This window comes from Sceloporus occidentalis, unplaced genomic scaffold (assembly GCF_023333645.1).
Source record: "Sceloporus occidentalis isolate IW3139 unplaced genomic scaffold, rSceOcc1.0.p SCAF_7, whole genome shotgun sequence".
Taxonomy (NCBI): domain Eukaryota; kingdom Metazoa; phylum Chordata; class Lepidosauria; order Squamata; family Phrynosomatidae; genus Sceloporus; species Sceloporus occidentalis.
The window spans coordinates 50,332,271-51,397,445 of record NW_028316987.1 but is presented as its reverse complement, the minus strand read 5'-3'; the positions used below and the strand labels follow the sequence as shown (position 1 = coordinate 51,397,445).

The window sequence follows — 1,065,175 nt, the reverse complement described above, 5'->3', positions numbered from 1 at the left end:
AAAACAAAACCTGCTGCCTCAGGAAAAGAAATATTAGAATTGGAGGAAACCATCTCATACGCCTTTGTTATTAGGTAGGCTAATCTTGCTTTCTATGGGAAGACAGGAATGAAAAGTGAAGAGTAAAGAGAACCTGGGTCACATAGATGGATTTGTAGAGTGAAAGAACAGCTAAGTTTGGGAAAGATGAAAAATAGAAGAATGGGACAGGGGATGGAAGTCTTGGAAAGGAATGGGGATGGGCAGTGATTTGTTTGCTTAGCAAAAGAACAAGAATGTCCAGGTATCCTTCCATAGACCTGAATGGAAGGAAAGAGTTCAGAGTCTTTCTGGTGGAGGTCAGAGCGCATTTAGATTTTCTTCAGTAACTTCATATGTATTGGTTATATCTGGACTATTTCATCTTGTGTAATATTATTCAGAGAAACCTGCAATGAATCCATTTGTAATCTTGGTCATAAATTGCTATGCCCTGAATAATAAACTAAAAAGTGTTCCTCTGAAACCCATTTACCATTTGTTTCTCTCTTGGCTTTACCCTCTCTATTTCCTAACTACTTTCCCTATTCTTCTTTTTTTACCCACTGTTCTCCTCCTCTTCCTTCCAACCACCCGATTTTAATTATATAATTAATGTAAGATGAGTGTATAAATGAGTGGGCTAATTAGATAGGTTGTCATATAAACTAAAGATGACACACAATGAATTTGGGACCCCTTGCTCCTGCATGCAGAACATGTGCTCTACCACAAACCACTGCAGACCATGCATCTTGATTGGGAATGAGGAGACCAAAAGGATAAGTCGTGCTGAAGAATACTGTGCATATGCTTGGCAATTCAAAATTTTCAAATTAATAATAATAATAATAATAATAATAATAATAATAATTTTTCCACACTTGACTTACCAATCTTTGTAGGTATCCACATATCGTGGCAAAACCCTAAGTCCAAAAAATTATTAGAGGTCCTTGAGTCAATCATGACACGCACTGGTATTGGCTGGGCATCAGCAACCCAAATTGTTGCAGCCACCAACAGGTGTGTGTAGGTCACTTGGGCTCTGTAGGAAGCAATGTTGCCCTTGCACCTTCCTCTCCCAGGTTGCAGAGCCCTTCTAAACCTGGGAGAGCCCATTTCCCAGCTGGGAAGGGCCTCCCCTCTCAGTGGTAAAGTCTCTGACAAAGTAGCCCCCCAACCTGCAATACAAACACAGTCCCACAAGCCTTCTGTGCTCCTTCTCAGCTGCAGTGAGGCAAGGTCATGCTCCCCCAGCTGCATGGGTTCCTTAGGAGGGATAGCACAAAAGGAGGTACACTTGTGGTTTTCTGGAACATAGATGGATCCAGGAGTCTGAGGAGTAGCACCTCTGTGGGCCTGTCTATGAGATTCCAGACATTCATTGATGTGAAGGGCCTGCTTAATAAGCAGCTTCAGAATAGCAGGAGGACTGCAAGACAGTTCATCCAGGATCTCAGGAGCCAGCTCTGCTTTAGATGGATCCTGAAGGGGGAGGACATTGTAAGCCAAATCCTGAGCTGGGAGATGGAAAGCTGTGGTTTAGACTTATACAGTCCCTTTCCCCTGATACAGCTGATAAATCTGCCAGCAATTTCCATTTGCACTACGTCTCTCCACACAGTTCTCAACTCTTGTAGGAAATCCTCCAGTCTATTTAACACATGGGTGTTCTAATACTGTAATGAAGTAGTCCATTTAATAGCCATGCCAGACAGCAAACTAATCATGAAGGCCACCTGGGTGGACTCATTAAGAAAGTCTTCTGCTCTCATTTGTATATACAGATTACAAAAAGCCCCAAACAGCTTCATTTATATACCACTTCATACTGAACTAACAGTGTCTAAGCGGTTTAAAACTGTAAGCAATAAAAACTGCCAACTGGGCAGGGCCTCCACCAAACGTCTCAAGCACAACCATAGTGATCTTACTCTGAGGTGGAGCACATGCTGTCTAGAGTTGATTCCCATATATACTCGAGGATAAGTCAACTTCATGTATAAGTCAAGGACCAAAATTATGGATTCTGACCTGACCCATGGATATGTCGAGGGTAAAATTTAGGAAGATAGCAGGGCTGGAAAAGAGGCGAGTGCCCACCCTTCCTCAGTTGTCCCAATGGTTGGGGGGGGGGAAGGCTTAAGGGGCAGAAGCCCACACTTCCTCCTCCACAGCCTGGCTGTCCCTGTATTGACCCATGTATAGTTGAGAATAGACACTTATAGTTGAGAATATACAGTCAGCTGTCTCTGTAAGTCACTGACTGCAGCCATTAACTGGATGATTTATGCCTTTAAAGCCGGTTTTCTTGGTGTAGGGCTTTCATGCTTATCAGCTATAATTGATGGTCAGAGATTATTCCGCCCCAAACACAGTTCAGCAACCAGCCAAAGGTACAGCTAAGAGCAGATACCGGTAGCTAATGAGCAAGCAAAGTCACAGAAGAGCTTACAGTTCCTCACTTATTTTATTTTAGTAAACATAAGCCTCATGTCCCAAACAGAGTTCATTCACAAGCTTCAGGTTTGGCAATAGAGTTCAGAATCAAGTCAAAGTTGTCTTCTGTATCTGAATGGGCAGGACTCTCTTCCAGAGCTGGTACTGCATTCTGGTCTGTCTCTGAAATGTGTGGCTCTGGAACCTCCTCCTAGTTTGACTCGGCAGCAGGTCCAGTGCTTCAGGCTCTGAGTCAGTGTCCATGTCCATATTGTAGAAGCAGGGCACGACAGGTCCTGTGAAAGCTGCAGCTCCTAAAATTTGGAGAGACCACCGTCATCAGGAAATGTATGTTCCTACATTTTACACTTTATCATTGTCTTTGGACATGTAAATTTGTTAGACAGTACTGGATGCGGATTCATGATATTACTAACTCAATTATTGGGGAACGCTACAATTCCAACCTGAAACTTTCTTATTAAATATGTGGGAAGAGGAACTGGATAAAGATTTTGGGAAGATCCTTTTTTATCTAATGATAACTGCAAGGCAAACATTAGCTCAAAAATGGAAAGCAAAAAGAATTCCGAGTATTAAAGATTGGTTAATTAAAATTTATGACACTATTGAAATGGATGGATTAACAGACTTTCTAAGATATAAAATGACAAATAAGAAAGAAAAAGAATGGGCCAAAACACTGGAGTGTCTGGATAAGGAATGGAGAAACATAGCCTCACTTAGCTTCCGAGATACAGTCTAGGTTAAAAAGGAGAGGCTATACATTTGGATAGAAGTTATTGCTAAAAATCGATTTGAAGACATTTGCAGAAATCTAGTCAGAAACAAAGAAGGCTTCCTACTATATTTTTTCTTTTCTTTTATCTCCATTAGTATTTATCTCAATAAAAACAAAACAATTTTATCTATAGGACTAATAGTAAATTACTAGAAAATCTCAAGTATAATATAAAAATAGGCTTAAGAGATCACACATAAGCAGCAGCTGTAAAAAATTTATTAGAATAAATTTAGACATATATAGATATATACATATGAAGCACAAATCGGAAGCAAACCTTTCCTTTTCCTTTTCCTTAAATGTTTTTCACTCTGACATTGAAATAGAGATATTTGTAGGAAATAGAAACAAGAGGGTCATTACCTAATAAAACTAAATCCAGTGAGGATAGGAAAGAAGCCAGGAATGAATGGTATGAAGAGGACCAAAGTATAACATGCAAGAAAATTGGGTTCTTGTTAGCAGGGCAAGAAATTAAGTAGAAAAGGTGGTAGATAAGAGTGAGAGAAGGATGTTTAAGGAGGGAAAGTTATGAAAGAAAGTCGAATGAGGATTGAAGAGATGATGAAAAGAAGTAAGGAAAGAACTAAGAAGGGAGATAGGGAGAAGATGAGAATGAATGAAAGAGGAGAGATTTGAAGGATTTGTAAAGGAGAAAGAAACTTAGGCCCCATACAGACCGACCAAAATAAAGCTCTCCTTCTTCCCAAACATTCAGCATCTGGCGCAGCAAGGAGCTCTCAGCTACTCACCATCATTCCAGCCCTATGTACACCTCCAACAAAATAGAAAGAAGCTCTCCAATTCCCTGCTCCTTTCCTCCCTACTATCCCTTTCCCCTTCATGGGAAAAGCAGGAGTTCTAGAGGCAACTAAATATGCTCCTTAGGTTGAATTTGGTTAAACTGACTTTTACTGTACCAATAAAATCATTTCTACATTACTGTGGGACTGTGAATTTTGCTCCCAAAGCAGGTAGAAACTGCTCCATTTGGCTAACGGTTTTCTAGGTGCTCACGTCCACAGTTTGTCCTGAAAGGAAATTGAGAACTAAAAAGGAAGGGGGATATCCTTATCTCCACAGCTATGCAGGTATCAAAGCATCCCTGCATTTCTGTGCCACAGACCTCCTGACCCCACAGGTCTTTGGTGGGAGATTCACTAAGCCCTGAAAGGAAGAAAGAAAAACATTACTTTGTACAATCGCTTGGCATCTTGGTATTTTCCAACAGAATGGCCTATGTTCTTCATGTTTCTTGCAGTGAGGACTTTATTCATGTCCTCCTTTGCACCTCTCTGGAGCCCGAGGAACTTGTAGAGGGAAGAAAGAACCTTCCTAGCTGCCTGGCTCACTGCAGGGTTACTTGAAGTGATATGATGCATGTATTCACATACTATCTTTCCACATTGGAGGACTTTTTCTGATGCCTGGAAGGAAAAAAATCAAGAAATCTATCTCCTCTGTAGCTCTCTATCAAAATCTCCTGGGTCTTCATTCTACTCGGGTAAGGATACCTGAGAACTAGGGTCTCTGATCCAGGCTGGCATATTGTGGTAATCACTTCAGGGCCTAGGACACAGATGGCATGGCGAATCAGGGCTGAAGCACAGGTAAGGGCCCAGAGTTTTTCCTTGTTGCTGCTTGACTCCAGCCAGGAATTAATCTGCTGTGGAAAGAAGGAGAAGCTTAGAATCTGTGCAACATCTAGAGGAATTTTCTGTGCCTTGCTACAGATGACTGTCTTGACATAAAACCACTGCTTTTTCTGATGCTAAAGAGATAGTGGAGTCATAGTCTTCATGGTGAAGACCTGGCATAAAACTAAGCATGGCACATGGGATTCAAGGTGCCAATCAAGTGAAGGCTGGAACTTGCTGGTGGGAACTGGGAAGGGAGTGGGAAGCTGGTGGGAGAAAAGGAGAACTATGTCAAGAGGGAGGGAGTCTGCCCCAAAAGGAAGACATTTGGAAGAATCCCCCTCCCACACCTCTGCTTAGTTTGGACAGGCTCCAAGGAAATATAACCACCTGCCATTCTGAAGATTGTAAATAAAGGGAAATCTATCAGGTCTTGGCCTGCTTTGCCAGATCACTGGTAGATTCTTCACACTGTTTTTTTTCCTGGTTGACATTGGTTTATACTAGCTCAGCTTTCAGGGGTGGGAGACCAATGTCTCTGTGCCCCTTCTCCAAAAAAGCTGTGTAGCTGGCAGACAGAGCCCAGAAAAAGTCCACTTTTTACTGGTCAGGGTACACAAAGATGTGCTGGAAGTCAAGAGAGTTGTCACCTCCAGTCATCCAAGCCCTCTTGTGACTAGGGAGTTTATCACATGGGACAGATCCCATGCAGAAACTGAACTTAAACTAGAAAAAACCCACAAGAGCGGGTAAATTTTCAAATGACGTTGGGGGTTAACTCAAACAAAAAGTGGCAAAAAACCCCCTACAAAAGCAAGTAGATTTTCAGATAACTATTGTGTGAAGGCAAAATAAAGTGACATTAACCCGAACGGAAAGTCGCCAAAGCCCACTCCTTTTTATTTTCGGGAACTTCCAAAATAAAAAAAGAGTGGTTTTGGCAACTTCCCGTTCGGGTTAATGTCACATTATTTTGCCTTTACACAAACACGTCTGAAAAACAATCCGTTTCTGCACTGTATTTCAAGAATTTGCTTCTGTGTGATAAAATCCTTGGAGTGAGACCCTTCCTAGCCACAGGGTTTCAGGCAATGAGGTCTACCTCTAGGCACTGGGGACTGCCGGATTCATGAATGCCTGGGCCCAATGGGAAGAGGTACATAATGTCAACACCAAGAGTCCTCTGGCTGAAGAGGTGTCCAGGAAAGAGTTGTGGAAAGTCAGGCTTTAGGTGGGGAAGCCAGTGAGGAGGCCTTTGTACCTGCCTCTTGTTGTTGCTGATTTTGATTATCATCCCTGCAATCGCTCTGAAATTCAGGGGTGGATTCCTCTCCGATTGCAGGGTTGGAAGGGGCCAGGAACATCCTACACTTTCTGTCCATAAAAGAAGGAAAGAAGGCCAAAGTGGCCTCCTTCCTTTGTAGGGGATGCTGCTTCTTCTTTAGGCTTTCCTTCTTTAGGCCTTCCCTGACTGACATCCCTTACTTTGACACCGATTGCCTCCTTACCCTAAACTGTGTCTCTTCAACTCGCCTTTTTAACCATTTTAACTTGTATTTTTATTAGTTACTATTCTTCCTTTGGTGGGAGGGGTGGGGGATTATTCTTTCTTTTTGTAGATTTGCTTTTACTATGCATTTTATTGTATTAATTGTATTTCTGTAACCCGCCTCGAACCGTAGGCAGAGGCGAGATTTAAATAAATATTATTATTATTATTATTATTATTATTATTATTATTATTTAACCTGAACCCTTCCAGAATCTGGGAGCTGGAACTCCAGGCACCCCCTCCATTTCAAAACACACAACACCAAAACACACAATAGCAATAGCAAGTACATTTCCATACTGCTTACCGGTGAACTAGCACTGCCTAAGCGATTTACAATATCTAAGCCAATTGCCCCCTGCAAACTGAGTGGGCTTTGGAGCCAGTGTTGCCAATCACCATTGAAGGAAAATTCCTTGATTGGCTTCCCTCAATGCCCCCAAATTTCCTGGAAAGGGGGGGACTTCCGGGTCAAAAAATCCCTATTTCGGGGGGGGGGGGAAGTAATCCTTGAAATTGGCAACACTGCTTGGAGCCCTCATCTAGGATCAAATTTACAATGTTGTAATAATTCTCAACTAAATAAATTCTCTACTAAAAACCAAGACAAAATGTAGGACAAAATTTAGCCCAAAATGTAGGGCAATTATAGGACAAAATTTAGCCCAAAACGTAGGACAATTATAGGACAAAATTTAGCCCCAAACGTAGGACATTTAAGGTCCTCCGTTTTTCTTAAATGTCCTACATTTTGGGCTAAATTTTTATCCTACAATTGTCCTACATTTTGTCCCAGTTCTTAGTAGAGAATCATGGCAACCCTACTCCCAGAGCCCTGAGCATCTTCGTTCCTTTAACAGAACTCTGAATTCAGCTAAAGCTCAACTGCCTTCATCTCCCTTTCAAATCTGACTTCAACTGTCACTTCCCTCAACTGACCAACCGACTTCATGGCTCCTCCCTTTCATAGCCACTCCTCCTACAGCAGCCCCTCCCCTAGAGCCATTCCTGAACCATGATTGGCTGCTGGGAAATAAAGTCTGCCTAGTGACACATCATTCTCTACTTTTCTTACTCAGTGAGTCCCAAACTCTGGCCTTCCAGGTTTTTGGACTACAGCTCCCAGAATCCCAGGCCATTGGCTAAAATGGCTGAGGCTTCTGGGAGGTGTAGTCCAAAACCAGTGTTTGGGGATCATTGCTCTATCTCATTTTCTTCTAACGCCTGTGTCTAACGCCAGTTTTCCTAACCCTGTTGGACTGAGATCCATAAAGTTTGGGGGCTAAATCCAGTTGTCTGCCTCACCTAGATTAGACCCATTGAATCAGTGGCTGAATAAATCAGCATATATTTAAACCACAATGACTGGATTTATTCCAGTTGGGATTGATTATCAGTTGCATTCAGGCCATGGATCCAAATCTGTTAAACTACCATTATACCCACAAAAACCAAAATGCAACCATTATGTAGCAGCAATTGTGCATATTCCTAGCCTTGAGTAAATTTTTATTTATTTATTTATTTAGGTATTTATATCCTGCCCTTCAGCCCTAATGGCTCTCAGGGCGGCATACATTTATTATTATTTTTAACCAGACAGTTCCCTGCCCGCAGGCTTACAATCTAAAAGACACGACACAAAAGGAGAAGGGAATGGTGAGGGGGGAGGGGATCAGGTCCAGCATTCTTCTCTCCCTCTGAGGCCTGGACCAAGGCAGATGGACCGGAGGGAGGGCTCTGCTTCTTTCGGGCAGGCCTGGTGGAGCTCACCTGCCTCTCTCCCCTTCCAGATGGTGGCTGAAGGGAGGGCTGGTCCTCTTCGAGGAAGGCAGTTGGAGCTCGCCTGCCTCTCTCCCCTTCAAGATGGTGGCTGAAGGGAGGGCTGGTCCTCTTCAAGGAAGGCAGTTGGAGCTCGCCTGCCTCTCTCCCCTTCAAGATGGTGGCTGAAGGGAGGGCTGGTCCTCTTCGAGGAAGGCAGTTGGAGCTCACCTGCCTCTCTCCCCTTCAAGATGGTGGCTGAAGGGAGGGCTGGTCCTCTTCGAGGAAGGCAGTAGGAGCTCGCCTGCCTCTCTCCCCTTCAAGATGGTGGCTGAAGGGAGGGCTGGTCCTCTTCGAGGAAGGCAGTTGGAGCTCGCCTGCCTCTCTCCCCTTCAAGATGGTGGCTGAAGGGAGGGCTGGTCCTCTTCAAGGAAGGCAGTTGGAGCTCACCTGCCTCTCTCTCCCAGATGGTGGCTGAAGGGAGGGCTGGTCCTCTTCGAGGAAGGCAGTTGGAGCTCACCTGCCTCTCTCTCCCAGATGGTGGCTGAAGGGAGGGCTGGTCCTCTTCGAGGAAGGCAGTTGGAGCTCACCTGCCTCTCTCTCCTTCAAGATGGTGGCTGAAGGGAGGGCTAGTCCTCTTCAAGGAAGGCAGTTGGAGCTCACCTGCCTCTCTCTCCTTCAAGATGGTGGCTGAAGGGAGGGCTGGTCCTCTTCGACGAAGGCAGTTGGAGCTCACCTGCCTCTCTCCCCTTCAAGATGGTGGCTGAAGGGAGGGCTGGTCCTCTTCGAGGAAGGCAGTAGGAGCTCGCCTGCCTCTCTCCCCTTCAAGATGGTGGCTGAAGGGAGGGCTGGTCCTCTTCGAGGAAGGCAGTAGGAGCTCGCCTGCCTCTCTCCCCTTCAAGATGGTGGCTGAAGGGAGGGCTGGTCCTCTTCGAGGAAGGCAGTTGGAGCTCGCCTGCCTCTCTATCCTAGATCGTGGCTGAAGGGAGGGCTGGTCCTCTTCGAGGAAGGCAGTTGGAGCTCGCCTGCCTCTCTCCCCTTCAAGATGGTGGCTGAAGGGAGGGCTGGTCCTCTTCGAGGAAGGCAGTTGGAGCTCACCTGCCTCTCTCTCCTTCAAGATGGTGGCTGAAGGGAGGGCTGGTCCTCTTCGAGGAAGGCAGTTGGAGCTCACCTGCCTCTCTCTCCTTCAAGATGGTGGCTGAAGGGAGGGCTGGTCCTCTTCGAGGAAGGCAGTTGGAGCTCACCTGCCTCTCTCTCCTTCAAGATGGTGGCTGAAGGGAGGGCTAGTCCTCTTCAAGGAAGGCAGTTGGAGCTCACCTGCCTCTCTCTCCTTCAAGATGGTGGCTGAAGGGAGGGCTGGTCCTCTTCGACGAAGGCAGTTGGAGCTCACCTGCCTCTCTCCCCTTCAAGATGGTAGCTGAAGGGAGGGCTGGTCCTCTTCAAGGAAGGCAGTAGGAGCTCGCCTGCCTCTCTCCCCTTCAAGATGGTAGCTGAAGGGAGGGCTGGTCCTCTTCAAGGAAGGCAGTAGGAGCTCGCCTGCCTCTCTCTCCCAGATGGTGGCTGAAGGGAGGGCTGGTCCTCTTCGAGGAAGGCAGTTGGAGCTCGCCTGCCTCTCTCCCCTTCAAGATGGTAGCTGAAGGGAGGGCTGGTCCTCTTCAAGGAAGGCAGTTGGAGCTCGCCTGCCTCTCTCCCCTTCAAGATGGTGGCTGAAGGGAGGGCTAGTCCTCTTCGAGGAAGGCAGTTGGAGCTCACCTGCCTCTCTCTCCTTCAAGATGGTGGCTGAAGGGAGGGCTAGTCCTCTTCAAGGAAGGCAGTAGGAGCTCGCCTGCCTCTCTCTCCCAGATGGTGGCTGAAGGGAGGGCTGGTCCTCTTCGAGGAAGGCAGTTGGAGCTCGCCTGCCTCTCTCCCCTTCAAGATGGTAGCTGAAGGGAGGGCTGGTCCTCTTCAAGGAAGGCAGTTGGAGCTCGCCTGCCTCTCTCCCCTTCAAGATGGTGGCTGAAGGGAGGGCTAGTCCTCTTCAAGGAAGGCAGTAGGAGCTCGCCTGCCTCTCTCTCCCAGATGGTGGCTGAAGGGAGGGCTGGTCCTCTTCAAGGAAGGCAGTTGGAGCTCGCCTGCCTCTCTCTCCCAGATGGTGGCTGAAGGGAGGGCTGGTCCTCTTCGACGAAGGCAGTTGGAGCTCCCCTGCCTCTCTCCCCTTCAAGATGGTAGCTGAAGGGAGGGCTGGTCCTCTTCAAGGAAGGCAGTTGGAGCTCGCCTGCCTCTCTCCCCTTCAAGATGGTGGCTGAAGGGAGGGCTAGTCCTCTTCAAGGAAGGCAGTAGGAGCTCGCCTGCCTCTCTCTCCCAGATGGTGGCTGAAGGGAGGGCTGGTCCTCTTCAAGGAAGGCAGTTGGAGCTCACCTGCCTCTCTCTCCTTCAAGATGGTGGCTGAAGGGAGGGCTAGTCCTCTTCAAGGAAGGCAGTAGGAGCTCGCCTGCCTCTCTCCCCTTCAAGATGGTGGCTGAAGGGAGGGCTGGTCCTCTTCGAGGAAGGCAGTTGGAGCTCGCCTGCATCTCTCCTCTTCAAGATGGTGGCTGAAGGGAGGGCTAGTCCTCTTCAAGGAAGGCAGTTGGAGCTCGCCTGCCTCTCTCCCCTTCAAGATGGTGGCTGAAGGGAGGGCTGGTCCTCTTCAAGGAAGGCAGTTGGAGCTCACCTGCCTCTCTCTCCCAGATGGTGGCTGAAGGGAGGGCTGGTCCTCTTCGAGGAAGGCAGTTGGAGCTCACCTGCCTCTCTCCCCTTCAAGATGGTGGCTGAAGGGAGGGCTAGTCCTCTTCAAGGAAGGCAGTTGGAGCTCACCTGCCTCTCTCTCCCAGATGGTGGCTGAAGGGAGGGCTGGTCCTCTTCGAGGAAGGCAGTTGGAGCTCACCTGCCTCTCTCTCCTTCAAGATGGTGGCTGAAGGGAGGGCTGGTCCTCTTCGAGGAAGGCAGTAGGAGCTCGCCTGCCTCTCTCCCCTTCAAGATGGTGGCTGAAGGGAGGGCTGGTCCTCTTCGAGGAAGGCAGTTGGAGCTCGCCTGCATCTCTCCTCTTCAAGATGGTGGCTGAAGGGAGGGCTGGTCCTCTTCAAGGAAGGCAGTTGGAGCTCACCTGCCTCTCTCTCCCAGATGGTGGCTGAAGGGAGGGCTGGTCCTCTTCGAGGAAGGCAGTTGGAGCTCGCCTGCCTCTCTCTCCCAGATGGTGGCTGATTAAATGTTAGTCCTTTGAGACTTTTCTCTTTCTTTTGGTGGCTACTAAAATGTTCTTTTCCAAAACAAAATAAAAAAACTCACAAACCATGTGGAGGGTATCTTGCTTTTTGTTTGGTTTTTACAGCATGGGCCTAAACATTTATTATGGTGTCCAAAATGTAAATATGCTTTCTTATCTGTTTAGAAATAATTTATTATTATTATTATTATTATTATTATTAGGTTGATGTTGTATGTATGTATGTATTTTATTAGTGTTTTTATTATTGTAATTTTTTGTACTGTTGTAACCCACCTCGATCCATTGGAGAGGCGGGGTAAAAATAAATTATTATTATTATTATTATTATTATTTATTTGTATTCTGCTTAATCTCGAGGAATCCAAGCAGTTAATTATTACAATGCAATCTCTAAATCTCTAAACCAGGCCTGAACAACATACGGCCCAAAGGATTTTTGGCTGGTCTGCAAGGATATGGAGGACGCTGGTTTTAATCCCTCTTTCTTTCCACCCGCCCCACTTTCCTCCTCTTATTGTATTGTATTGTATTTATACTGGCTTCCATTGTTTGAATGTCCTACATTTTGTGTTGAACCCAAGGGGTTTGGTTATGGAATAAGCCTCTGAAATATGCAAGAGGCCACGTTCAATAAAGCCATGTTCAATGCCCAAATGTGCTGTCGTGTGTGTTTTGGAATGGAGGGGGGTGGTTTGGCCAGAAAGGGAAGTACATTTCTGCCATCTGTTTAGGAATAATGCCAAAATGTCCTCCATTAAGAAGCATGCATTTATATTAACATTTTTTAAAAAGCATCAATTTTTTTGAGTGTCCTCCATTTTTATAAAACGTGTCCTACATTTGAAAATGTTGTCCTAAATTTGTCCCACATTTGTCCTGGTTTGGAGTTCCTGACTTATGGCAACCCTAGCCATATAGAATCCATAGGAATGTTTTTTGTACTCATGTTACTCATAAATCGTAATTCCTGCATATCACTGAATATCATGCTAATAGCTGTGACATAAAATTATATGCCTAGCAAAATTAAAATTATTCCCTGCATAAGGGAAAAAACACGTATGCTTGAGCCTCATTGAAAACAATGAAGGGCGTGCATGCAGTGTGGCACAGCACAGTGTGCACACCATGGGTGCAAGCGCCATTGATTTTCCTGTGGCACGGCTTCAGCATAAGCTGAAAGCTGTGTATGGCACGCCTGTGTATGGCACGGACGCACTGTACCTTTCAATTACAATATCATATGTACAGCCTAAAAGTATTTACGTGCACATGGTTTCATGTGGTTAAACTGAAAAAAATGGTAAAATGTGATGTTTTTAAAGAAATTTTTAAAAATAAATTTAATTTTTAAACAGTAAAAAAAATTCTTTTAAAAAATAAAATTGAAAAAAAAAACCCTGGGGCCTTTCCTATCTCCTCCCGCTGAGTCTCAGCCCACTCAGCCCATCTCTTTAGCATTTTCAAGGGAAATGCTACAGCCCATTTTTGACAAAAAGCAGATGTTTGGGGATCAGTGGTGCCACCCCACTTTAGGTATCACCTGGTGCACTCCGTAACTCTGTAACACTCACACCTCCACAGTGACGCCACTGCAAATGAGACATCTTGGGAAATGGGCACAGCACGCAAATGCATTCCTGGCCACCATAGAAGCCTACTTTATTTGTTCATTTTCCACTTTCTTTTTGTGTTCCTCCTGTTACAGCTGTATATAAGAGACAGTGGTGGGTGCCATTGTAGGCAGAGATGAGAAACTGGATTTTTCTTTAGCTTAATTAACTTTCTAAAGGAGCTTCTGCCTCACTGCATCTGCCTCTCAATATCTCCCCCCGGTCTTTTATTGTAAAAGGATATGTACCATATATACTCATGTAGAAGTCGACCTCATGTATATGTTCAGGGAAGGTTTTAGGGCCAAAGTCATGGATTTTGATATGGCCCATGGATGTCAAGGGTAAAACATTGGATCATGAAAGGAAGGAAGTGGAGCTAAATGAGGGGAAGAGATCCAGAGAGAGAGGAGGAAGATTGGGGAGAGAACGTTTTAACATCAGATCATGAAGGAAATCACATCTTTCACAAACACACATAAACACAGAACATGCCTTGGCAGTATGAGTTACCAGGGGAGTGCTTTTTTCAGCTTTTCTAATGATGTTAACTTTCTGGATATAAAACTACAAGTTTGGTTCATAAGATGTTGCTGGAAAAATATATAAGTTTACGCAGTAAGTAGATTAATAAAATATATGTGTATATGTGTTATTTGCTAGATAATTAGAATCCATATGATGTAATTAAGGTAGCTAAATTCTGTTATGTCATATGTAAGTTATGTTTGCAATTGGTCGACGATAATAAGAGTTTGACTCTGCTGTACGCTCCTCAAATTGAATTTTAGTAATAGTTAGTAATTGTGCTGTACAATTATTATTTTAGTGGTTTTTATTATTTATATTGGTCAATGACTGAATAAACAGATTGACAATTGATATGTGTATATATGTGTGTGTGTGTATTAATAATATGTATATATATTTATATGCATATGTAGGTATACAGACACACACACACACACACAGAGCGAATTGTAATTATCTGAAAGATTATAAAATGAAGGATGTATCGATCGAATCCCAGGAAGGTTTATGTTAGTTATATTAGTTGTCATACTGTTTTTAGGGGTGGTGAGTTAATGTGGTCGATGTCTAGTCTGCATGTTTTTTGTTTTTGTATGGTTTTTGTATGTCTTTTTTAATATAATAAATTTATAAAAATAAATAAATAAAAAATCAACAATGCACATCTAATCCCTTTAGCCATGGTGTGAGACCCTTATAGATGTAAGAACAAATTGATAACAAATTGCTTTTTATTTCTTGCAATTTCAACACCCAAGACTGCTGCTTAGGGTTTGTTCAGCAGGGGGTGATATAGCACAAGCGATGCAGTTGTTGGCACATGTTTGTCGATGAGGCAATCTCTCTGCCATGCGAAGGCTTCCTGAGAGATTGTTCATGCAATGTAATTTTTGCCCACAGGGAAAGTTCTCCCACGTAAACACTCCCATGGAGAAACATACTCTATGTGGAATAACAGGCAGTCCAGCAAGACTTATGACTACAGTATTTTGGAAGCTGTAATCTTTGCTGTCTTTGTCCTGATCACCGTTCAGTTGGGGTGGTTATATATAGGACAATACTAGCCTGACATAAAGCCAGCATGGTGTAGTGGGTTGAATGCATTCTTTTTAATCTGAAGATATTAAGGATTGAACCTGTCACCTTCTGCATGAAAGCATGTACATGGCCTCCCATATCCACAGATTCTTTATCCATGGATCCAAGCATCCGCGGCTTGAAAATATTCCAAAGAATATATAAACTACAAAAAGGAATCTTGATTTTGCCTTTTTATATAAGGTACACCATTTAACCGTGCCGTTGTATTTAATACAACTTAAATATCCATGGATTTTGGTATCCACAGGGGGTCCTGGAACCAAACTCCAGCGGATGCCAAGAGCCCACTGTACTCCACTGAGCTATGGACCTTGCTGCTGAATATGGAATGAATGAAGTGAAAGTAGCTTACAGTCTATAAAGGGAAGGTTTAGGACGGAAGTATGCCAAGTGTGACTCTGGGCCAAGGCAGTTTCTGCAGCCCTTGACCTCACCAGACTGTCCCAGTGTGGTGAAGCAATTGCTTCAGGCTCTTCAGTACCTGTCAGGTTTATTTGTTGCATTTGGTTTGGTGGTTCACATGGTCAGCAGAACATTTCACAGGGATTGGTGTTCTTGGATCTTAGCCCCTGGAGCCTCTTCTGCCTTGAAAATGGTGTGTGTGTGTGTATCTTGTACTCATTTGTTATACTTGGTGTTGTTGCTTTTATTTGAAATACATACCCTCTACAACCCTGGTTAATGCTTTTTGCATCATTACCAGAGTCAGGCACCCATGACATCATAAGGAGTTGTCCCTGAGTTTCAGATTTTGGCTTTGAAATTTCAGGGTATGGGCTCATCCTGACCTGATCATCTTAATTGTACTGTGTGAATTGGTCCTTTGCAGATAAAGAAAACTGATCTGGGGCTTGAAAAAGAGCTATTCTGAGAAAATCATAAGCTGCAGCCTTTTGCACAGATGATAATAAAGTGATGCATTTATAGAAATATTAAGAAGGATGGGAATGGCATAAGCCCAAATTCAACTAAGGTAAGGATAAAAGAAAAATGGGACCCATCAATATTAAAATATTAGAAGAACAAAAATTTGCCAGAGCCATTAAGGATGACAATCCAAGGTGGAAGCAAAGAGAAGTCACTAAGGAGCACGAGAAAAGAAGGGACGATGACATGAAGGAAGTAAGATTAATCATACAATGAACACAGAACGTCAAAGGGAATTTTATGACTAATTCAATCTTGTCAAGAGCATTTAGAGTTCAGGTCAGTTGTGACATTTCATATAAGGTTACTCTAGCTACTCCGCTTCCAGTCTTGCCATGGCAAGCTGTACAGAGAAGCAAAAAAGAGACCCCCCCAAAAAGTCTACCTCCGCAGAATAATGAAGAAATAATCAAAAGGATTAAGACGGCATTCCTGGCCACACTCATTGGGGTGAAAGCCTCGTGGAATAGTTAGATTTGTATTTCTGATTATGAGCCTGAATCAAACCAGTTCTAGATGAAATTAGCGTCCTTTGGACCTTGCCTATTTACTAATTCAGGGATAGGGCAATGCTTTATGCAGCACAGCCCAGGAAAGGTATCTGTCTGAGAACGGAGACAAGTATTCATTCAGTCCCTATGAAGCTGTTTTTACCTTTGGGTAGAACGGCTAAAAAGGGCCTTTTCAGTGGTGGCATCCATCAGTGGAAGGAACTGGCCAGAGAGAGGATTGCCTATCTTTTTGGCAGTGGAAGAATACATTTCTATTCACCCAAACATTTAAAGAATTGTTAACAGTGCTTGTAGATCTGTTGTTGTTATTGTTGTTGTTGTTATTGTTGTGTGCCTTTAACTCATTTCCGACCTATGGCAACCCTATGGTGACCCTATGACGGGGTTTTCTTGGCAAGATTTGTTCAGAGGAGGTTTGCCATTGCATTCTTCTGAGGCTGAGAGAGTGTGGCTTCCCCAAAGTCACCCAGTGGATTTAATGGCTGAGGAGGGATTCAAACTTTGATCTCCAGAGTCATAATCCAATACTATACCATTCTGGCTCCTACCACTCTTCTATTTTGTTGCTGGCTTTACAGACTGTAGTATTTTAACACTGTGATGTTATTTTTTTATCCTAGTTTTATTATGTGCTGTCTCTAGTCATCATTTCATCATTTGTAATGTAAAATGAAAACACACATGTATTGTATGCTGCCCAGAGAACTCTAAAATGTAATGGAAAAAGTGTAATCAATTGTGGAGGCTGGTGTGCAAGTTCTGTGTTTTTTCTAAGCATGTAGGCTGCTGTGCACCTGTGCCACCCAACACTTGGGCATTGCATGGACTGGGGAGAAATTCCACCCGCTCATAGGTAAGAACATCTGCAAAAAGCTGGAGCTGCCACTTATCACAGTAGGCATAAAGCTATGTGGGCTGCTGGTAATTTGCAGCATCTGTCTCCATGCTGAGGATAATTTGAGCGGATAGCTATGTCTAGACAAAAATCTAATGCAAATTAGTTTTCCACTGAATTCTTAACCCTGTCTCCCAAATCTGGGTAAAATACCATTCCACCTAGTACTCCTACAGATTGGTAGCAGAACCGGCTCTGAGGGTGGGAATGTCTCAAAGCTGCACATTTCAGGGTATTAAGCCTAGAAAACTATACAGACTGACCAAGGAGTAAGTTCCACTTCTCTCTATGGATCTATATAGGAATGGACTATTCTAAACATATTTACTAGGATAGTAAATCCCATTGAAGACAGTGGAGCTTTCTTCTCAATAAATGTGCAGAGATTGATGTCAGACATTGCTTTTTGCTGTTACACCAAGCCTTTGATTATTTTTCTCCCTTTGATACAAGAAGTTACCTTTGGCATGATGACAATAGATTCTAATTGTTATTATTTTAGGGAAAATGCTGCTGTTGTTATTTTTAATTATTGTTATTACTCCAAGCAATAATAGCAATGTCAGTTCCCAAACGAAAGTGTAATTGTGGAAAACTTTTTTCTTCGAAAGTAAGTTAATGATGGATGATTGAAAAACCAGCAAAGAGAGTGAAAAGAATGCAAAGATTCTAAAGTGTATGAAATAGGTGGCTTTGAATATTACCAGAGGTAAATATAATACTCCAAAGCATTAGAAAATGCATACAAATGCAAAAATATCATAAATGTTATTCTGCAAATGCATAATTCGCCCACACTTTGATGACTATTCTCATGTCCACTTGTCCCATATGACAAAAGCTATAATGGCTTTGGAAATGGTATAGTAATTTTCAATACATTATGGTTACAATCCACATATCCAGCAGTTACATTACTGGGTAAGAGGACCTCCTCTGCTAAAACAGATGGCTGATATGACTGACAGATTTGCCAGTCATAGTCATTTAAGTGACAGCCAGGGATTAAAGGAATGACTGGAAACAGTCACTGTTGTCATTCTCCCTCTCCTTCCCTCCAAAACTGATCATCATTATCAAAGCAAACAGAACTTCCTGGCATGTGATCCCTATGTTCTGGATGTTTGTTGTCTTTGTTCATAATTCCCTTTGCTTTCCAACTTGCAGCATAACAAGATCTTGCTAAAGATTTAGGGTGGGTCTACACTGCCCAGGATACTCCAGGCTGCCCAAATTCTCCCTGTTTACCTTGCATTATGGGACAACAGCAAGCAGCTGTTTACACAATGTCCTGTTGTGCCGCTTGGCACCACTGCTGCTTCAACAAGTCACTGAGGTTGAAAACTAGGTGCCCAGCACTGATCACATTGTTGGGTGCCTTGTTGTGAGCTCAGAGGGGAGTGACTCATGCCAGTGGTGGCAGCACCGGACAGCACAGTGGGACTCTGTGTAAACAATCAGACAGCATCATTCTAGAGCGCACTCTAGAACGCACCTGGAACAAAAAGTAAGTTATTTTTAACTAGTCTAAGGGGAGGGGGGATGGCCAAGATTTGATGCGGAACTGCCCCCATATCATGAAGACAGTCAACCGTTGAATAAGGGCCTTGGCCTTGCACTGAGAAGACAGAGTGATGTGAGGAGGGGGGGACTGGTTTAAATGGCCTGTGTAGACATGCCCCTAAGCTGGAATCCTATTAGGCAGTTATGAGGTGATACACTAGGTTTGTGACCTCCTAACAGTTTGGTATTCACATTTATGATTGTGGCGCCATTGTCACAACTGTAAATGCCCCAAAATCTACCATAAAACCCAGACAGCCACACTGAGGGATAAAGTTTGGAGCTTATCATTCAGCATTTTAAACTGGCTCCAGACTCCCAGGCTGGAGCCAGGATGCAGGATGGAGGTGGGGATTATCACACACTAAATTGCTGCTGAACCGCTGGCTGCGATCAACCCGGGTCCCAGCCGCGCTCCATCAGCACTTTTTAGAAGCTGGAAAGCTTTCCAATTTCTTAAAAGTGCTGGCAGAGTGCAACTGGGACCTGGCTGATGGTGGCTGGTGTTTTGGCGGTGATTTAATGTGTGATAATCCCTACCTGCATCCCATGTTCTGGCTTCAACCTGGGAGGCTGGAACTGGTTTAAAATACTGAACTATAAGCGCTTTGGTGCTGGTGAGTGGGATGCCGAAGGATGACATGTCTGGCCTCCTCCTGCCAGTGAGATACATTGCAATGAGAACTTGCAACAGGACCCCACAAAGACCATTTGGCTCTCCTAGAACATTCATTTCTTTTCCAGTTTATTTAGCCCAATAAACTAAAATTCTAAACACGTATTCCACTTCAGTCTTATTTGACTGACATTAATTGTCCTACCATAAATGAATTATTTACTGGATGTGTCCCATGAATTGGTCTGCCCATGATTTTGCCCTAAAGCAACATCAGGTGACAGGGCCTAGAACTGAGCACAGTGGGGGATAGATCAAGTGCGCACAGCATGAGTTGAAAATGTTTTCATCTCCAGCCTCATCTCCAGCGAACATAAACACACTCCAACTGTTCCTGTTTCTCTTCCTTGCTAGAAAATACTATTTAGAGTCAGGCTGTATCTTCTGTCAATAGAAAAGACCTCTATACCAAAGTTACCTCTCCTGGTTAGTGGGGGTCTTCCTCCCTATAACCTTTTCCTCCCCAAACATTTTTGTAGCATTATAGGGGAATGATATAGGAGCCCTGGTTAAATACTGGTACTATAGCCATAATATTGTGAGTCCGATCCCCACAGGGCTCCAGGTTTATTCAGACTTCCATCCTTTTATAGATTGTTAAAATGAATACCCAGCTTGTTGGGGGCAATTGGCTAACACATTGTGAACCACTGAGGGAGTGCTTAGTTCACTATGGACCTTATCACGCTAGACGAATCCCACTCAGAAACGGGATTTAAAAGTAGAAAAAAACACAAATGCAGGAGATTTTTCAGATGACGTTTCTTCCAAACAGCAATAACGTAAAAATAAAGTGAATGGAAAGTGGACAAAAATGACAGCCTTTTACTTTTGAAAACTTCCCAAAAGTAAAAAGGTGTTGTTTTGACCACTCTCTGTTTCTGAATGGGATTCGTCTAGTGTGATAAGGCTCTATGAAGTGGCATAGAAATGTAAAGTGTTTGCTAAGGGGAGAAGAATTGCAAAAATCTCCCTTTTTAAGCATCCCTGCACATGCCCAAACCTGAACTCTCTAACAATTCTTTTTTTCTCCCCTTCTCTAGTATTACAAACTGATAGTGTGTTTCATGATTTTTTTTAAACTCCAGAAGTAGCTTCACAAGATGTTGGAAATATTAATTATGGATTAGATTTTAACTACAGTTGTCATAATGAGTGGAGAAATATTATGACCTGAATGCAGGCAATTTTAATACTCACAAGAGGCAACAGAAGCCTCATGTCTGCTTCAAACATTGCAAAACGAGAGGTAGTTGCAATTCATTTGGGTTTACGTGCATGACTGGCAATGGCAATATATAGGTCAGCTGGATCCAGACACGGCACAAGGTCCACATGCTTACTCAAGTCAAGGCATATGATACTCAGCACCAGCTACACCATTTTATGAGTCAGAAAATCCCACCAGCACTTTTCCCCATCCCCATAATAAAAATATGGTAAGAACATTTCAAATGTTTGCTGTCCTTTCACCTCATTCTGATTAAAGATAGATCTGTCCCTGTCAACACTGGAGTGAATGGCTAACTTATGAGGTTGTACTCCCCCAACAGTTGGAAATAGAAATGTGACAAAGGCTTGTCATTGTTAGTTAAACTTACAGGATTTGGGTTTCTTGGTGCTTGAATGAAGTCTTTTATGGGGTGTGAAATTTGGCATCTGCTAGACCAAAGTATGACAGTTTTCATTTTACATCATTTGCAAATGAAGTGATGGGACAAGAACTCCAAAGGAACATTCGATGTGCATGGCTATATACTTTATGTAAATAACCATTCAGACAGGTTCTTAACACTAGGGACTCAGTGGCATCATTAGGAGGTGCAGGGGGTGCGGCCCACACTAGGTGGCACCCCAGAACAGGGATGACACCTAGTTGGGCCCTACTCCAACTGTGCCCTTCCCAGGTTTGCTGCAGCAGCGGAGACCTCCTCACAAGAAGACCTCCACCAACGCAGCAAAGGAGAGGCCCCAGTATGCTCTTTTGGCTACTGTTGCCCCCTGGGTATATAGATATGGTCCAGAGGCCATGGAAACCTAAGGGCAGGAATGTTGCCTGTTGCTGAAAGCAGGTCTTTTGTAAAATTCATGCCCCTTACTTGTCCATTTCAGACTGAGTTATTCCTATTTAACTGTGCATTATAAAGTTGTCTTACAACCGGCAGATCTCACAGCAAAATACTGATGCTGTCAAAATTTATTTCTCCATTAAGAGATTCAACCTGAACATTAGGAGGAACTTCCTGACAGTAAGGGCTGTTCGACAGTGGAACACACTTCCTCGGAGAGTGGTGGAGTTGCCCTCCTTGGAGGCCTTTAAACAGAGTCTGGATGGCCATCTGCCAGGTATGCTTTGACTGAGAGAGTTCCTGCATGGCAGGGGGTTGGACTTGTGGTCTCTTCCAACTCATAGAGATTCTATGATTTGCAGATTCTGGTTCCATTGCAACCACTTTAACTGGCATTTTTTTGTGGGGAGGTGCCTTTAATTTTCTAATGGGATCTTGCCCGAGCAAAGTACAGTGCAAAATCCCTGCAGTGACTGCTAGCATCAAAGATGTTAGGAGAGAAGGGGTCATCTAGACCAGGCCCATATGGATTATGACTCTGGGAGACCAGGGTTCAAATTCCTGTTTGTCCATAATCCTAATGTTCCCTCAAAATCTGTGATCCCTGAGAATCCAGTGCTCCCAAAAGTGGTGCAGGGCTATATACTATATGACTCTCCCCAGCGATTCCCAAAGGGATTTGTTTCTGTGAGGCGGACAAAATCCAAGTCTGTTATGTTTGTTCAAGAGGCACTAAAGATTATGGCCAATAGCATTTTCTTTAGAATTAGGTCTCTTAATACTTCTGATATACTGCTTCACATGTTCTGAAAGTGATGGGAATTAGTGATACAAACACAAATGTTGATCCTATTGTATACCATTAAGAAAGCAATTCTTTTGGATGCTTTCCGAAAACACTCTACTTAATAGTGGGTGATGGGGTATAATTTGGGTTTTTTTTAATAGTTTGTTTCACTCAAGCGGTCCCTTTGCTATATGGTATCATCCCACCCATTTCTAGGCTGTTGTGCAGCAGCTTTTAGAGGTTGACCCAGCTTCCATTATCAGGAAGTCAAGGTCAGGCCCAACCAGATGGATTCGTAGCCACCACTAGATTTGCAGTTCATTTGATTCACAATGTAAATTTCATTCAATAACTGTAATCTGTGTGCTACTGAAAGCTTTAAAAAGTTATTTTTCTGGGAGGAAAATCAATAGCCAAATCATCTCTATAATGAGCTTCAGCATTTGATAGCAAGGATGAAGATAACACAAAGATCCTTTGAAATGTATTTTAGGAGAGCTTTTTTTCATTAATCAGTAAGAAACTTGCATTCTTAAATCTTCTCCCATCATGGTAAAGGACAGCAAACATTTTAAAAAAAATAACCAATCATGCTCATTAAAGATAAAATGGTGGAAAAAATTCTAGCATTAAAGTAACTTAAAAACTTTGCTCAAGCATTTAGGAAGAAGAGTTTAAGTATTCAAAGAAAATATACAGGCACAGTTAGCAAGGGAATGTGAACAAATCAAATATAAGAGTTCCAGATGTTTTTAGTTCCTTACAATTTACAATGCTAGAAATTTAGGGACTGAAGAAAAATTTCATTTGTGGCACAGATTTCTTATTTTAGGGGCATTCCTCCTTTTGCACCACTCCCTATAGCAGCTATGATTGGAGTTATTAACATACTTGCTAGACAGTAAACCTCTTTGGGCCCAATGGGACTTTTTTCTGTGTGGGAAGAGCAGGAGACATCACCACACAACATGCTACGCAGTAATGTTAAGGGACCCTGAAAAGAGAAGTTTGATGCAACCCTCATCCACACCGTGGTCTTAAAAGCTGCAGGTTCCCCTTGTTTTTCTTATGTCCTAATACTTTGATTGAAGGCCCTCTGCCATCTGCTTCTTCCTTTACTGCCCTCCTGCTGGCACCTTCCCTCTCGCCACCCCCTGGATCTTTCCATCACCACCAGGAGGGGTGATACTGCTCACTTTTGTGAATCATACCCAGTGATTCACAAAAGTGAGCAGATGCCATGCCCTGCCTGGCTGAGGACTAAGGGCCTCTCTTAGGCCCGTTACAGACGGGCTTAAAAGTACGCCCGGAGCGCGTACTAGGGTTAAGGCGGGGTGGTGCTTCTGCACCGCCCTAACCCTAGTGCACGCTGTGCGCGCACAAAATGGCAGCGGCCGTTCCACACAGCCGCTGCCATCAATATGTGATGACCGCGCCGCCTCCAAACGAGGCGGCGCGGTTGTGACGTATTGGGGTCGCGGCAGGGCGCCTAGGGCGCCCTTTCCATGACCCCGGAAGGAGCTCCGTTTCGGAGTTCCTTCCTGGTTTGGTCCGCTGGGCGCAGCCTTCAGACGGTTGCGCCCAGCGGACCAAAGGAGAAAGGGGCCAAACGGCCCCTTTCTCCTTTTCCCCGCCGCCACGGGGTGTCCTTGAGGCTTGAAGCCCCAAGGACACCCCTTTCCAGGCTGCGGGGAAGGGGCCTTTTGCTGCTTCCCCGCAGCCCGGAAAGTGGCGGATTGGGGCCTCAGTGGCTGCCGCTCTGGCCGCTGAGGCCCTGATCCGGTGGGGAAAGGTGCGCCTACAGGCCACCCCAAAGGGGCGGTCAGTAATGCACCTTAGTCTTACTCTGAGGCTGAGCTGGAGCCTCAGCTTGAACCTGAGCCTGGTCCTAATTCTACTCTGAGAGCTCCAACAGAGTCTGTGGCCTCAAAAGAGACTCAGCAACCAAACCTGCCAGCAGCAGAGCTTCCAGGCACAGAAGACATGGAAGAAGAGGAGGACGCCGACATACCTACTGTACCTTCAGCCAGAGAAGGTCTGAAAGGGTGTGCCTCCGACACTTGAGGAGGCTTTATGAGAAACGCCAGTTAATCTCAAAACACCTGAGCTCATGAGAGCTGATTATGAAGATTTTCACACTGGCACTGACCATGGGCCAAGCACTGGTAAAATGTGCTTCAAGCGCAAAGGTGTGAAAGCTGGTCGTGCTTCTGAAATGTCAGTGAAGCATCCCGTTGCCTCTACCATCCTTAAATTGTTCTCACAGCAGTCATTTCCTATTAACAGGAACTTTGCATTAATAGGAAACTGCTGCTCTGTGAGTGATTCAAGGACGGTAGAGGTGAGGGGATGCTTCACTGACATTTCAGAAGCGTGACTGGCTTTCACACCCTCGTGTTTCAGGGATGTTTTACTGGCTCTTTACTGGTGCTTAACCCACAGTAAGCACTGGTGTGAAAATCTTCAATATACACAAGGGAAAGACACCAGACTAATTGTCAGAGACAATAAGTTTGCTGGTGAAAGCATGCTTGTTCCTGACTTTCTCTTCGTCTTCTTGGCCTAGACCCTTGATTCTCTGCCTGATCATTTTGCCCTTCTGGAACCCTTGACCTTGGATTGCCTGACTTCTCTCTTGGATTGATCTTTGGTCTTGAGACCACAGACCTTTGGTATGGTACTTTGCCTTGGCTTTATTTTCACAAGCTCTGTGAGGAGTTACTTTGTTTATTATTTAGACTGTGGCTATCGGTTTTTTGGCTGCTTTCTTGGACAGCAGTCCCACCTTTACTGGTGATGATGGAAAGATCCAGGGGGGTGGAGAGGGAAAAATCAACATCATAGCTGCGATCATACTGGATAATCAATATCATAATGAAAATCCATGTAAGGTCCATTTATGTAGAAATTGAAAATCAATTATAATTAATCAGGGATGAAAAGGCGGATTTCATTTGTTAATTATGAAATTAATGAATGAAGATGCAATTTTTTTAATATAGACATTTGGGTAGAAAAATAAAATAAAAGTGGAAAAGTATGCCAGAATCCTATTTAGCCTGTTATGTTACATCTTTGTATATACTGAACTAAGAAGCAGCAGCACTAAGAAATGCCTTTTGCCTTGCAACTGCCTATAGACATTTACTTCAAGTCCCCCCCCCCCCCTTTACTGTCTTTACCGTTCTTTATGGCTTGCAAAATGTCATAGTTTTTAAAAAGTATGTCTGGCATCTTATTCAGTAGTCATGCTTTAAGGTTCGTGTGTGTGTGTGGTGGTGCTGCTGAAGTCATTGTGTGGTTGGAAAACACTTCTGGCCTGTACAATCATAAGAGTGAATTGTGATGCTGTGAGTCAGACGTATGTCATTGTAAATCATGAATAGGATGCCAGTTACACTATTTTAAAATGCATTTATGTTATATACAACTTGATAGAGTCACTTTAAGGTCACCATAAGTAAGGATTTGCGAATGACTTGAAGGCACACAATAACCTAACAAATACAGGCACACATATATTTTTGTAACTCTTTCGTCTATGCCTTGCCTGTATTATTATTACATATCTATTGCTCCCATTCTACCTTTTTTTAACAGCTCCAGAAAAGGGCTATACAGTAGGCCCTTCTTATCCACGGATCTTTTATCCATGGATTCAAGCATCCACATCTTGAAAATATTTAAAAAAAAAAAAAAGTACAAATTCCAAGTACCAAACCTTGATTTTTCATTTTATATAAAGGACACCAATTTGCTCATTTGCTCTGGCGTTATATTTAATGGTACTTGAGCATCCATGGATTTTGTTATCCCGGAACCAAAACCCAGCAAGTAACAAGGTCCCACTATACAAATATTTTCTGGCTGAAAAATGTTAGGCTATCTGAGGGATAATATCTTCTCTACCTCTTGAAATTCTATGTCCCTTTTACATTACATTCACCCATCATTTCCAGTTATTTCTGCTTTTGAGTGCAAAGAAGCCAATCCCCTATCAGTAAGATTTCACTTCTTCAGTCAATCTCTCTCCCCCCACCCCCCATGGCACTTTCTCCCTATATTTGGTTTCCTCTTTAATTTAATTGTGAATTGTGATGTTGAACCACCCTGTGCCATCACACCTCTAAAGCACTTCCAGAGTCCCCGAGAATGATGGATTACATGCACATTTAAATTCACATTTTGAACATGGCACTTATGTATTAGAACAACATAGAGGGTGCAACTCCTTTGTATCTTGTGAGTCCAGCCGTGCTAAATCGCTAGACCTCAAAAAAGCCACCCCTTGCTTACCTGCAATTTGGTCATGCTCTGAAATAGCCAAATGTGCACTAGTGACAGTTATGGGGAAAGTGCTGAAAGAAAAAGACATGTTAAAAAGACCTGCTGTCTTTTAGGAAGAGCCTTTTACATTGTCTTATAACTCAGCTATAATTGTATAGAGACTCCCACAGATTTGACTCGATCAAAGAGATTGGGCTCCTGGCGCAGTTGTTTGCAGATGATAGCAGCAGTTATGGCCTTGTTTCCTGAAACACTAGTCATGGGCTTTCACCTGGCATGAATTGATCGCATTCTCTATTAAAGCCAGTAGTTGAACATTTGAATGATAAAATACTAGCATAGATTGTGGGCTTTGGCAATATTCCCAGACTATAGCTGAGTGAAAGGTATAGGCACCTTTCACAACACACAAAAGACACATTTTAAATCCTGTTTGCCATTGTTACTGAATAGGCAGCAACGAAAGAAAACAACAATGTCATTCAGCCACAAGTGTATAACCCATATTAGCTGTATTCTCAGAAGGATGAGAAGCCCTTGGAAGATCAATAGGATCTGTATAAAGTTCCTAAGACTATTTTGTCCATCTTGAAAGCATTGCACTAAAACCACAGGGATCCCACTTTTTACCTACAGCCTGACACTTTTTGACTTTTCATGCCAATAGCTGAATGGTGGAGTGTGTGTTCTGCATGCAAAAAGTTTATCAATATTAATTTGATTTATAGCCCATCCTTCCTCATAACAGCCCATGAGCCCAGGGTAAAAAATAACCTTAGGTAGTGATATTTTGAATGAAAGAGGGAAGAGCGTGAAAACATTATTTTGTTGATTACAATTCCCAGAATCTCCCAGTCAACACAGCCATCACCCATATTTTCTGAGGGATGATGGGAGCTGTAGTACAAAAAAGTTACTTTCCCAAGTTCTCTGCTTAAAACCTCTTGACAGTCAAAGTACTAGACTAGGCAGACCAGTTATTTGATGGACGATAAGGCATTTACTGATGTTCAAAAAGGTGATTTTGATGTATGAGCCCAAATAGTTATAATAATGTCAGATTAAGTATATTTCCTCACTGCAAGACAGAGATATCCTGACTGTTCAGCCCTAGGAAGACACTGGTCATCTAAAAGCTTGTCCTGAATGACTGAACTGACAGATGGTTTCCTGGGTTGAATTTGGCTAAGCTTTGGTCCTTAGTCTAAGAGTAAGTGCAGGAGACCCAATCTGGATTTTCAGAAGGAATCATTCCCACCGTTTAAACACACTTTGGTCAGGATCTCATTTATCTTGCAAAGTACTGATTTGATAAAACAATGGAGCACTCTTCTGCAATACAAATTGCATGTGCAGTGAACCCATCTTGGACTAGAACATTGGTGATGATGAACCCCCTACTTCCCTATACTAGGATAGACATTTTCAAAAGCCATTGCTATGAGCTGTAATTTTAAAGTAATATCTGCTTTGACCCTGGATATACAAACTTGACAGTGGCAGGCTGGAAGAAAGAAGACGCTTGTGACCATATCACCAATTCCCACTCTGTTCACTGTCTGAGATGGAGAGATGTCAGGAATATAAACTGGGTCCTTCTACCCTTAAAAAATATGATGTGCCACTGAGCTATGTCAACAATGAACTCATTCTTAGGAAGACAGCTGAGTTTGGAGAAGTCTGTGGCTATGTCAGCTAGGAAATTCTGGGAGTTGTAGTCTATAAAGTTATTCTCCCAGGCTCTCTTCCTCCTACCTCAAATATATGAAAATTCTTTAATGTAGATTTCTAAGAAGAGTGATGGGATACATCTTGAATAAATGCTTTGATTATATTCCTGCGTGACAGTGGATTGGACTGGAAGGCCCTTGTGGTCTCTTCCAACTCCAGGATTCTACATATTAAGAAATAATCTTATCCACTGAAAACATGCGCTCCGTCATGTACCTAGTGACATGAACAGCCAAGAAGTGAGAATCTGGAACCCATGTCTTTAGGGTTTTTACAAAATACTATAAACTGGCAATGGGTAAATGGAAACTTCATATAGATTATATGAACAGGCTGAGTCTCTTTTCCTTCTCTAGTAGCATATACGCCAACGTTTCACTGATGAAAACTGGGACATGCATGACCAAACAACATCAGAGTGTGTTCAAGATCATGAAAGTTATAAATGAGGAAGAATGCACAAGCTAAGAGAGGCTGCAGTTGGAGGGTGTGGGAGAGGCTAGCTAAGTCATCTAGTTCAGTGTCATCTCTCCTGATGTAAAGGGGCTAATTTAGTCTGAGGTTGAACACAAAAAGGATCAAATTTTGGACTGTCTCCATACAAAGCATGCACTCTGGCTTTCAGCTATATTCTGTGGTCTTGGCTATGTGACAGCTAAAACTAGTACTGGATAACAAAATTGTCACTCACACTCTCCTCTAATTTTCTCTTAACCTGAGCTCACACATTCAAAGGAATAAACAAAAAAGAAACCCTATCTATCTATCTATCTATCTATCTATCTATCTATCTATCTATCCATCCATCCATCTCCACATCTTCAATACATTCATGACTAGGTAAGAAAGTTCTTAACTGAACTGTACTGACTTTGCAGCATCCCACATGTATTAATTTCACCTCCAGCTGACATGGTCATTCTGTCCTTGCACACAGCTCTGTACTGCTGTGATCTAATGTAAGTTCAGAAAATGCTCATAACACTGGGGAACGTCCAGAACTGTTAATGCACCTGACTATGTAGGCTGCTATTTTTTTTGTGGGATAGAAAAACACTGGATTTAGATTACAGAATACACTCCTCTGCAAACAGTCAGAAAATTATTCAGGCCCGGTGGTTCAGACACCTAGCAGAAATCTTGATTCATGGTCAAGTGGGTTGCAAAAACCTTTAGTCTAGATGATGTTGGCTTAGAGTTTCCATCTCTTCTCACCATAGTGCCATGGCCAAGGAGATGTGCAAGTTGTGGTGCAATGGCCAAGGAGGTGTGCAAGCAATATTTGAAGGGCCACATGGCTACCATCCCTGTTCTAACCGATAAATTGTGAAAAGGGGACCCAGCTCATCTCCCTAGTTATGGTCCTGACCTCATTTTTTAACAGTGACCTATATTTCAGAGATCCGGATGCCTGGTGAGGAGTTTATCATACTGGGAGAAAAGACAGGAACATCGTGGGATGCTCCTGTCAATATTGCGTAATTTGGCAAAGATGATCACATAATGTTGCATGACATCGCAAATATCCTGCGATTATTCCGTGAATAAAGAGGAATTATAGCGCTGTTTTTTATTCACGGGATTTTAGAGAGCGCTTGTTCAGAATGGCATTTCAGTTTTGATCTGTATGTAGTCTGCCCACACCATCTGCGGACTTGAGCTCACGCGGACAGCAAACCCCAGGAGCGCACTGCCATAGGAGCCCATAGGATTCCAGCATAGGCGGTTTTCCCATACGCGGGGGGTCTAGAATGGATCCCCTGCATATAGGAAGGGCCCACTGTATGTTTTTCTCTGAAGACACTGTTGCCACTTCCTGAACTGTCTCTGAAGCCCCATAAAAGGCCATTCTGTGCATCATGGGGAGCAGACAGGATTGCAAAAGTATTAAGCTATGTGTCCCCATAGCCAGTCACAAAATGTTTACAACAGTGCTGAGAACTCCAGAGGACCCTGGTGGATCTCAGCCCTGATGTCACAGTTTCATATCTGACTACATGGGATGTAGCCAGATGCTTCTGTGATATGCTCCTCCCCAAAAGCATAGAATAGTAGTGTAAGGATGGAATTCACAGGCTGTTCAGTAAACCAAGGGAACACCAATCCATGCAGTACCCCAAAAAAGAACACACACATGTGGAAGGGAAATTTATGCATGCGAATGTCCCTAACATTCCCTATGGCTGGATTATGCGAGTCATTAAATTATAAGGAGAAGGAAGGACACCATGAACGACTCAAAACCAGGAGGTAGGGTTAACAGGTCAGGATTATGCTAGGACTTGAGATTTTAGGGCCCAGATCTGAAACCTAGAAAGGATTCCTTCTGATGTCACAGAAAGCAGTTCCTGGTGATGCTACAGGGCCAGCTCCATATGATGCTATTGAGTAGATACATTAAGCATCAACTACAGTTTCTCAAAGCATATTATTTAAATAAAATAAATAACCACATCTAACAAATGAGAAATATATATATATACACACACACATTTCAAGACAATGCTATAGCCCTGAGATTTCTCTCCTTTGTCCTGAGAATTGGAAATGAGGGTCGAAGCCCTGAGACGCAAATGTGGGCCTTGGAATCTGACAATCCTATCAAAAGGATATGGTTTTATCTCTTTGATTTTGAAACATGAATGGCCTTACCATTAGGCAGAGTGAAGTAGTGGTCCCAGGTAGCAGATACTAAGAGGTGGCTGCAAGGTGTTGAAGGAGAGAGCTGTATTCTCCAGCTGTGCTCTACCAGCTAGTCTGCTGTCTTAGTTGCTTGCTATGTTGAAAGAAAATTAACTGCTAGCCCAGTCAAGTTTTCCATGTGAAATGGCAGGTGGAACCATCTAAATCTTTGCCTTTGGCAACTAACAATAAAACAGAATTGCTTCCAAATAAGTGCAAAAGCCATTTGATTGCTATGCATGTTGCTCTACAATTAAGGTTGCCAGGGGGGGAAAGTGTGGCCACTTACTCCATTAATTGGTTATATAGATGATGGAATTTCAGCAAGCCTTACTTATTGTGAAAGCTTGACCTGAAATTTCTTTCTTCTGCACAAAACTTAAAGGCACAGAAACCCTGTCCTGTTTTTCACTGGCAGCTCTCTGAGTGCAATGAGTTTCTTCATTGGCAAATTTTAGAAACACTTGACTAGGACCTCTGCTGTTTGCCATTGCAATAAGATGATTACACTGTGACTACATTGAGTCATTCAGTTATGTAACTTATTTTTTAATACATGTTTCCTCTTAATGAAAAAAACCAGTTCTTTTGATACTGGCAAATGCAATTTTATTTTTGAAAAGCCATAACTGGTGGGAGGAAGTGGTGATTTGACATAAAGCAATTTGAATCAAGAAGGGTAACTGAGAGAGGCACTCTTCTGAAAAACAGAAATACAGCCACAGAAATCGTTCAGTGATAACATTCGACAAGATTCATCAAAGCCTTTTCAATGAGTGGCATGGCAAACAAAGGCAGGCCTGTCGGTGCAAATAAGACAGTCTTACCTCATTCTCTGTAGTGAGCCAACTCCAGGTACTGTATTCAAGGGAAGCTGCAGACAGATTCCAGTAGAAGGTGGTTTAGGAAAAAGGGTCATGTAGTATACTCCAGGACTCCCTGTCATGTTGAATTCTTTAGGCCAGCCCTACTCAACTTGGGCCCCTCCAGTTATTTTTTTAACTACTGCTCCTATCAGCCACAGCCCATGTGGTCATAACTGAGGGATGCTGTGAGCTGATGAAAACAGCTGGCAGAATTTGTGTAGGTTTGGGAAGGTTACTCAGGCTGCAATTTTCATCTCTTTGATTACTTCCTGTGTTAGTACAAGCACTTGAATTAAGCATAGGAGACTCCTTAACAAATCCAGAAGCCTACCATCTCATAACCTCATCTAAGCCAAATCATGATCTACATGACCTTCTGAAATCAAAGCTGGGAGAACATTATATAAAGTTAGGGAGCAGACCGCAATGCCGTTTGTAAAATACTAGTACTGATGCTAAGGCCCACTTCTCACTATTGGTCCTCTACTTTGCCATTGTAAAGAATTTGGGATATTGCCCAATGGCAAGTGTTGCCAACAAGCCTCAAAGATATTCCCCAGAATGTTTTACCTAAATCCAAAATCCCCGGAATTCCCCAATATTTACTGGAATATTCAGTCAAAATCCCTGGAAAGAAATTAATAAATTTTTGAATGTCTAGGTGGGAAAATGGCAGTGCCAGCAGCTCTTTGGCACTTTCCCTCAAAGGAGTGCCAAGAGAGTAAATGGCTCAGTGCTTCTTTTAGGTTCTCATAGTCTTTGGGGGGACTGAGCACTTATCTTTTGCCACTCTGCTCAGAGAAGAAGATGGTTCCTATTTTGATAAGAGTTTGATACTTTAACTCTTGCCTATAAATCCTTTTGGACATGTACAAGTTTTCTTAGCCCCACGTGCACCTCATAGACTCCCACACATATCACATACCCATCCTTTACCATAATTCCCTCCTCATCCATCCAGCCTTTAGGATGAATACAGACAGTTATGCCTGGCAGAATTTTTTAAGTTTGGCAGATTTCCCTTTACTTCATCCTCTATGTCCTTTCATGCCCCTAAGTTTTACTTTACACAGGTCATAACAAAATCCATAATTTTGGCCCCAAAATATGCCCTTGACTTCTACATGAGTTCGACTTATACACAAGTATATATGGTAGGCTCTTGCCCATGCAAATTGAACATCTAATGTGACCAGTGGGTGCATTCAGTAGAACTCTATTCAGGCATTATTTAGTAGTTAAACACTCCAGGAGGGAAAGGTGCTAGTCATTGTTCTCCTCACATGGAGAGTAACAGTCTGAAGAGAGCATCTTCTACAGTTGGGTAGAAAAAATATGTATGACTGGGCCATGCATATATAACATTATATGGCTGGCAACCTGTGAGGGTTATACATATATGTAAGTTTCCCTTACACGTGTTTATGTCTCTTTTTGGCCACCATTCTGGCAGGGAGATTGCTAGATCTAAGGTTGGGATCCTATGGATACAACTGTTTGTGCAATAGACCCTAGCATGAAAAACACTCATGCTACGGCCCATTGCACAAACAATTATTTCAGGGCCCGGAAAGAGAGGAATTCAGGAACATCTGGCATGAATGAAACAACAGCAATGAGAGGTGGTGGGCAAATTCAGACAGCTCCTACATGCAGATGCTGCCACTGCAAGAGAATGATGTACTATCTAGCATGTTCCTCCCTCTGGCTCTTATACCAGTGCCTGGCTCCTGCACAGGTAGTTTTCTAAGGGGCTGAACAGACCATCCCAAGGGATGGCCTGCAGCCACCTCTTTCTTCGCCAGATCGGGCCTGTGACAACTACATGCTGCAGCCCCGATCTGGCCTTTCTGCAGCGCAAAAAGTGGTTTTGTGTCACGAAAAGGGCGCCACAGCTGCCAATGCCATAGGTTTTCAGTGCTCTTTGGGTGCTGTGTCATCTGGATGCAGCACCAGAGGAGCATTGTGATGCCACCCACCGTGCGGTCAAGCATGCAGCATCACATCAGCATGGGGGAAGAGTTGGGGTGTGCATCGTGCAAACGCCAACCCCCCTTTCCACTCCAATGCCAGCCTTTATTGCCGGTCTGTCGAGGCTGTAAGCCACCCATACAATAATGGCTTGGCTCTCTGGGCCCTAGACAATGTGGAAATAACTAATGCAAGGTGTATTCTGTGTGGTCACCTCCTTCTCTGATGATAGCAGTGGGGACATACAGGTACGGCAGTCAATGTTCCCACTCAACCAGGACTGTGAAGGCTACACTCCAAACTGTAAGCAGAATTCAGTGGTGTTCACACTGGCAGTTTGTGGTCAGAGGAGCAAGGTGCCCCCTCCTGTTCAGACCACAGGCTGCTCATGGGTATTGAGATGCCATAGCTATCTCACAGTAGCATCTCATTGGCTATGTTTCTAGGGAGAGCATCTCAACTGAAATTGTGAAGGGAAGTGTCTCCCTGCTTGATCTATGAGCCACTAATGCTACTTCACATGAACATGGAATCATTTATTGAAGGTCACTAGTTTTAAGCTCACAATGGCGGGATACAGACGGGCAAAAAGGGGTGTATTCATGATGTCATGAAGGTAGAGCCTTCAGACGGGCCTCACCTGAATGCCGCCATGAACACGCCCCCCGCACGCCCCAAGCAGGAAGAAGCGGCATTAAAAAGGTGCTGCTTTTCTCCGCTTCTTTTCCGTTTGATGCGCAGCTGCGCAGCTCCGTCTGTAAGCTGCTGCACCGGTACGTCAGAATTGCTACTCCGCTAATTTAAGTTGCCCATTTAAAAGCTCCGTGTCTGCTGCGTCGCATAATGAGTCGGGGTCCTGGAACATGCGCAGTTTGCAGTCAGGCTTTAATTGCAGCGTCAGCTGCCATGCAGGTGTGGAAGCTGCAGCACAGCTGCAGCGCATTTTAAGACTCGTAACCCTAACCCTAACCCTAACCCTAACCCTAGAGCAACATGTACGCATGCGCTGCTTGGAAAGTTTGGACTTTAAAGTGAGCCCCTACACACATTCCTGTGCCATTTTCACCTAACAATAAAAAACCCCTAAAACTTTAAATATTTACATATGTACAAGGGAGGTGATGGGGGATGGCAGGGGGACAGCGGTGGCAGCGGAGACAGCTGTGGCTGTGCATTGCAGATTCAGCAAGAGCGCGGGGACCAAAGGAGAGGAGGCATCCATGATGCTGGTGACACTGGCAAAGTGTAAGTGGACAAGGATGCCAACACCAGCTGATCACCAGCTGGCAGGAGACCACCATTGTTCTTGGGCAGAGCGGGGGAAAAAGTTTTAAAGGGGCTTGGGCACTTTAAATGTGCCTATAGGCTTTCTGCCGCCGCTGCTTAGCACTGCAGCTGCGCAGCTGCGCATCCGCCAGCCGGCAAAGGAAAAAAAAAAGCCCCATTTTTGGCCGCCCGTGAGGAAGCTGCCTCTCTCTTTGCAGCGTCCTCCGAGGCGGCGGTTTGGAAACTGCGGGTCAGAAACGGCCCCAGGTGAGGCGTCTTCACTGCCCCCCATGTGGAAGCCCCATCACCTGAGCCACGCCCCCCGTGGCGGGCGGTCTGGAGGCTCCGTATTCAGCAGAATACACCTCCAAGACGTCTTCCCCTGCCCGTTTGTATCCCACCCATGATGTTTCAGCTCTTTGTATTTTATGGAAACCTTACTCTGGAGGGATCCCTAATTCTGAGAAGAGCATTTTGGAAGCTGTGAGGGACAGCTTTAGGTGGCACCACTGGATGAGGGAGAAGTTATAGATGAAGGCAAAATGTGGTGTTTCAATGACGCATGAAGATGTTTTAGAGAGCTTGGCCTAGCTGATGAAGGTGGAGTAGGAAGGAATTTGGGTTCCACTTTAGCCAGCAAAACTAACTGGTACATCATTGAGTTGGTAAAGAACAGGAAGCCTAAAAGGCCTTAAGTTCAAGCAGAGTATCCTCATGTGCTGGTCAAGACTATGGGTGAGGTGAAATTCATTTTTAATGAGAACTTTCCTAATTCACATTTCTGATACCAATACATAATTGAAATGCAGTTATATTTCACTATGTATGCTCCTTCAGATTTTGAAGGTGTTGCCCAATAAAAAAATATATTCAGGAAAACAGTGACTTCAAGAAAATGAAATTGCTTGTAAAATGGACGTATTAGGCAAAATACATTTTTTGGAAGAAATGAGCACCAAACCAATCTGATGTGAGAACAGAATAGAATGAATTAGAAACTGCTTTGTCTATGGTGAAGATTCCCAAATAGCTATAATGCTAAAGTGCAACAACCTGAACTAAAAAAAACCCTGAAAGAAGAAACAGAGACATCAACCGTAGCTCAGTTATAAGATGTTTCTTTTTAGAATTCAAGCTTACACAGTAATCTATGCCCACTATAGTCATAATTACATATTAATATCTGCATACAAAAGCTATGTAAAAATTATATTCTTCCCCCAAATATACAAATTTTCTCTTCAGATAGTTTAAAACATTTGTGATCACATACTTTAATATAGTTTAGGCTGGAAAAATATTACCCATCTAGCATATCACTTAACACTGTTTAAATGGGATCTTTCCCCCTCAAAAAAACCTATCCCAGAATCCTCAGCCTGTGTAATTTTATAAATCCAGGTAATTTCAAACTTAGATTCAGGGCATGAATACAAATAATAAAAAAGGCCGAATCCAAAAACCCAACAGAATCCATTTTTCTTAATTTTGAAAATAATGGAATATTACAGCAGAGGAACAAATGTCATTTTGAAGAGTTTAAAAAATGGAGACATAAGGAAACAGACAAACAAAAAAGTAAAAGGAAGAAACAGTCACTCATTCATGCCCTGATATGATCTTATCTAACACTAGTTCAGTTGTGAAATTAAATAAAGTGTCTTTTTAATGTTAAACATTGTGCTCAGTAATTTACATCAATTCCATCTACATGGGGATGTAGATTTACATTTGATTGTCTTGTGCATAAATAAGGGTTAGCTTTATAAAATTAGGTAAACTGTGCAAATAGACAGTCACAAACAGCTTAATACCTGCACAATATTGCTTTCGAAGGCGACATTGTTGAATGTGGATTGATACACACAAGCAATGCAGACTTTGCATTTGCTAACATTTATACAACACAGTAAAAACTTTGTGAGAAAGGCTAAACCTTTTTTTTTTGTCATTGTGAACTGGTTTTTTTTTGGTGTGTTTCATAAAAAAAGCAGTATTATTTCATTTCAAAATAAATGTGCTCACTTTGTTTTGACTCTTTTACGTGGAAAATAAACCTCTACCACTCTAGGATACTGTGTTTCTATAAAAATTTATATAAGGGTCATATCATAGTAGTATCAAAAGGAAATATCTGATAAATCTATTTATCTGCATAAAATTACAACAGGACAAATCAGAGCTTCTCCTGTATGTCTTGCTGTTTCCAATGTTGCAAAAAGGCAGGCAAAGAACACTTATTTGTTAAGATATCATGAATGATAACACAGTGTTGTCTCATTAACCTCAACAGTTTGAGGCAAGGGACTATTGTGGAACATAAGGCTGAGAGATAGTGACTTGCCCAAGGTCACTCAATAGGTCCTTAGCAGAGCTGGGAAATAAACTCAGATGTTGTTTACCCCGTCAGTCTTAATTCTTTTCATATGGACAACCCTGGCTTTCAATGAAAGCTAGACTTAATGGATCCCCCTTGATTTTGACTCTTAATTGCTGACGAGGGAAAAAGGGTTAGCCTTACAAGCATTGGCTACATCTGAAAAACATTAATAGTTGTTTTTGCGTATGATTTATGCAGCAAGTCAATATGACACCTACATGTTAAGAGTTCCATAGCATAAACTTTGTCACTAACAACAACATGCTCTTCCTGTGGTCAATAGCGTTGATTAGGCAGATTTGCAAAACAGTAATCTTCTTTATGATTCTGTTTTGGTTGCTTCTTTCCTTCTGTGCTGCAGTGGAGCAATTATTTAGCACATAGATAATCACAAATGTCCAGTGTCTAATTCTGACATCTATATTTTGGCACAGTGTTGGTAAATGCTTTTAGAAATGGATTATCTCACTGTAAAACACATCATCAAAAAATTACAGAACTCAATTGCAACATAAACCCAATGCAGCTTAAATACCTGTGGTTCAGAGCAAGAAACATTAAAGGATGACATATCCTTTTGTAAAAAATAATGAACAACAAACTTGTATGTAGAACATTCCACTGCCACTACACCTAGGAGCAGAAAGCAAAACTGAGAGCACCATGAACAAGTTGAACTAATGTAGTGGAGTAAAAATTTAGGTCTGTTGTGATCACAGTAAAGGCCCACCCCATGTGGAATTAATACTGGGCATAGGGCTTACAACTGTGAGTAGTTACATTGCAATCCACTACTCAGGAATATTATTTGATCGAGTTTACCTATAATCTACAACCCTTATACAGGACTGTAAACTATGTTAAGATAAAAAGACAAACCTGTGGGATCCAATTGTAACGTAAGTCCCAGCTCTGCTTGCTCTCTTTCTCTCTGTGGTGTAAATGGTAAGGGAAACCATTGAAAGTCAGTGGAGTTACAAATATAAAACTGGAGTGACTAAAATCAGAACAACTGCATTTTCCAAGTCAAGCCTCTCAGAGATGAACAATGGCTATTGAGTTGTGATGGATGACTAATAGAAATGCACCTTAGTGAGTGAGTGTTCATGTCACACAGCATGCATTGCTGAACAACTATCCTCCTTATACGTGTGAGATGGGAAGGGGAATATTTGACCAACATCAAAACAACAGGAAGTTTTTGTACTGTCTTTACAGCAATTTCTCCCTGAACTCTGATTGAAACCAGCTCTTCAAGCTGCACCTTGTCCTATTAAGAAAATGGCTTGCAGGAGTTAAATCCTACATTCTGCAGTGGCTTAGATTTAGAATACTGAATAGCAAAGAGCTAACACAATTTAAGTGCCTAGCAACTTATTATATTGTACAATGACTCTTACGATTTTCAGTGTCATCAAAAGTTCTTGTGTCTGAAATAGCTTCTTGTTCGCTTCAACAATGGGAATGCTCTAAGAACTGGGGGAATTCCTCCTGACTTATTAGGGAAGGGTGGGAGGATGGGCAGGCAGATCCCTAGCTGTGCATAAAACAATGGAAAAAGCTATGGTGCTCCACTTGTAATAGAACCAATAGTTTGGCTCCAAAGATTTCTTTCTTTCAATAGGAGGAATGGTTGCACACAGCCCTCTGGACTGTGATTGTTACTTTACTTTGAAGAAAGTCTCATTGATTGCAGTGAAAGCTCAGGGCCAAACTAGCTGAGACATTAAAGAGACATTTCCAGATGCCTCTTTTTTAGGGTGCAGTCCTGCACACACTTACAAAAATAAATAAAAGCCTATAGGATTGCAGCCATGAGATGAGAAGGGGGAAATTAGATCAACATCAAAATAGCAGGGAGTTTTTGTGTTTTGTTTTTACAACAATTTCTCCCTGAACTCTGATCTAAACTAGCACTCTTCAAGATGTTTTTTGCCCACTTAGGAAAATCCCGTATCACTGCATCTTTTCTCTAATGAGAAAACTAGGAGATGGTAAACAGGATAGGCCAGAAAAATTCTGCAGTGCAATGGCTCTCAGTACCCTCCACACTTGCAGCTGTTTTAAAATAACCAAAAAGAAAGATGAGAAATTCAACTGCAGATCTTCAGTATGTTATTTACTTTTAAGGTGAGTGTCTAGGTCAGATACTGAAGACTTTCAAGAGATGCAGCTGAACTGAAACTGAAACAGGTCAAAAGTTCTCATTCGTGTCAGTTTTGTCCCTTCTTATTCCTGTATTAAATTGTATACATTTCCTGCACATAAATGCACACGTGTATTGCTTGCTGGAGCTTGAGTCTTCAAATCTGTATTAATGGTGAATTCAGAGAATTATATTGTACATTTCCTAAAAATTATACTGTACATCTTCCCCCGAGAGAAAAAGGAAAAAAAAAGAGGAAGAGGGAAATCTCAGGTTAGGATTGTGATGTATCTCGGTTTCTGGTATCATAAGTTAGCCCAAACTAGTTTCTATTAAAAACAAACAAACAAGGTAACTTTGGCCAACAGGAGTATGGGCATACAGGCACTAACTCACCATAATCATCTAAAAATATTATGAAAACTAAGATATCATTATGGCCCCAAAGAAGGACAGTGACAAACAGAGCAATAAACCACCGGATGGAGTGTGGACTCAGAGGTTTGTAATTTTTGTTAATGTTGTTGGACTGCAATTTCCAGACTCCCCCAACCAGCATGGCCTCTGGAATTCTGAAAGTTATAGTCAAAAAAGTAACTTTTTCCAAGCTCTGGGTGGACTGTATATCTTCCATGAGGAAATATTAGCAGCTGGTTCTGTAGACACACCCTGAGTACTAGTCTTTCCTTTTCCACACCTATTTCAACAGGACCTACAACTAAGAAATGTAGGAATTTATACTGTAGCATTTCAAATCTCCTACATTTTTCCTTACTTAAAAAGGCTGTCTCTCTTACTGATGAGGGTCAGTTACATCTTCTTATGTATTTGTGGTTAATATTGAAAAAGGTAGATGACTCACAGATGTATTTGCCTGGGTAGATTGCTATCTACTGTATATATAAATTTGTTCATTTTTGAAAAGCTCCCTGAGTCGACCCAATCATATTTAAAAGACTTCAAGTATTGAAAGAAAAGGTTATTCCGAAACCTTGCCTATCTTTACACCACCAGAAGCTTATGAAACAAAAAGCATCACAAAAGCTTGCAATTATCTTCCTTGAGGCTATACCTCTCCCTGTGAGAACAGGCAATGCTCTTTATATAGTGACATTTGGGTGATCAAGAGATCACCCACCACTTTCAGCTTGCACAGCCCTACCAAACCTTTCACCCATGAGTTGGACTTTTGAGGGGAAAGACGTTCCATAGATAAGTTTTTGATAAGTCCAATATAGGCCATTTGTTTTAGATCATATATTCTACACTGCCTTCTCTGGGATCTGTAACAAATGTCTAAAGATGTTTTTTCAAGCGACATTATTAAGCAAGATCTTGTGCTGCCCACAAGTTGCATGTTTGCCTCCAAAAAGCAGACAAATATTATGAGTTTTTTCTCCCAGTAAATTATGGATGTGAGCTTGACAGCAAAGATTTCTGAAGTGTAGGCTTAGTTTAAAGGTTGGTTTTTAAAAAAATATTAAGTCAACATTCAATCTCTAGCTTTTGAAGAAGTGTTTAAAGCATCCCCGAACCCTTCCTCTAGATGACAGGTGGGCATCCGTAGCCCTCCAGATGTTTGGGGTCTTCAGTTCCCTCTCCCCCTCCCCACTGGCTAGCCTAGCTAGGGCTAATGAAAAATGTATGCCCAAAACATCTGAAAGGCCAAAGTAGTCAATCCATTTAGAACAATGTTTTGTATGCCTTGGCATTTAATTACATAGGTGATAATCAACAGGTCACAAATCAGGCATATTGAAACCACTGAGATCATTAGGCTGCATCAAGCTTTAAACAGGCCTAGAATTAAATTTCGCTTCCTACTGGAAAGATGTGATTTCTTATTTTGTCCATAGTGACAGTCTACCAGAATGCAAGATTTTCCACAGATGGATAATATAGCTCTGGATCTAGAGCTTTAGCTGTCAGTCTGGAATAGAATACACAGGCTTTGTACTCTGGAACATTTCTTGCAACAGCAGACTTCATGGTACAGTACATGCTGCTCCATGAACTTTCTGGCAAAATTTACCATGTGACATGTGAATTGTTGATTTAGACACTCAAGCCTCAAGCCCTTTAGCTGCATGGATGCCCAATTCCTTGGCTCATGGCCTTGAGTTACAGTTGCCATAAGTGTCTGTACACAGGCATCTATCATCTTAGTTACTGATATGTCAGTGCATCTCACAGAGTGAAAGGAGTCATAAAACATGCTTTGAAAATAAGCAACATTAGCTGAGCTCCCCCACTCAAAATGAGCTCCTTCCCAGAACAACACACTAAAATGGGAACAATTTGTACCAAATAGGGTATATGCTTCTGGAACTCTGTATATTAGAAAAGAAATAGCAGATCTCCTAAAGTCTTTACCATTAAAACCTTTCCAAGTCATGATTCCTGCTTGCTACTGATCAGTTTTTTTTTATTAATAAATCAATGGGAGGGAGGGAATCTTACACTCTCTCCAATCTGCCCAGTACATCAAAATTGCCATCAGAGAAAATGGATTAAGCCCTACAGGGCACCTGGATCTGCACAACCTTTAAAGCCAACCAATACAAGTGATCTTCAGAGCTGGCCCTATGGAGAATTCAGATGATAATTTCATCATCTGAGTGTTACATCCACGATGATAAAAAAAGTCACTACAAATGGATAGTAAACCACCATAGTGATTGTGGGAAAGTGCTTTATATTGCTTGGATAAAGCAGGAGAGCTGAAAAGAACAGAAATCTGAAAGTAGCCTGTAGTATTTTTCTTTTTGGGGGAACTACACCTTTTCTATTATGTCCCCCCCCCTCCCCCCGGGATCATTTATGTGTTTTGAGCTTTCAGATAAAATCTCGCCTTTTCTTTTTTACATTGCTTTAAGCGAGACCTGGAAGCCATCTGCAAAACACTTATGTACACCTTATTCATGCTCCTCTGTACCTGATGCCTCCATTCAAAACAATACAGCAGCCTTTAAAGAATGGAATTTTCTGTCTGCCTATCAGATTCCTATATCAATAAGAAATGAATGGATTGAGGCCAAAGCTATCAGGCTCAACACGCAGAAACCAAAACCAAACCAAATCAAAAACAATAATGCAAGTTGAATGATGAATGTCTGTGTTCTAACATGATATCAAATTGGTTTGAGGAGACTTGGTACAAAGAAGAATCAGAATGTCAGTTCGTATTCTTGTAGGTCTGCCTTCCACACATGCATGCCCCAGATAAATATGGACAACAAAAGTAAATAGGAGACTTGCTTCACATTCTGGAGCATTGCTCACCCACTAGGTTTTAAGAAAGACTGAAAGGTGCAAAAGTTTCTGATTTTTCTCAAAGTAAGAATGCAATTATGGCAATGGTGGAAAGCTTTGGCTAAATGGAAATCCATTTTCTTAAGCAGAGCCAATAATGTCTAGAATCTATCAGTATGATCAAGTGAAGGTTAGGCAAGGCTAAGGCTGCAATCCTATACAGATAATTCTGGGAATATTGTAAGTCCCAATGAATTCAATATGGCTGATTTCTGTGTAGATGTATAAAGGATTGCTCTGTAAGTCCTTTTGATTTCAGTTGGACTTGGGCATGACTAACGCTTGGTAGTTTGTGCCGAATACCTCATCTAGGAGGTCTCATTTCCTGAAAATGACTTAATACTGTAAAAATATGGCAGAATTTAAAAATATATTTTCCTGACACTTCCACTTATTTTGTCATCTCTCTCCAAACAGCAATGAGTGTGAGCTTGTGACCACCTGAGTGCTGGTGAATGAAACTGATTCACTTAAATTCTCATTCTCAAACTCTCCAAGGATTCACATCAAAAGGACTGAAATACACACACACAAAACACAGAAATATGCAACCATCACAAGTACCCGCTTTGAAGGGACATACTCATCCGTGCCTATTAAAAACAATTCTCCAACCAAAAACAAGGTGTAACAAAAATGGGAATGGACCATGGGGTGGGGTGGGTGGATGAATTGGGGGAGAAACACTAGGCAATGGAATGAAATGACACCCAGTAGTGCTATAAGAATTCTGAGAACCTCTCCAGTCTTTTTCTTTTTAATCCTCAAAAACTTCCAAGAACAAAGGGGGAAAGAGTTCTGTTGGGCATTCCACCTTCATGTGCAGGAAGCGGCTAGCATGACAGGCTCCAATCATTCGTAGGTCCGTCACTTTCATCAGCAGTTTTGGCCAAAAGTGTGCAATGTGGTGCTTTCTGTAATTAATATAGTGTTCAAACGCCAGGAGGAAGCCCTCTTGACACTTTTCTATCCGTTCCACACTGACGAGACCGGGGCGATCTGTATAATTTAAATGCAAAGATCAATTTTATTCAGTCACATTGGTTCAATATGCCTTAAAAAGTCCCTTCTCGGACCAACCTGACAAATTGGTTTGCTGAGTGGCTGACTCCCATTATATCTCCCAGGGAAAGACCAGTATGACAAAGCAAAGGCATTTAATAGAAGCTCAACAGATGTTTTACACAGCAATCCTATAGCTATAGCAGGATGGAAGGAGAATCCAAAGTGGGCAAACTGTCTTTATCTATGCATTTGGTAGGTTTGCATTGGCAGGGTGGAAGTCTGTTTACCACCAACTGTCTTCATGATTTTCTCATTGTCTTTCTTCCAACGGGTTGAAGCCCTGAGATTAGCAGGCTGGGACATCACCCTCAGACTCCCTCCCCATTCTTTTCACTCCCCAGAGCAAATTGAGGGAAAATTGATTTTCTTAGCAACAATGTATTAGCCCGAAAACCCCACAAAAATGTATTGTTGTGAGTTATCCCTGTTGAAATCCAAATCATTGCGGCAACTGAACAAAATACCTTTTTTCCAGTCAAGATGGAAGCTGGTAGAAATAGCCACCTGAACATTTGGATTCTCCATGGGGATGTTGCTGCAGAGACTATCCCTGTGACAGTTCACTCTACTAATTTTACCTCTGTGCCACTAGCTGTGAACTAGTGTTTTACTGCCAGTTTAAAGACATGGCAGAGGAATAGTGCTGGGGTGGAGGTTAGGTGCTGTAGATCCAATGCTTCCCCTGATCTATCTCTGTATGCACTCTGGGCACCAGCATCCAAAAGCTGAAGAGGTTTTCACACTCAGAACCTTGTAAGAACCCACTTGCAAAGCTAGATTTCCTCCTTAGAGAAAGGACCTGGGGTGTTGTTATGGGTAGTTCCAATGATTGCATTGCCCTCCAAAGAAACGTTTTGATCCTCAATTAAATTTTCCTTCAGTCCCCAAACTTCTAGCATTGTAGCACCTTAAAACTTCAGCAGAGAATTCAGAAATATAGTTTAGGCATCCAAAGAAAATGTGCAGGCAAAATCTCCAGGGGAATGCAAGCACAGCAAATATAAGAGTTCTCAGTGTGGAATGATCTTCCAGGTCTCATTCTCTGCAATGTTAGAAATTTCAAGACTGAAAGAAAATTTAACTAGAGGATTTAATTGGGGAATTCTTATTGGTGGGACAATACTCTCCTTTTGCACTGCCCCTGAGAGGGCCCTCCTTCATCTTTGTCAAGGGTGACCTGTTCTATTCTCTGGATTCTGGCATACAGATTCAGGAACTATAGACCTCCACTGACTGTTTTAATTGTAACTTTTCTGAGCATGTTCCAAACAAGTTTCAGTGAGCTTTATAAGAAGAAATTACAGAGTCCCTACTTGGCAGGATGACTCGTGATTAAGATGGCAAGTTTTTCATGCCTACCTGAAGACATCAGCAGTACAGCCTGAAGGAGGGCAACTTCTGTATCATCAAGGTTGAATGATGACAGTGACATGCCCAGGTCGAAAATGGCATCTGATACTACGCCAAGACCCCCATTTTTCAGTTGGCCTCTTGTTACTGCAATCTCCCCATTCAGTGTTAAAGTCTCACTTTCAGGGTCATAGCGTACTGCTGCTCTGAGGGACATGATCTCCATGCAACAGCCTTTCAGAAGGATTATCTGGTCTTCACATGGCAGCTGAAAAGAATTGAAATTGAGAATAAATTTTCCCAGGTAAAGAGGGGTTTTCCAAGATACCAAACCCACAATAAAAACCAATCTCCTATGTATAGCATGCTTCTCAGGAAGGCTTTTTATTGCATACTCCCCCAGGCATCATGAAATTTTTACAGAAGTCCAGAAGACAACCAGCTCCACTTGCAACCCCCCGTGCTTCTCCACCTTTCCTTCTCCTTTTCTCACAGAAGAAAATCTGTTAAGAAGGGCAAGATGGAACAGTTGCCCAAAGCCTTTTGGCTGGTAGCTCTGGAAGATGTCCCCCAGGAAGGTCTCAGTTCCTTCCTTTCCTTTTTCTCATTATGACCAAAAAGATCTGCTGCAAACATCAGCCTGGAGGGATTGAAATGGCAGGCCCAACGCCATCGGGCCTACCCTTAAGAAACAGAGCCCTCCCTCCGGTCCATCTGCCTTGGTCCAAGCCTCAGAGGGAGAGATGAACTCCAGAGCCTGATCCCCTTCCCCACCACCATTCCTTACTCCTTTTTTGTCATGTCTTTTTTGATTGTAAGCCTGAGGGCAGGGAACTGTCTTATTAAACTGATTGTATGTACAGTGCTGTGTAAATTTACAGAGCTATAAAAATAAAGCTTAATAATAATAATGCTACCTTTCAACAAGAAGGAGAATTATGTTTTTGTACGACAACTCCCAGAATCTAGCCAGCATAGCTCCCAAAGCTGGGAGTTGTAGTAATTTATAATCATAATCGTAATTGTAATTTTTCTCATAATCATAGTTGTAATCATAACAACATCTCATTCAGGCTCTGGCACAGAGGTGCACTTAATACTGTACTACTTTCAAAAGGTAGTGTCTTAATGAAGTTATTTGCATTCAGTATTTTACATTAACAACAATTACAGATGTTATTAAATCAATCTTCCCACTGCCTCCCACCACAACCCACCATCCAGAGATAACCTTTCAAGCCAGCCCATCTTTTTTTTTTTGGTCTTTGGTACCATTTTCTATAGAGAGCCTGTATAGCAGTTGCTGAAATGCATGTTTTGGGTTGGCTTCAGTTTAAGTTATTTAATTTTTAGTCATGCAAGGAATGGGGGTGGGAAATCATACTTACAGCACTGACATGATGATTACATTTAATCTTAATAAAAAAGCATTCTGAGAGGACAATGAGATCTTGCCTTAGCAGAACTGAAAGCAATGCTCCGAGGGGCAAAAAGAGTTTTTAAAATGTCATTGTCAGCGAAGGAAAACTGACATTGATTGCACTGTCATCTCCTTGCTCTCCCCACCCCCAGTTGCCAACTTTAGATGCAGTGTTTGATTCATAGGAAGGCTGACTGTTCCTATTCAGTTGGATTTTACCACATCAGGCTGAATAGCTTAGACAGGATTGGAGTCACAGGAGATTCCAGCTACAGTACTTCCATTCCTAAAGAATATGTTGCTGTTTCATCTCCAGAAAACAAAGAGAGAGGGAAAGATGGGGAGGGGGTGATAAAAGGAAAGAGGGAGAAGGGGGGTTAAAACTAATTTAGGGCCCGAACAGACAGGTCAAAATAAAGCTGCTTCAGTTCTCTTTGGAGCTATGCTGTTTAAATGATACATGCATCCTAAGAGGTTGGAAGCCACACCAAAGCCACGCTCCAGGCCTAAGGACTGCAGTTTTGGCGCAACTTTTGGCCTCTTAAGATGCATGTGTCATTTAAATAGCATACCTCCAAAGAGACCTGAAACAGCTTTATTTTGGCCTGTTTGGGCCCTTAGTTAGCTAGAATAATCTAACTTTGAAAGGAGCACCATCACTTTAAATCAGAAGTGGGGAATGTGCAACTTTCATCTGACAACTCCAGCTAGAGTAGTCAAAGGTGTAGGATTATGGGAATCCCAGATCTACCTTTGGTAGATCATATGTTCCTAAGTCTCCCTTAAAGGTGCATATGCTACTTGGGTGAAGCCATGAGTTTATGATCTGATTGTTGAGAAGGAGTGGAGTTTGAGATCAGGACAAAAGAGGATGAAGGGCCCCAAATGATTGGTTAACATTCCTTAACTAGTCAGTAGCCAGGTTGTGCCGGTCATTGGGGGGAAAATTAAACTATAGCTTTGCTGAGATGAACATCTCCATGCATTGTTTTCTGTGGGTTGTTTTTTGTTTTTGTTTTTTGGCTATGTGGCATCTTCAGAGGCAGCCACAGATGTTGGTGAAACATCAGGAATAAACTCTTCCAGAACTGGGCCACATAGCCCGAAAAACCCATAAAAAACTATGGATGCCAGCCATGAAAGCCTTCAATTTTACATACCCATTCATCCTTTTTATTTCTGTTCTCTACCAAATATGGAACCTGTGTGTGTGTGTGTTATTTAAGATTGGAGACAAATCTGGGTAAATGTGGTGTCAAAAATGGAACAGAATTAGTGCAATGGCCAGATATGAATTCTCACTTATTCTGTCTTTGTGTAGTAAATTAAACAATTACCATAATTTTCTCTGCAATGTAAACTGCATGAAATAGGTGGGGTTGTTTTTTTATTTTGTTTTGACTTCTTTTGATCAGAGAAAAATTGCAAGTGGTTTTTGTGCAATTCTATAAAATGTACATTACTGGAATCATCAAAGGCTGTTGCCTTGTAGTAGAAGCAGTAAGATTGGATGATGTGTTTGTGCTTTTGTCATCAATCAGCTTGTATACTTGTATATGTGTGTGTCCTGGGCTTCAGAAAATAAAAAGTAATTTTGCACACAAAGGAAGAGATTTAATACAAAATCTATTTTACATAAACTGCAGAAACAGATTTTAAAATTGACATCTTGTTCACATGCTGGAGGTAAGATCTCTAGAGAGGATTGGTGCTATCCCACTGTGCCAAGACACTGAGTCTTGGTGGCTAGATTTCTTCACATCAACTGAGAACCAAAACAGGGAGGATGACTCCAAACATACAATAAAAAAGGTTAATAAGACAATAAATAATGCTATGGGAAATATAGGAGACACAGAACAACAGAAGTCTACAGTCAGTGCAACATAACTTGTATTGTGAATACAACAAACAAAATATAGTGCAACAGCTGTGTGCCACTTAAGAACTGAAATGAAGAGCTGAAATTTGATTACTCCTAAGAATTAGTTGTTTTAATGAATCATCATCAGTGACTTGATGAGAATGACATTTTCCAAAATAGTCCTGATCATCACAAACAGCATATACTAGACTCTAAGAATACACCTCAGAAACGAAGGAATGAATATCAAGCACTTGAAAGATTGCATGTGATGTAATCTGTCCTATTCAGACAGGTGTTTCAATGGACTTAGATATTTCTATGACTCCACTTTCTATATCTGGTTGTAGTACTATTTATCATACTGATGCTGCCCTATAATTGCTATATAGCTATATACGTTCTTACTAGTGTCATACATTATTTAAAGTTGTCATTTGATTGTATATGCCCTTGTAAGTTATGATACTCAGCTACAGTATATTGTATTATGTATAGGCTTCTGTATCCCTTACATTTTCCACATTACTATTTACTGTCTTTTAAACACTTTTTTGATTATATGTTTGACAGTTCCCCTCTCTCCTCACTCTGGTTCTCAGCTGGTGTTTTACTTGTTGAAGACCTTTCTTTATTTCCTGTTTGGATTTCTTCTCTTTCTCTTAAGACCATGTGTAGAGGCAAACTTTGTGGTAACAACATCAAGCCAGCTGGCCTTCCTCCACTTTGCTTAACATCTAATGTGATGAAGTATTCTGGAGAACTCCAAAGCTTGCTCACTATTTGGTGACATTTCAGATTGTGGAATGTGGTATTGCCTGACTATGGAATTCAGAGGAAATTACTTATTCTCCATCACCTCTATGCACACCCAAATTGAGGCTGATGTGATGTCTGTATGAGAAGAGGACAACTCAAATTGTTCAAAAATAGAGAAGGGAACAGGGAGAGAGGGAAGGAAGCCCCATATGTCAGTAAGTATGGAACGGGAACATCCAGAATGCATTATGACATTATTTGTGTCAGAGCTTTGGAATGCTACTTTTTAGACACTGGAATTATAGTTTTGAAAAGTAACGTTCAAATTCTAGGGCTTTCCTCCAACATTTTTGAAAGAGAGAACTTTTCCTGTCTCTGAAGGAGATTTGGAACTCTGGAGAATCAGTGTACCAAACTGGGGATGAGGCTCCATGGACAAAAGAGGATCTCCTGGATAGGGATAGAAAAAGCTGATGGATAGGGTGTCATGTTTGTTCTTCCTCACGTGGTTCATTTACTCTATGGGAATATTTTTTTTGCTATACTTGCACCTATTTCTACAATGGCAGCTCAGCCTCAATGTGTTTACCATCATAGCAGGAAAAATTATTAATGCAGGGAAAACATTAAAGGAAGAAGAGCAACAGCAGCACAGATAATATGCTGAAAGATTAGAAAAATATATCTTCCAAGAATGCACCTTCTTTTTTTTATTTTTTTATGACACAGCAGTACCAGCATTAAAAATAAAGAGAGCTGGCCCAGCAGTAGAGGGTAATCTACCTATTCGAAGCAAAATCTGTTTTGGAAGGAACAGAACACTGTGTGCCTTAAAGTCTTTTCTAACTTAACAGCAACCCTAAGATGAACCTATCAGATTTGTTCAGAATAGGTTTGCCTTTGCCTTCCTCTGAGGCTGAGAGTGTCTGCATTTCCCAACGTCACCCAGTGGGTTTCCATGGCTGAGCAGAGACTCTCGTATCCAGAATCATAGTCCAATGCTGAAACCATGACACCATGCTGGCTATTTCATTATATTATACAGAAACAATACATGAATGATAAGTTATTCTAGTCTATTTTTAATCCAGTAATAAAGCACTTTTCCCACTGAGATAAGGACAAGTTATGTGTGAGTCATCTTTTATTTATCCCTGAATCATTAAATATGGGCTAGGATATTATTGGGTTCATCACCATAGTTATGCTGGTGGCAGCAAGACAAAAAGGCATCAAAGAAAGAAGCAAGGAAGGTTTCAGTTATGATGGAAGGATAAGTCTAAATGCCTGGCTTTGGCAATGGGGCATGAGGATGACTAAAGAGGCACGAAAGAACTGGCTTGGAGAATTACTCATCCTATGGCACAGGGAACTGTGCAAGCCAGTTCCTGTCTTCTTCCTTGACTCCATGGACCTCCAGAAGCCAGGGCTTCCATGGGCCTCCAGAAGTCAGGCATTCAAGAAACAAGTGGAATGGAGCTACCTAGTCTTTCCCATCGCTACAGTGTCCCTGTGTCAGCACAAAGTTAAGTCAAACATTCCTACACATCTTTGGGTTTGCCAATGTGTGGGTCAACAAAGCAATGTGACACAATAACACTCGCAGTTTAAGTAAAATGCTGTTTTAGGTTTTTAGAATATATTCAGCTGAACATGAAGTGGAAAATGCTAACACACAACATAGGTTGGCTCTGGATACATACACATGCAACTGGGCTGGCAGAAAGTTATTCCCCTGTTTGGGATCATGTAGAATAAGACATGATGTGGTTGATGGGAAAGTGAGGTAATCCCTGAAATCTGGGCAGAACCACTTTCCCTGTATGGACCTCTGCTCATAAATGGTGCCTTTTCCTAACTTGGGGGGATAACTTCTCTCTCTCTCTCTCTCTCTCACACACACACACACACACAGAGTACTCCTGACCATCTGTATAGCATTTTCAGGTTGCTGGAGGGGATAAACTTGGGGGGGGGGGGGGCGTGTGTGCAGAAATTATACACATTTACATTTTAGTATAGTTGCACACATCATATTATGCATCCAACCCATAAGGCAACTTAATTTAAGCCATGGCTGACTTTAGGTTGCAGTGATTTTAATGTGGCTTATTCTAAGTCTGACTAATTTTGGATCCATACCAATCCATCTCAAACCTTTTGGAATGAACTCATTTTGTTGTTTTAAACTGTTGTTGTAAGAAACGAAAACAAATATCATGTCTCTATGAGAAGAAAAAAAAAGCTAGCAAAAAGCAAGTAAAGTTCAATAAGAAAGCAAGCCTTACCTCACAGAACATAGGCAACTTTTTGGCAAAATCCACCACTCTCGTGATTGCTGGTGTGATAATTTTTGTAAACTGGCTGAAGGCTTCTAAATCTACTTTCCCGCCTTCTGGGGCATTTACTATTGGTGCTTGTCCAATATCCTCTGGCTGGCAACGGAAAAGGAAAACACTGTAAGCAAACAATTTATTTACAATGGATATGGAGTCTGGAATGCTGACCATTTAAAGTTATTTAGCTCACTACTACATAACTGGATTATTTCAGAACAAACAAAATAAAACATCATTGGTGAAAGAACATTTTCAAGGGTGCAAAAGAAGTAATGGTATAAGAGAAATGCTTAACCGCTATAATTTTTAAGTATTTTACAGATAGCTATTCATTCTAGTCAATTTACATAATATTGTAAAAACATGTTTATAGAAAGTACCATAGCATGTACATTTCTATACTACTTACCAATGCACTTAAGCACTCCCTAAGCTGTTTACAACGTGTAAGCTAACTGCACTCAACAAGCTGGGTACTCATTTTAGCGACCTTGGAAGGATGCAAGCCTGAGTCAACCCTGGAGCTCCTGGCTGGTATTGAACTCACAACCCTGAGACTGTGAGTAAGGGGCTGCATTACCAGCATTTACTGTATATACTCATATATAAGTCTAGAAATTTAGGTCTAAAAATTGACTCAAAAGACCTGAGTCGACTTATCCACAGGTCAATGTAAGTACTGTACTTTAAATCATATATATGTATATATATGTATATACATAACCATCCCCTGGTGAAAGACAAGAGTTTAATCTGCCCTGGAAGTACTGACACCCTTCTACTCTCTCATCCATCCAGCCTTTAGTATTTGCACAAATAGTTATGGCTGCTGAAATTTTGTAAGTTTGTTGGCATTGTTTTCCTTTGCTTTGTCATTTATAACCTTCATTACGTTTCCTTAAGTTTTACCCCTGACTTATCCATGGGTCATATCAAAATCCATAATTCTGGCCCCAAAACCTGCTCTCGTCTTATACATAAGGTCGACTTATAGTCGAGTATATGGTAAACTCTGCGCCACCAGGGCTCCTTATGTTTGTTATTTGTGCCTGAAAGCCTAAAACAGGGGTGCAGGACTGGGAAGGTGAATTGCATTGTCCCCAGCAAGAACTGGAGGTTATTTTGGCAGGGTCCCCCCAATATTTCTATTACTTTATTACATTTCTTTAAAAAATTACAATACATTTGAAAAACAGTAGAATATGACTCATAAAATAGCAAAGTTTTTGGTCATACGGAAGTGGAGGCTACCAGTCACCGCTGTAATACAGTATAAAATTTCAAATGTTCTAATCTAAACTGTCTGACTTTAAAAAAAAACCTCTGACAGATACTTGAGGACAGTGACAAAATTGCCCAAGTTTCATTAAAAAATAAAAGCATCCTTCTATGTTTTCTGCTTTGGGATTATCTAAAACCAAACATTTTACATCCAGAAAGAGCCCCTGTAATTTCACCATGTCTACAGTCTTAATATTTCTTATTCTTTAATATTTCTTATTAAAATGGCACTCTAAGTGACTAATGATGATGGAATAAAATAAAACAAATACAATGGTAATATACAGATCTTTTTTTTTAAAGCAACAACTTTCTACATATTGTGGCAATGTTGGGTAAAGGATTCTGGGAGTTGGGCTCCAGAAAGTAACTTGCTCAAGCTCTGTGCATAAATAATGGCTATGTGGAACCACCATGTTCAGGGAGAGGAAACCATTCACTATCCTATTGCTGGAGAACAAAATGCCAAGATGACAATTACCATCATGTTCTGCTTGTGGGCCTCCCAGGATGGTGATCCAGTTGGCTTCATTATATGTTATGTTCCTGTTCATCCCCCCCTCCTGCCCCAACTGCATTATTTACACAGGATCATAAAAGCTAATAATGTTGAATACCATTTTTTTTGCTCAATTCAGCAGTCAACATGATAGGACTATAGTACCCAGAATCCCCTAGCCAGCACTGTCATGGCTTTCTGGGAGTGGGCATGCTGGCTGGGATATTCTGAGAATTGCAACCAAAAGACTCTGCTCTTCTTTTTCTTTTTTGAAAGATAAGGAGAGAGTAGGAGCATTCTATACCAGCTTCCTTTAAACTGGCACCATCCTACATAGATGTTGTACCAAAGCTCCCATTACTATAACCAGGAAAAAATTCCATCTTGGGTATTATGGGAGTTACAGTCCACTGTGGGCAAAGAAAGTTCTGCACTATTGTGGAACCTACCAGAAATTTCCTTTTTTGTTTCCAGTGGCTTCCTTGTGCATTGGTGGCCACATGTGCTTCAGTAACAATTTTAATAAGCTCCCACTCTTCATCTGTTGGCTCAGGTTTCATCCCAATTGTTTTCTGCAACTCTTCCCGACGTCTCTTCTCTCGATTTTCCTCTATCAATTTCCTTTTTGCTAGCCTCTTGCTGTCATCCAACACCACTAATAAGGAAATGGCATGTTATAGAAAAATGGATTTGGAAAGACTTCTTGAAGCTCTGTAATCTGTTTTGGGGATTAGGGTTATCTATCTTGGGAGCTTGCAGCAAGCAGGTTGACTGACAAGTGCAAAACGTGTAGGTCACTTTTATGTGTATAGCAAAGCATGTCTCCAAAATCTAGAAAATTAACTCCAAATGACTGAAATTGATGCGAGCATTAAAAACTTAGATTTCATCCACTGTTATCTGTGACTTAATTTTCAGCTCAAACAATTAAACTTACCTAAAAGTTTCCGTAAATTCAGTACAAAGGAAAATAAATTAAACATTGTCACATTGCTTCTAGCTGCATTTTTGGTAGATTTCAGCTATTAAAAATAGCTTTGGGCGTTGGGGGACTTGTGGGCTCTGTAAAATTTTACATTTGTTGCTGGTTTGGAGTGCATTTAGCTAGAATTCAGATTAATTTCTGAAAGGTTGACACATTTTTTTTAAAAATGGGGGGGGGGGGGAGATCGGGGACATCAGGAACCATACTCTGGGGTACCATATGGTTACAGGCCACTTTGCCCACCTTTGTCACATAAGGAAGTCCTTTTCACTGGTTATTATTACAGAGTAACAAAGGAGTGCCTACGCTGCTCCTTTTTCAGAAAAAGAGAGGCTCCTTTTCATAAGGAGGCTCTCCACTGAGCAAGAACCATGGAAAATCTACAAGTTTGCTCACACAGAAAGCCACCATACAAACAGGAATTGCTCCTCTTCAGACGGGTTGCTAAGCATGTGAGAAAAACAATGACAGAGTCTATGAAATCCCGTTTCTGTGAGAAGCACCTCAATAGGGCTTGACGCTAACTACTAAATGGGAATTAGCTTTTATAAGTAATGACCATTTGACAGAAGCTGTAAGTACCATTATGTAACAGGATATGAGAACAGTACCACCCTCCCAATAGCTAGTAACAAAACTGCTTTTGAAACTAGAGGTAATGCTTAGTCATAATAGCTAGAAGCCACTGATAGCCTTATCCTTTATGGCAGGGGTAGAAATAGTACAGCCCATGGTTAAAATGTCCAGCATGGCCCTTCAGACCTTTACCAACCCACCCTCTCCTGAGGGCCTGGTGATCCCCAGCATTGCTTGGCCCAAACCAAAACATTTTAAACAGTAAGAACCCATTTTGTGAGGCTACTGCATGCTGTTTGAAGGTGTTCCCTGTTTCGAAATGGCCCAAAATGTCCCCAAACCAATGTAGCAGCAATCGAAAGTAATGCATTGTCATTTTTAGTCACCAAAATAGTAGCAGTGACATTGCGCTTGCAATGGTCTGGGCCTCCAAAGGAGCCAAACTGGTAGTGTAGCCTTCTGGACCCCAGAACATACCAATTCTTATTTTATGGGGTAAATGGGTCTGCTAAAACAAACCTCTATATTCCAAGTTGTCTTTTAAAAAATCTAATTGGACCCTCAACCAACTTGCTTGCATCCTGGTCTTTATTTTTCCATTTTGTTTAAAAAGTTAATATCCCACCATCCTCACTACCCCCCCGGATAAGTCACTATCTCCATATCATGCAAGTTTCCAGATGCTGTTGGATTGAATTTCCCAGCAGTTCTAGCCAATGTAGCCAATGGTGAAGAATATTGGGAGCCGCAGTTCAAGAACAGCTGGAAGGCCACATGAATCTTAGCCCTGCTCAGTACTTTAATTCTGAGTTACTCCCACAAATAGTAATCAATCTCTTGGGAAACTTGGAAGACAAGTTGGTTAAGGGTTAATCTTGCAGCCATATGCTCTGGTAGTGCTGGCTAAAAATAAAACAAACAACTGCAGCATGACTCATAACAACAGCATCCAACTTCCTATTCTTCCAAATCTTTAAACATGATAATTTCCCTCCTGCAAAACACCTCTCCAAAAAGCTCCCACTCCAGTGGAATAAATTGTTCATCTCCTTAAAATCACACAGAATGGTGATATTAGGACCAGAAGAAAGGCTAGCCTGAAAGAGTAAATAGAAAATTAAAGCTTTGTGGAAAACATGAGCTGTCTCACAACATCCTATATTCTCAGCCAGCAGACAAAGTTAAAATCTGAAAAATACTGGTCATTATCCTGAACTGAAATAAATATTACCTAAATGAAAACAAACAGCATAGTAAAATAAAGAAGATGCTTACAATCTGTTGCCATGCCAACATAGATGCATTTCTTGAAGCGACATTCCTGGCACTGGTTTCTTGTGACTTTGTCTATCACACATTTTCCTTCATATTTACAGGAGTAAGTTGGGTGAAGATTTTTCTGAATAGTTCTTCGGAAAAAACCCTAGGTTAAAAAAAAAAAAAAAGAAAGGAAAAAAACTCACCAGGTTTCTCTTTGTTGATCATGCCATGCTGAATAGCCTGAATTTTTAATTCTATTTTATTTTTTATATTATTTATTTCTTTATATTATTTAGAGTAGGCCTATTGAATCAATAGGATTTATAAATGTGATGGATTCATTGGGTCTACTCTAGTTATCATTACCAATAGGAATCAGGCCTATAAAGGAGTCTGCAATTTTTATTTACAAACAGTGATGACTATGGAGCATCATTCTAGAATGGCAGTTTTCATTCATTCATTCATTCATTCATTCATTCATTCATTCCCTCCTCTACTTGGAATGAAGTTTAAATAGAGACTGATATCAAGGCACATGTAGATCTGGAAAGTCAATGTCAATTTTAGCAATAGAAACATTTACAGTAATGTGTTGAGCTCTTTTTGAAGGGAAGGGTAACTTCAAAGTTAAGTTTTGCATGGACTGCGTTCTGGGAATTCTGATTCCATTGGATGACTTCACCTCACACTCTTCACCTAGAAAACAAGTTAGGTACCTAGATAGGGTCTTAAAACTGAAATCCTTTAGCTTTCCCTGTTTTATTGTCAGGATCCTACTTCCTACCATGCCTGCTGGTCATATATTTTGAATGTTTTCTAATGCTGGATGATGGGATATGCAATACTAGTGATGATGCTGGGTGGAAAAGAGTGTTTTTATCTTTGAAGCTGGCTGTTGAGCAGATGTGAAAGAGAGGAAATATGTGCTGTAATCTGTCAAATTCAATCTGATGGGAATGCTTGGTACAAAGTGGGAAGGAGGGATAGTCTGGGAAGAGGAATGTTTTGGTTTGAAAACAAATGTGGTATCATCCTGCAAAAACATTTGAATTGTTATGTGCTTTTATTATACTGTGTAACTAAAACTGGTTCAGTCCTGACAACATTGTTATGCTGGGAGTAACTGGTTTTCTGGTTCACTGGAGCTTGAATTTCTGAACTGAAACTAGCCACTACATGACAGAAATAAATCTTGTCAACCAAGAAGAAACACCCTATTGTACTGTGCTGGATTCATCACCTTGCTGTAGCTGATCAAATGTTCTTTAAATACGTTCTTAATATCCCCCCCCCCCCCCCCCCCCCCGATTTATGATCAGAAAGCTGAGTTCAGTCGGTGAACAGAGATTAGAATGAGACTTGACAATAATCTTTCAAAATTTATCAGGAGATGTCTTACAGAAAACAGAAGTCAGCTGATTCCTTGTCTGAAGACAAGAAACAAAGCAATGGATCAACTAGCTGCCTCTGCAAATAATCAGTCTGGACACTAGGAAGAGTTATTTAACTGTTGGAGGTGTGGAGCACACTAGTCCACATTGTCTTCTCTCATTGTAGAACTTCCACCACAGGCACACTGTTGAGACATTTAATTAGATTTCAAACTATCTAAACAATATGGAGATACAGTTCAGTAGACCACAGAGGACTAAAATCCGTTCAACCTAGACAATGAGGAAATCAAAATAGTATACGAGTCTCTGTACCTTGGATCAAACATTGATCAGAATGCAGACTACAGTCAAGAACTCAGAAGAAGATTAGGAATGGGAAGGGCAGCTATGAACGAATCAGGCCTGAAGTGTAAAGATATACAACTGAGCACAAAAGTTAGAATCGTCCAAGCCACTGTATTCCCCATCACCATGTACAGATACAAGAGCTGGACAGTGAAGAAAGTGGATAAGAAGAAAATCAAGTCATCTGAAATGCGTTGCTAGAGAACAGAGCTGAAGATACTGTGGACAGCCAAAAAGACAAATACATGGGTCCCAGCACAGATCAAGCTTGAAATCTCCCTGGAGGCCAAGATAATTAAACTGAGGGTCATATTTTGGAGACATCATGAGAAGGTGAGATTCTTTAGAAAATATAATAATGCTAGGAAAGGTGGATGGAAGTAGAAAGAGAGGTAGATCATATGCTAGATTGATGGACTCTATTAAGAAGGAGGCAGGCATGAAGCTACAGGTTCTAAGCAGAGCAGTGGAGGACAGGGAGTCTTGGAGGTGTTTCATCCACAGCATCAGCATGGATCAGAGATGTCTTGAAGGCAGTTAACAACAACGGGAAGTTGGGATATGCTCTCAACATAATTTGATCTGAGTTCTGAGTGTAGAGTTCTGAAGAAACTAACAACAGAACCAGGCTGTGGAAAGTGATGAATGGCTGACACCATTCCTGAAACTTCCTCCACATGTCAGTTTCCACAGGAGTTTTGAACAGGGATGAAAAGCTATGGCAATACTTCTGGCTCACAAATTACTATGACAATGTGCAGGGTAAAAAGAGAAAAGAGGCCCTCTAAGTCCTCTTAATTATAATTTATTCAGCAGAATGCATTTTCATTAAAATCTCTGTTCTTCAAGTGACCCATTACGAAGTGATTCCTAAAATGCATTCTACTGAATAGGTTATAATTTATAGAATACTCTGTTCTTCAAGTAACCTGCTACAAAGTGGTTCCTAAAATGTATTGGGCTGAATGGGTTATAATTTAGTGCATCTCAGAGTTTTTCTCTTTTTGTTCCTGCATTTGTGACATCCCATTTTCTTTCATGTGAAGAGCCAAAAGGGCATTTAATTTATTGCTATGTACATCTGTTATGGAAATTGTAGACTTCAGGGAACTGAGCAAAGACCAGAATGATTTCTTTGCCTTGTTACGTCTGTCTTCAGCTTGGTTTTTGCTCAGGTTTTACTACAAAGAGCTAACAGAGCTATATTGGCTTCCAAATGCCACAACAGTACTGGAAGTTCTACTTGATACTTTTTCAGCCATTGCCTTTTCAATGTCCACAATTCCTGGGGTAGAACTAAATTATCACCATATGTAATTGATGGCCAGGTGAGCTTAACTGTGACAACAGGGAAAGCAGCAACACTGCTAATTTTTTCTTGGTGGGGAAAATAAAACATTGGCCTGATACATGCAGAATGATGGAGACAACTTCCAAAGCATTAAGAAAAGGAAAGGAAACCGGTTTACAGAATGGCAATGCAACAACCAATGCATAACAGATCCAGCCTACAAAAGAAATTAAAATCTACATAAAAATCAAAAGAGGATGATAATCCAGTTCCATCCAAGAAACCTCCAACACACTTCCATTCTGCAATTAACATAAAATGGGAGTGAGGGGACAAGCAAAACAGTTCCAGTCAATAAAACAGAACTTCCTATGTAAACATGAGAATATAGTTGGCCCTCCACATTTGTGGCTCTGACTTTTGTGGATTTTATTATTTGAGGTTTTGATTCCTATGTTCTCTCTAGGAATCTCTAGGGCCTCCAGTGCAACTCTGCCCGAGGTTGACCATAGAGTTGTGCTGGAGAACCTAAAGGTTCCTAGAGAAAACACTTCTCTAGGCTTTTGTAGGTCCCCCCAGCATGATTCCATGATCAACCACTGGCAGATGTTGGCCATAGAGTTGCACTGGAGGGCCTGGAGATTCCTAGAGAGGTGTTCTCTTAGCTAAACAAGAACAATTTTTTTATTTGTGGTTTTTCCACATTCATAAGGATCCAGCGAATGTGGAGGGACCCCTGTAGTTTAAATTGGAATGGGGGTGGCTAGGTGCATTCAGGCTGGGGACCTGTCTCCCCTTCCCAATCCCTGACAGGCTGCACCTGACCCAAACTCAGCTGCTGCTTTGATGAAAACAAAAAACAAAGTCATTTCCAGTCTCTGTTTTAGCCTGTTTCAAGCCAATTTTTGTGAGTGTGAAGGTTTGAAGATCTGTGCCACTGTTGGAGGCTACCAAGAGTAACAATTTGCTGTTTGGGGGTTAACTGTAGCCCCTGATATTTTTCCAGGTGATGGAGGCACTTGGGAACTCTGCAGGGGTTTGGGGGCATTGCAAAAATTCCCCTGGAGATACAATTTCCCCAAATCTGGTATAGATCAATTGGATTTGTCTGGCATTTAGTAGTTTTTCCTAATGGTTTTTCAATATCCCTAGATAAAGAGCTCTCAGGAAATTTATTAGACTACAATGAAAAAATATGAAATTCCACCATGAATAAATATGAAATTCTATTAAAAACAAAAAGTAATAATACTGCTATGTTATCACTATCTGTAACAGATGTTGCTTCCTTAACAGCCTGTTATCCTTTTATGTAATATACAGTATCTGGAAAACAATGTGGCTTATCATTTTCATCTCCCAACCTTTTGCTGTGGCTATTATTTACCTTGCAGCCTTCACAAGTGATGCAACGATAGTGATACCCAGTGGCTTTGTCACCACAAACCACACACAGCTCGTCCTTGTCTAAGTAACTGGGTATGTACCCTGCAGAGAGAGAGAGAGGGTCAGTTGGCAGGGATATTCAGGGAAAGGATATACATGGTTAATCATTTTTAAAACAGCAGTTTCTTATTCAGTATGCAGGAAGTGCATTAAAATATTGCTCAGTCAAGAAATACTCAATAACCTAAGATGGTGTACCCAGTGCTGAGCATTTACATATTCTGGTTGTTATAATCCAAGTTTGTTAAACCGAAGTGAAACTCCCCTTCTTGAACTCAATGGGAATTAAAAACCATTAACTGTGGTGAATCATCCCGGCATGACAGAAAGTGAGCCACAAAGTATCATTACAAAGTCAAACATTCTTCAAACTAGCTGATTGCACAGAACAGGAATGGGACTCTTCCAGCCCTGCAGATGATGTTGGATTGCAACTGCAAACAATTTTTACCATTGGGTATTTTTTGCAAAGGCTGCTGAGACTTGTAGTCCAATGATATCTTGGAGGGTCACAAGATTTCCATTCCTGGCCCAGAAAGATGGAGAGAAGAAATTGGGCAAAACCCACACCAAGAATTGGCTTGCAAGAGGAAACTAGTATTTATTCACCAGCTCTCCAGTGAAACCATCTCCAGCAGGCTTTGCCTCTCCCTAGCTGTCATATATCAGCTATTCCTCCAAGATGAGCAATCTCCTAACATGTCTGAGTTTTCTTGTTTTTCTTTCCCTTTCTCTTTTCTTTTGTGTCATGTCCTTTTACACAATAAGGCTGAGGATAGGGACTGTCTTGTAGTTTTAATAAATAAGTAAGCCACTCAGGGATACTTTCCAGTTGTATCACAGTTATAGCAAATGCTATAAATGAATAAACAAACAAATGAACAAATAGATAAAGCAAAGAATATAAATACACTAAATGCTCTATCATCACAATCTATGCAAAGAAGAGGGGCTGAAATAAACAACTCACTTGAAATTACTTCCTCAAACCAATAATAAAGGTTATGTTGTGCTTTTAACTTTACAAGGGATAACCTAACTCATTTTGTGATATCACCGTAAATATTTAGTTACTTTGGCCCTGTCCAGATGGGCCCTTTGCGGTGCGTCCACGACGTGCTAGGGTTGCCTTGGGGCGGCGCATGCACACGCCCCGCAACCCTAGCACGTTATGCACGCGCCGCAGTTGCACAGCATCATACATACGGTGCGCGCAACGATTACGTCGCAGCTGCACCGCCTCTAAATGGTGCTGTGCAGCTGCGACATAACTGCGCCATCTTTGGCGCTTTGTGGCGCTGCAAACAGAAGCCGCCTTAGGGAGCTGCTTTTTTGCTGTACAGCAGCGCTGCATAATTTATATGCTGCGGTGCTCCTGCGCAGCAGAGAGAGGCGCCTCTTTTTGGCGGTCTGTATCCCGCCTTTAATAGCTCTTCTTATGGTCTCACCAACTTGTGGAGAGTGAATACCACATGAATCAGTTCCTGCTTGATTACTGGTTTTTGTAGGAGGGGAAGCAATGATGAGATAAGAAACGAGGAGAAAATGTTTGATGTCAGAGATCAGCAGCTTGTAACACTCAGATTATTTTAAAAAGAACTAAAAACAAATATTCCAATTACTTTTGAAAAATGAAAAAAATAAATAGTGGGTTTTTTAAAATCACTAATTGTACCTAAGTACATTAGGCACCCTTGTAACTATCATAATTACTTTGAATAAGAAATAGCCCAAGCTCTGCAGGAAAATAAACAATTGTTGTATTGCTAAGACAAAAGCATGCAGGTGGAAATAGTGGAAGCCGTTGCTAGGTAGTTCCCAAATAAGAGTCCCCAGGTGTTATTAAGACTTCCATTTTTAAATACTGGGAATTGTAATTCAGAGTTCCCTGCTTTGGGACCACTGTTGTAAAAGTTCATATACATAAATTGGATACATTTAAATTAGTATATTGTATGGATTTCACTATCTTTGGAGTGCAGGAGAGACCCAGGGAAAGACCAAATGTGGTGTGTGAAGACCTAGCAAACCTAGAGATAAGGAAGGAACAGCTACATAAACAGTAAAGTGGCCTGAGATTGTACCACATGATTTCAATAGTGTAAGTGAAGTAGGGTGGTTGCAGACAACAGTTACCGTATTGTAACTCAAGTAGGGTAGTTCAAGAGGGACATCCCACTTGGGAACAACTTGAAAAGGGACATCAAACAGGCCAGGTTATGCAATGTGGTGTGTGTTTGTTTTCAGTGCATACTAATGAAGCATGCTCTTAAAAATCACATGCCAACTTGTTTAGTGATGGAAGCAGGCCATGCAGAGCCGTGCTCAAAATTCCTATTGGTCCTCTGTCTGAAGTAAAATAATGTAAGGTAAAGTAATGTACACAGTAAAGTACATTCAAGCCATTGGATCTGTATTGATGACAGAGAAGAAAAGGGGGCATATATGCTATCAGCCAGTATTTTGCATAACAGCTTGTCAGGAGAAGTAATCTGTCAATGTAAAAACGAAATTCTAGATGAAAAATATATTTTTTTAAAAAAGGAAAAGGTGCCACTTCTTGGGAGTAGGGATTTCTCATGCTTTAGATAATATACCAGTCAGTAAGCTAGAGAATAATTATCTATCTTAAGATCAAATCAGACTCAGGAAACTCCTGACACTACTGAGATCCAACTAAATTCAGTGTCACCTAGTGAAAAAAGCTATATAATTACATTATCCATGGAGGATGTCAAGTGGGAACATGCTGTGGGTGTAGAAATGATTAGTTATTAGAAAAACAGCAAATCAGAGGAATGCCATTGTGGCAGGAGAAGACTCATACGCAACTTGTGACAGAACAGTATTCACAGAGAACAGTACGTAGTTGTAAATGGTATAGCATCTACGTAAAATTGTTCTCTGTCATCACTAAACAAGTTTATTCTCAGAAGAAGAAAAAAAGCCCCAACAACCCAAAATGTTTCAAAAGTTCCATTTTGTCAAATGTTGTAAGGGCAGCCTTCTCCAACTTGGTGCCTTCTAAATGTTTTGGATTAAAATCCCCAGAATTCTTCACTACGGTCCAAAACATATTGCAGAAATAATCCAGTTTGAGACTGCTTTAACTGCCCTGGCTCAATGTTAGGGAAATCCGGAAATTCTAGTTTTATGAGACATTTAGCTTTCTCTGTCAGAGAGCCCCGGTGCCACCACAAACTACAACTCCCAGGATTCCCTAGCACTGAGCCAGGACAGTTAAAGCAGTCTCAAACTGGATTATTTCTGCAATGTGTTTTGGACCTATGCTGTCTGAGGCAATTCAAACCATCTAGGTAGCACTAGCAGACATGACTATTTGCATACAGCTAACCCTGGATTTTATGTGCAGTAGTCATGCATTCCCATAAAAATAAATTTTCTTATTTTAATTATACATATTTTATACTTTCTTAATATTTTCTGTTAAGTCAAAGTGCTTATTAAATATACAGATTTAATCTTCAAATAAGCAAAATGAGATGGGGGACACAATGCAAACCATCTGGAACCTTATCAATAAACATGAGCATGTTCTACAAAACAATTATTTAGCTAGGCAGAATTTAGATCAGAATGGTGTTATGGTAAATATGTGGGATTGCAGTATGTGTGTTGTTTGTTACAGAGTCATCGGTGGAATAATGACACATGTAATCAGTGGACTCATTAGAAATTAGACAGAGCCTTTCCTAAACAAATGTAAGGCAGAAACAGACGGCTGTATGGGGGCGGCTTTATGCCACCCCTTTGAGCGCCAGATTGGGATTGTGGCAACCGCACACAGCAGCTCCAATCCAGCTTTTTTCTGCTTCAAAAAGAAGCTGCTTCAAAATGCTGCTTCTTTTTGCACCGGAAAAAGGCTGCCTTTTCTGCTGTGGTGGCGGGTTTTTGGCGCTTCTGCACCATTCTGCATGTAAATGTTGTGCCATCGGAGAGCTGCAATGCTCAAGTTTTAGGGTGTGCGCTTGCGGCGTCACAACCACGCCGTGACGTGCAGACAGTAAGCGTCCGTCACGTCAAAATGGCGGCGCACATGTGTATAGGGCGCCACCAATTTTATGCCCCCTGTACGTACTAGGGGTGAGGCCTGATTGGATGCTGTGTCCTTGGCCAACCCCTAGTACGTACTGGGGGCGGAGCAAAGGCCCGTCTGTAACGGGCCTATGACAGGCTGAAGCCACCAAGAACTGAGTATTGTCCTACCTATTAGTCTTGGGAGGCTTCAATATGGCATGAGACATGTATTTTTCTTGAAAGTAACTTTCCAAATTCCATCACTCATGTATAGGGGCCAGCTGGATGTATGATAGCCCCTCCATATTTTTTACTGACTTACAGTGCAATCCTTAACATATTTTGTTAGAGGTATATCATTCTGAATTCATGGTAAATAGCTATGAAACTCTCTTAGTGACTTGAGCTATTGGTTCTCTTAGTCTTGCCTACTTTATAGAGTTGTTGCAAGTGGGGGGGGGGGGGCATTCAAGTATGTCTCCTAGAAATAATTGGTGTCTAATTTGAGTCCTCTCAGCTTGTGCAAAATGTTTCAAATCCTGCTTAATATTAGGTTGATGAATTGTAAAGTAAAATTAGGTATTCACTGAAGACGTGTTAACAGTATTTATGTTGAGATACCATTATGAGTAGATAGGTGGATAGATACATAGAAAGATGACAGATAGTTTATTCACAATATATACCCTATATCTACAGAGTTATTTTGCTTAATGGAAATTTCCAACATCTCAACACACTGCATACCACGCATAGGTCTACCCTCTCCAGGAAAGCATCACAAAAAATTCCCACCATAGCTCAAACACTGTAAGAATTGCAGTCCAGAAAGGCTAACATTTGCAAGCTCTGCAAAAAGCATATAAATATAGACTGACTATCTTCTACTTGTAAATAGCCACGAGCCTTCTTCTATTTGGCAGACATACAAGAAACATTTTGTATGCAGGGGAAGTTATTTTTTTTACCACTGAGACCTGCATTGGTTCCAGGGGTGTAAAATGGGAAGGGGCAGCGGCAAGATATGATAATTGCTGCTCCCAATAAAAATTCTGTTTCCTCATTAATTTTTAAGTCCAATTTCCAAATTTACATTTACATAAAGCACTGTAGAGTGAGAAAGTGAAAACTGTTCACACCTAGAACTCTTAGTGTTTGCATTCCCTTGGTAACTCTGCATGACCCTTTGGATTTTAAATTGTGTATCTAAATGTTTAACCCAAGTATTAAATCCTGCAATGCTATAAAGTTGGGTACTGATGGAAAAATTCATTTGGCGGGATGAATGATTACTTAGGGGAACAATGTTTTGCTTCGCTTCCTGTAGCTTGATATCTATATATTGAAGGTTCCTTACTGTTCAAAAACATGAGAACATTGGTGGGGGGGGGGGGGGGGAGTTTGCAGCAGACTAAAGAGGGGTGAGGGAATGAATGAAAATTACTCCCCTCTTTCCGTTACTGATGCCTTCATTGAAGCAAAAGTCCTGCCCACCTGCACGTGTCTTTCCCTTTGCAGATTTTTTTTCTGTGTAAGTAAACACAGAAAAGTAACATCTACCATTATTAAATGGGTGACTGGTCTGGTTAGCAAAGGTGAAGAAATGGAGAATAAACTTCCTGCCCACAGAAGTGCAAAGGGATGATGAATGTGGACCAGGAAGATTATATCCTCTGAATTAGAGATGGACAAAGCTTGGCTTTCTAGATCTTGTTAGACTGAGACTTCCATCAACCCTAGGAAGCATAGCCAATGGTAAGGAATACAAGGGACTGCAGTCTAAACTCCTGGAGGGGTGTATTTTACCTAAATGGATAAATGAAAAGAAAAAATCCTTTAAAAGATGCCAGCCACAGATGCTGGCGAAACGTCAGGAATAAACTCTTATAGAACATGGCCACATAGCCTGAAAAACCCACAAAAAACTATCCTTTACAAGTATTCCCTTCTAAATACATTCCTCTATTTGTTTGCTGAATCAACATATTGCTCATTTAAGTTGTGATATGCTTATGGAAAGGAGAAAGGACCTTATTATAATAGGGTGAATTCAAGACATAACAGAACTTGATTCCTGACAGAGAATATTATGTGTCAACAATGATAATAATGGTAGCAAAATCAAGAGATATTTGGCTGCTAATAACTAGCATTTGGTAATAAATAATAATTACGACTGCAACACAACCTGGGTCTTTCCTGCTTTCTAATGATGAAAAACTCACAGTGGGATCTCAAGTGGCTTCTTAGGTTCTGCTATAGCAGCACTTCAAATAAGTAGGCCAAAACACATAAATTTTGCTTGTTGTTGTTGCTAACTGCTGGTGACTCTATGAATGAAAGACCTATCATCAACAGCCCCGCTCAGATCTTACACTTTCAGGGCTGTTGCTTCTTTGATTGAGGCTATCAATCTGTAAGGCAGTCTTCCTCTTTTCCTTCTGCCTTCCACCTTACCAAGCATTACTTTCTTTTCTAGTGAATCATATCTTTTCATGATATGTTCAAAGTATCACAGTCTCAGTTTAGTACAATAACATCCAAAAATCTATAAAACAGTGATACCTTTAATTGGCCAATCAGAATGCACAAACTACATGTTGCAAGCTTTCAAAGCTCCATTGGTTTCTTCACTGGGCAAAGGTGTTAAAATTTATACAGGAGGAAAAAAAATATGATGATGTACATTATATTGTCCATACCACCTGAACTGAGAACGGCTACATCTTGACAAAATGCAGGCCTCCAACAATTTATTATTGTGAGTTTGCATGTAATTATGCAAAGTAATTTCAGGTGACTTGGTCCTGAATAGGAAATTGAGATTCATCTGCTACAGAAAAGGTCTTCTAGTAGAGATGGAAGAGCAGGGAAACTAGAATTGGTTTAAGGATGTGGATTGACATAGTTGCCTTGCATTTTTGGATTCTCCTTAGTATCAGAGCAATAGGGACTGTCATGGTGAGTGCCTGCTTTTCCAAATTTACAACTACATTTTATGATTGTCCCAGTTTGGCAGGGACAGTCCCAATTAACCTTTTGTCATCATTCCACTTTTGCAGCTACTTTTAAAATATCCAGGTTCTCATCCCACTTCCCACTTTGTCTTCAGTTTACTTCAAATGTTATAAACTGGAGACATATTGGATTGCAAAAGAAGTATATTTTTTGTGTTGCAAATGGATGTTAAATTTCCTGACTTTGAGAATCTCCCAGCAACCACATGGCCAGAAGGAGGAGGTGCAAGCCTGCAAGTAATACCCCTCCATACCATCTGAACTGGGAACAGAAACACCAAAATGCAGGTCTATGACTAATATCTTCAACTTTTTTTCCCTGTATGATTTGTAACACTTTGGCTGATGAAGAAGCCGGTAGAGCTTTGAAAGCTTGCAACATGTACTGTATATTGTGTATTTTAGTTGGCCAATACAGGTATTACTGTTTGGTGGATTTTTTTTAATGTTTTTGGTGTTACAAACTGAGTTCAACGTGCAAAAGAAGTCTGTACTCATTTAACTCAGCAGGGCGAAGAGGAGAGGAGTGAGTGAGCTTTGGCTTTTCCCAGCAGGTTGAGGCAAAAGCAATTGGTGACAAGCTCTCCTAACTTGTATCTTCTTCAACACTATAACTTTTACCATATTGTCCACATTCTAGTGTTGCTTGTCCAAATGTTGGATGGTATGCAACTACACTTTGTTTTTAGCACCTTTCAAGTCAACTTCAACTTATGGTAACCCTATGAACGAGAGACCTCCAAGTCACCCTGTCCTCAACCGCCCTGCTCAGCTCTTGCAGATTCATAGCCATGATTTCTCTGATTCAACCTAGCCATCTATCCATCCTCTTTTCCTATTGCCCTCAACTTTACCAAGCATTATAGTGAGCCTTTCTTTTCATGATATGGCCAAAATACAGTAAGTTCAGTTTAGTCATCTTTGCTTCCAAGGAGAGTTTGGGACTGATCTGCTCTAGGACCCATCCACCTTTTAGCAGGCCATGGTACTCTGAGGATTTTTGTCTAGCACCGCAGCTCAAATGAATTTATGCTTTTTATTTCTATCAGCCTTTTTCACTGTCTAGCTCTCATAACCATACATAGAAATAGGAAATACAATGGTATGGACAATCGTAACTTTAGTATTTAATATGTCTTTACACTTCAGGATCTTGTCTAGTTCCTTCATAGCTGCCTTTCCAAGTCCTATCTTCTTCTGATTTCTTGTATGCAGTCTTCACTTTGATTGATGAATGAGCCAAAGTATGGAAAAACTTGAACTATTTTTATCTTTTCATCATCTACTCTACTCTGTGGTCATACTTTTTGTTTTCTTGATGTTCAGCTGTAAACCTGCCACTCAGCTTTCAGCTTTGACCTTCTTCAATAATCTTTTCATATCTCTATTTTCTGCTAGTATTATATTATCATCTGTGTCTCTTAGATTGCTGATGTTCCTTCCTCCAATTTCATGCTTCCTCCCTCTAAATCCAATCTTGCTTTTCATATGATGTTCTTGGCATACAAAATAAATAGATAAGGAATTACATTACTGATTGCCACTGAAAGGGAGCACCCAGACTTTGCTTCACATATTTCATCTACTTCACAGACATAGCCATTTTGAAAAGAATAAACTAATTATGCAACAGTAGCCATGCTGCGCTATAGAGAAAGGATTAATTATTTTATGATTACCAATTTCCAAAGTGAAAACTATTATTAGGAATCTAACCCTCCGTTAATACTTGAATAAACTTTGATAAACTAAGCCAAGTAGGGAATGAAACAGAACTATAAAACCATTAACATGTTTTTAAAAAACACTTTTTACACTATATTTCCAGAGGGGGAAAATCCCAATATCAGATAAAAGTGAGCCAACTGAGCATTCTCCTCTGAGCATACAGAAAAATTATCACATAGATTTGTTGACTGAGAGAACAAACTGAAACAACAACATCCTTACTACACCTTGCAGACTTGTGAACACCAGAGAAATTAAACATTAATCTATTTGTACTATGGCAGATTTTTTTTTTACTTTTTTGTGGTAGATGTTGATAAAGTATTTCACAACACAATAACTTGGCAAGAAAAATAGTTGTTTTAAACCTTTCCCCTCCATAACACACATAATTATCCCAAGCAGACCATACTGTAACCTAGAGGCCTTTGTGGTTCCTCTATTCACTACACAGATAATCTGTATCTTGATCACACAAGTGCAAATCAAGCTTGAATGGAAAAGCTCAAATAATTGTTAATGACCTTGACCTTCATCTGTCTAGTATTTTTATGGCCGTTAAAGATAAAGCTACAGTCTGTCAGACTCCCAACCAGCAAATCTGTTTAATCTGAACTCTTGGCAAGACAAACTGCTCAGCAGGAGCAGATGCCCACACCTTAGAAGAATGTGTGCCATAATCCACTGCGAGCAACCCTTCCTGAAATCCATTAGCATTCGATCATGGTGGTTTCTGCGGAACTTGTCTGTAGAACCTACTGTTCTAGATGATAGCTCAAGTCTACCTTCTGAACACAATGATTATTTGATACTGTATTTCCAACACTGCATTCCTCACAACTCTTAATTCTGGTATATATATCCACAGTACTTAACAAGAATTGGTTCCATATATAATTCAGTAAATACTCCTTAGATTCAAATTATCACTGAAAATATTACAGCTATATGCATGTTATGAAATACGTAAGACGGCCATAGTTTTCCTTTTCTTTATCAAGATTTTACTGGATTCCTTTAAAAGGCAGAAAACAAAAAAAGGAAGATTATATCAGAAGAATTCCCTTGCCTTTTGTAATCTAATTCAGAAGGAGTCTTGCACACCAATATCTATTTTCAATCAGACAATATTGCACTTAGGCCAAAGAAAGTACCAATGCACTGTGCTTAACTTCTTTTCCCGACAGCTAATGAAAACCCACTATTCACCAGTCATTTCTTTGTCTTATTTGAGGGCATACAATTTAATCATGCTGCAAATTATGCATGGTAGAATTTGACAATGCTTGGAACAAGTATCTAACTAGTTGTGTATTGTGTAAGAGGTTTAAGAATTCTGTTTCACATTCACAGTTTTCAGCAGTCTCACAAAAGAACTTACACTAACAACAAGGAATGATCACCTTACTCTCTATCTGATATCAGCAAAAACTTATGTTGCTGATATCTATCCAAATCAGCTTTTAAAAGTCCACTCATATAAGTGTATATGCATCTATGCCTCATTTGACAAGTATTTTACAGCATTCAAAGACTATTGTAAATATACTGTATATACTCATGTTTAAGTCTAGAAATTTTAGTCAAAAATTGATCCAAAAAACCCAAGTCAACTTATCCACAGGTCAATAAACCATCCCCTGGTGAAAGGGATCCAGTCTTTATTTTGAGCAGTTATGCCTGCTAGAATTTTGTAATTTCTTTGGCACTGTTTGCCTTTGCATCATCCTTTAGATTCTTTGTTATGAGCTCCTAGATTTTATCCTTGACTTATCCACAGGTCATATCAAAATCCATAATTTTGGCCCTAAAACTTGCCCTCATAACAGCAAGGGAACATTTGAGTATTATCAAGGCAAGAAAAAAATCTCACTTTGTGAAGGCACCAACTCTTCATATTAGGAATTACACTGTATTGATAGATCTCTGTTGTGTTAGTTGTTAGCAAACTAAGGTATATAGGCTGGAAATACTTTATGACCATAAGAGTGGGAACATGGCACTAGATAAATAAAGAGCTCTTACATATATAGTATGATTGATTTTTCCAGTTTTATTTTTCTTGTTGCTGGTGCTCTAGTGGAACCATACTGTATTTCTTTCTTCAGAGGAAAAATACACATGTGGCCCTTCGTAGAGAAAATGAGCATGACATTTAAGAAAATTATAGGGTATTAGTTCAGTTCAGTTCAAGCTGTGGTGAGCCATATGAGCAAATGGTCAAACGTCCACCATCTTAATAGACACATTTTCAGCTTCTGTGATAAGTAGTGGGTGTTCTGGCTAGTCACAAAGGTGCTGACTGCAGGTGTTGCTCGTAAATACATGTTCCAAGTACAATGCATTGTATTTGAAGAAAGACACCATTTATGGGAATATTGTGATGTGAGTCAATATAATAATAATGCAGTGGGCCTTCATTATAGAAAATAAGAAGTGACTCTTGCCCACCAAACTGAATTCTAGTTCAGGTTAATTTAGAAATATATGTACCCAGGAAGTTAAGAAAGCATGAATCACTGGATGAGGTGGAGAGAGAGAATTAGATTACATTCCCACCTCCATTTCCAATTTGGTACATTTCCTTAGGCAAGCCAGTTAGCGTCTTCTTTGGTCATTTGTCTGTTCTGAAAAACAAGGGGAAAAAATTCTATCTGTACTAAGTACCAATATTTTTATTTATTGTGATGTTCTTCCTTGATGATGTTTAGCAGAGGAAATCTAATGTTTAGTGATTTGCTGCCTCTTCCCCCCCCCCCCCCCAATATTTGCTGAATGATTATCATTGAGAGAAAAATAGCTCTTCCATTATAAAGAGCCGAATAAAAAACTCATCTAGTAAAGCTACAATTGCTCTACAAACTGATTAGTGCAGAGATTAACTAGTTTTATTTATTCTACTGGCACACAGCATAGTTAAAGTTCTGTAAAAGATGTAAAGCAGTTTTATATATTAAGGGGAATAAGGGAGGGGATGTTTGAATGGTTCAGACTGCAGCTTTCACATCTCCAGAGAAATGCCCAAAGGGCATCATGAGCTACATCTACCTTTATACTTGCAGTCATGCAGTCATTCACTTTTGTCTACCATTCTGTCTACTCTGAGTAAAGACGTACATAGTGCAGGCTCCTTCATGCTACATACAGTATTTGGATTTTAACTTTAATATAACACATATTTTGACTTTATGTATGTTGGCTCATGGAAGGGTTTGCTGGGTGGGATCTTTATAGCATTTTAAAAAGTAACCAACTTTTGTGTTGTGTGATATTGTTCATGGGGGAAAGAAATCTAAAGCCTTCTCAGGCCTAAAACATAATGTCATATTTCTCCAGATACTGTGATATATGCAATTTAAGCCCGAGACTGACATTCACATACATCTGAAGTGCTACAGACCATATTCCTAGCTGAGTCTCCTACAGTGGAAAAAATGAGGTTGAAACAGGAATACGTTATTACAAAATACAGATTATATTAACACTTAGCACCCTAGTATAGACAGCTATTCTACTTTCAATATTAATTCATTAATTTACTATATATATAGGCTGTCCTTTTTTTTTGGCTAGATCTCGAACTCAAGATGGCTTATGATTCAAAACAAACACAATATAGACAAAAGCACCAAAAGATTACCATTAAAATGTCATCAGAGCAGCAATAATATTACAAACGACTACAACATGCTTTAGAAATAAAAGCAGTTTTAAAAAATACAGCACTGCTAAAGAAATATTTTCTTTAAGAACAATAGCTAGCATCCTGTTCAACTGGATTTACAATCTTGTAACTGTTGGAAATTCGCATTTGCGGTAGTTCATGACGGAACGTTACCCCCTCAACCTACTTTTACAGCCTGATGCTGCCCAAACTGAAGGGTTGCCAAGGCACTGATCATTGAGATACTGGTAAATGGCATCTGCGGTGTAATCCTGGTTGTGGGATGCATTGAAACAATCACTTGTACAAGGCCTTATCCAGTCCAGACACTTATCCACCTTTCTGTTCTCAATGCACCTTGTCACCAGAGGAATGCCTTGGTAACCATTCAGTTGGGGCACCATCAGACTGAAAATGTGTGTGTGTGTGGGGATTCAGGAAGCGGAGGCACTGCAGACATAACCATGATACAAAGTTCAGTCTTCATAGTTATGTCTGATGATGCACAATCCTGCCCTATCAATTCTTGAAAGCTATTCCCAATAGAAAAGTCATCAGGTGCAGCTACACTATAGAAATAATGCAGTTTGGCACCACTTTTAACTGCCATGGCTCCATCCTATGGAATCCTGGGATCTGCAGTTTTGTGAGCCACCAGCACAGTTTGGTAGGGAAGGCTGAAGACCTTGTCAAACTACAAATTCCAGGATCCCATAGGATTGAGCTACAGCATTTAAAGTGGTGTCAAGCTGTATTATTTCTACAGTGTAGATGCACCTTTAGTCTAGCAATGGAAAGACAGCAAGGGTCGTCCCAAGCCCCCCCCCCCCTTCATAGGAGTTCCTAAGCCTACAAACAGCCACCAAGAAGGCCTTCTTCCATATAACATTTAACATTCCAAATGTTAACCATTTGAGCCTCTGTCAGAAACTGGAACTGTACTCCAAATAAAAATGTAGAAGATGGATATATAAAAGTGAGTATTATCTCTTCTTTTCCAATAGTTTTCACTAGGAATAGTCTACGTTAGAGAAAATATAATCCAAAGTATTTCTGGTTCTTCCTGAACAAAAATATAACCCAGTGAGGATTTCTTTTTGTACCGTGAAAGAAAGAAGAAAGAGGCAAAACTATGTCAATATTTTTACAGTATATTATCTGAAATTTTCAGGTTATTGTTAATGATTATCATAGTTTAAGGATAAAATATCTCCTCAACCTGTTACATTATTCATATATGTTTTATTAGTTATTGTAGTTGCTATTTGATCCTGTTTTGGAAGGACAGGTAATAAGAACTATGAATGGACTGTACTCGTGTATTGGAATTTTAGTGGTACAGATTATCTTGTCTACATGAATATTTGTTGTTCTGTGCCTTCAAGTCATTTCTGACTTATGCTAATCTAAGACAAATCTGTTATGGGGTTTTCTTGGCATGATTTGTTTTGAAAGGGTTTGCCATTTCCATCAACTGACATTGAGAGAATGTGACTAGCCAAAGCTCATACAATGGGTTTTCATAGCTGAGTAGGGATTCAAACCCTGGTCTCCTAGAGTCCTCAACCCACTACACAATGCTGGTTCTCCTGTATGAAGATACACCAGCCTAACTACCAGGCAAACAAACAACAAACAAAACAAAACAAATGTAGCATGCATACAAAACAGAGTTTATCTATTTACACCCAGCAAACACACACCAACACACACACACACACATACAAAACAACCATGATACGTTTGCCTTAGGGTCGCCATAAGTCACAAATGACTTGAAGGCACACACATCTTATAAAAAGTAAGCAGCACACAATAAGGTACGTATTCTGATTTTTAAGGCTCCTAAATGTTTTTACCTTTTTTAACCATTAAAAAGTCACAAGGATTTTAAACTGCACAATGAAGATATGCTCAAGTAACAGCTAGAAGTACATGATTACACTGTAGAACATTTATATTTCAAAACCCTTCTGGTATTTTATCATTCCTTAAAAGGTGTTGTCCCACACATTGTGTGGATCTTTTGGTCTGGATTTTTATTAGAAACTTAACTTCTGTCTGGACTATATGCTAGAGAAGACAATGTGCTTTGCAACTTTAATAAGCAGCTTTCATAAGAACCAGAAACTCGTAAGCAGGACGATTTACATTGTAAAAGTTTGTTAATAATTGTTCTTAGGCAGTGGTATTGCACAAATATGGTAGAAAACATAATGAGTACAAATCTAGTTATTAAGAGCTACATGGAATGAATGCAAAGCTCCAAAGAGCTGATCATGAACACCTGCTTTGGATCTTAATTGTGCATTAATGAGTGAGCACTAAGACAATGCTAACAACAAAAAAGTGGAAGAAGAATATGTGGAGGAAAATCAATTTTGGATCAATACTGTCACAAATGTTTCTTATTAATGCCTTCTGTCCTCAGGATAGGATTAGCTGACATTACTTTTCTCAGGGTTTACCAAAAGAAATAAAGAAGAAATAAAAATATAGTTCCCAACAGAAATTATTAAGGAGATATGAGAGCGGGATACTTTGGGGAAGCTACATGGTTTTAATAAATTTGAAATATTCCTTTCTCATGCTTGATTTACATAAGGCAAAAATAAAATGATGCTTCAGGAATAGCTCACAATGAAAATCCTTCCTGAGACTTTTATTCAGATTGTTCCAGAAGGGATAGTTTTTTAAAAAATTTAAACAGCTATTGTTTTACAGTATTAACCTAGCTGCTAACAAAGGAGAGGGATTAGTTGCCGAAACCATTCCATAGTTCTATGTTGTTTTATGTAAAATACAGGCATCTCAACCATTTTAGATGCAGAGATACTTAATGCAAGTTCCACATTTTACATTATTATAAAGCCAGAATCTGTTTTTATACATTTTACATATTGGGTTCTTTTAAATAGAAATATTTATGAACCGAACAGGAACAGAAAGTTTGCAGAATCATTGTATAAATGGATGCAAAACCCCATACATTTTTTTGCACAAAGTTATTACAAGAGTATATCAATTTCAAACAAAACAAACAAAATAAACAGCATAGTATTTGATATATTTTATAAAACAACTGCATACACTTTATATTATGAAAAATGAGACGTTGACAAAATAATGAGCATGTTTTCAAATTTGGAGCATGGAACCCTTTTCAAACTTTGAAGAATCAAAACAACTTAAATGTGAAGAAAAATGTGTAACACCCACATCATATCGTACTCTTATCATTTTTTTTTCTTTATTAAGATGCAGATTTTAGTTACATTGTATAATATTGTGCTTATTACTTAAGATAATAAGATACAGACTGGGCTGAGAGGCAATTTTTAATATTCCCGAAACCACTTCAAATAGTCTACTTTTGGCTGTAAAATCATGGATATCCTCTCTGACCAATTACATTAGTTCAGTTAGCTGCAGACAGACAATTCGTCCTTTACAAATAAAGAGTTCTACATTATCAAATTGATACTTTAGTTATGTGCTGTAAACAGGTGCCTATCAGCACAATCCTATGCGTAGGTTCTGAAAGCAATTCGCACTGAGTTCAAAGGCGTTTCCTCTAAGGTTAGTAGGTATAGGATTGCAGGGGTAAGCCTCACTGAACACAGAGTGACTGACTTCTGAGTAAAGATGCATCAGGCTGCACTGTAAAGAAAAGCATTTCATGACACGAAACCTCTGTGGTTTTGTCACTAGAAAATATAGGACTTGAAACAGTCAAAGGATCCTTAGAAATACTGGCACATACTTGTGTCCAAATCTTGTTCAGAAATGTTGAACATTCTGCTGGTTGGGAATTTAGTTTAGCCATATTCTATAAGAGGTAGGCATACTTCACCACTTTGAGAAAGGGATATCAACCTCTCATCAAGCCCAGTTTCCCACCCAATTCGGAGCCAAGATCAACTTGCCAGGTGGAAAGTTTTATCTGTGACTTATAGTTTTATTGTATTTAATTATTTATATTTTTGGTAAAATCCAATGCTTAGCACTTTGGGAACTTTCCTTTCTGGCATTTTATAATGTTTTTGCACTTCAGTCTGAATTTTAACAGCTTCAGAAATGTTAATTAGACTGGACTTATTTGGATGTAAAGAAGAGTAAATACTATATTTTAACATGGTTCTGTTTGAATGATGAACTGCTTGCTAAAGAGAAAACTTTTTTCATTCACACTAGACAAGCATAGAACACAGAGAATATACTAATAATATACAATTACTTGCATGCAAAATAAATGAAGCAGATGTATGGTATCAAAATAAAAGAAATTGCAAGTAATTATATTTTAACTCCCTATCTCCAAATTAAAAAAAACATTTCCAATTACCTAGCAACATCTGTTACTGCTGCTTTCAATTCTAAACAAGCAGTCTTAACATTCAAAGATGTAACTGAGACAACTGAGAAAACTCCAAGTGTTAAAGCAAGCTGAGGAGAAAAGACAGAGGTGGATTTTAATATCATTCTTATTTTTTCTGTGATTAAGAAATGTCAAAATTTCCCCCTACCTTTCTTCTGAGAGTACGATGGTGACTGCACTTGAGAAAAAGTAGGTTTTTCTTCAGCGAAATATTCAGGTTGGCTGTACTGATGCAGGGCCATGTCCATGTCAGAGTACTCGCTTTTAAAAACGTTTCCAGGGTAACTACAGGTATAAGGCTGATTCACCGCCCAGGCCTGTTCCATATATATGTTATTATTCTGCAGGACTTGAGCATCACAACTGCTGTAACTCTGACTATCTTCGATATAAGTGCAATAATCAGTGGACTGCATGTAGCAGTTGCTGCTGGCAGCTGGGTGAGCTTCATATATTTCTTGCATACAATAGTTCATTTTGTTAACCTGTCTCAGCCTATACTTTACATATGCATACACACAACCTCACATGCATATACACAATAGAATGCATACGCACGAAAGAGGAAAGAATGAATACACAAGACCAAGAAAGTCCACCGCAAAATTGTATGTTTAACTTTAGAGCGGCACCTGATGGGCTAATACCCTATTTAAGTTAGGGATGGACTGAGAGCTTTCCTGCCAGCCAAACATATCGGGAAGCAGATTCATGACAGTCAAAGGTCTTAATCTGTGACTGTATGTTAATTCCAAGAGAAGATGGCAGGTAGTATTGGCCACCAGACAAAGAGGCAACGCCCAGTCAAACCCATGGTTGCATTGGTTTTTTTTTGGGGGGGGGGGGATAATTATTTTATAAAACTGTTTCTATCTCCTTTTAGTACGATTAGAAATTATTACAACGACAAGGATACAGCTATGCCACTGTCAACTTAAGTGTGAAGCATCACAAAGAACGCTTAGAGAATCTTAGAGACGATAGGCTCAAAATCCAAAAATCAATAATCCTGTTTTTTAGCATTAGCTCTTAGAAAATCCAATAGTGCTACACTGATGACTTAAGCAGTAAGTCTAGTTTTTACAAAAATTTAGCGTCTAAATCTGTCATCCACTTTATTGATTTCAATTGACAGATTTATCTGCATAAACCTTTCATGCCTTACACAACCATAGGCTGAACTCCCCGCTGCTTGCTAATTTAACATGTTTGCAAGAAAGCAGCTTTTTCAAACTTCAATGACTTTAGTAGACAACTTTTATTGAATCCAACAGGTGGGAAATTTCAGAAGACGCCATCTTAATCAGCAAAGAGAATACTGCTTAAAATGTTAAAGTTAAGCTTAATTGGTTTGCCAGTTAGGTTTCATTAAATTGCTTTCTTCTGATGATTCAGTAATGAACCAGTGGCTGTTTTTGCATCTGCTTCATTCACACATAAATGCCATGAACGTTTCAAAAATCGTTACACAATGGCTATCAATAATTAGATGAGTCCTTAGAAAAAGGAGCATATTTCTCAAACACTCTAGTTGTGTACACTTTATAACCAAAATGTATATATCTTTCTCTCTCTCATTCTCTCTTTTTCTGCAATCCAGTGCACAATTACCTGGAAACAAACCCCACTAAACTTGCTGGGACTTCCTTCTGAGTACACAAGTACAGGATTGCATTGCCAGCAATTCTGGATAATACCATGACCAAACAACCGGAACAGTACTTACTTCTGCACTATATTTTCTGCTTCACTACAGTTAAACAATTTTCAGTAATTTTGAAACTAACTCAGTGAAAAGTCACTGACATTTTTAACAAGGGATCTTGACACACAAACAAGTGGTGGAATATTAATGAGCAAAATATCAGTGTAACCTTTTGCCTTTCTGTTTAGTTAGACTCGACAAGTGAAAATAAGTAAGCATGTGTAAATAAGACGCTACAACTATAAATGCATTTCTCACACCTCTTCCTTGTTTTCAACAACTGGCATAATTTGTAAGGACGATTTAGCTAGTCAAGGAGAAAGAACTTCAATCCTTTATTTTCCCATCATTGGGGAAAAGGTGGGATATAAATGAATAAAATAGATAAATGAGCTGTCAGATGAGAACCAGCAGGGCTCTTACAGCATTATTTTAAATCTGTGGTCACAATTGTTGCTGCTGCTGTAAAAAAGTACAAAACCCAGACAAGCCTAATACATCACTGAAAATTTCCAATAGCCTTCCTGGAATGTTATGCTAACTGTTGGAAACTGGAGCTAATGAACCCTGGTTACGTTTGCCAGTGTAACTAGGCCAGCGTAGTTGATAGCACTGTAGATAGTAGTGCAGTGACAGAGGTAAAATGGTCATAGTAATCCCACAGTAATGGAAGTGATAGCATGGGAAGTCGTTGACAGAAAATAGCCACATGCGAGCTTCTCAGGAGCTATTAGGGCAGCTTTCTCTTACAACAGAGATGTCTTTCTCTTCCATCCCTTCACCACCACTGTGTTCCCTTCCAAAAGTGCCTTATGAAGGAGTGTTATACTGGCCTAAGGTGTGAAACAGATGTGCAAAATAAAGCGGGTTTCAGCTGCTTTGAAGATGTAGTGTTTATATGATGCATGCCCCGAAAGCAGGTGGAAACTGATATGCCACGCTCCAGGGCTAAAAACCAGAGCAAAAAGAAGTCAGGATACTCCAGCTTAGAGTGGAAAATGAGCATCTTTGAGCATGCATATAAACAGCCCGGCGCCAGTGCAGAAAAAATGAAAGTGTGACAATTCTAATGGAAGTAATTACAACATACGCAAACCAGACCGTCTGACAGGGGGGCATGGGGCAAAGGTGGTGAAGGGGGCATGTATGAGAGGCCTCCATGATTGTGCTTTGCCAGTGTATCACTTGCACACCAATTCACTGAGGCCCTGTACATCACATGTGAAAATGTGTGGCCTATCAAAGGGGTGGCTATGGAATGGGATGACATCTGGGTAGATGTGGGAGGTACTTAGAGGCCACAGGCGGTGTGTTTGTGCGATGGTGTACAGGAATAGTGGGGAGGCAACAGAAAAGATTACCCAGCAGCACAGCTTGCCACTGTGCCATGTGATCTGACCATGGGTATTTGGCCCGCCTTGGGAACAGGCCATGCGGACAGTGGTGTTTCGACACACTTTTGGAAAAAGCAGGATCGTGCTGCTTTTTCCTGCCCATTTGCTCCAGCACGAAGTCACTGAGGATACCAATCCTTTATTTTCATAGCCCCCTTTTTAATACAATGGACCCTTGTTATACGCTGGGGTTTGGTTCCAAGATCCCCCGTGTATAACAAAATTCGTGGATGCTCAAGTCCCATTAAATATAATGATATAGCAAAATGGTGACCCTTATAAAAAATGGAAAATCAAGGTTTGATATTTGAAATTTACACTTTTTGGGAACATTTTCAAACCGTGGATGCTTGAATCCGTGTATAAAAAATCACATGTATAAAAGAATGGCCGACTGTACTGTTAATCACCAATGGCAGAGGTGCAGTGACCTTCCATTCATACCAAGGTTTGGATCCCCCCCCCCATGCCTGGATGCAATAATACATTAGAAACAGAGGATAGCACAGAACTAATGGGTATGATCCAGACTTAATGATAAAGTAAAGCTACTAACTAACTTGATTCCCATAGATTTCAGTATCACTCAAAGTATGAATACATTTAAAGCCAAACTGATGCTTTTATATTTTTAGATATATATTTAATTTCTTAAAAATTAAATCAGTTGTTAATATAGATTTTTACAAACGATTCAGCACTATCTTTTAAAAATAATCTAGTTTAAAATGAAGCATGAATTTAATACAAGTATATTCAATTTTATATTCATTTCTTAAAATTGAATAAATGACCATTCAATTAAACACGCTTAATTAAAGCTTGTGAAACATTGAATCAGACTATTGATTGGTCTGTGTGGCTTAGACCTGTCAACACTGACTAGCAGTGGTTTCCAGCAGGTTGTTCAGAAGTTTTTCCAGCCCAACCTATAGATACTAGAGACTGGATGCAGGTCCTTCTGCATGCAAAACAAGTCCCTTATTTATTACTGAGCTTCTCCCTTGCTTTGGAAAGTCCACAGGGAAAAATGTTAATATTCACTGTTGGCCATCTTCTATTTACACCAGCTTAACCTAATGATCAATTATGTTTGTGATAAGGTTTTATTTTAGCATTGATCACTGCTCATAGAAATGTTTCAAAGGCCTCTCAACAATTTTTTTATTTATTTTATGCTCAGAACTTTTTTCTGTCTCATACTTTCAGTCTGTTTTGATTTTTAAAAGACATGGGCATAATCAGCTCTATTTTCTATAAGTAATGCATACAGTGGGCCCTTGGTATCCACTGGGATTTGGGTTCCAGGCCCTGCTGTGGATATCAAAATTCATGGATCTCAAGTTCCATTAAATATAATGGCATAGTAAAATGGTGTCCTATATATAAAATGGTAAAACCAAGGTTTGCTTTTTGGAATATATATATATATATATATATATATATATATATATATATATGCCATAGATGGTTGAATCCATGAATAAAGAATCCATGGATACAGACGGCTGAGTGTATATATGGGGTTTATTGCTTGAGTATCTCAACAGGTCTATTCTATCTAAAATAATGGTGATAATAATATTTTTTTCTGCCTCTCCTCAAGGCTTGAAGCAGGGTACAGCAGTTAAGATACAAAACACAATTAAAAGCATATAAACACATAGTTAAAATATAATACTTTAAAACCATTAAAATGCACTAATTGAAGTGCATATAAACACTCATCCCTCCCCATTCGCAGACTTGGAGTCCGCGGTCTCGCTCCTTCATAGATGACAATCAGGGCAGGACAAATGGTGTGTGCATCTCAGGTGTGCCCCCCATTTTAACATTGGGCTTTGAATATTTGCAGTTTTTCCGATTCATGGAGGAGAGGGGGTCCAGAACGGATCCCCCACGAATTGTGAGGGACAAGTGTAATTAAAATGTCATGATTTAAATTTGACTGGGTAGACACGCTGGAAGATATATGTCTTCAAGGCTGTTTTAAAAACAGTCAGCATTTTCAGCTATTGTATCTCTTCTAGCAGGTTATTCCACTCTCTGGAGCAGCAGACAAAAAGGTCCTCCTTAAAAGCTTTGCCAATCAAGTCCTGGCAGGTTGGAGAACACATTTTCCAGAGGGCCTGAGTGTACATGGCAGTTTGTATGGGAGAAGGCAATCCTGTAGGTAACCAGGACTCAAACCATGTAGGGCTTTAAAGGTAATAACCAAGACTTTGTACTTTGCCTGGGAACTAATTGACAAGCCAGTGGAGTGATTTTAAGATTGGTGTAATGTGATCACTCCTGGATGTTCATAAAATCAGTCTGGCTGCCATATTCTCAAACAGTTGTAGTTTGAAGGCTTGATACAAAGGTAACCCAATGTATAGCCTAATGTAGAAACACAAGGCACTAGCTTTAATCGAAATATTTAACCCATGTAGTTGTTCTCCATAAAAGAATCAAACAACCCATCCTTTGCCTCCCACAGGTAAAGTATATTACTTTACATGGCTGCTTTCATTTCCATCAGTAGCACTCAGAGCTTTACAGGTCACTTGGAAGGGAACAAAATTGCTTCTTCTCTACATTAACCTGTAAGAAAAATTTAGTACCTGAAAACTGAAAAATGCCCACAAGCACATTTTGGTACTTTCTGTTATGAAAATAAAATTCAGTATCCCTTTAGTGGACATAGCACAATTCCTATAGTGGGGATTTTTTTAAGTATGGAAGATACCATGAGATTTAGAATTCTGATAAATAAAAATAAATAAAAGCTTTATTTTTATCCAGCCTTTCCACAGATCAAGGCGGCGTACAACAGTGGGGGTACATCCCCAGAACAGACAAATAGCAATAAAAACACTACAATATTGATATCAATAAAAACAACAACATCAATATACAATAACATTTCCAAGCCAGCAGTATTAACAACTGTAGCAGCAAAAGGGGGAGGGAATCACAATAAGGGCTTTCATGGTCTGAAGTTGCATATGAAGCCCACAGAGAAAGCTTCCCCATTGCCCCCAGGAGAACTTGAAATTACATGACTTTAATTCTTTTTATTGTACAGTTGTCCCTCCGTTTGTGCAGACTTTGAATCCGCGTCCCTTGCTTACTCACAATGAGAAAATGGAAGGGCTTGAGATAGGGCGCAATCCCATTGGTGCCTGTGGGGGGTGTGCCGCTATTCAAGCCAATAGGGCTTAAATATCAGTGGATTTCCATTTTTTTGGAACGGATCCCCCGCGAAAACAGAGGGGTGACTGTACAATCCACTTTGAATCCCAGTCTTAGGGAAACAATGATGATGATGGTGCCGAGTTAACAAAAGAAATGCACTGAACTGAATTCTATTGTTAATATCAGATGAAGCAGAGTCATTGAATCACCAGGATTTACTGATGGGTTAGATTCACCAGTCAACAATTGACTGAATGACTCTGCTTCAGTTAGCACTAACCAACTGGATTCAAGCCATGGAATTTTGTATTACTTTGTTTTACTGTTTTTCTTGCTCTTTGGGACATCCCCTTCCCCAGCTGAATGAGTATAATATGCTATCACATAAGGCATTACTAGCACAAGTATCATGGCTTTGGTCCAGACTGTCTGAAAGACCACATTTCCCCATACAAACCTGCAAGATAGCTAAGACCTTCAGGGGAAGGCTTTCTCTCGGTCTCACCACCATCATGGCTTCCTTGGTGAGGATATGAGAGAGAGTCTTCTTGATGGCTGCTCCCACCCTCTGGAACTCCCTTCCCTGGGATGCTGGGCAGGCCCCCTCCCTGCTTTCCTTTCACCGGCAGGCATACATTTTAATTTAAGGAGACTTTTAATAGTTAAGCAAGAAAGATTTGTGTGTTTCATTTCTTTCTATTTTTTGTATGGCTTTTAAAGTTTTTTTATAGCGTTTAATGTGGAGATTTTTAATTGTTTTAAAATTTTGATTGTAAACATTTATAATTTTTAATTTGCTGTTTTTGGGAGCCACCTTGGTCCCACTTCAGGAGAAAAGCAGCATATAAATGAAGTAAATAAAATAAAACAAAATAAAAATACCACAGTGTTAACTCTGTACTTGGTACCGACTGCCCCAAGGGTCCCCAAAGAGTCTGCTGGGAGCTGAAGCCAGACTGCTCTATATCTGTCCTCCGCCACACAATTACTTGTTATTGTTTCTGTTTTAATACAAAATTCAAGCCATGCATCCCATGTGGCTTCTTTATAAATCTAGCAACACTATAGGAAGGCAATCCAATATATTTTTAAATTACCATAGAAAATTGAGAATTATGTTTTGCTTCTCTTGGGACATTGCTGCCAAGGTAGTAGTGGTTCTAGTATTTGAACAAGAAAAAAAAAAGCAAATCATATAATATAATCATATATTATAGATGCATTATAGTATTAACTATAGCAATTGGCCTAATGTGGTACATGTCAAGTGTAATGAAGATGACAAATGCCAAAGTCATAATATTTGAGAACAGAGTTTATAGTTTACATTTACATCTTCACTAGAGTAAACATAACTTTAAGGCTTTAGAAGGGTGGAGAAAGCAATAGCAAACTGCTATCTGACAGCAGTAATATACAAATGACAAATAAAGAGGGTCTTTGGAACATTCTTAAAAAATGAACTGTTTTAATAGACATTTGTCAATTATGTAAGTACTTGGTCAGAAAGTCAAATATTAGTTATGTTTGAAATAGAATGCTTTGGTTTGGATACAGATTTGATTAAAGTTAGATGGAAAATGTAACTATGAAAAGCAGTGAGACTTTGGTTAACCATGTCCAGCTTAGCTAATTGATTTCAATGGTTCTACTTAAAGTACGATCCAACCTGCCGAACACATTTACGGTGAACAGATTTGCTGAATTATAAGATATAAAACAATCAGAACAAGGGCTGAAATTCACACAGACATACACACAAAGAGGGGGGGGGAATATTGGTTGTCTAAAGGTAATAAACAGTAAAAACTAAATGAAACAGCAAAAATATAAAATTATATGAGCTTCAGCAAAATAACGTCTACCCAACCTCCTTAATTAAGTTTTCCTTAATAATTAAAGATTTTTGCATTGCACTGTTTTCACAGAATAGGACTGCATACATACTAATTTAATTTTGCACTGGTTTCAAAAGAACAATTGATTTCATTCTTAGTTATACTAAGGCAACTAATGTAAATACACAGCTTCTTGAAGGGAAATCAATAGCCACAATATGGAGTAGAATCTGTTAACATATATCTCTCTAAATTGATTTATGTTCTGTGGTGCTCTAATTTTCATAGGGTTGTTCCCAAAAAAAAACCTTTAATAAATTGTTAATACTAGCTAGACAGCCAAAATTTTATAATTTTGTTTTAGAAAGGGCTATGTTAAATAACAAAAGTTTGGGGTGGAACTGAAATGAGGAAAGGAGAGATCTTTGACAGGACAATACTTATTCAGAACACTTGTTTTAAAATGAGCTGAAGATTTTTCCATGTGGAATATGTGAATATTTTACACTGTGAACATGAAATTCAGTTCTGCAGGCAGTTACCTTAGAAACCTAACAGACTTTGTCGTAAAAATTAATATGACTTCCAAAGCACTATTTGCTAGAATAAATTCTGTGAAAAATTGACCATTAAGATAGATTTGGAAGTAGACCTGAAAAAATATTGCTTGTCACCAGTCAACCTCTGGTGGGTGGCATTTTGTGGAAGTCTTGCTGGACCGGTAGAAAGGAAATAGGCTGGTACATTGGCTCTTATGCCTCTAGATGAGTCCCTACTATGCCAAACAGACATACTACAAGGGATGTTTCTATTCCATTCCAATGCACCAGCGAAGGAATAAATAAACAAATAAATTAATAAATCCACCAGCCGTGGAACTGGTATATTCATTTTTCTTCCCATTAGTGTCAGGAGGAGAATTTGTTTTAGTTAATTATATGTGTTTTTTTTAAGTTTGGACTAAAAGTTGAAGCAGGTTCACTGGCCCACTGACCTAGGAACCTCTAGCTTCTATGGATTGACAAATCACTTGAGGATTTGGCAAAAATGAATGAATTACTCATAATAATATTCACTTTCAGCTTTCTTTTGTTATATTTAGCATTTAGGCTATTTAGCTTCTGCTTCGTGTAATGTCAAAAAGAAGGCCGCATTTTGTTTTGCTTTTTCTGATTATGCTATTACATTAATTCATACTGTGATAACATATGGCATAACATATAACATTATATCATATGGCAAACCAATTTCAATTTTTTAAAAAAAGAACGGAACTCTCTCATGCGTTTTATCATCCAGCTTGTGAACCAAGGGCCATTTTTTAGTCTGTCATACTGAAGTTATGTTGTTATCTTAGTTCATCTCATCAAAAATATCATAAATATTAAAACTTTCTGTGAAATTCTGGACGTGAATCAGCTTTTGAAAACAGGAAGCTCAAAGGGTCTGACTTAGCCTTCAGCACACCACAACTGTTCCCAATTTCAAATAACCTGGATAGACTTGGCAACAGTCCCTGCTAGGGTAAAATTTTTGCGAATGAATGACACATACTAATGGGGGTGCTTTGACTGTGAGTTCCTGAATGAGGTTCCATAACATCAGTGTGTGGTAAAACAATTGCCATCCAGGACATGGGCCTGGATGAGTATGCTGGCCAAGCAGATATACAGTTATCTGACCAGGCATATAATATATGGTTGGATAACTTAATTTCTCTCAGCTTTGCCCATTGGAAATCTCTGTGAAATAGCAGACAAGACCTGGGAAGCTGGGAGGTGGAATCACAATGATCTGTCATGGTGCTATCTCCCTGACCAGATTCAAGTGTGTCTACTTGTATGTATAATACATGACTTGTTGCTCAACAATTTCCCTGCCTGAAATAGGGAATGTGTTCTTGGGGTTTGACTTGATTTGTTGTGCTGGAGGACTTCAACAACCACTCTAGAGCTACCCTTTCAGGAGTCGCTCAGGACCTCATGTCTGCTATGACAATCATAAGTCTGTCCTATGTGACATCTGGCTACACTTATTCTCAGAATCTCTGTAAGGGTGGGAGATTGGTTAAAATGATCTCCCTTAGGAGGCTGGTTGATCTGGATGGATTCCTGGTGACACTTGGGGATGTTCCTGATGCCTGAGCAGGTGATTCTGTTGAAGTCCTGGTTGATCTGTGGAAGGGTGAAATGGCCAGGGAAATGACATAATCAGTCCTCAGCATCCCAGGTCATGTAATGGAGCCAAACCTACTTTCTGGTTTTCCAAAGAACTGACAGTAAGGAAACAGAAACTTTGTTGGAAAATTCAGAGCAAGTCAAATTGAACACAGGCTAGAGCCTATCTAAAGACTTGTTAGATGACAATGCATGCAACAACAACAACAACAACAAAAATCTATTCTTTGCCCCTCTTGCATCTCCAAAGATCTGTATCAAGTGTTCAAGAGTATTTTACTCAGTAGTCTACAAGAGAAAAATCCATACTGCTTGACAGCCTGCTGTTAGCACCTTGGTGGGCACTTTGTTGATAAAATTGCTCAGATCTACTCTGACTTGGATACAATATTTAAAACAGATCCAGTGGATACAACTTTTACCTCTACTTGCCCAATAGTAATGAATGCTTTTCAATTTGTCCAGCCAGAAGTTATGGATACAATTCTTGGAGAAGAGGATACCTTCTAACTGGCAGCTCCCAAACACTGGAATTCCTTCCTAGAAAGCTAGGATAGCAAATTCAATGGTGTCTTTCCAGAAGCAGGCAAAGCCTTTTTTTGTTGCAAAAAATATTTGGAACTAACTGCTCATGAGGAAATGGCTTTTAATATGTTGCACTGTCTGTTGCCTAAATACTCTAAGGGCACTAGATGATGTCTGATCATGAAAGCTAAGCATGGTCAGCTCTGGTTAGTGATTGGATGGAAGACTACAATGAATACCAGGTGCTGCACACTATTCTTCATAAGAAGGAACTGGCAAAACCACCTGAGTATTCCTTGCCTAAGAAAACCCTATGAAATTCATGGGCTGCCAGAAGTTGATAGGCAACATTATAGTATATAAATATATAACTATAATTATAACTATAACTGTATATATGTAGTTCTCATTATATCACTACATCTATCATTTAATTATATATTTTAACTTCTGCATAAGTTAATGATGAGGACTCTTTTGTATATATCATGCACCAGATATGTTCTCCATATCTAAGAATCCACCCCATAGTTTGAACTTTGAAGTGTGCCTATCAGTTTTAGTTTTCCATTTGCTCAGCTTAGGGGCTGAGCAGACAGAGATGAAAAACTGGGCTGTTCCCGGGATTGCCTAATTTGGTTGGAACTCCTGCTGTCCATATGGTCAGCTCCCAAGGTGAGCTAAACACACACAGGCAGTCCACACCCCTCAGTGTCAAGCTGTCCTGCCTGGTTATTATTTTCCTCACTTCTTCCCCATGTATGGGCACCATCACACAAACACACTGCCTGTGATTTCCAGTTACCTCCCTTATCCTGCACAGTTGCCATCTCCATATCCACACAGTTGCACAAGCAATACACCATACAGTACATGTGTGGGCCCATTGACACATTGGCAAAGCACACTCATGGAGGCCCCTCATACATGCCCCCTTTCCCCCCTTCATTCCATGGTCCCCTGTTGAACTTGCCAGTTTGTTTATATGTTTATTACATCCATTGCATTATTAATGACCTGCTATGTTTGTCATAATTTTGCTTCATGGGATGTGTGACAGCTCACTGATACAATGGGTCAATGATGCATCTGGCCACTCATGCGCCTGTATTCTCAACAAAAGAAAAACACTATATGTCGAGCAATGACGCCGGCAGCTGTGTCTTGCCAGACCCAGGACACATGCTCTAGATTGCTTCTGTAAGCCACCTGGGTCTTGCAAATTCTCACACTCACCTTGTGTTGTTTATATGCTATTGCGATAATGCACAGTTTTTGATTTAGAGTAGAGCAAAAAGTCTTCAGTTTGCTCCAGTTTTTCACCCCGGAGTATGGCTTCATCCCAGTTTGGCTTTGGACATTGTATAAACAGCTGAGGTTGGAAACAGGGTGAAACTGTTTTGTTGTTGTTGTTTGTTTTGTCACTGCCCTTATGTTTACTCAGTTAATTTTCAAAAGTGAATAAACTACCAAAAAAATCTATAACCAGCTAAAAACATAAACCATTAAAAAGAAACCAACACAGAAAAATAACAAATAAAAAAATCCAGCACATTGTTTAGGTTGGCCCTTTACAATCAGTCCTCAAAGACTTACTGAAATGGAAAAATCTATGATCACTGTACATAGAGTTGGAATTAAATTCCACATAAATCTGCAAATCTAACTAAAAAGTAAATGTTTTCATCACTGGTGTATTAAAATGAATCCCAATACAACAAATTTCTCCCCCGAAATATAGAGGCACAACAGCAAAAACTTTGAGGGCAGTGGCTATGTTTGGATGTCATGATAAATTACTGCTTTTGGTGATAAAAATTAGCTACAGTGGCCCTCAGACTCAGACATTCTCCTTCCTTCATCTCTGATGTAACCATGAACTGGGACTTCCAAGTTTTTACATCTGTCTTTGATTAACTGCAGCTTGTTACTTTACTTGATCTTGTTAGACTATGTCATTGATGGCGAACCTTTTAGAGACTGAGTGCCCAAACGCAGTGGCGTTCCTGCATCAGGTATCACTCGGTGCTGGGGGTGGGCAGGACTTCTGCCTTCCAGGGGCAGAACTTTTTGGGGGAAACCCAAAACACACTCTCTCAGCCTCAGGTTTGCAATAGCAACCCTCCATCGACAAAACTTGCCAAGAAAATTCACTGATAGTTTCACCTTAGGGTTGCCACTTAAAGGCATGACACACACAAGTCATGCTCTCTCAGCCTCAGAGAATGGCAATGGAAATCCCCCTCTGAGGAAGCTTCCCCCATGATAGTTTCACCTTGGTGTCACCAGGAACAACTTGAAGGCACACCCACCCACCCACCCATCCAAGGCACAATCTCTCAGCCTCAGGCTGGCAATAGCAACCCCCCCCCCCCCCCGATGACACATGCCAAGAAAACTCGATGGTTTCACCTTAGGGTTGCCATAAGTCGGAAACATAAATTGGGAGCCAGTTAAAGGTATGGGATGGGTGTGTGTGGGAGGAACAGGTACACGCCTGCTCCACTCCTTCCCCTGTCCTCCCCTGCCTTTAACTGGCTTAGGGAAGCCAGTTAACGGGATGGGAGGGTGGGGGAAAGATAAGAAAGAGGTGCACGCTGGCTCTTCCTCTTCCTCTTCCCTCCCTTTAATTGTTTCTCCAGAGACAGCTGAAGGGACTGGAGGGTGGAGAAGAGGAGGAACAGGCACATGTACCCACAGAGAGAGCTCTGTGTGCCAGACAGGGTACACGTGCCATAGGTTTGTCACCATTGGACTATGTTTTAGACTTCAGTACTCAGAATCATCCAAGCCATTGTATTTTCCAACATCTTTTATGGATGTGAGAGTTGGACAGTAAAGAAAGCAGAAGAAAGCCTAAGATGCTGTGGACAGCCAAAAAGACAAACACATGGGTTCTTGAACTGATCAAGCCTGAAACATCCTTGGAAGCCAAGATGATCAAACTAGGCTGTCATACCTTGGCCACATAATGAGAAGGCATGGATCATTAGAAAAGACAGTAATGCTAGGAAAGGCACAGGATAGGAGAAAAAGAGGAAGACCACATGCCAGATGGATAGACTTAATCAAGAAGGTCGCAGGTATGAAACTGCAGGACCTAATCAGAGAAGTGGAGGATAGGGGATCTTGGAGATGTATCATTCACAGGTTCGCCATGAGTCAGGGTCAGCTCAAGGGAAGTTAACAACAACAAACTCAGAAGCCCAAGCCAGCATAGCTAAATATCAGGGATTCTGGGTACTTAAGTCCAAAACATTTGGAGGACCAATGGGAAACTACAGACTACGAGTGGTTTCTGTCAGCAAACCATAGTTGAAACTAACCAAAGATTGCAGTTCAGATGTGACACTAAAGTGACTTGAAAATTTCTGTTTGTTTCTGCATGGTTGCACAAGAGAGAAAGGGGGAAATGATAGCAGAATGCACTGCCATTCAATCCCATCATGATAATCCATTGCTTTCATTACGTTCAAATGCAGTCAAATACGTCTTGGTGGTGGTGGAGAAAACAATATAATGTCTGTAAGATGAGATAAATAACTGCCACAGAGAAACCATCATTCAAGTAGTGCTCAAGTATCAAAGGTTCTAAGAAAAAATACGCTAACTGTTGTAGGGGAACATCAGTTTCCTTTCAGGGGACTTTTGATTTACTATCTAGAGCCTCTGAATTACAACTCCTATAATTCTTCAGTTAGCATGGCCACTAGTCATGCTGGATGGCAAATTCTGGGAGCCGAAATTCATAGCCAAATTCCAGTAGATAGTTCCAACTGGAGTAGATGCACATATACATTCCACGTTCCCATTATTTCAATGGGTCCACTCTAGCTGGAACTAAGGATTGTATTTTAGTGCTTGATAAGGAGATCAAAGTGAGTATAGCTCTGCCCCCAACACTTTGCTTTCCTCCACCTGTCAGCTGCTAATGCCTTCTCCCTTTCCCCAAGGAGCAGAAACTTACCCTGGGTTTGGTAAAGAGGTGTTGACAATGGTGGCCGGTACTCCCCCAGGCTTCCTGGAAGAACAGATGTATGTTGTCTCCCACAGGCATTTCTGGAACTCTCCGTTCCAGGCAGAGGATAAATGCTCTTCCAAGGCCTAGCAAGCACCTGTGTCTTTGTTGCCTGGCTCCAAAGTGGCTTTCCAGGCACTGTGATAGGGAGAGGGGAAGATGACAGAAGTAGCTTTATGAGCAGGCCTGAGTGTTTGTTTAAACAATAGTATGGTTGTGCCAACATCTACAGCTTGTTTCTCAGAAGAAGGGGAAAATACAATATTCAAATTACCTGTATCACAGGGTCAACGCTACCACTGGGTAAAGTGAAATGCCATCTCAGGCAGAAGACATAGCAGCAAATGTTTAGTTACTTAGTGGAAGATGAGACTGTGGGATGCTTTGCCTCAGTACATAATTTGTCTTATAATTTGCCAGATAAATTATTTTATTTAGATGGGTCGGAGGCACAATTTGCTCCTCTTCCTCAAGCAGAAACATGGGCCAGTTCTGCTGCTTCTAATGTAACCATCATTTGTTGTGGAACTCCATGTGCCTCAAATTCATCTGTTCTCCCACTACCTTGTAAAGTGAAAGTTTGACCAAACCAATAAACTGCAATTTTACTATGTCCAAAGTCTAGAAACTGTGGTTGACTTTAAAATTTGATTAGTTAAACAAACTAGGATAGCAAACCAGGATCTGAAAAACATGATTTTTAAAAAAGTATTTATGGTTAGGGTAACTCCTAATGTTGAGTATTTGAACACAATGGGAAACTGTAATTTCTAGCCTGCCAAGGTAAAGCCACATGAGACTGAGTTTTGTTCAGGTTCATGATCCTAACTAATTATTAGTTTGTTGCATGACAGGATTGGAGTTAACAGTGTCAATACACATGAAAAGAAACTAGGGAAATCTATGGAACACAAATGTATAATAGTGAGTCTATAATTCACATCAAAATGCTTTAGCTTTAAAAATTACAGCTCATTTGTTAAATTTAGTATTTACATACAGCATAGTGCTACCAGCTCCTTGGCACACTGTATGTTGAATATTGTTTTGTTTATGCTGTTTCAGTTATGTTATTTCCTGCTCTGCACTATATTTGAAGCTTTAAAAACATAACCCAAGAATATCAATAATTAACACTTGCTCATTTTATTAAAAAAAATAAAGTGCATCTTGAACTAAAAACATTCAGATTCACTGTTATCTTCTCTTTAACTATCAGCAGCATAACATGCACCATATGTTTATTCTGACCAAAGTTCGCTGTATTCTACATTATCAATGAAGCATGCACAATTTCAAATAAATGAATATGTTGGAAGCTTTTTACACATTATTCCTGAGTCACCGAGTCACTATAATGAAGCCAATAGCCCATAGATTTGGGTACACATTTCCTAGGGCTGGTGTAAGAAGATATTGTAACTTGTGTCAAAAACAAACTTCAGTAATCACATTCACTAGTTCTGCTGTGGTATTGAGGTCCCATTGCAGGGCCAAGAAAATGTAAGTTAAAGCTGCCTCCTGCAAGACTGTCTTCAGCCATTCTGTCCAAGACAAGGGACAAGGTGGAGCCCTGCCCCAATCCATATAGAAAAGCTGACTTTACTCAGCTGAGTCTTACTCCACTACTGAGAGTTGGAATGTGTCCTCTACCACAGTTAAGGCAGAGGTCTAGTTTAAGTAGCCCACGGAGACAGGTTTTATGGCATACACAGCTCTGTCATCTAACCAAAAGAAACACCTATAGAGTTCATGAAAAACAGCTAGGAGGTTACTGCTGGTGACCCTCCCATCACCCAGCAGCTACTAGTGACTTCCACATCAGTGGGGAAGTGAATCCATTCCCAATGCAAGTTTGAGCTTTAACGAATATATCATAGGTGCTGGGCCTCTTTTGGTTATATGGTTCAGCACCTTGGATGGTTCCTTTACAGTTCAGACTTATGTCCAGAGCAGATGCACCATCCCACTGACATTGGAGCCATGACATCAGTGAGCAGTCCCTGTTGACTGAGAAGGTCCCCTCATCATGCCTAGTGGCATGGCTACCTGTGTGTGACATCCAGTAGGCCTTTCTTAGGGCAAAGAAATCAGGAAAGCCATCCAAAATTGGATAAGTGAAAGAATTTCCCTGCACCTGGGATGGGGCATACAGTTCTTGACTTCCAGCTGCAAGAACAGAACTAACTGAAATAATATAGATTAAATGTTTAAGAGAATCATGCTACTAGCTTAGTATATTCACCATAGAACTTGTCAAGTTTAAGGCTGTGTGTGAGACACATAACTGGATGCAAACTGGCTCTGGATTGGCTCTTTTTGGTTTTTTGTTTCTGCCAGCACCAGCAGTAATAGTATTCAAAAGGCATATTTCTTGCACATTTCTGGCCTATCTTTTCTGTATCTTATGTTACAGATTGCACAACTACATTCCATATGAAAGTCATTTTTTATACTTATTTGGTCCAGCTCAGAGGTAAACAGGTGTTTTAAATGCATACAAAACCTAATGTAGAGAGCGTAACACAAGCATTTTTATCTCCACATATTCATCCATCCACATTTATCAGATTCCTAATGCCATAATCCCAAAGGGGGGGAAAAAGTACTTGCATGGCTATTTATATTTTGCATAAAGTACCCAGGATGAAGTTATATTCAGTGTCATAAGGTATCCCATGGAAAACATACTTAAATTTTACACAAATGAAATACATAGGCAGTGTTACTAAACATTATAAAAAGGAAGAGACGCCACACATCTCACTAGAAACAGACCTACCTGGATATGATATTCATATAGTCAGTAGCCTGCCAAATAAATTGTCTAGTTCCAGTTTTCCAGTTACATACAGATAATTAATAACAGTATAAAAGAAATAAAAAGAATCTGAAAGAATGTAATTATTTTGCAGCATTTAAGACATATGAATCCATTTGTTGTTGTCTTGTGGTTTTCTACCAGAGCTTGGAAAAATTACTACTTGAACTGCAACATATACTTTGGGGGGGAATTCTGGAAGTAATAGTCAAAAAGGGTAAAAATTTGCAAACTCTGTTTTCAACAATAGTGAACTTCAGTAAATGCAATTCCTACTACTATGACATAAGATGCCAAATGTCCAACCGTTCTCTCATTATCACACCTTTTAAAAGGCAGGAAGGTCATATTATCTCGAGGAAAATCCACCAGTCACTTTAGACTAATGAAGATGAATGGCAACTGTACATTTTTATCCTAATTACTTCTCTAAAATAACCCATGTCATACATAGAGGTTCCACTGAAATAAAATGGATGTATGGCTAGCAGTGTGCTTCAAAACAAGATGTTGGTTATCACCAAGGACAACAGACTATGACTTTTAAAACAGATGACCTGACAAATAGATAAATAATGCATTACTTTCATTAATGTTCCATTTCTCAGAAGTGACACTCATGAATTTTTTTTTCATTGATAATTTACACTGAATATAAATGACAGAAGAAACGGGAACACATTATGTTAATGTAAGCACACTGCCTCATTTCCGAATTAGACTTTTTATGTCATTTCCTAAAGCCAGCCCCAGCCAGTTATGTTAATAAATGGAATAACAAGGCCCCCATGCCTAAGGCCACCAAACCCATTCGGTCCACATGTTTCCAACCATGTTTAATCGATATTAGCTGATTAGAGTGCTCATCACTTGACAACTCTTTTATTCGTCTCCTTTGAGGTAAGATGTTTTCATACATTTAGCAATGAAACCAAATGGATAATTGTAATCTAAATAAACAGGAGCCTTGGAATTGTCTGGAACCTTCAGACAGTCCTTACTAAGATGTTAAAGCGATCAACACCTGACATCTGTTAGCAGGGAGGACTTCTGAGGTAAAGGGCTACCAAATCTGAAGAAATCAGGTACTTAGACCAGTTTAACTTTTTCATGAGGTGATAGCCTTTGTGACACGATAATCTTTCCTCCCAATGTGACGCAAGGATTTAAGAAGAAGAAAACAACTTCTGGCCCCTCCTCTCAAAGCAAGACACGCAGACTTTTTTTAAAAGGCACAAATATTAATTCTAAATAGATGACGAATTCTAAACAAAATAAAATAGGAATATCAATTAAAAAAACAAAAGACTTCTGCTTTCCAAAGAAGGTAATTACATCTGCTTTCAGACTGAATTGCTTTCAGCTGGACAGGAACAGAACACATAATACTCCTGCCATTTCAGTTATGATTATTATTCATTATATTAAAGTCCAAACAATAAATGAATCAATAATAGCATAAATCCAACAGGAAAAAGAACTAATTAAATAGGACACTGATGATGCTGGTAAATGATATGATCCCATTTAGTGCTTTTACATAAGCACTTTTGAGTGTCTTTCAGCTTAACGTTTTGTTTCTCAATGGAAAAATAAATTACCATAGAAATAAATGCAACTGAAGACATATGCACTCTAAACAATGCAACAAATAGTAAAATAAAATAAAATGAATGATTGCTTAAAATAATAGAAACAATGACAAAAGGTATTATTAATATCACACAATTTTCTATTTTTGGCTTGACTAAATTACATACATACTGAACTTTGTATAATCATTTACTGTTCTTTCTATAGCATTCTAATTACCTTTACATTTTGTTTCTTGGATTTGGTACTCCTCAGCATTTGAAATGCCTTGAATGGTCATATCTGTATGGCCTGGCAGGAAAACTGAGCTAGTCCATGCTGTTGAAGCATGTAGAAACTGTGTAGGTTGGTGTCCAATCCTCAGCATATTGTTATTTTCACAGTACCTTTTCTTAGAGAAATGGTTCTCTGCTATGTCTATGATATTCCATTTATATTTCCTGTCAGGAAAGTGCACCAGCCCATCCCAGCATGGAAGGCCATGTTCTGGAGACTTGACAAACACTGGTTGACAAGCTGTTGGCATTGCCAAGATCTTGCTTAGCTGTGGAGTTCTGGAAAGTAAGTGTTTCCCCATTTCTCTTGATCGGGTGGAATTCACATGCATCGCCACCTGAGTGCACCGGTACGATGTAGAGGTTTTCAGCCATATACTTTCAGCCACCATGGTCAGCTTCCATTCAGTGCAGTTAAATATATCAATTTCCCTTCTATTAAATCCAGCAAAGGCAGTTAGTTAGGTCTAATGTACACAGGGAGAGCTACTAGATGCAACTTTCACCAGAGCTACATCTAGAACATGGGGCTCGGGCAGGTTACCACCAATTTATTGCCTTGCTCATATGATCATTTGAGGTCTTCTGGGTCGAAGCTGGTCATGAACAATTTTCAGATGCTTAAAACACAAAACATCAAGGATTCAGCCTTGTTTGACTTTGCTCTTATTGTAGGCTGACCTGAGGGACACCCTGTTACCTAAGGCTAACATTCTTATGTGGGCATGCTTAGTAGTTCCGGTCCTTCTACTACTGCTTCTCTCTGCTTAGCTTTGTGGCCTCAGGGTAGAATCAGGTGCCACTCCTACCTTAGGAGTTTTAACCCTGCTGGCCTTATGCACGTAGCAGACAGTAGCAATGTCATCACAGAGCTTTTACATGATTGCATTTCCTTAGACACTGATAGAGAAAAAGAAGAAAATATAACAATAGCACTGTAGGCACACAGCCATTTTAAGTTTACACACAAAATATTCACTAGTTAATTATAAGCATCTAACTTTCAGTGTAGATGCAACTTAACAGGTTCCTGAAGGAAATATTTCTGGCAGTTTCCAGTCAGGAAAATCTGATGCAGATGGTTTTATTAGTCATACGTGATGTTCTTCTAAAATGCCACTGAAATACCGCATGAGGATTTGCACAGAACTTGAATAAACTATGCCTATTACTTGAACAAATATCAGTCTAGTCATACTTTAGTGAGATTTGAATGGATTCTTTGCCTATGTGCAAAATGGCATGAGTAATGCTAACCAACACGTCTAGTCCTAAAACAGAGATTTATAAAACAGGGTAATAAACATGTGTTGATCTCACCTATTTATCCCCATCTTATACTCGGGTGTCACACAGTGTTAATTAACCATTTCCCACCTGTCACCAAGGATGATATTTAAATTTGATATTTAACTTTTAAGACAGGTTATTTATACTCTGGATATTTTCAGTTGTCATCAATAGAACCAATCTACAGCAGTGAACAAAAGAAAAATTACCAGCAGTTGCAATCTTACTCCAATCTGATTTTGTCAATAATACATAAAGTTGCAGAAGTGCCTCAAGAAAATATCTGATTAGACTACGAATAGTTTCTAATGAACTTTTGCACAGCACTGTCTTGGATCATATTGCCCTCTAGCCACATTTACTATGTTCTTTAAAAGCCCTTGTACCTACCTACTCCTTACAAATGTGTTTGTGCATTTATTAGCAACTTTTTATATGAAAATAATTTAAAATGCAACTCCTATTGTTCTTTAGCCCTTTCCTATGTACACTTAACATTTGCATGCAACATAAAAATACCATAACAACTCCACTAGCTTTTGGAGAATGGAAATGGAAAGAGTGAACTAATACTTGCATTTGAAAAACAGGTTGCCTTCCAAGCACAATGGGTATTTTAATCAAAGGATCTGACCTGAGACCGAGAATCTATAGTAATACTAGTAAGTGTGAATGCGGTACTGGGATACTGTTGGCAGTGTCTTAAAGATTCTTGAACCTGAAAGCAAAATATGGCAAAGGAACATATTGACTGCACATGAATGTGCATATGTGGGGGAAACCATTAGTACAATACTAGAAAAAGTTGTCAGTAGCTAGTCATGGAAACCCAAAGATCTGACATGTCTAATAGGCCAAAATATCTTAGGACACCAAGTTCTTTTGCCAAAGACTTATGAACCTGACACATTTTAAAACTGATAATGGGAAGATATACATAGAATGTATCCACACTGCATTTTGATACCATTTTAATTGTCTGAAACCCACAAACTATAGAATCCTGAGATCTGTAGTTTGGTGAATTGGAATTCTTGGCTAGGAGCTCTGGTATCATGGCTCAGGGAAGTGCAGTAGATCCCTTCAGGACAAAATTCTAGGTTCCTCACTAAACTGTAGCCCCAGAATTCTACTGGATTCATCCACAAGAGTGAAATGAGTATCAAACTGCTATAGAAGTGTAGTATAGATACCCTTACAGGCAGATATTAGCAAAGCTAACACGGGGGCATTCATACGTACTGCTGAAGAGATGCAGATCGCTGTACTGATGCATATCGGGTTTGTTGTACCCATTTTGTTTTGGGTTCACCAATCTCTTTGAGTCTTGTTAACCCCTGTGTTATTCACACATGTCATCATTTCAGGATAAAATGGAACCACCTCCCTTCTTTTGAACAATACAGAGTGATCCAAATTGATTCAGAAGCTTATTCACACTGCCGACAATGCAGATCAATGCAGATCTTTCAGGACACGTCAGAAAAAAACCTAGTATCAAATATCCCAGGTTAAGTGGGGGTTTTGCCAGCCCCCCCCCCCCCCACCAAAAGTGTATTGAGTGCATCCAGGATGTGTGTGAACAACAAGGATTCAACTTGGATTCATTCTGGATTATTTTCATAATGTGACTAGGACCACAGTTCCCCGAAGATAACCTTTACAACTCCTGGTTGCAGGTACTATCCCATCCTTAATCCCATCTATCTGTCTGTCTGAAACAAATGGTGACAGCAAAACAACATGGTTGTACTATCAAACTCTGATATGTTAGAAAAGGGAGAAGAACAACAATGTATATTCACTATGCATAAGGAGAAGCATATAACAAAAAGTTCATATACAGTATTCTTTTGATGTTTTTATTTTTCCAACTTCAAATGGAAGTTAGACATGTAGACTTTTAAAAGCCTTTACATTCAAAAGATGTATTTTTCTTTTATAATGAAATGATATATATGTCTACTCAGAACTAATTCCCATTAAGTACAACGGAATTTACTCCCAGATAAGTGGTGAGAGGACTGTAGCCAATAATCTCCAAAGATTTCAAGGGCTTTTAGTCTTGATTTTTGTTATTGTCAGAGTGTAATTCTGCAAATGTGTGTGTTATAAAAAAGCATGACTTTACAAAACCTTCATGCTCTTTTAATACACACAAAGAGAAACACACACATACACAACAATTTTCTTGGCTGTGAATTTATCTTCTGAGGTTTGGCACTGCTTCTTTTTTGTGCCCCTTTCTGCAATACATGAAGGTTAATCATGTTATAATGTGAAGAAATCTTTGATCCCCAAAGCAAACTTTTTTAAAATAACTGACAGACATATCAAGTTTGCTGATTAATATATTTTCACAATTCTAGAGTTGAGCAGCAAATAAAGACATTTGAAAGAGAACAAAATTCAACAGGTACAGTGCACCCTTGGCATATGCACCCTCACCATACACAGTTTTAAGCTTAAGCGGACGGCGAGGGGCAAGGGGCAAAATGGCACACACCAGCATTCAACTCAACGGGACTCCAGCATACGTGAACGTATTCCCCACGTATTGCAAGGGCATACTGTATATATTTTTATTTGAATGCCAGAATTTATTGGAGGTCCATCTGTGTCAAGCTTGAAATGGGGAAAGAAGCAGGCAGTTTGTGCCTACCTGTAACACAGTTTGTGGGCTCTGCAATTCTGCACAAACCTGCTGGAATAAGCCCAGCCATATGACAGAGCTGAATGGAGTTGAGGCTATGATGCTGGGGCTGAAAGAGGAGGTCTCCTCTCTGGTCTGCACACAGAAGTTAACTTCCAAATCTCCATATGGTGCAACTCATTGCTGATGCAGACATCTCTGCATACTCTTCTCCATGTATTTTATTTTCAGTTACAATGAAAATGTTTCTGCCACTGATGGACAGGACTAGGAAATAACTTTACTCTCTAGCGTAAATAAGTTTATTTAAGGAGACGGAGTTTGCCATCTTCATGTATATACCTTCCATTTATTCATATTTCTCAGCGATAGTCCCATTTAATTCTCTGTTATCCCATTTGTTAACCTGCTACAGTATTACTGTAATATGTTCCAGAGTTTTTCTCCTCCTCCCATTCTCCCACGTTGTTCTGACCTTACTTTAGTGGTATGACCAAGCTTGGTGACACATGGTGGGTGGGGGCTGCCAGGGGGCAGTGGCAGCCTCCCTTGCCTTCCCCACTTGGCCACCCACCTGCTGCCTGCTCAGGGCTGCCAGGTGGGCAGCCTGGCAAGTACAGCAGTGGGAGAGGATGGAAGATGTGCACTTGTCCCTCCATCACCGCCACAACTGGCTCTTGAGGAGTGAGCCAAGCAGCGGCAAAGCCCCTTTTCCTTTGCTTCCACCATGGTTCCCTCCAGAGGAGAGAGCTGGGTGGCAGTGAAGCCAGCAGGGGTATGAGAGCCCCTGCACCTCCCACTTCCTATCTCACCTACTCCCGCTCCCTGGCCACCACCTGGCCAGACACAGAAAGGGCTGCTGGGTGGTGCTGGCTTACCCTGTCCTCCCTCTGTCCATCCTCTCCCACTCCATCACTTGCCTACCCAGCTGTTACCTGCCCTGTCCAAGCTAGGTTGGGGTCTTGGAGACCTTTCCTGAAGATGGGACATCCATTCCTTTATAAATGGGGTTTCTCCAATATAACCAACACCTCACAACTATAAATGTGTAATTATAAACATGCCCGTATATACCCTCTATCATTTGACAGATGAAAGCTGGGATACAGGTAGCCAAGCCACATTGGAGTGTGGTAAAGATGAAAAATATTATTAATGAAGAAGAACAGACAAATTAGAAGAGGCTGCAGCAGTTTGATTTTGCCTAAATCTACAGTTGGAGGGCATGCATGTGCATGTTCATAATTATACATTTATAGTTGTGATGTGTTGGTTATATTGGGAAAATCCTATTTATTAAGGAGTGGAGCTTCTAGGATCTTAAAATGATATCCCGTCTTTGGGAGAGGCCTCCAAGGCCCCATCCTAGCTTGGAGAGGGCAGGAATCAGCTACCAAGGCCATGTCAAAAGAGACAGAGGCTGTGTGCAAGCCACTGTGCACCTGCAAATATTTTGGGACAGCAACTGCAAGCATTCTGCCCCATTGGTCATGCTTGCTAGGTATTTTGGGACTTGTAGTCTGTCAATCTCTAGAAGCTTATAATTGCCCATCCCATTGTAAACAATACAGATAGAGACCAATTTTTTCTGAAAAGGCCAGTTTAATTGTAGATATTACCCTCTCTGATTCACTCCATTTTGCACTGCTTGTGGAAATAGCTTCAAGTTAATCTTCAGTTAACAAGGAAGACACCAAATACAAAGAACTAATGAATGTCTGCACAATGTCCATGTTGCCCACAACAACTGATGTGGATTTCCTCTTGCAGAGACACACTCCTTTGCATGTTAAAATTTGCCCATAGTGAGAGGATCACCATAGAGTTCATCAAAACCCTTAATCTCTTATCCACTCCTCAGTTTGCTCAGCTGTGCACAATGCAGCAACCCAACATCCCATTATGAGAGGTGTCTACAAACCTTCCCCCTTCAACTTAATTAATAGTTCAGATTTGCCTTTTCCTTTATCTCTCATAGATTACAGATGTGTGGCCCAAGTGTGCAGGAATAGTATAAGGAAAGCTAAAGGTCAAAATGTGCTAAGGCTGGCTAGGCAAGCAAAGAGCAAGAAAAAGGGTTTTTTTCAGATACATTTGAGGCAAGAGAATGATCAAGGTAATAGTGGGGATCACAATGAAAAGGCAGAATTATCCACTACCTACAATTTGTTAAAAAAAAAAAAAAGAGAACTGTGGCCTTGGCAAGGGATCTAAGTTTCAAAGCAAGATTGACAGAGAGTTAGTCAGGAATTACCCAACAAGCTCAGATCTGCAGGGCCAGACAAATTGCATCCCAAAGTAGTGAAGAAAATTGCTGATGTACTTTCTGAACCACTTGCCATCATGTCTGAGAAATCTTGGAGAACAGAGATACCAAAAGGGATGCCAAAGACCCGGAGAATGGCAAACATTGTCCCTCTATTCAAAAAAGGCAAAAAGAAAAAAAAATCCAAGAAACTAGACCAGTCAGCCTAACCACAATATCAAGAAAAATACTAGAATTGACTATACAGGAGCCTGTCTGCAAATATCTTGATGGCAATGCAGTAATCTACTGGAGCCAACATGGTTTGTCAAAAATAAATCCTGCTAAAATATTCTTTTTTCTAGTCAAGTTACTAGTTTACTAGATGGTGGGAATGCTGTGAATGTCATTTATCTGGATTTCAGGAACAAATTTTATAAGGTCCATCATAATGTTTTGATTAGTAAACTGATTAAATGTGAAATAAATAGGAACACTGTCAGATGGATTCAAAACAGGTTGGAAAACTGTGCTCAAAGAATCATCATGCTTCAAACTGGAAGGAGGTCTTGAGTGAAGTGCCTCATGTTTCTGTCCTAGGGCCATTATTCTTTAATATTTTTATCAATTACTTTAGATGATAAGGTGGAGGGAATCATGATCAAGTTTCTGGATGACACAAAACTGGGGGGAATGGCCAAAACATTGGAAGACAGGAACAGCATTCAAAAGGACATAAAGATAAATGAGAAAATTGGGTTGGAATTAATAAAATGAAATTAAATAGAGACAAATGCAAAATTCTACATTTAGGCCACAAAAATCAAATGCACAGGTATAGGATGGGGGAAGACACGACTCAGCAGTACTGCATGCAAAAAGGACCTTGGGAGTATTGTTGATCATAAGCTTTACAACATTCTGAATCTGATGCAAAAAAAGGCAAATGCTACTTTAGAGCGTTAATAGAGGCATAGTTTTTAAGCTGAGGGAAGTAATAGTTCCACTATAATCTGAAGTGGTTAGGCCCACCCTGGAATACTCTGTTCACTTCTGGGTGCCTTATTTTAAGATGGAAATACAGCATTTCCACACTGAAGAAATAAACCAGTTTGATACCCCTGTCATGGTTCCATCCTGTGGAATCCAGGGATTTGTAGTCTGGTGACGTATTCAGCCTGGTCTGTCAGAGAGCAATGGTGCCTCATTCTTATTGTGTGCCTTCAAGTCAATTCCATCTTCTGGCAACCCTGTCACAGAGCTTTCTTTTTTTTTCTTTATTTTGTTAAAATACAACAATTATTTTAATTTTCAAGATTGTCTTCTCTTTCCATCGCCAAGTACAAAGTCTTTTTACAGGAGCTTCGGAAGTGGAAAACAAAACACTAAAGAGAGGTAGAAAAGACTGCTTTAACATTCTGCAAATAATTTTGAATCTACTGCATTTACTCAATCTACTGAGTTTTCTTGACAAGATTCGTTCAGAGGAGGTTTTGTCACCGCCTTCCCAGCAGGTTGAGAGTATGTGACTTGCCCAAGTGGGTTTCATGTCTAAGCAGGAAATCAAACCCTAATCTCCAGTGTCATAGTCCAACACTCAAATCACTATGCCATGCTGGATGTCCAGTTTGGTGCCTCAGCAAACTACAGATCCCAGGATTGTGTAGGGTAGAGGCATGTCAGGTAAAGTGGTGTTAAACTGCTTTAATTCTGCAGTGTAGATATACCCACAGACAAGCTGGAACAGGTTAAGAGAAGATCATTGAGGATGATAAGAGTTACGGAGAAAAAAACATATAAGGAAATGTCGAAGGAGCTGAGCATGTTCAACTTGGTGAAACGTAAATTGAGGAATGACATGATTACATCCTTTAAATACTTCAACAGGTAGGCTTGTTTGCTGCTGTCCCAGAGGGTAGGACCATATCTAATGGTCTGAAATTACAGGAGAGTAGGTTGTAGGTTTTGACTGAATATTAGAAGAAACTTCTTGACAGTAAGAGGTGGTGGTGGGTCTCCTTCTCTAGGCATCTCCAAAAAGCAGCTGGACAGCTATCTGTTGGAGACATTTTAGCTGGAGATCCTGTAATGAGGATGGGACTGGACACCATGGCCCATTAAACTCTTCCAACTCTATGAATCTATGGCTCCATTTATTATTAAAAAGGGGTTCACAAAATAAATCTCTTAAGAAAGAAAATAAATGCCATTGTTCCACCGCCATATTCCAACAGATGACAGATCTAGCAGTTTAGACTCTCAGACTCTTAACACGTAAGAACTTTCCAATTGCATTGAGGTTAGCAGGGCATCTGTGTTTATTAGTTGCTTCAGGAAGAGAGCACCATGTGGCCAGCTGTCAGATGCAACTTATGTCCCTTCTACAGGCCAGCAAAGATGAAAGGGGGAGTCAGAGGGTGAACAAGGCAACAAATGCCTCAGATAGCTGAAATGCCTTCTGGGTGAGTTATTATCATGACCATTGAATTTCAACTCCATCTGTTTGTTTTGCCAGTTCCAGGAAAGGAAACACTTACTAGTTGCTAGGCAACAAGTACTCTCTCTGGCCCTAGCCAAACCCCCCCAAACAACCCACACCAAAAAACCCACAAAAAGACAACGACACAGACACACACAAAACAGTGGATAGAAAAAGGAAAGAGTGGTCTTCGTTTTCCAACCTCACGCCATCAGAATCCACATTAACATTTCAGTCTTTAGGCTTTCACTTCTTTGGGGGAAGGCATGGTGGGAGGAATCTAATTCTGCATGCATATGAACCTCGGGTAGTTTTTAAAGTGGTTGTATTGAAGCTTTTAGCTGAACAGAAGAAGACTAAAATATGTTCAACCTGAAACAATGAATAAAACTGAAGGGGAAGGATAGCTGTAAAGTAGTTTTTCCTGAGCTATGAATATCAACTTGTATGCAGAAAATATCATATAAAGAGCAGATTTAAAGTGAGAAGAAGGAGGAGTGAAGATAGGAGGAAGAAACATCAACAATCTAAGATATGTGGATGACACCATACTACCAGGTGAAAACATCAGGGACTTGGAACAATTACTAAGAAGAAAGTGCAAAGGCATGTTCAGTGGTGAACATAACAAAAACAAAAATAATGACCACAGAGGAGCTACATAAATTCAACCTGGACCATGAAGAAATTGAAATAGTAAAAGAGTTCCCCTACCTTGCATCAAACATTGTTCAGAGTGAAGACCACAGTCAAGAAATCAGGAGAAGACTAGGAATGGGAAGGGGACCTATGAAAGAACTAGACAAGATCTTAAAGAGTAAAGATATACAATTGAGCACTAAAGTCAGAATTGTCCAAGCCACTATATTCTCCATTACCATGTATGGATGTGAGAGTTGGACAATGAAGAAAGTGGATAAGAAGAAAATCAAATTATTGGAGATGTAGTGCTGGAGAAGAGTGCTGCCGATACTGTGGATATCCAAAAAGACAAATTGCTCCTGCCATATCCCTGGAAACCAAGGTGGGATACAGACCACCCCTTTGGGGCGGCCTGCACCCACCCCTTTCCCTGACGGATCGAGGCCTCAGTGGCCACAGTGGCAACCCCAGAGGCCCTGATCCACCGCTTTTCCATGCTTTGGGGAAGCGGCAAAACGCTGCTTCCCCGCAGCCTAGAAAAGGGTGTCCTTGGGGCTTCATGCCCCAAGGACACCTGACAGTGGCGGGGAAAGGTATCTGTATCGCTGTATTGCAGTATCTCTGTATCACTGGCGTGGTCATTTAAAGGCTGCGCCAGTGATACGCGCAGGAAGGAGCTCTGAAACGGAGCTCCTTTTGGCGCCACTGAAAGGGTGCCACAAGCGCCCTTCAGCGATGCCAAGATGTAACGGCCGTGCCACGCCATTTGGACACTACACAGCCGTTACGACAAAATGGTGGTGCCCGTGTGTACTGGGCGCTGCCATTTTGACACCCCCGTCACGTGCTACGGGTGAGGCCGGTATGGACGCTGCGTCCTTGGCCAACCCCTAGCACGTGATGGGGGCGGTGCAAAGGCCCGTTTTAATCAGGCAGGACTCATTAGAAAAGACAATAATGCTAGGAAAGTTAGAGGTAAGCAGAAAGAGAGGAAGACCACATGCCAGATGGATAGACTCAAGAAAGATGTCACAGGCCTGAATTAACAAGACCTAAGTAGAGCGATGGAGGGCAGGAGGTCTTGGAGACGTCTCATTCACAGGGTCTCTATGAGTTGGGGTCAACTCGAGGACAGTTAACAACAAAAACATGAATATCAGTGTACCAACTCAAGGCCTAAATGGTCCAGAAGCAATAACATAATTCTAGTATTATGTAAAGTGATCTTGCAGCACCTTTGAGACTAACTGAAAGAGTGAAGTTAGTAGCATGAGGTTTCACAGACTTAAGCCTACACCCTCAAGTTTCAGAATGCTCATGCTACCAACTTCTCTCTTTCACCTAGTCTTAAATGCATCACAAGATTCCTTTGTATACTGATTTTCCAGACTAACACAGCTATGTCTTTGAATCATTCTATTATATGCAAATAAACCAGCTCACATTTATTTGTTTAAGACTCCATCCTTCTCCTGTTATTGGCATTCAAGGCCATGGAGACATTCCAGAGACATATTCTATCTTTCCCTCTTGAACTGATTTTCTGTGCCAATAAAAAAGGACTGAAGAAGTGGTGGGTAAACACAGGGCTCTTACAAATAGGGTGCTTCCAGGCAGAAGGCTCTCTTGCTGCTAATTAAAAACCACCATATGATTATTCCATCTTCCCTCTGTGAACAGATTTTTTTTTCTGGTAAAAAAAGAAAAAGGCAGAAGAAATGTGTGTGTGGGGGAGGGGGGCACACCAGAAAGTAACAAACAGCACACCAGCACACATGTTCTGCTGCACAGAATTTACTGTTTGAGGCAAGATGAGTACAAGAAAAAACGTTGTCTGGAAGTCATTGACTTCCTACTAAAATTCCATGACTGAAGCAAGGCAATTGCAAGTAGAAGTTTAATCTGAAAACATATTTGTTCCATTTTTCTGCTGAGGCTAAATCAATATCTAGAATTAAAAATACACTGATGGTTCTTTAGCCATATTTTCTACTTGGAACAGGCCCAGGTAGTCAATTAGTAAAGATGAGGCATGCAAGATGCCATTTCATTCATGCAATACATATAATTTATATATAATTGATTACACATCCTATGGTAATTTTAGAGATTATATTCTGCAGATGCTCAGTACTCAACCTCAAGGTATCACTCAATGACTTCTCTATTTATCTAGCAATTAAAAAAACATATTTATGATACTATTCTTATTAGGAGACATTCATAGTGAAGTACCTTACGTGATAAAATCTGGAACAATTAGTAGACAATAAAGGTCTTTTACAAATGCTGTCCTCAAAACATGCTGCTCTCTCATAAATAGCTGTACTGAATATTACCCACATAAAAATTTATAGTAATACCTTCCAGCTTAACAAAAAGGTAATTGCATCTATAAAAAGAATGTAAATAAATTTGTATCATTAATATATTAATACAAACAGAACCTAAAGATAAATAATACGGAGTATAAAGACACATGATGATTCAAAAAGTAAAAAATAAATAAATACAATACAGCTTTTAAAACGTTATAGGCTTTTAAAACTTTATAGGTATTTCTTCTTGGTTTTTTTTAAACATTTATATATTGGACAACATTATAAACTTGTAAAGATGTCATTGTTCTGATGTTTTGCAGAACATGGAAGTAAGCATACTCCAAAACAAATAGATTGTTTCTCAATGACATCTGGTACATTAACTGCAGATTTTTTTTTGCTGCAGTTAAAGACAAAACAAGACGTTTTCTTGACAGATAAACAGCAACTACAAAGTTCTTGCATGCTGCTGCTGAATTCAAGTTCTGTAGATGAAGAAATTAGATTTCTTCTCCATAACAATTACTTTGTTAGAAACCACAAGGTTGGAGTAAGTGACTGATTTACACATATTTGATCTATCGCAAGGGCTTGGGTATGAAGTAGCCCAAAGTGATAAGGTGTTTTCTTGCTTCTTTTTTTTTTTAGCACTGAAATATGCAAGCATCTGAGGGCACAGAAGTGGGTGGGCACCAGAATGATAGAGATCAACTAAGGCAAATGTAATCAGGCTTATGGGTAGAGGTGCATTTAGGTCAACCAACAAGCTAAATTTGCACAGGTGCAAAGAAGTTATGGTAACTTCTTTTTACTTTGCAGTCAAAAGAGAAAACATAAGAGAAGCAATGGAAGAACAAGGTTCAAGAAAACAATGGAGGGCATCAGGATAAGGTGAGGAGAAATGGGTCTTTCTCCAGTCCTTTCACTCCTTTTCATGTAGAGACTAGACCCCTCCATCCAACGCACCCTTTATATGTGAACTGGCAAATGGCTCCAAAGCCCCTCCAAAAAGATTGGCTAACCTTATCACAAAATGGCCAGTATACAATTATGTACTGCTTTTAAAAGAGGCAGGACAGAAAGGCCACCATCTTGGCAAACCACTGTTGTGTTCAATTCTCAAGGGGATTCTTTCAGTTTGGGTCGGATATTTGTAGGGGCACTTAAGACAGTATTCTTCCTTTAAAGGCCAAATTAATTCTAAATCTAATACAGCCATGCCAGCAATGAAGGAAAATTGGTTCAGTTAACTAGTTATTTTTCTCTAAAGTCAGATGTTGTTTTGGGTTTCAGGAGATTTTAACAAATAATGAAGATATCTCTGTATAGTTCTAGAATTCAAAAACTTAGTTGTGTTAGAAAAAAAATCAGCATTGTTTCTAGAAAAGGCATACTGCAAACTGAAAAATCAGTATGCAAAGGGAACTTTGAGACTAACTACCAGCTTTTTTCTTTGGTTAGTCTCAAAGGTGCTACAAGATTCCTTTGCATCTGTATAGTTCTATTTCTCATATTCAAAAGTGACAACTACCTGCTTTCTTCCTTCTCCTCTTCAGTCAGTAGTGAAGTGTGTCTTTTGTTAACTGAGCCTCTCTGTTCTTCCACTAGAATTCTACCCCTTTGTTCATGCAAAGCAAGTCAGATATGCTCTCTTGAATTATTCTCTGATACATTTGCAATCACACTGTCTCTTCCCCTCCTTCCTTTCCGTTCTCTCTCATTATTCTTACAAAGATATGAACCTCAACCCCAGTGATTTCTTGTATGGTTATTCTGACTCATTCCAAGATTTCTACATAGAACTACCGCACACCCATGGACTTCTCCATTCACTTCAATAAGGGGCATGCCACATACAGACATTGTCTTATTTGAAGTGAGTGGGTAAATAAACCAAATCACAAGCTACATATGACATCACAAAGTAAATGTGGCATTTAATGTATAGTCTAAAGCTATAGCTCAATTGTTTCCTCAATTAGGGATGGGGAATATGCAGCCTTCCAAAAGATGTGAGACCCTAGTTCTTATCCCAGATCATTGGCCAAGCTGGGTTGGGCTGATGGGACTAGTACCCACAAATGAAACCAGACATCCCCCCACTTTAATTAATTTAAGTGGGATTAATGGAAGGGAAATGTTTTTGTAAATATCAAGATTTATCCCATCCCTCCCCAGCTTCAACCTTCCCCAAATCTGCCCCCTCCTATGTCCATTTTGTGGGAGCACTCTTATTGGGACCAATGGAATCCCCCCTCTAGCCAAAACAGGTAAGAAATTTTAAGGGTTGTGGTAAGGAATATTCCAATGTACTGTGATCTTTAGGAAACAGGGTTCCCCCTCCCAATATGTTTAATTAGCTAAAGAAAAGCTGGGGACTATATAGTTAAATACTAGCTATAGTTTCTCTCTGACTGTTCCTCTGAATCAATGACAATGCAAACAATGGAAATTGAAGCAGCTTTGTGAAGCACACACAACGTGTGTGTGTGGGGGGGGAGCAGAGACAATTCATCATTCAAGGAGCCCCCCCAGAACCTTATCTTTTTTAAAAAATTCCTATTTATTATTAGTGTGGAGTTTTACAGTGTTTTAATTTAATGTTTTTAGAATACTGCAGTCAATTTAATATGTATGTGAAGTCGAAGGCTTTTATGGCTGGCATCCATAGTTTTTTGTGGGTTTTCGAGCTATGTGGCCATGTTCTAGCAGAGTTTCTTCCTGACGTTTCGCCAGCATCTGTGGCTGGCATCTTCAGAGAATGTTTGCCTGGAAAGGACTTGTCACACAATATATATAGCCAAGTCCTTTCCAGGCAAACATTCTCTGAAGATGCCAGCTACAGATGCTGGCGAAACGTCAGGAAGTAACTCTGCTAGAACATGGCCACATAGCCCGAAAAACCCACAAAAACCAATTTAATATGTACTTTACTATGGACACTTTAAATGGAACTTCTTTTTAATTACACTGGAAGCAGCCTTGCATCCTAGCCCTTGAAGAAGGTACTGTTTATTTTGAATGAATGCAAGTTTCACCAAATATGTGAAGCATTAGAAGAAATGATCTGGATGTAAACCATGTAACACTTTATGTGTTCTCAAAGCCTCAGCATCTACAATTGAACTTCTATGTTACAAATATATAGACAAGATCTAAACTTAGAAAGATGTTAAAGAGCCATATTTGTCTACCTGACATGCTGCTGGGAATCAACAAAAGGTAGTCATTCTCATTGCTCTTTTCCACCAGTGTCACCTGTCAAGGATAAAACAATGACAATAAGTTCATCAAAATGTAATGAGCATTATTCTGGCACTGCCAGACTACAACCCAGATGGGCATTATTGAACTGTAGTTTTAAGAACTGGTGCCTAAGCTTATGTTTCTCTCCTTCCATCCCATCCTCCTTGTGTGTCATGTCTTTTAGACTGTGGATCTCAGGGCAGGAATTGCCATGCTACTCTTCTTTGTAAGTCACTCTGAAAACTCGTAGTGCTTCAAATTTATTTTTATTTATTTTTAAAACATTATATCCTATCCTTGTGTTTACACACAACTAGGGACACCAAGAAACAATTATATCTAATTGTAAAATTAAAGTGTGTTGATGTAATAATAATAATAATAATAATAATAATAATAATAATAATAATACATTTTATTTCTTATCTGCCTCTTCCCAAGGCTCGAGGCAGGGTACAACATAAATCATGTATTGTCAAGATAAGGTTTGACCAAGCTGTAGTTGGCACACCATACTAAACCTGGCAAAGCACTCTTGGCTACAACCACTACATGAACATCCTTATTCAAAGTCAGAGTCCTGAATCATCCCAAGATCACAGACCTGGTTCTTCAAGGGAAGTACTAAAACTCAAATACATTCCAAACGCTGTCTCCTGAATAGGAGTATTTCAATCTTGTCAGGATTAAGACCCAGTTTAATAGCCCTTACCCAGCCCATTCCTGATTCCAGATACCAGTCTAGAATGTCAGCAGTTTCCCTGGTAATGGAGGAAAGGGTAAAATGGAGCTGTGTGCCATCCATATGTTGGTGATAAATCACAGAGACTGGGATATTAATTAAGGGTGTAATAATTTCACTAATGATTAGTGATTGTGAATATCGGAGTCAGTTTACATTAACAATGGATGGGGATTTAAAAAACATGTTGAGGTTATTTTAACAGTTCATGTTAACTTTAGAAAGGGTAGGGGTAGGAGAGGAAATGGCATATAACACTTGGCTTGCCTGCAAGTGACACATTTTGTTGTTGGCATCTCCCAATGAATTGTTTTAGGAAATTTAAGTCGCCTTCCCCAGCGTGACAATTTCCAGATGCATGAAACTGCCACAATTGGACTTTTGACTGTGGATAGCGGTATTCCTAGCCCAAACTCCTCAAAAGTGCCAGGACGGGCAAGGGTGTCTGAAAGCACAATATACAGCTAACCTATACAGGTAAGTTTTGCCACTCCCTTGCTCCAATTCTTCTCTTCTTTCTAGCCCATCCACTCCTGGCAACACATATGCTATTCACTCAATCTTTCATATATCATGGACTTTTAAGAGAAAACAACATAAAACCTGTCTAAAATATAATACATAATAATGTATAAAAATAATAATGTCTAAAAATGTCTTTAAAATAATTGGAGAAATAATGAATATATGCTACTCATTAAGCAAAACCATGTAGAGTAATGTCATTCCCACTAATTATATTACTTTTGAATGCTACTTTCCCCCCATTGCAAAACAAGTAATTCATTACAGTTAACTGCATTACTCTGCTTTACTACATGGGTCCTTGGACAAGGCAATAAACAGATGATGAACAAGCATCACTTAGAGGATGTAAATCCTGACTTGATTCATCCTTGTGCAGTAAATAGGAAAGTCTTGATAATTTTCTTCTTTGGTCTCAGAGAAAGTTGTGCTTTTTCAAAAGTGGCTTTTCTGTTGTCATATTTTGTGCAAATTGCTAAAACCATGACCCTCCACCCAACCGGTATTACTGTCTCAACCAGAGCCAAGATCTCTCAAAGTCACAACCATAATCTTAACAACAGTGAGGTTTCTTCACATTCCTAATAACTCTTTCTCATATATAGAGATAGAGGGGTACAGAAACGTTGGAATCATAAGAACCTGAGTTAGTGTTCTCATCATGAAATGAAGCTTCCCTCACACATCCTTCCCATTAGAGCTCCCTCCTTCCATCCCTGAAAATCAGATCTTATATGCACACAGGGGGCTTCAGATGGAATGGGAAGGTGGATGGAAACGCTAGAGTCCCTTTTATGGGAGTAGAATTACCTTTTGTCCAAACTACAGATATATAAACGACCAGATACAACAAAATCTAAAATCCACAAAAGAGTGATACATTTATATATACCAGCCAAAATGAAGAAAATACAACATGCAGTATTTCAAAACTTCACTGCCTTCCTCATCAGGCAAAATGTTAAAAATCTGACAGGAGAAGAAAGATGACAATGTTTGAGTTGCAGGCGTACATTTTGTCCCACAATATATTTTTGTTGTCTGTTACGATAGACTATAGAGCAGTGACTCCCAAAGTTTGTTCCTTCAAGTGTTTTGGACTTCAACTCCAAGAAGCCCCAGCCAGCTTAGCCAACAGTCAGGAATCCTGGCAGCTGAAGTCTAAAACATCTGGATAACCAAAGTTTGGGAACCACTGCTCTAGAGGGACATCTATGCAGACAGTATCCACTTCCCTTCTCACCCATGTGAGGGTTTGTAGTTTTGTCAGATATTTAGTGGTGTTATACTGTATTATTTCTGCAATACAGATTAGACTTAAGTAATTAAATGAATTTGTTAAGGCATTTTTTAAAAAAAAAATGCCTCTCTGAGAATTATAAAGAAAGGGCATATATTTTGCTCTTAAATATGAAACAAGTCAGGATTTAATATGGAGCATTCATTTATTTCATATTATTTAAAGATCACGCATAATTCAATGGGATTTAAATCTGAGTATACAAACAAAAAACTGCACATAAAAGCTTCATTCAACTAACCTGTTCAGAAATCAGCTATAAGATGCAATCCTTTTCATATAACAAGATCACTGGAATGCATTTATACATTTTTGTTCAGCACTTTTCCCATCAGCACATCTCTTTCTCTAAATTATACAATTGATACAATATCACCCCTGCCCCTTCCATTACCAGCAACAAGGAAAAACTGTTGTTCTCCATACTTCCAAACTGAGATTCAAAATCAAAAGGAGAAAAAAAAATGTATATATACAATAGTCTGTAAATTTGGGATGTAGTTCATGGCCAAATGTAACATATTGTATTATGTTCAGAACATACCGTCTTGCATTAACAACTGAAAATAACATACAGTTTAAAATGCAAATAAAATAAAATAAAATGTAAAATAAATGCATATTAACATAAGTATTATGTAACATTGTGTGTTATTTTCTGTTGTATGTTGAAAAGAAGGCACAAAGATTCAGAAATGGAACCGAGAATCTACAATTCCTGAGAACAATTATCAACATCAAATTAATCTGTTTACTATCTAGATTTTTATTTTATTTTTTATTATAGTGCTACAATTGCATAAAATACTAAGAATAAAATTATACAAACAATCCAGTGTGTCTCAACCTGGTGCCTTCCAGATAGACTTGTTGGCCATGATGCCTAAGAATGGTGGTATTTAGAGAAACAGAATTGAGGACGGCCAATTTAGAACTCTTTTCTAATAAGTTTTTCCTTCTCATGATGTGTCCAAAGTACGACAACATCAATTTAGCCATCCTGAATTCCAAGGAGAATTTGGGCTTTATCTGTTCTAGGGTCAATTTGTCTGTCTTTTTGCCCATCTACAGTAATACCTCAGCACTCTTCTCCAGCACCATATCTCAAATGAGTTGATTCTTTTTCTGTCCGCCATCCGGCTCTCACATCCCTACTTGGTGATGGGAAATACAATGGTTTGGACAATTCTAACTTTAGTATTCAGTGTTATCTTTGCACTTGAGGATCTTGTCTAGTTCTTTCATAACTGCCTTTTCCAGTCCTAGTGATGATACCTCAACCCATATCTCTGTATGACCTTGTTCAGTGTTTTCATGTCTTGTTTTTCTGTTTAAAGGTTTAACCCAAGCTCCCATATTAAAATATAGCTCGTATATTTCATTCAAAATTAATTATATTGAATTTGTTACTCCAAAATACATTACTAATGCAATTCTTTCCCTGAAAAGGAAACAAGAGAGAGCAGAAGGTGTGTGTGTGTGGCGTAGTGATGCATGGGACTTTCATTCTGGCATAATCATAAATCAATATATACATTCCCACAAATAGGAAAAACAGTGCCTTTGCTTTCCTATATCAAGTCTACACAATTCACTGTTTCCAGTGCATCTGTAGAATGACAAATTACAAAATTTCCATATTTTATCCCTTTATGATCCCTTAAATCCTTTCTCTTGCCAATACTCCATACCAATTCATCCAGACAGATTTAAGCTTTCCTAGACCGTGGGGCAAAAACTATTTATTTCTAAATAGGGCTGTTTGTTTGTTTGTTTGTTTTTTAAATGAGTTATTTCTGCCATGATTATGATGAAAATTATAATTTTTGGGAACTTCTAAAAACCAAGGAAACAAAATTCTTAACTTGGTTGAATATGTGGGGATTAAAATCTAGACATTTAGGAGCAAAGTATTCAAAGTCCCGTGGTGGGATAAGCAAATGTGTCCTCTTTTCTTTTTAAAAAAACTCTTAAAATTTCAAATTCTTTCTGTTGCAATTGGCAATTTGGGAAAGTTCTAAGCAAAACCACACAAAATTCTCATCCTTCCTTACTTCTGAGTAGGATGTGCTAATAGTTGCGCCTATGCTTTCTGATATTTTAACCAGTTGTGTTATAGATATGTTTTTTATACTTCATCATATTCAGCATTACACACAATTTCTAACACATTGGAGATGCTTACAACCCAATAGTCACACAATAGTACAATTCTGGGGCTAGGGTTAATTGGGAAATATTGTCCATTACACAGTTTTTTGGAACAACAGTAATGTAAATCACAATTTGAGCATCAATTTCTTCTTTAACCAAGTGAATCCAGTGTACACTTTAAAGGAATCATAATGAAATCTGAATTCACTGTAAATTTGCTTTCATTATAAGGAAGAAGGTCTGCCTAGTTTCTCTTATTACATTTGGCTGCTATGACCTCACTGTGTAAGAAAGTTTTTCCTACAGCTTTGAAATTTGAAATGCTTCCATTTGCAGTTTGGTTCCTTTCTACTGTTACTAATTTCTGGTATTCTTCTTTTTCTCTAAGGTGCTCAAGAGCATTTCAGGCAGCTATGTGCTGAAATGAATGCTGTTCTGTTGTGGTATTTTATATTTTAATTATTTTGTATGCTTTGCTGTACATGGTTTTGTGCTTCTTTCAAACACAAAATTGTCTGATTAATTAAGTAAATAACAATAAAACTGACATAGAGAAATCAAACCAGGGGAGTAGGAGCCCACCCTGTCCTCCTCACTGAGAAATGTCACCTTAGTGACATTAGTATGGGAAATTATCCTATAGCACCCTCCTGTGGATATCTTGTATTATTTTTATGGAAGACATCCTGTTCAGAGGTAACCTCATTAGACATATTTAAAGAAATAGTGTTCTACATAAAATAGATCTGCTGTTAGCAGATATTTCAATAACAGAATAAGCAAGGGATCTTTCTTTTGCTGGATCTTCATCTTCAGAAAGTTAGTACATGGAGCAGGGGTTATATCACACCTGTTTGCCAAAGTACATATGAAACATTTTATGCTGCATTGGGGTATTCTGATTTAAATGAAGACAATCTAAATCAAGAATTTAAATCAGCAGCAAGGAAAACACAGACCAATGCTTAGAAACCAGAGACAGGTTTCTGTTTGGCTTTGTTAATACATATAAGACTACTAAGCAAGATTACTGCCTTGAAGAATAAGAGTGAAAACATAAATACACTTATTTGGAAATACACACTATTGAACAATATGAGCCAGAGCTCCTGGTTAATTGTTATAGAGGTTTTCTCTATAAAAGGAAATTTTTTATCTTGTAAGCTGCCCCGATTGCATTTTGTAGGGAGGCGGGATATTATTATTATTATTATTATTAATAATAATAATAATAATAATAATAAAATAAAGATCTATGTTGTTGGTTGGTTGAAAAATAAACATATATACTTTAGAACTGCACACATTGGGGTATACAGGTATTTGGGCATAAGATTCAACATTTTCAAAGGAGCAAACACTTCTTAATGATCTCAATGGATAAGCCTAGATTGAAACTTCCTAGTTGGTTGTTCCTCTGAGGATATGCTAGTCCCTGTATCCAGAAGGGATCACATAAAAATAAATGTTGTATTATGTGTTGGACTGTTTATCATACAACCCTATGCAGTTCACCCCGCTGTTTCACAGATGAATATACATGGCAGATTATCACTGGGCTGCAAATATGAGTAGAAATTAAAAAAAAATAAGTTTTAAAAAAAATCCTTTAACTTAAAAAACACACGGTTATTATCCATCATATTATTCATAATAAATTATACAGCCAGTTCTTTGGTACCTATTTATGAGCTATGATTAATTCTTGTGCATTTCCATAGGTCAGTACATATCCTGATATCCATAAATGTTTTGTCTGAAACAAGCCCCATCCAAAGGATGGTATTACATATGCTGTTTATCTGAAAAATTAAAAAATATTCCTCTCATTTTTAAAGACTAACTAGAAATGTTCATATTGGTCAGAATTGATTACTTTGCTTGAAATCTGACAAACATGTTTTTAATGTGGGAGATTTACATATCAGGGTCATGTGCTGAAGAATACCCTGCACCAGTAGTAATTTTGTACAAATTTGCATCCTCAAATTTTGGACTTCAACTCCCAGTCAACATAGCAAATGATCATGGATTCTGGGAGTTGAAGTCCAACAACATCTGGACAATCATGTTTAGGAATCAGTGTTCTAGACTGTGGTCATCCAGAAGTTGTTGAGCTGTAGCTTTCAGCATTCCATTATATACAATGGCATAGGAAAATGGCAAAATCAAGGATTGCTTTGTGGAAATTAATATATATGTTCAAGTTGTGGATGCAGAATCCATGGATACATGGAGCCGACTGTATGTGCAACTGTTATACTTTGGAACAATGCAATATATAATTTTAGCAATAAGGGGTGAACTCCTGTCAGCAGACGTGTGTCTTCGTAGCTACTTCTACCAAGGCTACCACTCAAAAACCTACCACTTCAGTCAGGCAATGCCACAATAAATCAGTTTCTGAGGCACTGAAGCTTGGGGTGCTGAGAGATTATGACTGCATCAGTCTGCTAGCTATGGAGCACACAGAGACAGACAACTGGAGAGACCCCTTCAGGCTCCTTCTGTAACAGTTTGCTCAACATGACCTGCAACTAAGGCCCCATTCCCATTAAGCAAAAAAAGCGGCTTATTTCGCTGCAATTCTGACTTGGATTGTGACTCAGATTCTGACTCAAATCGGACCATTGTTCCCACTAAAAACGGGTGCAAACAGACCCAGGTTTTTTTTACCCCTGTTTTCATTCCTATTGGTATTTTCCCTGTGGTAATTTGAAGCGAGTTATTTTGCTCCTCGTTCCCATTGCTCTTCTGGGACCTCTTTTTTTTAAAAAGCAGCTGTCAATCAAATGCTTAAGCACTTGACATCACAGCCAATCTGTCGCTTAGGTGCTTTTCCCCTCCAGGAAAGGAAGGAGGAGCCTCTATTCCCCTCAAATCTATTTTCTGGAAGAGAGAAGTAGCCACTATTCCTCCTAAACCCCTCTGCATCCAAGGCTATTCTGTGTCTCCCCAGACTCTCTCTGGAAGAGAGAAGTAGCCACTATTCGTCCTAAACCCCTTTGCATCCAAGGCTATTCTGTGTCTTCCCATAGTTCCTTTGGAAGAGAGAAAGAGCCACTATTCGTCCTAAACCCCTTTGCATCCAAGGCTATTCTGTGTCTTCCCATAGTTCCTCTGGAATGAGCCTCCATTCCCCAAATCCCTTTGCCTCCCCCATCGCTTCCTGGGCTGTCTGTGGGGGGCGATCATGCAGGAATGTACTGCAAAGCCCATCTGCTGCTCAGGCGCTCAGGCAGAGGTGAAAAAAGAAAAAAGAATAGTTTAAAATGGTGTTCAATGAGTCTCCTCACACGTTGGTCTATGAATGTGGAGCAGGGAGGAGGTTGCAGGGGGAGTAATCTGTTTACTGCATTTGGAGCTCAATGTAGCGTGATCGCCTTACCCTGCTTCCCAATCCACCGGGAGAAATGCTATGCGAATGGTAGAAAATGGGGCCGGTAATGCAGAGAAGAGAACAAGCGGGTGACACCCCCAGGCCTGCCCCTTGAGCACTGCTCCTCCCAGCCTCAAGATCCCGAATCAGACACCCTTTCGTTCCCATTCATTTGTCTCAAATCAGACTTGGGAGGCACAGGAAAACTCGCTAAAAAGCCACTATTTTTTTAAACTGCTATATCAACCTATAATTTGGATTTTTCACGATAAATCGAATCAGATTCGAATTTCAATGGCAACGATATCGGAGCAATGCGGATAGGATTTGCGCTCAAATGGAAATGATGCACCCATGATTCGCGTCCTGATCCATGTTATAAACCAGTGGGAATGGGGCCGAGGAAAGTCTAGTGGTTGTAATTTCTCAGTGTCTCAATCTGTAGCACCTTGGAAACCATTCATTCAGTTTCCAAGGTGCTATCCACTGCCAGCCATGATTATAATTGTACTGCAAAAGAGATTCTGCTCAGTTTTTTTTAAACAATTAATTTAAAATCAGAATTAAGGCTAGCTTATGTGGGTTTACATGCTGCAAGCCAAGAAATAGGAAACGGGGGACTTGGCTACATTAGCTCTATATTTCAAATTCCCCACAGGCAGCTCCAAAGCCCCAAATTGGATCTGGGCTCTTTCCGCAATGTTCAGAGCTGATTTGAGGTTTCCCGTCTTTGGTAAGCAAAACTTACCTTTTGGTCTGGGTTTTCCAGAAAACCCAGAGAAAAACATGGTAACACCAGATGGCAACGGGCAGCTGCTGGTCCCTCACTACTCCTATTGAATCTCTCTGTGAACGTGAGTTATTCCAAGACACTGGGCACCTCCTTTTGACCTCAGAGCAATGTCTGCCAGCAGCAGCAGTGTAGGCTGGTTCCCGGGGACTACAGCTATCTGTCGTTCTCAGCAGGTAAGCAGGCAAATTCAGGGGGAAAGTGGAGACCAGAATACTCTAGGAGTAGCCAAGAGTATTCTAGGGCTGACATAACCTCATGATCTGGAGTTACAAAGCATTATCACAAATTGTGCTTGCTTAGAACTTATACTCCAGGCATCCAGACTTTCCTTTGGTCTTTTAGGCCCATATACAAATGGTGAAGGTGGAGTGCCTGGGACCAACAAAGATGCCCCAGCACCAGCAAATATGATCTTGCATTGCCCCAGGAAGCAACTTACTCATGGGCCTGTTACAGACTGTCAAAATAAAGCTGCTTCGGGTGCTGTTTAAATGATGCATGCATCCTAAGAATCTGGAAGCTGCACCAAAGCTGCACTCCGGTGCTTAGGAATGGAGTGTGGCTTTGGTGCGATCTCCGGACTCTTAGGACCAATGCATCATTTAAATAGCATACCTCCAAAGAGACCCGAAGCAGCTTTATTTTGGCAGTCTGTAACAGGCCATGGTCTTGTAAGAGGAATCCTCCTGTGAGACGACCCATTCCTGCTCTCTGCTTACATCAGAAGCTGACAGAATGGGATAAACAGTGGGAGGGTGCCCTCTTCTAGCACCTTTCACTATTCTTATGCTGGCTCAACCAGATTAGTTTGACACTTGACACAACTTAGATTAAGAACTGACTAAGGGCTAATGGCAGTTCGCTGCATAATCTCTCCTACCCTGGAGCTATGGGTTTTTTTTACCATTTCACATAAAAGTGGTCATTCTGTTTAAAATTTTAGTGTTACCAGGCATTAATTTCCTTCAGTCTCTATTAACTCTCAAAACAGAAGGTACTTTTTGATGTTAAACTTTCCTTGTTTCTATTGTATCTGTTCAGAAGGCACATTTGCACCCATTTCATTTTCAGTAAGGAACACTTTATCTTTCATGTTAATTTTCATCACTGTTCCTTGCACCAGTTGCTAAAAGCGGCTAAAATGATAAGTGGCTTTCTGTCGTCATTTTCAGGTCATCTTGATTTATTCATTAGCTTTGGAAAATGACTAATGAAAACCCTACTGGTAAGATAAGAATTTTAGACAACTTTGTTAGGAGATACTTTTAATATAATCTTTAAATACTTAAAAAAAAAAAAAGCACAGCTTCTCTCGAGCAAAGAAGAGATACAGGCATGAATTTTATTAACAAAGACAACTTCCATGAACATGCATTGACTGGCTCTCTGGTGAAGCGGAAACATTTATCCTCTGACCAGTAAGTGACATTTCATCAAATATAATATTTCTATAAGGACTTTTATTGATGTTTCAGAGGTTCAGATTTGGTTCAGTTACCAAACTAAAGCAGGATTAGTTCATCTTTGGAGTATATCTCCCCCCCCCCAACCTGCTAAATAAACAAGCAAAGATTTTTATTTGAAAGTAAAACCATAACAATTGAAAAGCCATTCCTGGTTCTAGGGGAACAGGGAGGAGGAATTTATAAATATATTAAAACCCAAAAGTCTGAAATAATTAGTTGAGCAAATCTATGGCTTCCCATATTTTTTACATTTTGGGCATAACATCAGCGTGGTAACAGTAAGCTATCAACTATATATACCCTTTCTGAGCAGACATAAAGGGTTAAATCCAGAACATGTCTCTTGTGCAGCAGATAATTTGTGCTAGCAGAATGTGGGACAAGGAGTATATCCACACTGCAGAAATAAAGCAGTCTGACAGCACTTTAACTGTTTACCTATCCTACCAAATCCAGGGATTTGTAGTTTGGTGAGGCACGAGACCTCTCTGACAGACCAGGCTGATTACCTCACCAAACTACAAATCCCAGGATGGAGCCATGGCTGCTAAAATGGTGTCAAATTGCTTTATTTCTACAGTGTGCATTAGCTCAGTAGATTTTTGTTCCAGGATGCTTCAGCGGGCAGGGAGAGAGAAGCAGGCAATTTGAATTCATTTTGGTTTCTGCACACCTTGTTCAGGAAGTGCTCCTGCTGGCAAGAACAAACTATGGTGGCCCTTACATACCATGAGTCCCCTTTAACTGCCATGACTGCATTCATGTGGAATGCTATGGTCTGTAGTTTTGGTTATAAGCACTAGAGCTCTCTAGCTAAGACTGTAAATCCCAGGAAATGTCCTGAAGATCCCTGTATTGCAAATCCCGGATTCCATAGGCTGGACCAATGGCAATTAAAGGAAAATCATATTCCTATGACTGTGCGATGTGACATTTGCCTCCATCTAACCAGAGAAGTTAATGTTTACATGTGATTGTTCAGTTATTTTACACATTTGATACCCCTGATCCTTTCTGAAGACTAAAAAGGAAGGATGGATTGCAGGATAAAAGATAATTTGTACACAGAAGGCAGTGTTTAAATAATCTGAAACTGATCTTGAGGTGGATGGAGCAGGAGGAACACACTTGCTGTCTCTGTTCTGGACCCCCAGTCATACAAGCTGTTTCAGACTACGGCGTGTTACAGACCGCCCCTTTGGGGCGGCCTGTAGGCGCACCTTTTCCCGCCAGATTGGGGCCTCAGTGTCTAGAGCGGCAGCCGCTGAGGCCCCAATCCGCCGCTTTCCGGGCTGCGGGGAAGCGGCAAAAGGCCCCTTCCCCGCAGCCTGGAAAGGGATGTCCTTGGGGCTTCAAGCCCCAAGGACACCCCACAGCGGCGGGGAGAAGGAGAAAGGGGCCACTTGGCCCCTTTCTCCTTTGGTCCGCTGGACACAGCCGTCTGAAGGCTGCGCCCAGCGGACCAAACCAGGAAGGAGCTCCGAAACGGAGCTCCTTCCGGGGTTGTGGAAAGGGCGCCCTAGGCGCCCTGCCGCGACCCCAATACGTCACAACCGCACCACCTCGTTTGGAGGCGGTGCGGCCGTGACGTATTGATGACGGCGGCCGTGCGGAATGGCTGCTGCCATTTTGTGCGCGCACAGAGCGCACTAGGGTTAGGGCGGTGCGGAAGCACCGCCCCGCCCCGCCTTAACCCTAGTACGCGCTCTGCGCGTACTTTCCTACCTGTGTGTAACGGGCCTTAGTTCTTCTAGAGAAATGTGATGCTGAAAGGAGGTTAAAGAAAGAGAAGATCAGCACCCAAGACTCATTCCAGCTGCCACCACATTAACTTCTTCAGTATGAATCTCTGTCACCTCCCCAATCAGGGGTAAGTATACCTTTGAATTGGGAAGATTGTAGTAACAAATGGGAAGGATTAAAACATGTTCTGTTGTACTACTTGAGTCACTGGGCCTGACTCAGTGTCATCTTCCTTCACAGGGGCGTTGTGAGAAGAAAAAAGAGTTTGGAAAACGTACAGCTCTCAGAATCCCTCAGCCAGGGACATTCTGGGCACTCTCATATAAGAATAACTTTTCAAAACTCTGCTTTTAAATAGGTGTATACTGAGGCAGAGCATTACCGCAGTAGGTATTTTAGCTAATCAACAGAGCACTCTTACACCTAACTCAGAAGCAATGAATTCAGTACATTCAGCACATTGCTGGAGACCTTGCCCGTGACATCAGACAGCTTAAAAAAACAATGGATAGAAAGCCTAGTATTTTCAGGATATCTTGGACTACAAATCCCATAAATCTTACACTACTTGGCCATTATCCAAAATACATTTGAAGGTCACAAAGTTACCCACTAACTGATTAAATGCCATTGACCACTGGGAAGTATTCATTGGGTGCATCTACACTGTAGAAATAAGACTTTTTGACACCACTTTAACTGCAAACACTGGATCAACTACTTATGCTTACAGAAAATCCAGAAGAACAATGAGAGCAAGAAAATTGCTAAATAAAGAAGAAACGAGAACAATTAAGTAAAGGAAAGAACAGACATAGGAGAAGAAATGGAGAAAGGTAATAGAAGGAACTGAAATTCTGTGCTTCAAGCATGAGACAAGGTTAATTCCCATGCACCAGAGCAAGGCACTGTAGTCCCCAGAAGTCAATTTTTTAAATTAAAAAATGGATTTTTAAAATATGATCACAAAGAAAAGAGACAGAAAAGGGAGAGAAATGGTGGGTGGGGGGAGAGAGAGAAGAAAAAGAAAAAGAAGAAAGGGAAGGGAAGGGAAGGGAAGGGAAGGGAAGGGAAGGGAAGGGAAGGGAAGGGAAGGGAAGGGGAAGTACATAGGATATAAAAATGGACCGGGCATATACAGTACAATTATATTAAGCTGGCTATATAGTCGGCCCTCCATTTTCACAGGGGATCCGTTCCAGACCTCCCTGAAAATGGAGACTTGCCTATATTCAAGCCTATGGTGTGTGCCTGTGAACACGTGCAGAGCGCGCTGCAGGGGCGTGTCCCATTAAAATACTGGAGGTCGCCCCTCCGTGAATATTCAAGACCTCAAGCCCACAAGAAAGGAGGGATGACTGTATTTCCAAAATACATTTCCTCTAATCTAGTAACTATAAAATACATGTTCACACATGGTAACCACAATGAGAACTGAGTAATGAACAATACATACTGAATGTTTATCTTTTGTATCTTGGAGTATAAGACATTTGCAATAATAAAAATATGCAGGATTCAACAACATTAATTTTCAATTAAATTCCATGTCATGGGAATATAATTTAATGCAATGTGAACATCTATAAATGCCAAGGAGTCTTCTAATACAACATTAATATATTGCAACACATCTAACTAAAGAGGAGTAACCACAGAATACACCCACATTATATACAACAAGGTAGCAATTATATCACACCATCACCATTTAGTTTCAACAGACAATTTCTTTGCAAGTCATGCTTTGTTACAGAATCCCATAGAACTAGACCTACCGTTCTAAATTCTGTTCCTGTTATTAGCCACTAGTCATATCCAATTCTCCTCCCTCAAACAAAAAACACTGGCATCAACTCGAATCCCCTCCCTCATATCTATCGGTGTTTAGCCACTGGAGTACATTTTTGTCATACAAATTTTAACATACTGGGATTAAAAAACATATCACCTCACCTTGTCAGCAGTACAGCCCCTCCAACGTGGCTGTTTTCATATTGTTGTAGACTGGGTCTATACAGGTCCAGGTATTTTCTTGTAGCTTCATATGCTACAAGGATGTCATCATCAGAGAGCTTGCAAGGACCCCAGAGATCTTTGCAGATGCATCTTTCAATAAATCCAAGTACAAGAAAATAGATGGATGTGTCTTGCTCATCTCCCCGTCTCTCATACAACTCTGGAATGGCTGTGTTGGAGGGGCTGCACTGAGAGAAGGTGGGTTTTGGGGGATTAGCATTGGGAGATGTGGCTATGAAAGTGTTGCTATGTGATACACATGTATCTCCTGGAATGATCTTGGCCCACATTCAAATCACAACACACACAACATATAGCTAAGCAGGGAAGAGAGGTATCATTCAACCCATAACAGTTATGAAACCAATTTAAGTCTAATTTCTATTTCTAAATCTCTAACTATAAGAGTTTTAACGCTTAAAACACTGTACACAATTAGGTTAAAACCTCTAAAGTCTACTTTACAGATGAATGAACACATACTGTAAACTGGTGTCATTTATACTCTATGGAGGTGGAAGAAGATCTAAGATGTATTTGGCCTACTTAAAATGATGTCTCTATTGGGAGCAATCTGAAGTTGTAACCTGTGCTGCTTACTTTCTTTTTTCAAAGATACAATTTTTATCAACTTGAGTTCAATGACTTCTAACATAGGCACTGGGGACTCTTCATATTTACACTTTTGCTTAGTTTTTCATCTGGGAACCAAATCACATAAAATAAAACTACAGGTTCAGAAATCTACATTTATAAACTATTCCTTTATCATAGTTTTTTGTGGGTTTTTCGAGCTATGTGGCCATGTCCCAGAAAAGTTTCTTCCTGACGTTTCGCCAGCATCTGTAGCTGGCATCTTCAGAGAAGATCATCATCTCTGAAGATGCCAGCCACAGATGCTGGTGAAATGTCAGGAAGAAACTTTTCTGGAACATGGCCACATAGCCCGAAAAACCCACAAAAAGCTATGGATGCTGGCCATGAAAGCCTTCGACTTTATATTCCTTTATCAGGTTATTTATGAATACAAAAAACCACTAAATCAAATAAAAAACGTAAGACAGAGTCATAGAGGGAGGAAAAGTTCCCGATTTGGCAGTTTTTGGATAGGTGAGAATCACTTAGTTGATTTACTACATGAAAGAAGAAAAAGCAGTAAGCTATGCCATTTTTTGACTAGGTGCACAGGTAGAGTTAAGTTCTGTTCCCAATGTACCCACTTATTAGGTGGACTATAAGATCCAGACTTTGAGACTTCACCAGTGGATTTTTGTTGTTGTTAGCTGCCCTCAAGTCGGTTCTGACTCATGGAGAGCCCATGGATGAGACATCTCCAAGAATCCCTATCCTCCACTGCCTTGCCCAGATAATAATAACAATAATTTTTATTTATATGTCCCGCCTCTTCCAAGGATCGAAGCGGGATTACATCATTAAAATAATACAATGCAATTGAACAGTCAATAAAATACTAATACTGAATTATACATCCCTATTAGTTCCTTAAAATCTCCAAACATCAATTCATATACCATTATACTGGGGGGGGGGGTGTCTTAATCATCATCTCTATACCAAATCCGATGGGAAAGCCCACCAGAAGAGATCTATTGTTAGTGCCTTCTTAAAGGCATCTAAGGTAGTGATAAGACGGATCTCCTCCGGCAGACTATTCCATAATTTAGGGGCTGCAGCAGTGAATGCTCTATGGGAAGTTGTGGTTAATCAAGTATTACAATGTTTCAACAAATTCTTTCCCGATGTTCTGAGTGATTATGTAGGGAGAGGCGTTCCTGCAGGTAACTCAGGCCCAAGCCATGTAGGGCTTTAAAGGTAATTACCAACAGTAAGCTAAAGGTAATGACCAACAGTAAGATCCTGCAAGCCCTGCCCACAAACCCCCTGATTGAATCTATCCATCTGGTTTGGGGTCTTCCTCTCTTTCTTCTACCCTCTACCTTTCCTAGCATTGTTGTTTTTTCTAGTGATCCATACCTTCTCATTATTTGGTCAAAATATGATAGTCTCAATTTGATCATCTTTGTTTCCACATAGAGCCCTGGTCTGATCTGTTCAAGAACCCATTTGTTTGTCTTCTTGGCTGTTCATGGGATCCTAAGTACTCTTCTCTAGCACTACATTGCAAATGAGTTTATTTTTTTTCTGTCTGCTTCCTTCACTATCTAGGAAACTATCACACCCGTACATGGTAACTGGGAATACAATGGCCTGAACAATTCTGACTTTACTGCTCAGTTGTATCTCTTTGATTTTCAGTATCTTTTCCAGTTCTTCCCTAGCTGCCCTTCCCATTCCTAGTCTTCTTATTTCTTGACTGCAATCTCCATTCTGGTCAAGGTTTGATCCTAGATATGGGATGCAGCCTTTTTCTGACTCCTTTTCCTATTGGGAACCACTCTGTTTCTCCAAATTCTGTTCTGATGGTGGCCTCCTGTCCTTGGTATAGATTCCTCATCAGGACTATTAGATGTAGTGGCATGTCCATGTCTTTGAGCACATTCCATAGCTTTTCATGATCTATGCAATCAAATGTTTCACTGTAATCTATGAAGCACAGTGGAATGGGGAACTATAACATTTTCTCCCTTCAGGTACAGGGCCAGATGGGGGAGAATTTACCATACAGTTCAGTTCTCAGAGAAAAAAACCACAGGCCTGAAACAGACGGGCCAAAAGTTGCGCCATTGGGGCACGTTAAGGGCATGGTGTTTCGATGATACCCCCTCCCCCAAACCACATGGAAGCCACACTTACTGAGGTGGCCCAAACCTGGCCACAAAAGGAGCAGAAAAAATCTGCTCCTTTTGCCAGCCGTATTGAAAACTGTAATTGTGGCCCAGATCAGGGCCGGGTGCATGCATTCACCACAGCTCCAGCGTGAATGGCGCCAGGGAGCCACAGCTGGCTTTATCAGGTCCATCTGCTTAAGGCCATATTTATTTAAAACATCTAGTCTGCAAATTTTCAACAAACCTTCTGCCAGATGCAACTAACCAAAAAGTCCAGAAGAACCTAATTTGGCATTACACTGATACCACAGCACTATATTAGCTTTTGTATAAAAGATCACAATTTAAATGTAGCACTTTTAAAATATCTCCTTTATTGTAATGGTAGCTGTTCCTTTGAATGAAACTGGGAAATAAACATCTATTTCTCTCCACATCTCAGTTTTTTTACAGTGCATAGTTTTATGATCTGAAACTTTGCAGTAAATGTCAAACGACATATGAAATGTAGGAAAAGGAGAAAGTAACATTTAGTATAATTGTACCTGTACCTACTCAGATCTGGTCTCTACTTCTGGTACAAGAAAAATAACCTTACTGATAATTTATTGCTATTCACAGCCTACTTCTCCAATCAGTGAGAAGGTCTGGGGGTGCACTTCTTATCCAAGTTTAATTTCCGGCAAAGGAAAGGCTAAGTGGAGACTATGGAATATTTGTATATACTTAAAATAAATAGCTTGAGCTTGGTTGTGGCAGACCAATTAAAAAGTACAACAGCAATCCTATTCTAGACTTTAGGAGAGCAGATTTCAGGAGACTTAGAGAAATACTGGGGGTGATCCCATGGTCAGGAATACATTGTGTTCTTGCCTTATACAGCGAATCCGTTCTGGACCCTGTCACGTAAGGCAAGTTTTGCGTCTGCATGAGCCCCACTGAAACTAATGGGGCTTGTGCATGTGGTGTGGCACATGCACCATTTCTTCTTTGTTGCACGGCTTTCAGCTTATGCTGAAAGCTGCATATAGCGCACCTGTGTATGATGCCGGCGCACTGTACTAAAAGAGAAGGGAGTTCAGGACAGATGGAGTTTCTCAAAAGAGAGATATTAAAGGGACAATTCCATACAGTTTCAACAAGGAGGAAAAATGGGAAGTCAAGAAACCAGGATGGATGATTAAAGAACTTTCAACAGAGCTAAGTTTTAAATGGGAGATGTGTAAGAAAAGGAAAAAGGGGAAATCACCAAAGAGGAATTCAAACAAATAGTTAGCACATGTAGGGGTAAAGTCAGAAAAGCTAAAGTGCAGGATGAGCTCAGGCTTGCTAGAGAGAATTAAAACAATAAAAGGGGCTTTTTTCTGCTGCTCCATTCTGCAGAACAATGGATGCAAGCTACAGGAAAGGAGATTCCAACTTAACATTAGGAGGAACTTCCTGACAGTAGGAGCTGTTTGACAGTGGAATACACTCCCACACAGTGTGGTGGAGTCTCCTTCTTTGGAGATTTTTAAGCAGAGGCTGGATGGACATCTGTCAGGGGTGCTTTGATTGTGGTTTCCTGCATGCCAGGGGGTTGGATTGGATGGCACTTGTGGTCTCTTCCAACTCTATGATTCCATGATTCTATTCTCCTAACCCAGATGCCCCAGATAGGCACGTATCAGATAATACTTCTCACAGTTTAAAGCTCTTCCTACCTCTTCTTGACTCTCCTGCCAGCCTTTCATTACTTTTAATATATGCCCCACCAAACCTAGATTCTATCTTCCTTAGTTTGGAAGTGTGGGCATTCAACTTTTGCAGGGTCAATTGTGGTCACTGCAGGGTCAAACAGTCCACATGCTACTTTTGCAGGGTCAATTATGACTCATGAAAGGAGGTCATTTTTAGTAAGGAGGAGCTTTGTGAGGTGCTGTAGACAAGGGAAGAGAAGGCCTTTGTTTTTTTTCTGTCACAAGTAAAGTTGTGGACAATCATAAACAAAAGGAAACATAACCCCCAACTGTCCTGATTTGGCATGGACAGTCCCAATTAATCTTTTGTTGTCCCAGTTTTTCAGTTGTTTTTAAAACATCCCAGTTTCTTTCTCCTCTTCCCCTTTGACCTCAACTCACTTCAGTTGCCACAGAGTTCTGAGTGCAAAAGCAGTTCATGCTCAGTTTAACTCAATAGCAGGGAGAGGAGGTTATCTTGCCTTTCTCGTTGGACTCAAGCAAAAGCAAACTGCTGCAGTCTCTCCTAGCTTGTGTGAGCTTCTTCACTAATAACTTCTGCTATTTTGACCACACTCTGTTGTGCTTAGGTAATGTGTCCTGATTTTTATTTTTGAAATGTTGGAGAATATGGGGAAGATTGGTTCTTCTTTTTTTGTTCTCCCCCCCTCCAAGTTGCTGCCATCAGCACATCATTGCCCATCTAAAACTATGATATAGTCTCATTCTTCTAGCCAAGGAGAATGAGACTGTATGTTGTGTGAAAGAAAAATATAGAAACCCTCTGCTCCCTCAGTTAGAGCAGTTAGCCCAAAGCCTGGAAACATTTGTTTTTGGACTAAGAATAACAACAACAACAACAACAACAGTATTTATTTCTTATTCCACTCTCTCCATAGATTGAGGTGGGGGGCAACAACAATTAACAAAGAATAACATCAGTTAAAACACAGTTCCCAGAAGCCGCTTGCCTAGCTGGCTGTAGATTCTGAGAGATATGGTCCAAAATTTAACTTTTCCAAATTCTGTATCAATCTTCTGAATGATATTTCTATCTTTGAGGGTAGTTTTTGCCTCATTATTTGATATTAATTTAAATAATAATAATAATAATAATAATAATAATTTTATTTGTATACCGCCCTTCCCACGATCAGGGCGGTGAACAACAGGATAAAACAATACAATATCAACTACATATCAAAAACAAACAATGCAATACAATACAACTATTAAAACCAATATTAAAACCCCTTAAGCCAGCTACCCTTGCTGTCACTGAGGGGGACTAGCTGAACTTGTATTGGGGAATGCTGATTGAAACAGGAAGGTTTTCAGTTCCTTCCTGAACTGGGCCAGGGATGGGCTGAATACTTCAGCATAAGCTTAGAAGCTATCTAAAGCATTCAATATATTATGAAAATTAGTGTTGATTTTTCCTCCAATCCCTTGGCTATTTTACAAATGATTTATTGTTCTTTAATGCCTACAATGGATGGGATTGTTTCAGCTCCAAAATGCAGGCTTTCTTTGCTACTACACCTAAAATTATGATTTAGATTAAAAAAAAGATTCCTAATTATGACTTAAGCTGGAAAGTGTTCACATATAGTTATGCCTTACAGTCTCTGGAAGAATCAAATTTTCTTTGCAGTATAACAAGTATTTTGGCACAGTGGCAACAAGATGGCAAAAGATGGTATTATTCACACTCTCGTTTACAATTTAACTTTCATCATGTTCAGACAAGAGATACATAAAACACAGCACTACACCATGCGCACAGAATTAAAGAGCATGTAAGAACATAAAGGATATAAACAAGCATCTGTTAATAACAAGGTGGTTCCTCTCTGCAACCCTGATTGTTTATTTAGATAATACTAAGAGTATTACGCCATTTTTCTACTGATATATACCTACATAAAAGGGCACTAATGCCCCTTTTGACTATTTTTGTCTGTTTAAGAACTTTTAAAGAGTTTGTTGTGTCCCATGATTTAAGATAAAATAAGTTTAAATGAAAACAAAAGGCATTTTAAAGTTGGGAAGGTGAAATCTGCATTCACAAAGGAATAATATGCCTACATTTCTAAATACATGCATGTATTACATTTATTCTTTGCTTTGGAAGAAAAAACATGATTCTAATAATAATTCTATAGAGTTCAAATGTCTACAGTAAATCTATTGACTACAGATAATAAAAGCATACAGTTTTAAAAGCATGGAGTTAGTCCTAGGCAGAGAGACAAACAAAAGTTATTAACAAAGAAACAAACTACAAACCCTATAATCAATGTTTTTATATATAACAAACTGTCTACACTATAATACCAGGTTGTTGTTTTTTAAAATCATAGTTTTGTGTGTGCTTAAGAAATAAGTTACTCCTCTTTTTGTTGATTTTTCTCTCTCAAATTGTAGCAGCAGACAGTTAAGACTTTTTATACTGAATGTAATAGCAGACTATTTAAAAATAATTGTCTGCATGTACATAGCACAATCCAGCCATTTAACTAATATTAGATCCTTTAAGAATAATCATTAATGTGATTATTAGGATATGATACAACCAAGCAATGAGGATCTTATATGAAGATTAGCTGGGATTATAAAGGATGATGAGTTATTCTTTCAATATTCATTATCATTGAACAGAGAATAGCAATAGGAACATTTAGCATAATTTTTCTGTTAAGTGTTTAGCATCATTAATGGAAAAAAATATGAACAAAAGTTTCAAAGCATTACTATATTTATTATGCACTATTTGTATTACATTATACAGTGGGGCCTTGTTATCCACTGGGGATTGGTTCCAGGATTCCCCAAGGATAACAAAATCCATGGATACTCAAGTCCCATTAAATATAATGACAGAGCAAAATGGTGTCTCTTATAAAAAAGGGAAATCAAGGTTTGCTATTTGGAATGTATACTTCTTTTGAATATTTTCAGGCTGTGGATGCTTGAATCCGTGGATAAAAAAGGCCAACTGTATACTGAATGTCTCTGTCTTCCCAAACAGATTATTTTGTTTCAGAAATGTGTCTGTTTGCCTCTGTTTAAGCTAATGTTAATGTTATGAGCCAATGTGATGTAGTGGTTTGTGTGCTGGACTAGGATGCTGTGACAGCAGGGTTCAAATCGCTGCGTGGCCATCAATACCCAATACATAGGTAACCTTGGACAAGTCATTCTCTCAGAGGAGGGCAATGGCAAACCTCCTCTGAACAAAACTTGCCACGAATACCCTGTGAAAGGGTCAGGAATTACTTGAAGGTACACAACAATAACAAAGCTAATGTTATGCTGGGAAAAAACTGTACATTTTTGTAGCTGGTAAAAAATGGTTTCAATGTTTTTACAATGACCTGTTTCTACTTTATGATCTTTAGCAATGTGTCATTATTGTTAGATAACACACAGTGGTCTGAAACCTACTGTTAGTTCCAACTAGAATTCTTACTGAGCATGAGTAAACAGTGAAAGGGAGAGAAAAGATGAGAGCAAATAAGCTTGCCTCATCACCACAATATATCTTTAAAAGCATGGATCTTTATGGCGTCTTGGAAATCATAAGAAAAGTGAAGGCTGGTGGGGGGAAATGCATTTTACAGCTTTTTGGTCTCTAAAGTTCTAAATGTTTTTGTTTACTTACCTAAGATTGTTGACTTGGTTGTTTCATTTCACATATGCATACTGTTAGTTTTGTACAGTACACTAAATTTGCTAAAACATACATTTAACTGGCCTCCTTTTTCAAGGTACAGGAATCTGTGGTCCAAGACAAACTGCAGAAATAATCCAGTTTGAGACCGTTTAACTGCCCTGGCTCCATGCTAGGGAATCATGGGAATTGTAGTTTATTGTGGCCCCAGGGCTCTCTGACAGAGAAGGCTTTTGTTTCACAAAACTACAGTTCGTAGAATTACCTAGCATGGAGCCAGGGCAGTTAAGGCAGTCTCAAACTGGATTATTTCTGTTATGTGTTTTGGACCTCTCTCTATTATTTTCATGTTACTTATGCCTCTGGTACCCAATGTTCTGTTAAAGAAGCAATATCCAGAAATGCATTTACTTCATTGACTGAGGTATACATTTATAATGCTTTCTCTTAAAAGCAACTTCATGGCAGAAACTGATCTATGACTGCACATTCAACATGAAAAGGCCCAGCTTTACAAAATCAGTGCGGGGGAAAATGAAGCTGCTATTGAAAGCTATGAGGTCCACAGAGGGAGGATTAGCTATACCTGATCTTGAACTTTACTTCCATGCATTCCAATTAAGCCAATTTATCCGACATATTCAGGAACAATATTAAAATGGCAACAACTTCTTTTCAACCTGATTCTGGGAAAGGAAGTTTTATGTGGAATGGAAATCTCTCGTGCTCACCACCTCAAACTAATTTAACCTTTTTCAGCACAAAAAGACATAAAGCAATCCCACAGCATCTCTGAGACGGAGGAAAAGAAATTTTTAACATTCAGTTTCATGAACTTCAGTTCCTTTCATCAGATGCATCTGATGAAGTGAACTGGAGTCCACAAGAGCTTTTGTTAGACATTTCTTTTTCTCTGTTAGTCTCAAAGGTACTACAGCACTCTATACCTTTCTATAACACCCAGGAATGTTTGGGCAAAACACTGAATTAAACTAGGATATATTATTATATAATTATTATTAATTTGGAGCATAGAAATGCAATTCTCTGCTTGTCAGAGGTTTGCCCTAAAAACTCAGCAATCTAACAGAGGCCCAATATGGGGAGCATAGTGGAGAATAGTGGGAGCAGACCCCAAGAAAACTTCTGTTTTAACCTTTCAAAAATATTTTCACCTTTTAAACCTGTTTTAACTTTACATATTTAACATGTTTTTGTCTATTTAAATTTTTATTTTATTTTAACCTGTTTATATTGCTTTTAACCACCACGAGATCTCATGATATAAAGTAAGATAGAAATATTTAATAAATAAATAAATTTCAAAGAAATGAGGAGGCGGCATTTTCACTTACCTTATTAGATGCACAAGTTGAACAAATCACTTTGAACACATTTTCAAAGGATTGCATGAACTGTATCAGCAGTGATAGAATTTTTCTTTAAATATGGACTCCCTTGCTGGAAACACTTTTTACACTCTCTCTGGGTCTATGCAACAACATTGCGCGCACACACACACATGGTCCCACTTTGATATCCTCTGAACAAGGAGCTCTGAATTGCTGTTGGAGCCAGTGTTGCCAAGAAGCCTCGAAGATAATTCCCCAAATGTTTGGCCAAAACTCACCAAATCCCCCATATCTCACCAAATACTTATTTCAACTCTCAAAATTACCATTAAAACCAATCACCAAAATCATACCAAAGGCTCTGAAAAGTACCCATTTTGGCGTGAAAGTCACCAGATTGGCAACACTGGAACTCAGGGCTTGTTTTTTATTTAATAGTTACATTTATATCTCAGCTGTATTCTGAGCCTCCTTCCCAACAACACTGTGGAATATTTCAGCATGAGAGAGAGAGAGAGAGAGAGAGAGAGAGAGAGAGAGAGAGAGATTGGTCTGAGTCACCTAGTGAATTGCACAGCTCAGGAGGGACTAAAACTGCATCTGCACTGCAGAAATAATGCAGTTTGACACCAGTTTAACTGCCATGGCTTGATGCTATGGAATTTTGGGATTTGTAATTTTGTGAGAGATTTAGCCTTCTCTGCCAGAGAGCTCTGGTACCAGGATTCCATAGCATTGAGCCATGTCAGTTACAGGTGTCAAACTGCACCATTTCTGCATGCAAACGCAGCTTTAGATTGCTCAAGTCCCACTTCACAACACTCTACTAGATACTATACCATGTCAGGCTTTTAAATGTTATTAAAATGCTCGGCTGCACCCTCCCAAAATTCTTATAAGCTTCACCACCACCCCTACATCATCATAAAAAATTCCAAAGGATATTCAAGCTTCCATTCAGCTATTATTTACAAAACAAAATGTGCAAATTAATTGGATTCAAACAAGATTGGTTCTCAGAGAAAGAGAAAGAGAAAGGAAACGGCAACAGAACGCTCTAATCCTGTGTGCATTTATGAAGCTCTAATGTTTGGTTTGCTTGCTTCTAGAACTGTTCCAGGGGAAAAAATATTTCACAGTGCTACACATACCCTTATTTCTAGTTTAAATTTATGAATGGCCAATTTGTAAACATCTCTTCTTACACAGAGCTTAGGAAAATTACTGTTTGGAATGCCAGCTTCTACAGCTTCCCTGCCATCGTGGTCAGTTTTAAAAACCAGTAGCCATGCTGACTGAAGCGGATCTTGTGGCCCAGAAAGTAGCTTTTCATTCTGATACCCCTAGAAGCTTTGAACAATAATTTGAACATTTTAAGGTGTGAGTTTGGAAGACATGGAGAAAAGTGACAAGAAGTATTTAAAACAGGTGGTTTGGCCTTCCTGCTTCTCTTCTTATTCATTTGTTAATTTAAACCTTTATTTTTTTTAAAAAAAGAGGAAAATCCATCATTACCTAAAAATGGAAAATGCAATAAAATTCTGAGGAAATTATTTACCATAATAAAAATGTCAGAACAGATTTGAAACACTCTTCAAGTTCATATTGTGTTGCAACTCACATGGTTTTCTTCAACTTTTTAAAAACACGCCCTTGCAGACAGTTTCTCATAACAGGTCATACTTTTAAAAATGTTACCTTTAAAAAAAAGTCACAAGTGAAATGCAAGTTCTTGCAGGACTGTGCTGTCAACTGCCCCATATTTCTTAAATGCTCATCTGATTCATTACAGAATGGATGACATTTGGATGAAATGCAGCACCTGGAGATTATCTTCCCGCATTGTTTTTTATGATAGTATCTCCAGATCTAAGGGCACTGTCTAAAGTTTCAGGGAATTGCTGTGCCTCCCCAGCTTTCTAGGCAGCAAGATGACTCAGGGTGAGTCACATTAGAAGATGAGAAATCTTGATATTTGTATGTTCAGTGGCTTTAAATCCTAAGCACCTATCTCTACCTATCCCCAGATGGTGCCAGGGCTCTCTGGCTCAGTGCAAAGGTGTATGCATGTTTACTCTGTTTCTGCAACCCTGGTGTACCAAAATGCCAGGAGCGAGAGGAAGGGACTGGGGGAGAGATGGCAATGTGCACATTTAGGCTCATTGTGCCATGTGGAAAAAGACAGGAAGTGCAGTACCAACATCATGACTTGTAAGAGTCCTTGTTGTACAGCACTTGGGCAGTGGCATCATATAGCGGGGTGCGGGAATGTGACCGCACCAGGTGACATGACAGAAGAGGGTTGACAACTGCTTGGGCCCTCCTCTACTGTGCCCTTCTCGACTTTACCGCAGTAGCAAGCGAGAGTCCCAAGTGTGCCTCTTCTAGCTTTACTGCAGCAGCGGGAGCCTCTTCATGAGCAGACCACCACTGCCATGGTGAAGGAGAGGGCTAAGGGCTCCTATCTTGGCTTTCCCACAGCGGTGGAGGCCTCCTCATGAGGAGACCGCTGCCACCACGGTGAAGGAAAGGGCCAAGAATTCTCTGTAGACAAGCTTTAGAGTTCTCTGGCAGAGAGTTCTAATTATTTTTCCAATGTATTCATTCCAAAACTCCACAGGATGGAGCCCAAATAGTTAAAATGCTATCAGACGTCTATAATTGTGTATCGCAGATACACAACACTATCTCAGCAAAAGAAGTAAGAAGGACAGCATGATAGAAGTTTGCCTTCTCTCAGTAAGACCTTAAGTTTTCCGAGCTAGTGCACACAAGCTATCAGCTATATTTATCCTACTGTTTACCCAACGGCTTGGATATGCAACTACACTCACATTTTTTTCTGACTCACTCACTCATGTTTTCACATGAATTTAATCATCTAAAATTGAGAGAAACAAGCAGCCACTGCTTTCTAATACAAAAAGTGTCAGGGTTGTAGTTCTTAAACTCTCACCAGCAGAATGGAATGAGAAAAACTGGGTCATGATCCTAAACCTGAGCAGATTTGCATATATTAACTTCAGATTTCTCTTGTGCCCATGATGTTATTTTACTCCTTTAATATAAGGACATAGCCTTCCTGACGGTAAAAGCTAAGTAGAGTGTGGGGCTTGTTTTATATATTTGGACTGCCACACAGGGCCCATTTCATGTCCTTTATATAAGGATAGAGGTAATTTGTCTGGAAACAGTAATTTTTGCATAAACTCCCATAATTCTCATTAAAAAAAACCTCACATATATATTTACACAGAATAATTTTCTAAATACTTCAGGATGTATGAATACCTATAAAAATCCACAAAATGCTTGCCACTGTGGATGTATCTATTGCAGAAATAAAGCTGTTTGATACTACTCCAACTGCCATGTCTCTGTCTTACAGAATTCTAGGATTTGTAATTTGGTGAGGAATCAGACCTCTCTGACAGACCTGTCCGAATACCTCTCCAAACTACAAATCACAGGATTCCAAAGGATGACAGTCCTGTCATAACACTTTATTTCTGCACTATGGAAGAGCTGAGTATTGTTCTTCCCAACTTGATTTCCTAACTATTTTTTGGCCAGGAAATGAACAACAGTGAATATTTTTCCGTATATATAACTGGATGTATGGTTACAGTAAATAATTTTCTTACAATAATCATAAGTATCTTAAATGCATTTATGTTTTAATTATTTAAATGAAACACAAATGTAACTAAATAAATTAAATGAAAACAGGTTTAAACAAAATTGATTAAATGAGAGAGAGAGAGAAGCTATCAAAACATGAAGGAAGCCTTTCTAAAGCACGGTCTCTTTAACACTCCCCACCATTCATATCCCAGATCTGTTACACTGATGTCTGTGGGACGTTTTATGGCAGAAGTTTTACTGTGAGAACAAAACAAAACAAAAAAAGAGACAAAAAGGACTTGGCACAATAAGCCTGCCTCTTTTCAAACATGCACTTCTTCTCCCAGAAACTGCAGCTTAATATGATTCCCATATTTTATTCATCCCATGTTTCATTTATAAATGTGCAATATCATTATCTCAGTTTGTCAAACTGCTTGCTTTAAAATTTCATAGAATTCTGCTGCTGCTCTGACAGCCACAAGAATATGATCTTTCCAATACAGACAAGTGTATGATTTATTCCAATGCCTCTCATTTAAAAGAATATTATAACAGAAGGTATTCTTGTTGGGATTTAGCTATGTACATATCTAATTCTAAATAAATCTCTAATACTGCAATTCTGCAAATGTCTGCTTCCTGGGATTTGCTTCCCTATAACTACAGGGTTCCAGATCTTGTAAGAAATATTGGAGTAAAACAGAGACCACGTGTTTGGCCTCAGTTTTTCCTATCATATCGATACATGTTGTATTTCTAATTGAAATAATAGTAATAATATAAGAGTCAACATAAACCCTGTCTGGACAGGAAGTGTGCTAGCCTCGTTGTTGCTGATCTAGCCCTGCTCCAGAAGAAATCCAGGCAGAAGAGACAGGAGTGAGATCTTCTGTCCAGAAAGACTTACATTATCTTGCTAAGAATGGTCTCAGAGACTTCTTTTTAGGTTTCCTGATGACTTGCTCCCATCAAGCAATTTCAGCTTTACCTTTCCTCCCTCTCTTTCACCACTCACATCCTCTTCAGGGCACTTTTTAGAAATTAATCAGCAGCTTCACACTTCCTTAGAAATTCACTGTATGAAATGTCAAAGTCTCTCTCATCCAACAGAACAGTCCCTATCATTATTTAAAGTAGTTTCTTTCACTTTCCTTCCTGAAGATAGTTAATGAGGAGCTCAGTCTCTACACCCTTGAACTGCCTGTCACATTTCAGAAAGACAAACAGGAAGACTAAAGCGAGAGCAGAGATCCATTCCCCAGTTGATGGACTATATGTAAGGGAGGTGATGGTTGGCTGAGCAGCCTAAACTGGGTTACACATGATAGTAACTGGAAATGCTCCCATTGCTTCTACATTCTACAGTGTAGGGCAGGGTTGGGAATTTCAATCTGTTTAAGGTTCTCCCAGGTTAGAGAATCTTCCACAGAGAATCTATATTGAAAATCAATGCCGGCTTGGGATACTTTTGCTTCCAGTCTATAATACAAGTGGCTTAATATGGCATCTTTATGGGGAGAGGGGCAGGGGACAGTTTGTAATATAGTCATCCATGTCTGGTTAAATACGCTAGCTTTAAATGACTGTAGGATATGTAAACAAGCCAGTTCTATGTCATAATCCTTAGTACAAATTAGTCATTAGGGAACTGTACACTTTTTGACAGAAGAACACTGAAAGAATTGTGTCCAGGAGAGCCTTGTAGTGGAGTCTCCTTCCTTAGAGGTCTTTAAACAGAGGCTGGATTGCCATCTGTCGGAGATGCTTTGACTGAGAATTCCTGCATGGCAGGGGGTTGGACTGGATGGCCCTTGCTGTCTCTTCCAACTCTATGATTCTATGATTCTGTTTTGGGGTTTGTTTGCTTTGGGGTTGTTTTTTTTTAAAAAAACTTTTGGCTCCTGTTCTGAGTGAAGAACAAGTATGGAATACCATCTCCTAGCTGAATCAAGGATAATGGAGAAACCTCAAAACACTCACCAGTTACTCACCAGAAGAGGCAACTTGATTGACAGAAAATGACAGAAAAGAACAGGAAAAAATGGCCTTCATGTAAATCATGAGTGTCACTTGGGCAATATCCAGGAAGCAATTATTGCTTCAGACAAAACTAAATGCTACTATTAGTGGACTCTCTTTCTAGGGTGACGGACAAAGTCAGACAACGGTAGTCCTTCTCGGAATAACAGTCTTCTGTGAAACTGGGGAAACACTCATAACACTCAAAAGTAGTATGTGCCACAGGAGGCTATTAATCAAATGTGAAGACATACCCTGAGAGTGTAATTTTCCATTATACACAAGGACATTTAAGATAGGGCAAAGGGGACACAGAGTCACAGTGGATACTGTTTGACAAGACTCCTTCCAAATAAGGATGCAGACACATTCATACAATGTGTATGGCAAGTGAAGTCAACTTTACATTCACCAAAACATCTAAGATAGGTATTTAGAAACAGCAGAAAGCATTTTAAAATGGCTGCTTCTTTCAGCAAGTAAAGACTTTCTATGATTATAGAATGATGGTAAGTAAACCTGACAACTGATTTTTCAAATGGTTTAGAATGAAAAGCACTAGCAACTTCCTTTCAGCCTTCCACAATATCAGCCTTATTTATATAATTCTAAGCTCTCTTTGTATTGATGTTGTCCTTTTCAAACTTTATAATTTCATTTCCATTCCCGACTGATTTTTTTTAAAAAAACCACACAGTTATCTTATTTTAAATATTGCTTTGACAACATAATCAGACTTTTCATAGTTAAAGAGGTTGAATACGGACATGCATACACAGAGCAGGCTTAGAATCAGAGGCAGGAGAAGTGACGATAGGAGGAAGCAACATTAGTAACCTGAGATACGCAGATGACTCAATACTACTAGCAGAAACAAACAACGACCTGGAACAATTACTAAGGAAGGTCAAGGAGGAAAGTACCAAGGTTGGATTAATGCTGAACATTGAAACCAACAAAAATAATGATGACAAAAGATCTACAAGAATTCACCCTATAATGAGACAATTGAAATAGCTGAGAGTTTCCATATCTTGGCTCAAATGTTGTTCAGAACAGAGGCTTCAATCAAGAAAGCAGACTAGGATTGGAAAGGGCAGGTATGAAAGACATGGAAAGGATCATAAAGTATAAATACAGTGGACCCTTGTTATATGCTGGGGTTTGGTTCCAAGATCCCCCGTGTAGAACAAAATCTGTGGATGCTCAAGTCCCATTAAATATAATGACATAGCAAAATGGTGTCCTTTATAAAAAATGGAAAATCAAGGTTTGATATTTGAAATTTATACTTTTTTGGAACATTTTCAAACCATGGATGCTTGAATCTGTGTATAAAAAAATCAGTGTATAAGAAGGGCCAACTGTACATAACTCTGAACACTAAAGTGAGGCTAGTCCAAGCCATTGTATATCCCATCACAATGTATGGCTGCAACAGTTGGACAGTGAAAAAAGCCAATACAAAGAAAATCAACTAATTTGAGATGTGGTGCTGGAAAACAGTGCTGGAGAATACTGTGGATCACCAAGAATACAAACAAATGGGTTCTAGAACTGATCAAGCCAGAACTCTCTCTGGAAGCCAAGACAAGTAAATTGGGACTGTTGTACTTTAGCCACATGATGAGGAAAAATGAATAAGACAATGATGCTAGGAAAGGTGGAGGGCAGTAGAAAGAGAAGAAGACCACATGCCAGATAGCTAGAATCTATCAGAGAAGACACAGATCTGGGCCTGCAGGACCTGACCAGAAAGGCTGAGGACAAGGGTCTTGGAGATCTCATCCACAGGATCGCCATAAATAAAAGTTGACATGAGGGCAGTTAACAATAACAATTTACATGCATTGTTGGAGTGGTAGAATCACTCTAGAGTCTACAAGCAAACTCACAAGTGTCTGCTCAAGACCAACAGACAAAAACCAGTTGTGTATAGCTGCAACAGAAACCAGCTGTGTATAGCTGTGAGGAACCAGCGACTGTGATGCCACAACTCTAGTTCACTGGAGTGAGTTTTGTAGCTCTTTGAAAACTGATGTTCCTTTTATAAGAATAATACAGTGAAAGAAGAAACGTTTAATGAACACACAATCTGAAAATCTGGGATAGAACAAGACAGGTAACTGAGTTCAGCATTTCATCTTCCAACCAGTAAAGCTGAGAATGCACTGTTTAGGTTTATTCTATGGGAGAGAAAATTATTCAGTGAGCAATTCTGAAAACTATTTGAGTCAAATGGTGGGCATTAATGTAAAAATTAAATAACTAAATGGCTTTCAAACATGTATTACTGAATTAAGTGATAAAATGGGTTACTTAATACACCCAGTGTATACTAAGGCAACCTGCTGACATGTTTAGATTGCTGATAGCAAGAGTTAGCAGCAGTGAGGACTGGGTGGAGTGGAGTGGAAATGTAGGTGAAGAGGCACAACTCTGGAGATGGAGCAGGCAGCAGGAGGTTGTAAAAAATGATCGTTTTGCTTCTGCCTCCAATGTACTTACTGTATATACTCATGTATAAGCCTAGAAATTTTAGTAAAAAAACTGAACCCCAAAACCTGAGTTGACTTATCCATGGGTCAATGTAAGTACTTTACATTAACTCTTACATAAAAAAGAACCATCCCCTTTTGAAAGACAAGAGTGTCCTGAAACCACTGATGTCTTCTACTCTCTCATCCATCCACCCTTTAGTGTGAACACAAATAGTTATGCCTGCTAGAATTGTGTACATTCTTTGGCATAGGTTTCCTTAAATTCATTCTTCACATTCTTTGTTAAAGCCTGTAAGTTTTACCTTCAACTTATTCACAGGTCATATCAACATCCATAATTTGGGCTCCAAAACCTGTCCTCGACTTATACATGAAGTCGACTTATAGTCGAGTAGATACGGTAATTAGGATTGAGAGTTTAATGAATTTTATGCAGATGTTATGCATATGTTACACATGTTTATACAGAAGTAAGTTTTTAAAAATAAATTTACTTTATGTTGGAAGTCATCCGGGGAAGTATTTTGTTAAAAAGCGGCCAACAGATATCCATAGAGCCGGTGTGGGGTAGTGGTTTGAGCATACAACACCCATAGATAAATGCAGAAAGGAGGGAGGGTCAGTCAGCCTAACTGTGCTAATTTTAAATGTGCACATGATTATAACCATGGGACTTTCCTGATAGTACTGTATCTTTATGATGTGGACTTTCAGCTGTATGGCTGCCTCCTATGGAGGGAATCGGAAGCCTGTGGTGAAATGGTAGATATTCAGAAAGCAGGGCATCCTTTCTAAATACCCAGTACTTCTGATATTGCCTTAATGGGTATTAGAGGAAGGACTAACACACATCCAATGTGTAGTAGCAATGCTGGGAGTTAACATATGACAAAATAACTGTTCAAAGCTCTGGTTCTAACTTGATCACCCACATATTGAATGACTGAACTCCAATGAAGGCAAGGCTGAATGGAAAAAGCCAAGAAGAAAAAACACAGACAAGTCTGGTTACAAAATTCAGAGACACATCCATATTAGTCTGGAATATCAGTACATGAAAGGATCTTGCAGCACCTTTGAAACCAACAGCGAAGGTAGCATAGGTTTTCGTAGAGTTGTTCTACTTCTTCAGATACAGAAATCAGGTTACAATTATTTAAAGTCTGAATCAATTCACAGGTCTGAAGAACAAGAATCAATAGACCCTAAGCTCTTACAGGCTACGGAGGAAAAAAACATCCAAGGATAGCCGTGTTGGCCATATAGCTAATCCAATAACATCCAAACAATGATACTTTTATTGGGCCAACCAAAACGCACAATTATATGTTGCAAGCTTTCAAAGTCACAGTGGCTTCTTCATCAGGCAAACCAGGAGAAAGAAACTGAAGATGTTAGTCATAGGCCTGAGTTTTCTGTTTCTGGTCTTAGTTCAGATGGTAGGGAAGGCTATCTGTAGGCTGGCACCTTGCCCTTTGGCCATGTGGTTACTGGTAGATTTTCAAAGTCAAGGCAATTTAATGTCCATTTGCAATTCAGATAAGATGTTTCCTTGGAATCCAGCATGTCTCCATCCTTTGTGAAGCCACAGGCTCCTATGTAGGTAGAGAACACTGAATTTCTCAAGAAGGCTATAGAGGAATTCTTCAGATGTCACAAGTGGAGCAAGCTCACTCAAAGCAGTCTACAAACTACTTTCATTTGGCTGTGAGAATTGGCTCAAAGTATTTAGTGTGAATTCAAGAGCACCCTATTCGTGTGCACTGCTACGGAATCACCTTCCAAAAGAGTTGGAGAGGCACTTAAGTAAAGTGTGTAGTTGCTCAGCATCCAGTACATACAGTAGCGAGGAAGAAAAAGCCTCCTGCTGAGCAATTGCTTTTTCTGCTGTGGTGAACATTTACCTGCTGTACTGGAGCTTGTTTCCTCTGTGGCCCAGCAGCATTTCCCTTGACATTGCATTACCATTGTTGTTTTTGTTCAAACCAAAAGGTAAAAAATCTAGGCATCTGGCCAACAGTCCTTTTTAAATTTGGCTTGGTGGTGTCAAATGGTGAAGGAGACTTTGGACAAGATCCTGCACACTTTTAACATAGTGGAAATATATGCTGGTTCTCAGAATCATGCATATCGTACAACCGGAGCAAGGCCTTGAGCTCATGCATATCACAACAGTCACACAGCTTCCCAACCACCAAGTCAAAACTGAGTGCATACTTGCAGACAATTGGCTGCACAAGGGATCACATTTACATAACCTCTAAATTTTGGGGCAAATGACAGTCTCTAGAGTAAGTCAATGGCAAATCTCCTCTGGATAAATTTTGCCAATAAAACCTTACAAGAGGGTTGCCATATGTCAGGGTTGACTTGAAGGCACGTAACAGCACAACAGAAAAAACACAGCTACTTATGCAGCCCCTTTTTCACTAGTGTTGAGCACCTCAACAGGACTCTGGCCTTTCTATTTCTTGTGGTGTAGTTCAGTCTAGAACTTTCTGCATGGCTTGTTTCCAGCTAAGGTCCTTGTACAGCAAACATCTCCAGTTTGGCACCTTCCAGAGATACTGGGCTACACCATCACCAGACAGCATTTCTTTTGGTGATGGAAGTTATGGCCCTGGACATCCAGATGCACCTTTTGATACGTTACATTTATGAAGAATGACTATAAAGACGTGCTAAAACCTCTCATAAGTGACCAGTGGTGGAATGATGCTCTGGAATCCCTTGCACAGTTATGGTTGGCTCCAATGTGTCAGTATATTTATTCTTGTTGAAAGTAATTCTAGGCTGCATTTGGAGTGCATCAAATTGGGGACAACTAATTTACACAAATAATACATCAGGATGGGGAACATGTACCCTTTCAGATATTGAACTAACGTCCAGCACATCCAGTGGCATAGATTCATGGGAGTTGCAGTCCAACAACATCTGGAGGGCTGCATGTTTGTGGATGCTGATGTCAAATAACATGTTTCTCATGTGTGCCTCTTAAAAAGGTAAATGAGGAGTGGTATGTTTAGTTTATGCATGTAGAAATGTGTATATGGCAGAGCATTTAATGATATGCGCATACACACTATCTGTACTCTACAGTGGTGCAGTCATTTCACTGGATGATCCGTCAGCATAGCATAATCTGCACTTAGAGTTTTTGACTACAATTCCCAAGATATCTCAGACAGCATGACCACTGTCTGGGTAACTCATATAGATGTCAAAGAAGGAACTTTCCCTAAGTTTGGGCATAACAATACATTCCATCAGAATGGGGAAAGGAAAAGGAGTGTTGGGGCCTAGAAAGCTCTTCGCTAGAGCACAGGCCAGACTTAATTTTTCCTCGCTGTGTGGCTACTTCCCCGTACCATTACGTTCACTGCTGTTTACCCTCTACAAAACAGATGATCCAATAAATAGGAACTCATTGAACTTAAAACCAGGGATGCTGATATGGCAAGTCTTAAAACATATATATATATATATATAGAAGTAACACTGGTCTCACCATTGATTTATTCAATAGGATTAATTTACAAGCAAATACACTTGGCCCTCCATATTCGCCAGGTTAGAAGCACAAGACCCCTGTAAATATGGAAAAACCGCAAATAACAAAAATACCACGTTTGTACTTGAGAGGACACCTCTCTAGGAATCTCTAGGTTCTCCGGTGCAACTCTGTGGTCAACATCCGACAGACAGTGACCACAGAACTGTGCTGGAGAAGTTAGAAATGCCTAGCAGAGTATTCTCTCTAGGAATCTCTAGGGCTTTCAGTGCAACTTTTAGTTAAAGTTGACCATAGAGTTGCACTGGAGGACCTAGATATTCCTAGAGAGAACATATTAATCAAACTCATGAATAATCAAATCCACAAATATCAAATCCAAAAATATGGAGAGATGAGTGTATGTATAAAGTGACATCAACAGACGTACAAGTATAAGCTTATCTGTATTCTGATAGCTGTAGAAGTCACCTAATAAAAACTCAGAAGACAGCTCTTGCTTTGTTTGTTTCATCAAATTCAAATTATGCACTTAGAGGATAAACAATTAACAGGATCAGCAAACATATCCATATGCAATGAGACAGCCCTTCTGCTGTCCTCGGAAGTAAAACAGGCTAGTCTTTATGCAAGAAAACAGACAAACACAAGTTTAAATTTATAAGTGAAAGAATTCAGCAACCAACAAATTTCAGTCATTTCAATCTCTCAAGTCACCCTGCTGCTCACCTCAGAATTATACTTCAGAGTAAAGACTTTTGAAGGACTGACTGTAGAGTAAAACTGCTGAATTACAAATTTGTCATCAAGTTTATGCCATTTGGATTTAATCAAAGCTGTGGATTCACTTTCAAATACAACTGTAAGTTATTATGTCATAGGTAAAACAATATTACCTATATTGGCTAGAATTATGTTAGTGATATGCATGTGAAAAACTCAGGGTTAACGCATGCATATGTCTATTATGGATTTTATAGCATAAACTATTAGCTAGGTTCTGGTGCAATATCCCAAAACAAATACAAACACACACTCCAAAGGCAGATCTTAGGCCCTGTTGAACTGGCTAGAGAGGGAGGGAAGGAGGAAGAAGGTGATTAGACAGTGCCATTTGTGCAACCAGTTCTGCAGTTGTTGTTATTGTTGTTGTTGTGTGCCTTCAAGTCATTTCTAACTTATGGTGACCCTAAGGCAAACCTATCACAGGGTTTTCTTAGTAACATTTATTCAGAAGGGTTAGTCACTGCCTTCCTCTGAGGCCGAGAGATAATTATTTGTCCACTATTGTCCACTGTGGCTAAGTGGGGATTCGAACCCTAGTCTCCCAGTGTCCCAGTCCAACACTCAGACCACTACACCATGAGAGGGAAATGAGGGTGCCATTCAAACTGTTGAATCTGGGGCAGGCAGAGAGCTGCAGATGCTGAATTACATTCTGCGTGCTTTGACATTGGCCCTCATTTACCTTATATACACCACTTACCATATATACAGTACGTTACCTTATATAAATTCCTACCTAGGTTGCCTGCAGAGGGTAGTGGTTTCAGCCACTCCGGAGACCAGAGTTCAAATAATCATTTGGCCATGGAAACCTATTTTGGGCAAGTCACTCTTTAAGCCACAGAGGAAGGCTTAAACAAATCTTTTCAAGAAAGCTCTGTGAAGCCTTAGGGTTGTCATGAGTCAGAAACTACTTGAACGCACACAGCAACAACAGCAGCTTGCATGGCATTTTGACTCTTTGAGATCAGCCAACAGAAGAGATTTCAGCTGGCAGAAAGAGATTTCTGGAAACAAAGATAACTTGGTGCTCAGTCTCTACAGCTGGTGCATCCTTGAACTAAGACTGCATGGCACCATTTTGCATATTTGACCATATTTAGTTATAAAGTTGATCATTGCTAGCCTTCATAGTGTACAATGCCCTTTGTTGCTTTTGACTGTAATCAGCCAATTAGATCAGAACCACAATCAGACTGTTGGGACCATAAGCTGATTATGTTGTAAAGGCCTCCTGTTTAAATTAGTAAGCAGTACATGAAAATCCATCTAGAAAAATAAAGGCAATATATAAATAAATATATTTGAATGAATAGATTAAAAATTGGACTCACTTTTCTCAAAGGAGAATACAGCTGAAGTGCCTTTTCAAGTAGTAGAATTAACCAGGGTGATTAGTTACAGTTTATTCCTGGGTGGGTTTTTTAAATAGGCTACCTTACAAGAAAGCATAGAGTATGCAGAGCTGACAGCTTTCTTAAAACCAAAGAACCACAGCAGTCTTTCTAGAGAAAGAGTTGTGTGGATGAACCACAGGATATGCAAATAAAGCTTGCAAGCATCTCTCTCTTTCAGCTCAGCTGTATAAGCACAGCTGAGTATAAGGGCTTAGAGTACTCAAACCATGTCACAAGAGGCTATTGTCACCTGTTTTGCAGCAGTGCCCTTTCAAAGTGCAGAGGGAGCTGAAATGCACTGCTACAGTGGCAAACATCAACGTCACAGAAAATACAGTGACAAACATCAAGGCAAATAGAGCCATGGGACAAGAAAAGCTGTTGCATGCATCTGTTATTACAGAGCCTCAGTCTTAATTCTGTTTTAATTTCCAAACAGGAAAGTATAGAGTGTGTGTGTGTGTGTGTGTGTGTGTATCCATCTGTTGGAATGACAGGCTGCAAGTCACTGTGGCTGGTACTTAATGCATAATGCCTAAAGATATCACCAGGGATCATCCCTAGGTCTCAGGTTTTGGCCCATAAACCTCTGGGCCTAGGATGATCCTAAATTGGCAACCCTAATGGTAATGGTTTATGGGAACTATAGTCCTTTAACCTGCCAGCCCAAAGATTGCCCAGTCCTGCTGTTAGTAGTTAAATTGCTATAAAAGTAGGGCAAATTTATAATAGGGATGTACCCACAAAGAGCAATAGCGGCTTCATTTATATATCATTTCATACCACACTAAGCAGTCTCTAAGCGGTTTACAACTGTAAGCTAATTGCCCCCAACAATATGGGTACTCATTTTAGTGACCTCAGAAGGATGCCAGGCTGTCGATCCAGAGCCCCTGGCTGGGATTGAACTCACAACCAAGCCCTCCCTACAGTCCATCTGCCTTGGTCCAGGCCTCGGAGGTAGAGAGGAACTGCTGGACCTCATCCCCTTTCCCTCCACCACTCCCTTCTCCTTTTGTGTCATGTCTTTTTAGATTGTAAGTTCTGCAGGGAAGAAAATCACCATTCCTCATTAAGATGATGGCTTACAGTTTCACATGGTGACTCTTATGTACATCTTATTTAAAAAGAAACTTGTTAAATAACAGAATTATGAGCCTTAATTTTGACTCCTCTCTTGTAAAGCTATCCATGATGATCTTTCTGATTTATTCCATTTCTACTGCCAAAGTATCAAATTTGTATACAAAAACCATTTCTTTAGAGACTATGGAAGGGAACAACCCAAATCATGTGTGATTTTAATAAAAATATGTCATGTTTTTCCTTATGGTTGTACACTTTTACTAACAGATTCCAATGCTGAATGTGTGTTTGTGTATGTGTGTGTGTATATATGTGAAAAGTAATTGCGTGATGGCTATAGAGAAGTAGTATAGTGTTGCTTATTTAAGAAATTTAGCACTATCTCCCAGATCTTATATGTTACACAAACACAGATCCTTTTTAGTCTAGTCATGCAATTTACAACAGGGAGCAAGAAAGGGCTTTAAATTTGTCATCAGTAACAGCAGCATCTAATGCTTAAGAAGTGGACATCTTAAATTATGTCCTCCTTGAGCTTGTTTCAGTCATTCCTGACTTCAGAGAGAGAGAGAGAGAGAGAGAGAGAGAGAGAGAGAGAGAGAGAGAGCAAAATTATACATTTATCATGCATTATTGTTTTGCTTATTGTTGGCATGTTGCCATGTAGAACTTCCATAATATAAATATTTTGCACTGTCTGTTCCTGAGAAATCACTTTACAACCTTTGGTGGATGATACTGTTTCTAAAACAATTGTTGCAAATGTGCACATACATGCAATGCCACCACCACCCAGCACTACTGAGAGGGGCAGTGTTGCAGCCTCTGGAGGGCCAGCTTATGATCTTCTGCAGCTGCTGGGAAAGCATGAAAGAGCCCTCTCTCGCTTGACCAGTAGCTGTGCCAGTCCCTCCAGACGCACCACCACAATGGGTGACACACCCCTCTAGGGTGTCATCCGGTGTGGTCCGCACCCCCTAGACCCCCTAGAGATTATTATTATTATTATTATTATTAACCTTTATTTATGAAGCGCTGTAAATTTACACAGCGTTGTACATGCAATCTTTTTAGTTAGACGGTTCCCTGCCCTCGGGCTTACAATCTAAAAAGACATGACACAGAAGGAGAAGGGAGTGGTGGAGGGAGAGGGTAAGAGGTCCAAGGCAGATGGACTGGAGGGAGGGCTTGGCTTCAAAATGGAAGGTTAATCTTCATCCAGGGAAAATATATACTCTCTAGTAGGATAATACAAATACAATACATAGCAATACAGGAAATGGTTTGATAAACAGGCACTAAAAGAGGGATGTTTCCCTAGTGATGGAAATTTAGCACTGACCATATGCCTCAAGAATGATTTCCATACACCTCATCAACCAATGACTACATAGGAAGAGGCCAGGGAAACGTGAAAGATGGTGCAGCCAAGTCACATGGTGAATCCTTACAAAAGTAAATAACCAAACACGTATATTTGTTAGTGAGGGAGGCCATTTTCAGTTATCTTCCCTAACAACTAGCATCTGTTCTATCCCAGATGTGTAACAGCAATTTGGATTAGATCCTACCAAGAATGGAGACTCAGAATTTGCCAAGAATCCCCCTGCTTCTCTGCGCAGGTGTACACAAAGGGAACTGAAGTTTGGGAATGCATTAAAGTTATCAGCAAACAGCTGCTTTGCAAGCATTGAACAGCTCACTCCTTTTGTGCACAAAGAGAAGTCTGTGAGGGAAATTTAGCATGATCATTATAAACAGCCCACATTTATGCCTGCTGCCACTTGCTCTGGCAAATCGTTTCCTTTAATTACTCCTTTTTAGTTAGCTTACAGGAAGGAATACAGTACAACATTGCATTCTGCATTGGATACAGGCACAAAACTTGACTAAAACAGGAAGGTATTCGATTTTTTTAAAAAAATCATGGTGCATTATATATTAACTGGAGAGCCATGTGGTGTAATGGTTTGAGTGTTGAACTATAACTCTAGAAATCAAGATTTGATTCCCAGTTCAGCTGTAAAATCCACTGGGTCAGCTTGAGCAAGTCACATGCTCTCAGCTTCAGGGGAAGGCAATGGCAAACCTCCCCTGAACAAATCTTGCCAAGAAAATCCCATTTATCATTATTATCATTTCATCTAGACAACAATAACCAAAATGTTGATCATAAATTATGAGTGATAGGTTCAATATTTCAGTTCCAGTAGGATGTTCAGTTTAATTTCAGTGCTCTGTAAATTCTCCATGAAGATCAATAAGTTCCACAACATTTATGTTTATCAGAAGTTAACCTATACCATCAGATGTTGATTCAGAACTGAGGTAAACATTCCTGGCTGGTGTGTACACCACAAGACTTGGACCATAATTCAATGACAGAGAAAACAGTCCAATTCAGCTTGGACCAGTTTAGAGGCCACCCAATTCAACCTGGGTTGAAATCTTGATTTGGACAACTAGATATTTGCCTTTTCCAATGAAAATCGTTGGAAGTCAACAAACTGCTGTAACTTTTTTCTGTCTGTTGAAACTGAATGCAATTTTCAGGCATAGTAGCACCTTAGGATGGCTATATTAAGAGTAGGCATGCTTGTTAATTTATCTGTCATCACTGACATCACCATCATTAATCAAGGTGGCCTACAAAAACTAAAACCAATACCAATAGAAGCAATAAGAACAGGGTCAGGCAGCTTCTTCAGGATGGTGGACCACATTGGCTAACCAAGAAGGCTTTGAAAATTGCATCTTTTCTCTTTTGTGGCAGGTTCCACAAATGTCACCAAAATTTTGTGATAACTGCTTTGGTCCAGTAAGAGAATCCTCCCACACCACAGAGCCATGTAAGAGTAAAAAGTAGAGTGTCTCACAAACTGAGAGCCATCATGGCGTAGCAGATTGAGTGTTGGATTACAACTCTGTAGACCAGAGTTTGATTCCTCACTCGGCCATAAACAAACAAAACAAACAAGCTTCATTTATATACTGCTTCATACTGCCTAAGCAGTGTCTAAGCAGTTTACAACTGTAAGCTAATTTGCCCTCAACAATCTGGGTACTCATTTCAGCGACCTCGGAAGGATGCAAGCCTGAGTCAAGCTTGAGCCCTTTTGCTGGTCTTGAACTTGCAACCTTGTGGTTTTGAGTGAGTGGCTGCAGTACAGGCATTTAACCACTGCTCCACCAGGGCTCCTATTGGGTGACCTCGGGCAAGTCACATGCTCTCAGCCTTAGGGGAAGGCAATGACAAACCTTCTCTGAACAAACCTTGCCAAGAAAACCCACGACAGGGTTGCCATAAATTGGAAATGACTTGAAGGCAAAGAACAGGGCATCAAGTTATATTGCGGGGGGGGGGGGGGGGGAGGAAGACCCTTTGTGCGGACTGTTCTAACAGATGCTATTTGGATTGCCATGGAAGATGATGCCACTGGGAATTTAGAACGTTCTCTGTTGTCAATGCTGTTTGGTTCAGCTCCTCATACACCTTCCTGAAAATGTCAGTCCAGGCTCAGGTGTCTATCCTACACCTTCTAGAGTTAAGATATGAAAATAATTCATTTAGTTTCTTTGACACTTTTACTGCTCCTTTAAATTTGTTGACACCAAATAGACCAACTTGCATTCTTACTCTAACAGCTGAGCAGACAAACTCACAAAAACCTGGGGGAGGGGAGTGTAATTTGAAATTATTACAACAGATATTTGTGCCAGTGCTTGCAATGGGAGAGGCAAAGAATATGCCAACAAAGTTCAGTACAGTGCACTAACTGAGCCAGAAACAGTCTGTGGAAGGTAGAGGGCATGCACTGTAGCTGCTTCACGCTCTGGTTATTTTGTGACGTTGCTCTATGTATTATTAACTAATCTTCCTTTTACTGTAAATCATTTCTGCTCCAGGGATATATTATTATCCTCCTGAAATTTCAGGAAGAAAAAGTTACAAAAATTTAGAGCCCTCAATCAGCAAGTACTGAAGAATTGGAAGTGCTGAGAGGAAGTACAAACATTCAAGCTGGATAACTGTACTCTACTGCTCTAAAGTCTAACTGTAGACCTGGGGTTGGCAAATGTGGTCCACTAGATTATTCTTTTTTTGGACTGTAGTTTCCATAATTCCTTTCTTACTTTTAGTGCTGGCTAGAATTGCTGGGAGTTGTAGTCCACAAAATGTGGAGGGCCACACTTGCCCATACATGCTGTATATTAATTCAGGCAGTTCAGCTGTCATTTGTGTGCCCGCAGAAAGCATTTGTCTTCTCCAATGTGGTGCTTTCCACATGTGTTGCACCGCAATCCTCCAATGGGGAAGGATGATATAAAATAGATGAATAGTGTTCCAGGGGCAAACATCTTCAAGGTCATTAAAGTAAATATCATCCTTGATATATAATATATTACACTGTGCCTTCCATTATGTTTGCATAAAGTAACAGTCAAAAAAGTAGTAATGACTTTTTCATGATAAAGTTAGTGAGTGGAAAAAAGACATGGAAGGTTTTGCAGCGGAACTCTGTGTTACTGCTGTTAAGCAAATATATTATTCTTATTATAAGGGAACTATAATTTACTTTGCTTTGTTTATGAACTGAGCTGCTCACAACCCTGAAATGGTCCCCGTAGCGATCTACAAAATAAAGCTTCTGAAAAGAGTTGAAAAACTTTAAAATACAGACCAACAAAATTTAAAACAAGAGCAAAACAATATCTTAAGAACAGCAAGCAGAGGGGATTGAAGAGCTTATTCATTTTTTAAAAAAATAACTCAAATGCCTTGCAGTTCAAACACATTTCACTGGCCTGGCATAATGAACAAGGAATACCAAATCTAATCTTTTAAATGAAAAATTTGCACAACTTGGGTGCAACAGGAGAATAGGCCCTACCCCACATGGCCACTGAAGTATAACTATGGGGCGGGGTGTCAAAGAGGGGCCCAGGAGCCAAAAACCAGGTAGGGTACCTGTTCCTCACCCTTTATTCGGGGCTTTATAGGTAAGGATAATGGACGGTAGCAACTACACAATTTAAATAACGGCTGATAATAAAATGCAAATATCATGCTTATGAAATATTAGTATAATAAAGTAGTTGAATTATTTATGTGATATACTGAACATAATAATAATAATAATAATAATTATTATTATTATTATTTGTATACCGCCCTATGGCAAACCAATCCGGGCGGTTGACAACAGTAAAATATAAAATATAACAATTAAAAACACTTTATCCCTCCCCCCCTTAAGACAGTATTAAACAATATAACATATTAAAAACACAATATCAAAGCATAAAAACAACAATTAAAAACTAAAAACCCTGATATCCCTCTGTTGATCCTCAACCATCACTAAGATGGTTCTTAGTGATACACTAAGATGTATCTTTCCACCCCTGACCTTTCTCCAAGGCTTGAACAGCAAATTTCGTCTTGCCTGACAGCTGTCTCGCAGTGGATGCGCCATCGGCGTTTGAAGCTCAACATGTCCAAGACTGAGCTTCTTGTCTTTCCTCCTAAGCCCACCCTTCAACACTCCTTTTCTGTCTCTGTGGACAACATTTCTATTCAACCCGTCCAGCAAGCCCGCAGTCTTGGTTTTATCTTTGACTCTTCTCTGTCGTGTATCCCTCAGATCCAGACCACAGCCAAGGCTTGTAGATTCTTTTTGTATAATATTGCCAAAATCCGACCATATCTCTCCGCCTCTACTGCCAAGATCCTGGTCCTTGCCCTAGTGATCTTACGACTTGATTACTGTAATGTCCTCCTGGCTGGGCTTCCTCTTTCTCACCTCCATCCTTTAATCTCTGTTCAGCGTTCGGCTGCACGCATTATCACTTCCACCCACCGCTCTGACCACATCTCTCCTGTGTTGGCATCCCTTCACTGGCTCCCCCTCCCTTTCCGCATTCAGTATAAGCTCCTGCTGTCGACATTTAAAGCCCTCCATGGACTGGCCCCTCCTTACTTTTCAGACCTTCTTTCTCCTCACCTTCCCACCAGGGTCCTCTGTTCTGGTAGTCAAGGTCTGCTGTCTCAGCCCAGGATTTCCTCTGCCCCATCCCGGATTCGCCCCTTTTCACTTGCTGCCCCTCACTCCTGGAACCTTCTTCCCCCACAAGCAAGAGCCATCACTTCTTTAACCAGCTTCAAAACGGAGTTGAAAACCATCCTGTTCAGAGAAGCCTTCCCAGGCATTGCATAATTGTTGCTTACTATTTGATGTTCTTTTGGTGCCTGTTTATCAAACCATTTCCTGTATTGCTATGTACTGTATATGCATTATCCTACTTGAGAGTATGTATTTTCCCTGGAAGATTAACCATCCATTATGAAGCCAAGCCCTCCCTCCAGTCCATCTGCCTTGGTCCAGGCCTTGGAGGTAGAGAGGAACTGCTGGACCTCTTACCCTTTACCTCCACCACTCCCTTCTCCTTCTGTGTCATGTCTTTTTAGATTGTAAGCCCAAGGGCAGGGATCTGTCTAGCTAAAAAGATTGCTGTGTAAATTTACAGCGCTTCATAAATAAAGGTTAATAATAATAATAATAATAATAATGACAGGTGTGGGCAATTTTTGGACCTCCAGATATTGCTGGACTTGGGATCTTATGTTCCTTCACTACAGGTTATGCTGGCTAGGGTTCATGGGATCTAAGCTGCCAATTTGTTTCTGAGCAAGGTACAAAGTGTCAACTATCAACTTTAAAGCCTTACATAGTTTGAGTCCATGTTACCTACAGGATCACCTCCTCCCATATAATCCACCCCATACAGCCAGGACTAGGTTGGCAGCTATCAGCCAAAGGACTTTTTCTTCAGCTGTCACTAGACTGTGGAATGACCTGCCAGAAGAGATTTGACAGCTGAATAAGCAGTCTGAATTTAAAACAGCATTAAAGACCATCCTCTCCTGGCAGGCCTATCCAGATGAATTTTAAATTGTTAATTTTAAATGATGGATTTTAAATGTGGATTGTTTTAATATGTATATGTCTTATTTATCATTTTAAATTGATGTGTGTTTTTAACTGACATTGTATTTTAAACTGATATTGTGTATTTGCTAATGTGTTGTTCCCCACCTCAATCCATGGGGAGAGGAGGGAAGGAAATGTATCATCATCATCATCATCATCACCATCATCACCACCACTACTACAGGCAAGGAAAATCTGGGCCATAACATTCCCTTCATCACAACAAAAGTAAAGCATGAAAATCTATTATATTTTACACCATCCATTATGTTCAACTATGAGGATGGTATATAGAAACTTAATTTAAAAATTCAATAATAAAATAATAAAAATAATATAACGCCAAATGTTAAATGTAAGTAAACCATATCTATCTATATAACTACAGCTATATACTATAAAATAAATGTATGACACAGGTTATCTCATCCTTTGAATTAAATTCATATACTTCTCACAACTCCCACAGACCTAAATGTAATGGCTAATCCCAGATAGACTAAACCCAATGGTTCAGTGTAATTTATACAAGTGTTGCTTTATGGATTTAATGAGTCCATTCTAGTTGGAATGATGAGATTTAGCCATAAGGTTACAATTACATTCACAGTTAACAGCATGGCTTCTGCTCCAAGGTTGCTCTTTTTAGACTTTTTTCCAGGATTGTTTATTTATATAAATGCAAATGTGGTTTCTCATGGAGCTGAAGAGGCTTCTGCTTATCTAATACAGTGGACCCTTGCTATACGCTGGGGTTTGGTTCCAAGATCCCCCGTGGATAATAAAATCCATGGATGATCAAGTCCCATTAAATACAACAACAATAGCAAAATGGTGTCCTTTATAAAAAATGGAAAATCAAGGCTTGATATTTGAAATTTATACTTTTTTTGAACATTTTCAAACCGTGGATGCTTGAATCCATGTATAAGAAATCCGTGTATAAGAAGGGCCGACTGTATTCTATTTTCCCTTCTGTTCTCCAAGGAACTGCTGCTGCTATGCCCGCAACAAGTAACTCCATCTAGTGACAATTCATAGGATCAGATCCAGATTTAGACTTATTTAGAACAGACTATACTTTGTCTCATCTAGGGTAAAGTTGGATATGGTTAATTTAGCTTGAAGTAAGCCCCTCCAAACTACTTTGTTATTTTGTAGACATTTGCTTCCATTTTATTATTAGGCAGAATTCACTCTGTCATCCAAACCCAGCATACTGTGCGTAATCTCAATTATGGTTTATGGAAACATGCCAGCTTCAAACTATAATCTGAGAATTAATTATGCCATTTTGCTTCAACAAGTCATTTTTTTAGGATTTGGACAAAATGAATGATTATAGTTAATCTAAAATACTTGGTGGGTTTACCAGAGAGAGAAAGATGGGTAAAGTGTCTAAGCCCAAGGCTAGTTAAGATAAAAGGCAAATGGGAAAGTTGCTCTTTCTTTTTTTCTTTCTTCTTAACAGAGTGACTTATTACTTGATGCGTCCTCTTTTTTCCATTGTGGTTAGCCATTAATTAACCATTGTTTGCTTGTTAATCATTTTCTGGTGAATTACGTAATATATTACATTTCTAATATTTTAAAAATCAATACGATACCTTCCAGATCTGGATGACTGTTACTTGTTAGAGCAAAAAATAACAGTATGATTAATTATGCTACATATGAAAGGTAACAGTACTGTATTAGCTCCTTGTTACAAAAAGATAACAAGTTACTGGTAATGCCATTATTTGTTAATGCATTAGCTCAGTACTAAACACCTAGTTATCATTATAGGCACACTTTTTCAGTATAAATATAACAGCAGCAGAAGATTCGACTAAACGTTATTTTAAATATGAGAAACACAAATCTTGAGGCTACTGAAAAGACATGAATGCTGACATGTTTTCTTTTTCTCTCTGGGGTTTTGTTTCAACATATACAAGTATTTCAGCTCAGGTTTCTTCTTGCCTATCTAGTTATGCACAATTATAATGTGTTCATCCTCTGGCAGAGACTCAGGAAAATAAATGTTGTAAAACTGCCAAATGTTTTTCCAAAATGAATGGGTCTCTACTAAGCTTTTCTTTCTTCTAGAACTGAAGACTCATCATCTAAACAGAAAGTAATTTCGGCTGCAACACTATACACCCTTACCTAGCAGTAAACTCTTATGAATTAGTGGAAATTATTTCAGAATACATGTGCATAAGTTTATGCTGTTAGTTTTTTGAAATGAAGCCCTATGAAAGACAGAAAAAGTATGGGGGGGGGGGGGGCAATAATATCCAAGTACTCATGATTTTTTTTCTTGTAGAAAGCACACATATTCCTAAATTTGAATTTCATATTGTAAATACACACTGTACACTGTGTCTGACTCAAGTACATAGCCCTACTACTTGTAATTTTGACTTATAAACCACAGCTGTATTTATTGTCCTGACTCCTTTCTTTTCCAAATTTAAGGAAAATTCTTCATGCTATATTATGTATGTCATTGGTCTTCAGAATGCTTAAGACAACAATCTTCCTTCATTTAAACAAAATTCAGGGATAAATATAGTTTACAGGAACAAATTCACATGATTTCAGTCAGTTGTGAATGAGCATATATTTATCAGACTAAAGTTTCTGACCTATGCAGATAGGTGGGGCATCTCAGAAAGCTACAACAAAGCTAATATAAGTCTAAACAAAATTATTATACAGTACTGTATATGTAAACATGTGAGGATTCCCCCTTCCTCACTCTTTTCTTCAAGAAGTAGTAATAAAGTCTTTTTTGCCTTCTAACTCCCAAAATCTGACATGGTCATTGTTTATGTTTATAAAGACTTCAGGCGGACCCAGCAACATCACGGACTGCCTGAAGGAAGAGGTCCCTCCCTCCTCAACTGTCATCTCGGCCTCAGAGGGAGCCATCAGGCGGACCCAGCAACATCAGGGACTGCCTGAAGGAAGAGGCCCCTCCCTCCTCAACTGTCATCTCGGCCTCATAGGGAGCCATCAGGCAGACCCAGCAACATCAGGGACTGCCTGAAGGAAGAGGCCCCTCCCTCCTCAACTGTCATCTCGGCCTCAGAGGGAGCCATCAGGCAGACCCAGCAACATCAGGGACTGCCTGAAGGAAGAGGCCCCTCCCTCCTCAACTGTCATCTCGGCCTCAGAGGGAGCCATCAGGCAGACCCAGCAACATCAGGGACTGCCTGAAGGAAGAGGCCCCTCCCTCCTCAACTGTCATCTCGGCCTCATAGGGAGCCATCAGGCAGACCCAGCAACATCACGGACTGCCTGAAGGAAGAGGCCCCTCCCTCCTCAACTGTCATCTCGGCCTCAGAGGGAGCCATCAGGCAGACCCAGCAACATCAGGGACTGCCTGAAGGAAGAGGCCCCTCCCTCCTCAACTGTCATCTCGGCCTCAGAGGGAGCCATCAGGCAGACCCAGCAACATCTTGGACTGCCTGAAGGAAGAGGCCCCTCCCTCCTCAACTGTCATCTCGGCCTCAGAGGGAGCGATCAGGCAGACCCAGCAACATCGGGGACTGCCTGAAGGAAGAGGCCCCTCCCTCTTCAACTGTCATCTCGGCCTCAGAGGGAGCCATCAGGCAGACCCAGCAACATCAGGGACTGTCTGAAGGAAGAGGCCCCTCCCTCCTCAACTGTCATCTCGGCCTCAGAGGGAGCGATCAGGCAGACCCAGCAACATCAGGGACTGTCTGAAGGAAGAGGCCCCTCCCTCCTCAACTGTCATCTCGGCCTCAGAGGGAGCCATCAGGCAGACCCAGCAACATCAGGGACTGCCTGAAGGAAGAGGCCCCTCCCTCCTCAACTGTCATCTCGGCCTCAGAGGGAGCCATCAGGCAGACCCAGCAACATCAGGGACTGCCTGAAGGAAGAGGCCCCTCCCTCCTCAACTGTCATCTCGGCCTCATAGGGAGCCATCAGGCAGACCCAGCAACATCAGGGACTGCCTGAAGGAAGAGGCCCCTCCCTCCTCAACTGTCATCTCGGCCTCAGAGGGAGCGATCAGGCAGACCCAGCAACATCGGGGACTGCCTGAAGGAAGAGGCCCCTCCCTCTTCAACTGTCATCTCGGCCTCAGAGGGAGCCATCAGGCAGACCCAGCAACATCAGGGACTGTCTGAAGGAAGAGGCCCCTCCCTCCTCAACTGTCATCTCGGCCTCAGAGGGAGCGATCAGGCAGACCCAGCAACATCAGGGACTGCCTGAAGGAAGAGGCCCCTCCCTCCTCAACTGTCATCTCGGCCTCAGAGGGAGCGATCAGGCAGACCCAGCAACATCAGGGACTGCCTGAAGGACGAGACTTCTCCCTCTTTTAACTGTATTTTGTATTGTATTACGATTTTACTGTACACCGCTATGATCATCGCGGAATAGCGGTCTATAAATAAAACATATTATTATTATTATGTTGTCTGGTCGATTCTGAGACATGTAGTCTAAAAATGTAACTCTTCTGAACTCTAGGAAACAGCCACTGGTCTTTATGAGGAAAGAATACTTGGGATGGCTTTACATGTCAGTTTGTGTAAAAGTACAGGGTATCCAAAACTTATCTTTACAATTTCAGCTGGTCTTGTTTTCTTTGGGGAGAACAGAGTTTCTCCATCTTCGCCTTCCAAGGTATGTAGTCTGATTTTTATACTGGCCATCCAGCAATATCCATGTATAAAGTCTCATGCTGAAATTCCACCGAAGATATCACACAGATCCCACTATCATCTCAACTAACAAACTTTATGAGTGTAAAAGTCTATAAAGAGTTTAATCCATGTGGACAATGTTTGACCTGAGTGGACAATGGGCAAATAAAAATCCATAGTAAGTATATCACACCATTGTCATTTGGAGAGAAAAAAAATCAAAGACATACAAAACAGCTGTACCTTAGCGGTAAACACATTCAGTCCTAAATTAAATCCAAGGCATCTTACTAACACCTCTAATTTTTGTCCTGTTTGCTATGTAACATCTTGCCTGATGAAGAAGCCAGTGGAGCTTCAAAAGCTTGCAACAAGTATATTGTGCATTTCAGTTGGCTAATAAAGATGTCACTGTTTGGTGGATTTTTGTTTGAATTTACTAAATGGCCAACACATCTTACCCCTGCATGACTTATGTAACAATTAATTCTTTAAAAATTTGAAGATATTTACAAAGGTATTTTGATAGGAACTGTTCAAGCTTTATGCCATGCCCTTCTTAAGAATCCTAAAGGGAGTTTTTAAAAGCAAAGGAGCAAACGATTCTAAGCAGTGCAATCAGTGAAGCAGTGACTTATATGTATAACACTGTAACAAGAACAACAAATTACTTTTTAACACTGTAATGAGTGAGTAGGAAAATTTATATTTTAAAAATACAATCTGTATGTAACTCTATATGAGTAAGGCTTTGGGTGAAAATATTAATGATGGTTGGTGATCTTCTTGACAGGGGGAAGTAAATCCACTCTTGGCAAGGTTTAAGACCTTATATAGCTCCTATAAAGTTTAGAGAAATTTTAAAGAGTTAGAACTGAAGAAGGATTCACCACCCCGCTGACATAAAACTAATATATATATATATATATATATATATATATGGTGTACATCCAGTTAATTTTTGGAATTCTGGAATTTTTGGAAATAGTAATGATGCATAAATAGCAATCTTAATTCAAATCATTAGTCTCTGAGATATGAGTACCATTTAAAATGCATTTTGGTTTAAACTGTTAAATTTTCTGTTTTTCCTCATATGACCTCAATGGCATCTTGCCAGAAATCAGTTCTTGTTGATATGTAATCTGAACATAATCCACAAAATATCTCCTGTACTGCTAGGTTGCAAGCAATGGGATGAGCCTTAAATGACAAATGTTATTTTTCATCCTGTGTCATTTTCCATATCTGTTCCAGCTGTAGAAAACATGTTTTTCAATGACATCCTTTTGTTTATTGCAGTAATGTATCATTTTAAAATAGAAGTCAAATCAGGCATGATAAACTGCACAGAAATAATTGCCCCTTTGCATTTCAGATGTATTACTGCTGTGGGTTTTTGTAAAAATAATAATACAAATAAATAAATAAATAAAAAAGTAAATAATGCAAATTCTCCATTAAAAAGTAAACAGTACTGCTGCTGAACATCATCCATGTACAATCGGCCATCTGTATCCATGAGTTCTTTATCCAAAGATTCAACCACTCATGGCTTGAACATATTTAAAAAAAATACAAATTCCAAAAAGTAAAGTGATTTTGCCACTTTATGTAAGGGGCAACATTTTACTATACCACTGTATTGAATAAAGACTTCAGCATCCACACATTTTGGTATTCATGGGAGGTCCTGGAACCAAACTCCAGCAGATACACCAAGGGCCCACTGTATATAAACTAGAGATGTCAAAGATGGCAAAGAGTCAGTGTGGTGTAGGGTGTTTTGGTTTGGGGGTTGGACTAGATTCCTGGAGACTGGGGTTCAAAATCCTGCCTGAATTTACAGGGAATGGCAAGATTCCACCCTCTTCTCTCCCCTTTGCTGTATTAACTGAGTGTGAACACCATACAGAGAGCCAGTGACTCTGGAGACTAGGGTTTGAATCCCCATTCAGCCATGGAAACTCATTGGGTGATTTTTGGCAAATCTCTCTCAGCCTGAGAACAAATCCTGCCAAGAAAACCTTGTGATAAGTTTGCCTGAGGGTTCTCATAAAACAGAAACAACCTAGAAGCTAACAATAACAATCAAACACTGAAATGTTTCTGGGAATATTGATGTGGTCTATGGCAATTTTATTCAGTATTCTTCCATTATTTTGTGGTTCTTTTCCAAACAAGAATGCCACATTCTGTTAAATCAATGTGCAGACCTAGCAGGAATAGGTTGGTTGTGGCAGAGGGACCAAATAACATGCAAACCCATAACTGTAGAATCAAATGCCTATATGTGTTTTTGTTTGTTTTTACAGCTGTAATATAATGTTGGTGCAGCATAGAGCATAGGTCCAAGTAATGGATAATGCACATATCATTTGATAGACCTCAAACTCCATACCCCAGTCCATCTGCCAGGATAGCAAAGGTGGGGTGATATCTGAGGAATCCACATGGATGTACCACCACTGTTTTCCCTGATACGTGAGAATGAGTCTGGACTATAGCCCCTGAGTTGTGCCTGACCCTGGTTAACTGAACTCCCAAGGTCCCTTAAGAGGACCACCTCCCCCCACCCCAAAAAAAGAAGAAATGAAAAGTATTTTAAGCCTAATCCCCTCCCAAAAAAAGAAGAAATGAAAAGTATTTTAAGCCTAATCCCCTCCCAACTAGACCTTACCCCTAGGGAAGATGTAATGATCCCTCTTCCCACAAACCTGTGACAGCTGTAATCATGGTCATATCCACACACACCCCAATAAAATAAAATAAAAATAAATTCTATATAGCACCAGTCCAATAGGTAAATGTCATTTGACTGATACAGGGCCTCTAAGCATGTTAATGAGGCAAAAAGAAAGAAAGATAGCATAGTGGGTCTGTTGGGAGTACATCAGAACATGTGCCAAAGGGACTGCTGCAGTTATGAGCATAACTCTGATAACTGCACTAGGTTTCAACCTAGCCCCTTCTGCCCTTGCAACCCTGGCAACTCACAGCCCTCTCAAGCCAGTGTATCCTTTTCCAAGAGATGAAGGGTTGGATCCCTCCAATATCGCCACCCTGTGGCAATGACAGAGGCTCAGCTTGGGCATGGCATACACCCTTATGTCCTTACCTAAGCATACCCCCTGTACACACATGATCCAAATAAACTGAGTGTGTGTTGTGCATGCACGCATGCATGCACATTCCAGTCACCTGCTGACTTATCTTCAGAGGTGGTTCTGCCAGTTCCATCCTCCGCAATATAGCCTACGGCACTTGGTATTTGTTGATGGTCTCCCAGAGCTGACCCTCCTTAGTTTCCAAGGTCTGATGTCTTTGGGGTATATAAAGTAACCGGCAGCTATTTTTGTGTGGGCTTCACTGAGAGTTTTCAAATTAATTTCTCCAGCCTACAGCTCCTTGTGGACTGAGACAATTTAAAATCTGCTAGAGATTTTAAAGATGGTGTTGTGGCAGCCAGGATAGTCAAGGAACCCTAGGCTGGACAAGTGCCATGCCCCTTGAGGTTCTGCTTATTGGGCTTTAAATTCAAGTGGGCATACTATATCTTCTCAAGGAGAAGCTAATATGCAATTCTTAAAGTCCTACTGTAGAAAGCTTTATCCTCATGGGAGAACATCCTCAGAGAGTTACTCCCTTCCCTTAACTTTGCATACTCACATAGAATCATAGAGTTGGAAGAGACCGCAAGGGCCATCCAGTCCAACCCCCTGCCATACAGGAAATCGCAATCAAAGCATCCCTGACAGATGGCCGTCCAAGCCTCTGTTTAAAGACCTCTAAGGAAAGAGACTTCATTACACTCCGAGGGAGTTTGTTCCACTGTTGAACAGCCCTTATTGTCAGGAACTTCCTCCTAATGTTGAGGTGGAATCTTTTCCCAAGAGCTATAACATGGACCATGTCGCAACAGCAACATATGACAGCCATGAAAGAAGATTTGTGAGTGTGGTTAGGAGATTTTTGGAAGGATGTAATGGGCTTTCCCAATGGCTGGATCACACAGAAGAAGACTTAGACATCCGAGTAGTCAGATGCAGCAGGTCTTGGGGTTTATTTGAGGTTTATTTCGGGGGGGGGGAGGGGGGGCAATGGTGTCCACAGCATTAGCTGGTGGGTTGGGTGTGAGCAGGAACTTCCAGGGATCTGGCTTTTCCTGGAGCTGTTTCCTATTCTAGTGACCATCATCATAATGAGTGATATATTTGCCAAGGGGAAGGTCAGCTTTTGGTGTGATAACAAGGCACATATTTTATCTCAACTAAAAACATCACAGGATGGTTGGAAAAGATAAGGCTGGACATTTTCAAACATTTCTATGTACCAGAAACATGTGATAAAATTCTATAATCTGCTGCTGCTTTGTAGCTAGTTTGATCCTTAAAATTTTTTTGTACTGTAGTTTGTATTACTGTGATGTTGTCACCTTTCAACTTTTTAATGAAAAACAGGATATGTGTTTATAAGAATAAACAAAAATGATATAGCAGATTTCTAGTATTTCCCTTTAGTGCAGCCACAATTGCTCTTTAGAACAATTTCAGTCTAAATCGCTTCTACATAATTGACATCATTTTCACTGGTTCTGTAACACATTTCTTCAACTTCTGAAATATTCAAAGAATTCTACCAAAGAAAAAGGATGCCCAGATTGCAAGCAATCATAAAATAAACCCCAGAAACAACTGCCTCATGCATGGCTGATTCACAGCTCTGGAGCCTACGCTTGCTAACAAAGTTGAGTTCATTGCTCGGCCAATCCCATCAGCCACTGAGAGAAGGGAATGTTTTGCATAGCCTACAGCCGCTATTGTTAGACGACCCAAGAGAAGGCATTAGAAGCACATTGCTAAAGAAGTCCCAATTGATCATTGTCTATGGAGAATTATGTCTATATCAGAGAAAGCAACATTTTGAGAAAAAACATATTTTATGTATAAATAAGGTTGCTAATATATATATAGTTTGTTAGTTTGCTCTACTATTCTGAAATCATTTTCAGCAGAGGTTTTTATAGAGCTTTGTATTAGCTGCTTCCCCCTTTTTAAAAAAGAGATAGATTTACAAATAGTTTTTAAAAACATTAAAATAAACAAGGCTAGAAATCAATCACACCCACATTCCTGGTTTGCACAGTAACCATTCATTTCCCATCCAGCACCTGCTGTTTATTACAGGGAAAGCAACAGCAATAGCATATTTTGGAAGGCTCTCTATTTGTTTCTCCCAGGAAAGACCTTTTTATATATTGTTTTACTGCACAAAAAAAGAAACAGATTGCTTTCCCTCAAAGATAACATTTGTAGAGGGCTTTTATATCTTCAGAACACTGAAAGATCAGTATCTTGTCATGATATATGCATGCCAGGTGTGGCAAGGAAAATCAGAACCTGGCAAACAATGGAAGAGCCTTTGCTTTTACATTCTGACAGTCAAAGAACTGCAAAAGCAGATTGCACTGAAATAAGTTGATGATGTTATGTGTCTTCAAATTGATTCCAACTCATGGTGAACCTATCATGTTCAGAAGGAGCTGGCCATTGTCATCAAGACTGTGACATGCCCATGATCACCCAGTGGATTTTTATGGCTGACCAGGAATTCTAATCCTGTTCATCCAGAGTCCTACTCCAGCACTCAAACCACTACTCAATACTAGCTGGACAGAATTAGTACAGTACTAGAATTTTTTCTCTAGAAGTGTTACACTCTACATTTTTATCCAAATTATTTCTTAGTTTATGGAGTGGAATGACTCTAAGTGGAAACCTCCTTGGATTTATTTTATTAACCATTTTATTGGGAACTGTATTTTAATGGTATTTTAGAGTGGGAGGTAGGGTAGCCAGGATCTAATGTGTCCTGTTATACTTTTATCTGTTGATATTCATGTTTGATTTTATTGTTCTTGTTTGCTGTTACCCGCCTCGATCCAATACAGGGAGAGGCGGGATACAAAATAAATATTATTAATATGTCTCTTCCATATGCTGAGGACACATTAATTGTTACCTTGACACTGCGCCTTACAATTATAATTTATTATCTAATTATCACTGTATATTCATATTCCTTAAAAGAAGGGGTAAGAGTTTCTAGGGGGCTATATCCCACATATTTTAATATTCACCATCTTCCCCTCCCCACACCATAATCTCGCCAGTGTATTGGACTGGGAAACTCCGTGATAAAATCTTCACTTAATTATGAATCTCATGGAACCAATCACTGGAATAAATCCATGCATTTATGTTTACACTGGTTCTAGAGGAATAAAAGGCACAATTTTGACTGGGAGACAGCATAATGTAGCATTTTGAGTATTGGGACTACAATTTGGGAGACCAGGGTTCACCTGTTCAGGCATGGAAAGCCACTGAGTGACCCTGGGCAAGTCACATTCTCTTAGCCTCAAAGGAAGGTAAAGGCAAACCCCTTCTTAACATATATTGCTAAGGAAATCCCATGATAGGCTTTAAGGTTGCCAAAAGTCAGAAACAACTGAAAGCATATTACAACACAACAACAATTTTGATTAATAATTTCCCTCTCATTTCTTCCTTTAGCACATATAAATTCAGACAGAGAAGAGAACAGGAGAACTGTGATGTGCCCATTTTTATTTTACTTTGTTTTTGCTTTAAACATTATTTCATGCGAAGAATTAGAATGATGAAAAGGCTTTGTGCAAATTAATACTTATTTGCTATTGTTCTGTTATGTGGGTGACTTCCTCAAGTGCTGTGAAAGGGACCTATCACCTGGCAACAAACGGGTAGTCACAGAAAATAAAATCAACAATGGGCCCATACAGACAGACCAAAATAAAGCTGCTTCGTGTCACTTTGGAAGTTTGCTGTTTAAAGGACACATGCATCTTAAGAAGCCAGAAGCTGCACCAAAGCTGTGTTTCAGTCCTTAGGACAGGAGCATGGCTTTGGCATGGCTTCCGACCCCTTAGGACGCATGCAGCATTTAAATAGCATACCTCCAAAGTGACCTGAAGCAGCTTTATTTTGGCCTGTCTGTACAGGCTCAATAAAAACATTAATGTTTCTGGAACAGTCTCTTCCCTGCCCTTGAAAAGTGCCATCCTTGGGCTAGCAGAACATGCAAAGAAACAGCAGCCATTACATTGCCTGAAACTGAAGCATTTTAAGGTTTAGCTCTTCTCTAGAAATCTGATGCAGGATCAAAAGTTTTGCAATTGGGCTGTAGTCATGTATTTGCTTCCAAAATACTCCTAAAATATTCCTAAGTAAAGCAGCAAGGATTACAGTTGTAGACACCATACTTGTCCAATGCTCTTTCAAGAGAAGGAAACTAAACCTAGTAGTAATTGTGCCTGTAATACCCTGAGTGGTGGCTGATGGAAGTGAGGAGTGCTCAACAGTATTATCATCTTTGCATTCAAATTAATTATACAGTTGCCATGATGATGAATCATTTCTCTAGAGCCTCCTTTCCCACACACTTCTTTCAAAGCTTCCTGAGATTCCTTCTGCCTGATAAGACTGATGCTTGATGCCGCCTCTGCTATTACAGGAAGACCACACATTGTAAAAAGTGCAATTGGTGCCACTTGTTGGAGATCAGAGCACAAATCAAGCTTTCTCTCAAGAGGACATTATGAAGTAAAGTAGTGATGGCAAAGAGGGGCAGGGGGATGGAACATAAAAACACATTTCCCATCTTTTTAAAAAAGTAGCACCCTTTGTTTATTCTTCTTGTTATTACTGCACAGATACTAGGTGCTAATTAATTAATTAATTAATTAATTTCCACATCTCTTCCTATATTTCACACTTTCTTGATATTAAATACTAGAATTAGGAACACTTCCATATTCTTTCTAAAGTGTGACTGTTGAAGACAACAACACAGTATTGTCATCATAGCAGGAGCGGGACAGGAGAAACACCTTTCATGTGCTTGTGGAATCTGAATTTTAAATTTGAAGTCAAATCTCTAAAAACCATTTAAACAATATCTAAATTTGTATCTAGCTATCTAATAAAATAATCACAATGTAAAAAGGTTTTACTTTGTACTGCAGCTTCCAGAATCCCCCAACCAGCGCACAAAGTTTTTTTTATATATATATATATATATATATATATGTATGTATACGTATTTGATTTATTTCTCTTACAATGGGATTCAATGTTATGTGCATAATCAACATTAATTTGCAAATTACAAATAAAAAACAATGGAGGATATTTACAATATAACAATGACACTAAATGAGCTGGTCCTAACAAAATGCATGGATAGTCCTGATATTTTACTTTATCATGTGGGTATAGTAGAAACTAGTTTAACCTTTCAATAAACAAGCTTCCCTTCTCTTACCCATCAAATTATCATCATCCACTGAAAGAAGATTAACCTGGGTTCACCTAAATGTATTTCTGCTTCTGCCTATCTCCCATATGCACCAGCTGTATGTTAATGCATAAACAACTTATGCCCCCAAGACAGTAGCAGCACAGATATCAAGCGTTTCCTCCTGCAATAGTAACAACTTATTTCTTGAATCTGTAACATAATATATAGAAGGTTTTGGATGGGAAAAACAAGAAAAGGACAAGTCAAAGTGCGTGAACTGGATTCCATTAAAAGCATCATGCCAGTTTCTCGTATCAGGAAGTATGGCACTGATTAACCACATGAACACTTCTTGTTATTCTCCAGAAGGTTTTCTTGGCATGAATGTGGGGCTCTTGTTATTAATCTACCTTTCTTAGATGTTATTAATGAAAACCAATAGCAGGCATTTCTTACTGTCATCATTCTTCTTGCCTGTCAGCTGAACCCTTCAGTGTTCTCACACACTGTGACAATGCTCATTTAGAGCATGAGTCACCATTCCATGTACTGAGTCAGACCTTTCTTCCATGCAGCTCAGTAATATCTCCACTTTACCTCCAGGTTTTTCAGGAATTGACCTTTCTCAGCCCCCGCTAGAAATACCAGGGGTCAAACTGATATCTTTCCACATACAAAGCAGGGAATTATGGCTTTCTCCTCAAAAACTTCTCTTTTAGTTAAACATAGCTATTCTTCAAAATTTGCCAAACCCAGAAATCTTATTGGGTATGCAGTACAGTATTTGATCAGCTCTGCTGTCCATCTCAAAATGGTGAGAGGAAGTGACACAACATAACTTCACAATGTTGCAATTTTGAGAGAGATGAGGACTTGCTAGGAGAGGTGGTCCATGAGGGGAAATTGGCCACCCTTGAAATAAATGAAAATACTAAGCAGAATAGATTTAATGAGTCCACTCTGATTAGTACTCACAGTTTGATTTAGGCATATGTATACGCTATATGATATTTGTCCATTTGCCTCCGGCTGTGCTCAGAAAAGGTGGTATTATCACTTTGTAGTAATTACACTCCTGCCTAGTTGCTTGCAAGATGTTTGTTTCTCCCCAAATCCCAACAACATTTTCAGGCTCTTTTGGACACTGATTATTCAAATGCCAGTTGTGCAAGTCTTTGTCCCAAGGGATTAGATAGAACCATTTTCACACCTGGTTAATATCCCATGCCCTCCCACTCTGACGGACAGTATTTCAAACTTTTACATCTACCTCCCACACTTTTGTTCAAGATCACTTACTTTGATCAGAAAGCCGAAGTCCTGGAATCTCTTGCATGCTGTGGAGAGAAGAGAAGTTGATATTCATTAAATATTTTGCAGTATGGGCACATGTGCAACTCACTGCTTTAAAGAGCTTTAATGCACCCCATTTAAGCAATAGCTACACTTTTCCTTTTTAAAATGTTCCTAAAAACTATAGCTCAGTTCAAAATTGGAGGGAAGGGGACACCATAACAATTGAATTTTGCCGAAAGATCCATCCTCAGGTTCTGCTCCCGCCAGCACAGCCTTAACAGCTTTAGATTTAGATTTTTGCCTTTGATACTCCTTAATGGAGCTCATTAAAAATCTAAAGAATGGGGGCATTGTGCCTACAGTCAAACATGGAAGCTGCATATAACATGCACACTCTGGTCTTCGTGCATATTGACAAAATGAAACCCCAACACTGAGAAAAGAACATTTGAAAGCATGATAAAAGGCTGAGAAATCAGGAGGTGACCATGCAAAACCAAAGACTTTCACACTTAACCCAGTAACTTTGATGGGCTATCTCATGCTTTTGAATATCAAAGGGCAAGTGATATAAAAACATTTAGCAATCCAGGTGATGTGAAGAGACTTTGTGAATCTTCCCAGCATGGCAGTAACCATTGCAGTAAATGACATACACACGAATTAGATGTATTAATTTATTTAATCTATTGCTGAGCCTGGCATGTCAGAATCATAATGTCTTCATAAGGCATTTTTAAAGCAGGTTGATGATATGCATACAATGGCTCAGGTCATTAGGAGTTTGGGTGTCACCAGCATTCTGATGGGACTGTCCTTTCTCTTAATGTCAGTCAGCTGGAGCTGTGAAGGTGCTGGACCAGGACCTGGATGCAGTAATGAACTGGCTGAGAGTCAATAAACTGAAGCTGAATCTCAATACGATGAGACTGTCAGTTGGTGATACCTAGGTCTGGCAACTGGGTAAGTGGTTGCTCTTAATGGAGCCACAGTCCCTAAGGAGCAGATGCATACCTTGGGAGTACTCCTGGATCCATCTCTGTCACTAAAAGCCTGAGTAGACTCTGTGGTTTGGAATGCTTGTGGCCCCCATGGGCTGGAAGCTTTATATACATCTCTCTCTATGTTTGTAATATGGCCACTAAAAACTGATATCTGCTGGAAAAGCCCTCTTCTATGTCCCACCAGCCAAAGCAACACACTATGTGAAGATGTAGGACATGACCTTCTCAACTGTGATACACCAGTTGTGAGATGCCCTCCTCTTGGAGGCCTGATTGACACTAACATTGGTCTCAATCTAATATCAAATTAAAACCTGTCTTTTTATAACTCTGTATAAACAGATGATTTTACATTGTTTTATCTTTTTCAATTATTAATATGCTTTTTAAATGTTTACATTATTTTTATTGCTTTAAATGGTTGTTCTTGTCCTTGTTTAAACAAATCATTGCTTAAGAATGATTTTATTCAAATCTGTCCAGAGACTTTATAATACGCATTAAGGTATAAATATTTTAAACAAATAAACAAGCACACAATACTTGAAACTGGTGTTTTCTCACCCAATATATATATATATTGCAGAGCTGGACAGTTACACAAGTTCTGGAGGCTACCCTCCCCATGACCTCACAAAGTCACATACACCACACACACACACCCGCCGCCATGTCCTCTATTCCCCCACAAATATTTCTGAAAATGTAATCAAAATGTCTCCCATACTCTCTAGGCTAGGAGATTTGGAGAGAAATTTCAATGCCTTTTTTGCCCCTTGAACTGTTTAAGGCCCAGATGAGGCCTTTTTTGAACCAAGAAGTAACTTCCAACAGTTCCTTTTGGTTTACTCTTTGCCTATAAAAAGGCTTCTCCTTGGCCCAACAGAGCCAGGGAAATCCCAAAACATGGCAAAATTGCCAAATCTCCCCTTGAAGGCATGGGCAACATTTTGAACCTATATTGTGTTTAAAAATTCCAGTCCTCACAATAAAGTAAATCTATCGAGGCAGCTGCACAGCAGATGCTAAAAAAGAAATGCCATAAGTAGGACAACAGCTAATCTAATTGAGGTACTTCTACAAGGTTCTGAAAATAGTAAATCCCAAATACAGGATAGTCTGCAGTGTCTCAGCTGCTCCTTTGTTTTTCTTGGGTTTCCCCAGTCACTGCCCTCCAGGTACATTTCCCATCATCCAGAGTAAAGACTGGTTTATGGTTCTTTCTGAAGGGAATTTTAATCAGTTGTGATGGATAACAAAAAGGAAGGAAAGACACTGCTGAAAAGCCTCTAGCATGACGTAATTATATGCATAGTTTTTAAAACATGCTTTAAAAAGTAGCTGGGGCTTGTAATTCATTTCTTTGCCCCCACAGTTACTGGAGTGTTTCCACACTAAATGAAAAAGGAGGAATGAACCATGGTTCAGGCTGCTTTGTGCTATTCCTTGTGCTACTGCCTCCTACTCATTGAAAGTGTTGAGGTAATGAGATGGGACAAGATTACATTTTTGTTTTGCATCAATACTCACTGGCCCATAGAATTTGATTGGGTGATGTTGTTTTTAATCTGTATTAATCTGTATTGTAAAATGGGAATGCAAAGTGTGGGTAGAACCTGGACCAAAGGATTCAAATTACAAGTAGAAAGGTCAGGAAGAATTCCCTGATGGTAAGAGCTATTCAAGAGTGGAAAAGGTGATGGATTCTTCTTCACTGTGGGTTGTTAGACAAAGATTAGATCACCATCTATCAAGGATACTTTAGTGATAGATTCCTGTATTGGCTGAGGTTTGGATTAGATGATCTCTAGGATCTGTTCCAACTATACCATACTAAGAGTTGCTTTTCACCAGGTAACTAAATATTGGAGAGGGAACTGTAACTAATTGATATTTAAAAATCATTCCTAAACTCCTCAAAGTTTTTAAAAACTATTAGTAAGTAGAACCCTGGAGGCACAGGTTTTACAAACTAGTCAAATATCATTTAAATGTGAAATAATTAGGATAGTGGTTTATTGTACAATGGGACAAATTTAGGATTCAGGTGTAAAGCCCAGTGTGGGATATTTTTTTAAAAAAATCTGTATTTAAATGAAACACAAAAAAGTGATTTTTTTTTTGGGGGGGGGGGTCATTCCAACACTAAAATCATGCACACATACAGACATAGAATACTCCATCTTTCCACTTCAGAATGTTAAAGATGAATGGTATATCTGCATTTGGAGCAGAGGACATAATAGGGGAAATGCAGCTCAGAAAAAGTAAAGAGGTAGTACAGAAATACCTGGTTAAATTAATAAACATAAATCTTCGGGACCAGATGAACTACACCCAAGGGTATTAAAAGAATTGACAAATGTAATCTCAGAGCCATTGGAAACAATCTTTGAAAACAGAACAGAAGAAGTCCCAAAAGACTGGAGGAGGGTAAATGTTGTCCCCATTCAAAAAAAAAAAAAAAAAAAGGGGGGGGGAGAAAAGATACCAACAATTACTGTCCAGTTAGTCTGACATCAATATCAGGAAAGATTCCAGAGCAGATCATTAAACAGACATTCTGTGAACATTTAGAAGAGAATGCTATAATCACAAAAAGTCAACATGGATTTCTCAAAAACAAGTCATGCCAGACTAATCTGATTTCTCTCTCCCCCTGCCCTCCTTTGGTAGATGAAGTAAATGCTGTGGATGTAATATACAGTATCTTGTTTTCAGTAAGGACTTTGACAAGGTCCCCCATTATATTTTCCCAAACAAGCTACCATATATACTTGACTATATGTCGACCTCGTGTATAAGTCGAGGGCAAGTTTTGGGGCCAGAATTATGGATTTTACTATGACCCATGGATAAGTCGAAGGTAAAACCTAAGGGCATATAGCAAAGGATCTAAAGGATGAAGCAAAGCAAAACAATGTCAAAGAACTTATAAAATTCCAGCAGACATAACTCTTTGTGCTCACTCTTAAGACTGGATGGATGAGAAACTAGAGGGGTTCAGTGCTTCCAGGATGGGCTAATAATCTTACTTTTCACCAGGGGATGCTTCATTCTTTTAAATAAGAGTTAAAGTATAGTACTTACTTTGACCCCATGGATAAGTTGACTCAGGTTTTTTTGGGTCAGTTTTTTGACCTAAATTTCTAGACTTATACATGAGTATATACAGTAGTAAATTGTGGTTAGACAATACAACTGTTAGGTCAGCAGTTCTCAACTTGTGTATCGCGATCCCTTTGGGGTTGAATGACCCTTTCACAGGTGTTGCCTAAAACCATCAGAAAACACATATTTCTGATGGTCTTAGGAACCGAGACACCACAGTTTTATGGTTGGGATCACCACAATATGAGGAATTGTATTAAAATGTTGCGGTATTAGGAAGGTTGAGAACCACTGCATTAGGTGGATTTGTAATTGGTTGACCAGACAAATCTAAAAAGTTGCTATTCAACACCTTTATCAATAGAGGGAATGCTTATCAAAGCAGATGACACCAAATTAGGAGGAGTAGCTAATACCCCCGAGGACAGATAGATTAGAAAGCTGAGCCAAAACTAACAAATAAATTTCAATAGGGAAAAATGTAAGGTGCTGCACTTAGGCAGAAAAAAATGAAATGTATAGACATAGAATGGGGGACACCTGGACTGATAATAGTATATGTGAAAGGGATGTAGGAGTCCAAATAGACCACAAGTTGAACATGAGTCAACAGTGTGACGTGACAGCTAAAAAGGCCAATGAGATTTTAGGTTGCATCAACAGAAGTATAGTGTCCATATTGAGGGAAGTAAAAGTGCCAGTGTATTCTGCTTTGGTCAGGCCCCACCTGGAATACTGTGTCCAGTTCTGGGCACCAGAATTCAAAAAAGATGTTGAGAAACTGGAGCGTGTCCAAAGGAGGGTGACTAAAATGGTCAAGGGTCTTGAAACCATGCCCTATGACGAATGCCTTAAGGAGCTGGGGATATTTAGTCTGGAGAAGAGAAGGTTAAGATATAATACCACTGTTTAAATACTTGAAGGGATGTTACAACTGAGGAGGAAGCAAGCTTGTTTTCAGCTGCTCCAGAGACTAGGACCCGGAACAATGGATGTAAACTGCAGGAAAAGAGATGCTACCTCAACATTACGAGGAACCTCACGACAGTAAGGGCTGTTTGACAGTGGAACACACTCCTTTGGAGTGTGGTGGAGTCTCCTTCTTTGGAGATTTTTAAACAGAGGATGGATGGCCACCATCTGTCAGGGGGCTTTGATTGTGAGTTCCTGCATGGCAGGAGGTTGGACTGGATGGTCCTTGTGGTCTCTTCCAATTCTATGATTCTATTTTTTTCTTATTGCACAGAAATTATTTCACATAAAACACACACACTATTTAAAGTCATGGGGGGGGGGGGAGAACCTGAAAACCTTTCTCCAACTTGACTATAAACCAGTCCAAAAGGTAAATAAGGTATGTAAACATTTTATTTTATTTTTGTAAAATGGATTCGGCAATTTTAAATGCACTAAGGGTAGGCTTGAAGCAATTTCCTATTTTAAACAATTTTGGTAACTTGTTTTTAGTCCAGGACGTTGTGTTCTTAAAAGAGTCCAAAGCATACTTTATGGAGAGGGGGAGATGTTTGTTGCTTTTGTAATAAAAGTGCTTTGGTTTGTTGTGACCACGTGAAGAGGTTTGGTTTCACATAAGCAAATGTGCAGCCAAGAAAAGGTTCTCTGGATCCACCATTAAGGAATTTAACAAAAAAGAAGAAATTAGGCTATGTCATCTGTGAGTTAAGTAATTTCTGTTTCCCTATTTCCAATACAGACAAATACATTATTTTTGTAGAGGAACCACAAAAATGTGTTTTAAAGTATTTTTCTTCTCCTTTCAGGAGTGTATTTGGGTTATTTATCCATGCTGATTTCATTAGCATTGAAGGGTGTTACATATACACTCACTTGTATCTACGCAACAAGAAAAGCTCACACAAACATCCTAAGCTACAAAACACTTTTCTACGTATTTTGTTTTAGCAAAAAAGAGAACGTACTTGCTGGTGCTTCCTTTCTGCATACCCAAAAGCTCTTCTTTCAGACAAACAAGCCAACTGTCAAAACTGAACCAAAGTGTGGAAAAAAATAAATCTGGCAAGATGGCTTGAAATCAACCGCAGTTTCCAAAACTCTGCTTTAGATAATTTCACAGCCTACATTTTGCTATCAGTAGCCAAGTGGAACAAAACAAAATTAGCAAATAAACAGAACACAAAGCCAATGGTTAAATAAAACCTTCATTTATGTTTTTACCCAGTTGCTGGATCTAAAAAACGACTATTCTATTTTAAAGCCGGCTAAGCACAATGCTATTGGTCTCTATGATGTCACACACACCCTCAATTCCTAGAACTATTTTCCACTTTCGTTTTTAAAAAAAGACTCACATTTATAAAATTAGTAAGACAGCACATGCATAACAAACACATGAAACAACGTTCAGGATCAGGATCACATTACTCTAATACAGAGTTTGAAGAATTTAACTTTTTGGATAACAGCTCCCAGTATTCTCCATCCTTTACACACAACAGGGGGACCAGATGTCATAACTACAGTATAAAGGAGGACAAGGTTGCTTAAAATGTAAGGCATTCAAGAAGAATGTAGGACATTCCAAAATAAAAGCTAAAAGCCCTAATACAAATATCAAATCACACTTCTTAGTCATGTTCAAAATGGAGGACATTTTGGAATTCCTCCTGGACAGAAGGCTGAAATGTAGGAAATGTCCTGGTAAAGGACTATATCTGGTCAGTCTGTTCCATTCCAGGTTTTACTCCAGCCTTAAAAAGAGCTAGCCAAAATGATGTCATAGGGGCGAAATAGAGCGCGTTTTTGCGCCGCTGTTTGTCTGGCTTCAGAGTGCAGCGTTTTGACACTGCATGCTCTGAAACCAGCTTCATGCCGTCCAGTGGCCCACGCATGGGTCGGCCTCTGGGCACTCCGTCGGCATGGCGTTTAGATGCCATGAACCACTGGAACGCTGTAAAGCTATGGCAAGGCGGGAAAAGCCGGCTTTTTGAAATTTGCCGCTTCTTTTTGCACCCGCAAAAATGGTAGATTGAGACCATGGCATGTGGTTGCCATGGCCCCAATCCAGCTTTCTCAAGGGCAGTCTGTTTCTCCTCTTAGTCCTCAAGTGCTTCAAAGATCAAAATAAAACCTGAAGCAAATTCATGGCATGCAAGGCACCAGTCAACATGGCTGGATTATAAAATGAACTACAGTAGGAATTATAATCAGTCTCCATCTTCTCTTTTTAAAAGAAAAGATATCAAGACATATCTTTTTATATCCTTTTATAACATTAGTAATGTTACTATGTTAATGTCTTCAATTATTGCTGGGTTCGATGTTTTTATGAGACCACTTTTCTTGTTCTCCTTGCTTTTTAAAATTTGTTGTATACAGACGATGGTTTTTAATGGGAAAACAATAAAGGAAATACTAAATATAAATACATAAACAAATAAATGCATGCTCCATTTTCTAAGCAAAAACAAGGTCTTACAGTTTGTTTGCTGGATTGCTATCCAACTTTTCTCCTAAAAACAGAATCCTACAGTAAGAGAAATAAAATACAATTAAAACATAAAGTAAGTTAGCTTATTAAAATAAATTTGAATTAACAAATTAATGAAAAATAAAGATAATAAAATAAAGAAAATGGATCACCAACTCAGTTAAAAGTCCCTTCCTCTGCAACCACTATTTTTATTTTGACAGGCTTTTAGAATTTAATAAAGGGCTGTGAGTGCCATATTGATTTAAATTGTATTATGTAACTTTTAAATTCTTTTTAGAGTATATATATTTTAATATGGTTATTGGTTTAATTTTGTTTTAATTTTAATTTTTGTACATTTTTATATTTTTATTTCTATTCCACCTTTCTCCCAGAAAGGGACTCAAGGCAGCTCAGAAATAAAACCATTTAAAACTTTACAATAAAAATTTAAAAAACAATTTAAATTAACTAGCTAAAAAACAGTACAAAATTGTAAAAATTTGCTAAAGTTAAAAACATAACTAAAACACATACCCCATATAAAAGGCTGCCTGGCGATTATACATGAAAATTCGGCTTCAATATATTAATAAAGATGATGTATAAATAAAGATGACAGTGATAATTATGTAGTACAGGCATACCTCAGTTAACAAAGCATCTGACAAAGAAGCTCCTTTTTACAAAGTGTTGTTATGAGAGCTGTACTCAGCCCTCCTTTCTTGTCTTTTGTCTAGCTGGAATATGATGATGGTGATGATGATGATGATGATAATGATGCATTGTTATTAGGAAAATGGTGAAAAGGGGCTGGAGAAAGACAGACTTTCAGTGTTGAGCTGCAGCAATGTGTCTGAAGTAAACAATGCAATAAAACCAGTCCTTGACAAGAACAGTGTAGCTATGTCTGCTTACATACAACAGGCAAGGTAAACAGCTGCCTCCAGAAATACTTACTGAGCACACATAAAACCAAAATACAATGAAAAGTGGAAGCAGGTTAGCCTGCTTCACCAGCTACCCTGGCATGTTTTAAAAGCACAGATCTATAAGTTTCACCACTGAAATGGAAACCATAAGGAAAGTGGATGCTGTTGAAACTAAAAAATAATACATTTTATAAGAAGCTTTCAAGTGGTCTCTAGAACATTCAATATAATTTTGTTTATTTATGCAGCATTTACTTGACCTGGTTATTTCATTTCCAATGTGCGTATGTTCGTTTTGAATAAAAAGGTTGCAGAAACGTGCTGAACTGCTCTTTTTATGTGTGTGGTGTAGGAACCTAGGGATTCTTTCTATATTATTTCTGCCTCTGGTACTAAAATTTCTGTTTGAGAAGTGGAACAAATGGGCCAAATAAAGCAGTTTCCAACCACTTTGAAAGTGAGACATTTAGATGATGCATGCCTCCAAAGTGGGCAGAAACTGGACCGAAGCCACGCTCTGGTGCTAAAAACCAGAGCAAATAGAATCTCAGATAGTTTAATTTAGTACATATTTGTGCCTGCATATGAACACCCTGACACGGGTGTGGGGCTGCAGCAAAGCAAAGAAATGAAAGTGTGACAACTCCAATGGATGTAATTACAACATACACAAATCGCACAGTCCAACAAGAGGCATGGGATGAATGGGGTATGTGTGTGTGTGTGGGGGGGTGTCAATGAGTGTGCTCTGCCAATGTATCCCTCACACACCGATGCACCCATGCTCTGTACAGGCAGAGCATCACATGTGTGACTATGTGACCAATTAAAGGGGTGGCCATCCTTTGGGGTGGCATCTGGGCACACGTTGGAGGTACTGGGGAGGTCACAGGTGGTGTGTTTGTGCATGCGCATGCATGGTGAGAAGGTGAACAAATAAAAATTACCCAGTGGGGCAGCTTGATGCCGTGCCATGCAGTCAGGCTGTGTGCATTTGGCCAGCCTTGGGAGTGGGTTCTGCAGGCAACAGTGTTTTGACCTGCTTTGGGGAAAAGCAGGATTGAGCCACTTTTTCCTGCCCATCTGCTCTGGCCCAAAGAAGTAAAGCCCAGGAACACATCTGCTTTGTTAACTAAGGTAGCCTGGTGTATTCAGCTGTGGTGGACACATTCGCATCACTAAAGACTTAATTGCTAGTTCAGTCATCTTTTGTATATGGAACAGAAGAGGTGCCATCTTGTTCTTTCCCTCAGGCAGTAGGATGTTGTGGGCTGGCCCTGTAGCTTAGCATCTGCTCTACACTGTCACTTGTTTCTTCTGCTCTACAGTTCAGCTGCTCTCTCCTCTCCAGTTCAGTGGTTTAGATATAAAACTATTCCAAGGCACTGCAAAATGTGGAGGGTGATATTCATGAACTTGACTGGCACTACTGCATGTGGATTTGAATGGTGGCCCTCTTGCTCAAAAATGACTGAAAGACATGGATTTATAGTGAAAGAACAGTTCATGGTGGAGAAACAAAACAACATTTTTACATTAACTGGAAAAGTATTGGAGACTCATTCAAAAGTGGAAAAGCTGAAACACAATTCTTACATCAACACTCAAAATTCCAGAAACACTGGTCAAAATCCTTGGCTGGGTTTGTCTCTTTTAGAAGTCAGACATACCCATGTTTATTCAGAAATAAGCCTCAGCGGTTTCAGTGGTGCCTACTTCCAAATAGTCATACTTTTGTTTGCTCTCGTCTAGCCCACAGCTACAACTCCGATGTATTTATTAACATCAGTATCTCTTGGGAAGTGATCCATCTGATATCGGCTTCCCAAATATTAGGATCATGGATTATGCATTACTAAGAATTTTGTGACAGTAGGCAGAGCTGGATAAAGACATTTTGCTGACTGAGATGAAAAATCCTCTTTCCATCATTTTAAATAGTGAAGCTTACAGGTCTGGCAGTCTTTTGTCTGTTACATTTACATCTCATGTTTTTCCCTAAAGAGCTCAAGACAGAAATATGGTTCTTCTTCCTTTCCACATATTCATAAGAGTCTTGTGGGGTATGTCAGCCAAAGGAAAAGGACTTATTTACGGGTCATATCAAAATCCAGGATTTTGACCCTGAAAACTTCCCTCGACTTATACATGAGGTCGACTTGTACACAAGTATATACAGTAATACTTTCCACATTCAAGTGGCCCTAATTTTTATGTCACCAATGGCAAACACAATAGATTGGTAACTAAAGCTCAGCATGAGCTATGGTCTTCCTAAACAAGGATCCAGGGCTTATACAGGATTACAGTGATACTACACAAGCTTGGAGAATAATGGGGCTACAACTAGAATTCACCAGCAACCATAGCTAGCAGTCTCCAAAAGTAATATTTCAACATTCTGGATACTGCAGTCTATTGAGCACCTGACCATGAACAATCTTCTACCCTCCACATTTTCCTATAGTAAAGTTTTCTGACCACTGTTTAGAAAGCAGAAAATGCCCAACAATTTTAGGGCATTAATTAGAGCCACAGAAATTCTATTTTCATTATGGGTTTAGAGAGAACATTTAAAACATAAGTTCCTAAAGAAAAGACACAGAAATCTGTTTGTTTGGATCCCAAGTAAATGTGATAAAGAACTGAACACAACACATGAGAAACAGGTTAAAGGATGATAAAAACTGTCATGTATTTCAGTTCAAAAACAAAATTTAAAGCCTGATTCCCATCATTTGATAGTAACATCTTCAAGATACCATTTTAGAATTATGTATTTAAGTGTACACTTGAATTTATCATAGAATTCCACAATGATTCAAACATTAAAGAATCATAGAATCATAGAGTTGGAAGAGACCACTAGGGCCATCCAGTCCAACCCCCTGCCATGCAGGAAATCCAAATCAAAGCATCCCTGACAGATGGCCATCTAGCCTCTGTTTAAAGACCTCCAAGGAAGGAGACTCTATCACCCTCCGAGGGAGTGCATTCCACTGTCGAACAGCCCTTACTGTCAGGAAGTTCCTCCTAATGTTGAGGTGGAATCTCTTTTCCTGTAGCTTGCATCCATTGTTCCGGGTTCTGTTCTCAGGAGCAGAAGAAAACAAGCTTGCTCCCTCCTCAATATGACATCCCTTCAAATATTTAAATAGCGCTATCATATCACCTCTTAACCTTCTTTTCTCCAGGCTAAACATCCCCAGCTCCCTAAGTCGTTCCTCATAGGGCATGGTTTCCAGACCCTTCACCATTTTTGTCGTCCTCTTTTGGACACACTACAGTTTCTCAATGTCCTTTCTGAATTGTGGCGCCCAGAACTGGACGCAATATTCTAGGTGGGGCCTGACCAAAGCAGAATACAGTGGCACTATTACTTCTCTTGATCTAGACACTATACTTTTATTGAAGCAGCCTAAAATTGCATTGGCCTTTTTAGCTGCCGCATCACACTGTTGACTCATGTTCAACTTGTGGTCTACTTGGACTCCTAGATCCCTTTCACAAGTAGTTTCATTCAGCCAGGTGTCACCCATCCTATATTTGTGCATTTTATTTTTCCGCCCTAAGTGCAATACCTTACATTTCTCCGTGTTGAATTTCATTTTGTTAGCTGTGGCCCAGCTTTCTCGTCTATTCAGGTCATTTTGAATCTTGGTCCTGTCCTCTGGGGTATTAGCTATTCCTCCTAATTTGGTGTCATCTGCAAATTTGATAAGTATGCTCCCAATTCTGTCATCCAGGTCATTGATAAGAAAATTAATAACACCATACAAAGCACTCCAAATAAAAGCCAGCAATTAAAGAAGCAGAACAAAAGTCAAGAGGCACCAGAACACCATAGTAAAGGATGGCAAATAGCCAGTCAGTAAGAATTTGTAGCAGATTACATGAATGTTTAAAAAGCTGCAGAATCACAGAATCATGGAATTGGAAGAGACCACAAGGGCCATCCAGACCAACCCCCTCCTGCCATCCAGGAACACAGAATCAAAGCACCTCTGACAGATGGCCACTCAACCTCTTTTTAAAAACCTCCAAAGGAGACTCCACCACACTCCAAGGGAGTGTGTTCCATTGTCAAACAGCTCTTCTGCCCACTGCTCTTTGTCCTAGTCTCTGGAACAGCAGAAAATATGACATCCCTTCAAATATTTAAACAGGGCTATCATATCACCTCTTAACCTTCTCTTCTCCAGGTTAAACATATGCAGCTCCCTAAGCTGCTCTTCATAGGGCATGGTTTCCAAACCTTTCAGCATTTTGGTCACCATCCTGTGGACACTGGACACAGAAAGACAGGTTCTTTCTAGCTTCTCTAGAAGAGAAGTCTCTAGAAGTCTCTAGAAGAGAATTTCAAAGTGTCAGTAGCTACTAAAAAGAAAGCCATGTTTCCAGACAAGCCTAGTTTAACCTTATGTAAAATGGAATTTGAAGCAGGCCAAGGGAACTGCTTCACCCCATTAGTCAATCTTGCCCCAGACCTTCACAAGCACCATCCATCTTCTTCTTTTTTAAAACCTGAAGTGACTGGATGGTCAATTCTGGTTTGAAAATTTTGGACCACATAAATAAATAAGAGATAGATAATTGTATTAAAATATGCAATCACATTTCTGGCGCCGAGACATCTTAGATCATTTTTTTCCTGACTGGAGGCTTTGAGAGCTGGAGAAGAGGTCTGGAAGTACTGGCCACACAATTCCTACCATTGCAGAGTTTCCCAAGAGCTATTGGTGGGAGAGATTATACTGGAGGAGATTTTTAGATCTACCATTTTCATGGTTGTCTCATAATTCTGAACACATAAAATGTGCCTGCATTAAATGGATAACATCATCAGTTCCTGCTGTAGATCAATGGCTGAAAAGAACACAGCCACAACAAACGTATTTCAAAAATATGTCTCCCAGAATTAGCTCATGCATAACAATTATCTCATGAAGGACATTTTAAAAAATTTGTCCCTGTACTGAAAAAAGCAAGAATGAATCAGAGTGAACTGTCACAACCCACTCTCTCTCATGCGTGCGCGTACACACACACACACACACACACACAAAACCCCATCAACTTTCCCCTTTTATGTGAACTCTGGCTAGCTCAATTTGTTGTTAAGAAAAACTGGGCAGAGATAGGCATGCAGGTATTAGTAAAAAATAATTCAGATCTTAGTCTAAGCTTGCTTGCTGAGGTAAAATGAATATAGCTGCTAACATGTGACAGCAGGACCTGGAGTTCTTATCTGAGCTCATTTGCTCCATTAGCATATTATATATTTCAAAACAAAAATGTAAAAGCCAGGTCAGATAACATTTGGCACAAATTGCCAGCATCTGGTGAGAAGAAATAAAAGCAGAATGGAAATGAGCATGAGTCCTGAGCAAAAGTATCTCAGCCTTTAACACATACACAGCATTAGTGTTCAACCACTTTCTTTGTAATCTACTATGAACATCAAAGAGTAAATCTAAAATGTGGTTTGGGCATACCAGAGAACTCCCCCTCATCCCATCCCTTCTAAACTTCTTCAGGAGCAAACTGAAAATCAGCTCCTTAGGCACTTGATGTTCCCCAGTGGGTCAGTGAAACAATTCCAGGTTTTACTCTCAATTTTAAAGGAGCAATTCACGACTGCATGTGTATTGCAGAAATAATGCAGTTAACTGCCATGGCTCAGTGCTATGGAATTCTGGGATCTGTAGTTTTGTAAGATGTTTAGCTTTCTTTGTCAGAGCACTCTGGTACCACAACTACAAATCCTAGAATGTCACAGCACTGAGCCATAGTAGTTAAAGTGGTGTCAAATTGTATTATTTCTACAGTGCAGATGCACCCCATGTTGATGAACCTATTTTGCTCCTTGGACACCTCCATCAAAGTCTAGGCTGCAACACAGATTAGATTTACTACTCTACTGTGTACCAAATAAAACATATCTATCTATCTACCCCACTGCTATGAAAGACACCAGTTGCTACCTGCCCCTTATTCTGGATTCTGCTGTTGTGAGAGATGACATCCAATGCTGGAAGAAGGCCGTTTTCATCAAGGGTTCCAAGACATATTTTGAAGCATGACATCAAAGTGTGGGGTGACTGGTCACTGTTGAACACATTCAGATGTCATGCATGACAGGAAGAACACATTCAACTGAACATGACAAGAAGAAGCAGTGCATGTTGGCTCTCTTACTACCATTTTCCTCTGATTTAGTGTGATGTCTGAATTCTCTCATTCTATGAGTCAGTTAAATAAACAGTTTATCAGGTTTAGCATTACATCTAATCTTCAGAAAATGATGGACAAGTCTATAATTTAGGTCCAAAATTAAGGCTAAACTGAGTTCCAAGTTCCAACTAGAGTAAACTTATTTAATCATCTGAGAAATGTAGACCAATACTTATATAAATCCAACAGATTTCATAGGATAGTTCTAATTGGGACTAATAACTGATCATATAGAACAGGAAATTGAAATGGAATTTGGAGAGCCCCATCTGAACCAAATGAGGTCAAAAGGTAAAAAAGGCAAAATAGGCTGGGAAAGTGGGATATTAGCATTGATGTGATGGAGCCAAGGATCACAAGACTCTGGTATCATCTACAACACAAATATCTTAGATTCCTCTTTTCTCTCTGAGTTTAATTGCAATCCTCTCAGTGGCTGGAGGAGAAAAAAAAACATTTTCCCAATGACACTGTATTGTTATGAGTTATTCCTGGTTTGGTCTTGAGTGGCCAAGATGCAAGTGGCAAAAGACTTGCTCAGGTAAAGAAGAAAGGGTTTAAGAACAAGAATCAACAGAATTCCTTGATTTTGGACACTCCTTAGAAGTGTTAGTAAAGAGAATATCATGATGAGGACCTGTACTTAAAATTCTACCATTACACCACTGGATATTAGACACAGTTCTGTCTATCCTAATGGGCTACCCTGGGCACAGACCCAGACTGTTTCAAGAACTGTATCTTCCCAAATCCCCATGCTTAAAGATCTGCAAAGGAAGCACTTCTCTCCCTCTCCACCTTCACAAGTATGGTTGGTAGGAATGTGGGAGAAGGCTGTCTGTGTGCCTGCTTCCATGCTTTGGAACTCCCTCCCTAAGGAATCTAGGATGGCTCCATCTTTCTTGCCTTTTAGGTGGCAAGTTAAGACTTTTCTTTTCCTGCAAGCCTTTGGAAATTGATTTTTAATAAGAAAAAGGCTTATTATTATGCTCTGTGGTTTTTAATCTCTGTTTTAAAGTGAGAGTTTAAATGATTTTCTGTTGTTCTTTAATACCATTTTAATCTTAATGTTGTAAGTTTTTAACTATATGTATTGTTATAGTATGTAATTTCTGCCATTTTGTAAGCAAAGCCCCAGTCTGGAAGAATGGCAGGATATCAAAAAGGTAATAGATGGATGAAGGGGTGCAGAGAATCTTCTTGCTTACTGCTTTCATAACAGGTTACAAGGAATCAAGGGCAACTGAACTATCTAATACTAGACATATAAATGGCAAAAAGTACCTCTCTCTTTCTCTCCCCCCTTCATCTTTCACATACACATCACAGTTCTCTGTTCAGCTATACAAACAAGTTCATGAAAAGTGAGTCAGCTGGAAGGTGTGGCAGATGACATCTTCCCCATCAATGGGGAAATGAATCTGTTCCAGGATTTAGAATGAACTTTAAAGAAGTTATCCAAGGTGCTGAAGCGATTTGGGGGATATGGCTCAGTGACTTGGATCATTCCTTTAAAGTTCAGAAAAAACCCTCCAGAAAGTATTCACTCCCTCTCTGACATAGTAACTGCCAACCAACACTAACAAGAAACATGCCAGCCAAAGCAAACTGATGTGTGTTTACTTCAGCAGTTGTGTGTATCTAGCAATATTTGCTAAGGAAGATAGCAAAATAATGTCTTAGAACAGTGAATACACAGATTAAGATGTCAATAGTGGATTTCTCCAGAATTATGAGCATGGACCCCAAAATGAGGAGAGGGTAGTGTGGCTTATCTCCTCCCAAGCCTAGGTTGAGTGCTGAGTCCCTCTGAAATGATCAGGTACCAAAGATCAGCACTGTCAAGACTCCTGTATAGTTCAGCCCCTTGAGGAACGACCAAACCATAAGTGTCCTTCTTTGCATTCACTTAATAGTGTCTCATATTTTTTTCCCTTTCCTTGATATATTATATTTTAAACAATTTTATAATATGCAAAGTTCAAGGCTTATAATATTTTCCTTACTGTTTTGACATTGTCCTAATAATAGTCACACTGGTAACTGTTTTAGTTGCCAGATGATGATGACTGATTGATTGATTATTGTTATTATTCACTTTCTCCTAAAAGCATCATCATCTGAGCTCAGAATCTAAATAGGGTTAGGCCTGATTAGTACTTGGAAGGAAAACTGTCAGAGAAGGCCAGGTGCTGTAGATAATATTGAAAGAAAGGCAATGGCAAAACTGTCTCTGAGCATTTCATGCTTAAGAAACGTTATGAAATTCATGAGATCGCCATAAGTCAAACAGGCAACATGAAGGCACATACATGCGCACAAAACATACATATGGTGCACAAAATAATGACCTGCCTGCCAATCCTGAACCCTGCTCCTCACTTTAAACACAGTTCTGGGATCTATGTTTGCAAGAACCATTTTTGTTTTGTTTTGTTTCTTATACTGCTGGGGTTTGGTTCCAGGTTCCCCCGTGGATAATAATCCATGGATGCTCAAGTACCATTAAATATAATGACATAGTAAAATGGTGTCCCTTATAAAAAATGGAAAATCAAAGTTTGATATTTAAAATTTATACTTTTTAAAAACATTTTCAAACCATAGATGCTTGAATCCGTGTATACAAAATCCATGTATAAGAAGGGCCAACTGTATTCTGAATAAACTTGTCCTCCAAAGTTCCTTTTTTTTAAAAAAAGCTATGTATGTGATGTGTGCCTTCCAGTCATTTCCAGCCTACAGCAACCCTAAGGCAAACCTACCATAGAGTTTTCAGTCACCCTCTGAGGTTGAGAGCATAAGACTTGCCCAAGGTCACTCAGTGGGTTTGATGGCTGAGCTGGGAATTGAACCCTGGTCTCCAGAGTTGTAGTCCAACACTTAAATCACTAAGCCATGCTGGTTTTCTTTCATCATATTTTACAGAAATTGTGCATGTTTTTTTTAAAAAAAACATACAAAAATGGATATATTTCAGCATTTACAGAAGTGATCTGCTATAACTGGTCAGTTGCAGTTTTTACTTATTTTTTAAACATATACTGAAGAACGTGAATTATTTTCAACACCCACAATAACTGAGAAATAATTCCAATGGTATAGCTACTTAAATGAATTCAGACTTTCTTAAAATCAAAGCCAGTTCTTTATATCTAACCCAAGCAATAGATTAAACTGATTAATAATTACAACATGACCTTTAGACAACATAAGGAGAGGTATGCGTATATTACAGTGAATGCAAGAGAGAACTAAAAGGGCCCTATCCCTGCAGGCTGCATTGGAATGTTGTTAGATTTGTTAAAGAACGAAATATTAATATCAATCCAGTCAACCTTTCTCATGTCACCCATATGAGAGAAAGAAAGCAGTGAAGAGTGTGAATGAGGGCATAGCATGGGCTTGATTCTCACTAACTGACTGATCCAAGTAAGTTGTCATATTAATATCACAACAGGAAGAAGATTTCTCTTGCAGACAGGAATACATTGTACCACACTCATCCACCAAGTTCAAGGAATAACAAACCCTCTTGGATAATTAAGCTGTTGGTTAATCAAAAGCAGGGTAATTTCAGTCAGCTGCTAGGTATTAACAACTTCTTAAAGGGAGACTATAAAAAGGACATAAATATGGATTAAAAATTAACCACCACTGCCAGAAAGCCTGATATGGCAATCCCACCCACAGAAACATGTGCTCAGATGTGCCTGCCAAAACCAGGAACAAGCACATGGTACACATTCTGCTGCCCTTAACAGCATCAACAGATATAGAGACAATTATCCAAATAAGCCTACTTTTCCTGGATGGAGATGAGGGGGGGGGGGGGTGAGTCATCTTCTAAGAATATTCTTATTTAGATACAACACATTTCCTTCCATTCTGTTTTTTTTTTTTTTTTTTCTCTCTTTCAGATTCATCAATAGGAGGCAGGGAGAAAGTTCCCATCATCACAGATTGTTGACTGTGCTGGCTGAGATTAATGGAAGATAAAGGGGTAACTGGAAATCACGGCCGCCTCGCTGCGGGGCAGGCCGTTTTGCCGAAGAATCGGCAAGAAACTACAAGCCCCAGAATGCTCTGGGGCATTGCCCGGCTCCCTATTGGTGCGCGGGGCGGAAGGGGCGGCCCTTCCGCCCCGCGACGCTCTGGGAGCCGGACTTTGTGGTGCGGGACTTCCGGTCCTCCAGGGCAGCTCATTGGTTGGGCTGCCCTGGAGGAGGAGCCCCGCACTGCACGTTGGAGGGGGCGGGGCCTAGGCCTATATTAGGCCGCGTTGTCGGCCCTGTCCCCTCAGTCGGCGCTTGGCTTCGCACGGAGCGGAGCCAAGTAGGAAGGGAGGAAGACTGGAGTTGCTTCCTCCTGAGTCTTTCCTCCCTTCTTTGGAGCCGGCTGGGGCCGGGGTAAGTGGGGTGGTGTGGTGGGGGGCGGTTGGTCCTCCCCCCATCCCCGTTCCACTGTGGGCATTCGCCCCGGTCCGCGGCTCCGTCACCGACGGACCCAGTTCAGGGGTCCTCGTGGCCAGTTCAGGCCTGGCCTGCGGGTGCGGCGGCCATCTTTTCTTCCCCATCGGGGGATTTTGGCGCGCCTGCTTTGCTTTTGGCGGGAATAGCCGCCATTTTGTTTTGGCGGGAAAATCCGCCATTTTGTTTTGGCGGGAAAAATTCCGCCATTTAGTATCAATTTGAGGCACTATCCTCTGTGCTGCAATTGCCAGGCCCTGCTTTATTATTGAGACTTTGCTTGCAAGCTTTGTTCTAATTAGACTTCAGGACATTGCTTGTTTTGGTGCCTCTGTTTATTATTTAAATAATGCCTCCTAAGAAGTCTAGGACTGGCAGGGGCCAGAGCTCTGGAGCTGTGCAGCGGCTCAGATTGTCGGTCCCTCCTAATGTTGGAACAGGTCCCAGAGACATCTCTCCCAGCTCTAGCAGTGAGTCTGGGGAAAGGCATCGGCCTCTGTCTAGACCTCCTGGGGACACATTGACGCAGCCTGATGGAGCTACTGGTTTGTCTGGCGAATCTTTGGCTGTACTGTCAAGATCCATCGCTGAGCTCATCCAGAAAGCTACTACCTCTAGCCAGCTTGCCAGCTCTCCGGCATCTGCGACACCTGAACCTCACTTATCCGGACATCATGTTCCCAGATCGTCGGTTCCTGCGTCGACATCTTCGGGCGGCCTAGGCTCCAGTTCATCAGTTCCTTCATCGCGACATCGCGTCCGGCAGGTGTCCAGTTCGTCCAGCTCTTCGAGCTCGAGTTCATCCTCCACGTCATCAGCTGAGCGTCGAAAGGAGAGAAAACGAAAACGCAAGGCCAAGAGGAGACGTCGCAGAGCGCGTCGAGAGGGAGTTCTTCAGCCTGCCGTGGAAGGTGGAGATCATCATGGGGTGCCTTTTGGGAGGGACGGTTTTTGGGTAGAGCATGCTTTGGTTCCTGGTTTGCCCAAGTGGGCCATCAAAAAGAGGGCTTGGCGCCCAGGCCTTCAGGGTGTGTGGGTGGATCCGCGTGCAGCGGATTTTCCTGTTTGCTCTCCTGGAGAGCGTCCTCCTGGCGCACATTTATCGAAGAAGGTGCGCAAGAATATCCTGAAGGGTTGCTATGTAGACGTTTTTACCCTTCTTCAACCTAAAGGAAAAGACGCTGTGGCTGTCACTTCAACAAAGACTAGTAAGCACGAGCCAAAGGCGGTTCCTGCTGAGCCCACCTTTTCTAACTGGTTAGAGGGCTTTGTTATCTTCAAGGCTGTGGTTTCCATGGCCTTCCCTGAACGTGCTTGGCATTTGGACAGCCATTTTTTGAACGTTCTGCGTGCAAGGACATTCGCAGGTGATGCTGCTGCCATTGCCTACGATGCGGCCTTTCGTCAACATGCATCGCAGAATTCACGGGAGCGTTGGGACTTGCTCCATAACGAAATTTGGCTGCTAGAGGTGGGCACCCTTGCTAGGTTCAAGGGCCCACAGAAAGGACAGGTCAAGAAGGACGCAAAATTATCTTGTTGGGACTATAATGCTGGACGTTGTTCTCGCACAAATTGTAAATTTGAACATTGTTGTAGCAGTTGTAGAGGGTCTCATCCTAGGTCATCGTGTTCCCGCCCTGCTCCAGCCGCTCAGCCCTTTCGAGCTGGGCGCCCTGCCTCCGCGACCACTGGCAAACGAGAAAGTTCGGGGAGCACAGATGCCGGTGCTGCAGGGAGCCAAAAATGAGCAGGTCGCTAAGGTTTCATCCCAGGTATCAGCCATGGCTTTCACGCCTGTAATTACCAGTGCTCTTCTCCCTTTATTGTCAGCATACACTAATAAGCAAGCTGCTTCTTACCTGGCTGATGGTTTTTCCTTTGGATTTAGGATCCCGGTACAAGCCCCACTTTCGCATCAGTTTCCTAATAATTTGTTGTCTGCTAGATCCATGCATGAGGTTCTTAGGGCCAAGATCAACAAGGAAATCCAGGCGGGACGTGTGGCCGGTCCCTTTGATGTTCCCCCTTTTGATAATCTTCATATTTCGCCCCTTGGTGTGGTGCCCAAGAAAGCACCAGGGGAATTTAGAATCATTCATCACCTTTCTTACCCTCCAGGGTCTTCGGTGAATGATGCGATCCCAGAGGAGTTGTGTTCCGTCAAATATGCTTCCTTTGATCATGCGGTCCGACTTGTTCGGGCGTGTGGAAAAGGTGCACTTATGGCCAAGTGTGATATTCAGTCGGCCTTTAGACTCCTTCCGGTTCATCCTGAAGATTTCAAATTTTTAGGTTTCCAGTTCGCAGAAAAATTTTATTTTGACATGGCCATGCCCATGGGCTGCTCTATCAGCTGTGCAGCCTTTGAGTCTTTCAGCACCTTTTTGGAATGGGAGTTAAAACGCAGAGCCTCTTCCCCTTTGGTTACCCACTATTTGGATGATTTTATGTTTGTGGGTCCTGCAAACTCCACCAAGTGTTCTGATCTGTTAAATGCCTTCACTGGGTTGGCAGCTGAGGTTGGGGTTCCCCTGGCAGCAGATAAGACGGAAGGCCCTGCTTCGGCTATGTCTTTTTTAGGTATTCATTTGGATTCTGTTAAGGGCTTGTCCTCTTTACCTCAAGAAAAGGTTGACAATCTGTGTGGTTTGTTGGAACATGCCTTGGCTGCTTCCAAGCTTAAGTTAAAACAAGTTCAGTCTTTACTGGGGCATCTGAACTTTGCGTGCAAAGTGGTGGCTCCTGGTAGAGCCTTTTGTGCCAGGCTTGCTAGATCTCTAGCTGGCCCCACGCTTTTGCATCATCACGTTCGCATTACCAGTCAAATCAAGGAGGACCTGAGAATCTGGTTGCAATTTTTAAATGGCTTTAATGGTATTGCCATCTGGCAAAAATCTTGGTGTCTGGAAGATAAATTGCAAGTCCACTCTGATGCTGCTGGAAGCATCGGTTTTGGTGTTTATTTTCAAGGCCACTGGTGCGCTGAAAAATGGCCTGAAGAGTGGCATGGGTCAGATATCTTAAGAGATATGACCTTCTTGGAGCTTTTTCCCATTGTTGTAGCGGTTAACATTTGGTGTGCTGAATTTTCCAACAAAAAGGTGTGTTTTTGGTGCGATAACCAAGCTGTGGTGGCTGTCCTTAATAAGCTAACCTCTAAATCCACTAGGGTCATGGGTTTAGTCAGGAAATTTGTGTTATGTTGCTTGGTTAATAATATTTCTTTCACAGCTCGTTATGTCCCAGGATTAAAAAATGATATTGCTGATGCGATTTCTCGATTCCAGGTTCAGCGGTTTCGTCTGTTGGCTCCAGAGGCAGATCTTCAACCTACCCAGTTTCCGGTGTCCATGTGGGAGGTTGGATGTCTGAAATAATAGAAGGCATTTTGGGTTCCATTGCTCCATCTACTTTTAAGAGCTATAAGAATGCTTTAAAGAAACTCTTTCAGTTTTTTGGTGAAGCAGCTTTACAGCCTTGTTGGCCGGTTACCACAGAAGTGGTTTTGCAATTTTTGGTTTGGCTTAGGCACAATAACTTTGCTCCCAAAACTATGGCCATTCATCTCGCTGGCATTTCTTTCTTTTCAAAGGCAGGTGGTTTTAGTGACCCTTGCGCTTCTTTTCTGGTTAAAAGGGCTGTCGAAGGATGGAGAAGAGCTCATGCGATTTCTAAAGATGTACGGCGCCCTATATGTTTTCAATTGTTATGCAAATTGTATATGCATTTACCTGTTGTTTGTTCATCTCGTTTTGAAATCAATCTTTTTCGTGCAGCATTTACAGTGGCTTTCTTTGGTGCATTCAGATTGGGAGAATTGGTGGCTGGGTCCAAGAGCGATGTGTCAGGGCGGGCATTGGGTGCCTCTGACATCACTTTTTTAAAGCACGGTGTTTCTTTTACGGTTCGCCGGTCCAAGTGCGACCAATTGGGAGCTGGTCAGACTGTGGTGTTACATCGCCTACGTGGCTCACCTGTCTGTGCTGTTAAGGCCCTTCGATCTTTTTGGAAGATTCGGCCTATGGGTTTGGATTTGCTTTTTGTTCATTTGGATGGATCACCGCTTACCAGATACCAATTTGTGTCGGTGCTAAGAATGACTTTAAAAAAATTGGGGCTCCCAGCTGAGGAATTCGGAGGTCATTCTTTTCGCATAGGCGCTGCTACGGCGGCTTCCAGGGCAGGCTTGCCCGCGCAGGACATCCAAAAAATCGGAAGGTGGAGATCTAAGGCCTACGCTGGTTATGTTCGTCCGCACTTGGACCATTGCACTAATCATTAGCATCGCTCTTGGCAGGGTTGGCGGTAGGCCTTCGGTGTAGGCCTTTTGTGGCGGCAGCATAGGCCAGGATCGGCACGGTGTAGGTACCAGGGCCATGGTGCTCTGGTCTGGGAGTCACTAGGTACCCGGGGGCGAATTGGGCAGGCGTATGGCCATTGCGGGGGCCATAACGCGGGTGCGCCTCCCGGTGACTAGGGGCTTAGTGAATATGTGAACGCATGGCATGGTTTGCGGTCAATTTGTGTTCCTTAGCCCCTAGGTCATCCCAAGCGCCTGGTGGGTGCCAGGTTGGTTAATCAGACAACATCGGGTTGTTTGATTTAGCAGATCCTGACCTCATGCTTTGTGCCAACCCATACCAATGGCTTGCTAATAAAGTTGTGGCCTTTCTTCCAAGTTGGTGTTGTGTGGTTTTTTGCAGCAGCATCTAAGGCAAATCACGGCCGCCTCGCTGCGGGGCAGGCCGTTTTGCCGAAGAATCGGCAAGAAACTACAAGCTCCAGAATGCTCTGGGGCATTGCCCGGCTCCCTATTGGTGCGCGGGGCGGAAGGGGCGGCCCTTCCGCCCCGCGACGCTCTGGGAGCCGGACTTTGTGGTGCGGGACTTCCGGTCCTCCAGGGCAGCTCATTGGTTGGGCTGCCCTGGAGGAGGAGCCCCGCACTGCACGTTGGAGGGGGCGGGGCCTAGGCCTATATTAGGCCGCGTTGTCGGCCCTGTCCCCTCAGTCGGCGCTTGGCTTCGCACGGAGCGGAGCCAAGTAGGAAGGGAGGAAGACTGGAGTTGCTTCCCCCGCCCACCCACCACTGTCTTCTGGGTTTTTTGTCACAACTTTGGGCGGCAGCATAGGCCAGGATCGGCACGGTGTAGGTACCAGGGCCATGGTGCTCTGGTCTGGGAGTCACTAGGTACCCGGGGGCGAATTGGGCAGGCGTATGGCCATTGCGGGGGCCATAACGCGGGTGCGCCTCCCGGTGACTAGGGGCTTAGTGAATATGTGAACGCATGGCATGGTTTGCGGTCAATTTGTGTTCCTTAGCCCCTAGGTCATCCCAAGCGCCTGGTGGGTGCCAGGTTGGTTAATCAGACAACATCGGGTTGTTTGATTTAGCAGATCCTGACCTCATGCTTTGTGCCAACCCATACCAATGGCTTGCTAATAAAGTTGTGGCCTTTCTTCCAAGTTGGTGTTGTGTGGTTTTTTGCAGCAGCATCTAAGGCAACAAGTCCCTTTGCTTTGAAAGGGGACACATTTCTGCCACTGGGACCCTCTTGCACCATTTGGTTGTTGCTATCAAGACAACTCTGACTTATGGTGATTTTCTCATAGGGTTTTCCTAGCAAGATGTATTCAAAGAACGTTTACCATTGCCTTCCTCTTATACTGAGTGTGCACCCAGCATGAGTCACTAGGTTTCCACAGCTCAGCAAACATTCAAACCTGGCTCCCAGAAACCCAGTCCAAAATTCAAACCACTAAACTACATTAGCACCACAATGGACCATAGAGGGGTCATTCGGGTATCTTTTTTTTTTTTTAGCAGAATGATGTGAAATACCTCACTCATGCATTCCGGGTTTGTTATTCAATTATGAGCATATCTGGGAGCTTGTTTGCTCACACATGCCAGCACTCGAATAAGCATGGAGTCCACGATGCAAATTTATTCAAAACATATTCAAGACATTCAGAGCTTAAGCCCAAATTATCTCAGGTCTATTTGCATCGGTTATTCACACTGCCGATGATGTGAAACTTTGTTTAAAAACTCAGGAGAAAAACCCAGTCTTGATTATCCAGGGCTCAGTGGGGATTTTTGGTAGCCCCCCAAAAATTTAATTCGGTGCATTTGGGATACGTGTGAAGAAGAGATTCAACCGAGATTCATCCTGGATTATTTTAATTGTTTGAAAAGGGCCAGAGACCGATCTCTCTCTCTCTCTCTCTCTCTCTCTCTCTCTCTCTCTCTCTCTCTCTCTCAGCATAACCTACTTCAAAGGGCTGCAGAAGGCATACTGGGACCTCTGACTGCCTTGAAAGAGAAACAGGCCTAAAAGAAAACAAGTAGTGTAATAAACAATAATAAAGTCACAAGGGAGTTCCTACATGATGCTGCTCTGTGTAAATGTTTGTCATAAGAAGGATATTTCTCTCTCTCTCTCTCTCTCTCTATCTATAATATATATCAGATTTTTCATTTTGTGTAAGTAGTCATATGTAAGTTGTAGCTTTGGCTGTAGAAATATTTTGCAATAGCATTTTACTGTACATGCGCAGCAAATAACCCTTTCTCAGTGATTTTCTGCCACTATGTTCCTCACATTACTCAAAGCCTGCTCCCACAACTACCACCACCATCATTTTTATCCTTTCTAGCAAACAGAGAGAAAGTAAAGCAATAGTATGACAAGGCACAATAGGTTGAAACAGACTTATTCTTACTTAGGACTGACTCCAGGCGATAAATTCCCATTCATTTCAATGGGTCTGCTCTATATCATGATCCAAACTCATGACAACACCGAGAAAGCAAACGTAGTCAGACAGATGTGAGAAAAAAACTAGGGGACAAAGACTGAGATCCTACAGGTGGGAAGAGCTACACATGTGTAGTTCTATATCCTCACACTGCCCAGCAGCTGTCAAGCCCCGGGAGGGACCCTTGTTGCTGCTGCTTACTGGTGGGTAAAGGAGGGAGGCAGTTCAGAACATAAAGAAGTAGCTGCTCTCAGTTGAATACTGGCATGGGAAGAGACATGAGGGTGTTCTTTCAAATGGATTGTACCCACCTTTTCCTTCCCCCAGGAACTCAGAGCAGCAGGATTTTCACCTCCCACTCCTTCCCTTTCCCTCTGGTAAGAAGCAGCAGCAGAACCTCCCAGGGCAAAAGAACAGCCTCCTGCTCCTATTCCTAAGTCACAACTGATGGAATTTCTACCAGCCTTACTAGGCAGCATAACCAATGGTGAAGGATCATGGATGCAGCATTACAACAAAAAATGGATGGTCCCACTGATGTACTATAGCACATTTTTGGCTTCTTTTGTCAAAAGATAGTTTGTTAATTTAATCTCACAAGAGCCATGTCTCATTTTAGAATATTTACTAGTGATATGACATTTCCACAATTTCTCTTCTGGTATTTTTTAATGTGTGTGCTGTATGGGTCTATGTATGTATGTGCCTTCAAGTCGCCTGTTGACCTATGGCAATAGGGTTTTCTTAGGCAAGGAATAGTCAGAGGTGGGTTTGTGAGTTCCTTTCTCTAAAATATAGCCTAAAGCACTTGGGTATTCACTGGCAGTCTCCCATGCAAGTACTAACCAATACTGGTCCTGCTTAGCTTCCAAGATGGGACAGGATCTTGGGTATTTAGGCCACCACTTTATAACTCCTTTAAATATGTTGTTTGTGCTATCTTGAACTGCTTTAGTTATATGACTCGCCAGAAGGGGTGGTGGGTGGAATGCTACTTGGTGATATTTTACACAATATTTTGAAAGCTGTATTTCAGAAGATAGAATCTGTTTTATGTACATGCAACCATATATTCATGAAATTTTTCTTTGGCTTTCTTTGAAAACATTCAGCCAAATTTAAACACTGTAAAAACTGACCTTAGAATGAGTCTGTAAACTGGAGACAAGAATCAGCAGGATGTTGACAGAAAGCATATCTGTTTCAAATATAAGTGCAGATAACAGGGATCACAGGTCTTCTCTTCTTAGCATCTGGTGATTAAAACAAACAGCATAAATCAGCAAATGTACATCTCATAGATATTTAATATGCTAGGAAAGTCATAGGCAAGCATTTAAGTATGAACTCAGGAGACTCTGAAGGCATGATTGTACTTGTTGCTCACCATCTTGTTTGAGATGTAGTAATGACCTGCGAGCCAGTGTGGTGCAGTGGTTTGAGAGCTGAACTATGATACTGGGAGACCAGGGTCCAATTCCCCATATAACCCCACTGCATGACCATGGGCAAGTCTCAGAGTCTTAGCCTCAGAGGAACCAACAGCAAAACCCTCTCTGAGCAACTTCTGCCAAGAAAAGCCTGTTATAGGTTCACCTTAGGGTTGCTGTAAATCAGAAATGACCTGAAGGTATACAACAACAAAGTGATGATCTACAAATGATCTTTGTAGCAGTAGTAGTAATTATTGTTGTAATAAGAACTCTATGAGTAAATATCTGTGATCATAAAGGATCAAAACTGAAATGAATTTACAGAAATTCATAATCAAAACAAGGTTTGTCATTTGAGCATTTTGAACTCTGATGCTTCTATATACTTCCTTTTTAAAAAGGACTATTTTTAATTGATTTTCAGAAGGGTGGCTTTTTCAGTCTTTTGAAGGAAATAAAATCCTATTGTATTAGAAAGACTAACATATTTTCCCTCACAGTTCAGTCTTAGGCATATCTGTTTGAAGCTAAATCCTATTGCCTTATGTCAGATCAGACTATTTGCTCATGCAGATTAGTATTCTCTACTCTGATAGAGGCAGTAGCCCTCCAGGCTTTCAGTCTGGGAACTATCACATAAATTGCTATCTTCAAATCCAGGAAACATATTCAGAGGTAGCCATGTTAGCCATGCAGCAAAATACAACAAAATACAAAATACACAAAAGTATGATACCTTTATTGGCCAACTAAAATGAATAAAATACATGGTGTAAGCTTTTAAAGCTCCACTGGCTAAATCATCAGACAAAAGATGTTTTAAAAATCATACAGGGGAAGAAAACCAACAATGTTAGATCTAATACATTTTGTATAAGATGTTGTTTCTGTTGTAGTTCAGTTAGTTTGGAGGGATCTCAATACAGGCAGAGGTCACTATCCTTCTTGTCCATGAGTGGATCAAGACAAAGGGCAGTAAAATGTAAACTTCATTAGCAGGAGCAAAGTAACTTCTCTTGAAATGCAGGTTTCCTCTGTACTTTGTGAAGCCACAGGCCCCTTTCCTAGGCAGAGAACACAGAATTTCTCAGGAAGTCTCTGTACCGATTTTGGATTTTGTTTTAAATTGCTACCAGACCCTTTTAAATGAAGACACCACAAGCGTAAGAATATATTTAACTACATGCATGCCAGAGCATATTCCCTTCTGCTGAGCTATGAAACTCAATCCATGGTACTATCAAAGTTTAGAAAAGGAAGGAAGACTGCCATTTTTGGATGTCCTAGTCATCCACAAACTGAACCAACGTTTGGGTCACACAGTATACAGAAAACCCACATATACAGACTGATACCTGCACAAGAACTCCATCCATCACCCAGGGCAAAAAAAAAAAAAAAAAAAAAGCACAATCAAAACACTGGTAGACCGAGCAAAACGCATATGCGAACCCCACTTCTTGGAAGATGAACTGAAGCACCTGGACTGGGCTCTACCGACTAATGGTTATTCCAGCTCAGACATCAGAAAGGCTGCCAGGCGCAGAAAAACCCAGAGGAGGGAAGACAAGCAGCCACCCAAAGGGAAGGTATTTTTACCATACATCAAAGGAGTCACAGACAGAATAGGCAAAGTGGTGAGGAAGCACAACCTGCCAATGGTTTACAAACCGACAAAGAAAATCCAGCAAATGCTTCGCTCAGCCAAGGGCCAGAGAGACCCTCTCCCAGCTGCAGGAGTTTACCGCATACCATGCAGCTGCAGACAAGTCTACATAGGGACCACCAAACGCAGTGTGCAAACAAGAATCAAGGAAGACAAGAGACACTGCAGACTGGGCCAGCCAGAAAACTCAGGAGTAGCAGAACATGTTACAAACCATCCTGGACATAAAATACTGTTTGAAAATACTGAAATTCTGGACCATGCCAACCACTACCATGTCAGGATGCACAGGGAAGCCACTGAAATCCACAAACACCTGGACAAATTTCGACAGGAAAGAGGAATCCCTTAAAGTAAACAAGGTTTGGCTACCAGTCCTGAAAGATAGCAAGATAAAGACTCAGCAAATGCAAATGAGAAATCTCCCAGGGTCAGGAGTTTCCCAGCAGACAACAAGCACTAATCAAACAGACATTAATCCTCTTGTGCAGACCCTCACACCTGGAAGACTGCCATTAGCAACAACAATATACATGCAAATCACTCCTGCCTTTCCAGGTCACACATTATATATAGCCAAGTCCTTTCCAGGCAAACATTCTCTGAAGATGCCAGCCACAGATGCTGGCGAAACGTCAGGAAGAAACTATGCTATAACATGGCTACATAGCCCAAAAAAAACCACAAAAAACTATGGATGCCGGCCATGAAAACCTTCGACTTCACAAAATTTAGAAAGGTTATGCTTTTCTGGACTAAACCTCCCAGAATCTCTGAACAAGCTTGAGTTGAAAAGTAACTATTCCAAGATCTAAATACGTATAAGAAAGCAGCCCTGATCACAATTGTGCATGCCATGTGAAACTGATAATTTGACTTTCAACAAAATGCACAACTTGTTACCAAATTCGAATCAATGAAAAGTATACACTTAGATAGGAAATCTATCCCAGAGATGTCAGTTCTGGCATGAGAACTGAGGTTGCCTACTTTAGTTAGTGAAAACAGATCTCTACTTAAGGATTCAGATTTCTACAATAGTTTAAGTGTCAGTGAGGACACTGCTCTCAATAGCTTTTATTACCATATGCGGCATACAGTCTGTCACAATTTCATTTATATGAAGAAATCCTGTTTTTATTTCTGTTTTTGCAGCACCAGAAAAAATCATGCATTTCCGAACACTACTGCATCCAGCAGCAGGAAATGATAGCTGGAAACTCTGGCCAAGATCCTATTTGTCTGTATCACTATGTCAGTGGAGGAAGGGCCTGTGGCAAGGAGGCAATGTGGAAGCAAAGGCAAAGTGTTTCTGGGCACTGCAAGGATAGTTGACGTGATAGCCTCGTCTGTCAAGAGACGAAGGTACCAAAATGCAAGGTGTGGTCCTGGAGCCACATTCAGGAGTCCTAGAGTATTTTATGGCCCTTCACATCTCCAGAGTTTCCCATACTGAACTTTTTCTGGTCAAAAAGGAGGGTGAACTATTATTCTTGTAAGCCTCCAGGTGGAACAATGTACCTTTTAAGCAGGTTGCAATGCACAACAACAACAACATTTTATGTGAACCAGAAATGACCACTTTGGTATTTTTCCCCTGTAGTCCATGTAGCTCCCAGAGGATCCTGAGGCATAACAGTGGACCCTAGGCCTGGCACAGTTACCCATCCCTGCCCTAAGGGTTTCCATGCTGCTCAGGAGATGGCAGTACAGCTGTATCTCCTGAGGGAGATCTTTCCACCACCATCCTTCCCACCACATTCCGCTCTGCTCAAGAAAAAGAAAGCAGCACTGGCATACTGGGCACTTGGTTTGGGGTAAGTCACCAGCAGTATCCTTACCACAACACAGTGATTAGGGTAAACAGACTGAAACCTGGAAATTATCTAGAATAGCAACAGATTTTCTACCAACAAAGAGATTATTTGCAAGTACTAAAAACAAATGTGCTTCCCCTGACTCAAAAATCTACCTCCCTAGTTCCCGAATGACTGGTAGCTTCAACATTAGTGGAGTTTTAGCCAGAACTAGCTTAATGGAGTCACCTAAAATGCCGGAACTTTAATGGAGTCCCCAACGGATTCAGCACCTTGGATAGTTCCTTTAAAGTAAGGGCTAACACCTGATGGACAATAAATCTCAAGCACTAATTTCATTATGAATGTCAAATTCATAATGGGAAGGTTGGATAGCACTATATGATTCTTTTTGGATAAAACCCAGTATTTCCATTTACTGGAGGTCACTTTTACACTGTGGGGAAGGGAGGGCAGAGCAAGCAAAAACTTTTTTTTCTACACATAACCAGCATTTTTGAAACACCACCTGGTCATACTGTGAATCATTCACAGTGATTTCTACTGTGAATCAATGCAATGAAAATGTGAAAATTAACTTTATCCAAAGACAGAAAGAAAAATCTGCTATAGCTTCCAGTTTCATTTCTTCTATAGAGAAGATCCTATACCAGTAATTGCTATTAAAAAAGGCATCCTTTCTGTGATCAAGTGTCAGAAGTGTAGCATGATAGAATTAAGGAATAATTCATGCAGTCCAATGCTTGCATTCTCTGGTAGAGAGATGGGGAAGCGGTTGCTTGATAATTCAGGCAAGCTCTGGGGAATATAAAGGCCCACCAGCTCAGATTTTGTACAGAATAAGGAGCAGACATTTTTACTGAACCCCAGACATATGTGCCAATGCTGGTGGGTGTACAAAAGAAATAACAGTTTAATCTAAAGTCTGTCACTTCTGGGTTGTCATCAGCATCACTTGGGGGCTTCAATGAAGCAGCACAGCAAGGCTAAGTGATTCATTGATATGATGGAGCATAAAAATTATTTTGCTTAATTATGGCCAAGGATGACTTACAAGCATCTCATAAGGAAAAGCCAACTTCAGGACATATCTGTTTGTGTCCTCAAGTACCACCAAACTGTTTTGCATCTGTTAAGTGATAAAAGAAGACGGTTTTTTAAATAGAAATTCTTAAACTATTATGCTTAAACTTATTCTTAAACTGTTATACTATACAGTATTAAAAAAAATGTGATTTTCACATAGCACAATTCAAAGCAAACCTACGCTGGATTATCTACTGGTGCATCAAAAAAAGAAAGGAAGATTAAGAAATGGCAGAGATCTACATGTAATTTGCATATACTAATTTATATCTATAGTTACAAATTTAGAAATAATTATTACAGTCAGTTCTATAAATCCCACCATACTGGGATAAACTCTGAATAAATAACCTGTGTGGTGGTTGTATATGAATAACTGCTGATGGAAATTCTCTGTGCAGGTTCTAGGTCCCATTCTCACTCTTAAGTATGAGTGAACAGCTCTGGCCCTCCAGATGTTTCAGGACTGCAACTCCCACAAAATTTCACTGTCAGCTATATACCAAAAACATCTGGAGGGCCACAGACATACACTCTCATGAGTCACAAACTGTTGCTCTTTCCTCTTTACTAGTTAAGTTACTTAAGTTAAGCACCTCAAGGTCAATGGCTTACTTCATGCCTGCAGTTAAATGATTACATTCAGCAACTGAAAGGCATACAGTTTGAAAGCAAAGTCAAACACATCTCCTTGCCACAAGGCATTGGTCTGCATTTCATCCTGCTGTAAGCAACAGCCCTCTTCAAGCAATACAACCCCAAAGCTAGATTCAAAAATTTATCTACAGAAATGAATTTTAAAAATGAGATCTTTCTGTGTAGGAACCCAAGATGAAAGTGATCGTTTGTTTTCATGCCATCCTACATGTACACAGACAAACGCGTGCGCACACACACACAGGTCAGTGAAAACTAGTATGCTGTAATGGTTAGAGCCATCTTTCTCAACCTTATTACTGTCAAGGGACCCTCGAAATATTTTTTTCAGAACCTCTGGATAAAAAATATTATATTATTATACCCAGCTAAAAATAACTTTCCTTGTTTTCAATCGTGATCACTTGTGGAATCCCTAGTGACTTCTTCTGGAATGGTAGGGAACCCTGGTTGAGCAACTTGGGCTAATGGAACTTAGGAAGCCTGGGTTCAAGTCCCCATGCAGCCATGAAATTCATAGGGTGCCCTTGAGCCATTCTCTCTCTCACTTTCTCTCTGCCTAACCTACTCCATAGTGTTGATGTAAACCTAAGTAGGAAGGAAGAGTCACATGCCACCTGCGCTGCATCTCTTTTTTAATGTTTATTTCGGAATGATAGAAAGGTAAATACAAGAACACCAAAGGAAAAACAGACCAAACAAAACCATGCTGCATCTTGCATCACTTTTTGTTTAAAGAGAATAAATTTCAAGGAGTAAAGAGAGGGTTGAGAAGTGAATGTTGACTGCAGCATATCCACGTTTTTTGAGGGCACTCAGTCTAGCAAGCACCAGAAGAGTCCAGAGGCAGTAAGATAACACTGTTCCAAAAGATGATTTAGAAGGAGGCTAGTACTGTCTGAATTAATACTTATATAAGCAATAAAAGAGAACCGTGATTCTAATAACCACATGTAAGCAGCTTTGAGCTCACTGCAGGAATGGTGGGATATAAATGTAAGCAATAAATATACAGTAGACAATGATAAGAAATAATACATGTATAACTATAATAATACATACATAGCTACTCAATACCCCAGCAAAAGGACGGCAAGAAAATAAGATAAACACCTAGACTTCTAGGTTAGGGGAATTCAAATTGAAATTCAGGCTTGAGTGTCATTCCAAAAGCAATTGGATATATTTTTATTAATCATTACAGTCACACAGAAAATTGAAAATCTGAAGTTTCTGTCTTCATGCTCCTTGCAACTGCCCAGGAGGGCAGTGTTCATAATCTTCTAAAATAACCCATAATTTGCAAATAACTTTTAATTTTTATTTTAGAATTGATACTTGCCACCCAGTCAGTAAAATTCATGTTTTTTCAAGTACAGAGTTTAATATCTCAAAGTTCTTTTTGTCACTGTTATTGTTTTTAGATAACTGTTTTCTTGTATACCATTTGGTATTCAGGGCCAAACAAACTATGTTTTGAAGTTCACTGTTTAGATTCTCAGTGTATTTTTCTTCTTCAAAATATATCAGTGGAGTCCCCCAGTTTGTACTATGACAACTGTACAATGGTGGAAATGAACACTATGTCCTTACACAGATTTTATAGCTTAAATCCTTCCTTTATTAATCACAGAAGGACAACATAAGAAACAAGTTGGGAAATAGTTTTTGGGTTTTTTTGGATTATGACTCTAGGAATGTCCCAGGAAGCATGGCTGTTTGATGCGGTAAGCCAAAAAATAAATCTCTCCAAGTTCTCAGCACACAAATAAAAATGTTCTTCACCTGAGTGCCCACATATGTGCTATTATGCATTCTCAAAGATTGTGTTCTGCATGTTGCACAGCATATTGGTTCACTCTGCCTGTATTAAACTCCTTTAATTAAATGCCAGGATAATATTTGCTCTTTTAGGTAAAGATATAATAGACAAACAAAACAGTCCTGCACTGTATTATGTAGGTCACAATACAAATCAGCAGCTGCAGTGTGTCCAAAAGGGCAGACAGGGCACCACAGAATACCTTGGTATGCTGGCCAGAGTTTAAAGTAAATAGTGCCCACTATAGCCCCAAGGCTCTTGGAAGCAGTCAGTTACAATTACAGGTATAGATAATTTAAAAAGTAACCTCTCTACTTTATTATTATTTAAAAGCAAATAAAACAATTGTTGTTCACAGAGCCTGGAGATCTTTTTTCATTACATTGGCCCCATACAGACAGGCCAAAATAAAGCTGCTTCGGGTCACTTTGGAGGTATGCTGTTTAAATGATGCACGCTTCCTAGGAGTCTGGAAGTTGTGCCAAAGCTGTGCACCAGCCCTTAGGACTAGATTGTGGCTTTGAGCGCGTATGCTCAAGGCCGCGTATGGCGCACCCGCATATGGCGCGGGCTCACTGTACAAGGGATGAAGAAAATACTAAAATGAACCCCAAATTTTGAAAAGTGAAGTGAAAGCTGTACTCAATTGGAAAAAATAAATCACCAGACACAGATGACATACCAAAAGAATTGTTATAGCCCACAGAGTCAAGTTCAGTTCTAACTAAAATCTGCTAACAAATATGGAAAACAAAGCAGTAGCCCAGAGACTGGGAAAGATCAATATACATTCCTGTACACAAAAAAGGAGACACAAAAGTTTTCAGCAATTACAAGAGCATTGCACTAGTTTCCCAGACAAGCAATGTCATGCTCCAAATTCTGCATCAAAGACTATCCATGTAGCAAGAAATCCCTGAGGTGCAAGCTGGTTTCAGGAAAGGAAGAGGTACTAGCTATCACACTGCAAATACAGTATATGACTGATAATGGAGCACACCAGGGAATTCCAAAAGAAAATCTGGATGTGCTTCACTGATTACAGCAAAGCCTTTGACTGTTTAGATCATGAAAAACTATGGAATGCTCTCAAAGAAATGGGAGTCCCACTATGTCTGACTGTTCTAATGCACAACCAGTACTGAGCACAAGGGGTTGCCATCAGAACTGTATATGGTGAAACAGATGGGTCCCAATAGGCAAAGAGGTCAGGCAAGGCGGCATATTATCACCCTATTTATTCAACCAGTATGCAGAAAATATTGTATGGAGTGCAGGCTTTGACTCAGCGGAAAGAGGAGTGAAGATCTGAGGAAGGAGCATATACAACTTAAGATATGCAGATGATGCAATACTACTAGCAGAAACAAAGACCTGCAGCACTTACTGAGGAAGGTCAAGAAAGAAAGTGCCAAGATAGGCTTAACTCTTACTTTCTCAGCCTCAGAGGAGGGCAATCGCACACCCAGTTTGAACCTACTTTATCAAGAAAATCCTGTGATAAGGTCGCCATAAGTGACAAATGATTTGAAGGCACATAACAAATACAGTTGCACCAGAAATGGAGAAAATTATCCTTCGTGATGCTACAACTGTAATGTAACTTGTAAAAAAGATGCATTGGTTATAAGTATCCCTCCATCAGCATAATCAGCAGCTGGGGCATTATGAATGCTAGAGCATTCTGAGAGTTGCAGTGCTAAAAAGAAAGTTTCCTCACCTCTGCTTATAACTACCATATATACTCGACTATAAGTCGGCCTCATGCACAAGTCGAGGGCACCTTTTGGAGGCAAAATTGTGGATTTTGATATGAGTCGTGGATAAGTCAAAGGCAAAACTTAGGGGCAAGTAACAAAGGGTGTAAAGGATGAAGTTTACTGTCTTCATACATAAATGTCTTATTCAGATCCTTCTAATCCTGATTTTCCCCACTAGTGCCATTTTCTCACCCAAATATTCAAAAAGACCAGAAGAAGTATCATGGTGGAAAGAGTAGGTGGGGTTGGTGCTTCTTTTGATTGCTCTCGTGATGGACTAAGTTCTTACCTTTTGCCACTCTACTCAGATGGGAAAGAGTTAAAATACAGTACTTACATTGACCCGTGGATAAGTCGACCCAGCTTTTGGGGTCAATTTTTTGACTAAAATTTCTAGACTTATACAGTAGATCAGAGTTTGGAAATAGGTATTCCCAGGCTCTGCTTCTGGCTCATTCCTACCTGTGAATATGAACAAACAGTATCCACTCATTCCTTATAAAGGCAGTGATTCAACAAGGGCAATTACTAAGAAAAAATACAAGAATAATTGGAATGTATGTCCTTAGTTCTATTTCTGTTTTTCTTTGATGAGTTTTCCATCATTCTATTTCAACCTGTCAATGTCAGTCCAAAACATTTTGCTTCATGAGACAGAGCAGCAAATGGCATACCTCACCTCTCTAAATCAAGATGCATAGTACCCAAGCCAGGAAAATTGTTTTGGCACAGGAATCTGAAAATGCCACCATCACCTCTCCTCATGCAGAGCAGTATAACATAGCAGCAGAATAAAAAAATTAGTTCTCAGCAAGAGCTAGACAGTCTTGATTCTCAAGATAGAGAGTGTCAGTCCAAAGATCCATCTGTGAAGTTGGAGGCTGGATCCGGTGGGAGTGATGATTAACACAGTCAATAAAAATCATCTAGTCTTCTTGAAATGTGACAGTTCTTTTGTGGCCAATGCAAAACCTTGTTGTAGCAGATAGTTTCTCTTTCAACCACACACCCCAAATTCTAGATCACCAGTTCTCAATGGAGAGATCACCTGACTTCCAACATTTGGTTACTTCTAATCTGGCAGCAGTAATAAGAAAAATGATCAGTTTCCTATGTTTCAAGTTAGAATTACCTTTAACAAACACCAAAAGCAAAAGCTAACTTGGACAGAAATTTACGGTTTGACAAGTGATACATGAAATTTGATAGATAACTGCATCCCATTTTTCTCACTTTAGGACATTCAATCCACATATGCATATAAGAGCCTCTAGATTTACAACTCCTCCAGCAATCTGGAGAGAGTGTTTTAACCATTTTAGACAGCATTACAGGTGTGAGATACCATCTATGGATGGTTTTCAAAGTATTCTCCGTCACAGATGCTAAACAGGATTTGTATGGGTGTGAAGAGCAAATATGAGCCTGTGCAATGTCTGAAATTGTGGTTTTCAATTCTCCTTGCCAAAATGAGTGCATATATTGGCCTTTCTCATGTGTGTGTTCCAGGAGATGTTTGTAGATAACTGCTGCCATCCCTTCAGAATGAGATGCGGAGTTCAAACAAAACTTTTCAAAAAAAGGAGAGCGGATGTAGAGATTCTTCTGTTGAGGCTCGGTGTGATGCAAAGAAAGCAATTTGGTGTACCTGAAGCCAGGTAATGTTAGTTTGTTGTAGGGAAGTTTTTATGGTGGTGGTGGGCTTTGGTAACCCACCAGAGAAAAAGTCTAAGGTGTGGTAGAGTCCACACCATCTCAATAACCTTATTAGTGGGAATTGATCATCTAAGTGAGAAAGGGGATGCAAAAAAGGGGCTTAATGGGAGAGGGATCTGGAACTAGTGCCAGATGGGTAGGGAGCTAGATAAAAATGGATTTGATAACCTACTAAGTTTCTGTTTTGAAGTTTGGTGTAGAGGCAAGTAAATTCAGTGGACTTCATATTATAAATGAGGAATCATTTTAAAATGACATAAATAAATTACCATGGTAGGGCCAGTCCCACAACTTCACATTTTCCACATTGTCCGTTACTGGAGTAGGGGAACAGCCACTTATTTAATTATTTCTTTCCTCCAAGTTTCTTCTCAACTCTACTGAGGAAGTTCAGGCTAAGTGGCTGTGAATAGCTTTAGGTTATTATCCATGACTGAATGGAGAGTGGAACTTAAGGTAAATTTATCCCATCTTATCTGCTACTCTCATCACTACAACATTGGTTAGGAAGCATTTGCCTCTGTCAACCATTTGGTTTTGAGATTCTTAACTAAATCAAATTTGAGTTCAACTTGCTACTTGTAGAGTCTAAGATAAATTCCTATTTCAGATATGATGCAGTTTTGTATGGTTAAGCCAAATGTTTCATTCCACTTCTATCCCCCTTCCTTAAAAGTACTGTGTGCTTCAATTGTTCCCCAGCATCCTTAGTTGATTCTCAATTGCCTCTGTCTTGCTATATGGATGAGTCTGGAAATTCATCAGCTGAAAGGAATAGAAACTCCTCCTTTCACCAACTCCAAAGGAAACATAAATTCTGAGGTGCCACATTTGGAATGTTCTTGTTAAGCTACTTTGAGTTCCCTCTGATATAAGCTATCTGTAAACACGGGGCTGGCAATAGTATCAGAAGCAGCATATTGCCATTATATCTTTGTTCTTGGAGTCAAATAACTGGACAACAATTGTAGATAATGTGTGTGGTGATAGCAGGGATCTTCATTATGAGAATATATAACAATAAAGCTGTAATTACAAATGTTAGTCATCCATACAAAATTAGTAAGTGGGAACTGTCATAACAAATCAATGAGGATGTCTTGCCTAACAAGTAAGCAAGGTACAAGTGGGCTGGCTACATTTCAATTTGAAAATGAAGCAGTATAAACTAAAATTCACAAATAAATTATTTAATATGAAGAACATTTTTATTTTTGGACCTTGTTTCAGTCCTAATGAAGCCATTAACAGCGCCACAATGATGGATGGTTCTTGCCCTAGTTTTAGCATGTCATTATATGTATTTGTCTTGAAAGAAACTTTCCATGGTCTGCATTCTTCTTTTTCCTGTACTTTCTTGGCGATGGAAAAGTCTTGAGGCAGAGCACAAGATGCTAACTGCAGTTTCACTGAAACATCCAAGTTGTGATGCAAGGTTTCATGTATGAATTATAGAAATGTGAGGAATTGTACAAAATGTCCAGGAGTGGCAGAAATAATGCAATGCAACATCTACAGCACAGATGGAAATAACTGTCTATGCTGGTTATAACTCATGGGGTCTGCAGTCCAACAGAGAACTTAGAAAATTACTCTTTAGAAAAAAATTATATCATAATATGCTGAATCCAATCATAACTAAGCAATGGTAAGATGATGTTCTGGATCCCAGGGCATCTTACCATTGCTCAGGTTCTGGATGGTTTCATTATTCCTCTTTAGAGTAACCTTTCAAATTTTCTTTCCAAATTCTTCAAGTTCCAACAACATCTGGAGGGCTACATGTTCCCCACTACAAATTAGAATTTAGTGCTCACAAAAGTCCAAATACAAGCTGTTCCCTGCAAGTTAATTTTTGAATAAGGACTAAGAAGAAGATAGATTACAGTGAGGTTTCAGACAATTGTGACTTCAGATAAGCATGTTCCCAATTTAAAGTGGGTTTGAATTCTATCTACTGCAAAAATTTGCATCCAATACTAGAAACCAGAGAGATCATAAAAGAAAGCTCCAGCGAGAATTTGACTCAGCTTCACATGACAGACTTCTTCCAAACCCCCTAGCCAGCATAATATGGAAAAATAAATGTTTTTACGTATTAAAAAAAACAGTAGTCATATGGTAATTGATCAGCTCAAACTAGAAAAAACAAAATGGATTCTTTCAAAGGGGTCTGTATTTGTGTGAACTTCTCAAAAATGCAGATTTCCATGTTTGGAGGTGTTATGAGTGAATACCAAATGCAAGTTAAATATTCAGCACATTTATGTATCAGCAAAATCCAACAAGGACAAATGAAAAGGCATCAGAAAGGGGGAAAGCCCAAAGTACCAGAGGAAAGGAAGGATTACAGGCTAGTTAATAGCATTTTCAAAAAGGATTTAGGATTTATACTGAATAACAAGCTGAACATTACTGAGTGGTGTGATGCTGGAGCACTGAAAATAAGAAAATTAGGCTGCTTCACAAACATAATATCCCTACATGTATACTTCATTCTTTTGTAGCAATTTTTGAGAGGATTAATTAGCTTGTGCTTCCTAAACTGGAGTGTGTGTGTGTGTGTATCTGCCTTCAACTTGCCTGTTATCTTATGGCGGCTCCATAAGTTCCATAGGGTTTTCTTGGGCAAGGAATACTCAGAGGTGGATTTGCCAGTTCCTACAACACCTGGTATTCATTGATGATCTCCAATCCAAGTAGTAACCAGAGCTGAGCCGGATTAGTCTCCAAGATCAGACAAGATCTGGTGCCTTTAGGGTATTTAGGGAGATCTAGATTGGAAAGTATGGATTTTTTTTTAAAAAGTGTATATGAAATGATGTGTGAGAAAGACAACATAAAAGGGTAACCTTGCTGGATAATTCTTGACCACACAACACATACTGAGACGTGATCTGTCAGAGCTCTTTCACACAGCAGGCTTCTAGCACCATCTGATTATTCCTTTTCCAAAATAAATTGAAACTGAAATTGCAATGCACTTTCTCCACAATTCTGCCATTAAGGTATGCATTGTTCTATCTTCACACAAGTGGGAAATAACATATCTGTACGCTTGGGGAAGGGACAGACATTGCTTTCCACAGACCCCTTTTTTCCTTAATAAGTTTGTGGGCTTTTTAGAGCAATTCTGCTATTTTTGTTTTGTAAAAGAAAACATTGTCCATACAGCATCGTACCATCTTCTATTTCCTTCTATTCTACCCTGCTTTGGTCACTCCTGTGAAGTGGAGTTATCTCTGCCTAGGTCCTAGGGATAAAATTTATAAAGTTTATAGAGGAAAAGCATTACCCTTACAGCTATTGTACTGATTCTTTCTCTAGTTGCAAACAAAAGTGCAAAAAATAGTCCGCAAAAACATTACATCACATTGCAGCCCTGACACCCCATCAAAGATCCTATGTCTTCTGCAAACCTCCAACTCATGCAGCTTTAAAAGGGAAAAACCCCAGTTTTTCTTAAGAGAAACCAGCTTAATTTTCGCTTCTAAAGAAGTGGAGGAGAATGCCCTGTAGAGGCTGCATGAAAAACCAAGCAAGATAAGCAAAGGAATGCCAGCATAAATGCCTCATTTGAAATTGGCCCCAATTCAGCCCACTAACAGCTTTGCATGAGTTCTGAATCCTTTGCCATGGATTCACTTATTGTCATGCAGCTGGGATGACCTTCTTGCTTTGTGCTTCCTGGCAGAGTTATTATCTGTGTTTGCCTGACATCATGTATAGATCTATTGTTTGGTGACAAGGGACGTGTAAGTATATGCAATAGCTGCTGGACATTGTAGACAAACAAAGCTTTTTCTGCTCCCCTTACTGCTGGGAACTGCCTGTGTGGACTCGCTCACTCTCCTGCTTGACCTCACACCACATCTCAGAATGTTTGGTCTACTCTGCCTCACCCATACTAGCAAGAGTTAGCAACCCAACTTGGGCTGCAAACTAAACTTATTTTGATGACTTACTGTGGAATAATGAGACCAGACATAAAAGTTGGGTTAAGTAAGTAAGGGCCACTTATTTGACCTATTTACAATGTAATATACCTGGAAGAAGCCATAGTAGGAGCAACTTGATTCAGGTTTAATTGCAAATCAGATGTCATCCCTTGACTACCACCGCAGCCTTCCCTTGAGCAAACATCTGACTTCAGGGGGCATTAACTGGGTTGCTCCCTGACCAGCCACCTGCTGGAAGGCAAATCTAGATGCTCCCACCCAAGACACGGGACTGTACAAGTGACAGCAAATCCCAGATATGCCTCAAGGGCATAGTCCCTCCCTCCCCCCAGGCCTCAAGACCCTAGAGAGGCAGTTTCAGAGCTTTGTTGTTGTTGTTAGCTGCCCTCTAGTCGGTTCCGACTCATAGTGACTCTGCAGATGAGACATCTCCCAGAATCCCTATCCTCCACTCTCTTGCCCATATCCTGCAAGCCCTTGCACATAACCTCCCTGACTGAGTCTATCCAACTGGTTTGGGGTCTTCGTCTCTTTCTTCTACCCTTTACCTTTTCTAGCATTGTTTTTTCTAGTGACCCTTCTAGCGCCTTCTCATTATGTGGCCAACGTATGATAGTCTCAACTTGATCATCTTAGCTTTCAAGGAGAGCCCTGGTCTGATCTGTTCAAGAACCCATTTGCTTGTCTTCTTGGCTGTCTATTGTATCCTAAGTACTCTTCTCCAGCACCACATTTCAAATGAGTTGGTATTCTTTCTGTCTGCTTCCTTCACTATCCAGATCTCATATCCATACATGGTAATTGGGAATACAATGGTCTGAACGATTCTGACTTTAGTGCTCAATTGTATGACTTTGCTCTTCAGTATCTTTTCCAGTTCTTTCATAACTGCCCTTCCCATTCATTGGCCCAGTCCAGATGGATGGGGAAGGGTGCCCTTATCACGTGATAAGGGCATCAAAATGGCGGCGCCCTGTACAGATGGGAGCCAACACTGTTACGTGCCGGATGCACAGAGTTCGCACGTCGCGGCACCATTATGACATTGCAAGTGCACCATTGGCACACTGCAACATCATAAAGGTGTCGCAAGAAGAACCCGCTTTTCGCGGGTTCTTTTTCATCTGCAGGGAAGTCCCATGGTCTGAAGGCTGTGGCTTCCCCATGGCCCAAAACTAGGTACTGGGAGACATTCTTTTTGGAGAGTCTGTCCTACACCCTAGTCTTATTATTTCTTGACTGTAGTCTCCATCCTGGTCAATGTTTGATCCTAGATCTGGGAATTCTTTAACTATTTCAATTTCCTCATTGTCTACATTGAATTTGTGTATTTCTTCTGTGGTCATTATTTTTGTTTTCTTTATGTTCAGCATCAGACTTGCCTTTGCACTTTCATCTTTGGCCTTCCTTATTAACTGTTCCAATTCCTGAATGCCATCTGTTAATATTATGGTGCTGTCCACATATCTTAGGTTGTTAATGTTGCTTCCTCCTATCCTCACTCCTACTTTTCACTCCTTCACTCCAAAGCTTTACTCTACACCAAAGGGGGACAAGGTGTACACCAGAACTCTTACATTCTCCCCTTCTACCTGTCATGGACAAGGGACAGGCATCGCATGGAGGAGATCAGAGCTGTTTGCACCCAGCACAAAGCGACATGACATCACTTATATATAAGGCCTGGCCACCCCTCTGTCTCTTGCAAGCTTTACGGCATAAAAGATGGAAGGCATCGAACACCATGGAAGTTTGACTAAGTATTTCATTTTATTTGCCTGCTTGTATTAATTTGTTTTGAGCAGGTGGGTATGAAGGGTGGTGGTGTGTTTTTCTTGATGGGCCCCTAGAGATCCCAGGAACCCCCCTGCTAGCTTCGGCAACACCTACCTACCACATTCTTGGCCCCCCTCACTCTCAAGCCAGCCGCATGGGCTGAAGGCTCATTGACATTAATGGACAAATACAAAATATCTATATTAAGGATACTGATCTGAGAAAACAACTGGATGCAATGGGAGTTTTCCTTGCACAGGACCTGACCATCATGGCTACATCTTTACATCTGAATGTCTGCTCTATAGTGCCTGTCAGCAGTTGTTCATGATGAGAATTTAAGGCTAACACACAGCACTCAATTGGACACAAGCCAATTATTGTGTATGATTTTTGCATCAATGGTTTCTTGCAAGCACCAGAAGATTGACAAATATAGGCTATTTGCCAGTGGTGGAAAATGAACTTCACTGGAATTATTTTGGCCTAGCATTGAGGTAGAAAAGCCAATAGACCTACAATGCAGCAGAGCTGGAAGAAAAGCCAGAGATGTTTTGAACAGAGAAAAATTTAGTGAAACTAGCATAATCCACAGTGACATTTTCCTATTTCTATTATGTAAGCAGCAAAGCTAAGATAGTTTTTCCTCCACTGCACTGTCTAGTTCTCACAGTATGAATCTGGCATCCTCTCTTACATGCCTTCATTTGTCATGAGACAGCAACAGTGGTAAATGCACGCAAGACTTGTGCATTAGACTCTTCCAAAATGAACTGACACCTATACTCCAAAAAAGATGTGCTCTGAAAAGATGGGACTCTAGTATGTATGGAGAAACTCAGGGACAGATAAAAGACCACACATGGCACCTGTATGTGCCATTCGTCAGAAAAATTGGAATTGAGAACTGAACTGCAGTCATTCTGACCTTCTCTGTCTATCATTAAGAGCAGGTAAAGTGCACTCCTCCACATATTATTAGATTGATATTCCCAGCATGCCTCAATGCTGCCTAGGATTTCTGCACGCTGTAGCCAAACTACTCAATGATAGCAATCTGCCCATCTCTAGTCTATAAAGAAAACCAAATATCTAAGTTTGCAAGACCTGAGAAGGGTAATTAATAACAGGATCTCTTGGAGAAGGAGAAGAGGCAATGAACAGTTAATACAGAAGATGAGATACAGTCGGCCCTTCACATTCGTGGCTTTGACAGACACGATTTTGATTATTTGCAAGGTCCAGGTTGCCTGCACATATGCTTCTCCTCCTTCTCCTTTGTGGGCTTTTCCCCTGGGAGGGGGAAGCCCAGGAAAGAGAGTCCGAGAAGTGTCCATGCACCAACTCTGCCCTTTCCTGGTAGGAATAGCTGCCTTCCCCAGGCAGCTATCCCAACGGGAAAAGTGGAAGGAGGGTCAATCCCCCCATGCCTTTCCTAATGGAGAAGACACTAGGAAAGGGGCAGGGAGCCAGTTAAAGAGACGGGAGGACGGGGGAAGGAGAGGAACATGCGTGCCTGGTTCTCTTACCCCACCCACCCATCCCTTTAACTGGCTTCTTCACGGGGTGATTATTCACAATTTTTCAATATTGTGGGGGTCTTGCACCCCTAACCCCCACAAATGTGGAGGGTTGACTGTATATGCACTTTTTCTATAAGCATCTCTGGGAAATCTGAATCAAGGGTTTATGAGATCTGTATCTAACTTTTTATTCCATACAGATTTATTATCTCCATTCTAATCACTCATATGGGAACACAAACACCTTATAATACTACCCTTGTAGCTAAATCCAATCTTTAAGGGCACACTCTCAATCTCTGTAATATTAGCCACTCCCTTTTAATTCAGTAATAACATGTTGCAAAAAATGGGATCTGTTCAATCACTCTTTCTCTCATCATAAAAAATGCCTGCTTATTCAGCTCATAAACTCCTTCACTCTTTTCGCGCATGCTTTTCAATAGGCCAAACTACATATGATGGACAGCTCCAGAATTCTTCCTCTCAGTGCTTGGTAAAAACAAATAAACAAAGTAGCCACAAGAAGCTTGAAACTGGGAGCAAAGGATAAGGAAGGGACACATTCAGGGCATTCCTGTTCCTGTTGTTTGTACTGTACACTTGAATAACACAGGCAAATGTGCATACTGCTTTTCTTTCTCGGGAAAGGAAAGGTCAAGAGAGAAAGCAGCACAGAACTGCCATCAGTTTTGCCTGGTTAAATGCTATGATTAGTAACAACAGCATCTCTGGTTAATAACACTCTGATCAGGGTTTTTCCCCCAAATTAGCCTAGTCTATTAATAATCTGAGTTCAAGGTTTGCTATATTAGCACTTGCATCCAGATGACTGGATATATACTCTTCCTACTTGGTTCTATTATGACCTCTAGACTGTGATGAGATGGCATTGGCAATGGAGGCGATTGACCTAGTTCATTTCCTCAGTAGAATAAGTCCTTCTTTTCCCTTGTTTTGAAAAGACATGACAGTCATGCTGAACTGCCTTTTACTTGTTCATATGAGGCACAGACTTCCAGATGCTGGATTTCAATGCCCAGCATCCCTAGCAAATGTTGTCAATGGTGATGAATGCTGGGAGTTGCAATTCAACAGCTCCTGGAGGGTCACATGAGTCCCAGCCCTGACCTACATGTTCAAGCTGACTAAAGTAAAGCTTTGGAGCATAAGCATCCATATCTCACTTGTTTTTAATGCTGAAGCTGGAGCATGAAGCAATTATGTCCCTCCAAGCCCCAATCCTGCCAAAAGGTGGTGAAAACTGCTTATCCTGTCCTTCCCCCCTCAAATCTTTCACAGAAATCCTGGGGCTAGTCTATGTGAAAATGTACTATGCAAATCGGTGCACAATTTTGCACATTTTTATTGGTGGTTAATTATCTTCACTTTCCTGAGCAAACTCACATCTATAGTTTTTCGTGGGTTTTTTCGGGCTATGTGGCCATGTTCTAGAAGAGTTTATTCCTGATGTTTTGCCAGCATCTGTGGCTGGCATCTTCAGACAATGCTGGCATGGAAGAGAGTTGGGTGTATATATACTGTGTGACCTTGGGTAGGGAGGAGTGATTTCCATGTTAATCTGTGTATTGTTCTGTTGTTGATGGCAAGGCCTCAGGGTGGGAAGCCTACAACATGAAAAAAAATCCTAGCAAATCTGTGGAAACTTTATGGGGTTTTCTTCCCGTACCAATTCCCAAAGGGATCTGGAACCCAAATTTTGATCCCATTCAAGAGATTGGCAAATTCCCATCCTATCCCTCAGGACTAGTCCACACTACAGTTCTAAATCTGGATATTATTCAAAGTACATACCTTGTTCTATATGCCCTACATGCTTCCATCGACCTAAATCTAACACTTTCTTTGGACATTCAAGCATGATTCTCAAGCAGATTCTGAGACAGTGTGAAATACTATGCGTTTCAAAACATGTTCAAATAAACTTTTTTTTAAAAAAAATAATAATGCTTTTATAGTGCCCTGACTATGTTTATTATCAATATCAGAAGAGGGCAAATTAAGATCAGCTGTAATCCCACGTCAAAATGAAAGAAAAATGTTTCTAAACTCTGAAGATTTCTAAGCATCTAGGGCTGCATCCATATTGCCAAATTAATGCATTTTGACACCACTTTAATCGCCCTGGCTAAGTATTATAGAATCCTAGGAACTATAGTTTCTTGTGGCACCAGAGCTCTCTGACAGAGATGGTTAAATATCACAAAAACTAGTTCCCAGAATTCCATACCACTGAGCCGCGGTAGTTAAAGTGGTGTCAAATCAGATTATTTCTGCAGCACGGATGCAGCCTAGGTGCTCTGTGTACAGATTAGAGAACATACATGCATGGAATGAAACACTGAACTGGAGTGCTTGAAGTAAATACCATCTAAATAATGATATAGGACTTGTTCTTGTCAAACTTCATTTTTTTAAAGAATCAAAGGCAACTTTAAAATAAAATTACCAAATACAATTTTGTATGAAAGGAAATAAATTTGAGTTAACTGTAGAATTTATGTTTAAATTATCATTGTCTCTATGCAAATAATGAATCACAGATTTTCCAATTGTGAGAAAACAACAACTTTCAATTAAGATAAAAGTGATTCTAAAGGAAAACAGCACAGTAGTTTAAATTTCATCACTCGTTTATTATTTTCAAGAAAGAGCAGCATTCTTAACTCTTTTCTACAAATCATTTGGAAGTTCTTATGGTTCAGTAGAGCACCAATTTACATAGACTAGATGCATCTAGACTATTAACAGATTTTGAGGATAGCTCTGTAAATGTAAATAGACATAAGTATCTTGGAGGACTGGGGAACCAGAAGGATTCAGAAGCGACGGGGGGAAGAGTATTAAAAAGGTAGGATGAATTGCTAGTCAGGCTACTCATATCATATACGGTCAGCCCTTTTTATCCAAGGATTTTTTATCCATGGATGCAAGCATCCACAGCTTGAAAATATTCCAAAAAAGTACAAATTCCAAATAGCAAACCTTGATTTTCTATTTTATATAAGGGACACTATTTTGTTGGGACATTATATTTAATGGGACTTGAGCATCCATGGACCAAACCCCAGCAGATAACAAGAGCCCACTATACTTTCTGATTTTAGCTTCAAACTCCTCTGCATTGTTCATAAACAAGTATGAAGCACCATTCAAATAAATGATAATATGTAATGATTTTACATCCATCTATAAAGAAGAGTGGCAAACTGATTCCCTGAATGTAATTTGCACTCAAGTGTTGAAATTATTGAAATATATGTATTTTATCTGGGAGATATCCTTGGCAGTGATTTGTTTTGGACAGAACTCTTCTAGAAGGGTTAGAAGATGTAGCTTACGTTTGGTTTGAGTGAGTATACCGGCAGGTTTGGGATAGTTGGACAATATTATTTCATGTTGAATAAGAATTAACTTCCATTTTTTGTGGTTTGCATCATTTATTTGTGCAATTTAAATAAGGTAAATTTAAATAATATTTAGATACTTGTGGTTTTGTTGGCATAACATGCTTTGCAGAAATAACAGAGGTGGCATTAAGGGGAAGTTTCTTTCCCAATTTGGGAGTAGGAGACACTCTCTATTTGGTCTCTTGCTATAGGGATGGTTTAAAATTTGTGTCAGATTCTCGGCCATTGAGTCCCGGAGAGGAATTATTTCCTTGGTGTTAATTTTTTTTAAGCCGGTATTTCATTCTGTTTTTGTGGATTTGGGTTTAAGCATTTTTCAATTTTGCAAATCTTTCTAGGATTTCCCACTATTTTACTAGTAAGGTTTTTCCACTTAAATCCCTTCTTTTGGTTACTTTCTACATTTTGTGCGGGAGGTGTTGACGGTGATGTATTCCCTTTATCACACTCCAGATTCATTCCCTGTTCCTTTGTAATAGAGGACAACGTTTGCAGATGCAGACCCACCAGGATGGTTAGCAAATTATTACATTCAGTTAAAAATTTAAAATTAAAAAAAATATGTAATGATCAACCTAATTTTAATCTTACTGAGAATTTGTACATCAAGCCTGCTGAAATATGTAGTCTACATATTTTGTGATTTCACCTGTTTCCTATTAGTTCACTAGGTACTGGGTGATATGTGCCGAGTAGACTAAGGTCCTAAAACTGAAAAAATTAGGCTTTTATTGAAAACCTAATTCTGAAATGAGATTTCCCCATTAAAGTAAAAGTTGTAACACTCCATAGTATCTAATTTTATATCCATTTAAGTTTTAAGTCTGCAGCATTATGCTTTCCATTTTGGTTAATGGACTTCAATCTTTTATCTAGAAGCCTATGCAAATTACATCTTGCTTTTTCTTTAAAAGGTCCTCATTTGTAACCTATGTTCAGTTCATGCTCAGCTCTTTTTCATTTAGTGGCTCTTTTTGTGTGGCTAGACATAGTGTCAAAGCAATGTGAAAAGAGTGACCTACTTCATATATCATTTTAATAAGAGACAACAATTATTTAAGAATTGTACTGATAATTATATACCAGGGTTGATGTTATAATGGTACTTCAGACAATGAGAGGGATTATATTCCCCCGTTCATAACTACATGCAATAAAAAGGGATTGTACTAATTTAATGAGTAACAATGTGATAGCTGCTAATAGTTTGACACAAACGTATCATGGTACTTAGTCATCATTCTCTCCATGGCTAATTAAATTAGGATTCTAAAACAAAATTATGTGAGTGCTGAAATCGATTGGTCACACCAAGCATTATCTTTAAAAATACAACTCCAGTTTCCATGGAAGCAATCAGTTCAAAATTCCATTTTTGTAACATAAAATCATATAATTACTGCATTGTAAATGCAGTAATGACACTCAAGTTGGGCTCTCGTCATCAGTTATAATCTTAGGTAAAGCTCTAAGATAACATATAAGATTTTACCCATTCCTTAACTTATCTCTAATCCATTTTACTCAATGCATAACATCTAAATCAAAGTGTCAACATCTTTCTTTTCTACAGTATAATGTAATGACAGAGCCGGCATGGTGTAGTGGTTTGAGCATCAGACAACAACTCTGGAGAGCAGGGTTCAGTTCCCTGCTCAGCCATGAAAACTCACTGGGTGACCTTGGGTGAGTCACACATAAATGACTTGAAGGCACTTAACAACAACAACAACAACAACAACAACAACAACAACAACAACAGTGTTTAAAAACCCCCAAAATAAATTGCCTGCCATTCTCACACGTTGTCTAGTGCCTTCCATGTCAAAAAGGCAGTAAATCCAAAGTGAGTTTTGATCCAAAGTGTAAAGGAGCTGTCCCTGATACCAAATCCTACTGCAAAACTTTGTAGTAGTAGTTGTTATCCACCCTCGAGTCGATCTCAGTGAGACATCTCCAGGACTCCCTATCCTCCACTGCTCTACTCAGGTCCTGCAAATTCATACCCATGTCCTCCTTAATAGAGTCCATCCATGTAGCATGTGGCCTTCCTCTCTTTCTGCTTCCCTCTAACTTTCCTAGCATTGTTGTTTTTTCCAGTGAGTCATGTCTCCTCATGATGTGGCCAAAGTATGACAGCCTCAGTCTAGTCATATTGGCTTCCAGAGAGATTTCTGGTTTGATCTGCTCTAGGATCCATTTGTTTGACTTCTTGGCTGTCCATGGTAACCTCAGCACTCTTCTCCAGCACCAGTTCTCAAATGAATTAATTCTCTTCCTATCCGCTTTCTTAACTGTCCAGCTCTCACATCCATACATGGTAATACGGAATACCTTGGCTTGTATGATTCTAATTTTCATGCTCAGTTGTATGTCTTTACATTTTAGGGTATTTTCTAGTTCTCTCATATCTGTCCTCCCCTTCTTAATCTTCCTATTTCTTTACTGCAGTCCCCACTCTGATCAATATTTGATCCCAGGTTTGAAAATTCTTTTACTATTTCTATTTCCTCATTGTCTAGGTTGAATCTGTGTAAATTTTCTTTGGTCATTATTAGAACTCACAAATTAATGAGTACTCACCAACCTGTTGACATTCAAACCATCAGATGTCATTGATGAATACTGGTTTTATCAAACAGATAATAGACTTGTGTTTGTGGGCCAACAAACACAAAATAGCTGGCACCCTGATTATTAGTCCCAACTAGACCTATTCAATCAGTTGCTGAATAGTGGGTCAATGCACTGATAAATCTACTGGATTCAATAGGTCTTCTCTAGTCAGGACTAAAAAAGAATTTAGAACTGTGTTTTCAGTTCAAAGACATGGTAACAGGGAAGTACAGTTGCCCCTCCATTTTTGGGGGAGGGATTCATTCCAAACGCCCCCTCAATGAAACATTGGTGATATTCAAGCCCCACTGGCTTGAATAGCGGCATGCGACCATGCCCCATTTTGTCCTTCTCCATTTGCCGCCCACAAACAGGTGAGGGATGCTGATTCCAAGTCCATGAAAACGGAGAGGCAACTGTAGTCTTAATTTGAATGGTAAGGGTAGGTCTCAGCTCTCTGGTCCTCTAAGGCTGCATCTGCACTGTGGAAATAATCTAGGTTGATACCACTTTAATTGCCATAGCTCAGTGCTATGGAATTCTGGGGATTGTAGTTTGCTGTGGCACAAGAGCTCTCTTATAGAGAAAACTAAATGTCTCACAAAACTACAAATCTCAAAATTCCATAGCATTGAGCCATGGCAGTTAAAATAGTGTCAACCTGGATTATTTCTGCAGTGTGGATGCAGCCTTAGAGATCAGAAAGTGTGACTTCTCCTTTGTCAGGTATTGTCTTTTAGCTTCAAGCACTCCACCCTTAACTTCAAAAGGGGATGTGCCATTACATGACAATTCCTTTCTTGTTTGACAGATCTGTTAGCAACTGCAATGCTTTTCACACACCTAGTCACTATCTGATAGACACTTGTTGAGCTAAATACTTATGAGCAACACCAGAGAGCTATCTACAATATTCTAGATGTAAAAGAGATGGAGTGCCCTGTAGTTTCATAGGGAAAGAGCTGTATATTTTTTTGAAAGAACCAGGTTAAAGATGCGGTTGAATTACAGACTGACTGAACGTCCTTACAGACTTGGTTACCTCACATCACCAACACCCACTCTCAAAATCCAATTATTCTCTCAATGCAAGACCAAATGGATGGCTTCCAAGAACTACAGGATGGGAACCAGAAATAATTGAAGTGTAAAAACACTCTCAAAGGAGGGTAAAGATGTCTGTGTTGCCAACCTTTGTGTGATGGAGAAAATATAAATTACCGTACTTGTCTTGTGGCACTACCTCTCCATTTGTCAAGGCAAAGAACCACTTCATTGTTAGGGAATAATCTACTTTGATTTCTGAAGAAGAGTTCGTCAGCATATTTTGTCAGATCTGTTCTGAAACCTGTCTTCACACTGTTCTGCTAATAGTATATAATTTGCCATACAACATCAAATATTTCAGTTGTGTGCTACATGCAAGAAAATGTGCTGCAAGAGCTGAAGGATACGTGAAGAAACTTGGGTCCCAACAGAACACAGATCTCCAGTTGGTTGAGATATGAGGATATATAAAGAAATATTGGAGCCAAATCCATTCATGTATAATAAAAATTCTTGGGACAAATTTTGATTTAATACCAGAAATCTATTTGCTGAACATGACGAATAGAATCCCATGGGAAATAGAGAAACAACACTGGCGTAAAATCCTATACATGGTCTCAGCAGGAAGATTACTGTTAGCACAATATTGGAAGAGTAACGAAACACCAACTATAGATGCATGGTTATTAAAAATATATGACATGATGGAAATGGATAGATTAACAAAAATAATTCAAGGAAAGGATGAGGAAGAGGTAGAGAGAGAATGGTGTTTGATGGTGTTTTTGTGCAGACTTCATGTATTTATAAAGGGGGGGGGGCATTCTCTAGGAAGCACCTGCCACTTTTTCCTATTTATTTCCTGTTTATGGTGAAAAAACCAATAAAAAGTAAGACTGCATGTCTCTAACTAGTTTCCATTGTAAGAGTACATTTTCAGTTGAGTTTCCTGAATATTCTACAGAACTGAAATATTGCTATTAAATGACAAATTATACAGTTTTTCCCAAATGACATGAAGGTAGTTTAAAGAAGAGATGTGACATACTATGCCAAGTAACTGTTGTTAAAAGACAGAGTTAAAGTGTTCCCTAACAGTGCATGGAAACATGCCTTTATCAGACAACATCAGAAACTCCCAGAGGACTCTGGGAGCTGTAGACCAACAAAAGTCGCTTCTCTTAATGATGGAAAAGGTGGGGCAACAAAACAAAGACTGTCAATATCACACGTACAACTTCATCCCAATGCCTCTGCCTCTCATTTATTTTCATGCAAGACTCTAAAGGTTTCCTCCCCTGCTTCCCCACTTCATTCTTCTTGCAGATACAAAAACTGCAAAACCTATACTGTACAGAATGCACCTTCAATGTCAATATTGCTGTCTCCTTCCTTTCTTTCCCACACTGACACCACAAATACAACAAAGGTGTTCAAAAAGCACTGCCATTATCACCACTGACAAAATTCTAAGCGTCAGTGGAGAATCCCAATACACTTTGCTGCCTGAAGCCAGTTCTAGCATCTGAGGCAGATAATCACATAAGCCTTTTCTCTCCCCTGCCCCCCAAAAGTATGGCTATTACAAATACAGAGGCCTGTTACAGATTGCCAAAATAAAGCTGCTTCGGGTCTCTTTGGAGGTATGCTATTTAAATGATGCATGGGTCCTAAGAGTCCGGAGGTCGCACCAAAGCCACACTCCATTCCTAAGCACTGGAGTGCAGCTTTGGTGCAGCTTCCGGATTCTTAGGATGCATGCATCATTTAAACAGCATATCTCCAGAGAGACCCGAAGCAGCTTTATTTTGGCAGTCTGTAACAGGCCTTAGTTTAATATTAATGATAAACTAAAAAATGATCACTACCAACAAATTTCTAAGTTAGGGTCAAATCAAAACCTTTGGCACCTATGGCAGAAAAACACATATACCTTCTTTTCCAGAAACAAAAATGGCAATTACAAATGAAATGAAAACAGATACAGATACAGCCGAGTGGGCAAAAGGTTGGTTGGCTGGCTGGTTGGACTTGCATTCTGCTATCTCTCATGTGGTCACGCTGCGGCAGGAAGGAGATTGGCTGAGAAGCCTTTAAGCCTTTGAGAACACTCTGGCCTTTTACAGACTGGCCTGAAATGCCAGCCTGGGGCCAGAATTGGGGCGTAGCATCTGATGATGCACGCCCAACTCTGCCCCCCAAGGTGCCCTGACGTCGTGCACCTCTCCAGAAGGCATGCGGTGTCATGGCGCACCTCCAGCGCTGTGTCCAGCGCCGAAGGGGTACCATATAGCCGCGCTGCCGCAGCTATGGCAACCTTTCGAAGGCACAAAAAGGAGCTACTTTTTGCGGCTCCTTTTTGCACCCTTGAAAGGCCAGATCAGGGCAGCAGCATGAGGTTGCCACGGCCCCGATCCGGCTAGGAAAGGTGAGGCTGGAGGCCACCCCTTAGGTGCTGTCTGTCGAGCCCCTCTGTGAGGACACTGTGCCTTTCACATGGCTGCTCCAGTGTTGCTGAACTGCTTAGCCAACCTCCTCCCCACAATAGAGTGGCTACATGACAGGGAATAGCGCAGGCCCAGCCAGCCAACCAGGCTTTGCCTTGGCTCCTGTCCCACGGAGCTCCACTGCAATGAGGAAGTGGATCGAGTAGCTGAGCAACAGTGGAGCAGCCAAATGATAGGAGCCAAGGCAAAAGCTGACTGGCTGGCTCTGCACTTTGCCATTCAATGTACAGCCACAAACTGGCAGGAAGAAGCAGGGGAAAAGTCTTCTCTCCCCCTCCAGTGCCTCTGAGGAAAGTTTTTACAGATGGTGTGATTGTTAACAGAAGTTGTAGTCTCAGCTGTCAGTTGTCCAAGGTCCAAAGCACACTGCAGAAATAATCCAGTTTGAGGCCACATTAAGTGCCCTAGGTAGTCTTATGAGACAGTCTTCTCTTTCAGAGAGCTCTAGTGCCACAATAAATTACAATTCCTAGGATTCCCTAGGACTGAGACAGGGCACTTAAAGTGATTTCAAACTGGATTATTCCTGCTGTGTGTTTTGGAGCCAAGGCAACCTAAAACTTGTTATTGTTGCAGCAAATACTTCCAGATACAGTGCAGCAAAAGACAACCCCAGCCAGCCCAAGTCAAGGTGTATAATAACTTCAGTATTTGATGCACATTAGGGTTTTAAATCTTGAGTTAAGTCTTGTGGGGGGACACGGCAACAAAAGATATTTCAAGAGGGTCCCTGGTAAAGAAAGGGTTAGGAACCACTGATATATACAAGTCAGTTGTATACAAGTACATTACATTATATACAATTCAATATTCAATTGAATTGAACAGCAATTTAATTGTATAAGACTGAACTATGTATAGAATTGAAATTGTATATAAATTGTAAAGGTAATTTTCAGCCACCCTGTAGTGCATTGCTGAGTTGTAGCTTTCATCATATCCCAGTTTCATGAACAGGTTATTTGTCACTATCTCAGCATACACTGTCTTATACTTGTTTCTCAGTTCCTGACCTTCCAACTTCCATTGGTATGAAGGATAGACTAGCAGAGGAGTGACAGAGCCTTTTCTGTATGGGCAAAACTGAATGTCAGATTGCAATGGCTTTAATTTCATTGTTAAATTAAGTTATTCACCACTTTGATTACTAACTGTCAAGAAAGGAGAGGGGAATACATGCCAACAGTGTAGCACTTTTGTAACTTTAGTGAAATCTCCTCATCTGTTTCACAACACATGACCTGACAGTAATTCAAAGAGACAGCAGCTCATAAATGAGGATGCAACCTTCTTCTCTGCATAACTGTTAACTCCTCTTTACAGTTCAATGTCCCTAGTGAAGCCTTGATTTGGTTTCCACCTCAGATGGCAATCCCCATCCCTGCTGCAAAATTAGAGCCAAGGAAGAAAGAGGAAGAAATGGAGGACACCAGGCTGTGGGTATTCATTCCCTGCAAGCCACTTCCATGGACAAAGATCTCATTATTAGAACTCATTCTGCATTGTTTTTTCCCAGCTGGCTTCTGCTTTTTGTGTTCTGCTTTTAATAATATATAATTTGCTTTACAACAATCCAAGACTTCAGTTTTTACAGCACTTTCAGGAAATCCATCAGGAAAATGTACTACATACTGTACTTAGAAACGACTTTAAATATATTGTTATTTATTTGGCTTTGCCCAGGTTTAACCTACTTCGCTTATAACCCTGCTTGGAAATGATACCTCTATGTTCTTTTTTCAGGGTGTCCATGGATTCTGCTCAATAAACTCAACACACATCAACTCTCTCTCTTAGGCCTGAAAGTAAGTTATGAGCTAGTTATTAACTGATATTCTGGAGGCTTACAAGTGGTTATGTGAGTGACCCTTAGAAGAGAAGCATCAAGAATCCCAAAATTCAATGTATAAAAGAAAGTCCTTCGAAGATAAGGAAATTTCCAATATCTAGTCAACTAATGTCTTTTCCCCTTTTCATGATGCTTATAAATACACTGTAGGCAATTGCTATGACCTGAGAATCTAGCTAAGTGAAAGAAGAAACAAACTGTAGGCCACAGTCATGAGAATAGGCTAAGTTTAGTATTCTGCTACTGCTGCAGCCACATACATCATCTTATATCATTTCAGAGATTCGAAAGTTACTTTGTGAAACTAATTAATTCCCTAGACCCACTGTAACATATGAAAAGTATTCCATTCTCTTCATTTGTTAAAATGATTATTAAAATGTAAATTTTTGTTGTTCCATTACTTGCTACTCTTTTACAAGAACTCTACAAAAGGTGATGTTACATAAACTATTAAACACATTATAATATTACAAAAACAGTTGAATTAAAAGTAGCTTTAAAAAGACATATTTTAAAATCATAACACCAATATTTAAAACCTCTTCCTTAACTTCTAGTCCACTGCCAAAAGCCTGCCAAAATTTGTTAATTTCTTATTTATTCACATAAAACTAGAATTTATTTTTTTTAAAGTTTATGCAAAATTAGAGATCTGTGAATTTTCAGTTGCTAGAGCAATTGCCTCCCCAAACCTCATATCTTCAGGCATTTACTTAATATATGAGGACTAAAAGTAAGTATGCACAAACATAAATAATATGCAAATCCTGCCTCAGCATCCCTGTACAACAGGGGTAGGCAATCTTTTTGAGCCGGGGGCCGGGTTGCTGTCCCTCAGACAACTGGACGGCCGAAGCCAAAAAATAAAAAATTAAATAATTTTTTTAAAAAATGAAATATATAAATAAACCAGGACAAATGTAGGACACAATTTTCAAATGGAAGACACTTTTTTTAAAAAATGGAGGACACGCGAAAAAATTTGCTGATTTTTTAAAAAAATGTTAATATAAATGCATGTTTCGGAGGCTTCTATAGACAATTGCTCCCCAAAGGCCCCGGCAGCAATCAGCGGCAGGACCGGGCTGGGGCCGGTCCCAAGGCCTCACCGGGCCGCATCCGGCCCGCGGGCCGCAGGTTGCCTACCCCTGCTGTACAAGTTAGCTCCTCTTCCGCATTCAGTGGAAAGTCCTGGATTTCTAAGCATGTTCAGATGAAGATGATGCAATGGGAAGGCAACAGTGTTCAATGTAGTCATCCTAGCCACATGACCACCAGAGCAGTTCCCGGACAACGCCGGCTCTTTGGCTTGGAAATGGGGATGAGCACCATCCTCTACAGTCAGTTACAACTGGACATTCATGTCAAGGAACTACCTTTACCTTTTTTATCTTTTTAGATGAAGGAATTTAGAAATTATTTCCAGATTTTCTAAACTGCACCCATGAAGAAGTGCACCCACATGCCCAGCAACACTGGGGAGAGGCCTTGTGTTCACATTTCCATCTCTTAAATTTCTTTTAGTGCAAGTATGTTTGGGTGAAGAAATGGATATAGAGCTGTGGTGTAAGTTAGCTAAATTTCAGGAAAATTTGAACAAATTTTAGAGTTGGCATTGATTCCATCCATCATCATCCGTTAATAATGTCAGGGAAATGTTTTTTTCCCAGAGCTGTAGAGCTGGGAAAGTTATTTTGACAAAATATTAATATAATGACACGGTGAAGCCATTATAAATGAGCAGTACTAGGATGATGCTTTATGTCCATGAGTAGCATCCTTATGTTATGGTTCCCTTCAGCAAGGTGTTGTATTCATTTTCACTAAAAGTAACATCCCAAGCTCGGGTGGTGGTGGTGGTGGTGGTGGTGGTGGTGGTGGATGGGATAGAGAACATTTGACCATAGCAAATATATCTATCTATCTTAGTGAGAGACTGCTTATTTTGTAAGGATTTGCACCAAAAACCAGGATGGTCAAATTAGGAGTATGAATCAGCATGATGAAACAAAGTTTTCCAAAACACTGCAAATGATTTTTTCCCTCTCTGAAAAAGGAGACGTCTCAGGTTCCTTTCAAGGTACTATTCGTACTTGTGATTTTCAGAGGACCGCAAATGTGTTTTTACACAGGACAGGAGACAATGTACTATGTGCAAATACATTGATTTCTGCAAGGGAAACCTGCTTTTTTCAAGATAAAAAGTGTTTTCTCTGCAAAAAGCAACATTTTAAACCAGCACTAACATGAACAATGGTGAGTTTCTCTTTATTACCATAAAGAGTGCGGAGGTAGACCTGTAGACACTTCACCTCAGTAAAGCTGTAGAATTTAAGTCTATAGTCTATAGCCAGAGTGGCCAAAGTGCTGGCAGCAGGGTGCGTGTGATCCCCAAGGCTGTATACTATAGCATAGCAATAGTAATAGCACTTACATTTCTATGTGGTCAAACAGACTGGCAGCTTAGAGTGGTCAGAGACTGTTCCAGCCCCGATCAACCCCCAATTGGCATGGGACTGTGGCAATCGGATGTCATAATCTCAAAGCTGGCTACTGCCGCAGTCCAGAATGGGCCATCAGCCAGAAACAGGGTTTTTGCGCAGATGTTGATGTCATCTGCACACCATGCCCCTGGATCGACCCAAAGGCACTGCTTTTTGCTCATCTGTTTCAGGCCAATACTGCTTAATAATGGACTCAGCACTCTCTAAGCAATTTAGAATCTGAGTCCCACAGGGATTTAAAAATGTATTTTTATAAAAAGTTTGCCATCCCAAAATACCTTTTGGGAGAAGGGAGCATTTTGCTATGTTGTTTATGCCCCCCGCCTGGGGCCATTTTAGGCCCAGCAAGTGCCTTAAAAAACCTCAAAGTAAATCAGGAGTTACTTCCAGTCACTTCCTATTTTGAAAAAAAGGCCTCTCCTGGGCCTAAAATGGTTGGGGACGAGGAGTTTGAAACTAGACAAAAATCCCCCCCACAAACTTTAAAGCATTGGGAGACATTTGAGGACAAAAATTCGTAGGGTGTTTTTTGCAGTGGGGTGGTGGGAATGACATGCACCCCCACCCCCCAAGGTCTCATAGGGGTATAATTTGCCCCCCTAAATTCCCACAGTTGCTCACCTCTGGTCTACAGACATGACATTTATATCTGTATATTTGGGTTCAGTCTCTTCCAGTCTGGCATCCTGCATATGTGTTAGACCATACTGCCTATAGCTGAGGATGATGGTACATGTAATCCAACTGCTCAGACACAGGAATCCTTCCCAGACCTGGATGCCATTTGCCCAGCTATGGTTACCCATGTCATCTCAGCTTGGCATGTTGAGTTACTGCTCTTGGTGGAAAAACCATGGAAGCTGCATTGGCATGACACTAGGATCACAACTCTTCTTACAAACCAAAACTGCCTCTTGGAACCCTCTGTGTGAATCTCGTTGAGGAAGGCTGGTGGTCACAGATGAGCAAGCAGCACTATTTTGAATATAATAATAATTATTATTATTAAATAAAATGCACACAATAAAATAAAATGCTTGGTCAAACAAATTTGGAATGGTTATGCCCCAAATAGTTCAAACACTAATTTATGATCACATCTAATACTATGTCTTCTTCTATTTTAAGCCCACAAAGTAGGAGTTTGAACTAACAGGAGAGATCAGAAATGAACGATTAAAGGGGTGCTTTTAATACTAAAAGAAGCTTTAACTATATCTGACATGATAAAGCATTTTTAATCTAACAATCCCACTTGGCACACATTTGTGGGGGGTGGGAGTAGAGAAAAATGGGAAGGTAAATGAAATACTAGTCATTTCAGTTGCTAAAAAAGGCACAACCTAGATGGCAAATTCCATATGCATGACTGCCTAAACATTATGCATCTCTCAAAGTCATTTTCTGAGGAGTCAGTTTTAAGATGAATAAAAATCTCAAATACTCAAAGAATACAGGAATGTAAAGTTCAAATATAATCAAGGTACAATTTATCATGGTAAAAATGCCAAATGCCTCTGTACAATTATTTTAAGTACAGCATTCAGTGTGAGCTGTGCAGCCTTGTTACATAAGATGGCAGATAATATGAGTTAGCATGGAGGGAAAGACTGTCTCTGCCAAACTCACAGCTGAATTATAATACCACAAGATTGTGTGGGGGAGAAATAATACATTTGTGGATACAATCCTGAGTACCTCTAGTTTTAAAATGGTGCAAGGGGCTACTATACATGGATTAGATGTTGTATAGATGGAATGTATAAGTATGTTGATGAAGTGGCAAATTTAGCACAGATACATTAAGTTATCAGTCAAGGCAAGGACCTCTGACATGCAACCAAGTCAGGTAAACTCACATTCCTTGTTTCTTTAACACAAGGGACTATACCTGTTTTCACCCCAGATGCATTCACACCATTCATCCAAGAGCCCAATTAAGCTTGGTGGGCATTCCTGGGTACAATGATGACCCTCCCCCACTTTGTTAAATGGATGTGTTTACTATAGTCCACCCCACGCTGGTGCTCTCTAGATGTGTTGGACTACAAATCTCATCAGCCTCACATAATATATCCAGTGCGACTGCGTTGCCTCACTGCAGGAGTGGTCCTCCAGAAGGTATTAAACTATAACTTCCAGTAGCCTCTGCCAGTATAGCCGATGGCACTGAATGCATGGAGTTGCAGTCAAGCAACATCAGGAGGACTAGGCCTATTTATTTATTAGTATTTATACCCCACTGTTTAGCCACAAAGGCTCTCAGAGTGGTTTACAGATTTGTTCATTTGACAGTTCTTATCACCTGGTTTGAATGCAAATCCTCACTGACGTGTATAGTTGATTGTCCTTTCATTAGTCATTAAACTAAGAGTGGTCAAAGCTGTTGGATTGCAACTCTCAGCATCCTTCATGACTGCTTATGGACTGATGGAAGTTGCAGTCCAGGAACATCTGGAGGGCTGTATTTTCCTCACTCTCACATTAAACTTTTGTCCTTCATTGGTTGCCAAAGTATTCTGAAGGCATAATAGCCTGCTTGATCTTGGAAGCTAAATAGGGTCAGGTCCAGCAACTGGAAGGGCAACTCCCATGGAATACCAGGTGCTGTAGGCTATATTCAGGAGAAGGTAAACACAAACCACCTCCGAATATACTGTGGGCAAAAGGGAAGTGCACTGTACAAAGAAGGTATGGTAAACAACAGATTATAATCTAGGTCCAAATTGCCCCACAAAAACATCTTAGTTTTTATGTGAAATAATAAATGAGCACAAATCCAACATCAGAATCTGCAGTTCTTACATATGACAACATACACAGAAACATTTCAGTCTCACAACACATTCTGACCTAGGAACTGTGTAGTCCATAAGAGTTTATGCCAAGGATGGGATACATGTGACCTTCCAATTGCATCATTCCCAAACAGCATAAACAATTAAAATTGAAATTAAGTAAGCTTCTTGAATAACCATATTTATTCTAATTTTGCATAATTAACACTATCACAGAAGGGTGCATCATACAGAAATTAAAGATGTCATCTTTATTCTGCACAAAAACTATTACAAATTATTTTATAGCACAAAGTACTGTTACAGAATTATAAATCCTTTTTTCAACTAGCAGTCATTGCTATTATTCAATATTTGCAAGATGTTAGCTCCAAGAGACCTAATTTTAAAAAAAGTGATCATTATACTAATTGCTCTACAAACATTTAAAGGCATGATCAGTAGATGTTCTATTTATAGGGTGTTTGAAGAGCAAGACATGGATAATACTGTATATAATTTTTCAACAGTGCATTTCAATACATTACATTTTACAGGCCACATGATTCAACCATTATGCAAACTTTGCAGTATCAAAATGTGTTTTGAATGTTGTGTAGCTAGCACTTCGAATATATTACATGAGCAAAGTGAGTATCATTATAAAATATCTGTGAGATGGGTGCATGTGCACAAAGCATACTGTCCACCTGTCCCAGTTTAGCTATGGCTAAACTCCTGCTGTTCCACTTTTCCAGCCGCTTTTAAAATGTCCTGGTTTCTTTGTCCTCCTCCCACATTCTTCCTTCATCCTCAGTTTACTTCACTTGCTGCAAACTCAGGTGAAATTTAACAAGTAGTTTCCACTCAGTTAACTCGACCAGAGAAGAGGGGAAAGAATCTTATACTTCACACTAGGTTCATTTGGGTTTTTTTTCTTTGTTCAGGATTTCCTAAATTTAGTACATACATTGCGTATTTTTCCTCATTAATAACTTTTGTTCTCATGTTTCCTGGCCACACTGTTTTGAAAGCACTCTCATATTGTTCAGCCACATGTGTCTCAGTTCTCATCGATGAAATGTTGGAAGGAATAGGGTGTTAGAAGACAGGCTTTGAACTGTGCAGTGTTATTTACCAAGTATAATACTTCACTTCTCCCTGACAGGAACAAATGGTTATTAACTCATATGGGAAAAAGTGAAATCCATAGTTTTTCTGCAAACGATAACTAGACTTTTGTTTTCTCTGTCTGTCAACCCATCTGGCTGAGGTGAAGGTCAGGTTTTGCCACATCACAGCTGTGTTTCAGGTTCACAAACTGCAGTGAGAGCCGCTGGGAAGTGATGCCAACTAAATTGGCCATCCAGCAAGAATATAACAGGTCTGGCCAGGTTTGAGGCTTCTGACCCTCTACTGCTGGATGGGACTCAATCCAACTGCATCAGTTCCTCATTTAACAAGGCTTCACCTCCTAACCTCACCCAGATACTAGAATTTTGATTTTGAAACCCTCATTCCTTGTCTTGGATTTAGGGTTACCAGATTTGCAGGACTCTTCTGAAGTCTCCAGAAATCAAGTCCTGCCTCCAGGTCACAGGTAAGTTCAGGAAATTCTGGCCAGGTGAGCTGTGTCCTTCCTAAACCAAAAATATTTCCAATCTTTTAACTAGATGTACTACAAACATACGCTGGATAATGGAACGTACTAAAGAATTTCAAAAAAGATCAGCATGTGCTTTATACACAATAGCAAGGTCTTTGACTATATAGATCATGAGAAACTTTGGATCTTTCTTAAAGAAATGGGCATGTCACAACATTTAATAATCCTGATGTACAGTCTATACTCAGGACAAGAGGCTACTGTTAGGACAGAATAGGGAGAAATGAAATTAGCAAGGGGGTCAGGCAAGGCTATATTCTAGCAACCTATTTAATTTACATGCCAAGAAGATCATTAAAAAGAAGGAATGGACTTGGAGGAGGAAGACATGAAAATTGGAGGAAGGAACATCAACAATTTAAGATATGCAGATGACACAATAATACTAACAGAAAATATTAGAGATATGGAAACGCAGAAAGTGCAAATGCAGGTTTACAGCTGAATATCAAGAAAACAAAAATTATGACCACAGATGAGCTACATAATTTTAAAATAGATGATGAAGAGATCAAAATACGTAGTTCAAGATTTTCTATACTTGGGTTCAATAATCAATCAGAGCAGAGACTGTAGTGAAGAAATCAGAAGACTAGGCCTTGGAAAGGCAGCTATGAAGGAATCAGACAAGATCCTGGACTGTAAAGCTATATCATTAAATACTAAAGTTAGGATTGTCCATGTCATTGTATTTCTCATTTCTGGACAGTGAAGAGAGCTGATGAGGGAAAAACAACTCATTTGTTGAAGAGTTGGAGAAGAGTTTTGAGAATACTGTGGATGGCTAAAAAGACCAATGGATGGGTGCTTGAGGAAATCAGGCCAAAACTCTCCCTAGAAGCAAAGATTACTAAATCAAAGTTGTTTTGAAGTTTAAAGTTGAAGATATCATGAGTAGAAAGGACTCACTAGGAAAGATTATAATGCTTGGTAAAGTTGAGGGAAATAGGAAAAAAGAAAGACTACATTTCAGATGGATAGATTCAATCAGAGAAGCCATGGCCATGAATCTGCAAGATCTTAGCAGGGTGGCTGAAGACAGGATGACTTGAAGATTTCTCCTTCATAGGGCCACTGCAAGTCAAACTCAAAGTTAACTGTCAAAGCTAGTTAACAACAACTACTACTACTACTACTACAACCAACAGATCATACTACTAGAAAGCCTTTCTGGTTATTATAGTAAGCTATTTGGAGTGAGTCTCCTCCCTTTCACTGCCCATCTGAAGCCGGGGCAGAACTCAGCAAAATACACACACACACACACACACACACACACACACAGAGGTAAAAACATAGTTATCCATAAAATGTAATTATCTATAGTATTGAAAACCATTTTAAAATCTTGACTTAAAAGCAAGCAATAAAAATAGTATGGCACACTATTAAAAGCCCTTTCCTTTTAAACAGTCAGTTCCTAAAAATCTGTCAAAATAATAGTAAAAAAACGTCTTAAATTTTGACAGGACAAGGAGGAGGCCAGCTCAGTCTCCCTAGTAAGAGAGTTCAAGAGTTTGGGAGCATTAATTATGCCCTCTCCCATGTTCTTACCCAGCATGCCTGTGAAGGTAGTATGACCAAGAGAAGGGCCTTCCCAGAATATTTCAAAGCCACGAGTCACTTACACAAGCATCCTGATAGTCTACAGCCAAGCTATATAGGGCTTTATGGGACATAAAGCAACTTATTTTGTTCCCAGATGCAAAGTGGTAGCCAGCCCTAGTCAACAACCAGGCTGCAGCTTTTGGTGTAGTTCTTTGAGCATTTTCAAAGGCAACCTCACATGGAGTGTGTCACAGTAATCCAAATGGGATCAAAGTAAGAAATGCATCACTATGACCAGGATAGTTGTTGCTGTGTACCTTCAAGTTGTTTTCAACTTACGGCAACCTTAAGGTGAACCTATTATGCAGTTTTCTTGGCAAGATTTGTTCAGAGCATTTGCTGCGAGGCTAACAGAATGTGACTTGCCCAAGGTCACCAGTGGATTTCCATGGCTGAGTGAGGATTCAAACCCCGATCCCAGAATCTTAGTCCAATACTCAAATCACTAAACCATGCCCCCTGTGACCAAATTAGCCAGCTCCAACAATGCACATATCTGCTACACTAGTTTTATATGTGCAAATCCACCCCTGGCTGCCACAAAAGACTCGAGCTTCCAGGCTTGAGGCTGAACGCAGGAGAGCACACCCAAATTGAAAAACCTGAGACTTCAGGAGTAACATTACATTACTGGAAGCTTGAGTCTTTTGTGGAAGTCAGGGGTGGATTTGCACATATAAAACTGTATCCAGCTCAGCCTGGATCCCTGTTCCCTTTTCCCTAAACACTTCCATCTTGTCTGGATTAAGTATGTATTTGTTCAACTTCATCAAGTCCACTATCACTTTAGAACCAAAACTGCTTTATTGGAGTTTAGTGGAAACAAGAAACAGAACTGGGAATCATCAGCATACTAGTGTCACTAGATACCAAAATTCCAGATACTGTACATAGTTTTAAATATCTATTAAACAACATGGGGATCATCACCAAACCAAGGGAGTCCACAGGGACTCCTGCTATATGGGGCTACAATCCAACAAATTACCCATAACTAAAACATTTTGCAGATGTGACAGTGGTAAATGCCACTGCCTGAGATAAAGCACCTTCCCTCTACTAACATTTTTTTCTTTTTGTAATATCCAAAATCTACCACCTGTAGCAGGCAGGCTGGTCCTGGTGCAGGGCAAAGTATGTGGTGCATAGAGTTCTGTCCCCCAACAGCTAGGGTGGGGAACTTAGAAAGAATAGCTGAGGTAGCTAATATCACACCCTTAATTATGCATACCAGTACTTGCTACTTGATATACCTATCTGCTACAAAAAGAGACTGCAGTCAAGAAATAAGAAGACCAAGAATGGGAAGGGCAACGATGAAAAAAACTAGACACGATCCCAAAGACTAAAAATATACAACTGAGCACTAAAGTTAGAATCATCCAACCATTGTATTTCCCATCGTCAGGTACAGATGTGAGAGCTGGACAGTGAAGAAAGTGGATAGAAAGAAAATCAACTAATTTGAAATATGATGTTGAAGGAGAATGCTGAAAATACCATGGACAGCCAAAAAGACAAACAAATGGCTCCTTAAACAGATCAAACCTGGACGCCAAGGTGATTCAGTTGTCATAGTTTGTCCATGTAATGAGAAGGCATGAATCATTGGAAAAGACAGTGTTAGGAAAGGTAGAAGGCAGCAGAAGGAGAGGAAGACCACATGCCAGATGGACAGACTCAATCAAGGAGGTCACCAGCCTGAATCTACAATACTTAAGTAGAACAGTGGAGAGGGGGCTTGGAGATGTCTCATACACAAGGTTACCATGAGTCAAGGTTGACTTGAGAGCAGTTAACAACAACAATGTGCTACCTAAAGAGGCTGCTTCACTCTAATGGCAGGGCAAAAGTCTGGCCATGCTTATGGAACACCCATCCTGACTTATGACTAATGATACGCATGATTGCAATCTTGCTTTCTGAATAAATTAATTACCTAAAACAAGTAATTTGAAGACTCTCATTATAAAAGTGCTGTTCATTCACATGATCTGTGTGTGTGTGTGTGTGTTTTTAATCCCTAAATAAGCACCGGGTATCACAAGTCTACAGCACAGCCTTTGTAAAACTTGAGACACTTATTCTGTTGCTGTGAACCTTGTTCAAAATAAAGCACTGACTCATCATCTTTGCTGTTGTGCGTAACAAGTGTCATCACTATGTAAAAGACATTCACAATCTTTTTTAAAAAATAAAACAGCTGTCCCCTATGTTCCTTTCTGCAAGGACAATGTCTAATAATATCACAATATTGACAAAAATGTTTTTCAAGACATACAATATTCTCTGTTCTCTCAGCTTGTTTGCGTACCTTTTCTTACCTCTGTTCTTATGTTTATCCATGTGAGAAACTGAGTGGGAAGCTTATTGCTCAGCATTTTAAACCAGCTCCAGCCTCCTGGTTGCAGCCGGGATGCGGGATGGAAGCAGGATTATCGCACACTAAATCACTGCTGAACCGCCAGCCACCATCAGCCCAGGTCCCAGCCGGGTCCAAGCCACACTCCGCCAGCACTTTTTAAAAGTCGGAAAACTGTGCTGGCAGAATGCAGCTGGGACCAGGGCTGATGGTGGCCAGCGATTCAGTGGTGATAAGCTCCTGGGTTTTCTTTTGTTGCCAGACTGGCAGCAGGCAGACTCTTCCTCCCTCCCAAGCTGTCAATGCAGCCTGTGAACCTAAGGCCAGTGGTTGCATCTGGCTATCGCCTCAGAATGAACCCCCACAACCTTTTCAGGCCATCACAGCTTTCTGATATAAAAATAAGGAGCTGCCTTCACATTGGCCATAGCTTAGAGCAGTCAACTGGCTGCTTTAGCGGGGGGAAACCCAATTCTCAGGATGCCAACGTAGCAAGTTTTCTATCCAGAAACTAGAACTTCTAAGAGCACAAAAATTATTGATGGTGCTTGACACCTACAAGTCCTAGAATTAACTTAAGAACTAAAGCTTATTCTGCTTTGCTAGCTGTGGAATCCACCTCTTCACATAGGAACATAAGGAGAACAATGCTGTCTCAGATCAAATGTCTGTCTATTCCAACTTTCTGTCCTAGCCATGGCCAGCCAAGGGTTCTATTGCCAGCAGGAAAACTATCTGCAGTATTCTTATGCCTATGGACCTTTTGTGGTCCTAATTAGGAACACCAGGCTGAACATGAGGCCTTCCATATACAAGCAGACTAACTTTTGCAAGACAATAGAACTCAGAGCTAAGACTGTGGCAGAGGTTTTATTTATGTAGAAATATTTCTTATAAGTTTGCTGTATAAGTTTTATTTAGAATTAATTAAATAAATAATGAGTTGTCTCTTCTTTCTCTCTTAATACATTTCCAGGTCACCTATTATGGCTAACTCTCGTAAAACAGTTTATAAGAAATAATAATTGTAACATTGTGCCATTGTACTGTGAAAAAAAAACCAGAACAATGTGGCATAATGGGGCAAGTCCAACTTAAGTTGACCAATTACAATTAATGGAACTTGTAAGCCATCATTTATGTAAATTCCCTTGATGTCAATGGGTCTAAATTAATTAGGATTAAACATTGATTTAGTCTACTAAAACATCTGCAAAAGCAATAAGATTACTGTTATTTTAAATAAAAGCTTGGTTGAATTTTTAAAAATCTTTAGTCTATTTTAAGGCTACAATTTTGTTAGTTGTACTTTATTTTAACTGGATGTAAGCAGCCCTTAGGTCCTGTGCAAGGAGAAAGATGATATGTACATTAAATAAATAAACAAATAATGGAAATAAATGAAAGGGATGAAGTATGTTTGCATGCCAGGGTGAGAGAACGAACTGAGAATGGATGCAGACAAATGATTATATACACACACACACACATCTGTGAATGTGCATCTGCTCTTAGAAATCCACATTTCCTCCCTTTAGCAGTAAGCATTTTAAAAGGATTCATATGGAACATCAGAGGTAATCAGTGTCACATGTTTTCAGTGTTTGGGGGAAGCAGTTTATGCAAGCCTGTTTAAAATTTCTCTTAAGGGTTGCATGCAGACAAATGGAAAACAAAATGCAGAGCACTATGAGTGTTACCTATTATGTAATGTTATTGTTTGATGCATGTTTGATTACCCAAGGTTTTAATAATAAACACATTATTATTTTGTATGTTACCTCATCATCAAGTATGGTAGCCTGCTGGATTTACTATGCGGTCTGGAGTCTGATGTTCTGCAGTGGTGTTTACTGCAATGTCTACACCAAAGAAGCGGAAAAAGTAACATGTACACTGGCTTTTAAGGAGGGCTCTCTGGGGAAGACCAAATAGGAAAGCTCCACAAAAGTGTGTTCCAAGCAGTACTTTTCGGAAAATCTTTCCCTTCAGGAGCCTGGATCTTACCTCAGTATTTTTCACAATGTGTTCTGGGAATCCCTACCACTGCTGAGAATGGAATCCTCTCAGCAATCCTCTGGCCTTCTAGAGGTTGCTGGGCTGTGATCCCCATTAGCTGTAGCCAAAATACAGTAACTAACTGTGAGGGCTAATGGGAGCTACAATCCAACACTATCTCAAGGGCCATATATTCCACAGCCCTGATCTAGAAAGGTGATCAAGGGCCCCTCAGTAAGATGTGTGGCCATAGCATTGCACAGAAGCTGACTAGGGCCAGTTCAACAATAGGTTCTATAGTACTCTAGGAAGCTGTCTCAGACTGTTGCCATATTACAAAATTAATTCAGTTTGACACAGTTTTAACTGTCATGGTTCCATTCTATGGAATCCTGGGATTTGTAGTTTATTGTGACACCAGAGCCCTCCGATAGAGAAGGTTAAACATCTCACAAAACCACAAATCCCAGAATTCCATGCATTTTGCCATAGCAATTAAAGTGGTGTCAAACTGCATTAATTCTGCAGTGCAGATGCAACCACAGAGACAGATTGGCCACGATGACCAGTCACTCCCTTGCAATTTGAAGCTGCAAATGTTCTTTTATACATTCAATTTACTGTTACATCTTATGAAGTGATGCTGGCACCCAACAATATTGGTCACACAGAAACCAAAATCATGTCCCTCCAAAGTTTTATTTCCAAAGAAGCCCATGAAAGAGAAGGAAATCCCAGGGTTCCATGGGATGGCTAAATATATATTTTAAAACTTTCAAATGATGGGGCAGCATTGGTGGATTCTTGAGATCATACAACCTCATATGTGTGGAAAATATATAGAACCAACTCTAGCCACAAAAGAAGGTTCATAATATAATTTTATTTACGTTTTTCTATAGTTTTAAGTATTAGCTATTGTAAAAAAAATGAACTTTACAGGTTTTATTTTAAAACTAGAGTCATATTGTAACCTTTTTAAAAAAATTAAGTGTGGAAGGGACAGTTAAAATCCAGGGAAACAAATTATTCTGTATATAACCAATGTAGAAAAATGCATTTTTATTACTGAAATCAGTGGCCCCTGAAATGGTGTGTTTACAGTCAAATTGAAAAGTGCAGGGATACATTGGGGGTTTGCACTTTAAAGCAAATAGTGTACTTTAATAGTAAATATTATCTTTGTTTACCTATTTTACAATCCTGTTATATTTGTCTTTTTAAAAATGAGATCATTTCTGTAAGATGACTCAGATCCAATGTGATAAGAGTCTAAAAAGTTGCACTCAAACCTCTGCCCCAAAGTTAAGATTTTACATTCCTCTCTCCTTTCCCGAGCAGAATTAATATAGTATTCTGCATTGTCACACCGCTTGATATTAACTCAGGTGATACAGAATTTAAAGTGAGAAAAGTATGCAATGTGCGTGTATGTTGGAAGGATTAGCAGGAAGTGCTTGATGTCAACAACAATGCATGAAGTTCAAATCAATATGTGTAAATTGAGAGCTACTTTACTTCACAATATGCCCATAAAATCAATAGAATAAAAGCTATGAAATAAGGCTTATTCAATAAACTGTCTGTAACCTAAAACATCAAAACAAAATAGGAGCTAAAAGACTCCAGCCAGATGTTAGTGACTAGGCCACAAAACCATGACTGAAACTGGCACTCAGTAACTATAAGCAAGTAGACTCCAAATGCTGCACAAACTATGGAGACTCAACTATATTTTTCCCATCCTCTTTCCCAGACTATATTTGAGAAGGCTTATTGCCAAGAAGTCGATGGCCCGATCTCCAAAATCTTCTAACCACAGGATCAGACTTACCCAAAGGAATCTTGTTTTGCTATGGTCCATTAAATACTTGCTTTGTAACTAAATAAAGGACACAGTGTCTCATGTTGTCACCTTTGAGCTGAGAGTAGACTTTTTAAAGTTGGTTTAACACATCGTACTGCACATTATCACAGCTATTCCCCTTCCAGTATCAGTCTATGGCTCTGAAATCATGCCTTCGTCTAAGAAATTTTGTTGTTAACTGCCCTTGAGTCAATCTCAACTCACGGAGACCCTATGGATGAGACATCTCCAAGACTCCCTGTCCTCCACTCCTGTGCTTAATTCCTGCAACCCCATACCCATGGCTTCTTTAATGAAGCCCATCCATCTGGCATGTGGCCTTCCCCTCTTCCTACTTCCCTCCACCTTTCCCAGCATTATTGTCTTTTCCAATGAGTCCTTCCTTCTCATGATGTGTCCGAAGTACGACAGCCTCAGTTTGGTCATCTTGGCTTCCAGGGAGGTTTCCAGCTTGATCTACTCTAGGACCCATTTGTTTGTCCTTTTGGCTGTCCATGGAATCCTCAGCTCTCTTCTCCAGCACCACATCCCAAATGAATTGATTTTCTTCCTATCATCTTTCTTAACTGTCCAGCTCCCACATCCATACATAGTAATAGGGAATACAATGGCTTATGATTCTAACCTTTGTACTCAGTTGTATATCTTTACAATTTAGAATCTTTTCTAGTTATTTCACAGCCACCCTCCCCATTCTTAATCTTCTTCTGATTTCCTGACTGCATTCTCCATTTCTATTAATGTTTGATTCCAGGTATGGGAATTCTTTTAGAAGTTAGTGTCTTTAATGCAGAACCTACATTACATACCAAATATTGCTCCCAGTCTCTTATCTGTCAGTCTATCTCCCTTCCTCCCCGCTCCCTAAGGAATATTAAGATAATATGTAATGTTATCCTGATGGATTACAAATGCTAAAACGGAGGGGGGGCACTGAAATATGAGCATTAGTTTCTTGATTTAAAAAGAAAAAATAATCAGGAAATTACCTTGACACATATTTTCTGAACTCATCCTTGTGTGCCTTCAAGTTGCCGGCTTACTTATGGTGACCCTATGGACTTCATAGGATTTTCTCAGGCAATGAATACTCAGAGGTGGTTTTACCAGTTCCTTCCTCTGAAATATAGCCTACAACATTGGCGGTCTCCCATCCAAGTAGTAGCCAGAGCTGACCCTCCCTGCTTAGCTTCCAAGATCAGATGGGATCTGGTTCCTTTAGAGCAGTGATGTCCAAACTCTGGCCCTCCAGGTGTTTTGGACTTCAGCTCCCAGAATCCCAAACCATTGGCCAAGGTGGCTGAGGCTTCTGGGAGGTGAAGTCCAAAACAACTGGAGGGTCAGAGTTTGGACATTGCTGTTTTAGAGTATTTAGGCCATCCTTACCCAATGCATGTGTTACTGGCTTTACTGTAGTAGTCACTGGTCTGTAGGTTGCTTCCATGCAATTCCTATTCATTTATTCTATTTAGACCTAGACTATGGCAAGTCATTAACATGGAGTCACTAGCACATTACAGAACCATCTACGTTACAGAACCATCTAATTAACCCCATGGGCAAAGCTATAAACATTACCAGGAGCAGTGTGGAAGGGATTGCATCAAATTGGAAGATGGTGGGCTCCTCATGGTTTGAAGTATTTAAACTGAGCTGGGAGGCCATCTGTGATGTAGACAAAGGCATAAATAGATGCAACAGATGGTATCACTGATGCAGCTACAGCAACTTTGCTGCTGTTGCATCATGACTGCCAGCGGGGTAGCTACATGATAGCCAAAGTGCCATCCTACTCTAAAGTTGAAGAAACCATGCAATTACTGTGTCTCAAGGAGCTATTTAAGCCAATCTTTGATAAGTGATATAGACCATCATTGTTTTATGGATCTTGTAAACTGTCCCAGTCTATAAACCTGGTCCACATCAAAGAATAGTGAATCAAGGAATTTTAATTTAGAAAGTTATTTGCATTTACGGATTTCAATCCATGAATCACTTCTTTGCCCCTTTGATTCTAATTTGCAGCTATTAAGAAGCAGTGTAACACACTTTACCTATATGAGATTTCAACACATCTCTTTCCTGCCCTCAGGGAACTATTGGTCTGACGGAAAAACCAGAAATTTCTAATTTAAAACATTCCCAGCAAATAACAGTTCCCAGGATTGTCTGGAGGAAACATTGCAAAAAAACCCAAAAACAAAAACAAAAAACTGGTATAGAGCTGTACTGTATTTAATAACAGAAATAACAGGAATGTATCCACGGAGATAACAGCCAGAATAGTAGTTTATGTGTTGTAGTACGACTCTGGAGACCAGGGTTCAAATCCTGGCTCAGCCATGGAAATCCACTGGAGGTTCTTAGGCAAGTCACACTCTCTCAGCCTTAGAGGGAGGCAAAGGTAAACACACACACATAAATCTTGCCTTAGGATTGCCATAAATCAGAAATAACTTGATACTATACAGCAACAACAAACCCAAAGAGATACAAACTCATTAGGGTCCAGCAACCTTATTAAGTGTTACAATGGTTTTATACCACTTTTGCTTCCATGTCTTCTAAGGAACCCAAAGAACCGTAAAATGGTAGCTTGGTGAAATTGGGACAAAGTCCATGTGAAAATCCTAGCAGTAGCATCTCCTATAAATCCAGTTCCCAGTCTGACCTGGGAAGAAGGAATATTTGTTAAGTAAAATGTAAGTTTGCAGTGTGGGCACTCAGATGAAGAAACTGTTCCCTGCAAAGGCCAAGAATACAGGATGTACTAGCAAGGACGGGAGTGTCCACTGTGCATGCCTCAAATCCTTTCCATCACCACTGAGTGATCTGTGCCACATAACTCAGAAAGGGTAGAGCAGGGACATATTGTCTGGAATGACACAATGGCTTTCAAGAAGAACACTTTTCTTCTTAGAAAGCAAGTAAGAGCTAGACAGATCTTATCTGGAGAATGATTAATGAAAATAACCTCAGACAGCTTCTGCAGTAACTGAAGGAAAAGAACATTTCATTCATAAATTATTGTCATCACCTTTTCTGTTTTTTTAAATCACCACTTCACCCTGAACATGCCCAATCGCCTCTGATTTTGGCACAGTTAGGCCTGGTTAGTACTTAGGTGGCAGACCATCAGGGAATTCTAGGGACTTCCAGTTTAGTCGAGGAAATTACTTTTTTCAGCGGAGCTACCAGTCAGAGTTCACAATATTAGGCTACAAAGGCTAAAGATCCAACTCAGTATAAGGCATCTTCCTCTGTAGCTGTACTGTTTTTTAATCAAGAATTAGTGTATTTTAATGTTGGAGTAAGTCTGAAAAGACTCATCTTAAATTCCTGCTCAACTACCAGTAGTCACTATCTCCCAGACTAATGTGTATGTGAGAAAGGTGGGGAGAGAGATATATCTCAGATAGATATGGGCACTTAGTGGTCTTCCAAATATACCTTCTCGAAAGTAAAAAGTGGCACGATTTTGCGACTTTCTGTGTTGGTTAATGTCGAATTAATGTTCATTGCCCCCGACGTTGTCTGAAAACAATCCCACTTTTGCAGGATTTCCCCAGATCTAAATCCCATTTCTGCATGGGATTTGGCTGATTCCCTCCCATGTGATAAAGTAGATTGTTGGGTTGCAACTGACATCAGCCCTACATAGATTATGAATAATGGGAGTTGCAGTCCAACACAGCCACAAACTGACTACCCTTGCTTCAGGGCAGCATATTACCCTAACTTTATGCTCAGGTTAGACTGAGGGACAATAACTAGTTCATGATCATCCACTGAGCTTCATAGGCTAAACAGGGATTTGAACCTTGATCTCCTGGATCCTAACCGAGAACTCTGACCATAGCATCATACTCAGGGCCCTTTCATATTTCATAATTACAGCACAGTGCTTCTACTTTAGCTTTCATAGCTACATTTTAAGGAATCCTGGGATATGTAGTTTGGTGAGGCACTAGGATTCTTACCTGAGAATTTTAATAGCCCTCTCTAATCTGCAAATCCCAGGATTCTATAGGAGTTACAGTGGAATCATAATGCTACAATTGTGTTGTGTGTGTCAGATCCCTTTGGCTGATTTGCAACAGATTGTTAAGGCATTTTTTTAAATTTCTAGATTTTTAATAAATGTAGCAAGAACAAGATGACTCCAGGACCCATTCTTCAATTATGGAATTAAACCTGGTGTGGATGAGAAAAGAAGATTCGGTTTTTGAAAGGAAGGGCTATGAGGTCCATTCAGTTCTGGTTCTCATGATCAGTGGTGTATCTGGGTAATACTAGGCCCTGGCCAAGCTTGGAAAAGATACTTTGGGGGCTAAAATTGCCAGATCCTCTAGCTGGCATTGCCATGCTTGGTGAGGGATTCTGAGACTTTTAGTCCAAGAAAGTAACCTTCCAGAACCCTGGACTTATTGAAATACTAACCACGTCTCTCCTTCTTAGTTATGATGACCATCTTAGTGTTTTCTTGGCATGGTTTATTCAGAGGTTTGCCACTGCCTTTCTCTGAGGCCTAGAATGGTGTTTCCACAAGGTGATTCAGTGGGTCTCTATGGCTGAGTGGGATTCGAATCCTGGTCTCTCAAAATCGTAGTGGTCATCTGCACTAGCAAAATATCCCGTTTTGAGCCTCGGCAGTTTAGACAATGCATGAGGCTGAAATGGGGTGAAACTGGGACTAAGCCATGCTCTGGGGCTAAAAACAAGAGCAAAAAGAAACCCATATACACCACTCTAATGCGGAAAGTGCGCATAGTTACACTGACATATAAACACCACAGTGAACGTGCAGAAATTAAGGTAACATATGTAAGTGGTTTGGAACTTGCACCCTGGGACTGGTCAGATACAGCCACCAGAGCAATAGCTCACCATATGGTTTGTTCATATGTATTTTTTAAAACATACACAAACCAGACAGTCCAACAGTGTGGGCATGGGGTGAAGGAGGGGAAAGTGGGCATGTATGGAGAGCCTCCAGGATTGTGCTTTGTTAATGTGTTATTGGGCGCACCAATGCACTGTACAGCCATGGATGCTTGAATCCACGTGGATAAAGAATCTTGTCAATATGGAGGGCCAACTGTTGTTAGCTGTGACCAAGAAGTTCTCTTCAGCTCAATGGGACTACTCCAGGTAAGATTTTAGCCCAGTGTTTTTACCTCTTTATACAGGACTTTATAAAGAATAAACTACAATATTAGAGCAATAGTTCTGGAAAATACATTATTTTTAAAATCTTCTACCAATATATTTACAATATAATGTATTATTCATACATTACTTGGTTTAACAAGGGTTTAGAGCCACACCAGATTAGTTTCAATCGGATCCAAAATGCACTGCAGAAATGATCCAGTTTGAGACCGCATTAGCTGCCCTGGCTCAGTGCTAGGGAGTGCTGGGAACTATAGTTTATTGTGGCACCAGAGCTCTTTGTCAGAGAAGGCTAAATGTCTCACAAAACTACACTTCCCAGAATTCCCTAGCATTGAGATGGGGCAGTGAAAGTGGTCTCAAACTGGATTATTTCTGCAGAGTGAATTGGACCTAGGTCTCACTGCTTGAGAAAGGATACATTTGTAAGCAGTAAACCAACATCTGATTCACTGCAGCGGAAAGTCGATGCACCTAACTAATAGTCCCTGCTATGGAATTCTAGGAACTGTAGTTTGTTGGGCACCTCTGGTTTGCTTTCAGAGGCTTTTAGCCACCAAGAGAGCAAATCACATAGGGTTGCTTACTGACCAATGCACAAGTCAAGGCCAGGCCACAGAGGTCCAAAACACGCTGCAGAAATAATTCAGTTTGAGACCGCTTTATTCTGGCCAGGCTCAGTGCTAGGGGATCCTGGGGATTGGAGTTTATTGTTGCACCAGAGTAGTGAAGGCTAAATGTGACACAAAAGGACAATTCCTTAAAATTTCGGAGCATTGAGCCAGGGCAGTTAAAACCATCTCATACTGGATTATTTCTGCAGTGTGTTTTGGACCATAGTTGTTCTTCCCCCTCCCATCTTTCTGAGGCATGTCCTACACACCCCCACAAGCAAGCCAGACAGCCTGGCAGGCTCCCACTTCTTTCCCTCTCTGTGTCCCCTGCTAAACCTGGGGTCCCCTCCTCCAAGAATTGCTCTAAACCTCCTCCTCCGCAGAGGATCCTTCCTTGTCACAGAACTTACTCATCATGGAAACTTCCACTCAGTCCAAGCATTGCTCCTGCACAAAACTATGCCACAGGGAAAGAGAGAGAGAGAGAGAGAGATGTCTTTTTCAAAGGAGAAAAAACAACCACCTAGTTTTGGGGCTTTTTTAAAAACCCTGAACGCCTTCTGTGAGCCACCCTCCAATATATGTACATCATACATATACAATATGTATGTACATCGTACATATAGATGTACATCATACATATATAAGATGTAAGTGGTGTGTCCCATTGTGGGAGAAAGGTGGGCTATAAATCCTTGAAATCGAGCAGTAAAATAATATTTTGGACTCTTGGAGACCAGGGTTCGAATCCTGCCTCAGCCATGAAAGCCCAGCAAGTCACATGCTCTCGGCCTCAGAGGGTGGCCATTGCAAACCCACTCTGTTGGAAGTCAGAAAGCACTTGAAGGCACACAACAACAAGAAACATTCGAAGATATAACAGTGTTAGTCTGGAAAATCAGTAAGCAAAGGGGCCTTGCAGCACTTTTGAGATTAAGCAACTACAAGATCCCTTTGCAGAACAAACAATGTGAGTGTGTGTGTGTGTGTGTATTGTATAAGCTTGTAAATATGCACACAGAGAGACACAAGTCTCAAAGCCCTATGCTGAACTATTTATTCCTCTGGGTCCAACCCTGTGAGGAATTGAACCCATAACCTCAGACAGGCAGGGATAGTAAGGAGTTTGGCCTTTCCAAGGACTGAGGTTCAAAGCACACTGGAGAAACAATCCGGTCCCATACCACTTTGAGTGCTAGGGGATCCTGGGAATTGTAGTTCATTGCGGCCCCAGAGCTCTCTTTGACAGGCTCAATGTCTCACAAAACTGCAGTTCCCAGAAATCCCCTGGCACTGAGCCAGGGCAGCTGAAGCGCTCTCAAACTGGATTTTCTTTCTGCAGTGTTTTGGACCTGAGAGGGGAAAAACATTCAGATCAGCCCAAATGAGTCTCTTTTATACGTCTCTTTCAATATAATAACCCCCCTGCTCCGTCCTCTGCGTAGTGAATGCTTTGAGTTGAGAAAGTAGGACTCTGGAGGACCAGGGTGGCAAGTCACACTCTCTCAGCCTCCCAGGGCAAAACCAAAACAAAACAAAACCTGAAGAAATCTTGCCAAGAAAACCCTCCAGAAGTCGGACACGATTTGAAGGCAAACAACAACAACAACACACACGCACAACAAAATCCGCCCTCCACCTCTCCCAGCCTCGCAAACATCCGACTGGAGAGATTACACAGACGCTGCTACTGCTGCTGCCTTTGAGACGATGGGCTCTAAAAATACTCTCCCCCAACATCTGCCCAGCTGTTCTCCCTCCCTCTTGGGCTAAATCCAGCTGTGAACTCCTGCTCCGTTCAGAGGAAAAGTCCCGGGGTCAAGAAGAGACAGACTCCGGCTGACTCCTCTTCTCTCTCCTGTTGGCTTTGTAACATCTTCCCTGATGAAGAAGAAGAAGCCCCTGGAGCTTCGAAAGCTTGCAACAAGTATATAACCCCCCAAAGCCCCCCATCACCCTCCACCTACCGCCATCTCCAGAGTGTGGTCCAAGGAGCAAGAACCCCAGTTGGTGCTGCTGCTGCCGCCGCGGAAGTCCTCTTGTTGGCCGCCTTCTCAGCTGAGCAGCAGCAGCAGCAGCAGCACCTGAGTCGAGGAGGCACTTCCCTCCATCCCCCCTCCAAGCCCTGGGCTTCCCAACCGGTTTCTCTCTGTCTAGGAGCCGTGACCTGGTTTCCCCTCCGCGCCCGCCCCACCGGCAAGGAAGGCAGGCAGGCAGGCAGGCAGGCAAGCGGAGGGGAGGAGGGCCCGCGGAGCTCAGGAGGAAGAACCCGCGATGACACCGCTTTCCCTGCCCTGGCTCCAGGGGGGGCATTCTGGGGCATGGTCGCTGGTTGTGGCACCAGAGTGGATGGATTGGTAGGTGGGTAGATAGACAGATAGATAGGAGTTTTCCCTCCTCTTGAAGGAAGATTGGATTGATTGACTGATTGAGATAGACAGATAATCAGGGGGTTGTCACATGAAGCAGACGGATGGATGGACAAACAGACAGACACACAGAGTCTATCACATGAAGGAGATTGATTGATGGTTAGACTGATAGACAGATAGTCAGGAGGAGCTTGTCACACAAAGAAGATTGATAAAATTATAGATAGGTAGGTAGACAGATAGACAGATAATCACATGAAGGAGATTGATTGATGGATAGATTGATAGATAGATTGAAAGACAGGCAGATAGACAGACAGGAGTTTTTCACACCAAGGAGATGGATGGATGGATAGTCAGGAGTTTACCCCACAAAGAAGATTGATTGATAGATGGCTAGATTAATAGATAGATTGAAAGGTAGGGGGATAGATACATAGATAGTCAAAAGTTTATCACACGAAGGAGATGGATGGATGGATGGATGGATGGATGGATGGATGGATGGATACGTAGGCAGACAGACAGACAGACAGGGGTTTATCACACCAAGGAGATGGATGGATGGATGGATGGATGGATGGATGGATGGATGGTCAGGAGTTTATCACACGAAGAAGATTGATTGATAGATGGTTAGATTAATAGATAAATTGAAAGGTAGAGGGATAGATACACAGATAGTCAGAAGTTTATCATACGAAGGAGATGGATGGATGGATACGTAGGTAGGTAGATAGATAGATAGTCAGAGATGGATGGATGGATGGGTAGAAAGTAGATAGATAGATAGATAGATAGATAGATAGATAGATAGATAGATACTTGGGGGTTTATCACACGAAGGAGACTGATGGATGGATGGATGGATGGATGGATGGATGGATGGATGGATGGATGGATAGACAGACAGACAGACAGACAGACAGACAGACAGAGGTTTATCACATGAAGGGGATGGATGGATGGATAGATAGATAAATAGTCAGGAGTTTATCACTTGAAGGAGATCGGGAGTTTATCCTGTGAATATCCCAGAAAAATTGCATAATCACACGAAATAATTTTGCTCAAAACCCGCCATTAAATTGGTCACGGAGAAACATTAACATGCATTTTTTTACTTATGGGATTTTCAGTGACAATGCATTTCCAATATTGCTTTATTTGTGCAATTGCATGTAATAATCATGCAGGCAATCACTCGTCATTTTCGCTTTATTTGCGGGATGCTTTAAATGCACTTTAATGATGAATTAGACCCACTGTGATAAACTTAATAGATTAGATTAGACAGACAGACACTCATCCCTCCACATTTGTGGCTTTGACTTTTGCAGATTTGATTATTCATGGATTTTATTAATATGTTCTCTCTAGGAACAGCTAGGTCCTCCAGCCCAACTCTATGGTCAGCTTTAACCAAAGGTTTGCACTGGAGGACCTAGAGATTCCTAGAGAGAACACCCTGCTAGTCATTTGTAGCTCCTCCAGTGCACTTTTATGGTCAGCATCTGGCAGATGTTGGCCAAAGAGTTCCACTGGAGAACCTAGAGATTCCTAGATAGAGTGGTCTCTCTGGTAAAAACATAGTGTTTTTGTTATTTGCGGTTTTCCCACATTCATGGGGGTCCTGCGCCCCTAACCCCAGTGAATGTGGAGGGACGAGTGCATATGATTTTGCCATGTTATATAAGGGACAGCATTTTACTTTCCATTATATTTAATGGGACTTGGAACATCCATAGATTTGAATTCAAAGCAGTGTCAGTCTGTATGTAGAGAGATCTTGTAGCACCTGTGAGACTCACTGAAAGAAAGAAGTTGCAGATGAGCTTTCATGGACATAAATGCATCCAAGGAAGTAGAGTGAAGTCTACGAAGGCTCATACTGCCAACTTCTTTCTTTCAGTAAGTCTCAAAGGTGCCACAAGATCTCTCTACATACTGAATCCACAGATTTGGGTATCTACCAGGAATCAAACTCCAGAGGGCCTGCTGTATTATAAGTCCTATTGTTTTCAAGTGGCCATCCATAAGTAGGGTTGGTAAAGAAGCAAAGAAAAAAGTTTGAAGCAAAGAAATAGTTAAAAAAACATGGAAGGTGTGGGGGGGTCCCCAAAAGTTTTATTATTAGTGTTTCTTGATTGTGCAATTTCAAAGCCTCACTTTCACAAAAGATGTTTTTAGTGTAGGTTAAAAATATCAATCCATCCTTTCAATAACAACTCTTGCCACATAATTAATCTATTAGGCCTGCGCCTTGCTCTTCTTCCAAGACTTCAGCCATACTAGATCTCTTTTGGGTTGTGCTTGTTGCTTTTACAAGAGCCCTAAGATTTGCCAACTAAACCCAGGTTGGCAATGGCAAACCTCCCTCTGAACAAGATCCAAAACACACTGCAGAAATAATCCAGTTTGAGACTGCTTTAAGTACCTTGGCTCAGTGCTAGGGAATCCTGGGAATTATAGTTTATTGTGGCACCAGAGCTCTCATGTCTACATGTCTCACAAAACTACAGTCACAGCACTGAGCCTGTGCAGTTAAAGCAGTCTCAAACTGGATTATAGTGTGTTTTGGATCTATATGAGAGCAGTGGTTTGAGCCTTGGACTATGATTCTAGAGACCAGGATTTGAATCCCCGCTGGGCCATGAAAACCACCTGGGTGACCCTAGGCGAGTCAGGCTCTCTCTCAGCCTCAGAGGATGGCAATGGCAAACCTCCCTCTGAACAAATCTTGCCAAGGAGACCCCAGGATAGGGTTGCCTTAGGGTCGCCAGAGGTTGGAAAGGACGTGATTATATAGGAGAGGGAAGCAATTGCAAAGGAGCCCACCTCCTCCCCTTCAAGATTCTTCTAGTGCCAGCTCAGTTCTTGAATGCTGGTGCCCAACTGTGCCAAAACATGTAGACTCAGCATTTCTGCAACTTCTCCCTCCCCTCCCCTTGGAAACCTGGGCTGCTCTCCAGTTGCCAAGGGAAAGGGGCAGGGAGACACTTCATTTTATTTTAGAAATTTTAAAAAAATGCTGCATTCAAGGGAGTCTTCCACCCTTCTGTTATGGAAGTAGGCTGGAGGTGGGGTGCTTACATGCTTCTCTTTCATGCCTGAGGTTAAGCAAGAATAACCCACCCACTCCATCTAGTAGGCATGCTCTTAAAAATATCTAAGTGTGAAAGTTAGTGTGAGAGCTGGACAATGAAGAAGGCAAGCATGAAGGAAATCAACGCACTTGAGATGTGGCACTAGAGAAGAGAGCTGAGGATATCATAGACTGCCCAAAAAACAGACAAATCGGTCCTTGAGCAGATAAAGCCCAAAATGTCCTTGAAAGCCAAGATGATCTAATTGGAGCTGTCTACTTTGGCCACATCATGAGAAGGCAATAATGTGAGGAAAGGTGGAGGGCAGCATAAAGAGAGGAAACCATGGATCTGAGGAAGTAGACTTTAGTCTACAAAAGCTCATGCTGCCAAAGTCTTTCAGTTTGGTCTCAAAGGTACTACAAGACCTCTCTACAACCTGATTTTAGACTAACATGGCTAGTTAGATAGACAGATTCAACCAGGAAGATCATGGGCATGGATTTAGAGGAATTAAGCAGAGAAGTAGAGGATAGGGGATATTGGAGAGGTCTCATCCATAGGGTCACCATGAGTTGAGATGGACTCAAGTGCAGTTAACTTTGTAGTTTTGCTTCCATTCAATTTGCAGGCATGAGAGTGCAACTTAGCAGCATACAGAAACAAACAAAAAATTACCCTAGATCACACTACTGACAGGAAAATATACAGTGAAGCTACTATAGACTTTTACCAGAAGCCAATTCTTAAAAGATGAGAAGTTTAAGACGACAGGAATACAAACCGCACAGTTTCTTTATCTACCCATAATATTCTGATGTTTTTAGCTTTGTCAAAAATCAAAACAAGGATTTTAAAAGACAACTATTTAAACATCAGAACTGGAAACTGGAAACCTTTCAAATGTATGACAAATGGCAATCATTGCAGCAATTTGTAACTTTCCTTGACTAGAGTAGGCCTTTCAAAATGTTTTGCAATATAAGACTAATATTGAATATCTCTTTGGTGTTACAACTTTCTCAACAATCTTGCTGTGTAATTTAACAAAAGCTCCAATACTCCAGATGTTACCAGATAGCTTCAAAGTGTATGTTATTGCCAGCTATTTCATAAAAGAAGGGCAGTGTCAAACGATTGTTGTTTTGTGCCTTCAAGTTGTTTCCAAGTTATGGTATCTCCAAGGTGACCCTATCATGGGGTTTTCTTGGGGTGAGAGTGTGTGAGTCACCCAAGGTCACCCAGTTGGTTTCCATAGCCAAGCAGGGAATCGGACCCTGGTCTCCAGAGAGATGGTTCAATGCTCAAACCACTAGGCCAAACTGGCTTTTGCTAGGAAATATACCTCTATTAAATATGCCAAGTACACTATAAGAATAAAACCGGTGCCCACTCAGAATGTCACAGTGCAAAGGTCCCTTGCATTTGCAGCTAGATTACTTTTCTGCTTCACAAATAAAATTATTTTCATTCTAAACTTTACTTCTTCCTCTGCTGAGGATTTCATTACATAAGAGCTTATTCACATGCAGGCATGTATGTTATCAACGTGTTAACATGTGGGAGCAAGTTGTACATTGGCATATTCTCTCATATATTATATTGAAATGGGGCCCATTTCAATCCTAAACATGTTTACTAGGTAGTAAGCTCCAGAAACCTCAGTAGGACTAACCTAAATAACAACACACAAACCTAAACTCTAAAGTTTATACAGTGTGAGTAACCCCATATATATGACCTACATTCCCAGGCTATGAACACTACCTTCCATGTCATAAATTAACAAACTGGTAACATTTTGTTGGTGCAGTTAAAAACAAAACATGATGCATATATTTGCAGGATTAGATAGTACTTGAAAATGTATCTTATGAACAGAGTATGTACACACGAATTTACCCAATCCCTTTTCCTTTTTTAAAAAAAATCATTTATATTATGAAATTTACCTTAAAAACACAAATAACAACAACTTTGTCATTTACAATTTGTATGATCCAAGCATCTTCATAATCAGTCTCACTATGTTTCAAAATATTGTTTTGAGTCAATTCAATACATTATTCACAGCCTATATTCCTTCTCATCAATAACTGAAGCTGCTAAAAACCTAAGTTAATTATATTTTGATTTTTCACTAATGCTTATACGCCTCACATAATTTCTATACTTCTTAGTCATATTCAACATTACATCACATCTGTTCTCTCCACCTTGTCCTTTACTTCCCCCTTCAACTAGAAAAAGAAAAGAAAACCTCCCTTCTTTTTTCTGTGTATTGTCAAATCTCTATACCTAACATTTTCCATTTAAAATTTACCTATTTCCTGCAGCTGGATTCCCATCTAGGTATGTGTGAAAGACTTACAGAATAGCCATTAAGCTCAATGAAGGGTTGACCAATGATGACAAAAATGTGTCTTGGTTAATCCTTTTATCAGCAGTGCAAACAGACAAACCATACAAAATCTTTAGAGCAGCTCTATAGAAAGTGTGCTCTTTTCTAGCTAAGTGCATGCATCCTACTCTTCCAAGTTATATTTTCAGAGGGAGTTCTTCACCACCACTAAAGAACAGTAGTGTCACTTTATGCAATGTTATGTTACCAAGCTGACTGTAAATTCTGGGACATGTAAATCAAAACATGGCAGGGGGTTGGACTGGATGGGCCTTGTGGTCTTTTCCAACTCTATGATTCTGTTACTACGATATGAAAACATCAACTTTCCTAAGTTCTGGAGATGGCCAGGGCAGGCTGGTCCCTTTCAGAAAGTCAGTATACTCCAAGGTGATTATCAGACCTGGAAAAAAAGCCAAGAATAAAAGGCATGCTCCCAGCAAAGTTGTGTGATCACACTGATGAATTTCAGACACATCGTGCTTATCCAGGTCTTCTCCCATGAAGATCCAGGAATGCTCAAGCAACAAACCATTCATGGGGAAGTCCCGGAAATGGTTTGTTGCTAGAGCACTCCTGGTTCTTCCCGGGATAAATCCTGGATAAGCGTGATATCATCTGAAAATCTGCAGCACAGATACGACTTTGTAATAATAATAAATAAAATAATTTTTTTATTTCTATCCCGCTTTTTGCCAAGCAATCAAAGCAGTGTGCAACAAGTTAAAATACATCCATACTTTGCAGTGAGTATGCCTTTTTCTTCCCCAATCCCCCCACCCCGTCTAATAATCTCCCATGTCTCCACATTTCTCTTTCAAGGTAAGAAACTGGCAAAACTGTTTCTGAGGATTCCTTGCCTAAGAAAACCCCATGAAATTCACATAGTTGTCGTAAGCCAACATGTGACTTGAAGTCACCTACACACACACTACTAATATCCTCCAAATACAGAGCAGCTTAAACATTACCCTACTCATACATTCCTAGTGGGGTTTTCCATTTGCTTGCTTGCTAGTGTCCAACAAGAAGACAAGATGAGTTAATAGCAAGAATATTTAGTTCCACTGAAGTCTATGGTCAAAAGGAAGTTTGGTTCCATTGATGTGTATAGTCATATTCTACTCTCAGTCTCGATAGGAAACTTTCTGGCATACAAAAGAAGCAATTGTCCCTGAAAAGTTGCAGTGGATATAGTAATGATCCCTACTCATATTTGTATAGACAACTTAAGATCCACAGTTTGTTGCATTCTAAAGTCACACTTACATCACATTAAGAAATGGCATACAAGGAGGATAATAAAAATGAAAGGCAGTACTATGCAAATACAGTAAATGGGTACAAAAAATAAAATGACCTGACTTTTTGGGACACTTGACACTGGGCATAACCCACACTACACTGTGAAAAAAGGGTAAAATATTACTGTAATATTGTTGAATATGAACATATTTGAATATTTTGAGAAACACCAGCTTCACTATATGGAACCTCTGACCTGTATCCAAGAGCACCACTTTACAAATACGTAGTTCACTGCACTAGTGAACTTCACTGCACTAGTGAAATAGTATATACATGTATAGTTAGTGGAAGTACAGAAATCAGCATGGTGTTCCATTGTGCAACCAGTTGTATAAAAGATGCAATCGCTGTTACAATACTGTACAACAATGCTAGCACAGTTAAAAACTCTGCTAGTGTCACACTGAATTTAGGCTTCTGCTACCAACAGTAAAACACCTTACTGAGGAATATGTGACTAATACTTTCCTACTGCCACTACTTCACATATTAATTATTTTCTAACACAGAAATTACTCTCTATATTTGAAAAAGCTTAAAGCTAGTATTGTGTCACTTGCTGGCTTTCCAAGACATATACTGAAGCAAAACTTTTAAAAGTAGAAGAATATAATGTATTCTGGAAGATAATATTCGGAGCACTGCCAAACATTCAATAAATGTAAATAAAATTCATTAATCATAATGAATTGTCAGTATTGTCAACAAAACATGAGATGCAATGAGGTACTTCTCCTTCTATACTGGACTTTAGACAACCAACCCTCGACCAGAATTTCATTTAAAATCCTAATTTTTGCCCTCTGGAAAGGAATTAATGGGCTGAATATGTGACAAGAAACTAGGATATTTTGGACTTTCTGAATGCTTTAGACATACAAAGAATGACTAGTTAGAAATAAACTACAATATTAGAGCAACAGTTCTGGAAAATATTTTTTAAAATCATCTACCAATACATTTACAATATAATGTATTAATTATACATTACTTGCTTTAACAAGGGGTCAGAGCCATACCACATTAGTTTCACTGCTTGAGAGAGGATACATTTGTAAGCAGTAAACCAATATCTGATTCACTGCAGTGGAAAGTACTATAGATGCACCTAACTTGGTCTGGATCCAGACAAAGGAATATAATACACTTCAAAACAAAACAAGCTTCAAGCCTCAAAAATGTATCCATTAATTCATTCACTTATCTTTCCAATAATGATCTGAAACATAACATTCAGAATGCAGCAGTTTGGGTTAATTTGTCCCTCACAACCTCCCCAAACTGGAAAATTAGTAATTAAAATAAATAAATGGACTCAAATCCAAAGATGATTTATGATCATTTTTGGGTCCTTGGGAAACACAGCTGAGTAGTGGGATGAAAATGGAACAAAAATTGGCTCCTACGCCAGGCAATTGTGCCTCCACTACGCCTGGAGTAGGAGCCAGTTTTAGAATAATTTTGGTCCACTTTGGTCTATACTACAGAGCAATTTTATATCAATTTCTATAGACTCTGGACTATAGTACAGAGACTTTAACATTTTACAAAATTTGCAAAAATTTGGTATCTAACAAAGTGCTTTTCAATTTTCAGCTCATTCATACTGACATCATAGCCTTCCACATCACAGGAACTAACAAGGAATCAAAAAGGAGATCTGTCTATAGCCAAGCCTAGATTTAAACCCACCTGAAACCTGAATCCATTATTCTGTCTGTGGGACCACAGTAGCTGTCATTAGACATGGATTGTTTATGTAGGTTGAAAGAGCATTAAAAATACTCTTCATAAAAATGAAGCTAGAAGAAGAAGGAAAAAATGTGGGTATCTGTTAGACTCTGGGGGAGGGACATTAATCTTCAAAGCAGAACAACGAAAATATTAAAGTATACTTGCAATTTCAGATACAGTACTTTGAATGTAGGAGATTGAATTAAAATATAAATTGAGTATCTCTCCTGCCAAGAATGAGTCACCTATAAACAGAATGAAACCAGGAATAGAAAGAACTCAAACACAGTGTGTGTGGGTGAGCTTTTCAAAATGTCTGGTGAAACATAGGGCAAAATTCAATGTCACCACTTCCAAAAAACCCTTCAAACCTCCAGAGCAGATTTTGAGGGTGTACAGGGCTCCTTCCTTGTTCTGCTGAATGAAGTCCTTCTTTCACTGTTAGCTGTATGTCACCCACATTATTTTTTCATATCTGCACTAGCTAGCAAGATCAATAGGAAGTAAGCAGCCATGATGAACTCACAAAAGTGGTCTCTCTGCAAAATATATTTTGTTTGTACCCTTAGTATGAACGAGGAGCCAGTCTCTTGACAATCAGAAAATCAATGTATGCCTTAATTTTTAAAGGCCTTTATTTCTATCTCAGCACATGAAAGAAAGTGAAATCCAAAAAAGTAAAACATTTAAGTGACTCATACTTACAAAAGAAAGGTAGCAGTAAATTAATCTTGTCACATAGGATTAGCCAAGGACAATGAGCTACTATTGTCCTTAAATCACCCTTTCATTTTTTTTGGAATTGCTGGATGCTGATTATAACACACTGAAATGATGAATACACACTGTTTTGAAATTATCAAAAAGTAGGCATGTGGTGATGTGTCATGAACAGAGGAGTCATGCCTTACTGCTTTGTTTTTCTTATGTTAACTCACTTTTCAGCATGTTCTTCCACAGTGATGTCAGATACTTCACGGTATATTAATACTGCTATTGGCAGTAATAAATGATAGTGCTTAGTTCCAGCAACAAATAAATTACAGCTACTGCCCATTTTCATGGCATACACAGTTTCCAGGCATATGATTCTTGTTTTACCAACAACAATCAAGCACATGATTAGCAAAACTAACAAGATCATATCCTCTCTCACTTTTCTGTATATTTCTTCTGCCTCGGCTTCAGGGAATATAGGGCCACCTATCTATAGCCATGCTGCCCAGAGTTCTGGCACTAAAACAGTGCCTAGGTGAATGCCAACCCAATCCAATTAATATCTGATTATTCCTCTGTTACAAAAAGATCCTTGTACTGCTTGGAGGTACTGTGTTATCAGTAACAATATTACCTGTAATGTGTCCTTTTGAGGAGTAACAAGAGCATAAGGATGTTGCTGCTGTTGTGTGCTTTCCAGCTGTTTCCAACTTACCACAATCCTAACGCAAACCTATCATGGGGTTTCCTTGGCAAGATTTGTTCAGAGGAGGTTTTCCATTGCCTTCCTCTAAGGCTGAGAACGTGCGACTTGTCCAAGGTCACCCAGTGGATTGCCATGGGTGAGCTAGGAATCAAACTCTGTGATCTCCAGAGTCATAGTCCAACATGCAAACCACCATGACATGCTGGTTCTCAAAGCAGTAAGATAATTTAAATAAGCTAAAACCTATTAAACCATATAATGAATTAAAAACAGATTTTAAAATTTTAAAAACTATATATAACTGCCTTGGGTTGAATTAATGAGGCCCAAAGGCTTTGGTGAACAACCACGTTGTTGAGTGTTGGTACCTCTAAGGCCTCCAGAGGACAATATTAAATAGTTGGGGTGCCACAACTGAGAAGACTGTGTATTTAGATCACTGGTGACACACAAAGGAAGAACACACACACACAGAGTAGATCTTAATCATTAGACAAGCACATTTCGGCAGCCACTGCAAGTCTTTTAAGACTGGCACTATGTGCTGTCTGTAAGACAATCCAGTCAACAGTCAATCTACTGTATTTTGTATTAGCTGTACCTTTTGAGTTTTTTTCAAGGGCAGCATCACATAAAGAACATTTCTGGTAACCTCTAATCAGGAAGATATCAGTGCATGGCTAGATTTTAAAATAATTTAAAAGGAACTTGAACAGGAATATGCTACTAATGCACTACTAATGTGCCCCTCTGTACACAACAACAGCAACAAGTTAACTTTTAAAGATAAGTAACAAATTACTTTTTAAATAATTACTTTTAAAACATCTCGTGGACATATGTGCATATAAATATGTGTGTATATAAATATGTGCATATAAATATGTGTAGACAGGATATGTGTATGACTGAGCACTAAAGTTAGACTTGTCCTAGTCATTGTATTCCCCCTCACCATATCTGGATGTGAGAGCTGGACAGTGGACAAAGCCGACAGAAGGAAAATGAGATGTGGTGTGGAGAAGAGAGCTGAGGATACCATGGTCAGCCAAAAAGGCACAGATCAAATCTGAATTCTCCCTGGAAGCAAAGATGACAAAACCAAGGCTGTCATACTTTGGCCACATCACGAGAAGGCATGACTCACTAGAAAAGACAATAATGCTAGGAAAGGTAGAGGGAAATAGAAAGAGAAGAAGACCTCATGCCAGATTGTTAGACTCGATCAGAGAAGCCACAGGCCTGAGCAAGATCTAAGGAGAATGGTTGAGGACAAGGGGGCTTGGAGATATCTCATCCACAGGGTTGCCATGAGTGGAGGCTGACTCAAAGCCAGTTAACAGCAGCAAAGGCAAGTTTACCAGTATTCAGTAATGCACATTTCTATACTCTGATGTATCCCTCACAGTGTCATGTCACACAAAACTATTCCTATATAATCATTACTTGTTGATTATCAATAAATATCAGATATAAGCTAATGTATCTTTACTTGATAGACACAGATATCAAGTTGCAGATCATATGGGATTAATACAGTTCATGTTTCTCTAAAAATACTAATTGTAAAGATGCATACTTCCCATGTTTGTACCTATCTGCACAAACTCACTCCCAGACGTAATTAGAAGGATCCTGTAATCTTGCAGAGCTTTAATAATAATAATAATAATAATAATAATAATAATAATAATAATGTTTATTTATATACCGCTTTTCCAAATTAGATCAAAGCGGTGTACAACAGGAAGTACAATACAAACTCAAAATAAAACATGACAGGCCTCTCTCCCCTTCAAGACGGTGGTCAGAAGGAGGGCTCTTAGTCTTTCAGGCCAGGCCTCTCTCTCCCCAAGATGGTGGCTGAAGGGAGGGCCTTTCTTCTTACAGGCAAAAAATAGAACAAGAAACTTTAGTTCCTGTGCCTACTCTCCTGTCTACATGGAATATAAGTGCTAGCAGTTTTTCATGCAGATCAAGGGCCCATATCAAATCCTACTTACCGCTTGCCCACCTTCTCATAATTTGGCTGGTGTACAACTGCTGGCACGGGAGATTATCATTAGACTTAGTGTAACACCTGCACTGATATCTCTATAAGTGGGTCATACCAGCTTGGGTGGCAACAGCAGTAGCTTCCACTCATCCCTGTGCTAATGTTACATTCAGTTATTAGATCACAGTGCAGGGTATGAAGTTATGAATTCATGTTTGCTTTGAAACACTTAACACATGGATTTTTCCAACAGTGCCATGAATTACAAACAATAGTTAACAGATACCACAGCTGATTTTCCCTACAGCCTAGTGCCAACAGTATCACTCTTTGCAAAATAATTTATCTACTATTGTAATCCTTATCATTGGTCTCTTCTAACATTATTGCTAATGCTGATAATTTTCCAAAACAGCTATTCTTGCTATGCCACATATTATGCAATTGATTATTAGAGATGATGGGTAACCTAAAAAATATACTGTTTGCCATAGTGGTAGAATTCAAAGAGATAGCTGCATTAGTCTGTAAAATCACTATATAGAGAGATCTTGCTGCACCTTTGAGACTAACTGAAAGAAGTTGGTAGCATGAGCTTTCATAGACATAAATGCATCTGAGAAAGTAGACTTAAGTCGATGAAAGCTCATGCTGCCAACTTCTTTCTTTCAGTTAGTCACAAACGTGCTACAAGATCTCACTACATGCTAAAAATATACATTATTGTGCACCATTTTCTGTGCCATGCTTTACTATTTAGATTTTTTTTAATAAGAAGAAAAAGAAGAAACAACAAGGAGCCCATGTCAGAGAAACTGGGAAGGGGACCCATTTACCTTTCAAAATGACAAGAATGAGAACAGCACAATCCAAAACCACAGTCCTTTTGAATATTGTATATTTCCTCAGATTTCAACAGTAAACCTCTCCTCAGCTTTCCCCCCTTTCTTTTGTATGCAAAAGCTCAGAAGACAGCATGCAGACACACAAAGGAAAAAAATAACACAACCAAGTATATTCATCATACAACTACTGGGTTGAAAAATGCCATTATAATAAAAGAATATGATTGTTTCTGTTTCTATTGTACTCATTAAATACAAACATATTTACCACTATAAGTACCACAGAATATTATGCAGTTTAATACATCTTGCTGATGACTACCTTAGGAAACATTTTCACCCACAAAGTCAATTCAGCTTTGCTGCTCCTCCACTTCCTCCTCTGTCACTCCATCACTTCACTAATCCAGATCATGGATGGGAAACATGTATTATTATTAATTATTGTTATTATTATTTCTTACCTGCCTCTTTCCACAGATCAACAACTACATATTAATATATACCACATACAACATTAGTCAAAAGCAGAAAACATCTATTTAACAGAACAAATAAGACAAATACATACTAAAACAATCACTATTTTAAAACTCATAATTTAAAATTCACAATTTAAAAAATAATCTGGTTAGGCCTGCCACAACAGACTGGTCTTTAATGCTACTTTAAATTTGGACAGCATATTCAGATGCCAAATCTCTTCCATCAGGACATTCTACAATCTAGGAATGGCTGAAGAAAAAAAATCTTCTGAGAGTTGTCAATTTAGTCCTAGCCAACTGAACTAAATGTCCCCCAGAGGACCTAAATTTACTGGGCAGATTATGTAGGAAAAGGCTACCCCTTAGGTAACCTGGACCCAAACCATGTTGGGCTTTAAAGATAATAACCAACTCTTTGTACCTTCTTGGAAACTAATGGGCAGCCAGTGGAGGGATTTTAATATTGGTTAATGTGATCACTCCTGGATGTACCAGTAATCAATCTGGCTATCATGTCTTGAATTAATTGAAGTTTCTGAACTTGGTATAGAGGTAGTCCAATGTACAGCACATTGCAAACATCCAGTCTTGAGATTACCAGCATGTACACTACCACTTTTAGGCCCTCCAGTTCTAGGAAAGGGCACAACTAGCATAAGAACCAAAGATGATAGTAAGCACATCTAACTGAGTTGTCATTTAGAGTGGTGGATCCAAAAGCACTCCCAGGCTGTGGAACAGTCTTTCAGAGTTGTGTAGCTGCTTCCAGGACTGACTGACATAACTCTAAACCCAGATTAAGACCCTTGACAGTAAGCATTTCTGTCTTGTCTGGATTCAGCTTCAGTTTGTTCTTCCTCATCCAGCTCATTGCATCCTTCAGTTACTGTATTCATTCAGAGGAGATACATCCTTAGCTGAGACTGTGTTTGAAGTCATGGAGAAATATATTTGGGTATCATCAGCACACTGATAACACTTCACCCCATGCCTCCAGATGATCTCTCTCAGTGGTTTCATGGAGATGTTGAATAGCACTGGAGATAGAAAGGCATCTTGCATATAACAATTCCTTATTAGAGGAGCAGTCATCCCTAAGCACCACTCTCTGGAACCTGCCTGAGAGATAGGACAGGAACTACTGAAGCACAGTGCCTCCAATTCCCAAATTTCTTAGGTGTCCCAGAAGGATACCATGATGTTATCAAATGCTGCTGAAAGTTTCAAAAGCATCAGCAGAGACACATTCCCCATGTCAATGCTCAGGTGAAGATCATCCACTACAGCAGCCATAACAGTATCGATTCTGTATCCTGCTCTGGAGGTAAAGGTAATCCCTTGACATGAATGTCTAGTCATAACCGGGGCAGTGATCATCTCCACTACTAAGTTGAAGAGCCAGCATTATCTGAGGACTGCTCTGGTGGTCATGTGGCCAGCATGACTGCACCGACTGCTGTTACCTTCCCACTGTAGTAGTACCTATTTATCTACTTACATTCTGCATGCTTTCGAGCTGCTAGGTTCGCAGAAGCTGGGACTAGTGACAGGAGCTCATCCCATCATGCAACACTTGGGCCTCAAACTGTCAACCTTCTAATCTTCAGAACTTAGTTAACCACTAAGGCACCACATCCCTCTGCTCTGGAGCTGGTTTAAAATGGGTCTACATAACTTGTACCATTCAAGACTTCTTTCAGTTGGGAGGCAACTTCAACCTCAGTTACCTTGCCCAGAAAAGAAAGATTTAATACTGGTCTATAGTTGTCCAAAAGTGGTCATATCAACACTTCTGTTAAACAAGATGGAAACCTCTCTCCCAAAGAGCTGTGTTAATTATACAGTGGGCCCTCAGTACCCACTGAGATTTGGTTCCAAAATCCTCAGGGAATATCACAATCTGTGGTCAAGTCCCATTGAACACAATGGCATAGTAAAATGACATCCCTTATATAAAATGGCAAAATCAAGGTTTGTGTTTTGAGATTTATTTATTTTTAAAATATTTTCAAGCTGTGGCTAGCTGAATCTATGGATAAAGAATCTGTGGCTATGGAGGGCCAACTGTATACTGTAATTAAGATCTAATTGCATTCTCCCTGGACAGCCAGCCAAGAATGACAGGGGTCAAGAGGACAAATTGTCTTCCTTGCTTGCTTCAGTATCTTGTCCATATCAGCAGTATTCACCAATTGAAACTGATCCTTTGTAATCCTACTGATAATGGACACCCCATTGTCAACGTCTACTATAATGACGGCATCTAAATTGGCTCTTATCCAAGATATTTTATCTGTGAAGTGATAATTAAAAGAATCACAGTGAACTGCTGAAGACTCTAAAATTGGTTTCAGGCCTGAATTCCACCTGGAATAGTTTGGTTGGACATGAATTCACAGATGCAATATGTGGAGAGAAGTAAGCTTTTTCACTGCACGTATTTCCACCTTTTAGGAACAAAGATGTTTTCTACATCATGTCCTGTTCAAAAGAAGTCAAAGTTTTTCACCATCTGTGCTCCAGTTGTTGTCCTTCCCATTTCAGCTCCCTGAGGTGCCCTATATAACAAGGAGCCCTGTTAATACTGGATCAGAGAGAACATTTGGGAGCAATCATATCAATAACTCTAGTCAGGTCTTGATTCCTTCCACTGACCAGGGCTTCAACAGGATCATTGGTAGTACCAGCCATAAAACCCTTTATGGCGTCCCAGAATCCTAAAGGATCCATTAGTCTTTGAGGGCAGACCATCTTAATAGGTCCACCATCCCTGCAGGGCAGAATGATGCTAACTCTGACTAGAAAATTATCTGTCCATGACAACTCAGAGCTATTAATCCCTTCCACCTATGGATCCATAGTCTCTGAGCTGAAAACAGCATCAAGGGTGTGACTTCTACATGTGTGGGCCATGAAACCAGTTGGGATATGTTCATGTTTGCCATGGACGCTATGAACTCTTGAGATGCACCTGATAGATTGGTGTCAAAAGAGATGTTGAAATAGCCCAAGATCAAATGTCTGGACAACTCCAACACCAGTTCTGAAACCAGTTCCATGAGTTCGGCCAGGGAAATTGTTAGGCAGTGAGGTACACAGTACACTAACAGAATCTCCAGTCTATCCCTGATCTTCAAGCTCAGACATACACACTCAGTGTACTTAATGATCTCATATGGCCTTCTGCACAGTTTCAAAAGACTTCTACAAACTATTAGTTCCAGGCTCATCAGCAACACATTAAGTTGAAAGAAAGAAAGAAGGTGTTGGCAGAAAGAGTGGGGGACAAAGAACCTGTTCTGTCCTATCCTTTTAAAGCAGGAAGCGGCCACCAGGACAACCTGTATTGCTGTTTCTGGCTAGGGAAACACAATGAAGTTTTAAGGAGATTCCACACATGTGACTGTTTTCTTGGCCCTATATGGGTTTGGGCAGGAGGTGGCCGGGAAATAGGGCCAAGTGTAATGAGCAGCTGTAATACTTGTTCAGAAACAACTGGCACTTTCCCCACCAAAACTGTCAAGGCAAAATGAGACGAGGCTCTCTAAATGTGACTCAGCAATTATCAGAATTGTGTTTCTCATCTGAATGTAAAGCAAAAATGCTTCTCCAAAACAAGTTGCTTATTTACTGTTAATTATGGTACCTACTCCTTCACACAGAACAAAGCATTAACAAAACTGTGCTCTCTGATGCTTTTACAACAATTCTATGTCAAAATCCTCCTTTCAAAATGCTAATTGATCCTTTAAATGAGCTTTATTAATAATTGATGGAAAACTGGCAACAACCTATTAGTGCATGCTTTGGCAACCTTCTTAAATGTCTAATTAGGTCAATGTGTCCAATCAAGAAAGCTCTAGAAAGAAATTAGAACAGGGCTTTAAAGTCTAATTCACTCTGAAGTGGGGTGGGGGGGGGGGGAGAAAATTAGCAAAACTGTACAACATTATGAGTGGGTGTGGAGGTACACAGTTGTATACAATTCTTACTGAACACATCTGAAAGTTTAACATCCTGGCTACAATACTGCATTTACTGGCTACAATACTATTTCCTTTTTTAAAAAAATTGAATAAAAATTCCCAAAAAATAAAAATTAAATGACCCAAATAACTACAAACTATGAAGTCTATCAAACAAACTACACGCAACAAAATCTACAATTAACAAAATAAAACAGAAAAAGATGACTTCCAACTATCTCTTCTCCAGGTATATTAAAAATTCCACCTCTATAAATTAGGTATCATTTGTATATTTAACACACATTAATTAATAAAACAATCATCAAACCAGCTTCAAAGTTTTTTCAGTTATATTATATCTATGCATTCAACTCATATTAATTCATAATAGCAACAATCATGAAATTGCTTTTTTTCTAAAAAAATCAAATGTTAATAATTTTATAACAAACAGCAATCTTTTATCACTTTGGAGATTATCGCACTGCGTTCTGAGAACGTTCCTATCATCACGTGATGAGAACTTTCCTGGAACAGATATTACTGCATTAGTAAACTAGAACGTGATCAGACCGTGATCAGAACTGCATTTTACCGCACAGCGATTCCTGAAACCGTTCCGAGAACATATTCCACCAAGGCCGCCTCCGTCTCCTGATTGGCTGAAAGAATGACAGGCAGGGAGGCAGGAAAGCAAGCAGGCGAGCGACTGCAGTGAGGGAAGGGGGGTGTGTGAGAGAGAGAGGGGGGAAAGGAGGAGGGAGGGAAGGGAGGGAAGAAGGAGGGATCGGGAGGAAGGCAGGGAAAAAGAGAAATGAGGAGAGATGAGCCTTGCCAGTTACATCCCAAACCTCCTTGGCAAGGCTGGGAAGAAGGAGGAGCTCCATGCAGGTCTCTTCAAGCCGAAGAAAAGCAAGTTGCCAGGGAGGGGACTGGGCCAAGGGCAGAGCCCCGGCAGCCATAGCAGCTCTTTAAACCGGTTAGAAAAGAAGAGTCCTCTGCTGTCATCCCAATTCCCCATTTTGGCTGCTTGTCAGCCTTTTGCCTCCTGTGTGTGTGCGCATGTAATGTGTGCCTTCATAGAATCATAGAAACATAGAGTTGGAAGAGACCACAAGGGCCATCCAGTCCAACCCCATTCTGCCATGCAGGAAATCACAATCAAAGCATCCCCAACAGATGGCCATCCAGCCTCTGCTTAAAGACCTCCAAGGAAGGAGACTCCACTACACTCTGAGGAAAGAGTGTGTTCCACTGTCAAACAGCCCTTACTCTCAGGAAGTTCCTCCTAATATTGAAGTGGGATCTCTTTTCCTGGAGCTTGCATCCATTGCTCCGGGTCCTAGTCTCTGGAGCAGCAGAAAACAAGCTTGCTCCCTCATCAATGTGACATCCCTTCAAATATTTAAACAGGGCTATCATATCACCTCTTAATCTTCTCTTCTCCAGGCTAAACATCCCCAGCTCCCTAAGTCGTTCCTTGTAGGGCATGGTTTCCAGACCTTTCACCATTTTAGTCGCCCTCCTTTGGACACGCTCCTTTTTGAATTGTGGTGCCCAGAACTGGACACAATATTCCAGGTGGGGCCTGTGAGCTTCCCTCCCCGCTTTAATTCTTGTCTGGCTCTTTGCTATGGAATTCTGGGAGTTGTTTGCTTGCTTTTGTGTGTTGCTCCAAACAGAGGAGCTTTTGTGGGTTCCTTCCTGGAGGGAAGGAGGAGAAGGTCCTGGGCATCCCTGCCATCCTTGCCTCCTGCAGGCTGCCAGCACAGGAGCCCCGCTGGACATGACACTAGAGGCCCCCCGCAGAAGCAGCCAGACCCTCTCCCTCTTGATCTCTGCTCTGGCCCCCCTGTTTCCCTCTCTCTTTCTCTCTCTTTCCCTTCTTTCCTCTTCTCTCACTTGTCCCAACTTTCCTCCCTTCCCTTCCTCCTTCTTTCCCCCCTCACACACACACACCTTCCCTCACTGCAGTCGCTCGCCTGCCTGCCTCCCTCCCTGCCTGTCATTCTTTCAGCCAATCAGGAGACGGAGGAATGCGAGAACGGATTTGAGAACAGATAAGAATACCGCACACACCTCTGTTGGAACGTTCTCATCCCGTTCCAGCTCTCTGGGAACACATTCATATCTGTACCCTCCTGGAACACATTTGGAACGCATTTAAGCGTTCTGAGAACCCGATTGGAACACATACTGTGCGGTATACTCAAATGCGTTCCGTTCTCATCACGTGATGAGAACGGTCTCAGAACGCAGTGCGATAAACTCCTTGGTCTAATCATTCAGACGATCTGTGTCTTTACTATAATTCAAATACATTTTATACAGTAATGTTTCACTATTTTCCAGCTTTGAAATCCAAAAATAAGATTAGACCTTACATATTCTTCAAAACCAAACAGACCCAACCCATTACAACTATCCTTACAACTTCACTTGTGGGTTGTTTTATTTTAATTTCAAAGAGGATAAAAATTGGACACATAACACCCAGGAAGGGTCATGAACAGAGACAACTTTCAATAACGACCTACTCATAGCTTTGGATGCTTCTGCATCTTCTTCATAGGGAACAAACCCCCATTAATTTAAAGTCACCATGTCTTGCCTACCGTAATGCAAAAGTCCTTTTTCTTTATAGATTCTTCCAGAATGAAACTCTTCTCAATATTATCCTATCATCTCTCTCTCATTCTCTCAAGCTATGCCTGATCTGTTGCTAGTTCCAATGTAGCAATCACAGCCTACACAAAAAGAATACTCAGCCACAGTAAAATAAATATTAAAGTTGTATAATTAATGTGTATACCTTTGCTGCATTTATTAAATACATTAACAATTATCTCTTTTTGAAATCTCCATCTGGAAGTGCTACAAAGAGTCTCTTTTAGATGTCAATAGCAGCAAGAAAGCAGAAACCCAAGCAGATGTCTATTTTCTACAAGCAGCTCTAGTCTCCTACCCCACCACTGTAATTTCTATTTACTGAAGTTTAATTTGGAAACAATCCTTTGTGACATATCACTGACCTCTGAACACTTTCACACATAGTCAGTTCCCTACTTTTCTCTTTCAGTGATGTTTCTTACTAAGAAACATGTCATTTAATTATACTTTCATGACATCTTTAGAACACCTTGAAAGGCTTTTGAGTCTATAGTTTCTGATCTGTATAGCACAAACATTGTTGTGGAGAGTTACTCATTACCAGTAAAACATTGCTAAAATTTATGCAATATGGGGCTCCACGTTATCTGGCTATGGAATCCAATACATTCTATTTGTTTTACTTCTAGATCTTCTATATGCACTTATGTGCATGGGCTGTGTCTTGTGATGTGAACAGCCGGTGATAAAAACTCACTGGTTTTGTAGCCTAGGGCTTAAAAAATCTGATAGGATGTTATATACAGTTATTCCATCATGAATGGCCTGTGGGATACATGATGCACTGGCCTGCTTCAAATAACTTTCTCGACTTATTATGGCAAAGAGCCATCAGCACCATTATTGCAGATTGATCTTTCATTCACTCTAACTGCAATGCAGGCAATAGCAGGAACAGGAATATTTATGCTGTGATTGAGACATAACTGTCTGGACTATGCAGAAGTAGCCATGCTGAGTAGCCAACTCCGGTGGTAGAAAACCACAGAACAGATTTGCACAACCATGACTCCAACAATATCCTCTTTGTTTCCCCTTTATTTTCTACCATTTTTGAAGAAGCCAGTGAGCTCTAAAAGCTATCATTTTTATTTTGTACTGGGGTTTTTTGGTTGTCCTGATGGATTAAATACTAAATATCAATCTTTGGAATTTGTTTAATGGTCAACATGGTTACTCCTGCATTTTTCAGCTTTGAAGATATTTAACTCAGGTAGAAGCAGGGAAATCCTAACCTGAAGACAGTAGACTGCCATCATATACAGGGACTTGATTTTCAAGAAAATCAAGCAATCTAAATTGGCTTCTATTTAGCAGGCATGTCTGTCACACCTAATTTTTTTCTGCAGACTTGGCCACACAGATCTTCCTGGGAAGATCCCTCAACTCTGCCAAATAGGGGCGTTTTGAATTCCATACACAGGGTCAGAAAAAATCTCATGGGAAGAGACTTTACAGTGCATTGGAGAATGAATATCATGGCCTTTTTTACAGTCTTTATCCCTTTTGGTCCTCCACCTTTCTTTTGGGGATGGAGACTAGACATTCTGACAGCACGAAATTTTCAAAGAAGTAGCCTTGAGTTTCCTGTCTGTGGCATAAAAAGGAGAAAGAAGGGGGAGGGCAGAAAAAAATGTAGCAGCAGTTAGTCTTGAAGGTGCTTCTACATTCCTTTTTCTTTCTTTTTTCATGAACATACTGAATGTATGAACACACAGTACTCTCTCTGTAATATCACACTCTCCATGTAACATCTGCACCCTGTGTCTGGAATAACAACATGTGTCTTTCCCTGCATGAATTCTGTACCATCTTCATCTGATGTAGACACTAGTGGGCTTCCAAAGCTAGCATAAAACATTTCCACCTTTAGTTAGCCTATTTTGTCTTGACTATGAAAACATAGTGCTCTTTCCAGATTTTCCAGAGTCTTGCTATGAAAATCTAAGCAAAACCTTTACCTTTTCAACAAAAAATAAAACTATTATCATTCATAATGCATTTCACAAGTACTACATATTAAAATCTACATTATATAAAACAGGATTAGTAGTAACTTGTCCTTCCAATGCAGAAGTGTTAGTGAAAGGCTCCATTAACGAGTCTCCTGCTGACTTATGGTGACCCCACAAACTTAATAGGGTTTTCTAAGGCAAGGAATACTAAGAGGTGGTTTTGCCAGTCCTTTCCTCAAAACCCCACTGGGCCAATGAAACCCTCTGGGTGACTTCTTGTCAATCACTCACTCTCGGCCTGACCAACCCCACAGGGCTGTATATAATGCCTTGGGCTCCTTGAATGAAAGTTGGAAGATAAATATAACTAATAAATCAATAAATGAGAGGAAACGTCTTGCACTGCTTGGCATCAAAACTCGACATGACACAATAAGAACAACTATACTAGCGTTATCATATGGGAAAGAAATAGAGTATGCCTTTATGCAAGGGTTTCCACATTTTATAGCCCTGCATTACACATTGTTTTGGACACAAAAATATAATCTCAAGACAGTAACACAGATTTTACAGGCAGCAGTTATATTAAGAAATTGCTGGAGTAAACAGATGGAAAAAGTGAATCTTCCTGACATCCCTATACTACCATTAGCAAAATCACAACCAACACCAGCGGTTTATTTAGAACATTCCTGTGGCAGGGAGGGACTCTGTAACTATCTGGAACCAGTAGGAAGTAAATCACATCTCATACTTAGCAGATACTCAAGTTCTCCAGTGGAGAAGGAGCAGATCTATGTGTTTTCCTCTAATCAGTGAATACATAGGTCATATTAACACCAATCTTCCCCCTTGCTATTATGAACACTAGAAACCACTAGGGTTCCTGGCTGTCAAATGGAAGAAGGCTTAGGAGCCAGTGTTTCACGGAGCAAAGGTCTGGCACACTTTTCTGCCTGACTTCTTTACTCATTTGTGCTTGGATAAGGGAGGTATGACACCCTTAAGCAGGCCAGCTAGCCATACTCAAATCTGGCATATGCAATTGGAGGAATATATACAAATGTAGATTTCCTACCTTCCATTCAAGGAATTAAATTCCTAAACAAACTACAAGAAGGAATTCTTTCTCTGGATCTTCTTTTTTTCTCCCAACATTTCCATGACTCCTGAACCAAAAGGAAGGTACCAACCTTTAATGCCCCACACTACACCATAACACCTTTATTTTGTTAAGATATTTAAAACTTTTCCCAACCCCAGAGGTTCAGCACTGTAAAATGGACAGTGGCTCACACTCCACTTTATCACACGTGAGGAATTTCTCTCAATTTTGAATGAAAAGAAAGTGGGGCCAGAACGCATCCACGTGAATTTGCTAGTTCAAACTGGCTTCCCATTGCCCGAAAATAGCATGCCATTGCCCGAATCTGCATGTGGTAGTCTATCACGCAATAACATTAAACCCCATGATTGCATTCGGATTGCCATTGGATTATACTTCCAATTTCCCTTGTCTGATAAACTCCATATGTGTTTGCAGACATGGATGGGGGCTATACCTCACCTGGAGATTTCTCTCTTTATAGCCCAAAAGCAAATGTATTGAAATTGATGTGTTCACCATTCCCTTTTTTAGAATACACAACTCATGCTGAAAAGACCTGATGATGATCTTACAATTCTAACTTAATAAATGTATCCAATTAAGTTCATATGACACATTTCACTTATTACCAGCCAAAGGACACTGCAGAAATAATCCAGTTTAACAGCCCTGGCTCAATGCTAGGGAATTCTGGCAACTGTAGTTTTGTGTGACATTTAGCCTGCTCTGTCAGAGAGCTCTGATGCTGTAAGAAACTACAGTTCCCAGAATTCCCTAGCACTGAGCCAGGGCAGTTAAAGCTGTCTCAAATTGGATTATTTCTGCAGTGTGTTTTGGATCCTTGTCTCTCTCCAATTACATACCTGGCAATAATCTTAAACAACTATCGACTTACAACAGGATATATAATACAGTCAGTAATACAAGGATAACCCTGCCACAAACCCAAATGCCAATTCTGCTCCCATGCCTACTTTGAGAGTAATAGTGCATATAGTGGGGTTGGATTCTATTATTCTATAATGTTTAGAATGTAAATCTGTAAATTTAGGATTTACATGCCAATAACATCACCCACAACATCAGAGGTGCATTTTGCTCCTTCTCTAGTGTGATACATGCCATCTTATGCCAGCAATGTCCCTCCACACTCTACGTTGGCTTGTCTACGTAAAAGGATAAATGGATACAAATCTAACATTAGAATTGGCAAGACCCAAAAATCAGTGGCAACTTTTCAACCTTCTTGGACATACAGTAAGGGATTTACAGGACACAGTCCTTAAAGAAGGAAATTGCAAAGAAAGACTAGAATGAGAAATTGAATTGGAGAATTATAGGTTCTCTCCCTCCGCTTCTCATTAACTCATTTTTCAATGTTCCGTGGTTTCAATGCTTGCAAATGACAGACAAGTTCCGTTATTTTGACAAAGGGTCTGCTTTTTCATCAGTTCTTCTTGCCTACCGAATCAAACTCTCAAACCACTACACCATTCTGGCCCTCTTATCAATCACAGTAAGTTTTAAAAACACGAAAGACTGAAATAGCACTGACTGCAAATCTTAAGTCGCTTGGCATATTTTTGCAATCAGTGGGATACGGACTCAGACTTAACACAGCGGAGAGGCAGGGTTTCACCTCAGTTTTCAGTGACTTAATGCATTTGCACAATTACTTGCTATTTTCGTTTTATTTGCGGGATGCTTTAAATGCACTTTAATCTCTCTTTAATGTTAAAAGTACCCCCAGTGTGATAAACTCCTAAAACACACTGCAGAAATAATCCAGTTTTAGACTGCTTTAACTGCTCTGGTTCAATGCTAGGGGATCCTGGGGACTGGAGTTTATTGTGGCACCAGAGCTCTGTGACACTGAAGGCTAAATGTTTCACAAAACTACAGTTCCCCCAATTCCTTAGCTTTGAGCCAGGGCAGTTAAAGCAATCTCAAACTGGATTACTTCTCCAGTGTGTATTATTATTGTCACCGAAAACTGAGATGAAAACCCTGCATCTCCCCTGTGCTACTTCTAAGTAAATGTCCCACTGGTTGGAAAATATGCCAAGCAACCTATGATTTGTGCCCTAATTTAGCCTGTTTCCCTCAATATTTCATAACCAACTGAAGTAAAATTCAGCAGCCAGTCCCCTTGAGCTTCTCTATGTGGACTTGGGGGTTTCTCAACTTGTTTGTCTCAGGCAATAAAACCTCTCAGGCCTGGCCGCAATCCTGGACACATTAACCGGCGAGTAAATCCTATTGCTTTGAGTAGGATTTACTTCTCAGTTTGAGCTCTCTTCTTAGGCCCAGGCCAAAAAAGAGTCTTCTTAATCTGCCCAGTGGGTTGGGGCAGGGAGGTGGAAGAAACCAAATTCCTCAGTTTGAGGAAGGAGAAGAGGAGACTGAGGCTGTATCCGCATTGTACAGATAATGCAGTCTGACGCCGCTTTAACTGCCATGGCTCCATGCAATGAAATTCTGGGAATGGTAGTTTGTTGTGGCACTCACTGGGTGACCTTAGGCAACTCAGCATGAAATGTTGGATTTCGTCTCCACCAAAAATCTGAGGGAAAACAGCTAAATTAGGGCACAAGTCATATTGTTTGTTTGCCAGAGTTTGCCATATTGCTTGCCATATTGTTTGTCAACCAGTGGGACATGCACACAGAAGTAGTATAGGTGAGATGCAGAGTTTTCAACACGGTTTCCAGTGACCTAGGTCCAAAACACACTGCAGAAATAATCCAGTTTGAGACTGCTTTAACTGCCCTGGCTCAGTGCTAGGGAATTTTGGGAACTGTAGTTTGTTGTGGCACCAGAGCTCTCTAACACAGAAGGCTAAATATCTCACAGAACTACAGCTCCCAGCATTCCCTAGCATTGAGCCAGGGCAGTTAAAGCATTCTCAAAAGATGGATTATTTCTGCAGTCTGTTTTGGCCCTAAGGTCCAAAACACACTGCAGAAATAATCCAGTTTGACACTGCTTTAACTGCCTTGGCTCAGTGCTAGGAGGGAATCCTGGGAACTGTAGTTCTCTGTGAAACATCCAGCCTTCTCTGTCAGAGAGCTCTGGTGCCACAACAAACTACAGATCCCCAAATTCCCTAGCTCTGAGCCAGTTAATGTGGTCTCAAAACGGATTATTTCTGCAGTCTGTTTTGGCCTTAAGGTCAAACTCAATGCTAAGGAATGCTGGGAACTGTAGTTCTGCGAGACATTCAGCGTTCTCTGTCAGAGAGCTCTGGTGCCACAATAAACTACAGTTCCCAGCATTCCCTAGCACTGAGCCAGGGCAGTTAATTAAACGTGGTATCAAAATGGATTGTGTCTGCAGTGTGTTTTGGCCCATAGGGGGCGCTTCGTTCTCAGGCGGGCAAACAGGCCGCCCTTTTGTGAGCCGCTCGTTGAGGGCTGACTAATCGGCTCTAATCACCTCGCGGGTGCCAAGGCGCTTTATAGGCCGTCCTCCTCCTCGGCCTCTTTTCCTTCCCACAACCAGCTCTTAATAAGCATCCACGTGCAAAAAAGGATAAACGCCGCCCGCCCGAGCGCTCAACTGAGGAGCGCCCGCCCGCGCCTGTTTTCCTCTCCCTCTCTAACCGTCCCTCTGGCCTGCCTCAGCCATATATATATATATATATCTTTAATGACAAACTCCATGTATAGCCACCCGCCTCTCTTTCCTATAGTGATGCTGATGATGATGCTACTGTCGACACCTCCTCAGTTGTGGACACACTATATTGTTGTTGTTGTGTGCCTTCAAGACGTTTCTGACCCTAGTCTTGACTAAAATGCACTGCTCTATAATGTGCCATGAGGTTTTAATAATGTTCCATTGGGGTCCAAAACACACACCACTTGTTGAATCCTGGGATTTGTAGTTTATTTGTGGCACCAGCGCTCCCTGACAGCGAAGGCTAAATGCCTCACCAAACTAAAGTTCGCAGAATTCCCTAGCACTGAGCCAAGGCAGTGAAAGCGGTCTGAAACTGGATTATTTCTGCAGTGTGTTTGGGACCTTAGGCTTCATCCACACTGGAGATGGCTTTAACTCTTTTCTGGCTCAAGACTATGGAATTCTGGGAGTTGGAGTTTGTTGTGGGGCCCCACAACAAACTCCAACTCCCAGAATTCCATAGCCTTGAGCCAGGGCAGTTAAAGCAGTGCCAAACCGGGTTATTTCTCCAGTGTGGATGCAGCCTCTTGTCACTTTTCTTCAGAGGCGGTTTGCCATTTGCCGTCCTCTGAGGCTGAGAGAGAGTGACTTGCCCAAGGGCATCCAGTGGGTTTCATCATGGCCAAGCTTCGAACCCTGGTCTCCAAAGTAGTAATAGTTTAACATTCAAACCACTATTATTATTATTATTATTATTATTATTATTATTTTGTGTGCCTTCAAGTCCTTTCTGACTTATAACTACCATAAGGGTTTTGTTGACAAAATGTGTTCCAAGGAGGTTTAGCCATTGCCTTTTGCTTGAGAAGCTGAGAGTATGTGACTTGAACAAGGTCACCCAGTGGGTTTCGTGGCCAAACTGTGACTCGAACGCTGGTCTTCAGAGTCGTCGTCCAATATCCCGCCTTCCCCCCCCCCTTAAAATTAGGACTCAAAGCGATGTAAAAAGGACACATAGAAAAGTTAATTTTTGTGTGAAAAAGTGTGAAAAATCACCCAGCCTTAAAAGAATAAAATGCAGTTAAAAAGTGCTGAAAACAATACAGTTAAAAAAGCAAGACATTCCTCCAACCCCTTCTTTAAAGACTTTCTGTTTTAAACCTCCTTCAGTCTCCCAGGAAAGTGGTTTGAGCATTGGACTAGTTGGAGACCAGTGGCAAGTCACACTCTCTCATCCTCAGAGGATAGCAATGGCAAACGTGCTCTAAACAAATCTTGCCAAGAAAACCTCATGATAGGGTGGACTTAGGGTCACCATAAGTCAGAAAGGACTGGAAGGAATACAACAACAACTACGACTGTATATACTCATATATAAGTCAAGAAATTTTAGTCAAGAAATTGACCCAAAAAACCTGACTCGGCTTATCTATGGGTCAATGTACGTATTACATTTTAACTCATAATTAAAAAGGAGTCATCCCCTGATGAAAGTCAAGAGCAGTGGTCCCCAAATTGTGCCATTTAAGAGATTTTGGACTTCAGCTCCCAGACGCCTTAGCCATATTGGCCAATAGTCTGGGATTGTGGGAGCTGAAGTCCAAAATCTCTTAAAGAGCACAGTTTGGGGACCACTGATGTAATCTGCCCTGGAAGCACCAATCCTTCTCTATTTTCTTCTCCATCCAGCCTTTAGTGCAATAGTCCCCAACCTGTGCCCTTTTAAGGGATTTTGGACTTCAGCTCCCAGAATCCCAGACTATTGGTCAACAGGGCTCAAGTCCAAAATCTCTTAAAGGACACAGTGGGGACCAGTGCCAGCTGGAATTTTGTACATCCTTTGGCATTGTTTCCTTTGCTTTTTCCCTTAGATCCTTTATTACATGCCCCTCGACATATCCATAGGTCATATAAAAATCCATAATTTTGGCCCCAAAACCTGCCCTCGACCTATTTATGAGGTCGACTTATAGTCAAGTATATACAGTAATAATAATAATTATAATAACAATAGTAACAACAACAACAATAATCATAGCATGATGTAATGCTCTGATCGTTGGACTGAGAGACCAGGGTTTGATGCTGTGACTCGGCCATGGAAACCCACTGGGTGGCCTTGGCCAAGTCACACTCTCTCAGCCTCTGGCGAAGGCAATGGCAAACCTCCTCTGAACAAATCTTGCCAAGAAAACCCCAGTATAGGTTTGCTATAAGCCAGAAACAACCTGAAGGTACACCAAAAGAAACAACAACCATCTCACCCTCTTTCCTGTCAAAAGGAAGGAAGGATGTCCTAAGGAAAAATGGAAGATATGACAAGAAGAAAAGCTACCAACACGCCTATATAAACCCATGCTTCTTAGTCCTTCTCAAAATGGAGGACATTGATTGACATTCCTCTTGGACAGAAGACTGAAGTGGAGGTCAGAATCTGGGAAAGGAGGACTCCTGGTCACCCTGAGCTTAGAAATGTAAATCCATGCCTCTCAGGCCTGCTCAAAATGGAAGGCATTCAAGAAAAATGGAGGACATGAACAAATGAAAACTGAAAACACTCATAGAAATATAAATCCATGGAGGACATGCAATAAAAATGGAAGGCACTTCAAAAGAAATGCTAAAAACCCTAATTTTAATATCAACTCATGCTTCCAAGCCGAGCTCAAAGTGGAGGACATTCAAGAAAAATGGAGGACACGAACAAATGAAAGCTCGAAATACTCATAGAAATAGAAATATATATATTAATATAAATCCATGCTTCTTAGCCCAGTTCGAAATGGAGGACATTCCAGAAAAATGGAGGAGAGTAGCAACTAAAAACTCAAAACACATATAGAAATAGTTATATATATATATATATATATATATATCCATGTTTCTTAACCCTGCTCAAAATGAAGGACATTCCAGAAAAATGGAGGAGGTGGCCAAAAGAAAAGCTAAAAACACTCATAGAAAGATAATCCCATACTTCTTAGCCCTGCTCAAAATGGAGGAACTTCACTAAAAATGGAGGACATTACCAACTAAAAGCTTGAAACATTCATAGAAATATTATATATATATATATATATATATATATATCCATGCTTCTTAGCTCGGCTCAAAATGGAGGACATTCCAGAAAAATGGAGGAGATTACCAACTAAAAGCTCAAAACATACACACACACACACACACACAACAAAAATAAATATAATCCATGTTTCTTAGCCCTGCTCAAAATGGAGGACACTCACTAACAATGGAGGACATTACCAACTAAAAGAAACCTCCATAGACATATCCACGCTTCTTAGTCCTGCTCGAAATGGAGGACATCCCATAGAAAGCCCTGCTCCGAATGGAGGACACTCACCAAAAGTGGAGGACACGACCGCCTAAAACCTAAAAACACAACAGAAATACAAATCCTCACTTCTTCGCCCTGGACAAAATGGAGGACCATCACCAAAAATGGAGGACACGAACTAAGAAAACCTAAAAGCACTCAGAAATAAAAAAAACGCGTACTTCTTAACCTTGCTCCAAATGGAGGACATTCCCTAAGAATGGAGGACGCGCCCAAAGAGCAGCTAAAACAACAAAACAACAAGAAGAACACTCCTCTAGAAATGTCAGCCCAAATGCTTGTTAGCCCTGCTCCAAACAGAGGAAATTCTGGAGCTCTTCCTGGGCAGAAGCCAGGCATGGAGGACGCGTCCTGGAAAAGGAGGACGCGGGGGGACTCACCTGCGTCCAATGGAGGGAGCAGAGACCCAGCGAGAGGCAGCAGAGGAGGCTCCGGCGCTTCCCAGGCGGCCTCTGTCCTGAAATGACCCGGCGGGAGGGAGGGAAGGAGGGAAGGAGGGAAAGGAGGAGGCAGAGAGAGAGAGAGGCAGCCAGCGAATGAGTGACACAAATGGAGCAGGACGCCGGGTGGCTCAGGCAGAGCTTGCAAAGGGGAGGCTGGCCTCCCTCCCTTCCTTCCTTCCAACACTTTACAACACACAACACACACACACACACACACACAGAGGACCACTTTTCCCTTTCTCCCCCAGTCACGCAACAACACTCTGCAAGACAGGGCATGGTGGGAGTAAGTTTGCCATCCTTCCCTCTTCCACAACACTGGCACAAAAGTAGGCAAGGCAGCATTGGGAGAGAATTCAAAAACACAGCCGTATCCAGCTGCATCCGCACTGGATGAAATAATCCGGTTCGACGCCGCTTCAACCGCCCCCGGCTCAAGGCTATGCAATTCTGGGAATGGGAGTTTGTTCTTAGGGCTCTAGGTGGTCCGTATGGGGAGATACAGTCTCTCAAATAGTCTATAGGGATTTATAGGTTACGGCCAGTACTTTGGATTGCGTTCGGAAAAACGAATCAGTAGCCAGTGAAGCTGTTTCAATACAGGAGTGTAATGACTGGGGTCCTCCAGTTACTTGAGGACTTCTCCTGAACCACAAAGGGTTAATCTGGGGGGAGGTACATCACATGCTAATATACGCTCCCTGTAACTGGCTCCAGTCAGCATTCTGGCCTTGGCAGTTAAAGTGGTGTCAAACCGGATTATGTCTCCAGTGCAGTGGCATCCCTAGGGTTGGTGTCACCCGGTGTGGTAACCCCCTCCATTGACCTCCTCCCATTTCACACCATACAGGATCCTTAGTAATGCTTTTTTGTTTTTGCACTTACGTTACTCATAAACCACCGTCCCCCTAAACCGCCAAATGCCACGCTAACAGTTGTGACATCAATAACTCACTAAATTAAAACTAGACCTGCCAATTACAATATCATACGCACAACCTAAATGTATTTACATGTACATGGCGAAGATTTGGTTAAAATGAGGTGTTTTTAAAATGGGATGTTTGGTTTTTAAAAGAGTAAAAATTTTAAAAAACATTAAAATTTTTGAATTTTAAATTTTTTTAAAAAAGTCTAGAGCCTCTCTCTGCTCCAAAGTGGGTGCAGCCTTTGTCTGTAGAATCGGGAGGTAAAGAGATCTTGCAGCACCTTTGAGCCTAAGGACATTTTCACACGGAGGAAAGAAGAAGAAAGGGAGAGCAATATGAAAATGCAAAAAATTGCGTAGTAGCTCATCATGCGCACAGACAAACACAGCACCCATCCGAAAGAGAAAGCAGTGCGAATGTGAATGAACTCATCACATGAGTACGTACCCATTGGCTTCTTGATTTCAAATTAGCATGTTGCACATGTGCAGGGAGGACAGGATCCCATGGCCGACAGCAATCCCATAGCTGAACTGGAGATGCATTTAATACTAGAAATTATGTGAAATACTTTGGATGACCCCAGATTAACCTTTGGTTAACCTTTCAATTTTCCCCGTGAGATAAAGTCCTAAGGACCTTTACACTACATTTTGGGGTTTGTAGTTCAGTGAGGCTTAAAAGCTCTCTGGTTGAATATTATAAATGCCCCTTCCTAAACTACAAGTCCCAGAATCCAACAGGAGGCCGCCATAGTAGTTAAAGTGACCTAGCCCTGCTTTAAGAGTGTACTAATGCGATAAGGTCATAACAGAAAGAAAGAAGTTGGCAGCATGAGCTTTGGATTTGGAGCGTTTTATCAACCGCCTCTCCACCTCCTATAAAAAGCCCCACCGCTACATTTGATAACATCAACAAATCCACCAAACAATGATATCTTTACTGGACCAACCAAAATGCTCAGTGAGCTTTCGCAGACTTAAATCTACTTCAACAGATGCATTCGGTGGAGTGATGAGCCAGGGACAGACTTATATATGCCCTCTGTCCCTGGCTTACTACTCCACCAAATGCATCCGAGGAAGTAGACTTAAGTCTACGGAAGCTCATGCTACCAACATCTTTCTTTCAGGCCCGATACAGACAGGTGCTTTGTGGTGTGACAGTGGCAGTTTTGGGTTAGGGACCGCGCACCAACCGCATTCGTGACGTAAGCCAGGCACCGCAAAAAGAACCTGGAATAACCGGGTTCTTTTTACTGTGTGGGGACACCTCGAGGTTTGGCGGCTGCGGTATCCTTCCGCAAGTAAAACAGGCGAGTCCAGCCCATCCTTTCAGGGCAGTCTGTACTGCCCCTCAGTTTCAAAGGTGCTACAAGATCTGTCTACATACTGATTCTAGAGACTAACACAGCTATATTTTTGAATTCAACCAAAATGTTCAACATACAGTACTTCTAGCAAGCTTTCAAAGCTCCACTGGCTTCTTCATCAGGCAAAGGTTTTTAAAACTAAACAGGAGAAAAAAATGTTGAAGATGCTAGTGCTAGGCCTGCATTTTGCTGTTTTTGTTCTTACTTCAGATGGTTATTGAGGGGAATCTCTTGCAGGCTGGCATCTCTTCCTTCTGGCCCTGGGGCAACTGGGGGATTTTCCAAGTCCAGGAAATTTAACATCTGTTTGCAATGCAAAAAATTACATCCATTACAATCCAGTATGTCTCCATGGAGCATGTCCAGAGGAGGGGGACTAAATGGTGAAGGATCTGCTATGAGGAGACACTTAGGGAGCTGGGTATATTTTGTCTGGGGAAGAGACAGTTAGGAGGTGATATGGTAGCCCTGTATAAGTATTTGCAGGGGTGTCCTATTGAGGATGAAGCAAGTTTGTTTTCTGCTGCTCCAGAGACCAGTACACGGGACAGTGGATGCAAGGAAAAGAGGAATTCTACCTAAACATCAGCATAAAAAAGACGCAGGTTAAATGGGTCTAGTGCGTGCCCTCCTCTCCAGATCACTTCAGTGAATCACTTCAAGTGGGTACCAGGGTCGTTTGAACTGGTTCAAACCGATTTGTGATCCGATTTAAAAGTTAGTAGGAATCAGGCCGATGTTTTCCGCATCTTTTTGGATAAATCGGTTCTGCGCAAGTGTGAACTAGATGCGGATCACAATCTATTTAAATTTGCCCTTTGGCCAGTTGGAGTGGGTCTATTTTGAACCAATTCATGCGTGAACGTGAACCACAAGTGGGTTATTTTACAGGGAAAAAATGCAATCAGGGCAAATGTAGTGAGAACCATGCTCCACTGTCGAATCAATCCATCTATTCGGATCACAAACCGCTTTTTTTGTAAGTGGGAATGAGGCCCTATAGATTCAATGTCACTTCCCCCCGCCAAGGTTTTCTAAAAGATTTGCATTTTGAGCTGTGTGCATAACCAAGGCAAATAGATCTGGGATAAACTGGGATAAAACTCTGCATGTCTTGTTGAATGTGTTTTGAATACATTTGCATCATCAACTCCATCTTTATTCGAGTGCTGATAAGTGTGAGCGACAGAACTTACAGAGATGCACAGAAATGCGGGTCCATAATATGAACAACAAACCCGGAATGCGTGAGTGAGATTATTCGAATAGTTGCACTAAAAACAATGTGTGAGTGACCCTGGTTTTTCATCAGATCTAGCTTCTCTGGCAGCCAAAGCAACAAAGATGCTTTGGGACACCTTTAAGACTCTAATAGAGTCGTTGCTGCATAAGCTTTCATTAAATGGACTAAGAATCCACTTTATCGGATGTCTTATGCCATAACAAATCTGTGTGAGTGCCACAAGCCTCTTGGTTATTTTTGTTGCTGCTAATGCCCAGCAAGTTCTTTCCTCTCTGCGGTGATAGGACTTCACCTGCTGATTTTCCTTCTCCCACTTAACCTAGTATTAAGGGTACAGAGATCTATCCAGGAAAACTTGACTACGCTAGGAGTAGCAAGATATTGGATAAGTTCATACACATACGCACACATGTGCATACTGATGGGGGATTCAGGAAGTTGTAGTATTAAAACGTACTGTAAAATTTCCAAACTCTGCATGATGTACATGCTGCATTCCCTGCATTCTCATCCTGTTCAACATGAAGGACAAGAGAATTTGGAATAAGAACATCTGAAAGATCCTTAGCTCCTGTAGGAGCCTGTGGAACTCACACCCAAGAGTAAGTCATCTTGGAGCTTGGGTCTATTCCTGTTGAGATCCTGGCAGGCCAATAAATGTGTGTTGTTCCATCTGTTATTTATTTATTTATTTATTTATGGTATTTATAAATGTGTGTTGTTCCATCTGTTATTTATTTATTTATTTATTTATGGTATTTATACCCCGCCCTTCAGCCCTAAAGGCTATCAGAGTGGCTTACAATTATTATTATTAATTAGATGGCTCCCTGCCCTCAGGCTTACAATTTAAAAAAAAAATACAAATTTTAAAGAAAAACTGTATGCATGTCACTATGCAAAGGGATCTTGTAGCACCTTTGAACTCAGGCCTGAAACAGACAGGCCCAAAAGAGCAGTGTGTGTGGCTGTGCCCGCACCAGTCACACCGGGGCCACAGCAACTGCACATGCCCAGCCCTAATCCAAGCTGCCACTGCAGTCCTGAACTGAGCCTAGATGGTTTGGTGTTGGCATAGCTTCTAGCTGCATTCGGGGTATGTGTCATCTGAACACTATGCCCTGAACGTGGCCAGAATCCGTGTCATTTGGCCCATGTGTTTTGGACCAAACTGAGCAAAAAACATTGTAGCATAAGCTTTTGCAGACTTGGTCTACTTCCTCAGATGCATGGTCAGCTATTCTTAAAGTTGCTACAATACCCCCTTTGTATACTGATATTTCAGACTAACATCTCTCTCTCTCTCTCTCTCTCTCTCTCTGTCTCTGTCTCTCTGTGTGTGTGTGTGTGTGTGTGTGTGTGTGTGTGTGTGTGTGTATTCCCAAAGATTGGCTTTTAAAATTATATTTGATTTTTCAATAATTTTTAATGCATAGCTTTGGGAACCCTGGTGAGCAGAAAAATGATTGAGACATATTTGAGACATGAATTCAGAAATATAGCTATGTTAGTCTGTAGAATCGGTATGTAAAGAGATCTTGAGATGAACTGAAAGAAAGAAGTTGGCAGCAGGAGCTTTTACAGACTTTAAGTTTACTTCCTCAGATGCATTTGGTAGAGTGGAAAGCCAGATATAGGTCTGTCCCTGGCTTTCCACTCCACCAAATGCATCTGAGTAAGCAGACTTAAGTCTACAAAATCTCATGCTGCCAACTTCTTTCTTTCATTTAGTCTCAAAGGTGCTACAAGAGCTCGCTCTATATATCGGGATGTTAATGCTAGCCTAATAGTCAGAAAGGATACAGGTGTCAAATATAAACATGCAAATGTTTCTCACCATGTCCAGTCATGCCCCAGCTAATGTGTAGACTAGGCCCCAAAGCTTGCATCACAGAAGGGAGGAAATGGTAAACACATACAAGAAAAGCAAATAGGGCAGAAAAGAGAATGCAAGAAAAAGAAAAATATGAGTAAAAGCAGCGAAGTAATAGAAAGCTGGAAAGGTGTAGGAGCAAAGGGGGGTGTTGCTAAAGGAATATGAAGAAAATTAAAGGCTGTGCAAGATTTATTTAGATTTCTTCCACACTGTCATGAAAGTTGTTACTGGGCAACAGTATACGCATTACTTTCAAGTTACCTGTCCCAGATCTTAGGCATATTAACAACCACAGTTTTACAGTTTCCTTTCCTTCTTCATAAATTCTACCTGGTTTCAGTTCAGAAACTGGGGTTTCAGTTCAGAAAGGATACCGCTAAAGTACAAAGTATAAGGAAACAGAAGGAAAACACAGCCAGAGAACAGCTATTAGGTGGGTGATAGGAATAGCTCAGAAGAGAACAAAAGGTAAGCAGGGACGTAGCCAAGGGGGGGGGGGTTCTTGGGGTCCGGACCCCCCCTTCCATTAGAAAAATGAATGGTGTGTGCTGCTGCACTGCCGCACTCAAGCCCCATTATAATGGTGGCACTTAGTCTGGACCCCCCCCTTCCTAAAATCCTAGCTACGTCCCTGAGGTAAGAACAAGATTGCGCACAAAAAAAAGCAAATAATATGGGAATGCAAAAAGCAAAGTGAAATAAAAATATCACTTATAATATCACTTATAAGGCCACTTATAAGTGTGACACAAATAGGGATGTCATATCCTGCCGGTAGGCGGGACAAACCCGCTTTTGGCGCTCTGGTTCCTGTCCCAGTCCGGTTTTGCGCCAAAGGCGGGACTGCCCCGCCCACAGCCACCCACCTCCTCCTCTAGCTCCGCCTCTGTCTCCCGGGCCCAAGGAAGTGCCTAGCGCGGTCGCGTGGAGGAGGCGGTGGGTGGCTGCCTGCCTGCTGCCTTGGCGCACGGGCGGGCAGGGAGTGTGCCAAGCCAGGCAGGCACCTCTGCCTCCTCCTCTGCCTCCACCTCCCGGGCCCAAGGAAGTGCCTAGCGTGGTCGCGCAGAATCGCCGGGGCCAAGCCAAGCGCCTAGCGCGGTCACGCAGAGGAGCGAGAGGTGGAGGAGGCGGTGGGTGGCTGCCTGCCTGCTGCCTTGGCGTGCGGGCGGGGGGGAGCGCACCAAGGCAGCCACCCACCTCCCCCTCCGCTTGGGCCCAGGAAGCAGAGGAAGAGGAGGGAGGAAGGAGGGAGGGAGGGAGGAAGGAGGAAGGAGGGAGGGAGGAAGGAAGGAGGAAGGAGGGAGGGAGGAAGGAAGGAAGGAGAAAGGAGGGAGGAAGGAGGAAGGACAAGGAGGAAGAAGAAGAGGAGGAGGAAGAGGACAGCGATGATGATGATGATGATGATGATGATGATGATGATGATGAAATGAACCAGCTTCTGAGGCATGACCAATGTAAGTTGCTCTGATTTTTACAAACTCATGCACAGTGAAAAAACCCAAAGTCCCTTGACCAAGTACACACTTCTGAGAAGTACAGTTGAATCCAAGGGCAAACCCACTTCTTGTTAAACCACCTTGACATATTCAGTATGCATAGCATGTTCAGTGTGAAACCCAAAGAGTTTGGTTATTGAATAAGCCTCTGAAATATGCAAGAGATTGCCATGTTAAGTAAAGCCATGTTCAATGCCCAAATGTGCTGTTTGGAATGGGGGGCGGGGGGGTGGCCAGAAAGGGAAAGTACATTTCTGCCATCCGTCTAGGAATAATGCCAAAATGCCCTCCATTTTGATCATGCCTAAGAAACATGCATTTATAGTAACATTTTTTAAAAAACATCAATTTTTTCCCAGCATGTCCTCCATTTGTAAAAAATGTGTCCTCCATTTGAAAAATTTGTCCTACATTTGTCCTACATTTGTCCCGGTTTGGAGGTCCAGACTTATGGCAACCCTAGACACAAGATGGCTTACCAAAATTCACTTGCCAACAGATGGACAATGAGGAAGAAATCACTGAAGATTCCTTAAAGCTTGGAAGCAGCTACTGAGAAGGCTCTCGCTTATGTTACCACCAGATGTAGCTGTGAGGGTGGCGGGACCAAGGCAATAGCCTTTTCAGAAGATCTCAAAGCCTGGGCAGGGTTATATTGTGCAATGTGGTCCTAAAGATCGATTGGACCCAAGCTATAGAACAAATAACTAGGTAAAAATGGCACATTCTCCAACTGTCCCAATTTGGCAGGGACAGTCTCAATTAATCCTCTGTTGTCCCACTTTCCCCTTTTGTCCTCAGCTTACTTCAGTTGCTGCAAATTGAGTTCAAACTGCAAAAATGATTTGCACTCAAAGGAGGAGGGAGATGACGGATCTTGCCCTTCCCTCTAGGTTCAGGCCAAAGCAAACTTTTGTATCCTCTCCTAGGTCACACAGTCTTCCTTTTTTGCCACCTTGACCACTCTCTGATGTTGCTTGGCCACATGTGTCCATGTTTTCATCTATGAAATGTTAGAGGGTATAAGATGGCATCAATTCTAGCATTCTTACTCCCAAATGGGAAATTGCTGATCTTCCAGCAAAAACTTTAAGGGTTACCGGTTGCCAGAGACATACTTTTCCAATGACTTGGAGTGACTAATCACCTAGTGATATGTTGTCAAAGGAATAAAATAATTAGCCAATGATAAGAGATGTTTTAGCCAATGTCCAGGCTACACGTGGAATGCTAGTGCTGGGCCTGGTAAAATCATCTGAGGGTGCTACCTGTCTCTCCACAGAACTGAAACAGCAGAGTCTGGCAGCTGCTGATATGAGTACATTGTGTTGTTGTGGTGGTGGTTGTGTACCTTCAAGGCAGTGACCCCATTGCAAACCTTTCATGGGGCTTTCTTGGAAAGATTTGTTCAGATGAGGTTTGCCATTGCTTTCCCCGGAGGCTGAGAGCATCTGACTTGCCCAAGGTCACTCAGTGGGTTTTATGGCCAAACTTGGAATAGGACCCTGGTCTCTAAGGTTCCAAACAGGCCAAAATAAAGGTGCTTAAGGTCACTTTGGAGGTATGCTGTTTAAATGATACACACATCTTAAGAGACCAGAAGCTGTGCCAAAGCTGTGCTCCAGTCCTTAGAACTGGAGTATGACTTTGGCACGTCTTCTAGCCTCTTAGGGCGCATGCATCATTTAAACAGCATACCTCCAAAGTAACCTGAAGCAGCTTTCTTTTGGCCTGTCTGTTTGGGTCCTAAGAGTCATAGTCCAATACTCAAGCCACTACACTACACTCTGTCTGTGCCCATTCTGATTATTTGGAAATAAGTGCAAACATCACAAACTTGCAATAGTTTTGCAATTATTTCCTCCTAAAGGGAACTAAAAGTAGGAAAGCACCGTGCTTTTAAAACATCTCATAGGTCCACAAAGTGAGTGTGATGAACATAACAATGTGTAACTTGACCTCTGTACCAAACTACTGAAAGCAGCCAATGTGATTTCTATTTTTAAAGAATGCATCCAGGATAAATCCAGAATGGAATAAACAAACAGACTGGCTACCCTGGTGTATGTTTTCATTAAATTAGTGTTAAGTATTAATAAATGAAATGATCAAGCACACAGAAGGAAGTCTTGTTGAAGTATTAGCATGGCCTGGGCAGAGGTCTCACAATTTGGAGAATCTTTGAAAAAGTTAATAAACATGTGGATAGGGTGATAGCCACTGTATACTCAACCTTTCAAACAGTTTTTGAACCAAGCCCTCTACAAAAAAACACTTAAGGAAATGTAGAGGTCACTTGTTTATTTATTTATTTATTCGACTAAAATCATTTTATAATGGTTTTCCTCCCCCACTAAAAAGATTGTATGTACAGTGCTGTGTAAATTTACAGTGCTTCATAAATAAAGGTTAATAATAATAATAATAATTCTTACATATGCACAGACAGTACACAAAGGGCATGAATGAGACTGCATCTGCACAGTCGAAATAATTCATTTTGACATGACTTGAACTGCCATGGCTCAATGCTATGCAATTCCTGGGTTTGTAATTTGTTGGGACACCAAAGCTGTATGATAGAGAAATATCTCACTAAACTACATATTCCAGAGTTCCATAGAAATGAGCCGTGGCAGTTAAAGTGGTGCCAAATTGGATTATTTCTGCAGTGCAGCTGCAGCCTAAATCTATCATGTCACGTTTATAAAAGGACTACACACACACACACACACACACACCAGCAAACAATGAAATAAATTCAGAAGCAGCATGAGTAATAAAGGAGGCACGCTAAACAATAGTCACAGACTCAAACTTAAAATACCTGGGCAAATAAAGTTTGGATCTCGGACCAAAAATCAGAGGGAAATACCCTACAGTAGCACCTGCCATATTTTTAGGGAGAGGATATTTTACAAACAAGAGGCCAATACAGAAAAGTTTCTTTCTTCTTCACAAATAAACCATTTCCTTTGAAGGAGAAACATAGAAAAGAGCTTCAAATGAAGATAATGCACAGTCAGGTTGATACATGAACAGGCATTCCTTCAGGTATTTGGGTCCCAAGCCATTTAGTGCTTTGAGGCTGAGTGCCAGCACATTAAATTAGGCTCAGAAGCAATTAATCCAGCTGTTTAGGTGTAATAAAGATTTCACCATGCCACATCAGGTATACTGTAATAAGATTCCACCAGGGCTTGATAGGGGAAAGGTTTCATAGCCCCATTCGAAAGTGTGGTGTTACACACGAGGTGTGAACACATGCTGCGCCATTTGCTTTGGGGTCAGAGGATGTGTGTCCAAGTGTCTGTCTGTTTCTGCAGACCATATTTACTCTTAAGTTTTATATCCCAGTAGAGAGAAGATAAAACACAGCAATTAAAACCAGAGACATATAATTAGCAAGATTCACAGCCATCTGTTTAGATGTTTTAAAGATTGTTGAGAGGAACATTGATGACCAATACTTAACCGAAGTGCTTCCCAGAGAGGCAATGTGGAATTTGGCCTCTTATCTAATCTGCAGAGTTCAAAGTACTGATGGAATTCCATTAATGTTAACTGGCCATGTCCTTCCCCTTACATCTACAGCCAACCCTTTTTCTTCGTGGAATCTCCCAGTATTTCTCCTGGCAGGGCCACATGATTTTACTACTTCTCTCTTAGTTGCTCCTACCCCTTTTCATATTTCCTGTTCATTTTGCTGTGGTATGTGTGTGTTTCAGTTTTAAAACAAAACAAAAGCAGTGCTTAGGTTCAGAAATGAATAGGCCTCTCTGTTTTCCCATTTGAGGTATGTGGGTAGTGTATTAAACGCTCAGTGGGGTCGGAAACAAACTCAAATGTGCTCAGAGGCTTCATATGTTCCAGAGCTAAGTAAGAGCATAAAGCAAAAATTCTGTGATGAGGTCCCAATGATTAAACACCAATCAAATGTGACCCAAACAAATGGTGGGTTTAAGAATGGAAGGGTCCCATTTGGAAAAATAAATGAGTTCCAGGTCAGTGGGAACTTTACCTGTTCTGTGGCTTACTGCCTAGGTGAAGTGAGTATGGGCAAGGCACCATGGGACAATAAGCTATGGGAAGAGTGCCAGTTTCAGCTGCATGCCCCCTTTGTTCTTAAAGTCAGAAACACAGTGCCACACACAGCTTCCGAACTGTACATGATTGGCTCAGTTCTTGGTTTTAAAATATGGATCTGTTGCTGTAATGACTTGTTTAGCTCTCAGTGGGTATAAAGAGAAATGTTTGCTCCCATATATAGTTTCCTGGACCCTTGGCTTATCTTTGGAGAAGCTAGTCAAAGTTGTTTGTTGTGATGCCCTGTTGAACTTCATGAGATGCCCACTTCAGTGCTTGCATTGTTCTGCCACTGTTCCTCTGTTACCTTTGTGGCATCAAGCCAATAGCATCTCCCTTCTCCCAGATACTTTAGTTCCCCCCCCCCCCCCGCCAGCTTTTCAAGATTTGGGATTTAAATATTATAAGAGCTTTAAAATTATTGTGGTATTTATTGTTGTTTGAAATATGTCTATAACCTATTTCATTGTGTGAGCCAGCCTGAGAATTTGTGGTTATAAAGTAGCATATTATTAAGGTTGTGAAAGCTCCTTTCTCTATGTCTGCCCTTTATCATAAAGACTGCTGTCCTTATGTATGAGAGGTGAACCTTTTCTTGCTCCCCCCCCCCCCATTGACATAATAGAAAACTTGAGTTTTCAGAAGAAGACCCTAAAGAGTTGCTGCCATACCTGAGAGTAGGGATACAATTAGATACTTTAGATGCTGGGTATAATGGTCTTATAGGAATCCCGCACTTCCCCCCTTTAGATAATATTACATATCACTTGCTTCAAAATGGTACAGGTCAGTCTTGTTGTGTTGGTGGTACTCTCTATTCATTCTGCTTAGTAGAATTCTGGATTACTACTCCACAGTCTTGTTCTGAGAAGAACACTCCTGTTAATAAAGAGTGAGAGAAGGTGTGAAGGGCACCCATGTCAGTAAGGAATGAGGCAGATGAAAAGGGAAACCCACTCAATAAAGAGTGAGATAGGATGAGAAGCAGGGAGGTGCAGGATCCCCGTAAAACCACTATACCCAATATCCAAAATATCTAATTGCACGCCTACTCTTGAGTGTAGCAGCAAATCTTCGGGGCCTTCCTCTGAAAACTCAAGTTGTAGATTGTACACCTCTGGTAGGTCCCACTGTTTTCAGTTGTTATATCTATAAAGCACCATGTAAATTGATGGTGCTATATAAATAAAGGGGAAGAAAAAGAGGTGGTGTGTGTGCACGCGCATGCCTTCAAGTTGTTTCAGACTTATGGTGACCCTAAAATTAACCTCTCATGGGAGTTTTCTTGACAAGATTTATTCAGAGGTTTACCATTGCCTTCACCACCATAGTAAGGAGTGAGACAGAAAGGGGCAGCCTTCACTGATCTGACTCAGTTTAAGATAGCTCCTTATATCTATTCTCATGCTACTTAGGAGTCAAAACCACTGCCCAGGGTATTTGTTCTACATATATTCCTATATTGTATTTTGCACTCAGGTTTCCCCTGGCCTGGTTTGAGCTGTTTAATCCTAAACTGATATTGCAGTAACAGTTCATCTAGGAATGCACACATTAAGAAAAGGTCTTTGTGGCTCTCATGCAGGTTCTGCTACCTGTGTCAGGCTTGCAGGTTACTAGTGTGTGGGCTATGGAGGTCAAATATATTAACCCACCAAGAAAAATTACTCATGCAGGTATGGCTTTGAATATGGAAGCAAGTTTGGGGCATAATCTGCTGTGCTGCTTCCCATGCTATTCATGCTAAAATTGTTGAGTGACAGAAAACGTGTGCTTATGTAATAGCTCTCTGCACACATTCTGCTTGCATTATTTAACATAAGGATAGTTACCAAATGCCAAGGTTCTTCTAAACAGCAAAGGCATTTTTCTTCTATACAAGAGTTAAAGAGACTTCAGTACCAAACCATCAACCTACCACCAACAGGTTTTTTTTGTATTTATTCTTTATTGAATTTTAAAATACAAAAAACATAACATGGTATTTGGCATTTCTTAAGCTTCATTATCTTCCATATTTTACATCTTCTAATTTGTATTGATCTCCAAAGTATAAGATTAGGCATTCGATAATAGTAAAAAAAACCCTGTATCTATATTTTTGCTTATTTTTGTCCTTTTAAATATATATTTCTATAATACACCTAATCATCTCATATACTAGGTTTCATCCTGCTTTTGCGATCAGTCTCCACTTGCATTATTTTTCCTTGGCCTAATGCTTTCAGCATACTATCCTTTTTATCTATCTTTATAACAGAGTTAACCTTACCCCTAAGTCCTATTTAGATATTTTGTCATAGGATTCCATTACTTTCCCCATAAATCTGTTGTCTTTTTATTATTCAAAACAGTTAATTTGTCAATTTATTTTAATTTCAGAACTTTTTCTAACCATTCTTCCACAGTAGGTATCTTATCTGACTTCCAATATTTAGCCAGCAGCATTCTGACAGTGGTTATATAGTACCATTCTCCAATGAGTTTTTTCTCTGTCAGGTCCCATAAAGCAGGTCATATTTAAAAGGTACAGCTCAGGAACACAAGAAAAATTAAAAGTATATCTTGCATTACTTTATGTATCTTAAACCATTTTTTAAATACCACCAACAGTTATGGATGGCTTTAGCATATTGTTGTATAGAATCTTTCTGAAAGAAACTTTCCAGTTTTTGAGCAAGATTTTAATTTTAATCTTGTTATGGGTATGGTGAAAATATTACACTGTAGATGATCAGTTGAACTTACCATATTCCACTTCTGATTTACTAATTAAATGACTCCTTGCTTCATTAATTGGTGATTTTTACATCATTCATTCATTCATTCCTCCCCCCCCCCTTCTCTCCTCTCTACTCCTTTTTCAGGTATGCGCATGTGCACAGGCGTAAACACACACACATATATGCATCAATGTAAAACTATACATTCAGATGCAGAAGCACTCAGAATAAAGATTTTTATATCCATGCTAATGAGTGCAATTACTTGACAAAACTCCTACTAATGAAACTCCTGCTGAATGACTCTCACAGGGCAGCTCAGAAACCACAAAAATTCCAATAATAAAATAAAAGAGATCAAATGATAGTACAGCTTTAATTGTAAGGAAACACTGTGATCCTACTACATCAGTGGCTGCTCTGTCCATTGCAAGAGCTAATAATAGCACAGTATGATCGTAAGTCGTGTCTACAGCTGTACAGTGGGACCTTTGCTTGCAGGACTGGAGCACTGAGATTTTCTGATTAGCAGAGACAGTGACATCATCTGCTATCGTCTCAGCCTTGCATATTCCCTCTGAGCTTACCTACAAACCTCATAGTGGAGAAGGGGGAATTTCCCAGTATTTATATATTGTGGTGAACTGTTTCTGATATTGTGCAAATAATTTTGGTTCAGGATAATTGGTCCTAAACAGGCAATTAAAACTCATGAACTTTAAAGAAGGCAAGCTGGTGGTAGAAATAAAAACTAATGGTATCTGACTTTGACAAGCTGTTCATTGTGGCTAGAGATGCTTTTGACAAGGCCATTGGAGTAGTCCTGATGGAAGAGGGTCCAGCTAGCATCTCCTGTTCCTCAGTAAGCACCTATTCTAAGGGAATCCAATTGGTCCTTCCAGAGAAGGAATTTTATGCCATTATGTATGTATGCACTTGACAAGTTGAAGCCGTATGTATGGAGATGTTCCTTTATTCTCCAGACTGGTCATACCACCCTCTGGTGAATCCAAGTGATCTAGGTGGCTAATAAGAAACTATTATGGTGGAGCATGTTACATTGAGACTTTGACTTCAACATCCAACATGTATCTGGAAGTTCCAATAGTGTGGAAGATGCTCTCTCTCACAAAAGGCTTGTGGGATGTTAAGGGACAATGATTCCCACCAGGTAATATGGTTAATCTGAAGTACAGTATGTTTTGCATGTATGTTTTAACTCTGTTCTTTCCAGGATCATGGGGTGAAATCACAGCTAGTGTGGTTCAAGCCTTCAGCTTGTTACCAGATTGTCTGAGGTTGGGGGCCCTGGAGATCATGGACACAGTGATAATGGACATTGTGATAATGAACACTACCATTGTTTTGGGCAAAACAGTTCAGAGGTGTAGACTCATCTCTAGGCAAACAAAGGATTAATGACTTCAACGTTAAATTGCATTAGGGCCAGCATTGTGAAAGATCTGCAGAAACTGTGAGGGACCATCATGCAGTAGGAATGACCGGTTTGTGAGGGGTGTGAAAGCTTCCAGATGCTTAGAAGATAAGAGGTTATAAAACATAGCATGACTGAGCATGATAGAGACTTTTGTAACTGATGGAGGGATTAGGAACATACTGCCTATCTTACCATCTTTAGAACAGCCTGGTTGTACGCTAGACAAGGAAGTCTACTCCCAATTTCCCATGAACATCAAAAGATCCAGAATACCAACTGTATTGTGAGTAGAATATGGATGCTCAGCTAGCAACATCAGATCTTATGGTTTCTTTCTAATCTCAGCTGAAAATAATTTAAGACTTTTTTGTAACGGAAGGAAGGTACTTTCATGAATATGATGCTTTGCTAATGTAGGATGTCATTCCTTAGAATAAAAACCTTTCATTAAACCATCTCCTCCTTTCCACTTTTCACATTTTCCCATGGTGGGAAAATCTCTGAAAAGAAAGAAGTGGGAAAGGAGCAAGTGAAACCCCTCAGTGACTTCCCACTATCACTGGATTTTGGGGACTCTATTAGTGGGTGGTGGCAGTTGACAAAATTTGGAGTCCCTTTCTCCTATTCAAGAGTAGAAGATGAGAGAAAACCCTAACATTGTCTACACATGGATGTACAGCAAGTGACTCCATGATGTCACTTTAACCAGTATCCACAACAACATAGGAGTTTATTATATGAGAGAAATCCTGGGAAGAAACAGGGGTTTAAATTTTTAAAAACCTGCAAATGTGGGTTGTTTTTCACATGTCATTGTTAAAGTAGTGTTAACCTGAATGGAAAATAGACAGAAAGGAGACAAAAGCTGCTCCTTTTTACTTTCTTTTACTCAAAAGTAAAAAGGAGTGGCTTTTGTCTACTTTCCATTCGGGTTAACACCAGTTTAACAATATGTGTGAAAATCAACCTGCTTTTGTGGTTTTTTCCCCCAGCTTTTTAATCCCGTTTTGCACGGGATTTCCCCCATGTGATAAACTCCATACATTCAGACAATCAGTGCCTTTCAAATGCAGATGGCCATAATGCAGCAAAAAGAGATAGCAATGTCAACTAATGTTGGGACATCCTGTAGAAACTCATTTGCACAACCACAAGCAAGCAGCACTGATTACTCTTTTACCAGGAAACTGATAGGGTTGCACAAGGAACACTTTTCCAATCATCGCACTCAACAAATAGGATGGAAGTACCCATGCACTCTATAAGAGAATTGCCTGAATCCTGCTGTGAGTACAATACCCTTGTACCAAAGATTATCTTCAAAACATTCTATCCAGCACACATATATAGATCTGTCTGAGGGGTACAAGTTTTTTTTCTAAGATTATCTCCATGCACAAAGGATGATGCCAATGGAACATAGGCCCAGTGCACAAGAGGTTCCAGGTCAGGATCCTCAAAGTTGAAGAAGGCCAGTGCCACACATATAGTTGAAGAAGAGTAGCAATACAGCTGGGCTGTTAGTAGAATGAGGTTCATACACATTGTCACTGCTTTGCCTCAGTATATGTCTGTTCACCTTGACATGGAAGGGGAACCATTTTCTGCTTGACCTCCAGAAGTGAAATATCTTAGGCTAGTCTTAATAATGAAACAAAATGTTTTTTCCCATTTTCCCAGGAGCCCAGTTCCCATCCTACTGCCTTTTCTTCACTGTCTGTTGGTTTTATTGCTATTTTCTCCTCTTTACCTTATTATCCACTGCTCTACAGCACCACAGATCATGGCAACAATAATGCTTGGTTGAAGGCTGCAGCCCTCTGCACACTGACCTGGGAGTAAACATAATTGGTCCACTGCGGTTTATGGGTAAACATGAATAGAAATGGGATGCATTATGTAAAATCTGGTATCTTAAGCGAAAGAAGGAATGCTAGTATTAACATTAATAATTCAATATATAACAAAGGAATTCACCTGGTACAGGGAAAGTTCAGATCAAAATTCAGCCATTTTGTTGGAATTATTGTCCCCCCCCCCCCCCCCCGTCCAATTAAAGTGGTTTGGTTATTATCCAGAACTGGGAAGAGCACAATGAGTCGCAGAAAGTAATATAAGTTTATATTGTTCAATCATATGAGGAAAATGACTGGACCTATGGCAGAACATGGAGTGCAGTACTTTCAGAAAAGCCATGCATTTTATTTAAGTAATGTTAAATAATGTACAGAGTGGAGATTCTGATTATGGATTGTAACACCAAGTACAATTGCAACAACTCTATGACATGATAATCGGACTTGACACTGCCTCCAGTTCTTTTTCCAGGAAACATGAAATGAATTTAGACATCACCATCTCAAATGAAAGTTTAATGGTATATATTATAAAAAAAAACCCTTAAAGTTGGCAGTTCAATACTGCTGGTGTCCAAAATTTTACAATATTGGAATTTAATATTGAAATATTACAGTGTGTGTCATTGATGTATAATGTATGCTATAATATGTACCATATATATTGTGCACATCATATATATCTTTGTGCATTATATTTACAATGTTATGCATTAACTATATTGGACTTTAGTATTGAAGAAGCTGGATAATGTAAGAGCCCAGCAGAACTGCTATTTGTGTTGTTGGACTGAATGATATAGTTGGAAAATCTTAAACTGTTCATTCTTTAATAGCAGCAAGAGTGGGGACTGCATACAGAAGGAACGAATAAATCTGACATCTGGAATGAATTAATAATGTAGGACTAGAACATTGTTTCTATAACCCAATTTACTAAATTGTCAGGATTTTGTAAGTGCATTCGAATAGTAACATTTACTGTATATATTTTCCATTTTACTGTACATGACATTTACATTTTTATAATTACGTACACAATTATGTTAAAATTAAAACAAATTATGTAAATAAATACTTATCATACAATCCATTCTACTATTAGGCTTTTTTTTAAAAAAAACACAACACTAATTTTAACAGAAATACTGTCATAGATATCAATAGGATTTGAAAGTGCCTAAATTTGTTTGGATCATGCCATGAAGTCACCCTGTAGACTCTCAAAGCTGAAAGCTTTTCAATATGTTTTTGGCATTTCATAAAATCTGAGGCCACTAAGCCAGCGCAATGATTTGATGATTGCTCCATAAGTACAATCAATCCACTCCCCCAAATGTTTGGCTTTATTCTGGAAGAAAAGGATATTAACTCAAGATTTCATAAACATACCACACTTTGCTACATAGTCCTGGTAAAATATTGATTCAATCATAAATTTTCTGGAACTAATATATCAATTATTGGAAATATATCACAGATATGTGTAAAACTGAAATAAGATTTTGTATTCCTTTTCCTTTGAATGAACAAAGCTGTGCCAAAGATGTTAATTTTTAAAATATTTAAATCCCCAAAACTGGTGTAATTTCATATCCAATTCTGTATGCAGAATTCTACAGCTAGAAATGTCTCTGTAATAGGACATTTTACCAAAATAGACATATATTGTTCAAGCCACAGATGGAGTCAAACATCAACAAACAGGCTTTTAAAATGCACAAGATGCATATCCAAAATTCACAAAACTGAAGATTAATAGCATTGGTTTTAGTTCTGGGGAAATAGGTCTGCATGTGTTTTGAAGGCTTACTGATATTTGCTTAGGGTGAAGACAGAGTGACTGCACAATTCTGAACTTGTTTATTCAGAAATATGCCACATAGAGCTCAGTGAGGCTTACTCCCACGTAACTGTGTCTAGGATTACAGTCCCAGTGTGGTGAAAAAATAGGATAAACACTTTCTCTGTTTTGAAAGAAATGCCTTGGAATGTAGTCAAATGGGTATTCAACCATCAAAATTACTTTCCCCAGGCTTAAGCGTTTCAGCCTGCTTCTACTCCAGTGTCCTACTGTCCTGATTCTAAAATGTCCAGCTATTGTAGAACTATTGAATGCCACTTTTATTACTTTTTCATATGAATAAAGTAGGGAGAAAACCCAGCATAGTTTAGACTGCCAAATATTTTAATGAGTGTCAGTGCTCAAAACCTCAACTGAGATTTCCATTGACTGATGACGACTCCCCAATAAATTGTCGACATTCAGTTCTATGTTTCTATGCAGATTGCCTTTGCATGGTGTTGCCTACCATAGCTGCAAGTCATACGCAAAGCATTTAATTATAGTTGTTTGTAGCAAAGTGTCTATTGCTTTCATGCCAGAGGAAAGAAGCTACAGGTGTGCTTTCTGCTAGGGTAGTAGTATCCATAGATTTGTTACTCGAAATAACCACAATGAATGCACCAGTACATGTACTGGTTTGTGTGAGAAGGGACAACACAGATCTCACCAAACTCTTTGCATAATCTAATCTACCTAATTAACCAAGTGCTAATCTACCTAGTAAGACTGTCTAAATTTTAGAAGCAGGGAAAACATACACATAAACTAACATAAAACAACCATCATTGTGTACTCAGGAGAACCTCTGAACACACATCTGGGAGATTATTTTGCTTCAAACAGCAACCATCGTTTTGTACTCAGGCAGACTTCTGAGCACACTTCTCAGGATGGTTTGCAGCCCAGTGTTCATACTTCCTTGCCTTAAGGTGGACCATATTTAACAAAATAGGATGCTTCTGCACTAAACAACCATAGCACTTTGGTAGCACATAAAGAGGCATGGCTCCATCCTATAAAATCCTCGGATTTGCAGTTTGGTCACTGGGATGCTTAGAATCCTCTGCTAGAGAGGTGTTGTGCCATAGCTTAGAGGTTAGGGATATAAAATAGAGCTCTCTAGCAGAGAAAGTAAACTCCCCAAACTACAAACCCCAGGATTCCATGGGATGGAGACATGCCATTAAAGTGGCATCATACCACTATAACTGTGAGTACCTATAACTGTGTGTACCTATGATTCATCAGTGTTTTCCTGCCCTCTGCTCTGTTTTCTATAGAGGAAGCATCTATCCAGGAGTGACAGGTACCTGGGAACTATGGGAATGGAGTAGAATGAGAAGAGGCTTATTTTGGTAGCATTTACCTCAGGATGAGTGGTATGCAGACTTTATAGAATCTTTTTTGGGTCCAAAACACACTGCAAAAATAATCCAGTTCAAGACTGCTTTGACTGCCCTAGCTCAGTGTTAGGGAATCCTGGGAATTGCAGTTTATTGTGGCATCAGACCTCTCTGACAGAGAATGCTAAATGTCTCACAAAACTAAAGTTCCCAGAATTCCCTAGCATTGTACCAGGGCAGTTAAAGCAGCCTCAAACTGGATTATTCCTGCAGTGTGTTTTGGACCATGTACTTCCTTTTAATTAAGCACTAATATAAACATAAATTCATTTCATATGGTTTATTTATAGCTATATTACCATTGCTGTATTTTATTATGTACTCAAGCGTATTTTTCTAATGAACTTACCTTCGTTAAGGTGCCTTGTTGGCTTGCAGTAGAGAACTCTGAATATGACAAATGCTTAGAATTGTACTTTACTAGCAACAAACTCTTGAATGAATCTACATTTAAATTATTTTGTTCATTTGCCCATTGTGCTGAAATTAAGGGGAAAACCCTTTCAGCATTTGCATTGGGTCCTCAAGCAGCCCATTGCCTAACATGTTTGCTGTCCTTTTCTCCTCCAAGAAACAAATGCACGCTGAGATCTGGGTGCAAGTGTTGTTTGCTGCTGCTCCTCCTAGGAAAAAAAGAAGTATTTGCAGGAGGACAGGCTGCCTTGTAGACACATTTCTTGAAGAAAAGTAGACACATTTCTCAAAGAAGAATAGCAAACATGGTGTTACTCAATTGACTTTTTAGTCATGCTTCATTCATTTTGGAATTCCCCCTGGATAGAAGGTTGAAATGTAGGACGTGTCTTGGAAAAGGAGGACATCTGCTCACTAGGTTACTGAGTCGCATGGGATGAATTTGAGGTGGTGGCAGCAGCCAACAGAATTTGGATGTTGCTTCTCTGACTCATGAGCAGGAGACAGGGTTGGGGATCATTACATTTGGTCATGTAAACTGGCCTATATGACCGTTGTTTGTTTACCAAGGGAAAAATGCATCAATGCTCATTCTGTTTTTTAGAAAACAAAACATTGATTTAGGCTCAGTTTCGAGTTATTTTGGGAAGGAGATGGTGGTTTTAAATATTATATTAAAATGAATATTTTGCTCATAAAGTTGCTAGGCAGAATAAAAGCACGATCTTTTCTAAGCAGCATGGACTCCAAGTGGTAGCAATATTAATGAATGAGTTACTCTGTTACCTTTCAGGTCTGTAACAAGCCAAATCATGTTCATATGAAAGACTGGCAGTGCATCCAATTCATGTCTGCTTATAATTAAGGCCAAGGGTTCTTCTGGATAGAGGGCTTCTATTGCTCACAGCCCAAAGGCGCTGTGCATCTATTCCATCTTTTTTAAATTTCCTTAGTAAATTTTTCCTGGGAAGACAAAAGGTAGAAGAAACAATTAGAAAACGTGGTGAAGCTGCAAATTGAAGACAATACTGTTTGGACCTCCATGAATGTAGCAGTGTAATCGCTTACAAAGTCTTGTTTGCAAAACACTCTGACTAAGTTCAGTGGGATTCACTTCTAAGTATGACTTGGGCGGGTTACAGACCACCCATTTGGGGCGGGCTGCACCCGCCCCTTTCCCCGGTGTATCGGGGCCTCAGCTGCTAGAACGGAAGCCGCTGAGGCCCCGATCTGCCACTTTTCAGGCTGCAGGGAAGCGGCAAAACGCCGCTTCCTCTCAGCCTGAAAAGGGGTGTCCTTGGGGCTTCAAGCCCCAAGGACACCCCGCGGCGCCAGGGAGGAGGAGACAGGGACCGCTTGGCCCCTTTCTCCCTTGCTTCGCTGGGCTCCTTCCTGGTCCGTGCTAAGGGCGCACTAGGCGCCCTGGTGTGGAGCGAGGATGTCACGTCCGCGCCGCCCCGTATAGAGGCGGCGCGGCCGTGACGTCCTCATGGCTGCGGCCGTCTGGAACGGCCGCCGTCATTTTTTACGCGCAGAGCACGTATTAGGGTTAGGGAGGTGTGGAAGCACCGCACCTCCCTAACCCTAGTACGCGTTCCGTGCGTACTTTAATGGCGGTGTGTAACCCGCCTTGGAGAGCAAGCCTGACTTATGATGCAGGGGAGTGTGTCCTACTGGCATCAGGAAAAAACAGAAAGCTCTCTATGGGGCTCTCCAGATCACCTCAAAGGGGCAGGCTGGAGGCGCCCAGTTTTTCTCTGGAGGGACGCCGCAGCACTCAAACCATGTGCCGTCCCTCTGGACCAACTGGAAAAAAACGGGTTCTTTTTGGCGCATTGGGACACTGTCATCAGTGCACCATTGGTGCACTGTGATGCATCCAGGACGCAAGCACGGCACCCGGAGGTGTGGACATGGCACCGCGCTTGCATTCTGTATGCGCCCCTGTATAGACAGTGCCATCCATATGTTCCAGGTTTCCGGAGCATGCAGATGCTGTGTGTTCCAGAACCCTAGAATTGGTCCCTTTGGCTTTGGAGGGGATGATCCCATCTCAGAGTCTCCCTCCTGGTTCCTTTCAGCCATCAATAAGGTTTTCATGGTGGCTCCCTTTCTAAGAACTGCAACATCAAAGATGGAGAAAAAGAGACATATTGGGGATAGGGTAGGTGGGGCAGAAGAAAATGTGGATGCCTCTGACAATATCACCAACACTAATGAAAATGCAGGACTCCTCTTGAACTGGCCTAAAAGAATTTATTCTCATTGCAAAAAATGGGAGGGATTTTAAAAAATATCACCAAAAAATCTTAGTAAAAAAGAAAGCAGGGGGGCTTATTCTTCCTAACTTTGCTCTCTTAAGTCCTAAATCCATCTACTTGGAAGGAAGTTCCATAGAACTCAGCAGTGGCATGTGCAAGTGAATATGACCAGGGATGCATTCAGCCAGTCAAAGATTAACATAATAGCCCCACCAGTGACAGCTTGTGGGCCTCATGTAACTGAGGCAAAGAATCACTTGTGGGCTTTAACCTGAAGATGCCAGCCACAGATGCTGGCGAAACGTCAGGAAGAAACTCTTCTAGCACAGGGCCACATACCCCAAAAAACCCACCAAAAACCATGGATGCCAGCCATGAAAGCCTGCGACTTCACATTGAATTTAAAGGGTTTATCCAATGTGTTGAACCTGTTTTGGGCTGCATCTGCACTGCAGAAATAGTCCAGGTTGACACCACTTCAACTGCCATGGCTCAATGCTATGAAATTCTGGGAATTGTGGTTTTGTGAGACATTTAGCTTCTCTGTCAAAGAGCTCTGGTGCCACAATAAAATACAATTCCCAGGATTCCATAGCATTGAGCCATGGCAGTTAAAGTGGTGTCAACATGGATTATTTCTGTAGTGCAGATACAGCCTTGGACACCATTGAGACTCACAGTGCGCTTTCTTACACCTTGTAAGAATGGTGAGATGGGTTGCAATCCTTACAGGTCAGGGCTAAATTAAGACACACCGTGGCCCTTAGCTATTTCTAATTTAAAGGCCCCATAGCATTACTCTCCACAATGTGTTATTTTAATAACATGTAAAACCTAAAGTTTAGGGTTTGTTTTTTTTAAAAAAAATCAATCATGATCTGTGGCTGTAAGACACATTGTTTTAAGTTTTTGCTTAAACCTGACACTTTGAACATGCATACCATACATCCAGTAGATCCAGTTTCCTCCACAAACCTACTTGATTTCTGTACTGGCTTGTTGAAGGCACAGCCTCACTTTCTTTGCAGCCCAGTTGGAAGTTGAGTGGCCTGATGACGGAGAAACTGAGTACTCTGTTTCTTCTATGCCAGCCCACTAGGGTTTCCCTGCTGGCTGCAGATGGAAGGGCTTTGCTTAATCCATGGCCAGCAGGGAAATGCAGTGGAATGGCAAAAGAGAAATAAAAGCACTCTGTTTCTCTTTTGCCAGCCCACAGTTCTTCTAGCTTGCAAGTATCTTTACTTGTCTGCTTCTTCACAAGAGGGAAGCTCTTATGAGTAAAAAGCAAGTCAATAAAAGAATGGACAAGATAGTCACTTTGGAGAAGGGGCTTAGTAAGTAAAGTACTACAGGGCCAAATGGTTAAAACATGTCATTCTGAGAAATATGGAAATGTTAAAACAACATGCTTTAAAAAGGACAATTTACCTGTTAGCTAGATTTAGGTCATCACTGTCCTTGTATGTTCCTTCCTGTAACAGATTCCATTTTGGTCTCTACTGACACCTCTATAGAGTTTAATCTTTTGTATCTCTATTTTTACTTGCCAGATAAATTCACCAGCACTTCAGAGAACAAACTTGTATGATATTCATTAGCTGGAAAGGTACCACTTATCCATCTGACCATCTTGTTTGACAACAGCTGCCAAATTATAAATGGGCTCTTTGTTTGCACAGCACAGAGCCATCAGATGCCAAAAAAGCTGCCCTCGGTCTTTGTCTGTATTTGTTTTCTTCTCTCACCCGCTTGGCAAGGGTTCTGTTTGCCTGCCACGCTCATAGAAACACTTTAACAAAACTTCATCCAATGCAAAGTGGCACAAAACTACAGAGAATCACAAAGACGAATATTCAAAGTGTACAAAACAATACAAACAAGCATCTTTCTTCTCCCACCCCCATCCCTAGAAAGAATAGCAAACAAGGAAGGAAGTGGGCTTGGTCGGTATCCAATCAGCTTTTATACTGAATGAAATAGACAAAGGCAACCAAGGAAGGAGAAAGATAACAAGCTCTGGCCATTCTGAACAACTGATTATGGCTAAACATATTATTAACTGGGGTGTCCAGCTCCATGTCTGTATTTTATCAAACTAGCATCGGTTTCTTTCAAAGATGTAATTTGGCTTGTGCAAACTGTGGTTATCACAATTTTTCTGGTACATATCTTCAGTACCACTAACTGTTCGTCACTGGTTAAATGTGGTTCAAGCCAATACTAACATGGAATGAATTTAGAGCTCCCAAAATTACCCAACCAGTATGTCCACTGCCTATACTGAGTGATTGTAGGTTGTGCCATTCAAAACCAATAATTTTTACAAATTCTGGGTGAATCTATGTAGTGACATCTAACAAGGGAAGTCTACATGACAAAGCTTGCCGGGTTCACACAGGTAATGCCCATGCTGGATTGAAATTGATGGCAAAATCTCAGTTACAGAAGAGGATGCATATCCTATCCCTCTTTAGGAGTCTGTAATTCAGATGTGGGCATCTTGTGTCCCCCTAGATTTGCTGGAATTAAAATTTTATCAGCCCTACCCAGCATTCTGATGGATCATGAAACTTCCAGCTGAATAACATGGATATATTGAGGGCCATATATCTGCCATCTCTGCAACTCCTTGGCTGCGCACAGTATAATGTGAATCAGATTAAACTAATTTATACGGGAGCATATCATTTTGTCACCAAATTTTATCTTCCTTATAAAGCATCTGGGCCTGTCCATTTAAGATTCAGAAGGTGGATATGGATTTGGCTCAAGGGATCATTGCCTTAACCACCCCATGTTTAGACTATTGTAATGTGTTGTATATGAAGCAGAAGAGCATTCAGAAGCTTTAGCTAATGCAAAATGCAGCCATTGTACTATTATCTTCTGGCCTGCATTTTAGAAACTGTTCAAGGTGCTGAATTGCATGTACCTCAGTGAGTTCAGTGTCCTGGATAACTCCTTTAAAGTTTGGACTAAAATCCAGACTGGATTTGCCAACTAACTGACATTGAAGCCACTAGTCACCCCTTCTTGATCTTATATTTCCCAAGACACAGCCCAACAACCTAACAGCCACACTAGATCGGATTTACTTTTAAGTATTTTATCATTTCCACTATTTTCATCTGTATTCTGTTTACATGCTCGAGAGAAGGAGCTATCCAAAAATATTCTAAATATATAAATAAAATGGAGAGTGTAACTGTAACTAGAGTGCAATACTATATAAGGTAGGCCACTGAATATACACAGCCTTCCTAAGTTAATCTGTTTAACAAGAAAATGGTGGCACTGTATTGATTACACACAAAGTAACTGAGAAGCTGCCAATGTTAAAAATGTCACAAGTATTACTGTAGGACATCTGCTGTTTCAGGGACTACATGGCAACCATATACATTTTTCCTTATGTCCAAAAAAGCAGCAGGGAATTTTCACTGCAAATCCCGCAAACAAGGCTGCATTGTGGAATACAATCCTCCTCTTTGTCATGGTCAATTCTGTCAAATAAGTCTTATTTCTCAGGACTTAAACATGAACAGGATTAAGAGCCACAATCTCTACAGGCACAAACTTTCATTCAGAGAAAGAGCTTTACTAAGTGGGGCACATACTTCCTTTTCCTTGCCAATAGCTGTATAGGATTTGGAATCGTCGAAAGTCTGACTTGACAAGGATCATTACTGAAAAGAATTTTTAGCAGCAAATATACTGGGATTGTTATATGAGGCTTTCAATTTACACTGAATACCAGCCTTGGTCTTACAGTAAGTATTGTATACCTGGACTACTTCCAAGCCTTTCTTTTATATTCCCAGGTACATAATTACCATATAATGACACATGTTTTTCTGGCTAAATAAGAAACAAATCAGAAAACATTATAACAGTTGGCTCTTTTCTGTTTCTTTTTCTTTTCTTTGTGCAGCAGCACTTAAGGACAGGTTTGTTTTTCTAAAACCACAAAGATGAAAATTATTGTATTGAATGTTCTGAACGTATATTTTTATTTTTATTTTGTTTATGTTTAAAATACATAGCCATTACCACTGACCATTACTGGTATCATAACAACCAAAAATATGTTAACAGCTTCTGATGGTATATTATTAACTTTCAAGGTTTACCAGAAAAATCAAGAAATTAAGAAGTAGTTATAACTCTGGGTTCACCTCAAATATCTGCATAGCTTTAGAATTGTTCAAAGGTTGGGAGTAATTTAATTACCTGTATTTGAACCTCCTTTACAATAATAAAGCCATAACTACCTTACCATTGTAACTACAATTGTGAAGAGGGATAATTTTACATTTTCTCTCTCTCTCCCTCTCCCTCTCCCTCTCCCCCTCCCTCTTTCTTTTTTTGCTCTGTCATTTCAATTACTTTTATATTTATGGGGTATGATCTTGCTAAATGGTAAATCCTGGAGGATGAATTGATAGAGAGTATATGCAGTCATTGCATAATGGCTTGAGTGCTGGACTACTACTCCAGAGATCAGGATTCAAATCCCCACTTAGCCATGAAACCCACCTGAGTGGAAGGCAATGACAAACCTCCTCTGAACAAATATTGCTAAGAAAACGTCATGATAGGGTTGCCTTAAGGTCGCCATCAGTCGAAAACCATTTGAAGGCACACAACAACAACAACAACAACAACAAATGTACAGTGGTTTGAAATCCCGATTAAGGAGCCAAGACACCAATGGCTTGGAGAAACGAACTAAAGGTTTTATTATAGGAGCTCATTCTAAGATAGGAAAATTAGTCAGAGTGCTAAACTAATCTAGTTTCATTCTAAGGAAGAGCTGATAAAGGACAGGTGATGAGGGAAGAGGCGGAAAAGCATTCCTAAAAGTATCGATTTACATCACAAAGGGGTCAGGATAGATAGATAAGAAGGGAAGACACTTTAGGTTACTCAGACTTTCTAACCCTATTTTTATTGCCCTCTCTGAGGCATTCTTCTGTGCTAAGCTTTGGTGCAGGTCTAACATGAATATCATATGCCAGCTTTAAAGCCTGAAGCAGCTAGATGCTAATCAGTTTTGGAACAACAGGTCGTGTTCACTGTTGAAAGGCTATCTCCTAATAGACCCATCTTATCTTCATCCCATGGGCTGAGTTTGGAAATGTTGCCTGTTCTTTATGCTAATAATGGCCAATGGTCATTTTGGCTGAAGGATTCTGGGAAATTTAGTTCAAAAAGGTAACTCCTCCAACCTTTACTCACAGGACTGTTTCTCAGAAGGCAGGATGCAAACCTCATGGCCAGGGAGTAAGAATGGGACGAGACTTTACTCACATTGCCTTTGACATGGAAGTGACCTTCTCCCACAGAAGCATGAACATTAACTTCACAGTGAAGTAAAGATCTGTAACATTTCCAAGAGTAAATGTTCCTGTCCTTTAGACAAGCAAAACTGTGATTATTCCATGCCACCTACATTTCTGTTTCTATAAATGAAATCCTGTCTGAGGCAAGCAGTGTCAACTCAAGAAACACACCACTTGTTTTGTCCACCCACTGTGTCTATCAGCTTTTTATTCCCTCTTATTTTAAAAAACACAGAATTTGCATGTGGAATCATAGAATTATGGATCTGGAAGGAATCAAATGGAGCATCCAGTCCAAATGTTTCCATTCATCCTTACTGTCTACTCATAATAAGCTACAGAGCTTTGAAAAGATATCTTTGAAGTGTCCAGAATCCTACTGGCTGTGGGAGTTTGAGAGTTGTGGTCAAAAAACTCATGTAAATTGCCATTGAAGTTGGAGAATTTCAATATGAAGTCCATTTTTTGAAGAAAAGAGTTAATTGTGCCACTGAATGGAAACATTTTCTAAATTGTGGTCTTTGTAATTTCGTTTGAAGTGCAAATCACAGATCAGCAACTAAGTGTTGGCTCTACCAAATCTGCTGGTTTTGGGGTGGGTGTTTTCCTCTCTGCCAAAACCACACCAGGTTTTTATAATGTTTTGCTTTTTATTCCTAACTGCATTTCTTCCTTGGAGGCCTTTAAACAGAAGCTGGATGGCCATCTGTCGGGGATGCTTTGATTTGGATTTCCTGCATGGCAGGGGGTTGGACTGGATGGCCTTTGTGGTCTCTTCCAACTCTATGATTCTATGAATGCTCCTTACTGCTTTGGACTTTCCTGAATCTAGATAAAGCAGGCCATTCAGGAAAGATATTGCAGGAAAAGTTGCCCAACAAATCCGTAGCCATTTGTAGTGAGGTACTCACCCAGGTGGAGAGAGCTGAGGGGGCTAAGGGCAGCCAGGTGGTGGAGGTTGAGGGGAAGGAGGAAGTTAGCCCAGAGGTGGAGCCAGTGGAGGAAGGAGGAGGAGCTAGAAGGGATATAAAAGGAAAAGGGCTGAGGCGTGTGGGAAGGATGGATGGATGTGGAAGAGCTGGTCGGGCGGCAGCGGCTGGGCAAGGGAAAGAACAGTGTTTAAAGAGTCCAGGGAGGGATGGAGTGCCGGCGCCTCTTCCAAGAAGGGCCCAATGCCAAAGGCAGAGGCCCCAAGGAAAGGGGAGGCAGCTGAACCCTTGAGAGGAGGGAGCCTGGACTTTTGCTGGTCCTGGGGAGGAGACAACCAGAGATCTTCAGGACTTAGAGGACGATTGGTGGGGTCAAAAAGGGAGGCTCTGGGAAGCGAGCCCTGCCTCGGTGGGATGTTGGGAAGGCTGACTTGAAGACAGGACTTTATGTTTTGAGTTACTATCTTCTGGACACAAAGCTATTTTCTTATTAAAGGTACCATTGTACCATACATGCCTGAGTAAGTTTGTTGTGCACGTGGGGAAGACCATTAGGGGAGGAGTCTGTTTCCTTGCAAGATGGAGCCCGCAATGCCAGCCCTGCCCACACCATTACTTATAATGGCACTGGGAAACTTGTGGTGCTCCAGATTATGTTGAACAAACTCCCATCATCCTTCATCATTCACTGTCCTGGCTAAGGTTGCAGTCTGACAACATCTGAAGCAACACAAGTTCATCATTTCATATATATTTTCTGATTGATCGATTGATACTTTAAACCACTCGCTTACCAGAGTTCTCTTGGCAGTATGTCCGTTAAATATGTAACAACATGACAATAATACAATAAAAAAGTTATCAAAGATGGAAGAATATAAAACTAGGCAGCACCAGAAAATAAAACATTTTAGCGCATAAATCCATATTAAAACCAGGAGTAACATAAATAAATAAATAAAGTAGAAGGTCTAAAACAATTTCCTTAAATGTTTGACAGAATAAAAAAAAGTTCTGCAGCTGGTAGCAAAAAGAACGCAATGTAGGCTTTTAACAATCAATAGGAAAGTCTGATGGAATAATCATACAAGTTCATGGGGACTTTGTCACGGCAGGTTTGTTCAAAAATAACTAAAAGGCACAGGTGAATTGTGAATGGACCTGCCATAATAATTCCAGGAACTCCTTCTCTTGTGTCACAGATGAGCATTTGTGCAACACCACAGTGATGCACCATGTGTAGCTTTTCCAGAATAATGAACCTGACATATCCTGCTGGGCCAGAGCTCTGGCATCTGTCTATTCAGGTGAAATGCCATAGCAGTGATAGCATATCATTGTAGCAGACATTGCACTTTCTCCTGAATATTTCTCCACTGTTGCAATGTCTCTTCAGATTGGCAATTCTCTAAATATATAAATTATCCATGTTATAGATTTTATCTTGCACTGTGTTTATTATTTTTTTTCCTAACCAGGGGAAAAAAAGCATAGCCAGATTGGATCATTTCATCACAGAAATATGTTTTCTATTTTTAGACGAAAGAGTGCTGAAGATATCATATTCATTTATTTTTCATTTTTCTTTGCTTGGCCTATCAAATCATTTTTGTTTTCTCAGCTACTTTCTTGATTAATCTCCATTAAGTTCTTCCTTTGGGTCATTTGTTCTGCGTTCCAGTGGTTTTGGGGAAGCTTGTATAGTTGTCGGCAGGCTGACATCCAGAATTTCGTACTCAGTGAGTGCTGCCAAATCCTTTCTAAAGATATTCCAGAAGCTCAGCATGTCTGTCATCTTGGGACAAAATGTTTTATGACATCAAAAAATATATGGGCAAGAATGAATAAATACCAAAGGATAAGAGGTAGATGAATCACTAATTGGTTAATACTGGTAAACAAACAAACAAACAAACAAAAGCTGCTTTCCTTTTGGTAGGAACTGTAGCTGAACAGAATAAGCATATAACCTTCCATTCATTAAGAAAGGTCAATGCTATATTGATATCCGTTAAGAGCATGAGGTTAACTGAAAATATGTACTTGTGTACATTTTATGTTCCTACCTTTCCCTCCTTTCCTTTTCATTCCTCCACAGCTGTGGCTGGAAAGAACAAATTAAATAAAGTTCTTAAATAATCACATTCAGGGTCATGCGCCAGTGTGGTGTGGCAAGATAGATCATCAGTTTAGGATGTGGTAATCTTTGCTTACTGGGTGGCCTTAGGCACAGAAATCCCTCTCAGACAGACTTACCTTGCAGGGTGTCCCTCTCCTCTGCATTTTTCACCACATGTAGTTGTGTGTGTGTGTGTGTGTGTGTGTGCCCATGCAGAATTAGGTATTTTGAAAAGCCAAAAAAAAAAAAAAAGGGGGGGGGGGGATACCTTTACCAACTGACTACTTCAAACCACTGATCTCTATGAAGACTCTCACTTATATGTATACGTTCTGGAGGAACTACCTCTCCTCAACTGAGTCATCCAAACTGACATGACAGATCTTCCTTGAGGTTATTCAGTCAGTAAAATAATCCTGGTAGAATATGGGTTGAATTTTTGTTGTTCAAATGCATTTTGAATGCATCTGGTTAATGTGAAGTTGAAGGCTTTCATGGCTGGCATCCATAGTTTTTTGTGGGGTTTTCAGGATACCAGCCACAGATGCTGGTGAAACGTCAGGAATGAACTCTTCTAGAACATGGCCACATAGCCTGAAAAATCCACAAAAAAACCTATGCATCTGATTAAGTTTCTTTGGTGGGGGGGGGGCTGCCAAAAATACATTTAACCTGGGATAATTGATGCCGGTTTCCCCACCTCGTTTTTTCCTAAAAGATTCGAATTCTTGGCTGTGTGAATAACCAAGACAAATAGACCTGGGATAAACCAGGAAAAAACTGCAAGCCTTGAATGTGCTTTGAATACATTTGCATCATTGACTCCATCTTTATTCGAGTGCTGAGACATGTGAGCAACCAAACTTGCAGAGGTGTGCATAGACGCAGTTCCATGGTGTGAAGAACAAACCTGGAATGCATGAGTAAGATTATTTGCATAGCTGTGCTGAAAACAACAACATGTGAATGATCTCTTTGTGGCTCCTTGATATTCTGGATGTGGTAGCAGGGCACCTTTCTCCTTTCCACTGTCTTCCTCCCTGACAATCCTTCCCCTCAGAATGGAGGAGGATGGCAGCTCTGACCCAGTTAGAAGCAGAGTGAGTCACTTGGTAACTCACATAGGGCTGATGCCAGCTGCTTTGAGGGCTTCTCTTGCCCTGCTTTAACTTGGTATATCAATCTCAGATTGATCACCCACTTCCTTCAGTCTGGACTTTGTAAGAAAACCCAGACATTTTAAAAATCCATCCAGACAGAAATTCTAGCTCTGAAAAAGAGGATATATCCTGGAAAGGGCAGACATATGGCATCACTGATGTAGAAAGCTTCTTAGCACACTTATCTATATATTGTTTCTTTAATATGTGACATTTATATTGTTATATTCACTTAAGGCATGGTTTAATTCACATAAGCTACACCTAAAGAAATGGGAGGAGCAAATTATAACAGTGAATGAACAATTAATGGCCATACTATCAGTGGATTGGGGGCATATATAATGTTTAAGATTACCACTCACCAAATAAATAAAAAGGAACCAATAGTCCTGATTGTCAGAGGCCGAATAGTCCCCAGGCTCTAGTCAGTGAATACTCAGAGGCACATGATAATAAGAACTACTAGATTATTGCAAGTTGTCTTGTCTAATTAGAGAAATGTCATTAGTGACATTTCTCAAAGACTGGAAACCTCATATAGACTTTATGCAAAAAAGAAGAAGAAAAAAGAGTGATTTGTCAGCCTTTGGTTTTGATAATTAGGAGGGATGGGCTTTCAAGAGAATTATTATATATTATATATATTATTACAGAGTGAGGCATGAATAACTATCTGTATCCATAACTGCTAAAAGGCAGATCAGAAGTCACTCTTTTTCCTTTTACTTATTTCAGTTACTTTTCTTTTATTCATAATGTTTGTAATTCTTAATGTATTTTAAAATTTTGAATTAAAAAAAATAGAAATTCTGGATTACTATTATGAAAGCAAACAAGGTTTGCGTTCATGTGCTCCCTCCACTCCTCCCCTGTATTTAAAACTCCTGGATATGGTTTGTAAAAAGCCACAATTTCTGCTTGATCTCAATATGGGAGACAACAGGTTTGTGCAAACCATAATTTGCCTGTCAACAAGCCATAATGTGAAACCAGAAACATGGCTATTAGTGAGTGGGGGAAATTTTGTAAACTCAGCAGCAAGTGAAGCTCCGCTTGGCAATAATGACACAAACCACAATCATTGGCATAAACGATGCCACAGGTTTATTTGTTACAGCTGAAGAGCCTTGGTGCAAGCATGGGCCAGATTCAAGGAACCAGTCAATCCACTTAATGACTGACAACAACCCACTCGCTCAGCTTGCCTGACAGGTAGTCAAATGACAATCAAATAAATATGACAGTAGGCAACAAAATATAGGGAAGGAGTAGGGAAGACGCTTAAAGTTGGCTGATGAATTGAACACAGGCATATAACACAAGACGATAGACCAAAATTAAACCCTTGCTGAAACCCCAGCAAAAGCTGTATGGGCTTCTGGGAAAGAGAAAGGCGCATAGTGCCTGGGAAATGGCTCTCCCATGCCATGCTTTGCCATGCTCTCTAATATATGCCCCAATTTTTTGGTAACTGTTCAGCATTTCTTGATGTGTTACTCTCATCTTTGGCTATTTTTAGGGGAAAAACCATCACATTTCTGCAAACCACTGTCATCATGTTGTCAACTAAAGAATTCAATCATATCATCATCTGCTCTTTGGGTATTTAATCCACAGACTATACATTTTTCTTTAATGAGCTTCCAAAAGATTGTTATTTCAGCATTTACATACATATACAGAAGGAGGATCACACCCTTTCTAGCACTTCTCTTCATGCTACAGGCTGTCTGTTTTCAGAAGTGACCTGGTCAATATCTTAAATGCCAAATGAATCAAATTAACACACAAATAAATTGAACAGGCTGGGAAACCCAACATTTCCAGCTTTGATCTTCTTTGGAGCAGACCAATCTTCCAAGTGGCAAAACAATGTTGTAGTAAATCAAAAGATCCAAGGGGGCAGAGTCAGTGAGGCTCTTGGGACCCCCATGGACCCCAGCACACCCTCATTTTCAGCAAAGCCCCCCTTCCCAAAAATTAATTTAGCAGACCCTGAAGCAGCAAGACTCCTCCTAAGCCCCAAAGATGAGTGGAAGTGATGCATAGCATCTATGGTAATGCACTCACTGGAGCCCTGGAGGAGCTGAAATTTGGTTGGTGAAGCTTGCCAGGCATGCCTACCTCTGTAAGTTACAGCACATAGAGAACTGAATTGCTTTTATGAATGTGCATTGTGATTCAAGGTGTTGATTTCACTCAACAATGCCTGTTCATAAAAGCAATTCAGCTCTCTGCCTGCTGTAAGTGCTATCATGGAAGGGAAAAGGAAGAGGAGGGGAAGGAGAAGGAGGAGGATGCAAGCTACAGGTTTTAAACTAATCTGCTCTTCATTTGTAATTTCGTAACATATTGAAACCAACTTTTCTTAATGTATCCTCCTGAATCTGGACCAAAAGAGAAAGTTGAATGAAGATGGAAAAAAGGGAACCAGGTGAGCATCATACTGAAGGTATATCTTCTCATAGGGTTCATGAGCATCTGAAAGTATATTTTCTCATAGGGTCATGGCTAGGATAATATATCCTTTCCAAAATCTTTCAGTCAAGAAAAAAATCCAAAGGTGAGGAAGAAGTATATGTCTAAAGCAACTTGTAACTATTTAAAGGTTACTTAACTTCAACTCCTCTCACTTCTCACCATTGACTACTCTGGTTATAACTGATGGGAGCTCAGTCCAACATAAAATAAATAATATTAAAATTGTTATTTATATCCCGCCTCTCTGTCCAGGATAGCCATGCCAGCTTAACATTGGACACCTTCAGGTTTTCCAACCTTAATCTAAAGACAGAGAACTTTTTTCAGTTGGTAAGTCAGGAGGTAAATCAGGATTTTAAACTCATAACTTCAGACATAAAACCAAGTGAGGCCTCAAGTCACTGAGCCAAAGTATCTGGAATCCTTGTGATTTTTCAGATCTATATTTCACAACGGTAAAAGTGGAGTCCATGAAAAACAACAATCAGGTGAGTCAAAGTTAATATAACTTCAATAAATTACAGTATAATGTACATTTTGTTAGAAAGCAGTATGATTAAACTTGTCAATGATAAGGTACTCTGCCAGACAACATTTTAAATGAAGAATTTCAATATAGGGAATCATGGCCAGAAAAATATCTGAAAAAGCTGTACCTATGAAATGATTCCCAAACTTTCCTCCAGTAGCCCCAGCCAGCATGTACAACAGTTAGAGATTCTGGAATTATAGTCCAACAATATCCAGGGACATTTGTTTGGGAACAATTGGAAGAACCTTCCATAAAGCAAATAATTAACAAGTAATGATGTTTCATATAATACAACCCTCCCTCACATTCTATAAGTAGTTCACAAATCTTTATGAATGCAGTTACACTTTCATGTACAGTACATTACTAATTAAATAGATCCTGGTGAAAGTGTTTTAAAGACATATAGTTACATTCTTTAGACTTTGCCCTTGGCTTTCTGAAGCTGCCTAGAATGATTCTACCAAGGAAGCTTCTAGTCCAGGGAAACTTATGATGCTATAAATCTGTAAGCTTTTAAAGTGCCAGGAGTCTGTTGTTTTTGTGGCAACAGATTAACATAGCAACCTTCTGGAATTTGTCATAGTTTCAGTTGCAATGCTTCTATTTTCAGCTACTGCAATATATGTTGAAACTTTAGGGTTTGTTAACAAATACGTAATTATCTAGTGATGAGGGAGCCAGTGTGGTGGAGCCATTTGGGAGATCAGGTTTTGAATCTCTCATCAGTCATAGGAACCCAGTGGGTGACCCTGGGCAGATTATACCCCCTCAGTTTCAGAGGAAGGCAAAAACAAACCCCCTCTGAACAAATCTTGCCAAGAAAACATTGTGATAGGTTGCCTTAGGGTTGCCATAAGACGGAAATGACCTGAAGACACACAACAACAATAAGCAATGATAATGAAGGCCATGTCAACAGAGCCCCCATGAACCCCCCCCCCCGCACACACACATTTCTGTTAGAGCCTTGGTGCAACATAAGGCATGAATCCAAGCATCGGATGACCCACCTGAAGGCTAATGACACCCAAGCCCCAACATGCAATAGCAATAGCAAGTACATTTCTATACCACTTATCAGTGCACTTAAACACTCCCTAAGCAGTTTACAAAGTGTAAGTTAATTGCCCCCAACAAGCTGGATACTCATTTTAGCAGCCTCCTTGGAAGGATGCAAGCCTGAGTCGAGCTTGAGCCCTTTTGCTGGTATTGAACCTTATGGTTTGTGAGTGAGTGGCTGCAGTATAGGCATTTAACCACTGTGGCACCAGGTCACATGCCTTGTGGGGAAATCTGTGGGATGGCACTAATTGGGAATTACTTGCAGGGAAGCTACCATATATTTCCCACTACCACCTTTAGGTGTCCAGAAAGCCTCAAACCCCTGATAAGTCAGATGTCTCTGCATGCTGCCGATAGATACCCTATAAAGAAAGGAGAAACTAACCAGGTTTTCTTTATTTCTTACACATTTGCACATTTTCTAATTTTTATTTTTAATTTCTAATTTTAATTTTTAAAATTTTAATTAAATTTCATGAATACAGTCCACCTCATCTGATTCATGAAAGTGTTACCCTCAAATCACAGAATTATATAAACTTTATGGTACTGGTAGGGAAGTCATAAACATTAAGGCCAGAGGAAATTGTAATACAGAAAGGACAGGGTTAACCTTTTGTTCAAGAATGGCCATCTTAAGGCCAGTGAGTGTGTGTGGAAAGGGTGAAATACTCCAACCCTCCCTTTACTGTTTTGTTTTGTTTTTAGTAGTGTTACTTGTGGTTGCGCATTTTTGTTCATTTACCTAGGACTGGTTTATTTTTCCTGTGTTGAATGCACTGTCAGGAAAAAAGGCCACATGGGATATATAGTCACAAGAAATATAATATGTATATGAATGTATTTGAAAGTAACATGACACAGCAAAAGTTATTGAATTGTCACACAGGTGTTGTAAGTAATGTAATTAGAAGGTCCTGAAAGCCAAGGACATATGAGGCAATGACAAAGTGAAAAGGTGCAAATTGATATCACCTGAGAGTCATTGAGTGGACAGTAATGTATGATGCAATGTGAGGTCTAGATTGAGCCAAGTATGGTATGTCAATCATAATGTATGTACACGCCCAGGAGGTGGCAACTGTATAATGAATAGAGAGACAAATGTCTATATAAACAATAATGTATGGCAATACTTTTTGAGGGTATTGAGGAGTATAGTAGTGTGAGTTTTGTGAGTAGTGAATTGTTTTGTGCATAGTGTATATAGTAGAATAAAAGTAGATCTTTTCAAGAAGACTACTGTGTTGACTGGTGTCTTGAGAGCTGAACAAGAACCAGCAGACTCCAGAGAAGATTGAAAGACATCTTCAGCCAATTCTCAGAGCTACTGGTCAAACTGGTTGTTCTTCCGCTGACCAAGGGGGTGAGAGTGAAAGCCTGGAGAAGAGCTGCAACTCCCATCATCCCTAACAAGGGTTATGGGCCCAGAGCCAGTTACTGGAACACCCAGCATCCACAGAAACTGAACTTTCCTGGAAGAGAAAGAAAGTTTTGTGGACGACCGATCAGAGCAAGCTGTGTACGCTGCACTGGTAAGCTCGTGAGTGAAGTGTTTTGTGTTTTGGAAAAGCCCGAGACGAGGCAGCTGTGCAAACTCAGGAAGGACTTTGCCAAATTGAGTCACTGCACAAGATAAGATGGAAGTGTTGAAGTTTAGCAAGTTGAACTCCCACAATTACTCCACCTGGAAAGTTTATGCACAGTCACTACTGATTAAAGAAGGTTTATGGGCCACAGTCGAGACGGGGCTAACAGCCGATGCAAGTGCAGCCGCCAAAGAAAGAGATAGCAAGGCAAAAGCATGCTTGTATTTGATGCTCGAGGAGGACATGATAAACGATGTGAGAGATAAGGGCTCCGCAAAAGAAGTTTGGGAGACTCTTGAAAGGCTACATACTCCAACTACAGCTTTTGCCAAAATGCTTTGGTCTAAAAGAATCTATAGACAAAAGATGACTAAGGGACAGTGTGTGGTTGAACATTTAAAGAAAATGCAAAACCTGTTTGTGGAGGCAGAATTAAGAGGTGTCCAAATAAACAAAGAACAGCAATGTTACATCCTAATAGAGTCTTTAGACAGTTCATGGGACTCCATCACTAACAGTCTTCAGAATCTGCCTGAGGCTGAACTAAGCAGAGACTTAATAGTAGCAAGAATTTTGGAGGAAAATCAGAGAAGATTGTCTGAAAAAGAAGACTCACAGAAATCAGCACCAAGACTGCACCAGGCTCCTGAGTTAAGAGAACACCAAGCAGCAGCTCCCGTGAGAGAAAAACGACGTTGTTACCACTGTGGAAAGCCAGGACATTTGCAAAGAAACTGTCAACAATTGGCTGCTGACCAGTACAGACAGAAAGATAACAGACCGCAGACGCGGAACTTTCAGCAACAGAGACAGAACAAGCCGACATTTTTCAGGGGCAGTTACAACAAGAAGGAACGTGCAACAATGATAAAAGAGAAACATAGAAAAGATTCTAAATGGTTAATAGATTCTGGTGCAACTAGTAATATGTGTAATGACATTGAGTTGATTGAAAATAGGAAATCTGCCAATATTAATGCAGTAATTCTAGCTAATGGCAATGAAGTAAGTTCAGTAAAAGAAATGGGATCTGTTTACATTCCGGGGTTAAAACAAGAATTTAATAATGTGCTACATGTGAGAGAGTTGGAAAACAATTTATTATCAGTCAGTAGATTAACAGACCAGGACTACACTGTAATTTTTGAAAAGAATTTTTGCAAGATAAAGTTAAATGGTGAGCTTTGCGGAATAGGGCTAAAGAAAGATAAGCTTTATTTCCTAGAGGAAAATGTTGATCATTACAAAGTAGAGAATGTAAACAATGTTGATAATGTTCCGTTACACAAGGATTGTATACATGAGTTACATAGAAAATTTGGTCATGCAAGCTTTAAATGCTTAAAGAACCTAATCAGTATGTGCCCTGATCTGAGAGTGGCAGACTGTAAAAATCATTTGGATTGTACCATTTGTAGTCAAGTGAAAATTAAGTCATATCCTGTAGCAAAAAAGACAAAAAGAATTGCACGAAGACCTTTTGAATTTGTACATGCTGACGTTGCCCACGCAAACTGTTTATCTATAGGAGGATGCAAGTATTATTTGGTAATTGTGGACAGATACACTAGATTTACATTTGTCAGAATACTGAAAAATAAGTCAGACGCTGGGCAAAGCTTAAAATCTTGGATAAGAATGGTTGAAAGAAAATTTGATTTCAGAGTAGACACAATTATAACTGATAAAGGCGGGGAATTTTTATCTAATGAATTGTTTTATTGGTTTCAAAAGGTTGGCATAACACACCACACAACAAATCCTGCATGTCCTAGTGAGGATGGGCTTGCAGAGAGAAAGATTCAAGAAATCAAAAAGTTAACTGCTTGTATGATGGCTGACGCAGGTGTAAGTGATAATTTTTGGGGTGAAGCTGTTTTGACAGCTGTACACATAACCAATAGACTCTATCATTCAGTAATAGATGATATTCCTTATAGAGTTCTATATGGTAGAATTCCTAATTTTAAATACCTAAGAATCTTTGGTCAATATGCATATGTGTACACACCTGCATGCTTTAGAAACAAAGGTGAACCCAAGAGTAGAAGAATGATGTTTTTGGGGTATTCTGGAAACAGTTACAAATTCTATTTAGGAGGAAAAGAAGTGAGACATTCGAGATCTGCCAATTTTGAAAGATATGCTGGTTGGGAAAAACTCCATGCAAATAAGGAAGTGTTTGTGAAGTTAGGCAACTCAAGTGAGGCAGAGACTCAGACCCAAAGCCAAGCATCTCCAGGAAATGGAGGGGTTATAGTAAAACCAGAAGAACCATCCACGAGTAGCAGTGATAGCTCCTCAGATAGTGAAATGTCCAGACCAAAAACCACACGCATGACAGAGGACAAGAGATTCAGTAAGAAAGCCACAACTTCCAGTGTAGACAGAGATGAGGAAGAGAGAGGCAGAACAACAGAGTTAGTACCTAGACGTAGTCAAAGAACTAGAAAATCTCCTGACAGATTTGTGGTGACCAATGCAAAAGCTTGTTTGGTTTTTGAAGAACCAGAAAGTTTTGCTGAAATAGAAAATTTTCCTAAAGAGGAACAGGAGAAGTGGTGTGAAGCAATGGAGTGTGAATTTGATTGCTTAGAAAGGAAAGATGTTTTTGAAATAGTAGGAAGACCCAAGGATAAAAAAGTCATTGGTTGCAAGTGGGTTTATAAAAGGAAAGACATGCCTGATGGTAGTGTGAAATATAAGGCAAGGTTGGTAGCAAAAGGCTTTTCACAGGAACAGTTTGAAAATTATGACAAAACTTTTTCTCCAACCGCAAAAGCAGAGAGTTTAAGAATGGTATTAGCAGTTGCAGGAAAGAGAGATCTGATTGTAGAGCATTTTGATTTTGAGACGGCTTATTTAAATGCCAATTTAGAAGAAGAAATTTTCATGGAGCAACCTCAAGGTTTTGAAGTAGGTGGTAGTCAGAATGTATACAGGTTGAAGAAAGCATTGTACGGTCTCAAGCAAAGTGCAAGAGCTTGGAATATATGCATCAATGATGAATTGGAGAAGTTAGGTTACAAGAGAAGTGTTGCAGATGCTTGTGTATACACAAAAGGAGATGTAATTTTGTTGATCTATGTGGATGATTTGTGCGTTGCAGCCAAATCAAGGAAAGAAATTGAGTTGGTGAAAAATGAATTGTCAAAGAAATTTGTGTTGAAAGATTTAGGTATGTTGAAGTCTTACTTAGGGATAAATGTAGAATGGACTGAAGAAGGGCATTGTTTGCTGAGTCAAAGCAAGAAAATTGAAAGGTTAATTGAGAAATGTGGTTTACATAGTGCAAAGGTTGTGAAAACTCCGATGACTACAAGTTTTGTGTCAGAGGAAGTTACAAGAGCTTTTGAGGATAAAAGATTGTTTAGAAGTGTTGTTGGATCTTTACAGTTTATTTCTAGCCATACCAGACCAGACATCTCGTACGCGGTTCATGTTTTGGCCAGAAGAGTAAACGACCCGAGAATTGAGGATTGGACAGCAGTGAAACATTTGATTAGGTATCTGAAAGGAACCATAGACAAGAGGTTGATAATTAGAAAAAGCAATGCTGATTTGGATTGTTATGTAGATAGTTCATTTGCTTCGGAATCAGGGGACAAAAAGTCAGTGACTGGAATGATTATAAGATACAGCGAAAGTCCCATTGTGTGGAGAAGTAGAAAACAGACAAACGTAGCATTGAGCACTAGTGAGGCTGAGTTCGCAGCTTTGAATGAAGTCACAAATGAGGTACAGTGGATAGAACAATTATTGATTGATTTGAATGAAAGCTTTAAAATTCCTGTAGAAATTCATGAAGATTCGCAGTCCTGTATAGCAATGGCAGAAACAGAAAGTCTGAAAAACAGAACAAAGTACGTAGGTGTAAGATACCAGAATGTAAGAGAAATGGTCCAGAAAGGAGAAATAGAGTTAAAGTACATAGAGACACAACAAAACATAGCAGACATTTTTACAAAGGCTTTGACAGTTGAAAAACACGAGAGATTGTCTCAGTTGATTGGAATGACAATATAATTCACATACAATATTCTATTTCGGAGGGGATTGTCAGGAAAAAAAGCCACATGGGATATATAGTCACAAGAAATATAATATGTATATGAATGTATTTGAAAGTAACATGACACAGCAAAAGTTATTGAATTGTCACACAGGTGTTGTAAGTAATGTAATTAGAAGGTCCTGAAAGCCAAGGACATATGAGGCAATGACAAAGTGAAAAGGTGCAAATTGATATCACCTGAGAGTCATTGAGTGGACAGTAATGTATGATGCAATGTGAGGTCTAGATTGAGCCAAGTATGGTATGTCAATCATAATGTATGTACACGCCCAGGAGGTGGCAACTGTATAATGAATAGAGAGACAAATGTCTATATAAACAATAATGTATGGCAATACTTTTTGAGGGTATTGAGGAGTATAGTAGTGTGAGTTTTGTGAGTAGTGAATTGTTTTGTGCATAGTGTATATAGTAGAATAAAAGTAGATCTTTTTAAGAAGACTACTGTGTTGACTGGTGTCTTGAGAGCTGAACAAGAACCAGCAGACTCCAGAGAAGATTGAAAGACATCTTCAGCCAATTCTCAGAGCTACTGGTCAAACTGGTTGTTCTTCCGCTGACCAAGGGGGTGAGAGTGAAAGCCTGGAGAAGAGCTGCAACTCCCATCATCCCTAACATGCACAACTTTGAAAACTTGCTCTGCAATGTCCAGTACTCAACCACTGGCCAAGCTGGTTATAATTCTCTGAAAGTGGTAACAAAGTTTTTTTTATTGTAATCATCATCATCTCTGGAAATGATGGCATACCAAGCCATGTTGCAAGATTGCTAAGTAGAGCATGTATCTTTTTATCATAGTATCTTCAGTATGCTAATACAGTATATAGAGCAAAGGGATGACATGTCTTTCCAGTGCTCATGAGAATAACTGTGGTATTTAGTCTGACATGCTACCCCCAAAAAATAGAGTCATTCCTCCATATCCACAGGTTCTGCATCCATGGATTCAACCATCCACAGCTTGAAAATCGCCCTCCGCCCCCCAAAAAATTCCAAAAAGCAAACCTTGAGTTTGCCATTTTATATAAGGGACACCACCTTACTACCCCATTATATATAATGGGACTTAAGCATCCATAGATTTGGGTATCTATGGGGGTCCTGGAACCAAAAACCAGTGGAAGCCCCACTGTAGTTTCAGACTTTAAAAAAAATACTGTACACTTTTTCACCACATGAGGGCAGCTTCAAACAATGTTTTGTGGCTTGTTTGTCTTTTAACACATAGCAAAGGAATAGCCTTAATGGCAAAAGCTCAGGTGTAGACCGCATTTGGAGAATATAGTGTTTTAGATCTGCCAAGAAAATAGTCAAGTTTATGAGAATATTCCCACATTCTGCACTTCATGACATTAACGGGGAAATTACCACAGAGAGTGAATATGTATAACGGGGGTGGGAACTCTCAATGTTGTTGGACTGCAAGACCCAGAAACCATAGTCGGCCCAGCCGTGTTGAGGAATGCTAGGAGGTGCATCTGGAAATCTGCATAACTTCTGCCTTGGTGTCTAAGTAACTTGCTCACCATTAAAATATTGTCTGCAGCACTGGACTGTCCCCCAGTTGCAGAGTGTTGTAACTTTCATCTTTCACATAATTTCATCTTGTACAAAAAAGAACTCAAGGCAATAATTTTACAGAAATATTCATCTGTTATGAAAGGCTGCATTTTTAGTCATCTGAAGAAAGGAAATGGCTCATTTGGCAGTTTAAAAGCACTGTACGTATGAGAATAGTGAACACACTTGCTTCCTTGCTTGCTTGGTTTTTTTCTCCTACACTGCCATCTGGTGTGTTGTATTTAAATGTCATAAAGACCTGAAGTTTTACAAAGTTTATTCAGTCAAGTTCTGGACACAGGCAATCTCATACTAGCATGAAGACGTTCATGCTAGTATGAAGAAGACATTTTAAAACTGCAAATAACAATGTCCAGACCTTAGAATCACTTTGTACATCACGTTGAACCACTTTAGATATGCAGTGACATACTAGAGACTTCCTCTATTCTGTTCAGTCAGTACATATAAACGGAAAGTGCTTGAAGACATATTTGAAGTTCACCTAACCAAAGCTTTGATATGCAATATATGATCACTATTTTGTACTGAATGATAGATAGCTCTGTATTTGAAAAAAATCTATATGGTTTTGGCCAAAGGCTGGAAGTATTATTCAGCTGAAAAAGGATTTTTTTTTTTTTTGCTCTTAATTGTTTTATAATAGATTGAGAATTACGTATTATCAAATGTTAAAAAGTAACAGGGGCCCACTTGCTCCCTTCACCCAGAAGTCACAAATACCCTTGACTCACACATAGTTCACTGAATAATTGGTGCTAATCTGTAGCTCCTCTGTAGTCAGATAAGAGGAAAACACCAGTCATCAGGTCTGTTTTTAAACCTAACTGTAAAACTATTTCAACTGCTGAAAGGATCACACTGAGTTTAGCTGAATTACAACCAGGACTGGAAAGTTTTTGTTTTGTTTTTTAACAAGAGCAGATATAATGTCTTGCTAAAGCCCATAACTGTTCAGTGAGACAAATGCTCTAGTCAAATGCTCTGGTCAAAACCTTTTTGCTATTTTTTCTATTTTTAAAGATTTTTTTAAAAAATAATGGAAAATAATGGAAAGGTAACATGTTTGCAACGTAACACTGCCAAAGAAATTTGCAACATGATAGCTTCTAAAAATTATGTTCCAAGCTCTGTTAAGTATTAGGAACCCCATGATTAGGACCCCAGTCACAAAATCCTGATGGTATAAAGCCATTGTTCCACAAGATATTTGGGCTGCAATGGAAGAGTGGGGTGAATTTTTCCTAACTAAACAACCACTGATTTAATGCAGCCCAACCTGAACAATATGCTTGGGCTGATTTAATGCAGCTCAGCCTGAACAATAACCTTGGGCTGTTTGTGTACCATTTCATAGGTGAAAATGTCTTTAATACCGAAGGAAAGCTACTATGCTGGCCTGGGTCATGCTCACACTGCATTTTGTAATGCATTTTGCTGCAATCTAGCTGCCTGGGAACTGATCCAAGCTGACAGGTCCCACTGAAATTTGCAGTATCGCATGGGTCAGTCCCTGTGAGGTCACAAGGCATCCAGTGCGAATCACATGGTAGAGTCATCCTACTATTTGGGCAGACAGGACAGGCTCACCTAAACCACAGCACCCAGTACCAACCAGTGGAGTGTCTGAGTTATAATATGTACTTAGATCTTGCAAGATAAGAGGTTGGGTGACAAACTACATTTAGTAGTCTGTGCCTCTGGTGACATCACCCTGTACTTTACCAATCCAAGCCACAAATACCAGTTAATCCATTTTTTTAATCGAGTAAAATTGCAATCCCATTCACTTAATTGAACTCAGTAAATCCAATGGAACTTGCTTCTAAATACGCAGTATGGCACTGAATACCTTTCCTGAGAGTCAGTGGGAAGTAATGGTTAGAGTTTTGAATTGAGAAGTGCTGGATTCAAGTGCCCATGAAGTCTTTAATTTATTGGCTGACCTTTCCAGCTTGTGTAGAGAGAAATTTATGGCTGTCCAGATATTGTTGGACTGCAACTGACATCAGCCATATTAAGCACAAGCAATAGTGAAAGACTGTGGGAATTGCAATCCAGCAGCATCTACGAGCCACAGGTTTCCTGTCTGCTCTAGTTAAGCAGTTTAGTTTGTCAACTAATACCTCATAGAATTGTTGGAGGATGATGTTGGGGAGCCCATTTCCACTGTTCTTTGTTTAGGATAGGAAGACTTTTGCTCTCCAGATGTGTTGGACTACAACCCACACAATTCCTTACCATTAAGTATGCTTGAAGGAACTACTGGAAGTTGAAGTCCAAAACATCTGGAGGACAAGGGACCTTATTTCTTTGTGGGATTAAGATGTATGAGTGAAATTTGAAATGAAATTGCTGATTATATCAATGGATTTTTGCTATAGTAATTATTCATATGATCCAGGAAAGATCCTCAAGAATATTTGTATGAAAGTATTTGTGGGTTTTTGTTTTGCTTTATTGTTGGTTCTATCCTATCTAGCTTTGTCCCTTGGGCATAGTATCCTGAATCTACTGAAAAATCACCAGGTATTCTACAGATGTTTAGAAACAACATATTGAAATGGTGAAGAAGAAGGCAAATACATCAGCCTCTGGCTTGGAGTCTTAGCCTACAACTTAGACTCTGCTGTCTATCAAATCAGCATTGTGTGAATATTCCTTCTGCTGTTCCCCAATGAAAGCCTTGGAGGCAAGTAGCTGAACTTCTAAGCAGAATAAACCCTCTTTGAGGTTTTTAGATTTATTTATATTTTCTACTACTACAGACAAATTAAAATTAGACTCAGCAAGTCCCTGGCCAACATCCCATAACACAGCTTATGTGTTCTTTAATACCATAGGAAAGCATAAGGCAACTTTTGGGTGGTACATCTCCAGGATGCCTGAGCCCATCTGTTCACTTTTAAAAGGAACTGATGACTTGAATTTGACCCTGCTTAGTCCTATAGAAAGGCTTAAATATAATCACTTGGGATTAACTTGTTTGTGGATTTCAGCCCACAAGAAAGTATGAGAATTTGGAAAGACTAGCTGATCAGTCCACTCAGGTTTTGGCTCTCCTCCTTCCCACCCCATTTGTACATAACATGGCAAAAGGGAAAATGTACAGCTCCCCACAAATTAATGATAGGCTTAAATAGAAGCCAGTTTGAGGTAATGGTAGGCATATACAGTATATGCATGCATGCATGTGTGTACATATGTTTGAAGCATACTCTCCCTTGTCTTTGCTCAATCAGTAAAAATCAGTCCACATTGAGTCTAAAAGGACACAGCACAAAAGGAAAAATGGATAGAGATGAAAGAAGACAAAAGTAAGTCATCTTTCAGCAGACCTGGTGTTGAGACTTTTACCAGATCTCCCTTTGCTGCAGCCTACTGTGATAGACTTAATGAAGAGCACTGAATTAACTAAGGAAACCTACATATATGCAGAAATGACCATGTAGGGGTATCACTGGGGACACAGAACCCATACATACATGTTTACTTCATCTCATTAAGCAGGGTGAAAGGTCTGCTACAGTTATATGCCTCTGCATCAACAGGCTGGGGCTGTGACTGGTATTCTGTTAGTAGCAAGCATAGGCGTAACTTGTACTGTACATGCAGTGAATATTGTGGGTGATGTGCAATAGGTGCCTTCAGCTGATGGCAGTGTAAGTAGAGTTCAGCACAAGGACCTATTGTACATATAGTAGTATGTTAAAGTTCATAGAGTAGCATGTGAATATGCACTGTGTATTACCATTGTACAATGGCATGTCAGCCACATGCATGCATCCACATATGTTGTATTATGTTAGTATTCATTATAGAGATTGTGTAATACAAGTGTGAGATAATTCAGCTGATGGATATTTATGCTACACTTACAGCCTTATCATATGAAAAAAGAAATACAAAATGGATCAGAAAAGTAGTGGCTTTTCCCGTGACTCTTTGCATGCTGTCATAGCACTTCCATTCTATTCCTAAGTAAGATGGTCTGAAAAACATGCCTCTTGGAAATGTCAGTACGACAAAAGGCATGCTTTTACGACCATCTCCCTTGAAAAGAGAACAGAAGTGCTACAATGGCATGCAAAGAGGCACGGAGAAAACTGCTGCTCTCCTGCTCCATTTCAGCTTTCTTTTCTCATGTGATAAGGCTTTTAGAATCTTGTTTAGAATCTTGAGCAAATTGTGTAGACGTGTTGAAAATTTAGGTGCACATATAAGGACCTGCACAAATAAGGAACAGCAACTGGCGCACATGACTTTGTACATAAGATAACCAAGATATCCACAAAGGAATACTGATGGAGCACTTTGTGTATCCATCCATAAGCAAGCGAAGTCCTATTGGCAGGGTCCCCAACCTACTAGCAGCTGGATCACCGGGGTCTTGTCATCTACACTGCAAAGGACTCTCTATGATTCAGAAAGGAACCAGGCCAGCCTTCTGTACCATAAAGTCATGCTTTGTACATGGCAGACAGTTTCCTCACCTCCCAGAGGAAAGGCTTGGTGTGTCAATGCTGCCAGTTTTTAGAGGCACAACTTTGTTATCAGCAGTGGCAGCTCAAAAGGGGCAAATGAGGATTCTTTAAAAAGCTGCCCATTCCTGCTCTATACAGATGCCAAGTGTATATGCATAACTGATGTCATGTCTATACTTCCACATAACTCCCCCACCAAAAAGTAGTCCTTAATCACAAGGAATTGTTTCTTTTTGTTCTTGGAAGACAGCATAGCCAATGATGAGGAATGATGGTAGCTGAACAAGACTTGGACGGCCATATGTTCTCTGATCTAAGTTGAGTATAGTTTTAATATGGTTGGTGATTTATATTAATCTGGGAAAAGTCTCGGGAAGGACTCCTGAGGCAATGTGTGAGAAGGCCTCAGGATGATGAAAATACTACGTCTTCTTTGGTAGAGAGGGATGGAAAACTGCCACTGTCAAGGCTTCTGCATATACAAACAAACAGTTTACAGAAATAAAACAAATGCAGACAGGTTTGATCCACATGCCTCAGCAAGCACAAAGAAAGAAAATTAAAGAGCTTTGCAAGCAAACAATTAGGGCAATGGAAACTGCTTCAGCCACAGAAAATGAACAGTGCCACAGATTCAGATAAATGTCATGAGCCTTCAGCCTGAAAGCCAACGGATAGCATGTTTTTTTGCAACTGTTCCTACACACACACACACACACACACACACACACACACACACACACACACTTTCTCTCCCACATAGCTTCATGGGCTCTACTTTTCTCCATGTTTAATTCAGCAGCCATTCTATCAAGTGGTAGAAAAGGGAGAGACAAGACGCTGGGTCTTTCCATTGACTGGGCTAAAAGAACAGCAATTTTTGGCTGCTCCTTTCTTTGAACTGTTTTCATTGTGCCAAAATAAGAATACGATCACCTTTGGGTTGCATTGCAGCCAATTTAGGATTGCAGCTATATTATAGCTAGTCATAAGAACAAACGTATAATATTAAAAGTTGGTGCCTGAGTTTATTTTCTTTTCCCCTCCTCATCTCTTCTCTCTTTCATATTATTCTTTAGAAGTGAGGACAGAGGATGCCTTAGTTTTAATTAGTCTGGGAGTCATTCTGGAGGTCTGTCCAGCCAAAGAGAAGGACAAAAATGTAAATACTAGAAACAATATAACTTCATAATGCTAAGTAGCCAATCAGACTTGTCTACATGACAGTGTTATGATACCAATTAACATGCTTTCTTAATGCACATTGTCCCTATTCTGAAAAGATAAGGAAATGCACCAACCGATCCCTCCCAGCAATGCTCCTGTAATTACTGAAATGGAGACATTTATTCCACTGTTAACTTTTTTCCACAGAAGTGCTTTGCTTTTGGTTCACTCCAATAATTTAGCTTCTGAATGACCGGGGGGACATTTTACTTGAATGATGATGTCTTATTTAATGTCAGGCTTAGGAGAAAAACAAAGTAACAAGGCTGTATTAAAATACTGTACCAACATAAACGTAAAACATTAACAACTTGTTAATCCATTAAAAAGAATAATGTTTGTGAGGTAAGAAAACTTTTCTTTTACAGGGAAAAAGAGCAAAAGTATCCTAGAATTATCTGGCACTGCACAAATTAATCACCAGAAGATGGCACCTGCAATATATGCTATAGTACTTCTGAAACACTTGAAGTGTACATATGTTCAAAGAATACCGGAACACAGCTTTGAAAATTGAAATTATTTAGGCTGCAATTCTAGGCGTGCTTACCTATGAATAAGACCCATAGAACACACAGTGACATCTGATTAAATACGGATAGGATCACACTGCAAAATTGTTGCACCTGTGAGAAATTATAGAACCAGGTAATTAGGCTCATATTGTTCTTTTTAGAAAAATAGGATCCTGATGTTTACCTCCAAAGCAGAAAAGAGACAGCACTATTGATTTTGGGTTCTTACAATGCATGTATAATAAACTTTGATAAGTCCACTCTACTTAAGAAATTCAGACAACAGAAAATTCTAATATGTCAAAGTCTTATTTTATCCTTACTATAGTCTTATGACCAGTACCCACAGCCTTGTGACTACCATTTATAATCCACTGTGCCAGTGGCATCACCCGGGGGGGTGCACGGGGTGTGGACCACACCAGGTGACACTCTAAGGGAGGGTGACACCACTGCTCCTCAAGCACCTACCTTTTGGCAGAGAGGGGATGTAACATTCATTTGCTTCCCTTTAAAATGTTTTAAGAGATGGTGGGAGTGGGGTAAAGCTCAGTGGAAGGAGAAAGGAGAGGCCCCAGAATTTTTTAATATTAAAATTTCAAATTTCAAAATTTTATTTTTTTAAAAAAATATTTTTTTGAAATTTTAATTTTTTTTAACATTCTTTTAAAATTTTCTTTTAAAATGTCACATTTTAACCAAAACTTCACTATGTATATGTAAATACATTTTGGTTGTGCATATGACATTGTAATTTGAAAGTATGTTTTAATTTTGCTAGTTGTTTATACACACACACACTTCTCACTAATATTGAATATTTACAGAGAGAAACAGGATGACCATGTGTCCCATTTTACCTCAATCTGAAAGAATTTTCAATTTGAAGAACTATCCAGTCCAAAATTATTTTAATGATGAAAAATAAGAAGGAAGAGCAAGTTCCACAAGAGGTAGCTGCAGCAGACTTGAGTACCAGAAGTATGGGTCCCTTGCTAAAAATCTTTCCTGTATGGTGGTGTTATTATGAATTACATTTGTGTTTAAAGTAGAAGAATTGTGCCTACATTAACTTATACAAATCTGTATTCTCTTCTCACTCCCTCTCTCTTTTGTTTTCCACTATTACTGTAGTTAATGCTCTGAGCTCAGGTTGAGGACTAGGAAGACCTAGCTGCCCACAGAATTCCCCTTTTCTACAAGGGAAAGGCTTTGAATCCAAATTTGTTTGAACAAAATAGCGTGCTAGTCCTAAAACATTTTGATGTGTCAAATAGAGAAACAAATGTCACAGTCAAGGTGCATAGTACCTAAAGCCAGCCAAATTATTTTGCTGTGTGAGTCAGAAAATCCCACAAGTGCTTCTCCCAATTCCTGGACAATTCCAGAATCCAGAAGCAGTTCCACACAGCAGGCGCTGTAAAAAATAGAAGGAGTGCTGCCATTCACTAGAAAGCAGCTCTGTGGCAAACGGATGAAATTACAGATCTTGTTTTCCGTGATACAGGTGTTTTCTTTCCTTTGGATTGTTTGGCAAAAGGTTCAGTTCTCTGGTAGAATCCCACCCTACCTGATACCTTCCCTTCAACAAGTATTTTTAAAAATGGTTTGTGTGTGTGTGTGTGTGTGTGTGCGCGCACGCACGCGTGCGTATGGTCACACTAAATGGCCATAAAATACAAAGAGCAATCAGAAAATAAAAATGGGCAATGGCATAAACAATTGTAATAGCAATAGCATTTACATTTCTATACTCTTCATACTGAACTGAGCAGTTTCTAAGTGGTTTAAATATGTAAGCCAATTGTCCCCAACAAGCTGGATAATTATTTTACTGACCTCAAAAGGATGGAATAATAATAATAATAATAATAATAATAATAATAATAATAATAAATTTGTATCCCTCTCAATCAATGAGGAATCTTGGCGGCTAACAATGGTGGAAGTACACTTGGAGCCCCTCAGGCTCAAACTCACAACATCTTCCTGATGTTTTTTAAACTGTCTTTTCAAAAATTTTAGATTGTGTTTTGGTGGATGACATAAAGAACGTTCTTCATTTACAAATGAAATGAAGGGGATTCAGATGCCATCGGAATTGTCCTTATGTTTTTCTCCATTCACATATTTTGATTTCCTTTTAATTTTTCTTTTTTTTTCAGATTATAAATTTTATTGAATTAAAAAAAACAATTTACATACCATACAAACCGTAAATTACACATAATACACATGTACAGTACAAATGATACAAATATTTATACATATATCCCTAAATAACAAACAGTACACTTGTTCCTTAGACAATTTCCTTTTAATTTTTCTAATTGGGCTGTTGTTCAAATACTATTTAACCCAGGCGTCGGCAACCCCCGGCCCGCGGGCCATATGCGGCCCGCGGAGGCGGCAGGACCAGCCCCAGCCCAGTGCTGCTGCCGCCACCGCCGCCACATCCTCCTCCTCCTCCTCCTCCTCCTCCTCCTCTGGGCCTCCAAGCTCCCCTTGGCCCTTTAAGTGCAGTGGTGAGGAGGAGGACAAGGCCTGGCTTCATCCTCCTCCTTGCCGCCACCTTTAAAGGGCCAAGGGCAGCTTGGAGGCCCAGAGGCCTCCAGGCTGCCCCTGGCCCTTCCTCCGTGGCGGCGGGGGCGAGGAGGATGAGGGCAAGCCTTGTCCTCCTCGCCCCCGCTGCTCTTAAAGGCCAGGGGCAGCTTGGAAGCCAAGAGGCCTCCAGGCTGCCCCTGGCCCTTAAGAGCAGCGGCAGCAAGGAGGACGAGGCCTGGCTTCATCTTATTCCTCCCCACTGCTCTTAAAGGGCCAGGGGCAGCCTGGAGCCCTCTTGGCCCTTTAAGAGCAGCAAAGAGGAGGAGGACCAGCCTGGTCCTGCCGCCGCCGCCAAGAGGGCAAGGAAGCCTTCCCATGGAGAGGCTTCCCTGTTCTCTTGGGTTCCCAGGGCAGCCTGGGCCCCTGGCTGGAGCCCAGGGAGGTAAGGAAGCCTTCCCATGGGGAGGCTTCCCTCCCTTCTTGGGATCCAAGGGCTCCTCCTTTCCCCTTTCCTCCTCCTCTTCTTCCCCTCTTGTCTTCCTGCTCTTCTTTCTCCTCTTCTTCTTCTTCCTCCTCCTTTCCCTCTTCCCCTTCTTTCTCTTCCTCTCTTCTCTTCTTCTTCCCCTCTTGTCTTCCTCCTCCTTCCTCTCTGCCTCTACTTCTTCTTCTTCTTCTTCTTCCTTCCCCTCTTCCTCCTTTTCTTCTTCCTCTCTTCCTCCTCCTCTTCTTCTTCCCCTCTTCCTCCTCCTCTTCCTCTTCTCTTCTTATCTTCTTCCTCCTCCTCTTCTTCTCTTCCTCTTCTTTTCCTCCTTCTTTTCCTCTTCCTCTCTTCCTCCTCTTTTTCCCCTCTTCCTCCTCTTCTTTTTCCAGAGGGAGGCCTGGAGCCGCATGAGCCAAAATGGAGCCCGCGGAAGTGGCCCGCCCTCTCTGCGGGCTGCCCCATGGCCCTTGCGGCCCCAGGCCTCTCTCTCTGGAGGGAGGCCTGGGGCCACACGGGCAGAGAAGGGGCCCGCAAATCGGCCTGCCGCCTCCGTGGGCTCCTCCACGGCCCTTGGAGCCTTTTTGTCCGAAGGGAAGGGCCTGGGACGGGTGCCCAAGCCCTTCCTTTTAGCCTCCCTCCCCTTGGAGCCCATTCAGCCGAGGGAAGGGACCGAGAAGGAGAGGGCGGGCACATGCCTCCTCCTCCCCGTGGGGCTTCGGTGGAAGCTCCGCCCCCAGATGGTAGAAGCTCCACCCCTGGCACGCGGCCCGACCCCTGGAGGGTGGAAGCTCCACCTCCCTGGCTTTGGCCCCCCAGTTGTCTGAGGGACAGCAACCCGGCCCCCGGCTCAAAAAGGTTGCCTACCCCTGATTTAACCAGTTGTACTGATTGAATCAATCTAAAGTTTCCCATCACTGGGCAAGTTTTGCTCCCAACAGGTCTATAATACTCCAGTCATCTTTAATGCTTGGTTATAGATATATAAAGGTCCTGAAACATAAACAGATGACAAGCGGCAAACACTCCACAACTAAAACATAAAAATCTTGAGGTTTAAATAATTTAGTTTCCATGGACTTCAGTTAGGATATGGTTAGGATTAAGGCCCACTGAAGGTATACTGTGGATTGATATTTTAGCCAGTTGCAGCTAAAACAACAAAATATGTCATAGTGCCTTAAACACTAACTTAAACTCTAATGACATGGGTTGCAGTCTATGAAAAGTTATGCAAAATAAAATTTGATCTCTTTAAGATATCACAATTAAAAAAAAATTGAATGTAGAGAATCTGATAAAACTGTGGTACAAATTTTAGATTAGACTGTGATATAGTGGTATAGGTTCAAATTCTCACTTTGGCCACTCACTCTTTTTCAATCTACTCTACATCATAGACTGTTGTAGGGTGAAGAAAAAGGGTTATATGTATTGGCTCAAGGTGGGATATAAGTGTAACTAATAAATAAAAAGACCTTTGATTATTAATCTGACATGAACTTAACGAGGGCCAATTGACATATTTAGTTTGTAGATCATGTTGATAATACAGTAACACAAGAATTATTATTTTGTTATGGTTATGCAAAGGGAACTTGCAGTACCTTTGAGTGTGTGAATGAAGTTGCAGCATGAGTTGCATGGACTTGGTCAGCTTCCTCAGCTTTAGTCAGGTTCACTCCATGCATCTGAGGAAGTAGACCAATTCTATGAAATCTCATGCTACAACTTCCTTCGCACAGTTAGTCTCAAAAATATTGTAAGATTCCTTTGTATACTAACATAGATATCTTAATATTTTGTTATGAATATGTGATAGAAATACACAATGCCCCATATCGTTTTATTATTAACTCTCCCTTGCAAAATTCACTAGTTTTCTTGCATTCAGTTGTCTGTCTCAACACTACATTATGTGTTGTGTGGAAAGCCTTGGGACTTTTATCTAAACAGACAAAGCTGTGAACTCATGGCCACAATGCTTTTCTTTCTGAATCCATTTATTGAAAACCCATTAGGCTGAAAAGGTTCAAAATACTGAACTGAGAGGGCATGACAAGCCTCCAGAAAAGAAAACCAGTGCAGATATTGCATTGATCTAAAGGCAATTGAACATGAAAAAAATAATGGACATTTAAATTTAAACAATATGCTGAGCATAAATCAGGTCAAGCTTTCAGTTCAACGTAAATACATTAAATCTGAAGAGTTATTTATAGCTTTTTAAATTAAGCTCCCTTTAAGAAGGCAGTGTTTATTCCATACCTATCTTTGAAAAGAATGCATACTATTTTAAGCAGACAGATTAAGACCCTAACTGCTAGTGAAACTGAAAAGGAAGCTTAAACCATCACAAAGTACGTAAGTATAACATCTCACCTCCCATTGGAAAAACTAAAATAAAGGAAAAGTGTTGCTTATATTGAATACCTATTTATTTGTTGGATGCCCTTCTTCCCTAATCTTGCCAGCTCAGCTAGTCAGAAATCCTTGAGAGAAATTAAAGAGACTGCCACCAGCCATTCCTTCCTGCTTGTCAGCAACATTGCACTAGTGAAGCTAATTGCATATTCTAGCATGATCAAAAGCAAGGGAAGGCATGGCTCATGCAATGATTGGTAAATGTGTGGAAGAAGTGCATAACATACAGCTGCACAATTCCCTCGTGATATGCAATTGCTAAAGGCACAGATGTGAATCCTTCTCAAGCATCTGCCATTTTGCCATTCTGTCAGGACTTAGAGATATATTATGTTGGGGGCCCACTCACCAGAACAATCAATTACAGTAGGGTCTTATGTATATATGTAAAATAATTTTATTCCCCCATTCAACTCTGAAAGCCTTCAAGGAGGCTTACAAACGGACATCTCATAAAACTGGGCCTAGGCTGCCTTCTTCAGCCACCTGACCAGGAGGGCAAGAAGGAACCAAATAGTCTAAGTGAACCAACAGAGTGGGCCTTGTAGATGTCTCTTCTTCTGAAGCTACATCGTGTGCCAGGATAAAGAAGATGAGGTTCCTTTTCTCTTCTTTGCTTTGTATTCCACTTTCCTCATCATGGTTTAGGAATCTAATAGTCTACATAAAAACCTAGCATCAAATTTACAAATATATTGCAATCACAAATCACTAATTTCTAAAATAATAGATTACAATTGTTTGATACATGCAGTAAAACAATACAGACAGCTTTTATCCCCCCCCCCCCAATATGTACAAGTAAATTAATTGATTTTAATTGATACCTTAAAAACACAAAGTGTAAGGAACAACCAGATCTATACTATAAGAGAGTTGAATAACTGGCATGCCATCACTGATGAAGGTTTGCTACATGTATGAATGGAGGACAAAGTGAGAAGAGGGGAAAGAAAGCATTTCCGAAGGCTGGTCAAACTATTTGTGAACTGAGGCAGAAAATACAACAACTACATCTCATCCTGTCTGGGCCACAATAGGAGTCATAATGTACCTAATGATTCTGTTTCCCTTTCATGACACCCCTAACCAGCTGTACAGGCAACTACTGTACCTCAATTTTTTATTGATATGACCAGCTGTGGGTGAACTTTCAGTTCCACAGGATGATCCAGGCTGCATCTACACTGAAGAATTAATGTGGTTGGTGCCACAACAAACTACAAAACCCAAGATTTCATAGGATGAAGCCATGACAGTTTAAAGGGCATCAAACTTCATTAATTCTGCAGTATTGCATCAGCTCCTGACAATTTGGATCCATTTCAATTAGGGTTCGGATTTTATTATGGGGTCAAACCAGCTTTGGTTGCCCTTGTGGACAAACCTGGCTAGGAATGGGACCAGGGGTTTGTATCACTATTGGTTATAATGGCTCTCTCATTAGCTATTGCTACCATTTAGTCGTGGCATCTTTCTTGAATATCTGGGCAAGACAGAGCTTGGAAGCACTGCTTTAAGCACTGTTTTCTGTATTCATTGGAAGGACAGTTTCAGAATATAATGCTGGGGATGCATGACCAACTCGTTGCCTATCAATCAATTTGCTATTTCAGATTACATCTCCCATTAGCCATCCTAGTTGGGACTTCTGTGAGTTGAAATTCAAAACATCTGGAAGGCTCCCAACACTGGACAACAGGGTCTAAGGGTTTTATGAGATTCCTTCATGCTTTGCAACACTTACATGAAACCACTTGGTGACACGGTCCAGATGTCATCAGTCTACTAGTGACATCCATTGCTATATTTACTTTCTATCACCTTTGAAGGAGGTTGTTGAAACTCAGAACTGAAATCTTTTGAACTTCAGGTCACAATCCTGAGACTGCATATACACTTTGTGTATTACCAGTTTAGACACTACTGTATATATTGTACTCATCTACAAGTCTAGAAACTCTACCCAAAAAATCTGGGTTGATTTATCCACAGGTCAATGCAAGTCCTGTACCTTAATTCTTATTTGAAAAAAGGAACCATCCCCTTCTCTGAATAGAACAGAAAAAGGCCATCTCCATCCTGGGAGAACCTAAAACAAACACCAACCCCACTCTACTCTCTCTGGGCAAGAAAATGCCAGGACAGTGGCTCTTTGGAGCTTCCTCTAAAAGGAGCACTGAAAAGGTGGACATATGCATGTTTTCTTGGCCCTATCCAAGCCTGATTGCCTCCCCCACATGTCACACAGCCACAATTTACCATCCAACCTTTAGGGTGAGCAAAAGCAGTTATGCCAGAATTTTGTAAGTTGATTGGCATAGTTTTTTCTTTGCTTTGTCCTTTACATCCTTAGTTACATGTGCCTAAAGTTTACCCTTGATTTATCCACAGGTCAAATAAAACTCTACAAGTTTGGTCCCAAAACCTACCCTCAATTTATACATGAGGCCAATATATACATGAGTACTGCATAGAGCTCCAGCTTTTCTATCTAGTTCTGCTCACCACTTCCCAAGCAGCAGGTGGGAGAAAGAGACTGAGGAAGAATGGCGGAGGGAAAAAGATTTCACAGCAGCATTGTTACCCAAAGTCTTTGAACTTTTCAGCACATATACAGCATTTGTGACAGTTTGTACTCTGGTAATGTTTGGTCTTCTTTGTCAACATTCTGAGTTCACATCTTAAATTAGCTTCTGTGGATCCTGATAGTCAATGATATCTAATTTTCTGGTGGATAGTTATCTTCCGGTTATATGCTAATCAAGTTACTTAAATGTTAATTGATAATTAAAAATGTGATTACATCTTTATTATAGGTATAGCTTAGTTTCATTCTTTACCAACCACACTTCCAATTTGCATATTCATAAGCCTCAGTGGGTGCTCTTTGAAAACTCAAGTGAGTTTAATAAACATGACAAAAACTGGCTTATTAAATCCAAATTAAAGCTTTAGGCATATAATTTAAACTCTTGGGTTATACTCCAGCAAGGATTATTTTTAGAAGCAAGCCCTCTTGGAAAAGCTCAACTAAAATCACAGCATGAAATGTGAAATAGGAGTATTATTCAGAGCAGTAATCTACTATTGTCAATTAATGCTAAAGCTTAGTGAAACACTAATTTGTAGATGTAATAGGACAAAATCCTTATCTCCGATACACTAGTTTTATTAGAGCCATAGCCAAATACTGAGAAATTATGGAACCCCGGAAGTATTCATTCATCAAGAAAGTGGTTCTAAAATGCCACATTTTATTTGCTTGACTGAAGTAACACAGCAAAAAGTTAAGAAATGCTGACTAGTAAATCGTCAAGGCTTAGCAACACAAATCACTTCAATGTAACTAATGCAGTGGTAGCTGGTGGCTTTCATTTCAGGAAGGAAGTGAATTTGCTCCAAGTTTTGGTCTGAACTTTCAAAATAGGTGCATCATCCTGGATAGCTCCTGAAAGTTGAAGCTAAAATGCAGAGCAAATTCACCATCCATGGCAGGGCCCCACAAAAGTAGCCCAAGGATGCTGGGTACTGCCATAAACTCCAATCATTTTGGAGGGATGATAAAGGGATGATAAAAGTGTTTTACATTTTATTCTTAGGGTTTGACATCTGAAAAAGGATTTATATGCAAGGGAGAGCCAGAGAATTACAGCTACAAATATCCACTGTGAGTATTAGACCAGACTAAAAAGGTGCTAACCTATTTGGGGTAACGGTTTCAGGGTCTCAGATAGCTCTTATAACATCTGAAATATAATCCAGACTGGATTCACCATGCCACTGAAATGGAAGCAATCATTTCTTTGCTGTATAATTCCAGCAAAATTGTTTCTACTTATCTACAAATCAATCATTTGTGGCCAACTAAACCACATGATAAATTAAATGTATGGCTGCATTTAATATGTTTTTTGTTAAAATTGCAAGGGAGTGGGGACAGGACAATCTGGACTGTTAGATGTCCAGAGGGAAATTAACCCTTTCCTCTGCATTAATGTCTTGTTAAAAAAAATCTCCCTTTACCCTCACAAAGACGTCTGACTTATATGTGATTCACAAATAAGGGAGTTTTGCCCTGTCACATCCCCAAGGGTGGAGTGGCTTGGAAGGATGGAAGGCCATATATCCAATTTACTATCCCATTGTGAAACTAACTGAATATTCTTCAAATAGCTGGTACTGTTTAGCTTTACATGAGAAGAAAATGGGATGGGGAAATCAGATCCAAATGTCATAAATAAATAAAATATATATGGTGGTGTGCAAGGCGTCAAGTTCAGTCCATGCACCAGGTGTCCTAACCTTTACACAACCAATGTGATTACTAAAACGGGGGCTATTAGAGAGAAGCACCAGGTTATCTCTCTTCTTCTACTCCATTATCAGAAACCTCAAGCAATGACAAGGGAGTTGCAGTCATGCTTCCACAGTCTTAAATAGGCTACCCACCTTACACTTTGGGCATGGGCATATCATAACAGACTGGTCTTCCAAATTGAGCTAAAGAAGCAAGAGCTCTTGCAGTACAGTATAGATTCTTCATTTTTGCTTGTCATTGTCACCTCCATGTCAGCTCATTCCCTATCAATGGGCTCTTTTCTGTTACTTTTTTTTTTAGTGGGGGGGGGGTGTTAGTTGCCAGACATAGCCATTTCTTAGATCCCTGCAAGAAGGGTTTTTTTTTTTTAAAGGTTGGGGTGTATTTGTGTAGTTTTGAAATGTATTTTTGTTATTTTTCTTAATGTCATAGTGCATTGGTGAAATAACAAAATAGCATTTCAATGCAAAAGTGCTTTTTCACTTTTTCACTGATGCACTGTAATGCTATAATTCTTTTAAAAAGAAAAAAATTAAAAGATAAAAGGTAGGAAGAAGAGACCTTTCCCAACACTCACTTTGTAACCATCCAGAATGAAAACACGGCAACTTGCTTTACAAAACACATCATTGGAGAGTGACCAAAACCACTGGGATCATTGGGAGAGTGATCAAAAACACTGGCATCTTGCGCTGCAGAATTGCCAGATCAGGGCCGCGGCATTTAGTTGCTGCAGCCCTGATCCGACACTGAAAGGGGCAGTCTGTTTAGCCCCTAAAATGAAGGCAGCCAACAGCTATTAGCTTTGCCCTGATAAGATGGGTAGGTAAAGTGTACTCTGAGAGTGGCAAAGAGCCCCCAAGAAGATAGTGAGACCTCCCCAGGCCATTGGGCTCCCTCTTTATTTTGATTTCCATTTTTTCACTAAGGTGAGGTTTAAGAGTGAGCCCACTCCAGGATTGTTTTAGCCCTTCATTCAAGTGGTCCAATCCACACTGCAGAAATAATCCAGTTTGAGACAGTTTTAACTGCCCTGGCTCAGTGCTAGGGAATCCTGGGAATTGTGGTTTCTTGTGGCACCAGAGCTCTCCGGCAGAGAAGCTAAATGTCTCACAAAACTACAGTTCTCAGACGTCCCTAGCATTGATCCAGGGCAGTTAAAGAGGTCTCAGTCTGGATTATTTCTACAGTGTGGCTGCAGGGCAGGAAACCCAAAATCAACTTCCTTTACTTCTTTATTTTAAAAAGGCTGATTCTGCACCTAAAACAGCACAGGAAAGCGTAACATTGTTCTCTCTCTATTAATTCTAAGGATGGATGGGCACAGTGAGAGGTGCAATTCTCCAAGTTATTCCAGGGAGCCAGTGCATCTCCCCCTTTCCAACCCCTGACAGTTGGACATCCCTGTGATAAGAGTAGATATTTATTCTGGTGAAGAGAAGCCGGAGAAAATCTTCTCCATAGACTGATTAAAACAGGGCCTTATTCCTGTGCTGCAGGCTCATGAGGTCTATGAACCACATTGCACAGCATGGAGACTTTGTGACAGATATGCGTCTCCTGCTAGCTGCCACTCCCCTCAAATCCGTGCTTTCTAAATCTTTTTCAGAATAAATCAAGACTTTTTAAACATGATATATTCAGTAGCATGAGCATATAGTAGATGAAAACATCCATGTGAATTTTTCAGGACTGAGCCAGAGGTCGATAAGAGTTGTGACTAAACTTGGTAGAATTTTACAATCAGTTAAATGTTAAAATGCATCAGTTAAATATTAAATGTTAAATACTGTATTTTCTGGCGTATAAGACTACTTTTTAACCCAGGAAAATCTTCTCAAAAGTTGGGGGCCGTCTTATACGTGTCATCTTATAGGGCAGGTGCTGAAACCTCCAAGCCGGACTGGAGAATCTGCGGTTGCCGCATATGGTGGGGGGAGCTCAAAAACGGAAATATGCAGCGATCATATGAAAGCAGTTACTGCTCTGATAGTCTTGGAGACAGGGAACACTGGGCAGGCAAGGAGAGCTGACCAATCCAAGCAGGCTTTGTATACAACGAGGTTCCCTGCTAAGGACCTGCATGTCATAAGCATTTGAATTTAAATTATCGTATTGAAATCAAATCTGACATTTTTTAAATTTTTATTTGGTGTGCATTGGAAGAGGGGTAGTCTTATACGGTGAGTACATCCCAAACTCTATATTTTAACTGGAAAAGTTGGGAGTCGTCTTATATGCCCAGTCGTCTTATACGCCGGAAAATACGGTAGGTAAAATATTAAAACTAGAGCTTGGAAAAGTTGGGTGGGAGATTTTCAGAATGGGCCCCAAAACGAACTTTTCTAAACTCTGGTTTGACTCTTAGCATGAACTCAAATGCACAAGATACGATTTGCATTTGTGAAAGGCATTTGTGAACCACTGAAAATTTTTAAATATCTTTTCAAACACGCTATTTTTATTATTTTTGAAATGGAGACTATTCAGAGGTTCAGCAGAAAATCAGAGTGGTGAATTATTCAGAGATGTATAGGTACATATCAGTCCACCCTAATATATTTCTATTCAATCTTAGAAAATTATAGTTATTGATTGATACTGTTCACAGCTTGTAAATAGGCTCAACCGTTTTTAAAAATATTGTGGGATGGATTTCTTCAAGCGTTTGCACAATTTTTTCAGTTACAACCTGAACTGAATCTTCAGTTCAGTTCTGTGAAGTGAGTAATCTCATTTCAAAAATAGGAAAATGAATCCACCTTGTGGAAATTCAAAACCAACATTCACATCTTAGACTCCAAATTCTTTCTCTTATGCACAAGAAATGTGCCAACTCTATCCTTTCGTTAGGGCTAATCAGACTTTTATAGCTCTCCAAAGGTAAATCAAATCCTATCAAATCTCATCAAATTTTAAAAAGAATAGACGAACCCAATGTCTTCATTCTTAATAGGTTTGTTTGTCTCAAGGCACTTTGAGCGTTGGGGAGCACATGATGGGTGCTATATTCATCTACACAATCACTGAACAACCCATTACTTTTTAAATAGCTTTGGGATTCCATGAGTGTGAAAGGCGCTACATAAAACCAAGTTCTATTATAGTCAATTTACTTGTTGTCTGTAAGTCACAACCAGTGAAATGGGGAAAATTGTAAGTTAAAGGGACATAAAAACCATGAAGGTCTCTATTCATCAGGATTAGTGCAGCATTTCTCAAGTGTTTGTCAGGGGAATTCATGTATACGCCTCAGGAGGGCTAGTTTAGCATTCCTTTTCACAGCCATTTTTTTTGGCAGAATTGTTTTATATTCCACACAAGGAAGGTGCTAATAGAACATTAAGATTATATGGCGAAAACATACACACCCCTCCCATTTGTTTAAAGCAAGCAAACCACAGTCAACAAACAAAGTGGAGTTGATGGTCCTTGTTTGAGACCAGAGTTAAGGCTATCTCATGTTGACTCAAGTTGGGAAGCTGGAAGCAAAAGCTGACGCACTTCATAGGTGTGTCTAGTAATCAAGAATAATATTGTGTAACATCATAAACTGTGCTTGTTTTGTTTAGAACATATGTGTTTAGCCCAGGTACCCACACTGTTTTGTTTTTCCAGGCCCAAATTCAGATGGGAAAGATGCCTAGAACCAGAAAATATGCCCACTCTGGCATCGTCTTATATTGCCTTACCAACTGAACCATACTGTGAGCTTACTCATGCCTATATATTGTTCACACAGTAGCTGGCATGATGGGATAATCAGTAGGAGATGGGCAGGGTCCTTCTCTTCTCCAATAAGAGAGGGAATGGGAGTGCTATGTGACATTGTGAATTGCCTAGTGATACAAAAAACAGGGAACCAGTGAGCAGCCTTTATGGTACACAATTCAAGTGTGTTTAAATATGTGGACCAAATACAGGAGTTTATCACACTGGGGCTGATTTTGACATTAATGAGAGATTAAAGCACATTTAAAGCATCCCTCAAATAAAGCGAAAATGGCAAGTAATTGTGCGAATGATTAGCACACACAATTGCACAAATAGAGATATCGGAAATGCATTGTCGCTGAAATTCCGAAAGTAAAAAGATGCACATTAAGGCTTCTTTGTGACCACTTTAATGGCAGGTTTTGTGTAAAGTCGTGTGAAATTGATAGGTATAATTATGTGAGTTTTTCAGGATATTCACGGGATAAACTCCTGATCTACTTTGTGTGATAAACTCCATAGAAAAGTGTTGTGACCAATCCCAATAATACTCTGAATGAACACTGCAGAGGATCTGGGGAGGGGAGTGTTTAGCCAAAATCTTAAATGGTGATACAGCTTATCACAACAAATGATTTACAAAGTTCCATCAAAGAAGTAAATGATTTTCAATAATCCATTCCATCTTCTAAAGATTGCATTCCGTTTTCTCACCTCCTCTTTAATAATATAATAATAATAAATCGTTTATTTATAGCCCGTCTTTCCTTGAGATCAAGGTGGGTTACAGCATCATGGCAACAACAAACGGCAAACAAAAACAATACAATATTAAACATTAAAACCAAAGAATTAAAAACACAGATTAAAAACCGTACAAAAACTAGCCAAAGTGCAGGTGCAAGAGGAGGGGGGGGGGAAGAAGCATTACAACATCTGGAGGAAAGCTTGTTCGAAGAGAAAGGTTTTGAGTCTCTTCCTAAATTGGTCGAGGGAGGGGGTCGAGCGGAGCTCTTCGGGAAGCGAGTTCCATAACTGCGGGGCTGAGGTTGAGAACACCCTCTGTGCAGTCGTAGAGTGTTTCGAAGGAGGAACCCTCAGAAGTTGCTTCCCGGCTGACCTGAGTGTGCGGGGCAGATTATATGGGGAGAGGTGGTCCTCCAAGTACCCTGGGCCCAAGCCATTTAGGGCTTTATAGGTTATAACCAACACCTTGTATTGCGCCCGGAAGCGAATAGGCAGCCAATGTAGATCTTGCAGAACAGGTGTTATATGGCTGGACCTGGAACATCCAGTGACCAGTCTGGATGCCATGTTCTGCACTAATTGAAGCTTCCGGGTTTGGTACAAGGGTTGCCCCATGTAGAGCGCATTACAGAAATCCAACCGAGAGGTTACCAGAGCATGTACCACTGTTTCAAGGTCCCCCCGGCCTAGGTAGGGTAGCAGCCTGCGTATCAACTGAAGCTGATAACAGGTGCTCCTGACTGTCGCATCCACCTGAGATGTAAGGTGGAGCGACGAGTCCAGGAGCACCCCCAGACTGCGAACAGAATCCTTCAGGGGAAGCGTGACCCCATTTAGGACAAGTGGACAAATCTCCAAACCAGGACCCGCGGATCCTATCACAAGTACTTCCGTTTTCTCTGGATTCAGTCTGAGTCTGTTTTCCCTCATCCAGCCCATTACTGACTCCAGACAGGCGTTTAGAGGAGAGATGGTGCAGAAACACTTTGAATGTTTCTGCACCACACAATTACAGCAGCTTGATGGCACTTTAACTGCCATGGCTGATGAAATTTGTAGTTTGCTAGAATTCTCTGCTACGTGGCTCTAAAGCAACCCTATGAACTAGCAGAGCATTCTAAGCACTTCATAAAACTTCAGATTTCTGGATTCCATAGGATGGAACCATGGCAATTAAAGTGATACCACCACTTGATAACATCAAACTGTCATTAAGGTTCTGTAACTGTAGTCTGGACACAATCCTCACCTTAGGCTTAAATAGGTAGTGGTTCCAGTTCCTCACACCCCCTCAAGCCATTTTGGTGCAGATATATATCTATATTTAAGAAAGACCTCACCATTATATAGTGTCTTATGCAGTACTTTCTATAATTATTTACAGTAACAAAGGTACCAAATGAGTTAAATGACTGACCTGAAATGTCCTTCCAAATATCCCATTCTGTCTGATTTCCTTTGGCATGTATTTGCACAACCTAGTTATAGCAATTTGGTGCATTTTAAACCATTGTGGCTTCCTTCTATGGAATCCTGGATCTGTAAGGGTACTGTACTCCCCTGAGAACTGCACGTCCCTAGCATTACCAAACTACCTCCCAGGATTCCAGAGGATAGACCTATGACAGTTACAATGGCCTTGGGATGGGTTAGGGTTCCTGAAAAGAACATTTGAAATTTGAAATTCAATATATGGATATTAATGACCAGCTCATGATATTTTGTGACCTGAAGAGCAAATGCCCCCTTCATACCGATTTCCACAGCAACCAAGTTATATCTCAGAAGAAAAAGCCACAAGTATATCTTCTAAGGAACCAAAATATAATTGAATAACTAGCAATTTTGCCTATCATCAGGGCTAAGAACTTGCTCTTTTGCCTAAATTGATCTGTGTAGACCAACACTTCTCAACTTTAATCCTACAATTTTGGGGACGTCAAGTCCTAAACTGGTCATCTTGTCATGAAAAACTGAAGAATTTGCTACAATTTTATGTAATGGTAGTAAGCCCCACTGAACACAATGGGACTGTCTTCTGATGAATTAGGCATCCCAAGGCGCTGACAGTCATTTGTCTGCTAAGAGAGGCAGATGCAGTATCTTTCCAGGCATATTGAATGTTTGTCAGTACATTTTGTTGGTCTTTGTGATATTCAAGTGTGACTCTCTTCAGAATACATCTGATGAAGTGGGATAGAGCCCATAAAAATTTATGCCAAATAAAATTTGTTAGTCTTTAAGATAACACCAGAAGCTTTTTCATTGTGCCAATCTTACATGGCTACCCCATCTCAAAGATCCCTTCTTAATGTTCATTCTTGGTGTAAATACATATTGATCTTGCCTTTTCATATACAATCTGTTTCTAAGTAAAGCTGACCAGATCCTTCCTCTGGTTAAATTTCCTGAACATTGACCATACTGTCTGGGACTTTAGGAAGTTGATGTCCAAAACATCTGGACAAGCAAAGGTTGAGAACCCCTGGTGCAGACTGTTGGAATCATTATCATCATTATTCCACAAGTAGAAATTAGAAGCTCCAAACTAGAAGGAAAGATCCTAGACCACACTTTAGTCTTATGACCATTCCACTTACAAGCAAAAGTGCCTAGTTGTCTAAACCATCCTTATTCCAAGTAGAATATTATCCATCTCTCCAGAAGCATAGTTTTTCCACTCCTTTCCACTGTATTGCTTGTGTTGATTTTGGGATTGAGGCTGCGGTAAATCAAGGAAGTGTCCTTGATTTACAGGAGCCTCAATCCCCAAAGCAACACAAGCAATACAGTTTATATCAGTAGAGCCAACAAGATACCTTCTGTTCAGTGTTTGAGCTCTTTATGTAATTTAATTGTTCTCCACTGCTCAACATATTGATGCTAAGGGGAAGGGGAAAAACTTGTCCGGGAAAAGCTTATCCACTTTTTCATTTCATTCATGATTTTGTGAACTACTGTGTGCATGTGTGTATGCCTGCATGCACATACATGCATGTTTGAGAATCTACTATTCCAAGCCACGCAGCAAACCTGGTTTCTTTTCACTCACTGTATACATATTTATTTGAACGCATATCCAACTATATTAAAACAGACATAATTTCAAAAGTGACTGACCCAAGCATGTTTTTACTTGAAAGTAAATGATTGTACCAAATATCTACTTGATAGTTTAATGTCTTAAGACAGAATCTGGGAAAGGCAGTATACCAATGTTTCTTTTTCCTGGTTTCTTGGAGCACAGAGTTTTTAATTCACTATTCACAAAGTTCTTTGGATGAACTTCAGCTAATAGTTATTGGCTATTCAGGAAGTGAGATGTCAGACAGCAAAACTGGCAGTCAGTTGGCAACGTTGCAGAATATCCAAAAAGGCTTGAAAGCAGAGCTTGGAGCAGTTGCTTTTTCTGAAATTATTACTGCAGTTATTATTATTAGCATTATCATCATTTGGTCTTGGTAATAGTTAACGAGCACCAAATATTAATTCATTAGTGTTATTATCAGTAGTGGAAATCTCTAATTTATTATGCTGACATTAATTTGTTAAAGAAACAAATGTCAGCCTGCTCTCAAGATTTCATGTCCTACTGAAAATTCTCACCCGGCTGCAAACCAGAGCTCTTGTTCTATGCAAAATCTTGCCAGTCCACAAACCAGAAAAATCCTGTTCAATGCAAAATCTTTTCAGTCTGTGCACTAGAGGTCCTATTCCCTTTCTAAACCCTTTCAGGCTTCCAAAACAGAAGACATTTCACTGTAAAACCTTCCTAGGCTTCAATTAGTCCTTTATTCCCCAATCTTTGATCACCTATTGGAGATAATGACTCAAATTCTGCTATGCATTATGCCAAAAATCAGCAAGCATGGTCCTCATTAAGTTAGATGAAAAATGTGAATTTATTTCCCATCTTTAGTCAAAATCGCCAATCCATGTAACATGACCTGTTTTTTTTAATTATTGTGTTATTTCCAAGCTCCACTTGACAGAAAATCTAGGAGAGATGTTTCAGATGCCATGTGCCCACACACCCAAGAAAAAGAGAATTACGCTATCCTGAGAAAACATAGGTATTGGGAAAGGAAAGGTTTAGTGCAAAAAGAGGACAAAATTTGCAACAATTGATTCTTTCATAATACAAAGATTCATTAAACTGCTTCACTTCTCTGAACTTTTCTCATTACTTCTCTATGAATCCCATTCATGATGTTCTCTTATAAAGCTCTTTTTTAAAATATCTGTTTACCCAAGTAAGAAAAACGCATTAATAAATTAAAAATGGCAACAAGCTGAAAAGGTAAGTGTGTGAAATTAATAATAACTGATTCTCTGATCTGACAGGCAAACTGAATACCTTGCTCATGAACAGTAGTGGCTGGCGGTTACTGCATCAGTGGGACACTTAGAATCATAGAATCATAGAGTTGGAAGAGACCGCAAGGGCCATCCAGTCCAACCCCCTGTCATGCAGGAAATCCAAATCAAAGCATCCCCAGCAGATGGCCATCTAGCCTCTGCTTAAAGACCTCCAAGGAAGGAGACTCCACTACACTCCGAGGAAGGAGTGTGTTCCACTGTTGGACAGTCCTTACTGTCAGGAAGTTCCTCCTAATGTTGAGGTGGAATCTCTTTTCCTGTAATTTGCATCCATTGTTCCGGGTCCTGTTCTCTGGAGCAGCAGAAAACAAGCTTGCTCCCTCCTCAATATGGCATCCCTTCAAATATTTAAACAGGGCTATCATATCACCTCTTAACCTTCTCTTCTCCTGGCTAAACATCCCCAACTCCCTAAGTCGTTCCTCATAGGGCATGGTTTCCAGACCCTTCACCATTTTAGTCGCCCTCCTCTGGACACGCTGCAGTTTCTCAATGTCCTTTTTGAATTGTGGTGCCCAGAACTTAATCCACTTCATGTCATAATCCAGGTTTCTTGAAGACTTATTTAAGAGTAAGCTAGTGTGGTGTAGTGGTTTGAGCATCAGACTATGACTCTGGAGACCAGGGTTCAATTCCCAGCTCGGCCATGAAACCTACTGGGTGACCTTGGGCAAGTCAAATAAGCTCATCACACAAGGCCCTGGGATGGGCCTGGCACAGAACAAAAGGGAGTGGGATGGGGACAGAATGGAGTAAGGGACACATTTTGCCACACACCAGAACGTTGACACCACCAACACTCCCATTCCATTTCTTTTTTTTTATTTATTTAAAAATTTTTTCTTACCAAAATAAGGCAGAAAACAAACAAAAACATGCTAAAATACAAATCCTTAAAAACAACTTCAAAGATTCAAGGTCACATGGGATATAAAAGGGCAACATTACATAAAAACAGGATCAGGGTTCCCCCCGCCAGCAGACAATGGACCATTAATTAAGCAAACACTAATCCTCTTTGCATATCCTCCCACCCTGAGACCTTGCAATTAAACAACTGAACAATACACAGATTAACATGTAAATCACTCCTCCCAACATGTAAATCACTCCTCCCAACCACACTCACTTCCATGCCAGCATTCTCTGAAGATGCCAGCATAACGTCAGGAACAAATTCTTCTAGAACATGGCCACATAGCCTGAAAAACCCACAAAAAACTATAGCCCTACCTAGCATTAGCAGTGGTGAAGAATGTTGGGAGTTGCTTCCCAGCATCATCTGGATGACCACATGGTCCCTGCCCCTGGCCTACTAGATCAAACTATTTATCCCAGGAGTCTGTTCACCCAATGGTACATTTTATAAAGACATCAAGCTGTAAGTATATGTTTCACCAATCTGTACCCCATCAAAGGAAAATTTGTGCATCTTATTTGCCCTATTAAATTCTAGCAGAAGAAAAATCTTTTCTGAATCATCTGTGTGCTGCAAGGTTGAAATCAGGAGTACTAATCACTCATAGAGATCCAGCAGTCGATCCCCACCAAACTGCCTGTTTACCCCCACTGCTCCCAAAACCCATTAGAGATTTGCCAAGGAAAAAAAAACCTCTTGTATATTTTAACAGAACTGTCCTCTCCTATATTTATTCCATTCATGTACTAACATGGAGAACACTATTCCCAACTCTGCCACACAGAAAGCTTTCACATCATGCAGGCTTATCTGACCAGATGGCCTGTGGGTTTCTTTTATCACAGCAGCCCTGAGTGAGCTTGGAATGTGACAGTCACAATAAGAAGCCTATAATTTTCATATTGCATCTCCTCACCAATTGTAAATCAGTCATTTTAAGGATGCTTTCTATTCTTGTTTCCCTTTAGGCATCTATTTCTCTCTGGGAAAAAGGGAGAAAAGATATAGTTTATGGCTAACTGCCAGCCTGAAATGACATGTCTAATAGCATCAGCAGGCAACAAATGGGTCCCTCAAGTGGCAATATGGTGCCTTTTGTTTTGTTTTAAGACTTCACAATGAAAGGCCATTTGTCTTTTCAGACCTCTATTTGAATAGTTATAGCAAATTCAGGAAATAATATTAGGTGTGTTCAATAAGCAGGACTGCACATTATATGATCCATGGAGTACGGCAATGTAATAGGCAATTGAGTAAGAACATTAAGAATGGTAAAGAAGAGCAGATGCATTTTCCTTTGTTTGCTGCTGTGAATACGAACATCCAAAACCAGTCATTTAGTCTCAGTTGCAAGAAGATGAGACCTGTTTTGCCTGCTGGGTATTTCCTTTTAAACTACTGCTAGTTCTGACTATCATATTTTCAGAAAGAGCTGAAACATTAAAACCATTTTGAAATAAACCTGGAGTAAGCCTAGGGAGTGTCACTACTTCTGATAGCCTTGAAGAGGAATCTGTACTTAGGACAAGAGGCTATTGTAAGAACAGAATATGGATAAACAGAATAGTTCCCAATTGGCAAAGGGGTCAAGGAAAGCTGCATGGTTTCACCCTATCTGTTCCACTCGTATGCAAAAAATATCAGATGAAGAGCAGGCTTGGACACAGAAGAAGGAGTGAAGATAGGAGGAAGGAATATCAACAATCTAAGAGACAGAGACGACACCATACTACTAGCAGAAAACATCACAGACTTGGAACAATCACTAAAGAAAGTGATAGAAGAAAGTGCAAAGGCAGGCCTAATGTTAAACTTAAAGAAAACAAAAATAATGACCACCGAGGATTTACATAAATGCAATTTAGATAATGAAGAAATCAAAATAGTTTAAGATTTCCTATACCTTGGATCAAATATTGATCAGAATGGAGCTCGCAGTCAAGAAATCAGAAGGAGATGGGAAGGGCAGCCATTAAAGAACTAGACAAAATTCTAAATTGTAAAGATATACGGCTGAACACTAAAGTTAGAATCATTCAAGCCACTGTATTTCCTACTACCATATACGGTTTTGAGAGCTGGACAGTGAAGAAAGCAGATAGAAGGAAAATTAATTCATTTGAGATGTGGTATTGGAGAAGAGTGCGGTGGATACCATGGACAGCTAAAAAGACAAACAAATGGGTCCTAGGACAGATTAAGCCAGAAATCACCCTGGAAGCCAAGATGACTAAATTGAGGCTATCATAGTTTGGCCACAAGATGAGAAGGCATGACTCACTAGGAAAGACAATGATGCTAGAGAAGGTGGAGAAATTAGAAAGAGAGGAAAACCACATGCCATATGGCTAGACTCATTCAGGGAGAACATGGGCCTGAGCCTGCAGGAACTGAGCAGGGAGGCAGAGGATGCGGGGCTTGGAGACATTTCATTCACAGGATCACCATGAGTCAAGATTGACTTGAAAGCAGATAACAACAACAATAAGCCTAGGAAGATCCTATGGAATTCATGGTGTCATCATAAGTCAACCGGCAACTTGAAGGCACAAGTGTACACACACACACACACACACACACACACACACACACACACACAGGGAGGGAGGGAGGGAGGGAGCTAAAATTGTATTGACTTCTTTGTTTCATAAACAACAGGCTAATGTTGAAACAGATGCAGTTTCAACAGCACACATATGGCAATATACTGAGAAAAATCAGTGGTGTTTATGGAACAGTTTCTTATGTCTTTCAGCAAAATGTCCTGGTGTAATTATCTAATTAGTTATTCTTTGAAACCTAGACCCTTCATCCTTATTTCATCCTCAAAGGGAGATTAAAAGACCATTCAGTGGAATACGTCCATTCATCTGAATTATATAATCTGTTATCCAGCAGTGGTTCGGTGGCTTTTGCCCCATCTTCACTTTTGGTGCAATTTTAGGGAGCAATAATTTGGGTTATCTTTTTCTCACTGAGGTCACCTTTAGAGTCAAAACGGCACCAGGAGCCTTCTCTGTTGTAGTAGTTCCCAATCCCAAATCCCGAGATATTGCTGGATTGCAGTTTTTACTTCCTAGAAGCCTCAGCCTATATAGCCAGTGGTCAGAAATTCTGACAAATTTCTTTTATAGACACTAGGTTTGTGAACAAAGAACATAAGAGCAACACTGCCTATCAAACCAAAGGTCTATCTGGTCCAGCATCCCATTTTTCCACTGTGATGAACAAGACATCCACAGATCTCAGATTCCCCCAGACCACCTTTTTCCTCTAGCAAATAAATACATACATAAATATTAAAACTAAAATGTGAATTGACTCACCTAGAAACTGCCAGGAATAGCAAGTCACATTTTAATGGGAAATAATGCCCCTCTGCACTATTACCAATGTTTTTCAGAAGCAGAAGTAGACTTTTACCCAATTTTAGTTCCCTCTCCCCAGTCTGGGGTATTTTTGTCCATTTGTTTTGCCCTGGAGAATCCCAAGAGCAAAACAGTTGCCCATCCCTGCTACAAGCAATTGATGTTTTTTCCCAATTTGAATTAAAAAGAACAAGAAAGCAAACCAATGCTTGTGGAAGCTGATAAGCAGGGCACAAACTTATTAGCCTTCTCATGTGGTCTCTGATCCCAAAGATTCGTAGCCACTGTCAATCTCGACTCTAGTAGCCACTGACAACCACATTTGTGGTCTACATCGATGGTCACATTGTGAGATGCCAAGCTGTATAGTTAACTGCAGGACATGATCTTATTCATTTTATTAATTACTTCAGCATCTGAGTGGCTTCCATTCTGAAGGTCAAGTAAGTTAAAAGAGATTAAAAGAAAGTGTGGCTAGTTTTGGTGGCTGGGTGAATAACCTGGTTTATACTCATTTCAGTTTGCAATATGTAGTATTATGAATTTTCATCAGTTTTTCACTCTGAGTAATCATGAATATGAGTGATAATTTGAATAATGATCATTAAAATGTAATGACACTGTCAATAACATTAAAACCAATTTTTTAAAAAAACAAAGGGACAAAAACCAGTTAAAGCTGATATAGCACCCCATTAAATTTTCTTCTCTAAATTTAGTGAATTGCCAAAAGCCTGTTCCAATAAATATGTTTTTGCCTACTGAAGGAATAAGAAGAAAGGGACCCTTCTAATCTTCCCAGGAAAGGAGTTCCAGAGCCTAGGAGCAGCCACTAAGAAGGCACTATCCCTGGTACCATCAGATGTATCTATGGCCTGTTACAGACAGCCAAAATAAAGCTGCTTCGAGTCACAGTGGAGGTATGGTATTTGAATGATGCATGCGTCCTAAGAGTCCAGAAGTCGCATCAAAGCCATGCTCCAGCCCTAAGGACTGGAGCGTGGCTTTGGTGTGGCTTCTGGACTCTTAGGACGCATGCATCATTGAAACACCATACCTCCACTGTGACTCGAAGCAGCTTTATTTTGGCTGTCTGTAACAGGCCTATGAGAATGGTAAGAGAGAAAGAGAGTTCATCTGCACTGTAGAAATAACGCAGTCTGACATCACTTTAACTGCTATGGCTCCATCTTACAGAATACCAGAATTTGTAGTTTTATGAGGCACCTGCACTCTTTGGCAGAGAAGGTTAAAGACCTTGTAAAACTACAAAGCCCAGGATCTAATGGATGGAGCGTACAGCACTTAAAGTGGTGCCAAACTGCATTATTTCTACAGTGTACATGCATTCAGAGGGAAGGGTTTCCAGTAGATTTCAGAACCTTGGCAGGCTCATACCATCCATCAGATAACCTGGATTGAACTCATATAAAGTTTTATAGATGTGTGGTATTCAGGCTTAACCCTTTTCTGGGTTTAGCAAAAGAAAAAGAGATAGATAGACAGACAGACAGACAGAATAAACACTAACTACAGATCTTCTCTACAGGTTAGAAAAAGTCTCCTGGGAAAATATATGGACTCATTTATCATTTAAAGCTAGGTCCATTGCCATTAAAGAGAAAACTATTAAGTTGGTCCATCAATGGATCTCACCCCAGTCAAATTGGCTCATATATCTACCAATGCTAATCCAAAATGCTGGAGGGGTGGGGAACGTGGGGGAACGTTTGTACATATGTGGCTGGAATGTCCCTTAGTGCATGAGTACCGTACAGAAATTTTACAAACTGATCTCCCAGATCACTAAACAAAGTATAGTTATCCCCACTCCTGCTCCTGTTCTCCATTTTTATGAATGAAAATAAAGCCCTGCAGCATAAAGAACTTAGTAGTTTGCTTCTGGCTGTTGCCAGGCCTGAGATAGCCAAGAACTGGAAAACTGGAAAGTTGAATATTGCAGGATGGTGGACTTGTAGTTAATGGAGAAAATGGCAGATAATAACAACAGAGCAAGAGGCTTACACTCTGGATTGAACTTTCATTTGGCACCCATTTATTGAATATATCCAGCAAGATTTAGTCTTTAGACATCCCCCAATTTTAGCTAAATTTTTATGGAAACATGTCTTTCAGGATCCCTGAACACATCTTTTATCTATAACTTTCAGGGCATTACCTGGGTTATTGCCTATATTTATTGTTGATTTGCTGTATTGTTTGTTGTCATGTTTTGTTTTAGAATGCATTAATAAAATTTTAATTAAAAAAAGGAAAAGTCTCCTGCACTTCAGGAAGTTCCCATTTAAGCATTTAAACTTTCCTACTCATCCTCCCACCTTACCTAACACTGATTTTGAAGATACGGTGATACTGTCAAGTACTGCCACAGTTTGGAAGACTTACCATTTTGGGGGCTGCTACAGTCAGGATTCCCATAGTCGGCATGCCACTGACTTGGTCATTGTAGAAAAATTGCATTATGGCAAAATGGTAAATGATAGCAGGCTTCCCTTTCCCTGCCACCATAAACGTTTCAGGCAGGCAGGAGGGAGAAGCAAGTGACTTCATTAGTAGACCTTCTGAAGATTCTTGGGCTGCAGACGCATCCCCAAAATGCTGGGTGGTTCCATCAGCCTTGATTCGTTGTGATACCCTCCTAAAATAATGTTTTCTAATTTACTTTCAGGGTATGCACCCTGGAACTGTATTCTAGTGGTTAAGAGGCATGTGACCACCTATTTTACTCATAATCAATATGTCTATTAAACATATTATGTTAAGAACAGGCCCACTGATCCGAAATAAATTCTGTCTGTGTGGATTTCCCCCCAACTTTTCTGTGCTTTATAATTTCATCAAAATTGTTCTTATCTTTTAAAAAAATTGTCTCCCATGGTATTGTTTAGACGTAGCTAGTGATCTGCTTAGTTTTCACAAATATTGCTTCTTGTGTAAGAAATCACAAAAACATTCATGTAAAACTAGTTCCGAGTCTATTAGTGTGTTATCAACACATTACAAAGCTTTCAATAGCCATCTATCCTGTGTTCCTTAGACAACCTTGACCTTTACTTCCTTACAATGTGAATAATATTACATCATATCTAAAAGGAACAATGTAATCATCTTTTCTATTTGCGGCACTAAGACAGTCAACAGTATTTGATACAATCAGCATGTGTCTTGATACTGAAGGCACATGGTGACAAGTCTAACTGAATGTAGTTATTCGGCTGTCATGAAATGCACCTTATAGTGATAAACTTCAGCCATAAAATTGGAAGACTATCACATAAACATGTTTCATGAAGAAATACACTAAGAGAATTCACTGCAAGTTTATTGCTGGAAAACTGCATTCTATTTATTATGGTGCAATTTTTACAGTAAGCCAGTACTCGAAAACTCATTACATTTTACAGTGAAGTAATTACTGAGCGCTGATTCCTTTATTTCAGCCAACAATGGTATCTAATTATTGTACAATAAATTGAAATGCTGAGACTGTAGAACTGTGAAAAGACACAGCACAGCGGGCACTGGCTTTAGCTCATTCTCAGTCTATTTAACCATAATCTTACTTGGTTGTCACATGCATAGATGAACACAAAAGCACTTCTTTTTAAGCTTTTCTTAGAATCTGTTTAGACAATTGCTTATTCTGGGATAACCCTCCCAACTAGTGTCTACAGCTGGTTCATTTACTCATTGAAAGGTGAGATCACGAGTTGAATTAAATCAAAATGGAGTCATGCGCCCCTGGTGAAATCATCGGCACATTTTTTATTCTTATATTCTTGGATGTAATGTAAATAATAACAGATTTGTTATCCTGGAACAGCAGCAATGGTGTCCATCTGCTTGTGTAGGGAGGCAGCTCTATAGCCCTAAAATCAAAGCCAAAGAGATACCAGGACACAAAACTGTGTTATTTCTTTGAGGAGGAGGAGGTGATGTGTGTGTTTTCTGAAATGGATGATCTCATCATTTGGGGGAGGGGGGAGCTGCTGTCATCCCTCTTTATCTAAAGATTCCTTATCCATGGATTTAATCATCCACAGCTTGAAAATATTCCAAAAAATATAAATTCCTTTATACAAAAATGGTAAAAACCTTGATTTTGCCATTTTGTGTAAGGGACACCATTTCATTACAGGGTTAGACTTAAGCCCCATTCACACTTACATTTTTGAGCTGAATAGATCTGGATCACATCATTGATGCAATACCAAATCAAAGTTCACACTACATTTGACATGATCAAAGCTGTCCCTGGCAACTTAACCCAATTCATGTTCAGTTTTACCTTTGAATCACTTTGCCAGGGAAGAGGGGGAGGATCCACAGGTGGGAGGGCACAGGTGGGGGGAGTAATTTCCACTGAACTGCATTCACCCCTCCCTTCCTGTTTTTGGAGAATCACGCCACAGTGTCCCAACTGTTTGCTTGCATTTGCAGCGATCTACATCTTTTCAAAAGACGTGATAAATGCCCCTGAATCAAAAGCACCGGTTTAACTGGGCTTTGTGCCGGCACACCTGCAAACTGCACTGGGTGCATTCGGTGCGGGTCTGAACAAGGCCCCTTTAAACAGGTTTGCAAACTGGTTCATTATGTAGTGTGAATGAGATATTAGAAGAAGGAGGAGTGAAGATAAGAGGAAAGAACATCAATACTCTAAGATACACAGATGACACAGTATCCTAGCTGAAAATCTCACAGACTTGGAACATTTACTAAGGAAGGTCAAGGAAGAAAATGCAAAGGCAAGCTTGCTGCTGAACATAAAGAAAACAAAGATAATGACCACAGAGAATCTACATAAATTCAACTTATAAAATGAGGAAATTGAAATAGATAAAGATTTCTTGTACCTGGGATCATACATCGTACAGAATGGAAACTGCAGTCAAGAGATAAGAGGAAGACTAGAAATGGGAAGTTCAGCCATCAAGGAGCTACAGAAGATCCTAAAGAGCAAAGATTTACAACTGAGCACTAAAGTTAGATTCATCCAAGACACGGTATTCCAATCACTAGGTATGGATGTGAGAGCTGGACAGTGAAAAAAGCAGTTAAAAAGAAAATTATGGCCTGATACAGACAGCCAAAATAAAGCTGCTTCGAGTCACTTTGGAGGTATGGTGTTTCAATGATACATGCATCCTAAGAGTCCAGAAGCCGCACCAAAGCCGTGGTCCAGTCCTAAGGACTGGAGTACAGCTTCGGTGCAGCTTCCGGACTCTTAGGATGCATGCATCATGTAAACACCATACCTCCAAAGTGACTCGAAGCAGCTTTATTTTGGCTGTCTGTATAGGGCCAAAGTATTTTGAGATGTGGTGTTGGAGAGGCATGCTGAGGATACTGTGGACAGCCAAAAAGACAAACAAATGGGTCCTTGAACAGATCAAGCCTGAAATACCTCTAGCGGCCAAGATGATTAAACTGAGGTTGTCATACTTTGGTCACATCACAAGAAGGCATGACTCATTAGAAAAGACAATGATGCTAGGGAAAGTGGAAAGCAGCAAAAAGAGAGGAAGACCACACACACCAGATGGCTGGATTCAGTTAGGGAAAATATGAGCAGCGGTGGATAAGGAGTCTTGTCTCATCCACAGGGTCGCCAAGAGTCCAAGCTGTCAAAAGGGCAGTTAATTCCATATAATCTGCCCTGCACACTTAGGTTTTCTGGAAAAACCCTTCTTCAACCAATAAAGACCATGTTGACGGTGGACACCCAGAGGGCCTTCTCACTGGCTGCTCCCAAATTATGGAATGCCCTATCGGAAGAGATCTGGAATATTACCAATCTTGACAGCTTTAAAAGGGCTGTCAAGACGGATCTCTTCCAACAGGCCTTCCCTGAATAATCCACCTGGTCTACCATGGAAATGGACTATCATAGACAACATCCAAATTGCCCATTCCCATGCCTCTGACTGGCTTGATGTTTCTGTTTTAATTGTTTTAGTTGTTCATGTTATTTTATTATAGTGTAATGGGGAGGGGAGGGAATTGATGGAATGTATTTTAATATATCTTGTATTTATATTGTATTTTATCCGTTATTGTAAGCCGCCTCGATCCTGCGGGAGAGGTGGCATATAAATAAAATATTTATTTATTTGATATTAACAACAAGAATTTCACATTAGCATTCAAATGGGTTTTCTCCAATCCAGAACTTGATATTAATGAAATAATTAATTACTACATAAAATATAAATGCCACCAGTAAGGTGGAAAAACATTTAAAGGATTTATCTGATGTCTTGTGATATTTGCTCTTTTAGCCACTGAAACTGAAACCTAATGCTGCCGATGAACTGGAAAGTTTCATGAATTCCAATAAAAGGACTGCTACCCAGCTCAGTCACTCTCAATTTCTAGAAAGGTTATCTAGCCTCATACACCTTCATTTCTTTATTGGTGATCCATACGCACTTATTACAGGCCAAGGTTACATCCTGCATTCAGCTGCTGAGGCTATTCAGTGCCGCCATGGATGGTTTTCCTTAATCCTGAAGGTAGGAAATAGTGCACTTATAGACAGTCACAGGAGCTAAACTGGGCATGCAGACATTTGCGGAGAGACAAAAATATGAATGTTTCATCTCCTTTTTTATTAAAAAAAGGCCAAAGGGGACAGAATACTGAAGATTAAAAAATACAGTCTCACTGGTGCTTTGTCTTCTCTTGATCTCTTGCTTAGGGTCACTAGTTTTTTAACATTTCTTAACGGTGCCTTTAGCAGCAGCTGGATATACAAGAATTAGCAGGTGAATATTTTCATATCAGAAGCTGGATCACCTCCTAATTGCTGCAAGTTAAGCTGCTGTCAAAGGCATGGCTAGAAATGCCGGTAGAAAGTTGGCACACCCCTATTTCATTTGTGCCTTCAAAAGAACAAACATAAATATAGGAGCCCAGCTTTTGGGCTTTAGCTCTAAGGCAGTGAAAAAACAGAATGCAAATATAATCTGCATTTTAAAAAAGAAAGTATGAAAAAGAATGATAATACTTGAAAGAACACCAGAAGCAGGGCATGAAATCAAAGGAGATTATTGCATGACCACTTTTGCCCTAGCCATGCACAGGACGGGATCGGGCCAGAATGGGAAAAAACGGGTGTTATCACATGTAGTTGAACAGCATCATAAATAATAAAATGCATCATTAAAGTGGTCCTTTTCTGTTACAGGACCAATAGAATAAACTAGAAAAGATTGTGACCTGAGCCTAAAGTCTATTTCAGATTTGTTGAAAATATATGGAGTTGAATCCAGATTTACTAATATTCTTTTTTTTTGAATTATAATCTTTATTAAATTATATACAAAATTAAAAGAGGGATACAATGATGCATAACCTTAAATAAACTTATTCCTTCTATTCTGCCCTCTATATCCTCCTCCCCCCCTTCTATTACTCCTATTGTTGTAGTTGCTTTCTTATAGCTATGCTTTCTACATTCCTCTAAAATATCTTCTGGTTTAACTTCCCTTTATCTCCTTTGAGTCCACCCTCTTTAGCTTATTTACTAAGACTAGACATTTTGATATATATATTCCGCTTCTCCTACAGCAACAGGTTCAGTCACCCTTTCCCTCTGTCATATTAGTTATTCTTCCACATTTCTATTTCCTATTGTATAATTCTCTCAGATTTATCCATATTTTATTCTCTTCTTCCATTTCTTCACCCTTTAACTTCATAGTCATATTGTCCATTTCAATTACATTTAAACTTTTCTCCAACCAATCCTCTATCTTGGGGGGTTCTTCATTTCTCCAGTATTTAGCTAAAGTAATTCTTGCCGATGTTATTAAATAAAGCAATGGTTTCAATTTTTGTCTTAATATTTTTCCCTCTACTATATTTAATAGACACATCTCTGGTAATGATGGAAAATCCAATTATATAATTTTCTTTATCCTCTTGTGCACTTCTATCCAATATTTCTTTATCTTAGGGCATGTCCACCACATATGAAAAAACTTCCTACATTTTTTCCACACTTCCAACAATTTGCTTTTTCTTTTTTATATATTTTTGCCAATCTACTAGGAGTTATATACCACCTATATAACATCTTATAAAAATTTTCTTTTATGTCTGAACATAAAGTGAAATTTAAATCTTTTTCCCATACTCTTTCCCAAGTTTCAATTTGTATATTTTTACCCAAATTTTGCATCCATTGTATCATATAGTGTTTTACTCTTTCTTGTTCCAATTCTAATTTTAGTATTAATTTATAAAATTTCGATAATCTTTTTCCTCCTTTATCTGATATTACTAAATCTAATTCCGTCTTTATATTCGTAATTCCAAATTGTTTCATATCTAATTTATATTTATCGCTAAGTTGAAAATATAGATTTACTAATATTCTGAATTGATACATTAGTGGGACGTAGGTTAGTCATAACTGACATTAGCTCTACCGATTTCAGTGTGTCTATTTTATGTGTAACTAAGTCTGTTCATTTCAGTACTATACCATTTTAAATTGAAAGTTTGTTTGACTCATCCTTCACAGTAAAAGAAACAACATATATGGGAGAAATTACTATATTAGGGATTGACATCTTATTCCTAGCATGCATGCTTTCAATATGAATAATTCTGATTCAGGATTCTATCTGTTTTGTCTCACAGTGGCACAGCTCATGAAGGAAATGTATCCCATGGATTTTCTGTACATTTAAACTGGCTTGAATGTTAGTACAGTAAAATGGGACTACATTACAGTAAATGGACGAGTGAAAAACATTCCAATTATTTCTGTCTATTTTTCCCTCTCTTACCATTGACAGAATGGTATCTGGAAGTTCAAAAACTCAATTCCAAATACCACTTTCCTCAAAATAAATTTCCTGCAAACATCAGATAACAGCAAGTGATCAGAGTAAGGATAGGAGTGGAGGAGAGGAATATTTCCTCAATAGCATCCTTTGATACTTTTGACACAACTGCCTCTTTACATTGTACCAACATGTCAGAATTCCGGAAATGTCTTTCCTTCACTACCCTATAAAAGACGTATGGCAAAAATCAAGGAATGCCTGCGTAAGTAATTTTATTTTTTATGATTCTTGTCCCAAAAGGTCTTGAACTGTCAGATTTATTGTCTATCGAGTTTTATGACTTCAAGTTGTATTTATTCTTTGATGTTTACCATCAAACTGTGTCTACATGAGCTCTTGCTCAGTGGGCTCCCATATTGCTAAATCATTTTTTTAAGCTTTAGCTGTGTTGCTTCTGTTTGACATCAATCCCCCAAGACGTACCATTAACATGAATCATTTTTGAAAGTACATTGTGCAATATGAAGTTCTTGTCGAGTCAATTACTCGTCATGATGGAAAGAAGTGATGACCTTCACAGAAGTACAGCATTACAACTAAATATCCCAGGATACTACCATCACTGGCCTCCGTAAAGCTTATATAGACAACTGTAGAGCACAAAAATGCTTTGGAAGCTCCCATTCTCATTGCTCTGTTCAGTAATTTCAGATGAGAGATGTTTAAAAAAGAAAATTAACGAAGCCTCTGAAAGTTCATTTTACCAGTTTTACCAAAAAGCATTATATTTATTGAGTTTTATTTTTAAAAAATGTAAAGAAGTACAGTTAATGGAAAGGAAAAACAGCAAAAGAGAAACAAATTAGGAGACCAGAAAAGAAAATACAAACAACACAGGTGGATAATCCAAAACACATGTTCTGTATGTAGCAGTAGGAATGTAAAAGTAGTGGAGAAACTTTTCTAATCAGCACGATATCATGTAACAGATCAATAAAGCATTAATCTCTTTCAAAACCTACTTTAACCTGTGCCATCCCCTGCTCTCCAGGCTCCAACTTACTGTCACCAACTTTACACATCAATACCGTACATGGTTTCCATTTTTCATCCATACAAATATCTGAGTAAAACGAAAAAATACACTAAGGCGATAATGGGTACTGATGTGTAAAGTTGGTGACGGTAAGTTGAAGGTCATGTGTCTACATTTCAGAAGAGGGACTCAGGATCTCAATACTAATTTTTTTTTAATACTGAGATCCTGAGTCCCTTTTCTGAAATGTAGGCACATGACCTTCAACACTTTCAGCATCCTGTCCTTGTCATCCAAAGAGTTTATCACATGTGGATAGTAAAGAACAATTACAGCAGGATAATAGCATCATAGGCAGGTACTTATCACACCACTTGGTATCAATCCTGTTTCTACTTTGCATTTCAATGATTGGTGGCTGTGTCAATTAAAACATGTGCTCCACAAACAATTGAAATGTAAAACAGCAAAAGCACAGACTTACCTGTCAAAGGTGTTATTATCCTACTATAATTGCACTTTACTAGCCTTATGTGATAAACTCCTAATTCACAGCTTCTCCAGTTGCAGTACTTACTGCAGTCTGCAGCTGGTGCTATAGCAAGAGATCTTTCTTTGCTTTCCGCTTTCTCCATAAATCCTTGTGCAGGGGAAAGTGAGAAGTAGACTGATGTTTGTCTGTCTGTAGGTCTGTCAGCTTTGTATATCAATAGCATTTCAAAGTTTTCCTCATGCAGCTTGTGTACACCTTTTGATTGCTATGCAATGGCAAGGAAAGTCCTTTCACATTTCATTTGATCACATTAGGCAAAAAGACCATAATAATAAATGTCAGTTCCATACTGCAGATCTGGAAGATTAAGCTCCTCCCTCAGCCTAAAATGTATCCCAACTATAGTTCAAAACTATATATACCACAGTGCTACTCGGGCTGGCAAATTTTGTGCTGACCCACCTGTGGATGCTTCTATAGATTAATGGAGGTAGCCTGCAGAACTTGAAAAAACTACTTTGTGCTACCACTCTGTTTTAGAAGTGAGTTTAGTTCTAGGCCTTCCCAAGATTTCGTTTGGCAGCAAACACTGACATGTTATTGCTGTTAGGCAGGCTTTCTTGGTGGTAAATGAGGCAGCAGCTGTTATATTGCAGAGAACATACTATCTGTTGTTGGTGAAGTCTAGTATTGCCCCACAACCAATGGAGAATTAGGCCCCCAAACAACTAATTCCACCCCTGGATGGTAATCCAATTCTCCACGGCTGGCTAAATGGGACCCCTGATCTGGGGTGATCCACCTCGGGTGATACAATATGACAACTACAGGTTATATTGAAAATTAAAGTGATCCATCTTCTTTCATAACTACAAGAATTTGTGTGAACAGTTAATTACAGAGACAAAATCATTCCTCTAGTCTACTCTCAGCCTTCAACTATTTACCCAGCCTCAAACTGCCAAGTTAATGCAAAAAAAGAGTATATAGTAAAGTCATGTAAGGTGCATCCACACTGCCAACATAATCTGGTTTGACACTACTTTAACTGCCATGGTTCTTGCTATGGAATTCTGGGGATTGTAGTTTGTTGTGGCACCAGAGCTCCATTACAGGCCCCAGAATTCCACAGCATTGGGCCATAGCAATTAAAGTGGTGTCAAACCGGAGTATTTCCACAGTGTGGGTGAAACCTAATACAAATTGACCCTTTGTGTACTATTGTGCAGCAGTGAACATTTGGACTCCTAAAGCCATCTGTCCAGTGCGAGAGGCCCAATTCACCATACCTAAAGATCTCAGAGGTTCCCAGGCAGCATGACTACCACAGTCCAAGAAGTAATTATTTCCAAATTCTGGTGGCTTGTGAGGAAGCTTTCTTTCTTTGAGGGTAGTTCTCTCTTTTCTGCCCTTAGAGGGAAAGATCCTCAAACCCCTGTGAATCCTAGGATGCCCTCCTAGGCACCAGAGAATAGCAGAGGGAAATGATGGCAGAGTCAATGACAGAATAATGTCACCTCCTTCTACTTCCATTTATTCTGTAGTTGGCACAGCTGCTTTCTTGTACCAGAAGAACAAATAAAACAACAAAGACAATCATATCACTCTTGGTTAATGTCAGCTCAGCCAAGACTTGTTTTTGAATTCAGTAGTCAAAAGCCTTTTTAAAAACTGTTTTATGCAGCAGAGCACCTTAAAACCAGCCATAGGGTGCAAAGCAGCATCATGCAAAACATATCCTCATAAGCACCTTGATTTGTTCAAAAGAGTTGTCAAAATGAAGGATATTCTTTCTTCCTGATCATTTGGGAGTGTGGCATTTAAAGGTCACCAATAATAATAATAACAATAATAAAAACCTTTTTGTGACACCTGCTATCAGCTACAGTATTGACTGATAATGAATATATATTGTCAATAGTGTCCCATCAGAAGAAAATAAAAAGCATTTGTCACCAATGTTTTTGCTGCATGTTGGAGTAGAGAGCCAAAGATAACATTTTCAGTATTTATTCTACTGTCTGCGCAGGTATGTGAACAAACCTATCAAAGCTTCAATCTTCTCAGCAATATTTTCCTTATAGATATTACAACCTTGAGTTGAGATTTTAGCTAGTGAGTACAGTAAATTTCAATGCTTCCTTCTGTCTGTGGTGATAAAGTATTACCCCTCAGGCAGTGTGGCAACAAAGCGAAGTTTAGAAATGTGAGAAAAATATGCCAGATGTTATCCAAGGTATCTACTTCTCACAGTTTTGAACCTCCGTCATCAATTATATTTAGATTAACCACAGGCACTGCCGACAGCAGACATATATGCAAACTGATACACAGTACGGCATACACTTCCAAATTAAAAGAAGATCCTAAAATCAAACAGTAATGCTTCTTTTTAGAATAAAGCAATGTTCAGTTAATTGGTTTTAAAATTTTTGATCAAATAATTAGGCATCCACAATTAATTAGGGATCACATTAAAACTGTGAATGATTTGAAATGCATGCAGTTTTTTTAAACTTATTTATACTATTAAGTGTTTTCTTTCTCATTTCCTCTAGTGAGCTCAGTGTAGTGTACACGGCTTTTCTCATGACTTGTTTTCCTCACATAAACCCTGTAAGGTAGTTTAGGCTGTGCAAGAAAGATGGGGTCATAGGCCACTATTGTCCTGGATTGCTGCCAGCACACACAGACACACGCTGATAAGAATGGCTAAGCACAGCAAGTGGAAGCAGTCCACAGACCTTGCAAGGAGTAAGCGTGAGAGCAGTCCGAGAAGCCAAGCTGAAGTCAGGATACCAGAAGTCAGAAAGCCAAGCCAAAGTCAGGATACCGGGAGTCAGAGCAGTCTGAAAGCCAAGCCAAAGTCAGGATACCGGGAGTCAGAGTAGTCAAGCAGTCCAAGGTCAAAGCAGCCAGAAGATAACAAGGGTCCAGTCTGAGGTCAAAGCAACAAGGAGTCAAGATACAAGGAGCCAGTACCAGCAGCAATCACACCAAGGGATCATGCAATAAACTCTGGCACTGAGCAGAGGCCTCTCTACAGCTTAAGTAAGGGAAACTCTCCCCCGTGCCACCTGAGGCTGGCTGGCTAATTGCCTCTCTGCAATCCTCTTGGATCTGCGCCTGCAAGCACTCTCAGCCCTTCACTCTTTGTAAATAGGCACATCCAGGCAAGCTTCCTCCGCAGAGTCACCACTAGGCTGTTGCACCACAGGAGGCATCTCACTAGCACTAGGACCCGGTTGGGCCTCCTCCTTTGGGGCTGGGAGAGCACAGCTGGGACGTGGCAGAGCAGGATTACCACCTGGTGTAGCCTCAATTAGCTCTTGCTCTGGAGGAGGCTCATCCTCCTCCTCCTCCTCCTCAGAGAGCTGCTCTTGGCTGGCCATGACATCTATCTCTGTCTAAAAACTGTAAGGTACATAATAGCTACAAGAACATGACTGACCCAAGATCACCCAGCATTTTTATGGCTTTGTGGAGACTACAACCTGCAAATCCCAGTCCAGTTCTCTAACAACTACTATGTCACACTGGCTTTTATGAAAACATTCAACAAAGGGGTCATCTCTGGAGAAGCATTTCTCTTACCTCTCATACCAGAAGAGCTCTTTCAAGCTCTTAATTTCCTTTAAATATATTTGAACAATAAATTGAATTAATAAATACATAGGTTGATTTGAGTCCATAACATTAATCAACTAATAAACAGAGTAAAAAGTAAAAATAAACAAACAAAAACCACACATTTATATACCCTCCAAAACCTCTTTTTTGAATATAATAAAAATTTAAAGCTATTTTGATAGCTTCAAGCTAACAATGGAACATTTTTTTTAAAATGCATGTTAAACACTTGTGGATAGACAAAAGCTACTTTTTGGTACTACAACACCCAGAATTCTCCCAATTAAGCTGTCTGGTATATCCTGGGAAAAGTCTTGCTGTGACAGTTCTATGTTTTGATGTGTTACAAAGTGGAATTGAAAATGACTTAACTGGCACTTTTGCCTCTTCATGTGCACAAGGTATTTAACCCTGTGAAGGGGCAAAACATTTTATTACCTCATCAACAGTAAGTAATGTTTTTCCCCCAAAGGTGGCAGTCATTGGTTGCATAAGTATTCACTTCCTTGAATCAATACTTGAAAGAAATACCTTTGGCAGCAATTACAGGTTATGCATCTCTTATGCAACAGCTTTATAATTCTGTTTTTTTTGCAGTTTTTGTCTATTCTGTAGAGCAAAATTATTTTTCAGCTCTCTTAGATTAAATGGGAAACATTGGTATACAGAACTTTCAAATTCTAAGACATTCAGGTTCTTTTTTGAAATCATTCCAGTGTTACCTTGGCTGTTTGTTTGGCCTCATTGTTCTGTTGGAAGGTGAACTTCCAGCTCAGTCACAGTTCCCTTTTATGTGAGATAGATTTTCCTCTACAGTTGTCCTGTTTTAGTTTTTTCCCATTTCCCCCCAATCCCAACCACGTTCACAGTCCTGCCAAGGAAAAGCATCTCCACAACATGATAACTGCCACTGCATTTCATCATGGGAATGGTGTTCTCAGGACAGTGAACACGATGGCTTTATGTCTTGCAGAAAGGCCAAAAAGTTCAGTTTTGGTCTCATTAGACCACAGAATCTTTCCAACATGTTTGGTGTGTTTCCCATATGCCTTTTGTAAATTCCACTCAGGCTTTCATGTGGGTTTCATATGGGTTTGATTCAGCAATGACTTTCTTTTCATTACTGTTCCATATTGCATAAGTTTGTGGAACATACAGGTGATATTTGCTTCATGGACTGTTTCACCCACCTCAGCTGTGGATTCCTCCAGAGGCACTATTAGCCTCATGGTTACTTCATTGACTAACCTGGTCACTGAGTTTTGATGAATGATCTTCTCAAGGCAGAGTCACATTTTTAATTTTCCCCATTTTTCTGTGCAGTGACAGGCAAGACACAAGGGGTGGAGAAGCTGTGTTGCAGTGGCCTACTGTGACTCCATTTCCCAGATCAGATGCCCAGTCCCACAGTCTGCAGGTTCTGAGTGGGTATACCTAAAGATGGGAAGCTAGGACAGTAAAAGGATTCTGTTATTGTACCACCCACTCTGCTGGTCAACAGTCTCCCTTCCTGAGCTAGCCAGGGTGGTCTTGCAGCTGGTGTTGGTGTGTCCTTGGCTTGCAGTGCTGGGGGATTTCAGGATCCATGCAGAGACTGCTATGTCAGGAATGGCTCAGAACTTCTGTGACCACCCTGGCCCTAGTCATGCTGCTGGGCATACTCTGGATCTTGTTTCCTGTGGGTGGAAAGATAGTGATCTTGGTGTGGAGGAACTTTTCTGCAGTCCTGTTGTCAAGGTCAGATCATTATCTGGTCAGAATCACTGGGGCTCAGTCTGAACCTTTGTAGGGATTGCAAACCAATAAGGATGGTCCAACCCAGGAGGCTTATGGATTTGGATGGATTTCTGATGGTTCTTGGGCAGTTTCCTGCCATCTCAGCAAATGATTCTGTTGAAGCTCTGTCTGACATCTGGAATAGGGAAATGGCCAAGGTGGTGGACAGAATTGCTCCAGGGCATCTCCTCCTACAGAATGCAGCCAAATCAAGCCCCTAGTTTTCCAAGGAGCTGCTGGTGATAAAACAAGTGAGATGGAGAATAGAGACATTGGCATAAAAGCAAGTCTGACTGAACACAGGATAGAGCCTATTTGAAGGATTTCTTTGTGGCAGTGTGAACAAGGAAAGGAACAGCTCTAGTACACACCTGGTGGTCCTCTCCAAGAATCCTGTCCACATCTTCAGTCTGCACAAATTGAAACATAACCCTCAAAAAAGGACAAGGAGAAGCTATGGTTGCATCCAATGGCACTGTGTCAACTACAGCTTCCAAGTCAGAGCAAATCTGAGTGATTTTAGATACACAGTAGCATGCTTTACAACAAGCTGTCACGTAGTTTCCATTTTCTACTTGAGGACTGGTATGTAATAAGCCTCTGCCACTTGAAACAACTCTGCTGGACTCCTAATCACTGCTGTTAATAATAATCATCAACACTTGAGAATATTATATTCACCCCTGTATTACATACGCAAAGGTTTTACCGCATCAGCTTTGCCTTGTTACTTTTGACTTTGTTCACAATAGGCACTGAACAGACATGTTTTGGGCATGTGGGAAAACACTAAAGTCAGTATTTATGCCACTTGGAAGATTGTATGTGCATTTTATTTTCTATGCAAGTCTGCTTTCATTTTACCGGTTCAATCTCCTGTCATTGCTTAAGTGCCTGGAGAAATCTGTCCAGTTTTTTTATGCTTACTGATATTTTAGATTTAAAGAAAAGTTATTTTGCTTCTTAGCCAAAATGATGAGATGGCACCCACACATAGGGTTGCCATAAGTCAGGAGCTCCAAACCGGGACAAATGTAGGACAAGATTTACAAATGTAGGACACTTTTTTAAAATGGAGGACACGCCAAAAAAATAATGATTTTTTTAAAAATGTTAATATAAATGCATGTTTCTTAGACATGATCAAAATGGAGGACACTTTGTTATTTAATAACAAAAATAAAATAAAATAAAAAACCAAGGCTGGGTTGTACATATTTAAAAATTAAAAAAAAACTTTCCCCTCCCCCTGGCCCAGAGGCCTATCCTCCTCCTTTGCCTCCTCCTCCTCCTCTTACTCCTTTGCTGCCGCCGCCTCCTCCTCCTCCTTTGCCTCCTCTTCCTCCTTCTTTGCCTCCTCCTCCTCCGCCTCCGCCTCCGCCTCCTCCTCCAAGGCTCCTGACACTGGCCAATGGCAGACTGGGGCTGGAAACTAGGCCAGCCCCTGCTCGTCTGCCATTGGCCAGAAGGCTTAGGAGGCGAGCGCTGCCCCTTAAGCCCCACGTGCGAGCGCGCAAAAAGGGCGAACGTGCGCTGCTGCCGGCCGTGGCCCAGGCAAGCGCTGAAGGTGGAGGAGGAGCGGTGGAGGCAGAGGGCGGTGCGGCGCGGCCATGGAGGAGGAGGAGGAGGAGGAGGAGGAGGAGGAGGGTGGCCGGCCAGCTGCGTTAGCGGCCGCGGTAATGGCCACATGAGTGCGCCTGGCCTGGAGGCTGGGCCCGGGACAAAGGCCGGAATTGGGGGGGAACCAGGCTGGGGTGGGCAGGGGCCCCCCAAAAGCGGGTTTGTCATGGGGGCTGCCGGGATATGGCATCCCTACCCACACAGATTACAAAAGGCAACCAAACTGGCAGTTGAATCATGGTGGTTATGGGATATTAACTTCTGTGACACTTGGCATCAGGGCAGCCTCGGACTATTCCTACACTATGGAATTAATGCAGTTTGGAACTGCTTTAACTATCATGGCTCCCTCCTATGAAACCCTGGGATTTGTAGTTTGTTGTGGCACCAGAACTCTGTTTCTTTTGTCTTTATACTTTTATTTTTATCCAAAGCTCTCTTTTTGCCTGATTACAATGCCCAGAATCCTCTAGATATCATGGCCATTGGAACTCTAGAAGCTGTAGTCTAGTCTAACAAAGTAAACCTCCAAGCTCTGTTTTTACTGTTTGCTATTGTTTGTATTTTATTGATGGCTCTAAACTAGACTGAAGATGTTTGCTTTGAAGGCAGGGCTATGTCGCAGGCCTACATTCAAAACTAAAACTAGAATAAAATACATTTAAATGAGAAACATATAGAAATACAGATATCTAAATGTTCAGGATTCTTTGAGGGGAGGCATATATAATCTCTATATTTCTTCTCCTTCTACCATTATATCATGCCTACATTAGCCCTGTAAAAGCACAGTTCTTATACCAGGCATCTGTATAGCCCTCCAGAGCACTCTAAACATGGAATAAGTGCACAATCAGGCCTCATATGCCCAGAAACATAAATGTGTGTCCTTTTCTCTAGATGGTACCACTAGAGAGGAATCAAAAATACCCTTTTGATAAAAGTCTGGTTAGATAAGATGAATTAAACTTAGGAATGCATTATTTCATTTTAATTCAGACGATGGTGAATTCTAAAGAAAAGGATGAGAGGGTTTCTCTTGCTGAAGATTTTCAAGCCATAATTATATTTGATTTGTGTACCATGGCGGCAAGGGCAGTGAATTTCAGTGTATTTTTCAATGTGAAATGCATTGTTTTATTGCATTAATTCACTTTTAATTTGTACATAGTAATAACCATAAAAGATGATAACCACAATGTTATATATTTTCATCAGAACATTCATTTATAAAGATTTAAAAAAAGAATCCAAGAAAATTAAAATATCAGTCAATTTACCTGGACAATGTAGAGTTAAAAGAGAAAGCAGTATACTATCTTTTTATGTATAGCCCATTCTTCTTTACATAACGTTCCTGCTTCTGATTCATAAAATATTATGCTCATAATACAACTTTTCCACTTTCATTGTATTGTGCAATGTATATAATGAAGAAATTTCAGATTTCCACAAAAATGCGTCTCTGTGGGATGAAACTGTTTTATTCATGAGTTTTGGACAGCAGGGAACTACAGGGAACTGTCACAATTCCAAAGTGTTTTGACTACAAAGCAAAAGTTGATTACAGGTATAAAACAGAAGGAAGGGACAAACACATGGTTTATTTTGCTGACACAAAAAGAGCTTGGACTCAAGTAAAAACTTCCCTACTGCTCCTCACCGAATTTGTAAACACACAGCAATTCTAACCATCCAGAAAGCCTTAGGAAGGGAAAGAATTAGTGGGTGGGATGTAGTCTCATCTGCTCTGGAGATGCCAGCTAAACCAATGGAAACCTTTGCATGCATAAGCACACCACTGTCAGTGTTCATGCTAGTAGCAGGCACCAAAACAGGAAGCTTAAGGAAGACACTAGATTTCAAGGTCCCTTTCAGCTGGTGCCCAAGCAGAACTCAAATTGGGCACCAGCTAAAAGTTGGCAAGAACAATTCCTTTCAAGCCCTTCGGGACATGATAAAGAAAAGAGGACCTGCTGGGAATCTCAACAAAGGCCCATATCTCTAGTCCTATACAGCAAGAACGGGCAGGACTCTGGAAGCAGTAAAAGGGTCCAACATTTCAGTCCCCCACCGCCACACATAGGATTGCTTTTTTGCCTGTTTAGTGGAATATGCTTCCTCAGAGTGTGATGGAGTCTCCTCCTTTGTCAGAAGTGCTTTGATGGTGTATTGCTGCATGGCAGGGGACTAGGTTGGATGGCCCTTGTGGTCTCTTCCAACTTCAGTCTACGATTCTATCTTATGTATATTCTCCTCCTCCTCTTCCTCTAATCAGCTGAAAAACTGATCCTTGGACCCAAAGAGGATGATTATTACCACCTCCCAGCCTCATTAATTTCTGTGAAACTTACTTCCAAAAAAGTATACATCAATGCTTACACCCCTGCTTACTCCACCTAGGAGGCTTAAAAGAGCAATGTATTCCAAGTGGCTGTGCTGGAAAGGAGACCTGTAGATTGGAGTTCATTTTCATCCTACTCTGCTTTACCTTTATGATGACATGACTATGCTAGCTAAACACTGAAATACAACAAAGACGAAGAGGGGGCAGAGGCTCTATAGATTTTGAAAGAAAGTGTTGCATCGCTCAATACATGGCATACATGGATGACTCTTCAGCAGTGATATAGGGAAAATCAAGGCTAGCTTTTGTTAATCCTGTTAGAGCCATACTACTATGTCGACCTAGCTGATAGAGAGAATTCTCTTGATGTTTTTGCAATAGAGTACTTTTGCCAAGAATAGGTGATTCTTCCAGCTAGCCCTTTCTTTGAAAATTATTCTGGAAACGAATTAGAAGTGGGCCTATTTGCATTGTATGGGCTGAGGCAGCTGTATGGCAGTGAATGCACTGGGGAATATCACTTCTCTTTCTCCGGGTTGAATGGGGGCATTATTGGTGCTAGGCCATAGTTTGGCAACGCTGTGTTTAGTTCAGAGCAGCAGCAGGAGAAACAGGGGTAAAATCTGCTATAGTCAATTCACTGGCTGCCTCTGGGCTGAGAAGAACAGATTACAGTCAGAGAAATAGAAAGCAGCCTCTTTCTCCGGAACTTCAAATTTGGAGATTCTGCTATTGCTTTTGGGGACCAGCATTGCCAGACGACTGCATCCAGTATGTCTGTATCTTTGTTAACCACATTTGGAAACTGTTGGCTGATTAAATATATTTATAGTCTTGGAGGCTGAGCTGACAAAATGTCTTGTGTATAGTCTAAGTGGCAGGATGAGGTGAAGAGAATGATCTAACATGATATGACAAATAAAAAATTAAGTGCCCCATTGTGTAAAACTCTTAGCTACCACTTGCCACTGGGTGTGTGTTGGTGTGCCTGAGAATGGAATGACATTTGCTTTTACTAAGGTGTTCTTCACGATTTATAGCTACATTCCTTCAGAAGTACACAAATTAGCAGGGAAGATGAAAGTCTGCTGGCAGAAGATTTGTAGAGCTGCTAACTCTCAGTGGTAAGTCCATTGGGAAGTACATCATGGAAGCCATAAATTTAAAGTAACCATAAAGGAAGAGAGCAGCTGGAATAATAGACTGTCTCAAACTGACCACATTACAGATTTGACTGTGCAGGAAATAAAATGCAGTGTCTCTTTAGATATTTTTTGCAGATGCAGGGCTAGGATATAAGTCTGAAGTGGCTTTACAGATGTCAAGAACATTAAATGAGAATTGAAGCAGAATCAGAACGATAGTTTGAAATATTAGTTCTCCTTACATAGCAAGTGCAGTAAGACCTCAATATGCAACAGCTTTTAATGTATTTGATATTGTTTATGATGTACAATGCCCAGTGGTTTTGCAGTATGGCTTTCAGACATTTTTACCTCTCCACAAAGTTTAGCAGCCTACATTGTTCAATGCATTAAAAAGAGAGCTGCCTGTGATAAATGCCTTGCATTTAGGAATTACAACAAAATAAATCCAATAGTTCTTATGAAAAAATGCAAATTAAGATTGCCATTCTAAATGTGTTTTCTTGGGAGTGCTTCCCATTGAACTCACATGGGTTAGCCTGACCTGTATAGGATTGTTTGGAAAAATAACTATAACAATATTCAGAGCTATTCCTAGAAAACTGGGACTTATGATAGGTTCACCTTAGGCTCGTCATAAGTAAAAAATGACTTGGATGCACACAACAACAACAACTTCAATTAATGTAAGCATATTTGCCTATTTTGAGGCCAGCAATGTATTTAAAATTCTTCTGTTCGAATCCAGAGAAAACGGAAGTGCTTGTGATAGGTTCTCCTGGCCCGGGGATGGCGGTGGTTCCACCTGTCCTGAACGGGATCACGCTTCCTGTGAAGGACTCAGTACGCAGTCTGGGGGTGCTTATTGACTCGTTGCTCCATCTTACTTCTCAGGTGGATGCGACGGTCAGGAGCACCTGTTATCAGCTTCGGCTGATACGCCAGCTGCGTCCCTACCTGGACCAGAGGGACCTTGAAACTGTAGTATACGCTCTGGTAACCTCTCGATTGGACTTCTGCAATGCGCTCTACATGGGGCAACCCTTGTACCATACCCGGAAGCTGCAATTAGTGCAGAATATGGCAGCACGACTGGTCACCCGTACTTCCAGGGCCAGTCACATAACACCTGTGCTTAAAGACCTTCATTGGCTGCCTATTCGCTTCCGGGCGCAATACAAGGTGTTGGTTGTTACCTATAAAGCCCTAAATGGCTTGGGCCCAGGGTACTTGGAGGACCGCCTCTCTCCGTACAATCCGCCTCGCACACTCAGATCAACTGGGCAGCAATTATTAAGAGTTCCAGAGGTCAGATTAGTTACTACCACCAGGAGGGACTTTACCACCTCGTCCCCCAACCTCTGGAACTCGCTGCCCGCCGAGCTCTGCTCGGCCACCTCCCTGGCCCAATTTAAGAAGGGGTTGAAGACATATCTTTTCGAGTGGGCCTACCCCTGATTCTACCCCCCAGTATACTCTCTCTCCCCTCCTTCGTCAGCTGGTTGAGCTGGCATGAGTTTGCTTGTTTTTATTGTAATGTTTTTAATGTATTTTAATATGTTTGATTGTATGGATTGCTTGTTGTACACCACCCTGATTTCTAGAAGGGCAGTATAGAAATAAAATTTTATTATTATTATTATTATTATTATTATTATAATCAGAGGAATACTTCATCTCAAATATAACCTACAACACCTGGTATTTGGGGGTCTCCCATCCAAATACTAACCAGGGCTGACCCTGCCTAGCTTCCTAGATCATATAGGATCTAGTGCCTTTAGGGTATTCAGGACCTTTAATCAGTACATAGGTTGCCATCAATATGCACTGCAGCCAAGGAAATTAGTTCACAAAACAGAATTGCAGGATTGTCTCACTCCTGCTGTGAAACAGAGCTCCCAATAGAAATGGAGTGAGTATTTCCTTAGGGGACTGTAGGGATCCATTTTGGCAACAATAAAAACAAATTCTAATTGTGACAGCACTCCACAAATTTACTACATGCAAGGTTTGCATAGATGAACATTTGTCCTGCTCTAACATCCTCTTCATCACAGCCCACAGATAGCACAAGTGGGTGTCCTTAACCATTTTGTTCTCATAAAAATATCAGTGCATTACTCCTCCTGTATTACTTCGTGACAAAGGAATTGACCAGCATTACTTAGAGCACAAGCCATTAAAAGATTACATGCCAGCCACTAGCATCTTACCAGTCAAAAGTGATTTACCGCTAATGAATGTGCGCCTTGATAAATACTTCCGTAATACTACACAGCTGTTGTTTATTGAGTATCATTTAGAAAGCATTACATGACAGTAGGATATAAAGAACCCATACGCATGCTTGTAAAACAAAATATAATGTTTGATAATTTGTGGAAAAATTAACTGAAGTTTTTAGTTGCTGAGAAAACATGTAGCTTCAAATGGGTATTTCACGCTGTGTCATGCTTTTGGACATATTGAGTTTATAGGCTAAAGATGTCATTTCTTCTTGGAAATTACCAATGTATCTGTGAATGTCTGTTTCTATAAGTACCTTGTTCTGGAAGGTATACAAATGCAAAAGCTTTCACTAGTTTCACTGTACTTTGACTGAGATCTTACACTGACTAAACAGAGCCTAATTGTACCCTTACTTTACACAGTGGTTGCACATACCTGTACAATGCACAACCATGTGCAATTTGCACGTGCAACTGTGCACAGTACATCTGTGTGCAATGATACTGCATGCACAATTCCTCTTCTGCAATCCTGAGCTCAATATGGCCATTTGGCATTGAAAAGAAATGCATAAGACACGAAAAGGGTTCTATCCATTAACTTTATCAAGCATTAAAAACCAATCAAACAAAACAGCCTCTACACCAGAAGAAGAAATCGTTTGACCAGTGGCATCACTAGGGTTGGTATCAGCTGGTGCAGTAACTCATGGTGTCACCCCTCCCCCCATTTATCTCCTTTCATGCCACACAAAACAAAATCCTTAGTAATATTTTTTGTAGTAAGAATTACTCATAAATTGTAATTCCCATATATCATTGAATATAATGATAATGGTTGTGTCACAAACAACTAGCAAAATAAAAATTATATCTTTAAATTACAATATTATAGGCACACCCTAAATGAATTTACATCAATATTGTCTCATGTGGTTAAAATGAAATTTTAGTAAGATGTGATGTTTTTAAAGCAAATTTTAAAAGAACTGTAAAAATGAAAAAAAAATTAATTACAAAAAACCTGGGGTCTCTTCTTTCTCCTCCCACTGAGCCTCACCTTACTCACACCACCTCTTCAGTGTTTTAATGGGATGCAGGTGAACTCCATACCCCATTTCTGCAACAACAGATGTTTGGGAAGCAGTGGTGTCACTTCCCCTGTTAGAGCATCACCTGGTGTGGCTTGTAGCCCCTAGTGACACCCTTGCATGTGACCCCTCCATAAGTTACTAAACTGCAACATCCAGCACCCCTTATGACTTACTGGGACCTATACTCTAGCAAAGTCTGGAGAGCTGCATGATTATAACCCTTCTCTATATAATGTACCATTGTACCATGTCCACCTGCCAGAATACCTGGGGTGTCCCTAGAGTATTCTGGCCCTCAATTCCCCCCAATTTCCTCACTACCCTCTCTTTTATTGTGGGTTTTTGGCTCTTGTAGTGAACAATGGCTGGCTACCTTTCCACATGGTTCCTGTTCATCACTCAACACTATGGTTAAGGTTAGAAAGAAGCACTCAACCATGCTATCGATGTTCAGTACCTCTGACTTCAGAGTGACTTGGGTCCATGGCAGCCGGTGGCTCACAGCAGGGACATAGCCAGGATTTTAGGAAGGGGGGTCCAGACTAAGTGCCACCATTATAATGGGGCTTGGGTGAGGCGGCACAGCAGCACGCACCATTCATTTTTCTAATGGAAGGGGGGTCTGGACCCCAAGGACGCCCCCCCTTGGCTACGTCCTTGCTCACAGAGACCACAAGTGAAGGCAGCCACTGTAAAGAGAGCAAAAAACCCACAGGAAAAGTTGAATATGAGTTACGGGGAGGAAGCCCCAAATCAGGTACTAGTATCATGAAAACAGTTCTCACCCAAATCAGGGTTTGGTGCTGGGCTATATAAACAGGTGCAGCAAACCCAGGGAGAATTCTGGGTAATTTGTCTATCTAGACAAGCTGTAAAATAACCTAGAATAAGTTGGCATGTAAGTCTTGATGTATGCTTTTACATAGGGCAATGATGGAGATGTTTCTTACTGAACCAGGGATGTGGGGAGGCATACATTCCTGACACATCAAGCCCTCATTTTTAAAGCCATACCTGCTTGGAGATCTTTTAATATAGGGTGGAAGCGAAATATATTAATAAGTAAAATAAGTGAATAAATGCCACATCACAATCAGTCAATTATGTATTGTATATAATCTAGCAGCAGCCTCAAGTTTCCAGGCTTCTAGGCAGTCTGTAGGGATGTTCGTTTGTATAAACAACTTTCTGACTAAGGCTTCTCACAATGCATTTGGTGGTAGACACATCTGAATTATTGATAGGCTACTGAATGGCTCGAAGTGTGCGCACAGAATGGGGAGAACAGATTGCATCTACATGGCAACTGTCTCTTATTTTACAGCAATTCTATCAGAGAGCAGGATTCTTGTACATTTTATGTAACTGTCAGCATGTGTCAAAAGCTAAAAGACATGCCGTCCAGGAACATTTGTGTGGATGTCTTCAGCATTCATTTGTATGTAAGATTCCTGTGACTGTGTTATGAAATGTGACCCACTGTGTATCTGCAGAAAACAACAAGCATTCTGTATTAGTTGGACAGATGCAGCAGTTATCCCAAAATCCACAGGAAGCCATTAAGGGACTGTTTGTAGGATGCACAAGCATTGATTATTGTCATTTGTAAAGGTGAAAATGAGCTGGTAGATATATCAGCTTGACAGGAGTACTTCAGGGTATTATGAAACCCTCATATAAAACTGAAACAAATGATATGGTATGTGTTTTATTAATTGCTTTCCATTTCTGTTATTTCAGAGGGTTAAGACAAAGACTTCTAGACAAATATTTTACGCTATCTATTCTGTGGCTTACATTACAAAATGGAAATGGATCTTAAAATGCAATATAAACTTATAGTAGTTACTTTAGTACAGAGAAAGATATACTGAAAATGACAAAATAATGCTACATGCTGTATTATAAACAAAAATGTCAACTTCAGCATGCAGACATGAAAAGGTCAATGTCCATTAAAGGGATAAGAACTAGGATAAAGAAGGGGGAAAAATAGACTCGGGCCCTTACAATACCATTATATTTTTCACAGTATGGCTCAGGTACCTCAGGGGAAGTATTATTTGGCTGAGGTGGAGCTTGGAAGTAGCCTGCATAACTAACAATGCCACGTGGAGCATGTTACACTTTTGGGGATAGTGACATTATTTTAACAAAGTAATGCTTTGAATTGCAATGTCACAAGGGTTTTCATGTAATTACTAATATTTACTACTCCTTCTAAAACAATATGCTTTGGGGAACTTTGGGATCATTTTAGAGGAGTCTGGGGCATTTGCCTATTATTTAAGTATGTATTTTGTAAGATGATAATAATGAAGATGAGGGAATGGGTTAATAAAGTTAATAATGTAATGTGCAGTGGGGAACATAGTACTTAAAAAAAAACAGCCAGTGCATTTGTTTTCAAAAATAACATTCCAGGCACTTGGCCGATGCTCAGTAATTAAACAGTACTAAGCAACTTACTGACAGTAATTAAAGTACTAAGCAACTTACATGCAAGGAAAAAAGTTACTTCTTTGATGCACTAGCTGAACATTTGGGTAGAGCGCACTGATGCACATACACACACACTCCCCACCCTCAGAATATAATGATGTGAACGTTTCAGTACTTCTCCTGTTCTTGGACTACTTCTCCCTCCATGGAAGTTTGAGGGTCTTATTTATTTATATTAGTTATTAAAATATTTACACCTCAACCTATATCACAAGGCAGCTTACAAAAAAAATCCACAATAAAACAAATTGCACAATTTAATGTGTCCATCACACCTGTATTCCTCATTGTCTGAAAACAAATCTTTTACACATTTCTCACATTTAGGGTTCACATTTCAATGCTTTGGATACATAGTAGTCCGGCTGCTTAGTGTAGATCAGAGGTGGCCAAAATATGGCTCTGAGGAATCAAAGGCTGTGTTTGCAGACTCCTTGATACTCCAGAATCCCCAGACCACCTTCTAAAGAACCCAAAAGCAAATTGGTTCTCCTGGAGGTCCCAGAAAGAACAATTTATCCTTTAAACGATCACACCTCTTCCCTTGCACTCTTTAACTATTTTTAAAGAGTTTTTTCAAGACCAAGTGGACCCATTTTATGGTGCATTTTTAGCCCTGGAAAATCCAGAGTGGTGGTGGTGGTGGACTCTGGACCTGTGGCAGTTGCCCATCCCAGTATGAAAACATGTAATCAATGGGACATTAAAGTTGAATCCTGTTGATTTACTAAGTTGAATCCTGCTGATTTCAGCTAAACTATTTCAAGTATGACTTAAGTCTTAGTCCATACAAATCTTTAGCTTAACTAGTGTTAGGTTTCCAGAATGTTCACCCTTATGAAGTTGGGCTTCCATATCCACAGTCCTTATCCATGGATTCAACAATCCACAGCTTGAATATATATATATATATATATATATATATATATATTCCAAAAAGGAAACCTTGATTTTGCCATTTTACATAAGGGACATTGTACAGAGGGCTGCCAGTATCCCTGGGTTCTATATTGGTGGATTTAAGCAATTTAATTTAATTTAATTTAAGAGGTTTGAAATGTAGAAACATTTTCATTTTTGTTAACCTGCGATGGCCAGGCTGAGAAGCAGTCTCAGGGCAATAGCAAAGGCTGCTGCAGCAACACCTGGATAAGTCGAAGCCTCCTTCTCCATGGAAATCAATCCCACCACAAAGCCATAGTCAGAACATAAACCTTTTCTTCACTCTTTTCCACTCCATTTCCCACTTTTTCACAAGAAAGCCTCTCCCAGAATTTATACTCTGGCCTCACTTTGCTTCCCACCTTTTCACAAGGAAGCCTCTGATAAAAATTAAACTCTTTTCTTGCCAATACACCTTGCATCCCTACCTGCCCCTCCTTGGGGTGGATCAATGGCAAATGTCCTGGACTGCGGCCAGCACACACACAAACCCATGCTGATAGTGATGGCTCAGCAAGAAAGGAGCTGGGAGACAGTCTACAGACTTTTCTGTTAATCTGAGAGAAGCAAGCCGCAAACAAAGCCAAGGTCAGGATACCAGAGTTCACAGAAGTCAGTTTGGTTCAAGGTCAGGGCAGCCAGAAGGTAGCAATAGTCCAGTTCGTTCCAAAGTCGTAGGTCCAAGGCAAACAAGGGTTCAGGAAACAAGAAGCTAGTGCTGACAGAAATCACCAAGAAGGATTCTGCAATAATTGCTGGCAAAGGGTCAGCGTTCCCCAGCTGCTTAAATGCAAGACGTCCTCCCTTGTGCCAGCTGTGGCTTATCAGCATCTTGCCTCTGCAAGCCTCCTGGATCGACGCATGCAAGAACTCTCAGCTCTTCTCTGCCTAAAGGAAGGAACCTCCAGGCTTGGTTCTTCCACAGAGTCACCACTACGCTGCTGAGCCTCAGGAGGGATCCCCACAGAGCTAGGACCTGGCTGAGCTTCAACCCCTGGGGCTGGGAGATCAGGGCTGGGGTCTGGCAGGACAGGATTAGGACCTGGTATAGCCTCCATTTCCTCTTGCACTTGAGGTGCCACGGCCTCCTCCTCGTCCTCCTCGTCCTGCTCTTGGCTAGCCATGACATCAAAGGGATTTCAAATCTGACAGAGGCTTTGTGATGGGAAGGTTGAAAAAAGTGTGAAAAAGAGTCAGGAAATGGTTTAAATTCTGGTAGAGTCTTCGAATGGGAAGGTGAGAAACACTGCAGAAAGAATCCAGATCTTATCACCCATACTGATTTGAGTATGTGTGGAGGGGGGTGGCATCTGTGGAGGGTTCTGGAATCAAACCTCTGCAGATATTGAGGGCCCACTGTATTTTATGGTATTTGAGCATCCATGGATTATGGCATCCACGGGGATCCTGGGACCAAACACTAGTGGATACAGGGCCTACTGTATAGTGAAGCTAAACTTTGTTACAGTGTGTTGAAAGTAATGAGGGACTGTGAAACTGCCAGATTCTGAGACTATAAGATAAATTTATTTAGTTTCTGTCAAAATTTATGTAAAAGTAAATAGCAGATTAGTAAACAAGCCAGCATTTTGTGCAATGGCATAAATCTGTCATTCAAATTAAAATAAAGAAAAAGGATTCAGGAGGAAGGAAATGGCAAGGCAGGAAAGCAAGAAAGTATGATGTCTCTCCAGAGATATTTTGCTAAAGTTGTTGCATTTTAGTAAGGAATAAACTTTTATGTTAACAAGTGGAAGTGACATGGGAGACAAACAACATATAACATCAAAAATAGCATGGAATATATCATATACTCATTTCCTGTAGTTACAAGTAGAATTCACAAATAATTAATTGCAGTTCTATAAGATTAACAATATAGCGCCTTGCAGGCAGTGACTGCTTTCCACTTCCTTTTATCCTTTTCACTGTGAGAAAGAAAGAAATATAAACTTTATTGCACGTCAGATCCATAGACACAAGACAAAAGAATAAAGATAAAGCTGGTGAGATTTAAAATAACAACAAATCCCTCCTTCTTCACTCCCTGTTTCATCCACATCAGACTAAATGGAAGTCAAAAACATGTCTTTCCCATGACATAAACCAGAAAAAAGAGCTTTTTTGTCTCTCTTTATAGTATAACACCATCTTTTTGAGGAACAATCACAGCTCATTTGCCTTGGGCTTGAGGTGAACAAGGCCTTTAATTAGGGTAGAAAATCCTTGCTTGAGTTCAAAGAAGGACATCTTTTAAAATGATAAGGGTACCCAGCATTCCTGTCAGTTTTTCATTTGCAATGCTTCCTTCACTCTGTGTATGGCGCTTTTTTCTAGTCATTATTTTTGCAAGACTTTTCAGTGTAAGAATATCATCCCTCTATGCCTCCATATTAGTCACTGCATTACTCCCAGCAAAACTGGTCAGTGTTTCCCCTGACACAATTATGAACAACTGCAAAAAAAAATCTCTAACTAGTCTGGCTTCTTTAAATTAGCTCATTCTAGTAAAATGTTGCAATAGTTGAACAATGCTGGAAAGACTGAACTCACAGGCAAACAGCTAACTTATGTGGTTGCTGTCTGTGTTGGGACTATGAGCAACACAAACACTACTATTGTCCCAGCTTGCATGTGGATTGAAAACTCTGGTATGCCAAATCAATCACACCAGCTACCCCACCCCCAAAAAACCCTTGTGCTTGAACAAAACAATCTGAGGAGGAGGAAGACAATAATAATAATAATAATAATAATAATAATAATGATGATGATGATGATGTTGCTGTTGTGATCGTTAGAATAAATATAAAATTTCACCTATTCTTCGTACTGAGAGGCAGTGCAGAGGTTTGAGCACTAGACTAGCACTCTGGGAGACTGAGAGTGGGACCCTTTGCTTAGCCACAGAATTGCACTGGGTGACCTGGTCACATTATCTCAACCTAAGAGGAAGGTAATAATAAACTTAATTGGGGAAAAAAACTTGTCAAGAAAATTCTATAACAAGATCTCTATAAATCAGAGTCACCTTAAAGGCCCATAACAATAACAATTCTTTGATCAACGACCATTACATTGAAATAAACATGACATTGGGGCAGTACAGATGGGTGGCTAGAAGCCATCTCTTTAAGCCCTGTGTCTGTGCTGCAGCACAGATGTGCCCTCCAAAAGGAGCCGCTCTAGGTGGCTCCTTTTTTGAGGCGTCATAAAGGCTGCAATGCAGCCCTATGACAACTCTTCCGCTCAGAGCCGTTTGGATGCTTGGGCACCCTTACGGCAGGAGGATGTGCCTTGTGTGAACAGGGCAACAGCCTTGTGACATAAGAGCACCAATATTAGGGCTCAGTGCATATGGATGCTGCACCCTATCGAGCCCTAATATTGGCGCAAACGGCCTGTCTGTACTGGACCATTAGTCATACAGAATAGTGTTGTAAATGCAGTGCAGAAGTTCTGCTGAAAGCATGAGTCCTGCTGGGTCTTTGCCAAATCTATGTACTCAAAATGTGAGAAGGGAAGTGCACTAGTTCTGTTCCATCTCCATAGTGGCTTTCCTCAAACAAAAATATGTCTTAAAAAGGAGAGCCTATTGTACCCATGGAGGCTCTTCATAGTAGCCAGAATACTGAATTTACGCAGAGAGCCTCCATGGATACAACAGGCTTTCTTGTTCCCACGCATTGCTTTTGTCTATGAAAAATGCTGGAGGAGGGCTGGGTAGAGCAACCCTTCCTCAAATAAACTTACCAAACACCTGAAGTGAACTATAGTGTCTGTAAATATATAAAGTTAAAGGTAGACCCTTGACATGAATGTTTAGTCAGAACCAACTGAAGGGGGTAGTGCTCATCTCTGTTACTAAGCCAAAGACTGGTGTTGTCCAAGAACTATTCTGGTGGTCATGTAGCCAGCATGACTGCACTGAACGCTGTTACCTTCCCACCGAAGTGGTACTTATTTATCTACTTGCATTTGCATTGCTTTGAACTGCTAGGGTGGCAGAAGCTTGGACTAGTGATGGGAGCTCACCCTATCATGCAACACTCTGGCCTCAAACTGCCAACCTTCCAACCCATGGTAAAATGCAGAACAACTGTTCTTCTTTCAAAATCCTTTGAGGAATGATAGCTCTAGTCAAACATAAACAGTTTAGTTTTAAGCACAGAAATTAAATTATAATAACATTTCAATTAACTTCTGTTGTTTGGCACTAGAACATGACAATGATAACGGTAGCAACAACAATAACAGAGCTTATTTGAAGCAGGGGAAAAGGCTTCCTATAAACTAAGCCAGGGCCACCAAATTAATTTCACTTTAGACATTTACTCTCAGAGATGAGAAGTAGAGTAAGTGATTTCATCATTATGAATCCCTGTTGTGCCATAAAGCCTCTTTTATTCTCAGTTCTACACTAAGAAATTGAGTGCAAGGACCAAAGTGTAGCAAAAGATGTTAAGAATCAAATAACTGATGAGAAGGAGCTTTTGCCAAATATATTAGAGAGGAGTAATTGCTCATTTCCTCAGAATCAGAGATCAAGATATTCATTTATAAGCCAGTTTCTAAATCACCAAAATAGGCATATATTAAAATAATTGTTAATTATACAGGAATATCAAAGATCATCCTTAAATGTACACTTTGGGAGAAAATTTCCTTTGAGGGCACTGCACAGTACTATTTTGACAGTTCAGTTGATTCACACAGGTGTCAACTCCACTGGCAATTTTTCCTTTAATTATGCACAAGGCACCAATTGTTTTAAGAAGACAGTAGTATGTTTCCTTGTTCCTTTATAACCTTAATTGTAGTTTTAACATAACCACATAACCCAGACTAAGAAGGGACCGGCGGGGGGGGGGGGGGAATCTTCCCATATCCAGTCATTTTCCCCCCTGTTGTTCAGATCAGCATCTGGTGGAAACGTTGAACAGGAGCTACTTTGGGATTCTAGTTTCGGACTAGGGGAAATATGACAGAAACTAAGGATCTAGCTAAGGATCTGCCAAATTTGGCATCAGGTGTGTATGTGTGTGTGGGGCGGAGTGGGCTAGGCATGTTCCAATTATTTTTCCCAAACACACAGCCTATCAAGGTACCAGCCACCAACTCTTTTCACCAGTCCAACTCCATTAAAAACCCCCCACATTATCAGCATTTTCCAAATGTGAACCATCATCGGAAATCCAGTACTGATTCTGGTAAGGAATTTTCTTTAAAAAAATTCCCTCCTGGTCATTCCCAGAAGAGTATTTATAATGTGAATGGAAAGGAATTCTCTTTAGTGTCCCATCAGGTGGGTCGTTCTATCATAGGGAGTTCTGTATGTTTAACATCACTACTGAATAGCTGCCCTGTGTGATCAAATAACTGTCAAACCCCAGTTAATGGGGCATACAAAGATGTTATACAGAATACACAAAGGCTAAATTTGTAGGGAAAGTAGTCCATCAGATGTTTGGAATCCAAGCTGTTGAGGTCTTGAGAGAAGGAAACAAACAATGCCTTGAGATAATCTTGCAAACAAATGGGCTATCAGTGCAGTATTGGTTTGATATGCTTCAAATAGCCTTTTCATGTCAAAAAACTTGCTATTTTATACAATTTCTGGATGCTTTCTAAGGGTGGCTCTACACAGAATGTGCTATAGTAGTTAAGTCTAAAGGTTATTAAGTGATGGATGTCTATGGCTAGGTCTGATCTTCCAATAAAAAGGATGCTGCTATTGTAAAGCCAAAGCCAATAAAAGACACGTATGCTTGCTGCTGCCCCCTGAACCTGTGCAAAACAACTCCATTTGGTAGCAGCTTGGAGGACCAGGTTTCAATCCCACTATAAGACACTATCTTATAAAGAGAATGACACATATGTACTCAGACAGATTTCAGTTAATGAAGCAGATCTGTTTTGTGATTTTCTTCTTTAAGAGAAACTTTTGTACCAGAGGTAGAAATAACATGAAAAGAACAGAGATAAGTTCCTGCACCACAAAAAAGAAGAACAGTGCAATGTGCTTCAGCAGACTTTTTATTCAAAATGAACATTATGCTCATGTGAAATGAAACAACCAGGTCAAATAAACCTTGCATGCAAAAATAAGAGAGCACTTGAAGGCTTCTTCCAAAATACATGCATAGATAGGAACATTGGTTCTTACCTGTGAGATGTTCATTTTCAGCGATGTAGGTGGGAATATCCTATATCATGGTTTGATTCCATCTCTTACTCCGAATAGGCAAGAAAAACAGACTTGGGGTGATATCCATGCTGGTATTTTTTTTTTTTTTGGTAATTTTTTCCTTTTCCTTTTTTGGTATTTCAGTTTTTTAACAGATTTTCCAATAAAATGATTTTTGAAATGTTTATGTACTCTCACATTTATATACCATAGGTATGCATGCCACCGGAATCTGTTGTTAAAGCCCTCTAGAGCCAATGTTCTTTCATCTTCTAAATGTATCCAGTCTTGCACCCACACAATTGCACTTTTAATTAAGTTATATCTTAATATAATACAATTTCAAATCCAGCATGCTACATCCTCCATTCTGTTTTTCATTAGAATCATAGAGTTGGAAGAGACTGCAAGGGCCATCCAGTCCAACCCCATTCTGCCATGCAGGAAATCCAGATCAAAGCATCCCTGACAGATGGCCATCCAGCCTCTGTTTAAAGACCTCCAAGGAAAGAGATTCCACTACACTCCGAGGGAGTTTGTTCCACTGTCGAACAGCCCTCACTGTCAGGAAGTTCTTCCTAATGTTGAGGTGGAATCTCTTTTGCTGTAGCTTGCATCCATTGCTCCGGGTCTTAGTCTCTGAAAACTAAGCAGAAAACAAGCTTGCTCCCTCCTCAATATGACATCCCTTCAAATATTTAAACAGGGCTATCATATCACCTCTTAACCTTCTTTTCTCCAGGCTAAACATCCCCAGCTCCCTAAGTCGTTCCTCATTGGGCATGGCTTCCAAACCCTTCACCATTTTAGTCGCCCTCCCTTCGACATGCTCCAGTTTCTCCACATCCTTTTTAAATTGTAGTGCCCAGAACTGGACTTAGTAACCCATATATATTCTACAAATATTGTAACTTCATCCCATTATCTTTTAAACTGCTTTAAGAATAAAATAATCTACAGCCAAAATATGGAATCCAGCCTTCAGTAAATCTGATCTTTTGAAGACCTTGAACCATCTCCATAAGCTTCCTTAACTTTTATATATCTGTAGCATTCCAACATTTATATAGCCATTATATAGTCATAAGAAATACTAGAGAAATTTCATATTTGATATACTTTTACTACTAACAAACAAATTAGAATAATGCTCTAAACATAAAATTCTATGTCTTCCCCTTTGTCTAGTTAACACGATTAACACTGGCTGGAGGGTGTGCACCATGGTCTGTGAGTTTTTCCAATCTATTGCTCTTTGAATATTCAAAATTGTGAATATAACTATACACCTGGATCTTGACTACATATGCTTAAAAAGAGCCTATTATTTAACATCCTTTAAAATGAGCCTCATTACCCTTTTTACATAAGTGCTGAATTTGCAAAGGTGTTATATACCAACCGCTAAAAATCTTATAATTAAATTTCCTGAGATAAGGACTTCAAGAAATTGCCATATTGTCAGTCTAGTCCCACTATTTAAATTCCTTTTCAAAGTCCTTCCCTTAGTGGCCTACAAATTATAGCTGGGAATTGTATCCAAATATCAGTTCATATTTGCTGTGAAGTCCATTCTTGTCAAGATATCACAACAATATGACATTACTTTATTGACAGAAATGTTGGTTGATGGTTGTGCAACCAAGGCATTATGTAGGCTGATATTTTTTACTTACTTAATAGATTCCATCATCTTTTTTATTTTTGCCTTTGTGGTTTTAAATTGTTATCCTTTAAATCCCTACAAATATGTTTTCCATATGTGCAAATAGTAAACAATGTTTGATTAGTTTACAGTTATAAACTGCTTAGACACTGTTAGTTCAGTATGAAGTGGTATATAAATGAAGCTTTTTATTATTACTATTTTCTACCAAAACCACAATTTGAATTGATTCTGATCCGCTTCCAGTTCACACTTGCACTGAATCGATTTGGTAAAAAAGACAGGGGGAAAGTCAGCATCAAAAAGGTTAACTGGGTATGGTGCATGGCTTCCCTCACCGAATTGTTTCAGTGAATCGATTTAAGTGGGAACCTGGTTTAAAAAGTAGTGGGAATGAGGCCTAGGAGGATCTGTTGCCATAAATGCCCCTATCTTTCAACAAGCCAGTGTGGTGTAATGATTTGAGTGCTGAACTAGGATCCTCGAGACCAGGGTTCAAATCTCTGCTCAGCCATGGAAACACACTGTTGGGTCACCTTGGGCAAATCATACACTCTCAGCCTCAGAGCAAGGCAATGGAAAAACTCCCTCTAAACAAATCTTGCCAAGAAAACCCTGTGAAAGGTTTGCCCTATTCTTGTTAACTGCCTCATTGTGCCTATAATTACTGTACTTCACAAATATTTACACTGGGAAAGCTGGAAAGAGACATTGCTGTTGGCTTAACTAATGCATTGCATCTATGAAGGAAGTGTGCAGGCTCCCTATGGCACTCATTTGAACTGACCTATCTATTGCAGAGTAAAGATTTCCTGTCACAGCTGCAGCAATGCTGAACTCCTATTATACAAGCCACATAAAGTTAAAAAGACATTATGAATAGGAGGTTCACTGTGGCTTCTACTGGAACTTCCACACAAGGTTGTTTCATGCTGACGTGTGTTTATTACACTTAATAATGTTTACATAATACCTCCTTGAACTCATTATGGCTGTCAAAAGTCTGATTCATTTGTTTTTCCTGCATTGTGTTTATCTCTAAGGACTCTGTAGTGACTAAACCAAGATAAATTGCTACAGAAAGAAGATAGAAGAGTTCCCACTGTGAGACATATTGTGGCAATTCCATGGTTATATACTTAGAAGTAGGTCCACTTTCTGACTGATCTATAACCCTGGGATTGAAACCTTAATATTACATTACATTTGCTAGATGTTGTGGAACACCTTGGGGCTATTGTAATGCTGTGAATACCACTCTGAGGTTACATCTACACTGGAGAACTAATGCAGTTTGACCCGGCTTTAACTGCCATGACTCGATGCTATGGAATTCTGGGATTTGTTGTTATGTGAAATATTTAGCCTTCTCTGTCAGAGAGCTCTGCTGTCACAGCAAACTATAATCCCCAGAATCTCATAGCATTGAGCCATGATAGTTGAAGCAGTGTTAAACTGCATTAATTCTGCAGTGTGACAGCAGCTCCTGATAAGATGAAAGACTGTAAGGAATACGGTTGTGGCATTTGTGCTTTTTTGGCTTTGGCTTGGTCTTCTATTTATTTATTTATTTATTTATTTATTTATTTATTTATAAATTAAAAGATTCATATCCCACCATGTAACATATGATATCAGGGCAGTATACAATAAAATCAGTTTAACCCAATTTAAACAGTATTAAATACCAGGGCACAATTTAAGCATATGAAAAAATATTTTTAAACTATGTGACAAGTTATAATAGGGTGATTAATACCAGTTAAAATAGTTTAAAACCATATTATGTGCAAGATCTGTCTGTCTGTCTGTCTGTCCCTCTGTCTCTCTGTGTGTATGTGTATGTGTGATGACTGAACTGCATATTGCCCTAGTAATGTACAGGGACAGTATAACAATGATTGTAATGGGTCCTCTAAAAACAGGCAACAAATGCTCCTAGGCCAGAACAAATAATAGCACATTTCTATGCATATCCACTTAGAAGTAACTTACTCCAAGATAAGTACAGTATATGTAGGAATGCAGTCTAACCAGATGTGGAGAGCAATGGCAAGGACTTGCTTGGAGAGGTACATGAAAAAGGAAGTATCACTAGTAACCAGACTGTCCGATTAGTAGATTTTTATGATGCTCACAATTTCAATTGAATTCACATTCCAATTGAATTGCTACAAGCCACACAGATAGAATCAATTCTAGTACTAACTAAAATATGTCATCAAATATGCAAAACAAAATGATGACCAGTAGACCGGAAGTGATCAATATATATCCCAGTCCACAAAACAGGAGACTCAAAAGACTGCAGTAGCTGTAGGACCATAGCATTAATCTCCCACGCAAGCAAAATTATGCTCAAAATCCTCCAAAATAGGACTCCAAACATGGAGAGAGACATCCCAGAAGTGCAAATGGGGTTAAAAAAAAAGGAAGAGGCACTAGGGACCACATTGCAAACACATGATGACAAATGGAGTGCACCAAGGAATTCCGGAAGAAAATCAGCATGTGCTTTATAGACTACAGCAAAGCATTTGACTGCATAGACCATGAAAAGCTATGAGTGGCTCTAAGGGCATGGGAGTGCATGGGAATCTACTGTTAGAACAAAATACAGAGAAACATTGGCAAAAGAGTCAGGCAATGATGCATCCTATCACTCTATCTGTTCAGCTTGTATGCAGAAAACATCATACAAAGAGCAGGCCTAGACTTGGAAAAAGGAAGATTAAAGATAGGAGGAAGCAATCTAAGATATGTGGATTACACCATACTATTAGCGGAAAACATCACAGACTTGGAGCAATTACTAAGGAAAGTCAAAGAAGAAAGTGCAATGAAAGGCTTAATGCTGAACATAAAGAAAACAAAAACAAAAATAAAGACCACAGAGGAACTATACATATTCATCTTAGACAATGAAGAAATTAAAATAGTTAGAGAATTCCTGTACCTTGGATGATACATTGTTCAAAGTGGAGACTGCAGTCAGGAAATCAGAAGAAGACTAGAAATGGGAAGGGCAGCTATGAAAGAACTAGACAAGTTCATAAAGAACAAAAAGATATACAACTGAACACTAAAGAAAGAATCATCCAAGCCATAGTATTCCCCATCACCATGTATGGATGTGAGAGCTAGACAGTGAAGAAGAAATAAGAGGAAAATCAACATATTTGAAATGTGGTGCTGAAGACAAGTGTTGGGGATACTGTGGATAGCCAAGAGGAAAAACAAATGGGGCCCTGAGCAGATAAAACCAGGGCAAAAAAAACCTAGAAGCCAAGATGGTCAAACACAGGCTGTTGTACTTTGGCCACATCATGAGATGGCATGATTCATTGAAAAAGACAGTAATGCTAGGAAAGGTAGAAGGCAGTAGAAAGAGAGGAAGACCATGTGCCAGATGGATAGACTCAGTCAGAAAATTCATGGGCATGAAATTACAGGAGCTGAGTAGAGCAGTGGAGGACAGGGGGTCTTGGAGATGTCTCATACAACATGGATCAGGCATGACTTGGGGGCAGTTAAAAACAAAATGATGCTCATAGACAATGTCACTTACCTACAACTGTACCGACGTACGAAAAGACACAACCTCTGAAAGGGTGCAGGTTATGTAATTCTAAAGTGTACTAGCAGTACAACCTATAATTTAATAGAAGGAGAGGACATAGTGCTCTTAGTAATTCAGTTCAAATGTGTGAATCCCTACATCCTTGTAGGCAAGCATTTACATTCGGTTAGTGGTGCACCAACTTCGGTGGTCAGTTTGTTGAATGGCAGCAAGACTATGGCTCCTACTATGGCTGGTGACTCTCAAGGCAAATGCACAAAAGTGAAACTGTACAGCATTGCCAATTTCTGGGGAATTCCCTGGAATCTGGGGAATTTAATTAATTTCTTTCTGGGGATTTTGACTGAATATTCTGGTAAATATTGGGGAATTCCAAGCTAATCAATAAATATTGATTGATTGGTTGGTTGGTTGGTTGGTTGGGGAATTCCGGGGATTTTGGAAAAACATTCCAGGGAATATCTTCGAGGCTTGTTGGCAACACTGAATAGCAGGACAAAACAGGTCCTCAATCTTCTGTTTCTGTTGTTCTTCCAACTGGGCATAGTTTGCTCTCAAAGGACAGTTCTGGTTCCATGGTCCCTTGCCACTCTATTGGCAGCTAAAGCAACAGTATTAAAGTGTGAGAGAGGACTCCCTCTCAGCACAATTGATCTGCTCTAAATATGAACAAGTCTGGATCTCACATATATAATTATAAAAATGTTATATAAATGTGAAGAAAGCACGCAAATTAATTTTTTGCCTGGAGTACACATATGATTCATAGAAAAGTTTTTGAGTGGCTACCTTGGGTCCCAGTTCTGACAGGATACCTCCCAAATAAACTACAGTTTGGCAAACATTTACAAAATGGACATCCTATCCAACATATTTTAATCTTTCAGAGAAAGATGCCAGCCACAGATGCTGGCGAAACTTCAGGAATAAACTCTTCTAGAACATGGCCACATAGCCCAAAGAACCCACAAAAAACTATATTTTAATTGTGTTTGACAAAACACACACCAGTGAGGCCTTTGGCAGGCTGTGTACTCAAGCCAGGGCAGATTCCTGCTTAGAATTCCTAAGAATCTTATTTATTAGACCATAAATGAACTATAGTAGTCCGTTCAATTACTTAGTAATTATTATTGTGAGAGAAAGTCATGCTCAGTCACCAAGAATGTGGACTTAAGATAGGATTCCTCAAGATCAAATCTGATGGTCAGCCTCCTTGGAAGTCATGTTCTTCACTCTCTTCCTTTACATCTGAATGAAAAATTTACTAGTTATTCCTATACCTATTTTATTTACTGTACATTTCTTTTATTATGGAACAGTTTTAATTGACTTTTCAAGATCAGTTAATCTTGAAATATTTACTGTTTGAAGCTATACTTGCTAATAGTGCTGTCTCTTCAAGCCCTCCACCTCTTCAGCATACCATGTACTGTATACAATACATTTATGTCTTCATTTCTTCCTGCCTTAGAATCATAGAATCATAGAGTTGGAAGAGACCACAGGGGCCATCCAGTCCAACCCCATTCTGCCATGCAGGAAATCACAATCAAAGCATCCCTGACAGATGGCCATCCAGCCTTTGTTTAAAGACCTCCAAGGAAGGAGACTACACTCCACTCCACTACACTCCGAGGGAGTTTGTTCCACTGTCGAACAGCCCGTACTGTCAGGAAGTTCCTCCTAATGTTGAGGTGGAATCTCTTTTCCTGCAGTTTGCATCCATTGCTTCGGGTCCTAGTCTCTGGAGCAGCAGAAAACAAGCTTGCTCCCTCCTCAGTATGACATCCCTTCAAATAGATGTTTATGATAATATGCATAGTTCTCTCTGCCTTCATCCTCATAACTATCCTGTGAGGCAGGGCAAAATAGGTGAATGGCTCAGCTCCCGAGACGAGCGACAATGTGAAGGTGGACCGCCCTATTACTAATCTGACAATCAAAACTTTTTGACAATCAGTAATAAATATTATTAATTTTTAATAACTAATAATACACTGTAGGTAAAATAAATAATATGGATATAACGGCCTAAATCCAATTGCTAACCTTAGGTAGAACAACCCTGTGGATCAACTGCTGAATGGTAACAACACTGACATAAATTCCACCGGTTCAATGAGTCAAATTAGAACTAGCAAATATCTTAGAATAATTTTTGCAGTTTTAAATGTGAAGCATTTTTATCACTAAGGATGTGCTGTATACTTGCTACATATTTTCATTTACTATTTAGAATATTGTTCTGGCAGGCCTTAGTGGTCAAACTGATCACTTCTTTATCCACAACACATTATTGTTAGTATAATTGTTTCTAAAACAGAGTCAGAATTGTTCAGGGCATTGTATTCCCAATTACCATGTATGGATGTGAAAGTTGGACAGTGAAGGAAGCAGACAGAAAGAATACCAACACATTTGAAATGTGGTGCTGGAGAAGAGTACTTCAGATACAATGGAGAGCCAAGAAGACAAGCAAATGGGTTCTTGAACAGATCAGACCAGGGCTCTCCTTGAAAGCTAAGATGATTAAGTTGGCCACAAAATGAGAAGACATGGATCTCTAGAAAAAACAACAATGCTAGGAAGGGCAGAGGGTAGAAGAAAGAGAGGAAGACCACAAACCAGGTGGATAGACTCAATCAGGGGGGTTATAGGCAAGGGCTTGCAAATCTAGGCAAGAATGCAGTGGAGGATAGGGATTCTTGGAGATGTCTCATCTATGGAGTCCCCATGAGTTGGAACAACAACAAACATTTTATTAGTCCTTTTAAACTGAAGTGTGTTTTAACTGATCTTATTGGTTTAATTTTTGTTTTCCCCACCCCAATCCAAGGGGAGGGGGGTAAGAAATAAAAATTATTATTATTATTATTATTATTATTATTATTATTATGGATTGTTATTATTATTATTAATTTATTTGTATCTTGCCCAAACAGTGAGGAATCTAGGCAGCGAACAACAGTGGAAATACAATAAAAACACAATAAAAACCCAAACTAATCCCTTCCCAGCCTCCCAGTGATAGAATCTTAGAATCGTAGAGCTGGAAGAGACCGCAAGGGCCATCCAGTCCAACCCCATTCTGCCATGCAGGAAATCTCAATCAAAGCATCCCTGACAGATGCCCATCCAGCCTCTGTTTAAAGGGCTCCAAGGAAGGAGATTCGGCTACTATAAAGCAGACCATAACAATAAGCAATATCAATGCAGTGGCAATCAATAGGAAAACATAAGAACATTACAAGTCAAACAAGGTCCATAGAACATTATGGATTATTATTATTATGGATGATGATTATTATTATGGATGATTATTATGGGTTATTATTATTATGGGCTATTATTATTATGGATTATATTATTATTATTATGGATGATGATGATGATTTTGGATGTTTATTATGGGTCATTATTATTATTATTATGGATTATTATTATGGATTATTATGGATCTTGGAGGTGTCTCATCCACAGGGTCGCCATGAGTGGGGCAGCTAACAACAACACCACCACCAACAACAGAGAGAGTTTATTGGTGCCCTTCTCCCTCAGAGAGCAGCCCCTCTCTCAGTCTCTCCCAGAAGGAGCATCTCCCTCAGAGAGAGAGGGAGAGAGAGGCTGAGGTGAAGAGGAGCTGGAGGGTGGTGGGCGGGGCTTGGGGCGGGTGGGCGTGTCCTCCTCCTCCTCCTCCTGTCGCCCCGCGGCACGTGGACTCTGGGCTCGGGCTCCCGGACTGGGAAGAAGGTGCGGGCGGGCGCAGTTGGGCAGCTGGAGCCCCTCCAAACAGAGACACACACAGACCCTCCCAGCCCCGCCTGAACTCCAGCCCCAGCGGAGCCTTCTCTCTCTTCGCGGCGGTACTCTGCGGATGGATGCGCCTCCGTCCCCTTGTCGCCTGGCATCTTCTGTAGGCATGGATATGTTTCTGTTTATTTATTGGTTTTGGGGGGAAGGAGGGGGAGGGAATGAAGCGGTAGGGCAAGAGGAGGAGGAGGAGGAGGAGGAGGAGGAGGGTGCCACACCAGGGTCCCTTCCTCAGGTCCTCCTCTCTCCCAGAGACACAGACTCAGCCCCTCTGGACCCCGGCAGCGGGAAGAGCGCGCTCCCCTTCTCTTCCTGCCTTTCTTTTTCTTTCTTTCTTTCTTTCCTTCCGTCCTTCCTTTTTTTTCTTTCTTTCCTTCCTTCCTTCCTTCATTTTCTTCTTCCCTTCCCTTCCTTCCTTCCATTTCTTCTTTTTTCTATCCTTCCTTCATTTTCTTTTTTCTCTCTTTCCTTCCTTCCTCTCTTCCTTCGTTCTTTCCTTCTTATCTTCCTTCCTTACCTCCCTCCCTCCTTTCTCTTTCCTTCCTTCCTATTGTCCTACCTTCCGTCTTTCTTTCTTTCTTTCTTTCTTTCTTTCTTTATCCCTACCTCTCTCCTCCCTTTCTTTCTTTCTTTCCTTCCTCCATCTCTTCCTTTCTTCTTTCTCCCCCTCCTCTCCCTTTCTTCTTCTCTTCCTTTCCTTCTTTCCCATCTTCCTTCCTTCCTTCCCTCCCTCTCTCCCTCCCTTCCTCATTCCCTCCTTTCTCTCTCTCTCTTTCCTTCCTGTCTTCCTTCTTCTTTCTTTCCCTCCTTCCTTGCTTCCTATCTTCTTTCTTTCCTTCCCGCCTTCCTCCCTTTCTATCTTCCTTCCTTCTTTCTTTCCCTCCTTCCTTTCTATCTTCCTTCCTTCTCTCTTTCCTTTCCTACCTATCTTCCTTCTTCCATTCTTTTCTGCCTTCCTTCCCTGGATGCAGAGCTGCCTTGGGGTGTCTCCTTCCTTCCTTCCTTCCTTCCTTCTTTCCTTCTCTGCTTGGCCTCCTCAGGGGATCTTTTGCAACCTTTTCCCCAGGCAAAAGTGACACAAAGGAGTTGTGTCATTGTGTGGCTTGTGTGCGGTGGAACCAGGGGAGCCTCTCTCTCTCTCTCTCTCTCTCTGTGTGTGTTGTGTACCTTCAAGTCTTTTTTGACTTGGGGCGACCCTAAAGTCTAGTGGCTTTGAATATAGCTCTGGAGACCAGGGTTCGAATTCGGCCATGGGAGCCCATTGGGTGGCCTTGGGCAAGGCACACTCTCTCAGCCTCAGAGGATGGCCATGGCAAACCTCCTCTGAACAGACCTTGCCCAGGAAACCCCAGGACAGGCTTTCTTCTTAGGGTCTCCATAAGTTGGAAAGAACTTGAAAGGCACACAACAAAGCAGCAGCTAGAATAAAGTTTGCAAGGGGTGGGAGCTATGGTCAAGTGTCCTTCTAGATCCAACTTTCCAGTTCCAGCTGTTTAGCTATCACTCTTATGACTCTGGTTTAGGAATCAATTAATATTGGTTGATCGATTGATTGATTTTGTGTGTCAACTTTTCATAGTGAGATATTGCAAAGTTGAGCTATGGAATCAGGATGCAGAGAGATCTTGTAGCACCTTTTGAGACTCACTGAAAGAAAGAAGTTGGCAAGCGGAAGCTTTCGTAGACTAAAGTCTACTTCCTCAGATGCATTTGTGTCTTATAAAAGCCCCTGCTGCCAACGTCTTTATTTCAGTTGAGTCTCAAAAGGTGCTACAAGATCCTGTTGGGCAGGAGAGCATCCCTCTAATGATGTATCCTGGGTCACTGTGCTTTTTGCATGATGCACCAAACCAGACCAATAACCATCCACAAACCACAGCAAAGCCACCTTTGGATGGGGTCAGAAAGTGGCTCTGTGAGGTGGCTTCTTACTTGAGACATCAGACACAAGGAGAGATCTTTTTGCCTACCCTTCCCTTTATTTTTACTTCTTTCTGCACCCCCAAAACTGGAGGTTTGCAAACTGCCTGGGTGCCTAATGGACAGTGAAGCAGCCGGGATCCATCAAAATGATGAAGGAGTTAACCCAAGAGAAAAGGGTCACAGATGCAGAAGGACCTGGGGCAGCTGGCATTTTGAGCAAAATCAGGAGGTGGAGAGTTGTGTGAACCTATGCATGCATATATACTCTGTGTGTATATATGTGTGTGTGTATATATGTGTATGTATGAGGGTGCTTTCACTTCTTGCAGCTTGGCAAAATTGCCAGGATAGAGGTAAAAAAACCAAACACCTGACATCCAGATAAAACTGTTGATATCACTTGGGGACAAAGCATTGGGACTAAAAATATAAGATGGAATGGCAATTGAGAGCCGTATTCTAAAATAGCAGAACTACTCCTGAGAGGTGATAAAACCAGATTAGAAGACTTTTTAACTCACCGGTGGGTTTGAAATAATCTCCTGTGACAAATGTCGGCGTTCCACCTCTCTCATCCTTGTGCTGCTTTTGAGCATCAGGACAGAAATGGGGGGAAAAAGTGTTCAGGATGTTAAAAATTATCTGAACGGAAGCTTTTTTTTTTTTTTTTTTTTTGGTAAATGAAGCTTTAAACAGGATTAAATGGCTTGTGTAACTGCTGAATGCTGCTTAAAGGACTGGTGAAGCAATAATGTAGCTGGCCGGAAAAAAAATCAAAGTAAAAATAATTGTAACAAGAAAACGCAAGCTTTACAAGGACTTCAGTAATGAACACATAATAATTGATGAGACGAGGCAGTAATTATTTTCGTATTTACACCATTAACGATAGTAATTTAACGTTAATGCCTTGGTATTTTATTCCTTCTCATTTGCAGACAAAAGCACATCTGAGACATCATCAGGGAGTAATTTGATAATCTAAAGCCATGAATAGAAAACACTAAACTATGCTCACAAGTCTGACAACATAAAGCAGGGATCAAAATAACCTCATTTGATGTTTATTATGTGCCTTTTATAATTCTGTTTACCATCGTTTGCATAAATGCATAGCAAAATTGTGCACTAAACCCATTTCTATGAGCAAAAGAAACTTTGATGCTCACAGATTTGTTCTTAGACTAATAAATGCATCCTTGGAAAGCCAGTCAAAAACACTATTTTTAGATTAAGTTGAGCATTTTTTATGGAAGAGAATTCAGCTAGAATACAAATTTGGTCTTCCAAGAGCATCTATTTTGCCAATTTGAATCGGGTTCTGATTGAGATAGAATCAGGAACTATACATACTTTTGGGATTTTTATGTACTTTGCAAAAGGTAAATTGAGTTTTATTACTCAAAGTGTGTACCTGTTCTCTTCGTTTTCGTTATTGATCTTACGCACTGTAATATTTTTAGGTGTAGGTGAGATGTATGAAATAGCAGTGGATTTTAAATTTTTGTCTGTTACGTAGTTATTAGAAAGGATAGCGGGTACACATTATTCTTATGAATCAGTAATAGGATGTTATAATTGTATTTGATAAAAGTACCATGTAATGAGACTGTAACATACATTGGCTGATGTTGGTTTTGGTGAGTTATAAGTGGCCAATAAATATTAATCTGTCTCTGTTTCATCAATATTATATCTTTCTCCCCATACAAAATGTAACATTTACACACAACTAAAGTTGGTGTAATAGCACTTTTTTTCCTTTTTATGTTTTAGAATACCACCTGTTAATGCAAATATGCAGCCTTTCCAGTTTCACAGAGCAGTGTTTTTCAAGAAGAAGGTTTATAACTTCCACTTAGAATCAGATTGAAGAATAGAGTACTTAGGTGTGTATGAAGAGAAAAGTAGTTTCACCCACTTGCTTAGAACTAGGAAATAACACATGAGAAGTAATAACACTATCTTTTAACATGTTACTGGGCTGCTGGTGATAATGGCCAGAACTCAGGTAGGAATACCTGCATGTATAATGTCCCTTTTGATAGTTAATACACAACAGTTAATACACAATACTGTAAAACCATTAAAATACACTCATATAATACAGTGGGCCCTTTGTATACGTGGCGGATGCGTTCTGCCCCCCCCCACCACACATGACAAAAAACACGGGACCTCAAGTCCCGTTTGTTTCAATGGCTGTGCACTCCTGCGTATGCCATTGTAACATTTGGGGCTTGCCATCTGCGTTAAGCTTAAAGCTGTGGATGGCAAGCCCGTATATGAGGTACACGCACTGTACATTCTTTCAAATATACCAATTAAAAGTCAGGATTTAAAATTGACTGGGTAAACCTGGCAGAAGAGATGTGTCTTTAATGTTGTTTTAAATGCTGTCAGCATTTTCAGCTGTTGTATTTCTTCTGGAAGGTTATTCCACAGTCTGGGGACTGCAGACAAAAAGGTCCTCTGGGAACCATTGCCAATCTACTCTTGGTTGGTTGGAGCAAACATTTCCCAGAGGATCTGAGTGTAAAGAGTGGATTGTATGGTAGAACGCGATCCTGTAGGTAACGTGGACCCAAACCATGGACTTTAAAGGTAATAACCAATACTTTGTACTTTTTCTTGTTGTTAACTGCCTTCGAGTTGATCTCGACTCATGGCGACCCTATGGATGAGACATTTCCAAGACCCCCTGTCCTCCACTTCTCTGCTTAATTCCTGCAACCCCATAACCGTGACCTCCTTAATACAGTCCATCCATCTGGCATGTGGCCTTCCTCTCTTTCTACTTCCCTCCACCTTTCCCAGCATTATTGCCTTTTCCAATGAATTCTTCCTTCTCATGATGTGTCTGAAGTATGACAGCCTCAGTTTGGTCATCTTGGCTTCCAGGGAGGTTTCCAGCTTGATCTGCTCTAGGACCCATTTGTTTGTTCTTTTGGCTGTCCATGGGATCCTCAGCACTCTTCTCCAGCACCACATCTCAGATGAATTGATTTTCTTCCTATCATCTTTCTTAACTGTCCAGCTCTCACAGCCATACATGGTAATAGGGAATACAATGGTTTGTATGATTCTAACTTTTGTGCTGAGCTGTTTGTCTTTGGCGCAGGACAGACCGCCAAGAAATGGCGGTCTGCCGGCGCCCGTTTTTGCTCCTCAGGGACAGCACAGCCCCCAAACGGCAAGCCGCCACTGCAAAGCAAAAAGAACCTGGAATTTCCGGGTTCTTTGTGCGACGCTGTAGTGATGTCGCGAGTGCGCCATTGTACATGGGGCGGTGCCATTGTTACGCCGCCGCCATGTAATGCAAAGCGCCGGTCTGGATCAGGCCAGAGCTTTTTAGGATCTTTTCTAGTTCTTTCATAGCCACCCTCCCCATTCTTAATCTTCTTCTGATTTCCTGACTGCAGTCCCCATTTCTATCAGTGTTTGATCCCAGTTATGGAAACTCTTTTACTATTTCTATTTCTTCATTGTCTAAGTTGAACTTGTGAAGATCCTTGGTGGTCATTATTTTGGTTTTATTTATGTCCAACAATGAGCCTGCCTTTGCACTTTCTTCTTTGATCTTCCTTAATAGGTGTTCTGGATCTTTGAAGTTTTCTGCTAGTACTATGGTGTCATCTGCATATCTTAGATTGTTGATATTCTTTCCTCCTATTTTCACTCCTCTATCTCCTGTGTCCAAGCCTGCTTTTCTTATAATATGTTTTGCATACACATTGAACAGATAGGGTGAAAGGATGCAGCCCTGTCTGACCCCTTTGCCAGTTGGGACCTATTTTGTTTCTCCGTGTTCACCAGGACTATCAGATGTGTTGGCACTTCCATGACTTTAAGGGCATTTCATAGCCTTTCATGATCTATGCAGTCAAAGGCTTTGCTGTAGTCTATAAAGCACATGCTGATTTTCTTTTGGAATCCCCTGGTGTGCTCCATTAGCCATTGTACTTTGCCCAGAAACTAATTGGCAGCCAGTGGAGTGATTTTAAGATCGGTGTAATTTTAAATGATTTTAAGAAAGCCCCAGAGCTGCCTAATACAGGCTTTCTGTGCTGCACCGTGAACAGGTAGGATCAGAGAAACCTCTGGTAATCCCTTCCTCTACCTACTGGAAGCAGATTGATTACAGAAACACTGAGACTTCCCAAAGACCTTTGTGGATCTCAGCACTGATGCCATCATTGGGTATGTGGTTGTTGATGGTTGTCAGACCTTCTCCAATCCTGTATGCTCTCATTTCAGCACATAATGCCTGTCTGAGGCAGCTTAAAGTAGGTGGTGGTGGTGGTATAAGGATCAGGCTAGTGAAAGGTCCACATGTGGATTGTTACACTACATTGAGGGGATGTTGAATTAAGGCCAATAACTAATCATGTTGTTAGAATTTTCTTTTAGGGGAGCTCTGTTTCTGTTTTAATTGATGCTGCTGTTGTGTGCCTTCAAGTTGTTTCCGACCTATGGCGACCCTAAGGTGACCCTATCGTGGGGTTTTCTTGACATGTTTCTTCAGAGGGGGTGTGCCATTGCCATCCTCTGAGGCTGAGAGAGTGTGACTTGCCTAAGGTCACTTAGTGACTGATATGTCAGTATTCTATGGAATCCTGAAATTTGCCTTTTATGTTTAGAATTCTCAGCCAGAGAGCTCTAGTGTTTCCCTAGGCTACAAACCAGATTTAGGATTCCATAGGATGAACTGTAGCAGTTAAAGTGGCATCATACTGCTATAATTGTGTAATAATAAGAATGGACCTAGTGTCTGATATTCCTGAGAGTACAAAGGTGAGCTTAGGGGGTTTAGGACATTTTGTGGGGTACAAAAAGCACTGCCTTCCAACAGACATGAATAGACAGGGTGGTTTAGAAAATTAGCCAGGGGTTGACCATTGCCAGCCTGCTATGATATCCTGAGGCAATTTCCTCCCTTCTTCTAATGGTAGGCCTAATGCAATTGCTAATTGCCAGAAAAGTTCTTCTGTGAAACAGCTTCATCCCTGTGGAATTTAGAAAAACTGACTTCACCTTCAGGTATTCTGCCTTCTTAGACTTATTTGTCTGTGGCTGAGATGGTTGTTGGCCACTTACCCCTTCTGTTCCTTGGAGAAGGCATTGATTTTAGTAACATATTTAGTAACAAGGACCACCTGGAATTGAGACAATGCCTCTTGTTGAGTAACACTTTGACACTGAGTGTCAGAAACAAACCTGGGAGGAATATTCCTTTGCTGTTTATTTCTTGGTTGGAAAAAGGATTTCCTAGTGCTTGGGAATCCCTATCAAGAAGAATACAGGCAGCTGCACATTAGATGTGAGAAGCTGCACATTAGAAAATATTTGTCCAGAAATACATGTGGGTATTCCTTCCACACAGAAATGTGTTTCTGCATGCAAAAACTATGTATTTCTGTAAAGAAAGTTTGTTTCTACACAGAAAACATGTTTCCTACACAGAAAAACCTGTATTTCTGCACAGAAAGTATATTTCTGAACAAAAAATAGTTTTTCTTAGAATGTGTATTTGTACACAAAAAATAATTTCAGTATAGAAAGTATTTTATGCATAGAAAAACCATATGTATATGTGTGTAGAAAGCAAGCTTGTGTTTCTGCATAGAAAAAAGAAATCATGCATTTTTCTACAGTTGCATACCTACTGAAGCATGGACAGTAGTCAAGAACTGCACAGAAATCTTTGTGTTCTCATCCAGAGGAGAATACTGGAGAAATTTCCTGCAAGCATGGGTTAGAAATAATGGCAGTTGTATTCAGACTAATTGTTTTCCATAGGCCATGATTTCTGAGATTTCCTAGATTCCCTGCCACTGATGAGTCTGCCAATAGTAAAAGTTGACTCAGAAATCCTCTGCCTAAATGGGATTGGGTGTAGAACTTTGTCCATGTTAGTCTCTTCATAGAAGCTTGGTCACATCTTGAAGAGCCCTTTAGAGCAATTTCAGTTGCAACCTGAATACCATATATACTGTGTATAAATTGAGAAATTTAGGTCAAGATTGACCCCAAAAAACTAGGTTGACATGGGTCAGTATGGTAAGTCGTCCCAAGCCTCTTCCCAGATGGGCTGCCTCCACAGGGGGTTAGTTCCTTCATTGATGTAAGGAGTTAAGTCTTACCTTTCACTGGGGGATAGTTCCTTCATTGATGTAAGAGTTAAGATACAGTACTTACATTGACCCATGGTTAAGTCGGCTCAGGTTTTCCGGGTCAATTTTTTAACCTAAATTTCTAGACTTATACATGAGTATATACAGTAATCCTTAAGATAATGAAACCAAGCCTGTTGATTTTCCTAGATTTTTTTCTAAGGCCTTTGACAATATAGAATATGAATTCCAGATAATACAAATGTAAGAAGAAGTGGACTTTTTTGAGATCATTTCAAAATGCTCTAAACAGTTTTGGGATATTACTAATGTTTTTCTACCACCTCTGTGTATCTTCATACAATTATTGCTTCTCTTGTCTGTTGTTCAATAGGTATGCAAATTTAATCAGTGCGGTGATGCAGATTACCTGTAACTCTTTTCATTCAGCCCAGATGACCCAGTTTGCAGGTTATGCTAGAGATCAGATGAAATTGTGTCTTTGGACTTTCTTTTGGTACTCATTTTTGCAACAATTTGTTTTTTGCAGGGGTGGAGGAGGATGAAAGTTTTCTTCAAAATAAATCTTACTCTTGTGTGACTTTGCTCCTTTTCTGATGGTAGTTTGCAGGCTCATACCCTTGATCAGTGCTTCAGAACCATTTTAATTCCTTCCCCCTTCCTGATGATAATACACTAATGAGGTAGAAGGAGAGGTGCTTGTGAGATTGTCTGTCACTGGTATCAAAATAAAATCAAAATCACTGACTTTAGGATAGCAGGCACCTTTGCTGGGGAGAGGGTTGTCTTGTCACAGCCCTTCAGTTTGGGTCTAGGTTTTCCATTATCTTTTCATTGTTGGAGAATGGCTAGATTCAAGTTTAAACCTAAGAAAGAAAGATCAGAAAGCTGGCCAGTATGCCTTGGGATGAAGCACCCATAAATGTTTGTGTCCAGCCTCCTTTATTCACATGGTAAATATAGTAGTTTGAACTTCCAGCTTGTAGCAGTAGTTGAGAATAATTCTTCCTGGTCATTCAGCATAATTTCTTTTCCTTTGTAGGGATGGAAATGAATCTCCTTGGATTCAATATCTCAGGGAAAGTAACATTTTCAAATTTTCTGAGAGTCATTGTGAGATGAATTTGCACACTTGTGAGGTTTATAGGGTGGTTCAAAGTAGTGTGCACAAAATAATTCACACTTTATAAAATATGAATGAGTGAGAGTACAGTTGGAAAAACAAGCAGGGGCATGCTTGAATCATTGGAGTAAATATGTTCATTAGGTTAGAAGAGTAAAGAAGGGTTTGCATAAAGTGAATGTTTTAAAAATAAACAAATTTCCATGCCAAAAAAAAAAAAAAAATAATCCCAAAGAAACAAGCAAAATGGACAGAAAAAGGATGGGAAGAATATTAAGGGCCCGTACAGACAGGCCAAAATAAAGCTGCTTCAGGTCACTTTGGAGGTATGCTGTTTAAATGACACATGTATCTTAAGAGGCCAGAAGCGGTGCCAAAGCTGCGCTCCGGTCCTTACGACTGGAGCATGGCTTTGGAGCAGCTTCTGGCCTGTTAGGATGCATGCATGATTTAATAAATAATAAAATAAAATAAAATTTTTATTTATACCCCGCCCTTCCAAACGATCAGGGCGGCTTACAAGAGCACCAAGGTGCAAACATCATACAAGGTTAAAAACAGCCAAAACCATAAACATAATAACAATCCTTAAAAACAATAAAAAGCCCCTTAGCCCATCCTCACGGCCACGAGAGAGGAGGGAGGCCCATAGGATATTTAGTCGGGGAATGCCTGATTAAATAGGAAGGTTTTAAGACCCTTCCTGAATTGGGCCAGGGTGGTAGATGAGCGGAGCTCGATGGGCAGCGTATTCCAAAGGGCTGGGGCAGCTGTGGAAAAGGATCTTCTGGCAGTAACAGCCAACCTGGCCCCAGGCACCTTCAGGAGTTGCTGCCCAGATGTTCTGAGGGTGCGAGGCGGAATGTACGGGGAGAGGCGGTCCTTCAGGAAACCTGGGCCCAAGCCATTTAGGGCTTTATAGGTAATAACCAACGCCTTATATTGAGCTCGGAAGCGGACGGGCAGCCAATGGAGATCTTTAAGCACAGGTGTTATATGGCTGGTCCTGGGGACGCCAGTGACCAGCCGCGCTGCCATGTTCTGCACCATTTGCAGCTTCCGAGTTTGGTATAAGGGTTGCCCCATGTAGAGTACATTGCAGAAATCCAGTCTCGAAGTTACCAGAGCATGTACGATAGTTTCAAGGTCCCTCTGGGCCAGGTATGGGCGCAGCTGGCGAATCAGCCGAAGCTGATAACAGGTACTCCTGACCGTCGCATTCACCTGAGCAGTCAGGTGAAGGGACGAGTCAAGAAGCACCCCCAGACTGCGCACGGAGTCCTTCACGGGGAGCGTGACCCCGTTCAGGACAGGTGGAACCACCGCCATTCCTGGACCAGGGGAACCTATCACCAGTACCTCCGTTTTCTCTGGATTTAAACAGCATACCTCCAAAGTGACCTGAAGCAGCGTTGTTTTGGCCTGTCTGTATGGGTCTTTAGTTTGTAGAAATATATGTAGTGAAAATAAAGTTTTTATAGCCCTGTTCCTTTCTGTCTGTGTGCTACACTATGGTACAGTCTTGCTCTCTTGTGTGTGTTCTTGAAAGCTATTTGGAAACTGTTGCTGTTGAATTCTTAGGCCTTAATTCGACACAGGGCCTTTGCTCTACATGAAAATTAATAGTTAAGTAGCAAGGCAGCATATAATTCTTTTAATATACTGGTTCAATTCTTAATAACCTCTTTGTAGCAAATGATTACCAGAAGTCTATAGTAAACTTACATGATTATAAATGGAGGGTACTTTGTTGTAACATTAGAGGCCATTAGAGTATTAATTCACTATATAAAACAGACATAAACAAGAATAATTGCTTTCTGTGTTTTCCAGAAAAGATCAAAGAAAAATCTTAGGAAGCTACAGATCTTTTATTCTTAATGTTGTAAAGTAGGAATATTAGATGGCTACCCACTGAAAATATACATGTTGTTTCTAATGTCAATTTTTAGCTGATGAATGCAGAAATCTAAAACAGACATACAAGAAGTATAGTTGAACACAGTTGCACTTACTTTTGAGTAAGCTTATTTACACGTCTATTAAATGTATTTCCCAGCTTCTTAATACAAAATAATGCTCTAGGCAGTTAATAATGATGTATAATTAAAACTTAAAAGCAAATCAATTAAAAATAAAAAATGGACAAGGATTGAATTGTTAATGTACTGTCTGTGCTGTGTTTCCAAGCTATGTATATTTAGAAAAATCATAGTATACCACTCCCCAGCTGTGCTCAAGATAGTTTCATTGCAGTTGGTACCAGTTAGTTTCCAGGCGAAGTACAAAGTGATGGTTATTACCTTTGAAGCTCTATATAGTTTGGGTCCAGGATTCCTAAGGGATTGCCTCCTCATCTTTGATCCATCCCATACACTCAGGTCCCCTGGGGGATATTTACTTCAACTGGCCAGGAATAGATTGGCAACCCAGAGGACTTTTTCATTGGCCGTTCCTAGACTCTCCCTGCTGGGAGAGATTCGACAGCTAAATACGCTGTCTGCATATTTAAAGGAATATTTAAGACCTATTTGTTCCAGCAGCTGTAACCAGTCAATTTTAAACTATGAATTTTAAATTATAATATTTTAATATATAGTGGAAAATGACGAACCAAGATCCCTATGCAGGTTGGCAGTACACACATACACACAGGATTGGCAAGAAAGACAATTGCTGGATTCAGGGCATATTAGTATATCTTGTACAACCTCTGATTTGAAGCACGCTCCCCAATATTTCTAATCATTTAAAATTAGAAGAAATTGGAGGGAAAAGAAGTTTTATAATTTCATTTGTATACAGAAAATGCATAAGATGTATAGATGTTTTGTATTTGAATTGTAGACAATACATAAAAATGGCAATAAAAATAAAATGAGAAGAAATATACTGGTTGTTCAGTGCCGCTTGAATTCTTGTCAGTTATTCTAGCCATCATTTTTGTACTAAAAGTTTGTAATAGTTTTATTGTAGTTATCCTGGGGCATAATTGCACTACACAGTTATAGCACTATTAGTTGACTTCAGCTGTCCATGGGTCTGTCCTATGATATTGTGGGTTTGGCAATTTAGTGCCTTTAAGTGCCTTACCAAACAACAAACTCGGAGGTCTTCCTGCTGCTTTGTTGGAATTCTTGCAAGTGGCACTAGTTTTCCTCATGAAGTATGTGGTTTCTTAGGAGTTCAAGCTTCTATATTTGGTGTGTGTGTGTCATTCTTAATATTATTTGCTTGATTGGAACTCTAGAGAATGTGCATGGAAAGCTTAGAGGCTTTTGCAGCCTACTTGTCCTACCCCCTCTGCCACTCGTGATTTGGGAGCCAGGTGTTATCTGGATTCATTTTATTTTAATTATTTAATTATACTTTTGCCAAAAATTTTGTTACTTTCCTAGAGTTAAGAAGGTGGTTAATGGTATTTAGGGTGGTTTGTTTCCTTGTTGTCTGAGTAAAGATTCAGTGGATTAAGACAATACAATACTTGTATCTGTACTACAGTTATGTCAGTTTAATAATGCTTTAGGTGGTTTGGCTCCATCTGGGATTTGTACATAGTTTGGTGAGATACTTTGAAAGAACCAAGGTACTGTGAGAAGAGAGGAATTAAATCAGTTTAATTCTATATTCTAGGGTACTAGTGTGAATTGTACTTTGTGGGCTCTCTAGATTTTAACTATCTCATTTGACTTTGTATCTCAGAAATCTCTTGGGATGGAGCTCTGACAAATTTAAATAGTATCAACCTGATATAGCTGTATAGTGCAACAAATGACTGCACTCAGTAATGATTCACTAGATTAAGATGAGAGGATTTTATGTGTGCTTTAGAAGGATTTAGCCACCTTTTACTGCATATGAGAGAAAGGTGAGACACTTACTAAATAAAGAGGATTTCTTCATCTTCTCTTTAGTTTTAATTTGTCCTGAACTTGTCACAAGGAAAAATGTGAAATGAAATGAAGTAAGGCTGCAGTTGTAGTTATTTATTTATTTAAACATTTATTTCCCATTTACCAATCCATGTGAGATTACGAAAGATGTTTCAGTTAACATGATGGCACATAGGACTGATTGTAGTGTTGATAAGAGCACTCCACCAAACATATCTTGGAAGTAAATTTGTCCCCAGGATGAGGATGCCAGTGAATAGGCATCCAATATTGAGGTGCACCATTACCGTGCTCATGGGTTGTAGCCCTGGCATCTTGACCAGGTTGTTCTCACTCAGATGAAGCAGAATGCTATTGGACATGGGATGATTTGCCACAAACTTGATGAATGTGGGAGTCCCCCACAGCATACTATGGCAACCTCAACAGCTGATCCTTGTCATGTGCATAATAGTGAGTTCACATACCCTGCCCAAATAGACTGATGGTGTCTGACTGTCCACACTGATTGAGGGGTTTCTGGTCAGAGAAAACACAGATAATTAAATGGGGGGGGGGGTTCTTGGGCTCTTTCCCCTGCCCCTTAGACCAGCCTGCTAGTCTGGTACTTAACATAGGTCTCGAAGGCTGTGGACTCCCACCGCTCCATTCTCTGGATAGTGGAAGTTGGCAAACCACGCTTGGCTGCTGCTGTAGCAGTTCCATTATGAAAGGAATGTGTAGAAAACTTATGGGCAGGGAGGCTATTTGCTGAAATGATGTTCCTAAGGACAGAATGGAATTGGTATTGAAGTGTGCACAGATAGTGCTTTGGAACCTGTGGATGCTGGTTCAAGTAATAAAGCATTGACTAGATGGAGCAAAGCTGTCCTGGAGAGGCCATACCCAGTATTATTATCCAACCTTTACCATGCTGATCAGTCTTAAGAGTGCTTCAGATTAATCTGCATGCCTCATTGGACTAAAAGGAGATTGGATGATGATAAAAACTGTCCAGAGTCATCTCGTGAGGAACATGGGAAGAGGCAGTGAAAAATACCAGTGTAAAAGCAACCTCCAAAACCACTACCTTATCTGAAGATCTGCAAACTGATGGCAGTGACTTGATAAGGTGCAGGAAGACGACCTCTGATATTGGTAGGAGAGGATCAAGAGGATAGGTGTCTCCTTAGCCCAGTCCTCCAACACCTGCTGGATCTGGTAAGCTGGCGATGGGATTTACAAAGCCAACTGCCTTGCCATAAAATGACATGGCAGCCAAGCTGTGTGAGAAGATAGTCCTGATTCTTTTAAATGGACTGTGAATTATAACATGACTCCATCCCTTACAGGCCATCCTGCCAGTTTACCCAAAGTTTTAAGAAAGTTCCAGAAGACCCATAGACTGCCCTGGTATACCTTGAGGGTCAATGGGGCTAGCAATAGAATGGCATGCTCCATCTCTTATCTGCTAAGGTTCCAAAGATGTGCTAGTACCTCCATCAGTTGTGGAAAGGCAAGCAGGGCTATCTCACGAAACCTGCCAGACTGAAGATGGGAGAGGAAATCTGTCAGAGAGTTCTGTACTCCTGCCACATGGTGTGTGTGAAAAAGTATGCTGCGGTTCAAACACTGTGGGATGAAACATCTTACTAACTTTGTGATCCCAGGGAATTTGGGTCTTTGAGTGTTAACTATGCTGACATCAGTGGCATTGTTGCACCAAAACAGGGGAGACCTTTTGGCAAATTTGACCACCCAAATATGGACAGCCACCACTATATGAAAGAATTCAAGAAAACTCAAATCTCTAGTAAGTCCATTACTTAGCCAGTCATCCAGCCATGGGTCAGCACAACCATACAGAGCTCCTGCATGAGACTTTACTTGAAGATTAGCATAGAGGAGTAATGTGCTCCTGTAAAATGACAGCCCATTATAATTGAGGAGGAAAATGCTTCACAACTTCAAGTCTTTCTGAATCTTGCTGGTGATCCTGTTGTGGTGATGTGGGACAGTAACTCTGTTTGGGATCTCATATAGGTGAGCACAGAATGTCTGCCTCAGTACAACCCTGCATGTGAAATTCAAGTGACTGGCGAGAACTTGAAAGAAATGCAACTCTGCTGAGCATGGAATCCATCTGTTGCTGGAGAGCCTCCAACTTCTCAATGGGCAGGCATGAAATACTTAGCATAGTGTCCAGCTCAATAATGAGAAACATAAGCATGGTAAGAGGGCCCTCCATCTTCTCATGTGTGAGGGGAACATTGAGGACTTGGATCAGATCTTGACAGACTTAAGGGTACCTGTGCAAGTCAAGGAAGGCCAGCCAGTGAATAGGAAGTCATCAAGATAGCATGTAATTGCAAGATTCCCTGTCCTTTTAATTGCACAACCCTCAAGGAATATATTGAACTGCTTGAAAGCATGGCATGATATCAAGCAGCCCATGGACATAGCTTTGTCAAAATAAAAGATGCACTCAAAGTGAAAGCTGAAGGGGTTAAAATCATCCTGGTGAACTTGCAGCAGCCAGAATGTTGATTTTATATCACACTTCACCAGAAGAGTAGCTGGGCCCAAATCACGAATCATTGCAAGTCACATCTAAAAACACTGGTCTTTGCATCATTGATTGATTACCCCTTTGGGAAAGAAAGATTATGTATGAAACGATATTCCTCCTGGGTCTTCTTTGGAATGACTCCCAGTGGTGACAGACAATGATTAGGAAAAGGGAGTTTTGCATGAGAGCTAGATATACCCACCTGCAGTTCCTTTACCACTTTTGCTCTCACAGTATCGTGAAGGTTAGAAACAGACTGAGAGTCAGGAGCATTGGAAATGGTGCACTTACTGGAATAAAGAATCCTAAATCCATTTGCGAAGCCATCCAGAATGTAGGTGGCAATGGCCCTTTTTGGGTAAAGGACTGGCCATGATGCCAGCACATGCAGCTTAATTGCTGTGGGTGCTCTTTCCTCCCTGTTGACCCCCACCAGCACCCCAGGAACTGGGCACAATATGCATTTCTGTACACTCACCTTAAAAGCAGGAACTACTGGAATGTTGATAGATGCAATGCATCTGTGGTCAAGCTTGCCTGTCAGACTTAAAGATAAACGTAAAGGTAGTCCCTTGAAATGAGTGTCTAGTCTTAACGGACTGTAGGGGGTGGTGCTCATCTCCGTTAGTAAGCCGAAGAGCCAGCGTTGTCCGAAGACTGTCCTGATAGTCATATGGCCAGCATGATGGCACTGAACACTGTTACCTTCCCACTGAAGTAGTACCTATTTATTTACAGCCGCCCCTTCGCTTTTGCGGGGGATCCGTTCTGGACCCTCCTGTGCAAAAACATAAAATCACCGATATTCAAGCCACACTTCCCCCCAGTCTGCAGTTCTCCTTCTCCGCCTCTGTTTTTCCACCTCTGTCTTCCTGCACACATATTTCTATCCTGTTCACAGCTGCCTTCCCTGTCCACTAACCTTCCCTGCCTCTTCTCTCTTCATCTGCCTGTCCCAGTCTTCTTGGTTCCTGTCTATCTCCTGGTCTCCTCTTCTCTTTTCGCCTCTATTCATAGTCTCTCTCCCCGCTACCTTCCCCTTGGGTCCTCCTTTGCCTTCTTTCTCTGCCTCTGCTGCCTTCCCATGTGTTTTCCTCCTTGTCACCTTCCTTCCTGTCTGCTTCTCCTCACTCACTTTTGAATTCCTGGCTGTTCCTGCTGACTTGCCCCACACCTCTCGCATTTCTCTTGCCACCTTGCTTTGTGGTGGAGTGGCTGCAGCTGCCGCCACACTTTCAGCCCTTGCCCTGTTTCTTCCAAGATCCCATAGGGATTGTTGGTAAATCAAAGGAAGGGATCCTGTTGAAGTCTGGTACCCCAAGACCCCCTTCTGCATGCCACAAAGTTATTATTGGCTGTCTTATTGTGTTAATTGTGTCCCTGTACTGGGAGGACGGTGAGGTATTAAATAAATAAATAAATAAATAGAATAGAATAGAATAGTAATAATAGTTCTCTACTACTACTGTTCTTCATGTTTCTGGAGTTGGGAATGTTTGATGTATGGTTGTTATTCTCATCAACTACCCTCCCTTTACGCCCTTCTCTTCCTTTTCTAGGTGAAGGGCATGTCAAGTATCATCTCCTCTTCTTCATTGCTTCTTTTTTTCAGATGCTATGGTTCAGTAAGAGGTAAGTTTAAGTAGTCATTAAACAGATCTTTTTTTTTAAAAAAAAATAAATGTAGGAAACTGATACACACATAGCATTCTTGATCACTCAGCCATAAAGATGGGATTGTATGCTGTCTGTTTTTCCCTTCTTGGAGCATGGATTTTCCCCACCCTTTTTATGCGTAGTATTAGTGCTGTGAAGTGTTACATTGGTGCTGACATTAAACAAAAGTTGCAGCTTACTGTGGTTCTCTTTTGTTCAGAATTTGAAACCAGGTTTTGATGCTTGTTTGGTGCATTATTGTTAGGAGGAAATCTGATTAGCCTTAATAGTTAATACAGTGGGCCCTCCACATCTAAAGGCCATGGTTCCACAAATTCCACTAACTACAAATCAATCATCCCATATTTTTAAATGGCAGTGAGAACACAGACATGCTGAGACATCCACATTCATGTCACTACTATTTAATAATATGGGACCTTTGAAAATATGGGACACACTTTTTTATATTTGCGTGGGGTCTGGGAATCAAACTCCCATTGATACGGAGGATTAACAAAAGGAGAGGAATTCATGCTGTCAAATAGAGTGAGAGAATATTGTGCAATCTGGGGTCCATGGCAGGCTGAGAGACAGTAAATAAATGCTCTTAGTAAATAAAATAAGTAATGCCATGGCATACTCCTAATTTCTTAACCATGTTTAGAACCATCTTGGTATTCTATGATGTACAGAGTTCCTTGAAGAGTTTGCTATTATGTCCTTGTTTATTCTTGCAACAAATATTCTTTGTAACTAAAGGGAAAAAAAGAAGCTAATCAGTTAATTAAATTCTGTTTCCTGCTGCATGTAGAAAGGAGGATTTGCGTGGTAAGACTTGCCACTTTCTGGGAAGTAAAGAATAGCCACAGAAATGGAAATTAGTCAGGGAAGTTGTGATTCAGATATACTATAGTTGTGTAATAAATTTTGTGCCATACTTTTGTAAGAAGACATTCTTCACTTATGGAAGTTAGAGAAGGGGTGGAATACAAATGTAATATAATTAGGCATAATTTTGTGGTGAGACAAGGTTTGTCTACATTGAACCATCAGAAAGCAAAGGTGTCACTATCCAAGCCACGCATGAAAAAAGTTTTGGGTTTTGGAATATTTTGGATTTAGGAATTCCAGATAAGGGAGATTCAATTTGTGTTTTAAATGTTAATGTTTGTGTGGGGTGGGTGGAGTGGTGGTTTGGAGATAAAACACGAGTTTAGCCTCATTATTATATACATATCATTAAAGACATACAAAAGAAAATTACAGCCCTAAAACAAAAACATAAACATTTTGTAATTCTTTTTAGAGATTATTTGTACAATACTACTCTTTCTATTGTAATTTTTTTAGCACAGTTTCAAAACAGATATGTTTCTTCTGTGAGAAATCAATGTTGAAAGGAGCTCACATTGAAACTTCATTCTTGGCAAAAGAGTACATTTCAGCACTTCTGTAGTTTAAAACCATATACTGTAATAATGATTCTTTAATTGATGATTCTTTAAATTCAGGAATGTTTTTCATTGGTGATCAGAGAAATCAATCAAAGATGATCAGGGAAAATGAAGAGAAAAGGAAAATCAAATGTTGGTGGCAGCCTTAAAGGGCATATGCAGGGCAATGATGAAGGCATACATTGACCTTTTTTACACTTGAACTGTGGCAGCATTATCTAGGGCATAATTTCTAGGATGATACATGGGTCCAAAACACACTGCAAGAAATAATCCAGTTTGAGACCACTTTAACTGCCCTGGCTCAGGGCTAGGAAATCCTGGGAACTGTAGTTTATTGTGGCGCCAGAGCCTTCTGACAGAGAAAGCTAAATATCTCACAGATCTACAGTTCCCAGAATTCTCTAGCATTGAGCCAGGACAGTTAAAGTGGTCTCAAACTGGATTATTTCTGCAGTGTGTTTTGGACCATGAAAAAAACTTCTTCTAGAAATCTTGTTCTGTAAGAGTCAATCTACGTGCTACATCAATTGTCTGAAAGCAAGTGCCTTTAAAAGAAATAACCCCCACACATAGCTCTCTCTGTGTGTATGTGGAACAGGCTCAAAATGACAGTGGTTGTTGGTGTTTTAAATGAATATCACTGTCTTAAAGTTGCTGTTATCCTGAGGAAGATTCTGTATGACCTGTAATAGACATGTTGGTGTTTACTTGGATCGTGGCACAGCAGTGACGAAAAGGCAGTTTTCTGGCATGCTCAGGGACACTGTGTCTTTGCACATTTCTGGGCTGAACATTGATTAAGATTATGTCCTGAATGTTTGCACCTTTGTACTCAGATGGGAATCTTTGGGGATTTGAGTAATGGTGTGCCATATATATGTATGGACTGCTTTCCTAGACCCCTCTTCAGTTATTTTCCATACTGGTGGCATAGGAAAGATGCACAGTTCACCACATATATCACTTTCCATTCATTTCTTGTTTCCCCATTAACTTAAAACAAAAACCCCAGCACCTTAGTCTCTTGACAGATATACCCGGTAAAATCTGCATTTTGTCTCTCAAAGCATTGCACAGGTGTCTGATCTTCTCTTTTCATTCCCGCTTGAGTTAGTATTCAGACTGTGAATTCATATATTGCGATATTCACATGATGACACTGATAACTCAAATGTGTGAAAGTGCTGTTGACAGTTGTTGGGTGATAAGTCACCAGTGATGATTGCCTCTTATCACTCACAGGCCCTTAGCCGTCTTCTGACCATGTCAGCCATCATGTAACATGTGATGACAGTCACTTAAACTGAACTTTTGAACTTTCTTCAGTTTACCATTATGGCACACCCAACATGCCTTACCACCAGACTTGTAAAAATACTCTGTTCTAAATAACTATTATTACAAGCTGAAAGCGAGTTAATTACTATTTCTCTTCTTGAGAATCTGAAAACAGGAAAATCATTTTTTACTAACCTATGTTTTCAGATAAGGAAAGTCAAAGATGAAAGTGCAAAGGCAGGCTTAATGCTGAACATAAAGAAAACAAAACTTATGACAGTGGATGAATTACATAAATTCAACCTAGACAATGAAGAAATTGAAATAGTTAAAGAATTCCCATATTTAGGATCAAACATTGATCAGAATCATGGCTGCAATTGAGAAATTAGAAAGAGACTAAGAATGGGAAGGGCATTTATGAAAGAACTAGAAAAGATCCTAAATTGTATTGATATACAACTGAGCACTAAAGTCAGAATCATCCAAGCCCTCACCTTCTATGGATGTGAGAGCTGGACAGTGAAGATAGGAAGAAAATCAGTTCATTTAAGATGTGCTGAAGAAGAGTGCTGGAGATAATCACAGAAAGCCAAAAAGACAAACAGATGGGTCCCTGAACAGATCAAGCCTGAAATCTCCATGGAAGCCAACATGATCAAATTAAGGCTGTCCTGCTTTGGCCATATCATTACTAGGTATATCTCATTAGAAAAAACAATAATATTAGGCTGTTGGCTTGAAAATATAACTGAAAATCAGCTGGTTACAGCCACCATTTATATGAGTGTCAATTAGGGTTTCTCTCCCGCCCAAACAAACTTCCTTATTTCTTTATCCCAATCTTCTAATATTTTTAAATTTGAGATGATTGGGATACAGTGCGTCCTTGCCTTACGCGGGGGATCTGTTCCGGATCCCTCCGCGTAAGGCGAATTCCGCCTATGCTCGAGCCCCATTGGAAACAATGGGGCTCGTGCGCGGCGGCGCGGGTGTGCGCGGGGCGCAACGGGCGCACGCGCCCATTCAATTGAATGGGACGCGCCGCCCCTTCCGCCCCGCACGTGCACCGCGGCTTGAGTGCATACGCTCAAGTCCGCGTATGGCACGCCCGTGTATGGCGCGGGCGCACTGTATTAGTAAAAAGATAATTGAGCTTTGGCAGCACAGACATTTTGACAGCTGCGATTCTTCCAGAAAAGGATAGGTTTATCTTAGACCATTTCATAAGATCCTGTTTAGTTTTTTTTCCATATAGACTTGTAATTGTTCTCAAACAGTTCAGCATTTATATTGGTGATCCAAATACCTAGATATTTGGTCTTTTTCACAACTTTACATTTAGTTCATTCATGTATTTCCTTTTCTTCAGCTAATGGTACATTTTCAGTTATAATTACTGATTTCTGAGTGTTTATTGTAAATCCTGATGCTATGCCAAAGTTGTTAATTGTGTCTATAACTTTATGTATGCAGGTAGCTGGGTCTTCCAGAAAAATAACAAGGTCGTCTGCATAAGCTTTGAGTTTAAATTCGTACTTCTTAATCTTTACTCCAGTGATTTCTGTGTCCTTTCTAATTTTGTTGTTAAGGTCTTCCAAAACAGTTATAAATAAGAAGGGAGACAGGGGACATCCTTGCCTTGTCCCTTTTTGTATGCTAAATTGTTGAGTTCTTTCTCCATTGATAAAGAGCCTTGCGGTTTGGTTGGTATAAATGCTTTGTATCCAGCTAAGATATCTGCCACCAATCCCTAGGTTACTCAAAGTGCATATCATATAATCCCAATTAAGGCTATCAAATGCCTTATATGCATCTACAAAAAACATTCCAAATTTCTTATGAATGTTTTTTCAAAATATTCAATAAGATTTAACATCACTCTTGTATTATGTTTTAAATGTCTTGCAGGAAGAAAGCCTGTTTGATCTGGCTCAATTTGTGAAATAAAACAGGTTTTAAGCGTTCAGCCAAGATAAAGGCAAATATCTTGTAATCTAAATTAAGTAAGGAAATTGGTCTGTAATTTTCCACATTATTATTATTATTATTATTATTATTATTGAATTTGATTTTTAGATGCATTTTGTTAGAGAAATCATAACTGATCTTGTACTGTCAGCTTATTGTTTACCATTATAGATACTCGTATATGCAACTGGGCTATCTTAACAGAGACTTAGACCTAGAGCCAAATTTTGAGGAATATGAATAGAAATTCCCACAAAAGCATGTGTCACACTCCTTTCTACATCTAAGAGTACATTAAGTAATTCCAAAGAAGAAAGGAAGTAACGAAAGTGTGTGTGTGTGTGTGCGTGTGTGTGTGCATGTGTGCACACTGTACCTATCAATTTATGGCTATTTATTACACAGAGATTTATTAGGAAATGAATACTTTAGAAGTGGTTTTGCCAGTTCCTTCCCCGCAAATAAATACTTACGGTACCCCTAATATCGTAACATGCCTAGAAATCCATAAACAAAAGCGTCTGGATAGAGATCAACAGTATTGGTAGGCAGCTGGCTGCTGTCACTAGTGCTAAAATGTTGGAGCTTGCATCTTCTGATAGTTTGATGGGGGAGATTTGGAATCCAAAATAATTGTGGGTAAATTTATTGCTAAGCAAGTTCTTAGTTTCCCAAAATAGCATATATTGAAATCTCTTTGATGGAGTCCAGTTAGTTCCAGCCAGTAAATTACTGGTAATATATTGGAAACACATTCATACGATTCTGGAGGATGTGCAGATTCTTTTAGGTAATTTTCATCTGGATTGCCACAGGAGCTGGTTACTTCTTGCTAACTCATTGCTACTGGCCTTGTTTTTGAACTGCATATCTTTCCTTTGTTGAAGAGATGAATGGGCCATACAGGGAACTTTTCTTCATTATAATTTGACCTTTAGTTTTAATATCTAGCCATTTGTGGACTGAAGGGATCAGATTAGAAACCAGCACTTTTCAGCAGAGACACAGCAGTGTTAAATTTGCAGTTCAGTTAAGCTTAAGTTAAGTGTGTTAATATTCAATCAACTTCCCTGGTAATTTCAGGAATTGTAGACAATGGAAATATCTAGTGTGGTGTAGTGATTTGAGCATTGGGCTATGACTCTGGAGACCAGGGTTCAAATCCATGCTCAGTCATGGAAACCCACTGGGTAACCTTGGGCAAGTCATGCTCTCTCAGCTGCAGAGGAAGGCAAGGGCCTCTGAACAAATCTTGCCAAGAAAACCTGTAATAGTTTCTTGCTAGAGTTGCCATAAGTTGGAAACTCCATCAAGGAACACAACAACAACAACAACAACAACTTCATTCTGCAATTAGGAATATAAGTAATTAATTGCTATCCAGTAATTACATGTTTGTGGGAGAGTGAGAGGGAGAAAGTCAGAAAGACACAAATATTGTTTGTGCAACAAGTATCCTAAATATAATTGGAGCTCTGATGGAAAATGAGTGATAAGGATCTCCCATTGTTTTCATTTGTCCTTGAGGCACTCCACAGGGCTGTTTTTAGGATTAGGAATGAATAGGGGAGAATGGGTGGGATCCTGTTAGTGACATATGTGCACATAAGTATGGCTTACATACATGTATTTAACTTTTTCAGAGAGGTTCAGGAAACTGTTCTCTAGGACATTGGGCTGAAGCACAAGGCTGGAGACCACTCTGACCGCAATGAGGCTGGGGCCGCGGCAACTGCACAGCCTGCTCCTGGAGCCACTGGCTTTTTGGTCTGGTTTTTCCCTACTTAGCATGGCCTGGGAGTGGCTTCTGGTTGCTTTGGGGTGTGCATCATGTACACACCATGCCCCCAAAGTGGCCAGAAGCCACATTATTTGGCCCCATGTGTTTCAGGCCATGGTGGTTTGATTGACACAGTACAAGATTGGATTCATGTCTGTATTTCTGTGCTGTCATGGTATCCATAAGTATGACTTATACAGTAGTTTAAAATATTTTAATAAATAAAATACATTTTTATTTGGCAATGCAAAATTAATTTAAAGGAATCTATGATTTTCAGAAGTGTAAACTAGTAGCTCTTTAATGTTCTTGTCTAAATCTTGCAGAAAGTTTATATTTTTGTCTTTCAGTTTTATGTACAGATGCCTATATGAACTTTATCACATGGGAGGCAAGTGTCCTCCTCCCATGATGAAATTGCTATTAAATCCTGCTAATAGCAGAATCAGGGGGAAGATTATCACACCTCCACATGCTTCCCCTGTTCTTGTCCTGTTTATAAAGAGTAATGGAGGCATCATTTGGCATTAACAGAAACACCCGTTAATACCAAATGATGCCTCCTTTACTGTTTACAAATGGGACAAGAATGGGAGAAGCGTGCGGGTGTGTGTGATAATCTCAACTCCAATAGCACTATTAACAGGATTTAATGGTAATTTAATCACGGGAGGAGGACACTTGTTTCCTTTGTGTGATAATCTCCAGAGTCCCTGGAAATATTTTGAACTAAGTTTAAATATCTTTGCCTGTTTGATTAATCAAAGGGAGTTTCATTTGAGTTATACTGTTGAAGAAACATAATGGGAGTGGTTTTAGTCGCTTTACTTTGTTGTTTCCAGAGACAACTTTAATAGACACAGTTTCTGTACTACAGTTAGAAAAAGTTTGTGATCTTAAATGTGGTGATTTTGCATAAACATGGACCTTCCTTCTGAAGAGGTATGCCTTTGGATGTGAAAGAAACCGTATCCTACATTTTGAACAGGATCTGCATGGAGAGGATTTATAATGAAGCTCTTTGCTTTTTCTTATTTTCTTAATATTTAGTTAAGGAAGGTGACTCAAAGTCTAGCTTTGGTTGTGTAGCTTCAGTAATTATAAATATACTGGCTTCAGTGGGAGAGACATCAAACAATGGTTTTGATGATGGTTCAGTTAATTCACTTTCAGAAGTTCAATAATTCATCTTCGAAGTGTCAGCAGCTGGCTCTTGTTAATGGTAAGCCTTTCATTTCTGTTAAATCAATTGTGAATAATAGAAGCTTTCAGAGAAAAATGATGAAGTAAGCATTGATTTCCAAATTGGATGTCTGATCTGGAGCATTAATAAAACACAGTGCAAGCATACACCAAGTACCCAATACACTGTGATCACCTAAGCAGTAATCAGAGAAAAATCAGTTATTTTTGTGTACTGCATTAGGTCTTCTAACATGTCACCTGCTTCCATTTGTCATTGTGTCTATGATGTCAACTGCATAATTGTTCTGATTTTTTTTTTTAAAAAAGAATGTTTTATAGTTTAGCATCGTAATAAGCAACTTATCTTGTCTGTGACAAATACTTGCCACCCTGGCATTTAGGCTTGCATTTTTTAAAAACAAAATGATAATCTGAATTTTTTAATGAGTACAAGGCTTCACTTAAAAGACATGAACTGCTATCAAAACACATTATAGTGAGATTAAATACTGTTTGTTGTTGTTAACTGAGTTGACCCTGACTCATGGCAACCCCCAAACATCTCCTGCCCTCCATTTCTCTGTTCAGGTCCTGCAGACTCAGGTCCATGACTTCCATGATTGACTCTGTCCATCTGTTATGTGGGCTACCTCTCTTTTACTACCTTCTACCTTCCATGACATTGTTGTCTGTTTTAATGAGTCATGCCTTCTCATGATGTGACCAATGTACAATAACTTTAGTTTTGTCATCTTGGCATCCACTGAGAGTTCAGGCTTAATCTGTTCTAGGACCCACTGTTTGTCTTTTTGGCTGTCCACAGCATCTCTCTTCTCCATTCTTCCCCAGCACCAAATCTCAAATGAGCTGATTTTCTTTTTATCCATTTTCTTCACTGCCCAACTGTCACATCCATACGTGGTGATGGGGAATACAATGCCTTGGATGAGTCTAGCTTTAGTGTATATCTTTACACTTTAAGATTTTATCTAGTTTTTTAATGTGTACAAGGCAGCCCTTCCCATTCCGAGTCTTCTGTTGATTTCATGACAGCAGTCTCTGTTCTGGTCAATATTTGATCCAAGGTATGGAAAACTTTTAACTATTTCAATTTCCTTGTTGTGTGGGTTGAATTTAAGTAGATCCTCCGTGGTCATTATTTTTGTTTTTTTATGTTTAGTGGTAAGTCTGCCTTTGCACTTATTTCATTTACTTTCCTTAGTAATTGTTTCAAGTCTATGAAGTTTTCTGCTACTGTTATGGTGTCATCTACATCTCTTAGATTATTGATGTTCCTTCTTCTATCTTTACACCTCCTTCTTCTAACACTGCTCTTTGTATGATATTTTCTGCACACAAGCAGAACAAATAGGGTGATAGAATGCAGCCTTGCCTGACTCCTTTGCCAATTGGGAACAGATCATTAACATATTAACATAATCATTTTGTATTTTCTGTGCTTGAATCTTTGTTTCCATAACTCTCTCTCCCCCCCCCCCCCGCCCCTTTCTATGCTTTAAAAAGTTCCTGAATTGCTTTAGGTGTCTAAATCTTTTTTAGTTCAGGCATTTCTGGAATTTTTTTAAAATTTAAAATAAAAACAAAACCCTGGCAGCATGGGATAGTGTAATAATAATAATAATAATAATAATAATAATAATAATGATAATAATAATAATAATAGGCATTTTATCATTGCAGAATAATACAGCAGGGGTTTGCCACAAGAAAATACAGCTTTCTGACCAGAGGCTGAAAATAACATGTTACAAAAAATGATGTTATGTGTGGTGCATTACTTACAAAAATAGTGCAATTACTGCTAACATCATTAGTTATTAATGGAATGAGTGATCTTGTTAGTCTTTAAGGTCAGGTCATTTTGATGATTTTGGGCCATTGTAATTTTGAATTCTATTTCAAAAAATATAAAGTAAATGAGTAACATCAAAGTGCACCTAATTATTTTCACGTTCTTCTTTGTGGTCCCTGTGACTCACACAAATAGGTCATCTGTGCCTGCATAGTGGGTTATTTGGAACCTTTTAGTGCTGTTGTGTAAGCGTTTTGGTGGTAGCCCTGCCCACTATCTGAACACCCAACCACAGAACTTCTTTCCTAAATCCTACGTTCTTTTTTGTTTGCTCTAGCAACAACATCAATAGAAATTTGTTCTGATCTTCGATTTCTTGATTAATTACATTTCTAATCTGCAGTATTCTTCTTCCATTTTGCTTTGGATTTTGTATTATACTTTGAACCTACCTCAGGGCTGCTGACTTTATTTCTGGCTGTTCACCTGGTCTGTTGTTTTGGCTGTGCATGCCCTGAGGTGCTTATGATCTTCACCTCTTGTGATGCTTAGACCCATAGAGTACAGTCACTCCAAGTGCTTGTTGTGTTAGGAAAAGGATGCAACATTGAGGTTGGTGACACTCACACATTCACCCCTTAGGCACGTCACAACTGCTTGCTCCGACCTAAGGTCCTCATTTGGAGAATACCTTCAAGATGATGATGATGATGATTTTTAATGCCCTTTTCACCAAAGTGCAGAGCATCAGACATATATAAGTAGTAGACTGTGCCACTGAAAACAGAAAATTTGGCCTCTAGGTGTCTGTCAATTCCTTGCTTGGTTTTGGCCCAGACTTCTAAGGTTCTGACATTCAAATTACTCTTCAGAGGTCTTGTTATGACTCAGTATTAGCTGCTATCAATTACCTGTGTTGGAGCTGGCTGTTTCACCCCTGGTCCCATTGACTCCCACTTTGAGCCCAACCACAGATATCAAAGCATTCAGCACAATGGGCTCAGGGTTTCTCCAGACCTGCTGCCGATTCAGCTCCTCAGCAACTCACAGAGTTGGCGGATAACCACCTGTCTTCTGCCTAATCAAAGGAATGTACTCCTGCATTATTATAAAACCACTGTTTACACAGTTTACATCAATGGCATTATAGATAGTTTGGACATATTCTGGTCCAATAGACATCCCTGGACTGTACATAGAACCATCTCATCCTAAGATTCTGTCTCTTCTAAGGAACAACCCTTCTAACTCTCTATTCTTGAGATATTGTCTATACCATATGGGGTTTTGTGCTTATGTTGTTGTCAACTCATGACGACCCTGTGGATGAGACATCTTCAAGACTCGCTATCCTCCACTGCTCTGCTTAGGTCCTGTAAATTCATGCCCATGGCCTCCTTAATGGAGTTCATCCATCTAACATGTGGCTTTCTCTCTTTCTACTTCCTCCCACCTTTCCCAGCATTGTTGTTTTTTCCAATGAGCTGTGCCTTCTCATTGAGCTTTATCACACTAGCGAGATATTGCAGAAAAATGAGATTTAAAGTGGATTTAAATTAAATCAGAATTTAAACAGAACCCGCAAATTTGGGAAGCTTATCACACCGAATTGCTGCTAAAGTGAAATGACGAGAAGTTAAACCGAAGTTAAGCTGGAGGAAAATGTCACCTTTTTACTGTGGAAATTTCCTCATTCTCCTGATACTCCTCACCGTTCACTGCAGTAAGGTGAGGCAACTGAAACTGGAGATAGACAAAATGTATAGCTTAGTGGTCATTCTCCTCCCTTCTTGCTCTGCAGCTCATTGACCCACCATTCAGCAGTCCTACACTTACAATTTTTCTTGTCACCTTAGGACATTGTTTCGGTTCAGGTGAGAATCACCCGTTTTGTTCCCCAGTTCTTGTCAGAAAGAGAGCTCACCCTCTCATCAGTCAAACACTATCTGTTGGTAATCTCTTGGACCTTGCAGAACGATGGGAAACCTGACTGTTTTACCACATTCCTTTGTAGAGAGGTTTGAGATTATTTGAAAGCTTTCATCCCCCCACTACCTCACTTGACCTGCCTCACTGGGGCCTTGAGCTGGTTCTCTCCCACTTACTGCAAAACGCATTCAAATCTTTGGCTTTCTGCATCATGAGGCCTTATCAGGAAGGTGGTGCCTATTACGTCAACTAGAAAAGTGTGAGAGTGATGCACCCTTAGGAGGTTGATTCTTTTACATTCTGCTTTTACATGAACAATGTTGTCCTGACACCAGGAATGTCATCTCTGGCGGAAATCTTCATATGACTTTGATCACTCTCTTCGTTCCCTGGGGGTTCCACAAGTGTCATTGATCATGCATGCCATTCTTGTACTATTTGTCTAGAAGAGTTTACCATTTTCTGCACAGAACTTTTTCAAATAGATCTCTGGCTTTGTTAGTTTTGTCTATGCCCTTACATGGGAGGCTCTTCCTGCACAAATACAAAGCCACTTTCACAGGGCTTTGGCAACTTCCGATGCATTCCTTAGGGTAGTCTACAGGGCATTAGCAGGGTAGCTACCTGCACTCAACTTTAAGTTTTTGTTACGCATTATTGTCCTAATGCAAGGCCCAGATAGGAGGCTATGCCTGTGACAGCTACTTTTTTCTTGAATTGCATGACATTCCACCTTTTATGGTTGGTAGCTTTCTAGTCTCCCGTTAGTGTGAGTCACAGAGACAACAAAGAAGGACAGGTTGCTTACTATAATGTAGTTCTTTAAGTGAACTCACACAACCCCTCTCATCCTCCCCTCATTGTGTCCTGCCTTTCCTTAGATCCTTGGCTTCTGCTTTGGCATCCTTGTAATTCAGGCTTCAGGCAGAAAGTGCTCTTGTTGAGTGTGCAGATCCTGGGTAGGACTACCACTAAAATGTTTACATAATAGAAACCATTCTAGAAGGTTGTGAATGGTGCACTGTACAGATGAACATATCCCATTTGTATGAGTTCACAGATGACCATTCAAAGAACGACAGTTACGCGTAAGCAATCTGCCCTTCTAAGCTCTGCTCTGCCCTGCCCATAATAATAATAATAATAATAATAATGACCTATGTTTTAAGTGAATAAGAATATCAGTGTCTGTCTAGTCAGTATTGTACATAGATTTCCATTTAAAAATGTTAATACCCAACACTGTTGCAACAGATGAAAATTGAGTTGAGAAGAGTTGTGATTTGTGCCATAGAAACTAAACAGATAAATCATTCAACTTAATTTTCTTAGTATGAATCCTGAAGAAGATCTTTATAAATACATATTTTGTCTATAGAGGAGGTTGAATATAATACTCCAGCACTTTAGGAGCTGGGAAGGAGACGCTGAAGGACATAACAGCATTGGAAATATAGGTGAAGGCTTAATAGCACTGTTACTATTGGACTGAAATATGGGTGAGGTTAGGGATTCTGCTGAATTTTCGTTTTGGAAAAGGAATATTTTTTACAGAAAATATCAAAGAATAAAGCCATATGCTGAGCAAAAAAGTAGAGGCATTTTTTTTATCAGTGTGTGCAGTTTTTGCAGAAGTATTCAAAGTATATTACAGACATCTGCTAGCAGCCTGTACTAACAATAAATTTAAGAGTAAGGCAACATTCGTGGAGGGCAATAAAAGATGGAAATAAAGTTTTATTTTCTACAGAAGCTGGTTTTTCCCCATCTTAGCATTCCAGAACTTCCACACATAATCTTAAGGCAAAAATTTCAGAACAAACTTACCAAGAGTAATTATTTATCAGCTACCAACATCTTATTTGTTCAAATATTTTTTGGAGAAGGAAGGAACATGCTAGAAGCCTATGACATACAGGTATAGTTATACTGTGCATACCTCAAGCTGTTTACATGTTCTTGAGGTGTCATATCTTAGTAGTTGCTTTTTCTGAAACTTGTCAAACAATTTTCCAATATAAACTTCTCGTCTTCACTAGAATGGAATGGAAATGGTTACTTGGGTCCCTCATAATTATCTCCCCTAAATGTCTCAGTTGAAGAGGATAGAAAGAGTATGTTTTATACTGATTAAGATCACATGTCCATCAATCCCACTGTTGTTGACACTGACTGGCAGTACTGGCTGTCCAGAGTTTCAAGCTGGAAAATCTCTCTCCATTCTTCAGTCCTGTGTAAGGGATTGAACCCTGGATGTGCATACAAAGTATGTGCTCTGTCACAGCCCCATATTAGAAAACTGGCCAGATTATTTGTCCAGCTAGCCCAGGGTTGGTCACCCCAACTGAGAGTCATCGAAATCCTCTTGGTGTATGTACTACATGCCATGTGTTGGCAGAGACCGTGGTCCCCTGTGTTTTTGCAGATACCTTTGTGTAGCATTCACTCATGAAGTGGGTGGTTTCAAATGTGTTTCTTTGGGCTCTGTATGCTAGCTTATAAAATGGATGTGTTGATAAATTAACTGACCTTTGTAGGAGTGGCAGTCAGGGGGAGAAGAATTTGGCATAGGCCTTGTCTTGTGATTAGTGGTGTAGTGGTTTGAGAGTTGGACTATGATTCTGGAGACCAGGGTTGAAATATCTGCTCAACTATGAAAACCCACTGGTTGACTTTGGGCAAGTTACTGGGCAACTCTCTTAGTCTTAGAGGAAGGCAGAAGTAAACTTTTTCTGAACGAAACCCATGATAGGGTCACTTTAAGGTTACTATAATTTGGAAATGACTTGAAGGCACACAACAACAACTTGTGATCAACAGTTTTAATGAAATAAAATTGTATTTCTCTAGCATTTAAAAAAATAGGCACCAATAAAGCAAATAACCAAAGGTGGGTAGTTTGGGTTGACTTCCATTCATTTAGGGCAGTTTTCTAATTTTTTCGACTACCCTTCCCCAAATTATTTCCTTCCAGATGTGTTGATTACAACTCCTATTGTTCTGACTCAGTAGGATGGGGGTTGTAATCCAACGCACCTAGAAGGTACCAGGTTAGAAGAGCCTGATTCTGACAATATGTTTCATTAAAAAAAACACTTTAATATGTTCATTTTGATACTGCACTGATGACTCAGTTATAAAGTTAGCAAAGAACATTAGAAATAGCCAACAGAAAATAAATTAATTTTAAATTGTTTACATTTCTATTCCATATAACCATAGGCAAGGTTGCTTAGATGTATTTTAATATTTGTAGAATAGTTATTCATATGGATTTTTAGAAGCCATGTGTGAACTCTCACAATTCTCTTAAATATATCAACCCTTGTAGTTGATAGTCTTGTATCTCCTAATAGCTTTATTAAATCTGGACAAAAGCAATAGCCAAGCCAATATCCTCTTAGTAGCACTGCAGATTTCCTTCTTTAATTGTTTGATGAAATTAGTGTCACTGTAGAGCTATAGAGCAATAAAGTTGGATAGGCAGTCAAAGTGGGATTTTATTAGCTGGTTCTTTCGCTGCTTGCAAAAGCAAGCCCCTGATAAATGCTTGAGCACTGGCCATGCATTCTGTTTGAAAGTGAATAGCTTTTATGTTAAGTCACAAAACAGTTTGTGTGCGTATGTGCGCACATCTGTATTCATTGGAGTGATTAACAAATAGAATTTATTAGTTCAGTGTACAATTTATAACATTTTTCAAATTGTACAAAATTAAATAATAAGAATAAGCAAAACAAAAATATTCTTCTAAGTGTTCATTAAATACTCCATAAATATTTTATTTTTAGTGATTAGCTGCATCCTATCAGGCTCCAGAGGAAACCTCTAAGAAGTGCTGGTTGTTTGCTTTTAAATTGTGTGTATGTGTGTGTCTCCACCATAGAATCATAGAGTTGGAAGGGGACATGAGGGTCATCTAATCCAACCCTTGCCATACAGAAATACACATCTAAAGCACTAGTCCGCTACTGTCCAATGCAGAGACAGCCCATTCCACTATCAAAACAGGTCCTACAGCAAAGTTCTTGCTAATGTTTAGGTGGAATCTCCCATATATATGGGAGGGTGGTTTTCATTTGCACCTTCTCCAGGCACCTACCATACCTGTTTAACTATAATTAGCTGGTCTCCATTTATAATTGGCTAGTCCCCAATTAGAGATACTGATCTAAGAGAGCAGTATCTCTGCGAATCTGTTTTCAGACAATTTCATTGGGTGCTCTCACAGCCATTGCAATTCAACCCGTATCATTTTCTGTTGCTGAGTGTGTGAAAAAAAATGCTATCTCTTTCTGAGCACAGAACAAATGAGTATATCCTGAGTTTGTTACAAGAACTGCTGTGAGGTCCTCTAGATGTTGCTGGACTACACTCATGTGTCACAATGGTGGTGCAAAAAGAACCCGTTTTTTGTGGGCTCTTTTTTGCCAGCGGGAAGCCACGTGGTTTGGCGGCTGTGGCTTCCCTCTGGCGGAAAAAAGGCCACCATCAGCCCAGACCAAAATGAAGGTATGTACCGGGCCTTTGTCATGAAGGGTGAGGTCAAACCACACATCACAGAGTAAAGAAAGCAACATTAGCCAGTGGCTTGGAGGATACAGAATCGCCTGTGGGTTAGTGTGCTGTGTCTTTATGGAGAAATATCTTCTTGATGAGTCTGTTTTCTTCCAGCAATTGCTTAGTTAGGAAGCAGTGGACTCTGATTAATGGCCATGTTGAGAGAGAGAGAGAGAGAGAGAGAGAAGATGCCCAAGCTTCCTAAATGAAACAAAGATTAAAGTAATTTATTATTAATTATTCAGATATATATCAACCTTATCATTCTTAAAGAGTGAAGTGCAATAAATCTGCCTTATAAGGATAAAAGCTCAAAGATACAAGAATACCTAATTGCACCAAAATAACTAATTACCAGTCTTTTCTTTGTTTCTGTGAGTGTGGCATTCACTGTACTGTTAAGTATTTAGATAGTGAACTGGGAATATTTTTAATCTAAGTAAAGATTTTACTCCTAAAACATGTAATTGTATCATTTGTGCATTTATAGTGGAAGACATTTTGGCAGTGTAAGCCCTGCTGCCTTTATTCAGACAGCAACTATAATAAATTGAAATAAAATTCGCTATTGATTAATGTTCCATGTGTCACATGCAGGGCAAGTCTCATCTATTAACTGCAGTTTGCCAAGGCAGCAATATTAGTAGCATTTGAATGTTTTTCTTATTAAGGAGAAAAATGGCCAGCAACACCACTATCATCTATGCCAAAGGCCATGTTAAATGCAAACTGCCTTCAGCATGTTTGAATTTTCCACTGTATTCAGAAAGAGGTGCAATAGAAGAGGCGAAATTATCCATTTTCAAAATTAGAATAAACTATTGAAGCTTATAGGATGAAAAAGAGAGGCAGATTACAACATAATGGAATGTACTATATTAATCTCTTTGAAATATGATCTCACTCAGCCTTTTCCATTTTAGAATTGATTCTCTCACTCCCTTAATGAACTTGTGTGCTCATGAGTCTTTCTTGGAAGTATGCACATGAAGTATTATAACAGAGTAAAAAAAAAAATATTCTGCCCAGAAGGTATGAGGAGTCTCTTTGATAGTTTTATTCAGTAATACTGTATAGAATGTTAATGTATCATGTAAAAATCATAATACTGGGCACCCAGTTTGGTGTTTAACAATAATGTAGGGTCTCACCAAGATGTAAGTAATTTTCTACAGTGGCAAATTGCTCTAGCATGTGATACCTCATATCTTGAATCAGGAAACCTGAATGCCTCAAGGATTTTTGCTTTTCTCCAGCTGTCTTCATCCACTGATTTATCACATGCTCAACTAATAAAGGTGGAAAAGAATGTACACACTGTTTCAAAGTTTAGCAGTTCATACTGGATGAGTATATGCTAGTCACACCCTTTCAGCTTGTCCTACCTCACAGGGTTTTTGTGTTGATAAAGAGAGAGAGAATGGAAGGGATAGTTGGAAGAAATCTAGATATGCCTCCTTGAATTCAGTAGAGAGAAGACTGAATTTAAAATATTAATGTTTGCATAAATTTGCTCTTTCTTTCTTTGTGAAACATATGTCCATGTAATTATTTAGACATGGTGCATGCAGGCTCTAGAAAATAATACAGCTGAGTTGTGACATTTCCTTACCTTTAAAGAAGTTTGATCTGGGAGCAAATGTGGGAACATAGAGTTGGACTGAGTTCTGTCAACACATTAGTATTGAAATACAATGACCTTGTTTGGTTGTAATGCACCAATGAGTGTTGGGCTGTTTGGCTTCCTACTGTCCTTTTTCCTGTAGTGCCATGAAAAGATATTTCTATTTTCTAAACCCAGTTTACATTTACATATCTTGACACATTGTGGTTAACCCTGACTATATCTTGGAGAAACAAGTCAACTGCAAAACATGGTTTGTGATTTTGGCTTCTTAAACCATGGTTATGGTTAACTAGCAGTTTTGGATTTAGATGTAATGATTATCTGCTGTTAACCGAAAACAGAAACGAAAGATTCTGATCTACTTGTAACTGTGTTAGAAGATGAGAAAGGAGCAGAGAGCACATGAAAATGCAAGTGTTTTGGCAGAACCAGCTAAATTTTTATTAAAGTTGTGTAGGAAAACATGCATGCAGTTTTTGTTTACACATACATTTTCTTCTTTTTGTAGGGATCATTAATGCTTGCAAAATGCATGTATGTGTAGATTTGGAATTAATAGATTAGATTTTTATTGACAGAATGCAATCCAAAATTAAGAATTTTGTTCTATGCCCAATGAAGCTCTCTCTATGTCTTGGGAAAATGGAATGCCAATTTACTTACTAAAGAGTGGCTTCTTTTTTTAATTAAGCATTTTTATTGAGATTTTACAAGCGATAAGTGACAGTGCAGAAGCATAAGTGGGAATGCAAGATGAGAGGACTATGAAACTAAAAGGTAGGTGGATTATAACATTATGAGAACAAATGTATCCTTATTATCTCTGTAGCTGTAATTCTTCAAAGTTCAGTCTGCTGGCATAGTTACTAGGGAATGAAATTAATTTCCATTTTCTTTGATTAACTTACATAGTCATTTCTGTCTGTGGAAATTAGTACTATTTTTGTGTTTTGCTTAAGACAGAAATTGCCATTTGAAACTGTGTGCTTAGAAGTTCTTCCCATAGGAGTTTATTCTGAACAAATCAGCAAGATTAATTTAGAATGAAGACAGCATGGCTGAAATAAACAAGGAGGAGCTAGTGGGCATTGGAGTAGGGGAATGAAGAGAATTGTATGAACAAGGACCGAGAGAATGAAATGCACACAATGCAAGGAACTAGTGGTGGGGATGGAAGTAGGGCAATGAAGAGAATTGTATTAAAACACTGAGAGAATAAAATGGATGCTGTTCAACACATAATTTCTGATTCACTCATGCAGCCTCTTAGGAATGAATTCAGTTTGGTGTACAAAAGATTATTCTGAATGGTTAGGAATGAACTTGTGTTTAATATGTTTGATAGCTGAAATTTGAAATGAAATCATGTGTGTAATTTTTAAGCAGCTTGTTGCTGACTCTTTAGGATATGATATTGAAGCCAACAAACCAGCAAATCTTGTTAACATGTCACTTTGCTCTGATGATTTGTGTTGAATGCAAAAGAGAGGTGTGGAATCGGTGGATGTCCAGAGTTTGTTGGACTTCAACTGCCTTCATTCCTGACCGTTGACTCATAGAGAGTTGGATCCAACAACTTTGGAGGTCCACAGACCTCCAAAGTTGTTGGATCCAACTCTCTATCAGTCAACGGTCTCTATCCCAAATGATTAGTACAGAAGATTACATGGAGCTCTACAATCCCCTTAGGTATTTGATTTGATGGATGGCAGACAGCGAAAGAGGACAGTTTCCTCTGATTTCTGTATAAATGATGGGCTATAGCTTCTATGAATGACCTTATCCCCCATATTTGTTTTCCTGTACATATATTAATGAGAACCAAGTGTAACTTTTTTGAATGAAGTATGTACCCTAGTTTAGGCTTTGGTGGTGGTGGTGGTGGGGAAATCTTTTTTTTTTTTTTAATTTAGTCTTACTAGAAAGCACTAAAGAGAGTTAAAACATTGGAAACTATATACTGTTTTTGGATGAGAGCTTATTAATAATTGTTATGATGCAGTTTGATAGGTATCTTTTATCTGTGAAAAAAAATTCACTGTAATTTTCTGCCGTAAAATCCTGCATGAATAGAATGCTACACCTAATGAAATGGGGCCCAGACAGAATAGTTATTATAATAAATTATTTTATCCTTAAAGTAATGAAAAACTCTTTCTTTTTACTATAGAGATTAAAATGGCTGTTTGGTCTGGTACATACCTGGGGTTTTGTCCAGAGTGGCGGCGGCATGTTTTCTTGCGGAGGGAAGCCACAGCTGCCAAATTGCACAACTTCCCTCCACAGGAAAAAGAACCTGCAAAAAGTGGGTTCTTTTTCTGCCGCGCTAGTTATGTCAATGGCACACTCATGACGTTACTGGCGTGATGCAATGTGTGGACGCTATTCTGCTGCCAGTATGTGGGTTAGGGACTGTGCGGTTGCTGCGTGGTTCTGTAAGCCTAACATGGTGCGAGCATGGCGCTATAGTGCCATCTGCACCGCACCCTAGTTTGCCTATCTTGAAACAAGAGAGCTGGAAGCAACAAACAAGAAAAAAGTCAATAAACTAATATTTAAAATGCTACACTATGTGAAATCACCCTTACTGTATAACAGGGGTGGGTGAATGCAGAGGGAACTGAGGCCAGTGGTGCACCTGTGGTTCAAATGCCATAGCACGTAGTGTCATGGCAGTTCTGGTTTTGTATTCTATCAATTTGCAGCTGATTTGTTTCAGCTGGAGTGGTTTAATAATCAAACTGCTATAGTTTGTGGAAGGTTTGAGCTTTTTTTTTTTTTTTTTTTTTGCTCTTTGTTGTGAATAGTTTAGGGGGTTCTTGAATTCAAGACTGAAGTATGGCACCTTAAGGGCAGCATGTGACCAACAGGTTGCACTTTCCACACTCTTCCTCTATAACACTAAAACCCTCAAAATAGCAGAAAACAATAGAATGGCAAATACCACTTTCTTAATCGAAGTCTAGCTATGTGATGCTCATGCTTCATATGGGTGGAAGTAAGGAAGCTTAGTTGTGGCCAATAAACGGGGGATTTGGGTGTGTGCCACTGTCAGGCCCTCCCCTTCCTGACTAACGCATGAACTGTGGGAAGCCTTGAAGATAGTGAGGCATCTCAACATTGGCAGGGCAGTGTGAGGAGTGCAAGAGGGGCAGAATACCATAAAGAAAAGCTTTATTCTAAGTAAAGGAATTTTATAGCAAAAGGATGTAACTATCATATATACTTGACTATAAATCAACCTCATATATAGGTTGAGGGCAGGTTTTGGGGTCAAAATTATGTATTTTGCCATCACATGTGGATAAGTGAAGGATAAAACCTGAAGGCTCCTTCAGTGTGTGCATGTTTGCATGCATCAAGAGGGACTGTTGAACAACAACCAATCACCCATGAGGCTTTCTTCTTTAGCGTTTCAGCCTTCACTCTGGAGACAGAGAGGGAGACAGAGGTGCATGGGTGGGAAAGGGACTCTTAAGCAAACAGCAACCACCCAGGACTCTTTCTATTTGGCTTAAGAGAGAAAGAAACTGTTCTCCTGACTGCATGGAGAAATCTAAAAGAGCTGCTATCATATTAGCATACTGACCTGTAGATAAGTATACCTGGAATTTTGGGGTCAGTTTTTGGGCATAATTTTTTCAACTTATAGATGAGTATATACGGTACACTTTTTTCCTCCTTTTCCCCAAAGATTTTTTTTTTAAAAAAAGCATTTAGAAAACTAAGTTGTATTCCTGTTTCCTGTTTTTTTTTTTTTGCTTTGCAATTTGTTAAGTTCCCCCCCTGCATTTTGTGCAATAATGGCAACAGCTTTGGGGTAACTTTTCTTTCTTTGTTTTCTATTTCCTTAGTTAATTCCCTTCTGCAGCAGTTTGAAATGATACCCCTTTAGGTTTGACATCTTGCCAAAAATTATTCTAGATTTCCCACACTGATGGTGAGCCATATGTTAGCACTAATTATATAAATGAGATATTGTATAAAATGGAACACACTTAAACACTTAGTGCTTTAAGGAATTATACAAATGAATGCTATCTCAAATAATGGCTGGAGGAAGAAAAGGAAAACTACAGATTTTGTGCAGATGTTAATAGCTTTCCATGGCTATCCATTGTTTTTATTTGTTTAAGTATAAGTGCTGATTCCTCGAACACTTGCCAGACTACAAAACTTAGTAAAAGGATGGCTGTTTATGCCCATAGAAATATAGGAGATTCATTAAGGCTTGATAGTTGATTAAAAACAACAACAGCCTTGTATGTGTAGATCCAATGCCAATCGTACACTTATCTTTCCTCCAAATGAGTAGGATTGCCAGAGAGAGAGAGAGAGAGAGAGAGCGAGAGAGAGAAATGTGTGTAAGACAAATAATAGTGGTTGTGATGATGATGACTGAACACCAGCGACTAAAAATACTAATGTCATTGAAGAGAAATGGGCAGTGGTGACTACATCTGTCCTTATTTATTTGTTGTTATTGTTTCCACCTAAGACTACTTAAAGTAGTTTCCAATTTAGGGTGACCCTAAGGTAAAACTGTTAGAGTGTTTTCTTGGCAAGATTTGTTCAGCGGTTATTTTTCTTTGCCTTCCTCTAAAGCTGAGAGAGTGTGATTTGCCCAAGGTCACCCAGTGGGCTTCCGTGACCAACCAGGGATTTGAACCCTGGTCTCTATAGAGTCATAGTCCAATTCTCAAACCACTATGCCATGCTGGCTCTGATCACAATACTACCTTGCTTTAATCAGATATACTATTTATATAGTGTTTTCCTGTTAAAACTGTGGCTGAGATGAGATGTACCTTGCAATTATGGATCCAGGCCACTAAATTTAGAAATAACTCATTTTTTTAAAAAAAAAATCAAGATACGGTTTTTGAAATTATTTTTGTGGCTCTGATCCTGTGGAAAAAGTTAGGTTGTGTTACTTGTGTGACTCACCAATACTAACATACAGTCAATGAGAAATCATTCATCTTGTATGTTAGCCACCAGAGCTCAATAAAGTCCTTGTTTCTGCTGCCTATCTAGAACTGGAAAAATAGGGGGCATCTGTCCAGTTGCATTTAGATTTAGACAGCAAAAGAGCCTGCAGGCTTGGCATAGTGCCTAACCAGCTTTTCAAATTGCTATAGCCAGGAAAATTCAGTTTGGTAACTTTAACAATGGGGATAGCCGACTGTTGTCTTATTTTATGAATGGCATACTTAGAATAATCTTAGCTATTTATTGTACATGTTCCACAAATTTTTAATGAAGAGAACCCCCTTGAAGAATAACATTTGCATGTTGCTTCTGTTTAACAGCTTGTTCTCTGCAAGTAATTTGCTTACCTCTGTCTTACATGTTTATTATCTTTTTATTAGTGTATATGCTGTGAGCTTATAAAAAAGCTTTCCCCTGCTACAGTTAGAAGCACTTTGTGTAGACAGTGAAATTATGCCCTCTCTCCATCTAGATCAGTTTATGCTGTTGTATTATATAATTTCACATACTGAGACAGTGTTGATAATTTGAAGGATGTGTCTGTGGTTAAAAGTAATGATGCAAATGAATCTTCAGGGAATACCAATAAAACATTGAAATTACACATTATTTGATACTATATACCTTTACATTATTAGGAATAGGAATTGTATTGTTGGACTGGACATCCCTACTGTCTTACCTGGCATAGGTCTAATCTGCACTGCAGAATTAACACAGTTTTAAACTGCTTTAACTGTTGTGGTTCAGTGCTGTGGAATTCTGGGATTTGTAGTTTTGTAAGAGATTTAACCTTCCCTGTCAGAGAGCTCTGGTGTCACAACAAACTACAAACCACAGGATCTCATAGCATTGAGTCATGGCAGTTAAAGGAGTGCCAAACTCCATTATTTCTGTAGTGCAGATTAGAACACAGACACTGGTGAAGTAAGCTGGGAACTGTAGTCCACCTGGAGGGCAACATCTGTATGCTTCCCCTCCCTTGCTTTATATGAGTACAAGTTCTACTAAATGTTTCTACTGTTAAAAGGCTTAGGAGGAGGGCTATTGCTCAGTAACAAAGTACACATTCTACATGCTAAAAGGCCCAAGTTCAGCTCTGGCATGAGACAGGATTGGGAAAGGCTTCCACTCGAAAGATTGGAGTGCTTCTGCCAGTCAGCACACAACATCCATTCTGGTGGTCTGCAGATGCTTTCGATTACAATTCCCACAGCCACAGAAAACATGGTGACTGTCTTATAATCCTAAACATCTACATGGCACCATGTTGGAATGTTTTATACTACACTGGATGTAGAGCAATGGTACTCAACGTTGGGTGTCTAGGCTGACCATGGGATATTGTGGCTGCTGCTTCTAAAACTTGCACGTCTCTAAATATCTGGTGACATGAGATAGGGTACCTCTGGTGAGCTACATGGACTAGTCGTCTGACTGGGTGTAAGTGCTGCCTTCAATTCAGGTATTCAGTGAGCTTGGTGGGCTGTGTTTAGCTTAGGTTAGGTTTGTATTCAGGGGTGGTATTGGAAAATTGCTCACTTTCCTTTGTAGGTAGAGTGTTGTAAAAATGTAAAACAAAATACCTTGAAAGTGGAAACAGTTCTTCTAAAACCAGATCAACTGATTCAGAACAAGAGAGTTACACATTATTTTCTTGGACTTGGATTCATTCTGTTTCAACCAGCTCAGGTTTTGAGATCTTTGGAGGAAGCCCTTCTTGGGTTATATGGGTTATATGCGAGAGGACCTTCTTGGTGGCTGCTTCTAGGGTCTGGAACTCCCTTTCTGGGGAGGGTAAATTGCCTCCTCCTTTCTTGCTACCCTTCTCTTAGTAGGTGAAGACATTTTAAAAAAATACTGTTTTTTGGGAACTGATTGTTTTATAAGGAAAGCAAATTTAATATGGTACAGTACTTCCTGTTTTCAGTTCTTGACTTTGAATGGCATTTTTAAAGTGTTGCAATTCTTAATTTGTTAAATTACATTTTAAAATAACCTTTTTGTATATTTTATCCGTATTTATTTTTGTATGTACACATTTCTGTTTTTCTGTAATCTGCCTAGAATCTCTGGGGAAATGGCAGGATATAAATAAACAGGTATATGATAATGGTTGTGATGGTGGTGGTGAGGAGGAGGCAATCATTTTTGGTCATAGCTTGGAAAATTTACTTTTCTGTAGAAATGGCCCTGCTCACTGGGGGTTTCTGGAAGTTGTAGCCCCAACAATAACTTTTTCTTCTTCCACCTGTGAAGTACTTCTGCCACTTTTTGACTTATGGTGAGTTGAATGCAGTTCCTAAAAAGGGTGGCAAATGATGTACAGAGGTTCTAAAATTGTCCAGGCTTTTGGAGGTATGTAAGATCAGCTCATATCTGTCTCTGCTACCTCTCTCATCAAATCACAGTTTTGGTTTTGCATACATCTGGATTTTTAAAATCTGAAGTTTCTTGTGTTGGACATGAAAAAAATTCAGTTTTGGAAAGTTTTTATTCAAAGAGACGAAATGATATTTTCTTGTCTCCAGCTCCCAGTCCACTTCTACTTCACACCACTCAATGTTGACATCACAAGAGGACAGATGTTCAGGACCCCACTCAGCAGCAGAAGGAATATTTTGAATAATTTAAAAAGGAAATTGGATAAATTCATGAAGAATAAATGCAAATAGTGATGGCAGTTATTTATAATTATCCAATTCCCTTTTAAAATTATTCAAGATGTTCCTTCTGCTGCTGAGTGGGGTTTTGAATATCTGTCTTCTAGTGATGTCAACACTGAGTGGCGTGAAGTTAGCACCCAGATACATACTTCCTCTAATATTAAAATATGCATCTGAGTGCTGACTGCTGGGGAATGTTACTCAGAGAGGGCTATTTCTCTCTTGTCCCATTTGTGTGTTAACTGGGAGGCACTAGCACCCTAGAGGTTTTTTAGCAAATAGGATAGTTAAAGTAGCTGTTGTGGTTTAAATCTTGCACTGAAGTAGGTAGGCTTTTGGCTTAGTTAAGCATACCTTAGCTTGTATTTTGTTTGTAAGGTGTTTTGCATCATTAATTAAACATTAAAGTTTGCATTTCAGCTGACAGAACTTTTGATCAAGCTCAGTGTGGTTTATAGTTTGAACCCGCACAGTCATAAGTAACCTCCACTGAGTTTAACAACATTTATTTCCAGGTAACTCTCCATGGGAGTGCAGTCATGCTCCATAAACTTAATTGTTGGACTTTATTAGTGGTTTGTTTGTTTTTGGATGTCTGTGTTTTATGATAGCTTTAACCAGAACATTATGAATAACAGAAACGTAAGATCTCTGTCTCCTGGAAGCATGGTTCTGGCTTTTCCTTCAGAGCATGGCTATGTGGGCTGTCATGCTGAACTCTTACACTTCAAAAATTTACCTCTGCCAGTTCAAGAATGAAATGTTTTTATAGCTCTGTGCCCCAGCACACCTACATTACACAGCACTGCAAAGTGAAGATCAATAAAGGGGAAAATATTAAGTATTTAATATATTAAATACTAGCTAAAATCATGGCTTTATGGGTTAGGACATTTGCTATTAGTTGAATTTTGCCTTTGCTGGATTCTTAAGTTACTCTACTTCAGTTTTCATTCACCTTCACTGCAGTAGCAGGTGCTGAGGTAGTAAACAGATGTTTGCATTTCAATTGGTAGGAATGGCAATAAGTTAAATAATCAACTCATGCTAATTGCCTCTTTCATCAGTCAGAATGAATTCACTTCAGAATGTCCAGAATACTTCTCTGCTGTATATAATTCTAGACACTAGAGGAAGCTGAAATGACTCACGATGAACAAGTAAAAAAACAAATCCAGTGGGTCCTTGTTATCTGCTGGGGTTTAGTTCCAGGATCCCCCGTGGATGCTCAAGTCCCATTAAAAACAATGGCATAGTGAAATGGTGTCCGTTATATAATAATAGCAAAATCAAGGTTTGCTATTTAGAATTTATATATTTTTGGAATATTTTCAAGCTGTGCATGCTTGAATCTGTGGATAAAAAAATCTGTGGATACAGAGGGTTGACTGTAAAATCAATATGACAGTTTTAGCATAGACTCCAATAGAAATGATTCATGCAGTGCTTTTTAACCAGCTGAGCTTACACCCGGGAATAGCCTTATTAAAATCAATGGAATTTTATTTCTGGTTTCCTCCTGGTTCAATAAAAGCCTGTCCTGGGTAATCCAGGGGTCCCCCCAAAAGTGCAGAAAGCAGGATATGTGCAGGGACCTTTTTTAAAAATGGCATGGGGCACCCCTGCGGCCTCAAAATGGGCTTATGGGCCACATGCAGCCTGTGACCACACTTTCACCACCTCTAGTTAAATACATGCCTACATTTAAGATGGCTGTCTTTTGTTTTTAAAGTGCCAGGTATCCTGAATGGAATTAGGGCTAATGGGGAGTGAAGGTTTAATCTGTTTACAATGCTACAATTGCAGTGAACATTCTTCTTGCAGCAACTATATCTAGTTGCTCTTGCACAAACTGTATTCAAGCAATTCATTTATAAATAATAGCTCACATGTACATTAAAAACATATTGGCCCAAAGTACCATTTGTCCCTTGATTTTGAGGTCTCACTGGTTTCAAAGAATGACTGAAACACATTATTTTGAGGTGCTTAAAAGGATTTGGCAATGCCCAAACTATTTTTGAACTTCTGGTTTAATAATTGAAGTATGCATGGCAAAGTGTATTTGTGTGCTTGGTTTAGAAATAGCTTGCATATGTCACTGTTATTGAGATATATAAGCCCCTCCTTTACATATTACACTAGAAATGCAAAAGTGACAGGAGAGCACTAATTCATTTGTCCTTTCTATCTCTCTCTCTCTCTCTTAATACAGTATGTGTATTAATACAGTATCTTACCTTGCCTGAGAAATCAAAGTATGTCCTATAGTTCCTAGGTATTAAATCATGGATTTGGTTGGAGTTCCTCTAAAAATTGTTTCATAAAAATCCCTTGACCAGCAGAGGGCTTCTCTCCCTAAGAATGATCTTTCATGAAGGAGATTCTGAGAAAAAGGTGGGGCAAGCATGAACATTTTAACATTCCTACTTCTTTTTTTGATCTTCATGCTTTTTGATTACTGTTTAACACTTTTGGAGGCCCTGGAATTGGCTCTACTACGGCATTATAACCTTGGGGCCTGTTGCTGCAGAATACTGATCTATGAGGGGATGACCAGTGTGTCCCTGTACCTTTTTGTTTATGGACCATGACGTTACTATATGGGCCATGAACTCTATATTCTTCTCCCCAGCACTGGTCTTAACAGACATCTTGATTACAGTCATGCTTGCGCTCGTTAATCTTACTTTAGGACTCTGAGAAACAAGCTTGGAATGAGGGAAAGCTCGCCAGTGTTGATAATTCAGCTAGGTTGATGCATGCACCATTGTTCTTGTCCTGCACATATTGGCAAGGGGAATAAAATCAGTGAGCTCCAGCAGGATTTAGTGTGTTGTTGGACTAAATATTGAAAGACCAGGATTCAAACAACAGTATCTGGGCCATTTTTTCATTACTTTTGGGCAGATCTCAGCTCTTATCTGCAAGATGGCTCTTAAGATGACCCACTTCACAGAGTACTTAATATGGATGAATATGCAGTTGTAGTATTAAAATAAAATATGCTATACAAAGTCTGAATCATAGTATATTAATATGGTGTGCAATTATAATAAGAAAACAATTATCTTTTTGTCTGAGTATTACCATATCCACAGGGAGAGTTTGTAACTGTGCCAGTGTTTCAGAGCTAGTTACACTGTAGTGAATATTCATTTGCAAAATAAGCATTCCTTATTCTCACTCCACAGTACGGCATTAATTAGTTAGAAATAGTTAGTCACCTGCAGTTAATGCCTGTTCACAATAACTTAGTTACCCTGTAGATTAAGCAAAACAAGTTGTAACTAAGCATTACAGTTATAACAGCACTCCTTTTGCCATTTAACTGTAACTATGGGGTTATACAGATGGGTGGCATGCAGCCACCCCTTTTTGCCCCGAATCAGTGCTGCAACAACTGTATTCAGTGGCAACAATCCGGTCCCTGGTGGGAACAAAAAGAAGCCATGAAAAGCAGCTCCTTCTTCATGCTCCCTGGAAGGGGTGCCATAGGCGTGCCGGCACGCCATGATGATGCTCCTTCGGCGTGCTCAGCCCTAACCTGCCCACAGGCCGGCACAAAGTGCCAGTCTGTATAGCCCCTGTGTTCTTGATCCAGAATACACTGCTTTAAGCGTTCTCAAATTGTATGATTTCTGCAGTGTGTTTTGGACCCTAGTTACCACTACAGCTACAATGCATAAGGCCTCAGTACTTAGGTGTAAAAATCAGAATGCAGCAGGACAGGAGCCCTGTTATAGAGGCAACTTTTAAAACTATTTTAGGTTGAATAATGAGAAAGTAGTCACTTTAAAAAAATGCAACTACAGTAACCTATTTTGGTAGAATGTATACTAATGTCTTTTTAAAAGTAACTTTCCAAGCACTGTGCCATTCTTCAGTGAATAATATCAGACATGTGCACAGGGTGTGAAAGAGATGGAGAGCAGTTTCCTAGGGGCGCATCAATAGGCCAACTTATTGGTTTGGCAGATTGGTGGACTCCTGTGTTGTCCCTGACTCCAGTTAATATCTAGACTGCTCCATTTGGGCACAGCAGTTTGCCATTGTGTTTTTAGTTTCTACTGTGAAAGTTTGCAAACCTGTTTCCATATTGTTGACACCACTGCTGGAAGGCATTAAGAATTCTGCCTATTATGCCTCTTCTGTGCCATATGACACCTTTGGGATATAAAAGAAGTTCATATCATTGGTGTGTCAGTTGTCAGAATATTCTTGTAAGGTAGAAATATGCTAATGATCTTATTTTGAGCAGTTGTGAGCAATGTGGCCCTCCAGTTATTGTCAAACTGCAGATCACAGTATCCCTCTTAATTGGTGTTGCTGGAGCTGGTGGGAGCTAAATTCAGTGTCTTAAGAGCCACAAGTTGCCCACCCCAATGCAGCGAGTACTCTTGCTCCTGTGCTGCTTGAAGCCTAAATTGTTGCCTAAATTGTGATATGTATGTACCTCATGTTGTAGTAAGTTGTCAGAGGATAAAGGATTGCCATGACCATCAATAGTTTTGGTTAAACTGGAAGCTTCCTTCCATGCACACAGTTTAGCTGGTCACAGGTTTGAGAATCATAGAATAAAGAGCATGGATCTTTTGCATTGAGCTCACAGGCTCACAACCATTCAACCAGTCACCTAACCTTTGTTGACCAAATCAAATCAAACGTGTTAACTGGAACAACAGCCAGAAACAAGACAAAATAACATTACTTCTTTTGAATTTGAATTCTTAAGTAATATATTTGCATAACTTGCCTTTCTTTTAAACAGCTCAAGGAAGTGCACATGAACCCCCCCCCCCCATTTTAAAGTGTTTAAACATCAGCACTAACCAATGTTGTTCCCATTCTTTTGATTTCATTTAAGCATATTTTTTCTTTTTCTTCAAGGAAATATAAGATGATGCAGATTTTGCTAAATATTGAAGTACAATTTGAGGCACGAGTGATGGATGAAAGTTTAGTTATTGCATTTTCATTGTAAGTTGTGTAGTTTAATCAGTTTTAATATATTTATGATACCATAATCCCTGTAGATTTAAACTACAGCATGAGTTTGTACATGAAGTGAAATCCTGTGCCTACCTGTTCAGAAATAAGCCTCACTAGGTTCTGTTGATATTACTTCCAAATAAGTACATAAGATGACAGCCTCAACTCAAAGACTTTTTTGAAATCATCCTTATGGCCTAATAAATTAAACACAGATGTACTACAAACATATATGCCAATAATATTTCAGACAATCTGCTTCTGATATCTTAAATGGTCAGTTTAAAAATTCAATTACATTTTTAAAAGACAAATTTATGTTCGCTTGTTGGTGAGCATGTTTCCCACTTTGGTTAAGCTGTTAAAATCTTAGATAACTCATGGGGAGTGCTAAGCAGAAGCGGCTAGCATGTTATAGCCTGAGGAAGCCCGCTTTGTACATAGAATGTTTTGTAACAAAAGTGTAAAGCCATTAAAATAGCTTCACAAAGCATACTGCTTTCTGTGCTGCCCAGTGTAAAAGGATGCAAAGGGAATGCCAGCTAGTCACAATGTCATGGTTCTTCTAAATTACAGTCTACTGTTGGTGGAGTGGGGTGGGAGGAAGATGGATAACAAAGTTGACAAGTAAATACATGCTACATAAATATGCATAAATCCATTACCATCTGCCACATTGTCCAATTTGAGAAGGTTGTCTTTCAGTGTCTACCACATAAATCAGTTTAAATCAGTTTCCCTCGAGCAGTAGTTTCTCTAATGAATCAGTAAAAGATCCCTGCTCTGTGGTGGCAGCTGAAGTGCTGCTAAATAATATAGGGAATATGGTTTATTTAAAAAAACAACAACAAACGCACACAACCTAAAATAGAACTTACATTTAGTCAAGATTTACTTTGCTATTTACCCACTCAAATGGAATCAGTGGGATTTGACCATGGAAGTAAGTTACCATAAATAGTTGTTGGCTAGTGGCTTTGTGAGACAATTTAATGTGATTTATATGGCATGTAGGAAAACATGATTGTAAATAGCTGGCTTTTAAACTGCTGTTGCTATGATTTGCGTGTCCATTCTCTTTTATTTCTATATTGTCATAATATTTTATAACAGACCATTAATACTTAAGTAAAGTGTCTGGACAGTATTCAAATAAATGAGTGATCTCCCTTGATAAGCTGTTGTGTGTTATGTGCACTCAGACTAGCAGAGCAGGAAGCACACAGAATAAGAAGCCTACCATGCTTCCAAACTGGGTGTAGATCTAGAGGCTATGTATCTACTTCAGTGCTTTGCACACTGAATGTTTGTAATGGAGGACAGGGCATGAATGGCTTCTAGTCAGGACAGAATAATAGAATCATAGAGTTGGAAGGGGCCTCATGGACCAACCTCTTGCTCAGTACAGGATCTCAGCTAAAGCATACCTATTAGATATCTGTGTAGCCTCTTTTTGAAGACGTCTAGAAAAGGAGACCCTACTGCCTTTCTAGGCAATTGGTTCCATTGCCAACTTGCTCTTACCATCAAGCAGTTTCTTCTAATGTTGAATCGAACCTGCTTCTGCCTTCTGGGGCAGCAGAGAACAAACATGCCCCCTCCTTGCTGTGACAGCTCTTGAGGCATCAGGACTACTGTTCCTATCATGTCATCCTTCAGTCTTAAGTATGGATTACCTCCAATATTAAAGACAATCAGTTGTTGGGGAGTGCAAGATGGAAAGTAAAATTAAGAACAGAATGCTGCAGCCTTTAGGACTTTGTTCTAATCCACTATGGATTTCTTTGTATGTTCTTATATATTTCTTATTCCTTTGATGGTTTTCTCAGTTGTTTTAAAGTAGTCTTGTCTAATAGGGTGGGTTGTTTTGGTTTTGTTTTTTTTGTGGGGAGGGGAGATTTTTTTTTAGAGATTGGGTGTTGGAATGGCCTGTGGAATCTGAAAGCTGCAGCAAAGCTACTCTCCCTGCCACTCATGGGCCACAGAACAAAAGATTCCTGCCTGAGAATTAGATGAAGCACTTGCAACTAAGCAGGTTGACACACATTTTAATAAAATCAGGTTGCTTAAGTTTACCTGACTTCATCTGACTTTTGTATGTAATTTTATAGATTAGGTTAAACGAAGTCAAATGGCTTTTATACACTTATTAAATAGAATTTGATGTTTTAAAAAAATCTGGATTTCATTTCTGCTACTGTTGGGAGATTTTTCTCTGTGATTTACTGCCTGATCTATCATGCATTTGTTCACTTCTGTAGGGTTACTGTTTGTGTATACTGTACAGGTTATAATGCCAAGAGCTTTGATTTTTCTGGCCCTCAGTTTCCATATGAATAAAACAGATGCTAATGATACTTAACATAGGTCATAGTGATGTTGTATATTATCATCTCTGCAGCACATTAAGAAACCTAAATAGATGGCACTAGGTGAATGCAGAAATAATTGTCTGTACTATGAATTTAATTTAGCAGAACTCAAGGGCATCTGAAGAGGTTTCCTTGAGCTAATATGTGAAAAGAATAAACCCCACCTTATAAATTAGGTCATCTGTTATTATTTTATAGCTTGAATGACAGGGAACAGGAACAAAAATATGCCCTGAAACCAATCTGAATGCTATTCAGACAAATAAAAGGGCTGAGGCAGTTGCTGACCGCTTCTTGACAAACAGCTGGAGCCAAAAATGGCCATTGAGTTGTCGCTTAAGGACTTAATAGAGGAGATAGTTCAAATCAAAGAAACAATAAACAGGGTAGATGGAATTTTACTCAGCTTCAAATTAAGATAACCTAGATGAAAATCAGCGTAAACGAAATTAAAACGAAAGGTGAATGAAGCTGAAAGAGCTGTTCTTGTATGTGAAACGATGAATAGTTTATGTTAAAGGAGGCACCTAATTGAATCAAGAACAGTCCTCAGAAGGCAAGGAGGATTAGAAGCTGTGCAAAATCAGGTGTTAGGTGAACAGCAAGCAAATAGTATACCTGCTAAACTGACACTGAACACTGTTTTACCTTTGTAACAAAAGCAAATCTTGTTTGTACTTCAAATACTGAGATTTCACAGTGTGGCACATTTAAGAATACTGAAATTTACTTTATACTGAATCAGACTATGGGTCCGTCAAGCTCCTTATTGTCAGTGCTAAAAGGCAAAGGTGTTTAGACGGGAGTCTTTTCCAGGACTGTTGAAATGTGCCAGAAAGTGAGTCTGGGATCTTCTGCTCCAAAACATGTGTTATGTCAATGATATTTTAAGATAAAAACTAATGTCACACTATTCACTTGGAACTTGATATGTGTTTAATAGGCAGATGACAAGAGGAATAATTTCATAATATGTTAACAGCATTTATAAGTTGCAACCTTTTTGTTAATCAAATTTGGTTTCCTTACAATAGGCAACACAGATTTACAAAATGTAAAAGGGTAATTTAGATGGATGAGATTTACTAGAAAAATAGTATTTTTCTGCTTGGTGCTAAAATAGCTGGAGTCCGGGGCTGGAAATGCTGTAGCCAAGACCAAATAATAGATCTAATGGCAGGTTTGGAGAAGGGGATAGTTGGCATGAAAGGCGGAGGATGATCAGAGAGGGCTATCAGGCAATGACCATTGCTGCAGGAGAAGACCAACCTGGGTTGGTTCATCAGGTGACAATGTATTAATATTTAAACATACATTGATGCTTCCTCTTTAAATTTAAAGCAAGTAATGTTCAGCGTCTTTCAGAACAAGAATGCAAAATTAGTTAAAAGAAACCCTGTGGAAATGGGTTATCAATACTTGCAACAATTCCCACAACTCAAGGTTTGTACAGAATTCACAAACAGAGTAAAGGCATCATCGGACTACTGTTCCCAATGGTATTTCCAGCACAAAAGTATGTGGAAGGCCATACATTTTGCAATCCTGTCCTGGACGGAAAATCACATAGTCCAATCCAGCTAATTTGTTATATAGGTTTTTAATTGGTTTTAGATTGAATGATTGTATGGATTGTTTTTAGAATTTTTGTATTGTTTTTAAATGGTATGGGTGGGTTTTTGTATCGTTGGGCTATGGGTCGTCACTTTGTATTGGTTTTGATGGTGTTTTTGTAAACCGCTGTGATCTGCAAGGAATAGCGGTCTAGAAATAAAATTTCATTCATTCATTCATTCATTCATTCATTCATTCATTCATTCATATACCAGAGAACTCAGTGCCACATATTGAGTTCAGAAGATTGCCAGCTCTTTAGCTCTTTAGCTCTTTAGTGGGATGTTTGTTGAGGGAATGTGCTCATTTCCTATGGGAAAGCTGCATTAAGGAAAGTTTCTAAGTTCATTAGTGTACATTCCTACATGAATGGTCTTTATATTGCATATTTTTCCTTAGTCCAGTGTAGAGGAAGGTACTCAGAATTACATGGATGTCATTAGGGATAGAAATAGTTGTGCAGAGTTTTTTTATCAGGTACAAATAGAATGAGCCAACACATTCTGATTCTTGCGATGGAATACCCAATTTTTTTCACTCTGTGGTAAATAAGGTAAATAAGTAAGCATCTATCTCTGCAGCTATTGAAAAGTGAGATAAAAACATTGGAATAAAAAAGATTCTAACTGTGGTTAATTTAGAAAATTTATTTATTTATTTAATAAAAATACTTTATTCATAATACAAAATACAAAATCTTGCAATCATAAAACAATGGTATAAAAAGTTTCAAGTCGTTAAAAACTTTCTTTATTAAAATTTTACACAATTCAATTCGTTTAAAATAAATCTGACCATAAAGAACAGTGGCTAGATGGAGGAGAAACAGATGTAAAATTTGTATTAATGTAATCTATAAGAGTAGACAATTTTTCCTGAACAGGTCTTTGATTTTGTTGCTTTGAGTTATATTTCATATTAGATGTTAATTTGTCCATAAGCCATTGATCCCATAAGACAATAATTTAGAAATTATTTTGATCAGGGACGAGAATCACATAGTATTCCAGTCACATAGTGTTCCAGTCCATTCTATTAATGGCCCTAGCCATTAATTAGCGAATATTGATGAATGATGGGAGTTGTAATCAGAACATGTGTGGGCCACATTATTCCCACTCCTGCTGTAGAAATTTAATCATGCTTTTGTGCTATGCAAACAAATCTGCAAGAATTGACACTTCCAGCACAGTCTCTTCAAACTGCAGAAATTAATACGTGCCATCTACATATATTACAACTTCTATTTGTTTCCATGATTAGTAGCCATATGTTTCCAGTTGGTTGTGTGTTCTTCAAACAGACACACACAGCCACACGTGCTCTTGGTGGGTCCTGTTTCTTTGAATGGAGTATGTGTAAGAAAATATATTATATCCATTGTTTGCTTTCTTGAGGCTCTAAAATAAATAATGAAAACTGCCATAAAGCCAGGATTTGGTATTGATTTTTTTTTTGAGCTAAAGATATCTGATACCTTCAGAGATCACTGCCTTTCCTGTGTCATGCACACTCATGCCTCCTGCTGTAATAAATAAATAAACAAAACACTATTTAAAGCCTGGGGTTTAAAAAGAATGAAATATTTATTGCCTATTAGATTCTGAATATGGTACAGTATTTTTGGAAGTTGTGTCTTTAGAGTGTGACTGTTTGGTGACTACAGATAGTAAAGCACCAAGATGAAACAGTGTGGTACAGTATATCAAGCATTTTCTTGGTGCACAGACCTCCAGTTAGTAAAGTTCTTGTTTTTGTTAGGATTTTATTCATCTTTAACAGCAGGTAGCAAATAAAAAGGGTCTAAAATAAATCAGGCACCTTGTCAGTGATTTGTGCTGTATTGGAATAGGGCTGGGACAAGTGAAACGTACTTAGAAGCACACTCCATTGAAGATTTTCTTTATTACCATTTGTTTGATAGTTTAGCTACGTCTGAATTCTAAAATAGTGCTACCTATACAGGATATTTATTAAAATAGTAACAAAATGCTATAAGGTACAGAACAACATTTGCATGTTAGGCTAGAGCTGGATCTCTTCCTGGACTCTGGTGGATTTACCTGTTGTAGCACATAGCTTCAGTCCATCCCACCGGATGCCTCTATGCTGCAATGGTGGTTAAAGTATCTTAATGTGGATTGGAAGGGTATTTTGTCCCAAACTCCCTTGATTAATACTTATAAAAAGCTGGAGGAAATTGCAGTGTGTGCCCTGTGACCTGAACAAGTCAGTGTGAGTCACCAAGGGAACCCTGATTAATCAGAGTGATCTGCTGAATGTGAGAGGCAATACCTGAGCAGAGAATATTGTAGTCGCTGTGATACACACTATACAATTTATAAAGTGACTGTGTCACAGCAGTGAGAGGAGAAACGGTGAAACCCCCCCCCCCCCAACAACCCACCACCGAGAAGTCAGGTTATGGGAACAGATCTACAAAGGAGATGATGATGATGATAATGGTGATATAGGAGAACAAAGGAATAGACATTCAGTGTATATTAAAATGAGTGTTGATATCTGTACCATTGTGGTCCTGTCCTCACCTCCTTGAATTTAACATCATCATCAGAAAGCAAAGGCAGGATAAGCCTGCTTCAGGTGACCTGAAGAGTACATGAAGAATTCAAAGTGAGGCTGGGTCTAATTCTAAGCAAGCTGGGCTCTGTCCCCACATTCCCTATCCTTCCTGGATGGAGAAGGAAGTGCTGACAGGATGTTCTGTTCAGTGGAATGTATTTGTGGAACACTTCCAAGAGTACTTGATCATGTACAGTGTTCTGTTTGTTTTGAACTGAGTGCAACAAGAACTTCAGTTCAGTCTTCCCTGTTCAACACAGGGATTTCAGAGAGTGTTTTGGCTCTCATGCAAAGGGAGTTTTAGGATGGAGTGACTGTGCCTATGCTTCTTTTTTGTCTGTTTTTAGCCCTTGCATATTCTTATTTTTGTTAGGTCAGTGGTCAGTGATTGGAGAAAAAAATAAACCATGCATCTTCTTCATAGTTTTACTGGTCTGTTTCTGGACAGAATCAAAGTGCTGTGTATGACCTGTTATGCCCTATACAACTTGGGTTAAGGCTATGCAAAAGACTATCGCATATCTGAATCTGCCCAAATTTTAAGATCTGTGAGGGAGCGTGTTCAGTCAGTCTCACCATTGTCACAGGTATGTGTGGTGAGGACACAGGAGAGCCTTCTTGGGGGCTTTTTCCACACTGTGGAATTTTCTCTCATAGGAGGCTCAGTTTCCCCCTCTCTGCTCTCTTTGCGCTAGCAGGCAAATACCTTGTTATTTAGTTAGTACTTCAACTTTAATTGGTTGTGGTAGAAAGTTATTATGTTTTTTTTAATAGTGTGTGATGCTCACCATATTTTAGCATATTAAAATATTTCAAAAATTTAAAATGACTTATAATAGATTGTTTAATGATTTTTAAAAACTTTTGTACTATATGCCATAAAGTCATGTTCTGTTTTAATCTACAATGTAAGCTGCTTTATATTCCATATTGGATGAAAAACAGGATACAAATAAAATAAACAAAGACACACATGTTATACTGAATTTTAGGTGGTAGATGTGGATAATTAGTAAACCATAATTAGAACCACATTTCTTAGAAATACTCTTTGCTCCCATTCGTGTTTTTAATAGTTTTCCCACCTGTGAATTCTAAAATAATGCTCCAAATATAAAATGATTCTTAAAATAATAGCAGGATAGTTTTAGAATGAACAGTGTTTGTTTAAATGGCTTATTCGGAGCCGAATCTCTCTCCATGAAGCAAGTGAAAGTCTCATTTCCTCCATGTTGTCAACTGTTGGAGATGGAAGCCTGGAGTGCTGTGACACTGCCTGTATAGGACAGTTGGGTGTGGATTGTGAGGGAACTCTTGCAGTTACCTACAGTATTTGTGCTATGTTTGCTTTTTTGCCTGAGGACAGGGGGAGTTATAACTGCAGCAAGTACAAGCTTGTTGCTGTGCTGGGAGAGAAGATGCTACAACTTGAAGCACACATATCTACTCTTTGGATAATCAGCAAAGATGAAGGTTTCTTGGGCAGAGCAGGGAAGGTCAGCATACAGGCGATGCTTTCAGGAGGAAGACAGTTCCTAAATACAGGTGTCAAATCCTTGGAAGAACTGAAACACAGAGGCGGAACTATTAGGAAGCATGGTGTAAGTCTGGAGCTACACAGTTGATTCTAACTGTGATTCCAACTCTTCCCTTGATCATCATTAATGAGGCAGAGAACATACATCTTGAAGGGTTCTTTAAATGGAAATCCTGCCAGTTCACAGAGGAATAAAAGATGTGTGGTGGTATAGTAGGTGATTTCCTGCTGAGAGAAACAGAAACAGTGGTGTGCAGACTTGACAGGTTGTTTTGAGAGGTGTGCTGTCTCCCAGGGAGAAGATAGTGTAACCCAGAAGCTGACAACTTCATTTCATTTTAATTCCCTGAGTAAAACAAAGTATAATCATTTAACTTAAAATGTCTCATTCCTGTCCACGTTAACTGACTCACCCCAAGAATTGTAATGTTTATATGTTCCATTCCTTGTTTTAATGTGTCAAGCTTCCTCTGATTCATTGTTCTCACATTGCATGTTCCTACAATAATGTGTTCTGTAGCTTTTGACTTTCACCTCTAAGCATGTCAACAACTGAACATCCTTTCAGCGTGTGTCTAGTTGTGTCCTTAACTATTGCACTACTGGTAATTGGCTTCTTCTGTATTCCAGTAGCCCATTGAATGACACCTGACCTCAGAGTTTCCTCTTCTGATACTATCTCTTATTTTATTTTGGTTTGTCTCATCATAGGGTTTTCATGGTAAAAGACATTCAAAAGAGTTTTACTGTGCCACTGCCATTGTCTCTGGGACATCCTTCACCAGTGTTACTCCCCACACACTGCTACTGCCCGGTACCTGTTTGACACATTTAATCTAGCTCCTCAGAAAAAGGCTGTCTGGTATGGCAGATTATACCAGCAGCACTACTACTGTCAGCAAAGCCTCTTGCCTCAAAGGAGCACACAATCCTACTACCATGAAAGATAGTTCCATTGGTGGACTACTGAAGTTGGTGAAGTAGAGAACCAGTTTGATGTAGAGGTTTGAGTGTTGGACTATGACCCTGGAGACCAGGGTTAGAATCACCGCTCATTCATGAAAACCACTAGGTAAGCTTGGGCAAGTTACACTCTCTCAGCCTCAGAGGATGACAATAGCAAATTCTCTCTGAAGGAACCTGCCAATAAAACCCTGTGATACGTTCGCTTAGGGTCACCATAAGTAGGAAACAACTTGAAGACAAGCAACACACACACATTTTCAATTGTAATTTTCCAGTACATTAGAAATAATATGTTTTTCTCCATAAATTTCACATCTGTCCTGCAGACCCCAATCTTCAATCATAATAATAATATGAAATTTTATTCAAAATAACTCCTACCCGTTCCTTTCAGGCCAATTTTAAGCATTTCAATAAAACCACATTTGCTCAATCCACATGGCTGCTCCTGCTCCCCATAGATAGCTTATTGTGTTAAGAAAGGCCCCTGTAGTTTCTCAACTTCAGCTTCCACACAGGTACACAAGTGAATGTGTTCAGAAGCAAAGATGGATGTGCTGATCTGGGCACAGATATGAGCAGATGAAAGGAAAATGGGAACTAGATTGGTTAGAACGCTAGCATGCTTAGATATGCTTGATGCTTAGGGAGGACTCTAAAGAATTAATCCCTTGTCCAAGATGAACAATACATTGCTCTCCCCCTTAACTGCTTCACATTGATCATAACACAAGGAAAGGGACAGACACTTCTGTGTATTACATTGATTGGGCCCTTTTGCTTTGGCACTCTGCCAAGTGAAGTTGCACCAGGGTAATAGTGGGGATGGTGAGTTAATTATAGTTACATATAGTTTCCCCCTTTTCATGTAATATGATCAATGCTTCAATATATAAATGACATATTTCTTTGTATATCTTTTAAAAATATATTCCTTTCAGTTCACGTGATACAGGATTCTTTAGACCCAGATGGAAAAGATATTCTGCTCCCTTACTTTAAAGTGCCTTTCATTATGCTGCTGCTGTGTGTTTGTTTGTGATCACTACCTCTTAAATGAGGCCAGGATTCAAAGAGTTCCTTTAGGTGCACCTGATGGCTCCTTTTTAGTAGTTCTGCTTCATTGCTTGCTGTTACATTTGGAACTCTCTTCTCAGGGTGGCTTATCTTGCTCCATGTCTTTTAGCTTTTATACAGGAAATGAAAGCTGTTCTGTTCAAATGTCTTTGGGGGTTAATTGATTTATGATGAATTGCCCACTGGGTCTTGTGGCTTATTAATTGTTGGAGGTTTGCAGGCTATTAGTTCTGGTGCTTGCTGTTGTTTAGTTTGTTGATTTTATTTACCCCTTTAAAAGGATGCTGGGAGTCACCTTGCATGTATGATTTTTTAAAATGTTACTTATTTTGAAAGATGATAGTTCTTACACTTTACTTACAGTAGATTACAATGTCACTATTTGTAGAAGGAAAGGCATTGTTGATCCCAGTAGGTCAAAATTGGGATATAGTTTAAATAAATACCCAGTGGGGTTCTTTTTTACTGTCTTTTCCATAGAATCCAAAGAATATCTCTGCTATCTTCTCTAAAGATGCCAGCCACAGATGCAGGTGAAACTTCAGGAATAAATTCTTCTAGAACATGGCCACATAGCCCGAAAAACCCACAAAAATTATGGATTCTGGCCATGAGAGCCTTCGACTTCACAGAATATGTGTTGTTGTAGTGGCTTGTCTCTTAAATATGTTTCCAAAGATTTTTATTTAGAACTTGCAATAGCAATAGTAAGTACATTTCTATACCGCTTATCAGTGCACTTAAGCACCGCCTAAGCGGTTTACAGTGTGGAAGCTAATTGTCCCCGACAAGCTTGGTGCTCATTTTAGCAACCTCGGAAAGATGCAAGCCTGAGTCAAGCTTGAGCCCTTGGCTGGTACTGAACTTGCAACCTTGTGGTTTGTGAGTGAGTAACTGCAGTACAGGCATTTAACCACTGCGCTACCCAGGCTCCTTGGATCTTTGTTTTATTTTCCTTATTGGATTTTTGTTTTATTTTCCTTGTTGTTGTTTTGCAGTTTTCTCCTATTTTAATGTTACTAAATGTTTGTTTGATGGTTCATTATATTTTAAAATATTGTAAGCCAGTTTGGGTGGGTTAGAAATATTTAAAACAAAATACATGCATACTGTAATTGCAATATCTTGGTTTGGTTATCTTTGGTTAATTTTTCTTGGAAAAGGATTATGCATATCACGTAACTGTACAACATATCCTACACACAATTGCTTTCTTAGCATTTAAGTTCACATTATCTCTCACCTTTTGTTGTTGCTGATTAAGCCAAATAAGCCTGGTGAAACACAAATTCATTTACACATGTGTATGTTTACACTCACAAGTAAAATTGATGGAAATATTCTGTGGACAGAATGAAAGAGCCCTACTAGTTTAGATTGAAGTGGCTGTCACTGACTTTAATTTAGATGTAGTATTGGGAAGCCTCTTAAAGGTCAGGTTTCCCCTGGAGCGTTGGTTTATCCAGGACATTTTTACAGATGATGTGCTAAAGATGTAATGCATCTAATAACTGTGTCTTGGCTTCATCTGCTTGATTCATCAAATATTTCTCTTCAGAATTGAACAATGCATAAATGCCATACATATGAAATGCAGCCTTTTGATATTTTTTGTAGTCAAAATGCATCTTTGTTTTAGAAATAGTCAATGTTTATAAAGACCCAAATAATTTATTAGTGGAAATATGCTTTAAAAATAAAGTCGACTTGTTGCTGGATGAAGAGGGGGTTATGTATGCATGGTGTATGTTCACAGTGGCCAGAACTGAACGCTTCAGACTGTCCAGCACTTGATGCTGCTAGAGGAAAGTAAAATGAAGTTTTTTTGTTTGTTCCCATGAAGGATTGTAGGCTGATTAACACACATTTACTACATAGAAAATGAGATTGCTGCAGACTTTGAACCGAAGTCACACACACACACACACACACACACACACACACACACAGCGAGAGCGAGATAGTGAGCGAGAGAGAGAGGACTAAAGACCTGTACACATGAACCAAATCAAATGGTCTCCCCCACCCATCCTCTTGATGGGGAGTCTGGACAATGCAGGACTCAAACCCTGATGTGAACAAACCAGGGGTATACTCTTCCTAAAGCATGGGTGGGGTATACCCTTCCTAAAGCATGCTAAAATAGCTCCCTGTTTGCTTCAGATCTTCCCAGAAAATCTGTAACCCTTGGTCCCAATGCCAGGCAGTTGTTTGCACACACATCCCACTGTGTTGCCTGATGCGGCTGCTGCCACCGCAGGCCACTCACTCTTAACTTAGAATGAGGCATCCAGCCATGTCATTGTCACTGAAGCCCTTGTTCTGACACCAGAGTGAAGCAACTCAATGTGGTGGCCAATGCAGAGCACAGTGGGACACATGTGCCAACAGCCACTAGCATCTGAGGTAATGGAGGTAACAGGGGGAGCTTGGGTCACTCCATGACCAGGATACTCTGGGTTGACCTAAAGTATCCTGGCCAGTGCAGACAGGACCTAATGTGTTGAAGGTTCAGTGGTCCTGGTCAGCAATACAGATGGACCATCTTGACAAGAAACTGGAAGGTGATGGTCTGTATCTCTTCACTTTTAAGATGGAATGTCAGCAGACGTTATTGCCACAGCTAACTATTTTCCTTTACATTGCTTGCTTTTAAAGTGGCAACTACGATTAGGGCAGGAAAGTGAAACATTTTAGGATACGGACTTAATGGTGCACATTGCTTTTCCCTTCTGTATTCACAGTAGTATTTTTCTGACAAGATGGTTCTGGAGGGAGGTGTTACTGTGGTGAAATAGTGTCCCTTTTGGGTTTCAGTAGCAAACTCATTGTAGTGTAGGGAGAATACACTGTGCTCAGGCTGTGGCTATCTTGCAAACCATTTTTTTGCATAGACTTCAAGGATTGGAGCCAGGCCCACTGAGTTGTTTATTCTGGGTTTGGTGTCCAATTTATTTGAACCACTTCAGTGGAATAGATTGTCAAGTTATATACCACTGAGTGCCAACTCATGTTTTCTAAACTTTTCACGATGCGGATGTTGCTGAGTTATTGAAAATAGTTTTGTGGGGAAATCGAGTGAAATGACAGTCTTGGTAATATCAGTGAACGGAAGGAGTGCAGGACTGGTGCATGTCTCTGTGAATTTTCAATTTCCATCGTCCTCCAACTCAGGCTATTCAGTAATGAGAGGTGAAATTCAACCATATCATTCTGGAGGACCACAGCCTCTGTACCCACTGGATGGAGATGTTGAAGTTAGAGTGTGATGGGGAAAAAATAAGATAGGTGAAGGAAAAAAGGCCAGGTACATCTTTGCAGTCTAATAGCCTGTGGCTTTGATCTTATTATTGGCATCAATAAATTTAATAAACAAAGAATATTGTGTCTGGAAAGAGCTAGTTAGTTCCAGAAGATAATGTCTAGATGCTCTCTGAACAAGATCATCTTCTGTGCACAGTGCTAAGCTCGAGCCAGTCTTGGTTTACATAGATACTGCTTGTTGCCTCCTGTTGTTCCCACTATCCCACGGAGTAGCTGCAAGTTTCAGTTACTACAGAAGAATTGCAGCCCTTAGGCTGATTTCATTCCCTGTGAGGCATCCTTTGTCCAAAGCTCTTTCTGAGAAATGTGAAGTAAAATACAAACTGGTCTTTGTATTTGATCCCAGCCTTACCTCCTGTGTGTGCTGGCAGTAAAACAACATCCCTTTTAGAAGACCTGTAGGCAGTTGTTCAACCATGACCCACAATTCTAAAACTCTTCTAAATATTGAAATTGTTTCAGAATAAAAGACACTTGAATTTATGATTGATTTCAAAGTAGGCCACCTTTAAACACTGAGCAAGAGTAAAAGCCTGCCTTGTTCAAATATTGAGCTGGATTTGAAGTTAAATTACTTGAACACAGGGCTATCCCAAGGGAAAATGTATTCTCATTTCAGCCTCTGTGTTCTCCTACATATTGAATGATACTTTAGTTGAAAAACACACTACAGAGTTTACATAAGTCTGAAAAAAATGAATAGGTTAGATGCAAAAAAAAAAAAATGCTAAAAGAAAAGACTTCAGTTAGCTGAAATTATTGGATCAAATCCATTTTTTTCCAAGCCAGAAATAGTTTTAAGGGGGCATAATTAGTGTGCCATAAATATGCTGAAGTGGAGGATCGATTTCAGTATAAAAATGGCTGGGAATGTTGTTATTTATAAAAATTACCCAAAAGTTGCAGATTGTTATTATATGGTAAAATGAATGTGAATTTCTTAAATCTGGAGCAGGGTGAGGTTCGATAGATTAGTACTGATGTGTTGTTACCCAAATAGTTGTCTAGACGATCAAAATGCATAGCATTTTATTTCAGGATAACCCTTACTTTCATATAACAAGTTCCAAAAAATTTCAGGCAAATACTTTGCTGAATCTCTTGGAAACTGAGCACCAATGAAACTACTGTTTTGATCATGTCATTCAAATGGAGGTCAGTCAAGAGTTTCTGATCTTGTTGCAATGACTGACTCTTTCAACAATTTGCCAAATCTGATCTACCCTTTCATTATATTAGATTGGATACTAACTGTAGTTTAAGGCATTATCAGAAGAAAAGTGATTTCTGAATGTGTTATAGAAATGACCCATTGATATTTGTTTTGTGGAATCAGTTTGTGGATGGGATTGAGTTAATTTATATTGATATTATTTATCTTCAGTGGCTTTGTGGCTGCTAGTGTCTTATTTCTGGAAATAAAGTAAAGAGTAGGTAAAGGTGTCTTATTTTTGGAAATTAAGTAAAGAGTAGGTAAATGTAACAAAAAAAATAACAAAATACATGATACTTGTTACTGACTTTTACATTACCATTGTATTTGTCTTTTATGGATACTCTTGTTTTTCATCTTTCTATCACTTGAGGGCATAGTTACTTTAATTGACTATAGTTTGAGAGCATTTTTTGCAGTCACTCAGTTTACAGTTTTTCCATTTCGTGAAGGATGGAACTGTGTGGAATCCAATTTTGAAATGTGGTGAAATGAACAAATAAATAAGTGCCAAATAATGGGAGCATTTAAAAACTCATTTCAAAGTAAAAGAACTATGCTTACTGGTGAGCAGTGGGTATTAACGATGTAATAAATGAATTGGTACTATGTAAGTAGATTCTGCTAGAGTTTGCACTAAGATTCTGTAGAACATTTCTGTGTATGTTACTGCTGTAAATCTAAACCCTCTCCTAATTCCTTCTACACTCAGTCTTCTTAGTTCATCTACCTGATAATAAGACCCGTCCTGAAAGGCTCATGCCATCTAGTGATGCATCATTGGAGACTTGGGTCAGAAGGCAGTTGGTGACTTATGCAGGCATAATTTGGGAGTTATGATAGTCTAAGTACTTTTTCTCACATTGTGCAAAGAGGTATCCAGTATCTGCTTGCATAGTAGTTTTTCCTAGGCTATGCTATAGCAGCAAGGTGGTGCTTTTGTGTAGCTCTCCCCACCCCCCAACCAAGTGGATACTGATTGCATTGGCGGAGCTCAGGAGACAGCCATGATCATCTTGGACCTTTACGCAAATATATTGGCAGAGGTTTTTGCTTTACCAGTGTCAAATAGGATCTTAGGTAATGCTAGCAATTTAGGAGCTGTACTCTGTTAGACTCAAGAAATACAGTAGATCTATATTGTAAAAAAGGTTGGTCCCTGTTTTTTTTTAAACTGTTGTATTCACATTGTTAAAGTAAATTGTACAAATTGTTTTACTGAGGCATATTCTGCCTTTGTTGCTGTTGTGTGCCTTCAAGTCATTTCCGACTTATGGCGACCCTAAGGCAACCCTATCATGAGGTTTTCTAGGTCTGAGAAAGTGTGACTCATTCAAGGTCAACCAGTGAGTTTCCATTGCCATGCAGGGAATTGAATCCTGATGTCCTGAGTCCTACTCTCATATCATTACATCATACTGGTTCTCAACCTACCTTTTTGGTAGAGGGAGGGGAACAGAAGATGTACAAGATTTCATCATAGATAATGAGAAAAGTGAAATAGTCAAAGAGTTCCCATACCTTTGACTAAATATCAGTTAGAATGGAGACTGCTGTCAAGAAATCAGAAGAAGACTAGGATTGGAAAGGGGAGCTATGAAAGAACTGGATAAGATCATAACATGTAAAGATATAATTCTGAATACTAAAGTGAGGATTGTTCAAGACATTGGATTCCCCATCATCATGTATGGATGTGAGAGCTGGACAGTGAAGCAGGTTGATAGAAAGAAAATCAACTCATTTGATATGAGATGCTGGATAAGAGCATTGAGAATACTGTGGAGGGCCAAGAAGACAAATAGATTCTTGAACAGATCAAGCTGGAACTCTCCCTGGCAGCCAAGATGACTAAATTGAGGCTGTTGTACTTTGGACGCATCCTGCGAATAAATGAATCATTGAAAAAGATAATGATGCTAGGAAAGATAGAAGGCGGTATCAAGAGATGAAGACCACACACCAGATGGTTAGACTTGATCAGGAAAGGCATGGGCCTGAGCCTGCAGGACAGGGAGCCCTGGTGGTGCAGTGGTTAAATGCCTGTACTGCAGCCATTCACTCAAAACCACAAGGTTGCGAGTTCAAGACCAGCAAAAGGGCCCAAGCTCGACTCAGGCTTGCATCCTTCCGAGGTCGCTAAAATGAGTACCCAGTCTGTTGGGGGCAAATTAGCTTATTTGCTAATTAGCTTACTTGCTGTTCACCGCTATGATCTTTGGAATAGTGGTATATAAATAAAACAAATTAAATTATTATTATTATTAGTTGAGGTTGACTCGAGGGCAGTTGATAACAATAAAAGGCCCTTGGAAATACCATTTTTGTTTAAGGGCTTCTTTGACATTTATTTTCTTGAGGCAGCCAGCAGCATGTGATTTTCTGAAATTCCTGGTGCACAATGGATGTGTTCACTGTCATGTTAAGTGATAAATCCACTGTTATGTGAAGGAGCAATGTACTGTACTGCTTTAGGAATTGTGTTCACTCTTCCCTTCCTCTAAGAGCGTGATCCAAGGAGAGATGAGTTTTGTATTTTGTAGGAATCTGGGATTATGGTTACATGCGCCAAAATAAGACAGAATTTGTATACCAACTTTAAATTCTGATTAAAATCTGGGTTCTGATCTTGGATTATTTAGATTTACTTAGTTATAATATCAGATTTGGATAACAGTACAAAGCTATCCTTTCCTGCTTTGTTTATCTGCTTATTTGAAGGATGAATTAAACAGGCCACATGATTCAAAATGTTGCTTGTTCATACTGTGGTTTATTGAACCAGATTTCTTGGCTTAATGTGATACTAGAAGGTAAGGACTTGATCTTGCTGAAGCCTGTGCATAGTATTAGAACGAGTGAGTGAGTGAGTGAGTGAGTGAGTGAGTAAGTAGATGGTAAATATTTCTTTATATGATTGCAACACCATTGGTATGTAGTTCCATAAATTCATTGTTAGCCATTGGGAAAAAATACTACTAGCAGATTCTGAAGCTTCTTAAGTAAAGGGACTAATATGGTATAAGCATCTGTTGCTTCACTATACTGAAGTTGATTTTACTCCCAGGTGTACTATGTGTGTGTTCAGCGTAGGAGAGGGCATGGGAATTCTGCCAAGTACTTTAGTTTTTCTTGGCCCTCTGCCTAAGTGATACATTTTTCTAGTTTGTGAAATGAATTTCAACTTGTAACCTGTGGCACTTGGGGTTTGGAGGTGTCAGGTGTGCTTTAAGAATAGCTTAACAAGTATAGAATCTCTATATTAAAAGTATCTTGGGTTTTTTCCTTTTAATTATTTCTGGCTAACAAATAGCCTAGAAAGCCAGCTAGTATGAACTCTTCAACACCTCTCCAGATTCAACAAAACTGACATTTATAGCTTTATTGTAGCAGAGACATGGCATTTCGATTGAGATTGTTTGGACTGCAGACTGTCAGTATAAATAGCTATGATTGACTTTTGTATGGAGCACATCTGGAAGCAATTTCTGGCATTCCAGCTAGATTAAAGCATGTTTAAAAGAATTTTATCAGCCCATTTCTTTTCCTGGTTGTGGTGAATAAAGTTTCAAAGAAGTTTTAGCTGCTGTTCCTATTAATGCGGACCCTAGTGAAGTCAAATTAAGGGCAAATGGAAAAAGCAGCCTCCCCATCAAAATAGCAAAGCATCTAACTGCGTTTCAGAGGACCACTTTTAAAGAAAGTAAAATAAAACATCTGGTATAAGGAAACTGTTACACTTTGTAAGCTCCCGTGAGGTAAACCAAGTTTAAGGAGCTAGAGGAACCTATTTAAAAACATACATAGATATATTAGTTATCTCCCGTGAGTGATTAACTATTGGGGCAGGGAAGTCAACAATATTCAAGTTTTGGAGGAGAGAAGTAATAATTGAAAGGATGGGGGTGTTATTCTGCTATTGGGATGATGGAGTGAAAAAGTAGAGCAAAGTTGCTTGACTCCTGTTGTTGGTTTTAGTCCATTTTCCATTTGAGAGAATACCAGAATCCTGATTCATTTTAATAAAACTGGACTTACCCAGCACTTTTAAAGTTCCATTTTGTGGGCCTGGACTTTGCAAAATCAAGGTTTGCAGGGACAGAAGCGCATATTATAGTTGAATTACAAATAATGTTCAAATATTAGTGATGAGTGAGAGCTTAAAATGACAAGGAACATCAGAGGAAAAGATGCTAAAACAGTCAGACACTGAATAAATTATGAAATGTGTTTTTGACACATTCTATGAGCCTGCACTTTTGGAGGGCAGAATGCATGACATGTTGATAGAAAATCTGCAGTAGAGCAGTAAGACATTTCTGGTTAGCATGTAAAGCTATATATACTATCTGATGGCTGGCCTGTCCCACACAGTGTTTTACTATAAGCTTGTTTTTCAGTTTACTACTGCAAGTTTATTTGGAAATTTTTAAACTTTCTTCCACAGCTTGAAGCCTTAAGGGTCATGCAAACAACACACAGAAAATAATTATACAATAATGGCAAAATGAAATCATTATTTTTAAAAATTGTGTGGAACACTGCTAAAACCAACTGTACTAAGAGTTCACAGAACAGCAGTTAACATAATGAAGATTGAAGGAAAGTCTTCACTTAAAAATAAAGCTCATAATGAATGAGGTGCACAAATGAGGTGTGTTTATTTTACAAAAATATGACTACCCATTCATTTAACATATCTAAGAGGATTTGTGTGCTGCATTATGTGTGTTTGTATATATTTTAATTTTTTATTATAGAAAGACACTCACACACACACAATTCCCATTACACCTTTGAGACTAACTGGGGAAAAGAAATTTCTGTCACAAGACAGAATGTGGAGACAGTTTGTGGTCTCTAGTCTGCTTCATCAGATTAACTTTTACTAATATACTCTGAAATATCAATAAATAATAATAATAAAATAAGAAAGCAGCAGCAACACACACACACAAAAAAAAAGCAGAAGAAGAACACCCTTATATACCAATAGTTAGTGGCATAATATGTGGCTAACAGGTTTTCTTTCTCTCTCTCTCTCTCTCTTTTTGGTAGTTTGTCTCCTGTACATTTCCAAGGAGATAATATAGCCATGCATCCCTGGACTTACAGTTTCACATTATGGGACAAATAGTTCATATTGATGCTGACAATAAGGCCTGCTACTATGTCCCTGTCCTTTAGACTTCACTGAACAGTGGAGTATGTGATTGGATTTTAATGCATGAGAGCAGTACATAGACAAGCCTGCTCTCCTGCCAGACTGGTCACTCTTCAGATCAGAAGGTCACATCAGAAGGAGCAAATCAAGGGAGTGCAACAGTTGGAATCAGTGGACATCCACACTGCAGAAATAATCTAGGTTGACACTACTTTAAGTGCAATTTGCACAATGCTATGGAATTCTACGGATTGTAGTTTTGTGAGACGTTTAGCTTTCTCTGTCAGAGAGCGCTGGTGACACAACAAACTACATTTCCCAGAATACCATAGCATTGAACCAGGGCAGTTAAAGTGCCATGGGGTGCAGCCTTAGTCAGCAAGAAATGTATGAACTCCTGGCTAAGAGTTGAATGCATGCTTCTTTAGAATATGTGAAAGCTTTACTAATTTTGTCTTAAGCCTAGTTGTTAATCTTAACTAGAATTGACTAACTGAATTTACATAGCTATTGGTATATATGATCACAGGGTGAGCGAGAGAACCAAAATTATTTGGAGGTGCTACAAAATATATTTCTGTATTCACTGCTAAGTGTCATCTTTCACCTTCTTCTGATTTGTGCAAAGCAGAATTGGGTAGTAGTAAAAATTCAGATAGTGGTCTACAGAGTTATGGTGAATTTTTGGTTAAAGGTTACTTTTAGTGAGCTTTTCTTTCTTCTTCAGTTTTTGTGAGTATTCCTTTTGAGGAAATCAAAAATAGGTTTTGGCAGAGTTATCTCCTGGATTTTATTATTTGTATTATTCTGAAGCCTAGAGTAACTAAGCATACTAAGCTATACGGTAAGTAAACTAAAATGAATGGACATAGTTCAAATAAAATCAAAATCACAGTTGTCAAGAATCCTAACCAGAATTCAATAATAATAATCCACATGCATTTCTACCCAATACAATTTCCCACAATGCTCCAAGGTGTGTGGATACCAGGTGAGAACTGCACAAAAATATTTGCTTTCTCTGCAGCGGAGAAAACTGGTGATTATTCACTTGTAATAGTGAAATAGTTGATCATTAACAGGCTTAAGTCAGGACCAATTTCTGATAGTTAAAATATTTTGTTTAATTAGTTGTCAAAGAATGCTTGGCTTTTAGGAAATGGGTTTAAAATTGTTTTGATTCTGTTGTGCACTGCTTTGGAAGCTGTGGACATCTGGGGAGAGGTAATTGTTTTATTACATAAATAAATACTTAGAAATTTCCTCTGGATATTTTAAAAATAACTAAAGTATTGCTTAATTAAAATCCACAGATTTAAATGTGAAATAATCACAACATTTCCGAGTAATAAATTAAGACAATGCAGTTTGGTCTTCTCTCTGCAAGTTGAAATACTGTAGGCAATGTAAAAGTCACAGTATGGAATGCCTCTCTTCCCTTTAGGGAAAAAATATATTCCATTTCCATTATATATGGCACGATCAGCAGTTTCAGAATAAGACAGGAGAAACTTTAATGACTACCACAGTTGGTCTTCGAGCCCTTCTAACTTGTGCACACACCACAAAAATTAGTTATTAAATATAACACTACCTAAGAAAAGAGTAACTGAAGACATTTTTAGACTTTCAGCAATGTGTCATCAATTACTGTTCCATGATTTCATATTTGTCATTTTTATCTACTTTGTTTGTGGAAAGTTTTGACAGGGTGCTCTTTTTAACATGATTTGTAGCAACTTTCTTCCTTACTGTTAGTTTCACAAGCAGCTTTTGTGCACTATAATTATTTAGCAGGCCCATAACACCCCTATTTGGTCATCTTTTATTAAGCTCATTTAGACAAATCTTAGGTAAAAACTGCATTCCTACACAAGTGTCTAATTTATAAGTAGCAATAAATATGCCAGGCAGTGACCGGATGCACTGCTAAGACTTACAGACCAAAGCTGTGAAAATCTTTACATTTTTAATAATAAAAACTTGGGAGGTGGTTGTCAATGTACTCCGAAACTGTTAGCAAATGAAAAATAAAAGTGAAAATAAAATAGTGGACCTCAAATCAGTATTAGTAAGGTGGAATTACGTATTTATTATCTAAAGCATGTATTGTTGTTGTGTTCCTTCAAGTCACATGATGACCTAATGCAACCTTATCATGTTTTTTTCTGGGTCTATGAGTGTGTGATTCAGCCAGGGTCACTCGGTGGATTTTCATGGCTGAGCAGGAGATCGAACCCTGATCTTTAGAGTCATTGTCCATCGCTCAAACCACTACACAATGCTGGCACCCAAAAACATACCATATATACTTCACTATAAATTGACCTTATGTATAAACCGAGGGCAAGTTTTGGGGTCAAAAGTACAGATTTTGATATGACTCCTGGATAAGTCTAGGATAAAATTTAGGGGCATGCAACAAAGATTGTAAAGGATGAAGTTTACTGTTTTCACATAGAAATGTCTTATTCATATCCTTCTAAGTCCAATTCCTCTTGGCATTCATTTGAGGGGAAGCACCAAAGATATGCAGACGTCACCATACTACTAGCAGAAAACATCACAGACATGGAATAACTACTGATGAAATAAATTCAGATCATTAGGATTTCAATGGGTCATTTTAAGAACTACTGTTTTTTCAAACTGGGTTGTGAGTTTGCTTTTCATTCTTCTCCACACTATCTTTCCCCCCCTTTTGTTTCATGTCTTAATCACCATAAGGAAAGAGTCTTCTTATGGGTACAGAGTGATTCTTCAGTGCATGAGGAAGCATCTGAAGAATTAGGCTCCAGCTCATGAAAATATATTCTGAAATAAATCTTAAAGGTGCCGCAAGACTCCTCTTTCCTTCACTTTATAGCAGTACTAAATATATGTGAATAGAATCGTAGAATCATAGAATCATAGAGTTGGAAGAGACTGCACGGGCCATCCAGTCCAACCCCCTGCCATGCAGGAAATCCAGTCAAAGCATCCCCAATAGATGGCCATCTAGCCTCTGCTTAAAGACCTCCAAGGAAGGAGACTCCACTACACTCCGAGGGAGTGTGTTCCACCTTACTGTCAGGAAGTTCTTCCTAATGTTGAGGTGGAATCTCTTTTCCTGTAGCTTGCATCCATTGTTCTGGGTCCTGTTCTCTGGAGCAGCAGAAAACAAGCTTGCTCCCTCCTCAATATGACATCCTTTCAAATAATTAAACAGGGCTATCATATCACCTCTTAACTTTCTCTTCTCCAGGCTAAACATCCCCAGCTCCCTGAGTCGTTCCTCACAGGGCAAGGTTTCCAGACCTTTCACCATTTTAGTTGCCCTCCTTTGGACACGCTCCAGTTTCTCAATGTCCTTTTTGAATTGTGGTGTCCAGAGCTGGACACAATATTCCAGGTGGGGCCTGACCAAAGCAAAATACAGTGGCACTATTAATTCTCTTGATCTAGACACTATACTTTTATTGATGCAGCCTAAAATTGCATTGGCCTTTTTAGCTGCCGCATCGCACTGTTGACTCATGTTCAACTTGTGGTCTACTTGGACTCCTAGATCCCTTTCACACGTAGTTTAATTCAGCCAGGTGTCCCCCATCCTATATCTGTGCATTTCATTTTTCTGCCCTAAGTGCAGTACCTTACATTTCTCTGTGTTGAATTTCATTTTGTTAGCTTCAATGATAGGGAGGATGAGTATAAAAATAGATATTCTGGGTCCTGAAGTGTATGTATGGCTGATACCGATCACTTTTCAATTATTTTAATAAGAGCCGCATGGACAAGGTGCAGTCGAAGTATAAGATACTCAGTCTTGGTTATTGATGCTCTATGGTCCTTATATTTTCTAATTCCTTCCTTAATTAAAATCTGAGTGCAATGAAGTAGTTCAGAGTAAATTAATATTAGTCAAGGGAAGGGAAGGCTCTTCTGTGGAGAGCATGAAATAGCTCAAAACTGCTTTTCATATTGTGCAAAGATTGATCTTTCAGTCAATATTAATTGATTTGTTTGTAAATGTTCCAGGTAGGCTACATGTGAAACTTTAAGCCAGATGTGAATCTTATTATAGTTACTCTATCATAGAGATGAATCAATAGCAGTTTATATAAACTTACCAGAATTGCAGTTGTATAACCACTAAGTAGCGCAGGTGTTGGATTGGATGTTTTACTGTTTTGGTCTATCATATATCCTTACATTAGGGTACATCTGGTTGCACAGCAGTTCATGATACTCTTGGAAAGACACATATGCTGAATCTGGAAGCCTCAGTTCCTTCCACAGTCTTGTACAGTTATGCTGATGTGATGTTTTGTTACTCCAACTTTCAACAGGATTCCGGATATTATATATATATTATATTAACTTTTTAGTATGGGACCTATAGAACCTCCAGCAACAGTTGCAATCTAGCTCTAATTAATTTAGTCAATGTGATTAATTTGGGGAAATACTCAACTTGACTATGTGAGAGGGGGTAACACCACTATGCTGGATCCAGCACCAGCTATACCAGTACTTACTATGGGCACGATAGGCTTGGAGAACTATGTTTCTTTTTATTAAGAAGAGTAGAAAGCAGCACATACACAAAGATAACTCATTCAAATATGCAATGTACAGAGCTAACCAAATACAGAAATTTTTGGATGAAACTTTAGATACGTGTCCTGGAAGACAAAGTGCTACAAAAAGTTGGAGGTACGAAGATGCATGCCAAGAGGCTTGGGATCACCCATTTTGGGGAAAGCAGAGGACAAAGGATTGAGACCAGAGTCTGAGGATGACAGTCACAGTGCATGTGAACAAGCTGATTGCTGAGACTATATAAAGTTTTTCATTTGGGGGGGGGGGGGGTCATATTTATACTCTTTACACCAGTCTAAGTTACCGAGTTTCTGTGTGAAACCAAAAGTTTGATTTCCTGTTGATGGAAAGGAAGGTGGAAGTGGGGGAGGCTGAAAAGGACAGAGAAATGAAATGGTAGGTGAGGTTAAGCCATCTGCAGAGTCTTTCCTCTGTCTAAAGCAATATGTCCCCATATTGGAGGAATAGGGGTTAAGAAGGAACAGAATAAGGAGGGGTGAGATGATTGCACAGAGACCTTGATGTTTTATACCCAATGGAGTGTGACTTTTGTCAGAAAAAAGATGCCTCATTCCTGGTTTAGGAGAAACCTTGTCACACTTAATTCAGTGATCAGTTAGGCTGTTTCACATTCTTGTTGTAGTCCAAATATGGGGAGTCCATAATGGTCCCCCAATGAGACAATTTTTTGGTACAATTAGCAGTGGACCAAAATACTCTGTTCTCTGTCGGGTTAGACTATGAGTCTGTGGTAGGTTAAAACAATTGTGCTTTTCCCATTTCACAACTCTGCTGGGAGTGCAAGTTTTCCTTTTTGAGTGTGCTTTCTTTCTTTCTTTCTTTCTTTCTTTCTTTCTTTCTTTCTTTCTTTCTTTGATTTATATTCTGTCCTTTTCCCTCAATTGGATCCAGGGAGTCCTACAGCATTTAAAAAAATGCTTGAATAAGAAGGTCTTAGCGTGCCAGTAAAAGTAAAGGGGAAGGGGGGAACTGAACCTCCCATGGGTGGGAATACCACAATCTGGGAGCAGCCATTGAGAAGGCTGTCCTGAATCCTCACTAAAATGTGCCTATGATGGTGGTGGGACCAAGAGAAAGCCTTCCTATTAATATCTTAACACTTGGGCAGGCTCATACAGGGAAGTATGGTCTTTAGATAGTGTGGATCTAAGCCAGAATTTAAGGGTCATAACAAGCACTATGAATTCTGTCTGGAAACAGACTGGTAGCCAGTGGAACTATTCCATTACTAAGAGAATATTGAAAAGAGAATACTGCATTAGGGTTTGGATACTAGTGGACATATTACATGTGCAACTGGCGTTGCAGCTTCCAAGTGTAATGGTGTAGGAGGATGACCACTAAATGTGAGATGATACAAAAATTGAAAGCAGACAATAAGTAATTTCTATGTTAAGAAGAGAAAGTGAATTTGTTAAATCAATGGACATCTGAGGACCTGTTTTTATTGGTGTTTCAATTGAATTTTGAATGAATAAAGGTGGATATGAAAGAATCGTTTTAATCTGACTGCCTTTATTTTAAAAATAAAATACTGAAATATGATGGGTTGTTATTGTTGATTTCAGTTGAATTTATCTTTAAAAAGGAAACCTACATTTGACTGCTTTGTGGAACAGCAGCTTTAAACTGACCCTTATTGAGTAGTTCTTTGAGGCCCATTTTAGCTCTTAAACAGAGGAGAAAACTGTGTGAAGGTAAACCACCTTCCTTAAAGAAAAGAAAAACATTTAGTGGCATTGCATTCTGAATTAAGTTGTATTCTCCCTCTCCCTGGTTTTGTTTCCCTGGGACTACTCCATGGGAATGTTGTCTTTGTTCCATGCACCTGGAGGGGTTAAGTTCAGGTTGAACATACTGAGGGTTGTAGGGTTTCAGGTTTTCAGTTAATAGGAACTGTATAATCTACACCTCTTTGAAAAGCTGAAGGGCATTCTAAGGGCACATGAACAAGTGAGTTAGGTAGAAGTGTTTTTAAACTATGCAAAATTAATAAAATAATCTTGTACTTGATTTAGGCAACCATTTACTGTGCAGGAAGAACAATTAAATATCGGAAATAAAATTGAATGGCCTTTTAAGTAATCAGTGTGAACTCTGCACTAAATTACCACAAAATGAAAATATACTGTGTCATCAGTCTTTAAATATTCTGCTCATTAAAAGGTTATGGACTAACCTCTGCTCCATAATCCTTTGGATTATTACTATTAATTTCTTTTCCTACTAAGATCAGTAGACATGACTCTAACAAACTGATGTGTAGTTTTAATAAAATAAGGGTCCATAGTGTACATAGTTACTTGGTGTTAAATCTCATCCCATTGATTAAATATTATTAGGCTGTAATCCTATTCTCACTTACATATGTTCAAACCATTTAATTGATTGGGATCAGGCATGCATATGACTAGAGTTTCAGCATAAGGATTTACAGCAAGGAGGAAGAGGAAGAAGAGGAAGAGCAGTGGTGGCCGAGCAAGTGAGAGGAGGAACAGAAAGAGGAGGAGGAAGGAAGAGGAAGAGTGGATGCAGAGTCGGGGGGAGAAGGAGGAGGGAAGAAAGAAGTGAAGGGAGGAGAAAAAGGAAGTGCGGAGATGGCGACAGCTGGGTGTGTGAGGATGAGGTGGCAAGGAAGAGGAGGAGGAAGAGATAGCCCCTGCCATGGTGAGAGCGGCAAGGCAGGCTTTTGGGGGGGAGAATGGGGCGGTGAATTCCCATTCTCTCCAAATGGTGGTGCAGCTGTGTGGCCACGCCACCATTGGCAACAATGGGACTTGCGTATACTGCCAACTTCTTTCTCTCAGTCTCAGGCTTCAAGTTCCCACTGTATATTTATTTCATTGCCATTACTTATTCTGACATTTAGGTATTACGCTGTAACTAATGATCTCTAGTACCTATGTTGCTCACAGTGTTGTGAATTGTCAAGGAATAGCTACTGTGAGCAAGTATAAGCAAATGTTCTTTAAACAAATGCACAAAATATTCTAATTGAATTATATGGATTTCTTTGTAGAGGAGGAAGTGCTTGGGGATGTCTTCTGTGCAGAGATGAGGACCCTTTTTCACATACTAGGTTTAAACTGGCTTTGTTTTAAACATTAAATGTAAATTTGCTTTGTTTGTGATAAATGTTCCTAAAAAATCTTGCATTAATAGCATTCAGCTATAATGTCACAAAAGCGGCAAAATAAATTCATTGATAAATTTAGGCACAAGAATTCATACGATATAAAAGATATACTTGTTTCATCTTTGTACATTCCTTTTCACTGAAAACCATTTCTAGTGACTATTAATTATAGCAAGTCAATTTTATATCCATTTTACCATTAAATTCTCCGAGGTTACTGTGATTCCAAGCTTCTGAAGGTGTCCTTTAGGAAGAGGGACTGAAAGCTTCCTTTCCCACCCCCAGAACCCATACATTTTTCCAGTTTGTGCCATTATAAATCTTCTGTATGAGAGGATGCACAATTAATTACACCCCAGGGGTTAAGTTGGGTCTCCTGTGATTGCAAAAGGTGGTACTAACTGGCTTGTAACCATTGCATTTATAAGCGAGACTTAAAAAAATGTGGCAACTGGGGAACCTTCTGTTCACCCTGTTATTGATGTATTGCAAGGCATGTCTCCTCATTCCTCTTTTGCTGGAGGGTGCTTTCTCCCCATCCTTGCTGTGCTGAATGGAGACTATCTCATCAATCATTAGTCTGCTTTTGGGACTTTCACGTCAGTCACTGTTCTGCTAAAGGGTGCTCCTCAGCTCTGTAGTTCCCTGACAGGCAGTTCCTAATTATCAATACTTTTTAATGTGATTTTGAAGGGTTGGGTAGATGCAATTTGAGATTTCATTTCTAAAGTTTGGCATAATAGGTATAGATTTCTTTCAAACCGTTTTCTGCCCAATTTCTGTTCTGATACCAAAACTATGATCCAAATAAATTGGTTTCCTTGACATTTTGAAAATTAATGTAGAATCATTAACCGTGTCAGTTTTTGGCTGTGTAATATTTGTCTCTTTTAGTTTCTACCTACAGAGTTATAAATGAGCAAAACCTTGTTGTTGTTGTTGTTGTTAATCTAATAAACAAATCTTGTTAATCTGATAAAACAGACAGCCTTGCAGATTAGCCAGCGATGTACTAGTAGATCCATATTTATTGGACCTTAGATCACCTTTGCTGTTTTAGCAAATATATGCCTTGTTGGAAACTTTCCCTTTGTTCTTATTTAATGTCAGTTTTGCCTATGTAGTATGTAAAAGTTGTTAACCACTAAAATTCTAGATGGAAAACATTCAATGAAGAGCTTAACAATTCATCCGCAGGACTCCAAGCACTCTGATAAATAGGTCTGCAACTCATTTAGTAGAAGTTGAAAGTAACATTTCACAGTGGGAGAAAAGGAGGCAATGGTGGAAAGGACTATGAACCAGATACTGTAAGCATTCATTGGCTATAACAATACCCCCCCCCCCCCCGGTAAGTCATTGATGAATCATAAGGATTCAGACTAAGGATGGAAAGAATATTAGTTCTTTGTGGTCTCTGTGGCTGTATTTGCACTGCAGAAACAATCCAGTTTGACACTACCTTAACTGCTGTGGCTCAGTGCTGTGGAATTGTGGGAATTGTAGTTTTCTCTGTCATAGAACTCTGGTACAACAACAACATTTTCCATAGCACTGAGCCATGGCAGTTAAAGTGGAATCAAACTGGATTATTTCTACAGTGTGGATGCAGACTCACACAAATGGGGTTGTCAGCACCTGTGCAGTGCATCATTCAGAACCTTCCAGAGATATTATGTAAGTGATTTTGGTGTTAGCTCTGCCCACTCTTCAGGCGCTATACCATTCCACTTCCCACCTCAACTCTCAATTTCTTTTTCCCCACTGCAGCAGCTGTGTTTTAGGAATACTTCACAGCTTAAACTTTTTGAGTTGGATTTTTTGTAAACCTGACTGTTTTTCTGTGATGCTGCTTCTGTCTTAAGCATTTTTTATATTGGTTACTGTCTTATTGAACTGACTTTGGCTTGTTTGGCTTTGTCCTGTGTATTCCAACTGGGCTTCTGTCACTAGTCTCACAATGGCTTCTACAAGTACCTTTAAGTGTGCTAGTAAAAATCCTGAAAAAGATGGCTGCTCAAAGTGCCTTCGGTGCCTAGTAGAAACAAATAATGTTCAGTCTGTCAGGCACTACCAGGTCTTTACTTTGCAGGGTTGGAAGAACAGAGAGGCACTGTTGAAAGCCCTTCTTTATGAGCATGTCCTACATGCTACTTCTCATGCAGCAGGAAAGAAATATAAGACTGCTAACCCTTTCCCTCCACCACTCCCTTCTCCTTTTGTGTCATGTCTTTTTAGATTGTAAGCCCAAGGGCAGGGAACCGTCTAATTAAAAAGATTGTATGTACAGCGCTGTGTAAATTTACAGCGCTTCATAAATAAAGGTTAATAATAATAATAATAATAATAATAATAATAAACAACTCACCCTCCCTGTTCAACCTCGAGCCCCTTGTGTCTTGATACCTTCAACCTTGTTAGTTCATTTGGCCCCCAGAAGGTCTCTTTTGGAGTCTGCTACGGCTGCTAAGTAGCAGTAAGTTGGGAACAGGCTGGCTCTGGAACTGGATGCAAACAGTCCCGTCACTCCAGGTTAGCCTCTTGACACTGAGTGCTGTCCATCTTTACTGTCTCTCCATTCTGAGGAGAAAAGTTGCAAAAAGAGAAGAAGTATCATTGGGTTCATTTACCTGTGAATTGTTTCTCTTCTTCCCTTAAGGGGAAGGTACACCATTGATCACAGTAGAAGTAGTTTCTCCATAGGTGTCTATTGCTTCTTCTCAATCCGCTGTGCAGGAATCAACCCCTATATAGTCTCCAGAGAGCCTGCCTTTGCTGCAGGTTTCTGATTTAGGAGTGATTTTGGATGTGGAGATAAGGGATTCTCCTGATGTAGACCAAGAACATATGTTTTACATCAGCTCCTTGTATTTGCTACATATTGCCACCAGTTTCTGCACCAACTGCTTCTTTGCACCCTACTATTGAGTTGGATTCCAGACACTGGGACTGTTTGCTATCCCCTATCCCATCTGCTCATTTGGATCCTTCCTGGTGTATGCACCCACCCTATCAGTGTCTCATTCTAGGCATAGATCCAAATCTCTGTCTCATTCTGTGTCTGATCCTTGGAGATCTTGATCTCAAAGCCTTTACTCTGTTGGTCATGATATTCACCTTAGTACCATCCTGAGTCACTGAGATGGCCATGCTTGTAGATATGTTCCTGTTCAACTGGTGTACATCCATGGTGTACACCTTCCCTCTCTTTCATTGCCAGCATGATCACAAAGATTCAGCAGGGCAGGGCAATGTGTATATTGATCATGCTGTGGTGGCCCAGTCCACTGTGGTTTGCCCCTTTTCTTCATCCTTCTGGGGGGTCACTATTGAAGACTTCCATTTCATTCAGACTTACTAACCCTCTGCGATGACAGCCCAGATCTTGGAGGATCTTCCTCTTATTCCATTGACTGACTCAGTTAGATACATTATTGCTGCATCTCAGAGACCATCCATTCATAGATCATATGCCTACAAATGGCATACGTTTTCTGATTTCATTCAGCTTGGGGGGGAGTCTTTATGACAGATACAGATATTGCTCATTTTCTGAACTTTTGGGTTGTCTGTAATCCAGAGACTTGTTCCTTTAATCTGTCAGGTGCTACATATCTTAGCATTTCTAACTTTTTGGCAAGTCCGCCTGGTTTTCGAATTCTCTGGTCAAATTGTTAAAAAAAAATTACTTCCTCCTGCACAAGTGCCTGTTGTCCAGTGAAATCTGGAGTTGGTCTTTTCTTAACTCTCCAGTAAGCCCTTCGAGCATATGGCCTTTTGTGACTTCAGATTACTCAGCTGGAAAACAGCCTTATTAGTAGCAGTTACTTTGGCCAGGAGAGCAAGTTTGCAGTTTGCAAGTGAATCAGCTTTACCTCCACTTCCATAAAAAATAAAGTTGTCCCAAGGCCTGACGTTTCCTTTTTGTTGAAAGGTGTGTTTGCTTTTCATCTCAATCAGGACATCATTCTTCTAGCGTTTTCCCCCCAGAATTCTGCCACTGACCTGGAGTGTTTGGATGTTTGGACTGGTTAGATGTATGTCGGGTACTGGCTTTGTACATTGATCACATATTTTCATTTTGTCAGTCCCAAAGACTTATCCTTTGTTACTAATATACAAAGAAGGAGTTGCTTGTCTCTACTCAACAGCTTTCTAAGTGGGTTACAGCAACTATTTGTTGTGAACTATCAGGCAAACAGCCTCCTTCTCAAGTGGGAAGTCATTCAACCATGGTGGTGGTAGCAACAATGACATTTTTGTGATTGGTTCTTCTACACAACATTAATAGAGCTGCTACTCTGTTCAGGGCACTAACTTTCAAATCTCATTACAAAGTAGATTCACGGTTTCAAATGAAGGCAGAATTTGGGAGGGCTATGCTCATCTCTTGTATGACATGACACTCCCTCCTCATATAGTTTGTAGCTTGCCAGTCTCCCATTTTTGTGAGTCATTGCTTCCTATGCAGGTGTTTACATAACCTTTTACATGTTTTTCTCTGCAATATAATTTTGAAACATTTGAATATGAAGAGACTACTGTGAAGGAAAACTACTGTGGAGGAAGCTGCCATAATTATACTTTACCAGGATCATGTAGCAATGCACAACAGTCACTAGTGTAATGTACTATAAAAATTCTAGCCATAGATTAGGATCCTGCATTAGTCATGCTTGGAATGTACCCACTGAGACCAACGAGGCTTAAATTAGTCAAAGCTAAGAGCCTTATCCACATTAGATGAATCCCGCTCAGAAATGGGATTTAAACTTCCTGAAAGTAAAAAGGTGTTGTTTTTGTCCACTTTCCATTCACTTTATTTTCACATTATTTCTGTTTTTGAGAAATGTTGTCTAAAAAACCTCCCGCATTTGTGTTTTTTTTTTCTACATTTAAATCCCATTTCTGAGCAGGATTCATCTAGTGTGATAAGGTCCAAAGTCCGGATCTGATCCCAGTTGAAGAAAGAGTTTTTTAGCTGGACCTCAAGCAGAACAGTAGTGGAGAGGGCTGATGAGTATGAGAATTTATGGAAGGCAAGACCTTTGTGTTCCTAGTTTAAACTTTTTGGGACTTACTTGCAAGCTTGCATGTGAAAGTAGGGATTAAAAGAATATTTAAAGAATATTTTAAAATACTTACAAAATGGTAAAAAACTTTTAAAAAATGTTGTGGAACCCTAACAAGGAATCTGGGACTGATGAGAACATTCACACGTCAGTGCAAAATTCACATGTGGTTGTTCTGTACAGAAAACATTCTTTCCTGCCTGGAACCTGTTTAACTGGAAAATGGTTCTGCACAAAAATGTCACTTAGTGGATTTGTATAGAAACATTTTTGGTGCACAGTAAATGGTATTTTCTGTGCAAAATAACCACATGTGAATTTTGTGCAGAATAAGTCCCAAAATTTGAATAGACTTCAAAAATAGTGTAGTTTTCACAAACTATCTTGGGGCAGGAAGAATATTGGACTTGCCTATTAAGTAAAACAACAATTATTGCTTCTTCTTCTTCACTTTATTTATATAACGCAGTAGATTTACAGAAAATTAGTCAGTGTGTATTTAGGAAATGTGTACACGTCTTCTGTCCTGTTTCTTCTAGCTATCTGAAATAGGTGTACCATTCAGTTACATGAATTCAGTAAGTGACAAAAAGACCCATAAACTCTAGGAGTGAAAAACAAAGGCCATATATGACATTAAGCATATTGAAGATATTGTTACTCCTATATCACCTCAGGGCAAGACAACTAAGCATGTTATGGCAATTTTTAAGAAACAAAATCCTGACAATTCAGTGATGGGTTACAGAGTAAAAGCTTGTCATCCATAAAGGTGTGGGGAAAATATTCTTGCCTTAGGGTGAAATAAACTTCTTTGTCTGACATATTCAGTTTATAGCTATAGATGTGGAGGTTAACAGATTCTATCCCTTTCCCCTTGGCATTCAGCTCTAGGCCTCTTTTAAGCCATGTAATACCTTTTTAAATGATACTCCTTTTAATATTAAGAATTTTCTATAATATAGAATGCAGATGCATCATTTGGGATACAAAAGAACAAAATGTTGCTTTCCTTTTCCTGCATTATATTTGGATTCTTTTAATAGCTCAGACATTTCCTGTTGTATTTTTTGCTTTGGGCAAAAATATCCAGTACTTTTAATTTAACTTTATGTGGACCAATAGCTTTTAAAATATCTGATACTTGATCTATATAGTTCATGTTCTTATATTACTACTTTCTTTTCATTAATAAATAAAATTCAGTACATTTGATCCGACAGTGGTCCAGTTCAGACTTTATGCTAAACTATGATTTGAGCAGTGATTTCTATACTCTGGGCCTTTCAGGTATTTTGGACTTTGGCTCCCAAAATCCCAGACTATTGGCCAAGATGGCTCAGGCTTCTGGGGGTTGAATTCCAGAACAGCTGGAGGACCATAGTTTGGGAAATAAAACAAAGAGAAATAAAGACTGAGAAGAAGTAGCTTCCACATCTTAGTTTTAATATTCTTCTTGTTATGATTTCATTCTAGAAACTGTGATTTATTGTAACTGTGAATAGTCATCAACCTAGGACCTGAAATCATGGCTTCAGTCTTGATTGTTTCAAGTCAACAAACCAACTCAGATTGTGGCAAATTGTTAATAATAATAATAATAATAATAATAATGCATGTTCTTGATTTATATGAATGTAGCATTTGATGGACAGTCAGTATAGGTCAACTACTACTGTTTAGTTCCAACTAAAGTTGATCCATTGAAATCATTATCTGTGTAAGCTTCAGTATTTCTTCTTTGTGGTCTCTGTGACTCACAGACATCAATGTGAACCTACACAGAAACATGGTTAGAACAGCATTGAACTATCCCAGTGGCTGTCATACATGCCTAAACACACCCTAGCCTTTCCCCCTCCATAATCCTCTACCAAGAAATGCAGGCACAGATGGGAAAGCAGAGAAGGAGAGTGAATTCACATATGACCCTTTAAAGAACCAGAGTTATAGGTAAGGCACCTGTTTGTTTGGGTTTTTTGGTTGCAGTTTCTGTGACTCAAACATGTGTGGTAGGCAAGGCAGCTTGAGGCAGGCTCCATGTAAATCCAGAAGACAATAAAAAACTTTGGCGGGTTACAAACTGCCATTAGGGACGTCCCAACGACGTCCCAGTTTGGAAAAGGGGCGTCTCTTCTAGATGCCCCTTGCCCTATCACGGACCCAGTACGTACAAAATGGTGGCGCCCTGTTCATACGGGTGCCACCATTTTGACGTAACGGACACTCTGCGTCTGCACGTGGCGCCCCGGAAGTGATGCCGCGAGTGTGCCCTTTGGCACTCGCGGCGCCTCTTCCGGGGCCTGAGAAGGAGCGTGATTTCCGCGCTCCTCTGCAGCATCTGGGAGCCGCGCAGTTTAAAGGCTGCCTCTCCCTGACGCTGCAAGCGGCGGCGGAGGGAGAGCGCTGCAACCCGGCGGTTTGTAACCTGCCTATATGACAAAAGTAAGCATTTGTCTTAGCTGTTTTATTCAGGCATTACTGACAGATAAATGTGAAGTTTGGTGACCATGTAGCTGCCTAGCAGTGGCTGAGTCCAACTGTCACAATAAAGAGCCTCCCAGTTTATTCTTCTCTCACCACCCCTAGCATATTTATTAAAGAGAGTATGTCATGGGACAGCCCTCAGACACTTAGTTGTCTGAAGTGGAACAGGATGGGTAACTGCTGAGAATGAAGAGTGAAAATGATGTGTTTCCTTTTGTTGTATGTCTTTACTTTCTATGTGTGTTAAAAGGAGAGAAACATGGAGATGCAGTTTTTGATGGCAGCCCTGCTTCCTATATAGACTTATCTTTGTCTTGGATTGTAGTTCTTTTGTGGAAGGGCCCTTGCATTATTTGAGTACTTTGCTTTATTTTACGCATGGTAGAGATCAGATAGGATTGTTGGTAGAAAATCTCTCCTAATTTTGTGCTGTATCATTAATACAGCAGTATCAGAATAAAAAGACAATATACAGTTAGAGGTTACTGAACTCAATAGTTTTGTACAATCTGTCTCCTAGTTGTTGAGCAACAAATGACATGATTTCCTTTTTTTCAAACTTACAGCTCTATGAGCCTCTGAGCTGCCATGTTTAACTCTTGTTATAAGTATGGTACTTTGTCAGAAAACCAAGAGGAATTAGGCAGGGCTGGCTGGTGAATTATCCTCCCATGCTTCTTTTGATGCTAAAGATGACTGGACTAGCAGTTAAATTTTAGGTCAGCACTGGTTACAGGATAACATCCTCCATTATACCTGAAGGTAATAGGCTCATTTATGGAAAGTGCAGGTGACCCATGTGATACACACAACTCTATTCCCCTGTATCTCATTGCTACTTTATACTTTTCATCACCTGCTTCTTGTGGTTACTGCCTAGTAGAAGGCCAGTCTTGAGAACAGGAAAAAAAAGTATCATTATATTTTGATTTATTATATTTAGATTTGTCACCTGGGAACCTCTCAGGGGTTCAGTGCCACACCAATGGATATGAAAAGAGGCCAAAGTAGGTGGAGTCATCACACTCTCTTGCATCTTCCTCCCTAACTGCCCTGACATAACCATTCATCCCAATGTCATACTCACACTTTCTATTCTCCAAATTGACTTTATGGTTGTTTGCTTATCTGCTTTACTGTTCCTAGAATCATAGAATCATAGAATAACAGAGTTGGAAAAGATCGCAAGGGCCATCCAGTCCAATCCCCTGCCATACAGGAATTCTCAATCAAAGCATCCCCGACAAAATATTTATTTCCTTGGTATTTCCCTCTTTTGCAACAAAAAAATGTTTGCTAGAAAACTGCACAGATTTATTTTCTAATCATTTTTTTTACACATGCATAATATTTATTGCATTTTTGTTTTTGTTTTTTAGAATCCTTACTTATGCCATAGTTGATTATTTCCAACACATGATGGTTGTTTTTTCTGTTGCAACTTCTTGGTTATAACAGGACATGCACTTCATACCTGTTTCCTAATCGTAGTTGTTTATAGTGTCACCAAAAAAGATCTGACCTTTGACGTCAATAGGAAGTTGACACAGTCACATTCTGAAAATATGTCCTCCTGTTTACTATTACATTTGTTAGAGATTACTGAATACAGAAGATAAGGATATACTGAAACAGATTTGAAAAACTCTTAACAAAATTAGTGTACAAGTGCTTATTTCAGATTAACATTATTCTGTCTTTTATCACATTCCTCTCAGCATTAAAATGCCTTTTCAGCACTATTGAGTAATACATTTTGAGAAGTATGCTAGTTGTCCTCCTTTAGATATCCATCAATTTAGCAGTCTTTTTTCTCTCTTAGAATTCAGAAAGCATAATGACATTTATACAAACTAGAGTATTATTTATATAAATGCCTTACAATGAAAATTTATCACCCCAGCTTTGTTTTAATGTTCCCTAATTTTAACTGCGAAGTCATTTTTTTGCAGCTGTAAATCACCATGGGGTCTTTTTTTAGGGCTAAAAGTATATAAATACTTCTATAAACACACACAATTTATTAATGTATCTATAAACATGTCTAGATAGTGGTAATGCAGTCAATTAACATATCTTGAATTCTGCTTTGGCCCATTAAGTCATGGAAGCATCATATGTAAGTTTGAGAAACGTGAAGGATTTGTTAATACAGATATACCTTTGGTGTGAAGTCTGTACTATAAAGCAATAATGAGAGGAAAGAATGATCAGATAAGGTTCCTTGGAGGTTAATCCTGGGTTCTGCTTAGTGTCTTCATTACATATTTGGATGAAGGAAATGATAAATTCCCACTGAGCTGAAAATACTTCAAGAGGATAGGCTGCAAAATGATCTCAATAAAGTGTGGAAGATGAGGAATCATTTTAATAACCATGGTGGCCTATAGGTCATATCCCCTTAACGCAGAATGGTGTGCCCTCTTGGTGTTATGAGTTAATTGGATACTTTTCACAGTGTATGTTAGTGTCATGATAGTCTCTTGATCTCAGAAAATCTGGTTTTTGATACATGATAGCTCAGTGAGGTTTTTAGTTCAATAAAGAGGAAGACTGGATGTTTCTGAACGCTTCCAGTTCGCATAATCTCTAATTAGATGTTCAAAGCATGAATAGGAAAGATCAGTTTTGCAGATGGAGCCAACATTGAAAATTAGAAAGGGAAAAAAACCAATCCAGTAAAACTACATAATCCAAAACAACAATCCTTTGTGGATTTACCTAAGTAATAAGTCTGATTGCAGAATGTAGGATTTGTTTTCATGTAAATGTGGGTAGAATAAGCTTACATGTATCCACTTATAAATCTGATGAAAAGACATGTTGACTAGCAGACAGATGCTTTTATTCTTTAAAAAAGTATGCTCAATTATTCAGTAATGTACCTGCTTGTGGCAGCATTACTGGATGTATATTTAAGAATTCACAGAATTTAAGGCATAACATATTTAACTGGCAAGTGCATAAATGTAATCAGATCACTATTTTTATTAAGTGTAAGAATTCAAAATTTTATGTTAGGAATGCTAGTCAGCTTTCACCTAGAGATTTAAGTGATAACTAAAATGGTGTCATTTTGACCTATTTTAACTTGCCTGTTAAAGAACCCATTATTATGATTAAGGACATGCTATATACAATATACCAAATACTTGCTGGTAGCAGAAAATTACCTGATGTTCTTAGGTTATTTTCATAATCCTTTTTTTGGTGGGATGAGGGGGGAGTGCCCATCTTCCTTTAGTGCGGTGAAACCTCCACTATTTCTTATTTTTTAAAAAATTAATTTTCTAAAATGCAAGTTGTAACAGCATGTGGGTTTGCAAACATTCTGTTTGCAGATATTTGCAGGTTTTTGCAATGAGATTAATACTTTTATGATAGTTATTTGGAAAAGCTATCCAGGCAAATAGTCATGTTTATTGCACAATGCACATAGAACAAGACTGACAAGATAGGCACTATACAACATGGTCATGTCATGAATTATAAAGAAAAGTATTTGGGTTTGAGCCACCTGCTATATACTACTGTTTTTCCCCCCAACGGATAGAAATAGTAAGATTTTTAAGACATATATGGTGTGTTAGCTACAATTTGGTGGAAGGCAAGAAAAAGAGGGCAGACAGTTACTCAAAACAAGCATTCTTCCTGGATATTGTAGAATATCATTGATTCTGTGCCCCAAAACATGGCGTTTCTCTATTCCACGAAAATACTAGGGTGTCCCTATGATACCAGAAAATACCCTAGATGAGGTCACTCAGAGCCATTTTAAAAAATCTGCTTGGATGAGAAGTGAATATAGCAACAACAAAAAATAGAAATGTGATAACTTTTTTGCCATTAGAAGGTAGCATCCTTAAGGCCCCATTGTCTCCTAGCAGTGATTGTTTGCTTTAAATGGGCTCATACACATGTTTGTTTCATGAAGTAAATAACAGTTTTAGGAAGGATTTTAATTTAGGAGAAGCATTATCAAAGAAAAATGGTTAACATCTTCCTAGCACTGTGGTCCCATTTTAAACAAGCATTGGTGGGTTACAGACCGCCGAAAAGCGGCTGTCTGCTGCCACTGCCAGTTGCAGCATCCGGGAACTGCAGCAGCCAAACGGCGCGGTTCCCGGACGCTGCAAAGAAGGAGCGCAAAAATCACGCTCCTTCCTGCGCCCCGGAAGAGACACCGCAAGTGCTGAAGTGCACACCTGCAGCGTCATTTCCGGGGCACGACATGCTACATCAGGATGACGGCGGCCGTGTGGAATGGCCACCATCATTTCGTACGGACTCAGTCCATACTAGGGTTGGGGCGTCTGGAGGAGACGCCCCTTTCTAACCCTAGTACGGACTGAGTCCATGCTAGGGTGCCTGTTTGTAAAGGGCCATTATCCTGTTTGCCATTGCTTATTTATTTATTATGTTTCTATACTGTCCAATACCAGGAGCTGCTAATAATAGCTTGAAACCTCAACACCTTGTATTAGTATGTCTAGTGTGGCCTTTATGGGGAGTTAGGAATTAGATGTTGTTTCTAAATCAAAATAATGTTATTTATTTGTATGTGTAAAAGATTAATGCTACCTGTAACAATAAAAATAGAAGGAATAAGGCTGCATCTAGATCTATTAAAACTTAAGAGTATGAGCACACCTCAGTTAACAAAGCCTCTGACAAAGAAGCTCCTTTGTACACAGGCCTGAAACAGATGGGCCAAATAAAGTGGCTTCCAGCCACTTCGGGGGTGTGGCGTTTAGACTACGCATGGCCCTGAAATGGCTGGAAGCTGCCCTGAGACTGGCTAAGGCGGCCTGAAACTGCCGGAAGAAGGAATGGTAAAAAAAAATCGCACCTGCCAGTGGCCTATTTGGGACTGCAGTGGCAGGCCACTTTGGGAACAGTCTGTTCGGTCGCCATGGTCCCGGAACAATCAGATACGGAGCCGCCTTTGGCTGGATTTTTTTTTTTTTGTAGCATTGACATTGGAAGCATGGTGAAATAAGGCTGGAAAAACACAGACTTTTAGTGTTGGGCTGCATCATCTGTTTGCAATAAACAATAGAATCCAACTTGACCTGGGAAAGAATGAGATTTTCTGCTCTAATCAATCCTATTACAGGAGCTTATCACACAGGCCCTGAGGGATGGGATCGGGGCGGAACGGAACGGAACGGAAGGGGGTGGGAAGGGAACGGAATGGGGAAATCACGCATATTAATTACCACACGGGAGAATGCTGCCAATGCCACTGGAAGTTCCCAATCCGTTCCCGATCCATCCCACAGCGGCTGATTTTCAAGAACTATTCAGAAGCTGGATGCCAGTTTCTTAGCCATGGTTCAGTGTGACCCAACGTTAAAGTCTTTTATTAGTCCAATGTCCTACCATGTCAATTTAGGCCTGCCACTTGACAAATATATTAAATTGCAATTACTGTATGTCTTTTTTTATATTGAATTTGCTTTTCTATTAGCTTTTTGTGACTGTGTGTCATTCTTTACTTGAGAATGGACAGCGGTTTGTAAGCTATTATTTCTATGGCTGCCTTCCATGTGCAGTTATTTCTTATTTTCTCTCTGTATAATATTCTTTTGGGCTGCAAGGTTTTTGTCCCTCTCCCTACCTGCCTACAGGAGCCTTTTCCATGAGCTAATTCACTTGTCAGTCTAAACCTAGTAAAAGGATAGTAGGATGGATCATTAGCCTGTAGCATTTCTAAACCAATACACAGTGCATCTTAACTTATAGCACTTTTTGAAAAATATTCTCCCATGTCTTAATCAGCACACTTTAATAGAAACATTTTTACACTGAATCTTCCTGGTTCTTTTGAAGTTCTCATTTTCTAAGAGGATGAAAGTTGTATTTAGATACCAGATCAATACAGAAACAAATAAGACTATTACATTCCCTGGTGGATCTGTTTCGAGAGAAGGGATGGATGTTCTTGAAATTTAATATTCTTGCACACAAAGTTCATCAACATGCTGGCTCAGTTGAGCTGCAATGTGGAACAGCAGGTATTAATTTGATGAAAACAGAATTTTAAAGGAAAGTATGTCTTTGTACAGTATGCTCATGGTTATCCCTCTTGACAAGAGGCTCTTGTTTCTGTCCTTTCAGAAGAGCCATTTACTACTGCAAAAGGGAGCTTGCTCAATATTTTATTGTATAATTATTACCAAAAAAATATCAGATCTATATCTTCTCTCAGTTTGAACTAATAATATAAGGGGTTTCTAGGAAATCTTTGCTCCCTGAATGTTAAATTTATAGGTAAATTAATTTCATAATGTTAACAATACATACATCATTCCCAAAATATATGATAGAAAGGGAAATGAGGGCATGGTGGTTGATAGGACTATTAGCTGTGGTGCATATCCCATTGTGATATACCTGTTTACTAAAAGACAGAACTATCTATTCTTGGTATTAAAGGCATTCAGGATTAGTTTCTTGAAATATGTACCAGCACTGTGGAGGAAGGGAATAATTTATGGAGCCACACTGAAAACTGAATGCAGTAATACACCTCTCTCTGGGTTAAATGTATACTCAAAATGCTTCTCATTCATATGTAAAAGCATGTGGGAAGGAAAGCTCAGCATTGCAATAAAGTGATGTGCCCTGATCTTTTTGAAAAATCTTGCATGTTCAAGCTAATTTTGTTTCATAAAATGGGATAAAGTGCATTTAACTGGTTTTAGTGCACTTATGTTAATGTGGATCACATTTTGATTATCTGAAAGCAACTGATTATGGATATGAATTGTGTTTTCATACTGTGTAGTTTCAGACTGTGGTACAAAAATGAAGAGTAGCAGTGAAGAGCATATTTATGAGAAAGAAGATACTGTATTTATTAAAAGTGATTTGATACTGCAGCCCTAAAGACACTTGCTTTATGGAACTCAATCTAACATGTACTTCAGAAATAATGCATTTTGCCACCACTTTAATTTCTATGGCCCCATCCTATGGAATCCTGGGATTTGTAGTTTGTTGTGAGCTCTGACAGAGAAAGCTAAATATCTTATGAAGCTACACATCACAGTGCATTGAGCCAGTGCTGTACAAATTAGACCTCGCTAGACTTCTGTGTAAAAAAAAAAAGTGCAGTATTGTTAGGAACCTAATGCTATGGATTCTGGTATGAGTGTGTATGAGTTTGTACCCTTAGTAATGAGTACATGGGTTATACTTTTATTTTTGAAGAGGTACATAAAATTGGCAACAAAAATTATCAGAGTTGGACCACTTTTCCCAGGAAGAAAAACACATTTGAGGCTTTGGGTTCAGAAAAATGATATTGGGTATTGAGTGTGGCAGCATTTTAAAAATTGTTTATAGGGTGGGAAAAGAATGTGGAGGTCCCCCCCCCCCCCTTTTCCCTTCCCTGTTAGTACTGGGGATTATCCAGTGAAACTGATGGGCAGGATGTTCAGGACACACTAAAGGAACCACTTCTTTAGCTGCTGCATAAGTAATATTTCAGGTAATTTGGGCGCTATTCATGGTCACTAATGTGATAGTTTAAAAGGTGGATTAGATTCATGAGTAGCTCTTAGTCAATTCATGAGAGGCCTGTTATCTTCATGTCCTGTTTTTGAGCTTCCCAGTGAATCTTATTGGCCAGTGTAGGGAACAGGACATCAGACTAGATGAACAATTGACTCTTCTATTCTTCAAAGCCTTCCAGTTCATAAGAACAGGGTTAGTAATTTAAGAGTCACAATTTAGGTATACAGTCAACTGTATGTCTGTGGGCCGGAAAAGATGTTTCTTGATTTTAGGCCAACTTCTCCTACACTGTAGCTTATTGCACAGTCCCCTGGAACTCTCCCAGCGTGGAACGAAAGGAGGAGGGATGGGAATAGAATGGGGGCTATCACTCATTTTATTGCACACCGGAATGCCGCTGGAAGTTCCCATTCCGTTCCCGATCCATCCCAGAGGAGACAATTTTCAGGAACTGTTCAGAAGCATTCCTGAAAATCGCCTCCTCTGGGACGGATCAGGAACGGAATGGGAACTTACGGCGGTGGTGGTGGTATTCTGACGTACGATAAAATGGGTGATAGCCCCCATTCTGTTCCCATCCCGCCCCCTTTTGTTCCATGCCGAGAGCATCCCAGAGGGCTGTGCGCTAAACTCCACTGCTTAGTGTTGCTCTGTTTCATACTTTTAGCTTCCAGTCTCCTACAATTACCAATGTGTCTTGTTTTGCTATGTGACCAGTTTCCTCTTGGATGCCCATTTAGAATCTTCCTCATCTGCCTTTATGGTGGGATCATGGCTCATGTTTATATTGATAGTTTTTCATTGAAGTCTTATTGATATTCAATCAGATTTAGTATTTAAGACTTTGACATCTTTTGCTGCATCTCACTTCACTATAAACACAATCCCATTTCTTGTTTGATTGTAATTTCATGAGTAAAACGGAGTGTGTAATTATCTTATTGAAAATGTCCCATTCCTGTCCACATTCCTTCACTTGCACCAAGTATGGCCGTGTCTACACATTCCATTTCTTGTTTTACAGTTTCTAGCTTTCCCTGATTCATGGTTTCACATTCTGTGTTCCTAATATATAAGTTTTGCAACTTTACAGTTTTCTTTCATTTATGTTCATGTGAGCAGCTGAAATCCTTTTGGCTTGAGTCCAGTTGCATCCAGTATGTCAGGCACATTGACAAATATTGCCTTGGACAATATTTACAAAATACTTGTGATGTGTATAAGTTGATAGATGCCATTACACCAAGAGAAAATGTACTTCTGGAAGGGATTTAACTAGTCAACCAAGTGTGTGAAATTAGGTACCTTCTAAATCCATATTTAGAGAATTAAATAATTGGTCTTAGTTTCAGTGGTGCTGAGCTTTTGCTGTTTGTATTGATTTGAAATGGATGTAGGATTCTTAAAGTTTGACATTTTGTCTTTAAGTGACAACTAGTCCATGGAAAAAGATTAAAAATAAAGACTTCCTGACTATTAAGGAAGCATCGTGCTCATTTGACCTTTGCTGAAGGGAAAAAACAGGACGACACTGTGCTAATTTAACAATAATACTAACGCTAATTTTAACATGAAGTAACTGAACATCTTGTTGATGTTCAGGCTTTATAGATTTCTGTAAATGACAACATTAGTAGTAATGACAAGTGACTTATGAATGCTCTTGTGAGGTTATGAGTCAGACCATGGATTTCTTGGTTTTAAAGGAGACTGCACTTTTTAAGTGATTTTCTTCATTTTCTTTCTGTGTATAAGATTTCCTTTGGAAGAACAAGTAAAGGTGGGGAGAAATGACATCTTTAGAGTTAGCAGCGTTTGATCGTGACATACACTGCTATTCGGAGGAGATGCGTATGTTATCTCCCATACATTTTTTATTTGCTTAGTTTAGCAAGGATTGTTCTTCTTTTGGCAAGGATTGTTGATGTGAATGAGGCATGTTGTGTTAGATGGCTTCTTGGTAGACTGTGATATTGGAGTCCCAAGCCTTTATATGAACAAATAAAATACAATATAAAAGGAAATGTGTTTTTATATTTGTCTGACTGACTATCTATCTATCTATCTAAGGCCTTGGTCCTTTTGGAAGGAGTCTTGGGGCAAAAGGCTATGTGATGTGTGGTGGAGGTGACTGTGTGGGGAGGGGGACGCTAAGAAAATGCCCATGTGTCAATAAGGATGTAAAGTCAAAAGTTAAGGTACAGTGTTAACACTTACCAAAAAAAAAAAGCATCCCTTTCTCTGAGTAAAAGTGAAAGGGGAGAACCTTCTGGTGAAAGAGGACAGTTTAGTCCATCCTAGGAGAACCTAGGCAACCCCCTAAATTGAATCGCCTCTGAACAAATCTTTCCAAGAAAATCGTGTAATAGGGTCGCTGGAATTTAGAAATGAGTTGAAGGCACACAACAACAAAAACAACAACATTTATTTTACACTTCATAGCCAACATTTATTCAGTATTTAGACACTGAACATTTGAATATTTTAACAATATTTGGCTGTTTATCCAATACTTTATTTTTAAGGGATGTTTGGGTGGTAAATTAAAAACATTTTAAATGGTCTTTAAAATAAACCTTTGTATTATAAATATTTTTTAAAAAACATTAAGCAAAAGTGGAGATGGGATTGGGGATATGGGTTTGTGTGTAAGTTTTAACTTGTAAGCCACCTTGATTGTCCTTGACAGAGAGGTGGGATATAAATAAAAAGTTTTATTTTATTATTTTATTATTATTTTAAAAGTGGAAGAATGTGTTTGTGTATTTGTGTGACCAAATTTGTTTTGAGGTTTTCTTAAATTGCTGCATAGTTGCTAAGAATTTTAAACAAAGATAAATCTTCCAGTTGCTTTGTTAGAACAATATGGACAGGAGGGTTGAGAAAGAAAGGCAAGTGGTCTCTGTTTTTCTTTTTCGCTGATTTTTCTTTCAGCTAGATGCACTGTGTCTAATTCTTTATGAATCAACAGCACATTATCGTGATATTGGCAGGAGCTTTTGCTGGCCCCATTGTCTCTATCGAGAGTTATATTCTGCTTCAAAACCATTTGCTGTGAACACCCTTGTTTGTTTGCCACACTAGTCTTTGTTCTGGTTGAAAACTTTGATTTATCATTGTATATAATTGATGGTGGTGTGGTAGGTGGACTATAGCTCTTGCTCCTCCTCTTTTAATCTAGCTTTGCCTAGAAATCCCTGTCATGGAGCATTCTCAAGGGAACCAGGCTGGGAATTTTTCTGTATGCCCAATGGGAGCCCATTAATCATAGTAAAGAGTCTCTTACTGGCTGCATCCATGTTTGTGAAAAGAAAACAAAAAGTGGACCACCACAAAATGACTTACCAGGAGAATAGATGTTAAAGCTAATGTATTCATTGACATAACACACACAAAAGAGTAGTTTTTGCATGACTGACTCTATCACGAAGTATTCCTGGAATAGTTTCTGCCCGTGATAAAAGTTTTGAGTTCAATAAAGCACTAATATGAGAGATTAGAGCCAGAAAGTGATGGTAGTGGTAGAGGGAGTAAGGTTATAGAACAGAAAGAAAAAGAAATGTAAAAAATGGATGCTTTTATAGAAAGAGAACCAACCGTTAATCAATGCAATGCAGATTAAAAATTGATCACACTTAAAATGAAAAAGGTAAGCAAAATGATTTAAATTGTAGAGTAATTCAAAACTGATAAAATAATTAGTTAGCAGTCAGAATATAATGAATACCCTCCACTATGATTATATTCTGCTTCAAAACCATTTGCTGTGAACACCCTTGTTTGTTTGCCCCTCCTTTAAAAAGTCTTTGGTCTTTATTCTGTTCATCTCTACAGTGTGTCTGCGATCCAGAAGGCTACATGAACAGACCTTTGAGCTGTTTAACTATAGTGCTCGCCCTCATTTGACAAGTTAGACCAATCTGGATATTGAAACAGCTGTGAAGCAAATTAATAGAGTCTAAAGTTTCTAGTTTACATATTATTGTAGTAATAAATACATAGAATCTTAGTATTTTCATTTCTCCAAGTATTATACATGCTGTGATAAGGTTCACAGTAAGGAATTCTAAGTATGACTTAGAGTGTATCTGCACTCTAGAAATAATGCAGTTTAACACCACTTTAAGTGTGGTAGCTCCATCCTATGGAATCTTGGGATTTATAGTTTTGCATGGCCTTTAGTCTTCCCTGCCAAAGGCTAGTGCTTCACAAAACTTGAAATACAAAGATTATGTAGGTCAGAGCCATGACAGTTAAAGTGTTGTAAAACTTTGTTATTTCTACAGTGTAGATGCACCCCTGTTAAAGCAGAACCATAAAAATTAGTAGGATTTGTTACTTTTGACTAACTTAAGTTCCAAATGACTGAAGGTAATTATTGGTCCAAATTAGAGTATTACCACTAACTTGCTTATAATTGCTGGCTTGTGAGGTTCTGTTTCATTCAGTGGACCTATTTATAGCTGGGTCTAATGTTTGGATTCAGTCCACAGATTTTTGTGAGACTATATCATAAGAAAAGCAGAATTAGAATTTTTTAAAAAAGGAGGAGTGAAGATGGGAGAAAACAACATTAGCAACCTAAGATATGCAGATGACACCATAATATTAACAGAAGGCATTCATGAACTGGAACAATTAATAAGGAAGGTCAAAGATGAAAGTGCAAAGGCAGGTCTGATGCTAAACATAAAGAAAACAAAAATAATGACCACAGAAGAAATACACAAATTCAATCTAGACAACGAGGAAATTGAAATAGTTAGAGAATTCCCAGATCTAGGATCAAACCTTAACCAGAATGGAGACTGCAGTCAAGAAATAAGAAGAAGACTAGGAATGGGAAGGGCAGCTATGAAAGAACTGGAAAAGATACTGAAGAACAAAGACATACAACTGAGCACTAAAGTCAGAATCGTTCAGGTCATTGTATTCTCAGTTACCACGTATGGATGTGAGAGCTGGACAGTGAAGGAAGCAGAGAGAAAGAAAAGCAACTCATTTGAAATGTGGTGCTGGAGAAGAGTACTTAGGATACCATGGACAGCTAACAAGACAAACAAAGGGGTTCTTGAATAGATCAGATTACAGCTCTCCTTGGAAGCTAAGATGATCAAGTTGAGACTATCATACTTTGGTCACATAATGAGAAGGCATGGGTCACTAGAAAAAAACAATAATGCTAGGAAAGGTAGAGGGTAGAAGAAAGAGAGGAAGACGACAAACCAGGTGGATAGACTCAATCGGGGGTTATGGCATGGGCTTGCAATATCTGGGGAGGGCAGTGGAGGATAGGGATTCTTGTAGATGTCTCATCCATGGGGTCACCATGAGTTGGAACCGACTCGAAGGCAGCTAACAACAACAAACAATAATACTAAGCATGAATGAATCTCAGAACCTTATCACAGAAGAAAAGAAAACAGAGCTAGAGAGTAGCAGTTTTCTTCATGCTTTACCAGATGATGTTGTAGAATTACAGTTCTCTTCCCATGGGAGACAGTTGCAAAAGTGCGTTTTCTGTCTAGCTGGAAAAATCAATCTTACAAAAGACTCACTTTTACAGTTGTCTCCCGTGGTAAGAAAATTGTAGTGCTATGACATCATGCAGTAAGGCATGGAGAAAACCACTACTCTCTGGTTCCATTTCTGCTTTCTTTTCTTGTGCGATAAGGCTCTCAATGTACACATGTTTTTTTTTAAAGGGTCTATGTGTAAGCAATGTGATATGCTTACTTACAGTAGCATTCTCACCAAAAAGGTGATGATTATCAATTTGTTTATCTAGTGTTAGGAAAGTTTATATAAATATTTTATGTTTTTATTTTAAAAAATTAAACATGGATGTGCAAATTGATGTTCATCGTCTTCTTTTTTTTGAGTCACCAAACATGTGGCTCTTGATGTGATACTGTATAAAGTAAATCTCTGAGAAGCCGCATCATTGTTATCCTACTATGTCAAAAATAAATTTGAAGAAGAGACCTTCCTTTGGCATCTGTCCAGCAAGTAAAATATTATTACTGTTAATCAAGCTCTTAAGATTCTGCCAATTCCCTTGAACAATAAATAAACAGGTTCTTTGTTTCCACATAGTATGTGAGTTGACTCAATATACTAATGATCTTTCTCATTAAAGTGCTGCCATGTCTACCTACAACATCATTTTTAAGGTAGGTAATATTAGGGTTGGGTTATGGGTTGTTATTGTTGTGTGCCTTCAAGTCGCTTCTGACTCAAAGCAACCCTATCATTGAAGTTTATCGCACGGGCCCAGAAACGGGCCTGTTGCATTCCAAAACGGGGTCGCACACAGAACAGGATGGGGCTAGGAATGTATCTTACTGCACAAGGGAACACCGCCGCTACTGCCGGGCGTTCCAATTGCGTCTTACATCCGTTCCAGAGGGCACGATTTCTGAGAACTGTTCCAAAGCGTTCTCAAAAATCACGGCCCTCTGGAACGGATGTAGGATGCGATCGGAACGCCTGGCGGCAGTGGCACCATTCCAGTGTGCAGTAAGATGCGTTCCTAGTCCCATCCCATTCCATGCGCACCCGTGCCTGCCCCCGTTTTGGAACGCAGTGGGCCCATTTCAGGGCCCGTGCGATAAAGTTCATTGTGTTTTCTTGCCAAGATTTGCTCAGAGTAGATTTGCCATTGTCTTCCCCTGAAGCTGAGAGCATGTGACTTGCCCAAGGTTGGTTGTAGTTAGTTTGCATTAAAACTAGACTAGTGCATGATATTTTATAAGAAAAAAAATGGACACAGGGGAAGATTAAAAGAATTAAATTATCTCTCACATGCTATTTAAATAGATGACTCTTTCCAATCACATATAAAAAATTGGAAGATGGATCATGACAAGATGGATCATAATGACAACAGCTGTTGTGTTTCATTAACAACTTTAGAAGGTGTGTTTTCTATAAACATCAATTGCAGAGTTGAGATCAAAGTATTTGTTGTACAAGATATTTTTTAATATCCGGCATGAACTGTAGTACCAAAAACATTTGGAGTGTCACAATACTCTACAGAATTAGCATGTGCGTGTCAGTGGAAGTAGAGACTTTTCATGGTAATGGATTATTTGTGCAATGCTGACCTGAATGCATAGGCACCTATTTACATGGGTTTCAAGGTGCTTGTTGGGATATCTTCAGTGAATACTGAATTGGTATGAAAGATGACAATCCAAGGTGGTGCTATAGGACATACATTTAGATGGAACCAGACTGAATTGAAAAAGAATGTATTTTCTGACAGTTCAGTAAGAAACTCTGGTCCAAAACACACTACAGAAATAAACCAGTTTGAAACCACTTTAACTGCCCTGTCTCAGTGCTAGGAATCCTGGTAATTGTAGCTTATTATGACACCAGAGCTCTCTGAAAGATGTGACAAATGTCTCACAAAACTAAGTTCTCAGAATTCCCTAGATTGACCTGGAGCAGTTAAAGTCTCAAACTGGAGATATATATATATATATATATATATATATATATATATATATATATATATATGAGAACCTGATCTGATCCTATATCGCTTGCTAGAAAAAAAATAGCATTTCTTTAGTCTTCAGCTAAAGGCATAGAGTATTTCCACACCATCTTCAGAGAACCCCCCATCCCACCTTGTTCAAATGATTATTTTTCCTTTTACTAATTGGTGTAAATGATTTTAAATTATCTTTATTATTGTAATAATAACGTTTCTTGGGTGCAATCTGGGACAGCCAAGCTGCATTAAGAGGCATAATATACAGATTAGCTTTGAATACAATTATTTAATTGACAAATAGATTTTTCTCCTCTCATTCATAGTGATAGAAGCCATTTGGTTTGGATTAAATGTTTCAACACTTGTGTTTAAGGATTTTTATGGAACAACAAGTTAGTCCCCTGGGCAGGCCCTTGTCAACTGCAATAAAGAGATCTGCACAAATGAGCAAGAGGTATTTTTGCAGGATTTACTGTGAGACTGAGATACTCTGCATTAGATAGGTGCTTTCTGCAGCTACTTTCTGGCTGGTTTCTGTCTAGCAATGGCTATTGGTGGATACTGGTGGTTTGTTTGTATTCAAAGGATTTTTGTCATTTTCCTGCCAAACTGGATTCAAAAGGAGATTTCCTTGTCATGGAAACAGGTCAGTTATCTGATGGTTTTAGTTGATGAAGTAACGACATAGGCTTTAATTTACAGTAAATATTCTACAGCCCTGAACTCACAATCAAGTAGTTCAATTCAAGATGCAGTCTTTGCTGTTGGCCAGAGAAAAGGTAATGCCTGTGACTGCAAGACTGCTTGACTATGTTTATCTTACCCTCTCTATTCCCTGTGTGTTGAATGGGAATCAGTGCATGATACTGATTGTTAAGGAGGTGCTTTTCTTAAGTAGTATGTTACTCAGTCTTAATTAAAAGGGCTAATTTAATTCTAGCTGAAATTAGTAGGACATACGTTATTAGATTGCATGAATGTGTATTTGGAAAGCATCGTTTTTATGGATAGAGAGGAGTTTTCGTCTTTTGTTTTTAAATACCTTCTTCCTCCCATAATTTCCTTAGACTGTTTGTGTCTTTTAATTAATCATACTGAGAAGGTCATTTCCTACAGTTTGCATTTAGCTATGAATTTAATTTGGTTTGAAAAGAAGTTTTCTCATACTTTTTGAGAGTAAATCAGACTATTAGCTTTTTAGTTGAGAGGGGAAATTATAATGGAGAAATACTGTGGAAAAACTAGGTGCGGTTCACTACCACAAGCTGTGGTTACAGACAGTGACTACTCCAGGATATGATAATGACTTTAACATATATAATTATTGGAGGTTATATCTATTAATATCTGATAGGCACGTTATATAAAGGGTTCTTCCATAGCCAGGGGCAGTTTTTCTCTGAAAAATTATTGGGGGAATGAATAGTGGGGAACTGAAATTTATCTCATGTACTATTTACAAATGTGTCATAAGCATTTAATTAGACTTTGGGTAAACATCCTGGACTAGACGGATTTTTGGTGTGATTCAATAGGGTTTGTATGTTCATCTTTTTCTAATATAGTAAAATGTTCTTTTATAACAAAAAAAGTGCTAAAAGCAAAATGCTTTTTTAAATAGTTGGTTAGAAACATTTGTAAGTTTCCTAATCTTAGGGGTTGTCCGCACTGGCCAAATAAAGCTGCTTCTAACCGCTATGAAGGCAAGGTACTTTGAAGGCAAGGTACTGAGACAACACATGACGCAAAGCTGGATGGAAAGCGAAATGAAGCCACGCTCCTGCAATAAAAGCTGGAGCAAAAAGAAGCTGGGATACTCCGACTGATGCTGGAAAATATGATCCGTTGCACTGGCATATAAACAGTTCAGCACCAGTGTGGAACTGCAGCAAAGTAAAAATACGATCAGCAATAATACAATAGACGTAATTACTGTATAATATACACAAACGAGACAGTCCAATGAGGAGGGGGGGATGTGGTGAAGTGGACATGTATGGGGAGCCTTCATGATTATGCTTTGCCAATACACTGTATAGGTAGGGTGTGCATTGCCCATGTGACTGACTGATAGAATGACAACTGGGCAGGAGGAGGGAGGTAATTGGAAGTCCCGGGCATTGTGTTTGTGCAAGGGAGTGCATGCGTGGTGGAGAGGCGACCAAATAAATAAATAAATGAATATAACTGTGCAGCACGGCTTGACATGGCATGTGGACAGCCTGTGGATGTCCAGCCTGCTTTGAGAGTGAGTGTGCAGGCAGCAGGGTTTCAGTGTGCTTTCAGAAAACGCAGTATTGAGTCACTTTTTCCTGCCCATCTGCTCTGGCCCTTAGATTGAAATATAAACCAAATTAAAAATTGGGGCCAGTCAAAACTTGGTTGGGATCCCTGCCGATCCCTGCAATTATTTGCATTATTCGTCCTGTGTGTATATAACTAATTTTAATTACTAGTGTAATTAAAATTAGTTATATACAACACTTTAAAAGTTCAAACTTAACAGTGCAAAATCATATAAAATGCACTGAAATCCCTCAGTACTATCTTAAGTGACAACAGAATAACATCTGAGACAGAATGCAGGCCTGTGACCCTATTGTCTTCACCCCCCCCCACCCCCCATATGATTTTTAACTCCTTTGCCTGGTGAAGAAGCCAGTGAAACTTCAAAAGATTGCATAATGCATTTTCTGCATTTTGGTTGGCCAATAAAGGTATCACTCATTTGTGGATTTTGTATTTTGTTGTATGGCCAACATGGTAAATGAGTATAAACATAAATATAAAGACAAGGTTTTGACAGTATGCTGAGGAACACTGATAAAGAGGATCTATATAGGCCTTCTGTGATAGAACTTCTTCAAATTGGTTGCCATAAATTAAAAGGTCCTGTTGAACATTCCCATCAAAAGGATTTGAAGCACAGCTTCTGATGACATTTGCAATGTGTAGTAACAGTCATGTAGAGATGGTAGTCCAGTGTGGCATAGAGCATGTTACAATATCTGCAGTACTTAAACCAGATCGAATAAGATCTGTGTGATAGCAGTTAGATCTATACTTGTGGACAAAAGAGATGAATGTAGATATTGTATGTCTTGAAGAACACTGGTATGTTTGTAGCACATGAGCAGATGTTATTCACAGAAACTATGCTCTGACTGGGATGTTAGGCTATCCAAAGAAAGTATTTATGGCTTATAAATGCCATTTTCTTTCTCTTCAGCAAAGTTTTTTAATCAGGTTCTTATGTGAATTTTCAAATCAGTTCCTTTTGGCACTCCTAATGAGTTTAATTTATCCCTTCCTTATATCCCTGCATCCAACAAAACAACTTTAATTATGTGATCTGATGGATTGATGGTTAGCATACACGTGCAAGGCAAAGATGTTTTATTTAAAGGCGTTGGGTTCTAATTAGTGTCTTATAGATTTAGTTTTCGTTTTTAACTACTCATACAGTTGAATTAAACATTCCCCTCTATTTCTGTTGGCATTTCTGGGGTATCTGCTGTTACAGACCTTTGAGAAGTTCCTCTACTGTGTTGCCTGCAAACATATTTCTCTTCAGAGTTATTGAAGCACGAATCTCTTTCATCTCAACACATTTATTGTAACCACTGAAAAGTTACCATTCTCTTAAATGTGTTAAAACCTCTCTGGTTTTCTCAGGGACATACAGAGGCACACAAAGGCACCTGCTTGGAGATATGCTTATTCTGAGAACTTTGCAGGGTTTGTTGTTTGCTTTCAGCATTTCAGTTTAAAAACAACAACAAAAAACAAACAAAACCAAAACAAGAATTGACATTGTACATTTAATCCAAAGCAACCCTAGTCAAAGACCTTGAAGTTTCTTTTCCTACCAGTCTTTGGTACCTGAACTAGGTTGTCATTGAGCAGGGCTTTGTTTGAGTGTTATTGTTCCCTTTTCATTTGTGTGTGTTTTTTTTTTACATGGAATTGTTTTAACTGTCCTTGGAAAAAGGTACCTTTTATTTATTTACTTAGAATATTTTCTCCAGCTCTTCAGCCACAAAGGCTCTCAGAGTGGCTTGCAGTTTGTTAATCTGACAGTTTCCTGCCTAGAGATATGGCACATAAGAAGAGGGAATATAACAGTGGATAAAGTCCAGCAGATACTGCCAGTTCTTTGCTCCCTCTGTGGCCAGGGCACTGATGGTTGGGATGGAGGGAGGGCCTTTCATCTGCTTCTAGGCTTAGGCATGATTTCTGGACCTTAAGCTTTTTAGATTAAAACTTTCAGAGCTTCTCACTTATTATGTCCAGTAGCATTCACTGGCCAGTGGCCATGCTGACTGCAAAATCCTGGGGAATATACTTCAATAAATAACTTTCCCAATCTATGGCCTGAAACAGATGGGCCAAAAGAAGTGGCTTCTTGCCGCTTTGAGGGTGTAATATGCAGATGACACGTGTCCTCAGAGCATCCAGAAACTGCTCCAAGGTCGCCTAAAACAGCCTGAAGCCACTGGCAAAAGGGGTAGTAAAAAACTGTTCTTGCTGGTGGCTCATCGGGGATCGCAGCATGGCCTGCTTTAAGAGCGGGCTGTGTGGTCACCGCAGTCCCGCATCACTTGGGGTTCAGTCACCATTGGAGTAGCCAGAGGCTGCTCCTTGACACCACTCTGCTTTGCTTCTTGGGCTTTTAACCTTTTAAAAAATTTTTTGAGTGAGTACACTTTTATTTGCCATTACCATTCTTAGCTGTTTTGAATGCCCATTTTTTAACAAAAAGGCAGGGTATCAATTTTGTAAATAAATTGTTTTAATGATTTTAAATGCACATAAAGGAATCTACCGTATATACTCGACTATAAGTCGACCTCATGTATAAGTCGAGGGTACGTTTGGGGGCCAAAATTATGGATTTTGATAAGACCCATGGATAACAAAGGATCTAAAGGATGAAGCAAAGGAAAACAATGCCCAAGAACTTATAAAAGCCATAACAGTTTCTGCTCAAAATAAAGGATGAGAGAATAGAGGGGGGGGGGGTCAGTTCTTCTAAGACAGATTACATTTATGCCTTTCACCAGGAGTTGTTCCTTTTTTAAATAAGAGTTAAAGTGCAGTATTGACCCATGGATAAGTCGACTCAGTTTTTTTGGGTCAGTTTTTTGACTAAAATTTCTAGACTTATACATGAGTATATACAGTAGTAGCACCTTTGAGGCTAACTGGGAAAAATATATTTCTCACACATGCATTGGTTGACAGCAGTCCACTTCATCAGGTGCAAAGGTAGTTCACAAAAGCTTATCCAAGAAATTGCTTTTTCCCAATTAATCTCAAAGGTGCTACTAGATGTGTTTATTTTTTAATGCTATAACAGACTAACACAGACCTCTCTTTGAATATCTTTTTAAAAGATTTTTCAAATAACAACATTTATCCGATAGATGTCTGGAAGCAAAATGCAGAACAATAGGAAACCCATCCAGTACAAGGTTTGTAGGGGAATAGGATAAAGAAATTTAGCATTCATCTACACTGTAGAGATAATAAGTGCTGAAACTCCATTCAGATACTAGGTTCTGTGCAACTTATTTCTATAAAGAAAATCAAGGAACCTAATGGGAACCAGACAGTCCAATTTGGGGGGGGGGGGGATGTGGTGAAGGGAACATGTATGGGGGGCCTCCATGATTATGCTTTGCCAATGTATCACTCAGCATGCCAATGCACTCTATATGTAGGGTGTACATTGCCCATGCGACTGACTGATGGAATAACATCTGGACAGGAGGAGGGAGGTTCTTTCCCAAATAGCCATTAGCCACAGTTCTAACTAGAGAAGCTGGGATACTCTGACTGATGCTGGAAAATACAATCTGTTCCACTGGCATACAAACAGCCCAGTGCCAGTGGTTCTATGGCAAAGCCTAATCTACTGGATATACAGCAAAGCCTACTCAACTATCAAAGGACAAGAAGGACTTAAATGATTTATATAGAACCATTTCGTGTTCAGCAGAATTTCTGAATGGATTTTGAAGAAAGATACTGTTGCAGTAAAATGCAACAGTATGTTTAAAAAGGAAATATACTAAAATATTCAAAAAAAAAAATAGGAAAGAATGTCGTGGACCAAAGAAAACAAATCCCTGAACTTGAGCCATGGCAGTTAAAGCAATTTCAAAGCAGATTATTTCTGCAGTGTGGATACGGCCAATGATAACAAAGTTGGCACTAGTTGGGCCTTTCTGGGGATAGACTTCCAGAAATGAACCCATGCTGCTGGGGTGTGTCCAGGGACATAGCCAAGGGGGGGGGGGTTCTTGGGGTCCGGACCCCCCCTTCCATTAGAAAAATAAATGGTGTGTGCTGCTGTGCCACCGCGCCCAAGTCCCATTATAATGGTGGCACTTAGTCTGGACCCCCCTTCCTAAAATCCTAGCTACGTCCCTGGTGTGTCTGTATGTCTGTTATCTTCTTAATCATCTGGAGAAGAGCTTACAAAAGTAGATGTTTTGGTATGATTTGGGTGGTAAGGTATAATGTATTTTGAAATCTGGGTTCTATGTCATAAAGGGTGTTAAAAGTAAGTACTGGCATTTTGAATCGTGCTCAGAAAAGGATCACACACAAAAAAACTAATCAGTTATTTCCATTCTAACACAAAGTGGTTTCAGTCATGAGCCAGTAAGCTATATTATGACTTTGCTGACATTTCTAATCCATTGCAGAGACATCTCCTCATACATGTTACATCAGTCGGTTATAGATGCTGATAAGTTAATTGTAGATTTAAACAGAGCATAACTAACTGTAACCATGCTATCTCTGTCAAGGAATGGCCACAGCTGGCACACCAGTTTAAACTGGTGAAGGTATTCCTTACCATTGGAACTGAATGACATCCTACCCCCCAAATATATAAAATATATAAAAGATTATATATTTGATTCATTCAGGAGGTGTACAGCTTTATCCAGAACAGTTTGAACACCTATCAGAAGAGAGGAACCATCTAATCACAGAACCTTCATAGGACAGTTTCAGTTTATGAAACTGTTATGTCAGAGCTGTTATTCATTATAGACACTGGCTCAGAAGATCCACCATCTCACCTGAATTGGATAACAAAAAATGAGAAAGATGGGCAACATTAGGATAGTGAAAACAACAAACTTTACATGCCTGAATGAGACTTCCCAATGGTTTCACATAAATGTTAAAATACAATGGATGAACTTTAACCTTGTGGGACCCCCTAGCATACTTGCCACGGGCAGAGTTGTGGCCCCAGTACCACCTTCTGATACTAGTCTGCCAGGTAGGAGAAGAATGAACATATCTTTCCCTCAGGTGCAGCAATATCTGCATCAAAACTAGGACAGTAAACAGGTTATTGGCCATATTCATCTGCTTTACCATCTGTCGCCGGGGATAGTCTGATTGCAGTGATGTACACCCTAATAAACTCCCAGTTGGATTACTGTAACACATCATACACGGGCTACCTTTTAGAAAAATATTTAGAAATATTCTGACCTAGTCACATGGTTCAGAATGCTGCTGCCAGAGCATTGACAGATGTGGCCAAATGTAAGCAAGTAACAGAATGTTTGGAGTGCTCAATGAGAGGTTACTTTTAAAACCCTAGCCCACTTGGGAGCATCCTCATATCCAATATCAATCTACTTTGCTTTGAGATCATGAAAACCTGTCTTATTTATCAAAGGTATAGCAAAGAGGCTTTTTCTACACTGGCCCTCTGACTGTGGGAGAACTTCTTAGAGGAGATCACCTGGCAGGCAACAACTTTCCTCTTTAATCGGTTGAGCATTACAGTTTTTATTTATAATTTTTTATTTTTGCAGTCTTGTTAGAATAAGTGACCATACATAGCCCTGAAATACTAAAATACTGTAAAAATAAAAATGAAGAACACTATGGACCAGGTTTAAGTAAAATAAAGGGTATACTTGTTCTTACTGAGCACTCTAATCAGGTTTTCTGATGGAGTTCTAAAGTTCTGTAGTCAATATATTGCTGTAGCTGTTCGTATTAGTTTCATAACCTGCTTCTCATGCATGGTGCAGCTAGAGCCTAGGTCCTTTCATTTGGTAAATCACTGTTAATAAACAACCATTTGTTAATATGATGACATTAAAAAATCACATTGTATAAATGGTTGCACTCTTTTTCATGGTAATGAGGCCTCTGCTCAGTTTGTTATTGTGGAATTCCATTTTCTTTCTATTCTTGAAAAAGGAGAATGGCTTGCTTCACAGTTTCTACTTCACAGAATATCCCTGTGGAGATGGTGGTGCAGTGCAGCCTCATTTTTTCAAACAGCTAATAAGATCCTAAATGTGCAATCTGGCTTCTAAGAGACATATTGTAAAAATACACCAGCAAAATGAGTGCTTTGCCCCAGTATATTTATTTTAAAAAGGTATTAAGTAAGAAAACAAAGTGATGGATGATCTGTCCCCACGCTGAAATGACTATAGCAGATAGTACTGCAGAGTTTAAATGGTAAATATAATAGAAATATTTTAACACGGGAACATTTCTTTTCCTTACCTTTTGGTATTAGTATATTGCTTCCATACAAGTTGTAGAAAAGCTGAACGTGCAATTTGCAAAATCACCTTAATGCAGCATTTCTCCTTTAAACTTGTTCCCATAGCTCCATGTTGCACTTTCACCTTCTGTTTTGTCCCTTCAGCTCTTGCTGACTTTTAATACTTGGCTTTGGTATATTTGGCTCATAAAATCACAGCCAGAGTTGCAAGCATTATTACTATAAAACAAGTCATGCCTGCCTTACATTTGGTGTCATCAACAATTCTGTGTGCTCAGTATGATCGCTTGTACAATAAGAGGAAAATTAGAGCGTGTATTTTCCACATAGAGAAATCAAATGTAATCTAAATGCAAACCACGAGTTTTATTATATGGTAGTCTTTGAAAGCACTGCTATTTCTAACCCCAGTATGACAGGAAGCATGTTGTAGCTATGAAGCCTGCAACATTGTTTTTTTGAATGCTCCCTCCCTCTGTACTCCCCAGCTTTAAAAAGTCAACAGAATTTGATGCTGGTAAACTAAAGATTATTTCATGTAATTTAACTGTTATGATTACTATTAATAAAACATTGGTAGTAAGCAATTTGGGTGATTTCTGAAAATACTTGTATGTAGAATGAGTACAGTTTAAAAGGAGATAATTTAGTACCACCATGATGAAATGTGCTCCATACGTAACCACATGTAGACATGTGGAAGTTCCTGTTTTTGAAGAAATCGGATCCAACTCAGGGGCAGTTAAAAACATCAAAAGAAGGGTTGGAAACGCTTTGAGGATGGGAGAAAAGTGGGATGCCTCAAGGACAGTTTAGAAGCGTGACTGGCTATCTCACCATCATGCTTCAGGAACACTTCAGGAACGTTTTACCAACATTTTAGCAATGGTAGCACCTCCATATGATAAGGGTTTAGGATTCCATAGGATCTTGCCATGGCTGTTAAGTGGAATCATAGTGTTACAACTGTGCACTGTGAAAGGGCCCATATATTATTGAGTCAACCATTATTAGGATTTTATATGCTTTAGTTTCGGGAAGGATGTGGGGACAATATTTGGTAGGCTACCCTTTTTGTTCGGCTTATGCAGAATATATCATACGAAGACCAGGTTTAGATTAGAAGATAGAGGAGCAAAGATAGGAAGGAACATCAACAATCTAAGATATGCAGATGACATCATAATATTAGTGGAAAATATCAGAGGCTTGAAACAGTTACTAAGGCAAGTTATTGAAAAGTTCAAATGCCAGGCTGAATGGACTTTGAGCCCCTCGCTGGTATTGAACTCACACCTTATGGTTTATGAGTGAGTGGTTGCAGTACAGGCACCACCATTCCCTTGTCCTTTTGTGTCATGTCTTTTTAGATTGAAAGCCTGATGGCAAGGAACTGTCTAATTTTTTTCTAAATTGTAAGCCACTCTGAGAGCCTTTGGCTGAAGAGTGGGGTATAAATACTCTAAATAAAAATTTAACCACTGCGCCACCAGGGCTCCTCATTTGAGATGTGATGCTGGAGAAGACTGCTGAGGATACCATGGACAACCAAAAAGGCAAACAAATGGGTCCTAGAACAAATCAAACCTGAACTCTTCCTGGAAGATTATGAAATTGAGGCTGCTATACTTTGGCCACATCATAAGAAGACATGATTCATTAAAAAAGACAATAATGCCAGGTTGGTTATAAAGCAGTAGAAGGGAAGTAAGACCTCATGCCAGATGTCTAGACTCAGTCAGGGAAGCCATGGGCCTCATCTGCAGGACCTAAGCAGAACAGTGGAGAATAGGGGAACTTGGTCTCTCATCCACAGGGTTGCCATAAATCGGATCCAACCCAGGGGCAGTTAAAAACATAAAAAGAAGGGTTGGGGTTGGAGATACTCAGTTTGTATCAAAACCCACTTAAAAACCCTTTTTTAAAAAGTCTGCTATTGTGTGCTAGAGGCATACATGTCTAGTATCTTGTCTCCCAAAAGGATGTTACTAAATAATGCTAGTCTGCAATACTGAAGTAGTAGATAATATCTTCCAGCAGTTTGACATATTATATGAAGTTAAGTAATAATGGTGTTTAGCATCTTTTTACTAATCTTTTATCTACTGAGTGCGCAGTTCTGCTTCTTTTCAGAGAGTTTGTTTTAAGATGTATCTAGAGTATTATCTATATGTGAAGATAAAAAGAATGAAAATTTAAAGTTGTCTCATGGGTAATTGTGTGCATGCTACTATGTTTAGATCTTATCTACAGTAGATTGTTCTGTGCTCTCTAATCCCTATTGGTAGTTTTTCCTCTTTCTCTTGCTTTTAGTGTCCTTCAGCCTTCTGCATTAGAAACCTTTTACTTTCATTGTTCTGTTTCCCTAAATCCTACATATAGTCTTTACCCTTTGCTTGTCATGAAAAACAGATAAGAAAACTGAATTATTTTTATTGCTTTATTAGACCAAAGTGTATGAGAGTTAGTTAAGACCTGTCCATTCTGCTATAACTTTTGCTACTATAAATATAAAATAATACTCTTAATTAGATCAATACTTTTCATTTATTGGTATCATCCTAATATTACTGTGGATTAACTAAGCTAAGGGACCACTAGGTAGTTATTATGAATTCTCTCTTTTCCTCTATGTATGTCCGTGTTTTGCTAAATGCATTCATGAATAATATTCATTGCTGAAGATTACTGTCCCAAAAGGTTCTAGACCACGAGCTTGGCCTCCCCCCTTTTTTTCTTTTGCTCCCCCTTCCCCCTTTAAAGGCAATATTAGTGTTTTCTGTAAACTCATATAATTTTCAGTTTGGATTATGTCAAAATACAAAACATGCACAAACTATATTTTTTGAGAGATTCATGTTTTCATTCTGTGCAATTCCCCACCACTTTTTAAAATTGCATTTCCCCAAATTTAGTTATCATAAGTGAGTTACACTTAAACACCGAGGCTTCAACATCTGCTCAAGGATGTAGCAGAATGGACAGTTGTGAGATAACAGACACCCACTAACACCTCCAGAGAAAAGAAATTGGTCTAAAGCATAGGGGAACATGAAAATAATCCATCTAATTAGGGACTTCAATCCAGAAGGGATATCAGTGCCCAACATCCTTGAGCAGATGTTGAAGCCTCGGTGTTTAAGTGTGACTCACTTGTGATAACTAAATTTTGGGAAATGCAATTTAAAAGTTACATTTCCAAATTTATATTTAAAAAGGGGGGGACTAGCACAGCTACAAAAAACATGGCCCCCAGTGGGGTAGGATTTGATTTTGGGGACATGAGGAGGTGACCAAGATGACAGATTGAAACTACTCAGTGCTGGAAAGTGTATGTGTGTGAGAGTGTATGTACACATGCCTTGCCCTGTTGAGAATGTGACTAGTTGCAATTGTCCTAGAAAGCATCCATACAAAGAACTATATGCTGAATGAAAAGAAAGCAACAGTGCAGTTGATAGGCATATTAGCACTAAATGTTCACTAGTTAAGACCTGTTGGTGAGGTTCACTGTACATTGCTGGATAAAAAATCTGGTCACAGGATACATTTGTACCCTGCTTTTCTACAATGTATTTTTTCTTCATTATACCAGATATTGTTATTGTTATTAACTGCTCTTGAGTCAGCTTCGACTCATGGCAACCCTGTGAATGAGACACCTTCAAGTCCCCCTTGTCCTCAGCTGCCCTGCTCAGGTCCTGCAGGTTCATGGCCGTAGCATTCTTGGTTGAGTCCATTTCGTATGTAGTCTTCCTCTCTTTCTACAGCTTTCCACCTTTCCAAGCGTTACTGTCTTTCCTAATGAATAATCTCTGTTCAGGATGTGGCTGAAATATGACAACCTGAATGTGGATTAATCACATTTAATTTGAGCTACACCAATTGAAAAAGCAGTTAGTACATCAGTCAGCAAGTGCCCAAGGAAGCAGGTGGCCAGAATACAAGAGTTGTGGGTTATTTAGTTCTGTTGAGGTTAGTCACAGATTATCTGAGCAAAATTAAGGGAGAAGCATGAGGGTGGTCATTACCTGGTCCAGAAATCACTGCAGCAGATCAGTAGTACAGATGCACAAGGGCAGCAAGAAGTAAACTGAGTCATCAGAAAGTAGGCAGTCCATCACGAAAACAGGAACACTAGAGAGTACTGCCAGTCAACAAGATAAGATGGTTGTCAGCACCAAAGCTGTGAGGTAGCTGCTGGGATATTTATGGGTAGCTCTTTCATGGCATTGGGTGTCTAATTAGGTCAGGATCTACTACTTAAAAGTAGTTGGGATTAGCATTTCACTTTTCTTAGCTCAACAAAGGATGAGGACATCCTGCCATCAGGCTGCACAATCTCTTGCTGAGGATCAGATTCCCTCACTGCCTCAGCTCCCAGCTCCCTGGACTATGAGGGAGCTCCATTATCAGGAGCTGCGGAGTCCTGGCAATCTCCCTCTCTTTATCTGAGTTGTCTAAGGGGTGAGTTATAACAGTTAATCTGTCAATCTCAAATTGGAGGTTTAAGAAAGAAGCCAGTGGAGCTCTGAAAGCTTGCATTATGTGTTTTGTGCATTTTGGATGGGCAATAAAAGTATCACTCTTTTGTGGATGTTGTATTTCATTTTGTTCTCAAATATCCTTATTTATGGGCAAAATCTAAGATTGGCCACACTTTCTGGGTAGTCTTGGAGGAAATTGTGTAATTTCTTTTTGTTTGTTTATTGTTTAATTAATTTATTATATAAATTATAACAGTAAAACGCAAACCCAAAATACAAAGAGTCACTTCATAATCATCATAATCATCGCCATATTATCAGTGGTGTTCTAGGTCCGTTATGTAAAGGGGAGGATATCAATTGAGTCTCACCAAAAATGTGTTGTCAAGGTTGGGGCTGCAGTTGTCCTTGTTTGTGGATATATTCAATTGAAATCTGCCTTTCTTCCTGGAATGTTTCCCTGGTTTTATGTCCTTTGTTGATTTTCATTTGAAAGGAAAGTTTTTCAGATAGCCACTGTGTAATTTCTATGTAGGTACAGTAATCTTTTGTTTTTATTTTTAACTGCCTTGGAGTCAACCTTAACTCATGATGACCCTGTGGATGAAACATCTCCAGGTCCCTGCATCCTCCACTGCTCTGCAGATTCAAGCTGGTGACCTCCCTGATTGAGTCTGTCCATCTGGCATGAGGTCTTACTCGCTTTCTACTGCCTCCTACCTCTCCTAGCATTATTGTCTTTTCTAATGAGTCATGATTTCTCATGTGGCCATGATAACAATCTCAGGGAGAGTTCAGGCTTGATCTGTTCAAGGACCCATTTATTTGTCTTTTTCTCTAAGAAGAACATACTATACCTACAAAAGATAATAATAATAAAACTGATGGAAGCAATAGACAGAAAGAAGAACTATAGAAAAGAGATGAAAAAATGAAAGTCACATGGAATAAACATGAAGATGAAACCCAAATTTTAGAAAGCAAGGTGGAAGCAGCACTCAGAGAAATTGAGAAGAATAAATCACTAGGAACAGACAACATTCCAGTCGAACTGCTAGAATGTGCACATATAGCAATCTTTTGCTGTAATCTAAACCTCTATTAGGTCATTCAGCCCTCAGGGAATTATCACGTGTGGGGGAGAGTAGGACCATGCTCATTGGCCACTATTTCATGCCCATAAGATACTCCACTATTTGTCCTGTGTTGGGATGAAAGCTTTGGATACTTTTTGAAGCCTGCCCAATTTCCTCGTGTGATTTTGACCCCTGCAGGTCTAAATCACAAAATCAGGATGCCCACCTCAGTGGACGGACAGCAATGCCAGAAGGTATCAGGCTAGAGAGCACAGCTCTGTACCTAACTAGATTGCATAGGACTTATGACTATCATTGATGTCAAAATACTCTGTTACAATTGATATTTTCTCCACTTATAAAATGTAAAAATAAGTCTATGAAAAGGATCTAGTGAACTGATTTTTGAGAACTTAGTCTTCTTGTTCTGTTTTCTTGATCAAAGCTCTTGAGTCTGATTATTTTTCTTAACAACTTCAAGAGTTCAGTGTGTACAGGCAGAGGAAAAATTTTGATTGGGGAAAGGGTTAAATGCTTATGCTTCTGGCATTGTTGTGACAAATCGGTTTGGGGCCACTTGGAGCCCTGGTGGTGCAGTAGTTAAATGCCTGTACTGCAGCCACTCACTCAAAACCATAAGGTTGCGAGTTCAGTACTAGTCAGGGTTCAAGTTCGACTCAGCCTGGCATTCTTCCGAGGTCACTAAAAAATACCCAGCTTGTTGGGGGCAATTAGCTTACAGTTGTAATTACTGTAAGCTAATTCTGCTTAGAGACTGCTTAGTTCAGTATGAAGTGGTATACAAATGAAGCTGCTATTGATATTGCATATGCACAGGGAAAAAAAAATCAGCCTTTGTTTTCTAACATCATTTAGAAATCTGATCACAGATACCCTCCATCATATGTAGCTTTGACCTTAGAATGTATATGAGCAATGACTATTTATACTTTCTGGCCTTTGTGATACACATAGGTTGTTTTGCCCATATACATAGGTGACTAGTCTTAGTCAGATCAGAGGCAAGTAGTGTATTTCACTTATTTTCCAAAGCATCAACTATCTTCAGGTCAAGAGTGAGGCAATATGGTTCAGGGCCAGGTAGTGCTTAAACAAAAATCACAGGAACCAGTGGGAGGTATTTGGGTCAGGATGCAATCCTGAGATTCAAGAACGCAAGACAAGTTATAGTACGGCTGTTCGGTTTGTGTTTGCTGCAGCTTTACCTCCACAGTGTCATTCCACCAACACCCTTCCATCTTTCAGATAATCCAGGACTGGAAATCATTCAGCATTACAGGTTTTGTTGGATTGCAGTTCCCATTAGGCTAACAAGCATAGCCATTAGTGAGGAGTGCTGGAACCTACAGTACGAGACCTTGACAATGTATATTTTACACAGTACTTCAGTTCAGAGCTTTCTAGTTCTAGGTTCAGAGCTCTCTAGCTTGATATTGGTTTATTGTAGGTTCCCATCAACATTACCATATTCTAGCAGTTTTGTCATTGCAGTTGCATTTTTACAGCTTCTGTCTTAACTTTTCTTCCCCTTCATATTCAATGTGTTCATCTTGATGCTCATAACTGAACTAAAATTATTCTTGCTGTGCATTACCAAGCTGGTCAAACTTTAAAGGGGAAATGAGGCAAAATGAAGGAATGTGTCTCCCATTGGAAATGGTCTGTAAATTCTTTTTTTTACAAAGAAAAAAATTATGTGCCTATGAGCAATAAGAAGAAACCTAAATACTGTAACATAAATCTAGTATGAATATTACTATTTTCTTTTATTTGTTTTTCCCTTCTCTTTTACTTCCTATTAAGAATGCTAGTAATTGTATTAAGAACTGGAGAAGACAGAGAGAATTTGGAGGTGGAGATAGGGGACTTTTTTAAAGGTGGGGTGGCCAGACATAGTAATGATTTAAGTCAGAGTTGTTGACCTCCAGTAGTCACCGGATTATGCTGTGTTCTGGCAGTACCCATGACGTCAACTAAGATTTAGATGAACTCTTAGACTGTAGAGATGGGCTGCAGAGCTGTGATTTAAGATAAAACAAATAAAAGCTAAAAATAAAACATGCCTCTATGGCACTTATGTCTTTATACCATAAGTGATAGGTTCAACAGTTGCAGACAATTGAAAAGTAATAAATTATCTTAGTGTAATGTAGCAATTGCTTTATTGCCTGTTAGGCAAAATATTGACTATTAAATTGCTATTTTACCCTCCAAGTCATTGTATAATTTTCTTTCCTTCAAGTTAATGGTTGTTCTTTTCTAATGTTACTTCCTTATTGCTCCTTTGACAAGAAACTAGAGACAGAATAGAGTCTTTAAGATAAATAAATGCACAGTTGCCTCTAGCTCACTTGGTATCTCTGACTGCCACTGTGGAATTATTATATAGAATGAAAGGTGCATGAGCTAATAAATGAAGGACTAGAACCAGGAAGACTGAAAGGATTGCACATTCAATACCAATTATGATAAATAGATATGGAATAGCAACTAGAAGAGGGAGCTCTATATGCTCAAGATTTTATGAGAAATAATTCTTTACATATTAACATTTGAAATAATTGTTATATGATTCATTAACTAGACTAGTAGTGGGCAGATTGTGGCATTCCTATAATATCTCCTTATTGGCTGTTGTGGCTAGGACTGATAGAAGCTACAATCCAAAAACATATGGATAATATGAACCTGCCCACCCCTGAAGTAGACTCACTCTTTTCAAAATACGTATAGAATAAGAGTCACAGATTTGGTGGAGGCAGCCAGTTATGAGGGAGGCAGACATCCAGTACGGTGGAGTGATTTGAGTGTTGGATTAGGACTCTGGGAGACCAGAATTCAAATGCCCACATGGCCATGGAGACCACAGGGTGACCTCCAGCATGTCACACTCTCAGCCTCAGAAGAGGAGGACAGCAATACCTCTGAACACATTTTAGCAAGAAAATTCTGTAATGGATTCACCTCGGGTTCACTGTAAATGGGAAATGACTTGAAGGCATGCAGCAACAATAGTGTAGTTATGAGGGATTGTGAGAAGAGGGAGAGAATAAAGCATGGATCAGAGGTAGAGGAAATTAATAGTTAGGTAAAATAATAAAAGAGGAAAGAGGAGGGAGATGGGGAAAAATGAAAATAGAAATGAAATGGAGAAATTTAATAATTTTCCAGCAAGCCAGTGGACTCTCTCCTTAGCATTTTAATGTAAGGTCGAAACTTCAGCAATAACCTCTAGCAAATGTTTGGCCATTGATTACTTAAATGTGGTAATTTCAGTTTTCAGGCACACCAGATTAAGCTGAGCTACAGTTACAAAATTTTGTTGTGGTACCTTAAACCATGACATGAACTGGAATTCATGGTTATCATATACTTGGAATTCAGCCATCAATGCTGTTTTCTGAAGGATTTTCTTAGACTAGATCTTCTGTGCAGTAATCCCAGTGTCACTCTACCACAACACAGTGGGGATTATCACATAGCAAAGTCCCACCAGGATAGACGTGGGATCTAATATTCAAAAATGGATCCTATTGCACTGCTCTGTAGCTGGGCAGTAGGCAGCCCATATGCAAGCAGGGCTTCTCTGGGCTTCCCCCCAGCTTTTCAAAAACAGGAATTTACTGTTCAGCAGTAAGCCTGCCTCTGCACTTTCTTCCCTGATCTTCCTTATTAGTTGTTCCAGATCTGTGAGATTTTCTGCCAGTATTACAGTGTTGTCTGCGTATCTTAGATTTTGGTATTCCTTCCTCCTATTTTCACTTCTTCAGTGTCCAAGCCTCCTTTTTCTTACAATATGTTCTACATATAAATTGAATAGGTAGAATGATAGGATGCAGTCCCAAGGTTGGTCTTTTGAGCCATGTTGCTGATAAACCTTGATGTGTTTTTAATTGCCATACAGCCTTTACTAGCAGCTCTAAGCAATTCATGCATACAAACTGAGCACATGAGCTAAGTGGGTCTGTGAGTATCCCTGCATATGGTTATATCATCAGGCACACAGCTCACAGCTTGACATTGATTTACATGCCATTCCAAAGATGGTAAAACTGAATTGCCAAAGAGTTGCCTTTTTAAAGATACCACTCAAACTCTTAAAGGCCACAGTTCAGAAAATACATTTAGACTATCTTAAGGCATCAACTTCAGTAGGATGAATGTGCAAGACAGTGCACATAATTGCAGCTATAGGGTATAATTGTAACATTTTGTATAAGACATGTAAAACATCTCTATTTTCCATAATTGCCTGAACTCTCTTGCATTCCCTTTGCAGAGTATTTGGGAAGTGACTGCACAGGAAATCCACCACTTATCCTTTATGTAAACACAATCTCATTTTTCTGTATCTGGCTTCTCAGGGCTCTACAAACAGTAAAATTGTTAACCCATCTCTTGACCTGTCCATTTATCTTTTCTTTCCAGAATATCCTGACTGCGGGTGACTAATGAAAGAAATATGGAATGCAAATAGAAAGAGCTGGGTGAAGTGGAATATGTATAGACATTTCTTAATGGATAGTGAAATATGGATTATGCAGTAGTATTTCTCCTGAAAGCCAAATGCCCTGGTACTGTGATGCTTCCCATAACTATCATGTATATATTGGTTGTGCTGGGTAAGCAATTTTTAGATATAGACCCAAAAAGTAAAATAAAATTGCAAGTTCTTGTGTTTATTGAGTGAGAAAATGGGTTGTTTTTCTTATTGAATACTAATATGTCAAGCTTCTGCAGGTACTATATAGTTGGAAGTTGTCAGATGACTGTTTTGCCATGTATGTATGTTTTGTTGTTGTTTGCTACCCTTGAGTTGACTTCGACCTATGGCGACCCTGTGAATGAGACATCTCTAAGTCTCCATGTCCTCCACTGCTCTGATCATTTCCTGCAGACTCATGCCTGTGTCTTCCCTAATTGAGTCTAGCAATCTGGTGTGTGGTCTGCCTCTTCTTCTTCTACCCTCAACCTTTCCCAGCATTATTGTAGTTTCCAGTGAATCATGCCTTCCCATGATATGGCCAAAGTACGATAGCCCCAATTTAAGCATGTTGGCTACTAGGAGGATTTCCGGCTTGATCTTTTCAAAGACCCATTTGTTTGTCTTTTTGCTGTCCAAGGTACTGTATCCTTAGCACTCTTCTCCAACACCACATCTCAAATTGGTTGAGTTTCTCTGCTTTTTTCACAGTCCAGCTCTCACATCCATACATAGTGACTGGGAATACTATGGCTTGGGGATTCTAACTTTGGTGCTCAGTTGTATATCTTTATAGGATCTTCTCTAGTTCTTTCATGGCTGCCCTTCCCATTCCTAGTCTTCTTCTTATCTCTTGACTTCAGTCTCCATTTTGGGCAATGTTTGATCCCATATACAAGAAATCTTTGACTATTTCAATTTCCTCATTGTCTTATTTGAATTTATGTACATCCTCCGTGGTCATTATTCTTGTTTTCTTTATGTTCAGCAGCAGGCCTGTCTTTGCATTTTCTTTCTTGGCCTTCCTTAATAATTGTTCCTTGTCACTGCTGTTTCCACTATTAATATTATGTCGTCCGCATATCTTAGATTTTTGATATTACTTTCTCCTATCTTCATTCCTCCTTCTTCTGAGTCTAGTCCTGCTCTTCGGATGATATTTTCTGTGTACAAGTTGAACACATATAGTGTCAATACACAGCCTTACCTGACTCCTTTGCCTATTGGGAAACATTACGTTTCTCCATGTTCTGTTCTGACAGTGGCCTCTTGTCTTGAGAATAGATTTCTCAGCAGAACTAAGATGTGTATTGGCATTCTCATGTCTTTGAGAGCATTCCATAGCTTTTCAAGATTGATGCAGTCAAAGGCTTTGCTATAGTCTGTGAAACACATATTGATTTTCTTTTGGAATTCCTTGGTGCGCTCATATGCTTGCAATATTGGTACCTAGTGTGTCTTCCTTTCCTGAATCCTGCTTGTACCTCTGGGATTTCTCTCTTCATATGTGGCTGGAGACTAGAGGCTTTATATGTGACCAAATAAATATGCAAGTTAACTTGAGCAACTGTATTCTTGGAATAATGTAGCAATGGAGAACTAGTCCTACATGGGACTGTGGGAAGAATTGTGTCTTGGTAGAGACATATCGCCAGCTGTATAGGAGGCAGGCTTAGCAACACCATTCATCATACTTGGGCAATTGCTCCATTTTGAAAATAAAAATGCTGTCTTGGATTTACCTTTATTGGCATGGAATTTAATAGTTTCATTGTATTCTAGAATCAGTGTAACATTATATCAAAATATTCATATTCTACAATTATTGTTAATACACATATACACTTCTTATTTAACAGCAATTAAATACTTTTTCTGCACGCTCTCATGCTCTCATCATTACATCTACGCAAGTTAAGTATTCAGATATTACTAATGAACAGCTAAGGAAAGAAACCTCAGATACAGTATATTAGTATCATTGTTCCTGTTATTCTTCTTGCTAGACTTTCAGATTGTTGGTGTTTCATTTTGTTTGGTCCAAGAAATTTGAAATATAAGGCTCCTTGGAAAGCTTGTAATCTTAGGTATGCAATTTTTAAAGCACCGTGTGTGTGTTGTGTTGTGTGTGTGTGTGTGTGTTGTGTGCCTTCACGTCATTTCTAATTTAGGGTGAGCCTAAGGTGAACCTGTTATGGGATTTTCTTGGCAAGATTTATTCAGAAGAGATTTGCCATGGCCTTCCTCAGAGGCTGAGAGCATGTTACTTGGCCCAGGTCATCCAGTGGGTTTCATGGCTGAGCTGGGAATCAAATCTTGGTCTCCACAGTTGTTGTTCCCAACACTCAAACCACTATGCCATACTGGCTCTCTACAGAGCACCTTAACAAATGTCAAAAATAAATACTAGTTAGCTGCAAAGATGTTTCACATCTTAAACCTCTGCAAAAATGTCAGAGTTCTTACATCCTTGTAGAAATTTACTGTATCTTATTTAGTACTTATTATTTTATACTGATAATTTAACAGTTACACTGACAATTTAATAGTTGAGGTTTTACATGGACGTCTGCTTTTCTTGTGTGAAAGACATTCCTACTGTTTTAATCCATGTAACCTGGCAGATCACTGTACTTGGTGGGGGAAAGAATGTTTTTGCTCATGCCAAATCAGAAGTTTTGATCCAATTTCTGACACAGCTTATAAGAAGTCTTTAACATATAAACATGTTATCAAAATATATTGTTACGTTATTCTAAAAGTACCAATCATAAGCTGGACATTGGAAAAATATATTTTACTTTTGTACTTTGCATTTAAATGTACACTCCCCCCTCCACCAGCCAGATAGTTTGATTGTTTATTTGTCTGTAGTAACATTTATTTGCCAAAAACCAGCTTCTTTTTCCTTCGAGAAACACACATCTCTCGCCAGATGCCTGCGTCTTGTGGAGACAAAAGGATATGTTAAGTTTCATCTATAAACAGAATCTGCTAATTAAGAGTTATTACTTAGGAGATTGGTACAGAGCTTGCAGAATTAGATGCGTGTTCCTCTCAGATATCCATTAGCCACTAATAAGATAATGCAGATGGACCATTCAGTTTCCTGTTTCCTTCTATTGTCCCTTTCAAGCCATATATGGACCAATGGGATGGGCTGAACAATAACTGGATGTCCTCCTGCTCCCTGAACAGCCTTCAAAGAATGTTTGTTATTAGATTGCTCTTTCTGTTCAGCTTCACAGACTTATGCTAATAAAGGAAACATAACACTCTGAAGGCCAACCTGCTCCCCTATGTTTCTTTCTTTCTTTCTTTTTGGTAATTAGCTTATTTAGTTGTATTTCTTTGTACAATGAGAACTGACTATAACCCCAAAGAATCAGAGGGGGAGCATGGACCATTTAATAACGTGATTTATTTTCTTTGTGGGATATTTTAAATACATTCAGCATCTTTTAAAGAAAACAGGGATATTATATTACTAGAAGCTTATGTTTATTTAGATCATGGGTGGGCAAGTCTGGCCCTCCAGATGTTTTTGAGCATTTGGATAGCCACAATTGTTTAGTCATTGGGCTGGGAATGGATTTACTAAACTTAAACATAATCCCTACCACCACCACCACCACCTGAACCATTGAGAACTGGTATTTTTTCTAAATCACAGATTTAAGTTCTTTGGTGTAACAAATTCAATTGTGGTTTAAATATTTAGAGGGTCAAGAACTGGTGAGTGTATGTACCTTAAAATTGCCTGTCAACTTATGCCAACCACGAATTTCATAGGGTTTTATTAGACAAGGAATACTCAGAGATGGCTTTGCTTGTTCTTTCCTCTGAAATATAGCCTATATCATCTGCTATTCATTGGCAGTCTGCCATTCAAGTACTAACCAGTGCTGACCCTGCTTATCTTCCAAGATCAATCAGCATCTGGTGCCTTCATGGTATTTAGGCCTTCTAAGAACTGTTTCTGTGTAACCATTATATTTTGTGAGAAAATGTCCTTCATTTTCATCTACTTAAAAACAGAAATTGCAAACTGTCCCCATTTAAATGATGGCAATATGACATATGTCTAAGAAATAGTCCATCTTACCCAACTTGCCTTCTTGAGTATGGTTAGCACAGATGGGATTTGCAGTGCAAAATCTGGAGGGCCATAAGCTGACAACCCCTGATCTGACCATTATTCTGATTATGTAGCTAGCCAGATATAGAGCAACTTAGATCAACTTCTTAGAAGAAGCATATGGTAGTAATACCTGTTTTCTATTGCTGATTCCTTGCTATTTGTATACAAAGATATTCTTTTTCTGCAAATAATAGGATACCATCCTGATTCTTACACTTCATGGTTATTATTAATTATATTTAAGAGATGCTTGGGGAATTAGATTTTTATTATATGAACTGACGCTCATCTCCCAGCCTAATATGAGGACGGGAACCTAACTATTAACTGGGGTTTTGCACTTCTCTGAATGTTATCAAATGGTTCTTTAAATTAAAAAGTTTCAAAATGCATTTTAAAAGGTGACCTTGTCTTCTAATGCTTTTCTCAGCCTTGTTTGACTGAACTTAATTATCAAAAAGGCAAAGCTGGAGGGAGTGGTTTTCTGTTCTGGTGTGTTGAACAACTGGGTATAACCTTCTACAGTTAGATTCATACAAATTCACCAGAGTAAATTTCACTGAACTAAACATGACTTAAAAAAACAACAACCAATAACAAAGATTGTAATGGTTGTCTAAATACGTTTTGTTTGTGCACATAAATTGCATATAGAAATCATGCCGTCTATTTTTCTGGAAGTTTCAGAGAACAGGCTTGTGTAATTATCTGCCATAATATTTAATACACAATCCACTTTGATGCAGCAAAGGTACTGGGCTAATGTTCCCTTGCATCACTGTATTACTGTGATTCTGGGGAGGTATACATTCAGGTTCTAAGGAGTCATAGGAATATGTGAACTAAAATTAATATGGTAAGAAATGTGCACGAGTCTATGCAAATATCTGCGAAAACGAAAGAAGAGCAGCATAGATGGCAGCAAATTACACTAAATTAAATTAATACAGTTCTTAAGCATCAGCCAATGAGCTATTCTTTTCCACACCAGTGCACCAAAGATGGTTCTGAATGTAATATTATTTTCCATGAGAGATTTTATATAATTTATATGAAAGTATAGAGAAACTTAATAAAATAAAATAGCATAGGGCTCACTTGTTCTTAGGCATCAAGATATGGATTTTTCACTGACAAGAAAGCAACAAAAAAAACCTATGTAGGGAAAGGGCATATAGCAGGCTGTTTTAGCTGATACATTTTCCTGCTATGTTCTAAAGCTAATACAGTGGGCCCTCCCTTTACGTGGGGGATTCGTTCCGGATACCTCCGTGTAAGGGAAAATCCGCCTATGCTTGAGTCCTATAGGAAATAATGGGGCTCGTGCATGTGGCTAAGATAGTCCACCGTGAACTGTTTCATGATAGCCTTTCTTTTTAAGACTAGTGCACTGATGACTTACTCAAATAAATGGAAGTTGTAAAAGCACTTTTTTGTTATAATATGGCTTGAAATAAGTCAAGTTGTCTTTTTTATGCTTTGACAGCACAAGTTCAAAGCATACTACTAGATACTTTAGAATACATGTGAAAAATAAAAGAACCCACATTTTAAAAATTCAAATATATAAGATGCCACCTGCACAGATCATAATAATCCAGGCACAATTCTCCTCTCTTTGAAATAGCTGCAAAAGCCACTGGCTATGCACATTTTGGTAATTTCTGCTGAGCCTTGCATCTTCGTGGCTAACAGAAATGCAGCTGAATGTACAATAGTTTCATAAGGTGTATTTTATTTCTCGAGTTCTGGATCGTTCAATATAGGTGACCTTGGTGTAAGTTTCATTGATTAAATGTCACAAGCCACATTTATCTCTTCTGTAACTGCATTGGATACAGAGACTACTTTCACTGTCATGTTGTTACCCCATTCCCAGTAAAATTCCCAGAGTCTGATTAAATGATAGCCATATTCAGAAATTTACCCCAGTGTGATTATAATTGATTCAGGGGGGAGAAAAAAGGTCCCACCTTCTCTTTTTTTGTAACAAAAAGTTCTCTTATGGACCCTAACTAGTATCCTGAAACTACCAAGACTGTAGAGGAGAGAGTCATGGTAGCTGGGGATTCTGGAAACTATAGTCTAAACAATAGCATTTCCAAGCTCTTTTTCTTCCCAGTGTATTCTTCCCACATGATTAAAATTCCTTAAAGATGGGAGTTTAAAATTACATGGTCAACCTTACACAAACCTTACACAAATAAAGAAGCTCATGGAAGCCTTCAGTGATGAGCAACAATAGCAGAAGGAGAGAGGTCCATTATACAGACTCTTGCCTTTTCATCCATTCTAATCTTGGGGAATGCATGTCTAAATGGGGCAGTGGTTACAAAACATCCTTCTACCCCAAACTAATTTCTATTCCTTACAAGCAGAATTATTTCACCCATTGTCCTAATTTTGGTACTGTGGTTGTCTTAATACTGTAATAACATATTTTCCCTGACTCAGCAACTGGGAGATCAAGACTTGCTTTGCATCTTAAGTTTATGTTCTTCAAGTAGACAAGGGAGTTTGTTACACCATGGAAGGAGGCACGGAAGGAGAACGGAATGGAAGGGGCCTGGAACAAGTGGGGAATGAGTGGGGGATGCATTTTCCTGCACACAGAAGTCCCTCACTCATTGCGTTCCATTCCCCATCCATCCCAGAGGGGACGATTTTTGAGAACTGTTTCAGAACAGTTCTCAAAAATCGCAGTCCTCTGGGGACAGATTGGGGATGGAAGGGAAGGGAACAGAACGAGCGAGGGACTTCTGTGTGCAGTAAAATGCATCCCCCACTCATTCCGTTCCCTTCCTGTCCCCTTTTGGACCGTTCTCCAACCGTGCCAGGAGCCTGTATGATAAACTCCCTGGTTTCATCCTCCATGCGGTTCTTTTTTTAATATGTTCTTGCATTCCTGTACCCTTTAGAACTTTCCCTGTTTGCCTACCTAGACCTGTACCTGTTTATGTGACTGAACTATTTGGTTATCCTGTTGAGGAATGGTAGATCCATTGTCACCAAAGTTTTCTGGGTGCCGGGCTTGGCTTGGTTGGCTACTGGTTTTCACAGATATTATATTTTGAAGACAACATTGATTTTGCTTGGGAGTTCTAGGCTATGTTTGTGTTTGCTTTGGACTTTACTCATGAGACTGCTTCTGTGCCATTTCGATGAGATGACTCTTACTGCCCTGCCCATCGCAGTGAATAACCTGAACATCTAGTGGGCTTCCATTAATCTCAAAGATATGCCTACATTTATTACATAATTATTGGGCACTGAAAGATAATGTTATGTCTATAAATGTGAAGGGTTTTATAGTATTATTGAAGTTAATATGGCTAATAGTCTTTCTAACTTTTCCTCACTGAGGAGTACTTTACATCTGTGTGACATGGCAGGCAGGGAGGCAGATTCACATTAATTTGCTAGTACTGCTCATTTGAGTTCCTGCTGCTATCTAATCTATTTCCTGTTCCTCACTGATGCTTCAAAGGAGAAAGGAAAAGAGAAATTAACAATGTTGGAGAGAGAGGGAAAAACTGAGAGATTTGTCCCTATAATGGCTCTATAAGGCCTTTATAAAAAAAAACTGTGTTTGCATGTGTGTATGTATGCATGCACATCTCACTTCAATTTGGTTATTGTTTCAGGAAGAATAAAGAGGAGGAAGGAAAGGGGAGGAAAAAAATGTGGCAGCACTTTTAAAACTAGCTTTAAACAAAAATGGTGTGAGCTTTTGTGGATATAAACCCACTTCTTTGGGTGGAGAATTGAGTAGTCCATTTGACACTCTGCATCTGAAGAAGTGAATCAAAACCAGTTAGTCTTAAAGGTGCTGCATCCAGGGATGGCTTGTTCAAACTAAGGACTTAAAAATAATCTTGTTTTTTTTTTAAAAAAAATTGATTATTAATATATATTTTAAAAGGTCTGTTTATTATTACAATCTTTCAACCCTCTTACAGGAACAGCAATGACTATGTGAATGTAAACATTTTAAATAACAGTTTATTGGCAGTTACCCATTATCACTTATTTCTTATTAATCACTTTATTGTGATTAAAGAAATGGAATTCAGAAACAAATCCTTCAGTTAACATAAGTACAACCAAAACAGCTTGGTTTACAAGAGCACTTTGTAAAAGAACCATTATTATTTACGCTAGTGGCTATAACATCTGAACTGAATTTTGCAACAATTTTCTGATTTAGACCCATATTGGTGTAGTCCTAGGTATTAATTATATTATAAACTTAATTATAAACTTATTTATAATACAGTGCTTACCAACGCCTTTTGTTACCATTCTTTCTGCTTCTAGTATCTAGAAATGAGTTCTTGCACCTTTTCAGCATAGACTAAAGATCAAAACAGATGGCCCGTTAAAGCCTGCTTCCAGGCGTCTTGGGTTCACGGCATTTACATGCTGCATGCTACGAAGTCTCTGGAAGCTGGCTGACTGTCCAGACATGGGTGGCTTCAAGGTGCTCCAGTGGCATGGGGTATACATGCTTGAAGCTACCCAGGGGTTGTGGTGGGGCTGGAAAAGGCAGCCCTTTCTCAGCCCAAATAGGAGCTGATCTTTTCCGCTCCTATTTGGGCTGAATTCAGGGTGGATTGGGAGTGCAGTGTGTGGTTGCCATGGCCACAATGTCTTCAGTGGGGACGGCTTCAAGCTGCCCCTTCCTGGCCATCTTTTCCAGCCCTAAATGGCACCATTCCCAAACTATAGTACAAAGATTCTTTAAAAGAGAAGGGGGCTACTTTGTGGAGGGGGGGGGGAGTCTCACTCAACCAGCCCGGTGGGGTGCTGAATGTGTGCAGTGGCCACAAAATGTTGTCCATTGCTGGGTCAGTGGGGCAGAAATCTTAATGAAAGAAATGGAATGCAGTGCCCTAGAGAATGTCAAAAATCTGGAACAGAGACACCTCACACTGCTGCTTTCCAAGTGTTGGTGAAGACCTTTATTTTTAGGGAAGCTTTCCATGTATGATTTTAACCTGGCTATGTTAATTACTAGTCTTCATCTTACTATTTAAAATATTTTGAGTAGTTCCATTGTGTCTTTTTCCCAATTTCGTCCTGAGAATGTCTTCTGCCTTTATAAAAAGTCAATTCTTCACATATTTGTGTACACAGTAGTGTAGACATTTTTTTGCACAAAACAGAACAAGTAGTATGTATTTTTGTTGTTTTTGTTTTTTTGCACTCAAGGTCTGCTGGATTGTAGCTTAATTCAGCTCTCTTCATGCTACTTAATTAATGAGGAGATTCATTTCCAAAGGTGCTAGCCTTTGTTATTTGTGGTTGTTTCCCCCTCCTGCAGAATATTTCGTCAAGGACCTGTAGTGTGAATCTGTTGCTACATACGGGGGGAAAAACGTACTTGAAACAGCATCTGAACAGTCTCTTATATGTATTCAAATAAGAAAAAAACAAAACAAAACAAGGACTATCATCACAGCAGGAATGTACCAGGAAAATGACTGGAAGAATTTGGGAGTGAGGAAAAAAAAGAGAATCATCAAATGAGCTGCTTTCTCAGGCTGAGTCGCTGGACCTTTTTTCTTGCTTCCATGGAGTAATGGTGGTGAATGTTTCTTTGCTTTGAGGCATTATCATGACAACCAGCAGCCGTACATGTCCTGTACCAACAGTCAATGGACATATGACTCACTATCCAACACCACCGTACCCACTACTTTTTCCTCCTGTCATTGGTGGACTTTCTCTTTCAACTCTTCATGGCATTCAAGGTAATCCACCAAGTGGATACAGTACCCCATCTCCAGCAAGTAAGTACTGACTCTTCTGTTGCTCTTCTTTAGTAGTTTCTGCACTGAGGATCAGGTATGTTGTCCAGTATTTAATTTTTAAAATAACTAGTCAAAGTATCTGGTTTTGTATGGGTTGGAACAGCCCTTCATTTGATATTCCCAAGTCTTCTAGCAAACTTGTGTAGCTCTCCAAGATGGACATGTTTTGCCAACCCACTGGGATTACTAAGTATATCTTCTGTCATTGTACGCTTCTGGAGCTCCTTGAGTGAGTGGTTGGAACAGCCTTATAACACTGACAGTGGGGCTCATTTCCTATGGGTTGAAACCATATCAACTGTAACCTAATGCATCATTTAAGGAACTGTGCCCCTATTGACAGGGATGGTACTCCAGTCTTCAGCTCACAGGCACACTTGTTTAAAATGTACTGCTAAGTTTAACCTGATGCATATGCCCCTGAGGCTCTCTTTTTATCTTTGCCATGTTTTGGGTGTCTGTGTTATGTGGTCTTGGACCTATGGATCTGAGTGAAAGAATTTCTTTTCATTATTACAGATTTATAGAAAATATGTTTCTAGAATTTCTTCTTCAGTTTACAGTATGTTTCAGTTTCCTCAAACACTCATCCAGACTGTAACTAAGGAAATGGTGTTGAATGCTCTGCTCAACAAATCTATCAAAAATGAAATAGTGTTGGTGTGTATTTATGTTTGGTTGAACAATAAAAATTAATTTTAAAAAATGAATTGGTAGAACTGATACAGGAAGCCCCTGTCTTTTGATACCCTATTATCTGATGACTCACATTTTCAACACTCACAAATTAAGGAGACTCCAAGGGATCCACTCTTTTCTCAGTTCATTTTGTCTATGGAGGCTTGCTTGGGATCGACCATGCATGTGAGCACTGCTTGTCAAGTGAGCTGGTGAAGAGGAAGGCATCAAGCTGACTGTGAGACTTGCAAACATCGTCTGTATGCGCACACAAACAAGGACAGTCCCAAACAAGCCACCACAATTTGCGCATATTTCCTATATGGGTTCTGCTTTTTGACCACTTCCAGTTTCTGACAGTGTTGTAGTCTCTAACCCATCAGATAACCAGGGGCTTCCTGTACAGTGGGCCCTCCACATTTGCTGGAGTTAGGTGTTGCAGGTCCCCCATGAAAGTGGAAAAACCATAAATAAAAAAGCACTTGTTTTGCCTGTGATAACACCAATGTAGGAATCTAGGTCCTCCAGCACAATTTTGTGGTCAACATCCAATGGAACTTGACCATATCATTGTGCTGGAGGACCTACAAATGCCTAGAGAAGAGTTTTCTCTAGGAATCACTAGCTCCTTAAATAATATTTTCTATAAATCTCCTCTGGCAGAGTCTTGCTGGAGAACCTAGAGAGAACACATTAATTTAATCAATGGATAATCAGATCTACAAAGGCCACCAATGTAGAGGCTGACTGTATTTCTCTGATTATGTATATCCGTTATGTAGCCTACTGCTTGCTAGTACAGTATTACAATATATCTGTTATGTCAGTATGTACTTTTCCACAAAGTTGTGTGCACAGAAGCTCGTAACAAACCTATGAAGTAGGATAGATTGAAGGAGAGTGATGGGTTCAGTGCCATCCACTGAAGTTCACATGTGAGTGCAGATTTGAAGCAAGTTCTTCTGATCCTAGAATAACATTCTGACTAAGGCTGCATCCACACTGTAGAAATAATCCAGGTTGACAGCACTTCAACTGTCATGGCTCAGTGCTATAAAATTATAGGAACTGTAGTTTGTTGGGGCATCAGAGCTCTGACAGAGCAAACTAAATGTCTCACAAAACTACAATTAGCATTGTAACATTGCTAATAGCATTGAGCCATGGCAGTTAAAATTGTCAACTTGTGGGAAATTAGAAATATGGGAAAAATATATGATGGAAGTTTAATAGACAATTTATGATCTAATATTCCACTGAGAGATAAAATAAGGAAAAGAAAAAGGTTGCGGTAAAATGAAAAAACGAATAATAACTGGAGAGAAAAATGAAGAAAATGCTGAATTAGAATAAATGTATGACATTGTGGAAATTGGATTGTAAATATTATTATTGTATAAAATCAATAAAAATATGTTTTTTAAAAAATTGTCAACTTGCAGTGCAGATGCAGCCTAAATGGCTCTCAAGCAGAGAAGAATATTCAGGACTGGCTGACACTTAAGTGATAGCAATAGTTGTTTAGTACTGATATGTTCTGTAAAGCATATGGTTTATATAAATAACACTGCTTTTTTTCTTCCCATAAATATATCTCTCTTCCTTTCAGTGAAGCATAGATCTACTAGATCATTTGATCTAACTTTGGTTTCCAAACGTTATTGGATAAAAGTTCCTACAAGCCCACACAGGGTCAAGGATTTTGAAATGCAATAAAGACGAATTCAGATTTTGTAACTACTGTTCTGTACCATTGGCCATACTAGCTGTGAATACTGAGAGTTAAAATTCCCAACAATTTTGGAGGCCGTCAGGTTAGGGAATGATATTCTAGATTTAAAAGAGTAGATTACTGTACTGGATTCAGGGTACATTTTATGTCATTTGAAACATGCTTTCAGTATTCTATTACTTTTTAAATGCAAAATCTAACAGAAGTTTATACAGTAGTTAAGATGCTGTTGACACATTGTGAATGCATTGAACAATAGACAAAAGAAAGGTTTTGCTCTTGAACTGTCTCTTTGTTGGGGTGCGGTGTGGAATTGGGCTTTTGCCCATGTTTCCCCACTTTCCTGCCTGTTGCTTCTGTTTGATATCAGGAGGGGATGGTGATGATCAAATCAAGGGATTGGATAGGGAAATTAGCATAAGGTAAGCAAGGGAGAGCATAATTGCCATCATCTTTATTTGCTGTTACTAGATGTTTTGTGGGCTTGTTGTTGTTGGGACAGATTGTCATCCGTGAGTGTATGGCACTGGTAGCCCTTGTGTTTGAAAAGGTTCACACATTCTCATATCTTAGAAATGTTATTTATTTGGACTAGAAGTTTTTAGGATCACCTTGTTAGCATGAACACTGAGAATTATTATGTAGCAAAAAAGTAACTTTTCCCAAGCTTTGCACATTCCCTCTGTGATTTCTTTGCAATCAATGTACACATCTGACTGGTAAAGTTTGATTTCTTTAGCTTGTACAGTAAGCTAAAGGTAAAGGTTTTCCCTTGATATGAATGTCTAGTCATAACCGACTGTAGGGGGCAGTGCTCATCTCCATTACTAAGCCAAAGACCCAGTGTTGTCCAAGGACTACTCTGGTGGTCATGTGTCCAGAATGACTGCACACAATGCTGTTACCTTCCCATTGAAATGGTACCTATTTATCTACTTGTATTTGCATACTTTCGAACTGCTAGGTTGGCAGAAGGTGGGACAGGTGAGGGGAGTTCACCCCATCATGTGGCACTTGGGCCTTGAACTGCCAACCTTCCAACCTTACGATCCTCAGAATTGGCACCTTAACCACTAAGCCACTGCATCCCACAACTTGTACAATACTTTTGAGACAACAGTCATTTAAGTCATAGAAAATAATTAAGAGCTTGTACAATACTCTTAATTATTTTCTGTAATGTCAATGACTTCTGTCTCAAGTCTAGACTACAACTTTCTCTTCTTGTTCTGGTGAGATGTCTGGCTAGCAGTGCCTTATAGGAAGGGCATCACCTATGATACATCATTGCTGTGATCACACAAGAGAAGCCTTATCACAAGTCACCTCACAGTGCTTTTGACCAGATTAATTTTACAAGCATAAGTGGCTTACAGAAGGAGATACATGGTGGAGATTTAATTCCACTGATGATACTAATGGGTTTGACTTCTTAACCTCAACCTTTATGGCTTAACTTCTGTTTTTATATCCGGTTAACATAAGAAAAATACTTAATAATTATGAGGTTGGTCACTGTGTTATAAAGGTCGGTGGAAGGAAAAATATTACCTTTCTACAAAGGTGAACTCTAAATTAATGTTAAAGTAATAAAAGCAACACGTTGGTTAGATCTGAACATTACTGTTCCTGAATGATTGCGCTAACAAAACAGAGGCTGGTATTAATCAACCTCTTGGTCCATTTAGCAGTCTGCATGAGGGTGCGCCATGTGTCTTTTCTTTTTTCTTTGTTAAAAATATTTTTATTGAAATTACTTAATAAATAAAATTATTTTCAGATATAACATGTAATCATATTTTGTTACAACAATAAATTTCTCTTTGACTTCCATTAGATAAGTTCTACTGTGCAGATTTCTCTTTTGTTAAAATAAACATCCCATTTTCTAACTCAGTCACACTCTTTACTGCTACTGAATTAAGACTGTATTAGTATCTGACTTTTTTTAACCCTTCTTGTACTGTGATCTGTTTATAAATCCTCCATTTCTTTGGTGTTATTAATCTCACTTCCTATTAATTCATCTTTATTTAGATGATCACCTAAGTACCATGTGTCTTTTTGAATGAAGCTGTTTCTCACCAAGTCAGCTGGCAAATTTGTTCAGGTTGCCCATTTCCCGTTACTTTCATTTAATAGAATCATGTAAAATCATATTTTTTCAATTTAAAAAAAAATGATCAGATATGGAAAAAATGTAGATCCTTCTGAAATGGGGTTTGATAGCCTCTGTGGTCTTATTGACTTTCAGTGTTATCAGTGCAGACTTACCTTAAACAGACCATAATTGCCACAGCTACTGCTATTATTTGGCAGTGCAGTAGCAGAAAAGCAACCATTCACACATACCTTGTTTTCAATCTGAATTAATTTTGCATCAAATTTGGCAGATTTTGGGGAGAGGATAATAAGCAAATACATGTGTTGCCTGCATCTGCTCTAAAACAAGAGTGTTAAAGCACTTAGGTGACTCTCAGGAGAGAACAGGGAGAAGCAAAGATCTGGAAGGAACATGTTACAGAGCCCATCCAGTATGGAAAATTTACCAAGATGCCAGGATCTTGAAATAGTGACCAGTAGAAAATAAGGTGCTGTCTCAAGCTTGCATAATTGGGTGTGCATTCTACAGATTATAGTTTGAAGTACAAACAGATTGACTTCATGTTCCCTGTTGTATTTAAGCCCTTTATCATAAGAGCGTTATGCAGCACTGTCAGCCTCATACTGAAGAGATGATTTAGGTCTAGCTCTGCCTTCTTGGCAACAGCACCACATACATTGCCCATACCACAGCCAACACATGATTGACATCCATCCGACAGGGATTTGAAATTGATTAGTTCCCCCCTCCCCCGATCCAAACATATACATTAGGAGGATTAAGATAAATCAGAAAATCCACACCATCCTATTGCTATCTCATTAAATTGTGAATAATTGACAGATAAGACAGGTTGTCTTTTGTTCTTTTCACTGCCTAAAAGGGCCAGACAATTTCACAGGGTTTATTAACCAAGTTGCCATGATAGTGTTTATTCTTTCCATTAATGATGTACAGTTAGGGCCTTTTTTATGACATGTGGCTTTGTAGTTTGTAAGTTTGGGTTTAAATAGTGATTAATGTTTCACTTAATCTGAATTGTTTTCATATTGGTTTTACCTTTGTTAAACATATGTATGCATGCACACATACACAAATATGTATTCCAATAATTATGAGTACTTATCTATCACTGACATTCAGTTTTAGTCTTGTACATACAGTATATGGGGGGAAAAGGAAAATATGGTAGGCAGTGCAGGTGTCCAGTATTTTTGCCACACATTTAACCATCTTTGGCTTGAAAAGTTTAAAAAAAATAATTCCAAAGAGCAAACCTTAATTTTGCCATTTTATATACGGGACTAAATCAGTGTATTTATTGTATATACTCAGTTATAAGTTGACCTCATATATAAATTGGGGGCAGGTTTTGAAGCCAAAATTATGGATTTTGATCTGATTCATGGATAGGTCAAGGGTAAAATTTAGGGGCATGCAACAAAGGATCTAAAGGATGAAGCAAAGGAAAACAAAGACTTCCAAAAGAAGTTACAAAATTCCAGCAGACATAATTGTTAGTGCTCACCCTAAAGGCTGGATGGATGAGAGAATAGAGTGGGATCAGTGCTTCCAGGGCAGATTGTACTTTTCCCCCTCACCAGGGGATGGTTCTTTTTTTTTTTTAATAAGAGTTAAAATACAGTACAGTGCGCCCACGTCATATGCAGCTTCCAGCATATGCTAGAAGCTGTACCGGAAGGAGCAGCGCTGCATGCTGGAAAAGGCAATGGCGTGCACGCTACTATGCAGCGCGCGCCGTTGCAGCCACCAGCCACCTGTGTTTTTTCCCTTACGCGGGGGAGGTCCGGAATGGGTCCCCGCATATGGAAAGGGATGACTGTACTTACATTGACCCATGGATAGATCAACTCAGTTTTTTGGGGTCAATTTTTTGACTAATATTTCTAGACTTATACATGAGAATATACAATAATGGGAACTGAGCATCCATTGATTTTATTATCCATGGAGGGTCCTGGAACCAAACCCCAGCAGATACCAAGGGCCCACTGTATAACCAAAAGTAATATTTGGACTATCTATCCACTTATCTGTTTTGAACAGATAGAGGAACTATGGTGTGTGGTTGAAAGTTTGGTATATGGTTGGTTGTTGACTTTTCTTTTAAAGAATGGTGTTTTCATATAATTTTTATGAAAAAATAAGTTTTGAACAGATAGAGCAAATTCAGGTGAGCTCTCGCTATTAAAATGAATGGGAATCTCTGCTGTGGTCCCCTTCTGAAAACATATAAATGTCTGTATTGAAGTGCATTCCCTGATACCTTTAAAAGAAACAAAGAAATCAGGAAAAAAAAACTGCTGAATGATACACTTGTATTTAAGCATACTGGTTCAGTAGATGTGCTTTAGTTGGAATTAAAAGTTAATTTAAGAAGCCCCAAAGACTGACCTGCATTCTTTTGGTAGTGAATTTTATTTTTTAACCAATGCCACTCCTCTCCATTTTTTTTCTCTTATATGTTCAAATATTTCTGTATGTCACTTTGAAAGTTTTATGTTGCATGCCTCCTCAGAAAGAAGTCCAATCAGATTTACTCCCTGTTAAGTGTAAGGATTGCAGCCTTACTTAAAATGTGTCATTTAAAAGTGAAACTCCAACACCTGCCTTGTCTATGAATGATGAGCCCTTGTTGTCTATTTAGGGAATAACAGAAATGAATCCTGAGTTGCATCTGCTTATTCTCAACTGCTTATTAAGCACAGCGATCTCAATTTTAAAATGATGAAACAGTTGCACAGTCAGTTGAGCCCTGAAGGGAAAAGGAAGTCATTGCCATCCTCTTTGTCCTTGAGTCACTATTTCAATACTCAGAATAGGCTTACATCAGTAATATTCATAAATGATTTACAAAAGTAATTCCTGTGTAATAGCTTAGGATTTCAAGCTTTTATGATGCTGCCAGATGTGCTATCAAACATAATTATCTGGTTCAAAAAACTTGTGATAAATCCTGTCACTGTATACTCCCTCAAGCAAACACATGCTTCATTCCACCCTCTAGGGAAGTTACTATATCTTACAAAAATCCTTCTACCATTTGCTTAAAATTAAATAGCATTGGACCTTTAGGATTATGCAGTGAGATAGAGAGGCAAGAGATGCTTAAAACAAGACTTTCATCTAACACTAAATTCTCTTCTTACATCCACTACTTGTCAACAAAATTAACATCACAGGGATCTGAACATGAATGTGTTCCGAGCTGTTTGAAAAGTGTTAAGAATCTTGCAGCAAAGTGGAAGAAAAGGCATACTCAGACACATTCAACTTTTGGTATCAGAATTAAAAACAAACAAACAAAAAAGCAGATTTTTCTATGATGGGAATGGACAATGTTTGGGTTCCTAAATACTATGCAAGGTCACCATCTTACATACTGTGAATGATAAGTATTTTTGTAGATACTAAGGCCATCCATACAGGCATTCTTTAGAGACAGATAGTTAACACGTGTTGGGAGATGAGCACAGTCTCTCAGCCACTCCTTCTTCTCCATCCTTCTCCTTCAAATCCAGTATCTGCCATAGAGTATATTACTTAGCAAACAAACAAATAAAAACAACTACTAGATATACAGTACATGGACTCCAGACATGTTTCATACTCATGTAAGATCATATGTAACTGATGTTTATGTGTCAGCCATCTTTGAAAATGGCAGTTACAGAATTCATGCACTAAAATTAACATGTTTTCTCACATTCCTACATGGGTCCGAAACACAGATCTTCTTCACGTCCTAAAACAACAACAACACAGGATGCCATGCCAGACTGAGAGTTTTAGGGCAAATCTTGGCAGTAGGGAGCATTTAGTTTCTATCAAGCCTACTAATATGATGTATTCTTGGAAAATCAGGAATATCTACATCATGCCAGGTGCTTCCATAAATCCAGAAGGATCTCTGTTGCAGAAGAGGAGGAGGGTAATGAAAGGCAGAGAAGAGCTAAGCACCTTTCAAAACTGGCTTTATCTTTGCTCATTTATAAAGAAAAGCATGGATAAAGCTTTCATGTTCCAGTACCTCTGGTGCCCATAGAAGTAAAAGCTGTTCTTATCCCCAAGAGGCAGCTTTCTAATCATATAAATAAAATGTTAATGCTGCTGGTATAAGAGCTATACATACACTTAGCAGACTACTACTACAACTACATCTACATTGCACTACTACTACAACTACATCTACTACAACTAGTAGAGAGGTTGCTAGAATTGTCCTATGATACTGTTCCTCATTGCTAGGAACAGCATATTGACACTTGTACATGTGCGTTCTTCAGAGACATTCTTTATAGACATTTAGAGGCATTCTTTAGAAGTGGATAGGAATAGAGATTGGAATACATGGTTACTTGGAAAACTTTCCTGCACCATCAATTCTTGTAATGGAAAAAAGAAATCACACTCCTTTCATGAGGACTGGTCAACTCTTCTCGATTATATGACCACTACCTTACATTTGCCCAGACCACCATGAGGAGCTGCTGACTTATGGAGAGACACTTTCTTCTTGAACCCAGCCCCATCATGTAAGGGTTCCTCAGTGAATTTTTATGTTCATCCTAAACATAGTGTGCCACCCAGATACTTTAACTGTCCTAATAAAGTTGTCTATTAAGCATCCATTATATGTGTTTTATGTTAACTCATATTCTAAGCCTGTTTGAACACTTTGTTTTTGATGATGATTTAGTATTCTTTGTGGAACTGAAATAAATAAAATGTTTTAAAAATGTAAATACTGCATCAGGCTCTACATTACACAGTTTACAACAGTACACACTGTTATTATGGGTTTGGGATGGCTAAGACTTTCAGTTCAGTTTGCTTATTTGTAAGAAATTCCCATAATTCACAAATTTCATCATGTTTGAGATGGAAAGTTTTTGAGTGTTAAAATATGTCAATGTAGATAAACAAAAAGTAAATAAAAAACAAATCTCCCCATGCAGATAACTAGATGCATAACACTTAAATTCTTGTGTCTGAATCTTTTTTGTGTTTTACAGATGAAAAAAGTATTTTAAAATGGTTAAAAAGTATCCTGGACTGATATGATTTTTTGCAGTTTAGAACTTATTCTGTGCAAAATTCACATTTGATTGTTTTGTGGAGAAAACAGCATTTTTTCATGGGAAACAACATTTCCTGCACAGAATATTATGTCTCTACACAGAAAAAAAGATATATTTTAAGTGAAGAAAAAACTGAATCCTGCTCAGAATATGCTGTTGTTAGGAACTTATTAAGATGTGATTGATTTGAGAAAACAGCATTTTCTGCATAGGACGCAACTTTTTATGTGCATAAAACATTGGTTTCTGAGCAAATCAGTCACATGTGAATTATGTGCAGAATAAGTCCTGATTTGCCAATGGGCTTAAAATACTTAAATACATTTATTTCAGTGGGAAGAAAATAGCTAAAATAGCTTGTTCCTTCCAAAAAAAAATTATGGAAGACTTAAGTCACTAGTGTATTCAGCCATGTTAATGTTAGATTGGAGTTCAAACCTCTTCCCCCCCCCCCTCTTAATCCCAAAACACACTGCAGAAATAATCCGGTTTAACATCACTTTGACTACCCTGACCTTTAACTGCCCTAGGGAATTCTGGGAATTCTAGTTTTATGAGACATTTAGCCTTCTCTGTCAGTGAGCTCTGTGCCACAATAAACTACAATTCCCAGGATTCCCTAGCACTGAACCAGGACAGTTAAAACAATGTCAAAATTGATTATTTCTGCAGTGTGTTTTGGCCCTTAGAGTCTCCTCCCCATTTAATGTTTTTGTTAGAAAGGTAGAACGTGATCCTCACCATGCTGGAAATATCTATACTCATTGAATTTGGTCATTGCGAATGGCACAGTGTGTTGTTTCTGTTTGTCGTTGAAGAATTGAACAAAAATTGCAGAAAGAACATGACAGTTAAACAATTCAAATGCAGAACAAAGTAATGCTGCCATGTTTTCCTAACCCTATTTGTGGCACGGGGTATAGAGGAAATGGGGAAATGGTAGTCTATGGGGTGCATTTGGTCCTTGGCCCTATTTTTGTAGCCTATGAGGTCTCCAAGAAAGCTCAGTGACACCAGAGCCCCAATGTAAAATGCTGCAAATGTGTAAGCTTGCCTGTTTTACCCCACAACTCAATGGATTACCTAATCAGGGTATCAATAAAGGCTGAAAAGCTTCTACAAAATACAGTTTATAAGGTGCTGCTGGTCTTGCTTTGTGGGTAATGCACAACAGGATGAGCATCATGTTTTAAGATGCACTCTGTGACTTAAATCGATTTCATTGCCCCAACTAGAGTAGACTCAAGGCATTCATGGAGTTGACATAAATGATGACAGCATTTTTTTCATTGATTCAATAAGTATACTGTAGGCAGGACTAGCAATGGGACTTAGGCTTCAATTCCTGCTAGGAACAATGAGGCCTAAAAGACTAGGCCAGTGTTGTCCATAAATCGATATGTATTGTAGGAACCATTTCCACCTACGTATCTGTGGTAAGGTGGTAATTATTTTTGCATAGTATTTTTCCCCTTACAATGTTGTCCAAAATTATTTATAATGCAAAGGTGATTTTGCGGGCCTGTTGAAGATTTCCAGTATCCATAAGAGATCCCCCTCTGATATGAAACTGAGACACCAAATATTTTTGTTGTCATTTCCCACAAAATGTCTCTATACAAAATGAACACCTTTCCCAGAATACATACACCAAGAACCAAAGGTCAGGATGACTGATAACAAAGACACAAATTGTCCGGTGGTACAGTTTTTACTATCTGTGCAAAATGGCAAGTTACTACATTTTTCAATTTTGTACATTTTACAAAAATGCACAAAAAAACCAGTCTTAACATGGAGAGGAGACTATATATATTTTTTAAATTGTGCTGTTAAGTGTGTGAGGATGCATCAGATAAGTATTTACATCCTTTATTTTTGTCAGAAATATCTTGGGATCTTCTTGTAGACTGGACAGAAAAAACAGTTGGGAATGGTTTCTGAAAGACGAAAATAACCTGCTGAGCTGTGCTTTATTTTAGAAGGGTAAGTGATTACTGAAATCCCAGCAAGAGTCAATCAAAACCAGTATCATCTTTTTATCATATACTGATCTACTACTGTGCTTTATGTCCTTCTACATCATGTTCCACTGTGGTTCAGGCACAGCATGACATGGTTGAAACGTAATATGATGTGACATGTCCAATAACAGTGCTACTAAAAGCAGATAGTTTAGAGGTCTGTGGATAACTTCCATTCATGGATAATTCATTCTCCATTCTTCTGTGCACTACACGCGAAAATACACACATACACACACTTATTTGGCATCATCTCTACATTATGTTGCTTCTGTGCATTGGCTCACTTGTCTTTAATAATGTCTTCCTTCAGTTCAGCAGGTGGTATTTGGATCTGGCAACTGAATCAAAAAGGGCAAGGTTATGTTTGTTTAGTTTAGTTTAGTTTTTGCTAGCAATGTTGAAGCATTGCCTCTGGGGAACGATGATATTTGAGCAGACATATTATTATGATTTATATGTGCGTATGAATTAAACAATGACTAGAGTAGTTTTCTGCAGTGGCAGGAACTGAAGAAAATGCAAAGAGATAACCCCACCCATTTCTATGAATTCCATGGTATACAGCTTTGAAATGCAGAGGAAACACATACCAGGAATATCATAAATTCATTGACATATTGAAAATACTATTTTTAGGGGGACACAAATAAATGCTTCCTTTGTTAGTAAATGAAGCATTTCTTCAGTTTTGATCAGCATAGTATTTGTGAACATTCATAGTTGCAAGTTTGCCAGAACATGTCACCTTGTATGTGTAAACTATATGACTCTCGGGGAAAGTGACAAGAAAACCTACTTTTTATTGCAGTTGTATAATGAAAATCTTTGAAGTGATCTGGTATAAATTACTTGCTAAACAAGTATTAAATTGCAGAAGTGTGCACTGCTTCTGAAATAGCATAAATTAAAGGTGATCTTCTGTTGTCTTAAGGTAATTTTCAACTTTACTTTGCAGTGGAATCATTGCATGTCTGTTCAGTTGCTTGAATGGCTGGAATGGTATGTTTTCAGTCTTATATTCGTTTTGAAACATTTGGATGGAAAAGGAATTTGGCTATACTAATAGTCATCACTCAGAGGCTTTCTGTTTTAACTACAGTTCCATGCAACTGGCTGTCTTCTACAGACGGTCTTTTGTTCCAGTCATTAAATGGGAAGTTTGAGATTAATTCCCTAAGAGGTCAAGAGGAGAAGGATAAATAACCAGTGCTTTTCAGTGTTCTTTCTTAATGGCTTCAGCACAGTGTGAAAGAGTAAACAGTTTTGACAAAAGATATAACTGATTGCTTAGGTGTGAATGATCAGTCAAAAACAGCTTTAGCTTATCCTCACTCACAAGATGCTCCTTAATGAAGTAAGCTATGAGTTGTTATATGGAGAAAAAAGGCTTGCTAGCAGAGTGGTAAAAGAACATTCTGTATTTTTCAAGGGCAAAACTGAAGCTGATGGTATTTATAGGCAGACAACTGAAAGGAACCATAGGACTGTGCAAAAACTATAGTTGTATCTCCTCTCCTCAAGCTTTAGCATTTCCCCAGTGTTTTGTGTAAGAATTTATTGTAAACTATATAGAATATTGAATCTGAACTGTCTTGTTCATATCTTCTTCCTGGCTGTGAAGCTGTCATTGGGCCCCTTACTATAGGCCTCTGATCATACTGACTTTGTTATCTCTTCTATCATCTTGTATATGTGGTGGGTGATGGGTCTGGGGCATTTCTGGGTTCCAGTCCATGTGGAACAAAAGTGAAGGCTGTCTCTATGGCCTGTTACAGACTGCCAAAATAAAGCTGCTTCGGGTCTCTTTGGAGGTATGCTATTTAAATGATGCATGGGTCCTAAGAGTCTGGAGGTCGCGCCAAGCCACACTCCATTCCTAAGCACTGGAGGGCAGCTTTGGTGCAGCTTCTGGATTCTTAGGATGCATGCATCATTTAAACAGCATACATCCAAAGAGACCCGAAGCAGCTTTATTTTGGCAGTCTGTAACAAGCCTATGTATGTCTGAATTGTACTTTTTAGTGTCTAGGGGGACATGAATAAATGCGAGAAGTTTAACTCTCCTTCTGCAGTCCTGGTTATATTCTGCTTCACAGTAGGATGCTGTCAGTGTGGCAGAGCTGGCCTAGAAACTAGCAAATTTTCAAAATATTCAAGAATATAGTAATATGGGAAAGTCCAGTTGATCTATCAGGGTTCTTCTGTACATGGTATATAATAGGCCAGTCAAGATCTACTGGTAGATTTCTGGAGGATTGGGAGAAGATCAGCAAAATTTTCTGACTACAAGGTGTTAAAAATCGCAACATATGGGCCTGCATATTTTTGGTAATAGCACCACTTTTTTCATCTATAGCAATCCTCCACTTTTGGATCCTCACTCTTTTGACACTTGCAAATTACAGATAAGTTTCATTTATTTGATGAAGGCTCCACTCTTTCATCAGTTCTTTTTGCCAACAAGGCTCACTTGGGATCACTTTCCTGCACACTTGGTCCTGGTCCCAAGGCTTCAAGAGCAGAAACCTTGAATTAATGAAATTTGTCTGTCTAATTTGCACACATGAATAATAGTAGTTTGTGTCAGTTCTTCTTGCTATGGAGGATGTACTATATTACTGTACCATAGTTCTGTGCACGACATTTAAGGTAAGCTTTTGTTCACTTTACAGTGTTCTTCCATCAATGGGGCAGGCCATCAATTGACCTCTTTCCCTCATGGATGAACATACAGTGCCTCCATTTTTGCTGTAGAGACAGGACGACATCCCATACTCTAGTGGATGTGTTCCTCTACAGTTGGAACAGTTCATTGATGTGTGCCCTTTCTCCTTTTCCACTGATAGCTCAAACAGGAAACAAACTCCATCACGATGCAGCAGACACCATCCTTGTGAGACCCTGGTTGTCACAGCAGACTTGGTTCACTGCCCTGCTTCTGTTGTCACAAAAGACATTTATTAGTGTTCTTCGAGACCACAATCTTTTCTCCTAGGCCAAGTGCCAAATTCTCCACCCAGATGTCAAACTTTTCAACGCATGGCTTGGAGAATTCAATCCAAACATCCCTCCCACTAAATGTCCATATCAGAGAAGCATCTCACAAACCATCTACCTGCTATTTCTACCATTCTTCGTCGTGGTCACTGTGCCTCACACATTAGGGGTTTTGCACCTGTGTTTTGCACCTGTGTAGAGACTCCATTTGAAAGTTCAAAAGCTGACAGATTGGCGGGTATCCTTGCCCACTCCCATGTACTGAGCATACCCAAGCCCACCAATCTAACTCTACCTTCAGTTCTCCTTCATCCGCCACAAGAATAACTTCATCTTGGTCATTCTTGAGCTGGGCACAGTTAGTATTTGCAATTTTTAATATATTTTTCTTCAGTTTTCTTTTTCTTCATTCTTGTTGTTTCATTCTGCCCCCCTCCCGCAAAATAGTTTTTGTCTATCAGGATTCTTGCCTGGCTGGGCGCTCTCTTTTTCTGCCTCTTATGGCCTCTACTTCTCTTTTTAAATTTTGTGTCTCCTGTTGTTGTAAAGTAGTGCTCACAGACAGGCACTCTCAGTGTCTTTTTGGTCTGGGAGAGAGCCATGTTGTCAAGCGCTGTTCAGTCTGCCATTCTTTTACAGTGCAGACTCTTCAGAATAGGGCTCAATGTCTCAACGTTTTTTGTTGGGAGCAGTCTCTGTCTGTGGCAGAATGTACAACCACCACTAAAGATCCTCTGACTCTTGTTCCCATATCAGAATTACCAAGGATACCATCGAGGAGGACACAACTTTTGTTGACATCGACAGCCTTGATACCAACAGCCTCAGTACCGACAGCCTCGATACTATTTGCTTTGGTGTCACTTCAAGTCACTATGAATTCTTTCAGTAGTGACCCCTGCTGTCTCCGCTCCCTCCTTACAAGAGTTGCCTTCAGCTTCTCATCCAATGGTCTCATGTACAAAAGGCCAAGAAGTGACCTGTGGCTCATGAGGGCAGGTCAGACATTGACCCAGGAAAGACTCAGGAAAGGAAGAGGCTTAAGCAGGCTAAGCCCTCAGCAGTGTCCCCGACAACCACCTCGGCTTTGATACCAACATATTCAGGGCCAGCCACTTCTGTACCCCTTTTGGTCCCCCTTGTGGACTCGATTCCAGGTATGCTATTGATATAGTTACTGAGCATGGCCTCAATACCATCTTCTGAGCCCGCTCAGTCTTTGTTACCGATGCCAGTTCCTATTGCTGCTGCACATGCATGGAATATACTACTTGTATGAGAACCATAGATAACATCTGCCAGAAGTTGATCATAGAATCATACTGGAGGACCTACAGATGCCTAGAGAAGTGCTTTTTGCAGGAACATCTAGGTTCGCCAGCACAACTCTCTAGAGATTCCTAGAGAGAACATATTAATCAAAACTGCAAATAATCAGATCTGGAAAAGTCAAAGCTGCAAATATGGCCGCAAAGCCGCAAACTGTTAATAACCACAGAAAGAGAGGATAAACACAAACCTAAGCATTTCTCAAATCTTAATAACAGAATTTCTAATTAAATTTTTATATAGGAAGTTTTTTATCATGGTGGCAAAACCATATCTGTAACTATATCCATAACCATATCAAGTTAAATCCAGTAAATAGCCTCTTAATGACCAGAAGCAGTGCCTTATAAAGACCGTTGATCATGTAGAACTTAAACATGTTGAAGTAAATACTTTCTTTTCAGAAATCAGGGATACTGGGAGTGAGTGGGATGAGCCTAAAATCTCCTCCTGTTCACATAGAGGAAATAATGCCTGTATGAGTCAGGGGAAGAACTGATGGCATATAGTTCATTATAATACTTACAGTATTTGAAAAAGTTTCACTGTGCATAGAAAAGTATCACTGTTGTGATCAAGAGAAAGAGTTCCAGAGTGCTGTTTTTATGCATTTATTGATGATGAATCATGTCAGAGCATTCATCATTTGGACAAAGATTTCCGATAAGTACTGTACACTGTATTTATGTATTCAACATGCACCATGTTATCTATGTAATACCACCACTCCTTTCTGCATTTCATTTCTTTTTCTGTCATTTTTCATAGAAATGCCAGCAACTACTACCAAACCTACACATGCTCATGATTCTAAGAAAGATGCTGGAGAAAAATAGACTTCAATCTTTACATAATACATAAGACCAGAAGGGTTAATGTTTTATCTCTAGTGAATAGGTTGTATAAGTGTCCTGAAATGAATGTTAGCCATTATGTGTTATACTGAATTGTATAATGTATTATAGTGAAGGCCAGCACTGGCCTGCCAGTTTTTCTGTTGGGCCTTGCTTCTGTAAGGTTTGTAGACATTATCTGGTAATAATGCTAAGTTCTTTTCTGTGAAAATTGTCTCCTGAATTTTGCAGATTACATCACTTTTAAATGTGACAAGAGCAGGTTTTTTCTTGTGAGTTGGCAGTTTCCTAATTCTCATAGAAATATTAATACCTAGAGCAAGGATGGGCACATTTGCTCTGTCTTGCCCTCCAGGGATCTGTATGAGTGAAAGTAGCCAATAGTGGGTGGTGGGCGGGAGACACATGCATATGCATTTTCTGGCACAAATGCATACATATAAACTATGATCTGACTCAAAATGTTTGTTTCCTGCTATTATTAGTGACAATTCTGATGGGGTGAAGGGATTCCACAAGATTTGCTGTTTTCCCACTGTTTAAATCTCTCTCTTTCCTTCCATAATTCAGAACAGAGTCTTTGATTTCCTACTGCTAGCAGGAGAGAGAAGTTCAAGTTGAAGCTTCCCCCTGTGGATTTTTCTATTGTTTTTATCCATTGCTATTATTGAGAACTGGGAACAGGACATCTCAGTGTTTCATAGGCTATGGGTTGTCCACATGAGGCATAATGGGTGTGTAAAAATGTTAAAACAAGTATATTTCAAGATGAAAATGCATGACATTTGAATCTATTCTTTGATCTTTTTTCCTCTTGGAAACAGATATGTAGCCAGTGGTCCTAAGGTAGTGAACAATTTGGGGTTGATGTTAGTTCATGAACACTTTTCATTTTCACACAAGTGGGGCTGTGAATGGTTTTTTTAGAGAAGGTATTTGTCAGCATTGTCAGATATACCTGTGATATTTTTCTTTGTTCAAAATGTAACACTAGATTTATCCTTCAGGGAGTACCTTGCAATTTTTGTGACACTGTGTAGGTTTACTTCCAAATCACTTCTAATCTAATTTGAGATATTCTTGTCGCATGGCTGGCATCCCAGGCTGGGGAATAAGTTAGTGAGAGAGATTTGCTAACTCTTGCCTAATGGTCTCAAGAGATTGAAGCAATCTCTTCTTTATCTAGTCAATAGTATGTTTTCACTGTCGTTTGATGGGACAGCCTTCTCGGGTATTTTGTATTGACAATTTCTTTTGCGTTTGCTATTGCATTTACAAAGCAAGAGCAGGAATGCTGCAAGTGAACATCCAATATAACCCTTGTTCGTCCAATAAATCACATTACTTACACTTGTTTATGAGCAAGTCCCGTCCCTCCTCATGAGTATTATTGTGCAGTGCCTCAATAACCCATAAATTAAAACATAATGTTTAATACCAAGTAATTGAAACAGTTATTGAAAGTCACTTGTCCCATAAATAATTTGGCACTTTCAGCGAGTTAAACTGTTAGATTCTAATCTGAGGAAGAAGATCAAATCTATGAAAGCTTATGTTACAACTTCTTTCATGCAGTTAGTCTCAAAGGTTTTTTGTGGGGTTTTCAGGTTATGTGGCCATGTTCTGGAAGAGAAGCATTTGTCTTATGGGGAAAAAATCCCAAAGAAAACCAAAGCAAAAAGGCTATGGTTGAGCACTTTCATCCCTCCTGTTTTCATTATAGACTTTCATTTCCTTATTGATTAGTTTGCTATATTGTTGTTGTTGGTGGTGGTGATGTGTGTCTTCAAATAGGGTCACTTTAGAGTTGCCATAAGCCAGAACTCTTATGGGATTTTCTTGGTGAGTCTTCTTCCGGGAAGAGGAGGGGGGCTTCCCTGGTCTTGAACTGAGAGAATATGGGTTTCCATCTCTGAGGTGGGGTTTGAACCCTGGTCTCCAAGAAGCTTAATCTGGCACTCAAACCACCATACCACACTGGCTCTCATATGTATATACAAACAGGAGAGTGAGTACATGATTAAGAATGGAGAAACATTTCAGCCACTGATGTTTGTTATTGTGAAGTTGACATTTGGAGATCATACTTTACAATTACAACATTATGATTCCACTTTAACTACCATGGTTTCATCCTGTGGAATCCTGGGATTTGCAGATGAGAGTGGTGCATTTACAAATCTCAGCCAGAGCACTCTGGTGCCTCATCAAACTGCATTGACCAGCATCATGACACAGTCATGGCTGTTGAAGTGGACTCAGAGTGCTGCTATAATGATAAAATGTGATAGGGCTTTAAGATAGGGCCTTCTGAGATGCAGAAGGGGAAGATGAAGTGTACCTTATGATTTGATAAAACTGTGGCACCTAGTTTAGTTCACAGTGTTTCATGTTATGAACAAGAATGAAATGCTAGAGATGTATGTTATTTTCTTCCAAGCGCCCAAAATGTGTCATATAATTTCAGTGAACTTTGCATCTGACCTTTTGAAGTAGAGTAGTTTTTTTAAAAAAAATATATCAAATGAATGGCTAAGATTAAGGAGCCAGTCCTTGGCACAGTTACTCCTGAGTAAACATGACTAAGATAACATTGCATGCATTGGATGACCCAAGGCTGCCAAACCAATTAATCACTTAGTTGAGATGCGAACAAATTATTCCAACTTGTGGTCTTTACCACTGCATGATCCTAGTTCTTTGGAAGTGGTTTAAGATTTTCCCCAGTTGCATTTTAGATTCAATACTCCAGCAGTTCTGATGTGCTAATTTTATAATGATGGTTTTATTGATGACCTCTTTATGGGAGATAACAAAAAATCTATATAAGGTGCTTCAGAGTGCTTTGTTTGTTAGTTAAACAATAAAGAATAATCTATGGCTCATAAAATTTTTATTTGAAAGTAGATGGGAGCTGTAACACAGATGAGTTCATTAATCTCCCTGCCTATTAAGAAATGAAAACAGGGCACGATAAGTTATTATGAATTACTCTTCTAACATGTCCTCTCCATAAGATTTGCCATTAAAATTAAAATATAGGTACTTTAACAGTTAGTTTAATAGAGAGTCTATCAGTGCTGTTAGCAGCTAGAATATTAGCTGGAAAAATCTAGCAAAGGTATTGGCAAACATTGTTTCCTAATGAAAGTCATTAGAATATACAGTTTCTGGTATGGAAAAAAATTAACATATATAACAAAACTCACAGGTAGCAGAAACTTAAAAGGAAATACTGAGTTGCAGAACAATGTAAAGATTTTCCTGCAAGCTAAACAAGATGTGGGAGACACAATACCTTTAAAGCCAGCATAACAGCAGCAATGAATAATGTTTCAGATATATTTAATCAGATTGGAAGAAATAGATTGATTTTCTTATAATTTGCCATGGGTTTGTGAGTTCTTTCCTTTTTTTTTTTTTTTTTTTTTTAGAGATTGCTACAGGCAATTTTTGCAGTCCAGCTGAGCAACACTATATGACACTTTTGTGTATTGCTCATTCTGAACAGAATTCTGTAGACAAAGAATATTAACCATTGACACATGACTGGGGTCAGGTATAACCCAGCAAGCAAGCAGGCAGGCAGGCAAGCAAGCAAGCAAAGCAAAATACACTAAAGTTATAAGTTGGTAGATCCCTTTACTAGGCAGTATATTCCACTTAGTATACTTGCTCCTTGGCTATGTCCTCCCTATTCTTGTCAGTTTCCTCTCCAATCCAGCCTTTGTATGCAAATTTTCTCTCATTTGAGTAGTTTACCTGACCTTTTAAAGTCCTGTCTTCTCTCATGTAGCCTTACCAAATGATTAATTGCACCAAAATTATTCCACAGTAATGTGAGACAGGACCTTTTGTTTCGGGTGCAACAGGCTAGTGTCACATCTGCCACTTTGGAAATGCTAACCTGGGAAATGTTCAGCAACCGACAACCTTCCAAATATTGCACTACAATTCTCTTTCATCTGTGAGGGTTGGCCATGCTATTTGGGACTGATAAGACAGAGTGTCCCAGCAGCAGCTGGAGGACCAAAAGTGGCCTATTCCTGTTGTAGCATGATGGCATTGCACTTTGTATGACTTTTATTGGGTTATCTAACCAACTCGTTCGGCCCTATTTGGCTTGTCTCACATATTACTGTTTACTTTTCTCAGTGGGCTGTGGAGAGAAATGCAGACCTAAATATCCTAAAAGCACCATGATCTTGGAAGCAAAGCAGGATCAGCCATGGTCAGTACTTAGATGGGAGACCAGGCTAAATTGCAGAAGAAGGAACTGGCAAAACCACCTCTGAGTATTCCTTGACAAAGAAGCTCTGTCATATCCATGGGGTTGCCATAATTCCACAGGTGACTTAAAGGCACATACATACACAGAGAGAAACACAATTGCATCTTGTCAAGTGTAGAGAAAATATTAAATTGGGTAAACTCAGATTAGATATTATGTGACTGTCCTTTCACTGTTTGAAAAACAAGATGCCCTCTTTAATCCCAAAGCAAATCTTTCTTTCTTTCTTTTTTAATGCGTGACTCAAGCCTGCCAAGAAGTGATGCCTTCTAACTTGCCAGTGATTCATCTTCAGCTGAAACGTGTGAATGGTTGGAGTGATTTAGCTGTACAAAACCCCTGGCATTGGAAACATGGTCTGAAGATGAGTTTAGTCCTGACTCCTGAAATCTGATTTTTAGGAGTTGATTGTGGCTAAAAGAAGTAATTTATGGTTTTATGTACTGCTGCTATCGAGGTAAAGAATACTTGTACAATTTCTTATTCTCAAAATATTTAGACATCCTTAAAGAAAATGACTGACCCTGAGATTTTTCAAATCTTGAAAATACAGTACATGAAAACATTTACTACCTACTGGTGCCCACCTGGTGAACCATCATAGCTGCAGATTAAGCATTCTCTGGGCTGTAGAAAGTTTCTGACTCTTAAGTTCTTTCACCCACTTGGTTAGAAAGGGCTGTAGATGCTTCCTCATCAGGATAGGACTCTAACTGGGCAACAATATTCACTACTTCTGATCCCTAACTCTGCCTTGGTTGCTGTCTTTGTCCTAGCTCTGAAAATAAAATTAGTCATCGACTCCCCACTAACAACTTTGTGTGACACGGGCCTGAAACACACATACCAAATAAGGCAACTTCTGACCACTTTGGAGGCATGGCATTCAGATGACACACAACCCTAAAGTAGCCATAAGTCACTCCAATGCTATGATCCAATGCAATGCTTTGGACCAGATAATCTGGCTCTTAGCGGTGCCAGTTTGGGACTGTGGTGGCAGCCCACTTTGGAAGAAGGCTGTATGGTCACCACGGTCCCAGCCTCATCACTACAAAAGTAGCCTCTGGTCGCTCTTTACTGGCTATGTGCTTCGGCACCTACTGATCTGGTAGAGCTCTTGTTCATTCCATTTTCTTTACATTAGATGTTTACATTTAGAGTATTTCAGTATAGGATTAACTTCAGGAGGATTTTTCCTTTGGAGGCAGATGGGATACTAGTGGTATTATTTTGCCTGTCATGTGTGTTACTATTTTCTTTCCTTTAAGTTCACAGTCAACTGATACTCAATGAGAGCTGAAGTATTGGGGTTTCACGACACTTGACTGTGCTTTGTTTCACCCTTATATATTTAAAACTATACAGAATATAGATTTAAAACTATACAAAAACTTCAGTAAAAGTATAAACATGGAAGGTAATTAAAAACAATCAAACAATTTGTAAGATTAAAATCATTAAAAGACTACATACAAACCATAAGAACAGAACCCCACAGCAAAAGCTTCGCAGCCTTTTGGCTAGAATCAAGCACAGTATCAAGTGTAGTTTTCTTGTATTGACTAATGTTGTTGTTGTTATTATTATTAAGCTTTATTTATATAGCGCTGTAAATTTACACAGCACTGTACATATAATCTTTTAATTAGACGGTTCCCTGCCTCCAGGCTTAATGCTATCTTCCCTAGCTGTGGTTTTCTTTCATGACGTGAACAGTTGGATTTTTCTATTACTCGAGGATAAAACTTTGCTGCCTTTCTTGTAGGCTGTGGTTGAGTTCTGAATGACATCTCCGAACCATCAAGTTTACTAGCATATATATATTTAAACAATAGGCTCAAGAAAGGAGGAAGTCTATCTGGCTAATGTAGCAAGATACCAAGGTAGCATTAAGTACCTTTATTGTATTTTGTTTCACCGGTGAAACTCTTCACTGTGTAGCCTCATCTATGAGTCAGCTGGCAAGGATACTGGAAAAATTAACACAGCTGATGTCTTGCCTATTACCTGTAACTGAATATTTTCACCTCTGTAGCACACTTTGACTGATACCAACTGACAAATAGCAGTGCCTTCTGAGTCTTGCTAATGCCTGTGTTTATGTATAGCAAGTCCAGGCCTAATCCAATCCTCCTTACACTCAGTAAATTATTTCCTGTGACTCTATTGAGCTGTCATTCATCCTGGAAATCCCCCCAAGATTTTCCTTGTTTTCTACGAGAAGTTCTGCAGTGTTTTCCAACTATCAGGCAGAACACACACATACACACAATCATAGACCGAATTGTCTATTCTTCTTTATCCATTTACAGACCATAGAAATATTCAGCTGCAAAATATCCAGTTAAGATCAGGGCATAAACACAAGGGCCACAATCCCTCATCCCATACATATGAAAAAAGGTTGTTTAATATAGAAATTACTGTTAAATCTTGTACTTTTCCAAACACATCTACCTTTGCTCCATTTTTTAAAAAATAACAACACCCTGTCCAAGAATCCTACAAATTGCAAAGGATTTTGTAACTTCATGGTCCTTAATAAAAGTTTTATTCTATCAATATCATGGTGTAATGTAATGTAAAAGTTTATTCGGTCATTGACCAGCAAAATATCATGGTGTTTTTTTTACTTCATTGTGACAACATGGCTGCAAAGTTTAGTCCAATTAACTTTAAAGGCCTTTTACATTGCAAGAAGCAGCAGCTATAGTACCTCACAGTCAGTACCCTGTTCTCCATCCTTAGGTGATGCCTTCATCATAGCTGAGTTGTGTCGAGCATCCTATGTACTAAGTGAGGGAGGGCCACTGTTTTATTATATTATTCATTTTGGGAAGCACCTCATCCCCAAGTGGAAGTGAAATGAAAGAGCATAAGATGGCAGCATAGGGGATTTTTTAAAACACCCATCAGTCCTATACACATAATTGCACATCAGGCAGGCATCAAAGAGAGAGACAGTGTATTATACTGCATAGCAACATGCCTTACAAAAAAAGCAACCCTACATAGCTACGATTGGGAGATGGCAATAGCAATAGCAAGTACATTTATATACCATTTATCAGTGAATTACCGCTCCATAAATGGTTTACAACCAATTTCCCCCAACAAGCTGGGTACTCCTTTTATTGATCTACAAAAGGATGGAGGGCTGAGTGGACCCTGGAGCCCTGCATGATTGAACTCACAACCTTCTGGCATTTCACCACTGTGCCATCAGTGCAGTGTCAAAATCCTGTTGGCTCACATTAGGGAAGATGAGAGAAAACATGACATTTTAGAATCCTGATAATCCAAGAGTTCTTTTGATCTGACTGCTCTCAGTCCCTCTCCATCCACAGCCAGCACTGAAGCACCTAAGATGGAGGAGCCAGAAAGTGTTTCCAATATCATAGTAAGGAGGTCTGCACTGACTGACATCTCTACCTGTCGGAGTTGGTGTCTTCTTACCTTCTTACCTATGCTCTATGGTCTAGTAACCAAGGACTACTGTCCCAGCCAAGGATTTTCACTTCTTTGGCTTGGTTCCACCCCTTTTCACTTGCTGCCCCCTACTTGAGTAACCTCCTTCCCACACAAGCATGGTCCAGTTTCAAAGCTGAGTTGAAGACAATCCTGTTTAGGGATGTGTTCCCAGGTCCTACATGATTGTTAGCCTATGCAGTTTTTAACGTGTGTTATTTATTTTATTGCTTCCAATTTAATATATATATTACAGTGTACCCACATCACACACAGGCACGCTTTACGCGGCTTTCAGCATATGCGGAAAGCCACGCGGGGAATAAGGGGCAGCATGTCCCATAGGTATGAATGGGGTGTGTGCCTCTGGTGTGTGTGTGCTGCTGCGCCACTGTGTGCATGAGCTCCATTCATTTAAATGGGGCTCGAGCATAGGTGGTATTTGTTTTACGCGGGGGAGTCTGGAACGGATCCCCCGCATAAACAAATGGCGAACGGTAATCTCATTGTTCTTTGTCGATTGTATGCCACTGGCAGGTCTTTATCTTATCTTATTTTATTTTAATTGATTGTATGTTCAGCACTGTTTAAACCTATAGCACTTTATAAATACAGTGGACCCTTGTTTTACTCTGGGATTTGGTTCCAAGATCCCCCATGGATAACAAAATCCATGTATGTTCAGGTCCCATTAAATATAATGACATAACAAAATGGTGTCCCTTATAAAAAATGGAAAATCAAGGTTTGATATTTGAAATTTATACTTTTTTGGAACATTTTCAAACCGTGTTTGCTTGAATCCATGTATAAAAAATCCATGTACAGTCGGCCCTTCATATACATGGATTTTTTATACACGGTTATATACACAATTTAAGCATACACGGTTTGAAAATGTTCCAAAAAAGTATAAATGTATCTTGATTTTCCATTTTTTATAAGGGACACCATTTACTATGTCATTATATGTAATGAGACTTGAGCATACACGGATTTTGTTATACACGGGGGATCTTGGAACCAAACCCCAGCGTATAACAAGGGTCCACTGTATAAGAAGAGACGACTGTAAATCTATAATAATAATAATAATAATAACAATCACAACACCAATAATGGATTGGGATTTGATTGATGATGAAGGATTGCAGCAGGTGTTCTATAGTAAAGAACACACACATTCACCTTCAACTTATAGTGTGTTTGGATCCCTGAAGTACATGGTTTGAGGGATTAGAGCTAAAGAAACAGCCTTGAAAGGTCACATGTGGCCCCACTCTGCCCACCTCAATCTATATTATTCTGTGACCCTTGAGGTGCCCTCCAGTGACCTTAGGATTGTGGTCTTAATTTCACAAACATTTTTAAATATAGACATCAGTGCATAGTGTGCATTGTGCACAGTTTTGCCTGAAGTTAGAACAACAACAAAGCAGAAGTAGGCTATAAATAAGCATTAATATTTTGATAAACACTAGAAAGGAGTTTTTGTGGGTGTTTTTGCACATCATGAAAATACAATGTAGCATTAGTTTTATCTCCGTCAATATATTTACGGTTATATTTTCTATTTCACATTCATTTTAAATATGTTGATGATCAGAGTGGTTTCATCTGTGTTATTATTGTGAGTACAGAAATGCATTTTTCTATGATATCTTAATTCTACATGCATTGGCTTGATTATGTAGCAATAACCATGTAATATTTTGACATCAATAATAAAAGATTCCAAAAATTGTTGAAAGGAGTCAAGCTGGATAATCTTGCTGGAAACAGTCACTAGAGGAAATAATTAATTTGTTTATAAAGAAGTAGAAAATAAAATAGAGCAACAGTGTATGAATTCTGACCTTTCACAGTCTGGTGAGCAGGTGTTCTTTCCAAGTTCAGATCCCAGTGTATTTTCAGTGCTCTTTTCCTTTCCGATTATTAACATGTTGAATATATTTGAGTATGCTGTGTTTGACAATTGTTGCTGCCAGCCCATCTTTTGTTGACATAGAGTTGGCAGAAGGAGCAGCTGCTGGTTAGTTTTGCAAATACTCTCTGATAAGTGCTTCCTAAAAATAAAATGCTTTTGCACAGATGGTTGCCTTGTCTGGGATTGTGATTTGGCACAGTTTGCAGAGGTTTCCAAGGTATGTGAACTGATCTGAAGTTCTTGGCAAGTTATAGGCTGCGTTTAAAGCTCACATTTCCTGATGGCTGAATCATATTTTGGAGGATTAGGAATAGGCTTTGTATTCACATGCACTCTCTTCTTTCCCTTCTGTACTAGTAGTGCCTGTAGCATCATTTACTGTAAATGGTTTGCCAGACTACTATTTACTGTGATGCCCACATTTGCAAACTGTGGTTTAAGCAATCCCTACAAGTAAAAATCACAATGACAGTTTGATACTAATTTGCAAACCTAGTTTGGGAAGTTTCCTCCATAGATTGGAATACTAGAGAACCAGGATTTATTCTAAGCCTTTCCCACTTAATTCACGAGAAGCCAGAAAGCCAGTGTCAAGGAAACACTCCTCCCTGATCCTCTGAGCACCACATGCTATTTTGCATGACATTTGAATCATCCAGTGCATCATAGAAAGTGGCAAAGACAATTTCATTGTCACATTAACTGAAGATACGCTGGCACTGTCCCTGAGGTGTGATGGCACTGTAGATCAAGCTAGAAGTGACAAACTTTATGTAATAGTGCAGGTCATTACAAAATCTGGTGGTGAAAGCCAGTACTTTCTAGTTGCTAGTGAGTCTTGCATTTGTGGTGCAAAACAATTGCTGAATGTAGTTGATATTTGATAGTAATGCCTCAGCACAGCCAGACATATATGGTTGTAGATGGAGCAGTCAGGTAGATGGTCCTGACAATATACAACTAATCTATATTTTAAAATGTCTTTTTCTCATCTGTTTTTAAGAAATAACCTGTTGGGGCATGTGTAACCAGGGATCAACATGCAGAAGACTTATGCCAGGAACAGGATGCCACAGAAAGGTCTTTGTTGTGAAGTTCTGGGCAAGCTGCAGAGAAAAAAATCCTCCCACGCAGAAGCTGTCGGCAAGACAAGAAACTACTGGACTGCTAAATACTCACACAAAGGCTTTAATCTTGGTTTCGCTACACACATCAGATTGTCAAACTGCTTCGCCAGACTCCTATGTACAATAAAACCACCACGAGCATTCAGCTCACACACTTATATACACTTTTCCCTCCTGGGATTTGAGTCCATCCCCCTATTGGTGTGTCACTCAGTTTCCTGTCACCTGACAGCTGTGACTCTGCAGAAGTGACATTTGCTGACTTCATATCCTGCCCCTCTGTCATCAGCTTTCTGTGACTCAGGACTTTTTAACTGTTGAGTCATCATGTCTCCCCATTGAACTCAGGTTGCATCTTCACCTTTGCTCCAGTTTCAGGCCATAGCCACATCTGTGACATTTTCTGCCCAGAGTGCACATTATTCTTTTTCTCATCTGTTTTAAGAAATAACATTGTACATGATTAAAGCCCTTATTGCCAACAACACAAAAACCTATTTCTTTCAGCCTGTTTTATTATCCTATTGCACAAAATACATCCATTATCAGAATAATGCCTGAATGAGGACTAGGTGAACATGAGGACTAGATGAAGCTGCGGTGTCTAATTGGAAAGGAATTGCCTATCAGTGAAACTGGTATTGGGCTAAAGATATTGGTTGTTCTACTATTAGGCTGTTTCATCATTTAATTATTTGCCATAATTGGTGACTTTAGAATGGGGGAGTCATCTCTGCACAATACCTCTAGAACAGTGCTTCTCAATTATTTTCTGTCATGCCCCCCCTAGGAAGAAGAAAACATTTTGTGCCCCCCGTGCGACTGTAAATAGTATCATTTGTCTATAAAATTGTTATAAGTACCTCTGCATAACATACCTTTACAGAGCCTCGCGCCCCCCCCCTGGGGGGCCCGCCCCACTATTTGAGAACTACTGCTCTAGAGTCAAGATTTTTAAAATAAATACTTATACTCAGTGGCATCACTAGGGGGCTGTGGTAATGTAGTCCAGACCGAATGGCACCCCAGAAGAAGGGTGACACCTGCTTCAGCCCTCCTCCCACTGCAGGTTGAGAAGGGGCAAGTCCCGTGCAGCTGGAGGCTTGCCCCTGCATCATAAAGGACGTCTCCTGATGGAGGGAAAGAGGGAAAGCACTTGCCATCTGCCTTGTTGTGACCCTGCCCCTTCCTGCAGTCTAAACACCATCCAGCTGGGCCAGAGCTGCCCACACCCTCGAAAGGAAAAGTTGCAGTGGGTCCCACCCAGTCCAGTCTCAGCATCTGCCTGATTTTCGGGCCTTCTCAGGAGCAGGGACAGTGGGGAGGCAGAGTGTTGGCAGGAGGCCCATCGAGTGAGAAAAGGGTTGGAGGCATCTTCCAGCCCTGTCCCCCCCCCCCCCCCCAGTTGGTCTTTTCAGTGGACCTTCCAGGGTCCACTCCCATCACCTCTTGGGCTGTTGGGTTCTACCGCCGTCAAGGCTGCTGCTGTGATGGGATTCTCCAGTATACCCCCACCTCACCCATGGAGGAACCCCAGAGGAGCCCCTTGCCCCTGTCCTTGCCAGTGCTGGAGGTGCTGGAGGAAGGGGGCGGATGCAGCCCAGCTCCACAGCTTTAACTGGGAAGCCATGAGACCATTGAGAGAGGTCTGGCTCTCCCAGGTTTTCTGTGTTTACCAGGCCAAAAGCTAGGGGTTGCACCACCGTGCATTGTCTGTGCTTATGATATTGGAATGTAAAGGTATAATATTAAATTTTGTAGGTCCAAACACATTGCAGAAATAATCCAGTTTGAGGCTGCGGTAACTGTTCTGACTCAGTGCTAGGGAATTCTGGGAACTGCAGTTTTGTGAGACATTTAGCCTTCTCAGTCAGAGAGCTCTGGTGCCACAATAAACTACGTCATCACAGTCAGTGCAGTCACTGTTGATACCGTAGAGACCAAAGGTGATGGTAAAGAAACTCCAGAAGTGGAGACTATCAATACCAACAATTGTGCTTGTGAAGTAGAAGAAAGGGGAACAGGATCATGCTCAGCCTGTTTCTTTGCTGCCTTCTTAATTTTAAGAGGAGGCATACTTTTTTCTCCTGTAGGAATGGTTTGGCCACTTGGAGAAGCAGGTCTCTTCCATCCTGGAGGAGCATGCTATTCCTCTGAAGAATGGAGCTCTGAGGATAATGTTGTTACCAAATATCATCACTCTCACAATTTATATCAGTACCATCGGCCACTCTCCCAATATCGAAGCCTTTTTCCTGATGCATGGTGTCCTCAGTATGACTCCCCGTCACTGCTACTGTACCATTGGCATTGCCTTCCACTTGCTTTCTCACCATCTTTCTTCACCTCCACTGAGGAATACTGCAGACCTCTCCAAACCGTTGGATTCTCCAGTTCCTTCCACGGTTGCTTGGATGCCAACTATTGTGTCTGTGGCTGTTTCAGCTCCAATCTCATGTTATCCGATCACATTATCTGATCTCTCATGTTCTCTCATGTTATCCGGTCATGACTGCATTGGTACCGACTACATCAGATACAGCCACTTTGATACTGAATACATTATAACCAAACCTGGTTGCAGCTGGTGCAGCTACAATTGCCTCCATTCATACCACCACTCCTGTCACAGAAGCTTCCCACCTAGTGACAACACTGGAGAACACCGAGGATTATGACTCATTGAAAGTTTACTCATAGGTTATTCAAAATGTTCAAAAAAAAAAATAAGAATCTTTGCTGGAAATGCAATAAAGACGTAGGAAGCTACCTACATATGTAGTGGAATTGTCCTATAGTAAAGAAATTTTGGAAAATTATACATACAGAAATGAAAAAAAATTTGGATTAAAGGGAAGACTGACTGTTAAATTCTATCTCTTAAATATGATGGAAGATTTAGAGTATCAAAAAAAAAAAAAAAAAACCCATGAAAAAATTATACTGCTTGCCCTAATTGTGGCCAGGAAGATATTCGCCAAGAATTGGAAAAAAGAAACTTGCCCAGGAATCAAGGATTGGAGATGGAAAAATTGACACAACTGGTAAAAGTTAGACCTTTGGAAGAATTTGATGAAGAATGGAAAGTGTGGAAAATATATTTGAGTAATCACAAGGAAGACAAGATGTATAACATCATAGAGGGTTCATAGGATAAAATAGGGATGTTTGTCTAATGTGTGATAAATATATGTTTATGTTGTTTTTTGTGAATTTAGTCATCTTTCTGCTATGTAATAACATCTTTTGATTATTAGACTATTGTTTACTATTTTATGATTATAAACAAGAATGCTGATATCAACTGCATGCATACAAAGTTTAGAAAGAGAATTATGTGCTTATAAATATATCTTAAACAGGGGAAAAGAGTAGTCGTTAATATGGAGGGATATGAAATAACATATTCAGTTAAGAAGATTTGAAAGAATCAATGGTAGATTATGATGATGATATAGAGTTCAGTAGGAAAAGAAATAGACAATGTTAGAATTTGGTCAGTATCTAAGGAAGTCGTGAAGGAGAGAAAATATACTGTTTAGAATAGATACATTTAGATATTGGAGTATATTCTGCATATAGGATTTTTATTCTTTTATTGTATGTACTTTGTGTTTGGTTTTTAACATTTAATAAAAAAATTTTTAAAAAAGAAAGTTTACTCGGAGGCCATAGTAGTTAATCAACTTGCTTTGATGGACTCTTCTAGTACTTTGTTCTCCAATCTAACTATTAAGAGGTTCCTTAAAGGCCTTGCCCACCTTTATCCTCTAGTGCAACACCTACCCCGTCTTGGTTACTGTCGTTGGTGCTTTTTCAGCTTGTACGCAAGCCCTTTGAACCCCTGGCGATGGCTGATGGCAGACTACTCACCTGGATGGTTGCATGTCTGGTGGTAATTTTGTCAGCAAGGAGGGCAAGTGAACTGACAACTCTATGTTCAGATGACCCCCTACCTGGTCTTTCATAAGGATAAAGTTGTCTTGAGACTTGATATTTAATTTCTGCCAAAGTTTTGACACAGTTCCACTTGAATCAGGAAATAGTGTTTCCTACCTTCTCTCAACCTAAAAATGACTTGAAGAATTCGTTTCACTGTGTTGATGTTCAATGGGCTCTCTCTTTCTACATTCAACATGCTTCCTCCTTTCATTCCTCTAACAGGCTGTTCATCTGTTATGGAGGTCCTCATAGTGGTCAGCATGTCTCTTCTCTGTGACTGGCAAAGTGGATTGTTTCTACCATCCAACTTGCTTATGAACTGGCATATCGTCCCTTACCAGAAGGTCTCTGTGCCCACTTTACTAGGGTGATGATTACATCTTCGACCTTATTGCAAGACATTACTTTACCTGGCCTTTGCAAAGCAGCTACCTGGTCATAACTGTCTACCTTTATTCATCATTATTGACTTGACTATAGATATACAGCAGATGCTAGCTTTCAGTGGGCGGTTATCTCCTTTGTTCTTCACTGTCCTGACCGTCCAACCATACGTAAGCTCTACAGTCACCCACTTGTGTGAGGCACAGAGACCACGACGAAGAAGAAGAGGTTGCTTACCTGCAACTGTGGTTTTTCGAATGGTCATCTGTGTCCTCACACAAACCCTCCCTACCTCCCCTCTTTCAGGTCATTGTGTTTTCTACTGGATTAGGAAATTGAGGTAAAGATAGCTTGGTGGGCTTTGTCATGTGCAGTGGATGGTAGGGGGCAGGGAGTTCCTGCTTAGCAACTCGGCTCTAGAATTTACCAATTGAGAAATCTACGCAGGCATGAACCCACTTGTGTGAGGACGCAGATGACCACTCGAAGAACCACAATTACAGGTAAGCAACCTGTTCTTGCTAAGGATCCTTCATGGGGGTGGTATTGGAGGAGGTCAGTTGGGGGGGGGGTGATACCATCAGTTACTGCACCGGGTGACACCAACCCTAGTAATTAAGTGCCAAGATATTTGTGTGATTGCAAATACTTCATTGGCTTATCAAAACTACAATCTTAATATTCTGCAGAATTCAAAGACAAAGCCATCTTAGTCTGGAAAATCAGTATGCAAAGGGATTTTGTAACAACTTTGAGCCTAACTGAAATAAAACTGGTAGCATAAGCTTTTATTGACTTGAACATATTCCCAGATATGATTATGCCATGAATCCTATTGGTTGGTCTCAGGTTGAGTACAGTCACTGAATCACATATAAATTCCATTGATTTAATGGGTGTAACAGGAGGATACAGGCATGTGACTTTAATACAGCCTTTCTCAAATAGTGGGCCGGGCCCCCCAGGGGGGGCGCGAGGCTCCGTAAAGGGGGGGCGCGAGGCTCTGTTATGCAGAGGTGTACTTATAACAATTTTATAGACAAATGATACTATTTACAGTCACGGGGGGGGGCGCGAAATGTTTTCTTCTTCCTAGGGGGGGCATGACAGAAAATAATTGAGAAGCACTGCTTTAATATTTTGAGACTGAGTGTTCGGGTATAAAATTAGTTAGGTGTGCTTTAGTTAGTTAGCCATGTTTAACTTATTTAATAACCTTAATTAATAGACAACTCCTGTAGTTGAGCATCTTAAAAGTATTCCCTGTTCTGTATTAATATGAAAGTTCTAATTTAATGTGTGTCCAACATTGCTGTGTGCTTTCAAGTAGACTTTTATAGCAAACCTTTCAAAGGGTTTTCTTGGCAAAATGTATTCAGGAGGGATTTGCCAGCCTTCTTCTAAGGTTGAGAGATTGTGACTTGCCCAAGGTCACCCAGTGAGCTTCCATGGCTGAATAGGAATTTGAACCCTGATCTCCTGGAATCCTAGTTCAGCACTCAAACCACTACACCACACTGGAATTTATAGTTTAGAATCCAGTCGAGTGGTGAAGTAAGAGGCAAATAAAAGTGGTTGTTTCTTTATGCTATAAAATAAAAAGAGTTCTAGAAGAAATTTTGCTTCCTTTGCAATACATAAATTCAGCGTTTTAACATTGTTTTCTTGGTGCAGAATGAAATTATAAAAGCCCTGAATCTAGGGAGAGATCAGAGAGCTTCAGTGGGCAGTGGGCAGAGTACATGCTTTATGTTCACAATGGCCTGTTACAGACAGCCAAAATAAAGCTGCTTCGAGTCACAATGGAGGTATGGTGTTTCAATGATGCATGCGTCCTTAAGAGTCCAGAAGCCACACCAAGGCCACGCTCCAGTCCTTAGGGCTGGAGCGTGGCTGTGGTGCGACTTCTGGACTCTTAGGACGCATGCATCATTGAAACACCATACCTCCACTGTGACTCGAAGCAGCTTTATTTTGGCTGTCTGTAACAGGCCAATATCTAGGTTCATCCCTTTCCTGATATTTCCAGTTGAAATATCAGGTAGCAGGAGGTGGGGGAAGACCTCTTGAGTGTGAAATCCTGGAATACTGCTCCCAATGAAAGTACACAGTTCTGAGTAAGTTGGACCTGGTATAAGGCAGGTCTGTCTGCTTGTTTTTTAAAAAATTGAAAGTATGGATCTCTCTGAAAGTAAATCTTAAATTACTTTTGATGTTCATTCATCATGTGAGATGCAATTCATTTTTTTACAGTGCTCACTGCAAATATAATGAATTGTTTCTGGGAGGTCTCTTGCTTTTCTCCTTGACTGAAGTTCAGATATTATTATTAAGTAATCCAGCTGCCAGTGCTGTCAATTAAATATTTAGTAATTTGTATAGCTGTTTTGCTCAAAAATGCATTTCTACTTGGGGTACAAATATATACATACTTACTTGCAAGCAAGTCCAACTTAGCCAAAAGAACTTCTGAGAAGATTTGTATTGGGTTGCACTGTACCTTTTATTGTATTGTATTACATTTAGATGTTTTAGCATGTGTTTCGTGTTATTAAATTTACACTGCATTTACACTTAGAAAAACTCATTCAGTTGCTTTGCTTGTTTGCCACTAGGTGTTCTTGTTCTTTGCCATTATCAGCTTCACCATTGATTAAGTTGTTCCTATCAGGTTTAATTGACCTAACGATGAGAGCATCCATATGGCATATGCCAGAACATTATAATTACCCACATCAGCTGATACTTTATTCTGTTAACATTTGTTCAGTAGTTATGTCACCAAAAATGTATTTACAGTATCGTATGCTGCAGTGGTACTGATGATGCCCTGTCTGCATTTTATCTTTGTGCCAGCTCATGTAAGTTTCTTGGGAATTATCTTTTTTTAAATGCGTTCAATTAGTTAGATGCGAACTTAGGAATATGGATATTTAGTGGATATTCCATAAAATATGTTTTAGTTATACTGGTTAATGTAAATACTGGTTTTGGATGTGATAGAAATCAGGATATACTAGTCCAGTCTGTGACATTTCAGACAATCTCTTCTCTCCCCACCCCATTATCACCTCCTACAGAACTAACAACAGGCTTCTGATACAACCATGCTTGGATGTATTTTGGATGTGTGTGTGGGAAGTATGTATATTCATCATTGTGAATTTTAAAAAGAGCAATTAAGTAGCCTCAGAAATAGTAGTAGGCTTAGAGTGGACATTTTACATCATTGTTTCTGTAGAGCGGCACTGGGAATTGTATGACCTTCCAGATATTGTTGGACTACAACTCTGAAAAGCCCTACCCAACATAGACAGTGAATTCTGGGAACTGTAATCCAACAATATCTGGAGGACTACATGATTCTCACAGTAGTCAAAGGGCTTTTATCAGCTCACTTGGGCACTAGGAAAACTTGGGCACTGCAAACTTACCCAGTTGCTTGAGTGAGGATATGCTTTATCAATTCACCCATCATGGGAACTATATAATGTCTAAGGCTTGGGTGGAGCCATTTTCCATCCTTGTACAACCATACAAACATCCAGGACCCTTAAAAAATAGGCCATGATCCTGCTGTGCCATACCACACAAAACAGACCATTCTGCAAGTGGTTTTATTACTCCGGAGCCATCTACTGAGGGGTCCTTCCAAGCAGAGCACTGTGAGTGAGTTGGCTTTAAAAATAATTTCTGTACAGGAAATTCACGAAATAGGGGGCTTGGAATCATCTGTCACCTCTTGCCACCTTCTTTTTCCCAGTGCTATAACTGCCACCTTATACCTTTCATGAGTATCACTGCCACTACCCAATTACTACCCGGCTGGAATGATAGGACTTTGTCCATAATGTTATAATTTTGCATGTTTTCACCCTTCTTGAAGGCCTCCTGAAAAACAAGGGTACACTTTTTAAAAAGAAATACTGTACATTGTCAGAACTGATACCACCATGTGGGATGTGAATGTGTCAATGGACATCATGGAAGCTTGAGAAAGAACCAAGAAACATTTGAACTAGGCTTCAGTCAAGTGTGATAGTAGGTGAGAGTCTTATTTTGGCTGTGGACAAAATAGTATGATGTGAGGAGAAGACATTGCTTTTATGCCATTAAAGCTAATTCTTTGGCAACCTGAAAATAAACAACAGCTAATTAAGAATTCAATAACATCAGAAAATTCTGAAATACATGAAAGTCTGTCAGTTGTTCACACCAACTTTTTTCTAAGTAATTGCTAAGAGATGCAAACTTTTCATCTAAAGACAGAAATGACCCAGATGGTGATACCCATGAAAATCTGTCTTCCATTCTTCTCCCTGCAATGTGTTGTTGCTGTTGCTGTTGCCTCAGCCTTCTCTCTCTATCTACATATCTATATATCTATATCTTTTCCCCCTTTCCCAGCACTTCACAGATAATTGGGCACAACACTGCAAATGCGGCAGAATAAATGAGTAGCTGTGAAAATGTGTGATATAAGCAAGTTTGCTTGATTTGTATACTTATTTCTTTTTATAGATTGTGTGGGTTTGGGTTATTTGGTTGTGAGGAGGAGTAGGAAGAGGATCTGTGCCAAATTGAGAACCCCAGGCTTTAATGAATTTGGGTTGCATGTTGCCTTGTTTCTGTTCTGTGGAGCTATTGCCTTTGGTTTCTCTTTAAATACCCACAAGATATGTAGTCTTTCCAAATGTATAATTCCACTTGTATTTTAGATGGAGGGTATTGCAAGTGACAGGCATTCTGAATCAGCACACCTGCCTGCCACTCAGTAACTGCAGTGATCTGTGTGTGGATTGTTGCTAATCCAGAGTAGCAGGATTCGTGCGAAAGGCATGGTTTGCCTAAGTGACTTTATGCTGAACATGCTAGTTAGTGCCTCTGTCTTAATGGCAACTCCCTCCCCTTTAAAGTGGGGTTTAAACAAGCTCATGGATTTGTAGCCTTGGCAAGTAAATGGAGAATCCATGTACAGAAGCATTATGTAACCTCTGGCGACTTCTGGAAACCTGATGCTAGGAAGGCCACCTCCTTGAGAGTGCTTGAAGGCAAAGTTAAATACTCAGTCCAGTTGTCATACCTCTCTAGTTCCTTGAAGAAGCCATGTACAAATACTGTTTGAGTGATAAAAGCATCATCATACAAAGTAAGGCTGCAGTCCTAAACATGATCTACTTGAAAGTTTACAGTCAATAGGATTTACATCAGAGGAAATGCCTTTAGGATGGCAAAATAAATGTTTTTTTTTAGATGTTTATTTCCTATCTATCTATCTATCTATCTATCTATCTATCTATCTATCATGCTACCTTGGCCACTAAATATGCTTTGCCTTTGTTGTCTTTCCCACTCTTCTGTCCCAGTTTTGTTTTTCTGATGCCACTGCCAGCTAAATATTGTTGAAACAGAGTCTGGAATAACTGCAGGGTAGACTTATGCCAAAATATGGTCTCCTCTTCTATCAGTTCAAAACTTACACTCCTCTTCTATCAGTTCATTAAAGAGGCAGAATGCGACTTCATTCCATGGCTCCCTATGATGAATTGAATATTCCCACCATAAGCTTGTAAAAATGTGGGTGATACGGTTTAAAAAACCCGCAACCAAACTTATGTTCTCACTTGCCCAGGAGTGCAAAACGTCTAGTCTTTGGGAGTGCAGTAACCCAGCAGTCTCCAAGCCCTAAATCCTGTCCCTAAATGTTAACATTTTGGAGATTCAAAAGTTCAGTTCAGAACTAAATTAAATACAATGAAGTTATTGATCCTTCATCATTGATCTTCCACTAATGGGTTAGGACAGTTGACTGGATCTCAGCCTGATCTAAGATGAGTTATAATAGCAGCATAAAATCCATATAAACATACAGTAAAAAGTTATGGGAGTCCTCAGGTAAAAGTTTGAGCTGGGACCTGAAAAGTTTGAAGATTCGTGCCCTAGTGGGTGAGTAGTTGCAACAACTGGGGAGGGCTCCTATTTTCTCCTTCTGTTCTCCCTCCCTCTCCCTCCGTACTCCTAGTCATTTGGAAGGAAACTACCATCTGTCTTATTCACCTCACATTCTTAAATCCACTGCCTGACTGATCAGCCAAGGACAGACACAGCCAAAACACTAGTCATGTAGCTCTTTTTGGCAGCTGACTTTTTGACAGCCAGAACACTATAGAAATAGGGATGGGAGAGGGGAGGAAAAGTCTGCACACCACTTTAAGGACAAAGCCTGTTTACTGTTAACGTTTTCACTCAGTCAGCAAAAGCAAGAGTGACTGTGAACCTGAATTTGCATTTATAGTACAGATATGAAAAATGAAGTCTATTCTGAGCATGTCCTTAAAGAGATGATAAATCTCTTTGCCTGACTTGAGCTCTCCAGTGGTTTTTGATTGCTCTACCCAGATGAGAGTGTTACTTTTGGAAGCACGGTATGTAGCTTGTTGGATGGATGGTGATCATGGTAGTAGTTCAGAGTAGAAATATTTTCTGCTGTGGCCAGGGGTGTGATAAGGATGTGCTGGGTTGCATTGATTGTACTGATGTATTAAGTTTGGCGATTGGTGGGTTAATACTTAGATACTCTTTTGTGTATGGTTCAAGTGAAGGCCACCAGCAATGACTTCACTTTGGCTGGGGTTTCCCTGTAATCCATTTAGCAAATTAAAGAGATTACTTTGATTGGTGCCATTATCTCCTATTCTCTTGTGGTTGAACCACTTAACCTGTGCTTAATTGAAAGAGATAGAAAGGGTACAGTAACAAATACAATCAAATGAAGGGGGCAATAGGATCCGTAGGCCAAACAAATGATCAGCACCGGGCTAACAATAGCAGATTAGAGGTGAGATCAATTAATTAGAAGCTATTGTAGGCATTGGGTGGCTGCCAAGCTTTCTAATAGCCTAAGCAATCATGCTGCTCTGTTTAGGAGGATTTTAATGACTGGGAGTTGATGTGGTTATTTCAATAATTACTAATTTTAATAATTAGTTCATTAGAATACAAAATGTAATGTTCAGCAAGTTCTGTGTAGAAAATATTTTTTTTCTCTGTACAGGCACCCAGAACAGGAGATTATATAGGCATTTTGTAGACCACACTGTTTTTAATGCTACATTGTGGAGTATTTCCACAATAATTCATGTTTCTTCCTGAGGATCTTTGTAAATCGATTTCAGTAAACTGACATTCTAAACCTATATCTCCCCCCCCACCACCACCACCACATTGTAACCAAGCAATGCTTGGGGTTTGAAATGTTGAAGTAAATGTGGGTGAAGATTTCCTACCTAGCCAATTCTGTTTTCCCTTGCCCTGCTTTATTTTACTTTCAGAGTACAAATTCATAACTTTTTGAACCATATAGTTGTAAAATTAATTATTCTTGGCTTCAGGCTAATATATGTTCCTGGAAATGGCACCAGAAAGTTCCCCTGTAGCTTTCACAGCACTTCCCAGTCACTTCAGTGAAACTCATGTAGGCAGTGATTCCAATGAATTTTAACTCCTTGTCCCCAACCAACTCTTGCTTCTCAACAAGTCAAAGTGCTCATTTAACATTAAATCTTGAAAACAGCTTTGTTTTAATGAAGTAGAAGCTGTATTGGACAGGCTTTGTTGACAGCTTTTGTAGCTTTTTGGCATAAGAAGTGAATTTTGCAATATTAACTTGTCTTTACCCTTTTAAAGAAGGGAGTAACTTTGCAAAATTGGTCTAAGCAGGTGAGCAAAGTGCAATGTGGGTCACATGCTGCCCTTGGGGGCCATCATCAGAATCGCCCCAAAACTCTTAAACTCTTTTTTTTTAATCGACTGATTTTTGGGCAGTGTTTGTCACAAATGTGCTGGAACCATAGTGAGTTGCTTTCTCTGTCCCTCCCAAACCAGCCCAAAACACAAAATAAACTTTTAAAATTTGCCAAGACTTGGCCAAAATGGCACTCAGAAGTGACAATGGGTCACTTTGACCAAGTTGAAAGTGTGGCCAACTAAACTGGTGCATGGTGGAAAAATCTCCCCCATCTCCTGTATGGTTGCTTCTCCCTATTTAGGGTCCCGAAGAACTCTTGATATGTGTAACTGAAGCACTGACATTTTTTTTATCAGTCCCATATTTCAACAGCATCCAGTAGAAAGATAATAGATTTTTATTTTTTTAAAATGTTTAGTGCTTTAAATACCTTCTGACCCTTTTTATTCTACTTGATTTTATGCTTCTAAACTTTTCCTTTCAGCCACGAAAATGATGGACATATGATGGAATATTAATTCATCCAAATCCTCTGCCTCCATGATTCTGACTTTCAAATAAAGATTTCCATCCTACTAAACTTGTTGCATTGACAGCCTCCTTCTTACGTATTGGAGCCAAAACGAGTAGAATGCTTATATATCCAATATTTTGCAATAAAATGAACAGCAAAACCAACATTTTATTAGACATGAAGGATCATGGCCCAAGTCTAGTATTATTTCCAATTGCAGTACTCCCACTGAAATCAGTGACAATTCTTCAAGTGAAAGTTTATAAATACTATTCATTTCAGTGGGTTTATTCTCGTTGAGATGAACATTGGGTTGAACTGCATTATGTTTTCCCTAAAGAAGTATACAACAGCTAGCATCCTGTTGAGTAATTAAGATACTGTAAGTCTGACTTATGACATTGCAATTCACAACAACCAAAAGTCCCCTGAAACCTACTCTTTAAATCAGACCCCGAAGGAACCCTTTCCCCAGTAGTCTCCTCTACTGAGGAAGGCCCGTTTAGGATCCTGTGCTGGACAAGCAGGAAAGCATCCTTTCTCACTCATCCAGTATCGATGCCAGTCCCTCCAGATGTACTGCCCCAAAAAGTGACACCCCCTCTGAGTGTCACCTGGTGCAGGCTGCACCCCATAGTGATGTCAATAATAATAATAATAATAATAATAATAATAATAATAATAATAATTTATTTCTTACTTGCCTCTCCAGATGGATTGAAGCGGGGAACAACAGAGTAAAATACAACAACAGGCGAACATGTAACACCTGTTAATAAGTTTTGATATTAGTTATAAGAGCATACATTTTAAAAATATTTGGGCCCTAATTTAATACTTATGATTTGAAAATCAGCTGGATAGTCCTGCCAGAACAGACTGTTTTAAGCTCAGACAGTTTATCCAGGGGCTTGATCCCACTATGGTTTAAACCGAGTTGTGATCCGGTTTAAACCACCATGGTTCCCACTTAATTCAAATCACTGAACCGATTCGGAAAGAGGAACCATGGTTTCCATCCACTTAACCTGTCTTTTACCCATTTAACTCAAGTCAAAAAGACGCTGGTAAAATGGGGTGTTTTGGGGGGATGAATTGATTTATTTGGAAATAAATCGATTTAGCTCAAGTGGGAACCAGGTGGATTCGAATCTGATTCGAATCCTCACTGGTTCCCACTGGCAGTGGCTTCCCTGGGCTACATGCCTGCTCAGTCCTCTGTCCTCCTGGCCTGCCTCTCCTCCACCCCTGGGTGGCCAGGAAGGATGGAGGGAGACATGGCAGGGAAGCTGCAGCTGTTGCTTCCTGCCCCAATTCTTGAAACTGGCGCAAACATAGTGGGAACCACTCTTGGATTAGAAACGAATCGTAAATTTGGTTCAGAACCTGAGTTAAAATGTAAGTGGGAACAACCCCCAGCTGTCAAATCTCTTCTAGCAGGTCATTCTACTGGTGGCAGCTGTTGAAAAGATCCTCTGGGTAGCAGAGTCCTGGCTGACTGTAGTAAATGTCCTCCAGAGGACCAGAGTGTATGGAGTGCAATATACAGTTGAACACCATCCTGTTTAGGCAACCTATACCCAAACCATGTAGGGCTATTTATACCCTGCCTGGAAACTAAATAGAGCTGGACACATCATTACTTATCCTCTTGCTCTCTGCCAAGCCAGAAATGTCAGTGTTGGTGGGGAGATGCTGCTTAAAAAGTTTTTGAGATGTAGCTGCAAGACACAGCTACAGACCCAAGCAACAAAGTTGCTGATATTCTTAATGTCTTCCTCCATGTTTCTATGTTTCCTGTGAATACAATTCCCTGAGAATGACTACTGCTGGATTTTCATTTGGGTTTGAACAGAAGTCCCCAAAATAATATCAGAGAAACATCAATTCACCCTGACATGAAGGATATGCCCATATGGGAATCAAAATTGCTTCTCATTGTGTGGAACATTGCATGCAATCAGTTATGCAGGAAATAGGTGGGATAAACTGTTACTGTTTAATTTAGCTTATCCTTTATAAGTGATCCATCAGGTGATCAGAATGGGATGAGACAGAGTGCTCTGTTGTTCACAGGTTTGTAATTGGTTGACTGGCCAAAGCCAAAGGGTGCTCAACAATGGCTCCTTTTCATCCTGGAGAGAAGTGACCAGTGGGGTCCCACAAGGTTCTGTCCTGGGGCCAGTGCTATTCAACATCTTTATCAATGACTTGGATGAAAGAATTGGGGGCACACTTATCAAATTTGCAGATGACACCAAATTAGGAGGAGTAGCTAATACCCCTGAGGACAGGATCAAGATTCAAAGTGACCTGAACAGACTAGAAAACTGGGCCAAAGCTAACAAAATGAAATTCAACATGGATAAATGCAAGGTACTGCACTTAGGGTGGAAAAATAAAATGCACAGATATAGGATGGGAGAAACCAGACTGAATGAAACTACATGTGAAAGGGATCTAGGAGTCCAAGTAGACCACAAGTTGAACATGAGTCAACAGTGCAATGCGGCAGCTAACAAGGCCAATGCGATTTTAGGCTGCATCAATAGAAGTATAGTGTCTAGATCAAGGGAAGTAATAGTGCCACTCTAATCTGCTTTGCTCAGGCCCCACCTGGAATACTGTGTCCAGTTCTGGGCACCACAATTTAAAAAGGATGTGAAGAAAATGGAGCGTGTCCAAAGGGCAACTCAAATGGTGAAGGATCTGGAAACCATGCCCTATGATGAACGACTTAAAGAGCTGGGAATGTTTATCCTGGAGAAGAGAAGGTTAAGAGGTGATATGATAGCCCTGTTTAAGTATTTGAATGATGTCATATTGAGGAGGGAGCAAGTTTGTTTTCTGCTGCTCCAGAGATTAGAACGCGGAACAATGGATGCAAACTGCAGGAAAAAGATTCCAGCTCAACATTAGGAGGAACTTCCTGACAGTAAGGGCTGTTCGACAGTGGAACAAACTCCCTCGGAGAGTGGTGGAGTCTCCTTCCTTGGAGGTCTTCAAACAGAGACTGGATGGCCATCTGCCGGGGATGCTTTGATTTAGATTTCCTGCATGGCAAGGGGTTGGACTGGATGGCCCTTGTGGTCTCTTCCAACTCTATGATTCTATGATTCTATGGTTTGAAGGAGTACAGATGCCAACCTAGGGAAACTAGGCCCTAGTAGTTTCCACTGTGTATGAAATAATTAAATGCCATTATTTATCAACTGGCTGCTGTAACAAAGAATGACATGCAATATATCAGCTGAACTGGGTACATCTGGAAATGATTTTGCATAAATAATCAACATGTTGGGGGTCTTAGTTGTGAAGAAATTAGCTTCAGTTTGAAAATTTGGTTGTTGAATCACCTGCAGTATGAATGAACAGAAAGCAGTTGCAAGCAAGAAGTTAGTATATATCTGTCTATATAGTTTTTAATTGCTATTTAAAAACAAACTTATATTCAGCTGCATAAATTACTTATGTGATCTAACTCTCATCCTCCAAAATATTTTTTCAATATATCAATGCTTCTCTTTATCTTAGATCTATTTTCAGAGGATAAAAGCCTCATTTAACCATGTTTTTGTGGCTGGTGTTAAGATATTTTTGTTTTTTGTTCTGTTTTGGATTTTTTTGCATGGAAGGCAAGAGATCTGGCAGTTTCTTCGAAAGGTGTCCCCAAGTTGAACTAGCATCAAAGTTAAATATCCGCTGACTGCAAGGGATACTAGTCCCTCCAGGCCTGGATTGAGGTCGTTAGCAGGTCAGCCTAGGAAAGCATGTACTACTACTGCTGCCTCCATCTCTCCTGGCCTGAAGATAAACATAAGACTTCAGTTTCTATTGTTACCAGACCAGTAACCTTCACAAGCCGTAATGGCTGCTTAACAAATGTCAGAAATATTATTTTTTTTCTTACAAATTGAAAAGCTTTGACATTCTCCCCCCCGCCTTACATTGCATTTACACTAACATCCATAGGGTTTCTCTAAGTTGCAGATAAACTCATGCAAATACTAATTAAATATTTACACATATTTAGCGAGAATAGCTGTACTGGACTTACTACGATGAACACTGTGGGTTTACTGTTATGAATGTAGATATACTATATGTGTTGGTGTACAGTGTTGAAACTTTTTTTAAAATTAGAATGACACTAAGGTGTCCTAAGACTAAGGGTGTATCCATGCTGCACATTTGTAGCAGTTTGAGACCACTTTAACTGCTGTGACTCCATCTTGTAGAATCCTGAGTTTTGTAGTTTGGTGAGATGCTTAGAGTTCTCTGCTAGAGAGCTATGCAGTTGGCCCTTGGTATCTGCAGGGGATCTGTTCTGGACACCACCACCACCGCAGATACCAAAATCCATGGATACTCAAGCCCTCATTGCCACCATTAAAGACAGCCCCATTGTCCTGTGATGGCATGTGCATGCGGTCATGCTACTACTGGGGACAGTGGAACTTAATGGCGCCACCACCACAAAAAAAAATGAGGGATGTCCCCAATAGCAGCACGGCCACATACATGTGACACCATTGGGTACAACACAGGCTTTCCGTTTGCAGATGCTTGGATCTGTAGATGAAAAGTCCGTGGATACCAAGGGCGACTGTATTGCTGTAGTACTCTCCTAGAGCTCTCTAGAAAAGAATTTAAACTACCTCTCAAGACTACAAATCCCAAGATTCCATAGGAATCTTGTTCTGGGAATTACACTGGTATCAAACTGCTATAATTGTACAGCATTGATACACCCTAAAAAATTAACATGTTTGTCCAAAATGGCTTTTAATAACATTTACATTCCATAGCATGTAAGAAAATCTGTTTTATATCCTTTTCAAAGCTTAACATTTCAGTGTTTAAAACAGTACAAATTTCCTGTGAAGCTAGTTTACTATGAAGCTATAATGTGAGACTATGAAGCTATAATGGGAGACAAAAGAAAATAAGCGAATATTGAAAATAAAAAAGAAAGCACTTTAATATCACTGTTGGCATAAAAATGTCATACAGCATTAAGGCCTCAGTCTGTTCTAGGACAAGTTAGAAATTTGTTAGTTCCAGTGACATATCTGAAATTTTACTTCTCTCCTTTAATTTCTACAGTAGAGAGGATTATGAAACTTGAGTTACAAGAATGGGCACCTTCTCAATACCTGGTTGATTCTGCTCACATTATTAAAATGAAGATTTTCCTTTAAATTAAGATTCACAAAGAGCATACGTTGCACGTCATATTGTAAACAAAATGAATGTTCCTTGTTTTCATGGGAAATTCCTGGTTTGGAGCAGGAAAGCTTCAGCTATGCACTTTGAATGATGTACCAATAAATGGTATCCTCCTCCTCCTCCTCCTCCTCCTCCTCCTCCTCCTCCTCCTCCTCCCCCCTTAGGTAAAGACACCAAGTACTTTCCTTGCCTTTCTTTTCCCCTCTAGGAGAAAAAAAAGCCTAGCAAAGGAGGAGGAGGAATCAGGGCCTACAAGTCTTGAGCCCCCCCCCTTGAGCAACTCTTATACCTCCCAGGGATCTTACCCCAGAGTTTGAGAACCACTGTCTTAGTCCAAGGGAAGTATGCCCCTTCGTAATTCAATTGGAGCAAATGCAGTTCCTAATTGCAGTTTTCCAAAGCCCTAGTCTTAGAAACCTACATACAGTGAGTTTGGGAACAAAGGAAGATGCAAAGAAAAACACACAACACAAAGGAGTCAGGGTGAACTCAAAGTAGGGCAGCACACAATAGAAACAGCAGGGAGTTGGTGCAGCTGAAACTCTTCTGTAGCAACAATAGGCGTTCGAGGCTTGGATGCCTAGTGTTGGCTTCAGAGAATGATTAGGAGTAGCCCATTCATCACATCCATGATACAAGCTCTTGGTTGTTAGTTTTGCAAATACAGTGGGCCCTTGGTATCCACTCGGATTTGGTTCCAAGACCCCTGTGGATACCGAAACCTGTGGATGCTTAAATATCATTAAATACAATAGCATAGTAAAATGGTGTCCCTTGTGTAAAATAGCAAGATCAAGGTTTGCTTCTTAGAATTTATATTTTTAGAAAACATTTTCAAGCCATGGATGCTTGAATCCGTGGATCAAAAGTCCATGGATGGGAGGGGGGGGGGGGTTACTGTAGCAGTCAGCTGGAATAATCATGAATGTTGCTTGGGTTCACCACTTGTAGGAATAAAATATCTCTTTAGGGTAGGCTGGTGGAGTACATGATCTGGTAGAGAGTCTAAAATTCAGGGATGTTAGTCGGAAGCTATATAGGGACGTATGTTTCAATGTGTGATATGGTATGATTTGGGCTGCTCACGGTCTCTCAAATGTTCCATGCATTATGTACATAACTTCTTGTGCATGATTCAGCAATAGGATACCCTTTTTAGTGAAGGTGACTGTTTATGTTATGGTCTTTAAAATAGCAAACGGAGAGGCTTTTTAAAATATAAAGCATGTTATCATGCTGAGCATTATGTTTTTGATGGCCACATCAGCACCCTTTAGACCGAAGGCTAATGTTGACATGTTGAAGAATAATAAAGCTATTAATGGTTATAAATTGGTCTTCCTGTCTACTTCTTTGGTATATTGAAGCTGCACAGAAGGTTAGGATCTTTAAATTAGGCCACGAGGCATGAGCTGTAGTAATAGACAGTGGAGATGAAAAATGATAAAGCATTCATAATCAATCATTCATTGCAGGAAATATCATTTTTCTACAAGATGATCAGTACCTCATTATGTTTATAGGTTCCTGCATCACAAATCCACGCTAGGGATGGGGATACAAAACAGTATTGCTATGGAGAACATCTAGGTGAAACACAATTGATGTATTATTATGTATTTTCTTTATTTATACCCCCATTTTCTCCAGGCATGACTTACAAAAATGCTAAAACAAGAAGAAAGATTTACTCCAAATTATTTGTTATTCTTCTTTATGTGGAAATATGCTCTATGATATTACAATAGTATTAAAATCTGGTCATGTTCTGATGAACTAGTTCACTTGTCTACAATCTTGGAGCAAAAGAGTAATAAATGGAAATATCCTATAATTTTTCCTTTTCTTTCCTTTTGGCATCCTCTTTCTTCCTCTTGGTGTTTTTACTGTAGAGATTTGCCTGATACTTAGATTAAGCTTAAAGCACATAATAAATAAAACAATTCTGCTGGTAGTCTTGGCTATACTTTTGGAGCTAGGTTAGGAAGATTTTCTTTTTCTTTTCTGTCATTTGACTTTCTTACATTAAGGTTATTCAGAGTAAGAGACTGCAGGACACTTTAACCTAGTTGAAGGGGATCCAGTCTGTCACAGCAGAATTTCAGCTTAGTTTGCTGTATGTACATTGTTCACCCTTTTTTAATTTTGATACCAAAGCCAAGGATTACACTTAAGCATGTATGCAAAGCAATGAAAAATCCATATAATTAAGAAAAAGGATCAGATGATAAAGCACCATTCAAGTATTTGCCTAAATGAAAGGGCCTGACTCTCCAAATATCCTCCCCATGCACACAGAAGAATCTGAGATATTCTTGTGTTGAACATGAATGTTTGCAGAGGGCCTTCTAACTGCATTTGTCTGAACTAATATTACTGAGTTCTCATGTTTGAGGACCTTGATGGGGCAGCCAAACATAGTTACAAAGCACTCTACAGAGCTTTGTGCTCAATGTGCTAACTAAAGTCTTCAACATTGCTGGGTACATGAGGATGTTCAGCAGCAGAGTTTGAGTCGGTGCCCACATCTCCATTACCCATTTAGCCTCCCATCTCTTTACTCTGTGAACACTGGAATAGTCCTGGAGTGATTTATGGGAGGAATTGTTCAATCTATACAATTTATTCTACGTGTAAAACATCTGTGCCATGGCTCACTTAAGCATGTTTAGTGTCTCTATATGACATCTTATTAAAGGGTTGAATAACTTTTTATATAGTATTATATTTAGCTTACTTCAAAATGTGGCAAGGGTAGCCCTGTTGCATTTGGGAGCCCTCTTATTCATTTTGCTGGGTGGGCCCTGGACCTCAGACCCAAAGGTAGCCCTGACAGGAGAACTGTTTCTCATCTCATCTCAACACTCATCTGTGATAATTTCCAGAACTGAAATGAGTACATTAGGAGGTTCTCAGAGTAGATCACCATCACTCAGTAGCAAAACAACAGTCGGAAGGCTTTTATGATTTAAGTCTTCCTCAGTGGGAATAGGAATATATGGTGGGAATTGCAATAAGGTGTTAAAAAATCATTTGAACCAGACCTAAGCCGACTGTATCTGAGTCTCTGATACATTACAGCCTCAGTTGTTTTGCCATCACTCAAATACAGATGTCTGTTTTCTCATTTCAAATGAAATATAAATCCTTGAAAGAAGCAAATCATTCCTCATGGGCTAGGTGTTGTAAAACAGGTGGAACTAATTTGTTGAGCAGTAGTAGTAGTTTCTTATTGCTCAGGCCATAGACCATTAGCATGCAAAACAAATGAGTAAAATAAAGAAATACAACATAGAATAAGTAACATAAAGATTTAGAATACTTAAATAGAAAGTGAATATGGATATATGTATTTTAATAATTAAAAAGTTTCTATGATTAGGTGAAAACATCCCAGTAACAATCAATTGCATTGTCAGGAATAAATTGTCCTCAGATTTTCCTTGCTGCTAGAGTGAAAAAAGACACTTTGTGAATTACAACATCAGACAGGAGATACAAAATATTTTTGAAACAGTTTAGAGTATTTTCAAGACATATTAGACCAAAAAAATTAGTTCTCAATTTGAAATATGAAGAATAAAAAACGAGCCCCACAAATACATAAATAAAGGACAAAGGGAATATGAGAATATCTGCCATAAATCATGGCTGTAGGAATGGTTTAGAAACCAAGGACTCTAAAAGCTTGCCTAAGTTTTGGAAATACAAGTAAGCAAGTCTTTGATTGCAAAATTTATAGAACCTTATAGAAACAGTTTCGGGGGGGAAATGAGTTCTTAATAATATATCAGACTAGATGAACTCTAAGCCCAAAATATCATAACAAAGCTTCTCTTTTGAATTGGAAAAAAATCAATGAGTGAGACTGAAAAAATAATTGAAGCAGATTGCAGTTCTACAACTGCTGAACGTATAATTTGAGGGAAACTCCTAATGGAGGGGGGGAAATCGCCAGTATAAAAATAAAAATAAATGTATGCAGGCATGTTATGGAAGCGAAACCGACCTCATCCTGAACCAAATCCACAGGAGTGCTGGGAGGTAGAGTTGTTATTATTATTATTATTATTATTATTATTATTATTATTATTATTTTGAGAAAAAACTTGTCCTGAAGAGCCTCCATTTTAGCTATTATCCCATGCCCAGAGAGCAGCACCATACAAATCAGGAAAATGACTTTGAACGCATCATGTAAGAACACAGGAATTTCATATTCAGTTGTTTCAGGATGTGCAAAATTTATGAGAAAGTAGTATGGATTCCATTTTTACTTTTTCATTTATTTCAGGAATCTTTAGGCATGGGATATAGAGCTGTAACAGTCTCCAACTAAGTCCTTGAGATGAGAAGTTTAAGGCTTTCATGGCCAGCATCCATAGTTTTTTGTGGGTTTTTCAGGCTAAACTCTTCTAGAACATGGCCACATAGCCCAAAAACCCCACAAAAAACTATCCTTGAGGTGAGCTAAGACATTGCATCTCATGCTGGAAGATTTCAAGGTTCACTATATGCCATTTCCCATGCCAGAGACATACAGAGTGGCATCTAGTGGGACCAAGGCCTTTGTATAGTTCATGAAAAACTATAGATGACTCTTAAAGAAAGATGTGTGCCACAAGATTTGGTTGTCCTGATGTGCAACCTGTACTCAGGACAAGAAGCTACTGTCAGAACAGAATGCTGACAAATGGAATAGTTTCCAATTGGGGGTCAGGCAAGGTTGCATTTTATTATCCTATTTGCTTAACTTGTATGCTGAACATATACACAAAGCAGGATTAGACTTAGATAAGGAACATCAAATATTGAAGATATGTAGATGACACCATATAGCTAGCAGAAAAAAGCAAAGACTTGGAATGATTACTGAAGAATGTCAGAGAAAAAAGTGCAAAGGCTGGTTTACAGCTGAATATGACCACATATGATTTACATAACTTTAAAGTTGACAATGAAGACATAGAAATACTTCAAAATTTTCCATATCTTAACTTAGGTCCCAAAGAGACCGGCAGTAAGCACTAGCTTGGGGGAGGTGTGGGGGCATGACATTTAGTTGACACATGCCCCGAGGCCACTCCCAAGCCGGCATAATGCCACCTGCCTGCTCAGACAGTGGGCTGCATTGTGGTGCTCTGGTGTTTATACGCCACACGCTGAGGGAGCATCTCAAAATTGCATGGTGGCTGAAAGGACACCCTTTTGCTGGCTCAAAAAGGAGTGGCATTTTGCTGCCTCTTTTTGAGCTGGCAAATAGCCGGATTGGGGTTGCAGGTTACAGTTGTTACGGTTCAAAGAGGCAGTGTCATGCTGTCCCTTTAGGGCTGTCTGTTTTGGCCCTTAGTCATTAATCAAAATAGAGACTACAGTCAAGAAATTATTATTATTATTATTATTATTATTATTATTATTATTATTATTATGCTTTATTTATATAGCGCTGTAGATTTGCACATCACTGTACATACAAACAATAAAATAGTTAAGAGTAAACCTGCCAATGGCATACTTTCTAAGAAATAATAGCATAATACATATAAATAATACATAACAATACAGGAAAGGGTTCAATAAAACAGGCAATAAATTAAAAACGTCAAATAGCAAATAATAGTCACACAATCAGAAGAAGAATACTAGGACTTAGAAGGGCAGCTGTGAAGGAACTAAACAATGATCTGAAGATCATTGAATACTAAAGTCAGGATTGACTATGCCATCATATTTCCCATTTCTATGTATGGTTTGGGGGTTGAACAATGAAGAAAGCTGTTAGGAAGAAAATCAACTCATTTGAGATGTGATGCAGAAAAGTTCTTCAGATACTGTGGACTGCTAAAAAGACAAATAAATGGATCTTAGAGCAAACCAAACCTGAACTCTCCCTAGAAGCCAAGATGACTAAACTGAAAATGTCATACTTTGGACATGTCATGACACATCCTGACACATTAGAAAAGACAACAATGCTTGGAAAGTTAGAAGGCAGTAGGAAAAGAGGAAGAGCACATTCAAGTGAACCAGCATGGTACAGTTGAACCTTGCCTTACGCAGGGGATCCGTTCCGGACACACACACCCTGCGTAAGGCAAATTCTGCCTATGCTGGAGCCCCATTCAAGGGAATGGGACTCACGTGCGCCCCATTCATCTGAATGGGACATGCCTCCCCTTGTGCCCCTTGCGTCCTGCGTGCTCTAATGCAGCTTGAGCACATAAGCTCAAGACCACATATAACGCAGGCACACTGTAAAGTGATTTGAGTGCTGGACTATGACTCTGGAAACTTCCTAACTTGGTCATGCAACCGCCTTGGGTCTCTATAAGTCAGAAATGACTTGAAGGCACATGTCAACAACAAGACTCAATCAAGCAAAGCATGGCTGTGAGTCTGAGCAGAGCAGTTGAGTCCAGGGTGATTTGGAGGTCTCTCATAGGATTGCCATAAGGTGAAGTTGATTTGATGGCAATTAATAACAACAACATTAATTATGGCAAAGACTCAAAGTGTGAAGGAATGAATTAATTCCAACACACTCAAAAAACAAAATATTTGGGAGTGGTTAAAGGTAAGGTAGGAGTCCTGAGAGACAGGAGTGCCTCTTTTGTTTAGCTACACTTTTACCTATTGCAGTTGCAAGTCCTCTGAGTACAAGGAAAAAGGCTGTAGGACTGTAAAATGGAAGCTTCACCTGCATGTCTGTATAGCAAGATCACTATAGCAACCAAACATAAATCAAGAAAATAGCCCCCTTTGTAAGATGGTTAATAGGCACAACATGCTTCTTTAGAAAATCCAACTATTCTTTCAATAGACTTTGATTGAAAGTCAGCCTTTTCTACAGACACATTCACATTCACATCTAGTAGCAGCTTGTATGGCTGTCCAAGGCCTAATTTATTACCCTTTAAAGATTGCGTAAAGAAAAAATGGTTCTCAGAACAATGTTTACATTCAAATGTATAAGCACAGGGCTACAATAGAGCATCCTTTTGTTCTCAACACAGAATATTAATCTTTAACCTGCTGCTTATTTCATCACCCTCATCCTCCCATTTCATTTGTTATAATATTGCCTTTCTTATTGAATTATTGGTCATTTTAATAGCTTGTTAGAGACTGTAGGAAAACAAATTTCTCTTATATTGCATTTTAGGTAGTATTTTTTTAACCCAAAGAACTGAGCAAGGTGATGCATTACCAAGCTTTCAAACTTCTTTTACATACAGATGCCTGAGATTCCAAAGTCTCTGTGATGCAAAGTTTGCTTAGGGTCAAACTAGACATGATGAAAGCAGATCCTTGTGTTTAAACATAAAATTGACCCCAGTGTATTTCCTCTCCTTTTTCTCTCTCTTTTTTACTTTTTGTTTTTAGAAGTCAACAGTAACAAACAATTCCAGTTGATTGGTTGGAGATCCATCTTCAACATTCATTTCTTCAAAACACTTTAAAAATGAACAGCAGTTTGCTACAGAGTTGTCCTCCTTTACTTTACTCCTACCTCCTCTACTTTCATCATATGAAAGCTGCTGATTAATTTTTCTGTGGTGCAATTGAGCATATTCTAGGAACTGATCCCATCCATGCTCATTAAAAGCAGAGTTCTTTTAACATAAAAGGTGGCCATAAGTGAGAAGCTTAGATTTGTCCCCTGCCTGTTGCTTATTCTTCTGTGGCTTTTACTGTACAAGCGTTTCTTTCCTAGCTGAGTGCACTCCTGTTTTCAGGGCTTGATTTAGGATAGAATTAGCTTGGATGGGGAGAGAGTCTGGGAAGGTAACTTGACTTGGGTTAAGTGAGATCTTTGTGTCATACTTTTTATGTGATGGGGACAGTTCTGAATTTAAATAAATCTGCCACCATCTGATATAGCTTCAACAGGGCTGGCCCAAGATACTTCCCTAATTTTTTATTATTGATTTATTAAAGAATATGTATGAAATTTGAGTAATTACAAGAATACCGGAACAAATTCTAGGTGGGCAACCTTTCATAATGTGCTGTATTGTCTATATTTTCTGATTGTTGGTTTTCTTTTATAACGGTCATGCTTTTCACTACTATTGAGTCTATCGGTAGTTTATATTTTTTAATTCTGTGGGATAAGAACCTGTTTTGATTTTTGTAAGCTACCTTGAACCTGGACTGAGGGAAAAGGTGAAATATAAATAAATAGGAGGAGAAGGAAAAGAAGCAGTGGTAGCAGCAACAACAGCAGTAGTACGAGTAATGGAGGAAAGGAGGAAACAAGAATAAAGAAGAGGGAAGAAGGGAAGGGACTTTAATGTGTTGACTACTAGTGGAAAGAATAGCAATAGCGATAGCAAATATATTTCTATACCGCTTATCAGTGCACTTAAGCACTCCCTAAGCGGTTTACAAAGTGTAAGCTAATTTGCCCCCGACAATCTGGGTACTCATTTTAGCAACCTCCTTGGAAGGATGCAAGCCTGAGTCAAGCTTGAGCCCTTTTGCTGGTACTGAACTCGCAATCTTATGGTTTTGAGTGAGTGGCTGCAGTACAGGCATTTAACCACTGTGCCACCAGGGCTCCTAAGAAGGCAATACCTATCAGTGAAAAAGTCTTGTGTTGTCCAAATTGTTTTTGTCAAGAGCTTCATCATTCAGCTTGCCTATCATGGTTTAATGACAGACTAACATTGCCACTGAAATGTTAGTCTAAAAGGGTATACTTTTACTTTCTTGATGTTTACTGGTATGAACGTGTTTCACAATACTGTAGGAAATTATAGGATATGCAGTGGGGTGTTAGTTGCTTGAAACTGTTGACTACATTCCTTTGCGGTTAATAAGCAGATGGAAGGGATTGAGGCCACCTCCAGAAAATCCTATATTACACTCTCTTGAGAAAACTGGCAGAAGAAGAAAAGAGGAAGACTCCATGGGAAAAGAGAAAGAACAGAATATTTTGCTTTTGTAACAAGTAAGAAAGTAGCTTGCCAAAGATTTAATATTTTATGTGCTTTAATTATGCTTTGCTAATGTTTGTTGGTTAATTCTGACAACAAATGTCTCTGGTGAACATAATTAATTACTGAATAAAGGTTTTTTTGAGTTTTGCTGCGGAAGCTTGGATTTCTGAATTAAGGAGTTGCTGACTTGACAGCTTCCAAGCAAAACCACTTAATGCTGAAGCAGGGTAAATAACTCTAAAGATTATCCCTATACAAGCTCGATGAGCTGGAGGGTCCACAGTAATAGTTTATACCATAAGCATATGCAGTAAATGGGATAGGAAACATCCAAAAGTGTGTCTCCTTTTCCCATGCCCTTCTACATTGACAAATGAGTTTTTCTGATAAGGTCAATTTTTTCCATTCAATTTTCAATAGATAGATTGCCCCATCTGTTTGCTTAGCCACAGTCACAAAAAAAGAGATAATTTCTTTGTGCAGTAAATTCATATTTCCATTAATGAACAGAGATAAAAGCAAAGCCAAAGGCTTTCATGCCGGCATCCATAGTTTTTTGTGGGTTTTTCGGGCTATGTGGCTCATGCAGTGTGTGTATGTGTGTGTGTGTGTGTGTGCGCACACACACACACAACTTTTTCCAGGCAAGCATTCTCTGAAGATGCCAGCCACAGATGCTGGTGAAACATCAGGAACGAATTCTTCTAGAACATGGCCGCATTGTCCGAAAAACCCACAAAAAACTATGTAGCCATGTTCTAGAAGAGTTTATTCCTAATGTTTTGCCAGTATCTGTGGCTGGCATCTTCAGAGAAGATAAAAGCAGTAATGCTTTTTCAGTGGTACACATGTTGACCTTCAGTGCTGTTTAAAATTTCCAAAATTTTGTCTTCAGAATTTAATTACTGAACACTGTCCTCCTGAAGCCAAGGTACATAATATCCAATTTATTTTGGTTCCTAAGGCAAAAAAATCATTTGTGTAGATAACTGGGGTCATTACAGTATTTTTGTTTTCTTTATGTTTAACAGTAATCCTGTCTTTACAATTTCTTCCTTGATCTTCCTTAGTAGTTGTTCCATGTCTGTGATGTTTTCTGCTAGTAGTATGGTGTCATCAGCATTTACTACTGTGCATATTGTGTCCATCTTGGTGTTTCTAAGATTCTGTGCCCTTTGTACCCCTGAACATATCATCAATATCTGTTGGAGCATTGGAGGACAGGGAATCTCGGAGATGTCTCATCAACAGAGTCACCATGGGTCAAAATTGACTCAAGAGCAGTTAACAACAAGAATAAAATATAAAGAAAAGTATTGCCTAATGTTATTTTTTACTTACTGATCACACATCTACTTTGGTTTTAATACTACTGTACTTCATATTATTACAGCCAGAGCAAGAACGTTTCTGACATGCAGTTTTTTGTTTTCTGGAAAGCTCCAATGGGAACAGAAAAAAATCTTCCCTCATTTTATCAAGTCATCAAAAAAGCCAGAATTTGAAGAGAGGATGGGAAGAATGTAATGAAACTAGCCCAGGCCTTTTGATGTAAGGGTGGGAGTTAGAGATCATTGATTGAAAGACAAGATTTTCCTCAAAGGCACTGGGAAATACTCTGTATTTCTGTTGCTTTCTCACACAGAACAAAGGTGAAAGAATCTTTAAGGTCGAGTTATTACAACATCTGTTAACCTTTGATAGTTGAAGATCAGAAGTTAAAACAGAAACATACATAGCTCAGCTATAAGAAGAGCTGTACTGTTTTAGACTGTAGTCCCACATGCTCCCAGCATCCTGGTGCTAGTTGGGGGATTCTGGAATTGTTAGTTTTCCAAGTCCTGATTTAGAGCTATGGTGCTTCTAAACATGGCAGTTCCATTTGATTTTCTTAAATGTCTGCTGTTGTGACCAGGATCAGTCCAAGATATTTTGTTGGCTAAAGCAGAGTAATAAATGGTGGTCCCTTCTCTCCCTTCAAGAAACGTGGTTCCCCAGACTGGCCATTTTATTTTTATGGCACCAAAGGAAGAAAATCACAAAAAAACCTCTTCCATTTTTCCCTGACAGTAAAAATGCAATAAAATCAGCTGCCTGAGGTTACTGCTTCACTCTGCCTAATGATAAGGCTGATGTTTCTAGTAGCAGTTTGTTTAGGTCCTGTTTTGAGGTCAAGGGCTGGAACAGATGGCCCCGAAGGGGCAGCTTGAAGCAGCCCCTGCCTAAAATGGATTGGGGCCATGGCAATCACATGCTGTGGCCCCAATCTGCCTTGAACCTGGGCCAAATAGGAACAGGAAAGAGCAAGGAAAGAGCCACCTTTCTTGACCCCGCTGCAGCTCCAAGGCATCTTGAAAATGCTCCAGTGGCGTGTGGCATGTAAACTGTGCTGCTGGGATGTCTTAAAGCTGCCTGTGTTTGGGTGGTCAGGTAGCTTCCAGATCTCTTTGGAGCATACAGCATATAAACGTCGTGCTCCCAAGACACTCGGAAGTGGGCTTTAAAGGGCCATCTGTTTCGGCCCAAAAACATCCTCAGCCATCTTTTCATGTGGCAGTGAATTCTGTAAGTGAGCTTTACCTACTTTGAATCTGCCACTCATTCCTCCACAGATATTTCAAGCTATTTTCAAGCACTGTTTTGATATAGAATGCACAGGTGCTTGTCCTGCCCTTCATGTATATGCACTGAGCAGCACAGTTATCTGTGAGCTGAGGTTGGCTGGGTAATGTTGAGATTTGAGACAACAGTGCAGCCATCCTATTGCTAACGTTTGTTCCATCATTTGATATCAATATTTTTGGCATTGCCTTGACCCTTTCATGTAAGAAATGTTTAGGTGCTATTCCTTTGGGTTAAACATGTGCAAATCTACAGCGCTATATAAATAAATAAATAATAATAATAACAACAATATCTGACATCACTCTCTGCATACAATTCTGGTTTGTTATAAGGACTGTCTTATTGATTAGCCTCATCACACAGTCTGAGTACTGCTGGCTTGGGATGTGTTCATCATCTTCTACAACTTCTTCCATGCTTGGCCTTTCACTTTCATCAACATATTTGATGGACTCTATTAAGGATGTCCTGCAAATTCATACCCATGAGGTCCTTAGTACAGTCCATCTGTCTAACATGCAATCTTCCTTTCTTTCTTCCTCCCTCCATCTTTCCTAGCATTATTATCTTTTCCAACAAGTTGTGCCTTCTCATAATGTGGCCAGAGTCCTATAGACTCCTTAATCATCTTGGCTTTCAGGTTTGATCTTTTCTAGGACCCATGTTTGTCCTTTTTGCTGTCCTCAGCACTCCTCTTTAGCACCACATCTGAAATGAATTTATTTTCTTCTTAGCCTCTTTCTTCACTGTCTAGCTCTCACACTTGTATACAGTGGCTTCTACAATTCTTGGTTTTGTGCTCGGTTGTATATCTTTACTCTTTAGGATCTTTTCTAGTTCTTTCTTAGTTGCCCTTTCCATTCCTGGTCTTCTTCTGATTTCTTGATTCTGATCAGTGTTTGATCCAAGCTACAGGAACTCTTTTACTATTTCAATTTCCTCATTGCCTAGTTGAATTTGTGTAGATAACTGGGGTCATTACAGTATTTTTGTTTTCTTTATGTTTAACAGTAATCCTGCCTTTACAATTTCTTCCTTGATCTTCCTTAGTAGTTGTTCCATGTCTGTGATGTTTTCTGCTAGTAGTATGGTGTCATCAGCATTTACTACTGTGCATATTGTGTCCATCTTGGTGTTTCTAAGATTCTGTGCCCTTTGTACCCCTGAACATATCATCAATATCTGTTCTTCAATTCTTTTGTTCTGTTTAGTTCTCTTCTCTATAGACTTAGGCTTTGGAACTGAACTCTGTAATAATCCCTTCTGAGATGCCTTCTTGTCACAGTTCATACAGTGTATTCTTGGTTTGGCTGAAATCTGTTCTGAAGGTTTATAGTTGTTGAGATTGTTTCCCCAGCACTTATTGTGCAGTCCTCAATCTAGGAGCATAACATTTCCACAGTTTTTTCCCCTCCTTTCTCTTCCATTCTGTCGCAGAGTATATGGCATTAAAGTTTTCTAAAGAGTTATGTGTCTTTGGATTTTTCAGTAAAAGCCATTTTTTATTGATGACCTTCATGACTTAATTGGCCAAAAATCAGTAGGATAAATGTTCCTGTTTCAGAGCACATTCCATTAATGTTACATAACACAACCCTTTTACTGGGCCAGTTGTTATTAATTAAATTGGAAATCTCAAGCAATTTTGTCAAATCCTTTTTTACCCCTTTTGTTTTCCCCCAAACACTGTAGTGTCTTTATTCAATGCAGTACACACACACATAAAGAAATGTTAAGGTTTTGTACATTTATGCATACAAAAGAGTAATGTTTGGTATGCCTACACCTTTCCCAATTATCCATTCTGCTTTCACATATGGGGTTAATTATACAAGACAAATAGTTACATGAACATTCACTTCTTTCTGTGAGATTGTTTTTGTTATGATTTCCAGTTTCATGTTAGTTGTTTGAATATCTGGTACACTCTATCAATTCCAGTGTAACCTAGTCACTTCCAATATAGCTCTGTGTGTGCGTGTGTATATAAGAGAGAGAGAGAGAGAGATATTCATTTTTAATTTAATCTGTTTCCTTTAAGAGATTTGTTTTTCTTTTGTGATGTGGGACAAAGGATTGTTGCACACGTACTGTTATCTAAAAACAAGCTGAATACTATTTATTTCAGCAGGTATAAGAACTTTGTGCTTGTTGCTTAACCACACATCTTATGTTCTCCATTCAGGTGCAGCCCAATCTTTTTATATATATATTCATTCATTTCTGTAGATACAAGAACACAGTCCTTGTTATATAACAATTTTTTTCAAGTTTTACATTGAAATTCTATCAGTTTTTCCTTGATGGTTTACTTGAAAAAAGGAAGAAAAGGGATAAAGGTTTTCAGCTTAATGGCACTCATTACGCTGCTTTCCTGTACATATTGTGTTTTCCTCTTAGGAGAAGAATTTATTTGGGAATGAATGTATAAAATCTCCTTTGTGGGAATGAATGTATAAAATCTCCTTTGATGGACTCATTCAGTCTCAGAGGCATTTACAGTTTGATCTGCTACCCAACATAGAGTGGTCCTTCTTCAAAGGCCTCAGTTGGCAGGGAGTTCATGTGGGAGCAGACGATCATTTTATATAATTTGGTAACATAGTTTCAGCATCCTTAGAGGTATAGCTGTTGACAGAGCATGCCCAGACACTGAAGATCCCTTTTCTATGATGCGCTTCTTTTCTTTAATTTGTTTTAGCTAGTGATGGTCCTGTTAGCATTGGCCAAGTTACTCAGATGCAGGCCAGAGTATCCTGCCCCTAGAGCTGCCACATCCACCCCCATTGCCTTAGCCCTCAGTTCTGACACAAGATGGCAGTTCACATGGACATCCCGCTTTGTCACTTGGTGCAGCTTCTGCTGCGGCAAGTTGCTCACACCTCATTGTGTCCTTAGAGTGAAGTAAAGTTTGGCCGCTGCAGCTGCAACAGGTGCCACATCCTGACGCCTGTATGAACAGCTACCTGGCATCAGAACAGAAGGTTCCAGATCTTGAGTGAGTTTTTAAAATCTATGTTAATAGTGTACCCTGGGTTTGGTGCTGAACGGCCTGGACATTGTCCAGACTCTTTGCACAAAATTCAGGGATTATGTCCTGTGTTGTCCAGTCTCCCCTCCAAGAGAACGGAATATTTGGCCCATGCAGTCATCCTTAATGCTGCTTTCCTGTAAGGGGCCAAAAACTTTAATTTTTTCAGCTTGCCTTCTATATTGGCCAACATTTTTAATTTAGTTTATTTTGTATTTAAGGTATTGCTTTGTCTTCTTGAAGATATCTGTTCATATTTTCTTTGCTGTGCAAATATTTTATTGATTAATGGCATAATTTCCTTTCATTTCTTTGTTTTATTCCTTATTGTACACCTCCCCCCCCCCCCCCCCCCGGTATGCTGCTTTGATGACTCCTTTTTGGTTGGAAAAGCAAGTACACTTTCTCTCTCTTCCACTTCCCACCCAGCAGATGTGAACATAAGACTGTTTTGACATCTGGGTAAATACTGTAGCTTAAATATAGTTGTTAGTCCCCATTAGAGTAGACCAATTATATGAGTGAGACGTATGTAACTTGCCATTCAGCAGTTGGTCAGATGGGTCTACTTTCATTGGAACTAGCAAGTGGATCTAGGCCTTTCTAAACAATATGGGTGGCTATGGCCATTGGGTCTGGTAAGGCAGAAAACAGATGACCGAAAGGTCACCCTAAAAACACTTAAGTGTTGTAGTTTGGTTCCTTAACATTGAACATTTGCTTGAGCTTAAGAATTGTCCCTAATCTTGCTTCAGCAAGCTTGTATGCAGTCACACTTGTCAAGTCTGAAATAAGGTATGGCCCCACCACACTTTCCAGCCCTCCTTGTCTTCCAATTAAGACACATTAAGGTGAGAAAGAGCAGTATTAGGGATAGAGAAGTACTGTAGGCACATGCCACGTTTGGTAGCATGCCCCTTTTGCTTCACATAGACAAGCACAGAAAGACAGATTACTCAAGACTCACTTTTCAATGCCTGGAGATGCCAGTGGATGACTGCCTTCTTATACCTCTGGAAGGTGAACTGAGGCTTTCTCTCTCTCTCTCTCTCTCTCTCTCTTTTCCTTCTTACCTGTTGCATGTAAGTGAAGTTAATCTGATGTTCTTAATCACTTGCTTGTTCAAGTTCAAAGAGCGTCGCTGAAAAGTATTCTCTTCAGAGCAGAGAATGCTCACTCTAGTTCCCTGGCTGCTATTGGGACTCCCTCTGTAATTTTCAGTTACTTCACTGTCTCTGTAAAAGATGTCTCCAGAGTTTCGAGGAATTGCTTTTCCTGAAGTGTGCATAGTGTGTTGCCAGGACATTTGAGGGTCCTTCAGAACTCACACAGAAGCATGACTTCCATCTCTTCTTATAAGATGCTGAGCAGTCCTGAATTATAGAGATAAGGTAAAGCTGCAAAATGGCATGTTTGGTATACTTTGTATTACCTCATCCTGCCATGCAACACTGCAGCAGTCTTACTTTGAGAGGAGCTGAGATAAGAAGCTCAGGTAACAAAAATGTCTTTGAAGCAGTGTGCTCAATTGCACTTTGCATGCTATATCAGCCTAATAGACTAAGCTTCTCTTTTCATTGACTTTATGCAGACAAGTTAAGAATACTCAGATTTAAATTCTACTGAGTTCAGGTGAGTTTACTTCAAGATAAGTAGATAATAAATTAGAATATTAAAGAGGGAAGATCCATCATGTAATTACATGAATACTGAAGTAAATGACTTACAATCACATCAAATTTTGCTTTGGAGGAGAGATTTTTTTAGACCCTGAGTGGGGCCTCCAGATATTGCTGAATCTGTATTCAGTATTGTGCCATGTCAATTGTTACCATCTTTTAACATTTGCTCAAGATCTGTTCTCTGATAATAGTACAGTTTCTATCAAATTATTCTTACATATCTAGAGGTATGTTTACATTAATGAGTTCATGGACAAATGTATGAATTGTGGACAAATGTATGAATTTATTCCTTATTTTAATTGAATGGCATAGAATGCTTGCTGTTGCATATGCTTTAATTGTTTAATATATATTTAATGAATGTATATTACATATATTACATAATTATATGTGATACAGGTGATGCCATTTAGTATATTTGTTTTGGGGGATTTGACAAATCTGCCATTGATCCAATCATGTTCATATCACCTTAAAATTTAAATTAATGCAACATTTGACATACATTGAAATTTTCCAGAAAACATTTGGGATACATGAGAAAACCAGGGATCACTGTTGGTGCAGTGATTAAATGCCAGTACTGCATCCACTCATTCACAAACCACAAGGTTGTGAGTTCAATCCCAGCCAGGGGCTCAGGGTTGGCTCAGCCTGGCATACTTCCAAGGTTGCTAAAATGAGTACCTAGCTTGTTGGGGGCAATTAGCTTACAGTTGTAAACTGCTTAGAGACTGCTTAGTATATAAATGAAGCTGCTATTGCTAAAACCTGTTGTTGGTGGGGGAATAAAAATGAACAAGTTTATTTAAAATAATTAAGTCTCTAGAGGCTACAACACAGTGTGGATTTAAGTTTTCTTATGCCATGGTATTATCTGGATAATGCCAATTAATCTCCTTGAGTGTGTGGAGGGTCTTGTTTTATGGCAGATGATTGGAGCCTATTGTGAGCAAAAGCTTTGCTGTATGGATTGTCAACACAGATAATTTTGCCATATATATTGTTGTACAGAGCAGGTGGACAATACCTTAGAAAAGGTGGTGGCAGAGAACCACCACCGCTACCACCAGCATCAGGCAAAAGGAAAGGCCTTAGTGGGAAGAATACCATGGGCAACAGTGTCCAAGGAAGTATATAGGCACTGATCAGAAAAGTTGCTCTTATCTAACACCTCCATGCCTCACATATCATGGCTTCATGCATGGGCTATGATATGTTCCTGAGAATATATCTTCATTTTGGCTTTTGTAAGTAAATAACTGCCATTCTGTCCTATAAGAAAAATTAAAGTACTGTACTACTCTTTAAGGGTGCTAAACCTGCCCTGGCCTCCAACCTTGGACCTAGCGGCCTAATAATAAGCAGTCTTTTTTCTTGAAACACACACTGCTCATCTTCACAGTGGCAATATTATTTTTGTCATGCATATAATGCCACACCTGTATGTAGTGTGCTGTAATGAATAAAGGACAACCCCCTTCTACCAGTTGTTTTTCAGTGTTCTCATATGATAGCAGAGATGCTTACTTTTTATCCATTAAGAAATCTCCATAGTTTAGGATTAAGCTCTTTCAGTAACCCTAATCAGAACGACTCCACTTTGGTGTGCTTGAGATTCATAAGTACATCTGGTGGCCAGGCTGGGATGCTGTTTTTTATTAACACCTCCAACTAAGCTGTTATGAAGATGTCTCTTGTATTCTAGTTGCCCTCATTTCAGTTCTAAGTTATTTAGAAAGTAAACTTAAAAAATAAATAAAGGATGGATTGTGGAAGAAGATTATGCTAAGGATAGGAGACATGAATGGAGGCTACTAAGCAACTTTCTGACAGCTAGGCAGCCTTGCAGGAGAAGATCCCTGGAGTTTAGGATACAGGATTCATGTTTCAACTGTTGTTGCAGTGTCTGGATTTGCCTTGGGTGAGAAGCAGATTTGTTGACTCTGCAGCATGGGAAAGAGCCTACCACAGATTTACTGCAGACATGCCTTAGCCTTCCCCTCTTTCCAAGTGTTATGAAAAGAGTTTTTAAAATGTTTGGCTTGGCCCCTCTGCCACACAATAAATTGTTATCTGAAACAATACAGAACAAAGGAGGAAAAAAGTCATAAATACATATCAGGAAATGCAAAGCCCCATTTTGGTGAGTGGAGCCGCAAGGGCATTGGGTTTCATTGACTTGAGTCTCTGTGGAAAGCAGTCTGCCCCACAGGAAGGCCCTGCATTCCTGTCCTTTCGGTGAACCTGCCTGAAAGGAATACAGGAGTTATTGGGTAATCAAGGCTTGTCAGCACCTTGGTTATGCAGCATGGTTCAATCCGATAATGTGAATGGAACCAGTAATAGCACTGATGAAAAGCACGCTGGTTTGAAAAGGGCCTTGAATGATTTTTTTGTTCATTTTCTGTTTACATGTAATGTGTTATTGATGTCATTACCTTATAACACAGCTGCTTGTTTCATAGAAAAACTGAGAATTAGTCATTATTTCTTTAAAGAGAGAGAGAGAAAGTGAACGAGGGAGGGAGGAGAGAAAAAGAGAGGGAGAGGAGAAGCAGGGGGGAAGAAAGAAAGAAACCCTGTTACGTGAAGAAAATTGCATTCGAATGCCGCAACTGAAACATATTGATTTTCTGGCACAGACTTTTTAGATTAAAAATGCCAATGCTAAATCCTTTCATGACCTATAGTTCATATGAAGTTCACGTGTCATTTACTATTATTCTGGAAAAAAGCAGAATCTTTAATGAAAACATAGTTGGGAGGAAAGTCTTGACTTGCTAGCATTTGCATGCCACTGTCATAATGCATGGCTGAGAGCTGAACATGCTGAGGCTATGTCTCAAATACTTTGTTTTAAATTGCAGCCCATTTTTCTTTGATAATTGCTTGGGTATCTTTGTTTTATTATCAGCTTGATCTTCAGACCTCTTAATTTTCAAACTTCATTCACTCTTGTTCATTGATTGCATGGGGGGAACAAACCCTAGGAAATTCATTGTCAACAGGCGACGTGAAGGCACATGCAAATACACATACTCATCTCTCGTGCAAAAGTGGCTAGATCTTGATTTTCATCCACACATAAGTTTAATTAATATCACAGCAGAAATTCCCAAATTCTGTGATGGGTTCTCCATACTTTACTACTGTTTCCAGCAATTTACGCACCAGCTGAGAGGCTGCTAGAATATTTGCTTGTTGGTGTGTATGTGTTCAAGAGGGAGATTATCTCTTTGTAAAGCACAAGAAAGCAAATTGGATGTTTGTCACCTACAGATTATCCAAATGTGTGAATGTTTGGGTATGTTCTTTCAACTTGTATTGAGAACTTTCCATAAATAAATCCATGCATATATAAAAAATATTCTATTATGGACTCCCTACATGTACACTGTTCTGTATGTGCACTGGAGCCCTCATATGCAACATTGATGGTGACAATTTGTCTTCAGTTAAAATCTTATGTGGCTATAGCAGCAGTCCAGATTTCTGAGGACTACATCTCTCTGGGTATTGGATAAATTTGGCGAATGCTTATTTACATAATGTTAATTCTCTAAAATGAGTTACCAGATCATTCTTTATTCATATACCCTGTGTAACTCAATTCATAGTTTATGCATAGAATGATGTAATATCTTGAAAAAGGAATATTTCCTTATATATTAAAACATGGCATATTTTTCACTTCTGCTTTCTAACCATCATTCTGTGATTTAATAATAATAAAAAATTTTATTTATATATCCCGCCTCTCCTTACGGATCACGGTGGGAGAACAGCACATATATAAAGTTACACATAGTTAAAATACATTCTCATTATATAAAGCAAAATTTAAAAACACATTAAAATACCTGTACATGTGCAATATCAAAATCTGATTCCCTATCAAGTTCCAAGTGGAGTATCATCTTAAGCTGTTAAAGCAGGTCTGGGGGTAGGCTCACTGGAAGAGATCTGTCTTGATTGCCTTCTTAAAGGCATCTAAGGTGGTAATGAGATGGATCTCCTCCGGCAAGCCATTCCACAATTTGGGAGCCATCACAGTGAATGCCCTATGGGAAGTAGATCTTAATCTAGTCTTCGGGCAGTCCAATAGGTTCTTCCCTGTAGTTCTGAGAGTGTGGGGCAGATTGTGTTGGAGAGGCGTTCCTTCAAGTAACATGGGCCCAAGCCATATAGGGCTTTAAAGGTAATGACCAACACTTTGTACTGCGCCTGGAAACTAATCGGCAGCCAGTGAAGAGATCTTAAGATTGGTGTTATATGGTCAGTCCTAGGTGTACTGGTGACCAGTCTGGCTGCTGCATTTTGTACTAATTGAAGTTTCCGAACTTGATACAAAGGTAGCCCCATGTACAGCGCATTACAGAAGTCTAAACGAGAGATTACCAATGCATGCACCACTGCTTCAAGGTCCTTTCAGTCCAGATAGGGACGCAGTTGGCATATCAACCGAAGTTGGTACCAGGCACTTCTGGCCATCGCATCTACTTGAGATGATAATTACAGTGATGGATCCAGAAGAACCCCCAAACTGTGCACTTTGTCCTTTAGGGTAAGTGTGACCCCATCCAGGACTGGTTCACAAATCTCCATCCCTGGACTTGAGGAACCTATCACGAGTACCTCCGTTTTCTCTGGATTCAGACTGAGTATTTCTCCTCATCCAGCCCATTACTGACTCAAGGCAGGCGTTCAGAGGAGAGAGGCCAACCTTAGTCACTGCAGCAGTCGGAGACATAGAGAAATAAAGACATTTACAGACATATTAAAATTTTATAATATCTGCACTGTTTTGGCTACTAGTTTTTTATATTTTTGATTATCACCTTTTTCTAAATAAAAAGGGGGTAGAGGAACAATACTTGCATTTGGGATGTAAAATGTCTTTTTCAGGCTGAGTCACTTTTTGGCATGCAGTTACTCATATTTCTTTGTCATTTTCATATTAGTCTGCAATTTAAAAAAAATCCAAATTCTATATTTAAATAAATTTTAATACATATTTAAATGTATGTATTTTCTCAAACATTTTGACAATCTTGAAATGTAAAACAACATTTAAAGAAGTGAAAAATGCAGGCAATAGCCAGGTTCTGGTCTGTACAATAGTCTGAGAAGTGTGATTTAGGTAATTTTCCATAAAAATTCACAGAACATGAATTCCTAAAGTATCCATAAATTCAGTCAGCCCTCCACATTTGTGGCTTTGACTTTTGGGAATTTGATTATTCATGGATTTGATTATGATGGTCTCTAGGCATCTATGGCCCGGTACATACCTTTGCGTCATGGTGACGTGCCAGGGTTGCCTCGGGGTGGTGCATGCACACGCCTCGCAACCCTAACATGTGATGAGGACATCGCAGCTGTGCAGCACTATGAACACGGCGCACACAGCTATGACATTGCAGCAGTGCAGTGTCCAAACCGCTGCACAGCTGCAATGCCATTGCGACATCTCTGGTGGTTTGTGGCAGTGCAATTGTGCCGCAAAAAGGAGCTGCTTCCACGCACTCCTTACTTGCTGCACAGCAGCGTTGCCCAATTTGGTTGCTGCGGCACTGCTGCAGAGCAAGGAGAGGCGCCTCCCCGATGCCTCTTTTTGGCGCTCTGTACAGCACCTATGTGTCCTCCAGCATGATTCTACCAGAGAGTTGTGCTGCAGGACCTAGAGATTCCTAGAGAAAACACTTCTCTAAGCATTTATAGGTCCTCCAGTGCGATTCTGTGGTCAGCGTCCAGTGGATGTTGATTATAGAGCTGCACTGGAGGACTTAGATAAAAAGAAATAGTGTTATTGTTTTTAATTTGTATTTTTCCCCACTTTCACGTGGGTCCTGTGCCCCTAACAGCAGCAAATGTGGAGTCCACTGGATTGCTTTAGTCAATCTGCTTGATAAATGTTATATCTGTTGGAAGAAACTTATGCATTCTGTTTCCCCTCATTATATAGATAGGATTTCCTATTTAGGTCTCTCTCTCTTTAAGGCAAACTATTTCTCTCTCAAGATCCTAAACTGTTAATCTTACAGTTGGTATGTGTCTCCAGCCTGCCTACTAGTCTTATGTATATCTCTCTGAATCTTCCTGATATATATATATATATATATATATATATATATATATATAAACTATCTTTAGTTAGATTAGGTTTTAGTTTTGTTATGCATATATTTATTAAAGCCATTATTATGTGTTTTTAAACCACAAACTACATGTTTGTTGTTTCTTTGAGTTAGTCTTTCTTTTTAGGAAAGCATATTAAAATATAATCAGACCCACACTTTACTGTTAGGGAAAGCTAGCCTCTGACAGGTATGACTTTCATACTTGCTTATTTTTGTTTCCCTTTAAAAGGGTTAACACCTTGGAAAACTCAAATTGCACCCCACAATATCTTCAGATGACTCCTTGGAAATTCAACAAGGGGGTAATTTTTGTTCCCAAATTTTAAACATTTTTCTCCTTGCTGCATTCATGTGTTTTCTCAGCTTTCTGTAAAAAAAAAAAAGTCTCTAGATTTTGTACTTTTTTCTAGTGCTAGGATTTCTGGAGTTGAGCCTTAAAATTATAGATTGATAAGACAGTAGTCAGTAAAATGAATGATGTGTCAAATATGTCATATTAGCATTCCAGTACAAAAGAGTTATATGCTAATAAAGGAAGTTAGGATTTTGTTGAACTATAGTGTTTTAAGTAAGCAAAGGGAAATTTTTGTCATCTCTTTACTTTTCTCTATGCCTATCAAATAAAGTTTACCTTTACTCATTTTGCTTCTTGTTCTTTAACCTTATCCTAGCAGATAGGATACTTAATAACCAGGAGTCATGTCTTGATGCAGAACTCACACAGTTTTTTAAGGAGTTCATTTATGAAGTTTTAAGTACCTCTTAAAGAAGGCCTTACGATCACCTGTAGGCTGAAGTACTTCAGACTTGGCTACTAATAAATAGACTATCTTTTGAATTAGGATGCTCTTTTGAGCATCTTCAGATATGTCTCTTCTTTCTTGTGTGGATCACATTATCAAGGATACCACTCTCACCTGAAGAATTTTAAAAAGTGTTAACAGCATTTCAGCTGCTTCCATGTCCACTTTATAAAAAAAAAAAAAGACAAAAAATGGGGCCAAAACATCTCCCAACAAATGTATCCCTTTTCATTGGCTATTTTTGTCCTACACAATATAATGTCTTGGGTCAAAAAAGTTCCATGACATTAAAAAAAAAATCCATGTCTCAGGACACTACCACTCCAGAACATCAGTGATCCTGAAAAGATGTGTACTCTCAACTACTTGAGGTTTAGCAACAGGGGAATGTGAGTGCTATATAAAGTTGTTGGTAAACTGACATCTTATCAGGATATATGGACTGTGCTTGTTGACAAGCTTCAAATATGGTGTGCTCGGGAATGGATGTAACCAATGAGGAATAGCTTGTTGAGTTCAGAGGTAAATGTCAGTTGTGTGTCCATGGATGAGTTTGCTCTGCCAAATAAAGACCAGAAGACAGTTTTTTGGAATAACAATGGCCACCACTATTTATTGATTACAGCTACACTTAGTTGTCACATGCATGGTCACAGAGAACAGAAGTGGGGCAATGGAGACCTGCCTGGATGGAGATCCTTCCAGGCAAGGACCCATGTGCCTCACCTTGAGTGTGCCAGAGACGTGCCAGCCCCTGCCCAGGCCAGCCATTTCCACTGCACTCCCCATTCCAAATCCCATAATAGGATCTCCTGTCTATACCCTTTCCAGGGTACTGACTCCCTTCATGGATCTCAACCCACATAGTTGTGACACAAGTGTGCACATTGAATCACCATAACCTCAGCCAATTAAAACGAGAGATGGAGGATGAGCTAGAGCCTGAAAATAACTGACCCGGGCTGACGGACTGTATGGCAATTTATGCCTCTCTGCCCAATCTGAGTGTAGACTACAGGAACTTTCACAGTTTCAGTTTTAATTGCTTTTGTCTTGTGTATGTGTGCGTGAAAGAGAGACAGAGTCAGTAGTATTTTGGGGGGGGGGGGACACAGTTATTTAGATAGGATGCATTCTGTCTCGTCAGTTGCAGAGCTGTTGTTTAGAACACAAGAAACTAAATTTACAGCAGTTAAAATGGGGTCAGTATGGAGAATAAATTTTGATAAAACATTCGTAACATATCGTTAAGTGTTCTAAGCTGTGTTTTAACAGGGAGAGGTTCTTGAAATGTTTGCGTTTAAAAACAAATTAGGATTTCCTTCACCCCACTTCTCCTCCATCTGACTTCTTTTTTAAGTCAAATTATGAAGGGCTTCTGTCACACAAGAGGGAAGTACTGTAAGTGTAAAAGTAAAAAAAAAACCCCACAAAACCTTTTGTTTAAATCATTATGCTGAACCTTGATATTGCATGACTTGTCAGGCCAGGAGGCAAAGGTGATACTTCACCGGAAAGACACATTTCTTTATTTTGGCTGAATTCTATAGTGTTTCTCAGTGTCCAGCTCATTGGTGGGGGAAGTTATAATTCCCTCAGCATATTTGGATTGAAAGCTGATGGTTCCAGGTTATAAGGCAAAGCAAATCGAACGAGAAGACCCAGAATAAGTTCCAACTGATCAAATCTATTCATAGAAGAGAGGGGTTAATGGTCAAGAGTACATGGTGAGGCATTCAGCCATGCATGAGAGACAGAACTAGTCACATGGTTCTACAGTTCATAACACAAGTTCTCAGGGAAACAACATTTCCACCATCCTAGTTCTTATTTGGAAATTCCAGACGTTGCTTGTACATCTTGTTATCTGAACATCTCTCTATATGGGTCAGAATGTCTCCAGGAAAGGCATGATCAACATCAGTAAATATCCAATTGTTAAATAAACACAGAGCTCTCATTGATACATAGCTGGAATCCTACTGTTTAGAGCCCTCTTGGGGATCTGTATTTGTCTCATGACACTTACAGAATGTCACTGTTTATTTTCCATAGAAATGTTTTATTTGTTAAACAGTATCTCTTAAATACAGTGCATTTGCTTTGTCAAGTAAAACACACAAAGAGCTGAGTAAGCTTTCATCTTTGTGCTACGAAGAGAAAATAAGTGCATACCCCTAACACAGTATTCAATGATTAGCAGAACCGGATGGTTTAAGATCAGAGTTAATACTGTTTCAAGTTGGTTAAAGAAAATGGAATTTAAGGCTTTAACAGACATGCCTGTGATAAGTAATATCACAAATTGACCTGCTTGAACATGGGTTGACTCATGTCCACTCAGCTTAAAAAGCAAAAAGTACTCAATTTGGAGATAGAAGTTGGTTTCTGTATAGAAAAGACGTAAGCAGTGGCAAGATAGTTGTTTTCCACAGTATCTCTCCTTTTTTTTAGTTTTGTTTAATACATAGGAATAAGTGAAAGTAACAAAACAAGTGTAATAAAATAAAATTTGGTAAACTCACACAATGAATTTGAAATACAGGGTTAAAAATCCTAAATTTCAAATGCAAATACAATATTGATAATGAAATAAGCGAGCTTCTGATACTGTTAGGGATATGTAGTTTTTGCAGGCAGCTTTGGCAATTTTTAAGATATATGTACAGCAGACTGCATCTGTTCTAAACTGGTTCCTGTTTCTTATGATTAAGGGATCTCTTGATTAAGGAGCTGTGCCAAAAAACCTCAACAATGGTCTTTCTAATAATGAATGATGGTTGTGTTGTTGTGTGCCTTCAAGTCATTTCGGACTTATGGCAACCCTAAGGCAAACCAGTTTGTCGCAAGATTTGCTCACAAGGAGTTTCCCTTTGCCTTCCTCTAAGGCTGAGAGAGTGTGATTTGCCCTAGGTAACCTAGTAGTTTTCCAGGGCTGAGGGGGTATTCAAATCCTGGTCTTCCTGACTCCAGTGCTCAAACCACTACACCATGCTGACTATCACTGAATGGTTAGTGTTAAACAGAAAGCATGTCTTTCAGAGACATGACAACTAATCAGTATTAGATTCTGTAGTCAGTACTAGCTACTACAGAATGATACTAGCTGAAGATAGATTCTAATATTTCTGCAGTATATTCTACATTCTGGGGCACCAGTGCTTTGAGGTGCCTTCTTAACAGAAAAGAATGTGAGGGAATGCTTGATTTGTCTCTAAAAATAAGGAAACCTACTTAATTTTTATTTATGGGCTTTGGGGCAGTTGGCTAATAAACCTCATTGGCTGATATGGGAGCCAATATTTGAAAACTCATGGTGATTCAGAGGCTTGAGATTTACACAAAGTGATACTTCCTGTATCTCACCAAAGGAAATGAACTATTCTGGCAATCGCATCACTTAAAAGCCTTTTTGTACTTGTGATATATTTGATATGCTGTGATATGATGTGAACCGCTTTGATCATGTTGGAAAAGTGGTATATAAATAAAGCTTTTATTATTATTATATATTAATACCTTTGACTTGATATGGATGTAGGGATTAAGATATTGTTAGAGAAGAACAGGAACTATAATGTATGATTTGAAGGAAAGGAATCCCCTTCCCCCAGGTAAACTTGATTATTTGGATTATGTAATTACTGGATGAGGAACAAATTACATAATCCAATAATGAAGTTTATTGGTAAAAATGCTGCCTGTTAAGGAAGCATTTGAGTTAGTAACTCATAAAAAATGGAAAAATAAATAAAATATTTTTCACTACTACAACATTACAATAGTTTATTAAAACAACTTCTCACACTGTGTTGGTGGGTATACAGCCCTGCTCAACAGAAACAAAGAATTATATTCAATACATAAAGACAACAAAAGTGAGCAAGGTATGCATTAAATCCTAGAACATTTCTTTCAATAAATATGTACATGCTTTACTAGGAAATATTAAACAGTCAGGATACTGTCTGTAAAAGAACCATTTTGTATCCATCAGTGACCTAATATTTGTTAATAACCCCACATAAGCTTGTAAATCTCTTGCTTATATGTAGAAACTGATGATGTATGTGACACAAATTGATTCAATGGGACATAAGTATGATCGTGATCATGCTTATGTACCAATTTCAAGAATAAATGTCAACTGGAAAATTGATTATTTATTTTCTTAATGGCTTAGGTTGAGTCCATTATGTATATTATACTGATATTCAGATTAAATTATTCTTGAAAACAGTATCCTTTGTTGTAACCAAGAGTAGTGGAATTAATGCTGATACCATAGATTTCTGCATTTCTCCATGAATACACTGTTTTGATTTGTATCACTTGAAGTGTGCTTGGTCAAAGGTTATCCACTTAAGATGCCACTAAGATCCACTTTTTCTCTCTCAATTCCATTTTATAGGACTTGATCACTTGGGATCTCTTTCTAATACTTTCCTCATACAATGCTTATGAAGAAATACTAAAGTGCAAAAACATAACGCTGAATACTAAAGTTGTCCAAGCCATTGTATTCCCCATTACCATGTACAGATGTGAGAGCTGGACAGTGAAGAAAGCAGATAGAAAAAAAATCTGAGATGTGGTGCTGGAGAAGATTGCTAAGGATACTGTGGATGGCCAAAAAGACAAATAAATTGGTCCTTGAACAGATCGAGCCCGGACTCTTCCGGGAAGCCAGGATGAATAAATTGAGGCTGTCATACTTTGGCCACATCATGAGGAGGCATGACACATTAGGAAAGATAATAATGCCAGGAAAGGTAGACAGCAGTGGAAAAAGAGGAAGACCACATGCCAGATGGCTACATTAAATCAGGGACGCCATGTGCCTACCCTGCAGGACCTGAGCAAAGCAGTAGAAGTGCGGGGGTCTTGTCGATGTCTCATTCACATGGTCACCATGAGTCAAGGTCAACTTGAGGCCAGTTAACAACAATAACAACAACAACAAACCACTGATTTTACGTCATTATTACAGTATGACAATTTAGTTTATTGCAAGGTTTAATTTTTTAAAAAAAATTCAACCAGTAAATAGTAAGGGAAGCTTAGGGCCAAAAGAGATGGGCCAAAAGGAGCAGCTTCTGGTTGCTTTGGGAGTGTGGCGTTCAGATGACCCACACTGCCAAAGCGGTCAGAAGTCACTCTGAGGCTGCCAAAGGTGGCCTGAAGCCACTGGGAAAAAGAACAGTAAAAAATCCACTCCTGCCAGCGGACTCTTTGAGATTCCAGTAGCAGCCCACTTTGAGAGTGGACTGGACAAACACCACGGTCCCAGGCCAATTGTAGGCTGATCATGGCTGGAGCAGCCAGGGGCTGCTCTTTGCCACCAATTTGAGTCACCTCTTAGAAGACAGTGGATGTCTTTGCAAACTAGTAGTTCTCCTGTGTTCTCCACCGGACATCACATAGAGGCTCGTCCTGTTTTTATGAAACTGACTTGACAGACTCAACCCAGCAACGTTTTGCTGGTATCTATGTGGAAAGTAGTAAGCTAAAGAAAGGAGAAATAGGGAAATGAGATTATAAAAGAGTAACGATGGAAAGAGTATGCATTACTACTAATTTTCTAGCTAAGGAAAGGATATCCTAAAACTCAGCCAACCATATTAGGAACAGTATTTCTCCAGTATCGTCACCTGATATTCACACATCCCAAAGTGTGCTGAGGAATTATCCTGCACAAAAATACCTTTGATTTTTCTGTGCGATAACTGCAAATTTTTGCACAGACGATATGCTTTCTAAATAGGGAATAGTGTTTTCTGTGTGGAAAGCACTGCCTCCTGTGCACAAAAGATATTTTCATCTTTTGGGGGTTTGTGGAGAGAAACATCATCTGTATTTTTGCCTAAAACAATTACAGTCTGCCCTTGCCTTACGAGGGCATTTGTCCCGGACCCCCTCCCCCCGCGTAAGACAAAAAGTGTGTATGCTCGAGCCCTGTTAGATATAATGGGGCTCATGTACACCTCATGGTTGTGCATGTGCGTCACAGGTGCGCACATCATTCTCCCGATCGCTTGGCAGCTTCCACATAAGCTGGAAGCCGCCTATAATGAGACTGAGTATGTCGCAGGCTCACTGTACTCAGAAAACTTTATGATGTTGAAATACAAAGATAATGCCACTCAGCATTTTTACAGCTGGGAGAAAATTATTTAATTTTATTCATTTATGGTATATACTCAGCTATAAGTCAACCTCATGTATAAGTCGAGGGCAGTTTTTGAGACCAAAATTATGGATTTTGACACCCATGAATAAGTCGAGGGTAAAATGTAGGGACATGTAACAAAGAATGTAAAGTATGTAGCAAAGGAAAACAATGCTAAGGAATTTACAGACTTCCAGTAGGCATAACTGTTTGTGCTTACTATAAAGGCTGGATGGATGAGCAAATAGAGGGAGGTCAGTGCTGATGGATGATGCCCTTACCTTTCACTAGGTCATGGTTTCTTTGTTAAACTATAGTACTTACATTGACCCATGGATAAGTTAACTCAGATTTTGGGGTTAATTTTTGTACCTAAATTTCTAGACTTATACATGAGTATATACAGTATATCTCATCTTTCTGTCAATAAATAGGCTCAGGCAGCTAACAACAACAGTTCTAAATCAGTACAGATTAAAGCTGTACAAAAATGTTGTGAGATATATATATATATATATATATATATATATGCATACAGTATATGTGTCTGTCTGTCTGTCTGTCTGTCTGTCTATCTATCTACAATATTTTAAAAGCAAATAAAATTTATAAAGTTAAAACGTTAATATTCATCAGAAAATAACACAAACTGCCAAGTATCACAGTACATCATTAAAATCCCAGCCCATTCAGTTTCTAAAAATCAGATGGCACTAGAATGCTTTCATTTGCCAATAGAAAGAGAGCAGAGCCATCTTGTCCCCACCAGAGAAGACGTTCCAAAGTCTGGGAGCAGTCACCAAGAAGGCCCCATCCCTTTTATGCACCAAACAAGCCTGAGAATGGCAGAGGGGCAGTGATAAGGGCCTCTTCAGATGATCTTAGCACTCTAATAGGCTCAGAAAGGTAGTTAATAGTCCTTCAAATAATCTGTTCCCAACTTGTATATGAAAAAAATAATGGAAATGCTTCCTCCTTATATGCAAAGGAAAGATTTATCTCCCAAGAAGAGATGGAGAAAAGGAAAGCAAGTGTAAGGTTTTGGTGGAGTGAATGAGAAACTGGATTTTCAAAATGAATGCTGCTTTTTGTTGTTGTTGATCACAAGCTCGAAACAGGGATAAACAGAATGAGCGGGAATAAAATCATCATTATTACATCTGTTTCAGTGGTGTTTTGTGTCATTTTTTATTTTATTAATTTGAGACTTCTGTCAGCAAGATAGAGGAATTGGTTAATGAACAGTATCAGAAGGTGATATGGATCAATAATTAAAATAAACGATCAGTCTCTTTTCCTGCCATTTAGTTATTATACCTAGTGGTTTATTTTTTGTTAGATGTGTTCTAGGTCCAAATGTTCCGACCTAGTGTAAGATGCAAGCTTGCAGGATAGTAGCAAATAGGTCTGGCACTACATTAGAATAAGGCACCTTTCATTTCTGTCAATACAAAAGAAATGTCATAGGTTCCTTTCTGTCAATACAACAGAAATTCTGCTGGTCCCAACTAGAGTAGACTCATTAAATCAGTGAGGTTAACTGTTGGTTTATTATTCATCTATTGATTCAGTGAGCCTACTCTAGGACTCATGAAACAGCAACTAATTGTTTACCATCATTGTATTCCTACTGTAGGATGTTTATAGGATCTTCTTTTTCAGGTACCCATATATCTTTACTGACAGTTCTATGCACCTTGATAGCAAGTTGTTCATTTGTTGTTTGGCCTCAAAGAGCAAAGCAAATTGGGACATCACTACCGAGACGTACAAACTGAAATGCTTTTTGAAAACATCAGGTGCTCTTTCACTCATCACAAATATAGCATTATGTGGTTTAAGTGCCATGGCAGCATCTTGTGCAATCCTAAGGTTTGTAGTTTGGTTCTAAATTTTAAGTGCCTCACCCCAAATTGCAAATCCCAGGTTTCCATAGGATGAAATTATGGTAGTATAGTGGAATCACAGTGCTGTATTTGTGTAGTGTGGAAGGGCCCCAGCTTGCCTCTCCTCTTCAGTCATCAGCTTCTTGTTTTCTTAATTAGAGGAGTTGGGTGGTGCAAAAGATGCATTTTGGTCCTGTTAAATTGAGTTAGAGGTTTGCAGTTGAAACTATGGACTATAAAATGCAAATTATTAGGATGAGAAATTCATTACGTAGACCAACTAGGGAAAAAAATATAATGGTGTAGAAAACAAAAAGCTATGCTAAACCCTAAGTAGATGGATTGTTGTTTCCAAAGAGTTCTGTGTGAACTGAATATGTTTTTTTCACAACACTTTCATTTTAAAAGGATAATTTTTGATGACTGGATAAGTTAAATAAGCCCTTATTTAGAATTTAGCAATCTCTTAAACAGATTTCATGGAGAAGCATCTACTATTTTTTTCACTGGTTCTTTACTTGATTTGAATTATAACCCATTTGGAATTTCATTTAAAGTTCACCACTGTCTTTTCAGCCAGTGCAATTCTAGGTTAACCATATTTTATCCACAGTTGCTATATTTGGTTCTCGAGTTATTATTGCAGTTCCTTGGGGGTATATTTAAATCCACCTTATTGTAATAGATTATGGAACAGAGTGTCTAATACATCTAATGTAGAATAAATGACTATAATGATTTATGATGCAGCACTTCAGTTTTATTGAACATAAGGATCATTGTACTAAAATGGATGGTGTATTGCTGCTTTAGCATAAAATACTGAATAACATATTCAAGAAAATGAATGGATCGGCCAGTTCATAATACTCTGCCCCTTCAGCTGAGAGGTCTTTAATAAGCAAGAGTGTCATTACACTTGAAAATGTATGTGTAGGTGATTCATTATCTAGAACAATGACAGTGATCGGCTGAAGCGCTTATTAGAGAAAAAGCTGTGCTTAAAAGGAAATGCATCGCACTTTGATCTCTGTGGAACGGCTGCTTTCATTTTACATTTTTACTACAGTGCCTATAGCAAGTATCGCTGTATTGAAATTTTAAAAGTAGATAGATAGATGGAGATGATCTGTTGCTGTTAAGCCTTTTTAAATTGGATTATTTTTTTGTTGGCTTATGCTGATGCTTTGCATATGATGAGACCAAAGTATATTCTCCTTTAAAGACTATTATTACCTGTACTGTACATGTGCCTTTGAAGTAGATTTCCCTGCACTTCCTTTTTAAATCATTGAAAGCCCAGTGTAATTATATTTCAACATGCACCTTACCTCTGTTAACATCTAGGCTTGGCTTCTGAAGATTGTTGGCAGGTGTACAGTTTCAATCCCAATTTTTTTCTTTACTAAAAGAGAGGCATGAGCACACAAAATATTAATCAGTGCACCCATGTGTCATTAATTCACACATGGAACATCAAACTTCTTAGGAGGTAGATTGTTTTCACTTTTCCCAAGTGAAACACCTATAAGGTAGACTTCACATCTGTAGGAAGACATGAACTGCTGCACAGAAAAAAAATCAAGAGATACATGCAGAACATGATACAGTAAAGTTCATAAACTTTACCCTTTTTTTCAGATTGTGACCTTAGTTCAGTGGTTAGAGATCTAGCAGCAAAAGGCCTCAAGTTCAAGCCCTGGCATCTCCAGTTAAAAGGATCAGGCAGCCGGTGGTTAGAAAGACTGTCTGAAATCTAAAAGATCTGCTGCACAGATTACAGCACAGAATTAGCATAGAATACAATGGTCTGAATATAGATATATTATCCAGGAAAATTTTCCCTCTGTTTGCAGGAAAGGAAAAACCAACAGAACAAGAAGGAAAACTTAATTAGATCTTCTTCATGATCTCTGTGCATCAAACATTTGGGCCATGCATGCCTATGTAGAATCTCATTCAGGGATCTTCTAAGTTGAGCAATTCATGTGGGAAAGCTGGTCCTTTGCTCATCCCTTTAGATATTATACTCCCCACTCCCATCCCCACTCTGTTTCTTTCTAACCACCTTGCAGGCCACCACACAAGAAGGTTTTTTCTACTTTTGTGCAAGAGACACTCAGACACTGCTGGTCTTTCATATTGACAATAGTGCGTGTTGTCATTCATTGATCTAATGGCTCTCTATAGGTTCAGGTAGAGGCCTTCCACATTCCCTACTTGTTGTAAATTTGCAAATTAGCTCTATTGTCTGCATTTTCTGGCACTGCAAATCTCGAATGTAAAATGGTTATTACTTTAAATATTTATAGAACAAATCTCATTTTCTACAAGAAGTGTCTTTGTTTACAGAATGCATGAGGCCATAATTGTTTCTTTAAATAGGATTATGCTTGTTATATTTGCATTGATGTGTTCCTTCAAGTCATTTCTGATTTATGGTGACCCTAAGGGCCTATCATCAGGTTTCTTGTTCATAGGGGGTTTGTGTTTGCCCTCCTCTGCTGTGAATTCAGCACTGTCTGAACTGACTTATAGGATCATTGGCCCGTTACAAACGGGCACCCTAGCACGGACTCAGTCCGTACTAGGGTTAGAAAGGGGCGTCTCTTCCAGACGCCCCTAACCCTATTATGGACTGAGTCCATATGAGATGGTGGCGGCTGCCGCCATCTTTACGTAGCGAACGCGCTGTGTCAGCATGTCGTGCCCTGGAAATGATGCCGCGAGTGCGCACTTCGGCACTTGCAGAGTCTCTCCCGGGGCGCAGGAAGGAGCGCAATTTTCATGCTCCTTCTTTGCAGCGTTCGGGAACCGCGCTGTTTGGCTGCTGCAGTTCCCAGACGCTGCAACCGGCGGCGGCAGCAGACTGTCGCTTTTCGGAGCTCTGTAACCCGCCATAGAATCATATTTGTGATGTCTTTGTAGGATTTCAGTAACAAGAGTGGTCAGGGAGTGATCCTTCACATTCTGCGTGTGTCTTTAAAAAAGTTAGAGTTTTCCCCTTTGAGTTGCTTTATATGTTAAATAAGGCAGTGCTACTTGTGCTTGTTCTTCCTCCATGTTTCCTTGAACCTCTTGTTGCATGCCTTCAAGTTGTTTCTGACAAACAGCAACCCTAAGGTAACCTTATTACAGGGTTTTCTCAGCAACATTTTTGTCATTGCCTTCCTTTCAGCCAGAACGAGTATGATTTCCCCATGATCACCCAATATGTTTCCATGGCTGAGTGGGTATTTGAACCTTTCTCTCCCAGAGTCCTAGTCCATTATGCCACAATAGCCCTTGAAGGTCTGCAGGTGACTATTCATACCTCCCTCACCCCTGTGGTCAAATATGAACACTCTGTGTACAGTAGTTATTTCTAATTAGCTTGCTAATTAGCTTACTTGCTGTTCACCGCTATGATCTTTGGAATAGCGGTATATAAATAAAACAAATTATTATTATTATTATTTCATTGTATAACCTCATCTCCATTTCCCCATTTTTATTCTTTTTGTCTATTCTTTTTATAAAGGGTGGTGACAGTTGAACTATCAACTCCACCTCCTGCTGTTATTTTTACAGCAGATATCAAGATGAGCACTAGGGAATATGTATTTATAATATGTAATATCAGATTGGCAAGTTATGACAGAAGAGAGTAAAATGTACTTTGAGTTTGTCATAGGATAGTTAAGCTTATTGTTAAGGATTTGTAAGAGCAAAAGTTCAGTTCTGCCTCCTGGCAGACTGGCAGCATTGGGACCTTTGAACATCCTAGAGCATGGTTTTTACCAGGTTGAAGACCATTTGAAGAAGCCTTCATTCTCTCTAGTTACACGTTAAGCTTGTCTGAAAATTAGCTTTATGGCTCAAAGTCATGCAGATAAATATGAGGAGCATACATGCTTCTTTTGGTGAAAAAGTGCCATTATGGTAAAAAGTAGCCTGTAACAGAATATTAGCAATCAGTGACTTGTCATAAACCTTAGTTCTTTCTAAAATTAAGCATTGTGCAAGGACAGTCTATATTGGCAACCCCATATAGAACAAAAAGTGAAAGAAATATCAGACCTGATCCTATACAGAGCAAGTAAAGAGGGTAAGAAATTTAATTAGGCTTAATGTTTTTGGTAAAAATAGAATTTCTACAATGACACCTCTGAGAAAATGCTCACCATGCCTTCATTATTTGCCTATTTGTAGGGGTTACATGGTTTTTCCAAGAAATACAATGCAGTCATACCTTCATATCCGTGGGGGATCCATTCCGGACCCCTCCACCCGATAATAAAAAATGTGGAACCTCAAGTCCCATTGTTTCCTATGGCAGCACAACATGCGCATGACCACTGGGGTGGCTGTGTGCACGTGCCTCCATTAAAAACAACAGAACTTGCCATCTGCAGAAGCTCAGATTTGTGGATGGCAAGCCTGCGGATAAAAAGAGTCCAGTTTATACACAAAAAATGCACATATTTTAAAATGTGAACAGGGAAAATTCACCAAATGGAGGAGAAAAATGAAGAAATTAATATACATTCTCAGTAAGGAAAAGTTGTATAAATTAAGTAAACAGTGCAAGTAAATGCAGACATTAGGAAACATTCATCTTAAATATTCGTGTGAATTTCAGTGAAGGAAGAAAGTACAAAAGTCTTCAGTTCAGAGTGTGACATAAGGGAAAGAAATCCAAACTGGGATTTCATATCCTCAGAAGAAGTGCATATGAAATAAAGAGAGAGACTAGTTCAGCAATCGAGTGCCACTTTATACTTTAGCTTAGCTTGTGTATCTTCAGATAGGTCAGGGAATGGGGAAAACCCTGCAGATTGGCTGTCAGTCACTGTAAACAGCACTGAGCTAGATGCATCAATGGGCTAATTTGAATCAATATTTAGAAACAGCAGGAAGGAAAGCTAGTTGCTTCTTACTTAAAAGTCTGATATAGGGATATTACAATGATGAATAACAGATCAATAGCATATGTACCATTTGCTTTTTGATCGGTAGATTTCATCAGGCCGTATTTAATATATTTATCTATATAATACATTACATGTAATGCAGAATAGCACAGTGGGTCCTCTGTTCAGTCCCCCCCCCCCCCAGATGCTAAAAACATGGATGATTATGCCCTATATTATCCAGTGGCAACAACATGAACATGTACACTTCAGTGTGCGCATTCACATCACTGCCATTGAATAATATGGGGCATGGTTAGCCGCAGGCAGCCCAGTATAATGGCATTAATGCCCTTCAGTGACATGGATCCTCTATTTCTTTTCATCCTGCTGTGGATTGTTTTGATCACACACACGAGGGCCTTAAAAGTCTTCTGCACAGTCAATGACACTATGTTTCTCAAAAGCCTTGGGCGTAGTTTCATCATTTCCCTACAAATTACCTCTCTGATTGGTTGGTTAGCATTACAGCACCTGTTGCTTGGTTTCTTTTGTTTGTGTTTCAAGTTCAGCACCTCATCTGCTTTTGTGCTCATCATCTGTTCGCTTACTCTTTTGATTGTCAACCAATCTCAGTAAAACAAATTAGATTATCTTAATGACTGCAGTTTGGCTGTATTTGATTAGGTTTCGATGCTGGCTGAATTTAATCTGAGTGAATTTAATTTTGATGCTTGATTGGCTTTATCCCGAAGCTCATCCTTGTTTTAAAAAACATGAAATGTGCTTTAAAAGTCAGAGTTGTTTAAAAGATAGTTTCCTGCATTACTTATGATTCTTTGACATATTTTTCTCTGCTTTTTGTACTAGCCTTTTCGGTCCTTTAGTCACCATAGGCACAATCCAATGCTATATCCTCCTAAATCCCATTAATTGTAATGGCACAGTGAAATAGAGGTACAGATTTCATATTTGTGGGGGAAAGGAATCTCTCTTGACTTTGGCAGCCCTACTCATGGTTTTGCTATCCTGTACAGTAGTGAAAATCAAGAAAGAAATAAAATTAAAAACAAATTATGCTGTGTTTTAGCTAGTTGATTTTAATTATCTCTTAAGTTTTTATTGTAATATTTTAAAATGGTTTTTAGTTGTGAACCACCTTGGGTCCCTTTCTGGGAGAAAGGTGACATAGAAATGAAAAGAAGTGAAATAAATAATAAACCCAAGTATTCTTATCTACAGTATTATCTATCTGTCTTTCTATCTCCAAAGCATATAGGTGTTAGTAATTGGTATAACTGTCAGTGGGGTTGCTGGAGAATTGGGTTGGGTCTGCATTTTTAATTGAACTGACCTAATTCGATTTCCCACATGACCCGAAGCTCAGTAGCCACACAGATGCAATAGTCCCACTCATGGGAGCTTTGTAACTTTAATGTAGTTAGAGCCTTTTCAACATTTTATGTTCTAGCATGCAAACATTTTGTGCTCTAGCATGCAAAGGTACATCTGAGTGCTTGAGGATATTGTGGGTGGGATTTACATGCCAGTTATGACCCCATCCCCATTTTTAGCCCTGTACTTCTTTGAGCTAAATTTTCATACCTCTCCAAATGAAGTGATGGAGATCTTGGCTCAAAAATTGCATAGGAAAATGTTGTGTATACATGCAAATAAAATGAAGGCAGGATATAAAACCAACATTGAGGGAAGTGCTTATAAATATTAGGACAAAACTGAATAATTTTTTGGACAGAATGAAAGATTAAACACTTATGAAATTAAATATTAAAATAATTGTGACACAGAATGGATTTTAAATGTTTCCTATATCTATAACTTTGAGTACTTTTGATAGTCAAATTGCTACAACACATCTATTTCATCATCCTGCTTGCAGGTGGGCAAGGTGAAGTAGTTCAAATTCATCATCTGTAATGCCATAGTTAGCAAACAGATGAATCAGGGAGAATTCAAATTCTAGGAAACAGAACAAGGATCATAACAAAGTCCTGCCAAAGAATCAGTAAAGTCACAGGCAGGAGATCCAAAACCTATGTTTGATGAACACTCCATGGTGAAATGCAGCAAAAGAAAACATACCTACAAATAGTTAAAAGCAGACCTATCAGTCAGTACAGTTCGCAGTTCTTCCCAGCTTCCAGGAAGCAGTTAGTCATACTATGGCTCAAAACAGATGGGCCAAACAGAGCAGCTTCGGGGGCATGGCATGCAGATGATGCATGCCCCCAAAGCAGCTGGAAACCATTCCAAGGCCAACAGAAAAAGAAGTGGCAAAAAACTGTTCCTGCCGGCAGCCCATTGTGTACCGGGGCAGCAGCCCACTTCTGGTTGCCGTGGGGCCTGATAGCAGCTGGACTGACCAGAGGCCGCTCCTAGCCACCCATCTGCTTCATTCCTGCCTTGGAGTGATAAACAGACAGCATATTCTGGAAGAGCAAAGGGAAAGTAATTAACACATCCTATGATGTTAAAGAATAGTGGATTTCCTTTCTTTGCTTCTAATACAGGACGAGTATCCCTTATCTAAAATGCTTGAGATCAGAAGTGTTTAAGATTTTGGGTTTTTTTAGATTTTGAAATAGTTGCATATACATAGTACAAGATCTTGGAGATGGGACCCAAGTCTAAAAACAAAATTCATTTATGTTTCATATACACTTCATAAATATAGTCTGATGGTAATTTTATACACAATATTTTTAATAATTTTGTGTGTGAAATAAAGTTTGTGTACACTGAACCATAAGAAAGCAAAAGTGTCACCATTTCAGCCACCCGTGTGGACAATTTTGGATTTTGGAGAGTTTTGGGATTTCGGATTTACACATAAGGGATACTCAACCTGTAATAAAAACTATAGCAGTAGAGGGAGTTACACATAATTACATATTTTATAAAGAAACAAACCATTAATGGGAATACCCTTGTTAACTATAGCGAAAATAATTAATTATGTGACATCAGTAATAATAATAAAGTTTATTTATATTTCCTGCCTCTACCATGGATCAAGGTGGGATTACATCAATAAAATAATACAATAATACAGATACAATCAATAAAACACTCATACAGAATTGATCAACATTCCTGTTAGTTCTCTAAAATAACAATTCATCAAATAGCCAACAATCATAGTCAAGAGTGGAGCATTGTCATAGCCTTTCATATGGAGTCCAGTGGATAAGCTTGCGGGAAGAGATCCATTTTGAGTGCCTTCTTAAAGGCCTCTAAGGTATTGATGAGACGGATCTCTTTTGGTAGGCTATTCCATAATTTTGGAACTGCAGCTGTAAACGCCCTATGGGAAATTGTCATTAACCTAGTGTTATGGTGCTCCAATAAATATTTCCCAGATGTTCTGAGTGTGCGGGGCGGATTATGTAGGGAGAGGTGTTCCTGCATGTATCTTGGGCCCAAGCCAAGTAGGGCTTTAAAGGTAATAACCAACACCTTGTATTGCGCCCGAAAGCTGATTGACAGCCAGTGAAGAGATTTTAACACTGGTGTTATATGGTCAAACCTAGATGTACCGGTGACCAATCTGGCTGCTGCGTTTTGAACCAATTGAAGTGTCCAAACTTGGTACAAGGGTATCCCAAGTAGAAGCATTACAGAAATCTAAACGAGAAATTACCAGTGCAAGGTCCTTTTGGTCCAGGTAAGGACGCAGTTGGTGTATCAACTGAAGCTGATACCAAGCTCTCATGGCCGTTGCATCTATTTGAGATGACAACTGCAGGGACAAGTCCAGGAGTACTCCGAAACTGCAAACCTCGTCCTTTAGGGGAAGTGTGACCCTGTCCAGGACTGTTGACAAATCTCCATCCCTGGACTTGAGGTACCTATCGCAAGTACCTCCATTTTCTCTGGATTCAACATGAGTTTGTTTCTCCTTATCCAGCCTGTTACCGACCCAAGCCAGGCATCCAGAGGAGAGATGCCATCCCTATTCACTGCAACAGTCGGAGACATAGAGAAATAAATTTGGCTGTCATCAGCGTATTGATGACACCGCACCCTATGTAAGACCAATAGATGTATTGAACTGGTGTGGGTGTAATGATAAACCTTGGTTTATCATGCACAGCAAGTGTGAAGCAAGCCAATAAAACTTGGTAGTTTCAAACAAACCATAGTCAAGACTAGTCATTCTATCATGTGCAGTGCTAAACTGTAATTGATCAAAGCATCCAGTCACTACCTTATGGCCATTCTGAAAGTAGAGGGGATATGAGAAGGCATAGCCCTCTGAGACTTAATATGGTATATACCTATTGTAGTCAGCCCTCTCTATCCACAGATTATCCATAGATTAAACATCCACGGCTTGGAAATATTCAAAAAAATATATAAATTCCAAAAAAGAAAATCCTTAATTTTGGTATTTTATATCAGATTCACCATATTTACTATCTAGGCAGTAAACTTCATATTTTGTTTTTGGACCTGCTCTTGCACCATTGAGGATGGGACAGGACATTGCCAGAAGAGAGGTGACAAAACCAACATGAAGGTGACGTTGGTTTGTAGTCAACTGGAGAAAATCTCCTTTTTGTTCAGAGTGGCAAGTAATTGCTACACAACATTACTACACCACATTCGATGAATGTGAGCATAGAAACATTGCTGGGACAGATTTAAACAGTAAATAGGAGCTTGCTCATAGCTCCTGTTCAAGAAGCAAAAGTTTTGTTTCAGTTGTTTCAGATTGTTTAAAGTGCACTCATCAGAATACATACACAATATTTATAATCCATATCAAACAGTCTATTTGATGCTAAAGCTTTGCTTCCCATTAGTTAGGACCCTTCAAAATACATCATCTATAGCTTTATATGACAGATTGGTTCAATAACTATTATGCACGCATAAGGATTGCAGTGAAGGGTGGAAGTTGGTGCAACGAGTCTTCCATTACTGGAGTTACTAATTCCATTGCAATTCCTTCTTCCACATAGAATGGACTGATAACCATAGAATGAATCTCACCTGATATTCCATGGTTCACCACTTTGAGGTCATCTGTATACAGGCATGATTCCTGACATAAATAAGCCCCTGAAGCTTAATGATTAAATCCTGGCCCTTAGAATTGCTGTGGAAAGATGTCTACTTGACTGCCAAGCTTTCAGATAGTAAATCCACATTTATTGCCTGAATGAATTGGAATGGGTGAATCTGTCCTTGCTGTTATGTCTGTTTCTCATTCCCTGCCCACACAAGAGTTCATTCTGAACTCTGGTAGCTTTTTAGTTTTAGATTTTATTTTGAGATTTAAAAAAAAAAAAAATACACATGAAAATCTGAACACATATTAATGTATATTTCTCTTAATATAATGCTTTATGCATATATTGTCCTAAATATATACTTAAAATACCAATCTAATATGTAATTTATCAATATTTCACTAACATAGGATTTTTTTTACATGCGTATTTTCCTAATATTTATGTTTTCATTTAGATTGTTTGACTGGATAATTCCATTGCAAAACTTTGAGAAAGTGCAAATTTCACAGGATAGTTGAATTTCATTTCATGTTTCTGTTTGAAAATGGAAAAATAAATGAATAAGGTCAGTCTCACAGTCTGTAGTCTCACAGTAGTTGTGTCCACTAAGTATTTATTTTTTTAATATACCAGTAAGTAGCCGGGTAACAATATGAAAGCTATTGAGATTATTATATAGTGGGTGGTGGGGTCCTAATGAAATAGTTTCATAGTTCTATAAACTTCTATTTGACTCCATTCATTATACACAAGAGATTTAAAAATAGTTTGGGAATAAGATTTAGGATTTGAAATACAGTTGGCCCTCAACATTTATGGGGGTTAGGAGCTCAGCTCTCCTACCCACAAAAGTAGAAAAACCATGAATAAATAAAAGTCCAACCAGGACAAGAAGTGATCCCAGGGCAGTAGCAGAGGTGATAAGATTTGTTCATAGGGGCTTGCCTTAGTCTTCCTGAGCAAGTGTGACTTGTCCAAGGCCACCAGTGAGTTTCCAGGACTGAGTGGGGATTTGAACTCTGGTCTCCAGAATTGTAGTCCAATGCACAAAATTCTGCTGTATGTAGCAATTACTATCTAGAATTAAAAAATTCTGAGTGCAGGAACTTGTTGAAGATTCCAGAACTAGATGGCATTCACTGTCCTCCTCTGTGCACAAACAAAATAAATCCTGGTTATCTCCATGCTTCTTTTATTGCAGCAGTGTAACTTAAGGATAGAAAAAATTAGTCGGTATGGTTGTTTTTTGTGGGGTAATTTATGTTTCCTAAGGCTTCAGCCTTTCTGAAGGAAACAAAAATATTTAAATATCAAAAATACCAAAGCCAAGCCTGTTAGGATCTAGCTTTAAATTAGCAGAGTAGCAGAAATGTGCTTTTGTCTAACTATGCTTCCCTAAGAACTGAGAGCGACTCAAAAAACAACAAACACGTAGCTTGTAGTTTAAAACAAAAGGTTACTAATAGCTTTAATCTGTATTTACATAAAAGCTATATCTAATCTAGCTAGTGAATAGTTCAGGTAAAAAGAAATATTTATCTCACCATCTTTCAAAGAAAGTTGATGGAGAAGGAAGATGGAGGACCCAACAGGTCAGAAGAAAATCTTTAGAATGAGTACTAGTCCCAAAGAGAGAGTGACCTAAGTCACATGGTTAGTTTGAATGAGAGAGAGAAAGAGAGGAGAGTTTGCATGCAGGAATTCCCTATCTAAGGAGGGAGAAAGAGAATGCAAAAATCTTCCAACAGTTTTTCCTGTAGAAACCCTGCCCTCTACGCTCTAGCACCAGTGGACTTCGGCTGGCATTGACTTAATCTGTCATAGGAAATAAGCTCATTATCCAAGGTAAAGAAAGTTCTTTATTCATAGAATCATGGAATTGGAAGGGGCCCTATGGGCCATCTGGTCCAACTTCATGCTCAATGCAGGATCTCCAGCTTAAGCATCCCCAGCAGATAGTTGTCCAGCCTCTTTTTGATGATGTCTTGAGACGAACCAACCATCTCTCTAAACAATTGGTTCCATTGCTGAATTGCTCCACTGTCAAGAACTTCCTTCTAATGTTGAATCAAAATCTTTTCTCCCGTAACCATTAGACGTATTTCTGTTCTCTGGGACAGCAGAAAACAACACTGCACCCTCATCTTTGTGACAGCCCTTGAATTGTTTAAAGAGTGCAATCATGTCACCGCTCGTTCTTCTTTTCACCAAGTTGAACATGCCCAGCTCCCTCAATCTCTCCTCATATGTTCTCCATACCTCTTACCATCCTTGTTGCCTTCTCTGAACCAGCTCCCAACTTGTCTATATCCTTCTTTAAAAGAGTCACCCAGAACTGAATGCAGTATTCCAGATGAAGCATGACCAGCACAGAATATAGTGGAACTACTAATTCCCTTGACTTGGAAACTATGGCCTGGTTCAGACAGGCAGGAAGGGACGGCGAGATGCCACCCCTTTCTGCCCCGGATTGTTGCCGCGCCAACTGCATGGGTGCAGCAATGATCTGCCCCAAAAAGGAGCTGCAAAAAGCAGCTCCTTTCTGTACTGCTGCCAAAGCACCATTAGCGCCCTGGAGCGGCGTGGTGATATCTCTTGTGCATCACACCATTTGGACGCGGTGCACAAAGTATGCCATCGGCACGCATGACATGTGAACGCACGCATGCCAAAATGGTGCCGGGAGAGCACAGAGCGTGTGGATGCTCTGCGCTCCTGAGCCCTAAATTCGGCCCCAGGCCACCACAAACTGGCGGTTTGTACTGGGCCTATGTTTCTATTAATGCAGGCTATTGGAGCATTTGCCTTCTTTGCTGCAGCATCACACTGCTGGCTCATGTTCAACCTATGATCAACAATAATCCTAAGGTTCTTTTCACATGTAGTACTGTTGAGCAAAGTATCCCCCATTCTATACCTGTTCATTTGGTTTTTGTGGCTTAAATGTGGAACATTTCATTTGTGTCTTGAATTTGATTTTATTAATTTCGGCTCCATTCCCTAGTTTATCTCGGTCCCTTTGAATTCTATTCCTATTTTCCAGTTTGCACCTTTGAGACTAACCTGTAGCATCTTTGGCATTAACTGAAAGAAAGACGCTTGTAGCATGAGCTTTCATAGACTTGTGCTTACTTCCTCAGATGCATGAGGTGGAATGGAGACGAGAGAGTCTATATAATATATATAGTCTATATAATAATAATAACAATAAAAACTTTATTTTTATACTGCCTTTCCACAATGATCAAAGCAGTTCACAATACCATCACATACAGTTATCCAGTACAATTATACAATACATCAAGTGCAAAATACATAAAAACTCTAAGTACATATAATTAAAAAAAATCCTTAAAATCAGACGTAGGAACATTAATAACATCTGTCAGTCATAAAAAGCATCTTTCAGCAGGCAATAATATCTAATGGGAATCAGAAGGATATGCTGACTGGAAAATATGAGTCTTTAAGGCTTATATAGGTCTGTCTCTGGATTCCTCTCTCCATTGCATGCATCTGAGGAAGTAGTCTCAAGTCTACGAAAGCTTCTTTCTTTCAGTTAGTCCCAAAGATCCCTTTGCATACTGATCTTCCAGACGGTCATGGTTGTTTTTGATATCTTCCAATGTGTTAGCTACCTCTCCCAGTTTTGTATCATCTGCAAATTTGATAAGGATTCCCTCTACCCCATAATCTAAATGATTCATAAAAACATTGAAGAGTGTTGGCCCCAGGACAGAATCCTGCACAGCCACTGATGACAACTCTAGGCACAATTTTCCAACCAATTTTCCAACTACGCAAAAGTGTTCTTTGCAGTATATGTTGGTGCCCACATCAATTTAGAAGAAAGGGATACTGCTCTATGTTCTTTATTAGTCAGTGACATCTTGGATACACATGCCAGGAAGACATCACACTTCCCAATTCATCTTGTCTGGCTATCACACAGTCCCTCTATACCTCTAACACCAGCACCCTTCTTTTTTTCTTGCTGCAGTTGGTTGTTAGGTTGGCTTCCATAGCACACAGTGTCTCTAACTTCTTGTCTCCTCCAGAAAGAGTAGGAAGCAATTGGTTAGTTGGAGCAGTTCTGGATCCTTCGTGCATGGTCTGCTGCTGATGGAGACTGGCCTCAAGGGTGTTCCCTTGGTGTTCGGCCCTCTTTGTTTTCAGTGACAATTTTTTTCTGTTAGAATCATAGAATTGTACAGTTGGAAGAAATGACAAGGATCATCCAGTCCAACTCCCTGCCATGCAGGAAATCAGAATCAAAGCATCCCCGACAGATGGCCAGCCAGACTCTGTTTAAAGACCTCCAAGGAAGGAGACCCCACCACGCTTTGATGGAGCGTGTTCCATTGTCAAACAGCTCTTACAGTCAGAAAATTTCTCCTAATGTTGAGGTGAAATTTCTGTTCCTGGAACTTGCATCCATTGTTCCGAGTTCTAGTCTCTGGAGCAGCAGAAAACAAGCTTGCTCCATCCCTCTGTTCTATCCAGGAAGTTCTAATGTTCTCTGTTGTGTTGAAGGGTGTCAACCTATAGCTGCAGTGTGTTGACCTTCTCTTCCAAGAAAGCCACCAGTTTGCAGTTGCTGCAAGTGTAGATAGTGAGGTTATTTGGTAAGAAGACAGACAGTGCACACACATTGCGGCAGACAACTGCAGAGCCTTCTGCCTCTACCCCTGCAGTTATTTGTGTACCATGTTCAGACTGTAATGACTGTTACTGATGTGGCTGCACAGGAGGGAAGGGAGAGCACAGGGCCAAAAACAAACAAAAGCCTCCTCCCCAAGCCTTCCACACAAAAAGAGATCCCAAAACACAGCTCACTTTTTATTCTCTCCTCCTTGTGGGATACCCTGACCCAGGTTTTAGCTTTTAGCAGCAGCAGTGACAGCTGTTGGTTTTCATAGCATCCAGGTTGCGAATATCCTTAGGGTTTTAGTTCAAACTTTAAAGGATCTATTTAAGATGCTGAATCTTATCCTCAAATGAGATTCAATAATGTGCAGAAGTCCTTTAATCCATTAGCCACTGCTGAGGAATATTAGTGTGTATGGGAGCCCAGTATGTAGTGCTTATAGCACAGAGGGGGCAGAAACATCCTAACAGGCCACATATACTATTTATCCTTTTTGCAGTCGCAGAAATAACAGTTTGCAAACAAGGTTTTGCTGGCTGCAAGTATCTTCAATTGAAAGTTGATAAATCACAGCCGGTACTGTCATGCCTCTTCCTTTTAATACCTTCTCCTTTCCCCTTTTATCCAACTTGACAGTTTCCTTTGATGGTAGTTCTATTTTTCAAGGTTCCAAAGCTCATAATCTCCCAGTCTTCTTTGAGTCTGAGCCTCCTTTAGAAACCTATGTTAATCAGATTATTTATGAAACAGTCTTGGTATCATCTCCGTGATCTCACTTGGTTTTTCATGTCCTATACTGTCATGTCAGGAACTTAAAATGTTCATATTACATCTATATACCAATATATCACATATCCATTCTGGTAATTATAATTTATTGCTCACAAGTTTCTCAGTGTTCTATTGTTATTTGTAGACTGTATTTTACTTTCTTGTCTGAATGCTTCTGATAACCAAAGTCTCTCAACACCTTACCTCCTACACTGAGAGAATTCAGTAGTGTGAAATAAGAGATTTTCAGAATAGGTCACATTCAACTTTCATTCTTTATTGCAGTGACGCTAAAGATTATGGCTGTAGTCCAAAGAGCTGCATTTTCTGCTGTATCTTATTGTTGAGTGTAGAAGCCAAAGATGACAAAAATACAGTATGAGAAAGTCTTTGTTGTCTTTGTGATATTACCTTGGTAGTATTTACTCTTTTTTATTATGTAAAGAAATTGTGTTCCATCCCATCATGATGACAAATAGGCCTCGGCTTCATAGATGGATTCGTTATCACCTCCTAATTACAAGCAGATTTCCAGGTGCGCTCTCTACATTATAAATGAAAGCTGCCTAGTGTTATACAATACTGGCTTGAGGGTCAACTAGAAGGGATCTGTTCCTTCTTTTCTGTCATTGGACCATATTATTTAGCTGAGGTTTCAACAGATAACCTTTGAAAGCTTGACTAACTAATCACCTGGTAATGCTGACTGCTGTAAGGTTCAGTGTCTCCTAATAAAGAAAGGAACTTGCAATAGATAAGACACTTCACTCAGATTTTTTAAAAATATCCAGAGCCATTAGTTAGAAGGGGAATGCCTATTTTATCCAGGGTAGCTGTGGTGATTCAGCCTCAGGTCATGTTCAGGTGAAAGTTATGCATGTGAGAAAACATTGACTTTAACTCGAACAACTACAGCTAGTTGTTTCCAACTAGGATAGGCTCATTGAATTAGTGGAATTTACATAATTGATGATTGAACAAGTTCTTTTTTTATTTAACATAGGGATGGAGAAAATGTAACCTCCTCTGCATTTTCAAAAATTTAACATTTTAGCAAATATTTTGCTTAAAATGATGCTCCCACCTGGAGGCATGGGGCCTCCATTCTGCACATTTTTGGATCCCCTGGCCTGCGTTTTTCTCTTCACTCATAATTCTTGATTAGGCTAAAAGTTAAGGATATAGTTTCTTCTTATGATTAGAGTTTTACTTCTTGGATGGAAAAAATGGCCTCCCGTGGGCCTAAAAGAAAACATTGGGGGCAAAAACATAGGGAAATCATATCCTCTTGGAAGCATGGAGATTCTGAAACAAAAATATTCAGGGAATTATTGTGGCTCCCCCACTCCTAGCAGTTGCCTGCCTCTGATTCAATGGGTCTTTTCTGGTTGTCACTATTAATTTGACATATCCAAAGGATTCTCATGCCATATATCCAATAACACAACTCTGTATTGTGGCCACTGTTTTGGTTTGGAGTTAGGAAAAGCATCAACCTCACAAATAACTGTTATTAATTGTGCAGCATGGAATGTAAACCCCACATCTCAAATATGATATAAGCCTTTGATATGTTGCCTCAAACATAGCACTAAATTTCATTTTAAGCATTATTTTTCATGTTGCTCTTGAAATGTGAATTCGTCACATAAGATGAGCAGTGGTCTGGTGTATGTTTTTCTTTGTGGACAAGCCAACTTCAGTTTATGGTGATCCAATGATTAAGAGAGTTTCAAGAGATCTTGTTATATATATTTTTAAAAAGCTGTTCAGGTATTGTAGACTCAAGCCCATAGCATCCTAGTCAATCCACCTTTTCCTATTCCTGTCCACTTTACAAATTATTATAATATTTTTCAGAGAGCCATATTGTCTCATGATATGCTCAAAGTACTACAGCCTCAATTTAGTAATTTTGGCTTTAATTTCAGGCTTGATTTGTTCTCAGACTCAATTTATTTGTCTTTTTTGTGGTCTGTAGTATCGGTAGAACTCTCCTCCAGTACTGCAATTCAGATGAGTTGGGTTTTATTTCCCTGTCAGTTTTCTTCACTGTCCAGCTTTCCTATCCATACATTATAGTTGGAAATACTGTAGCATGGATCATTTTGACTTTGATATTTTTACACTTGTGGATCTTATCTAGTTCCTTCATAGCTATCCTTCCAAGACTTGGGGCTGAAACATACGGCCTAGTAAAGCCACCTTCTGGGTGGTTTGGGGGCATGGCATTTAGACACCATATACCCCCAAGACATCTTGAAGCTGCCCAGCTGTTTAGACGTGACTTCAAGACGCTCTGGCACCATGCCGTTTATACTGAGCAGCTTGCAGCTGGCTTCAAGCCACTGTGGGTATTTGCCGCTCTTTTTTCAGCTGGCTTCAAGGTGGGTTGAGATGGCTGGGTATGCTTGCCATGGCCCCAGTCCGGCTTTGGCAGGGGTGGCCTGTTTTGCCCCATAGTTTTTTTCGTATTTCTTGACTATCATCCATTTTGAGTTATAAATGAGCTATGATACAGAATGTTTTTAACATTTTTGATGTTTTGGTGTTTATCACCAATTACAAAATTATGTAAACCTTCTGTGATAATTATTTGTGTTTTCTTCATATTCAAGCTCTAACCCTGCTTGTGCACTTTCTTTGTTAACTTTCAAGAATAGGTATTCCAAATTTTTGCTATTTTATGATAGTACGAAGGTATTGTAAAATTTTAATTATTACCTTTAAAAAATTGAAAGAAAGTTTGTTTTGATTTGTAGTTGTTAACTTTTCTCTACATAGTGACCATCCAGATTTACACATTTTCCCCAGCATTTCTTGACTCTTTGAATACTGTTACTGTAGCAGTTTGCAGATTGCGCCTTAAACCACTCTTCATGAATGACATCATTTGTGTTGTCAAATTGGCAACCCCGCAGTGGATTTTTCATTTCTGGGAACAAGAAAAAGTCACTTGTTGCAAGGTCAGGAAAATGGTGGATGCTGCAAAATCTCAAAGCGACATGCCCTTGCTTTGTTAACTGCAACTTGAAATGAGTGACTTAGTCCATTGTCACCTAGGAGACAAATGCCTCTAGAGAGCATACCATTTCTTTTTCAGAGCATCTCGCAACTTGTCCAGAAGACTGCAGTAGTATGTGCCAGTGATGGTTTGTCCCTTTGCAAGGTAATCTGTGAGAATGATTCCATGACAGTCACAAAAAATGAGAGCATAACCTTCCCTGCTGACCTTTGCACCTTTATCTTTTGGAAGGAGGGGAATGAGTATGCTTCCACTCCATGCTCATAGCTTTGGTCTCTGGATCATACTAATAGATCCAAGATTCATGTATGGTTACCAGATGACCAAAAAACCCTCTTCATCCTGTTCCAACAGCAATCACATCTATCTTGAAAGGTCACACACTGTGTTTGTTTCTGGAAAGGGGTTAGCAAACATGGAACCCAGTGTGCAGACACCTTAGACATGTGCAGTCCATCATTGATATTTTTCCATACACTACCATAACTGAGACAGTGTTATTCATGATCATTTGCATGGTTGGTTGTCTGTCTTCCAGGATTAAACACTCCACTTTCTTCACTGTGGCCACATCGTCTGTCAGTGATGGTCTTCCATGTCTTGGCTCATCTGTGAGGGACATGTGACCAGTTTGGAAATTCCTTTTCCATCTCACAGTAGTGTCATAAGATGGGCAATCTTTTCCATAAACTGCCATCATATCACCATGAATTAGCCAGGCACTATTACACTTTGAATGCAGGAACTTTATCACGCTGTGAGCCTCAATCTTCTCTATCTTACACTTTAGTCACTTCTGGCACAACCTGTAATAAAAATAAAGGACACAATGAGCTGATTTTCTCAACATCATGCACTTAGCAATCAATGATGACACTGACAAAATTTCATCAATATACCATAATAACTTCCAGGTGATAATTATTACTTTATGACTCACCCTGGTAATATTGTTTCATCTGCATATCTTAAATCATTTGTGTTTCTTCCTCTAGTTTTTATACAATGTTCCTGTCAATCTAATCCTGCTTTCTGTGTTATCGATTAGCTCTTCTCATGTTGATTTTTTACAAATATGAAATAACCAGGGTTTTTTCGTAGGGGGGGGGGAGGAAGGAAGAGACTTAGATTTTAAAATAAAATAGCATAAAATGGAAAATGGTGGTCACACTTTGCCTATCTCTTACTTAAATCCCAAAAGAAGGAACAAGGTTCCCTTACTGGCAGCCCATGCTATATAATGTGGCCCCAAGCACTAATTATAAACATTACTTATCAAGCCTCTTATTTGTTTGACTTCAAATCAGGATTGTCTGGACCTTACTTCTCTGTTGGCATGGGTTTATGTAACAAGTAAGATTTGATGTCAACCTTCTGAAGAATGATCTGGCATCATAGAAAGAACATATTCTCAGTGCATCAATATGAGTAATAAAAGGTGAAATAAAGTTAAGTTGCTTGACTTCCATGACTGATCATGGCCCAATAATGTTTAAGATTTTCATAGGATGTATTTGCAATGTGCCTAGTTATATCTCCACTGAGAATACAGCTTTGCATATTTACATTAACAAAATGAGCTCATCCTAACTTTAGGGATCCAGATATGCTTTACAAAAAATATTGCTAGACTCACACTGATGATTCCTCATTTTCTTGTAGAACTTGCTATGACATTTATTTACTTTATGTCACAGAGGAAGTCACAAGGAAGTGATTAATAACCTGCCTAAGTATTACTTTACCTGTTGCTGCCTTGTCAAGAAAAAAATGTGGTTTGGAGAAACCAATACATTTTATTGATGACAGCTGATGTTGGAGCATACTCACTAAAAGTCTGCTTATCAGCCCTTACAGAAACAAAAAGTGTGTTTTTCAGGTGAGGTTTACTTTGTTCTTCATCTTTGTTTCGGATTCTGAGTCTGTTGAAATGTCTACTAGAACATTGCAAATTTCTTTGAGAATGTGGAAGATTACTCTCAATAAGGCCTGAACAGGGGGACTGGTGGATCAGCTTCCATGGGGCAACAATCCACCCTTCATTTTAACACCAGTCTTCCTACAGCTGCTCCAAGTTGAACAGGAACTCTGCTACTGTTTGCCCTGGGGGTAAGAGGCTGATTTATCACACAAGGTCAGCCTTGGTTTGTTGTAGTAGTGGCTTTAGATTTATATGTTAGATTACATGTGAATGCAGATCTCTTGTTATTTCTGTTTTTAAAAAGGTTTTGACTTTGAAGTTTGTGTACAAGTGTGCATATTTTAGTATTGTTTAAAATTCCTATTTAGATTTTTGAATGTTCTGCTTTACATTCATATTGTGCTAGTGATTGTATATAATCAATGTTAGTACTAGGGTCGTATCCAATAGAGGTTTTGTTGTGCAAGCAGCTGTCTAAGAGGTTCTGGGAATTACAAGCAGATGAACAATCTCTTGCACAATGGTGTAATCCAGCACAACTGTACGAATTGGGATTTGCATTCTATGGGGGCATTCTACTTACCTTTAGATCCGATTCCTGAAACCGGTTCAGCAAACGCAGTGGTTCCCACTGTGTTTGCATCAGTTTCAAGAATAGATTCAGGAATCAGCATGCCATGGCACCCTCTGGCCTCCCAGTCATCCATCCATCCATCCATCCATCCTTCCTTCCTTCCTTTCCTTCTTCCTCTCCTTCTCCTCCTTTCTCCTTCCCTCCTGCCTGCCTGCCTGGGGGGGCTGGTAGCGGTGGGGACTGTCAGGGCTCATTGGCCCTCTCCTCTGGTAATTGTCCTCTTCCATGGGATCCGCGCTGCTTCTCCACTGCCTGGCCTCCTTCTCCTTCTCTGTCCCGGTAGGCCTACCTTAGAGGAGACTGTGATGGAAGGAGAGAGGCAGGCCTGGAGGACGGGGGCTGGATCCTTCTCCGCTGTCCGCTACAGCTTGCCTCCGTCCTTCCTGCGGTGGAGGCAACAGCAGAGAATGCTATCAGGGCTCCTTGGATGTGCTAGCAGCATGCCTCTGTCCTCCAACGACGTCCACAACATCAGAGTATGGATAGCACCTGTTCTCTTACCTATTAAATTGTGGTGTCTACAATTCTAGTCTTGTTTGCACCCAAAATAATTCATAATTAAATAGGATGGAAATTTAAAATCTTACAGTGAAGATAACATACATAACAAATGCATGAGTGCTGGGAGCATAGGGCCAAATAGATGTTTTGGATATTCTAAAAATATTTCCTTTACTAGAAAGTTCTCTTTAGCTCAGCTGTATTAAGACATTCTCAGAAATTCCTGTTGCGTATCTTGTAGGAACAGCACAGGGAGAATAGCCTTTGGTATGGCTGATGAAAAGCAGAAGATAGTGAAAATGATGCCTAGTGAGTAAGAATGCATATTTAATAGTACTCACTTTCATTCACTTACTTGCATTATGCTCTGACTGTCTTTGATCTTCAGACACAAATCTATAAATAGGAATAGGAGTTTGGTAGTGGACTTAAACCTGCAAATCTCTTTTTCTCTGGCTCATGGTAATCATTTTCTATGCACAAGGACTGATTCCCACAGCCAGAGTAGTACAGGCTTACGTTAACTGCATCAGTTTATGCTAGCTTTGGCTTTAATGGTAAAACAAACTAGCTCATCGTGCACTGAGAAAAAGCATTTAGCCACTGTGCCCCCTGATTTCATTGTTGTTCTGCCTTCAAGTTGTTTCCAACTTATGGTGACCCAAATGCAAAACCTATCATGGGGTTTTCTTGGCAAGAGTTGCCTTCCCCTGAGGCTGAGAACATGTGACTTGCCTAAAGTCACCCAGTGGGTTTGATGGCTGAGCTGGGAATCAAACAACTAGTCTCCAGAGTAGTATTCCAACAGTCAAACTACTACACACTGTCTCTCTCTGATTTTATTGCATCACTATTAATCTGTTATTAGTAGCTTTACCTTGAACATTTAATGTGGATTAGTGATCTGTTTGCATTAAGTAACCACCATTTTGTTTAAGCCAGTTTCATAGTGAAGTTTTGCTTCCCCTAGGCTTCAGTAGCAGGTTTCTCAGATCCTAAAAATCCAAGAAAGATTCATCCACTCAATATGTACGTCTGTAAACTTATTACTATTAAGATCCTTCACCATACAAGACAGAGGATACATTCAGACATAATGCTAGTGTAGACATGGGAGATATTTTTCTGTGAGTGGCCATTTTATCCATAGGAAAAATCAGCTGGGACAAGGTCAACATTGGACAGATCTAGTACTAATTGTGGCCAGAGCCAGATTGAGTACAGTTTTCAATGCTGCAGGGTTCCTTACACGTGGGGGGAAATGGGAAATGTAGGCTTGGTGTTTGTCCTTTTGTCAATTCAAGTTTGATCCATATGCCCATCCTAAATTAATTTCATGATATAAAACAGAGATGGTGGAAAAAGAAGTGAGTGGAATGCATCTTTTATACTTTAGGCCCAATCAGTTTAGATAAAGAATGTTTATCATTTGCAGTACTACAACTTAAACAACATGTACAAGTTTGTGCTAAATGGCAATATTTACAGCTACAACACCTTTCGGGGTCCATTTATAAGCCATCATCTTAGAGGTTTGCATCTCCTTTACTGTTGGATATTTAGTTGTATCTAAACCAGTAACAATCATCTTTGCCTGTTTGTTGGAATAGGGTAAATGTTACATTCACATTCTTACAGTTGAGTGGGAAAAGGAACTAGAATGGCGTATGCAATACAAACAGTGGAAAGCTGCCTTCATTTCTACAGTGTGCCTGCATCATACACGGCTTTCAGCTTATGCTGAAAGCCACACACTAGAAAAATGGCACATGCCCATGGTGCACATGCTGCACTGTGTGCACAAGCCCCATTGTTTTCAATGGGGGGGGGGTCAAGCATTTGTAGAATTTCCCTTATGTGGGTGGTGGGTGGATCCAGAACGGATCCTCTGCATAAGGGAAGGGCATGCTTTATATGTATTTAGTTATTGGATTTATACTCCACCTTCCTCCCAGGATGGGGTCTATATATACTGTGTCTGTAGATATAATATTGAAAAAGGTTCAGCCAATCATGATGCTTCAGTTATATTGGACACTAAAGTGCCAATCAACATAGCCCTCAGACACATTTGGCAGTCATCGTATTACAAAAGGTTGCTCTAATATATGGTGCAATATTGCTTAAATGTATCTAGCATAACAAATTATCTATCAGTCTATCTTTTGTGTCATGTTCTTGGGGCTTGTCTGCAGCAGTGGGAAACCCCGTCGCTGCAGCACAGTTTCCTGGTGTGCAGCAACCTGAAAAACCCATGCTCACAGTGGTGAGATCAGAGCAATCTGGAAGAAAAGGGTGGTCCTATGACGATCATGTATCATATAGAATCATAGAGTTAGAAGAGACCCCAAGAGCCATCCAGTCCAATCCCCTGCCATGCAGGAACTCACAATCAAAGCCTCCTTGATAGATGTCCATCCAGCCTCTACTTAAAGACCTGCAAAGAAGGAGACTCCACCACACCCTGAGGGAATGTGTTCCTCTGTCAAACAGCTCTCACTGCCAGAAATTCCTCCTAATGTTGAGCTTTAATCTCTTTTCCTCTAACTTGCATCCATTGTTCTGTGTTCTAGACTCTGGAGCAGCAGAAAACAAGCTTGCTCCAACCCCAATGTGACACCCCTTCGAATATTTAAACAGGGCTATCATATTACCTCTTAACCATCTCTTTTCCAGGCTAAACATCCCCAGCTCCCCAAGTCTTTCCTCATATGGCAGGGATTCCAGGCCCTTTGCCATTTTGGTGGCCCTTCTTTGGACATGCTCCAGCTTGTCAACATCCTTCTTGAATTGTGCTTCCCAGAACTGGACACAGTATTTCAGGTGAGGCCTGACCAGGGCAGAATAGAGTGGCACTATTACTTTCCCTGATCTAGACACGATACTTCTATTGATGAAGCCTAAAATAGCATTGGCCTTTTTAGCTGCTGCATCACACTGTTGATTCATGTTCAACTTGTGTTTTACTAAGACTCCTAGATCCCTTACACCTGTAGTCTAGTTAAGCCAGTTGTCTCCCATCCTATATCTATGCATTTCATTTTTTCTGCCTAAGTATCTTACATTTCTTCCTGTTGATGTTAATATTGTTAGTTTGGGCCCAGCTTTCTAATCTATTTAGGTCACTTTGAATTCTGATCCTGTCCTCTGAGGTATTAGCTACTCCTCCTAATTTTGTGTCATTTGCAAGTTTGATAAGCATGCCCTCTATTCCTTCATCCAAGTCATTGATAAAGATGTTGAATAGCACTGGGCCCAGGACAGAACCCTGTGTGACCCCACTGGTCACTTCTCTCCAGGATGAAGAGGAGCCAGGATGACGTGGATTATATCTGGCCACATGGCTGTGTTTTCACCACTGATCCAACTTTTCCAGGTAAATGCAAGGTAAGAGGGAGTTATTTTTTATTCTGGATTTTTGAAGCAAATCCCTGCATTGCCTGCAAATCTTGAGGAATGTCATGTGCCAGGATTGCAGGCACTGGACCCAGGTTCAGAGCCTCCCAATGGAAGGTAAGGATACATGACTGAATTGTGCTACCTTACAGCTTTCTGATCTAAGCCTTTTAGAACACCATCATTTTTAAGGTGGAAAGATGACTTTTCATTGTCCAACTTTCCCATTTCTTTGTCTTGTTAAAAGAAAGTTTGTATATAAAGTTGGAAAACTCTGCTCGGGTGTAAGGCCATCAAACAGCAAATAGAGGTAGTATAAGTTGCAACTGCATAGCTCACCTGAGCTGTTAAATGGCTCAACAGAGCTGTTAAAATCCTGGAGCACTAGCAGCCTGTTTGCACTGAATCTACCATGCCTTCTTTTTTCCATGTTACTCAGTGCCAGTCTTGGTCTTGGGTTGTCTTTGCACAAGTTTATTTGTGTTACTAAGAAATAAACAATGGCTGAAAGTGAAGATAATGTTTTCTATACAGGCTTTGAAAAATGTACCAACAAGAGATTTCTAAGTCACATCTGTGCCTGGAACAATGCAGTTGAAAGGAAACTTTAGGGCTCTTCACTTACAATTGCAAATGTGCCTGTTCAAAGAATCATGGGCAAGTACTACTTCAGATGGTTTATACTGGGATAGTTTATGCCTATGCTTAGGGGAACAGATGGCATCATGGATCCCCATAGCAAATGTAAATTTATACTTCTTGCACACTATTAAAGTCTTTTGCCTAGAGGCAAAAAGCAACAACATTATTTGGAATCTCTGCTCTACAGATCAGCTAGGTTAGTGCTGCTGTGCCACATGGAAATGAAATAAAAACTCTTAGCCTTCACTTTTGTATTTGCGTCTTCCTGGGTTCAGCCTATCTGTTATCCTATAGCTGGTAGAGCAAATTCCTTGTATAATTAACAGTCTCGCTGACAAAGAGAGGTCAGAAGGTTAAGAGATCATCTAGCCTTTAACCTAAACATGCTAATTGCTGACACAAAATGGAAAGCGGTTCATTTTAAATTCCTGTGCATATGTGCATTTCTCAGGTGTGTCTAGTTTATCTTCCGTAATAGGGAGCTCTGGATGTCTCTGAAAATCTGAAATAATACCTGTGTTCAGAATGAGATTATTGATTCTACCAGTATCTTTAATACACCGTTGGTTATATCAGAATGTATTTGGCAAGGTATTAATCAGCTTATTGAGCAACAACGGCTGCTTATTTAGCCACAACTAAAAACGAATGTACTTCCTATATACATAATTTCTCATTGTTTTTAAAAAAACAGGGAGTCAGAATGAAAGTAAATAGAAATGTGGATGAGTTAGTTTAAGACAGAGGCTATTATAGTGAATTCTAAATGTATGTATTATTGAGGTGCATTCCCAAATTATTTGGATGCTTGTAAACATTGATTTTATGTAAAAGAAAATGTTCTAAAGCAGACAGCTCTTTGCAGTAAATGTAAATTGTACAGAATTTATTGACCTGCCATTCACATGTGTTACTTTAGTAGTACTTAATGGTGTGATTAGATAGCCTTGGTGTGTATGAACTCCCAGTACAGTGCTCCAGTTACCATATGTTGACAGGTAGCAGCCATGTAGATGAAATTGGGGGTGGAGAAGGGGGGACTTCAAACCATACAGGAATATGCTATAATTACTTTCAAAGTGAAAGGAAGAGTTCCTAGCATTGCTAAAAAGAAAGGAAACTCATCTCTTGTTTTGCTTTGTCTCGTGTTCTGTTTTGCCCAGTCAACACACATGTATATAATTTTGAGCTTAAATGCTAGAACTGAGCATACATTGTAATGAAACCTAAACAGTTAGTAAAGATTTTAGAGAAATGGAAAGGCATTTCCAATACATCCTATTATCTTATTCATCTCTTTAGTATGATCATCATATGGTTTCTATGATAGGGTCCTCTCAGACTTTCAGACATTTGAATATATGTAATATTCAGAACCAAGGTCCACTTCATGCATTAATAACAAAAAAGTCCCTGTCATTAGGCAAAGTCAGGCAGATATCTCAGGCAACAGATGGTAAGAAATGTCCTTCTCTATTAAAACTCACACCACAATACATTTCTTAGGACATGATTCATCCTCCATGTGGATACATTTTCTTGTCTGGAAGTATATTACCATAGATCAAATTTGGAGGAGTAGCTAATACCCCAGAGGACAGGATCAAAATTCAAAATGAACTGAACAGACTAGAAAGCTGGGCCAAAGCTAACAAAATGAATTTCAACATGGAGAAATGCAAGGTACTGCACTTAGGGTGGAAAAATGAAATGCATAGATATAGGAGGGGAGACAACTGGCTTAACTAGACTACAGGTGTAAGGGATCTAGGAGTCCTAGTAAAACACTAGTAGAACATGAGTCAACAGTGTGATGTGGCAGCTAAAAAGGCCAATGCGATTTTAGGCTGCATCAATAGATGTATAGTGTCTAGATCAAGAGAAGTAATAGTGCCACTCTATTCTGCCCTGGTCAGGTCCCACCTGGAATATTATGTCCAGTTCTGGGCACCACAATTTAAAAAGGATGTTGAGAAACTGGAGCGTGTCCAAAGGAGGGTGACTAAAATGGTGACGGGTCTGGAAACCATGCCCTATGATGAACGACTTAGGGAGCTGGGGATGTTTAGCTTGGAGAAGAGAAAGTTAAGGGGTGATATGATAGCCCTGTTTAAATATTTGAAGGGATGTCATATTGAGGAGGGAGCAAGCTTATTTTCTGCTGCTCCAGAGAATAGGACCTGGAGCAATGGATGCAAACTGCAGGAAAAGAGATCCCACCTCAACACTAGGGGGAACTTCCTGACAGTAAGGGCTGTCCGACAGTGGAACAAACTCCCTCGGAGTGTAGTGGAGTCTCCTTCCTTAGAGGTCTTCAAACAGAGGCTGGATGGCCATCTGTTGGGGACGCTTTGATTGAGATTTCCTGCATGTCAGAATGGGGTTGGACTGGATGGCCCTTATGGTCTCTTTCAATTCTGTGAGATCTCCTTTCTTCATCCAGTCATGTGCTGAGATGAACCAGCTGTTACTTTTAAAGGAAAGCCCATTTGTACCATTCATGTATGTATCCATCTCTCCCTCTCTTCTCAAGGACATCATACCTGTGATATTTCCCCATGACTATTTTTTATTTACTACTGGTAGTGATGAGGGAGTAGAGAATTAAAAGTATTTTTGAACCATCAAGCCATGTAATGCAAGGGAGTACAAATTCTCTAAATACCCCTAATAGCAAGGACATGTTCTTATCTTATGGAGTTACATAACATCTGTATTGGATCATCTGCAATTTATATGTGCATGCTTTTATTTGGGGATTGGACATGGTTATATGCTAGGAGAATTCTGGATATGATTAATTTTAGGTTTATCTACTGGTCTCTGTCAAGAGGACATAAGGTCAAGTTCTCCCTTGCTACTTTGGTGGTAATCCATTGTCTTCTGTGGATTTATAGCTCTGTAATTTGCATTCAGTTCATCAGCAAGGAGAAATCTGCTTCACAGTGCAGTTAGTTGTGGCAATGAAAGTCTTCTTTTTAGCCCTGTTAAAAAAAAAGATGGTCAAAAAATCTAGAGCCTCCAGCTTGTTTGGGATTTCCAAAGTTATTAAATCATTTAATATTTGTCCTGCAGTGCACTCTGCTATTACACTGTGAACTAGTACAAAATAAAAAAGCTATAGAAGCCCCTCTCACCCTTCCAAATTTTACAGGAAGGGAGGAATCATTCTGAAAGAACTGGGATATTAAATCACACACACAAACTGGCACTGGTTCAGTCTGCAGTTAAAGTTAGCAATAATCATCCCACTAAGAACAAATAACACTTTTAAAGAGCAAACAGCTTTTTCTATAAATTGTCATTTCTCGTTTCCAGCTATTTTATAGTGCCATGATGGTATAGTGGGTATATCATCTTTGATATATTATATATACAACAGTTTTTGAGGTAAACCTATTTTGGATGAAAACACATAATTCTCTGAACATTATGTGGGCTCCCTAATGAGCTGTGCATTTTTCCTAAAGTCCTCCAAGCCAGTTTGGCCAAATTATGGAACTGATCAGTTTCTAGTGCTTCCCAGAGCTGGTCCTGTAATTTGTGCAAAAAATACTAAGCCCTGTACAAATTAAAACATTTGTAAATCTGAAATTCATTTCTATATTAAGGCAACTTTTGTTTGGTGTTGAGAAGAAGTAAGTTACTTGCTAAACGGCTGGGGTGGCATGCTAGTCATTGGCCCTGTTTACATGGGCCAATTAAGCATGTACTCAGTACGTGCTAGGGTTGCCCGGAAGCGTCCTTTTTAGACACTTCCTAACCTAGTACGTATTGAGTACGTAAAAATGGTGGTGCCCTGTCTACATGGGCGCCGCCATTTTGACGTAACGGCTGCGTTGCGTCCAAATGGTGCGGCGTGGCTGTTACGTCTTGGTACCACTGAAGGGCGCTTGTGGCGCCCTTTCAGCAGCGCCCAAAGGAGCTCCAAAATGGAGCTCCTTTCGCACCGCGTATCGCTGGTCTGGCTTTACACGGCCGCACCAGCGATACTAAAGAGAAAGGGTCTGAGTGGCCCCTTTCTCTGCCTCCCTGCCACTGTTGGGGTGTCCTTGGGACATGAAGCCCCAAGGACACCCCTTTCCAGGCTGTGGAGTAGTGGCATTTTGCCATTTCCTCGAGGCCAGGAAAAGTGGTGGATCGGGGGCTCCGGGGCTGCCGCTGTGGCAGCTCAGGCCCCGATCCGTTGGGGAAAGGGGGGTGCAGGCCGCCCACAATCCTGCGATTGTGTCCTTAATAAGTATATGATGTGTATACATACTGCCTACTCTTCACAAATTTTTGTTTTTTAGCATTGTGATTTCTCACTTATATCAAATTTGCCGTGGGAATTAATATCACCCCAGCAGCTTTCCTTTTGCAACCATGGGGTTGTCCACACGGGGGAAAATGGCCTGGCTCCTGTCCAGGCTTGAATTGTCTAGTTTAGATGTCATAGGCCAAAACACCTGTGGCAGCATCGGGCCTGATCCTGACTGTACAGGCACAGATCTGGAGGATCTGGCTTGAGCCCAATGAACCTTTACCCCAGGATAAAATAGCCCTGGTTTTGCACCGAGTCTCTAATAAACTCCGTGGCAAAACTGGGCTATTCAGACAGGTTTTCCCCACCCATGCTCCTTACCTTTTTGGCAGGCAGTCCATTTGAGAAGATCCTCAGTCACCCCATCTGATGGAAAAAGAAGGCACCGGGCCAAATGAGTGCAGACAGTTACCCCGTTTTTGCATCAGATGGGAAGACTGGGGGGGCTTCTCAGATGCATCACCTGCTGGAAAGGTAAGGAACAGCCCTGGATCAGTGTGAGGATGAGTGTGTGAACACCCACTTGACCCCACACCAACCCAGGAACTAATCCAGGTGAGCACCGGGGCAAGACAGCATGGAGCTTAGCCCATGTTATCCTATCCCATCTGCTCAGGCCTCATGCCTTCCTCACTAGACCAGGAATGGCCAACTTGTGTCTCTCCAAATGTTCCTGTACTGCAGCTCCCATCAGTCTTAAACAGCATAGTCAGTAGGTTAGGGATTATGGGAACTGCAGTCCAACACTGAGAGGGCTATACATAGCCCACTGCCATTCAAGTTATGTCTTAACAATTTTTCTCTCATTTGTTCCAAGGCATAGTATCTGTTTGCAGGAATTGCAAGATCATTATTTGATCCCAAAAACATTACGTTAGGGGGAAGAAAGTTACAGGAACACTGAGGCTTGACAGGTGAGAGGCTCCATGCTGCCCTTTTTGTCCCGCATTGTTGCCACAGCAACCAAAGGGTGCGGCAATGATGCTCTCCCTCTCAGGAGCAAAAAGAAGCTGCCAAAAGCAGCTTCCTGGAAGCGGTGTGATTGGCACACTTGTGCGCCTCAATCACATCACTTCCAGCCAGTGTTGTTTGAGTGCTGCAGCACGCTCACACCATCATGTCGCCAACTGTGTAGACGGGGGCGAGCAATGATGGTGGCCTCCTCACGAACTAGGGCTGCTGGGCATGTAGTTTGCCAGGAGGATGCCGCTAATTGCCCATCTGTACTGAGCCACTGAGTCTTAACTACAAATCATTGAGAAGTTTAGCCTACTTGTCACAGCAGTTCCCTAACCCAGAGCCCTCCAGATGTTTTGGATGACAACTCTCATCCTATGACTGTTGAGGATTATTGGCTATTTTATAATATCATTGTTTAGTATAATCTAGTAAATGTTTATTTTAGATAGTGGGGTTTTTAATATATGAAAACCCTTCATTAAGCATGTCAGTGACAAGTACTCCCTTTTGCAGGGAAAAACTGTGTTAGGTTGAACATTCAACAATATGTTGTCTCTGTTGCCATGCCATTGGTTTCAAATGATGTACTCAGTTTAAAGTGTAGAGATATTATCTATTATCTCATTAAATTTTCACATTAATTTCAGACAGGAATATATGTTCAGTATTCCTGTGGGTGTTTTGTTTAAACAGTATTATTTTAAGGTCCTAATGGCTCATGATATTGCATGATATTAAATAACAATTTTTTGAAAACACTGATTTTATATCCACTGGCATGTCGTAGTTATGTCATTTGTATGTGGTAAAAAAGGGTTTTGGGCCAAGGCAGTGAATGTATATGCTAAATACTTATATAGGCGCATTACAGACCGCTGAGAAGTGGCGGTCTGCCGCTGCCAGTGGTTACAGCATCCAGGAACTGCAGCAGCCAAACCACGCGGTTCCCGGACACTTCACAGAAGGAGCGCGAAAATCGCGCTCCTTTCTGTGCCTCGGAAGAGACGCTGTGAGGCGCTAGTCGCGCACTCGCGGCATCACTTCCAGGGCAACACGTGCGGACGCAACGCGTCCAGCATGTAAAGATGGCGGTGCCCGTGTGTATAGGGCGCCACCATCTTTACGCCCTCGTCATGTGCTAGGGGTGAGGCTGGTGTGGACGCTAGGTCCTCGGCCAACCCCTAGCACGTGACGGGGGCGTATTAAAGGCCCGTCTAAAACACGCCATAGTTTCCATACCTTTGGGGCCTTCCCCCCCCTAAAAGAACCACACATATATAACCAAATAGTTCAGGGCCTGAAAATAAGCTGAAGAGGGATAGTATTTTTGGCAAAGACAAACTCAAAAAGTTCAGTAGATTAGGATTGTTGTTGTGTGCCTTCAGCTTCTTTCTGACTTACAGTGACCCTAAGGCTTGCATAGTTTTCATTTAAACGTATAGTTTTGATGTTGTCAAAGTTTAATTGTGAATCAGACCAGTAACCTATAGGCATACCAGCAACTTTGAAACAAGTTCTGTCTCAGTTAGTACATTACAAGAGATATTTTATCAGAAAAGTGTTGTTTCCCCGAGTTAGTGTTGCTTTTGTACTTTAGCAGAAACCCTTGGGATAGGTCCAGAGTTCTTTGCACCATAGTATACCGTTAGGTGATGCAGTGTAGCAGTAGAGGAAGAGTGGAAGAGCCTCTCAGCAGCTTTGCTGGTGTTGATGTAAAGGGATGGCGGGGGGGGGGGGGCTTTTAGGATTGGTGGTACCCAGCACAGTAAGGTTCGAACTGGAAATACTCAGAGCTTTGCAAATGATCATGTTGGCTGGGCTATTCTGGGAGTTGTCATCCAACAAAGTAACTTTTACAAGCTGTCTGGATTTTTAATTAAAATGTATTTATTTAATGCACATCCCACCTTTATGCTGGCATAGGACTCAGTCTGATTCACAGAATTTCAGCACTTGAAAAATACTTTCCACAAAGTGGGCTTTATAAGTTTATGAAGGTCTTTGGAAGAACTAAATTGTCATCTGCAGTTGAGATGTGTCTAAAATCTTTAAGGCTGCAAATAAGTGCCTTAATTGCTGGCTTCCCAGATATATATGAATCATTATGGCATACAATTGCATTCATACTTCATTCTCATCATGTTCAAGAGGTTTGCATATGTGTCACTGTGCATAAGGCTTCAGGCAATGCATAGTGTGAAAATTGCTTAGTGAAATACATTTGTACTTAGAAGGTATTCGGTCATACTGTGGAGTATGTACTTAAAGAACACATTGATCAAAGAGCCATCTAATCAGTAACGGAATCATGCCAACTGTGAACCATGAAGTCACCTGATTTATAGCAGCAAATATGACCAGGCCTCTGCATAATATTTATGTATGAAAAGTCTTTAAATTACACATTCTAATTCTCTCTTGTTGGTCCTGAAATATCTGCCAACTTGCTACTTAAGAATTTTACTAATAAAAAAAGATTTTGTTCTTGTTTTTGTTTCTCCCAGCACCTTATTAACACATTTCCCTACATGTACTTTCATTGATCTGTAACTTGGAAAAATTACCTTTTTTGGATTGCAAAGGGATCTTGTAGCATCTTTGAGACTAACTGTGCAAAAGATGTTGTAGCATAAGGTTTTGTAGACTTACTATATACACTCCTGTATAAGTCTAGAAATTTTAGTCTAAAAATTGTCCCCAAAAACAGAGTCAACTTATCCACGGGTCAATATAAGTACTTCACTTTAACTGTACTTTAACTTTTATTTTAAAAAGGAACCATCTCCTGGTGAAAGGCAAGAGTGTAATTTGTCCTGGAAGCACTGATCCACCTCTACTTTCTCATCCATCCAGCCTTTAGTGTGAATACAAGCAATTGCGCCTACTGGAATTTTCCAAGTTCTTTGGCACCGTTTTCCTTTGCTTTATCCTTTAGATCCTTTGTTACATGCCCCTAAGTTTTACCCTCGACTTATCCATGGGTCATATCAAAATCCATAATTTTGGCCTCAAAACCTGCCCTTGACTTATACATGAGGTCGACTTATTGTCAAGTATATACGGTAGGTCCAAAACGCACTGTGGAAATAATCCAGTTTGAGACCACTTTAACTGCTCTGGTTCAATGCTAGGGAAATCCAGGAACTGTAGTTTTGTGAGACATTTAGCCTTCTCTGTCAGAGAGCTCTGGTGCCACAATAAACAATTCCCAGGATTCCCTAGAATTAAATCAGGGCAGTTAAAGCAATCTCAAACTGGATTATTTCTGCAGTGTGTTTTGGACCTTGGCCTCCCTATACTACACTGCTTTTTGTAGCTTCAAAAAGTAACTTTTCCAAAGTCTACATAAATCTATCCTCCTATTTCTTGTTAAAAAAAAAAGTTCCAGTTAGGCACTCAAGTGAAGAATTTCTATAATCTTCTTTTGCCACCAGTACTATAATTAAATGTTTATACAGACTCAAAGTAACAAGCAAAACCTGGTGGTGGCATGAGTTAATAAAGAATGTTATTATCTATGCTGTTTGTTTCATAGTAAATTAATGCACATGGGATTACATCATTTACCAGATTATTAGTAACGAAGGCTTTCATCTGTTAGTGAACTGTTTCAAACTAACCCAGATCAGACCTGAATATTAATTCAATTTTAAGACAGTATCATTATAATAAAGTCTTCTTTTGCACAGGTTTTTAATCATGTAACTTTTTAAAAAATAGCCCATTGGTTGGTACAGGCAAGAAACTGAAAGTAAATAAATAATAATTAGTTCTTGAATAGCAATCAATGCATCTAAGTTGAAGCTTTGTTTTCCAGGAGCTGCTATTTGCCGCTACTTTCTACATTAGATTTGTTTTAAGTGTTTATTACCTTTCAGCCCTACAGGGCCCCCAAGGCAACCTACAACAGTTAAACACATTTACACCATTCAGTATAAACAGATGGAACATATTAAAATGTTATTTTAAAAAGGTAAAATAATTTATTTTTAAAATAGTTTTTAGAAAACACATGCACGGTTAAAGCATCCAGGGAAGCTATACTTTGGTGATTTTTTCTTGTCTGTTAAAAAGAATGTATTTGTTGTATTTATGTATTATAGTGATTGACTATGTGTGCTTAATTAAGCAGGACTTCAATTATCAAGACCTTGATCATAAGTGGCTATTAATTTATTTAGGATGGAAGAATGAAAATGAATGGCTAATGCCAGACTAGGGGGAGTAGTTGTTCTCTAGGGAAGTAAAATTGTTGCATGAAGCATAGGAAAAGCTTTTAATGAGTGGTTCATCTAGCTATAGTTCATCTTCTAGCCATAGTAGTCATAGTTAAGTTTCAGCATCAGAGGAATGATCTTGGAGGTTGGCCTTATCTTGATCAACTGATTTGGGATTCCACAAGGTGTAACATTTTCCTGATTATGACCTCTTTCTCTCTCATTCTCTCTCTCCTTTCTCTCTCTACAGGTAGTGTCAGCTTAACATATTTTCCATTACATGCAAACATTTTATAATCTGGCACAAAGAATGTCTTACATTCTGATGCATCTTAGAGTCTGTACAGACTGGCCTGTAAAGCCAGTTTCCGGCGGCTTGGGATCCTGACGTTTAGACACTGCATGCCCCCAAGACTTGAGGAAGCTGCATTAACACACCACATGCCATACACCACTGAAGCACCCAGAACATGTCCTGGGACTGTGCTGGGGCCACCAAAGGTGGCTCTTTACTGGCCCAAATAGGAGCTGATCTTTTCCACTCCTATTTGGGCTGGTGTCAGCGTGGATTGGGGCTGCCACATGTCTTTGCCACAGCTCCAGAGCAACCAGCTCCAGGGTGGGCCAATATGCGTTTTTGCAGTGTTCTGTTCTAAACTGACTTCATCAGATAAGGGTCATTCAGATGTTTGTTTGTTTTTAGCAGAACAATGTGAATAGCCTTACTCACATATTCTGGGTTTATTATTCACACTCTGCGAGTTTGGTTGCTGACATGTGCCAATACTCAAATAAACATGGAGTTGATGAAGCAAATGCATTCGAAATGCGTTCAAGGCATGCAGAGCTTAATCCCAGGTCTATTGCATTGGTTATTCACACTGCCAATGATGCAAATCTTTTTTAAAAACTCAGAAAAAAAATGGTATCAATTACCTGGATTAAGTGGATTTTTTGGCAGCTCCCCCTAAAAAACACACACAAACCCTTAATTGGAGTGCAGTCAGGATGCATGTGAACAACAGAGATTCAACTTACTGACTCAGAAGCCCTGCAAAATTTCACAATACGACTGAAGTCTTGTCCATTTGAATGTGCATTCATTGGAAGATTCATCCTACACAGAAACCTAACATTTCAGACAGAACGTTGTGTTCTGGTCTAGCCTTTTTTCTAACAAACTGATTTTATATGAGAATTATTTACACATGTAAATGATAACATATTGCCTAAATCATCTTAACTGAGTCTATGAAGTCAATGTAACTGCAGACATAATAGCTTTAACATATAGTCAGTTTTCTGGACTTTTTGTTTCTTCTCTATTTGCTAATTTAGTGTCCTATCTAGCCCTGTGAGGAGTTCTGTAGAATTCAAAATCTCCTAATTTGTGACATTTTGGTGATCTTCCATTGCTGAAATGCAACTGTTAACTTTTAATTAATGGAAATAAACTTGTGACGATGTGTTACCATTCAAAATGCTAGCATAAAATAATGTACCAGATATGTGATCATTCCCCAGTTCCTTCTCCAATACATCACTGCTGTTAAATTAATAAATAATCATAACATTCCACAAATAATTTTTGATAATTGCATGCAGGGGGGAGAGAGAGAAAGAGTGAGATTCTCTTTCTCTCCCTCCCTCCCCAGGCAGATATCTTTATCTACATTGCAGAGGATTATGCTGAATTGCAATTTGAAGTCATGTAAAAACAGCCTGAATATTGGTCAACACTTTGCACTATAAATAATTTCTTTATGTAAAGTATTTGGCCCAAATCCAATTATCAGCGTCATCCAAAGTAGACTAATTATATCAATGGGATTTATGTAAGTGTTGATTTACCAGGTTCCTATTGATTCAGTAGGGCTACTTTAGTTGAGACTAAAGATGAGATTTGTATCTTGTTTGTCTCTTTGTATGTTCCTTTCAGAGTAGAAAACAACCAAATCTGAATATACAGTTAATGATAGCAGCAATTTAAAATTAGTTTTTGGCAAGAAAACCATGGTCATAAGAATAACCAAGGCAGCAATACAGGTATGAAAAAGAAACCGTACATCAAAAACAAAAGGGGGAAAGGTCTTTGTTGATTGCCTCTCAGAGAAGAAAGAGAACCTTTTATCAGCTGTTGCCCCCATATAATACAGTGATTCCCAAACACTGGTGCTCCATGTGTTTTGGATTTCAGCTCCCAGAAGCCTTAGCCCTCTTGGCCAAGGGTTTGGGATTCTGAGAGCTGAAGTCCAAAATATTTAGAAGGACAGAGTTGGAAATTACTGACTTAACTCCTTGCCAATGCCATTGGTTGCCCCTCCTAAAGACTGCTGCGTCCTTAACAGACCTCCACTGCTTTCAGGTTCGTGCTCCAGTACTGAATCAGCTGCTGGCTAACCAGACAGATTAACATTTATCCCCTCTCTGCAAAGAAATAATCTGCCTACCTGGAGTTGCAACCAGTGGGGCTATTGCCTTTGGGGCAGCTGCTTTGAGGATGGAGTGAGAGCCAGTTTCCCTTTTTAGGAATGAGGGAGGAGATTATTTTTTATTGGCACACTTTATATCCTTTAAAAGCATCTAGCCTGCCAGAAAAAGAAAAAAGTCAGACGAAGAACATAGGAAGAAAAGTAAACCAAGGAGTAGCCATTGAAAAAAAATAATGGGTAGAATTTGATATGGACTAGGGAGACAGTATTATTCTCATGGGAAAATGAGAACCATAGAAGATTTTCATACCAGTGCTTTACTGCTGGTAAAACGCTGCTAAAACGTTTAGGAAGCACATGTGTGAAAGCCTGGCACACTTCCTAAATGGCAAGGAATCGTCCGCTCACCCCCCAGCATCCCTGAATCATTTGGGGAGCAGTCATTTCCCATGAACGCAAAGTTTCTGTTCATGGGAGATTCAGGGACGCTGGAGGCAAGCAGACGATTCCCTGCCGTTTAGGAAGTGCGTCAGGCTTTCACACACACACTTCCTAAACGTTTTAGCAGTGTTTTACCAGCTCTTTTAGCTTCTCTTATCCCACGGTAAGCGCTGGTATGAAAATCTTCATAGTGTTTTGGTCGTCCCAAAGTGCTTTTCCTTTAGATAGCCTGAAAGGCCTTGGCAACAGGACTCAGGGGCTGAAAGTGTTGCTGCTCAGTACCAGGTTGGTAAATGTGAAAACACTTATGACCCATGGAAATCTTGATCCTGGATGAGCATGCTGACCTGGCTTGTATTATGGAGACCTGGCTGGATCAAGCTTGCAAGGAGGTTTATCTCTCCTAGCTCTGTCCATCTGAATTCTCTGTGCAGCAACAGGTGAGTGGAGGTTGCAGTATTCTGTCAGGGTTCCATCCTCCTGACCAGGTGACTATCCTACAGTCTGTTGGGTTCAAGTGTTTGTGGCAGGGACAGAATAGGGATCGTCTTGGTGTCCCACCAAGCCTTCTGCTCAACAGTGGAAAATAAATTTAAGATTAATTCTGACAAGACAGATGTGTTCCTGGTCAGTTAAAAGGCAGATCAATGAATAAGGATTCAGCTTGTACTGGCTGGTGTTAAAAGAATACTGCTTGAATTAATGGAATGAATGAACGAATTGTAGAATAAACTGGATTTATCTTAGTATTTTCATGTCAAAAATGAAATGGACTGAACTGCAATGGAATAAAATAACCAAATGAGGGTGTGATTATTTCAGAACTCTTATTTCCAAGAACTAACCCACCCTTAGGTTTCAAGTAAAAACTTTTGGATGCATCTTCCCTAAAGTGATTGCAGTTGTATTGTTCTAACTTGACACCCACTGTTTATAAGAACTACAGAAGACTTATTTCTCAGTGTAATCTGCAGTCCTAAGGCACATGAGACTTTTAGTTGCCAAGAATAGCTCAGTAATAGGGTCGCGATGGTGTATCAGTATCAGCTCATACTTCAAATTTCTCTGCCCCCTTGCTGTTGTGTAATAATAGAGCTGTAAGTGGTAGCATTCCTTCTGCTCTAAGAATGTGGCTTGCTTTGTTGCATTTGTCATCATAACAGTGGGTGGGTTGATGTACTGTACACTCAACACTGCTGTGGCACAGTCACTGTAGTCATGTAGATGCTGCTTAGCAAGGAATAATTGTTGGAAATATGCTATTTCCTGCTATAAAAGGCAGACTGCACAGTACAACAGAAAATGCTGGCTACAGGAATGCAGATAGTCAGAAGAAGGAACTAAGTAAACAGAATATATCAAAATAAAGAACTATTTCTTGAGTAGCCTCCCTATAACAGTAGCTTATATTTCTGCGAATACATCAGTAAGATTGGGATATTTTGTACTAGCTTTCCCTGTATTGCTTTCACTCCATATGTCAAAGAGGGATAAAATATTGGCCTTTAAAAATGGACATCTCATTATCTTATTCTGTCCTGTTTTTCATTCTGCTTGTAAGTACAGAATTTTGTTTTGGGGAAAATTATACTTTTAGGGAGAGGTAATGCTCCTTGCTACTTGAAGGCCAATCTTGATGCAGTGGCATCAAATAATTGTTTTCATATTAACCAAATTCAGATATAAAGTGGCAGTTGTGGTTTCTTATTTTAACATCAAAAGGGACCCACAAGGAATCCTCCTCTGCTTTGCTTCCTCCAAGTCCATTGTTTGAGCTTATTTACATTTTGGACATAAGTGATTTTAAAGGAAAAATGCTTGATCCAACAGACATTGGTGTGAGTACAGTCGCCCCTCCTTTTTCCCGGGGATCCGTTCCAGTCCCCTTCGCAAAAATGGAATTTCGCTTATGTTCAAGCCCCATTGCTTTGAATATAGGCATGCAGCTGTGGGAGCATGTGGCGTGCGCCTTGGGCATGTGCCCCTTTGTTTCCCCCTCCATTCATCCCTTGCACATAAGCGCGAGTTTAAAAACCACAAGAACAGAGGGAGGACTGTACTTTCTTTTATATTCCTACTGATGTTAAAATCAAATTTTTGGCCATAACTTATAGGAAAATACCTGAGTGTTGCTGCGATCAGTCCTTGGGATGAGGAGTGGGTTGTAATACTGCTTATATCTCATAGTGGTGGTGGGAAATAACAAGCAGTGACTTTCCTAAGAAACGTGATAGAAAAATGCAGATTTGAAACCTAGACAGAAATACACAAGAGCCAGTATGGTGTAGTGGTTTGAGCTCTGGACTGCGACTCTGGAGACCAGGTTTCAAACCCCTGCTCAGCCATGGAAACTCAGTGGATAACCTTAGGCAAGTTACATTCTCTCTCCCTCAGAGGAAGGCAAAACAAACCTCCTCTGAACAAAATCCTGTCAAGAAAACCCCATGATAGCTTTGCTTTAGGGCCACCATAAGTTTTGACACAACAACAATAACAATAAGAACAACAGAATACCCATTGAAATCAACAAAAACCTATTGGTTTCATTGGGCTTTCTAAACTATGGATACACCTCTTAGTCCTTTAATTTTAAAATGTGCACATTTTCAATTTTGTTTTATACTTTTTATTATACTGTTACAATGGTTGGTTAGGAATGCCTTTTCTTTTTCTTTTTAAAGAGAATCCCTTAAAAACATACACACTTCATGGGGTGATTCTAGCCTTTTTAGCTGTTTGATGGTTGGATTTTATTTACTTTTGTTGATTTTATTTCACTATTGTTGATTGCATGCTATATTTAAAACAAAAGAAGAAGAGCCAGTACAAGTATTAGTACTAGCTGGTAGCCACTTGTCTATAATGTTTGTGTGTTAAGGTAGTGATGTGTCCTACTTTACAGTGGACAGCCTATCCAGCCCAAGTGTGGTTTAAATATCAAGGGCCATAAGAGATTGAGCAGAGGACTTAAAATTGCTCATTAATACCACCGGGAGAAGAGACTGAGCAGCTACACAGATAGTGTGATCACTGTTGTCTTCACTATGTTGAGATATACTTATTTTTATTTAAATTACAGCAGCTGTTTCTAGATGTGCATTTATGTGTATAAAACAGTATATACAGATGTAATTTAATGGAAATTTGTGGCCACTTTACAGTAGATGTCCACTTTTGAGAAGTACATTTTCCCTTAGGACACTCTATAAGAAACAAGTTGTCATTTAACACATTTGTAAATTTTGGCTATCTAACAGCACATCCCTTTAGGGTTTTTTTTTTAAAAAAAAGACATTCATGTATCACTTTTAAGATTTAGCAGATGAAGCTGTTGAGTGCAATTGTGCATTGATTTAGTCATGGGCGGGTTATAGACTGCCCATTTGGGGCGGTCTGGACCCGCCCCTTTCCCCGGAGTATCGGGGCTTCAGCGGCTACACCGGCAGCCGCTGAGGCCCCGATCCGCCACTTTTCAAGCTGCGGGGAAGCAGCAAAACGCCGCTTCCCCGCAGCCAGAAAAGGGGTGTCCTTGGGGCTTCAAGCCCCAAGGACACCCCGCGGCGGCGGGGAGGGGGAGAAAGGGGCCACTTGGCCCCTTTCTCCCTTGCTTCGCTGAGCGAAGCTGTCTGAAGGCTGCGCCCAGCGAAGCAAAGCGGCGCCGCGGACCAGGAAGGAGCTCCGAAACGGAGCTCCTTCCTGGTCCGCGGAAAGGGCGCCTTAGGCGCCCTGCCGCGGATTGAGGACGTCACGTCCGCGCCGCCCCGTCTAGAGGCGGCGCAGCCGTGACGTCCTCACGGCGGCGGCCATATGGAAGGGCCACCGCCGTTTAGTGCGTGACGGGCATGCACTAAGGTTAGGGCGGTGCGGAAGCACTGCCCTTTTGTAATCCTAGTGCGTGCTCATCACGCACCAAAGTGCCGGTGTGTAACCGGCCATAGTTACACATTTGGACCTAAAACCCCAAGGCACCAAATCCTGTCTGATCTTGGATATTTAGTACTTGGATAGAAGACCGTCAATGAACACCAAGTGCTCTAGGTTATATTTCAGTGGAAGAAACTGAGAAAACTGCCTCTCAGTATTCCATGCCTAAGAAAACCCTATAAAATTCATGGGATCGTCATGAATCAACAGGTGACTTCAAGGTGCAGGAACACACACACACACAAATTCTAGAGATACAAATCAGTGGTGTACAATTTAACTGCAGTGGCTTCCCCCAAGTCTAGTGGAGGTTATAGTTTCATGATGTTCAGAATACTGCATTTAAGATCTTTCACAAAGCTGCCATTTCCAAGGTTCCCTGTAGAGAAGGAACACTTAGGGGTGGAGTTTCGAAAAAACCCCAAACATGGCCAGCAAATAAAATGCTAGTTTCTTTCTTTCTGATATATATTAAAATTAATATAACAATACTGCAGTAGGATTGGTGTAAATAAGAATGATTATATTGCCGTAAAGTAAACAAACCTCTGCTGTAAAATATTCACGCATGGTTTCCTTTGGTTTATTGTTGTTGTTTATATAGTGCCATCAATGTACAATGCTTTACAACTAAAACAACAGCAAAGACATACAATCTAATACACACACACACACACACACACACACACCCCTAAGGAGTAATGAAAGTATAAAAGTATTACATTCAATGGTAAAACAAATTATCCAGATAGATTTTAAAAAACCTGACAAATACATGTAATGAAAATATACAGGGTGATAAAAGGTTTTCCAAAAGCTTTGGAAAACAAGAAAATTTTCATTCCAGACTTCAAAATAATGAGGGAGTTTTCACACACCACTAGAAGCCAACCAAATAGCTCAATTAACCAGAGTACCATTTATGGCATAGATATACCCATGATCAAGGATGTACAGTATGCATCCCTAGAGCCACATTCAATCCTTGGCCTAATTTCATGTGGCCTAGTATGGGAGATCACTTTAGAATGCTTGGAAGAGTTCTTTTTGCAGCCTGCTAGGAAGGGAGAAGAGTATGGAGAGAAGAGAAAGAAAAGAGGATGCCAGGAAAAGAAAGAAATGGTGTGCATCTGCTCCTGTTGGAACTAATTTTACTCTCCACTGGATTCAGCCTACTCACAACTGACATGTGGCACCTAAGGGAACACAGGGTGCTATTTGGAGACTCTGATCTCAGTAAGCTCTACCATGTCTTCTTACTGCACCCAAACACTACAGTCATGCATGTTTATACAGTGGATGCTGAAGTTAGTCTCCCATTGGAAGCATACTAAGATTCCCTTTTGGCCATGGTTCACTATTGTCTACCAACAGCTTTCCCAGGTAACCTTGTTGAGAGGACCTACTTTTCCCCTTAAGTGTTGTCAGATTTTTGGCGATCTGAGTAGATTACCTTCTTGACCACACCATCTGCTTTCTAGGTAAAGAAGCATTTATTATTTCTTATAGTGGTTATACTTAAAGATGGCATGGAAAAGTGTTTCTTCAAATGTTTTATTTCCTTTAAGATGATTTTAAGATGATTTTATATAGCTGCAGCCATATGTACTCTTGCCTGGAAGTAAGCCTCATTGAACCAGAGTGGAACCCATGACTACCTCTCAGAAGAGACGCAATGAAGTTATGTTATAGCTTTAAATTTAAATTTATATAAATATGATTTTGTCTTTTTTCTTCTTGCATGACAAAACCAGGCAACCATGTGACTGCCATCGATGTATAGTAGACTTTGCAGAGAAAAAGAGAAAAAAACATCAACATTGGTGCCAAAAATTCATAAATATTGGGAGCCTTGAGGCTTCTGGGTGGCTCAAGGACTATATTTAGGGGTCCCACAGGCAACATGTTGCCCACATCCCACAGTTTGCCCACTCTTGGTATAGGTAGAGCGGCTGGAGTGTTTCTTTGGTCTTTGCCCTGACTCCAGGCTTCCAGGGTTTTCCTATTTTCTCCTAAAGGGACGGCCTTGCTGAGACTGCAGAGGGAGACACTTTTGGGCCAGGTAGCAGTGTTGCATAGTTATTTCAGTGTTGGACTAGGATTCTGGAGACCAAGGTTTGATTCCTTGCTTGACCGTGAAACCCACTGGTTGGCCTTGGGCAAGTCTCACTCTCTCAGCCTCAGAGGAAGGCAATGGCAAACCTCCTCTGAACAAATCTTGCCAAGAAAACATTATGATAGGTTTGCCTTAGGGTTGCCATAAGTTGAAAAAGATGTGAAGGCACACAACAACTTAAAAACTTATCAGTTGCTATATTGCTAGAGAACCCACTATCTGGCAGCCCCACTGCAGCTGAAGAGGCTGAAGCAACTATGGTGACATATTTATGTTCTACTTTATTTCACAAGGTCTCATCATATATATACAATCCATTTAAAACAGCTCAGAATAATGAAAATTTAAAACGATTAGGAATAATTAGAAGTTTTAATAGGTTGTCTTTGTTATAATGTTGAAATTTCTTTTAAACTGCCAAAATATAAACTTCTCCACAGTTAAAACAAATACATTTATTAAAAGAAATATTGAGATGGAACATAGGTACACATTTAAATAAACAAATCAGCCATTGTAGAAGAGCGTTTTTGTATGCTATTCAAACCACTGACCTTGCTGCAAAACTATGGAAAAAGACAAAACTTTTGCAGTAGTATAAATCACAGTTAGTGAATGTGCACTCCAAAAAAATGGTTGAATTAGGTCTTTTTGCTCATTGATTTTGTATTTGGTTAATGATTCCAGCTCTGAGATCATAACACTCTATAAGATGTAAGATATCCTTAACCTTTTAATTTTAGCTATGTGTTGATTTTGACATTGACATAGTATAGTGACCCAGTAATGTTTTTCGATATTTTAATTTTTGCTGATGTTCGAAAATACTATTGAAGAGCTGATTCTTAATTATAACATACAGCATTGCATAAATGTCTCTCTAATTAAAAAGCTTCTAAATTCTGACTGATCAATTTGGAAAGGGTTAGTTTCAGATGATTTATTAGTAATTTGACCTATAGCTAGTTGATTGTGGTTATAGTACTGATATGATAATACATTACTGATTGAATGATATAGTTACAAATTTATTTTGGTGCTTATGATATAATTTCTGAACATTACAATATAGATACATTTTAAGCTGTTGTTGCAATAGGTTCGATAGTCTCAATTTAATAGTAGGAATTAGGAAGTAAGAGCTATATTTATGTGAAAATGTATTTCCAATGCGAAATGTGTTACTGTTTGTGCTCAGATGTAGCAGCTGCATTGCAGCCAATGAAATTAACACACTGGGTAACAGAACCTTGATTCAAAATCTCCAGATGACATGAAAGGACTCACTTTGTCCCCATGCTGAGAACATGCTTGCTGTCCAATAGCTATGGCACGGTTCTGATTGTAAGGTCCATGTAGCCCAGTGGAAAATAGAAGTTTGATATGTTCTAATTAAAGACATGTTAAAACTATATTACATGTGTTGTATCTCCTCCATCAGTGATACCCTGCCAGACTTAAGCAGATGAAGGCCCATCTGTTTCAAAAGGCCTAAGAATGTACTCAGATTTCTCTCATTAAATTCATTGGGACTTAAAAGCACTTAACTTGGTTTGAGCCATGCTGATTTTATACTCAAGGCTAAGGGATAGAAGATGGCATTTTATTATAACTATTTTAGGGGATGGGGATGATTAAAATATTTGTTAGTATAATCCTTTTATATCTTTGGAATTTCCCCTTAAAGTTGTTCAGTCATGCAGAACTGAAGCTGTTTATTATATTCTGTTGTTTTTACTTTTCTCTTAGTAGTAGCATTTTCATTAACATTCCATGAGATCTTAGCACTTCAGCCAAAAGCTAGATTCAGGTTATTCAATAAAGAGCAACTGTCAGTTTTAATCTCTTTAATCTATAGAAATTGTGCCCTTCCAAAAGATATTAAAAGATACATTTGAAGTTGTTTAAACCAAACATCTTCAAAACCATGTCAAGCATATCTTCATATCGAGGTATGGGTACATATTTACAATACTGGATCTGCAGTTTGAGAAGCTTATATTATTTCCTCCATGAAGACTCTTCCTAGTTTAAACATTCCCCAGTGACTTCATTAAACACACTCAAACACTATAGTATTGAAGTGGCAATATTCTATTAAAAAGAATAAAAGAGCCAAGTTTGTTTTTGCAAAGTCTCTTGGCGCCAGCAAAGTTTCATTGATGCAGCCAATATATTTATATACAGAAATTATTTATGTAAAGTATTGCAACTGTCTGGAAACTTTTGGAAATAGTAGATTGGGTAAGGCTCAGCTTGGTTTTTGACAACAAAAATCTAGAATGTCTGTAATACGTTACTTTAGGTTCTTACTAGAAGGCTGTACATTTCAGCATTTTTCTGCATTATCAATAGAGTTCTATTTAGGTATACATATTTTTCCAGTGACACTTTTGATTACTATGTTGGTGGAGTCAACATGTTGTTAGTTTTAGCATTCCAAGAAAGCACTTAAAATTGACTACATTTGTCAATCGCAGTGCTGCAATAAATTTAATTCTTTCCTCCAGTAAATGTAATTCTTCTTTGTAGTCTCTGTGAATCACACAAATGGATTTTACTGTGCCTGCATACAGCTATGATTTTGAAGTTTTCAAAAGTACTTATATTGGAGGTAGAGAGAAGACCTGATAGATATATTTTAAACTTTGGCCTGATACAGACGGATAAAAGCACTGTGCTGGGTCCGATTTAAGGGCTCCATAGGGCTGGGTGCCCATACGTGCCCAGTCCTGATTTTGGCGCCCATGCGCCATCTTGCTGCAGCCCCGCCGACATGGGGAGCACGATGCTGATGCACAGGCATCTGCGTGCCCAAACGGTGCTTGCCGGAAGCAGCGGCATCAGGGCATGCGAGCGCCATTATGGCATTCCTAGGAAGAAGCCACTCAGCACGGTGCTGACAAAGAGTAAAAACGTGCGGCATGGAGCTGCCTGCCTATATCCCCCCTTTCTTATATTGATAACAGGGGCAGCAGAAAGAGGCTTGTTTGGTGGATAGCCTGAATGTTCCCAGGCCCAGGAATGCCCTACTGAGGGGCGTAAGGTAGGCTTCGTTTGCACACCTCTCACCACATGGTCTTTACACCATCAGGAAGAGACCTCAATGGTGCTAGAGAATTTGTCTGGATCTTGACATGTTCTAGTAGATTCAAAGAGGTATTGTAAAGGGCCAGAGGTGTCTTCATTATTTCTTTCATTATTGAAGTTCCACAAAAGTGGTGGTGGTGGTGGGGAAACAAGTGCCTTGTATTATTAAAAGTATTATTTTAGTTTATTATTAAAAGTATTATTATCCTGGGCAAGAGAAGAAAATGTAGTATTCTATTAAGATTTGCACATCATTCCCTTTGGTCAAGATTTGAAAGCAAAAGGAAATGGACGGCAAGCCATTCATGTGCTTTTTCTTTTTGTGGCATAGCTCAAGGAGCTCTGTGTCACATGTTAAATCAACCATCTTAAGGTATATGGGGAAAGAGCTTCTGTGACAGAGAAAAGGAATAAATAGGCAATCTATCCTTGGTCCTCACCTTTATATTTTATTTGTGTTTTGCTGAGTGCTTTATGCAGAAGTTGGAAACATTATCCCAGAACTGAATGTGGAAACTACATTTTGAAAAAGAAATGTGTTTATCTTAAATAATGATGTTACACCATCAATGCATTACTTCTTGTTTGATTCTTATTCGGGTGCTACTAGCACAGTACATCTTATTTTTTTAATCTCATAACAATACAAAAAAAGGCTCACAAATTCCTCAAGTGACCCTCTCCCAAACAAAACTTTGAACTGACAAGTAAAACTTACTCATAAACATTACTCATTACTCATCAATTATACCACATAGCTGTTTATATTAGTAGTCATTTACATCATTTTAGAGTAATATCATTGCCCCCAATTACCTTGAAAAGTGATGCATTACAACAAATGTTCTTGTTCATAATATTATTACGTGTAATACGTTACTTTCAAACTCTGACTGTGATAAGGAATTCTGGAAGCAGTCTCTCCAAAACAAGATTGTACCAAGATATATGGTTATACATTGGCTTTTATGAAATTACTATATGTCAAAGGATTAGCACACTGTCTGTGCACTGCTAAAATTAGACAAAGCTGTCAGTGTTAAAAACTCTCTACTCCCAACAGGCTATTCAAAGGGCTGTTTTAGCCCCAGGAAATACCAGAAGACCTGAGCAGTCTTGACTTTATCTTGCTAAGCAATGTATTCCTAAAAGATTTTGACTTTGGAAAATGGGGTGCAGCCAGTGTTATCTGGACACCACACCAACAATGGTTCTTCAAAAACAGCTCATCATGTCTGTGCAGTGGGGACATGGCAGCTTATATTACAAATGTAAATCATTGCTTATTTCATTCTTGCATGCAAAAACAGAAGATTTCAAAAAGATTGATGAGAGTTTTTGTACATTTGGGAGGAGAATTTTCTCATTTTGGCAGGGTTTTTTTTTTTTTTTGGGGGTGGGGGGGACCATCCTGAAATTTCCAAACCACAATTAACAGTAGGTGGCTGTTTTCTTGGCAGCAGTATCTTGATTGTCAAAAATCCATTCTTGTCAAGAGACAAGAAAAATTGTATGTATACGGACACATACTCACATACACACACACTTCTTATTCCAAATTTTAAAATGCAGTTTCAGTTGATTTAGGCAAAAACATGCATTGATCTTAAGGAAAGTAAATAGAAGGTGTGAATTAATATTTCTTCATATTTGCTCTTTGCCACAGTCTCCATAGTAATGCTAAGCCTTTTCATTGCTCAGTAGCAATTAAACCTCCAAGAGTTATAGAGAAGTGTTTCAGGAAACTTTTTTGTTTGCCTTGAAAATTTCAATGTTGTCATATAGCAAAAACCTTCAAGGTGATGTACTGTGGAATTCCACTGAAACACCACAAAAATAAAGAATCAAAGCTGTAACAAAGCTACAAAAATCAGGAAAGCAGATAAAATCAAAGCAGCTTACAAGACAAGGAGGTCTTTTCTTGGCACTAAAATGAAACCAGATCCAGTGCCAGGCTACCCTCTCAGGCAATGGCATTACATATATGCAGTACCTTGATTTAATCCTTTTCCCTATCAACATCAATATACCTTTGAATGATAGAGAAGCATAGAACAGAGACTCAAAACTGTGACTGCAGTGTTCAGTTTGACATGTTAGAACAAGTGAAAAAGTCTGCCTCAAGATGTGTTTTTTTTTAAAAGTGTGTGTGTGGGGGGGGGGGGGGTATCCACTCAACATGCCAAAATGTTTCAAACATAATATTTCAGTTTCTGGTGTTTAGACTCAGGTGGGAGAAAGTGTTCTGTATATATTTAAAAACAAAATAAAACAACACTATTAAGTATGCAATGAAAAACATATAAAAAGAACAGGTATCACAAAGCTAGAATTTGATGTCTTTTTAATTGTATTGGTAAAAGTATTGGTAAAAGAAACTGGGAAAATCCAATGGAACCTAATGTAAAAGAAAGACAATTTAAGAAATTTAACTACCGTAATACATGTATGACCTTCTTTGAGAGATATTAAAGGGAACAATGGGCATATATTAGTAGTTACCTATGGTCTAAAAAAACTGCAGAAATAATCCAGTTTGGGATTGCTTTAATTTACCTGGCTCCGTGCTAGAGAATCCTGTAATCTTTGAGCCAAGACAGTTAAAGTGGTCTCAAACTGGATTATTGCTGCAGTGGGCCTAGGTTATATATAAACTTATATCTCATATTGTCTTCCACATAAACTTTAACTCTATGGAAAATAATATGGATAAGCCAAATGAAATTACAGGCATATAAATCCTGATTCTGTATTCAAAATGCTTTTCAACAGTTTGAAAATCTGCATGTGTGGATTTCAAAAAATGTGTCTCCACATCTGACATCTAGCAACTGGTAGTTTCAGAGGAGGAGATACAACAGTATATTTTTTTACAGGTTTTGCATCCTCTGAATAAATATTAAGGCTGTATTAATCATAGCCACTTGTCAGACAAGGAGTGTGGAAATCTGAACTCTAAAGCAGAATGAATTCCAGATCCACATTAAGACTCTGAGGAACCATAATTCCAGACTTCCACATCCAATCCGTTTTCATTCTTAGGATGTTCTTATTATTCTGAAGAAAAGGTTTGTCCAGCACTCAGAAATGTATACCCTTAGAAGAATTATTTTGACCATGGGAGCACTTGTTTTCCTCTTCTTAATATTACTAGGATGATGCTCTCTCTATATTAATATTAATATATTCCTCTATATGTATCTTTAGAGCCAGGATGACTTGCTACTGGGGGATCAAGAGGCCACATTGGTCTCCCAGGTGTTCTTATACAATATCCAGAGGAATGAGCAAAGATGCTAAAGGGTTTGGTAGCAAAAATCTTTACACAATAGTGATGGAAGGTTTGGTCTGGAGAACAGAAGTTTGAGAAATGATATGATAGCCATCTTTAGAGAGGATATGATAACGATAGACATCTTCAAATATATAAAGGGGTTCTTTCCTAGCCATACCAGGAAGATTCCAAGGATGGAACCAAGGAACACGTTCATGATATGTTTCTGATTCTACTACAGAGGCAATGTTTATTCCTGCTGGAATAACCTGAATTGAAGCTAATGAGGACTCTAGACACAATACTTAGAATTGTATGCTGTAAGACAGCATAGTTGTTTTAAAATGGACGAGATAAGATCTATATGTTGGAGTCCATCCCAGCTATACAATTCTATCATATGATTGACACCTTCCCCCCGGCTCAAGTAGTTAGTTTGGAAAATAATGAAAAATGTGTGTTTGGGTGCTGTATTACTGAGCAGTTTCACTGTATAGTCCTCAGACTCTTGCATGCAGTAGCTGGCATAAGTATACTTTATTTGTAGAATATGAATCATGACCCTGGATAGTCTATCTGGTAATTGCTGAACAAAAACCAGAGACACAGATACAGAATGTGAACTTTGGCTGTAAGTTATTGTTTTATGATTATGGGTTTCAAAAGTACTATGTCACCCAGACAAATATATGTGGTAATAGCAAAGGAAATAGATTTTTGACTTTAACTTGCTTTTATTACATTTATGGCTAAGAATATATTTATTCCATTTTTTTCCATTTTAGACTGAAAGAAAACAGATCATAGATGGTATGAACTAAAAACATTTTTATATGTGTGTAGCCTTGCTAGAAGGATTTTGGTTCATTCCCTACCATTAGCACATTCAAGAACTGTGGATAAGAGTGTAAAATATTTGCACATCATTACATTTAAATTAACTAAGGAATTAATTGCTGCTTCAGTGTATATTCTGGCTAATTATAATGAATACTAAGCTGTATTTTTAAAATGCCTATTGGTTTCCTGTGGGAGAAAAAAACGAATTTCCAGTAAGTAAGGTCATCCATAGCTATCTATCTGCCTATCTATAGTCAAATATAATTTTCAGAGCTACTCTAAGATAATTAACTTATTACAAAAATGAGAATAAATAGGAAGAATAAGCATCTAGATTATCTAAAGAATTAATGTTAGTTAATTTCACATGAGCTAAGTAATAACCAAGCATTAGCATAGGCATAATTCACTAAGATACATGACAAAGCACCAAGCTAATTTAGATATATTATGAAAAAAGCTATCATACTCAGTTTAGCATGAGGCAATTTAACATGAACCCCTGAATTTATTTTCAGACATTACAAACTGCATGTAAAATGTCTACAGATGTCTAACACTGCTAAAAGAAAAGGGAATCCTTTGAATCATCCACAGAGACAAAAATAAGCATACTACTGTATATACCCATGAATTAGTAAAATATTTACCCCCCTCCCCCAAAATCTGGATCAGTTTATTCACAGGTCATTGTAAGTACTGTACTTTAACAGTTATATTAAGAAGGAAGGAAGGAAGGAAGGAAGGAAGGAAGGAAGGAAATCTGCTTCTCTGAGTAGAGTGGCAAAAGGTGAGAAGCTCTCCATCTTGGCATCACTTCTGACTTTTTTAATTGCCTGGGCAGGAAAATGGCAGCAGTAGCAGGTCTTTGGTGCTTCCTCTTAAAGGAGTGCCAAGAGGAAGCAGTTTTTGAAGAATCTGAATAAGAAATTTGTCTATATTGGTCAGCTTTCTCAGTTAAAATCAGACAAAGTTATCACATTAAAGGCTATTAGCCCATAGTCACTATTTTCTTTGCTTTGCCTTTTCATCCTTTTTGACATGTGTGCATTTTCTTAGTCCCACCTGTGCCTGGTCATCTCCCCTGCACATCTCAGAGCCACGATTTACCATAGTTCCCCCCTCTTCCATCCAGCCTTTAGGGTGAGCACAAACAGTTTTGCAACAGTTGTACCTGCTGGAACTTTGCCATTGTTTTCCTTTGCTTCCTCTTTAGCATCCTTTATTACATGCCCCTAGGTTTATCCTTGACTTATCTACAGGTCATAGGTTTGGGCTGGTACAGGCCGGCACTAAAGGCTGACTTCCAGATGGCTGTGGGTAGCTTGGGGGCATGGAATGCACAGGCTGCATGCCTCCATGATGTCCTGAAGGTGTCCAGAGCGGCCACATGTCAGCTAGCTTCCGGGCATCTTCAGGCATGGCAGTTACAAACCGCAAGCCCCCAACATGCTGGGAAGCTGCTGCGGAAGAGCTGCTAAAGGTGGCTTTTCCACAGCCGAAAAAAGGAGCAGTTGAAAACTGCTCCTTTTTTTGGCTGGTGCTGCGGCAAATTGGGGACATGGCATTTTTCAGGTGGGCTGGTTTCACATCGCCCCATCCAGGCTGTCTATTTCGGCCCTTTGGCTCCCAAACCTGTCTTCAATTTATACATGAGGTTGACTTATAATCAAGGATATATGATACTTATTTTTAGCCTTATTTTAATTTTATCGTGATCCTTATGAAAGTCTCCTCACTAGTACCTTTATACTCTCAGTGAATCAAAGACTAGGACCTAGTGCAGTATCTGAAAACCTTGATCTGCTACCTCTGACTGTAGAAAATAATCTGTGAGTGTTTCATAGACAGATTAATGTTTAGAAGCATTTTGTAAATGATATATTTTGTTAGGAGTATACCCAAGAAATTTAATACATAAGAAAAATGTGTGGCATGGGAGCTATAAATGCATATCCATTTGGGGGGAAGATACAATTGTTTGTGTATTTCACTGGATGCAATTGACAAGAAACAGTGTGACTCCAAAAGAAGAGGTCCACTGAATCAACTGTTGAATGAGGAGTCAACATGTAATGCTAATCCCAGTGATTAATGGAGTTTGCTAAAGTTCAGGCTACCAATAGACTTGTATCTGATACCGGCTAACTACTACAATATAGTTATTCTCACAGCAGCAAACCACAATTTGCTGTCAAGTGAACCTATAAGATCCCTGTAACTAGGAAGTGTACATCGGATCCATGGTCACCTCATGGGCTGATTTGGGATTTTCAACTGCCTGGTGGTAATAATAATAATAATAATAATAATAATAATAATAATAATAATAATTTATTTATATACCGCCTTTCCGGAGATCAAGGCGGTTACCAGCATATTAAAACACAACAATATAACATCATCAACAACCATAAAAACCATCATAAAATTAACTCATATCATACATCTACATTACTACAATCTAAAAAATCTCAAGCTAGCGACAAATGCTGCTGAGAGGGGAGGGGGGAGTACTTAAGGGTTTAGGGGTAAGCCTGCTGGAACAGGTATGTCTTTAACCCCTTTTTGAATTGGTCCAGCGAGGTGGCCAAGCGGAGCTCGCCGGGAAGGGAGTTCCAGAGCTTGGGGGCCGAGGTAGAAAAGGCCCTCTGAGTGGTGGTAGTATATCTAGCTTCTGGAACCCTTAACAATTGTTTCCCGGCTGACCTGAGTGTGCGAGGCGGATTAGAAGAAAGGGGAGGCCTTTCAGTTCCAGATTTAAGAATATATTATGAAGACAGTGGTTTACTATGGATTAAAAATTGGGTTTATTTAAAAGAAGATAAATTGTTACAATTTGAAAGCACAAAAAACATCTACAGTTGGCATGGTTACTTATATAATAAGGAAAAATGTAACATAGAATTTAATAATCATTGTGGCGTATCTGGTGGCTTTGAGGGGCTTCTGGGGGGGGTCCTGTGGGCCACACTTAAGAGTCTCTGGCTGCATTTGGCCCATTGGTCACATTTTGCCCCCCTCTGCACTACACACACATTCCACCATTATAGCAATGGATTTTCCAATGCAAAGAATACATTCTTGTGGGATAGAGTTTTGGATGGTAGCCAGCATTCCTGGCTAGGCTGTCCAGGGGGTCTGGGAGTTGCAATCCATCTAGAGAGACTATTTCTATTGTACGAAGTGAAGAATATCTGAAGCAATCCTTAAATCAGCACTCATTCAGAGTTCAATAATAGTATTGGAAAGGTATGTTAAATGGGAAAACCCACAGGACCCCCCAGAAGTCCCTCAAAGCCACCAGATTCCCCACAAAAAAAAATTGGGGGGTTGATTCCCCAAGCAACCACCCCAAATCAGACATACAAAAAGAAAAAATAATGCCAAATATCAGCCAAAATGACAGCTGGAAGTAACATCATGTCACTTGGGGTGTGCTCAGACATGTTGCTGCAGTCCACTGGGTGGACAAAGGAAGGAAACATGGCCCCTGCCTTGTTTGCTCCTAAGGTGTAGTGTATAGATCAAAATAGCCTGGACAAGCCATTGTTCTTTGTTCATTCGATTCCTGGATCATATTGCAATGGTATCATATATACAGGAGACCTGTAAATTACATGCGAGATCTATTCCAGGACCCTTTGTATAACATGAAATTCTCATATAAGCTGGAACACTCTGTGTGTGTGTGTGTGTGTGTGTGTGTGTGTGTGTTTAACCTAAAATGAATGGTCAAGTATTCTCTCTAGGCATTTTCTAAGTCCTCCAGCATGACTCTATGCAGATGATCAAGACAGCATTTAAATGTGACAGGATCTGCTGCTTTTCATGTGTAGGTGAACCTGCATAATAGGAACCCAAATAATGTGAGGTCGAAGGCTTTTATGGCCGGCATCCATAGTTTTTCTGGTTTTTTTGGGCTATGTGGTCATGTTCTAGAAGAGTTTCTTTGTGATATTTTGCCAGCATCTGTGGGTTTTTCGGGCTATGTGGCCATGTTCTAGAAGAGTTTATTCCTGATGTATCGCCAACATCTGTGGCTGGCATCTTCTCTGAAGATCATAGAATAGATTCTATGATCTTCAGAGAAGATGCCAGCCACAGATGCTGGCGAAACGTCAGGAGAAAACTCTTCTAGAACATGGCCACACAGCCCAAAAAACCCACAAAAACCCCCCACATAATGCACAGTCCTACTATATCCTGCAAATTAAATGAAGAGATGAGTGGGATTTTTGTTTTAATTGTTTTTATAAAAAAGAATTTACCCAAATTTGCCTGTATCTTCAGATTGGAAATAGAAAAAAAACTTGTGATTAAAAAACCCAAAAACCAAATGTGGAAGCAAAAACCCCAAATAAATTCATTCATCCAGGCCAGAGCCCCCATCCATCTCATAAATTCTAGATTTTAATCCCTGAGTAGTCCCCTAAATTACTTCTAAATAAGTGTTGCCACCCACTGGGTGGTCTTTGGCAAATTATACTCTCTTGGCCTCAGAGGAAGGCAACAGCAAACTCCCTCTGAAGAATTTTTGACATGAAAACTTCATGATAAGGTTGCCTTAGGGTCACCATAAATTGGAAACTACTTGGCACACAACACATTCTTAGTTCTAGAGTTATTGATTTTCAGCCTTTCAATTAGTGAGGTAGAATGGAATGCTGCTAATTCTACTAGTGACCAGGTCTTTACTTGTTCTTAGAGTCCTGGAACTTGGATTAGTTTGTCCAATATCATATCTCACAATCTTGACAATAATAGTGGCGATTTCACTGTGAGGTGCAAATCTCATCAAAAAGTGTCAGGAAGAGAAGAATGTCTAATGATATTTCTTCTTATTAGGTCTCAGTTTTTGAAGGTGTTCTTCCTGTTTCGTTTAGCTGCTACTGGAATTTCGGAGTGGGATCAGATACTTCTTGCAACCTTTTTGCAAGCCATTAAAATAGGCAAGTCTGTGCATTGATGGAATATTTATAGGAGAGATTGTTCTTATTGTTTTACAAGAGAGTTGTTAAGAGTCAGCTATCAAAACGGAGAACAACTATACCTTTTTAATCATAAGAACTGGAGAATTTGTCTTGGTGGATGCAGTCAAAAGTCCATCTGTTCCAGTGTTGTCTTTGTGTCTAGGAAGACATGTTCCTTTTATTTATTTATTTAAAATGAAAATTTTAAATAAAATATATAGCACACATAGCAATTTGTCAGGATCAGAAAAGAAAGAAACCAACATATTATATTTTTGATCTGTAATGGATATTCTTGTGGAACAGCTTAAATTCCTTGTCATTCTAGCTCAGTATTGACTACACCAGCTGGCAATAGCTTTTAAGGTTTCAGACAGAGGTTTTTGAAACCAGGACTTTCTGTAAATGAAACATTTGGCTACTGGGGAGTAGGACAGGGAAGAGCATCTACATTGATGGTCGAGGCAGTTTTTCTTCTTTCCACCTCCTGATGGGTTGCACAAGCACATCTTCTTGGGACAGGAAGCTTCATTTATAGTCTATTTTTGTATATTTTCAGCCATTGCGTTGGGGTGGGTGGGTTGGTTGTTGGGGCTGACATAAACAAAATAACTATGTTTTGGGGTGGCTTGTGCCTTTGGAGATACTTTCAGGTGAAAAATTACTTTCAGATGTTTAAATTTGGAGAGGGGACAAGGGATTTTTTTTTTTTTTTTTTTTTTTTTTTTGCGAACTACTGGCGTTCCATAGGAGGAACAGGAATTCTATCAGCTTGCCAGATTGCTATACGGCTTGAGCTGGGGTTTCTGTAATTGGGGTAATTTTTCTGGATTAGTCTGTATTTTTAGGAATGACATCTTTTGCTGTCTTCCTTTGCTGTTGCGGGTTTTTTTTTTTGTTATTATTAGAATTGGGGGTGGGAATGGGATATGGGTGGCCAGCTATGGTGGCGGATGCATATGTGATGGGAGCCCCAATTGAGATTGTGCGGGGCATGGGGAAGTATGGCGGTAGGAATGTGGATAGGTGTTTAAATGGAAGGAGAGATCGATGTGTGATACCTGTCTCTCCTTCCTTCCACTTTCCTAACCAAAGAGGCCTGAGGGTCAGCCCAGTCGTACCACAAACCCTGTTTCTGCTCCTATGCAACGCCAGGTCTATAAAAAATAAGACCCACATTGTGTATGACCTTTTGCAGGATAAAAACTGCGACCTGGCGTGCATTACTGAGACCTGGCTGGGGCCTGAGAGCGAGGCAGTGTGGGCCCAGGCCCTTCCAGCCTGGTACTCAGTTAAGGACCAGATCAGGTTAGGTGGGCGGGGGGGGTGGTATTGCCTTGGTCCATAAAAACACCCTCTCCTTAACCAGGATCCCAGTCCGGAAAACAGATCACATCGAATGTATTTACCTGTCCTTGAAGGCTAGAGACAGTCTAGGGATTCTGTTGGTCTACCGGCCACCCCGTGCGCTAACAGACTCCCTGGCCGAGCTGACGCAGCTGGTCTCGGAGCTGGTGTTGGAGTCCCCTAGGCTTCTTGTCCTGGGGGACCTCAACATCCCTTTCGAGGCCAGTGATATTCCAACAGGTGCAGCTCGGGAGTTCATGACTACCATGACAGCCATGGGCCTGTCTCAATTAGTTTCAGGGCCAACACATTGTGCTGGTAATACTCTTGATGTGATCTTTAGTACGGATATGGAGGTTCCGTGGGTTGAGATCTCTAGTGTCTCTCCCTTGTCATGGACGGATCATTTCCTGGTTGAGGCTAGAATCAAGGCTTCTACCATTAAACCCCCCGGGGGTGGTGGGCCTATTAGGATGGTCCACCCTTGAAGGCTGATGGAACCCATAAGGTTCCAAGAAGCCCTAGAGGGATATACGACTGGTTCTGATGGCGACTCTGTTGATGCCCTAACTGACACCTGGGATGCTAATCTCTCTAGGGCTATACACAGTATCACTCCCAAGCGTCCTTTCCGGCCTGCTTCCAATAAACAACCCTGGTATACGGAAGATCTCAGGGAAAGGAAGCGGGTCGCGCAACGACTAGAGCATAAATGGCGAAGACATCAGCGCTTGTCTGACAGGACACTCCTTCGCTCTCATTTAAGAGCCTATGGAGTGGCAATACGTGCAGCAAAGAATTCTTTCTATGCTGCACGTATTGCGTCCGCAGAGTCGCGTCCGGCAGAGCTGTTCAGGGTTGTGAGGGAGCTAACTCGGCTTCCTCCTACCCTGAGCCCTATTTTGGAGTCATCTAAAGCCTGCTGCGACGATTTTAACAACTCCTTTGCGGATAAAATCTCTCGGATAAGGGCTGATCTCGACGCCAGTACTTATGCAGATCATACAGGAGAGGTGTCCGAAGCGTCCGTGGTCCCTGTTATACTGGATCACTTTGAGTTTGTTAGTACCGATGAAGTGGACAAGATCCTCCGAAGTGTTAGGAGGACGACTTGCTCTCTTGATCCCTGTCCCTCATGGCTGGCAGCTCAGGGGGGAGATGTGGTGCGACTTATGTTACACCGCATAATCAACATATCTCTAAGTGAGGGTCAGTTTCCAGCTAAATTAAAATTAGCAGTGATTAAACCCCTGCTAAAGAAGCCCTCCTTAGACCCCCTGCTTCATAATAACTATAGACCCATCTCGCTGCTGCCTTTTTTGGGGAAGGTGATCGAGAGAGCAGTCGCCTTCCAGCTTCAGTCGATCTTGGATGACACCGAGTTTCTGGACCCATTTCAAACCAGCTTCCGGGTGGGCTATGGAGTTGAGACTGTCATGGTCGCCTTAGTTGATGACCTCCGTCTGGGCATGGACAGGGGGAGCGTGTCCCTGTTAGTGCTTCTGGACATCTCAGTGGCCTTCGATACCATCGACCATGGTATCCTTCTGGGACGCCTGAGGGAGTTGGGAATTGGGGGCACTGCTTTGCAGTGGTTCCGTTCCTACCTCTCGGGCAGATCCCAGATGGTGGAGCTGGGGGACTGTCGCTCCGATAGGAGGGCCCTGACATCTGGTGTCCCTCAGGGAGCGATTTTGTCCCCTATGCTATTCAACATTTACATGAAGCCGCTGGGAGAGATCATCCGGAGACATGGGGCGCGGTGTTATCAGTACGCTGATGACACCCAGATAATTTTCTCTATGTCTCCGACTGATGCAGTAACTAAGGATGGCATCTCTCCTCTAGATGCCTGCTTGGCGTCGGTAATGGGCTGGATGAGGGAGAACAAACTCAGTGTGAATCCAGGGAAAACGGAAGTATTGGTGATAGGTTCCCCGGTTTCGGGTGGTGAGATCTGTCACCCGGTCCTGAATGGGGTCACGCTCCCCCTGAAGGACTCGGTGTGCAGCTTGGGAGTACTCCTTGATTCGTCGCTCCAGCTAACTTCTCAGGTGGATGCGACGGTCAGGAGTGCTTGTTATCAGCTACGGCTGATACGCCAGCTGCGTCCCTACCTGGACCGAAAGGACCTTGAATCTGTTGTACATGCTTTGGTAACCTCTCGATTAGACTTCTGCAATGCGCTCTACATGGGGCAGCCCTTGTACCAAACCCGGAAGCTGCAATTGGTGCAGAACATGGCAGCCAGATTGGTCGCTGGTAGTTCCAGGTCAGACCATATAACACCTATTTTAAAAGACCTTCATTGGCTGCCTATTTGCTTCCGAGCTCAATACAAGGTGTTGGTTTTGACCTATAAAGCCCTAAATGGCTTGGGCCCAGGGTACTTGGAGGACCGCCTCTCCCCATATAATCCGCCTCGCACGCTCAGAACTTCCGGGACCAAATTGTTGGAGGTCCCTAGGTCCAACTTGATACAGACCTCACAGAGGGCTTTTACTACTGCTGCCCCTTCTCTCTGGAATAAGCTCCCTGCAGAGCTTCGCTCCGCCGCCTCATTAGCTGTCTTTAAGACACAGCTGAAAACATATCTATTCCGGCTGGCCTTCCCACCTTAGATTGTCTGTTTATTTTCCTGCTCTCCTTTTCCCTTTCGACCCCGGACCGTTGTAAACTCCTTTTCTCTTCTCCTTGCCCCTGACATGTATATTTTATTGTCTTCCTGTTCCCGTTTTTGTAGTAATGTTTTTAACTGTTATATTGTATTTTTATCTTGTATTGGAATGTTTTAATAATTTTGTAAGCCGCCCTGATTATATCTATGGAAGGGCGGGGTAGAAATAAAATTTATTATTATTTATTATTATTATTGTAGGTATCACGAGAGGCTCGGTGCACAAAAAAGGATGTGGGAGCCCACAATTGGCCCAGAGGCTGGTTTTCCCACCTCTGCCGTAGTTTAGGATGACATCACAATCAGAGCAGGCAAGAGTTTGCTGGGTGCTACTGGAAAATTACCAAAAGGATACAAATCAAATGAGCACCTGCTTCTTAGCAAGACACTGCTTCTGGACATGGGGGTTTGATTTAACTGATTCACTAAAAACATTTTTTTTCTGAGACTAATTTCTACCCCAGTTTTAGAGATACAAAGTCTCCCAAGGCAGTTTAAAATAAAAATTAAAGATTTTGCTTTTCCTTCTCCAGATTTATTTCTTACTCTTTCAGAGTCACATCTGCCTTCCCGCTCTCCTTTTTGGGAAATTGTTGTTAAAGCTGTTTGTTTTTAATTTAGATATATCAGTTTCAAGAGATTTTTTTCTAAAGATGTTCTTTGCATCCTCTCATATTCAAGTTTTGTTAACCCCAGTCAGCAAGGAATGTCACTGAGCTTTTAATGAATCACAGACCTCTTCTGAGATAGGAGGAACCTCTGCTCTTGTGGGAATACTCATCTCTTAGAGGTGCAATAGCCATTGCACATAAAATGTTTACTTGCATCTGAATGAAGAGTAAAGCAGTGCATGGCCTGGGATCTTCATGATGAACCCATCCACGCTATCTGCATTGAGACTCCTTAGAGCAAATCATTTGGGTCCTGTAGGCTTTAGAGTGCTGCATGCTCAGAATTTTTCTGCTGAGGCATTGTAGCAGCAAGAAGGCAGCTGGAGTGGCTCTCTGGAGCCCATCTGTGCCCCACTTTGAAGAGCTGGATCAGCTTCTTTTCTTGTCCTGGCATTTGCTTCAGCTGGAAAGCAACCACCAAGGCTTTCTCGAAAGATAGGAGAAGTTGGCAGGACTTTCCAGACAGTGGCTGCTTTCCAGAGCTTGCTGCAGTTGGAAAGCAGATCGCAAGGCTCTCTGGAGTGGCAGCAGGTGTGTAATCTGTAAGGATGTAATTTCTTTGCAGTTTTTTTTCCACAGATGAAGGAATGAGTGATTTTAGCAATTTTCTTCTCACTGTGGCAAAATCTTGGAAAAATTGCAATTTTCAAAGACTACTATCAGTTTGAGAATTAATTCTGCCCCCCTCCCATCATACATGTTTATTCTGCACAGAAAACATCATGTTCTGCCCAGAAATAGAATCATAGAATCATAGAGTTGGAAGAGACCACAGGGGCCATCCAGTCCAACCCCCTGCCATGCAGGAACTCTCACTCAAAGCATCCCTGACAGATGGCCATCCAGCCTCTGTTTAAAGACCTCTAAGGAGGGAAATTCCACTACACTCCGAGGGAGTTTGTTCCACTGTCAAACAGCCCTCACTGTCAGGAAGTTCTTCCTAATGTTGAGGTGGAATCTCTTTTGCTGTAGCTTGCATCCATTGTTTCGGGTCCTAGTCTCTGGAGCAGCAGAAAACAAGCTTGCTCCCTCCTCAATATGACATCCCTTCAAATATTTAAACAGGGCTATCATATCACCTCTTAACCTTCTCTTCTCCAGGCTAAACATCCACAGCTCCTTAAGCTGTTCCTCATAGGGCATGGCTTCCAGACCATTCACCATTTTAGTCGCTCTCCTTTGAACATGCTCCAGTTTTTAGCCCTGGAGCATGGCTTTGTGTATCATCTAAATAGCTAGGCTTCAAAGCAGTTTGAAGCTACTTAGGCCAGTGAAGACAACCCCTAAATCTGGATCTAACCTATTACTTTTTTTGGTAACCTGAGACTTTGACTTTAACATAGGAGTTTATCACACGCGAGGGCTCCCGTTATGCTCCTGTTGGCCAAACGTCACCAATCTGCAACAGGAGCCTCCTGGTGGGATCACGCCTGGTGCTATTAAAGGGACACACTTCTGTTTTCATCATGGAAGTGTTCTTGTAATTGTTAGAAAAAGGGCCCTTTTTAATAATGATTTGATCCATTATAAAAAAAGGGCCCTTTTTCTAACAATTACGCTGACACTTCCATGATGAAAACGGAAGAGTAGCACCATGAGCGATCCCACCAGGAGGCTCTAGTCGCAGTTTGGTGACGTTTGGGCGACAGAAGCATGATGGGAGCTCTCACGTGTGATAAATTCCATAGAGGAGCAAGTGTACAGTACTTAGAAACAAAGCCAAAGGTTAAAATCATGCACCTCTCCTCTTTTTTGAGCAGGACAGCTTCCAAACATATTGTAAGTATTATACTGCAAGTTCAGGAGCTTTAGGAGGTCTCAATTTGCAGTGTCCTCTATTTTCAGCACAAAGGAACTCTGGCATTCGATGAACACTTGTTGTGTGAATTTTAAGATTTGTCTGACAGTTCCTCTCTGTTCTGCAAATCAGCCAAGAAAATTAGCTCTTGTTTGCTAACAGGGTGAATGCGATGTTCGCTCCCTGCAACAGCATAGTGAAAGCAGGGTGAGCAGACATCCTCCTTTTCCGGGACATGTCCTACATTTCCACCAGGAGGAATTCAATTCACTGCAAACGTGTCCTCCATTTTGAGCATGACTAAGAAGCCCATTGAGTAGCACCACATTTGCAGTTCCCCTTTGAGAAGTGCATCTACTTGACAGCTGTCCTTGCTGCAGATAGGAGGGTGGGATGGCTAGGACAGGATAATAATGTATAAGAAGGTAAAAATAATAAAAGGATAATGAAATACAGTATGCATACTATTGTGACAGAATGAATGTATATTTTGGAATTTATATAAATCCATGTAGAATGAATGTATATTTTGGAATTTATATAAATTCATGTAGAATTAATTTATATTTTGTCCTAGCATTTTTATCTTTCATTGCATCATGCCTTACATTTTCCTGGCATGCCCTACATTTTTGCGGTGCCTTGTCCTCCTTTGAGGGGATGACACTGAGTGAAGGACCTAATGCCTTTCTATACAGAGAACTGTGTGATGATTGTTATTTTTGCCTAGAAGAAGCAGGGAATCCTTGTTGGAAAGAAGCTTTGGAGAAGAATGTAAAGGGGAGGAAGGAGAGAGAGAGAGAGAGATCTGGAAACTTTCAGCAGCATATTCCAGCAGCATGCTATTCAGAATCCTAAGGCAACTCTCATTTCTATTTTATATTCTTTTGGATCTGCTTGCAAGTCTCTGTTTGCCTTTCCAAAGGCTAGTTGTTCTGGGTACGGCAGCTAGTGGCTGCCTGCCTGCTTCCGTGCCTGTCTGCCTGCCTGCCTGCCTTCTTTTGCAAGGCTGCTGGGAGTTTTTAAGCTGTGTGAGAATCCTGGGAGTTGGTGATGTCAGACTGGTTGGGTCATTTGAAGGTTAGCAGCCTGGGAAGGGTTCATAGAAAGTTCACTCGCATATATTAAGCAATTCAATCTTTCATTCCCTGTGACACAAGTAGTAGGAAGTGAGCTGTTCGAAGGCAGAAGGATCTATTCACAGGCAAAGGGGGATCCAGGGCTTCCAGCAAAGGCTGTTTCATCCACAAAACTTGCACGTTGCCCAGGATACAATTTTTTCCCCTTGCATTTATGCGGGGAGATCTTGAGAGGTGAGGAGGCTGCTCAAAGATTCGGGAAAGCGAAGAATGAGAACTGAAACTTGGAAGGCTGTTTGTTGCTCTCCCCCCCTTCCCCTTGATTCTGCTGGATTGACTGAACAGCCTGGAAAATGGTAAATGATCATTTGGATCAATTACAGGCTTTTAGCTGTGTTGTCTGTCATAATTCATGATTCTGGTCTGGGAAAAAGACCAACAGTCTGCGTGCCAAAAAAGGGGCAGAGTTTGATGGAGTTGGATGTACTTTTATATGCCCTTTTCCTCCACACCCTCGAGGAAGGCACTTTTGCAGCCCTACTGTAGAGGGGGAATCATGTTTGACTGTATGGATGTTCTAGCAGTGAGCCCTGGTCAAATGCTGGATTTCTACACTGCAAGTCCATCTTCCTGCATGCTCCAGGAGAAGGCTCTGAAAGCATGCTTCAGTGGATTGGCACAGACAGAGTGGCAACACCGGCACAGTGCGCAATGTAGGTCCCGCTGTTATTTTGTTCCACTTTTCCCACTCATTTTTATTTAGCTGCATGCCATATATATATATATATATATATATATATATATTAAAATGCGACTGAAACAAAAGAACAGGTAAAGAAAGTTCGTTCCAAAACGACAGTTTTCTGAAAATTTGTGTGCATGCAGACTTGCAATTCTAGGTGTGTTGCGCTTTAAGTATCTGAAAATAGCCTTACAGTGACAGAGGAGGAGGCTTTCTTCCACAAAATTGTTCATTTCAGTGTAAAGGAGGGGTATGCTTTCCCTATATGCGTGTGCATCTTGCTATGCTATCTTAATGTCTTTTTTTATCCCCAAATTCAAATTATATTTTTTTGTTCTGGTGCATTTTAGCATCGTAATAATCAATTAAAATCTCGGTGGACTTTACCTTCTGGAAGGTAACCAAATTTCAAAGTCGTGGGCTTCCATAAATGTTTCTCTTTCTCTGGAACAAAAAGAAAAGCAAAAAGAAAAAGGAAAGAAGCAATATTTCTTTACATTGACCTTGCTGCCACCTTTCTTTTTTTAATGTTGTTGCTCTAAGAAGTCCCTGTTTTTGCAAGAAAACTAACTGTGAACACCCCTTGTGTTTCGCCATCAATTATCTCAGCGCTTTCAGGATCCTTTTGGAGCCCAGGAATTTCAGGGAAGATGTTTTTTTAAATGCTATCTTGTTATCAGATCTTGACATAGTACTGGAGGGCACAGGGGGCAAACAGAGGCATGCTTTAACAGTGAAGTTTCAAGCCTGACAAACAGCAAAAAGCAGCCAAGTTCCAGCACTACATTCTCTGTATCTAATTTTAAAAAACACCCTTGAAGGATGCTTCATTGCTCTGACGCTGATTTAGATAAATGATGGCTATATATCAAATTGTTTTAGCATAGTCTCTGACACTTCAATGGAGCATTAACTACAGAAGTATGTTTAATACTGTGGTTCCTAGACATCTCGGTTGCTGTAAAACGCATGTGGGTCATTCCTTCAGAATGTTTAATCCTCAAGGGAAGAAAAAGTAACATAAATGGTAGCAAATGCTGCGGTCAAAAATATTTCCATCACAATTAGATCATCATGAGTAAATGGGCAAGCTAACAAGACATAAGGATATACTCCCTGCGTCCAAACATTTAACATTTTGCCCCTTTAATAAAAAGAACAAAACAAAAATCAGTGGATAGTTATTAAAACTGTGGTTAAAGTGTTTAGTGCCTGTACTATTAATACAGCTAAGAAATAATGGTTCTGAACTTTGCCAGTAAAATTTCGAATCTTAGGTTCTTTCTTTGTAAGTTTTCTTACAAGAGTGGTGGTGATAATGCAGTATATCTTAAAAGTTCAGATGGCTTTCAAAGTCTTGCATGAAGAAATAGCAAGAGGTTTTTTTCCCCGTGAAACCAAACTTAAGGGGGAGTTTTTGAGAGTTTCATGTCATTTAAATAAACCACTTTTTCAGACACACACAAGTCTGTTGCCGTTGCTTCTGAACAAGTTAGACATAAGGTCACTCTTTATCAGTGTGCAGCAAGTGATAAATATGTCATTGGTGTAGGATGCTGATAAGAAACAAGGGCTGATGAGAATAGAAAGAGAACCTAATCAAAAGAAATGTGACCTAAAATAAATACTGCTCTAGCAAAGTGTTTTCAAAACTTCGCTTTTTATGATGTTGTAATAACCCAGTTGTAATGACAGGAGATTTAGAATGAAATAGCTTTGCAATTATCTGAACAGTGTTACCTGTATTAAATCAAGTATTGAGGGCTGTAACTTGAAGAGTTAACTAACTAAACCTATTTTTAACTAAACCTATTTTTAATTCTAAAAGTGTGCATTTTACAATATAGGGGTGATAGTTGCTGCTCCAATGGCAAGTATTTCTTTATTCTCTGTTTAGACTAAGTCCTCTGTGGTTTTGAGTAAACAATAGAGATGAGAGCCACTTCCTAAGATATGAAAAAGAATCCATCAGGTTTATTTTTGCTTGCAACAGCTGATACATGCCTCAGTTGTAATTCTTCGTTTACAGAGATGAAAAGTTTAAGAGGGTGTGTAGTGTTGGTAAGAAAAGAAAACCTTCACTGATTACATTTGTTCAGAAAAGAGCACACAAACAGCCCAAATACTGCAAATATGCATCTTTGATTTGCAAAAGGATTCGGTCAATAAAATGCTGCATCTGGAATAATTAATCTCCTTAAATATATACCATCTTAATTTTTTTCTGTTTAAAGTTTTGGAAAGAAATGCTAAAATTGTCTACGCATTTCTTGTCCATAATTCTTTGTGACTTCAAACTATGCGAAAGGATGAGTCTCAGTCAAAAGAAAACAGGGACCTTAGAGAAACAGAAAATTTTGATTGACTGGAATTTAAAGTATTAGCCATAATCTCTCCTCTTAACTCTTAAGAATTCAGGGTCAGTGCACCGAAATCAAATGAATGGCTTTGAAATACAGAATTAATTCTGAAATGAAGGTTATATAAATAACCTGTTTTAATTTGACACAAGATGTAGAATTCGGTTTCGCTAGAACTGGAAATGGAAAGTGTGAAGGGGTTAAATATTTGCAGAAATTTCAGCTTGTCCCTTATTAGGATAGAAGTATGGATTTATTGCAGTCTGAGAGAACAAGGCAGATAGTAGATGACTAGATTCCTTTAACTTTTAATAATAATGTAAAGAAAGATGTAATTATTTTAATGATGAAACAAACAGTCTTCAACAGGTGTTTTATATTTTAAGAATCCTGTCACTGTCCTGTTACTGTGTAGCTTTCAAAGAAAAAAATACTGTTTTCAATAAGTAAAGATTAATAATACAGTCATGCATGTCTGCTCAGAAAGTAGTTAAATGTGACTTATTTCTACGTAAATATAACTAGGGTTCTAATTTTATACATGATTATCCAGAAGTATGTCCTGCCCTGTTCAGTGGGATTTACTCTGTAGTAAGTCACCGTAATGTCGCTCCACTGGAATTGAAGGGGACTTAGTAATGCTGAATTTACACCAAAAGTGATTTCAAATGAGGTTTTATGTTCAGTAAAACCCAGCTAGATAAAAAGTCTACAATCCTCAGATTCATTGCTAAACTAACAGTTGTTTGCAATGTTTAGGGCTGTATGAATTATTACACTGTGTGCATTGGACAAGTCAAGAAACATCTGCCCTAACATACAATCTCTCTCACTGCTTTATTATCTTTCATATCTCCAGCCAGCATATAAAAACAAACACATTGACATGTATGACTTGAAATCTGCATTCCTAAGTATTGAGTTGCAGCAGGTGTTGTTAGAGGTTCTGTTTTCAGCCACAGAAAGCAAGGTTTATTTTTATTCACCTTTATATAAAGTTTCTAACTCACTCCCATGTAGTGATTAATAGAAAGTTTTTATTTGCTGTAAATTTGTTTATAGGATACTTGATCACCTAATGTTTGATCTGGATCCAAACTAATTTAATGCACTTTTGAAAAGTAGTGAAATCTGAATCTCCTGAATTTCCCTGTGTCACAGAATTACTTGTTTGTTTTCTTCTACACCGTCTGGCTTAATTTTATTTTATTTTTAAAATTTAAAACAATGTCTTCCCCAAGAAACCCAAATGCTAAATCTCACATTCCTAAACTTAAAGCTGGCTAAGCCAGGTCCAATACTGTCTTCCTTTGCAACATATAACCAAGAACTCTCTTGTTGCTTAGTAAGAACAAATGAAGGGCATCTCTAAATTTTGCATAGTATAAACTGGCAGGTGAAGCTAACAAGGTAAGAAAATGGAGAGTCCATTTTAGACTGCAAGATTAATCTTCTTTACCATATCCAAGCAAAGCAATATATGTTTCCCAAGCTGTCCATACTCAGTGTCTACAGTCTCTTAACAACCTTACTCTAATGCAGTGTGTGTGTGTGTGTGTGTGTGTGTGTACATGTGCCTTCTAGTCTCTTGTTGTCTTATGGTGACCATGAATTTCATAGGGTTTTCTTAGGCAAGGGATATTCAAAGGTGGTTTTGCCAGTTTCTTCCCAGTACTAGCCTTAAAATGTAACTAGTTCCTTTGTTATGTTTCCTATGTTGCTGCTTTACATAGTTGGCAAATTGAAACTATATTCACAGTAGTGTGTTTGATGTCCGGGCAAAATATTTGTTGCCTTGCATCAATTAGATTTAGTACAGTATATTAAAATATGCCATCCTTCAATATCTGGTGCAAAACAGAAACTGGGTAGAAAAACTAGATGGAAACTAGGCTCCTGTTGGGGCTGTTGGGTAATAATGACATTGGCCCAAGGAATTTGTAGTGGTTTAAAATGGGTTTTCTGGTCCATAATAAACTGCGAAAAGGAAAAGGCCTGAAAATATGCATACAAATATGTAGTCATCAAAGGAGTCCAGTTACTGATAGAAGTTACTAGAAAAATAAAACTGAAAGGTGGTCAGAAAGTGAAGAAAATTGCATGGATTGGCATTGGGAATGCAAATGGCCAAGAATGGCATTCTTTCATTGTGAAGAATTTGGTTCCACCTTCCGTTTGTGTACATATGTGTAATCGTGGTACACATTTTCAGGTTCTGAGCAAGATTGTTATGTAAATATAGAGTTTAGAGACTGTATATTTACATTGGTAAGTTGTCCCACGTTGCAGCTAAGAGGGCAAACCTCCAGTCTTGTGCTGAGTTTTATTTTTTTCCAATTCACTATAATCTTAGGACAAGAAGCTTGAACACAATTAACACCAGTTTTCTGTCTCCATGAAAATGTACTCTCCTCTGCCACCCCAAATAGCTACAGTCTTGAAATTCAGACCAAAGCATGGGAGAGCTTGTTTAAATGCAAATCTGAAGGTGGCATGCAATATTGGGACTGACAGCAAGCATATTCACCAACAGGACATGGATCTCTGGTTTCAAATAAGGCCAAAAATCTTGCAAAGGATAATTTTTCGGTGCCTGATATTGTGATGATTGCCCAGTTTTAAATCATCTGTTCAGCAGAGATCCTGCTTTAAAGCAGATCCCAAGATTTTTTTCAGAAGAAACAGTGAGAAAAGCTATTAGGGGAAATATTTCCAATATGAGTCCATTTGAAAATTAACTAGGCAGGCAAGACAAGCTGAAGGAATATTGCCAAGCTAAGCTGAAACACAGTCAATTAAAATAAAATTAAAAGTTTTACATGCTGCTTTTGTGCCAATTATTGTGCTTTTACAGTCACATTTTTCTCATGCTTTATAGTGGATATATTTCAGAAAGCAAGATGTGCTGAAGCTGTAAAGAAAACTGTTTTCAAAGTGGATGCAAAAAGAAAGATCAGTGGACTTTACTTATATTCACATGGACTGTCCCATTTGCTTTGTTTTCTTATTCAGGTTTTAGGTTTAGTGTTTAAAAGCTCATGGAGAGAAAAAATTGTTTCAACAAATCAGTCTGAATCCCTGTGAAATGTTTGGCCTTCCTGACTTTCTTTAGCCAATAGATGCTTCCTATGTATTAAAAAGAATAGCATTGAAACCCGCTAATAATATTATTGCAACACTTCACTGATAAGTATTAGCAGGGCCTCTAGATTCTAAACATGAACACCGTTATTATTTTTAAACAAGAATATTTTTACAACCTATGAACATTCCTCTTTCTTTTAATCCCATAGTCTTTGGAGCATAATTCCTTCTTAAGAAAACGAATTGAGAGCCCAGTCTGATGAATGTTTCCTTTTAAAATATCCTTTAAACAAATTTACAGCAAATAAAAACTTCTTATTAATAACCACATGGGAGTTAGTTGGAAACTTTATATAAAGGTGAATAAAAATAAACCTTAGAAATACTGTATATATTCATGTATAAGTCTAAAGAGTTTAGTCAAAAATTGATGCAAAAAACCTGAGTTGACTTATCCATGGGTCAGTGTAAGTACTGTACTTTAATTCTTGTATGAAACAAAGAACCATCTCCTAGTGAAAGGCAAGAGTGTAATCTGTCTTAAAGGCATTGATACTTTCTACTCTCTTAGTAGAGTCCAACCTTTAGTCTGAGCACAAACAGTTATGCCTGCTGGAATTCTGTAAGTTTTTTGGCATTGTTTTCCTTTTGCTTCATCCTTTACATCCTTTGTTACATGTCCCCAAATTTTACCCTCGACCTATCCACCATATCAAAATCCATAATTTTGTCCCCAAAACCTGCCCTTGACTTATTCATGAGGTCAACCTGTAGTCTAGAATATATGGTAAGTCTCCTACAACTCATTCTCAAATATATGTGTAGGACAGCCTTCCACGACTCAATGTCATCCTGATGTTTTGAACTGCAGCTCCCATGATCTCTTACAATTGTCCATGCTAGGTGAGGCTAGTGGAAATTGTAATGCCTGGCAGTTGATATGATTTAGAAGATGAGTGTAGAGGACTACAGCATCCCTTTCGTTCAGAATTCACAGCACCCCGTTTGATTTTCAACAACAGTACTTGTTCTGTTGGTGGCTGAAGATCGTTAATAGTGGTATTCCACTAAGACCACCAGTGGTGGCTTACAGTAGAGGTGAAGTTCAAATGATTTCTCTTACAATTGTCTCAGTCTTGTAACTGTTTTATGGAGCAGAAATGTTCTTCTTTTTGGATGCCTATATTAGATTACTGTTACAGGTTGACTATCCCCTTATCCGGAATTCCAAAATCCAAAATACTAAAAAATGCAAAAATTTCCACATGGATGGATGAGATAGTGGTGCCTTTGCCTTCTGATGGTTCAGGTACACAAACTTTGTTTTATGCTCAAAATTATTAAAAACATTATGTCTGAAATTACCTTCAAATTATGGTTACAAAGTATACACTGTATGAAACATATATGAATTTCACGTTTAGACTTGGGTCCCATCTCCAAGATATCCTATTATCTATATGCAAATATCCCAAAATACAAAATAAATAAATAAATAAATAAACAAACAAACAAATTTTCTGGTCCCAAGCATTTAGGATAAGTCTGTAGTATTATTTGAGATTGTGAAAGTAAGCATTTGGGACTATGGAAGTTAGTAATTTCCAAGAGGCAGCCAAGCATGCAGTGTCTCCTTTTGCCTCTGGCTAAATGTTTATAGTTGTAATTCCAGAAGAGTAGATGAAGCTTGGAAGCATTGAGAAGACCCAGTATTGTCTCGCATACCTTCCTCCGGTTTTAAATAGGCTTGCAGGTGAAGATGATTGTTCCCAAATAAGACCAGTCTTTGCTTTTCTCATATTTTTAATCTCATCTACATTGATTCATTTTCACTTGTAGGTGTAAATGCTGTTGATCAGTCTATTTCCAAACAGTCTAATAGAGTCACTTCTCTAAAGCCATGTTGATGTGCCACAAAATGGTAATTCACTTACCGCTTTAAACTTCTATAGTGTAAGAGACAGATATTTTTGACCCATTTTACACAACAATTGTAAAAGAAATACCAGTGGCACGATGTATTTTCCACCTTGTAGCTCCTTTGGATATTAACAGTAATTACCTTTTTCAGGCCATGTTAATAATTGAGTGTTTCAAAAGTTTACTCCTACTTTCAGAACATCTTGCATAACTGAAGACAAGCTGTGCACACACATTAGCATCACTAGTGCTCTGCTGCTGACTTCTTTAGTCATTGGTAGAATGAGGATAAGGGAAGCATCTGTGCTGGGCTATATATTATTATATCATATTAGGTTTCTTTTGTGTGCTCTAAAGTGTGGGCATCCTCTTTCACCTTTCTTTCACTGGATTCAACTCAAGGGCCAAATTCAGTTTCAGATAAGTTGAAAGGTAGCCCAAAAGGCCATTTTGAGACCTTACAAATGCCTGATTCAGGTTTTGAAGATCTCTGGCCCTGGATTACTAACAACAGCTGTCCAGGAACTCAGAGAGACTGTTATCCATCACTACCTGACTGAAGGAGTTGGACCTAGGATCTCATGCATGCATGTGCTGTACCACCCAGCTTCTGGGATAGCTGTATAGGACAGCCTTCATCAATTTGACAGCTTCCAGATGTGTTAGATCACAACTTCAGTTATCCCTACTCACTATGGACATTGGTTGGAGGATAGGAATTGTGGTCAGTTGCACCTAGAAGGGGGCAGATTGGGGAGTGCCACTAAGCTATTACTGCTGTTAAAGACTGATGTGGTGTGGTTGATAGTCTATCATCTTGTTTTGATATATTTTCAAAATATGTCTGTGTCCTTAATGCAATTAATATCTTTTGAATCTGTGTGGATTAGTGTATAATCTATTGAAATAATCAATATTTCTTGACTTCTTGTTTTGTTATGCCGATTTGGCGCTAAATTTGTTACATATTAATTATACACTGACCATCATGTAGCATAGGAACAATCAGTTTGCTAAATAGGCAGTATTTCCAAGTTGTGCAGTTTTTTCCTGGAGGCTGAAACAATTAATCCAGAACACTATTAAATTTTCATTGAGTAGTTACAGTAACTCAGCACAGAGATACGATAACTTGGCACAGAGATACATAACCTAGTATTCTTTAATTTTACATCTGTACTGTGTATTGTTCCTTGCACAATAGTGCAGAATTCTTGTAAATTAACTTCATATATGAGCTAAATACTGTACATGAAGATTTGTCTTTTTTTATAATGATCGTGATTGAGAATGTGTAAACGTGCTCTGCTAGGTTTGGTGAAGTGGGTTGCTGTCACATTCTGTGGCATTTATTATAATGTTATCTAAATACGCCATGCCTTAAATACTGCGAGTCTTATCCTTATGTTTTTATGAATTCTAAGTTTCTGAATCAATATAAAACACCCAAAGAAGTGAGTTGTGGGATCAATTTGAACCCCAAAATTAGTTTAGAGATGGTGTTAGCAAGGTGTTACCAAGTTTAACTAAATGTGGTCTACACTGTCTCAATTAAACCCCTAAACAAGAAAGTGGCAACCAATCCTGAATAACTGAGACTGTAATCAGCAGTTCATCAGTATTATTTTTCAAGAGCTGAACACAGAAGACACTGTAAGACCTGCCTCCTTGTCCTGATCATCATCATGCGCCTGCCCAACCCTGCTTCCCAGTCTGGGGCTGTTGGAAGTCAAGTCCAACAAGGTCTGAAAAGCCACCAGTTGCATATTTATGACCTAAGCCATGGGATACTTGGGGCTTTGTCCAGTGTTAGAATTCTGCTTCCACAGAAGCAGTATCTAGCCGAGTAGGAGAACATAATTCTTTGCCTCCCACATTACAAATCTCAAAAATCTACACCACAGAGGTGCAAAACCCTGTGGAGCTGCTTTGGGGGCATCTCTGAGGGTTGCTGGTGCAAGCTGAAATAGCTGAAAATCCTAATATTTCTACCAAAGTCATTTTGGAGTTAGAGCTTGTACCGTTGGCTTGCTATATCCATGGATTCCTTATCCGTTGTTTCAACCAGCCACGGCTTGAAAATTATTTCAAAGAGATATACATTCTAAAAAGCAAACCTTTATTTTGTTATTTTATATAAGGGACACCATTTTACTGTGTCATTGCATATAATGGGACTTGAGCATCCATGGATTCTGTTATCCACAGAAGGGCCTGGAATCCAAATCTGAGTGGATACCAAGGGCCCGCTGTATTCTAAATGATGCACAGAACAGAACAGAACCAAGCACAAACATCCAGATAATGTTTTTGAGCTATTCTTTCCAATGTATAAATTCCAGGACTCAGGAGATATGGGCAAGTCAAGGATCACAACTGTTACTTGTCTTCTCTTGTGTCATTACTAGTGAATGTTAACCAGGTAAAAATGAGAGGTGAGAACTAGTGTGGTTTAAGCACTGGACTACAACTTTGGGCTGTAACACAAGATTTTCTGCTCGGCCATGAGAATCCACCTTTGGGTGAGAGATACACTCTCAATCCCAGAAAACCCCATGGTAGTTTCACCTTAGGGTCGCCATAGTTGGAAGTGACTTGAAGACACACAACAACAATAATAATCAACAATGGGATTGTCTTGTTGTAAGTTAGCCTAAATGCCCTAGAGATACCAGATACTGTATGTTCTTGGAAGCTAAGCAGGGTTATCCCTGGTTAGCACATAGACGGGAGGCCACAAATGTATACCAGGTGTTGTAGGTAACCTTTCAGAGGAAGGAGCTAGGGAAACCGCTTCTGACTATTCCTTGTCTAAGAAAACCTTATGGGATTCATGGGGTTGAGAGGCAGCTTGAAGGCACATATTTACTTACCCATCCACTAAAATTCTTCTAAGGTCCTTCCCTATTTTGTTGACAGTTAACCAGCCAAATTTCTTGCTCATAAAGGAGACATAAATGAAATATCTATCTGTTCCTGTTATTTTGTGCCAATTAAAGTTCACATATCCTCATCAAAGGCAAGTCGGCATAGTTAACTGAAGCCTAAGTGCTCAGAGGGAGTATACCTATGGATATATCCCTGAAATTGCCATCTAAATATCATGGATAATCTTCATGGATGATAGATATTCTGTGTCTAATCTTTTATTAAGTAGTATAAGCTGGTGGCCAATTTTCGTACCGCTTAACTGTTAAAAATTTATACACTTAGAAATGTATGACTTTCTTTTGCCTGTTCTGAACTGACTTCCAGTCTACTTCATTAAATGTTCCTGAATTCTAATATTCTAATTCTAACAGGGATTAAGTTGACAACAGTTTAATGACAATTCACAATTTTATACACCTCTGCCATGTTGCTGTTTAGTTGTATGTGGTTTTGTTTTCCTTGGAGTCTCAAAAGAGCTTGAAATTCTTTAAAAGTAAAATGCACCAATTTCTCTGTTCCCTCCAGTTAATAATAAATAAATAATATAATAAGTACCCTAATATAATCAATAATACTTGCTATAATAAATAATAAGGTACCTGAAAGGTAAAAAAAAATGAAAGCTTAATTTGCTCTACACTAGTATAATACTGTTGTTTCACCGTAACTGCTACACTATCACCCAGGATTTGTAATTGGGTGAAGCAATAGAGCTTTCTGGGTGAAAATTCTAAATTCCCCTCTCTAAACTACAAATCCCAGGATTCCAAAATATACCTGCCAGTTAAAGTGGAATAATAGCATTATAATAGGGATGTGGTAGCTCAAGTGGTTAAGACACTGACTCTGCTGATTGCAAGATCGGCAGGTTGACAGTTCGAGGCCCGGGTGCCACATGATGGGGTGATGTCCCATCACTAGTCCTGACTTCTGCTCACCTAGCAGTTCCAAAACATGCAAATGCAAGTAGATAAATAGGTAACAGTCCAGTGGAAAGGTAAACAGCCTTCTGTGCAGTCATGCTGGCCACATGAACACAGAGTAGTCTCTGACAATGCTGGCTCTTCGGCTTAGTAACGGAGATGAGCATCACCCCTGTGGTCGGACATGACTTGACAACCTTGTCGATGGGAAATACCTTTACTGTTAATTGTGTAATATGAATGGGCTCTTGATTTCTTTAGGAGCCTTTCTGTACCTTTTGAGCTACCCTATTATTTATTAATAAGGGAGCAAAACTGGATGGAGGGGCCACTGGTCAGTCCAGGAAGCTGCTGTTTATCTCATGGGTTGGAGACAGGAGGATTGTCAGAAAGTGAAATTGATTGAGAAGTGGAACCCATTTTTGTTTTGTTTTGTTTTACAATGCAAATGCATTGTGGCAACTGAAAACGTAAATAACACAATGTATCACTTTTGAATGTGTGCAAGTGTTAAATTAACACACTGTGTGTGTGTGTGTGTGTGTGTGTGTACACACACACAAATATACATTCTGCAGAAATAATCCAGTTTAACAACACTTTACCTGACATGATTCCAGGCTCTGGAATTCTGGGAACTGTAGTATGTTGCATCACCAGAGTGGACTGATGGTGGGCTGGCTGCACAATGTCGGCAGTAGGAGTGGGCCTGCATTGCAGCCCTCTTTCTCTTTCATTTAGTAGAGGTTCCTTTACCTGATTCATTCCTAAAGGGGTTTACAGAACACAGTCTTTTCAGACTAGAGTTTCTAGCACCATCAGAGTCTTGCTTTTCCAATACTGCTAAGGTAGGGTTGCCATATCCCGCCGGGGGGGGGGCAATCCCGGTTTGGGCGGTGCCATCCCGGTCCCGGTCTGGTTTGGCGCCCAAACCGGGACGGCCCCACCCACCGCGGCCACCTCAGCCCCCGCGGCGGCTCCAAGACCTTGCTGAGGCCTGGGAGCCTGCTGAGGCTTCCTCCCAGACTGGGAGGAGGAGGAGGAGGAGGACAAGGTTTAAAAATCTAGGACTTTTTTTTTTTAATTTCCGAGCCAGGAAATTTAAAAAAAAAATGTCCTATATTTTCAAACCTTGTCCTACATTTGTCCCGGTTTGGAGGTCCTCCATTATGGCAACCCTATGCTAAGGGTTCTAGTGGAATTTCTGCTATTTTGGTGTGTAATCCTCCCCACTCTCATCCTCTTCCCCTGATGCCCTTGCGTCCTCTCCAGAGAACCTTTGCTGTTCTTTTGATGAGGAAATAGTGTCTGTGGGTGCATCTGCACTGTCAAAATAATCCAGTTTGAACCAGGGATTCTGTGGTTTGTAGTAACAAAGTACAATTCCTAGAATTCCAGAACCTGGAGTCATGGCAGCTAAAGTGGTATCACACTGGATTATTTCAGCAGTGAGATGGGAAGCAGAAGGGAGGAATGGCGGCTGCTCTCTGCTTCCTTGTCTCATTTTACCTGTCTTTGGTCAGTTCTGTCAACTGCAGATTTATCCTTGCTGAGGTCTGATAAATTCAGTTGGTGCACAGTCCCTCCTTCCCTTCCCTTTCTCATTTGGAATCACAGTGCAGGGCTTGCTGCTGGTGCTTCTGCCCAACTTGTCTTCCCCAACAGAATTCAAAGAGGTTTACCCTTCCCTCAAAGAGCAAATTGCATTACAGCTCGCCTTCCAGGCTGCACCAAAGACACCGTTTTTCCTCTGCATTTTTAATATTTAATGACTTCAAACAGAAATCAAAATGGGATTAAAAAACAGATTTTTCTCATTAAAAAAGGAAGCAATGAGACAAAACCAAGTGAATTACATCCTGCAAACAAACTCCTTGTGATGGTTGCATGAAAAGCAACCTACATAGCAGAATGATTACAGTATAAAAACACTCCTAAACAGTGTAGCAGGAAATTTTCCTTCACAATGGATAAATATGACTGACTCAGTTTTCAAAGATCTGCCAGTAGTACAATGCAAACAGTATGTTGAGTGCAAAGCCCATTTTTCTTGTTACACATTTAACATGTTGATTTGGGAAGGATCACATTGCAAAAGTGATATATTGCAAAAAGGAACCTGCCCTATACCAGGTGAAATTCCTTGTTCATTTAGCTAGGTATTGTCTGCTCTCAATTGCAGTAGCTCTCTAGCAAAGACACTAATGTAGGTGGTCACCTCAATCCCAAATGGTGTGGAAAGCATCTTTCTGCTCAATCCACATGATCTCTATCCACAGATGTGGTTTCCATTACCTGTTCCAGAAGTATACCCTCACCCATAGTTCCCTTTTACTAGGATTCTGAGAGTTGTGATCCCCAAAAGTAATGTTTCCAAGCTCTTTTGGTTCCTGGTTGTTTTAATTGGAGATGGAGTGGCTTCAATAGGATGTTTTAGGAAGTTGTCTTACAGTGGGTTAGATCACTGGTCCGTCTGTCTCTGTGCTGCCTACATATAGCAGGCTCCGTCCACATAGTTCAGTGAAGTAATACATGTGTTGCATGTAGAATTAATGTCCTAGGTTCATGTGCCCAGCCCACTATCTTTGACACCACTGGCCTAGATAAATGATTGGTCTGACTCAATTATAAGGCAGCTTCCTGTGTTGCTTTCATTCCAGAAAATCTTAGCTTATCATGAATGGATCACCCGCTAGTACACAATCTTCCTCCCAAAGGAGGAGGGATGAAGAAGAACTCTTTGGGGCTAATAAAAAAAAGGGGGGGGTTCTCTCTTTTTGAAGCCTCCTGTCCCGGAAGGAAGGAAGGAAGGCAAAAAGGTCCCTGAGGGGCATAAGGGGCCAGGAGCAGGGCAAGCTCCAAGCCCACCGTTTGGGGCAGAGAGAGCAAGCTTGCAGGGCACCTCATGGAGAGCCTCCCCCCCTTCACTCTTTACTGTCAAAAACAGCTGCTGGGGAAGACCTAGGAGCCCCAGAAGCCAAAACAAAAACAGAGGATTATGGGAATTGATGTGAGGGGAATACCAGGGCCACAGCAGACATGCATATCACACCAAACAACACCGCATTGAATGCGAAGTAGCCTGGGTATAGGATTTGTGAATTCGCTAGTTCACCGAATTTACTTAATTTTGGATTGCTGTGGATTGAGTTCGGAGTGTGTTCAGAATACCAGTGAATGCATGAGATAACCTTTCATGCAATAACGTGAATACCCATGATTGCGTTCAGGATGACACTAGATTATACAGTACTTCCAGTTTCCGTCATATGATAACGACCAGTGTGTCATCTGAACTAGGGATACTAGTGTTTCACACTCTTCCCTAACAAACCAGCATTTGCAAGCCACGAACCAATCCTTGTCTGATACATTAGCTTGTAAGAGATGGTTAAATGTCTCACAAAACTACAATTCCTAGAATTCCATAGCATTGAACCAAGACAGTTAAAGTGGTGTCAAACTGCATTGTGTCTGTAGTGCGGATGCAGCCTAAGTGAACCTCCCAGTTTTGCTGCCAGGTAGCTTTGCAAAGAGACAGGAGATTTCAAGTACCAGCCAAACTGGTGTTCTTCTGCCAACTTTTTTTTTTTGGGGGGGGGGAGCTTTACATGTTTTCAAGGTTATTGATGTTGTTTTAAATAAAATATGCAAAGGTGGAAAATTTAGACAGAGCCAGAATGACAATTTTGGTGAATATTTAAAAGACTAACCTTGAAGAGAGTTCCCTGAATCCCCCCCCCCCCCACTTTTTCTTAGCCATATAATTTTATCTAGTTGGTATACTTAGGCTTCCGGGGCTGAATTACCTTTGTTTCTTCATCAAAGTCATAACTATAAAAGGCTGTTTTTCTTTGGGCCATTTCAACTTCAAAAGATTTGTAGGGCCTGGACTGTTGGAAAGCTGGGGGATATAATTAGCTAAAATGGAAATAGATGCAAGTGAAATTTAGTTCCTGATGTTTTAATTTAGTGCTGCATTGCCATACATTACTGACAAGGAGAATTCTTTAAAGCAAACATAATTATTTCATTATGGCCCCCCAAATGCCTTCATTGGTCTTAATGACAAGAAGCTGCATATGGAGTCATACATTTTAACCAGCCTTTCCTATATTTGGATCAGATAAATAACAAATAATTTATGATTTTTTAAAAAAAAGTCCTTCTGGATAGTTTGCTTCACACAGAGTTCTGGTTACAGTTTAATAATAAAACTTTTCTTATGCCACTTTGCATTTTAATTATCAAGAATTATTATGGGTAGCATAGCTTTGGAATCACTGTTGCTTCCATGCATTACCTTAAATTCACAGTATGTGCATCCGAAACTGAAGAAAAATACGAGAATTGTCTAGCTATTATATATTTTGAGGAACAGCTTTGCTAGTCCTCTTAATTGGAATGTGTGCTTCTTTGGTGATGCGTTTTTTTTTTCTTTGCAGTACCAGTGGCAAAATTTCACTTTGAAAGGAGACACATGAAAGCCACCCATGCAGTGAATTTCTTGTTGCTTTTTTCTGACAAGAAAAAGAAGCTGATTTCAATATGTATGTGACTGGCAGAGTGGCAAGTCCTATTTGCTGGAGGTGTAGTGTAAGACATGGACCAAAACAGTGATCCTTACATGTAGATGCCAACATTGGTTGCCAGAACTGGGATTACTAGTACCAGAGCAAAAAATTCTATGCAAAAATATAGTGCCTCATTAAAAGGCTAGCTGTTAGCAAGGCTCAGAATTACTCCACTTTCAGAATTAGGGCCAAACCATAATCACTGATGAATATACATGCATTATTTATTATGGCATGCAGCCGCTAGAATACAATAATGACCAAATATCCATATAGACACAATACAATCATGATGTCCATACAAATCAGTGAGAAATCTAAAATGGAATAAAACTCTCTATCGTGTGCCAAATTACAGGGGAATTTAACGGGATTATAGAAATATTACAAAAAGGTTTCTTTGGCATAGTCATTTAAGTGCCAATAGCAAGAAAATAATAAAAAATATAAAAAGGTTTATCCCATGTAGACGGCATCATCAAACAATTTATAAAAACTGCTGAAAATAGTTGATTAAACTAGCGTATGATTTATAGGATCAGCTTGTAAAAGCCTGTGATTTTACACCAAAGACAACAGAATCTGAATATCCAAAGTTTGAGATGTGCCATTTTGAAGAGGGAGAACCTTTCTATAAAGTGTTTGGCATTCATTGTTTTATCACTAGATGGGCCGTCTGGCAAGGTGGGCTGTCTTTACTTATTGTCTCCTTCACACTTTGCTGCTGCTGATAATGGAAGTTATGGTGGTTATTTCTGGATCAGAGCTTCTGTAAACAAGATATTCTTTCCTTCTCTCCTCCCATGTATAGATCCCCACATCTGTTCCAGTATATATGTAGGGGGCTGCAACTGGGAAGAGGACCTGTCCTTTCTCTATGTCCACTTGCAGAAATTCTGTAATACCTACATGGCATTTAAAGTTAATCACATCATGGCACACAAATTGTCTTCCTGGTCAGGATGAATGGATGTTTTATGTTTTAGAAAATGTTTTGCTCTTTATTGAAACCTAAGACTATTCTTCTAAAAAGGATTTCCCTAAAAATGCTAAAATGTTAGTCAAAGAACATGCTCAGTTGCATGTTGTTTAAAACAATTCAAAACATAATATTATTCATTTCTTCAAATGTGTAGAACACTAATTATTATTGATTTTCAGTCTCACTACAATTACAAGTAACTGTGATGAGTGGCAGATAAAAAGTAATAATCCATGGAGTTCTGGAAGTGTTTCATGTTTGTCTGTAGTACTTTGCATGATCAATATTAACTGCCCCATTGAAACTAACTGTTGTATCAAATAACAGTAAATCAAATGAATGTGCTTACTGATTATTTATTGAAAGCTTTAATTGTTCACTGGGGTCCTGCTTATCTGAGGAAACAATAGAATGTAGTGACTGGACAAACCAGTATGTAAATACTGAAGCTGTCATGCGTATTTCAAACAAGCTTATTAGCAGTACATGCACTTTACATCAGAAGGCCCCAGTTTAGTCCCCAGTAAAAGCTGGAAAAAAACATTATCTGAAACCCTGGACAGCTATTGCCAGTCAGTGTGGACAATATCAATTGTCTGTCTCCCTGTAAAGCACCGCTGTATAATCTTATCCACTAAATGAACATAATTATTTTTTAAATTGTTGCAAACCTAGGGCTGCTTTATCCAGCTTCATATAGTGTAAGATATAAATTAAGTAAGTAAGTAAATATAAACATTTATTTCCTTGTTTTGCCATTGTGGCTATATATTTTTTCAGTCATTGTATAGAATCTTTGTTGCTTTTATTATTCTTATCCAAAATGATCATATTTCTAGCAGTACAATCAAATTGCTGAAATCAAATGGAATTTTCCTTCGCCATTAATTTTGACAGCTAGACTTGATCGGAGTTGAAACTCAGCAACATCTGAAAGGCTCCATACGCCCTGCTCCTGAAACAGAGGTAAATAACAAGATTAGTTTCTAGGCTGGGGTCAGGGTCAGTTTCCAGTCCAGTTTGATAAGGAAGGATGGGGCAAGGAGAGTTCAGCAGCTCCTCCCAAATTCCTCAGATGGAGGAACTAGTTCTGAAGCATGGGCTTTAGAAGGTGCAATGTGTATTTGGAATCTTCTTGAGGTCAGCCGACTATATTCAGGCTAATGGTTACTGCAGCCTGGATGGTATCCTTGATTCAAATAATACAGTATGCTAAGCATATCAAGGAACCATGGTGGCAGTGGGAGCATTGTTAGATACATAAAGGATTCACGACTCCATACTGTATGATAGGCATTCCATAGACAATATCCAACCTGGTAGTAGCTGCCACATCTATAGAGACCTTATATCTCTAGGCAGATCACAGTTTTATAGTTAAATCTTGGGAAAAGTTCAGGCAAAACATGGGGCAAAACATCTGTCGGCTTGGTCCAGCTGCATTCTTCAGCAAGCCATTTCACAGCTGGTTGCAGAAGCCGTCCAGTAGCTGCTCTTGGCTTTCCCTCTTGACTGAAGTCACTGTCCTGTAATCAAAGTAAAAGTCCTGCCAGCATGGATATGAACTGTATTTCCAATTCTCTGCTTTAATGGGATGTAGAAGTTCCAGGGCACTGGTGGATGACACAGAAGGGACACAGAAATGTCATCTGGGCCCTAGGGTGAGAGCCCAGGTTCTGGTGGCCATGGTTTAGGACCTTTCTCTAGTATCTTATTATGACAAAGGGTGAAGAGATGTAGAAGACTCCTGGACCTCTGCCTGGTGTGGTCATGCTGCAGTATTCAAAGTGCAAAACCAAGGGAACTATGGGTGAAGGTCTATCCATCCAAACATTCCTTCAAGGTGTGAAGGTATTCTGCCTATTCATAAGAAGACCAATTTTTAAGCACTATATCTGCCATCCTGCACTGTCTCAAGGTTTCCTCAATACTGAAGAAGCAGAGTGGAACGTAGCCACTGGCTTCTTCATCCAGCCTGGGCTGTTTATTCTTCACCCTTGCCTGTGCAACTTTTGAAAAGGGCACAGTGAGCCTTATCAACATCCCAGGTACTTTATATCTCTTTATATATCTTGGGGAGTTGATCAAAATATGTTGACATCATTCCTCTTGCTGATTCCAATGACCAACCAGAGTGCTGTTTTCTTTTTCCCTAGCCTTCTCTTGTAGCAGAAAGGAATCTCGATTCCACATGCCTAAGAACTGCAGAGGTTCCCATTCAGTCAGCAGAGGTTCTTATCCTCAGTGAGTTATTTGATACAAGGAACTGTATGAAGTCTAGGGAATGATCAGCAGTGAGATAAACTCTGGTTTGCAGCCCTGGGAGATCTTGTATTATCTAAACTTGTCAGGAATTCTTTATTTGGTACATCTTATGTGTCAAGTCTCCTTCCCAGGCACAAAAGATGAGAAGAATTTAAAGCACAGATTGGAAAACTGGGAACAGAAATTCTGATGGGTAAATATTAAAATAACTTGTGTTCGCTATACTCATGGTCTGGAAAATAGTGATAGACGCTATGTAATCCCTGTATCTTAGGGGAATTTGTCAAAAAAAAAAAATCAAAGATGGTGGTGAACAGACATGGAAACCATAACAAAATATTTATTTAAAATTACAATAGCTCCACTCATGAAATATAACACAGCAGCAATGTCATTTGGTTGAAAAGAATGCAATACATTTGGTTACATACAAAGAGGGAGATAACAATTTGCTTTTTAAAAAGAATAATTAAAAATAACTAACTTAAATGTCTCTGCTTGATTTTTAAATTATCCTTTCCAATGGATATATGAAGGGAAATCTGTAAATCAATTAACATTCCACATCAGTGCATCTGGAATCCCAATTAATTGGTTTGATTTGTACTTTTCAGAGAATGTGATGCTAACCTTCAGATATTTCTGATCATGAAGGCAGTGCAGTAATTTCAGGATTTAACCATGCTGGAGAGTTCTAAGTTTCTTTAATTAAACAGTCCACAAAAATTGAGAAGTAAAATGGCCCATGAAATATCACTTGATAGTTCAGTTTTATTACATGTGATTAGAACACTGATGTTTCAGTCCGTCTACATGATATTAGGCAAGTTTTAGCCTACATTAATAGAAGCAGAGTTTCCAAGTTGAGGGAAGTAATAGTCTCACTATACAGTGTGCCTTTCCCTTATGCAGGGGATCTGTTCCGGCCCCTGCATAAGGGAAATACCTTGTATGCTGTAGCCCTATTGAAAACAATGGGGCTTGTGCCTGCAGTGTGGTGCACATGCATGGGTATGCATGCCATTACCTCTTCTGGCACATGGCTTTCAGCATAAGATAAAAGCCATGTGTGGCACACCCATGTATGGCGTGGGCGCACTTTATTCTGTGCTGGTCAGGCTTCATCTGCATTCAGTTCTATGTGCCTCATTTGAAGAAAGATATAAACATGAAGAATATAGCGCCAGAGTGGTGTAGTAGCTTGAGTGTTGGACCGGGACTCTGGAGACCAAGGTTCAATTCCCAGCTTGGCCATAAAATAAAAATAAAACTTTTATTTATATACCACCTTTCCTCCAGATCAAAGCGGTTTACATATCAAATTATAACATATTACAATAGAATACAATACAATATATCAAAATTTCATACAGATTAAAAACCTTAAAAGCAATATATTAACAGTCATACTATCAGTTTTGGTTAGGCACACTGGTCTTATAGGGGTGTAATATCTCTATATAGAGTTGGAAGGATATGCTAACTGAAAAAGATGGGTTTTCAGTGCCTTTTAAAAGGCTTCCAATGTAGGGCTGAGACTAATCCCTTCTGGGAGTACATTCCAATAAATTGGAGCTATTGCCGTATAGGCTCTCTGGTGAGTTGTTGGCAATCTCACGCTGGGGTATTCGTGTATGTATTTCCCCATTGTTCGGAGAGTGCGGGGCGGATTATGTAGGGAGAGGCGCTCCTTCAAGTAACTCGGGCCTGAGCCATATAGGGCTTTATAGGTAATGACCAACACTTTGTATTGCACCCGGAAGCTAATTGGCAGCCAGTGGAGAGATTTCAGTACGGGTGTTATATGGTCAGATCTTGAAGTTCCCAGTCTGGTTACAGCATTTTGAACGAGTTGAAGCTTCCGAACCTGGTACAAAGGTAGCCCCATGTAGAGCGCGTTACAGAAATCCAAGCGAGAGGTTACCAGTGCGTGTACTACTGTTTCAAGGTCCTTTTGGTCCAGACAAGGACGCAGTTGGCGTATCAGCCAAAGCTGAAACCAAGCACACCTGGCCATCGCATCCACATGAGATGATAACTGCAGAGATAAGTCCAGGAGTAGTCCCAAACTGCAAACTTTATCCTTTAGGGGAGCATGACCCCGTCCAGGACTGGATGGCAAATTTCTCTGTCTGGACTTGGGGTACCTATCACGAGTACCTCTATTTTCTCTGGATTCAACTTGAGTTTGTTTTCCCTCATCCAGCCCATTACTGACCTCAGGCAGGCATCCAGAGGGGAGGTGCCATCCTTAGTCACTGTGTGCCATGAAGCACACTGGGTGACCTTTGGGCCAGTCACACTCTCAGCCTCGGGCATTGGCAAACCTCTGAACAAATCTTGCCAAGAAATCTCTGTCAGAGGGTTGCCATCAGTCAGGAATAACTTGAAAGCACACAACAACAACAAATAAACGATCAGCCTTTTATTGGCCAACCAAAATGTACATTATACTTGTTGCAAGCTTTTGAAGCTCCATGGGCTTCTTCATTAGGCATGATGTTTCAAAACAAACAGAAGGAAAAATACAATTGGAGATGTTAGTCAGATGCCTGCATGTTATTTCAGCCCTTAGTAAAGGTGTTATGATGGGGAGGATAGCTTTTCAAAGTCCAGGAAGTTTAAAGTCCACTTGCACCTCAATAGGAACCTCTCTTCTGCAATCCTGGACTTTGAAAAGCTCCCTGTTGCCACATGGCCAGGAGGAGGAGGAGTCTGCCTGCAAAATATATCCTTCCCATCCTGGGATAAACACAGGAGAGTGATCCACTTCACTCCTGACACTGTCCCATCCCCATCTGATAATCTCCAAAGACAGAAACAGTCCTTCCAGTTATTTTTATTTCTAATTAATTTTGCTTGCAATTAATCAATATTAAAGGCCAGCGTAATGATAACTATCTGACCCAAACTCTGGAAACTAGGATTCGAATCCCTGCTCGTCTATGGGGACTCATTGAACCCTTGGGCAAGTCACACTCTCTCAGGGTCAGAAGAAGCCTTAGGCTCACCATAAGTTAAAAAACACACAACTTGAAGGTACACAACAACAAGAACTTCATACGTCTTCCAAAATCTGTGCAAGCAGAAACTCTTGAGTCCAGGGGAGTGCATTCCACAGTCTGCAACCAATGCAAGAGAAAATAATCTCCTTTCATGCTAGATGAACAGTCCTGTGATGGTGATGGAGTTCCTATAAGATCTTACCTTCCACAGGTAGGTTTATGAAGAGCAGTCCCTTACATAGCCATGGACAAAGCCATTTTGGTTAAAAGTTAAAGCTTGAATTTGGCCAGGAAAACAGCTGGGGGCCATATATGTAATCTCCTTATGTGTGCATGCACATTCCAGCTACATCTGATGTGCTATTTCCAAAGCAAATATCAAAAAGTCAAATGTTCCATGTAATCTTGCTTACAGATTTCCCTAGATCTTTTTTTAGTGAAAGTATCAACCTCCAGAATGCAAAACTGAAGTTCATTACTTAAGGATGCCTTTAAAGAGTGGGTTTTGATGCATTTCAATCCACATTTATTACCTGGTGCACACACTCTCAGCACATCAGCATCATTATAAGATACTTACCTTATCATCTGACAGAAAAGGGGTGATACGGATCCACATTACAAATGTGGGTGTGGAGGTTTACACACACACAAATGTCACAGGCCAGTGTCAATATTCAGTTTGAATCTAGTGACTGCTGGTATATGATTCTACTGGCTAATGTTACACTATTGCAATTGGAACATTGTTGTTTCTAGATGATAGGTGTTAGGGAAGAGGCTTTTATTCATATCTTACAGCTTTCTGAGGATGGAGGGGAGAATACTAACACTGCATTTTTAGAGTAGAATACATTCATCAGTGTGTGGGGAGGGGGAGAACGCCATAACCTCCACCATCTGAGGAAAGAGGTCTGCTGTCTCCCTGCTTTCTTGCTGCTCTGCATCTCTCCTGCTCCGGACACATTTACTCTCTGCAGAACCAAGCCCCAGGTACTCAGCCAGTTATTGGCTAATAAACCAAAGGACCATATGTTCCCTTTGCAAGGGCATAAAATATAGGAGCCTGCTGTGGTGGGCCTGACACTGTTGGCATCACCCTTTTGGGGGAACCACTTAAAAGGTAGAGCGAGGGTGAAGACCAGTCCCTTTGGTTGGGAGGGGGAGGAGAGCATTGATTTTTGTTTTAACTTTTGGGGGAGTAACTTTTAAAATAACCTGTCTGCCAGCAAAAGAACATGTGTTACATGGAAAGCACAGGATGGGAAGCAGCCCAGGGAGCAGCCATCACAACGGTGAAGGGCAAGGGAGATACAGTGTAGGGAGACATTCCTATCATCATGACAGAAGGGAGAACCACAGGATGTTGGTTACCCTCAAGATTCCCCTCGCTTCAAATAGCATCAGTATCAAGTGGACACTTCACAGCAGAGTTCGCAGCAGACTTTAGTCCTGATGTATGTGTGTATGTGCCTTCAAGTTGCTTATTAACTCATAATAACACCATGAATTTTATAGGGTTTTCATAGGCAGGAAATACTTAGAGGTGGTTTTACCAGTTCCTTCCTCTGGAGTATAGCCCACTGCATTGGTATTCATTGTCAGTCTCTCATTCAAATACAGTGGGCCCTTGTTATCTGCTGGGGTTTGGTTCCAGTCTCCCCCTCCCCCCCCCCCTTGGATAACAAAATCTGTGGATGCTCAAGTCCCATTAAATATAATGGCACAGCAAAATGGTGTCCCTTATATAAAAAGGAAAATCAAGGCTTGCTATTTGGAATTTATACTTTTTTGGGAATATTTTCAAGCCGTGGATGCTTGAATCTGTGGATAAGGAGGGCCGACTGTAACAACCAGGGCTGACCCTGCTTAGCTTCCAAGATTAGATAGGATTCCCATCCCACAGATCCAATCCAGTACTATGAAAACTATCTAAAGCCACTGAAAGATCCAGAAATATCAACAGTGTAGCACTCCTCTATCTTTTTAAAAACAAACAACTCCCAAATGTATTTTTATTAATATATTTATTTTATAGTCCATCTCTCATTCATGCAGGATCCTTGGAGTTAACAAAAACTAAATTTTGGTGCAAACTTTGTATAGGACTGGGCCTACAAGGTAGGCATTTTGCAACAATATCACCTAAGAAGTTTCAAGCAGTGTCACAGATTTTAACACATCTGCCAACGTGTCTGACCACCACCAACAAAAAAAGCCATACTCTCAACTGGACATTTTTATTAATTAAATGGTATGCAAACAAAGAATGATGACAGCTACTCACAGCAAAATTTCCACCTCATGTGAACATTTGGTTTTACTCTGTGTGTTTAGGAATTGTGCAGTCACCTTCATTTTTCACCAACAAATACTTACTGTGGACATGAGGCATTTTTATATCAAACAATATATTGGAATTCCCATTGGTGTCAGAAAAAAAAAAGCGAGTGAATGAAAGGATTCTTTGGAGAATCTTGATTACAGTTACCACTCCTTTTTCACGGGGGATCTGTTCCAGACCCCCTCCCAAAAATGGAGTTTCACATATGTTCAAGCCCCATTGGCTTGAATATAGGTCTGTATGCGCGGCCCATTCATTCTGTTTGTCCTTGTCACATAAGTGAGGGACACAGGTCCGAAGACTGTGAGAATGGTGGAAGGATTGTAGTTCTTGTTTTGTGCCTTCAAGTTGTTTCCATCTTATGGTGATTCTAGACTCAGTCAAGCAAGCCCTGGGTATTCTAGACCTGAGCAGGGTTGTTGACAATAGGGTGAGTTGGATGTCTCTCATTAATAGGAAATTAACAAAAGTCATGATAGAGAAACCAATGCAGAACAAAGCAAGAACTTTTATGATTTCTTTTGAACAAGAACAGTAGTTAAGAGAAACAGGAAACTCTTTGCTCCATGTATTTAAAACTACTAAGTGCAGCAAGCTACTAAACTGTAGAATGACAATGTTTTCCCAGTATCCAAATTGTGAGTGGGATACACTCACTATTTAACAACTCTTCATAAACACAAGGTGGGCCTGATCTACACATGGCAGGTAGGGGGATTCCATCATCTCTGCCTCTATCTGTTTTCTCGATTGGGACCCTAAGGAAATTACAGCCATGGGTGGCTGCTGCAAAAATGAACCATTGCCATAGAGGATGTAATTTCCCTTGAATTGAGGAGTAACAGGCTTATATAGAATGCTATGGCATGTTGATGTCTCATTATTCTGGATACCAGACATATCCCTTAAGTATAGTTTCTAGAGAGCGTAATTCCTCCTTAGTCTAGTGGCAAAACTGGTAGAGACCACATCTTAATCCTCAGCAAGAGAATCTATTTCACTGTCATGAATTATTTTAGCATATTTAGCTTTATTTGTGAGAAATGATACTTTAAAAGCAATCTTTACAATACAGACTAGATTGGACTGTTTTGGATATTAAAGTTGTAATCTTGTACTCATTGATCTGGGATTAATGAGTACAAGATTAAGCTACTTTTAAAGATATATATGTGTACACTTTGCAGTTCCACCCATCCAGTGGTGGGGGAGTTGGAGAATATGCAATGTATTCCTAGTGATGAAGAAATTGGGAAGATGTCTGACGTTTCAAATTTTGTCTTATATATCAAATTCTCAGTGTAGCTGTCCTACTGGACAATTATGGATTGAGATGGGAGGGCATCCTGTAAAGCATGTGTGAACACGAATTTCAAGCTGTTGTTGGCCTTAAACCCATCACCTTTCAGCATTGGTCATACTGGCTAAGGATGATGAGAGTTGAAGTCCAGCAACATGTGGAATATTAAATCTTCCATGTATTGTAAAGGGATCTGTAGAAAGTTTTTTGTGGGTTTTTCGGGCTATGTCTCCATGTTCTAGAAGAGTTTGTTCCTGATGTTTCACCAACATCTGTGGCTGGCATCTTCTGAGAATGCTGGCATGGAAGTGAGTGGGGTATATATATACAGTATATATACTTTGTGACTCTGGGTTGGAAGGAGTGATTTACATGTTAATCTGTCTATTGTTCTGTTGTTGAATGGTAAGGCCTCAAGGTGGGAGGATATGCACATAGGATTTGTGTCTGTTTAATTAGAAGTCCATTGTCTGCTGGGAAAATCCCTGACCCTGGGTGGTTTTTATTTGCATTTGCTGGGTCTTAATTTTAGTGTTTTTCAGGACTGGTAGCCAAACTTTGCTAACTTTAAGGGTTTCTTCTTTCCTGTTGAAGTTGTCCAGGTGTTTGTGTGAATTTCAATGGCTTCCTTGCATTGTGACCTGATAGTTGTTGGCATTCTCCAGAATTTCAGTATTTGCAAACAGCATTTTATGCCCAGGATGGTTTATAACATGTTTTGCTTCTGTTGATTTTTCTGGCTGACCTAGTTTGCAGTGTCCTTCATGATTCGTGTTTGAATACTGCATTTAGTGGTCCCTGTGTAGACTTGTCCACAGCTGCATAGTATGTGGTAAACTCCTATGGCCATGAGAGGGTCTCTCCTGTCCTTTGCTGAGCACAACATTTGCTGGATTTTCTTGGTCGGCTTGTAAACCACTTGGAGGTTGTGTTTCCTCACCAGTTTCCCTATTCTGTCTGTGAGTCCTTTGATATGTGGTAAAAATACCTTCCCTTTGAGTGGTTGTTTGTCTTCTCTTGTTTGTTTGTTTTTTCTGGGTCTGGCAGCCCTTCTGGTGTGTGAGCTGGAGTAACCATTAGCCTGTAGAGCCCAGTCTAGGTGCTTCAGTTCATCTTCCAGGAAATGGTGTTCACAGATCCGTTTTTGCTCAGTCTACCAATGATTTTTATTGCACTCCTTTTTTGTCCTGGGTGAAGGCTGGAGTTCTTATGCAGGTATCTGTCTGTGTGCGTAGGATTTCTGTATACTGTGTGGTCTAAACGTTGGTTCGGTTTGTGAATGACCAGGACATCCAAGAATGGCAGTGTTCCTTTTCTTTTTCCATTGTGAATTGGATGTTAGGGTGGATGTTGTTCAGATGGTTCAGAAACACAGTCATTTCTTCTTCTCCATGGCTCCAAATGGTGCAAGTGTCATCCATATGTCGGAACCATGTTGTGGGATTTTTTTTGGTGCTGTTTCCAGGGCTTGCTTTTCAAAATGTCCATGTTAGAGTTTGCTATCACAGGGCTTAGGGGGCTTCCCATGGCTACCCCATCTTTCTGTTCATAGAGCTCATTGTCCCACAGGAAGTAGCTTGTGGTCAGGCAATGTTCAAATGGAGCCGTGATGTCTTCTGGAAAAAATTGTTGGATGAGTGTCATAGTGTCCATTGTAGGGACTTTGGTGAACAAGGAAACTACATCAAAGCTGATCAGTTCGAGGTTGTTGATTTTTCCTATGAGTTGAGCCAAGTCCTTGATGTAGTGGAGGGTTTGCCCTATATGGGTTTGTGATCATGTTGTCAGAAACTTGGCCAAATCGTATGTGGGGGATCCAGTGGCATTCATTATGGGTCAAAGTGGAGGGAAATCATTGTGGATCATGGGAAGTTCATACAGTCTGTGGAAAATTTGTTTGTATGTGTTCTTTAAAAAAGGAATAATTTGCCCAAATAGATATAATGTTTGTGTTAGTCTTCACATAAAAAGACAAAGAATGTTAGAAATGCTGATTACTATCCTGATAACTGAGCTCTATTGTTTAATGTTTAACAATGTGAAGTCATCTTGACAAGTACAGTGGACCCTTGTTTTACGCTGGGGTTTGGTGTCCCTTATAAAAATTGGAAAATCAAGGTTTGATATTTGAAATGTATACTTTTTTGAACATTTTCAAACTGTGGATGCTTGAATCCATGTATAAAAAATCTGTGTATAAGAAGGGCCGACTGTATAGTTCTTGGAACCATATCATAGGCTATGTAATAGATTCCAGAGGGACATATTGCTGCAGAAATAACAAAAGAATCTTGCGGTACCTAAAAGATTCAAGAGAGTTACAATGCAGTTTTGTGCAAGTTTCCTGAAAAGTGAGTTCCATTAAGTTAAAGAGTTGATAAAGCTAAGTATAGGATTGAAGCCTTACTGTAGCATAAGCTTTTGTGGACTGGAGTTCACAAAGTGTTGTGTCACATTAGTATGATAGTTTTTCTATGCCACCTTCATGGAACCTGCACACATTTGCCTGGTAATGAACTACTGGGGCTAATGGGTATGTATTGGTAACTAGCAACAGCTGGCAGGTCCCAGGTTTCCTACACATGCTCTGTATATTCAGACATAACCCCCAATAAAACAAGTGGGGGAGAAAACTAGATGAGAAAGAAAAATCAATGAATTTAATTTTCCAAGCTTCTGAAGCAACTGCCATGTAACTTGCTGTAATTGAAGTCATGCTAAAGAGTTTTTTTTCCCTTTTAATTATGGCTTTTTGGCCCTTTGTATAACTACAGTTTAACGCAATTAGCTGATTCTGATCTTTTTTTAAAACCAAAGCTGTCTCAAGGAGTTGAACTACAGCTTAAAGAAAATCAATATTCAGAAAATTATAGGCACAAATTAAAATGATATGTTTCAGGAAATAATAGTTTTAAAGACAAAGATGAGTGTAATAGTTGCAAAACTATGAACTTATTGCAAGCAGAAGGATGTGAGATAATAAAGAGATCTGTGTCCTTTTATGTCATTGGTTTGTTATTGCCTAACCATAACTGGTAAGATTTTTTTTTCTCCCTCTTTCGATTAACTTACAGCTTGCCATATCCACAGATTCTGTATTGATGGATTCAATCATCCACATTTTGAAATTATCTGTTTTTAAAAGTCCAAAAAGCAAACCTTGATTTTGCCACTTTATATAAGAGGCAACATTTTACTACACATTGTATTTAATTGGATTTGAGCATCCATGGATTTTGGTATCCATGGGGGTCCTGGAACCAATCCTCAGCAGATACTAAGGACACACTATATAAAGAATTACATTAAAAATTAATTTCAGACATTGATAATTCATCCTGATCTATGTGTTAGAGTCTACATTATCTAAAAAAATGCCTTTTTAAGATGTGGGGAACTACTCATTTTTCCCCAGAGTGGCAGGGATTAGTACCATATTTATGCCCATTAGTTATAACTCATTTCTTTCTTTCCTGGAAATTTACAGTAGAGTAGCCAGTAGCTTGTAGATCAGTAGTCCATTACTGTGAGTAGCACTGTGGGGCTACATAGTTGAAGGGCCACCTGCACCAATACAAACCAGCCTGAGATTTGAATTCAGCATCTAAAGCTCTACTTTCTGGTGCACAAGTATGAACTGTAGCATTGCCAAGCTGCAAAGACAAAGTCTTCTCTACACTGGCATAACTTCTTTGCAATGCCCTTCCCCAGGAAGTGGGTATGTCTAACACTCTGTTGAACTCTAGAAGGATTTTAAAGAGTTATTCATTCCAGCTTGTTATGTTTAAGTACAGTGTATGCAAGCATGGCATAGTGGTTTGAGCACTGAACTGTGACTTGATACCAGGGTTTGATTCCCAGCTCGACCATGAAACCCACTGGTTGACCTTGGGCAACTCACATGTTCTCATCCTCAGGAGAAGGCAGTGGCAAACCTCCTCTGAACAAATCTTGCCAATAAAATCTAATAATAGTTTACCTAAGGATCGCCATATGTTGAAAATGAAGGCACACAACAACAAACTCTGTTTTTAACTAAGGCCTATATCCGGTGGTTAGTTCCACCTAGAGTAAACTCATGCAATCGGTTGAACCTACATGAGTGTTTATTTATCAGGTCCCTGTGGATGAAAGCTACTTGGGGGACTTACCTTTAAAAAAACCTCTGTTGTCCTTTAGCTGGGGCTAATAATTGAATTTATGGTTTAAATATTCTTTTGCTGCTGCTATTTTAGTTATATCTTATTGGTTATTTTAATTGCTTGTCTCTTGAATATTCAGTTGAGGATTTAATTATGTAATTTGTGTTTTTCCTTTGCATTTCATGGGAGTTTTGAGACTGAAAAGTAGGCAATAACTCTTTTTATCATTTTTATCATTATCATTGTTATCATCTTTAAGATCATGTGGCTTGCATATAGATATATATGCTTGTACACAGAGAGCATTTATGCTGTTGTAGGATGCTAGAAGTGACTGAGACAGATGTATAGGCTGAGGGATTCTTTCTCACGCTATTTTCCCCCTTAGAGAGGAAAACTGTTTGCAAAGAAAAGAAATCAAAGCCTTTACCTATCCCATGTCCTTTTGTTTTCTTCTCAGTGATGTCTGTGATCTGCACCTGTTGTAGATGTGTGGCAAGAATAGCAGGGAGTTGTCATAACCTGGCAACCGGACTCAGTCAGAGCCTTATATGACCCGGTCAAACACACACTCACTCGAGGGTCATGGCCGGGTTACCATTTCAAGACTGACAATCCTCTCTGATAATGTTTATTTCTCCTCAGCTCAGCCCACTTTCATGTCTCCCTCCACAACACCACATTTTGCTCTCCCAACAGCAATGTGAACTTTGAAAATGTAATGCACGCCTTTAAAAAACAACCACAAAGAAAGATGGAGAAGTCATATATTATTGCTTTGGAGCTAGACTCGAACACCACATGAAATAAATAAAATGTGCAATAAAATAAGGAAAGGCCAATTTTCTAGTGTTTGGACGTTTCTTCTTTTCTTTCCTTCAAAGATTATTAAAAGCAGAGGTTTTTTTTGTTCCAGACTAGACATGAAAATTAAATGATATTAGGATTTTGGGGTTTGGGTGGGTGGTTTGGAGACTTATAAATAACCTCTACAATGAAGCATGCATGCAAGCAGCAAAGAATCTGGTTCTAATTACTTGTACTCTAGTTGAACTTTGGTGTTTCCTTTGACTTTCTGTCTAATGTATGTGAGCTGTGTGCTTTGCACTTCTGCATTGAATTCTCCCTCTCGCACACACACAGACACACACATCTAAATCCACATCCAGACAGCATCTTTTTGGTGCCAATAAAACTGAAGGTTAACAGAATGTTTTGACCAAATGCAACACTTTGCCATTCACCCTAATTAGCTCAAATTGCTCCTTCCCAACAGGGACTTTGGAGCTCAATGTTCCAGCTTCCCTTGGGGCTATCCAGGAAATGCCATTTGCTTTACAACTTCTTATTCTTTTAAGGCTCAGCTGTCTAAAGAGAGTGCATTAAAAACCAGCACTTAATAATACACGCTTGTAGTAAAAATGAAAGGGATTTCATAAAATGCCTGCCCTGTTTTTAATCAGCCACGACATTGAAATCTGTCCGTCAGTATGGTTTCACCGACAGTAAATTATCTCTTGTAGAGCACATTTCACTTCCTAAAAGATCTTATCTGATGCTTTAGCTCAACAATATTTTTTAAAGTATCAAGCGTGGCTTGAAATGATAGTTTAAAGAATACTTAAGTGCCTTTCAATTGCCTCTTGGTTAGCCAAGATTGCCAAAACATGGCAGTAGCATAAACATTATTTACTTACTCTGAGGAATCTGTTCTTCAGATTTCTTTAGTTCAGAGTTTGTTGGCACACTTAGCTTTTGCTTCAGGACACAGGACTGCCCCCCTCCCTGCCTCCCATTACTAAAGTTGCTTGTTCCTCTTTGCTTGCTCAGGCAGGAGTAACTACTTTGTTTCTGTACAATGCACCCTTCTTTTCTTTTTTAAAAGCCTCTTACGCTGCAACTGGTTTTATGTTACAGTAATTGAATTCATTATAATTAGCACATATTATAATTATTACAGATACTTACTGAACTATTTAACTGCAAAATGCTGTACCATCTTTATTTCTTCTTCATTCATAGCAGTGTTGAGAAGCAGACAGATCATTATTCCCATGTTACAGATGGAGAAAAGAACTGGAATTCCAGATGGGATAAAGCTGGCTCTGTAGGGAAACATAATAGTCTTCCACTATTGCCAGGCAGTGCAGTAAGCTCCAAATCTTCTAGTCCCATTTGAACAAATCATGTGATGATTAGGAACTGGATTCCCTAATTCATTTCAGCTCATCTTTATAAGAATTTATGACAGTCTACATGTATCTTTATATTCCAAGTAGAACAAACTTGGCCTAAATTTAATAGGTATTTCCAGCTAGGACACGGACTCAACAGAATTACTCAAATGTTAACATACCAAGTTCCCATTTATTTAATAAGTCTACTCTAGTTGGGACAGATAATTAGATTTTGGACACTAAGTTTAAAGAAAACTTGCAGAGTCATCCAAGAACCAGTGCTTTGATTGTCTAGCTCATAAAAAGCTTCTGTGTGAATCTCTGTGTATTCAGCCACATTTATAGTGTAGAATTAGAGCGCCTTCTCTCATTTTTCAGAGAGGTTTCTCATTTTAAGACCTGTATGGTAAGCAGGTAAAGCATGGTCTTCACTGTTATGATAATAACTGTGTTTATTTAATTTAGCCAGTGCAGGTGGAGGAGAATTCCATTTCAGTTTGTTTTTGAAGAATGTGTGGAAATTCACAAATTTGTCAGGTTCAAGATGAAAAGACTGAGATTTAAAAATTATGGATCAGAGAGGATGTGAAATAGCTATGTTTTCCCTTTTCTAGTGGGAATTTGATAACACACTACCCATGTAATCCATAGACACTACTGAATGAAAAAAGGAGACCCACTAAGCAACAAGGTGCTATTGCAGCAGAGTGAGGGCATCCATTACTAGTAGACAGGAGCATCCATCTCAGTCCACTAATTTCACTGACTAAGGGGCTGTACAGACCCTTCTACAGCTAGATTGGGGGCACAGCGTGTGGATGCCATGATCCCAACCTGGCCTTTACAGGGCTCAAAAAGCCGCAAAAAACAGCTCCTTTTTGTGCCCTGCAAAGGGCGCGATAGCCATGACGGCACAGCTTTACGGTGCTTCTTCATGCAGATGCAGCACCGGAGGAGCGCCATGACACCATGTGCAGTGTGGCACATGGTGTCAAGCCGCTCTAGGGTGGAGCTAGGCATGCGTTGTGTAGACGCTACACTCCAACACCACTCCCAACCTGGCCTTTAAAGCCGGTGTGCACAGGGCCTAAGCCACTTATATAGTACTAAAGTAGCAGCCCCGGTATCTCTGTCACTGGACACATATGAGGATTTCATTCCACCTTTAAAAAAACAAACAAAACAAAACAGGATTTGCTAAGATCTGGAACATTTGGATGCTGGGGAAAGCATAACTGGCAGATTTTTCCATCCTTTAAGCATATGTTTTTTGCATCCGTTCACTTTTTATCAGAATCTAACAAAGCTTGAGAAACTCAAATGTTAGGTTAAAGCTTTGAGACTTATTGCAATGCAATAAAAACACTGCCTTCTCTACAAAAACATCTGTTTGCAGTATGTGTGTGTGTGTATATATATAGCCCTTTTTGGCAAAACTTTTGCAAAGAAAAGTTTTTGTATAAAAGACAGTGTGTTGTGCAGGGTTTTTTGCACACATAAAAAAGTCACAAAGTGTGAAAAATGCTCATAACTTTGTCCTGCAGGAAGAAAGCTTTTAATTTTAAATTTTTTGAATGTGATGATGAAATAAGCAAAAATTCAAATTCTTACTGAACAGCCAGCAGTCCACCACCAAACATCACATGGCTCATTGCTGACTTTGAAAACTTTATGAAAAGGAGAGAGAGAAATTCCTAAAGTGTAACACTGTCCTTCCAGTCACTTCTAAATACTTATGCTATGAAAAGTACCCTGGATTCCTCACAATACAGTGTGTAGCCACTTTCTTTCCTTCCCTTGACTACCCTGTATCAGCATAAATATTTATGCAAGCATAGATTGGCAGGAGTTTGTTAATGTTCAACATCTGTTTAGAGACTGACACCATGGAAGGAGCGAAGTCACTTCATTGTGTAACACATGCATCATTTGCAACTCTTTGTACATAACAAATCTGCTATAGAACTAGAAATATTTCAGGCCCCTTTGAGTCAATGGAGAATAAGTACTGTAGACTTGTCTTGACAGCTGATCATGGTCATATAAGCACCTCATTGCAAGAAATAGAATTCAGTAGCAATTCATTCTTCTTTCATCAGCATGTGGCCTCCTGTTTTATTGGTTTGAGGCATACATTTCCCCAAGTTTACCAATCTAAACAGTATTCTTCCAGACACACAGTTCTACATTAGCCTTTTCAGCACTTTGTTGACTTGGAATTAGGCATCTGGAAATATAGCTGGGAATTTAACCCAGGTCCTTTTAGGTTGATTAGCTTGAATTTTCTTTCTTGAACAGTCAATACTTTGACCACCATCAGTAGAGGATATTAGTTTTCTTTTCAGAGAAATGACAAAAAATATATAGTGCATATATTTATTTATTTTTAGGGATCCTGAAATTACACAACTGTCATGAAAAGAGCTTTGTATATTTGTTGTGCTGAATTACCTGAGTTTTAAAAGCAAAATTTTATCTGCTCTGAGACTGTTTGGGACCAACAAGTAAGCATTCATGAAATAAGTAAAGCAGGCTATTGAGGTCTCGAAGGCTATCTGAAGAATTTAATTTTAATTTTAAAAGCACTAATAGATTATTGATTTACACAGGAAAACTGTGTAACAGTCGATTCCTAGAAAGGTCTGTGCCTATGCTAAATAACAACAAAAATACAGAATATAGTAAGGGAAGATGGCTGGAGATTGTTATTACTTGTGTATTTGATTTTGTGATGTGTTTTGCTTCTTCACTATGAGCTGAAATATCTTTATTTTTATTGTTACCTATTGGGAAATTTCTGTGCTCTTCTTCAGAATTTGTTTTAGAGCTTTTTGGTTTGAAGTTTCACATTTTGGACTGCAACTCACAGAATCCCCCAGCCAGGAGGGCCATATTTCTAGGAGTTGTAGTACCAAAAAGGTAAGACTGTTACATTCGTACCACGTGGAAACTATGTGACAGTGCTGTTGGACACACATTGGGAGTTCCTTATTGATTTGATCGAGCAAGAGGCCTTCTCAGAGTATCAAAGTCTACTTCCAAATTTCTTCTGAGCACTAGTCTGTGAAGCCCAACTGAAGGTCTTTAGTAAGGGGAGGATCTCAGTAGCTCTGTTTGATTCATTCGCACAACTGCCTTGCTAGTTGCTTTTCTGCTTCTGCCCAGTTTGTCACTATGTGTATGGCAATCTGAATCAATCCTGAGACTAAACACTATTTTATACACTACCCCAAGGCTTCCTACTGTGGGATCTAAAGTCACTGTTGGCACTCACAATGAATTGCTTGTCCCAATTGCCATACTCATGGTATAATCTAAAAAGATGAAAAAGCTGCTAGCCATATATCAGACCAAAGGCAGAAAACCTTTCCCCCCCCAAGTGCATTCTCTTGGGAATAATATCCTGAAGGTCATATCCAAACAGGGCATGAGCTTGACAGCTGTTTTGGTTAGGTATTGATGGAAAAGTATGTTTCACATTTGTTTTAATAAGAATTTATGAAAATGTATGCATTTCTTCATATTTGAGTTTTAGAGAACCTGAGATTTTTTTTTTTTTTTTAAAAACAGGCTTGAGAAAAAGGAAAACTAACAGTTCCAATAAACCAACAAAAGGAAGTCCAGGGTTATATCTCTGTGTACATAGTCAACCGTAGTTATGGTGATGAGTTAGAGTTATTCTTTTTTCTTCTTTGTGATAAGCTCTTCATCTTCACATCTATGTGGCAAGCAGGTGACACATGTTCCTCTCCATGCCAGGAAGGGTTATACTTCTCAGATTTGGCCACTTGGAGGAATATTTCCTTTCAATTCACTTTTTGAAGAATTTACTGGAGCAGAAAAAAAAAGTAGAAATCAAATGCTGGGCAAAGTGAACCTGAAAGATCTTCCCATCCTTAGCTGTGGAAGGGACCAGAGAAAAATGTGGAGCCACCTACTTATGGGAAACACATCCTTACCTCTGCCTCCTCTTCCCTGTTCAGTGGGCTTCTGAAAGAAGGCAAACATTACCTTGGGCTGGGCTCTGAACGGATTTCTTGCAGAGTGCTTTTGTAAAGAGAGTGAGGACCACAGGCTGCCCACTTCTGTATGAAACACTAGTGTGAATTTACTAGTCTTGGCTGATGGCTTTGTTAAGGCACTGAATCCACTTCTGGTTTTGTCCAAAATTTAAAGCAGTTATACAGTGTTTTGGCAATAGCATTCACCACTTTGGATAACTTCTTTAAAGTTGTTGAGTAAAATGTGGGGTGGGTTCACTGTCTTATTGATGTGGGAGCCACCAACTGTCACTGGTATTATACATGTCTCTCCACATTTGCATGTTAAGTAGTCACAGATTTGATTATTCACGATTTACCATATTTGCTGCTGCCTCTGCTGCAACTGAAAAAATACATTTTCCCTAGCCATTTGTAGGTCCTCTGGCACAATTCTGTGGTCAACTTTCACCAGAGATTGACCATAGAATTTCATTGGAAGGCCTACAAATGCCTAGAAGAGTGTTCTCAAAGATTTTTAAAAACCCACCAGGCCTTTATTCACAGTTTTTCCACTTTTGCAGGGATCCTGCACCCCTAACAAAAGTTGAGGGCCAACTTTATTCCTAGTTAACGTGGCACAAAGGTTTAGCTCCTGTTTCTGTTTAAAGTAGGTGTATGTCTTCTGACAAAAATAATGACTACAGAAGAAATACATACATTCTGTCTAGACCAGAAGTTCTCAACCTGTGGGTCGTGATACCTTTGGGGGTCGAACAACCCTTTCACTGGGGTCACCTAACACATATTGGAAAACAGGTATTTCTGATGGTTTTAGGAACCAAGACAAAAATAATTTTATGGTTGGGGGTCACCACAACATGAGGAACTGTATTACAGGGTCACAGCATTAGGAAGGTTGAGAATCACTGATCTAGACAATGAGGAAATTGAAATAGTTAAAGAATTTCTGAAGGTAAGACCAAACATTGACCAGAATAGTGACTGCAGTCAAGAAACAAGAAGACTGGAAATGGGAAGGACAGTTATGAAAGAACTAGACAAAATCTTGAAGAATAAAGACATACAAATGAGCACTAAAGTTAGAATTGTCCAGGCCATTGTATTCCCAGGCACCATGTGTGGATGTGAGAGCTGGACAATGAAGGAACCAAACAGACAAAAAGAAAATAAATTCATTTGAAATGTGGTGCTGAAGAAGAGTGCTTAGGATACCATGAACAGCCAAAAAGATGAACAAATGAGTCTTTGAACAGATGAGACCAGAGCAATCCTTGGAAACCAAGATGATCAAGTTGAGGCTATGATACTTTGGCCACATAATGAGAAGGCATGGACCACTAGAACAAACAATAATGCTAAGAAGGGTAAAGGGTGGGAGAAGGTGGGCAAGACCACAGACTGGATGGATGGACTCAATCAAGGAGGTTATTGGCATGGGTTTGCAGGACCTGAGCAGAGCTGTGGAAGACAGGGATACCTGGAGAGGTATTATCCACAGGGTTGCCATGGGTCAGAATTGACTCCAGGGCAGGTAACAACAGCAATCTTTTCTGAATTCCACAGATCAGATAATTCTGTTAAACAGTTGTAGATGATAAAACAGAGTCAGTTTTTTAAAATGACAGTATTTTGGAGACACAACAAATACTTTACCCTCTAAATCTGAATCAGCATTTGTTTTTCCATAGATGGATGGCACCTGAGTCTCTGTGGAGATTTTGCCCTCTTTTTAACTGCTTCAGAGGCTTTCTCATTTTCCTGACCTGTTCAGACAAAACCAGATATCTTTGCCTGTGGATGTTTTCTCTTCATGCTTGAGGTTTATATCCATTTGAGCTTAAATCAGTCTATAATGCAAATGTAAAACATACAGTGGCTAGGATGTATATATTCAGCTTGTCTTCTATATTTACATCTTTCTTACTCGGCAAAATAGCTCCAAAGAGGCTCAAATTTACCTTTTAGTGTCAAGTGTGAAAAAGCCCTAAGAAACAGGAGACAAAGAAAATAAATGGCATATCCACAGTAAATGAAAAGAACTATGTGTTTTAGTCACCAGTATCCTAAACATGTCTACTGTTGGCCCCGATATCTTTACAATATCACTGCCTGAATTGTTATTGTTCTTTACAGTATTGATCAGTATATATAGATGTCGGTACTCTGCATCCTAAAAACCTTTTTTCAGACAGTGGTAGGGCTGTGATGTATTGCTGCATACATTACAGATGGAGTTGATTATTGTGAAGAGATTTTTCTGCCTTTCTGTGTAGGAGTTACTAAGGCAAACTCTACCCCGTGGGTGGGAATTGTGCAGACTTCCAGATGTTGTTCCACCAGCATTAATCACCATTTATTATGCTGGATAGCACTGATGGGAGCTGTAGTCCAACAATATCTGGAGCTTCAATTCATGCTGATCAAGCAGATAGAAAGAGGTAGTGTTCTGTTCCTAAACAATAGGCACATGAGAGTGTGAATGAATTGTTTCACATAACTGAATACTTCTCCATATTTAATAAAAATAACTCTTGGCATATAGATATGAGGAGAATGGCTGTAGCCTAGCTTTCTTCTCATGCTTAGGGGTTTTTTTTGGGGTGTGTGTGTGGGGGGGGGGAGTTGAAGTGATAGAGTCCATCTTTTAAAATAGTAGAAAAGGTAGGGTGAAAAATACAGCAGAGCCGCAATCACAGTTTATTCAGAGGACGTCTCAGAATCCTCCAGGAAATTAAAATGCTGGACCAAACTGCAGTACTGCTCTACAGAGTGTCCAAGTGTTTTTTAGGTTGGTGGGTAGGCAAGTGAGGAGATGCTTTGCTGACTCAGTGACAGTAAGGGGCAGAGCACAAGCTTGGGGGAGTACATATGAGAAGCTAAAAAGAATACAGAAAGATACAGTATTGCAGGAGGTATCTGTATGTATAAAGAGCCAGAAGAACAGGAAAAGCAACATGAAAAATAATGTGGTGGGGGAGATAATGAGAGCAACAGGAGGATTGTAAGGATGAGGAGAATTTGGATGGAGGAGAGTTTAAGGGGAAAAAACTGGGAGGAGGATGAGAGAGCACATTTTAACTAGATCCCTCATAGCCCTGGCAACACCACTGACTGGGCCTAAGATCGTACAGTGGCCCATTGCGGTTTAGTTCCAGTCCAGCCTGCACATAAAGTCAGCTTTCGGTATCCTCGGACTTGCCATCCATGGATTCAAGCATCCGTGGATGGAAAGCCTGTGTTGTCCCCAATGGTGGTGCATGCATGTGGCTGCATCGCCATTGGGGACAGCCCCCATTGTCCTGTGGCTGCACACAGTCACACCACCATTAAGTTCCATTGTCACCAATTGAGATGTGGCCACATGCATGCACCACCGTGGGACACCAGGGGCTGTTGCTTATGGCGGTGCAGCCACATGGGTTTCTTTTTAGAATTTATATGTTTTAAAAATATTTTCTAGTTTGAATCCACGGATAAAAAATCCATGGCTATGGAGAGCCGACTATAGCTTTTTCTAAATTCGTGTGATTCAGAACTATTAATGGAATTCAAGTACACACTAATCTTTGGAATTCACTATAAAGCAAGTTTCCATAGTTCTGCCTACAGACAGTCCCAGGCACGTATTATGTTTTCCACATAAGTGCTTCCCTGAAGGACACAGTGGATGCACATCAATAGTAAAGATTCTGAAAGTCTGAACTGGTCCAATGTTATTATTTATTTTAAATGTTATTAACCCTCTTGCCCTCCTGCTTAGATAAAAAAAGTTATATTTGGATTGGGAGAACCATTGTGTGGATCTGTTGCTGGCATTGACATGTTTCCACTATGAGCAGTGAAGTGTGTGGTCCATAGCTAAATGCACTAAAACCATTTTTCTCTTCTCTTTTTCTTTGTAGCAATTGAAACTCAGAGCACCAGTTCTGAGGAACTTGTTCCCAGCCCACCTTCCCCGCTTCCTCCCCCTCGCGTTTACAAGCCCTGTTTTGTTTGTCAGGACAAATCTTCTGGATATCACTATGGCGTCAGTGCTTGTGAGGGATGTAAGGTGAGTGTCAAAAAAAAAAAAAACTCCTGTCTGATAAATTTCACATTTCTTCACAGCATTGAATTATGATAACAGGATTATACTCAAGCAACATTTCTTTTAATGTGATGAGGGTTATTATGGGAGAGAGGTGAAAATAGAATAAATAACATACATTTAGCATTCTAGCATATTCTTTTCATAATATCCATGTTAAGAGAGGATTAGAAGTTTTCTCATGGACAATTTGATTCTTGGAGAAGGCAGAGAAATAATGGAACTAATTGTAAAGATAACATGGGTAATGCGAAATCTTGTGGGCCATTTTGCACATTTGTTTTGGTTTCCTTCACAGGTGAGTATACTACAAATACAAAAGTGTTGAGAGAAAGTATATTGTGAGTTAAGAAATATAGATGGAGCAGAGCTTGGAAGTAACTAATAAATAATTCACCTGTCATAGCTAAGATATCAATGTTAATTGCCATTGTAAATGACTGAGGGTCCACTTCACTCCCTCTGCAGCGCAACTATCTTTATATTAGTTGAGTAGAAATGGGCATGTAGTACAGTCAGACCTCTACATTTGCAGCTTTGACTTGTGGATTTGCTTATTCATGGATTTTAATAATATGTTCTCTCTAGGAATGTCTAGGAGGTCTTCCAGCACAACTCTGCTGGGAGGTGAAAATAGAGTTGCAATCAAAGACCTAGAGATTCCTAGAGAAAACATTTCTCTAGGCATTCGTAGGTCTCCAATTTGATTCTATGGTCAACCTCTGGTGGATGTTGATCACAGGGTTGCACTGGAGGATCTAGAGATTCCTAGATAAGTGTTCTCTTGGGTAAAAAACATAGTGTTGTTTTATTTGCTGTTTTTCCACTTTCATGGGTGTCTTGAGTCCCTAACCCCAGTGAATGTGGAGGGGCCACTGTATTGATAAATATATTGAAAAATATTGCATGGTTTAAGTACGTACTGGCTTGTATTGTGCTTTTACCTCAAGCTTTCTCGTGGGTATTGAGACAACAATGAGGTGGGCAGGAGGACAGTATGTTTTGTATGACAGGTCTCCAGCTTGTAGCATTCTGTGTTTTTTTAAGTAACAAAAAGTAATTGTTTTAATTACTTTCTATAAACAGGAAGCCAAGGAGTTACAAGAACATAATTTTGCAAGCTCTGTGACTAATGTAGACTCAATAGAGATCAAGTAGCCATTTCCTTTTGTTTTAGCTTATAGAAAAAGTACATGTGAAGTAATAGAAATAGTGGTTGATTCCACATGCATACATATGGCATACACTAACTTTTGTCTGTGCAGTCATTTACGCATATATATGAGTATGTGAAAACACTTCACATGAAGAACTAGCCAAGCTGAAAAGGGTATGAATCATCAGGATACAGTTGTTAGTTCACATGCAGTTGTGAGCTAGGCTGTGGTTTCATTCTGGTCTGTTGTACCTAAAAACAAATTCTGGTTTGTTTTTCCGACTACTTTCCATTGAACACATCATGGATTATTAGTCAGGTGCAACCACATTTAGAAGGCATGGTTTATGGGCTTAGCATCTGTAGCTTGTTTAAACCATGGCTTCTTCTAACATCTGAATCCAGAACTTAGTCTTATTCTTGGGTAGTTTTGCCTGCTGCCCCCTTTCCCTAAAATTAGAGTTGATAAATGGGATTAGAGCAAAACAGTCCAGAAATGTGAAAAGCAAATGGTAGTTTGTTCGATCATCTGCAAGATAATTCATGGTTAAACTACAAAACACAACCATTTTGTAATATGGTTTTCTAGTAATAGAAAAGAAGGATTCACATATCATGCCTAGGATTCATGGCGATAGAAGAAGTGATGAGCACAGATACTGTCCCTTATTCCAACTGTAGGTTGGAAATGTGAAAAGAAGAACTTCTATTGTTATCATCCATTATAATACTGCTACTTTCTTGTCTCCTTCCAAGTCTCCTTCTGTGCTTAGCAAAAATTGAGCAGGGATATATTACTCATAATTTAGTTCTTACTAGCTCTTGTCAGTGTTTTAGTTTTCTAACACCTTGCTCTGTCCCTTAAGGCTTTTTGCTTCTATGTGACTTATTGTGAATCATTCGAGGAAGCTATGTTGGATTGTTCCAGACTCAGTATCGTAATTATGCAAAGCCACAGGCTGCTTTAGTTTTTAATTTGCGCTTTACATAGAATTTGACAGGGTGCATTAATAAAAGCACAACTTCAAGCATTGTGCCAGCTGGAAAAGAAACACTTAAATGTGATAATGGCAAAGAGAGTGGTTCAAAACGGATGAGGTAAAATTCTGTCCTGAAAGCCACTCAGCTGTACATGACACTCTGATGGTAAAAAAACTTTGTTCTTTTCAGATCTGGTACTGCACTTTTGCTACCAGATGTGGTCAATAGAAAATCTAGATTAAGGTTACTGACATCTGCAACAGCCCTTCTGATGTTAAATTATGTCTGTACAAAATCATGTGTGGCTCTTAATATGTGTGCTTACATCATTTCAAGTGTATGTTGTCTCAGGATTGCTCTTGAGAGTTGATCTTGAAATTCACTGGATTAAAACACTATATCCTTTGATTAAAGAAACCCAAACCCAATATCTAATGCTATGTTTAAGTCAAAAGGACACTATAATCTTATAAGAGTGTTCACTTAGGCGATTTCAGCTTTTGTGTTTATTTTTACAAAGACGTAACAGGGTTTGGTGGCTTTCTAGAGCTGTGGTAAGCCCCTTAACTGCAGAGGAATCTACAGTGTAGTTGCCAGATTACTGGTTGTATATCAAAACTTTGGGGCCTCAGGTGCAGCTGCTCAGGGACAGAAATTAGGGAAAAGATAAAAGGCTTTGGGGACATCATAACAAGGAGGAAAGCTCAAAGATTGCTGCAGGAACTTCAGCATCAGGCCAGGAGGCTACTCCCCTGCAGCCCCAACCCAAAGCAGTGAAGGACCTCTGGGGAGGTTGAGGAAACCAGAAGGCCCAAGCCCTGGAAAGTTCTCCATCCCCTCACCCTACATTAGGCAAATCTAGGTGGGCCTGACCCTTAGGGTCCAATTTGGCAGAGGAAAAGCTGACAGATTGCAACTTTAAATACTATTAGATCTTTATTCCATCCCATTTCAAATGCACAGGGAAACTTCAGCCTCACAAGATGTTTTGTTTTCCAGGACCGCTCCTCATTCTCTAGCAATGCACAGAGATACATGCACATTTTTCAGATGGCCTGTTGGGAATCCTAACAATAAGACAGCTTTTAGAGTTCATTACGTCATAATTTACTTATTTTCTGATCATCTAATTGGGAATCTATATCTATAAATGATATAGAAATGTAAATGCTATTGCTGTATTTAAACAGTCTAGTGTCCAACATTCTCTATATGTCTGAGGAAATTGCAAGCATATTTATGTGAGAGATTGAAAATAATTCCATTTATTTCTCAGCTTCATCCATGCAGCTTCATTAACTCTATATAGTATTTTATAGTAAGTTTCTAAAATACTCCATCTTCTGAAGACTGAAGAATATAAAATGTGATTACAATGGTTAGCAGAGCACAGAGGAGGAAGAAGAATGGTTTCTGGGAAAGACAGGGTTAAAAGATGCTGATGGCAAATGTATTTGGTGAAAGCAACTAAAAGGAAAATCTCATCTCTGCGGGACAACTACAAAACAAAGACTCTTACGACAAGATCTAGGAAAGGGAAAAAAGATACATAAGAGGTTAGGTTAATCAAGATGAGAGATGGCCAATTTGCTGACAAGTGATTTTGTGAAGAGACTGAGCTAAGGAGGATTTGGGTAGTGATAAAGAGGAAGAAGCTGCTCATATCCTTATCTGAAGTCAATGAGAGTGTTTCAACTGACTTCTCTGGGTATCGGACTAGGTCCTAAGAATGATTACAAGCGAATCTAAATGAAACAGCAAGAAAAAAAGATAATAGAATCCTCGACATCTCTAGAAATCAAAGCCAAGGCAGAGTCTGCAATTCCAGTTTTTAGACAGGTTAGTTGGCCAGCAACTGGAAAAATTTCTGTAGCATATGATCTAGTAGTGTATTACAGCATTTAACCTGAAAAATGTATATTGAAAGATATTATAAGCAGAGTAATGCTGAGGTTTTGGGTTTTTTTTTTCATTGATATATAGTGTTATCAGTGATAAAGGGAAAAGGGGGCAAAGAAATCAGTGTAAATGGAAGAAGAACAATATGTCGAAAGAGTGGTAGAACAATGTAGAATAGCCATCTATAAGTGAAGAGGTTAAAGGATGTCACTGATTAATTTCATCTAGGCAGCATAATCATGGCAGATGGGGCGAGTTTTCACCCTTCCAGATCCACAGCGATCTGTACGGCCCCCAAAACAGTTGAAAATTAGCAGAACATCACTATCAGTATTTCGATTTGTGAATTAGGGGTCTCCAGAATGTTGAAGGGGCATTTCCTGCTAAATTGCTGGTCCTGAAGGCCTGCATCTAGAAGAGTTTACAGCCTTCCATAAGTCAGAGTAGCACTATTGTTTAATTCCACAATCTAGAAAGTGTCTTTGTTAATTAATTACACAAATAAGCATATTGATGTATTGTTGAAAAGAATATTAGTATTTACCAAGCACAATTTCTTCTTGACAGATAAGATGTTTTTAGAGGCTGTTTTCCACTGATCTGTTCCTTGACCTTCAGTTTGTAGTACTTTAAAAAATGCTAGTCTCAGCAATTGTGAAGTTCTTATTTAAAGCCCCACTCTTTAGGACCGACTTTACTCTTCATTGTAACACAGCCTGCAAATGACAGTGCTGGCAGAGAGGGAGGGCAGGTTGGGGTGTAGTGGGCTGCTTTCCCAAATAATGCCAGCATTGTGCTGGTGAATAGGAAAAACCAATGCGCTGCCAGATTCAGCTGTCTTATTAGAGCCTTGTTCCTTGTTCTGAGCATTTAGAAGGCGACATTCCTTTGGTGGCAACACACGGCCCAGATTTCTGGCACAAGCTGTGTATGTAGCAAAGTTGCCTAGGGCAATTTAAGACCAAGAAGAAGGGGAAAGAGAGAGAAAGGAAGGGAGAAAACTGCAAAATGCACAAAGGACCACTTGCATTTTCTTAGTGGGAGCCAGAAAATTTGTTTGTTCAGCAGAGGTGCCTGTCTGTCTCTTGTGGATGCTAAGGGACAAAATGCCCATAAATTTAATTCATGTTTATTTCTCATGTCACTGTCCACCAAGAGTGGGGTCCCAAATGAGATTTTTAAAAAATTGACATTTCATCTAAAACGAATTTTACAAGTAACCTAAGCTCTGTGTGATGAGTGAAACAGTGATGTCGATTTTTTTAGTTTTTGTTTCTTCTCCAATTCCCTAATTTTTTAAATCTTTCTTTCTCAGCATTAGACAGTAAGATTTTGCCACCATTTCTTTTCGTTAGTTTGTTCTTTTTCCTTTCCATGGTATTTCCCATGCAGTTGTTCTTATTCTGGTACTGTGTTTAAACATTTCTGTTTAGCAGCGCAACAAATTAATCTTAATTGGTTTAATTATAACTAGTTCAAAGACTGTGGCAGGCTGAATCAACCCCAGTATTCATTAGATAGAAATACATATTCATTCTAAATTTATGGGCGCTATATTGGCAGGAAGTTTCAGGCTGGAAGCTGCTTATACAGTCACACACACACACACACACACACACACACACACCTATCCATGGATTGAATCATCCATGGCTTAATAATATTTTTAAAAGATATAAATTCCAAAAAACACAAATCTTGATTTTGCTATTTTGTATAAGAGACATCATTATACTATGCTATTGTATATAATGGGACTTGAGTATCCACAGATTTTGGTATCTATGGGGTGGGTTGGTCCTGGAGCCAAACCCCAGTAGATACCAGAGTCACAACTGGAGCTAATGCTACATTTGGCCCCATTTCTCTCGTTCCTCTCTCCCTCCATGAACATATGTGTAACATCCAAAGTACATCATTCAAATACAGTCAACCCTTCTTATACATGGATTTTTTATACACGGATTCAAGCATACACGGTTTGAAAATGTTCAAAAAAAGTATAAATTCCATTTGATTTTCCATTTTTTATAAGGGACACCATTTTTCTGTGTCGTTATATTTAATGGGACTTGAGCATACACGGATTTTGTTATACACAGGGGATCTTGGAACCAAACCCCAGCGTATAACATGGGTCCACTGTACACAGGCATGCACACACACATATACCTTGTCCCATTAGGATCCCAAGGATCATGCATGCATGCACTTCCTGAGTATATAAAACTAACTTCTAGGTGAGGGAGAGTTGGCTGCTCCAACCTTCCTTATTCTGGTTCTCTCATCATAAGCTTCCTAAAGGAGGAGCCGCAGAGCACAGAGGGCCATTTTTGCCATTCTGCCCCATTGTATTCTATCCTGTTTCTCTGTTCATGTTATTTGGTAGAAATAACATCTTCCTTTCGAAGACTGATAATGCTTTAGAAAGTCCAAGAAAAATGTAAGTTTTATGACATTGTCCCTTGGTGGCATTTATCCAGCACTCCAAATACTACTAATGGTTCCACTATACCGTGTTCTTTTTCATGGTCATCTACTGACCAGCAATCTTTCAACTAATCATGCTTCCACATTTATTAATCCTGCAAGTCAAAGTCTATTTGGTTTGTCCAAGAACTTGGACTAGTCTTCTAGTCTTATCCATACTATTCAGTTCATCCAACCACTTAATTCCTGTCTCTCAACTGCAGAGTTGGCTAAGCTAACTGTAGCTACTTGGAATTGTACAATAACACTGGAGGGAGAGGCGACACAATTTCCACCCTTGCTTTAAATGTCAGCTGAATCTGTTATGGACTACAGCTAGCTTTGCTATAGTACATATTCACTGTAGTGTTGAATTAAAGATCCTACTGTTTTTGGAGTTGATTGCATCTCCCTCCCCATACTGACATTTCTTCCACAAGAACTTAACATCAAATTGCTCAGGTATTAAATATGTGTCTGTGTGCCATCTTCCATTCATCTCAGTGTTCTTAGCTTTAGTGCTAATATTATAATTTGTTTAAACCACAGCATTCCACCGCTTCAACCTGGTTTCACACCCTGATTTCAGCTAGGTCAGATCAAGGTTTGATGTCTTAATTAAACCATACTTTCCCACCTAGGAAACCAGGAACGCTGTGGTTTTTTTTAAAAAAAATCAGGATTAGCTCCAAAACTGGGCATGTGAGGGGAGGTTCAAGATGGGAACACATGGTTTATTGGCCTGAGATTGTTACATCTCAACCAAGATACTGTTTTTGGTTTGGTTTGCTTTGGTTTGGTTTTGAGAAATTCAGTATATTCCATCTGTATTATATGTCACTGTGGAGCAAGAGCTCAAGATTTGTAAAGCAATATTTATTTTGGACACATTTATTCTTCTACTGATCAGTAAAGATGGGCTCATTTTGCTTTTGAATCTAAATCAAACTGGTATAGATGTCCATTACAGCTTACTTTCTCTGGCAGTGAAGACCCTTAAAGTAGGAGTGGATGTCATTTGCTGTCATTTCCCACTGCCCGATTAGTTTAGAAAAAGCCATAGGCTGCAATTCTCAAGTCACTGTGATAGTGCAAGCCCCATTAGTTTTAATGGGGCTTGTGACAGAACAGCACTTTGAGGAGTGAGGCTGTTAACATAAATAGCTTCCCCCATGAACAGACATGGCAAATTTGTTTGGGTTTGAAATCCATCTTAAATAGCTTCAAATCTAAATGTTGGGAATATATTTGGTAGCTTTCCACTGAATAAATGAGACTGAATTTTTATTAGAGGTAAGTGACCATCATTGTATATGCATCAGCTTGCTAAAGTTCCTGCTGTTAAAATGAGAGGGGGGAAAAACAGTGTAAGGTAACACTGGATCTACTTCTGACTTCATTTACCTATTGGATTTCAATCCTGTTCTTCTTAAAAAGAGATCTAAACACACATGACCCTTATGCAGACTCCTCAGTGGGATGATGTTTTACAGGTGAATTTTAGTTCAAACTTTAATGGAACTACAGAATATGTTGAACTCATTTGGGGGATGGGATTCTGCACTTTGGAAAATTCCTTTAAATTGTTGGACTGAAACCCAGGGCAGATTCACTGCCCCACTGACATGGAAGCCACCAGCGGCCTGGAAGAACTAGGCCAGTCTGAGACTTTTTGCTACTTGAGGCAGAGAATCAAATCCACCCACAGCTCAATGTATATTGTATCTAAAGTCACGGACGGAACAGACAGCCCTTTAAAGCTGCCCTCCAGAAGCTTGGGAGCACAGCGTTTTATGCCACACACTCCAACACCACCCTGAAGCCGTGCGGATGTCAGGCAGTTTGTCAGATGTGGGTGGTTTCAAGGTGCTCCAACGATGCAGTTTTTATATGCCGCATGCCACCAGAGTGGCTTGAAGCCGACATAGGGCCATGGCGGGGGTAGGAAAAGCCACCTTTACCCCAGCCAAAAAAGGAGCAGATTGTTGCCGTTCCTTTTTCGGCCAGCTTCAAGATGGATTGGGGCCATGGCATGTGTTCGCCGTGGCCCCAATCCATCTTTAGAAGAGGCAGCTTTAAGCCGCTCCTTCCACTCATCTGTTTCACCCCTCAGATAAGTTATTTTACTACATGATACCTCTGTCCCTTTCTGGCAATGAATATTTAACAGTAAATTAAAGAACTACAATTTTGCTCTGGTTTCTTAACATCTAACATCAGCTGTTCTTATTGGTAGGTCTAGCCCTAGCCCTACCTACTAGAACCTCTAGACCCTACTAAAACCTATTAGAGATGGAATTACCTAGTAGAAAGAACTGTTCCTTCCTCCTTTCCCTTTCCTTCCCTTATTTTTAAAGTACTGGTATGATACACTCTATAGTACTTCTGCCACTTAGTGAACAAACAGAAAAACAGAAGTACTTCAATCCACACAATATCCTGGGAAATGTGCATTTGGTCAGTTCACTTAAAAATGAAGACTGAAATAAATTGTTCAGCATTTCTATTAGAAATCCAGTTGATTTTTTTCTAATTTAAGGTTATCCCATGATATATTTGTTAGTACTCAAAATCCCCCAGGGCTCCTTGTTGTTCTTTGGATTATGTTATGAACCAGAGTAATAATACAAAGCACAACAGAAGCAATTAATCAGTTCTCTTCTGTAAAAGTGGATCAATGTCATTCACTCGGTCAAAGTCACAGCTTCATCACCATGAAACTTAGACTCCTGTAACTTATGCTTATCTTTGAAAATGCATTAATGAATTTTAATTAATTTAAACATGTCTCTGTTTGAAGGCAAAAGTATTATCTTCAGTCATTTCCCTAAGCAGCATATATGTTTGCAATCTCCTTTGTGAGTAAGGGGACTGTAGGGTATACCATAGTAGCAAGTGTGCCTAAGGGTACCCACATCCATGATTTCATTCAGGAAGGGCAGACACAATCTCTCCAACTCTGACAGCTGCATAATTCTCCTTGAAGGTTTTAAAAGAACTAGTCCAATGTATGGTGGGATACAGACTGGCAAAATGTAGCGTGGCGACGGCAGCAGTAGGGTTAGGGAGCGCACACTATTCAGACACTCCCTAACCCTAGGGTTAGCCTAGTATGTACTGGCAGCGGCAAAATGGCAGTGCCCTGTCTACACGGGCGCCGCCATTTTGATGCAACAGACACTTAGCATCCGCAAGTCCTGGCAATTAAGGTGAGTTAAGGAAAAGTTGAAAACCAATTACACTATCCAAACAAATTGAATTTCAACATGGAGAAATGTAAGAATCTGCACTTAGGGAAAATAAAAATAAAAAAAATTAAATGCATAGATATAGGATCGGGGACACCTGGCTTAACAAAACGACATGTGGAAGAGATCTAGGAGTCCTAGTAGACCACAAATTGAACATGAGTCAACAGTGTGATACAGCAGCTAAAAAGGCCAATATGATTCTAGGTTGCATCAATAGAAGTATAGTGTCTAGATCAAGGAAAATAATAGTTCCACTCTATTCTGCTTTGGAAGAATACTGGAATACTGTGTCCAGTTTTGTGCATCATAGTTCAAAAAGGATGTTGACAAGATGTAGCGTGTCCAGAGGAGGGCGGCCAAAATGGTGAAGGGTCTGGAAACTACAAGGAGAAACTTAGGGAGCTGGGTATGTTTAGCCTGGAGAAGAGACATTTAAGAGATGATATGATAGCCCTGTATAAGTATTGGTAGGGGTGTCATATTGAGGATGGAGCAAGCTTGTTTTCTGCTGCTCCAGAGAATAGGACCTGGAACAATGGATGCAAGCTACAGAATAGAGATTCCATCTAACATTAGGAGGAACTTTCTGACAGTGAGAGCTGTTTGACAGTGGAACACACTCCCTCGAAGAGTGGTGCTGTCTCCTTCCTTGGAGGTCTTTAAACAGAGGCTGGATGGCCATCTGTTGGGGATGCTTTGATTGAGAGTTCCTGCATGGCAGGGGATTGGACTGGATGGCCCTTGTGGTCTCTTCCAACTCTATGATTCTGTCATTCTATGATTCTATCCTATTAAAACACCTCTAATATCAACCAATATAAAGATACTTAAAAGCTTTATAATGTTTATAAAATATACTTTAAAAGATCTTTTTGCATCATTAAACAGCACCAACAGACACTAGCAAAAGTGAATAGGAATGTGTTGATACAAAAGCAGTGTGTGATGTTCCTTCCTTCATCTATGCTAAACACACAGATGAAAGTTCGTAATGACGGTGTCTGTTGAGGAGAGGGGAGTTGAGTTGGGGAAGAGGCAGTTACATAAGAGGAGGCCCATTACCTCAAAGTCATTTTAAAGTTTTTCTAACTTTCGTCTTTTAATTGGCACACTATTTTTTTTAGTTAGAAACAACAGAGAAATAAGGCAAATACCTTCTCTTCGCAGGTATATTGTGTCTCAGAGTCTACTCATATTGACCAACTATATCACTATGATATCACTGTGATTGCCATGGTTCTGTTCTGTATAATTCAATAGAATTTGTTGTTTGGTTTGAATGCATCGAATTAAGACTGCTTCCCTGAATTATCTTTTCAGAGATTTATAAATACCTTAGGAAACTACAGACTCCAAGAATACATACATTGGAGCCATGGCAGTTAATGTGGAATGAAAATGCTGTGATGGTGCAGTATGGATACACCCTCAATTAGCACTTATTCTGCATTTCAGGGATACATAATGTGTCATCCAGTTAACTCCGTGTATTTGTTAACAATCCAAAAGGCTCTGTGTGGGAAGGTTTCTTAAGTCTATTGCTAGTTTGAAGCATTTATATATATGCCAAATCTGCATGTCCAATTCATTCGTAAATGTGTAAAGTATGTGGATTCCCTCTTCTTCACAGGGTAGTGTTGGTAACTGCCAGCACATACATACAACGCCCCCCATGAACCCCACCTGTGAAATTTGCACTGGTTTATATGTTATAATTGCCCATGTTGAAGTGGTAGTCTGATGATCTTGCTGGGTTCACTGATCTCAATTTCCTGGACCATTGCAGATGATCCTTTAGTAGCTTTTGAAGCAGTGCAGTAGATCAAGATATGTGTCCACTGTAGAGTCATTAGCAACAGCTTCATCATGCATGTATCCATACATTACTGACCCCTCTGCATTTATAAACTCAGAACTTGACTGTAAATGTGTCCTGTTTAAGATATGTAAAATGAAGAGACTGCCTGTGCAGCATAAGCAAGTACTTTTCGATTGTTGGGTTAAATTATTTGGGGGAGACATAATCTCATGTGCTTATTTGCCTATTGATTTTGCATGTATACCATTAGTTCCTTTACAGTCAATGAGCACAGCATGCATACTATGAAGATGACCTTGTTTGGCTGGTAATGTTGGTGGAAATAACTGGCTCTGAGAAAGTCAGCATGTCAGATTAAATGGGTATTGGAAGATGTCTCTTAAAAAGGTAGCTTCTTATGTTGCAGGACCATCTTCTTAATAAAGTAGATCCCACAAGTGAGCCAAGTCCATGATTGATTTCATACCTTGTCAACTTCCACTCTGTAGGACTCAATTTACTGAAGACAAATGTCCAGCTATCCACTGTGTGAATTGTCCTTGTATTTTAATCTTTGGCACAGCAGAGATGTTTCTTTTACCATATTCTTTTCTGAATTTCCTTCTCTCTTCTTCTCACTATTCCATCACTTTCACATATTAAATACCGCTAAATATGAAGAATTTTGTACACTTTCAAAAGGAGCAGCATGTTTAATTTGAGTTATGTCCTCCTGTTCTGTAAGACAACTGTAAGTAGCCTGTTGGCTGTTGCAGCAAAAACTGCAAAAGTCTTCTGTGAGATATAGGCAAACTTCTAGATGTTTGAGTTCACTTCCCATCAGATCCAGTTATCATGGCCAGTCATCAGGGATGATGGGACTTGGAACTCAGAAACATCTAGAAGGTTGTTGATTCCCAAATTCCACCATGTTAAAAATAGCTGATACTTTTTCGCATGTGTGTAATTTCATCTCTGTATTTGTACTGAGAATGAACAAGCATTAAATTATTTCTCAAACAAGCTAATTCATTAAAATTTAAAATATTAAAGCAAGATTGGGCCAAGTGCAGTTCACAGGCTGCATGCAACCCACAGATCCCCTAATGGTCAAATTTCTCCCAAATGCCCAAAAATAACCTCTAAGGGGTGGAAAGGGAGTTTCAATCACATTTGGAGACCCCCTGGACCCTCCAGGAGTCAAAATGATATTTTTTTGCCAATTTAAAAAAGGTTTTTGCCTCTTATTTGACCCCAAATGCCCTCTAGGGGTCCAAGAAGATTGAAAAACCATGCTTCCATGTTGCTTCAGTAGCATATGGGGGCAAAAAAAAATCCTTATTTTCAGGGGCAGGTGTGATGGGAGGTTTGGCCCCTCAACATCTCCTGGAGGGCTAATGTGCCCCCCCGTCTTCCACCCCATCCCTACATTAAAGGGTGAGATCTTCCCCTGAATGGGGGCAATGTCTATAAATTGGGATTGTTCCAAACAAATTGAAACTGCTCGAATATAAGGGAAGTTCAATTTAAAAAACAACAACAATCTTTCATAATATATATTCTTTGCCCAAAGAAACAAATGTTGTTAGTAAGGTTGTGCTACTGGAGAAAAGGAGCTTTTCACATCTTTAAAGCATGTGTAGATTTGAACTTGCCTCTTGCGTAACCTTTATCTTCAAATGGTGAAAAATAAAGAACAAAGTCAAGTGACAAGAGCAACATCTAGAGCCTCTTCTAGACTACACTGTCATAGCATTATGATTTGACTTTAACTGCCATGGATGCACCCTATGAAATCCTCAGGTTTGTAGACACTGGTATGCTCTGGCTGAGAGCTTTAAAGGCCCCTAAACTGCAAACCTAAACTACAATCCCTCAGGATTCCAAAGGTTGAATTCAGGGCAGTCAAAGTGGGATCATCACACCAGGTCACTTCCGTTTTAAATAACTCAGCAAATGCTTGTGAGCCCTTGTTTTGTTTGAACAACTTCTAAAAGTAGGGAAAGACATTTGATTCAGTACCAGTGTTTCATGTACATTTAATCTGACCATACTCAACAACATTTCATATTAGAGTTCTTCCGTAATTTTTAAAAATGTGGGCCCTTGGTATGTGCTGTGGTTTGGTTCTATGGATAGAAATGCATGGATACCAAAATGCATGGATCCTCAAATCCCATTAAATACAATGGTGTAGTAAAATGGTGTCCATGTATAAAAGAGCAAAATCAAGTTTTGCTTTTTGGAATTTGTGTGTGTGTGTGTGAATATTTTCCGTGGATGCATAATCCACGGATATGGAGGGCCTGCTGTAATCTGGAATGCTGAACTGCACCCTGCTTATTTAAAACATTTTCTGTTATGGTGGTGGTGGGGAACACAAGAAAAAGCTTTCATTACTTCAGACATAATAATTTGGGAGTGCTGAATAGAAATACATTAATATCTGGGGGGAAAGCAGCTACATAAATGGTTTGGGAAAGTGTCATTCTTTAGTAAGAAATACTGTGGTTAATTAATTCTTGCTCCTGGGAGGTCAGCCTGGGGCACTCATTATTGTCTTAATTGGTGGTATAAATCCTGAAGCCCTGGAAGAAATAAAACGAAGAGTAGTTAACAGTAGATGGCATTTTAGATATCCTTTAGCTGGTTGAAGCACATTCAGAAATTGTGACAGTTTACGAGTTCAGTGGGTTAGAGGTCTGGCCCTAACTAAATTAGGTTAGAGTGCGTTGAATATATATATTTTAAAACAGCAATAATTCATCCCTGTATTTGGAATTCAGCAATGGAAGGAACTTGGATCTTTCTCAAATCAGAAACACCCCTCCCCATTCCATTTCTGATACTAAATTATTTTCGTGAGACTTTTTGACTGAATTTTCCAGAGGCTAAAATAATTGAACAGATATTATGAAGAAGAATGTATGTGTGTGTGTTAAAAAGTCACACAATTCATCTTAAAACACAGGGTTGATGGTGTAATTCAGATTTCGTACTCTCAGCACATCTTTGTCATATGCATTTGTTTCACAAAATTCGTGGGTAAATCTTGTAAACTTTGTTGTCATTATAGTCAAACCATGTTGTGCCTAGTCTCATCTTATTGTGGGCACTAACAAACATAAAAACACTAATAGGCTTTTGTTTCTAAAAAGCAAGGGGTGTTACAGGTCCATTTTGGACTAAATTATGAAGTAGACATTTTCAGTAAGAAATGTTTAACTGCTAAAGTATACAATTTAACCTTCTGAGATGATACTGTAGAAGAAAAAGGTAAAAGCAGAACACATCAGTGGTATATTTAGAGAGCAATACTACACCCACTTGCTTTTTGGTAAGGTCCATTGAATTCAATGGATTGTGACTCACAAAAATAATGTAGTTCCTCATTTGACTTTGACTAATTTGTACTGAATTTATACAGAGAAAAGTATGAGCATTTCTTCAGAAGTTACATATATAATAATATTGACAGTTCAAAATCAAACCTTTCAAATATCTGTAATGCCATTATGTTTTGTTCTCTGTTGTGCAAAGCTGGTTCATGCACCTGTAATTGTCTATCTGACAGCTGGTGAGGAGAAGAAAGGGGGGAAACCATGTGTATGTGTAAGGGAGAAAGAGAAAGAGAGAGAGAGATTCAAATTCATGTGTGCACTGCAATTGGTTTAGAGCATATTGCTTGCATCAGAACAATTAAGATGCTGAATTTTATGCCAAATGCCTTTGGGAGCATGTTAGACATGAATGGCCCTAGGGACTGGGCACACATTGCAAACAGAGTCAACACTGGGCACTGGTTCCAGCAAGGCTGAAAATCAGGGCTTCCTGGACAAGACTTTCTTTCTGAAGAAACAATTAGAATTTCTAAGTTGCTGAAGAAGGAAGAAAGATATCTGCTAAGCTTCCCTGCATTCCAGAATGATGAGAAGAACAAAGTACAGTATAGGGTTTCCATTCTGCTGGACATTTGCTTTTTCTCTGGGAGTATAGAATAAACTAGTCCGTTCTGTGAGCATCATTGCATAAAGGACAGAATTTTACCAAGAGAAGTTGCATCTAGAGAAATTCGGCTTTCTATGCAACTCTTACAGGAACAGAGGAGCGTTTCTGTAACTGAACCTGGCAATCATAATCTGTTTAAAGAGATGGCCTCAGCATTTTCTTGAGCAACTATTAGTATCCAAATTTAGACAGAGCTTTGTCATAATCCGTCTTTGGGTTTGCTTGTTGTGCAGTACCTTCAAGTCAGCCATGTTGATCTTTGCTGTTATCCTTAGCACCCATCAAATCGACTTCGATTTATGGCCACCCTATGAATGAGACACTTCCAAGTCCATTGATCATCAACTGCCCTGCTCTGGTCTGTGCCCTGGCTTCCTCGATTGAGCCTATCCATCTAAATGGGTCTTAAATAAGCACAGCACTTGGAAAATGAGAATGAGCAGATATATACAAGTGGCTCAGCGATTAAGACACTGATTCTGATGATCACAAGATCAGCAGATCGACGATTTGAGGCCTAAGTGCCATGTGACGGCACTAGTCCAAGCTTCTTCCAACCTAGAAGTTCGAAAGCATGTGAAAGATAGATAGGTACCACATTGGTGGGAAGCGTTCCATGTGGTCATGCTGGCCACGTGACCACAGCATTGTCTCTGACAACGCTGGCTCTTCGGCTTAGTAACGGAGATGAGTACTGCCCCCTACAGTCAGTTACCAGTAGACGTTCATGTCAAGGGTTCATGTCTTTACCTTTACCTTTTTACATCCTAATAGGGCACATTAGATGATATCCTATGTTATAAATGCAAAGAAGCAGAACTCAGAATTCTGGAAGGACAGACAGCTTGCTGAAGGGACTGCTGCCTCTTTGAAAGCCTGAATTTTAACTGAGCCATTTCTTGTTTCCTGTAGCATGCAAAGTCAGCATTTAAACTTGGAATTTGTTTATCTGCCATTGTAAATAAGATGAGGTATGTGGCTTGCTGGAGATCACTGAAGTATTTTCAAAACAAAAATATCATGCCAAATCAAGCAGATGTAAAAAAAAAAACCCCAAATCTTTTGAAGCACAGAATGCTCATAATGGTGAATTTTAAAGCACATGAGTTGCCAAAATGTGATATATGTATGGAGAGAAAGGATGGTGTGATTTGTATAGATACATTGGATGTTTTCATACTGCCTGTTACCAAGGTAATACAGTCCATAGGGATTGTATTGGTTTGAAATGCCCTTGAATTTTGAGCAAGGGGGCTTTTGGCTTACTATCCCAGAGGATGTGATACACACAATGATTTCCTTTGTACCCAGATGGTATTCTGAAATCCTTTGTAACACCGGTGATTAAATCTGTTCAGATTTTCTTTAAGCAACCTATCCCTGAACTAAACTCTTTCATGTCTGACATAGTAATAGACAAGCATTACAAAAGTAAATAGCAACAAGGCCCCCCTCCCTTTTTTGGCATTGTGTTAAAGTAACATTGTCTAAATGGGCTACTTTGGCTTTAAATAATGGACCTAGTAACTGGCTTTATTTGCTCCCTGGGTACATGTGGTTTCACATACTGTTCTCCATTTTCAATGGGGCAGATAAGGTATCAACACAATTAAAAGTGAAAAATAATCTTGTCTACTTTGCCAGTGGTGAATGCTCAGAGAACACATACTGATACAATAGATTCTGAATAATTTATACGAGCCATATTTTCCCCCTCCTTGTAATCTGTAAATGAGGACACCTAATGCGACATGGCCAGGATGATACTCTATCCATCTCCTGTTAAGATAAGAAGATGCTGTGAGGAGAGGGTGAATGGAGAGATGGAATATGCACTTTGGTATAATGTAATTTTGAAGTCTAGGGAAACGGAGCAGGTGAGGTCTCGATCCAAAAGACGATGCCTGTTCAAAAGCATTTGCATTTGTGAACCATTGTTTGCTTATGGCAAAGTGTACATTTAAAGGCTCGGAACCTGCACTACTCAGTCATTCTTTTCTCCTTCATGAGATTAAAACCAAAGCACCTGTCTTCTTCCTAGTTAGTGCATGTGCACAGAAGAAAAAACTCCAGTAATATTGCCTCCTCTGCAGGCCATGTTCAAATACAAGAAGTGTGGTTTTGAACACATTGTTCTTTGAATATATTATTTTGCATGGCAGTGATAATATTCTTCCTGCTTATTTTTTGTCGCTGACACTCCCATGTGCCTATCACAGAAGATTTATGTGGGTGCTGTTGTGCCTATTAACACTAATGAGAATTGTTCATGTAAATTCTTTATGCCTCACAGACATAATATATCCCTTGCAAGAGTATTCAGCACTAATAAATAGAAAATCTGAGCAGTGGAGCTTTGTTGTTTTTTAAAAAAATGATGTGACTACATATCCTTCTGGCTATTAATTTAAAGATGTTATACCATTACTGTTATTGTTATTGCAAATAATAAATTATATCTTTCCATTTTAGAGTATGTGTCATTTTCCTGGGGAGAAATGTCAAATATACAAGCCAAGTTAGAGTCAGTCATGTTGCAAGATTGCAGAGGAGGCCGCATTATTTGAGTTCTTTCTTTTGTGCACTTGCACAAACTAGGAAGAATACAGGTGCTTTGGTTTTAGTTTCAAGAAAGAGGAAAGAATGAGGGGGTAGTACTCTCAAGAATGTTGGGCAAGAAGGCTGGTCCACATCATTTGGCAGAAGGAGGAAGCTGCATCAGGTGAAAAATATTTGGGGACAAAAAGCAGCCAAAATATGTATTTTATGGGACCTGCATTGCATCTCCACCTGAGCCATGCAGTGAAGCATACTGTTCCATCATCAGTGCTGAAGTAAGAAAGATTTAACATGCATTCTGACTGGCTTTTGTACATGCAATAGAGAGAGGTGCCATCTTGTTCTTCACCTCAGCAAGAAAAATATATTTGACTTTATAGTGTGTGACAAGGCGGAATAATCATTTCCCTCTGGGGATAATTCTGTATGTGACCTAGCCAGGAATAGGAAGAACAAAACTGGGATGGACCATGCTGTGGCATCTACAAAAAGACCTACACATCATAAGGCAAATACAAGGCTTCCCACCCTGTGTTTATTTCATACTAGTCAGGTAGATTTGGAGACACATTTTCAGGGATGACTCATTAGACAGGACAAATAGTTTGGGCACCCAGTTACCCCACCTACTGATTTTCTTTTCTGAATGCTCCTACATTTTTGGCCCATCCACCCCAGCTAGGCTCTGAGACCAGAGGAACATCCAGCAAGGAAGAGAAATAGCAGGTTGATGGGGATTTACAGCAAAGAATTAAGAGACATAGGGAAGCTTGAGCATCTCCATCCTCTGCAAGACACTTTTCTTCCTGGGGATATCACATCTGGAGTTGCATTTACTACAATAACTGAAGTGGAGCTGCACTTACTGCAATTCCCAATGTTTGGGAACAGTGTGTTTATAACATAGAGTTCTACCTTTTATTTTACTTTGGATCAGAGCTACTGAAAGTTTTCTCCCCCCCCCCCCCTTCGCTTATTTTCTTGGTCATGTGTTTTTCCTTTTTGCCAGCTTACTTGACATTCACAGGCTAACGATATAATAAGTACTTGCTACTTATTTTAAAAATCCCACTTATGCATCATAGATGCTTGGGATTTCTTTATTGTAGAAACATGTCTTGAATGTGTGGTTTAGTTCTAGGAAATAAGTATACTATTCACATGAACATGTAGTATGTAGGATATAGTGTGCATGTGAAAATGAATGTGATAACCCTAATGACAGGAAGGCCTTCATGGAAATTGGTTTTTTGATTGGTGTTATTAAATAACTTTATATGATATAGGTGGAAGGAGCTTTCTAGGCCATCTAGTTCAGTCCATTGCTTGAAGCATGAAATCCAGAGCTAGAGCATCCAAATCAAATGGCTATCCAGCCTCAGCTTGACCTCTTGCAGAAGTAAAAGCAATCTAGCTACATGTTTTTCGTCAAATTGTTCCTATCATCAAGACATTTCTTCTAATGTGCAAGCAGAATCTACTCTCCTTTAACTTAAATGCATTAGAGCCAATCTTGCCCTCTGGAGTGCAGAGGACAAATATGTGTCCTCTACTGTGTGATAACCCTTTAGGTATTTGAAGAGTACTATCACTTCCATCCAGCCCCACTTCAGTCTTCCCTTCTACAAACTAAACATGACCTATTCTTCCAAACTTTTCTTATTGTTTTCATAGGACCTGCCCATCAAGAGGGTCCATCAGTGTCAAAAGTGAGTGCTAGGGACATTAAATGTTGTGTTTCTATATATTGCATTTAGAAGGTGGAAGTTTTCTTCTGCCCAAGACAAAAACCAGTAGAACTTGTGAATATTAAACCCAAAATTTAAGAGAGTTCAAAGCTGAAAAAAGATACTAAGATCTGTTGGTAGATTCAAGTACTTAGACCTTACAAATATGTAACATTTTAATCTTTATTTATTTCATTATTTATGCCTCACCTTTCTATGGTTACGGATGCTTTAAAGTAACCTACAAGTTCTGAAATATAAATATATAAATGTAAAAATACAAAAATATAAATTATTAACAAATAAAAATAAAACAAGCAGAAAGTGCTAATGAAAGAATAACAATGAAATTAGACTTTCAAAAACATAAGACTTGACTTGATGGATCTTATGTTACCAGGCAAGGTTGAGACGATAATAACATATGTGCAAAGTCAATTCTGCCATGAGGCAGAGTAAGGCAGCTACATCAGGCAATGGAAGATGGGTCAGGATGGGAACTCCTCACCATATCCTTGAGTCTCCAAAGCTAGCTTGCCCTTCTCCCAGGTATAGTGGAGACAGTTAATCTTTCATCATATCTGAACTAAGATTCAACTGGCAGCCTGACTGGAATCTGTGTGTGGTCGAATTGGCAAGGATACCATCTTGTTTTCTGTTTCGAGCAGAAAAACACCTTGGCCCAAGTCTGCATATGTTTGACCTCTATAAAAAGTCTAATTTAACAAATATTCTCTCCCTTGGAAAATTCGGTGTGATTTTGGATATTACAATAGCAAGAACTAGTCTGAAAATGCTTACTACGTATACAGTACAAGCTGACCACCAATTATAGTGTACCATTATACAAACGTTTTCAAAAAATTTCTTTAGTTTTCCCTTGTTTTCTCAGTTCTTTGGCTTGTATTTCATGGCCAGTCCTAGCAGTACACCGCATAACAGTCTTATAAATGTTGTAGCGCCACCAGGACTTGACAGAAACACTCTTTTTGTGAGCCAGATCCCATATAAGTGTTGCTTGATTCGTTTTAGTTAATTCTTTAATGAAATTTCCCCTGTCAAATTCTCTGAGGCTCCCAGAAACAGCATGTCCAAGCTGTAGATATTTAGAATGAGGAATGTCAGTGGCATGGAACATTTTTGACTTAAACTCAAGTGTTCTGTGGATGGAGGGGAAGAAAGGCCAGTTTCCAGCATTGTCATTTTGTCTGCCAAATAACTCCTGTCTAAGCAAACAGGACGGATACACCTCACCTCCTGCAAGCATTTTGATACATACCTTTTTTAAAAAAGTCTAGTAAACTATCTGGAACACATTTTTAGTACCAGAGCAGTATGCAGGGAAGATGGGAGGGACTGAAAATCCCAGTTCTACCGCTAAGTTGCATTTAGGCTTTAAAATGTCTTATTTCCTCTATTGCTTATAGAAACTGATGCCTTCCTGTTCTCTGTGGTTGCAAATTCAAGCTCTTCCTGTAAGCGAGATGGCCCTTCTCATATTCCTTCTTGAGCAATTGTAATTAAAACTTTAGGTTAAAAGGATTGCCTAGGTCTGGTAGCCTAACAGGACAACTGTCAAACGGGTGACCTATAAATGCAAGTCAAATGGCTAGAGTATCCCTTCTTGTAATGATTATATTGTGGGTTTTGTTTCCCTTGTTCTCTGGATTGGGTGGCTCATTTTATATTTTATTTTTTAAATGTGTTGTTGCTTTGGTTTCCTGTCATACTAGCAGCAATGTGAATTTGTGCCCAAAGAGACCTTCACACAGGTTGCAGTGACTGCCATTCATGCTAATTGGGTGTTTACAGTTTCTACTACTTATTCTTCCATTTCCCACCCACCCCACTCTGCCACAGCCTTCAGAATCATGTTGTATACCTTTCCAAAAGGCCCCCTGACTCTCAGGAGCAGCATTTCTAGCACTACAACACTAATCTCTGCCTATATTCTTTGGATTCAAGTCATGGTGATTTTCAGGGCCACACCACAGGCCTGGCTGAGGATTTTTTCTTTCCTGATTCAAAAGACAAGGTGACGACCCTTTCCATGTACTGATGTTACTGTATAGCATCCTTTGCCACACTTGGAAAAAAAACCGGGCTACCTCAAGGAGTTTAAAGCACTTGGCACACACAGGTGTGTGCTCCCAAATATTTGCTACTCCTTCCTACCATAACCAACTGCTGCTAAAGCCAGTCTGCCTACTCTGTCTTATGAAAGAGCTAGGCCTGCATTTCTTGGAGTAGGGGGAACAGAAAAAATATATTTTAAAGACAACTTTCCAAATCAAGAAAGATCTGAGATACCACAATTTTCTGTTATAACTTGAAGCAATTTTATTAGATTTTTAAAAAATTACCTGGTATCTTGCTCATTTGTGAAGATGAGAACAAGCACTTCTGGGTTCTTAAAATGGCTGAAAGAACCCTTGAATTGGTAACACACGGCCCAGTGCTGGTATTATTTTGTTTTGGTATTATTATCCAAGCAAGTGGTCGAAATGAAACATGAATAGTTTATGCAGGGAGTGTTTCACTCCGGATTTTTGCTGTTGGCCTGAATTTGGTACTTAGTTGTCCCACCTTGGATTGGCTGTTCATTTTCTAACAAGATAAACTCTTTATCTTCTTTGGTTTTAGAAGTATATTGGGTTAGATCATGCTAGCCATACTTACAGTAGGCTGATTGAATCTATGGCACTTAAATAATCATGATCAGTGAATTGGATTGATGTCATATGTACTCTGATTTAGTCCGAAATCAGTCCGTAATGTTGCATCCCTAGAACTGTGAAAAGTAGGCGATTTCAGTGTGATTTCATTGTACCTGCATCTGGTTCAATTAAAATGTTTTTGTTGCTTACCAAAAGGAATCTACCAAGAGGATCCATTGTTGATTAAGGAAGCCAGAAATGGTTCAAGGAAGGAAGAAAAAAATGACCTTGGATTTATATAACACATTTGCCATGCCTGTGCACTGGTTTATACATTCATTCTGGTGGTATTGAGATTACTTGATGAGCCACTCCTGCAGTGTGAATTAATAAACGGCTGTTCTCACAGGCCTAAACAAAGTAGTTCATGCAACTTCTTCTCCGTGTTGTTAGAGTGACATATGTGGACCACCAGGCTTTGTCCTTCAGTTTCTGAAAGCATGTTCTTTGTACTGGCTGCCTTTGTCTCTTTGGTAAATAGAGTTGTTTATTTTTGATTGAATGGTATTTCCCATGTTGCAAAGGAGCCGTATGAGATGTTGAATATTTCATAAAGGCTTGAAGGTTATCAAATCTAGTCACAGAGTTGCAGTTCTTTCAGTCACTTCACAGAACAATTGGCAACATGATGAGAGGCTTCATTACATTCTCTTTTTTTCTGCTTGATTGCAGGGTTTTTTCCGCAGAAGCATTCAGAAGAACATGGTTTATACATGTCACCGAGATAAGAACTGTGTTATTAATAAAGTCACTAGGAATCGCTGCCAGTACTGCAGACTACAGAAGTGCTTTGAAGTGGGAATGTCCAAGGAATGTGAGTTGATGGTAGAAATTGTCTCATTTGCCTTATCTGTCTTATCTGTTTGGGTCACAGTGGTGGTCTTGGGGATGTGGCATATTGGGGTCAGAAGTAGGGATGAACAAATGTGTCTGCTTCACTTTCTATAATGTTTATATCTTATAAGCACAAATCAGTTCCATTCCATTTTTCCATCCATTTGCAAATATTTTTAAAACCTTCATGAAAATTCATAGGAGCCTTTGTATGCAATTTTGTACCCACAATTCTCCAACATACCTGTTCCTTGCAATCACCTACCCCTGATATACATTTTTTTTTTGTTTAAAAAATGATAATGTATACATTTTGGCATTTTCACCAATATATACATTCTATACACAGTTTTAGATTTGAAAACTGTACCACAAAAATCAGAAGTGAAAAACTCAAAAGATAATTATTCTAGTTTGCATATTCGCTTAGGACAGCATGGGCAAAGTGGAACTGTATGTGACTCCAAGGCTGTTTTTTTGGCCCTTGCCCCCTTCAAACTCTGTGAACCTCTTTCCCAAATTCCTTTCTCTGCTCCCCAAAAAAGAGATAAGCTGTCATTCTTAGAAGTTTCCAAGAACAGCAGTTCATTGTTTGAAAAGTTTTATAGGCCTCCCCCTTCATTGTTTAACATTTAAAAAGTACAACTTTTCCAAAAACTTACATGAACTTCCAATTACTTTGGGGTGGCTCTGCTGCTGTTGCTATTTTGGTAGTCCATGTATTCCCCAAAATTGCCTGGGGTAGAAAATTAACTCCTGAACCTTCCACAATTTAGGGTGTACAAATCTAGTTTACAACCCCATCTCTAGTCAGAAATTGTAATAGCTGCTTTTATAAAAAGGTCTTGTTGTATCTAATAAGGAGCATGTCAATATAATGCAGGGCTTTTCTATGGGACTTGAATGTGATAAAGCCCTGCATGCTACACAGTGATTCTGTTGTCAGTCGAAACAGCATCTCAGTGGTGTTAGCATGGATTGCAAAGTCATCAGGAAGGAAAAATGTGCAAGCTTTCACGCACCGTGGTTCCTCCTTTTTATGGTTACTGCTTCCTGTATGTGTACTTTAACACAAATATATTTATCCTGCACCCATAGATTAGACATACTATGCAACGTCATGGGCAAAATCAGAACAAAAGAAAACAGCTTTGGAAGAAGGGTGCCTATGAGGGAAGATTGGTGAGCACGAAGACATGTGCATAGTCAGATTTAAAAATAAATTCCTGCAGAGATCTAGGAAAAATGGCAGGTCTATGGTTGAGATGGAGTGAGGCATGAAGCCTTTGCCATGAACCCCACTTTAACAGTGTTGCAAATGTTGTGATGTTTCCTTTCTTGTTTTTTTCTCTCTCTGAGGTTTAGTCTTACATGACAGTTGCAGCAACCCTTGTAAATATGCATGCAGCAAGTGGGAGCATTCTAATAACAAATCCATGGCCCCTGTGCCAACAGGGATAGAGAAAAAGAGCCAAGCAAAACAAAAGTGTCAATCAGCATGCTTGGGTGAATCCCAAAGTATGGAGAAATATACCCTCCACCAAAGAAAAATAGAAGCAACAATCAAAGTTGCGCAACATCCTCCAAAAGCAACAACAAACCCCAAACCACAATTAATATACTCTTAGCCCATCTGCTGTTTCACCTCGCCTGTTATATGTACAGCGCTGTGTAACTCTACAGCACTATATAAATAAAGCATAATAATAATAATAATAATAATAATAATAATAATAATAATAATGTGTGTAACCCAATAATGCAACTTTTAAAAGGTTGCTCTGCCTTCCTTTAACCAGTGTTCCTTGCAGGATTACATCTGATATAGACTACTAGGGAAAAAATCACTTTCCATTTTTCTTTTTCCCAAGATACACTTAACATTCTCTTGAATATCTCTTGAATAAGAAAAATGGAAAGTGAATTAGCTTGCTCACCACCTAATAATTTATATTAAGCTGAACAACAGAGCATCTGGTTGGAATCCTGAATGGGAATCTTTTCTCTTTTGATTCTGGAACTCTTCAATAACAACAGCCAGAACCCAGTCAGACACCAGTTTGCAAACAAGGACACTGCCTGTCGTCTTCTTTGAATAGTTGCACCAAGGGAAAGGCCTTTTAGCTTGGCCTGGCAGCATAACCATTGGTCAGAGAATGAAAGCAAACAGCATCAGAGCAAGGCAAAAACAGCCAGAAGTATAGGCAACAAACATCTTTTTTTTTCTCCAGTGTGAATACCTGCTTTGTTTTTGTTTTCTGCCAAACTAAAATAAAACTTGACATTCTGAGGTGTATTTGAAGGCTAGCATCATTTACTCTTCCATTCTATAGCTGAAGTATTTCAACTGAAAGTTGGTGAATCCAGGCCTAACAAGGGAAGAGCAGCTTAGTTATCAGTTGTTAAGTACTCTAACTTTGCCTTGCCATTTGAAAGACAATTAAATGATTAAAACAATAAAACAGTGGTAAAACCAACAAACAAGAAGGCAATAAAACAATAACAGCAAGCAGTAAATTAAACAAACTATGAGGCTTGAAATGAAACTGCTGCCCTCAGCATCTTCTTCCCCACCCCATCTTTTCAGGATGAGAGCTACATTTGGTGTTGGATGACATGTTGGGGGGGCCACATACCAGTGGATATGGGGACATGAGCAAGGGAAATGGAGCAGGCAAGGTAGGACATGAACCAAGCACGCACGCACACGTACATATGTAAACAAAAGGGATGCTCACATTTTACATTCAGTGCATACACAGTCTAAGAACATGTGTACAGAGAATGTTGAATCATAGAAGCATAAAGGTGGAAGGGACCTCATCCAACCCCCTGCTCATTGGAGTATCTTTGGTTAAAGCATTCCCAGCAGGACATCCCTCTGCAGACATACAGATTAGCCATCTGTATATCATGTACACATGCTGAACAAGTGGTATGAATATACAAGTGTATGAACTGGAAACCTATGTACAAATATACACTGATTGTAAGAGTGTTGAATTTAATGCATGAGGACATATACAGTGCTATTGGGATCTTCAGTGAGTTTGGGAAAAGTCTCTTCCCTCTCTCTTAGCACTTCTGGTGAAGACCTCTGGGGAGGGGCAAGTTTTAAGCCTGTCCCCAATAACCTGTCTGTATCAGAATAACTGGGAGAGCACATCTGGGTATCCTAAAAGTATAGTGTCTAGATCAAGAGAAGTAATAGTGCCACTATATTTTGCTTTGGTCAGGCCCCACCTGGATTATATCCAGTTCTGGGCATCACAATTCAAAAAGGACATTGAGAAACTGGAGCGCATCCAAAGGAGGGCAACTATAATGGTTAAGGGTTTGGAAACCATGTCCTATGAGGAATGACTTAGGGAGCTGGGAATGTTTAGCCTGGAGAAAAGAAGGTTAAGAGGTGATATGATAGCCCTGTTTAAATATTTGAAGGGGTGTCATATTGAGGAGGAAGCAAACTTGTTTTCTGCTGCTCCAGAGAACAGGACTCGGAACAATGGATGCAAGCTCCAGGAAAAGAGATTCCACCTCAACATTAGGAGGAACTTCCTGACAGTAAGGGCTGTTTGACAGTGGAACAAACTCCCTCGGTGTGTGGTGGAGTCTCCTTCTTTAAAGGTCTTTAAGCAGAGGCTGGATGGCCATCTGTCGGGGATGCTTTGATAGAGATTTCTTGCATGGCAGGGGGTTGGACTGGATGGCCCTTGTGGTCTCTTCCAACTCTACGATTCTATGATTCTATGATCAAGATTGCTGTTTCTTCATTGCTGTTATTAGGTGGAGTCTCCCTAATCCAAAATGTTTGGGATCAGAAGTGTTTGGGATTTCAGATTTTTATTTTTTTGGATTTTGGTTTAGTTGTATTTGCATATATGTACATGAGGATATATACATATATGTACATATGTACATGATGAGATATCTGGGAGATAGGTTTATCTTTCATAAACATCTTATACACATACCCTGACGGTCATTTTATACAATATTTTTAAATACTTTTACACATGTTTGTGTACACTGACCCATCAGAAAGCAAAGATGTCACTATCAGCCACCCATGAAAAATCATTTTTGTTTTTGGAATATTTCAGATTTCAAGATTCCAGATAAGGGGCACTCATCCAGTAGCAGCACTGAAAAATCAATCTGCATTCTGCTGCCTTGCTGATGAGTAATCATTTGTGCAGCAAGGAAGGGTATGCAGAGCTCTTTGAGTCACTATATATGCTGCATACATTTCAGCAGAGCTTAGAAGTAATATATTATGGATAGGTGCAGTTGCATATAAGATGTCACTCTTCTTGGTAATAGGTGAAACATAGGAGATTATCACACTGGCTTTTTTCTCCTGAATGTGACTTTTTGCAAAGTATGGTAGAAAACCCAATTGGGTACAAGATGCCTCCAATCTGGGCATGAAACTGTGCGATAATATCCATTTTTACATGGTCTCAGCCCATGACCAGATCAGGAGGGGGGGCATGAGATACTCTCCATAGTTTTAAGAGTAACATAATGAAGAGGAATTATATTATGCCAATAGTGTAATGAGTAACTTTTTCTAGTTACCGTTAAACATTACTTTATAAGATCATTTTGAGGCATTTTGACATGTTATGCCATTCTATTATCCAACCTAAGAATTTTTCAACAACAACAAAAAGAATAATAGAATCATAGAGATCACAAGGGCCATCCAGTCCAACCCCATTCTGCCATGCAGGAAATCTCAATCAAAGCATCCCTGACAGATGGCCATCCAGCCTCTGTTTAAAGACCTCTAAGGAAGGAGACTCCACTACACTCCAAGGGAGTTTATTCCACTGTCAAACAGCCTTTACTGTCAGGAAATTCCTCCTAATGTTGAGGTGGAATTTCTTTTCTTGTAGTTTACATCCATTGCTCTGGGTCCTAGTCTCTGGAGCAGCAGAAAACAAGCTTGCTCCCTCCTCAATGTGATATCCCTTCAAGTATTTAAACGGGGCTATCATGTCAACAAGTAAGACACCAAGTGATAGGAATGATTTAATTTTTAAAGTACTGTAATCTTCCAAGCTCTGGAACACAACCAGTATAGCTTAGATGGCAAGGACATAACTGCAGGATTTTATTGCAGGTCTATTTTGTATCATGTACTTCTGTGTCTGTATTTATGGGGTGATACTCTGAAGGCACCAGATCCCATCTGATCTTGGAAACTAAACAAGGTCCCCTGTAGTTAGTCCTAGGATGAGAGACCACAAACAAATACCAGGTGCTGTAGGCTATATTTCAAAGGAATGAACTGGCAAAACCACCTCTGAGTATTCCTTGCCTACGAAAACCCTAAAAAATTCATTGGGTCACCATATGTCAATAGGCAACCTGAAGACACAAAAGCATGCAGAGAGAGAGAGAGGGATTTATGGTATCCTTCCTAATTTTAAGCTTACTTTCTATTCTTTTTGTGGACTAGACACATGATTTTTGCTCTTGAACTGAGTACTGTACATCTGTATTTCTCTGTGTTTATCATGAGAAGCGGGCTTCCTAACCAAACTGTAATGTATACCATGGATCTAATCTAAACATCTGTGTTTCTTTAGTTACCTTGTATTTTCAGTCAAAAGAGAGTGCTGCAGACTTAGATGTGAAAGCAAAATAGATCCTAAACTCTGTCTTCTCTGTACAAGCTTTAGAAGCATATGGGGTCTGCAACACAAGATGCCATGGCTTGCACCTGCACTAAGAAACAATATTGTAGTTAGAGCTAGAGTGCCTACATATTGCCTATATAAATTACTTGCTAAACTCTTAACAAAGCAGAACTCTGTGGGGTTTACATGGATTTAGAGACCATATTAAATATAGTTGATAATAATTCAGATTCAAGAGTTGGCAAGGAAGCAGAATAATAAAATTATCAATATCTTCAGGTTAAATTAAATTAAGATACCTGAACATCTGGCTATAGTAACAAAGAACAAGGCTGTTTTGACTTTAGGCTGCAAGCTTATGCATGCTAACCTTTAACTAAGCCCCACTGAACACAGCAGAACTTACTGCCAAGTAAACATACATAGCCTGCTATCCAGGACTGTTTAGATCAGTTAGTCTTTAACTCCTTTGGATTTGTAGGCACATTTGGAAATTTGAAAAACTATTATAGGCAACCTGACAAGGTGGCTGCCATGAGGAACTGCCTAGGAACAGGAATAATTTCCCGAGAAATAAAATTACAAGGCAGAGAATGGGTTTGAGCCCCAAATAATAAATCACACATTTTAAACCTCACCCACCATGATATCTATCTCATAGGACAAAAAAAAGGGAAGGAGCCTTGATGTGAGTCAAAGTGCTCTACGTTTTCCACAGAGTTCTGCAAATATCTACGTTCTGCACCCAAAACATTATTCACTCAAAATATTAAATTTTTATGTTAACAGCACATGTCCTCAACATTTCACTTGTCCATTGCAACAAATGTTTTGATGGTCCTTCATGAACCAAAGCTTTGAAGATGAAATCTACTTCCATTTCATTAGTCTAAATCTGGAAACAGCAATATGGCATCCACGGACTACCACAGACGCCATACTAGGTACTTACTGAATCCCTCTCTCTGTGTGTACATGCCTCCAAATTGCCTGTCGATCAGTGGTCATTGGTTTTTTAAGGCAAGGAATACTCAAGAGATGGTTTTTCCTGTTCCTTCCCCTGAAATGTAGACTACAGCACTTGGTATTCATTGTAGGTCTCCCATCCAAGTACTAACCAATGCTGACCAAGCTTAGCTTTCAAGATCAGATCTGGTGCCTTTGCTTCTCATTAATTTTTAAAATCTTTTAAAATTAAATTTTAATTTTTCAAAGATGGGTGCCTGGAAAGCATAGTGCAGGTCTCTAAATATCCTTTCCTTTCCTTTGGTTGTCCCAAAAGCATTCATCAGAATGCCAAAGAGTGCAAGGCAATGGGAGATGAACGCTCTGGTTTCTAGGATTACTGGCCAGCTAACTAAAATGAGTGATCAGTTTCTTTCTTCCTTTATTTAAGAAAAGGGACCCCGGTAAGCCAAGGAGATTGAGGAAGAGTGGGGAGCATCAACTGGGGACCATTTTGCCTGGGACTGTACGTGTCCATGTGTTTGGTCGGCTTCAAGGTATGCATCATCTAAATGCTCCACCTCGAAGCTGACCAGAAACCTGCTTATTTTGACTGTCTGTTTCACCCCTCTGTGGAACTAAAATGCCCTGTCTGCTTGGAAGAGGACTAAATCTTATGAAGGGAGAGCAGAATTCATCTTTTCTCCACTGTGAGCATAATCATTATATTTCTGTTTATATAGACTCATTATTTCTACATTTGCATCTACACATACAGTTGCCCCTCTGTTTGCACGGACTTAATATCCGTGCACCTCACTTACTCACAAGGAGCAAACGGAAGAGATTAAAATGGGGTACACACCCCAATCAAGCTTATGGGGCTTGAATATGTGCGAGTTTACGTTTTCACAGAGGTGTATGTGTCTGGAATGGATTTCCTGCAAGAACGGACGGCTGACTATATATGTCAGTATGAACATTTTTATTTTTTCAAACCTGCGTCGTCTTTTGTTATCTCTTTCTTGGCAACACGTTACTTTTTTTTCTGGTCACATGAGGATGCTTCCAATAATCTGCCTTGCAGCCACAGAAGAATACAGAAAAGAAGGGAGCGTGTGAGCTGAAGGCCTGCTTGCAGCTTTTGCATCATAATACTGAAAACTGATTTTAACGTTATGACCTAAAAATCCAACAAAGAGTTTGGTGTGCTTAAATCCATTGATTTCAGTGCCCTAAAGCATGCTGAACCTGGTGTTAAGTTAGGCCTGCATCCAAAGCAGCCCAATAGGTTCTCTCTGGAAGCTGTCATCTTTCAGAAGTTGAAAGGCTTACATGGTAAGCTTCTTTCTAATCTGGCATTTTGAAATAAAACATTTCTTTAGGTGGATGTTTAGACAAAAGCCTGTTTGTCAGAGGCTTTTAAGGTGTGCGTGTTTGTGTCGGCCTTTGCCCATTTCACTTCAGCCCCTACTATCCTCATCCTGAAGTGCCTGATTGCCTCTTACAGCATGAATGCCACAAACAAAGGACAAAACTGTACATTCCCAAGGCTATGTAAGGAAACAAGTCTACACCGCTTAACCAGCCCTCAATGGGAAGTTAATCATGGTGGACAATTGAAATAGCAACCCAAATGCTTACTCCTGAGGGCAAAAGGAAGAATGAATGCCCAACTGGAACTGTGTGAAATTCTATATGTGTACATTACTGTTTGGTTCTGTGGATGTCTTATGAAAAAGCAAAACAAGGTGCATACATCCCTGAGGCAAAAGAGTGCCTCAGTAGGCAATTTCAATAGGAAGCAGCTATGTGTGGAAAGTCAGTCCCCAGTCCCCGTGGTTGATAGGCTTTAAAGGCACCAATAAGCATAATATGGTTGTGAAGAGCAGCAGAACCCATTTATTTTACTATCTAGTGATTTACTTTCAACTAGGTAAATGGTGAAATGCAATTAATTCAGAGATTTGTAGCAGAATAATTATTCTCTTTGAACATATCCAGGGATTTTATGATCCTTTTTACTATGATTTCTCTCTCTCTTTTTCTCTCTCTCTCTCTCCCTCTCTTTCTTTCTCTGCAGAGCTAATGAACCGAGACTGATGGCACATACAGATTTGTGTTTTCTCTTTTGATTAGTGTCTACAAGTCCAAACTGAGATAGGGAATGTATTGTACTAGGAAAAAAGCAAATTGGCCCTGATCCAGCAAACCACATCACATGCCTGCACAGGGAACCTGCTTATGTGCTGCACATAGGGTTGCCAGGTTTTTCTCTCCCCTTTTCTCAAGGCTGTTTTGCCTTACAGTAGTATGTCAGCTAGAAAGCCAATAAGTTAAGCCTATCTTGGCAGAAGCAGAAAAACCTGATCACTCTAGATCTCTCGAGGGATGAGCTTGCACATTTAAAACCAGTGCAAGATGGGCATTTATAGCGATGGAAAGAATATCTGAAAACATTTTAAATGGTCAAAAATGTGTTTCATGGGTATCAGGAAATCTTGATGAGGAGAATCCCAGACATCCAAGAATGTTTGCAGTTCAGGAAATGAGATGGAACATTGCCTTTCAATATCTACCACTTCTCCTTTTTTTGTATAAAATTGTAACTATTCTGTAGAAAGTTCACACATTTTGTGTAGAAAATAACATTTTCTGTGCAGGAAGCAACATTTTCTGTGCAGAAGCTAATATTTCCATGCACATACATTCTTTTTGTAAAGAAAATGCTGTTTTCTACACAAACAACCTGAACAGACTGGCAAGAAATGCCGGTATCAGGGTGGATTTGGGGCATGGTGACCGCATGCCCCTATTCCCCCCCCCCCATGCCGGCATCACGCTGCACACTTGACTGCACGGCAACTAACATCACACCATTTCCTTGGTACAGCGTTTAGATGTGCTGTGCTGAAGAAATGCCAAAAAGCCATCGCCACTGTGGCAAGGGCCACTTCTTACCATTCAAAAAAGAAGCAGCAGTTTGCTGCTTCTTTTTAGAGCAGCAAACTGCTGTATTGGGGCAGCAGCATGTGGTTTCTGTGGCTCCAATACGGTGCTGAAAGGAGCGGTGGGACTTTGCTCTATTGGGGTGGTCTGTTCAACCCCCAAAATATCTGAATTTCATATAGAATAACACCCTAACTACAGCATTTTCTGTACACGAAATAGCATTTACGTGCACAGATTTGGTGCCAGAAAAGTCCTGAGCTATGAGTACTCTTCAAAAACTGAAGTTTAAAAAAAAAATTCAGTGGGATGAAATTTGCTAAAAATTATTCATGACCGCTTTTGAAAAGTAAAATTAGAAAAGAATTACATCCCTGGTGCTGGATCATACCAGTTAGATTTGTTCCTGATACTATATGCTTGGCTGGTTGTACTCTCCCAATGTTTGCATATTGACATGGATGTGGGTCCATTCTTTGGTACAGAAGCTTTTGTCCATTTACCTGTTCAACAGCTCTGAATCAATTTCAGTGATGAGATCTGTGTCTGAAGGGACTTAATTAGAAACCAAACAGCACTCAAAATGTATTGATCTTTCCATTGTCCAACATAAACCAAACTGACAACTAGTACAACAGCCCTCAGTCTTATGATATGGAATAAACAATAATGGCCCACACCAGCCTTTCCCAGTCTAGTGCCCTCCAGGTGTGTTGTGTGTATTCATCATCCCCAACCAGTATGGCACCTAGTAATGCTTGTTTCCTGGAAGGTGCCAGTTTGGGGGTCAGTACTGTATATGCTTTGGTGATTGATCAATGATATAATGGTTTAGATAAATTTGAAATGTATCAATGCATTATTTTTTCTGTGATTAAGTATCTTTGCTCATGAGGGAAGTGCTTAATGCTTCTCAGTAGATGGACAGTTTTGTTTCGCAGCCTTTAGGGAACAGAGGAAATCTCTCCCTCATTGCCTTTCTCTAACCTCTCCTCCCAGTTTTGCTCTGCCTTTCACTTGCCAGCTTTAAGGCTTTAAAGCAGCATCTTAGAGTAAATTATTAATAACAAAATTAAATCCATGTTCAGGAGAGACAGTTATGTAATAGCAGTAATTGCATCAACTCAGCTAATGAGCTTTCCCTCCTGTGCCATGTACAGCAGATTAATAGCCCATGCATTCATTTGCAACTTGTTTTGCTTCAGAACAGTATTCTACACAAGCGAATGTGTGGCTGAAGAAAATAACAAATTCTCAGAGATTTTTCCTCCATGGCAAAGGATCATCTGGAAGAATGAAACATATCCTGTTACTATTCCATACCAGGCTGTTCTTTTGCTGGCGTTCCACAAAAAAAGGACCTACAGATGGAAGAGATACAGAAAAGGGATAGAGCAGGGTGCAATAGTTCATTGACCAACAGACCCAGAAATGCAAATTAAAATAAAATAAATATCAGAAGTGGCAGGAGTCCATTTTTTAAAAGAATACTTTAGCAGTAGTAAAATCAGTTTGGGAGGTTGGTCCAAGGAGCTCCAGGATAATATGTGGGATACACAGCTGGCTTTAGGCATATCACCTAAAGTTTGTGTTCTGCCCACCCTGCGCTATGGCTAGGGATGATAATATTCTCTAATAATTGTTGTTGCCATCATTGTCGTTGTCGCACTTGAAGTGCTTTCAAGTTGTTTCCAACATATGATGACCCTAAATTGAACATAAGATGGGGTTTTCTTCACAGGTTTCTTCAGAGAAGGTTTGCCATTGCCATTCTCTGAGGCTGAGAAATAGTGTGACTTGCCCAAGGTCACCCAAAGGGTTTCCGTGGCTGAACTGGGATTTGTACCCTGGTCTCCAGAGTCATAGTCCATCACTCAAGCCACTACAACATGCTATAATACTATACATTGGGCCCCCTTATCCACAGGCTTGCCACCAGCAGATTTAAGCATCCATGGACAGTAAGCTGCCATTGTCTCCAATGGCACTGTGTGCATGTCACACCGCCATGAGGGAGAATGAGTTTTGAGGTCCTGAGTTTTTTTGTTATCTGTGGTGTGTGTGTGTCCGGAACGGATCCCCCATGGATACCAAGGTCCGACTGTACTATTATATCTGGGATTACAAATGCCAGAAAAGTTGCCTATCTGGACTACAACTCCCAGAATCTGGAAGCTGAAGTCCAAAACAGTAGCTTTTCCAAGCTTGGAGGAACAGTACCATTGCCCCAGAAAAGAGGTCAGTTCCTACTAAGAATCATGGTTAATTTAATTCTGGCAAAGCTCCTTCCAGCTTTATGGGATGTCTGGGACAGTGAGATGGTTTTATTTTTGGTACTGTTGTAAATTTTTCATGGCAAACATAGAAACAGAAAAGCAGAAACAGTGGTATGAGGCTGCAGCTGTTCAGCTGAAAGTTTTGTACCACTGAGATATTTGTCTGTGTGTGATTGTTTTCCTTGTTTGAACAGAGCAACATGATGGAGATACAGTTAATAAGCGGACATAAAGTTTGACTACTTGTCCTCAGCTGGATGTTACACTAGCCCTTATTCTCTGAGATATAATGTCCATGGTGAGGAGCCTTTCACAGACCCTCTGCTGGAACATCCATTAGTTTCCAAAGCCAAACTGGACTTGCTCTTCATTTCCATACACATTGGCCAGTTCCCAATGTTTTTGTTGACTAACAACCATAGTTAAAAACTGGACTTGCTCCATTTCAATATACAAAGGATTTTGAATTTGAATTAACATTCTCACATACCAGTGGCATGTGTTTGTTCCTGGTTTCCACTCCACTAAATGCATTTGAGGAAGTAGACTTAAGTCTATGGAAGCTCATGCTGCCAGCTTCTTTCTTTCAGTTTGTCTCAAAGGTGCTACAAGATCTCTCTACATAATGATCCATTTCATCAGAATTTTTACCTGCTGCATGGCCAAGTTTGCTTTGCATACATAAATCCTTTTCTTGCTGGTCTCAGGAGACTTCTCTTTTATTTTTGATTAGTTGTATATTTAATTCAAGTTGTAATATTAAGATATTTAATATAGCTTTGGTGCCTAAATCATCTCCAAAATCGACTCTTTTAAAACATGTACAATACCAGACTACAAATATGTGCTGCTGGTGGGTGGTTTTTTTTTAATGAAATGAACAGCTGCTGCAATAGGGGTTGATAACAATGAGAGTAAGCGGAATCAAAGATGAGATGTTAACCCCCTCCTCCCTTGATGTGGTCTTTACAAAAACAAAAAACCCCACAACCCACATCTCTAGAGTTGCTGTACAAACAAAATGCATTGTTTTAGCCTATTAGACTTCAGGCCTTCAGAATCTTTGCAAACAAGTAAAGTGAGGTATTAACTATGCTCAGACAAAAAGCAAACTGATAACATACGTATAGGCAGTCCATACATTCAAAGGTGCATCTCACTAAATTATGAACATTTTTATATGCATATTTGGACAGTTTACAGCATTTCTTGCAGTAAATTTTGTCCTTGGTTTTATTGAATTTAATCTACAAGCTTTAGGTTTCTTTCAGGTAGACAGGAACATACATTATCTTAACAGAGTCAGTTGAATTGGCCAGAGCATTTACACAATGGTTCAGCGAGTCTTCTCATGGATTGTCTATAAATATTGCCGTACAGAACGCAATGACAAATGTTTCCAGTTATGTGATTCAAATCACATTCAAATTTTTTGGGTGGAAGGGATTTTCCAATAGCATCACTAAAGGCTTCAGCTCAGATTTTATGTAGCAGCAGAGAGGAAAAGAAGTGTAAGAACATTTACTCCCTCACTTGGTGGTGAAAAGGTCCAGGTTGGTCTCTTAGTTGTCATGTTTCTACTAGGAGTGTGTGTTTGTATGGGGAAGGGTTTTTTGGTCTCCTAACTGTTTGCAGAAGACAATATTTGTCTCTTTTCTACCCTGAAATTATGTAGGAAAATGTTAAAATAGCTATACAGAGCATGCTCTGTTAAATCAAATGAAAATACAGAGAAGATAGAAAGAGGAGTAAACTGTTTCTGTATATTAAATACAAGAAAGTCCTCTTAATGTCATATAATTACATTTGGCTCTCCATATCCATGGATTCTTTATCCTGAGCATCCACAGCTTGAAAATATATATTTTTTAAACCCCCAAAAGCAAACCTTGATTTTGCAGTTTTGTATAAGGGACGCCATTTTATTCTGCCATTGTATTTAATTTACTATTTACTAATTTAATTTATTATTTACTAATTTAATTTTCTTATTTACTATGCCATTGTATTTAATGGGACCTGAGCATCCACAGATTTTGGTATACACATGGAGTCCTGGAGACAAATGCCAGGAGATGCCAAAGTCCCACTGTAGTTTCATTCTTTTCCCCCTTCAAGCTGGCCTAGAAACTGAAATGATCATTTCCATGTATTTCTTTCAAACTGTTTTTCCTGCATTGATGAGGGGAATGACAGTATAGACTATGTGTGTAAGATGTTTATTGAGTGTAACTCTGCTGTGAGAGAGCAAAGTGAAATGTTAAGCAATGTGCCCCCCAAATAACCTTCATTGAACAAGTCTTAACACAAAGATTATGCTGCTGAGTCATTTAAAGTAATGACAGCAGGTTGAATGGCTAAAAAGTAGGAGACATTAATACCCACTGAGCAAAGAAAAAGAAGTTTCACTTCTTTAATTATTGTAGTTAAGATACACATATATACCCTACTTCTTTATTTTAACCATCTTGGCAGATCAGACCCTTCTATCCCTTTTTCTGAAGAACCTCCTGTGTTGTTATTTTTCATGACTCTGCCATGGAAGGTTTCACCTTCAATCTGTCTTTAAGTAAAGAGCTGAAGCTTAGTGTAGACCAGTGTTTCCCAATTTGCGGGTCCCCAGATGTTATTGGAGTGGAACTCCCAAAAGCCCTTGCTATTGTCCATACTAACTGAAGCTTCTGGGACCTGGAAGTCCAGCAACACCTGGAGATGTAAGGTGGAGAATTGCTTGTGTAGTAGATCATATACTGCTTTGTGACCTTTAAAAAAAATCAAATAAATTGTTCTGTATTCAGGAGAATTGAGTTCTTTTTTTCATTTTCCAGGCAGCTCATCATGGAGTGTTGGTTAATATTGAATTGCTGAACTATACGTAGGAAACACCCATACACAAACCCCTTCCAAATATTGCCCTTTTAATTCAGGCGGAGAACCTTAGAATTTCCTTTTAAGAAGGCTGTATTCATTCAATAGTTGGGTATTGTATAATATTGTACTGTTTTATATTGTTTTATGCTGGTCATCGACCATAATAATAAATTTCATTTCATTCACTAGTTATACGTTAGATGTTTTTGTAGAGGGAATTATCCAAAGCTATGGTCTTGAAAAGCTAGCTTAGTGAAGAGGCTTTCTGCCACATTACAGCTCCTCCTGGCCCCAAGCCAGGATACTAACCTTATGGCTTAGCTCTAAAAATAACATCCAACCGGTGTGTCTTCAGTCATTTTATCTGTTTTCTTTTAGATTTCATCTGCACAGTTTTCATCAGAGGTTTTCCAGATCTTACATGGAAATGGATATGGAAGTTAAACAGTAACAGCAACTAAACAGAGTGTGAACAGTGGAAAGGCAGTACTTGAGATATCATTATAATTAGCTTTGTCAGCCTTGCGTAACTCTGATCCCACTTTTGGTTACACAACCAAGACAGTTTGTCCAGTCCATCACAAATACAGTGCCTGTTCCCAGAAGGGTCACAATAGGACTCTGCAGTTCTTACCATCTCCTCTCCCCCTTCCCCCAGGCAGTATGTTTATGGCAACTAAGCAGAGGAATAGACATTACAGAGAACCAGTATGGTGTAGTGGTTCAGGAATTATACTAGGACTCTGAAAAACTAGAATTTGACTCCCTCCTCGGCCATGGAGAACCACTGAGTAACTTTGGGAAAGTCATACTCTCTCAACCTTAGAAGAAAGCAGTGGCAAATCTCTGAATAAATGCTATGGATAGGGTCACTATAAGTTTAAGTCAATGTAAAAGCATATAATAAGTAATAATACTGTATCTAGGCCTTTCGCTTCCCCATGATGCCTTGGCACACTAAGTGCACATGAACACCTAGTTGTTTGTTTAAATATTTATTTACCATAAATACCTAGCTAGCATGGTGTAATGCCTTGAGCATTAGATTGCAACTGTGGTGATCAGGGTTTGAATCCCCACTTGGCCATGGAAGTCTACCTTGGGCAAGTCACACTATCTCAACCCCAGAGGAAGGCCATGACAACTCCCCTCTGACCAAATCTTTAAAGAAAACCACATCGTATCTTTGCCTTGGAGTCAGAAACAACTTGAAGGCACACAACAGCAATCAGTAGTTTTCTATCCAGACATTGCTGACTTGATTTCAACAGCATCACAGCATAGGGGTTTTCCAGGGATATAAAGAACGCTCAGACATTTTCTCATCCACATCGTCTTGACCAAGAATACATCTAACCGAGAAAATAGTCATCCCCCCATGTCAGGATTTTGTTCTGAAAAATTCACTTGCATGGAAAAAAAATGAGTTTAAATCCCGGATAAACCCATCAATAAGTGATAACATTATTTATCAGAATTTAGTAAGCAGTGAAAGAGTTAATGTCTAAAATGGCTGAGAAAACAAAAAGGTCCTCCACCATTTGGGGAAAATAATGCCACAGCAGTAGAAGAGTCTTTGCTACTGATCGGGCAACTGTGCCTTTGGATTGCATCTCCCAGCAGTCCCAGCTATCTTAGCATATGTAGAGGAGATATAGGAATTGCAGTGCAAAAACATGTGGAAGACCCAGTTGTGTACCCCTGCTCTAATAGATGGAGGAGGAAGAAGAAAATATTATGGGAGTCAATTAACAGATACTGATGGCTATAACTATTTCAGACTCTTCAATCTTTTTTTTTTTTTTTGCCTTTTTGTTTCTTTTCCTTAAAATGTTATATTATTTGGGGTTTATTTTCCTGTAGATCTAGGGAATAGTAGAGGCTGTGTCAGTTTGTAATTCATTGGGGCTTGCATTTGAGTAGACATGTATAGGATTGTACTGATACTGACATACAAAAATATCCTGAGACTGATTTTTAAAAGTTGTGCCTGAAACTCCTACAGGCAGTGCCTAAGGATAGTAAGCATTAAATTATCTCTGGGATTCTATCTAAAGTGTCCCATATCTGTAACAGGTTGTTTATTACATCCATATAAATGGCTTTGCTTGAAAATCTGTGAGGATATTTTTCCATTTTCAAAGCATATGCCTAATTTGGGGGCTGAAGCTAAATGGAATTCTGCATGTCCCCTGGCAAAAAGTGCAACTGCATGCAAACATGCTTTTACTGTGGATTATAGGCTTGGCTAGTCATCTGACAGGCACTTTTAATGGAGTAAAGAAGACATGCAAAAGAAACACACTGACCTACTTTTCCTCTCCTTCCCTTCTTTCTCCCCTCCCCATTCCTCCAAGGAAATAAAATGTTAAATATAAGAACTCCTTGGGAAATTAATTATAGCTTCTCTATGCATTACATACTTATTTCAAAAAATTGAGTTTTTTTGCAGGGGGGGGGGTAGCACTGAAATTCAATGATAATCCAAATGTTTATTCCCCCTGGGAAAATGAGCCGATTTTCAGAACTATGTCTCACTCTTCCAACTGCTTCCATGTGTAGACCAATCTGCTTCAAGTTAACTAAATGATTTGGTGTGACTTTAGGAATCAAATACTATATTTGTGATCTAAATGCATTTTTGTGGTATTTGGGGCTTTCAGCTTCTATCATCATTTTGGAGTTTGGTCTTCTTTTTCAAACATATGCACACGGAGAAAAGGTTGGTCTTCAACCTGAACGTATCCAAAAGAGTCAGAAAAGAGATTGCTAACAAGTATTTCTTTGAAGACTTTTGGGGATGGTGTGGGAATATATTGCAACTCTGGAGCTTATTGCTCACCTTTTTAAACCGGTTCAAGCCTCTTGGGCTGGAACCAGGATGTGAGATGAAGATGAGGATTATCACTCACTAAATTGCCGCTGAACCGCCAGCTGCCATCAGCCTGGGTCCAAGCCGGGTCCCAGCCGTGCTCCACCAGCACTTTTTAGAAGTCAGAAGCAGTGTGCAAAGAGATACTGTAGCACCTTTGAGACTAACTGAAAGAAAGAAGCTGGTAGCATGAGTTTTTGTAGATTTCAGTCTGCTTCCTATTTGTCTTATCGGTGATTCTCTGACTCATACATATGGGTTGTTCTGCACCTGCACAAAGACATTTGGAACCTTCTAGAACTGAGCAGTGTGTTTTGGTGGGAACCATGTCCCTTGTTAGTACACATGTCAGGGCAGGATTCTTGCTGTCCCCCTCCAATCCTTTTCATCTATTGTATTACTGGGGACCTATTGCTTGCCAAAAAGATCATAATGAGCCTTCATCTGCCAAAGCAGGACAGATGGCCACAATTCAAGTTTGCAGTGGTGGGAACACACGGGCCAGATCTACTGGGAGAACTCTGAGTGACTTGCACTAAATTGGCAAGATTCTTACAGTAGCACATACAGTGGAGAGTTGAAAGAAAGAAAAATCTCTGCCATGGCTGGCTTTGTGCTAACTGCTTATCTCTTAGCCTCAACATTTCCTATCTGTGAAATATGAGTATTAATTGATTGCCTTTAACCATTGCTTTGTGAAACTCTGTTGACCGTTTTGTGCTAAGAGACATAGCTGTAGGAACTCAGATGTATTTTGTACAGAGAATGTTTGGGTATTTGGCTCATGGAATGTAGTAAAGAGCTGAATTTACCTTTCCCGCATACATTGTTTTGCATCAGAGGCCTGGCTAGTTGACTAGTGTTTCTAGTAAAAGAGCAGTGTAGATTCTACAAGTCTGAACATTTCCAAAGGACTAGAGTCAGACTTTCTTGTTAAAAATGTGGTACTACCAGTTTTGGACAGAACTTTGAAAAATTACTTTTTTACACTGTAACTCCCAGAAACTCAACAGCAGTTGTTATTCATCTGTGATTTGTTGTTGTTTTAGTAACATCACAAGGTAAGTTCCTGCCATCTCCATTTTGCACATGAGGAGCAGGATCAAAGAAAATATGGTAGTGACTTGCTAGTCAGGACCATGGCTTTCATGTTTCAAGCATGGGTCAGAGCTGGTTCCAGTGGTAGACAGGATTGTAGCCTAAATGCATGGTAAAGAGGAACAATGTGTGGTAAAAAATACAATAATCTTCTGAATTAGATAGTGTTCTTCCAGAGTCAAATATGTAGTTATTTGCTATACAGATAAAATATATCTTCAAATAATGAATTCTTCAGACAAGGACAGTCTTAACTGTGGAAGGATGGTAGAGCTAGTATAAAATTTTATTTTATTTGATCTCTGATGTTCTCAATCTGTTGCCTCTTTATTTTATCTAATTGTATCTTCTGTTACTATCTATTGTCTATTTTATTGTCTGTATGTACAGCGTTGTGTAAATCTACAGCGCTATGCAAATAAAGAATAATAATAATAATAATAATAATAATAATAATAATATGTTGGTACAGACAAGAGATAGAATTGCTAGGGATGTAGTAAATTTATTTTGTTATGTGCCTTCAAGTAATTTCCACTTTATGGTAATCCTAAGGCAACCCTATTACAGGTTTGGGTGTTTGTATGTGTTTGGTAAGATTTGTTCAGAAGGGTTTTTCCTTTGCCTTTCTCTAAGGCTGAGAGAATGTGACTTGCCCAAGGTTATCCAGAGGATTTCCATGGCCGAGCAGGAATTTGAGCCCTGGACTCCCAGTGTTCTAGTCCAGCATTCAGATCACTGCACCATGCTGGCTGTTAACTGGTGTGTGTGATTCATAGGACTCCAATTCTCATGGAAGAGCTGGCCCATTTATAGCTGGTTGACTGTACTGAGCATGCAGTGCAATTACACATGTAGCCTTTCACCAGCACTGATGTTGGAATGAAGGCATTTAGCTTATATATTTTCCTTCTCATGTGATCATGATGATAGTTTCCACTTATAGGTTATGAGTATCAAGAAAAGCTGGGACACTCAAGGAATCCCAAAAATCAGACAGTGGGACAGCAAACTGGGCTTCAAATGAATGCTTGCAGACTGAAATATGGGAACCACTAAGACCCTTGTTATTACATTTCCACTGTTAATTCCACTGTTTCTTCAAAGATTCAGGACTTGGTATGTGATTCTCCCCTCCCATATCCTCCTCCTAACTGTCTGTAAAGTTGAGCTCACGATCAGTAATTCTCATGTCTGATTTGGGATTTAAACTAGAAAAATGAAGAAATCTCACACTGGTCAAATTTGTAATCTTAGATGAAGAGTGGTTATCATGGCATGGCAAGACAGCATCTAAAGGGTCCTCTAATCCTCTGAAGAAATTGTGCCACCAACATGGAAGTGAAACTTTTTTGTTTTCATCCTAGTTTCTTTAATTGTGCAAAATATACTTTTTGCAAAATTCCTGTTTCGGGGTAAAATGAGTATCTTTCCCCTATTTTTGAAGAAAAGCATATGCACAGCAAACACTACAAGACAGAATGATTCATTACAAAGATACAGCAGGGCATTCTGAAGAGCTACAGCAAATGGGAAGTCCCATGGCTTGTTTCTGATTCTTCAGTTGTGTTTCAATTGGCCTCTTTTTCAAGCATATTTTCAAAGCTCTAGCATTCCTTGATAAAAAATATTTCACAAACAGTTCTGAGTAGAGCTTAGGAAGGTTACTTTTTTAACCTGCAGTCCATAGAACCCCTTAGCCAACAGAAGATGTAGTCCAAAAACATAACTTTCCCAGGCTCTGATTGTGAGTTGCAAGAGACTCAAGTATATTTAACTGCTTAGAAAGCAAAATCAGCCCTCAAGTCCTGTCTTATAGAAGTCAAAATCCCCAGCTATGCCAAATTTTCTCATACAATGTACAGTTGTTTGTGATGTAAATATCAGCTAGTTCAGAACTTCTCATGGGCTACCATCATCATCTAATGAGGGCTGGGCACATTGAAATTAGACAGTGGTCTGCCTTCACTGATCCGGAACACCCAGTTCTTTGCCTATAGTTTCATCTAATAATATTCAAGTTTTCATCTTTTGTTTTTCATGTAAGAGGCAGGGGGCAGGGGAACTGGGTCAGTTAATCCAAGTACAAAACATCATTTTATTGAGTTAACTCTCTGATGAACTGATGCCTCTTTGCCTTATCGAAACAAGCTTCCTACTGTGCAGTAACTCTTGCCATCAAAGTTATCCAAGATCCCCAGGAATCACTTTGATTTGAAACCAACGGTAAAAACAGACTGTTCTTTGAAGAATATGATGTTTTCTGAAAGCAAGTGTTTCCCCTCTTTGCCACTTTTTGATCACTAAATTGGATTGGCCTTCATCACTACAAACATTTCACTTAACTCTTATCCTTGCAGATGTAGCATTGTACGATGCCAGAGTCATGTTTTGTTGAAGAATTCACACAGACCTAGACCTAGAAGACAGGCATTTACAACACTGGCACTTCAACAGTACACAACAATGTCATTAAGTTTTAGCCATCTGTCATGTAGGACAAAAGTATTCCTCAGATTTGTTGCATTTTGCCATTGGTGTGATTTTTTCTAAATTCATCACTATCTAATTATTGGAACAAAAATTGTTCCATACCATTTTGTGGTTGTAACGTTATATAGATAAGCTGGTATGTGTGCACCTGTTGATTTATGGTGATCCAAAAAATTCATAGCATTTTCTTAGGAAACCAGGGGTCACTCTGTTCAACTTCCAAGATCAGACAGGATCTGGTTCCTTTAGGGTATATAGCACTTAGAAAATCTGATGCAGATTAGGAACTACTCTTATCAAAGAAAGGAAGATAGCAGTGCATGTTCCCATGACCCTCTGCAGGAAGCTCAAAAAGAGGTACTGATGTCATGAGAGGCAGAGATGGAAGAACTTGGTGCAGACATCCACAGAAAGTTCACCTTAGAACAACCAGAGAGATCACCCAGGACCAAAAAGTATGCAGAGTGCTTGAAACCTTTGAGTTGTCCTCACAGAAATCATGCTTCATCACAGAATCCATGAAACAAATAGAAAGGCACAGCATGTATTCATGACATGAAATGAAATGAACCCTCCCAAAGTTGAATTGTGGAAACTCTTGGACATTATTCCAAGCAACAGTGAACCTGAAGTGATCCATGCGGTCACAAGATATTTGAGGTTCAACAACAGGGAAACAAAGAATAATGCATACAAGTCATGGGAAGTCAAGGTTGTTTACAATGTGATGATAACTCTTAACTGAACTATATTTCTACCCTAAATGAAATGAGGAGGGCAGTTTTTTTTTAAACAAGCTTACAAATGGCATATGTTCTGCTATTGTCCCCCCCCCCCCCCATTAATGTTCATTAGCACCATCTGATAGAATACGCCACAAATGCACTGTTACCATATATATTCGAATATAAGTTGATCTCATGTATAAGAGGGCAAGTTTTGGGGCCAAAGTTATAGATTTTGGTATGACCCATGGGAAAGTCGAGGTTAAAACTTTGAGGCTCCTTCAGTATTTCCCCAGCAGTGGACAGAGGCTTTTTCTCTGCTGCAGCAATGAAATACCAAAGAGCCTGGGTTGTAAGAATAAGAATTACCCTGCACTCTCTCTACTTTCAGCAGCCCATTCTCAGGCACGGAGGGAAAGTGGGGATAAAAGTGTGTGTGTGCGCGCGTTTGCCACTGAATGAGTTGCCATCATTAGCATTACCATATTGACCTGTATATAAGTTAACCAAGGATTTTGGGGTCAATTTTTGGGTATAAGTTTCTCGACTTTTAGACAAGTATATATTGTACTTCTTCCATACATCAGCAGATTTCATTTGGGACATTTGCTTGCAAAGATCACAGCGACATCCAGGTATCTGATCCTCTTTGTCTGTAGAGTGACAGACACAAAGAATTGCCCTTTACCAGATATTATTTCATCAATTCGATAGAAAATTTCTCCTTTTCCGTTTTCCGGGCTATGTGGCCATGTTCTAGAAGAGTTTCTTCCTGACGTTTCGCCAGCATCTGTGGCTGGCATCTTCAGAGAATGCATATATATATATATATATATATATATATATATATACTGTGTGAGCCTGGGAATGCAGGAGTGATTTGCATGTGTATTGTTCTGTGCTGATGGCAGGCCTCAGGCTGGGAGGCTAATGCAAACGAGGATTAGTGTCTGCTAATTGGTGATCATTATCTGTTGGGAAAGCCCCTGACTCTGAGTGATTTCCCATTTGCATTTGCTGAGTCCTTATTTTGCTATTCCTCAGGACTGGTAGCCAAATTTTGTTCACTTTAAGGGTTTCTTCTTTCTGGTTGAAATTTTCCAGATGTTTGTGGATTTCAATGGCTTCCCTGTGCATCCTGACATGGTAGTGGTCAGCATGGTCCAGAATTTCAGTGTTTTGAAACAGTATTTTATGCCCAGGATGATCTATCACAGTGATGGCGAACCTATGGCACATGTGCCAGAGGTGGCACTCAGAGCCTTCTCTGTGGGCACACATGCTGTCGCCCTAGCACGGAGTTTGCCAGAGTTTCTTACTAGAAAGCCAGAGGGACATGGCACTTTGCAATAAATAAGTGGGGTCTGGGTTGCAGTTTGGGCACTCAGTCTGTAAAAGGTTAACCATCACTGATCTATCAGATAATCAGAACAAATTATTCCACTTTATGTGTACACATTTTTTGTCTTTGGACATTTGGGTATTGTGGAATACCCTGCACTGTATTCCCACAAGCTGTCCTGTGGACATGGGACATCTTTATCCCCTGAAATACCATGGGGTCAGAAGATACCCCAGAGTGCCATAACTTATCCTCTGAAATCTAAAGAATCAGACACAGAGACGTCAGATTGCTAAAAGTTTATGACTCCAGATAATGGCAGCCTCTCTGAATCTGAGGAGCTGGGGTCTGAAACATTTGGGAGGCCCTCTTCTCAGCACATGGCAGACACCAAGGATGTACCCCATTATTTTGAAGTTTACTGAAGAGATAAGGAGAGGCTTCATAGATACCAGTGTCTGTTAAACAGGAAACACTGACACATTAAGCATCTGGTGACTATCTTTAAATCTCCCAGCAGCTCCCTGGAGTCTTTGTTGCTTGTAACCATTCTGTCTCTTTAACTAGCAGTGTTCTTGGGCTTTGTATGATCTTGACTTAAGGACTTGACCCAAGGGCTTGAGCTCAACTCCATTTCTGTGGATTACTGGATGACTCTTGGACTGGCTAAAGACCTTGATGCTGATGTTCTTCCCTTCATCTTGCTCAGTTAACTGTGAGCGACTTGGACTGGATTGACTACCTATAGTTCATAGACCTACATCTCTTGTGTCATTTGATGACTGTAGCACAGGACACTGAGTACAAGTTATTTTCATCCACCTCTTAAAGTGTTAAAACACTCATGTCCTATAATATATTTGAAACTATTATAAAGAAGAGACTGTAAATTATCCTTTATAATTATAAATCTCAGAATCTGGCAGCCATCCCATGGCTATACGTACTGGGGATTCTTGGAATTGTAATCCATAAAGCAACTTTACCAGGTTCTGCTATAAAGGAGAAATTTTAGCAGTCTATCACATGATAATTTGGCAGAGTTGAAGTTCTATATGGCACGTTTCCATGTTTTAAACCAATCTGATCATTACTGCTTTGACCTGTTCCTTAAGAATCAAGTACACTTGAATTGGGCAACATGGGGACTGACAATGAATGGGGTTTTAAAATAATAAATTGTTGGAATGGACCATTCTTGGTATCAGATAGATAGAGGTTTCATATGTAACTTGAGTTCCTGTAGACAGACAAATGCTTCCATTAATAGTTTCCAGTGAATTGATATATAGAGAATTGGAAGAAAGATAATAGAAAATGTCAGCATACCATAATAAGTTGTAGTTGCCATGTTGTACAAGAGATGCTAAGTAGGGCAAAACTTTATCTTTCTATTAGAGCAAGTTAAATTAGTTTACGTTTTACAAAATTCTTATTCAGAAAAATGACCACTTGTTAGGTACTGTATATCTAGAGCAGCTGGATTATGTGTGGCAGGAAACGTGTGTGTGTATGTGTGTGTATAGTTGAAGTAAAATTGGTTATTTATAAAGTTTGAAAGAAATTTTTGTTGTTGATAGTAAGCTATTTGCAAAGATGTGTTAGGCGTATGGAAACCATTTAAATTCCTGATAATAATGGGCATGTGGTAAAACAGTGCACATTTTTAAAAAGTGTGTTGCCAGCAATTGTACTGATCATTTTTCCATTATGTTTAAAAAATACATTTCCAGGGAAGATGTCTTGAAAGTGCTGTATAGATTTTTCCTTATGTTTTGAACAGAGAAGATTGGTGAAAATGCTGGTCAACGGGTGATAGATAGTTGTTGTGCATGAGTATTTATATATATATATATATATATATATATATATATATATATATATATAATCCCAGAAGTTATATGTGAGCTGAAATGAATTTATACCACAAAGAGTGTATCCACACTGCAGAAGTTAAACAGTTTGACTGCCATGACTCTGTCTTCCAGAATCTTGAGATCTGTAGTTTAGTGAAGAATTCAGCCTAGTCTGTCAGAGAGCTCTGGTGCTTTGTTTGCAAAATGTGTTGTCATTTCAATTGGGTGTGTGTGTGTGATTATTTATGACATAATATGGGTATTTTCAGTTTGTTTAAAAATAGACCGCCTCTTTTATCTGGAAAACCATTGGATTCCCTTTAATTTGCAAGTGCCTAGAGAAAGGACATTAAAAAACAAAATTCTGGAAGATACTCTCAGCCCATGGAATAGACTGTCATATGTTACATGTTGCTCCATCTCCTCCCAAGAGCTGGAGATAATAGATTTTTGAATACAGCAGGCCTCGTATTACGGATAACATTGCTGCATTTAAGTCACTCTAAGCCCGTGCAACTTTCTGGATATCGTTGAACTTCAGTTTCCAACTGCTATAAACATACCTAATGTTGAGGGATTGCTGGGAGTTACAGCTCAGCAATGTCTGGAGAGCTGCATGATTCCCATTTCTGCTCTAAACTATAGTTTATCATACCATGCAGAAGCAACCAGGAACTTCAGTGGGGCTTGTTCATGTGCCCTTGTATATTTCCTTTCCCACATGTGCACAACTATAAGCAGAGGGGTTAAAAATGTGCATCTGGGAGGTGTGGTTTGTACATTTTTGCTTCCACTCTGGTTAAATTAACTAGCATTAGTTTAAACAAGCCAACTTCAAAAGCAGCAGTTAGCTTGTTTTAAATTATTGTTAATGTTTACAGAAGCAACCCTCTTGGAGATTCAAAGAATTGCATTGCGCTTTCTATAAATTGACAGTTTCCATCAGCTTACTTGAAATAAGACTGCTGTGTTTTACTTTGCACATTTGATGTCTGGCGATAGTTTGGGCTTTTGAAAAGAAAAAGAAAAAGAAGTGACAACATCCCATGCCAAATGTCACAACTACTATATCAATTCCATTGGCACAAGGTTGAACAGGTAAAATTAAGTTAATTACTATCAACTGATGGTAATTCTTAGGCTCTGGAGCAGTGCACTCAGTCATCATCTTTTTTCTTTCATTTCAAAAATCCAATAAACAGATCTACTGACCTCTGAAGGCCTTCATTTCTCCAAATTAGGAGGTACTTTCCTGACTTTCAGGGGACATTAAGGCTTTGTACATTCTTAGATGATCAACCTTTTAGTGATATATGACTGAAAGGTCAAATTTAGGATATTTATTTCTGTAATCAGCTGTCCAAGGGAATCGCTATTCCAAATTTGAGGACTGTAAGCTCCAAAGGGCACTTGCTTCAAGAAGTTAGCTCCAAAGGGCATTTGGAACATCTGGGATAAGATGAGACATCTTGCTAATGACCTTTTAGTGGCTTCTTATTGAAAGTTTGTGTTTTTACCTAATCTTAAAGGAATATTAAAAATAAAACTTTGTATTTTTTAAAAAGCCCCAAAAGAAAGAGATGAAACAGATGTCAGTTGTGCAAATCAGGCAGAAATGGATTTGCCTGCATGTGTTATAAATATGTGTGGACACAGCAATTAAAAATTATTTGTTATTAAGAAATTGGGCCACGGTCCAGCAACAGCTCCAAAACAGGTGCAAAATTCTGGACCAGCAATTACTTTCTCGTCCTCACCTGTGCATAAGAAGAAGCTTTGGGCACATAACTTCTACACATCAGGAGAATTATCTTAATAGAAGAGAATTAGGATCTAGTGTGCTCCCCTGTGTCTTCATGCCATGCTCCAAGGCTTCATATCAGTAATACCCTCACAATGCAAGTTGCATTACAATGAAAGCTGAAATTAACTTTTTCCTCTCATTAAGCCATCATATTTTTTCTCCTGAAAAGAAAGGAGAAGGAGCAATTAACATGTCCCTTCATCTGATACAACCTCTACCCCTGATTTTTTTAAATGCTGGACCATATTGTAATAGGAGGTGAACTGGATCCTAAATTTCAAAAGACCCCACAAAAAACATGAGAATTGCATAGGTGAGAGAAGACATTTTGCAACACAAACATTCACAGTTTCTTTGGGAGAATGCTCAAAAGTGGTCTTGGGAACTAAATGCACTATGTGGGGATGATCTTTTCCCTGCCCTGATTTAATTCATTATTACAGTGGCCTAAGGAAGGGACATGCAATTAAAGTAGCCTGGGAATTCCTGTGTGTATAGACAAAAGCAGTAGATTAGCAGTCTCTGAAACATCATGTAGTCATGTAAACAAGACTTAATTAGAAGAATCCCATGGATAAAAACATACTGCAATCTCCAGTTGGCAGGAGCTTACTGCATTATTGACTCACCCGTTATCCTTCTATCCTTGATTTAACACCCTGCACTTATATACAATTTATTCTCTTCCTAAAGATTTGACTATGGTGATAGCCATATTTTTTGAGAAGTTGTTGAAGCTGCTTCCATGAGGCACATAGTTTTTATTATTTTCATCCTCTCTTTCATTTTTCCTCTCATTCTCTCCTGAATTCCATGCTTGGGTTGTCTGCCACATTCTGATTTTGGAATGCCAGAGATCCTGTTCACAGCATTTCCAAAGACCAAAAGCCAGCTTTTCCTTGTTGTAGAGGTGGATAAAGTGTGGCCTGCTTTTGCACACATTCTGAAGGGAGATACTTCTCCATGTGATCAGCTAAGTATGTGTAGGTACTCTCATGTGATAGGGGACCTGCATTATCTGAATTCTCAATTGCATGCAGACTTCTCAGTTCTTTCAGCGGAATTTAATCCCTTCAGACTGTCATGGTGAATGTGCCAAAGTTTGTGGGGATAGGATCACTGAGGGCAAGGCTAATGCATCTCCCTCCCTACCAAAAAGGGATTTGCTTAATTTAATGTATTCAATGAGGATATTAGGATATGCAACACTGATTTGCTGTAATGGGAGAGGCCCATATTCAAATCCTCATGCCTATTGATATCTCTCTTCAATTTAGTGTGGTTATGCATAAACATGTACTGCTAGTGATCCTTGCCTTAAAAATCCATATAAGATTTTATTTTGAATTGTTATCTATTATATGAGAATATATTGTGCCTTTTCCCTACAGCTGGAACTCAAAGTGACTTGCATAGTTAAAAGATTAGAATTAAAAACATGCAAAAATAATAATCCTAAAACATGCACATAATATTGTATGTGAGAATACCCAGGATGCGTTTTAACTACATAAATTGGATAATCACAGAATTAGTGCTACTGTCTCTTTACTTAAGAAAGGAAAATATATTGTGCTCTCTTATCTTTTTATTTTGGGGGTAAAAATGTGGTCCATAGAGATGATGAAACTGCTTATGTTCATGGACTGTCCCTGGGGATAGAATCAATCACTGTAGTAGAAAAGGGTGACATTTAAAGAACGAAACCCAGTGGAAAATGTCATGCTTAAAAAATTAGATTTAAATGCACTAGCTCCTGATTGATTTTTATTGCACTCAGATGGGCACAGTGATTGATTATGAGGCTTACAGATGTTTAGTACCTTTTTCACTTCTTTGATAATCAGAATAATCTCATTTTCAATGTCATTTAATGTACAGTATTGAAGGTTGTAATAGATCAAGTTTATAGTGATATGCAACAATTATGTAATGTATAAGTATATTGAAACCTGGCAGAGTTCAAGCTCACTATGTTGTTACCATGGTCGAAAAATGATAATGTACAGATGTGATATGTGTTACAGTGAGTCCAGCTGAACTCTATGCAGCCTTTTGTGTACTTACTAAATTAGAAAGAATATTTGCTGAGGTTTTTTGAAACTAGCAAAGACAAATTTGCTACAGAATGCAAAAACATTTTCTGGCCCTAACTTTAAGGATATATTAGATCAACAGCTAGAGTGAAGTAACACTCTGACCAGTGTATACAGTTTTGTCTTGCTAGTACCTTGATTTTCCTATGCATCTATAGAGCAATCCTTTGACTTAAATCTGAGTATTTTTAGCATCATGGAAGGAGATATTTTGTCACAGAAGAATTCTTTGCATGTAAATCATAATATATTTGAATTTCTGAAATGAGCTTTTCTTGAATGAATATGTACACAGCACTAAGGTATTTTATTTTATTATCCATTTTAAGGGATAAATATTGTATAACAGAAATCATCCAGTAATTCTGAATGTATCCCTGAAAATCCTGTCAAGATGTTTACACTTCAAACATGTGCTTCTCAAACTTAGCTTTGAAAAATGGTTTGTTTTTAGCAGCCACTTATATATGTAAGTTAGAGGCCATTTGGCTTTTCCTTAATATTGTATGCTTTTTATAACATACTAATGTTGGCATCTTAGACACTGTATAAGTACCACTCTGTTGTACTTTTTACAAATGATTTGCAGTATTTATTTCTATGTGCAAAAATGATTGTCCTCCATTTGATTTTTAAAACTCAAAGTGATCCCTATCCTCTGGCCAACATCTTATATGCTTGGCCAGTATCAGAATGCACAGAATATTTTGAAAATGAACTGGTTACAAACAAACCAGCCTCTCTGCCAAATCAAAGGTTTGAAAACCAAGCCATATGAGAAACTACCTAGGGAGTAGAGTGAATTTAGCTTGGAGAAGAGCGACTGAAATGTGACATGATAGCCATCTTTAAATATCTGAAGGGATGTCAAGTAGAAGATGGAGCAAGCTTGTTTTATGCTGCTCCAGAGACTAAAACATGGATCAGTGGATTCAAATTACAAGAAAAGAGATTCCACCAAAACATTAAGAAGAGCTTCTTTACTGTAAGAGCTATTTCAACCACTGTCTCAGAGGCAGTCGTATCCCCATGCCAGATGTCACCCAGTGCAGTGGGTGAGCTGCTGGGGGGGGGGGGGAATCAGGGTTGGTGGCAGTGACCAAAAGGGCATGCTGTCCTTCCAGGCTCCCTCTGGTCCCGGGCTTTTTCCCCAGGCTGGAGCAGACAGCAAAGGCACATACATGCACAATTGGGTGTCACCCCTCTTCTGGATGTTACCCAATATGGTCCACACACACCCAGTGACATTATTGCTCAGAGGAGGTTTTTAAACAGAGATAAGATGGGCATCTTACAAGAGTGCTGTAATTGTGACTCCTTCCAACTTTAAGATTCTATTATTCTAAGGAGAAGCTTGAAAAAAAATGTCCCATCTTACTATGCCCCTTTCAGCATAGGACTCCCTCTTGAGAGAGGGTACTTCATCTTGTCAGACCCCAGTAGGATAGAATGCTCCTCCAGTGGATCCCAGTGTGGCCACAGTGTGAAAGTATAAACTTATTTATTAAGAAGAAGCAGGGAAAAGACAAAGGGCAACAAGAAGAATTGTTCTGTCTATTCTCATAATGTAGAATCTTTTGGTATGAAATTTCCTTTCCAATGATCAATGATTTGGTAAATTATAAATCAGATGAACTCTCCCTTTTAAACTATCTATAGCATTTATCAAGTTTTGGGCCTGAGCTGAAGGAAAGCTAATCATCATAACCTGAGGGGAAAATGAACAAACGTGGATAGTCAGTATCAGACTAACAGAGGTGGCAATACAACAAAGCAAGAGTGGAAGAGTTGTGGTTGACTTCCAAAAGGTACAACAGACCAGGTCAAGGTTTTGGGTGACCTCAACAGAGTGTTCATTTTAGGGGAGGTCCCCTCTTATGTCAGCTGCTTCCCCCCAAATGTTTACTTGTTGCTGTGCTTATGCCATAAAGAATGAACAATACTATCTGTAGTGGACAACTGTGAGCCACTGGAAACCCCTTATGCAGTGATGAGGCTGAAGTCAAGTCAGCTGCATCTGGGTGTGAAGCTGCTGAGACATTTCTATAAACTGCTCTGAGTTTTCTAAAAGAGGAGTGTGGTATAAATATAATGTGAGAGTTGGCCCCAAGATCTCTAAAGGAAATTGTCTCCTCTCAAATGAGCTGGTCCACTGGAGGAGAGTCATCTCAGTATCTCACCAGTAGCAGAGGTGTAATTGGTTAGGATGAGGAAGAGATTCTTCCCTGTTACGATAAGCTTGACAATTTCCTACTAGTGGATTTTCATTTATCACCTTCTCTCACAGTTTTCTGCTGCCTGAAGGGAGGGAGAGGAACAGGTGTGCACTCCTTTTCCCATCCCTTAACTGGCTTTCCAGAGCCAGCTAAAGGGACAGGAGAGCAGGGAAAGAAGAGGAGCAGGCACACACTCTTCCTGGCTTCTCCTTCCCTCCTGAGCTTTTTCTTCCTGCGGCGAAAAGCCCAAGGGGGGAGGAGGAGGAGAAGTGCACGCCCATACAGGCTTAATATTCGGCAAATAATCAAAACCCCAAATATTAAGTCCACAAATGTGGAGGGCCGACTGTACTTTAAAATTGTTGTGAGCCATCTTGGGTATTATTATTTACTGAAGAAATTAGATTAAAATATAGTCTAATTAATTACATAATTAAGCACCTTGCATATGAATAGTTGTAACCAATTACAGAACCAAGAATTAAATACAGTACAGTACGACTTCCTCTCATATCTGTGGCATTAGTAACAGTGGTTTCATTGACCCTCCTGTCCAGGGGAGAAAGGTTTCTCTAGATATCTGGAGGTGTTTCAGGACAATTCTATGATCAACTTCTGCAGAAATATAGTGTTCGCCATTATCTACAATTCACACAATCTGTGGTAAGTCTAGGAACATATCCCCCATACATGGGGTGGTCAGTGTACATATATACAGATAGGTAGGTAGGTAGGTAGGTAGGTAGATTAAATGACCAGAAGAGTGTAATTAATTTTCCTTTAATATCCTGCATCTACTGTATATACATAGCATTCACCTCCCAATTAAAAATACACAGTGGAAACGATGAAACATTATAATAACACTTGAGTCCTAAGTATGTAATAGCTATAAAAGTAACAAATTCTTATATCAACATTACTTAAGGCATGTTAAATACAATAGCTAGATTTATAGTTGGTATGACTTCATTAAAACCTATGATCTTGCACTATGGATTTGTGCTGAGATAAGTAGCTTGGGAAGATATAACTTAGATAAAATGCAATATATAGCATAATCAAATATGCTATATTTGCACAGCATGGCAGTTAGAATCACTTTGGGAACACTATCTTAGAATTTACTGTGTTTTGTATGTTTATTTAATTCCCCAGTCTGTAAAAGAGTCTTGCCATTGACTTTTGCATTAAATTAATGATACCACTGAATAAGTGTAATGTTTTTTACATCCAGAAGTTCTTTATATCACACAAAATTGTACTACATTGTTTTCACTAAACTGTACCAGATCAGTTCATCAGATCTGACTATTATAGTGAAACCCATTGCATACCTACACATAAATAAGTCCTATTGAATTCAGGGGGTGACTCCCTCCCAGGTAAGTGTACCTATGCTTAATCTTTATTGGCATCAAGGAGGAGAACTCATTCAGAAGAATAACATTTCACTTCTAACGATATCATGATTGCATTAAAAAGGTATAACATACAAATATTTTGGCTGTATATGCAATATTTAACCATTCTCTACTTGAGTCCTCATAATCTAGCGGGATGCAAATCTAATTTATGCCATCTGAAAGGAGATGTAAGCTTTATGGCAAAATAAAACCAAGGCTGAAGCAAAGACTGGCACCCAATAGTAGAAAATGAACAAAAAAGCAATTCCCATCCCATGTGAATCATCTTGTAGCTGGAGCTCTTGGCAGCGTTTCATAAGATTGCCCTAAATAAGGGGTTTGTGTTCCGCAAGCTGTTCACAGCTATTGAGTTAAGTAGCTGCTGAGGCCTTCTGTTTAGCAAATGTGCCAATCCACTCATAGAAATATGTGCAAATGGCACTTCATTGCAAGAGTGTGTTGCTGCTGTCAGTGAAAGAGGAATTAAATATTGTCAACCTGATCCAACATATGGCTACTAGACTAGACCTAACACCAATCTTAACTGGTCTAATGTTATACCTGGTTTACATGGTTTACTAGCCATCACCAAAGTAAAGAATTGGGTAGAGTGCTGTCCATCATGCATACTATGATGTTTATCACACTATACTCTTAAAGTGCTACTATTCCACTTTGACTGCTCTAGCTGCCTCCTGTTGCATTCTGGGATTTGCAGTTTTAAGGAGGGGTATTTAGAATTCTCAGGCAGAGAACTTCTCTGCCTGAGAATTCTAAATACCCCTCCTTAAAACTGCCAATACCAGAATGCAACAGGAGGCAGCTAGAACAGTCAAAGTGGAATAGTAGCACTTTAAGAGTATAGTGTGATAAACATTGTTGAAAGCAAAGGATCCCTGCTAGAACAGAAAACTGCTGTTGGGGGGCTGGCTTCTGGCTTGCATAGTTGAAATCAGTGGATAGGAAACATCATTTGGAGAAACAAGGTGATGGTAATGCAGTTGGCACTCCATATCCATGAACTCTTTATACATGGATTAAATTATCCTTGCATTGAAATATATCTTAGTAACGGAGATGAGCACTACCCCTTACAGTCAATTGCTACTACACATTTATTTATTTATTTCTGTCTCTCTCTCTCTCTCTCTCTCTCTCTCTTCCTAAAAGCAAAGCTTGATTTTGCTATTTTATATAAGAGACACCATTTTGCGGCACCATTGTATTTAATGAGACTTAAGTATTCATGGATTTTGGTATCCATAGGGGACCCTGGAGCCAAATCCCAGTGGATACAAAGGTCCCACTGAATCTGCAACAACCATATTCTGTCTTGCCCCTGGCTGCTGAAGCTGATAGTCTGTTGTATTGTATTTTGCCTAATGTAATATTGATGTAATATTTTTGTGCTTTTTATAGAGTGTTGTATGTATGGATTTTAGTAGTCTGTAACCCCATTTTGATCCTTGGGAGAGGCAGGGAAATACAAATAAATTTTTATTATTTTTTATTATTATTATTTTATTGTTGTTGTAGTGGTAGAGAGCCAGTAGCTGTTCAGATACTATTGGTCTACACCTCTCATCATCTTTGACCATCAGCTGGGGCTGACTGGAATTGGAGTCCCAACTACAACTCAGGTGGTAAAATGTCTTCCATTCCTAATCTGGTGACTACATGATGACTCTAAGGTGAACGTAACCTTGATTCAGCCTGGCATCCTTCTGAGGTCGCTAAAATGAGTACCCAGATTGTTGGGGGCAACTAGCTTACACTTTGTAAACCGCTTAGGGAGTGCTTAAGTGCACTGATAAGCATTTGTAGAAATGTTGTTGCTGTTGCCTTTGTTATTAGGAGCTGGTGAATTAAAGTAGAGAAAAGGTGCTGCTATCCCCAAAACTCACCATGGAGGAGCTTTAGGGAATACAGTGTGATTCGTGCAACAGTATCAATCCCACAGGAATCACATTTGCCTGAAATTCTTAGCCAAGAACCTGTTTAACATCATATTTTGTCAGTGTACTTAGGCAGAAGTCTAGGAGGCTGTCCCCAGTGCAAAACAGCTCTTTTGGTATATGCATATACACTCAGCCAAACAATGGTCCTTTGGGTTGCAGCGCTAAAGGTGTTGCCATTACACACCTTGGGAAAACCCACTGAACAAGTAGGTGCTAGATACCCCCTTGCACAGTGTCCAGACGTAGGACGGCACAACCTCAGTTCCACCAGTTTAATTCACCAAGAGCATTCCAGCCTTTCCTGTGCCTCAGGAAGAAGCAAAAAACATGTATTATGAGTATTTGTCTAGCCATTACAATAAGGAGAATAGACTGCCTAGTTTTTTTATTATGCCTTGTCTGGACTGTTGATTGTCCTCTGATGCCCCTCATGACATTGTTGGGCTCCACTAGTGTTTTGGTTTTTTAAAAACTGTTTGTGGCGGTTGCGATAGCAGCAGGTTGCCTGCCATTTTTATATGATGCACAGTACCTCCAGCGTAGCATCACTCACAAGGGATGCCATTTTAAAATTTCTTGGAACAGAATTAGGTTAAGGACAGTGTGGGTAATTAAAATAATGGATGGCTTACAGACCACCTAAATGTTGGCAGTGGTGGGGGTGCACTCTGACAACTTCTCAAAGATGTCAGGTGGTGATACTTGTCCTATCATTCATAATTCTGCCAGGTAGCATGAATTAGTCGACTACCCTTGGAGGTTGTGTTCCTTCGGGTCATTTTCAAATTACGATGACCCTAAGGTGAACCTATCACAGGGTTTCCTTGACAAGATTTGTTCAGAGAGGAATTCACAACTTAGTCAAGAGGAATACACAGAGAGTTTCTTATGTACAAGGTCACCAAAAGTGGGTTGATCAAGGAAGATGGGTGAGCTGGATAAAGAGGCTGTTTGATGCAACAGCTGGATGGAACTAGGGGAGAGTTTCTGGCACCTCCTGCTGGAGGTAGGAGGACTTTCCTTCTTTGATTCCAGGGTCTAACCATTTTGCTTGAAGGCTGCAGGAGTGGTTCTTGCAGAGCCAAGCTTCCTTTCTTGGCCTTTTCAGCGACAGTTTTTAGTTCCTGGAGAACAAGCTATTTTTTTTAACACAGGATTTCAAATTTTGTATATTGTTTTTCTAAATTCACCAATTTTATAATGAATATCAAAAATAACCAGCAAATAATGATACTGCCAAGCATGACAAAAACCTGTGCAACAGAGTTAGATGTTGGGCCACTTTTTGGACCACTGAGGGCTGGCCATTTGTACCAGTTTCTCCCCTTTCTCATTGTCATTGATTACATATTCTTTTGTTTAGGACAACTGAGGAAGCATAAGATTCTAATTTATCTCCATTCCTCTGTCTTTCTCATGATGTTCCTAAAGTTCCCTCATTCCCATCATGTCCCAGGTTCCCTTGAAAAAAAGCAAAAAATATATATCTAGTTTTGAAGTTACAAATTTGGCATTGTGGCACTCCAGGAACTTCTTAAGTAAACTGATCTGCTGCCTCCAGGGTACCACACATTTAGACAGTAAACTCCTCAGTCCAGGCTTGCCTTTTTCTTATTTCTATGTGAAGCATCTAACACAGTAGTTCCCAAACTTTGGTCCTCCAGGTGTTTTGGACTTTAACTCCCAAAAGCTCCAGTAAACTTGGGAAACAGTCAGGAATTCTGGGAGCTGAAGTCCCAAACATCCAGAGGACCAAAGTTTGGGAATCACTGATCTAATTCATTGATGACTCTCTCTCTCTCTCTCTCTCTCTCTCTCTATATATATATATATATATATATATATGCAAACATTGCAATGTTAGCCTGTGTGAAACTGTATAAGATGCCATAGTTACTTTGTTCCAAAGCATCAGGAAATTGACCCAGAGCTGTTGGAGTGGTACCATTTTGGAGGGTTTGTTACAAATGATGGGTTGGTGTCTCTGTGACCAAATGGTAGCTTACACCACTGGGTCTTGCATTGTATTGATGCTAGGCATAGAGCTCCATCAGTAAGAGTATGTTTTCACCTGCCTAATACAGTTTGTCTCCTAGAGTGCCTCAGCCCATGCATACATTTTCCTGTCACATTTTCAATCCATTTCATGGATTGAATGTTGCCTACAGAAGCTCTTGACACACTCAGTCTTTGCCTCTGAGGGACCATAAAGTCTGCAGTTTTGGTATTAATACACTGATAATTGGTCACCAAGGGGCATAATCCTATATAGAAATGGAAATTACAACCATGCAGACACACATACTGAAATGCAGTTTTTAAGTTTCATTACAATATGACAGTATTTCTTTGCTAGGGATATATGTTAAGTATAGTTCACAATATGATGCCCTTTACATAAAGAACAAGAGTAGAGATGCAGCAGGAAAGGAACACATACTAACTGAAGCGAGTAATTAGATTTGAAATGCACTCCGCCCTTTCCCTTTCAATCAATATTACCTACTGTCATTAAAAAAATACCTGTGGCAGGAATGAAGTGCAAGAGCTTGTTGGCTCAGAGAAGGTAGAAGAAATATGAAAGCAGGTTCTTTTTAGTCTGTGTGTGGGGTGCCATGAGTGTGCCAATGGCGCACTTGTGTGCAGCGATGACACATGTGTGGTGACACAACATTTAGATGCTGTGCCATGCTTGCGTCATCATGGCGACCCCTATGTGGATGGGGCTGCATCATGATGGTGGTGCCACCGCATGGTACGGCTCAGGAGCATGCGGTCGCTCCGCAATCCCAAGCTCTAAAATCAACCCCAGACCGCTGCTTTCCGGAAGTCTGTACCAGGTCTACGTTATATCATTATAGTTTGATTGGTTGTGGCCAGGGGTTCCTTTGACTGGTGCACCAGCTGTGTCTGTTCCTTGTAATAGTTTGGCCTGGCTGTGCAGCACCAGCATTATGGTTGCAGGTAATGTGCTATATGTGAGGATGCCCCTGAAACTGCATGGAAATTTCAACTGTTGCAGAATACAGCTACTAGAATTTTGACTGGGGCAAAGTGGCAGAAGCATGTGGCTCTTATTGTTTCTGCTGTTCTGGTTGTCAATTCATTTTTTAATTCAATTCAGATGGTAGATTACTACTCTGGTATATTTAAAGCCCCAAACAGTTTGGGTTCTGGCTACTTGAAAGACTATATCTTCCTGTATAAGCCAATCGATCCTTTAAGATCAGCTGCTGTGCTTTTCTTGTATGTGCTCTTCCCTTCAGAGTGCTGGGGCCTGGGAAGCAAAAGAGCCTGGGAGGAAAGAGTAGGTTTTACACATGCAGTGGGAGAGAAATGACATGCATTTTTCAGCTCCTATTCTGCCCAACAAATACTTGGTACCTCAGACTTGGATTATTCCAGAAAAGGGAAAAGAGAGGGAAGATCACCTTTCTGGTGCTATTTGGAATTAGAGGACAGAAGTTCCCCTTCAAAATCTGCTCCAAATTTTGGGGCAATCTATGGTAGGTGTTGTAATGCTACTTTAGGTGTTGTAAGGCTACTTTTAATACCTTAAAGGCACCAGATCCTGCCTGTTCTTGAAAACTAAACAGGGTCAGCTCTGCTTAGTACTTAGATGGGTGACTGCCAACAAATACCAGATGCTGAAGGCTATATTTCAGAGGAAGGAATTGGCAAAAGCTCCTCTGATTATTCCTTGCCTAATAAAACGCTATGAAGTTCATGGGGTCACACCATAAGTCAACAGGCAATTTAAAGACACATACAGACACACAACACAACTTTCCTACCTGAATGTTCTGGTTTGCCAAGATCACTTGCCTCATGACAAGTGGAATCCATTGAAGGCTGAAAGTATTTTCATTTTATCTTTTGCTTTCTTGAGGACTTTGCATTGTTCAGTCGCTAGCATTTCTGTAGACTAGGTAAGGTTCCTATCTGAAACACTAGGGGCCCGTACAGACAGGCCAAAATAAAGCTGCTTTGGGTCACTTTGAAGGTATGCTGTTTAAATGGCACATGCATCTTAAGAGGTCAGAAGCCGCACCAAAGCTCCTTAGGACTGCAGCATGGGTTTGGTGTGGTTTCTGGCCTCTTAGGATGCATGCATCATTTAAACAGCATACCTCCAAAGTGACTCGAAGCAGCTTTATTTTGGCCTGTCTGTACGGGCTCTAGGAGCCACTGCTAATTGTAATAGAATAGACAATATGCTAATAATCTGATTCTGTATGAAGCAGGTATTGTATTCTATTATAATTGCATTATAAATTTCAACCAAATGCAAATGTTTGGAAGGAATGTTTTAGTGGATTGGACTGAGTATGCGATATTCTAATATTAAAGTGAACACTTCCTAATAAATGTGCATGCAGAAAGTCTCGGGGGTCGGAAAGAGAAAGATTTGTAGCCTAACTCATTTAAGCTGATGGGCTCAAATTTAGTAAATGGCTATTGAACAAAATTACTAATTTCCTTTTGGTGTTCTCCATGTATTTCACTTGTTTAATGTTTATTGCTGTAATCAAGAACTATTGGATTTAGTGTAGTTTAGTCTAAATAACCGTATTATGCCTCCTCTCTTTACTCTTGCCTCCAGCTGTCAGAAATGACAGGAACAAGAAGAAGAAAGAGCCTTTGAAACAAGAGTTTATGGAGAACTATGAAATGACAGCAGAGTTGGATGATCTCACAGAGAAAATAAGAAAATCTCACCAGGAAACATTTCCATCACTCTGTCAGCTGGGCAAATACACTACGGTAAGGGCTGTTGTATATCTTATAAACGTGACTATAGGTTGACTTCATGCATAAGTCAAGGTCAATTTTGGGGGCCAAAATTATGGGCATTAGTATGACCCATGGATACATCAAGTGTCAGTTTTCACGAGGCATCCCAGCTGGGGAGAGGCTCAGGTCAAGTACCGTATTGAACCACGTATAAGTCAACCTAGGTTTTGGGGGGTCAAGTTGTTTGACCTAAATTTATATACAGTAAATGAGTCCATTTGGAAATGTGGGATGAGGATCTGTGAGTTCCATAGCGTTTCAAATTCACAGAGGTTAGTTGATCTGGACAGGGCCTGGATGGTCTTAATGTACAACAGGACAAAAAGAAAGGATAAAACCTGATTGACTGAAATAACAAAAGGTAAACAAAAATAGTCAAGGTATAAACGTAAAATACATTAGCATTTGTAGTGGTGTGCCTTCAAATTGTCTCTGATTTATGGTGATCCTAAGACAATCTTATTAAGGTTTTCTTGGGACTGAGAGTGTGTGACTCACCCAAGGTCCCCCAGTGGGTTTCCATGGCCAAGTGAGGAATCGAACCCTTGACATCCAAAATCGTAGTCCAGTGCTCAAACCACTACACACACTGGCTCTCAAAATGTGTGTATATGTAAAGGTTTATAAAAATACATAATAAAACACTTAAATTATCAATTATTCTAATTTGCACTCCGCAGTCAACACTATAAATAGAAGTATGGGAGAGGTGGGTTATGGGAAGTGAAGGAGAAGAGGCATTGTTATTTTGTATAGATATATACTCAGGTGTTGCCTTTTATTTGGAAAAAAATACTGGACAACACAACGTTCACATTGGCCACTGAGGAAGACAGCTAGTCAAAACATGTCTGACTTTTGTTTTAATGAAAAAATGAATGAGACCTTGGCAATCTTTTTTCCTTCAGCAAACGATTTATGCCCTTCTGACATACTGCTATTTATATTGTGAACTGTGGAGTGCAAATCTGAATAATTATTTTAATGTTTTATTGTGTTTGTTATATTTAGAATCAATGGTGGGATACATACCTTCATTTTGTAGCGTGGTGGCAGTATATCCCTTTTGAGAAACTCCCATCCATATTGAATTCCTTTCTCTTTTAGTATTCCAGACCATGGGATCACTTCCAGTATTTCTCTAAGGTTACTAAAATCAGCTTTCCTAAAGTCTAGAATGCATGTCTGACTATGCCTGGCTTCTACTTTCCATTGTATAAAATGGATCACTCCCACCTAAGGATCCCACACTTGCACCCCATTAACTAGGTCATCCCTGTTGGTTAGGACCAGATCTAAAATAGCTAATCCCCTTGTTGCCTCTTCCACCTTTTGGGCAATGAAATTGTCTTCCAGGCAAGTGAGGAATTTGCTAGACCTTGAGGATTTGGCTGAGTTTGATTTCCAGCAAATATCAGGATAGTTGAAGTCACCCATCACTACTACATCTCTCCTTTCTGAGTGTGTGGCCATCTGTTCTAGAAAGGCATCATCCAATTCCTCCATCTGACTAGGGGGTCTGTAGTAGACTCCCACAATAACATCCCTGTTGTTTCCCTCCCCTTTAATTTTTATCCAGATGCTCTCCACCTGGCTTCCAGGATTGATGTCCTGGATCTCCTCACTGGTGTAAATGTCCCTGACATATTGGCTATTTGTCCTCCTTTCCTGTTTGGCCTATTTCTCTTGAAAAAGTTATACCCCTGTATTCCTACATTCCAATCATGAGACTCATCCCACCAGGTTTCAGTGATGCCTATTATATCATATTTGCTTTGTTGTGCTAGGAGTTCATGTTCATCTTGCTTATTTCCCATGCTCTGTGCATTAGTGTAGAGACATTGCAGACCATGGGTCCTCTTTACTTGCTGCCTGTGCAAGTTTTTTTGCCTCCCACTGTTGGGTCCTTGCACTGTTTGTCTTGTTCCCTCTATGACTGTTTTCTCCAGCCCTTTTGCCTTACAGAATACTGCCTCCCTCCCCATATAACTCAGTTTAAAGCCCTCCTGATCAAATATTTGAGACTATTGGCAAAAACATTTTTGCCAACTGGCGTGAGATGCAACCCATCCCTTGCCAGAAGTCCCTCCTCGTGGTACCTCAGACCATGATCCAGAGCCAGTTATTCCCCTCTGCTATTTTCCTCTCCCTTCCTGGACTATGCCCTTTGACTGGGAGAAGAGATGACAACCTGTGCATCCATCTCTTTCAACTTCCTACCCAAAGCCTCATAATCCCTTATGATATTCTGAAATCTGTGCCATGCAGTATCATTGGTTCCCACATGAACCAAAAGAAAGGGGTGACGGTCCGTAGGCTTGACAAGTCTTGTCAGCCTCTCTGTGACATTTCAGATCCTTGCCCCAGGGAGACAGCACACCTCCTGAGACATCTTGTCAGGCCCACAAACCACTGGTTCAGTGTCTCTTAGCAAGGAGTCCCCTGCAACCACCACACGCCTCCTCTGAGGCTTAGCAGTGGCTGTTCCCTTTGGTGGTACTCCCAGGGTCCCCTGCTCTGTCCCTGAAGTCTGTCCCTGCTGCTCTTCCTCATCATCCTTGATAATAGAGAGAGATTCAAATTGATTCTGTAGCTGCAAGCTCACAGAATGCTCCCTGGTTTCCCTACTTCTGTATGGGACATTCCTCCAACTATCTACTTCTGTTAGATGTGAAGTGACTTCCTCCTCCCCAGCAACTTCCTCTGTGTGTTTCCCATCCAAGTCCCCTCATTCCGTTCTGTCAAGGAAAACCTCTTGCTCCCTAACATGCTGAAGTGTAGATATCTGGACCTCCAGCTGCCAGACTTTCTCTTCCAAGAGGGCTACCAACTTGCACTTGGTGCAGGTAAAGTTCCCCACATCTCTAGGCAAGAAGACAAACATCCCACAAGTGTTGCAAGTGACTACAGCAGGTCTTCAGTGTCTATACTGAGAAGTCTTAAGAAGGCACTGAAACAAGACTGGGCTTCTCCTACTAAACACAAGTGTAAAGAACCCCAACTGGCCCCAAACTATGTTAAAGATCTCAATCAACTGGGACTATAGTTATGTAGACAGCTCCTGGCTACTAGCTCCTTCCAGAAGCAAGTATCTGACTCACTTCTTCTGAGCAAAAGTCCCCACAAACCCCTTGAGGAAAAAGGGGAAAGAAAATTAAAGGAGACCCCCTCCAATAATGTTCCCAGGTCAGCTTCTCCTCTCTTCTCCAAAATCACCTTGACTATATAAGAAAAATTAAAAATTTGTCTCTCCCAGCCTTCTGTAGAATTAGGCTTCTGGCTCCTCCCACAGCATTAGCTCAGTTTAAAAGTTTAGATCTCACCCAAGCACATGTACAAGAGGACCACTTTTTCCTCCTTGGAGAAATGCACTATTTGTTGATGTTCAAGTCAATTCCGACTTATGGTGACCCTAAGGCAAATGTATCACAGGGTTTTCTGGAGCTGAGAGCATGATACTTGCTCAAGATCACTCAGTGGGTTTCATTAGTGTAGCGGAGTCTCAAACCCTAGTCCTTATCCAATGGTCAAACCACTACACCATGCTGACTCTCACTATAAACTTCTACGTATATAAATACACATGCATATATATTTTACATTTATACCCTTTTGTTTACTGTTTAGTCTTTGCACAACACCATTCGTTGAAGGGAATATTTTTCTACCAGGATGGACAGCATCTGTGGTCTGGGGGCTGTACTGAGCTCCAGGAAGCCATGGGAAACAATGCCTTTCCTCAACTGCTGGGAACATCACTTCCAAAGTTCTTGTCACTGCAAAAATCCCAGTGATTCTTCTGGGAAACAGAAACAATATGCACCTTGTTTCTCAGGAGGAGCATGCAGTTAGTAGCCCTTAGATAAGAAGGTGTATGTCTCATATGAACTGCTAAGGTAAGGGTTATGTGGGGGCAGGAACACTTCAACAGCCTGGGCAGCTTGTTGCCTACTCCTGTTTTAATATCTTAAAGATATTAAATATCAGCCAGTATGGCTTAAAGATTACACAGTATGCTCCGGGTTTGTAGTGCCCTCAGCTAGAGAGTAAGTACCAGTTGATAAGACAAAAAGGGAGGAAAAGGTTATGTTAAGTTGTTGCAGTGATTGATAATAGCACAGCAGACACTGGAATAAAGGTATCTTCTGAATAGAGGCTCTCTACTGTGAAGGAGGAGAGAAGATCTAAAGTTGGTTCCATGGAAATGCAAAGGAAGAAGTGCAAGAGATCAGCATAGAGTAAGGTTCATAGTTCCCCCATGGGAATATGCTGCTTCCTGCTAGATCAGTACACTAATTTTCTCACAAGAACAAGAAGCACATTCAACATTTGACAATTGCCTTAGGTAGGAGTCAGGTGCTGAAATGTAAGTTTTAATGTATTATGGAAGTGATGAGGCAACCAAGTTTCTTATAAGGGTAGTCATGTATCCCAGAATTCATCCTCCTATTACATTAAATAATACAGCTTTTTACTCTGCTGTGGGATAGATTGCCCAATTGCTGCAGTGTTTGAACTGGTGGCCTGGTTTAAACCTGTTAAGATCTAAAGGCTAGACATACTAATAGCTAAATTTAAAAATATTTATTAAAATATCTTTAAATATTATTTTACGTGTGTGTGTGTGTGTGTGTGTTCATACCAAGAGGTCTGAAAAATGTTGGCTGCCTGTTTATTTGTTGACTAACTGTGTGGTATACATAAATTTGTTTCCTGCTGTTCAGTGCCAAACAGCTAACAACTATAATAATTAAAAACAATCCGATCAGACAAACAGTTGCATTAAAACAGCAGACTAGCTAATGAATGTCAAAGCCAAACTAGAAACTAGAGGCAGTAAGATACAAACACCTATTAAAACACCATTGAAAAGTGTTCCATTAAACCTGAATAGTTTTAAAATTGAAATTTAGATGTTTGTTTGAGGAAGATAAGTGTAATTACCAAAGAAAATTATAATTAGGTTGTTTATAAAGAACTCAGCAAGCTTGAGCCACCTTCACCTACTCTATTTTAACCCAACTACTTCCCAAGAAATAAAGGAATAATACGTTATAATTTATGATATGACAAAGTTGCCACAAACCAATGATTTGAGTGGGTTGTTTAATTCTGTGTTAAACTGGGACCTGTGGTCAGGTTCCATGAGAATAACATACAGTGCACCTGCCGTACTGAAGGGCTAGCCACCCACATATTGGAGCTCCCACAGATCACTCCACCCCATTTTAGCTGATGCAGGTACACAGACATTGTCACCTATTGAATAATATGGGCTTGAACTCCCACATTTTCCACCATCCATGGGGGCCCCCAGAACCAAAGCTCTATGGATGGGAAGGGCCCACTGTATTTCATAAAATCAAGTTTTATCAGATAGGAGTTAGTAATAAATATTTTGTTCCTCATCAGATTAGAGGTCCATACTGTTGTTGGCTAAGAACAGATGTCTCTTTATCATAAGGAGGACCTGCACAGGCTGATCTAATCTGCACTACAGAAATAATGCAGTTTGGCACCAATATAAGTACCATGGCGCAATGCTATGTAATTCTGGGAATTGTACTTTTATAAGATATTTAGCCTTCTCTGTCAGAGAGAATTACAAATCTCAGGATTACAAATCCCAGGATCCTACAGTGTTGGGCCATGGCAGTTAAAATGGTGTCAAACTGCATTATTTCTGCAGTGCAGATTAGAGCCCTGTGACCATCCATATTGAGTCTGCTGGCTAGCCAGCCCATGTGATATATAACCATGTCTGTTCTGCAGTCCTGATCAAGTAGGAAAAATGAGGAGGTGTGTGTGGGGGGGGGGTGTGTGTCCAGGAGGGCTATATTCAGTTTAGAACATCATGGGAGATGGAGGACTATCCTGTGTTGCAGAGAATCTCCAGGCTAGCTGAGCCAGTTCCAGCCATGGTAGTGGGAAGCTATGGGAACTGTATTGCAAAAAAGTAATGTTTCCAAGTTTTGGAACTTAGAACTGTCTTTCACTTTCAAAAAAGCAACCTGGATAACAATTCTCAGAATCCCCCATCCTGCATGTTTCCTGAAGGATTCCAGGAGATGTTGTGTTAAAAATTAACACTTTGAAGCTCTGGTCCTAACCAACCACGATAGAAACCTTAGAAAAGTGGTAAAGTAGAATTCAGAGGCAGAAAGGTTTTGTGTTTGTTTTGCTTTCTCTCACGTCAATATCTCATTGAATGCCTTGTCCTCTTTCCTAGTAAAAGATACAGCAGATTGCAACAAAGAACCAGAGGGGATCAATTTAGATGAAAAATAAAAAATAAATAAAATAAAAAAATGGCAGTGTAATTGGATTTTAGAGCATGGTTGGGTTTTTCAGCTGATAAAAATGTCACTAGGGTGCCTTACAGTATTATTCCACCATATGCACTCCATTGCAGCATTACGGGAAATGTGGTCCTTAAGCTGCATGCATGAATGCTCTTGGAAGAGGCACTTGGAAATTATGTCATAGTAAAACATTCTGCTAAACTCCTCCAGTTTGATACTTCTGAGAACCCATGGAGAGCAAGTCCTGGAGCTTCCGCTTCTAACCTGCCTTTTTATATTAAGCCCATATTTCAACTTCTAGCCTGCATGTTGATGCTGACTCAATTTTATTTTTCCATCTTGAGAGAAGTCGCTAAAAATGCATTTGTATTTGTTTCCAGCAGTACTTTTTCACAGCTTATTACCAAACCAAACATTAAAATTCTTTTCTGTTAGCAGTCCTCATAAGAATAATGATTTTCAGCCCAGGGTTTTGCAATGTAATAAAACAAGCTAAATTGGTCATTTATTGACTACATCTTCCTCTTGGTTTGCATTGTAGTCAGATAAGATTTATGTTTTATAAAAGGCTACTGGGCATTGGCTTGAAAGCAGCCACGTCACGCTTGCCTTGCCTGGGTGGTGGAGAGCATGATGAAGTGAGCTCATAAGATCCTGGTCAAGATTTTGTTCACACTCGCTGGTTTCATGCAACGTCTTCTTTCCAGATGGATACCCTATTGTAAAATGATTTCCTGCTCTAGGCTCTACTTTGTGCAGCCCTGTGCTCTGCCATTTTTCTATGGAACTGGATAAACTGCCTATTAAATTTAATTACAACCTGAATGACTGCACATCTTGATCTCATTCCCCCCATCCACCCACCCCATATATACAGTATTTCACCAAGGTCCTTGAGGATAATATAAAATAAATCTTGAGCATATATCCACACTGAGGAAAGAAGAAACTGTTTCAATAAGCAGAGCAGAATCCGTTAACCCCTCGTATGTCATTAGGTCCTAGAACACAACCCACTTGAAAAGTCATAACATGGGGGTTCAGTTCAAGACGACATTCAGGAAATGTTGCCAGTGGATTTGTGTACATTCTGAAGGAAATGTTTTCAGGGACAATTTCCTTTTGCCTTCTATTATTGTTCTTCCCAAGCAAAAGTCACACGCACTTGTCCTTTCATTGTCAGAAAAAGAGTACAGGCATGGCTTTTAAGAATATCTGTGTTTATCCCTCTCTCTGTTTTTAAAAATGCTCCTTTTTGCCAGCATACCTGATATTCATCTCTGGTGTTCATCAGAAATTTCTGTTTTGCTGCCTTGTTTCCAGAACTTTGACAGTGTTACTTCCTTGAACTGAAACTCACATAATCCCTCAGCCAACATGACTACAAGCAAAAATCTGATTGGTGAATTCTGGGAGTTGTAGTTCAGAAAAGAAACTTTCTCGGGCTTGCTTCATGTCCAGTTCATGTCTAAATCATTAGGCAATTTTTTAAAAAATCATTCCTGGTATTGGCAATGGGTACAATAACAGAAGAGAGACAGAATGATGTAGTAGTATTTTATAATTTTATATTTGATTACATGTATTACTTGCTTTTATAATAATGCACCTTACCTGTACAACTTGTTGTAATTATTGTATAGTTTTATATTTTATTATTCCTTATTGTACGTCTCTGGCGGGATTTAATGTTTTGAATTGGTTGTATCTGTAAAGCGCCATTTAAACTTATGTTGCTATACAAATTAACAACAACAATAATGGTTTGAGCATTAGACAAGGACTCTGAAGACCAGGGTTCAAATCCCTGCTTGACAATGGTAACCAACTGGGTGACCTTGACCAAGTGGGCAAAATCACAATTTTTCAGTCTCAAAGAAAATCAAATTCCCTCTGAACAAATCTTACCAAGAAAATCTCATGATAGGGTTGCCTTAGGGTCAACATAATTCCAAAACAACTTGAAGGCACTCTATACCAATAAAAACCTGAAGACATCTGCCGGAGCTACACTCCAGGACCATTTCATATTACAAAATGCAGCTCTGTGATTCTATCTTAACTGCCACAGTTCCATCATATAGATTCCTGGGGTTTAGGAAGGGGCATTTAGAAATCTTGGCCACAAGGTTCCTCCAGTACCTTTGACCAAACTACAAACCCCATGATTCTCTAGGATACAGCCAAAGCAAGTAGAGTGGAATCAGTGTTATATTTGTGTAGTTTGAAAGGGCCTCAAGGCTAGTCATGGCATCAGAATTCCTAGGCTGACTTTCTTCTAGATGTAATATAAAAAAGTTTGGATCCAGCAGCTAGTCTTGTGACATCATTTATCTTTCATTATATTTCCTGTTCCATGTGGCCGGCCTAAAATTAGGTCCTTCATTGTCTCAAATATGGCTCTCAGGCACTCACTGGTTCCTTATGAGTATGTTCCATTTCAGGCCATTCCCTAGCAGCCCAGCATGCTGAAGGTTCATTTTCACAAATATTCAGTTTTTCACTTGAAAGCATCTTCAGTTCCTTGCATGTTTCAAGTAATAAGCATAGCTCTCTCCCCATGCCAATAAAAAGATTCCTCAGTGTTGCAAGGTAATTCTAGGAGCTATTTGATAGTACATTTCACAGCTGCAGGCAATGTAAAGTGTCCAGGTACATCACAAATCTGTTCTATACTTTATTAGATGCTGTGGTAACATGCCCGACTTTGGGGAAATTTAAAAGCTAGAATGGATGCAGAATACTGTTGTATATATATGAAATATATTTTCCTGGTGGTCAAATGTTTTGTAACTTGTTAACTTTATACCCTGAGATAAAGAGATCACTCTCCAATACTGTATATGGGAAAGGTCCTCCCCCCCCCCCCCCAGTAGTTTTAGTGCTGCCTAACAGATAGTCCTTCTGTTCATAACACTGATTTTTGACAGAGCTGTAAAGCCTTTACTGAACAACAAGGAAGACAAACTAATTTGAACTCATTTGCTGAAACAAGAAGAATGTAAAGAAGGTCCACATTGTATGGAAACTGTACTCCACAAGATGTTTCTCCTTTTGCAGATGTGGAAGTCAGTAGTCCAGTTGCATTTATTTTTTATTTCAAGGTTGTGTTGAAACAAGGGAATATTTCTCCCTGCGTACAATTAATGAGAAAGCAAGATGACTGGCATTTGGGAAAGCTGACATTCATTTTTACCCTAAGTGCAGATGGCGCCTTTCATCACAAGCAACAGAAAAGGCATGCAAGGAATTTTTGGAAGACTAGACAGAGTTAAGAACAAAAGCATTCCAAAAGCAAATCTCACCAAAATTGAAATTGTGGATAGAAATGGCTTCTAGATAAACCTCCCTGCTGTTAATTATTTTGTATTGATACAACTACATTCCCTTGCTCATAAAAATTGGTTGATTTATGATGCATATTCTTCTTTCTAGAACTCTAGTGCAGACCACAGAGTTCGACTGGACCTTGGGCTTTGGGACAAATTCAGTGAACTTGCAACCAAGTGCATTATTAAAATAGTGGAATTTGCAAAACGGCTGCCTGGTTTTACAAGTTTGACAATTGCAGATCAGATCACTCTACTTAAAGCTGCCTGTTTGGACATCTTGGTATGTACCTTTTCCTTTTGCTAAGAAGTGTGTCATTTTGCTGATTTGTTAGCCATGGTAAAAAGGCAATAAATATAATCCACAGCCAAGCACTATCTGCTGCAATCATCTTTTAGTTCAAATGGACTTACTGTATATACTCATGTATGTTTGGTTGAATCCAAAGATGAAGAATCTATGGATACAGAGGGGCCAAGTATATTAGCAGAATTTTTAAAGGGCAAAATCCACAGTCTGATTCTATTTCTTTGCCTTGTGTCCTTCATAGTTGATTCTGAGTGGCACAGGTGGTTGAAAGAAGGAGTGACAATTTAGTGACAATTGTGCCTCTTCCCCAGTTCCAGTGACAAAAGTCTTCCATCAGCAAAGGAAATCAGTTGGATTCAGACTGATAGGTTCAATAGGAGAATTTTGCTGTGGAATACAGGAAGTAGCTGCCTTAGGCTGTCCGTCAATTGCTGTCTGTTTAGTTACTCACTAGATGACTGTAAGGAATGCCAGTAAGCCAGCATGGAGTAGTGGTCCAAGAGTTGGACTGTGACTTTGGAGATCAGAGTTCGATTCCTTGCTCATCCATAGAAAGCCACTGGGTGACCTTTGGCAAGTCACACCCACTCAACCACAGAAAAACCTGTGGTAGTTTCACCTTAGGATCGCCATAAGTCAGAAGTGACTTGAAGGTACAACAACAACAACAGTCTTATCTCCCAAAGTGGAAGAGGGAACTCTGGGAATATATTTCATCACTTAGTCAGACTCGCCTTCTTGCTTCTCTTATGATTAGGAGTCGAAAATAAAATTGTGTATTTAGGCAAGCAGGTGCAAATCCATTGTTTATGGATTTATGAAGTGCAAGAGCACAGATAGTTGTGACTGTAGATCTGTCAACGTCGTCCTTAAGGAAGCTCATGTGAAAGATGACTGGCAAATTATTAACTTTTTTTAGGATCAAGTAAATTATGCAAAGGCTGGAGGGCAGAGGCTAAAACTGCATGCATTTCTGACGAGGAATGGCTTTATGGATGTCAGATAATTGGCTGTTTCCTCCCTTGTCCCCAGGCACCCCTTGTTGGGTGGATGTATTCTCTGATGTGCATACTATGTTTGTCCAAGAAAATTTCTCACTGAAGTCATTAATCATGGGATCCCCATGAACCCATGTACCTTCAAACAAAATCCTTTGGAGGAGAATATTAGCTGTTCTTCCTTCTCATTTTGTCACAAGCCATTGTCGAAAAGACCCTCCTACATGACACTGATGTATGGGTAACTGGAGTGGAAGGAGAGTGCCACAGAGAGGTAGAGGGAAAGTGCGACTGATGAGTTCTTTCCAAGATTCACTTCTCATCATCCTTTTTTTCTTGCAGACTTTCATTCATAATGTCTTCTCAGTATCGTGTGTGGTTTCACCACAATACAGAACCATTTATTACTGATTGTATGCCTGTTGTAATAAAATAAAAACATTGTATGCACTGTTATGATAAAACATAGTGAAGTTCTTCTTACTCCAGAAAAGTGTACCCATTTAAAAAAATTACAATTGTCTTGAGCATATTTCATGACAAAGGCATGAGAAGGGAGCTAACAAAATATGAGAAGGTTTAACAACAATTAATATGTTCTTGCTGCTGCTGCAGCAGCTGTTTTAGAAACTCAGAGAGTTTATATAGTTCAACTTCTTTCCAGCTCTTCACTCTTAAGATGCCTGTCTTCTATTTTCAGCCTGTCACATCCTAGAAAGGCTTTTCAGCTGCCAGACACAATCCTTTATATTTCTGGTTGCTTTAAGGGCCATCTTCCATATCCTTGGAAATACTTGCTTAGCTAAGTGGTTTGGCTCCAGCCCAAATTCATTGATTTGGGTCACTGGATGCATTTGGATGTCACAGTAAGCTGGAATTCTTGTGAATTTTTCAAACTTCTGGCCTGTTGGGAACAATGCAGCATATGGATGCACACAGTAGTCTCTCCAATAGCAAAGAGGAGTGGCTCAACAAACTGTGGATCTTCCATTCATGGTTTGTTTATTCTGCTTTCTGAACTCAGAAACCTGTGTCCTCTTTCCTCCCTGACAGGCCAGAGATAGAACCACTAATTTGTTCTTGATTTATTTTTCTGGTTGGTCAGATGAGAGCAAAACCATATTGTCACATTGGAAACTTGTGATAAACTAATCATGGACAGGCGAGATGTGGTTTGTCAATTTGCTTTGACTGAAGCTGAAATGAACAGGTGGTATGAACCACTATGCTATTTTCTTACTTGAGATTTCTGCTATACCTGGCCATCACTAAATGCCAAGGCCATTTTGTTCTCTTCTGGTTCCTGCTGAAGGCCCACTAGTATCATGATGACGCAGGCTAATGTATTTTTTTTTTTTGGGGGGGGGGAGGTGTTTAATCTGTATTGCACTTTCACAGAATGGCTTCGTGTAGCTTAAGCAACTAGAAATTCAGCTCTCAGATACTTCTCTTTTGGCCTCCCAGCATAGGTTCTGATCCCCAGGATATACATTTATTGTTCTTTTTAATGGTTATGCTTTTAAATCCCTTTAATTTTACTGACAGTGTAATTATATTTTTAATACTTTTATTATGTATTTTTTTAGCTGCACCTCTTTTAGCTTTTGCACGTCGCCTTGAATCCCAGGTGATAAATAAATACATTTCTGGTCTCAGAGCTGGTGTTGGAGTTTCCCAGGCTTCTTGTCCTGGGGGAACTCAACATCCCCTTCGAGGCCAGCTTATCAGATCTGACAAGTGCAGCTCGGGAGTTCATGGATTCCATGACTACTATGGGCCTGTCCCAATTAGTCTCAGGTCTAACACATTGTGTGGGCAATACACTCGATGTGGTCTTTAGTGTGGATCAGGAACATCCGTGGGCGGAGGTAATTCAAACCTCTGCCCTGTCATGGATGGACCATTTTCTGGTCAAGGTGGGACTGAAGACCACCACCCAGATCCCCCTCAGGGGTGGAGAACCTATTAGAATGGTCTGCCCTTGAAGACTGATGGAACCCAAAAGGTTCCAGGAGGCCGTAGAGGGTTCTATGGTTGGAAATGACGGCGATTATGTCAAAGCCTTGGTTGATACCTGGAATAACGATCTTTCCAGGGCCATAGACATTATCGCTCCCCAGCATCCTTCCCGACCCACTTCCAATAAGAAATCATGGTATACTCAAGATCTCAAGATCGAGTTACTTAAGGGAATGCCTCTCCCTACACAATCTACCCTGCACTCTTAGAATATCAGGGAAGAAGCTATTGTAACATACGAAAACTAGACTAACTACAACTTCCCATAAAGCGTTTACAGCCGCAGCCCCTAAATTATGGAAAAACTTACTGGAAGAGATCCATCTCATTACCACCTTAGAAGCCTTTAAAAGGCATTTAAGACGGATCTCTTCCAGCAGGCCTATCCACCTGACCTTTTATAACTGATTTCATCAAACATTACCACTCTGACTTGATAGCATGGAAAATTGATGACGATTTGGCCTTTTTAGTGATTGGTAGTAATATTGCTGTTGTTTTACTGACTGTTACAATAATAATAATAGTTTTTATTTATATTTCCTGCCTCTCCCTGTACTCTGAGGTGAGAGTACAATAGTAAATTTAAAATTACAGTTCAGTTAAAATTGCAATTTATATAAAATAAAGTCTGTAAAAACACAACAATAAATCAATCCTATAAAATATCCATATCAACATCTAATTTCTAATAAACATGCTCAAAATGAAGTGTGTTCTTATAATTGTTATAGCAGATCAGGGTGATAGGCTTGCCGGAAGAGATCCGTCTTGAGTGCCTTCTTGAAGGTATCTAAGGTGGTAATAAGACGGATCTCCTCTGGCAAGCCATTCCACAATTTGGGAGTCATAGCAGTAAATGCCCTGTGGGAAGTTGATTTTAGTCTAGTCTTTGGGTAATCCAATAGATTCTTCCCAGTTATTCTGAGAGTGCGGGGCAGATTGTGCAGGGAGAGGCGTTCACTCAAGTAACTCGGGCCCAAGCCATATAGGGCTTTAAAGGTAATGTTTTTAGATAATATTGTATTTTGTATTGTATTGTGGTTTTTATTCTCTGCTGTAATCCCAGCTCAATCCACAGGGAGTGGCAGGAAATACAAATAAAATTTATTATTATTATTATTAAATAAAGAAATAGGCATATAATTCATGCTAAATAGATGCTTTCTCCTAAGCTCTTTAGACCTTCTCCTCCAATGTGGCCTGTGCACAAGCCAAGAAAATAAGGCAACAGTACTGAGCAGCAGCTGAGGCATACAAAGGAGAGACTGTGGCCTAAATCCAATCACTCATTCCAACTAGAGTAGGCCCACTGAATCAATGGGACTTATATAAGTGTTTACTTGCCAAGGACTTACTGATTCAATGAGTCTACACTCATTGGAATTAGCCATTAAATTTACCCTTTTGAGAAGGCCTAAATATCACAAAGTTCGAAACTTCTGCTAGTGCTGAATGGGATGGCTAAAGTGCTGACCAAAGCCTGGTTTTTTGATCGTGGTACCTCTAAGTTCATTCAATATTCATTGATTGCCTGTTTGTTTCCAAGCCCGGTTCAAACTGTCTTTGAATTCGACTTGAAAAGGACTACCACCCAGTGATGTTTTCTAAGGGCCCATCTGTGCATTGTAAAAGGTTTCATGGGTTTGAGTGCAGGATCTGTTTGGGTAGGCAGAGGTGCTTTGCTAATGGAAGGTGTCCTGTCCAGGCTTGGGAGGCTCTCCCCTCCTATATACAACAGATCCCTATATCCAACAGCCTTCCCAACCCTCTCTCTGACCTTTTCTGAGAGCAGAAGAGTTTGCTCTGGTGACATCTGGGTGAAGATATCAACCAACTCAGGTAAACATGCATCACACAGGATCCAATATGTACCATGAAGTTTTTCTTTATTCACAAGTGAGTATGTGGAGTCCAGATTGGGATCACTGCAGGCCAGAAAGTTTAAACCCTTCAGTTCCACATCTCATATTGTCCCCTGCCACACCATCTGCATTGTAAATGTTTAAAAAAAATCGACATTTTAATAATAACTTTTAGTTGCACTAGTAGAAATCCCCCCTCACTCCCTTTTTAGGATCTCCCAGAGTGGAAGGGCAAATACAAGAAAGGAAGTGGGTGAAGAAGCAATGAATATTATCTCTTTTTGGGTTCTTTGAGTGTGGGTTTGTCTTTTTTTTTTAAGAACAGGAACTTTCAGAGTTTTGTCAAGCCTCCATCTTGCTTCCTATTATTTTAGGGGCTGAACAAACTGCCCCGATAGAGCGGTATACTGCTGCCACTTTCCTCGCTGAACCAGGGCTGTGACAACCTCACAATGCAGCCCAGATCCAGTGCTTTGCCAGCGCTAAAATGCTGCTCTTTTAGCACCAGCAAAAAAGCATCCGTGCCACAGTGTTAAAGGAGTGCCGTGATGCCCTCGCCATGTGGTCGGGCTTGCTGCATGACGCCAACATTGCGGCATGCGCACACCATGCCCCCACTGTGCTCCGAGGCTGGCGTTAAATGCCAGTCTGTTTAGCCCCTTAGTTCTTGATCATAGTCAATTGTACTTAAATTGAGGGCATTCTTAGTAGGTATCTGGAATTTGTGGTCATCATGCTCCAGCCCATCCTAATGAAGGAGATAGAGAGAGATGCAAACACCTAGTGTGACTTGGAGTGAGAATCTCGTGCTTTCCTTTCCAGTGCTGAACTTTGGAGACTTTCAGAAAATAATAAGACATATCACTGTTTACACATGCACTCTACACACTTTTCTTGAAGGATACAGGCTTTACCTGATTGAAACCAGGTAATCACTGGTGAGCTCATGATTACATCTGTGAAACTTGCTATAAATTTTGTTGAGTACATAGAGTTAGAGGTGCAGCTATGGGGCCATATTAGAACTTTTGCATGTCGTGCTGATCACTGGACTGGGTAAATATAGTGTATTAATTAGTGTATTATTAAAATTAATCAGCATATTGTTTAAAAAGTATGCATAATCAGTGATATGATATGTGATTGCAACTGACAAATGTTTACATGCTTCCTTTTTTTTCTGTTCATTTAATACACATGCACGGTCCTGAGATACTAAAATGTTTACAATATCCTGATAAAGTTGAGTACTCTTAATATAAAATTAAGTGAAAGTCAAGGATTTTAATAAGAGTAAGAATAGCAGAGATCTTGGCATTAAATTGTACCACATTTTCTAAGGCTGGAAGCTTTAATCAGTATAATTAAGAAAGTATAGTTTCAATCACAGATTAAAATTTTCTCCCTTTTAATCAGTGAGATTGAGAACATTATGCATTACATTTTGGGGTGGAGGGGCATTTTCATATCCAAGTTCCTGATGGAAAGAAATTCATTGTATTTTCATTCTGTATCCAAAGAAGGCTGTTCCAGAGCTTCCAAGAATGGCAACATGATAAAGTTAATCTTCCCTTGAAAATCTGATCCTTTTTGGAGCTTTTGGTATATTTGGGTAATGGGAAAAAAGTCTACATTTGGAAAACATACTTAACTAAAATTTTGTATATTTGAAAAATGCACACATATACACTTTGGTGGAGAAAATGCATGAAATGCATTATCTAGTAAAAATAAGTATGTTGGGGGGAGGGGGATAACAAATTTGTAAGCAGAAAGAACAAAAAGTACCACACAGCCTGATAGAATTGGAATGAGACAAGTATGCTAGTGGGATACTGACATACACAGTGAAAACATGATAGATTTTCACACCCTGAATCCAAGTTAACCGTTGATTTGCCTTTCAAGCTAAAGGTAAAACATGTCATAATGTCAGCAGTTCTTTGTGCTTAGACATGTAGTTGCCTAACACTGCAATTCTGACAATGTCTCCTCAATATGTTCAGTGGGGCTGGTGAGTAAAGCAAAGTTGGAAATCATGGATTTATTAGATAAAGTCCTAGTCAACATATCCAGTGGTTAGTAACGGTAGGAGTTGCAGTCCAACAAAAACTGGAAAAGCCCATCATTCCCACTCCTGTTGTAAAACATGGGTAGCCAGCTCATTGTGTGGATGTCATGAGTGACAAAGACAGCCAGGGTAGGCTTCTCAGTAGTTTAATTGGTGCAGTTGTGTGATCTCTAGTTAGAACTAACCAATGGGATTCAACAGGGCTAGGTTGCCATTGGTTCAGTTGGGGCAGTTGATCCAGGCTTGCCACTAGCTACAAGCCTAGCACTGGATGGAAAAGATGTAGCTTGCTTCCTCTTCTCCAGTCAAATCCTGCTCTGCAGATGAGGACATGGAGCATCAGATTCAAACTACAGGAAAAGAGATTTCACCTAAACATTAGGAAGAACTTCTTTACAGTAAAAGCTGTTCAACAGTGGAACAGTGTGATGGAGTCTCCTTCTTTGGAGATTTTTAAACTGAGTCTGGATTGCCATCTGTCTGGGGTGCTTGGATTGTGAGGTCCTGCCTGGCAGGGGATTACAGTAGATTGAATGGCCCCTGTAGTCTCCTCCAATTCTTTGATTCTATGAATATCTCAGCATTTCTGGTATCATCCACATTTTGTATGTTACTTGAGTAATTAAATAAATTAAACACTGGGGAATACCTTTGGCAGTGGTTCCTTCTGTGATGCTCAGAGTGTGAGAGAATACCAGTTAGCTGTGCATCACAGGGTGCAGGTCTATAGGGTGGTGTTAGTCTCACCAAAAATTGCAGGGCTGAAAATAAGTGGAAAAAAATGAAAAAATATGTGTTGCTGATTATGTGCTGTTCAGTTCTGTGCCATCGTTCCTAGAATAGCTCACACATCTGCACAAAGAGGGGGCCATGTTTTGGGAACTGCTACAGAGCCTGAACCAATTTATTCAGAAATAGTAGTGTGTGGGAATTGTGGATTGTAGACTGAGAGCCCATGAGTAGTGACTATGGAAGAATCAAGCATTCTCCATTGCTATCAGCTGTCTGGTACAATAAGCTGGAGTTTCTTTATGTGCTTTTTGGGTTTGCAGCCTTATAGAGGAATCTGTTCCATTTTCTAAGGCTTTATTAAGTTTGTTCTTGCCAGGGCAGAAATTGATACTAATGGAAAGAGGAGTGTTACATATCTTTTCCTCTTGTTATTTTTCCCCATTGATTTGTACAACTGTTTCCCTTTCCAACTATCTTAGGTGTACTAAAGAACAAATCCTTTTGGATCTTGTGGGTCCAAAGCCTCTCTTGAACTTCCACCTTGGTTCTTTAGAACTTAGAAATTCCCCATTTTTTGCTATATTTCTTAGCACACCCCCAGTCAACACGGCCATGGCGATTTTGGGAGCTGTCATCCCCTTAAAATAATTCTCCAGGGTATGGTTTCACTCTTATTGATAGTGGCATAGTCACATAAGCGGAGTGCTCCACCGCCAATGAGTACATCCACAGTGGCTCTTCTTCTGCAGGTAGACCAGATACTTTACCCACTGAAGTGGGAAAGTGTGTTGTATCCTTTGCTTCGCCCCAGGGAGGCGGCTGCCAAAAAACATAGGACTCAGATCTTTAAAAGTAGTGCCTTAAAAGCCAGGTTAGATGTTATTGTTGTGTGCCTTCAAGTCATTTCTGACTTACGGTGAACCTAAGGCGGACATATCATAGGGTTTTCTTGGCAATATTTGTTCTGAGGCTGAGAGAGTGTGACTTATCTAAAGGCACCCAATATGTTTCTATGGCTAAGTGGGAGATCTGATATCTGGCCTCCCAGTGTCCTACTCCAGCATTAAAACCATTACACCACGTGGCTCTCCCAGGTTAGATACAGATTAATAAAGCAATTTACAAAGAAAACTACTTCTTATTGGTTATTAAAATGCCTTTCCTTCCCGAATCTCCTCACATCTGTTGCCAAGCAGAGGTGAAACAACAAAGATGGTTCTCAGTCCCCAAGTAGGCAAGGCATTTAAAGTCATGCTCGGTTATCTTAGAAATAATTGAGGAAGTGCATTTGGATAGACCTCATTTCTTTTGCTTGTCGTTGCATCTTTAAAACTAAGTTAGCTTCCTGAAGTAGAAGAAAATGCATGTAAGCAAACCCTGGTGAAGTTGGATTTGAAGTATGGGGAGAATGAGTGTGAACTGTGTCTAGCTAATCAATTCCTTTATTTATTATTTTTAACAGTGGAAACAAATAGTCTGAAGTTTTGAAAACTGCATCTTAACCTGCCCCTGAAATATCATGGACTGTTTTTTCCAGGACTGGGTTCCTTTTCTCTTGCTGTTCATAAATAAATCAGCGTGAAAGCCTCCTGTATGCCTTGCTTGATAAAACTTGATTGCAGTCAATTATTGGTAGTGTGGTGAAAAGTAGAGAAAGGATCTTGCAAAGAGTACACTGCATTTACTTGTTGTCGCTGCTGGTTAGTTTGCAAGCCAACAAAGGGACCATCTTTCCAAGTAATAGCAAGAAGTTGCTTTAAAATGCAGACTACTTTTGGCACCTGCTGCAGGTCATTCTTGTTTTTGCACCCATTGCTTGAACTCTTTCCAGGAAAATACTTGTACAAATTTACCGTTCTTAACTCTCATTAAAGCGCGGATTAAAAATAACTATCCCTGTCTTTGCTTCTCTAGGGATAGTTTGGAAATATTTTGGAGTATACCTGCCATAAATCCCTAGTAGCTGTGTTGTCCAAGGGCTATGGAAGATTTAATCCAAATCTGACATACGCCACTTTGCCTGCCTCTGCTCGAGGAGGTCTACAGAGATCCTGAGCCAAGAATTCATCCATAACATCCCAGCAGTGGCATCACTAGGGGTGCAGTGGTGCAGCCCACACCAGATGACACCCCAAAAGAGGGGCGACATCCAATCGGGCCCTCCTCCCTGCAGGGTGAGAGGGGGCAAGTCTCTCGTGGCTGCAGGGTCATCCTCACCCCATAAAAGACATCTCCTGATGGAGGGAAGGATGGAGGGCACCCACCTAGTCCATTTTCTGGCCCCTCCACCCCTTCCCACAACCTAGATCCCATTCCACCCAGCCAGAGCTGGCCTCCTCCCAAAAAGAAAGGTTGTGGCTATCACCACCCAGTTTTGTCATGTGCTTGGCTCACCAGCATCCTCAGGAACAGGGACACCAACCCTAGTGACACCACTGCATCCCAGCACAATGTTCAGACTCAACAAGTTTGTTTCAGTGCAGGAAATAGATTGGGTCCCCCCCCCCTTTGAACATTTTATCTAAAAAAATAGATAAGTCAGGGTATTTGTTTAGTAATAAATGCAAAAATAAATGAATACCAGTAAATCTAAATGGAGTTGAGGGCCAGCATTGTTTAATGGATTGATGGTAGGACTCTGACTCTGGAGCCCAAACTTCAACTCCCAGCTTGGCCATGTAAACCCACTGGGTGACCTTAGGGAAGTCACACACTCTCAGTCTCAGTTGAAGATGGCAATGGCAAACCCCCATGATAAAACTTGCCAAGCTTTTACTATCTTAAACATCCAGCATACTCAAGGTATGTTGTTGTTTGTTTGTTGTTGTTGTTAACTGCCTTAGAGTCAACTGCAACTCATGGTGACCCTATGAATGAGACAGCTCAAAGTCTACCTGTCCTCAAACAGCTCGGCTCCTGCAGGCTCAGGCTCATGGCCTCTCTGATTGAGTCTAGTCATCTGGCAAACAGTATTCCTCTATTTCTGTTGCCTTTCATTTTTCTTAGCATTATTGTCTTTTCTAGTGACCAATGCCTTCTCATGATGTGGCCAAAGTACAACAGCCTCAATTTAGTCATCCTCACTTCCAGGGAGACTTCAGACTTGATCTGTTCTAAGGCTCATTTGTCTGTCTTTTTGGCTGTCCACAGTATGCTCAGCACTCTTCTCCTGTTCCCGGTGATTTAATCTTTCCAATTTCTCTGATTTCACCTCACATTCTAAAATTTGGGGTTCCTTTTTGTATAATTCTTTGTATAATAGCCATTTTTTTTCATGGCTATGCAACTTGATCTGTACCTCCCTGCCTCCTAGACATGGATTGGCTGTAGAGGTGCACCTTTGAGCTGTATTTCGGAGCCAGTGATGACAGAAGTTCAGTGGAGGTATGCTGGTGGGGATTTTACACTTTGCCAAGTGTACAATTGCATCTTGGCCAGAGTTAAACACTGATTGATTTCAAGGACTGCAGTCCTGTTCACACTTGCCTGGGAGCAACATCCACTAAACAGACTGAGACTTGCTTTCAAATAAACATGCACAGGACTGAGTTTCACAGCCTGTACTTAACTGCCTTACTGCAATCTTGAGAGGTTAAGAAAGGTTTGTCTTTAGCTAGATGGAGGCCCCAAAACAGTAAAACTCTCAAGGAGTTAAAATGTAATATAGTTCAAATCAGAGAAGAAAATGCATCAAAATGTATGAATTTTTAATTCAGCTTTATTTGGAGGGGAAATTAAAAATGCTTTCCCTTGCAGATCCTTAGAATTTGCACAAGATATACCCCTGAGCAAGACACAATGACGTTTTCTGACGGCCTTACACTGAACCGAACTCAGATGCATAATGCTGGATTTGGTCCCCTGACTGATCTTGTGTTCACATTTGCCAATCAGCTCCTGCCCTTGGAAATGGATGACACAGAAACTGGCCTACTTAGTGCCATCTGCTTAATCTGTGGAGGTATGTATGAACTGCATAGGTTTGGGATGTGGTATAAGAGGAGTAGGTTTGCATTGCTCCAGATTTTCTGGAGCAGTCTTCTTTGGCTTTTCATGTCCTGAAATGGGAATAGGAGAGAATCAGCAGGTACAATGGCTTCACTCCAATTCAGACATAATACAGGTAGGCAGGTGGAAGCCTGTTTTCAGACTACATCGACCTTACATCAGCCCCTTCTTCCAGAATGCTAAAAAGAGAATTCAGAGGACTCTTCTCAATGGAATAGGCTGTGGTGAAGGAAGTAAAAGAGGTATCCTGAAAATCATGTTGCCTCCTAACATGGGTCCAAAACACACTGCAGAAGTAATCCAGTTTGAGACAGCTTTCACTTCCCTGGCTCAATGCTAGGGAATTTTGGGAACTATAGTTTTGTGAGACATAAACTACAATACCCAGGATTTCCTAGCACTGAGCCAGGGCAAGTAAAGTGGTCTCAAACTGGATTATTTCTGCAATATGTTTTGGACCATGAGCACATCCCACAGGAAATGCCTCTGCCCAGTTTTTGAAGCTTTCCCCAGAAGGCAATCTGGATCTTGGGTTGAGGGTGTCAGAACCTCCCAAGAAAACCAGTATGGCTGAATTCATCCTGTCCTTTAGTTGTTAGCATAGGTCTGTATAGCAGTCAAGGTTGTTTATGTCCCAAAACCAAGGTAAGACTGGAATGGTTCCAAAAAATCAGTACCTAGGATTGAGAGGTCACCACCTCTCCAACAGCTTGCTCAGATGAGAAACCTGGCAATGGTTAAGAGATCATAAGGACTAAACTTGATTTCTTCAACAAAGGTCACACTACTTAAGAGCAATGGGGACCACCCATGTCTTGGAAAAGGTATTAGTCACCTCTAAGATCTCTAGATCATCATACCCATGTGAACTACTTTTACTAAAAAGAATATGGATTAAGACTCCTTAAACCTCTAGCTAGCTTGTCAATTTGTCATCAGATTGCACACAAGGTCATTCTGGGGAAAAACAAGAAGCAGTCAATATGACCAGAAAGATCCACTCCTGTCCACATGATTGTTAGTGCAAAGCAAACAACAGGAGGAATATAGTTTGCCACCACAGAATCTCTAAATCCAGGGAAAGCATTTGCATTTTTATAAGGCCTTCTGCAGCTGTACTGTGCCCGTGCCAAGAGATTTGAAATGAGTCCTTATAGCCACATATCATGTTGAAATATTGCTAATACAGTAGTGATGGTAGTAGTATTAAGCCCCACTTTACAGTTAAAGAGTCATAGAATTGTGTGAAGCCCAACATGATTTCAGAAATCCTCCCCTCACAATTCTTAAGAGGTTTAATTTGAACAAGACGTTCATATTGGCCTCACATATAGCTTTAGGCAAAATCTGGCGGCTGATATGTTTAAACAGGAAGCATTAGTGGCCATTCTGGGTGTTTGATGGATTTTTATGTTGTTGTTTTTTAAAATAAAAATGGCTTACTGTACTTCAGTGATTTGCTGACATCTGCTGGCCTAAAAAGGCAATGGCAATAGTCTGCGACTGAGGGATAAAAGAACTCTTTAAACAAACAATATACAGTGGGCCCTCCACATTCACTGGGGTTAGTAGAAAAACTACTGTGAAAGTAGAAAAACCACAAATTAAAAAAAAACACTATTTTTTTACATGAGGGAATATCTCTCTGTGAATATCTGGGTCCTCCCAATGCAACGCTATGATCAACATACTGCAAAAGTTGACCATAGAATTGTGCTGGAGGACTTACAAATGCCTAGAGAAGTCTTTTGTCTAGTAATATCTAGGTCTTCTAGTGTGACTCTATGGTCAATTTCTGGCAGAGTCACACTGGAGAATTTAGAGATTAGAAAGAACGTATTAATCAAATCCACAAAAGTCAAAACTACAAAGGTGAAGAGCCAACTGTACTATTGACTATAAAATTGAGTAATATTGCTAGTTTATCATTTTACATGTTAAAAAGTGTGAGCAATACTTTGTCATTGGTCTCTAAGGAAATACTTATTTTTGGTAGTCCAAAGGTGAGAACAACAGATAATAAAAAAAAGGGAGGGGGGAATTTCCATGTATAGTTTACAAACAACTTCAGGAAAAGTCTACTAAGTTGTTCGATGAAAAGGCTGGAATTGGATCATGGACACCAGAGAGGAAAAGGAACAATAAGGAAAAATAGGGAGATAAAGCAGTATTTGGTCATCACAGCTGAAGATAAATCTAAAAGAATTATTTTCACTAGGTTTGTATATTTTGTCCAGACCGTCAGGACCTTGAAGAACCAGCAAAAGTAGATGAATTACAAGAGCCACTGCTAGAGGCACTCAAAATATACATCAGAAAGAGAAGACCCAACAAACCTCATATGTTTCCAAAGATCTTAATGAAAATCACAGATCTACGCAGTATCAGCGCCAAAGGTAGGTTAGGCAATCATAGTACCCTCCCATGCAGAGTTTAATATTTGTGTTTCTGTTTTCAGACCAGACAGATGGAAACGAACACATAATATTTTCTTGAAATAGCCAAAGGTTGAAGTGAAAGCTCACTTTTCTACCAAGTAGCCTAGCTTGGTAGGAAAGTGTTAATGCTTTGATTCCCAAATCTAATTTACCTAGAAGGCTTCTCTTGTTTTTGTGGTGAACAGCTGAATAATGAGATGCACCCATGCATGTGCATGATTTTCCCTATGTTTGTGCAGGAATGGGGCTGGCATATGTTTTTTTGTATATAACAGTTCTGATTATTCAGTATGTAACTATGGAACAGGCCTAAATACCCTACAGGCACCAGGTCCAGCTAAGCAGGGTCAGCCTGGTTAGTACTTGGATGCGAGATTGCCAATGAGTACCAGGTGCTGTGGGCTGTATTTCAGAGGAAGGAAATAGCAAAACTACCCGAATACTCCTTGCCTCAGAAAACCCTATTAAATTCATGGGGCCACTAGAAGTCCAGTTTAATTAAAGGCACATGCACACAACTATGGAATAGACCCTTAGAAGTCTGAGGCTCTTCCAGAGCCTGTCATTCTTTGGCCCCTACTAAATGTTAGCTGAAGTGCTACATCATGCTAGTGTTGTATAAATCTACCCTCACAGAGTTAAGTGGTTGTTGCGCTACATCACCCTTCCGCTGAATACCAGCACTGAGCAATCAGCTTCATATCTGCAAATGTGTTTGCTGTTCTTGCAATCCTATTGAGTCAACTGAAGGCACTGGTGAGTTGTTATGCACCAACCTTGCAAGAATGTATAATTGCATATGTAATTATTACACTTGCAGCATTCTATTTGCACAATTTTGAACTGAACATGAGCACTAAACAATAGTCAAAAAGTGCAACTGTACTTGTAAGGGAATGAACAGGTATATGAAATATCAACAAGATGCTCCATACTTTGTCAGCAAATGCTGAGATCTCACATGTAACATACTTGCCTGGCAACAAAGTTGTGATGCTTAGGCCACAGCTAAGCATACTTCTGTCCCAAAGCTAAATCACTGCTATTATTGAATTCTTTACCCAAATTGTCAGTCTCCATTTGTTCACAGACCATAACAATTAAACACATTTCATTGTACACAGAACATAAAGGTGAAGGTATTATAAGCTAAGAAAAGTTTTATCAGCAAAAATAAAGACTATTGTACCATATTCAAAACCTCTAATTTTTTATTTGGCAGAAACTACTACTGTGTGCTGCATCCCATTGCAAATCACAAAAGCATCTGCCAAAATCCACTTAAAGATGACACAAGTTGTTTTTTTCTGGGTTTTTCTAGATGATCCAATTACCCTACCCCCCTAGAAAATGTTACAGGAACCATTTACATTAATCTAATTAGTTTCAAGGCAATGGATTCCCAAAGTGTGATAGTCTAGCTTTATGTTGTTTGTCCAAGAACACTTTAGGTTTTCTGTTTGGTTTACCAGAAGTATCCCTTTAAGAGTCTGAGCATGGGCAATTGATAATAGGAGCTCTTGGAAGTCTCTCATTCATAGGGCTATATAAGTCAAAGTCAATTTGATGGCTAGCATGGTGCAGGAATAGAAAATGGTGGGTTTTCTGCCAGGAGTTTCCTCCACTCCTAGTGTAGTTCTGCAATTGATTTTTCAGCCTTATTGTGTTTCTTGTTAAGCAGAGAAAACTCGGAAACAGGAACTAAAGAAGTGAAACATTACAGCTTTCCATCCTAGGATCTCTATAGTTGTTGCTCACCTAAATTCAGTAAAGCACAGGGATCTTGCACGAAGAGTTTTTAAGAGCACTTCTGACTATTCACTGTGTAAAGCTCACTCTAGAATTTTGATAGTGCAATCTCTAAAAATGTTAATTCACATTTGTCCTTTTCTAGTAAGCATTATGATGCTTCCACAGCTTCTCAGATACACAAAGAAGTATGTGCCTGAAGGCTATGAAGGATGGTTTCAAAACATTACCTTTCATTGTTTAAAATAATGACCACACTATGATTTCATGCTCAGAGCACGTAGTCTGTCCACTACAACATGACAAGTATCTGCAAAAGTTTTCAATGTATATGGTATACATTTCAGTGCTCTCCTTAAGCAACTTTGTTTCTCTAATGCAAATCCAGGTTGAGTATCCCTTATTTGTTATTCCAAATCTGAAATACGTCAAATCCAAAGTTGTCCACATAGGTGGCTGAGATAGTGACACCTTTGCTTTCTGATGGTTCATACACAAACTAGTTTGTACACAAACTAAGTTTCATGCACAAAATTGTTAAAATATTATGTATAAAATTACCTTCATGCTATGTGTATAAGGTGTATACAAATCATAAATGAATTTCATGTTTAGAGTTCGGCCCCAGCTCCAAAATATTGCATTATGTATATGCAAATACTCCAATATCTGAAATCCAAAACACTTCTGTTCCCAGCTATTTTGGATAAGGTAGACTCCACCTGTATGCAGTTAGCTCCATAAAGCCTCTATTCCCCATAACAAGAAAATCAGATTTTTGTTTATTATTATTATTTGGAATACTTGTCCTCTGAGACCTTTATCTGTTATCGGAACAAAGCCTGATTGCAGAAGGTAACACATTTTAAAACTGGCTTTTTTTTCCTTTTGAAAAGGTGCTGAACGTGTTATTACTCTGAAAATGGAAATCCCTGGATCCATGCCACCTCTAATCCAGGAAATGTTGGAGAATTCTGAAGGACATGAACCACTGACCCCAAGCTCAACTGGGACTACAGCAGAGCACAGTCCTAGCATCTCCCCAAGCTCAGTGGATAACAGTCATGTCAGTCAGTCCCCACTGGTGCAATAAGACGTACTCCACCTACATTCCTAACATGTTATGTACAGGGATGACAGGCAAGAATTGTCGTTAGTGCTGCTTGCTTTCTGGACTTAACACATACATTAAAATACAACAAGGACCAAGACATTTCCATATGTATCTATGACAGATATATTGTACACACATGCAAATGCCTTGCAGCTTAACTAGAAACTACAAACCGTTGAAATGCTAAACCAGCTATTTTGTGAAACAAGAAACTAGTTAAGCTTCAATTCTTTCTCCTGAACATCCAAGACTGCAAGGTGACAAGACAGATCTCAAACAAGAAGTTAAAAATTATGGCTATCCCTCTCTGATGACTTTGTACATACAAATATATGGGCCTGTACTTTCTATACTGGATGTTCGGTGCTTTCCTTTTCTTGCATACATTAAATGACCCAGACATCTCGCTTATAAAATGGACAGCTTACAAGTCCAGATAAGAAAGCTCTAAAAAGGACATTCTGATTTAGTTAGGATGAAAACTTGTCATTGCTCTTTTTTTATGGCCTCAGTTTGTATTTCCTTCTTTCTAGCAAAAAGATACAAAGAAACTCACTGCACTAGCAGAACGAACTTCTGTGTAAGTGTAACTGCCAGATCAGTTATTTGGATGTAATTTGTCCCACTGTTAATGTCACTTTAAGATTTACAAAGGGGTTTATTACTTGGTTAACCTCTCTGCATTTAAAAAAAAACTATTTTTTTTACTCCAGTTTTAGCCTTCAAGGCAGAAACACTTTCTGGTGTTACAATGTACAGGACGCCCCTGCTTATCTGATGGGTTAGAGATCACAGGACTGTCAGAAAGTGGAATCAGTTGAAAAGTGGAGTCCCAAGGTTTTTTTAGTTTTCAAATGAATTTTGGCTGCTGAAAAACATAACTACACTATGTATCACGTTTGAATGTGTGCAAAAGCTAAATTAACACACTATTTTTTTTGTTGCAGGGGTCAGACTAGATGAGCCTCAGATCTCTTTCCCAAAAGTGTCAGACTAGATGACCCTCTAATTCCTTTCCCCTCAGGGCTCAGATTAGATGACCTTTAATATCCTGGAAGGGTCAGATTTAGTGACCCTCACATTCATTTACCACAGGGATTACACTAGCTGGCCCCTCAGGTTTTTTTCCCAAGAGGGAGAGGAGCCCTGCTCTTGTTGTGAGGGAAGGCCCACCTGTGGCTGCTGGGGCTTCAGTCAGAAGTCACTCCTACCCAAAGCGCCACTGCAGGAGGAAGCTGGCAGACCAGTGAAGGAGCTCACTCTCAGCCCCTTTCCTGCCTTCATGGCCCTCCCTCCTTCAGCACCAGAGGGCTGGTGGAGAATGGGTGGGGGGGACAGGAGGATGGCTTAGCAGTCCCTAGGAAAAATTGACAAAGGCCTGCTCTTTCCATGCTTGTAAATTACACAGACAAGTTCCATTAATTCAAGGAGAGGTCTGCTCTTTCCTTAAGCAAGCGGCATTGAATTAATGGAACCTGTTGAATTAACAGAATTTATCTGTAATTTGAAACCATTGAGTGAGTGACTACTAAGGAGTCAAAAAGCGGGGGATGCCTGTATTTTGTTTATTTGTTCATAAGCTATTAGGAAAACTTCATGGGATAATGACCAGGCATAATCACTACCTCTGAGTTGGTGACACTAGTGAAAAGCAACTCTGGAGAAACTACCCTCCAGCCCACAATCCTCCTCTCTGGCACCAAGGGGCTGTCACTAGAATACCCAAAAGCAGAGGAGAGAAATCTGCCTCTATGACTTTGTTAATCACCATAAAACAGAGTGGAAAATGTGGTAGAGTGGTTACGGTTTTTTAAAAGTGTCAGTTTCTTAGGTTTCATTTAAAAGCACTAGTGGATTTTTTTTATATATTCTAGCAAGTCTGTGATGTACTTTCACTGGCTCTGTTTGTACATTGAGATTGTTTAACAATGCTTTCTATGTTCATATACTGTTTACCTTTTTCCATGGAATCTCCTGGCAAAGAATAAAATATATTTATTTTATCTCCGTGTAAAAGAACTTTCTTTAGTACAAGTCTCCACACACAAGGAAACAGTTTTATATTTTTAATGTTTAAACTTCATTTCAAAAAGCAGGTTTGCAGTTTGCAACCATGACAGTTAAAATGTGTGCTTTTGCACAGCTTTCTAGAACATTTCTACAAGCTGGTCAGACAAATACATGACATTTCAATGAGTAAAAAAGAGCATAAAACTGTAGGTGTAAGAACAAAATGTTAAAATGCCTACACACAATAATAAAAACCATCAATTACATCATCACATAAAATAAGTCAAATGTACAAAAAGTCTGCGACAGAAGGGGACAAAAGGACAACAGAAGATATTTGTTGGAAGTTTTTGTGCTCGTTGGGCACTTAATTAAAACATAGCAAAATCGTCATCTTCATCAGACTCTGCAAAATATTTCACTTCTTTTCTAGCCCGACCTGTCCGTGGCCTGGACGCTGTTTCAGAGGCAAAGTCTGGTGGGAAGATGTCTACATCCGAGTCTTGGTCAAAGGAAGCTTTCTTCATTTTCTGTTTTAAATAGATTTTTAAAAAAAGTTACAAGCAAAGAAGATCCGACCTATGCTCCCTTGATTTTAAGTTGCATGAACTTCTCTATGAAGTCCAAAACCAGTTTTTAAAATCCCTGTTTGAAATCTCTATGGTATATTTAACAAAGCAAAAACAACGAAATAGCACCCACCCATACTTGCAATACAAAATTACAGTGGGTTGTTATTACTGTTTACAATTTACAGCAATCCAAAGGCTAAACTCTCGCAGTGCTTTCTTGGCAGAATTTGTTCAGAAAGGTTTTGCCTTTGCATTCCTTGGAGGATAAGAGAGTATGACTTGCCCAAGATAACCCAGGGTGGCCAAGCAGGAATTCAAATGCTGGTCTACCGGTGTCCTAATCCAATACTCAAATCTACTAAACCATGCTAGCTTCCCAGATTAGATACAAGTTACTAAAGCCTTACAGACACCAAAGAAAACTTCTTACTGGATATCAAAATGCTTTTTCCTTCCAAAATCTCCTCACACCTCCTTTCTTGAAAGCCAGCATAGTATAGAAGTTTAAGTGCTATGACTCTGGAAGGTTGAATCCACATTCAGTCATGGATACTCACTGGGTGACCTTGGGCAAGTCACACTCTCTCAGCCTCAGAGGAAGGCAAACCCCCTCTGAACAAATCTTGCCAACAAAACACCATGATAAGGTCAGCAGAAGTTGGAAACTACTTGAAAGCACACTATATGATCACAATGCACTGAATATTATGGTGACCAGGAACACAAAGTGTTCATACTTTTTGCAATGGAAGGAGTACTTAGTAAAGATGTTCATCAGGTTCTGGCATTACCTTGCTTGGGGTTGACTTGGGCGTTTTCTTTCCAGGGTTATATTCACCTTCATTTTCAGAACCAGATGCTTTCCTTTTCTTCGCTCCCCTGCCTTTTCCTACTAAATATAACAGAAGGAAATGACTACCTGAAAGTTGCTTTATAGCTTTGAGAGAATGTCAATGGAACTGGAATTATTTAACTGGCGATTCTTTACAGGACTTGTGCATTTATTGGCATACAGTAAGAAGTCCCTAAGATTCCTCAGTAATAATCAAAATATAAAACAGTGTGAGGTCCTTGACTGAATATCACAAGAAATGGTGGGTATTAACTTTTTATCTCCTCTAGAAACTTCAAGGCCAAATCTTCAACTTGCCAAACCTTTGTGTTCGTGCAAACAGAAAGTGAACGCTATGAATTTAGTGGCTCAATATCTTCTATCATCATAAAACAAGACTTTATGAAACTCAATTTACATAATTATAAAACTCAAATTATGTTGCACTTCACAGGCATCCCTCATTTTTTGGGCTAAAAAACTGCAGATGAAAAATTCTTTTGATTACGAGGGCAACCAATAGCTTCATGAAATGTTCCCTTGTTTTTGCTAGCTACTTACAGCCAGCCTGCCTCAGTTTTCTATAGTTCACACAGTATGTTGCTCAGAAGTATTTTTCATCATATTCTCAAAGCAGCTTCACATACCCTCTTCATGTGCTAATGTGAAAAGGAAATTCTGTTATTTCCACAGGAGCAAGACACATGAACTGTTCCCACAGCTGGAGAACACAAAGATCTTCCTATAATGCACATTCAGTGTTACTGAATTCAAATTACAGAATCACGGAATGTTTAGGACCAGTGTTTGGGTGTGGTAAGCAGTTGGATGAAGACCAATACATAGGTTCAATCTAGATACAAATCAAAAGGCTCAGGATTATAGTTAGGGGGTGTTTGTTCTTGGATCTATCACTGTTGACACAGTGATCTCAATAGCTTGGACTCTTTTACAAGGCTCAGGCTGATTAAAAGGTAGAATAGATGGTTAGCTATTGGGTCCAGGAGATGTGCTTTTGAATTTGGATTGGTACTCTAATTATGTTTATTCACACCTAGGCCCATTTCAAAGTGCCGATGTAAGTTTAACATCTTAATGACTTAATACCAAAATCCATGAAAGACCATCTTCTATGGCCTCGCGCAGATGGGCTGAAAAAACGATGGCAGGGCTGTGCACCCCATTATTTCTACCAAGGCTTACCTTCCATGTAAGGTCAAAGCCACAGAAAGGCAAGCCAGCCTATAAGGAGGGTCGACTGTATATAGTGCCATAATTCTTACCTTTGGGAGTCACAGCCTTCTTTGGAATGCCAAATTCTGTTTCCGAATCAGAGTTTATTATTTCCACCTTCTTCGGCTTAGGAGGTCTTTTCAACTTAGTGGGTGTATCTGATGGCAATTTTGCTGCAATAATAATCAATATATTTCTATGAATTCTTTCTTCTGAGAGGAGCAGCACCAACACAAAGGAATCAACGGAGCTCTCTTTTTTACCTTTCCTATACATCAGCATATGGAAGTGTTAATAATAATAATAATAATACGTTTTATTTATAGACCGCTATTCCGCGATGATCATAGCGGTGTACAGTAAAATCGTTAATACAATAAAAATACAGTTAAAGGAGGGAGAAGTCTCATTCTTCAGGCAGTCCAAGATGTTGCTGGTCTGCCTGATGGCTCCCTCTGAGGCCAAGATGACAGTTGAGGAGGGAGGGGCCTCTTCCTTCAGACAGTCCCTGATGTTGCTGGGTCTGCCTGATGGCTCCCTCTGAGGCCGAGATGACAGTTGAGGAGGGAGGGGCCTCTTCCTTCAGGCAGTCCCTGATGTTGCTGGGTCTGCCTGATGGCTCTCTCTGAGGCCGAGATGACAGTTGAGGAGGGAGGGGCCTCTTCCTTCAGGCTGTCCAAGATGTTGCTGGGTCTGCCTGATGGCTCCCTCTGAGGCCGAGATGACAGTTGAGGAGGGAGGGGCCTCTTCCTTCAGGCAGTCCAAGATGTTGCTGGGTCTGCCTGATGGCTCCCTCTGAGGCCGAGATGACAGTTGAGGAGGGAGGGGCCTCTTCCTTCAGGCAGTCCAAGATGTTGCTGGGTCTGCCTGATGGCTCCCTCTGAGGCCGAGATGACAGTTGAGGAGGGAGGGGCCTCTTCCTTCAGGCAGTCCAAGATGTTGCTGGGTCTGCCTGATGGCTCCCTCTGAGGCCGAGATGACAGTTGAGGAGGGAGGGGCCTCTTCCTTCAGGCAGTCCAAGATGTTGCTGGGTCTGCCTGATGGCTCCCTCTGAGGCCGAGATGACAGTTGAGGAGGGAGGGGCCTCTTCCTTCAGGCAGTCCAAGATGTTGCTGGGTCTGCCTGATGGCTCCCTCTGAGGCCGAGATGACAGTTGAGGAGGGAGGGGCCTCTTCCTTCAGGCAGTCCAAGATGTTGCTGGGTCTGCCTGATGGCTCCCTCTGAGGCCGAGATGACAGTTGAGGAGGGAGGGGCCTCTTCCTTCAGGCAGTCCAAGATGTTGCTGGTCTGCCTGATGGCTCCCTCTGAGGCCGAGATGACAGTTGAGGAGGGAGGGGCCTCTTCCTTCAGGCAGTCCAAGATGTTGCTGGTCTGCCTGATGGCTCCCTCTGAGGCCGAGATGACAGTTGAGGAGGGAGGGGCCTCTTCCTTCAGGCAGTCCAAGATGTTGCTGGTCTGCCTGATGGCTCCCTCTGAGGCCGAGATGACAGTTGAGGAGGGAGGGGCCTCTTCCTTCAGGCAGTCCCTGATGTTGCTGGGTCTGCCTGATGGCTCCCTCTGAGGCCGAGATGACAGTTGAGGAGGGAGGGGCCTCTTCCTTCAGGCAGTCCAAGATGTTGCTGGGTCTGCCTGATGGCTCCCTCTGAGGCCGAGATGACAGTTGAGGAGGGAGGGGCCTCTTCCTTCAGGCAGTCCAAGATGTTGCTGGGTCTGCCTGATGGCTCCCTCTGAGGCCGAGATGACAGTTGAGGAGGGAGGGGCCTCTTCCTTCAGGCAGTCCCTGATGTTGCTGGGTCTGCCTGATGGCTCCCTCTGAGGCCGAGATGACAGTTGAGGAGGGAGGGGCCTCTTCCTTCAGGCAGTCCTCGATGTTGCTGGTCTGCCTGATGGCTCCCTCTGAGGCCGAGATGACAGTTGAGGAGGGAGGGGCCTCTTCCTTCAGGCAGTCCAAGATGTTGCTGGGTCTGCCTGATGGCTCCCTCTGAGGCCGAGATGACAGTTGAGGAGGGAGGGGCCTCTTCCTTCAGGCAGTCCTCGATGTTGCTGGTCTGCCTGATGGCTCCCTCTGAGGCCGAGATGACAGTTGAGGAGGGAGGGGCCTCTTCCTTCAGGCAGTCCCTGATGTTGCTGGGTCTGCCTGATGGCTCCCTCTGAGGCCGAGATGACAGTTGAGGAGGGAGGGGCCTCTTCCTTCAGGCAGTCCTCGATGTTGCTGGTCTGCCTGATGGCTCCCTCTGAGGCCGAGATGACAGTTGAGGAGGGAGGGGCCTCTTCCTTCAGGCAGTCCAAGATGTTGCTGGGTCTGCCTGATGGCTCCCTCTGAGGCCGAGATGACAGTTGAGGAGGGAGGGGCCTCTTCCTTCAGGCAGTCCCTGATGTTGCTGGGTCTGCCTGATTGCTCCCTCTGAGGCCGAGATGACAGTTGAGGAGGGAGGGGCCTCTTCCTTCAGACAGTCCAAGATGTTGCTGGTCTGCCTGATGGCTCCCTCTGAGGCCGAGATGACAGTTGAGGAGGGAGGGTTCTCTTCCTTCAGGCAGTCCAAGATGTTGCTGGTCTGCCTGATGGCTCCCTCTGATGGAGAACGGGCAGTCAGTGGTTGTGGCCCATATTTGTTTTAGGACAGATGTGTGAACAAACATTTCATTTTTAATAATGCCTGCTGGGGCTGAGGTGAGAAACAATAAAACAAGGCATTATTGAGCCCTACAGAGATCTTTCCGTATGGAAATGGGATATACTTACATAGGGAAAGATCTTAAAGCATGTACATAGACAGCTGCTGTCCAGAAAATAAGGATTCTTTTCACTCTAAACTGAATTGCACCATTCTTTAAAAAGAAGGTAAAAACACAGCCGCGCGCGCGCACACACACACACACACAGAGTGTGGATATTTCTTTTGTGTTGTTTCTAATAGGACTTGAGAATCTTTGTTACAGTCCAAAATATCTTTGACCTCTGAGGAAGTACCTTTTTGTATTGCTGGTGAAATTCAAATTTTACCTCCTGGAATCTGGAATGCTTTGTTCCCTGTGCTATATGGCCAGAAGCAGGAAGGATCTGCCTGCATAGATATCCCTCCACACCATCTCAACACAGAACCAACAACATCTTGACAAAAAGCAGGTCTGTGACTAACATTGTTGTTTAAAAAGAAGACTCTTCTGCATGATTTTTAACACCTTTGCCTAACAAAGACACCAGTAAAGCTTCGAAAGGTTGCAACATGTATTTTGTGCATTTTGGTTGCCCAAATAAAGGCATCACTCTTTTGTGGATTTTGGATGTTATTGTACTTCAAGTTATGGATTCAATTGGAATATAGCTTTCTCTAAGTATGAAAATGTTTATTTATCAATAAAGCAAATATTAAAATACATCAAATTTATGACCATGACCCATTCACCATATGCTCCCAAACTCTCATTGTATCCATATGCAGAAATTTCCTGCTGTTGACCCAGTCCTGGACAGCTTCATTTTCTAGAGGCCTATACATACAAAATGGTAGATATGTGAAGGCAGCCTATTGAGGCCATAGCTTGTCAGCCTTGTTAAAATTATGAGCTCTAGTGTACACATTATTATAGCCACATAGGGCGTACACCAGCCATATAGGGACACTACTTAACATTTAAAATGAGTACAATAACTAAAAAGAAAGCAGACACTTGCCTTTTTTAGTGACTACAGTTTTACTTGAGGATTTCTCTGTCTGTTTTAGAGAAAAGGAGGATGAGAAAACAGATGCTGAATCTTCTTCATCACTGTCAAACTTTGATGTATCTAAATAGCACAAAGGATATAATGTCAGTACCCACATTGTAATGAAACATAAGTACAACCCATGTAAAGTTCACAGTGATGCTGAAAAAACACTTGAAATATACTACACTGAATCAGAATTTGCTAGCATCATTTAAAACCCAACTATATAGTCTCGGTATAGGCAAGCCCAGTTTTTTTTTGGGGGGGGGGGAAGATTGGTGATTAAATTGAGAAGGGTATAGCGCTGATGGTACTTGGCTGAATATCCACATTCATAGCCTGATGCACTGCATTTCACAGAGGTTCTACTCCTTGACCAATCAGCACAACAGGAATAAAGAAATAAAGCAGGTTAGATACCTAGAACCCACCCTTGCTTATCTAGCTGAAACATTAACTACTTAAAGTAACTTATCTACTTACCAATATTGGCTTTACGAGAATAGGAAGGAAAGGTAAATATGCTGCTGAAGTCTTGACTGGTCTTCTCTGGAGAAACCTTCCTATTTGTATTAAAAAAAAATTGAAAATATATTGCACTGTACACTGAAACCATTAGCTCTGCTTAGAAAGTAAAAAGCTCTGTACAACCATAACAAAGCCAAATCAAATGCAGCTCACCAGTCATATATACAGGCCAAACAGAGCTCCCGTTTTTGCTCATACATATCTAAATATACGTAGAGCTTGTCAAGCCCCTGGCAAGCTACAATGCAGAGCTGTTGAACTGCATTTAGCTTTGTGCTGTTGCAGCCCAGCCTACAGAATATGTATATAAATAATGCAAATAATGCAAATAATGCTAATAATAATGCTAATAATAATAATAATAATAATAATAATAATAATAATAATAATCCTGCTTCTCCAAACAGATTGAAGCAGCTAACAAACGCATCAGTAAAATATAATAGTTGTATCCCAAACCCTCCCATCCACAATAAAATACAATTTCATTATTAAACAATTATTAAAACAGTTATTAAGAATAGGGCAGAGGCAGTTAGAGCAGTTGTTGAACAACTGATTAAATTAATAGGAGATTCTGGTATGTTAATCTGGAAAGGCCTGTCGGAAAAGGTATGTCTTGATTGCCTCTTTAAAGCAAACAAGACTGGTAATATGTTGGGTCTCTTCCAGCAGACTATTCCATAATTTGGGAGCAGCAAAGGAGAAGGTCCTCTGGGTAACTGCACCCAGCCTAGTTTTAGCTGGTTGTAGTAAGTTTTTACTAGAGGACTTCAATGAGTGGGGCGGATTATAGCAGGCCATCCCCTTATGAGGAGGATCTGTTCCGCCCCCCCCCCCCCCAACATAAGGAGAAATCCGCATATGCTCGCACCCCACTGGAAACAATGGGGAGCGTGCTCATGGTTTGGGGCAGTGCATGCGCCATGGGCACATGCGCCATTGCTTTAATTGCAGCATGGCTTCCATGTAAACTGGAAGCCACATATAGTGCACCCACATATGGCGTGGGTGCACTGTATATGGGAGAAAGCGATCCCGTAAATAAGTTGGACCCAAGCCATGAAGGGCTTTAAAGGTTATGACCAACACCTTGTACTGTGCCTGGAAATTAATAGGCAGCCCATGAAGAGACTTCAGTATAGGTGTAATATGGTCCAGTGACCATATAGACTGGAGAAAGGGAGGCTAGAGCTTATTGCCAACATGTTTCAACCGATGCACCCTGGGATTTCAACACATAAGCATGGTAGAACAGCAGGCACTCTATGTAGGACTGAACATGTTTTAAGTGGCAAATAAGTATGCTCTCTGATGTCCTAGGCATACGGGATGTCTCTTCACACTTACTTCTCAGATTGCACAGATATCTGTGGTCTACTCCTTTTAGTGTTACCTTTTATGCTGCTGTTATCAGCGAAAACTCTACATTGCTTACTAGGTACTAAGCAAAATAATATCCCAAAGTTACTATACTGACTCTGGAGAAGGTTTTGATTTTACTGGAGAGAAGTCATATTCATCCTTTTCGAGGCCGTCTGAGGGCACAAATTCATCTTCTCTTTCATTGATGATTGGAGATGTCTTTACTTTCAAGTCATCTAAATCATTATTGTTGTTGGCATCTTCATCATCATCAGCATCATCTTCCTCTTCTGAAAAATCGAAAGTGTACTTGGGCCTTTCAGCTGTGAAAACAGAATGTCACTGTTAACATTTGTGTGTTAACATTTTATCTTGTACATTTCCCAGTATACAAATCACAAACATGTGCAAGATATTCCACATGTCCTGGGCAATCTTTTTTTCTATATAATTGAAAAAGATTAAGTTGCAGCCCTAGGGATGTGCTAATGCTCTACAATCATTGAAGACATGAATTACATCTGTTTTTACAGAAGGCTATGTGGTCAACTTCTGGTGAATGCACATAGAAAACTCAACAAACCTACCTTGGTGGATCAAGGGCAGTCACTCCAAAGTTGTAAAATCAATTTACAAGGGGCTGTAAGGTGAGGAGGCTTTAAGGTACTATATGGAACAATATCTAGATCCAGTAGTCCACTAACACTATCAAGGTCTTAGTCAACACACCTCCGTACTAGTTCTCTCTCTGTTCCTTTGTTGTTATATTTATTTGTATTCTGCACTTTTCCCAGAACTAGGACCCAGAGTGGCTCACAATTAAAAACAGAGAAAAGTGATACATTAAAATAGGATTAAATTATTACAATATTAAAATAGATTGCTTGTTAAAAGAATAAAATACAGTTAAAAAAATAAAACTGTTTAAAACACTTGAAAACAATACAACACCCCAGCTCATTCTTTCAAAACTTTGTTTTAAAAGATTGTCTGCATAAGGTTTTAACCTGGCAGTGAAGGAAAAACAAGGAAAGGGCCATTCTGGCCTCCCTGGGAAGGGAGTTCCAGAATTTAGGGGCAGCCACTGAGAAGGCCCTCTCGTGTCCCCACCAACCATGCTTGTGATGGTGATATAAGTGGGACAGAGAGAAGGGCCTCTCCTAAAGATCTCAGAGCCTGGGTTGGTTTATATGGGCACTGCACCCTAAAACTCCGGACAATCTCTCCCATTGATTTTGTGTACTGTATATGTTAAAAAAGATAGGGGACAACACAGAACCTTGAGGGACCCCACATGCCAATGGCCAGGGGGTTAACCAGGAGTCCCCCAGCACCACCTTCTTGGTTTGCCCCTCCAGGAAGGTTGGACCAACCATAAAACAGTACCTCCAAGTCTCATCCCAGAGAGGAAGCCGAGAAGGATACCATGGCCGATGGTATCAGTTTGACAGATTTAACAGGGTCACACTCCCCCTGTCCAGTTCCCTGCATAGGTCATTCACCAAGGTGTTCCATACCCAGGCCTGAAACCAGAATGAAATGGATCTAGATAATCCATTTCATCCTGAAACTCCTGAAGGTGGGAAGCCAACTTTGTCCAGTCATCAGATCAAGCTGGATGGTCTCTAACCAACAGAAGGTTTTAACTATAAGCCAGTTGCAAGAGACAGTATTTTCTGATTAATCAATCAAGTTTTAGCATAAGCCAATTTAAAAATATACAAAGGTAGGCCACTTACTCTCCTAAGAACAGATTGCCTCAGCTTTCAACCAGCTTGATAAATCATATTCAAATCAATACTGTGATTTGCCTCTTTGCAGGGAATCTTACTGGTTGCCAGTGTGAGATGGGAATTTTGCCTAGGGCACCAGGATTATTCTGGCAATGAAAAAATAAAACTCAGATCAAATACAATACCTTTAATTACACTAGGCTGGTTTATCATCATTGTATCCTAACTATTGGTATTCACAACAAGCATCTGTTCAGCTGGTCCCTGAGCAGAAGTCCCTGTTTTTAGATTACAGGGATTCTTATTTATGCAAGCTTTTAAGAAAGGGTTGAAATCTCCCGAGTACGTTTTTCTTTTAGGGGTTTCAAATGTATTTTTACACTGTTGATGACATATTGTCATTTCCTTTCTACTACTATGATCTTCCTGGTCTTTTATGTTGTAACATTTTTAGTGTCCTGTTAATGTAGTTTTATCAAACTGCAGGTTGTCTCAAAAATCAAGATTCAGAGATGAGATACAGATATTTAATTTATAAAAATACACAGGTTTTCATGGCTAAAATGGGCCTTATAACTCTCCAGATCAAGGAAGGATACCATAATCTGATAGACAAATCAGATTCATTGTATAGATGAAAATCACTTTGGTTCATTGAGACTGATATAGTTAGCTCTAATAAAATATTATCCTTTGGAAGCATATTTCTAGAACAGGTTTTACCATTTCAACTTGTTAGCTTGTACTTCAAAACTAATACATTTTAATGAAATTATTATTAAATAATTAAGGGACATGCAAAGATACTTTTATTAAAAAATTGAAATCTGAACTCCAAATGTTTATATTGTGTTATGCTGATATAAACTCTCTTTAGGAAATTCACAAAAATTCTCATAGATTATCAAGAAGGGGGAAAGTTACCGTTAGCTATGGGATCATGCTATTTCCCTGAAATGGTCACAAGATCTTGACATCCACAGTATGTTGTTTTATTGGGATGCAACAAAGCATGGGCAATCCTAATAACTGTTTATTTGAAACGAACCAACTCTGAGACATGAGTTATGAAGCTGAGTTGTTTCAATAAATTATAGTTGACATTAATTACAGTTTAGGATTAAAACCTTAACACTAAACTTCCATTAAAACAAAAAGAAGCAAAAGCTTCCAATATCCAAGATATTGTGATGGGCCTTATGTAAGGTATATCAAATGAGACTACACTTAACCCTGCATGTTACAAGAAGCTCATTGAGCGAATGTCCCTTAAAGGAAGAAGAAGCAGTACCTTCACTATAGCTAAAGGGTTCTAGGTTTCAAAGCTGAAGAATTCTAGAAAGCTTGCATGTACTGTATGATCTTTAGAATCTCCGAGTTTTGCAGCTTAACTATGACTACATTTAATATTTAAGATCAATATTTAAGACAGTAGTGCACAAGGAATACTCAGGGTCAGAAAATTATTTAGCACACTTCATTTCATTTTATGAAATGGAGTATCCCGGTACCATCATGATTTTAAGAACATATATAGGCTGGCATCCTGTTCAGCAAACAAACAACAGCTTCATTTATATGAACTAACAGTGTCTAAGCGGTTTACAACTGTAAGCTAATTGCCCCCAACAAGCTGGGTACTCATTTTAGCAACCTCGGAAGGATGCAAGCCTGAGTCAAGCTTGAGCCCCCTTGGCTGGGATTGAACTTGCAACCTTGGCTGCAGTACAGACATTTAACCACTGCACCACCAGGGCTTCTGTGGTGTGAGATTGTAAGTTATACTGCTGGGGATTCACATTTATGGTCATGAATAACCAAATATGACCCCAAAAACCTATCTTTGGAACCTGGCTCTGGCATTATTTTCTTTTTCATCATCCTTTGCATCCTTTGTTATATGCTCCTAAATTTTACCTCGACTTATCCACATATATAAAAAACTATAACTTTGGCCTCAAAACCTGTTCTTGACTCATACATAAGGTCAATTTATAGTCAAGGTTATATGGTAACTGATTAAGGTTATGATTAAGATCTATGAAGATAATGATTATGTGGAAATTTGTTATGGGGAAGTTTGTAATGATGTAGGAATGTTATTTGCTTGTAACTTGTTTTTATGGTAATTAAAAAAAATCCCAGCACCCCAGTCTCCAGTGTCTTGGAAACACTTTGATTCACAGGCACCCAGGCTGAAAGGAAGGTTTTTGGAGGGATGGCATCATTTGACATAACTATGATGGAGCTCTTAGTTATGTTAACCAAGCAGGATCTCAGGCATATTTTTAAAATATTGTTCAGTGAAAGCTTTTCGGTTGAAAGCATTTTTTTTAAAGAATAACTTTATTACCTGCAGCTCTTCTAAGCAATGAGTCTCTTGGAATAATTACAGGTTCATTTTCTTCCAAGTCACTTTCAGACTTAGACTCATCATCTGACCATGGATTTCGTTTCTTTACTTTTTTTATACCAGGCTTTGTGGTAGATGGTGTTCTTCTCACTCTTGTAGCTAGAACACAAGTAAATTTTAAGTATTTTTAAGTATTGTCCTATTTGTCTATAGGAACATTTATAAGACTATAAAGAAACAATTACAAAGATAAGCAAAAGACACTCTTAAAGTGTTTAATGACTAAAGTATTTATACACTGTATCCATCTTGAATGCCATCCACTGAGGAAGATACTGTATGCAACCTGATTTGTAGAGTCCTTTTGTTTGTTCAACAAGCAGTTGGCTGAAATGCTTAACACTACCAATAGAAAGAAAGGTCTTTTAAGTTTGAGACACATCAAAAAGTGAACAAGTAATTGGTGCTAAGCCGGGGGTGGGGTGGGGGGGAGGGATTTGAAGACCTAGAGGGTTGGCATCTAGACAGAGTTCTAGTGTAGATAGCACTAGAGGTAAGAACTGAGCTCAAGTATTGCATCACAAAATAGGCAGCAAACTAGTGGGATAGTTGACTCCTTGTGACATATTGGTGGCAGCGGTGAGATCCAAAAGACCCATTGTGGTGGGTGAGTCTCACCATGACACTGGTACACATAGAATACATCACGTCCATCTGTTATCTCTGGTCACTGATAACTGTGAGATTACCAGTCTCATTTTACTCCCCCAAACCTTCCTGATACATGGAAAATTAAGCTCCTGATTAAGTTGTGTGGATTAAAAGGAGTGCTCCTTGGGTACTCATCCCAATGAGGACTTCCCTGATCTGTGAGGATGAGATGCAAGTGAAGCCACTTCCCAAACAAGCTGTGAAGCTCAGACTGAGTTTCCCCTACAAAGAGAGGACATGCAGAAGGGTGAAGGTGTGTTGCAACTAAGACATAGGAGAGTGAGTGGTGTCAGGAGTGAAGCCAAACCCTAAATCTCATGTGAACAGCAGAAAGGATGGGTAGAGGATTCAGGCCTCCCACCTCACTGAGGTTCCTCACAGCTTTTCTGCCCCTTTTAGCAGAGAAAATTAAAATTGCCTCAGACATTTCAACAAATTCTACACACTGACTGTGCATATGGCTGATGGTTCTTTTTAAATAAGACCCGAATGTGAGCAAGGCAATTTTTTACTTCCATGTCTCCATGTGAGTTACCCTTCTGCTATTCATAGAATAGATTGATGGTTTTTTGTAACATCTGAAGTTTACTAACCAGGATCCTTCTTTTCTCTCTTAGGTTTCGGTGTCTTAGCCACTGGGCCAGAGCTATTTAGCATATCTTCCCCAGGATCTTCTACTGGTGTGACACCAAATTCCTCATCAAATTCCAGTTTTATTGCTATAGTATCAAGATCTCCCTAAAAATTAAAAACAAAATAAGTGAAGTTAGCGTGGTGGTTAAGAATTGATGCAAACTGGGAAGTAAATTCAACTCAAGCGATTGCCTCCAAGAAACTTCCTTCACTCAGCTTCTGTCTCTCATTCTCAAAGAGGAAGAACTTGGCAAAGCCACCTCTGATTATTCTTTGCCTAAGAAAACACTAAGAAATTAATGTGGTCATCATAAAATGACAGAACCATTACTGGTATTATCAATATTACTGATGCTACTGTTAAGAATGTGGTAACAGATATGAAATAGTTGATAACCTAAGGAAAGTATTATATCAGTGTCAGTATAACTTGAATATAATACAGTGCCAATTTTGGACAATAATTTAGCATGCCTGCTTACAAGACCTTGGAAAAATTACTTTGTGGATTACAGCATGGGATATTCCAAGAGCTATAGTCCTCAAAGTTCTATGCTGCTTTCTATGGGACAGCCAGACAGAAAAACAAACAAATAGATATAGATGATTAAAAAGGAAACCAACAGTTTGTCCTGGATCCCAGAAGGATGCAGTTAACACTGCACAGCCTCAACCTAGAGGATAGTCCACTGAAGAAAGCTGAGAACAGAATGTTCTAAACTACCCCCTTGGATGTAGCTCAGTTTCATCTTTGGCAACTCAAGAAGGTGAAAGCTAAAAAGTTTCGGTCATTCTATATTTTTTAATTTATTTTTTTAATTTAAAGGTATTTAAACATATATAACAACATACAAGATACATGAAACATACAAAATACATAAAATAACACACACAAAAACAGCTAACTAACCTAAACCACACAAGAGACACAGCCATGTTAGTCTGGAATATCATTATACAAGGGGATCTTGTAGTACCTTATAGACTAATTGTGAGAAAGACGTTGTAGCATACACTTTTGTACATTTGGTCCAATTCCTCAGATGCATGGAGTAAAGGGATGCCCAGGAAGGACATTTATAATCAGACTGTATGAACAGTCATAGAAATGCAAAACTTGTGGGGATGGTAATGAGGTGTCAAATTCAGTTTTAACTATCGTCACTGAGGGACGAAATCAGTAGACAGATCTTGCCTATGACCAAAGTCAGTGGATGACTATATGAATAGTGGAGGGAATATTGGAATATGGTGTGTGAAGTTTGCAAACAAAAGCAGATATGATAAATTGGCTATGAGCATCTTCATGAGGTTGGGGTGTGGCCTGGGATGAGAGGTGAAATGCACTGATTATGGAGAGTATTCCATCTCTAAACATAAGCTGAGCCATGTTAATTCATGATATACTCTTCCCTTTCACTATTAAAATATTTTTAAATGAAGACACAGAAAACTATTCATTTTAGTATGTCTAAAGAACTGCACATATAGAGACAAACATTTAAAAATAAATTTACAATAGTATGGTATTAATTCCTCTCACCCATTATTGATACTGTATACATGCTGCTTTATGTCACCAGTTAATTTTTATAAAACAATGCATTTCTAAAACAGAAACATTCCCAGCCTACATCACCTATCATCTCCAAATCTACTATGGTTATACTACTATGGTCTGCTCAAACTTTTATAGGTATTTACAACACATTTAAAATTTGTCCAACTGTATTAGCAACCTGGGTCTTTTCTGTAAAAATGATACAATCAATTAGCATCAGTAATCCAGATAAGACAGAAATACTGTTGGGCAGGGATATTGAGGATCTAGGCCAGGGATATGAAAAGAAGAATCTTGCATTCCCTTAGATTAGGTCTGCACAACATACGGCCCAGGGGCCGCATGCAGTCCACCAAAGGATTTTGGGTGGCCCGTGAGAATGTCGAACAACTTCAAGGCTCTCCTGAGGAGAAGGCCAGGCAGCAGAGAAGGAAGATGGGCAATGCTTGCAGAGCAAGGCTCCTCCACCATCTGGCTTTCTCCTGAGGAGGAGGCCGGGTGGCAGCAGTGGAGGAAGATGGGCAAATACTTGCCCTACAAGGGTCCTACACTACTAGGCTTTCTCCTGAGAAGGCTAGATGGAGAATGAGGATGGGTGAACACTTGCAGTGCTCCTCAGCTGCTCAGCTTTCTCTTGAGGAGAAAGCCAGGCAGAGGGGGAGGAGGACAGAATTAGGCTTACAATCTAAAAAGACACAACACAAAAGGAGAAGGGAGAGGTGGTGGGGAAGGGGATCAGGTCCAGCAGTTCTTCTCTATCTCTGAGGCCTGGACCAAGGCAGATGGAATGGAGGAAGGGCTTGGGTTCTTAATAACTATTATTAATTAATATCTAATTAAAACCTATCTGCAGCCCAAAGAAGTTAACCTATTTAAATTTTGGCCCCTTCCTACTGCCAAGTTGTGCAGATATGCTCTAGATGTCACTAGATTGCAACATGCAGAATTCTACACCATTGGCTTTGCTGGAAGCTGCAATCTGATGATATCTGGAAGGCACCTGATTCCCACTCATGTCAGCTGAATGTCCATACAGCTGACTATATATCCCAAAACATGGAACAGTCTTCCCAGAGAGGTATCTCTGGTGATGTAGTTGGTCACTTTTACTCAAGGATTAAAACAATTGTAACTCAGAGGGTATTAAAGTATTTCCTTCCTTGTTTTACTGTTTTTTGTTGTTTCTGTCCTGAATTGTGAACTGAACTATTTTGAATTTAAAAATACAGAAAATAAACTGAACAAACAAGTAAATGTAAGGTATTCTAAACAAACACTTAAGATTAATAAAACAGACTGACTTGCCTTCTTTTTTTTCAGTAGTTTCTTACTGGCATCAGCTTTCATAGCAGAAGTAATCTGTGGAACTATTCTCCTACCAAAAGGTGAGGGCATGGTCTCTTCTAAGTGAAGTTTCTTCACCTTGGGTTTACCAACTTTGCCTTTTATAGGTTTACCAGCCATTCCAGCAAGGACATCCTCTCTTTCCTGAGCTTCTACTTTCTAAAAAAATGAAGATGAAAGTAAAATATGAAAAACTTCTGAAATCAGGTGTGATATACAGAAATTCTCTATACTTTTTCATAATTTTAAACATGAAATTGTCCTTAATGCTGAAGCTTGCTACACATTATTCTGAATCCATGGGACTTACTTCTAAGGAGTACTTCTTACTCTAATTCTAACATGAACAGTGTATTACCTTATTATTGCTTTCCCTAACCATAAACCAGCACAAAAGCTGTGGGTTACACCAGACACTTCAAAACTGAACTGATTCCTTGCTGGGCTGTCAAGAACACTTGGAAGTGAAAACAAATGTGATACCAAGGTGAAATACAAGGTATGAACATGGCTCATACAAGGAAACAGTTTAATGTATCCCAACAGCACAACAGCCTCTCTGTTTGTGAGAACAATGTCCACATAACTTATAACACTACTTGAAAATCATTTGGCTCAACACTACACTCTTGTCATCAACCTAAGAAAGGGTAGACCAAGGCAAATTTATTTCTGCATTTACTAATCATGATTTCTAAGGGGCGGAACAGACCGCCCCAAAGGGGTGGCTTGAAGCTGCCCCTAAGAGAGCCGGGTTGGGGTGCAGCAAGCACACACCATGACCTCCATCTGGCTTTTTGCCAGCCCCAAAAGAAGTGGCAAATTGCCGCTCCTCTTTGAGCCAGCAAAAAGCTGGCTTTTCTCTCCCTGTTGTGGCTTTATGGCATTCCTGCAGTGTGCAGCGTGTAAACACCATACTGCCAGAGAGCTGTGCAGCCAGCCCACGTATGAGTAGGCAGGCGGCATGACATCAGCTTTCAGGTGGCTTCAGAGTGTTCAGTGCCAAAATGCCGCACTCTGAAGCCGTCCAGAAGCCAGCGTGAAGAGGAGGTCTGTTTTGCCCCTAAGTAAGATTTGTTATTGTTGTTATTGTATGCCTTCAAGTCATTTCTGACTTATGATAACCTTAAAGCAAACCTATCATGGAATTTTCTTGGCAGGTTCAAAAATATTCTTTTTTTTAAAGAGAAAAGGCACACAGGCAACATCTTTGATAAGATACGCTTCAATCTGCGAGTTGCAGAATAAGAGCCGAAAACTTGGCAGAAAGTGTAAAATTCTAGACAATACACTTAATCTCAACACAAGCAAGTTCACTGTAAGACCTACAAGCTATGGAACCCTCTGGACATCTAGCCTTTACTCCACTGTAATATGTTCTACAAAGGCATGTATAAGAACATACCACAAGTCTCAAAGTACACTGATTCCCCTTTCACTTGTTTCCAATAGACTCTGTCTCATGAAAATCATCAACAGTCCCAAACTACCTGCCTAAACTAAAACTAAGACATTACTTCTTTATGTATACACAGGTATGAACAGGACAGCATACATCAAGCTCTTCTATAAAAGCTGCTAGATCTTCTTTCCAAAGATCTGGAGGAGATTTTCTCTTGAGGTCACTGAGTTCCTTTCCCTAAAATATAAAAGATAATAAACATAGTAAAAACTTTATGAATTAATGAACATATTCTGAATATTCAAGAAAAGCTAATGTTATTAAAACAAGGGACTGTGACTATAAGCTATCATTGTGCAAAAATTATCATAAATTATTTTTCTTATACATATGCTTTGTCACAAATATTCTAAGATGAAAAAGCAGATTAGCACACTTAAAACTACAAACACGACAGGGGGAAAAACCCCACCAAACAGTTACAACTAAATACTGCAGTCATGTCATTAATACAAAGAAGTCTCACCTACAGCAGCTTAGAAATTAGGTCCAAGTTTAAAATTCTGAAAGATACTTACTTTTGCATCTCGCTGCTTAATGATCTCTTCTACTTTCTCTTTAGTAAGACACCACAAAGACATATTTAAGATGTAATTGAAATCTGGGCCTGAGGTAGATCCTGAAGAGGAGGAACTGTCATCATTCAGATTCTGCGTTTCTTCCTCTTCTGCAGCCTTAAAAAAAATCAAATTATTTATGCTATTATATATACTTCCTACAGCTGCGAAAAGATACAAGTTCCAGCTTCGTATTTTTTAAAAATACAACTCTATCTTATTAGTGATATAAAGATGGGAGACTCATGCTTTTAAAAACATTTCCCAACAAATAATAGCTGCAAGAACAAAATAATAATAATAATCCATCTGATTAAATGGGTGACAGTTCACATGAGTTTATGCCAAGTTGCATGTCTTAGTCTTTCAAGTAGCACCATACTTTTAGTGGGGTTTTTTTATAATGCATTTATCGAAACTCTTGTAGATTCTGGTAGAAGCAGAAAATAAAATATAGCCAGATAATTTTAAAAGAAAAAATAGGACTGTTAAAACTGTAGATAATGTATCAAAGATATGAACTATTAAGCACATTCTGGTGTGCTGGTAGATCTCCCAGTAAAATAAAATTTTCCTGTTCATTACACCAATCAATCTGTCTACATATGAAATGATATGTGAAGTTTTCCCAAAAGGCTGCTGTGAATGGCAAAAGGAAAACACAAGTAAGCCTCAAGGGATGCTCAAACTACTGTCATTCAGAATTAGTACCCGTGGCGGGCAATGTGGAGCCTCAGTCACCACACACTGGTATGGAAAAGGCTGAGAGAGGATTTTAAGTGCTAACAGCTGAGCAGTTATAAATTCAGCCTCCATCAAGAAGCCTGACTGTGCTTAGAAATTTACAGACCTTCCCATTCTGTGCAAGGAGGGCACTAGGATCAACTTATAAATATGATCCTGCAGTCTTTCTACATATATTGTTTTTGAATGCCTGACTAGAGCTAATTGTTATTGCTGGCTGCCCTTGAGTTGGCCCTGACTCATGGCAACCCTGTGGATCAGACACCTCCAAGATTGGAGGCACTGCTCTGCTCAATCCCTGAAAACTTATGCCCGTTACCCTCTGACTGAGTCCATCCTTCTTGCTTGCAGTCTTCCCCTCCTTCTTCTATCCTCCACCTTTCCTAGCATTATTATTTTTTCTAATAATCCATGCCTTCTCATTATTTGGCCAAAGTACAACAGCCTCAGTTTGATCATCTTGGCTTCCAAGGAGCGTTCTGATTTGATCTGTTCAAGGACCCATCTGTTTGACTTTCTGGCTGTCCATTGTATCCTAAGCACTCTTCCCCAGTACCACATCTCAAATGAGCTAATTTCCTTTCTGTTGGCTTCCTTCACTGTCCAACTCTTGCATTCATACATGGTAAGGGGAATACCTGACTTTGGGGCCATGCTGTACTTTATATACTCATGTATAAGTCTAGAAATTTAGGTTTGAAAAATTGACCCCAAAAACTGAGTCAACTTATCTACAGGTCAATGTAAGCACTGTACTTTAAATCATATCTCTACATACCTACCTACCATCCCCTGGTGAAAGACAAGAGTTTAATCTGCCCTGGAAGTACTGACACCCTTCTACTCTCTCCTCCATCCAGCCTATAGTATGAGCACAAATAGTTATGTCTCATGGAATTTTGTAAGTTTGTTGGCATTGTTTTCCTTTGTCATTTACATCCTTCATTACATGCCCCTAAGTTTTACTCCCGACTTATCTACGGGTCATATCAAAATCCATAATTTTAGCCACAAAATCTGCCCTCATGAGACCGATTTATAGTCCAGTATATACAGTATATCTTTGCTCTTCAGGATCTTTTCTAGTTCTTTCATAGCTGTCCTACCAATTTCTAGTCTTCTTATTTCTTGACTGCAGTCTCCACTCTGGTAAATGTTTGAGCCTAGGTTTGGGAATTCTTTGACTATTTCATTTTCCTCATTGTCCAGATTGAATTTATGTATTTCTTCTGTGGTCACTGTATTTGTTTTCTTTATATTCAACATTAACCCTGTCTTTGCACTCTCATCTTTGACCTTCCTCAGTAGCTGTTCCAAGTCTGTGATGTTTTCCACCAATATTATTGTGTTCCTTCCTCTTATCTTCACTCCTTCCTTTCTGAGTCTATGATGTTTTCAGCACATACTGTAAATACATGTGTATACATTCTTTTACAAAAGAACAGCCCCAAAAAACCTAGGTCAACTTATACATGGGTCAATATAGTAACTTCCCCAGGCCAGCTGTCTCCCGAAAAGACAGCTGGGCTGTGAGGAGCAGGCAGAGCAAGTATTCACCCTGAAGCCTTGTTCCCAGCCTTGCAGCCCCTCAAAGGACAACCAGGGTAGGAAGAGAAGGGAGGGAAAACACTTATTCCAACGTCTTCTCCTCAGCTCAGCTGTTTTCCGAGGGAACAGCTGGGCTATGGAGGGGGAGGAAGGGTGCTGAGACTCTATGTTTTAATTTCAACTTATCCACAGGTCATATCAAAATCCCTAATTTTGGGCTCAAAACCTGCCCTCAACTTACACATGAGGTCAACTTACAGTCAATAATATATGGTAAATTGAACATATAGGATGATAGTATGCAGCCTTGCCTGACCCCTTTATAATTGAGGCCCACTCTGTTTCTTCGAATTCATTTCTTGTAGTGACCTCTTGTCCTTGGTAAAGATATCTCATTAGGATTATCAGATGTAGCACCTCCATGTCCTTGAGTGCGTTCCATAGCTTTTAATGATCTATGCTTTGCTATAGTCTATAAAACACATGCTTATTTTTTTCTGAAATTCCTTGGTGTGCTCCATTAACCATCTTATGTTTGTGATGTGGTCCCTGGTGCCTCTTCCTTTTCTGAATCCCACCTGTTCCTTGGAATCTCTTTCCCTTGTATAGAGTCTATGCTGGAGAATTTTGAGCATTATTTTGCTTATGTGTGATATTAATGCTATGGTCCTATAGTTGCTGCATTCTTTTGTATCTCCTTTCTCTTGGATTGAGATGTATATTTATTATTTCCAATCTGTTGGCCACCTCGTTTTTCATTTTGTTGGCATATTTTATTTAACACTAGTGTTGCTTGTCTGTGTGCATTGAAGTAGTTCACTCTTATCTAATTCAATACATACATATTAATGAAAGCAAATGTGACTTGCTCCATCAAATGTGTATTAAAGGCCAAAGCCAAAAATCCCATTGTCATTTAAACAACATAAGTGGTATGCCTCTAAAGCTCTAGGTGCAGCATATACTTATATTAGTTGGTTAAGCGCTCATGTTTTGTGTCAGAAGTCCTACAGATAGGACTGTCCCAAATATACAAGAGAGACTGGAAATCTCTTTCAGACTATGGGTCACATTGCCTCATGGCTAGTCTTCCCAATATCACATGCTAGCACCAGTCCTCCTCCTTCTGTTTCTGGCTCCTCCTTCTTACTTCCCTTCACAGCAGCTGTGATATACTAGAGACTGCTAGTGCTGGGAGGCACCAGGGGCACCTAGTATTGGAGGGCACCTCTCACAACCACTACATAAGGCCAGTATCATGCCATAGACACAGTGCAACTGCCCCATTTACCTGGAGTACTACCAGCCCCACCCTCATCTGCCTCACCACCTGTAGGCACACATTCTGCAGGGAATGCCTCCAGCCATGCTTCCAAGTAATCTTTCTGCTCACTTTGCTCCACGCCCTTGGATGGAGAAACAATTCTCCTCCTTTAAGGCTCCCAGCCAAGGTGGTAGCAAGAAGGAGGTTTACTCTTTTATATTTATTGTTTTTATGTACAGCGCTGTGTAAATCTACAGCGCTATATGAATAATAATAATAATAATAATAATAATAAGATCCAACATCATGCCCTGTGCTAATGTTTAGGAAGTTTGCTCCTGTCATTGCAGCTTCAAAGTCCATTCCCAGCAATATCATCAACTATTCTATCTACCGCTATCGTGGATCAGAGTTTGGACCAACAAGAAGTGGTGAAGCACTACCGTATTTTCCAGCGTATAAGACCATTTTTAGCCCCGTCTTATACGCCAGGTTGTGTTTGGCGGATTCCACAAAGACAGGCGAATGGCGTAGCCACCTCTCTGTCTCCAGGGTGTGTGTGTGTCCTTGCGGGTTCCTATCCCAGCAGGCACTGCAGTTGGGCTCTTTCTCGCCGCCATTGCTGGTTTCAGGGGCTGGAAAAAGGAGCGGAGAAGTGGCTCCAGAGCCAGTCCAGCAGGAGAGGGATGGTTGGGCTGAGGGAAAGAGCTGGTCCTTTATGACTTGCCGCAGCCGCCCAGGATACTCTGGTCCAGCGGCTTCTTCCGCGGTGTTGAGTGCCCTTTTGGGCCGGACTGTGGGAGGCCCTACTGCCACTTGCAACACCCACCTTCCAGGCCTCCACAGAGGCCCCTCAAGCTGGCGCACGTGGGCACCAAACCCCCTTAATTCGGCCTATAGAAGGCCAGGACGCTGCCTGGACACGACTTGAGGGTCGTCTTATACGCCCAGTCATCTTATACGCCAGAAAACATGGTACATGTAAAACCACTGTAACAACTATGAAGTGGTATGCCCACTCTTCTTAGCAAAATCTTGGGATGACCTCAGTTATAAAAGTGACAACTTTCTACATCTCCTGCAACAATACAACATTCTGCCATGGCACGTTTGTGCGTTATAATATTGATGGAAGCAGCTGCTTTACAAACTGCACTGGCTTTCTCCTTCTTGAGGAACCGAAGGCAAACTTTGAGCCACAGATTGGAACTTCTGTTGGGTTTTGCTGTTGGGCATGCTAATGCACATCACGCTCTAACACTGTGTGCAAGATGTTTGTGAAAATTGCAATGTAAGACAAGAAGAACGATAACAATTGTAATCTCCACAAGGATTCCTGTCTCCCATTGAATAGTTTGGCATGTCCAAGAGAATTTTTTAAAGGACTAATTTGCTCTGCAGTGTCAGTAAGGCAGGACCCAAGACCCAGCATTGTACTTCTGTAGGATCCTGCTTCCTCTATCAGAATTAGCATTTTCCCCTGCCCTCCAGCCTCATGCTTTTCTGCAGACTCTATGCATCCTAAAAATCTGCTCTGGGAGGTCTCAAAAACTATCTGGAACAGGTTGCGACACTAAAGAAGGCTGCAACAAGAGCATAGAAGGGAAAAGTTTTGATTCTACTAGTGTTGGATATGGCAATAAACAATTGGATCCTGGCTAAAGAGAGGAAAATGTGGGCTAGGGAAAGAAGCAGCATACACCACATCTGAATCATCAACCAGCAATTCTTCACCCATGAATTAAAGAATCTTCTTTCTTTCGTAAGTTACCTTTTCTTGTGCTTCCTTCCAGGCTTTCACAGGGTCAGATTCATAGCCTCTCTGGACTAACATCTGAATCAAATCTCTTTTTGATTTATTCTCTATGAGAAACAAAAAAGAACAAATGAATATATTGGGGGGGGGGGACTATTTGTTTGTATGTCAGGGAATAACAACTGTAGCCCTGTAGATGTTACTTGACTGTAAGTCCCCAAAGCTCTAGTTAACATAGCCAATGGTGAAGGATTATGGGAGCTGCAGCGCAACATGTGGAGTGCTACAGTGTGCACCACAATTTAGTCTTCTTAACTAAATTTTACTTTTTTTGTCTTACCAATGGTAATTTTCCCTTGTATCTTCTCTAGAATAAAACGAGCTTGATTGTTAAGCTTGGTGGATTCTGCCCCTAATATTCCCACAAGCCAGTCCTTGCGCAAGGCGTAATAATTTAATCGTAAATCAAAGAATTCCTTTAGAATTTCTTGTACTGTTTCATATTTCTTTAGACATCCCATGTGATCAAAAAGCACCTGAATAAATATAAAACACTTGATTAAGAGTTATTTCAAAACACTGCATATTTATAGAAAAAACATACAGCATATAATTAAAATGAAAAAAGTACTGCAACCCATTAAGAATTTTTAATATCTTGACTCAAATTTGGATTTCAGTTTTTTTACTTTAATTTCAATTATGACACTGTTGATAAAGCTTCTGAATAATTAAGAGGCATGGAATCAGCTTTCTTAAAGATATACGACATACTTAACATAAAATATTTACATTTCTCTGCTAAAGTATATATATCGGCCGTATTCAAAGTTTGCATGTTAAATAATTAGCCAATCAAAGGCAGACTTTGGTTTAACTGGCAACAGAGCATTCTGTTTGCTATAATGCAACAGTGCTGTCAACAATGTTGTAATTATCAATATGCAATTTGGTACACATGATTAGGAAATGACCTCTGTTTAAATTCAAATAACAGCACAAGTAAAAATGAACAAATAATAGGTGGAAGATCTATGGTTCTTTTAGCCCAGGGGCAGGCAAATATGGTGGTGGTGGTGGTGGTGGTGGGACAAGCCCAATTTACATGTCCCCTCCAATTTTCCTGTGGGCCACAGAAGTCTGTCTATGCTCCAGAGCAGTTTTTTTAACTATATATCAGCAAAAATGGCAACCAGGATTTCACTTCCAATGCCTGTTTTGGCAGTTATATGGATGTAAAAGAGGTTGTATGGTGAAGGATCTCCTGTGAGTTCGAGGGGATGATAGAGAGTGTTTGTGGCATAGTTTGGTGAAGAAAATCATCTCAAAATTGCAGTTTTAAAAAACTTGAAAAAACAAGGTGCTCTATCGGCTCCAGAGAATGGTGGGAAGCTTTGAATGCTTAAAAAATAGGGTTTGGGAACCACGTGTGACTCATGGGCTGCATGTTACCCATCCCTCCTTTAGCTACTTCTATTTCAAGAAGAATGATGTGGCAGTAAATCAATCACCAGGCACACCCATGACATTCAAGCACCAAAGTTACAATCATTACAGTCAAGCAAGAAATAAAGTTTACTTAATTTCTTTTTGTACAGAAGTACATGTGGAAAAATATGCATTTGGTCAGGCGCTGTAAGAATATTCTGCCATCAGAAAAAAGTATTAGTCTGGTAGTCAAACATATAGAAAAGTTACCATAGAATTACAAGTTAGACTTGTCTGAAGCTTAAAGACTTTATGAAGTCCAGCAGCCTCTGCCTGAGCAAGCTTTTCTTCTGTCATTTTTACAACAAATTTCACAGTTGTATCAGTGTGATATTCTTTGTAATCTGAAATTAATGCTGGTGTTTTTTCAGTCCCATTCAACATTGGTTCCAACACCTGTTCTTTGTAAACCTAAAAACATTAAAAAGTAAAAATTAGCTACTTAAAGCAAAACAGAAACATTCAACATTTCACATTACAGGTATCTTAATAGCATTTACCTGAGTCCATGTTCTAACTGGAAGCTCTGTAATTTCTACTGTGTTCCTGTCAACCACAAATATTTCTCCACTCACTACATATTGGTTCAGACCAAGTTCCTGGATTGTTCCTTTAAAGTTTTTGTAGTTTGGAAGCTGAAACAAAGTATATTTGACACATTAATAACATATTCCCTAACAAAGCTCAGTTTACAATCCATTCTTAAAAGTAAGCCCACTAAAAGTAATGGGACTTGCACAATTTTAAGTGTAATTTAATTTCATTTTTAATTTAAGTGTCATTAATTTCAGTGAGTCAGCACTAAATATTCTTAATTCTGGTCCTAATACTCTAATTTTAGGGGGTTTTAAGAAAGAAAAATCTAATGCTTGAATAGTATTTAGAAATAATACAGCATTTATCTATAAAAGGGGCATGGGATGCAAGGTCCACAGTCTGTCAGTCCTCAACCCATTTTTCTGGTCTCCAAGCCAAATCCCTCCTTGATTTTTATCACCACCTCCACCATCATTATCACCACTTATATCATACAAGACTTGTTACAAGACTTGAAATCAAGAACTAAAAATCAATTATTTTGATTTTTTTTCAAAATAAATATCCCTGAACATTACACCTCTGTTTTCTCTTGGAGGAGCACTTTGTCTTTTAAATCCATTCCCAAAGTTTAAAAAACCCCAAGAGGTACAAACTGAAAGAAAATTCCTGTTCACTTTTGGAGGAATTCATGGACAATTCTGGACCAAACATGCACTAGAACAGCCCACTGCAGGTAAACAGGGGTGAAGGTTATTCCCTATCACAGCTGCCCACATGCAACATGGGAATACCAAACTACAGTGGTCCCTTGGTATCTACTGGGGTTTGGTTCTGGGACCCCCTGTGGATACCAAAATCTATAGATGCTCAAGTCCCATTATATACAATGGCATAATAAGATGGTGTTCCTTATACAACATGGTAAAATCAAGGTTTGCTTTTTGGAATTTATTTATATATTAAATATTTTCAAACCATGGATGCTTAAATCCATGGGGGGGGGGGAATCCATGGATATGGAGGGCTGACTGCAATTTTGTGAGGAATTTTAAACTACTGTATATACTCATGTATGAATCTAGAAATTTTAGTTAAAAAAGAGACCCCAAAAATCTGGGTCAACTCATCCACAGGCCAATGTAAGTACAGTGGACATTTACCTTACACAGGGGTTCCATTCTTGACTCCTCTCCTCCCCCACATAAGGCAAAAAACAAGTACGCTTGAGCCCCATTGAATATAATGGGGCTTGGGTGTGGCGGCACTAATGCCATTCATTGTATTGCCGCATGGCTTCAGCAAAAGCTGAAAGTCGTATTAGTGCACCCAGATATAGTGCAGGTGCACTGCACTGTACTTTAACTCTTCTCAAAAAGGGAACCATCCCCTTCTCTGAATAGAGTGGCAAAAGGCGACAGCTTAGTCTATCCTGGGAGCACCTAGAAGAAGCATCAACCCTCTCTACTCTCCCTGCCATAGTGCCACTTCTGGTCTTCTTGAATGCCTGAGTGGGAAAATGGTGATGGTGGTGGAAGCTCTTTGGTGCTTCCCCTCAAAGGAGTTCTGAGAGAAATCAGGCCTTGAAAGATTTAAATAAGACATTTGTGTATGTTTATCAGCTTTTCTGGGTTAAAATTAAGCAGTTATATTAAAGTTAACAGGCTATAACCATTACAAACATAGTCACCATTTTCTTTTCTTTTTGACATGTGCATTTATTTTCTTATCCCTGCCTGTGCCTGGTTGCTTCCCTCACACATCACACAGCCATGATTTACCACAATTCCGTACTCATTCATAAAGCCTTTAGGGTAAGCATAAACAGTTATGTCTGCTGGAATTTTGTAAATTGTTTGGCATGATTTTCCTTTGCTTGTGTTTTACATTCTCTGTTACATGCCCCTAATTTCTACCCTCAACTTCCAATCCATAATTTTGCTGTGCAAAATCTGCCCTTAACTTATACATGAGGCCAACTTATAGTTAAGTATATACGGTAGTAATTCCTGTATCGACAAGTATATCAAATATGGATTATTCATATATAAAATTTATAAATTCATAACATTTAGTATCTTTAGAATAAGCAATTAATTTCTATGTTAGTCCTGGACAAATAACATTTCTTTAAAAGTTCATCATCCTGTGTTTCATCTAGATAAAAGAAAAGTATTGATCATAAAAACCCTAGACTCTTAATATATTGACTTCACCTGGGTCACCAAATTCAAAATAAAGCCTATCATCATCAACATTTCTGCATATATACACCCAAAAAATAGTATCACACCAAAAATAAGACAAATACATCATGCAATAAATTATGTTAGCTTAGAGTGAACATTTCATTACCATGGGATGCGGGTCCAATCCATCCAGCATTCGTCTGACATTGTTCACAATCTCCCTGGTATCATAATTTGGAATTTTGCATGCCCATCCTGTGCCGATGCCCTCAGCACCATTTATTAAGACCATGGGGATTATTGGGATATACCACTCAGGTTCCACACGCTGGTTATCATCATAGAGGAACTTAAGCAGATTATCATCCACTGCAGGAAAAAGCAGTCTTGCTAATGGGCTTTAAAAAGAACAAAAGGGATCAAAGACATTCAGGTGTAATTGTGACTCATTACACTGAAATGTTATCCTATGAAATTAAGAGATATGGATTTTAATCCTCATGAAAGGTGACTGCACTATATTCAGCACTCCAGGTGAAAAGATTTCTTCATTCACTACAATGTTAGAAGAGATATTTATATACAGTCGGCACATATACAGAGTACTGAATCCAAATAAAGAATGAATTTTCTTAACCAAGCCTTGGAGTAGGATACAATGCATAGCAAAGACGGCAGCTGTGTCTCTCTGAAATCTATGGGTCTTAACTGAACTTAACTGGAAGGTACCTCAACTGCACTGAGTATAAACTATTTCAGACCCTAGTCCATTCACTTCAGTATTGTCTTACTTGAAAGCAACAAATGAGTATTAGTTACAAAATGAAGACCTCAAGACTTATGAGTAAAGATGGTTAGGATTAGGTCTTTTCTGTGGGAAAACATATCGTGTTCTACCAAATACAGTGTTTCATAATGGAGTGTACATCATTGCTGCCGGTGATTTAATGACTTTTAGTCTGAAAGATGTGGACACAAAGAAATCAAACTATATGTTAGGTAAGATGGATGATGGGGGGGGGGGGGGGAACCAACAACCCCAAAACACAATCTCACTTGATTTCAAATTAGGTTCACTATGAATTTAGCATTAGTCTTAAAATTAGGCTCACTATAGTTCTGTGTAACCTTGATGAATGACTTGAGATCTGAAAAATTCACTTAAGCTACATCTAGTGCACATTCTCTGTTATAAATATAAGCTTGCCAATCTGGTATTCTTTAATAAGACTTTTAGATTGTTTTGAACATTTTACCTCAGCATAGTGAAGATGTAGCGAGGACTTGCAGCATCTTTGCCACCATGAAGTCTAGTACCAAACTGACCAATAGGCTGTAGCAAACTGACATTGTTACTTCCAACAAAATTCTGAGCCAAGTTGACAATAGTCATCATTAAAGCTTGCTAGAAGAAAATATTAAAGCATTGTTATTATTTTCTGGACAACACTGGCCTTTTCTTCACAAGAAGCCAAACCTATGAGATACTGTACAGCAGATTACTGAGATAATTAGTCAAGGGGCTTCCACGTATGAGAAGCGATTTGGAGGAGTGGGTGAGAAGGGATGACTCTTGTCCCAAGAAATATAACCTAAGCTATACCATCTGCTGAAAGCAATAGCTCTATCGATGAAGAAGAGGTGAGAGCTGAATTGCCACACTAAAATTGGCACAGATTAAAAGTCCAGGCTTATGTTCTTAAACTTGTCCTGTGCAAGTTTAATGAATATAGTAAACAACAAACAACCAGACAATTCATAGTCTTCCCTTTCCTTTTTTCCATACCCACCTCTCCATGGTGGTAGGCTGACATCTCAGCAACAGAACCAGCCAGCTGAGCAACTTTAACTTCACGTTTATCATTTCGCTTAAAGCAAGTGAACAAAACCTTGCGCTGTCCTGGTTTAAAGCCTGTTTTAAAGAATAAATGGTTCTTTAATAAAAGAGATTTGGTGTTGTCTGATCTGAGTCAAAGCAAATTAAAAAACAGAAGTGCATGTATAACAGCACTGTCTTAGATCAAATCTCACTGAAGATGAAAAGATACATCACTTTTCAAAATAATTACATTTTCAAAATGATATATAGACAACACTGTACTTTTTGAAGTTTCACTCACCATCGACAAGGGATGGAATGGACCGCTCATTATCTGAATTGGAGAAAAGAATGAGTTCCTTGTTGATGAAATCATTGTATGTGAGATGTTTTGTTGCTGTACCATATAGAAATTGCTAAAATAAATAAAAATAATGATTACTTTAATATCAACAACCAACACCACTTTTCCCTTCCTCTTCATACTTCTGCATTACCTCTGGTAATCCATGTAACCGACGTTGCCTTCTATCTTCCATAAAATTTGTCAGCCATACTTTTCTGTCATCAATTTTCTTCTTACTGAATGCCTGAAAAGATTTTATATAGCTTAATCACAACTAGGAAAAAAACCTTAGTACAACCAGGGGAAAAATATTTTAGCTTACATTGCCCAAGAACTGTATATACAGTGCGCCCTTGGCTTACGCAGGGGATCCGTTCCGGACCTTCCCCACGCAAGAAGAAAAACTTGTATGCTTGCGCCCCATTCAAGTAAATGGGATGCGACACAATGCCCCACGTGCTCCCACGTGGCTCTCCACCGGTTTGAGCCTATGCTCAAACCCGTGTATGGCGTGGGCGCACTGTATAAACAATTGGACACAAAGCCAGTGGAGATGGTTTCTATGCCTTCTTGGCTGACTTTCATGTGATTCAGATACTCTCCTTTAAGATCTTACTTTGAGGGGTTGTTCCCACTGGCAGGATGAATTGCTTCCTGATTTGCCTTTGCCCCGGTTTGGAAAGCGATTCTAAAAGGTCCCTTGTTCCCACTGTGAAAGGGGATCTTTTCCTTACTGGAGTGGAATTGCTTTTTTTGGGGGGGGCTCAATTGGCATCCCCACTGACAGTGCTGTTTTAGAACCCCCTGTCAATTATCTATGATGTAAGTGGCAGTCCCCCATGGTCCTTCCTTCCAACTTAGCTAACAGAATTCTTTCTTCAGCATTTACCTAGGGCAGTTTTGAAAGAGGTGGCATCACAGTTTTTGTTTTTTTCCTGATCATCTCCATTATAACTGGAAGAGCAGGTCTATGTATGTCATGTATGGGCAACTGTGGAAGGCTAGAAAGCTTCCTCAGTCCACAACCACCCCAGAGACCTTAGAAGGCCACACCTCCCTCTGCATCCCCCGCACAAAATAGACTGTCACAAATGCCTCCAAACACTCTCTGTTTTAAGTCCATGGGAAGCCTTTTTAACAACAGGAAGTGAACAGATGTCACATCCCGTTCACTTCCTATTTCAAAAAATACTTCACTTGGAGTAAAATTGGCCTAAGGACAATAAACGTGCCAAAAATGCCCCCCCCCCATGACCCTTAAAGAGCATCTGGGTGCAAGACTTTTTTTATTACACAACAAAAAGGTTTTGGTTGCTGGGGGAGGGATCGCATGCAACCTGTAGACTGCTTTTTGTCCTCTCCTGGTCTAGACCAACAAAATCCTTGCTTACCCTGATTTTCCTTAGATTTAGGCACCCAGGATATCTACATGTGGACATTGTAGTTTAGACACAAATTAATTTAATTGATTAAGAGATGATATTGCCAATGGTACTAGATATGGTCAGTGATGTACACCATAAATAAATTATTCTAACTCCACATGAAAAATGGTAGTATGAAATTGGTTGTGACCACTAAGCAGAGAGACCTGTTTTAACTTGGGCGTGACATCAGTATATTATATTAATCTTTTGATGTGTTCACATCTGGCATATAGGTTTAAATCCAATTGCTAGTCCCAACCAGAGGAAATTCTTTGAATAAATGGAAATTATATATGAGTTAATTTCACTTTTTTTGGTAAGCCATCAAGAAATGAGATCAGAGTCAAAAGGGGGCTTAATAGAAGCTGAAGTAATGACGATATCAGTATGAAAGTACACAAAGACATTACTGAAGAGGTGGTATTTACCAATGTAATGGCAGCATCATCTTCGGGACCAACATATCGAAATAAAATTCGATGTCTCTCCATATCTGCAAAATATTCTTTTGCTTCTTTAGCAGTGCTAGTGCCCAAACCTACCACAAGAAGAAAGAAAAAAAAATGCTAATTTAACCAATATTCTTTTTTATTTTTTGCAAACTATTTAAGGTAAAATTAACAGACTGCTGTATTTCCATTATTACAGAGATGAAGATTCAAAACCACTAATCCATCTGAAGGAAGTAGCACTGAGGCAATGGTACTTAATCTAGTTTCTGCTGTCTATCCACTTGATTTGAAATGACTTACTCAAGATCAATTTTAGACAGATGAAGTTCAAAACAGTTTGGTACTTGACTATTTGGAGACACAAACTAAGCGTTAAACACAAACCTTTGTAGTATTTTATTTTCCATGCTTTATGATTCTCCATATGCTTTTTCCATTCATCAAATTCAGGAATACTATAGAATGAAAGCTCCTGCTTATTTTTGCTGGCCTAAAACACAGAAATGTAAGTTAAATTCTAGAATTTAATTTTTATTAAATCTTATGCATATTACATCCTATATTGGCTGTTTCATGAAGAATCCTTCCCAGCCCAGTATAGTATATCAACTATAGAGAGAATACATATACAGTGCAGTAAAGCCATTTCCGTGTCTGACACACAGACACACAAGTGATCCCTGCCATAGTGTAATAGAGAATTGCAGGTTAATATACAATTGGTATATACACCTCTCATTAAGCTCTCTCTATTGTGCACCACAAGTTATTCAAGAACAAGATCTTAAATAATCCATTTGCTTCAGAGAAGGAACCTTGGATGTGAAGTATGCTGTACCCTGTAACAATTTAATATTCTGCTTCTGTGTACATTGGGTGAGGGAGGGAAGGAACTTCTCTTAAGTCTTTTTAGGTTTGTCATTGTGCAATGACAGATTATGCTCATACTATATAATCCCAGCTTCAATTATGGATATTAAATTGTATTAGCAAAATTTGATTTTATACAAATTGCTTCAGTTTCATAGACAGAGGCCCTGTACAGACCAGCAAAATGTGCTGGCCTTTGGGCGGAGTCAGAACTGAGCATCCTCACACTTGACACCCTAACGTTGCCGCCAGGGTGCCATTTTAGCATGCACTGGTCCACACAACGAGCACCATGATGATGCACTTCCAGCACTGCATCCAAACAGCGCAGCGTCAGAGGGGCGTAATCACGTTGCACCATTGCGGCAATGGTGCCCTTTAGAGGGCACAAAAAGGAGCCCGTTTTTCTGGCTCCTTTTTGCGCTCTCTAGAGGCCGGATCGAGGCCACAATGTTTGGTTGCTGTGGCACTGATTTGGGCAGTCTGTGTAGCCCCAGAGTTTCGTAAGCCTGAAATCATTTTTTACAAACTCCTTAAAATCAAAAGCAAAAACAATATAAATTCTGTTACCTCTTGCTGATATATGCTAACCAACATTTTTATGTATTTGAAACTATTCTCTTTTTTGGACTTTTGCCCCTTTAAAACATCATCTGAATCTATGAGGTTGCTTTGCATTGTTCAAAACATGTAGTCTACAATAAATACAAGGATATTACCAAATATTTGATTTTGTCAGCAGAAAGAATTGGACTTTTAACTGACTACATAAAACGTTATACAACGCACCCGCGCCATAGGCGGGCTTGCCATACGCGGATTTATGTTTCTGTGCATGGCAAGGGGGGGGGGGCAGAAGAGATCCCCACATATATCAAAGGGCCCACTGTAATAATATAACATGCTCATGATTAGTATCAGGAAAAATTATGCTGAACATATTTGTTACCTTTACAATTGGAGTAATGAATTCTTCAAGGAAGCCATGTTTCAGAAGAGAAGGCCAATTGTGATGAATAAAATTGATCAATAATCCTTTAATGTGGGAGCCATCTTGATCCTGAATATTTAAACACACACACACACACATTACAAAATCAGTGAAAGATGAAGAGTTACAAAAGGAGAAAAATTTTTATCAGATACTTTTGTTTTCATACTAAATCTTTATTTAAAAATTCATAAGGTTTGATATGCCTTCAAGTCATTTCTGACATAGTACAGTGGACCCTTGCCTTACACGGGGGATCCGTTCTGGACCCCCCCCATGTAAGGCTAATTTCGCATATGCTTGAGCCCCATTTATTTGAATGGGGCTCATGCGCACGGAGCGCCATGGGCGCGTGCCCCATTCATATAACGTGGGCACATTGTAACCCTAAAGCAAACCTATCACATAATTTTTTTAGAAAGAGTTTTTTCAGAAGGTGTTTCCTTCCTCTTTTTCACAGTTAAGCCATGGAACCCTGATTTTCCAATTTTCTAGTCCTATACTCAAACCATTACACCACCCATAAAAAGGTAGATAGATACAGTATTAGAAGCATAGATCCAAGGGGATTATCACACTACACTCTTAAAGCATTGCTATTCCACTTTAACTACTCTGGCTGCCTCCTGCTACATTCTGGAATTTGCAGATTGAAAAGATGAAGGTAGTCCCTTGACATGATTGTCTAGTTGTAGCCAACTGTAGGGTGCAGTGTTCATCTCTGTTGCTAAGCCAAAGAGCCGGCGTTGTCCAAGGACTACTCTAGTGGTCATGTGGCCAGCATGACTGCACTGAACACTGTTACCTTCCCACCGAAGTGGTACCTATCTACTTCTTGCATTTGCATGCTTTCGAACTGCTAGGTCAGCAGAAGCTGGAACCAGTGACAGGAGCTCACTCCATCATGCAGCACCCGTGCCTCGAATTGCCAACCACCCAATCCTCAGAATTAGCATCTGAACCACTAAGCCACCACATCCCTATATTATAAGTTTAGGGAGGGGCCTTTAGAATTCTCAGCCAGTGAGCTCTTAGGCCTCACTGAACTACAAACTCCAGAATGCAACAGGAGGCAGCCAGAGCAGTTGAAGTGAAATGGCAGTGCTTTCAGAATGTAGTGCGATAATCTCCCAAAACAGACTGCACAATAATTCAGTTTAAGACCGCTTTAACTTCCCTGGCTCAGTGCTAGGGAATTCTGGCAACTGTAGTTCTGCCTTCCCTGTCAGATAGCCCTGATGCCACAATAAACTACAACTCCCAGAACTGCCTAGTACTGAACCAGGGCAGTTAAAGTGGTCTCAAACTGGATTATTTCTGCAGTGTGTTCTGGATCATAGAGTTGGAAGAGACTGTGAAGGCCATCCAGTCCAACTCCCTGCCCATAGAAGTAAATGCGTAACTCTGTTAATGTTATCCAAGCAAACACTATTCATTATTATTGACAGTATTTTTGTGATCCATAAATGTGCTTCTCTGACAGGAACGCATAAAGTTGTTTAAAAAAAATGTTAAAAATGAAATGAATACAACGCAAGCAATAAAAACACAATTGTCATTAAAAACATTATACTAAACAAATCACAACAGAGAAAAATAAATAAATTAGCAGAGACATCTTAAAACTTTAAATTGAAAGCATATTGAAATTCAGAAAATAAATAGCATTAATATCAACTTTGGCTGCATCTGCACTGCAGAAATAATGCATTTTGACACATCTTTAACTGCTATAGCTCAGGGCTATAGAATTCTAGGAACTGCAGGTTTGTGGAATATTTCACCTTCTTTGTCAGAGAGCTCTGGTGCCACAACAAACTACAAATTCCAGAATTCCATAGCAATGAGCCATGGCAGTTAAAGCAATATCAAACTGCTTTAATTCTGCAGCACAGGTGCAGCCTTTTTCCAGCATTAGTCGGGCAACTGCAAACAATCAAAGCAGAGAAGGAGAGACACATGATACCTGTGCACAACATAAAGCAATTAATAATGAAAAGTATAAATTTTGACAATCTTGGATAAAAATATTTTTGCTAAAAGTGTAAATATGTATAAGCTTATATTCTTACAGGGAGGGAGGAAATCCATCCACTAAATATAGAGAATCAATTCTGGGAAATAAGATGGTTGTTTTACCTGTAAAATGCCATCTACACTAATGGCACTATATAAATAAATGATAACAATATTGGTAGTAGTAATAGGAATAATAGTTCACCCTTACTAGCATCATTAGTTTTGGAATGCCCTAGATTTTGCTATGTTTCACCGAGGAACATTTTTTGTTCAACATGTCAACATTCCAATAAATTCCCCTTAAACATGCTGGAAAAGTAAGTTCTTTGCCCAGAATCAATCACTCCCAGAAATAAAAATAACTAAAATTTTGTTCAGATTCCTTGAGACTTTTCCATAATGGATGGGTACAATTTTTTAAATAAATAAACAAACAAAAAAGAATGGCAGAATCACTAAGAAGAAAAGTAGGGATTTTTGTTCAGAAGCAGCAAGCTGAGCAGCAGGGTCTAAAAACAAAACTGAAATGGAACAGTGGGTCAAAACAGGACAACAATATACAGATGCAAAGCCTAGCAGAAGTTCAGAAGAGAAACAGTGGTATAAAGATACTGTCTGTATTGGAATGTTTGGATCTTAAACTGACCTGATCAGTCATTATCATAATTTTACCGTATCTTAAAGATTTCAAAGATTCTGGATCTTCGTAACTTTTCTTATACTGTAGACCTACTATTTTTATGATGTTGTTAATTTCTGCATTCTCCATAATCTGTGTAGAAAGCAAAAATTGAGACAATCAATATTTTAATATGCAGCTATACAGTAGCTTTATATTAGCCACTTTCTTACTTTTCCTTACCTGCTTGTGAGATGCTTCCCGAACATTGAGAATTTTACCCCTGAGTGGAAACACTCCATATCTGTCTCTTCCAATGACACCTAAGCCAGAGACAGCTAAAGATTTGGCAGAATCTCCCTCAGTTAGAATCAATGTACAATCCAAGGAATGTTTGCCACCTGGGAAGATGTAGGGGGAGAGATTGGGGGGGAAAGTTGAAGCGATTTTCAGGAAAACTTTAACTGTAACAATACAGATCATTCATTTTAAAAAAATGATCAGGTGAGTAAAGAGGCAAAAATGTATATTATTTATTTGACGTAACGATTATGTAAGAAACAGCATTAACATCTAATTTGTCCAACATTAATCTGACAGCAGCAAACAATTATAAAGCAGAAAAAGAGAGACATGTGGTAACTGGGCAATATATAAGGCAATTCATACTGAAAATATAGATTTTGACAATCATGTATAAAATACTTTTACTAAAAATGCAAATATGTGTAAGTTTATGTGTTTATAGGGAGAGAGGGAGATAGAATCAATCTACGGTACTTTATAAGGGGAATTAATTCTAGGAAACAAGCTGGTAGTTTTTTGTTGTTATTTTATTTGTAAACCGCCATGTGCATTGATGGCACTATGTAAATAAATGATAGTAATAATGGTGGTGGTAGTAATAGTAGTGCTAGCAGCAACGGTAATAATAGTTCACCCTTACCAGCATCATTAGCATCATCAAGCTTTGGAATGCCCTTGATTTTGCTATGTTTCACTGAGGAACATTTTTTGTTCAACTGTGTCTGTGCCTTGAATTTCACCCAATTCAAGATACTTTCCACAATACCACAGTTGGAAGCCTGTTAAAAAAAAATTAACCCACACAATCATACTTAAGAAAATGGATAAAAGGTTCACATGAATAAATTGGCACTAAATAAAACACTAAATAAGGTACTGAAACATCAGTATCCCATTTTCCCCCAAGAAGGATATACAAAATTCAGTGTCATAATCCTGTCTTGTACTCAACCAATCGTTTCTTTCTACATTCATTTACTCTACAGTTCTAAAAACAGAGACCATATCAATGTGCCACACAGCAAATCGCACAAGGCTCAAAAAACCAAGTTACACTCATTTACCGACTTTGTACAGCGCTGTGTATAATTACAGCGCTTTAGAAATAAAGCTTAATAATAATAATAATAATAATAATAATAATAATTCCTCCATATTTGCAGCTTTAATATTTGCAGATTTGTTTATTAACGGATTTGATTATGTTCTCTCTAGGAATCTCTAGGTACTCCAGTGCAACTCTATGGTCAATGTTAACTATAAGTTGCAGTGAAAGACCTGGAGATTCCTAGAGAATACTCTACTAGGTCTTTGTAGCTCCTCCAGTGCAGTTCTATAGTCAGTGTCTGTTGAACGCTGACCACAGAGTTGCACTGGGGGACCTAAAGATTCCTAGAGAGGTGTCATCTCAGGTAAAAACATGGTGTTTTTGTTATTTGTGGTTTTTCCATATTCACAGGGGCCTTGTGCCCCTAACCCTAGCAAATATGGAGGGACAAGTGTAATTAGTTCTATGTGCCCAAGAAGTCTTTGGGGTTGGTTTTCCTTGAAGCATATCCCCCAACCCTACCCAAAATGTATCAAGTATTTGCAGTATGAATAACAGCTTTATTCAAGATTTAAAATAGTTTGTTTTCATTACTTTCTTGAAAAACTTTTCATGGCTGGTCTTCTTAGCAGCATTTTCTAAACACTGAATAACACTGTATAACACTATAAATATATAATCAGGATAGCAAGATTCCCTTTATTCCAGAAATAAGATAATACTTTTTATTTTTTTCCATTAAAGTTTGTGCTCATAAAACAAACAGCCAATACTTACTGCTTTGAAAAACTTCTCTGATAACTGGCATTTGGACCCAAAGCTTTTAGGCTGGAGTGTCATGTTCTCTTTTGTTTGAGAATCAAAGGATGGATTTTCAATTAGACAATTAATGAAAACCCATATGTGGTTCTTCACCTGTTAAAATATGCATAAACAGGTCTTAAAGATACTGAAATGACAAAATTACCCTTTTTATCTGAAATTAAACTGTGAAATTCAACATACCTGGAATGGTTTAACTGAAACCCCAGCTTTGTTCTTTTTCTTCACTACCTCTATCAATTTTCCAACAATTTGATCTACAACATAATCAACGTGCCTACCACCCTTAAGGTGAAAAAGTAAAAGAAACCAAAGGAGAGAGATAATTATAATTAGTATTTCTAAACCTTAATTATCTGTACAATTATCACAGACAAAACAACAAAAATTTATTTTAGTCAATGACCAGTTTTGTTTTGTTTGTTTTTTAAAGAGCAAGATAGAATAGATAGTCTATAATCTATCAGTAAATGCTTGGAACTTATTTTAGGATAGAATCCATAATGTTAATACCATTAAAGACTGTGGCCTAAATACAAGATATTGTTGAAGAGATAAACTGTGCACGTTTTGTTAGGTAGTGCATGCACTGGGCATTATACCACAGTACTGGATAGCACAGTATACCATAGCCCATTGTCCCTACTTGGAAAAGAACTGCAGAGCATGTTTACATGTGCATGTATTTGTTTCTCAGAAGCAACAAAACAAAGATATCATCTGGAGATGCAAAACTGAAAACTGGATTGGATTTCCAATTTTCTATATTTTAAAACAGGGGTGGGCAACTGCTGTAGGCTAGGGACACTGCATTAACCCCATAGGAGAACTTGGAGGGCCACACCAACCCCTGCCAAATATATATCTATATATAGATATATGATGCCTTTAGGCTTCATGTCTGAAGTTTCAAAAAAGGCCTCTCTGGACTTCAATTGGCCTAGTGGGGTCACAAAAATATGTTGAAATTGCACATTGGAGATTTTTTTATGTCTTGATATAAATGCTACAAGAACACTCACCTTTGTGGTAGCAATACTGTTCACAAAACTAATTTGCTGGAACCCTTTCTCACTTAAAGTGAGGCACACATCCCAGCGCTCATTTGCAAGTTCATGGATAACTTTCAGAGCAACTCCAGTTTCATCCAACTTGTCTTTTACATAAAGATCAACATAACTTCGAAAGCCATTCACCTACAGTTTAACAGAAATCATCATTTACTGTCTTTTAAAACACACAAATTCAATGGCAGGACTATTTTATTAAGTCTCTTACAGGTAGCTTCTTTCCATTAAACATAACTTTCACCCCTTTGCATGCTCCAGCCAAGTCATAAGCTCTTCTTGTCATAAGGGCCACAGTATCTTTGTCAAGTTTTTCCATCTTGAATTTAGCAAGATCTGGTTGGAATGTCACACATGTGTAGTCATCTCCTTCAAAATGTTTTATTTTGGGCTCAGAGGTCTTCATCATATTGTTCATCCAAGTCTTCATTTAAAAAGAAAGAGTATGAGTGAGTGAGAGTTGTAGCATATTTCTGCATTCTATAAATGATTATACAAACATATTCCTTGTTTCACTTTCCAGCCATACTAATCTTATACTTTCACTAAAGAGTCTGAACTTTTATTTTTTCCAATTACTCTCTCAGAAACATCACAATCTATATTCCAGCATGATTATCACAATGCATACACATCTGTATGTGTATAACATGGCAACTTGCTACATAAGAATCAATATGAGTATAACATGGGGTGAAGAACACAGGGCAGAAGGGATGGCCAGAGGCTGCTCCCACCCTGATTGTCCCAGGACCACAGCAAACATGTCATTGCGGCCTGGTATGGGCTATGTTAGGCAGCCCCAGCACGATTCAGGGACATGTGTCATGGGCATGTCCTGCTCCCAGATTGTCCTAACAGTGGCTCTTTTGGGCCACCTGTTTGAGTCCTATGACTATTGCAACATAGCTATTCCCTGTTCAGAAATCAGTAGGGTCTAATGCAACAGACTGTGGGATACTGTCAGAAGAGATCACAGACTCATCATTTGAGAAAATAATGTAAGAGGTTTGCCAATTGTACAATGTTACTAGTAACTGGGGGGTCTACAGATCACACCTAAATAATTTTTTAAAAAATTATTAAACACATACAACACAAATGATACAAAAGAAAATAACAATAGTAAACACATACATAACCATACATAATCATACAAAATACACACTAACCAGTACCATTACCAATTACCAGCCAACATCAATTACACATCTTCTATCATTCTTCTTAATACATACTCTCTCTTCTTCCCTGTATTCGCCTTGCCTTTCCTTCCCTTCCCTTCCCATCCTTGTTTGTCATTCCTTTCCAAATATCCCTCCAACCCATTCTCACCTTCCTTTCTATTCCTCTCTCACCTTCTAACCCTCTCTCTGCTTCTCCTTTTCTCTTCCTTCCCACTCTACCTCTCCTTCCTACCTATTTTCATCATCCTTCTTCTCTTTCACTTCCCCCATCTTCTCATGTTCTCAGACCTTCTTCTCAATATTTACATTTTACATACTTTCTCTTTCTTCCCATCCAGCCATACAAAACTTCCTTCTTACCAGTGCTGGTTTTATTATCTACATACTTTTTGACCTTCTTTTATCACCTTTCCTTTCAAAATCCCATCTACTTATCATATATTGTATGTGTTAATACTGTATAATATATTTTTGTTGTAGTTAATTTATAAAGTTACTATCTCTATACTATTCTCTTTACTTTTCTTATTTATTCTTTCTGCTTTTTCTCTTTTCTTTCTACATTTCTACTATCCTTAATCTCTATTTTACCCTTATTCTCAAGTATGTATTTATATGTCTATCACATCTAATAGTGTCTTTAAACTATATAGCTTTACTTTTATACATCTTTTATACCTCTAATTCTTCTGGTTCTCTCATCATCTTCTACCTGTATACTTGTCCATGGTAATATTATGCAATGTTAATTAATAATATTAAATATTTTATGATTAATTGTTCTTTCCATATTTTCTTTAATATCTCTAAATGTGACTTTAATGGTTATATAATGATGTCATTTGGTTAGTAAAAACAACATTCTATTACTTGTAGATGATGGGCTTCCACCCTTACTCAAAAGTCAAATTCAGTACATATGATTCTTTCTATATCAGGTGTTGTACAACTACAGTGGACCCTTGTTTTACACGGGGGATCCGTTCCAGAACCACCACCACCACCCCACGTAAGGGAAATACTGTGGGACCTCAAGTCCCATTGATTTTAATGGTGGCGTGCACCAGGGCTCACCGTCCGCATGACCTTGAGTCTGCGTATGGCGAGCCCGCATATGGCGTGGGCATGCTGTACTTTCACAGTTCATTACAACTTCATTATGCTAGGTGTTGTTTGTGTTAGTTGTTGCGTCTAGTACAGAGGTTCTTAACCTGTGGCCCATGCAATTTTTCTTTCTTTCAGTGTTCTTCCTGATACTTTGAATATTGTCTCTAAGTACATTTTTCTGGGAAGCAAGTCCAAATCTTTAATCAGATTCTCAAAGGAGTCACTGACCCAAAAAACCAACAACTGCTCCATTAGTACTTGCACAACTCCACACAACTACCTACAAAACACAAAACCAGTAGCAGAATGCCAGGCCTTGTATTTTTTTCTGCTAAGATTAGATACAATCCATAAAATTTTGTTATTACAACATGAATACTGTAGAAAAATAACCCCAACCATGCTAGATCACACCGAAAAAAGTTAAGCTTTTTCGAGGGACAGGAAGCAGATAATATTCATAACAAATGTCATAGTAACTTTACTTGAAATGATATGCTTTATTCCCAGAAGTTGTGACAACAACAGTGTGAATATTTCTCTATCAATGTGCTTCAGACATAAACCAGTGAGACCACCTCAGTGTGAGGAAATTCAACAACTTACATATACACTGGCCAGAAACTGAAAGCACTGGAAAAGATGTCACAGGATTCCCCACAATAACAGTTGCTGTTATTTCTCCTAGGGTTAAGACAATTAGGAAGAATCACAGAAAAATCACACGTTTTCCTGTTATATACCCTGTACTATGTATTTGCACTTTTCTAACCAAGACCAATATCCTTAAGCTACATACATACCAAATATGTCATCTCACTACATAACATTCTCACAGTGAATATATTGGTTCGATTATAAAATGTTTTTGAAAAATTCCTTTTTTCAAACAAAACAGTTGCAAAAGTATTACTGGAAACATGCATACCTGTTTAAAACTGTGTTTGTATTCTTTGCAAGCAGTTTCAACTGTAAATTTTGTACTGAATATATTACAAAGTTTCGCACCATAGCCATTACGACCACCTAAAAAAAATGATGTTTACAAAAACATTTTATCTCAAAGTTCTGTTTATCGTATTGAAAACTTCAGTGTAATACACTGACATATAAGTATGTAATACAAATTGTGAACCAGGAACTCCAGTGAGCATACACACATATATTAACAAAGGAATAGACAATGATTTAAAAACTTGTTTTTACAGGGACACTATATTCAATCTTGCATATACTTGATTATCTACCCAGATCTCCCAGCTCTAAACCTAACAATGAACATGAGAAAATGGTCATTACTATTTACTATTATTCATTTAACTTGTTCTGAACAAAAAAAATTGCATTCTTTTACCTGTTACTTTTTTCTCATCATCATCATAATTGCTGGAAGTTAACAGCTGCCCAAAGATTAAGGCAGGAACATACATCTTTTCCACCTTGTGTTCCACAACTGGAATACCTTTTCCATTATTCCAGATACTTATAATATTTGATTCACTGAAAATATAGATAACAAATATCTTGTTTTTAAAATCCCACAGCAGTTTTAAATTAGATATCAACAATTGTCCAAGATAGAGGTTTTCATAGTGTGCCAAGGAACCTTGGGATTCCTCAGAATCATTTTTCCTGTGTTTTCACTGCATTTTGTGGTTGTTATGTCTGGGGCAGTGATGTATTTAAGGCTTCAAAAACAGTTTGAGAGCCAAGACTACATGACAGATTGCTACACCCTCTACTGCTTATTCGGGGGGTGGGGTGGCTGCTGATACTAATACCCCAAACACGTATGTAGAGTTCCTCCAAATCCTAATAACCTAAATTAGATTCCCCCAGGACTTAGGTCCTGTACAGACCATCCCGCAAGGCCAGCCTGGGGGCAGAGACAGGGTGCAGCATCCTGATGACACATGCCTGACTCCACCCTCCTAGGGCACCCTGATGCCGCAAGGACTCCAAACGGAGCGCGCCAGCATGACACACTTCTGGCGCTGCATCCACATGGTGCAGTGCCAAACGGATGCTATACAGCTGTGCCGCCGCTGTATGCCAAGTTAGACCTTTTACTCTGAATGAAGAATAAAGATACCCACACTTTACAGAGAAAAGGCACTGTTCCTTAACTTCTTCTCATGCAGTGCCACCGTGTATCCTAGTCTTCCACTATAAAAAAAAGTGTCTTATATAGACGAACTATAAAACCATAAATAAAGAAAATACAAGCTGTAGGTGTATAAACTGAGGAGGGTCTCCACAAAGGAATGTTGAAAATGAATGGATGCACATTGTTACACAACAGTTAACACAAATGGAGGAAGTGTTCTGGATTTGGAGATTACTTTTTTCAAGATGCTCCCCCCTGCCCCCCTGCGTAAGGCAAATGTTGTGTATGCTGGAGTCGTGTATGCTTGCCATACATGGGGGGATCTGTTCTGGACACACACACACACCGCGTAAGGCAAATGTTGCGTATGCTGGAGTCCACAAAGGCATGTTGAAAATGAATGTATGCACATTTTTACACAACAGTTAACACAAATGGAGGAAGTGTTCTGGATTTGGAGATTACTTTTTTCAAGAAGCACTCTTTGACGAAGTCAGAAATGATCCTTCCATTAACAGAAATGGCTTTCTGCTAGCGGAGGCAACTTTTGATCCAACTGTTTCAGAGAGGTTTCACATGGACATCATTCACACTTCAAAAAGAATCATCAGTTCGTACAAGCAAAAAACCACTACAGTCAGCCCTTCGTTTTCCCGGGAGATCTGTTCTGGACCCTCCCCCCCCCCAGGCAAAAATTGAGACTCGCCTATATTCAAAAGCCTCATAGTCTTGAATAGGGCGTGTGCCACAGGGGTGTGCCCCATTGATAGTAAGTCGCCCTTCTGTGAATATTCAAGACCGCAGACCTCAAGTCTGCGAGAAAGGAGGGGTGACTGTATATCTTGAGTAGTCAATGCAATCAATACAGTCCGCCCTTGCCATACATGGGGGAATCCGTTCTGGAACCCCCCTCCACGTAAAGGCAAATGTCGTGTATGCTGGAGTCCCATTTATTTGAATGGTGGCGCATTCCCACGCGCTGCAGCGCACACACATTTCCAGTGCATGCACCATTTTGTTCCTTGCCATTCGCCATCCACATAAGCTTGAAGCTGCATACAGCAAGGGCACATATGCAGAGGGCGGACTGTACAAATTTGATTTTATATCACATTCATATTAAAAAATATATTGCAACCAACATATTTTTAAAAAACCATCCCACTACACCTCCCTATATGCTCAATTCTGTTTGGGACAAAACAGACTGCATGCCACAGTCACAATCCGGCCAGCTTCCATCCCAAATAGGAGTGGAAAAAATCCTCTCCTATTTGGGGGTAGAAAAAAGCCACCCCTTTGCCTCTAGAGCTAACCACACCCCTCAGCTGGGTAGAAGCTGGTTGGTGTGTAATCGCTGGTGTGGCTTTTTCCAGCTTAGGGGTGTGGCATATCTAAACACCACGCTCCCAAGCTAGCCTGAAGCTAGCTTAACCAAGCCATTTGTTTTGGCCCTTTGTCTTGTTAAAAAACGCAACTCTTCTTCCACTCTATCTTTTACACACTGCCTGCCTCCAAACTCTAAATAATGTTAGTCAGATTTTGGAAGCAGAAATTAATACACTGGATTGCAAGAAATCATACTATTTGCCAGCAAGATTTTAAGAAAGATAAATCAACAAACACTTACGGATCAATTGATATTTTAATGCAGGTCATATTCTTATCCCTCTGCTTGTTATCAGCTGCATTTACTAGAAATAAATTAACACTTCTCAGTGGCAGTAACTACATCATCCACAACATATTCAAAAAAGACTTCAGCTCAGCTAAGCACTGCATGCTTCCATGCATTTCATACAACACCTTTGAGTAACTTCAATACACCACAGAGTCATTCTGAAACAAAACCTGCTAGCCCGTTTTCTAGTATATTATTTATATCTGCATCATTGTTTATTTCTTCTGACTACAGTGAGCCTTTTATATCCACTGAGCTTTGGTTCCAAAACCCCCCATAGATATCAAAATCCATGGATGCTCAAATCCCATTATATACAATGGCATAGTGGTATTGCTTCTATAAAATGGCAAAATCAGGTGGTGGCTGTTTTTTGAATTTATATATTTTTAAAAATACTTTCAAGTTGCAGATGCTCGACTCTATGGACAAAAAATCCATGGATATGGAGGGCTGATTGTAGAATTCAATGCTAATTAATCTAATTGTTATGGTTCATTAGCTTCTCTATTTTTTCCAGATAAAATTCAAACTAATGGATACATTATATTATGTTTGTACCATTCTTTCCAAAATGTGTACTCTTTTTGCAAGTATGCACATATCAAGAATACCATAGTGTATCAAGTCATTCACATAGGTGAATGAGCAAAACCCTGTCATTGATTTCTGACAATTCTGGAAGTCTCAAATCTGCAAAACAAATCGGTGACTCCTCCTGTCATGCAAGATGCTTTCATGTATGCAGGCACAGACAAAAATTGGACAAAGTTCTAATGGTCCTGTTTATTGGCCAAAAGATGATTAGACACAAAATTTGCAATTACAGTGGGCCCCCCACATTTGCGTTTAGGGGTGCAGAACCCCTGTGAAAGTGGGGGGAAAAACACAAATAAAAAAATTACTGTTTGTTTACTCTAGGTCCTCCAGCACATCTCTATGGCCATCATCCAGGAGAGGCCCTCATAGAGTTGCACTGGATGACCTAAAATGCCTAGAGAAATATTTTCTGTAGGGATCTCTAGCTCTTCCAGTGTGACTCTATGGTCATCTTCTGGCAGAATTGTGCTGGAGGATCTAGAGATTCCTAAAGAGAACCTATTAATCAAATCTTCAAATAATGAAATCTCAAAAGTCAAAGCCACAAATGTGAAGAGCCAACTGTATTTAATGTATGTCCTGCCTTACTGCCAATATAGGACCCACATAGCACACCTCTGGTTATTTCTTCTAGTTTTTTCCCCCTTTTGGCCAGAAAAGGGTCAGTTACTGCCATTATGTTATTAAGATCACAGCCTTAACATATACATTAATACAATATCCAATCTTCTACTTTGTTTGCCTAGAGATGTGAAGGCCTGGTTAAAAAAAACTGGGGGGAAATTGAATAAAAATTGAAAAAAGGAAGAAAATCAATTATGAAATGTTTTATTTTTGCATGATTCAGGGGGGGAAATAGAAAAAAATGTGTTTTTTTCCTAATTTATTTCTGGCCTTCACATCTGTCTCTTTGCCTTTCTATTCTTAAAGGACTGTTGGCAACTGTGGGCTCTCAGGCCACTTTTACACCTCTCCATGGACTGCATAAACTACAGGAAAAAACAAAATACCAAAGCAACCTGAAGTCTACTTCTGGTTCTCAAAACATGGGTATTTTCTGATGTTAGGCATTCCAGGGAGGTATTATAACCTATTTAAAAAGAAAACTGTTGCGTCTGAATCCTTTCAGAAGCAGCAATTCACTCTCTTTTTCTTCTTTTGATCAGAAAGGGGTCAGCATAAGGATTCTGAAGATAACAAGGGCCAGAAACACATCAATGGGTGCCACACTCTGTCTGCCCCTGTCTTAAAGATATAGTGCCAAGAATGTCTTGACAGTCCCTGAATGTACTAGGCAAGTGGTAACTAATAAACAAACATTTCAACAACCTGAATTCCAATGCAGTATAACAGATATGTGAGTTCAACACCTATTAGACAGTAGTTAAAACTGTTATTTTTAGGTAATTTAAAATTGTATTACTATTTACTTATTTAATTTCTATGCTGCCTTTCTCCCAGAAAAAAAAATCCAAACAGGTTCACAGATAAAATTATTTGAAAACTTTACAATAAAATATAAAAACAAATTGTTTAAATTGTTAAATATAGCTTATGACTAGAACTTGTTCTCTGGCTGTAAGTCTCTTTCTTTCTCTTTCTCTTTCTTTCTTTCCTGTCTGTTTAATTTTGAAGTTGTACTCTAGAATGAGAAATCCTAGCAAAATAAGCACTAAATGAAAATCATTGTTTAAAATAAGCTTTTAAAGGTAGAGTTTCTTCCCTTTCACCTGCCTTCTTCTCTCCCAAACAGGTTCCTTCACTCTGTCCTGTGCCATGCAGTCTTTCACATATCTCTCAGAAGAGAGCCCCAATGAGTTCAACAGGACTTAATCACAGTTAAGCATATATAGGACTGCAGCCTCCACAGTGAATCTTAATGGAATTACAAGCATACAAAGACTTATGTTGGACAGGACATTTCACACAATATATACTTCACTGTCTGCCCTACCCCAAGCCTACATCTGACACTATAAATTCCAGCTTCCCTAATCATTAAACTACTACGCAAGCTCTAAAAGATCAGTGACATAAACTAAATTATATATCATTTTCAACTAAATAAAGACAAAATAATCAATACTTGGGGAAAGACTGAAGCTACATCCATAATGCAGAAATAATCCACTTTGACATCATTTTAATCACCATGGCTCAATGATATGAAATCCTGGGATTTGTAGTTTGTTGTGGTACCACAGCTCTCTGACAGATATCTCATAAAACTATAATTATCAGTGAATTCCTTCTTCCACTTTTCTCAGCTGCAGTTTGGTACTGACATAACTGCAAACTGCAGCTGAGAGCACTGGAAGAAGGAATTCACAGCAAAAGTGCAAAACTGAAAAGAAGAAACATAACACCATATCTTTTTTCCAATTGTTCATCATGGTTAATCATTGGCTACATTATGTCTGCTTCAGTCCTACACTTTATAGCTTTTTCATTTCTAAGCACTCTGCAAAAGCAGAGAGCTGTTAGTAACACTTACCAAGAATTTCATCAAAGATCTTGTATAAGCCGGGGACAAAGGTAATCTCTCTACAATTCATTCCTACATCTTCATCAAACACCCACATCAACTAGATGTAAAGAAAACAGAGATTTACTTGAGTTAATTTAAAAGAAAAATTTCTAGTTGCTATTTGAACATTCCATAAAGCATACTTATTTTTAATCCCCAGCACTGATTATTTGTCTAGTAATTTTTGTTTTGTTTAATACCAGAGGTGGGAACTGTAAATCTATTCAGATGTATTTGAACTACAACTTCCACCATCCCTGGCCATTAGCCATGGTGGCTGGAATTGACAGGAATTGCAGTCCAATATATGGACCCTCCCATGGAGCCACCCTATTGTATATATGGATCACACAAATACACTTTCACACCATTATCTGGGAGTATTTATTTATTTGTTCCATTTATGTTTGGCCTTTTCTCTAAGGATATCAAGACACACGGCTCTTCATTTTATCCTCACAATCCTATGAGAGGTTTAAGGTCAGGTTGAGAGAAACATTGACCAGACTAAGGTTTATCAGAGATTTGAACCAGAATCTCCCAAGTCTCAGTTTAACACAGTATTCACCAGGCCACACTATATTAAAGAGTCTACTTCAACAAACTTTGCTTATGACAATAGACAATAGTGTCCATTTAATAAAGAGAACAATGGAAATTACCTGAGTTACAGGTTCCACCGAACCAATGTATGTATCAGGACGGAGAAGTATGTGCTCAAGTTGAGTCTTTTTCTGATAAACTCTCTCAACAGACATCTTCTTTGAATCATTTTTATTTGTGTGTTCAGGGTCTTCTTTTTTTGCTGCATTGTTCTGATTATCAAACAGTGTCTGAAATAAAAAGACGAAAGATAACTAAACTACATTGACTCTTTCTACAAATGTAAACAAGCCCTGCCCAGAAATAATATCTGTCATCTTCTGCCTTGTCCAAAAACTTTGGAAAGTAGCAATCTTTACACTATTCCGGCCTTTTCTATGCTTTTTAGATATGTCCTAATACTATTGAGTGGTTGTTTTTTTAATAATCTGTGGTCTAATCAACACAATCACCTACTTGGATACCTTTAGGACTTGCTCTCAGTTTCTTCTTATAAAATACATGAATTCTCCATACCATGATAGAAATGTTGAAGGTTTCTTTTGAAAGCTGGTTCAAAGTGGCACCAAGACACAGTTTGACAGTATATCAATGAGCATTAAGGCTCCTTTAGCTTACTTTCACTGAAGCTTCCCACTTTGTAGCAACCAACATTTGTTGTTTGCCCCCAAACACCAATCATACGTTCACCATAAAAAAATAATGATAAAAATAAAAAGAATTATTGTATAGACTCAACTATAAGTCAACCTCATGTATACGTCAAAGGCAGATTTGGGGGCCAAAAAGATGGATTTTGATGTGACCCAGGGATAAGTTGAGGGTAAAACTTAGAGGCATGTAACAAATGTTCTAAAGGATAAAAGAAAGGAGAACATTGCCAAAGAAAATTCCAGCAGACATAACTATGATCAGACTAAAGCTGGATGGATGAGAGAATAGAGGGGGCACAGTGCTTCCAGGACAGATGGCACTCTTGTCTTTCACCAGGGAATGGTTCCTTTTTTCAAATAAGAATTAAAGTACAGTACCTATATTGACCCATGGATAAGTTGGCTCAGGTTTGGAGGTCAATTTTTTGACTAAAATTTCTAGATTTATACATGAGTATATACAGTACACCCCACTCAGGAAAGACAAAGCACATAAATATGAGGTTCCCTAAAGGCTCATTCAAGTAGTGTCAAACTGTGGTTTGACCTTATTCTGAATTAGATCTGAACAGAGAAGGCTGCTACTCAATAAACAAATGCTTAAAATCATTGGTTGTGTGATTCTTGAGTCCCCAGCCTCTGTTCTCAACTATATCAATAAGAAGATTAATAACAGAACACACAAAAACAATTTTAAGATACTGAAATAGTAATAAGATCCTAGAAATCAATTAACAGCTTTATAAGATCTAGGAAAGTGTGAAAATAATGAAAGTGATTTGTATAAGATTCTGGAAGGCAGATAAAATTGAGAAATTTGAAGGCTAGATGGTAATTATTAACCATGTTTTTAGAATGTAACATTGTGAAAAACAGGGATTGTTGTTCTGTGCCTTCAAGTAATTTCCAACTTATGGCAAGCCTCAGGCATACCTACCAAGGAGTTTTCTAGGCAAGGTTCTTCAGAGGGGGTTTGTCATTACCATCCTCTGAGGCTGAGAGAGTGTGACTTGCACAAGGTCACCCAGTGGGTTTACATGGCCAAACCATGATTCAAACCCTAGTCTCCAGAGTCTTAGCTGAACGCCCAAAGCACTACGCCATGCTAGAATATTAGAACAATATCTTGGAACATAGTATTTGGATTTTCATGTTTCATACTCTTGCACTATGACTGCATTATTTACATAGTCTTAATTGTTGCAATTTTAAGACTACAATAAAAAGAAAACACAAAACAAAACCAGGTTATTGCAAACTATCTTCATGCTTTCTTGGAATAATTTGGTGGAATTTTCCCGAAATACTTGAAACTAGATGACTTGTATATAAATAAAAAATGTGTTATTTTAGGCAGAGAAGATAAAAAAACCCTCCTCCCTCCCAAGGAGGGGAAAAAAAGCTGAGGATCACAAAGCTATTCACAATGCTGTAAAACGTGCCTACTTCCTAAAGCTACCCACAGTGGTGCAATTATAATTCTAGATCATATTATAGTACACTACACATTAAGGATCTGTTTGTCAGAATATATACATAGCCAGAACCTGCTACCTGAAAAGCTAGAGGCAGAAGCAACTTTTACTAAATAAATCTAATATGTGACTGCCTCCATATTAGGTCCATGTTGCTATAATATTGTAAGCCGCCCTGAGAGCCATTAGGGCTGAAGGGCGGGATATAAATACCTAAATAAATAAATAAATAATTTTATGCATTCTATGTAGCGGCTTCTCTTGAAGATGACACAGAAACTGTAGGTGGTGTGAAATACTTTGTTATTATTGTTAACCGCCCTCAAGTCAATCTCGACCGACGGCGACCCTGTGGATGAGGCATCTCCAAGACTCACTGTTCTCCACTGCTCTGCTTAGTTCCTGCAAAGTCACACCTGTGACCTCCTTAACAGAGTCCATCCTTCCACTCTTTCTACTTTCCTCTACCTTTCATACCAGCAGAACTGGAAAGTGAGACCTCTTTTACCATTTTTGCATTAATACTAGTGTTTTTGTGTATGTGCCTTCAAGCCTCCTTGGATTTCATTTTGGGAGAATATACCGTATACACTCAACTATAAGTCGACCTCATATATAAGTCAAGGGCAGGTTTTGGGACCAAAATTATGGATTTAGATTGTAAGCCTGAGGGCAGGGAACCGTCTGACTAAAAAATTTATGTACAGCACTGTGTAAATTTACAGCGCTTTATAAATAAAGGTTAATAATAATAAATAATAATAATAATTTTGATATGACCAGTGGATAAATCGAGTGTAAGACTTAGCAGCATATAACAAAGCAACAAAAAAATGATGCTAAAGAACTTTTTTTTTTTTTTTGACAAGCATAATTGTTTATGCTCATCCTAAAGGCTGTATGGATGCAATAGTAGAGGGGGTTGGTGCTTCTTTTAGGTGCTCTGAGCTTTCAGGAGATGGTTCCTTTTTTTAATAAGAGTTAAAGTACAGTACAGTACTTTACATTTACATTGACCCATGGATAAGTTGACCCAGGTTTCTGGGTTCAATTTTTTAACTAACATTTCTAGACTTATATATTATATACAGTAAGTGCAAGAAATCAATAAATAAATTGCCTGTGAACTTATGGTGATCCCATTAATTTCACTGAGTTTTGTTAGGCAAGGATTACTCGGAGGTGGCTCTGTCAGTTCATTCCTCCGAAACTTAGCCTACTGTACCTAGTATTCATTTGACAGTCTCCCATTCAAGAACTAACCATGGCTGACTCTCCTTAGCTTCCATGATCAGGGAGGATCTGTTGCCTTTGGGTATTTAGGCTACTATGTATTGAGATAGCCTGAAAAAATCTGAAAATCTTTGATAGGCTCTCTTCCAACATCTCTTTCCCCATTTGACACTCATGCACATTTTGTAAATGATGATTTTTTTAAAGTGTCCTGGAAAATAATCTCTGAAAATAAATGAGTTCAGGGAATATAAAGATGTCAGGAGTGATTCCATCAAAGAGTCAAGAAAAACCATGAATGTCCCTACAGGTGTTGCAGTTACTGGTGTTAGCATTCTGTTAATCCTGGAACCTAATTAAAACTCCTCACTATGGCCTGGTAGTTAAATACTGCAAGAAATGGCTCTTCCTACATGAACCTGCACACAAAATCATACCCGTTGAACTGGTTATGCATAGAATTAGATCTCTGAACACAAAAAAATGTGACAGGTTATAATTATCCTATGACTGTAAAATCTACTTCTTGGAGTATACAATCATAAGTCCCAATTCAGTTTTTAAAAGCCACATTTTCAGTAGTGTAGTGTCGAGTTATTTATTGGAACAGATCTTGTGCTTTTCTTAGAAGCTGCCCCACTCCCTAATAAAATAAGGCATAGATATTTTAAAAATAAATAGATAAATAAAACAGATCTGCAGCATCAACTTTCCTTCTCATAACTTTCCAACCATGTGAAAAGATGAAATTGTTGTTAACCACTAGTTATAGTAGTCATGACAATGGTTGCATTTGCACTACAGAAATAATGCAGTTTGACATCACTTTGACTGTCATGGCTCAATGCTATGGAAACCCAGGAATTGTAGTTTTGTGAGACATTTGGCCTTCTCTGTCGGAGAGCTCTGGTGCCACAACACATTACAAATCCCAGTATCCCAAGCATTGGGTTGTGAAAGTTAAAGTGGTGTCAAACTGGATTACTTCTGCAGTGTGGATGTAACCAAAGTTATAGTTCTAATTTACACAGCACACCTACCATTATAGGAGCATAACTTCTAACTCAAAAGTTTACAGGCTACAGAAGTAATCTGTAAAAACTTGGTAAAACAAACTCCACACACCAGAGAGACTTTAATTCATACTTAATGAGTATGTAGCCAGGCTTTAGAAAGCCAGCGTAGTGGCTCGAGCAATGGACTATGACTCTGGAGACTCGGGTTAGAATACACATTCATCCCTGTAAACCCATTGGCAAGCCTCCTTGGGCAAGTAACACTCTTTCAGCCTCAGAGGAAAGCAAGAGCAACCTCCCCTGAACAAATCTTACCAAAAACATCCCTCAGTAGCTTCACCTTTGTTGTTGTGTTGTGCCTTCTAGTAGTTTCCTATTTATGACTACCTATCATGGGTTTTTTTTTGGCAAGTTTCTTCAGTGGAGGTTTGCCATTGCCATCCTATGAGGCTGAGAGTTGCCATAAGTCAGAAAGTCAAACTTTGTTCTAAAACAATATATATTTTTAAATTGTTAGATTTCCTTTAGAGAAATCCTGTGTTTACTAGGATATGAGCATGCTTAGATTGGATCCATCAGATTTAACATCAATCCAATGAAATCAAGAGGACTTCCCAATGATTACAATGGTTCTACTCTAAGTATGTACATATGGATCCGACCACTATATTCTGATATTCACGATTCAAACAGTCAGTAGGTAGAGAACCCACCTAATTCTGTCACACACTATGAAGGCAGTGGGTAGCATGTGGTATCTGAACAACAGGTAAATTTACACAGTATGCTATAATTAAGGTCTCCCTATCACTTGGTACACAGTTATAGTTTGTAAAGACCTAAAATGTCATAACAACAGTGGTGATGAGGCACCTTTAACTACAAACAGGAACCATAGTTTGCAATAGTATTAGATCAGATCAAGAGTTCAGCTTATGTTATACATTATCAGTGGCATCTCCGTATTAACGCACTAATCTCACATGAAATGATGTAGCTGCTTTGCTCCACACATTTCCCTCTATATATGCATGTATCCATAAATTGTGGTATACCAGAGGGAAATACTAGACCATCTACAGCTACCACTTGATGGTGGTGGAGTAAGGCAGCTTCATATCCATCAATTCAATGCTGATTTGGATTCAGTCTCTGTAGGAGACATACTGCTCACACTTATCACTGAAATACAGTAGGAGATTTGTATTTTCTGGATCTCACCATCTAATCAAGCAAGTTTATGTCCAATAGAGTAGATACTATGTGATACTTGGGGGGGGGGGGGTTTAAAACAAAAACTGGACAAAACCAGCAACTTTCCTTCATGTGAAAAGGAGCAGATATATATACAAAGAAGGATTGGTAAGAAGAACAGAGGTCTCATCTGTGAGATTATCCACCTGGCTTGAGGAAGCACCAGTAGCCATGCTATAACTAACAGAAGCCCAAGATAGAGTGTTGGTAAGAAGAACAGAGGCTTTACCTGTGAGATTATACCTGAGTGGAGGAAGCCCCAGTTGCCCTGCTGGGCTGTGACCAGCAGATTGCTACATAACCAACAGAAAGAAGCCTTGGACAGCAGCTGAAGGGCGATGCCAAAAGGCATCACCTGGTTGGTGTCCAGTCATTGTCTCACAGCAGCCGCACATCATGTGGTGAAACCTTGTACCTCTGCCCTGTTTTCTGTATTAGTTTATTGTTTTCTGTTCCTTTTAAAATAATATTTTAAGTTGAAAGTGTTTTTAAACTTTTCATTATCTGGTATTTAAATCAAATGGGCTTTAAAAAGCATGCTTGAAGTAATTCTAACTATACTTAGCCCCCTCATACTAAGCAATTTATAGTCTGATGAGTTTTTAAAAATCTGACAGATGAATACCAGATGTTGGTAAACCTACAATCCCTACTTTTAACAGATTTGATATACACAGAAGAGCTATATAAAAGAGATGATAGAATGAATGACACGTGGAATGAGGAACCATATGAGGATGAACCCCAAATTCTAGACGATGGAGTATAAGCTGAAATAAGAGAAATCCACAAATACAGAATCAACTCAATTTAACTAAAATATACCAACAAATATGGAAAACAAAACAGTGGCCAACAGATTTGAAACTATCAATATACATCCACAAAGAAGGAGACCCAAAAGACAACAGTAACTATGAGACCACAGCATTTCTCATGCAAGTAAAATTCTGCAGCATAGACTCCAATCATATATGGAGAGAGAAATACCAGAGGTACAAGCAGGGTTCAAGAAGGGAAGAGGCACTAGTGACCACATAGCAAAAATAGAACGGATAATGGAGCTAACCAAAGAATTCCAGAAAAAAATCAGCATGTGCTTTAGCAAAGCCTTTGACTGCATAGATCACGAAAAGCTATGAAATAGTGTTAAGCAAATGGGAGTGCCACTGCATTTGGTAGTCCTGATGAAGAATCTATCCTCATGATCAGAGGCTACTGTTAGAACAGGGAATAGGCACACATAATGGTTTCCAGTTGGCAAAGAGGGCAGCCAAGGTTGCATTCTATCATCCACTTGTTTGGCTTGTATGCAGAAAATATATGAAGAGCAGGTTTAGACATAGAACAAGGAGAAGTGGATAGGATGAAGGAACATCAACAATCTAAGATACACGGATAACACCATACTACAAGCGGATAATATCATAAACATGGAACAATTACTAAGGAAAATGAAAGAAGAAAGTACAAAGGCAGGCTTACTGCTGAACAAAAAGAAAGAAATATAATGACCATGGAGGATCTACATAACTTCAATCTAGATAATGAAGAAATAGAAATAGTTAAAGATTTCCTGAACCTTAGATCAAACATTGACTAGAACAGAGACTGGATTCAAGAAATCAGGAATAGAAAGGGCAGTCATGAAAGAACTACAGAAGATCCTGAAGTGCAATGATATACAGCTGAGCACTAATGCTAGAATTGTCCAAACCATGGTATTGCCATCACCATGTAGACTGGACAGTGAAGAAAGTGGACAAGAAGATAATAAACCCATTTGAGATGTGGTGCTGGAGAAAAGTACTGATACCATGGACAGCCAAGAAGACAAACAAATGGGTTCTAGAACAGATCAAGCCTGAACTCTCTCTGGAAGCCACAATGACTAAATTGAGGTTGTCGTACTTCAGGCACATAATGAGAAAAAATATTCATTAGAAAAGACAAATGATGCTAGGAAAGGTAGAGGGTAGTAGAAAGAGGGGAAGATTGCATGCCAGAGAGCTGGACTGAATCAGACAGGCCATGGGCCCCAGTCTGCAGGACCTGAGCATAGACTCAAAGGCAGTTAACAAATCACACAAATCATGCCTAAATGAATATTTGCTACCTCTATATTTATTACTTAATGCAAATGACATTTTAAAAAAAAATTCACTGGTGGCAGGCTATGCATAATTTTTTTTATTTGGGAGTAGGGGGAAAATAGTTCTCATATAAGAAGCACAATCAAAATTCTTTTTGCCTACAAGTCTTCTAGCTTGAAGTAATTTATTATGGCCAAGAAAAATAGTTTTGTTAGGAAGGCTAAATTTGTTGAACTGTTAAAAGTTTATGACCTAACTCAGGAGTGGGAATAATCTGGTCCTCCAGGTGTTGTTGAAATGCAACTCCCAAAAGCGCTATTCAACATAGGCAAGGCTGTGGAATGCTAGGAGTTACAGGACAGCATGAGTTCCCACCTCCAGCCTAGATCCAGCCTAACCAATAAAACATACACAGGTGCTGACCTACCAGCCGCCCGCCCCCCTCTAGAGCCAAAAGGTCTACTCTAAGGGGATTAACAATTGCTTTAGGCCTTTATACTTAAGATCTGTATGTTACTTATAGATGCATAGTTTCCTCAATCATCCCTAACCAATATCCATTCCATATGAAGAAAACACCAACTCCAGTAAAGATATAGAAAATGATAAAGGTGAACTTCCCTCTTGGATATATGGATGATCAAGTAAAATGCACAACCAGTGTCAACAGTGCTGAAATCAACTGTTTTCTAGTTGAAACTTAATAAAAAGAAATAATTTACCCAGGATTAAATCCAATGGTTACTCCTGAGTTAGAACCACTGAATAAATGGTGCTCATTAAGGCAAAGCTCATGTGTCATTGATTATATTCTAATTTTCACAATTTATTCAGAAAAAAACTTAATGTCAGCTATAACCACTATATACAATTTAACCACTGTTCACAATTTAGAAGAAAACTTGTATACTATTTTCAACTGCAGCCATGTATTATTTCTGCACAGTTTAAATACCCTAAAAGCACCAAACTATCTGATCTTGGAAGCTAACCAGGATCAGCTCTGTTTAGTACTTGGATGGGAGACCACCAATGAATACCTGATAATTTAGGCTTTATTTCAGAGGATGGATCTAATTAAAAATAATAATTGTAAGCCGCTCTGATAGCCTTTAGAGCTGAAGGGCAGGGTATAAGTACTCTAATAAATAAAATAGCAAAACTACCTTCGAGTCTAAGAAAGCCCTATGAAATTCATGGGGTTGCTGTAAGTCATAATATTTCTTTATATTATCTATATAATATAATATTATCAATATAATATTTATATTATCTAGAAAGAATGCAGTTATCCAAATGAATATTCACAAAAAAGAAGAGCTAGATGGCATATTCAGTAAGTATTCATGTTTCCAAAATATACAAATCTACCTTATATATGATTGTGATATTTCAGAAGCTGAAATATAATTCTGAACTCAATATTAAAGCCTCTACTGGACTCATATGGGAAGGCTATAAGGAGGAAAGTTGTAGCAAAAGACACTAGAAAATAAATTATGTTAGGGATTTATGTAGTGCAGAGGTCTGAATGTTGGATTACAACTCTGGATACCAGGTTTTAAATGCCACAGGAGCACACCTGGAGACCTTGGGCAAGTCAACCTCTCTCAATCTCAGAGGAAGCAAGGTCAAACCTAGTATGAATAAATCTTGCCATGAAAACCCCATGAAATGGTGACCCTAAGGCGGACCTAAGGCAACCCTAAATTGGAAATGATTTGAAGGCAGACTGCCAACCACCATTTATTACTAAAGGTTCATGAATGAAGACTATGGGTACATCTACACTGTAGAAATAATGCAGTTTGACACATCTTTAGTCTCATCCTACAGAATCCTAGGATTTTTAGTTGAGGTGCCATCATCCTTTGGCAGAAATAGCTAAGATCTTGTAAAAATACAAATTCCAGGATTCTATAAACTAAAGCTACAGCACTTAAAGTAGTGTCAAACTGGGACTGTGGAGACCAGGGTTCGATTCTCAGCTCAGCCACAAAACCCACTGGGTGACCATGGGCAAGTCACACTCTCTCAACCTCAGGGGAAGGCAATGGCAAACCTTCTCTGAACAAATCTTGCCAAGAAAACCCCATGACAGGGTCACCATAAGTTGGAAATGATTTGGAGGCACACACAACAGCAGATGCACCCCATTAGGAATGGACAGGTAAACACAAGTCTTGCAGGTCTCCTGTATGTTTTCACACACACTTCCAATAACCTTAAGAATGAAACACAGAGTACCCCGGTCCAAATTAATAACACTTTATAGTGTATTGGTTTTAATGGAAGATTTAAGAACTACCCCTGAATTAATCTGTTCCTATGAAAATAGGGCACGCTGCTATATGAAGCAGCAAGTTCAAGGCATATTCCACCCACAGATTTATATTCTGTGTATGGTCAAGTTTACTAGCTGACAAAGCAGACCAGGACATTTACACCTCGTCTGATTAAATTTTGGCCAAAAATCAACTGAACATTAACAAAAAGAAATACAAGAATAGTCAACCATCCCTTCAAAGCAGCACGCATTTTAAAATATGGTTGCCACTATTTATGAATATATAACCTGGAATACTTATACAATCTGTCACTTTTCTCAGTTTCAAATGAAAAAGGAAGGTGGAGACATCTTTTCTTTAACAAGGAAAATTGTTGTTTTTAAAAAATTGAAATTCAAGGAATAAAAGTACAAATGATGTTAAGAATGTTGTTGTTGTTGTTGTTGTGTGCCTCCAAGTCATTTTTTTAACCTATGTCGACCCTAAGGCAAACCTATCATAAGGTTTTCTTAACAGGTTCCTTCAGAGGGGGTTTGCCATTGCCATCCTCTAAGGCTGAGAGAGAGTGACTTGTCCCAGATCACCCAGTGAGTTTTTAAGCCTGAGCAAGGATTTGAATCCGGGTCTCCAGCTGTAGTCCGACTCTCAAACCACTGCACCGCGCCGGATCAAGAATGGTGTGTTAGTGCATATGATCCCTAGAACATCAGAAGTCTCTTAGGCAAGAAGAAGAAGCTGCTTTGCTACTATTGCCTGTTCTTGTGAGTTACATTAAGGAAATGACCCTAGTTTGAACTCTCTGAAGAACAGAGACAGAGATAGAAGTAAATTAGTGACTGGCTGGGGAAACTGTATCCATTCTACTTTCTCCTCCCTCCTGGGGCCTTTACAGAAGGAAAGGAAGCCTTTCTCCAATGAACAGCATGTCTTAAAGCCCAGCCCCCTTTTTTTGCTTACAGCTCAGGATCACTTAACTCCCCATTTCCTACTAGCTAGAGCCTGCACTTTCTCCTTCTGTAGGACATTGGTATGGACCTAAAAACCACAACCCCCACACTGGAAACAAAAGCACACTAGCTTGCATAAAATTGATAAAGAGGCCCTGATGGAGAGGATGTCTATATCTTAATGTGACACTTAGCTGGACAAAATGCAAATCTTGTAAAACTACATATCCCAGAATTCCAGAGGAAGAAGCTACAGCAGTCAAAGTGGTGTCAAAACTGGGGTTAGAGAGCGCTGGACTATGACTTTGGAGACAAGGGTCCAAAATACACTGCAAAAATAATCTGGCTTGCGACTGCTTTAACGGCCCTGGAACCCTGGGAATTGTAGTTTATTGTGGCCCCAGTTCCCAGAATTCGTGAGACACTGAGCCTTCTCTGTCAGAGTTCTCTGGGGCCACAATAAACTACAGTTCCCAGGATTCCCTAGCCCTGAGCCAGGGCAGTTAAAGCGGCCTCAAGCTGCATTATTTCTGCAGTGTGTTTTGAACCAAGGTTCAAAGGCTCAGCCATGGGCAAGTCACACTCTCTCAGCTTCAGGGGATGGCAATGGCAAACCTCCTCTGAACAATCTTGCCATGATAGGTTTGCCATAAATTAGAAAGTGACTTGGAAGGCACACAAGAACAACAAAGGTGAAACTTTAGGGGGAATGTCCTCAGCAAGATTTGTTCAGAGAGTGGGGTTTGCTTCTGCTTTCCCTCTGAGGCTGAGAGAGTGTGACTTGCCCAAGGTCACCCAGTGGGTTTCTAGGGCTGAGCTGGGAACTGAACTGTAGTCTCCACAGTCCTAGTTCGACACCCCTTTAAGTGTTGTAGCTCTAGTTTATACAATCTTGCAATTTGTATTTAAGTTTTTTACAAGATCTTAGCTATTTCTGCCAAAGAACGACTTTGGCCCTGAACTTCATTGAACCTTGTCTTCAGAGTCATGGTCCAAAACACACTGAGGAAATAATCCATCTTGAGACCACTTTCACTGCTCAGTGCTAGGGAATCCTGGGAGTCGTAGTTTGTTGTAGCACCAGAGCTCTCTCTGACAGAGACAGCTAAATGTCTCAAAAAACTACAGTTCCCAGAATTCCCTAGCCTTGAGCCATGGCAGTTAAAGCAGTCTCAAACTGGATTATTTCTCAATAAGCCTAGTTTTGACAGCAGAGCTCCATCCTCTGGAATCCTGGAATCTGTAGTTTGGAGTCCGAAACGTCTTGAAGGCAGCAGCAGCAGCAGCAAAGGGCTTCCAGAGTGTCTGAAAGGGAATCTGAAGTCGAAGGCTTTCATGGCTGGCATCTATGGTTTTTGTGTGGGATTTTTCAGAATAAACCCTTCTGGGACATGGCCACGTAGTCACTGGACAACCCACAACAACAGCCTATGGAAAGGGGGTCACCGCCTTGTCTCTCTCTCTTTTTCTCTGAAGGGAAACAGGCGTGGAGGCTTCCCCTTTGGCTGAAGGGCTTCCTCACGCCTCCATTTCACTCCCAAGGAACATAGACATACATACATACATATATATATATATATATATACACACACACACACACACCCCAAAAACCGTGCAGGCCGCAGAAACCGAGGCCCCTTAGCCACTGAACCCCACTGAAGCCACCTTCTCTTTTCCCCTTCCCTTCCCTGCATGCCTCCCTCTTCTCCATCCCCAGCAGCATCTCCTCTCCTCCATTATCCAGAGAGAGAGAGGCCTTCCTCCTCTCCTTCCAGGCCAGGCCTGCAGCAGCAATGGCAAGGAAGGCAAGGCAAGACACACAGATAGAGATAGATAGAGATAGATATATACACACATAGAGAGGAAATGATAATGCCAGGCTACTTACCACCCAGGTGAGACCCCCGCTGCCTCCTCCGCCTCCTCCAGCTCCTCCACCTCCAGCGCCTCCGCCTCCTCCTCCTCCTCCTCCTCCTCCTCCAGACTTGGCCATCTTCCTGGCCTCCCTCTCCTCAGTATAAATAGTTATAAATATGAAAGGTTAAAAAAGGAAAGGGGAGGCCCCCCTCCGCCGGCACAGGGAGGCCCTCTCTGCCTGCCTGCCTGCCTCCCTCTCACCCACCCTCCCTCCCTCCTTTCCTCTTGGAGGTGAGGGTTTCAGGGGGGTTGGGAGGGGGCTGATCTTGGAGGCTCCTTCTTCTTCTTCTTCTTCTTCTTCTTCACAGAAGGATATTTTTTCCTCCCAGACACCCAGCGCGCGCCCCTGCGCGTGCCCCCTCCCTCCTCTTCCTGAGCGAGCGCGCGCACCCTCCGCACATAGACGCCAGGCGCGAGCCCATGGACACAACGAGAGGCTTTCGTCTTCTTTTTTCTTCCAGACCCGGCCTCCGATGCCTTGTGTGGGAGAAGCGCGCATGCGCGTTTGCGAGCCAGCTAGCTCCGCTCGTCCGGCGCGAGCGCAGGCCGACGTCCTGTACGTCCCTCCCTTTTTTCTCCTCGAATGCACGCGCACGCACATGCACGGGCGCGCGCCCCCAAGCTCCCTTCACGCGCCTCCTCCTCCTCCTCCTCCTCCTCCCGGCCTCGCCTCCTGAGGCGTTTTAATTTGTAAATGCTTGGGAAAGGCCTGAAGAAAGGGGCTGTTTGAACAAAACTAAACAAATAAATAAACAAACCATGCCTGAATATATACGTGTAGGTGTATATTTATATATATGGCTATGTATTTGATAATATTGATAAGGATAATAATGATTATGACAATAAAGGGACCGAAAAAGGTGACTAGAAAGCAGCCCCCGAGGGCCCACAATGCGTCGCGGATTATTTAATTATCATTCTCAAAGGCGGCATTCGTCGGGCCACAGCGGAAGGCACAGCCGACCACCGCCCCTCACGCGTTCACATTCTCCCCCGGTTCCGAGGTGTGTCTAACGGCCCAAGAAGCCGGAGCCTCTCAAACATGAGGCTTCCCGGCACAGTCCCTCAGACAATAACTGCGCGGTCCCTATCCGGCGCCGCCGCAGCCACGCCCCCTCTGACCCAGCCAGCCAATGGCGAACGGGGAGTGCTCCTCTCCAGCCAATCGCTGAAAGAGTTGCTGAGGGGGCTGCTTGCGTCACCGCGTGTAGCAACAGCGAAAGCAACTCTGACGGAATCTTTCCGAGATAAAAAGGGGCTCTGGCTCAGCCAGGGAGGAAGCCCGAACTTGTGGGCTTCGTCCACAGTGCAGGAGCAACCCCTATTGAGACCGTTTTTTTCATTGCCCTGGCTCAATGCTAGGGAATTCTGGGAGCTGTAGTTTTTGTGAGACATTTAGCCTTCTCTGTCAGAGAGAGCTCTGGTGCCTACAACTCCCAGAATTCCCTGGCACTCAGCCAAGGCAGTTAAAGCGATTTCAGACTAGACTATTTCTGCAATGTGTTTTTACCCTCGCTCGCTTTAACTTGCTCTAGCGTCCAAAACACTGCACAAATAACCCAGTTTGAGACGCTTCAACTGCCCCGGCTGAATGCTAGGGAATTCTGGGAACGGTAGTTTTTTGAGGCATTTAGGCCTGCTCCCTGAGAAAGCTCAGGTACAACAACAAACTGCAGTTCTCAGGATTCCCTAATACCAAGGAATTTGGGGAACTGTAGTTATGTGAGGCATTTAGCCTTCTCTGTCAGAGAGCTCTGCTGTCCCAATGAACTACAATTAATACTTGAAAAGGTTTAAAACTGTGACAGGAAAACTTCAAAGTAGGAGGAAGGACGTCGAATTAATTTTATTTAAAAAAAATTTGCACACATTTCACAGGTCCAAAACTCCATCCATGGAATTCAGGTTTAAAACCCTAGGCTGCGTTTACACTGCAGAAATAATCCGGTTTGATACCGCTTTAACTGCCCTGGATGAATGCTATGGAATTCTGAGAGTTGGAGTTTGTTGGAGCCACAACAAACTCCAATTCTCAGAATTACATAACATTCAGCCAGGGCAGTTAAAGCAGTGTTAGACTGGGTTATTTCTGCAGTGTAAACGCAGCCCCAGTTTAAAGGATTAGATCAACACCACGAGTTGGGTTCAGGAATGCATTGCAATTTCACCATCAGTATTGTATGGTCAGGATGACATGTCATAATCAAAAAGTCTGGCTGTTATATTTCTTTTAAACGAGATCAAGTTTCTGTACAGCTGCGTGTATATAGCACAATACAGAAATCTAAACCCTCTATGAACATCTCCATCTTTAAGAGGCTGATATAATAAGAGCTTATTTATATTTTCCCGCCTCTCCCAGGTATATTGAGGCAGGATTACAGTCCAATAAAAACACATACAAATATATCAATAAAATACAGTAACAATAATGATTCCTTTACAAACTAGCTCATCGTCAATAAAAATAACAGTAAAAATTATACAGTGGTCAGAGAAGTGGAGCGGTGTCTCCTACACAGGATCAGATGGGTAAGCTCACCGGAAGAGATCCATCTTAAGTGCCTTCTTAAATGTCTCCAAGGAGGTAATAAGACGGATCTCTTCTGGGAGACTATGCCACAATTTTGGAGCAGCTACAGTAAAGGCTCTTTGAGAAGTCGATACAAGTCTAGTTGATTGATATTCTAACAAATTCTTCCCAGTTATTCTAAGAGTGTGGGGCGGATTATGTAGGGAGAGGCGTTCCTCCTGCAAGTAAACCTGGCCCAAGCCATTTAGGGCTTTAAAGGTGATAACCAACACCTTGCACTGAGCTCGGAAGCAAATCAGCAGCCAGTGAAGAGCCTTAAACGTCGGGTGTCATCTTATAGGACGGGTGCTGAAACTTCTGAACTGGACTGGAGTATCTGTGGTCGCTGCATATGGTGGGGGGAGCTCAAAAACGGACATGGCCGCATCCCCACTTTATGCAGCGACCGTATGAAAGCAGCAAAGGCAGCGCTGTACAAGTACGGTAGAAGAAAATCCACTCACTAGGATTTGTGGAAAGAAGTGACTTAATGGGATCCTGATGACTAGGTGAGGGGGCGCCTCATTGGGAAGGTGTATGTGAAGGGCGCATCAAGCTGCAGGCATCCAGGCCCCCCGGGGTATGGAAAAAAGAGCCGTGTTTGTACTACCGCTCTGATAGTCTTGGAGACAAGGGAGGGCTGGGCAGGCAGGGAGAGCTGACCAATCCAAGCAGGCTTTGATTACAACAAGTTTTCCTGCTAAGTACCTGCATGTCATAAGCATTTGAATTAAAATTACCATATTGAAATCAAATCTGATTTTTAAAAAATTTTTATTTAGTGTGCGTTGGAAGAGAGGTAGTCTTATACAGCGAGTATATCCTAAACTCTATATTTTAACTGGAAAAGCTGGGGGTCATCTTATATGCCCAGTCGTCTTATATGCCGGAAAATACGGGCATTCCAAAAACCACAACTTTTTAAATGTTTGGCTGAGATAGTGACACCTTTGCCTTCCGATGGCTCAGTGCACACAAACTTTGTTTCATGAACAAAATTATTTTTAAAAAATTGTATGTGTATAAAATGTATACATGAAACAAATGAATTTTGTGTTTAGACTTGGGTCGCAACTCCAGGATACCTCGTTGTGTATGTATATGCAAATATAGGTATTAAAAAAAAGTCTGGTCTCAAGTATTTCAGATAAGGGAGACTTAGGTTCAAAACACACTGCAGAAATAACGCAGTTTAAGACCACTTTAACTGCCCTGGCTTAGTGCTAGGGAATTCTGGGAACTGTATTTTTTTCTGAGACATTTAGCCTTCTCTGTCTGAAACCTGTGGTGCCACAATAAACTCCAATTCCAAGTCTGTTCTGGAACGTAGAGGTGGGGAGGACAAAGTGCAGACACCCTTTTACAGCCTCCAAGTTCTTTTTTAATTAAATTGACATAACAGTTTATTCTTAAAATTTAATTGCAAACCACTTAATGCACAACAGTTGCCCCTCCGTTTTCACAGACTTCAGATCTGTGACCCTTGCTTATTCACGAGGAGCAAACAGAGGAGGTTAAAATGGGTTGTGTGCCGAAGGTGTGTGGCCACGACTGCTCGCGAATACGTGTCCCATTCAAGCCTATGGTGAGATTCCATTTTGGGGGGGGGGGGGTCATAATGGATCCTCCATGAAAACGGAGGGCTGACTGTATAGAGCATGGGGAAAGGAACTACTGTATATGTGCTATAACCAATGAAATAATATCATAATTAATCCAGTTCCTTATAGTTCAATATCAACCATCCTTATTATTGTTAATATTATTTTAATTGTAGTCAGTTTAAACATATGTGATATTTGTTTGTATTTAAATTTTTGTAATAAAAGTATTTCTGGTGGGATTTTGTTTCTTCATGAGAGAGGATTTTAAAGAATTTAGAAATATTTAATAATTTTTCAGTCAAAAAAATTAAATCTGTTTGCCAAATCTGCACCTACTGTGGTATTTTTATATATTTTAGTGGGGAAAGTAAGGTTTGTTCCCAGCAGCAGCAACAACAAAAAACAAGTGAGGCCAGCTTTGCAGCAGTTGCCCACTTAGAGGAAGTGTGCAACCCCACAGAGAATCTGCAAAACATTTCCTCCTGAGACCAACTGACAGCAGTTCTTATTTATCTGGATTAAGTTTCAGTTTGTAGCCCTCTTTTCACCATCTTTGCGATTCAATCTTATATGTGAGTCACATCCATAGAAGAAATAGCTGGGGATTATTAGAGTACAGATGGCACTTTTCTCCAAATCTGACAGTGTAATAATGTAGTTTCATATTGATATTACATCTTATGGTGAATAAAATAGAACCTTGAAAAATGCTGGAGAATAAGTTCCATGGAGCATAAATATCAAACTATAATCCCATGCTGTTCCTCTGACCTATGCTCATTCCCAGACAGATAATCCACAATGATGCTATGGGCAACAGAACTGTAACAATAGCGTCTGGAAACCTACAAAGCCATACTCTTGCTGTCATTCTCCCTTCACAGATTATCTACCAGGGCAACAAAGCATTTCAGTGTCAAAATCAGGCTTAGATACAGATTTAATCCAAGTATCATCCATGAGTGCTTAGAGTTGTGTTGCCCAAAGCCACTCAAACACACTACCCCTGAAAAGGAAATGTGGCCTTGGCCAGTGTATAAATCCACTATCTGTATCTGTTAGAATTTTATTGCAGGCTGGCATTAGGAATTAAATTTGACCTGTCTAAAGAATAAAATTCATAAAATATTTAGAGTACTGGAGTGAACCCACCTCAGGCCTTTCACACATAGCTATACACAGACAAATCAGATACAGATATGGTTGCCAATGCTCATCCACAGCACACTGCTTACTTTGGCATTGATTGTATGCTTGGATGAATGCCTAGATGCACCTTTTGATTTGGATGGGCATGCACACCCTCGTGTATGGTCTCCAGGTGTTTATGTGGCTTGCTATACTGAGGGAAAAAGGAGGGTAGATGCCTTATAGAATGACAGTGAAAACTATTCAGGTATGTGTTCGCTTTACTTTGTTTGGGGTTTTGTCGTTGTTGCTGTTCTGCATCCCATTGCCAGGAAAACGATGAGAAAGGCTGGATCTTTCCCCCTCAGGTCTTTAAAGTAAACAGCTTTTTTTAAACAGAGCGCCATACATGGTCTGTCCCCATGTGCTGAACTATGCTCCCAGCCCCTCAATTAATTTGACTAAAATTAAGTCAATTTAATGGACTCTGCTTCCACCATCTGACAAACTTTTGCTTTCGCTCTGTCCATACCCAGGTACCAGAACTTTTTTATTTGATGAGTTTATAACTTTATATAACCCTGGGCCTTCAAATCACCTGTCGATTTATGGCAACCCCATTGATTTTGTAGGCTTTTCTTAGGCAAGGAAGACTCAGAGCTGGTTTTCAAGTTCCTTCCTCTGAACTATAGCCTACAGCACCTGGCATTCACTGGTGGTCTCTCATCCAAGTACTAACCAAGGCTGACATTGCTTAGCTTCCAAGGTCAGCCAAGATCAGATTAACAATTAAATGGATACACTCATGTATATATACAGCCCCAATATTCCAACAATATTTAGGAATGGGAAAACATAAAACCATGAAATGAAAGGTAGGAGGGGTCTAAACTAGTCACAAGCCCCACATGTTGGTTTTCAGTTTTAATCAAACTGTGAACTGCACAGACTTTGAAAAATTGATATGGGGCACATCACAAAAAGCAGGGCAGGCCCACTCTAGTCCCTTATAACGTTATGCCAGACTCTGGGACAAATACCTGTCTATGCTTTTACCTGTAGAATAAACAAAGTTATTTCAAATAATTGTATTTCTGTGCTTTGTAGCTCTGTTGGCATAATCCTAAAAATCAAAATATTCATGCTGAATTAATTCATTAAGCACTAAGGAACTGTATAGCTGTGAGGTTAAATAATTATTCTGCCATCTCCTATGTTTATGGATCCTTAAACTCTGAATTGGGCAGGCAGCAAAAAACCAAAAGCAGTTTTGTTTTTTATTTATTTACTTTATTTATATGCCATCTTTCTCCCAGCCCAGGACTCAAGGCAGCTACCATAATATCTTACATGCTTCATGCAATATGATAGTTACTACTAAAAAAAATCCCTCAGCTGAAGAAATTTCAAATTGGTGAATGACTCTGCAGTCCTAAATATGAACAGTCTGAATACTATCCTGTTCATCTCTGGAACTTAACATCAAAACAAACTTGCTTAGGCTTGCACTGACGAAGAAATGTTCTGTACTTGATCATGTAATGGGTTGGATCCAGAGACAGTAGTGATTCAAGTAGTCCCACTGAGTAGTGCTTTGTTATTGTGCAGGGCCAAGAGTGCTCTGCACATCAGGCCATGAGAGGAATAGGATGAGACATGCTCATGAACCCATAAGAAATCCAGCTCAAGCCGTGGCAGTTTTGTGTTACCCAAGGCACAAATTCAAGCAGATACCTAATTAAGTTCCAGGTTGCTTTGTCAAACCAGTATTACAGCTTTCAGATTAATATGTTCATATGGTGTTTGAGGCAGATCCATACACAGTTCCTTTATTGAACACACCTAAATACTTCTATTTAGCAATCATAAATGTAATATATGGAATTGTGCTTGGAGTCTTCTTAATCCAGGTATTTCCTTAAGACTATGAAAGCTGGTAAAAACTATGGAGGGTGTTGTGGGAATTCTTCCTATACTACAAGCAGCCCTTTAAGTGTTGTTCTGCAGGTTTATGAAGACTTACAGAACAGCAGGGATGTATTCTAATTTTAAAATTACTTTGGAACTCTGAACTTCTGGCCTCAACAATATGTATCTGTATGGAAGAGTAGCTGCTCAGTCATGTACAGAAGGGGAGGAAAAACTATGTGGCGAGGTCTACATTGCCTCCTTGAACTCACCAGGGCCTCATGTACTTTTGGTGCTGCAACACTGCGGGTAAGGAGGCTGTTTTTCCCCCCCTTTGAACAAGTAATGCTCAAAGATATGTGTTCCTTATTTACCAGATGATGAGCATTTCTGTGCCACTTTTGGGACTGCTAATTGTACCATGTAAACAAGGTACACATCCCCTCTGTACATTGTTCCAAAGGGAAACCATTGTTTTTCCCCACCTACCCCTTCTTACATCTGTGCCACTGATTTTTGATCATATGGCAGCAATAAAGTTATGTTTCCTCTTTAAAGCAAGGCAGGCAGGGAGCACACACCCTGTTTAGCACTTTTGGGAAGTGATAGACAAAGAACACACACCTTGCTTCAAAGGCAAATTGCAAATTTTAGCAGTTCCCATGTTGCTGGATTTCAGGTAAGGTCTTGGGGGTTTACAAAAGCAAGTAGGAAGATGTGGGTGGGCAATAGGCTGGATGTTGCTTGCCCTGATGTATAGTTAGCATGTGTGTGTGGAGAAAATTAAAAATATACCCATTTTAAATTTGCAAGCACACTACAGAATCAACTAGGAACTTCATACTAATCTATGGCTGTATACTGAAATATTATATACATAATTTGTACCTGTAAAAGGTAGGTTGTCGATGTGTGGCTGACTTGTGAGAAATGCCTCTTTTATGTAGCATTAACAGTTTTCTAAAATAGCCTAAAGTTGTATTTTAATGAAAAGGGAACAAAATACTAATGTTTAATCTGTAGTTCCTTCTCAAGTGTTAAAGGACTAAATTATAGTATGCAATGAAATCTTAGCGGGGGTTGGGGGGAGATACAGTTACTTGAACTGATACTTGAAATAATTATGAGAGTGTATGAATCCACATTATAAAGAGGATTTTTTGAATGTATCATTCTGAACATTACTTGTTGCTTTACTCTTGATCTTTTTGCTTGGCAACACTATTGTAGGCTTCCCTTCATATGAGCCATCCATTTAGTGCATATTTAAATCTAACACTCTCAATTAGCTCCTTTGGGACTCACCTTTTGCCCATTTGTTCACCTGCCTCAACCACCTCCCACACCTGTTCTAGAAATTCCCCTAAATCTCCAGAGGCTCTTTTCAGGGGCTGTGAGGGTTCTCTGGATCCCCCTCCTGCTTTTGCCTGAGTTAGATGGGGACTCTTGAGACCACCTTTCTTATCTAATTAACTCTAATTATCTTTCTTATCTAATTAACTTTCACTGCAACCACCTGTTGATTTGAGTCCTCCCTCTCTCCCACAACAGGATTGGAGATTACACTTGCACTTTTTGCCTATGATGCTACTGATAGGCTTCCTTCCTTTTTCCAAACCCTGGAGAAGGCCAGGCTAAGCTAAGGCACATGAGAAAGGAGTGTGATAGAGACAGAGTACCTTTAAAGGAAGGCTTCTTTCTAAATTAGGAAAGTCTATAGCAAAACGGTCTCTCTTTACATGAAGAACCATTTTTTATATAACAGGATACTAAAGGATCCTATGGACACAGTAAATTTATATTTTATTACAAGTCTTGAAAATATTTAATGTAGACATTTTAATTATGAATAAGCATGGGTTTGTGTGCATGTATGTACACATTAATTTTTAACTATTTTGTCAACAAATCTTCATTTTAAAAATCTTAATAAACTGAAGCAAAAACAACATCAAAATTAGGAACTATTCCATGGTTTCATCACCTTAGTTTAATATTATGAGTGCAATAAATTTTATATTATAAAGTTATGAGCAAACAGAAAGCTCAAATATGACATGAGGTTGATTCTTCTTAAAATAATCAAATTCCCAAACTCTTCATTCAGAATTACAAATATATCTTCCAGCATAGATTGAACATTGGCAAATTTAATTTCTAACTTTAAGAAACATGCAGCCCAAGTCCTTAAAGGTTTTACTCATCAAATCCTATTTTAGTCAATACTATGTACTCCCAAATAAGTGACCACAGGACTGCACTCTACCTTCTTTCTGAATGCAAAATCCTGCACCTGTTTTTCCTTTAATAAGCTTGTAGTGCATATTTTAGTGGAAATAATTATAAGACCCCACAATTTCTTTATGTTTTATACTAATAAAATCTGTTTCTTCTCAATAGCTGTATGAATAACACAATGTTTGGAGCAAGACCTCCTAGCAGAGTTTGTATGTTTTTTAAAAAACAGTTTGCACCAGAACCTTTTGCTTAATGCAGATGTCTTCTATGAATATCTTGTTAGATCTTCAGAGATCTCTGAATGTTATAATAGCCTCAAAACAATCTTCATTTTCCTTTAAACTTTGCCTAAATAGCTGAGTGTGTTGCCATGCAATATCACCATCACCTCCACTTAGTTCTGCTTCCAAGATAACATCAGATACATTGGAAATATCAGGATAACAGTGAAGGCTTTTATCTGTAAAAAGGGAAAAAAACCCAGGATAAATCCTGTTTTAAAACTATGTATACCCCCCAAAAGCAATATAAAATCTTGGAATAACTTCATTTGTTTATCTAGAGTAAACTCTCTGAAATCAATAGGTTTGAGTTAGTTGTGATTAGCAAGTAATATTCATTTTTGTGAATTCACTTAAGCAAGACATGTTAGATTTATCCTATTCACTCAAAGAAGATAATGAAAACCATTGGAAGCAATTGTTTTTTCATAATAATATTTGTTTTGCCCTTTATCAGAACTTATTTACAATTCATAAAGCAGACTGGAGAATACTATCTGCTAAAGGAAGATTCCTAGACATGATGAAACTTATTAAAAATCTGTGAAGCATGTTCTAATGTACATCCCAGACCACCAGGTTTTTAGTCCTTTCCTTTTTCTTGGGTTTTTCACTGGGTCACAGGCATATTTAACACACATATGATCTGCATTGCAAACATCTGGACATTGGTGTATATGCAGCATTATTATGCCAAATTGTTCCAGACTGAAGATGGGTTAGATTAGCTGCCACAATCTCCATGACAGAAAGTAATTTGGAAAATGCAAACATGCCCATTTAAAAGAGGAAGCTCAAAGATACATTGATGTGCAATCATGCAAAAGATTTGAGGGGAAGAATGGAAATTAGGAAAGCAAACCATGGCAATACATTCTGAGGGACAGGCAAGTTTCTGCACCAGGAAGTGGATGAAGATGAAATGGGTCAAAAAAGGTTCTGGGATGACAGGGAGTGAACTGTGTTTTTACATGTACTGTTAGACAAAAAAAGATGGAAAGCCATTTACTAAATCAGCAGCTGCAGTTTCAGCTATAGCTAGCTAGCTAGTTATTCATGGTACTTTCTCACTGGTAAGATAGCTTGCTTTGCCTCTAAATAGCCTGAAAAGAAGCAAGACACTTTTCTAAAAAAAGGAATGGAAATGACCAGATGCAGCCTAATCTCAGCCCCAATTACAGTAAATGGGACTATGACCTGAAATTCATCATCACACTGTTGCAATAGTGCCAGCATGCACTATCCCTTCCCTTCCCTTCCCTTCCCTTCCCTTCCCTTCCCTTCCCTTCCTCTGAAGACCTTGCATGAACTGAAAACCAGCTTCAGAGGGATTGCCAATCCTCTGAAGCAGGTTTTTGATGTGCACAGTGAGGCTCTAGAGTGTGCGTGTGTGGAATTCCAGCCATAGAAACAATTCCTTCCACATTTTCTTTTGGATTTAAGACTAGTCAGTAAAATTGCTAATAGTTCAGCTTGGATGGGTAGCAAATTATACTGTTTCACAGATCCATATTCACCAGTTTGGATACTGTATGCATGGAGAATTATATACATTCTTCTTTTTTTAAATCCATGAAGTACACATTAAGAGCACAATTCCATGATTACTGAGAAGCAAGTCCCACTATCAAATGCATTCAGGATTGCAATCTTACAATGCAGAAATGTACATATTCAACTAAAAACAAATCCCACTGAACACAGTGGGACTTACCTCTGAGCCAACATATGTAAGACTGCAATGTAAGGTTAGCATGAAGATGAACCACAGATTTGTTGTTGCATGGGCAAATATTACTATTCAGCCTCAGTTATGTAAAACAGAATTAATGGCTTCCATTCATGGTTGTTAACAGAATGAGTGAGAAAAGCTTGGATTATTAATAGTAATATTAAAAATGGCATCCAGATACATCCATTTTAATTTGAGGTGTTCTGCTTTGTTTGAAGCTATACACTGTACTAAAAAATAGAAATTTCACTACTTGCCTCCGTGTACATTGATTACAGTGTTTCCAGAGCGCAGCATCCACCTTATGCTTCCACTCTGAAATGTCTGACTGCTTGTTCTGACTGAAATGCTTTCTATTTTTAGACCAACTGAGCCACACTCAAATTTCCAGCTGATGTAACCCAACAATGATCCTTCTTTTCTTGCTAAATAAACCTAGTTAGAAATGAAAAATGTGTGTAAGAAGCACAGCACGACAAAGTTGCAATCTTGTAAACTGTTTTCATGATTACTGCAGATAAACGGAAAATGCAGTTAACAGTGAATGGTAGAGGATGACCATTGCAGAGACCTCCTAGAGAGACTCCTTTCCCAGATGCAGCCAAATAAAACCACAGTTAACCATCCTGTAGATACAGGGACTTGACTGTAATCTCATCCAATTATTCCCAGGAAACTATATTAAAAATCATGAGGCAGTTGATGGAAAAGCCACCTGGACCACACCCTTAAATGTGTTGCGTGTAGTAATGCCTTGTATAATTTTCACAGGTGATCCTGGCTTTATAATGGAATCACTCGAGGCCCATTTAACAGACATATTACAATTATTGTTCTGTGTTAGTGTATTTTTATATTTTAATGCATGGAACCACAGATCAACTTGCAAATATAAAAACTCTGGGCCTGCAACAAGGAGGTGAACACAAATCCTCCAATAACTGGAGTATGGATGAAACAGAACTGCATTTAGTTCCTTGCCCTGACAATATGGTTGATGCAGTTAGATGTGATAAAGCAATATCATCTGTCAAAGGCTGTGTGTGTGGACCTGACTCAGCATGGGGATCTACACATACAGTTATCAAAGTGGATACAGTGGTATTTCAAAGGGTTGGGCAAGCAGAAGAAACTAGATCATGATGCTAGATGAGGCCAACCATTTTAGTTATTTTTTTACTGTTCATAACAAATGGTGAATACACTTTCTTTTTTTACTTGTAATCTGTTGATCTTGCCTTAGGTTCAGAATATATATTATTTAGTCTCTTTACAAAGGGAAATGGGCTTGGGTACGACTTTACATGCATGGTGACTAGCATGCTTTGGGTTCTTTCTCTTACTTTTTACTTACTTCTTGTGTGTGACAAAGAGAGAAGGTGTAATATAAAGACCCTTCTGTGCAACTAAAAAAAATATTTTTTTGAAAGACCGCACTTTTAAAACATATTATAGGCAGCCCGTGTTGGCCAGTCATTCAAAGCAAAATCTCACATTTAAAGGCTTAATATCAGAATATATATTTGTTAACTGTAGCAAACTCACCATCCTGTTATAAAGAAAATTTGCCTTCATTTCACTTTGGTCAGTTGGCAATCTTACCTGAAGCTAGACATTAATTTTTACTAACTCAGAGTACATGCATTACAATCCACACAGAAATACTGAGCCAAAAATAAAACTTTGCAACCTAATGATATTCCTTATATTTACAGTGAAAAAGTGAGAAAAGACTTTCCTTGGTAAGATACTCACCATTCCCCAGTCTGATTCAACCTTTCTCAACAGAGAGTCCATTTTCCAGACACCTTTCTCCCAACCATCAATCTTTTCATTATTATTGGAAATTCGTGTGTAACAATCTTCCACAATATTATATCTGAGGTGAAGAAGCTTAGAGTTCTTTTCTTTTACAGTTGGAGTAAAAATAACTTCTTTACTCTAAATGACCAAAACCAGAACTGTAAATTAGATTTTCAGCAGATAGTTAATCAATCTAGCTAATACTTTATAACAAACAAATTTGCCACACGTGTGTGCAAAATTTCCTACTTGTGGTTCTTCCTCTCTCTACACATGCTAAGATACATTTTTATTTACCACACATGGCAGACAACACCAATGTAATGCCACACTGAACTTTGGCTTTTTTTCACAACAAAAATATTGGAAAATCATCTTGTTTTTTCCTCTTCAAAAACAGTGCAACTATTGTTTAAAAAAACATCTCATTCATGTTTTTATTTGAGTTTCTGCCATCTCTTCTAGAATAGCTTCCTCCTTTCTATTAATCCAGAATATTTCTGTTAAAATAATATTTCTCACTCACACTATCTATTTTACTCTAAAACCTAAGGGAAAGCCCCCCATACCTTATAAGACAAAAATAATCTTTGGCACCTGTCACAATACCGCCTGATTTTTAGCTTCTAGACTTCACCACTTTTTTCATTTTTATCTCTTCTCCGTTTCCTTCCCATTTGTTCTGCATAAGTACAACTGCTACTGTCCATCTCTAGTTCATTCTTCCTTAGTCCCACTGCAACATTCTTCAAATCTGTCCGTCCATTCAATAGAACCTATCCGAAAATGCCACTGATTCCTCCTCCCACATTGCATTATGACCTAATTCTTTGTCATGTATTGTAAGCAGTTACCAGACAAATTTGCATATGAATTTACTCAATAATGGGACCCAAGTAGAGTTTTCAAGTTGTATGACATGAAGTGACAGCTGAGGGCTGAAAGCTGAGGACTTTGTGTGCCCCAGTTGTGAAGACTAAGGTTATTCCAGAGTCTGAGCCCATCCATTATGTCTCTTCTTTTTATTCCTGTTCATTCCACATTCCTGTTCTTTCCACATTTATTCCTGTTCTAATGTAGAAAGGTGAATCTTCCCTATTTTCTCCCCTGTACTTTTCTCACTCCTCATAAAGAAATCAAGAGAATGGGGAAAAAATCTATTATCAAAATGGTTCATTATGCAATTTGAATGTTCTTAAACAGGGATGATTTCATGGAATCGTTATCATTTTTTTTTAAATCTAAAAATGCTACCCTATCCTGGCGTTCCTATCCTGGCCTTCCTTCCCTGTCCCCCCCTCCCCCAACACATTATATATGTTAATTTGCAAGCCATTACCATTAAATTGCAAGGGATGTTAAGTGCCTTGGCAGAAAGGCATGTATTACATTATTCACTATGTTTTTGATTATTTGGATCTATTCAACTATTATTTTGATCCTTCTTGATTTGGAATAACAGCCAAAACTTTTATTGCTACAAGTATACTGAAAATAAGAGGGCATGTCAGTTGAGACTAATGTCAATGGGATTTAAGCATACTTGAAGGGAACAGAAGAGGGCAGATACAGATTATAGATTTTATGAGCAACCCTTGTGGCTAATTGTATTATCTAGCAAAAGTGGAACTCCACAACCACGTTCCTGATAGAATATGTTTTATAAGAGAAAGGCAGATCAAAAAGAAAACCAAAGCCTTAAATATATGCCCTACCTTTTTAGAATTATATGAGGATTAGGCTAATACAGTTGAGCACTCCAAATGCTTTTCATTAACTATTAATATATTCACTGTCCCTCAGTTTCTTTACATCCTTTCTCATGTAGTTTTCTGTTTATTTGTGTATTCCTGTGCCTACTCCATCAGAAGTCTGAAAAAGTTCGGGTTTTATATTTGGGATTGACAGTAAGAGTGAGTGGGCCAAAGATGACAAACAATTCCCTCTGTTTACTAAAAACCAATTTAAAAGCTGGTTACTTTAAAAAAAACAAACATGGTTTGGACCATAAAACCAAAAATAAAAACTAGACCATAAACTAAGGGGTTGTCCACACAAGCCAAGAGGACTGGCTTCCCCCTGGCCTGGCATCATCTAGTTTAAATGACACAGGCCAAAACCCATGTGGTGGGATTGGGCTCGATCCCACAGTATAGATGTGGATCTGGAGGATCCGGTCTGACCCTGGGGTAAAGGACCTTTATCCTGGGATAAAATAACCCTGGTTTTGCACTGAGTTTCTAAGAAACCCCACAGCAAAACCAGGATGTTCAGAGCCCTCATCCTCCTACACTCCTTACCTGGTTGGCATGTGAACCATCTAAGATGCCTCCCAGTCACCCCATGTGATCTATCCAAGAAGCCTCCCAGTTGCCCCATCTGACTCAGAAACGGGATGTCTCCAGCCAGGCAACCCATTCGTGTGTCAGATAGGATGCCATGGTGGGGCTTCTTGGACCAGCCCCAAGTCCTGGGTTGGTGTGGGGGCAGGTGTGTGAACACCCATCTGCCCTGCATTGACCCAGGGACTAATCCAGGTGAGCACCAGAGCCAGGAGAGTGCGGCCTCAGCCCATGCAATCACGTGCCATCTGTTCAAACCTTAAGAATTCTGAAATAGTCACTAATAAATGTGTTAAATACCTCTGAAGCAATTTCACCCCTGGCGATTCTCCAAGCTGTTGATCCAGAAATCCTTCCTCCAAGTTCTCCTGGCTTAGGAGTTTTAGGAGAAATAAACTCAACAAGTTCCACAATGATTCTCTCTAGCAGCTCCCCTTGTCTTCTTTTAGTCAAAGATTGCTGTCTCTGTCATTAGAGAAAGCAGGGGTTAACAAAATTATAATTCTGTACATGTCTACTTAAAAGAAAGTTCCATGAGAGCAAAGCATCTTACTCTCATTAAATTGGGTACTGAACTGCATCTTTATTTTCAAATGTATTTCTATTCACCAGTGCAGCAATAAAAATAACTGTAACAAAAAATTGTGTTATTAAGATCTCTTACTTTATTACGTAATTGTTCTTGTTAACTGCCCTCAAGCAGGCCTTGATTCATGGTGACATTGGAATGAGACATCTCCAAGCCTCTCTAACCTCAACCACTCTGCTTAAGTCTTGCAGGCTCAAGCCCATGGCCTTTCTGATTGAGTCTACCAATTTGGCATATGGTATTCCCCTCTTTCTGCTTCCATTTACCTTTCCTTGCATTATAATATTTTCTAATGAGTCTGCTTTCTCATGACGTGGTCAAAGTATGACAGCCTTGTTTTGCCATCTTTGCTTCCAGGGAAGTTCAGGTTTGATCTGTTCTTGGACCCATTTATTTGTCTTTTTGGTAGTCCACAGTATTCTCAGCAGTCTTCTCGAGCACCACATCTCAAACAACTTTATTTTCTTTGTTTTGTCTTTCTTCACTGTCCAAGCTCTTACACCAGTACATGGTGATGGGGAATACAATGGCTTGAATTATTCTAGCTTTAGTGCTCAGTTTTATACCTTTACACTTTCGGATCTTGTCTAGTTCCTTCATGGCCGCACTTCCCATTCCTAGTCTTCTTCTTATTTCTTGACTGCAGTTTCCATTCTGGTCAATATTTGATCTTAGGTATAGAAGGACTTTAACTATTTTTTGTGGGTTTTTGGGGCTATGTGGCCATGTTCTAGAAGAGATTCTTCCTGACGCTTCACCAGCAACTGTGGCTGGTATCTTCAGAGAATGCCTGTGCAAACAAGAATCAAGGAACATGAGAGACACTGCAGACTGGGCGCAGTGAATGGGCGCGTGCGCCCGTTGCGCCCGTTGCGCCCCGCGCGCCCCCGCGCACAAGCCCCATTGTTTCCAATGGGGCTCGAGCATAGGCAGAATTCGCCTTACGCGGAGGGATCTGGAACGGATCCCCCGCGTAAGGCGAGGACGGACTGTACACACTTTTTCCAGGCAAGCATTCTCTGAAGATGCCAGCCACAGATACTGGCAAAACGTCAGAAAGAAACTCTGCTAGAACATGGCCACATAGCCCAAAAAACCCATAAAAACTATGGATGCCGGCCAAGAAAGCCTTCGACTTCACATTTAACTATTTTGATTTCCTCTTTATCTAGGTTGAATTTATGTAGGTCCTCTGTGGTCATTATTTTTGTTTTCTGTATATTCAGCAGTAAGCCTGCCGTTGCACTTTCTTCATTAACTTAGTAACTGTTCCAAGCTTGTGAGTGTCATGTGCATATCTTTGATTGATGTTCCTCTCTCCTATCTTCACTCCTCCTTCTCCTGAGTCCAAGCCTGCTCTTCATATGATATTTTCTGTGTACAAGTTGAATTGATAGGCTGATAGATTGCTGCCTTGCCTGACCCCTTTGCCATCTGAGAACCATTCTGTTTTTCCCTATTCTGTTCTGACTGTAGCCTCTTGTCCTGAGTACAGATTTCTCATCAGGACTCTCAAATGTACCTCAGCCTAATTTAACCAGGTTGTCCAAGCAAGTGTGTCAAAATGAATTAATAGCTTGAATAAAAAGACAAATAAAGCAGGCTGTAATCTTTTCACATTCAGTTGGATCGAAACTTAGTTATGCTTTGAGTAGACCCAATGCAATTAATGTGACAAATAACAGCCAGGATGATGACCAATGATTTTTATGTTAATCATGGTTAATCTGTCCAATTCTATATACTTATTCAGAATGTGTATGCCTCATTGAATTAAATGAGATTCTATTCTAGGCAAGTCTATATAGGACTGCAGTCTACATTCAGACTCAGATCCAACATTTTTCACCAGTACTGTAGGCTTATAGTTAATCTGGAAAATTAACTTTTGGATTTATGCTGCTAAGTATGGCCCCATACAGACAGGCCAAAATAAAGCTGCTTTGGGTCACTTTGGAGGTATGGTGTTTAAATGATGCATGTGTACTAAGAGTCCAGAAGCTGCACCAAAGCTGCGCTCCAGTCCTTAGGATTGGATCATGGCTTTACCATGGCTTCCAGACTCTTAGTACACATGCATCATTTAAATAGCATACCTACAAAGTAACCCAAAGCAGCTTTATTTTGGCCTGCCTGTATGGGGCCTATGTTAAGAAAGTGTTCTTGGGGATTACTTCTTTAAAAGATAATTTGGCAAAGAGAACATGGAGAGAATAGGGATATTTTCTTGGACCATAAAAAAAGATTTCAACAAACATTTTCCCCAAAATTAACAATATGCACATGTGTAAGGAAACACCCATGTCAGGTAATACTTGCATAAATAAATAAAATCATTTTGGGCCTTCTAAAAACCATTTGAAAGCTTCTTCCCTAATGTGTCTAAGGATGATTTTTTCTTTCTTTCACCACCTTCCATTTTTCCTATGATTTCTATTTTGCTAGCCTAACTTATAGATCTTTAGTGTGCTGGGGATAGCCAATTCCCTTTTTCTCTTTGTTTTGCTATTGAGACACACTCAATAATGAGGCAGCTGCTCTTTATCTTTCCTGATATAGGTAAGCACACACAGCTATGTAGGATCAACTAAAGCAGAATCCTTTTGCTTCCCAGTTCAAGCTCTATTGCATTGTCTGCTGCCTACAGCGCGACCCAACAACAAACACTGTATCCCAAAACCAACTCTGTTTCTCCAGCCCTCCGTCACCATCCTACCAATGCCAATGCTGCTTAAAAAAAGTTTGTCTACACAGAAGACATGGAAGAAACATGGCTGGGTGGATATAAAAACACTTTTGTAATACAGGCTTTAACTGAATTATGCCTGTATTCCAACTCTGATTTTTAGTCAGTTAGAACCCGCTCCCCAATCTCAACACTAATGAAAAATACAAATAAAGAAAGTCTAATGGCTAGGTTAATTATTTTGGTTGACATGATTGATTATGCTGGTAATATTAGTCCCAATACTGTGATTAAGACAGAGCATAATAATCTAGTACATGAAAAGGTTAGATTCTAGTGATGGATGCTTTTGTCTACAAAGCATTATACAGCAGCAGATTTTTAACTCAAAGACTTGACTAAAGCCAGATCAATGACAAGTCAAACTCAGTTCCAATTATTACAGCCTTCACGAATCTAGCCATATAAAGAACATATAGTGCTTTTGCTGTACGCCTTGTAGTTCTTCAGAAAATGAAGAAAATAAACATTTTTAACGGAAGCTTCATCTCATTTTGGTATTTTGTTTATGACTCAACAATACAAATTATTTGTTTAATTTATGGGGACAAATAGGGCTGGAAGCAGCATCTAACACATTCAGGCTACAACCAGAGATTGAAAAAGTTTTTTTCTTTTTTGAGTACATTTTCCAGAAAACTCCAGCCAGTCTGATCATTTTTCCCCCTTTCTTTCTAGCAATGGTTTTATAATTTATATGCAAGTCGTATTTCAGGGTGAAAAATGACTAAAATTATATACTTATTTTCAGTGACAATTCTTTTCCTATAAAACTTTGACATTGCACTTACAGTCAGTTCAAGGAAATTTTAATATTTGCATAATTTTAATCAATCAGCCAAGACAGAACTACATACCACTTTGTTGAGATTATTGATAGTTTCTTGTAGCAGTGCTTCATTGACTTGTGTTCTTCTAGAGCACAGTTCTTTGTGTTTACAAGAGTAACGCCAGGTGACATCAACAACCTGAAAAGTATGCAGTGCTTAAGATTTAAACCAAGCATGAAGCTTTATAGGTAGCAGCTTTGAATTTCAAGCACTATTAACGCTGGAACTATTGCAGTTCAAAGATTGATTCTTCCTTGCTATGGCTCTATCAAACTGCTTTAAAATGATAAAGCACGCACTATTTAAAAGCAAAGGTATTTCTACACAAGAGTACTGTTTTTATTCCAATACACTCTGCATCTCCTACCTCATCTTTAGAAAACGCAATAATGTAGGAAAGGTTTTTGCCCCATCCAATTTCATAGAGCAGGGGTTTATCACACACATTTTCACAAGGATCACAATGAAGCCACCTCTGCTGAGATGATGAATAAACTTCAGTCCAGACATGATCTGTAGGAGAGGAAATTAAAGGAAAGCAGCCAATGTAGGAAAGCAATCCCCTCTATGTTAGGAAGCTGAAATTAAATCACCCCACTTTTATTGTATTTGTTTATTTATTTAAATGTGTGCCCACTCCTATTTCACATCATCAAGGTGTGAGAGTACATTTTTGTTGCATGCAGACCTCCCACATATGCATCTGTCTGTTATCCCACATCTGCTTACACTTTTAAAGAGCAAGGATATAAGGGTTTAGATTACAAATACATTTTAAGATTGTTTTAAGAAGCCCCAGAATATCACTGGGTATTTTCATATACCCATCTTCTTTCACTTGTGCCGTGAAAGGTGATTTACAAGAGATACTTGCAATTCCCACAATCCTAAAGTCTTGAATAGGCTGAGGGTGTGTGTGCACTGTCCTAGTTTTGAAAAACCGGTCTGCATTTCTGAAAATAGCACGTAGAAGCTGGTGCAGTCTGCATGTCACAACATCTTCTGTCTGTGATTAGCTCTCTTATCATTAGGGAGAGGTTGTATGAAAGCTACTGTCTCATACCTGTGCAATTAATTTGGATATATGTTCCTAATCTCAGCCACAGTTGCAACCATTCTTCCCAAGAAAAGACTATTTCCAGCATATCTACTCCTGCAAATGTAGATCCGGTCATGGTTATACAACAGTGTATGTTGATTTAAGCTTTGTTTAGGTTCTGATTAATTATCTTACACTGTTAATTTTTAAAGCTATTTTAATTGCCTGCAAATTACCCTGAGAACTACAGATGTAAGGTGGGATATAAATATTCTTATGAATAAATAAAAATTGAGGGTTACTGCAATGCTTTCTGTGGAGGTCTGCCTCTGAAGACTACTCAAAAACTCCACTCAGTTCAGAATGTGGCAACCAAGATGAGCACAACCAGTCTCTGCCTCTGACTGCAGGTCCATGCTAGTGGGCAGACACAGGTGCACAAGCTTCCTCTCCAGTTAATGGGTGCTCTCACCCAGACAAATGAAAAGGTAAAGCAAATCTCTATCAGTTCTCTTCCAGCACTGAACTGCTGGGATACAAGGAGTTGTATTCTTTCCTGGTCCCAGATCCAAATGCAGTGCTTGGAGTGCTTGGAAAAGATCTCCCCCACCTCCTGCCCCCCCACATTCTGCTGTGTTTCATAGACTGTAGCATGAGCTTCGAGTCAAGATTTCCTTGGGCAAGGTCCCAATTTTTTTTCCATCCCCTGATACATAGGGAGACTTTATATATAGCAATGGGAACAAGTACGAAAATAAATATGAAATATCTTCAAAACGGATATAACTACATCACCTTCAAAAGGGCTATTACTCTGATTCACTGTTGTTATTGTTTTAGTGGGACATACTTGAGCACTATATTTTCTAGTACTGCACAAAAATATCTGTATCAAAACTGACCTAACGAAAGAATCTGGACACATGGATTACTGAAATAAATATTGTGTATACAGTGGGTCTTGATTACCCACTGGGGTTTGGTTCCAGGATCCCCCATGGACAGTAAAATCCGTGGATGCTCAAGTCCCATTAAATACAATGACATAGCAAAATGGTGTCCCTTATATCAAATGCCAAAATCAAAGTTTGCTATTTGGAATTTATAATTTTTAAAAATATTTTCAAGCCATGAATGTTTGAATCCAGGGATAAAAAAAATCCGTGGTACTTGTCAAAAGCAAGAAAACTGGAACATAAAGCTATTTTTTAAAAATGTTGTTTACTGAGTAAGTATCTTCCATAGGTCTCACATGTAAATCAAATAAAACTAAAATACAATTTTACTCCATTCTAGATGAAAATTGCAGGGATCAGACAAGTATTTGCTGATTTAATCTGCAATCCTGACTAATAGCATATTTTTCTGAATAGAATAGAATAGACTGCATTGTTGATCTGATCTTACTTAAATGACTAGGCAAAACTACAACTACTTAAAAACAATCTTGGAATAGTTCTACTATTTTAAATTGGAGCTTCAGCAATACTGTTTTATAGCCTATGGCCCGAAGTGCATGGGCCAAATAGGGGGCTAAAACCTGGCCCCAAAAAGAGCAGAGACAATCTGGCTCCTGGTAATGGGACTGTGGCAGTGGCCCAGTTTGAAAGCAAGCTGTGCAGTTGCTGCAGTCCCAGCACGACTGCAGCTGGATCGGCCACAGGCCGCTCTTTATCGGCCATCTGCTTTGCACCTACCAGAAAAGGGTGCAGCACTAGCATTAGTAAAAATGGTACTAAAGCAATTATACCTGTTGCATCCCAAACATATCTTGCTTCAAATCCTACAGCTCTACAGCAGAGAGTAAAGCAATTGGCCCATTCTCCACAGCGCCCGCGTCTCGTTTCCAGGAGTTTCTCAGGATTATTGTACCTGTGCACATAAATGTATATACAGAATATGTTATTCAATCAATACTATCCCCCATCCCCACACCATTATCCTACAGGTCATTCTTTTCTTGTCACATCTGGGAAACTTATAAGAGGGAAAATATTAAATTATTAAAATATGCTATTTGGACCATTTTCTCCAACAATTCTCCCATTCAGTGGTCATAGTTCTTAAATTTGTCTACTTGTTTTCTTCATGTCTTTTATATGGTATCTACTAAACTGCATGGCAGTTATCAAATTGTAAACTGTCCTTTTAAACTTCAATGCATTGGTAGAAAGGTAACAGATTAAATAAATAAGAGGCAGATCCAGACTTCAATGATGTAGCCTGCACATCAGTCTCTACTTCTTGTCAAACAGATTAGCTTTGTACCAATGAAATCCTATCCTTTGATTCTTGCTGAAAATACATCCAACAGGAAATACACACAGCACTGATATTTTAGTATTTCAAATTTATTCATAGTACCAGGGCTCAGTCTCAGATTGTGTGCTAACTGCTGAATCAATGACTGTTTTGATGAGGACAGCGGTTTTAAACATATATAGGATTCCTTCCTCAATGGCAATGTGGTAATTACTATAATAGATACAGAAAATAGACCAATTGGTTTTTCTATACTATCTGACAACAAAACCTAAACACAGGCCTAACTTAATTTTTTGATAGTGCCTCTAGGGAAAAATCAATCTCATATCTTATAGATAGAGGTTCAGTTTATTTCAGTCAAGATACAAATAAATAAATTAACTTTCTAATACAGTCAGCCCTTCTTATACACGGATTTTTTATACACGGATTCAAGCATACACGGTTTGAAAATGTTCCAAAAAAGTATAAATTTACCTTGATGTTCCATTTTTTATTAGGGACACCATTTTGCTATGTCATTATATTTAATGGGACTTGAGCATACACGGATTTTGTTATACACAGGGGATCTTGGAACCAAACCCCAGCGTATAACAAGGGTCCACTGTAATGTGCAAAACACTCAGGCTTGAGTCCAGATTCAGACATACTTACATATAGATTTGCAGAAATAAATATGACTTCTTAAACATTCCTAACTTAAACCTTATTGAGCTCAGTTAGCCTACACTAAATATGACTGAATCTGTATCCAACCACTGTTTAAAAATACAAGCCAAACTAGTAAAGCACATATGCACTATACTCACCTTGGAAATCTGTTGCTAAACTGACATTGATCGCAGAAGTGATTTTCCACCCTACTTGCATCCCATCTCAGATCATCATCGCTAGGTGACAAATTATCTTTAGATTCTGTTGGGCCCCCACACTTGCTACATGAAAGGTTATTTACCCACTCAAAAAAATCACATTTAAACCAGTTCAGTAGTTCCAGCAGCAGAATATCATTTTCATCTACAAGGGAACCTGAAAAAAATTAAAAGAGCAGTTGAAACAGAATTTCTAAAATCACATTAAAACAGAGCCTATATACTTACACAAACAATACGGAACTGAAACAGAAGTGATTTGCACTCAATTGGTGAAGATATGACTATACCATAATCAACCGAATATACCATACCACCTAGAACACTATACCATCCTGAAACAATTTATTATTTCATACTATTCTGAACATACCAATCTTTTCTGACCAGAAGCAAATTAGGGCCAGGCATGGTTAGTATTTAGATATGAGCTGACCATGAGATCTCAACTAGAGCTAGGAGAGTTCTGCCTAAAACCCCAGTGAGCCATTGAGAGTTGATAGTACTGGCCTATATGAAGGAGGACAGAGCTATCATGCACCCCTCCTGCATACATATGATGCATAGTGGGTAAGGATGCACAAATACAAGACAATTATATTTTGGAGGTTGTAGTCCAAAACAGTAATGTTTTGAAGTTCTGATTACTTCATGTGTTAATCAGGTTTATTTACCTGGAGATGAATATGGGGTGACATAATAGTGGCCAGCCTGAGTGAAATGCTCGTAAGAACAGTCTTAGATTGTAAGCCTGAGAGCAGGGAACTGTTTTGCTGCTCTTTTGTTTGTAAAGTGCCATGTACAATGATATTGCTAAAGAAATAAATGATGATAACAATCACAGCCCACTCCTAGTGTGTTATTTCTAAAATCTACTTTAAAAATTAAGAAGTGTATATACTCTCTGAGATCAATCTCTGTATCAGTGAAAAGAGCTACCATACTATAAAGGATCATGTTAGCCATATGCATAATCAACATCATGGTGGTCAAGACCTTCTTTGAAAGAAAACCAATGTCAAAATAGTGCTTCTGAGAGATGCATGATTTTACTTTGTTTCCTTTTAAAGATTTTTGTTGTAAAAAAACCTATACAATTTAACAAATACCTATACATTGTAACTTTTGAAATGCTTACTCTTATGTCTCATTTACATGACCTGCTTAATATCTACACATTTCCAAACTGTATTAAAATATTACCTCTGTCTACTTCTTTCACTTGTATAAGTTTTTCTCGAGCTTTCTTTCTCAGTTCTTGGATTGGTATACAGGCCAATGCTTTCTTTTGTAAAGCAGGGTTCTCATATATCATTACATGCATAAAGTTTGATTGAAGTGTCTTCAGGAAAAGTGATTCAGTTGTCTAAAATGGGGGGAAGAGTGTCTTGTTTCAGTTGTTACAGGCAGATTTTCTAGCATCCTCTGATCTTTAATTCTTGTAAATCAGCCCTCTGCCAACTGCCATTCTCCAGACACACAGGACTAATATCCCCATAATCCCCAGACAGCATGGGGCTTGTAGTTCAAGACATCCAGAGGGTGACAGGTGAGGGAAGACAATTTTAAATGCTCTATGGAAGTATGTTCACAGACACATGATGGATACAAACTATTCAAAGTGTCTTCTGCACAAGTTTCAATAAAAGAAATAAGGACAAGCCACACAAACACAAGCATTTCCTATAGTTCAAAAACAGTGCATGGTTTCTGGAGGAGGGAGAACTCTCTTATGAGGAAAGAGAAATGTTTCTAGTAAGTACATCTGTAGACCTGGCATCTGCACTCTTCCTGATCATAACTTATGTTTATTTTTCACTTATTTTGAGACTCTATAAACCAAACCTTGATCTAAAAACATATTTGAAGGTGCATGTATAAATACATCTGGTGTGAGTAATGAGAGGTTAAAAGCTATGAGTTCAGAAATGTTGACTCCTACAGGGATGAGGTTTAAGTATTAATGAATGATACCTTGACAAATTTAAAACAGCAGGGCCAGATCTAAATCAAACGAAACGCAACTGCATTTCTAGGGCTGCTGGAATGGACAATCACTGTCAACTACCCAGGTAATCAACATACCATCACACGAGACACTTAAGACAAATGAGACACTGAAGCACTTGCTTCCATATAGTATAAGACATGATTCCTCACTTTGGGAATCACAAAGGGAAACCTGTGAGCCAAGAAGTGGAATTATGTGGCCCTAAAGATATTGCTGAATAACATCATTTAGCATTCCTCACAATCTGCTATGCTCACTTAGGCTGAAGGGAGCTGCAGTTCAACAACATCTGGACAGCTGAACAGTTCCTACCTCTATGCTAGGCTTTCTAGTTGAGACAGCCTGAGAGAACTTCAGGAGGTTTTTTGAGAACTAAGGAATCATTGGGAAGCAGGTCTTTTAAAATCCCAGTCTCTGTGCTTACTGGAAATTGTGAGGCTACTGGTGTTGTATGTCTGGAACTGGGCCAACTGCACTTTCCTGGTATAAGCCTATTTTAGTTGGAAGAGAAAGTAATACAGAGTTGCTCCATTTTATAACTTCAGACTAAACAGAGTGACAAACTGTCTGAAACTGGATTTTACAGCATCTCCAAGTGGGAAGAATAATTAAGTACCACATTTCCCCCTTTCTTCCACTGCTTCACTAAGGCCTCTTAAGAATGTGGCTTAACTTTGTTATGTTCTAATTCAAACTTGTGGAATCGCTCTTATTCTCCGTCTCCCTTTCTAATAAATCTATAGTATGTCCTGAGAGCGTTGCTCAAGGAAGCAATTTTAGTGGGGAAAAATCCAAGATTCAATCAGCAGGGCCTCTAAGGCCTTTTTGGCAACTTCAGATTCCTCTTTCCTTCTCCTCTGAGCTGGATGGGCAAGCATTGATCCATGGATAAGTCAATTCAGGTTTTCAGAGTAAAAAATGTTGACTAAAATTTCTCAACATTAAATAAAGGCAGCATAGTGTATATTTGACTTTAAGTCGGCATCATGTATAAATCAAATACAGGTTTGGGGGCCAAAATTTTGGATTTTGATATGACCCATGGATAAGAAAAGGATAAAATTTAGGGGCTTGTAACAAATGATGTAAAGGATGAAGCAAAAGGTCACACTAAAGGTAGGATGGATGAGATAGTAGAAGGGGGTCAGTGCTTCCAGGACAAATTACACTCTTGGCTTTCACCAGGGATGGTTTCTTTTTTGATAAGAATTAAGTACAGCACTTACACTGATCCATGGATAAGCTGACTCAGTTTTTGGGGTCAATTTTTGACTAAAATTTCTAGACAAAATGCTGAACGTAAAATAATTATGGACCCTACACCACTGTATTTAATGGTTACTTGAGCATCCACAGAATTTGGTATCTGCGGGGGGTCCAGGAACCAAACACCAACAGATACCAAGGGTCCACAGTAAGTACATTCAGTAAAACACATACATTGTACACATGACAATCTATACAAAGAAACATGTTTTCTCCTGCATAAAAGTTATTCCTGTATATGTATGTACATTTAAAGCATATCATGCAACACAGCCCTAAAATCACTACGATTTTATTTTCACACTGCCTGTCTGAATACATGCAATGGAAACTGGTTATGAATACAGAATCCATTCAAAGACTGGACCCTAGCACAATATAACCTTCTACATTTTGCATGGGAGTTAGTAAGCAAATTAAAGCTACACCTCTAGCCCACATTTAATTCTTTAATTTCCAATCTCATTATTCTCTGTTAGATGTTCTGAAGTGGTTACCATGACAGCAGACTGAGGAGTTGGGTTTAAATTGAAGCCCACAGTTTTTGATGGTTGAGATGCCATGGGTGGTGTGTTTGCTACCCTCTGAGAGGATCCAGACCTTTCATTTTGATTTGATCCGTGTAATCGGTTATATCTTTCCCCAGCAATTAGGTCTCGAATTTTGCGCAGCTGTTCAATAGAGGCTTCCTTTGGAAAAACAGGATCAGTTTCCCCCTGAAATTATAGTTACAAAAGTAAACTCTCCTGTATTAAGATATAATTGTTCAAACTGTATTATAGTCTTTACACCAGAACTGAACTATAATTCCTTAAGAAAGAAAGAAAGCTTCAGCAGTGTCTAAGAGAACTATATTCTTCCTTTGAGAACAAAAGACAACGTAAATAGGGATAGTCCATTATCCTCATAAAACCTCCGTGAAGCAGGTTTGGTGAGGAGACTGTGACTCACCCATGGTAATCCCATGAGTTCTTTGAATGACACAACATTTTAAACATTTACCCTGAGGTAAGATCCACTCTTGCAGATTGATATCTATGCCAGAGGGGTCTTTTTCCCTATAGATATGAATGGGACTTATTTGTCCAAAGAGATAGGAACATAACCCTTAAATTAAATTAACCAGAATATAGCTTAGAAGTTTTATTAACACTGACAGTAACACAAAACTCAACCAAGTAATGATTTCTCTTTTCTAACTAATGTCTTATATCTTAACACAGGAGTAGAGATGTATGGTTTCAGTAAGTGTTGAATTGATGGGGAGTTTTAGTAGCTTCTCTACCAGGGGAACATTCCAATATGTGTAATACATAGGCCTGTTACAGATGGGCCATATAGTACACGTGGAGCGTGTACTAGGGTTAGGAAGGGGCGGTGCTTCCGCACCCCCTAACCCTAGTACGCGCTCTGTGCATAGAAAATGGTGGCGGCTGTTCCACACGGCCGCCGCCATCAATACGTCATGACCGCGCCGCCTCCAAACAAGGCCATGTGGTTGTGACGTATTGAGGCCGCACCGTGGCACATAGTGCACCCTTTGCGTGACCTCGGAAGGAGCTCCGTTTCGGAGCTCCTTCCTGCTTTGCACCCAGCAACACAAGGGAGAAAGGGGCCAAGCGGCCCCTTTCTCCTCCTCCCTGCCGCCGCGGGGTGTCCTTGGGGCTTGAAGCCCTAAGGACACCCCTTTCCAGGCTGCGGAGAAGCGGCCTTTTGCCGCTTCCCCGCAGCCTGAAAAGCGGCGGATTGGGGCCTCAGCGGCTGCCGTTGTCACAGCTGAGGTCCCGATACACCGGGGAAAACAGCGCCTACAGGCCGCCTCAAAGGGGTGGTCTGTAACGCGCCTTACTCTCTTATCAAACTTAAACCTTATTTTATTGCTTTCACAATATAAAATGCAGCATTTATAACCAACCACAGAAATTATACCAGTTTGCATATTTATGAAGTCTGCAGAATTATCTTATTCATGTTTATTCAGAAAAACCATTATGTTTAATCAATCCTGCACTCAGGTAGGTGCATACAGGATTGATGCCTTTGCAGCATAATTGTTCTACAAGCAACAGATCTGCATGAGCAAAATTGTTAATAATTTCATCATGAATGAGAGACAGAGATGCAAATTGCTTCACCATATACTACTAAACATGTGTGCCTTGGCATTTTACTATATATTGTTGGATAACATAAAGACTGAAAATAGAAGCAGCAAATTTTGTAGTAAACAAAATACAGTTGGCCCTCCATATCCACTGATTTTTTTTATCCAGATTCAAGCATTCACAGCTTGAAAATGTTCCCCAAAATATATAAATTCCAATAAGCAAACCTGAATTTTGCCATTTTATATAAGAGGCAGAATTTTACTATGCCATTATATATAATGGGACTGAAGCATCCATGGATTTTGCTATCCATGGGGGATGCTGAAACCAAACCCCTGCGAATAGCAAGGGCCCACTGTAACTGCATTATTTGAGCAGAAACAGTCTCAATGGAGAAACTAAAAAAAATAAAGGGGGCTGATGGGATAGCATTTTATGGAAGAAACTCCTTTTAAATGCACTCACCTCTTCAAAACCCATTTCAAATAGACATTCAACAGCCCCTCTGACAGGTAGCAAACCGGTGGAAAATGCCTTACTTCCAATCCTAATACACCGGTACTTTTCTTCATTTGGGTGTCTGATTGATTTAAAAGAAAAATAGAACACTGTTTAAAGATATTACTTAGATAATGGAATTTTATCAACGTAGAAACCAAGACTAGTGCCCTCATGTTTCAATAACATAACCAGTTATAGGTTTCTGCTTATCCTAGTTTGACAATTTGAATGTTCACATTAATAACAATGTGGATTTTACAATTCTCAGATACTATTTATTATTCATGTGGTATGTTAAGGTAATAAAGAGCTTTTGAAGCCTTTATGGAACCAGCCTGGTAAACATCTTCACAGCTTAAAAAGTTACTGTTAAAATGAATGAATGCAATGACGTGCTGGAAGCCATCCCTGACTGAGCAATTATATAGGATGATGCTCAAGGATTCAGCCACACAGCTGCTGGTGAGATACAGGAATTATAAAAATATAATCAATTTTGTGCCAGTTGTGCTGACTGACAGTTATCATTCAGACTCGATTCAAAATGCTGAACAACTTGGGAGTTGGTTAGCTGAAGAATCATCTCTATCCATGCAAACCTGCTATCAAGATCAGCTGGAATATGAATTTATTTATTCATATTCCAGCTTTCTCCCAAAATGAGACCCAAGGCAGATCATAATATAAGTGAAAACAAAATAGAATTAAAACAATGGGCATTACAAATGTTAAAACAGACAAAACAAACATTTTAAAGGCTATATAATAATAATGACCCAAAAATACAGCACAACCCAATGGATAGTTTACAGTTAAAGGCTTGGAAAAAAAATACCTTTGCCTGTGAGTAGGGAGGGGAGGACACAGACAAGGCCAATGTACCGTCCTGTGGAAAGGAATTCCACAGCCTTGAAACAGGTACTAAGAAGGTTTTCTCTCATGTCCTCACTAAATGAGCCTGTAATGATGGTGGGACCAAGAGAAAGTCCTTCCCTAAGCTAAAACTCAAACAGGCTAATACTGTACTGGGTAATATGGCCGTTCAGATAGTCTGGAGTCTGGACCCAAACCATATACGGGTTTACAGGTCATATCCAGTACATTTAACTGTGCCTACTAGCCATGGAAGGTATTTCAAGAGCAAAGATCTAGGTTTCCTGTAACTAGTCATGGACAGCAGTCTGGCTGCAGCATTTTGGATGTGCTACAGTTTCCAAAAGCAGTCCCATGTACAGTACCTTGCAGTAATCCAGACAGCGTATAATGAAAACATGTATCACCATGGCCAGATCTGACATCTCAAGGGCTGCATCCACACTGCTAAAATTATCCAAGATGTAGTGAGATTTTGTAGCACCTTTGAGACTAACTTAAAAAAAGAAGTTGGCAGCGTGAGCTTTCGTCAACTAAAGTCTACTTCCTCAGATGCATTTGCAAACATGGCTATATCTTTGAATTCTACCAGAAATAATCCAGTTTGACACCACTCTGACTACCATGGCTCAATGCTATGGAAGTCTGGGATTTGCAGTTTTGTGAGACATTTAGCCTTCTATGTCAGAGAGCTCTGGTGCCACAAACTACAACTCCCAGAATTTTACAGCATGGCAGTTAAAGTGGTGCCAAGATGAATTATTTCGGCAGTGCTCAAACTAACCTAGTTGGGGACCAAAGTCTAATGAAGTTACCCCAACCAGTTGCATCTGATTAATGGCACTTTATAGTTTAACTCTTGCTTAAACAAAAGATATGACTGTAGTTTTGAACTAATATGTCTTAAATATAATACTCTATAACACAATATAATGGAATTATTTACGAAGTAATAACAACCTACTCATTATTGTGTGTTTACCTAATCATACAATCTTATCCTTACTTTTTATAAACTATCATTTGTTTATACTCTCCAATTTGCCTGTACATGAACCTATGGTATAAAATTAAGTTATGTCTTAAATTGGAATTTTGTAATTGTGCTGGCCAAATGGCTGTAATAAAGTTTGTTGTTGTTATTTCGGCAGTGCAGATGCAGCCTAGGAATGGGTGCAACTGGTCTACTAGGTTTTACTGTGCAAATCCATTCCCAGCCACCACCAAGACCCAGGACTAAGGCATGAATCCAAGAGTGTACCCAAGCTATGAAGTTGAGGTTTCGGGGGAGTGCAATTCCATCCATCATTAGTCAACCCATTCATGAAATGAGAGTTTGCCCTTCAAAATTAATCAACAGCCAAAGTTAAACCTTAACTGCCAGAATCAAAATCCAACAGCATTTTGTTGAAGTATGGCCCCTTACAGACAAGCCAAAATAAAGCTGCTTCGGGTCACTTTGGAGGTATGCTGTTAAAATAATACATGCGTACTAAGAGCCTGGAAGTCACACCAAAGCCACAATCCAGTCCTAAGGACTTGTGCACAGCTTTGTTGCAGCTTCCAGACTCTTAAGACACATGCATCATGTAAACAGCATACCTCCAAAGTGACCCAAGGCAGCTTTATTTTGGCTGTCTGTATAGGGCCATACTTTCAGCAACAGAATGACCTCTAAGCATGTATGTTACAGAGACTTCTTATAGTAGCCTGTATGTTGAATGACCCATCTATCATATCTGTGAGAGGCACAACCCCAAAATTCCTCTTCTAAAAAATAAAGAATATTATTTTAAATTAGCAGCAATAATTAGTACAGGTTTAAATCCTTTGCTCTTTAAACTGCCTATGTTGCTGGGTTAAGGAAAAGAAGAGCAACCATTTGTTGAACCAGCTGTCTTTGTCACATGGAGAGTGGCTGAAGAATGATTTTCTTGACTCAGAGAAGCTAGTTCAGTATTTGCAGTCCACAACAAGAAACCAATAAGAAGCAATTTAAGGCATTTTCAGTAAGCAACAGTGCGCATACCCCTTTATTATACAAGGTTTTAATCTGACAAATGATTGTTTGCATGGTAATGAAACGTATGGAACTATGATTAAAATACTGATTTTTTAAATTACTGGATTTATTTATCTTCCCATCAACACATTTTCTCGGAAGCCATGCAAAACAGTAGTATTAGTAGTAACAGTTTTGTAGCAACAATATAAAACAATTAAAAGTTATTAAAAGGCAACATCAAACTTTCTCCTCTGGCGGAGAAAAACCAAACCAAACAGGCCCTTGTTTCTTCCAAATCTATGATTCCATGAAAATCATTTCTCTCCAGCTTTTCTTCCAATTTGGAATCCAAGACAGTTTACAGTATACCTTAAATATACTGTAAATATAGGGTTAAAACCTACACTAACAGGTTAGGCAAGAAAAAGGACATCACCAGGCAGTACATGTCTCCAAGCCTACACAATTCTATTGATTCAGCAATCTCTATGCAAGGGCATGAATGCCATCAACAGTGGAAGGCTTTAATACTCAGGGCAACCATTTTGTAGTTGTTATTGTGTACCTTCCAGTTGTTTCTGCCTTATGGTGACCCTAAGGTGAATCTATCATGGGGTTTTCTGGGGCTGAGAGTGTGTGACCCATTTAAGGTCACCAAATGGGTCTCCAGGGTCATAGTCCAATGCTTAAACCACTACACCAGCATGGCTTTGCCCCTCCAAAAAGATTGGGATGCATTAGAAACAATAAGGGGTATTTGATTGTGAGACTCAGTACCCTAACAACCGAACCCTTGCAAACCATAATTCATTTGTATTACAAGAGCAATGAGAAACACCACATTTTAAGGCACTCGTACTAACTAAGCGCACATGCTACCTAGGTCTAGATCAGGATAATGAAGAACCAAAACCTAAAAAGATTCCACTGGCTATGCCTATCATGGTGTCTTTAACCCAGTACCATTTTCTTTAACCTATTATTATTATTATTATTAGAGGTGATTCTAATGCTGATATCTTTTATCAGCAACATCATGGTAAGTGATCAGTTTTTATGCCATGTTGGCCAATAGCCTGGAATTCTGGGAGCTGAAGTCCAAAATCCCTTAAAGAGCACAGTTTGGGGACCATTGCACTGAAGGCTGGATGGATAAGAAAACAGAGAAGGATTGGTGCTTTTCCAGAAGAGATTACACTCAGACTGAGCCCTTTAAGAGATTTTGGACTTCATCTCCCAGAAGCCTCAGCCATGTTGGCCAACAGCTTGGGATTCTGGGAGCTGAAGTCCAAAATCCCTTTAAAGACCATAGTGAAGGGACACTTAAGGCCAAACCCTGCACTACTCCCACAGTCTTCAATTATGCTCTTTCTTTAGGCTTAATTATCCGACCATACAGGGATAAGAGAGCTGGTTGCAGCTGACCAAACAAACACTCCACGGGAAAGTAACTACTTTTTAACTATCCATAATGGAGTATGTAACAAAACAATCCCTCTCTTGGACCCGCCCGCAGCACAACAACCAACTCTGGCGACTGTGATACATAAGATTTTACCACAGAAGCCAAGCGAGCAGCGTCCCGACTGCCTCCGCGCAAAAAGAGAGACAGGCGCAAATACGTTCCTGTTGTTTGCTGCGCCCGCCCGCCCCTCTCACCGGATGATATTGTCCGCATAGGTAAGCAGCAAGCGGGAGGCCTCTAGAAATGTTTCAGTAGAATTCTGGCAGAGCTCGTGAACTGCTGGAGAATATTCCGGCTCGGAATGTCCCCCCGCGGCCGCCATCCTTCCGAAGCGACCTCTGCCCACCTGGCTGCCTTCGCTTGCCAGTAAGCATGAAAACTTTGACTTCGCTCTGCGCCCGCCCGCATTTAATTCTGGATAAAGCTGAGTCAGGCGACGCCGAGCGCTTGGCGTTGCCCCGCCCCTTTCAGGAAAGGGGCGGGGCCTCACCTGAGGTAGCCGCCATTTTGGGGGTGGGTTTTGAGCATGCGCGGTAGCGAAAAGACACCTTCTGCCATTATATAGTGATTCTGACATCTCAGGCTTAAGAAGCGGTTTTTTAATGGCTGCTCTTCTTCTCTTCAGATGTAAACAGCCAAGTGCTTGAGGGTTAAGATACATCCACCCATATTTATCACACACAGGCCCAAACAAAACACACTGCAGAAATAATCCAGTTTGAGAGCGCTTTAACTGCCCTGGCTGAATGCTAGGGAATTCTGGGAATTGTAGTTTGTTGTGGCACCAGAGCTCTTTCTGACAGAGAAGTCTAAATGTCTCATATAACAACAGTTCCCAGAATTCCATAGCATTGAGCCAGGGCAGTTAAAGCGGTCTCAAAGCGGATTATTTCTGCAGTGTGGACGCAGCTCAAAATGGAGGACGTTTTGGAATGCCTCCTGGACAGAAAGTTGAAATGTAGTGGGGCATTTTCTGGGAAAGGATGATGTGCGTTCACCCTGCTTTAACTGCTATGGCTCAATGATATGGGGAATCTGGGATTTGTAGTTGTGTGGGCTGTTTAGCCTTCCTGTCAAGAGTGCTCCTGTGCCCCAACAAAGTGCAAACCCCATAATTCCGTAACACAGAGCTGTAGGATTTAAACCAGATCCTCTGTCCTCCTTGGATATCAAAAATACTGTCTGGGGTTGATGGGAGCAGTGATCGTCCACAGCATGTCAGGGCACCATTTGGGGTGAAAGGCTGTTATAGAATAAATCCCCCTGAATTCTGGAGTTAATTCCAAATAAAGGTTTATGGAATCTGGCTGCATATCCCACTGAAACACCTTCCACTTTCAGTGGGACTTGCAGCATGATTTTGTGGAAATTTGATCAGTAAGCCTTGCAGTGTTCAGTGCGGCAGTCCACCGATTGCTCAGGACTGTGTTCGGGATTGCAGACTTGGGCTGCATCTATACTGCAGAATTAATGCAGTTTGGTACTAAGTTAACCGCCATGGCGCAATACTGCAGAATCCTGGGATTTGTAGTTTTGTGAAGTATTTAGCCTTCTCTGCTGCCATAACAAACTACAAATCCCAGAATGGAGATTGAGGGTGGGTTTAGGCTTCATAGGATGGAGCCATGACAGTTAAAGTGGTGTCAAACTGCATTAATTCTGCAGTGTGGCAGCAACCTTAGGTCTTATCTGCACTGCAGAAATACTGCAGTTTGACACTGCTTTAACTGCCATGGCTCATTGCTGTGAGATTCTGTGATTTGTAGTTTGTTATTGCACCAAAGCTTTCTGACAGAGTAGGCTGAATAGCTCACAAAACTACAAATCCCAGAATTCCACAGTGTCAATCCATGATGGCAGTTAAAATGGTATCAAAACACATTATTTCTGCAGTGCAAATTAAACCTCAACCACATCTAATGAAAGTATCCAATTTCACATGGAGCAGGAGCTCACCATATCATTCAAGTAGGGATTTCTTATGAACGTCAGTTACCACAGGCCCCTAGATAAAAGCTTGTAAATAAATAAACTTGTTTGTTGTGTTTGTTTTTTGTCCTACTATAGGATTACTGCAGTTATGCTTCTCCAATGTGCAAGAGACTTATTAAAAACTGCATGCCTCAATCTCCATTGTTCCCAAGTACACCAGTGTTTAAGAGTCACTAAAAGATGTCTGAGCACTGGGACAGCTCTTCATGACCGAAGGAGAGTGGTTGTCACAGGTGTAGGATTAGTGTCTCCTCTTGGGGTGGGAGGCCAGTTGGTATGGAACAATCTTCTCCAGGGAAATTGTGGGATTGTTGCTCTTGAAGAGGAGGAATATTCTGCTGTTCCATGTAAAGTGGCTGGCTGCGTCCCAAAGGGAATGGATGAAGGTCAATTCCATGGAGAAAACTATGTGTCAAAGTCAGAAAGCAAAGCCATGTCTTCTGCCACTGTCATGGCCATAGCTGCTGCTGATCTGGCACTGAAAGACTCTGGCTGGTATCCACAATCTGACCTGGATTGTTTAAATGCTGGTGTGGCCATAGGAATGGGAATGGTTCCACTGGAGGAGATTTCTGATACGGCCTCGATGTTCAGAACAAAGGGTTACAACAAAGTCAGCCCGTTCTTTGTACCAAAGATCTTGATCAACATGGCAGCAGGTCATATTAGTATCAAGTATCAACTGAAAGGACCCAACCATGCTGTATCAACTGCTTGTACTACAGGAGCACACGCTGTGGGAGATGCCTTTCGGTTTGTAGCCTACGGTGATGCTGATATCATGTTGGCTGGAGGAACAGAGGCTTGCATTAGCCCGTTGTCTCTAGCCGGATTTGCTAGAGCTAGAGCACTGAGTACTAGTTTCAACTCAAGCCCCAAACTGGCTTGCCGGCCGTTCCATTCCCTGAGAGAAGGCTTCGTCATGGGAGAAGGTGCTGCAGTTTTGGTTTTAGAAGAATATCAGCATGCCGTACAGAGGGGAGCTAAATTGTATGCGGAGGTTTTAGGCTATGGACTTTCTGGGGATGCTTGCCACATAACGGCTCCTAATGCAGATGGAGATGGTGCCTTCAGGTAAAAAACTTGGAATGTGTAAATCATTATGAACTATATTCTAATCTATATTGATAGTAGAGCTAAAAAAGACAGCAGACCAGAGTCCTTTTTGCTCAACAAGGGTTTTAATGGGGGATAGTTGTTTGTTTGTGTCATTGGCTTCATACTGCTTTGCTGCTTTTATCTTTCATTGAATTGTTGCTATTGTATATGTTGGAGCTGGATTAATAACAGAAAACAAATGCATAATTTTTAATGCGGTTACTAGAATATCAGCTTTAATAATCAGATCTTGGGGAGATCAAGAAAATTACAAGCTGGTTAGCTGGTCTGGGTAAGTTGGTAGAAAGTATGGGTCTAACACCCCAGGTGTATAGGACTGCCTTGCGCAATTTGATTTCTTCCAGATATTTTGGACTGCTATCCCCATTGTTTCTGATTAGTTATAGTCAGTTTATCTGTCTGATGCATTTTCCATAGTGCATTGTGCTCAAAGCAATTTTCAACCTTTCCGAAACCAAATACGATAACTATAACCATAATTACAATTCTTTTATAGTATATTATAATACACACTTATTTACTATTGCAGTAATTTAGAACACATTAAAAATCTAAAGGAACATTAAACATTCAAATAGGTTAGTTAACTATATTTAGTACCAATAGTGGTGATTTAATGAGAGCATTTACCCCATTTACCTGTTGTTATTATTGTTATTCCTATTCCTGTTATGATTATCTTTATTTATGCCCCACATTTCCCTGTAATTGGAACTCAAGGCAACTTACAAATTCCAATATAATTAAAACCATTCAAAAGTCAACATTAAAGTAGGATTAATCTATTTACAATATTAAAATAATTTAAAACATTTATTATTGTTAGGTGCCTTCAAGTCATTTCTGACTTATGGTGATCCTAAGATGAACCTATCATGGGTTTTTCTTGGAAGTTTCTTCAGCAGGGGTTTGCCTTAAAAAATAAAACAAAATAAACACAAGGCACTCCATATTCTACATGACAGAAAGAGACACCCACACTATCCTGTGTGCTGAGTCAAGATGCCCATTCCCAATAGTGTCTGTTTTCCAGGCTGGCGCTACAAATAAAAGCACGAGGTGAAGAAAGATGGAAGAAGCCTCTATGACCAGATGTCCATGTCAATATTTACTGGGGGACTCTGGGGATTGTAGGACGAAAATGACATTTCTGAGCACTAGGATTTCAAGTTGAAAACATTTGAATGTTAACACACTGAGGAAAGGTTTATATAGGGAAAAGGGAGGCTTGCTGCGGAAGAATCAGCACAGCTTCTTGAAAGGTAAGCCTAGTTGTACTTTCTCCCACTTTGGAAGAAAGGCGACATATAAATGAAATAAATAAATAAATACTAACATTTTAGAGAGCTAGTGTGGTTTAGTAGTTTGAGTGTCAGACTGGAGACGAGGGTTTGAATCCCGTTTGGCCATGTAAACCCACTGAGTAACCTTGGGCAAGTCACATGCTCTCAGCTTCAGAGGATGGCAATGGCAACCCCCCTCTGAATAAATTTGCCAAGAAAACCCCATGATAGGTTTGCCTTAGGATTACCATAATTCAGAAACAACTTGGAAGACACACAACAACAAAGATTTTAGAATTCACAAAGGTTTCTGCAAGCTTGTGGATGACAGTGGTCCCACAATACTGTGCACTTCAGCAAAGTCCCTTATTGTAGAAGCTCCTTTTAAAACACAGTAATCATGGGATGGATTATTGTTTAAGGAAAAGGAAAGTATAGGTATAAATGGATGTTTTGACAAGTCCTGTTGAAGTATTCACCATGATTCTTCAACATGGAAGCACATATCCCTGTCCCCTTACATCATCACTCTCTTCACATGGAAAATTGGCATTTGAAGAAGAGAGGTGTCTGTCCATGTCTTTCCATCGTAACAAGAGCCCTGATTTTCCAAGAACTCTGTGAACAGAAATCAGATATGCAGCTTTCCATATGAGGAAAACAAAGAGAGGCTGGAGCTTAGTGCTCTCTTGCTTCACATTCAAAAATGTATGGTGAATGGAGGGATATACAGTATATGGTTCAGTTGTATTTAAGTTGAGTTCTTTATGTACTGTAAGTGAAATTTTGTTTTTAATGTTTATGATATTGTCATTGGCTTGAGGGTTTTCTGTACCATCTGGCTGGTCATTTTGGACAATTAAAAGCTCAACTGGATGGGTCTTTGTTTAATCCAGAAGGCCTGTTAAATTCACAGTCAGAAAGATGGTGGAATGTCGTGCACATGATTCAGTGCTGATATAATAATAATAATAATAATAATAATAATAATAATAACAACAACAACACTTATTTATTTATACCCCGCTCTTCAGCCAAGGCAAAATATCCTACTACTAAGCTTTCTAGCATAATCATGGGTAAATCATAATTTCCCCTTCTAATGTACCTTCAGGGCTGTTATGAGAATAAATGAGATCAGAAATTTGAAGTGGACTCTGTCTGTTATAGGCAAAAGTTATAGGCAAAAGCATTCTAAGTATAAAGTAAACTCCCTTATGTACTCTTAGCAGAAAAGTAATTTACTCGTTTGGAAAAGGACAGTGCTTACCTGTAAGTATCATATATGCTTGTTCAGCTTCAAAAAGATTTCATTGCTAGAGAGAGAACTAGTGCTTGTTGCTTTTCCCCCCTTAGTTTAAAGACTGCAAGTAACACGGCATAACATTCAAGATAATTAATGTCTTCGGCTCATTAGGACTGAGTTTTCTACTCCAGTGTTTGCTTGGCAATAGATTCTTTGGAACATTTCAATTAATATGATGAACATGCCAGACAAATGCATTTATTCCTGCTTTAAAGCCATAACCTAAGGATTTGGTTCTTAATAATTTGTATCTTATGAAACTACTTGTAGTATGCAATGTATCCATGATTTTAGTATTCTGGCTTTAATGTTAATCCACTTTCATCCAGATAAACAAATCAAAGCAAATCCTGTGACAGAAGAGAATATTAATTAATTTCTTTTTCTCACTTAGATGTATGTCTGCAGCAATAAAAAATGCTGGAATTTGCCCTGAAGATGTAACATACATCAATGCTCATGCCACCTCCACTCCACTAGGAGATGCTGCAGAGAATCAAGCTATTAAAAGACTCTTTAAAGAACATGCCTATTCCCTTGCAGTTTCCTCAACAAAAGGAGCAACAGGTCATCTGTTGGGTGCTGCGGGAGCTATTGAGGCAGCCTTTACTGTTTTTGCTTGCTACTATGGAATTTTGCCACCTACTCTAAATCTGGATCAGACCAAGCCACCATTTGACCTCAACTACGTTCCACTAGTACCCCAAGAATGGAGAAGTGAAAAACGGCGTATTGGTCTCAGTAATTCTTTTGGCTTTGGGGGAACTAATGCAACACTGTGTTTCGCTAATATTTAGCTTCATGCATCTGTATATGCTGTAATTCCCTTCTAATGGTCAACAAATACACAAACACACACACACACAATTGTAAACTTCCATGTTGCTGTTCCCTCATTCATTGAGGGTCTTGGTCCTGAATCTGATTCATGTAATAAGTTGTTCTTGATGTTGTTTGCTTTCAGATATTGAATGATGAGATGTTTGATCTTCTCTATTCCATTGGATCAATATTTTAGTCTATAGACCCTTCTGCCAAATGAAATTATGGAGCCAGATCCATGAAAAAAGTCTGTAACAGCATGACATAATTTTTTGGTACATTGGCCAAATGTCCAGTTAGCAAATAGACTCTTTCACTAATCTGAATAGTTATTGAGCTATCACTCTTCTCTTTGAGTTTGTATAGCAAGAATTCTGTCATAAAGGGGCACAAGAGCCAGGCAAGGAAAAACAATTCATTTTAGTCTTACACGTCACTGTGAATTGAAGAGCTAGTGTGAGGATGCCTAGAGTAGTGTAGTTGTTTGAGGGTTGAACTAGGATACCGGGCGACTAGGGTTCAAATCTCTGCTTGGCCATGGAAACCCACTGGGTGAACTTGGGCAAGTCACATTCAGTCTCAGAGGAAAGCAAGGGTAAATCTTCTCTGAACAAATTCTACCAAGAAAATCCTGTGATAGATTTGCCTTAAGTGTCACCATAAGTCAGAAATGAATTGAAGGCATGCTACCACAACAGCTTCACTATACATCACAGCAGAACCAATAAAAGAATACATATTATCACTGGACTTCTGGTCTCCAGCATTTGTACACCCATACTTCTTAAAACTCTCTATTTTCCTAATTCTTAACTATTAATGTTAGGGCATTCTGAAGAGATATAAGCTGTCTTCTCTTTTAAAGTGGCCTCCTAGCAGAGGTGGCCATGACTATTCTCTCTTATTTATATCTAGTATGCATTGCTGTTTGGATGAGGAAGTACAGATGACTCTCCGGTGCCCTTAATTTGTAGCCTTCATCTTCCCATCTAGACCCCTCTCCTAGCATTTCTGATGAGTTACTTTGTTTTGTCACCCAAGTCAAGGGGCATGGGGTGTTTCTCCCATCAAAAGGCAATTGTAGACTGCCAGATATTGGACTAGTCATTGGACTGCGACTCCCATGATCCTTCACTACTGACTATGCTTTCTAGGGCTAATGGTAGTTGTAGTCTATTAATATCTGGTGAGTCATAGCTACACCAATAGGTCCAAAACACAATGCAGAAATAATCCAGTTTGAGACCGCTTTAACTGCCCTGGCTCAGTGCTAGGGAGTCCTGGGAATTGGAGTTTGTTGTGACCCCAGAGTGCTCTGACAAAGAAGACTAAATGTCTCATAAAACTACAGCTCCCAGAATTCCCTAGCATTGAGCCAGGACAGTTAAAGCAGTCTCCAAATGGATTATTTCTGCAGTGTGTTTTGGACCTTTGTCTCCAGAGTCATACTCCAGCGCTCTAATCCCAGTTTTGACACCACTTTGCTGTAGCGGTCACAAACTGGACTATTGCTGCAGTGCACTTTTGACCTTAGATAGAATGGGAAGGGGCTGTTGTTGTAAACAAATAAATGCCTTTTAACCATTGAAGTGAGAACTGTAAAATGTTTCTGTTCCCAAAGTATTAAAATTTGGAACATTCCACCATTCAACAGATAAATCCATACTGCAGCACAAACAATATTAACCACCCTATTTTTTTTTACAGTAGTGGTAAAAGAGATAAGAAATGCTGGGGGAAAAGTGATATTAAAATGTCATAGCAAACACATGACTCAAAGAAATGGAAAAAAATAATTTATTTCAACTGTTTTGAGTTAGTGTGTCTAATGTGCAAATGATATTTACCTAAAAGCTATGTTGTTCACAACATTAAAGGAATACATGTAGGTTATATGCTTTTCTTGCAAAATCCACCTTCACTAAAACCAGTGTAATATTTGTATGGTATATTGCTGTTTGTGATCTACTCACAATTACTGATAATTTAACATTTTCCTCTTTCTTTCCTTGTAGCTTAAGTACTGATGGACTTTCATTTTCATTTGCTTTCAAATCATTTGAATTTGAATTTATGATTGAACAGGAGGTCAGATATTGGGTTCATATGGTGCTTTCTTAAATCATAAATGTAAAACAACCTTTTTAAAATTCAGGAACAGACAGTGTACAGTCTTCCCAATATGAATGAACAGCAACTCCCGTTAGCACAAGGCAGCATAGTCCGTAGTGTGGGAAACTGCAGTCCAACAACACCCATAATCCAACAGGTTCCCTTGAGTTAAATACATGAAAATGTGAAAAGTACATTCTTAATGTATGTCCAAACAGCTGCTTTCTGTGCACCAAAGTGAATGAATGTGGTTTCCATGTAAATCACCACATTAAATAGTTTAATCAGCAGGTAATGCTGGGTGGTGTCACAATTTGTCTCTTGTTCTATAGTGTTTGAAAAATTCCATACAGTTTTTGTCAAGCCCCCTGGCATGCCTTGGAGGGCTCACCTTAGGGAAGGTGTCTCTCATTGCCAGCAGGTCTTCTGGACATTTTTGATCATTTTTGATCATCATTATTAACAACACATAAAACCAACAGCTAAAATACAATACTATAAAACGATTAAAATACACTCGTATAAGTTCATTCTTAAAAAGTCATGATTTAAAATTGATTGGGTAGGTCTGCTGGAAGAGATGTGTCTTTGGGCTAGTGCAGACTGGCACTAAAAGCCACCTTGTGGGTGGCAGGGTGATGTGGCATACGCATGATGCATGCCCTGATGTCACCCAGAAGCCACTCACATGCTCACATGTGGGCCAGCTTCACGGCATTCTGGCGGTGCGGCATTTAGATGCCTTATGCCATCTGAGTGCCACAAAGCTGCACAGTGGTGGGAAAAGGCACCCTTTTGCTGGCTCAGTAAGGGAGCAGCATTTTGCCACCACTTTTTGAGTCAGCAAAAAGCTGGACCCGGGCCATGGCTGCGGTTGTTGCAGCCCTGATCTGGTGCTCAAAGGAGCAGAATCAAGCCGCCCCTATACGGCCATTTGTTTCAGCCCATAAATGTTGTTTTATAATAATAATAATAATAATAAATGCTTTATTTGTATACCGCCCTTCTTCCAATCAGGGCGGTGCACAGCATAATAACATATACAATATACAATGTGCAAAGACAATAAAACAGATTAAAATATACATTAAAATCAGATACTAGCCAGCTCATCATTGGCTATCGGGGGGGGGGAGGGGCTAACTAGAGCTTGTATTGGGGAACGCTCGCTTAAACAGGAAGGTTTTTAAATCCTTCCTGAACTGGGCTAGGGAGGTAGCCGAGCGGAGCTCTATGGGCAGCGTATTCCAGAGGGTCGGAGCCGAGATGGTAAATGTCCTCCTTGCAGTGGAGGCTAGTCTTGCCCCAGGTACCCTCAGTAGCTGCTGCCCAGATGTTCTGAGTGTGCGGGGCGGATTGTATGGTGAGAGGCGGTCCTCAAGGTATCCTGGGCCCAAGCCATGTAGGGCTTTATAGGTTATAACCAACACCTTGTATTGCGCCCGGAAGCGAATGGGCAGCCAATGCAGATCTTTAAGTACAGGTGTTATATGACTGGCCCTGGATATGCCAGTGACCAGTCTGGCTGCCATATTCTGTCAGCATTTTCAGCTGTCATAACTCTTCTGGCAGGTCATTCCACAGTCTGGGGGCAGCTGGCAAAAAGGTTATCTGAGAAATCGTTGCCAGTCTAGTCCTGGCTGGTTGGAGCAAACATTCCCCAGAGACCTTGAGGATACAGGAGAGTGTACAGCGGATTGTATGGGAGAAGATGATACTGTAGGTAACCTGGACCCAAACCATCTAGGATTTTAAAGGTAATAACCAACACTTTGGAGATGAACACCGCCCCCTACAATCAGTTGTGACTAGACATTCATGTCAAGGGAAAACCTTTACCTTTACCATTTCATTCCTTGTCTGGAAATTAATTGGCAGCCAGTGGAGTGCTTTTAAGATTGGTGTGATGTGATCACTCCTCAATATAGCCATAATCATATTCTGAACCAGTTGGACTTTCTGGACTTGGTACAAAGGTAGCCCAATGTAAAGCATGTTGCAGATGTCCAGTTTTGAGGTTACAAGTGTGTGTATTACCATCTTTAGGTCCTTCAGTTCTAGGAAGGGGTGCAGTTAGCATATCAGTTGAAGCTGATAACAGATACTCCTGACCGTTGCATCTATCTGAGCTGGCATTTGGAAAGACCACTCCAGGAGCTGTCCCAAACTGCAAACAGTCTTTTAGGGGGAGTGCAACCCCACCCAGACCTGGTTGACACATCTTCAGCCCTAAATTAGGACCTTTGATAGTAAGCACCTGTGTCTAGTTTGGATTCAGTTTTAATTTATTTTTCTTCATCCAACCCACTACCTCTTTCAAGCATTCATGCAGAGGAGACACACTATCCTTACCTGAGGCTGTTTTTGACGGCATGGAGAAATATATTTGGGTGTCATCAGCATACTGATAGCAGCCTGCCCCAGGCTTCCAGATGATCTATCCCAGTGGTTTCATGTAGATGTTAAACAGCATTAGGGATAGAATGGCACCTTGTGGTATGTCATATAACAGCTCCTTTTGGGAGTAGCAGCTCTGTACAGGTAACAGCATCTGGAACCGAAACCACTGCAATACAGTGTCTTTTATTTCCAACTCCTCCAGGAGATACCACGGTTGATGGTATTGATCGCCTCTGAGACGCTCAAAAGCACTAACAGGGATATGCTCCCTTGTTGGTGTTAGGATGGAGATAATCCACTACGATGACCATAGCAGTTTTAACTCTGTATCCTGTTCTGAAACCAGTTTGAAATAGTTCAAGCAAGTGTGCGTCATCCAAGATCACTTGGAGTTGGATGGCAACTCACCCACAAACCACAAGGTTGCGAGTTCAATTCCGAGGTCACTAAATGAATACCCAGCTTGTTGGGGGGCAATTAGCTTACACTTTGTAAACGTTTAGAGACTGCTTAGAGTGCTATGAAGCAGTATATAAATGAAGCTGCTGCTGCTATTGCTATCGGGGATTAAAGAAGCAATACTAAGATTTATTTATTTATTGGTAAGAATGCCCTAAAACATTCCCTCAACTTATACATGAGGTTGACTAGTACATGAATATATACAGTACCTCACCAGTTAAGGGTTATTGTTTCTTTTAGAAATTTAAGATTTTACTTTTTATTGGAAATGATACCCAATCTTCCAGGAACTCTACCTGTTGAGCAGGAGATCAGGAGTACTGGATTTCAAAATTGGGAATAACACAATGGCTAAGTTATAACTGATTTTTATTTTAATGCTGGACATAATTACCCATGGATATCTACGAGGATTTAACTTCTCATATTTTATATGTGGTACTTAAATTACATAATAGAACAACAAGCATTTTTCTCTTGTTGCCTGCATATCAAACAGCAACACAGAGAGAATTAAAGAGGAAAATTCTCTTCTGTTTTAAAAGGATTTAGTTTGTTTCAACAGCTGTGCTTGTTTAGAGCAAACCAGTTGAATAGGATTGACAATATGGATTCTAAAATAATGATTCCAAAAGCAAAGTATAATGAAACTGCCTACTAATTTGGAGAACAAATTGGATCAATACCACAATCTGAAACAGAAGGAAAACGAGAGCCAATATTCTATGTGTCAGAAACACGATGTTGTTTTAGCCACTTAACAGTTTTAGAGATGATTTACCAGTGCTTAAGAGCTGGTATGAAAATCTTCAATGATGTTTCTGTAGCCAGAGAAGTCACGTCTTTATAATAGTTTGGACAGACCCTAAGATATATCATCTAAGGCTCTCTTTAGTCAACTGGCCATAAAATAGTGTTCTTTTAGGTGTAATAATTAACGTTTTGTTTATTTGTATATTTGTATTATTTTTATATTTCTTTATGTATATTTGTTTGTTTTGTATATTTGCTTGTTATGTATATTCTGTTATCTTTATGTTATTATAAATATTCCAGTAAAGTAACTTCCACATAAATCTTTGTATGTGTTTGAATATAATATTTAAACCAAATGTGCTCAACTAGATAACATTATTTAGAGCAATGGAAAATTTTCCAGTTCTGTATTTCCCCTGATAAACCCACATCACTGCTCAGGGCTCTAAAAATCTTAATCTAGCTTTGGGTATCAGATCTTTATATTGGAATACAAAATATCAAAAATAAGACACAAAATTGGATCCAAAGGTGCTCTTCTGATCACAGAAGGAATCTTTCCATGTGGAGAAAGCTATATTTCAGACTAACAGCGCTGTGTAAATTTACAGTGCTATATAAATAAAGGATAATAATAATAATAATAATAATAATAATAACAACAACAACAATAATAATAATAATAATAATATTTTTGGTCTAGTATATTTTTATGTTGCCTTTAATTATTCCAAAATGTTTGCTAAAGCTAGGTTACTGATCTTTCCTCTGATCTCAGCACATCAATTTAGTAATGTCCATCATGTCACAAATTTTGAATAACCATTTCAGTTAGTCTGGAATGTAAGCATTATTATTTTTAAGTTTTTCTCTCTCTTTCTCTCAATTGCATGAGTTTAGGACAACTATTTTAAAAGGAAATAGTAAAATTTTACTTAGCTATTTAACCGTATTAAATAATTAATTTATTATCAGAATGTATTTCCTAACTTTCCTTAAAATCTTCAAGATGACGATGATGATCATAATGATCATACCCAACAACTTTAAATATTTCCTAAGTATGTGTGCTCCACCCCATCTAGAATACTCAGTTCTCATTACAAAAGGTACTTCTAAATGAAAGTGCAAGTAGCTATATTTATTGAACTGTCTTTGTGAATGAGGAATAACATGCCTCCTCTATTTAGAAAGAAAAGGGCCCTAATTGAATTCTGAAAATAGCATAGCTGGTGCAAGAAACTTATATGAAAACTGTTACATAATTCAAGCCAAGCGTATAATGGTTTTTGGCAAGCGAGGCAGTAGATTTAATCCCAACTTTTTAAACAGTAATTAATTGCATCTTACAAGAAAAAACTATTTTCTACTAGCAGTCAGTAAATGGTAACGAAATGTGTCAGTATCTATTGCTTGGAATCTTAGTAATTCTTGAGTGGGAGGCAAAATAATTTTCACCATGACAGTTAATATGCTGGCACCAAACCTCAAGACATCCATGCATGAAATGAAAGCCATTTCCTTCATTGTTTTCCAACTTTAGTCTTGATGCCACATTGGATCCCACTGGGTAGGGAAAAGCCTTGGATACCTAATTTTTAGGGACAGCTGTAAAAACCAAATGAGAAGGACGTGTGATGGAGAGGGTCTAGGGACCCCTTCACATAAAACAACTATAGCAGTATGATTCCACTTTAACTGTCATGGCTTCATCCTGTGGAATCCTGGGATTTGCAGTTTAGGATGGAGTCTTTACAATTTTCAGCCTGATAAGTCTCATGCCTCACTAAAGTGTATATCCCAGCATTCCATAGCAAGCAGCCATGCCTGTTAAAGTAGAATTATATTGCTATAATTGTGTAAAGGGACACTGGAAAGGCTCAATTGCATACACAGTTGTCCATGTCCAGCCATTTGGACATGACCAGGAATACCCAGTGACCACGAGTAACTCTGGTGTCCATGGTTTAGTCCAAACTTTAACAGTCATGGCTGCTTCCTATGGAATGCTGGATAATTGATTTAAGTTCAGACAAAACCCAAGAGCAGATTCACTTTCCCACTAACATCAAAGGTGCCGTTTGCCACTGGAGAGAACATTAGTTTTACGAGACACTTACAGGTCCAGCTTTCTTAACAACTACTAAAGTTTTGGGATCTGAATGAAATAAAACAGTAACAAAAAGACATTTAACGGACATATAAATACTGTAATCTGTTATGAAATTATCTGAAGACAGAATGAAAGGAAAGTAGCTGGGAAGATTCTTGATTATTGCTTGATTTTGAATGTCTAAGAGCCATTTTAAGAGGATTTGATTATTCAGAAATGCATTATTGTTATAGTTTTTGGTGTAAAAAACCTTGAGTATCTTATTTGGATCTCAAAATGTCAATTTCAGTAGGCGGCAGGGGATTGTTACTGGAAGGGATATTACGTACAATTAATAAATGTAAGCGGTGAAACCATTCTATATCTGCTTACTTTTTATCAAATAAAACATGTTTCATATTTTTAAAATGATAGCTGCTTCCAGGGACGTAGCTAGGATTTTAGGAAGGGGGGTCCAGACTAAGTGCCACCATTATAATGGGGCTTAGGTGCGGCGGCGCAGCAGCACACACCATTCATTTTTCTAATGGATGGGGGGGGGGGGTCCGGACCCCAAGACCCCCCCCCCCCCGGCTTGGCTACGTCCCTGCTGCTTCCAGACATGATGCTGATAGCACTACCAGTGCAAAAGGTATATGGAAGTGATGCTCTATTTTTACCCTCAAGATGCTTTTTATTCCTGGCTATGAGAAAATGTGGGGGGAACGAATTAATTGAAGATGATGTCATGTAGACTCCCTGTAAAGTTCTGTCTTTGAGTCAGGGTAATTGCAAGATAAAAGCCTCATCCAAAGACATAGAGCTGGAGAATGTTAAATTCTGGAGCGCAATTCCTCATTGTGACAGTTCTCACAGTCATGCTCCTAAGCAAAGAACAAAAACCAAGCAGCTCTGTTCTTCTCCATCAACAAATCTATTTCATCCATATTTATCTCTACCAGAAGGATGCCTTCCATAAAGATAATGTGTCTTGTACACGCAAAACTAAAACAACACAAACTACGTTGCCAGTGGCATCACTAGGTTGGAGTCATCCAGTGTGGTAACTCATGGGATCACTCCTACCATTGACCTCCTCCCATATCACAACATACAGAATCCTTAGTAATTTTTGTACTAATGTTATTCATGAACCATAGTTCCTGTATATTACTGAATGTAATGGCAATAGCTGTGATATAAACAACTAGCAAAATTAAAATTATACTTTTAAATAAGAATATTATACACACAGTCTAAATGCATTTACATGTACAGTGGACCCTTGTTATATGCTTGGGTTTGGTTCCAAGATCACCCGTGTATAACAAAATCCGTGGATGCTCAAGTCCCATTAAATATAATGACATAGCAAAATGGTGTCCCTTACAAAAAATGGAAAATCAAGGTTTGATATTGGAAATTTATACTTTTTTGGAACATTTTCAAACCGTGGATGCTTGAATCTGTGTATAAAAAATCCGTGTATAAGAAGGGCCAACTGTACATAGTTTCTTGTAGTTAAAGTGAAAATTTAGTAAGACGTGATGTTTTTAAAGAAAATTTAAAAAGATTTTAAAATTAAAATTTAATTAAAAAATAAACAAACAAACCCTGAAGCCTCTCCTTTCTCCTCCCATTGAGCCTCATACCTCTTACACCTGCTCCAGCATTTTAAAGGGATATAGGTGTATGCTACAGCTTGTTTCTGCCAAAAAGCTGATCTTTAGGAAGCAACTGGGTTAATGCCCCTTCAGTGATCCACACACCTCTAGTGATGTCCCTGTACTTTGCATTATAATAAGGAGAACTCACAACATACTCTTGGTGGAAAGAATCAATTTCACTTCTATCTGATGTGAAGATTACATCTAAACAAAGTGAGAAGCAAGGAAGCGAGTTTGGGGGTGGAAGGTTAGTGGTGGCAGATGATCACATCATTGCTGCTAGTCTAAATGTCCTTCTGTTCTGACCCTATGAACCAAGGCTCTACTGTACGGCTATTAAAAAGTGTACTATATTTTACAGAGGCAAATTTTTGGAATAATATTTGGAATTTCCAATACTTTGAATCATACTTGTTGAAAGTACTTTGGTTCTTTTCCTTGTGGGGGTGAGTGAGTAATAATTTATAGTTTTTATTTGTTGTATTGTTTGGAGAGTAACTCATTGTCCTGCTTGGTGCATTAGTCATTGCATTTCTATTCCTTTTCCACAGGATTAATAACAATATGGCATCATATGCTTCTAAAATGCTTGAAATATTTCTTTAAATGTAACTATGGGCCCATACAGACAGGCCAAAATAAAGCTGCTTCGGGTCACTTTGGAGGTATGCTATTTAAATTATGCATGTATTCTAAGAGTCTGGAGGCCATGCTAAAGCCACGCTCCAGTCCTAAGGACTGGAGCGCAGCTTCTGGCCTCTTAGGATGCATGCATCATTTAAAAAGCATACATCCAAAGTGACCCAAAGCAGTTTTATTTTGGTCTGTCTGTATGGGCCCTATATTTTATTCATTACACCAGTAAAGTAAAGCTTCATTCCCACATGTCACATTGGTTTTAAAATGTAACTTAGCTACAACCTCATTACAAAAAGAAACTACATTGGGTGTAAGCCACTAACTCCATGTATTTTTCTGATTTCAGGTTGAAGTCCAGTGAGAGAGCACAATGTGAGGCTATCAAATTGGCAGTAAGAGATTTGAATATTAAATATTGTATTTCCCCATGTAAGCCTCCCTTCCCTCCTTCCCTCTATTGCATTAATATTTTTCCTTTCACCCAGGGAATGGCACTTAAGATCATTAATGACATTAAAAGCAAATAAAATAAATATAATGTGGCCAGCCATGTAGCTTCTTAACTGCCTAATGCTTGAATTCTGCATTTTTAATATCCCATACCCCTCTTTTAAAAAGGTGTCAGCTTTGATCCATGAGTTGAATATTGTGAGTCCGTGATACAGCCTAATCTCTAGCATAACTTGCTTTTTGAAAGCAATCAGAGACCTAACAATCAGAAGGTCAGGTCAGTCATATCTTGTTTGACTTACAGACACACACACACACACACACTCGCACACAGAAGATAATGGCAAGCCAAACAATTATTAGACAATATCAAAATGTCCACATGATGGCACCAGAACCACAGCAGTATGGTGGCTTGGTGTGGTGTAGATGGACTGAGGACTATTCTTTTTCTTGCCTAAATATAAACAGAAAAGTAGTTATGCTACTTTTAGGCAGAAAAGTAATTATACAGGTAGTTAAAGAAAAAAGATGAAGGTTAATGGGAGAACAAACAAACAAAAAAGGTTTTTAAAAAACCCTTCATCTTATTGGACTGTACACATGTAACAGCTGCCAATAGACTAGCCGAATGTGTAGGCCTATATCAAATGTATGCTTCTGAAGAAGCTTTGAAAACAGTTCAGTTGATCTATGCTATGCCAACAAGATACAATAGGAAATGTCAGCCTGTTATGTACTTCCAGAGAGATTAAGGGACTGAATTGACTGAAACGTGATGAATGTCTTTAGAATTCAAATTCCAAGGTTGTCCCCCAAGTATCAGTTTCCTATCTCTAGGTCACCCAATTTCTGTGTCATATCAGAAAGAGTCAGTTTCTTTGCATGCAAATCTCCTCTGACAGCTCAGAGGAGATTAGACTTTGAAATAAAAAAGGGGTAACATTTAAAGAGCATTAATAGGAAAGGCCACATCTCAGTGGCAGAGCAAATATTTTCTATGTAGACACTTAGAAATGTTACTTTGTGGGACTATGTAACTGTGTTGGCTGGGGGATTTTGGGAGCTGAAGTCCCCAAATATAACATTTCCAGTGTGGTAAAAACTTCCAGATTCATTTTCTTTGTCATCTCCAAATCAGTTAGGAAAAGATTGCTGTCTGAAATTCTGGATTGCTCCTGGCAGTCAGTGCAGAGTAGAAATTTCTGAAATACATGGATCACAGGTTTGAGTTGCTATGACTCAGGAAGGTTCATACTGAAGAGGTATGACCTCTTAAATTTCTGTAGTTACCATCGTCTTTCTGAAAGAAAATGGCAAATTGTATTGTTATGACAGCGTATGTTCTCTATTATTTTCTTTCCATCTACCCAAATACCCTCAGATTATTTAAAGGCTTAGAATAGTCCTAGGGAGACAGCCATTTCCAGCAGCTGATCTAAGGTATCACAAAAGATTTGTCAATTGTTATTTCTTTAATTTGTTGTTATTATATTTATCCTGCCAAAGACAGGGAGAAGTAATGGGATTTTCTGCCTTGTGTACCTAAATATCGTGGCTGGATGTGGGTACTTTGTTATTATGTGCCTTCAAGGTAACTCTGACTTTAAATCAACTTTCTTAATGGTCCATGCATTAAAAAGAAAGTGGGGAGTTGGAAGAGAGCCTAAAGTTCAAACTGTGGAAAAATTACATGTTCAAAATTACAGTTTCCTTGGCTCAGTGAAGATTCAGATCCTGTTCTTTTGGAGTCCTAGTCTATCACTCAGACCATGCTGGCTCTGCAGCACAACGCTATGCATCTTGTAGTAGTGGTGAGAAAAGGACTATTTGCTACTCCATGTTAGGCAGAAAATGTCTGGGGCCATCCCTATTAAATCCATTATATTAAGTAAAATAGCTAATACACTCCATGTTGTGTGCCGCTTGCAAGTAAGAAGATTATCGCACTGGGGTTAAAACATTCCCCAGTGCGTTCTAACGGGGGCGAGCACGGAGCGTGATGGGAACCCGATGGGGCCCAGAACGCTAGTTTACTGCACGGTGGAATGCCGCCTCTGAACGTTCCCATCGGGTTCCAGAGGGCGCCATTTCTGGGAACTGTTTCAAAGCGTCCCCAGAAATGGCATCCCCTGGAGCCCGATGGGAACGCTCAGTGGGTCAGGAGATGTTGAAAATGGCCATCCAAACCTGTCTAGATGTGTAACACAACTACACCTCAGTAAACTTGCCACAATCTGTACTAAACACTGGTAAAATACGGTATATGGTTTGTGACTTAACTGCATCAGATACCTAAGGCATTTGGAGGAATTTTGGAGCTAGATAGTTGGTCACCGACAGTTTTATGTGGGACTGCAATTTTTAGACAAAATGGATAGAATAGACATTGGTCTTTTCCTAAGTACCAAGATGACTTGATTGTTATATTTGTGACATTAATGGTGTTTTGTTCTTTCAGGATTTTAGTCCTGGAGGATCAATGTGTGAACAGGGAAATTCCAAGGCATTTTGCTCTCCAGAAGATGTTGGATTGCTGCTCCCAGCTATTCACGTGACTGATGCAGAGATAATGTTTTATTTGCCATTTCTAACCTTCTGGGCACACTTCAGATCAAATAAACAGTACCATATACTTGAGAAATTTGGGACCTTCTTATGCCTTGCAGTTAAAGAGTTTGTTTTTTAAACACACACAGTTGAGGCTAACATGCTAGAAAATCTTGACATTTCTAAACTCACAGTACTATAGACATTTGATAAATAATTCACTATTGCTCCACAGGCATTTTTCCTAAAATTGAAAAAGAATCTTTAAAAAACATAAATATTTGACTATAAGATTGTAGAGGCTGGCTGGTTCTGCAGGCTCCTGTTATTATGACAGTCCAGGAAATGATATGTATTCTAATTGTGTCATCTGCTCTAGGTTCCTTATTTTATCTTTCCTCTGTAATCCATCCATTAAAAAGAAAAGGGGGGGTTAAAGTTCAATCTGGGGAAGAATTACATGTTCAATGTTTAATTTTCCGTTCACCATAGATTGTTCCTGTCCCCCCCCCCCCCCAAACCCATCTGCCATTTAATTATTGTCATTTTATTATTTCCCCAACTTCCATATTAGGAGGACTGTACAGATGGAAAGAATATTTGAAAACATTTTTTAAAAATGATCAAAAATATGTTTCTTGAGTGCCAGGAAACACTGATGAATAGAGTCATGAATTTTGTTGAAAATGCTGTTTCCTACATTTTCCTGCTGTTCCTCCCACAACCCACTCACCACAGTGAAAATTTGGTGCAGAACAAATCCTCAATATGAATAGTCTTCATAAACCTGCATAGTCTTTGAAGACTTTCCTGCAGTAGGATGACTATACATTGCTTCATTCAAGAATGACATTGCAAAGAATCACATGGTTTCCCCCACATGGCATTCATTGTCCCAAAGTACCCCCTCTCCCCATAATTTTTTATGCTATGCCAACAATAGATCTTGGTTTTCATAACATAATTTTTTAAAAAAAGTATTCAAGCATTGTTATCTGTTTGGAAAGTCTAATGGGGGGAAATACAGAGTAGAGGGAAGATATGGATTCAGCCAAGCTACAATTGTATGCTAAAATACAGTGTAATTTTAAATTTACTGTTACAAAATCACCACCATCACCACATTTTATCCTGTTCTCATCTGAAGAGCACAGGACAACATACAGTACATAAAATGGCCTCCTCCCCCATGTACAATTAAATAAACAGAAATAAAGTTTCTTTATTTCTGTATCTTTTCTAACTGCTTTTAGAAGTGATTTTTAAAAGGCATTTTCAGACATACAGTCGCCCTTGCAAGTCCACGGGCTTGAAATCAAGGGACTTGAATATTCACGGAGGGGCAACTGCCATTAACCTTAATGGGGCATGTGCCTGTGGTGTGGCCCCCACATGCACGTGCCCCATTCAAGTCTATGGGGCTAGAATATGCACGAGATTTGGCACCCGTGAGTTTCAAGGGGCGACTGCATTTAGTAACATTTTGGCCCAATTTTAATGGACATTATGCCATTATTTATTTATTCCATCTTTCTCCCTATGCACAATGCATAGGGAACCATTTTATCCAACCTTAGTTGGATGGGTAGCCAAAAAGGGGGAAATTGCTTTTAAGGCAGTCTCAAGTTTCTAATGTATGTGTCACAATGCTCAGATCATATGTCTTTAGGAATAGGTGCCCCAGATTTAATGGAGCAGTGACTTATTTCACCACCAGCACTGGCTCACTTTAATGGCTGGAAGCTGTATGTGGATTCAGCTATCAAGCTGCCCTTTTATTTGTGAAACAGCCAGCCAAAGACATCTTGCTGCTTGAGGCAGAGCAGCAAATTACACCATGAACACAAAGTCATGGTACATAATACCCAATTCCAATCATGTTATTTTGGGACATAAGACAGAAAATCCCACAATTGTTTCTCTTCAGCTCTGGCAACAAAAATGCAAAAAATTACAAATTAAATGAAGAAGAAGAATTTACTGTCCTCTGGTGTCCTCTGACACTTGCAATCTATTGTGTAGGGTGGCAACCTCATTCTGCCACAATAGCCTCACCCTCATTTGGTGACAACAGTACACACTGTCACTGACCTTCACGGTATCCTCAACGTGCCAAAAAATTCTTTCTGTGGGTAGTTTTAGCTGCCGTTCACGCATGATGTAAACCTGTACTTTACACAGTCAATTCAGAATTCATGTCTTTAAAAATGTCAATTTTCAAAACTAGAAATAAGCCCTCAATGAGAAATTTCATTATTTCAGACAGGCTCATGTATCTTCTTACCTGTCCATTTAACACTGCTAACTTCCAAAAAGGAAGAAGGGAAAGAAAAAAAGAAAGAAAGAAAGAAGTGTAAGAAAGCAATTTCTTTAGAAAATTTGAATTATAGATAGGTAGACAGATACTTCTTTTTAGCTCTTTTCGCTTCAAGTCACCTGTGTGTCACCTTTCTTCTAAATGTTATGACAATTGTTTTCTGTGTCACAGTTCAGTATATAAAATGCTTTAATGTTCTTATTTATTTTCCTAATAATCCTGTAAGAAAAAATAGGCTGAGTAGCAGCAGCTTGCCCTTTCCCCTTAAATACATTCTAAAAAGGGATCTATTATCAAATCCTCCATCAAGATGAAAGCTTCAACAGTAAGAAAAAGCATTAACTATCATTAATTGAGATTCCCTACTGCATTATGAGAAGGGGGTTAGTTTAGAACAGGAGAGTGGAACATTTGAGCAAGATATTCAGAATTTATCTCTTCATTTACTTATTTCTCCTCCAACTGGCCTGTGATTCACTCCTGTTGTAAACATGGTTCAGATCTCTTATTTTATAATCTCTTAAATGGCATCATACATAGCCTTAGCGGTTTAGGGATACAACTCTAAACCAAGTGGCCTGGGTGTTAGCCTAACTAAACTCAACAGGACTTGCTTCAGAGTAGCCATGTATAGGATTTTGCTGAAAAGGATAATTTGCTGTGAATTTCTTTATACATCATGGAGCTTCTTGCTTCCAAATCGCCTCTGGTAAGCAGGCAATCCCACTAGCTCAGTGGAAACATACATTATGCACTGTATGGATTTATTCAAACACTTTGCATCAGACCTGTTTCCTGGGAAGTGTACCAATTATGCAGATGTATTATGCTTAGGGCTGCTTATTAAAATGGTTCCTATGCATTTTTTAAATCTGCACTTTGATACTGGATGATGACTGCCACTGAAAACCATAAATAGAAAGCAGTGCTGCACACATTCCATGTCTTAAAGGATTTTCATATCCATTGCAGAAAAATCTTTATATCTAAAGGTGTAATTCAACATCCTGAAGGTTGGTTCTACTCACAGAAATGTAAATTTCCTTCTCAGGAACAGCTATTTTTTCCCATGGTGGAAACATGTGAATGTTTTTATTGATGTCTGCACTATGCTATCCAAGTGACAGAAGTGACGGGGGAAAAATGAAGGTATGGCCTTCCCAGTAGATGCCTCTCATCTTGACTTTCAGCCTTACAACAACAGTGAGTTAAGACAGGCTAAGAGTAGCTAGTCCAAGATCTCCCAGTGAGTTTCATGGCTTGGTGGGACTAGAAGAACCTACATTTCCCAGGTCTCAGTCCAACCTCATATTGTTGCTGTAGATGTGATTTTGCAGACAGTGCCTATTGAACAGAATACTAGTTTTTATTGTTATCATCTGGATATCAGAATCAGAACCAGAGTTGGGTGGTGTGTGTGATCTTTTTGGATTATACCTCCTAGAATCCACCAATGATGCCCATTGGGAGAATCAAAATTCTCTATAATGACATTTCCCATTTCAAAAAGTTAGTGAACAGGGCTGGTGTGTATAACATTTTTACCTTCAGGCCTTTGCTTCTTTTTACTCAGTAACGTTGATATTAATGTTAGATGAGGGCTGTTCTTGCTTTTCCATTAGTCCACAGGAAATGACCACTAAAAAAAGGTGGATAGAAGCTTGAGAACATCAACCACAAAGGCTGAGTGAAAGCGGGGAACAAATGCTCTTGATTGTTAATAGCTGGTATATTCTTGACATTTTGAACACCAAATATATAACTCAGACACACCAGATTAGCAATATACTGTATTGCACTTTGAAGTTCTGCCCAGATAATTTATTTCTGAAAGGTAAATGTCAGCTTTGTTTCCTGACTAAGCCTCATGTTAAAATTCATAGAATCAGAAAAGTTGAGTTAATGTTGTTTGCAAACTTCTTCATATTTACTGGCTTCACAGGGAATAATATTTGTGAATATGCAAATAGCTTTTCTATGTGATATTAAATGACTTTTCTTCTACAGGAATACTCATATAATGGGGAGAATTTCTTTAGAGATATTGTTCTGTGATGCAGCTATTGCAATCTTTTTTTTCTCTGTTTGAAAAATTGTCCCTTTAATGCCCCCCGCCCCAGCATTTCACATTCATTGTCTGGTTATAAAAGTAATTATATTTTCTAGATACTCCCACTAAACTGGTAAACCCTTTCTGTCACATATTTGAGCAAATTAAAAATTCTTTCTTTATCATCATCCACATTTTAGAATTTTTCAAGACACTTGTTAGCTACTAAGATTTTGGACCAAATTAGAGATGATGTCAAATGCAGGGTTGCCATAATTCTTTCACAAAAAAGGGTCAAAAGTATATGGGGACTGGTTTGGGTGGATTATCATCACACATTTTGAGATTTAACATTGTTTTATTGCTTATTTCAGTTGCATCATCATCATCATCATCATCATTGATTTATATAGCACCATAAATTAGTATGGCACTTTACAAATTCAACAACAACAACAACAACAAAAACAGTAGCACTGGCTGGCTTATTATTTAATATGCAACCAGTTTAAAACTCACATGAGGGAAGCTACATTTATTTCATGGAGACTTCCCCAAAGGTGCAAGGAAATATATGAAGTGCATATATGGGAGATGTTTTTTAAAATCCTTTATAAGTACAATTCTAATTCAAATCAGCACATAGAAAGAAATGATCAAGGCATTAATTAACATTAATGAAAAGTTGACATCTTCTAACATCCCCCACCTCCAAAGACTTCAACAATTGACAGACAGGCGAATACAAACAAAAATCAAGGGATGGGATTTTTCCTAGTACTGGAATCGAAAGTGGAATAACAGCAGTTTAATTTTGAAGTGTGACTAAGCCCTTGTTGTCATCATTAGTTTTATATAATAGTTTACAACATTCAAATTAAGCATGGAGCAATCTGTCAGTTTTGCTTTCTTTTGAATTGGAATACTTTATTGGAATTGGAATATTTATAGCTGGATTGGAATACTATGGCTGAAAGCCATTTTCCCCATGGTATGCCTATAGCTCTTTTGCAGGGGCCTACACAGTTTTGGCAGGCCTCCTATGTCAACAAAGAGAATTGGTCAATCCAGTGTCATCTTAAACTGGCAGGGGAAGTGTTTCTCCTGGTTGCCCCTATGGTTTGGACTCTGAACGGATGAACTCCGAAGTGTTTCTTTGTCTCACATTTAGGTTTTTTTAAAAGTCAAATTATTTCATTCCACTTACGAAGAAATCAGCAATTGTTTCTAATTTTTTATCTAAATAAAATAAATATAATCTGAACAAAATTCCCTCCCATTGGTAGGTCAGACTGTTGAATCCATGTATCAGGAAATTCATGGCATAGCCAAGGCCCTCGCATTGAGGTTCTCACTGATAATTATGTTAAAAAGACTTGCCTATGTGGGCAAAGTTTGTTTCTTCCCCTTCACCTTGAGATTATACAAGGTGACTGTAATTGTAATAGCAATTGTTCTTGTTGGAAACCTGTCTTTTGAATGATGTTTTCTTGTCCAAGATACATCAAAAAGTGCAGCCCTCAGCACTATTGATATAAATTGACTATGCAAATATTCATAATGTGATTTTCCAAGTGATCTCTACTGTGTGACTCATAGTTACTTTGGGGACTTCTCAAAGACTCAAGTGCACTCTCTTGATTCAAGTAGTCATTCAACTGTACGAAAAAAATAAAGGAGCATTTTAATCTAATGTTGTGTTAAAAGCTATCATGAAAACTGATAAAAAGCAATCCAAATACCCTCATCCACCAAAGCTGTCCTCTATACAGAAGCAAACATCAGCAGAGGGAAGTGCTTCTGGACTGGAAATCATGTGCACTAATAAATACTACATGCCTAGCTCTGGATACCCAGATATCATATTTTTAATTTCAAAATTAGTTGTATTATAACTATATTTATTATTCTATTTAATAATAAATAGAATAATGATACATCAGTTCCTGTGGCTGGTCTGGAAACCATCAATCCTGTTTCTATAGCTATTTTAGCACTGCTAGTCAAAGATTTGTGGTCTCATTTCAGCTTTTCCAATACACAGCCAATGGTGAAATACAAAATGGTGTTTTTATAATACTGCTATAGAAGTCTCTGAGAAAATATTAGATATTTTGTGCCTTTTTGGTTGGCCCAATAAAGGCATCACTGTTTTCTGGATTTTGGATGCTACTGTATTTTGCTGTATGAGCAACGTGGCTACTCCTGGATAAGTTTTCTGGATCTGAGGATACAGTACTCCATTTTAGCTGCAACAGGAGAATTCAAAGAAGATTAAGCCAAGAAATTATTTTATTTTTCTCCCAGCCATTTTGTCCCAGTCTAGCTCTTTACTTGCTTCACATACAGGGTGGGTGTGTTTATGTGCCTTCAAGTTGCCTGTCCACTAATGGTGACCCCTTGAATCTCCTAGGGTATTCTTAGGCAAGGAATGCTCAGAGATGGTTTTGACAGTTCCTTTCGTTCAAATATAGCCCACAACACCAGGTATTTTGGGCAGTTTCCCATCCAAGTACTAACCAGGGCTATCCCTGCTTGGTTATCAAGATCAGACAGGATTGGGTGCCTTCATACTTGCCCTGGTAACCTGCTCCTTCCCCCTGCTCCAAGCATCTGCTTACATGGTTCAGTTCTTTCTATAGAGCAATTGAATTCAAAGAAATTTCAGCTCATGGTGGTTAAATTAAGCTCCATTGATTTCAGTGGATAAATATTACTATTTGACATTCATTAGTTGTAGAAAAGAGTGTGGGAAAAATACCCATGTCAGGGGCTTTCAAGTGGTGCAAACTGAGCAATGTCAAACCTCTTTGGCAAAATAGGACAGACATTTGTAGCTGCTTATATTTTTCCTTTCCCCCCCTTTCACAGACATTTTGGAAACAGAAGTCAGTGATGATCTATCATACTAAGAGTTCTTGATTTTACTGTGAAAATTATTTTTTTACGGAAATCAATAGATCATACTGATGAAAACTCTCTTCTTTTAGGTCTTTCAACTGCCTTCAGTACCACTAGCCTTGACATATTGTTGAATATTTTACAATTGTGGCTTTGACCCAACAGCCATGTAATAATAGGATCTAATCTTTCAAGAGTGCTCAAATCATTTTCCAAAGGAAGAAGCCTTTCAAACAGCTCTTTGAATTCCGAAGTGCCATATATGTTGACCTTGGGTCCAAGAATTTTATTGCCATTGTGTGCCTTTATATTGTTTCTGATTTTGGTGACCCAAAAGAAAAACTATTATGGCAAGATTTGTTCAGAGTGGTTTTTTACTTTCGTCCTCTGATTGGTAGCAAAACAATTGGAAGCATGCGCTGGATTTCCATCTTCATGAAAGTGACTTCCAAAGCTTGGTCAGGTTTCATACAGTGGGACATGGAGGACAGATTTATGAGGGGACTTTGTGAAATAGAGCTTTCTTTCTTTCTTTCTTTCTTTCTTTCTTTCTTTCTTTCTTTCCTTCCTCCCTTCCTTCTTCTTTACTCTTCCGACTCTCTCTGTCTCTCTGTATTATATTCATATTTATACAAATAATATGAATAAATACAAGAGATTAAAACTTTGATATGGCAACAGATAGGTTCCACAGCATGTAAATAAATCAGCTAGGAATTTGTATTGATTTTTATTAAAATACATAGTGTTTCTTCTTAACATGCCTTGATATTTCTTATCATTCAGTCACCTAACCTTTAAAAAAAAAAACCTCTGCAGTAGAAAAGTAACTGCCATAGTATTTCCAATTTCAGTGTATGGCTGTGAAAGCTGCACAGTGAAGAAAGCTGACAAGAAGAGAATCAAGTTGTTTAAAACTTGGAGCTGGAGTTTTACAGATACCACAGATTGCCAAAAAGATAAATAAATGGGTCCTAGAACAAAGCAAACATGAAATCTCCATTTAAAACAAAATTACTAACCTGAGGCTATCATACTTTGGCCATATCATGTGATGACAAGACTTATTAGGCAAGATGGTAATGGTGGATAAAGTGGAAGGTGGCCACAAAAGAGGAAGACTGCATTACAGGTGACATAATTAAATCAATGAAACTACAGCCCTGAATTTCCATGATCTTATGAGGACTGTTAATAACAGTCCCTCTTGTGGGTCTCTCATTCACAGGGTTGCAATAGTTGAATGGCAATTAACAATAAGAAGTAACACATTTTAGTTTATTTCTGGACATAATGTTTCTTCATGGGTTGTGATGTTAGATGTGGGTGTTTTTCCAGTGGTCTTTCCAGATTAGTTGCAATCCACATGTTTAATTTGTTTTTAATTCAGTAGAATTTTAGAGAAATAGTTAATGTGTGTAGAAAGATATTTCTGAGCATATGTGGTTACTGATCTAAGGTTCTAGAGATATTTTTTTAAAGTAAAAACATTGAAACATTAAAAAGGAGGAATAAAGAGAGGGGGGGAAATAAAAGAATAAAGAGGAGAAACATCCTGAAAATAGGGCTGAGGGATTGGACATACTTGGATTGTCAAAAGGATCATATGTATCTTTTTTAAAAAATCCCTCTTGACATGGAACAGACTACTTCAGAATTCTGCACAGAAGTAGAAGGAGCCAACGTGTGATTGGCAAAATATCATCTGGACCTTTTTTTTAAAGTGAGATGTTCAGCAAGAGATATTATTACTGTCTAACAAATTTGCCCCATCTGGAAGAATCCTGAGTAACTTTTAGTAAAGGTGCTGTCATCCCATCCTCACCTCCGACAAAATATGATGAAATTATAGGTGAAATCTGTGGCTACATTTCGAAGAACCAGGCTGGCAGATCCCTCATTGGACCAAATTGTCTATGTTCACACGATAACTTTATGGCATTAAATCACCCTGTATTACCCAATTACAGATAAGAAACTAAGGATGAGGTTCATTCAGCAAATGGCTTGTTTATGACCAATCAATCAATCAATCAATCAATATTTATTGATTAGCCTGTGGACCATCTCAAAGTACCACAATACAAAATAGACACCTTCAGAGGGAGTGACACAACCAAGGAGTCAGTGGCAGTGGTGTGTCCCAGGCGCCCAAGGAACCTTCATCTTGGCCATCAGGACCAGCAGCTGGTGGGCTCCAGGTGCTCTGTGCTGTCTTCTGCCACCTTTGTCACACCTTCTTCCACTGTGGCTGATCTTGCATGGGAGGAGGAGGAAGAGAAGGAAGATCTATTGTGCTCACTCTTCTCACCCCAGCTGAGCCAGCCATGTATGCCCAAGGGCAGCACCCAGTGAGTAGCAACATTGCAGCAAACCAGAAGTGCTGTCATGCTCTGCATGTAGTAATCAGCTTTTGACTGGTTGCCCAGATTGTAGAGATGGAGAACCCAAGCATTGGTGGCAGGTGTTGTTAGGCATGGCATGCATTCATCTGAACTTTCCAATTCCCATGACAACTACCTCACCCTCATGGGTGACGTCTGACACTATCAGTTGTCACACTAGTGATACCGACCTAGTGATGCCACTACTCTCCTCCCTAATTTACTAGTATGTTTGCAACTTGTGATACTATTAGATCAATCTTTATCTTTGATTTCCAAGAGGCACTCATGCCCTGACTCACCAAATTTGGTTAAGGGTGTGCCAGCTACATAAGCTCCTGGTCCTGCCACTATTACTCTTGCCATGATAACGTTCAGATTCAGTTACTACAATGCAGTCTAAACAAGGGCCCTTTTGAAAAGTGATTAGAAACTTCCCCAAGAAACTCTTTTAGCAGCTCACTGGTGAATTAAGCTTTATAGAAAAACTCCATAATCTACTTAATTACACAATATGGATCATGTGGATCAATTGGCAGGCTAAATATTTTACTAAAATGCTGCCAACATACACATATCCTGAATGTCCTCTTGGACATTTTTTGTTTGTATGCATGTAGAATAACTCAGGAAAGTGCAGAAATCCCTCTTTATGAATGGATTATGTGCATTTTCCCAATGTGGCTTGGGGAATGTGGTAAATGGTCACTTATCATGCACATGAAGACATTCAAATTCATGTTATAGGTAACATATCTATTTTTGTAGCATTTTTTCTTGTGGCAGGTGAAAAATCTGTAGATAGGTAATACAAGGTGATTTACCAGGCTGAGAGAAGAAAACATCAAAAGATTTCCAAGCTCCAGAATGGCAATATCAGGTTTCTTAAATCTAGTGAAATAGGTATTGATTGCATTCTTGAACAGGTGTAATTGAATCTGATAACTCCGTGCAGATATATTTAGAAAACTCTTCTACAGATTTTATTATTATGCACAAGTAGGGAAGATGGAGCAGCTCAGATTATCAAGTACATGGTTGAACCAGCAGATAAGATGTCCAATTGTACATTTCTTTTTCTGACACAAAATAAATGCTCCAGGTTAGTAAATGAACTTGAAACAAATCTCTTCCATAGGCATCTGTGTGACTAGTTTCCCTGTCTTTGAAGTAAAGAGATGCTATCAGTGCTATTATCTTGGGCATCAGTTACAAACAGATTAACAAGCATGGGTGAAATCAATATGTTTGTGGATAAGAGTTTGATGGGACAGTCATGTCTGCAACAGCAGAGGCTCTTACTGAGCAGGACCTTTTGTGCAGACTTGTCATTATGGGTATTTGTAGTCTCCTCTGATTGACTTGGCTCTAATACAGTTCTGATGCCATTTCGCAATGCTGCTCTGAGGACAAAGTGTCTCACTTCCCTGCCCTTGCTGACATATTCCTGTATTGTTCCTTGTCATCATCTGGGAGTATTTATGTTCTCAGCTTCTGCAAACTATGAGCTCCTTTGGTTGTCTTCTGAAGATCTGTTCTTTCATGGTTTCTGTATTTCTTCTGCTCTATTTAGGTGGTCTTATTTTTCAGTTAAATTGACACATTATGAGGCAAGTATCCTGGCTCTATCTGGTCCATTTTTTCTTTGCAAAATGTAATGACAGAAGTGGAGAGATTCTTCTGTCTATGGAAGCTCACCACATGAGCCAGAACCCTGAATAAATTGGTTTTGAATGGTGTGAAGGGCCTTCATACAAGCAAGAATCTCTTTACTTTAGACTCATCACTTTTCACATTGGCACACTGATGAATGGGGAAGGTGAAAGAATTCACCACTCTTCACATGTTTACTGTAAGTGGTTAGAATGTTGAAATAGGAGTCAAGGTTCCTGCACAACATGCTACTCTTTGATTGTCTTGATTCTTCTATCTTTAAAATGTCCTAAAGGATAGCTGTGCAAGAAGCATTCTGGTACCTTCATAATCTGCAATCTGCCATTAGAAATTTCAACTTGGCTCCATTATCTGGCCATTTCACTATTTTACAATAAATGCAATGCCTTTAAATCAGGAAGTGTCATGCAACCAGGGTTGAAGGGCAATTACTAGTTCTTCCCATCCATTCGAGATCTGCACTGTTGCCATTCTCTGGAACAACCAAAATATGAGGGGCACCTTTTCTTTGTTTTTGGGTAGGGCCTTCCAAGATAGGCAGAAAAATGGTATCTTCCCAAGAATCCTTTTTGGCTGAAAACTGGTGGGAATTTGTGGGAATTTGTGGGAATCATCAGCCACATGATGATTCTCACCCTTGCTTTCAGTCAATAGGTTCAGCAGCCATGTCTATGGGCTTCTGTTAGATTCTGCACTTCCTTTTCAAACTAGGGCCACATCCCACTGTTCTTCTGGAGAACCCAACTGGAATGAATGCAAGCTATTACAAGAGCACAGAAGCGCCCAGCAACTTCAATGGGCCTTGCGTATGAGGAATTCCCTATGGTTTGTGCTCAGATTTTTAACAACCACATTCTTCGCTTCAGTTAGAATCCTGTACTTAGATGCCAACAACTTCAAATCTTTGTATTCTGTTCTTATTGAAATCACCATTTTCCAGCACATACTTTAAAGAGGAATGCCGAGTGGAAAATATATATCTCTTTAAAAAGAGACTCAAGACCTTCTTTTTCCGTCAAGCTTTCCCCCATGTGCCTTGATATGTGTGGTTTCCCCCCGATATGTATCTTGTACCATTGATTATCAACTCAGCTGGTTTTGATATGGTTTTTATGGTTTTAAATTGCGACTGAATTTTTATTGTCAAGTTTTAATGTTATGTATATATCGTGCTGTTATTTTTGATTATTGCATTTTGTATTCTTTGTTGTGCACCGCTTTGATCAGTTTTGGAAAAGCGGTATATAAATAAATGTTATTATTATATATATATATATATATAGAGGCTTTATGACCAAGGCATCACACTGAAGAGTTTGGTTGGGGTTTGCTTAATAAAGCACTCCTTTACCATTACCATAATAATAATCTCAGAGCCAGTATAGTGTAGTGGTTTGAGTGTTGGACTATGACTCTGGGGACCAGGGTTTGAATCCCCACTCGGACATGGAAACCCACTGGGTAACCCTGGACAAGTCACACACTCTCAGCCTCAGAAAACCCCATGATAGATTTGCCTTAAGGTAGCCAAAAGTTGGAAATAACTTGAAGGCACACAACAACAACAAAAACAACAATTCATTTCTAAATGCCCTGAAGCATATATCCATACAAGAATGGTATAAAATGACAGCCATGCCTATGCTTTTAAATACTGATTTCCTCCAGGTTTTTCTTTTATCAAAAACCACAGAAGCTAGAGAAAAAGCAGCAAAGCTCTTTAAGCTGACTATGGGGCATGTGGAGCTTGAATTTTATTCCATTGCTTTGCCAGCTTCTGAAAGGTACCTTTTTAGTGTGTTTAAAGAACTGCTTATGATTACAAAGGGCTGACTTTTAATTGATTTAGTGGCTCTGTTGCCATTTGAGCCATGGATAAGACAGAGCAAAGGATATGAATAGGATTATAAACCAATAGGAAGGGATTAACATTTTATAAATTTAACAAATGTCCCCATTGCTACTACAGGATCAAATTCTTTAGCCAAGAAGCCACTCATGGCACCACTTTTGCTAAAGCTCTTTAAACATAACAACCTGGAATAAACACCATTTCTTTCTATTAATGATTTCATCTGGTGAGTGTTGATAGGATGGTACCCAAAAGGCAAACAAAGGGAAGTATCAACATGTTCAGGGGAATCACAAGGTTTGCAAAAAAATCTTTTTAAAGGGGAGGTGGGAAAACACTATGGTGATATACTATTTACTCCACCAAAAATCAGTAAGGGCTAAGCATTTTCAGGGGACATGAAATGCTGAATGTCTGTTGGGGATGGTGGTGAAGAAGTAAAAAGATATGTGTTTGACACTCTTATGCTAAAACATTTGATGCAGGTCTCACTTTGTTAATTAAAATGCTACTAGGTCATTATAGATGCACTAAGACTGCTAGGTAAATTACATGCTAGGGCTTCTGTATCTTTTATAGTTGTGCAGAAGAGGGAATTTCATCAGGTTTTACTCATCAAGTAAGCTTCACCTGCTGGAATTCCTTCTTCTGTGCTACCAGAAGATATTCAAGATATAGGAACCCATTCAGCTGGCAACTCTACACACAGATACATATAAACACTTTATTGACTGACATAAGATCTGTATTAAGAATGGACAGCATAAACAGTTTTGTGCAGCATATAGGATCTTGTTAATGTCATGATATTCTCAGGAATTTTTAAAAATTGAAACATTTTTCTAGTTTGCACTGAAAAACCAAAAGGAAGAATGACAAAAAGTTTTAGAGATCTCATTTTGTTTCTTTTTCCACTTTAATAATTTCCACAAAGTAAGTTTTTTTCAGGCACTGACCCAATGTTTTGACACTTGAGGGTAACCTATTCAACGTGCTGATACTGAAAGAATATAATGAATGCACATGGCTGAGAACTGGGACAGGCTGTTACTCAGTAGTGGAACATATTTAAACTTCCTAGATGATGTTTCCGAAGAGTTCAGTTGATCTGATAGCAATACTTAGAAAGGCTTTGTATGTAGCAAGTCTCAGATTTAGTTTTTCACATTTCCATTTAAATGGGCAGGCAGATTTCCTCCTTAGACAATTATTGTCAGCTGGACAACACAGATATTGAGCCTGAATTGATATCAAGAAGATTTGTTATGGCACAGACGATATTTTGTGGAACTAGATGGTCAAACATGTGAGGGCCCATGTATGCTCTCTCAACCTACCTGTGTGCTCAAGAATGATAGAATCATGCTATGATTGTCATTCTAGTGAAGTGTTTATGTATTGTTGCAGTAGGCATGGGAAATAATCTCAATAATTTATTACTGCTTCATTTTAACATTCCTAAAATAGACAAAGTGACTGCAAAGATGCACAGGGCACCCCGATATTCAAGAGGTTTATACTGTGGGGAATTTGTTACAGAAAGAAGGATTCCTTTTCCTAGAATTGTGGCAGCAATCTTCCTGGGTTGGTTTTTTTAAGCATAGTATTGATCTTGTTAATTGGTTCCTGCTCATCTCATTACGCGCTGCAGAATAAATAGAGCATAATAATAGCCCCATTTCAGCATGCAAAGTTTTCTTTTCATTTGCAAAGCCTCTATTATCATATTTTCAGAGGGTATGGGGGGATTAAGTAGTGGCTTCGAGGAAGTTGACTTTATATAAGGAAACTGTCAGGCTCAGGCTAAAAAGAAAAAAAATCTTTATTGTAATTTGCAATAGATTAAACACATTAACATTATTCCATGATTAATTCCCATTAAAATGTATCAAGCAGAACAAACAGAGAAGGATTAATTTGAAAGGGTGGCAGACGCCTAAGATTGGGAGTGGAGATGAAGTGGGGGGGGGGGAGTCTGTTTTTTATGCACTTCATGTATCTGAAATGATAAAGAGGCTTACCTAAATTGAGGCTGCAACCCTTTCCTCACTTTCCCAGGAGTGAGCTCCATTGATCTCAATGGGATTCTGAGTAAATAGGCATAGGGGTGTGTTGTAAGTTAAGTCCTGAACAGACAGGCCAAAATAAAGCTGCTTTGGATCACTTTGGAGGTATGCTATTTAAATGATACATGCATTAAATGTACAAAAGATAAGCAATGGAAACAACAACTTTGTAAAAGATATAGTTTTAAAACAGTTCAAAATACATTTAAAAATAATTTAAAAGTTAAAAGCACAGCATACCCATTAAAACCTCCTTCTGAAACAAGCTGGGTCAATGGTCTGCCTAGATAAAAAGGTCTATGGCTGCCAGCAGAAAGAGAGCAGTGAGGGAAGAGCAACAGAACTCCCACGGAAGGGAGTTCCACAAACTGGAAGCAGCCACTGAGAAGACCCTCTCCTGTGTCCTTATCAAGCATGTCTGTGATAGTAGTGCAACTGAGAGAAAGCTCTCCTTCTCAGATCTTAAAACATAGGCAGGCTCAGTATGATCTTATTAATGTTTACTCTGAACTGAGTGACACTACTGTGAGAAGAAATTACATCTTGGTAAGCTGGTGTCTTCCACGTAGGGGAGCAGAGAAGCGCCTATAGTCTGAACCTGAAGGAACTATCCAAGGTGCTGAATCTATTTTGGGGATTGTTATTGTGTGCCTTCAAGTCGTTTCTGACTTATAGAGAATCTAAGGCGAACCTATCATGGGGTTTTCTTGGCAAGTTTCTTCAGAGGAGGTTTACCATGGACATCTTTTTAGGCTGAGAGAAATGTGATTTGCCCAATGTCACCTAGTATATTCACATGGCTCAATCGGGATTTGAATCCTGGTTTCTGGAGTCCTAGTCCAACACTCAAAGCACTGCACCACACCTGGAATGGATTCATCACTCCATTTAAGAAGTAATGGGAGCTAGCGGCTGCTACTTTTCCTAAATATGTATCTTATTTGTTGTTGTTGTTGTGTGCCTTCTCTACACAAGGGAGGAGATGGGGCTCTCCAAGGAGGATTCGGGGGCTGTCAAAGTGTGCTTTACATGTGACCCCTTTCTTTAGCCTGATGGGTAATATTGCAGGTTTAGGCCTGCAGGCCTCAGGTTAAAGATAAATGCTTAAATATAGACAGACAGACCAGAAATAAATACCCCTGTGTCTCTTTGGGCTCTTGAAAACCTAGGAAGCATATGCGGTGAAAGTAACCACATGCTGTTTTTTTCATGAAGGAATTTCATTAACCTGAGACTATAAATGGGAATGGAAAATGTGTAATACAGTTTCTAGAAGACACACAGGTTAGATGGGAAAAGTCTAGTCACAGTTAAATGAGTTCTTTTAAACTGTTTCACCCCAAACTGCTGGTTTTATTCCAGCAAAGAACACTAACAAATCTTAAAGAAGCTGTCATTATCATTTGGCTGAAGATTTTTTTTTAAACATCATTGGCAATTAAAATTTGGATTACTTGAGGCAGGACACGTTAGAGAAAGGAATGAAAAGTCTTTATCGGTAGATGCAGAAGATATTTTTCAATAAATCACATTAAATGTTCAGAATGGAAATCTATAGTGATTACCAGTTTTGAAATGGAGTTTTACTGGAACATAGGTCCTTTTTAGCCCAAAACCTCAGAACTTTTCATCAGGTTAGCATCCATGTAGGTACAAGTAGACATCTCCTTGCTTGCCAGATGTTTTGGACTACAAATCTTATAAGTCCTAGCCAGCATGGTCAATGGTCATGAGCCATAAGACTTATGCTTCTAAACAGTTGGAGGACATCATGTTGTTTATCCCTGTGGTATGGCAACACTTTGAGAACAGGACTGTGATGACCAAAAGTGTATTGTTGTGGTGATAGTCCTGATGGTGGTGAACAACCCCATTATACTTGAAAAGAGCTTGAGGCATAGAAACTACAATATGATTTCTAGCAATGGGGGCTGGCTGAAGTCTTGTGGTGGGGAGGAAAATTTCAGGTGAGAGTCACTGCAGCACAGTGGTTTGAGTTGGTTGGACTATGACTGGAGACCGGATTCAATTCCTGGCTTGGCCATGAAACCCACTGCATGACCTTGGGCAAGTCATATGCTCTCAATCTCAGAGGAAGACAATGGCAAAACTCCTCTGAACAAATCTTGCCAAGAAAACCCCATGATAGGTTCACCTTACGAACACCAGAGAAACAACTTGAAGGATCACAAAACAAGTTCTGGAGGAACTTGATTTGTGCGTATGTGCTTTAAAACCTAAATGCCCATCCCCCCCCCCCCATTTCTCAGTGATTCCAGGGCTCACTGTGAAGGTGCTTTGACATGTGTTGTGCTTGTGCAATGGAGTGAAATGGGCAAAGGGGTGGTGGGTGAATACACTATGGTCCTTTGTGTCGTTAGGGCCAAGTCAGGGTATGAACGATCTCTTTTGTAACTTCTGAGCTTTCCTGTTGTTTAAACCCTGTGACCTGCTTTCAAACTCAGGCAGGATTCACCCAAGCTAGTAAGCTGTGGAAGCAAGAGTGGGGTGGGGGAAAGAAAGCCATAAGTCCAATTCAGGTTTCCAGGGAGTCACAGTACCCAAGTTCTTAAGCAATCCAGGGACTGTAAATCCAATACATGCACTGTATGGTCACTAGTGAGATGAGGTGCCTCCCTTACATCACAAGTCTCCAGTCAATACAGTGTAATTGAGTAAACCTCACAGTAATTGGGTCACCAGAGAAACATTTTTATAATGCCACATTGTAAGTATTACAATAATATAATATTGTAAGTATTACCTGGGAAAACATAACAAAGTAATGTCTTGTACATAGGCTGCATTTTCCAATAGGGCTGTATTCTTCCTACATGAGTGTGTTTATGAAGTTTCTCATCATTTCTGCTGTGGTGATGAAGGTTATTCTTATCAGTCTATCTGGGTAATGTGTGCTGGTAGATAATCACATTATTATGTGTGCTTGGCATCTCAACCTTTGACTGCTGGAATTTGGATTATATGTATAGATTTTTTATTTTTACGAAAAAAACAACAGCTAGCCTTTTCTGTGGAATACATATGTCACAGAGCTGTGCTGGCTGTAACAAGAAATGAGAAAGTTTATTAATGTACAACAAAAATATTTTCTCAGTTCTTGTAAAATAACTCAACTATAATTAATGGTAATATTTTGCACTTTCGCAGCATTTGGTAGTACAGAGAAAAAAGGCAGAAAAAACAGCAAAACAGAATTTTAAAAATGGATTGGATCTGACTAGTTTTGTAACAAGGAAAACAGAATGAAATTAATTCAGGTAGTTCTACTGAACATAAATTACAGGGCTAGAATTCCTTTAAGAGCTAGAATCTTAAAATTTCTGGTCATGGCTCTTGTTTTCTACCTGAGTTCAGTATAGAGGCTTTTTCCCTCTACAAAAAAATCTGGCCTATGATATTTTTTGTATAAACCCTCCAAAAGTTACTTTTTATGACTGCATGTCCCAGGATGATGATGATGATGATGATGATGATATTTACAGCATGCCTCTCCCTTTCGGATTGAGGTGGGTTCCAAACAAAAAGCAAATATCAGTCACAAGTACAAAGGATCCTCCATGTTGGCTGAGGAATTCCAGGAGTAGTGGCTACTTGTGGCTTCCATGTCAGTGGGATGGTGAATCTGCTTCTGGCTTCAGCCCAGACTTTAAAGGAACTATTCAAGGTGTCAAACCCGATCCCAGAAATAGGCTCAACACTTTAGATAGCACTATGTCAGTGGGGCAGTAAATCCACTCCAGGTTTTGCCCCAAGACCGGAAGGATTTATCCAAAGTCATCAATCCTATTTCCAAAATTAAAATTCATTGAAATTATGTTCTAAAGCCAGAGTGGATTCACCGTGTCAACTGACATGGATGCCACCAGCTGCCATTGCTAGCAGCTGTAGTCTCCCAAAGCGATGTTTACAATCTATGACAAAAATTATTTTAAGAAACACAGAAAGATGCCTTCTACTTATTTGTCCATTTCACCCAGTATTGTTTCTAAATGGCAACTTCTCTCTGAGAGCTTAGGTAAGAGTCTTTCCTTACATCTTTTACCTATTCCATTTAAAACAGTCAAACATTAAAGCTAGGATGTCTTCCATGCAAGGTACATTCTGTGCTACTGAGAAGGAACATTAGAAAATCATGCAGGTATATGAGATGATAGCGGTTGGATGGAGAAATAAAAACCTCAAGAATCACTACTGCAAGTGCTTATTATATTTATCAGTTATATAATACCAGAAATGTTCACAGTGTACAGCAGTGATTCCCAAATACAGAATTTTATTAACAAACAGAATTTTATAAGAAGGTTGCTGTTCACAGGAAGTTTACAGCCTGAAAGTGTTAGATGCTTGCTCTGTGTTCAAGATAAATATTTTTCATATCATCAATATGTAAAATAACTATAGTTTTGGAAAAAATGTGGTAAACAACACACTTAGTGACTGAGGCTATCAGTATTTTAATAAATTCTAGCATCACGAGAGATCTGTTTGAAAACTATCACTGCCAGCAAAACCCAAAAAGCAGCTAATGTTAAAGGGCTTCCTTTATTTTGCTTTATAAAAATAAATTGTGTAAAAGTATGGGGGAAAATGTTGGGAAGCCAAATTTCACACACTCTTATTAACTTCAGTTGCTAGGGCTGCAGAAGTTTCTCGTTTTCATGGTCATTTACTACTTTTAGTTAGAACCCGGAGTTACTTGGTAGAGACAAATGACCAAAAGCTAATCAAACTCTGCTCAGGAGCCCTAAAGGGTACAATTTAAGTCTGGGGAGAAAGTTCATGCAATTGCATTTGAAAGCCCTAGTGAGGCTCATGGGCCTTGAAAGATTTCTGCACTGTTGAGTTGAACTTTCCAGCAATTTGGTAACTTTGATTTATAAACTAATCTATGTGTGTGAGAGTATGTGCCTTCAAGTTGCCTGTTGACTTATGGCGACCTCATCTACAGTAACCGATTAATGAAAATGTTAAAACAGAGCATTGGCTCTGGCAGCAGGACTACGGAAGGGGGGCAACAGGATTTTCTTTTGTGTTCCAGGACTGAATGCAGCTCACAGTGCTTCTACTTAAAAATCCACGTCTCAGTATTACAAACTTCTTTTTTGTTTTACAAGAGTCATTTTGCTAAGAACTGGAAATTAAATTCTATTAGGGACCCCTGATGATTTATTGTACATCAGCCAGAGATCTACCACATATTCAGATCTAACTATGCCCTCCTTTGGGGCAAATATTGGTTCTACGAATTTCTTCTGCATGTAAAAAACAGCTTTAAAAATGCTCTTTTTACATATTAAATATGAAAATAGGTGTTCACCACATTCATTATCCTTTAATGTTATAAATACTGTTGTTCTCTATTGCATAATACTATTATCTAATCGCCCTTGACATACTTCTCCATCGTAACACTATTGCCATGTAAAGGACTGGCCTGGATTAATTTTATTTTTTAAAAAATGCCTTAAAAATATTAACCCAGGGGTTCCTCATCATTAATTGTAAATCTTCTTTACTACAATATCAAGGACTATTTGTAATTTTTTTAGTGAGCTTTCAATCAGTTCTAGTAACTCCTTCCTCAGGTTCATCAAAAACAGTTTTTATTAAGGCTGCAGCAAAAAGGGAAAGGTTAAAATCCTCCCTGCCAGCTGCAATTTCAGTAATAATTGACTTCCCCCAGTGACAGCTATTTGCATGAAAAGCAAACTTGTTAAATGTGTGTCTTTTATTCATTAGGACCAAAACCATGCCCTCCAAGGGTGACTGGATGAGAACCATAATATTTTTCACCTGAATTTTTTTAAAAAATGGTATTTTGTAGTCGGGACAACATTATGTGGGCCACATAATTCCCACCCTTGCTGCAATTTTATATTTGTCAACTCAGAAGTAAGTCTAATAGAGTTATAACAGCAGCTAGATTATTGTATGCTCAGAGATGGAAGGACAGGGCAGTGCCCTCACAGGAAGACTAGCTATTAAAATTGTACGATTTGGCTGAAAGGGATAAACTGACACATTTAATTAGGGAAAAACAAACAATAGATACATTTGAAAATGACTGGAAACCAGTTGTTAAATATATGAGAAAAAGTTAGAGGAAATTAATAGTTTTAGGTTTTGAAGAATAGCAGATTGATATAGTACATAAAAATGTTGCTTATTAGTAGATTAACACCATTAGCTGGCAAGTTGGAAGTCATATATATTCCCTTTGCCTGTGTCTGTTAGTTTGTAGTAGGTGCAAGTTGTAGTAAGTATTTGTAGTTAGTGTTGTTAGGTTAGATATGTCTGGTGTTTATAATTTTACTTTATATATTGTTTTGTATTATGAAATTTATCTCTCTCCCCATCCATCTGTATAGAAGTAAGTCTGATAGTGTGGTGTAGTGGTTTGAGTGTTAGACTATGACTCTGGAGACCAGGGTTCAAATCCCAGATTGGCCATGTTCTTGGGCACTGTCTCACACTATCTCAGCCTCAGAAGATGGCATATGTTGGAACAACATGAAAGCACACAACAACAACAAAGTCTGACAGAGTTTCAATGCCACTTATTCCAAGACTGTGCATCGGGGGGGGGGGGGGGCTCAGCCCCATTTAGGGTTCATCTACGCTGTACAAATAATGCAGTTTGACACCGTTTTAACTACCATGGTTCCATCCTATAGAATCCTGAGATTTGTAGTTTTGTGAGGCAAAGACGGCAAAAGACCTTGTAAAACTATGAATCCCAGGATTCTGTAAGCTAGAGCTACAGCACTTAAAAGTGGTGTCAAACTGCTTTATTTCTACAGCTTAGATGCACCCTTAGTGCATGACTGATAGGAGTCCTAAAATAGCTTTTAGTGGTTGTTTAACATAGATTAAACATTGGAACATATTGAGATCATATTTTTTATCATCTTTTTTATCATCCTTTTTATCTTTTACTCAGGGAAAAACATCTGAAGTCAAGATTGAAGTGTATTTACTTTGTAAAACTGACTAGCTTTAAAAATACAGTGAAAAGATTGAATGGCTTATCTGACTTTTTAAAATTTTATTTTAAAAATAAAGACAGATTTCTGAAGCCATCAAACAAAAAGCAAGACTGTGGGACATAGGTTTTATGTTTCTGGCTTAATCTGTGTAAGGTTGCTGTCTGTTGCTCATTACATTGCTGATAAAGAAAAGTGTGATATCCTGCAGCCGTGGGACCATTTAGAACAGTGATCAAAAGCACTACTATGGAAAATCATGGTGACTTTTCAGCCTTCTGAAACTGCCACAGGAGACCTCCAAAACCTCCAGACCTCATTTTTTTTGGAAGAGAATAGGGGAAATCACAGCTATTTCTCACACTGTGCTATTTTTATGATGAAGAAAAATGTTCTTCAAGATGAAAATCAGTTTGGGAAGGATTTTTTCCCCAAGTGGATGAATTTAACTCTGTTCCCAATGGCTTATCCCTGCTTCAAATTCTCCTTCATTTGCCCATCTGTCTTGAAGCTCCGAACACACAGTTATCATTCAGACACAAACATCAGAACCCTTTCCAATCTAGTCCTTTGGAACATGGCCCTTTATTGATTAGAATGCTGTGTAACATGCATTTCTCCCTTGATAATCACTGTCCACACACCAGCTAACCCAAGTAGTCCATCCCTAAAACAAAGCGATAGGGTTGTTATTGGATTTATGCTCATGGAAGGTTTGTGTTAGAATCATTGAAATAGCTGGAAAAACTTTAATAGCGCTAAAATAATCATGCAAACATAGGATTAGAAACTCTGGTATTGAAAATAGAATTCAGGCAGCCTCTTCTCAAACACTGAGACCCAGAGGCTTGGAAGTGCTGTAGCGCAAGGAAGCACGCAAGCATGAATCTGACATTCTTTCAGTTCAGCAGGAAAACCTGGTGATGCTCTCCTGAAACATCCAGTTACTAACACTAAATGTAGCTCATCTGGAAGCATCATATTTGATAGGATGCTATCACAAGGAGGAGGCAAGTGTCATGAAAACCTGATTAAAATGCAGTAATAGTATGATCGGGGGTAAGATCATCACACCCCTGCATGTTTGTCCCATTCATGTCCCATGTGTAAACTGTAATGGATGCATCTTTGGGTAATAATGGGAGTTTAATCATGTTTTCATGATGCTTATCTCCTGTGTGATAGAGTCCATAGCGGTTTATCACATGGGACACTTACCCCTGCTAAAACGTTGCGGAAGTGTTGCCCAAGTGTTTCAGAAGCACCGGAGATGGGATCATATGTCGTGCTTCTGAAATGTCATAGAGGCTTCCTGCTTTCCTTTCATCGCAGAAGCATTCACGGGAAGCCTCAGAAAAGCCATTTTTATTAATGAAAAGTCCCGTTAATAAAAAATGGCTTTTCTGAGGCTTCCCTGCAAACGCTTCTGTGACGGAAGGAAAGCGGGAAGCCTCTATGACGTTTCAGAAGTGCGACAGATGATCCCACCTCAGGCACTTCTGAAACATTTGGGTAACACTTCAGCAAAGTTTGGACAGGGGTAAGTGCCCCATGTGATAAACTCCATGATGTCATATGATTTGTCACTTCTTTCCTCAGGTTAAAAAGAAAGGGAGCTATTACTCATGGATTCTAGCCTGAAATTCCTTCTCTCATCTATTCTTTCCCCTGATGCTGTTGTAAACTGCTCTCACCTGGCAACTCATGGTGACTCTGTGGACAAGATATCTTCAAGACCCCCTATCCTCCACTGTTCTGCTTAAGTCGTTTAAATTGAAGCCCGTGACCTCCCTGATTGAGTCTGTCCACCTGGCATGTAGTCTTCCTGTCTTTCTGCTTCCTTCAACCTCTCCTAGAATTATTGTCTTTTCTAATGAGTCATGTCTTCTCATTATGTGGCCAAAGTATGACAGTCTCAGTTTGATCAACGTGGCTTTAAGGGAGACCTCAGGCTTGATCTGTTCAAGCATCCACTTGTTTGTCTTTTTGGCTCTCCAAGGTATCCTCAGTACTCTTCTTCAGCACTGCATTTCAAATGAGTTGATTTTCTTCTTATCCACTTTCTTAACTGTCTAACTCTCACATCTGTACATAGTGATGGGGAATACAATGGCTTGGACAATTCTGATTTTAGGTCCATTGTATGTCTTTAAGAGTTGGTCTATTTCTTTCATAGCTGCCCTTCCCACTCCTCGTCTTCTTCTGACTTCCTTCCATTCCAAACTATGTTTGATCCAAGGTACAGGAACTCTTTAATTATTTTGATTTCTCATTGTCTAGTTTGAATTTATATAGATCCTCTGTGGTCATTTTTATTCTCTTTATGTTCAGTGTTAATCCTGGCTTTACACTTTCTTCTTTGATTGTCCTTAGTAAATTTTCCATGTCTGTGATGTTTTCTGGTAGTAGCATGGTATCATCTGCATATCTTCAATTGTTGATATTTTTTCCCTCCTATCTTAACTTCTCCATCTTCTGAATCCACAGCTGCTCTTTGTATGATATTATATACAAGTTGAACATATACGGTGATATAATGCAGACTTACCAGACCCCCTTCAATTGGGAACTATTCTGTTTGTCCGTATTCTAACTATCTAGCAGTAACAGATTTCCCATCAAGACTATTAGATGTGGTGGCACTCCCATGTTCTTAAGAGGCATCCATAGCTTTTCATGATCTATGCAATCAAAGGCTTTGCTACAGTCTATAAAGCATGTGCTGATTCTTTTCTGGAATTTATGCACTCCATTAGCCATCGTATGTTTGCAGTGTGGTACCTAGTGCCTTTTCCTTTCCTGAACCCTGCTTGTACCTCTTAGAGTAACGCACTCTAAGTAGCACTGTAACCTCTAACATATTATAGTTTGCATGCAACAAGGGCCTGAGAATGTTACTCCCTTTAGTGCTTCATGTAATATTGACTTGTTTCTCCTAAAACATTGGACTTTATCACATGGCAAAAATCAGGGGTTTAAACAGTCATTTTCCTAGGAAAGATTTTCACACACATCACGATTAGAGAGGACTTATCCTGGGAATAACCAGGAAATAACCAGCAACAAATTATTCACAGGAAAATCCTATGGATCATTTGTTGCTGGTTTTCCCCTGGTTATTCCCAGGATAAGTCCTCTCTGATCATGATGTGTATGAAAATCTTCACTGCGATAGCATGACTTTCCCAGGAAAATGACTGTTTAAACCCCCAATTTTCCACACATGTGATAAACTCCATTGTTTCGAAGGAACTGGCTGGGAAGATTTTTTGGTCATTTGGAACATTTTTCTATTTTCTTCTGTTCTATTTTTTAAGGAAAAAGTAATATTAATATGTTACTTGTAAAGTAATGAGTAATCTGTTACTTTCTCAGGAGCAGTGCTAAGCATCAAACAGAAAGAACAGAAGATGATCAGCCCTTCCAAAGTAATTTGAAACTACCCTGACCGAAATCTTAAAATCATGTATTCAGTCATAGTGCTTGTACTTTATTAGTATGACCTCTGATTATGCAGTTTCAGGACTGCAGCCATCCCCCTCCCCTTCCGATCTAGATTTGCATATCAAAGAATTGAAGTCCTGCCACTTCAGAAGTGCCAGGACTTCCATCAGTCAGAGTTTTCAAAGAAAGTACATCTTCTTTTATGCAGCTCCCTAGGGGAAGGAGAGATAGCATGTTCAGTTTCTAGCAACTTTGCTGTGCTGCATAAGTTAAAATTGGTATACTTTCATTAAAGTAGTGTCCCACCCTTTTAGGAATGATACAGCAGCTGAAGGACATGCTATATTTCATGGCTGGGAGATGTTCCTCATAAAAGAAGTGCCAATTGTCCTGATTTAGCTGTTCTTCCATATCTGAGATCCAATTAACTAACACACACACACACACACACACACACACACGCTTTTGCATTAACATATTTTTAAAGGCGTTCCATGTTCAATTAAGCTTTAAAATGCCTGGTAATTACAGCAGTTTAAAGATGACACCCATGCACATATGTATTTAATTGTGCAATGGCATCACACATTCAGCTCTGCTTCCTTAGCCTTCAATTGAATGTAGATGTTCTGCATCAGACAAAAAGGTCCGCTTGCTTTCATAGAGGAACGTACAAATGCAAAACACAGCTACAAGATTTCAATCATTATGCTTTGGGAATACAATCTGCTTTTAAGCATATGAAGAGGGCTATCAGGATTTAAACCATAGGGTAGAGCGGGAAATTATTTCAAAAACTAGACTGCCTGAACTAGGAGGAAGCTGGATATGCAACTGAACTTGTGTTTCCCCAACAGCAGTTGACTTTGGAGTTTATCAGACAAGGGAAATTGGAAGTATAATCCAATGGCAATCTGAACGCAATCATGGGGTGTAAAGTTATTGCGTGATAAACTACATGCAAATTCGGGCAATGGGAAGTCAGTCTGAATGCAATCATGTGGTTTCACGCTATTGCGTGATAGATTGCCACAAGCAAATTTGGGCAAGGGCATGCTATTTTCGGGCAACGGGAAGCCACTTTGAACACAGTGTGCGTTCACGTAATTGCGCTAATCTAGCGACTTTAAGTGAGTGCGTTCTGGCCCCACTTTCTTTTCATTCGAATTTAAGAGAAATTCCTCCCGTTTGATAAACTCTTTTCTGACTGCTAACACTGGCTTCTCAAATCTTTCTTCTTTACGCTGTCTTTACGCAGGGCTACAACTGTGCTGCACAGCAGGCAGAGGCTTGGGAAAAACAGTAACAGGACTCATTCTAGTCAATGTTATGTTGGTTGGGACTAACAATTAGATTTAGGCCTCTGTTCATAACCGGTGTCACCGCTATCAACTGGATTTTCACAAACAAACTGAGAAGTTAAATCATAATAAAGAAAAAAATGACTCAAGTAGTTTTGAAGTTATTTGGTGTCTGTTTATTTCATATAATGCAAAATGTAGTGGAAATAGATCTCTATTCACACAAAAGAATTTGTAGAAGAATGTACTCAGTGAATGACATACAGAAACTCATCTCTAACAATTATTTGAAATTAATGAACCTGGGAACTGAGATTCACCAAATGAACTAAGTACACAATTTGTGATGAATCTATAGATGAGCTTCCAACTTATACTAACAATATATCCAGGATATTTAAATCGGCCCCTTCTAGTCTTTTTATTTATACTCCATTCCTGTTTAGCCTGAATGGAGCATTTCTGTTTTTAACTCTGATAAATTATACCAATTTAAAAAATAAAAATTATTTTTAAAAACCCATCAATCAGAAGAAAAAGTGAAAAGGGTTTTCATCCCCTAGCAAAGGATCAGAGAGGACGATTTTTCACAGAGTGTCAGCAATGGAGGTGGGGAGCAGAGGAAGATAAGGAAATGATCATTTGTATTAAAAATGGTGTGATATGCAACTGTTGCTCCAAATGCTTACTGAGGCAGAGGTGACACTTTTTGAGAGGCCATAAACCAGATGGGATTTTAATTATTTTTTACTGAAATGATGTTGGCGCACTGTGGTAGCAGTTGTACGTGTTCCATGGCTGGGCAGCAGTGGTGAAATATCTGGCTATGTCTCCATAGTAAGACATGAAATGATTACATCTTTTGCTGAGCTCCACTGGAGTCCTCCAGAGGTACTGGTGCATGATGTAATCATTTCGTGTCTGGCTGCAGGGACATAGCCAGACTCAACTCTGGCTCAACTCTCTCCTCCATTCTCCACCACGCATGGAATAACTATGGAGCAGAGGCTGCAGTGACTCTATGGTAGGTCAAGAGAGGCTTTGGTTGGTGTGGAGGGAAAAGGAATATCAGCTTCCACATCAATCAAGATACCTGAACAGGCTTAAAGTGAATTACATCTGTATATACCATTAAAATGAAACCAAGCATAATCTGCCAGATCCAAGCTGCCTTTTTGTCTCATGTCTAACTTTCTTTACGGCTTTTGTATCCATTGCCTTTTTTCCTTCTGCAAGTAAGTAAATAATGACTTGGAGGTGCACAACAACAACAAAAGACAATATTATGAAGAATAAAAGGGTACATATACTCTTGTTAGGATAAGAAGCAAAATCTTACACAGATTAGAGGAGGGTGCATATTGCTGGGAAAATGGAGGGAACTGCAATGTGGATGAGAGAGATGATTGATATGATGGTAGAGCAGAGGATGGAGATCAATTCCCATATTGGTTTGACCTCAAAAGCCAAGGATCTGCTATTTTGTTTCCTAACATATCTTTAATTTATTTTAGAAAACAACATTCTAAATTGGTCAGGTTTTTGTTTTGTTTTTTGGACATCATTCTTCATATTTCATCTTTTTGGACAAAAATTGTTCCTGGAAGCAGACTGCAAGACATTTTTTCCCTCTATGGCCCTGTCTGTGCTGATGATTTTTCAATTAATCATGATTTATAGTTTGGCCATAGCTGTTAACAAGGTTCTCTGTGCTTGGCGATTCCACCCTGTTGCAATTTCCTTTTGAGATCCAGCAATCATACAGCTAGAGACCAAAAAGAATTATAGTCTGATATTGCAAAATGAGTTTCTCCAGAAAACCTTAAAAAGTATCTTAAATTTTTCAGAGTCACTGTGGCTGTTAATAGACAAGATGGCATATTGCCATTATTAGGCATAACCAGCTGTAATTTATGCAGTAATTTGTTGTAGTTTATTTGTGAAATGTTCAATGGAATGATTTGTCCATACAAAAAGGAGAAAAATGCCTGGGCAATTACCCAGGTTCCTAGTTCCTGCAGTGTTCACTCCCTGCCTGTTTTTGGCTGAGCCTTTAACAAGCGTTCTTTACAGCAGTGTTAACGTAATAGCATCACCTGCTGTCTGTTAAGGAAATAATTGCTAAATGCACTTCAGTGCTGGTTAATTACTTGTAATGCACTCTAGGCGAAGCCATGCAGATTGATGGATAATATGCTACAATGATGTTAATGGATCTAGAGTTGATATAAATGGTAAATTTTATGGGAAGTAGAAAGCACACGTTTCATCTGGAAACTATTATGCCTCTTCTGCACTGGCTTTATTGACTGTCCATTGATATCTGAATCCAAATTGCTGGCATTGACCAATAAAGCCCTAAATGGTCTGTACATGTACAAGATGGTGTGTGTGTGTGTGTCTATGTTGTATGTCTTCAAGTTGTCTCTGACTTATGGCACCTTCTTTTATATTTTCTATGCTCTTGGATCTCCCAGGGTGACTGGCCTCTATGTCTTTCTATCCCACATAGATTAGATATTCTTAGGCAAGTGGGCATTGACAGAGGTGCTCCTTGAAGTATCAAGTACATTATCATTTTTACAGTGCCAGACAAAACCACTTTCATTTTCCATGGTGTTTTATATACAATTTTAAATTCTGCTGAATCCGACCACTGCTTTTAGCATTTCATTTCTCTTTTTGTTTACTTCTTTTTATTTCTGTAAACCATTCTATGATATGACAGAATGACAGAACGGTAGTATTAAAATAGTAATGTAATGCTAATGTTAGTATAAATCCAACATGTCATTATATTTTTTTTTATATTGGCAGAGAAAGGCTTAATGGAAGTTATGTCTTATCTAGCGTACCTAATTCCAAGATAGGATTAGTTTATGAATTATGTAGTCTTTCAGTTCCCCTCAACAGTACATGTCCAATAAACAGTAATGATTTCTTCCCATATTGGAATTGGTTGGCTGGTGTGTATCAAAATGGAATTCAATAGTAGTGAGGAATTAGATGCAAAATCCAGGTAATTAAATTAAATTAAATCCTTGACCATATGTCTAGCATACTGTGGATTTTGAAAATATTTTATAGAATGGCATCATTATAAAAATGTTGGAATTCAAATGTTAACTGCCAGGGAAATATAGATTTTCATGTTAATTGGTCACATGCCATAAAGTAGATACACCTGTCTTCATTTTGACAAATATTGGAATATGTTATTGCACCCAAAACCCATTTCCTTGCTGGCTCATACTGTTCAGATTGTAAAGATGTTTTATCTGAAAATCCTCTTGCCATTCTGCTTGCTGACTTTTATAGTTTAGGAACTCAGGATTAATGTACAGTAGGCACTAGATATGATGCAACTAAATAATGCAAAATGCTTCCACTATGATGGATAAACTACAAACAATAGGTGGCATTGCACATTTAAGTTATTACTATACTGTTTTGTAATAACCGAGGTAGTTGCCTGCTGTAAGGAATGCTTAGCTGGATTTATTTAAACATTTTGCAGTGGCATTTATATTTTTCAACCTGAGGTAGCCTGTGCTGCCCACCCGCTTAATACCAAATCTGAAGGCTTTCATCTTGCTCCATATTCCACCTTTGTGACACATATTCTTAGGGTACTGTGAATGGATGACTAATGAATGTTATCAATTATTACCCAATAATAATAATAATAATAATAATAATAATAATAATAATAATAATATATTTTTTTTATTTCTATCCCGCTTTTTGCCAGGCAATCAAAGCAGCTTACAACAGGTTAAAATACAGCCACATATACATAATGCCCCCTTTAAAACAAGATTGAACAATGTAAGATTAAAAACTTTAAAAAGATTAAAATATTGATTTTATTTATATGATTATTATAAAGTATTGATCGCCCAGATTTAGAACTTTCAATACAATATCTAGTCTTTAAAAAAATGGATGGGGAACACTAATGGATGGTACAAACACATTATGAGCACTCACCTACTTTCTAGCAATAGCAATAGCAAGTACAGTCGGCCCTTCTTATACACGGATTTCTTATACATGGATTCAAACATCTACGGTTTGAAAATGTTCAAAAAAAGTATAAATTTCAAATATCAAACCTTGATTTTCCATTTTTTTTATAAGGGACACCATTTTGCTATGTCATTATATCTAATGGGACTTGAGCATCCACAGATTTTGTTATCCACGGGGGATCTTGGAACCAAACCCCAGTGTATAACAAGGGTCCACTGTACATTTCTATACCACTTATCAGTGAACTAACACTCCCGAAGTGGTTTACAATGTGTAAGCCAATTGCCCCCAACAAGCTGGGTACTCATTTTACTGACCTCCAAAAAGATGAAAGGGTGAATGGATCTTGGAGCCCTGCCTGAGACAGAACTCACAATCTTTTGGCTTCCGTACTGGCATTTAACCACTGCATCACCAAGGCTCCCCTTTATTTATAAACTACCTTATGAGAGCTGACTTTGTAACCCCCCCCCCCCAAAATAAAAGCCCACATCCAAAGAAAATCAGAAGAGTAATGGAAAAGGGGGACCCCACAATGATAGTAAAGATGTGGGCAGAAAAAAGGATAAGAATTGATACAGGAAAATGTAGGTTTGTTCTTGTTTACAAATCTTGCTTCTTCCACCAACAATTTGAAAAGATTCCATGATCAATTTTAATTAACTAATTTATTGGATTTATACCCCACCTTTCTTCCCAGATGGTATCCAAGTTGGCAGTCTTTGTGTAATAGTGACATCTTTTACAGCTTTCCAAATCATAAGATAATGAAATATTCCAGAAGGAGATCTCCATTACCTCCTCTGCTCCTGCCTTTTCTGTAACAGGTCAAACGTCAAATAATTTCCAAACAAATAAGCAATAGCATAAGCCAACACAATTCTCTTTTCTGCTTTGTTTTCAGAAAATGGGAAAAAATCATTCTGTCACATTGGCCATCCCACCCCCCTCCACGCCGGAGGCTGTGGAGCTGGGATGGGCTTTTTGCTGCCTTCCTTCTGGTGGAGACCAGGGCAGTTAAAATCATGCCATGGCTTGTTGCCATGGCATGAGGCCTTAGGGGGTGTGTTTAAGGGCATGCTTTGCCTTTCATCCCTGGGTATTTCATTCCTTAATTAACCATCGACGCACCCACCTGCCGCTGGTATAGTGTGAAGTTTCACTTGGTCGCCTAGGGGCCGTGTAAGAAGTTCCCCCCTTTTCCATGGTTTTTTTTGCCTACACCACACTGTTTCCAGTGGCATAAGGGAGATTGGCTGAGGTGGAGTCACAATAATACATGATTTGGTTTGAAATTTGTTGATTCTAATTGGACGTATTTATTTATATGTTGCATAAATCTTTGGATTTGATCTCGGCAAGCACCTTGGACACCCTACTGGGTGTTAGGAAAATTTTTGGAAGCACCTCTACGGGCCTTGCGACCTGGGGGGTGGATGAAAGGAATGGACCTTGGGTCTGGCTGGAAGGTATACCCCGACTTTAATCTTCGCAGATTGGGAAGGGGGACTTCTTGCTGGGCTTCCTTATGTGAGCTGTCCAATGGCAACCCAACTTATGGACTGTCGTTGAGGGCCCAGGTGTTATCGTCCTTGATAAGCTGCAGAGGTAGTCTGCGGTAAGACACCAGTATGCAGCTTTCCCTGTCTCCCACATTTGTTTTGGTTATGATACTAGTTGCAGTTCCATTAAGAACTTAATAAATAGGTCAATAAATGGCCCTGTTTTTAACCCATACAACTTGTGTCTGGTCTCTTTATTCCAGGGGTAGGGTAGCAATGGTGTAGCTAGGAAGATTTTCTTCGCTTAGAGAAGATCAATCCAAAAACAATGTGTCCATTTCTTTGGTCTTGTGGAAGTATTTGGCATGAATTTTTATTAACATATTAATAAAAAATTGACCAGTCCTCTTGGAACATGTTATGTCCTTTGTGTCCATGAGAGAGACTTACTGTATATTATGTGAAAGTTTATTCAATAGTAGCCAGGTGTTTCATATTCTTGGTCATGTTAAAACCTCCCCTCTTCCCGTGTTTAGCCACCTCTGCCATGGCAGCTACAATTTAAAAAAAGGTATTAAATGTTTTCTCTCAACCAAATGTTGTGTTCAGCGTAAAGGGACAGCAATATTGCGTATCTCATGTAGGACTGTGGTCCACAAGCATCTAATTTTGGGACACTCAAAAAACATGTGGGTGTACGAGCCTCGAGCTTTGCATTCTCTCCAACTTCTCAGAGCAACCACATTAATCATTTGGTAAAGTATAGTGTCTTTTTTATCTATTGATCCCAATAGATGAAACAGTTAATGGAAAGATTTCATTAGTTTCCCCATAGTCTGCAATTCCTTCTGCTGGGTCTCCAGGCATTCGAAATCCAATGACTTGTCCCTGCTATTCACTGCTTGTGAGCTCTCATCAAATACACAGCTTTATAAAACAGATTGGGATGTCTGGCATTAATTATCTAAAAAGGACTATAAAAATAATTCCTAATGTAAAAACAATTGTTCCTTTGTACTCTGTTATATAATTGAGGAACAAAGGACAGTAAATGGTATTTAAATACATGTTCCCAAGATGGAATCTGAAGGTTGTTTTCTTTTTAAAAATGCAGGTAATCTGTGATCATAGTCAAGGAAATTGAATGGCTAATACCAGCTTAAATGAATGAATGGCATCTACATTTGCATTACACTGGATTAAAAAACTGAAAGAGTAGGGGTTTGTTGGCACAGGTTGTTTCAGGGGCTAAACACATTTCCAGATTGGTTGTGGCCCATTTCTCTATAATTGCTTATGTTGCAGGCAGTGACTTTGAACCAATATAATGACAATTCTTCCCTTTTGGTGTCTGTTGCATGCTGCTTCCATCACAATAATGAACAGATTGTTCAAAGGCTAGTTCTTTGCTCCTCCAGTTATAAAGTACACAGAGGTCTGATCATGCAGTGTGATGAAGAAGAGGCTTTAGCTATACTTAGTTTGACAACTTTGCTTTAGTTTCTGGTGATGCAACACTAGATGCTCTATCAGGCAGAGGCTTTCATGACCATCGACTGGGGAATCCTCTCTGAATCCAAAATTTAAAGGAGATATCCAAAGCATTGAATAATATCATCCCAACACATTCTGCACCTTGGTCATCTTCTTTAAAATTCAAGCAAAAGTTCAGATTCACACCTCAGTGCCATGGCTAGCCAGAATGTGCTATAAAAGTAAATGAGTTGTATCTTAGTGATAGAAAATGAACACAGAAAATCCCAGATTCAGGTTTAGGTAATATGAAACATACTCAGGTGGTCAGCTGAATGCTTTCTTTTTGTGGCCACATTTCCTGATGTCATCCAGTGTTGGCTGAAGTACTGGGTGCAACTGGTCCTTTGGCCAGGATCTTGTCTTTGCTGTTCCTCTTCATTTGAATGCTCAGAGCAGAAGAAGCAACCTTCTTGGCCTGAAAATGCTGGCTGAGAGAGGTTGACTTTGCTTTTCCTCTTTCTTCCTTCTATGGTGCTTGCAGCCACTATCCCCATGGTGGCCAGCTTTCTGGACAGATGAAATGCAAAAGTTCAGGCCAGATTCTGATCCTTCATGGGCTGAGTTATGCCTGTGAAACAGAAATTCTTCCTTGTTCTATATGACTGTTGGTCTGATCCAGATCTTCTTATACTTATAAAACTCAGCAAGTTAGAGAAGCAAGACAGAAGAAAGGTTATGCATGAAAACAAACTGCGTGCACTTGCGGGTGTATTAAAATAGGCAAAGATGGACACAACTTTATTTTTAAATGAGGAATATTGGGGTTCACTAGTACTTAGTCATTATGGAATACATTAGATGCCTTAGACAAATCATTTTCTCTTTTCAAATGCCTTCATAAACCTCAGAGGTTAAATGAGGCATGAAATTATAAACTGCATGCACTGATGTGGTGTACAAATTATTAATGATTCTACAAATACACGCATGTCTAAAGAACATAGCGGTAAGTAATGAAGGAGACACAAATGAAGGCTGGATTACTACCTGCTGGGGACATTTAGCTAGAAAGCCATCACTCAGCATGGATTTGGACCTGATGGCCTATAGCCCCTTCCAACTTTATGGTTCTATGATATATACATCATCTATATCAAAGGCATGGGCCATAATCCTTGCGTACATAGCTTTCTAATGCTTTTCTTCTCAAAAAGCAACTCTTGCTCTCCCTGGAACAACTATCCTACAGAACAACTAGCCTGGAACAACTAGTCTCCCTGGAACAACTGGCATAGTGAAGAGCCATGTGGTGGTAGCACAAAGCTCACAGAATGTATGGCAAGTCATAGTGAGTTGGATACCGCTTGGAAAGGGTACTTTTTTCTATTAAAATTCACAGAAACCTCTGGCCAGATACACAGTCTTAACTTTGATCAGTACCTTCTTGTATATCTCTCTCTATCAATGACCAGAATACTTCTGGGGAGCTGTGTCTTTGTAAGTGGACTTAGTCTGAGGGAGTTAGAATTGGGCAGTTCCATAACATCCATATCCACTAGAGGGCTGCTGTAATGTTAGTACATAGCAGGATGAGCAAAGTGCCAAATGCTCAATGGGACTGATGCACAATAGGATCAATGTACAACAGGATGTGCATTCCATCATTCCCATGGAAACTCTTGCTGGTATCCTGTTATGCATCTTTATAAATCATTATCAGGGTTTCTTAGTGTCCCTGCTACATAGCTAAGTAGATGTAAAATTACATAATATAGATGGTGATATAGGCATATATCTATATTCTCATACAGAAAGAATGAGAGAATGAGAGACAGAGACAGAGGAGAAAGCAAGACAGAGAGAGTGGAGACTCAGAGAAAGAACAGTTATGATGCCATGAGTGCTAATATGGGGGTACTGAGAAGTAAGAAAGCAGTATTAGCAAGTTTGGGTAGCTAAGTTTGGTTAGCTACTGATGACTGATATATTTAGTGACAGAAAAGCATTTAAATTTTGCCTTTTTAAAACAGACCGCTGTTCTTTCTGAATAACATTTTAATCACATGAAAATTGCTACATTTGATCAATTCAAGAAATTGCTTATCCCCACAGTGGGATAGTTTCCTTGCCATTTTCATTTTGTCAGTGTCAATTATAGTTACACAGTATATAACAGTACATAAGGCATGACCTATAATAATGAAGTACTTTGCTCATAAAACAAATGCTGTATCTCTGCCATTCTCAAAAGATAATCAGAAATTCTTTTGAACCACACTTTCTTATGGCTACAACTTTTTGGAACATAAGATTCTGGCAGTATTTCACTGTCTGATAAGAAGCCCTGATGGTGCAGTGGTTAAATGCTGATATTGCATCTACAACATTATGAGTTTGATCCCAGATTTTCATCCTTAAATTGGTAAAATGAATACCCAGCCTGTTGGGGGCAATTGACTTACAGACTGTAACCCACTTAAAGTGTGCTGAGTTCACTATTAAGTGTTATAAAAATGTAAATCGCTAAGAAGGCATTGTCATGACAAAGATTTCTGAATGATTCCAGACTGTGGAGTGGTTCTTACCGTAAACACTTAAAACACACACACCCTCTAATCATTCTCTTGGATCCTGTTGCATCTCCTAAATTGCTTGGCTGTTTGCCATGTGGATAAATAGATGGATAAATGTGGAAAAGTTATAAATGTGCACCTGGAAACAAGCTAAGTATAATAACCCCCCAAATCCATAAAACAGTGCTACGTGTATTGGACCAAACAAAATGCACAAAATACATGTTGCAAGTTTTCAAAGCTCCACTGGCTTCTTCACCCAGCAGAGAGGGCATCTTGATATATATCAGGGACACTGTACTGACAGTTTGTGGAGAAAAAAAAAACCCCAGCCCTGCATTTAAGGGTGGAATGATAGTTTGGCCATGCAAGTCTGGCTGTAGTAAAGCTGTGGTGAGAGAACTGGATAGTGGAGGAAGGCTTTGAAGAAAGAATAACTGTGGGAGAAGTACCTGATTGTGGAGACCAGGATTTTATTCCCAGCTTGGCCATCCACTGGATGACCTTCGGTAAGTCATATGTTCTCAGACTCAGGGGAAGGAAATGGCAAAACTCAGCACAATCTTTCCAAGAAAATCCCATGATAGGTTGGTCTTAGGGTCACTATAAGTCAGAAACTACTTGAATTATGTATTTCCGTAATAAAATGGAGGTCAGATATGGGAATCTCATGCTGTGATCACAGACCTCTCCTGTAGTTCCATTCACATGTATTCTAGGGAGCTAGCTGAGAATGCAGCTTATGAAAGCATTTTGCTTGCACATAGAATCAAAGAATTGTACTGTAGAATGTATGTAAAAGATAATTTAGTCCAACCCATTAGAGAATCCCTTACAATCTAACCCCTGTTTAAAAGCTCCATGAAGGAGTGCCTACCACCTTTTTAGGTAGATATTTCTACTGTCAAACAGTTCTTACCATCAAGATGTTCTCACCAACGTTTAGTCAGAATGTCCTTTCTTGTAATTTCAGTCTGTTGGTTCAGATCCAATCCTCTGGAGCAGCAGAAAATGGGTTCATTCCATTTTCTACATGGCAGCCCTTCAGAGCTTTAAAGATAGCAATCACCTCACCCCACAAATATTCTTTTCTCCAGGCTAAAAGCACCCAGCTTCCATGAGCATTCTTCATAGGTTTTCAGACTTATTACCAACTTGGTTGCCCTTCTCTACACATGTTCCAATTGAAAATATAGTGCCTGGAATTGAACACGGTATTCCAGGTGAGATTTAACCAAAGCAGAACAGAGTAAGACTATTACTTCCCTTAATCTGAACACCATAGTTCTGTTGATGCAGTCTAGAATTGCACTGGCTTCCAGTGCATATCTCATTGCACCGAACATTTAGATAATTTTGTTTTCAGTCTAGACTTGAGTATCAGAGTTCAGGGGCCATGTGGATTGTAAATGAGCATTGTGTGGCTGTGCCTTGATTTTGTATCATATATGATTTACGCACCATTGTGCATCTCTACTGACAAGCCCTAAGACAGAACGTCAAGTGCTCTGGCACTGACATCCCTTGAATGTGATAAAGGTTTAAAATAGCTGTACCCAAAGGGTGTGTAAAAATGAAATGCACAGAAAGGAAATGAAAAGCCAAATGTGCTCCATGGGGCTGCATAAGGAATGACTTAAACAGGCTTTGTAGATGCTGAGGGTTCCCCCTGCCATTTGTCATACTGTCATTTTCAGAAGGTATTGCCTTTTTAGCATCTAGCATGATAGATCTATAGTAAACTACCATGCCCCTTTCTTTAGTCATACCAGAAATAGCTACTCAGAGTAATTGAGAAAGCTGAATTGAACAAGTTGTTTAAAATCATAAAATCACTGGACTAAAAGCTCAGCAGAGATCAGTTTTCTTCCTCCCAAGCATCACATTTCAGAAAAGGGAGAACTACTTATCATTCGTATCAGAAACACTAATAATCTTGAACTTTACAAAGTCCATGCAGAAGCTGTGGTTTTTATTTAACATGATTATTTTACTTCCTGCAATTCTAGCTCAAGGGTGGCTTTTCTTATATTTAATTATTCTCCTTAGTGGCTCACAAGGCCAAATTGCGTCTGCTGAATGAGATGGAGCTGAAGGGAAAAAAAATATAGTTATTTAAGATACAAATAGGTCCTTAGGAGCTTAGTGTTCTGGATTATGCTGACTTTCATTAGTGAAATAGAAATTATTCTTCAATGAGAGGTCTCTAAGCCAGGAAGAATTAATTTTCTACTTCTTTTTTCACAATAACTGATGGTTTCATTACATGATTTAAAAATATATACAGGTATGAACCATAATCACTGCCAGGGAAGGCAATAGGCAGTTTCCCATTCTCCATGTCTCTGAAGTTTTTGTTACTGTTACAAAAAATGACAGAAAGAAAAAAAAAACAGCCTTTCCCAATCTCTATAATATGAGAAGCAGGATTGTGGATCTCACTTGAAGTTCAGGTACAGAAGCATAGTAATTTAGGGAAAGAGCACTAGCTTATCTCTGCATGCTCTTTTCTTTTGCATGAAAACATATGGATCACATTGCTCAAGAAGCTGGATTACAACCTCCAAAACCCTCAGGCCATGCTGTCAGAGGATGGTGGGAACTGTAGTCCAATTTGCTAGTCTACCGACCACCCCGTTGTCTAGCAGACTCCCTGACTGAGCTGACACAGCTGGTCTCTGAGCTACTGTTGGAGTCCCCCAGACTTCTAGTTTTGGGGGACTTCAACATTCCGCTCGAGACCAGCTTAACAGGTGCGGCTCGGGAGTTCATGGAGACCATGACAAACATGGGCCTATCCCAACTGGTCATTGGGCCCACACATTGTGTAGGTCATACACTCGATGCGGTCTTTAGTACGGAACAGGAATATCCATGGGTGGAGGTGGTAAGTACCTCCGCATTGTCATGGACGGATCATTTCCTGGTCAAGACGGCACTAAGAGCCAATATCTGCCCCACCGGGGGTGGTGGACCCACTCGAATGGTCCGCCCTCGAAGGCTAATGGAACCAATAGGATTCCAGAGAGCCTTAGAGGGTTTAATGGTTGGGAATGCCGGTGACCCTGTCGATGCTCTGGTTGATACCTGGAACACCGATCTTACCAGGGCTATCAACACGATCGCTCCCAAGCGTCCTTGCCAATCCGCTTCAAATCGTAGGCCATGGTATACACCAGAGCTTAGGAGAATGAAGCGGTTCGGACAACGACTAGAGCGTAGGTGGCGGAAGACTCGACTCCTATCTGACAGAACTTGCCATAGGAACTTTCTTTGTTTCTATCGGGAGGCAATTCGTGCAGCAAAGAGAGATTTCTCCTCTGCACGTATTGCGTCTGCAGAGTCCCGTCCAGCAGAGCTGTTTAAGGTGGTGAGGGAAATGACGCAGGTACCTCCTGCGCCAAATCCCTTGCTTAACCCGACAATGGCCTGCTGTGATGCGTTTAACAACTTCTTCGCAGATAAAATCTCTCAGATAAGAGCCGACTTAGACACCACTGTTAGAACAGAATCTATAGGCGAGGTGTCCAGTGATTCCGTCGATGAAGTTATTCTGGATCAGCTCCAATCAGTGAGTACCGAGGACGTGGACAAGCTGCTTGGTAAGGTGAGGAAAACAACCTGCCCTCTCGACCCTTGCCCATCATGGCTGGCCGTCCAGGGGGGGGATGCATTGAGGAGATTCCTTACGGATATCATCAATGCATCCTTTAGGGAAGGGCATGTTCCATCTTGTCTGAAGGAAGCGGCTGTTAAGCCGCTTCTGAAAAAACCTTCCCTGGACCCCCTGGATATGAACAACTACAGGCCTGTTTCTCTGCTGCCATTTTTGGGCAAGGTAATCGAGAGGGCGGTTGCTCTTCAGCTCCAAGCTGTCTTGGATGAAACCGATTATCTAGACCCATTTCAAACCGGCTTCAGGACAGGCTTTGGGGTTGAGACTGCCATGGTTGCCTTGACTGACGATCTGCGTCTGAGCATCGACAGGGGTAGTGTGACCCAGTTGGTGCTCTTAGACCTCTCAGCGGCTTTCGATACGATAGATCACAGCATCCTCCTGGACCGCTTGGGGGGATTAGGTATCGGAGGCACTGCATTGCAGTGGTTCCGGTCCTACCTCTCAGGCAGGTCCCAGAGGGTGCTGCTTGGGGACAGTAGCTCCAGAAAGAGGGAGCTCCTTTGTGGAGTCCCTCAGAGAGCTATTTTGTCCCCAATGTTGTTTAACATCTATATGAAGCCGCTGGGTGAGATCATACGGAGTTATGGTGCTGGGTGCTATCAGTACGCTGATGACACCCAAATCTATTTCTCCATGTCTCGTTCGTCGGCCTCGAATTCTAATGGCATCTCTTCTCTCAATGAATGTCTTCGGGCGGTAATGGGCTGGATGAGGAAAAACAGATTGAAGCTGAATCCGAACAAGACGGAGGTGCTCACGGTGGCGGCCCCGAAACCAAGAATTGGGTTGCAACCACCAGTCCTGGACGGGGTCACACTCTCCTCTAGTGACTGCGTTCGCAGTCTGGGGGTGCTCCTTGACTCGTCGCTCCTGATGATAGATCAGGTTAATGCGACGGTCAGGAGCGCCTGTTATCAGCTTCGGCTGATACGCCAGCTGCGCCCTTTTCTGGAAGTAAGGGATCTCGAGACAGTTGTGCACGCGCTGGTAACCTCATGCCTTGACTTCTGTAATGCGCTCTACATGGGGCTACCCTTGTGCCTGGTCCGGAAATTACAGCTGGTTCAAAACATGGCAGCCAGGCTTGTGTCAGGAACATCCAGAAGGGACCATATCACTCCGGTTCTGAGGTCCCTCCACTGGCTGCCTATTGGTTTCCGGGCCCAGTACAAGGTGTTGGTTATTACCTTTAAAGCCCTAAATGGCTTGGGTCCAAGCTATCTCAGAGACAGCCTCTTCCCATACAATCCTCCCCGCGCTCTCCGGTCCTCTGGGAGGAACTTGTTGCAGCCTCAAAAATCGAGGCTTGCGGCGACCTCCCGGAGGGCTTTCTCTGTTGTCGCCCCTAGGCTCTGGAACGGCCCGCCGGATGAGATCCGTCAATTAACATCTTTGGACAGCTTCAAAAAGGCTGTCGAGACGGATCTCTTCAGGCAGGCCTTCCCAGACTGAAATTTCCCAGCCTCAGGATCTCAGGATTCCCCCCTCCTCAGTAATGTCTCCAAAGCCCCCTTTTCTTTAGAATTGAAGTTGCAGTGGTTTATTGGTTGGTATTATTTTGTTTAATTTATTGTTATTTTAACTAGTTATTGTGGTTTTAAATTAGATATGTTGTTTAATAACTTTTTAAGGGGGGAGGGAAATATATTGTTTTTATGCTGTATGTTATTTTAATGTTGTAAACCGCCCAGATTGGTTCGCCACAGGGCGGCATATAAATAAAATTTATTATTATTATTATTATTGAAACATGCTAAATTGGGAAAGGCTGTGGCAAACAGTGGTCTTAAAGGTAATGATGGAAAGGAGCTCATCTTTTTAATATACTGCCTTTAATATACTGACTTTATTTATACCCCAAGTCATGAAGACTTGCATGAGTGACTCTAACAGCGATCTCAGGAAAAAACATCTATTACCATTTGATGCCAACTTATAATGTTTCCAGAGGAAGCTCTTTGATGCTCTCAAGTTCATAGACTTAATGCATGCAAGGCGAAGGGTGAATCTTGCACAGTGGCCCTGTCTCTGAGATTTGTGTTTATATGTTTTGTTTTGTTTTAATCATTTTATTGAATCTAAACACAACTAAGAACAAAATTTAAGTAATCTAAAACATAAACAACAACAAAACGAACAAAACTAAAACTATTGAACAAAAATAAACATACACAATTGACTCCTCCACAACTGTGAGACATATACCACTATTTCTCTACTTCCCTATATATGATAATATATTTAGGCATCTACAATATACCAACCCTGTTTATTTTACAAAACGTAAAGCTTATTTATATCCTCAGTGAGACAGTAAGTATAAAGACTAAGACTAAGATAAAGACTAAGAAAGAATCGGATGAAAAAAGGTATAAGGAAGTAATGACTGCTGATGTGTGGATAAATAGTTTGTATTATTTGTAATATTTGGATAAATAGTTTGTATTATTTGTAATATTTGTGATATGTATAGATGTTTTTATGTTCCATATTATATGTTATAGGTTTTATGTTGTATGTTTTTTAACGTTGAAAGTATGAGATTATTGTAATTTGTAATAAATAAGAATAAAAATATAAATTTTTAAAAATGAGACAGTAAGTATGTAATAAATAGTTCCCAATCTTTCTTACAATTATTCAAAGATTTCTCTTTGATCAACATTGTCAATTGTTTTATCATGGGTCTACCACATATGGAAAAAGGACTCTACCTTCTGTTTCTATTTCCAGTATTTGTTTGAATGTTCTTGTATATTTTAGATAACCTATCTGGTGTTAAATTCCATATATATATATATATATATATATATATATATATATATATATTAAAGTTCTCCTTTAGACAATAACCCAGTGTAAACTTCAAACTCTTAGTCCACATTGTCTACATTCTTTCCCATTGTTCCATTTGAACACCAAAGGGGTGACCTTGGATATAATCTAGCTTTATCTTTGTCCAAAGATGATCAAGATGATCATCTTATATAATGATTGTTACAGTTTAAATCAACCCTAGCCTTTTCATAACACAGATAACCATGTAATCTTGAATTCACATCTGAACTCTCTAACTGTGAGGGAATAATGAGATTTACATTTTCAATGGAAATGTAAACGTGGCTTCTCCAGACATATGGCTCTTATTTGTTTGTTAATTCATTCATTTATGAAACCATTTATATCAAAAGATCAAATGCATGCAGTAAAATCAGCTGAAACAATTTTGAACAATATAATTTTTCCCCCACAAAAAAAACCTAAAGCATGTTTTATTTACGTTAGGTTTTAAAAATCAGGCGGGAGCGAGAAAGCAAGAATTACAGCTTCACACATTCTTATCAGAAAAAAATATATTCTAAAACATATATTTAACAAGACTTATAACAATTTAAAACCATGTTCATGAATGAATTACAGCCAAAGGCTTTACAGGTGTGCCTCATTTAGTGAAATAGATATATTCCTGAACTTTTCTTCTTTAACAGAAACTTTGGTATCTGAGGTAGAAATAACATGGAAAGAATAAGGATACATTCCTACACCACAAAAAAGAAGAGCAGTTCAACATGTGTCAGCAAATGTTTCATCCAGAGCTAACAATATGCACGTGTGAAATGAAACAACAAGGTCAGTTTCATAAGTAAACAAAAACATTTTGAATCTTCTAGAGATCGGGTGAAAGCTTTTACCAAAATGCACCCTGGAATGATTCCCCCCCCCCCCCCACAGCCACACTTTTCTTATGATGTCCATTTTGGTGGTGAAACGTATAGCTCTATGCTTTCCCAACATGCCTGGGTAGCTGGTGAAACAGGCTAATCTGCTTTGCCCTTTCCTTTCTGTTTTGCCCCTCACAGATGTTCAGTAAATTATTCTGGATGTAGCTGTTTACCTTGCCTGTTGTACATAAGCACATACTGCTATGGTATGTTCATCTAGTGTAGAATGCCATTATTTCCCAGGGCAAGCTTTAAAGCATTGTTTAATGCAAATATGCTGCTGTAATTCAAAACTGAAAGTCTGTTTTTCTCCAGCCCTCTTTTACCATCTTACTAATGCTAAGGCTGCAAAAAATACCTTCCAGCTAGACAGAAGACAAGAAAGGGGGAGCTGGCCTGGCCTCTCATAAAAAGACTTTGTAAAAAATAAATTCTATGTCAGAACCTTTGTTAACTGAGCTATCTCTGTAATTGAAAATCATGTTTCACCTGGCACTGGCACAAAGCATCAATAGGGTCTCCAAGAGGAAGACATTCTTCAAGCAGGGCACTACAACCAAGAAGATCTTCCCTCACAGCCTCCTGTAGTATATTGTCCACATCCCCAGTGGGAAATAGAGGAAGGCTTCTGTAGCAAATCTCAATTCTTGGCAAATGTATGGAAGGAGAGCTGCTCTTTCAAGTATCTGTGTAGGGCTTTAAATGAGGACCTTTAAATAAGGACCTTGAATCAACATATTGGCAGCCAGTTGTTGTTGTTAACTGCCTTTGAATAGACATCAAATCCATGGTGACCCTATGAACAAGACCTTCAAGTCACCCCATCTGCAACCACCCTGCTCAGCTCCTGCAGATTTATTGTTGTGGTAGGCTTGACCTTTGATAGAGTCTATCTTTCTGGAATGTGGTCTTCTTCTTTTCCTATTGCCCTCCACTTTACCAAGCATCATAGGTTTTTCCCCCCTTAGCAAGTCCTTTCTTCTCATGATATGGCCAAAACACAACTACCTCAGTTTAGTCATCTTTGCTTCTAAAGAGAGTTCAGGCCTGATCTGATCTAGGACACAGCCACTGGGCATTTTAGCAGCCCATGGTATTCTCAGCACACTTCTCCAGCACCACATCTCAAATAAGTTAATTTTCTTCCTATCAGCTTTCTTCAGTGTCCAGCTTTTTTTAGTGTCTAGCTTTTCACAACCAGTACAAGTCATTTAAAATCTGCATTACATTGTCACTATACAATATTCTAGCCAATAATATAGCTGTTGTAGTCACCCTGTCCATCCCAACTCCAGGTACCACTACCAGAATTGGTGCTACCACAAAATAGGTGCATGCCACAGATGTAAGCAGTTGGTTGGCTTATGGCTCCATGTGCAAAGACTCCTCTATGTGATCTTCCCTTTCTGAAGAGAAGGAAGAAAAGGGGCTTTGTGTTGTACTAAATTCCAGTAGTTTGCTGGTACCAGTCATGACACCAATTGAGGTGGTGGTAGTAAGTAGGAGTGGAAGGAGTTTCATGTTACCTACATATCCTGTCCTGATGTAAAGACAGCTGACATCTTTCAAAGGTATCCAGTGTTGGTGCATGGCCCTCTCCCAGCAACAGCTGCAGCTGAAGGGTTTCATAGTTGGACAGATAATGTGACGTATGTAGTAGAGCAGTTTCTTCCCTCTGTCTAGTTCTTCAGACTAGTGATTATTTTAAACATTCTCTGATTAAAATAAATGGTGAAGATCTGCTTCAAGAAGTTAACTGCCTGCAAATAAGAATAAAGGGCAAATGGAAGAGAATCTATAATTCCAGTCCTTAGAAAGAGCAATTATGTGGGAGGAACAAGCACTCAGCACATTATGCTCTAAAGAAGGGTTGTTATGTCTCATTTTCCATTGTCCCTCAACACTGGCTATAACAGCTGGAGTTAGTAGGGGTTAGATGCAACAACATTGCAGAGCCACAGGTCTCCCATCCTGCCTACAAAATCTCAAAGCTTAAATTTCTTGCTTCAGAAAATGTTCAGATAAAAATGTCCATGACTCAGCCTAATTCATGAAATGCAAAGAATGGATTCTGTCACTGAGCAATGACTTTTTTTTTCAGAATTGGTGATACATAGACTAGTGCAGATGCATAGACTATGCACTTGTGAAGTTGCAAGCAAACAGTTGCCCTTATTTGGAGGATTTATGATGACTTCTATGAGTCCAGAAAATTGGGATGAAATGCCAGATGAGCAAGAAATTTCTTAATGGGGAGAATGTTAATGGCCATGAAATATTTTAGGTGCTTGGAAATCCTTAATGCCAGGTGCTCTATGGATATGGATGACTCCTTCCATGAAAAGGTATGATCATAATGACAGTTGACATGCCAGTGATTTGCACTTGGATATCTGCAAATGTGTCACTGTTTCTCATGGGAATCACTACCGAAAGCAATGCTTGTCAATATAGTTGCATCAGCACAAATGTTAACTTCATCCATGTTTCTGACATGGCCACATAAGTATTCCATGTGCAACAGCGGTAGGCACAAGGTAGAGTGATTTGCAGTACAGTAGCAAAGATTCTGGTTAACATTAAACAGACTGCAGCTGGTTTTTTCACTGATCATTTATCTAGCAGCTGCACTGTTGCTCATCTGTAGAAAATGTGTTTTCTTTTAACCAGGACTTTGTACAGCTATGTTGTCCATGTTTAGAGTCCTAATATGGCTCAGCTGTAGTAACATAGATGCAGATCTATGCATGAAGACTGATTCCTGCAGAATTGGTTCAGTTCCTCCTGCAAATCACCATTTTGTATCACAGCCTGATTTTGCATCAGACTTAGGTGGTCAAGAGTCCAGAAGAAAAAAGTGTCCCCCTCACTGTAGACTGTGAATAGGGGGATCACAGAGTTTAAACTTTACAGAGTTTTCATTGTCTGAATTGTTTAATTGTTTTTTAAACTTGCATTTTGCATATTTATAGTGTTTTTAACTTGGACTGTTTCAGATTTGTAAGCCACCTTGACTGTACTGGGAGGAAGGTGGGATATAAATAAATGTAATAATAATAATAATAATAATAATAATAATAATAATACAGTGGACCCTTGCTATATGCTGGGGTTTGGTTCCAAGATCCTCCATGGATAACAAAATCCGTGGATGCTCAAGTCCCATTAAATATAATGACATAGAAAATGGTGTCCCTCATAAAATGATGGAAAATCAACAGACAGCAGATGTACTGCATATTTTTTTCTAGAGAATTAACATCACAAACTCTTCCTCTCTCTCAAATCAAAGGCTGCTGACACAATTCTTTTTTTCATTTTCTTTCTTGAGGGTGGGAGGGGGAGGAGAGGAAGGATTGCAATTGCCAAGAACTCATCCCACCTCTTTGATTCCTAACAGTCATGTAAACTTTGACAAAACAAAAGGAGGGCGATGTTTTGGGCGGCAAACACTGATGGGATCCAGGCCAGATTTCCTGACGCAGATGGTGCTTGTCAGTTATAACAGCTGCATGTGAAAAATCTGAGAGACAAGAGGGATAATGGACAAAATATTTAGGCACTGCTGCCAGCCATTATGCCAAAATGATACCAAGATAGGGGAATGCTTTGTACTCTGGATTTGTAAGCAGTTACTAATCTGTTGCTGGTGGGAAATTAATGAAGGATTCTATTAGGTATTTCAAAATTGCACGTGGAAATTTTGTGTACTGATCACTTTATTTTTATTTTAATCCTTGTGCACTAACAGTACAAAAGTGCATGGGATGAGTTGTGTATTTTCAGATTCCAATGAAAATTCCAACACTCCGAGGCGCATTAAAACACTACATGTACTGTATAAAGGAATCTTGTTGTAAGTGTAATCAATTGTGTTCCACCTGAACACCCAAAGCCAGAAAAGGCAAGGTGGAATAAAAACAAAACACATACTTCTTGTCTTGAGGGATATGCCACTGTTTTACCAAAAGGGACCAACCTACTGTCATCAGAATCTTGTTTACTTTGCTGCATTACAGTTTGATGAAAAACAGCATGGAGTATTTTTGTCTCAATAGATTATATTGACTAGAATAAAAAAGTTCAGCTTTTTTTGGGGAGTATATTTTTGGAGACATCTTTTGTTCCAGGTAGGTTTTTTGAAATTTGGGGATAATTTTGGTATAGGAGCCTGTGTCATAGAATGCCTACATTGTCATTCTATATTTGTATGCATTTTGCAACAAAATGTGTCTCTGGATTCACACAAAGGCACTGTGCATGCCCAAACTTGAATCTGAAGGACAGTTTCCACCTCATTGAGCATGTGTTGGATGTTATATCTTTTACGGTGGGGTCCCTGAAGATGGGATTCAGGTAGGAGTCAGGTATTGCTTACTTTCTTGCATTGTGGGTTGTTCCTGCCATAAGGCAGAGTGGCACGGCTAACTCAAGAGGCAGATACTGGGAAGCAACAGCTACTAGGGATATAAATCCTTGAGTGTTTTGTCCTTGCATGGATGAAAAATTATGGTAGTTTCTCCCCCATTGTCAGAGACAATGGATATCCCTCCACAGTATGCTCCCCAGATTAGAATGTCCTAAAGTGCTGGTATGGAATTATTCTGCAGTGGAAAACAGTCTTTTCTTCACAGAATCATTCTTCTGTAACATTTCAGAACATTGAACACCAGAAGAAAACTATGCAAAATTCTCATTGGTCTATATATTCTTCCTGCAGGAGTTTCCTGAGTCTCAGGAATCCAGTTTTTCAACCTAGGAATGAATAACTGTGGACGTTCTTTTCATTCCTAGCAGTTTCAGACCTCCAGAGCTGTTTCTCCTAACCTTCCTTTGTGTGCTCTCTGTTGGAGGGTAGAGCATTCTATCTTACTTGACTAGATTCAAGTTCTCTAAGCTAATCTGTTGCCTCAGCTATGGTGGAAGATTTCGTCCCATTAATTGGCAATTCGGTCAACTTCTTCAGGTGGAATAGGAGAGGGTATTGTCCTTTGCCTCAACAGCAACATTTCTTTGGCTTGCCTTGGAGTTTATATAATGGTCCCTTGATTCCATGGTCTGCTGACTGAAAAAGGGAATTGCAGAAAGTTCAAGGGAAAACATTACTGTAACCCTGAACACCTCTCGAAATGAAGTCAGTAAGGCAACCTCACACCTTCTGTTTAGAACCAGAAAATTATGGCACAAGTCAGTATGCACAACCAACATGACCTTTCTAAGTCTGAGGGCTGGAGAACACTGGGCCATGAAGCAACAGAAATCAATGAGGAGTTTCTTGCGTTCCATTTGAAGAAATGTTTTCTGTGTTTAAAAGAATGTAGTATGAGAAGCAGGTTAAATGGAGCTGTGGGCCCTGTGGAATTTGATTTGGAAAAAGCTATTTTCTTTGTGTTATTGAAGTCATGGGTGCTTGACATCCAACTTTTGGCAGGCCGCAGTCTCTGACATTAACTATTTTCAGGTGGGAATGAATTGCATCTACAATCTTTGTTCAACAGATGCAGAGGTTATCTATTTATTTAGAAATAATGTCCAGGTTGCATTTTTTATTATATTGGAGTCAGCTGTTATTACATTGCATTGTCTTATGTCATTATCTGCAGACCGATGAACATCCTGTTATTTTGTTGAGGGAGAGCTGGATAATAAATTCTACCACTACCATGCACTTTTGATTGATGACAAGGTTCTTGGTATAAGATTCAACCGTAAGTTAAACTTCTGCCTTTTCTGCCAGTCCTGGCTTATCTGATTGTGACATTAAATCACACCTAGGTGGATAAAAGACAATAAACTAAAAGGGGAACAGAATTCATCATTTTGTCACCACAGCACCTTAACTGAAAATCCTTCTTGTATACTTTATTCACACTAAATTATATATCAATGAAGTATCCGATTTGACTATTTTGGAGCCCTGGTGGAATTGTAGTTACATCTACCTTAAGCTCATTGATTATTAGATATTGGGGTCATTCCCACAGTCCATTCCTAATATATTGCAATTACTGGACAATTCTTCCTCATAAGGAAGTAATGTGTGGTTATCATTTTAACCTGTATTTCTATATTAGCTGATATCTTCTGGATCTCATTTCCAGTGCAGCTATTTGCATCTTTACTCAGAATTAAGGCTCATTGAATGAGCCATGCTTATCTAGGCAGGTACATATGCATAGGATTTTATACATATTTATTGGTTGGCCAATAAAGCTATCATTCTTTTGTGGATTTTGATGTATAAGATTGTAGCTTTAATTATGTGAGACAACAAAAAAGCAGAATGGGTCGAGGAAAGATTCAGATCAGCATCACCCGTACTATATCAGATTAGCTTGTTTTAGGAAAGAGTCTGACTGGGAGCTGCAAAACCAGGGAGTCTAAGTGACAGCAAGAATAACCAACTATGGTAGAAGGAGATCCCAGAAAAGATCAGGTCTGGAAGGTTCTACTTGGAAGCCCAGAGACCTAGTTAAATATTTTGGGTGATGTTACTGGACCTAGAAACACATTTGAACTACATTGGAATTCTTCTTTAAAATTGGCAGCTTTTAAAATATTTGCTTGTGAGGTGGGCTTTATTTTTTTGAGAGGCAGTGTGATTTTTTAAACTTACCCATTCGTTAATCTTACTGACATCAACAAAATTATAGAAAAGCCACTTCAAAATATTTTCTGTGCCAAAACGTTGCAATGAAATTTAATTAGGGTAGAAAGGGTGATCAATTTTCTTTTTTCCTTTGATTACATAAAGATGAAAAATATTTGTGAATAATTAACCACTGATTTTTGCATAGCATTCAAATCTTCATTAGCTGAAGTACTGTTAGTTACAAGTTTGGGTTTTTTAAAGTAATAGTTACAACAAGTTGATAGCTCACTTAACTGAACAATACAATTTCTATACAATAATAAATCATTTGTTACAATTACACCTTTAAATATATTCTCTCAGTCCTTACAAATATTTCTGATCATAATTTATCCCTACATTTGATGGTTCATTAAGTCATGTATTAGAAGGACTGCGTCACTTTCTTGTATGTTGGAGTCTCAGACTATCATCTCTGTGACTGACACAAAGGATTCTGTCTGCTGTATCTACATGGTTCAGATCTGGATAGCAACTGGTGGTAAAGGCACTGCTTCTTTTGAAGAGGGCCTGTAGAATTCAGTGTGACATGGACTGGCAACATATTTGTGTCCATTGACTACAACTGTTTCTTTCTTTTCTAGAAACTCAGCATGGACTAGCAGCGAATAGCTTATGGCACCAATTCACAGACCACCACTTTGAGCACTAGTGTAGAGGCATTTAATAGCTATAAATTAATAGCTGTTATAGTTATTTGTGGGGTTTTCAGGCTATGTGGTCATGTTCTGGAAGAGTTTATTCTTGATGTTTCGCCAGCATCTGCGGCTGACATCTTCAGAGAATGCTGGCATAGAAGTGAGTGGGATATATATACTGTCTGACCCTTGGCTGAGAGAAAGTGATTTACATGTTAATCTGTGTGTTGGTCTGTTGTTGAATGGCAACGCCTCAGGGTGTCTATTTAATCAGTGATCCATTGTCTGCTGGGAATAAACTGGGAATAAAGGAATAAACTCTTCCAGAACACTGCCAAATAGCCTGAAAAATCCACAAAAAACTATGGATACCAGCTGTGAAAGCCTTCGACTTCATAATAGCAGCTAATCTGTGATGAGCTTCTAGGGAAGAAACAGTTGTGGTCTAGGGACACAAATGTGACGCCAGTTCCTGTCACATTGCAGGGAGGAACTCTATCGGCCAATGGAAGACTGAAGAGGAGTAGAGAACTGTATACTTGCCCAAATTCTTGGAAACCCTATTACTTACCTATCACTACTTTGTTAAATTGTGAAAGTACAGTCAGCCCTCATTTTTGGTGGGCTAGCCCCCAACTGATTGGAGCATTTGCAGATTGCCCTGGTCCATTGTTTTCAATGGTGGCATGTGCCCGCAGCAGTACTAATGCAGCCACATGCATGTCGGCATCTATTGACGCTAATGGGACTTGAGGTCCCCTTTTTTTTGTTATCCATTGGGGTGGGGGTCTGGAACCAAACCTTCACTGATATGGAGGGCTGACTGTAAAACCCCCAAAACCAGAATATATATATTTAAATCTTTGTATTTATTCAAATGCATAATGGGCCCTTCTCTTATGCAGGGGATCTGTTCTGGATCCCTCCATGTAAGAGGAAATATGAATATTCATGCCCCATTGCAAACAACGGGATGTGTTTTTGCGGCACACACACCATTTCTTTAATTGTCATGTGGCTTCAGCGTATGCTCAAAGCCGCATATAGCGTGCCCGCATATGGTGCAGGTGCACTATATTGCTAAAATTACAAATAAAACAAATATGCTCTGTCTAGTTAAGATACTGTCTGCTTAGTTCACTGGCAAATTTACTAATTAGTGAACCAAGTATAGTTAATTAAGTATACTGGTTAAATTACCTATATCTAAAGTCTTACACAGTCTGTTTGCAAGTTGATCAATATCAGTACATATATTGACCAATATCAGTACATATACAGTTGGCCCTCCACATTTGCAGCTTTGACTTTTGCAGATTTGATTATCTGTTGTTTTGATTAATATGTTCTCTCTAGAAATCTCTAGGGCCTCCAGTGCAACTCTGCCAGAAGTTGACCATAGAATAGTGCTGGAGAACCTAGAAGTTCCTAGAGAAAACATTTCTCTAGGCATTTGTAGGTCCTCCATGATTTTATGATCAGCTTCTGGCAGATGTTGACCATAGAGTTGCACTGGAGGGCCTGGAGATGCCTAGACAAGTGTTCTCTTAGCTAAAAAGAACAGTGTTTTTTTATTTGTGGTTTTTCCACATTCATTGGGGTCCTTCACCCCTAACCACAGCAAATGTGGAGGGACCACTGTATGGGTAATTTTATATTAATTTGCAGAAACCAAAGTATAGCTAACTTAGTGTTCACTGGCTGTGTTTACTTCTGCTCGCTTCTAACCCTAAGGTACAAGCATAAAAAGTGCAGGCTTGTCTATGATCCAAATAGGCTTTAGGCTCCTTGCTGTTGGCCAGGTTGTTTTACTTATTCTTGAAATGAAAAATAAAGACATTAGTCTGGTACTTAGGGGGGAAGGGGGTGGTTTTCTGTTTTTACTTGTGACATGAGAGGGGGAAATAAATAAATAAATAAATAAATAAATAAATAAATAAATAAATAAATGTAGGTACAGAAGTCCATGATCTCTCCTTTACCCTTCACGTTGTATTATGCTGCCACATCAGATTGCAAGGCATTACATCTTATCAGATGCATTATTGTACCGCCTTGTCAACCATAAATCACACACAGATGAACAGACTGTTCTTTGCCAAAAGAACTCCACAAAATGTGATATAAACCAAGCATTCTCTGTTCCAAGATCAACACTTTTTCTTTTGGACAATACCTATATTTTCAATTTCTCATCTAATAATCTAGTTTTATACAAGTAATTGAAGCTACTCTCTCAAGTAACATGTGCTTTCTCATTTCTTTCTTCCCTCTTTGTTCTTCTTACCACTTCAAATAGAATTCACCCCTTCGGCTGTAAGAGTTCACCATTTTTGCTTTGCAGGGTTGTTGTGAGGATTTCAACCTGATAATGTGTACGATATTATGCACATATATTGTTAAAATTATCTATCTATGTATCTATCTATCCATCTATATATCTATTGCATAATCCAACCTAATATCTAATCAACCTTTCAAATCGTTCCTATTTATTCTTAATTCTGACCAATATCTTGTACATTTTTTTGATATCTCTAGCATCATCAGTAAATGATGCAAACTGCCACAAGGCATACAAGCCTCTTCAGTACATCATATTGACGATTTTCCAAAGGAGCACAATGGAATGAGTGGAAAATACATAAGCTGTTTCCTTGCCTTATTGCTGGCTGCCCTCAGTTGACCCTGAAAGCTACAAAACTGTGTGAGTGTGTTCTGTGGACATTTTAAGAGCTGTAGGTTAAAGCACTTCCTGCTGAATTCTTTCCTAGAGCATACCAAGTACAATTCCAGTATAATTTAAATGGTTGCAACTCCTTTTTGCCCCATTTATGCCAGGCATTGGATGGACGTCTATCCAATATCAATTAGAGTGAACTATCACAGATGCTCTTTTAATGAAATGATGTGTCTGGTTTATTTCTTGGTTTTTTAATTCCTCAACTCTGTAGGCAAAAGTAATTATATATTTTTAAAGATAAATCAGTTTAGAGGCACACATGATTTCAACACTGCTTGATAATTGCATAGTTGAAGTAATCTTTTTTTTAATTTGGAGTTTACAAAATATAATCAACAGTATGCCGAGTGCAGTTAAAGATTTATTTCATTTTATTTTGTTTTGCCAAATCGTAATGTGTTATTATTGCTGTTGGTTTTATATTGTCAATCTCCTTGATGTTTAATGTTCTAGTCCTATCTTATCTGATAGGACTGGAATGTGTTCATCTCAGAGATTCAGAACACACTGAGATATTGTGCCACCATTTTATTAGACCATTTGTTACTGCACATTGAGGGTAGTAAATCATTATACATGAAACCAATTCACACTCTGCTGGTTGTTTTTAAAGTGTATTTTCATTTCTGTTATGCAAGACATCTATAAACATGAATGGTAGATGAGCCAAGAACTCCCATAGTTCAGCTGACACAACTTCCAGGAAGTCTGTAAGTTTCTGGTTCTCAATACTATCTTACTCATGCAAGTAGAAAATGTCATCAAGAGGACAAATCCAGAAAATAAGAGGCAAAATAAAACATACTTCACTGTTTCTAGCCTCATCTCAGATTGTTTGGGAAGTGTCTGCATGAAAACTTCCCTGTTTTCTGTAGGACCATCATACAGGTCACACAGTGGGGTTTAGTGGTTAAAATATTCACCTAGGGCAGAACTGATCCAGGTTAGTTCCATGAAGCTAATTAGGCGAATTTAGATCTGTTACTCTCTCTCTCTCTTTGAGCTTGGAATTAACTTGCTAATTAACTTGTCAGGTTATCAATTTGCTAGAGCTATTTCAAGTGATTTCCCCCAATTAACTACATTCCCAGTTAATACTGAAGTTTAAAAATATGCTTTAGTGAATTAGACTGGTTATAGGGACATGGTGGCTCAGCGGTGACCCTGATGACTGCAAGATCAGAAGGTCAGCAGTTTGGGATCCAGGTGCTTTGTGATGAGATGAACTACTGACCATCTTCGGTGGGAAGGTAACAGTGTTCTGTGCAATCATGCTGGCCACATGATCACAGAGTTGTCTTTGACTAAGCTGATTCTTCGGCTTAGTAATGGAGATGAGCACCACCCCCTACAGTTGGACACAACTTGACAATCTTACCAGAGGAAAACCTTTACCTTTACTCAAGGAGTATATAACTCCCTTGCTGAAATAGCTTAACTGGCTACTGGTCCATTTATGGGCAGATTCAAAGAGCTACATGGTTTATATCCAGGCTATCTGAGAGACTGTATCTTCCTATATAAACCTACTTGAGTTTTAAGATCTTCAGGAGAGGGCTTCCTATCAGTCCCACCACTTTTACAAATATGGCTGGTGAGGACCTGGGAAAGAGAGTCTTCTTAGTGGTTGCATCCAGTCTCTGCCATTGGAAACTCAGGAGTTTATCTCACATCATTTCTTACCTAATCCAGACACAGGCCGGGACTGGGCTGGAATTGGTGAGAATGGGTGTTATCACACAGGAAAAAGCCCCTGGTGCCACTGGGAGTCCACAAGCCATTCCCCAGTCCTACTTTGGCCCCCAATTTTGAAGGATGGAAAGCTTTTATCCTTCAAAATCAGTGGGCAAAGCACAGCTAGGGATGGCTTGGAGACTCCCAGCAGCATCGGCAATGACCAAAGCCTGCAAGTACCTAGGGAACTATCAGAATGTTATGTCTTTTAGGCCTGAAAAGCAGGTGCCTTTCTTGCACACTCCTAGGCCTTTATAGAAGGTAAGTGTTTGAATTCTTTTTGAAGATTGGCATGGGGATGCATTGTGACACTTCTCAGTAAATTCTCTTTTTCTATTTATTATATCTGAATTGGTTTGTATTATTGTATATAATACTGTAATATTATTTGTGGTATAATTCAAAGACATAGCTGTATTAGTCTGAAAAATCAGTATGCAAAGGGATCTTGCAACACCTTTTTGTGGTGAGCTTCAATGCATTCATTTGCAATCTTGCCCACTTGCATTTTGATAATTTAGTGAAATTTTTTCTTTAAACCCATCCCTCATTTTTTTCTTCTTTGGCCTCTCCGCCTCTCTCCATCTGCTATCTAACATCCTTCCTCTCCTGCATCCTTCTTCCTCCTCTTCTACCCCCTTTTAATTACACACTTAAGGTAAGATGGGCATAGAAAAGAATGGACTTTGTAGATACTTTTTAGGTACTTGATAATTAAACTGAAGAAGCTATAGATTGATTTTATGGCTCTTGCATGCAAAACATGTCCTTACCACTAATCTCTGTAGACCACAGTTCTCAATTGTGATTGTGGAGGCAGAAAGGCTGCAGTGATTCAGCTGTGCAGAATAATTTTCTACATATGCATGGAGACAAAGAATTCTCCACTCTTGATTCACTGACCAATTTTTGTAGCTGCCTGCAATTGCTGTAAATGCAGTTGATCAGAGCCCTTTAGCTGAAATAAATCACTCCTTTTAACCTTTAGCAAACAAGACATTTGAGGTGTGAGTGAAGTGTACGTGAAGTCTACAAATCTTTCATGCACCATAATTATCATGCTATACTCCACCTTAACTGTCATCGTTCCATCCTATGGAATCTTGGGATTTGCAGTTTAGAAGGGGATATTCAGAATTCTAAACCTGAGAATTATACTTCCACACCAAACTACAAACCCCAGCATTCCATAGTATGTTGTGATGACAGGTTCAGTGGAGTCATATGACTATAATTATATAATATGAATGGCCCACTGAAACTGACTGAGTTGCTTCAGTTCAGCATTATTTGGGTGAGGTGGAATCCAGAAAATGAAATGCAGAAATCCGTATGGAAAGTAATGCCAAGCAAATGAGGGAGAAAACCTACAAGGAGACAGATGCAGGAATAATCCTAGTCTGGATTTGTTCTCTGAATGATTTGACATACATTAAATTCTCGTGCTAACCTAAGTCCATGCTTAAAGTTGCTCTGGTATTGGAAACACTGACTAGGGTTCTGGCTAACATCAGGGCTTTTTTGTAGACCTTCTGTAAGAAGAGAAGTACTGATTAGTTACTAATTTTAGTGGTCCCCACCCCCAAATCAGCAGTTGAACACATTTAAAACAGTAGTCTTATGATACTTTGATTTGATTCTGGTATACATCTTCTTTCTCTGGTCCTATGTCTTATTTAGCTGCACTAGTGTTTAATCTAATTGGCTATGGCTAACCATGTGGTTTTGTTGATGGATATCTATGCTTGTTGTTATTTGCCATCAGGTTGACTTCAGTTTATGGCAGCCATATGAATGAAAGATTTTCAAGATCCATTGCCTTGTTTAGGTCTTGCAAACACATGGCCACGACTTTGTTGATTGAATCAATACACCTGTAGTGTAGTCTTTTTCTTTTTATATTACTTAGCACTTTACCAAGCATTATCATCTTTTCTAATGAAATATTATCTCATGATATGTCCAAAGTACAATAGCTTCAGTTTATTAATGCTTGATTTGCTGTAAGAACCATTTATTTGCCTTTTTGACAGTCAACAATATCCTTCAAACTTCATCAGCACCACATTTTCCTCTTGTCAGCTTTTATGCCCATACATATAATGTTGATTTTGGATTATCTCATCATAGATTTTCAAGGTAAAAGGCTTCAGGAGTGGTTTACCAGTGTCTTCTTATGTAACTCCTTAAGAGTTAGCTATGGTGCGACTGCCAGTATCTCTGAGAAATCCTTCATCAGAGGAAGGATTTCCCCCACTATTTTTTCTGCCCAGTAGCTGTTTGGTACATTTAATCTGGTTCTTCAACTGTCTGATGAGGAAGATCCAAACAGCAGCAGTTCTAGAATCAGCATAATATCTTGCCACACAGAAGAACCTAACTCAATCACCATGGAAAGTTAGCGCCACGGTGAAATATCTGTGACATCAAATTAAATAGTAGTGAAAGCAAATCACTGCAGTTAGGACAAAGAAAAAAGAAAATTGCAACAAAAAGATTGAAATAAGACCAATATGTTCACTAAAAAGGTGAACAAAAATCAAAATAAAATGGGATGTACTTAACAGCCATGAAAAAGACCATAACACAGGAAAGGTGTTTTTTGCTCAAAGTGATGTAATTAAGACAATTTCTTCTGCTGCAATCACTGAAAATGTCCTACAGTTTGGAATACTGTGGCTGTTTCTTTCACCAGTATATGGGAAAGAAAGTGTTCAAAAGTTTTCTGCTTCTTGAACATCTCATTAGAGAAACGGGAAATTAATTTCAAAAAGCAAAATTGAATGTGCAATTATATATATGTGCGTGTGTGTGTGTGTGTGTGTATCAGGAGAATCATGTATATATGGATGGGCCAGTAGAAAACAGCAGAATCTAGAGGCACTAAAGACACTAGCTGTCATTGCACTAGCTGTCATCGCAAAAGCTATATCATTAGGAAGCAGAGTCTAAACCTCTTTTCAGTATTGTAAAGCAGCACAGTGTCAATTCAGTTCTAGCGTCTGTGACTGCTGGAAGGAAAATAATATAACATGATTGACAGCACTTTGGAAATGTTGCTAGAAGTGCAGAAAATGATAGAAAACAGCCCAAAAGAAGTGGTTTGCATTGTGAAAAAAGAGCGCAATAATTTTCCTTGAGCAAGAATGAGTTTTGGAAATAAAAGTTCTAAAAAGTGTCTAATGGTGTTTCTTCTTTTTTTAAAAAAATAAACCCTCACTTTTGGAATGTTTCTTATCTATGCATTTTTTTTTTTTTTTTAAAAAGTGGGGCCCCAGAGACTTATTTCATGCATTAGCAGCTTTATACTGGTGCTGCTTCTCAAGACCCAAAAGGCTAACTTCTTAAATGTCCCCATGGATAGGAGTTGAAGGGTGGTATGAGCAATGCTTTTTGCTCGCTATAAAGGTCAAAAACTGTAATAATTAAATGCTAACCAAAACTTTGGGAAATATAACAAAACATGAAAAGTGTGAAATATTATATGGCATAGATGATATCTAAATATGATTTAAAATAGGATGTGTTATATACACAACATCTGAATGAGTTTGATTGGTGAGAGGAGAATTCCAATTCCAATAATTTCTCCAACTACCTTTCCCTAAAAACTAGGGTGAGAATTGTGTGACCTTCCAGATGTTGTTGAACTGCAGTTTTGAGCAGCCCTGCCCAGCAGAGACAGCGATAAGGAATGCTGGGAGTTGCAATTATACTACATCTGCAGGGCCACACTTACAGTATCCATCCCTGCACTAGTATGGGAAACATTTGTACACATACAGTCAGTCTTCCATATCCATGAACTCTGCATCCACAGATTAAACCATCCATGGCTTGAATTAAAAAAAAAAGATTCCAAAAAGCAAACCTTTATTTTACCATTTTATATAAGGGACACCATTTTACTGCACCATCGTATACAATGGAACTTTTGTATCCACATATTTTGCCATCCACAATGGGTCCTGGAACCAAACCCTAGCAGATTCCAAGGGCCCATTGTATTTGTGTCATTGTTGTTATTTGGCATGTCTTTCAAAAAATCTGAAGTGTCCCCTATGTATTATCTAGTTGTATTCTCCATAACAGCATATCTTGCCTTGGAGCTATTTTTGTTTTTCTTGCCTTGTTGCACAGTTCATGAAAGTCAAATGAGGTGAAATACATTTCTTTTTAAAAAGAGGTTCTCCCTCAAGTGCCAAATTACACCTATTTGTTATGTGTCTGCCATTTTTGGTTGAAACACCAGTCTTTGAACAACATTTAGTGTGCTTTGGTCACTGGAAAATAAATATGGCCTTAATTTGGAAGTCTGATTGTTGAGGCACATTATATATATATATATATATATAATTCCATTTCTAAACTGATAATGTGATATCATTGGCAAACTATTTCTAAAGCAGCTTATTCTTCATCTTCACCTCTCTCTCTCTCTCTCTCTTTTTCAAAAATGGAAGAAGGACCAAGTCTCTCTCCCATGATGCAAATAATATTATGGGAAGCTTTTGCATCCCTGTTTGCTGATAGGACATGTTCATTTCATTGTGGACCATCAGATTTATCTGTAGCAGTCAGGTTAAAGATTCTGTGTAATGATTTTAATATTGGAATGAGTTGCCAATAACTTCTGATGAATGAAAAGTTAATACAGTAGTAAGTGGCATTGGCTTCCATGTCTTTTATTGCAATTTTAAAAGCAGGTGGCACAGAATGGCTTCAAGGAGCTGTGTTTTATGCAAATAAACAGAATTCTTTGAAGGAGGCTTAAGATACTTGGGGGGGGAGGAGACCAAAGGAAGATGTGAACATAAAGGGATCTGTTTTACTTTGTTTGAAGTTGATGGCAAAACTCACTTCAATATAGCCTAGACTTGGCACAAATGCTGGTGTTGTGTTTGAAAAATCTAGCACTACTTGTGTAAGAAAGAGCAGGAATAAATAATAAGAGTTGAAAACCCTCAACTTTAAAACAGTGTGTGAATATTGGTTGTTGAGGTTTATGGCAACTGAACATTGTTTGATGCTGATGGGAATACACTGGTTGCCTTGATAAAGTTAAAGGTAACTCCACAGTCATACAGGCTCTTGTTATGCTAAGAACAAAGGACATACAGTCGGCCCTTCTTATACACTGATTTTTTATACATGGATTCAAGCATCCACGGTTTGAAAATGTACAAAAAAAGCATAAATTTCAAATATCAAACCTTGATTTTCCATTTTTTATAAAGAACACCATTTTGCTATGTCATTATATTTAATGGGACTTGAGCATACATGGATTTTGTTATCCATGGGGGATCTTGGAGCCACTTGGAACCAAACCCCAACGTATAACAAGGGTCCACTGTATTTATATTACCACACTGCAACAGTGTACTGTGGAGGATCAGATATTTACCTACATGACAGAGATATAGGCTTGCATCCTTCCGAGGTCGCTAAAATGAGTACCCAGACTGTTGGGGGCAAATTAGCTTACTTGCTAATTAGCTTACTTGCTGTTCACCGCTATGATCTTTGGAATAGCGGTATATAAATAAAACAAATTAATTATTATTATTATATAGTTCTCCTCTAGACAAACGCTGGCATCCTGTTCATGAATGATGATGGCATACAGCTGACTAACACCTTCATAATTCACTTTTATGGTTGGTATGCAGGTCAGAGGTCTCTTCCAACTATGCAACCAAAAATCTCCCCCCCCCCCATTTAGGCAGTGTACCCCTCTCTCCCCACTGTGTCACTGTAGAGACACCCTCCCAGGGTGTCACCTGGTGTGAGGAGGCAGGGCTTTCTGGAGCAGGGCCAAAAGGGCACTCCTCCCACCTCGCTGTTGTGGTACATAGAATTGCACTGCAGTAATGAGATGGGGTGTGCACTTGACCCTTGCAGCAGCCCCTCTGCCTTTCCAGTCCCGCACAGCCATGATTGCACAGGACCCGGAAGGTAGCGTCCATTCCCCAGTCTTCCGAGTCCTCCATGGCCATGGCTACATGGGATCTGGGATGCAACTGCCTGCCCCCACCCCGGTGCTGTGTGACACCCCTCTCTGGGTTGTCGCTTGGTGTGGTCTGCACCACCACAACCCCCCTAGTGTCATCACTGCTATAGAATGGGGGATGACTGGGAATATGTACAGCTCTTTTCTTGTAGCTGGATGTTCTGTGACAGAGTTCTGCAGGGGAGGTTCCTGAAGGTGCCTATTGCAGGGTATCCAGCTACTGGAAAATAGTAGCTGCTGCTTTCCATGGATACTGTTGTGGAGGGTCTACACTGCTAAAAAGGTATGTTTGGGGAGGTAGCATTGGGAGACATAGTGACAGAGACTTCAGAGCTGTATCTCCTGATGCAAGATCTTGGCCACTATTTAAACAATAATTAACAATATGTATGTACACTGGTTATGAATTCTTTTTGATGTTTGAGCCACCATCTGTAAAGCAGAAATAGGTAACTGCCTGCCTGCAAGTCCAATTTGGTCTTCAAAGCGCACTGCATTTGCATCTCAGCATGACCCTTGAGTCAAACGGTTTTCTCAGTTATTATGCATCAAATCGACTTCCTCAAGAACTCAACAGTACAAAGGGCTCTTTCATATCTTTCAAACTGTAACAGGGACATGGTGGGGACTCTTCCATAGTTATCCCACTTGCTTTGTGTGAGTGAGCCAAGGAAGAGATATATGAGAATAAGATGCTGAAAGGGGAAGGCTCCATTCTCAGAAGAACTGGTTAAAGAATTTATTATAGAAGTCTTAGCTTGGAAAAGTTACCTTGGGGCTGCAACTCCCAGAATGCCACAGATAGCATGGCAACTGGTATCATAGCTTGCTAGTACTAGAAGATTAACTTACTCTGTGTTGATGGCACTTCAGCCATTGTTCAGATAAAGTGACAATATTATGAGTAGGACTTTATGAGTAGTCCAGATCCTGTGTGATTCCTGTATGACTGTGTGACCATGTTCAGTTGAAAAGGTTAAAGTGCTCCTGTACATGGTGGTATCTCTGCTTTATCGTGGTTCCTAAGTGTAGGAACTCTGTAACTGTGTTCACAGATCCCTATACTGTTGTGACATTGTGTGGTTCACTAAGGGCAACACATTTGCATGGGTGTTTGCTAACTCCCAGGTAACCCAATAGCTGATGATCAGAGTTAGAGATCTGCATGATGTAAGTAAGACCTTTTGAGGATTGCAAGAGGCAACATTCACCCAAGAGGTCTCCTGTTTAAGAGAGTACTCTTGGCATAAAAGAATACTCTGCAAGACTGATGGAGAGTCAATCAATCGCCATATATTGAAATAATCTTTCCAATAGCTGATCATAATTTGAATATATTTGGATATAGTTGAAAAATGTGTTTCTTAAGTTTTGGGGAAACTCTAACTAGAGAGTTTATCAAACTGGACGGGAGGCTTTCAATTTCGAAAGAGAAGACAGCGAGATCAATTTGAAAATTCATGCAATTACGTGATTATTTATCACACCTTAAATTTGCTGTAATGACCTCCCCGAACACAACCCAGATTCTGTGTGAAATAAGCCATCACATTGGCGGGTTTTTAATTGCGAATTGGCACCCTTGCGCATGCTCAGTGAGACTCTAGATGACTGGAACATAGCATATTTAGGCAAGTGAGAGAGAGGAACCAAGGAACCCCACAATTTACAAAAGAGGTGGGGAGGGGGCGGAAGAATGGTTTAAAGAACGTGTGCTATTAATGTTAAAACAAGCATATATTCACTCTTGTCACGTTAAAATGTGAATATAATGGTTATCCAAAAGCTCCAGGTCCCTGCTTCTTAATTAGCAGGCAGCAGCTCCCCCTCAGCAATGCTGAAGGACAAGCGGAAGCAAAATTGAAGCGAAATTGCAGCGTGGCTTCATGGGAACCCTCCTTCCGGATTGGGGGGGGGGGGAACCAGGATCAAAGGAGACACGCACATCACACCAAACAACAGCGCACTGAGTGTGAAGTTGCCTAGGAATAGGGTTTGTGACTTCGTTAGTTCACCAAATTTACTTAACTGTGGATTGATGTGTGATTGTGTTCGGACTGCCAGCGATCGCGTGTGGTAACCCTTCGCACAATAATGTGAATATGCATGATTACGTTCAGGATGACACTGGATTATACTTCCAATTTCAGTCGTGTGATATCCTCCTAGGAGAACTGTGGACTGATGAGAATCTTTGCGGTTTGGGACTTGTTCTACACGCAGTTCAGATGTGGTTTTTATTCAACATTTTTTACATACATTATTTCTTGCACAGAAAATGCTGTTTATATATAAAAATCCCATCTGCAAATTTTGCACAGGATAAAACTCTGAATAGACTTTGATAAATGCACAATTTTTGAAGAGTTCTTCACAGCAGGAAGAAAATTACTAAAATTACATGTTGCTTCCTTTAAGAAACAGGTCTAGCCTTTTCTGCCATTTGCTGGATTTTTTGTCATCTGCTAGATCTGTTCTTATTTTCCACACATAGGCTGTGAAACAGTTAATCTAGTTTGAGGATCTCATATGATTTAGAACCCTGACGGTATGGGTGAGTCTATGTGTATGGGAGCATTTTTCTTGCTCTTCCCAATCAACATTTGGACAGCAGGCATATGGCCAACTTTTCTCCCTCCTTCTATGGTGCTAATTGCATAATTGAATAACTCCTGAATATGGCTAACAGACCATCTATTAAAATAAATAAATACATAAATAAAATCTGTCTGGAAATAAACTGTACATAGTGTTGCTTTTGGACATGCAAGTAGTCTGTCTATGGCCTGAAAAGAGTGGCTTCCGTCTGCTTCTGGGATGTAGCATGGAAAAAAGAGTGTGGAAAAAGTGCTCCTAGCCAGTGGCCCATTTGGGACCTGGTGGTGGCCTGCTTTCAGAGCAGGTCATCTGGTCGCTGTGGTCCCATGCCAATTGGGGGCCAACTGAGGCTGGAATGGCCAGAGGCCACTACAAGCCGCCAGTCTGCTTCACCCTTACGTTGCAGAACCATCCCACCAAATAATTTCATACACTTTTGGAGGAGGGGAAAATTTCCCACCCCTGCCTTTAAATAATTAATATACATGCTACTGTGGTTTCAGAAGCAAAGTATTCCTAGCCATTCATGTTTTCCCCAAATCCCAACAAGCTCTGAATTAGCAATAGAAGTACTCCCATCAAATCAGAAATAATGCCTTGGAGTCATCTGTTGGCTGAAAGCCTAGGTTTATCTGGCATGGTTGCAAAGAGAAACACACCTCTTGGCAATCTGTGTATCCAGTCTGAAACCTTTCAACCACAGACCTGCAAAAGATCTCTCACCAGTGATTTTAGTGCAACAAACTTGGATTTGAAGGAATGTACCAGACTATAAGGCTACTGCTGTCCTTAAGTACTGGTGTTCCTGTAAACATGAGGAACTTTACTGTAAGTTCTATTTAACTTTATAACTTGATTTGTACCAAGGTTTATATAGCAATACTTCTGAACATTCAGAAAGGCCAACTGAATAGAATACCAGTGAAATAGGAAAGTTTCTTATTTTAACATTAAAATGACCCTATCATGATAGTTTAATAATAATAAAAAAAACCCACATCAAACTCCAGCCCAAAAGAAAGGCATATAATATTTCCGGAATGAGGTCAGGAGCAGACTGGCAAACTTCCAGAGTAAAGGAATTTCACATTGCACTTAGAATGGTCCTTTGTGCCCTTTTCAGAAAATTCTAAACACAAAGGCAGAAAGTATAGCGGACAGCACTTTCAATAGATATCAGAAATTGTGACAGGACAGGAGGTGGATAATGATCCAAACCATTTGAGGGTTTCATACATTAAATTTTCCACCTTAAATTAAGTCAGAAATAGATTTTCACTGTAATTTCCATTCTAATGTTGCTGGACACAATGAAGGAATATTCTCCCTGTGAGCTGTCAGGACAGAAGAGGTCTTCAAATGATTCCTTCTCTAGATATGATCCATTTTTCAGTTGTGGAAGAGGACTTTCTGTGTGGGTGAGGTCAGGGACAGGCAACATTTGGCCTTCCAGATGTTTTGGACTTTAACTCTCAGAAGCCTTATCCAGCATGGCCATGAATAACAGCCATTGTAGGACAACAATACTGGAGTAACACAAAACATTTGGAGGGTCAAAGTTTCCCCATCTGTGGCATATGGAACACTTTCTTGTGTGACATCCATTTAATCCTCATCCTCCTGTTTTTGCTGCTAAACAGTTTCCTTCCTTCCTTCCTTCCCTCATCATTAAGTTGCCTGGTTGAGTGGTTTTAACGATCTGATTACTTGATTTGGAAGTTGTGCTACATACTGCTGCAAACTGTCTCCTGTTTCTTTTCAATCACTGTTTTGTAACTTGTGGGATGAATATAGTAAACAGATGTAAGCTGCCTGAAGCATTTTTATGGCAATAAGTAAGAAAAATACATATCCTCATTTCAAAAAAAGAAAAAAAAATTAAATTACATGCTGTTTTTCAACCAGAGTGATAGAAATTATTTGCAACCACAGAGAATATTTTAAGTAGTGCTTCTGACTGGCCTTTAATGCGGGCCTTCAGGTTGCTGTAGGGCAACCCCATGAGTTTCATACAGTTTTCTTAAATAAGGAACACTTGAGATGGTTTGCCATTGCCTTCCATTAAAATATAGCCTACAGTATCTAGCATTACCTTGGGCTCTATTTTGCAAGTAATGACTACTAGGTCTGATCCACTTTACTTTCTGAAATCAGAACAAAATTTGGTACCTTGAGGTTATTTAGAGTTATGTTCTGCTTCTCAGCTTTTCTTGCCTATTGTGACCTCTCATGGAGGACTGGAATCATTTATGGAGAACAAAATATATGGGGGAAAGAACAGATGTTCCCCCTCCCTTACAGAATGGGAGGAAGGCCCAACCAGAGGAATAATTTGTAGAGACTTTTGCTTGCTTTGCCAAGGCGATTGCACCTGCTCTGTGCACAGAGGAAGAATTTATGCTTCATGGCTGTCAGCTTGACATCTCTCCCCAGTATTTCAGTCTGATAATCCTATCTGAATACACAGTAAGTGGTTAAATCTACCATGAAATGAGAGAATACTGCAAACTTAGAATGAAATAGGACCACGAATCAACCTAAATGAAACCTTTGTCCTTTTCTTAAAATATTAGTCTGGTACCAAAATTTAATATGCACTTTCTTATTTAAAATAATTTGAAAAGACCAGATGTCCAGTAAAGTAAATTTATAGTAATTCTGCTCTGAGTCATTCTTTCCTTTTTAGTAGCTTTGCCTGCTATAAATGTACTTATGTAGGACCACAAGTGCCTCCAAACTCCTCCCAAGTTTTGATTTAGTTATGGAGTATAAATGCTTCACTCCATTCCTGTGAGCAATGATAATATGCACACTGCCTTGTAAGCTAGTTAGGCAGTGACATTGCTGAGACCTATGAGGTAAAACCTACTTGAAGTAGAGTTTCATTAACTGAATTAATCTTTTTCTCCTTCTTCCCCTTCATTGTATTTTCAAGTTAGTGGAGTTTAACTCTCCACATCTTTCCACTATCTCTTTGGTCATTTAAGCAAGGAGGATTGGTTTAACACTAGTTATTATAAAAGGCCAAATTTTCTTCATTCAGTGATGACATTTTGTACTATGACCTGAGGATCATTATTAATCCTGTTTCAGTAATGCATTTATGCTTCTAGGCACAAGTTCTGTTCTGAAGGTGAATTAACACTATGAAAAACTAGAATCTGTTTCCCTTTCTCCCATATTAGATTTTTTTAACAAAATATATTGAGTTCATTCGATTCTGTTTGGAAAAATATTTAACAATTTGGAAATGCTCTTCAAAAACAGAATGAGTAAAATTCTCAGCCACAAGCACTGGCCAGATTAAATAGGTACAGCTATTCCAGATGTGAAGAGGACCATGTTTCCCCTACTTGGCATATAGCTGTTAAAGCCTGTTAATAATAATAATAATAATAATAATAATAATAATAATAATAATATATATTTCCCACCTCTCCCTGCAGACCAAGGCGGGATTACAGCAATAAAACAATTCCATATAAAATACAATCATTAAAACAATGACATTAGTATTACTTCACTAAAATAATGGATCATCAACTAACATTCACACTTACATTCATACAATCAGATCAGAAGCAGAGTATTTAAGATCTCTTACAAAAGATCAGGTGGGCAGGCCCATGAGAAGAGATCTGTCTTTAGTGCCTTCTTGAAGGCATGTAAGGTGGTGATAAAATGGATCTCCTCCGGGAAGCTGTTCCACAATCTGGGGGCCGAAGATTGATTTATTTATTTATTTATTTATTTATTTATTTATTTATTTATTTATTTCCCGCTCTTTTCCCAGGACTGGGACTCAGAGCGGCTTCACAGCAATTAAAAAACAAACAAACAAACAAAAAGTACAATTAAAACATTTTAAAAATAAATAGATAAATGACATGCATTAAACAGAATGATTAAACTAGTCCAACATTCCTGCCTGTTCTTATAGTGATTCCTTAAATGCCTGTTCGAACAGGTAGGTCTTCACCTGCCGTCAGAAAGCCATCAAGGAGGGAGCCGTTCTTATCTCCCTGGGCAGGGAGTTCCAGAGTCTAGGGGCAGCCACTGGAAGGCCCTCTCTCGTGTCCCCACCAAACATGTTTGTGAAGGTGTTGGGATGAAGAAAAGGGCTTCTCCTGAGGATCTCAGAGTCTGGGCAGGTTCATACCAGGAGAAACGGTCTGCCAAATAATGTGGACCTGAGCCATGTAGGGCTTTGTAGGATATAACCAGTACCTTGAACTGGCAGCCAATGAAGCTGTTTCAACAGGGGAGTTGTATGGGCTCTGTAATCGGCACCTGTTAACAGCCTGGCAGCAGCTCTTTGAACCAGTCGAATTTTCCGAACTCTTTTCAAAGGCAGTCCTATGTAGAGCCCATTACAGTAGTCCAAACGGGATGTAACCAAGGCATGTACCACCGTGGCCAGATCTGGCTTCTCAAGGAATGGGCGCAGTTGGCTCACAAGTTTTAAATGTGCGAAAGCACTCCTGGTCACAGCAGAGACCTGGGCCTCCAAGTTTAAAGCTGAGTCCAAGATTACCCCCAAACTGCGAACCTGTGTCTTCAGGGGGAGTGTGACCCCATCTAACATAGGCTGGATCCCTATTTCCTGATCTGCCTTCCGACTGACCAGGAGCACCTCTGTCTTGTCTGGATTAAGTTTCAACTTGTTTGTCCTCATCCAGTCCGTTACTGAAGACAGGCACTGGTTTAGAACCAGGACTGCCTCCTTGGATTGAGGTGGGAAGGAGTAGTAGAGTTGAGTGTCATCTGCATATTGATGACATCACACCCCAAAACTCTGGACAACCTCTCCCAGCAGTTTCATGTATATGTTAAACAGCATAGGGGACAACACAGAACCTTGAGGGACCCCACAGGTCAATGGCCAGGGGGTCGAACAGGAGTCTCCCAGTACCACCTTCTGAGTTCGCCCCTCCAGGAAGGAACGGAGCCACTGTAGAACAGTACCTCCAAGCCCCATCCCAGAGAGGCGATCTAGAAGGATACCATGATCGATGGTATCAAAAGCTGCTGTGAGGTCCAGAAGAACCAACAGGGACACACTCCCTCTGTCCAGTTCCCTGCGTAGGTCATCCACCAAGGTGATCAAGGCTGTCTCTGTTCCATAGCCAGGTCTGAAACCAGATTGAAATGGATCTAGATAATCTGTTTCATCCAGAAACCCCTGGAGTTGGGAAGCCACCACATGTTCCAGAACCTTGCCCAGAAATGGTAGGTTAGACGTTGTTAGAAGTTAGAAGTTGTTGTTAGCCTGGTTTTTGAGTACTCCAATAGGTTCTTTACAGATGTTCTGAGAGTGCGGGGCAGATTATGTAGGGAGAGGCATTCCCTCAAGTTACTCGGGCCCAAGCCATGAAGGGCTTTAAAGGTAATAACCAACACTTTGTATTGTGCCCAAAAGCTAATCAGCAACCAATGAAGGGATTTTAACACTGGTGTTATGTGGTCTGATCTAGGTGTTCCATTGACCAGTCTGGCTGCCGCGTTTTGAACCAATTGAAGCTTCCAGACTTGGTACAAAGGTAGCGCATTACAGAAATCTAAATGAGAGATTACCAGTGCATGTATCATTTCTTCAACATCCTCATTGCAAAAAATAAAAATAAAAAAATTCCCACCATTTTGCACATAAAATTGCTCAGATTCACTCTGACTTAGATGCAAGAGTTGTTATAATTCCTTATGGCTCCTACTTGTCCAGGGTTAAGGGATACTTTTCAATTTGTGCAGCTCAAGGATGTTGACAGGATCCTTGGAGACATGAGAGCCACCACATGTGTACTAGACCCTTGCCCCTCCTGGCTAATTAAACAGGCCAGAGAAGGACTGGCTGAGTAGGTAAGGGAAGTGATTAATGCCTCTTTACAGCAAGGTCAACCTGCCTGGAGGAGGCTGTGGTAAGACCTCTTCTGAAAAAACCTTCCTTGGACCATTTAGTATTAGACAACTATAGGCCAGTCTCGAATCTTCCATTTTTGGGCAAGGTGCTGAAGTGTGTGGTGGCTTCTTAACTGTACAAGGCAGATTATCTAGATCCATGTCATTCTGGTTTCAGATCTGGCTATGGTACAGAAACAGTTTTTGTCTCCTTGGTGGATGGCCTGCATAGGTAACTGGACAGTGTGTGTGTGTTCCTATAGGTTTTGCTGGACTTCCCAGGGGATTTTGATACCATTGACCATGGTATCCTTCTGAGTCATCTGTCTGGAATGGGGCTTGGAGGTGCAAAGAGCCTGGAGTAGGATGGAGTAAGCAGCAAACTCATTTAACTTTAATTTTAGTACCATCTCTTCTGCATGTCCTAGTACCAGCATGCCTTCTCATGCATATGACTTCCTAATGTTCCAAATATCATCGTTACCTTTTAAAAGCTTGCCTGATGCTAGATATCAAATATGAAAATATGAAATCCCATATTCAGTGTGAGGGGAGTAGGGTTTGCTAACTCAGGTGATGTATATTTCATGATCCTGGGTAAAATCCACTATGGATTTTAATCTGAACTTCAAAGGGACTATACAAGAAGCTGAACCTATTCTGAGGACATGGTTCAATATGATGAATAGGCTAAAAACCCTGACAGATTCTCCATCCCACTGACATGGAAGCTGTCAGCCACCTCTGTGCAGTAGAGCTATGGACCTCTTCATAGCATAGTCCAGGGATGCTATAAACAAAATCACGGTATTGGTGCTGAATCAGAGCTTGTGAGGTCACCACAACTTGCTCACTGTATTCCTATAAATAGCAACATAGCTGTCCTACATGGTTATGCCACTCCATTCTGTAATATGGGGAAAGGATATGACTCTTCTGGTGCAAGATCAGGGCTATGAGGAGTATTGTGGTAAATATAAAAAGAAGGCAGGTACCGTTTTATTTGATTGTGCTGAAGGCCCTAAATATCCAGAAATCTGGCAGAATGAGAGGTTTTTTTTTTTTTTTTTTTTTTGCACTCTCTCTACCTTTTAAACTTATGAAATAGCACTGTGCTTTGGCTGCTCTGTGATAGATGCCAAGGCTACTAAGCTATATGAGTCAGATGATAAAGCATTTTCTGAACTTCAGCAGCTTTTGAGTCTTTGCTTTTGTTGTCTTCAGCAGAAATATCACTATTGCATTAAGGCTCCCTGTCCTTTTCATTCTCATTCCAAGTTTTTAAAAAATAAAATAAAATAAAATATTTTTTTTTCTTTTCTATTAAAAAAACTTGCAAGTATGGAAGCGGGCATCTTATCAGAAATCACAGCCAAGACCTCTAAGCAGAATAAAATGCTGGCTGCTTAAAAACCCGGTTTCAGTCTACAAACAAAAGAAAAATAAATTGAGTGGATTCCCTGACCTCTTAATCTCCAAACTGAGAACCCATTTTGAGCATAAATGAACACCAAATCATTCTCCCGTCAAGGACGCCCTTCACTCAGGATGGCAGAACAAGGGGGTCAACAGGGTCAAGACAAGCTAGAGCACATTTCTTCAGTGTTTATTTTTAAAACTTAAGAATGCATAATGCTGGGGGGAAATGAGACATTTTGTTTCAGAGTTTGTGAAGGTAGCAGGTCTCCTATGGCAGTTTTGATGAGATGTAGAAGGTGTTAAGTCTTGCTTGATTTCATTTTAACTTCAACCAGCTTCATCAGGCCTGGCCTAAAATAATAATAAGAGACCTTTCTCCATGCCATCTGACATCATCTGTGCTCAGAGGGAGAGAAAGGCCCTCCAGCTATCATCAGGCCTGGCCTAAAATAAGAAGAGCCCTCCCTTCAGTCCATCTGCCATGGTCCAGGCCTCGGAGGGAGAGAAGAACCACTGGACTCATTCCCCTTCCACTACCATTCCCTTCCTTTGTGTCATGTCTTTTTTAGATTGTAAGCCTGAGGGCAGAGAAATGTCTAATTATCTAACTGTAAGCTGCTCTGAGAGTCTTCCTGGCTGAAGAGCAAGGTATAAATACATTAATTAATTAATTAATTAATTAATTTGCCAGAAAAGCCTTTTGGTCCAGCTAACCCCAGGTTTAGAACCAATGTGATGCAGTGGTTTGACTTTTTGGACTAAGACTGTAGAGATCAGAGTTTGAATCCCCATTCAGGCATGGATACCTCTTGAGGGACCTTGGACAAGTCACACTCTCTCAGCTGCAGAGGATGGCAATGGCAAAGCTTACCTAATCAAATCTTGCCAAGAAACTGCCCCACTGTTGTTGCCATTACCAGCACCTCCCTTTCCCTTTTCGCCAGCACCTCTTCCAGTCCCAGAAGGAACTGCCAGTAGTAGGAGCACCTCACCAGCAGCTGCAGTGAGGGGAAGGCTTGACTGGATATTCCCTTCCAAAGTGTCACCCAGTGCAGTCCATACCCCTCGCACCACCTAGTGATGCCACTGCCCAGCTTAGGGTCACCACAAGTCAGAAATTATTTGTAAGCGCACAGTAGTAACACACAGCTACTGGTTTACTCAAATGCTTAGATAAAACAGCAGAAGGAAGGAGAAATCAAGGGGGAAGGATGAGTCAGCCCTCACACATCCGCTCACAGCAAGGTTTAGGGGAAAGCCACAACTGGCTTTCCTCTCAGCCCCACATGGAGGGTATGTATGTGCGAGTGTGTGGTGTGTGCTGAAGAAACTCAGCAAGGAGAAGCCTGCAGTGAGCAGCTTGTTTTTCCTTGCTGAGTTTCTTCAGCACACACACTCTCTTGGATGCTTAGGTTTTGGTACTAGGCAGGAGAGTGTTGGCACAAATAAAACTAGTGCCTCAGATATCCCTGCTCCCAGAGAGGTCAGACCTGGCTGACACATACTTTTTTTACATCACATTTGGACCACAGCATTTTGGACCACAGCATACAGGGCGAACTGTATAAAAATGTCATGATAAAGAGATTGTAATGATACATTGGAATCTATGCAAAAAGTACAATTTACCACCCTCAAAGAACTGGCAGAAATATGTGCCTGAAAATGTTGAAAATGGTAACATAAAAGTCCCATGGGACTGTAACAGTGGTTCTCAAACCATGGGACAGGGGCATGAGAGTTACTGAAGGGTGGAGGCCCTGATTCCCCCTCCTCTTGCCAAACTTTATCTGTCCTGGATACTCATGTATACTTGCATATATACAAGAGATTGTGTGGTTGTTCTCAGTTCAGATGGTATGGAAGGGTATTCATGCAGGAGGCCCCTCCTCCCCCTGGCCATATGGGTACTGGGAGATTCAGTCCAGGAAGTAACATTTAAATTCCACTAGCAAGACTATGGCTGAAAATAGTGTCATGCCACCCCTTTGGGTGGATTGGGGCAGCGACAACTGCACATTGTGGCCCCGGTCTGGCTTTTTCCTGGCACAAAAAGAAGCATCAAAATGCTGCTCCTTTTTGTGCCGGATACAAGGTGCCTCTTTTGCCACTGCCACAGCAGTTCTCCGCTCCTGCACCGCAGGAGCATTTCCATGCTGCCCACCATCTGGTTGGGCATGCGATGTGACTCCTGCATGCGGCCAATGCAATCCCACACCACCCTCAAGCCAGCACTTACTGCTGGTCTTCTTTCCCTCTATGTTTGCTATTGACTGTTGAGAACACCACACTACACTGTTGTAGTGCTCTTATTCCACTTTTACTGCTATGGCTGCCTCCTGTGCTATTCTGGGGTCTGTATTTTAGTGAATTCTCTGGCTGAGAATTCTAAATGGCCTTCCCTAAACTACAAATCTCAGGATTCCACAGGAAGAAGTCCTGACAGTGCAAGTGGAATAATAGTGCTATAACGGTGTAGTGCAGTAATTCTATATGTCTCTTCAATTAGACATTGCTATTCTCTTTGCTTGGACCCTGCTGAGTAAAGTTTTGGATTGTCTGAACCTTGCCTCTGGAGTCTACCTCACTTGAAACAATACATACCAAGGAATGGGAAATCTGAGCTTGGCTGTGTGAGATCTCTGCTTGGTATTGAAGCAGAAGATGCAACCTTCACAATCATATCTACTTTAGCATAATACATTCATGCCATTTAGAAATGAAAACAAGGGTGATTGAGGGGTAGTGACAGCTATCAACTGAACAAATGACATTGAGCTGCCCCATTGCCCTGGGGAACATTTTGGCAAATATTTCCTTATGCACAGTTTGAAAATTTTCAGTGTAATGACAACACCATATATTTTGGTGAAAAAAAAGTTCCTTGGGCCTTCTGAAGTGGAGACTCCAGACATGCAGGAAATGATGCTAAAGGGCATTAAAGGCCATGTGCTTAGCTTCTTATTTAGTTCGGGGGTGTGGAGAGATGGCATTTTCTTCAGAGATGAAGAGTTCAAGTCTTCAAGGAGACAGACAGTTGGGCACACAGAATGAGCAACCCAAAGTTCACAACCAAAAATGAATGCATAGTCTTGTGCCATCAGTGGCAAAAAGATTGCTGCTTTTAATAGGCAGTGTTCAAAACTGTTTGAGACTTATTATTGCTATTATGATAAATATTTTCCTGCCATGATGGCTTTCATTGTTATCTCTCAAATGCATTCATCTGTGATTTCAAATATCATTAAGGTTTCCATGGTAAATTAACTTCCAATTATATTTAGTCTGCTCACAGCAATAAAGGCTGGTAGCCACAGCATACGTCCTGGAAGAGAGCATTGCTTGCATATTCTCAGTTGGGTATTTATCATATGAGCCACAGATTTCAGATTGTGCAGCATTCTCTACAAGAGGGAAATCTGATTTCTTTTAATGTCCCAACAATATATTGAGTTTAGAATGCAATTCTTTTTATTTTGTCATCTGCCAAGAGGTAAAGCATGTTCCTAAATAAAAACTCATTTCACAGAAATGCATAAATTCCCCTCATCTCACTTGTTAAAATAGCAGTTCTCAAATATACAACTGAAAGGGCTGGATGAATAGTGCTGACACCACAGTCTTCTGGCCTGTGAGAACTGCATTTCTTTTACCTCTTTCTGGCACGATTTCTCTATGTAACATTTTTTGTGGCATAGAAATGCTGATTCTGGGTGTCTCTTTGCACAGTTTGGAAATATTACTTTTTTGGACTACAAAACCTATCTAGCAATGCCACTGACCATGCTGGTAGGGGGATTCTTGGTCTTGCAGTAACATGGAAGTGATTTGAGTGTTGGACTAGGACCCTGGAGACCAGGGTTCAATTCCCCGCTCGGCCATGAAACCCACTGAATAATTTTGGGTAAGTCACATGCTTCAGCCCCAGAGAAAGATAATGGCAAACCTCCTCTGAACAAATCTTGCCAAGAAAACCCCATGATAGGGTTCACCTTAAGGTCGCCATACATTGGAAATGACTGGAAGGTACATAACAACAACAACAACATCCCCAGACTCATATCTTGTGATCTATGTACCAATTGCATTTGTTTCTGTCAACAATTCACATTGCATACCAGAGCATCAGATTGGATAGTACAGTTGACCCATAAAAAAGTTACAGTATGAGCTCCATGCAATTATCAGTAGAATAAATGTTATCCATGGACTACTACATTTTCTATGTACTCATAATATACAGATTATAGGGGGTTGCATTATTATTATTATTATTATTATTATTATTAACCTTTATTTATAAAGCGCTATAAATTTACACATTTTAAATTTAAATTTGCATGTCATATATTTAATAACAGAGGATTGGCCCTAACATTAGGTAAGATGGTGCAATGTTGTGAGGGCTAGTCATACATTGCTTTAACCACCATGCTTTCTGAACTTCATGACCACTCCCTTTCCCCTAGAAGTTAGAGATGTTTGTATCTTGCCATGTACATGCTCTCCCTAGACTATCCTATGGTCCACAAGTGCAGTGGAAGATGCTAATCAGTTGCCAGTGTTCAAATAACACTGGGACCTGGTTACCTGAGAAACTACCAATTCCCTTTCAGACCCAATGGATGCCTGAGGTCATCTGGTTGGCCTTCTTGGCAGTTCCACATGCCCTTTAGGTCTGCTCTCTCTAGTCATCTGGAGTTGGGCAATTCATATTGTGGTACCCAGTGTATAGAATACCTCTCCTGTTGAAATTCTACATACTCCAACAATGTTTAGATTTAGTTGGATATTGAAAACCTACCCATTTGAGTGAGCTTTTCCTACATTATTCAACATTCCGTCTTTTTCATGGACAATGCAAATACCATATTTTTATACACTGTGCATTGCATGTTAAACATATTAAACATATTATTATTATGTTTTAAAATTATTTTTGTATGCTGATTTGAAACAATGAAATGACTAAGTAAATGTAAATAAATAAATAAAAATGCAAGTTAATATGGAGGGAAGTGGTATCTGTCTTTTTCTGCCTGTAAGAATCCTGTAAGGTTCTGTAAGGACACCCCCGTTTTGAATAAGTGATACAACTTCAGACTGCAGTTACTTATCTATAGGAATAAAAGTTATTTTCAGAAAATGACCTCCCACCCTGTGAAAGATATTAACAGGTTTTTTTAAGTGTCTTAGCTCTTCTGAAGAATGATCCACACAAATTCCAAGAGGTCCATGCTTGACAATAAAGACCCTTTCAAAAACCCAAATGGCCTAAACAGGTTCTCAGATGGATCATTATTTTAGAACAAGGGATACTAAGACAAGTCATATTTCAGGTTGGCAAAATCAGCAATGTTAGCTGGTCATTCAGGAAGAAATGACAGCTCTATTAGTTAGCAGAAAACAAAGGATGAAGAAGGGTGTCCTTGTTCTTGCAAATTCAGCCTGTTTCAAAACCTTGATTACCAGCAGCTCTCTGCACACTCCATGAGTTCTTTGTTTTCCTGGCTAATTTATGGCCTTCTTATCCTGACACATCAAAGTAATCATAAGGTAAATAAAGACATAAGAACAGCTTTGGTGGATCTCATGCAAATTTCTCATTCTGTCTCATCCAGCATTCCGTCCACACAGTGACCAAGAAGATGGCAATGAGAAACTGTGAGGTCCAGTATAATGATCTCTTGGTTCTGAGGCATGTTGCCCACCCTCCTGGTGGTAATATATAACTGTAATAACCAGTGGCTATTGAGTAGTAGATTTCTTCCACTGGGTAGGGTTTATTACTTAGTGCAGTGATTCACAAACTATGGTGTGCAACCCCCATGGGGCATGCAAGAGTTGCTTAAGGGGAACATGAGATTTGGAGGCCTTCATTCCTCTTCTTCCTCCTCCTCTTCCCAATTTTTTTCTGTCCTGGAGGGGAAGAGAAAGGGAAGGAAAGCGCTTGGAGCCTCTGCCTGAGGGAGGATGAGGACAATTTCCTTATAAAATGGTAAACTATGACTATATGTGAATGTGTGAATAAAAATATACACATTAAACAAGCAAAATATTTTTTATTCATATACTATGTTGAGCAGGGAGGTGACATAGGTAAAAGTTTGAGGACCACTGACTTAGTACTTTGTAACACACATTACAAGATGTACTTTTATGACTAGTATATACTTAAATGAGAGCCAGTGTGATATAATATCTTGAGCCTTGTACTTTGACTCTGGAGACAAGGAAGATTATCACACACAGACAGCATTAGGATGGGATTGCTCCCTCATTCTTACCCCATCTTTGACTGCGATCCTGAGAAAGGCTTTCCAATCACAGTGCTATTATCCTATCATTGAAGCAGCACTGCATTAATACAAACTCTTGTTAATGCAAAATGCTGAGCAATGTCGCCCAATATGGCACAATGATAGGATCAGCATGACATTGTTTGAAAGTCTTTCATGCAATCATGGTCAGTCAAGCTTTCTGGATGGGATAATGACAGGATAAGTGCAACGTCATATAAAAAATCTTCTCACGATTCCACTATAAGAATGGGAAAAGGACAGGACAAGGACGTTTCATCCCCAGTCTGATAATTCCCCAGGAGTTTGAATCCCTGCTCAGCTATGGAAGCCTAGTGGGTGATCTTGGGCAAGTAACACTCTCTCAGCCTCAGAGAAAGGCAAAGGTAAACCCCTCTGAAAAACTTTTACCAAGAAAACCTCATGATAGGTTCACCATAAGTTGGAAGCAACTTGAAGTTACACAACAACAACAACTTACTTAAGTTCTGATAAACAGAAAAGTTACATGCTCACTTATAGATATATGTAGAAGGCATACATGCCTTTATATGATCATGTACCTTGCTAGCTAACTGCTCATTTTAGAATTTAACAGGAATCTGGTAGAATTCCCAATGAGTTTATGAGAACTGGTCAGCTTCCTAGACCTTCCCAACTGTGCCCAAAATTCCATAAAGAGGCAATGTGGTGCAATGGTTACAGTATTGGACTGGGAATTGGCAGATCTAGTTCCACTCCCCATAGAGCCAATAAAATGTATAGGGTAATGGCCCACTCACATTCTCCCAGCTTGGTATATCTCACATGGGGGTGCAAGGATAAATCGTTAGAAGCAGAGCCATGTGTATTGCCTTGAACTCATGGGAACACCAAAGGTATAAAATATAACTGACACAATTAAATAAAGATTTTACATCTGAAGTAAGTAGGTCCCTGCAGGTCCAGTGTAAAAAGTGGTATGCCATTCACACTTACATTTTTATCCCAACAAGATCTGGATCCCTGTGCTGATGCAATCCTGGATTGGTGTTCCCACTACGTTTTATGTCACTGAATCTCTCATTGGCATTTAAACCCTGCTGCCATTCATACTTGCCACTGTTTCAGTTCCCCATCATATAAGAAAATAAATGTACACATCAGGCTCTGGTTAAAGTTGCTCACAATTTCACAGAGAACCATAGAATCACTTGGATACCTATTAGGATTTCCCCTGAATATAAAAAGGTATGTGTGTGTATATTATTCAGCACTTATCATTGATGTCAGTGTGACCAGCTTTAAAAATGATGATGGTTTGTTTATCTTCTAATTCCTTCTCTTGAGTAGACAGTTGATGAGATGACCCTTGACAAAAGCTCAAATGAAGTGAGGTATGATGTGGATCCCTGACTAGGGCTGCTGCCACACTGCAGAATTAATATCGAGATTTGTATTTTGTTGTGGTACCAGAGCTCCCTCACAGAGAAGGCTTAATATCTCACAAAACTATAAATCCCAGGACACCATAGCATGGGGCCATGGCGTTTAAAATGGTGTCAAAATGCATTAACTCTGCAGTGTATATGCAGCCTATTTCATCTTTACTAATGCATAAGTTTGGTCATTTTCTCTGTGCTGTGGGAGAAAACAAACATTCCCTTGAGGTATTCCTCTATATTCTAACACCTTGAAGTGTTCATGTAGTGTCCTCTTCCCATGATTAAATCACCATTAAATCCTGTTAATAGTATGATTGGGGAGAAGATTATCACACCCCTGTGTGCTTCTCCCATTCTTGTCCCATTTGTAAAGAGTAATGGAGACATCATTTGGTATTAATGGAAGTTTCCGTTATTTAAACACCTCCCTGCTCCCCTCATCTGAGTCATTCAAGGGATGAGTTAAGGCAATAATTCAATTCAGTTGTTTCTTTTTCCAGTCTTCCTTTGTAATTTCCTTGTTCAAGGGCTGCAGCTTGGAAATCCATTATTTATATCTAACTGGACCTTTCCATCAGCCTTATCCAACCCTTTCTCAGTAGAGCCTCTGGATTTATATTTGTCCCCCTCCACAGCCTTGTATAAGCTGTGACTGGCTGGCTCTACACAGGGCTGCCCGTTTTTCACTTCACAAAGAAGCACTGGAACATATTCTTGGTGGAGGCTGGGAGACCTTCCCATGAAATCTCATATAAACCATAGCAGCTGCAGGAGGAGCAGCTGTACAAAACTAGATTTGAGTCCGCACATCTGTGGCAATGAATCTGCTGGGCTAGAGTAGTCATTCCCTGACTCATACCATTGATACCTTGTTTTGTTTGAATTAAAACAGACCAAAGGAAGTTCAAAGAAAAGACGGGACAATTGTATTTGATTTCCAGTTGTCCAAACCACTCTCACTATCTTTAATTGGGAATCCATATCACAATGAAATATGCATTGAAAGGTTGGGGGAGGGGGGGGAATTGTTGGATGATTTGTATGATGAAAGGCAGAAAATAAATAATTGGAATGAGAAAATGAGACAGGCTTTCTCACAGAGTGCATCTACACTGTGGAAATAATGTGGTTTGACACTACTTTAACTGCCATGGCTCTATCTTACAGAATCCTGGGATTTGTAGTTTTCTGAGGAATCAGAAAGCAGAGAAAGTTAAAGACCTTGAAAAATTACAGGATTCCATAGGATGGAGCTATAGCACTTAAAGTGGTGTCAAACTGTATTATATCTACAATGTAGATGCATCCCAAATCTTACCTGGCCCTTGTTTATGTAGTGCTACAAGAGTCTAATGAGATTTGGATGAAGTCTCATGGAATATTTTTGGTTGACGTCTCATGAGCTTTGGGAGGGGGGCAGGCACACAAGAGGCAAAATGCTTTGGGCTATCCCTGCATGGAATATATTTTGAAAGCTTTTTCAAAATACGCTGACCTTTAATTTTTTTGAGGAAGAAAAGATTCTTATCTTCTTCCTTTTCATGCCTAATCGTCTATGGTATACATACCCAGGGATCAAAAATATGGCAGATTGGCTGAGGAATGAAAGAAAGGATGTGCCAGTTCAGAGCAGAGTTCTAAATCTTGGCTTCAAAGAAAGTTGAAAGGAAATAAAAGAGACTGGGGAATAATGTGAATAATTAAGTTATCAGTGTCACCGAGAATCTCCTCTATTGATAGTGTGACTTCACTTTCCTAGCCTATATTGAACTTTAAATAGCTAAAATATTCCAGTTCTTGGCCAGCTACACCAAAGAGCTATTGCTACCATGGTAGTAATAAGAACTGGATAAAATAAATCATATGCTGGCAATCTTTTGCATTCTATCATAAAGCTATCAATGCAGACATTTTTTTTCTTAGCAAATATGCCGTTTTGTCTTCTATTATTTTTATTTATATTTGCCATGAATCCAAAGTGTTGGCCAAGTGGGATTTTAGATTTACTTTCTTCTCTGAATATCATACACACATATCCTTCCTGAGACACCTTATAAACCTCTTTTGAAAGTCCTCTTTGTTTCAGAAGAGCTTTCCTGTGTGCAGAGCTTGGAAAGATGACTTTTCTGGGTTATGTTTACTTGAATTTTCCAGTTAACACGGCCAGTGGCCATGCTAACTGAAGGATTCAGAGCACTATAGTCCAAAAATGTAATTTTTCCCAAACTCTTATCATACGGCAAGGGATGGTGTGCAGTCTTCATGAAACAGGATACCTCAAACACTTGGAACTGATTGTGGTAATCCAGATTATGATGCATTGGACAATCATCACCAGCCTTTCTGGCAAAAGTGTTCAAATGAATTCCCATATATGAGAAGATGTCTACACAAGTACATATCGAAATGGAGTCTGACAGCAGGTTGAGGACAGCAGCTTATTTGACAATGCAGCACCGGGTGAACTCTGGCTTGGAGAAAGTGATCAAACCAACTTTAAATAGAATCCTTAAAAAACATGCAGTGGCACCAATTTACCAACAAAAGGCCATGACATTCATACAAACTCCTCAATACGAAGCAAGCATTACTTCAAAATTATTATATTTATTCCTTGCATCTTATAGGATACAATTCTGTCTGGTATCCTTCATCAGCTAAATGTGCCACAGTATTTTAGAACATGGCTGAGAATGTTTTGTACGTATTTAACTTATTTTATTTTTTTATGTTTTCTTCTTCAGTATGGCTCTACCTTACTTAGGCCTTATATTCACTTTCTGACCTTTCCTGTTTATATGCAGCTTCTTTTACCCTGGAGTGTTTTTATCTCCCTGATTTATTTAGCAGCAGAGTAGACCATAGGGAAATGAGTTGAACTACAGACTACAGGTTATGTATCCCTCTACCAGCCTCTGTCTGGAACAAAATCAAGGGAAATGTCCTTGAAGAAGAAGGAGAACCGAAGTCAGCACAGATGAAGATCAAGAAAGGCAATAGCTCCAAACACACAGGAGATTATCATGCAGGGATGGGATAGGGTCAGGACGGCTCTCCTGCCCTTATCCTGTCCATGACTGCAATTGCACAAAAGTCTTTCATACATGTAGTGCTGATCCTGTCATTATTCTGTCACTGTAGTGGAAATGTATTACTGTGAACTTCTGTTAATACAAAATGACAGGACAATGACAGGATCAGTGTGATGTCATATGAAAGTCTTTCATGTGATCGCTATCACTCAATCTTCCCGGGCAGGAAAATGTCCAAATAAGTGCAGCGTTGTATGAAATTACTTCCTGAGATAGTACAGGAAGGATGGGACAAGGATGTCATTTTCCCATCCAATAATCTCCACAGACTTTCACCTAGACTAATACTTTGATAGATGTACCTTATAGGCAATCAATAGTGATAGACAGCAGGTCAGTGTGGTGTAATGGTTTGAGCGCTGAACTACGACACTAGAAGACCAGGGTTTGAATTCTGGCTTGGCCATGGAAACCCACTGGGTGACCTGAGTGATCACACTCTTTCAGCCTCAGAGGATGGATGGTAATGGTAAACCCCCTCTGAAAAAACTTGCCAAGAAAACCCTACAATAGGTTCACCTTAGGGTCACTGTAAGATGGAAATGACTTGAAGGTACATAGCAACAGCAGCAGTGATAGACAGTGCATGAGTGCAGTGGCTAGCTACTATTATTAAGGAGCATTGATATCAATAGCTATAGAAAATAAAGTTTTATTTTAGGAACTTCATTAGTGAAAGGAAAGCTCTCTAAAGAGTGTTACAGACCGCCGCTTTGCGGCGGTCTGCCGGCGCTGCTGTTTGCTCCGTGAGGGAGCCGCAGCAGCCAAACCACGCAACTCCCTCGCGGAGCAAAAAAGAAGCTCCAAAATGGAGCTTCTTCCTGCGGCACGGTTATGACGTCGTGAGGCGCCAATGGCGCACTCGTGACGTCATAAGTGCCACGCAGCGTGCGGACGTACAGCGTCCGCTACGTCAATATGGCGGAGGCCGTGTGGAACGCCCGCCGGCATATTATATGTATTGACTACGTACTAGGGTTAGGGGGGTGCAGAAGCACCGCCCCTTCCTAACCCTAATACGTTGTCAATACGTATTTTATGGTGGTTTGTAACCCGCCAATGGCTGCTAAACTAGAATAGGATGAGGATTAAACTAGTTTTACTTTTGAAGCAGTGGAAGAATAAAAAGGAGGTGGAGATAAGAAATGGCATGATCTCTAAGATCAGTTTAAGGGGTCATTCACATGTTGTTTTTTAGTGAGACTATGATAATAACCTCACTCATGCATCCAAGTTTGTTGTTCACACTATGGAACTGCATCTTTGGTTGTTCACATGTGTCAGTACTCGAATAAAGATGGAGTTGATGATGTGAATGTATTTGAAGCACATTCATGGCATGGAGAGCTTTATATCAGTTTATCCCAGGTCTCTTCACCCCCCCGACTTAATCGGATAAATTCAAAATGCATGTGAACATCAAAGATTCAACCAAGATTCTGCCTGGATTATTTTCACTGTCTGAATAACTCCTTAGAGAGGTTAGGATAGGTGGATAATATATGAGGGGATTTTAGGCCACTGAAACACTGATTGACCCTATCACTGACACATTTAACTCTGAGTGTTGTTGGCTTTCCAACACATAGAGCTGGGAATCATGTTCCCAGTTGGCCAGAGCCCTTTGCCTTCAGTCTTACCGCAGTCTCCTTCCAGACCCAGCAGAAGAGTCTGACCAACTTGAACCAGATGGGCCAGTTTCACAGAAACTAATTTAGGAAGACCTGCAGAGCTGAATACAAAGTTGAACATTAATCTCATAATCTGCTCCATGACTCCTGATGAGTTGGACTTAAAGAAGGACACAGAAGGACATTAGGCCTGCCATTTGTTTTTATTTTTTTTAACAAATATAGTTTTTATGTTCCTGTTTCAAAGAAAATGCACAGCTGTAGGTGTTATCCTTAAATGGTTGGGTCTCAGTCTGGAAAGATCATATACATACCTCTACTAATATGTTTTGCTCCAATAAATTGAAATTTGCATTTTGGTAGCACTTTCGTCTCTTAACAGCTTGTTAAAACTCAGCAGACAACTCTAAAGAAAATGCCTGTCTCTCCTACTGGCTTCAAAGAACTGGTGAAGGGGAGTGATACTTCTTCCATTCAACATTTCAAATAGCTCAGTGTTTGCTTATTTAGAAATGTTTCAGTTATAGTGAAACTAATAGGATGACGTTTCAGATAAAGACATGTATGACCTGGATCTTTGCTTGCATCACAACTTTTCCCTTTTATTTAAGTTCTGTTACTCAGGAAAGAGCATTGATCCAAGAGGAAAAAATGCTGTATAGATGACTTGCTGTGCTTCCCTACAATAGTCAAAAGGGTACGCTTCCATCTAACTCTGCAGCACAATGCATATGCTGCCCAACCAATGTACATTTCAACCAATGTGTGGAGAAGAGTGAAGGCAGCATCAAGGATTGATACTGATGGGCACCTCTCAAAGGACATGTCCCAACAGCAGACCCCCATGTCCTCTTCCTGGCTTGATACTATTATCAAGCCCCAGTGACAGTTTATTTTTTTTTTGGGGGGGGGGCCTCCAGCATCACATCTGTTGACAGGTGGGAGTCACCAGTGGGCGACTGTGGCTGGCTAGCCACCTGGCCAGCTAAGCACCTCTGGGCTGGGGGTAGCTTTGGACTGAGTGGGAAAGGGCTCCTGGCTGTGCATGCAGAGGAGGGATCCAGGGTTGGGGCTCTTTATCAAGTGCTCAGTGACAGACATGGCATTTGAATATTTATGCCCATAATTTGCCTATTGGCAAATTAAACTTAATAAATATTGGGAACAATATTCTATCCAGCTCACTTCACCGTGCATTTATATATTTTTTAAACGAGTGGGTTATTATTATTATTATTATTATTATTATTATTATTTTAAAACCCATAGGATTAAAATGGTCTCCCTCACTGACAATCTATTTTCCGATTTTAGCATGGCACCATCCCATCTTCACAACGTATGTAATACAAGAAAACGTTGGGGAGGGGCAGAGAAGATAAATAGACAGTAGAATGGGCAGCCATTTCAAGAGAGAAATATCAAGGTGGTAATTTCCATTTCCAATCAACAAATCTTTCTATAGAAGACATATCTTTGAGGGCATTTAAAAAGGAAAAAGCTGGTGTGAAACGTATCAGTTTCAACTAAAAATACTTCCTTGGCAGAAAAGGAATGGAAGCCTGGTGTGTGTGATGCATTTATTAGGGTTTTCCCCATATTTTGGCACCCCCTATCACCCCTCATAATTATTTTCACCCCTTGATTTCTGCTGTTTCATTTGTTAAAGCTAAACATAAAACCTAGGTTCAAATCTTTCATCACAGGATTGAGATTTAGTCAATTTATGTTTTTGCCATTGTTCAAAGAAACCATCATACGGTAGCTTGCTTTTACGTCACTTTCTGTAATGAGTTTTCACTTTAATATTATTTAATTATGCCAAAAAATATACCAAAAAATCCACCCCAACGCCCCTAAATTTTACAGCCCTAGGATGCTGCCTAGTTCACCTATATGGATGAACCAGTCCTGGAGATGAAGAAGAAGACAGAAGGACAGGAGGAAATGCTGCAAAGAGGAAGAAAAAGGGCTGGACAGAGAATGGGAGATGACGCAAGATAAAATGTGGGAGAAGAGTAAAAGAGAAAGAAGAAGGAGAGAAAAAAAGGGTACTGTAATATGATACAGAAGAAAAGAAGGAGAAATAAAGTATAGCACAACCTATGATTTTTGGGGGGCAGGGGAGAAATAAAAGGAAGAAGATAAGGGATGGGGCAGATTAAAAAGATGAAGTAGCAGTTATAAAAATGGGGGCAGGTGAGAGCAAGCTGGTAAAAGAAAGAAGAAGTTGAGGAAGACAATATTGGTTTGATCTCACCTACTGTAATACTGCTGTTTAAACAGGGATTTTAAGAGGGTACTTTACTTTGTTCAGGAAAATGGTGTGCAAATTAATCATTATCACCATCTCTATTTTTCATGATGATCTCATATTTTGCAATAATGCCATTTCTGGCCACAGTAAGAAGCACATTTTTTGTCTTAGGTGGTCCCATGGTCCAATTCTGGAGGACTCTACTTGCATTCTTAGGTAGTGATTCAGAAAGCAAGCCTATATATAGTCCAAGGTGCTACAAACAGGAGCTGGTGCTTCATTCTGCTTCATTTTGTAGGTCTGCTGGAAGATGGAAGCAATGAGTTAATGCAACTGTCAGTCCCAACTGAAGTACAGTAAATTTATTGATTTAATGGGAAGATAGGTCAAGACCTATATAAATCCCATTAGTTCAATAGATCTACTCTACATAGGACCAGCAATGGAATTCAGTCCAATGACTGCAGGAAAGCAAAAGTATCTTTCCTTGTATTCCTGTACCAATGAAGAGGGCTGGGCAGAAGAGACAGAATCAGGAACCAGTATGGATTCTAGTCTAATTTTCTCTTTTTAAAATAAATAAATAAATAAATTTCCTTCTTAGTTTTAGCAGCTGCTATTGGCTGTCTCAAGAGGTTTTTTTTTAAAATGTATCCTGGAAGAGCTGCTTTTCCAACTGCAAACCAAAACGTTGCTTGCATATACTATACAGATGCTGAGTTCACTCGGTCACAATTTATGAGGTGGTTTTAAACTCTCATTAGTAATCATATAAGCAAACCAGAAATGTCCAGAGGTATTGCTGGCAAGTCATCAAGTATTCCATTGATGACTCTGGGAAGCTTTAATTTTTTTAATTCACCTATACCAGAATGATAGGCATGAATAATAACAGGATGGTCTCTGTGCTTCCCATTCCATTCTAGCAATTAGCTCAGCTTTGCTTCCTAATGTACAAGTGAGCTTCATCACAAGTATTCACCTTTGGGGAATCATGCTATTGACACTGGAACTGAACACACTCTCTCTGCACAATAATAACTTATTTTACTGCAGCTATTTTTATTCATGATTTCCCCTGAAGATCCATCTTCTGCTTGCAATATGTTGTAAACTTCTTTAATAAGACCTGATGCATCTGTGTGTCTCTCCTTATCACTTATGTGCATTGCTAACACATAGCCCTTTTTGGTGGATGGATGAGGGAATTTCCAGCTATTTCAGTTTAAAAAATAATTTGGATATGGCCTGATGACAGAAAAAAAAAAAAAAAAAGGCCGAGGGACAGCACTACAAGAGCCTAAGCTTTTCAGCAGTTCTGAATTCTGGTTGGTCCAAGAATTTGAGTCATTGCCTTGAGTCCCTGTAATGGGAGAAAGGCAGGATACAAGTAAATAATAATAATAATTGTGTGTGTGTGTGTGTGTGTGTGTGTGTGTGTGTGTGTGTGCGCACGTGTGTGCATGCCTTCAATTCACCTATCGACTTATGGCAACCGCACGGATGTCATAGGGTTTTCTTAGACAAGGAGAGGTGGTCCCTTCCTCTGTAATATAGCCTATGATAAGTGATATTCATCAGCAGTCTCCGCCGGGTAACCAGATGTTCTTCTTTTCCAGGACATGTCCTACATTTCAACCTTCTGTCCAGGATGAATTCCAAAATCTCCTCCATTTTTAGTGTGACTGAGAAGCCCATTGACTAACACCGTGTTTGCTGTTCTCCTTTGAGAAATGTGATTACTTGGCAGCCTGTTCTCACTGCAAATAGGGGGATAGGCTGGCTCCTTTGAGACTGGGTTCAGGGTGCATTTGTTTCTCTGAGGGGAAAGGGGCACCAAATGTGGTGTTAGGCAATGGGTTGCTTGAGGACACAATGCAAATGTTGAAAGGGTTTTTTCCTTAATTTAGCACAATGGACAAATGAAAGGAATAAGTTAAATGTAGATTCATTCAGTGGTTTGTTGCTAGTAAAGTATAATTTTAAGTATTTGTTTAGCTCAGAATTCTTTAAGTATATTGCAAGCCAACAAGGCATTTCAAGGACAACAAGGTCATCATAAGAATACAGTGTATGTAATACAGGTGTACTTAACCCATATGAAATGAATTTTTATTTATATTAGCGTTTTTAGCTTTATTTTGTAATTCCCTACTTTATTCTCGAATGGCCTACATTTTAAGGTGCCTTGTCCTCCTTTCCAGTTATGACATCTGGTCACCCTGCTTGTTGGCAATATTTGCAAGGCCTTCTGCATAAGTCTGTAATGCTGTCCCACAACACATTCTTGCAGAGGCAGCAGTATGGAATTGCTCTTCTGTGGCCCTCTTACTGAAAGCCATAGTTATTTGAAACTTCAATTGACTGGTATGGATTTTGTTGTCAATGAAACCTTCCTCTAAGAGTTCCTAGACAATACAAACGACAAATGTGTCTACTTGCTGAACACTGAAACATTTGAAGGGAATATTTGTAAACAATGTAGTTGACAAGAGTTGGGCAGCCATGTTCATGTGGTCACATTTCTTCATGGGAAACCCCCCCCCCCCCCGAGGATTACTCAAACAAAGCTTCTTCACCCTCTCAGGAGAATATGAGCAGACTTGCAGACCTGGAAAATTATCCGAATGTTGATACTAGGGACTTTATTCCACATGGCTTTTAAACCATGATTACAGCTGGAAAATGCAGCTTTGGTGATACCTACCACATGCCTTGGCCTCTTAACCTGATATGGTTAAGGTGTTCTTTTTCATTGATGGGGGAAACCTGTCAATGAGCTCCCAAGCACAGTGGTCTCCAATCATGCAACTACGAAAACGTGAGATAATGGCTACTCACAAACCAGTATAATTTCCCTTTTTAAGAAGCATGATTGCAGTGGTAATATTCAACATTCTAGCCAGGATTTAAAGCACAAGCCATCCTCCAGTTTTTGCTAGACTCATATGTCATCAATCTCATCCAGCATAGCTAATGGTTAGGAATGATGGAGCTTGTAATCCACCAGTACCTGAAGAGACACAGAATCCTTCCTCCAATCTAAAGAATCTGTGTTTGTGAATGGGGGAGAAAAGTTGAACCTTCTTTGAATGTTTTGCCACTGCAGCTTGGGCTCCTGAAGAGATAAGACCCTTGAAACAAAATGCTGCATGTCTCTTCAATGGGCTGGGAGCAGTTTCTGTTATTTTGTTTTTCTTTTATTTAGCAGGAGATGCCTGTGCTATGATGCAACATTACTATTTTTGGGGTACTGAGTTTTAGTGTGATAAATAAATCCTAGTTATCAAAATTACACCTTGATTGCTAAATAGTTAAAAAGGCAAGAAAAAAGCTTCCCTTCTACTAAATGAGACTGAATTTGTGGGCTGGGTATAAAAATAGACTTCATTGAATTATTAGCTTTGCGGTTTCAGATATAGTCTGTATAAATACTTTAATCATATCCATACACTAGAGTATCTCTTATCTGATTAATTTTTTATGAACATATTAAAAAGTAAAGGTGGCTTATTAAGATAACTCCACATGGCTTCCCTAAGGAGTAAGGAATAGAAGATCAAAAACCTGATTAGTGCTTAATGAGGAAGTTTCCTTTCTCATATAAAATTAGGCAGATTCTAAAGTGTCATACTTGAATTACAATGCAACATTCTCAGCTGTTGCTGTTGCAGAGTGAGAGAGCCAGAATACAAAGAACTGATCTAATATGAACTAATAGGTCTATGATCTGCAGCAATTGTTCTTGAAGGGTATGAACCTGAAGGCTGTTGTAATATTAATTCTTGAGGGTTTTCTCTTACATACCATTTTTCCTACAAAGATGTGCACCACTATGTGTACAAGGGATGGGGCACCTCTGGTCTTCTGGATGTTTTCTACTACAATTTCAGTCTCACCATTGCATATCTTCCAACATTTCACATGTGAAAAATGGCTGAGCAAAATCAAACTGTTGTAAAATTTACAACTTAGGAAGAATACACAAGAAAGGACAGGATGCAGTAGTTTGCTTTTGCATGAGCTTACTGGGAAGAGAAAGATTCCTCTCATCCTCTCCTCTGACCCCTGTTGATTTAAGTGAGTACAAATACAGTTGGCCTTCCTTATCCACAGATTGCTTATTTATGGTTTCAACCATCCACAGCTTGAGAATATTTTAAAAATATATATACTCCAAAAAACAAACCTTGATTTTGCCATTTTGCATAAGGGACACCATTTAACTATGGTATTATACATAACTGAACTTGAGCGTCCATGGATTTTGGTAGCCAGGGGGAGGTCCTGGACCCAAAACCCAGCAGATACCAAGGGCCCACTTTATTTTTGCACTTTGAACTCAGTTTGCAGCAATTGTATAAGCTGAGGACAAAGGGGGAAAGTGAGAGGCAGAAAGAGAAATGGGGACATTTTAAAAGCATTGGAAAAAGTGGGATGACAGAGGATCATGCAGGACTTTCTTTGCCAAATTGGGACAGTAGGAGGATACACACTTGGCCATGCTAGTTAGAGCTTCTGGAATCTGATGTCCCAAAACCTGAAGTGAAAAGCATCCTGACCTTAGTAGACACAGTGGTGCACATCCGTATATGAAGAAATAGGACAGTGCCTCATTTCACCATCATGGAGTGATGTGTGGCTCCTTCCTTGGATCATGGGTCAGCATAATGTATATCTTCAAGGGATATGATACTACACTATGTATTATTTACTTCTTCATAAACTCAGAAACACTTGGTTGAAACATAAAAACCAAGACAGCAACTGCATCTACTTTGAAAACAAGCTGGCCTTTTATTTACCCATCCTGAATGCTCTACAGGTTTAACTCGACAATACTTTTAAAGAAAGCTCTTCGGTTTAATCTACTACATGCCCAGCCTATGAAAGATCACAAACCTCCTTCATTTCACGGACCCAGTTTTCACTTTAATGTGCTGTCACAAATTCATCTTTTTCAAGCATTCACCGTGGTGTGCTAAATCAGGGCCTGGGGTCCTTAGTCACTTGCTCTCTCTATTTCTGAACAACATTTACATTTCTGAAGATGAAAAGAACCTGTTCCTTTTGCTCTCTCCCCTTTCTTCCTACTAGTGAATCTAGTAATTATTATATATAGAAGTTTGTTTGAAACAGCCAATGAATGAATAATTAGATCTGTGTATAAATTTCAGAATATCAGCCCCACTGTTTTCACCTGAATTTCTTGTTGACACTAACTGAACAGGAATTCTCTCTCCCTAAATAACTTGATAATGCATAGCTATAAGAGCAAGCCTATGGATCTTCACAGACAATTCTCATTACATAACATTGCTGTAATGCCCAGATAATTTAGCATTGTTCAGATTCAGGAGCTCATTGCTCAGAATTTTAAACCGGGCTGGAGCCCAGACATGGGATGGAGGTAGGGATTATCGCTCACTAAAACACCACCATCAGCCTGGGTCCCAGCTGCGCAACGCGAGCACTTTTTAGAAATCAGACAACTTTCTGTCTTCTAAAAAGTGCTGGTGGAGCGCATCATGGACCCAGCTGGGACCTGGGCTAAATGTATTCTTCTCGGTTGCCAATTTATTTGAATGCTTCTAAAAAAAATTACATTATTTTAAAATAATTAAAAATATTATTAGGGAATAAGCTGATTTATAGGGTTTTTTTAGCACCAATATTTTCAGTAACATAATAATATTAGTGAGAGCTAGCATGCCAGGAGCTCAGTCTTTCAGCTAGCCTGCCATGGTTTAGAGAGTTGGGTTACAGCTTTGTTTGCTCACAATCCATTATACAGTACTGCTGTTAAATGATGGGACATGTAGTAGAATGTTAATTGCTAAGACTGTTGCCCCCATTCCTTTGTGGTTAACATGCAGGTGGGAAGAGAGTTGAGGCTGTGCCTGGAAATCAAAGGTCAGTCTCTTGAGAACTGATGGAGTGAAAGCAGAAGGAGGGGCACCTATAGTTAAAGGGGAAAGGAGAGTGTTTTAGTTTTGTGATGAATAAGAATGTAGCCACTCAAAATGTGAAATTATGTATGCTTTAACTTGACTTTGCTGATGCTGGATTTTTAGTGCTGACAACACGTCTATGACGAACATATATACTTTCTGAATAAAGATGTGTTGCTTTTGCAACTGACATCTTGGATTTTTGGACGTGTATGTTCCTCTACATGATACAGTGTGGTGTAGTGGTTTGAGTGTGGTTTGAGCATTGGACTACAATTTGAACCCAGGGTTCAAATTGCTGCTAGCCATGGAAAGCCACTGGGTGACCTTGGGTGAATCACACTTTTTCAGTCTCAGAGGAAGGAAAGGCAAAACCTCTCTGAAAAATCTTGCCAAGAAAAACCCCATGTCAGGTTCACCTTTGGGTTGCCATAGGCTGGACATGATTTGAAGTCACACAGCAGCAGCAACAACATTAGTAAGATTATTGTCTATATTTTCAAAAATATAAGCAGAAAAATGCAGTGAATTCTCTGATTTAGTTTTCAGTTAAAAAAAAAAATTAGTTTGGCTTCTCTTTGGCCAGTGAGTGAAAGAGACAATTGTAACTGGTATATGAGGGAAGCCATGATATTATGCTTTATTTACTTCTTCTTTTCCCTTTTTTTATTTTTGGCAAGTAGTTTTACTATTAATTAGCCAGAATCTTGGTTGGAGGATTTTGCCTAGTTCTTTCATAGCTGCCCTTCCCGTTCCTAGTCTGCTTTCTTGACTGCAGTCTCCATTCTGATCAATGTTTGATCCAAGGTATGGTAAATTTTTAACTATTTCAATTTACTCATCATCTAGGTTGAATGTATGTAAATCCTCCATGGTCAGTTATATATAGCCCTCCTTTCCCTTTCTGAGGAAATGCTTCCTCATTCAGAAGAAGACAACTTTGGTGAGTCCAATTTTGTCCTACTAGACCCATTTCAGCCCCACCTCTGACATTCAATATCAATTTACATCATTGAACATCAGCAACAAAATGGTAAAAGTCATTTTTACAAAAGATGGCAATGGTTGGGTTACAGGCACCTCCAGGTTTCATGAGAATTTTCAGCAGCAAACTACAAAATCCTACTCAAAGTAAGTAGAATGTGTTTGTCTTGAAGAGGCTTGTTGTTCCTACACCATATTTCAACAGTACATTTGCCACCAAATTTCAACAGTGCAGATTTTAGGATGGCTCTCAAAGTCACACCTGGATCCCATATTTCTCATCTCTGGTTTCCAGGTAACCCAGTGAGCTATGACAAATGTGTTGCCCACCTAGGGAGCCACACCACATTAAAGATAGATTGGGGTGAAACAGCATGTTCTAACCAATTTGACTGCATGATGCTGTATTCTAAATCGTTTAGTTGTGAATCTACTGAACTCTGTGGAGCTGTGTTATGCCTAGAGGCACACTGCACTATGATGGATGCAATAATAGTGGTTCTTTCCATATTTCATAGCTCAGCCAGCCATTAATTATGTTTAGGTGTCTTAGAGGGAAAAACCCGTATCATGCATCATTATGAGTATAGGTAGAGAATGAGCAAGTATTTAATAATAGTACTTCCTTTTGTTTCCATCATATTGGTGTCAATTTGACAGTCTTTAATGAATTCAGTTAAGTGCAACATTGAAACCAATTCTGTGGAAAAGCCCAATGAGTGATCCTACCAAGTCTTTGATGAAAGAGAAAAGTGATCATTGTTAATCCTGCCCCCTGGATCAATATTTCTTTTCTCAATAAAAATAGATTTAAATGCCTAACACTTCATGACCTTTTCTCTAATGTACTGCAGATGTTGCTTGCTCACTAAATTTGCATATTGCACCATTTGATTTTAAACACTTGGAATTCAAAATAAATGAAGTGAATTTGTTTGATAGATTCTTAGGTTCCCATAATTTGTGTGTGTGTGGGGGGATATTTTGTGAAAATGTCACAAAGCAATTTACTTTTTTTCTCTGTCAATGCAAAACATAGCTAGTTCTCTCTACATTATTCAAAACTTCTTCATCAAAATGATGCTTGCATTTTGGAGAAGTTTCATCATGCTGACTAAAGAAAGGAAGTAGAAAATCTATTTATGCAAAAGTTTCAGCTGTATTATTCAACTGCCATAATCATAATAGTAGTGGTAAGATAAAGGAAAGCAGCCTAAAGGAAGATGAATCTTATGTATGTTAGAGCATCATTCATTACAAAGGCAAGGAAGAGTCTGAAGAAGATGAGGCTTTGTTGAGGAAATTATCCTTGGGATGTTCTTGGATCCCCAGCTGACTTGAAAGAATAGGTATGCAAAAGAACTGCATAATACCGCCTCTTAAATAGATGGGTCAACAAGATGATGTGATTCACTACTATTATCTGGATACTAAATCCCGAAAATCCTCAAAACATTTTCATCTTTATGGCTATTATCTCTTACTTCAACTGCCTTCCAAAGGAAAAGAGAAGTGTAATTATCAAGGGACCTTTCCAAATGTACTGTGGGAAGCAGGATGATAGTGTGTAAATTGAGAAATAAGCTTCTCCTGGAGGTCTTCTGTCTCTACTTTTCAAACTTCAGCTAAATCATGTTTCTCTGTCAGACTGACAATTTCCTGGGGTCCTTTCAAATAATGCAATTACAGCACTTTGATTCTACTTTAACTGCCATGACTGCATTGTTTTGGATACAGGGACTTGTAGTTCAGTGAAGCACTTGAGCTCTTTCACAGAGAATCTAAATACTTCATCAGATCACAAATCCCAGGGTTCCATAGGATGGAACTATAGCTTGAAAGTTGATAGGAAGGGCTTTAATTGTTTTTTGTGATCTCAGTCTTCCTATATATTTTGAGGAGGTACTGGGTTTGAAGAAGCTTATGGCCTGGAGCACGTTCTTTCAGTGACTAACACAAGGCCGGGCCAACTGTTAAATCTCCTTGGCCTGTAATGTTTACTTGCTGCTGTAATTTAACAGCTAAATTGTTAAAAGCAAAAATAATTAAGCCTCATTAGACTGATAAGCTTGGGAAAGGGATCAGCAGTTGAATGGACAAGAAGCTCAGGTTTTAGAGGGGTTTGTAGATGCTTTGAGGTTGGAAGAACAAAATCGTTACTGGATAAGATTAAATTTACATTGCAGCTGACAGGATGATATTTTAGTGGTTTTATGAGACCTTATGGCTTAAATTTTTCAGACGTTATACTAATGTCTGTATGAGGCAGATTAATCACAGAAGGTGCACAGATGGCCATACATGATCAAGATCTTACTCTGATTAAATTGCATTCCAAGATCGAAATATTATTTGTTTTGGAGGCCAAATACTCTTTGTCTACTTTCCCATATTAACTGGGCTGCTGTCTTAACATGGACTAAGAGTACATGTATAAGGAAGTTAACACGAAGAAGTAAAGAACTGTTGTCTCTCAGTGGTAGAGTTTATGCAGAAACATTGCTTCAGGGCTTAGAATCTTGAGTTAAAACAGGCTCCTATAACAGGTGATGTACGAGATGTGCTTTGGGAACAGAGACTAGATTGGAGGTCTGCTTTTCACTTCCAAGGGCTGCATATGATGCTGGCTTAGGACTTTGGAGCTGCTTGTGCATGAACATGAAAGTATATGACCTTTGTTCATTAAGAGTGAGATCAGAACCTTCTGTCCAGTTCCCTCTTCAGCAATCATGATACAAAACATTATTTCCTTCATGAGCAGCAGAAAAATCAGAGCAACCTGGTGGAGCTGCACCTAAAATTTTGGATGCATAGGTTATGTACCCCTGCACTACACAGACAAATCCTTTGGTCTATGTTGAATCATTTGCTTCCTGTTGTCCCAATACACAGGGATAGAGAGTGCTGTCAGAAAGATTTGTTATTCCCGTGTTACAATTTTGATAAGGAGAGTCTTAAAGCAACAGACAAATATTGATTTTTATGAAGTGTATAGTTAATGTATGGAATCTGCTACCACAAGAAATAGTGATTGCCACTAACTAAATTTTAAAAGAAAAAGTATGGAGAATAAGGCTACCAATATTTACATGTCATGATAACTCTGTGCTACTTTCAGGTTCAGAGACAGTATACCTCTTACTTTCCAGTTGATGGAGAAATGTAGTCTGAGAGTGCTGTTGCCTATGGACTTCCTGGAGATGGCTGCTAATACTCTAAAGGCAAACATCATGTGTTAGACTAGATAAGGCTTTAGCATGATGCAGCAAAGCTCTTACATGTAACAACACCAAGGAGCAAATCTCTGTAAGAGATCAAAATAGTGGCAGCTAAAGGTTGGCTGAATTTCCTTCCTTCTTTTATTATTCTACTGCTAGACTCAAGCCGCTTTAGAAGTGGAATTATAAGAGAACACAGCTTGAATTTTTTAAAAAATTAAATAAGCTATCATATTTAAACCAAGCAGTAAATTAAAAACAGATGAAAAGCAGTTAAAATGTAACAAATGAAGGGAAACAAGTACAGCAATCCTCTTAAAAGATCATTTAATGACCAAAAGCTTGTCTAAATACAAAGTCTTTTCCTGCTGGCAGAAGGAGCATAGGAAGGGAGCCAATCCAACCAGAAGAGATTCTAAATCAGATAATGAAATAGACAGTCTGTAAGCACTTAGGAGATTTTCACAGAGGCAAAAGTGACAGGAGCATAGCAAGATGCTTCCATCACTATCACGCAATTGCGCAAACATTATCAGACAATGCTGCATGACAGCATCATTATCCTGTGAATAAACAGGAATTCTAGCATCACTTTTCATTCACGAGAAAGTGTCACAAATAAAAAGAGATGGGAGAATTCCTCTTTATTCACAGGATGATGGCTCGATTATTGCAACATCGCACAACATAATTTGATAATCTTTATGCAATTGTATGATAGTGATGTTCCTGTCACTTTTGCCCATGTGAAAAGAAATACTCTGATCATTAAAAGGCAACATGAGTCTCTCAAAAACAAATCATGCCAGACTAATTGTATTTCTCCTTTTTTAAAATAAAGTTACAAGTTTGGTAGATGAAGGGAATGCTGTGGATGTAGTGTATCTTGATTTCAGTAATGTCTTTCACAAGGTCTCCCATGATATACTTGCAAAAAAAGTCAGTAAAATGTGGGCTTGACAATGCAACTGTCAGGTGGATTTGTTGACTGACCGAGCCCAAAGCATGATCACCAATGGCTCCCCCTTATCCTGCAGAGAAGTGACTAGAGGTGGGCCACAGGGTTCTGTCTTGGGCCTAGCACTATTCAACATCTTTATCAATGACTTGGATGATGGACTAGAGGGCATGCTTATCAATTTTGCAGATTATACCAAATTGAGATGGGTAGCCAATACCCTAGAGGACAAGTTCAGAATTCAAATTGACTTTAGGAGATTAGAGAGCTGGGCCAGAACTAATGAAATGCATGAATGAAAAAAAAAATGAAATGCACAAAAGATGAAGGACACCTGGTTTGAAAATAGTACATGTCGAAGGGTCTAGGAGTCTTAGTAGACAACATGATGCAGCAGCTTAAGAAACAATATGATACTAGGCTGACAGTAAGAGCTGTTTAACAGTGGAATATACTGCTCTGGAGAGTGATGGATTCTTCTTCTTTGAAGGTTTTTAAACAGAGGCTGGTTGGCTATCTGTCAGGAGAGCTTCAATTGTGCATTCCTGCATAGCAGGGGGTTGGACCAGATGGTCCTTGTGGTCTCTTTCAACTCTATCATTCTACAAACCTCCCATGTAAGGGAGTCCCAGAACCGAAGAGCAGTTATAGAGAAAGCCTTCTTTTGTCCTTTCACCAAACATGCCTGTGAAAATAGTTTGAATGAGAAAAAAGCCTTCCCTTGAAAATCTCAGAAATCTGGACAGGTGCATATGTAGTATAATATCTTTTCCCCTTTTGTGGGACAATTCATGCCCAAAAAACATGAAAGAGGAATATTTGGCATTATTTTGGAGCTTAAAATGTCGAAGGCTCCCCCCCCCTTTCCCCATTTTGATTTTCAAAATCCCTGTGGTATACCTTTTATAATTTGGGAGTCGGGACATAGTGATGCATGGGATTGTAACATGCTGTAGCAATGATCCTGAGAGAATTCTTAGGTGGAAAACAGATGGCTGCTGCCATTGGCCAATTGGGGACTACTATCTATTCCTTCCAAGAATGCCCTTAGGAACAACACTCCATTATGATACAGTATTGTTTCTGTCAACCATTATGTCCCAAATTGCAGATGGAATGGGTTAGCTCCCTGTGGCAAAGGACTGAGCGACAGGACTGTTGAGAAAAGGCAGACTAATGCTTGAAGTAGTTTACTTTCGTGCCCTCGTTTATAAATGATAATTCTTCAACCAATTTGTCTTTTAAAATAAAGCCACTCTTACTTAAATATTCCCCTCCACAATTTAATCCGGTATTCAGTGAGAGGAAGAATTTACCCTCCCACAAACATTGAAATAAGGCTGGGCTGAATTCTTTGGCCCAGTACCAGTGTTGGTATCAGTGTGCTTGTTGTGTGTCTTCAAGATGTTTCCAACTCATGGTGACCCTAAGTCAACCCCATCATATGTTTGTTTGGCAAGTTTCTTCAAAAGGGATTTGCCATTATCATCATCATCATCATCATCATCATCATCATCATCATCATCATCATTTAATAATAATAATAATAATAATAATAATAAATTTTATTTATACCCCGCCTTTCCAAAAAATGATCAAGGCGGCTTACAAATGTTAAAAACAGTTACAATAGCATTTACGATACAAAATAGATTACAATATAAAAGTTAAAACATTACTACAAAAATGGGAACAGGAATAAAAAAAATACACATATCAGGGTAAAAACAATCTAATCACAAATATTTCGGGGTCAAAGGAAGAAAACAAGGGGCAGAGGAAATCGATTAAACTAAAGAGGGAAGGCCAATCTAAATAAGTATGTTTTTAAATTCTTCTTAAAAGAGAAGAATTTATTTATAAAGTGCTGTAAATGTACACAGTGCTGTACATACAATGTTTTTAATTAGACAGTTCCCTGCCCTCAGGCTTACAATCTAAAAAGACATGACATAAAAGGAGAAGGGAAAGAAGATTGCCATCTTCTGAGGCTGAGAGAAACCCAGTAGGTTTCCATGGTCAATCTGGGATTCAAAACCTGGCCTCCCAGTGTCCTAATCCAATGCTCAAATCACTACACCACACTGGCCCTCATATCAAAATGGCTCTCAAAGGTTGGAAATCACTTGGTCTTCACCCTCTAGGAACAGATAGCTTCTGTAAGGGTTTGAGTAATAGGTAGATGCCTGATGTTGCTGGAGGACATGTTTTGAGTGGACAGTTCCTTTCATTCTATCCCTCTTTGATCATTATCACACCACCCTGATGACCCACCGCAGTCATCCTAGTTTAAGAATGGAAGCATACCAGTTTGACTTCATTTAACATCATTTATAATCACACTTTTCTCCGCAAAAGCCTTTGAAACTGCTTTGGTGATCCATGATTGTGCGATCTGTTTTCTGTACTGGTGCCATAACACTGCCTTCCAACCCATGTGTGCCTTCGCTATGCATGCAAGCCTTTCATATTTTCAAATTAAATTCTCCTTTTTTCACAGCATTTGCAAAATTATGGGAATACTATAAGAGAAAATAAATAGACAATAATAGGAAAATAGCATGCTTGGGAAACGCAAGGGAGAGAGGAGCAGAACCATCCCCACTCATACCACATGACTGCTTGAGAAAGCACAACTGCAGATGAAGACATGTATTGCATGAAATCCATAGTAGAAAAGCAGCATGATTGGGGAGAATTGGTAGTTTTATGTGCCAATTAAGAGGAGCACTCCAGGAACAGATGGAATGCAAACCAGCTACTGGACAGACACTGCATCATGCGGTAAGTAACGGCCAAAGATACCATTATCCCATGGGAAAAGTGCTTTATAAGCTTCGTGTTTTAAAGTCTATTTGGACAGGACGATTGTGGCAGGGAAGATGAAAGTAATTTAACTTGGTTGGGTTCATGTTCCTGAATAAATTTTGTAACTATTTTAATCCTACTTCAAATATCCCTTTCTTGCATCCCATGGCAACTGTTGTTATGTTATGTTTGTGTATTTAACAAAAGGTAGGTGAAAGCTTGAATAGTTTATTACTTATTATGACATTTTAATTCTTCTGAGGGAACAATGAAGGACCATGAAGAAGTGTTTTTCTGAGGTGAAATCAGAATCCAGAATTTAAAATGATGCATTATCATTCCACCATTGGCCTTCATCAACTACTTTGTTTTCTTTTTTTTTTTTTTACTATTATTACTGTTATTTGATTAATCAATGCACATGTTTTAATGAAAAAGCCAGTCCTTTGTACCAGGGAGCTAATCAGATTATGCAAATAAAGGGGTTTGTTTTGTTTCCAATATCCCTTTCAAGTACTGTTATTTGTTTTAAGTAAGCAGCTCTGTTCAGGGATAATGAAAAAAATGTATAAAAACTGGGACCAATGAAATAATATGGGAAAAGCAGTGTGCAATATTTTGAATTTATCCCAGCTTTGTTGAAAAATGAATTTCTTGAGTGTCAAGAAACCCTGACAAGAAGAAGTTTGGACTGCTGACAACCTTTGCAGTTTGGTAATTATTCTATGCAAAATTTGCATGTGGTTGTTTTGTGCAGAAAAAAAGCTCTGTACAGAAAAAAAAATCTGCACAGAAAATTTTGTGTCCTGGTGTTTTATCTGCCAAAACCCACCTCTGAATTTTGAACAGAATACATGCCAAACTGTGAAGAATCTTTGAAAATTGCACAGATGTCTGAAACCTTCTTGGAGCAGGAAGAAAATTGCGACTATTACTTGTTGGTTCCTTGAAGAAGAAAATTAGCAAAGGATTGCTGTACATTCCTAGAAATTAGTCACAGTAGAAGCCTTGGGTTGCAGCTATATCAGTTGTAAGATAGAAGAGCTGTTGGCAAACTTACAATGCAATACTAAATACTTACCAAGGGAAAGAAGCCCACTGTGCTTAATGGGTTTTACATCTGAGTAAACATGATTCAAATTACATTGTTAGGCTACAATGCAAACTTACCTGAGAACAAGCCTTGCTTTATACATGAACTTATTTCAGACTAAAGCTGCGAGGGCTTGCACTGTCAATTATTTGGCATAAGAACTCATGCTGCAGCAGAGCACTATGCAAAAAGAAGCAAAGGCTATATTCTCTTTGAAAATTTAAAAACAGGCAGCAATTAAATCTGGTTCTAGCATTAATTAGAGCTCATGGGTCACTTGTAAGGGTGAGAGAGGTAGGGAAAAATAGTCAACCAGACTTTATATTATTAAAGCTATCAAAGATTTTAGTGATGGTGCAGTAGGAACATAATCAATAGAAGCCAAATTGCATACATTTTATCACCTTTTCTTGGCAAAGTCCAGAAGTTACTTTTTGGACTACAATGTCCAGAATTCCCTTCAATATACTCTTATCTAGTGAGAAAAGTTCTTCCTCCAGTTCTAGGCTCCCAGTATAATCCAAAACAGACATTCTGGATTGTGAATCAAATGTTTTTGTCATGAGAGAACCTCTGGCATCTCCATTTCTTGTACGCCATTGTGCTGGACTTACTGGCTATAAGGACTTCTCTGTTGCTAAAGAGTTAAAAGAAGCACAACTCCAGAAAGCTGTAATTATGCAGAACTGATTATAGCAACTTTGTTCATTGTTACTAATAACAAGACCACTGCCATAAGAGGAGGATGTTGGCAGAGACAATTTGTCATGCATCCAAATACACATTGTTATGCTCCATAACAAATGCATAATTTTAATCTTTGATTGCTGGAAACAACTTATGGGACTAGAAATACAGATTGCTGTTCCCAGACCCTTCAGACATGTGTAGGTTTTTACAATCTTCAAATCTTAATAATGTGTGTTGAGATGAATGTTAAGTGTTTCCCCACTTGTTTCCCCCCGCTCCTTTTTCATTGTAGATTTGAATGAATGCCATTCCCTGAGCACCAATGTCTTGGTATAATATAAGCATTTTTAGTTTGTAATCCTACGGCTACTTTGACAATAGTATCACAACCCAATATTTTTTTCATCACTGTAATGAAAATGAATGACCTTTAAAAGAAAAGAGTGTGAAACCTGCTTGAGGTTTCCCACCTCAGGGTTTTCCAGTAGTAGTGATGAAGACTCTGGCTTTAGATGTCAAAACAAATGGATTTCAATTCAGATGGATGATGTTGTGAGAAGAAATAAAACAAAGCCATCATGAATGCTAATCTTGCTAACCAAGTGTAGATACTATTTGTGAAAGTACTTTTCTCTTCTGAGAGGCACCAGGTGGCTTCTCTGAAAGTTCAGATGATCATGCAGAACTCTTGAATAAGAATTTTGGTTAACAATAATGTTGATTAATGGAGCTGCCTTGTTATGGTTGCCAGCTGCACTCAGAGATGCTTTGTATAACACGAGGGTGGTCTACATTGACCAAAAGAAAACAAAGAAAGAAACAAAGAAAAACAGATCATATTCAGAATAAATCGGACTCAAGTTGTACTGACTTCCACACATTTCCCATGCCCAAATTCAAACTGGTAAAAAAGATGCGCTTTTTTCACTTCCCAGCATACCAAAACCTATTAACCAATAGCCTTATGGTTTAGCTCTCAGTTCTGCCAGCTTGCACTCTAATTGGTTGCCTCCCTCATCCAATCCTTCCCCCTTTCATATCCTAGTTAGTGATAATGAGTAAGGGTGGGAAAGTATATCTGTCTCATCACCTCCTCTGACTATCTGTTGATTTATCTCTAAAAATGTGGTTTTTTAAACAATGCAGTCACAGACACAACAGAAGCTACCCATCTCCCTTGCTGCCATTACCACCAATGGATCACTTCACCCCAATTACAGCTGCCTCCTCTCTGGCAGAGCCCATTGGTAAAGTTGCTCCAAAGACAAGCAACAGTGAAGGGGAGCTAGCTTGATCTGCCATTGGCAACAACCAAAGAAAAGTGCCCCATTGCTGCCAATTGCAGCCAAGAGGATGGTCAGCTTTATTACTCATGGAATAGCGGAGCTAATGGCAGACTGGGCTACCTCTTTCTTCCCCCTCACCTGAGTGAGTGAATCAGCGAGAGAGCGCCCACACAGGTGGATGCTCCATCTCCTACAAATACAGGGGCATGACTGCATGTATTTTTAAAAAATAAAATACTAAATATGCCTCCATTTCAGAAGCCCTTTGCTTACTACATCTAGAACATTTTTTAAAAATGGTGACACAACCCAAGCTTGCCAGACTAGACATACTCTCCAATTAGCCCAACCACCTCAATTCCAAATATGTGGATACTGACACACATGTAACAAATCTGTGTCCTGGTTCACCAAGCAACCACCCAGGCTGGCTGGGAGGGAACCTCCAACTGATAATGCAGGAAGAGGCAGCTCAATCACAAGCAGATAGAAAGCATCCTTGCCTGTAAGAATCCGTTAAGAGAAAGGTGTTGGTCAAGGGAGACAACAGGAATCAAGGTCAGTACAGTCCAAAGGTCAAAGAAGTCTGAGTTTTTAAAATTAATATTAATGCCTAAAAGAAATTATTTCACTGTGAAACAATGCATACATAGACTGTCCCTATAGAACTGGAAAGAAAATGAATACATTCACTGAAGATGCTAGCCACAGATCCTGGTGAAACGCCAGGAATAAACTCTTCTAGAACATGGCCACATAGCCCAAAAACCCACAAAAAACTATGGATGCTAGCCATGAAAGCCTTTGGCTTCACAAAATGAATACAATTTTTTCCACTTGTGGAGTAGAGAACCCTATGGAGAGCTGGATGGCTGAAACATAGATACCAGGAGCTCTCATGCATACTACATACAGGGCCAAATATGGAGGCAAATGAATCGGCTTCATGGGGAAAGAAGAAAAGGGAAATTTTAGAGACACTCTGTCTCAGTGCAAAGAAAGAGATTTTAAGACTGTGTTATTTCAGAGGAAGGGCAGAGAAGCAGCTGAGCAGGTCTTTGGCTGCCTTCTTATGGTGTTCATTGGAGGCCATTCAGGTGTCCTATCTTTGCCTGGGAAACTGGCTTGGTTGGAAAGGACAGAAATATGATTAGTTTTTTTTGTGGGTTTTTCGGGCTATGTGGCCACAAAAAAACTATGAATGCCGGCCATGAAAGCCTTTGACTTAACATTAGAAATATGATTGTTATTAAAAATGACGATGAGCAAACAGGATATTGTTCAAGAAAAGATAAGTTAATATGCTCTTGTTATGGCCCACAGTACACATTAATAATAAGATTCAAGGGAAAGGTCCAGGCTATCTGAAGATTGCATGCTTCCATCTGAGCCTGCCTGGCCCCTGAGATCCACAGGAGAAGCCCTTCTCTCACTCCCATCACCTTCACAAATGCCATCGGTGGGAACACGAGAGAAGGCTTTCTCAGTGGTTGCCCCTAGACTTTGGAAATCCCTCCCCAGGGAGGCTAGAATGGCCCCCTCCTTGCTGCCTTTCCATCAGCAGACGTTAATTCAGACAGGATTTTAGAACTGAAGGCTTTTAGAGAAATGGCCGTTAAGGGTTCTATTGATTTCAATTGTATTGTTTTAATTGTTTAAATCTTTTAAAAGTGTATAAGTTTAATATATTTAATAGTCTGATTCAGTTATAACCTTGATATTTTGGTGCGTTTTTAATTGTTTGTAGTCTTTTAAATGTCTAATCTGCCCTGAGATCCAATTTTGGGGAAAAGACATAATAATAATAATAATAATAATAATAATAATAGGAATGAGGAAAAATGTTAAAATTCTCCTGGAGTACTTGGACTGGGCCTGAGTTCCTAGAGCAGAGGGGAATATCCAGTGGGTCCCTACAGCCCCTAGCCCTGATGTTCCACCTCCCCAGTGCCTGATCCCCCCGCAAAATCCCTGAGCATCCAATGTATCATGTATCCCCTCCCAGTGGCATCCCTGCCCAGTTGGCACCTGGTGTGGCGGATTGGGCTTCTGGAGGGCGGGGCCAAAAGGGTGCCTCCTCACTTTGCTGCCCTGCACCACTCTACTCGCAAGTAGGCAGCATGGAGCAGGGGGCACTTTCTCCAGAGAGAAAACCCGCATGTGCACCCTTCCCAATTGCTCCATCTCAGGCTTTCTCCCTGGGGAAGAAGCCCAGGAGGGAGCAGGATGAAGGGTACATGTGCACCTTTCCTGGTTGCTCCCTCCTGGGCTTTTCCATGGAGCGGAAGCCTGGAACGGAGCAGCCAGGAAGGGTGTGTGCATGCACCTCCTCCATCTCTGTAATCCCAGAGCAGTTGGGAAGGGGGAGGTGGGTCCAACCAGGTGTCACCCCTCTTCTTGGTGTCACCCAGTGTGGTCTGAACTCCCTGCACCACCTGGATGCAAAAGTGCTCCCCCAACACTGACACAGGTCCAAAACATACTCCAGTTTGAGACCACAATCCAATGTAAGACTGCTTTAACTGCCCTGGTTTAGTGTGAGGAAATCCTGGGAACTGTAGTTTATTGTGGTACCAGACTTCTCTGACAGAAATGCTAAATATCTCACAAAATTGCAGTTCCTAGAATTCCATAGCATTCAACCAGGGCAGTTAAAATGGTCTCAAACTGGATTGTTTCTGTAGTGTGTTTCCGACTACAGTTGCTTATCCTTGCTATTTTCCCAGACCTGAATTGTCAAGTATTTAAAAAATATCTTGTTTAAGAGAAACAGGAAAGTTATAAAATGGAGTTTAATAGTAAGTCACCTTGGGAAAAGGTGGGGTATAAATACAGTGATTGATGGATTAACTGACTTTATGGATTTGGCAATGAGAATGATGAAGGTGCAGGAAGCTGTCTTCAAGGGTGCAGGCCCATGATCATCAGCACAATATTTTGTTGTAATTTCCCAGAGAGAGGGAATAGTTCAGCAGTTTTCTGTCCTGTCTTTGTGGTCAGCAAAATGTGCATCAACTGAAAAAGTGAAGTAGGTTCAGGTGTGTGTCCTTTGCATATTTGATGTCTTAAGTTGCATACAGGCACCTCAAGTCAAGTGGTTTCTGAGAGCAAGACTATTAAAAAGAAAGTGCACCCTCCATCTCCATTAGATTTATGACCTGCTGAGATCAGTGTTAAGAAGGCTGAACTACAAAGACTCGATTTCTTATTAATTGTTCTGTAGATTGGCTTGCAGAAAACCTATGGGCTCATTTTTCTGGGATCAGAAACCGCTGTCACTTTTTTGGAACCAATATGGCAGCAGTGTTGCATTTCCTCACAAAACTTGAGTATTTGTTTTCAGGTTTTTTAAAAAAAACTTTAGAAAGGTAAGACTGGAAAGGGGAACAAAAGACAAACACCTATTGGTTATGGTTTTCTTCAAGTCAGATGATTCCAATACAGAATTTTGACAGAAAATTACTTGTCCAGTTGAAGGAAAAAATGTATCCCTTAACTGGTCTGGACTTCCCAGATCACAATTTCTTTGGCTACAACAAGGGGTATCTGTGAATTGTTTTTCTTGGAAGCTTCCAGAAGGAGCGAATAGTGGCATACATGGCTTGCACCCCTCCCTTTACAGTATTTAGCACTTTTGAAAATATTTTACAAAATCAGAAGTAGATTACATTTGAGGGTGTATGCAGAGTTTGGAATGTTAGGTTTGAAAATTAATGTTATATATTGGCAACCATAAAATTAATTACCATAAACATTAAAATGAACTAATTATCATTAATTAGCTTTATGTTTGGAGCATTATGCTTAGGGGAATACCATGAGATTTACAGTAAGTGGTATGGAGGTTGTGACTGTTGACCTTAGGGGTGGCACATTTTGTTACTGATTCCTTCAATAGAGTTCTTCCTGTTTATTACTTGCCTTCCTCCAGCCTAGAATTTTTGCCCATGGGGCAACAAAGAGCATTCTTGTCTCGGAATCATACGAGTCCAACTCATCTGGGAATGGTGATATTGGAAAAGGGTATCCCAAAGCCTGGGATCTTATCTTATAACCTGTTTGGTTCAATTTGTCACCCATCTGCATCTCTATTTTCCCCCGTCCTCACCAATATAAATACTTAAAACACGTCAAATTATTTACTTTGTTAAAGAGTAAAGAGAAGTGATTTATTTAATACAGAGGGTACTAATTCACTGCAAATGCAGTAAGAAGTTACTTACTGGCTGTAAATAACAGTAAGTGAATCAAGGACAGAGCCTTCATAATGGGCTCTGAGTGTCTTTGAGCATATGAAGAATGTTTTCCTGCACACCTGAATCACTGCATTCTTTCTACCTTCCTACCCACAATGAAGAAATATGGTCTTCACAGATCATTAGTAGAACATATGTTTTGCATGCAGCAACCATGGATCTAAATTCAGACTCTGGCATTTTCAGTTTAAATGATTACGTATCTGACAATCCCATTCTCTGCAGCCATCTTACTTTAATTATATAATTTTAAAGGGTCGAGAAGAAGGAGAGAGTGGTAAAAATAAGAATGGGAAGGGAGAAGATAGAGAGGGAGAAGCCAAAAAAAGAAAGAAATTGTGAATGGGTCTGAGAAACACTTTTCACTTAATTATTCAGATGTCTGGTATTGTGTGGGCAAGACTGAAATAGATTCATTATAGCATTCTTCAAATAATATTATAGAAGACTGTATATTAATTATACCATAGTATACAATAGAAACTAGCCCAGATATAATCAGTGGAGGAAGTTACTAAAAGAATTACAATTCACCACCATTGCCTGCCCTAGAAATTACTCCAAACACTCTTCCTCCATACAGGCCTATGGAAGAATAGCTGCCTTTCAGGCCCAAAAGACCAATGTTCTGAAAGAGCCCTGGCTACCTGAGGGCCTTGGTCACCTGCCAAAACCAGATCTCCTAAATTACTCCCTCTCCCCTCAATTGCATTCCCAGGCTCAGTTTTTTCTGGCACCTTCTTTTTCTTCATATTTTCTCCACAGATCCAGTTTTCCTGTTCTATAAAATCAATTGTTCTACTCTTAGTTCTCTCTATTCCTCTCACTGCTATCTTTCCAAAGAAGTCACATAGATTAGCTTGCCTAACAGCAGAGCTGTATGATGCATTTCCTTCAGTTCTATCATTTCATCTCCCTGCCTGTGCTATTGAATGTGATAGAGGGAAAGGCATTCACCATAATGAATTCTAAAGAACTAATTAGCTAAATCATATTTAAACTTCATTGCTAACTGTAGAAAATTGCTAGAAAAATCTAGTGAATCAATAATTTAACTAGCAAGTTATTTGCACATTTTGAGTATATAGCCTCCAGAGGTTATGATAATTGGTGCAATAAGTGCCACAATGTTTGATGGGACTTGTTCTGCAGTAATATGTATAGCATTACAACCTTACTTTTTCAGAAAGGGAAAAGTAAAGATGACTAAAAAAGCAAGGGAAGGACCATGCTAGTTGGCAATCAAGAAAGGGATTTTAAAGAACGGGATACAGTGCTATTTTTACCAGTGCTATTGCTGTGACAACATTCCTTTCAAAGTTATTTCACTCAAACTGAAATGTCTTGTTTTTATTCACTGACTTTTTTTTGGCAGAACAGAGTCATAAATAAGAACAATTTACAAATTTCTCAAAATGTTTTCATTGAAAGCACACATAAGGTGTCCCACAATATATTTTGGATATGTGAGTGGTTGGAAATCAACCATTACCAGTCCAAACCTGTGATATATACTCACAGGCACATCACAACAGTGAATTACTCACATTGAAATATATGTGGCATGAAGGATTTCGTTAAGCATTCCCTCCTTTTGAATTATTGGGTCTGTTCTATAGCTATTTGATCAAATCACACTCTTTTTGGCTGTACTTTTGACTTTTAATCTGACAAAAAGAACCAAATTAAAGAAAGGAATTCTGAGTAAAAAAACAATGTGGGGAATCTTCTACTACAGAAATAGAGATGTGACTTATGGAATTCATGGAACTCTCCACCTACTTTTTGCAACCCTCCAAGCCCCATGCTCCCTGACACCTCCCCACCCCAAGGAACAAGCAATACCACGATTAAATTTTGGTGGTATGATTGCTTGGCTGGGTGAGCACCAAAATTTGCCACCAAATGGCTATAGAAGCAGTATGGCCACATTGCCATGTGGGACTTCTATCCTTCTTCTCTGCTTTTTCTATCTCTCTCTGCCAGTGTTTGCTTTTCCTATTGTATTATTTTTCTCTCAACCCGCCCTCTCTCCTATTGAAGAGGTTTTGCCTTTTCTGTCCTGGCAGAAAATGCCTTCTTTCTGCTACAAGTAAAACTGAAGCCAGTTTGATTAGTTGTTCTCACTGTGCACCATTGTCCTTTCTCACCCCTTGGTCTTGTTCCTTTCATTCTATCCCCAAAGCAGGACAGAAATTCTTGGCACCACAGCAAGAGAGAAGGAAAGACATTTCATAATATCTTTCTCTTCTCTATTTTTCTTGCTGGAGGGAGGAAGACTTTCTCGTCCCATCTCTTTCTGTGCCTGCTACATGGATAGGCAGGTGAGTGGTGTTTTTGCCTTATGTGCATCTTTGTTATGACTGGTCTTCTGTGATGCTGCACCTGCTGCAATGTCTATTCCTGATACACACACACATTGTTTAGGCAGCAGACAGGAGAGCAAATAAACAGGTATGTAACACTGTGATGCCTTATTTTGATTATTTATTTTTTTAGAAATTAAAAAAAGACCCCATATAAGAACAAGAATACAATAAGTACTGTTGAAAGCGGCCACAATTTTCCACCTTTGCTTTACTGAGGGGTATCTCCAAATTGTCTCTCCGATCTAATTATAAAACATGCTTAAAAGAAGCTATACATCTAAAACTGACACAAAATATCAGCTTTCTAAATACTTTCTCTCTGTGTGTGCAGATGTTTGTACATGAGTTTTGTTTGTGTACATACACAGAGGTTGGACACCTGTTGGGATGCTATGTGAGCATTAAACTGGTTGAGCTTTTCCAGAGTTTATGTAAGTGCAATCCCCAACACAGCCAATAATTTTGAAAGCATGTGTGTGTACACACACAGCCCTCCTACACATATTTGATTTAGTGGGTGGGGAAGTAGTCGATCCCTGGCCAGATGGTGAGCACAAGACCTAGGTGTCTCTTGGGCAAATAGTTGTACAATAAGTGTCACCCAACGTGGTAATTCATGGCATCATCATCCACATTGATTTGGATCTCCTTCACTAGAGAGGCCAGGATCGTGCCATCCTTACTATCCTTCCAATGCCAGGTAAAGACGATCCTGTGCAATCAGGCCTTTTAAACTGAGAAGGACTGGGTTTTTAATGCTGGGCTATACAAATTTTAATGGCTTGTATTTTAACATGTTATATTTTAATTTATGACTGTTTTAATTCTTAAAAATGTTTGTTTTTTAATGTTATATTTTTTATATTTTAATATTGTTGTACTGTTTTTAAATTGTTTTGTTTTATACTTGTTTGCCACCTTGAGTTCCTGTATTGGGAGAAAGGCAGGATAGATGATGATGATGATGATGATGATGATGATGATGATGATGATAATTCTGGACCAAGTTAGGTAAGTCTGGTGTACCACAAAGCACTGGAAGATTTATAACATTGTTGATAATTGTTGAGAATATTCATTTGTGCATACAGAGAAAACATTGGAACGTAAAGTCAGAAAGAGTGTGTGTGTGTGCATGCGTGTCTTTCAATTCAAAATAACTGAAGTTCCATCTGTCTCATTTTTGCTGTTGTGATTGTTGTTGCATGCATAACCAGGATGAGTGCCAGGTTTTAGGCAATTATGGTATAGCCACCAGATGGGCCTTGCCATTATATTAATAGAGCAACAGTGCTAATTCTGACTCATGTGTTAATAGATTCTGGACACTATGTTCGTGCTGGGCAAATATGTCTCTGCATGTTGTTGGCCTCTGCATTCTAGCTGTTGGTAAACTGGCTTAACTGAATCGTCTAGCTGTGTCCTATATTATATTGCTGCTCTTTAATAATAGAAGTCCAAAAACCTTCACCATGCAGTGGAGGAAAAAATTTACATTGCTACATTTTCAGGAATGCACTGAAATTCAGCACAAAGTAACACTTAAAAACAGCAACAAGAGAGAGCCAGCATGGCGTAGTGATTTGAGTGTTATACTAAGAACTTTATCGCACCCGTTTTCCCCCCATTAAGGGCACAGGAACTTTTCTGTCAGACAAAAATGGCGCTTCTCAGCACTGACTGGGGACGGCTTAGTGCTGGGTGCAGGAATGGGGCCTTTTGGAGGATGCTTTGGTGTGTGATAAAATCCATTTTTTCTTGGTCGTGCGTGCACATGAGCATCCCCTTCCCATGCCCATAACAGGGGAAAAACAGATGCAATAAAGTTCTATGACACCGGAGATTAGGGTTCGAATACCCACTGAGCAATGAACCCCACTGGGTGACTTTGAGCAAGTTATACTCTTTCAGCCTCAGAGGAAGGCAATGGCAAAGCCACTCTGAAGAAACCTGTGCCAAAATACCCAGTGATAGGGTTGCCTTAGGGTTGACATAAATCAGAAATGACTTTAAGGCACACAGTAACAACAGTTTGACAAGGTATTGACTAATATATTATATTGTACTGCTGTACCAACATACCCACCAGTTTAGCTGGCACTGCCCTGGTTAATGTTCTGTTGTCCCGCCTTTTCAGGTTTTAAAACGTTTCACTTTCTCTCTCCTCCTCCCACTTTCCTGCTTCATCCTCAGCTTCAATTGCTGTAAACTGACTTCAAAGTGCAAAAGGAGTTTGCACAGTTAACACAGAAGAAGAGAGATGGAGTGCAGAGTTTTGCTCTATCTGAAGAATTCAGTACATAAATACAGTGAGCCCTTCGTGTCTGCTGGGGTTTGGTTCCAGGACCACCAGTGGACACCAAAATCTATGGATGTTCAAATCCCATTAAATACAATGACATAGAAGAAATGGTGTCCCTTATATAAAATGGCAAAATAAAGGTTTGATTTGTGGAATTTTAAATAAAATATTTTCAAGCTGTGGATGCTTGAATATGTGGATAAAGAATGTGTGGGTACAGAGGGCTGACCAAGATTTCTCTGCTTGCTTAAAATAGTACTTGTGTCTGTTCTTCCTTAGTAATAACCTTTGTTGTCTGTTGACTTGCCACACACTTTGACAACACTCTGATATGGCTCAGCCACATGTGCCCTGGTTTTCATATGTTAAATATTGGAGAGTATGTACCAGTTTTATTTTTTTACAACAGATTGAGACTTGCAATGAAACATAAGGCCCATGATAATATGGTTTGAGGGGACTGGAAGATCTAACTGCCCCCAGATTGCTGAACAGATGCAGTTGTCTACTAATATGTACATTAAGGTACTAACATAGAGCAAGCACAGTCTCTTCATTCTGTGAATGAATCTTTGCAGCACTTGAACAGCATGGAAGTGAACAGCATGCCATGATTTCTTTCATTCTTATATAAAGAAATCTGTTTTTGGGATGTTGTATTTTAAAACATCTTGGGAGAGTAAATTAAAACAAATAAACCAGTATTCTCCAGGACAAGGAGATGTCAGATGATATGCTCAGGCTTCTAAATAAAAGGTGATAAAAAAAATCAAGGTACATTAAATGAGAATGTACATACTTCTGGTATATTGATTATATATTAGAAACATGTACATGTTTCTGATATATAGGGAACGCTATATATTAGCCATGCTGTAGAAATATCTTAACTGAGGGCCCAAACAGACAGGCCAAAATAAAGTTGCTTCGGGTCACTTTGGAGGTATGCTGTTTAAATGATGCATGCGTCCTAAGAGGCTGGAAGCCGCACCAAAGCCATATTCCAGTCCTAAGGACTGGAGCGCAACTTTGGCGCAGCTTCTGGCCTCTTAAAATGCATGCGTCATTTTAACACCATACCTCCAAAGTGACCCGAAGCAGCTTTATTTTGGCCTGTCTGTTCAGGCCCTAAGGTTGTATACACAATGCAGAATTAATGCAGCTTGACACTGCTTTAACTGTCATGGTTTGATGCTATGGATTTTGGGGATTTGTAGTTTTGTGAGATATGTAGCCTTCTACCTCAGAGAGCTCTGGTGCCACAAAAACTACAAATCCCATGATAGTTAAAGTGCTGTCCAACTGCATTAATTTTGCAGTGTGGCAACAGCCAACATCACATATACAAGGTAATTTGGACTATTCATTTATGGTAAGTGGAGTTCAGTAGAAATTGTTATATGCTAGTTAGCAGAATCAACAAACACTGAAACTGTCCACTTATTACAATAGATGTGCATATGTGGAATAACCGGTGAAGTACTTTGTCTTTTACTGAGGAGAGGATGTTTGTGCAGAAAGAATCTTTCAGCTACCTATTATCCATTCCATTCCTAAAGTAAGTATTTTGGAATTTGAGGAGGGCATGGATGGAATTGGCCGGGAGGACTTGCGAAAGATCAAAGCAAGATTTGAATTAGCTTGACGGTGGATATTCCTAATTTGAATTATGATTGCCTCATTCCAGTGATGAGGAATTTGCATGTTCCATCTTCACTCCCACCCCATGAATACTTACTTTTTCTTTATATAGAACTACTTGGAAAACATGCAGAGATCAGAGAAAGAGTGAGTGGGAGAGGTTAATCTCTTGGACAAGTTGCTTAATTGTTCTTTCAGCCCTTGATAATGCAAGTGGCAAAATACATTAAGCTAATATGCATCTTGAAAATGCTGAATTGTATAATTTCTTTTTATAGGCTTTTCTCCTGTATAACAAGAGATAAAGACATTGTCATTTTACTACCTTTATGGCAGGAACAAGGAGAGCTGGGATGGGCATGTGTGTGAAAGAGAGCAACAGGCAAGGTTGCTTCTTATTCATTTATTCACTCACATATAATCATTTCTCCACTAAACAACAAAAGGAGTAAGCCGGAATAGTAAGGAGTAAAACTCTTCTAGCTAAATTCAGTAGTGTTCTTTGTAGTAATAACTTTACAAAAATGAATAGGTCTGGCAAATGATGATGATACACAGATACAGCATGTTACCTAAAGGAAAAATTGCTCACTTTTTTTTCTCTTAGTGAATATTTGAATATCTTCTTTAGTTTATCTTCTTACCAGTCATGAATTTCTCTGGCTTAAATTTACATGATGTAAATTGTATGAATATAATTAATGTAGTAACTTTGAAGAAGCCTGAGCGTCTGTGGGAAAGGATAAATGTAACCCTTTCTTTCTTTGCACTTTCCAGACAAACATCAGCTAGAATGCAGTTGGTGGTGTATTATGCATACATAAATTCCCATATGGATACAGATGGACATTTTTATGTAATGCAGAATGGCTACATTCACTTCAATGCTGCAGAAGCATAGTTAGGTATGCATTGCTATTGCACAAGGCTGTGCATTGTACATGTTCATTTCACATGCTTGTGCATGGTTATGCACGCATATTGCATGGTTATGCATTGTATATGCAGATGAAGATGCATATCCAGTTGTACAATGTTGCATGGGACAATTGTCACAAAGCTCTGTGAGTGTAAACTTATGGTCATTCTTCTTGATCTAAGATCTTGGCCATGGTCTCCTAGAAGATGCTATCTGTTTTTCACTGGAAAACTTCATTGGTACCAATGGCAGAAATGGCAGCATGATTTCTCTTGACACTTGAGGTAGGAGGAGAAACATCACTCCTGCTTGCTTTTCTCCATTGCTGGCACCACTTGCCCATCTTAATTCATGGCTGTCAATCCTCAGCCTTTTCCTTGCCATCATCACCATTTCTGCCATTCAGCTTCCTCCTCCCTTTTTGCTGTCACTCCCTCAATACCTCCTCATTCTTCCTATCATTGCCACAAATTGCCCTCTTTCTTATCAAGACAGATGGTGCTACAGCTGGAGGTGTTCTTCACAGTAGTAACTCCCTGGGGTTGTGGAGCAGTCCTTAGAGATCACTGTTGCTTCAACAGGGAAGGGCATGGGAGAAAGACAAAATTCACAACTTCTTCCCCTTGGTTTTCTGAGCCAAATGTCTGTAATGGGAGGACAGGTTCTGCTGTTTTTCAGTGCAAGCAGTAGTTTGCTAGAAGTTAATTTTTTTAATTAAGATTATTGCATAAAGAGTTATATCCTACCCACAGTCTGTGTTCACTCCAGCACCATTAGGCTTCTCCCAGGGCTGCTTTTTGCATTCCAGAAAGATACAAAATCATTGCATTCACACAATTAACACTATATCGTCTTTGGCTCCAGCTATATCCTCGTGTAATTGGAAACATGCTTTATTACATCTTTGAGTATTCTCAACATCTTTTGTTAAGTCCCTTATGATTCTCAGCTAATCTATGGACTTGTTAATCTCTTTAGTTACAGAATTTCTTTTTCCTATTCTCTAAATGAGAATATTTAGGGTAGCTAACCAAAATGCATGACATCTGTTACATAGCTATTCAATTAAAATATTCAAAATAAGTCACATATCAGAAAACTATCCAACTCCTCCCACAAGTGGTTCCTCAGATATGACTTGTTTCATTTCTATTTCCAGGTCTCTTACAGTTATTCTTTTTGTGACTACTGTTGGAGGTGTAAAGAGAATTACTGTTTGCTTGAAGCCACTTAGGTCAATGACTCTTTTTTATTTTATAAAAAAACATCTTATTATCAATTGAAAAGAATCCAGACAAATGTTACATGAAGATTTGAAGGGTTTGTGTATTCATAGATTAGAAGTTCAAATAGAGTTGAAATTTTATTTCCTGGATTTTATTACTTGAATGGCCAAAGAGAGGAGTGGCCTCTGCCTGCACTGATATCCCTCCAGACCACCTAACTGACAACAACAAATACAACATCTTGGCAATATGCAGAAACTCTACCATTGTCATTTTTCTCTTCTCCTGTATGATTTTTAATACATTTGCCTGATGAAGAAGCCAGTGGAACATTGAAAGCTTGCATTATGTATGTACATTCTTAGTTGGTCTGATAAAAGTATTGCTGTTTTGTGGAGCATAGATTATGCATTCAGTGAGATTTACAGTCTGGTTTACATAATTGTTAATTATCCTTCTTACATGGCAATAAATGCATACATGTTTTCCCATATATACATAATGAGTTGGAGACAGAGAATTCTAAGTACCTCACCAAACTGCAATTCCCAAGATTCCATGGTAGTTAAAGTGGAATCAAAAGTGCTATAACTGTTTAGTATGAATGCCCCCTTAGAGATGATTATATAGCTGTTGAGATAGGGGTTACATCACTTAGTGGCTCAGCCTTAATTCAGTGGCTACTTACTGCTGTTCTGTTTTCACATATAGCTTAATAACTTAAATGTGCTTTCTAGTCAACTCTGAGTTATGATGACCCCATCATGGGGTTTTCTTGGGAAGATTTTTTTTTGACCTGGAACAGACGGGCCTTTGCGGTGCCCTCGTCACATGCGAGGGTTGCCTGGTGGGTGGAGCGCCCACATGCCCGGCAACCCTCATACGTCATGGATGCGCTGCAGCTGCAGCACACCCACCAGATGGGGCGCACAACGATTATGTCACATCTGTGCCACTTCCAAATGGTGCGGTGCCGCTGTGACATCACTGCGCCATCTCTGGCGCTTTTCAGCATTGCAGCAGCACCACAAAAAGGAGCCACTTCTGGGTGCTCCTTTTTTGCTCCGCAGCAGCGCCACACAATTTGGTTGCTGCAGTGCTCCTGTGGAGCAAAGAGAGGCGCAGGGGAGGCACCTCTTTTTGGCACTCTGTACTGCACCTTTCAGAGGAGATTTGCCATTGCCTTCCTCTGAGGATGGGAGTGTGTGACTTGCCTAAGGTCACCCACTGGGTTTCCATGGCTGAGTGGGGGTTTAACTTCTGGGGTCCTAATCCAATGGACTGCTGCAGCACATTAGATATTGTAATGTGAAAATGGTTTGATTAGTAGCTGTGATGGGATAAAATGGTTAGTAATCTTTACACCTGAACCCGCTTGCCAACCAGCTGAAACTAAATGTATCATAGCATGTGTAGTAGCATGTCTATGAAATGACCATTGGCAAATTAATTCAGACCATTCTTCAAAGTGTTAAACTGGCATGAGCTGTTCACAATATGTTCAGTACACTAGCTCCCCAAAAGGTCTCTCAGATGAGGTTTTTAAATGATCGGCAGGGAGCAAAAATAGAGTACAGATTTAATAATCTCAAAAAGAGTGGAAAAGGAAAAATAGAACTGCTTCATGTGGGCTTTAATCCTCTTCGATGGCACCACTTGGGAAGATGTATCTTTCTGCACATCAGTTGGTGAAGAATTTTCAAAGAAGTTTAGCTCACGGGGAAAGAAAATAAAATAAGGTAAGATGCAACATGTAATGCCCAGTGAGAATTTCTGCCACTCTGCTAATTTGCATTTTGATGAGATCTGATGGCTTAACATAGAAGAAATAACCAATGTGGATAGAAGTGCTTTTCCATGCCTTTAAACACCAGAGCAGCAACTCTGTTTTGCAGTAATACAGACTGTTATTGATGGTCGGATTTCTTAGACTTGCAGGTATACTTCATTTCTGGATAGATGTTTAGTTTCCAGTTACGTAGAAAATATTACTGAGTTCCATTTTCTTCTAGCACTCTGTAGGAAGGGATAGATAGTATTACGAAAAGGAATGTGAGAAAACTTGTGTTAGTATGGAGGCAGAGATGGCTTAAGAGAGGTAATTTATTTGTAAACTTTATATCTGTCCTTGGCTCTTCAAGTTCTTGGCTCTTGTATACACTTAAAGTTTCTGGTTTAAACTATGCTCATTTTGTTTGTCTTTAAATGAAAGAATCATAGTTAAAAGATTACTTCAAAGCTGTTCTTCAGTGTTTGCTCCCTAGCAGACTTCATAATTTTAACAACGAATATTCTTAGCCTGGTCATCGGAGGGAGAGATGTAATCAAATACTTCTGGAAGATGACAAGTTAGGAAAAACTGTCCCATGGTAGATAAGAGAATTAATCCTAGCCTGTTGGAGAACACTGAAAGAAACAACCAGAGTTTGCCCTATAACAGGTAGGCTAAAACTGCCTGTTTCAAACAAGCACATATCAGAAGAAATATAAATGACTAAGTTTTGAATATATTTTGCTGCAAGAGGGGACCACCATTTATATTTTCACCTACAGATGCTGAAATGTCTTGGAACCTACTTGGCTCACGTGTTACTTAGCCTTGTTGTTTTTGTGTGCTTTCAAGTCATTTGTTACTCTTGGTAACCTTATGACCACCCTATCATGGGGTCTTCCTTGCAAGATTTGTTCAGAGAAGGATTTGTCATTGCCTTCCTGTCTTAGAGAGTGTCACTTGCCCAGGGTCACCTGGTGGGTTTCCATGGCTGGGTGGGATTTAAATCCTGGTCTCCTAATTCAATAGAGTTGCATAGCTGGGGTTGGTGTCACCCAGTGGGACAGACAGTGGCGGTAGACTGCCATGGCCCCTGGAAGATACTTTCCCCCAGCAGCCACCACCACTGGAGGGGGGAGTGCAGAGGCTGTTTGACTTCTGGAATCCAAACAGAAGGTACTGCCCCCCCCCACACACACACACAAGCAGCCACTGAAGAGGATGGTGCCTTGGCCTCCAGAGGGCTGTTTGTGACTGCTGGGCAAATGAGAAAGGGATGTGATGCCCTTTTTCACTTGCTAGTAGCCGCTCCAATCCCAACAGGTGTACCACCCCACTGGATGACACACCTCCCTCTGGGGTGTCACCCAGTGTGATCCTTACCCACACACCTTCTAGTGACACCATTGGTTCAACACTCAAATCAGTACACCACATTGGCTCCCTTCATTAAATCTTCTCATCCCTAAAATGGGCACTGTATGTCAGTTTTGCATAATATTTTCAGGTAGTCAAGTTTCTCCTCTGCTCCCCACATCTCACCATTTATGTGGCTGTTCACAGCAAATGGTTCCCATTTCTGTTGCAGTCCTACTTTTGCTCCTCTTGTGAATTTGCTGTGTTCTCTTCCAGGAGGCAGTCATATTCCAATGACGGTTTCATCCACAGTTCAAAGACTACAATGACCAGGTCAGTATTATCCAGGCCCTGTGATTTCAGGCCCTTACATGTAATCTATCATTGACCTATTGTAATATCACAGAAGGTGGGTCCTACTGGTGTTATGTTAATGTTACTAAGAGCAGCCTGTGGTGATGTTCTTTAACTATGATACATTAAGGGTCAACTACAGTTACAGAGAGTGTACTGTTCAAATAAAAAAAAAAGTCCTCAGATTAACATATGAAGAATACGTGCACTTTTCAAGGTAGTGTTCTCACCCTGAAATTCCTTCTCCTTGCCCTGAAGACTGTAGAAGGAGGTCTGGGCTCTAAGACTCAAGCCAGGCCCTGAGATCTGGAAACTCTAACACTCATACAAACAGAACCAAATTTTGCTTTACTCAGCATAAGATAATCCATAATGAATACTTAACCTGTTGTAGTTATAGAGGCTTTACAGTTATAGGGCCCTTATAGTAACTGAAGGCATTGAAGATATTTTCGCTCCACTATAGATTCTAAACTGAAGTCCTTGGATACAAATGATGGCAATCTCACATCCTCTGACCAGGGAAGGTGTGGGAAAAATGGGTTCCTCGTGCACTGGAACTGCTGGGAAAAGTGGATTCTACCAGCAGTTAGGGCTTGGTGATTGAGGTGAATTCACTCCCCTGCTACAGAAGTTTATGGCCTCGTTCCCAGAAGATGGAAAGTCAGACCTCATGGCCATGATACATTGGTTAGAACATATCAACTGCTCCTTGCTTTCATGACTTTTGGTGGAGGTGTGGTGAGAATGGAGGTCCTTGGCACTTTTTGTTGCTGTTATTGTTGCCTCATTAAGCATGGAATGGCTATGGGAAAATAGACTTTCTGCACTGGAAAGGTACTGTTAAGTACCAGAGACCCATTCACAAATGTGTGTGTGCCTTCAAGCTACCTGTTGACTTATGGTTACCCTGTTACTTTCACAGGGTTTTCTTAGGCAAAGAATACTCAGTGATGTCTGGCACTATTATTCCACTAACTGTCATGGTTCCATTGTTTGAAATTCTGGGGTTTGTAGTTTGGTGAAACTCTAGAATGTTCTGGCTGAGAATACTAAATGCCCCTCCATAAACAGCAGTTCCCAGGATGGACCTATGACAATTAAAGTGAAATAATATGACTGTATCTGTGCAGTGTGAATGGGCTCCAAATAAGTTTTTAATCTTCTTTTGGACAGATGTCATCAATATTACTCCTTGCTTAAGAGTACCTCTTATTGCTGGAGGCCGGGGACAAACATTGTTTGTTGTCATGTGCTTTCTGGGCTTTTATTATAGAGTTAGCCCGTTCTTTCAATAGTAAGTGGCTAAATCAAACTCGAGTTAGAAGTCATAGCTGATGCATCTTCTGGTCTCTACACAATAGATACTTCCTGGTGTGTGAAGGTGAATAATTCCTTCCTGTCATTTTGTTATTCTCTCTGCAGGAAGGGGTCAGTAATAAAGTTATGCTCCCCTGGGGTGCTAAAAGGCAAATTACTATAATCCACTTGAGAGCTTCTGAGAAATAAACCAAAAATGCTGTTCTTGTCAGTCACTGTAAAGGAAGTCAAAGATTATGGCCTAGAGGGGGGTAGTAATAGATACAGTGAAATCTCAACCAAAGAATTTCTGACTATAGTTTAAATAGTAACCTCTAAGGGTATTAAAAATATTCCTAGGTCACTCCTGAAATAGGAACATGGTCCAGATATTATCAACAGAATCAGTTGTTTATTACAGGTTGAGTCTTATCCAAAATACTTGAGACAAAAGTATTTTGGATTTCAGATTTTTATATTAATTTTGATTTTGGAATACCTGTATTTGCATATAAATACATGATGAGATATCTTGGAGATGGGAGTCAAGTCTAACACTTGAAACTGAAATTCCTTTATGCTTTGTATACACCTTATACACATACCTTGAAGATACTTTAAATAATTTAGCACAAAAACAAAATTTGTGTACAGTGAACCATCAGAAAGCGAAGATATCACTATGAGATTGTCCACAATGGCAAAATAAAATAACCTGTTCAGATGATGTACATTGCCAAACAGGGTGGAAACTGTAGCTACATGAAGCTGTACCCTGGGCCTAAAAACTGGAGCAAAAAGAAGCTCTGATACTCTGCTTTAATGCGGAAATTGTGCATCATCACACAGGCATATAAACAGCATGGCGCAAGTGTGGGAATGTGGGAAAGCCCAGGAAGTGTACGGAAGCAGTCTGGAGCATGCGCCCTGGAACTAGTGAGATGCAGCCACAGGTGTCATTGCCCACCATACTTTTTTTTACAGGCACACAAGTGGCCAGCTGTACCATTGACCCATCGCACCATTGACCTGTCATGCACCCCATAATGTGAAAGTATGACAAACACAGCAGGTTGCCAATAATGCAATGGATGTAATTAAAACACACACAAACCAGACAGTCCAACAGGGGGCATGGGGTGAAGAGGGGAAAGGGGGCTTGTATGGGGAGCCTCCATGATTGTGCTTTGCCAATATGTCACTGGCACACTAATGCACTGTACTGTGTGGCCAGTCACATAGGGCACCCAGTGGAATGGTAGCTGGGCAGGAAGAGGGAGGTAATTCTGGTCTCAGGTGGTGTGTTCATGTGATGGAGCGTATGCATGGGTATGTGTGAAAAAAATAAAACCCAAGAGGTACAGCTTTATGCCAAGTGGTGCAGACTGCCTGTGGGTGTTCAGCCTGTCTTTGGAATGGGCTGTACGAACTGCAAAGCTTCCACCCGCATTCATAAAAAACTAGATCAGCCTGATTTTCCTTGTCCATCTGCTCAGCCCCTAGATCAACCTCCCATATAAAAAGTGTTGGTTTTTGGAGTATTTTGGATTTCCAAATTACAGATAAGGAAGGCTCATAGAATCATAGTGTTGTAAGAGACCACAAAGTCCATCCAGTCCTTGCCATGCAGGAATATACAATCTAAGAATTCCTGACAGATGGCCGTCCAGCCTCAGTTTAAAACTTCCAAAGGAGATTCCGTCACACACCGAGGGAGTGTGTTCCACTGTTCAACAGCTGTTACTGTCAGGAAGTTCTTCCTAATGTTTAAGTGGAATCTCTTTTCCTGTAGCTTGTATCCATTGTTCCTTGTATCCAATGCTCCTAGTCTCTGGAGCAGCAGAAAACAATCTTCATCTTCAATATGGCACCCCTTCAAATATTTAAATATGGCTATCATGTCACCTCTTAATCTTTTCTTCCCCAGGCTAAACATACCCAACTCCCTAAGCTGCTCCTCATAGGACATGGTTCCCAGACATTTCACCATTTTGGTCACCCTCCTCTAGACACAGTCTGTATTGATCTATTCATTATATATTAATTTATTAAATAAAATAAATAATGTTTATTACAAACACTTGATCAGAGTAGCCATTGACACAAACATATTAATACCTCAGATTATATAAATTTAGTACACAATTTAAAGACTAAGGATGTAATTTATCTAAACTGAAGTACTTTAAATAGCAATTACATGCAATATAATCCTAAACATGGTTGTTGTTGTTGTTGTTGTTGTTGTGTGCCTTCAAGTCATTTCTGACTTATGACAGCCCTAAGACAAACTTATCATGGGCTTTTCTTGGCAAGTTTCTTCAGAGGGGGTTTGTCATTGCCATCCTCTGAGGCTGAGAGAGTGTGACTTGCTCAAGATCTCTCATGCATGGTCTATGCATGGTTACCTGGATGTAAGTTCCCTTGCATCCTGTGCAGTTTACTGTGGTAGATTTGTATAGAGCCAGTATAGTGTAGTGGTTTGAGCATTGGACTATGACTCTGGAAACCAGGATTCGAATTCTGGCTTGGCCATGTAAACCTAATGGGTGATCTTGGACAATTCACCATTTCTCAACTTCAGAGAATGGCAACGGCAATCCTTCTCTGATGATACTTGCTATGAAACCCCCATGATAGGTTCACCATAGGGTTGCCCAGAAATAACCTCAAAGCACACAGCATACTATATGAATAGTATGACACAGTATTGCTTTACTTTGTATAGGTAGCATTTAATGATGAGAACAGCTCAGTTCTGAAATGTAGAGAGACATTCCCATTGCTCATTCTCATCTGGTCAGAGGTTTCTTTCTTGTATATATAAAAAAATTAATTCCCTTTCTGTGATATCGTAAACCAAATGAAAAAATATACAACCAACAGAAAGAAAGGGAAACTTTAAAAACCTTTTAAAAAATCTGTCAGATATATTTAAGTTTATGTTGTTGAACATATTAGAGCAGTGACAGAGCAGTACTAAATGGGGCAATTAGGTTCCACTTGGGACAGATGGAGATTTGCATCTCAAAGCTTGTGCCAATAGTGAGGGACATTTAAAAGGTATGATGCTTTCTAGCCTTAACAGCAGACAACAAAAGAAATGTGTTAAAAGAGGTAAAATTTGCATACTGCAATATTGTTCTACTCCTGAAGCCCAGGGGCCTGTGATAAAATTGCTTTAAAAACTTATCTGTAGGCACCCACTGTAATCTGGATTCTTGCCTTTCTACTTACTCTTTTAAAGGAATATGTTTGAAATACATTGAGCAAACATTCTGAATATGTGGTCAGAATCTGTGAATATTTTATGATTATGGTGCTCACAGGTGAAGGTTTTTAAAATTTGGCTTTAAAACTAAGTCTGTTTTGACAATACAGTACTGCTGATCCGAAAAGGTCAGTTTATTAGCATTGTTGTCTGCATTTTCCAGTATTTATTAGAGCAGGCAAAGTATGAATTCCTGTCAGCTCTAATATCTATAGCCAGTTGGGGGGAGAACTGGGTACTGCAGTCTAAGAACATCTAGAAGGCTGCACTGAGTCCACCCTGATCTATGTTGTTATGGAAGGGACATGCTCTTTTTTGTTATTAACCACCCTTGAGTCGATCTCAACCTTTGGTGACCCTGTGGATGAGACATCTCCAAGACTTGATTTTGTCTAGTTCCTTCATAACTGCCCTTCCCATTCTTATTCTTATTCTGATTTCTTGACTGCAGTCTCTGTTCTGATCAATGTTTGATCCAAAGTATGGGAAAACTTTAACTATTTCGATTTCCTCATTATCTAGTTTGAATTTATATACATCCTCTGTGGTCATGCCTTTGCGCATTCTTTGAGTTTCTTTAGCGATTGTTCTGTGATGCTTTTTGCTAATAGTATTGCAACATCTGCATATCTTAGATTGTTGATGTTCCTTCTTCCTATCTTCACACCTCCTTCTTTCATGTCTAAACCTGGTCTACATATGATATTTTCTGCATACAAGTTGAACTGATAGGGTGTTCTATCCTCTAACTATCCAGTTTGGCAGAGAGAGACCCATTCATTACACTGACATCTCACTTTCCCAATTTATTTTAAAATATCCCCCTTTCTCTCTCCAACTTCCACTTTCTCCCATCATGCTCAGTTTACTTTAGTTGTTGCATACTGCATTTAAAGTGCAAAACTAGTTTGCACTCAGTAACTTAGCAGGAAGAAAAATAGGGGAGTCTTGCTCAACACAGTAGGCTCTGGGTTTCCTAAACTGACTCAATAATACACTCATGTATTCTCTGTGTTCTTCCTTATTCATTAACTTTTGCTCTCTTGTTTTCTGGACATATCTTTTTGACCATGTTCTAATGCTACTTGGCTACATGTGTCCCCTTTTTCATCTGTGAAATGGAGGGTATGGAGCAGGTACTTTTTGATACCTGATTATTTTGGCCTTTTCAGAATACATTTTATTCATTAAAAAGCCCCAAAATCAGTGATCATGTTAGTCATCCCATCACTGCACTGAATTACAGTATATATAACACAGTGTACAGCTGTGAAAATAATAGCAGGGCATTTCACACGGCCTCTGAAAACCTACATCAGACATCAATAACATCAAGTTTGAGCATGTTTGTAGTCCTCATGAATCAAAAGAACTTTGTAATAACTTGAAGTGATGGTTCTTCTGAACCCAACTCCAAATGTTTGGATGATTGTCTTTCTTAATGTAGCACATATGGGTTAAGATTTAATGAGGATTTAATGAGGCTGCTGGTAAAGGATCTGAAATGAATGGGTCCTGTGTTCTGGGGATTTTTTGTCCTATGTGGTTATTTTAAAGCTATTCCATTCTCCAGATAGCATTATATATTGTCTCATATAACACTGGAGGCAGAAATTTAATAATAATAATAATAATAATAACAACAACAACAACAATAATTATTTGTATACCGCTTTTCCGTGAACAATCAAAGTGGTTTCCAATATCAGATAAACAATACATAACACATCATGACTCTGCTTCTCTCCCCTCAAGATGGTGGTCGGGAGGAGGGCTCTTCTTCTTGGCAGGCAGAGGTCTGTTGTTTCTTGCCTGCTTCTCTCCCCTCAAGATGGTGGTCGGAAGGAAGGCTCTTCTTCTTGGCAGGCAGAGGTCTGTTGTTTCTTGCCTTTATATTTGTCTGGAAGAAAAAGACATCCTGATTATCAATCAGGATAAGTGCTTTGTAAAATTTTAATACAGCATAAAATATAATATATTTATAAATAAAAATATAATGAAATATTTAACATAGTATGAAGCATCACTTCACATTTGGCATCAGTTTGCTTTAATACCTTTGCTTTCTAAAGCTCAGTCTCCCTACCTCATTGGCACATCTTTTTGCCTTTCACTATACTGTATATATGAAATATTCTGCAGCTAACAACCTGCACACTTAAATGAGTGAAAAATAAAGATAGAGATGATGACTTCTCCACAAAGCTGCTCAAAGGCTTGGAGAATATCTCTGTATCTCAGTGTAGTGAAATATGATTAAAACCACATCCACACAACAAGGATTTATTAGCATTCAACTCCAGTTTAGTTTAATAAAAACAAGTGTATATGCAGCTCTCTCTACTTTTCCGTTTCTGTGTGCTGAGATTAACCCTAATAGTTTTCAATTAACCATAATTTTATTTTATATACACAGCAGCAAATTAAGATTAGTATCAAGCCTGAATCATAAACCATGTTAGATGCATTTTAAGATACAATCCTGTTTCAGATCTGATCCATATGAGAAATTATGGTTAAGGGAAGACCTGATGGCATATCATACAAGACACTGAAAAGGGGAAAGCAAAGAAGGAAGAAGTCGGTTGAAGAATGCAGCACACAGGCTGAAGGTTGTCTACTTTCTAGTTTATTAAGGTGACATATGACCACCTGAAACAGGATTTACCTTTTAACCGGCAGTTCTGATGCTTGGTACCCCAGTGTTTAACTCCTACCCCCTTTCTAATCCATATCATAATCATTGGTTTCAGTGTATGTGGCTGTTTGGCAAATATTACATGTATGACAGATATGTTTCTAAACTACTTCTTGCTACTTTATCTTGCCCATAGTAATCTCAGCATTGATTATAAACTGCCTGCCTAAGGTCTTGCAAACTCAGGGCCATGACTTTTCTTTCTTGAGCCTACTGCTCCAGTTTAGTCTTCCTGTTTTCCTGCTGCTTCAGTTTAGTATTCAGTTGCCATTGTTCAGAGGTATCAGTTTTAAAATCAATCAAAATGAATTCAACAGTAATAACTAATATACCTCAGTATTTTAAAGTTTTACTAATGTTAGCTATAGGGCTAAACAGACTGGCTTGAACTGCCAGTGTGGGGGCAGTGTGGGGGCATGATGTTTTGATGCTGTATACCCAACTGCAGGGGCAGTACAGTGCTCCAAAGGCGTGCTGAAAAGCTGCCACTGTGGTGGCAAGGGCACCTTTTTGCTGGTGCTAAAAGGAGCTGCATTTTGCAGTTCTTTTTAGTGCTGGCAAAGCACCAGATTGGGTGTGTAGTTGTGTACACAACTATGGTGTGTAGTTGCTGCAGGCTTGATCTGGTGAGGAAAGGGGCAGCAGGACGCCTCTCCAAAGGGGTGGTCTGTTTCTCCCATATGAGAGTTATTTTTGCATTCAAATTGTCATTTGTATTCTTATAATTAGGTGTAAGTCCTTATTTCAAAACAGACCACCCTTTGGAGTGGTGTCCCACCACCCCTTTCCTTGTTGGATAGAGACTGTGGCAACTGCATGCTGTGGCCCCGGTCTGGTGCTTTGCCGGTGCTAAAATGAATGGCAAAATGCCCTTCCTTTTAGCACCAGCAAAACGGCACCCTTGCCGCAGTGGTGGCAGTGGCGGCTTTTTAAACACTGCGCTGAAGAAGGGGGTGTGATACAGCCTGCTGTCTGGTCAGGCATACGGCGTGACTCTGGTGTCGTGGCATCATTGGGGCATGTGATGTGCAGATGCCACACCCCCACTCTGTACTGAGGCCAGCATTAAACACTAGTCTGTTTAGCTCCTTGGTGTGGTATTTGGGTTTTCTAAATATCAAGATACCACTATAATTTTGAGGTGTTTGCTGATTTGTGTTGTTTTTAAAACATTAAAAATAATTTGTGTTTCATTAATCAAGAGCTATTTATTTAAGAGGGAATGCCATTCCAGAGGTAGGAGTGCATTCATCTCCAATTATATTGCTCCCATGCTTAAAGAAATTTTGGTCAGTGTGACTCATAAATTGTGCTAAATCATTTATTAGCACTTTTATTCATATACGATGATACATTGCATGTTATGAAGAAAAGTTACCCCTTTGGACTCCAACTTTTTACAACTGCAGTACACAGAAGCCATGCTGACCTGGGGATTCTAGCAGTACAGTCCATGTATACACAGCACAACAGTCACACATAGTTAGTTTAACTGTTTATTAGAAAAATAAATTTAAAATTTAAAAATGTGGAAGAATATTGATATTGTTCAGAGTTTCTTGTATATTCTAATGTGCATGCAGACCTTCTAGAGTGAATGACAAAGCACCATTAATAGCACTGAATGGCACTCACACTCAAGGAGAATTAACATGAAATACAGCCTGTATGTTAACTTATCACACAAAAATGAATGGGAAAATAATTGAGATCAGTACTATGTGGCCTGAATGCTATTGCTTGTCTCAAAACAGATGTGTTGAATCAGTTGTTGAATGACTCCATTTTCATGCTTGAAAAGCTTTGGTTTCAGTATCAGTCTACCAGGGCATCTGGTGAAGTGGGTTGAGATCCTGAAAGCTCATGCTAAAATTGATCACTTAGTCTTAAAGGTACTGCTGAATTCCTCCCTGTTTCCTCCTTTTATGTTTAATTTTGGGTCAACAAAATTGTGTAAATCCCATTCATTCAGTGGGTCAGCTTTAGTTGGCAAGAGTATTTCTTTCACTGGAGTTGTTTCATTGGGCATATCATTTCAAAACCGGAAACAGTCCTCTCCCTGCTCCCAGTTTCATTAATGAAGTTTAACTAGTTTGAAAAATACAGATGATGTATTCATGCTATAACTAACCTTTAAAAAAACACGGATCAGCCTTTTCTTTCTTTTTTTTAGCAATCAAATTCTGGCTCTCTATTCTAATTGATAAAAATTTTCATTATCATCTTGGTGATACACAAGGAAATCCTTTAGAATGTTCTCATTACCAATTCATGCCTCAGATCAAGGCATTTTGCCATATTGTTGCCCAGGATTTATGTGAGCCAAGGTGACCTTATGTCTGTTCTAAATTCTTTGATGTTTTCCATTCAGGTTGCCTTTGGTGTACTAAATCTTCTTATAACTCCCTTTGTAAAATCCCATAGAAATCAAGATATGTTGCACAGTAATGTAGACAAACATATACAGCGGTAAAAAAAAAGGGTCATATATCCTTCAAATGCACTCAAATGCTAGTGAGCCTTTTAAGAAACCTTTAAAGAATGACCCCTAAATGAACTGAAGGAGCCAGAGCCAAAACAGTATTTGCTCAGGTTGCGTATGTGAAAGTAATTCCATGACAGTTTTTGATTTGCAAGTACCTCATGACTGATGTTGGCACATGGGTCAAGGAACAAGACCAGAATGCTGGCGAGATGGTTGTCTAATTGTTTTACACAACAACATCACATCATTTGTAAGCTTCTCTGGGCAGCTGTTTTGTTTCAGCACATTAATATTAAAGATAATTACATATTTACTGAAAGGACAACTGATTATTCAGCACTGCTAGTAAATACAGTCAAGAAAACCCCCAATCCCTCTATTTTTTTTGTAGCAAGATAAATACAATATGATTTCTAACGCCTCAGCTACTGCCACCTACACAAACCCTCTTCTTAATTTATAAGGAACAAAACAGACATACTCAGATACACAAAGGGTTTGTCTTTCCCTAGCATGCTATTTATATTGCATAACTATTAATATACTCATGCTGGGTATGTACTTTGTATTATCTAAGTTCTGGATTTAGGAGATTTTAGAACCAAGGGCAAATCTTTCTGTGCCAGATAAAAACTTTTATTATTACTGACTTTTCAGCCACTCTGACTGGCTGACAGGAAAGGCAGGAATATAATAAAACAAAATTAATTATACACTAGGAAAATACAAATCTAACAACTCCATTACAGCTTCAGAGCAGTAATCAATTAAAGGCAATTTAAAAACAGCAGCAGAACTAAGCATCAAAAGGGTTTTTTAAAATAAAACATATTTTCAGCTCATATTTAAAACCCAGCTCATATCTAAAACACTGATGAATGCTCAAAGGGAGGGTGTAGGATTAGAACCAACACGGCTATCTTTTCTATCATTTTTCCTTTCAAGCTTTGAGGCTATGGAATGCATTGCCATAGTGTCTAATAGATTCTGATATAGTCCTTACTGAACAACATCTTGCTGTTTATATGCAAGGATAAGATTTGTTCACTATACAGTTCTTAGACTGCAGCCACACAGCAGAATCAATCCAGTTTGATACCACTTTAAGTGTCATGGCTTCATCCTATGTAATCCTGGGATTTGTAGGCACCCAAGCTCTCGGACAGAGAAGGCTAAATGTCTCATAAAACTACAAATTCCAGAATTCCATAGGAGTGAGTTGTGGCAGTTAAAGCGGTGTCAAACTACATTAATTCTCCAGTGTAGGTGCAGCCTTATCATCCAGGGCTAAATGTCCTTAGTTGCAGTATATTTTTGTATTTTGTGAACCTTCACTTCAGGCAATAAGCGACACTCACTGAAACACTGTATCTGATGAAGTAGATTGTGAAGCTGTGCAGACTGCCCCAAGGATCAGGGCTGCGGCAACTGCATGTCGCGTCCTCAAGCTGGCCTTTCCAGGGTGCAATAGCCATGGGGCTGTGGCTTTAAGGTACTCCTTTGGAGCTGTGTCATGTGGACGCACGCTGGTGGAATGGTGTGCAGCATCACACTGCCATGGGGGCAGAGTCAGGGCATGCATCGTATGGATGCCATGTCCAACTCTGCCCCCAGGCTTTCTTTCAGTTAGTCTCAAAGGTGCTACAAGATCCCTTTGCATGCTGTTCTTTCTCTCATTGACCCTCAAAGATCCTACAAGATCCCTTAAGAGTCTGATACAGACTAACATGACTATTTCTTTGCATATAACCACTGGAACAGTTATTGCATAGCCATCTTACTCTCCTTCAAGCTCTTTCTCCTGTTTTTATTTCTAGGGTTGTTCAGATGTTTCTAGGACTGCTTGCTGAAGCTTTCTATTCAGCCAAACCTCAGCTAGAAGGCTGGACTCCATATGCTTGCTTGGAGCTTTATATACCTTCCAGCCACCAGCTCTTGTCTTCAGATATCGGCCAGCAGTATTTCTCAGACTGGCTCTTTCCTCATTTCTGCCCTCTATTCCCTCCAGCCACCATCTCTGGTCTTCAGATTCACTGCTAAATGACAAGCAACAGTATCCTGGCAACTGCTAGGGACAGAAGAATCACATTGGTCCATGGGAGAACTTGAATGGCCATACCCCTCTATTGCTGACCCCCATGCTTGCTAGCTGGGAGGCTCTTGGGGGGCTATGCTTCCATTTTTCTTCATCTGACCCTTTTTCAGGAAGAAATTGAGAATCAAACATTGAGAGTACCCATATAGGTAGAAAAATCTGACCCATTTACAGGTGGAAAGTGAGAAGAATTGGTTACCTTCAATTGTTTCTCTGAGCAGAAGCAATGTCTCCTTGTCCAAAGCCTCCATGGAATACATATATGGCAATGCAGCAATTATTGGACATTTTGCACCTATTAAATTATTCTAATGTTTTAGGACTTGATTTAGAAAAGCCATTTGTTCTCACAACAAAGGCCACATTTAAGAGTTACAGTGAACCACAAGAAAATAATAATAACTATGCTTGACTTACCGTCATTGAAATCATACAGCAGGCTCTTTTCCTTGCAGATCTTTAAAGGCTGATGTGCCCTTAGATTTCCATATTTGCATGAATTGTTGCTAAAATCACAATATGCATAAAAGTAAATAAATGATCTCATCTATTTTACATGACTAAAACTAGAATGAAAATGCTAGGCAGTATAAGTAATGCCTGCTTCCTTTGCAAGGAAAACAAAGCATTTGTCTAATTCCTTCCAAGAGTAATAAAACAAACCCTGTAACAATTGAGAAGAGACATTGCAGAACAAATAAGTAGGCAGACAATGTCTAGAATTAATTCAACAAACAATTGCTTTGTCAGAACAGAGGTAGCCATATGTATTTTAGAGGAGAGTTAACATATATTATTATAAGCTTATCGAAATGCAGTGTCAATTTCATTTTGCTACTTCTTTTATTGGTAAATAGAGGCAGCGAATGGAATTTCCAAATATTTACTTGTAAATGTATAAGTCTGGTGTAGTGGGAAGCACAACTTAAACACTTCAGCAAAGCCATAGCCTAATGGACTGGCTTGCCATAGAGCAGTGCAGGGCTAGGTAGATATTACAATGGGGTCATTCCCACTGGCAGAATAACATGGGTTGTGATTTGACTCCGCTCCATGTCTTTAACTGATTTCAAAAGATCCCTCATTCCCACTATATAAGGGTATGTTTTTAATGCCAATTGAAGCGGTTTTTAATTTTTCATCCCCATTTGCGCTGAAGCCTCCTCGCTGTTCCCACCGGCCTTGGCTCTCTCCCCCCGGGCTTGTGCTCCTTTACTGGCTTCAAGCTGGGGGGAGAGAGCCGTGATCGGCAGGAACAACAAGAAGGCTGGTGGGGCGAAAGCCAAGGCCAATGGGGGGAAACCAAGCCCCGTGGGGATGGCGAGGGGAGAGAGCCAAGGCTGGCAGGCACAGAGGCAAGGTCGGGGGACCCGGGAGGAGGAGGACAGGGCCCCCCCTTTTTAAAAAATAATAAAACTAATTGAAAGTAGTTGCTTGACCAATCTATCAATTTTTTTAATTAGTTTTATTTATTTTAAAAAAGCAAAAAACCAAAAAATGCAGCATCCCTCTGCCATTTGTCCCCCCCCCCCCCCAACAGAATGAATAGGTTCTGATCTGGTGTTCCCACCATACCTTTGCTGAAGTGTTTAAGTTGTGCTTCCCACTACACCAGACTTATACATTTACAAGTAAATATTTGAAAATTATTGGACACATGTTAGAATCGATTCTCCCAAAAAGTATTGCCAAAAATGTGCTATCGGAAAACCCCATTCCCCCCCCCCCTTTTGCCCTGCTTTATCACAACAGAATTCGATCAAATAAGGATCGAAATCAATGCCCAATGGGAATGAAGGTCATATAACCCAATTTGCAATTCGCTTTAAATTGTAGTGGGAATGACCCCAATATTGCTTTCTCCTGTCGTATAGTTTAAAAAATAAAATAAAACAGCCCCCTCACATTCTTTCCACCCCACTGCTGAAGTAATTTTAGTATTTTGTCAAGTTCTTATAAAAACTGAATTGAGCAAAATTCTCTAATACTAACACTGGCCAAATTAAATAGGTACATGGAGGTACATTCTGGAGAAGATTATTTTGCAACCAAATGACACACCTATTTCACTTTCTCTCATGTTCTTTTTCTTTCTTGATCAGTCTTTTCAAAAGCCTGTACAAAACTCTCACACATACTCTATTCAAGAGTGAGGAAGCTCCTCAAGCGTCATCGCTGAAGCTGCAGATATCAAAACTTGGCTCTCTCTAGCTAAGTGGAGGTATTCGACATGCTCACGTGAGAGCTAAAAGTGAAAAGGAGACATTATCTTCAACCCACCCCTACCTGTTCTTAGAAACTCTGATAAGGCAAAGTTTTTGTAACCATATCAGTGCTTTAGCTCAGGTTCAAGAAAATATGAGTTTCTCCCCATCAGTTGCAACTAAGGCAACTAAGAATATTTCTATTATGCTATTTTCTGGAGTGATATAATGGTAAATTTTGAAGTGCTGTCTCTCGTAACAACAGCAAGATCCTGTAGCAATCTTCCAAAGAGAGTCCAAAAATGCAGGCTGCTGTGTTGATATCACACCCTCCAACTGTCCTGATTTGTCAGGAGAAATCCTGATCCAGCCTTTGCTGTTCTACTTTTTAAGCTGTTTTAAAAATGTCTCACATTCTCTATGTTCCTCCTGCTTTCACCCTTTGTCTCCAGTGTACTTTAACTGTTGCAAAGTGAGTTCAAGGTACAAAAGTAGTTTGCACTCAATTAGCTCACCAGAAAAGAAGGGAAAAAGTGATATCTTGCCTTTCTCAATAGCAAACTGCTGCAGTGTCTGCTAGTTTGTGTATTATTCCTCATTACTAACTTTTGCCATCTTGACCACATTCTGATGTTTCTTGGACATGTGTGTCCTGCCTTCCATCTGTGAAATGATGGAGGGCATGTGATCTATCTGTCCAGCTGTTCTAGCAGTTTTCATCTTCCCCATGAGCAGATCTTTTGTAAAGCAAATGGCTCTTTTTCACTTAAACCCAAACCATCCCAAAATACATTACTAGGAGAGTTCATAAGACTATACTGCTGAAGGTTTGTTATTTCTTCAGCTGTTGTGCAGATTGCAACTAAACTCAGATGGTAAAAAGAGTTGCAGAAGACATCATAATCCCTGCTCATTGTTATCAACATCCTCATTCTCATCCTGTTTGATTCTGAAAGCCCTTGTTCCAGTTTATCACTGATTATCTGTTTAGTTTTATAAAACTGCTTGCAAGACAAACAAAATGGATAAATCAGGGTTAGGATTTATCCACAATAGTTTATTACAAATGTCCCCAATTTTGATCTGTAGTACCATTTAGATATCAGATAATGGTTGGAATACTGCTGGTTAGTTCCAACTGGAATCGACCCATTCAATCAGTTGTTAAATGGTGGGTGAGTCAACACATTGGGAAATCTAATTGATTCAACGACTCTTCTCTACCCAGAACTAACAATGAGCTTGAAGATAATGGCTCGCAGTAGAGGGGCATGAAAAAGTGATTCAATTCTGCTTTTTCCCAAAGTGGGTTGAAACCTCACTGCCCACATGACAGCCTGCTCCCAAGGCAGGCTGAATATAAGTACATACAGGTTGACCACAGCCCAGTTTCCAGCTACTTTCAAAGTGTGCATAATCTAAACAACCCACTTGAAAGTGGTTGGAAATTGCGTTGTTTAGCCCATCTGTTTCACCCCAATGTCCTTGATGCAAAGGATAGTGCTATACTTTAAAAAGGCCAGCAGGTTGTCCTCTACAAGTGTGCTTCCTCATTGTCAGTTCCATGTCTATTCTTACTTTTTGTACCCCTAGGGATGACCGAAAGGGGAGCAGTGACATCCTGCAATTGGTGAAAAGAGTGCTGTGTGATTCAGAGTATGGTTACTGAAATTATACAGTTGAAGAAAATAGCACTTTGCCAGAAAAGGGCCAAAATGGATTGCAAAGCCTTTGGTTCATTTTCTTTTTTGATTCTAGTCTGGAAAGGGCTCTGAAAGTAGTTGTATTTTCTTAAAGGTAGCCTAAGTGTGTTTCCTATTGCAGGCTTTTGTACTGTGAATCACTCTGCACGCCTCTCCCATTTTTAGCTTGGAGGGGGGGAGATATATTTGCTGCCCAAGAGGTGAGTGCATGGCCTTTAGTGCCTATTTTGCATTCAATTAATAACTTTGGATCAGGCATAACTACTCTGGTGCATATTTTAGACTGTGTTCAAAGTGTGTAGGATCTTGGCTGTTTTCATTTTTCTGCTCATGGAATGCACAACACAGGCATGAAATATTACAAGAGAACTATCTTCCCAGTAGAATTCCCCCCCCCCCCCCCCATTAATGTTGTTTATCAGGTTTTGACTGATGTACTTCTTCAGGATAATGTAATGGTCATTTCACATATGTGTTTGCACCCCTCATTGCTCTTTTACATGATTGTCAGAGCGCATTTTTAGAAAAACAATTCAAATGCTCTCTCTTGAATACATTGTAAGTCAGAAATCATGCTGTTCTCATTTTTCCCATCACAATCTCACCCCACATCCTACATCCTCATCATTATTTCAGTGGTGACAGACATGGTGGGTGGGTAAATGAAAAGCTTGGGCATCCCCAGTCAATAATCATTATGTCTTCTTTTGTGGCAGAGTGGATTGACCTTCATCAGGAGAGGGACACCCTTTATTTCACCAAAAGGAATAATTAGGAAAAGATTTGTTGCAGCCACATGAGATCAGCTCTATAGAGGCAAAAGTAGCTGAGCTCAAAGGCACTTACAAAAATAAATGTGATTGCATATTTATTCTTATTCTTTGATGCCCTCTCCATGCTAATGAGATAAGAGATCCTCTTTCCTAAGGGGTGACAGCTGGTGCTGGCTGCTACTACTCTTTGCCTGACATTTTGCAACATGCTTTGATGGGACCAAGGAATCTTTATGTGGCATGCAAAAGTACCCTCTAGCTCAGCCATCCCTATCCACGGTCCTGATTTGGCAAGGATAGTCCCAATTAATTCTGTGTCCTCCCATTTTTTTCAGCTGCTTTTAAAATGTCAATTTCTCTCTCTTCCTTCCACTCTTCCTTTATCCTCAGCTGGCTTAGGTTGCTGCAAACTGAGTTCATAGCACAAAAGCAGTTTTCACCAGGGAGACAGGAGAGGAGAGGAAATAATGGAATCTTGTACTTCCCTGCAGACACAGGCAAAAGCAAACTGCAGACTTTCTTAGGGGTGAAACAGATGGGTGAAGCAAACCACTCCTTCCGAAGATGGATTGTGCCCATAGCAACCACATGCCATGCCTTGAAGCTGCCCAAAAAATGAATGGAAAAGATCCACTCCTTTTTGGCTTGCAAAAAGATCCCTTTCCCATACTGCTGGGTCCCCAGGGTGGCTTCAGGATGCTCTGGCAGCATGTGGCATGTAAATGCCATGACACCGGAGCATCATGAAGCCACTCATGTCTGGGCAGCTGGGTGGCTTCAAGATGCCTTCGGGGTGTGTGGCATCTAAGCGCCATGCCCCCAGGCCTCCAGGAAGCTGGCTTTTAAAGCTGGTCTGTTCTGGCTCTTAGTTCATTAATAAACTTTGCCATTTTGACCTCTCTCTGAGGCTGCCTGGCCACATATATCCCACTTTTCATCTGTGAAATGTTGGAAGGTATGTTTCAGCCTTTATGCGTAAGCTATAGGATCCAGGTTCAAAGAAAGATGGGGTATATGAACTTAATGAAGGTACAGGCTTCAAAAAAATGGACAAATATCTTAAATTCATTGATTCCCCAATCTTGCATTGGTTTAGGGAGGCTGTAGAGAGGCTAAGGGGTTGCATTATGCCCCTCCCAGGAGAGTTGGGGGGGGGGCTACACCCAGCATCACATTGCCCCACCATAAAATCCTAAATATTTCGTCCCCAAAATGTCCTCAATTCTTTCTATGATCTGGGGGATATTTACACAATTTTAGGCTTCCGTGGACCATTTTAGGCCCAAGAGAGGCCTTATTATCAAAACAAGAAGGGACCAGAAGTCACTTTCTTGGGCCTAAAATGACCCCCCCCCCAAAAAAAAAAAAAAAACCATGGTGAAAACCCAGAAGGCACTTTGGGGGATTTTATGACCCTGGAAGCCCCTGAGGGCCATGAAAATGTTCTAGAGGGCACACTTTGTCTACCCTGCTTTAGATACTGATGAAACAGAAGACACCTATCAGGATGCTCAAAATGGTTTAATTAATACAAAAAGGTTGTCAAATTTTGGCTTCTGTGTAACCTTAAGGCCTTCTTCAGGGACTATTTAGAATCAAAGTACAGAAATTTCTAGACCAGAAACTCTGAAACCATTTACTGGACAAGTGAAAAACACTGGTTTAATGGGCCAAATTATTTGCTTAATAAAATAACCATCTTTTGAGCATTTTGAGATATGTCTCCATTTTCTTCAACGGATTTGAGTGCATGCTTTCCAGTTTCTGCTTTTTTTGTTTTAGGTAAATAATATATCAAAGAACATGGGGCGAAAAGCATGAAATCTTTGTGGATCTTTTACATCTCACCTAGAGTTGTGCCAGTAAATTAACTGTACCAGTTAAATGGATCTACTTTCTGTCCGCTGATGAGTTACTCACGACATTTTACACAGTTTTGCTTCACTGGACCACAGATCTCACAAAGTTTTAAGATCTGCCATGAAGCCTTTTATGTATCGTAATAAGCTATTTCTAGATATTGTGAGCTAAGAATGTATGAATATGTCATTTTTGTTACTTTTGTTGACTCATTTTTTCAGTTCTACACTTGGTTCACCACAGATTTTTATGGTCAAGGCTGTATGACATTTTGTACATATTTCTGTGCACATTTCATCCAATATATGTGATTTATGTAAAAAAAATTAAATTCTTTTTAAAATTAATTTTCCAATAATTTTTCAAAATGCATTTTGAAACATTGTTATAAAATGAATACACATATTCCTATGGGCCTATTATATGAATTTTTGAAGTGATTTTTAAAATGTATGTCAAAAATATGTCTATTTTTGGGTAGTCTTTTTCCTCGTTGGAGAACCCCTCTGAAAAATGTAAAGACATGCCTTTTAGAGGATAAATGAGTCTTGGCCTGTGCATTACTTTGAAAGACTGAAATTAAGTAACTTCACATTAAGCCTACTGGAAGAGATCTGTCTTATCCCCACCTTAGATGCGGGCTTATCCATCCAACCTCTTATAGGAGATCTTTAAGATAAAATGCTTCACTTTTGGTTATGATATATGTTTTCTAGATGTTTTAGCTATTTTACTGAACTAATAATAATGTCAGTGTTTTATTGATTGTATTTGATATCTGTACTGTGTCAATTTGTTGATGTAATCCTGCTTTGACCCACACAGAGAGGCGGGAAAATACAAATTATTATTATTATTATTATTATTATTAAAATGAAAGCTGAATGATTTTCATTTCCTCTGTAGTAGGAACCAGGTGGAAAGGTTTTTTAAGATGAACATTCACTGAGAGCATTTTGAAGACTAATTGCCATAGCCAAGAATGTCTTTTCTTTGATCCTGATATATCTAACCTATGGAGATAGACCACTGAAAGAATATTCTCTGAAGATTACCTCAGTGAATGGGCAGATTAACATCAAAGAAGGAAGTTCTTCAAATTAGAAACTTGGAGGATATTGTGTAAAAACTGGATGAAAATTAGTCTTTGCCATCATGGTATGTTTATGAGTATTCTGAATGCACTCGATGACTGCAGAATAAAATGAAATGAAATGAAAAGACATGAGTCCTGCATTCTCTAGCGAGACATTTCTGTGCCTTTCTAATTTAAAATGTCTCCCCTGAGTGTTTAATCTTAGACTGTAATATATGACAAAGTGATTACATAATGTACGATGAAAGAAAAATGATACCAAGAGAGACTTTTAATCCTGGTTAAAAGGGAATGGGGAAAGGAAGCAAAAATTATACATGTTTCGTCGCTCCTGATGCATTTGCCAGGAAAAGTGATTTTACATGGCAAAATAGCCCCTTGCTCTTTGGATGTAACATTTTAAGCTATGCTGTGATTGACAGTGCAGGGAATGGAATGTCTGCCAACTTCTGTAGAGAATCTATTTAAGACACCTCTGTGCTAGGGAAAGGATTTGTCATTGTCAATAGCAGCAGCATGCTTGATCAGAGCCATGGTCACCCTTGTCACCGAGGAGGAAACTACATGCCTGAGGAGAAAGAGGAGGAGAGAGGCTGTGCCACAAATGCATATTCCTTTTTGCTATATGTATTTTAGGTGTCATTTTGCAATTTCCTCAGGAAATCAAATGACGCAAGCCTTGTACTCTTTAATTTACTTAATCAGGGTGTGAAGAGGAGTGACACTGAGGGATAGCTGAGGCCTGAGGAGAATGGCAAAAACAGTACTCACTCGCAACACATCACATCAACTTCAGGATTTCATTAGTAGAACAGTATGTGGGGGTATTCATGATAGGGAACTTTACAGACTGCCTTAAGCAGGGATGGACAACCTCAGAAGCTTGAAGGGATGCACTTTCTGCATCTTCCAGGTTCTTCAGAGCCCCTCTGAGACTCATGCTGACAGTTTAATGGAACCAGTTACTTCTTGTTCCATTATTGATAGGTTTTTTGGTTATTCATAGTAGGAAGTATTGAGGGGTCCTGGACATGGGGCAACTGTCACAAGATACTGCTCCTAGACTAGAGTGAGTGGGCAGTAGTGTGATTTACTCTTTTTTCAACAATTATTCATCAGACATTGTTGACACTGGACCTGGAATTCATGGCCCCATAGTCAGTGGACCCATCTTGACAATTTACTAATGTTTCAGGCTGAAGCACCCTTCCGAAAAGTAAAGGGATCCCATTTTCTGTCCCAGCCAGGGTAACCATTGTTCTTCTCATCATAAATGTCTATAAAGACATTATGCTCAGGAGGGAACTTGCCTGAGCAACAATAAGATTTCTAGTCTTGTTTTGACTCTTATTATATTTCCTAGTTTGATACCTTTGGCTTTGGCTCCTAGTTTGAACCTAATAGGGACCCATGACTCAGTTGTGACACTAATACATGGCCCTGGATATTATTAATTTGCATTGTGTGTGCATGTGCCTTCAAGTCACCTATAGACTTATGGTGATCTCTGAAAATTGTAGGGTTTTCTTAGGCAAGGAATACTCAAAGGTGGTTTGGCCAGTTCCTTCCTCTGAAATTTTGGGGCTATACAGATGGGAGAATCTGGGTCCATGGATTCCAGGTCCATTAATAACTTAGCTATTGATGTCAAGGTGCTCCTGGCTGCAGGCACAATGAATTGTGCCTCTCTTTATGAGGACAGAGTTCGTGCTGCTGCCAACTTGGCTATTGATGTCAAGGTGCTCCTCACCAACTTGTTGGAGAGGCTACATGGCTTCTTCTCCTTACTGCCACCCACCTGCTCACAATACAATGAGATTGGGAGGTCTTCATGCAGATATCTGCTAGGGTTAGGCTGGTACTTTTTGACAACGTAGACTAAGGGGGCATAGTGCTGAGGAAGATTAGGAACAGGGTGAGTGTATATCAAGGCAAAGACTGAAAAGATGGGAGCAACAACATCATTTCTTTACCATGGATGGGTGTGAGAGCTGGGCAGTTAAGAAAGAAAGTTGGAGGGAGAGCCTGGGCTGCCACTGATGTTGTTCTTGTTCTTGTTGTTAACTGCCTTCTAGTTGATTTCAACCCATGGCAACCCTGTGGATGAGATATCTCCAAGACCCCCTGTTCTCCACTGCTCTGCTTAGTTCCTGCAAACCCATACCCATGACCTCACTAATAGAGTTGACACTTCTAGCATGTCCATCCTTCTTCTCTTTCTGATTCCCTTCATCTTTCCTAGCATTATTGTTTTTTTTCCAGTGAGTTGTCCCTTCTCATGCTGTGTTCAATGTAATGCAGCCTCAGTTTTGTCATCTTGCTTTCCAGGGAGATTTCTGGCTTGATCTGCTCCAGGACCCATTTGTTTGTCTTTTTGGCTGTCCATAGGATTCTCAGCACTCTTCTCCAGCACCACATCTTGACTGAATTGGTTTTCTTCCTTCCTTCTTTCTTAATTGTCCAGCTCTCATATCTGTATATGGCAATAAGGGAAAAATGGCTTGTATGATTCTAATTTTTAAGTTCAGTTTTATATCTTTGCATTTTAGAATCCTTTGTAGTTCTTTCATAGCCACCCTCCCCATTCTTAATCTTCTTCTGAGTTCCTGACTGCAGTACTCATTTCTATCAATGTTTGTTTTACTACTTCCATTTCTTAATTGTCTATGTTCAATTTGTCTATTCTCTGTTGTCATTATTTTTGTTCCCTTTATGTTCAACAGTAGTCCTGCCTTTGCCCTTTCTTCCTAGATCTTCCTTAGTACTTGTTCCAGGTCTTTGAGCTTTTTTGCTAGCCTTATGGTGTTGTCTGCCTATCTTAGATTGTTGATATTTCTTCCTCCTATTTTCACTTCTCCTTCTTCTGTCACTGATATACGACTTATATAATCTGCAAAATGATACTATAATTCTTCCTTGCTGGTGTTTGCTTCTTGTAGATCAAATTCACTCTCAATAAAAGTAAGAAGACTGTTTAATAACACATTTTATAATGCAATAATCCAATCAGGTAACTCACTGCAGATTAAAGAGCAGCAAATCATTAAACAAATTTTCAGTTGTAAATTATTCAGCCATGAAAAACATTCTCCAAAATCTTTTCAGTGTCTCTTTAGAAATAGAACTGCCGTAAATATAGCAATACAGCTAAACCTTACTGCTTTACCAAACATGCAGTCATAAGCATTCTATTATCTTATTACTTTACTCCCAGGTAAGGTCCATAGTTATGCAACCTAATTTAGTGTCCCTTCCTGTATCAACCTAATTCAGTCATCTTATTTTAAGAATGTGTTGTTTGATCTTTTTACAAATTTATGTAGGCCTCCTAAAACATTTTTCATTGCTGCAGAAAAATGTCTGGAAAATAGCAGAAGAAAAGATTTCCAAACAGATAGGGGAAAAATATGACAGTGACTTATTATTATTTTATTATTATTGTTGTTGTTGTTATTGTTGTTGTTGTTGTTGTTGGCCTAAAATGCACAAAAAGCAATACCTTTGTGGATTTTGGATGTTATTGTACTTTGACGTTTAGCCAATGCAGCTAGCCCTGGATATGTTGATCTAAGTTAAATAGAGGTGTGCCATCAAACAAACAATATTTTGTTGAAGCATATCAGCCCAACATCCCCAAACTGGTACTTTCTTGGGTGTTGGGGACGATGGATTACAACTCCTATCATCTCAATTGTTGATGTGATGATGATGGGTACAGTAATTTGACACATCTAGACAGCACATGGTTGGGAAAAGATAGTATTAGCAGTTATGAGGCAGAGTGTATAAAGTTGTATTTCAGACTGTATAACATGCAAAACATGTTTTTAAAGACTGTAGATTCCTCAGTCAAAGTTTGGATGTTCTTGCCAGAGAAGGATGATAAATTAGACATTAACTGGGAATATTGAAAAAGCAGTTGCTAAAGTTTATCTTTCAAGGCTTCTGTTTTGCTCTTGGGAATCTGCCTCAACAATTTGTATCAAAGGCCAGGGCAAAAACTATATAGCTACAAGCCGAATATCAAGCTGTAGAAAATGAGATCTTTAATTAAGACCACAAGAAGGCTAATTAGTAGGTCAGCCTCTTTTTTTCTGTATTTACAAGGCATGATGATGTGAATAGTTTAACCTTGGCATCATGAGGACAACATCTGAGAAAGAATGGATTACTCATCCTCAATGCTTTAGATGGTTATTTGTTGACAGTAATGTATTCTTTCATTCATTCTCAGAATGATCTTGTGAGATGTCTCTGATATTCTCATTTATCAGATTGGTAATTTATCTTGAGAGAGATTTGCTAGAAGGGCAAGTTCATGGCTAAGAAAGGATTTGAACTTTGTTAGACTAATCTATTATATATATTGAGGCATACAAGGAATGTTGGGCATAATCAATTTTGACAAATGCTTACATTTGTAAGTGTCTTAAATTCAAAATCAGAAAACATCTGAATTATATGATCTGCATAAGCTACATCAAGGGAGGCAAATCACACTCTCTCAGCCGTAAGAGGAAGGCAAGAGCATACCCACTCTGAACAAGTTCACCTTAGGATCACCATAAGTCAGAAATGACATGAAGGCACATAACAACAACAACAGCATAAACTATACATATTGTACAGATTGGCATTATTTCTTATTCTTATTATTTGCATCTGTAAATCTGCATTCCAAATTATTTTGTGTCATTTATCCTTACATAGGGAGAGACAACAAAGATACCATAACCCTGGAAATGTAAACTTAATATTTATTTTCTAACATTTTAATTCTCCTTTAAAACACACGTACATATTTGCACATCCTACACACAATTTCTCAGTAACCTCATTTCTAAACTCAGTTGCATAGTCTGTGTATTTTCTGCATACCAAGAAAATGGTTCTATTAATATAATTCAAATCATTAGGGACCAATAATTCCATATTGTTGCCTGTAGATAGCAGAGGCCTTTTAAAAGTGGCAACTTGTGGTTGAGAGGTAAATAACTTTATGTTTATACATTTATTTTAAAAAATGTATAGTTTTTAATGGGTATTGTTTTAGATATGATGGTGTTAGCTGCCTTCAGTCTCATTGCTGGGAGGAAGGCTAACACCATCATATCTAATTGTTATTTAAAACAATTAAACAATTTATTAAGTTAAAACATTAACCATTCAGGACATTAAGAGTAATTAATATATTGAGCATTTATTAAAGACAATGAAAAAGTATGGTGAGGTGTCAGAATTTCAGATAAATAAAGAAAAGACAGAAATTCTGGGAATGAACCTTTAGATAAAAGAGAAATAAGAGCTGATTAATAAAGAGAACTCCAGCTCCATAAAAAAGTAAAATATCTAAGTATAAATGTCATAACAAAAATACAGTTATTAAAAAACAATTATGTTATCCAGTGAGACAAATTTAAAAAGATCTGGCAAGATGGAGAAAATTAGAGTTGTCTTATTTGGTGAAAATTTCAGCAATTAAGATGACTCTTTTAAGAATTGGCATACAGATATTTCAAATCTCATTTGGTCTGGTAAAAAGCCAAGGGCAAAATTAAAACTATTGCATGATGATCTAAGAAGAGGTGGTCTAGTTATACCCAATTTGAAACTGTATTATTGCACATGTTGTATGAATTGAATTTTAGATTGGATGAACCTAGAAAAGAACATTACAGTTAGAAGGCCCCAAGAACAGACCATGCCATGTTTTAATCATTATATTAGATGGTCCTTACTGAGAGTTTGGATTGAGTTTAAACCTAAATGGTGTAATTTAATTCCAAAATGGGCATCAATAAATGAAGCTTTTTTCAACAGAGAGGAGATTTGTATGGGTAGATGGGTGATATATGATGAACTAATTATGACTGATCAAAAGAGAATAAAAATCAAAATGCAAGAAAAATTGCTGTAAGAAGGGTAGAAATGTAATTGATTCATGTATAGACAACTGAAAGAAAGATTTATTTTGGATATGAAATTAAACACTATTGGGGATGCAGATCCAGATTTAGAAAAATAATAAAAATCAGACAGTAATCATTTGATTAGTAAATTTAACAAAATGTTTTTGAAGTTCTAATTGGAAGAAGAATGAATAAAACCATATATGATAAAATCTAAGTATGGTCACAAATGAGAAGTTGGAACACAAACACGGGAAATTAATATTTTATATGACAACAGCTGTCAGATTATTGTACACATCAAAATGAAAAGATAAAGAATCTCCAAATATAAACACATGGTTACTGAAATTATACGATCTTATGGAAACCGATACACTGACTCATCTACTTATGGAAAAAAACCAATAGAGAGATTTAGCCCTTGGGAGATAAATGGGGATCAAATTCTGTTACAGGTCTGGAGTAAAAAGCTTGAAAAATAATAAAGCTTTGGAAGTTTTGAGAAGGCTTGGAGATTTTTTTATAGTTTATAGTTTCTAATTATGTGGTCAGAATTTTTCTTTCATTAGGTTTCCAAAGTAATCTTAGGGCCTGAACAGACAGGCGAAAATAAAGCTGCTTGGGGATACTTTGGAGGTATGCTGTTTAAATGACACACACATCTTAATAGACCAGAAGTTGTGCCAAAGCTATGCCCCAGTCCTTAGGACTGGAGCATGGCTTTGGTGCAGCTTCCAGCCTCTTAGGATGCATGCAGCATTTAAACAGCATACCTCCAAAGTGACTCGAAGCAGGTTTATTTTAGCCTGTCTGTTTGGGCCCATAAATGTCATTCAAGGAACAGAAGAGGTGAAGAGAATAGGAAGGATTTTATCCTTTTTATTATATGTATTTTTAATGTTTGCGTGTGTGTGTTGGGTATTGTTGTGGTTAATGTTATGTTTTGTAATATCAATTTTTGTTTTATTGCTACTGTTGATATGTCTTTTTAGTAATGAAAAACGAATACAATTATTTTTAAAAAGTAGTTAAAAGATTATATGGGTCATAAAACATAAAAAAGCACAGCAAATTCTAAGAGCTGCAGCCTAAAAAGGCAACATTTCCAAACTCTGGAAGCTGGATAAAGTACTTTTTTGCTTGTGCAAGTCATCTCAGGAATCAAATTGATGTAAGGGATTCATTTGCAACTATTTGTCTAATATACTGCCTTTAATATAGACACACACAAGATGAAGGACTATTGAAATGGTGATATCTTTGGCAGCAGGAAGCTCAGGTTCCTGAATAAAAGGCTTCATTGTCACATTTGGAAACAAATGGACATTTTTGGCTTGCCAATTTGAGTACTGAAGTATTTATCTGTGAACCTCCCTGTTTAATGAATGTTTCAGAATTATGTGGAGAATTCTAAGTGATCTTTTCAAAGCTGCATCTTGTGTTAACAGCAACAAAAAAAGAACAAATTGCATGCTGCCTTAATTTATTCCTGTCCAATTCTCAAAATGGAGTTTTTCAGATGGGGGCAAAATTTTCAAAGCCTCTCGGATCAGTTGAGTAGTTTGCTTAATGCGGCCATCATGTGGCCTCCATCTTTCTTATTGAAAATTGAATGATATAATCAAAACCTACATGGTATGTTTATTTTTCTTTGATGTTTCATCACTCTCTGTGTTGTTCTTTCATCTAGAAATGAGCACTTGTCCTGCTTTGCAAATTTAGCTATCTACACATTAGTCTGTCAAAACGTCTATAAATATTAAATTGTTTTGAAGAAGGAAGGCTTAATTTGTGGAAGGGAGATAGGTTATTGCTACATTCTGCTGCATGAATTGTGATATCTGCAATTATGTTGGGTTTTCTTTAAAAGAAAAACCCCCAGCACTTGTTAACTTGTTGTTTTGGTGATACTAAAATGGAAACTTTACAGCTTCATTACATTTGCAGTACCTTGAGACTCACTCCAGGGCCTGCCTTTGACTGTCCATGTGCAGAGTCCACATTGCGTGGGTACATTGGCATTCCAGGAAGCATTGGCTGGCTGAAGGTCAGCTCCAAAAAAGCTGGAAATGCCCAAGGGATGTTGCTAAAGTAGAAAATAGATTAAAATAGCCCTTGCTACATCATACTGTGTGTTTAATAGAGCTGGAAAAAAGGTACTTTTGGGGACCACACCTCTCAAATTTAGAGAAAACAGGTGCATTAGATAACTCTTCTGTTTAGAAGATCTTGTCACCTCATATGTTTAGGGGAAAAAGATAGATGCAGCAGGTGAAAAAGGTCTTCCATTATTGTACACTTAGATGAGCTGTGAAGAGATAATTTGGGAACTAACGCTTCCAGAATCTCTAGCCAGCATGGCCAACCTGGATGGGGGATACTAGAAGTTCCAATCCCAAGAGTAATTTTTCAAAGAGTAAATAGAACGTTTGTCTCAACTCCCATGAGAAAGATATATGAAATTCTCCCCCTTCTCCTCCCACTTTCAGTCCTGCTCCATAGAAACTGGCAGATGAAAAGGAACAGTTCAACACAGCTTTGCTATCAAAGACATACCTCAGTGTGAAACAACTCAATCCCAAAACATTAAAAGGTTCAGCTCTATCTCCTGTGGCTTGAATAGGGACAAGGCTTTTATTCACACTACATCTTTTAATCCACTCATCATTTTAGGTATGTCAAAATACTGTTATATTTATAGTTACTATTACAGTCATTATTACAATCTGTAGTTTTTGCATTTCAGTTCCTTTTGATGCATTGTGTACAGTCCCGCACTTGCCAAGCATGAGTGTATGTGTAAAATCTGCCAACAGAGTTAAAACATGCAAGATTATGCCACAATCAAATGGATTAGTTGTTAAGATGCTACAAGTCTCTTTGGGAAACATCCAATGGTTATTCCCAACTAGAGGAGAAGCACTGAATCAATTGTTGAATGGCAAATCTACACTTGTGAAAGTCCCATTGATTCAGTGTGTCTGCTGCATATGAAGTAGCAATTGAATTTAGCCCTGAATTGTTTGTGAACCCACATATTTTAGTGCATAAGAGTACAAATCTTCTTTGGACACATATTCTTTTGTATTTATGAACAACTCGTGGCTAGAACCAGAGACCAGCCTTTATCAAAACCAATTTGGTTGATGAGAATGCTAAGAATAAAACACCTTAACAGCCTTCAGCTCATCCTTTAGGATTGGATCGGGGGATCATGAAGCCCTCCAGATGTTGCTGGACTACAAGTCCCAGTATTCCCCACAATTCGTGATTCCAGATAGAACTGCTGGAACTTGTATCTAGATTTAGCCATACTTAAAGTATCCCTATTGAAATCAATGAGAGAAGTGTGTCATGACTAATGTAACAGGATTGGTTGATTTTCATTTATTTTATATACCACCCTGGTTTCTATATGGATAATGCTTGTATGCATTATATATACATGTTATATGATAAACAAATACGTGTGTGTGTTGTGTGCCTTCATCCCATTTAATTCAGTGGGTTTACTCTAAGCATGGTTAAGCCTAAACCCAATCCATAATTTTGCTTTGTCCATCCACTCAAGTGGAAATAATACCCTCAGACAACAGTTTCTCCAAGTACTATTATAGTAGAAGTGATGCTACTTACCAGAAGTAATAGTTAATTGTTCTTTAAATTTAGTGGATTTATGCCAGTGTAAACATTGCGGATTCAGTTGATATGTGCCAAATAGAGGAACCAGTGTAAGGGTTACCATCTGTCATAGCTACAGACATATTATTGGTCTGGTGTGTGATAAATTGCTAAAGAGGAATTCAGTCTGCCAGCATGGTTTAGACAACTTGGTGTTATCCCCTAATGTAATCTGTGATGTGAGCCAAATTTAGGTTGTGCCTGTTGTTTTTCAGAACAAGCCAAACCAAGCTGTTTTGATCGTGTGCACAATGATATGGGAAAGGGAGGAGGGGTTAAGGCTTTTGGATTTTCATTTCAAAAATATCCTTTCATAACTTTTCAGTTTAGCGCTTCATACAGCAGAATCATAAGGAAGTTAGAGAAAACATGCATGTTTTATTTATTTTAAAACATCTAACCCACTTTTCTTTCTTAACAGTGCATACATTAGTTTGCCAAATAATAAAACCAAATAATAAAAATAAAATAGCAGGAGGAGAAACTTTATAAACAGAACCAATTATCAAAAATAAACTTTTAAGACAGCCTCCTAGCAATGTTTGTCTGTCTAATATTTTCAAAGTCTTCTTGCTGCTAGAAAAGAGGTGGAACTATATGAGCCCGAGAAAGAAAGCAGCACAGAAGGAATCTGGATCGGGGCTGGATTCAGATCCAGTTAGAGCTTGGAAAGATTACTTTTTTGGAACGTCATTATTCAGAATCCCCCTGGCTATGTTGATTGGGGGACTCTCAGAATTATATTCCAAATGAGTAACATTCCCAAACTCTAACTATGTGCAACTGGACTTGCAGAAAGAGACTTCCTCCTTTGCATAGCAGTGGAAGCTACTGACTGAGATAGGCTGTGGTATGTGGGGCTGTGCATGAAGGAGGATTTACCCCTCTCTAAATGGGGTGAAGACACTTTTGGTGAAGGGATTGTTATTCATGGAAGGTGATGATCCCTGATTTATGTGAAGTCCCATCCCCTCAACATGCCCCACCACCCCTTTGAGTAGGGTCCCTTGTCCCCACCTCCCCATGTAGCATGTATGTTTGAAGGGTTTCTGTGTGGTGTAGCAGGAAGGAAGAATTAATAGTGGGAGCCCCATTGCCTACATCTGGATTCAAACCACTGATTTGACTTCTGGGGGAAAAAATACTGGGCATTTTCAAAGAGTTAGACATGTCAGTCTGTTTCAACATAAAATATGGAAGGGGGGGGGGGAGAATGAAGAAATAAATTGGTACATTTGATCCTAACTAGCTTATTTAAGCATGAGCTTTTGTGGATATCACTTCTTCATATGCATTGGCACAATGGATCCATGATAGAGGCTGCTAAAACAAATCAGTTAAACTCAAATGTGCTGTTGGGTTCCATCATTCCCTCTCCCCACATGCAATTTTTGCACTGTATGTGGAACAGGATATTGGCAGCCAGTTTTAATCAAGATTATCAATATGGAAGGAGACATGGCCCAATATAATAATAAATAATAAATTGTTTATTTATTGACCGCTTTTCCCAAGATCAAAGCGGTGTACAACATGTAAGATAAATACATAACAAGCAATGATATATTTAAAAATTTGGGAAATATTAAAATAGCTTACAGTCTAAAATCAAATATTTACAACATACAATTCGGCAATTATTAAGATTCCAGTATATATACAACATAAACAATTGTGGGGGGAAAACTTATTACAAGGAGTTAGGAGGGTACTCTTGAAGGAAGAGGTAGGTTTTTAGTGCCTTTTTAAAGGCTTCCACCGTTCCACTAAGGCAGATCTCATCTGGTAAAGCATTCCAGAGAGAAGGCGCTACAGCTGTAAAAGCCCTTTGCTGGGTAGTCGCCAATCTCACCTTAGGATGATCAAGTAATAATTTACCTGTTGTCCTGAGTGTGCGGAGGATTATGCAGAGAGAGGCGTTCCCTCAGGTAAAATATATGTTCAAGGAAAGCTAGCATGCCATAATGGTTGTCTGTGCCCTTCTTGCACATTCCCATAACATCAGAACCAGCAGGCTGTGCAAAAGAGCCTGACCAGATGATTGTAGTGAACAGACATATGGAGGAGACAACATCCTTTAGAACCTGTTTCATGCTGGATTCATGTATAAGCTAAATAAAGCAGGAGAGCCATTTTGGTGTAGTCATACACATGTTGGACTATAAATCCGTTGGCCTAAATCTACTACATCCAGGATCAATTTCAGTACTGCAAATCAGCTCTGTTAGGGTGGATGTGATAACATCCAAACTCGTTCTTTTAAAATAGATGGACCTGGTCCCCAACTGTCAACCTGTCCATTTTACTTGGAACCAGATGCTCATTCTCATTTTCCAGTCTAATCTAGCTGGTCTGTAGGCACAGGTTCTAGGATACAGTTACAGAATAGAAATATACAGTATCCTGAAAAGATAACTAACACTACACCCTCTTAATGAATCATATGGCAAATAAGGAATCATTGAAAAAAAATTCTGGCCCAGGTAGATAGTTCAGAACGATCTAGAACAGTGGTTCTCAACCTTTAGTCCTCCTGCAGCTTTGGACTTCCTAGAAACACTAACCAGCATGTGCCACAATGGAGGATTCTAGGAGTCGACATCCAAAGCATCAGAATAATCAAGGCTCAGAAACCCTGAGTGAGAAGCGTTAATGTGGTAATATTCCTTCTGTCCATGTCCAGACAGGTAGTCAACAGAGCTAATAAAGCAATTTTGGATCGGGACTAAGATTTGTATTGAATGCTGACAAAGTAGTTTGATAGCATGTGATTAATTCAACTGAAAATGAGGATTCTGCTATCTTGCACAGGGGAAGGCAACTTTCTAGAAGCAAGTGGCTGCTAGGGACTCCCAGCCCATTGGGAATCCACAAGTTACCACCACTGTGCCATCAAATGTTGGCTCAACATTTGCAATCAAAACTGTAATGTCCTTTGAAAATTAGGCAAATGAAGATTGCATGCCTTCTTTTAAATTAGAAGCATACCTGTAGGAGGCTTCTGGGGGAAAGATTCTGCTTTAAAATAAGGTGCATGCATGCTTCTCACAAGCCTTGTTTGCCAAGAAAACGGTGCCTTTTTTTGCTGCCATTGCACTACCAACTTTTGTCAGCCTACAGGTGTTGCAAAAATGGGCAAGAGTTGTGCATACCCATCTCTGGCATAGTATAACCATGAAAACAATGGTAATGTTAACATGGAGGAAATAATGGGTTTTTTTCTCTCCATATTGCTGCAGCCCTCCAGCACAACCACCAACATTCCCCACTGATGTGTTATGGTGGTTACAGCTACTGGGACTTGCACTTCAGCAAGTGGGATGCTTCATTCCAATCCCTGTTTTAGTGTTTGTGTGTGTATTAGCCAGGCTGGAAGAAGAGGTGTTGTTTATTGCATGGAACAGTAAGAGTTATAGGAAGAACATGTGGCTTATACCTTAA

General features: G+C 39.6%; 5 protein-coding genes across 16 annotated transcripts; 2 read left to right on the top strand and 3 right to left on the bottom strand.

Annotated features, from left to right (window-relative positions):
* Window positions 1-35,846: 35,846 nt before the first annotated feature.
* Window positions 35,847-251,069, bottom strand: THRB (thyroid hormone receptor beta). Of its 5 annotated transcripts, XM_089532930.1 has the most exons (11): window positions 250,878-251,069; window positions 198,811-198,924; window positions 171,712-171,749; window positions 111,824-111,887; window positions 92,260-92,448; window positions 60,593-60,693; window positions 56,188-56,335; window positions 53,801-54,006; window positions 51,521-51,667; window positions 45,199-45,457; window positions 35,847-43,773 (listed from the first exon to the last, which is right to left on the bottom strand). In XM_089532930.1, the coding sequence occupies exons 4-11, from the start codon at window positions 111,828-111,830 to the stop codon at window positions 43,532-43,534; spliced, it is 1,299 nt and encodes a 432-aa protein (XP_089389056.1). In that variant the 5' UTR covers window positions 111,831-111,887; window positions 171,712-171,749; window positions 198,811-198,924; window positions 250,878-251,069; the 3' UTR covers window positions 35,847-43,531. The 5 variants fall into 5 exon arrangements, with proteins under 5 accessions (XP_089389056.1, XP_089389058.1, XP_089389057.1 ...); XM_089532932.1 differs by lacking the exon at window positions 92,260-92,448 and having other exon boundaries at window positions 250,878-251,063; XM_089532931.1 differs by lacking the exons at window positions 92,260-92,448; window positions 111,824-111,887 and having other exon boundaries at window positions 250,878-251,064.
* Window positions 251,070-397,577: 146,508 nt separating this feature from the next.
* RARB (retinoic acid receptor beta) lies at window positions 397,578-796,660 on the top strand. Of its 3 annotated transcripts, XM_089532927.1 has the most exons (10): window positions 397,578-397,610; window positions 414,688-414,760; window positions 523,304-523,772; window positions 704,799-704,947; window positions 728,221-728,362; window positions 767,541-767,701; window positions 777,469-777,645; window positions 789,114-789,318; window positions 791,603-791,761; window positions 794,449-796,660. In XM_089532927.1, exons 3-10 carry the CDS (start codon window positions 523,598-523,600, stop codon window positions 794,643-794,645), a joined length of 1,365 nt encoding a protein of 454 aa, XP_089389053.1. In that variant the 5' UTR covers window positions 397,578-397,610; window positions 414,688-414,760; window positions 523,304-523,597; the 3' UTR covers window positions 794,646-796,660. The 3 variants fall into 3 exon arrangements, with proteins under 3 accessions (XP_089389053.1, XP_089389054.1, XP_089389052.1); XM_089532926.1 differs by lacking the exons at window positions 397,578-397,610; window positions 414,688-414,760; window positions 523,304-523,772 and adding an exon at window positions 664,679-664,856; XM_089532928.1 differs by lacking the exons at window positions 397,578-397,610; window positions 414,688-414,760; window positions 523,304-523,772; window positions 791,603-791,761 and adding an exon at window positions 664,235-664,856.
* Window positions 796,661-796,717: 57 nt separating this feature from the next.
* On the bottom strand, window positions 796,718-859,297 carry TOP2B (DNA topoisomerase II beta). The gene is made up of 36 exons (XM_089532925.1): window positions 859,241-859,297; window positions 846,453-846,623; window positions 845,758-845,848; window positions 842,613-842,676; window positions 840,230-840,375; window positions 839,804-839,901; window positions 836,793-837,005; window positions 836,537-836,710; window positions 835,698-835,799; window positions 835,470-835,607; window positions 834,285-834,423; window positions 833,582-833,739; window positions 833,366-833,491; window positions 830,659-830,769; window positions 829,224-829,329; window positions 828,816-828,925; window positions 827,112-827,204; window positions 826,916-827,030; window positions 826,586-826,707; window positions 826,052-826,200; window positions 824,962-825,193; window positions 822,570-822,704; window positions 822,280-822,480; window positions 820,922-821,117; window positions 820,597-820,688; window positions 815,231-815,386; window positions 814,806-814,889; window positions 813,212-813,409; window positions 810,306-810,450; window positions 809,002-809,160; window positions 805,031-805,238; window positions 803,506-803,585; window positions 802,990-803,100; window positions 799,364-799,486; window positions 798,040-798,137; window positions 796,718-797,206 (listed from the first exon to the last, which is right to left on the bottom strand). Exons 2-36 carry the CDS (start codon window positions 846,546-846,548, stop codon window positions 797,048-797,050), a joined length of 4,728 nt encoding a protein of 1,575 aa, XP_089389051.1. The 5' UTR covers window positions 846,549-846,623; window positions 859,241-859,297; the 3' UTR covers window positions 796,718-797,047.
* Window positions 859,298-868,441: 9,144 nt separating this feature from the next.
* NGLY1 (N-glycanase 1) lies at window positions 868,442-893,911 on the bottom strand. Of its 4 annotated transcripts, none has more exons than XM_089532917.1 (12): window positions 893,648-893,911; window positions 889,075-889,189; window positions 886,999-887,217; window positions 884,428-884,590; window positions 883,162-883,381; window positions 881,835-881,956; window positions 879,413-879,558; window positions 879,073-879,183; window positions 875,181-875,345; window positions 872,491-872,676; window positions 870,993-871,170; window positions 868,442-869,182 (listed from the first exon to the last, which is right to left on the bottom strand). In XM_089532917.1, exons 1-12 carry the CDS (start codon window positions 893,773-893,775, stop codon window positions 869,010-869,012), a joined length of 1,926 nt encoding a protein of 641 aa, XP_089389043.1. In that variant the 5' UTR covers window positions 893,776-893,911; the 3' UTR covers window positions 868,442-869,009. The 4 variants fall into 4 exon arrangements, with proteins under 4 accessions (XP_089389043.1, XP_089389044.1, XP_089389045.1 ...); XM_089532918.1 differs by lacking the exon at window positions 893,648-893,911 and adding an exon at window positions 890,349-890,371; XM_089532919.1 differs by lacking the exon at window positions 886,999-887,217.
* Window positions 893,574-902,363, top strand: OXSM (3-oxoacyl-ACP synthase, mitochondrial). Of its 3 annotated transcripts, none has more exons than XM_089532922.1 (3): window positions 893,574-893,668; window positions 895,521-896,519; window positions 899,548-902,363. In XM_089532922.1, exons 2-3 carry the CDS (start codon window positions 895,534-895,536, stop codon window positions 899,948-899,950), a joined length of 1,389 nt encoding a protein of 462 aa, XP_089389048.1. In that variant the 5' UTR covers window positions 893,574-893,668; window positions 895,521-895,533; the 3' UTR covers window positions 899,951-902,363. The 3 variants fall into 3 exon arrangements, with proteins under 3 accessions (XP_089389048.1, XP_089389047.1, XP_089389049.1); XM_089532921.1 differs by having other exon boundaries at window positions 893,574-893,819; XM_089532923.1 differs by lacking the exon at window positions 893,574-893,668 and adding an exon at window positions 894,018-894,102.
* The last annotated feature ends 162,812 nt before the right edge of the window (window positions 902,364-1,065,175 follow it).

Coding starts and splice junctions, on each gene's coding strand:
- RARB (XM_089532927.1), top strand. CDS start 523,598: ATGACAACCAGCAGCCGTACATGTCCTGTACCAACAGTCAATGGACAT. Junction 704,948..728,220: donor GTGCTTGTGAGGGATGTAAG/GTGAGTGTCAAA, acceptor GCTTGATTGCAG/GGTTTTTTCCGCAGAAGCAT. Junction 767,702..777,468: donor AGCTGGGCAAATACACTACG/GTAAGGGCTGTT, acceptor TCTTCTTTCTAG/AACTCTAGTGCAGACCACAG.
- OXSM (XM_089532921.1), top strand. CDS start 893,755: ATGTCCCCCCGCGGCCGCCATCCTTCCGAAGCGACCTCTGCCCACCTG. Junction 893,820..895,520: donor CTGGCTGCCTTCGCTTGCCA/GTAAGCATGAAA, acceptor GTCCTACTATAG/GATTACTGCAGTTATGCTTC. Junction 896,520..899,547: donor GATGGAGATGGTGCCTTCAG/GTAAAAAACTTG, acceptor TTTCTCACTTAG/ATGTATGTCTGCAGCAATAA.
- THRB (XM_089532929.1), bottom strand. CDS start 97,391: ATGGTGGCTGAAAGTATATGGCTGAAAACCTCTACATCGTACCGGTGC. Junction 51,668..53,800: donor AACAAAAAAGGAAATTTCTG/GTAGGTTCCACA, acceptor TTCCGTTGCCAG/CCAGAGGATATTGGACAAGC. Junction 43,774..45,198: donor TGTACTGCTGATGTCTTCAG/GTAGGCATGAAA, acceptor TAAATTATACAG/ATCGCCCCGGTCTCGTCAGT.
- NGLY1 (XM_089532917.1), bottom strand. CDS start 893,775: ATGGCGGCCGCGGGGGGACATTCCGAGCCGGAATATTCTCCAGCAGTT. Junction 879,559..881,834: donor ATATGTTTGGGATGCAACAG/GTATAATTGCTT, acceptor CCTCTCCTACAG/ATCATGTCTGGACTGAAGTT. Junction 875,346..879,072: donor TCAATAATCTCAACAAAGTG/GTATGTAGTTCT, acceptor CTCTAATGACAG/AGACAGCAATCTTTGACTAA.
- TOP2B (XM_089532925.1), bottom strand. CDS start 846,548: ATGTCTGTTGAGAGAGTTTATCAGAAAAAGACTCAACTTGAGCACATA. Junction 826,708..826,915: donor CATTCCATCCCTTGTCGATG/GTGAGTGAAACT, acceptor TCTTTAAAACAG/GCTTTAAACCAGGACAGCGC. Junction 815,387..820,596: donor GGAAGGAAGCACAAGAAAAG/GTAACTTACGAA, acceptor ATTTTTTTTAAG/GCTGCAGAAGAGGAAGAAAC.